This window comes from Hemitrygon akajei, chromosome 4 (assembly GCF_048418815.1).
Source record: "Hemitrygon akajei chromosome 4, sHemAka1.3, whole genome shotgun sequence".
In the NCBI taxonomy this organism is placed as follows: domain Eukaryota; kingdom Metazoa; phylum Chordata; class Chondrichthyes; order Myliobatiformes; family Dasyatidae; genus Hemitrygon; species Hemitrygon akajei.
Genome location: NC_133127.1, coordinates 82,889,735 through 84,035,035, shown reverse-complemented (window position 1 = coordinate 84,035,035; position 1,145,301 = coordinate 82,889,735). Strand labels below are relative to the sequence as shown.

The window sequence follows — 1,145,301 nt, the reverse complement described above, 5'->3', positions numbered from 1 at the left end:
CAAAGAAACTTCCTCACACATTTATTCAACTCTTGAAAAAAACTTCAGCAGTTGGATTGGTAATGTTTGGAATAAATATTGTAATCTAGGAAATATGTTCATTTTTACAGCATTAACTCTACCTACTAATGTTATTGGTAACATCATCCATTTATCAAGATCCTCTTGAATTTTTTTCAATAATGGCAAATAATTTAATTTATATAAATTCTTTATATCGTTATCGACTCTTATACCTAAATATTTTATACCATTTATCGGCCATCTAAATTGAGTTACTAATCAACATTGACTATAATCTCCTTTAGTAAGGGGTAAAATTTCACTTTTATCCCAGTTTACTTTATACCCTGATATTTTCCCATATTCTTCCAATCTAAATATCCCATACCTATCATATCACTTACAACAACTGATTTATTGTCCCTTTCAAACGCATTCTCCTGCCATCGCCCCTTAACCTTTCATACCCTGACTAATCAAGAACATATCAACCTCCACTTTAAACATATTCAATGACTTGGCCACCACAGCTGTCCGTGGCAATGAATTCCACAGATTCACTGTCCTCTGGTTAAAGAAATTCCTCCTCATCTCTGTTCTAAAGGGACGTCTGTCATACTGCATCTTCAGACCGAAATGCAAGATCGCAGAGATTCAGAAGGGCAAAACAAAACTAGGAATTTTATTAACAAAAGAGACAAAGCTAAATAGTAGAACTTACAAGGTCTTGGATAGTTCAGTTAGAACTTCACTAGGCAAGTATTAAGATGGCCAAGCAAATGAGAGACTTGCACTGCCTCTTTAAATGCATTCCACGGCATGAAACAATTTGTGCCCAGCTGATAAAACCCCAGACTAGTTACAAGCTAGTAAGTAACTTTTCTAATAAGAGACAGAAGTCCAAGGATACTTAAATGGACACCTGCAAAGTCTCGGAGAATTAATTGGAAGTAATCAAAGACAATTGCAACTGAAATGTTACCTATAAAATACCAAACAAATAACACATTAAAACCAGAAGTGCAACAAGACAGAACTTTATAATTAATAAAACGCTGAGGATACAAGAAAACAACAGCAAACTACTCAGATCCCTCAGAATACTGTACCAACGACTCGAGATGGTGACAATGTCCCTCTATTCTGAATCATCATCTGAAATGTCTACAATAAAGCTAGAGGTTCCACACAAAACAGTTAACTCTTATAACCGTACTACAGCTCAGCATTCTTCACAAGCAGACTGGATTTGCCTACCGATTATAACTATTCTCATTCCAACTGCACTTCAACATTAGACCTCTCCCCCCCCCCCCAAAGTGCAGTTTTCCACAAGCTCCAGTTTAGCCAGTCCTTGTGCTTACAAAAGAGAAAATTTGCTGAGGTTCCATTCAAGTAAGAACAGTGTTAGTGGGTGGTGTTATGATACCAGCCCCCTCCTTTGTGAGAATTGCAAGAGCCCTAGTGAAAGGGGGGTCAATGACCCGAGAGAGAGCAAGAGAGAGAGAGAGACAGGCCGAATGGACGTGCTGGATACCGCATTCCACTGGGACAAAAGCTGGCGACTGTGGCATTGTTCTCAGGAGACACCTGGGAACTGCAGACGTGCCAACTCGCAGGGACATTGTAAAGCCCTCGGGCAAAGTGGGCTGGTTGAGAGAGAGATTGCATCACCTGCAACCTGATTGACACCTGAGATCCCGTGAGGCAGTATAAAGAAGGGTCTGAAAGAGGACGACCCTCAGACGCACCAAGGAGACACCAAGAAGCACGATACCGCTTCCCGTGGGAACGGGAAGCCATTTTGAAGGAAGCCACGTGCGTTAAATTCCGAATGCGGGGTTTGTGGCTAGAACCAACGGAAGATCGCTTTTAACTAACAACGGGGAAGATCGCTCCCCTGATTCCACGGATGTTTTGGGCAAGTTTTTCCGTTTATCTCTCTCTCTCTCCAACACGTGAAACCAAAAGGGAAAAGCCTGCAGACTTCAGAGTGACTCTTTATATTTCCAATTGGACTCAGTATTATACCCTAGACAACGAAAGAGCTTATTTCTGAGTGATTATTAATGTACCTGCGTTTTAGATTGAGTATTGACGCATGTTATCTGAATGTTTGTATTAACCTTAATTTTTGTGCCCCTTTATTAATAAAACTTTTGAAAATAGTACCATTGGACTTCAACTGACATATCTATCTTTGCTGGTAAGTGAAACCAGTTACTGGTTTCATAACAAGTGGGGGCTCGTCCGGGATTTGACACCAAAAAGGGGGAGGTCAGTCAATAGGGATTGTAAGTCAAAAAAAAATAATTTGGATCTGGTACGCAGGTAGCCAGACAGAAAAACCAGCAAAGATGGACGTGTGTGAATTTATGAAAAACGCGACTGTGGCGGCGCTAGAGGTGAGCACCAAATCAGACTTGTTAAATTTGGCGAAGGGGTTAGAGGTGGAAAACGAGCAGGATCAAGCTGAGAGGCAAAGACAGCATGAAATTCGGATCAGAGAGTTAGCAGCAGCCGAGAGAGCGGCAGCGGGGAGAGAAAGAGAGAGGGAGGAGCTAAGGAGAGAGCGGTTTAATGTTAGTCGGGAGCTGAGAGTAGTACCTCCGTTCGAAGAGACGGATGTTGATAGTTATTTCTTGTTTTTTGAAACGGTGGCAGCTATGATGCCGACCCGCAGACGGGCGAGTGCGGTGGCCCCGTCCCTAGAGTCCCAAAGCTATCGCGCATGCGCGGTCACACGCAGCCTGTCCAGAAAAGCAGTGAGCAGTTTAAATCGGGCCAGCAGTAATCTGGCCAAGATGTTTTTACCGACCCTGTACCATGAGGGTTCCGAGGGTGGTAAAACAGAAAGCAGTAAAGTAAAAGGGGGTAAGGGAGAGGAAATAGCCCTGCCCTTAGTGAAGAGAAAGGTCCTAGAGGTAGGAACTAAAGTTGAGAAACGGATAAAGTTGTTAAAATGTCCAGAGTTGGACATGGTTAATCTGTCTGGTTTGGCAGAATTGTTTGAAGAAGTTCAGAGTTCTAAAGGTGTTCTCGATGGTCCCGAGAGTGAAATGAGGGCAGTCTTAGAGAGGAAGGGTATCCTTGCTGTGGAGAAGTCAGCTGAAATGGCCGAGGAGGTTGTTTCAGCTCGCAGGGTTGCGCCTTCCCCAACGGGGGGCTGCCTAGAGAGTAACTGGAAGGATCGGGGGACGTTAGAATTTGAAAAAGGTACGGGTTTTGAAAGCCTGGAAGGGGCCAATGTCCCATTTGAGTGTGTCCAAGATGGGGGTGCACGTGGTGCTGAACCTGGTAACAGAGCTCAGGGGAAGTCTGAGGTGTTTGATTCAGGGGGACGGGGCGGCCGTCTTTGTGGATCAGATAGGGTTGGTTCAGTAGGAAAAGGGTTAACCTTGGTAACCGTGGGAAGTGTGAGTTCCACGGTGTTTGTATTCAAGAGTGGGGCCAAGGTTAATGCCGAATTTAATGGGGGAATGAGGATTGTTATTGAAGGAAACGGAAAGTCTGTAGTTCCCAAGTCGAAGGAAGAAATGTTAAACCTGGCAGATCGCTCACAGAGTGAGTCGGGAAATAGCGGGGCCCCCCACTCTATTGTTACGCCAGGGTGGGGTGTGAAGAGGTTGCATTCGAAATGCTACCTGAAAGAGGAGTTGGAATTAAAAACAAATAGCCTGAAGGGTCTTGACAGTTTGGGGCATGGTGTTGAAAAAATAGCCCCGATGAACGAGGCAGGCGGGAGTTCACCACGCCAAATTACTCAAAGTCCCAACGGGGGGACTCGCCAGAAAAGAGGTGACGGTTAATGGGGATGCCATTTTTTTTAAACAGCAAAGCAGGTTTTACGGGTTGCGCCAAAGCCTGTGAATAATAAAGACAGACCTTTAGAGACCTGCCGGCGAAGTAAACCGACCGAAACGATTAGTATTCGCATAAACTTTTGTAGATGCACCTAAGCTAAGATCACACCTCCGCAGTTTTGTTGCTGAAAACAATAAATAAATAGGTGGTTATTGAATTGAAGTCTGATGTTACAAGACTTTAGTACGGTATGCAATGTTAAGATATTAACTAAAGGGACACTGTAATTGTTAACTGTTTAGATGCTGACTTGAATGTATAACTGTATTACTCTGTAGTGAAAAGAAAAGCTTCTGTATTGTGTTAGATTCAAAATTTCTGTAAGACTCTGTACCACTCTGTGTTTTTAACCGCTGGTAAAAAACCTTTAAGAGGGGAGGTGTTATGATACCAGCCCCCTCCTTTGTGAGAATTGCAAGAGCCCTAGTGAAAGGGGGGTCAATGACCCGAGAGAGAGCAAGAGAGAGAGAGAGACAGGCCGAATGGACGTGCTGGATACCGCATTCCACTGGGACAAAAGCTGGCGACTGTGGCATTGTTCTCAGGAGACACCTGGGAACTGCAGACGTGCCAACTCGCAGGGACATTGTAAAGCCCTCGGGCAAAGTGGGCTGGTTGAGAGAGAGATTGCATCACCTGCAACCTGATTGACACCTGAGATCCCGTGAGGCAGTATAAAGAAGGGTCTGAAAGAGGACGACCCTCAGACGCACCAAGGAGACACCAAGAAGCACGATACCGCTTCCCGTGGGAACGGGAAGCCATTTTGAAGGAAGCCACGTGCGTTAAATTCCGAATGCGGGGTTTGTGGCTAGAACCAACGGAAGATCGCTTTTAACTAACAGTGGGGAAGATCGCTCCCCTGATTCCACGGATGTTTTGGGCAAGTTTTTCCGTTTATCTCTCTCTCTCTCCAACACGTGAAACCAAAAGGGAAAAGCCTGCAGACTTCAGAGTGACTCTTTATATTTCCAATTGGACTCAGTATTATACCCTAGACAACGAAAGAGCTTATTTCTGAGTGATTATTAATGTACCTGCGTTTTAGATTGAGTATTGACGCATGTTATCTGAATGTTTGTATTAACCTTAATTTTTGTGCCCCTTTATTAATAAAACTTTTGAAAATAGTACCATTGGACTTCAACTGACATATCTATCTTTGCTGGTAAGTGAAACCAGTTACTGGTTTCATAACAGTGGGAATACAAGACCAGTGAGACAGTCTAAGGAAATTCAGATCTCATCAGATCCTTATTTCCCAAGATTATGATAGAGAATGCTACTCACACTGTTCTTCATCGTGAGCAGGTTCTGGCAGAGATTGTACGGACAGCTGACTCCGAAGGGGAGTAAAGATAGCAGAGACGGGAATGAAACCAGAAAAGGCCTGAAAAGATCAACAAAACGGCACCGCCTGAAAAAAATATGCTTTTTTTGTCTCCGAGCATTGGGAACATGGTAGGTATGCTCACACACTGTTAGTGCATATTCTGGAGTTATGGAATACAGCAAATATTAATTTCAATTGCAACCAGTCTTCAGATCTGGATATGGATTGTAGATTAAATTTAAAGCGCAGCTCAGAATAACGGTCTTCCTGGAGCTGTGGATTGGGGTTGATTGGAAACCAGGAAACACCCCATTGACCTGAGATGTCTGCATGAATGCAGCTCAGAGACAGCAGAGATTAACATTCACTTTGGGCGTCTGGAGTGTTGGTATGAAGATCAAAGTGTTTTAAAATTATACTGTACATAATTCAAAGAAAGCATTATGAGTACATTGTAGAAAAATTCCTACTATTACCTTTGATCTTTAGCATATAAAAATGTGATGTAATGCTGGGTCAAGGAGTCTCTCTCCAGAGTGACTCCAAATACTGTCTTAATATGTCCGAGTAAAGACTTTTATATGTGATTCTGCATTTATTTTCCAGTCCGTTCGTAGCAGTAGAACAGGCAAAATATCATAAAGTTGCAATGGAATATAAATCTGTTTTTGCTGAAGACCCAATTTGTGTCTCAAATGTGTCCAGCTATGCTTTCCCAGATATAGAACACAGAACATAGTACAGTACAGTACAGGAACAGGCCTTTCAGCCCACAAGGTTGTACCGAACTAATTAAATTAGTCCCTTCTGTCTACACAAGCCCGTATCCCTCCATTCCCTGCACATTCATGTGGCTATTCAGAATCAGAATCGGATTTATTATCACCGGCAAGCATCATGAAATGTGTTAACTTAGCAGCAATTGTTCAATGCAATACATAATATGGGGAAAAAAGTAAAAACAAACAAAAAAATAAAGCAATTACAGTGTATGTATATTGAATAGATTAAAAATTGTGCAAAAACAGAAATAATATGTATTTAAAATAATGAGGTAGTGTTCATGGATTCAATGTCCAGTTAGGAATTGGATGGCAGAGGGTAAGAAGCTGTTCCTGAATTGCTGAGTGTGTGTCTTCAGGCTTCTGTACTTCCTACCTGATGGTAACAGTGAGAAAATGGCATGCCCTGGGTGCTGGAGTTGCTTAATAATAGATGCTGGCTTTCTGAGACACTGCTCCTTGAAGATGTCCTGGGTACTTTGTAGGCTAGTACCCAAGATGGAGCCGACTAAATTTATGACCCTCTGCAGCTTCTTTCAGTCCTGTGCAGTAGCCCCCCCCCCCACCCCATTCCAGACAGTGATGCAGCCTGTCAGAATGCTCTCCACAGTACATCTATAGAAGTTTTTCAGTGGTTTTTTTTAACATACCACATCTCTTCAAACTCCTAATGAAGTATAGTCACTGTCTTGCCTCCTTTATAACTGCATTGATATGTTGGGGCCAGGGTAGATCCTGAGAGATCTTGATACTCATGAACTTGAAACTGCTCACTCACTCCACTTCTGATCCCTCTATGAGGATTGTTATGTGTTTCTTCGTCTTATGCTTCCTGAAGTCCACAATCAGCTCTTTTGTCTTACTGATGTAACCCCCTGGGTCGCCTCAGGCTCGCTCAGCTCGTTCTCGTCTAGGGGGAGCAGCCTTCGGCCCCGCCAAACTGGGTAATCAGCTGGTGTGGATGCTGTGTGATGTCCCCGCCTCGCCCAAAAACAGACAGTACACCATATGCGATTAAATGAGTACAATTTATAAAGGTTACTATAACTAAGTAATTAATAACGATACAGTATATATGAAGGAAAAACAATAAAGAAAAGGCGCCAAACTTATCAAAGTCCAAACCACTTCGTGCACAACCGTTGGAGCTCAATTACTGAAGTCTTCTGGCCACCATTCGATCCCCTCCGAACTCCTCGACTCACAGCTTAGGACCATCCGAAGTGGTCAACCAAGCACATCTAGCTTCATCTCCTCTCCTCGGAGTACCTCCTGGCCTTGGACCCCCGCTTGGGGTCCGTTCCTCGCCCAGCTTACAGCATCGCGTCCTCTCTCTCTCAACCCCTCGCGCCGATCTCCCCAAAAGCCCGCCAACAATAGCTTACAGACTCAGAAGAAAGAACAACATTAATCCCAATTGGTTTACAAAGGAATACAATTCTCGTTATCAGTAAATTTTAACCCAAACAAGCTTCCAGCACTCTCTTGCAACAAAGAAGCATTCCTGCTTTTAACAAAACAGAGAAGCCATTTTGATTACATACACAGTAACAAAGAAAAAAGAAGAAACCCCCTTTACACAAAGAAAAAAAAGAAACCCCCTTTACACTGATATTGAGTGCCAGGTTGTTGCTGTGACACCACTCCACTAGTTGGTGTATCTCACTCCTGTACATTAGGACGGATAAGTCCCCGGGGCCTGACGGAATATTCCCCAGGCTGCTCCACGAGGCAAGGGAAGAGATTGCTGAACCTCTGGCTAGGATCTTTATGTCCTCGTTGTCCACAGGAATGGTACCGGAGGATTGGAGGGAGGCGAATGTTGTCCCCTTGTTCAAAAAGGGTAGTAGGGATAGTCCAGGTAATTATAGACCAATGAGCCTTACGTCTGTGGTGGGAAAGCTGTTGGAAAAGATTCTTAGAGATAGGATCTATGGGCATTTAGAGAATCATGGTCTGATCAGGGACAGTCAGCATGGCTTTGTGAAGGGCAGATCATGCCTAACAAGCCTGATAGAGTTCTTTGAGGAGGTGACCAGGCAAATAGATGAGGGTAGTGCAGTGGATGTGATCTACATGGATTTTAGTAGGGCATTTGACAAAGTTCCACATGGTAGGCTTATTCAGAAAGTCAGAAGGCATGGGATCCAGGGAAATTTGGCCACGTGGATTCAGAATTGGCTTGCCTGCAGAAGGCAGAGGGTAGTGGTGGAGGGAGTACATTCAGATTGGAGGGTTGTGACTAGTGGTGACCCACAAGGATCTGTTCTGAGACCTCTACTTTTTGTGATTTTTATTAACGACCTGGATGTGGGGGTAAAAGGGTGGGTTGGCAAGTTGGCAGATGACACAAAGGTTGGTGGTGTTGTAGATAGTGTAGAGGATTGTCGAAGATTGCAGAGAGACATTGATAGGATGCAGAAGTGGGCTGAGAAGTGGCAGATGGAGTTCAACCCGGAGAACTGTGAAGTAAAACACTTTGGAAGGACAAACTCCAAGGCAGAGTACAAAGTAAATGGCAGGATACTTGGTAGTGTGGAGGAGCAGAGGGATCTGGGGGTATATGTCCACAGATCCCTGAAAGTTGCCTCACAGGTAGATAGGGTAGTTAAGAAAGCTTATGGGGTGTTAGCTTTCATAAGTCGAGGGATAGAGGTTAAGAGATGCGATGTAATGATGCAGCTCTATAAAACTCTAGTTAGGCCACACTTGGAGTACTGTGTCCAGTTCTGGTTGCCTCACTATAGGAAGGATGTGGAAGCATTGGAAAGGGTACAGAGGAGATTTAACAGGATGCTGCCTGGTTTAGAGAGTATGGATTATGATCAGAGATTAAGGGAGCTAGGGCTTTACTCTTTGGAGAGTAGGAGGATGAGAGGAGACATGATAGAGGTGTATAAGATATTAAGAGGAATAGACAGAGTGGACAGCCAGTGGCTCTTCCCCAGGGCACCACTGCTCAGTACAAGAGGACATGGCTTTAAGGTAAGGGGAGGGAAGTTCAAGGGGGATATTAGAGGAAGGTTATTCACTCAGAGAGTGGTTGGTGTGTGGAATGCATTGCCTGAGTCCATGGTGGAGGCAGATACACTAGTGAAGTTTAAGAGACTACTAGACAGGTATATGGAGGAATTTAAGGTGGGGGGTTATATGGGAGGCAAGGTTTGAGGGTCGGCACAACATTGTGGGCCAAAGGACCTGTAATGTTCTGTACTATTCTATGTTCTGTATGCCCTCTTGTCGCTACCTGAGATTCCACCAACAATTGTTGAATCATCAGCAGATTTATAGATGGCATTTGAGCTGTGCCTAGCCACTCAGTCATGGGTATAGAGCGAGTAGAGCAGTGGGCTAAACACACACCCTTAAGGTACGCCAGTGTTGATCGTCAGCGAGGAGAAGGTATTATCACCAATCCGCACAGATTGTGGTCTGCTGGTTACGAAGTCGAGGATCCAATTGCAGAGGGAGGCACAGAGGCCCAGGTTCTGTAACTTCTCAATCAGGATTGTGGGAATGATGGTGTTAAATGCTGAGCTATAGTCAACATATCTGACATAGGTGTTTGTATTGTCCAGGTGGTCTATGGCCATGTGATGAACCATGGATATTGTATCTGCTGTTGACGTATTATGGCGATAGGAAAATTGCAGTGGATTCAGGTTCTTGCTGAGGCAGGAGTTCAGTCTGGTTATGACCAACCTCTCCAAGCATTTCATCACTGTAGATGTGAGTGCTACTGGGCGATAGTTATTAGAGCAGCTCACATTATTTTTCTTTGGCACTGGTATAATTGTTGCCTTTTCAAAGCAAGTGGGAACTTCTGCCCGTAGCTGTGAGAGGTTGAAAATGTCCTTGAATACTCCTGCCAGTTGGTTGGCTCAAGTTTTTAGAGCCTTACCAGGTACTCCATCGGGACCTACTGCCTTGCAAGGGTTCACCCTCTTTAAAGACAGCTTAACATTGGCCTCTGAGACAAAAATCACAGGGTCACTGGGTGCAGCAGCGATCTTCACAGTTGTAAGTTACATTCTCTCTTTCAAAGCAGGCATAGCAGATGTTGAGTTCATTTGGTGGTGAAGCATCGCTGCCATTCATGCTATTGGGTTTCGCTTTGTAGGAAACCCTGCCAGAGTTGCCATACATCTGATGTCGCTTCCAACCTCATTCAAAATTGTCTCTTCGCCCTTGAAATATCCCTCTGCAAGTCATATTTAGTTTTCTGGTACAGACCTGGGTTGCCAGACTTGAATGCCACAGAAATAGCCTTCAGCAGATGACGTACCTCCTGGTTCATCCATGGCTTTTGGTTTGGGAATGTACAGTAAGTCTTTGTAGCCACACAGTCATCCACACAGGTCTTAATGAAGTCAGTAACAACTGCAGCATACTCATCTAGGTTCTAAGATGAATCCCTGAATACAGTCTAGTCCACTGATTCAAAGCAATCCTGTAGGTACTCCTGTGTTTCCTTTGTCCATACCTTCTTGGACCTCACTACTGGTGCTGCAGTCCTCAGTCTCTGCCTTTACTCAGGGGGTAGAAGTACAGCCAGGTGATCAGACTTCTAGAAGTGAGGACGTGGAATAGCACGGTAGGAATTCTGGATGGCGGTGTAACAATGGTCCAGTGTGTTGTTTCCTCTGGTATTGCAAGTGATCTGTTAATGACAATTGTTTAGTGATTTTTTTTAGACTGGCCTGGTTAAAATCTCCCTAAATGATGGTGAAGGCATTAGGGTCCATGTTGATCCCATTGTTCAGATCATCTAAAGCCTGATTGACAAGACCCTCTTAAATGCTTGTCATATTTGCCCCCACAACACTCTCCCTAGTAGGATATTTTAACCACCCTGCATTCTGCATTTAAAAACACTTGTCACACATAACTTCATTGAACTTGGCTGAACAGAGGAGCACTTTAGTAATAGACTAAGACAACTGCGCTGCTCAAAGAGAGCTGTATGAGGTCATTCTTACTCTCAGCCAATAGGCTTCATAATAAGTCAACCGATAGCTAGAAAAGTGATGAACCTGTCCTGTTAGACTGTTTGAGGTAACTTATTTTTTATTATTTTTTATTCTTTCTTGCATCTCTTCTAATATTTGTATATTTGTATATCTGTGCATTTGTAATGTTGCTGTGACACTGTAATTTCCTTTGGGATCAATAAAGTATCTATCTATGATCAGATGCACTTTCCGTAGTAAGACTGTTGATAATTAGGCTCATGCCTTTTGTGTATTTTTTCATGACCTGCTGTATGTCTTTCAGGACTTATCCTTTATGTCAGTTACGCCCTTCAGGGCTTATCCTGCTCAGTCAATAGTAGAACACCAAAGAATGCTCTTGGTTTCAGCATTTCTCTCAAGGTCCTTGTGTCCGAGTGATCTCGCTCCCTTGGTACTGTTGGCGGATGGTGCCAGAGCGAGGTGTAATCATCGCGGATTGTAGATAATTCAGGTTTTTGATGTGTTCTCATTTTGAGCTCCAGTTCTGGTTGCTCTTTTTTTGTTACTACTTTTGGACAATTTTTGAAATGAAGTGGCCTGTAGATAAAGAACACTGAGCTGAACTCAACTGAAATATGCCTTTTGATTTTGTGTTTTCTATTCCGTGTTTTGGCTTTTTGTTTGGTTTCTATTTGCATATTTTTTGCGTGTGGGGGGAAGGAGTGGTTTGATGTTCGACGTTGGTTCCATGGTTTTTCTTTGTTTCGTGGCTGTATACTACATACGTACATACTTTGATAAAAAATTTACTTTGAATCTTTGAAGTTTGTTCAACAGAGAGAAGCGTTGATTCGTCAGCTGAATGAAGACAGCAGGTGGAAATCAGGAGTTTTACTTGTCCAAATTTGACTTGATGTCTTTGTAGTATCTAGAGGACTCCTAGGGCTACCCTCCCCCCCCCCCCACCCTCGCCTGTACAGCACTGTGGTTTCACCCTGCCAGAGCAACGTGACCTACAGGGGGTTGCAATGGAAAAGTCTGACACATTAGATCTACAGCACAAGAAATAGTGCATTTTTCAATTGGAAATTTAAACAAACTTCCAATCTCAGTGTTTCAGATCCTGAGCTCTGCTTCCATTTTATCAGACCTGGGAATGCTGATAATTGTTTCGTCATTGCCACACCTTTAAAATCCTTCTACTTATTTACTGGAATCATAACCATCCACTTTCCTGCACCCTGCAGCTGCAGTAACAAACAGTGCATATCATGAGATGGATGTTAATTCACTTAAGATGACTCCAAAAATTTATTGAATTAATTACTTTGAAAACTTGTGACAAACAGTTCTTCTGGACTTCTATTTGTAAATTGTGCATGGTTGTTTAAAATCAGATGATTTAGCTTTCTTCCCACCAGCGATAAAGCATTCACATTGAGAGATACTTTTCAATATCTTTCCAGAATCTCATGAGAGAGAAAAAAATGACTTAATCTATTTATTTGTTTCAGAAATAGCATCAAGTGACATGTGGATAATATAATTAAGTAACCTCATGATGATCATGTACAATTTATTCCATTGATAATCGAGCTCAGTGCATCCAGTAATGCCTATTTATTACTCGCATTAAATTACCATGTTATATAATTTTCAGAAACTGTTTATGAAAGCAACTCACTAGAAGTTAAACTTGTGATATAATTCATCTCTGTGATTTCTGAGCCAATTGAAAATAATACCAGGACCTTAAACTAAATTTATAATGTTTATAAGTCTTGGATCTGTGTGAATATTCCAGTGTAGAGTTGAAAGTTTGTGGAGTTCGCTGAGTGGATCCAATAACTAAGAATCAATAAGTACAAGGAACCATATGATCAACTGCAATTCAATTGCAAATAAATATGCATGGTGCCATTTCTGATCAGTTAAGATACAAAAAAATCTTTATATTTTTATGAAAAAAAGTGAACAGCAGCTGTAGTTCTTCCTCTCCCGAACTATGGCAAGAGATGGAATGTCAACAAGCTGAAATGTTAACTCTGTCAACAGTGGTGCCAGGATCAAGGGGGCCACTGAACGGCAGCAGAGTTTTCTGAAAGGGGAGGGTGAATAGCCAGAGGTTTTTGCCCAGTGACATGGTTGGGAAGAGGGATGGGCCATGTAGTAAGAAACCAGAGAGCCTGACAAGAGGTGAAAATGCAGAATGTCACAGCTCGTAGTCGGAGGACTACTGGCAGTGCCACATACAAGTGAGTACAGATGTGGGAAGACGGAGCAATTAAATATGTGTCTAGAGGTATAGACTGAGATTGGTTGGCCAAATCATCAAAGCTTCAGTGGGAAAGGAGGTGCAATTTGGGAACACTGGACATAATTCCGTAAGTTTTAAGGTAGTTATGAATAAATAAAAGACTGATCTTTGGGAGAAATGCGGAACAAGAGGAGGTTAATTCCAGCAGTATTAGGTAGGAACTAAGAAATTAGATTGGAATAGGCTATTTGAGGGTAAATCCACATCTGTGAGGTGGTTCAGTCCAAAGTCTGTGGTCCGGTCCGCAGACACCGGACCCTGGGTTTTCCGGCGGTCCCTTGCTGCAGTTGGACTTAACTAGATACACCTGAGGCTCATATTGGAACTGGGAATATAAGTGGCCCTGGGATTGAGTGTGGTTGGGGGTTGTCTTGTCAAGATACTCATGGTACAGGTGGCTGGTGGAAGGCTAGAATGGACTCTTGCCATCCTTGGGGCTGTGTTGGAGAACCATGGCTTCTGGGAGCCTTGCTGGTAGTAGTTGGAGCGGTCATTGTGGTATGGATTCAGCTGTTTCCCGGGCCAGCTGGGTGTCTGTCAGCCACTCTGAGCTAGGTAGGGATCCGGTTGCTTCCGTAGCCAGCCAAGGCTGCTGGACGTAACGGCTACTCGGGGCTACCCCGATGCAGAGGTGGAACTGTCTGTTGTTCCTTGGTGTTTGTCTCTTTCTGTCCTTGCCCCCTGTGGGGTAAGTCTGGCTGTTCTGCTGTTGCCCTTTGGGGGGGATCTGTTTTGTCTTGACCTTGCCTCTGTGGGGTAAGTCAGGCTGTTCTGCTGTTGCACTGTGGGGGGAATCTGTCTTGTCTTGTCTTTGCATCTGATGGGTAGGTCAGGCTGTTCTGCTGTTACCCAATGGATGGTCCTGCCCCACCTTGGTGTGGAGTTATAGATGAGTCCTGGCTTGTTGGTGGATAAGTCCTGGATCCATGTTGATGTACAGTTCCTAGTCTGCCCCTAGCTCCAGCCCCAAGCTTGCAGCCTCCAGCCCCCAGTCCCAAGCCTTGACCCAAGACTCAAGACCCCCAGTCTCGTCACATCCTCGCCTGGGTTTGGGGGTTTGAGCCTGAGGCAAGACCCAAGTTCTGGGTCCTTGTCCAGTCTTGGGCTCGGAGTCCACCCCAGGCTCCTTGTTCCCAATCCCTAGTCCTGGTCCTGCTTCCCCTGCCTAAACTGCATCCCGTCCCGTCCTTGGGTTCCACCTCGTCCTGTTTCCGGGACTCCAGTGTCTGTGTCCTGCAGTTGGGTCCTGATTCAACACCTGACTTATGACAATCTGACGTGTGGGAGTCTTTGAAATGCCAGTTAATTAGAGTTAGCATGTACTTTGAGGACGAAAGATCAGAATGGCAAAGTTCATGAGTCTTGGACAGTTAGTGGTACTCCTAAGTTTAGTCAAAAAGAAAAAGGAAGCATGTGTAAGGGACACAGTATGTCAGGCAACATCTATGGAGAGGATTAACGTGTCAACGTTTTGGGCTGAACCACTTCATGAGGACTGAAAAGGAAGGGGAAAGAAACCAGAATAAGGGGAGGGGTAGGAATTACTAGAAGTTAGAGAAATCGATGTTCATGCCATCAGGTTGGAGGGTACCCAGATGGAATATGAGGTGTTGCTCCTCCACTGAGAGTGGCTTCATCATGGCAGTAGTAGAGGCCATGAAATAACATATTGGAATGGCAATGGGACGTGGAATTAAAATGGTTGGCCACAGGAAATCCCTGTTACGAATGGAATTGAGGTGCTCAATAAAGCAGTCACCCAGTCTATGTTGGTTCTTTTGGAGCTTGTTTTGTTTTGTGGTAAGATGAATCTCAAAGTTGTATAATGAGCACATACTTTGATAATAAATATACTTTGAATTTTGATGACTGAACCAATGTAGAGGAGGCTGCACATACATGGCCCTGACAGAGTTGCAGGTGAAGTGTTGTCTCAACTGGAATGACTGTTTGGAGTCCTGAATTGTTGTAAGGGAAGGGTTAATGGGCAAGTGTGGGCACTTGTTCTGCTTGCAGGTTAAGTGTAAGGAAGGAGTTCAGTGTAAAGGGACAAACAGTCAAGGGAATTACGGAGAGAGCAATCCCTGAACAAAGTGGAGAGTGGGATAGTGGGGAGGTAGAGATGCGTTTGGTTGTAGGATCCCATGGAAGATGGCAGAAGTTGCAGAGAATGATGTGCTGGAAGCTGAGCCTCATGGGGTGGTTCACTGATCATTAAGGAGAGATGGGATCTTTCTGAGAATATAGTGGGAAGGAAGTGAGCAATTTGCTGGGGCTGAGACAGATCTTTGTGTCCTTTTCAGCCATGGGGGTGAGGTGCCATTAGACTGGAGAATAGCCAATGCTGTTCCTTTGTTTAAGAAGGCTAACGGGAGACAAATCAGAAAATTATTAGCCAACGAGTTTTACATCAGGGGTAGGGAAATGATTGGAAAAGATTCTAAGGGGCAGGATTTGTTGACATTTGGAAAAGCATGGACATTATGGATAGTCAGCATAGCTTTCTGTAGGTGCGGTCCTACCTTCCAGATCCGATTGAGTTTTTTTGAGTAAGTGGTGAAGATGATTGATAAGAGTAGAACCATGGATGGTATCCATGTGGACTTTGGTAAAGCATTTGACAAGTTCAAAATGTCTAGTCAAGGCAATTGCCTGGAATGCACTGCTAAGGGAGGTGTTAGATAGCAAAGTTTAAGAGACATTTAGACAGACACAGGAACGGAGAGTATTATGGAGGGAGATAGACCATGTCCAAGCAGATGGTGTTAGGTTAGCTTGTCAACATAGCCGGTGCAGATTGTGGGCTGAAGGACCTGTAGTGTTTTATGTCCTTTATATTCAAGTTTACTCATTTAAGATGACATAAATATGAGCTTTATTTAGCTTTATGTCATATGTACATCAAAATATCAAAACATACCGTGATACATAGGATGCCTTGGTAGCGTAGCAATTAGCATGACTCTATTACAGCTCAGGGCGTTGGAGATTGGAGTTAATTTTTGATGCCATCAGTAAGGAGTTTATACATCCACCTTGTTAACAAATTGGATTCCTCTCACATTCCAAAGACTATCGGTTAGTAGGTTAAATGGTCATGGCAAGTTGTCCTGTGACTCGGCTAGCATTAAATAGCTGGGTTGCTGGGTGGTGCAGCTCGTTGGGCCGGATGGTCAACGGTCAACACAGTCTGAGGATGTGCTAGGGGCAGGAGCGAGTGTTACTACGCTTCCAGCACTAACACAGCATACCCACGACTTACTGACCCTCACCTGTAGTTGTTTGGAATGTGGAGTGCCTGAAATAAACACACACGGTCACGAGAAGGAAGTATAAGCTCCTTACAGATGGTATCGAACACAGGTTGCTGCCACTATAGAGCATTTTGTGAATCACAGTGCTACTCTGCTGCCCAAAATAAGGAAGAATTTCTTCTCTCAGTGAAACATGAGTGTCTGTAACTCTCTACCTCAGAGAGCTGTAGAGGCAGAGCCATTAAAATGCATTTAAGACAGAAGCAGACAGGTATTTAAGCTAAAAGAGAGTCAAGGAGCATTGGTAGAAAAGAGGAAAATGACATTAAGGCTGATGCTAGACGAGCCATGATCTTATTGATCAGTGAAATGGAGTTTGGTTGCCAACTCCTGCACCCATTTCTTTGTATTTCTCTCTTCTCAGGTGACTACATGGCCTGAGAAAGTGGTTGTTGCTGTGTCAGTGACAGTACTTAGGGAGTGTCCAGATGAATATTTGAATTGTTTAGGCAGAGAAGTGTATGGACCAAATAGTGGACACTGAGGTTAAAGGGGAAGAGTGCCCACTGGTTGGTGTGGACGTTGGGCTGAAAGACCATTTTTAGTGCAATAGGATTCCATGAAACAACATGCAATCTGATACGTTTGATATTTCCAACATTCCCTTCTATTTCAGATTTTCAGGAACAGTATAGCTTCATTTATCACAGTCCAGTACTTTTTTCTTTCTGTGTTTTCATTCATTTCTTCTTATCTCCTCTAAACATATTGCCGACAATTATTTTAGTTACCCTAGACAATGAAGATTTTGCTTCCTGAATACTTTTGGTGCATCTTGTGGATTTTGGGCTGCTGATCATGAAAACCACCTGAAATTTCCCTATAATGCACCATTTAAAAAATTGCCCATATTTGTTATTTCAATTCATAATTCAATTCAGAATAACTGATGCCAAGATTAAGGAAGGCATTTTTGTTGGTTCATAAATCAAGATGATAGGCAATTTGAAGAACTTCTAGTGGGATTGGAGAAAATCACATGGAAGGCATTCAAAGATGTTATTGAGTATTTTCTTGGCAACTACAGAGCACCAAACTCTATGCAGCTGGTTGACAACATGCTTCAAGCATGCAAAACCATGAAATACAACATGTCATGAAAGATTCATTTTCTGCATTCCAATTTAGACTTCTTCCCTGCAAATCCTGGCTGTCATTGATGAGCATGGTGAAAGGTTTCACCAGGACATTGCGGTCATGGAAAAAGGATATCAGGGCAACTGGAATCCATCAATGCTGGCTGATTATTGTTGGACACTTAAGCAAGAAGCCTCAGACACTGAGCACACATGAAAGTCATCAACAAAACATTTTTAGCTTAGTTGAACTATTGCAAAGCTTCAGCACCATTATGGAATTAAACACATTTTATTCAATAAAAGTTAATGTTTTGTTTCTCCAACTTCCTAAGTGAAACAAGTGGTCTGAAATTATATTTGTGTTCAGCTACATGTGGTCTATCATAAACAAAAAAAATTCTGAGGAAGCAAAACTTTTGAAAAAAATTGTGGTCCATTGTTATAGGAGAAGCCTATCGATATGCACAAATAAATACTTGGTTTATAGACATGCCTGCCAAAAAGCCTGAGCAATATGCATTGGAGCTTGGGTGAATACAACCCAAATTCTCTCTGGATTTGCTCCTGAGCCAATAGTTAAGAGCAATTAGGTTTATTCATCAGAACAGTTATGTTATCAGTAGTACATGCAGCAGGGGAAAGCAGTCAGCTATCAAGTATAGTCTGATAACAAGTATCAGACTGTATCAGGCCATTCATCTATATTAACTATTCTAATGCTGGGTTTGGAGGACCTACACTCGTGTTGTTTAGTGGGATCAAGGTCTCTGAATGCACCCTGGCTTAGCCAGTCACGAGCTGCCTCTTTACCATAAGGCTGATCAGAGAGGGGGTAGTGATCTTTCTTGAAGCCTTCAGTTAGCTGCACATTTTTAGCCTGAAGGAACCATATCTCAAGCATAAATTTAGTTTAAAGTAAGCTACATAATAAGTAAAACAACATGCTTCCCCCTCAGAGCCGTCAGATTAAATGCTGACCACAATGACAGTAATTTCAATCACACTGGAACGGAATGATGAGATGCTTTTTACACCTGTCTTTCTGTCTATGAAAATGATGCAAAGGAGAGACTTTCTCGCCCACAATTTGCATTTTCAAATGTGTCAGCACTTCAGATGGAACTTTCCTATTATCTTCTTTCCCAGCATTCTCCTTTTTATTTACAAGATTTTTTTTCTGACTTAAGCATTCTCATAAGTTTTATAGAGTTATAACATTTTCACATAGAAATGGTGGCCAAATCCATTTCAACAATTGGTGACCAAACTACCATAGAGCATGAATCCAGATGAAGAGTCACAACCCAAACTGTCAAATGGCCATTTTCCCTCTACGGATGTTGGAGGAGCTCAGACGACTGAGTTCCTCCAGAACAAAGGATTCCAAACTTTTTTATGCCATGGCCTAATACCATTAATTGAGGGGTCTGTGCAGCCTAGGTTTGGAATCCCTGCTCTAAAAGCGTGTTTTTGATTTCTAGTTGTTTGCTTTAATTTCCTTTTACAGTCTAAACATGTGAGTAGGTTAATTGGCTACTGTAAATTACCCCTGGAGTAGGTGAATGGTAAATTCAGCGGGGCAGTTGATAAGAGTGTGTGGAGAATACAAAGAATTAGTAGTACAGTGGGGTTGTTAAGTGGGATCAAGGTCTCTGAATGCACCCTGGCTTAGCCAGTCACGAGCTGCCTCTTTGCCATAAGGCCAGTCAGAGGGGGTAGTGATCCTTCTTGAAGCCCTCAGTTAGCTATTCACTCTCAGCCTGAAGGAATGATATCTCAAGCATACGTTGCTCTGAATTTCCAGCATCTGCAGAATCTCTTGTATTTATACACTGAATTCGTGTAGGATTAATATACATGTGTTCTTAATGGTTAGTGCAGATACAGTGGGCTGAATGGTTTGTTCCTGTGCTGAATGACAATTACTGCCTCTGCCATTGAAGCACAATTAACATTTTCTTGTGTACATTTGTCTTTTAAAATTTCTTGCTGCTTGTCCAAGGGAGCAGATAGGAAATCTGCTTCCAGGCTACAGTCTTTCTGACAGTCCATGTGAGAGCTGTCTATTGATGATACTTCTCTACATTTCATCTTATTGAACTTGGTTGTTGCTTGCCATTTTCAAAGCCTCATAATTGGCACTGGGCTCCCCACAAATAAGCAGCATATCAGGTCATGCTAAGTCAAGATGCTGTTTATTGACTATAGCTGTGCGTTTAAGGCTGAAGGATGGTTGTAGTTGGCAGCTGAATGTCCAAGGTTACACCTTGTATCGGATTGGGAGGTTGGAAGAGGGGTGGCATGGCTCCGCTGATAGAGAATGGCATTAAATCAGGAGAAAGATGTGGAATCCTTGTGGGGTGAGTTAAGAAACTGCAAGGATAAAAGGGACAGTAGCTGGGATGTGGACCGCAGATTACAACAGATAATAGAAAAGGCACGTCAAAAGGGCAACGTTATGATGTTAACACGCAGGTTGATTGGGAAAAGTAGATTGGTAATGGATCTCAAGAGAGTGAGTTTCTTGAATGCCTATGAGATGGCTTTTTAGAACAGTTTGTAATTGAGCCTACAAGGTGATCAACTATGCTGGATTGGGTGTTATGTAAATGAACCAGAGGTGATTAGGAAGCTTAAGATAGGAGACCCCTTAGGAGCCAATGATCACAATATGATTGAGTTCAACTTGAAATTTGATAGGGAGAAAGTAAAATCTGATGTAGCAGTATTTCGGTGGAGTAAGGGAAGTCACTGTGGTATGAGAGAGGAGTTGGCCAAAGTAAATTGGAAGGAGCTGCTGGCAGGGATGTCAGCTGAGCAGCAATGGCGTGCATTTCTGGGGAAAATGATGAAGGTGCAGGACATATGTATCTCAAATGTTATGACCCCAGCCCCCTCCTTTGTGAGAATCCTAGTGAAGGGGGGGTCAATGACCCAAGAGAAAAGAAAGATACGTGCGGTGTCCCTCGTTTCACGGCGAGGCAAAAGCTGGCGACTGTGGTCATTGTCTCGTGGAGACACCTTTGTGAATTGGGAACTGTACTACGTGTATACCCTCAGGGCAATGTGGGTGGAGAGACGGAGAGAGATTGCATCATCCCAACCTGACTGACATCTGAGACCCCGTGAGTTCAGATAAAAGAGGGGTTGTAAAGACGGCCCCCCAGACGCACCAGAAGACACGCTAGAAATCCTGTGACAGCGTTTAATAGCGACAGCCGGTGGGGGGGTTCGTGTGCGTCTTTTCCTTGCCTGGGATTGGCGACCTCACCACGGAAGAACGGCTTTAGCTACGGGAGAGGCCACAAGTGAGTGGCCATTCCCCAACGAGACTCCGACGGATCGAACTCATAAAGGTTGGAAAAACCCGCCGGGTAACCGTTCCATTCTATCCCTATCTCTCTCTCTCTCCAACAAAATGCACCACCGCGACATCCAAAAGACGGCAGCTGGTGGAACTGCGGTGACCGCAAGAGACTTTTAGATATACATCGGACAATATATATATTACCCCTAGACAACGATAGAGCTTATTTCTTATTGATTATTACTATACCTGCGCTTTAGATTGAGTATTGATGACGTATGTTATCTGAATGTTTGTATTAACCTTACTTTTGTGCCCCTTTATAAATAAAAATGTTTAAAAATGGTACCATCAGACTTCAGTGGACCTCTCTATCTTTGCTGGTAAGTGATCCAGTTACGGGATATGTAACAACTTGGGGCCTCGTCTCGAGATTTGATACCAAATTGGGAGGTCAGTGAATTGGGTTTGTAAGTCAAAAAATTTGGATCTGGTACGCGGGTAGCCAGACGGGAAACCAGCAAAGATGGACGTGGATGAATTTATGAAAAACCCGACTCTGGCGACTAGAGGCGGCTACAAAATTAGACTTGGTAAATCTGGCGAAGGGGTTAAGCCTCACAGAGGTGAGGTCATCAATGAAAAAGCGGGAAGTGCGAAGGGTCATAACTCAGTATTACATTGGGAAGAAGGTGTTTGCAGCTGAGGAGTTGGAAAATATCCCTGAAAAAGTACCAGCTAGTGGGATGGATCAGCTCGAGTTGGAGAAATTAAGGTTGGAACATGAATTTAAAATAAAGCAGCTGGAAGCAGCTGAGAAAGAGAAGGAACGAGCCAAGAACGAGAAGGAATGAGCCGAGAAAGAGAAGGAACGAGCCGAGAGAGAGCAGGACCGAGCTGAAAAGCAAAGAGAGTATGAGGAGAAACAGAAACAGAGGGAACATGACTTGGAGATGGAGAAGTTAAAGAAAGAGCGAAGAGATCTAGGGTTAGATCGAGAGGAGAGGTTTAATGTTAGTCGGGATTTGAGGGTAGTACCTCCATTCGAAGAGTCGGATGTTGATAGTTATTTCTTGCTTTTTGAAAAGGTGGCAGTAAATCAGAAGTGGCCCAAAGAGCAGTGGGTGGCATTGTTACAAAGTGTGTTAAAAGGGAAGGCACAACGAGCATATGCGGCATTGGCCGTTGAGGGAGGGGAAGCGGAGAATTATGCCAAAGTAAAGGAGGCCATTCTCCGGAGTTACGAGCTAGTACCTGAAGCTTATAGACAAAGGTTCAGAAATTTATGGAAAGGGTGCAATCAAACGTATACCGAGCTAGCCTATGAAAAGGGTGTGCTCTTGGACCGTTGGTGCACCGCGGAACAGGTGGATGGGGATTATGGGCGTATCAGGGAGTTATTTTTGATTGAGGAATTAAAAGGGTGTGTTCCAGAGGAGATCCGGATGTATTTCAATGAGAAGCCGAATAAGTCCATCTCAGAAATTGCTAGGTTCGCAGATGAATATGCCCTAACCCACAGGACAGTTTTCCTCGCCAAAAGGTTACCCGAGAGACCGTGCGAACGACCGAGAAAGTCCGCCGGCTGAGGCAGAGGTCCCGCCGGGAGCTAGTGGTAAGGTTGAGGGGGAAAGGCCAGGCGGCCCGAGATTTCCGGGCTTGACCTGTTTTAATTGTGGGAAGGGAGGACATATTGCCTCTAGGTGCTTTGCTCCGAGAAAGGAGCCAGAAAAAGGGAAAGCAGCAGTCCCTATTGGGTGTGTCATGGTAATCAGTAAATCGATGAGAGAGCCCCGGGTAGACAGAGTACGAGAAGGGTCAGAGACTTGGCTGTCACCCAGAACCGTGTCCATGAAGGGGGGAGACCCACCCATTCCCGTACGAATCTGGCGAGACACCGGGGCGGAGCTGTCGTTGATCCACCGTGAGATACTAGATTTCGGTCAGAGAAGGGGAATGGTCGCCATGAAGGGGATAGGTACAAGAATAGAAATGGTGCCCCTACATCAGGTAATTATGGATTGTGAGCTGGTATCTGGACCAGTTGAAATAGGGGTGCCATCAGAATTCCCGAGAACTGACGCGGACATCCTCCTCGGAAATGATTTAGCCGGGGGGCAGGTTTGGACAAGGATGACACGCCCCAAACAGCCTGTGAGGATTGCAGCCCTGCCCCTCGCATCTCCAGTCTGTACCACAGGCGCGAGCATTCGCAGCCTGTCGAGAAAGGCAGCTGAGAAAGCGAGCAGTTTAAATCTGGCCAGTATTGATTTGGCCGAGACGGTCCTACCGACCCTGTACCACGAGGGTTCTGAGGGTGGTAAACCGAAGAGTAGTAAAGTGAAAGGGGTTAAGGGAGAGGAGCTAGATCTGTCCTTAGCGAAGAGAAAGGTCCTAGAGGTAGGAAATAAAGATGAGAAACGGAAAAAACTGTTTAAAGGTCCAGAGTTGGACATGGATGATCTGTCGGGGGTGGCAGCCCTGTTTGAAGAAGTTGAGAGTTATCAAGGTGTTCCCGATAATGAGATGAAGGCAGTCCTAGATGAAAAGGATGCCATTACCTTGGAGAGGTCTGCTGGGTTGGCAGACGAGGTTGTTTCAGCCCGCGGGGTTGAGTTTACTCCGGAAGGGAGTTACCCAGAGAGGAACTGGGAGGATCAGGGGAATTTAGAATTTGAAAAGGGTACGGGTATTGAAAGCCTGGAAGAGGCAGATGTCCCGTTTGAGTGTGTCCAAGATGTGGATGCACGTGGTACTGAACCTAGTAATGGAGCTCAGAAAAAGTCTGAGGTATTTGATTCAGTTGAAAAGGAATGCAGTCCCTGTGGGTCAGATGGACTGGGTTCAGTGAAGACAGGGTTAACCCTGGCAATTGGGGGAAGGGAGGGTTCCCAGGTGTTTGTACACGAAGGGGTGGTGAACCTTAAAGTGGAACTCGACCATGGGGGGATAAACATTATTATTGAAGGGAACGGAAAGTTTGTAGTTCCCAAATCGAATGAAGAAAATTTAAAGTTTAGATTGGTGTCAGAAGAAGCAACCAGGCTACAGAAACGATGGCTTGGTAACGCGGTGCCTGCGCATCGATTACAGGTTGATTTGGAATGTAAAGGGGCACCACACGCTGTTGTTATTCAAGAGAGCACTGTGAAAAAGCCGAATTTTAAATGCGGCCTGAGGGAAAGGTTCAAACTGAAACCCATCAGCCTGCATGGTCTTGACAAAAGGGTTAGCTACCTGTGTAACATTAAAGAATTGGATGGAAATTCACACGATGATTTAAGTTTGGGACATGATGTTGAGAGAATAACCCTTATGGAACGGAAAGGCGTGAGAGTACCTCGCCAAATTACCCAGGTCCCCCACGTAGGAACTCACCGGAAAAGAGGTGACGGTTAATGGGGGCGCCATTTTTAAATAGAAAAACCGGCTGTACGGGATTTTGACAAAGCATGTGAATAACAAAGACAACCCCCTTGGAACCCTGCCTGTTGAAATCTGATGCTACCAGCCTTTAGTCAGGGACAAGATGCTACCATATTATAGGAAGTGCCACTGTAATCATTAACTGTTTAGACGCTGAAAAATGTATGACGGTACAGCTCTGTAGTTAAATGAAAAGCTTTTGTACTATGTTAGATCCTACAACCCTGTAAGACTCTGTACCACTCCGTTTTAACCGCTGGTAAAAACGTTTTTAAGAGGGGAGATGTTATGACCCCAGCCCCCTCCTTTGTGAGAATCGCAAAGCCCTAGTGAAGGGGGGGGTCAATGACCCAAGAGAAGAGAAAGATACGTGCGGTGTCCCTCGTTTCACGGCGAGGCAAAAGCTGGCGACTGTGGTCATTGTCTCGTGGAGACACCTTTGTGAATTGGGAACTGTACTACGTGTATACCCTCAGGGCAACGTGGGTGGAGAGACGGAGAGAGATTGCATCATCCCAACCTGATTGACATCTGAGACCCCGTGAGTTCAGATAAAAGAGGGGTTGTAAAGACGGCCCCCCAGACGCACCAGAAGACACGCTAGAAATCCTGTGACAGTGTTTAATAGCGACAGCCGGTCGGGGGGGTCATGTGTGTCTTTTCCTTGCCTGGGATTGGCGACCTCACCACGGAAGAACGGCTTTAGCTACGGGAGAGGCCACAAGTGAGCGGCCATTCCCCAACGAGACTCCGACATATCGAACTCATAAAGGTTGGAAAAACCCGCCGGGTAACCGTTCCATTCTATCCCTATCTCTCTCTCTCCAACAAAGTGCACCACCGTGACATCCAAAAGACGGCAGCTGGTGGAACTGCGGTGACCGCAAGAGACTTTTAGATATACATCGGACAATATATATATATTACCCCTAGACAACAATAGAGCTTATTTCTTATTGATTATTACTATACCTGTGCTTTAGATTGAGTATTGACGACGTATGTTATCTGAATGTTTGTATTAACCTTACTTTTGTGCCCCTTTATAAATAAAAAACGTTTAAAAATGGCACCATCAGACTTCAGCGGACCTCTCTATCTTTGCTGGTAAGTGATCCAGTTACGGGATACGTAACACAAAAATGAAGAAATAATCAAATGGCAAAATAGTACAACCGTGGCTGACAAGGGAAGTCAAAGCTAATGTAAAAACATAAGAGAGGGCATATAACAAAGTAAAAACTAATGGGAAGATAGAGGATTGGGAAGCTTTTAAAAACCTACAGAGAGCAACTAAAAGAATCATTAGGAGGGAAAAGATGAAATATGAAAGCAAGCTAGCAAATTATATCAAAGTGGATAGTAAAAGCTTTTTCAAGTATGTAAAACATAAAAGGCGAATGAGAGTGGATATAGCACCGCTAGAGAAAGGTGCTGGGGAAATAATACTGGGGAAATAATACTGGGGAAATAATACTGGGGAAATAATGCTGGGGAAATAATACTGGGGAAATAATACTGGGAGCCAAGGAGATGGCAGATGAACTAAGTGAGTATTTTGCAACAGTCTTCACTGTGGAAAACACTAGCAGTGTTCCAGATGCTGTAGTGTGTGAAGAAAGAGATGTGAGTGCCGTTGCTATTACAAGGGTGAAAGTGCTCAAAAAGCTGAAATACTTAAGGTTACATATGTCACCCTGACCAGATGAACTGCACCCTAGGGTTCTGAAAGAGGTAGTGGTAGAGATTATAGAGACATTAGTAATAATCTTTCAAAAATCCTTGGACTCTGGATTCGTGCCAGAGGACTGGAAAATTGCAAATGTCACTCCACTCTTTAAGAAAGAGGAAGGCGGCAGAAAGGAAATGATAGAGCAGTTAGCCCGACCTCAGCGGTTAGGAAGATGCTGGAGTCAATTATTAAGGATGAGGTGATGGAGTACTTGGTGACACAGGACAATATAAGACAAAGTCTGCATGGTTTCCTTAAGGAAAAAGCTTGCCTGACTAACCTATTGGAATTCTTTGAGGAGATTACAAGTAGGATGGATAAAGGGGATACAGTGGATGTTATATATTTGGACTTTCATAAGGCCTATGACCAGGTGCTATTCATGAGGCTGCTTACCAAGTTAAGAGCCCATGGTATTACAGCAAAGTTACTGGCATGGTTAGAACACTGGCTGATTGGTAGGAGGCAGTGAATGAGAATGAAAGGATCCTTTTCTGGTTGGCTGCCAGTGACTAGTGGTGTTCCATAGGGGTTGGTGTTGGGGCCAGTTCTTTTTATGTTGTAAATCAATGATGGAATAGATGGCTTTGTTGTCAAATTTGCAGATGATATGAAGATTGGTGGAGGGGCAGGAAGTGTTGAGGAAGCAGGTAGGCTGCAGAAGGACTTAGACAGACTAGGAGAATGGGCAAGAAAGTGGCTAATGAAATACAATGTTGGAAAAAGCATGGTCGTGCACTTTGGTAGTAGAAATTAATGTGCAGACTATTTTCTAAACTGGCAGGAAAAAGTCCAAAAATCTGAGATGCAAAGGGACTTGGAAGTCCTTGTGCAGAACACCCTGAAGGTTAAATTACAGTTAATGGTGCAATTGCAATGTTAGCCTTCATATCAAGAGGTCTTGAATACCAAAGCAGGAATGTGATTCTGGGGATTTATAAGACATTGGTGAGACCTCACCTTGAGTATTTTGAACAGTTTTGGGTCGTCATCTAAGGAAAGATGTGCTGGCATTGGACATGAATCCAGATGAAGAGTCACAACCCAAACTGCTCTCCATACAGCAGCTGTTTTGGTAGTTGACTGTCAGACATCCTGATGACATGGCCAGCCCATCTGGCTTGGGCTTTCTGTAGGAGGGTGTAGACGCTGTAGGTGCTAGCCTGCTCCAGGACCTCCGTGTCTGGGACTTTGTCCTGCCATCGTATGTGGAGAAGTCTGCAGAGGCAGCTCAGGTGGAAGTGGTTGAGCTGTTTAGCGTGTCTGCTGTAGACAGTCCAGGTCTCGTTGGCTTTGAGGAGGGTGGTGAGAACCACTGCTCGGTAGACCTTCAGCTTGGTGGTAAGGCTGAGTCCTCTCTGCTCCCATACATTCTCACGGAGTCTCCCAAAGGCGGCACTGGGTTTGGCAATTCTGTTGCTGATCTCTGCATCTATGTTCACCGCTTGTGATAGAGGACTGCCCAGATAAGTAAAGCTGTCGATTTCCAGTAACTTCTGCCCCTTTGCTGTGATGTGTGGTTCCTGGTAGGGCTTTCCGGGTGCGGGCTGGTACATAACTTCGGTCTTTTTGGTGCTGATTGTAAGTCCAAAGTTGTCACTGGCTCATGAGAAGCAGTCCATTTCTCGCTGCATCTTCTGCTCTCTGTTGGCGTTGAGGGCGCAATCATCAGCGAATAAGAGGTCTCTGACGACGGTCTCCTTTACCTTTGTAACAGCCTGTAGACACTGGAGGTTGAATAGCCCACCGCCAGTCCTGTATCTGACGTGTATACCATCCTGACAATCACAGAAGGCATCATTCAGCATAGCAGAGAAGACCATGCTAAAGAGTGTAGGGGCGAGAACGCATCCTTGCTTCACACCGTTCGTCACTGGGAAGGCTTCTCACTCGTCACCATCATGCCATCGTGGAACTGCCGAATAATCATGGTGAACCTGCTAGGGCAGCCAAACCTCCATTATCTTCCATAAGCCACCTCTGCTGACCGTATCAAATGCCTTGGTCAGATCAACGAAGGTCATAAAGAGGTCGCTGTGCTGCTCTTGACATTTTTCCTGGAGTTGGCGTGCAGCAAATATCATGTCGACAGTTCCATGCTCTGCACGGAAGCCACACTGGCTTTCTGGGAGGAGACCTTGCTCAAGATGTTAGAGAAGGCGATTAAGCAGGATGCGAGCCAAGATCTTCCCAGCTATGGATAGGAGGGAGATGCCTCGGTGATTGTCACAAGACTGGCGGTTGCCTTTCCTCTTGTAGATGTGGACTATGCTGGCATCTTTCAACTGTTGCAGCATCTTTCAACTAGAAAGATACCCTAGCAGGGATGACAGTGAAACAGCAATGGCAGGTATTTCTGGGAGTAATACAGGATCAGTTAATTCGAAAGGGAATAAAGATTCCAAGGGAAGTAAGGGGCGACCGTAGCTGACAAGGGTAGTCAAGGACAGTATAAAAATAAAAGAGAAGAAGTATAACATTAGCAAAGATGAGCAGAAAGCCTGAGGATTGGGAAACTTTTAAAGAGCAACAGAAGATAACTAAAAAGGCAATACGGGGAGAAAAGTTGAGGTACGAAAGTAAGCTAGCCAAGAATATAAAAGGGGATAGTAAAAGCTTCTTTAGGTATGTGAAGAGGAAAAAATTAGTTAAGACCAAAGTTGGGCCCTTGAAGACAGAAACGGGTGAATTTATTATGGGGAACAAGGAAATGGCAGACGAATTGAACAGGTAGTTTGGATCTGTCTTCACTAGGGAAGATACAAACTATCTCCCAGATGTAATAGTGACCGGAGGACCTAGGGTAATAGAGGAACTGAAGGAAATTCACAATAGGCTGAAAATGGTGTTGGATAGACTGATGGGACTGAAGGCTGATAAATCCCCAGGGCCTGATGGTCTGCATCCCAGGAGGTGGTTCTAGAAATCGTAGATGCATTGGTAATCATTTTTCAATGTTCTATAGATTCAGATCAGTTCCTGTGAAGTAGAGGGTAGCTAATGTTATCCCACTTTTTAAGAAAGGAGGGAGAGAGAAAACAGGGAATTATAGACCAGTTAGCCTGACATCAGTGGTGGGGAAGATGCTGGAATCAATTATAAAAGATGAAATCGCGGCACATTTGGATAGCAGTAACAGCATCGGTCCAAATCAGCATGGACTTACGAAGGGGAAATCATGCTTGGATTTTTTTGAGGATGTAACTATGAAAATGGACAAGGGAGAGCCAGTGGATGTAGTGTATCTGGACTTTCAGAAAGCCTTTGATAAAGTCACACATAGGAGATTAGTGGGTAAAATTAGAGCATATGGCTTTGGGGGTAGGGTACTGACATGGATAGAAAATTGCTTGGCAGGCAGGAAACAAAGAGTAGGTACTAACGGGTCCCTTTCAGAATGGCAGGCAGTGACTAGTGGGGTACTGCAAGGCTCAGTGCTGGGACCGCAGCTATTTATAATATACATTAATGATTTAGATGAAGGGATTAAAAGTAACATTAGCAAATTTGCAGATGCCACAAAGCTGGGTGGTAGTGTGAAATGTGAGGAGGATGTTATGAGAATGCAGGGTGACTTGGACAGGTTGGGTGAGTGGGCAGATGCATGGCAGATGCAGTTTAATGTGGATAAATGTGAGGTTATCCACTTTGGTGGCAAAAACAGAAAGGCAGATTACTATCTGAATGATGTCAAGTTAGGAAAACGGAAAGTACAACGAAATCTAGGTGTCCTTGTTCATCAGTCACTGAAAGTAAGCATGCAGGTACAGCAGGCAGTGAAGAAAGCTAATGGCATGTTGGCCTTCATAACAAGGGGAGTTGAGTATAGGAGTAAAGAGGTCCTCTTTGAGGTGCAGTTGTACAGGGCCCTGGTGAGACCACACCTGGGGTATTGTGTGCAGTTTTGGTCTCCAAATTTGAGGAAGGACATTCTTGCTATTAAGGGAGTGCAGCGTAGGTTCAGAAGGTTAATTCCCAGGATGGTGGCACTGTCATATGTTGAAAGATTGGAGTGACTGGGCTTGCATACACTGGAATTCAGAAGGATGAGAGGGGATCTGATTGAAACATTTAAGATTATTCAGGGGTTGGACACGCTAGAGGCAGGAAACATGTTCATGATGTTGGGGGAGTCCAGAACCAGAGGCCACAGTTTAAGAATAAGGGGTAGGCCATTTAAAACGGAGTTGAGGAAAAACCTTTTCACCCAGAGAGTTGTGGATCTGTGGAATGCTCTGCCTCAGAAGGCAGTGGAGGCCAATTCTCTGGATGCTTTCAAGAAAGAGTTAGATAGAGCTCTTAAAGATAGTGGAGTCAAGGGATTATGGGGAGAAGGCAGGAACGGGGTACTGATTGTGTATGATCAGCCATGATCACAGTGAATGGCAGTGCTGGCTCAAAGGGCCGAATGGCCTCCTCCTGCACCTATTGTCCATTGTGTGTTTGTGGGTCATCCTGACTGTGACTAGGCTGAGTAATAATCACCTCCCCCATCTGTATGTAACTGAGGGGGATCTCTCCCTGGGTCATAGTGCCAGGTCTGTTTTTGTGATTTTCACAATAAGAATGGTTGTCAAGTTAAATGAGCTTATTTGTCTAGCATCATGGATCAAATGCTCACCACAGTAGTAAATTATCATGCATTGCATTGTACTGCTGCCAAGAAGTTAACACATTTTATGGAATATGCCTGGTTAGATCACAGCTTGAGACCTGCATACAGTTCTGGTCACCACACCTCAGGGATAATGGCTGGCCTAATGCAGTGAAAATCAATTTCAGAATGGCAACATTCACTTAAAAAGACACGTAAAATACCACTAAAGCATACCATTATGTTTTTATAGCATTCAAGTGGAGTAAAAATTGTTAAGTTCAAATAAAATCAGCAAAAGTATCGGGAATGGCTTGGTTCTCAAAGTCCCTGGCAACTTTGAAAGGCAGAAACTGTGGAGAACGCAAAATCTTGACACAAAATACTGGAATCTCAGTATAAGTTCAGTTTTAATTACTATAAGGTCAATATGCTGTGTCAAAATTACACATTGCTTTGGCATTTAAGAGAAACATCCATGATTAGTAACTAGAGCTAGAACTCTTTAGATGCATAAAGTTATAAGATAGTTTTGTAATTGGTTACATTTGGGATTTGAAGACATTCACTGACTTTAACTACAGTTATGACTAACTTTGTTCCAATTCTTATTACATTGCATCCTGCTGTTTTGTGGTGCCATGTTGGGTTGCTTATCTTTGAATGAGACATTTACACAATTTCTTGGACCATAAATTCAAATTGATGGGGCTTGTTGAAATGTTCATTATCAGGTGCAATGAGCTGAGCTAAGCTTCAGAACGTAAGGAGGAGCATCTACAGGAAGAGCTTATGGACCACGCAGAAAAAGGGTACTTATCTCTGCCCACCAGATCCCAACATCTCTAACAATCTCTACACCAACCCATTTACCAAAGTCGTCAGTCATCCACTTTCACTTTAGCCGCCTCCACCTCCTAGTACAACATCATCTCTCATTGGCCAATGATGAGGCCTGCATGGTCATGTGGCCAGCTCTACAATACTCAGTCACATTAAGTCAACCTATTAGTTTCAGAGTAAGATCAAAATACACAAGCCGTAGAGTTATAACTCAGTAGGACCTGGGGTTTCTTTCACTAAACTCCTTCTGTCTCTACTCAAGGCACATTAGCATATATCAAAGTCTATGACCCTAAAAAACACAAGATGTCTAGCGTGTATATTTTTGTGGTACTTCAACCATATCACTTCCCTTCATATTATAATAAGTTCATTTTCAAGATCTGAAGGATGGCTAGTGATTAAGCACTCTGTTTTCCTTCATACTTGAATGCAAAATAGAGCTGTGAATTTTTAATAGGATTCTCTAATTAAAGGCCATTGTATGGCCATGACTATTCTTTCCAAAAAAACACACTCTTTCTTTCAACAATCTTTTCATTTAGTTCACTATGTTTTTGTTCTGTACTTATTAATAGTTCTACAACTCACAATGGAAAATGCTTACTTTCTTCTTCTTACTTTCTTCTTCTGGAATTACTTTGGCAGGACTTTCTTCGAAGAAAACGGTACATCACTGCTAGACTAGGTTCTCCAAGTGTCTAGCAGCAGTGCATTCCAGCTAACACTGATTGAAACTATATGGCGATTGTGAGGGTGCACCCTGAGTGGCGCTGGAGGAAGAACTTGTTCAATAAGCCTTTGAATCTTTCTGAAAATGATTCTCTAAGAGTAACATGAGTGACCAGCTAAATATTCTATCCTGCCACGCTATGCAGGACTCAATAGGTGAGGCAGGAAGTAAAAGAAATGCCCTCATGTTCATAAAGGACCCCCAGGGAATTGCCATTACCGGCACGGCCATCAGCAAGTCCGTGTCCAGAAGCAGAGAGCAGACAATGCAGAATGATGGTATGTTTATATCTAATCCTCTTTCACGCATCCTTTCTCCAACAACTTCTGATTTGCTACGCAGAGATGGTATAAGCATTCTCAGTCTCCAGTGCATGCCTGCAGTCTGTGCCTTTCTTCCTTTCAGAGAGCCACAGTCTCCCGCCTGGTCGCACCATGTTGGCTCAGTACTCAGAGGATGAGATAGAAGGCACTGTTTCACACGTGCTCCAGCTGGCAGGCACTGCAGAACATAGAAAACAACTCTGCGGTGGCATCTGCCTTGCAGCCAGGCAGGGGAAATGGGGGGAGGGTGAAAGGTGGACAGCAGTCTCACACACATTCTGCTGCACAAGAAAGGCATCAGAACTTTGACAGGACAGTCTGCAGAAGATTGATGGATATGCACAATGAAGGGCTTGGCACATTGACAGGTCTTCCAAGGGACACAGGAGAGACCAGCTCTAAAGTGAATTGCAAGCTGAAACAAAATATTGTTGGATAACTGGCCGTGGGCAATGATGGGCATTCAGTGAAAAATGTAATTATAATACGATATGAAAAATGTTAAGAGCTTAAAATGCAAATTGATTTAGAAATATTTTAAAACATGACTCTTATGCAATAGAACTAGATGTAATATGGAAACAATCTGGGTGAATCAAAATATATGACCCAATCATCCCATTCTGTTGTGAACAGGCAAGCTGACTCCATTGACTCCCCCTCAAACAACAATTCTGTAAAGGTCAATCTAGCATTTATTTTGAAAAAGGTTCATATGAACTGGCAGTATAATTTGACAAGACATCTGTTTCAAATTTCTCACCAACCCAGTAAATAAGATTTAATTTACAGACCAAGAACATAAAATTCAGCAATGATTCATTGTGAACATACATATCAATATTTACTGAATACTCAGTTTTTACTTTACCTTTCTTTTGTGGGTGCTTTGCAATAATATTGGTATATTAAATAGTGATTCCTTTTTAATTGCAAATTAATTAGTCTTTTTAATTTCAATACAATGAGCATGGCAGCAGTGCACTTAAGCATTATTAAGCTCTATTGATGGCAACAAACATCTTGAATTTAAGTTTCTTGTGAGTTTACTTTAACTTAATGACAATATAACAAGTGCAAATGTTAAAAAAATCATAGCTATGTTATGTAAAGATAAATGATGTTTCCAGAATGTGCTGCATTTAAAAAGCAAAGAGTTCAGGCGAAGTTAGTTTTTAACAAAATGAACTGTAGAAAAGTAAAATGGCAGCTAAGCGAACAGCAATTTACAATATTCTGTGGTTCAGCAGTGCTGAAATAACTAAGCAACATTTTAACCATCTCATCCATCATCCACATGCATCAACCAAAATAAATGCAGTGCCTTATTGTCCAAAGCAAAGAGCAAGGTCTTTCTCATGTAACAATTATTTTTTCCAAATGTGTGTTGTGCTTCTAAACTAACATCCTACTAGTTCTGTTCCAACATGTCGATCCATGTGCCAAGATGAGGCCACCCTCACAGTGGAGGAGCAACACCTTATATTCCACCTGTGTTTCCTCCAACCTGATGGCATGAATATTGATTTCTCCTTCCGATGAACAAATTTTCCCCTCACTCAGACATTTTTCCTCTCTCCTGCCCATTAGTTCCCCTTGGGTCCCCTCCTCCCTCCCTTTCTCCTATTGTCCTCTCTCCTTTCCTATCTGATTCTTTCTTCCCCAGCTCTTGACCCTTCCCACCCATCAGGCTTCACCCATCACCTTCCAGCTTAGCCTCCTTCCCCTCCCCCTGACCTTTTTATTCTGGCAACATCCCTCTTCCTTCTCAGTCCTGACAGAGGGTCTCGGCCCAGAACGTTGAGTGCTTGTACATTTTCCTAGATTCTGCCTGACTTGCTGAGGTCTTCCAGCATTTTGTGTGCTGCATTAAAGTTCCATCATCTGCAGACTTCCTCGTGTTTGTGACTTACGAGCTCTGTGCTGTAGCTTTGATATTGGCAATTCATCAACATTACACATTTTGAAGCTTTGTTGAAATAAATGTTAATATCTATGAGAAAAGCCTCTTCTGGAGTATTATGTAAGTCAGTACAACATATTGTTTGTGGGGCTTTTGTTCTCTGTGGATCTCTAACATTTGTGGATCCACAGCTATGGGTAAATAGCCCCACTGCCTTGTGGGCAGCCTCGGCAGAGACGAAGGCTACAGGAGTAAACCCAGACAGCAGATCCAGAGTGGAGCCCCTAAGGTGGCTGGAAGTCACTGAACATCTTTCCAGCACTTCCTGTAGCCAAGCTGGTGCCGAGCATATGGCTTTGCTTTCCTTTGGACTACACTGGGTGAGGCCGAGAGGGGGAGCTTGATGACTGGGCATCATCCCAAGATCTCCACGCCTTCCGCCCAGGCTTACATGTGTATATACAAAACTTTTTCCATTGTCCTTTGAAACAGACAGATGCCATCATCATTAGCCTTTGAATACTCAAGAAGCTCAAAATAAGTTGTATCGTTTAATTCAAGAGCTCCTCGAAAACTTTCTGTAAGCATTGTTGCAACCAGTGGGCTGTTAGTTATGTAACACAATCCTACAGAAGGAACACCTTTAGAACAAACATTTATTGTTAACAATGAATGTTATATAGCTATCATGCAGTAAAGAAGCAGGCCCTTTATCATGCTGCTCGGAGTTGTGAAAGTCAAATTTAGAATGTAAATACAGAACAGTAACAGTGAGGTAAATGGACTCCCTTACTCACGTAACTATATATAAGAATTGTAGCATTTCTAAATCATCAGAATCAGGTTTAATATCACTGGGATAGGTTGTGAAATTTGTTATCTTCGCGGCAGTTGAAAGATGTTTCTTTAGCCTAGCTGCTCAGTTATGGATCTTGACCTTATGAAGACTGATTACAACTTTCCAATAGCTCCAGCTAGCTCCTCATGGACTATGCCATGGTTAACATCGAGCCATTATTTAACAGACCTCCATGACCTCTCTCTTCTGGAAATCTTTCTCTTCACTCATCCAAATTTATAGTTGCTGCTTCTACCTCATTTCCAAGATTAAGAAATGAGACCATCTGGGTAAAAGCATTTCCTGCTCCCCTGGATTACTTTCTTCCTCAGTGAGCAACATTTCCTCTCGATGATTCAGCCTCTTCTTTATCTGCCACTATTCCAATGCCTTCCATTACTTTAATCATGTTACGACCCACTCATTATTCTCTTAATTGCTCCAAGACAGTCTGTGGACTTACCCCATCTTCCTTGAAAAGAGGTTAACACAGCCTTCATTCACCAGCCTGTTCAAAACAGCAGAACTTGATTTTATATTGAACTACTTCTTTTTGCTATACTCAGTTCCTTCAAATAATGAATGTTGCTAAAAGACTAATCTGAACTTTGATTACTTGTAGAAAACTTCTTATATCAATTCTACTCATGGCCTCCCCCACAATTCTTCCTCTTCCAGGTACTCTGCTGTCTGTATTGAGGGAGCTTCTTGTTCTTGTGCTGGAAGGTTTCATTAGCTTTGACAATAATTTCCAGTTTTTTTCTCATCTTCACATAGTATAGCTCAAATACTCTCTTCAATGACAACTCTGTTGGGCAAAAAGCCAATATCCACTATAAGGCTATAGACTCCCTTCCTATTTGCTCTTTGGGATCTATTAAGTTATCATCTTTATCTTAAAAAAGGATTGCTATTAATTGATTAAAATATATTGTGGAAATAAAGAACACTAAATTAAAAGCTTATCTGAACTTACATTTAAGTTATAATGTGGTCACACAGATATGTCAATGATAAAATGCATAAAGTCTGAAAGGCTGCATCCCTGTCTGGTATGGGGGGACTACATACTGCACAGGACTGAAAAAAGCTGTGGAAGGTTGTAAATCTAGTCACCTCCATCTTGGGTACCAGCCTACAAAGTACCCAGGACATCTTTAGGGAGCGGTGTTTCAGAAAGGCAGCGTTGATTATTGGGGTCCTCCTGCACCCAGGGCATGCCCTTTTCTAACTGTTACCATCAGGAAGGAGGTTCAGAAGCCTGAAGGCACACACTCAGTGATTCAGGAACAGCTTCTTCCCCTCTGCCACCTGATTCCTAAGTGGACATTGAAGCTTTGGACACTACCTCACTTATACAGTATTTCTGTTTTTGCACATTTTAAAAAATCTATTCAATAAACATAATTGATTTATTTGTTTATTTATTATTATGTTTTATTTCATTTATTATTATTTTTTTCTCTCTCTGCTAGATTATGTATCGCATTGAACTGCTGCCTCTAAGTTAACAAATTTCACATCACATATCGGTGATAATAAACCTGATTCTGATTCTGAAGTCGAAGATCAGATATGGTATGTGTCTAACCTTACAGCTCAGTGATGCACACAATGCTCTGGAGTTAATGTTGCGTCCAGGGGCATTGTGAGAGCTGACAACACAACACATTCCTGACTTCCATGCTGTCATGCACTCCACTCATTCCAACACTTCATGTTTTATACTTTCTTAATTTCTTAAACTTTACTTTCAGAAATACTTCTTCCAGGGTTTATCACTCAAGTATAGTCACAGTTTCAGGACAAGATTTGCCCTGATCTTTGCACCTGATTCCCATTCACTTCCATTCTGCTCTTCTCAGATTTTTCAAGGGCTTCTTAACCATATAAATGAGGACACACACACACACACACACACACACACACACACACACACACACACACACACACACACACACACACACACACACACACACACACACACATAGAAAATTACAGCACAGAAAAAGGCCTTTTGGCCCTTCTTGGCTGTGTCAAACCATTTTTATACCTAGTCCCACTGACCTGCACCTGGCCCATATCCCAACATACACCTCTCATCCATGTACCTGTCCAAGTTTTTCTTAAATGTTAAAAGTGAGCCTGCATTCACCACTTCATCTGGCAGCTCATTCCACACTCCCACCACTCTCTGTGTGAAGAAGCCCCCCCCCCCCAATGTTCACTTTAAACATTTCCCCCTTCACCCTTAACCCATGTCCTCTGGTTTTTTTCTCCCCTAGCCTCAGTGGAAAAAGCCTGCTTGCATTCACTCTATCTATACCCATCATAATTTTATACACCTCTATCAAATCTCCCCTCATGTTTCTACGTTCTAGGGAATAAAGTCTTAACCTATTCAACCTTTCTCTGTAACTCAGTTTCTCAAGTCCTGGCAACATCCTTGTAAATCTTCTCTGCACTCTTTCAACCTTATTAATATCCTTCCTGTAATTCGGTGACCTCCAAATTCGGCCTCACCAATGCCTTATACAACCTCTCCATAACATTCCAACTCTTATACTCAATACTTTGATATATAAAGGCCAATGTACCAAAAGCTCTCTTTACGACCCCATCTACCTGTGATGTCACTTTTAGGGAATTTTGTATCTGTATTCCTAGATCCCTCTGTTCTACTGCACTCCTCAGTGCCCTACCATTTACCTTGCATGTTCTACCTTGTTTTTTCCTTCCAAAGTGCAATACCTCACACTTGTCTGTATTAAACTCCATCTGCCATTTTTTAGCCCATTTTTCCAGCTGGTCCAAATCCCTGTGCAAGCTTTGAAAACCTTTCTCACTGTCTACTACACTTCCAGTCTTTGTATCATCAACAAATTTGCTGATCCAATTTACATTATCATCCAGATCATTGATATAGATGACAAATAACAATGGACCCAGCACTGATCCCTGTGGCACACCACTAGTCACAGACCTCCACTCAGAGAAGCAATCCTCCACTACCACTCTCTGACTTCTCCCATTGAGCCAATGTCTAATCCAATTTATTACCTCTCCATGTATACCGAGTGACTGAATCTTCCTAACTAACCTCCCATGCGGGACCTTGTTAAAGGCCTTACTGAAGCCCATGTAGACAACATCCACTGCCTTCCCTTCATCCACTTTCCTTGTAACCTCCTCAAAAAACTCTAATAGATTGGTTAAACATGACCTACCATGCACAAACCTGTGTTGACTCTCCCTAATAAGTTGCTGTCTATCTAAATACTTGTAGATCCTATCTCTTAGTATTCCTTCCAATAATATATTTACCTACTACAGACGTCAAACTTACTGGCCTTTAATTTCCCAGATTACTTTTAGAGCCTTTTTTTAAACTACGGATCAACATGAGCTGTCCTCCAATCCTCCGGCACCTCACCCGTGGATACCAACATTTTAAATATATCTGCCACGGCCCCTGCAATTTCAACACTAGTCTCCTTCAAGGTCTGAGGGAATACACTGTCAGGTCCTGGGGATTTATCTACTCTGATTTGCCTCAAGATAGCAAGCACCCCCTCCTCTTCAATCTGTATAGGTTCTATGACCTCACCACTTGTTTACCTTATTTCCATTGACTCCATGCCAGCTTCCTTAGTAACTACAGATGCAAATAAAAACATTTAAGATCTCCTCCATTTTTTTTGGTTCCATACATAGCCGACCACTCTGATCTTCAAGAGGACCAATTTTATCCCATACTATCCTTTTGCTCTTAATTTACCTGTATAAGCTCTTTGGATTGTCCTTCACCTTGACTGCCAAAACTACCTCATGTCTTCTTTTAGCCCTCCTGATTTCTTTCTTAATCCTTTTTTGCACTTTTTATACTCCTCAAGTACCTTATTTGCTCCCTGTTTCCTATACATGTCATACTTTTCTCTCTTCTTCTCTATCAGACTTCCAATATCCCTCGAGAAGCAAGGTTCCTTATTCTTATTCACTTTGCCTTTAATCCTGACAGGAACATACAAACTCTGCACTCTCAAAATTTCTCCTTTGAAGGCCTCCCACTTACCAACAACATCCTTGCCAGAGAACAACCCGTCCCAATCCACGCTTTTTAGATCCTTTCTCACTTCTTCAAATTTGGCTTTTTTCCAGTTTAGAACCTCAACCCGAGGACCAGATCTATCTTTATCCATGATCAAGTTGAAACTAATGTTGTTATAATCACTGGAACCAAAGTGTTCCCCTACACACACTTTCGTCACCTGTCCTAACTTGTTTCCTAATAGGAGATCTAATATTGCATCCTCTCTAGTTGGTACCTCTGTATATCGATCTCAAAAACTTTCCTGAACACATTTTACAAACTCTAACCCATCTAGACCTTTAACAGAATGGGAGTCCCAAACAATATGTGGAAAATTAAAATCCACTACTATCACAACTTTATGTTTCCTGCAGCTGTCTGCTATCTCTCTGCAGATTTGCTCCTCCAATTCTCGCTATTGGGTGGTCTATAATACAACCCCATTAATGTGGTCATACCTTTCCTGTTTCTCAGCTCCATCCATATGACCTCGGTAGACAAGCCCTCTAATCTGTCCTGCCGGAGCACTGCTGTAACATTTTCCCTGACTAGCAATGCCACCCCCCCCCCCCCCCCCACCCTTCATCCCTCTGCCTCTATCACGTCTGAAACATCAGAACCCTGGAACATTAAGCTGCCAATCCTGCCCCTTCTGTAGCCAAGTTCCACTAATGGCTACAACGTCATAATTCCACGTGTCAATCCATGCCCTCAGCTCGTCAATCTTTTCCACAATACTCCTCGCATTGAAATAGAGACACCTCAGATGATTGTTACCACCACATACAACCCTTCGATTCGATTTGTGACTTTGCATGAAACTTTTACATAATTTATTTTCACCCCCGCTCCACTATCTGCTCTGGCACTCTGGTTCCCATCCCCCTGCAAATCTATTTTAAACCCCCCCCCCCCCCATAGCACTAACAAACCTCCCTGCAAGGATATTGGTCCCCCTGTAATTCAGGTGTAATCCGTCTCTCTTGTACAGGTCCCATCTGCCCCAGAAGAGGTCCCAATGATCCTGAAATCTGAAACTCTGCCCCCTACACCAGTTCCTCAGCCACGTGTTCATCCTCCAGAGCATCCTATTCTTACCCTCACTGACACGTGGTACAGATAGAAATCCTGAGATTACCACCCTCGAGGTCCTGCTTTTTAACTTCCTACCAAACTCTCTATACTCATTCTTCAGGACCTCCTCACTCTTTCTTCCTACGTCATTGGTACCGATGTGTACCATGACATCTGGCTGATCACCCCCCCCATTTCAGAATGCTGTGCACGCGATCAGAGGCATCCCTGACCCTGGCACCTGGGAGGCAACAAACCATCTGGGAGTCTCTCTTGCGACCACAGAACCTCCTATCTGTACCTCTAACTATCAAGTCCCCTATCACTACTTCTCTCCTCTTATTAACACCTCCCTTCTGCACTGCAGAACCAGACTGAGTGCCAGAGATCCGGCTGCTGTAGTTTGTCCCAGGTAAGTCAAGCCTCCAATAGTATCCAAATCGGTATACTTGTTGTTGAGAGGAATGGCCACAGGGGAGTCCTGCTCTGCCTGCCCTTCCCCCTTTCCTCGCCAATTACCTGTGCGCTGGTCCTTTGGCATAACTGCCTCCCTGTAGCTACTATCTATAATCTCCTCATTCTCCCGAACGATCTGGAAGTCATTCAGCTCCTGCTCCAGTTCCCTAACGCGGTTTGTTAGGAGCTGCAGCTGGATGCACTTCTTGCACGTGTCGTCAGGGACACCAGAAGTCTCCCTGACTTCCCACATCATGCAAGAGGAGTATTCCAACATCCTGCCTGGCATTCTCTCTACTCTAAACAAACAAAACAAAACTTACCGGAACCTACCCTCGCCTCTGCCTGTTCACACCGAAGCCTGTTGAGCCAAAGCCGTCCCACTCTGACGATGGCCGCTGTATACGGAGGTCTTTTTTTGAGACCATTGGCACGCTACGTCACGTGCCTGTGCAGTCTTGCCTCCTTTCCCATATCTGTTAAAAAAATGGCTTCCCTCTGAGATGCCTTTACTTCTTCACTCTCTGCCTCTTGCTTCGAAACTTTGAACACACTCCAAAGTTGTTTGGTTTCCAGACAGTCGTACACTTTTCTCCTGCAGGTATTTTGCTATTTTGCTGCTGTAGAGAAACATAGAAACATAGAAAACCTACAGGACAATATAGGCCCTTCAGCCCACAAAGCTGTGCTGAACATGTCCTTACCTTAGAAATTACTTAGTGTTACCCGTAGTCCTCTATTTTTCTGAGCTCAATGTACCTAACTAGGAGTCTCTTTAAAAACCCTATTGTATCCACCTCTACCACTGTTGCTGGCAGCTCATTCCACACACCCACCACTCTCTGCATTAAAAAAACTTACCCTTGACATCTCCTCTGTACCTACTTCCAAGCACCTTAAAACTGTGCCCTCTCATGCTAGCCATTTCAGCCCTGGGAAAAAGCCTCTGACTATCCACATGATCAATGCCTCTCATCATCTTGTATACCTCCATCAGGTCACCTCTCATCCTCTGTTGCTCCAAGGAAAAAAGGCAGAGTTCACTCAATCTATCCTCATAAGGCATGCTCCCCAATCCAGGCAACATTCTTGTAAATCTCCTCTGCATCCTTTCTATGGTTTCCACCTCCTTCCTGTAGTGAGGCAACCAGAACTGAGCACAGTACTCCAAGTGGGGTCTGACAAGGATCCTATATAGCTGTAACATTACCTCTTGGCCCCTAAACTCAATTCTATGATTGATGAAGGTCAAGATGAAGGGTCTCGGCCCGAAACCTTGACAGCGCTTCTTCTTATAGATGCTGCCTGGCCTGCTGTGTTCCACCAGCATTTTGTGTGCGTTGCTTGAATTTCCAGCATCGGCAGATTTCCTCGTGTTTGCCTTTTAAATTCTGTCATTATATTTGACTGATCAAAATGAACCACCTCATACTTATCTGGGTTGAACACCACCTGCCAATTCTCAGCCCAGTTTTGCATCCTATCAATGTCCCGCTGTAACCCATCCCTCCACATCTTCATCCAGGTCATGTATAAAAATCACGAAGAGTAGGGATCCCAGAACAGATCCCTGAGGCATTCCAATGGTGACTGACCTCCATGCAGACTATGACCCATCCACAACCACTCTTTGCCTTCTGTGGGCAAGCCAGTTCTGGATCCACAAAGCAATGTCCCCTTGGATCCCATTCCTCCTTACTTTCTCAATAAGCCTTGCATGGGCTAACTTGTCAAATTCCTTGCTGAAATCCATATAAACTACATCTACAGCTCTACCTTCATCAATGAGTTTAGTCACATCCTCAAGAAATTCAATCAGTCTCGTAAGGCACGACCTGCCTTTGACAAAGCCATGCTGACTATTCCTAATCATATTATACCTCTCCTAATGTTCATAAATCCTGCCTCTCAGGATCTTCTCCATCAACTTACCAACCACTGAGGTAAGACTCACTGGTCTATAATTTCCTGGACTATCTCTACTTCCTTTCTTGAGTAAGGGAACAACATCTGAAACCCTCCAGTCCTCCAGAACCTCTCCTGTCCCAATTGATGATGCAAAGATTATCGCCAGAGGCTCAGCAATCTCCTCCTTCACCTCCCACAGTAGCCTGGGATACATCCTGTCCGGTCCCGGTGACTTACCCAACTTGAAGCTTTCCAAAAGCTCCAGCACATCCTCTTCCTTAATATCTACATCCTCAAGCTTTTCAGTCTGCTGTAAGTCATCCCTACAATCACCAAGATCCTTTTCCCATAGTGAACACTGAAGCAAAGTACTCATTAAGTACCTCTGCTGTCTCCTCCGGTTCCATACACACTTCTCACTGTCACACTTGATTGGTCCTATTCTGTCACCTCTTATCCTCTTGCTCTTCACATAATCGTAGAATGCCTTGGCGTTTTCCTTAATCTTGTCCACCAAGGACTTCTCATGGCCCCTTCTGGCTCTCCTAATTTCTTTCCTAAGCTCCTTCCTGCTAGCCTTACAATCTTCTAGATTTCTGTAATTACCTAGTTTTTTGAACCTTTCGTAAACCCTTCTTTCCTTCTTGACTAGATTTACAACAACTTTTGCACACCACAATTCCTGTACTCTACCATCCTTTCCGTCTCATTGGAATGCACCTATGTAGAACTCCATGCAAACATCCCCTGAACATTTGCCACATTTCTTCCGTATATTTCCCTGAGAACATCTGTTCCTAATTTATGCTTTCAAGTTTCTGCTTGATAGCCTCATATTTCCCCTTACTCCAATTAAACACTTCCCTAAGTTTTCTGTTCCTATCCCTCTCCAATGCTATGGTAAAGGAGATAGAATTGTGATCACATTTCTATGGATGTATGTATACCAATGCCTGTGATAGCTTTAACCAAGGACCTTAATTTTATGAGAATGCAGTGAAATGACATTTCTGAGTATATTCACTGACTATGATGCCGTTATATTCCTTCAACTTTAATGATGTACACCACAACCTGGAACACAGTAAGACATGATCTGAAGATTATAAGTGGCTGTGATAGGTGGGAAATGGAAGTGCCGCACTCATGCTTCTAGACTGTAAGTGACACAACGCATTTCCTTCACTGCAGAAACGAAAGGTTAGTCGTTGGTTTAGGGCAATTGATTACTTTATCAAGGTAGTTTGGAAATCCCTCATTCAAGGTGAAACTCTATTAATGTGTTTTGCAACAAGTCATTATGGCAAAACCAGGCTTCACTTTTACCGTAACAATGTGCATTGTTTGGGGCTTTTCAGATTCATTACTCTGCCTTCACTCGTGGTTTTAGTTCATTTCTGTGTTTCTTCAATACATTAAGTGGGAAACTTGACTTAATTCCTTTGATCGACTGAACGTTGAAAAGTTCCCTCAGTTTATTTTTTTCCAGCTGCAGCACCAACATTACAATGGCAATTATCTTATTTCTCACCACCCTCTTGTATTCTTGAAAGTTTGCATGGTTTATTGGTGATTATTTCATGCCAATCCTAATGTTACTGTCAAATAATAATTGATTAAAAACCTTCCTTTCATATTGGCAGACAGCTTTTTGCTTTCTGCAATGATGATCTGTCATCGGATTCAATAGAGATCTTTCATAAATGGACCTTTAATTGCTTTAGATCTTCTGTGTCGACTCTGCTGCATTAGTCAAGTTGATTATTTCATGGATTTTATCCTTCAGTTTGTAAAATCTATTATTCCTCTCATTGATAACCCTATATTTAGCCTTTCACATAAGGTCACCATTTTGTGTGTTTGGCTCTTTTAACAGCCCATTCTATTTTTGCATATCACTTTATTTTGCTCCAAAATGAGTCGATGGTGCTTCAGGGCCACAACCCATTTTCTTGGGCAGGTTCCGTCACTCATTATTTTCCTAAATCCATCTCATTTGTTGGGTGTTCAAAATTATGGGTAATGTTTTTTCCAAATAATGACTTGCAAATCTCTGACTAACATTAGACAAGATTTCCCACATCACAGCAGAATATTTTTTTGTTTGTTGATTTACACTGGTCTTGGTTACAACTGATAGGTCACATAATAACAGCTAAAAGGTTACCAATACAATCTCCCGATATACATACATTAAATAAATATCAAATGCTTCTGATTTAAGCTGGTGCAGTTAGCTGAAGCTGATCAATTACTTACTGGCAGCTCTCAAAACAAGGAAAACTAAATACTTTGTCATTATCTGTAAAAAATCAGCGCAAACAAGTAAGAGGCAAACGAAGGTGAGGCAGACACGAGGGTCGAGCCATGTGGGTGCAAGCAAGGTTAAGGATTGTTCGAGACGGTATCGGAGATGGAGTTGCAGTAAGCGGTGTGAAGAAAAGTTGGAGTAGAGGAGTTTTGGAGCCAGTCCACCTGAACCAAGAGGGAGATTTGATCTATTTAAGCTCCAGGCCGACTTGGAAAGGTCAAGTTGGGCCAGAACATGACGGTGGGGTTCAGGATCAGAATGCATTGATGGAAAGGGCCTGGATACTAGTGGAAAGAATGGCACAATGTCTCTGCACTTTGGGTGGTTGTTGGATTTTGTTAATTTCAATGGGTTCTTTTGGTTTTTTTGTTTTGTAACAAATCACAAGGTTCCATAACGTATATATACTTTGATAATAAATGTACTATATTAAACTTTGAAATAATATATTTACCCATCAGAACTGGGCAATTCTGACCAAACATTCCATGTTAATATTTAAACAGCACACAACCCTTCTCCTACCCTTCTCTCCTTACTCTGCCTTATTTGCCCGGATCGCCCACATTACCTCAGTCACTCCATGCGTAAGTCAGTTCCACAATTTCTCCAATTTATGAGTAAATTGGTTTCTTGAATTCTTGGTGACAGCCTTCTGTTGGTGACTTGTATTTTTGTTATATCCACAAGTTAAAATTATTTCATTATCTCAACTCCTATCAAAATCCTCTGTAATTTAGAGGATCTCAGTGAAATGGGAATAACTGTTATCTGTCTCCTTTCAGAAGTAGATCCAAATGTTTAATCTCTTCCTGACATATGTAACTTCACATTTCTCATGCCATATTTCAAAGGACAAAGCTCAAAGTAAATTTAGAATAGAAGTACATATGTGTCACAATATACAATTCTGAGATTAATTTTCTTGTGAGCATACTCAATAAATAAACGATAGAAAAATAACCATAATAGAATCAATAAAAGACCACACCCTCCCTGTTATTCAACCAGTGCACAAAAGACAACAAACTGTAAAGGTATAAAGAGAAATAAACAATAATAATAATAAATAAGCAATAAATATTGAGAGCATGAGATTAAGAGTCTTTGAAAGTGAGCCCATAGATTGTGGGATCAGTTTAGTGATGGGGCAAGTGAAGCTGAATGATGTTATCCCCACTGGTTCAAGAGCCTGATGGTTGAAGGGTAATAACTGTTCCTGAGCCTGGTGGTGTGGGTCCTGATGCTCCTGTATATTCTTTCTGATGGCAGTATTAAGAAGAGAGCATGACCTGGGTTGTGGGTGTTCCTGGTGATGGATGCTGCTTTGCTGTAACAACACTGCCTAGATGTGCTCATTGGTAGGGAGGGTTTTGCCTGTGATGGACTGGGCCATATCCACTGCTTTTTATAAGACTTTCTGTTGAAGGGCTTTGGCGTTCCCATACCAGGCTGTGATGCAGCCAGTCAATATACTCTCCACTACACATCTATAGAAGTTTGTCAAAGTTTTAGATATCATGCAGAATCTTCGCAAACTCCTACAGAAATAGAGGTGTTGCCAAGCTTTCTTTGTAATTGCCAGGCCCAGAACAGGTCCTCCAAAATGTTAGCACCAAAGAATTTAAAATTGTTGACCCTCTGCACCTCTGATTCCTTGATGAGGACTGGCTCATGGACTTCTGGTTTCCTTTAATAATCATTTCCTTGGTCTTGCTGACATTGAGTGAGAGGTTGTTGTTCTGGCACCAGTCATCCAGATTTTCAGTCTCCTTCCTCTATGCTGGTTCATCACCACCTTTGATTTTGCCCAAGATAGTGGTGTCATCAGCAACATGAATATAGCATTGGAGATGTGCTTAGCCACACATTTATAAATGTAAGGCGAGTAGAGCACACAGCCTCTTGGCACACTATGCTGATGGAGATTGTGGAGGAGGTGTTATTCCCAATCCAAACTGACTGGGGTCTGCAAGTGAGGAAATCGAGGATCCAGTTGCACAACATTGAGGCCAAGGTCTTGGAGCTTATTGATTAGCTTTGAGGGGATGATCATATTGAATACTGAGCTTTAGCTGATAAAGAGCATCCTGATGAATTTACCTTTGCAGACCAAGTGTTCCAGGGTTGAGTGAAGAGCCAATGAGATACATCTACTGTGGACCTGTTGCTCCGGTTTGCAAATTGGAGCACATCTAAATCACTTTTCAGGCAGGAGTTGATATGTTTCATCACCAGCCTTACAAAACACTTTATCATCGTGGATGTATGTAAGTGCTACTGGATGATGGTCATTGAGGCATGTTACCATGTTCTTCTCAGGCACCGATAGAAGTGAAGCCTGCTTGAAGCATGTAGATACTTCAGACTGCTGAAGTGAGAGGTTAAAGATCTCAGAGAACACTCCAGCCAGTTGATCAGCACAGATATTCAGTACTTGACCAGGTACCCTAACTGGGCTGGATGTTTTTCATGGGTTCACCCTCCCGAATGCTACTCGTGCATCAGACTCTGACACTTGCAAACTTATTTCTCACCAATGTCTCCATATCAATTTTAATACATTCTTCCTGTTATGAACCCCATAACTGGGTATCTTACCAGCAAAGATAGGAGTATCCATTGAAGTCTGATGATACTATTTTTAACAGTATTTATTAGTAAAATTACACAAAAATAATATCAATGCAAATATACAGATAATATACGTCATCAATACTAAACCTACAAGTGCGGGTATAATAATAATCAATAAGAAATAAGCTCTATCGTTGTCTAGGGGATAATGAATTGTCCGATGGAAATATAAAGTTCAGTTCAGTCCATGCAGGCTGCAGTAGTTGTTGATCACTGTGTTGCAATTGTTAGAGAGAGAGAGAGAGAGAAACAGCTATTAACTTTCCGACTTTTCTTTTACGATCTTGATCCGTCGATGCGTTACTGTTGTGGCCATTCACCTATGACCCCTCCGTCCTTTAGCTAGACCGTTCCGTGGAGGACTCATCAGCCAGGCAAGGGTGGACACACACACAAGCCCCCACCGGTCTCGTAGCATCTCTCCTGGTGCGTCTGAGGGGTTTTCCCCAGACCCTACTTTTATCCCCACTCACGGGGTCTCAGGTGTCAATCAGGTTGGGATGACGCAACACATCAACCAGCCCTCTCTGGCTGCCCCTTGAGGGGTTTCAATGAATAGAACAGTACTCAATAAACAATCCTTCTCCATGAGACAATAGCAGTAATCTCTCTCTCTTTGTCAATAGGAGACATTCCAACCTGTGGGCCTTTCTCTCTTTAATTTTTCATGAGCGTTGTCAATAACAACTGCCTTGGCTGTTATCCTGTGTCTCTCTCATCTCCCTTGATAACAGCATCGGAATAGTAGCGATTTGCGATTCTCCGGGGGGGGGGGGGGGGGCATTGGCGATTCTGTACCCTTCTGCCCATCAGAGTTGCTCATCATTCGTAACATACCCAAAATTGTTCAAAGAAGCCCAAATGTGATCCAAATAAAGATTAATACAGATTTAGTACATTGTTACTTTTCAATTCCACCCTTCCTGAACTAAACCATGTTTGTTTTTACCTGCTTATTGATTATGTCACAACTTTTAATAGTAGGTGCAGTAATACTCCAAGAAACTTCTGTTCTTCAATGCCACATGGACTTCTAGTTTGAAAATACATATATAGCCCATTTCTTCTTGTTAACAAAATGCATTGGATGAATGTTGTTGATTGGAATCGTCCGATTAAATCAGAATTATTGGTGTTCAAATTTCATTAAGTCATGGACTTTTGGAGGCACAATTCATTGTTAAAAGACGAGACTTCCTGAGTAGCAGATGGCATTGCACCTGTCACTATGCTCTGTCACAGGAACCACACATAGTCCAACACGGAGCCAGAACTTGCTGGAATTCGAAAGGATCATGCTGAGGAATTGCTGTTGAGATTCTACATCAGGTCAGACCGTCCGATTGGTTCACCTTGGTTGACTGTTGGTAATCATTCCTAAGTGTTTTAACTTACTTTAGAGGACTATTTTCTTCCATTTCTAATAATCGTCATATACTTCTGAATGTCAGGGACAGCAAAAAATGTTGAAATTTCTTCTAGTGTTGACAGAATCATGTGTGTTGTCAAAATTCTGCCCCAGCTTTGCTCTCTGTCAAAGCCTGCCAAACAGCTTCAGGGGAGAACCTGTATCTGAGACCTGGTCTTTATTTGGACATCTCTGCTTGAATTAAGACTGTTGAGGGGCAAGGAAATAGATGCAGGTGGGTGTAGTTGTGCAGGAACATTGGGCGGTGATGTTAGGCTGACAGTTAGGTTCAGAAATAGTTCTATTTAACTGCTTTGAAGTTAATTTACAAGTTACTGTACGTACTTATTCTACCAGTTTACGACTGTTGCCTTGTCATTTGTGACTTTCTTCTTAGTATTAATTATTATAAGACCATAGACATACGAGGAGAATCAGATTATTTGGCCCATCAAGTCTGCTCCACCATTCCATCTTGGCTGATTTATAATCGCCCTCAACCCCATTCTCCTGCTGTCTCCCCGCCACTTTTGACTCCCTGACTAATTAAGAACCTATCAACCACCACTTTAAATATACTCAATGACTTGGCCTCCACAGCCGTCTGTGGCAATGAATTCCACAGATTCACTATCCTCTGGCTAAAGAAAATTCCTCCTCATCTCTGTTCTAAATGGATGTCTCTATTACAGTTCTAGACTCCTCCATTATAGAAAACAACCTCTTCACATCCAATCTATCTGGGCCTTTCAATATTTGATAAATTTCAATGAGATCTTCCCTCATTCTTCTAAACTCAAGTGAGTACAGGCCCAGGATGAACAAACACTCCTCGTACATTAACACATTCATTCCCGGAATGATTCTTATGGATCTTCTCTGGACCACCTCCAAGCCAGCGCATCTTTTCTTTAATAAGGAACCCAAAACTATTCCTAATACTCCAAGAGCAGCCAGGCCAGTGCCTCAGCATTACATCCTTCCTGTTATATTCTAGCTCTCTCAAAATGAATGCTCACATTGCATTTGCCTTTCTTACCACTGACTGAACCTGCAAACTAAGGTTTAGGGAATCCTGCACAAGGAATCCCAAGTTCATTTGCACTTCTGAATTTCAGGATGTAAATTGTATACATTTCTCTTACATTAAATGTACTTATTGAAACCGATTGAGAACTTTGAACTTTCCCCCTCTGTAGAAAGTAATCTATGCCTTTACTCTTCCTTACTAAGTGCATGACCATATACGTCCCTACACTATATTCCATCTCTCACTTCTTTGTCCATTCTCCTAATCTGCCTAAGTCCTTCTGCAGAATCCCTGCTTTCTCAGCACTGTCTGTCCCTCCACCTATCATCTGTAAACTTGGCCAAAAAGCCAACAATTCCATAATCCAAATCATTGACGTATAATATGAAAAGAAGCCTTCCCTACACTGACCCTGTGGAAAACCACTAGTCACCAGCAGCCAATCAAAAAGTCTTCTTTAATTCCCACTTTTTGCCTCCTACCAGACATCCAATCTTCTACCTATGCTAGTATCTTTCCAGTAACAACATGGACTCGTGTCAAAGGCCTCCTTAAAATCCAAATAAACAACATCCACTGACTACCCTACCTGCCTTAAAGAGTTACAACATACTTGTCAGATAAGATTTTCCCTTAAGGAAACTATGCTGGCATTGGCCTATTTTCTCATGTGCCTCCAAGAACCCTGAAACCTAATCCTCAATAATGGACTCCAACAGTCAGGCTAACTGGCCTATAATTTCCTTTCTTCTGCCTCCCTCCCATCTTATAGAATGGAGTGACATTTGCAATTTTCCAGTCCTCCAGAACCATGCTAGTATCTAGTGATTCTTGAAAGATCTTTACTAATGTAGTGTTCTTGTATTTTCAGAAGGCCTTTGACAAGGTGCCACACATGAAGTTGCTTAACAAGGTATGAGCCCATGGTATTATTGGAAAGATTCTATCATGGATAAAGCAGTGGCTGATTGGCAGAAGGCAAAGTGTGGGAATAAAGGGAGACTTTTCTGGTTGGCTGCCGGTGCCTAGTGGTTTTCCACAGTGGACTGTATTGGGACTGGTTCTTTTTATGTTACATATCAGATATGGATGATGGAATTGATGGCTTTGTTGCAAAGTTTGCAGACAATATGAAAAAAGTTTGTTGGGCAGGTAGTTTTGAAGAAGTTGAGAGACTACAGAGGACTTAGACAGATTAAGAGAATGGGCAATGAAGTGGCAGATGGAATAGAGTGTTGGGAAGTGTATGGTCATGCACTTTGGCAGCAGAAATGAAAGGTAGACTATTTTCAAAATAAAGAGGAAATACACAAACTGAGGCAGAAAGAGACTTGGGAGTCCTTGTGCAGGATTCCCTAAAGGTTAATTTGCAGATTGACTCTGAGGTGAGGAAGGCAAATGTGATGTTAGTGGACTAGAATATAAAGGCAAGGATGTAATGTTGAGACTTTATAAGGCATTGGTGAGGCCTCACATGGGGTAGTTTTGGGCCTCTTAGCTTAGAAAGGATGTGCTGAAACTGGAGAGGGTTCAAAGGATCTTCAGGAAAATGATTCCAGGATTGAATGGCTTGTCATACGAAGAGTGTTTTATGGCTCTGAATCTGTATTCACTAGAAATTCAGAAGAACGAGTGGTGACCTCATTGAAACCTATCAAATTTTGAAAGGCCTTGATAGAGTGGATGTTGTGAGGATGGTGGGAGACTCCAAGACCAGAGAACACAGCCTCAGAATAGAAGGGCATCCTTTTAGAACAGAGATGATGAGGAATTTCTTTAGCCAGAAAGTGGGGAATCTGTGGAAATCTTTGCCACAGGTAGCAGTGGAGGCCAAGTCTTTAAGTAAATTTAAGGCAGAAGTTCATAGATTCTTGATTGGCCAGGGCATGAAGGGATATGGGTAGAAGGCAGGAAATTGGGGCCGAGAGGAAAATTGGATCAGCCATGATGAGATATTGGAGCAGTCTTAATGGGCCAAATGGCCTAATCCTGTTCCTATATCTTATAGTCTTATGTTCTAATGCCTCCGCAATTTCTGCAGGCACCTCTTTCAGAACCCTGTGGTGCATTCCATTTGGCCCAGGAGACTTATCCATCTTCAGACCAGTCAGCTTCTCAAACACCTTCTTCTTAGTAATGGCAACTGTACTCACTCCTGCCCCCTTATACTCTCAATGGTCCAAATAGACTAATTCTGCTCCTATATCTTATAGTCTAATTTCTGGCATACTGTTAGTGTTCTGCAGTGAACATTGCTACAAAGTACTTATTAAAATTGTTTGTCACTTCTTTATCTCCATTACTATCTCTCCAGCATCATTCCCCTTTATAGGTATTAGAAAAATGGTATATTTTTTATATAATATTGGCTAGCTTACCTTTCTATTTCATCTTTTCTCTCCTTATGGCTTTTTAGTTGGCTTCTGTTGGTTTTTAAAGTCTTCCCACTTATGTACTTTCCCACTCATTTTTGCAATATTATATGTCCACTCTTTTGCTTTTATGCTGTCTTTGACTTCCCTCCTCACCCATGGTTGCCTCATCCTCCTTTTAGAATACTTCTTCATCTTTGTGATGTACCTATCCTGTGCCTTCTGAATTGCCCTGAGAAATACTAGGCATTGCTATTCTGCCATCATCTCTGCTAATGTCCCCTTCCAATTAACATTGACCAGCTCCTCTCTCATGCCTTGGTAAATTCCTTTACTCCACGGTAATATTGATACATCTGACTGTAGCTTTTCTCTCTCAAACTATAGGGTAAATTCTATTATATTCTGATCACTGTCCCCTAAGGGTCCCTTTATCTTAAGCTCTCTAATCAAATCTGGCTCATTACACAATGCCCATTCCAGAATTGCCTTTCCGCTCATGGGCACAACTACAAGCTGCTATATAAAGCCATCTCAAGGAAATCTGCAGATGCTGAAAATTCAAGCAACACACACAAAATGCTGGTGGAACACAGCAGGCCAGGCAGCATCTGTAGGAAGAAGCACTGTTGTCGTTTCGGGCTGAGGCCCTTCGTCAGGACTAACTGAAAGAAAAGATAGTAAGAGATTTGAAAGTAGGAGGGAGAGGGGGAAATGCAAAATGATAGGAGAAGACCAGAGGGGGTGGGATGAAGCTAAGAGCTGGAAAGGTGATAGGCAAGAGGGATACAGAGCTGGAGAAGGGAAAGGATCATGGGATGGGAGGCCTAGGGAGAAATAAAGGGGGAGGGAATGCAACTTTGACTCCTGTCCACCATTGGGCTATACACATACTCAGTTTCCACACATTTATTTTCTATTATACTGTTCTCATTTTCTCCTTGATGGTCACTGTCGAACAGAATTATATTCCAACCAATTTACACTTTTATGCAATTTTTTTAATACTTGTTTCCTTTTCAGAATGTTATTCTTCAGTTTTCTAACTGATCAATTAAACTCTCTGTTGAAAATATTTGTTGATGATGTGTCATCAAAGACATATACATGAGTGTTCTGTATGAATGCAAGCTTTGTTGCAAGAGGGGCAGTGAGCAAACACATATTCCACCTCACTCTGATTTTCTGGGTAAGGAAAGTAATGTAGAGTATGCAACAGGAAATGAAATGAGTTAATAAATCAAGCCCTTATTACTAACGTCATAGCTTGTTTCCAGTGATGCTTCTGAATGTCTGGTCTCCCCACTTCTTGCCTGGCATCTCCACATCATTCCTGCTGATCTTGCGCATGAGTACTGTCAGGCAATGTTACCAAGGCCAGAAAATCACTACGAGCTGCACTTCACATCAGTGAGTTGCAGCAATCCTGTTTGTTCTGAGTTAAAATTCAAGCTGTGGAAAAGATAGGACTTTGATTTTCTGAAGCATTTTTTAGATAACATTGCATGAATTACAATCACTATTAGACTAAGTAAGAAATAATTAATTCTGGTTAGATTAAATAATATTAAGATAGATAGAGACAGCATTTGATTGGACATTGAATGATGAAAATGTAAAGAAACAGATTGAGATCAATGTAAGAGCTGGGCAGTTTTAATCTGTGTTATCAATCAAACTTTTTCCGGAGTGTGGTTTCTCAAGGAATTAATGTCTGACCTATACGTAAATAATATTGCATCTCTCTTAGTGTTTAAATGTGGTTTGACATTCATCAATCAATGCTTTCCTTTAACAAGACAGTTGGCTTTAGATGGTAAATCAATAAGTCCTTCAATTAAGTGAATGTAATCAAAATAGATAGAGCCACAAAATGATTAGCATCAGTTACTTATGTATGTAACCAAGAGTTACCTCTGAAAAATATAATCAATAACCCATTTCCTTATTATCAAATTTATCATTCTCCATTTTTCCCACTTAACACATTTGTTACCCTCAGACCTTCAGTCCAGAGGGAAGATTGACTCCACTAATCTGTTTATAAAACTGACCAATAGAAAATATGTCATGGTAATCCAGGATGCTTTTGTTATTCTGGGGAATGTTCCTGCCATGATTGTGTTTGACTTCATAGCTTAACAGAATGAGATAAAGATGTGCAAAATGTGAACTCATATCTCTGACATTAAGGACAGTGCATGCTGGTATTGCAACTGGGAGAATCTCTTCTGCTAAAATTTTCTTTTGGGTCTTTATTGGGGGTTTTGATAGTCTTGTCTCCAATCATAAAAAATTCATATTAAAACAGAAATTTAGTCTAATTGTCCTCTCCAGACAATTATAAATCATGGGATCCAGATTTCAATAACTCAATATTTGCTTACCAGCCACTGGATTAGATTAGAACATAAAAAATAGGAGCAGGAGTAGTCCAACTGGCCTGTTGAGCCTGCTCCACCATTCAATAAGGTCATGGCTGATCTGGCCATGGACTCATCTCCATCTACCTACCTTTTCCCTACAACCCTTAATTTACCTACTATGCAAAAAGCTATCCAACATTGTCTTAAATGATGTTGAGGTAGCCTCCACTACTTCACAGAATTCCACAGATTCACCACTGTTTGGGAAAAGCAGTTCCTCCTTATCTCCAGCCTAAATCTATTCCCCTGAATCTTGAGGCTATGTCCCCTAGTTCTAGTCTCACCTACCAGTGGAAACAACTTTACTGCCTCTATCTTATCTATCTCTTTCATAATTTTATATGTTTCTATAAGATCTCCTCTCCTCTCATAAGGGTTGGGAATGCAACTCTTGAAAAGTCCAAAATCTGCCATTGCTGAGCAAGACCTACATTTGGGTAGCTTGCTGGGCCATTTTAGATTCAAATCTAAGTGAAGCCTGGAGCCACAGATGGGCCAGGTGCGAAGAATGGCATTTTCTTCTTCTAAATGGTATTACAAACTAGATGGGGATTTTATAACAATAATGATAAGTATTATTAAGATTGATTGCTTTTATTTCACAGCTTATTAACTGATTTTAAACCCATATTCTCTGGTTGGCTCTGGAGCTCTGGATTATTAGTCCAGTAAATCAACAGCCAACAGCAACTATCTTCACATTTACTTCAAAGACCTTTAAGAGAATAAGGAGAGAGAAAATTAAAAAAATATATATATATAAAAAATACAGACACGAAAAGAGTGATTTTTGGGTTTAGGTCATTTACATTTAGCAAATGGCTTTGGCTACCAGCCTTCCATTCCTTGAAAATGTATTGTGGATTTAATTTTGAACAGTGCATTCCTAGAAGCTGTAAATCCCAGTCCACAAATGCTGGCATCTGTGGGATGGATGAGAATTCGAAGAAGTGAAGTTTGTTTGTAGCTTCAAAAGAAAGCATTGTCTACACTTTGTAAGTATGGAATAGACCTCTGTGTTTAGCAAATAACTATTGAGCCACATGTTGGGCCAGAAGACCTTTCCACTGAAAGCATCTCTGTATGATGCCTGCTGTACGTTGTTTTGTTGAATAAAGAAGCTGCATTGTATTTACCAGTAACTCTGTCCGGCAATTTCATTTACACAACAAGGAAGAATTTCCTTAAGTATATAAAAAGGAAGAGGAGTAAACATTGACCATTAGCAAATGAAACTGAGGCAATAGTTATGGAAAAATATAAAGTGACAGACATATTAAACAAATATTTTGTGTAACGTTCTCGCTCGGGTGTAACGAAACCCGAGTTAAACGTCGAGGTAAACCGTAGTCAATGAAAACAAGGTCGCAGTAAGATTAACCATTTACTGTTCACTCTTCACATTAACGTATGGTGAAAACTGTTGATAAAACAATACAAGATTGGTACAATATTTGTTTCCTTCTAGATAACACATTTACATCGTGAATACTTGCAAAGGTAAAACTACAATAACTACATTACATTAAAGTGCAGCATACAGTCAGAATCTACCTACTCCATTGACTGCTTTAAATACACTTCAACACAAACTATCCCGACTCTTTAACTAACGAAAACATAAACCTTATCAACCGTCGTTACTTTTAACAGAATCAGCGTTAACATTTTAATTCAACATATCGATTATCTCATGACTTACAGCGTTGCTTTCACTGTGTTTCTGGTGCGTAGAAAGAAAACTCTGCTTGCACTGAACTGGCACATGTCAGGCCCCCACCCTTGCGTTTATCCCAAACCGGTATTTTCCCACAAGACGCGGCGAAACCGGATGTGACGTCATCGCAGCCACGATATATTACAGACAAATGAATTTACTTAAACAATCCTAACTTTAACTAAAAAATGCTAACAAACGAATTACTAAGTGAAAATATTATAAACTAAATAACTGCCATAAAGGCAGCACACTCCCCGCTTGACCTTCGTAAGGTCACAATGAACATAATACAAAACTTCAGTCTCTAAATCAGTCATTAGGTAGAAGTAGAATGACTTCTGTAACTGGCCTTTGGTAAATTTTCACATCGCCTTGGTCGGTAGTTTTCAACTCGACTTTCCTGACATGTCCATCCCTACTAGGGAATGTGGCAGTGATTCTGGCCATTGGCCAGCAGTTGCGGGCGATTTGCTTGTCATTGAGCAGGACTAAATCTCCAACTTGAAGGTTCCTGCGGGGTTCTGTCCACTTTTGTCTGTGTTGCAACAAAGGTAGATATTCCTGTCTCCAACGAGACCAGAGCTGATTTGCCAGCGCCTGGACCTGTCTCCATTGCTTTGTGTACAAATCCTTATCAGAGAAGTCCTCTGGTGGAGGGGCAGCTCCTGCCTTCTGCGTAAAGAGCATTGATGGCAAGAGTATGAAGGGGGTTTTCTGGGTCAGAAGACACGGGTAGGAGTGATCGTGCATTTATAATGGCTGTGACCTCTGCCATTAGTGTGCGCGGTACCTCATGGGTCGATCGGGTGCGTTGCTGCTTCTCAGGTTTCCTTTTCAGGGTTTTTTGCAAGGACGTGAACCGCTTGACTGCCTGCTCTTTGTTGTTTGGCAAGCACTGGCGTGGTTCTCTGAAAGGTAGTGGGGCGACCCCACTATTTGCTTTGTCTCTGAAGACCTTGGTGTCCTCTGTTTTTAAAAAAATGGCGTCTTGAGCCGATGGAGCAAGTTTAATATCATGCTCCGTTTGAGCGAAGACTGACTGACCCAGCATCTCGTTAGTTACTTTGCGCTTGCTAAAGCCTTGTTGTGCTTCCTGGACACACATGGAACTTGTGCGGGGTTGAAGAATCGAATGGCGGCTACTCTCTAGCACATTGGTCTTGAGTGTGTTAACCGTCGATTTGTGTATGTTGCCGGGGCACACCTCTCCTATCACCACCCAGCCCAGATCCAGGCGTTGCGCAAAGGGGGCGTTGTGTGGTCCATTGACCTGCTGCCTAACCTTGTGCACCCGGAGCACATCTCTTCCTAATAGCAGGAGTATTTCCGCTTTTGGATCCAGTTCTGGGATGTGTTTGGCGATGTGGTGGAGATGTGGCTGGTGTAGCACTGCACTTGGCGTCGGGATCTCAGCGCGGTTATTCAAGATTTCATTGCACTCTAAGAGTGGAGGGAGACAGATGACGACATTACCCTCCAGGGACTCGATCTGGAAGCCTTCAGCCTTCCTTCCGTAAGTTTCCATGTTGCCTGAGCAAGTTCTAAGGTAGTATGGGAACTGCTCACTCTCAATGTTGAACAAGTTAAAGAACTCTGGACTGGCTAGCGAGTGATTGCTCTGATCATCCAGAATTACGTAGGCTTTGATGGCCTTGTCTTTGGCTCCCTTAGGGTACACCTTAGTGAGACAGATCTTTGAACAAGAAAGGCTTGCCTGAGCTTGACCGCAAACTTCTGTACAGCTCGAGCTGACAACAGTTGTCCTGGAGTGAGCTTCTCCCTCCCCGCCGTCCTGTTGTGGGGGTGAAGGAGCGTTGTCAGTTCGCGGTAACGGGTCGGGATGCATGGCCCCATCGTGATTAGTGCTATTACATTCCGGGCACTTCACGGCGATAGTACACTCTCTAGCAGAGTGAGAGGCTGAGGAACAGCATTTAAAACATATTCCTTTCTCCTTGAGAAGGGCCATCCTCTCTTCAAGGGGTTTTTCCCTAAACGTTCTGCATCTTTTGAGGGGGTGGGGTTTGTTATGCAATGGACAATTCTTGCTAGGGTTGTTGTTAGTTGTAAAGGCTTCAGTCTTAAGCACTGAGACTGGTTGATTAATGTTGAAATTATTCGAAGAGGGTTTATCTGACTTGGTGTAAATTGTACTGCTTCCTGGACCTATGAGGCTAGGATCATTTCGCTTCTTCGCCTCCTTGCACACAAACCTAGTGAAATACTCAAAGGGAGGAAATCGACCTCTGTGATCTTCCTTGTACTCTGAGGCAATGGACAACCACCTGTCCTGCAGCCCAAATGGAAGTTTGTCCACGATTTGTCTAATCTCAGTTGGAGTATCTAGGTATACTAGACCAGCTGAGTAGCCATCTTCTTTGGCGCCTTGAATCTCCATGAGTAAATCTCCGAGTTCTCTTAGCTTAGTGTGGTCCTTGGCTGACACCTTAGGAAAATTTCCCAAACGTTGGCATAGCACCGCTTCAATAATTTCGGGGGCCCCATAGCCCTCCTGAAGTCTCTCCCATGCTTTCTTCAATGCTAGCTCGGGTTTGTTGATGTACACTGAATGTATGCGTCTCACCTGTTCGCATGATTCTTTTCCTAGCCATTTCGCCATAAGATCCAACTCCTGGGTTGCTCTGAGCTGGACTCCGTCGATAGCGTTGGTGAATGTGGAGTGCCATGCACGGTAATTTTCAGGTTTATCGTCGAACTGGTATAGTCCTGAAGTGACGAGATCCCGTTGTGCTAAATACCGTGCTACGGGTTCGACTGCAAGTGGCATGCGGGCTGAGGAAACATGTCTGCAGGTATACGACTGAGGGCGTACATCTGTTATGGAATTTGCTGTTCTGGACTCAGTCTTTGCCTCTCTTCTCCCCAAATCTGGTAAGTTTGGTGTCGAGAAGTACTTGTCGTGAGCCCTTTCACTCTTGGGTTCGTCGTGGAGTTGCACGCGTAAATTGATTTCCTTGGATGGATGTGATGCGGTCGGACCTCTCTGAGACTCCTCGTGAAGTGGGACGTTATCAAATGAGTGTGGAGCGGAAGAACGAGTCTTCCAGTTTATTTGAGATTGGACATAGTCGCTTGTGCGTTCCAACCTGATCTTTTCTGAAGTAGATTTTCCATCAACCGGATCATGCATTTCTTCAGCATCTTCTATTAACTCTCGTTCCACCCTAGCAACTTCTGCTTCTCGTTCTAGCTTCAGCACTTCTAACTCTGCCGCTATCCTTTTTCTTTCCAACTGGTTTTTGGCTTCTCTGGCAGCCTTTGTCCTCTGGTTTTCGGCTTCTCTGGCAGCCTCTTCCTTCTGGTTTTCGGCTTCTCTGGCAGCCGCTTCCTTCTGGTTTTCGGCTTCTCTGGCAGCCGCTTCCATTTTTATTTCTACTTCTTGTTTGGCAAAGTGCGCTCTCACATTGGCGGCTTCTGCTTTAGCTCTTGCTTGGGTGGCCTTACTTGATGCCCTACTGCCCCTGTCGCTGGATGGCAATGACTTGATGCTGGACCGAGTTGTCATTGCTGCACTTGAAACACCTGATAATGCCGCTTTTTCACTGTAACGTTCTCGCTCGGGTGTAACGAAACCCGAGTTAAACATCGAGGTAAACTGTAGTCAATGAAAACAAGGTCGCAGTAAGATTAACCATTTACTGTTCACTCTTCACATTAACGTATGGTGAAAACTGTTGATAAAACAATACAAGATTGGTACAGTATTTGTTTCCTTCTAGATATCACATTTACATCGTGAATACTTGCAAAGGTAAAACTACAATAACTACATTACATTAAAGTGCAGCATACAGTCAGAATCTACCTACTCCATTGACTGCTTTAAATACACTTCAACACAAACTATCCTGACTCTTTAACTAACGAAAACATAAACCTTATCAACCGTCGTTACTTTTAACAGAATCAGCGTTAACATTTTAATTCAACATATCGATTATCTCATGACTTACAGCGTTGCTTTCACTGTGTTTCTGGTGCGTAGAAAGAAAACTCTGCTTGCACTGAACTGGCACATGTCAGGCCCCCACCCTTGCGTTTATCCCAAACTGGTATTTTCCCACAAGACGCAGTGAAAACGGATGTGACGTCCTCGCCGCGATATATTACAGACAATGAATTTTACTTAAACAATCCTAACTTTAACTAAAAAATGCTAACACACGAATTACTAAGCGAAAATATTATAAACTAAATAACTACCATAAAGGCAGCACATTTTGCATGAATCTTTACAAGTAGAATATACTATAAATATCCAAATAATAGTGTGGGAGGAATTAAATATTATCATAATCACAAGAAAATTGTTATTATAGAAACTAATGGCTATAAACTATTAAGTTCCCAGGCTCATGGCCTACACCCTAAAATCATTAGGTATATTTCAGGCAGAGGTTAATAGATTCTTGATTAGTCAGGATATGAAGGGAAACAGGAAGAAGGCAGGTGATTGGGGCTGAGAGGGAAATGGATCAGTCATGATGACATGGTGGAGCAGACTCAATGGGACAAATGGCTTAATTCTGCTCCTAGTGGCTGGAATAAATATAACCTTCCAAAAATCATTACATTCTAGAGAAATCCCAAAGGATTGGAAAACTGCTGAGGTGACATAACATTCACAAAAAAAGGAGGCAAAAGACTTAAACCTCATTTCCCTAGTATCTATTGCTATAAAAATGTTACAATCAATTACTAAGGAAGTACAGTAATAGTAACAAATTTGTAAAATCATAATCAAATGAAGTCATGAAAGGGAAATGGCATCTGACTAATTTACAAGTGATTTTTGAATAAGCTTTGATCAGAATGGATAGAGAGGAAGCTGGGAATGTATTGTATTTGGACTTCCAGGGGATGGGAACTAGAGTGATAGTGCTGAGTATGAGAGAAACAGAGGCAGTGTGTAGTGAGTCTCCTGACAACAAGAATCTGATGACAGGGCAAAATTACCTTCATGTGGATGAGTTTCAATGTAAAGGGTGGACAGAATTGAAAAGGATGAATACAGGACTGAAGGTATTATATTTGAATATGTGCAGTTTTTGGAATAAAGTAGATGAACTTGTAGCACAGTTTCAGATTGGCATTTATGATGTTGTGGGCATCACTGAATCATGGCTAAAAGAAAATTATAGCTGGTAGTTTAATGTCCAAGGATACACATTGTATCAAAAGAACAGGCAGGTAGGCAGATGGGGTGGCATTGCTTTATTGGCAAAAAATGAAATCAAACCATTAGAAAGAGGTGACATAGGGTGAGAAGATATTGAGTCATTGTGGATAGAGCTAAAGAACTGCAAGGGTAAAAAGACATTGTTAGGAGTTCTATACAGGCCACCAAATGGTAGTAAAGATGTGGTATACAAATTACAATATGAGATACCAAAAGGGCAATGTTACGATAGTCATCAGGGATTTTAATATGCAGGTAGAATGGAAAAATCAGTTTGGTGCTGGATTCCCAGGGGGAGAATTTATAGAATGCTTATTAGATGGGTTTTTTTTAGAGCAGTTCGTGGTTGAGCCCCCTAGGGATTGGCATTTCTGGATTGGGTGTTTTGCCAGAATTCATTAGAGAGCTTAAGATAAAGGAGCCCTTAGGAGTAAATGAATATAATATCATCGAATTCAGCCTTCAATTTGAGAAGGAGAAACTAAAGTCAGGTGTATCAGTATTAAAATGGATAAAGGGAATTAGAGGCATGAGAGAGGAGCTGGCCAAAATTGATTGGAAAAAAAACACTGGCAGGGATGACAGCAGAGCAGCAATGGCTGGAAATCCTGGGATCAATTTGGGAGGTGCAGGATATATATACATCCCAAAGAGGAAGAAGTATTCTAATGGTAGGATGACACAACTGTGGCTGACAAGAGAAGTTAAAGCCAACATAAAAGCCAAAGCGAGGGCATATAAGAGAGCAAAAATCAGTGGGAAGTTAGAGGAGTAGGAAACTTTTAAAAGCAATAGAAGACAACAAAACAGTCATAAGGAAGGGAATGATGGAATACAAAGATAAGCTAGCCAATAGTATTAAAGAGGATAGCAAAAGTTTCTTCAGATACATAAAGTGTAAAAGGGAGGCAAGAGTAGATAACTGACTGCTGAATATAAAATCAAGGATGTAATGTTGAGACTTTATAAAGCACTGATGAGGCCTCACTTGGAGTATTGTGAGCAATTTTGGGTCCCTTATCTCAGAATCAGAATCATATTTCATACCAGCGGCATATGCGGTGAAATTTGCTAACTTAGCAGTAGCAGTATAATGCAATATATAATAGTATGGAAAAAATAAATAAGTAAATCATTTACAGTCAGTATATATATGAATATTAAATGGTTAGATTAAAAATAGTGCAAAACAGAAATAATATAAAGAAGTAGTGAAGTAGTGTTCATCGGTTCAATGTCCATTTGGGAATCGGATGGCAGAAGGGAAGAAGCTGTTCCTGAATTGCTGAGTGGGTGACTTCAGGCTTCTGTACCTCCTTCCTGAAGGTAAGAGTGAGAAGAGGGCATGTCCTGGGTGATGGGGGTCTTTGATAATGGATGCTGCCTTTCTGAGGCATCACTCCTGAAGATGACTTAGATACTAATGAGGCTAGTACCCAAGATGGAGCTGACTGATTTTACAACTTTCTGTAGCTTCTTTTGATCCTATACAATATTCAGCATCCACCCCCCCCCCCCATATCAGACAGAGATTTAGCCTGTTAGAATGTCCTCCACGGTACATCTGTAGATGTTCTTGAGTGTTTCAGGTGACAAAGATAGAATGTGTTTACATTGGAGAGGGTTCAAATGAGGTCATGAAAACTATTCTGGGATTTAAAGGCTTGTCATATGACAAGCGTTTGATGGCTCTGGGCCGCCACACTGAAATTCAGAAGAATGAGGGGTGATCTCATTGAAACCTATGGAATGTGAAAGGCCTCGATAGAGTGGATGTGGAGAGGATGTTTCCTATGATGGGGGCATCTAAGATAGAGTATTTAGCTCAAAACAGAGGACCGTCCTTTTAGAACAGAGACGAAGAGGAATTTCTGTAGCCAGAGAGTGGTTACTGTGGACTTCATTGCCACAGGCAGCTGTGGAGGCCAGTTCTGGTCATTGGGTGTATTTAAGGTGCAGGCTGATAAGTTCTTGATTATTCAGGGTGTGATATATTATGGCGAGAAGGCAGGAAAAGGGAAATGGTTCAGCCATGATGAAATGGTGGAGCAGACTTGATGGGCTGAATGGTTTAATTCTGCTCTTCTATCTAATTTCCTTATGGTCTTAAGATGAATTATTGGGAAATGCACAGAGTTAACAGAGAGTTGTTGATTACGAGAGAGGGAAAGGGTTAGCAAATAAAATACAACATGCAAAAATGTAAAGTTGTTCATTATGGAATGAAGAGCAAAGAAAGAAAACATTATTTAGTTAGAGAAACTCTGTAAGAAATTGCAGCACAATGTGATTTTGTGCATAAAACACAGAAAGCTGTCACACAACTGCAGCAGGTAATAGAAAAGTCTAATGGAATGATGCCTCTTATTTCAAGGGGTTGAAGTACAAAAATGGTAAAGTTTTTGTGCCACTGTACAAGGCACCAGGGAGACCACATCAAGAGCACTGTAAACAGTTTTGATCCCTCTATTTAAGGAAAGATATTATTTCATTGAAGCTGGTTCACAGAAGGTTCACGACAATAATCCTGGGACACAAAAATCGTCGGCTCACTGAAGTTCAGAAAAAATTAGAGGAAATGTTTTTGAATTACAGGAATATTAGGGGGTTTTACAAGGTTTTACAAGAGGCTGTGTTCTGAACTGGAGAACACAGACTCAGAAAAAGGCGGCATCCATGAAAACTGGGATGTGAATGGTTTGTTTCTCTCTTGCACAGTTGTGAATTTAAACTCACGACCTCTGTACTCTTTGTATTGCTCTGGAGCTCTGGATTACGAATTTTGTAATTTAACCATTGCACTAGAAACAGCAATAATCTTCACAACTACTTCCAGAAGGATCTTCAAGATAATAAGGAGAGGGGAAAGAGCACTTTGGAACTGTTTGCCACAAAGTGGTATGGGGGCAGAGTCCTTAAGTCTGAGAGAGATTCCTAAAGAGCAAAGGACTCAAGGGTTATGGGAAAAGCGGGAACGTGGATATTGGGAATGACAGATCAGCCATTATTCTACTGAATAGTGAAGGGAGTTTAAGAATATGAATGGCATTCTCCTTTTCCTACGTCTATGCTCTTACAGCCTTTGACACCTCAAAATTCTGAAAGGTTCCATGTGAGATCAAGTTTTCCTTTGTTCTATCAGCTGTGTGTTATCATATTGCAAACACTCAAATTATATCCTTTAATTGCTTTGATTGATAAGGTGGACACTTGACCCTAAAATCTACCTTGTTATGACCTTGCACCTTACCTACGCTGCATTTTCTCTGTATCGATTACACTCTATTCTGCTTCTCTGATTGTTTTACCTTCTCCTGCCTCAATGAACCACATAATGATTCGTTCTGTATGAATAGCATGCAAGACACGTTTCTCATGGTATCTCGGTACATGTGATTGTAATAAACCAATTCCAGTTTGTCTTATTATATAAGAGCTGTGGTCAGCTGAGAACTATTGTATCTCTTAAAAAAAGTACAGTCTGCATCATGGATACGTTTCCTTCATTGCAGCGATGAATCATACGCACATCAGTTTGCAGTGGAACATGTGATAGCACACACTCCATTAGATTCTTGATTGGCCAGGGCATGAAGGAATACGGGAAGAAGATTGGAGCTGAGAGGGAAATGGATCAGCCATGATGAAATAGTGGTGCAGACTCGATGGGCCAAATGGCCTAATTCTGCTCCTATATCTCATATGGTTTCTCCAGAACAGCTCATGGCCATTCGCTTATTCTTATCTACTAAAGCACAAGCTGCATCTGTGATAGTGGTAGAGGATCATTTGGAAAGCATCATCTCCGTGCTCTCTTCCTGACCTTGGTAGATAGGAGGCTCATTGTTTCTATCAAGAATAACATCAAACTGGCAGACTTACAGAATCGAGACAGCAGGTGATGTGTGCTATTATTGGAAGAAGGCTCCAGAACTTGAGTGATCCTCTTTCTCTCTTTTTGATGGTGAGTGAGGGCCTGTAAGTCCTCGAGTCAGGGGACTTGGAGAAGCGACACGATGAGTGTAACATTGGAGCAGTGAACTGCTGCCCCCCCCCTACCCCCGCACTCACTGTTGCAGGAACAACTTCTCTCTCCATCACTGGAGAAAGGAAGCCTGCCTGAGATACCGAAGTGCTGGGTTATGGACTGTAGTTGTTAATGGACTCTAGATCCAGGTCCCTTTGGGGGCTTTTGCTATTGCTTGCATAGTGAGGGGAGAGGGGTGGTGCTTCTGCTGGTGCAAGTGGGGGAAGGGGGAGGTCAATGCTTCTGCTGCTGCTTGTGCGTGGGAGAGGGTGGAAGTTTCGGACTTTGATGTTGCTGTTATTCATACTTGGGAGTTTTTTTTTCCTGTTTCGTGGATGTCTGTGAAGAGTAAGAATTTCAGGTTGTATTTTGTATACATTCTCCAATATTAGGTTGAACTATTTGAACCATTAAATATGGATGCTACTTAGGGACCACTTGCAAGGGGTTCTGGATAGATTTGTCCCCCTGATAGGGGAAAGGTTGATAAGAGTGGTGGAAGGGAAAGTCAAGGAGAAGAAAGAAGCATACTTAGGTTTAGGAAGCAAACATTAAGTAGGGCTCTTGAGAAATATAAGGTAGTCAGGGAGGGACTTAAGAATGGACTTTGAGAGATAGAAAGGGACATGAGAAGGCTGTGGTGAGTAAGATTAAGGAGAACTCCAAGGTATTCTACATGTATGAGAGGAACGGAAGGAGAATAGAGTGAAGGGAGGACAACTCAGGGATAAAATGGGGAAATGTGCCTGGAGGCAGAGTAAGTAGGGGAGGTCCTTTCAAAGGCTCAAAGGTATATTTGATGTCAGAGAGATGTATACAATATACATCCTGAAATTCTTTTTCTTTCCATGAAAACATGAAAACGGAGGAGTGCCCCAAAGAATGAATGACAGTTAAATGTTAGAACCCCTAAGCCCCCTCCAGCTCCTCCCACCAAGGCATAATCAGCAGAAAAGCAACAATCCCCCCTCTCGTCATCAGCAGAAAAAGCAATGGCACCTCCCACCGTGCAGCAAAGCATTAATAAAGATACAGACCTGCAGTACCCCAAAGACTACTTGTTCACCCGGTATTCAACATACCAGAGGGAAATACCTAATAAGGGAAAAAGCAGTGTCCCCATTTCACAGTGAGAGGGGAGACATAACACACAACTTGCTGATTTACGATGTTAAAAGTCTGTTGTGTCACTTTTTCCGAGCTCTGTGACCAAAGAACTCGGGTCTCTGGTCACACAGCCTACAGCTAGCTAGTTGATTTCAATCTTCTGTGTACTCGCACGACACACCAGTTTCCTGCAGAGGCATCGACCTCGCGTCCACCTGCCTCCAGACTCATGAAATCCCAGAACCCTGAAGGCGCGCTCGTCTTCTAGGCCGTGCCCTTGGAATATCGAATAGCAGCCAGTCGTGAGGCCTTGAGAGTGGGTCCCATTCCCGCAGAGTCCTTAATGTATACTTTGCTTCAGCTGCTCAAGGAGAGGGACATTATGAATGTGAGATCATTGCAGAACAGGCTAATGTACTGGCACATGTTGAGGTCAAGAAAGAGGCACTATCAGAGATTCTGATAAGTCACCAGAGCTGGACAAGATGTACTTCAGGTAACTTTAGGAAGCAAGGAAAAGGATTGCTGGGGCATTAATATGATATTTGCATCCTCCCAATTCATAGGAGTGGTATCAGAGGATTGGAGGATGGAAGATGTTGTATGGTTCTTTAAAACAAAAGAATAATCCTGGGAATATAGACCAGTGAGTCTTATGTCAGTTGTGGACAAACTATTGGAGAGGATTGTAGGGAAAGGATATACAAGCATTTGCAGAAGCATAGTCTAAGAATACTCAATGGCTATTTGTTGAGAGAAGTTCATACTTCAGGAGCCTACTTGAGTTTTCTGAGGAAGTGACAAAACAAATTGATTAAGGTAGAGCAGTGAATGTGGTGTATATGAATTTTTTTGCTCGGGTGTTTTTGGTAGGCTCATCCAGAAGCTTGGAATTCACAGGGACTTGTCTGTGTGGATTCCCTATTAGTTTGCCCACCGAAGGTAGAGGGTGCTACTAGATGGAGAGTATTCTGCCTGGAGGACAGTGACTAGTGGTGCTTTGCAGGGATCTGATCTAGGGTCCTAGCTCTTTCTGGCTTTTATAAAAGACTTGGATGATGAAAAAGAGGGGTAGTTTGCAAATGGCACAAAGTTTGGAAGTGTTGTGGATAGTGTAAATGGTTGTCATCATTTACAATGGGATATAGACAGGATGTAGAGTTGGGTAAAGAAGTTGTAATAGACAATAGATGCAAGAATAGGCCATTTGGCCCTTCGAGCCAGCACCACCATTCACTGTAATCATGGCTGATCATCCACAATCAGTACCCCGTTCCTGCCTTCTCCCCATATCCCTTGACTCTGCAATCTTTAAGAGCTCTATCTAACTCTTTCTTGAAAGCATCCAGAGAATTAGCCTCCACTGCCTTCTGAGGCAGAGCTTTCCACAGATCCACAACTCTCTGGGTGAAAAAGTTTTCCTTAACTCCGTTCTAAATGGCCTACCCCTTATTCTTAAACTGTGGCCTCTGGTTCTGGACTCCCCCAACATCGGGAACATGTTTCCTGCCTCTAGCATGTCCAATCCCTTAATAATCTTATATGTTTCAATCAGATCCCCTCTCATCCTTCTAAATTCCAGTGTATACAAGCCCAGTCACTCCAATCTTTCAACATATGACAGTCCCGCCATCCCAGGAATTAACCTTGTGAACCTACACTGTACTCCCTCAGTAGCAAGAATATCCTTCCTCAAATTTGGAGACCAAAACTGAACACAATACTCCAGGTGTGGTTTCACCAGGGCCCTGTAAAACTGCAGAAGGACTTCTTTGCTCCTAAGCTCAACTCCCCTTGTTATGAAGGCCAACATGCCATTAGCTTTCTTCACTGCCTGCTGTACCTGCATGCTTACTTTCAGTGACTGATGAACAAGGACACCCGGATCACATTGTACTTCCCCTTTTCCTAACTTGACACCATTCAGATAGTAATCTGCCTTCCTGTTTTTGCCACCAAAGTGGATAACCTCACTTTTATCCACATTAAACTGACAGACAGACAGACAGACAGACATACTTTATTGATCCTGAGGGAAATTGGGTTTAGTTACTGTTGCACCAACCAAGGATAGTGTAGAAATATAGCAATATAAAACCATAAATAATTAAAAATTAAGTAAATTATTCCAAGTGGAAATAAGTCCAGGATCAACCTATTGGCTCAGGGTGTCTGACACTCCGAGGGAGGAGTTGTAAAGTTTGATGGCCACAGGCAGGAATGACTTCCTATGATGCTCAGTGTTGCATCTTGGTGGAATGAGTCTCTGGCTGAACGTACTCCTGTGGCTAACCAGTACATTGTGGAGTGGATGGGAGACATTGTCCAAGATGGCATGCAACTTGGACAGCATCCTCTTTTCAGACACCACCATCAGAGAGTCCAGTTCCACCCCCACAACATCACTGGCCTTACGAATGAGTGTGTTGATTCTGTTGGTGTCTGCTACCCTCAGCCTGCTGCCCTAGCACACAACAGCAAACATGACAGCACTGGCCACCACAGACTCGTAGAATATCCTCAGCATCGTCTGCATCTGCCATGCATCTGCCCACTCACCCAACCTGTCTAAGTCACCCTGCATTCTCCTCATATTTCACACTGCCACCCAGTTTTGTGTCATCTGCAAATTTGCTAATGTTACTTTTAATCCCTTCATCTAAATCATTAATGTATATTGTAAATAGTTGCAGTCCCAACACCGAGCCTTGTGGTGCCCCACTAGTCACTGCCTGCCATTCTGAAAAGGACCTGTTAATCCCTACTCTTTGTTTCCTGTCAGCCAACCAATTTTCTATCCATGTCAGTACCCTACCCCCAATACCATGTGCTCTAATTTTGCCTACTAATCTCCTATGTGGGACCTTATCAAAGGTTTTCTGAAAGTCCAGGTACACTACATCCACTGGCTCTCCCTTGTCCATTTTCATAGATACATCCTCAAAAAATTCCAGAAGATTAGTCAAGCATGATTTCCCCTTCGTAAATCCATGCTGACTCAAACCGATCCTGTTACTGCTATCCAAATGTGCCGCTATTTCATCTTTTATAATTGACTCCAGCATCTTCCCCACCACTGATGTCAGTCTAACTGGTCTATAATTCCCTGTTTTCTCTCTCCCTCCTTTCTTAAAAAGTGGGATAACATTAGCTACCGTTTAATTCTCAAGAACTGATCCTGAATCTATAGAACATTGGAAAATGATTACCAATGCATCCACAATTTCTAGAGCCACCTCCGCAAGTACCCTGGGATGCAGACCATCAGGCCCCGGGCAGGTGGAGTTCAGTCTGTAAAAATGTGAAGAGATGCACCTTGGAAGAGTGAACTTAAAGGTAAAGATGAGTACATGGTCAAAGGCAGGATTCTTAGCAGTGTGGAGGAAAAGAGGGATCTTGAGGTCCAAGTTCATAGCCCCCTCTAAAATTGCTGTGTACGTTGATAGGTGATTAAAAAGGTGAATGTGTGTTGGCAGTCATTAGTCAGGCGACTGAGTTCAAGAGCTGTGGAGTTTCTACACTATACTGTGTTCAGGTCTGGTCACCTCATTATAGGAAGGATGTGGAAGCTTTAGAAAGGGTACAGAAGAGATTTACAAGGGTGCTGCCTGGAATGGAGAACATGTCTTCTGAGGAAAGCTTGAGTGAAATAGGCCTTTTCTCTTTGGAGTTATGGAGAATGAAAAGTGATTTGATAGAGCTATATAAGATTATGAAATGTATTGATAGAGTGGACAGCCAGCATCTTTCTCCTGGGGCAGCAGTGGCTAATACCAGAGGACATCTGTTTGAAGTGAGGTAGAGGAAAGATTAGGGGAGATGTCAGAGTTAGGATTTTTTCACAGAGTGATAGGTACCTGGAATGTACTGCCAGGGGTGGTGGTAGATTCTGATACAATAGGAACACTTAAAAGACTCTTTAGATAGGTCACGGGATGTGTAGGAAGGAAGGGTTAGATTAATTGAAGAGCAGGCTTACACTGGTCAGCACAACATTGTGGGCCAAAGACCCTAAGACACACAAGCACAATTATGCTATTTAGCCTATTTACACTGCCATTTCATCACGGCTGAGTTATTATCCCTCTCTAGCCCATTTGCCTGCCTTCTCTCCGTAACCTCTGACATCCTTCCTAATCAAGAGCCTATAAGTAAATGCTTTAAGTGTGCCCAATGGCTTGATCTCCACAGCCATCTGTAGCAACGAATTCCACAGATTCACCACCCTCTGGCTAAAGACATTCTTCATCTCTGTTCTACAGGGATATCCTTCTACTCTGGTACCTTTTCGTCCGAAACTCTGACACTATGGGAAACATCTTCTCCACATCCACTTTATCAAGGCCTTTCAATATTTGATCGATTTCAATGAGACTCCCCCTCATTTTTCTAAACTCTAGACGTTAATCAAAGAGCCTGTACTGCGGTGTACTGTTCTATTCCCTACATTAAAGGATGATCTCAAGAGGGGAAGACCTCTGCAGAATCATGAGTCCTTTGTGATGCAGAAGTAGCCAACCAAAAAACTGTGACACTGGTTGCACCTTGCAGAAGTTTTCAAATGAGCACCAATTCAATGAATGGGGATGGTATGAAGGGAAGCAAGATGGATTATGGTCACTTGGAAGTTACTTTACATTAAAGGGGGTCTTCAGTTACTCTGGTGTTCAAGGAGGCTAGTCATATAGGAAAACTTGTACTCATCTTATTCAACCATATGATTAAAAGCTGTGCAGGTTTGTATAACTAAAGTAATCTAAAATGTCACTACAAACAGCAGAGAGTTTGTCACTTATTTGAGGATTGATGAAAAGAACCATTGGGAACAGAATGATTGCACTGTTCCAGGTGTCCTGACCACATCAGTTGATTCCAGCATGTGCTGAGCTAGTAAAAATACCATCGGCATTTGTCAAAGGTGAATGCAGACAATGATGCTGACTGAATGAGCACTGTTTGCCCAACAATTTCAATTCTCATTTTCCACTTTGTGACATAGAGCACCTAGTAATGGTTCATTGTTAAAACTCAAGTAGCCCTTTCAGAACCATTATGCCAAATGAGGGCTGCGAAGCTATAGTACTACAGGAAAACTGTAATTTACAGAGAATCAAAGTTTATAAAATGATACTGTTTATGGGAAAAAAAGAATACATCCAGTGTGCTGAATGTCAAATAAACGTTATTTTCTAAATAAAATTCTCAGAACACTCAAAGTTGCTCAGTCACAAAAACATTGAATTCACAATTGTGTTACAATTATGGATGCAGTTCTAAGCAATAAGCAGTAGAATAAAATCAAGAAAATTTAATAAATGTAGTTGAATACACCCTCTATCCAGTCACAATTTTGTTAATTACTAATGGGCTAAACACGGCTGTAGATTCTTCATCTGAAATAGACACGAGTGGTAACAACAGCCTCAGGAGATCAACAACTTGGAAGCATTCCTCCCACACCATTGCCTCACATCTAAATTGCATCAGATTAATGTGAGCATTGTGTTCCAGTCACTGTCACTGATGTGAGAATAAAGAACTAGCAAATGGAGCTTGAACAAAACAGGTAAATATTCTGCAGTTAGAAAAACAGATCTGGATAAAAGCGATGAGAACCAAGGTTTGCTGGTACATTGGCTGTCTTTCATAGTAAATATTATATAGAATGGTGGAACTTACTGTTACATGACTCTGGAACCACATTCACAATCACTATTAACCAAAAGAACCACATGGCAACTGAAAGCACAGTGCACCACCTCACATCCACAAGGATGTGAAATATAGAAGCATAGAAATAGCCACGGTCAGAATCAGATTTAGTACCACCAGAGTATGTCGTGAAATTTGTGTGTGTGTGTGTGTGTGTGTGTGTGTGTGTGTGTGTGTGTGTGTGTGTGTGTGTGTGTGTGTGTGTGTGTGTGTGTGTGTGTGTGTGTGTGTGTGTATATACTTATTATTGTAATTTATAGTTTTTATTTTAATGTATTGCAATGTTTTGCTGCCACAGATCAATATATCTCATGACATACGCCAGTGATATTAAACCTAATTCAGATTCTGCATTTACTCCCAGTATTGTGTACAGTTCTGGTCACCGAATTATAGGAAAGATATCAACAAAATAGAGAGAGTACAGAGAAGATTTACTAGAATGTTGCCTGGGTTTCAGCACCTAAGTTACAGGGAAAGGCTGAACAAGTTAGGTCTTTATTCTTTGGAGCGTAGAAGGTTGAGGGGGGACTTGATAGAGGTATTTAAAATAATGAGGGGGATAGATCGAGTTGACATGGATAGGCTTTTTCCATTGAGAGTAGGGGAGATTCAAACAAGAGGACATGATTTGAGAGTTATGGGGCAAAAGTTTAAGGGTAACACGAGGGGGAGTTTCTTTACTCAGAGAGTGGTAGCAGTGTGGAATGAGCTTCCAGCAGAAGTGGTAGAGGCAGGTTTGGTATTGACATTTAAAGTAAAATTGGATAGGTATATGGACAGGAAAGGAATGGAGTGTTATGGGCTGAGTGCGGGCCGGTGGGACTAGGTGAGTGTAAGCGTTGGCGTGGACTAGAAGGGCCGAGATGGCCTGTTTCTGAGCTGTAATTGTTATATGGTTATATTATGTGGCAGCAGTACATTGCAATACATAATAATAAAACCAATGAATTTCCACCAAATAAACTTACAGTGAAATTAAACCTAAACTTAGCAGGGTTATTTTCTGCATATTCTTAATTACCTGGCTTTTAGTTTGATATATGGCTTACTGTCTGAGACACAAGTCCCTTCAAATCCGGTTCTGTCCATGAGATGACAATTTGAAGGGAGGTGCTTGAGTGGGGAATTTGAAGGAATGTTTTATGTATTGGGAAAGTGAGTTGATCTTACCTGTTGCTTTAAGATTTTTGGGAAATCCAATTGCTGCATATTAAGCAGATGCTTTTCCTCCACTACTCAGCACAAAGAAGAAAAGGTGTCCCTGCCCCTTTCCAAAGAATATGTATTTGTTTATGTGCTTTCTTATTACTTTTGCTAGGCTTGATTTCACACCCACAGTGGTGGCCCATATGCTATGTCTATAAGAGTAATTGCTCAGAGAAGTCCAATTAGGTTTTAACCTGCAAGATTATAAATATTATTCTCCTGGCACATACAATCAAATTTTAATGTTCTGAATTACAGGTCATAGAATCATAGAAGTTGGCCCAACTCATCCATGCTGACTGCGTTGCCCAGAAGAACTTTGAGAGATTGAAACTGCACATTTGTGGCAGCAGTCTGGTACCATGTATACAATATGAATGAAATAGGGTCTTAATGATATTATGACCAAACAAAAACAAAGTTGAGAAAGAAAGGAAAAACAGTAATTAAACCCATTATTAAAATCATTATTTATTTGAAACACACCTAGAATGATAAATATGATATTATATACAAGTTATCATGGGCTACCATCTTACAGTAGAATCACAAACATGAGAAAATGCAAAACGTCGACTGTTTACTCTTTTCCATAGATGCTGCCTGGCCTGCTGAGTTCCTCCAGCATCTTGTGTGTGTTGCTCATAGTCTAACAGGTATCAGCAAAAATAGTGTATCTCTTAAGAAACTTCTTTTCTAGCAATTCAGCACGTCAGGCAGCATCTATGGAAAAGCAGTCAGCAATTCGGGCCAGGACCCTTCATCATCTGAGTTCCTCCAGCAGTTTGTACTCTTGATTTCCAGGATTTACATAATCTTGTGTTTATTTGTTGTGGCAATGATAATTCTTAATTATTTATTAGACAGTGATGACCCATTTCCTTCACTAAATGTGTTATAAATCTGCAAAAAAAAACGTAGTTTCAGCTGGACAGAGAATGAATCCACTGAAATAAGAATGGTGCACCAGCCTTGTAGATGAGGTGGAGAGGGATGAGTTCCAATATACCACTGGCATCAGAACAGAAATGCAGAGGTACAGGAAGGAGATCAGTCAGGAAAATCAATATCAGGGCGATATGTCTATGAAGGTTCTCAGTCATCCAGGTCATTGAATACCATTGCTTGATATTCAATATCAGGACCAAGTTCCCAGGGCCCATGATGAAATTTACTGCATATTCTATTCCCTCACTCAAAGTCCATAAGTTCAAAGTTCAAAGTACATTTATTATCAAAGTATGCATACATTATACAACCTTGAGATTCATCTCCTTACTGCAGCCACAAAACAAAAAAACCCAAAAGAACCCATTTTAAAAAGTCCATCTAATACCCAGTGCACAGAGAGAAAAAAACGTGCAAACAATAAAAGTAAGCAAATAGCATTCAGAGCTGAAGTTTTATGAAAGAGACAAAGCCCAGCATCACAGCAGCCGCAGCAGGCCACAGCCTCAGTTCAGCGCAGAACAGAGTAAATGTCATGGGATCATCGATGTGAAGCCAGTCATCACTGCAGACGCAGCAGGCCACAGCCTCAGTTCAGCGCAGAACAGAGTAAATGTCGTGGGATCATCGATGTGAAGCCAGTCGTCACTGCAGACGCAGCAGGCCACAGCCTCAGTTCAGCGCAGAACAGAGTAAATGTCGTGGGATCATCGATGTGAAGCCAGACGTCACTGCAGACGCAGCAGGCCACAGCCTCAATTCAGCGCAGAACAGAGTAAATGTCGTGGGATCATCGATGTGAAGCCAGACGTCACTGCAGACGCAGCAGGCCACAGCCTCAGTTCAGCGCAGAACAGAGTAAATGTCGTGGGATCATCGATGTGAAGCCAGACGTCACTGCAGACGCAGCAGGCCACAGCCTCAGTTCAGCACAGAACAGAGTAAATGTCGTGGGATCATTGATGTGAAGCCAGACATCACTGTAGCCGCAGCAGGCCACAGCCTCAGTTCAGCACAGAACAGAGTAAATGTCGTGGGATCATTGATGTGAAGCCAGACGTCACTGCAGACGCAGCAGGCCACAGCCTCAGTTCAGCGCAGAACAGAGTAAATGTCGTGGGATCATTGATGTGAAGCCAGACGTCACTGCAGACGCAGCAGGCCACAGCCTCAGTTCAGCTGAATGTCACTGAGTAGCAAGCAGAACAAGGCAGAACTGGCCCATCCATCATGTCCGGTCCCAACACCTTGACCTTTTTAATCTGGCCTGCCGCTTAAGTCGTCCAAACATCAGATTGTTCCTCACTCTCAGACTGCTCTGAGGCCTGGACCCCGACGCCGTGTTTCGGCCTGTACCTGACCTTTCCAATTCGGCCTGGCATTTAAATCGATCTGACAGCGGGACTTCCCTCGCTTCTGCCTCCACTTGCCTTGACCGTGCCGCGCCTCTACCTCTGCTTGCCTCCACCATGCGTCGCCTTCACCTCTGCCTCCTCCATTTTATTAATAAGGTGTTTAGTAGTTTTCTTTCCTTTGTATTTTGCTGCTGATATGCAGTCACTGGGCATCACCAGCACCATCTTAAACCAGCTAAGGTTGATATTCCATTCCTTTAAAATCCAGCAGGCAGTTGCAGCCCAATAATACCTCACATCTTACACACACACACACACACACACACACACACACACACACACACACACACACACACACACACACACACACACACACACACACACACACACACACACACACACACACACACACACACACACACACACACACACACACACACACACCCCATTCTGTTACAATATGCCAGCATTCACTTTCTCTTTGTTGAGAGGATAAGTCTGTCAGAAACTACAATGCTACTCCGTACTATGATGATGGTTGCAATATTTCAATTCTATCATTATGACTGTGTCAACAAATAGGTAAGATAGTGTGAATCATCAAAACTGGGAGTAAATGCAGAATCTGAATTAGGTTTAATATCACTGGCGTATGTCATGAAATATATTGATCTGTGGCAGCAAAACATTGCAGTACATTAAAATAAAAACTATAAATTACAATAATAAGTATATATAGATAGATTGATAAAAGAAAATGAAATTAAATAAGTAGGGCAAAACGAGAGGGTAAAATACCGAGGTAGTGTTCACGAGTTCATTGTCCGTTCAGAAATTTCACAGTAGAGGGGAAAAAGCTGTTCCTGAAACGTTAAATGTGTGTCTTTATATTGCTCTACCTCCTCCTTGATAATTGCATTGAGAGGAGGTCATTTCCTGACTGATGGGGGTCCTTTATGATGGATGTCATCTTACAATTTAAAGTATCACCTTTTGAAGGTATCTTCAGTGCTGGGGAGGTTAATGCTTATGTTGGAGATGGCTGAGTTTACAACTTGCAACAGCTTTTTCTGATCCTGTGCAGTGGTCCCTCCATACCAGCTGGTGAGGCAACCAGTCAGAATGAATCCATGGTATATTTGTAGAAACTTGCGAGTGTTTTTGGTGACATACCATTTCTCCTCAAAATCTTAATGAAATGTAGCCGCTGTTGTGCCTTCTTTGTAAGTGCATCAATATGGTGGGCACAGGAGGGAATGTCAGAGACAATGAAACTCAGGAACTAGAAACTGCTCATCCCTTCCACTTCTGATCCCTCAGTGAGGGCCATTCCTGAAATCCACAATCAACTCCTTGCTCTTACTGACTTCAAGTGGAAGATTGTTACTACGACAACACTCACCCAATTCTTTATCTTGCTCCTGTATGCCTTCTCTTCACCATCTAAAATTCTGCCAACAAGAGTTAAGTCACCAGCAAATTTATATATAGTGTTTGAGCTGTGTCTAGTGTTATATTTTGTATTCTTCTGTTTATGGCCTTTTTTTAAAACTCACACATATCTTCAGTTTTGAAGAATATGTGCTGCACTGCACTGCTTTTGGATTAAAACTTGACCGTCTTGCTGTATGTGCTGGACTGGGTATTTTACTCAACGTTCCTCTGCATTTTCTTAGTTCCAACATTTTGCTCTGCTTTAATAGATCTCGGATTTGCTTTAAAGATACCTCGTTGCCACTGTTATCTGCTGTAACTTCAAAACATTAAACTAATTCAAATGAAGACGTGGAGAGTCCAAAATGTGTGTGTAACTTTAAGCGAGGTGCATACATATTACGTGGTAGTATGATGACATATACAATTAACATATTTTTACATATAACCCATAATGAATAATTTAAATGAACAAGACTGCTTAATCAACCAATATATACACAAGATTATTCAAATGTTATTGAAACAAAAAGTACACAACACTGAGCCACACAATCATGGGGATAGAGAGAGTAGAGCATTGGGTAAAGCTAAGCATGCATCCTTGAGGTGCACCTGTGTTGAATGTCAGTGAGAGGAAATGTTAATTCCAATCCACACAGTCTCTGGTCTACTGGTGAGGAAGTCAAGGATCCAGTTGCAGAGGGATGTACAGAGTCTAAGGTTTTGGAGCTTGTTGATTAGAAATGAGGGTATAATTGGGTTGAAGACTGAGACGTAATCGACAAACAGCAGCCTGACTTAGGTGTTACTATTGTACAGGTGATCTAAGGCCAAGGGGAGAGCCAGTGAGAATGTGCCCGTTGTAGACCTATTGTGGCAATAGACAAATTGCAGTGGGTCCAAGTACTTGCTTAGGCAGGAGTTGATTCTAGCCAATGACCAACCACTCCAAGCATTTCATCACCGTAGATGTGAGTGCCATTGGGCAATAGTCATTGAGGCAGCTCACCCTGCTCTTCTTGGGCACCGGTATGATTGTCACTCTTTTGAAGTAGGTGGGAACCTCTAACTGCAGCAGTGAGAGATTGAAGATGTCCTTAAACAATCCCTTCAGTTGGTTGGCACTGGTTTTCAGATCCCTACAGATAAACCAACTTAATATTCTGCATTAAGAAAACATGGATCAATGGTCACACCACATCATCTGAAGTTAGGGAATAAACAAGTAGTCTTGTCATAGATGTTAATCTGGAAGTCTAATTAACAAGCAGTGCCCTGAAAAACAAACAAATCATGGTGGAAGTGATTAGGTAAGTGAAGAAAAAACATAGTGTACAAAGGTGTCAGTGCTAAATTCGAGAAGAACAATTCTGTCTGGTACTGACTTTGGTATATGTGTGTGAGCATCAATGTACAATTCCAGTTTACAAAAGACTAGAAAGATAATCCAAAAGCATTCTTTGAACTTTGAATAAAAAGTAAAACATCTGACAGTTTTCTGAAAGGCATGAGTATTAACAGACGATAAGCTATAAACATTTATGGACACGATAAAAAGATTAGATCTTTCACAATGCTTGGGAAATAAAAGAGAAAGAAAGTAAAAGCCCTGTCACGATCTTTGACACCTTGAACTGATATTGAATTAACAGATGCAGAAACATAAATTTCTGACATATGAATTAGTTAAATTGTTAAACTTCTCCCCGAGCTTAAAAAAAACAGCTAGTGAGTGAAGATTGAAGGAAATGGAGGAAGTGTTAGTGAGCTGAATTGTTTCAGATTCAGTACAGCCAGAAGTGCAGAAAGCTGTTATCAGGAAGGTACAGCACACTTGGTGCAAGATGTTAGATACAGCCAGAGCACAGGGAAAAGCACAGATCATATCAGACGCTGTTGGCTTGATTCAATTAAATAACTAAAACAAATTAATACAAGATGAATTTTTTAAAATGGATGTCTATATGAATTTATGAGTATGAAAGTGTCTTATATTCAGATTCAACTGCTGATTAGAAAAACTGCCCTTTATACAGATTCAACTTCAGATTACTTGGCAAGTTTGGCCCCATAGGGAGACCTTCTTATACATGAAGCCAGAATGAAGAGAACAATACAAAAGAATTTTATCAGAATCAGGTTTGTTATCACTGACACATGCTGTGAAATTCCGATTCCCATTCCTGCTCTGGATTGCGAAGTAACATCATTCAATTGTATCACAAAGGAAAAGAAGCCAGCTCTATGTTTGATGTCACAGAAAATTACAGATGTAGTTTGAGAAGTTATGAAGAGCAATGGTTTATCTCAGGTTACGTCCACACTAGACTGGATAATTTTGAAAATGCTGGTTTCGGGTAAAAATGATAGGCGTCCACACTAGGTGTTTTCAAAAATATCCCTGTCCACATTAAGATAGCTATTTCAGCGAATCTCCTCCTACTGTGCATGCGCAGGACACATCTACCAAAAAAAAGTGACATGTTTGGTGTCGAATCTCGCCGTGAAAGACTTGATTCAGTTACAGACTAGAAAAACTTAAATGATGGACAGCTGTTGGCTCTCACACAGGAGGACTTAAAACTAAACACTAACTCTAGTAAACTAGAGTTAATTAAGGTTAAAAACAAAACCTCTTTTCAAAAAAAAGCAATGGGCTTAATTCAAATGTATTTTTATTGATAATTGGATGGTTTGACAATTTAGAGTGTCACAGCATTGTTAATCTCCAAATAAAAGCAATAAAATATTACAGACATAATATAATGAACAGACTGCATTGATGATGAAGCATGAAAATGATTCTTAGACAGGGACAGAAAAGTTAAATATCACAAGTCCATAAACCTACAGGCTGGTTGAACAAAAGAGTGACAGAGTGGGTAGGGATATTCTCAGAGGAATGCAACAACCAAAGCAGACTGATAACAAATCTAACTCTGGGAGAAATCATGTTATAATTGGAAGTCATCAATGTTTTCATCAAACATAATGCCTAAAATGTATATTGGAATTAAAATCTATGAAAAGTCTTTTCTGTTGGTGACATTCAACACACCACTTGGATAATAAAAGTCCCAACGTTTACTTTTAGTTTCAGAGTTAATCAAGACATGCTTAAGCACAAGTAGACAAAACCTATCAAAGAAGAGCAGGCATAGTAGGTGATAGCCATATCTATGAAGTAAGTAGCAAAGCCCAAGACAATCATCTCAATGAGGTGCTTCTACAGGTTGAGCACCCCTTATCTAAAATGCTTTGGGCTGGAAAAGTTTTGGATTCTGGATTTTGGAATGTTTGTATCTATATAATGAGATACCTTGGAGATGAGACACAAGTCTAAACATGAAATCCATTTACATTACATCTACAGCTTATACATTTACCCTGAAAGTAATTTTGTACAATATTTTTAATAGTTATCACTAACTCAGCTGCCCAGGTGGCAGTTTGGCATTGCTATCATTTCCAACTGAATTTATATGCTACCAGTAAGCAATCTGTCTTACACCTTGTTCATCATGCATGTGTGTTAGATTTTCATCAGTGATGATCTTGGCAAACTCAATGAGTTTCTATGCTGCTTTGTGATCAGTAGATACTTCATCACCACAAATCTTTAAAAATTTAATGCAGCACCTTTTCTTAAATTTCTGCAACCAGCCTGCTGAATGTTTACAATTACCTTCAATTTTCTGTTTGTTGTGATAGATCTTTGCTTGTTTCATGATCAGCATATGTTCACTCCAACGCTGATGAATCCACTCTTTCAATACACAATTGAGATCTTTATTTTTTGCTTTATGTAGTGTTTTTCTAGTTTCATTAATTCTGTTCATTACGTATGTGAGGTCATTTCTCAGAACTGTGTGTAGTGCGCAGAGACCTAGCCCATTGCCTGGGACCCTTCCCAGAGCTTTGCGGAATTTTCCATTTCTGACATCATGTCAGCGCTCAAAAATATTTTGGATTTCATAAGTTTTTTTGGATTTTGGAATTTCAGATAAGGGATGCTGTACCTGTAGTAGAAACTGATCAATGATTCCTGGAACTTAAGTCTCTCTGTAACTTAGGTACTGAAACCCAGGTAACATCTGGAGTATAGGCTAAAACTCTGATCTCCTTATTTAAGAACAATACTTAAGTGAAGTTTAGAGAATGTTCACAAGGTTACTTCCAAGGATAAAAGGTTGTCTCAGAGTCATTGAGTGTCAAAACGGCATGAACGTTCTTCGGCCCTCTGTAGCTGTGTCAATGGTAAAGCAGCTATTTATACCAACTCTACACTAATCTTATTGTACCCTCATCAATCTTGCTCCCATCCACACAAACTCTCAAGACACCTATTAACACTTGGAGCAATTTATAGTGGCTAATTAACATAGCAACCAGTCGTCCTTCGGCATGTGCAATTCTGGGAATGAGAAGCTTATCATATGAGGAGCACTTGACGGCTCTAGGTCTCTACTCACTGGAATTCAGAAGAATGAGGGGAGATCTCAATGAATCAAATGTTGAAAGGCCTCAATGGAGTCAATGTGGAGAGGATGTTTCCTATGGCGGGGACACCGACTCAGAATAGACGGACATCTATTTAGAACAGAGATGAGGAGGAATTTCTTTAGCCAGAGCACAGTGAATCTGTTGGATTCATTTTGACAGGTGGCTGTGGAGGACAAGTCAATGGATATATTTAAGGCAGAGGTTGATAGATTTTTGGTTAGTCAGGGCATGAAGGAATATGTAGAGAAAGCAGGAGATTGGGGCTGAGAGGGAAATGGTTCAGCCATGATGAAATGGTGGAACAGACTTGATGGGCCAAATGGAATAATTCTGTTTATATATCTGAAAATAAAGAACAGAGTAATAAGAGAGATCTGTATGGTCACAGGGAGTATGTACAAACTCCACACAGACTGCACCCAAATACAGCCCTGTATCCATCTCATGAGATACAGTTGAGAAGGCTGGGCCTATATTCATCCAGAAGGCTGAAAAATGATCTTAATGATACATAATATGAGGGGTGATTGATAAGTTCGTGGCCTAAGGTAGAAGGAATCAATTTTAGAAAACCTAGCACATTTATTTTTCAACATAGTCCCCTCCTACATTTACACACTTAGTCCAGCGGTCGTGGAGCGTACGGACCTCCAGGTAGTGTCCACAGTTGGGTGATTGATAAGTTTGTGGCCTAAGGTAGAAGGAGATGAGTTATACAGCTCTCGTTACATGCACATGCAGTTCAACTCTTTGAGTGATTATGCAGAAAGTTTGAAGTTAATAACTCATCAGTTTATAATTCATCAGGGGTGATTGATAAGTTCATGGTCTAAGGTAGGAGATGAGTTATTAACTTCAAACTTTCTGCATAATCACTCAAAGAGTTGACCTGCATGTGTATGTAACGAGAGCTGTATAACTCATCTCCTTCTACCTTAGGCCATGAACTTATCAATTACCAATGCTGTGGACACTTTCTGGAGGTCCAAGATCCATATGCTCCACAACCGCTGGACTAAGTGTGTAAATGTAGGAAGGAACTATGTTGAAAAATAAATGTGCTAGATTTTCTAAAATTGACTCCTTCTACCTTAGGCCATGAACTTATCAATCACCCCTCGTAAGGTGCTGATGGAGTTGACAAAGTAGATGGTAGGATGGTGTTCCCCCTCATGCAAAACTAGAGAGCTTATTTTCAGACCTAGAGGCCTGTAATTTAAGATGGAGATGAGGAAGTCTGTAAATCCCTGGAATTCTTTATCCCAGAGATGTGTGGAAGCTGAGCTGTGGAATAAATTCACTAACTCCCACAGGCCCCAAAGACTCTGTGATTTCAGTCTCTAAGGACAATGTGAGAGCATCCTTCAGGAAGGTGAACCCATGGAGAGCATCCGACCCAGGTGGGCTACCTGACTGAGTACTAAACACCAGTGCTGATCAACTGGCTCGAATGTTCACTGATATCTTTAACCTCTCACTTCAGCAGTTTGAGATACCCACCTGCTTCAAGCAGGCTTCATTTATACTGGTGCCTAAGAAGAAAGTGGTCACCTGCCTCAATGACTATCACTGTGATGAAGTGTTTTAAGAGGCTGGTGATGAAACATATCAATACTTGCCTGAGAAATGACTTGGATCCACTCCAATTTGCCTACCTTCACAACAGGTCCACAGCTATGCCATTTCATTGGCTCCTCAGTCAACCCTGAAGCATCTGGACAACAAAGGTGCATACATCAGGATTCTCTTCATTGACAGCAGCTTGGGTTTCAATACTATTATTCCTTCAAAACTAATCAATAAGCTTCAAGAAACTGGCCTCACTACACACTTGTGCAATTGGATCCTGGATTTCTTCACTTACAGAGCTCAGTCAGTTAACATTAGCAAAAACATCTCTTCCACAATCCTCCATGCAGCAGAGGTGCAGCACAAGACTGTGTGCTTATCCCCCTACACTACTTACTTTATACTTATAACTGTGAGGCTAAGCACAGCTCCAATGTCATATTTAAGTTTGCTGATGATACCACTGTCATTGGCTGAATTAAAGGTGGTGATGAATTAACATACAAGAGGGAGAATAAAAATCTGGCTGAGTGGTGCCACAACAACCTCTCACTCAATGTTAGCAAGACCAAAGAACTGATTATTGACTTCAGGGGGAGAAAGCGGGAGGTCCATGAGCCAGTCCTTATTGGGGGATCAGAGGTGGAGAGGGTCAGCAACTTAAAAATTCCTTGGTATTATGATTTCAGAAGACCTGTCTTGGGCACAACACATAAATGCCACAATGAAGAAAGTACAGCAGCTTGTTCACTTCCATAGAGGTTTGCAAAGATTCAGCATGATGTCATAAACTTTGACAAGCTCCTAAAGCCATGTGTTGGAGTGTATGTGAACTGGTTGCATCATGGCCTGGTATGGAAACACCAATGCTCTTGAATAGAAAATCCCAGAGAAAGCAGTGGATAGTGTTCAGTCCATCACAGGTAAGGCCACTCCCACCGTTGAGCACAGCTATACGGAGTGCTGCCACAGAAAAGCATCATCCATCATCAACAAATCTCATGATCTAGGCAATACTCTCTTCTCACTGCTGCCATCAGAAAGGAGATTCAGAAGCCTAGGCCCACAACACCAAGTTTAGGACTACTGCATGCAGTTCTGGTCTCCTTACTTGAGGAAGGATATACTGACTTTGGAGACGGTGGAGAGGAGGTTCACCAGCTTGATTCTAGAGATTAGGGGTTAGACTATGAGGAGAGATTGAGTCGCCTGAGACTATACTCACTGGAATTCAGAAGAATGAAAGGAGATCTTATAGAAACAAATAAAATTATGAAAGGGATAAATAAGATAGAGGCAGGAAAGTTGTTTCCACTGGTAGGAGAAACTAGAAGTAGGGGACGTAGCCTCAAGGTTCCAGGAAGTAAATTTGGGATGGAGATGGGGAGGAACTGCTCTTCCCAAAGAGTGGTGAATCTATGGATTTCTCTGCCCACTGAAGCAGTGGAGGCTACGTCAGTAAATATAGTTAAGACAAGGTTGGATAGATTTTTGCATAGTAGGGGAATTAAGGATTATAGAGACGAGTCCATGGTCAGATCAGCCATGATCTTATTGAATGGCGGAGCAGGCTTGACAGGACAGCTGGCCTACTCCTGCTCTTATTTCTTATGTTCTTATGTTCAGGAACCGTTATTACCCCTCAACCATCAGGTTTACTTGTCTCATCACTGAACTGTTCAAACAACCTATGAACACACTTTCAAGGATTCTTCATTTCATGTTCTCGATATTTATTGTTTATTTATTATTATTATTATTATTTCTTTTGTATTTGCACAGTTTGTTCTCTTTGCACATTAGTTGTTTGTCCACCTGTTGGGTGCAGTCTTTCATTGATTCTATTGTGTTTCTTGGATTTACTGTGTATGCTCACAGGACAATGAACTCAGGGTTGTATATAGTGAAATATACTGTATGTACTTAGATAATAAATTGCCTTTGAACTTACATTTGGTGAAGTTATTGACCAATTAATTTTTAGTTATGCAAGACAGGACTAAAATTAAGCTAGAGACAAAATTTAATCAGCTGTAATCTGATTGAATGGTGGAGCAGATTCAATGGGCCTTCCAATTTAATCCTCTCCTGGCTCTTATTTTCTTCTGCTCTATCTTACTGAATATTCATATCCATGTGCAGAAGTTCAAAAGATTTGAGGTTTTGAGTAGTATAGTACAGAGTTCCTATCTTGAAAAGCCCCTAACAGGCTTTGAAAGAAGGCATGTGAGGTTGGAACTTTGTCTTCTGTTAAAGCTAGTTTAAAATGAAAAGTTTTAAAAACATTTCCAGAAGACATTCAGTGTTCTAGAAACTATTAATATGAATATAAATATTCTAAGAATAAAATAAAGTATAAAATGCTTAGAAAAATTAAAACATTAAACTTAAAGAGTTTGTAAAATTGCCTTCACTTCTTCCACCTCCACCTAATAGTGTGCAGAAAAATCAATGGGTTCTTAAATCCAACCCTTTAGATCTTGATTGTGATTCTCCAGTGTAATGCATTGAATTATGGCAATGGCTGGAATTGGCCACTAGACACCTTGGAGAGTCTTGTAGGAAAGCAATCCCAGACGCACAGCCTATTAGTAAATCTAGGACATAATTGTACTGACTACAGCCAGCACATTTGGCCCAATGTGTTGCTCTGGAACCCCAACTGTATCCAAGCTATGTCTGCACCTTCACAGCAAATGGTGAATATTCTTTCTTCCAGTCTGACCAAAGTCCTCTCTCTTATATTTTCTTTGGTATGATGACTGTATTGGTCAACCTTGAACCAGACATTACCTTTAATTCTAATTTCCTCTTTGCTCTCACTGTTTTATGGTTCACCTCTAACACACCTCTTTGTTGTTTCCTCTATGTCCATTTCAGGTGATCGGTTAAAGACCCTTACCTACTACAAATTCACTCACTTATGTAGTAGTATTAATTAATTATGGCTACTCCCTCCTGCCCCCCCCACTTGCTTCCTGTTTGCACTTCAGTCCACCCGTTCAGTTTCTCCAAATTGGATGCATCTGAACTGACAATGCCACCTTGATAATTTATGAACCTTAGTTACTTCCTTTAAATCCACCTAGAGAGTTTATTGGTGTCCATCACAATTCTTTCATTTTCTTACTCCTTCTTCCTCTTCCCATAACCAGGATAAGAGAATGAAAATAGAAACATACACCCAGTGGCCACTTTAGTAGATAGCTCCTGTACCTAATAAAGTGGCCGCTGAGTGTATGCTCATGATCTTCTGTTGTAACACATCCACTACAAGCTTCAACATGTTGTGCATTTTGAGACACTTTTCTGTGCTCCACTATTGTAATACATAGTTATTTGAGTTACTGTTGCCTTCCTGTAAGTTTTAACCAATCTGGTCATTCACCTCTGACCTCTCTCATTAACAAGGCATTTTCACTCACAGAACTACCACTCACTGGATGTTTTTGTTTACTTTTTTGCATCATTCTCTGTAAACTGTTGTGCATGAAAATCCCAGAATGTCAGCAGTCTGAGATACTTAAAACCATCCCAGCTGGCACCAAACTAGAATGGTTGGGGGTTGGGAATCAATTTGAAGAGACTAGGGGAGAGGAGGTTAGTTCACAAACAGAGAAAGCTAGTAGACAGTGTGTGAGGGAGGATAGGCAGGTGATAGAAAAGGGGGCTGCTCAGACCGAAGATGTAGGGGAGAAGGAAGTAAAAGATAATAAATTTGTTTGCACTGTTAGGGATAAACAGAGAGGAAGAGGTGGAGAGTTTCTTAAATGCATCTATTTTAATGCTAGGAGCATTGTAAGAAAGGTGGATGAGCTTAGATTGATACCTGGAAATATGATGTTATAGCTATCAGTGAAACAGAGTTGCAGGAGGGGTGTGATTGGCAACTAAATATTCCTGGATTTCATTGCTTCAGGTGTGATAGAATCAGAGGGGCAAGAGGGGGAGGTGTTGCATTGCTTGTCCGAGAAAATATTACAGCAGTGTTTTGGCAGGATAGATTAGAGGGCTCGTCTAGGGAGACTATTTGGGTAGAATTGAGGAATGGAAAGGTGTAGTAACACTTATAGGGGTGTATTATAGACCACCTAATGGGGAGTGAGAATTGGAGGAGCAAACTTGTAAGGAGATAGCAGATATTTGTAGTAAGCACAGGGTTGTGATTATGGGAGATTTTAATTTTTCACACATTGACTGGGAAGCCCATTCTGTAAAAGAGCTGGATGGTTTGGAGTTTGTAAAATGTGTGCAGGATAGTTTTTTGCAGCAATACATGGAGGTACCGACTAGAGAAGAGGCAGTGTTGGATCTCCTGTTAGGGAATGAGATAGGTCAGGTGATGGAGGTATGTGTTGGTGATCACTTCAGGTCCAGTGATCAGTGTCACAGAGGGGGACATTGGAGTGGACCCAAAAGCAAGACACAGACACTGAAGTAGCAGGAACAGGAGTAGGCATGAGAAGGAAGCAAGGAAAGTGGGGAAGAAAGGACACTGGACATGACACCGGCCCCGGATGAGACAAGGACTCCAGACCTGGGCTAGGACCTGACTAGGATAGGCAACCAGGACATGGAACTGGGAACTATGAGCCTGGGCTTGGACTCCGTGCCAGAGACTGGACAGGGACCCAGAACCTGGGTCTTGACTCGGCTCGCAGTCCAGAACCAGGCGAGGACATGACAAGGTTACGGGATGAGGACGAGAGACTCCTGGATGGGACAATGGAACCCCAGCACAGGACGAGGGAATCCCAACACCGGGCTGGGCAAGGTACTCCTGTGCTGAGCGAGGCACATGGACATGACAAGGACACAGAGCCTACAGAGAGACAGGGACATAGAACACCAAGCCGGGACCCCCCCTTGGGTACGGGATGTAGGGCCGGGACTCATTACACAGAACACCAAACACGACGAGACAGTTCCCAATGCTAGGTAGCGGCAAAATGGCCAGACCTACCTAGCAAAGGCATGGACATGGACAGACAGTTCCAAACAGCGCAAGGCTCCAGGCAGGAAGCTGAAGTGAAGGGATACAGACAGGAACAATCCAGCAGCCAGAGGCTGAATCCTGAAGCTATTTATGAGGCCAGACCAAACAGGAATCAGAAAACCTGGAATAAGGTACATGGACCGGACCATGACAATTAGTTTCAATATAATTATGGAGAAGGATAGGTCTGGACTCAGGGTTGAGATTTTTGTTTGGCGAAAGGCTAACTTTGAGGAGATGCGAAAGGATTTAGAAGGAGTGGATTGGGACAATTTGTTTTATGGGAAGGATGTAGTAGAGAAATGGAGGTCATTTAAAGGTGAAATTTTGAGGGTACAGAATCTTTATGTTCCTGTTAGGTTGAAAGCAAAGGTTAAAAGTTTGAGGGAGCCATGGTTTTCAAGGGATATTGGAAACTTGGTTCAGAAAAAGAGAGCGATCTACAATAAATATAGGCAGCATGGAGTAAGTGAGGTGCTCGAGGAATATAAAGAATGTAACAAGAATCTTAAGAAAGAAATTGGGAAAGCTAAAAGAAGATATGAGGTTGCTTTGGCAAGTAAGGTGAAAATAAATCCAAAGGGTTTCTACAGTTATATTAATAGCAAAAGGATAGTGAGGGATAAAATTGGTCCCTTAGAGAATCAGAGTGGACAGCTATGTGTGGAGCCAAAAGAGATGGGGGAGATTTTGAACAATTTCTTTTCTTCAGTATTCACTAAGAAGAAGGATATTGAATTGTGTAAGGTAAGGGAAACAAGTAGGGTAGTTATGGAAACTATGATGATTAAAGAAAAGGAAGTACTGGAGCTTTTAAAGAACTTAAAAGTGGATAAGTCTCCGGTTCCTGGCAGGATATTCCCTAGGACCTTGAGGGAAGTTAGTGTAGAAATAGCAGGGGCTCTGACAGAAATATTTTAAACGTCATTAGAAATGGGGATGGTGCCAGAGGATTGACATATTACTCATGTGGATCCATTGTTTAAAAAGGGTTCTAAGAGTAAACCTAGCAATTATCGGCCTGTAAGTTTGACGTCAGTGGTGGGTATATTAATGGAAAGTATTCTTAGAGATGGAATATATAATTATCTGGATAGACAGAATCTGATTAGGAGCAGTCAACATAGATTTGTGCGTGGAAGGTCATGTTTGACAAATCTTATTGAATTTTTTGAAGAGGTTACTAGGAAAGTTGATGAGGATAAAGCAGTGGATGTTGTCTATATGGACTTCAGTAAGGCCTTTGACAAGGTTCCACATGGAAGGTTAGTTAGGAAGGTTCAATCATTAGGTATTAATATTGAAGTAGTGAAATGGATTCAACAGTGGTTGGATGGGAGATGCCAGAGAGTAGTGGTGGATAATTGTTTGTCAGGTTGGAGGCCGGTGACTAGTGGTGTGCCTCAGGGATCTGTACTGGGTCCAATCTTGTCTGTTATATACATTAATGATCTGGATGATGGGGTGGTAAATTGAATTAGTAAGTATGCAGATGATACGAAGATATGTGGTGTTGTGGATAATGAAGTAGGTTTTCAAAACTTGCAGAGAGATTTAGGCCAGTTAGAAGAGTGGGCTGAAAGATGGCAGATGGAGTTTAATGCTGATAAGTGTGAGGTGCTACATTTTGGTAGGAATAATCCAAATAGGACATACATGGTAAATGGTAGGGTAATGAGGAATGCAGTAGAACAGAGTGATCTAGGAATAATGGTGCATAGTTCCCTGAAGGTGGAATCTCATGTGGATAGGGTGGTGAAGAAAGGTTTTGGTATGCTGGCCTTCATAAATCAGAGCATTGAGTATTAGAGATGGGATGTAATGTTAAAATTATACAAGGCATTGGTGAGGCCAAATTTGGAGTATTGTGTACAGTTCTGGTCACCAAAGTACAGGAAAGATGTCAACAAAATAGAGAAAGTACAGAGGAGATTTACTAGAATGTTACCTGGGTTTCAGCACCTAAGAGAAAGGTTGAACAAGTTAGGTCTTTATTCTTTGGTGCGTAGAAGTTTGAGGGGGGACTTGATAGAGGTATTTAAAATTATGAGGGGGATAGATAGAGTTGACGTGGATAGGCTTTTTCCATTGAGAGTAGGGGAGGTTCAAACAAGAGGACATGAGTTGAGAGCTAAGGGGCAAAAGTTTAGGGGTAACATGAGAGGGAACTTCTTTACTCAGAGAGTGGTAGCTGTGTGGAATGAGCTTCCAGTAGAAGTGGTAGAGGCAGGTTCGATTTTGTCATTAAAAAAAAAAATTGGATAGGTATATGGACAGAAAAGGAATGGAGGGTTATGGGCTGAGTGCAGGTCAGTGGGATGAGGTGACAGTAAGCGTTTGGCACGGACTAGAAGGTCCAAGATGGCCTGTTTCCATGCTGTAATTGTTATATGGTTATATAGTTATAACAATCATAGTCAAAGTCACATAGATCACATTTCATCCCCATTCAGATGTTTGACATGAACAACAACTGAACCTCTTGACCATAAGACCATAAGGTATAGGAGCAGAGTCAGGCAATTTGACCCATCGAGTCTGCTCTGCCATTTCATCATGGCTGATCTAATTTTCCTCTCAGCCCCAATCTCCTTCCCTCTTCCTGTATCTCTTCAGGCCCTGACCAATCAAGAATCTATCAAACTCTGTCTTAAATATACATAAAGATTTGGCTTCCATGACTGCCTGTGGCAAAGAATTCCACAAATTCACCGCTCTCTGGCTAAAAAAAATTTCTCCTCATTTATATTCTAAAAGAACCCCCTCTATTTTGAGGCTGTGTTCTCTGGTCTTAGACTCCACCACCATAGGAAACTTCCTCACCACATCCACTTCATCAATATCTTTCACTATTCAATAGGGTTCAATTAGGTCACAACTCATTCTTCTGAATTCTAGTGAATATAGGTCCAAAGCTATTAAATAATCTTCATATGACAAGCGATTCAATCAATTGACCATGTCTGCACACTTTTATTCATTGAGTTGCTAATTAGAATTTTGCATAAACGAGCAGGTGCACAGGTGCGATAGTGAGAGACGATATAAGATGTAAGGAGCAGACTGTTGAATCCATCTGGGTAGAGATTAGAGACTCAGGCTGTGGAGATGCTTCACTGCCCCAGGTCCTGGAAGGCTTGTGAAGGTAGAGAGAAAAATGCATGCAGCAAAATACAAGAAAATCCTGGAGGAAGTCTGCAATAGAACTGCAACTTGGGAGATTTGTTTTCCAGCAAGGTAATGACCCCAAGCATAAAGCCAAAGCTACACAAACTACAAAGAATGTCCTGGAGCAGCCAAGTCAGAGTCCAGACCTCAATCCAATTGAGAGTTTGTGGCTGGACTTGAAAAGGGCTGTTCACTCACGATCCCCATACAATCTGACAGAGCTTAAGCAGTTTTGTACAGAAGAATGGGGAAAAAATTGCAGTGTCCAGATGTGCAAAGCTGATAGAGACATGTCCACACAGACTCAAGGCTGTAATTGATGCCAAAGGTGCATCTACTAAATACTGACTTGTAGGAGGTGAATACTTATGCAATCAATTGTTTTGTGTTTTATATTTGTAATTAATTTAGATCACCTTTTAGAGGTCTATTTTCACTTTGACACGAAAGAGTCTTTTTTTGTTGATCAATGTCAAAAAGCCAAATTAAATCTACTGTGATTTGATGTTGTAAAACAATAAAACATGAAAACTTCCAAGCAGGTGACTACTTTTTATAGGCTCTGTATATGGATAGGAAATGTTGCAACTCTACAAATCTCTGGTGAGACGACACTTAGAGTATTGTGTTCAGTTCTGGTCACCTCATTATAGGAAGGATGCGGAAGCTATGGAGAGGGTGCAGAAGAGATTTACCAGGATGTTGCCTGGATTGGAAAACAAGTCTTATGAGGCAAGGTTAGCAGAGCTGGGACTTTTCTCTTTGGAGCATAGAAGGATGAGAGGGGACTTGATAGAGGTCTACAAGATTATGGGAGGCATAGATAGGGTGGATGGCCAGTACCTGTTTCCCAGGGCACAAATAGCAAACACCAGAGGGTATATGTACAAAGTTAAGGGAGGGAAGTATAGGGGAGACATCAGGGGTAAGTTTTTTACACAGAGGGTTGAGGGTGCCTGGAATGACTTGCCAGGGATGGCGGTGGAGGCTAAAACATTAGGGGTATTTAAGAGTCTCCTGGACAGGCACATGGATGAAAGAAAAATAGAGGGTTACGGGGTAATGTGGGTTTAGTACTTTTTTTTAAGGAATATATGAGTCAGCACAACATTGAGGGCTGAAGGGCCTCTACTGTGCTGTAGTATTCTAGTGCCTAGTGTCTAGAAGGGTTTAGAGGAATATGGGCCTAACATGGACACATGGGACTGGCTCAGATGAGCACCTTGGTTAGGATGGACAAATTGAGCCGAAGAGCCTGTTTCAGTGCTGTATTACTGTTTGACTCGATGACTGTATTGATTAGTTGGTAACATAAAATACCTCCATCTTGTTGACTCCATTGTGGTACTTTCTGTCTGTGATGAGTTGGCATATTGTTTTGGTGACGTGGTTGTTCAGTGTTTCTCGAAAACATGCTCATTTCTGATGGGATAACTGGTGATGTGGCATCAGAGAGAGCAATGCACTCTCACTCTTGATCCACCTCTGTTTCAATGCTCTATAATCACAGGCATTGAATTTATCAGTTACTTTAGTTCCATGTTTCTACAATTGGATCTTGTATATGGCTTGCCTGTCCCCTTCACAATACAGGTAATGACTCAGACTAATTATTGCAGTGTTGGCTTCCTTTCATTGTGCATCAGTCAGCCATTGCTTTACTTATTTTTGGTCTTGTGTAGGATGTATTTTGCTAGGTAAGTTGACCTTGTTCATTCCCTCATCTATTAGCTTGGTTGGCAATTTCATGTCAGTGTAAAGAGGTGTTATTCAAAGAAAGTTCAAGTTTTTTCTTTTAGTTCTTTCTCAGATTTGGTATCTTGATGGTCAAGTGAGATACACCCACTCCCAAAGGATAAACTCACTCTCTTCTGTTGGGAAATAATGTACTATGGTCCACTAATTACTGGAAGAAACAACCAAAATGTGCCAACACATTTTGTTTGTCTGCAGCAGGCAGACAAATAAAGGTTGAACAAGTTAGGTCTTTATTCTTTGGAGCGTAGAAGGTTGAGGGGGGACTTGAGAGAGGTACTCAAAATTATTAGGGGGATAGATAGAGTTGATGTGGATAGGCTTTTTCCATTGAGAGTAGGAGAGGTTCAAACAAGAGGACATGAGTTGAGAGTTAAGGGGCAAAAGTTTAGGGGTAACACATGGGGGAACTCCTTTACTCCGAGAGTGGTAGCTGTGTGGAACGAGCTTCAAGTAGAAGTGGTAGAAGCAGGTTCGATATTGTTATTTAAAGTAAAATTGAATAGGTATATGGACAGGAAAGGAATGGAGGGTTATGGGCTGAATGCAGGCCGGTGGGACTAGGTGAGAGTAAGCGTTCGGCACGGACTAGAAGGGCCGAGATGGCCTGTTTCCGTGCTGTTATTGTTATATGGTTATATGTGATATCATCAATTCTCTGTACAATATTTCATACCTGAAAGTAACATAAGCCATTAAAAGTTTTGATGGTACAAAGTGGCACCCTTTATCTCTCTGCATTGAATTCTCATGCTTGTGAACCCTTACTTTTCAAATCTGCTGACCTTTTGCTCTGTTTAGGATGCACTGTGTATGATTCATTCACTTGTAAACATAGTTAAGTGCACAAAATTCCCCAGTACACCCAAAGTCTGCCAGACTAAACCCCTTATGACAATAATTACTATTTTTACAGGTGACCAGTTACTGCTGAGCACCTAAAAGATTTTAAAGGCAAGGAGACAAAGTAAAGCCTGAAGACCAGAGAACACTACAGCACAGTACAGGCCCTTTCGCCCACAATATTGTACTGACCTTATAACCTACTCTAAGTGAATTCTTCCCTCCAACATAGCCCTTCATTTTTCTATCTTCCATGTGCCTATCTTAGATTTTTTTTTAATGTCCCAATTGTATCTGCCTCTACCAACAAGTGAAATAAGTGAATGTTCAATTAAATTGCAAATGTATAGCTACATATCCAGGAATTTTTGTTACAAAATTATGTTTTTTAATGAGGCCACATTTCAAGTATTGTTCGGTTTTACACTATTTAAGCAAGTTGACATAGAAATGTTGCAAAGGTTTTAGTCCTGCAATGAAGGAGTTGTCTAATGAAGAATGATTGAGCAAAATAAGTCTATTGAGAGCAAAAATGTTTTCCTGGGAGAGGGAAAATGGGGCAGTTGCCATTTAAAATTCCCATTCAATACTGAAATGACGAGACATGTCATATTGTAGAGGATCAAGATTCTTTGTATCTGATTGTCATGGATGTGAAACCATTAGGTATATTTAAGCAATATACACAAAATGCTGGAGGAACACAACAAATCCAGCAGCATTAGTGGAAAAGAACAAACAGCCGACATTTCGGCAGACTCCAGGAACCTTCTTCAGGACTGTGAAAGAAGGGGAAGATGCAGAATATAAAGGTGGGGGGAGGGGAAGGAGGCTAAAAGGATGGTGATAGGTGAAGCCAGGTGGGTGAGAAAGTGGACTATAGGAGAAAGAGAAAGAAGAGGGGACCTGGGGAAGTAATAAGCAGGTGAGAAGAAGTAAAAGGTCAGAGCAGGAATAGAAGGTGGGGCAAATTTGTTTACCTGAAGGAGAAATCGATATTTATGCCATCAGGTTGGAGTGTACCCAGATGGATATAAGGTGTTGCTCCATCACCCTGAGGGTGATCTCATCTTGGCACAAGAGGAGGCCATGGGCTGACATGTTGGAATGGGAATTAGAATCATAATTAAAATGGTTGACTACCGGGAAGCCCCACTTGTGGCAGATGGTACGGAGGTGCTCGACGAAGCAGTCCCCCAACATACGACAGCTCTCACCAATGTGGAGAAGGCCAAATCAGAAGCACCAGACACAATAGACAATCCCACTAGATTCAAAGGTGAAATGTTGCCTCACCTGGAAGGCATGTTTAGGGCCCTAAATGGAGGTGAATGTGGAGGTCTAAAGGCAGGTGTAGTACTTAGGCTGCTTTCAGGGATAAGTGTCTGGAGGAAGATTAGTAGGGAGGGATGAATGGACAAGGGAATTGTGAAGGGAGCGATCCCTGTGGGAAGTGAGGGGGGGAGTTGCAAAGAAATATTTAGCGGTAGGTTCCCTTTGGAAATGGCGGAACTTGCAGTGGATAATACGTTGAATGCAGATGCTGATGCCATGTTAGGTAAGGACAAGAGGATCTCTATCACTATTAAGATGGCAGGAGGCTGAGGTAAGTAGGCTTTTGTACTACAAGGAATCAAGGATTTAAGGGATTGGCAGTTGAAGGAAAAGATCAGGTGTGTCTTAATCTTATCAAAGGGTGGAGCAGGCTCAAGGGTCCATAATGGCTTCTCCCGCTTCTATTTCTTATTATCTTAAGATAAATTGGAGAAGGATATGGGAGTGAACCCTTAAGATAAGCCAATAGGCTTGAGGTTGTCAAAGAGAAAACAAGATGTTAGTTTGCACAAAATAGAGAATACAAATGAAAGAAAGGGAATCTACAACTATATTGGTATTGGTGCTGCTGAATTTATGGTACTGACCATTATTCTAGAAACATGAGACAGGGTGAAAGAAGTAGGAATCAAAATAAAAACTACAGAACCTAGAAATCTAAAATTAGAAAAACAAAGTTGGAAACGCTCATCAGGTTAAGCAATACTACAGAAAGAAAAACAGACTCAATATTGCAGGGTGAAGACTTCTTTTAATTAGAACTGGAAAAAGAGAGTTGCAGAGAAGTTAGCAGGAGATGAATTGGACAAACAATATCTCTGAGAGGGTGATGCCAGGGCTGGCATGATGAAAAAACTGTTAATGAAGCCATCTGGTGGATAAGTTAATGAGAATTTCTGACAAAGTTTTTCCCCTATTCCTCTTTTCACAGATGCTGTCCAACTTGGTGAGTGTTTCCAAATACTGTGTATTCTGATTAATTAGGACACATCAGGACAAGTACATTTTGGCCCAATTAAGCAGCTGCCTCAATTACCCGGAGTTTCATGGAAATAGTTCAAAAAAACAAAAACTATGTTTAACTGAGTAACAAATTATGTACTTAATTGAAATACAGAACTAGAACACTACCAATATTACTACAGTTCTATAAAACTATGTATTAGTTCTTAATAGTTATCAATGGAGTAATTCATACAGTTACTGTGTACTTTTGATTGACTGTAAATAAATAACATCAACACAGACACCTGGTGCAGATAATAGATGCCTTCATTAACTTCCTGCATAATGTCAAAAATCACTGCTTTTTAATTTGGCGTCGGCCAGCTCAAATGACTAACATAAATAGCAGCATACACATCTGGTGCTAGTGAAAAAACTGTTCCATCTAAGCATGGTGTTGATCTAACATCCACACAAGTGCTCATGACTGGCGCTAGTTAGAAATTGTTGCATCCTCTAAATCTTCATTTTCATTGTGACCTTCAAGATGATTGTCGATACTGTCAAAGTCCTTGTAGTTCCAAACTTGTTGAAGAAGCGAAATTGTTTTATTTCCACTCCCAGCCATTTCTCGCTTGAAATGCTTGAAACTGCAGGCAGCAAAACAGTTCTGAGTTGTCTTACTGCTTATTTCCCACCTACTATCAGTGACAAAAATCACTGCTTTTTGAACACAAACATAAACCAGATGCTATTTAAAAACTGTTCGCTCTAAGCATGACATAGTGTCTAACGGCCACAAAAGTACGTGTAAATGACATTAGTTAGAAAGTGTTTGGCAGCAGTCTTTTGTCCCAATTAAGCAGCATGTATGAAGGAAATCCTGGCTATTTTCTTCATTAGTTTTTGTTCTTTAAGAGTTGTCTCAAATAAGCAATTGCCCTAATTAATCAATGGCCCAATTAACCTGAATCCACTGTATGTTTGTTTTTATACAGCACTTGAGAGAATTGATACTCTTGTCAGATGACCAGTTAAATGCTTATTTTCATGATGGGTATTAACTGAAAACATTTATTCTCAGCTGGGAAATGTCAGTTCTGAGATTGTGATTAATATTAGAGATGTTCACCAAGGATGACTTTTTTAGACACAAGTAACTTAGAATTCTTCAATGTAAAATTAGGTAAGTATCTTCCCAAAAAGACAGATTATTGAGAAATAATGGGTAGATTTAATAACTTCCTTCATTGTTCTAAAGCAATCTGTTATTCGCTCAGCTTGAGCAAAGAAATTGCAATTTATCCTGCTCAGCACCCACATTCAGGCATACAATCAGAGACTTGTGAAAGTCATTCATGAACTTACACATTTTATATATATTTTCTACTGTATATCCAAAACTAGTATATCCAATACTTAAGTATGCACTGAATTTGAGCAGAGCAATGGGCGAAGCTCATAAAATTTCTGCCTTATTCTGCTGGCAACCTGGGTTCATCCACAAACTGTGAGGTCTATGGGAGCTTTCACATTCTCTCTATGACAATGTGAGCTACTCATATAATCAAAGACGTGAAGTTAGTGAGATAATTAGCCACTGTAAATTGCTCCTAGTGTGGAGTGAAATGTGGAATCTGGGGGCAGTTGTAGGGAATGAAGAGAGAATAAATTATAGGGATTAATGAGGAAATAGAATTGCTCCATCAACTGGCATAGACATAAAGGGCTGAATGGCCTTCTGTGTTATAAAACAATATGGAAGTGTACGCAATATGTTGGTAATGGTCCTATTTGAAAACACACAATTATATTTGCAAATCTTTTAATAACACAATTGTGATTTTTCAAGAGAAACTGTCATTCAAGAGACCTGGTAATAACCTTTAATAACAACACACACAAAATGCTGGAGCAGCTCAGCATCCATGGAAATGAATAAGCAGTTAATGTTTTGGGCTGAGACCCTCTTCAGGAAAGACAATCTTTCATTGTATTTATGTTTTTCCAACCGATGTAATAGAAGTACATTGCTCATGTTTTTTTGACAATAGCCCCTGATAATAACATTTGTCTGTTGTAATATAAATATGGGTGAATAGAGTCCAAAGGATGGCGATGGAAAATTAATAAGATTTGAAAGGAGTAAGAAACTGTAATTGACAAAAAGAGGGCAAGTGAATTGCAGGAATTTAATTCGGATGAGATGTGGTGAGTAGAATTAAGAAACTGTATTACAGCCTGGAGTGAATGCATCAGTAAGTGACTTAAAACAGAACAATGTATTCTATTCTAAAAGCTTCATTGCAAAACACAACATTTTAAAGGTGTTTTCAAGGCAGATATGGAATTGATGTTTATTCCGGTTGACTGACTGATGCAGTAGCTGGTATTGCTGCTGCTCAGCTCCATTGACCTGGGTACAATCCTGACCTCTAGTGCTTTTTGTGTGGTTTACACATTTTTCCTGTGACTCTTTGGGTTTGTTTGGCTGCTCCTCTCACACTCGAAAGACATGCTGGCTTGTTTGGGTAACTGAATACGGTAAATTGCCCCACAGTAAGGTGGGCAGCAGAAAGATCCCTGTGAAGTGATTGGCACATGAGAGAAAATAGGTTGTATTTAAGTAAGTGGGATAATGATATTCAGCGGATTGCTGTAAGAGCCAACACAGACTCAAAGGCCATGCATTACATCACATCACATATTTGTCTGTGTATCTGGAAAGATCACAGTTTAGGGACTAGAAGAGATCAGAAGCCAAACACACACTGGATCTGCAAACTCTCCAGCTAGTCTACACTATAGATAGCATAAGGGATACAGACAGGTTAGCTCCAGAAACTAGTAACTACAGAAATTGAAAGCAACAGGGTAACTACCTGAGTACAGTTTGGTGACAGATAATGAGCACACCAAAGCAAGGATCAGTGAAAAATGAAAATTAATGCATCCGAGAGCAGGCTGCCCTTGCGGAACTTCCAGTTTTGTTTTCAAGCAGTGATTTCAACTAAATTCTGTCTGTGAAAAAAGAACGATTGACTTGTATTTCAACAGGCGAAAGGTGTATTTCAGAAGCTGCAGAAATGTGGATAATAAGTTCATTACCTTGGAAAAAGTTAAGTTTTTAATCTGTAATGTCCTTGAATTAAATCATTGGATGAAGCTGGAAGCCACATAAAAACAGATCTACTGTATGATACGTGGGAAATGCCAAAGGACCCATTGGCTGAGCAGATGGAAAAACAGATGAGAGTATCTGTTGTAATGTGAACATTATTAAAAGTAAGGTAATACTAATTAGGAGAATGGTAATATAGCAATACTCCCACTATGGGAAGCTGTTTTTAAAGACAGGCTGGTTCTGGGGTCGGCAGGGTTTTACTTCCGGTGTGTATTGTATATAGTTTCTCTGCCATGCTGTATGAGTTAGTGAAAGCCTCTGTATGTAAATACTGGTTTTGCCATACCGGATAAAGTTGTTCCTTTGGGCATGAAGTTGTCGAGTGGTCCTTTTTCAAAGTAGAAGTTACCACATATTTTTGGCAACGAGGTGAACTGGTTTTGTGGACGTGTCGGCCCGTTTTGAACAGGACCTGCGTGGGGACAAGGAGCTTCATGTTCGGTTGGTTACGTTTGGGACCATCAGTGAATTTGTGGAGGGAAACGAGGACTGGCTGGAGTATGAGGAAAGGTTGGGACACTTTTTCTGTGCTAATGGAATTACAGAGGAGGCTGAGAAGTGCTCTATTCTCCTGAGTGTGTGTGGGGCAAAGACTTACAAGCTGATAAAGAACTTAGCCACACCACGGAAACGGGGAGAAATTCCATATGATGAACTGGTCAAGCTTGTGGGGAACCACCACAATCCAAAACCTTCTGTGATAGTCCAACAGTTTAAGTTTCACAGCCATTTCAGGAAGCCAGGTCAGCCTGTGGCCAATTTTGTGGCCGAACTTCGGCAGCGGTCAGAGCATTGTGATTTCGGAGCAGGGTTGGATGACATGCTCCGTGATAGATTGGTATGCGGCATTAATAAAGATGCTACACAACGCTGTTGACTTTCAAGAAAGCCCTAGAGATTGCCCAAGGCATGGAGATAGCTGCTAATAATGCCAAGGATATCCAGAAAGGACATGGGGCGGGGGGGGGGGGGTGGTGGTGGCAGGCAGTGGCATTGCACCAAGTCAGGAGGGAGTCTGGTAAACAGGCAAAGTGGGTGGAATGTTTTCGGTGTGGAGGGACGCACTATGCAAATGATTGCAAATTCAAAGATACTGTCTACCATGCTTGTAGCAAAAAGGGACTTTTAGTTAAAAAGTGCAGGAGCATAAGCTGGGCAGGGGAAAGCTCAACAGGCTCAGACAGCCACACACCACCTAGAAGAAGCAGACGAGGAGGCAGCGTGTGCCTACAACATGTTTGGAGTGGAAACGGATGAGGGACCACCTAAACCATATTATGCCACAGTCACTGTCAGGGGAAAGGACATTAAGTTTGAGATTGATTCAGGGGCTACTGAGTTGGTTATTAGTGAGGAGACATACAGGAGGACATGGGGGTCCAACCTACCTCCCATCAGACCGTCAAAGCTCAAACTCAGGACCTATACGGGGCACCCCATACCTCATTTAGGGATGTTATATGTGGATATTTCAGTCGGAGATCAGAAGGCTGAAGCCAGGCTGGTGATAGCTACGGGCAGTGGGCCCAGTCTGCTGGGCCGCAATCGGCTTTGCAAAATCTGGCTCAACTGGCATGAAATTAAGTATGCACACACAACGGAGGACATTCTGCAGCGGTATAGTGATGTTTTCAGGGACGAGCTGGGCACGCTGAAGGGTGTGACTGTGAAACTCCATGTTGACCCTGAAGCCAAACCACGTTTTTTTAAGCCCAGGTCGGTGCCCTATGCCAGGAAAGGCAAAGTCGAGGCGGAGCTGGAATGTTTACAGGGGCTGGGGCATCATTGAGCCCGTCCAGTTTTCAAGGTGGGTGGCCCCCATTGTTCCAGTTTTGAAGGTGGATAAAATGGTGAGGATATTTGGGGACTATAAACTTACTGTGAATCAGGACTCTAAGCTGGAGGAGTACCCATTGCCACGGGTGGATGACCTGTTTGCGACCCTGTCAAGGGGTAAGCTGTTCACAAAGCTGGACATGAGCCACGCCTACCAACAGCTGCTGCTCGACAAGGATTCAAAGGAGTATGTTACAATCAATACGCACAAGGGATTATTCAGATACAATCGCCTGGTGTTTGGAGTGGCGTCTAGCCCCGCCATTTTCCAAAGGACAATGGACTCTTTGCTGCAGGGGATTTGCTGCAGTGAATCTTGATGATATCTTGATCACAGGGGCCACGGAGGGGGAGCATTTGGCTAACAGAACAGGTGCTGAAGAGGCTCTCAGACGCAGGGCTGCGATTGAAATGCGGCAAATGTGTGTTCCTAGCTCCGAGTGTGACCTACCTGGGACACCAGATCACAGCTGAGGGGCTCTGCCCAGTGAAGGACAAAGTGAGAGCTATCAAGGAGGCACCAAGCCCCAAGAGTGTCACTGAACTCAGATCATTTTTGGACATGGTGAATTATTATGGCAAGTTTCTTCCTGACCTCTCAAAGGTTTTGGCCCCACTGTACAAGCTGCTTCACAGTGACACTAATTGGCAGTGGGATGAAGAGCAGGAGGAAGCTTTCAGGGAAGTTAAAGAACTCCTCCACTCAGCGAAGTTGCTTGTTCACTATGATCCAGACAAGGAGATCACCCTTTCATGCAACGCTTTGCCCTATGGAGTTGGGGCAGTTCTCTCACATGTAATGGAGGACCATTCAGAGAAGCCTATTGGTTTTGCTTCACGAACCCTGATGGCTGCTGAGAAGGGATATTCACAGCTAGACAGAGAAGGTCTGGCCATTGTTTTTGCGGTCAAACACTTTCATCAGTACCTCTATGGACGTGTATTCACAATTTATATGGACCATAAACCACTGATGAGCCTTTTCAGTGAGACCAGATGCATCCCACCGTTAGCCTCAGCCAGGATACAGCATTGGGCTCTCACATTGTCAGCCTACCAGCACACTATAGTGTACAGAGCAGGTGGGAATAATGCAATCGCCGATGTGCTGAGTCGACTACATTTACCTGAGACACCTGCTACTACATATGTGCCTCCAGAGACCGTGTTTTCATTGGAGAGGCTGTCCGTGACACCTGTAAATGTGACCTAGATCAAGCAGTGGACAGAGAGGGACCCAGTCCTGTCTCGAGTCATGACTTTTCTTTTACAAGGTTGGCCCAGAGTTGTGGAAGGAGAGGAACTGAGGCCTTATGCCAAATGCAAGACAGAACTGAGTCTGCACGATGGTTGCATTTCCTGGGGGGCGAGGGTCATCGTGCCTCTCCCTGGCCTTTCACAGATTGTGGACGAAATTCATGAGACTCAGGCAAGGGTGTCTCGAATGAAAAGCCTTGCAAGATCCTACATCTGGTGGCCAAGAATGGGTCAGGATCTGCAGAACAAGGTAAAATCATGCACACAATGTCAGACCAATCAGAACATGCTACCACCAGCTCCTTTGCACCCATGGGAGTGGCCAGATTACCCCTGGTCTAGGCTACATTTGGACTTTGCTGGCCCCTTTATGGGGCAGATGTTTCTTGTAATGGTGGATGCACACTCCAAATGGATAGAAGCTCACATCATGAGCAACATCATGGCCCACTCAACCATAGACAAACTCAGGCAAGTGTTTGCAGTCCATGGGTTGCCTGACACTCTGGTCACTGATAACAGCCCGACGTTCACCAGTGAGCTGTTCAGTGAGTTCATGCAGCAGAATGGCATTCATCACATTTGGATGGCCCTTTTCCACCCAGCCTCAAATGGCTTGGCTGAGCGGGCTGTTCAGACAGTGAAGGAAGGCCTGAAGCGGTTGACAGGGGACTCTCTTAGCAGCCGGCTTTCATGTTTCCTGTTTAAATACAGCCTCATGCCACAGAGTACGACTGCACACACTCTAGCAGAGATGCTGATGTGGCATAGGCCCAAGTCAAGATTCGACCCGCTGTGCCTGGACATGAAGGAAAAAAAAAGAGAGACAGGAGGAAAAACAGAAGGAGGGACATGATCAACATGTGCGAAAGAGACAGTTAAAACCAGATGACAATGCCTATGTGAGAAACTTCAGCAGTAGCAATAATCAGCAATGGCTACCTGGTGTTATTCTTAAGCAGAGTGGTCCAGTCTCCTATGTTGTTAAACTGACTGATGAGCATGTTTTCCACAGACATCAGGACCAGATGCTACTGTGTCATGATACCGGCTCAGAGGTAGACAGTTCCATGGAGTTCCAATGGTGAGACAGACTACTGTGGAAACATGTCCACCAGTGACTTTGCCAGCGAGAGAGAGAGACGCTGGCAGAGGGGTCCGAGTTCCCTGAAGAGGATGGACATTCTCACACAGAAATACAGACCCCTCTCATGTCCCCAACACCAGATCCACCTAAAATAACCTCACCAGCGGTGCCTGCTGGGTCATTGGGGGTAGTGCTCGGATTGCAGCACACTTGTAAACCTCCTGACAGACTGATTCTTTGACGGGACGGTTTCTTTTTTGTTGTTAGATTGAATGTTGAATCTGTCACGTTTTCCAGGTGTTCTGTATTGGTAAACTGTTGCTGAGACACTAGTATAAGTTTCAGGGATATGCAAGCTAATGACACCACTGTTTTTAATTTCCTAGCTATTTTACATTTGGAGAATATTGGATTTTAAAGGTGGAGAAGTGTTGTAATGTGAGCATTAATAAAAGTAAGTTAATACTAATTAGGATAATGGTAATATAGCAATACTCCCGCTATGGGAAGCTGGTTTTAAAGAGAGGCTGGTTCCGGGGTTGGCAGGGTTTTACATCCATTCTTTTTACTTCTGATGTGCATTGTATATAGTTTCTGTGCCATGTCATACGGGTCAGCGAAAGCATCTGTATGTAAATATTGGTTTTGCCGTCCCAGATAAAGTTGTTCCTTTGGGCATGAAGTTGTCAAGTGGTCCTTTTTCAAAGTAGAAGTTATCAAAGTATCCAACAACATAGTCTAGAACAGAGCAAAGTAATGCTTGAGAATGCGGATTTAAACTGGAGTCCCAACAGTTAGAAGAGGCAGCAAGGAACAAAAGCACTCAAGGAAGGTTTAAGCTGCGCTCTGAACTATCGAAAAAACTTTGAGCATAAGGCAGTTTGATAATATTATTTGTGAAGAATCTTCCACACAGAATGATGCTGCCTGATATCCAAGAATGCTAAAGGCATTATAGTTCTTGGCTAAATCACAAACAAGAAAAAAATTTGCAGATGCTGGAAATCCGAGCAACACACACAAAATGCTGGAGGAACTTAGCAGGCCAGGCAGCAACTATGGAAAAGAGTACAGTTGATGTTTCAAGCTGACCCTTCATCAGGACTGGGAAAAAAGATGAGGAGTATGTAAAGTATTGCTCCTCCAACCTGAGTTAGCCTCATCGTGACAGTAGAGGAGGCCGCCTCCAACCTGATGGCATGAACATCGATTTCTCAGACTTCTGGTAATGCCCCTCACCCCTCTCCTTCACCATGCTCCATTCTCATTTCCCTCTCACCTTATCTCCTTACCTGCCTATCACCTCCATCTGGTGCTCCTCTCTCTTTTCTTTCTTCCATGGCCTTCTGTCCTCTCCTATCAGATTCTCCCTTCTCCAGCCCCGCACATCTTTCACCAATCAACTTCCCAGCTCTTTACTTCACCCCCCCCCCCTGTTTCACCTAGTGGTTCATCCTCCCTCCCCCCCACTTTCTTACTCTGACTGCTCATTTTCTTCCAGTCCTTATGAAGGGTCTCAGCCCGAAACATCAACTGTACTCTTTTCTATAGATGTTGCCTGGCCTGCTGAGTTCCTCCAGCATTTTGTGTGTGTTATATAGTTCTTGCCTCTTAAGTTGGTGTAGGAATTAGGGAAGTTGCACTTATTGAATAGGGGAACGAGTGACTATGAAATCAGTATGATCCTGCAGGCATTTTGTGTGTGTTACACTGGATACATAAGTTAAGAGTCTGCCCATGGCCATCCATGTGGTGAGAAGCCTATTCAAAATGAAGAATAAGACTCAAAGGTACTTGTCACATATGATATGCCATTAGTGATAAATATGAACACGTTCAAACTCAGTTTGTAAAAGATGCAGGAAAAACTGAAAATAAGAATAACTTGAGGCTGAGGACAAACTAAAATAATGGGGATAGTATAGCAGAATTAAGGGCAGAAGAAAGTTCAAATCCTGAGGCCTCAGCGAGAAGTAAGTTGGCGTCAAAGGCTGATGGAACCAAGAGATAAATACTGAGCAAATGAAGCAAGTTTAAAGGGAGCATGGAACAAAACTGTCCTCATTCAGGTTATCCTTCATGTGTCAGATCAATATGCTCAGGTACTTTCAATGAAAAATACTGAAAGTCACAAAAGAAGACACAACAGTTTCATTCATATCTGGACAATGGCAAAGTAGCCCCCAGACAATCAGAATCAGGTTTATTATCACTGGCATGTGACGTGAAATTTGTTAACTGAGCAGCAGCAGTTCGATACAACACATAATCTAGCAGAGAGAGAAAAAAAATAATAAATAAAATAAAACATAATAAATAAACAAGTAAACCAATTACGTATATTGAATAGATTATTTTAAAAAGTGCAAAAACAGAAATACAGGTAGTCCCCCAGTTATGAACATCCGACTTACGGACAACTTGTACTTACGAACCGAGGAAGGAGAACACCGTCCGCCATTTTAAGTCGAATCGCGATGCCGTCCTCCATTTTACGTCGTTGGCATTGACACTGTGTTGAGTGTGTAACTTTGTATTTGGCTTAAATTTTTCTTAGCAATATTCAACCTGACCCCAACCCCCCTCCGTTCCGGTTGGCTGCTGGTGCAGTGAGATCAGCGTCGGGCTTGAGAACAGAGGTTCCCGAGTTCTATCCAGTGACAGACCACTGCCGTGCCGGATTGATGTCGAGCTCACAACTTGACCTCATTAAAAAAAAACCCTGCCAGCTCCAGTTTAAATTCCCACGCGGAATATTGTGGAGGACCAAATACCCAAACCCAGCACAGTCCCCACTTGTCCCATTTAACCTGTCTCGTATGGTGGACTTTAGGACCCGGGGAATTCAGTGTGGTGGTCCTTAGGACCCAGCAGACCTCGGGAGCCGGCGGAGCTCCGGACCCGCCACCCGTAGTGTTTCTGTTCCATTGACGGGAAGCGATCGCGATTGAAAATAAAGCGGAAGTAATGAAGAGTTTGGAAAGAGGTGAAACGCCATTTAGGTGAAAGAGGTGGAAAAGCGTTAGGCTACAGTCGGTCAATGATCGGAACAATTTTAAAGGATAAATTGAGAATTATGGAGCATGTGAAAGGCCCTGCCCTGACGAAAGCTACTATTATTACTAAACAATGCAGTGGTTTAATTATTGGAATACATATGTTTCTTAAGTGTTGTATATGCATAGAAAGGTAAAATGTATACTATATACTAAGACAAATGTTTGACTAACTGGTGCTAAATAATACTGGATGTACCTGTTCTGACTTAAGTACAAATCCAACTTAAAGACGGACTCAGGAATGGAACTCGTTCGTAACCCAGGGACTGCCTGTACTGCATTTCTTTTTTAAAAAGTGAGGTTGTGTTCAGGAATTGGATGACAGAGGGGAAAAAGCTGTTCCTGAATCACTGAGTGCATGTCTTCAGGCTTCTGTATCTCCTACCTGATGGTGATAGTGAGAAAAGTGCATGCCATGGATGCTGGAGGTCTTTAATGATGGATGCTGCCTTTCTGAGACACCACTTCCTAAAGGTGTCCTGGATATTTTGTAGGTTAGTGCCCAAGATAGAGCTGACCAGATTTACAGCCTTCTGCAGTTTCTTTTGGTCCTGTGTAGTAGCCCCTCCATACCAGACAGTGATGCAGTCTGTCAGAATGCTCGCCACGGTGCAACTAAAGAAGTTTTTGAGCGTATTTGTTGACATGCCAAATCGCTTCAAACTCCTAATAAATTATAGCCACTATCTTGCCTTCTTTACAACTACATCAATATGCTGGGACCAGGTTAGATCCTCAGAGATCTTGACACCCAGGGATTTGAAACTGCTTACTCTCTCCTCTTCTGATCCCTCTATGAAGATTGGTATGTGTTCCTTCATCTTACCCTTCCTGAAGTCCACAATCAGCTCTTTTGTCTTACTGACGTTGAGTGCCAGGTTGTTGTTGCTGCGGCACCACTCCACTAGTTGGCATATCTCACTCCTGTACGCCCTCTTTTCACCACCTGAGATTCTATTAACAATGGTTGTATCATCAGCAAATTTGTAGATGGTACTTGAGCTATGCTTAGCCACACAGTCATGTGTATATGGAAAGTAGAGCAGTGGGCTAAGCACACACCCCTGAGGTGCGCCAGTGTTGAGTGTCAGTGAAGAGGATATGCTATCACCAATCCACACAGACTGTGGTCTTCCAGTTAGGAAGTCGAGGATCCAATTACAGAGGGAGATACAGAGGCCCAGGTTCTGCAACTTCCCAATTAGGATTGTGGGAATGATGGTATTAAATGCTGAGCCATAGTCGATGAACAGCATCCTGGCATAGGCGTTTGAGTTGTCTAGGTGGTCTAAAGTCACGTGGAGAGCCACTGAGATTGCATCTGCCGTTGACCTATTGTGGCAATAAGCAAACTGCAATGGGTCCAGGTCCTTGCTGAGGCAGGAGTTCAGTCTAGTTATAACCAACCTCTCGAAGCATTTCATCACTGTCGATGTGAGTGTTACTGGGTGATAGTCGTTAAGGCAGCCCACATTATTCTTTTAAAAAAAAATTTTTTATTAATTTTAAACAAACATAAATGAAACATGAATACAGAGAGTTTGAAAGTACATAATTAATAGGTTAAGTATATATTCATATAGATGATAATCCATATATAATAACCTCCCAAACTCATAGTAATTACAAAAAAAGGGACTAAAAAAGAAGAAAAAAAATCCCCAAAAAAGAAGAAAAGGAAAAAAAAACCTAACCAACATGGGCCATTGCATTATGTCAAATATACACAGTAGCGTCAATAACTCTGCACCACCATCCAAATAATTAAGGATAATAGAAGCAGGGTTTAGGAAAAGACAGTTTAACTAATACGAAAATGTTGGATAGATGGTCTCCAAGTTTCTTCAAATTTAACTGGAGAATCAAAGACAACACTTCTAATTTTTTCTAAGCTCAAACAAGAGATAGTTTGAGTAAACCACTGAAATATAGTTGGAGGATTAATTTATTTCCAATTCAATAGGATAGATCTTCTAGCCATTAATGTAACAAATGCAATCATCCGTCGAGCTGAGGGGGATAAACAAATATTATCCACCATTGGTAAACTGAAAATTGCAGTGATAGGATGCGGTTGCAATTTGATATTCAGAATTGTTGAAATAATACCAAAAATATCTTTCCAATAATTTTGCAAACAAGGACAAGACCAAAACATGTGGCTCAATGAAGCTGCTTCAGAATGACATCTGTCACAGGTTTAACATGAGAATAAAATCGAGCAAGTTTGTCCTTGGACATGTGAGCCCTATGTACAACCTTAAATTGTATTAGGGCATGTTTAGCACAAATAGAAGAGGAATTGACTAATTGTAAAATTTTCTCCCACTGCTCAGTGGGTATAAGACAATGAAGTTCTTTTTCCCATTCCTTCTTAATTTTTTCTGATACTTCTGGCTGTATTTTCATGATCATATTATAAATGGTGGCTACTAAACGCTTCTGGCAAGGATTCAGAGCTAAAAAAAATTTCGTAAAGTCCATTGGACATAATTTCAGAAAAGACTGTAACATATTATTCAAGAAATTTCTAACTTGCAAATATCTAAAAAAATGAGTTTTAGGTAAATTATATTTATTAGATAGCTGTTCAAAGGACATAAAACTATTATCTAAAGGCTTGATCCATAAAAGAGGGTCAAATAAAAAGGTTAGATATAATAGGGCTTGATAAGATAAACTTATTCAAGCCAAAAAATTTATGAAATCGAAACCATATTCGCAATATATGTTTAACTATGGGATTAGTTACTTGTTTATTCAATTTAGATAAAGAAAAAGGAAGTGAAGATCCTAAAATTGAAAACAATGAAAAGTCTTGTACAGATTTACATTCCAAATTTACCCATTGTGGGCAAGATGCTATAATCGATTCTTGTGTCCAAAATATTAAATATCGAATATTGACTGCCCAATAGTAAAATCTCAGGTTTGGCAAAGCCAAACCACCCTCCTTCTTAGGCTTCTGTAAATATTTTTTACTTAGTCTAGGATTTTTATTCTGCCACAGATATGAAGATATTTTAGAATCAATAATATCAAAAAAAGATTTAGGAATAAAAATTGGTAGTGCTTGGAATAAATATAAAATTTTGGGTAACACTATCATCTTAATAGCATTAATTCGACCAACCAATGACAAAGATAATGGGGACCACCTGGTAACAAGTTGCTTAATTTGGTCAATTAAAGGTAAAAAATTAACTTTAAATAAATCCTTATGTTTTTTGGTAATTTTAATACCCAAATAAGTAAAATGATCTGTGACAACTTTAGATGGTAAGTGTTTATAAATTGGAACTTGCATATTTAATGGAAATAATTCACTCTTATTAAAATTCAGTTTCTAACCAGAAAAGCTACTAAACTGAGCTAGCAAGGACGAAATAGCAGGAATAGATCTCTCAGGGTCAGATATGTATAGTAACAAATCATCAGCATATAATGATAACTTATAAGTCCCTTCCCCACTCACGAATGGCGATAGCTAAAGGTTCCAAAACAATGTCAAATAGTAAAGGACTTAAAGGACAGCCTTGTCTCGTACCATGGAATAACTGAAAAAACGCAGATCTTTGATTATTGGTGAAAACCGAAGCCAAAGGTTTATAATATATTAACTTAATCCATGATATACATTTCGAACTAAAATTAAAATGCTGCAACATATTAAATAAATATGGCCATTTAACTCTATCAAATGCTTTTACAGCATCTAAAGAAATGACACATTCCGGTATTTTGGATGAAGGAGTATAAATAATATTAATCAATTTTCTGATGTTAAAAGATGAATAACGATTTTTAATAAACCCAGTCTGATCTTCAGAGATAATTTGAGGTAATAAATTTTCTAATCTAGTGGCCAAAATTTTACTAAAAATCTTAAAGTCCGTATTCAGCAAAGATATAGGCTGATAGGATGCACATTCAGTGGGGTCTTTATCTTTTTTAAGAATTAGAGAAATAGAGGCATCATAAAAAGACTGTGGCAATTTACCTACAGTTAACACATCTTTAAAAATTTTACAAAGCCAAGGAAAGAGTATAGAGGAAAAGGATTTTAAAAATTCCGCAGTATAACCATCCAGACCAGGGGCTTTACCTGAATTCATTGAAAAAATAGCCTCTTTTATTTCGGTTTCCAAAATAGGTGTGTCTAGAAGTACACTATCTTCTGTAGTTAATTTTGGGATATTCAATTTTCTTAAAAATTCATCCATTATAGAAGAATCCTCAACAAATTCTGATTGATATAAAGAATTATAAAAATCTTGTAAGGCTTTATTTATCTCTTTATGATCAATCATCAAAGCGCCATCTTGTTTACAAATCTTAGTAATTTGTCTTATAACCGAAGCAATTTTCAATTGATTAGCCAACAATTTGCCAGATTTATCTCCATGTACATAAAACTGGGTTCTAGATTTAATTAACTAATTTTTAATCGAAGAGGATAATAACAGACTATGCTCCATTTGAAGTTCAACTCTTTCTTTATAAAGTTCTTTGCTAGGGGTCACTGAATAAATCTTATCAATTGCTTTAATTTTATCAATCAATGTTAATATTTCTGAATTAGTTTGTTTCCTAACTTCAGCAGAGTATGAAATAATCTGTCCACGAATAAATGCTTTAAAAGTGTCCCATGATGTTCCACTAGAGATCTCTTCTGTAAAATTTGTTGAAAAAAACAAATCAATTTGTTGTTTAATAAAATTAAGAAAGTCTGGGTCCTGCAATAAAATAGAGTTGAGCCTCCAAGATTTAGCATTAGAAGATGAATCCATTGTCTTAATAGATAGCTTCAAAGGTGCATGATCAGAAATGGTAATAGAATCATATTTACAATCAATAACATCTGTAAGTAAATGATGATCAATAAAGAAGTAGTCAATTCTTGAATAATTATGATAAACATGGGAAAAGTATGAAAATTCCTTGTCATTGGGATGTAAAAAACACCAAATTTCGGAGATTCCAGAATCAACCATAAAAGAATTAATAAGAGAGGCTGATTTATTCGGAAGAGCTTGGGTGGGCATTATTCTTTGGCACTGGTATAATTGTTGCCTTTTTAAAGCAAGTGGGAACTTTTGCCCGTAGCAGTGAGAGGTTGAAAATGTCCATGAATACTCCTAGTTGGCTGGTACAGGTTTTCAGAGCCTTACCAGGTGCTCCACCTGGACCTTCCGCCTTGCGAGGGTTCAGTCTATTTAAAGACAGTCTAACATTGGCCTCTGAGACAGAGATCACAGGGTCATCAGGTACAGCAGGGATCTTCACAGCTGTAGTTCTCTTCTCACTTTCAAAGCAGGCATAGAAGGCGTTGAGTTCATCTGGTAGTGAAGCATCGCTGCCATTCATATTATTGGGTTTTGTTTTGTAGGAAGCAATGTCTTGCAGTCCCTGCCAGAGTTGCCGTGCATCTGATATCGCCTCCAACCTCATTCAAAATTGTCCCTTCGCCCTTGAGATAGCCCTTCGCAAATCATACCTGGTTTTCGGTACAGGCCTGGGTTGCCGGACTTGAATGCCACAGATCTAGCCTTCAGCAGACAACGTACCTCCTGGTTCACCCACAGCTTTCGGTTTGGGAATGTACAGTAAGTCTTTGTACTGTTATGATCCCAGCCTCCTCCTTCTTGAGAATCGCAAGATCGCTATTAATTCGGGTCTTGGACCCAGAAAATGAGAGAGAATCCTCAAGGTTTTGGAATGTGTCCTGGCCCCTCAGCAAGACAAAGCAACGGATTTGGCCATTGTTTCTTGGAGACACCTTTGTGGATTGCGATCCTATACTATGTGCTAGCTCTCAGGGCAACGTGGGCTGGGCTACGGGGAGAGATTGCATCATCCCAACTTGATTGACATCTGAGACCCTGTGAGTCCAGATAAAAAGAGGGGCTGTAGAGACGGCCCCTCAGACACACCAGAAGAGACGCTAGCGATCCCGTATAGTGGGAAGCCATTTGAAGGAAGCCATGTGTGTTCGGTTCCCAGGCCTGGGAGCTGGTGGCTGATACCACAGAAACGAGTTTCTGTAACAACAACGGGGAACCAACTCCCCCGACACATCGGATCGGCCTCATCAAAAGACCTGGGCAAGTTTCTCTTATCACAAATCTCTCTCTCTCCAACAAGTGAAAACCCAGTGGTCTCCAAAGGCTAAAGCCTGCATGAACTTGAGAGACTTTTATATTTCCATCAGACAATATTTTTACCCCTAGACAAAAACGATAGAGCTACTTCTTATTGATGATTATTACTATACCTGCGCTTTAGGTTGAGTATTGACGACGTATATTATCTGAATGTTTGTATTAACCTTATTTTTGTGCCCCTTTATAAATAAAAACTTGTAAAAATAGTACCATCAGACTTCAACGGACCTCTCTATCTTTGCTGGTAAGTGACCCAGTTACGGGGTTCGTAACAGAACGCACACACTCATCCACACAGGTTTTAATGAAGTCAGTAACAACTGCAGCATGCTCATCCAGATTCAAAGATGAATCCTCGAATACAGTCCAGTCCACCGATTCAAAGCAGTCTCGTAGGCGCTCCTGTGCTTCCCTTGTCCAAACCTTCTTGGTCCTCTCTACTGGTGCTGCAGTCTTCAGTCTCTGCCTATACTCAGGGAGTAGAAGTACAGCTAGGTGATCAGACTTCCCGAAGTGAATAGTAGATCATGCGCCCTCTCAGTATGCTGCAGCCTTGACACAGCAAGACAGGCTCTGGAAGAGGTAGAGGATAAGATACTGCTCCTGTCTCAAACAGGTAAAGCCTGCAATTTGGAGCAACACAGAGGGTGCTGGAGGAACCAGGAAACATCCATGGTGGGAAATGGGCAACCAACATTTTGAACTGAGACTCTTCACCTGGACCCAGACGCTGCCTGGTGCACTGAGTCACGGCCTTTGTGTTGCTTGTATCAAACACTGCTGTTAAGTTGAGAGTAAATATCATCAATAAACAATGTTCTATTTATAGCTGTTTGTCTTTCCAATCACCTGTGCTTGCAAATGCATAAAAACTCATTGGCATAAAGAGTTAGAAGGCCCCCTCAGGCTAGCGAGTCAGAGTTCTCTTCAGGCAGGAGGAACAAGTTCTGTTGATCCCCTGAGTTTCAGAATCGGTGAGACCAGAGTTCGAGGCCTAGTGTTTGGGATCTTGTCATTGCTAAGTTCAGAGTTTAAGACATAGTGTTCAGTGATTGGCGTGTCAGCCTGAGGATTGAGGCCTGAGGGTCAAATCGGGAGTCTGGAAGTCAAAGCCCATTGACCAGAGCTCAGTTTGTGAATCTCCGCAAGTCTACTGGGGAAGAGGAAGCATAATGTCTGCAAGTCCAAGTCTGCTGGAGGCTGTTCCTGGGGTTAAAGGACTGTGTAAGTGTGTGGGCAGGAGGGAGGAAAGGGACTTGATTAGCAATTGTTCTGTTGTTGCTTGCTGTGTCCTGTGCTGTTCTGCCGAGCATTCTGGGCATGCTACGTTGTGTGCTTGATCCAGATGTGTGGAGATTTTTGCAGGCTACTCCCAGGACACCTTCCACTGCGTTGTTTGTTAATGCAAATGACATATTTCATTGTGCGTTTTGATGTGCGTACATGTGACAAATAAGCTCGAATCTAGGCATAATGGTGTTCAGAACAGTGGCACTCAGGGTTATTGGAATTACTGTCACCTTGCAATAAAAGACCATGACAATTTGATCTGGATTATTCTATTTTACACTTTAGAACAATATTGAATCTGCCTCCATCAAGCAGATTCCACCCAACTTCACTCATTCTAATTACTTTAACTTCACTTTCCTAGTTAGCTATTTGGAAGAGGTGATTCCCCCCCCAAAAAATGTATAATTTGTGCAATTTCTAATTTCGTTATAGAGCATACATTGTCAGCATACATTGTTTATGGTATGTATCACATTGCTTACAAAACTTATAGTCAGTGGCTGATGCACCATCAATAACTCACGCTGAGACGTAGGAAGCGAGGTATCGGCTTTTATTGACTGGAAGAATGAACAACACTACATCCTGGGGAATGAGGCAGGGCAACAGGTCTCAGTCGCCTTTATACAGGGGTCTGTGGGAGGAGCCACAGGAGCAGTCAGCAGGGGTCTGTGGGAGGAGCCACAGGAGCAGTCCAGACAGGTATATGTAGTTCACCACAGTGGCCTCCTTATCCGGTACCTCCTGTACCTAATAATGTGGACACTGAGTGTATGTTCGTGCTCTTCTGCTGCTATTGCCCATCTGTTTCAAAGTTTAATTTAGAGATGCTCCTCTGAATACCACTGTTGTAATGCATGGTTATTTCAATTACTGTCACCTTCCTATCATCTTGAACCAGTCTGAACCCTACGCCGGGGACCTAGGTAGGTGCCGGGCCTTCATGTTACAATGCTCCCTAGTCTTTGATCTGCAGCCATGTACCTACACTTCCGATAAATCTAAGATTGCGTACATCATGGGGCTGTTACGAGGGGATGCCTTCGTTTGGGCAACCGCGATATGGGATAACTGACCAGAGGTTCATTCCTCCTACTCCTCCTTTGTCGCTGAAATGAGGAAAGCCTTCGAACAATCCATTCGTGGTAAGGACGCCACGAAACGGTTGCTTACTCTTCATCAGGCTTCGCAAAGTGTGGCCAGGTATTCCATTGAGTTCCAGACCTTAGCTGCAGACTCCGGGTGGAATGACGAGGCCCTATGGGAGGTGTTTTGATAGGGCCTCTCAGACAAGATAAAGGATGAGTTGGCCGCGAGGGACGACATAGACTGTCTGGACTCTCTGATCTTGCCAGCCATTCGATTAGATTATTGACTTCAGGAGCGTCAGAGAGAGAGAACCAGTCACCCTGCTCCTCGGGGAAGCCCACAGTCTACCTTACCAGTCTCAGCCAGCCCCCCTTCCCCAGCCGCTCCCAGTGTGGCTCCTGCTATGACCGTCCCCACCCCCCGGGGGAGGAATCGATGCAGCTGGGACAGAACCGTCTCTCCCCGGCCGAATGAATTCAGTGGAGGTGGAGAGCTGGGGAGTGCTACTATTGTGGCCAGCTAGGACATTTCCGGGATACCTGCCCTCAGCGGCCAAAAGGGGAGGGCTCACCAGTGAGAAAGGGAGCTCTGGTGAGCCAAATGATACTCCTTCAGCACCCCAGACTCGAATGCAGATCCCGGCAACCGTGAATTACCAACACCAGTCCCTGTCCCTATCCGCTTTAGTGGATTCTGGTGCTGAGGGCAATCTGCTGGACGAAGAGATAGCCACCCAGGCCGGAATACCCCGCGAGCTGCTAACCACCCCCCTGGAAGCCCAGGCCCTGGACGGAAAACTGCTGGCTCGGGTGACCCACTGTACGCCACCCCTGATCTTGATCCTATCCGGCAACCATTGGGAGGAGTCTCATTCATTCACTTCAAGCCCTGGTAGTTCTAGGGTATCCATGGCTGACCCAACACAATCCCCATATTGACTGGTCTACCGAGAGGGTAGCCGAATGGAGCCCATCTTGCCATGCCAACTGTCTGCAGTCGGTCCCATCTCCCAGAGAAGCTACCGCGTCCCTGCCTGTTTTGGAACCCCTCAACTTGACCCGCATCCCCACAGAGTACCATGACTTGGGACAGGTGTTCAGTAAACAATGGGATTGTGCTATCGACCTTCTCCCCAGGGCCCCGCTATCCACCAGTCGCCTTTTAAACCTATCCCGACCGGAGTGAGAGGCCATGGAGAAGTACATTAGCGAGTCCCTCGTGGCGGGCATTATCAGGCCTTCATCCTCCCTGGTAGGTGCTGGTTTCCTTTTTGTAGAAAAGAAGGACGGGACGCTTCGCCCTTGCATTGATACCGAGGCCTAAATAATATGACAGTTAAGAACAAGTACCCTCTACCCCTCATTAGTTCGGCATTTGAACCACTGCATGGAGCCACCATCTTCTCCAAGCTGGACCTTCGCAAGGCCTACCATTTAGTTAGGATGAGGGAGGGGGTGAATAGAAGATGGCCTTCAATACACCTCTGGGCCACTTTGAATATTTGGTTTCACCAATGCACCCGCCATTTTCCAAACCCTGATCAATGACGTACTGAGGGACTTTATCAATCAGTTCGTATTTGTTTACCTTGACAATATCCTGATATTTTCTAGCAGCCCCCAAGAATACGTACACCATGTCCATCAAGTCCTCCAGAGACTGTGGGAAAACCAGTTATTTGCAAAGGCGGAAAAATGCGAGTTCCACGTCCCTTTGGTCAGCTTCCTAGGCTATATCTTTGAAAGCGGACAGGTAAAAGCAGGCCCTGAGAATATCCGGGCAGCGGAGGAATGGCCTAGACCCATGACACGCAAACAACTTCAACGATTCCTGGGGTTTGCAAACTTCTACCGCAGATTCATTAGAGACTACAGTCAAGTGGCAGCACCCCACCCCCCCCCCCCCCCCCCCTTACCCGGCTTAGCTCGCCTACCACACCGTTTTGCTGGGACTCCGAAGCTGACTCAGCATTCACTGCCCTGAAGAGGCGTTTCACCACCACTCCCATCCTAGTCCATCCGGACCCGTCCTGTCAATTCATCGTTGAGGTGGATGCCTCTGACTCTGGGTTAGGAGCGGTCCTATCCCAACGGGCAAGTTCAGACAAAAAGCTTCACCCCCGCACCTTCTACTCTCGCCGATTGTACCCCGCTGAGCGGAATTACGACGTGGGGAATCAAGAACTGCTGGCGGTCAAACTAGCACTGGAAGAATGGAGGCACTGGTTGGAGGGGGCAGAACACCTGCTTGTCTGCGACCACCTCCCGTGGGTTCAGTACGCCCACAACTCTCTGGTGAGCTCTGCCCTTGGGAGGTCTCCGTTTGGGTGCTCCCTTGGGTACCAACCCCCGCTGTTCCTGGGGTATATTCAGACCGCCAAATGATTGAACCCCCACCAGGCCCGTTGGGCATTGCTTTTTGGGCAGATCCAAGAACGGGAAGCGGGACGCGCTATCCCGCCAGCATGACTCCAAGGATGACACTTCCAGTCCCGAGACTATCCTCCCACCAGCCTGCGTGGTGGCCACCCTCACTTGGGAGATCGAGGCTAAAGTAAAGGAAGCCCAGCGGGATGACCCCGACCCTGGCAATGTACCCGACGATCGCCTGTACGTGCCCGTCTCCGTCAGGTCTCGGGTTTTCCAATGGGGGCACACATCCCGGTTCGCCTGGCGCCCCGGGAGTGATCGGACCCTGGCTCTCCTGAGGAAGCACTTTTGGTGACCGTCCATGGAGGGGGACACCCTTTCTTGTGTCTCAGCTTGTTCCATCTGTGCCTGGGGAAAGGTCCCTCATCGACCACATGCAGGTCTACTTCGTCCTCTACCTGTCCCTGGTCACACATCGCCCTAGACTTCGTCACTGGTCTACCCTCTTCCTGCGGAAACACCACTGTCCTCACTGTGGTAGACCGATTCTCCAAGGCGGTGCACTTTGTGGCCCTCCCTAAACTCCCTTCCTCTCAAGAAACCGCAGATCTTCTCATCCACCACGTCTTCCACCTCCACGGAATCCCCGCGGACAGCATCTCCAATCGAGGTCCTCAGTTCATCTCGCAGGTGTGGAAGGCCTTCTGTCAAGCCTTAGGTGCATCAGTCAGCCTGTCATCCGGCTGCCCCCCCCCACCCCCAGACGAACGGGCAGACGGAACGGGTCAACCAAGACCTGGAGGCGACGCTACGTTGTGTAACAGCAAACAATCCTTTGACCTGGAGCGACCACCTCCTGTCGGTTGAGTACGCCCACAACTCTCTGGTGAGCTCTGCCATTAGGAGGTCTCCGTTCGAGTGCTCCCTGGGGTATCAACCCCCGCTGTTCCCCACGCAAGAAGAGGAGATTGCGATACCCTTGGTTCAGGACCATATTGATCAGTGCCTTAAGATTTGGGAGGAAACATGCACGGCACCTACTCAAATCAACAAATCAAATTAAGAAGACAGCCGACCGACACTGGACTCCGGCGCTGGAGTATCAACCTGGGAAGATGGCGTAGCTTTCCTCCAGGGACATCCCGCTCAAAAAACGAACATAGGAAACTCATCCCTTGCTTCCTGGGACAATTCAAGGTTGAAAGGGTTATCAATCCCTCAGCAGTCCGCCTAAAGCTCCCAAGGTCCATGCGCATCCACCCAACTTTTCATGTGTCTCAGTTAAAGCCAGTCTCCGTCAGCCCCTTGTGTCTCCTGGCTGAGACTCCCCCCACCTGCCCGTATCATCGACAACCATCCGGCATACACCGTCCGAAGACTACTGGATGTGCGCTGTAGGGGCAGGGGTCTCCAATACCTGGTAGACTGGGAAGGGTACGTTCCAGAAGAGCGTTCCTGGGTTCCCCGCTCCTTCATCCTAGACCCTCCCCTCATCCAGGATTTTCATCGGGACCATCCAGACAGGCCTGGAGGTTCGCTGGGAGGCTCCCGTTGAGGGAGGGGTACTGTCACAGTCCTTTCTGGCAATCGCCCACCTGGCTACTTTCCTCAGGAACTAGGCCTCAATCACCTCGTTTAATTCCAATCATTCCCAGATTCCACTAACTACAAACACCTGCTTTTCATCAGCAAATGCAGCATAAAAATCCTGTGACCATAACTAGGAGCTACCAGTTTGTTGGTCGACTTGTGTACAAGCAATCTTGTTCCATGGTTCTTAAGACAATCAGTTCTAAGTCTAGCATCGTTCCTGAATTCTCGACTAAGACCAAGACTCTGGGTAAAGACTCCCTTGGCACCAATTCCACGCTCGCTGTGACCATAACGCCTCCTGACTCGGCCTGTGTTCAGCACCCGGGTTTGTTCCACTGCCATGTCCTTGCAACACTCTCTTTATGAAGTGTGCATTTTCCAAGAAGGTCTGATAAGGAAGCATTGGTCTTTGTCAAGATATCGGAAGCAACTGCAAAACACCACTGCAACTGAAAAATTATCAACAGCATGAAAGGTGTGTCTGAAAGATGGGTCTGAAACTACTAGTCTTGTAGTGTAAGAAGTTGTACACAACTGCAGACTTTCATATTCCACTGCGTGGGACTACATGCTGAGGAACACAATGAAGTTTAACATTACTGCTGCCGAGGCTTTATGAGAAGGGGACACAGTGTCATCTTGCTACTCGACACTGAGCTGGGCCCTGTGTGAAAACCTTACAAACTAATCACCGGTGGAATGCTTCGGAATGAAAAAACAGTGATGTCATGTGTGACTCACTGGCCACTTTAATACTCCTGTGTTAATGCAAATATCAGCCAATAATATGCTAGCAACTCAATACATAAAAGCATTCAGATATGGTCAAGAGGTTCAGTTGTTGTTCAGACTAAACATCAAAATGCGAATGAAATGTGATCTAAATGTCTGACCATGGAATGATTGTTGGTGCCAAATGGGGTGGTTTGAGTATCTCAGAAACTGCTGATCCCTTGAGATTTTCACACACAATCTTATAGAGTTTGTAGAGGATGATCCCAAAAACAAACAAAAAAAAGTGAGTGGCAGTTCAGTGGATTAAAATGCTTTGTTCATGAGAGAGACTGCCCTTCTCATCATCCATAAATTTGCTGACAGAATCTCATATGGTGACGAGGGTGCACAGGAGTGAGACATACCAGATAGTTGAGTGGTGCGGCAGCAACAACCTTGCACTCAACATCAGTAAACCACAGAGTTGATTGTGGACTTCAGAAAGGGTAAGGCAATGGGAATACATACAATCACCAGTCCTCAGGGAGGGATCAGAAGTGGAGAGAGTCAGTGATTACAAGTTTCCAGGTGTTAGTATCTCTGAGGACCCAACCTGATCCCAACATATCAATGCAGCTATAAAGAAGGCACGGCAGCGGCTGGCTATATTTCATTAGAAGTTTGAGGAGATTCGGTATGTCACCAAAACACTCATGAATTTCTACAAATATACCACGGAGAGCATTCTAGCTGGGTGCCTCACTGTCTGGTAAAGGGGGAGGGGGAGGAGTGCTATGGCACAGGATCAAAATAAGCTGTACAGAGTTGTAAAATTAGTCAGCTCCATCATAGGCACTGGACATCTTCAAAGAGTGGCGCCTCAGAAAGGCGGTGGCCATTATTAAAGACCCTCATCACCCAGGACATACTCTCTTCTCACTGTTACCATCAGGTAGGAGATACAGAAGACTGAAGGCACACACTCAGCGATTCAGGAACAGCTTCTTTCCTTCTGCCATCCGATTCCTAAATGGACATTGAATCCATGAACACTACCTCACTAAATTGTATTTCCTATTTTTTGCACTACTTATTTAATAATTAAATAGAATTCTGATTCACCAAGAAGTTACACAAGATCTCAGTGCTTGTTTGAAAGATCAGCTGAAAAAGTATCCTGTCAAATAAACTTCAAAAGTATGCTCAAGTGACCATCAGGCAAGATCCACCACCTCCCTTAGATCCCAAGATACTCCCTGCAGACTATTATGACCAGTTATGAGGTTAGAAGTTCGCGATACTGGAGCAATTGAGACACAACTAGGTTCGGAATAAACTAGGAAGACATGCTTAGATTTTCATTGCCGGGGTGAATTTTCAGTGGAATAACTACACTGAGAACCGCGACTTTCACCATCATCCGGTGTCAATACAATCACTAACACGAAGAGAACACAGTGCGCTCTATCTGCGAAGAACACAGCGCTGGGCACGGTTGCCAGGGAGACAAAAATCACTTCCTGTTGTTGGAGCAACAGGAATTCAGGCACCCAGAACACTTCCGACTGCCATGGGGTTCCGGGCAGCTGCAGTTGTCGGGGGAAGGGAATTGGGGGACCGATTGAAGTTCCGGCGGCGGCAGAATGGTGAGGGCATGTGGATACGTAGCTTCTTATTACATAATAACAACAGACAAAATGCTGGTAGATGCACGGGTCTAGGCCCGAAACGTCGACAGCGCTTCTCCCTATCGATGCTGCCTGGCCTGCTGTGTTCCACCTGCATTTTGTGTGTGTTCTTATTACATGGTGTTTCTGCCTCTCCTCACGACTTTGAGCCAGTCCGGACCCACTCAGACATGGGCTCTGTAACCTGAGAGCAAACGCGTCTGACCAGATTTGATTGTTGGGCTAGGGTCCTGATCACTTGGATTGAGTTACCTTCAGAGGCACGAAAACGTGGGGGAGATTTTTAAATAGTAATCGAGTGGGACTGTGGCTAGCAGCCTAGCAGTTACTGCCTAATTTCTTACTGACCTCGAGTAGATGGTAGTGAGCCAATGAATCAGCGATATTTTTCCGAATCGGAATGCAGCTCCCATGGAGAGCAAATACCACTCGCTTTCAGCGCTCGAACTTGGCGATAAAGTAGTCTGGGAAGTAGCCGCAGTGAAGTTGTAACTCGTGTGCACTGAACATGTGTCATGTTCCTGCTGGAAAGGAATACTTAGGGTGGTGACTGGGGTGACAATCGTGCAGGTTTTTTAGCCCTGGATGGAGTTGAGCTTCTTGGGTGAGGTTGGAATTGCGTTCATCCAGACAAGGAGAGAGTATTTATGACATTAGCGTTGTGGGTGATGGAAAGGCTTTGGGGTGTCATTCATTGCAGGTGCATAGCCTTGGGCCTCTCTTGCACCCAGAATATTTATCTAAATGGTTCATGTGTATCTTGGTCAATGGCAGTTGCTGCTGGGTGTTTTTGGTGGGGCAATTGATATACAGATTGCTGTAATGAGCTCTAGGCACTCAAATTTAAGGTTAGTCTTAATAACATTGTTGATATTTTCCTCATCAAATTACCTATTGAAAACTGCCAAATTAGTGTAGGCCTGATTTTTTTTTGTTGGATAGGACATACATAGTAATTTTTCACATTGTCATTGGATGCTAATGAAATTGTATTGAACTGCAGGGCAAGATTTCAAACACACCCTTTGATCCTGTAGGAGAATTTTGTTGGGCCATTGTCTTTTGTTGTATTTAATTCTCTTAAGTGTCTCTTTTCCTATGGAATGAATCAAAAAATCTGGAGAAAAGCTTCTGTGCTGTATTAGATTGGAAGGCAGAGAGTGGCAGTAGATGGTTGCCTGACCTGTGACTTGTGTACCGATGGGTTTGGTACTAGATCTGTTGTGGTTTGTTATTTATATTAATAATTTGGTTGATAATGTGGAAAACTGGATCAGCAAACTTACCAGCTATCAAAGCTTGCAGCAGGATCTGGACCAGCTGAAAAATGACACAATGCATTTAAAGCTAACACTAAATTTAATGGTGTCGCACTTTGGGAGAACAAACGAGAGTAGGATATACACAGTGAACGGTATGGTACAGAGAAGTGCAATAGAACAGAGGGACCTGGGAATACAGATCAATAATTGCTTGAAAGTGGCATCACAGGCAGGTAGGGGCATAAAGGGAGCTTTTGGCACGTTGCCCTTTATGAATCAGAAAGTATTCAGTCCAGGAGCTTGGATATTATGTTGAAGTTGCACAAGATGCTGATGAGGTCTATTGTGTGCAGTTCTGGTAATCTGACTACAGGAAAGCTGTCAATAAGGTTGAAAGAGTCCAGGAACTATTTACAAGGACACTTCACCTGCGAGCCTTTCAGGTGAGGTGACATATCATCTGTCAGTCTGTTGGGGTCATACACTGTGTCTGATACCCCCGGTGTGGCCTCCTGTATATCAGTGGCCTCCTGTATATTTAGATTGGAAGACTGTTTCGCCGAGCACCTATGCTCCATCCACCACAAAAAGTGGGATCTCCCGGTGGCCACCCATTTTAATTCCACTTCCCAATCCCATTCTGACATGTCTATCCATGGTCTCCTCTACTCTTGCAATGCAGCTACACTTACGTTGGAGGAACAACACCTTGTATTCCATCTGATAGCATAAACATCGATCTCTCGAACTTCCAGTAATGTGGGCCCTCCTTCACCATTCCCCATCCCCTTTTCCCTCTTTCAGCTTATCTCCTTACCTGCCCATCAACTCCCTCTGGTGCTCCTCCCCGCTTTCTTTCTTCCATGGCCTTCTGTCCTCTCCTATCAGATTCCCCCTTCTCCAGCCCTGTATCTCTTTCACCAATCAACTTCCCGGCTCTGTACTTCACCCCTCCTGGTTTCACCTATCACCTTGTTTCTCCCTCCTCTTCCCCCTCAACCTTTTTCTCTCCAGTCCTGCTGAAGAGTCTCGGCCTGAAATGTTCAACTGTACTCTTTGCCATAGATGCCACTGGCCTGCTGAGTTCCTCCAGCATTTTGTGTTTGTCGCTTGGATTTCCCGCATCTGCAGATTTTCTCTTATTCACAAGGATGTTGCTGGGACTTGAGGAGCTGAGTTAGAGGAAATGATTAAATAAGTTAGGACCTTGTTCTCTGGAATGAAGGGATGATTTGATAGAGGTATATAAAATTATGAGGGTATTGAGAGGGTAAATGCAAGCAGGCTTTTTCCACTGAGATTGTGTGGGACTACAACTAGAGGTTGTGGGTTAAGGGTTAAAGGTGTGCTGTTTAAGGGGAATATTGAGGAGGAACTTCTTCAGTCAGAGGGTGGTGAGAGTGTTGACCAAGTTGCCAGCAGAAGTGGTGAATGTAGGATCAATATCAACACTGAAGAAAAGTTTGGATAGGTACATGGATGGGGGGATTTATTTATTTCATTTATATATTGAGATAAGCACAGAGTAGGCCCTTCCAGCCTCTCGAGCCATACCACCCAGCAGACCCCAATTTAACCCTAATCTAATCACGGGACAATTTACAATGACCAATTAACCCACCAACTGATACGTTTTTGGACAGTGGGAGGAAAATGGAGCACCCAGAGGAAACCTACACAGTCATGGGGAGAACTGTGGGCTCGGGGTAATGGGAATAGGCAGAATAACAGTTTGCCTTGGACTAGGTGCTTTTTCTGTGCTGTAGTGTTCTATGACCATCTCAGGATCAACCTCTTTTCATTGTAGATTGTTGCAGGGCAGTAGCCTTGTTATGTACCCTCACTGAGATCCACTCTCATTGAGGATTGGCATGTTCTTAGAGCCTGCATCTCCAATTAGTTCTATATTTGTCTATCAGCTCACGATTGTTAGCCTGGACTGACGGAGCTTGGAAAGGGTCATTTCACACTGTGTGCATTGTGTCTCCATAATTAAAAAGCACTTGCAACAGGGGGAGAGGTATTGGAGACTCCAGAAAAACCTTGAGAGTAAAAGTTTAATTCTGTGCTGGCAATAGTTACATATAAATTGTTTCCAACTCGCCTATTGCATTGGGCTCCTAGTTCATTGCTTTTATGAGATCATTAGCTGCTTTAGGATTCCAGGTCACCACATTTACAACAGGGTGGCAGGATCTAGGAATTCACAGTACCTTTAAGCCTCAGCTTATATTAGTCCAGGCTATCTAAGTCTGCTTAACAGAGCCCAAATGCAAATGAATATATCATTAGATTTGACCTCATTAATGGCTGCTTTGTTATGATTATGTCTCTCTGTGATGTCTTCTGTCCAATGGTTGCTAGCTCCTTACATTTTTTTTTAATGGGTTCTTCCTATTTCATCTATGAGTCTGTACTTAACAATCATAAGGCATTCAGATAGTAGTGGGGTTGGAGAGGTGGGGGATATTGGTTGAAAATCATAAGCAGCTATTAAGGGACCAGAATTGAAAAGAGAACAGGAAATTCCTTTTGATGAGTTTTACTCCAACCTGTAATTTTACCAAATTACAATATTTTATCAGCTGTAACTGCAGGCCTGCAAATTTGAGTTTATGTATATATAAAGCCTGATAAAGTGCCTAGTACAATATTCTCTAAGCAGCTTGCAAATTTATAGTCCCTGCATCTTGCTTGTAGATTATTTCTCTTTTTGTTTGGATTAAACAGGAGCAGTAATTGTTATCAATTGCCTTTGTAACATCAGTGTATGTGCACTCATCAACCAAGTATTGCATCAACTTAAAGATCAGTTAATTGTAATTTCCCTGTATTTTGCTAAACTACTTAATGGCAAAACCAATAATTTGCATCTATCAGATCTCTGGGTAATATTTCTACTATTTTTGTTGCTTTTAAGCATATGAACAATGAAGAAAACATCTTTTTCTTCTAAATGAATCCATTTCAGTCAATTTGACTGTTGTACATTGAGAGTTTATTATTGCACTTTGTCATGGCCAATGTTTATAGCCTGGGGGCATATTATTGCTGACACTCTCCATATAGATTTTATAATTTTCCATTATGTGAATGACATTAACTTTTAAAGTAAAATTAATCATCAGATTATTGCTTTATTAAGGGTACAGTAAGTCTGATTTGTTGATTCTAACTGTATCTCCGTTTGGTATTGGGGGGGTGCTACTGTGCACAATCAAATTAAGCTTAGTCAGCGCCATCCTGGTCATTAGCCTCCATAGTATCCAGGACATTGTCAGGAGCGATGCCACAAGATGACGGCATCCATCATTAAGAACTCCCATCACTCAGGTCATACCGTCTTCTCATCACTACCATTGGGAAGGAGGTACAGGAGCCTGAAAGCACACACTCAATGATTCAGAAACAGCTTCTTCCTCTCTGCTTTTTGAGTTCTGGATGGACATTAAACTCATGAACACTATCTCATTCCTTCTTTTATTTGTATTTTTGCACTACTTATTTAACTATTTTAAAATGCTATGTGTACTTAACTGCAGTTCATATTTTTTTGACTATTATGCATTGCATTGTAATGCTACTGCAAAGACAATGAATTTCACAACATGTGCAGGTGTAGTTAATGTGATTCTGATTCTAACAGAGCCTCTATCTCATCAGATAATGAGTTAGAACTGAATGTTCTTGAGTAGGACAGTGCAATGTCTTTTTTTTTTAAAAAGTGTTTTATTTTGTATAGCCTAAAGCGCCAAAAACTAAGAAAGTGCCGGAGAATAAGGTTATCCATCCATATAGCAGAAAGGCTGCACAGCTAGTACGGGAGTCACATAAACAAGAGAAGAAAGATAAGTATGTTATTGTACTTTTGAAAGTCTTTACATTGCTCTGATACCGTACATCAGTGTTCCCTTTCCTCATTCAACGTTTTCTCTTCTTCCTGTTTGTTCTGTGTATCGTGCTTTGTTTAATACTAGTGATTGGTCTATCAGTTTTGTCAAATAATGTTACTTCAGTTATTGAGGGAATCTTGTAGTTACATCCATTATTTGAAAGGTAAGTTCTTCGTAATCCCAATAGCTTCTGAACTGATTAGTAACAAGACAAGTAACTTGTTTGAATGAAGTCTTGATCTAATTGAACTATTTTTGTTTTTTAACATTTGACAATTGTTTCTGTTTTGTGGCAGTTGATATAGTTGGCAGCATTCTCAGTGCAGCTAGTACTGTGGATTACAGACCCTCGCTCACTCTTAGTGGTAACTGAGGAAGTGCTAAATTTTTAGATGGCTGAACCTGTGTATGTTTTAAACTAGGTGTCTGAGCGTCCAAGTGGACATAAAAGGTCAGGTCATTATTTTTGCTGTTGGTATGTACAAAATTGCTGTAACATTATCTCACAGAAAGCAAATAATCATTCATGAAAGATGGTTGGACACATTGGAGATCTGGTTAGGTATATCCAGCTTGTTCATTTATAAACATTTGGCCAGTTTAATAGACTTCATGTAATACTTCAATGTTATTTGCTAGTTAGCAACAATCAGTATTTAAATATATCTCTCAACTAGTATTTTCCATCTAGTGTTCCTGTTTGAAGTTGTTTGGTTCTATGTCACTGACTTTCCTGAATAGAATCATAGAGCTTAATGGGACAAAGCTGGCCCTTTGGTTACTGTAGTTAATTATTATTCAAAGTTCACCTCATGTAGAGGTTGTATATCAGAGCAAATGAGTAGATATCCTGGAGGAATTTTTCGCTCCCCCCTCATTTTGTTGTGGCACAGTGGTCTGTTATCTTTTAGATCTACTTAGATCAGTACCAGGCAGAATACTTATCAACTGGGACATTTTTCGGAGACCTCCTGTGTTCTTCCTTGATGTGCAAAAATCAAATGGTAGTTAGAAATTATTCAGAATAAATGAGCCTTTTCCTGTTAAAAATTCTCCAAAGTGGATAATCACAATTATGTCAAATATAATAAGAGTAAATATCTCCTTGTTATAAAAAAGGATCTAGTGCTTTCCCGGCATATATGACAAATACACTCCTCTTGACCTTGTACCTGGCTGGAATCCCGTGAAGAGTTTATTCACCTTTTTTATTATATTCAATTTTGTATTCACAAGTGAAAGGAATTCTATTACCAAGAGACCCAAGACTGCAGATTCTAGATTCTGAAGCAAAAACTGCTGCAGGAACTTAGTAGGTCAGGTTGCATCTGTGAGTGGGGGAGGGAGGAAGGAATTGTCAACATTTTGGGTTCATCCCTGGTATCAGGACTGAGACCGGAGAGGGAAGATGGGCAGATATCAGCTGTTGGCACCTTCATCCTCTCCTCTCCTCTCCCTCCCCTGACTGCATCTGACTTTGTTTCTTTGCTTCCGTCTTTCACCCCGCTAGCCCTTGTCACACTCCTCCCTCTCTCCATTACACTTGTATTTTCCCTCTCCAATCTCAGTCCCTGGTCGCTGAGTATTGACTCAAAACATTGACAGTTCCCATCCCCTCACAAACGCTGCTGGTCATGCAGACTTACTCCGGTTTATCTTTGCTGTAACCAGGTCACTGTGCCTCTCTTAGCTTTTGGTAATAGATGTTTAAAACTACTATCGTACAAACTAGATGCAGAATTAACATTTTTAGTAACCTTCAGGTTGGGCCAGCATGCATTTGTCACAGGGAAGACAGCCTCTGGCCCAACCAAACTGAGAAATCTCGTTTGTGTGGATGCTGCAAGATGTGTTGCCTGGTTACAAATCCGAACTGCAAAATATCAGGCAGTATATAATATGCAATTAAACGATTGAACTTTATAAATCTTAATCTTACTATAGGGTTAGTAAAGAAAATAAAAAGCAATGAAACAGTTTAATATGCATGTTGGAGCTCACAGATTCTTTCATTTGTTCCCCATCAACCTCCTCCGAGCGACGCTGACTGTCAGACCCTTACTCAGAATCTACTCTGTCCGCCAATCTACTAACACTCTCCATTCATGTCTTCTCTCTTCATCTCTTGCTGACAAAAGACCGCAAAATCCCTGCACCCAGACCCACAAGAAAGAACAAAATGCCTTTCATTGGATAGCTCACATTCCAAAGCCCCTGTTATCTCTAGTCATAACCCAAACATTGCTGTTACAGAGAAACCATTACATTAGCATTAAAACCTTACAGAAAAACCATTACATTAGCGGTGAAACCTTACAGCGCGTTACATTCTCCCTCCACCAAATTTAGTCATGTCCTCATGACATTTTGATAATTCGCCAACCCTTCCTGCAAAACCACAAAGCCCAATCCAGGTGCAAAAGGCAGTGAGATAGCTCCTCAAAATGGTAGAAGTCACACTTTGTTCCCATGGTGCTACGTAGTTCAGTCTATCCGGTGGTCTCCTAATTCACTGAGACCTCCGTACCCCCTCATCTACAAACCCCATTGCCAGAAAAGTTGGGATATTTTCCAAAATGCAATAAAAACAAAAATCTGTGATATGTTAATTCACATGAACCTTTATTTAACTGACAAAAGTACAAAGAAAAATTTTCAATAGTTTTACTGACCAACTTAATTGTATTTTGTAAATATATACAAATTTAGAATTTGATGGCTGCAACACACTCAACAAAAGTTGGGACAGAGTTAAAATAAGATTGAAAAGTGCACAGAATATTCAAGTAACACCGGTTTGGAAGACTCCACATTAAGCAGGCTAATTGGTAGCAGGTGAGGTATCATGACTGGGTATAAAAGTAGCGTCCATCAAAGGCTCAGTCTTTGCAAGCAAGGATGGGTCGTGGCTCACCCCTTTGTGCCAAAATTCGTGAGAGAATTGTTAGTCGTTTCAAAAGGAACATTTCCCAATGCAAGATTGCAGAGAATTTAGGTCTTTCAACATCTACAGTACATAATATTGTAAAAAGATTCAGAGAATTCAGAGACATCTCAGTGCGTAAAGGGCAAGGTCGGAAACCACTGTTGAATGCGCGTGATCTTCGAGCCCTCAGGCGGCACTGCCTAAGAAACCGTCATGCTACTGTGACAATTATAGCCACCTGGGCTCAAGAGTACTTTGGAAAACCATTGTCACTTAACATAGTCCGTCGCTGCATCCAGAAATGCAACTTGAAACTGCATTATGCAAGGAGGAAGCCATTCATCAACTCTATGCAGAAACGCCGGCGAGTTCTCTGGGCCCAAGCTCATCTCGATGGACCGAAAGACTCTGGAACCGTGTGCTGTGGTCAGATGAGTCCACATTTCAGCTAGTTTTCGGAAAAAACGGGCGTCCAGTTCTCCGTGCCAAAGATGAAAACGACCATCCTGATTGTTATCAGCTAAAGGTGCAAAAGCCAGCATCTGTGATGGTATGGGGGTGCATCAGTGCCCACGGCATGGGTGAGTTGCATGTATGTGAAGGTACCATTGACTCTGAGGTGTATATTAGGATTTTAGAGAGACATATGTTGCCATCAAGGTGACGTCTCTTCCCGGGATGTCCATGCTTATTTCAGCAGGACAATGCCAGACCACATTCTGCACGGGCTACAACAGCGTGGCTTTGTAGACACAGACTGGCCTGCTGCCAGTCCAGATCTATCTCCTATTGAAAATATATGGCGCATCATGAAGAAGAGTATCAGACAACGGAGACCACGGACTGTTGTGCAGCCGAAGTCTTAGATCAAGAAAGAATGGACAAAATTTCCAGTTGCAAATCTACTACAATTAGTACCCTCAGTTCCAAATGATTAAAAAGAGTTATTAAAAGGAAAGGTGATGTAACACAATGGTAAACATGCCTCTGTCCCAACTTTTGTTGAGTGTGTTGTAGCCATCAAATTCTAAATTTGTGTATATTTACAAAATACAATTAAGTTGGTCAGTAAAACTATTGAAAATCTTTTCTTTGTACTTTTGTCAGTTAAATAAAGGTTCACGTGAATTAACATATCACAGCTTTTTGTTTTTATTGCATTTTGGGAAATATCCCAACTTTTCTGGAAATGGGGTTTGTAACTCTTCAGGTTCTGACTCTACTGGGGATACTTCTGGTTCACCTGCGAGGCCGCTTCTGACCTATCACTTGTGCACACCAACAACTCGGACCCCTCTGTCCCGTGGCCAAGCCCCCTTCATCCCTTGCAGGGTCCCGCTGCAACCGAAGCTGTCCACAGATAGCCCCACACCCCCCCCCCCCCACTTCACCCGACTTAGTGGGAGAAGGGCCGGGAGTCTCTTACATCCAGGTCCTCATCCTCCAAATTAGTATCCCTCTCAGGGGTGGGGGCTAGTCTAACCTCTCCTGCTGTGGGCCCTGCAGTTGCCCCACATTTCTGCAGAGTCCTCTTACTAGGTGTAGACTCCCAAGTCGGGCTTTGGGTCTACCTGCACCTCTTGTCGCAGTTGTCCCAGGGGCAACAGGTGGTTCCATTTCACCCCGGAAAACTGGTAGGTTTGGCATTTGACTTTCCACCACATAGGGTTTAGCTGCCCAGTGGTCAGCCAATTTATTTTTCCCAGGTAGCCCCAAATTCTTTATGAGTACCCGGTCTCACAGCAGGAGTTGGGAGAACCTCACCTTTTGATCATACCTCCTCTTATTTCCTTGATTCTGCTTGGCAGCCACAACCCCAGCTAATTCATAAGTCCTTTTCAGCTCTCTTCTCATGTCAGACACGTACTTTAGATAAGTCTTCGGTGGCAAGTTACCCTTGTCAGTCCCAAAACAAAGGCCAATGGGCATGTTTGGCGAGTATCTGGTAGCTTCATTTTGTGTACAGTTGTAACTGTGAACCAGATGTTCAATATGTTGACTCCACCTGCTCTTCTTGCTGATCTCCAGGGTCCCGAGCATGTCTAGCAAAATCCGATTAAACCTTTCGGGCTAGGGATCACCCTGCAGTTGATAGGGCATGGTCCTCGACTTCTCAACTCCAAACATGACCGGTAACTTGTGGATGAGTCTGCTCTCAAAATCTCTTCCCTGACCACTATGTACCTGCCTGGGAAGACCATACTAAATGAAATACTTTTCCCTGACAGTATGGACAAGCCATACTGGGGCACCGATAGTAGCTGGCAGTTCCACCACCGTTATGTCAGCACTAGTCTGAACTAAAACAAGGTCTGAGCCCACCATTTTATCAAACCTTCGTGCTACCACCGCACTTTTGCCAACAGTTTTAACCGTACTCAAAAATCAACTTAACAATTCATCCGGAGTACGAATATCCACCCCAGTCAACATACACACATTAGTTACCGGTAACCCCATGAAGCACATCACCACTCCACCCCAGCAGCATCCATACTGGCACAGACTTAAACACACAACCAACTGGTTCAGTGTTCAGGGCAATCACACAGCATCCAATGGAATCAATCCAGAACGAGCCCCCAGTTGTAACCCTGTTTGGCCAGCATGCGTTTGTCAAGGGGAAGACGGCCTTTGGCCCAGCCAAACTGAGAAATCTCATTTGTGCGGATGCTGCGAGATAATGTTGCGTGGTTACAATTCTGAACTGCAAAATATCAGGCAGTACATAATATGCAATTAAATGATTGAACTTTATAAATCTTAATCTGATTATAGGGTTAGAAAAGAAAAAGAAAAAGGGCCCATTTTAATGAAACATTCTAATGTGCACGTTGGAGCTCACAGATTCAACCTATCAACCTGCTCTGAATGTCGCTGACTGTCGGACCCTTGCTCCAAGTCCACTCCATCTGCCAGTCTACCAACTCTCTCCATTGGCGTCTTCTCTCTCCATCTCTCACTGACAAAAGACCGCGAAACTCCTACTCCCAGACCCACAAGAAAGAATAACATGCCTCTCATTGGCTAGCACACATTCCAAAGCCCCCATTATCTCTAGTCATAACCCAAACGTTGCTGCTACAGAGAAACCATTACCTTAGCAGTGAAACATTACAGAGAGGCCATTACGTTAGCAGTGAAACATTATAGTGTGTTACATTAGTAAGATTGCTTAGCCACAGTAGATTAACATAAGGAAGTCTTGTTGCTTGGCATTTGTATTTGCACAGGTGAATCATGCTACAAACAGATCTCTTTTAATTTTCTCTAGGATAAAGAATGAGAAAGCTGTACGCCTCAGTGTCATTGGTAAGATATTGTTTCTGTTTGTGCTTGAAACTGGAAAAACTATTTTCCTTTCTGAACTGAAGGGCCTACAGGAAATTCAGTAGAGACTTCAGATATTCATCTGTATTAGAATTATAGAGCTATACAACACATGAAATATGCCCTTTTAGACCAGCTTGCCCATCCTAACCAAGATGTTTATCTAACCTAGCCCCTACCCTCTTGGCCTCTTGTATCCATGTACTCATCCAAATGTCTTTTAAACATTGCAATTGTATCCACCTCTACTGCTTCCTCTGAAAGATTGTTGCATATACCTGTCAAACTGTCCAGGAAAAATCATTCCTTTATTTCCTTTTAATGTTTTCCTTTCTCTCCAGTTTTAGATGCTCCTACAATGGGGAAAATACCATGACTGTATGTAGTAAGTTGACCTTTTATAAGACCATCAGATACAGGAGCAGCATTAGGCCATTTGGCCCAGCGAGTCTGTTCCTCCATTTCATCATGGCTGATCCATTTCCCTCTCTGCTCCAGTCTTCTCTCTGTATCCCTTCATGCCCTGACTTATCAAGTATCTATCAACCTCTGCCTTAAATATACCCAATGCCTTGACTTCCACAGCTACCTGTAGCAATGAATTCAACAGATTCACCCCACCCTCTGGCTTATAATTTATACTTTACAGCACCCCTCAATAGCCTATACGCCAGAGGAAATAAGTCCCAGCCTGTTGAGCTTTGCCCTCTAAGTGCATCCTCCAGTCCTAGTACATCTTCACGAATCTTTACTGCACCCGTTCCATTAATATTATTCCTCCCAATAGCTGAGTAAAAGGAACCACATGCAATACTCTGTCTGCTCTCAATAATGACTTGCACAGTTGTAGCATGATTTCTGAACTCCTTTACTGAATGCTGTGCCTGATAGTGTGCCAGTTGCCTTCACTGTCCTGTCTATAGTTTCACCACTTTCAAGGGACTGTTGCATACTCCTTCAGTCTCTCTTCTATGACACTGTCTGGGCCCCTACTATTTACCATGTAAGTCAAGCCCTGGCTTAATTGACCTAAGTGCGACACTTCACACTTGGCTGTGTTCGATTCCTTCTGCCATTCCTTGGCTCACTTCCCAGTTCATTTAGATCAGGGGTTCCCAATGTGGGGTCAATGGACCCTTTGCTTAATAACATAAAAAGGGTTGGGAAGCCTCTGATCTAGATCCTATTATAATCTTGGGTGACATTCTTGTTTGCATCACCAGTTTTGGTATCATCGTTAACTATGCCAACACCATTGCCATCCAAATCACTAATGTACATGACAAGCAGCAGTAGAACCAATACTGATCTCAGGTCAATCTGAATAACAGCCCTCCAATACCACTCTGAATCCTTCCAATAAGCCAATTTGTATACTGTTTTGTGTCCAGATGTTCTATTAATGTATTTTTCTGCATTGTCACGTCATTCAGCAACAAGACATCTCATTCTGACAGAAAACACAATCACATTGATAGGTAGACCTGTACATTTTACATTACTGAATCTGCTACTTTTGGTTAGCCTTCCCATTTTTGAAACAAAACTCATTTTTGCTTTTAAAAATACTGGAGTTAGACTGATAAACCAAGCCAGCTGCTTAAGACATCCACATTTCATAGGCATGTCTTCAAATCCTAGTTGCTAGAATCCATTTCAGCAGGTCTAGTATTGTAATGATAACAAATGTTACTCTTGCCATTGTACCTGGCAGTGCTAGGTTTCGCCTCTCTTAAAAATAGCATAGTATTCCTGCTGGTGTGATCAGAGGTGGTGGCAATGTGAATATATACTGCACTTTTTGCTGTTAACTTAGCAAATAGTTTAGTTAATTTTAAACTGAGCATAGTTTTCAAGTAACTGTATAAAAATGCGGAATGTTAATTGGTTTTAAACATTGATTTTTTTTTGTAGGTGAAAAACTGCTGTGGTTTCAAAGTCACCTTGAACCCGATAAGACTGAGTACAGTAAGCAGGAAGCCTGTGCGATTATAGAACAGTAAGAAATAATTTTTAAATACAATGAATATTTTTCTGTGTGCAGTCACAATTTGCATCTTTAATATATTTGCTAAAGTTGCACGAACATCATGTGGGTGCTTTGGTTTTTTTGTCAACAATTCATGGCAATTTTCTGAAACAAGATTTGATTATTTAAAAATGGTACCAAATTGAAGCTATGTAAATTGCTGCAATGGCATTCTGGAAGAAGTGAAACAAAAGCTTTGCCAACATTTTTTATCAGCCAGATCTTTGTGAGTTAGTGTGTCTTGCTCTGAAGAAGTTTCAAGTATGAATCTGGAAATTGTTACCATTTTTGCATTATATATTTCATTTTATATTAGTGCAGTCCAAAAAATTTAATCATTCTCATTAATGTGACAAACTGACTGGGCTTTTATAAGCATAAATGTGAAGGAGTTTGCCAACATTTTAGCACTGAAAAGTATTTTATGCTCTACAATCATCAATCCATTGTTCATTTTTCTTTGATTATTTTGGTGTGGTGAATGTTTCTTGTCCTTTTGTTGTACTGATGTTCAGATTGAGTTGTGCTGTCAAGAGCAGAAGCAGATTAGGAGAAATTCTTGCTCCATTACTTTGCGATCTCATTGTGATCTAGCTTGGTAACTTGCATTGTAACTCTTTAGTTTTGCTTACTAAATTAACTGTTGTCATGCGCTTTGCAATTTTTTTATTTCTGTTTGGGCTAAACAATTTTGTAAACCTTCCAACTTTCCAGTCTTAAATCATCATCCTCTCTACTTTCAAGGACTTTCTCTCCAAAGCCTTCTTGGACCTTCACCATTTTTGGGAACAATGTCAAATAATTCAAAATGTTCCAAAGTGAACACTATTTCAGGTGAACTTGCCAAAGTCATTTTGGTTGTGTAAGTGCATTTCCAAGACGGTAAATATGCATAAATATCTTAGAAAACTTAAGTGTGAAAATGCCCGACAGGAACCATGTTATGTATTTGTTCACAGTGTGTGGAGTTCATTGGCAAGGCTGGCTTTTGTTTTGTACATCCCTAACAAAATTTGATGATAGACCAAGTGCCCTATGTCAAGAGTCAAATGCATTGCTGTGAATAGGAAGCCACATATTGGCCAGATTAAGCAAAAATGGTATCTTTCCTTCCCTGAAGTACATTTGAAGGAATAAGTTTGTGAACCCTTTGCCATTACATGGTTTTCTGCATTAGTTACTCATAAAGTGTGGTTTGATCTTCATCTAAGTCACAATAACAGATAAACGACAATACACAAACTTTTTATGTTTATTGAACGTAATCATTCACAGTCCAGTCTTGGAAAAATATGTGAACCCTTGTATTTAATAACTGGTAGAACCTCCTTTAGCAGCAATAACCTTCACCAAACGTTTCTTGTAGCTGCTGATCAGACTTGCACAATAACGAGGAGGCATTTTAGACCATTCCTCCGCGCAAAACTGTTTTAGTTCATCATTATTTCTGGGATACCTTGCAGGAACATCCCTCTTCAGGTTATGCCATTGGTAGGTCGCATCTGGAATTTCCAGTTGGCGGATGATTTCCCTCTACACCGCTCTGACATATTGGGAAGTCATGTTCGTGGCAAGTTACAGCAGTGGTTTGCCGGGTGGGTTTTTTTAAAGAAATAACCAACTCTTCACCCAGCATGGATGGAGAGTGTGCAAGGGAGCCGGCTGGATTCGAACTCTCGCCCCTCAAGTCCAGCGCTGATGCCACTATGCCACCAGCTGGGCACAGGTTAAGCCACAGCATCTTAATTGGGTTAAGATCTGGACGCTAACTTCGCTATTCCAAAACATGTATTTTCTTCTTTTTAAACCATTCTGTTGTTGATTTACTCTTGTCTTTTGTAACATTGTCTTGCATCATTCAACTTCTATCAAGCTTCAGGTGATAGACTGCTACCCTGACATTCTCCTTGATAAAACTTTGAATTCAGTGTTCCCTAAACAATTCCAAGCTATCCAGGCCCTGAGGCAACAAAGCAGCCCCAAACCATGATGTTCCCTTCACCACGCTTCACAGTAGGGATGAGGTTTTGGTGTTGGTGTGCAGTGTCCTTTTCCCTCCAAGCAAAGTGGTATGCATTTCTGCCAGAAAGTTCAACTTTTGTCTCATCTGTCCACAGAATGTTGTGGAACATCCTGGTGTTGAGACATGCAGCAAAGATTGTTTTGTAGAGCAGTGGTTTCCTCTATGGTGTCCTTCCATGAACACCATTCCTTATCAGTGTTTTTCCTTTAGCAAGGTCTGGAGATTTCTGTAGATCTTTTGCTGTTACAATTGGGTCCTTTTTCACCTCCTCCAGCATTGCATGTTGTGCTCTTGGTGTGACCTTTGCAAGACACTGACTCCTTGGGAGAGTAGCAACAGTACTGAATTTCCTCCATTTGTAGACAATTTCTCAGACTGTAGACTGATGAATACTCAGGTCTTTAGAAATGACTTTATGGTCTTTATGCAAATCTACAGTTCTTCTAAGGTCCTCTGAAAGTTGTTTTGATCAAGGCATGGCACACGTAAACAGATCTTTCTTAAGAAAAGCAGGCTCTGTTAGTAACCTGACCCTGTGTGTGTTTTTTATATATAGGGAAGGCACGTCTACAACCCACCCCTCCAATCTCATCTCATTGATTGGAACACCTCCCTCCAAATAGCTTTTGTAGAAAGCATTACCTCAGAGTTTCACATACTTTTTTGAACCTAGACTGTGATTGTTTAACTGGTGTACTCAGTATTGACAAAAAGTAGTAGTTTGTGTGTTATTAGTATAGGCAGATTGGGTTTGGCTATTATTGTGACTTGGATAAAGATCAGCCCACATTTTATGAATAATTAATAGAGAAAACCAGGTAATTGCAAAAGGTTCACAAATTTCTTCTTGCAACTGTATATTAGTAATATCATCACCAGTAGGTTTTTTACAAAAATTTGGTACTTTTGTTTTTATTCCATATTTATTGAAATTATACTTACTGTATTTTAATTCATTTAATTTATTAAGCAACCAGATCATAATCTGATGATAACTGAGTTCAGATTGAATAGGTTTGGATCTTATTTCTTGGAATGTTGAACATTGAGGGAGATTTGATAGAGGTATACAAAATTATGTAGGATGTAGCTAGGGTAAATGCAAGCAAACATTTTCCAGTGAGGTTAGGTGGTACTACAATCAGAGGTCATGGGTTAAGTGTGAAAGATGAGAAGTTTAAGGGGAATGTGAGGGGATATTTCTTCACTTAGAGGGTCACGAGAGTGTGGAATGAGCTGCCAGCGCAAGTGGTGCATGTGAGCTAGATTTCACTGTTTAAGGGAAGTTTGGATAGGTATATGGATGATAGGGGAATGGAGGATGATGGTTCTGGTGCAGGTCTATAGGAGTAGGCAATTTAAATGGTTCAGCACAGACCAGATGGGCCCATGCTGTACTTTTCTATGACTATTACTAAGTTTCTTCTGTCAACATTAGCATTCTTTGTTGTGTAAGCCTGAAATTAGAAGCCAATTATAGATTACTCTTAACTGAGAGCATCCTAATTCCAATATATTAATTTGTTCAGCAGGAGATTTCCATTTGCTGCAGTTTATTAGTGTTAATTGGAATTGTAGAATAACTTCATTTGTTTTATGCAAAAAAAAGTTGTCTCAAGTAGAATGTCACTTGCTAAGCTCTGGAAAATGTTTCAGTTTTGTCTATTACTTTTGCAAGCTAACCTCTTTTCGATGTGATTGTTTGGAGGGCCGTCCATAGGGATTTGACCTGCCAATGGTTCCCATAGGCTCCTAGTCGAGGGCATCATGATAGATTAAATACCAGTCTTTGCTAAAAAATCTACTAGAATTAGCATTTGGCTTTTAGTGAGATGACCGGCAAGTGTTGTTCTTTCAAACCAAATTGCAAAATCCAGGTCAGTGACTTGGAATTTTTATTGTGTTTATGTACTTGAGATTCAAAGAAACCTGCATTTTCCATTCCAGGTATTTGCAAAGATTTGATACTGAGTTAGAACAAATTGAATTGGCAAATAGCATTAAAGGCAGACAAGGAAGACAGCACCAGGCTCGTGAAGCCATTCTGAAACAGACAATTGAACGTGAAAGGCTTCAGTATGAAGAAAATGGTTTAGGTAAGACTGCTTATTACCATACAATACTAAGGCCTCCCATTTTATGCTCTAACATTTTGCAATTTCGTATGTGTTGGAAGGTTCGACAGTAAATACTGTGGATCTACAATGTTTCATAATTTGGACAGACCCCAGTAATCAACTTCAGATGCACTGATATATTCTTTTTGAACTAGAGATCAAATGGTGCTCATAATTTTAATATTCATTTTTTCTCTGATGCAACAATTGTGGGAATTCAGCTTCACACATCTGTCCCCTGACCTTTATTTACCCAAATATTAATTTCCTTTTGCGTGGAGGAAGTATAATGTTAGCATTTGAGTAGTATAATACGTGGCAATCATTGGCCTACATTGACCTGAAGGTATGGAACGAAAAGTAATTACTGGAAACAATATAACTGATGGTTACTCGTGTCTTGCTTGCTGGACAGTTGCATCATCATGATAGTGTAGCGATTAATGTGACTGTTACAGCTCAGGGTGTCACAGTTTGGAGTTCACAATCCTACCGTCTTCTGTAAGGAGTCTCTGTACGTCCACCCCCATGAATCCATGGGTTTTCTCCAGATCCTCCGGTTTCCTCCCACTGTGTAAAGTCATACCGGTTAGTTAATCAGTCATTGTAAAGTGCCCTGTGATTCAAATTGGGGTGGTCAGCATTTGCTGGGTGGTGCAGCTGGAGGGGCCTGTTCTGCACTGTATTTCAAAATTAAAAAATATATATCTGCTGTGTATGCTTGGACTGTGCAATCCAAACCTATCTTGAGCACAGCTGAGCATTAATTTATATTTTGTTTTAGTTGTATAAACAGTACTATTAAAATGATGAAAAGCAGCTATGTCTATCTGAATTGTTTAAAGATTTAGATGCAAACAAAATTTCAAGGCCTCTAGGTGAGTTTGTTGCTCTTTTCAGAGACTATAATGGCTTAAGATAGTTTTTTTTGTTAAATAGGAAGCAGATTTGTATTCGGGGTAATTGATCGACACTACTAACGTATAGGACAGTTTTTTTATAAATGAATGTTTCATTTGTTAGTTTTCTTGAAATATTGTGGAGTAGAAATTAGCCTAAGCTGATTTACAGATCTGAAATGTGTACAGGGCATATAGCTTAATTTAGAAACCCAAGTCTTCATTGCAATTGTGGCTGAGTCCCATTTTAATAAGTGTTTAAATTTCCTATGTCTGTTAGACACGAGGCATCTTCCCAAATTTTAGTTGCACCAAACTGGGCTGACTGCCTCATTGACTATGAGCCTTGGGTAAGTTTTGGAAGGGAAACAGATGGAAGGCAGACTTGATTTTCTTTCAGCAGCTAAGTCTTGGGAGTGCTTCAAACCAACAAGAATCCTTGGCACTTTTAGGCTGCATATGATGATAAAATGTCCTTTTTGAATATTTTCTAAAAACATGGTAGAAGGCTATTTGGTCCATTGAGTCTTTGCTGTCTTACTAATTTTCCAAGTATCCTCTTTTCTCCACATTTCTTTTAGTTGTACCACATACACTAAACTATTTTGAATTAACAGTAACCAATAAATTACCAGCTCACATCTTGGGATATAGGAAATAAACCAGAGCATCTTGAATAAACCCAAATGGCCAGAGAGAAAACAGCTAACCTGCACACAGCACAAAAAGTCAGGTTGAGCCCAGCTCACTGGAAGTATGAGTAACAGTTCTTTCTTGTCTGTTTTTCAATTAGATCATCGGTTTTGGAAGAAGAATTTAATGCATTTAGCACTTGCTCTACTAAGCTATATCAAAATTCTAAAAAGAGTAAATAAATTGGCATTAGACCCTGTATTAATAGGTACCTGGTAACCAACACCTGCTTTGGATGAATAGCTAAAATGCCTAAATTTTACCTGATATGTTGCTGAATATATTTCATATCCTTGAAGAAAAGAAAAAAAGTAACACATGAGAACAGATGGCAGGCCATCCATCAGCAGTGTATTGGAAAGCAATGAGTAACCAAAACCTAGGAGCAAGCTTCATGAGAGTATATAATTGGCATAAAATAAAAATGTTTTGAAATGAATTTACTGAAATACAGAGAGCTGGAAAGGAGTGAATAATGGGACTTTATTCAGAGATCAATGTGGTAAATGCTATTTGAAAGTTGTATAAGTTAGTGCTGAGAGGTAGGATGATGAGGAAAACCTAAGTGGTGTTAGTGCTGGTGAGGAAGGGGTGGGGAAAAATATATAGTCTTCCCAGTCCAAACTAATATCCTTTAATTGTAGTTTTACATTTGGACATAATGGAACAAATTCCACTCTTTCCCTGTTTTCTCTTTTAAAAGAGAACAGAACTGAGTCGCTGTGGGTGGAAGTTAGAAACAGGAAGGGGTCAATAACTCTACTGGGTATTTTTTATAGACCACCCAATAGTAACAGGGACATCGAGGAGCAGATAGGGAGACTGATTCTGGAAAGGTGTAATAATGACAGGGTTGTTATGGTGGGAGATTTTAATTTTCCAAATATTGATTGGCATCTCCCTAGATCAAGGGGTTTAGATGGGGTGGAGTTTGTTAGGTACATTCAGGAAGGTTTCCTGACACAATATGTAGATAAGCCTACAAGAGGAGAGGCTGTACTTGATCTGCTTTTGGGAAATTAACCTGGTCAGGTGTCAGTCAGGTCTCTCAGTGGGAGAGCATTTTGGAGATAGTAATCATAAAGCATTGGAGAGGGATAGGATCAGACAAGTTAGGAAAGCATTTAATTTGAGTAAGGGGAAATATGAAGCTATTAGGCAGGAACTTGGAAGCATAAATTGGGAACAGATGGTCTCAGGGAAATGTACAGCAGAAATGTGACAAATATTCAGGGGATACTTGCGTGGAGCTTTGCATAGGTATGTTAATGGGGAATAGACAGGGAAAGGATGATGGGTTAGAGGAACCATGGTGTACAAAGGCAGTTGAACATCTAGTCAAGAAGGAAAGAAAAACTTACGAAAGGTTCAAAATACTAGGTAATGATAGGGATCTAGAAGATTATAAGGCTAGCAGGAAAGAGCTTAAGAATAAAATTAGGAGAGCCAGAAGGGGCCATGAGAGGGCCTTGGTGAGCAGGATTAAGGAAAACCCTAAGGCATTCTATAAGTATATGAAGAGCAAGAGGATAAGATATGAGAGAATAGGACCAATCAAGTATGACGGTGGAAAACTGTGTATGGAACTGGAGGAGATAGCAGAGCTACTTAATGAATACTTTGCTTCAGTATTCACTAGGGAAAAGAATCTTGGCGGTTGTAGGGATGAGTTGCAGTGGACTGAAAAGCTTGAGCATGTAGATATTACTCTTCATGTAGAGCTTGAAGAGGATGTGCTGGAGCTTTTGGAAAGCTTCAAGTTGGATAAGTCACCGGGACCGGACAGGATGTACCCCAGGCTACTGTGGGAGGTGAGGGAGGAGATTGCTGAGCTTCTGGCAATGATCTTTGCATCATCAATGGGGACGGGAGAGGTTCCGGAGGATTGGAGGGTTGCGGATGTTGTTCCCTTATTCAAGAAAGGGAATAGAGATAGCCCAGGAAATTATAGACCAGTGAGTCTTACTTAAGATGTTGGTAAGTTGATGGAGAAAATCCTGAGAGGCAGGATTTATGAACATTTGGAGAGGCATAATATGATTAGGAATAGTCAGCAAGGCTTTGTCAAAGGCAAGTCGTGTCTTATGAGCCTGATTGGATATTTTGAGGATGTGACGTTGAAGGTAGAGCAATAGATGTAGTATATATGGATTTTATCAAGGCATTTGATAAGGTTCCCCATGCAAGGCTTATTGAGAAAGTAAGGAGGCATGGGATCCAAGGGGACCTTGCTTTGTGGATCCAGAATTGGCTTGCCCACAGAAGGCAAAGATTGGTTGTAGACGGGTCAAATTCTGCATGAACGTTGGTGATCAGTGGTGTGCCTCAGGCATCTGTTCTGGGACCCCTTCTCTTCGTGATTTTTTATGTGACCTGGATGAGGAAGTGGAGGGTTGGGTTAGTAAATTTGCTGATGACACAAGGGTTGGGGATGTTGTGGTTAGTGTGGAGGGCTGTCAGAGGTTACAGCAGGACATTGACAGGATGCAAAACTGGGCTTAGAAGTGGCAGATGGAGTTCAACCCAGATAAGTGTGAAGTGGTTCATTTTAGTAGGTCAAATATGATGGCAGAATATAGTATTAATGGTAATATTCTCGGCAGTGTGGAGGATCAGAGGGATCTTGGAGTCCGAGTCCATAGGACACTCAAAGCTGCTGAGCAGGTTGACTCTGTGGTTAAGAAGGCATATGGTGCATTGGCCTTCGTCAACCATGGGATTGAGTTTAAGAGCTGAGAGGTAATGTTACAGTTATGTAGGACCCTGGTCAAGCCCCACTTGGAGTACTGTGCTCAGTTCTGGTCACCTCACTACAGGAAGGATGTGGAAATAATAGAAAGGGCGTGTAACCCCCTGGGTCGCCTCAGGCTCGCTCAGCTCGTTCTCACCCTCAGATACTTCCCCCAGGCTGTACCACCACTGGCTCTTGTTTGAATTCGGTACCGGCCCAATGCTGCTACACACGTCCGCACAAGCAGCTCGAAACTCTGGGTGCATCGACAATGCCTCCAAACAATGCTCACCCGCCTCCTCCAGGCAGGCCCCCAAGCGCACCAGTAGGGTATTGGTCCTCTCCAGAACCGAAACGCTGCCCGTCTCAACAGTGTCCGGACACATCAGCATTAACGATTCACGAACCTCAGACACCCCCACATTGGCCTCTAAGAACTCCATTTTCACTGACCAACAACCGTCGTCTGGATAATCACCGGCACTGGTACCCCAAATCTCCAGTGCCCTCAATGTCGTCAAGGGTAAATGCTTCCAATAACGGTTATAAAACAAACTGTACAGCAACTTAACCGGCGCCCCAGTGTCGAGGATGGCTTTAACTTGGCTTCCATCCATCCATAACGACACCTGAGTGCGTGGTCCCCCGAAGCCTTCAGGAATAGGGTCTGTTCCTTTCGGGAGTTCCTTGGTACATTGCTGGGAACGTGCTACCCCAGAGACCCCAAGCTGTTCCCCCACTGGGCCTCCTCTAAGTTTCCCGACACCTCTCGGATCAGCTGAACAACTGAGGGAGTAGCTGAGCCCCTTGACAGATCCCCCTGGCACTGCAAGCAATTTATCTGCCCCCCTAGCCAAAAGGGATACCCTAAAAACTTGCCACCAATCTCCTGCCACAGATATGGTAAGCCCCCCAGCTGCGGCATTTGACTTCCAGTCGAACCACACGCATTTGCCCACACTTTCACATAACCGACAGCTGTCACCTCGAGGTAATTGCACCCGACAGTTCTAACAATGCCACCAGCCCGCCTACTCAAACTTTCAACCAATCCCTGTTGCTTTCCCTCAGCCAAGCACTGCCACTCACACAACAACTGAGAGGTCCACTCCGCCCCTTTAGGGCTGGACATTATGCCAACAACCGGACGGAGCCTACCACTGCTGAAACATCCCAACCTGTCACTCCTCACTCTCCAAACAGTACGGATAACCCATGGTCCCACCACCATTTCGACAGCGCTAGTCTGAACTCGAACAACGACCTCCGGGCTACCAATAGCAGCCACCCCACCCAACACACATGCAGTGATAACCAGCAATCGCACACCCAGAAAGGCACACCAGCTCTTTGCCGCAGACAGAATTTAACAGAGGGCGATCACACAGCTTCCACAGAAATCAATCCGGACGAGCACCCCACGATGTAACCCCCTGGGTCGCCTCAGGCTCGCTCAGCTCGTTCTCATCTAGGGGGAGCAGCCTTCGGCCCCACCAAACTGAGTAATCAGCTGGTGTGGATGCTGTGTGATGTCCCCGCCTCGCCTAAAAACAGACAGTACACCATATGCAATTAAATGATTACAGTTTATAAAGATTACTATAGCTAAGTAATTAATAACGATACAGTATATATGAAGGAAAAACAATAAAGAAAAGGCGCCAAACTTATCAAAGTCCAAACCACTTCGTGCACAACCGTTGGAGCTCAATTACTGAAGTCTTCTGGCCACCATTCGATCCCCTCCGAACTCCTCGACTCGCAGCTCAGGACCACCCGAAGTGGTCAACCCAGCACATCTATCGTCGTCTCCTCTCCTCAGGGTACCTCCCGGCCTTGGACCCCCGCTTGGGGTCCGTTCCTCACCCAGTTTACAGCATCACGTCCTCTCTCTCTCACCCCCTCGCGCCGAACTCCCCAAAAGCCCGCCAACAATAGCTTACAGACTCAGAAGAAAGAACAACATTAATCCCAATTGGCTTACAAAGGAATACAATTCTCGTTATCAGTAAATTTTAACCCAAACAAGCTTCCAGCACTCTCTTGCAACAAAGAAGCATTCCTACTTTTAGCAAAACAAAGAAGCCATTTTGTTTACATACACAGTAACAAAGAAAAAGAAGAAACCCCCTTTACAGGTGCAGAGGAGATTTAAAAGGATGTTGCCTGGATTGGGGAACATGCCTAATGAGAATAGGTTGAGTGAACTTGGCCTTTTCTCCTTGGAGCAGTGGAGGACAAGAGGTGACCTGATAAAGGTGTACAGGATAATAAGAGGCATTGATCATGTGGATAGTCAGAGGTTTTTTTCCAGGGCTGAGATGGCTAACACAAGAGGGCACAGTTTTATGTCGCTTGGAAGAAGGTTCAGAGGAGATGTCAGGAGTAATTTTTTTACGCAGAGAGCGGTGAGTGCGTCGAATGGGCTTACGGCAACTGGTGGAAGTGGATACGTTAGGGTCTTTTAAGAGACTCTTGGATGGGTACATGGAGCTTAGAAAAACAGTGGGCTATGGGTAACCTTAGGTAATTTCTAAGTAAGTACATGTTTGGCACAGCATTGTAGGTTTTCTATGTTTCTATGTAACATCGGTATCCTGGGTGTCATGCAGTTGCAGATGGAAGAGGTGGGTTGGGTGGGTGGAAAGTTTGCGAGTAGTGTGCTCTTTCCATTGTGTCTGCTGGCATCTGAGCAATAAGAGGTAAGGGGAGAAAAGGAAAAGAATGATCACAGACTTGCTGGAAAGGATGTCTGACTGAGTTACGTTTAAAAGATTAACCTAATATGATTTAGTGACTGATAAAACAAAATAGGGTTATTTATAAAGTTGAGTAGATGTAATGTTTCATTAGATCTATCTGAATGGTTTCTGTTAATTGTATTGATTATCTACTTTCATTTTATTTTTCATTTATTTTAAACTGACAGTAGATAAAAGTAATAAATTTCATAGCCAGATATTTGGCAGCTAACTTCTAATCTAGTTATTTTTCTGTGTTAGTGAGACTGCTACTTCGGTGCTATCAGAGTAAGTGTTTGTGATAAATAGAACCGTTTTTTTTCACTTGTTAAAGGAGATCTGAAGAAAACAAAACATTTTCCTTTTAGTTCTTCATGATGAAGACTCCAGCACTGAGAGGAAATTAGTATTTGTTCTTTTTTATTCTTGTGATATTGGTATAGTTTTAAATTATTGGGAATTGTCACCGGCATTGAGGTCTGTATCAAAAAAATAAAATGCTGGAATGTATTTGGAATATAACAGTGTTCTTGTATCTGTATATGCTGAATTTTTAATGAATAGTTTTCATGCTTCAGACTTTCCATTCTGTAGCAGAATCCTGAGATACAGTAAATAGTGCCTTTAGGTATACTCATGTCCACCTGAATAAACATAAAGCATGGCTGAAAGGTTTTGGCCCAAAACGTCAACTGTTTTCTTTTCCATAGATGCTGCCTGGCCTGCTGAGTTCCTCCAGCATCTTGCGTGTGACGCTCGGATTTCCAGCATCTGCAGATTTTCTAGTGTTAATGGCTTTTATCGTTGTTTTATCACTTTCAGAAATATGGACGAGCCTTTGTCATTTAAAGCTTAAACCTGACTTTCATGGAAGAATATTAGTTTATCAGATTTCATTGTTGGGCAAGCCTCTTTTTAATTTGAATGTTTTCTGTCATTTTAGAATTCTTTTATGGCAATCACCTTTGGGGAATGCAGTTATTATCTCTACCTTGATTGTGTCATTCAGTTCCTTTTGATATGCTAATATTTGGCTGATATGTTTCTTACTGCCTGTTCATGCCTTGATGATTTGTTCTGGTTGATAATTTTCTTTTGCAAGCATTTCTTCTTCTTCAGTTCACCTTTTATTTTACCTATGGTCCCCTGTTGATCTATTGGCACTTGTATTTGCAGACCAAATATATTTTAGACTGAATTAATGAATCAGTAATGAATCTACAATCCAATACCTGACTAAATTAGAATGTTCCATTAACATTCTTCAGTGGAATGTTTGTATTAATCTTTAAGAAATAATAGCCTGGCCTTTCATTTTAGCTTCAGTTGTGCATAAGAATGATGATTTGAAAAATTCTGTAAATCATAACTTGAGGAGAAAACAATTCTGTCTTGTTTCTGTCCTGAAGTGATTATTTCTAAATATGCAAGATAAGATCAATATTTTTGTAATGGATGGGGTATTTTTGATTGAATCGATGTCTGCAATATTTTCTGACTGTCTGAAAGTTTTATTTAATTTATAATTTTCATCTCTGCAAAAAACTTAAGTCAAAGTTCTACCTGCCCCACCACCCTTGTCAGATTTATTAATGTGTGCATAATATGTTGCTGGAAGTGAAGATTTAACTTGAGGCAGAATTTAATTTCAATATAATGTATTGGCTAATAGTTCCTTAGAATATAAATTACCTTTAAATTTAAAATGATAAATATTTGACCTCCAAGCTCACCATATTTGTAATGTCTTGCGTTGCGAGTAAAAATTAAATACTTTCCTTCCAGACTGTTATAAATTTGATGTCAGGGGATCAAATTCTGCACAAAAGCATGCTTTTCTTTGTCTTGATTATCTTTCTTTTGTATTATTCTATGTAATGTTAGCATAGCTTTTACTTTAAAGGATATTGGACATAAAGAAAAATCTAGTGCAGCTGAATATGGGCCACAAAACCGCATACACATTTATAAAACGTTATTCCTCGTTGTCAATACACATCATTTATCCTGCCTTGTGTAAAGAATTAAAATGAAGTTGGCACTTCTTTGTAGTACAAAATGGTGTAGGCTTAAGAATCACTCAACAATGACTGAGCACTTGCGTCTTAGCATAATCTATTTACTTATGTTAAAAAAAATTCCACATTTTGAGTCTCAATTTATTCCATACTAAAAGCTATACAGAAGTGTACCCATTAAATATCAATATAATTGCCATTTCTGGAGAACGGCATGTACTCATACCATTTATGTGAATCACTGGAAAGGGAATTTGATGAGCAATTATCCTTTGAAATGCTGCCTGCCTAATGTTTGCAGATTCGTTTGGTAGCATTAAGGATTTCTAATTTCCTATTTTTGCTCAAATAAATAGATTGCTTGCGTTAACTGTGCTCTTTCTAAGTGTCCATCTATTAAAATGAAGTAAGCTTTTCTCCTGAATGGTAAGAGTGTAAAGGAGGAGCAATACAGGATTAGATCAAAGTAGTTTTATAACCATTGAATGGGAAACTCATTTTTTGATAATTTTGGCGTACAACATGTTGCAATGCTGATATTGTTCTGCTTTAAAAACATTTAAAATAAGAAAATTACAAAATTAGAAAAATCTACAAAATTACAGTCCCAGATTAGATAAGGGTTCCATTGTTGAGAATTATCTGTAAACCAACATTTTCATATGAGCAACTCAGTGAGGTTGATTAACGTTTATTTATTGTTTTTCCCTGTGTAAGTCGCAATGATGTAGAATCTGTCTTACGTCTAATGACTGGTTTCAATAGTCTTGGAGTATCAATAGTTGTTACATTGATTGATGAAGTGCTATATAAGAGATTTCCATGTCAGTTTCCAAAGCAAATTTCTTAAGTGGCCTCCCACTGGGAACCATCTGCTATGTTCTTAAAGACAATGTATCTGCTTGATGTGATCTCTCAAAGAAGTGATGAATTTATTAATCACTGCCAAATTTTACATTTTACTTCCAAATTCTACACTGTGGTGGTTGCATGTAAAATTGGAAGACGAGTTATATTTTTTTGAATTAACCAGTTGCTACTTCTCTAGAAGTTTATATTTCTATAGATAACTTTCTTTTCTTAAAAGTAGTTTAAAGTTGATGGGGGAATTTCCATAAGGGCTGATATCCATAAGTTAGGCCTTTCGTGACCCACGGAGTCACTGTGTAGAGAATCCTAATGTTTACAAGGTCCTAAAAATGCATTTAATTGCCTGGTCACTCAGATAATAGTATTGAAAGTTTGTTGAATCCTTTCTGCCTTGACAGGCAGTTCTTTCTCTATATTCACTGTTATTTACTTAAAACAAGTAAATCCATTAATAAGCCTCTTTTTTTGGATTCTAGAATTGGTAATTTTGAACATCTTGTTGTTTATTCTGTAAGGGTGCTTGATGCTTGAGTGCTGCCTTAATAGTTTTTTGTAGTCCAGAGTAAAGAAGCCCGTGTCTTTTGCCACTCTTGGTTTAAACGTGTTAAATGCTTGCCTTCTGTACCACAGAATGGTGGCCAAAACTGCAGAAAATATATTAAATATTGCATTTGGAATTAAAATGTAAGATTTGGCAGTGATTGATAAATTTAACATTTCTTTGAAAGAAGAGAAAATGCCTTGTAATTTTTTTTAAAATCATATACATTTGACTTACTGTGTTTGTTCATTCCACAGAAATTCCTGATATTATCAATGTAAAGCACCTAAAAGTCTTCAGGTATGTTTATACTGTATTAGAGTTTGTTTCCTCAATTTTCAACCAACAAATTTAAAAATATAATAAGCCTTGAGAATTGCCTCAGTAATTTGTAAAGTCTGACATCTGAGGGCTAGTCATGGATTAAAATATAGTGAAATGAAATTTCTTAACAATTGTTTGAAACATCTTTTAAGATTGGGTGGAATAAATAACAGAAGTAAGCCACATGGGCTTCCTGGGTTGCAGAAGTCCAACTTGAAGCAAATTCCTCTAAGTTTTAAGTTTTATCAAGATAGGACAGTTAGTTACAGATGTGCAAACTAGTTACCTAATGTATATGTTAATAACTGGATAAAGTATACATTCCATCAGTTTATGTATAGAATATGATAGACAGACAGACAGACAGACATACTTTATTGATCCCGAGGGAAATTGGGTTTTGTTACAGTCGTACCAACCAAGAATAGTTTAGAAATATAGCAATATAAAACCATAAATAATTAAATGATAATAAGTAAATTATGCCAAGTGGAAATAAGTCCAGGACCAGCCTATTGGCTCAGAGTGTCTGACACTCCGAGAGAGGAGTTGTAAAGTTTGATGGCCACAGGCAGGAATGACTTCCTGTGCCACTCAATGTTACATCTCGGTGGAATGAGTCTCTGGCTGAATGTACTCCTGTGCCTAACCAGTACATTATGGAGTGGATGGTAGACATTGTCCAAGATGGCATGCAACTTGGACAGCATCCTCTTTTCAGACACCACCGTCAAAGAGTCCAGTTCCATCCTCACAACATCACTGGCTTTATGAATGTGTTTGTTGATTCTGTTGGTGTCTGCTACCCTCAGCCTGCTGCCCCAGCACACAACAGCAAACATGATAGCACTGGCCACCACAGACTCGTAGAATATCCTCAGCATCGTCCAGCAGATGTTAAAGGACCTCAGTCTCCTCAGGAAATAGAGATAGCTCTGACCCTTCTTGTAGACAGCCTCAGTGTTCTTTGACCAGTCCAGTTTATTGTCAGTTCATATCCCCAGGTATTTGTAATCCTCCACCATGTCCACACTGACCCCTTGGATGGAAACAGGGGTCACTGGTGCCTTAGCCCTCCTCAGGTCCACCACCAGCTCCTTAGTCTTTTTCACATTAAGCTGCAGATGATTCTGTTCACACCATGTGACAAAGTTTCCCACCGTAGCCCTGTACTCAGCCTCATCTCCCTTGCTGACGCATCCAAATATGGCAAAGTCATCAGAAAACTTCTGAAGATAACAAAACTCTGTGCAGTAGTTGAAGTCCAATAGGATGAGCATAATTGGGGGCGGCACAGTAACATTCTGGTTAGCCCAATGCTTGATGGCACCAACGACCAGGATTAATTCCTGCCGTTATCTGCAAGGAGTTTGTATGTTCTCCCTGTAGTAGCCATGTAGGTTTCCTCTGGGTGCTCTGGTTTTCTCTCACAGTCCAAAGATGTGGGTAGGTTAATTGGTCATTGTAATTTGTTTCATGATTAGGCTAGGGTCAAATCAGGGATTGCTGTGTGGCACAGCTTGAAGGCCTATTCCGTAGTCTATCTCAATAAATAAATGTTTCGTTGAATATTTCCTCGAAAGAGTATGCAGTGTTATGCAATATGAAATAGAAAATGATGATTGTGAAGCAGGACTGAGAAAATGAAGTAGTGTATCAGGAATGGGAGGCTCAGCTATTTCAGGCAATGTGTTTGTATTTTTGGGGGTAATTGTTCATTTCTGGCTTGTGGACAATTGCCAGGAATGGAAACCATTCATAAGCCTGCTGTATTCTAATTCTAATTAGATTAGATGTTATAAATTTGTAATGATAAGTTTTGGAAAGAGCAGTGTGAGGATGTTTCCTGAGAACTTAATTGGATCTACCTAATTTTAAAAAATTAAATGCTTGCGTGCTTTGCACCCACTCTTTAATATTAACTTCTAGAGTATATGCTATCACACTGTAAATTACCAGTCTTCTTTCCAAGGTTGAGTAATTATTAATTTATCATTGTATGCCTGTAGCAAAGCTAAAATTCTGCTTGCATAGAACCTTCAGAATAGTATCTAAAACTTTGCACGTTATCAACCACATTCTATCTGGGCAAAAAACTGGTAGTCATATAAAGTTATATGGATTGAAGAATTTTCAAGTAGAAGACCAGGATGCTGCTAATTGAACTGTTGCATTTAGAATATTGAAGTGTACGTCTCTAGATTACTTGAGTTCTTTTTGTCCAGTGTCTCTTCTGGACCATAGTTCTTTTCCACCCATTGAAGACTCCATCAGGGCCATGCTAGAGCAAATATTTCATCCTCAAGCTGCTGGAGTGGATATTGGGTCAAGCATGTTAACTGAGTCATACTGGTAAATAATGGAAGATACTGCATAAAATCAGCTTGTATTCAGTATTTGTGTTATGTAAATTATCTTATGTAAATGATCCTGATTAATGATCTTATTTTTCCCTTTTAAGAGAATGGGATGGTAACCTAAAAATGCTCCCAAACATCAAAGTGAAGAAAGTCTCAGTGAAAGATTCGATTTCTACCCAGAAAGGAAACACAGATGAAGTAGACTTACAAAAAATACAGAATCAAGATGATGTCTCAGAACATTAAAGAATGAGAAAATGTCCTTTTAAGAAAAGGTGCCCTGCCAACTGTTGAATAATGTGATTGTCACATTCGCTGTAGATGTACACATGGTGAAAATGTTAATACCTCAGACGTCATTCTTGAGCAAGTGTACATTTCCTTAATAGTTTTAACATACCAATTTATAGGTGAAATGCTATTCCTGGAGAATAGTGAACAGGATGTGCAAGAGCTTTGAATGCCACAGTTTTTCTGTTAACCTTCTCCAATCTCTCATTAAAATATTTTGTCATGTTTTTCCTAAAATGGAATGTATTCTGAAGCAGTCAGATTAAACTTTTAAAAATTGGTGGTGAAGCTGTTCTGACTCATCGCTACCACAGCTTGCTTATTTTTTTTTGTGATTTATTGTTAGATGAGATTTTATACTTATTCCATTAACATCAGAATGGATCCTGAGATATATGTAAATTTACATTGCCTTTTTTTCCAGTTGCTATTATTGTGAAAATACCTTGTCACTCTCAGTTAGCCTGACTTCAGTGGCTGGAAAGAGTTGGGGCCCCTTATTAAGGATATGGTTTTGGGGTACTTGGAGGCACATAATAAACCAAGCCACCAGCATTCAAATATTATGGAAAAGTAGTGTGGTTCAGGTGAGGATGACCAGTCTTCCCAATTTAAAACTGTTGGCCACCTGCAAAATATCTTGCCAACATAACCCCATTATTCATTAAGCCAAAGAGTGAATATGAATGGATGGTGTTCAGAAGAGTAATGCATTAATAAAAGTAGTGGGAAGGTAGAAGATTGGCAAGCTTTTAGAAACCGATAGAAGACAACTGAAATAAACTAGGTAGTATTGAGGAAGCAGTAAGGATGTAGACAGATTTGGGAATTGGCAAATAAGTGCCAGGTGGAATATTGTGCACTTTAGCAGAAGGAATAAAGGCATGTTCTATTTTATTTTCTAAGTGGGAAGAGAATAATCAGAGGTGTCCTCATGTAGGATCTCCATACCACCGACAGTGCAGTTTGAGTCGGTGGTATGGAGGGTAAATGCAATGTAAGCATTGATTTTGAGAGGACTCTTAATACAAGAGCAAGGCTGCAATGCTGAGGCTTTATGAGGCATTGGTCAGACCACACTTGCAATATTGTGAGCAGTTTTGGGTCTTATATCTAAGAAAAGATATGCTGGTATTGGAGACCATCCAGAGGAAGTTCACAAGAGAAATCCCAGGAATGAAAGGGTTAATCTATGTGGTGTGTTTGATGGCTCTGGGTCTGTACTCGTTAGAGTTTTTGAAAAATGGTGGTGGGGGGCGCTCATTGAAACATATTGAATGTTGAAAGGCCTACATAGAGTGGATGTGGAGAGGATGTGTTCACTTAGACAGCTGTACAGGATAGTTCATTAAGGTAGATGTTGATAGGTCCTTGGTGTCAAATGTTATGGGCAAAAAGCAGGAGAATGGGGTTGAGAGGGATAATCAGCCATGATAGAATGGCAAAGGATGCTCATGGGCTGAATAGCCTAATTCTAATCCTTTGTGTTTATGGTCTCATGCATTAGCGGATTGGAGCATTTTTTCTGCACTGTCAAGTTTGAAGCATGTGCTCTGTGTCCTGTGACCAAGCTATTTTGAAGAAACGTTTGTGACTGATTCAGAATAATATATATCTGAGTAAACTGAAAATATATTTTTTGTGTATTTAAAAGAAACTAAATTGCTTCTTTAGTATGGCCTAATTCCACACTAATAATTAAGAATCCTGTAAAAGTGTGGCAACAAAAAACAAACAGCTGTTTTTCCTGAGCATTTTCTACTAAGTTACCAGAGAGGCATAATAGTGAATTTTGACTGCAAAAGGGAATGGGCATTCCCTTGTGGAAACTTGAGCAGGGCAGATTCTAGGAGCCTTGTTCATGTGAGCACTGATTAATGGCCTCTGCTAAGCATCACAGGAAACAAAATTTTCAGTGTTAATGTTTCCTAAATTTATCTCAGTGACAGAATCAAATATACTCAGCTCAAATAGATTGCTTTCACACCCTCTGAAATGCACAGACATTGTTTAATAGAGCATCTAAAATGTAATTTTTATCTGTTTTCATGGAGTGAGAGTGCATTCAGTCCATCTCATTCCATCTATTGGGGGGGGGGGGGACAACAAATTAGTCCTATTTCCTTTCAGCAGCAATGTTTTCTTTTTCATATACCTGGTTGAAATTGCTATTGAATCAATTTCTATAAACCAAATGGTAATAAATTGCTTCCTTTATAGATATTTTTAAAATGACTTAAACCTCTTGTACTCCAGATGGTGACTTCTCTGCTAATGGAAACTTGTTTACAGAATGCATATTTACGTGATCAAAACATAGTATGATTTTGATAAAGTTGTATGAAATCTCCCCTTACTTCTCTATTCAAAGGAGAACAGCATCTGCTTCTAACATTTTAGCACCAGTTTTAAAAAGTGAGTTGGGTCAATCAAGACTGGCTACAGAGATTAAGATTGTGGGAGGAGTTATTAGTGGATTTTAGTGCCTGATTTTAAAAGTTGACACAGAATGACACAAAGGTTGGTGGTGGTGTGGATGGTGTAGAGGTTTGTTTTAATTTACATTGGGACAATGATAGGATGCAGAGCTGGGTTGAGAAGTGGCAGGTGGATTTCAATCTGGAAGCCTGTGAAGTGATAAACTTTGAAAGGTCGAACTTGAAGGCAGAGTACAGGGTTAATGGTTGATTCTTGGCAGTGTGGAGGAATAGAAGGATCTTGAGGTCTGTATCCATTAGATCCCTCAAAAGTTGCTGTGCAAGTTGATAGGATGGTTAAGAAGGTTTATTTAGTGTTGGTCTTCATTTGTTGTGTGACTGAGTTCAAGAGCTGTGAGGGAATGTTAAGCTCTATAAAACATTTGTTAGTCCACTAGATATAGGAGTTCATTGAGTCTGCTCTGCCATTCCATCATGGCTTAATATTATACCTCTCAACCCCGCTCTGTCCTTAATAATCAAGAACATCAAACTCTGCTTTGAATATACCTAAATGACTGGGCCTCGACAGATGGCTGTGGCAATAAATTCCACAGATTCACCATTGCTGACTTAATCTGCAAGTTATCCTTTAGGGAATCCTGCACAAGGACTCCCAAGTTGGACTACACTTAAGAGTATTGTGTTCAGTTGTGGTTGCCTCATTATAGGAATGAATTGGAAGCTTTAGAGGTGGGTGCCTAGGAGATTTATCAGGATGCTGCCTGGATGAGAGCATGTCTTCTGAGGATAAATTAAGTGAGCTAGAGGTGTTCTCTTTTCAGAATAAAGGAGAAAGAAAGGTGATTTGTTAGAGATTTACAGGATGATAAGATTGAGTGGACAGCCAGCATTGTTCCCTCTAAGCTCTGTGGATATGTGGCTGTGCAGTAACTGAAATGTTTCCACATACACAGCCTTTGTTACTGTGCAGCTGGAATTTTCTTTTATATGTTAATATAATTTTGAAATATCCTGAAATTGTGCATTAATGAATATATTCCATAAATTTTATAAATAATAAACGTAGCACAATCATTGAAACATTTTACAGCTTCAATGTATTTATATTGTCAATGTTTCAAGTTACAAGACTTAGAATTTTTAACAACGCAGAATGGAAGTCAGTAGCTGATTGTTAATAAGCAGCCACCCCGCTCAATACTGACACTGTGTTTTTGAAACGTTTTGTCATTGTGCCTGTCAGTTATTTTGACTGCCTGACAATATTAACTTGTGCTGTGGTTTGTGTTAGTTTGATGTGAAAATTTTCATATTCTAGTATGCATATTATAAAAAAAGCAATTAACTGCCGCGCAGTTTTCGGGCCGTTTAAAAATAGTTGGCCTGCACAGCTGTATATTAAAAAAAATTAGATGGGACATTGACAGCCAGAGACTTTTGCTCAGGATGGCAATGGCTAATACAAGGAGTCATAATTTTAAAGTGACTAAAGTGTAGGGGGGATGTCAGAGGTAGGTTTTTTTTACACAGTTGTAGGTAGCTGCCAGGGGCGGTGGTAGAGGTGTTTAAGAGACTTGGATGGAAGAACAAATGAAGGACTGTGGGGGAGGGAAAGGTTAGATTGATCTTAGAGTAAGTTAATTGTTCTGCACAATATCATGGTCCAAAGGATCTGTATAGTGTACTATTCTGTGTTCCTGATACATGTGAAGCACTTCGTCTCTGGTACTATCTTAGTAAACTTTCTTAAGGTTTATTATTCTTTCTGAAGATGGTATCTGGAACTGAAAACACTAATGTTGCACTCAACTAAATAAAGGATAAATGGCAAATTAGAAATAAACACTCCTGTGAACAGCCAGGAAGTTAACACCTTCAGTAGTATTATGAAAGTTCACTGGGTTATTGATGAACTAGAGCAGTTCTGGCTGGGATTCAAAGCACCTGAGTTTAATTCCATGATGCTCCTGGAAAGGAATATTGTCACTCCAATGAAAAGTCTAATTGAAACCCTAGTCATAAATGTGCCCTACAAATTAAATCTCAATAGTTGGTGCAATGTTCATCTAACAACCAGCATCATTAAAACCAGATTCCCTGTCCAGTAAGATGCAATTTGAGATCTGTGCACAAATAGGCTTGATACAGCGTAAAAATATAATGATGTTTACTCCTTGGCTGCAAATTTTAAGGCTGTCCTGAGAATATAAAAGGCTATGCCAATGAAAATTCTTGCTTAGCATCAGCAAGCCTGATTCACATTACAGAGCAGAGTTTTAAGAAAATCTGGTGAGAGCATTTTTAACTAATAGCAAGGATGGTGTAAAATTTCAAAAAAACCTGTAGGATGAATCTACATTTCTTAAATATATACTTAAGTAAAATAATATAGAGACTGGTTAAAATTACTGGATGGTAATTATAGGAAATATTCCAAATAATCAAATTTTTATTATATTTCCCGATGATTAACAGTCCTGATGAAGGGTCTCAGCCCGAAATATCCACTGTTTATTTCCCACTGTGCATGCTACCCGACTTCCTGAAAATCCCCCCAGTATTTTGAGTGTGTGTTTCTCAAGATTTCCAGCATCTGCAAAATCTCTTGAGGCTTTGATTATTCATTGACTTGACAATTCACAGGTTTTGATTATTGACATGATCAAATTAAGTCAATGTTGACAATCTAAGGTGATACAAATAGACTCACTTGGGCTAAAATTATGTATGTTAAAATTACAATAGTAAAGTATTTCTCTTAAGCTTCCACACTTTTTATCTCATCCCATGCAAACAACTAACAAACCCTCTCTCATTGGAACACTGAAAAACAATTTTAATACATTTCCACAAAAATGAACCAATATACAGTATAGCAAATGAGTATCTTTATCCATTCTGATAGGATATACTTTAGAGTTGTATTATTTGCAATAAAATTGGTGTGAAACTGTGTCAGTGTTTTTATCCATAGCAATGGAAAGTATACAGGCTATGTGGAATTCTTATTCTGCTGAAAAACATTGCATTTTGTTTTAAATATTCAACTTTGACATTATAATTATATATTTAAAAATGCAACCCAGAAAATAAATTCTTTTTCCTTAGAGTAGTTGCTGTTTATAGTGTTACGTTCCCCAGTAACCGGGTGACTTACCAGCAAAGATAGATAGGTCCGCTGAAGCCTGGTGCTACTATTTTCAAACGTTTTTATTTATAAAGGGGCACAAACGTATGGTTAATACAAAACATTCAGATCATATACGTCGTCAAAACTCAATCTAAAACACAGGTATAGTAATAATCAATCAGAAATAAGCTCTATCGTTGTCTAGGGGTAATGTATATATTGTTCGCTGTATATCTGAAAGTCTCTTGCGGCCACTGCAGTTCCACCAGCTGTCGTCTGTTGTGTTGTTGCGTTGGTGCACTTTTGTTAGAAAGAGAGAGAGATTGAATGAAACAGTTACCCGACAGGTTTTCCAACCTGTTGGAGTTCGGTTCGTCGGAAGTCTCGTTGGGGAATGGACTCTCATCTGTGGCCTCCCCTGTAGCTGAGCCGTTCTTCCGTGGTGAGGTCGCCAATCCCAGACAAGGAAAAGACGCACACGAACCCCACCACCGGCTGTCGCTATCGAAACGCTGTTGCAGGATTTCTAGCGTGTCTTCTGGTGCGTCTGAGGCCCCGCCTCGGCAGCCCACCTTTTATCTGGACTGGCAGGGTTGTCGATGTCCATCAGGGTCGGGGGGGCGAGGCAATCTTTTCCCCCATCACCCATCTCACCTTGCCCTGAGGGTCTGCACGTAGGCCAGTTCCTTATTCCACAAAGGTGTCTCCCAAGACAATGGCTATGTCCAAGGCTTTTGTCTTGTTGAGCGACCAGCCCACATTCCAAACCGTAAGGCTCTCTCTCTCTCTCTCTCTCTCTCTCTCTCTTGCGATTCTCACAAAGGAGGGGGCTGAGGTCATAACACCTCCCCTCTTAAAAGTTTTTTACCAGCAGTTAAAAAGTTGGTACAGGATTTTTTTCTGGACTCTAACATACTACACAAGCTTTTCTCTTCACAGAGTACTACCGTTATACATTCCAGTCAGTATCTAAACAGGTAACAATTACAGTGCCCCTTTCTTTAATATCTTAACCTCACGTACCGTACTAAAGTCTGGTAGCATCAAACTTCAGCTCAATAACCACCTATTTTTATTTATTTTCTTCAGCAACACAACTAAGGAGGTGTGATCTTAGCTTAGGTGCATCTACAAAAGTTTATACAAATACTAATCGTTTTGGTCATGTTATTTCACCGGCAGGTCTCCAAAGGGGTTGTCTTTATTATGCACAGGCTTTGGGCGCAAACCTGTACAACCAGCGTCGCTGTTTAAAAATGACAACTTCTATTGACCATTGCCTCTTTCCCGGGGAGTCCCCCCTTGGGAAACTTGAGTAATTTGGCGAGGTACTCTCCCGCCTTTCCCTTCCATGAGGGTTATTCTCTTAACTCCGTGTCCCCAACCTAGTCCATCATGGGAATTTCCGCCCAATTCTTTAATGCTACACAGGTAGTTAACCCTTTTGACAAGACCATACAGGCTAATGTGTTTTAGTTCGAACCTTTTTCTCCGGCCGCATTTAAATTTCGGCTTCCTCACAGCGCTTTCTTGAATAACAATAGCGTGTGAGGCCCCTTTACATTCCAAATCAACCTGTAATCGATGCCCAGGCATCAATCTAGACTTTAACTTTTTTTCCTTCGATTTGGGAACTACAGATTTACCGTTCTCCTCCACAACAACAGTTATCTCCCCATTCGTAAACTCCACCTTAACTCTGAACACCCCCTTCAGCACAGACACCTTCTTTCCCGAACCAAGTCTATCTGATCCAAAAGGATGGCCGTCTCGTCCAGCCGAGTCAAATACCTCAGACTTTTTCTGAGCTCCGTGACTAGGTTTAGGACCACGGACCTCCCCATCTTGGACACACTCAAACGGGGCATTGGCCTCTTCCAGGCTTTCAATACCCAGTTACTCTCTGGGCAACTCACTTCCGGAGTAAACTCAACCCCGCGGGCTGAAACAACCTCATCTGCCAACCCAGCAGACTTCTTCAAGGTAATGGCATCCTTTTCATCGAGGACTGCCCTCATTTCATTATCGGGATCCCCTTTAGACTCATCCAGGTCCAACCCTGGACCTTTTAACAGCTTTATCTATTTCTCATCTTTATTTCCTACCTCTAGGACCTTTTTCTTCGCTAAAGGAGGATCTACCTTCTCTCCTTTATCCCCTTTTACGTTACTATTCCTCGTTTTACCACCCTCGAAACCCTCGTGGCACAGGGTCGGTAAAGACGTCTGGGCCAATTTTAAACTGCTCGCTTCCTCAGCTGCCGCCCTCGACAGGCTGCGAGTGTCCGCACATGCGGGATAGCTCGGGGACTCTATGGGCGGGGCCTCAACTCTCACGGGCTGGGTTTTCAGCTTCATGGCTGCTCCAATCTTCCCACCCGCTAGGTCGTTACCCAGAAGGACGTCCACGCCTTCCCCCAGCAACTCCGGCAGGACCCCCAGTTCCACTGGTCCCGACACCAACTCACAATCTAGAAGGACCCTATGCAAAGGCACTACCTCGGTCCAGTTTCCTATGCCTCTCAGGGCTACCTCACCTGTCGGAGGTCCGAATGGTAATACGTTACGGCTAATTAATGATAGCTCCGCCCCCGTGTCTCTCCAAATCCGTACGGGGATAGGTGGGTCCCCCTTCCTCACAGACACGGTTCCAGGTGACAGATAAATCTCCGACCCCTTGCGCTCTCTGCTCCCCTTGGACCCTCTTGCCGATTTCCTGATTACCACTGCACGCCCGATAGGGATCGCTGCTCTCTCTCTCTCTGGCTCCTTTCTCGGAGCAAAGCATTTAGATGCAATATGACCCACCTTCCCACAATTAAAACAGGTTAAACCAGGAAATCTCCAGGTTTCCTGCCTGCTATCCTCACTTTTTCTGCTAGCTCCCGGCGGGATCTCCGCCTCAGCCGGCGGGCTTTCTCTACCATTCCGACGGTCTCTCGGGTAACTTTTTGGCGAGGAAAACTTTGTCTTGTGGGTTAGGGCATATTCATCTGCGAACCTAGCCATTTCTGAGATGGACTGATTCGTCCTCTCATTTAAATACATTCGGATCTCTTCTGGAACACAACCTTTAAATTCCTCAATCAAAAATAACTCCCTGAGACGCCCATAATTCTCGGCCACCTTTTCCGCGGTGCACCAACGGTCCAAGAGCACACCCTTCTCATGGGCTAGCTCGGTATACGTTTGATTCCACCCTTTCCTTAAATTTCGGAACCTTTGTCTATATGCCTCAGGTACTAACTCGTAACCTTGGAGAATGGCTTCCTTTACTTGGTCATAATTCCCTTCCCCTTCTGGGGGCAACGTGGCATATGCCCGCTGTGCTTTCCCTCGTAACACACTTTGTAACAACGCCACCCACTGCTCTCCGGGCCACTTCTGATTCACTGCCACCTTTTCAAAAAGCAAGAAGTAACTATCAACATCCGTCTCCTCGAAGGGGGGGACCACCCTCAACGCCCGACTAACATCAAACCCCTCCTCTCTCTCTTGCCCTTGAGCTCTTCGCTCTTGCTTTCGCCTGTCCAGCTCCAATTCATGGCTCCTTTGTTTCTCTTTCTCTTCTGCTTCTGCTTCTAGCTGCTTTAGCTGGAGCTCATGACCCCGTTTCATCTCTAATTCCTTTAGTTTGAACACCTGCTCCCTTTCCTTTTCCTTTTCCTTTGCAGCTCGTTCCTCAGCCTTTTCCTTTGCAGCTCGTTCCTCAGCCTTTTCAGCTGCTTCTAGCTGCTTTACTTTAAGATCATGGTCCAACCTTACTTTCTCCAACTCTACCTGATCTGTCCCACTCGCTAATCTCTTTTCGGGGATATTTTCCAAATCCTCAGCTGCAAGCACCCCCTTCCCAATGTAATACTGATTTATGACCCTTCGCACTTCCTGCTTTTTCATTGATGACCTCACCTCTGCGAGGTCTAACCCCTTTGCCAGATTTACCAATTCTGATTTGGTAGCCTTGCCTAGCGCCTCTATAGTCGGGTTTCTCATAAATTCACCCACATCCATCTTTGCTGGTTTCCTGTCTGGCTACCTGCATAACCAGATTTAAGTTTGGACTTACAGCCCGATTCACTGACCCTCCACTTTGGTTTCAAATCCCGGACGAGCCCCCACTTGTTACGTTCCCCAGTAACCGGGTGACTTACCAGCAAAGATAGATGGGTCCGCTGAAGCCTGGTGCTACTATTTTCAAATGTTTTTATTTATAAAGGGGCACAAACGTATGGTTAATACAAAACATTCAGATCATATACGTCGTCACAACTCAATCTAAAGCACAGGTATAGTAATAATCAATCAGAAATAAGCTCTATCGTTGTCTAGGGGTAATGTATATATTGTTCGCTGTATATCTGAAAGTCTCTTGCGGCCACTGCAGTTCCACCAGCTGCCGTCTGTTGTGGTGTCACGTTGGTGCACTTTTGTTAGAAAGAGAGAGAGATTGAATGAAACAGTTACCCGACAGGTTTTCCAACCTGTAGGAGTTCGGTTCGTCGGAAGTCTCGTTGGGGAATGGACTCTCATCTGTGGCCTCCCCTGTAGCTGAGCCGTTCTTCCATGGTGAGGTCGCCAATCCCAGACAAGGAAAAGACGCACACGAACCCCACCACCGGCTGTCGCTATCAAAACGCTGTCGCAGGAATTCTCGTGTATCTTCTGGTGCTTCTGAGGCCCCGCCTCGGCAGCCCACCTTTTATCTGGACTGGCAGGGTTGTCGATGTCCATCAGGGTTGGGGGGGGGCGAGGCAATCTTTCCCCCATCACCCTCTCACCTTGCCCTGAGGGTCTGCACGTAGGCCAGTTCCTTATTCCACAAAGGTGTCTCCCAAGACAATGGCTACGTCCAAGGCTTTTGTCTTGTTGAGCGACCAGCCCACATTCCAAACCGTAAGGCTCTCTCTCTCTCTCTCTCTCTCTTGCGATTCTCACAAAGGAGGGGGCTGAGGTCATAACAATAGTATGGTTGCAAGACTTAACCCCTCCTGTCTCTGTTAACACTTCGCTGAAATAATCTGAATTAATTTTTAATACCCCTGTGGCTGTCCCCCATAACAATACGTACTCTTGTTTGAGTACTGTTGGGGGGGGGGGTGGAATTGACTTACCTGGAGGAAGCCTCTGGCACCGAGTCTGGCCCTGTGACTCAGAAGGGTAGGGAAAGGAAGAGGTTGGCAGCATGATAGGGGACTCTATAGTTAGTGGTCAGACAGGTAATTCTGTGGATGCAGGAAAGAAACACGAATGGTAGTTTGCCTCCCAGGTGCCAGGGTCCGGGATGTTTCTGATCGCATTCACGATATCCTGAAGTGGGAAGGTGAACAGCCAAAGGTTGTGGTACATATTGGTACCAATGACATAGATACGAAAAGGGAAGAGGTCCTGAAAACAGACTGCAGGGAGTTAGGAAAGAAGCTGAGAAGCAGGACCTCAAAGGTAGTAATCTTGGGATTACTGCCTGTGCCACGTGACAATAGTACAGGAAAAGAGTGAGGTAGAGGATAAATGCTTGGCTGAAGGATTGGAGTCGGGGGCAAGGATTCAGATTTCTGGATCATTGGGACCTCTTTTGGGGTAGGTGTGACCTTTACAAAAAGGATGGGTTGCACTTGAATCCCAGGGGGACCAATATCTTGGCAGGGAGGTTTACCAAGGCTAATGTGGAGAGTTTAAACTAGAATTGCTGGGGGGTGGGAACTGAACTGAAGAGATGGAGGAAAGGGCGGTTGGCTGACAAACGGAGAAAGCTTGTCGGCACTGTGAGAGAGGGATAGGCAGGTGATAGTGAAGGGATGTGCTTGGAATGATGGTTTGAGATGTGTCTATTTTAATGCAAGAGGCATCATGAACAAACCGTGTGGTTAAGAAGGTGTATTGGCCTTTGTCAGCCATGGGATTGAGTTAAAGAGCCGAGAGGTAATGTTACAGCTATAAAGGACCCTGGTCAGATCCCACTTGGAGTACTGTGCTCAGTTTTGGTCACCTCACTACAAGAAGTTATGTGGGAACTATAAAAAGGGCGCAGAGGAGATTTACAAGGATTTGCCTGGATTGGGGAGCATACCTTATGAGAATAGGTTGTGTGGAGTTGGGCTTTTCTTCTTGGACGACGGAGGGTGAGAGGTGATCTGATAAAGGTTTATAAGATGATGAGAGGCATTGATCATCTGGATAGTCAGAGGCTTTTTCCTAGGGCTAAAATGGCTAACACAAGAGGGCACAGTTTTAAGGTACTTGGAAGTGGATACTGAGGAGATGTCGGGGAGTGGTGAGTATGTGGAATGGGCTGCCGGCGACGGTGGTGGAGGCAGAAATGACAGGGTCTCTTAAGAGACTGCTGGATAGGTACATGGATCTTAGAAAGATTGAGGGCTATGGATAATCTGAGGTAATTTCTAAAATAAGTACAAGTTCGGCACAGCATTGTGGGCTGAAGGGCCTGTATTGCTGTATGTTTCTAATTTTCTTCTGTTCTCTTACTAATGGCTATGAACTGCCCGGTTCAAATACTGAATTGTCTATTAAACAGTGATCTCATAGATATCAGGCAGCAAAACTTTCTGAACTACATGCGTGCAAAGATATTTGCCACATCTTTACAGTCATGGTTTAAAATTTATCCTTCCCCTGACCACACATCTTATTCAGCATCAAATCCCTTTGGATACCATATAAAGCATTTTTTAATTATTCCAATCAGTTCAATTTTTGTATTGCACATCTACTAATATAGTTATCCATAAAGTGAAGCTTCATTCCGTTGAGCCCTTGCCAATTCTGGTGCAATCCAGATCTCCACTCAATCCCCCTAGTCCTGCTTTTACAAGTTTTTTTTGTCCAATGTATCTAAATTTGCCATAACATTTCTCACCTGCCTAATTTGCCATCAAGCTCATTGCTCCAAGGAGAACAACCTATCTATCTATCTATCTATCTATCTATCTATCTATCCTCGTAGCCATAATTCCTCATTACTGTAAATACACTGGTAGCTCCTTGCACCCCAAAAACTTTCAAATGATCAAACTTTTCTAGATTTTCAGTTTAACTTAGTTGTCCTTGTGCTTACTACCTCTGTTAGTGAAACTCAAAATACTGTTCAGGATTCAAAAACTATTGTCATTCTAACCGTGCATCAGCTCTGCAGGGCAGAATGAGACAGCATTTCCCAGGAGCAGTGCAATCATAACATAACAAACGCAACACTAAATAATAAACATAACAATAAATAGTAAAACACAACAGCCACATGTCAGTTAAAAAAACAAGTGATAAGTGTCCAGTGCAAGTTAAAAGTGTCCAAAGCAGAGTCGGGTAGAGCAGCTATTTAGCAGTCTGACTGCCTGTGGGAGGAAGCTGTTTAGTCGTCTTGTGGTTTTAGTTTTGATGCACCTGTAACGTTTACCTGATGGCAGAAGAACAAACAGTTCATGGAGAGGGTGTGAGGGGTCTTTAATGATGTACCGTGTCTTCTGGAGGCATTGACTCTGAAAGAGGTCTTGAACAGAAGGTAGGGAGACCCCAATAACCTTCTCTGCTCCCCTAACCACCCTCTGCAAGGCTTTTTTGTCGGCAGCACTGTAGCTGGAGTACCAGGTTGTGATGCAAAAGGTCAGCACACTCTCAACCACACCTCTGTAGAATGTAGTTCAGATGTTAGTGGGGAGTGATGCTTGTTTAAGTTTCCTCAGAAAGTGCAATCTCTGCTGCGCCCGTTTCACAATCCCAGTGGTGTTCCTGGACCAGGTGAGATTGCCCGAGATCTGCACCCCAAGGAACTTGATGTTTTCCACTCTCTCCACTGCGGAGCTGCTGATGCTGAGGGGTGTGTACTCAGGCTGAGACCGTCTGAAATCAACGATCATATCCTTGGTTTTGGTGACATTAAGCATCAAGTTGTTGTCACTGCACCAGCTCTCTAGGTGTTTGACCTCCTCCCTGTACATTGTTTCATCATTTTTCCTGATGAGCCCCACCACTGTGGTATCATCAGCAAATTTAATGATCAGGTTCCCCTTGAATCTGGCTGCACAGTCATGTGTTAGCAGTGTAAACAGCAATGGGCTGAGCACACAGCCTTGTGGGGATCCAGTGCTCAGTGTGATGGAGTCAGAGATGTTCCTGCCAACACGGACTGACTGTGGTCTCTCTGTCAAGAAATCCAGAATCCAGTGACACATGGCAGTGTTAAGGCCAAGCAGTGACAGTTTCTCCACTAGTCTCTGAGGGATGATGGTATTGAATGCTGAACTGAAATCAATGTACAGGATTCTGGCATAAGTGTCTTTGTTGTCCAAGTGAGAGAAAACTTTGTGCAGTGTGGTGGATATTGCGTCCTCCGTAGAGCGGTTTGGACGATACGCAAACTGTAGAGGATCCAGTGATGAGGGGAGGCTGGCTGTGATATGAGGCTTGACAAGCCGTTCAAAACATTTCATCACTATGGGGGTCAGGGCAATGGGACGGTAATCATTCAGACAGGCTACAACTGATTTCTTTGCTACAGGGATGATTGTGGAGGTTTTGAAGTATCTGGGGACAATGGCTTGACTAAGGGAGATGTTGTTCGCTTTGCTATATCAGAATATCACTCCATTTTCAAATATCTCTGTGTATAAACCATGAAATCTCTGCTTTTGTGGGTCTAGTACAACAAAGTGTATATATAGTCCCTTTCTAAACTTTTTGCATCATCTTCCACTTCTCCGTACTAAGTTCTGCTCGCCAAGTGCCTATTTTAGCATGTACAGTATGTACTGGAGCAGATGATTGAGGCCATCCTTATCATTTGCTACGCCCACAAATGTTGGTGTTATAAGCAAAAAAAAATTTTAAATTTACCCTCAAATCAAATACTTAAATCATCTGCTTTCACAAAAAGAAAGTGGTGCCAACAATGGCTACTGAAGAAGACCGCTAATATTGTTCAGTTGAAGAAAAATACATTTAGCAGTGTAACTTCCTGTCCCAAAACCACTTTTTCTTCAAGCTCGCACTGACTCTCCTCTGTTTGTATTAATTAGCCTTTAACAGTGTTACTTTACAACAAATCCATTTAAGTTAGCTTCTTTTAATTGACCCTCTCTGTTCCTTCATTATAAACATCAGAATCAGCTTTATTATCATGTGTTCTCCTGACTTCCCCTTCCCGAAGTCTACAATAATTTCCTTGGTCTTAATGATGTGGAGTGCAAGGTTGTTGGTGCGAATCAACTCAATCAGCCAATCTCTCACTCCTGTTTGTCTGCTCATCACCATTTGAGACTCTGCCAACCACAGTGGTGTCATTGACAAATTTATAGATGTCATTTGAGCTATGAGTATAAGAGAAATCAGAGCGGGGAGCTACGCATGAATCCTTGAAGTGTGCCTGTCAGCAAGAAGGAGATATTATTTCCAATCTCAACTGACTGCCATGTCCTGATGAGGAAGTCAGGGATCCACTTGCAGAGGTAGGTACAGAGGCCCAGACTTTGAAGTTTGTCGACTAGCACTGAGGAAACAATGGTGTTGAATGCTTAGCTGAAATCAATGAACAGCAGCCCAACGTAAGCATTGCTGTTGGATTAGTTGATAGGACTGTGATAAGCCTTTCACACGTCAATGCTGGGTGTAAATAATTAATTTATATGTTCTCAAGTATCTATTAATTTATTCTTTAATACCAGCTGTTGGTAAAATTCCGGCAACAACCAGTGTTAAACTGACTGGGACACGATTTTAAGAAATATCTTTACACACAGAATTTGATCATGTCATTTTGGCATTTTGAATCTCCTTTGATATATCCCCTGGGTTTATTTATTTCCGAGATACTATGTAGAATACGCCATTCCAGTTCTTTGAGCCACACCAACCAATTTAATCCCAGTCTAGTCATGGGACAATTTACAATGACCAATTAACTTAACTAGCCAGTATATCTTCGGACTGTGGGATGAAACTGGAGCACTGGAGAAAACCCACACGTTCACGGGGAGGATGTACAAACTCTTTACAGATAATGTCAGAAGTGAACTCTGACAGCCTGAGCTGAAATGGCATCGGGCTAACCATTACGCTACCATGACAAACCTTGGGAAGATGTGAAGGTTGGATGATTATGATAATGATACTATTCACTCCAGTGTTTCTCACAACAACCTTGGAGGTACATTGTGAACATGAGAAAAACTGCAGATGCTGGAAATCTAAAGCAACACACACAAAATGCTGGAGGAGCTCGGCAGGTCAGGCAACATCATTGGAAAAGAGAAAACAGTTGATGTTTGGGGCTGAGACTCTTCTTCTGGATGAAAAGAAAGGGGAAAACATCATAATAAAAAGGTGGGGGGAAGGGAAAGGAGGCTAGTTAGAAGGTGATAGGTGAAGCCAGGTGGGTGGGAAAGGTAAAGGACTGGAATCCGATAGGAAAGGGGAGCGAACCACAGGAGAAAGGGAAAGAGGAGGGGACCTGAGGGAAGTGAAAAGCAGGTGAGAAGAGGTTAAAGGCCAGAGTGGGGAATAGTAGAAGAGGGGAGGTGAAGGGAAAAAAAAATTACTGGAAGGTGAAATTGATGTTCATGCCATCAAGTTGGAGGCTACCTAGATGGAATATAAGGTGTTGCTCCTCCACCCCGAGGGTGGCCTCATCCTACAAGAGGAGGCCATGGACCAACATGTCAGAAAGGGAATGGGAATTAAAAAGTTTGGTCACTGGGAAGTTCCATTTTTGGCAAATGGAGCAGAAGTGCGTGGTCTAGAACCGATAACTTTTTCATAAGACCATAATATATAGGAGCAGAATTAAGCCATTTGGCCCATTGTGTCTGCTCCACCATTTTATTATGGCTGATCCAATTTTCCTCTCAGCCCCAATCTCCTGCCTTCCCCCCCACGCCCCGGATCCCTTCATGTCCCGACCAATCAAGAATCTATCAACCTCTGCCTTAAGTATACATAAAGTCTTGGTCTCCACAGCTGCCTGTGGCAAAGAATTCCACAGATTCACCACTCTCTAAAGAAATTCCTCCTCATCTCCATTCTAAAAGGATGCCTCTCTATTCTGAGGCTGAATCCTTTGGTCCTAGACTCTCCCACCATAGGAAACATCCTCTCTACATCCACACTATGAAAGCCTTTCACCATTTGATAGTTTTCAATGAGGTCATCCCTCACTCTTCTGAATTCTAGTGAATACAGGGCCAGAGCCATCAAACGCTCTTCATATGACAAGCCGTTCAATCCAGGAATCATTTTCATGAAACTCCTTTGAAGCCTCTCTATTTTCAGCACATCCTTTCTAAGACAGGGGCCCCAAACCTGCTCATGATACTCTAAGTGAGGCTTCACCAGTGCTTTATAAAGTCTCAACATTACATCCTTGCTTTTATATTCTAGTCATCTTGAAATGAATGCTAACATTGCGTTTGCCTTCCTCACCGCAAACTCAACCTGCAAATTAACCTTTAGGAAAACCTGCACAAGGATTGCCAGGTCCCTTTGCCCCTCACTTTTTTTTGTATTTTCTCTCAATTTAGAAAATAATTAGCTCTTCCATTTCTTCTACCAAAGTGCATGCCCATACATTTCTCAACACTATATTCCATCTGCCATTTGTTTGCCCATTCTCCTAATCTGTAGCCTTCTGTGGCCTTTCTAATTCCTCAAAACTACATACCCCTCCACCTGTCTTTAATTCATCTGCAAACTTTGTAACAAAGCCATCAATTCCATCATCCAAATCATTGACGTATAGTGTAAAACGAATCAGTCCCAACACAGTCCCCTGTGGAACATTAATACTCACCAGCAGCCAGCCAATAAAGATTCCCTTCATTCGCACTCTGCCTCCTGCCAATCAGCCACTGCTTTATTCATGCTAGAACATCTCCTGTAATACTATGGGTTTGTAGCTTGTTAAGCAGCCTCATGTGTGGCAGTTTGTCAAAAGCCAAGTACACATCATCAACTGATTCTCCTTTGTTATTTCTTCAAAGAATTCCAGCAGATTTGTCAGGCAAGATTTTCCCTTGAGGAAACTATGCTTACTATAGCCTATTTTATCATGTGCCTCCAAGTACCCTGAGACCTCATTCTTAATAATCGACTCCAATATCTTCCTAACCACTGAGGTCAGAAAAACTGCCCTATAGTTTCCTTTCTTCTGCTTCTCTCCCTTAGAACTATAAAACATTACAGCACAGAAACAGGCCTTTTGGCCCTTCTTGGCTGTGCCAAACCATTTAATTCAATTCTTGAAGAGTGTAGTGACATTGGTATTTTTCCAGTCTTCCAGAACCATTTCAGAACTTAGTGATTCTTGAAAGATCATTACAAATGCCTCCACCATCTCTTCAGCCACCTCTTTCAGAACTCTGACGTGTAAACCATCTGGCCCAAGTGTCTTACCTAACTTTAGACCTTTCAGTTTCACAAGAATCTTCTGTCTAGTTATGGTAACTTCAAACACTTCATGACCCCTGACACCTGGAACTTCCACCAAACTGTTAGTGCCTTCCACAGTGAAAACTGACAGAAAATACTTATTCAGTTCATCGGCTACTTTGTTGTCCCCAGTACAACCTCTCCAGTATCATTTTCTAGCGATTCAACATCCACTCTCCCCTCTCTTTTCCACTGTAAACATAACTACTTTAAATTGCATACTGCCTATTGATTTTCATCACATTCATTCTGTACTAACTAACTTAGCTTCTATTACTACTTTGCCTTACCTACTTTGACTTGAACAAATGTCACCACCTTTCCTACCACTTGCTGATTACTTAAATGTCAACGGAAATTAATGGTGTTCACTTTCAACTGCAGTATTCTCACATTTCCTCTTTGCAATCCTTATTTTCCTCTTAACCCCTCAAATATTTTTTTTATCTGGTCTCATTCTCAGTTCAACTGACCTACATCTTGCACTCTTTATTTCTTTCATTTTATGTTCGAACTCCATTTCCAACCAGGAAGACCTAGCTTTGGTTCTCCCACTTCTGAGAATGTATACAGACGTGAATTATCTCTTAAATGATTGCTCTATTGTAATTTCTCTCTTCAATTACTGATTCTAGTTATGCTGCCTGGATGCATGGATGTTTTCCCTCTTTTACTTTAGAACTTGTATCATACGAGGGGTGATTGATAAGTTTGTGGCCTAGGGTAGAAGGAGGCTATTTTAGAAAACCTAGCACATTTATTTTTCAACATAGTCCCCTCCTACATTTACACACTTAGTCCAGCGGTCGTGGAGCATATGGACCTCCAGAAAGCGTCCACAGCAGGGGTGATTGATAAGTTCGTGGCCTAAGGTAGAAGGAGATGAGTTATTAACTTCAAACTTTTTGCATCATCACTCAAACATGCATGTGCATGTAATGAGATAACTCATCTCCTTCTACATCACAAGGAGAATATACTACCTCTTACAGGTAGTGGTGGGAATTGAACCTGGGTTACCGGTACTGCAAAGCGTTGTGCTAACCACTATGCTACAGTGCCGCCCTGCCTTTATTTGAGTATTTTGAAAGATCCTTATATCACCAGTCTATAGTTCTTGAAAATCTCTGTAATTGCCTGCAGATGCACTCTTCCTTCTTTTAGTTACTATTTGCAGACCAATAGAGTGCCCTAGTAGTATTGTCATAGCCACTTTGTTTTTCAACTTGAAGCAAAATAACTTCAATTGAGATTTTTTTAAAGTGTTCCCTAGTACTTTAACTTAAAATATCTTTAAAAATATAATGCTTGAATTTTTAAGAGTTTGGAGAACGGTGTTTAAAAAGTCAGCATAATAGGATGGTGGACCAATAGCCTAAATCTTCTGCTCTATCTTATAGATAGATAGATAGATAGATAGATAGATAGATAGATAGATAGATACTTTATTCATCCCCATGGGGAAATTCAACTTTTTTTCCAATGTCCCATACACTTGTTGTAGCAAAACTAATTACATACAATACTTAACTCAGTAAAAAAATATGATATGCATCTAAATCACCGTCTCAAAAAGCATTAATAATAGCTTTTAAAAAGTTCTTAAGTCCTGGCGGTAGAATTGTAAAGCCTAATGGCATTGGGGAGTATTGACCTCTTCATCCTGTCTGAGGAGCATTGCATCGATAGTAACCTGTCACTGAAACTGCTTCTCTGTCTCTGGATGGTGCTATGTAGAGGATGTTCAGAGTTATCCATAATTGACCGTAGCCTACTCAGCGCCCTTCGCTCAGCTACCGATGTTAAACTCTCCAGTACTTTGCCCACGACAGAGCCCGCCTTCCTTACCAGCTTATTAAGACGTGAGGCGTCCCTCTTCTTAATGCTTCCTCCCCAACACGCCACCACAAAGAAGAGGGCGCTCTCCACAACTGACCTATAGAACATCTTCAGCATCTCACTACAGACATTGAATGACGCCAACCTTCTTAGGAAGTACATTCGACTCTGTGCCTTCCTGCACAAGGCATCTGTGTTGGCAGTCCAGTCAAGCTTCTCGTCTAACTGTACTCCCAGATACTTGTAGGTCTTAACCTGCTCCACACGTTCTCCATTAATGATCACTGGCTCCATATGGGGCCTAGATCTCCTAAAGTCCACCACCATCTCCTTGGTCTTGGTGATATTGAGACGCAGGTAGTTTGAGTTGCACCATATCACAAAGTCCTGTATCAGTTTCCTATACTCCTCCTCCTGTCCATTCCTGACACACCCCACTATGGCCGTGTCATCAGCGAACTTCTGCACATGGCAGGACTCTGAGTTATATTGGAAGTCTGATGTGTACAGGGTGAACAGGACCGGAGAGAGTACAGTTCCCTGCGGCGCCCCTGTGCTGCTGACCACCATGTCAGACCTACAGTCTCCCAACCGCACATACTGAGGTCTATCTGTCAAGTAGTCCACTATCCAATCCACCATGTGAGAGTCTACTCCCATCTCCGTTAGTTTGTGCCTTAAGATCTTGGGCTGGATGGTGTTAAAGGCACTAGAGAAGTCAAGGAATGTAATCCTCACAGCACAACTGACCCCCTCTACGTGAGAGAGTGATTTGTGCAGCAAATATGGCCTTACAAAGATTGTTTGACAGCTTGAACAACTGACCACAGCAGTGGAAATGAGTTTATGGCTTCTCCAATCAGGCTGGAGACGGATTTGGGATTTGTTGATGCAGGAAGACCCATCTGCAAGTGTTGAGTACTTTCAGGAAGTTAGTTTCCATACTGTTCGTCCTTGTCTTTATTTACTTTTTCTTATTAATTTGTAGGCTGTGAATTCAACTGCAGATATTGTATTGTATTGTAATTGTATTATATTGTATTCAACTGCAGAAAGAATTATGTGTATTTGAACTCCAAGGTCTTTGTTCATCCACATGCTTTATTGGATTGTGCCATTCTCAGTTTAAGTGCTCATGTAATGGCAGTTTTCTCCTCTGCACCCAATTTGCACCCAGGTTGGTTGACTTCTAAAGTTTTGTACTTTTGCTTTCTGTTTGCCAGACCCTGTTTTTCTAAGGTCTGCAGGCTGAGACAATTAATCACAAAGCATCAAATAACGCTATCTGCCCTAAGCAAAATCCCTAAGTATACTATTTCCAAGCCTTGTCAGAAATACTCAGCAGGTCAGGCTGCATCTGTGGAAAGAGAAACAGGGCTAATGTTTCTGGCTGGAGACCCTTTGTCAGAACTTCCCAAGTTGTTTTGCCCTGAAGGTTTTCAAACTGTCCCCTACGCAGTAAATATGTGTTTGTGTATCAACTTGTAGATGATACATACTTTTTGGATCTATTAATTTGTTGAAAATGTACTAGAGTAGACACATTTTTATTGAAAATGATCATGAGAAATGACTCCAAGGTTCCAGGTTTACATTTTCAAGACACTGGGTAATGAGTCATTGACTGAGTGATGTTCAGTAACCGTCACCCTCAGGCAGAAGTGAAAGGTGTGAGAATTTTTATAGCAAAAGGGTCTGGGCAATTTGATATGTGATTTCTACTGCTGGAAAAGAATATTTCTTAACAGAGAGCAAACAGCAACTGATTCACTAGGAGAGGTAACTTACTGCAAACCAACTCAGTCTTTTGTGTGTTGCCTCCCCTCAAGTCTTAAATTTTGAAAGATGAGGACATGAGAACACGGGGTCTTGATAATAATATTCCAGGGGTGGTCCTGCTCTCCTGTGCTGGTATACTTCAACCAGGAGTGTGGCAGATCCTTCATTTACTGTGCGTGCATAAGCAATGTCTGCATTATAACTTCGGTTATGGTGTAGGAACAACTCCACAGTGCTTCGAGGTCTTCATCTCAAGAGAAGCAATAAATCATACTAGGTATTTGTTCATCTTTAAGAGCCTAATTCCCTTCCAGATATTACATTAACACTAATTTTTTAGTGAAGTAAATTTATGTCCTACTTGCTTTGAAGTGATAATTATGCCACTTAATCTTTTGTATCGATAATCCCCTTGCTTCACCTTCTCTCTAAAATTCTAACATAAGCATTTCCATACTTTTTTTTCCCATTCCCTATTTATGGAAGATCAACATCTGTTTCAAATACACAAAAATCACTTCAGGATTCATCAGTGAGCCACAGTAAAATCTCCAGTCTGATAGATCTAAATTCTTCAAATGGTCTTTTCTTTTCGCAAAATCCGATTAATCATTCCTGCATTTTTGTTTGTTATTTATAGAATTCCACTGATCACTTCTTTTCTCCCTCAGCCCTCTTACTCAGATTCTAACCCTCTCGAACCCAGCCCTACCCATTGGCTGAGCACTAATAACCAGGCTGACTATCATCCCATGCTAGTAAACTTTTATCTCTGATTTAAGGTTGTGATTATGGACTAATGCAGGATTATAGTTACATTACTGCAGTAGTAAATCAAATACCAGGGCTTATGATTTTGAGACTTAGTTTCAAATAACAGTTGGGAAGTTTAAGTGGGGTTGATTAAGTGAACAAAGCTGGTTACTAAGAACGATCCAAACTAAATGGTCCACAGTGGAACTAAATCCTCTAACCAGTTTGGTCCACGTGTGGCCCCTGTATTTGGTTGGTAGTTTTCTCTGAAACTGACTGGTAAGCCACTCAATGTAAGGGACGAAAAGGGAAGAGCAAGGACAGTATTCCTTACCAGAGGTTGCAAGACAGTGAATGAACAAAAATGACAAATTATCCCTCTAAAAAATCTAGTTAAGAAGAAAACAGAAGCTTTCATAGGGCTACTGCTAGAGCTCCAGAAAATTACAAGGATGCCAGCAAGGAGCTCAAGAATGAAATTAGGAGAGCTAGAAGGGGCCATGAGAAGGCCTTGGCGAGCAGGATTAAGGAAAACCCCAAGGCACTTTACATGTATGTGAAGAGCAAGAGGATAAGAAGTGAGAGAATAGGACCAATCAGGTGTGACAATGGAAACATGTGCAAGGAAGCGGAGGAGGAAGTGGAGGTACTTTATGAATACTTTGCTTCACTATTCACCATTGAAAAGGACCTTGGCAATTGTGGGGATGACTTACATGACTTACAATTGTGGGGATGGACTGAAACACATGAATGTATAGACATTAAAAAAGAAGATGTGCTGGAGCTTTTGAAAGGTATTAAGTTAGATAGGTCGCCAGAACCAGACGAGATATACCCCAGGCTATATCTCAGATATACTGTGGAAAGCGTGGGAAGAGATTACTGAGCCTCTGGCGATGATTTTTGCATCATCAATAGGGACGGGAGAAGTATCAGAGGATTGGAAGGTTGCAAACATTGTTCCCTTGTTCAAGAAAGGGAGTAGAGATAACCCAGGAAATTTTAGACCAGTGAGTCTTACTTCAGTGGTGGGCAAGTTGTTGGATAAGATCCTGAGGGGCAGGATATGCGAGCAATTGGAGATACATAATCTGATTAGGGATAGTCAGCATGTCTTTGTTATGCCTTATGAACCTGATTGAATTCTTTGAGAATGTTACCGAACACATTGATGAAGGGAGAGCAGTGGATGTAGTGTATATGGATTTCAGTAAGGCATTTGATAAGATTCCCCATGTGAGGCTCATTCAGAAAGTAATGAGACTTGGGATCCGAGGAGACCTTGCTTTGTGGATCCAGAATTGACTTGCCCACAGAAGGCAAAGAGTGCTTGTAGATGGTTTGTATTCTGCATGGAGGACAGTGACCATTGGAGTTCTGCAGGGATCTGTTCTGGGACCGCTCCTCCTTGTGATTTTTATAAATGACCTGGATGAGGAAGTAGAATGATGGGTTAGTGAGTTTGCTAATGACACAAAGGTTGGGGGTGTTGTGGATAGTCTAGAAGGTTGTCAGAGGTTACAGCAGGACATTGATAGGATGCAGAACTGGGCTGAGAAGTGGCAGATGGAGTTCAACCCAGATAAATGTGAAGTGGTTTGTTTCAATAGGTCAAGACAGAATATAATATTAATGGTAAGACTTCTGTCAGTGTGGAGGGTCAGCGAGATCTTGGGGTCCATGTCCACAGGACACTCAAAGCTGCTGCGCAGGTTGACATTGTTGTTAAGAAAGCGTATGGTGTGTTGGCCTTCATCAACCATGGGATTGAGTTGAAGACAGCTATAAAAGAGCTTAGTTAGACCCCACGGAGTACTGTGTTCAGTTCTGGTCACGATATTATAGGAAGAATGTAGATGCTATAGAGACAGTGCAGAGGAGATTTACAAGATGTTGCCTGGATTGGAGAGCATGCCTTATGAGAGTAGGTTGAGTGAATTTGGCTTTTTCTCCATGGAGTGACAGAGGATGAGAGGTGACCTAATAGAGGTGTATAAGATGATGAGAGGCATTCATCATGTGGATAGCCAGAGGCTTTTTCCCAGAGCTGATGTGGCTAACAAGAGGGGGCATAGTTTTAAGGTGCTTGGAAGTAGGTGCAAGGGGGATGTCAGATAGTGGTGTGTAAGTGGAATGCACTGCCTGTGATGGTGGTAGAGGCAGATAAAATAGGGTCTTTTATGAGACTTTTAGAAAGGTACATGGAGTATTGAAAAACAGAGGGCTTTGCGGTAGGATAATTCTAGGCAGTTTCTAGGGTAGGTTACATGGTTGGCACGACAGTCTGGGCCAAAGGGCCTGTAATGTGCTGTTGATTTTCTATGTTTCTATGTTTCCTTTTCTGTATCTGTCACAATACTGTTCTCCTGATGTTTCAAAATCAGTTACCCTAAACATGTTTCACAGCTCTTTCTCTGAAGTTGAATATTTTGATGATATCTGTGCACAATTTGATAGGAATGCAATAATCCCACCAAGTGGACTCAAGGTCCAGATGGCAGTAACCCCTTTATTAGTTAGCCTCACCAAAGTTTGGAAGTCTGAAATTTAAACAGAAAATACTTCAAAATACTCTGCTAGTCAGGCAGCAACTTTGGAGCAAGAAAAAGAGATAAAGTTTCATGAAAATTACCTTTAAAATTTAATTAGCTAACAATTTATGCTTGGATTAATGATAAATTGATTAATTGACTGTGTTTTTAAAATTTAAAACATCAGCCAAAGAGGTTTGTACAGTACATTACCAAAGATGGTAATGGATCATCAATTATGGTGTTAAAATTATCATGGCAGCAAGCAAGGCTTTTAACTGTGTTTATTAGAGGTATTTAAAACAAACCTTGAAAGGCTCCCTAAAATGGAAAGAGCAGGCCTTTCAGTTTATGTAATATTTCTTAATATAAATCGTGTTCTTGTCATAATTTATTATCAACACTTGTTTTGGTTAAGCAAAGGTTCTACTTCACATTATTTCCAATCCAAAACAGAAGGGAAAAATGATTCAATGCTTTAAACTGTTGATATTCATTAACATAATTATATTACAGTTACTTCATACTTTAATGGTAGTGACATTCAATTTGTAAACTGTTATAGTTCACATAATTGGCAGGGAGGAGTGAAAGGAATGTGGTGAAATAGCTGGATGGAAGAGCTTTGGATCCACGAGTCTGGTTAAATCAATCATAAGAGTGTTCCATTCCAGTTATTGCTTTTCTAACTAAAGCTTATAAGTAAATATCTGATGGAGTATCTGCCAGAAAGTCTGTCAACATTGCAAGTCATTAAGGTGAAATATGGAAAAGTCAAGAGTCGCTGATTTTGCTCTTCTTAATTCTACTTTATATCCCAGCCAAAACCTCATTTTTAACGAACAAATCACTTACTTTAAGTGTCCTTCAATAGTACTTACGTTGTTTGAATAAATGTTAAAAATAACAGGTGACTGCTAGATCTTTCTCAGATGATGCATCACTCTTATGTCCAAGAATACACTTTACCAACATCAGAAATTAATACCTTTTTGACCAATATTAGTCAACAAAAGAGTGAGCAATTTCAAGTTTCTGGATGTCAATAGCTGAGGATCTAATCTGATCCAATCATATCTATGCAACTATAAAGAAGGCAAGACAGCGGCTATATTTTAGTAGGAGTTTGAGGAGATTTGGTTTGTCACCTAAAACACTTGAAAACTTCTGCAGATATATTGTGGAGAGCATTCTGACAGGCTGCATCACCGTCTGGTGGTGGGAGGGGGTCTACTGTACAGGATTGAAAGAAGTCACAGAAAGTTGTAAAATTAGTCAGCTTCATCATGGCTACGAGCCTCCATAGTATCCAAGACATCATTAAAGAATGGTGCCTCAAAAAAACAGCGTTCATTATTAAGGACTGTTTATTTCTCACTGTTACCATCAGGAAGGAGGTACAAGAAGTCTGAAGGCACACACTCAGCGATTCAGGAATAGCTTCTTCCCCTCTGCCATCCGATTTCTAAATGGACATTGAACCCACAAACACTACCTCACTTCTTTTATCATTTCTCTTTTGGTACTGCTATTTTTAATTTAACTATTTAATATACATATACCTATTGTAATTAATTTTGTTTCTATACTTATCATATATTGCATTGTACTGCTGTTGCTAAGTTAACAGAGCTCATGATATATGCCGGTGATATTAAATGATTCTGATTCGGAAGTAAATAAACAAATAAAATTAAATCCAGTATAAGTTTGTCATTCTGTTACAACTGGTTTTGTAAAAGTTCCAGTGTCGTAAATGTGCTGCAGTTCTTTGTCAAATCAAACCTGATTCTGATTCTCTTTGCATTTATTATGGTTTCCTATTTTTGTGTCGACTAAGTACATATTTTTGTTAATTTAAAGATGATCCTTTGTTTTGAATACCAAAAAAAAACAATGACTTGGAATTACTGCATCCCACAAACGCTACCTGTGGCATGCCCTGCTTCATTTCTATGACCTTCAAAAACAAATGGTACAAAGGCATAGCGTCCTCTGCAGGACATCTAGATATTTTGGAAAGAGGACAAGAGATTGTGCATCTCCTCAAACATGAGTTTCACCAAAAAAGAGTGAACTAAACAGGATACTGGATAAAGACAAGGGAAGAGAGAAAGGAAATGGAAAATAACCTGTACTTTTTAAAATGTACAACAAAAATTAAAATCACAAGGACTTATGCTTCACAGATATATTGTGGGATCCTCCTTAAATTGTAGATGTGAAAAAAAACATTTTTTGCCAGAAAGGTTTTGGAAACTATTAAGACTTGTCATGTTGCTAAAATAGCTACCTGAGATGACTTTTGTGATGAGTTGAGATGGCACTTTTCATGAAAATATAAGGACTGCATGGCATCAGAAGCAAACTTTCACAGACCTGTTCCATGTAGCTTATGGTGAAACAGCGCATCCCCGATGACAACTTTCACAGTTTAGCATTTAGCAGGGAATCTGTGCTTGCCTTTCAGTTTGTGCAGGATTAATGGAGACAGGTGTGCTAGCCTTGCCATTAGGTTTACTGACAGTTCTGGCCTTAAGCACCTAGGCAATGAAGCTGTGAAGATGAATGGTGAACAGCTTAATAGGCCAGATGATGTGGGCTTGCCTTGCAACACACACAAAATGCTGGTGGAACGCAGCAGGCCAGGCAGCATCTATAGGGAGAAGTGCTGTTGACGTTTCGGGCCGAGACCCTTCGTCAGTAACTTGAGTTACATTTACTGTAGATATTTATTGCTGTGCCATTTACCAATTGTATAGCTCACTTCCTCATTCCTTCAGTAATTGTTCAGTTGGAGTGTGATGTCTGAATTTGTGCATCCTCAAAGCATGATCGGATTTGTTGCAATCAATGATTTTCTGCCCATTTTATGGGGAAGTATTTTCCTCACATTGAGTATTTTTAAACAAATGAAATCAACAAGCAGTAGAAGTACTGAAATAAAGTGTACAGAAAGATCTTCAGAATTCAGACAAGAAAATAATTGAGCAATGGTTTATCTTTGAAGTTCAAAATATGCTATATCCAGTCAGTTAAATTGTGGAGTGTAGTATTATTAATTTTAGTATCGTAATGACTAATTTTGAATACAATTCTTAACATCGATTTCAGGGAACTGTGTACTTGCCTTCCTCGGAGCAACACTCCTCAACATTACTGTTTACTGTGAAAGTCCTACCCTGGTTTGACTTCCTAAGTACAATGTCTGGACTTCCTAAGTACAATGTCTGAATTAAACTGCATTTTCCATTCCTAGGCTCACTTACCAAGGTCCTGCCCTAATTCCTAATATGAATCTTCATTGTCTGATACTATCTATTTTAGAGTCATCTGCAAATTTACTAGCCTTAAACACAACAGATTCTGCAGATGCTGGAAATCCAGAATAACACACACAAAATATGGAACTCAGCAGGTCAGGCAGTATCAATACAGAAGAATGAAAAGACAATGTTTTGGGCTGAGACCTTTCATCAGAACCATACCTTATACATTTTCATCCAAATCATTGATATAGATGGCAAACAATGATGAGCCAGGCAGTGAGGCACACCATTAGTCACGGTTCTTTAGTCTTCAAAACAAATTCCTCCAGTCATCTTCAGTTCCCTACCATAAAGTCAGTTCTGTATCCAGTTAGTTAACTCTCCCTGGATCCCATGTGATTTAACTTTGTAACTTTGTACAACAGTCTACCATGTTATCAAAGGCCTAGCTGAATCCATAGAGACAATGTCAAACTCCCTGACTTCATCAACCTTCTTGGTTGAATCTTCAAAAAACTCAAAGCCATGCTGACTAACCCAAACCAATTCAGTCTTTCTAAGTGCTTATAAATGTTATCCCTCAGAATTCCTTCCAATAATTTACCTATCACATATTTTGATCCATCGTTATGTGAGTATTCATTGCAGTCCTTCTTAAATAAAGGCAGAACATTAGTCACCAACCCGTCTTCTGCTACCTCGCCCATCACTAACAATGGTGCATATATTTCAGCCTAGGTTCCTCAACCAAGTTCTTCTCTACCTAATCACAGTATTCTTGGATATACCTAACTTGGCCCTGGAGATTTATCAATCTTACTTCGCTCGGTACCTCATCCACTGTAATGTGGACTATCCCCATTAACTTTCTCTAGTTCTCAAATCTTCATGTTTTCCGCATGGTAAAATAAAGGAGGAATATTTTTGATGACCTTGCCCATCTCATGTAGCTCCATGCAAAGATATCCACTTTGGTCTTTAAGGGGCCTATTTTACTTCCCAGTTATTCTTTTCCCTTTAATATTCTTATGAAATCTCTATAGATTCTCTGCCAAAGTTATCTTATGGCCCCTTTTTGTCCTCCTGAATTAGTTCTTAAGTATACTTTGACATCTCCCATACTTGATCCCAGCTGTTCACACCTGGCCGATTCCTCTTTTTCCCTGACTCAATGTTTCTTGGCATTCATGGTTCCCTATTCCTGCCAGCTTTCTAACAGGAATGTACAGACTTTGAACTCTCATTATCTCACTTTTAAAAGCTTCCCTCTTGTTGGCTGTCCCTTTTGCTTGCAAATAACATACTCTAATCAACCTTTGTAAGTTACTGTCTAATACTGTCAAAATTTGCACAGACTTAATTTGTGGACCATTTCTGTCTCTTTCCAAAACCATTTAAAAACTAATAGAAGTAATGTCACTGGTCCAAAAGTGTTCCCTTACTGACACCTCAGTCATTAGTCCTGTTTTATTTCCCCTAGAGTGGGTCTCCTTTGTAGGGGCCTAAGGAAATTTTCCTGAACACACTTAACGAATTTCACCCATCTAAATTCTTAGCATGATTGAAGTCCCAGTCCATATTCAGAAATTTAAAATCATTTACTAAGACAACCCTATTATTCTTGCAAATCTCTGCAATATCCTTATATACTCTTTCCTCTAACTCCAGGGAACCTATTGTACAATTCGAACAGACTGATCCTCCCCTTTTTCTCTCAGCTGAACCCAGTTGAAGTAGAAGATGATTTGCTGCATAAACACATTCAAATGCTGCATCATTCCAATCCTGGCAGTATTGTACTAGTCAGAATAAGCTGTTGAAAGTGACATGCCTGTGTATGGGGTTGATGGTGGGTTATGAGAAACGAATACAAGAGTACATAAAGACCAGTCATATAAGAGCAGTGTTAATATTTGCAAAACTGATGGCACAATATTGGTTAAGATATTGTTTGGTGCTTATTGCTTCAAAACTCAAAATATAAATTCAAATGGGAAGACAGGATACATTGCAAAATCTATAGTTAGCAACCATTATGGTAACATGTATGATGACTCTTTTAAAAGGATGAGCTAACTATGAGAATCAGAAGGAACGCTGCCCTTTGGTTCCTGATTGTTCGATGTTACAAGTAATGCTCAGATCGTGCAGGTGGTGTCCTGGGTCCAGAGGCAGAGTGCAGGCAGAGAATGGGATACACTTTCCACTTGACCGCTCAATTTGTAAGTATGGCTGCTGCATTTGAAGTAGCAAACCTCGTTCAAAGTGGTGGCAAGCAGTTTGTTTTCTACAACGTTAATTACAGGAGGTCGATGGTGCTGGTGTGTGATGACTTGTTGCAAGCTGCTCAGTAGATCTGCTCATTATTTCTATTGTAATAGCTTTTATTATAATGCATGCCAAAGATTTTTCACTGTGCCTTACTCGGTACGTGAGACAGTAACACTGGACAACAAATGTTTTCAAAGGTGTTGCTCTTCCAGAATATTTTTGTTTATGATAAACTGCTTGAAGATGAACACAAATATAATTTCAGTCTACTTGTATCACGTGAGAATTTGCAGAAGCAAGAAATTGACTTTTATTGAATAAAATGCATTTAATTGCATAACGGTGCTGACATTTTGCAATAGTTCAACTAAGCTAAAAATGTTTTGATGATGATTTTCATTTGCACTCAGTGTCTGAGGCTTCTCGCTTAAGTGTTGAACAATAATCAGCCAGCATTGATGGATTTCAGTCGCCCTGATACTGTTTCTCCATGACCGCAACGTCCTGGTGAAATCTTTCACCATACTCATCACTGACAGTGCCAAGATCTTCAGGGAAGAAGTCTAAATGGGAATGCAGAAAATGAATCTTCAGTGACATGTTGCACATCATTGTGAAGCATGTTGTCAAGCAGCTGCACGTTGTTTGTTGCTCCGTAGTCGCCAAGAAATTTTACAGCAACATCCTTGAATGCCTCCCATGAGGACTGGAGAAAAAATGCTGAGGAGTAGATTTGAAAGGTGGAGGGAGGGGAGAGAGAAACACCAGGTGACAGGTGAAACTTGGAGGAGGAGAGATGAAGCGAAGAGCTGGGAAGTTGATTGGTGAAAGAGACAGGCCATGGAAAAGAGAAAAAGCGGGGGGAGGGAGGAGCACCAGAGGGAGGTGATGGACAGGCAAGGAGATAACACGAGAGAGGGACAGAGGGATGGGAAATGGTGAAGGAGTGTTGGGGGGGGAGTCATTACTAGAAGTTGAGAAATTAATGTTTATGCCATCAAGTTGGAGGCTAGCCAAACTAAGGTGTTGGCCTTATCATGACAGTGGAGGAGGCCGTGGATGGACATATTGCAATGGGAGTGGGAAGTGGAATTAAAATGGGTGGCCACTTGTAGATCCCACTTGTTCTGACGAACAAAGGGTAGAAGCTCAATGAAGCAGTCTCCCAATCTATGTTGGGTCGCACCGATATACAAGAGGCCACACTGGGAGCACCGAACACAGTATATGACCCCAACAGACTCACAGGTGAAGTGTCTCCTCACCTGTTATTTGGTATCCTGTATCATATTACACTACAGAAAGTCAAATTAGAAAAACTGCAAACACCCAACAAACCAGTGGCTGTGGTTTCAGGGCCATGAACTTCATTGTGACTCAATTTTTAATTTCAGCAGTATTCCATTTTTGCACAAATGCCTGACTGCGTAATCTGCCTCCAATTTATTGCTTCGACCATTTTGAACTTTGATTATGGATCAACTCCATAGATGAAGCCTTCAAGTTAATGAGCAAATAAACTTGTCCAATGGACTGGCTGTCAAGTACTATTAACTTATTAGATAAGTAAAGAGACTAATCTTAAATGAAGCCCACCGAATTTAGATCAATCTTAATGTTCTTAGCTGTCTGACTTATATTCACCAAGCCATGAACATTAAATTGCTGTGTCATTACAGTGTTACTTTTGTAATATTTATTATTCATTCTGTCAGTTAATCCAAACCACAACTAAACAATTACATGCTTATTTGGGCAAATTTTAACTCCCCTCTGTCCTGTGTAAGTGGATTATAACAGTCCAAAAATAGCATTGGGTTATTTATCATGCTGTTCAGAAAGACAGCACAATTACCACTATATTGGGTAATAGAGGTTCTGCCGTTGCAGGCTTTAGGCTACTTGTAAAATGCAGGTTCCCACTGTGCTTGCAATTTCAAGGCTGAAATGAGTGGAAGATATAGTGTCCGCTAAATGCATTTCAACATTATTTCTTATCTGTGATCTTCAAAGGCTGCGATATTCAGGAGCATAATGAAGAAATATTAGTATAAATGCTGTCTGATTTCCTCTTTGCATGTGCCACCCAGTAATTCAGTAAGTCACTTAGACATTTCGCAATAAAAAAAGGAGACCTGCGTTTCTGTAGTGCCTTTTGGTACAACAGGAACTCCCTCAGTGTCTTTATTGCCATGTATGGGTGGTAATCAATTTGATGTTGTGTGATGCAGTGTGTTAAATTGGTGCATAAAATGCTTGATAGTGTGACAAACTATGAACAAAATCAGAAGACTGGAAACACTCAGCACGTCAGGCCAAATCTGAGGGGAGGAGAAACAGAGCGAATTCTTCAAGGTCGAAGAGCCTCTGCCGGAACTGGAAAGGAGAAAAATGAAATTTGTCCTGATACAGGACTTTGACATGTAACATGAGAAATTCCTTTCCCTCCACAGATGCTGCTTGACCTGCTGAGTTACTCCAGTGCATTGTTTTATCAGGTTTCAGCATCTGTGGTCTCTTCTATAAGCTAAAAAGTTAGTAAAGCTACTGGTAGGGTGGGGGAGGAAGGTTGACCAAGAAATGGGAGAATTGGGATATCCGTGGGATCAACTATAAACAAAGTTTTCTGGTCAATGAGTGAAGGAGAGCAATTAGAGAGTGAAAATATAGACAGAAGAACATGGTTTTCCTTTGGCGATTGAAGGATTGGATCAAACGCTGGGAATAACACCCATGTTTTTTTCAATTTTGAAACAGCTCCATGGGATCTTTTACATTGACCTGAAAGAGTATATAGGGATGCTGTTTACATTTTTTCCAAAAGAGACTAACTCTAACAATGCAGCACTCACTCATTACTGCACTGGTGGTGCTTCTGTCATTCCCACTTACTGTAGATTGAGCATTTCTCCTGTCACAAGACTATAAGACATAGGAACAGAATTAGGCCATTCAACCCATTGCATCAGTTCTGCCATTCCATCATGGCTGACTTATTATCCCTCTCAACTTCATTCTCCTGCCTTCTCCCTGTAACCTTTGATGCCCTTACTAACCAAGAACCTATCAACCTTAAATATACTCAATGACTTGGCCCCCATAGGACTTTGTGTCAATAAATTCCACATATTCACAATCCTCTGATTAAATAAATTCCTCATTATCTCTTTTCTAAAGGTATGTCCTTGTATTCTCAGGTTTTGCCCTCTTGCCCTAGACTCCCCCACTATAGGGAACACCTTCTCCATATCCACTCTATTGAGGCCTTTCAGTGAAATTCTCCCGATCTTCTAAATTGCAGTGAGTACAGGCCCAGAGCCATCAAACACTCCTCACATGTTAACCCTTTCATTCTTGCGACCATCTCCCTTTTCACCTTGTGATCTCATTATATTGCCCTGTCATTTTATCTTGCTCACCTTCTACTACATCGAAAGTCCTTACTTTTGTTCTATCTTCCCATTCTCTGACCTTCACATCCTAATACCCATTCTGTGTTCAGTTTTCTGCAAGATCTTTGACTTTGTGATAATTCTTGAGCATTTCTTTGATTTTCTGTTCATATTCCATTGACTTACAATAAAGACACATTCACAAAGATTAGTTTCACTGAAAAAACAACCTGAAATTAGAATACAAGTCCTTATGATTTTCCATCTGTTCATTTTTGACTAATAATAGCAAATTACTGGCTAAGTGATGAATGAATTTGACTTCTTCACATAAAATTCTATGGTAGGAATAATAGATATTTGCCAGTTTTTTTGTCTAGTGAGAGGGAATTGATGCTGGGATTGTCACTGTAGAAGAAATTTGGCAGGGCAGATGGTAGTTTCTTGACAGGAGAACAATTGCTTGTAATGGAGTTCCTTTTTTTTACAATGTAAGGTGATATTTCCACAACATCATAATACTATCTTATGTTGCTCTCTACTGCCTTCATACTAAAGAAGCTTAATGCTCTGGGTTCCATTGTTTTAGACATGATATAGGGGGAGATATTGAAGGCAGAAGAGCAGCAATACTCCTCAGGGGAAATGCCAAGGCAGTGCTCAGGCAAGACAGGCTGGAGAACTTGTCTCATTGGTGGAGCTGAGGAATAAGAAAGCGATAATGGGATGACATTATAGAACTCCTAATAGTCAGCAGAATCAGAGGAGAGCATTGCGGAGAGATAGAAGACTGTTGCAAGAAAAATATAGCTGTGAGCGTAGATGATTTTAACTTTATTGACTGGTACTCCTACGCTGTAAAGGGACTGGATGGGATAGGGTTTGCCAAATGTATGCAGGAAAGTTTACTTAATCAATATATAGAGATTCCAATTAGAGTGAGCATGATACTGGATCTCCTATTAGGGGGAGAGACAGGGCAGGTGAAAGTGTGTGTAGGAGAACACTTTGGATCTAGTGATCACGATAATTATGTTGAAGGATGGGCCCGATCCTGGGGTTGAAACTCTAAGTTGGAGATTGGCCAATTTTGATAGCTTTAGAAAGCATCCGGCAGGTGTAGATTGAGATAAATTGTGTTTTGGCAAAGGGATGAGTTTGTATATTCCTGTTAGAATAAAAAACAAGATATGTTTATGAAACCTTGGCTTTTGAGGGGTATTGAGGCCCTTGTTATGAAGAAGAGGAGGTGCATAGCAGGTATAGGCAACGAGGAATGAATGAGACACTTCAGCACAAAAAGTGAAAGGAAAATCAGGAGGGCTAAAAGAAGACATGAGGTTACCTTGGCTGAAAAGGTGAAGAAGAATCCCAAGGGTGAATACAGATACTTTAAGAACAAAAGGACAGCAAGAGACATTGATCCTCTGGAAGGTCGGCATAGTCCTCTATGCATGAAGCCAAAGGAAATGGGGTGATCTAAAATGAATTTATTTTTCTTGGTATTTTCGGTATTTTCTTGGAAGACAGATGTAAAGTCTATAGATTTGAGGCCATGGATCATATATGGAATACAGAGGATTAAGTGCTGTCTTGAGGCAAATTAGGGTGGATAAGTCCTCAGGGCCTGACGAGGTGGGAGACCAGTGTAGAGATTGCAGGGGCCCAGGCATAGATATTTAAAATGTCCTTAAACACAGGTGAGGTTCCAGAAGTTTGAGGATAGCTAATGTTGTTCTGTTGTTCTAGAACAGCTCTAAGAATAAGCCAGGGAATTATAGTCCAGTGAGTCTGATGTCCCTAGTGGATAAATTATTAAAAGGTATTCTAAGGGATGGGATATATAGATATTTTGAAGGACAAAGCCCGATTAGGGATGGATTTGTGAGTGATAAGTCATGTCTAACTAATCTTACAGTGTTTTTCAAGAAGGTTATCACGAAGGCAGTGAATATTGTCTACATGGAGTTTCGCAAGGCTTTTGATAATGTCTGGCATGGGTGGTTGATCCAGAAGGTTGAGTCACTTGGCATTCAGGATGAAGATGTAAATTGGATTCAACATTGGCATTGTGGGAGAAGCCAGAGAGTGGTAGTAGATAATTGCTTCTCTGACTGGAGGCCTGTGCTACAAGGGTTGATGCTGGACCTGCTGTTCTTTTTGGATGATAATGCTGCAAACTGAATCAGCAAATTTGTGGATGAAACCAAGATATGGGGTGTAGTGGAATGCAAGGGAAACTATCAAAGCTTGCAGTGGGATCTGGACCAGCTGGAAAAATGGACTGAAAAATGGCAGATGGTATTTACTGCAGACAAGAATGTGGTGTTGGACTTTGGGAGGACAAACCAAGGTAGGACCTACAGAGTGAGCAGGAGGGCACTGAAGAGTGGAATAGAATAAAGGGAGCTGGGAGCAGAAATCCATGATACCTTGAAAGTGTCGTCGCAGGTAGATAGGGTCGTAAAGAGAGCTTTGCGCATATTGGCCTTCATAAATCAGACCACCGAGTACAGGAGTGGAATATTAAGTTGTAAGACGTTGGTGAGGTCTAGCTTAGAGTATTATGTCCAGTTCTGGCCACCTACCTATGGGAAAGTTATCAATAATGAAGGAGTACAGGGAAAAATTACAAGGATGCTGTTGGGACCAGAGGATCTGAGTTATAGGGAAAGGTTGAATTGGTTAAGATTTTAGAGTGTTGGAGAATGAGGGGAAATTTGTTAGAATTACACAAAATCAAGAGGGGTTTAGATGGTGTGAATGAAACCAGGCTTTTACTGCTAAGGTTGGGTGAGAACTAGAGGTCACAGGTTAAGGGTGAAAAGTGAAATATTTAATACAGACCTGCAGGGGAGCTCGTTCACTCAGAGCATGGTGCAAGTGTGGAATAAGCCACCGGTGAAAGTGGGTTCGATTGCCACAGTGAATACATGTTTCGGTAAGTGCATGGATGGGAGGGGTATGGAGGACTATGGTCCAGGTGTGGGTTGGTGGGACTGTGCAAAATGACAGTTCAGCATGGACTAGATAGGCTGAAGGACCTGTTTCTGTGCTGTAGTGCTCCATAACTCTATGACCAAGCTGTTGCTAAACGTATTAGAATAAATAAGATCAAAGTTGAACGTTGAGGCACATTAGCAGCATACCACATGCCGATTCAACATTGTGCCAGAGTGACCAATGAAATCTATTTCTTAATTAAAACTTCGGAAAAATCTGAAAAGCAAAAGAAAATGTTATCCTGTTTTAGCATTGTTATGTCAAATTTGTGCTTGTATCCCCTATCTATAATAATAGTGAAGTGTTGCAATATTTACTGTGACTCCATTAGGAGTTTCAGGAGATTTGATACAGTATGTCACCAGAGAATCTTGCACATTTCAGTAGGTGTATGATGGGGAGCCCTCTGGCTGGTTGTGTCACAGAGGCTCCGGTGCAGAAGATTGAAGAAGGCTACAGTCTGAGCCACCTCCATCATGACAGAACATACCCCCACTGGCACAGTGGATGTCTCCTAGAGTTAATACCTCAAGAAAGTGGCGTCGATCATTAATGTCCCTCAACATCAGTGACGTGCCTTCTTCTCATTTCTACCACTGGGGGGTGGTGTGGGGGGGGGGATAACGTACAGGAGCCTGAAGACCCACGCTCAGTGATTTAGAAACAGCTCCTTCCCCTCCATCATGAGAATTCTGAATGCTTCATGGACCCACGAGCACTGTCTCATTATTCCTTCTTTATTCACACTATTTATCTATATATCTATCTATCTATCTATTTTGTGTATGGCTGCCACAGAAGAACAGATTTAATTTCATACAAAATAGTGACAACAAAGCCTGATTCTGGTTATTGAATTCATGGGACATTGAAGTCCAACTGGCAGCATTAACATTAAAACATCCAGTAAAACTGGCAACGTATTTCCGACTGGAGTTAGCTCCCCAAAATGACATTTGGCTTGATTTATGCTAAAAGTGTGCACTGGGTGTCCTATTTGAAACAAATAGGCATCTATAGCACCCAAACAGCCAGTCCTATGAAATTGTATTTGGTGTACGGTGTACGGTGCAATATTAAAGTGTTATATTAATTATATACACACTTACAATAATATTCATAAATATGTAGCAGTGGGATCAGACTGTTCATCCATTTAAACTGGCTCCTCTATTCTATCAGATCCTGAATAGATTATATCTGCATAATACTTACTGTAGCTCTATATTCCCGATACACACATCCAACATATCAATGTTAATCTCTGTCTTGGATAGTTCCAGTTATGGTTACAGCCCTAAAATGATGTAGGAATCCACATTTTTATTATCTGTTGTAATAGGTTATGTCAAAATTTGAGATATTGAAGCTTAAAACATCTTCATCTTAATTTTTGTATACGCAAGCCTAGGTCATGATATCCACATTTATAAATGATCTTTTATGGAGAGCATTCCAACTGGCTGCATCACCATCTGGTATGGTGAGGGTGGGGAGAGGGGTGCTGCTGCACAGGATCGATGTAAGCTGCAGGAAGCTTACATCAGCACTAGGCTCGGTAGTATCCAGGACGTCTTCAAGGTGTAATGCCTCAAAAAGGCGCCGTCCATCACTAAGGACGCCATCACCCAGGAGTTGCGTTGCTCTCACTGCTATCATCAGGAAGGACGAACAGAAGCGTGATGCATACATTAAATATTAAATATCCTGTATTCAGGAACAGCTTCTTCCCTTCTGCCATCCAATTTCTGAATGGACATTGAACCCATGAACACTACCTCACTACTTTTTTTTATTTCTACTTTTTGCATTACTTGTTTAATTTATGTAATATATATTATATATAAATACGTATATATATTTTTACTATAATTCACAGGTTTTTTCCCTCTATTATTATGTAGTGCTTTGTACTGCTGCTGCAGTACGACTAATCTCACGACATATGCCGGTGATAATAAACCCGATTCTGAACCATTCTCAGTATCATTCTAGTAATTCAGTGCTACACTCATTCAGAGGTCAATCTACTTTCCAGAGGTGTACTCTGAACTGAATTTCAAACTCCAGATCTGGTATGATGAATGCTCTACACAACTGATGTCTAAGTTCTTCTCCTTTCTAATTCATCCCCATTGAGAATATAAATATGCTAATTTTAAAGTGACTTCATTATAAAAGTACCTACGAATATGTCACCATATACTACCCTGATAATCTTGGTCTTACTACATCTTTTGGTAAAAGAAAGTGAATGACCTGTAATTAAGTTTCTTTGCATAACTATAACTCTCTCTTTTAGAAAATTTGTGGTTGATAATGAAATCTAAACTGACTAATATTTTAAATAATTGATGGTATTGACTAAAAAGGATTCTTCTTCTAACTTTCAATCAATAATTACCACACAGGCAATTATTTTTATTTTATTTTATAAATATATTGCACAAACATTTTTAAATAATTTCATTATTTTCAATGATTTTCTGTTTTAAATATACAATTACTGCACAAAACAATCTACCCAATTTTCTAAGGAACTGGACAAAATAAAAACTACACAAAGTCAGTTCTGGTTGTGACATAGAGAAATGGGACGGACAAACTTGTTCTCAATATTAGATCGACAAGAACAAGATGAGGATTTTTGTGTCAGGAGCTAAAAAACACACTGATCAAATCCCAAAACTGGAAAAAATGTTGAAAGATCTCACAATAGTATCAGGTGTGCACCCTTTGTATATTGTTTTAAGTAATTTTAATTGTTTTATGGAGAAATGACTTACTTAACAAAATCTTCTTGTAATGCAGCTTCATCATTCTGTTGTCGAAACCCAATAACCATGGGTCTATAGCTTGGAAAGTTTCATTGGAATGAAGGACTACCGTCAGGATGCTATGCTGTAGTGTTCACAATTCACTGATGTTGGAGTTAAAAGGAAATCTCCGTTTATAATCTGGTAATCAAAAGGGTATGTATGAGCAGTGAAATCATTCAGTTCCTAGATGGGGGATGGGAGGAAAGGCATTATCAAAAATACAACTTTTTCACATTCTACATTCATCTCATATATATTGGCTAAAACCCCCAACTTCATGATAGCTGAATCATTTTAAACCATTTACAAAAATGTACTTTCTCATTTCACCTTATGGGCAAGGGAACTAATGCCTCATTGAATCACTTGCAAAAAATATAAAAATGGCCAAAAATTCTTTTGAAATAGCATTAAGCAATTCACACATCAAACTAATCAATAACACAGGCCCTAAAGAATTCCCAGTACATTTTGTGACCTGACAAGGTGGAGAAACAGTGAACACAGCTGCAGTAAGCCATTTCAGTAGATGTATCAGGGATTTATTAATTTCACCATTGTGATCAGTACTTTGTCCTCCTGGTCCTCTTGCTCCCGTTATTCTTCATCCAGCATTTCTGTCCTCCAGCTTTGCATGTTTCACTTCCTCTGATAACAACTTCCAGTGTCTGTTGATCACTAGAATTTGCAGCACATACCATACCATGACAAAGCTTTGCACCTGCTGGCTGTTTATTGCCATTTATCAACCCCCCCCCCCCCGCCACCGTCCCCCCCCCCCCGCCACCGTCCCCCCCCCCTATATTCAGACACCCGACTGCCACTTCCCGCAATAAATTTACTACTTGTGTAGCTCTCATTGTATGTACAATCTGTAGACATGGTACGGCTGCAAGTTGCTTGATGTGGAGAACATCTGGCAGCTCAGTCTCCCAGAATATGGCATTCATTGTTAGGAAATCCCTCTGATCATCCACAGCCACCTGAACGCTGTGGCAGTGGAAAGCATTCCCAAAAAGAGAAAGCTGTCAGTTACCAAGGGAATTCTTTATTACCAAATGACCGCAGACAATGGTTGCCTGTGCTTGAGGGGTACCAGCCACACTGGCAAACCCAGTGTCCAGATTTCTGTTTCTTCAATGAAATGAATGTAGGTGAAATATGATTTAAATGAGTATTGTGTATCTATAACCACTCTAATGCTGTGATGTGCAGTGTTGAGAGATGGGTTCTCTGCACTGGCCACCTACTCCCTTTCTCTCTCCTGACAGTTATACAGGTACCTGCCTCCTGCAAGTTAGATGTGACTACCTCCCTCTAGTTCCTATCTAGCACCTCCTCATTTTCCTGTATGAGCCGGAGGTCATCCAGCTGGAGCTCCAGTTCCTTAACACAGTCTCCAAGGAGCTTCAGCTCGATGCACTTCAGTCAGATGTAGTTACCAGGGAGATTGGAGGTCTCCCAGAGTCCTCACATCTCACACAAAGAACATACAAGTACCTCCACATATATTTTCAGTTATGTACTGACAGAGAGAAAAAGAAACTTACTACTTGAAACTTACTTAGAGCCTCCATCTGTGCTTGCTCAAGTCTGTTGAGCCAAAGCTGGACCACTCTAACACTGGCCCACTCCAACAATGGCCACTTTAGTAAGTTACAATGGTAAGTGCAGAATGGGCTTTTTTGTAAATAGTTGTCTTTTGGTGCATATCTGAAGTTGGCATTAATAACATAGGAAACAAAAACCCTGTGACATATCTAGAAAGACGTGATTTCACCTAGCAATACAGACCAAGCAAACTTATTAGTGGTGCACAGGTAGCTGCTTGAAAGCTCAGGTCTTTGAATTTTCTCTCTATAAAGGGTTAATGTGACTGATGAATGAAACAAGTAGCATCAAAATTAACTTTACTAAAATAAATACTTTAGCTAGTTATTTAAGTTTGACCATAAGCCTTGCTTATTCTGTATCCTCTGGGAGGTTCCATATTGTGGTATCTATTTCAGAACCGTAGGGCAATACAACTCTACCCTGTTTATCTCCCAAAGCAGCGGGAGTAATTGTTTTGTTGCAATGACCCCCTATTAATGGAGAGAACATTTCTTGGCTCTTCAATTGCTAGCACTCATAGATTATCATGGTGACACATAAGAATTATGATGATTAATATCTTGTTTCCTTTAAAATACAGAGCCACATCCATCCATCTTGCATTAAAGATGAAGCTTTTTAGTTCACCTGAGCTTCCTGTGACCTTAGTAAACCAAAAATTGTTAAATTATAGTATTCCCTAATAGAGGATTTCCTATTTCCTATTGGAGGATTTTAATTGTTTTCCTGGTTTGGACTCAGACCCCATAATCAGCACATTGTTAGACTATTACCAACATTTAATATTTGTTTGGATAAAAGTTAAAATATTGCAATGATCTAATTTTATTAATAATAATTTTAAGTTGGGTGGTTCTTAAAGGGTTCCAAGCTGACTTAAGTCATGGTGATATTGGTGTGTTAAAATGCATAAGGAATACCAGTCTTACTCTTCTTCATCAGCTCGGTAACGTATTCTGTGCAACACGTTTCATTGGAAAATTTGCTCTGTTTAGGTTAAACATATAGATGGTTAAGTCAACACTGTAACATGTTGAAAGACTGTTTCTCGAAGATTAACATTTCAAAACAGAGCCTAACAATACCAAAATGTTTTACCTTTAAAGCCATAAAGTTAAAAGTGCTTCTCCTCTACAAAACCCTAATTAGGACATTGCACATATTCTTTGAATACCACGTGTATCATGTCCAACAACAATGAACACACCACTACTTAGTTCATTTCCAAAGACTGACATGCTGGTTTTCTGTTGATCTGTACTTCCGGCAGGCTTCTGACAGGAACTGCTCATTTGTTAGTCCTGATATTTCTGAAGGGAACTGATTTCCAAAAACATGTGCAATTCTTCAAATGAACTTCAGAAACATGGATCACACCGGTGCAACCTCAGGAATACCGACCTGCACCTCTGGTGCTCTCTGTAAGGTAGTTTCTGTCTGTGACACTGGCACCGTAACGCTGTCTTTGTTGTCAGAGTTCTGACTATTTGAAGTGTTCCTGTCATCAGTCTTCTTGCCAGTGTCTGGGCAGTTCTGTACAAAGATAACCCTGTTGTATGCTTTTAATCTCCGCCAGAGCTGAAAGTAGACTTTACACTGTACATACATGAAGACAAGGCCTCCTGTAAATCCAATGGCCACAACCACCAATTTTGTCCAAAACGGCCATTCTAGAACACCTATAAAAATAAATACCATATTAATCCATTGTACATTTCTTTTCCTTGTAGAGTTATTTTAATCTACAGAAAACTCTGCTTCTAATCAATGAAGGCAAATATTTCTGAAATATAATCCCGGGGTTTTGATCTTGTTGACCACATGAGCGTCAATTACAATCTCTGCCCGAATAAAGGCCCACAAACAGCAGAGGATTGCAGCTGTTATTACTGTACGGAGTTGTGATGATCAACTACAAAAATCAAACAAAGATCTTGATGCAAAACATCTCTCAGACAGTGCTTCCAGTGATATTTGCACTGCAGAGACAATACAAGCTGCCACTCATGATACATCCACTCTCCCCTTCCCCTTTTTACCCCTTCAGCCTTTTGATACCCCTCTGACATAGTCATAGAGCATGAAACAGGATCTTTGGCCCATTTCGTCCATGCTGAGCTATTATTCTGCCTAGTAACATTGGCCTGCGACTGGACGATACCCTTACACCCCTCCCATCCATGTACTTATAAGACCGTAAGACAAAGGAGCAGAATTAAGCCATTTGGCCCATCGAGTCTGCTCTGCCCCACTCCCCAGCCTTCTCCCCATCACCTCTGATGCCATGTCCAATCAAGAACCTATCAAGCTCTGCCTTAGGTACACCCAAGTATTACTCATCCAAACTTCAGTTAAGCGTTGGCAGTGCGTTCCACTCGCTCACCAAAATCTGAGTGAGTAATATCCCCCTCGTGTACCCCTTCAATATTTAACCTTTCACACTTAACCTATTCCCTCTAGATCTATCTCACCCAATCTCTCTGGAAAAAGCCTGCTTCAACTTACCCTATCTGTACCCCTCATAATTCTGTGTAGCTCTATCATTCTCCTTTCATTCTCCTATGCTCCAGTGAATAAAATTCTAATCTACTCAACTTTTCCCTGTAACTCAGGTCCTCAAGTTCTGGCAACATCCTTGCAAACTTTCTCTGTACTCTTGCAGTCTTATCAGTATCTTTCCTGTAGGTAGGTGACCAAAACTGCACACAATACTTCAAATAGGCCTCACCCATGTCTTATACAACTTCAACATAACATCCCAATTCCTGCACTCAAAGTTGATTTACGAAAACCATTAAGTAGAGAGCTCTCTTTACAACCCGTGTTGCCACTTTCAAAGAATTACGGATGAGCCTTCTGAATGCTGGATGGAGCTAGACAGCGACTTCTTTGAGCCCATCCGCGGAAACAGCTTATTTCGACCTTTAATGTCTCTCTTTTTCATTTTCAAGGTGGATGGGGTTCTGTCAAAGACCCTGACCTAGAGCTACACACAAACTGTCATTATTTATGTCTATGGCTTCCGCTCCCAGGGGTTCACCAGCTGGCCGTTTCTCGATATCCCAAATGTGCACTCCAGAAGAGGAGTGCGCCTTCGGGGCTCCGATGCTTTGTGGCCCTGGGGATCAGCCGATTGTACGCCAGTGCCGCTAACTGAAGCGTTGCGGGAGAAAACGCAGAGAGTGGTGAGTGCGTGGAATGGGCTGCCAGCGACAGTGGTGGTGGCGGAAACGACAGGGTCTTTTAAGAGGCTCTTGGACAGGTACATGGAGCTCAGAAAAAATAGAGGGCTATGGGTAACTCTAGGTACTTTCTAAGATAAGGAAATGCTCAGCACAGCTTTGCGGGCTGAAGGGCCTGTATTGTGCTGTAGGTTTTCTATGTTTCTAACATGGAACATCAGGAAGAGCGGATCAGCTATCAGGGGCTCTGTACTGAATCGTGCTCCCTCTCTTCCTCTCGGTGGTGGGGAGATTTTGTTGCTGATGCTCGAGAGTTGGAGAACTCGAAAAAAGTGACACGGTGACACCATATATCGGTGAGTTGTTTTGTCTGTGTCTCCCCGCACTGGCCCTTTATTAGGGAGAGAGAGAAAGGGCCTGTGGCATGTCGAACTGTCTGGTGAACGATTAGTTTCTGTCGTATTGCAGATCATGGTTTTTCTTGGGGGCTTTGCTATTGTTTGCTTGGTGGTTGGAGGGTGCTGGTGCTTTCATTTTGCTGAAGTCAGTGGGGGAGGGGGAGGGTCGTTGCTTTGCTGCTGCTTGTGCGTGCGGGGGCGGAGTAGGGGTCCTTGGGGTTCTAAGGGTTTCACTGTCACTCACTCTTTGGGACACTCCTCTGTTTTCATGGATGTCTGTGAGGAACAAGAATTTCAGGTTGTATATTGTATACATTTTCTGATGTTAAATGGAACTATTGAACTATTCCCAGATCCCTCTGTTCTACTGCGCTCCACTATGCCCTACTGTGCACAGTGTAAGTTCTATCCTAGTTTGTCCTCCCAAAGTGCAACGCCTCACACTTGACTGCTTTAAATTCCATCTGCGATTATTTCTCACCTCATATTCTCAGCTGGTCCAGATACTGTTGCGAGCTTCAGTAGCCATCCTCGCTGTCCATTATACCCTGAATTATTAGTCAATAATATAAAAGATGATACCAGAATTTTTTTCCCAGATATGGAAAGAGTAAAAGAGAGGGGAAGGTGGATAATAGACCACTGCAAAATAACTTTGGAGAGGTAGCAATGGGGGACAAACAAATGTCAGATGAACTTAATCAGTATTTTCTATCAGTCTTCACTGTGGAAGACACTAGCAGTATGCCAGAAATTTGAGAGTGTCAGGGGGCAGAAGTGAGTGTAGTTACTATTACTAAGGGGAAGGTACTTGGGAAACTGAAAGGATTTAACGTAGCTAAGTCACCTGGACCAAATGGACTACATCCTAGGGTTTAGAAAAGATTGTGGAGGCATAAGTATTGATCTTTCAAGCATCACTAGAGTCTGGAATGATTCCAGAGGACTGAAAAATTGCAAATGTCTCTCTACCCTTTAAGAAGGGAGGGAGGTAAAAAATAGGAAATTGTAGGCCAGTTAGCTAGACTTCAGTGGTTGGGAAGATGTTGGTGTCTATTATTAAGAATGAGGTTTCGGAGTACGTGGAGGCACATGATAAGATAGGTCAAAGCCAGCATGGTTTCCATAAGGGGAACTCTTGCCTGACTCTTGTTGGGATTCTTTGAGGAAATACCAGGCAAGATAGATAAAGGGGATTCAGTGGACGTTGTTCACTTGGATTTTCACCATGTCTTGCCTCTTCAAATGTTCGTTAATCCTCTCCCTCAGAGTTCTTTTTCCAGTAACTTCCCCTACCACTGATGTTAGTTTCACAAGTCTAAATGTATTAATCTCTTTCTTCCTTGCTGCTTTTCATGAAAATAGGATATCCATCGGGTGTCCTTCTGTTACCTGAACTTGTTCTTGTGTCCATCAGAGATGTAAGAATCCTGGGATGAACCTTGCCTGGCCTTTGCAAACAGAACAGAATAGAACAACACAGGAACAGACCCTTCAGCCCACAATGCTGTACCAGACTAATGAAACTAGTAATTATAAACACAAGAGATGCTGCAGATGCTGGAAATCCAAAGCAACACACACGCACACATTGCTGGAGGATTTGACTAGGTCAGGCAGAATCTATGGAAGTGAATATATAGCCAATGTTTTGCCCCTGTCCAGAGGAATTGTCTCGACCTCTCCATTCATTTCCACAGATGCTGCCTGACCTGCTTAGTTCCTCCAGCCATTTTGTGTGTGTTGAAACTAGTAAATAATTGCCTTACTAAACTACTCCCATCCCTGATATATTTAGTTTACCTCCCCCCTGTTTTTTTTCTCTCTCTCTGCCCATCACTCTGCCTGTTCTCCATCTCCCTCTGGTGCTCCCCTCCCCCTTTCTTTCTCCCTAGGCCTCCTGTCCCATGATCCTTCCCCTTCTCCAGCTCTGTATTCCTTCTACCAATCATCTTTCCAGCTCTCAGCTTCACCCCACCCCCTCCGGTCTTCTCCTATCATTTCGCATTTCCCCTCCCCCTCCTACTTTCAAATCTCTTACTATCTTTCCTTTCAGTTAGTCCTGATGAAGGGTCTCGGCCTGAAACATCGACAGTGCTTCTCCTTATATATGCTGCCTGGCCTGCTGCGTTCCATCAGCATTTTGTGTGTGTTGCTTGAATTTCCAGCATCTGCAGATTTGCCTTACTAAACTAATTCCTTCTGCCTACCCAGCGTTTATTTCCTTCCATTCCCTGCACATTCATGTGCCTTGAGAAGATCCTGTTGAAAGCTTCAGTTATATTTCTTTACATTCCAGATAGTCATCACTACCTGTGTAAAATTAATGCCACACATTCATGTGGGTTGCCCCCTCTCATTTGGTCCTGGGGATACATTCGCTTTAAGCTTGTCAAGGAACTTCTCTCATTCTCAGTTATAATCGAGGATTACAACCCAAAGTACCACCTGTTTCCCCTGACAGATGCTGCCCATCCTGCATACTGTTCCCAGCATTTTCTGTTTTTGTTTCATATTTCCACCACCTGCACTTCCTTGATTTTCTCATGTTGAACAGCAGCTTACACATAATAAAAATCTTGTGTCTGTAACCGTAATCTGTGTTGATGTAAAAACAATTGGGCCATTTGTCAGCTCTCTGAAATCCTACAGAGTTACCATTAACGTAGCCTGCGGAACAATGACATTATAACCCTACATCAATTGCATCTACAGTTCAAGCTTTGCGATGCAATAATCAGGCTCTGAATCATTTTCTGGCAGCTTGCCTTGGGGAAATTCACTAATCAACTAATGCTGATAGTGATTTCTTTTGTCTCTTTCAGACAGCTGAGCGAGTTTCCAGAGTAAGAAAGCACATCGCTAAATAACTTGCTCATACCATTGTCATTACCCTGTTTGATCTCCTCTGCGGTCCGATCTATCAGAACGTACAAGGACCACACGACGCACGTGATGGCAACGATGTGGAATGTGACCGAGCAGACAATCTTCCTCCTCTCGCTTGTTGACATCTGCAGTTTTTCCCACTGGAAGAAAAACAAAAGTGAGACAGTGAGATAAATGTTTAGGAGCACCTTTACAACCACGTGATATACTGTACTTTCTTTTTAAATCATTGCTATCTTCCCTTCCAAAGAATTTGTGGTGCGCTGCTTTTTTGCTATAAACTCGACCGTCTCCATGTGCTGGAATATTATCTTTTTAAACATGACAATCTTCTGTGTTCTTCTTAGATCAAACATTTCGCTGCATTTTAACAGCTCGGTAGCTGTGTCGGTTTCGTTTTAAAAATACCTGGTCGCCAATGTTATGCTTTGCAACTTCAAAGCATTAAACTAATTCAAACAAAGACACCGGAGTCTGAAAATGCAGGTGTAACTTTTAGTTTACTCTGGGAACATCTGTGTAAAAGAGTAAACAGTTGGCGTTTTGGGCCAAGACCCTTCATCAGGACTGGGGAGATTCAAACTTCTTCACGGTAGGCAAACCTTGACGAGACTTCGTAGTAGTAATAGTGCCTTACACAAGAGAAAATCTGCAGATGTTGGAAATCCAAAGCAACACACGCAAAATGCTGTTGGAACTCAGCAGGCCAGGCAGCATCTATGGAAAAGACTGAAAAGGAAGGGTGTCGGCTCAAAACGTCAACTGTTTACTCTTTTCCATAGAATTTTCCAATTCAGTTTTATCTTTAAAGTCCAGAAATGAGTAGATATTATGAATTAGTACGTGCCTAACCCATTAATTCTGTCTAATATTTTAGCAGAAGTACTAACATCCTTTAAATGAATATTTAAGAGGCTATGTTTCAGAATGGCTGCTTTAGATTTATTAACACGATCATTGCTCATTTGTGATGATTTTCAGTGTGATGATTTCCTGTCATTTATCAGTTCTGAAAATATTTTATTCCAATTTGGTATAGTGTAGTTACTTCACCCAGTCAATCACTTGTACACCAGGCAACTACAGACTTCAGAGCAAAACTTGCAGAAAATGCACCAAAGTAAGACACATCCAAAGGGTATGTCGGGTAGACAAAAAAAAAAGATTGCACAGAGAAGAGAAAAAAGATATTAAGTCAAATTGCAGTTTTAAAAAGAGCACTAATCCACATGCTGTTAATTAAAAATCTGATAATGATGGGAACAACACAAGACTGTGTAGCCTTGAAATTTACAACGTGAAAATTAACAATAGACAAGCAATATACCAGAAGTAAAAAACACGAAATGCTGGCAGAAATGGCCCAAAACGTCATTATTACCTCCTCCCATAGATGCTGTCTGGCCTGCTGAGTTCTGCCAGCATTTCGTGTTTTTTATTTATTTCCAGCGTCTGCAGATTCACTCGTGTTGCAATATACCATAAGTGTATGGCAAATTAATTAAAATGGCTCAGTTGTTTCAGTCATTCCACAAAATGAGCCTGAGAGGCATTTCAAAGATACTGAAATGAAGCCTGCAGATATCCAACTGAGAACTCCCACTGGAGAAAAGATAATTCCTGGGGGAATAACATCTGTAACAGTAAAATACAACAACCAGCAAGATATATTGAGCTTGCATGTGGTAAAAACAGAAGGACCAGCATTATGGAGGCATGAGTGGCAGAGACAATGACAACTTCATTGGAAATCCATCCACCATTTGCATGCCACATTCCTTGTAATGTAGCTATACAAAAGTGAACTAAAAATGTACTGGATGATGCCACAACTGTCTCCATGCAAAATACCATGAACTGTTGCCCAACAGATGACAAACAGACGTTTGTGCCAACTTTGTGCCCCTTGTCGAAAAGCACATTGGACCAAGGAAGGATCATGCTGCTCGGAGGAATCGTGAAAATGATGAAAACTGTGGTCTAACTACAACAGTGTTTGTAGACAAAATAACTGAGAAAGCTTCTGGTATGTTAGTCAGAGTTACTTGTGAAAGGTGGCTTGGTTTTAAGCTGGAAGAGAGTTCAAGGACTCAGCTTTTGTGAGTATAAAGAACCAGAATCTGCTCTGTGTGCATTAAGGTTATTGCATGAACTTCAAGTGGGAGACAAAAAGCTGCTTGTAAAGGTAGATGCAAAGACCAAAGCCCAGCTGGAAGAATGAAAGGCCAGAAAGCAAGCAGAGGATTTGTCAAATGATGCTGTGGATGAGGAAACCAAGAGAGATCAGATCATATATGGGGCAACAGAAGGATTAATAAGAGAATACTCCAGTGAACTAAATGCACCTTCCCAAGATGAAGATGCACAAACTAGAAGAAAAATGAAGAAAGAAATGGAGAGAAGGAGTGTGAGAAAGAAAAAGAAAGGGATTGAAATAGATCCAGGGAGAGAAGAGAAGAAGAAGAAAGATATCCAGAGTTGTCAGAACCACTTCCTGCTTCTCAGAATCAATTCGTACAATCACCGTAGAGGAGCCCTCAGACACTGAGGTTGTTTTCAGAGCCACAGGTCTCACCTGCCAAGCAGAGTGATTTCCCCTAGGACAATACCCTAGAAGAGTAAGAAATCCTTCACCGCGATTAAATCTTCTGGCCAGAATGGGACAATTTAAAATTTGCTATGCTGTGGATTTCTGTATACAGTATAGTAGTTGTATTATACAGTATACTGCGTATAGCTGAGATGCATTTTCTACTGCGGTGGAGTTTGTAGCTAAGCAGAGAGGAAGTTGGAGAGAGGTGGAGAAATTGGAACTTGAGAGATGAGGTTGGAGCAAACAGAGTGGGGAAAAGCTGAAGTGGAGTTATTTTGGAGCCGGGAGCAAGGTTTGATCCATCTAAGTGCCATGCCGATTTGGAAAGGTCGAGTACAGGCCGGAAACAGCCCAGAGCGTAACGTTGCAGTGGGGCCTGGGTCTGAATATGAGGGTTGACCTAGTGTTTGGACAAGTTAAACACAGAGCCAGATAGACTAGAAAGGCAGGGTGTTGGGACCGGAGGCGAGTCTCTGCAACATCTTACTCTGCTCTCCTTGGCGCTGAGGCTGAGGCTGTGAGGCTGCTTTGGCTGCCCCGGGCTTTATGTCTTCAGGTTTTGCAGTGATTTGCCCCACTATATGATGAACTGAGAACGAGGCTATGGGCCGACTCCAGCTGCTCCAGGATTCGGGCCTATGGACTCCATTTGGTTTGGAATGCTGTTGCTTGCTTCTATTTGTTTGCATAATCTGTTTTTTTCTCTTGCTCTGCACATTGGGGGTTGGTCTTTTTTTAAAAAATTGGTTTATTTTGGTTTTCTTGCTTTGTGAATGCCAGACATCCCACCCTGCAAAAACTCATTTCAGGGAAGTAGAATCACCACCACCCACAACCCCATATCTCCCCCCACCCCCACCGGTCGAGCTCCAAAGATGTATGTATACAGGACATTTGATTATGAAAGAACACAACAATTTATTTGATCACATATTGAAACTATTTACACACACACACACATTATATATATATTTGTTGAGTATTTTGTTGGCAGTCTCAATGCTAATAGCTAAATGCTAATGTAAGTATCTTTTCTATTTCTTATACAAACTTTCCTTGTACTGTGATGTGGCTTGCTTGGCAGATTTGAGCATTTCGCTGTAAGTTCAACCTCATAGCAGTCTGAATTTGTTAATTTTGCAAGACATCAGATCCACAAGATTCACAATTATATTATATTATCATGGAGTCGTTTTTTTCATTCTATTACAACTGTAAGCAAGTCTACAGGGAGTTTGGCCTCATCACGTAGGACATCAATAGAGTAGCTCCTTAGCAGCTAGCCAGCTAGTTTAAATAACATTAGCTATGCTAATGAATGAATGACACCTGTTAAGCTCACCTCAACATGTCTTTTACAGTCATTTAACCCACCATTGGCAGTAGAAAAGTCATTGTTGCAAACAGTGCAGCGAGCAACACTGTCATTATTTTTGACCCCTATTAGGCAGGGGCACACTTTAGTGTAGTCTGGGGTGAAGTACATCTTATATTTTCTTTTTTTGGAACATTCTGCCTTGGCGCTGCAGGACACTAAACTGAACTGATGGACAATGAAAGACATAGAGGTCGACTGTAAAGCCCGCCCACAGAGAAAACTGATAGGTCTACTTAGCACAAATAGAGACCAATCAGGATGCTCTCTCAGTTACTCTCTCACTACGTCTGTCACTCGCTCTTTCTGTCTCACTCTGACTCTCTCTCTCTCCTTCTCGCTCACTCGGTCTAAAAAAAAACGATTTCCGGGATATTATATATAATTTGCGGGCATCAGGGAGCCACTATCAATATGTGGGAGACTCCTGGAACTTCCGGGAGAGGTGGGATGTCTGGAATGCTTATAAGCAGAGGAATCTCAGGGTTGCATCATTTATACATACTTTGATAATAAATGTACTTTGTACTTTGAACAAGCTTTGAGTTGAAAGATACAAAATGTATTTCTTTATTTACTTTCTTTCACATAAATTCTGTGAGAGAGAATTTTATTCTATATTGTGGCGACCCACTTTCTGCGCAGGCGAACCGGCTCACAAATAGCCAGCGAGCGGGAGAGAGACTTTGGTAATGCACCTCTGATGTCATTTCCGCCCGGAGAGGGCGGGCGCTAGGGATTAAATGCCAGTGCCGTGAAGTTTGAATAAACTAGTCTCGAAACGGCTTACCGACTGCATGTCGTCTCTAGCTCTGTATGTAGTACATCGCTATATTGGTGACCCCGACGGTCCAAACGGGATTTGGACCAAAGATGACCGACTCTTCATTGTTCAAGCAGTTTTGCTAAAACTGCCGACTTTCTGGACGCTGTGACCAGGCGTGTGGTTTAGCCAAGCAGAAGCCCAGTTCCAGATTCGGCAGATATCTTCTGAGTCCACGCGTTACTACCACGTGGTGAGCGCCCTTGACCAGGAGACGGCCGCCCAGGTTGTGGATTTCATACAGTCGCCCCCGGAAGAAGGCAAATATGAAGCATTCAAAGCGCTGCTCATTGGGACCTCTGGCCTCTCACGGCGTGAGCGGGGTGCCCGCCTGCTTCACCTGGATGGTTTGGGAGACAGACTGCCATCAGCATTGATGAACGAGATGCTGGCCCTGGCTGACGGACACAAGCCCTGCCTCATGTTCGAGCAAGCGTTCCTAGAGAAACTGCCCGAGGACATACATCTGCTGCTGGCCGACGCAGATTTCAGCGACCCCCGGAAGGTGGCGGCCCGGGCAGACGTGCTGTGGAAAGCCAAGAGGGAGAGCGTGGTGTCCGTCGGTCAGATTACCAGGCCATGCGCCCAACAGCAGACCAGACCAGGCCCGGCAGGGGGGCGCACACAACACAGAGGCAGGAGTGAGGAGGCCAGTGAACAGTGGTGTTTCTACCACCAGCAGTGGGGCACAAAAGCCCGCCGTTGTTGCCCGCCCTGTAAGGGCCAAGGCCAGGGCCAGCTGCTGCTAATGACTATGGAGGTTGGCCGCCAGGACAGCCTCTTGTACGTCTGGGACAAACAGTCAGGACACCGCTTCTTGGTCGACACCAGAGCAGAAATCAGCGTCTTGCCCCCGACGGGGTACGACACCCACAACAGGAAGCCAGGACCCACCCTGAGGGCCGCAAACGGCAGCACGATACGGACCGACGGCACCCACACAGTGCAGCTACAGTTCGGCGCCAGCCGGTTCACGTGGGACTTCACACTGGCCGTGGTGGCCCAACCACTCCTGGGGGAGGTCTTCTTGCGAGCTCACAGCCTGCTGGTCAACTTGCAAGGGAAAAGACTGGTACATGCCGAGACTTTCCAGACGTTCTCCCTGGGTGAATCCAAGTTGCCGGCCCCACACCTGGACTCCATCACGCTGTCGGACAACGAATTCACCAGAATCCTGGTGGACTTTCCATCGATTCTGACACTGCAGTTCACAGCAGCCATGCCCAGACACGGGGTACAGCACCACATTTCGACCCAGGGACCATCCCTCCACGCCCGCGCATGAAGGCTCCCCCTGGACAAGCTCCGCCTGGCGAAGGAGGAGTTCAAGAGGATGGAGGAATTGGGGATTGTATGGAGGTCCGACAGCCCATGAGCCTCCCCCCTGCACATGGTGCCCAAAGCAGCCGGGGGTTGGAGACCATGCGGCAACTACCGCAGACTGAATGAGTCTACCACTCCAGACCGCTGCCCCGTGCCGCACATACAGGACTTTGCAGCAAACCTGCACGGGGCAAGCATCTTTTCCAAAGTAGACCTTGTCCGGGGATACCATCAAATTCCGGTGCACCCTGAAGACATCCCCAAAACAGCACTCATCACCCCGTTCGGCCTGTTCGAGTTCCTCCGAATGCCGTTCAGCCTGAAGAATGCCGCACAGATGTTCCAGCGGCTAATGGATGCGGTGGGACGCGACCTGGACTTTGCGTCCATCTATTTGGACGACATCCTTATAGCCAGCAGTAGTTGCCAGGAGCATCTGTCCCACCTCCGCCAGCTCTACTCCCGCCTGAGTGATTTCGGCCTCACGATCAACCCAGCCAAATGCCAGTTCGGTCTCGATACCATTGACTTCCTGGGTCACAGGATTACCAAAGACAGGGCAACACCTCTGCCCGCCAAGGTAGACGCGATCCGCCACTTTGCCCGGCCCAACACGGTCAAAGGCCTACAGGAGTTCGTTGGTATGGTGAACTTCTACCACTGTTTCCTCCCCTCAGCAGCCTGTATCATGCGCCCTTTGTACACCCTGATGTCGGGTAAAGGCAAGGACATTACTTGGGACGAGGAGGCCACGACTGCTTTCGTTAAAGCCAAGGAAGCCTTGGCAGATGCCGCGATGCTGGTGCACCCCAGAACGGACGTTCCGACCGCACTCACGGTGGATGCATCCGACACAGCAGTCGGTGGGGTGCTGGAGCAGCTCATCGAGGGGAGCTGGCAACCCTTGGCGTTCTTCAGCAATCACCTACGACCACCCGAACTCAAGTACAGTGCTTTCGACCGGGAGCTATTGGCACTGTATCTGGCAATCCGGCATTTCAGGTAATTCTTAGAAGGCAGGCCGTTCACCACGTTCATGGACCAAAAACCGTTGACCTTTGCATTCACGAAGGTGTCCGATCCCCGGTCGGCTCGCCAGCAGCGACATCTGTCCTACATCTCCGAGTACACGACGGACATCCAGCATGTCTCGGGAAAGGACAACGTCGTGGCGGACGCACTCTCCAGACCAGCTGTCCAGGCCCTGTCCCTGGGTGTGGACTATGCAGCACTGGCGGAGGCGCAGCAGGCAGACGACGAGATGCCCAGCTACAGGACTGCAGTCTCGGGTTTGCAGCTGCAGGACTTTCTCGTAGTACCAGGTGAAAGGACCCTCCTGTGCGACGTGGCTACTGGCCAACCTTGCCCCATCGTCCCGGCAGCCTGGAGGCGGCGGGTTTTCGACTCCATACACGGTTTGGCGCACCCATCTATCAGGACAACCGTCCGGCTGGTCACCAGCAAGTTCGCGTGGCACGGACTTTGCAAGCTGGTCAGTGAATGGGCCAGAACGTGCGCGCAGTGCCAAACAGCCAAGGTGCAGCGGCACACTAAAGCCCCGCCGCAGCAGTTCGAACCCACCCTCCAGAGGTTCAACCATATTCATGTGGATATCGTGGGCCCCCTACCAGTGTCCCAAGGAGCGCGGTACCTCCTAACTATGGTAGACCGGTTCACGAGGTGGCCAGAGGCGGTCCTGCTCACTGACACATCTGCCGATTCCTGTGCCCGAGCACTGGTCACAACCTGGGTAGCACGTTTCGGGGTACCAGCCCACGTTACCTCCGACAGAGGCGCCCAGTTCACCTCCAGCCTGTGGTCGGCTGTGGCCAGCCTGTTGGGAACGCAGCAACACCACACTACTGCCTACCACCCACAGTCGAACGGACTAGTGGAACGCTTCCACCGTCACTTGAAGTCGGCTCTCATGGCCCGCCTGAGAGGACCTAACTGGGTGGACGAGCTTCCCTGGGTCCTGCTTGGAATTCGCACAGCGCCCAAAGAGGATCTGCACGCCTCGTCGGCCGAGTTGGTGTACAGCGCACCCCTGGCCATCCCAGGAGAGTTCATTCCAGCCCCAAGGGGGCAAGAGGAAGAACCTGCAGCAGTCCTGGACAGACTACGCGAAAGGCTCGGCAACCTGGCCCCCGTACCGACTTCACAGCACGGACGGACCCCGACCCATGCACCCAAAGACCTGCAGAACTGTAAGTTTGTGTTTGTACGAAGGGGCGGACACCGGGCACCGTTACAGCGGCCGTACAAGGGGCCGTTCAAGGTGATCAACAACAACGGGTCCACGTACGTTCTGGACATTGGGGGGAAAGAGGAGGTTTTCACGGTGGACAGACTCAAACCAGCACATGTGGACTTGGCGCAGCCGGTCGAGGTTCAGGCACCGCGGCAGACCTCCCAAACAGAGGCTGATCCAGACTGTGGACATTGGGGGGGGTGTATCACCGGTTCTGGGGAGGGGGGGTTATGTGGCGACCCACTTTCTGCGCAGGCGAACCGGCTCACAAATAACCAGCGCGCAGGGGGAGACTTTGGTAATGCACCTCTGGTGTCATTTCCGCCCGGAGAGGGCGGGCGCTAGGGATTAAATGCCAGTGCCGCAAAGTTTGAATAAACTAGTCTCGAAACGACTTACCGACTGCGTGTCGTCTCTAGCTCTGTATGTAGTACATCGCTACAGTATCTCAGTTTTTGGGTTAGTGATTTGTGAATTCTATAGGGAGAAATTTCCACGAACAGAAGTGCTGTAATGCTTGGATCACCTGTATTTTTTTTAAACAGCCCATATGTCGGTGTTGTATTAGTGTCAGTCATGATGAATTGTGGAGAAATGTATGCTTTTAGATTGTATCTTCAGGGAATTTGGTTGACAGTTTCAACACACTCCGCTGTGGAACAGTCAGACATCACAGCAAAGATAAGTGATTATCCGTCCTGCTGAGCTGAGCTGGCTCACCTCTTCCAGTTAAAGGGAGAAGAAGCAATTACACGGGAATAGTCACAAAGGAAAAAATAAAAATTAGATCAAAAATAAACAGCGGGAATAAATTATTTCCAGTTAGAGATATTTTTATTTAATCCCCATTAATCAATCTTTTAATATTAATTTATTTCTCTTGACATTAAAGGTAAAATAAAGATAGTTTTTCTGTAACCACATCTCACTAATGCTTTCTGTCTGTCTGTCGCTCTCCTTCTGTCTTCTCTCTTTGTTTATCATCACTCAGTCGATCTGTATCACGTCTGCCAAGTTTCTCACTTGCTTTGTGATTCATCCGAGGGAGACAGATGGAGACAAGGATTTGGGAGGGTAAAGTGAGAGACAAGCCAAGTGGATCTGAATGGGAGAAATTGAAAGGGTGTTGATTTTGTGGCTGCTTAATATGTCGGATCACATTTCTAAATGTCAGCCTTTGCTTTGTTCGGGGGTGCAGCTGGGGTACGGTGTGGATCACCGAGGTGAGTATTATGATGCATAGCTCTGTTGATGCTGTGGAAAATTTAAGGACCCTTGGCATTTGGGATGTGCCCTCTTCTCATTACTACCATCAGCAAGGAAATACAGGAGCCTGAAGACCCACATTTAACAGTACAGAAACAGCTTCTTCCCCTCCACTGTCAGACTTCAAACAGTCTATGAATATTACCTCATTATTCTTCTTTTGTACTACTTCATTAATTGTAGTTTATAATAATTTTATGTCTCTGCATTGTACTGCTACTGCAAAACAACAAACTTCACGCCCTATAATTCAGTGATATTAAACCCGACTCTGAACGTCAGCCTGTTTACCATGGGTTTAATCTGTCAATTTGGGTTTTAGCACAAGAAGGAGCAACTTGAAGCTCATGGCCTGCTGCAATAAAGGGTCTCCAGCTGGGTGATCCAGGCGTGAAGACAGCACAACGGGAATCTATCATAAACTTGCAGGGATCTAACACATGAAGAACTTAACAGGCTACGGTAACTTCAGGTGCTCCACTGCTACAGAAAGGTAGGGGCACTTAAGAGCTGCAAGCAAAAGAGGGACAGCAGATGAAGCCTGAAACAACAAGAGTGACAGATCTTAATTTGGTGTATTTACCAGGATTGCAGAATCAAACATTTACAACACAGATGGAAATCTTTTGACTCACCTCATCCCATACCTGTATTATTGAAGAAAAGCTAACCATCATTTCCAGCTCTTGATTTTACAGCCTTGCAGAAGCATAAGTGCTTATCATAATCTTATTAAATACTGTGATGATTCTTGCCTCCACCAGTATCCTTCTGCCTGTCATGTCAGGCAGTGGGTTCTAGGCCCCCAGCAGATCCTAGAGGGAAATACTCTTGGTTTTTCTTTAAACTTACCAATTACTTGAAGTATTTTCCTCTTGACATTAATACAGAAAATAGATGCACGAGCAGGCAAATGTCTGCTCCACTATTCTGTAAGTGTGTGCTTGATCTATTAGTTCAGCACAATCGGCCTGGAGACTAACCCAAATTCTTTGATTCTCTCAGTATTTAAAAACCTATCAAGTTCTGTCTTGAATATGTTTGGTGACTGAGCCTCGACAGCCCACTTAGAAAGACAATTCCAAGATTTTCCACCCTTTGTGTGAGGAAATTTAAGACCATGTCTGTTCTGAAGGAGTGATTGCTTAGTTTAAGACTGTCACTTCTGGTTCTAGACATCCCATCCGGGAGAATCATTAATTCTGTATCTGACCTTCAAGCTGCTAGAAAATTGGTGTGTTGCAATGAGATTACATTTCTTTCTTCTACCTCAGGAGAGCAAAGGCCAGATCTACTTTTATCTCTACTGTTATGAGAAACTCAGCACTTCAGGAATCAATCTGATGAACCTTGTTGCAATGCTCCAAACAGAAGAACATCTTTCCTCAGGAACAGTTCTCCAGATGCTGTCTTACCGTGGCCCTACGTACTTGGAGCAAAGTAACTTTACTTTTTTAATAAAGGCCAAGCATGACCTCCAGGGTAGTAATCTCGATACTGCTGCCTGCAAGGGTAAGAATAGGAAGATTTGACAGCTGAATGTGTGGCTGAGGAACTGGTGCAAGGGCGAGGTTTCAGATTTCTGAATCACTGTGATCTCTTCTGGGGAAGATATGACATGTACAAAGAGATGAGTTACACCTGAATCAGAGGGGGACTAATATCCTTGTGGCTAGGTTTTCTAGAACTGTTGGGGAGGGCTTAACCTAATTTGGCAAGAGGATGGGAACAGTTGTGATAGGGCTGAGGATGAGGTGGTTGGTATACAAGCAGAAGGGGACTGTCAGGAAGAACAGGGCAGATGATGGTGGAAAGTTCCAGTCAGTGGAATGACTTGCAGTCTATCAGGGGGACACGATCAAAAAAGGTGACAAACACAGGGCTGAGGGTGTTCTATTTGAATGCTTCCAGTATACAGAATAATGTAGATGACCGTGAAGTGCAGTTAGAGATTGACAGATATTACATTGTGGGCATCACTGATTTGTGACTGAAAGAAGGTTAAAGTTGGGAGTTTAACATCCAAGGATACACGTTATATTGAAAGAAAAGGCAGATAAACGGGGTGGAGTGGGTCTGACAGTAAAAAAATGAAATCAAATGCTTAGGAAGAGGTGACATAGGATTGGAAGATGTAGAATCCTTATGGGTAGAGTTAAGAAACTGCAAGGCTACTCCAAACAGTAGCCAGGAAGTAAATTGCAATGGGAGATAGACAAGGCATATTGAAAGGGCAATATTATGATAGACATGGGGGATTTCAATCTGCAGGCAGATTGGGAAAATATGGTTGATGCTGGATCCTGAGAAAGAAAATCTGTAGAATGCCAATGAGATGGCTTTTTAGAGCAGCTGGTGTTCAGCCCACTTGGGGATCAGCTGGATTGGGTGTTGTGTAAAGAACCAGATTTGATTAGGCGGCTTAATGTAAGGAAACTTTAGGAGGGAGTGATCATAGTATGATAGAATTCACCCTGCAGTTTGAGAGGGAGCAGCTAAAGTCAGATGTATCAGTATTACAGTGGAGTAAGGGCAGTTACAGAGGCATGAGAGAGGAGCTGGCCAAAGTTGCCCAGCAGGGATGACAGCAGAGCAGCAATGCTGGAGTTTCTAGAAGCAATTCGGAAGGGACAGGATAGAACATCCCAAAGAAGAAGAAGCATTCTAAAATCAAGATGATGCAACCGTAACAGACAAAGGAAGTCAGAGCCAACATAAAAGCAAAAGAGAGAGCATATATAATCTCAAAAATTAATGGGAAGTTAGAGGTTTTTACAAACCAACAGAAGGCAACTAAAAATATCATGAAGAAGCAAAAGATGGAAAGCAAAGTTAAGCTAGCCAATAATATTAAAGAGGATACAAAAAGCTTTTTTTCCATGATATACGAATAGTATAAGACAGGCGAGAATGGATATCGGACTGCTGGAAAATGATGATGAAGAGGTAGCAATGGCGGATAAGGAAATGGCAGATGATTAAGGTTTTGCATCAGTCTTCACTGTGGAAGGCACTAGCAGTATGCCGGAGGTTCAGAAGTATTGGGGGCAGAACTGAGTACAGTTGCTATTACTAGGGAGAAGATGCTTGGGAGTCTGAAAGGTGTGAAGATTGATAAGTCACTTGGACCAGATGGACTACACCCTAGGGTTCTGAAGTAGGTAGCTGAAGAAACTGTGAAGGCGTTAGTAATGATATTTCAAATATTAATAGATTCTCTCATGGTTCTGGAGGACTGGAAAATTGCAAATGTCACTCCAGTCTTCAAGAAGGGAGGGAGACAGAAGAACGGGAATTATAGGCCAGTTAACCTGACCTCAGTGGTAGGGAAGATGTTGGAGTTGATTGTTAAGGATGAGGTTTTGGGGTTCAAAGTCAGCATGCTTTCCTCGAGGGAAAATCTTGCTTGACATATCTGTTGGAATTATTTGAAGAAATAACAAGCAGGATAAACAAAGGAGATGTAGTGAATTTGGATTTTCAGAAGGTCTTTGACAAAGTGCCATACGTGAGGCTGCTAAACAATATAAGAGCCCACTGTATTATAGGATAGGTACTTGCATGGATAAAGCATTGGCAGCTTGGCAGGAGACAAAGGGAGGGAATAGAGGGATCCATTTCTGGTTGGTAGACGGTGACTAGTAGTGTTCAGCAATGGTCGGTATTGGGACGGCTTCTTTTTATATGTCAACAATCTGGATGATGGAATGCTTTGTGACCAAGTTTGCAGATAATATGAAGATAGGTGGAGGGGCAGGTAGTATTGAGGAAATGGGGAGTCTGCAGAAGGACTTGGGCAGACTGGGAGAATGGGCAAAGAAGTGGCTGATGGAATATAGTGTAGGGAAGTGTATGGTCATGCAGTTCGGTAGGAAGAACAAAAGTGTAGTCTATGTTCTACAAAAATACGACATGCAAAGGGAGATGGAATCCTTGCGCAGGATTTCCTAAAGATTAACTTGCAGGTTGAGTAAGGATAGCTAATGCAATGTTAACTTTCAGTTTGACAGGACTAGAATATAAGAGCAAGAAGTGATGCTGAGACTTTATAAGGTATTGGTTAGACTGTAGTTGGTGTATTGTGAGAAGATGAGGGCCTCTCTTCTAAGAAAACGTGTGCTGACATTGGAGAGGGTCCAGAGAAATTTCATGAAAATTATCCTGGGAATGAAATGGTTAATGTATGAGGAGAGTTTGATGCCTCTGGGCTCTTTACACACTGTAGTTTAGAAGAATGAGGGTGTTCTCACTAAGACCTATTGAATGCTGAAAGATCTCGATAAAATGCATGAGGAGAGGATGTTTCCTATGGTGGGGGAGTCTAAGACCAGAGGACACAGCCTCACAATAGAAGGACATCCATTTATAAAGGAGATGAGAATGAATTTCTTTAGCCAGAGGGTGGTGAATCTGTGGAACTCATTGGCACAAGCAACTGTGGAGGCAAAATTATTGGGTGTATTTAAGGCAGAGATTGATATGTTCTTGTTTAGTCAGTGTGTGAAAGGTTGCGAGAAAAGGCAGGAGGATGTGGCTGAGAAAGAAGCAGATCAGCTGTGATCAAATGGTGGAGCAGATTTGATGGACCAAATGGCTTCATCCTGCACCCATGTCTTATGGTTTCTTATTGCCCGACTCCATAATTGCTTGTTGAACCTGCACACTAACTTTCAGAGCTACATGCACAAGAAACTCGGATCTCTCTGAATACCAATACATTTCAATCTCTCAAATATTAAAAAAACCCACCTTTCTATTTTTCTACCCAATTTAACATGCCTTGTACATTTCCAGATTATCATTGACCTTCTCCATCCAGTTAGCCTATCAAATTTCTCAGAAACGTTTCACATCTTCCTCACTGCCAACAATGCCACCGAGCAAGCACTGTGCAAAGGGAAGACGGTCCACCATATACACACCCTCCACTCTTGTCATTGTTTCATTGACCTCAATTCCCTTAACCTTCCTTGCTCCCTAGTAAATAAAACACATCTATCCAAACATTCCCAATCTCTTCAAAATGTTGGAAAATTGACTACTTCACGTCCAATCACGACTTTCCTGATATGATAGCCATGGTCTGATTGGTGTTTTGTGTAATAGTAGCATGGGTTCCCATTCTTACATTCTGACCCTTGTTAAAAATGGGAAAGAATCCTGTCTGCATACTTAGCCACCAAAACAAATTGTTTTACTAAGTTTAGAATGTGTGGATATGCACTCCAGGTTTTCTCTCTCAATCTGCTCTTCGAAGTAGTCGACCTTTGGCTAAGTATTTCAACGTCAATGTAACCCTCTTCAAATAAAGTGACTCACACATTTCATTCCATTTCCCACTTCTCTGATCACTTTACAAGATCTCCCAGCCTTCCTGTAACTTACAGCTTCTTTCTTTCTCATGCTTAATCAGAGGGTCAATTGTTGCATTATCTGCAAACTTCTTGATCATTCCCTTCATACTAAAAAGTAAATCTTAAGTCACCAAGAGCCCAATTTAAGAGTAACCTTTTTGGATTAAACTGTGCACTTGTAAATACTGACTGATATTAACCTTTAAAACTACTTAAAATACTTAAAATTACTCCGATGAAGTGCTTTGAGAGGTTGATCATGGCTAGAATAAACTCCTACCTGACTACGGACCTGAACTTGCTGTAATTTGCCCGTCACCACAAAGGGTCCACAGCAAGTGTGATCATGCGATCTCACTGGCTCTCTACTTGGCTTTGGAGCAGCTGGACAACAACAATGCATAATCTCAAGCTGTTGCTGATCAATTATAGCTCAGCGTCCAATATCATCATCCTCTCAGTACTAATGTACAAACTTCAAAACCTGGAGTTCTTTATTTCCTTCTGCAACTGGGTCATTGATTTTCTCACTGGGAAACCACAGCAATATGGATTAGAATTAACATCTCCTCCTCACTGACAATCAATACAAGTGCATCTCAATGATGCATGATTATCCCACTGCTCTACTCTGTTTACATTCATGACTGTGTGGCTAGGCACAGCTGACACACCATCTATAAATCCACTGTTGTTGGCAGAATCTCAGATAGCAACAAGGTGACATACAGAAGTAAGATAGATCGGTTAATTGAGTGGTGTCGCAGTAACAACCTTATACTAAATGTCAGTAAGACCAAGGAATCAATTGTGGGCGTTAGAAAGGGGAAGTCATGAGAACACACTTCAATCCCCATTGAGTGGTCAGTGGTAGCAAGGATTAGAAGCGTCAAGTTTCTGGAGGACAATGTTGTAAAGGATCACTCCTGTTATTCCCTCTTGGTCTTAATCAGTGCACCAAGCTCGTCCATCTTATTTCTCAAGGCCCTCGTGTTTCTATTATGATCATGGGGACATATTTCCTCCTCTTAGCCTTAACCTACATTCCAGCCCTGCAGCGTTAGCATCATATCCTAAGCTCCCATGGGATCGCGGGCCACACTCTGGGCAGTAGTGCGGTTTGCATAGCTCAATCATCTGGTCTCTGGAATTCATTCAACCTTCACTCTGAACACAAGGTAGCCATCACAAATGGTCCAGGCACCCAATAATCGAGAATGGTACACAAGAAAACATAAAAATAACATAAAATAATATGAAAAATGGTAAAAACACAGGAGCTACTGCAACATGCTGTCACTAGCACATCTTGGTCCTTTGTGATATCCCGGACATGTCACTGTAAAGGAACGTTTACATTGCCCGTTCATTGAGCTCTTAGCCGTTGGGATATGACCATATTATCTGCCCCGGGAATTCTCAGCTGCCGTTTTAGTTGTCGTTTACATTCAACCTTAGGCTGACGCAAATGTAGCATGTGATAAGATAGTATTCTTTCCACCATCACTGGAATACAAACTCAATATTCCAAAGTTTTTGTGGCTGTTACTGGGGATTTTAATTAAGTTTCTCTCAAGGCAACAGTACCAACTTTTTATCAATATGCAGCTGCCCTACACAGGACAATAGAACACCGGACCTTCTGTATGCAAATGTAAAAGACACATACCGTGCCACTACCCTTCCCCCACTTGACAGATCTGATCACAACCTGGTCCTGCCTACACCCAGGTACGCACCTCTTGTCCAGCGGCAGCCAGTCTCAACAAGGATTGTAAGGAATGTTAACGAGGCACTGCGGGAATGCTTTGAGAGGACGGACTGGGATGTGTTATGTAAGCCACACAGGGAGGACATTAACACAATGATTGTATCAGATTCTGAGAGAACACCATCATACCAGCCAGGACTGTATGCTGCTTCCCCAACAAGCCCTGGATCACCAGTGACGTGAAAAGAACTTTTGAATATGAAGAAGGAAATATTCAGGTCTGGAGAAAGACAAGTACTGAGGTGAGTACAGAGTGAACTGAAGGTAAAGCTGAGGGAGTGCCAAGAATCCTACAAGAGGAAGCTGGAGTACAAGTTCCAGCAGAATAGCATAAGGGACATGTGGTCGGGCATGAAGCAGATCACTGGCTTCACGGTTAAGGAAAGGAAGATCGAGGGCTGCCCAGAGAGGGCCAAAGGATTGAACTTGTTTCTCACCAGGTTCGCAATAGGACCTCCTGCTGTCCCCTCCTCCACATGCCCAAACCACACACCCTCTCTGCCCCCAAAGCCTTCTCCATCCACCCACCCCTCCCTCACCTGGTGAGTGCTTGTGTTCCAGACCACCCAACTTTGGGGTATCCTGCCTCCATGGGGATGACCACCCTCTCCCCCTCTGACTGCAGGTCAGGGTGAGAGACAGCTGGAGAGACTACATCAAGGCAAGGCTGCTGAACCAGATGGTATCGGCCCAGGGTATTGAAGGCCTGTGTGAACCAGCTGTCTGGTATTTTGCAGTGCCTTTACAACCTGAGTCTGAGTCAGGAAAAGACACCGGTGCTGGGGAAGACTTCCTGCTTGGTTCCTGTACCCAAGAAGGTGACTCCATCTGAACTTTATGACTACAGATTGACTGGCCTCACATCTCATGTGATGAAGGTGCTGGAGAGGCTGGTCCTGACGAAACTTGTACCACAGGTGAGATCTCCATTGGACCCTCTACAGTTTCCCTACCAACCTCATCTGGGAGTGGATGATGCCATCGTCCACCTGTTGCAGAGAGCTCACTCCCACCTGGATGATGCTGGTGCCATTGTGAGAATCACACTTCTTTATTTCTCTAGTGTGTTCAGTATAATCCAGCCACTTCTTCTGAGTAAGAAGTTCCAAAGGATGGGCACAGACAAATCCACTATCTCTTTGATTACTGACTGCCTGACAGAGTTTGTTCGCCTGGACAGTTCTCTGTCTGAGATGCTGGTGAGTGACACTGGAGCCCCACGAGGGACTGTCCGTCTCTGTTTCTGTTCACACTGTACACCTCAGACTTTCAGTACAAATCTGAGTCTTGTCACTTGCAGAAGTTCTCCGACGACTCTGTGGTGGTTGGGTGTATTAAAGATGGGCAGGAGTTGGAGTACAGAGGACTGGTGGACAGGTGTATGGAGTGGTGCGGGAGGAATCACCTGCTCCCGAATGTGGCCAAAACCAGGGAGTTGGTGATTGAGTTTAGGAGGAAGAGGATTGTGATGAGCCCTGTATACATTCTGGGAGAAGAAATTGCTGTGGTGGAGGCTGTTAGCCTTGACTGAAAAACTAACACCGAAGCTATTTACAAGAAGGGGATGAGCAGACTCTATTTTCTAAAGAAGCTGAGATCCCCTTCAATGTGTGCAGCAGGATATTGTAGATCTGTTACCAGTCTGGTGTAGCGAGTGCAGTCTTCTTTGGTGGCTTTATGTTGGGGAACGGCATTGGTGCTGGTGATGCAAAAAGTCTAAATAAACTCATCAAAAAGGCTGGGTCTGTCCTTGGCTACAACCCAGACTCTTTGGAGTTAGTGGTGGAGAGGAAGTCACTAAACTAACTGTTATCCATTATGGACAATCAGGTACAACATCCTCTCCATGACCGACTGAATAAGCAGCGGAGCACCCTTTCGAACAGGTTCATTCAACTCTGCACCCACAAGGATCGCTACAGAAAATCTTTCCTATCCAATGCAATAAGCATATACAACAGTTCATCTCTGTGCGACAGGAGAACACATATCATAGTACACAAGTCTGTTTTATTATTTCATACATTATTATTGTACACTGGTACATTATTATTGTGTATATTATTATTCTGTACTTCATTATTTGTTAAGTCCGCACAATGATAAGTGTGTATTTACATGTTGCTGCTGTAATGAAATAATTTCCTACTCGTGATCAATAAAGTACTTATTATTATTATTATTATTATTATTATTATTATTATTATTATTAAATATAGCAGCTGACATGTCTAAAGATCAAAGTGTTGTTTTTGAATGTTACAACAGTGATGGAATATGCCAAGCTTGACTGAATAGATGAGACAAAAATGAAAACTATCCTGTGCTGAACAGCTGAACACATCGATACAATCATGAAGAAAGCATACTAGTGTCTGTATTTCATTATGAGTTGGAGGAGATTTGGTATGTCACGAAACACACTGGCAAATTTCTACAAATATATGGTGGAGAGCTTTTCGGCTGGTTGTGTCACAGTCTGTTATGGAGGCACAATGCATAGGACCAAAAGAGGCTGTAGAGCAGTGGTTCCCAGATGTTTTTAGGTAACCACTCCCTTGGCTCCAAGACCACATCCATAGTGTCCCTCTCAATTTCCAGCCATTACATAAAACCTTGAAGTCTGTTTCGCTGCTTTGAAAGAAGTTGGGCAACTGTATTGAAACTGCACTCCACTAAATATGACGTTGGAAAGGCAATAAAGGCCACCTTGACCTTTTACCACAGTGCAGGATTGTGTTCAGAGATTTCTTACTGCAATCAAAAGTCCTGATATGATTTTTGAACATCAGCTTCACCTCAAAGTCATTTTGTAGTGAGATGAGTTCTTCCTCCATCCTGCCTGTTAATTTCTCATTGCAAGTATTCAGGAATAGGATCCTGAAATCTCTCTGACATGCCGTTATCCAGCTCACCCAGCTGGGCACAGTGTATCTTAAGATCGTCAGCTGATATTCTTTCTTTCTCTTCTTACTCAGAGAGGGTCAGAAATTGGAAAGTGTCATGACAGCCAATGTTGAACTTAAATAGGGTTAACTTGGACTGAAATGTGGAGACAAGTGATTTGACTTTCATAAGATTCACAGTATTTCTTTACAGTTGAAGATTGACCATTAAACTTTGCGAGTAATTCTGATAACTCAGTATTGTCGTGCCTAATATTCTTGAGTTGATTACTAAATGAAGCATTCAAGTCTTCAAAGAATTTTATCAGTTTCAAAAACACAGAAAAACATTTCAGATAATTTCCTTTCGAGAGCCATCTGACTTCTGTGTACAACAGCAAGCGTTCAAACTGGTCATCATTCTCAATACAAAGGTCTGGAAATAGTTGAGAATTGAGAGCACAGTGCTTGATTTTATTTGCCACTGTGATAACAGGATTAAATGATTTGTGCAGCCGACCACTTAGATATTTTTGCGACAAGGTGTTGTCCGTGAATTACACAGTGAATAATAAATAAGTTAAGAAAGGAATAACCCCATGGTGGAGTCCTGTCATTGATGGTGCCCCATCTGTTGCACAAGCAGGAACGTTAGTGAGCAGAATGTCCTTTTCTTCGAATAAGTACTCAACAACTCAAAATACTGGCTTTCCTTTGGTATCTGTTTCTAGTCCCCTTGCAAATAACAACCCTTGAACTATAGTTGTATCTTTTATGACGCAAACATCGCAATAAACAAAAGTTCTTGGCAAAGCTGACTCATCCAACTGCAGAGCAAATTCTGTTATAAGTATGTTGCACAATGTCTTTCACATTTTCAGACATTTCATCTATTTATCTTTGACCAGTGTTGTCGCTGAGTGGAATCACTTTAATTAGTTAGTCTGGTGACTTACGGTGTGTCATCTTCTCCAATTGTCTGAGGCTTTCTAGATTTGGCAATGAGCAACGAGATATTATATGAAGCATGCAAACCATCAATGTTTTGTTGTGAGGTGCTGGCAAAGATGTTTTTAAGTGTTTACTGTTTCTGACTGTTTTCATGAAGTAACTGAAAATAAGACAAGTTCTTGTTTGCTTTACTAGACTGTATTCTCTTCAAATGTTCAAGGAGCCTGGACAGTTTCATTGCCTCATTTGAAAATGAAACTTTTTCACACAACAGACACATTGGCTGCTGTTAGTTGCTTGGTGCTGGTATAAATCCGTATTTCAGACACTCCACACTATACTGTCTACCCTTTTTCATTTGGTTTGCTTCTGTCATTTTCATTATGGATTAACAGCTGTGGTCAATTGTTTAAGTTCAACCTCAAGCACTGCGATCAATAAAGGGGAAAGTTATCATAGCTCAGGCTGACTCTCCGGCTGAAGCTACACAAAGCTGGACAGTGATATCATGGTTGGGCCATGAGCTAGAGAAATGCAGTCAAGACCATCCAGAAGGGCAGATTCTGAATCAATCCATAATTCACAGGAATCGCATCACTGAATGATTAGAGCATGGGAACCATACTACATGAAACTGCACTACAGTAGTGAACAGCAATAATGCATGGGCCGGGCCTGGAAAGAACACCGTTTCTCATGATATGCCCTGTACATGTGTCACGTTGCTTTTCAATAACTATGATGGGTTTCAAGCAAAGTCTAAGAGAATGGTGGGTTGCAAGAGATGAGGTAGTTATATGATCATTATAATCAATAATGAGGCACTGAGGACCAAATGCTTATAATAAATAATTCATTTCTTAAATGAAGCCTGTAATCCCTCAGCTGTCACCCTTGCTACTGAGCGCCCCCACTGGCCCTTTATTTTTATTGTCCCCTTAGAAACTCTCACTGCCCCTAGGTGGGGGCGGGGGTGCGATATTGCCTACCTTGGGAATCACTGGGGTGGTAGACTCAGCCAGTTCCATCACAGCACAACTCTCTCCACGACTGAGGACATCTTCTGGAGATTGTGCGTCAAGAACGAACCATCCATCGTTAAGGACCTTCACCGTCCAGGATAAGCCTTCTTTCTATTTCTATCATCAGGGAGGAAGTACAGGAGCCTGAAGACCCACACCCAAAGCTTTAGGAAAAGCTTCATCCCCTCCTCCATAATATTTCTGAATGGTCTATGAACCCAGGAACACTACCTCACTATTCCTCCTTATTTAGAATAACTTATATGGAAGTTTTATTTCTTACACTGTATTGCTGCCACAAAACGACAAATTTAATGACCTAAATTTGTCATAATGAACCTGATTATGAATCCGATTCTAAAATTTTACCATGGTTGACCTACAATTACTTGTATATTTCACCCGTTTTAAAAATTACCATGCCAACAGCTGTCTCAACCCCTGTCAGGGAGGACTGGTGAATGAAGGACGAGTAAATGAAAGTTAGTCTCTGCATTTTCCCACGGGAATCACTTTATTCAACCATTCCTTCCTGTCTGTCTCTTTTAGGGCCACTTTTCATTTTGTGTTTTTAATTGGGGACCGCCTTTGCAGTCAATAATATCCAAAGGGAAGTGTGCCAGATTAGGGGATCCCACCCTTATTCTTACAGTTAGCTGTGAGGCCTGATTATCCTTTCACTGAACATCAGTCTAACTCTGGCTCTGATTTCCTTTCAATTGGTGCTTCCGAGGCGCTTCTCAGCATCCCGATTGAGAAGCAAGGGAGCAGATGGCGGGGAACATGGAGATGGAAGGCAAGAGGGAATGGGCTACCAAAGCACATTGGGCTGTGTTGCTCATTAACAAGTGGTAGCCAGCTCCTTCCCAGCCTCTGCACCTAAGCATTGCTGTCAGGAGCCAGCTGGACGTCAGATGCCACCAGGTGCAACCTCCCCACTCTGCTACTGGACTCAGGGCAAAGCTCCGAGGTCCCAGGTGTTTCCCACATCAGACACCTCCAGGGATGGCTGCATGGTTAGCACACCACTTTACAGTACAGATAACCCTGGGTTCAATTCCCGCCGCTGCCTATAAAGAGTTTGCATGCTCTCCCCGTGACCGTGTGGGTTTCCTCTGAGTGCTCTGGTTTCCGCCCACATTCCATTTGGTAGGTTAATTGATCATTGTAAATTGTCCCGTGATTAGTTAGGATTAAATTTGGAGATTGCTGGGTAGCTGGAATGGCCTATTCTGAAAGGAATCTTAATAAATAAATAATAACCAGTCTATTTGTTGGAATAGAGTCACTGCTCTGGATTCAAAAGGTATGGTATATATAATTTTAGTTCATAATTTAAAGTAATTTCTAGCATTTTAATTTTTCTCACAGTAAATATGTAATTTTGTTTCTAATGACATGTAAATTTCTAATGATTTAGGAACAGTTTACTCATCCACAGCCACTGGCAGCTGCCACTGAAGCAGCAAACAACAGGGTCGTCAGCCCAGCTACCACGCTCCTGATTCAACTTATACCACTGCTGTTCCTGACCCCGACCTGGCTTCAGTTACACACCCAGTCTAATCATCAGACCTTGACCCCAGCCACAATTCTAGCCATTCGTAACTGTTGCTTGAACTTACCTACTAAAACACTGGAGATTGTACAATTTATGAAGTCACAAATATGCAATCCCAGGTTATAGCCGTTCGGGTTACGGAAATTCACCCTTACAAAATTCACAAATCATGACCCAAAAATTTGAGATACGGAATAAAATTCACTCCCACTGAACTTACATGAAGAACATGTAAATAAACCAATACAAAATGTCTTGTGTTTCTTGATGCAAACACAGACAACATGTTTCGCGCTATAGAAAATCGCGCTATGGATTGTTATTTAAGAATTCAAACCCTTGTTCAGTAGGGGCTACCTGTAAATAGAAATAGTGTCTCAGGTATTGCAGATGTAACTCAAATTTGTAAAGATAAATATGGTACCGAACAAAAAGAAAAACACCCATCCAAGATTCCTGACTCCAGTTCTGGTCGCTTACTTACAATTGACATTTCATAATTTGTCAGCACATCAGTTGCAATCAGTCTTATAGCACACAGGGTCATTAGAGACCAAATGAGGGGGCTCTTAAGGAACAGGCTATACTCACCTACTCAATAATGCTCAGCTGATCTTCCGCAGAGCCAGTCCACACATTGTCAGTAAGAGGATAATTAAAGATTATCAGTGCTATCACAACAGATCTGTTGTGTAATGGGCAAATAGGAAGATAGATATTTTCCTACAGGACAGGATATTCCTACAGGATAGATATTTTCCGTCCTCCAGGACAGTGGTTTATGCTGGTCCCCGGCATAGACGTGGAAGCTCGAGTGTTGGTGGTTTCCTGTGGTCACGCAGTTTGCATGCACAGTGGGGCCTGAGAAACACTCGATCTTGGATTCACTCACTAGAGAAAACTGTGTTTCTATTCTCAGAGACATTGAAAAACAGTTCAAGAGCCTCGCGACAACAGTGGGATATAACAGGGCTTGGCAGCCTGAGGCTTGGTCACTAACTGTGGATCGTTAGGGCAGCAGTGAGGCCTGCTGGACTTTGGAACCTGCAGAGCTCCACAGAGGGCAGCTTCCTGAACAGGCAAGAGGCTGAGCAATGCGAGAAATGGGATGGATCTTTCCCAGTAACCTGTTTCCTTTACAGTATCATGGGGTTAACAGCGAAAACTCCGTCGGTCGTGGTCGACCATGGGTACTGCGCCTCTGGTAGTCACTGGTCTGTTGAGCAGCGTCGACTGTGACTATTGAGGCCGAACCTGGAATGGTAGGCTCTAACACAGTTGCTGCATGTGTTGGGTGTCGTGGAATTGTCCGCTGTCCGCTGTGCTCTCCATTCCACAAACTGCTGTGGAATTTGAAGAAACCTATCCCATACCTGGAAAAAGCAGAGCGCTTCTAAGACGATGGCTTCAGGGTGAGCCTGGATATGGGATATAAATTTCCAATGGGAAATAGAAAAGGCATGTATAAAGGGCAATGTTACAACAGACACAGGGGACTTTAATATGTCAATATGCAAGAATATTGGGAAAGATAGGCTGGTGCTGGATTCTAGGAGAGGAAATTTGTAGAATGCCTATGAAATGGCTTTTTTAGAGCAGCTTGGGTTGAGCACACTATGGGAAAGGCAACTCTGGAGTGGTTGTTGTGTAATGAACTAAATTTGATGATGGAGCTTAAAGTAAAGGAACCCTTGGGAAATACTGATCATAATATGATAGAATTTATCCTGCAGTTTGAAAAATAGAAAATCTACAGCATATTACAGGCCCTTCAGCCCACAATGTTGTGCCAACCATGTAACCTACTCTAGAAGCTGCCTTACCGCATAGGCTTCTACTTTTCTAAGCTTCACATACCTATCTAAGAGTCTTTTAAAAGACCCTATTGTATCTGCCTCTACTACTTTCACTGGCAGCCATTCCACACACTCACCACTCTCTGCGTAAAAAACTTCCCCCTGACATCTCCACTGTACCTACTTCGAATCGCCTTAAAACTATGCACCCACATGTTAGCCATTCCAGCCCTGGGAAAAAGCCTCTGGCTATCCACACGATCAATGCCTCTCATCATCTCAAACATCTCTATCAGGTGTTTAAGATATATAGGACCTTAGAATTAATATTATATTCTGTCTTCAAACTTGAGCTACCAAAATGAACCACCTCATACTTATCTGGGTTGAAGTCCATCTGCCACTTCTCAGCCCAGTTCCGCATCCTATCAATGTCCCACTGTAACCTCTGACAACTCTCCACACTATCCACAACACCCCCAACTTTTGTATCATCAGCAAATTTACTAACCCACCCTTCTACTTCCTCAACCAGGTCTTTTATAAAAATCACAAAGAGGAGGGAACCCGGAGCAGATCCCTGTGGAACACCACTGGTCACCGTCCTCCACGCAGAATATGAACCATCCATCCATCGACGCATCCCAGGAATGAAGAAATATTAAAAAGGGAGGATGAAGTAATCGTGGGTGACAAGGGGATCCAAAGGCAGCCTAAAAGCAAAGGAGAGGGCATATGTTGAGGCCCTCCATTGGTCGAGGTTGACCATGGATATTGCATTCCAGCTGTCTATGTAATATGCAAACCTGGGCAGTACGATATGGAGAGCAAGCTGTTACACATGTATCAGGCTTCCCCTCTCCACGCAGCTGATAAATCCAAAGGAATGGCAGAGACCAATACAGTTTGGCACCAGCGGTGTTGCTGGAGTTGCCAGTCACCTTAGGGACTCCAGCTCCAGTTTTTCCTTGTTGGTTTACTCCCGAGGCCTTCCCCGTGAGTGGTTATAGTTGAAAGGCAGTGGAGGTTTGAGTTCAGAGATTTCCTTCTCCAAGATGAGCTGCCAATCATGAATAATGAGCCCCGTCTGCCCAAAGCAATTAATGTTTTAATGCACCAGTAACTTGCCTTTGTTCCTTCTCCTGTCAGTAGAAATAGTTCTGACAGGCTTCTTAGCTAAGCCATACATGAAGGCCAGGTGCTGGACTTGGTTGTCAGAGGCTATTTGAGACTCATGTCATTGAGAGCATTTAGTAGCTTATCCCACTACTTCACAAGGCTATGACAATCTTAAGGATCCAAGGTATATAATATTGCAAAAAATAGTGGGAAGTTAAAGAATTGGGAAGTTTTTAAGAATCCACAGAAGGCAATTAAAAACCATAAGGAAAGGGAAAAAGAACTATGAAGGTTCCCTAAAAATATCAGAGGATACCAAAAGACTTTTCAGCCATGTAAAGAGTAAAAGGCAGTCAAGACTGGATAATGGACCATTGGAAAATAACACTGGAGGGGGAGTAATGGGGGACAAAGAAATTGATAAATTATTAAGTATTTTGCATCTGTCTTCACTGTGCAGAATGCCAAAAATTCAAGAGTGTCAGCAGCTAGAAGTGAATGGAGGTGCTACTGCTAAGGAGATGGTGTTTGGGGAGATGAAAGGTCTGAAGGTAGATAAGTCACCTGGACCAGGTAGCTACACCCCAAGGTTCTGAAGAAGGTAGCTGAAGAGATCGTGGAGGGATTAGTAATAATCTTTCAAGAATCACTGTATTCTGGATGGTTTTGGAGGACTGGAAAATTGCAAATGTCACTCCACTCTTTAAAAAGGGAGGGAGGGAGGGAGGGAGGGAGAAGAAAGGTCAGTTAGCCTGACTTCAGTGGTTGGGAAGATGTTGGAATCCATTCTTATGGATGAGGTTTTGGGGTACTTGGAGGCACATCATTCTGATTCTGACTCTGATGATCAAGTAGGCCAGAAGTCAACATGGTTTCCTTAAGGGGAAATTCTGCCTGACAAATCTGTTGGAATTTCTTTAGGAAATAACAGGCAGGATAGACAAAGGACAGTCAGTGAATGTTATTTACTTGGATTTTCAGAAGACACTTATTTTGAGAGGACTAGAATATCAGAGTAATGCTGAGGTTTTTAAGGCTTGGAGTACTGTGAACAGTTTTGGGCCCCTTATCTTAGAAAAGATGTGCTGATATTGAAGATGGTCCTGAGAAAGTTCTCTAAAATTATTCTGGGAAGGGTTAACATATGATGAGCTTTTGATGGCTCTGGGTCTGTACTTGCAGGGGTTTAGAAGAATGAGAGGCGATTTTCAAATAATGAGAGGCCTAAACAGAGTGGATGTGGAGAGGATGTTTCCTATAGTGTGTGAGTCTAGGACAAGAGGGCACAGACTCAGAATAGAGGGACGTCCACTTAGAACAGAGTTGAAAAGGAATTTCTTCAGGCAGAGAGAGGGTGAATCTGTGGAATTTATTGCCACAGATGGCTAAGGAAGCCAAATCATTGAGTATATTTAAAGCAGAGGCCGATAGCTTCTTGTTTAGACTCGGTGTTAAAGCTTACAGGGAGAAGGCAGGAGAATGGGATTGAGAGGGATAATAAATCAGCCATGATGGAATGGTGGAGCAGCCTCGATAGGCTGAGTGGCCTAATTTTGTTCCTATGTCTTTTGTCTTTTGTCTGATGCCATCTAGTGGTCATACCTTTATTGCAACACAACCTTCCTTCGGTCGAAGCGAATCAAGATTTCTTGTTACTTTAGATTCAGAATCAGGCTTACTATCACTGACATCCAGTGTTTTTCATGTAATTTGTTTTGTGGCAGTGATAGAATTCAATATATTAAAATTAATCTACATTACAATAAATAATCACGTAGTACAAAAGAGAAATAGCAAGGTAGTGTTCATGAGCTCATAGACTGTTACAACTAAGTTAGGCTTCTTTTGTATTAACATATGATCAAATCGTTGGCACAATATGCATTCATGATCCCTTTTAATCATTAGGTTTTAGCAATTTGTAAATCGGAGGTGTGTGTAATGATACATTCAGCATTATTCAATCAAAACACAATTATATTAAGATGGGTTGTGATACAAATGTAACTACTGTATAAAACTCAAAGCATTTAGCACTATATCAAAGTTGGGAACATACCGTTCAGCTTGAGCCATGATTGGGATGGTTGTGGGGATGTCAAATGATAACATATAACAATTACAGCACGGAAACAGGCCATTTCGGCCCTTCTAGTCCATGCCGAACGCTTACTCTCACATGATGGCTTTATACATAGGAATGGGATTTCCACGCAGTGGGGCTTTGCTGGTATGGATATCAAGCACCCTTGTATCATTAAATCCTGCGATTTCAACTTGTTGTTAGGTTACAGAGTTAAAATGTCATACAGCATGGAGAGAGGCCCGATAGTCAGCTGAATCTATGATGACCACTAACCACTTATTTACACTAATCCAATATTAACTCCATTTCACTTTCCCCACTCTCCCCACACTACAACCTATGAACCTTCACATCTCTGGAATGTGGGAAGACACCCATGCCCTCACAGGGAGAATGCAAAACTTCCTACAGACAGCTTCCAAGCTCAGGGTTAAACCTGGATCGTTGGAGGTAGAGCTGTGAAACAGCACTTCTGATAGGCTGGTTGATAGGCATGGGACCTAGCCCACAAGGACCATTGTAGAAAAGGATACAACTCAATACCAGCTAAATTCTCCTTGTAGAAGAAGAAAGGCCAGTTGGAAGCCTGCGGGAGGAGAGACTTTTCATCCTTTTGTGTGTTCTGCAAGGGTTTGTGTTGGGACCACTTCTTTTCACATTATATGTCAATGATTTGGATGATGGAATTGATGGCTTTGTGGCCAAGTTTGCAGACGACACAAAGATTGGATGAGGGGGAGATAGTGTTGAGGCTGCAGATGGACTTGGACAGACTAGGAGAATGGGCAAAAGTAGCAGATGGATAAGTGTATGGTCATGCACTTTGGTAGAAAAACAAAGACTGTTTTCTAAACAGGCAGAAAATTTAAAAAAAATTCCAAGGTGCAAAGGGATTTGGGATCCTCATCACAAACAAGAGAAAATCTATAGATGCTGGAAATCAGAGCAACACACACAAAATGCTGGTGGAACTCAGCAGGCCAGGCAGCATCTATGGAAAAAACTTCATGCCGAAGTCCTTCAGCAGGACTGGAGAAGAAAAGCTGAGGAGTAGATTTGAAAGGTGGGGAGAGGGGAGAGAGGAACAACAGGGGATAGATCAAACTTGGAGGGGGAGGGATGAAGCAAAGTGATAGGAAGTTGATAGGTGAAAGAGTCAAAAGGCCATGGAAGAAAGAAGAAAGGAAGGGTGGGGGGTAGAAGCACCAGAGGGAGGCAATGGGCGGGCAAGGAGATAAAATAGGAGAGGGGAAAAAATAGGAAATGTTGAGGGGCGGAGGCATTACTGGAAGTTTGAGAAATTGATGTTCATGCCGTCAGGTTGCAGGCTACCCTAACAAAATATAAGGTATTGTTCCTCCAGCCTAAGTGTGGCCTAATCACGAAAGTGGAGGAGGCCATGGATTGACATATCGGAATGGGAATGCAAACTGGAATTAAAATGGGCGGGCACTGGGAGATCCCACCTGACCTGGCAGACGGATCGTTGCTGCTCAGCGAAGTGGTCTCCTGATCTATGTTGAGTCTCACCGATATACAGGAGGCTTTCACAGGTGAAGCGTCATCTCACCTGGAAGGACTGTCTGGGGCCCTGAATGGTAGCGAGGCAGGAGGTGTAGTGACAGGTGTAGCACTTGTTCTGCTTGCAAGTGCCAGGAGGGAGATCAGTGGGGAGGGACAAATGGACAAGGGAGTTGTGTGGGGAGCAATCCCTGTGAAGAACAGGAAGTGGTGGGGGGAGGAAAATATCTGGGGATTTCCCATCCACCAGCACCAGCCTCATAGTTCCCACACCCTGCACCTCCTCTTCCTACCTCCTCCCCATAATCCATAAACCCACTTGTCCAGGTAGACCAATTGTTTCAGCTTGTTCCTGACCCACTGAACTCATATTTGAATACTTCCATTCTGTTTTATCCCCCCGGTTCAGTCCCTTCCGACCTACATCCGTGACACCTTACACGCTCTCGATCTTTTCAAGGAGTTCAGGTTCCCTGACCCCCATCATCTTACTTTTACTATGGATGTCCAGTCCCTATACACCTCCAACCCCCACCAGGAAGGCCTCAAAGCTCTCCTTTTCTCTCTGGACACCAGATCCAACCAGTTCCCCTCCAGCATCTCTCTCTTCCACCTAGCGGAATATGTTCTCACTCTAAATAATTTTTCCTTTGGCTCCTCCCACTTCCTTCAACCAAAAGGGCTGGTGATGGGCACTCGCATGGGTCCCAGCTATGCCTGCCTGTTTGTCGGCTATGTGGAACAGTCTATGTTCCAAGCCTATATTGGTGACCGCCCCATACTTTTCCTACCCTACATCGATGACTGCATTGGTGCTGCTTCCTGCACCTGTGCTGAACTCACTGACTTCATCCACTTTGCCTCCAACTTCCACCCTGCCCTCAAATCCACCCGGTCCATTTCTGACACCTTCCTCCCCTTTCTCCACCTATCTCTGGAGACAGCTTATCCACTGATGTCTATTATAAACCAATGGACTCTCACAGCTACCTGGACTATACCTCATCCCATACTGTTACTTGTTAAAATGCCATCCTCTTCTCTCAATTCCTCCGTCTCTGCCACATCTGCTCTCAGGATTCATTCTAGAATGAGGGAGATGTCTTCCTTTTTCAAAGAAAGGGGCTTCCCTTCCTCCACTATCAACACTGTCCTCAACTGCATCTCTTCCATTTCACACACGTCTGCTCTTACCCCATCCTCCTGCCGCCCTACCAGGGATAGGGTTCCTCTTGCCTTCAGTTACCACCCCACCAGCCTCCACGTCCAGCACATAATTCTCCGTAACTTCCACCACCTCCAACTGGATCCCAACACCAAACACATTTTTCCCTTCCCCCCACTTACTGCTTTTCACAGGGATCACTCCGTACGCGACTCCCTTCCCACTGATCTCCCTCCTGGCACTTATCCTTGCAAGCGGAACAAGTGCTACACCTGCCCTTACACTTCCTCCCTCACCACCATTCAGGGCCCTAGACAGTCCTCTCAGGTGAGGCGACACTTCACCTGTGAGTCTGTTGGGGTCATATACTGTGTTTGGTGCTCCCAGTGAGGCCTCTTGTGTATCGGGGAGACCCGACGTAGATTGGGAGACAACTTCGCAGAGCATCTACCCACTGTCTGCCAGAAGAAGCGGATCTCCTAGTGGCCACCTATTTTAATTCCACTTCCCATACCCATTCCAATGGCCTCCTCCACTGTCGTGATAAGGCCACACTTAGGCTTATGCTGGACCTTATATTTTGTTTGGGTGGCCTTCAACCTGATTGCATGAACATTGATTTCTCAAACTTTCAGTAATGCCTCCCTGTCCCACCATATCCCCTTTTCCATCTCCTATGTTATCTCCTTGCCTGCCTATTGCCACCCTCTGGTGTTCCTCCCCTCTTTTTTTCTTTCTTCCATGGCCTTCTGTCTCTTTCACTAATCAACTTCTCAGCTCTTTGCTTCATCCCTCCTGCTCCTAGTTTCACCTAGTTTGCAAGCGTAAGTGCTACACTTGTCCCTACACCTCCTCTCTCACCACCATTCTCTCACCAAACAGTCCTTCCAGGTGAGGCAACACTTCACTTGTGAGTCTGTTGGGGTCATCTATTGCATCCGGTGCTCCTGGTGCGGCCTCCTCTACATCGGCGAGACCCGACGCAAATTGGGGGACCGCTTTGTTGAGCACCTCCGCTCCGTCCGCCACAACAGACAGGATCTCCCGGTTGTCACTCACTTCAACTCTGCTTCACATTCCCATTCAGATATGTCCATACATGGCCTCCTCTACTGCCATAATGAGGCCAAACTCAGGTTGGAGGAGCAACACCTCATATACCGTCTGGGTAGTCTCCAGCCCCTGGGTGTGAACATCGAATTCTCCAACTTCCGGTAACTCCCTCCCTCTCCTTTCCCCCATCCCACCTTCACTCTGTCTCCTCTTCTAGCTGCCTATCACCTCTCTCATGGTTCTGCCTTCTTCTACTACCCATAGTGCTTTCCCCTTACATTCCTTCTTCACCTCTCCAGCCTATCTCCTCCCTGCTTCTCCTCCCCCACCCCTTGATCTTTCTTCTGATTGGTTTTTCACCTGGCACCTTCCCTCTCCCCTGCCCCTGCCCCTGCCCCCTCCTTCTTCAGTCCTGATGAAGGGTCTCAGCCCGACCTGCTGAGTTCATCCAGCTTGTTTGTACGTGTTGATTTGACCACAGCATCTGCAGTGTACTTTGTGTTCACCTGTCACCTGGTGTTTCTCTCTCCACTCCCCCCACCTTTCAAATCTATTCCTCAGCATTTTTTCTCCAGTCCTGCCGAAGGGTTTTGGCCTGAAATGTCGACTGTGCTTTTCTTTCCCTATAGATGCTGCCTGGCCTGCTGAGCTCCTCCAGCATTTTGTGTTGTGTTGGGAGTCCTCATACTGGATTCCCTAAAGTTATCTTGCAGGTTGAGTCGGTGTTGAAGAAGACACTCATCTGGTGAGGACTAGGATATAAAAGCAGGGGCGTAATGCTGAGGCTTTATAAGGCACCGGTGAGGCCTCACGGAGTATTGTGAGCAGTTTTGGACAGTTCATCTAAGAAAGGATGTGCTGCCGTTAGAGAGAGTTTGGAGAAATCCATGAACAATACCTCATCATTACTTTTTTTGCACAATTTATTTTTGCAATTTATAGTAGTTCCTGTTCAGCTGCTGTAAAACGACAAATCTCAGGACATGTATCAGTGACATCCTCATCTTCCCTACTAAACAGTTGCAGCTCGGTATTTTGCCTCTAGATGGCAGCATCACACTGATTATCACATGCAGAGAGGCACCAAAATACTGGGCAGGACTAACTACATCGCCCAGAGCCTACAGCATCCTGCCCATGTTGCAGATGAACTCCCAAGTCTGCCACTGTTGAGTATTTACAGCATGTAATGTTCTTTTTTCAACTTTCAATTTCCAGCAAATGAATGTTTTTGCCTTCTGACAGCTGCTTAAAAATTATTAAGCACCTGTTCTTGTTGGTGGTGTGGGGGGGGGGGGGGAGTGAATAGTGCATTTTTACTTGCAGTGTACTGTTGAAAAATTTAATGATGTATCTAAGCTACTGATCTAGGAGCACCCACAGTAACAGGCCGGGGCCCTGCTTGTGGTGTGTGTGAGAGAGAAGCCTGGGACTGGAGCAACTAGCACCAGTCAGTGTGGACAGGGGCTCAGGATGACAGCTGGTGGGGGTTGAGGAAAAGGTGAGTTGAAATTGGGAGGGGTCTGGTACACCACTAGATGTGAAAGATAGTCGGGGTGGTGGACTTACTGGTGGGTGGGGAGGGGGAATGCTGGCTCAGTTTGACGAATGGATGGATAGCGGAAGGGAGATAATCGGCAAATTAGGCAGGTCAATGGCTTCAGCTGTGTCAGCTGGGCAAACGTATGAGCCAGGTTCTCGGACCTCTTTCATGATGAAGCGAGGCTGACAGAAGCAATGGAAGCTTGTTTCTGTTGAACCAACACACACACAATGCTGGAGGAACTCAGCAGGTCCGGCAGCATCTATGGAAATGAATAAACAGTCGACAGTTCAATCTGAGACCCTTGCTCAGGACTGAGAAGGAAGGGTGAAGACAGCAGAATAAAAAGCTGGGGGCAGGGGAAGGAGGCTAACTGGAAGGTGAAAGGTGAAGCCAGGTGGGTGGGTAAGGTCAAAGGCTGGAGAAGAGAGAACCTGATAGGATAGGAGAGTGGACAACAGAAGAAAGGGGAAGAGGAGGGAACCCGGGAGAAGTGATTGTTAAGTGAAAAGAGGTGACGGGTCAGAGTGGGAAAGAGAGGAAGGGGGAAGTGGGGGATTTTTTTTACTGGAAGGAGAAATTGATATTCACGCCTCTGGGTGAGTACACCATCGAAAAGTCAGAAGGCAGCAGAGATCACAGGGGGAGAGAGGGTCTCACTGAACTCCCGTCGAAGAGAAGATTTAAACTTCTTCAGAGTAGGCATCCCTCGAAGGTGCTTTCTGCTGAAGTGGCTCAGCAGCAGTGTGCGTACAAAAAAGCATCTGCGCTCCCTTCACGTGCACGCTGCACGCTACTGAAAATCAGTGCCCACCGTGGCTGAGTGCACCAGATGCAGGGAGTACCAGAAACTGCGGTTCTGTACGAACTATCTGGTTATGTCCAGGGTGTTCCATTATATGTTATTTCTGCTAGAAATTGAACTGAGTGGTATCTAACACTACAAGGTGCAATTTCTCTGTAGCCTTGTTTTCCACCTACATGGCAGCTGCTGAGCCCTCTACTGGTGACAGGCAGCAGAATAACAAAGGTTCCTCACAATATCAAAGTGGCCTGGCTCAGACTTGGAGCGTTAACGGCTGTGAGGGCTCGCTCTCTCACAGGGGTGCTGTTAGACCGAGGCTGCAGCAAACAAGCACAGCTCCCACATTGTTCTGTGATCTAGTAAGACATGTAGGACATCAGATTAAGAAAAGAAACGCAGTCAGTTGGCCATGACATTTAGGTACAATTCCACTGAGTTTTCAGTTTAGTTTCCCTGAAGAAACTAAAACCACAGAATTCCATTTAGAAGGAATCCTTCGTGAGCATCACTGATCTGGACACCCACATTGTCCCAGACACACCAGAATTTCTACAGATGTTGGAAATCTTGAGCAACACATGAAATGCTGGAGGAGCTCAGCGGATCAGGAAGCATCAATGGAGGCAAATAGACAGCTGACGATCTGGGCTGCGACTTTCCATCGGGACCCGACCCGAAATGTTGACTGTTTGTTTCCCTCCATAGATACTGCCTGACCTGCAGAGTTCCTTCAGCTCTGTGTGTGTGTTACCCATGTTGTCCTAAGAGTACTCCGTGACAAGCTCTCCCAGGTAGTGATTCAAGATCCCAAGTCAGCATCCTCAGACACACAAGACTGCAGATGCTGGAATCTGGATAAAAAATTGCTGAAGGAACTGATAGGGACGGACGGCATCTGGATGAATGGTCTTGACCCAAGACGTAACTCTTCATTTCCATCTGCAGTTGCTGACCTGCAGAGTTCTTCCTTGTTTTATGTCCCAGGTTTACATCTACCTTCAGCCAGAGCACTGCACAGTCACTAACAACCTTCAGTGCTCCACACAGGGAAATTACCCAACAATGGGGAGAAATTACTTCTTGCTATTTCATTTCTGAGCAAATATTCTGGCAGAAAGTCTATCATAACCTCAGCAGGAAAAAGGCAGAGGTCCACTTCTTCCTTGAATTCATTTGTCACTGAATTGACGAGCCAGAAAGCTTCTAATGAGACTTTTGAGTTCTTCCTCAGTATTGACTATACCTCTCATAGCTTGATTATCATTTGCAAATTTTATTTGATGTTAAATTAGCATTCATGTTTGTGGGAAATAACTGACCATCTCTTTTCAAGTTACCTAGCCTTCCTTGCAGAGAGGAAGTGGAGTGACTGGTGGATTGGAGTGAGAAAGGCAACGCAAATCTGAACGTAGGGTAGACCAAGAAGGTCACTGTGGACTTCAGGAAGGTGCAGATGAACCTTCCCCCTCTGTGAATACATGGCTTGCCATACAGAGGGTTAAGAGCACGAAGTTCCTGGGAGTTCACATCATGAATGACCTCACCTGGTCCCTTAATATCACCACCCTGAACAAGAAGGCACAGCAGTGCCTTCCCTTCCTAAGGAGATTGGGGCAAGCGAAGCTCCCACCCCACTCCCTCCCACCGCCTTAACTGCATTTTACAGGAGCACCATCGAGAGCGTCCCGACAGGCTGTATCTCCATCTGGTATGGGAGCAGATGAGTATTGGACCAGAAGTTCCTACAAAGGACTGACAGAACAGCTGAGAGGATCTTAGAAATCACTGGGGTCTCCCCACCATCCATAGGGAACATTTATCAAGAGCGTACACAGGGCCTTTAGTACTGTCAAACATTCTACCCATCCATCCAGCATCCTTTTTGACTTTCTACCATCAGGCAGGAGACTCTGATGCATAAAAACAGTCAGGATGGGAAACAGTTTCTTCCCTCAGGCCATTGGGCTTCTGAACTTCTTGCCACATCACATTCAAAGTGTCAACGGTTAATCTATTCTACGATATTTAATTTATGCACTTTACTTTGTATGTTTATGCAAAATTCATCTGTAGATTTTATCTTCAATTTCCTGAATTATTATGTCTTATGCAGTATGTGTGTTATGCGTACTACTGTGCTTTAAAACCCTGGTCTGGAGAAACATTGTCTCGTTTGACGGTATACAGGTATATAGTTAAATGACAATAAATTTGACTTGACTTGATCTATTCTCCTCTTTGCACTGCAGACAGATTATTACCCGTTCAGCCATTTGGACCTTGATTCAAGCATTACCTTGTGCATGTGTGAAAGTTTATGATTGGCTCTGGGAATTAAAGTATTCCAAGCTGCTTTCCACATTCTGCTTTTTGTGTTACCCTTTCAGGTTTTTATCAGATTAATTAAAATGACTTATTCTTTGCAAATCCATGGTGGCTTCATTAAAATGATGATAACTGCATTCAGATTCTTTTCAATCACTGCCTCTTATTAGAATCCTGCTCCTTCCATTTACATCTTTATTTGTTGATTATTCTTTCATTCCTAGGTTTAAGTCACATCTGTTTTGTATACAGGAGCAACATAAGGTTTCCTGTGATATTCTGAGACAAGTTCCGCTTCCACAGAATTCTTGTACACAAGAGTCACACGAGAGATAAGTTTTTTACTCAAGAGGCTGGTGGAGCGTGCTGTCTGGTAGAGGCAAATACATTAGAGGTTGTTAAAAGATATTTGGATAGGCACACGGATTTAAGGAAGATAGAAGGATACGGACATGGTGTCGGTAGGAGTGTTAGTGCTTTTAAAAATTTACTTTTTAGCTAGTTTGGCAAAACATTGTGGGCTGAAGGGCCTGTTCCTGTGCTATACTGTTCTATGTTCTATTGCACAATAATTAGGATCCAAAGAAGATCACATATCTGTCCAACTACTCATTAAGATAATGACTGCCCTTCTAACCCAGGCCCTAATTTGATCCTCTTCTATCCAAAAATCTAAAGATCTCTGTTTTGTAAGAACTCAGCGATCGATCCTCTTGACCCTCTTGATTAGAGGGTTCTAAAATTTCATTACCCTCTTCTATTGCTTTGCAGTTTACTGTAGAAGGCCATTCACCCCCCTGAATCTATGCTGACTCACAGAGCAATTCCAGTTGTGCATCAATATTTCATGTAATATAAGATAGAGACAGAAAATGGTGGAAATTCTCAGCTTTTCACACCACAGTGGACAGAGACAACGTATCAAGTCATCAGAATTGCCCAACATGGTGAGAATTTTCTGTTTGTATTTTAAATTTCTAGCGCTGGCAGTTTAAAGAAGAAGAAATTCTATAACCTATTCCCACAATCCCATTCCACCGACACGAGGGGTAATTTACAGTGGCTAAATAACCTACCTACCCACACATCTCTGGGATGCGGAGGGGAAACCAGAACACCTCGTGGAACCTCACGTGATCACAGTGAGAATGTGCAAACTCCACATAAACATCTCCAGAGGTCAGGGTTGAACATGGGGCAACCGAGCAGTGAGGCAGCAAGACTCTGCTGCTGACATTGAGCTATTGAGCTTCCCTAGAAAGTAGGGTGGTGAGTGAGGTGTTCCAGTTGTAATTTCCAGTCTGAAATGTTACTACGATGTTCTCATTCTCTTCTCTTCATGATGGGGTGGCGTAGTGGTTAGCACAACACTTTACAGAACAGGTGACCCGAGTTCAATACCCACGCCTGTCTGTAAGGAGTTTGTATGTTCTCCCTGTGACCTGTGTTTCCTCTGGGTGCTCCGGTTTCCTCCCACAGTCCAAAGACTTACCGGCTGGCAGGTTAATCGGGCATTGTAAATTGTCCCATCATTAGGCTGGGATTAAATTGGGGGATTGCTGGGCGGTGTGGCTTGAAGTGCAGAGGGCCTAGTAAAAAACTAAAAAGAATAAAGTAAAGATTCACTTCTGCGTCTTTTCTTTCTTAGCTTCTGAATGGTTAAGAAGGCCTGTAAATACCGTAAACTCAATCTCCTTTTATCCCTTCCTGGTAGCTTACACAGGGACAGTTAAAAGCTTGCAGATTTATAGGACCCTAAGACATAGGAGCAGAATTAGGCCATTTGGCCCATCAAGCTTGCTCTGCCATTTCATCATGACTGATCTATTTTTCCTCTCAGCCCCAATCTCCTGCCTTCTCCCCCTGTCCCTTCATGCCCTGACCAATCAAGAATCTATCAACTTCTGCCTTAAATATACATAAAGTCTAGGCCTCTGCAGCTGCCTAGATACATCCACAGATACAATACTCTCTGGCTAAAGAAATTCCTTCTCATATCTGTTCTAAAAGGATGCCCCTCTATTCTGAGGCTGTGTTCTCTGGTCTTAGACTCTGTCATCATAGGAAACATCCTCTCCACATCCACTCTATCAAATGGCCTTTCACCATTCAATAAGCTTCAATTAGGTCACCCCTCATTCTTCTGAATTCTAGTGAATACAGGCCCAGAGCCATCAAACGCTCTTCATATACTCTTCATAGTGAGAGTAAGCGTTCGGCACAGACTAGAAGGGCCGAGATGGCCTGTTTCCGTGCTGTAATTGTTATATGGTTATATGACAGGCTTCAATCCTGGAATCAATCCTGGAATCATTTTCATGAATCTCCTTTGTACCCTCTCCAACCCCAGCAAGTCCTTTCTAAGGTAAAAGCCCCAAAATTCCAAGTGAGGCCTCATCAGTGTTTTATAAAGTCTCAACATTATGTCCTTGCTTTTAAAGGTTCAAAGGTACATTTAATGTCAGAGAAATGTATACAATATACATCCTGAAATGCTTTTTCTTCGCAACCATCCACGAAAACAGTGGAATGTCCCCAAAGAATGAACAACAGTTAAATGTTAGACCCCAAAGTCCCTCCCAGCTCCCCTCTCTCCCGTGCATAACTGTTCTAGTTCTCCTGAAATGAAAACTAATTTCGCATTTTCCTTCCTCACCACAGACTCAACCTACAAATTAACCTTCAGGGCATCCTGCACAGGGACTCCCAAGTCCCTTTGTGCCTCAGAGTTTTGTACTTTCTCTCCATGTCTGCTGCTGACCTCATGCTCCGTTGTTTGCTAGTTTACAGTATTGTTTATTTGCTTATCTGGGGTGTCTGGAGTGTCCCGGGAGTGGTCTCAGCTCTGGTGAAGGGGCTTGTTGTCGTCACTTCTGGGCAGATCATTTTCCTTTGGTGCCCATTAGACACTCTGCTCTCACCTGTCACTCGACAGGTGCCAAACCCTGTACACTGCTTTGACAGGTGGGCTAAACCAAGTGGGAGTAGCCGGTGGGCCTCGTACCTCGGTGAGATAGGGACGTGCCTGTCCTAGCGTGTAATGTCAGGATGAGATCAACAATGAGACCCAATGGCCAGGAAGGTGGGTCTGCAGTGTTTCGTGTAGAACCAAAGGCACAGAAGACCTACTGCAACCATTGAAGACCTCAACTGTAATGGCTACTCGTACTACTGGACCCAAACTTCTGAGATCAAAAGAGTGGAACTGCCCCAGTGTAATGGTTCTTCCACTTTAGAAACTTCTTCATGAAAGTTTCTTTGTGCAGTTCACGTCAGTGAGGAACTGCACGGATCTACCTGTCATTGTTGGATACAATGGACAACCAATCATCATTCAGTTTTACATTGAATATGAACATTGCTGGAAAGGCCAGAGTTAATTATCCGCCCCTAACAGCCATTTGGACTGATTACACTGTTGGACAATTCTGAAGTTCAATTGAGAGTTAATTGCAGTGGTGAGTTGGGAGTGAAATATTTATGGATGAATGTGTCTTCACAATATTTTTGATGTTGCTATTACTGATGCAGCTAGTCCCCTCCTTTTTCCCTCTCCTCCTTGAACATCCTGCAAAATCCTGCAAAATTCTGTTGTCACTCCTATGCACTTTATGGTCGTATTTCAATCTCTTCTATTGTTTCTCGATCACTGAATAGTTAACATCTGAAAAGCACTGCCAGAAATTGTAGTGGAGGCAGTTTCAATTGTAGCATCAAAAAGAACCTCCAGAAGGACCATAACCTTGTCATGGTTTGGAGGCTTTCATGCCTCAATGACCCAGAGAGCTATGCTGGCTGGAGTCAGGGTCTTGTGCTTTGATTCTTGGTAGAGTTGCCCGTGCCAAACAGGTCAAAGGGTAGAGGCCAGACTAAGAGTGGTCCATTAGTCCTCCAGATGCAGGGGTCCAGCTCATGATTGGTCAAAAGATTGTTACAGAAGTAGCAAGGAAGAATCCTTCTATATTTGTGAGCGATGATATGATGGCCAAGGACAGACAGAAATGGAGGACATTCATTGCTGCTCTAAGCACCAGCGGCATAACAGGCAGTAAGTATTCACAAAGAAGCTGGATGCGCAGACCGAGGGGAATAACTTGTAAGGCATGGCTGTGGGACTAACTGCATTGCTCTTACATAGAGATGGTGTGGGCCAAAATGGCCTTATTCCGCAGAGCAATCACTCTACACTTCATACTTAGCAGTGTCAATTTCATTTGAATTGTGCTTTGTGAATTAAATACACTACTGTAATGTTCATTATTTATGTCCAAAACGATTATCCCAAAATTAGCCAGCAAAACTGTATCCAGCATAACTCCTGGCTAATTTCTTCTCAACACCAAGTACTTTCCTAATGGATAACAACAACAGAAAGTGCTGTGTACTTGCCAGTAGATTCTGAGTCAACAGAAAATGTATATTGAGAGCAACGAGTGAATAGGAGAGGAGACAAATTTTTCTTTTTAAAATCTGAGCTATTTGTTCTCACTGCACTGATCCTGAAACCTCTGATTAAGTAATTGATACACAGCTTTGCTGCCATAATATGACTCAGTGGACATGGAGGAATATATTACTACCTGAATAAATGATTGCTGAGAAATGCACCTCTTTTATCCTCGACAATTGTGTTAGACATTTGTTAATTGCAGCAATTTAGATAATTTCACATATCACTGCAGCTTTGAGAAAACTGCCAACTTTTACCCAGTTAGTAACGCACATCTAATTGAGAGAAAATCACCTATTGCAACCACAGGTTAATCTCAATCATTTGCCTACAGAGGTTCATTATTGTGATTGAATGGTAAATATTAATCTGCTATGTACATGAAGACTGTGGATTTAAGAATTCTTCGGCAAGTGTCATTAATGACTCTGCCAAATTTTCTACAATTGTTTTTAAAACTATGAACATCGCTCTTAATGTGTAAGGCCGTTGAAGTATTTTCTTTCGAATCTCATCATGGGAAGACATTCTGTACAGAATATTCAATCAATGCGACCAATTGTTGAAGATCCAACTAGATTGAGCAAATCAATGGCAATGAAAATACTATCTAGCTATTAATTAATTACTTGCAGGTTTGAGGAAACTAAGGTGAATCATTACTTTTATGTAAATTGGTATAAAATGAAAGGTAGACATTACTGATATGGTATCAAATTAATGAGCTTTTCTCAAGGAGAGCTAATCTTAACCAGCTGTGCGGCAATGCTTAACATTCAACTTATCTAAGTAAAATTATTTGTAAGATGCATTGTATAAGGATTCAAAGTCAATTTTACATTGGGTTGCCTTCATTATTTTTGAATTCTGGCTGTAATTTCAAATAAAATCATAATGTATTTCTTATTTAGAGTTATGTGACAAATCCTTCAGTCGTACAAAGAAGAAGCTGGTGAGCGATTTCTGAAGGGAGTACCTTACGCAGAGGTTTGAGTTTTGTCTCCATTATGAAATCGTATTTACAGAGTTCACAGCAGCGCGTGTCAGAGCTCTTGATCCACTGGTGCAGGCAGGCCTGGTGTACGAAACGGAGTGTCCCTGTACAGCGACAAGGTGTGATGAGTGGACTGTCATCATCTCCTTCACAGTGGCAGATCCTGAGAGAAGAGAGGTTCAGTGAAATTCAGTGATGTTGGGAAAAAAATGCTAACAGGATGAGAATGTCATGGACAGATGCTGGTCACCAAACGTAGAATTGCCTATTTCACCCACACAAATGATTTCCATTCAATATGAATATTACAGATTAATAGCATTGACTTCAGTAGTTACTTTCCACTCTAATGGACCAGGATTTGAGTCCTACCGGTACAACTTTGATTTGACTATCATTATTTACCTCAGAAAGGGATAATTCTCTGTCAAGGAAGCAAACCTTTTGGTTGGATGTGAAGTGCAGAATTAATGCAAGTGATTAATACGTGTTTTCTTCTGTGATAAAAGGCTACTGTTGGAAGCTATTGAAAATGTGGGCTCAATTGCTCCCATTTTCCATAGAAATTAGATTAGTCATCACAGTAAAGTGCTTGGGGAATAAAGTACAATCAAATGAACATTTGTAACTCTGAATGCTTGGTAAAGCATACTCATTCACAATAAAAATGGTCTAATATTAATTTGTGAGCTTAAATTGAAGTGATAAAATTCATCTTCACTATGAACGATGATTTATTGGTCAATAAAAATAAAATGGGGCAATTTTCCCTGTCAGTTTTCTGTTGGTATGGTACCTCACTGTCCCTCACTCAGAATAACAGACGGCAATTTATTCAATGCAGCAGCTGTGAGGATCAATTGCACTAAGTAAAGAGATGCTGAGGGAATCTGAAATCAGATTTCTTTTACTTGAAGCCAGTTTCATAGCAGATTTTTTTTGTCATTTGGACAGGTATATGGAGCCCAGACAAGTAGAGGGTTTGGGTAACCCTAGGTAATTTCTCAGGTAAGGGCATGTTTGGCACAGCTTTGTGGGCCGAAGGGCCTGTATTGTGCTGTAGGTTTTCTATGTTTATTTTCATGTACATTGACAAGTTTTTTTACGTGTTCTCCCACCATAAGATACAACATTCCCCCCCCCACTCCTCCAATGCACCGCAAGAAACCAATGCAATCATTGAGATAATTATTTATCTCAGTGGACGTTGCTCATCTATCTGAGATCTCTCCTCTTCAGTGATAATGGGGTGAGGTGAGCAACCTAGAAACTCGGACACTGATCCCGGACCAGCGTCTTAATATGACCAGAGATCTATTGGCTCTGAGCAATGTTCATCAAGCGTGAAATAATGCTGCTTTCGGTGTCTGATTCACCTCCCACCCAGATTAATACATCTTCAACAGAGTGTCATTCCTTTAATATTGGACTACATGTATTTAGTGTTCATGTCTCCATAATAAACTTTAAACCTCTGACCTTCTGACTCGGAAATAAATGCACTACCACTGGGCACATCACACTTGTCTTTACCCTATGCTGAGCAACTTAAGCCTCAATGAATAAGGAAGCAGCATTTTACAAAAACATACTTCACTGGGGTGAACTTCATTTCCATCCTTCCTGACATCTGCTTCCCCAACATGTCCACACTATCTACTTTAAACCCTATTCTTGTGTGTGTTTTTGTTTACTAAATGGTGTGTGATGGACAGCTAATGAAGAAGTTGGATTGTAAGGATCAACAAAACATCAATGTCACTGAAGTTGCTCTCTTATCATTGGTAGTTCCAGGGAAGGGGCCATTTTTTGCCTCTTGTATTCTTATGTCTTAATACACTGAGAGGGATAATACAAACTCGCAAAGCAATGCTGTCCTTTGATCAAATGGTGTTCTTGGTTTCATGAAAGAAGCTTATGTTAAAAGAACAGGGCAGTTATCTTCAGCCTTTAGGAAACACTCAAAAGACTGTATGACTATTACATCCATGTGGTCACTGCAATTTACAAAGTGTATTGAAGAGATTTACTGTAATATTCTAAGGATGAGTAATTTCAGCTGCAAGGTTAGACTGGAGAAGTTTGAGATTTACTTCATGAGCAAAGAAATTTGAACTAGGTAGAGCATACCCGATAATTAAATACCCCATAACACTAATCTCACCTACTGGTATGGAAACACCAATGCCCTTGAATGAAAAATCCTACAAAAAGTAGTGGATATGGTCCAGTCCATTACACATAAAGCCCTCCCAACCATTGAGCACATCTACATGAATGACTGTTGCAGGAAAGCAGCATCGATCATCAAGGGCCCCCACCACCCAGGAAATGCTCTTTACTCCCTGTTGCCATCAAGAAGAAGGTACAGGAGCCTCTGGACTCGAACCACCAGGTTCAAGAACAGTTACTACCTCTCATGATCAAACTCTTGAATAAAAGGGGATTACCGAATTCAACTTCACGGGCCTCATCATTGAAGTGTTTTCCCATCACCAACTAACTCACTTTCAAGGACTCTTCATCTCATGTGCTCAATATTTATTGCTTATTTATTTATTGTTATTGTTTCTTCTTTTGGTATTTGCACAATTGTCTTCTGCACTCTGGTTGAACCTAATTGGACACAGTCTTTCATTGCTACTGTTATGGCTATTACTCAATAGATTTGTTGAGTATGCCCAAAAGAAAATGAATCTCAGGGTAGTATATGATGATATATATGTATTTTGATAGCAAGTTTACTTTGAACTTCGCTCTGATTCCAGATTCTTCAACTCACAGATAAGGGTATGTTATAGTGGTCACCAGCTTGTACACCTCTGGGATACGGGAAGAAAGCAGTACATCCATTAGGAGAATGTGCTAACTCTACACAGACAGTACCAGAGGTCAGGAACAAACCCAAGTCAGCAGTGCTGTGCTGCTATTATGTGCAAAGGGAAGTTACTTAAAAGAAATTGTTCTAGTTTTTTCTTAATAATTCTTAATATGTTTAGAAGTGTTTCTGGATGTTTTTAATTAATTATTTTTGATGGAGATGGATAGAGAATATTTGTTAAGGGTGAATACTAGAGGTAGAAATGACATTGCAGAAGTATGAGACTTGGACAGATAGGATATGAGGAAATTTATAAGCAAAAATGGTTGGATATACCTTTAAATTTTGTAAGAGTGAGAGGAAAGGAGCAGCTTTGAGAAGGCAGTGTGAATAGCTTGAAATAGTACCTACCTCAGCAGATGGGTCAATGACTCCTGGTCACCTTTCCTTTATAAGCTTTTCAAGGAAATATATGTGTTAAAAAGCCATGTGTTGTTATTTAAATTATTCTATTTTATTTATTTAGAGATACAGCACAGTAACAGATCCTTACGGCCCAAATGGGCCCATGTCACCCAATTACACCCACGTGACCCATTAACCTACTAACCTCATGTTGAATATACTTCTGTTTTTTGTGATTACCCAACACCTGCCCCCAATTCCCACTACTATCCTGCCTATCACCCACCAGCCCCTTTGGCCCTCCAGCCCATCTAACAAAGATATGGTGCAGTATATTTCATTGAAAGTTGGCGAAGCAGCATTTGTATATAACTGTACAATCAGGTGTAATAAATGTGGAACATTGTGGATGCAAAGCTTCCCCTGTTTTCTTGATCTCTAATCATTATTAATGATATTGCAACTTGATTGACAGGATATGGAGAGAAATAAAGAAAACCAGAATATGATGATTTAAGAAACGTAACAATATTACATTTGAATAAATATATCAGAATTGTATGTTTAACTGCTCTGGGATCTCAAAATAGAGAAGAATGTGCTACATACATGGTTTCTAATCATGGTGTTCCACAATAAGCTTTTGTATGCAAAATGCAACGTTGATGGTCCCACTTTAGTTTTTGTCTACTGGCTCCTCTCTGTAGTTTGACTTACACATAAGAATTTTTGCAATAATGATTGTTACCTTACGCTTTGTTTATCAACAATTTGAATATTTCAACATACTTCAACTGGGGATCAATTAAATGAATGGATTTAATTGGGGCAGCATGGTAGTGTAGTGATTATGACAATGCTCAGCAGTACAGGTGACACAGGGTCATCTCTTGCTACTCCCTGTAAGGAGTTGTATATTCTCGCAGTGACCGTGTAGATTTCCTCTGGGTGCTCAATTCCTCCCACAGTCCAAAGAAATACCAGTTGGTAGGTGAATTGGTCATTGTAAATTGTCCTGTGATTAGGCTAGGATTAAATCAGGGGATTGCTGGCTGGCATGGCTCGAAGGGCCTGTTCTGTGCTGTATCTCAATAAATAAAATAAATGAATAACAAATAATATATGAAACTTATGAGATTTCATTTGCTTACGTGAAAATTGCTGACTTCTCAGTTAATAATAGGTTGAACAACCATGTAGTAAATACAAAGGAAACTGATTAATGTGAGGATGAATAGGCCATTTTGAGCACACTGACAACATTGAATGATAAACACTAATACTATTGCCTTTCATTAGACGTTATAGACAAACCTGCAGACTTCACCATCATCAGGCCATTCATCTGCAGTTTGAGACTGGGCAGCTCTAACTCCCCCACCGGGCTCAGAATTAACAGCTGTTCCAACCGTGCACAGAGGTAATACACTCGTGCTTTTCTCTCTGGATATTTTCATGACATATTCACCTTCAACAGTGGAGGAACTCTCAGAACCCTTTTCTATAGATATTTTGTTTTGCACACATTTACTTGAGGATTTCTTCCCATCAATGGAAGATATTGGAGATAATGAAATCCCCATTTCTTTGTTATGGAGCATCCTATCTCTTTCTCGGTAGAACATTGCATTACTCCTGTTACAAACTGGGTCAATACTTATCGCACCCCAATCCTTTTCAGAGTCCAGTGACAGCAGAGCTGCGTCGGATATCTTCTCTTGTTCTTTGTGGTCTTTGATCTTTCTCTTTCTTTTCCTGAAAGCCTTTGTCCTTTCTGAACTTCTCCTTCGGATCTGAGCCCAGTGATCTTCATCTGACGATGAATCAGAATAATTCCTGTGGAATCCATTAGCTTTTGCACAAAACAACTTGGGGTGCTTTTCCGAATGCTTGTTGTTTAGGTCCTCACATCTTTCACATAGGTTCCTTTGCTTCCTAATTCTTCGCTTTATATGTTTCCTACCAGAGTCCCTGCTGAAAATGTTGAGTGCCATGACAGGAGTTGAATATGTGTCACCATCTTCACAACGGGCAGATCTAAGCACAGCATGCAGAGACGGAAAGCGGCAAGTAGAGAATATGGAGGGAAATCATGACAGACATAGCAAAAGAAATGAAAACAAAATGAATTAGTAATTACGTAAATTATTTTCATATACCGATGAAGCAGAAAAACAAGCAAATGAAACACGATAAAGATAAGGACGTGGTTGAGACTGACACAATTCAAAACAATACGCAACCATCCACATATCTAAATGCTGCCTTGCCTCACATACCTGCAAATGTCCTGAGTAGACGGGCTGACAGATGTGCGTGACTGGCTCCAGGGAGCTGTTGCAGTTGTAGGACTACTCGCCTGCAAAAGATAAAGGTACAGTACAGTAACTGATTTCCAAGCACGTTCACTGAGTTCATTCAAAGCAGAAGTGTGGAATGTGGTCTTAATGTGGACAGGTAATCAGTCTTGAGGGAATCAGGTGTAAGGGAGACAGAAAAGGAATGTAAAAGAGGCAATGTTATAATAGTCATGGGAATTTCAATATGTCAGTTTGCTGGTAGATTTGGAAAATCAGGTGGGTACTGGATCCTAAAGAGAGGGAATCTCTAGTATGTCTATGAGACAGCTTTTTAAAGCAGCTTGTGGTTGAGCCCTGAATTGGATGTTGTGTAATGAACAAATTTAATTAGGGAGCTTTAGGTAAAGGAACACTTAGGAGGCAGTGATAATTATATGATAGAATTCACCCTATAGTTTGGGAAGGAGAAAATTAAGTCAGATGTATCAGTATTACAGTGGAGTAAAGGAAGTTGCAGAGGCATGAGAAAGGAGCTGGCCAAAGTTGATTGGAAGGGGACACTAGCAGGGATGAAAGCAGAACAGCAATAGCCGGAGTTTCTAAGGGGCAATTCAGAAAGTGCAAAATAGATACACCCCAAAGATGAAGTACTCTAAAGGGAGGATGGGGCAACTGTGGTGACAAGAGGCAGCATAAAAGCAAAAGAGAGGGCATATGATACAGCAAAGATCAGTGGGAAGTTAGAGAATTTGCATGTTTTTAAAACCTAAAGAAGGCAACTAAAAAACCATAAGGACAGAATAAAGGAAAATTGGCTAGCTAAAAATATCAAAGAGGATACTAAAAGCTTTTTCAGATGTATAAGGAGTAAAACAGAGGTGCGAGGGGATATTGGACCACAGGAAAATTACACTGGAGAGATAATAATGGGGGACAAAGAAATGGCAGATGAACTTAATAAGTATTTAATGTCAGTCTTCACTGTGGAAGACACCAGCATTATGCCAGAAATTTGAGAGTGTCGGGGGCAGAACTGAATATAGTTGCTATTAATAAGGTGAAGGTATGTGGGAAGCTGAAAGGTCTGAAGGTAGATACATTACCTGGACCAGGTGGACACCCCAGGATTCTAAAAGAGGTAGCTGAAGAGATTGTGGAGGTATTAGTAATGATCTTTCACTAGATTCTTGGTCAAATGACCAAGAATATCTAAAGTCAGCATGGTTTCCTTGGGGGTAAATCTTGCAGATGAATTTTGCTGAAATTCTTTGAGGAAATAACAAGCAGGATAGACAGAGGAGAGTCAGTGGATGTTACTTACTTGGATTTTCAGAAGACCTTTGACAAGGTGCTGCACACAAGGCTGCTTAACAAGATAAGAGTGCATGCTATTATAGGATAGATACCAGCATGGATAGAAGATAGGCTGATAGGCTGACGGGTAGGAAGCAAAGAGTAGGAAAAATGGGGGCTTTTCTGGTAGACTGAATGCTTTTTTTTCACATTATATGTTTGAGAGAGAGAGAGAGAGAGAGAGAGAGAGAGAGAGAGAGAGAGAAGAGAGAGAGAGAGAGAGAGGAGAGAGAGAGAGAGAGAGAGAGAGAGAGAGAGAGAGAGAGAGAGAGAGAGAGAGAGAGAGAGAGAGAGAGAGAGAGAGAGAGAGAGAGAGAGAGAGAGAGAGAGAGAGAGAGAGAGAGAGAGAGAGCGATATTTCGGGTTTTTGTTTTGAACAATTTTCACAGTACAGCTGAGTGGCCATGTTAATCATGATTCTCAAGGTCTCTGAATCAGGATGAAAATTAGACTAGTTGAAGTTTTCTTTCATGATTAAAATATATACCCTATGAAATTCAATTTGTATTCTAATTTTGTTCTAATTTTATTGATTTTTGTAGCTTCTTAAATTTGTTCATATTATGTTTGAATTGATATTAGATTATATTAGATAATTAAAATGTTCTAAGTATGTTCCTATCCTTTGAACAACTGAGACTATCAGATCCCTCAAGTAAATAGTTTTCAAGTTTTATCTTCCACAACCTATATCAAATTGTGTGTGAAAGGCGCTGAACATTGACTGAGTGTATACTTTACAATAATGATTGGAAAAAGTGTCTATTGTCCACAGATGCTTAGATGTCCTTCTGTCCTTCAAATATTTGTAATTCCTTCTGAAAAGCACGTTCATATTTAGGCATTTAGCTTCATATATAACTCACAAATGACATCTTAGCAAGTCATGGAAGGTCTGCTTGCAGCTTCTATTGCTTTATTGAGCTGGCCTGCAAGTCAGTGATCTGCTGAGAAGACTTGCTCACTGTGTATTGATTTATCAAGACTCCCAAGGGTAGAGAGTGAAGAATTGGAAGGCAAGAGCCTTTCATCAGTTTGCTCATAACTAGTCTGGCTTACTTATCTCTTCTGAACTTTAAATCGATGACATGAATCCTCTTTCAAGATTCAAGATTGCCTAATGTTATTTCCAGTACACAAGTGCAAGGGAGAACAAATTAATTGTTACTCCAAATCCGATGCAGCACAAAAAACACACAATAAGATAAAGCATACTATTATAAAAAACACAATATATATATAAATACATAAGGTAGTTCATATACATAGATTACAAAGCTAAATTCAATTATAGCTCCTGAATTAAAAGAATTGTATTTTTTTTCTCTACAACCTAATTTTCATTTACTCTTTGCCATTTGTGACATTGTTATAGTAAGTCTTTCATGCCTAATGATCTTTATTGTTAGCACCAGTCTTATCGTGTGTGATTAGTCACTGCACTTTTTGAGAAAATCAAATTACACTCAGGTGCTAGTAGCCCATCAGAATAATCCAGGTATTGGAAGGGACAGTATATAGAAACCACACACTTTGGAGATAAGTTTTGCTTATAAGAAAAAAACCAATATGTACAAAAGATTTACATGAGCAAGAACAATTCAAATTCAAACATTCTGTTTAGGGTCCAAACCTTAGATATCAACAAAAGCCAAATTCCTGTTTAGTTAGAATCAGTGATTTTCATTAGAATAACCTTTGTTACTCCAATTTCTCTAACTTATTAGATCTAGTGTTATTCCCTATTTAAAAGTTTACAGATTAAAACTTTCCTTTTTACTTATCTCCAGTTAGTTAGAAAACCAAATACAGTTCCTATTCTCAAGTATTATAGTTAACTTCAGTTTCAGTTCCAGGCAGTATAGCTACAAGTTTAAATTCAAATTCAAAAATTTCATATACACAGTTTAACACCTTTCACGACAATTCTTCAACATCTCAACTCTTAAAAAAAGTAAATCTCATTCAGTAACTTATCAAAGTCTTTGCAAAAATAATCAGTTCTTGCAGAAAGTCATATTCGGATTCTTTGAATGAAAATAAACTTATACGTCCAACCGTATCAAATCCACTGTGTCATTACAGATTTCATTCAGGCTCTGGTTCTTTATCTTGGGTGGCTCGCCATCTTGATTCTTGGTTCATTGGAATGAAATAGTTGATCATTCACAGAAAGTGAATATACAAACTTGTACCAAAACTTGACCAAATCCCTTGGTATGATTTTGCAGAACTAATTCCCAACTACACGGTAGGGATCTTGGACACTGGCCTCTGCCGATATTGTCTCATTATAGCTGCTGCATGACATAGCTGTAGCTTCAATAAATCTTTTATCACTGTTGTCTCTCCTACAGGGGTTTCACCTGAAGTTTTCTAGTAGGGTAAAGAATACTCACTACTAATTCCACTAAGCAGTTCATGTCTTCAGTTTCTAATCATTGCTGCATTTCTCTCCTTGTCCCTATATCCCGCCTCCCCTGCCCTCGCATAGCGTTTTTTCAAATTCTCTCTTTTTAAAATCATTTAACCCTGTTTTCATCCCTCCACAGGTGGAACTTTCTAACATTATAACTTTGGGTTTAATTAACCGGGGTTACACTACATGCTTCCTTACAGGATGAAGTGAGACTGGTCAATGCTGATAGTAGAATATTCAATTCAATTTGTAGCTTCTTGGATGATGATGATACAGTTAGCTCAGCAGACAGAAAGTCCTAGACAATGTTCAGGGAGGGGTGATATGTGGCAAGTAACAAGTACCTACACATGAAAGCTATGGAGCTACCTTTGTTGTGTGGACTGCTGAAGCTGGAGAAGACAGGTCATCTACACCTTTACCAGGGCAATTATGGATGGAAATAAATACTGATTCACCTATTAAATAATTAAAATCAGAAGTTACTTTAATCATGTTTTCATGAGTTCTGTCCCTTAATTTTGGGATTAAACACATTTATTTATATTTCAACTTCAAAGCATATGATGACATTTACAGCAGAATGGAAATCAAAAAAAAATTAAGAGTTCCCAATTCCAGCCAGACATGAAAGGGACATCCTCGATCAGCTGCTATTATGCACTTCTTTCCTCTCCAGTTTGACTGTATAAAGAGATGCTGATTTGATGCGACTTAATTCTATGTTGTTAGGATAGCTTCCACCCATTAATATGTCACATCTATTTCAGATGTAACAGGTTTTATACCTTGAATTTCACTGAAAAATATGCTTTCTTGAATAATACCTATGGCATTGAATTATATTTCATTATGAATATAATGCATACTGCCAAAGGAAACGTGTTCAATTGAAATTTCAATAGTGATTTAATATATTTCAGTGGTTTAATCAACTTAAAATGATGTGATTGTGGAATTTCAGATGCATACAGTATACTAAAAGTTACAATAGCAACCAATAATAATTCTTCTAAACCACCGTGCTCCTGAACAATACATCTCCAACAAGTAATAATGAATAAAAAAACAAAGGGCATTGTGCAGCTCCATTCCTGAAAACTTTCTCTATTGTCATCAAGTTGGAGAGCAAGAGATAGCAGCATGGTTCAATTATTCCTTTCCTGTGAACTTTACAATGATTTCAGTATGAACTCAACACAATAGGTGATATTTATTACAGCGAGGTGATTGATAAGAACATAGAATTGCACAGCCTCTTGTTGAGGTCTTGGAGAAGGTGCAGAAGAGGTTTACCAGGACGTTAAACTGTTTTTGAGGACATGTGTTATCACAAGAGGCTGAATAAGCTTCGGATATTTTCTCTGTAGTGCCTGAGGCTGAGGAGAGATCTGATAAAGGTTTACAGGATTATGAGAGGCATAGAAAGAGTGGACAAAGACTATCTATTTGTCTGGGTTGAAATGCCTAATACCAGAGGGCAGGCATTGAAGGTAAGAAAGGGTAGGTTCAAGGGGGATGTGAGGGGTAAGTTTTTTACTCAGAGAATGGTGGATGCCTGGAATGCACTGCCTGGTATGGTAGAGGTGAATACATTAGAGGCTTTTAGATAGGCACATGGATGAAAGGAAGATGAAGGACATGGTATAGATAGGAGGGATTAGTGTTCAGGTGTTTCTGATTTGTTTTTTAGCTGGTTCAGCATAGTATTGTGGGCCACAGGGCCTGTTCCTGTGCTGTACTCTTCTATGTTCTGTATTCTAGAAAGAAAAAAAGCGACCATGAAGCCAATCTAGATTAATCCCATCTTCTTGCATATGATCTGCATCCCTCTGTTTCCTGCATGTTCACATGTCTCACTGAATCCTGATTAAACACTGCTCTCTAGCTTGCTTCCATCATCTCACCTGGCAGCACATTCCAGGCAACTTCCACTTTCTGTGTAAAATACTTGCTAGGTAAATCTCCTTCAACTTCCTTTCCTGTCTTGCTTTAGGGTTATGCTGTATGGTATTTGACATTTCCATCCCGAGGAACAATAAACATCTTGCCCTAAGTATGCCTCTCATGTTGCGATAAAGAATTTGGTTCCTAGGCCCAGGGAGTCTCATGTTTGTCAAGCTCCCTTTCAAAACATAAGCAGCTGCCACTTGTAAGATTAAACAGTTGCAAGTAAACTTCCAACTAACAGTTGTTTAGATTCTGGTCATAAACGGCAGCCACTCTTCAGTTCTTAAAATGTAAATGGAAAGCAGTAATCAAGCTGAAGTTTAAAAATACATCTTTGCAAACAAGCTCTGTCTAGGTCCACAGACTTGCCAGCTAATAGCATCCTGTCTTACTGCTCAAGGTGTGCAGAAGAGGACAAAGGGTTATTTACTTTGACTTGTTTCAAACAGATAAGCTGATGAAGTTGCTTAGTTCAAAGAAGCTTGCAGGACCAGATGGATAATATCATTTAGTATATCAAATAAATGATCTATTAATAGATGTACACAGGTAAGTTATTTCTATGTACTCAGACCGAGTTAGTTTACAGCATTAATGGTGGGTAGCTAAAAGGGTATATAGAACATAGAATATAGAATAGTACAGCACATTACAGGCCCTTCGGCCCATTATATTGTGCCGACCCTCAAACCCTGCCTCCCATATAACCCCCCACCTTAAATTCCTCCATATACCTGTCTAGTAGTCTCTTAAACTTCACTAGTGTATCTGCCTCCACCACTGACTCAGGCAGTGCATTCCACGCACCAACCACTCTCTGAGTGAAAAACCTTCCTCTAATATCCCCCTTGAACTTCCCTCCCCTTACCTTAAAGCCATGTCCTCTTGTACTGAGCAGTGGTGCCCTGGGGAAGAGGCGCTGGCTGTCCACTCTGTCTATTCCTTTTAGTATCTTGTACACCTCTATCATGTCTCCTCTCATCCTCCTTCTCCCCAAAGAGTAAAGCCCTAGCTCCTTTAATCTCTGATCATAATGCATACTCTCTAAACCAGGCAGCATCCTGGTAAATCTCCTCTGTACCCTTTCCAGTGCTTCCACATCCTTCCTATAGTGAGGCAACCAGAATTGGACACAGTACTCCAAGTGTGGCCTAACCAGAGTTTTTATAGAGCTGCATCATTACATCACGTCTCTTAAACTCTATCCCTCAACTTATGAAAGCTAAACACCCCATAAGCTTTCTTAACTACCCTATCTACCTGTGAGGCAACTTTCAGGGATCTGTGGACATGTACCCCCAGATCCTCTGCTCCTCTACACTACCAAGTTCCTGCCATTTACTTTGTACTCTGCCTTGGAGTTTGTCCTTCCAAAGAAGAAAGATCTGAAGAAGTAGCTCCCATTCTCCTTAATTTTTTTTTATCCCTTCCATGACTGACAAAGTCTTTAAGGATTGGGATGAACTAGGTATTAAGTATTTTTGGGACCTGTGTTTATAGCTAAACCGGTCTACCATAGTTAGGAGGTACCTACCGCGCTCCTCGGGACACTGGTAGAGGGCCCACGATATCCACATGAATGTGGTCGAACCTCCGGCGGGTGGGTTCGAACTGCTGCGGCGGGGCTTTAGTGTGCCGCTGCACCTTGGCTGTTTGGCACTGCCGCGCACGTTCTGGCCCATTCACTGACCTGCTTGCGAAGTCCGTGCCACCCGAACTTGCTGGAGACCAGCCGCGACAGTTGTCCTGATAGATGGGTGCGCCAAACCGTGTATGGAGTCGAAAACCCGCCGCCTCCAGGCTGCCGGGACGATGGGCGAGGTTGGCCGGTAGCCCACGTCGCACAGGAGGGTCCTCTCACCTGGGCCCTACGAGAAAGTCCTGCAGCTGCAAACCCAAGACTGCGGTCCTGTAGCTGGGCATCTCGTCGTCTGCCTGCTGCGCCTCCGCCAGTGCTGCATAGTCCGCCCCCAGGGACAGGGCCTGGACAGCTGGTCTGGAGAGTGCGTCCGCCACGACGTTGTCCTTTCCCGAGACATGCTGGATGTCCGTTGCGTACTCAGAGATGTAGGACAGATGTCGCTGCTGGCGAGCCGTCCAGGATCGACCACCTTCGTGAATGCGAAGGTCAACGGTTTGTGGTCCGTGAATGTGGTGAATGGCCTGCCTTCTAAGAAGTACCTAAAATGCCGGATTGCCAGGTACAGTGCCAATAGCTCCCGGTCGAAAGCACTGTACTTGAGTTCGGGTGGTTGTAGGTGATTGCTGAAGAACGCCAAGGGTTGCCAGCGCCCCTCGATGAGCTGATCCAGCACCCCACCGACTGCTGTGTCGGATGCGTCCACTGTGAGGGCGGTCGGAACGTCCGTTCTGGGGTGCACCAGCATCGCAGCATCTGCCAAGGCTTCCTTGGCTTTAATGAAAGCGGCCGCGGCCTCCTCGTCCCAAGTAATGTCCTTGCCTTTACCCGACATCAGGGTGTACAAAGGGCGCATGATACGGGCTACTGAGGGGAGGAAACGGTGGTAGAAGTTCACCATACCAACGAACTCCTTCAGGCCTTTGACCGTGTTGGGCCGGGCAAAGTGGTGGATTGCGTCTACCTTGGCGGGCAGAGGTGTTGCCCCGTCTTTGGTAATCCTGTGGCCCAGGAAGTCAATGGTATCGAGACCGAACTGGCATTTGGCTGGGTTGATCGTGAGGCCGAAATCACTCAGGTGGGAGTAGAGCTGGCGGAGGTGGGATAGATGCTCCTGGCGACTACCGCTGGCCATAAGAATGTCATCCAAATAGATGAACGCAAAGTCCAGGTCGCATCCCACCGCATCCATTAGCCGCTGGAACATCTATGTGGCATTCTTCAGGCCAAACGGCATTCGGAGGAATCGAACAGGCCGAACGGGGTGATAAGTGCTGTTTTGGGGATGTCTTCAAGGTACACTGGGATTTGATGGTATCCCCGGACGAGGTCTACTTTGGAAAATATTGTTGCCCCGTGCAGGTTTGCTGCAAAGTCCTGTATGTGCGGCACGGGGTAGTGGTCTGGAGTTGTAACCTCGTTCAGTCTGCGGTAGTCACCGCATGGTCTCCAACCCCCAGCTGCATTGGGCACCATGTGCAGGGGGGAGGCCCATGGGCTGTCGGACCTCTGTACGATCCCCAATTCCTCCATCCTCTTGAACTCCTCCTTCGCCAGGCGGAGCTTTTCCGGGGGGAGCCTTCGTGCACGGGCGTGGTGGGGTGGTCCCTTGGTCGGGATGTGGTGCTGAACCCCGTGTCTGGGCATGGTTGCCGTGAACTGCAGTGCCAGAATTGATGGAAAGTCCACCAGGATTCTGGTGAATTCGTTCTCCGACAGTGTGATGGAGTCCTGGTGTGGGGCCAACAACTTGGCTTCACCCAGGGAGAACGTCTGGAAAGTCTCGGCATGTACCAGTCTTTTCCCTTGCAAGTCGACCAGCAGGCTGTGAGCTCGCAAGAAGACCTCCCCCAGGAGTGGTTGGGCCACCACGGCCAGTGTGAAGTCCCACGTGAACCGGCTGGCGCCGAACTGCAGCTGCACTGTGCGGGTGCCGTACCCCGTCGGGGGCAAGACGCTGATTTCTGCTCTGGTGTCGACCAAGAAGCGGTGTCCTGACTGTTTGTCCCAGATGTACAAGAGGCTGTCCTGGTGGCCAGCCGCCATAGTCATTAGCGGCAGCTGGCCCTGGCCCGGGCCCTTGCAGGGTGGGCGACAACGGCGGGCTTTTGTGCCCCACTGCTGGTGGTAGAAACACCACTGTTCACTGGCCTCCTCACTCCTGCCTCTGTGTTGTGTGCTCTCCCCTGCTGGGCCTGGTCTGGTCTGTTGTTGGGCGTGTGGCCTGGTAATCTGACCGACGGACGCTCTCCCTATTGGCTTTCCACAGCACGTCTGCCCGGGCCGCCACCTTCCGGGGGTCGCTGAAATCTGCGTCGGCCAGCAGCAGATGTATGTCCCCGGGCAGTTGCTCTAGGAATGCTTGCTCAAACATGAGGCAGGGCTTGTGTCTGTCAGCCAGGGCCAGCATCTTGTTCATCATTGCTGACGGCAGTCTGTCTCCCAAACCATCCAGGTGAAGCAGGCGGGCACCCCGCTCACGCTGTGAGAGGCCAAAGGTCCCAATGAGCAGCGCTTTGAATGCTTCATATTTGCCTTCTTCCGGGGGCGACTGTATGAAATCCGCAACCTGGGCGGCCGTCTCCTGGTCAAGGGCGCTCACCACGTAGTAGTAACGCGTGGAATGAGAAGATATCTGCCGAATCTGGAACTGGGCTTCTGCTTGGCTAAACCACACACGTGGTCGCAGCGTCCAGAAAGTCGGCAGTTCTAGCGAAACTGCGTGAACAGATGAAGAGTCAGTCATCTTTGGTCCAAATCCTGAAACTAATGTAGTGATGTGCTACACACAGCGCTGAAATAACGACACACAGTTCGTAAGTCGTTTCGAGACTAGTTTATTCAAACTTTGCGGCGCTGGCATTTAATCCCTAGCGCCTGCCCTCTCCGGGCGGAAATGACGTCAGGGGTACATTACCAAAGTCTCTCCCCCGCTCGCTGGCTATTTGTGAGCCGGTTCGCCTGCGCAGAATGTGGGTTGCCACAATATTGCCATTTAATTGCTTAATGGTGCTGATGCTTTGCAATAGTTCAACTAAGCTAAGCATGTTTTGTTGATGATTTTCATTTGTACTCAGTGTCTGAGGCTTCTCACTTAAGTGTCCAACAATAATCAGCCAGCATTGATGGATTCCAGTTGCCCTGATATCCTTTTTCCATGTCCTGGTGAAGCCTTTCACCATGCTCGTCACTGACAGCACCAAGATTTGTAGGGAAGAAGTCTAAATGTGAATGCAGAATATGAATCTTTAGTGACATATTGCACTTCATGCTTGAATTATGTTGTCAACCAGCTGCATGCGGTTTGGTGTTGTGTAGTTGCAAAGAACATTTTCAACAACTTCCTTTAATGCCTTCCATGCAATTTTCTCCAGTCTCACTAGAAATTCTTCAAATACCCTGTCACTGATGGCCTGTTTGATTTGTGGACCAACAAAAATGCCTTCCTTAATCTTGGCATCAGTTATTCTGCTGAATTCTGAATTGAAATTACAAATATAGGCAAATAAACTCTTCTTGGGCTTCAAGCCGGGTACGGATATTGATGATAACCGATGCTTCAATGACAAACTCTGTCATCTTGTTCAGGGATAATGCCTTGGTAAGTCCAGTCTAGTAGTATTTGTACCCCTGTAGTCCATCCCTCTTGATTGGTTAGTCCTCATCCAATCAGGTTTCCACTCTCCCACGTGGTGAAGGGTGAATTTTTAAGTGGTAGACAAGTACAAATCAAGTAAGGTTCTTTGTCCTAGATGGTGTTCAGTTTTTTGAGGTTTGGGCTAAACTCAACCAATGTTCAAAGTAAAATGATATTGAAAGCACATACTGTATATGTTACCATATACTACCTTGAGATTCATTTTCTTGCAGGCATTTCAAGAAAAATAAAGAAATACTATAGAGTCTACAAAAAACATACATCAGTAAATACTGAAAAATAATCAATGTGCAAATGAATTCAAACTGCAAATAAAAAAATACACTGAGAACATGAGTTGTAAAGAGTTCTTGAAAGTGAGTCTGCAGGTCATCGACTACCAGGGCAGTCAAGCAAAGTGTATTCCACCATGCTTCAGACTTAGAACATCAAAAATCTCTGGGGTATCACAAAGTGACCAATTTATCACCGGAGACCCAGCCTCTGACCTGACTTGTGCTTGCTGCCACAAAATTCTGTGGCTGGTTCAGCAGAGAATCTGGTTAATGATAATCTCCAGCACGTTGATGGTCGGGGACTTGGCCATTGTAATACTCACTAATGGCAAGGTAATGGTTACACACTCTCTTGCTGAATTTCATCATTGTCTAGAACTTTTGTGGTGTCAATCTTGTGCCCAGGATGCTAGTCATTGTTTAGGAGTGATGCCAATTCTGCTGCAAGTACAAATACAAATGGGCTTTAAAGTATCGGCATGGTGCTGAAGCACAGACTATTTTCAGATATAGACATTGTTTGCATCTTTCCATAGAAGGCAACTGGTAAGTTAGATCTGAGATTAGGGGCAAAATCTGCTGAGCAATTTTGGAACTACTGGTATCTCTATAGCTCCTGGTCACTTACACAATACGTTTGACAATTTTTCTAACAATCCTCCAACAAACTCTTGCAAGTTTCCTCACCAGGACTCCTGGCTCAACTTGGCACAAGCTGTATAGTCAAACTCTGCACTTGATCATTGGAGCAAGGTTTGTGCAATGTGCCTGCTGGTCAGCTCTGCACAGGCGAGTGTCTACATCTAGAGAGTGCCCGCAGCTCACCATTGGCATTGGGTTGGAGACCTGACACTGACTTTGGTGACAGTGCAACTACACTGCTGATTTTGGCCTGAATCCCTTCCACAACTCCAATTTTGCGTTAATACTCCAAGCCAATGTTATGAGTTAAGGTAAAAGCTCTTTAAATGCCTTTATTATTCAGCCACATGCATATTATTCACACTAGATTTATGAATCAAAACATTATGGAGCGACACAGTGTTTGAAGGAGCACATTGATGCTTCCCCAGACTCCACAGAAAGGTGAATAAACAGAGAACTTACTTTACAGAAATTAAACTTCAATAGCCCTATTAATTTTGGAAAGAGATCTCAAATGTGTGTTTGATTCCCTTATTATATATGCATGCTGCAGGATCAATACAGCATCAGCATAATTCATGGTAAAATGGACACACATTTCTTTTGTTGCTCATTTAATGGGAAATTGAAATTACTGATCTCCTAAGCTGCTGGAGGCTAAACTAGATAGCTCTGATTTTGAAAACCTATCAGATGCTTTGGTACATTTGGCAGTAATAAAATTACCTCCTGCTCTTAAAATAGCAACAGAACTGCTATTAATTTCAACATGTTAAGCGTCCAAATTCTATGTTATAATTTAACTGGGTTCTTTAGATGGAATGACTTGTAAACCTCATTTGCAGCTGTTAATTAAACCCAGTTCAGAAGTCTAGTTTTCTCCAGAGACCAGGAGGTCACTCACTGCTTTTTGTAGACATGACATGCAAACACAACTAGCTCGGCCGCTCACAGTGTTGGCAATAAAAGGACATCGATAAATATTGACGTTTACCTGAGACGTTATAACTAGCTCTTGCTGATAAAACATAGTTAACCCCGTAGGTTGTGGACATAGAGCACATATTTCCCACTGCCAACTATTGAATGATGTGAAAGATTTTCTCACTCACGCTATGTCCATAGGGACATAGAGATATACAGTCTGAAAACAGATCTTTCTGCTCAGCGGATCATGCTGACTAACAAGAACCCACTTACACATTAATCCTATTTTGTATTCTCCACACATTATCATCAACTGCCCTCAGCCTCTGTCTCTACTTTCCCTCCACACACTGATGGCATCGGTTCTTCTTTATCTGTTGCTTGTCTGTAACTGCCTACCACTTATCAGCTGCTGCCTCCCATCTCCAGACTCACCCACCCCATCCTGGCTTCAGCCGCCCGTCACCTCCCTCCTCACTGGGTTCCACCTATGACCTGCAACCACCTTCTCAGCCCGAAGCGTTAACAGTTCACAGTTCAAAGTTCAAAGTCCTCTGAGGACTGCCTCATGGACCTCTGGTCTCCCTTGCTGGAAGCCTGTATTCAGTTCCTTGGTCTTGCCAACATTGAGTGAGAGGTTGTTTCATTTCCCTCCATAGATGCTGCCTGACCTGCTGGGTTCCTCCAGCATTTTGTGTGTCTTTCTTATTGTTAACGACTCCAATTGTTCCAGCATCCACCGCCACGTCATTTTCTTGGCAAGACCTTAAGGTATCAGGTTTCCTTCAGAATTTCTTCACCTCTCTAGGACCCTCCTTAAATTTATCCCTTTGAAAACATCTGCCCTTACATCACATTGCATGGCCAAGTGCTATTTTGGCTTGGAAACACGTCTGTAAACTTGCTATGCTAAAAGTACAAAAGCTGTTGTCCTTGATAAAGGTTTCCATAAATAAGGCAGCCATAGATGCCAGACCAACAGATATATCAGCTTGAGATACAAAAGGCTGCTCACACTGTAAAATGGAACAAAAAAAAACCAAACTGCTGAAGCAGTTTAGTCAGCCAGGCAACATTTGTGCAGGCATTTTGGGTCAAGGTCAGGACTGAGAGAGGGGAGATAGCCAGTTGAAAGAGGTGAGAGGGAGGGGAGAGTCACAGGCTGGAAGGCAGTGAATGGAGGCACAAGAGGCCGCAGATGTTGAAATCTAATAAGGAAGGTGGCAAATGGAACTGGATTGGGGATGGATGATGGGCAGATGGAACTAGTTAGGGGAAAGGAAAAGAGCTGGATGGCAGTGCCTCTGGTCAGGGTGTTTTAAAGCAGCAACCACAAATTAAGGCAGAGCTGGGACGAATGTACTTCACACGGGATAGCAGATCATCGTAATTCTTGACTCAAGAGGGTTGTGGAGGCTGAGTACATTTGCAACAAGTATTCAGAAGCTTTAGCAATAAAGTGATTGAAAGGAATAGGGTTGCGATATGAAAGCTGACAAAATTAAAAGCTCAGCTATAATTGTGCATCGTGTCGAAAAGGTTCATTCCTTCTACCATTCTTTATGTGCTTCTGATTTAACATGCTTCAGTCCATTACTCTACCCACAACACCCTACCAGACAACTGGGACTTGCTTGATTTATAATTCCAGTATACTGGAGTTGTTATTTTGGGTAATTTCTAACCACCTCTACTGTGGCCCTGTCAAAGGAAATAAATCTCACAGTGGTGGTTTCAAGAGTCAATAGGCACCTTTTAATATGTATGAAAAGCCAAGTAATTGCTTCAGAGGCGTGTTCTAGACTTAATTATATTTTTTCATTTTCCAGTATGACCGGTGATATAGTTTTGTCCACATTATTGGAAAATCAAATCAATTAATAACAGAAAAATGAAGTCAACTTAGATGGATTCACAGCCCCATAAAAGTGAAATGATTCCAATCATATCGGATAAACTTTGAAGACTGCAATGAATAGAATTTTGCAGCATTTCTGCTGCAAAGCCATGCAGTTGAATTGTTGGCTGTGTTAATTATAAACCTCTCTCGCAGACAGCAGATTACTTTTGTGGCACGGAAATCAGATGGGATTTGCTTTGAAGTTTACAGCTGTTGGTGTGAATCCCTGATTTCTTCCTTGATTTTTAATCCAGTTAAGGCTGTTTCTCTGGCAGACAGAGGCGTGAGCATGCACTCCTGCACCAGGACAGCTGGGATGTATGGATTTCTCAGGAGTCTATTCTGCTAATACTCTAATACATTGTGAAGATAAGCTCAATGTTAATTTAATTGAACCAATGCCAGGATTCACCAGTAATCTGTGTGTTATTGTGGCCATTTCTCAGCTTTGTAGTCTCTGCCCAAATCAACCTTTTGTTGTACATGAGCTATAAAGTTTCCACTGGCAAGCTTGCAGTCTTACACAGGAACACAGAATTCAGAGATAAATCAGAGATCTGGTAAAAAGAGTCTAGGACTGAAGCTCGGATCTGCTGAGCCGAGAAGTGGGATGCCATTAGAATCCAGACCTCATTCAACTGACCTTCAGCGAGTCTTTAGAAATCTCTTCCTCAGATGGTGCTAGAAGCAAAGCTCTTAAATATTTTTAAAGTTGAAGTAAATAGGTTCTTGATATGAAAGGAGGTGAAAGGCTCCCATCGGTAGAAAAGAATACAGAAATGCAATTGCAGTTGATCCTGCTCAAGGGGCTTATTTCTAATTTGTATCTTTGAATATAGTCAGTGCAGGCACGTGGTTTGTTTGTATTTTTGCATTTTACTTTATCATAAAGTTTTTAAATTGATTTCTAGTACTTCAACATGTTTCAATAACAGTTATTTACTTTTAAAATGATTTAAATTAATTTAGTATTACATAATTAATAAAATAACTGTTGTAAGTGTACCTGACCAACAGAGGACTTTTGGCAGTGGTGAGACGGTCCAGGACAAGCCTCAGGATTTGCCAGCTGACACCTTGTGACTGCTAGGGACATAATTTGCCATTGAATCCAGGCAGATCAGTCCAATGGAGCTATGAAAGGTAAAGACAGCTATGGCAGTAGGGTGGGGACAGGTAGAGCATTTAGGACAGTTGTCATATGCTAATATATTAGATTAATATAGATAGGCCAGAGGATAAATTTCTGCTCCATTTGACTTTACGATGATGTTTATTTATTTACTTAGAGATACAACACGGAACAGGCCCTATTTAACACTTGCCAAATCACAGGACAATTTACAATGACAAATTAACCTATGTCTTTGGACTGTGGGAGGAAACTGGAGCACCAGGAAGAAACCCATTCAGTCATGGGATGACATGTGCTGTAGACAGTGCTGGAATTGAACTCCGTACTCTGATGCTCCAAGCTGTAATTGCCTTGCACTAACAGCTAAGTGTTCGAGATAAGCGTTTCTCAAACTGCTAAATGTTTGCAGATGAATATTTCGCTACTTCTCCAAAGCTACGGTCTGACACACAAACCGTAGGATGAACCACCGGTATGAAACGAGAAGCCAAGCAAACAGTTGTGTCAGTTTTCTATGATTTTGCAAACTAGGATGATTCATGCTATAATTCAAAGTGTCTGTTCTTTTAACTATTAAAATGTTTACGAAAATCTCTGAGTAAATTAAAAAAAATGACAAAAAGCTTGCCTAAAAATTGCTGTTGGGTGCTCCCTAATAATGAAGAATGCAATATCATCAAATTATATGATTTCAGCAAATATTGTTAAACGATGATTCCAAAATCATATTAGCATTATTTGGTACTTTAAAGATAGTTTTTTAAATGAATGCTATTCATTTCAAAAACTGCAGACAGAGTTTTGATTTATGGGGCACGATAACAACTACTGGTTTTGCAAAGGAAAGAGAAAAGCCAGAGTAGAATTCAGAAAAGAGTTGATATGAGTGCTTGCTTTGTAGCTGGAGTAAACAGAAATCCATCATTTGAGATGCTGCCGGAGAGTGGCAACTCTGCGCATATTGATACACTTACGAAGAAGGCATGCCAGTGGCTATATTCCATTTGGAGTTTGAGGAGATTTGGTTTGTCACCAAAGATTCTAGCAAATTTCTATAAATGCATGCACAATGGAGAGCATTCTAGCTGGTTGCATCACTGTCTGGTAAGGATGGGACACTGCACAGGATCGGAAAAAGCTGCAGAAAGTTGTAAATTCAGCCAGCTTCATTATGGATACTGGCCACCTCAGCATCGAAGACATCTTCACAAAATGATGCCTCAAGAAGGCAGCATACATCATTCACGAACCCCACCACCCAGGGCATGCCCCCTTTTCATTGCTACTGTCAGGGAAGCGGTACAGAAGCCTGAAGATACACAGTCAATGTTTTAGGAACAGCTTCTTCCCCTCTGGCATTAGAATTCTGAATAGTCCATGAACCAATGAACACCACTGCACTATTTTTGCTCTCTCTTTGCACTACTTATTTTATATATATATAATTGCAATTTATAGTACAGTCGGCCCTCCTTATCCTCGAGGGATTGGTTACGGAACCCCTCGCGGATACCAAAATTCGCGGATGCTCCACTCCCTTATTCAACTTGTCTCAGTGCGGTGGACATTAGGACCCGGCGGTGGAGCTCTGAATCCACAGTGTTTCTGTTCACGAAAATAATCACGATCACGATTGAAAATAAAGTGGAAATAATAAAGTGATTGGAAAGAGGTGAAACACTATCGGTCATTGGAAAAGCGTTAGGCTACGTCGGTCAACGATCGGAACAATTTTAAAGGATAATGTGAGAAAGGCCCTGCCCCGATGAAAGCTACAATTATTACTAAGCAACGCAGTGGTTTAATTATTGGGTTTTGGGGTTTTGAGGTTTTGATCCTCCATGTCAACCCGCCACGGATGGAGAGCGCACTCGAAAGCGGTCTGTCACTGGCTTGCACTCGGGAACAGTTCCCGAGCCCGGCGCTGAAGCATACGTTCTTAAGTGCTTTATATGCATAGAAAGGTAAAATATATACTATATACTAAGACAAACGTTTGACTAACTGACGCTTAATAATACCGGATGTACCTGTTCCAACTTACTTAGTAAGAGAACTTCCGAATTTTCGATCCCGATTCACGATATCCCACACACATCCTACCGTATATTTTAAATCATCTCTAGATTACTTATAATACCTAATACAATGTAAATGCTATGTAAAATAGTTGTTATACTGCATTGTTTAGGGAATAATGACAAGAAAAAGAGTCTGTACATGCTCGAACAACAAGTGCTGGAAGAGCACTTCCGGGTTTTCGTGATTCGCAGTTGGTTGAATTCGCAGATGTGGAATTTGCGGATAAGGAGGGCCGACTGTACATTTTATATTTTACACTGTACTGCTACTATAAAACAACGAATTTCATGACATATGTCAGGCCATGGTTGGCAGCTCATCTAGGAGATGGAAAACTGATTGCAAACCTCTGCTGCCTTAAAGGGGAAGGCTTTGGAGTAACTCCTGAGGAAAATTCCGGAGCTGGTGTCCCTAACGGAGTTCAACGCTGACTGGCATCTCCTGTGATGCCACCAGTGCCAATCTGTATCGACCGTTCTTTGGGATTCGTCAGCTGCGTGGAGAGGGAGAGCCTGCTGCATAGGCAACAGTTTGCTCTCCATATTGCACTGGCCCGGCTTGTGTATCATTGTCAACTGGAACGCCAAAAACCATGGTCGACCCCAACCACCAGAGGGCCATCTCCTGTCAACGATAATAACCTAATTCTGATCCTGATTTAAATCTTCATTCCTAAAATGATTTACCACTATCATTCAGTTCTGCTATTGAATTTGGGACTCGTCGTCATGAGAGATTTGTGCTTCAGGTGAACAATGAACAAAGAGTTTCTGTCTTACACAAAGGGATTTAGGCTGCCAGGCGCCTCTTGATTAATGTTTGCAACTCCTTAATCTGGTCAATTATACTCTACAAAAACTGCTAACTACATTAAATAAAGTAACTGTGAAAAATGTCTGTGATAATGAATTAGAAGAAAATTTTAAGTCACATATCAGCAGTTTAAGAGAACGATTGGGAAGGATACAGCAGATCAAATGCATCTGTGAAGCTCTTCTTGCTGTAATATTTCTTGCTATGACAATACCCTAGGGGTATTAAAACATTGAAAAATATTATGTGCTCACATCATTATAGCAGGTGAAAATGTACTTTCAATCTTGTCTCCTTTGAAGATGAGAATTACAAAATTTGATCACTATCCACAGATTATGGAACATACAAATATTACAATCAGAAGCCATTTTTAAACCCATGCTATGATAGATTTAACTGTACAGTAAGTCTAAATGAAGATAACTACTTTCTGAAAAGAGGTTTTATTACCTTTAAATAATACATGCCTTGATGGACTGTAGGTTAGGTTAATGTCACATTATTGCAGTACTACTGAATAAACCCTCCTACTGTTCCTACTATATTTCATAGAGTATGGCAGCATTCAATAAAATAAATGGAGGCCTTTGAGAAAAAACAGGAATAAGATATAACTACTGATTTTCTTTGACAGATGTGCATTGATTCAGATAAAATAGAATGCTTAAAAAGGTTATACTGTGGCTTTAAAATACTTTTCTTGAGTAAATAACAAATGTAACTTTATTTAAGAAAGGTGGGAGAGACAATGGTAAAAAAAGTTGTTCTGTTAGTGAAACATGGGTTATACAAAGATATTTGCATTTTTCTGTGGAATGTGTTCCCACAGGCAGGGGTTGTGGAGGCCAAGTCATTGGGTATATTTAAGGCAGAGGTTGATAGGTTCTTGATTAGTCAGGGCATGAAGGGATACAGGGAAAAGACTGGAGATATGTTTTGAGTGGGAAATAGATCAGTCATGATGAAATGGCAGCACAGGCTCTAGAGGCCTAATTCTGCTCCTCTATCTTATGGTCTTATGATCTACAGACTTCATGATTGAAGATAGGGCGGCTGAATACCAGGAATAATTAGAAATGATCAAAGTGCATCAATAAAGGATTTGGGACCTGAGTCATTTTTAATGATTTTTTTAAATGGAAGGAAGTCATAAATATTACAAAGTTGCCCAGAAAGTGTTCAATTAGATTCCATAAGGATTTATCAAGCAAAATTTAGACTAATAGGATTGACAAATTATTGACAGTCATTAGAAGATGCAACTTTGATCATAAATTATAAACTGTAAGAAAATAGTGAACGTTGTCCTACCAGGGCCTGAGATGAGGTCTTAATATCATCAGTTTTTTTATATTTATTCACGAGATGTAGCTTTGGTGGAAAGGTTAATATTTTTGCTTGCATACATTCATGCATAAATTTGTTGTGAGCTGGCCTCTCAGGAAGGCCCACCATCCAGGCCATGCCATCTTTTCACAGCTGGCCTTGGACAAGAGGTACAGAAACCTGAAGTCCCACACAACCAGGTTCAAGAACAGCTACCTCCCTTAAACCATTCAGCTCCTGATCCAGCTGGTATAACCTTAATGACTGGAGTTTAGCCACACCATGACCACTTTGATCACTTTGCAACTAAAATTGAGTTTGTTTTCTTTGTGCTGTAATTGCCTTCTTTCTTGAATAAAAAACTGTGCAAGAGTTATGCTTATAGTTTTCTTGTGAATGCTGCTTGTACAATACCTCACCTGTGATACTGCTGCAAGGAAGCTTTTCACAGTACCTGTGCTTACAGTACATGCACTCCTGTAAGTGACAATATATCATAACTCGGGAACGTTACTTCTGTCCTTCACTCTTTTTGATTTTTTTCATTATTTCACACTGCTTTGTAGTGCGGGATGGTGATGTAGATGTTAGCATTTCACAGTTGTAAGACTAGGGTTCAGTTCCCACTGCTGTCTGCAAAGAGTTTGTACATTCTCTCCTGTCACTGAGTGGTGTTTCCTCCAGATGCTCCGGTTTCCTCCCGCAGTCCAAAAGCATACAGGTTAGCACTAGTGAGCTGTGGACATGCTACGTTTGTGTCACAAGCTTGGCGACACTTGTGTACTGCCCAGCACAATCCACTCTGATTCGATGTAAGTGTGACAATCAAAGCTAATTTACTATAATCTAATCTTAATCCAGAAGTAACAAATCAGCTTTCTGAAATCACCATTGATACTTAGCTTCCATTCTAAGGAAACTGCGGACAAGAACAGCTGTTAAATTATAAATTCTCATTAAGTTGTAACTGTTGTAAGCTCAAACATGTAACATTTTCATCAAATCAGTTTCACATACTGTGGATTTCATATAGATGGAAATTGCATCAGAACTGGCTTCTTGATTGTCATCTCCTCTGTTGTGGCACAGTCAGAGTTACTTCACAGCAGCGAGTGCGTTAGCTGCATCCTCAATAAAAGGCCAGCTTGTTTAATGACATTTCAAAGTTCAAAATTCAAAGTAAATTTTATTGTCAAGGTACATATATATCACAATATACAACCCTGAGATTCATTTTCTTGTTGGCATATTCAATAAATCTATAACAGAATCAATGAAAGACTGCACCAACTTGGGCGTTCACCCAGTGTGCAAAAGACAACAAACTGTATAAATATGTAAGGAAAGAAATAATAATAATAAACTTCTCACTGCTATTGGCAGAAGTTCCCACCTGCTTCAAAAAGGCAACAATTATACTAGTGCCAAAGAAGAATAACGTGCGCTGCTCTAACGACTATCGCCCGGTAGCACCCAGATCGACAGTGATGAAATACTTTGAGAGGTTGGTTATGACTAGACTGAACTTCTGCCTCAGCAAAGACCTGGACCCATTGCAATTTACCTATCACCACAATAGGTCAATGGCAGACACAATCTCAATGGCTCTTCACATAGCTTTAGACCACCTAGACAACACAAACACCTACATCAGGATGTTGTTCATCAACTATAGCTCAGCGTTTAATACCATCATTACCACAATCCTGATTGAGAAGTTGCAGAACCTGGGCCTCTGTACCTCCATCTGTAATTGGATCCTCGACTTCCTAACTGGAAGACCACAGTCTGTGCGGATTGGTGATAACATATCCTCCTCGCTGACAATCAAAGCTGGTGCACCTCAGGGGTGTGTGTTTAACCTACTGCTCTACTCTCTGTATACACATGACTGTTTGGCTAAGCATAGCTCAAATACCATCTACAAATCTGCTGACGATACAACCATTGTTGGTAGAATCTCATGTGGTGACGAGAGGGCGTACAGGAGTGAGATATGCCAGCTAGTGGAGTGGTGCCACAGCAACAACCTGGCACAACGTCAGAAAAACGAAAGAGCTGATTGTGGACTTCAGGAAGGGTAAGATGAAGGAACACATACCAATCTTCATAGAGGGAGCAGAAGTGGAGAGAGTGAGCAGCTTCAAGTTCCTGGGCATCAAGATCTTTGAGGATCTAACCTGGTTCCAACATATTGATGTAGTCATAAAGAAGGCAAGACAGCAACTATATCTTATTAGGAGTTGGAAGAGATTTGGCATGTCAACAAATACACTCAAAAGTTTCTATAGTTGTATCATGGAGATCATTCTGACAGGCTGCATCACTGTCTGGTATGGAGGGGCTACTGCACAGGACTGAAATAAGTTGCAGAAGGTTGTAAATCTAGTCAGCTCCATCTTGGGCACTAGACAACAAAGTACGCAGGACATCTTTAGGGAGCAGTGTTTCAGAAAGGCATCGTCCATTATTAATGACCTCCAGCACCCAGGGCATGCCCTTTTCTCACTGTTACCATCAGGTAGGAGATACAGAAGCCTGAAGGCACACACTCAGTGATTCAGGAACAGCTTCTTACCCTCTGCCATCTGATTCCTAAATGGACTTTGAAGCTTTGGACACTACCTCACTTTTTTAATATACAGTATTTCTGTTTTTGCACATTAAAAAAAAAATCTATTCAATATACGTATTGATTTACTTGCTTATTTATTATGTTTTATTTTATTTATTTATTTCTTTTTTTCTCTCTGCTAGATTATGTATTGCATTGAATTGCTGCTGCTAAGTTAACAAATTTCATGACATGCCAGTGATAATAAACCTGATTCTGATAAATAAGAAATAACCATCAAGAACATGACAGGAAGAGTCCTTGAAAGTAAGTCCATATGTTGTGGGAACCGTTCAGTGATGGGGCAAGTGAAGTTGAGTGAAGTTATCCTCTTTGGTTCAAGAGCCTGATGGTTGAGGGATAATAACTGTGCTGAACTTGGTGGTGTGAGTACTGAAACTTCTTCCTCATTGCAGCAGTGAGAAGAGAGCATGTCCTGGGAGTTGAGCGTCCCTGGTGATGGATGCTGCTTTCCTGCAACAATGCTTCTTGTAGATGGTCTCAATGGAGGGGAGGGCTTTACCCGTGATGGACTGGGCTGTATCCACTACTTTTTGTATGAGTTTCTATTCAAGGACGTTTGTGCCTCCATACCAGGCTGTGATGCAACCTGTCAATATACTCTCCACCACACAACAATAGAAGTTTGTGAAAGTTTTAGATGTCATGCCGAATCTTCACAATTTCCTAAGGAAATAGAAGCGATGCTGTGCTTTCTGCGTAATTGTACTTACGTGCTCGGTCCAAGACAGGTCCTCCAAAGTAATAACACTGAGCAATTTAAAGTTGCTGACCCTCTCCACCTCTGATCTTTTGATGAAGACTGGCTCATGGACCTCTGGTTTCCTCTCCCTGAAGTCAATAATCAGCTCCTTTGGTCTTACTGACTTTGAGTAAGAGGTTATTTTTATGGCACCACTCAGCCAGATTTTCAATCTCCCTCTTATAAGCTGATTCGCCACCATCTTTGATTTGGCCTACAACATTTGCTCTCAGCAATTTTGAATATGAGATTACAGCTGTGCTTAACTACACAGCCATAAGTGTAAAGCAAGTAGAGCGGGGGGGGGCTAAGCAAATAGACTTGTGGTGCAGCTGTGCTGATGATGATCGTGGGGGAGATGTTGTTGCCAATCTGAACTGACTATGATCTGCAAGTGAGGAATTTGAAATTCAATTGCATAAGGATGTATTGATGCCAAGGTCTTGAAGCTTATTAATTAGTTCTGAGGGGATGATAGGATTGAATGCTGAGCTGTAGTTGATAAAGAGTATCCTGATGTCTGCATCTTTGCTGTTCCAGGATTGAGTGAAGAGCCAATGAGATGTCATCTGCTATGGATTGTTGCTTCGGTAGGCAAATTGGAGTTGATTCAAGTCACTCCTCAGGCAGGAGTTGATATCTTTCATCACCAACCTCTCAAGGTACTTCATCACCGTGGATGTAAGTGCTCCTTCATGATAGTCATCGAGGGAGGTTACTATGTCTTTCTTTGGCACTGGTAAAATTCAAGTCTGCTTGAAACAAGTGGGTACCCCAGACTGCAGAAGCTAGAGGTTAATGATCTCAGTGACACACTAGTCAGTTGATCAGCTCTGGTTTTTAGTACTTAAAGTACCCCATCTTGGCCAGATGATCCCCTTGGGTTCACCCTCTTGAAGGCTGCTTGCACATAGGCCTCAGAGACTGAAATCACAAGATCATCAAGGGCTGTGGGATTTCCAGATGGTTTCTCCATGTTTTGATGGTCAAAGTGAGCACAGAAGGCATTGAGCTCACCTGGAAGTGAAGTCTTGTCATCTATACCACTTGATATCACTTTATAAGAGGTGATATTATTCAAGCCCTGCCACAACTGTTGAGCATCCAAGTTTAGTCCAGAATTACCACTTTGCCCATGAGTTGGCTTTCTGGAGACTGTGCTTGGACCTCTTGTAACCCCTTGGTCACCAGACTTGAACGCCTCTGATCTGGCCCTCAGCAGGTCGCAGGTCTCATTGTCACTCTGGATCCCATGCATCACCATTGAAACACAAAAGATAAAGAACACAGTGATGATGATAAAAAGCTCTCAATAAATATAGAACGTAGATCAATTGTATCCAGAAAGTGGTGCTAAGCTGTATGTAAGATGACTAATTAGAAACAATCAAGTAGTGGTGGAGTTAGTGGGTGGAAATATTGATCAGCCTTTCTGCTTGGGGAAAGTCACTGTTACTGAGTCTGGTGGTCCGGGCGTAGCTGCTATGCAGCCTCCTCCCTGGTGGAAGTGGGACAAGCAGACCATGAGCAGGGTGGGTGGGATCATTTATGAAGTTACTGGCCCTTTTCTGGCATCCTTCTGTGTGTATGTCCTTGATGGTGGGTAGGCTGGTGCCCATCATGCGCTGGGTAGTTTTGACTATGTGTTGTCGAATCTTCCTGTCTGCCGCAGTGCCGTTTCCGTACCAAGCATTGACGCAGTTTGTTAGGATGCTCTCTATTGTGCATCTGTAGAATGCCGTGAGTATGGATCCGCTTCCCGTGAAAGCAGAGGAGTTGGTAAGATTTCCTGACTGTGCAGGATGTGTTCTGGGACCATAAAAGATTGTGTGTGATGTGCACTGCCAGGAAATATGCAGAGAAACATAGAAATCTGCAGCACATTACAGGCCCTTTGGTCCACAACGTTGTGTCGACTGTGTAACCTACTCTAGAAACTGACTAGAATCTCCCTACAACATAGCCCTCTATTTTTCTAAGCTCCATGTACCTATCTAAGAGTCTCTTAAAAGACTCTATTGTATCTGCCTCCACGCATCCACCACACTCTGTGTGAAAAACTTACCTCTGACATCTCCCTTGTACCTATTTCCAAGCACCTTAAAAGTATGTCCCCTCATGTTAACCATTTCAGCCCTGGGAAAGAGCCTCTGGTTAGCCATACAATCAATGCCTCTCATTGTCTTATACACCTCTGTCGGATCACCTCTCATCCTCCATCGCTCCTTGGAGAAAAGGTCAAATTCACACAACCTATTCTCATAAGGCATGTTTCCCAATCCAGGCAACATCCTTGTAAATCTCCTCTGCACTCTCTCAATAGTATCCACATCCTTCCTGTAGTGAGGTGACCAGAACTGAACACAGTACTCCAAGTGGGGTCTGACCATTTGCTCTAACATTACCTCACGGCTCTTGAACTCAATCCCACGGTTGATGAAGGCCAACACACCATATGCCTTCTTAACAACACTGTCAACCTGCACAGCAGCTTTGAGTGTCTGATGGACACGGACCCCAAGATCTTGCTGATTCTCCACACCACCAAGAGTCTTACCATATATTGTGTCTTCAAATTTGACCTATCGAAATGAACCACTTCACACTTATCTGGCTTGAGCGCCATCTGACACTTCTCAGCCCAGTTCTTCATCTTGTTGATGTTGCTGTAACCGCTGACAACCCTCCAGACTATCCACAACACCCCAGCTTCCACTGCTGCGCCATTGATGCAAAGGAGGGTGTGAGCGGTATGAGTTCCTCAGAAGTCGTTGACCATCTCCTTTGTCTTATTGACATTAAGGAAGCGGTTATTTGCTTGGCACCAGACCTCGAGCTCTTCCACCTCCTCTCTTATGCTGTCTCATCATTGTTAGAGATGAGCCTTACCACTGTCATGTCACTGGCGAACTTGATGATATAATTCCTTGGATGTGTGAGCAGAGTGTATAGCAATAGCTCAGCACAGAGCTCTGGGGGACACCTGTATTAAGGATGATGGGAAGGGAGGCGCTTCCACCCCATACCCTTTGATGCCCTGGTAATCAAGGACCGATCTAACTCTGCCTTAAATACACCCAATGACTTGACATCCACAGCTGCTCGTGGCAACAAATTCCACCAATTTACCACCCTCTGGCTAAAGTAATTTCTCTGCATCTCAGTTCTAAAAGGACTGTCTGAGGTCCGATCTTCACATGTGTCAGGGTCATGTGCATGACAGATACTATCTGTTGTGGAGTGGTTCTGCCTGTAAGCATATTGGCGAGTGTCCAATGTGGCAGAAATGGGGTTTTTGATATGTGCCACTATTAGCTGTTCAATGCACTTCATGATGATTGGCAGCAGTGCCACTGGGTGATAGTCATTTAGTTCTGAAGCTGTAGAGTTGTTTAGTACATGGATGATTGTGTCATGTAGAGACAGCGGTCTAGATGAGTGAAGTGCTAACCATGTGTATGGTCATGTCATTGAACACTCCCTGAGTACTTGACCTGGGATGATGTCCGGTCTGGCAGACATACTGGGGTTGACTCTCTGCAGAGTCCTTCTCACGTCTGCTGCTGTTATAGGCAGTGGCTGCTCACTTGGGGAAGTGGGTAGCTTTTGCATAGGTTCTGTTGCAAGCCTCGAAGTGTGCACAAAAGTTGTTTAGAGCATCAGGGAGGGAGCGATCACTGGTGCAATCGATACTGTTTTTCCTTACGTGGTCAACAGTGCTCTTGATGCCCAGCCAGATATGCTAGGGATTTCTATCAGACCAGTGTTGTTGATTTTTTGGTGCACAGCCGGCCTTTGCCCTCCCGATGCCTAAGATGAGGTTTTTCTTGTCTGCTCTGAGAGCTGTTCTGTCATCAGAAATGAAATCAGTATTCTGGGCTTTTAGTAGGGAGCGCACCCCTGCGTTCAGCCAGGGCTTCTGGTTGAGCCATGAGATGAACTTCTTGAGGCCCGAAACATCGACATTGCTTCTTCCTATAGATGCTGCCTGGCCAGCTGCGTTCCACCAGCATTTTGTGTGCATTGCTTGAATTTCCAGCATCTGCAGATTTCCTCGTGTACACCCAGATTTCACCTCCTTTGAATTTCCCCAAAAGGGAGTTTCTGTCTGTGCAGAACAGATTCGTCCCATCGAGTTGAGATGCTGAGTCGGCCACGTTGCTGTTTAGCCATGTTTCGGTGAAAAGCAGAACGCAGCAGTTTCTCATCTCTTTCTGTGCATTCCATCTCAGTCTCAGTCAGTCTATTTTAATTATCTAGCTAGTGGGCACTGGCCAGGAAAAGTGATAGTACTGCTGGGGTTAGCTCTCAGCCTTGCTAGCACCCTAGCTCTCTTGCCATGTTTCTGCTTCCTTTCACACCACCTGTGTCTGCCTCTTCCTAGGCCAGTTCCCTGTTGCTGAGTCTGGTGTCTATAGAATCCATATTCCACTGGGCGTCGCTATTAACTTTGCTGCCTCCAGATTACATGTAACTTTATCTAAGAGCTCAGTGGTGCTACAATCGCGGAGCTATGGACTACTGAAATCCCTGACTAGAAACTTAGAAAGACGATCTAAGAATTTAAAGCTAGCACCATTATTGGGAGCAGGTGTAGCCGCATGCCACCATCTTCGTGTCACATTGACTCTGACAACGAGTTGAATTATATTCCACTTAATTCACTTGTTTCATGGGTAAATTTAGGCAGGAGGAAAGGAAAGCTTGCAATACTCTCAGTTATATCAAAGAATGGGGATCCAGATGGAAATTGAACAAGTGTATTAGACCTGGGAGTTGGAAGGACTGACAGCAGAAACCAAGCAAAAGAAGTTATCTCCCCACTTAATTAATAAGGCACAGGGCTTACTTCAGTCATGTAACTAGGTTTTAAATGAAAGGGGTAATTTTCCTTCATCATTGTTGTCAGCACAAAACCTCATCTGCACATTGATGAGTTGGACCAACATTGGAAAATCGATAGGCCTTGTGAGACTGATCCCAACAGATCCTATTGCCAGGCAAGACCGCTAATGTTATCAAACATGGCTAAAAATCACTTCAGCAGTGTCTAGATACTGAAAAATATGACTTAAGATATTGACTGTTAATTATGTGATTAAGTTAATGCAAACAAACATTCACACAAAAAGAAAGCTGGGAATCCAATGGGAAATAATCTTTTCCAACTGACAATTCTGAAATGCCTTTTTTGAATATTATGATTAGAGAAGGAGAACAGATACAATAGGGCTTCAACTGTAATTAAGAGAGCTACAGTATATTATTTATGAGAAATGAAGATAGCAATATTAAACTTCTGAAAGGTCAACAGGACTTGAGTAAGACTGAAAAATAGAACCTTAATATTGCACAGTAGAATCTATATGAAGTCTGAAAGAACTGACATTTGTATCTGTGAATTAATATAAAGCTCTCAAGTTGATTCATTTGAAGGTCATAACATTGAAATGAGGTCATGCACCTGAGCCTGAACTTCAACAGTCTATCTCTAGTTCCTGTTGTGTTTTCAGCAGAGGACTGGCAGAATTCTCAGAAAAATGAGAATACTTGTAGGAAAGAAGCATTTTCAACTAACAAGCCAAACCGATATTTCAAAAGTACAACTCACTTTTATCCTAGAAATTCTTCTGCCCTGGGAAAATAATGCTAAACTATTGACATGTGGTAGGTGAACAAGTTTTATGCACAGAGCCCGATGAAGACGGAAGTTCTTCGTCACTTAATCTGCAGTGATGGGGAGAGTGGGAAGAACTCTGGTACATGTCAGATTACAGGATTCTGAGAATTCAGTCTGGAGAGAGACCCAGGAAGAGGATTCATGGAGTAGGGCAGAGGCTAGGAAATCAGGATCTCAAAGACTGGAAATGAGAGGGAAAAGTGGGTCAGAATGATCGCTACAAAAGAGAAATGGTTAGTGTTGCAGTTAAGTTGGCATAAAGTGATGAGACCAAAGGAGACCCACAACAAAATGTTATATTTGAACGTAAAGGAAGTCTATCTGCACCCATTTCAAAGTGTTATACTTCTCAGCTTCCAAAAATCCAATCCTTTTAATATCACTAATATTGACCAGACCTTATTCTACCATTCGTTCTCAAAGAAAGAGATATGCAAAGGAATTTTGTACTTTTACACTGCTGGTTGACATTGCATATGCATTTCTAGGCATCCCCATCCATTACTGCTTCTTGTGCATGGAGGCCAGAGACCAATTTTGAGAACTTTGTTGAAGATTGAGTATTTACATAATTGCATTTTGCAGAAAATTCCAATACATATTAATGTTGAACTATTTGATGGAATTTTGAGAATTTCTATTATTTTTGGATAGTATTGAATTGACACTCTGCTTGCTGATTTAAGTGGATGTTGAAATGACCACAGCATAGTCTATTAATAGCTTTTATGGTAAGAATCCATATATCTGTTGGAGGGATATTTCCATGTCAAAAAATCCAGATACAGTATATTTACATACATTACAAGAGAATTAGAATTTGAACAGTAATTCGTTTTCAGCTAAGTGCTTTGGAATATTTTCCAAGTGTGATAAAACATTTTGTGCAGTAATTTTATTTCAATCAGCCCTGGACTAATCGGGTTTACAATGAGTTTGGCACTTGGACCTGCCAACTTTAGAGACTTGCTGATTTAATTTGAAAAAGAACTGTAAAGTTGGTAGCAGACACACTACAACAGCAATTAATTTATTTTTCCTTGAGGACTGAAATTGGAGCTTTGAAAGATGATGGATGATGCATGCAAACTTTCAGAATAGTTATGGAGAGCAAAATTTAATCTAACTGCAAACAAAAGCAGGTATATCCAGTTGAACCACACATATACATTCAGTGACCACTTCATTAGGTACATCTGCACACCTGCTCATTAATGCACAGATCTAATCAGCCAGTCATGTGGCAGAAATGCCATGCATAAAAGCATACAGGCATGGTCAAAAGCTTCACTTGTTGTTCCGACCAAACATCAGTTGTGGGGAAGAAAGGTGATCTAAGTGGCTTTGTCTGGAATGATTGCTAGTGCCAGATGGGGTGGTTTGAGCATTTCAGAAATTGTTGATCTCCTGGGACTTTCAAGCAAAATAAGTTCTAGAGTTTACAGAGAATGGTGTGAAAAACCAAAAAGAACATCCAGTGAGCGGATGAAAGTACCTTGTTAATGAGAGAGGGTCGAGGAGAATAGCCAGGCTAGTTCAAGCTGATAGGAAGGCAGCAGTAACTCAAATAACTATACATTACAACAATGGTATGCAAAGAGCACCTTTGAATTCACAGCATGTCAAGCCTTGAAGTGTATGGGCTACAGCAGTACAAGACCACGAACACACACTCAGTGGCCATTTGATTAGATACAGGAGGTACCTAATAAGTGGCCATTGGGTGCACTTCAGAATGTACCTGAAGAAGATAGTGTAAACAAAAATTAAAAGGGATTACACTACTAAACCACAAGTATAAAAATCTGCTGAGTGAATTATATTCAATAACTTATTTTAGTTTGAACTTCATGTACAAAATATCACAGTAGGAATAGAAAGATCGGCCAGATGAATGAGTGGCTGAGGAGCTGGTGCAAAGAGACATTGAGCAACAGAGAGGCCAATGAGAAGTTGGAGGAAAATACTGTAGCTGCTGAGAGCAAGTTCAGTCGCTGGGACATCCAGGAGCATAGTGAAGGGAGAGGAATGAACTTTACAATTTAATCTACACGCATTTCAATGCAAGAGGTTTAACTGGCAAGATGGGTAAACTCAGAGCATGGATTGCCTCTGAAGACTGGAATATTTTTGCCATAACAGATGTATGGCTAAGATGAAGGCAAGACTAGCAGATTAATGTTCCCAGATACTGATGCTACTACAAATGTGACAGAGAAGGCCTTATTGATTTAGGAAGGGCAAAACAATTGCCCCTAGAGAGGATATTCCTGGGGGATCATCCAGTAAGGCTATGTGGGTAGAATTTAGAAACAAGAAGAGGATGGTAACTTTGATGGGATGGTATTAAAGGCCTCCCAATAATCATCGGGATTTAGAGGACCAGGTGTATTGAGAGATCGCAGATGGGTTTTAAGAATTATAAGGTAGTATTGATGGGAGATTTTAATTTCCCTTACTGGGATACACATAGGGAAGAGCTTGGATAGGTGGAGTTTGTTAAATGTGCCCAAAAAGTCTCCTTAATAAATATATAGAGGCACCAGTAGAAAGGACGCATCACTGGACTTTCTCTTAGGAAACATCAGCTGGGGAACTCTTTGGGCCTGTTGACCATAACTCTACTTGCTTTAAAATAGTATGTAGCAAGATGTTTGAAAATCATATAAATTACCAGAGAGGAGATATTGATGGCCTTGGATCTCAGTAAGGTGGATAAAACTTCAGGGCCTGACCAAATACAACCTCTGACTTTGTGGGAAGTTAGGGAAGAAATTGTGGAGGCCCTCACAGTTATAGTTGCTTCATCTTTAGCCACAGAAGACTGGAGGGTGGTTAATGTTGTACTTCTATGTAGGAAGGACAGCAAAGAACACTATAAAGCATTGAGTACAAGAGTTTCAATGTTATGCTACAGCTGCACAAGGTGTTGTTGAGGTCATATTTGGAGTATCCTGTTGAGTTTCGGTTGCCCTGATAGAGAAAAGACAACATTAAAATGGGAACATTGTAGCAAAGATCTGCTAGAACGCTACACGACATGGAGAGGTTGAGTAGGCTAGGACTTTATTGCTTGGAATGTGGAAGAGTGAAGGGTAACCTTATAAAATCACGAGGAGTGCAGAAAAGGTGAAAGTATATACTCCTTTTTTCCCCCAGAGAAGCAGAACTAAAAACTAAAGTCTAGAGGGTGCTCGTGATATAAAATGGACCTGAGGAGCAGCCTTCTCATGCAGAGAGAAGTGGGTCTGTGATATGAATTGTGTCAGAGGAAGTTCTCGAGGCAGGTACAAAAACTCCATTTAAAAGGCATTTGGTCAAGCATGTGGATAGAAGAAATTTAGAGGAATACGGATCAAACATGGGCAAATGTGACTAGCTTGGTGAGCCCCTTGGGTTGGCATGGATGAGATGGGCTGAAGGGCTGGCTTCCATGCCTTATTAATGACCCTACAGGAATCTGGTGTGGAAAACTAGGTTGGAAATGGGGTGGTATTTTACATGGGTAGACAGACTTGGTAATAAAAATAGAAAATACTGGTAGTAGTAGGTCCAATATGACCTATGGAAAGAAATTAATATAATGTTTTAGATCAGTGATTAGGGGTATGCTATTTCACAAATGATGGCAGTATATTTGAAATGATAGGGAATGGTTTCTCAGACACAAGCAGAATGGAAAAAGGGAAGCATTAGACCAAAATACAGGATAAGGACAAAACTGATCTCGGAATCACTATAGTTGAACAAATTGCAAATTGCAATGTTCATTGGTGTGTGGTTTCTGACCCTCCACCTAAGGAAAGGTGAAGGGTCCTTAACAAGGCCCTTGTAACTTTATGTCCTACTGTTGAATCTCTGTATAACCTCCTCAGATCCTGAGAAAACAACCCCATCTGAGCCAATCTTTTGTCATGGTTACCATATTCCAGTCCTGGTAACGTCTCTATATACCTGCTCTGTACCTTTTGCAGTTAATATTTGTAACACAGAAATAGAGTCCGCTGCAAAAATCAAGCACCCATTCACACCAATACCACATAAGTTACATTTAATTCTTTCCACATTCCCATTAGCACCTCCCAGATTTTACCCCTCACGTTCACACCAGGAGTAATTTACAGCACTAATTAACATACAACCTGCACCTAGTGGGTCTGACATCATCAAAAGTTTTGCTGAAATCCATGTAGACTATTTAAGTACCTGTTATCATCGAGCTTTATCTTCACTGCAAAATATTCAATAAAGCACATCGGATATGACCTACCTTTGACATATCCCTTCCCAATGTTCCTTATTAATCTGTGTTTTAATACTACCCTTTATAACTGATTCCATTATTAAATATTTATGAAGAATGGGTAATCTTCATAGAGTGGGTAACCTAATTGCTGGTGATCTGTGCAATGGAGGAACCAGATAGGCACAGGTCACTTTGGAGCTATTATTATATAATGAGACGGGTTTAATTTGTAACATTATAGTAAAGGTTCCTTTGACGATTATAATGTGATCACTGTCAAAGTCATTTTGAAATCTAAGTATAAAATAGGGGCTTACATTGAAATGAAACCAATTGTGCAAATTAGTGGAAGGAGGTGAAAATTAGAGTAAAAGACGTGATGGAAGATTAGAAATCATGAACGTTTAAAGAAACAATTGATAATCCTTGATGAAATTACACTACACTGCTTTAAGGACCGCATTTCAAAAATAGTCCAATCTGGCTAATCTGAGAAATAAAAGATTTTCAGTCTTAGTCGATGTGACCAAAAGCTTGATGATTGTGAGGATTTCAAAAATTAGCCAAGAAAGCAAGAGGTTGATTGAGGAAAAAAATAACAAATGAGAGAGGAAGAAAATAACAATAAATCTTTAAATATTGTAAGAACTTCTACAACTACCTAAAAAGAAGGCAACAGTAAAAAGGCAAAATTAAAATGAGAAATCAAAAAATACAGTCATTAAATAAATAAATGATTAAATAAGTATTTTGAACGGGTTAATGAGCTAATGAGTGATAAATGTTACATAAGGAGGGTTACCGGACAAGTTATTGGAATGGAATCTGCAAAGTCCATTGAGCCTGATGACCTACAGAGAGAATGCATTTCAGCCGATGTTCCAGACTATTTAGATTTTGAAAAGTCATCAGTCACATCAACATTATGGAAAGGGGATGGGAAAAATTGGGATTAAAAATGATGTGGCATTTCTTGGTCTTGACATTAATAGCAAGGAAAATGAAATTACCTTGAAATGGCGGGTGGGTGAAGGGGTGTGGTATTAGGCTATTTACTGAATCCAAATAATTATAAAAGGGCAATCACATTTAATAAACCAGATCTCAAGACAATGAAGACAGATCTATAGGTGCCTGAGATTGATAACCACAGTTTTGTCAAGATTATGGACAGTCTAAGTGCAAGCACTCACCTCATGGGGAGAGAATTTAAAAATCAGAGGTGCATAGAGACTTGGGAGTACTAGTGAGAGGTGAGTGTCTGGTGGGGACCAAAGATTGAGTGAGCTGCCCCAGAATGAAGATGACCAGCCCCTTCACCAGAGGCGCTCCCCCTTTGTGGACGCTCCATACACAGCAGCATACACTGGATGAATTCCTCTGTCCATAACTATTAGGAACCAGTACAGTTTTATCATACTGTAGTAGTATTATTAGTGTTCTAATTTGTTCTGTATTTCATTTAAATACATAATTTGTTACTCAGTTAAATGGTAGTTTGTCTTTTTTTTTAATACCTTTTTAACTATTTCCATGAAAATTCAGCTAATTGGGGCAGTGGCTAAATTGGGCCAAACTGTACTGGTCCCAGTGTGTCCCAATTAAGCACAATCCATTGTACTAACTACAAATGCTAGCCTAGTGTTTTAAAGAAATTTTGCAACATTTTCCTTATAAGTGCCTGGAAGTCCAGGATTTCATACAAATAAAGGGAGTTTGGATTTTTCTGAGTTCAGGGAGCTGTGGATTCAATGATTACACTTCAACATTGGCTCATCTGGATGCCAGTTTGTGGAGATTTACGCTACGTAAACTGTTCATCCCATTTAAGCTAGGTCTGACATTGCACGAGGAATTTTCCATCACAATGGAGACCAATGTGACAATGGATAAAATGTAAGGGAATGGAGCTTTTATCACAAGGTGTCCAGTGGGAGATCCCTACAGGGTAAGTGTGGAGTTGACATACAAGTCAGAGGTAGGTGTGGGTAGATCTGTACTGACTGTAAAATCCAGTCCACTTCATAAAGGAGTTCCCAATCGCTAACTCAAGATCCAGTCCATTGCACAAAGAACTGACAAAGATTTCCTTATCATCAAGTAAAGCATCTCTCTTGAAATTAAAGTATGTTCCTACCTTTGATATGTTACTTGATCGACTTGTTGAGCGTCTGGGAGACTTGTCATTCTGCAAAATGGACAAAATATAATGTGTTATGTTTAATCTTCACATCCATTCTAATTCAGATTTGTAGTAGCATAACATGGAAAATCAGTAGCATCGCAGCAATTTTCTTTATTGGTGAGAACCAATCTTCAATTATCTTGATATCCCTGAACATAAAAACTTCAGAATGTAAGAAATCTGAACAAGTGTGGGTATTTAGCCCTTTGAATTTCTTTACCATTCACTAATATCACGGCCTGTCTGAAAGCCATTTTCCCATCCAGTTCCTATTTTGCTTAATACACTGTGCATCCAAAAGCTAGTGATTTGAGTCTTGAATACAAACAATGTGATGGATATTCAACGTCATCGACAAGCTCAGCTTTCTTCTATTTTCTAAGGAAGCTAGATCCTTCAATGTGTGATGTTGGAGATCTTCTTTGCGGCTTTATGTTGGGGTGATGCACCATCATCAGTGCCGGTGATGCAAAATAAACTCATCAAAAAGGCTGGATCTTTTGGCTAAAACCTAGTTTCTTTTGGGTTGGTGGTGGAGAGGAGATCACTAAACAAGCTGATATTGACAATCTAGCACATCCTCTCCATGACCTACTGAATAAGCACCGGAGCACCCTTTAGAACAGACTCGTTCAGCTCTGCACTCACAAGGGTTGTTACAGAAAATCTTCCCTACCAAATGCCATAAACATATACAACAGTTCATCCCTGTGTAACAGGAGAATACACATCATAGTACAATGCCCTCTGTTTTATTATTTCGTACATTATTATTGCACATTGGTAAATTATTATTGTGTATATTATTGTTCTGTACTTCATTGTTAGTTACATCTGCACACTGCTAAGTGTGTTTTTAAATGTTGTTGCTATAATGAAATAATTTCCCACACAGGATCAATAAAGTACTTATTTCTATTATTATTATTATTAAATAGAGCAGCTGACACTTCTAAAGATCAAAATGTTGTTTTTGAATAAATTACAAAAGTGATGGAATTGACTGAATAGATGAAAACAGATTATGCTGCAGGTCAGGTCAGAGCCATAGGACAAAACACAGAGCTCTGTCTCAGGCTGAAGGCCCTTCATCAGAACTGGGTAGGAGACAAAAGAAGCTTAAGCTTACAGTGAGGGTTACAGCAGGGAGGGTGTCCCTGATAGTGTAAAACTTAGGTGACCATGGAGATAAGTTGTAAACAAGGTTATCTGAGTGAATTGCAAATATTCATAATCATGTAGGGCACAGAACGTTCTCGTCACTCATCCTGAATTGTTATCACTTTATATTGGTGATGTATTTCCCAATTCTGTATCATCTAGCCCCCCAAGATACCACCCTTTCAATTCCTTTTAGATAAATTCTAGTGAAATTTAAATCTCTTTTCACAGATTCCATAATTCCAGGAATCCAGCCCTACCTCCAAAGTAAAATTGTGCACAGTTTCCAAGTATAACCTTAACAGCTACACTGTTCTAACAATGCGTCATATGTTTGTGGTAAAGAACAACAATTCACTTGTAGGAATTACTTGCTCTTACAAGTAAGTACTTGTAAGATATTCTTACTTACAAGAATATCAAGCATTCCTCTATATCTTGATTACATCTTTCATCTGATGTTTAAGACAATTTCCCATTCTCAATCATATTTTACCTATCGTCTTAAGAATCCTTACTGCGGCATTAATTGGTGAAGTAAACTCTATTACAAGTTTTTTTTAAAATAACGAGTACATCATTAAGATTCCTTTTTTCATGAAGCAAACATAATAATTCTGGAGTCACAGCAAATTCATTATACATAACCTCCAGCCAAAACACTTAGCAAGTTATGCATTTGTCAGTGAGACAAATCTCTCCCTTCCAAAGTTATTAATCTTATTCAGGCGTGCATCAAATTCACTTTTGTAATGGGGGCTTGTTAATCACTTCAAATTAGCAGAATTCTCTTCTGAAACAACTCATTTATAAATATCTCAGTTAGTGGCTGCCTCATTTCAATTTGCTTCAGTTTTAAAGACCTGATGTTGCAGACCAAGTACGGAGTATATTGCAGGAGCATCTGAAAGTTTTGCATCTATCTACCACAAATCCCATCATGCCACAAGATGAATCCACTGGGCACAGGTCTGGGGAAGCGTCCTAATGGGCATAGGTCTAAAAATGTGTAAAGGAGCACCCGAGGTATGTGTCTTGTGGTATAGTGAGGACTTGGCACTGTCTTTAAACATTAATGAAAATAGCAATAATCACTGATTTAGTTCGTCCCCGGCTGTTTCCAGAAAGCTATAGCCTGAATGGTAATCTTTTCTCTTTCTCTTGGGGTTAAAGTTAGATGAAAGATGAATAGTTAATAATGGCAACTTCTCTGTGCCGTCAGTAAAATGTACTGTGGGGAAGGAGAAAAGGGAGTATATTATTGAACTTCCTACTCACAAGGATTGCTAGGATCATTAGAACAGCTGAAGCAATAAAACTATAATCCCCGGGTTATAGCTTTGCCATTTAAATAATTTATGTGAACTGCTGGCTGACTTGATAAAGCCTTCAGATTGTCAAATCCAATCTCATTCTTTGGCATTTTCATTCTTACTAATAAATTCAGTTACGGTCTTAACTGATTCTGAAATGTTTTGAAGCATGAAGTGAAGCAGTCTTCCTCAGTCTGCAGTCAGAAAAGTTAGTCACCTCAGGATACCATGCATTTGATACACATGAGCAGATAGCAACTAGAAATGTGCAGCACATGGAAGTACATGAACATTGCCTAAAACAATTCAGGGCACTGAAGGTGCATTGTATTATGCTTTGCCTAAGGAAACAGATTTGACCATTTCTTCAGGTCATGTTGAAAGAAAATATACAAGAATATATTGAAATCTAGAATAAAACAACATCTGTGTGCATTGTGTCTGTGTTGTGTCCGGTAGATAAAGCTAAAAGAAAGGCACTTACATTGCTTTAAAGGCTGTATAACTGCAAATATTATAAGCAACTTTATATTGATGTTTCTGCACAATCCTGGGCAGTTGTATAGTCTTGGCCTCATGTCACACATCTGACAATGACATGAAGGAGAAAAAATGCAGCGAAGTCCACTTTGTCCAAGCATGAGGAAGGCAGTCAGTTCGTAAATGACAAGTGGTTGCACTGGGTAAAAAATGAATGAATAGCTAAAAATCAACTGTAGTCAATGCACCTAACAGCTTAAAACTGTTTTCAAGAAGCAATACTATCCATGCCTCTCATGATTTTCCATACCTCACTCAGGACCCCTCCACTACAACACCACAGCCTTCCCCACTCTAGGGAAAGCAATTCCAACTTATGCAGTCTCTCCTCATCACTAAGACACTGGTGAATCTCCTCTGTACTCTCTGCAGAGCATCACACCTCTCCTTTACAGCAGTGACCGAAGATGCACACGACACTCCAGATGTGCCTGCACCAATACTTTGTAAAGCCATACCATAACTTAACTGCTCTATTATTCTCTGCCTGGTTTTCGGTATGTCTTCTTTGCCACCCTTTCTATCTTTGCTGGCACCTTCAGAGATCTTAAGACTTGGACACCAAGGTTCTCCTGATCCTTAATACTCTCAAGTGTTCTACCATTCACTTTGCATGTCAGACCCTGACCTGATCTCCCAAAATGCATCACTTCATGCTTAATCAAGATTAAATTCCATCTGCCATTGTTCTGTCCAATATAAGAGCTCTTCAATATCTTCCTGTAGCCTGTGACTATTTTCCCCATAAGCCACAATGCCAATAAATTCTGTGCCATTTGCAACTTACTAATTGTACTTCATACATTATCATCTAAGTTATTATCTTTTTCAACAGACACGGTTCTAGAATATGATCACATGCATATGTAACATGCTTTATATCTGTTTGTAGAGACGTGTAAGTGTATCAAAGCTTCTGAAGGCCAGTTAAAGATGACCATTAAGTGTATTTCTTACTGACAATATCCACATCCTGTGACTAAACAGAAAAACAAAGAGACTGTAAACTATTATCCACCTTCCTAAAATACACAGAAACCACACCACAGTATCTTGACGGACAGCATATTTTCATTTCAATTAAACAAAGGGATGTTTTCAATTAGTGAATGACAGAGTTTCTTCCTCCTTCTACTAACAATTCTACAGATAATTTGACTTGGACAGAAGACATCTGGTTAGGGAATTCAATATCACTGCTGATTAAACGGCTAATCAATGAAAGTTTGTGTCAGATTAATTTCATTAGAATATATTTCCCTGAGCACAATGTATAAATAAATTCAGAATGGACACCTATCTAAGCAATTTGCTGTTCTTGTTATTAATCAATGTTTGCTCCTTCTAAATGCATGTTGTCACATTTTTAATCAATTCAGCGCAATTCAAAAAGTCCAAAAGTGCGAAGGGCCCCGGTCATATTGTACTATTCCTCCCTCACCTTCACGTTGCCTTAGGACTTTGCTGTTGTTTTTCACTTGACAACTAATTTTAAAAGGGTGAACTTTATTCCAGTTTATGCCGCACCAGACTAGTACCGATAAGGTAGATCCTGATCTAGCAGATACCGCAAACTGGATTGTAGCAAATCACTGCCCTTTCAAAAACACCGCTAATTTTTATGGCTATTACACATACATTGTAAAACAGGTAGGTGATTTGTTGTTACTTTTATTATGGTTCACAAAAGGTAAGATCCACCTCAAACACTACCTCCAATGCTCGATCATGTCACAACCACAAATTCTGCGTCAAGATCTATTGTAACGTGAAGGGTTAGTTTGCTTGTCGGTTCAAAGCCGCTTCTACTGCGCCGGTCATCGATTGGCCTGTTTGAAGGATGCAGCACCTCTTTCCCATTGGTTGCATTGTGTGCCATGGCACTGGTGTCTGATTTCAGACACATCAGGGGCTTCCCTTTGATCTGAGCACGCACCTTCACACTGAGGTCACGAGTGCTGAAGAACCACTGGGAAAGTACACTGCAGATTTAGGAGGGTCCACATGCAGACTTAGCTAAGTATCTGTTTGTTGAATGTTTAGTTTTGTAGTTGGGGAGACTGAATGATGTACTTGCTGAGGTTGAAGTGTTACTGATGGTTAGTATTGTTGTTAGTTCATTTAAGTTCGAGTGGCTTAGATGTTTGGTTGAATATTTTACTGTTTGTCTGTAAATAAGTAATTAATGTGCTTATTCATAATCAGTGTCTTGTCTCACTTACTGTGGTGAACTACATATACCTGTCTGGACTGTTCCTGTGGCTCCTCCCACAGACCCCTGTATAAAGGCGACTGAGGCCTGTGCCCGGCCTCATTCTCCAGGATGTAGTGTTGTTCATTCTTCCAGTCAATAAAAGCCGATACCTCGCTTCTTACGTCTCAGAGTGAGTTATTGATAGTGCATCACTTACCAAACCTGTGAATCTGCTTCATTGTAACATCTATGCACATGTACAGGAGGGCTGCTCAACAGGTTTGACAACTGCATTTGTGACTATGCATATTCCAGCTAATTAGTGTTCCATTATGATGATATTTAACTCCCTTCTTTCCATTCCAGCCATTAAAGACTTGACCAAAAGCACAGCAATGTTTACGCTCCTTGCCTATCCTCAACCAGGAAAGAGGACTACAGTTTTGACAGATGCTGTCAAGGTGTGGTATTCAGTTAGTATTAGTTACTACTTCCAGCCACAGTTTGAACATTTTAGTTAGTGGTCCTGTTGGCCTAGCATTTTTCCTTTAAATTCTACAACAGTTCTCATTAAAGTCAGTGAACTGTTGACCTGCTTCAGTTACTCTCTCTCCACATTTGGCCCACATCTGAACATCTCAACAGATGATTAGCCTTGGATATTATGCAATAACTTGCATTTGAATACATTTCCTGTGTCTGCAACTTCATAGGCTACATGATGTGTAGATATGAACTTGGGACAGAGTCAGTGTAATGCTGTAAATAAACCCACCCAATCTGCCCTCAAAAGGTTAGTGGAGGGAAAACAGGGGAGTTCTTACCAGTGCATTTAATATTCCCAGGTGTAGCTACAGGAGAATCTATTCTTCTTCCACCATGATCCTGAGAAAATTGCATATCAAATAGCCTAGTTCTGCTCTTATTTCCTGTGGAAACTATTCCATAATAATCCCTTGTCCTCCAGTGTGACTCTTTCATTTCCCGCAAACCATTTGTCATGAGAACCTCTTCACATCTTGCCTTAATCAGTAGCATCAACACCATAGACTTCACTGCCTTTTGTCATCCATGATTTATTATTTTAACAAAGTGAACTAGCACTGACTAATATTTATGTGATTTCCCTTCAAGACAATCACCTTGTCTACTCAGCTGGCAATTCGTTTGTTGTGGGCAAGTCCAGACCATTCCCGCATGGCAAGTTAGAAACTCTTCCTTTTACTTCCTGAGCTGTGAATTAAAACTGATATTCTGCAAGTTACAAACCATGGGGAAATAACAATTATTTACAACCATGCAGCTCATTTCCATTAATATTAAATGTGCTTGAGACGTCAGTGTTTCTCATGGTATAATGACTAAAGGCCATTTCATTAGGTCAGTGTACCACTGATAGTGTGCTCCTTAAAGATAAATAATGAGGTTCTTTCACAGCCAAATAAATTTGCTGTGATTTATCGTGGAATATGGATTCACAATTGCAGATAGACTTTTGATTTTATATCACTGTAGCAGGCCAGGATTCAATCAACACAGATGCTGCTTGACTGTTTTAAGTAGTCTGTTTTTATTTCCAATATACACTTACATTGGTACAGTATCTGTGATCAACTCGTGTAGAGGCAATGATCCAGATCTCACTTTGATGATTTGTCACCTTCAGTAGTATCTTGTCCACAACCACAAGGGTCCTGTGCTGTGGGAAATAGGTGAAGTTACCCAGTGGTTCATTGAGAACCCTTCATTAGAGGTTTCAGTATGTCACCAATGATTAGTAAATTTCTATAGATATATGAAGGTGAGCATTTTGACTGATTGCATCACTGGTATGAGTAGAATCAAAAGACGCTGCATAGGGTTGTAGAAAAAAAACAGTTCTAATACGTTTTATAACTTCAAAACATTAAAATAATTCAAAGGAAGACACGGGAGTCCAGCAAAGCAGGTCTAACTTCATGCTTACTTTAAGCGAGGTGCACAGGTATCACATGGTAGCGTGATGAAGTATACAATTCATGTATTTTTACATATAGCCCGTAATGAATTATTTATACAAACATGAATACTTAATCAAACAACATATTTACAAGATTACTCAAATGTTACTAAAATATTAAATACACAACACTCCTTCCTGCTTAGCTATAAACTCCAACTCAATAGAAAATGTATCTCAACTACATTAAGAGATCAAGAACATAGTAAATTTTTAACTTGTCCCATTCAGACCTAAAGAGTTAATCACTGTAGAGGCTCTCTTATCTTTGTGAGATAACGTCTTTTCTGACAAGTGAGGTCACTCTGCTTGGCAGATGAGATATGTGTCTGTGAAAACATCAGCTCCAGGAACCTCCTCCACCAGGGTTGTAGGAGTTGACTTTGAAACTGCAGGAAGTGATTATGACAGCTCTGGACACCTTTCTTCTCCTTCCTTTTTCTTCTAGTTTGTGCATCTTCTTCTTGGGAAGGTGCATTTAGTTCACTGGAGTATTCTCTTATTAATCCTATTGCTCCCTTTATAAACTGATCTCTACATGGTTTTCTCATCCGTAAAATCCTCTGATGAATCCTCTGCTTTTGTATCTCCATTGACATCTTTCTTGTGGGCCATTCTGCGGGGCTTTGGTCTTTGCATCTACTACTGCAAGTAGCTTTTTGTCTCCCACTTGAAGTTCATGCAATAACCTTAATGCACACAGATTCTGATTCTTTATACTGACATAAGCTGAATGCTTGTAACTTTCCTGAAGCTCCCCGAACTCCCTTCCTGCTTAAAACCAACTCACATTCTGCAAGTAACTGCCTGACTAACATATCAGAAACTTTCGCTGATATGTTGCCTACAAAAATGGTTGTAGTTGGACCACTGCTTTTGTCACTTTTATGTTTCCTCTGAGCAGCATGGTCCTTCCTTGATCCAATATGCTTTCCACCCAGAGGCACAGAGGTTGATACCAGCACCTGTTTGTCCTTGGTTGGGCAACAGTTCATGGTGTTTGGCATGGAAACAGTTGTGTCAGGCCCATCAAACCTGCCCAGCCATTCAATAAGATCATGGCTGATCTGTCCATAAACTCGGCTCCATCTACCTGCCTTTTCCCCATAAACCTTAATTCCCCTACTATGTAAAAATCTATCTAACTGTATCTTAAATATATTTAGTGAAGAAGCCTCAACTGCTTCCCTGGGCAGAGAATTCCACAGATTCACCACCCTCTGGGAAAAACAGTTTCTCCTCATCTCTGTCCTAAATCTTTTCCCCTGAATCTTGAGGCAATGTCCCCTAGTTGTAGTCTCACCTAGCAATGGAAACAACTTTCCTACTTCTATCTTACCTATCCTTTTCAAAATTTTGTATCTTTCTATAAGATCTCCTCTCATTCTTCTGAATTCCAGTGAGTATAGTCCCAGGCGACTCAATCTCTTCTCATAGGTTAACCCCTTCATCCCTGGAATCAACCTGGTGAAGCTCCTCTGCACTGCCTCCAAAGCCAGTATATCCTTCCTCAAGTATGAAGACCAGAACTGCACACAGTACTCCAGGTGCGGCCCCACCTGTATAGTTGCAGCATGACCTTCCTGCTCTTGAATTCAAACCCTCTAGCAATGAAGGCCATCATTCTGTTTGCCTTCTTAATCAAGTCAATCAAGATTTGAATAGCTTAACAGAAAGCCGTTGATTAGACAATCAAGACTTGAACAGCTCAGACTCAGCAGAAAGCAGCTGATTGGGCAATCAAGGTCAGGTGACCAAGCAATTTGAAAAGGTCAAACAAATAAATAGAGGGTTACCTCAAGCAGAGCAGCCTGTGGAAAGTGAAGGAGTGGAGATTTGAGGCTTTGACTTGAGAGGCTTCAATGAGAAGAGGCTGAGGATGAGCTTCACTCCAAGTGAGGTAAGGCCGGGTAAGTTCCTTTCAAAGGAGAAAGTTTCAAAAGTTGAGGCAAGTATTGGGTAGGTCATGGCAGCTGAGATCAGCTCTGTGCTTTGTTCATCCTGCAGCATGTGGGAAATCAGGGATACTTCCAGTGTCCCTGATGACTATGTGTGCAGGAAGTGTGTCCAACTGCAGCTTCTGGCAGACCGCATTGAGTATCTGGAGCTGCGATTGGATTCATACTGGAGCATCTGCGATGCTGAGAAAGTTGTGAATAGCACGTTCAGTGAGTTGGCCACACCGCAGGTAAAGGCTACACAGGCAGAAAGGAAAGGGGTGGCCACTAGACAGTGTAGCAGTAGGCAGGTAGTGCAGGAGTCCCCTGGGGTCATCTCTCTCCTAAACAGATATACTGTTTTGGATACTGTTGAGGGAGATGTCTCATCAGGGGAAGGCAGCAGCAGCCGAGTTCATTGCACCATGGGTGGCTCTGCGGCACAGGAGGGAAGAAAAAGGAGTGGGAGAGCTATAGTGATAGGGGATTCGATTGTAAGGGGAATAGATAGGCGTTTCTGTGGCCGCAAACGAGACTCCAGGATGGTATGTTGCCTCCCTGGTGCAAGGGTCAAGGATGTCTCTGAGCAGCTGCAGGACATGCTGGAATGGGAGGGTGAACAGCCAGTGGTCGTGGTGCACATAGGTACCAACGATATAGGTAAAAAACGGGATGAGGTCCTACAAGGAGAATTTAGGGAGTTAGGGGATAAACTAAAAAGTAGGACCACAAAGGGAACAATCTCTGGATTAATACCAGTGCCACGTGCTAGTCAGAGTAGAAATAGGAGGATATTTCAGATGAATACATGGGTTGAAAAATGGTGCAAGGGGGAGGGATTCAAATTTCTGGGGCATTGGAACCAGTTCTGGGGGAGGTGGGACTGGTATAAACAGGATGGTCTGCACCTGGGCTGGACTGGAACCAATGTCCTGGGGGGAGCGTTTGCTACTGCTGTTCAGGAGGCTTTAAACTAATGTGGCAGGGGGATGGGAACAAGTGCAGAGAGACAGAGGGGTGTAAAATAAGGGTAGAAGCAAAAAGTAGTAAGGTGAAAAGTAAAAGAGGCAGGCAGACAAATCCAGGGCAAAAGGCAAAAAGAGCCACTTTTCAAAAATAATTGTATAAGGGCTAAGAGTGTTGTAAAAACAAGCCTGAAGGCTTTGTGTGTCAATACGAGGAGCATTCGTAACAAGGTGGATGAATTGAATGTGCAGATAGTTATTAATGAATATGATATAGTTGGGATCACAGAGACCTGGCTCCAGGGTGACCAAGGATGGGAGCTCAACATCCAGGGATATTCAATATTCAGGAGGGATAGACAGAAAAGAAAAGGAGGTGGGGTAGCATTGCTGGTTAGAGAGGAGATTAACGCAATAGAAAGGAAGGACATTAGCCTGGAGGATGTGGAATCGATATGGGTAGAGCTGCATAACACTAAGGGGCAGAAAACGCTGGTGGGAGTTGTGTACAGGCCACCTAACAGTAGTAGTGAGGTTGGGGATGGCATTAAACAGGAAATTAGAAATGCATGCAATAAAGGAACAGTAGTTATAATGGGTGACTTCAATCTACATATAGATTGGCTGAACCAAATTGGTAAGGGTGCTGAGGAAGAGGATTTCTTGGAATGTATGCGGGATGGTTAGTTAGCAATCTTGTCGTGCGAGGCCCCTTGGGTAAGAGTGACCATAATATGGTGGAATTCTTCATTAAGATGGAGAGTGACATAGTTAATTCAGAAACAAAGGTTCTGAACTTAAAGAAGGGTAACTTTGAAGGATGAGATGTGAATTAGCTAAGATAGGCTGGCAAATGATACTTAAAGGGTTGACGGTGGATATGCAATGGCAAGCATTTAATGATCGCATGGATGAACTACAACAATTGTTCATCCCAGTTTGGCAAAAGAATAAATCAGGGAAGGTAGTGCACCCATGGCTGACAAGGGAAATTAGGGATAGTAACAAGTCCAAAGAAGAAACATATAAATTAGCAAAAAAAAGTGGCACACCTGAGGACTGGGAGAAATTCAGAGACCAGCAGAGGAGGACAACGGGCTTAATTAGGAAAGGGAAAAAAGATTGAGAGAAAGCTGACAGGAAACATAAAAACTGACAGTAAAAGCTTTTATAGATACGTGAAAAGAAAAAGATTGGTCAAGACAAATGTAGGTCCTTTACAGTCAGAAACAGGTGAATTGATCATAGGGAACAAAGACATGGCAGACCAATTGAATAACTACTTTGGTTCTGTCTTCACTAAGGAGGACATAAATAATCTTCTGGAAATAGTAAGGGACCGAGGGTCTAGTGAGATGGAGGAACTGAGGGAAATACATGTTAGTAGGGAAATGGTGTTAGGTAAATTGAAGGGATTAAAGGCAGATAAATCCCCAGGGCCAGATGGTCTGCATCCCAGAGTGCTTAAGGAAGTAGCCCAAGAAATAGTGGATGCATTAGTGATAATTTTTCAAAACTCCTTAGATTCTGGATTAGTACCTGAGAATTGGAGGGTGGCTAATGTAGCCCCACTTTTTAAAAAAGGAGGGAGAGAGAAACTGGGGAATTATAGACCGGTTAGTCTGACATCGGTGGTGGGGAAAATGCTAGAGTCGGTTAACAAAGATGTGATAACAGCACATTTGGAAAGAGGTGAAATCATCGGACAAAGTCAGCATGGATTTGTGAAAGGAAAATCATGTCTGACGAATCTTATAGAATTTTTTGAAGATTTAACTAGTAGAGTGGATAGGGGAGAACAAGTGGATGTGGTATATTTAGATTTTCAAAAGGCTTTTGACAAGGTCCCACACAGGAGATTAGTGTGCAAACTTAAAGCACACGGTATTGGGGGTATGGTATTGATGTGGATAGAAAATTGGTTGGCAGACAGGAAGCAAAGAGTGGGAGTAAACGGGACCTTTTCAGAATGGCAGGCAGTGACTAGTGGGGTACCGCAAGGCTCAGTGCTGGGACCCCAGTTGTTTACAATATATATTAATGATTTAGACGAGGGAATTAAATGCAGCATTTCCAAGTTTGCCGATGACACGAAGCTGGGTGGCAGTGTTAGCTGTGAGGAGGATGTTAAGAGGATGCAGGGTGATTTGGATAGGTTAGGTGAGTGGGTAAATTCATGGCAGATGCAATTTAATATGGATAAATGTGAGGTTATCCACTTTGGTTGCAAGAACAGGAAAACAGATTATTATCTGAACAGTGGCCGATTAGGAAAAGGGGAGGTGCAACGAGACCTGGGTGTCATTGTACACCAGTCATTGAAGGTGGGCATGCAGGTACAGCAGGCGGTGAAAAAGGCAAATGGTATGTTGGCATTCATAGCAAAAGGATATGAGTACAGGAGCAGGGAGGTTCTACTGCAGATGTACAAGGCCTTGGTGAGACCGCACCTAGAATATTGTGTGCAGTTTTGGTACCCTAATCTGAGGAAAGACATTCTTGCCATAGAGGAAGTACAGAGAAGGTTCACCGGATTGATTCCTGGGATGGCAGGACTTTCATATGAAGAAAGACTGGATCGACTAGGCTTATACTCACTGGAATTTAGAACATTGAGGAGGGGGGATCTTATTGAAACATATAAAATTCTAAAGGGATTGGACAGGCTAGATGCAGTAAGATTGTTTCCGATGTTGGGGAAGTCCAGAATGAGGGGGTCACAGTTTAAGGATAAAGGGGAAGCCTTTTAGGACCAAGATGAGGAAAAACTTCTTCACACAGAGTGGTGAATCTGTGGAATTCTCTGCCACAGGAAACAGTTGAAGCCGGTTCATTGGCTATATTTAAGAGGAAGTTAGATATGGCCCTTGTGGCTAAAGGGATCAGGGGGTATGGAGAGAAAGCAGGTACAGGGTTCTGAGTTGGATGATCAGCCATGATCATACTGAATGGCGGTGCAGGCTCAAAGGGCCGAATGGCCTACTCCTGCACCTATTTTCTATGTTTCTATGTTAAATAATCTGTTGTACCTGCAAGCCAACATTTTGCGATTCATGCACAAGCACTCCTAAGTCCCTTTGCACAACAGCATGCTGCAATATTTCACCATTTGAATAATAATCTGCTCTTCTATTATTCCTTCCAAAGTGGATGATCTTATATTTACCAACATTGTATTCCATCTGCTAGACCTTTACCCACTACTTAACCTATCTATATCCTCTGCAGACTCTCCACATCCTTTGTACAATTTGTTTTTCCACTCAGTTTAAATTTTGCTATGCCACACTCAATCCCCTCTTCCAAATCTTCTGAATCCATGCTGTGTCTGTCTAATGGAACCAGTCCTTTCTAAATGTTTCGCTATTTCTTCCTTAATGACAGCTTCAAGCATTTTCCCAACTATAGATATTAAGCTAACTGGCCTATAGTTGCCCGTCTTTTGCCTACATCCTTTTTTAAAAAGTGGCGTCACATTTGCTGTCTTCCAGTCTGCTGGGACCTGCCCAGAGTCAAGAGAATTTTGGTAAATGATTACCAACGCATCTACTATAACCTCCGCCAATTCCCTCAACACCCTGGGATGCATCGCATCAGGACCAGGGGACTTATCTACCTTCAGGCCCTTTAGTTTGCTCCTCACTATCTCTTTAGTGACAGTGATTTTATCGAGGTCCTCACTTCCTATTTCATCCATAACATCATTTTTTGGCATATTAGATGTGTCCTCCACCATGAAGACTAACACAGAATAGTTGTTAATTTCTCAGCCATTTCCTTATCATCCAATATCAATTTCCCCTTAATCGCTTTTCATTGCATGGGATGTGGCATGCAATCGGTGGATAGATCTCAAGTTGCAGTTGCCTCAGCCAATCACATCACCACAATGCTGGGCTTTTTGTTTTTCTGACATTAAAGCTCAATGTGGCTTGTTGGTTGTTGTAGTTCACGGTTACCAATGTCATTCCCCCGGGAGTTGTTTTTTCTCCCGTATATGTTCTCCAGTATGGGTAGCTGCAGGCTTTAGTTTACCATCTTTGAAATGCTGTTCAAACTCATTTTGTGAAATGACTGAAACAGCCAAGCCAGAGTCCAATTCCATTTTAATTAATTTGCCATTCGCTTCTGATGTAAGCCATATTGATCATCTGTTGTTAGTTTTCACACTGTTAATCTCAAGGGTGCTTAATCCTGGTTCACTCTTATCAGATTTTTCATCAACGGGATGCAGATTCGTGCTCTTTCTGAAAATGCAACTTGACTTTTTCGCATTCTCTCTTCTCTGTGCAGTCCATTTATTTTTATCTGTCTGAAATGCTCTTTGTATATGTCCTGTTGAAGGGTCTGGGCCCAATACGTCAATTGTATTTTTTTCCATAGATGCTGCCTGGTCTGTTGAGTTCCTCCAGAATTTTGTTTGCATTGTTTGTATATGTCCTACTTTTTTTACATTTTCTTCAAGTTTTGCCTTTAAATCTGCATTGATCTGGTGTATGTGAGATCCTGTCACAATGGTAACACAATTTTTTCAGCCAGGCCAGTTTCAGTTTAGATTATGCAATTTTGTTCATGCTCAATTTCATTCCTGACTACAACTCAAGTGCATTTCTCTCTGCAGTTTCTGTTGAAACAGTGATTTCAACTCCTCTTTTAAATGTACATTGTGCTTTGGTTAGGAGCCAATTTTAAATGCTTTCTTGGAAGATTTCACAAACAAAACTATCTCTCAATGCATCATTAAGCCCACCACTGAGCTGACAACACTGAGAAAACCTCTTCAATTTCAGCAACTCTGAAGTGGACTCTCCTTCCTTTTGATTCCATTTATGAAACCTAAAGCATTCTGCAATCAGCAATGGCCTTGATTCTAAATGTTCCTGCATTACTTTGACAATATCAGCAAATATCATATCTGCTGATTTGGTTGGAGCAGTTAAATTTTGAAGAAAACTGTACACTTTTAAATCTAATAAAACTCAGCAAAATTGGTACTCGTTGCTCATTGGCTATTTCATTTGATTCAAAATATTGTTGAATTAGCTCAGTATACATATTCCAGTTATCTTTTACGTCATGAAACACATCAATTTCTTCAGCATAGCCACCCTTTTCTGCTCATTTGTTATTATTATTATCATCACTCAGTACTCACTCTTTATGTTCAGTTTTCTGCCTTTTCTTTGAAGCACTGGAACATGTCTTCCCTTCCAAAGAACACGTGCTGTTCTATTTTGCAGTTCCGTGTTGTGCTTTCTTTTAAATATATGAATGTCTTGCTGTGCTTGAACATGTTGGTAGCCATCTTAGCTTTGTTTTAAAAAAAAAATACCTCGCTGCCAATGTTATGTTTTATAACTGAAAAACTTTAAACTAATTCAAAGGAAGAGAAGGGAGTCTGGAAATGCGGGTCTAACTTTGTGTTTACTTTAAGCAAGGCACGCACATGTCATCTGGTAGCATGATGACAAGTGCAATTCACATATCTTTACATATAATCCATAATAAATTATTTAAATTAACAAGAATGCTTAATCAAACAATATACATACAGGATCACCACCCTCCTAACATTGGTGACAACTTCAAAAGGCAGTGCTTCAAGAAGGCAGTATCCATTATTAAGGACCCTCAGCATCCAGGACATGCCCTCTTCTCATTACTACTGTCAGGGAGGAATTACAGGAGCCTGAAGACCCACACTCAATGTTTTAGGAAGAGCTTCCTCCCCTCCAACATCAGATTTCCGAATGGTGCCTGAAACCAGGAACAGCACCTTCCATTATTGCACTATACTTTTGCACTATTTATTTATTTACTTTTTGTAACTTAAAGTATTTTTTCATGTCTGCAACTGTACTGCTGCTACAAAACAACACCTTTTATGGCTTATGTCAATGATAATAAACCTGATTCTGATTTCTTCCTGATGAGAGTGAAGCATCTCCTTTGGTGGACGAGCAGATCTCCCACACCTACACATGATCTTTGATCTCCCTGTTTATATTTGGCCAGAAAATACTTCCTCCAGGTCTGACTTGATGAAGGAATGAACATTCTTTCATGTTGTGGAAAAACATAAGCTATTATCTCAAGGACATCTTGAATCCCCTGTTTATTTCTCACATGAACATAGAGGTAAACCAGTTAGGAGCTGTTCTGACATTTAATAAGATCCTGACTGATCGGATTGTAATTTAAAATCAACATTCTTCTCTACCCCTCTAGTTTATCAAGAATTTCTCTCTCAGTATTGTAAAAAATACTCAAAGACTGTGAAGGAATCTGCAAGGTCAAAAAAAACCATCTCTGTCTTAAGTGAGTATTCCATATTTTTTAAGCAGTGATGTCTGGTTCTGTATTCTCTCTGAAAAGAAAGCATCCTCTCCACATCTGCCCACTATATCAGCATATATGAGGGAGATTGAACATCTGCCTGAGCCTAAATGTCAGCAATACCAAGGAGCTGATTATTGACTTCAGGAAAAGGAAGAGGTCCATGAGCCAGTCCTCACAGGAGGATCAGAGAAGGAGAGGGTTAGCAACTTTAAATTCCGAGGCATTATTATTTCAGAGGACCTGTCCTAGGCTCAGCACGTAAGTGCAATGATAAAGAAACCATGACAATGCCTCTACTTCATTAGGAACTTGCGCAGATTCGGCATGGCATCTAAAACCTCGACAAACTTCTGTAGATGTGTAGTGGAAAGTATATTGACTTCTGCATCACAGCCTGGTATAGAAACACCAATGTCCTTGAATAGAAAACCCTTAAAAGATTAGTCGATATGGCTCAGTCCATCATGGTAAAGTCCTCCCAAGCACTGAGCACATCTACGCAAAATAATGTTAGAGGCAAGCAGGAAAGCAAACCCCATCACACAGGACATGCTCTCTTCTCGCTTCTGCCATCAGGAAGAAGGTACAGGAGCCTCAGAAATCACGTCACCAAGTTTAGGAACAGGTTCTTGAACCAACGAGATTCAAATGAAAAAAAAGGAAAAAAATTGAAATATTCCCTCAACCAATGGACTCACTTTCAAAGACTCTTCATTTCATGTTCTCAATATTTAGGCCATAAGTCTATAAGATATAGGAGCAGAATTAGGATGTTTGGCCTATTGAGTCTGCTCCACCATTTCATCATGGCTGATATTTATTGCTTATTTATTATTATTACTACTTTTGTATTTGCACTCTCTGTTGTCTTCTGCTCTCTGGCTGAACCACCTTAGTTAGGCAGTCCTTCATTGATTCTGTTATGGTTATTATTCTATAGATTTATTGAGTATGCCCACAAGAAAAAGAATCTCAGGGTTGTATATGATGACATATATATTCTTTGATAATAAACTTACTTTGAACTTTGAACTTTCAAGACCTATCAGTTTCATACATATTTCAATCAAGTCACCTCTTAGACTTCTGAACTCCAGGGTGATTTATAGCAATCAATTAGATCAGTGTTTGGCTGAGTATAAAGCTATTATAACTTTGCATTTTCCCCATTTCAATGGGTAGGTGTTGACTTCAATGATGAGAAAAATTAGCATTGATATGAAGTGGGTTATTAACCTCTAGCCAGATATTTTAATGTTTTCCATAAAGTCAACAATACCCTTACTGTGTGTGGGTTTTTGAAGGACTTAATCCATTCTGAATCCTTGATCATGACTTGGGGACAATTTGTACTAATTTAAGTCGGGCAACCTTAATTCATCATCTTTTTATGAATGACTATCTAAATGTAAATTTAATTTGTACATTAATTTTAGAAGAACACAGAAAAATAAGTTGAGAAAACAATTGTCCACAGGTAAAATTTTCACAGTTGAAAACAAAACTATATTCAGATCTATTTTAGCAACTTTCTCAGCTTTAAAGTGCAGTTTTCCCAAGGGAGAATGAGTTACTTGGCTCATTAACAGATCTATATTTATTAACACTCACTAGCAAATAGCCTGAAGAGAAATAACTCCTTCACTCTCTGTGAAAAATATACACTTGTCTGTGATTAATAGAAATAATCTTTTACTTAACATTGTATTTTTAACAGTCCACCAGCACCAATTAGAGCCGACACTACCAGAGGCATAAGATGAGCTGCAGTTTGGACAACACAACAGCTTCTGATAAAGCCTGTCATCAGGAGTCCTGGTGAAGGGTCTTGGCCTAAACCATCGATTCTTTATTAATTTCCATTGATACTGCCAGATGTGTTGTGTTCCTAAAACATTTTATGTGCATTACACTGGATTTCCAGCACCTGCAGAAGCTCTTCTGTTTCTTATAAATCCAGTGGATTCTGGCCTTCTGGATGAAGATCCGGTTGAGAGAATTGCGAAACCTTTCTACCTTCCCTGCTCTGGCCATCACTGAATTACCGATACACCTCCTGAAAATCCCGCAGATTGAGTGTGGCCTCTGCAGTGAGAACATTACTGTCTTTTAGGGAGTGCTGAGGCAATTACACGAAACAGAGCCACAGGGCTATTAACTGCCCAGGTGAAATTTATTGTCCTCATTTTGGGGGCTGCCTGTTGTAAGCTCACCTCACAATATACAACAAAAGCAGCAAAATGCAGCAATTTTCGGCATTGTGTAAAGCATAAAGAACTGACTGAAGCAGCTAGTCCGGCACATTTCTCTTCATACATTATTGCAAAGCACAGACAGTGTGCTCATACACACCAGAACATTATCTGTCTGCTGAAGATGGCCATTTGGGCTATCATGTCTCTTTGAGGAATTCTGTAAATTGTATTTCTCTTCAAATATTTCTACTACACTTGTTAGAAAATTTCCACTGAATTTGCTTCTGCCACAGTTTCATTACTGATCATAACCTCTTCTTCAGTGTAACAAGACAGAGGTGAAGGTTATCAACTTCAGGAGAATTGCACCACTCACACCTCATGGCAGTGGAAATTGTGAGCAGCTTAAATCTCCTGGGAGTGCACATCTCACACAAGCTCTCATGGTCCCAGAACACGTCCAACACAATCGAGAAAGCTCATCAATGCCTCTACTTTCTGAGGAGGCTGAAGGGAGCTGGGCTATGTACATCACCACTCAAAACCTTCCACAGCTGTGCGGTAGCGAACATCCTAACATGCTGCATGATGGAATTGTATGGAAATAACTCTTCAGTGGACACGGATGCTTTACAATGGGTGGTCAAAACTGCCCAATGCACCACTGACACCAGCCTAACCTCCATCAAGGACATATATACAGAATGATGCCAGATAAAGACTAGCAATGTCATGAAGGATCCAGCCCACCCTCCTCATGGGCTGCTTGTTCCACTCACATCAGAGAGGAGGCAACGTAGCATCTACACCAGGACCACCAGAATCAAAAACAGTTACTTTCCCCAAGCAGTAAGGCTGATCAACATCTGTACCCACTAACTCACCACTCTACCACTACCTTATTATTTCTTGTCAGGGTCACCTTCTGTACAGACACTCCTGTACACTTTATATACTGTACATACAACCAAACTATGTAAGCTATCTTGTATATTTATATCTATTGTGTATGTTTTATTATTGTGTTCCTTAACTTAGCGTGTTTTTTACATGCTGCCATTGATCTGCAGTAACAATTATTTCATTCTCCTTTACACTTGTGTAATTGAAATAACATCAAACAATCTTGAATCTCGAATCAAAGTTGTCCATGTGGTGTCATTGACTGACACAGGAATACTGACCAGGACAAGGGGAGAACACCTCTGCAATTTTTTTTCCTAGTAAAAACAAATAGAACACACTTCAGCTTAATGCCTCATCCTGAATATAGCATTGGCAATAGTGTAATGCCACCTTGCCTTATGTGTTTAATTCAGATCAGGTAAATAATAAGGTACAAGGTCAACAGGGTAGATTGTGAGTTCAAGAGCCCAAACTATCAGAGTTGAGCTTTGTAAGTAACTGTGCACCTTTGATTTGCCAACCATCATTGTATGTTTTTAAGAGAATGCATCAGGTTATTTCAAGCAATTGAAGAGTTAATAAAAAGTGATGGGAAGATTAACAATGCGTTGGACTAAAGAAGATCCCGTGACCCTCATCAGCAAACTGCACAAGGCATTTGACTCCAACCAACAGATTCCTGCAGTTCCTTAGTTGAAGATGAAGGAGGTGAGTGAGCAGAAAGCAAGCTGGAGTTCAGTGCTCGAGGACAAGATGGGTGGGGATCTCCTTCCTCACGATTAAGGGATCCCATTTGGTATCCATTTGTTCTGCTCCATTTCAGCATAACACTGTGGTCACACCATTGATGCACAAGGATTACACAAGTGTGCTGAGAAAATTCAAGCAGTGGTGGATGCTCCAAAACCATAGGACACGTCATGGTCGAGTCCTTTTAGGATTACTACTCTAACAGGTTCCTGCCAAACTTGGATACTGTGCTCTGCCTCTTGAATTCATTATTACAAGTCATGAAGAGATGGCAATGCATAAAGCAGTGCGAGGTGGCTTTTCAAAATATAAAGGAAATGGTGACATCAGATAATGTACTCACAGATTACGGTCCATATCGTCCAGTGAAGTTTCACTGTGACACATCGTCTCATGTTATAGATGCAGTCATGTCACATGTTATGAGTGATGGAAGTGAGCAGCCCACAGCCTTTGCATCACATTCCCTTACTGCTGCAGAAAACAATTACGCACAGTTTGACAGAGAGACCTTGAGTCTGGTTTGGTGTGTAAAATCGGCACTTGTATGAGGAGAGTTAACCCTCATTACTGATCGTCAACGACTAGTATCCATTTTCAACCTACAGAAGGGTGTTCCACTAACAGCGCAGCACAAACGCAGAGGTGGGCTCTGTTTCTAGTTGGACACAATTACAGGATTGAGGTCAAGAGGACAGCTAATCATAGAAATGCTGATGGATTGTCCATTTCCCCTTGGAAATGGAAATACTTGAAAAATTCACAAAAGAAGACACTCCTCTTGATATATTCTCCCTAATGCAAATCGAAAGTCTCCTTATTATCATACAGACGATCCAATGGGAAACCAGAAAACACCCCACAATGTGTCAATCTAAAATGGCTAGAATATGCAACAAAAATTCTAGTTCCTCCATTTTTACCAATGCCGGGATGAATTTGCCCTTGACAGGGGTTGTCTTGTGCAGGGATTAAGAGTTGTTGTACCATCCAGGCTGAGAGCTAAAGTGTTGGAGCAGTTACATGCCGGTTATCTAGGCATGGTTAAAATGAAAGCATTGGCTCAAAACTTTGCCTGGTGGCCGGGGACAGATGAGGAGATCGAGCAGCATGCCGTGCACTGTTCGGGATGCCAACCTGTCCAAAAGATGCCAAAAGCAGCATGTCCCCGTCACAGGGAATGGCCCGCATTGCCCTGGCAGAGGATTCATGTGGTTTTTGCTGAACCATTCATGGGCACAAATTTCCTGTTAGTAGTCGGTGTAACTACAACGTGGCCAGAAGTGCTCTAATAGATTCCTGCATAGCCACCTACACTGTTGATGTGTTGAGGAGACTTTTCTCAAGGACTGGTGTTCAGTGACAATGGGCCACAGATTGTTGCGGAACAGTTTCAGTCATTCCTAAAAATAAGGCATATTACATCTGCACTGTACTACCCAGATGCAAGTGGCTTGACAGACAGATTTGTCCCGAGTCTAAAGAATGCACTGTGAATAATGTCAGCAGAACACACTGAATCAGAAGCTTGCCAATTTCCTTCTTGTGTATCACAACGCAGCACGCTTCTCAACCAACAACTCACCAGCTATGCTGTTCCTGCGTCATCCCTTGCATTCATGCTTAGATCTGCTCAAAGCCAGGAGTATGCAGGACAAACAGCTGAGACCAACTAAACGCTCCCCAAACAAGGAGGTTTGATGTTTCACTTCTGGACATCAGTACTGGCAAGGGACTACAGAGGTGATCAAAGTGTGCACCTTGTCAGATTAAGGACAAAAGTGGGCTGCTCTCCTGCACGTTGAACAGTAGATCAGAGCAGAGTTAGAGGAGTCCAGAACTGTCAGAACTACATCCTGCAGTCCCAGAGTCAACTCCTACAACCTTCACAGAGGAGGCCTCTGAGCCTGAGATTGTTTCACAGCACAAGTCTCACCTGCCAAGCAGAGTGACCTCCCTTGTCAGGAAAGACATTATCCCAGAAGAGTAAGACATCCTCCACAGCGATTAAATCTTTAGGCTTGAATGGTATAAATTTAAAATTTACAATGCTGTGGATGTCTATGTAGCAGATGTATTATATAGTATGTATATTGTGTTTATGAGTAGAGAATGATACATTACATATTTGAGTTGAGGTCCATTCTATATTGATCTGGAGTTTATAGGTAAGCAGGGAGGATCGTTGTGTATGCAATCTCTGAGTAATATTGTAAATACAGTATACTGTTTGATGAAGCGTTCTTTGTTTACATCATTCATTTTGGGTTATATGTGTTACGTACCCCGTAACTGGGTCACTTACTAGCAAAGATAGAGAGGTCCGTTGAAGTCTGATGGTACTAATTTTAACAGTATTTATTAGTAAAGATACACAAAAATAATATCAATGCAAACATACAGATAATATAAGTTGTCAATACTAAATCTAAAGGTGCGGGTATAATAATAATCAATAAGAAATAAGCTCTATCATTGTCTAGGGGATAATGAATTGTCCAATGGAAATGTACAGTTCACTGCAGTTCCACAAGCTGCCGTCTTTTGGTTGTCGCTGTGTTGCACTTTGTTGGAGAGAGAGAGAAATAGGAATAGAATGGGAACAGTTACCCTGCGGGTTTTCCAACCTTTATGAGTTCGATCCATCGGAGTCTCGTTGGGGATGGCCGTTTACTTATGGCCTCTCCTTTAGCTAAAGCCGTTCTTCCGTGGTAAGGCCGCCAATCCCAGGCAAGGGAAGGATGCACACGAGCCCCTCACCGGCTGTCGCTATTAAACACTGTCACAGGATTTCTAGTGTGTCTTCTGGTGCGTCTGAAGGGGCTGTTCCTCAGACCCTCTTTTATCCTGACTCACAGGGTCTCAGATGTCAATCTGGGTGGGATGATGCAATCCCTCCACCAACCCCCCCCTCCCCCGTTTCATTGCCTGGGGCGTCGATGCATCGTACAGGATGCAATACACAAGTCCGTCTCCAAGAGACAATAGCCGGCATCAATGGGTCCGCCTCTCGGAGGCCAAGGCACATTCCAACGACTTGTGGATTCAGCATGTCTTTCTCTCATTTCCTGGATCTCCTGAATAGACTCAATAGTGATCTTGCGATTCTCACAAAGGAGGGGGCTACCCCAAACCCTTCGGCCCCGCAGAGCTGTGGTACATTCATAACACCCCCTTTCTTCAAAGCATTTTCACCAGCGGTGAAAACGAAGTAGTACAGAGTCTTACAGGGTTTTAGAATCTAACACAATACAAAAGTGTTTTTTTTTACAGAGTAATACAGTTATACATTCAATTCAGTATCTAGATGGTTACCGATTACAATTGTCACTTCCTTTAATATCTTAACATCTTGTACCCCACTAAAGTCTTGTAGCATCAGACTCCAATTGAATAACCACCTATTTTTAGGTCTTATTTTTCTTTAGCCAACAAAACTAAAGAGTTGTGATCTTAGCTTACGGGTATACTACAACAGTTCATGCAAATACTAATCGTTATGTTGCTTTCAAACTCAACAGGCAGGCTTCCATGGGGATTGTCTTTTATTATTCACAGGCTTTGTCGAAATCCCTTAAAACCGGTTTCTGCTATTTAAAAATGGCGTCCCCATTGACCCTCGCCTCTTTTCCGGTTAGTTCCCATGTGGGGAGCTTGGGTATCCTGGCGAAATAGGCTGTTGCCCGCTTCTTTCATAGGAGTTATTTTATCAACACTGTGTCCCAAACTTAGACCATCTTCTGAATTTCCACCCAATTCTTTAATTTTACGCAAGTTGCTAGCTTTCTCTTCAGGACCCTTCAGGCTATTAGTTTTCAGTTCGAACTCTTTGTTCAAGCAGCATTTCAAATTCTGCCTTTTCACACCACACTCTGGAATAACAATAGCCTGGGGGGCCCCGTCATCTTCCAACTCAACCTGTGAGTGATCCGCAGGTTTTAAATTTTTTTCATTTGATTTGGGAACTACATATTTCCCGTTTTCTTCAATGATAATATTCATCTCCCCACGTTTGATCTCCGCATTAACTTTTAACACACCTTCGAGCACAAACATCTGGGAACTCTCACTTCCCACTATTACCAAGGTTAACCCTTTCTTCACTGAACCAAGTCTATCTGACCCACAAGGACTGCATTCCTTTTCAACTGAATCAAATACCTCAGACTTTTTCTGAGCTCCATTACTAGGTTCAGTACCACGTGCATCCACATCTTGGACACACTCAAATGGGACATTTGCCTGTTCCAGGCTTTCAATACCCATACCCGGTCCAAATTCTAAATTCCCCTGATTCTCCCAGCTGCTCTCTGGGCAACTCCCTTCCGGAGAAAATTCAACCCCGCAGGCTGTAACAACCTCTTCTGCCAACCCAGCAGACTTCTTCAAGGTAAGGGCATCCTTTTCATCTAGGACTGCCCTCATTGCATTATCGGGAACACCTTTAGAATTTTCAACTTCTTCAAACAGTTCTGCCAAATCAAACCAAATCATCCATGTCCAACTCTGGACCTTTTAACAGCTCTATCTGTTTCTCATCTCCATTTCGTGCCTCTATCACTTCATTCCTCGCTAAGGGCAGGTCTATCTCCTCTCCCTTACTCTCTTTCACTTTACTACCCTCTGTTTTACCACCCTCCAAACCCTCGTGGTACAGAGTCGGTAAAAACGTCTCGGCCAAATCGATACTGGCCAGATTTAAACTGCTCTCGTTCTCAGCTGCCTTTCTCAACATGCTGCGAGTAACCGCGCATGCGGGATAGATCTTGGATGCTAGGGGCGGGGCTGCAACGCTCACCGGCGGGCTCGTCAGCATCATTGCTGACCAAACCTTACCACTGGCTAAATCGTTACCCAGAAGGACGTCCGTGTCAGTTCTCGTGAATTCTGATCGCACCCCCATTTCAACTGGTCCAGAGACTAGCTCACAATTCATAATGATCTTATGCAAGGGCACCATTTCCGTCCCTTTTCCTATTCCTTTCACGGCTCCCATTCCCGTCTTGCGACCAAAATTTAGTACCTTACTGCTGATCAATGATAGTTCAGCCCCCGTGTCTCTCCAGATCCGTACTGGAACTGGGGTGTCTCCCTCCCTCACAGACACGGTTCCGTTTGACATACAAGTCTCAGACCCTTCTCGTACTCTGTCTACCCGGGGCTCTCTTGTCGATTTACTGATTACCACGGCACATCTGATAGGGACTGCTGCTTTCCGTTTTCCTGTCTCTTTCTTCGGAGCAAAGCACCTAGATGCAATATGCCCCCCCCCTTTCCACAATTAAAACAGGTTAAGCCCGGAAATCTCTGGCCGTCTTGCCTTTCCCCCTCAATCTTACCATTAGCTCCCAGCGGGACCTCTGCCTCAGCCGGTGGGCTTTCTCGATCATTCCCACAGTCTCTCTGGGAACTTTTATTCGAGGAAAACTTTGTCTTGTGGGTTAGGGCATATTCATCTGCAAACCTAGCAAATTCTGAGATGGACTTATTCAGCTTCTCATTCAAATACATCCGGATCTCCTCTGAAACACAACCTTTAAATTCCTCAATCAGAATTAACTCCCTGAGATGCCAATAATCCTCTTCCACTATCTCTGCTGTGCACCAACGGTCCAAGAGCACACCCTTCTCATAGGCAAACTCGGTATACGTCTGATTCCACCCTTTCTTTAAATTTCTGAACTTTTGTCTATACGCTTCAGGTACTAACTCATAACTCCGGAGAATGGCCGCCTTTACTTTGTCATAACTCTCCTCCTCTTCCTCCTCCATGGACAACGCCGTATATGCCCGCTGTGCCTTCCCTTTAATACACTTTGTAACAATGCCACCCACTGATCTCTGGGCCACTTCTGATTCACTGCCACCTTTTCAAAAAGCAAGAAATAACTATCAACATCCGTCTCCTCGAACGGAGGTACTAACCTCAACTCCCGACTAACATTAAACCGCTCCTCTTGGTCTGACCCCTGAACTCGTTGCTCTTGCCTTAACTTCTCCATCTCCAAGTCATGTTTCCTCTGCTTCTCTGCCTCCCTCTCCTTCTCGGCCCTTTCCTTCTATTTCTCAGCTCTTTCTTTCTCCTTCTCAGCTGCTTTCAGCTGCTTTAACTTAATTGCAAGTTCCAACCTTAACATCTCCAACTCTAACTGAGCCGTCCCACTAGCTGGTACCTTTTCAGGGATATTTTCCAATACCTCCGCTGTAAACACATTCTTCTTAATATAATACTGAGTTATTGCCCTTTGCACCTCCCGCTTTTTCATTGACAACCTCACCTCTGCGAGGTTTAACCCCTTCGCCAAATTTATCAAGTCTGATTTGGTGGCCGCCTCCAGCGCCTCCAGAGTCGGGTTTTCTATAAATTCCCCCACGTCCATCTTTGCTGGTTTCCCGTCTGGCTACCCGCGTAACCAGATCCAAGTTCGGACTTACAAGCCCAATTCACTGGCCCCCGCAATTTGGTGTCAAATCCCGGACGAGCCCCCAATTGTTACGTACCCCGTAACTGGGTCACTTACCAGCAAAGATAGAGAGGTCCGTTGAAGTCTGATGGTACTAATTTTAACAGTATTTATTAGTAAAGATACACAAAAATAATATCAATGCAAACATACAGATAATATACATTGTCAATACTAAATCTAAAGGTGCGGGTATAATAATAATCAATAAGAAATAAGCTCTATCATTGTCTAGGGGATAATGAATTGTCCAATGGAAATGTACAGTTCACTGCAGTTCCACAAGCTGCCGTCTTTTGGTTGTCGCTGTGTTGCACTTTGTTGGAGAGAGAGAGAAATAGGAATAGAATGGGAACAGTTACTCTGCGGGTTTTCCAACCTTTATGAGTTCGATCCGTCGGAGTCTCGTTGGGGGTGGCCGTTCACTTGTGGCCTCTCCTTTAGCTAAAGCCGTTCTTCCGTGGTAAGGCCGCCAATCCCAGGCAAGGGAAGGACGCACACGAGCCCCTCACCGGCTGTCGCTATTAAACACTGTCACAGGATTTCTAGTGTGTCTTCTGGTGCGTCTGAAGGGGCTGTTCCCACAGACCCTCTTTTATCCTGACTCACAGGGTCTCAGATGTCAATCTGGGTGGGATGATGCAATCCCTCCACCAACCCCCCCCCCCTCGTTTCATTGCCTGGGGCGTCGATGCATCGTACAGGATGCAATACACAAGTCCGTCTCCAAGAGACAATAGCCGGCATCAATGGGTCCGCCTCTCGGAGGCCAAGACACATTCCAACGACTTGTGGATTCTGCATGTCTTTCTCTCATTTCCTGGGTCTCCTGAATAGACTCAATAGTGATCTTGCGATTCTCACAAAGGAGGGGGCTACCCCGCACCCTTTGGCCCCTCCGATCTGTGGTACATTCATATCATATGTAAGAAGTATATAGATGGCAGAGATCATTACACCGTCATGTCATGTGAGCAACTCACTAAAAAAAAATCTAAATAGACAAGTTAACCTGGCCTCCCATGTTTTTCTTTCAATTAATTTCTGATGTTAGAAAACAAAACAGTTATTGTTTTACCTTAGTGCACTGTGGAATGACTTGAACTGTACAAACAGTACATAAGACAAGATTTTCACTGCATCTCGGTACACGTGACAGTAATAAACCTATTCCGATTTGAAGTGTTGCCAGGGATTATGTTTTCAGCAAACTGTCCTTGTTGCAAATCCCCTAGCTCTGGCTCTGATCTTAATCTTCACTAGCTTAGTTCCCCTGATCACCCATCTCACCAATCCTTTCTGACTCTCTCCAACACCAGCCCCCGCATCCAAGGCCATTGCTATTGTCGTCAAGTAGCTTTAATGGATCTGTAAAACAGTCCAAGATCCAATAAACTAATGTTGAAATGGTTGACATTAGCAAGGAAAGGGCATAAATGAATACCACTGCACTTACATCATAAACAAAACCAGGCAACTGAATAAGTTGAGAATGTATCTCTTTGATGATGCACAAGTAAGTTTGTACTTGCTAAACTTCATTTACTAATTAAATCATATGAATGATATACTCAGCCTAATGCCCTGCATACTGATTGGTGCCTATACGTGTAAATACTTCTAAATGTCATTTTGCAATACCCATTCATTACAAACCATTATCTTCTTGTACTTAATTACATCATTTTCTATAACATTCTATCTACAGTGACATGAATTTCTATATTTTGAACATCCAGAGAAATTAGTCAGAACGATCTGTACTTTGATTATAAAGCATAGTATTAAGGTACTGAGATATTGGGGTGAAGAATTTGATTAAGTAATTGACATGGCAAAGTGCCATATCATTACAACATATTGTTCTTTCAACTACAGGGAGCCATGCTAAATCTGAGCTGCCTACGACTTCATAAAATGATTGAAAGTAACCAGTTCTTCAACCACCATCCCTCCAACTCAGCCACCATACTCTGCAGGCCCTTGCCTTTAGCTGCATGCATCAGTAAGAATCCTGATATCCGCACTCATTGCTACACACACAAAATGCTGATGGAACTCAGGATATCAGGCAGCATCTATGGTGAGTGAAAAACAGACCTGCTGAAAAATCTCAGCCTGAACCATAGATTGTTTATTCCGCCCCCCTCCCCCCACCCCCGTAGATGCTGCCTGACCTGCTAATTACCTCCAGCATTTTATGTGTCACTCTGGATTTCCAGCATCTGCAGAATCTCTTGTGCTTATCCACACTTATAGGTAGTTCAGAAGTGTCCCATCTGCCTATATGTAGAAGTAAACAATGTACCTCATGTTGCCCTTGATGGAACAGGTCAGTGTAGAAGATCCAAAGTTAGTATTCCCCAACCCATCATAAAACAGGATTTCTTGGTTTATGTCTAGTATTAGAAGTGTATGTATCTGTACAGAAAGCATACAGCATTCAAATACCTCCCCACTGCTCCCTTCCCTAGCAAATCCAAACAAAAATATGGACTGTGGGAAAAAGTGAATCAGTTACCATTTTATATTTTTTTGTGATTTAGTGAATAACCACAACATGGGCTTCTTATGATGCTGCACCTTGCAAAGCACAGAAATATTAACCAGATATTGTAATGAAAAAGTAATGGCCGCCTCTACTGAGAAATAAATAATTCCTTATAAATGATACTCACCCCAGAGAGGCATTTGGCAAAGCTCTGGGGACTTGGCTGGACAAATATGCTGAGGGTTGATGAGTATCCAGTATTTGTTGCTTCTGATAGAAGACAGCATACAAAATCTTTGTACTTTTGTTTGGACATAAAATATGAACTAACCCTTTGCTTCCACAGATGCTGCCTGACCTGCTGATTTCTTCCAGCAGTTAGTTGTTTTTTTTTGCTCCAGATTCCAGCAGACTCTTTGCACCTCCATCCTGTTCTTTCTTCATCTCTGTGAGCCAGAGGGAAGTCAGTGCCAACCATGTTCTCCATTAGCTTATTGCCTCAGTGGACAGCCAATACGGTCAATGGCTAGCACTAGTACCAACTAGGGTCAATAGGGGGTGAATGGGAATTTTATATTGATATATTTAGTTGTGTCTGTTCATCAAAAAAAGGGTTTAAGTCTATTTCTTTTGCCCCACTGCTCTTTCTTTTCCTCTTCCTGCTTTTCTCCCCATGCTTCCCTCTTTCAAAAACAATGGAACTGAGCAACTTTCTTCTCTCATTCCATTCCACACAGATTATTTTCGTCAATTCAGCAGGGTTGCAGAATAGCAAAATTGGTGTCTTCCTCTTTCCTTTCCAGTCCTGATGAAGGGTCTCAGCCCAAAACGTTGACTATTTACTCATTTCCACAGATACAGCCTGACCCTCTTGAGTTCCTCCGGCATTTTGTGTGTCTTGCTTTGGATTTCCAGCATCTGCAGACTTTCTCGTGTTTATAATCTAATAACCTATTGGATTCACACAACACACGTTGTCAAAGTCATTTTGGTATTTTGAAAAGCCTCATGGTGACTGTTTTCCAATTTCACTCCCATGATATTCAAAAGGGAAGCCAATACCGGGAGCAGTAAGCTCGCATAGATATAGTAATGGCCAAGCAGCTGTAGTGTAATATTAGGCCTTGAATGAATGGGCTGCCTTAAAAGTGGTTTTAGACTGAATTGCACCATTACACAGAACAACCCAGTCAGAGAACGATATACGAAGTGGAAAGTGATTCTGAACACCTGACACCAAAATCAGAACTGAAGCTGGCCATATCTGTGGAAGCCATGTAACAAGAGGGCAAGGACTTTTGACACTGAGATGCACAGTTAATAATCCTAAATAATTCTTTACTGTAATATAAATATTCTATATGGTGCATGAATTTTAGTGAGTTGGAGTTTAAAAGAAGGAGTGAGCTTATTGCAATATGTACGATCCTAAAGAGACACCGCAGATATATTTTGAGATGTTTCTTCTAGTGGAAGAATCTTCAACACAGAACATTGTTACTGCAAAAGTAGTCCGTCATTTAAAGCTAAGATCCACAAGAATTTCTTCTCACAGAGTTTGGAATTCTCTACTCAGAGAACTATGTGGGATGGAACACAATAATATTTAAAGAGTAAGATAAATAAATTATTGAAAGATTGGGGAATTAAGACCTTTTGGGAACTGCAAAGAGGAGGGCCTGAGGTCTGGGGCAGATCAGTCATGATCCTATTGAACAGTAAGGCAGGCTATTTCCTTATGTTCTTGACACTCAGTTCTAAATCATGTTGAAGTTGATACTGTTTTTAAGGTAGAATAAATATGAAATAAACTGGACGAAAGCCACTCTTCCAGAATTACACAGAATACCAATAACGTATATCTCAAGGGGCCAATTAAACAACTAGGAGGGATGTAAGAGGGAACTACAGCACAGATCTAGTCCACAATTCTCTGCATAAACAGTTGTCGTATGAAGTCATGATGCATCCAGATTAATGACAATTCATCTTTATATCAGTAAGACCAAGAGTACACTACTGTGGGTCACCGACCTACAGAACTCGTGCATTTGGTCTACACTGGTCATCTTGAGCTCCCAGTTTCTTGTCATTTCAACTCCCCACCACAATCCCATATAAACCTGTCTGTCCTCAAACTTCTAGGCTGAGTTGAAACAGGAATTAAAACAGCATCTTATATTTCACCTGGAACGTCTACAATCCAATGGTATGAACATTGAATGTTCCAGTTTTAGGCATTCTGTGCTCCCTGTGCTCCTTTTTTTCTCTTTTTCATCCACACAGGACCTACATCCCACCCCACTTCCTTTTTCAATCAGTCCCCGCACCCTAGGCCTCCATTACTCAGATTATTTCACCCCCCCACCCCATCTTTTTTCATCTTGCTAACTACCACTCCCTTAACCTACTGGGTCTCATCCACTCTCGCACCAGGTTCCATCTATCCATCATCCCCCCCTTAACTGCTTCATCTCACCAACTTACTTATCAGATTCCAGTATTTGCAATTCTATTTATCACTTACCAATTTCTGTCGCAACCTCCTACCTTTCTTCTCCCCCAACTGGTTACATCTGCTCCCTTTTGTACTCCCTACTTAACTTTCTCGCCCTACCACCCAACAGTCACTGTCTCTGAACTCCATCCATCTCTCTCCTGCTACCTGGCTCATCTGCCCATTACCTGGATCCATCCCTTGCCTGCCTGCCACTGCCTCACTCATCCTCTCATCTCTATAGACTCACCCTTGATATAGGAGCTCAACTTGAACTGTCGACCAACTCACGGCCTCACTGATGCTGCCTGACCCCTACAGAAAGAGAAAATCTGCAGATGCTGGAAATTAAAGTAATACACACAAAATTCTGGAGGAACTCAGCAGGCCTGGCAGCATCTATGGAAAAGAGTAAACAGCTGACGTTTTGGGCTGAGACCCTTCAGCAGGACCTACAGCAGTTTGCCACTTGCTCCAGGTTCCAGTATCTGCAGTCTCTTGTGTTTCCACTAGAGGCAGCACAGAGAAGGATGGCACAATGATACAACCAGTGGGGCTGTTGCCTCACAACACAACTGAAATAGGTTCGATCCCTGATATCACAAGTGTCTGCGTGTTCTTAGGACACTCTTCTGGGAGCGTGTGGGTTTCTCTGTGAGCTCTGGTCTCCTCCCACATCCCAAAGATGTGTGGACTGACAGGTTATTTGACCGCTGTAAATTGCCCGCCGGTGTGTCAGTGAGTGGAAGTAATGAGAACATGGATTAATATGAGGTTTGAGGGACAATTTGGACTCGGTGGTCTGGGGGCCTATTTCTGTGTTACATGACTCTATGACTACAAAGTTCATCAAAGATTCCTTTGATGAAGAGGTTGACATATAAAGGGTGAACAGGCTGGGCCTGTAAGTATTGGAGTTGAATGGGAGTGAGTAACAGGGTGAATGATGACAAGATTTTTTTTTACCTTAACAGGAATCAGCAATCTCAGAAAGAGATGAAGATGAATTTCTTCTCTGAGAGAATCTTGAACCTTCGGTATTGTGTGTTTCCGAGAGCTGTGAAGGTGGCATCATTCAAAATATTCAGTGAAAGACATTTGAACTGCAAATAGGATATGGGGAGAAAGCTGGTAAATGATGTGAAGTCTAAGACTGGATCAGCTATGAACTTAAAAGCAAAGGACAGTTTCAAAGGGCAAAGTGATGTAGCCCTGCTTTAATTTCTACGGTCTTATCTGCCACTTCAGCATATTAAAAAAAAGCAACAAAATTAAATCTTCCAAAATTCATTTTATTTGAGAATAATATTCTCAAATTCTCATGAGGAAACAAGAACTACAGGACATAGGTTTAGGATGAGTGAGGACAGACTTAAAAGGAAACTGAGGGGCAACTTCTCCACAGAGAGGGTGGTCAGAATATGGAAGTGATTGAGGCAGGTACGTTAACAATATTTAAAAGGCACTCGAACAGTTATGTGAACAGGAAAGGTTTAGGGGGACTGGGCCAAATGTGGGCTAATGGGACTGTCTTAAATGGGAATGTTGGTTGGAATGGACCAGTGCGACTGAAGGTCCTGTTTCTGTGCGGTATGAATCCATTCAATTCAATGTTAAGTGTCACTTAACCATACATGAATACAGCCAATTGAGAGTGTTACTACAAGGTCAAGGTTCAAAGACATATTACCAACAGGCACACACAGTAAACACATACACAAGATTGCAATCGCATAAAAGAGTCCTCCCCCGTGAAACTGCAGCTTGATGCCCAGTCCTCACACATACAAGTCAACAAATCCGTACAGAGTATCAGTAAAATATGACGCAGAATTCCGTTTATATAGAACAGAGCCCCCGGACCACCGACATCATCTGTCAACTGGCCCCAAAGCAATCTGAAGCCCTGTCCTCACCCTGACTCCCAACTCCCACCAGGCGATACCATGGCATGGAGGCCCAGTCCTCACATATACAAGCACACACAAAAGAAAAACACAACCACACAATATATATGTATATAGTCCAGACCACTCAGTCCATCTGAAACCTTCAGTCGCCACAACTGTGCTACGCCGCCCCCGGTAGAGCATGCTGGCTCAGATGCCTCTTGCCCCAGTGGCTGAAGAGCAAGTGTCTTCGCAGCTTGAGGTGCCGAGTTCATTGAGTGAAGACAAAAATAAATCTGCAGTCGGCCACAACAGAGACTGTCTTCTGCTGAGTGAAACCATGGGAGGGCAGCGATGCTGTGCAACACCACCCCTGTTGAAGCTCCCATGGCTTCAATCCCCTCACTCCAAATAATATGGGAAGATTATGGAATAGTAGATGTTACATAATGGTTCCAGAAAAGAAGAAGAAGTAAAGAATGTGATATGAAAGTGATGGAAGCAGCACAAAAATTTCATTATTAAAGACTAATTGAATGCATAGCCAGGAAAGCACGAGTTGTTTAAGGAGATTAGAAAAGCGAACATGTGGAAGAGTTGCTAGAGTAATACTGTAATCCTCAATGGCTTTTGTTCTGCATGACTTAGAAGCTCTGAGGACAAATTCAACAAGCTGTGCGTTCACTTAGCTAACAATAAAACAAAAATTATACTTTTCCATTCAGTATCACAATTAGCAAAGCAACCGATAAACAGCCCAGCTTAGATCGATGAAGCAAGAATACAATAGCATATGCTTGCTTTGGGATTAATTAATAGCAGGTCTAAAAATCTATGTGCCTTTGATCATGTCTTCAGTAGCTGGCAAGTTCCATAGCTAACTTAGAACTCACCAAATGTGAGATCGGGGAAAGGATCACTTCATCATTAGTGGGGTAGAAGTACTAGACAATACTTATAACAGTACAGAATGAGGCTGTAATGGTCTGGATTCATCAGACCCAGAACTATTCGCCTGTCCAGGAGATGTGGCAATAAGCATACAAGCACAACAAAGTAACTTAAGTGTAGTTTATTATCATAAAATAGAAAGCCCAAATAAACCACACCAAATGCTATGCAGTAAGTCACAAAATCTCCACATAGAGTTCAGGGCTCACAATTCTTAGCCACTACCTGATTGTTGCTGTTGTCGGGGGATCGCCAAATTCTGAGTGAAACCACCCCTGTGTCCTAAGCACCAATCGCAATTTCTGGTCCTTGGTTGAAGTCCATCAAAACAATGAAAGGTACCCCAATAAATATGAATTTCACAAGCACAGGGCAATCACAGGAAAGGCAAACTTTTTTTTCTTACATTAACTCAGCCTAATATATTTCATTCAACCATACCCGTTCATTAACAAAGTGTTCCGCATACCCTCATAATTCAATTAGACATCTTAATAGTCGCTCCCCGTTATCTCATAGCACACAACATTCCTTTGGACTTACAAAAGAAAGTTAATGTCTACACACATGAACAATAAACTCAAATGCAGACACTAAGAAAGAATTCATCAACCTGGTTCTCAAAGTGACCAACAGACATTTAGTCACTAACAGACATTTTACAGTGTTTACTCTATAAAGACACTCTACAAATATTAACCACTAAAAGACATAGAGACCTCACATGCTAAGATTTCAGAAAGAGGTAAATTGTCATTTGACCTTCCAGATATTCATCCAATATTTTACAAAATTTAATATGATAGCCCTTGAACATCTGGTAGATTAAAGACACTTAGAACACTTCCTAAAACAAAAAAAAACTGTAATTTCCCTTGTGTGATTGAAACTAATATTATCACAATTTTTAAAATATGAAAAATTACAGTATACAGATCCAATGATTAACCTTAACATTCACAATAAAATGTTTGTGCTCATCTTGGAGGGTGGGAAGGGGTTAACAACATTTTGTTGACAATTCAATCTGAATGAGTAAGCTTTGCAAACACTACACTGTAATCGGGAATGCAAGAGTCGAATTGCAGTCAATTTGGCACTTGTTTCATGGAAAACAGTTCTATGATGCCAATCTCTTTAGGTTTACAACATTCCCTTGCACTTAAAGGGCCCCAATTAGCACATATCATAGAATGCACATCTTTTCCCAAAACAATAATATCATTTTCACCAATCAGGAGGTTATCAGTGGCTTGTTGGGACTCAACAGAAGTCTAATAGCCAAGAAAACACAAGACAAGCATTAAAAGAGAACAAAGCAACATTCTGACAGGAACCTTTAAAAACAAAAGTGGAGAGTTAGAGAGAAATGTTTTCATTCTCTCTTACTCAGTTTACCCTTATCCACACAGACAGGATGGGTCTGTCCTTGTATCACCACCGAGTATATATCTCCTTGTCTGTTGGCTATAATCTCACCCCCCACTGACGAGGGAGATAGGTATGCCATCCATACTTTACCCCCCTTGCAGAACTGAATTGGCTCTTTATCACCCTACCCAGTTGTGCCATCAGGAACAAAAGAATAGATTGTCCTGTTAGCAACAAAAAGGGAGTGCCTCCTTTCAAGGGGTGGTTGTTCAAATTATACAAAGCATGGGGAAGGACAGGTAATCATCCAGTTACACAAATATGCTGTTTTAATAGACCATTCATCCGTTCAATCAGACCACTGGCTTGAGGATAATAGAGGACAGGAAGCATACGCCATTAGAGACAGCCCACTCGTACCATGGAACCAAAAAAGTGCGAACCATTATCGGATTGAATTTCAAGCGGATCGCAGAAACAAGATGTTCTAATCACTGAAGGGTAAAAAAAGATTTAAAAAAACATTTTAACAGTGTCCACCCTAGTGAGAAGGTATTGAAATCACTTCTGTAAAGGAAGGGGGCTGACATAATCTATTTGCCAAATCTGCGCAGAGGCATGCCCATGGTGATTGGCAACCAAGGGTCATTTTAAAAGCTGTCATTCCTTATTATTTAAACATAGTCCACAATTCCCTACTGCTGTGTGAGCTATATCAATGGGAAGGAATCATCCCCACTGCCTAGATCACTCTACAGTACTCCATACCCCTAAATGTCTAGAGAACTCATGGGCCCCCCGAGCAATTGGCAGTAACTGTATTTAACGGCTGGGGGCTAGATGTCACCGTACCAACACAAGTGAGTTGTTAAATTTTGTCATCAGCGAACCATCTTTCAAATGTGTGTCGACATGGTAAACTCCAATGGTAACATGGGATGATCAGTTCTAAATGTTCTCTCGTAACTCCACTCCACATAAAGGACGCCCCACAATGGTGTAAGGCTGTTGGTTCCACCTGGGCACAGCCCAAGAATCGGTATAAATATGAGCTTCTTTGGTTTCATGCATACTGGCAGTGTGCACTGCTCCAAGCTCTGCATATTGGCTCGGCCCTTCAGAGATTTTCTTCTCCAGAACTTGTTGGGGGTGAGAGGGTTAAAGGCAACAGCCTTCCAGCAATGAAGTTGGTGAACCAGGGGTGCTGTTGCTGAGCAGGAGTCAAAGGGAACGCCCCACACAATGGGTGAGTCTTTGACTGGAGTAATAGCTTCAGGCGTGGGTGACATAGCTTGAGGGGACTCAACAACCGGCTCATGTATTTTATTAATCCCATCTGGTTCCTTTGATGCTTGTTCAGAAATATACCATTCCCACTTGCACACCCTACCTTATGGGTGACATTGTCAGAGAATACCCATCCCGTAATGGGAAGATCAGGATGGAGAGAGATGGGAGAATTTCCCATCGGTCTCTCTCAAAGCCCAGCAGCAGGCAACAGGTTCTTCCTCAAATGCAGGGTATCTGGTAGCAGCACTAGGAAGCTTTTGGGACCAGAAACCCAGAGGCATATTCTTTCCTCCATAATTCTGCCACAGACTCCAGAGCCACAGAATCTTGCAGCTCAGAGGGGTGGCCCTCTCGATGAGGAGACAGGAGAGGCCACAGAGTCACCTTTGCAGCCTCAAAAGCTGCTTGTTTCCTGGGGCTCCATACAAAACTAATTTTCTTTCTGGTCACAGCCTATAAGGGTCAGAAGAGCATAATCAAATGGGGTATGTGATGCCGCCAGTATCCCAAAAGGCCAACAAAGCTTTGGGCTTCTTGTTTTGTCATAGGGGGTGCTATGTCCAGGATCTTATTTCTGATCTTATCAGGACAAATTTCAAGGTATATAGCTTACACATTCTTTGATAATAAATGTGCTTTGAATTATCCTATTGCTCTTAGTCCATTGTATTCCCAGAAAATGAATAGTCATAACTGGGACCTGTACTTTATTGGGGTTAATTCCCCATCCCCTCGGTTGCATGTGATCAGTCCAAGTACTAAGGGCTTTGGAAACCTCCACTTCAGAGGATCCCCACATCAGCCACATAGTGAGCTACTTTAATGCTGTGCCACCACTCTATCAGGACTGTAGATATATCCCTTTGGAAGCTGTGTAAAGGTATACTGAAGGCTGTTCCATGTAAAAGCAAACTGATCTAATGACTGCTCAGCCATAGCGATGGAGAAGGAAGCATTAGCCAAATCAGTAACAGCATAACTGTCAGTCCCAGAAAAGAAGGCCCTCCATCAGGGTCACAATGTCTGTTACAGCTGCGGCCAGTGGAGGGGCAAGCCAACTTAAACGGTGGTAATCAATGGTCATCAGGTATCCGAACTGGCCAAACAGGGGTATTATGCGAGACGAAGATCCCTAGGTGTAAACGGGACTTGACTGCCTTGTCGATTCCGCATGCCCTCCTGGGATATAATATTACTTGGCAACTACTACTTGCGATGGCAAGAGTATAAAGAAAGTTTCCCATTTTGCCTTTCCAACCAGAATACATACCTTCCTTATACCAGAAACAAATTTGCCAAGATGTCTTGTGATAGAAGTTACCATTAATAAATCAATTCCAAAAACGTTCTTGGGTACCTAGGAGGTCCATCGCCAACAGATAGACGCATTTTTGTTCGTACAGCATCAGTAACTGACCCCCTCATATCCCTGAATACACATTTGCTCCCCTGTATATGGATCTGGATTCCCGTGTAACAAGGTTACCTCAGCCCTAGTGTCTATTGGAGCGATTCACTGCTCTTTATTACCATCAAAGGGTAATAGGTACCTACGCCCTCAGGTCTCCTTCTGGGACACTGGAAATATGAGTTGCCATAGCAACAGCGGCAGACCGGTCCTGGAGCTCCCGCCATACCCGAGGTGACAGGCTGAGTAATCTACCATCCAGATTCCAATCCATCCATATAACGGGGGAACGTCCTGCCTTTGGGGATTAAGATAACATTCCAGTGTAGGAGCCGGAAGGCAGACCGGTCCCTTTTGGACTAGGCTATCAAATGCAACCCAGCTGGGTCACAATTCTCATGGTATAGCACATAAAGAACATCATTAGGTACACCGCCATTCCAGCCCTGCCTTCAGATCAGGCCAAAAACATTTCCTTTCTAGTAAGATGTGAAGAGGAGCTCTTTGATACTGACTGCTGAGGCACAGCCGTCGGGGGCTTTGGGACATTCCTAGTTCCATGCGCCATGTGCTCAGTTTGCCCCTGCTGGGGCCAGGATTTTAAAGCAGCCCGAACCTCTACCCGTCCCTGACCCCAATCTGACCCTTCAATGGACTGCTAGTCTCTGCAACAGTCCGACCCTCAGCTTGGGCCTAACAGAGCCAGCAAGTAGCTCTCCACCGTGAAGCTGTCCCATTCCGTCAATCGAGTGCGCATACCAAGGGAAAAGGAGACAGCCTCAGGGCCACTGAAGGTATTATTATTATTATAAAGGGCAGATTGTGTTGCCACATCGCAGAGGCATGAAATAGCCCCGGGGGCGGGAGGGGAGGTGTCTAGAAATTTGGAAACACATCCCAAACTAAAGGGGTGGGGTAGCAAGCAGGAGAGCTTGTATGACCACTGCCCACAGAGAGCATTCCGCTACGTCAACCTGACCAGCCCGCAATTCAGCCAGGACCAATGCGTCCATCGTTAATGATCCTAACTGAATCAATTCAAGCATATTTAAAAGCAGTTGGAAGGCCCCTAAATACCCCAGGTGGGCGAGTCAGCTGAGCAAGGATTCCCATGGCTGCTGACAAAGCAGCCGGGCTAACACGGTGGTGGTGTAGTTACGAATAATTGTCTCAGTGGTAGTCAGGACAACTGCTGCAGCTTGATTTTGTTCATCAGCATTATGGCGTTCTGCTTTTAACTTTTACATGACAGCATCTCGATTACACTGTTATCATCCCCATCGGAATCACCATCATAACAGATATCCCTGTCTGCCACGTCAAGCTCGGAACGTTTTGTGTGTCTCGGCCCCACCCGCGAAATGCCACCTAAAATAGTGTTCTGAGCTCTCAAAGAGAGCCAACACGCACTGCAGTCACTTGTTTTCCTCAGAGAGTTGCGACACTCAACTGACACGATGCAGTCATAAAAATCCACTTTACTTCAGGCAGAGAATCCCTCTTTGAGGCAAAGGCTATATGCTTAAGGATATTGTGATACTACACACGGAAGCTTAACGTTAGACAATTCAGCAAATATCTTCTAGGGACATCTGGGAGGACCTCATTCACTCAGAACATTAGCCAGCTATCCAAAACCCTCAGAGTTATTGGCCCATTTCCACAAAGATTTCAGGGCTCATGAATCTTAGTCACCACTTGATTGTTGCTGTTGTGGAGGGATCTTCAAATTCTGCCTCACTACTGAAACCACCCCATATCTTAGGCACTGATTGCAATTTCCAGTACTTGGGTTGAAGTGGCACGGTCCGAATTAATTACTCATTTCAGTTAATTTCCTTTTCCCCATGTTCCACTGGGCTCCTTGATTAGGGCACCTGACCCTCATTCGAACGGGCAGCATAAAGACTCCGGCTTATATCTACTCACTGCTGGTTCGTCTCCTCAGCAGGGCAGCTATGCTCATTCCAAGCTGCTGAGAATGGGTCGAGTCGAGAGCCTGTCATCCGCGGTTCCTGGGTCAAGTCAATAGCCTGCCGATCGCAGTTTCTGGGTCGAGTCGAGAGCCTCATGTCCAGCTGAGTAGGTCCGGCCGTTTGCCGCTGCTCCGAGCTGGGATGCGAGTGGTCTGTCATTGTTTGTTTTAGTCGTCTTGTTTCCAGCTGAGTAGGTCCGGCTGTTTGCCGCTACTCCAATTTGGGAATTCTGTCTCTTTCGTGTCCAGCTGCGTGATTGCCAGCCGTTTGCCTCTCCATGAGCTTCTCCGCGTCAAGATGTGTATTGTCTGTTGTTTGGTTTAGTCATCTCATTTCCAGCTGAGTAGGACCGGCCGTTTGCCGCTACTCAGAGTTGGGTATTCTGTCCCTTCTGTGTTCCACTCGAATCCAAGTCAAGTTCCAGGCTCCGAGTTCCAGTTCCTGGCTCCGTGTCCAGTCAAGGCTTTGTGTCCAGGTCAAGTCCAAGTCCCGGCTCTGTGTTCAAGCAATGTCCAAATCCATCTCCGTGCCTGTGTCCTGTACTTGGGTCCGCTTCCAGTCTCCTCAGTCGCTCCGTGCACCATTAACTCCAACAAAACCAGGACAAGCACCCTAATAAGTACAAGTTTTATAAGTGGAAGGCAACCACAAGATAGACAAATTCTTTATTTAAATATTAACTCAGCACTCTTTCATTCAAACAACGAGTGCTCATTGACGCAGTATTCAGCATACCCTCACAAATCAATTAGACACTTCGATGGTTATTCCCCATGATTTAGTAGCACACAACATTCCTTTGCACTTACAAAAGAACATTAATTTCTACATACATAAACAATAAGCTAGAATACAGACACTAAGAAAGAATTCATCAACCTGGTTCTCAAAGTGACCAACAGACATTTAGTCACTCTGTACAGACATTCTGCAAACTTTACCCACTAATAGATGTACAGATCCTACCTGCTAAGAGTTCAGAATGAGTTAAAGTGTCATTTGATCATCCTATGTTTTACATTATTTAGTAGGGCACAGAGGCCATTTGTCCCATTAGGTTCATGGTAGCTCTAAAGTAAGCAATTTCATTAGGCCGATTTCTCCCCCCTTATTTCTCTGTACCCTCACAACTTATTCTCATTCATACTCTCTCTTGATTCTTCCCTCCAGTAACCTACATAAAGAAAAATTCTACAATATTCAGTTATGTCTTTGTGAGAAGGGAGGAAACTGGAAATCCAAATTGTCATGGAAAGAACACTGATAGCATCCAAGGTCAGAACTGAATGCAGGCCCTTCAAGGTATGAAACAATAACACTTATTACTGCACCACCATGCCATCCATAGGGGTATTCCAAAAACTATGAGGGTAAGCTTTGTAGTGGCAGAGTGCCAAAATACCATAAGTGTCAACACACCCATTTTGTCTCACCAAAGTAATCAATTAAAGATCTGATGTGAAACTCAGTGGTGAATCTTTAATATGATTATCCCTTTATATGTTACTTGCAAATTGATTTCAGATCTCATCTGATTTTAAAGATTAATTAAAAAGATTAATAAACAAATAATCAGCAGGAATACATATTTCTTTATAAATTTTCTAATATTTTGTGTATATATACTTTTAGTAATGGTTTTATTTAGGTCCTTAAAGGGGAATATAAAACTTTACAATTTAGACTCTAAGTTGACTATATTTATTTTTAATCAAAGTACTTCCAGACACAATCCCTCTTGTAAAAATAATTATGCAGATCTGAATATAGGGAGCCAACGTTCCAAGTACTAGAGTGAATTTTGTTCTATAGCCCACCAAACTATGATAGATCTTCATGTTCATATAGTGCCAGACCTGATACATCCAGATGTCAATCAAACCTCTGTGTCTTCCACTTCACATTGACTGATGGTGAGAACACGCTACAAGGCTAAGTGCAACACTTAAACACTCAGATGGCTCAGATATACCTCTTGAAATGTCCAAAATAGTTTCTGATCCCTCCTGGATTTGAAGAACTGGCATCAACAAAAATAACTGGCAGTCGTGCTAATAGCTGTGCAAATTACACCATCTGTCAATGCTTGAAAATAGCTTAGCTCTTCCATGAAGTTTTGCAGCCATCAGAACTTGCCGCATTGCCTGGAGTTAAAGCTGGACAACATTCTGCTGCAGTAGCAGCATACACTTTCAAATGCTTTGAGGTTGAAATTCAGCAAGGGTTCACTTTATTAGAAAAGTCACCATGGACACTCAAGCAAACCTTCAAGGTAACCATAGCTGCTCTTTACAACTAGTAACTGTACACAGAACAATGTAACACTGTACAGTACCCTTCGGCACATAATGTTGTGCTGACCTCTTAACCTACTGTAAGATCAATCTAATGTTTCCCTCCTGCTTTATCCTTGATATTTTCTTTCTTCCTGTGCCTATTCAAGAGTCTCTTAGATGTCACTATTGTGTCAGTCTCTACCACCGACCCTGGCAGTGTGTTCCACGCACCCAACACTCTCTGTGACTCCCCTTTCCTCCAATCACCTTAAAATTATACTCTCTCATATTAGCCATTTCTGTCCTGGGAAAAAAGGAGCTGGCTGTCCACTCTACCAATGCCTCTTATCATCCTATACACCTTTATCAAAGTCACCTCTCATCTTCCTTTGATCCAAGAAGAGAAGTTCTAGCTCGTTCAACCTTCCCTCATATGACATGCTCTCTAATCAAGGAAGCATCCTGGCAAATCTCCTCTGCACCCTCTCTAAAGCTTCCACATGCTTCCTATAATGAGGCAACCAGAGCAGAACACAATATACTTAAGTGTGGTCTAACTAGAATCTTATAGAGCTGCAATATTACCTTGCAGCTCTTGAAATCAATACCCTGGCTAATGAAGGGCATTACACCATACGCCCTCATAGTGACCCTATCAACTTGCATGACAACTTTGAGTGATTAACATGGACCCTAAATTCCATCTGTTCCTTCACACTACTAAGAAACTTCCATTAACCCATACTCTGCATTCAAATTTGACCTTTCAAAGTGTATCACACCACACTTTTTCGGATTGACGTCCATCGGTCATGTCTCAGCCCAGCTCCACTTGCTCATCCAAGTCATTTAGAAAAGGCACAACGAGGAAGGTTGCTAGAACATCACTTGTCACTGACCTCCAGCAGAATACATTTCTACTACCACCCGCTGCCTTCATATGGGTAAGCTCATTCAGAATCCATGCAGTCAAGTTTCCTGGATCCCAAGCCTCCTTCTTTCTAAATGAGCCTACCATGGGGAACCTTGTCCAACACCACACTAAAATACATATACAACATAAAACAGCACAACACAGGAGCAGACCCTTTGATCCAATTAAATTAGTCATCAGATGGTCAACCAAACTACTCTCTTCTGCCTTTACAATGTCCATATTCTTCCATTTCCTCACACCCATGTGCCCACTTAAAGGCCTCTCAAAAGCCCCCAATGTTTCTGCCTCTACAAGCACCCCAGGCACCCACCACTCTCTGTAAAAAATATGCCTCTCACACCTCCTTTGAATTTACCCTCTTTTACATTAAATGCAGGCCCTCGGGTATAAGACGTTTCAACCCTAGGAAAAGACAACTGTATCTACGCCTCTCATAATCTTATAAACCTCTATCAGATCTCCTCTCAGCCTCTGCTGCTCCAGAGAAAACAAGCCAGATTTGCCCAGCCTCTCATGATAGCACACGCCCTCTAAACCAGGCAGCCTCCTGGTAAACCTCTGCTCCCTCTCCAAAGCCTTCCTATAATGGGGGCGATCAGAATTTTATCCAGTACTCCAGAGGGGCCTAAATAGAGTTTTATAGAGCTGTAAATTAACTTACTGACCTTTAAATTCAATGCCTTGATTCGGAAAGGGAAGAATGCCATATGCTTTCTTAACCACCCTATCAGCTTGTGTAGCCATTTTCAGGGAGCTATGAACTTGGACCCCAAGATCCCTCTGCTCATCAACACTGTTAAGGGTCTTGCTCTTAACGGTCCACAGGTTCATTTATTATCAAAGTATACAACTCAGAAATTGTTCTTCTCCAGAGAGCCACCAAACTAAGAAAGAAAAGAATGGCAACATGATCATCAACCCCAAGTCCCCCTCCCCGCACAAAAAATGAACAAAAATGGAACAGGAGCATTGACCCCAAAATCCCCCTACCCTGCAGAAAAAAGAGAAAGATTGGGTGAACAACACAGCAAATAGAAAACTATAAGAATGAACAAAATTAATCGCCATAATCCATATCCATATCCAAAAAGCAGAAAAACTCGGGCAGAGCGCAGGCCACACAGTCTGCCTCTCCGGTAGCAGAGCGATCCCCCCAAGGAGGCTGTGGGACAGGTGGCAGAGAAGGAGTGCCAGAGGCAGGTGATGGCGTGGACACAGACACACCCTTCCCTGAGACATCAGGGAAGATCTATGATTTCAGACAATTGGTTTATTGATCATTACAAAATAAATCTATGGTGCTTCTTACTCTCTCCCCTTTTCCCACCCGTGATTTCCCTCCCTCTGCCCTCTTCCTACTCTCAGTCCACAATAGAAACCCATAGCACAATCAGCTTTATTATCACTCACACTTGTCATGAAACTTGTTCTTTTTTCTTTGCAGCAGCAGTACAGTGCAATAAATAAAATTGCTACAGTACTGTGAAAATGTCTTAGGCACCCTAGCTGTACAGTACATATGTACCTAAGATTTTTGCACAGTACTGTATCTTAAAAGTTAAGGTGTTGTGGTCACTGTTCCCTAATTGCTCACCTACTGAAAGTTTGGTCACGTGGCCAGGCTCATTACCCAATAACAGGTCCAGTACAGTCCCTCCTCTTGATGGACTATCTACATATTGATTTAAGAAACCCTCCTGGGTGCACCTAACAAATTCTGCCCTATCTTGCATGAAGAATGCTCCAGTTTACATTAGAGAATTGGAAGTTCCCCATGACAACAACCCTGTTGCTATTGCACCTTTCCTTAATCTGCCTGTATATCTGTTCCTCAATGTTCCTGTAGCTATTGGGGGTCTGTAGTTCAATCCGTCAGAGAGATTACACCCTTCTTATTTGTGAGTTCTACTCATCTAGACTCAGTAGACAAGCCCTCTATTATATACCACAACCACTACTTTATCTTCATCAAAGGAGGGAATAATTGTCACCGATTAATTTCTTGAAGTTATTGTGATTTTACCTGCATGATTTCTAAATCCACTTATAGAGAACAGAGAACATTACAGGCCCCTTGGCCCATGTTGTTCTGCTGACCTTTTACCTACTTTAAGATCGATCTAACTCTTCCCTCCAACGTGGCCCTCTATTCTTCTATCATCCATGTGGTTATCTAAGAGTCTCTTCAATGCCCCTAATGTATTTGCCTCTACTACCACCCCTGGCAGCGTATTCCTTGTACCCACCACTCATATGAGCCATTTTCACACTGGCTGTCCAATTGATCTACTGTATGCCTTGTGTCATCTTCATCACTTGCTCCAGGAAGGTTTTTATGAAGCAGGAGTGTCCAAGCAAGGAAAGGCCGGCAGTATCTTACAGGTCAGAGCCATTTTACTAATTTTGTACTTCAGAAGTGTGGAACAGGAATGCAAGGGGCTGGTTTTGCCCCATGAAGGTTTCTGGCAATTCCCATAGATTTACAAGGCATGGTACAGTCATGTAGCAGGGTAACAGACCCTCATGCCTCACCCCCATGTGTCATACCAGCCATTCACTCATGATCTATATTAATCTCAGCTTTCCCCTCACATACCAATCAATTCACCAGCAAATGCCCTCTGATCCACAACAAATCCTCATGCCAGTTGATATTGGGGTGATTGAAATTCCTTAGCATCTCTCTACATTCCTTGTGTTGTATATCTGAATCGTACAGGCAGATTTTCTCCTCTAATTCCCTCTGACTACCTACGGCCAAAAGAACACTTGCTAAAAGCCTCTTAGAACTGTCTGTGCTTTTTTAATCAATGCTCTTGACGAATCCACATCCTCTTATAGCCTAGACTTGATCGCTGGCCAGCCCCGTAATATCTTCCTTAAGTGAATACTGCCACCTCTATTTCCTGAACACCCTGTGCCAAGTGGCTAGTCTGTGGTCTTGATCTTCAAATACAATTCTTCTCAACTGGCCAACAACTATAGTGATGTACTGAAGATGACGGGGTTGTTAATATATTGTTCCCAAGGGAATTATCAAGCGCTTCCTCTGCAGCTGAAATGGGCAGCCACAGACACTGAACTGTGCAGCAAGCAACGTTGTTTCACGCCATCTGAACAAAACCAGCCATGGTTAAAACCTGTGCACTTGATAGTCCAGATCACCCGGGAATGAAGTACAGCAGCTGGAATGTGTCTTAGGAAATGTGGCTGCTACGAAGGACTGTAGGTAATACTGAAACGCAAGGCCCTAAGGTCCACCCTCCTACTATGCTCCTGACTATTGTAGAGATTCTGGATAATAAAATTTAAACCTCAGAACAAGACTGCGGTACCAGAGTGACATCAGGCACTGACATGCTTCCGAGGAATGACTCCAGAACACTGCACTCCAGTCTGAGGGCCTCACCTTCTACCACATGGACCAAACGGTGGCATCCAATAAAGGCAGAGGTGGAGGAGTTTGCTTCATGTTTAACTCATTGTGGTAAACAGACATAGCGGTTCAGCCTCATTCTCTGGTGCCGCCTGATTTATCTGCTGAGGGAGTTAGACCGTAAGACATACGAGCAGAGTTAGGCCATTCAGCTCATCGAGTCTGCTCCAACATTCCATCAGGGTGATACCGCATCACATACACCTGCCTTCTCGCCATATCTTTTGATGCACTGACCAATTAGGAAACGATCAACTTCTGCCTTAAATATATGCAAGGAGTTGGCCTCCACTGCAGTCTGTGGCAGAGAATTCCACAGATTCACTAATTTATGGCTAAAAAATTCCTCCTTTCCTCCGTTCTAAAGGGTCGCCCCTCAATTTTGAGGCTGTGCTGTCTAGTTCTGGACAGCCCCATCAGTGGAAACATTCAACATCCACTCTATCTCGTCCTATCAGTATTTGGAAGGTTTCAATGAGAACCCCACCCCCCTCACATTCTTCTAAATTCCTGTGATTACAGGCTTAAAGCTGCTAAACATTCCTCATATGTTAACCACTTCATTCCCAGAATCATCCTTGTGAACCTCCTCTGGATTCTCGCCAATGGCAACACATTCTTTCTGAGATATGAAGCCCAAAACTATCGACAATACTCGAAGTGCAGCCAAACTAGTATCTTATAAAGGCTCAGCGTTATCTCCTTGCTTTTATATTCTATTCCTCTTGAAATAAATGTCAACGTTGTATTTGCCTTCTTCCCCACAGACTCAATTTGTAAATTAACCTTCTGGGAGTCTTGCATGAGGACTCCTAAGTCCCTTTGCACCCCTGATGTTTGAACATTCTCCTCATTTAGATCAAAGTCCGTACTATTGTTTCTTTTACCAAAATGCATTATCGTACATATCCCAGAACTGTATTCTATCTGCCACTTTTTTGCCCACTCTTCCAGTTTGTATAAGTCCTGCTGCAATCACTTTGCTTCCTCAGCTCTATCTGCCCCTCAACCTATCTTCATATTACCTGCAAACTTTGCCACAACCCCATCAATTCCATTATTTAATTTTTTGACAAACAATGTGAAAAGTAGCGTTCCCAATAATGACGCCTGAGGAACATCACTAGTCACTGACAGCCAATCAGAAAAGGCCCCCTTTATACCCACTTGCGGCCTCCTGCCTGTCAGCCATTCCATTATCCATGCCAGTATCTTTCCTGTAACGCCATAGGACTTTATCTTGCTAAGCACCCTCATGTTTGGCACCTTATCAAATGCCTTCTGAAAACCCAAGTAAATGACAGCCGTGGCCTCTCCTTTGCCCACCCTGCTTGTACTTGCTCAAAGAACTCTGACAGATTTGTCAGGCAAGATTTCCCCTTACAGAAACTATGCTGACTTTGACTTATTTTATCATTAGTCTCCAGGTATCTTGAGAACTTATCCTAAATATAGACTCCAACACTTCCCCAACCACTGAGGTTAGGCTAACTGGCCTATAATTCCCTTTCTTTTGCCTTCCTCCTTTCTTAAAGAGTTCTCCACCATCACCCTGTTGCCATGCATATTCCACCAGTGGTAAGTATCAAATGGAACTGGAGCAGCTGAGCACTGTGATCAATGAGATAACATACCCCGAAAACTTCCCGATCAGCAGCTGGGACTTGAACTGAATTGAATTGACTTTATTACTTATATCCTTCACATAAATGAGGAGTAAACATCTTTATGTTATGTTTCCATCTAAATGTGCAATGTACAATTTATAGTAATTTATAATAAATAGAATATACAACAGGACAGTCAATATAACACAGAAATACAGTTGTGTCAATATGAATTAAGCAGCCTGATGGCCTGGTGGAAGAAGCTGTCCCAGAGCCTGTTGGTCCTGGCTTTTATGCTGCAGTACTGTTTCCTGGTTGGAAGCAGCTGGAAAAGTTTATGGTTGGGGTGACCCGGGTCCCCAAAGATCCTTTGGGCCCTTTTTACATACCAGACTAGCTTGAGGAAGTTTCTGACAAACCATCACCAAAATGGCACCAAGACACTTGATCACTGTTTAACCACCATTATGAATGCTTGCCATGCTATCTCATGCCCACACTTCGGCAAATCCCATCACCTGATTGAACTTCTACTTCTGGCGTACAGGCAGAGACCAGTGGTGAGGACCACGAAGATGTGGTCAAGGGTGGCAAGGAGAATCTCTGGAGGCACACACTCATTCACGCAGGTCTTGATGAAGTAGTTGATATTCATTCAGTAAATACATATATAATAGTTAAATTAAGAAACTATCAGGCAAAAAAGAAGTGATACTATCAAAAAGTGATAGTAAAAATGAATATAATTGATTAAAAGGGGATCTCCATCAGTTAGGGAAATGGGGTGAGGAAAGTTAAATGTACTTCAGTATGAATAAGTGTCAGCAAAGTCAGACTAGCATAGGACTTACATTCAATGGCCACTTTATTAGATATAGCTCCACACCTGCTCATTACTGCAAATATCTAATCAGCCAATCACTTGGGAGCAACTCAATGTGTAAAAGCATGCAGACATGGTCAAGAGGTTCAGTTGTTGTTCAGGCCAATCATCAGTATGGGGAAGAAATATGATTTTAGTGGTCTTGGCCGTGGAATGATTGTCGATGCCAGACAGAGTGGTTTGAGTATCTCAGGAACTGCTGATCACCTGGGATTTTCACGCACAGTCGATAGAGTTTACACAGAGTGGTGTGAAAATCAACAGGACATCAAATCTTGAAGTGGTTGGGCTACAGCAGCAGAAGACCACGAACATTCATTCTTTAGCCACTTTATTAGATACAGGAGGTACAGTATTTAATAAAGTGGCCTCTGAGTGTATACTTTACTTTATTGTCACCAAACAATCGATACTAGAGCGTACAATCATCACAGTGATATTTGTTTCTGAGCTTCGCGCTCCCTGAAGTACAAATCAAAATAAATATAATAAAAAATTTAAATTATAAATCATAATTAGAAAATAGAAAAGGGATAGTAAGTTAGTGCAAGTCAGGTCCGGATATTTGGAAGGTATGGCCCAGATCCGGGTCAGGATCTGTTCAGCAGTCTTATCACAGTTGGAAAGAAGCTGTTCCCAAATCTGGCCATACAAATCTTCATGCTCCTGTACCTTCTCCCAGAGGGAAGTAGGGCAAAAAGTGTGTTGGCTGGGTGGGTCTTGTCCTTGATTATCCTGGCAGCACTGCTCCGACAGCGTGTGGTGTAAAGTGAGTCCAAGGATGGAAGATTGGTTTGTGTGATGTGCTGGGCTATGTTCACGATCTTCTGCAGCTTCTGCAGCTTCTTCCGGTCTTGGACATGACAACTATGATACTATGCATCACAGGGCACTAGGAAATGTAATGGAACAGAGGGACAAATGCAGTTCATTGAAAGCAGCGTCACAGGTAGGGGGGGGGGGGTGAAAATGTTGTTTAGGACGCTAGCCTTCATCAGTCAAGTCACAGTGTAATGGATATTGACTGTTGAAGTCCAAGGGCCCTTTTACCAAGCTCAGATTTCTACACAGCAGCTGCTAGTTCTCGAGATCAAAGCATTGTTTTAGAGAAAGTTAAATTTCCAACCAATGCTTTTTGTTCAGCTTCTTATTGCAAGCAAGAGCCAGTCTTCAGTTCTTAATGTAAATTGCAAGTAAGAAACAGTCTGACGTTAAAAGGGAAGCTTTGCAAACTAACAGCACTGTCTATAGAACACAGACTAATGGCCCACTGCAAAAGGCTGATTGCTCAAGAGATGCAGTGTAAAACAATGGGGTTATGTTAATTAGCTTGTATCAAACCAGACAACACTGAGTACATTAATTAGTTCAAGGATGCTTTCAGACCAGATTGATTCTAACACTTACCACATCAAATAGGTAATCTATAAAAAATTATAAGATTTGTACACTCAAAGAGACAGCTTCACAGCATTAATTGTGAGTATATGGGAACTCTGTCCCCAGAACCTTTTGGACCATCTGTGTGAAAAATTATCTGAAAAAACATTACATGCTTCTGAAATCACCCAAGCAGCAGCAAAACAATACAAATGGAGTGTTAGGAATGGTCCAGAAAAATCATGAAAAATGACAGAAAGACGGGCTGAACTAGAATGCATTCCCCTGCCTTAGATTTCTGAAACGTCAACTTGTTCATCCGTCACTTGTTGCGTATCTTTTTAGCTTATAGGAATTGTACCTGTGTTTTGGAAGTCCTTTGTGTTTTAGAAATCATTTGTAATTTGGAAATCTTTTATAAGATAGAAAAGCTCTATGAGTTTTAAATGTGTTTTAAGAATATTATCTAAATTTAAACATATATCACTGAAAATAAATGAACTGTGTTTAAACTTATTTGTTAGCTGGTAGTATCTTCTCCTTCATGGGGGGGGGGGGGGAACCACTCAAATAGTCTATATTGGCAGCTACACTCACCATGGAGGATGAACAGGGAAGAGAATTCTTCTTTGAAGAGTAGATAGCTACAGTATAACCTCTTATTAGTGAAGGTACCCATAGCTGTCTATAACAGATCTTTGTCTGAGTTTAGAACCTGGCAGTCAGCAAAAGCAATGCCATCAGAACTGAATATATGAGTTGGGATATTATGCTGCATGTAAGTTGTGGTGAGGCAGCATTTGGAGTATTATGTATAGTTTTGGTCAGTTTATTACAGGAAAGACACTGTTAAACTGGAAAGAGTTCAGAAATTATTTACACAAATGTTGCCAGGACTAGAGGGTTTGAGTTATAGGGAAAAGTTGACCAGGCTTGTTCTTCATTCCTTTGAACATGGGAGAATGACAGGTGACCTTTTAGAAATATTTACATTTATGAATGGCATAGATAAGGTGGACAGCAACAGCTTTCTCCCTAGCTTAAGGGAGTCCAAAAGTAGTGGGCATAGATTTAGGGTATGATTTGAAAGGGACTCGAGAGGCAACTATTTCATGCAAAGGGTGGTGAGTATATGGAATGAGCTGCCAGAGCACATAGTTGAGGCAGGTACAATAGTATTATTTAAGAACCACTTGGATGGGTACATGCAGGGGCAAGGCTTAGAGGGATATGAGACAAATGTAGGAAATTGGGACTGGCAGGGTTGGCATGAACTGGTTGGGCTAAAGGTCCTGATTCATGGTGTATTGCACTCTGACTCTATGACTCTAAAAGATGTCAGCTGCAAATTCATGATTTGAGATACCTAATATTACTTTTCAATTCTTCTTAGAGATATTCCAATCTAATCTGAAACTAAGTCTCAACCCAAAAAGTCAACTATCCCTATATATTTACAAATACTGGTGATCTCCCGAATTCTGTTTGCATTTTGTATTTTTTTTTGCTGAATATTCTTGCAGCTGCAGTCCTTTGTGTCTCTAATTGAAACAAGAAACATTTTACCCAGGTTGAGCAAAAGCCTAAGTTAGATATTGGGACTTATTTCCCTCTGCATCAAATTCTAGTACTGACCAAATTCTAGAAGTTTACACCCTGATTCATAAAGTCACGGAGAGGTACGACACAGTAAAAGCTCTTTCAGCCCATGAGTCCACACCAACTATCAACCACCTATTTGATACCAATCCTACATTAATCCCATTCTTTTAAATTTCCCCCACATTTGCTCCAGCTCCCTCCAGATTCTACCATTCATCTACAGACTAGGGGCAATTTACAGACACCAAACAACCAACTGACCATTATGGTTTTGGGAGGTGGGGTTCAACTGGAGAATTTGGAGAGAAGGCTTGTGGTCCCAGGGAGAACATACGAACACCATGCACACAGCACCTGAGGCTGGGATTGAACTCAGATCTCTGGCAACAGTGAGGCTGCAGCTCTGCTAACTGTGCACCCAGTTAGAATTTTCAATTGTGCTCTATGATTCCGCTTTCTTATTTTATGTTCTGGCTCGCTTTACAGAAATAAAAAGTGCTATCAAAAGTCGGTGGGTAAACTGTCCTCGTTGGATCTTAACACCTTTCTCTGTAAGTGGATCCTGGATATTTTGACGGAAAAGCCACTGTCAGTCTGTGTTGACAGAAACATATCTAGCTCCATCAGTGCTTCCCAGGGCTGCTTGCCCAGCCTGCTGCTGCTCATGCTGCTGATGCATGACTGCCTTGCTAGATCCAGTTCAAACCGAATCGTCTAGTTCGCTGATGACACAACAGTGGTTAGCCGCATCAACGACGATGACGAGACGGCATAGAGAGAGGAGGTAGAGTGGCTGGTAGAATGGTGTGACACAACAACTTGAGCCTCAACATGGACAAGACCAAAGAGATGATTGTGGACTGTAGGAAGGTGTAGGCTGACAACTCCTCACTGCACATACACAGCTTCTCTGTAGAGAGCATTAGGAGCACCAAGTTTATGGGATTGCACATAATGGATAATCTCACCTAGTCAATCAACACCACTTCTTTGGTCAAGAAAGCACAGCAGCATCTCCACTTGATTGAGATGATTGAGGTGAGTGAGGCTTCCTCCACACCTCCCCCCTCCATCTAAACCAGTTTTGACAGGAGCACCATTGAGACTGTCCTAACCAGCGGCATTACCATCTGGTTTGGGGATCGCAAGGCATCTGACAAGTCCCTACAAAGGATTGCAAAGACTGCTGAGAGGATTACCGGGTCTCTCTTCTGCCCTTCAGTGATATTTCTCAGGAATGCTCCCTTAGCATTGTCAATGATCCCTCTCATTCATCCAACAATCTCTTCAACCCCCTACCATCAGGCAGAAGATACCATAGCATTAGGACAAGAACTGTTAGGTTGGGGAACAGCTTCTTCCCCCAGTTTGAAGACTACTGAACTCTCTGCTACCACCAAGAACTCATTATGTATGAAAGTAGTGTTAACTGATCCTTTGAAGTATAAAGATATCTCAGTTGACCATGTACAAAACTGAATGGGTGATGTGTGCTTTCTTCACATACTTTGCCGCTAATCCTTCCTGCAGTGCAGTGTTATAATGTTTACTTTTTAACTGGTATATATGTATCTTATTACTTGTTAAGTTATTTGTGGTAATATGACTTTAAGTGATATGTGTGTGAGTTATATGGACTGTGTTATGCACGTTGGTCAGGAGGAATGTTGTTTCATTTGGAGGTATACATGTGTATGGTTGAATGAAATTGAACTTGAGTTGGGGCAATCTGAGGACAGCCATATCAGACAAAGGATATCAACTACAAATGTTTGTATTCATATTTGTCAATTGCAAGAATCTTACAGAAGTCTGCATCATGCATTTTTGGAGCTGTTATGATGCATTCATGCTACCACAATCCAATAGTTTGAGACTTTATGTTTCCAGAGGCAGCTTTAAGGCCCAGAGTAGGAATCACGAAATGCTCTGTATGGAGTTGGCGGGATGCTGAATCACATGGCCACCAGCTGAGGAATTAAACAAGATACAAGACAGGAAGCTCCCTTTAGTATTTGCCAGTGAGGACATCCAGAATCATTTGCTGTGTTCTATGCCCTGCTTAACACTGCACTGCAGAAAGGATTAGCGGTAAAGAATGTGAAGAAAGCACACATCACCCATTCAGTTTTGTACATGGTCAACTGAGATATCTTTATACTTCAAAGGATCAGTTAATTATCTGAACTGTTACAAAGAACAAATGAAAAGCTGGAGTGAAAGAGTATCTCACGAGATTTATGATCTACATGCGCGGAATACTTAAATAAAAGACAAGTGCAAAAAAAATCAAGGTTTTATGGCAAATTAACCATTATACCATGAGGGCAAGACTATAAAGGGGACGGAGGCTTGTTGCAGCCCTATAAATCCCCATGTGATGGAGAGCTCTCAGTAAATGCACACCGTACACATGCACACTGACTAACACACACACACATCATTCTGCTGTCAGTGCACTGAATGTGCACATTTCAATGTCTTCCCCTGTATATTCTAATAATCGGTCCTAAAGGGTTTGGCTTTATGGTGCCTTTTCCAGTATTCCACTACATTGTGCAGTGCATCATATTCTGATTCCTGTGTAGACTTAAGTTAACTTTGTGAGTAATTAAAGATGGAATGTCCTGTTGCCTAAAAAACAGGGCGGTTCGCTCTCAGCAGGAGGGAGAAATTCACTCAGTAGGAGGGAAAGATCAAGTTGCCAGGAGTTCACATTGGACACAGTATGTATCTATAATTGTGTTTTCTGGTAGATACATTTTGTAAACATTGGCAGTTCTCTTTTTGCTATTTTCACTCATTTTTGTAAGCTTGATTTTTGATGCACTAAATAAATACACTTGCACAAAAGTGCTAAGCGACTCCAGCCATTTTTTTTACTGTGGTCAAAACCCATGTATCATAACGCCCCGGTTAGCCAACTTCTGGAACATTGCCCACTGCATCTTATAAAGCAGATGCTGGTCTTGGAACACACTTTTACTGAAGTAACACTGGGTCTACAAGTGTTAGATTGTGAGGAGAAATGACGCAATTGACAAAAACATCAAAGACAACATGAGAAGAAAACTTTGGCGAGTGGCGCAGCAGACTTGTGTCCCCATGTATTATGGTGTCATAGGCTAAAACTGTTTCACAAAGTGTGTATTTACAATCCAGAAGTAACTAACTGAAAGAGAAATGCAAGTAAGTTCAATCATCACTTTCATAAAATAAATCAGTAAATTACCCGAAGGGGAAAAAAATTGCATATCTAAGGGGAACGAGTTGCCAGATGAGACTGTTATTCCAAAAAATCAGCATAGGCTCCCTCTATCCAGTAATGCTTCAATGATTCTAGTCATGCATTTCCAGTAATATAGAAAGATAGAGCATGCTTTAAAAAAGGCTAGACCAGAGAAGCAATAGGTGCAAGCTCAATAAATAATTCAAAATCAGACATTGATAGATTTTCATTAGGCAAGGTTACTACAATATAGAGCCTAGGTAAGTGGATGAAGTTGAGGTATGAACAAATCATGATCTCATTAAATGGCAGAGCAGGCTCATCGTTGAAAAACCGACCAATGTTCTTACATTTATAGAACATAGAAAATAGCACAGTGCAGCACAGGAAGAGGCCCTTTGACCCACAATGCCTGTGCTGAAATTGATGCCTATACTCCATTGCCTATGCATGATCCACGACTCTCAAAGTCCAGCCTTACATCATGGGAGGTGGAAATGGGTAAGGCCAGCCAACAGCTGTATGGATTATGATCAGAGATTAAGGGAGCTAGGGCTTTACTCTTTGGAGAGAAGGAGGATGAGAGGAGACATGATAGAGGTGTACAAGATATTAAGAGGAACAGACAGAGTGGACAGCCAGCGTCTCTTCCCCAGGGCACCACTGTCCAGTACAAGAGGACCTGGCTTTAAGGTAAGGGGAGGCAAGTTCAAGGGGGATATTAGAGGAAGGTTATTCACTCAGAGGGTGGTTGGTGCGTGGAATGCACTGCCTGAGTCAGTGGTGGAGGCAGATACACTAGTGAAGTTTAAGAGACTACTAGACAGGTATATGGAGGAATTTAAGGTGGGGGGTTATATGGGAGGCAGGGTTTAAGGGTCAGCACAACATTGTGGGCCAAAGGGCCTGTACTGTGCTGTACTATTCTATGTTCTATGTAACAGGGTCAGGGCTCTGGTGAAATTGTACAGGCCAATATCCTGTACAGTGGATGCACTGCATTGCAGAAGCACTGATGAACTCCAACCATACCGTCAGCTTCAGAGGATGATGAAAACGGGAGGTCTTCAACAGCCTGTACTCCCAGGGAAGCTAAAGGCCCAAGTAAGTATACATTATCCATATCCATCCATTCCCAGTGTACTCATGTGTCTATCTGACATTATTTCTAACATGTTTGTTGTTTAAACATACAGTACATATGATATGATTTGAATTTTCTGTTGCTTCCAAATTTAAGCATTTGCTGAACATTTGTCTGAAAGTTTTCTGTCTCCACTGGGTCTGTTTGACAGAGAGCTGAAGCGAAGTGGTCCGCACTGACACTCTTCCACACTCAGTGCTCCATCTAACCGAAGGTTAAGCAAAGTCCAAGGAGATTTTATAAGCATATTGAAGGAAAGACAGAGTAGAGAGAGAACAGGGCCCTTGAAAGACAAAAGGGGTCATCTTTGTGTTTTACCACAAGAGCTGTTCAGGGTTCTAAATGAATATTTCTCCTCTTTTTTACTTCAGAGAAAGATATGTTGATTCAAGAAAAATAAATGGGGAGGACTTGGGGATAGTCTGCATTACAGCAGATGAGGTGCTGGGTGACTTCAAAGGATGGCTAGACAGATCACCAGGACCTGACCGGGTATATCCAAGAACACTATGGAAGACTAGAGAAGAAATTGAGGGCTGAGTGCATCATGGGAGGTGGAAATGGGTAAGGCCAGCCAACAGCTGTATGGATTATGATCAGAGATTAAGGGAGCTAGGGCTTTACTCTTTGGGGAGAAGGAGGATGAGAGGAGACATGATAGAGGTGTACAAGATATTAAGAGGAACAGACAGAGTGAAGAAATTGAGTGCATCATCGTTAGCCAAGGATGAGGTGCCAGTAGACTGCAAGGTAGCAAATTTCAATAGGTGGATCTATGAGAATCCTATTGCTACTGTTATTACTAATAATCTCAGGTCCCCCTTTTTTCATTTTCACGAGGTACTAGACAGGGATGTCCATTAAGTCCTTTATTATTTAATCTTGTACTGGAGCCTTTGGCTATAATACTCCGTGAAGCTAAAAATATTCATGGTATTTCTATAAATGGGACCACACATAAAATTTCTCTTTACACAGATGATCTTTTGGTTTATATTTTGAACTCTGAGAATCTATTCCTAATCTTTTGGAAATACTAAATGATTTTGGAAAATTTTCAGGATATAAACTTAACTTATATAAAAGTGAATTGTTTCCATTAAATGTTCCTGTTTTTATATACAACAATATTACATTTAGAATTGTTAATTCCTTTAAATATTTAGGTATTTTAATTACTAAAAAATATAAAGATCTTTATAAAGCTAATGTTGTTCCTTTAATGGACTCTATGAAACAATTATTTTCCAGATGGAACCCACTTACACTTTCTTTAATAGGTCGAATCCATGCCGTGAAAATGATGTTTTTACCTAAATTTTTATATATTTTTCAAAATATACCTATCTTCTTAACTAAAATTTTTTTTGATCAAATTGACTATTATTTCATCCTTTATTTGGAACAATAAAAGACCAAGAATTAATATGTATAATTTACAAAAACCTAAAAAAAGATGGTGGACATGCACTTCCTAACTTAAGATTGTATTGGACAATTATGTTTTTGGCTATATTGGCTTGATAAGAGCCAAAAACCAGCTTGGATTGATTTGGAATTAAAAGCTATCAAACAATTTCATTTAACCTCATTATTAGGAGCTCCATTACCTTTACAACTCTCTAAAATTCCAAAGTTAAATCTCTACCCTGTTATTAAACAGTCCTTACAGATTTGGTTTCAGTTTCATAATATTTAAAATTTTAAACAATTTAAATTGTCTAGCTCTTTATATCGAAATGTTTTATTTAAACCTTCAATAACTGATCCCATTTTTCTCTTATGGAGAAATAAGGGGATCTGTTTTTTTTGCAGATTTATTTTGTGATGGTCGATTAATGACTTTTGAAGAGTTAATTAGCAAATATTCTCTCTTTCATACACACTTTTTGCAATACCTTCAGGTTAGACATTTTTATAAAAATACTTACCTAAGTTTTCATATTTGCAATAATCTGATTTGTTGGATATTATTTTGAATATGAATCCTTTAGTAAGAGGTTCCATTGGTAGAATTTATAATTTATTTTTACTACAAAAAGATAACCTCTCACTAAAGATTAAACAAGATTGGGAGAGAGAACTTAATATGACCTTTGTTAATGAAGATTGGTTGTGAGTTCTGAAAATGGTCAATTCTTCTTCAATATGTGCCAATCACTGTTTAATTCAATTTAAAATTGTTCACCGTTATTATTTAACAAAGGAGAGACTATCCAAAATATTTCCTAATAGAGACAATTATTGCGATAGGTGTAAAACTGAAGTAGCCACATTGTCACATATATTCTGATCATGTTCTTCATTAAAATCTTTTTGGAAATCTTTATTTTCTACAATTTCTAAAGCTCTGAAAATTAATTTACAACCCAAAATATTGACTGTTCTATTTTGAATAGTTCCGCATCATATTCAGGGTATTTCATCTTCAGACCAACATGGAATTGCATTTGTTACATTGTTGGCAAGAAGGGCTATTTTACTGAAATGGAAAGATACCTCCATCCCTACATTAATTCAATGGTTTTCTCAAGTAATGTTATGTCTTAGTTTGGAAAAAATTAGAAGTATAACTTTTGATCCTGGATTCGATTTTGAGAGAAGATGGGGCTCTTGTGTCAAATATTATCATTTAATTTGAATTAATTTATATGGTTTTGTTCCAATTTTATTTTTTATATATATTTATATATATATATATATATATATATGTGTGTGTGAATTGGCGGTTGATGATTTTTCTTCTTTATATATATAGATGATGGTAAGATGTATTGCTCCAGGAGTTGATTCCTAATGGGGTTTTTTTTTCTTCTTTTTCTTTTTTCTTTTTCCTTCTCTTGTAGTTACTGGGGTTTCTTTTTTTTAGTTAGTTGGGGTTCTCTTTTTTCCTTCCTTTCTTTATAAAATAATTTTTTTTCATTATCATATATTGATAAGTTTTTTTCTTCAGCTTTAATAATTGTATATATATCAACTTGTTGAAGTCTTGTGTCATTTGATAGCTGTAGAAAATTATGTATTAATAAAAAGAGTTTAAAAATGGAAAATGAACAACACAACTGGAAAGACTGGGATCGATTATGCGTAGCTCAGTTGTGTATGGGAAATCATGTTTTATAAATTTGATTGAGTCTTTTAAAGAGGTGACTAAGAACGTTGATGAGGACAGAATGGCAGACAAGGTTCTGCATGGTAGGCTGTTCTGGAAAGTTAGATCACATGGAACCCAGAGACAGCTGGTTAATAGGATACACAATTGACTTGATGGTTGAAAGTAGAGGATGATGGTAGAAAGTTAGATTGGAAACCTGTGAATAATGATGTGCCTCTGGGGTCAGTGCTGAGTCTATTGTTGTTTGTCATTTATATCAATGTTTTCGATAAGGATGCACAAGGCATGGTTAGTAAGTTGCAGATGACACTTCATTAGGTGGTGCAGAAACTCTTCTGTTACACATAGGATGTAATCAATGTGGAATGAGCCACTAGAGGAAGTGGTTCTGGCAGGTAGAATAACAAGTTTTAAAGATGGTTGGGCAGGTACATGGATTGGAAAGGTTTTGGGGGTTTGAGGTCAATGGCTGGCAAATGGGACTAGCTTGGATAAGGCTCCTTGGTTGGCATGGATGTTGGGCTGAAGAACCTGCTTTTATGCTGTAGAACTCTATGACACTACACCTCCCTTCAAATTTAATTCCCAACCCTTGGGAGATCACATGTAAAGAGACAGTACAATGTCAATGGCAAGATGCTTAACAGTGTTGATGTACAGAGGGATCTTGGGGTCCACATCCACAGCTCCATGAAGGTGTCGCCACAGATTGATAGGGTGGTAATGAGAGCTTGCTATGCTTGCCCTTATTGGTTGAGGCACTGAGTTTGAGTCAGGAGGTTATGCTGCAGATTTATAAAACTCTGGTTAGGTCACATCTGGAGTATTGCACTCAGTTTTGGTACTCCATTATAAGAAGGATGTGGACACTTTCGAGAGGGTGCAGAGGTTTACCAGCAAGGCGGCTGGACCGGATGGAGTTTCCCCACGATTACTGAGGGCCTGTGCAACTGAACTGGGAGAACCACTACAGCGCATCTTCAACATGAGTCTAGATCAGAGAAGAGTACCCAGACAGTGGAAAACATCTTGTATTGTCCCGGTACCGAAGAAACCACAACCAAAGGAGTTGAATGACTTCAGACCTGTTGCCTTGACGTCGCACGTGATGAAGACCATGGAGCGGCTGATAATACAGAATCTGAGGCCACAAACCAGGCACGCCCGGGATCCGCTTCAGTTTGCGTATAAGGAGAAGGTGGGAGTGGAGGATGCTATCACGTATCTGCTGCACAAATCACTCTCTCACCTAGATGGGGTCAGTTGTGCTGTGAGGATTACATTCCTTGACTTCTCTAGTGCCTTTAACACCATCCAGCCCAAGATCTTAAAGCACAAACTAACGGAGATGGGAGTAGACTCTCACATGGTGGATTGGATAGTGGACTACTTGACAGATAGACCTCAGTATGTGCGGTTGGGAGACTGTAGGTCTGACACAGTGGTCAGCAGCACAGGAGCGCCACAAGAAATCGTACTCTCTCCGGTCCTGTTCACCCTGTACACATCTGACTTCCAATATAACTCGGAGTCCTGCCATGTGCAGAAGTTCGCTGATGACACGGCCATAGTGGGGTGTGTCAGGAATGGACAGGAGGAGGAGTATAGGAAACTGATACAGGACTTTGTGATATGGTGCAACTCAAACTACCTGCGTCTCAATGTCACCAAGACCAAGGAGATGGTGGTGGACTTTAGGAGATCTAGGCCTCATATGGAGCCAGTGATCATTAATGGAGAATGTGTGGAGCAGGTTAAGACCTACAAGTATCTGGGAGTACAGTTGGACGAGAAGCTAGACTGGACTGCCAACACAGATGCCTTGTGCAGGAAGGCACAGAGTCGACTGTACTTCCTTAGAAGGTTGGCGTCATTCAATGTCTGCAGTGAGATGCTGATGATGTTCTATAGGTCAGTTGTTGAGAGCGCCCTCTTCTTTGTGGTGGCGTGTTGGGGAGGAAGCATTAAGAAGAAGGACGCCTCACGTCTTAATAAGCTGATAAGGAAGGCGGGCTCTGTCGTGGGCAAAGTACTGGAGAGTTTAACATCGGTAGCTGAGCGAAGGGCGCTGAGTAGGCTACGGTCAATTATGGAAAACCCTGAACATCCTCTACATAGCACCATCCAGAGACAGAGAAGCAGTTTCAGCGACAGGTTACTGTCGATGCAATGCTCCTCAGACAGGATGAAGAGGTCAATACTCCCCAATGCCATTAGGCTTTACAATTCAACTGCCAGGACTTAAGAACTTTTTTTTAAAGCTATTATTAATGCTTTTTGAGTTAGTGATTTAGATGCATATCATATTATTACTGAGTTAAGTATTGTATGTAATGAGTTTTTGCTACAACAAGTGTATGGGACATTGGAAAAAATGTTGAATTTCCCCATGGGGATGAATAAAGTATCTATCTATCTATCTATCTATCTATCTATCTACAGGATGCCATCTGGATGAAAGGCCATGTGCTGTAAGGAAAGGCCGGACAAACTTTGGTTGTTTTCTCTAGGTAGGCAGAGGCTCATGGGAAAACTGACTGATGTTCATGAGATTATCAGAGGCATAAATAAAGTGGACAACCATTATCTTTTCGCAGGGTTGAAATGTCTAATATTAGAAGGCATGAATGTAAGGTGAGAGAGGGTTAAGTTCAAAGGAGATGTGCAAAGCAAGTGTTTTGAACAGAGAGTGGTGTGTGCCTGGAATGCATTGTTGGGATGATGTGGCATCAAATACAGTATTTAAGAAACTCTTGGATACTTAGGTACATGAAGTTGCAGAGAATGGAGGGGTATGAACATTGTGCAGGCAGAACTGATTAATTTAGTTAGGTGTTTAATTAGTTTGGCACAACATCGTGGGCTGAAGGGCCTATTCTGTTCTGATCTATATTCTACGTTCTAAGGAAATCCAGACATAAAACTTTGTCATCCGTGCACAAACAATTGTAGTTAACTTAAATTACACTTGTTATGATACCAGCCCCCTCCTTTGCGAGAATCGCAAGAGTCTTAGTGAAGGGGGGGGGGGGGGGGGATCAACGACCCGAGAGAGAGAGACGTGCTGAATACCGCGTTCCACCGGGATGCAGAATAAAGCGACCCTGACTATTGTCTCATGAAGACCACGTGTAAAGCCCTCGGGCAAAGTGGGCTGGTTGAAAGAGAGATTGTCACCTGTGATCCCATGAGGAAGTATAAAGGAGGGTCTGGGGGGGGGGGAACCCCGCCAGACGCACCAAGGAGACACGATAGCGATCCCGTCGTAGCGGGAAGCCATTTTGAAGGAGGCCACGTGCGTTAGATTCCGAATCGGGAGTCTGTGGCTGGAATCATGGACAATCGCTTTTAACTAACAACAGGAAAGCCGGCTCTCCTGATTCCACGGCTTTGCTTTGTAAGGACCTGGGCAAGTGTTCCTTTTCTCACCAATCTCTCTCTCTCTCTCCAACACGGGAAACTCAGCGGTTCCCAAAAGGCTGAAGCCTGCCGACTTTTGAATGACTGTTATATTTTTTCCAAATGGACAAGATATTATCCCCTAGACAACGATAGAGCTTATTTCTGATTGATCATTACTATACCTGCACTTTAGATTGAGTATTGACGAGTTATGGTATCTGAATGTTTGTATTAACCTTCCTTTTGTGCCCCTTTATAAATAAAAACATTTAAAAATGGTACCATCAGACTTCAGTGGACCTCTCTATCTTTGCTGGTAAGTGATCCAGTTACGGGATACGTAACACACTGCTGATGTGATGCAACCTCTGTGACTACCACAGAGGCAGGTGCATGCTGCTCAGTTTCTGCTGAGCACTAAAGTACTTTTGCCCTGTACCTTCTGCATCTGGGGCCTTGGAGAGTCCTGACAAAGGCCACACCTTCTGCATGTGTGCATTTGCACTTCCCTTTGTCATAGCTATTCGGTAGACAATCTGAAATCATTCAGTTGGATCCCACTGTGATTTAATGTAATGTCTAGGTGATGTTCAGGTCTCCTGGAGAATTTAATATGTTGTCCTGGCAACTCTCACCACAATAGCTGGTGTTTGGCTGACTGGCGCCCTGTTAAAGAGAATGCAGCTCTCAAATGATTAGTATCAAAGGACATATGACTCATTTGTACTGAGTTAGGACTGTGTGGGATGGGAAATAAGCGTTGCCTTAGCCAACAAGACCCCTTGTGTTTTTACTTCCTACACTAGGCCATCCAAAGTAATGGATCAGACAATTAATGAAAATATATTTTGTTCTGTCCTCATTCATTTCTCATTTTACAAAGAAAACAAAACCTGTATTTCACCTAATGAAGCATTTTCACAGGGAAGTAAGATAAATACAAAAATGTCAGTGGTTATGTTCTGAGGTAATGTTTGTTTTCTTTCAGAAGCACGCTGTTCTTTTCCTGAAAAGACTGAGCTCACCATAAAATGAGCTAATTGCTCATTGGGTCCAATCATGAAGGAAGGATCATGGGAGCTCAGCCAATTACCATCCCAGCAGCTGGCAACATGTTATCAGTCATGAAATGGAACAGTCATCTGTATTGTCAATGATATTCGTAAAATACTGAGGGACTGGCTATACATTCAGCAACTTAATGTTGGAACACAGTCTTAATACAGGTGTAAGGCCTTAATCCATGCTTCAGACGCTGTGCTGGATACCTAGGCTGCAGGCTGTGCTCAAAACAAAATGTCAGCTTCAAAGTATGTTCTATGTTCTAAGGAAATCCAGCAACATAACACTTTGATATCTTTGTACATACATTTGTGGTTGCCAAATTATTACGTACAACTTACGATGAGTATCTACTGAATTGGGTATTTAGTTTTCCATTTTTAAGTTGCTCAGTTGAGCAGCTAAGAACCACGCTGATTCACAGTCAGTGTTCTCCTTTCTGCTGTATGTTAGATCCTGCTCATCAGCACCGAGATGTAACTTTAACCCAGTTGTCCTCTAGTGTCTTCCTAACATGCAACCCAGCAGGAAACAAGACCAAGGACAGAGGAAGCCCATTAAAAGACAGCTCATTAATAATGATCTTTATTCCCACCTGTGGTGTTCATAGAAGCTGGAATTTTCTTTTGAGTTCCACAAGTATAGCACAAGACCACCCTGTTATATTATATAATTCTCTCCCGGATTTAAAGAGATCTTTTGGTTTTGTGCTTATGTAGACATACCCGTTATATAATAGAGACAAAAGATTCTGAAGATGCTGGAAATTCACAGCAACACCTACAAAATGCTGGAGGAACTCAGCAGGTCAGATATCATCTATGGAAGGAAATAAATAGTTGATGTTTTGGGCCAAGACCCTTCATCAGGACTGAAAGGAAGTGGGCAGAACCCAGAGGAAGAAGGCAGGGGAAGGGGAGGAGGTGATAGGTTAGATAGCATGAGGTGAAAGGTGGGTGAGTGTGGAAGGGGATGAGGTAAGAAGTTGGGAGAAGATATTTGGAAGAGATGAAGGGCTGAAGAAAAAGGAATCTAATAGGAGAGGACAGTGGACTATGGAATAAAGAGAAGAAGTGTTGGGAATCAGGTGGAGGTGATGGGTAGGTCATGAGGGTGGGGGAGGAGAAGGGGTGAGAGGGTAACCAGAATGGGAATGGAAAAAGAAAGAAGGGAGGAAGTGAAAAAGGAGAGGTGGGGGAAGTAATTACCAGAAGTTGGAGAAATCTTTGTTCAAGGTGTCAGGCTGGAGACTACCCAGATAGAATATGAGGTGATGCTTCTCCAACCTGAGTTTAGCATCTTCGTAGTTGTAGAACAGGCCATGGGAAGACATATCAGTATAAAAATAGGACATTGAATTGAATTGGGTGGCCACTGGGAAATCCTGTCTTTTGCAGTGGACAGAGCAAAGGTGTTTGTGAAAGATGAGCCTCATGGTAGGATTCCATTGAAAACCTTGGAAGCTGAGGAGGATGATCACGGGGACTTGTGGAGCGGTAGGTAAGGACAAGGGTAATGCGATCCTTGTTATAATGGTAGGAGGATAGGGTGAAGGCAGATATATGATATATTTATGCCTCTTCTGATGAACCTCCTACATAGATCAGGTTTAGTATGAAAAATATCCCATACACTTCGACTAAGGATGAGCAGCATTCTGCATGGACAGAAAGAATAATGGTCTTCACCAACTTAAAACTGGTCCATTTTGGAATTGGAGGGGTTGAGATAGAAAAGTCTAGGTCTATATGAATCTCAAGTTGAGCATAGTTCACAGCCTCACCAAATGATCTCCATTCATTAAATTAGATTTGACACGCTATTCCCAACAAATCAGGATGGCAGCCCTGTCAGCACTGGCAATAGTTGTCCCCCCAATTTATTTTCTCAGTTGAAAACATATTCAGAAATTCAAACAGCAGAAACTATAAACACTAAGATGCTATGCCAGAAGTGGGATGTACAGAGGGATGGTCTGACGGAACATGGAGTTAAATGTGTTGAAAGAATAAGTAAATTTAGGAAGGACAACAAAATTCTAGGGGCGTATAGCCCGATGGGAGTTCGGGGAGCTGGGTTAAGCACAATAGGCAGCGATTCAAACAGAGAGAGGAGAAATGGGTTAAAAATTCTATATCTGAATGCACAAAGTGTCAGAAATAAGGCGGATGAGCTTGAAGCCCAGGTGCGAATGGGTAACTATGATGTTGTTGGGATAATGGAGACATGGCTGCAGGGAGATCAGACCTGGGAAATGAATGTACAAGGGTATACGTGCTATCGTAGGGACAGAAATGTGGGGTGGCCCTGTTGGTGAGGAATGAGATTCAGTCCTTTGCAAGGGGGGACATAGGGTCAGGAGAAATAGAGTCTGTGTGGATAGAACTGAGGAACAGTAAGGGCAAAAGGACCCAAATGGGTGTTGTCTACCAAACAGTAGCATGGATATTGGGTGCAAGTTGAATAGGGAGTTAACGTTGGCATGTGGCAAAGGTAATGTCGCAGTAGTTATGGGGGATTTCAACATGCAGGTGAACTGGGAGAATCAGGTTGGTGCTGGACCACAGGATAGGGAGTTTGTAGAGTGCCTACGGGATGCATTCTTGGAACAGCTTGTACGAGAGCCGACCAGGGACAAGACTATTCTGGATTTAGTGTTATGTAATGAACAGGATTTGATAAGCGATCTCACAGTAAAGGAGCCATTAGGAGGTAGTGTTCACAATATGATAAGCTTTTATCTGCAATTTGAGAAGGATAAGGGCAGCTCGGAGGTGTCAGTGTTGCAGATGAACAGGGGAAACTATGGAGCCATGGGGGAGGAGCTGGCCAAAGTTGACTGGACGGATAGCCTAGCAGAAAAGACAGTGGAACAGCAATGGCAGGTATTCTTGGGAATAATGCAAGAATTATTGCAAAATCAGTTCATCCCCCAGAGAAGGAATGATTCAAAGGGGGGAAAGGGGCCACAGTGGTTGACAAAGGAAGTCAGAGATTGCATAGCATTAAAAAAAAGGAAATATGAAAGAGCTAAGGTGAGTGGGAGGACAGATGATTGGGAAGTTTTTAAGGAACAACAGAACTTAACTAAAAAGGCAATACGGGGAGAAAAAATGAGGTACGAACGCAAGCTAGCCAGGAATCTAAAGGAAGATAGCAAAAGCTTTTTTAGGTATGTGGAGAGAAAGAAGATAGTTAAGAACAATGTTGGGCCCTTGAAGAATGAATTGGGTGAAATTGTTATGGGAAACAGAGAAATGGCAGAAGAATTTAATGAGTACTTTAGATCTGTTTTCACTAAGGAAGACACAAGCAATCTCCCAGATGTATGGATGGGCCAAGGACATAGGGTAACAGAGGAAATGAAACAGATTAACATTCGGAAGGAAATGGTGATGAGAAGACTGATGGGACTGAAGGCTGACAAATCCCCAGGTCCAGATGGTCTGCACCCTAGGGTACTAAAGGAGGTGGCCCTGGAAATTGCGGATGCATTGGTAATCATTTTCCAATGTTCCTTAGATTCAGGATCAGTTCCTGAGGATTGGAGAATAGCTAATGTTATCCCACTTTTAAAGAAAGGAGGGAGGGAGAAAACAGAGAACTATCGACCTGTCAGCCTGACATCGGTGGTGGGAAAGATGCTAGAGTCCATTATTAAGGATGAAATAGTGGCATATCTAGATAACAGTGATAGGATTGGGCCGAGCCAGCATGGGTTTACCAAGGGTAAATCATGCTTGACTAATCTGTTGGAGTTTTTCGAGGATGCAACCAGGAAGTTAGACGGGGGAAATCCAGTGGATGTAGTGTACCTCGATTTTCAGAAGGCAGTTGATAAGGTCCCACATAGAAGATTGGTGGGTAAAATCAAAGCTCAGGGCATCGGGGGGAAGGCATTGACATGGATAGAAAACTGGTTGGCAGATAGAAAGCAAAAGGTAGCGGTGAATGGGTGTTTCTCGGAATGGCAGGTGGTGACTAGTGGGGTGCCACAGGGCTCGGTATTGGGACCACAGCTGTTTACCATTTACGTTAACGATTTGGATGAAGGCATAGAAAATAACATCAGCAAATTTGCTGATGATACTAAGCTGGGTGGCAGTGTGACATGTGATGAGGATGTTAGGAGAATTCAGGGTGACTTGGATAGGCTGGGTGAGTGGGCAGATACTTGGCAGATGGCGTTTAATGTGAATAAGTGTGAGGTTATCCACTTTGGGAGTAAGAACAGGAAGGCAGTTTATTATCTGAATGGTGTAGAGTTGGGTAAGGGAGAAATACAAAGAGATCTCGGAGTCCTTGTTCATCAGTCACTGAAGGTGAATGAGCAAGTGCAGCAGGCAGTGAAGAAGGCTAATGGAATGTTGGCCTTTATTACAAAGGGAATTGAGTACAAGAGCAAGGAAATCCTCTTGCATTTGTACAGAGCCCTGGTGAGACCACACCTGGAGTATTGTGTACAGTTTTGGTCTCCAGGGTTAAGGAAGGACATCCTGGCTGTAGAGGAAGTGCAGCGTAGATTCACGAGGTTAATTCCTGGGATGTCTGGACTGTCTTACGCAGAGAGGTTAGAAAGACTGGGCTTGTACACGCTGGAATTAAGGAGATTGAGAGGGGATCTGATTGAAACATATAAGATTATTAAGGGATTGGACAAGATAGAGGCAGGAAATATGTTCCAGATGCTGGGAGAGTCCAGTACCAGAGGGTATGGTTTGTGAATAAGGGGTAGGTCATTTAGGACAGAGTTAAGGAAAAACTTCTTCTCCCAGAGAGTTGTGGGGGTCTGGAATGCACTGCCTCGGAAGGTAGTGGAGGCCAATTCTCTGGATGCTTTCAAGAAGGAGCTAGATAGGTATCTTATGGATTGGGGAATCAAGGGATATGGGGACAAGGCAGGAACCGGGTATTGATAGGAATTGATCAGCCATGATCTCAAAATGGCGGTGCAGGCTCGAAGGGCCGAATGGTCTACTTCTGCACCTATTGTCTATTGTCTAAGTGGTATGTGACTGCAAGAGAGACAATTGAGCAGAAAGAGAAGAAAATCAAGCACATTTATCAAGTCTCACTTATTAGGGATAGGAGTCAGTTCTGGTTTAAAAGTATATACATTCATGATTGTTGGCATGAAAGTCGAAAAGTGCAGTATTGTTTGCTTAAATGGTCTTACTACACTCTGCTTGCACTGGTAATGTTTAGCAAGACAGACAACTGAACTGAAGAATTAAAATCAGGTTTAATATCACAGGCATATATCGTGGAGTTCGTTGTTTTGCAGTAGCAGTACATAATAATTAAAAAATAAATTAGAATCAGAAATATATACAGTATAAAAATTAAATAAGTAAGTTGTGCAAAAAGAGTGCAAGATGATCAGGCAGCCCACCAGTAAAATGCAAACCTAAAGAGAGAATGCTGGTCAGAATGTATTAGTGCTTATGTCCTGTTACCTTTCTCTTTGCATCTGCTAACGATAATTTTCTTTTACAGACACAAACGAGACTGCAGATGCTGGAAATCTAGCGCAATGCACACAGTGTGCTGGAGGAGCTCAGCAGATCGACATTTTGGGCCAAGACCCTTCATCAGGACTGGAAAGGAAGGGGGAAGGATAAGAAGGTGGGGGAAGGAATGGAAGCAGTACAAGGTGGCGGGTGATGGGTGAAGCCTGGAGAGGGGAGGGGGCTAGACTATGGAGCTTTTCTTTTATTTGTTAATTCTAATGAAAGGTTGATGCAAGATGATGATTCTTGCTTGACATTTACCACTACTTGCAGGTTGTGATTAATGGCTGAAGGAATGTATACTCTTTTGGCTCATTCTCTGGTCTCTCATGGAGACAAAAGAGACAGCAGATGTTGGGACCTGGAGCAAAAGAGCAGACTGATTTTTCGTGTTGTGAACGTGCAGCAGGCCTATACCCTCCCGGGTGAGGAGAGGGGTGAGACAGGAGCAGGCAAGCAATATGTGGATCCAGGTGAGGATAGTTCACTTGGTAGATGAGACATCAAGACCACAAAATATAGGAGCAGGTGTTGAGCATCCAGCCCATTGAATCTGCGTTGCTATTCAATCATGGCTGATTTTTATTTCTCAGCTCCAATCTCCCAGCTTCTCCCTGTAACATTTAACACTTTTACCAATCAAAGACCATTCAATTTCAGCTTTAAACACACCAGTGACTTGGCATCCAGTCTTTTATGGAAATGAATTCCACAGATTCACCATCCTCCTGTTGAAGAAATTCGTCCATCTCAGTTCTAAAGGGGTGTCCCTTTTTTTCTGAGGCTGGGTTCTCAACCCTAGACCCACATATCAATAGAAACATTCACTTCATGTTCACACTATCCAGACCTTTCCATATTCATTAGGTTTCAATGGTAACCCCTTTCATCCTTCTGAAATTCATTGAGTGCTGGTCAAAATCCATCTTATGCTCCTCAGATGAAAAGCCTTCCATTCCCAGGTTCATTCTTGTGAACTTCCTTTGACCTTTTCCAGGGCCAGTTCATGTTTCCTTAGATATAGACCTAAAATTGCTAACAATTAGATGGAACTAAATGAGGTAAGCAGGGCTGGAGATAGTGATAGAGGGTAGTAGGTAATTAGTAGAAACAAAAAAAATATACAGGATGTGCTAGGAAAGGAAAGTGATGAATTTAACAAGATCAGGGAGGGATGCTGGACAACTGGGAACAATTTGGAGGGGACAGGGGGCCAAGTGGTTCTCTGCCACCCCTACTGGTGTCCATCTGCTTATCACCCTGCCTCACCTGTATTTAGCTAATGCTTGCCCCTTCATCTCATCACACTGACCAGTTCTAAAAAGAGAGCAGGCCTACCTGGACTCATCTGCAGAGTGGGAATTCATGGAGTGAGTTGGGGACAGTTCCTTGTGCACTTTTGGCGCCACCTTTAAAAAGTGAGTGGTGCCTGCCGGGACTTGTCTGCAGAGCTGGAGACTGCATGAGTTAATAGTAATATATCAAGGGCCAATAAAATGAAATAAGGTTGAGGCAGAGTGGCAACTGTTGGAGTGGTCGGGCTTTGGCTCTACAAGCTTGGGTGAGAACAGGGACAGGGTAGAACTTAAGTTTGAGAGGTTAGCGGTATAACAGGTGTAGGCGGAATGGTAGTTCAGGCAGTAGAATGCTCCTACTGTGAGATGTAGGAGTTCAGGGTACATGATGGTCATCCTGATGACAAGATCTGCAAAGTTCACCAAACTTCAGCTCCTGACTGACAAAGTACTCAGGACTATCTGTACTCAGTACTATCTGGGAGGCTGACAATGTACTCAGTACTATCTGGGAGGCTGACAATGTACTCAGGACTATCTGGGAGGCTGACAATGTACTCAGGACTATCTGGGAGGCTGACAATGTACTTAGTACTATCTGGGAGGCTGACAATGTACTCAGGACTATCTGGGAGGCTGACAATGTACTCAGGACTATCTGGGAGGCTGACAATGTACTCAGGACTATCTGGGAGGCTGACAATGTACTCAGGACTATCGGGGAGGCTGAAACCCTCATAGATGAGACTTTTACTGAGGTGATCACACCCAGAGTGCAGGATTCAGAGAGTAGATGGGTGACCACCAGAAGAATAAAGGTGGTCAATGCAGGGTTTACGTGCGGCCATTTTCTTCACCAATAAATATACACCTTTGGATACTGCTGAGGGATAATCTATCAGGGTACAGCAGCAATGGGCAGGCCAGTGGCACTGTGCCTGGCTCCGAAGCTCAGCAGGGAAGAGTAAAGTCAGGCAGGGTGATAGTGATGGGAGACTCAGTAGCTAGGGGAATGGCCAGCAGATTCTGTGGCTGTGAAAGAGATGCTCGGATGGTGTGTTGCCTCTGAGGTGCTAGGATCCAGGATGTCTCAGAGGGGCTGTACAAAATTCTCAAGGGGGAGGGTGACGAGCCGGAGGTTGTGGTGCACATTGGCACCAATGACATAGGTAGAATGAGGGAAGAGGTCCTGCGCAGTGAGTATAGGGAGTTAGGGAAGAGGCTGAAGAGCAGGACCTCCAAGGTAGCAATCTTCAGATTACTGTCAGCACAACATGCTAGTCAGGGCAGGAATAGGATGATAGTACAGATGAATGAGTGGCTGAGTAAGTGGTGCAGGATCAGGGTCTCAGATCTCTGGATCTTTTCTGGGAAAGGTATGACCTGTACAAAAAAGACGGATTGAAACTGAAGAATTTCAGAGTTGTATACTTTAATAATGAAATGTACCTTGAACCTTTGACCTTTGAGATTATATCTGAACCCGAGGGGAACAATATCCTTGCAGGCAGGTTTGGTAGCGCTGTTGGGGAGGGTATAAACTAAGTCAGCAGGGGAATGAGAACTGGTGTGATAGGGCCGAGGATGGGGCAATTGGTAAGCAAGTTAATGCAGTGTGTAGTGAGACTGTGAGGAAGGATGGGCAGATGATAAGGCAAAATTGCAGTCGGTGAGATGAGTTGAAGTGTAACATGGGGACAAAATAGAAAAGGGTGATTAATACAGGACTGAAGGTTTTTATATTTGAATGCACACAGTATACAAAATAAGCTAGATAATCGGTAGTGGGGTTACAGATCGACAGGTATGACGTTGTGGGCATCACTGAGTTGTGGCTAAAAGAATTTCAAAGTTGGGAGCTTAACGTACAAGGATACATCTTCTTTCAAAAGGAGAGGCATGCAGGCAGAGAGGGTGGGGTGGCTGTTAGTAAAAATTGAAATCAAATTCTCAGAAAGTGGTGACATAATATTAGAACATGTAGAGTCCCTGTGGGCAGAGTTAAGAAACTGAAAGTCTAAAAGGACCCTATTGCGAATTATATGCAGACCACTGAAAAGTTTACAGGATCTGGGATATAAACTTAAATGGGAGATAGAAACGGCTTGGAAAAAAATAGTTACGATAGTCATGGGGAACTTTAATATGCAAGTAAAATCAAGTTGGTGCTGGATCTCAAGAGAGGCAGTTTGTAGAATGCCAATGAAATGTTTTTTAACAGCAGCTTGTGATTGAGCTCAGTAGAGTAAAAGCAATTCTTGTCTGGGTGTTATGCGATGAATCAGATTTAATTTGGGGAACTTAATGGTAAAGGAACCCTGTGGAAGCAGCGATCATACTATGATAGAATTCACCCTGCAGTTGATGAGAGAAAAGATAAAGTCAGATGTATCAGTGGAGTAAAGGGAATTACAGAGGCATGAGAATGGAGCTGGTCAGAGTTGTTTGGAAGGGGACATAAGCAGGGATGATAGCAGGACAGCAATGGCTGGAGCTTCTGGGAGCGACGTGGAAGGCACAGGATAGATACATGCCAAAGACAAAGAAGTATTCTAAAGGGAGAATGAGGCAATCATGGATGACATGGGAAGTCAAAGACAGCATAAAAGTCAAAATTAGTGGGAAGTTAGAGAATTGGGAATCTTTTTAAAACCAACAGAAAGCAACTAATAAAACATAAGGAGACATAAAAACATAACATGAAGGTAAGCTAGCCAATAATACAAAAGGGGATACCAAAAGTTCTTATACAGATATATAAAGATTACAAGAACATAAGAACATAAGAAATAGGAGCAGGAATAGGCCATCTGGCTCGTTGAGCCTGCTCCGCCATGCAATAAGATCATGGCTGATCTGGCTACGGACCTACCTGTCTTCTCCCCATAACCCTTAATCTATCCAACCTTGTTTTAAATATATTTACTGAGGTAGCCTCCACTGTTTCATTGGGTAGAGAATTCCACAGACTCATCACCGTCTGGAAAAAGCAGTTCCTCCTCATCTCTATCCTAAATCTGCTCCCTTGAAGCTTGAGTCTATTTTCCCAAATTCTAGGCTCACCTACCAGTGGAAACAACTTTCCTGCTTCTATCTTATCTATCCCTTCTATAATTTTATATGTTTCTATAAGATCTCCTCTCATTCTTCTGAATTGCAAGTGCAGTCCCATGCAACTCAATTTCTCCTTATAGTCTAACCCTCTCATCTCTGCAATCAACCCGGTGAACCTCCTCTGCACCCTCCAAAGCCAGTATATCCTTCCTCAAGTAAGGAGACCAGAACTGCATGCAGGTGCGGCCTCACCAGTACCCTGTACAATTGCAGCATAACCTCCCTGCTCTTAAATTCAATCCTTCTAGCAATGACGACCAACATTCCATTTGTCTTCTTGATCACCTGCTGCATCTGCAAACAAGCCTTTTGTGATTCATGCACAAAAGAGAGAAAGGAGTTGATATTGGCTGCTGTAAAATGATGCTGGAGATGTAGTAATGGGGGCAAAGAAATGGCAGATGAACTTAGTAAGGTCTTTGCATCAGTCTTCACTGTGGAAGACACTAGCAGTGTGCCAGACATTTGAGAGTATCAGGATGAAGAAGTGAGTGTATTACTAAGTAAAAGGTGCTTGGGAAGCTGAAAAGTCTTAAGTTTGGACCTGATGGACTGCACCCTAGAGTTCTGAGTGATTAGCTGAAGAGATTGTGGAGGTATTAGTAATGATCTTTCAAGAATAACTGGACTCTGGAATGGTCACAGAGGACTGGGAAATTGGAAATGTCAATCTACTCTTTAAGAAGGGAGGGAAGCAGATAAAAGGCAGCTATCGACCAGTTGGCCTGATTTCTATGTTTGGGAAGAAGTTAGAGTCCATTTGTAAGGATGAGGTTTGGGGTAGTTGGAAGCACATGATAAAGTGGGCTAAAGTCAGCATGGTTCAATTAAGGGAATATCTTGCCTGACAAATCTGTTGTAATTCTTTGAAGAAGTTACACGAAGGACAGACAAAGGAGAGTTTAGTGGATGTTGTTTACTTGGATTTTCAGAAGACCTTTGACAAGATGATGTCCATGAGGCTGCTTAAGAAGATAGGAGCCCATAGTATTATAGGAAAGATATCAGCGTTGATAGAAGATTGGCTGATTGGCAAGAGGCAAAGAGTTGGAATAAAAGCGGCCCATTCCAGTTGGCTGTTGGTGATTAGTGTTGTTCCGTGGAGATCAGTATTGGGACCACTTCTTTTCATGTTATACCTCAATAATTTGGATGATGGAATTGATGGCTTAATGTCCAAGTTTGCAGATGATACAGATAGGTAGAGGGGTAGGTAGAGGGGTGGGTAGTGTTGAGGAAGCAGGGAGTCTGCAGAATGATGTAGATGGATAGGGAGAATGGGCAAATAAGTAGTGGATGGAATATAGTGTATGGAAGTGTATGGTCATGCATTTTGGTAGAGAGGATAAAGTCCCAGACTGTTTACTAAATGGGAGAAAATTCAAAAATCAGAGGTGCAAAGGACCTTCGAAGCTCTTCTGCAGGATTCGCTAAAGGTTATCTTGAAGGTTCAGTTTTTTGTGCGGAAGGCAGATGCATTCAAATTGAGAGGAGTAGAATGTAAAAGGATGCTGAGTCTTTATAAGGCATTGGTCAGACAGCATGTGCAGTATCGTGAGCAGTTGCGGGCCATTTATCGAAGCAAAGTTGCGCTGGCATTTGAGAGGGTTCAGAGGATGTTCACAAGAATGATTCTTGGAATAAAATGACTAATGTATGAGGAACATTTGATGGCTTCAGGGCTGTACCTGCTGAAGTTTGGAAGAATGAGGGGCAATTTCATTGAAACCTATCAAATATTGAAAGGACTAGATAGAGTGAATATGGAGAGAATGTTTCCTGTAGTGGGTAAATCTAGGACCAGAGGACATAGCTCACGGAGTCCAAGTCTTTAGGTATATTTAATGTGAAGGCAGATAGATTCTTGGTTAGTCAGGGTGTCAGAGGTTATGGGGAGAAAGCAGGAGAATGGGGTTGAGAGGGATAAGAAATCAGCCATGACTGAATGGCAGTGCAGACCTGGTGAGCCGAAAGGCCTACTTCTGCTCATATGTCTTATAGTCTTAATTCCCCTTTACTCTCCCGGTCCTGATTGAGGGCCTTGATCTCTTTGCCTGTACAGATGATGCCTGATCTGCTGAGGTCCTCCAGCAACAGGCTATTTTGCTCTATTCACTTATTTTCATTCCCTCTCAGCCAAAAGGAAAAAACGAGCTTCATCTGAGGTAAACATACATGAAAGCGCACAGTGAAATGCACTATTTGCATTGAATCAAATCAATGACGGTGGTGCTGGGCAGCCTGCACACACTGCCACTCTTCCAGCACTCATTCCGCATGCCCACAACTAACAAATCCTAACCATATGTCTTTGGAGTATGGGAGAAAACTGAAGGACCCAGAGGAAACCCACATGGTCATGGGCAGAATATACCAACTTGTTACAGACAGAAGCTGGAATTAAATCCTGATCTTTCAGCTGGCATGCTGTAAAGCATTGCACTCACAGCCACCCTACAGAGCTATTTCCCAGTCCATAAACTTCTGGCTTTGAAGCTTAAACAGATAACACTGATTCTTGAAGCCCCTCTGCACAGAAACTCATTTTTCTTTGCTAACTGGCACTTAATTGCAGTCATTTCAATATTAAGTCACCACTTTTGAACCAGGACAGGGCTCCAATTAATCTTTGCTCAGGTGATTTGAAATTAAATACCAACACTTAACTCTGATCCTTTTGCTGTTTGAAGCAATGTTAGACGTCCCAATATCCATCTCCCCTCACCTCACCTCACCTCCACTAATCAGCTGCCAAACTGATTGTCAAACCCTTTTCACCTGTACTGGCCCTGGATTTGCTATCTTCTTGCGCATCAACAACCATGCTCCACCTCATGCCTGTCTCCTGCTTGCTTCACTGCATCAGACCAGACCAGAACTCCCACTCTCACCTGAACTCAGATAATTTTCAACGAAGCTTAAGTGGAACCCTTTCCAAAGCTGCCTGCGGATTGTGGACTGTATTACTAGCAACTCCATCCTAGTGCACACTAGGATCTCTCGGCCTTTGCCTTTATACCTTTATAGTGTTTCTGCTTTCATCTCATTAGATTGGTTTGTCTTTTCTCAATGACATTTGACTTCCTTCCACCCACTCTCAAATTCTAGTAAAAGGCAGCCAGGATCAAAAGAGAGAAAGAGATTACAAAGAAGTCTTTATTGGCAACCTGAGGTGAAGTGCTCTTGAATATCCTTCTCTGCACTGGAAGATTATCTCTGAAGAGGGCATACAATAAGTCAATGGAGGCCTGCAATTATTAATATTGATAGTGGTTCTGTATCACTGCTTCTTGGGTTCTTGACCTGTTTTCATCATACTGACACCCTTCCTCTGCTCTTATCAATAATGAGGCTCTGTTATCTGTGTATCATTCCTTTCTCATTGAAAGTAGATGGCACTTTGTGGTAGGTAATCATGATTAAAGAATGCTCTGTCTGAAGCAATGGAAGTGACTTTCAAATGTCTTTTGCAATTCCCAAAAAAGAAATATGTTCAATTTAGCCTTGCACTACATCCAAAACGTCATTTCCATAAACAGTTCCCAAGACAGACATGACAGCAATCTACCTAGTTTTGTGCTATATACTGATGAACAAGCTGTCCTGGAAAATTTCAACCAACCAACTGGACAATCTTAAGTAATTTTATCTTGGTATTTGTTTTGAATCTTGGAATGGAGGCATTGGATAAAAAGCCCATTAATACTTTTAACCAACTCTAGTTAGCAGCAAAGAAGCCATCTGCATTTCTGTGTGGACTCATCCTTGCCCTCCAACAATGTTTTTAAATTTGGCATAAGATTACAAAACCTATAAAAGCTATTTATTTACTTATTCATTCAGATAGAGCGTGGAATTATGCCTTCGAGCCATGCCGCCGAATAGTCACCAGATTTAATCCTATCCTAATAACGGGATGTTTTACAATAATCAATTAACTTACCAATCAGTATGTCTTTGGACTGAGGGAGGAAACTGGAGCACTTGTAGAAAGAACATGTACACTCATTACAAGCAGCAGTGGGAATTGAACCCGGGTCGCCTGTACTGTACCAGCCTCAGTCAAAGCTCAATTACAGATGAGGGCCGAATGTGAGATAATTACAAAACTCACTGGATGGTGTGGCTGGGCACAGCTCAAAAGCCATCTATAAATTTGCTGATGAGGAGGCACACGGGATTGTGATAGATCAGCCGGTGTCGCAGCAATATCACTACACTCAATGTCAGTAAGACCAAGGAATTGATTGTGGACTTCAGGACAGGGAAGTCGAGGGAACACACACCAGTCCTCATCAAGGGATCAGAAGTGGAAAGGGTGAGCAGTTCTAAGATTCTGGGTGTCAACCTGTCTGAGGGCCGAACATATTGATGCAATTACAAAAGAGGTATGACAGTGACTATGTTTCGGTAGGAATTTGAGGAGAATTGGTATGTCACCAAGGACACTCACAAATTTCTACGGATAAACCGTAGCGCGCATTCCAGCTGGTCACATCACTGGAGGGGCCACAGTACAGAAACAGAAAAATCTGCAGGGAGTGGTAAACTCAGGCAGATCCATCATGGACACTGGCCTCCCCAGCACTCAGGACACCTTCAAGAGGCAATACCTAAAAAAAATCATCCCATCATTAAGGACCCCCATCACACAGGGCATGTCCTCTTCTCAGTGCTGCCATCAAGGAGGTACAGGAGCCTGAAGACACACACTCAGTATCTCAGGAACAGCTTCTTCCCTTCCACTATCAGATTTCTGAATGGACAATAAACCCATGAACACCATCTCAGTATTTTCCTTTCTCTTTTTGCACTATTTATTGACTTTAAATTTAATTTTTATACAGATTTCTTACTGTAATTTATAGTTTTTACTATTATGTACTGTTACCGCAAAACAATAAACTTCACCACATATGCCAGTTATATTAAACCTGATTCTGATCCTGAAATTCAGGAACATGCTATCATGAGCCCAAGCTGAAAAGTAAACCAGTTATGCACTGCACTGAGAAGATAAGACTGACTTGATCATACGTGAGGTAATGATGCATCTCTCTAAAACTTGGAATATTGTGTTCAGTTTTGGTCATCTTATTATAGGAAGGACGTGGAGGCTTTAGAGAGGGTGCAAAGAATATTCATCAGGATGCTGCCTGGATTACAGAGCATGTCTTATGAGTAAAGGCTGAGTGAACCAAGGCTTTTCCCTTTAGGGCGGAAGAGTATGAGAGGTGACTTGATAGAGGTGTACAAGATGGTAATAAGCATAAATTGAGTGGACAGCCAAAGACATTTTCCTAGTGTAGAAATGGCTAATATGAAGGGGCATACATCATTTTAAGGAGATTGGAAGAAAGTATGGGGGAGATACTGGAGCTAAGTATTCTGCACAGAGGGTAGTGGCTACACGGAAAGCAGTTGATAGAGGAAGATAGATTAGGAATATTTAAAAGCCTCATAGAAAGGCACGCGGATGACAGGAAAGCGGAGGGCTTAATGTAGGAGGGAAGATGTAGATCTATCTTAGAGCCAGTTAAAAAGTCAGCAAAACATCATGAGCCAAACGGTCAGCACTGTGCTGTAATCTTCTGTGTTCTATGCACTGCACAAAGCAAGCCCCTTCAACCACATTAACACTAACACTTCAGCAGAAAACCTAATTCACTTCACAAATTCCTTGGGGTTAATTTCCTTTTGAATTTTCTACTTCCATTGTCAAGCCAACGTCCTCCAATGGGATGCGAAGTTTGTTTTTTGTTGATGATCAGAGGCCAAACTTCATTCAACTACTTTGCCAACTGACCTACTTCTAGGCAACAAACTTCTAAAAGATTAAAACTGAGCCCATGACTGATGGATGGTTTCAGTTGATATGTGGTTTAATGTTTGAAAATCAAGTGCTTATGCTTTCCACAACAACCCATCTGAGTAATTAGGAAATTCGGCCTGATTTTGTCATTAGAGATCTCTCATTTCCATGGCCATTTAGCAGCTCAATATTTTCCTCGCTTTGTAAAATTTTGCAACAAAATAAATGTGAATTGAAGTAGTATAATACTTAGAAAACTAAGAGTCTTTTTTGTGTTTAATATCGATCTGATGTTCCGAGGAATTGCAAAAGGCAAATCTGAACACATTCGTAAAAAATTAGCAAAAAGTCTCAATTCAATTAAATACAGTTTTAATTGTCATTCAACCATACATGAGTACTCATGAAAACAACCAAACAAGACAGTGTTACTATGGGGTCAAGGTGCTAAAACACGTTACCAACAGAACACATTCAGGGAATAAATGAAATCCAGGAGACCTTCCCCCCCACCGCCCCGCAATACCATAGTTTGATGACCAGCCCTCACACATACAAGTCAACAAACTCACATAGAGTATCAGTAAATATCCAACTTTGGGATGCAAAAAACAGATTCTTAAGTATCCCCCAGTATGATGCCATGAGAATCTGATAGAGGGAGGGACAAGGAGTCTTCACATAATGGAAGGAGTGGGCTTACTGGGTAGTTTGTTTGGGCTAACTGGAAATGCTTCTGCTCTTTCTAATCCACAAGCATTTCTGTAAGGGCATTTAACTCACAGATGCAACCTCTCATGATTCATTTCAGCTGTCAGTTTCCTTAGGTCATGGAAACCTGGCCAATTGTGATGAAAAATAAATTGAAAGCTGTTACGCCCGTGGCCCCCTCCTTTTTGAGAATGGCAGGATCGCTATTGATTCGAGTCAGGAGAGCCGGGAAATGAGAGAAAGACATGCAGAATCCACAAAGAGTTTGGAATGTGTCCTGGCCTCCGAAAGGCGGAACCATTGATAACGGCTATTGTCTCTTGGAGACGGACTTGTGTACTGAATCCTGTACGATGCATCAAAGCCCCCAGGCAATGAACCGAGGGGGGGGGGGGTTGGTGGAGGGATTGCATCATCCCACCCTGATTAACATCTGAAACCCTGTGAGTCAGGATAAAAGAGGGTCTGAGGAACAGCCCCTTCAGACGCACCAGAAGAAATGCTAGAACTCCTGTAACAGCGTAACAGCCAAAACCGGTGGAACCAGCCCACGTGCGTCCTTTTCCATTTGCCTCGGAATTGGTGGGTCTTGCCACGGAAGCACGGCTTTAGCTAACCTTGAAGGGGAGATCAGTCTCCCAACGACTCTTGAAGGATTGACATCATAAAAGGAATAGGCAAGTTAAACCTCCGTCTTTCTCTCCAACCAAAAAGGCTGTAGCCTACAGCTTGACTGAACTAAAGTGACTTTTATATTTCCATCGGACAATACACTATCCCCTAGACAATGATAGAGCTATTTCTTATTGATTATTATTAAACCCGCGCTTTTAGATTTAGTATTGACGAAGTATATTATCTGTATGTTTGCATTGATATTATTTTGTGTATTTTTATCAATAAATACTGTTAAAAATAGTACCATCAGACTTCAACGGACCTCTCTATCTTTGCTGGTAAGTGACCCAGTTACGGGGTACGTAACAAAGCATACAACCTTGTTAAAAAATTAAGCGACCTTTTACAACTTGTGGACAGATTGGTTGGTAATCATTTGCTCTTTCTCCATAAAAGACGAAGTAAGAGTGTTCATGGTGGGTGTTTTCCTGTTCGTTTAACATGCTTTGCCTTTATCAAACCCATACTTGTTGTTATTTATTAGTCAATAATTTTTCAGTTGATAACTTTGTCCTTGATTACTTTCAGAAAATTTTTCTCACCACTTTGATTATTAAGCTGACTTTGCAGGAGTCACTCAGCTTCCCCAACTGTTGAATAGAAGTGTATCAATTACAGTCCTCCATCCCTCTGATACTACTCCCACAATATTATGAATTTTTAACTCACTGCATCCTTGCCCATACATGCCTGTATTATTTTTATGATTGGAAGAATGTGAAATTTCGGTATTATTAAAATTATGTTCAAGTTGTTTAAGTGCTGAAGCATCTTTACCCTGCTTACTAGAAACATACTGAAGTTCACTGCTACCCTTTCATTGGATTAACAAAATCAGGAATCATACATTTCAGAATCACATGATTTCAGAAACTTAAACACTAAACTAAAATCAAGCATCTCCTGGTCCTTTCAGATGTCAGGAAACATAAGGCCTATTTTAATTCTTTCATTTGAAACCCTGCTTCTCCTTTACTGAGATCTATTGATAAGGATAAATGATTTCATGAAACCATAACTCAACTAATCTATGGTCTTTGCTAATTACTGCAGTAACTCAGAGGCAATTTTCCACTACAAACCATGACCTAAGCTTCTAAATACTCTTTGATAGGTGGAGAAACAACAATGTTCCTAAAGGATTTATTATAATACTAAGCTGCACTGTAAATCAAAATGACTTGTTCCAGCATCACCAAGATGGCTTCTAAGCCCTCAAATGAGTACACTCAGTCAGTTTAAAATATATCAGCTGGAGCTCAAGTGAACCGGCAGCATTTTGCTAAGCAAGCAAATACTATAATCAAAATCCTGTGAAGTAATTAACTGTATCCATTTTGCCAATTGCTGATATAGAAGAGTCTATTGGTCAAAGTAGCACCCTGCAACCCTATTTACACAAGATTATGAAGCAGTATTTTTACTGTTTTAACCGAATCAAGTTAATACAATTTTTTTAAAAGGGTAGTTCTCCCAAACTCAATACCACTAATACACATGGAGCTGGCAAACATTTGTCACAAGCAGAACCTGCTGATTTCCCATGGTTTAAAGTATAGTTACTTAATAACAGTCGCCCTGAAGGTCAAAGTGGTTCCTTAAGGGTTTTATAGCTGGGAGTGGTAATGAGGACAAGCCATTAAATGCTCTCAATGGCATGCACCTCCCATAGTCTCTGACAACTAAACCCAGCTCCTGGCCTTCAGGTGTGGCTTGACCCGGTGTAACCGCTTCTATTGACAGAAAACAGGACAAAGGTTAGTTACTGGCACCTTAAAACCAGTTTCTTTGGGCAGATGAGGCTCATTAACAGTGGTTGGCAGCTCGTCTAAGAGAAGGAAAACTCTGATCCCAAACCTCCGCTGCCTTGCAGCTGTGCCCACTGACAGGGTAGGCTTCAGGAGTAAACCTCAAGGGAAAATCTGGAGCTGGAGTCCCTAACACAGTCCGACTTTGAGTTCAATACTGACTGGCAACTCCTGCAATAATGCTGGTACCAAACTGTATTGGTCTCTGCCATTCCTTTGGGTTCATCAGATGTGTGGAGAGGGGTAGTCTGCTACATGGGCAACAGTTTGCTCTTCATATCGTACTGCCCTGGCTTATGTATCTATACAGCGAGGACGCAGCACCGACGGAGGCCTCAAAGAAGGCCAACTTGATTGACCACTTTAATAAACTTTTTAATATACATGACATTATATTGGCTGTATCCAATTAATAGATTGATGCCTGTTAACTTCATTATACAAGGAATTAGAGTTTTCAAACAGTAACCAACAGCACATTTGCGACTGGACAGAATTTTAATTTACATGAATGAAGAGATCAAAAAATAAGTCCCTGCCTTCGTGTATTTGATCCTTGTATATCTGTAAAAGTACATTTCAGATCCCCAAAATGAACGATGATGATAAATAGTATGTTTTCCACAAAGGCAGGAGATTTTACAGGAGAATTGCACAAATTTTAATGAAAATAGCCATACATAGCCTACATCAAAACACATCAGAGTATAATTTGTGCATCACATCATCTTGATGGCTGTTCCAGCTGTTCTACAGGGAAAATATTTACCTTCCATTTATTTCTGCCTCTGTAGAGATAATATCCCTTTAATGTTGTTCTTTTGATAGTACATGATAAACAGAACCTATAGAGAGCTTGACTCAACTCTTTAAGTCTGCAGTTTGTAGAATACAATTTTCCCTTTCTAGCCCTTTTGAGAGCCTTAAGATAAAAAACACAGAAGGAAAAACAAGAAGCTCTGTTACCTGCACACATATCTCCAGCCCTGCACTCCCACCTGACAGCACGTTGCTGCAATCACTTTCAGCCTTCATCCAGCCTCCACGTCTTACAGCCACATTGTTTCCTTCTGTCCCACTTTTTAGTTTAACATCCTCCTGCAGCCATAGCGTCTCCCTCACATCTGCTTTCCGGGGAAGTTAGGAGAAGAAAGGTCACTGGGAATGATGTATTGTAGTGAGGGCAGGGCATGCAAAAGAGAGGCTGGATTACCTTGGCCTGATCAGGCAGACAGCCAGCGTGCATAATTCATGACCCAGATGAAAGTCTTCTTGCCTTCCCGTATTCGAGCACCAGTCACTTGCAGCATTAAAGCAAGAAGTAAAAGACTGCTTGAGCCCACGTCCTTTTCAAAAAAAGGGGCCTACTCCAGAGAGCCTGTATTCTGTGGAGATGCAGTTAGAAAGAAGGCTGGCTTTTATAGAGAGTGTGTGAAAATAGGTTGAAATAATCCAGCAGTTTTCAATTACTTTTGTCTGGATGGCTATCTTTGAGACACAGAACTAGTGTTGCCAAATGAGCAGCAAAGTAAGAATGGAGTTATTCATTCTTGAGCTAACAAACAGAACCATTCACAAAGTTAAATTAAAAATGGACCCCCCCCAGGACCTTTATGATGATGGTTCACATTTACTATCGAGTTACAAAGAAATAGTTCAAGAATGCAATTACTTTTTCATTGTCAATGCTGCTACTGCACAGGCTGTCGTTATGCTAAGATAATTGCAAAATAATTGCTTTTAAAACCTTGAATTCCATGAAACAAAGTCACAAATCATCCAAGTGCAATAGGTGAAATTAGTTGGGATGAAGCTTTATGCTAAGGACTGGAAAAACACAGAAGGGTAATTTTTAGTTCTCCACAGTGGAAAGAAGCAAAGAGGGGAATGAGTTCAAATGCTGCAAATGAATGCCACTCTTTTCTGCCAATTTCCAGTCTTCGAGCTGCTCCTTTGACAGCTGACAAAACATCCAGTAAATCCTCCACCCGCATGGGTACCCTGAACTCAAGGCCACAGAGCCCCTAGTGGAGCCAGGTCACGCGGACTATTTATCCTGGACTGCAAGGAATGCCAAGGTGCTCAGCACAATAGCCCTATCCTGACCAATGAGCATAGATGCATAGCCTCCTCTGGGGTAGTACAGTAGCATAGCGGCTAGTGTAACACAATTTCAGAGCCAATGACCTAGGTTAAATTCTGCTGCTTGTGCATTCTCCCCATGATCCCACATTCCAAAGGTTAATGGGTTAATTGGTCACATTGGTATGCTGAGCATCCTGGGTCCAGCACGTAAGTGCAATTATGAAGAAAGCACGGCAGCGCCTCTATTTCCTTTGGAGTTTGTGTAGATTTGGCCTGACGTCTAAAACTTTGAAAAACTACTATAGATGTGTGGTGGAGAGTATATTGACTGTCTGCATCACAGCCTGGTATGGAAGCACCAATGACCCGAATGGAAAATCCTATAAAAAGTTGTGGATACTGCCCACTAGGCTCAGGGCCAGTTATTATCCCTCAACCATCAGGCTCTTGAACCAGAGGGGATAACTTCACTCAATTTCAGTTGCCCCATCATTGAAATGTTCCCACAGCCTTCAAGTACTATTGATGTCATATTCTCGATATTTATTGCTTTTTTTTTATTTGCACAGTTGTCTTTTGCACTTTGATTGAACACCCAAACTGGCATAGTCTTTTATTGATTCTATTATGATTATTATTCTATTATAAACTTATTAATATTAGGCAAGAAAATGAATCTCAAGATTATATATAATGACATATATGTAGTTTGATAATAAATTCACTTTGAACTTTGAACTGGCTGGCTCATTCCACCGGAACACCGGTTACAATGCTGTATCTGTAAACAAAATAATCTAACATCATGTCAGTGAGCCTAACTGTCACCTCGTGCTCCTGTTGTTCCTGCTGGCTAGTGTGTTCTTTCTTGTCTACTTCAGGCTCCTAACTAATGTAAGTTCCCTTCTAAATGTCAAGCATCGCAATCATGAAATTTATGACAGCGTGGAGTCCTAGAATTCCTATCCATCTATTTCAACCTGCTCAAAGCCCATCCAGGCTTAACATTCAGGCCATACAGTGCTCATTCAGTTCTTTGAATTACTTTTACCATAGAACCTTTCTGGGAGGAACATGAGCTTTGCATTCCTGAAGGTCTAGAGCAGGGGTTCCCAGCCTGGGTTCCACAGGCCCCTTGGTTAAAGGTAGAGGCCCATGACATAAATAAAATCTGGGAACCCCTGCTCCAGAGCATACCATCCGGAGTGTAAGAAATTGATTCTATCCAGAGTTTTGCTTGCTGCTTTTACAGCCTGCCATGTTTATATAAAGGTGAGATCTTCCCATGTGTCATATGTGAAAACTCCAATTTGTTTGACCTCCTGAAGTTCCAACTTACTGAACAGCAGCAGAGTTACAAAAAGAAGATTCCATAAGGAAAAGTGCTCCAGCCGTAACTTTAAGAGAAGCCCAAGACAACATTAAATCAAGGAAAAGGCTTATAATGGTGTAATCCAAAGTACTGGGTAAATTTCAGCTTTCGGTGTACGAGAATAGAAGTATTGAAAAGGAAAGTGAGTGTCAAACATGAAAGTTTGCCAGAGAGAAACACAAATTTAGACTGCTGATGATTTGATAAATATGGAACAAGGAAAAGATTAGCTATTGGTTCCCTTACAGACCACCACAGGAGAAATTATATTGAAAGTAAGGAAATGACAGTGAAATTAAACAAATATTGTGTGTCTTGCTTCACAGAAGAAGGCTGAAGAAGTGGAGGACTTCAGGTCTGGAGTTCAGCTCAGAGAAACCTACATCAGTGGAAAATCAGTATTAGCTGAAATAATGATCAGAAAGCTGATAAGTCCCCAGGAACTAGGATTTTCAAGGAGGTGACTATAGAGATAGTAAATGCACTGGTTATCAACTTTATATATTACATAGTTGTAGTTGTACTAGTGTGACCCTACACTATTGGTGGGTCCTCAGGTGGCTGGAGAGGCTGACCAAGGATCTACATATTCTGGTGGAGCGTGGGTAAGAGTAGGTCGTGGCCGTGGTTTGCGGTTGTGTCTTCGTTACTGGTTGGGTCTTTTGGTTTTTCAGTCTTCCTTTGAAGCTGTCGCTTGTTCTCTGCAGCACAATGGTACAGACCCCTCTTGTGCAGATCTCCTCCAGATGTACCTATTGAGTGCAATGACTTCCCAATTTTTAGATGTACCGTTGAAATTCTTCAGGCTGATGTTGATGCTATCTTTTAAATGTTTCCTTTGCCCACCAGGGACTTGCTGACTGACTTTCCTTCAAATGGGATTAAAGGATCTGTCTGGGCAAACATGAGTTATGGCCCACCCATCACAGTATTGACAAATACTGAAGTTACTGCGTGATGCCATGTCAGACACTGTACTCAGCAACAGCAGTTATGAACCAGAGCCCCTCACTGTTAAGCTGTATCGTTGCATTTGCCTATCTTTATTGCTGAAATCCTTCACCTCATTGGTCAAGAGCTGTCACAGGGAACCTCAATCGTGTATAGAATAGACCCCAGGCTTTTCAACTTCCACCAGATCAGGACCAAGAACAAGGTCAGCATCACCACTATCGTGGAGTTTCAGTACGCAGATGTTGCCACCATCGCAAAGCACTGTTAAGAAAAGCTTCAATGTATTCTGAATGCCTTTGCCAAGGCATAGATCCTTGTCTTGAATATATAAAAAAAACAGGTCCTATATCAGCTACTGCCCAACCAGCCATTTATCCAGCCCTCCATAAAAGGTGACGATATCACCCTTGAGAATGTAGACCACATCCCCTCCCTTGGCGGCACTCTTTCCTCAAAAGCAGACCGGTGCAGAGATCAACTTCCACCTGAGCAGTGCGAGTGCAGCCTATGCAAGATTAAGGAAATTGTCTTTGTAGACAGTGACCTACAGGTCCAAACAAAACTATAGAAAAGTCATCTTTCATACATTACTGTTTGGAGGTAAATCATTGACCATCTACCGCAGGCACTTAAAAGCCTGGAAAAATATCTCCAAAGGTCCTTATGAAAGATTTTGAGGATCAGATAGAAGGACAGACACCAGTGTATTCACTAACTGACACTACTAACATCAGCGTATTGGAGAAGGCCAACACGGACACATCTCCACCATGATTACATAGATTCATAAATGATTCCCACACTAGTAAATCTAACCTCACATCTAAGAAAGAGAGAGAAAACTGTAAGTGCAACTTCAGAAAATAAAAACCTAATTGAGCAGAGTCAACATGAATTTATGAAAGAATAATTATTTTGATAAATTTGTTGAAATGTTTGTGCTTATAATGAGCAGAATGGAGAAGGATGAACACGTTGGTCATAAGACCTGGAGCTATAGGAGCAGAAGTAGGACATTTGGCACATTGAGTCTGCTCCACCATTTCATCATGGTTGATCCATTTTCTCTCTCAGCCTCAATATCCTGCCTTCCCACCACCCCCATCTCACTTTATGTCCTGACTAATCAAGAATATATCATCCTCTGCCTTAAATATACCTAATGTCTTGGCTTCCACAGCCGCCTGTGGCAAAGAATTCCACACATTCGCCTCTCTGGCTACAGAAATTCCTCCTCATCTCCATTCTAAAAGGATGCCCTCTATTCTGAGGCTGTGTCCTCTGGTCTTAGACTCTCCCACCATAGGAAGCATCCTCTCCACATCCATCACATCCATTCTATTGAATATGATATTGCCTTTCAATGTTCAATAAGTTTCAATGAGATCCCCAATGTTGTATATTTGAACAATGATATGGAGGCACATAAGATGTCTCAAAAGTATACAATACATTAGGATTATACACTCAAGAAATGTGGTCTAAGTAACTTTGACTGTGGAATGAATGATTGTTGGTGCCAGATGGGGTGGCTTGAGTATCTCAGAAATATTTATTTCATTTTATTTAGAGTTGCAGTGCAGATACAGATATAGGCTCTTCTGGTCATTTGAGCTACACCAACAGCAACCCACCAACTTAACCCTAGCCTAATCATGGACCAACTTGCAATGACTAACTAACCTGCTAACTGGTATGTCTTTGGATATGTAAGGAACCCGGAGCACCTGGAGGAAACCCACGCATTTACAGGGAGGAAGTACAAACTCCTTACAGATGATGTCAGAATTGAACTCTGAACTCCGACACCCTGTGTTGGAATAGTGTTGGGCTAACCACCCCATAACTAAAGCACCCAACTGTAAATCTCCTGGGTCTTTCATTCACACCAGCCTCTAGAATTTACAGAGAATGGTGTGAAAAGCAAAAGAAAAAAAAAAATCCAGTGAGCGGCAGTTCTGTGGGCGAAAGTGCCTTGTTAAATAGAGAGGTCAGAGAAAATGGCCAGACTGGTTCAAGCTGACAGAAAGGTGACAGTAACTCAGATCATCACATGTTACAACAGTGATGTGCTGAAGAGCATCTCTGAATGCTCAACACATTGAACCTTAAAGTGGATGGGCTACAGCAGCGGAAGACCATAAATATATACTTTATCAGGTACAGAAGGTATTTAATGTGAGTATATATTGGTTTAAATTGACTGGTTAACAATCAGAAAACAGAGTAAGAATATACTGTATATGTTAAGGAACTTAGAGATCAGTATTATGACACCAGCTGATCAAAATCAGTATTATATTTTGAATGAGGGCACAGCATTAGCAGATAGTACAAACTTAGAAGCACTCTGGCCTAAGGAGGCGAATACGGAAGCGTTTCATTGGAATCTTGTCAGTTTAATTGAACGGACAAAGACATGGTGGATGGAAAATGATATGGAAAGATATAAAGACATTCACTTTGATAAAATGATGTAGTTTTATTTAAGTAGTGAGAGATTAAAAAGGACTTCCATTTCATTTCATTGAACACTAATCACCAAAAGTTATTATGGAGGAAACAGCAAGCAATTAACAAAACAGATAATAGATTGGTCTTTATTGCAAGGTGATTTGAGTATTTGAGTAGAGATGTTGTATTCAATTATATACAGCCCCAGTGAAATCACAGCTAGAATAATGTGTACAGGGTACAATTTCCCTATGTAAAAAAAATACAGTTGTGATGGAAGGAATATAGTGAAGGTTCATTCGGATTATTCATGGAAAGGTGGGTTTGTTGTATGAGCAGAGACTAAGCAGACTGGCCTGATGCCTTCCTGAGTTTCAAAGAATGAGAACTGGCCTCACAGGAGTTAGCAAATCTGTTACAGAATTCAGTGGGATTGATGCAGATCTCCGCACAGACAAAATAAGTGACAGATTCTGTAATTTAGCTGAACACTGGAAGAGTGAGGAGGTGATGAATCTGATCAATAAAGGTAGAGTTGTGGATGCTGTCTGCATGGAATTGGAGAAGGTCCCTCATTGGAGGCTCATTCAGAAGATTAAGACACAATGGTGAACTGGCCATTTAGATTCAGAACTGTTCGTTGAAGACTGAGATCAATGAGTCTTATTCTAGTTCTGCAGGGATCTGTACTGGGACCTCCACTGTTTGTGATAGGTAGGCCTCCATTAGTCTCGATAGACCATGGATTTGCACCTTGGAAAGTTTCCAGGGCGCAAACCTGGGCAAGGTTTTTTTTTAATGGAAGACTGGCAGCTACCCAAGCTGCAAGTTTCCCCTCTCCATGCCACCAATGTTGACCAAGGGAAGGGCATTAGGCTGTTTGTGATATATATAAGCAATCTGGGCGAAAATGTGTTGGGCGAATTAGTAAGTCTGCAGATGATATAAAGATAGTTGGTATTGTGGATAGCATATTAGACTGGTAAAGGATACAGAGGGATATGAAGCAGTTGCTGATATCTATTGAGAAATGGCAGGCAGAGGTTAATCTGGTCTATGAGAAGTGCTATACTTTGGGAGATCAAATGTTAAAAAAAAGTGCATTGCTAATGACAAAACCCTTAATAGAGTTGATGTGCAGAGGAATCCTGGGTCCAAATTCATAGCTCCCTGAAAGTGACTACATAGTTTGGTAGGATGGTAATGATTGTCTTTATTAATCGAAGAAACATGCTGAAGAATCAGGAAGTTATGTTTTATAAAGGTCTAGTTAAGCCACATCTGGAGTATTACATACAGTTCCAGTTTTTCCTTTGATGGAAGGATGTGGATGCTTTGGAGATGAGGCAGAGCGATTTACCAAGATGCTATCTGGACTAGCAGATATCTGCAATAAGGAGATATTAGACAAATGTAGGTTCTTTTCTCCAAAGTGGCAGAGGCAAAGGGGAGATTGGATATTGGTTATCAGATTTATGGAGGTTTATGAGAAGCATAAATGGAGTAGGCAGTCAGTATTTTTCCCCCAGGGTTTAAATGTCTAATACATGCATTTAAGGTGAGAGTGGGTAAGTTCAAAGGAGAAGATTAGGGCAAGGTTTTTTTGCACAGAGTGGTGGCTATCTGGAATGCATGGCCTGGGTTGTGCTGGAGGCAAATATGACAGAGGCTTTCAAGGTGGCTGTTAGATAGGCATATGAATGTCCAGGAAATTGAAGGATATGGACACACATAAGCAGAAGGGATTAGTTTAATTAAGTGCTTGATTACAGTTTAATGAGTTTGGTATAATATGGTGGGCTGAAAGGCCTGTTTTCATGCTGTACTGTTCTATGTAACTCAGTGGGGCAAGCAGCTGGTTCACAGAGACAAAACACGTCAGGTGGTGCTTTGGGTTAACATCCTGCTCCAAGATTCTGCTTGGCCCACTGATTTCTTCCAGTGTTCCGATTTTGTTATTGTCCTGGGCTGGGTTTGTAGAACCAAACCAAGAGGTTAACTACTTAGGACAGAGAAGAAATTTATTCATCCAATGAGTAACTGAAATTCTCAATCCAAGAGGGTAATCTAAGCTCAGACACTCATTATATCCAAGACAGAGGTTAGAGGGGAATGGAAGAAAACAGAGGTAAGTTAAAATCAATACATAATCTTATGGCAAAGCCTTCAGTGACCTACCTATTTCTTAGATGCTAGAGGTGTGAATGCACAATACATATTTTTAGCAACGCTGGGACCCATAAAGGGACCTCACTTTTTTTAAGTAAACAATGTTGGCTCTCTTCTAAAGAGAACCTGATGTCTTTACAGCTGGGAACCACCTACTAAAGGAAACACTTTTTGCAATTGCTTTGTATGAAACTAGGAGGCTGCTCACTTTTAAATAAATTTCTATGACCACGTTTGCTGCGTACTTAGATAAAATATCCATGGCAACGAGGGAATCTGGTGGTAATGTTTTCAGCATATGGGCATATAGTCAGTAGTAGCTTAGTAAACATATCTTTCCACATTTGCTTGAATGGTCATTTTTCACTGAAAGCACACAGTTGAAAAATTATCACAACAAGTAATTTCACTTTATTAGGTTCTAAAATCCATGGCAATATGATCAAGTATTGCTGGTGAGAGTGATAACAGGAAATTATTTCCAGATGGTGGGAAGTCGAATAAAATCTAGCAGGATGAAACTCCCCATGCAGTCTTTATTTACAATACTGCGATTTGGTTTGTGCATCTATAATGACATGCAAACCAAATCTAATTCAGTGACTGCTGGATTGTCATCAAAGTAGCTTGGTTTTATGAAATACGGAATAAGTAATGATCAAGCCATAAGCATTCATTGTTTAGTTTAAAAATAATTGCAACATGTAGAGTTACCAGCAAAAACAGCAGTTGCTGTCCATCTTGAATTGCCCTTGAGAAGGGTGTAATGAGTGCCCCGAATTCACCATTGCAGTCACTCTGGTGCTATCAGGTGGGGAGTTCTAGGATTTAGACCCAATAAGGATGAAGCTACAGATTTATATTTTCAAATTAGGATGACATGCCACTTAGAGAGGAATCTGTACGTGATGGCTATGCCCACCCACTATTGTTATCTTTTTCAAGATTCAAGGTACATTATTATCAACATATGTCTGCAGTATACAACTCTGAGATTCGTCTTCTCCAGACAGTCATGAAACAAAGAAAAACCATAGAAGCCATCCAAAGAAAAACATCAATCCCCTCCAAGCACAATAAAAAACACAAATTCCACAAAAGGCACCAAGAACGTCAACCTCCACCCCATGTGCAAGAAACAAATGGTGCAGACTACGACCAGAACATCAGCCCCCAAATGGTGCAGACTACGACCAGAACATCAGCCCCCAAATGGTGCAGACTACGACCAGAACATCAGCCCCCAAATGGTGCAGACTACGACCAGAACATCAGCCCCAAATGCCCGCCTCATGCAAAAGAACAAACAAATCGTGCAAACAGCAACATCAAACATCCCTCCTCGCGCACAACTGGCAGCAAGAACATCAAATCCCAGAGCCCCCCTCACTCAGATAACAAATCATGCAAATAGCATCAAAGACATCAAAACCCCTAGTCACAACCCACCAACCTGCACAAAATAACCCCGAACAAATCAGACAAGTGGCAACAAGAAAGAACAGGTGTAAACACAGAATATAAGCCATCCACAGTGCAAGCACAATCCTTTAGTATTGGGGGAAGAAAATATTTAGTGCAATGGATGGAGTCAGTCAAGCTGAACGTGTTGTCCTGGCTGGAGTGGAACATGAGAATTAAGAGCTGCACTCATCCAGGGAAGTCCATCATATCTTGACTGTGCACTGCAGATTATTAGAATCAGGATTATTATCACCAACTGAGATGACCTGAAATTTGTTGTTTTGCAGCAGCAGTATGGTTCAAACACATGCAGTTTCCAGAAAATGGTGAGATAGTGAGGATAGCGAGATCAGAGTGGGGTATGCTAAGACGCCAAGGATTTTCAGCATTAAAACAGAGTTATAGGTAAGTGTCTTGATAAACAATAAGGTGGATGTCCCCAGGGCCTGATGGGACATCCCCAGGTTATTGAGAAAGGGAAGCGATGAGATTGCAAGAGACACAACCAAGATCTTTGTATAAGGTTTTATTATCACTGTTTTATATGACATAAAATTTGTTTTTGCATTATCAGCTGTGAATTATAAAGACTTAAAGTTAGAAACATAGAAAACCTACAGCACAATACAGGCCATTCAGCCCACAATGCTGTGCCGAACATGTCCCTACTTTAGTAATTACCTAGGGTTATCCATAGCCCTCTATTTTTCTAAGCTCCATGCACATCCAGGAGTCTCATAAAACACCCTACCGTATCCGCCTCCATCACTGTCGCTGGCAGCCCATTCCGTGCACTCACCACTCTCTGTGTTAAAAACTTACCCCTGACATCTCATCTGTACCTTCTTCCAAGCACCTGAAAACTATGCTAGCCATTTCAGCCCTGGGAAAAAGCCTCTGACGATCCACACAATCAATGCCTCTCATCATCTTACACACCTCTATCAGGACACCTCTCATCCCCCGTCGCTCCAAGGAAAAAAGGCCGAGTTCACTCAACCTGTTCTCATAAGGCATGCTCCCCAATCCAGGCAACATTCTTCTAAATCTCCCCTGTACCCTTTTTATGGTTTCCACATCCTTCCTGTAGTGAGGTGACCAGAACTGAGCACAGTACTCCAGAGTGGGGACTGACCAGGGTCCTAAATAGCTGCAACATTACCTCTTGGCTCTTAAATTCAATCCCACGGTTGATGAAGGCCAATGCATTGTATGCCTTTTTAACCACAGAGTCAACCTGTGAAGCAGCTTTGAGTGTCCTATGGATTCGGACCACAAGATCCCTCTGATCCTCCACACTGCCAAGAGTCTTACCATTAATAATATATTCTGCCTTCATATTCTACCAAAATGAACCACCTCACATTTATCTGGGTTGAACTCCATCTGCCACTTTTCAGCCCAGTTTTGCATTCTATTGGTGTCCCACTGTAAACTCAAACAGCCCTCCACACTATCCACAACACACCCACTTTTGTGTCATCAGCATATTTACTAACCCATCCCTCCACTTCCTCACCCAGGTCATTTATATAAGCCACAAAGAGAAGGGGTCCCAGAACAGATCCCTGAGGCACTCCATTGGTCACCGACCTTCATGCAGAATATGAACTGCCTACAAGCACACTTGGCCTTCTTTTTTAAAAATTTTTTTATTGAATTTTCAAATAGGTTACAGAAAGAAAAAAAAATTATCAACCCTTCCCCCCTCCCCTTAACCCCTCCCCCCCTAACATATCCCTATAGAAAAAAAGAGAAGAAAAAAGAAAGAAAGAAAGAAAGAAAAAAGAAAGGAAGAATGCCTGGATATCGGAAGATCCCCACATGCTCCATGAAGTTCATAATAGCTTTAATATGTATATTTATTTATTTCCCCAGATAACCAATAATTTTATCTTTGGAGCACCTATATACTTAATGCTATTTTTTGTAAATAAGGGTGCCAAATTGTCAGAAATATTTCATATTTATCTCTTAAATTATAAGTAATTTTTTTCAAGCGGAATGCAGCTAAAAATTTCATTCTTCCAACGATCTATACTTAAGTATGAATCCGATTTCCAAGTAACTGCAATAGCCTTTTGTGGGCTTGGCCTTCTGTGGGCAAGCCAGTTCTGGATCAACAAAGCAATGTCCCCTTGTATCCCAAGCCTCCTTACTTTCTCAATAAGCCTTGCATAGGGTACCTTATCAAATGCCTTGCTGAAATCCATATACAATACATCTACTACTCTACCTTCATCACTATCTTTAGTCGCTTGCTCAAAAAATTCAATCAAACTTGTAAGGCATGACCTGCCTTTGACAAAGCCATGCTGACTATTCCTAATCATAATAGAAAAATAGGAAACCTACAGCACAATACAGTCCTTTCGGCCATCAAAGTTGTGTCGAACATGTCCCTACCTTAGAATTACTAGGCTTACCCATAGCCTAGTCAGCCCATTCCACACACTCACCACTCTGAGTAAAAAACCTACCCTTGACATCTCCTTTGTAACTACTCCCCACACCTTAAACCTGAGTTCTCTTGTGGCAACCATTTCAGCTCTGGGAAAAAGTCTCTGACTATCCACGCGATCAATGCCTCTCATCATCTTATACACCTGTATCAGGTCACCTCTCATCCTCCGTCACTCCAAGGAGAAAAGGCCGAGTTCACTCAAATGTTTTCATAAGGCATGCTTCCCAAATGTTCATAAATCCTGCCTCTCAGGATCTTTTCCAACAACTTACCAATCACTGAAGTAAGACTATAATTTCCTGGGCTATCTCTACTCCCTTTCTTGAATAACGGAAAAACATCCACAACCCTCCAATCCTCCAGAACCTTTCCTGTCCCCATTGATGATGCAAAGATCATCGCCAGAGGCTCAGCAATCTCTTACCTCACCTCCCACTGTAGCCTGGGGTACATCTTGTTTGGTCCCAACTTGATGCTTTCAAAAGCTCCAGCACATCCTCTTTCTTAATGTCTATATGCTCAAGCTTTTCAATCTGCTGTAAGTCATCCCTACAACCACTAAGATCCTTTTCCGTAGTGAATACTGAAGCAAAATATTCATTAAGTACCTCTACTATCTCCTCGGGTTCCATACACACTTTTCCACTGTCACACTTGATTGGTCCTATTCTTTCATGTCTTATCCTCTTGCTCTTCACATACTTGTAGAATGCCTTGGGATTTTCCTTAATCCTGTCTGCCAAGGCCTTCTCATGGCCCCTTCTGGCTCCCCTAATTTCATTCTTAAGCTCTTTCCTGCTAGCCTTATAATCTTTGAGACCTCTATCATTACCTAGTTTTTTGAACCTTTCATAAGCTTCTCTTTTTGACTAGATTTACAACAGCCTTTGTACACCATGGTTCCTGTATCCTACCCTCCTTTCCCTGTCTCATTGGAATGCAAATATCCACGGAACATTTGCCATATTTTTGCTGTACATTTCCCTGAGAACATCTGTTCGCAACTTATGCTTCCAAGTTCCTGCCTGATAGCATCATATTTCTCCTTAGTCCAATTAAATGCTTCCTTAACTTTTCTGTTCCTATCCCTCTCCAATGCTATGGTAAAGGAGATAGAACTGTGATCACTATCTCCAAAATTCTCTCCCACTGAGAGATCTGACACCTGACCAGGTTCATTTCCCATTAGCAGATCAAGTACAGCCTCTCCTCTTGTAGGTTTGTTTACATATTGTATCAAGAAACCTTCCTGAACACACCTAACCAGCTCCACCCCATCCAAACCCCTCGCTCTAGGGAGAGGCCAATCAATATTTGGGAAATTAAAATCTCCCATCATGACAACCCTGTTATTATTACACCTTTCCAGAATCTGTCTCCCTATCTGCTCCTCGATGTCCCTGTTACCATTGGGTGGTCTATATAAAACACCCAATAGAGTTATTGACCCCTTCCTATTCCTAACTTCCACCCACAGAGACTCACTAGAGAATCCCTCCATGACTTCCTCTGATCAACAGTGCCACATCCCCACCTCTTTTGCCACCCCCGCCCTCATCCCTTCTTAAGCATTTAAAGCCTGGCACTCAAAGTAGCCATTCCTGCCCCTCAGCCATCCAAGTCTCTGTAATGGTCACACCATCATTGCTCCAAGTACTGATCCACACTCTCTCATCCGCTTTGTTCATGATACTCCTTCCATTAAAATAAACACATCTCAAACCATCATTCCAAGTGCATCCCTTCACTATCATCTGCCTATCCTTCCTCTCACACTGCCTCCAAGCTTTCTGTATTTGTCAGTCAACTTCCCCCTCCTCTATCTCTTCATTTTGGTTCCAACCCCCCGCAATTCTAGTTTAAACTCTCCCCAATAACCTTCGTAAAGCTTCCTGCCAGGATATTTGTCCCCATGGGTTTTGGGGGGGGGGTAATTATTATATGGTATAAAATCAATAAATATTGCAAAAGTAAGGTATAACAAGATATTCTTCTTGGGTTCACGAGCTATTCGGAAAGCTGATGGCAGTGAAGAAGCTGTTCCTGAATTGTTGGGTGTGGGACTTTATGCTCCTGTACCTCCTCACTAATGTCAGTAATGAGGAGAGGTTGCACAAAAATAAAATTCCCTGCTGAATGTAAGAAGTAGCATATCTGTCCAGCCCACAGGACTGCTAACTGAAGAATTTATCCAGTGGTGTGACGCCACACCAGGAAATTGGTGCAGAAAGCAGCTTGGAATCCTACAATATAGTAGGGAAGGTGAGCACGGTGAGATTTCCGGCTGCTTCCTGACCTCAGCAACAACCCCCACTGCCTCACACTTTGAAATCAGAAACAGACTGCAGCAAATCACCTTCACTCAGTATTGGTTGGTACAATGATTCCTACTTCGGTATGTGCATCCACACATCACCATCATGTCAGTTGCCATTGATAGTCATTCTGGTCTTTATCTGGTAATGGTAGTCAGCCATACTCAGCCACACTCAGAGGGTAAATATTTCTTCTCCGAGGATCGTCAACTTGTGGTGGAGAGGCTTGTGAGTTCCTGAGATCCGAAGAGTGATGCCATCTGGCACTTAGCTGCTGGTTGTGTCACCCTTGTCAGTAAGGACAAGGGGGAGATTCCAGACAAGGGACCTCAATGGTAGAGCTGGAAAAAGATGATAATACATCACAGTGCCAGTGAAGACTGAAGAAGGCTGCAGCAGTGAAGGAACCCATGCCACTGGACCCCAACCCGATCTGTCAAGGATCGTGTGGCAGCTGGTCATGCAACTGCCTCCCACATTAAACAAAGTCACGCACAGGCATTGTCCATTAAGGAATTCTACCCTAACATCCCAATTATGTGGATCCCAGATTGGTATTTACCGACAACTGAGGACCCACTGATAGACAATCCCTTTTGAGAACATCATACATGACTTGAGTAACTACTAATGCGACCACTCATTTTGGCAGAATCTCAAATGGTGATGAGAAGGCATACAGGAGTGAGATAGATCAGCTGGGTGAGTGGTGTTGCAACAATAACCTTGCAATCGATGTCAGTGAGTCCAAGGAATTGATCGTTGGCTTCAAGAAGGGAAGTTGGAAGAAGACGTGCCAGTCCTCATTGAAGGGCAGTGGAAGGGTGAGGAGCCTAAAGTTCCTGGGTGTCAATATCTCAGAGGATCTACAATATAGAACATTGAACATAGAATAGTACTGCACATTACAGGCCTTTCGGCCCACAATGTTATGCCAACCCTCAAACCCTGCCTCCCATATAACCCCCCACCTTAAATTCCTCCATATACCTGTCTAGTAGTCTCTTAAACTTCACTAGTGTATCTGCCTCCACCACTGACCCAGGCAGTGCATTCCATGCACCAACCACTCTCTGAGTGAAAAACCTTCCTCTAATATCCCCATTGAACTTCCCTCTCCTTACCTTAAAGCCATATCCTCTTGTACTGAGCAGTGGTGCCCTGGGGAAGAGGTGCTGGTTGTCCACTCTATCTATTCCTCTTACTATCTTGTACACCTCAATCATGTCTCCTCTCATCCTCCTTCTCTCCAAAGAGTAAAGCCCTAGCTTGCTTAATCTCTGATCATAATCCATACTCTCTAAACCAGGCAGCATCCTGGTAAATCTCCTCTGTACCCTTTCCAATGCTTCCACATCCTTCCTATAGTGAGGCGACCAGAACTGGACACAGTACTCCAAGTGTGGCCTAACTAGAGTTTTATAGATCTGAATCATTACATCGTGTCTCTTAAACTCTATCCCTTGACTTCTGAAAGCTAACACCCCATAAGCTTTCTTTACTACCCTATCTACCTGTGAGGCAACTTTCAGGGATCTGTGGACATGTACCCCGAGATCCCTCTGTTCCTCCACACTACCAAGTATCCTGCCTTTTACTTTGTACTCTGCCTTGGAGTTTGTCCTTCCAAAGTGTACCACCTCACACTTCTTCGGGTTGAACTCCATCTGCCACTTCTCAGCTCACTTCTGCATCCTATCAATGTCTCTCTGCAATCTTCGACAATCCTCTACACTATCTACAACACCACCAACCTTTGTGTCATCTGCAAACTTGCCAACCCACCCTTCTACCCCCATATCCAGGTCGTTAATAAAAATCACGAAAAGTAGAGGTCCCAGAACAGAGCCTTATGGGACACCACTAGTCACAACCCTCCAATCCGAATGTACTCCCTCCATCACAACCCTCTGCCTTCTGCAGGCAAGCCAATTCTGAATCCACCTGGCCAAAACTTCCCTGGATCCCATGCCTTCTGACTTTCTGAATAAGCCTACCATGTGGAACCTTGTCAAATGCCTTACTAAAATCCATGTAGATCACATCTACTACACTACCCTCATCTATATGCCTGGTCACCTCCTCAAAGAACTCTACCAGGCTTGTTAGACATGATCTGCCCTTCACAAAGCCATGCTGACTGTCCCTGATCAGACCATGATTCTCTAAATGCCCATAGATCCTATCTCTAAGAGTCTTTTCCAACAGCTTTCCCACCATAGATGTAAGGCTCACTGGTCTATAATTACCCGGACTATCCCTACTACCTTTTTTGAACAAGGGGACAACATTCGCCTCCCTCCAATCCTCTGGTAACATTCCCGTGGACAACGAGGACATAAAGATCCTAGCCAGAGGCTCAGCAATCTCTTCCCTCGTCTCGTGGAGCAGCCTGGGGAATACTCCGTCAGGCCCCGGGGACTTATCCATCCTAAAGTATTTTAACAACTCCAACACCTCCTCTCCCTTAATATCAACATGCTCCAGAACATTAACCTCACTCATATTATCCTCACTGTCATCAAGTTCCCTCTCATTGGTGAATACCGAAGAGACCTCACTCACTTCCACAGCCTCCAAGCACATCTTCCTACTTTTATCTCTAATCGGTCCTACCTTCACTCCTGTCATCCTTTTGTTCTTCACATAATTGAAGAATGCCTTGGGGTTTTCCTTTACCCTACTCACCAAGACCTTCTCATACCCCCTTCTTGCTCTTCTCAGCCCTTTCTTAAGCACCTTTCTTGCTACCCTATATTCCTCAATAGACCCATCTGATCCTTATTTCCTAAACCTCATATATGCTGCCTTCTTGCACCTGACTAGATTTTTCACCTCACTTGTCACCCATGGTTCCCTCATCCTACCATTCTTTATCTTCTTCACTGGGACAAATTTATCCCTAACATCCTGCAACAGATCCTTAAACATCAACCACATGCCCATAATACATTTCCCTGCAAAAACATCATCCCAATTCACACCCACAAGTTCTAACCTTATAGCCTCATAATTTGCCCTTCCCCAATTAAAAATTTTCCTGTCCTCTCTGATTCTATCCTTTTCCATGATAATGCTAAAGACCAGGAAGCGGTGATCACTGTCCCCCAGATGCGCGCCCACTGACAGATCTGTGACCTGACCCGGTTCGTTACCTAATACTAGATCTAGTATGGCATTCCCCCTAGTCGGCTTGTCAACGTACTGTGACAGGAATCCATCCTGGACACACTTAACAAATTCTGCCCCAACTAAACCCTTGGAACTAATCAGGTGCCAATCAATATTAGGGAAGTTAAAGTCACCCATGATAACAACCCTGTTATTTTTGCACCTTCCCAAAATCTGTATCCCAATCTGCTCCTCGGTATCTCTGCTGCTACCAGGGGGCCTATAGAATACCCCCAGTAGAGTAACTGCTCCCTTCCTGCTCCTGACTTCCACCCATACTGACTCAAAAGAGGATCCTGCTACATTACACACCCTTTCTGCAGCTGTAATAGTATCCCTGAACAGTAATGCCACCCCTCCTCCCCCTTCGACCCCCTCTCTATCCCTTTTAAAGCACTGAACTCCAGGAATATTGAGAATCCATTCCTGCCCTGGTGCCAGCCAAGTCTCTGTAATGGTCACTACATCATAATTCCATGTATGTATCCAAGCTCTCAGTTCATCACCTTTGTTCCTGATGTTTCTTGCATTGAAGTACACACACTTTAGGCCCTTCTACCTTACTACCTTTACACCCTTTATTCTGCTTCTCTTTCCTCAAAGTCTCTCTATATGTTAGATCTGGCTTTACTCCATGCATTTCTTTCACTGCTCTATCACTCCAGGTCCCATCCCCCTTGCAAATTAGTTTAAACCCTCCCAAACCATGCTAGCAAACCTACCAGGAAGGATATTGCTCCCCCTCGAGTTCAGGTGCAACCTGTCCAATCTGTACAGGTCCCACCTTCCCCAGAAGAGATCCCAATGATCCAAAAATCTAAAACCCTGCCCCCTGCACCAACTCCTCAGCCACGCATTCAACTGCCATCTCCTCCAACTCTTACCATCACTCTCACGTAGCACTGGCAGCAATCCTGAGAACCCCACCCTTGAGGTTCTGTTCTTCAGCCTTCTGCCTAGTTCCCGAAACTCACACTTCAGGACCTCATCCCTCTTCCTGCCTGTGTTGTTGGGCTTGGAACACTGATGCAATCACTAAGAAGGCACACCAGTAGCTAAACTTCAATAGGAGTTTGAGATTTGATATACTATCAAAGACACTACAACAGTTCTATAGATGCATAGTGGAGAGCATTCTGATTGGTCACAACACTGACTCTTATGGAGGTTCCAATACACAAAACAAACCGTAGACTCAGCCAGCTACATCAGAGACAACCCCTTCCCCTCCCCCCAATCACTGAGGACATCTTCAATAGGCATGACTCAAAAAAGCAGCATCCATCATTAAGGACCCTCACCATTTAGGACATGCCCTCTTCTCATTGCTGCCATCAGGAAGGAGGTACAGGTGCCTGAAGAACCTGAGCCAATGTTATAGGGACAACATTATCTCCTCTGCCATCAGATTTCTGAAACGTACATGAACACCAACTCATTATTCATCTTTTGCAGCATTTTGTTTTTTTTGTAACTTAGAGCAATTTTACATAGTACGCTGAATTGCTGCTGCTAAACAACACATTTCATGACATGTGCCATGATAATAAACCTAATTCTGATTCTGAAGAAACTGCCTTCAAATTATTCCCAATGAATATATTAATATGTACAAGCAGTGATCTGTTTTGAAATCAGAGCAGCTATGTAAACAAAGACCATTCTCTAGTAGAGCAGCAGCTATGATCTAACACAATAGGAAGCCACTTGATATAAGTGCCCTGGAAACTGATGGCAGCACTCAGACATTGACTGGTTCCTCAGCAATTATATGTACAGAGATCCACTTGTTCTATATTAGGACAGAGTAAATATAACTTTACAATAGTATTCTGGCAATAGAATCTCTAATAGAGGGGTCATCCAACCGGACAAGTTACAAAAAGCATTGGAAGGATTAAATCTGTAGAATCAGAGTCCAGAAGAAGAGATACAGTATTGTATCTATCTTTCTCTCTCATAGAGGCTTACAACTACTGTAAGCCCAGCACAAATTCAATTTCTGCCTCAAGCGTTTAATGGGGAGCCAATGTAAATTGTTAAATTGGCTAGTATTGTCACATATACTGAGGTACAGTGAAAAAGTTATTCTGCATACCATTCATTCAGATCAATTCATTGCAACAGTACACTGAGGCTGTGCAAGTTAAAACAATAACAGAAATGAGAATAAAGTGTTACAGTTACAGAGCACTGACGTGCATGCAAATAATAAAGTGTAAGGTCATAATGAAATAGACGGTGAGGTTGAGAGTCCACAGTAGAGAACCGTCTATAGTCTAATAACGCCAGGACAGAAGCTGGCTTGAGTCTGGCGGTACTTCTTTCAGGCTTTTGTATCTTCTTCCCAGTGGGAAGGGGGGGAGAAGGGAAAATGTCCAGGGAAGGTGGAGGTGGGAATGAGCTTCAAACACTGCAGCACATCAGGGAGATGGAGAGTTAGCTGGATGCTTTGCCTCAGGAGGTAGGCACACCTGTTAGATTAGCTGCCTCAAATTCGGTCTGTGGTCAGGGTTAAGAGGGTGTGACTGTGCGTGAGGCGGGCAGTGGGATCCAAGCGACAGTACAGGAGGAGGCTCAGCCCTTGAGCTTGTCCAACAGGTCTGAGATTCTTGCTCCCTGTTGGGGGCTGTAGGAAGGATGAGCAACTTAATGGTGACACTGTGGTTCAGGGAGCCATTCAGGGAGGTGGGGGGAGAAGAGAAGTGTAGTGGTGCTTGGGGATAGTATAGTCAGGGGAATAGACAGAGTTCTCTGCTGCAGGGATGGAGTGTCCCAAAGGCTGTGTTGCCTACCTGGTGCCTGGGTTTGGGACATCTTATCTGACCTGCAGAGGAATTTGCATCGGGAGGGGGAAGATCCAGTTGTCATGGTCCATATGGGTACCAGTGACATAGATAGAATGAGGAAGGAGGTTCTGCTGAGGGAATTTGATCAGCTAGGGAATAAATTAAAAAAGCAGAACCAAAAAGGTGGTAATCTCTGGATTACTACCTGAGCCACGTGCAAATTGGCACAGGGTTAGGAAGATTATAGAGCTAAATGTGTGGTTCAAGGATTGGTATGGGAGAAGTGGGTTTGAATTCATGGGAAACTGGCACCAGTATTGAGGAAGGAGGGAGCTGTAGCGATGGGACGGGCTCCACCTGAACCGTGATGGGACCTGGATCCCAGTGAATCGCATAACTAGGCTTTAAATGAAATAGCAGGGGGTCGGTTCAACTGATTGGAGAAGTATGGATGAAGTAAAAGAGAAAAGTGGGGATAAAGATAAAGTAAAAGCAAAAGTTATAAAAGAGAAAAGTAAGACTTTAACTTGCATATAGATTGGGTGAATCAAGTTGGTCAAGTCAGTCTTGAGGAGGACTTCATAGAGTGCATATGTGATAGCTTTCTTGAACAGCATGTTACTGAACCTACAAGGGAACGTGCTATCTGGGATCTGGTCCTGTGCAATGAGAAAGGTAAAATTAGCAATCTTGTAGTTAGGGATCTTCTTGGAAAGAGTGATCACAATATGATTGGGTTTCTCATACAAATGGAGGGTGCAACAGTTCAATCTCAAACCAGTGTATTATGCCTAAACAAGGGAGATCACAACACAGTGAGGGAGGAGTTGGATAGGGTAGACTGGGAACACAGGCTTTATGGTGGGATGGTTGAGGAACAGTGGAAGAATTTTAAAGAGATTTTTCACAGCGCTCAACAAAATATATTCCAGTTAAAAGCAAGGACAGTAAGGGTGGGGAGAGCCAGCCTTGGATAACTAAGGAAATAAAAGAAGGCATCAGACTAAAAGCTCATGCATACAAAGTTGCCAAGAGTAGTGGGAAAGTGGAAGATTGGAAAATCTTTAAAAAGCAACAAAGAACCAATAAGCAAGCGATAAAGAAAGGGAAGATGAATCATGAAAATAAACTGGCACAAAATATAGAAATGGATAGCAAAAGTTTTTATAATTATATAAAGTGGTAAGGGTGACTAAAGTGAGTGTAGGTCCCTTGGAGGATGAGAAGAGGGAATTGATATTGGGTTCTGAGGAAATGGCCGAGGCTTTAAGTGACTATTTTGTGTCAGTTTTCATGGTGTAGGACATGTCTCATACGCCAAAGAGAGATGATATGGATACGATGGGAGATGAGGACCTCGATACAATAGCTATCACTAAAGAGGTAGTGATGACCAAAATGGTGGGTCTAAAGATAGACAAGCCCTCGGTCCTGATGGAATGTATCCCCAGGGTACTGAAAGAAATGGCAGAGGTTATAGCTGAGGCTTTGGTGATAATTTACCAGAACTCTGTGGACTCTGGGCAGGTCCTGATGGATTGGAAGAAGGCGAATGTCAGGTCACTGTTCAGAAAAGTATGTAGGCAAAAGGCAGGTAATGATAGGCCCGAAACGTCGAATGTTCTTCTTCCTATAGATGCTGCCTGGCCTGCTGCATTCCACCAGCATTTTGTATGTGTTGGTTGTAATGATAGGCCAGTTAGTTTAACATCTGTAGTTGGAGAAATGCTTGAAGCTATCAGTAAAGAAGAAAGAGCGAGGTATCTGGAAATCTGAAATAGTCAGGCAGATGCAGCATAGACTCAGCAAAGGCAGGTCCTGTTTGACCAACTTACTGGAGTTCAAGGATATAACAAGTGCAGTCGGTAGAGGGGAACAGATAGACAATATTTATTTGGATTTCTAGATGGTGTTCGATAAGGTACCACATAAAAGACTTATCCATAAGATAAGGATGCATAGAATTGGGGGTGATGTATTAGCATGGACAGAGAATTGGTTAACGAATAGAAAACAGAGAGTTGGGAGACATGGGCGTTTCTCTGGTTGGCAATCAGTGGTGAACGGCGTGCCGCAGGGGTTGGTGCTGGTCCCACAACTGTTCATGATATACATTAACAATCTGGAAGAGGGAACTGAGTGTAGTGTACAGTCATTCCTCCTTATCCGTGAGGGATTGGTTCCGGGACCCCTCGCGGATACCAAAATTCACGGATGCTCAAGTCCCTTATTCAACCTGTCTCAATGGGTTGGATCTTAGGACCCAGCAGAACCCCAGACCTTATTTAACCTGATCGAAAAGAAGTAAAATGCCATCGGTCATTGGAAAAGCATTAGGCTACATCGGTCAACGATCCGAACAATTTTAAAGGATAAAGTGAGAAAGGCCCTGCCCCAATGAAAGCTACAATTATTGCTAAGCAACGCAGTGGTTTAATTATTGGGTTTTGGGGTTTTGGTTTTTTGATCCTCCACATCAACCCAGCATGCTGGAGAGTGCACTTGGAAGTGGTCTGTCACTGGATTTTCTCTGATGCATTGATAAAAATTGTTGAAGATTAAAGGGAAGATACCAAATTTATTTGTCTTCCCTAGGAAATAGATGGACAAGGACAGGCCTAGGGTCACTCCTAGGGACTTGAAGCTCTCAACCCACTGAGGCTCAGCTTTTAAAATCCCATTCCAGTATATTGCCTATCTTGACTACACCCCTTCTCACTGTGTCACTAGAAAGAATCCCATTCCTTTCTCTCAGTTTCTCGGTCTCTGCCACATCTGTTCTCATGATGAGGCTTTCCATTCCAGGACATTCAAGAGATCCCTTCTTTTCAGAAAATGGTACTTCCCCTTCTTTGCTATCAATTCAGCCCTTACCTACATCTTCTCCATTTCAAATACATCCATCCTAACCCCATCCATCCTCCTACGTAACAGGGATAAGCTTCCCCTTGTCCTCACCGACCACCACATAAGCCTCCGTATCTGATATATCATCCTCTGTAACTTGGCGCCATTTCTAATTGATTCCCACCATCAGGCACATCTTCCCCTCTTCGCTCTGATTTCCATAGAGATTGTGCTCTCAGCAACTCCCTTGTCTGGTCAATCCTGCTCACTGATCACCCTCCATATACTTATCCCTACAGTCAGATGAAGAGTTACACCATCCCCTACACCTCCACTCAAGGCCCTAAATAGTCCTTCCAGGTGAGGCAGCACTTCACAAGTAAATCTATCTGTGTCATTTATTGCATCCAGTGCTCCCAATTTAGCCTTCTATACATCAGTGAGACCTGACACAGACTAATTGAGGACCTTCGCTGTTTTACTACAATAGCCAGAAACTCCTGGTGGCCAGCCATTTTACTATTTTAGTTCCTCTTTCCTTGGCTTTGTCCACTGCCATGAAGAAGCCAGCTGGAATTTGGAGGAGGAAAACCTCATATTCTATCAACTCTAGCAGCATTGTGAAGGGCCCCAGGCACCCCTCATAGAAACCTTTCTCCCTCCTGACATCTGGCAAAAGGTATAGAAGCATTCGGGCTCTCACGACCAGACTGTGTGACAGTTTCTTCCCCCAAGCCATCAGACTCCCTCAATTCCTGGAGTCTAGTCTGACACCAACACACACACACACACACACACACACACACACACACACACACACACACACACACACACACACACACACACACACACACACACACACACACACACACACACACACACACACACACACACACACACACACACACACACACACCTTCACTCCCTTTGCAACTTTTGCTCATTTCTTTCTCAATTCCTGTAAAAACATTGTTTACATTTACATTTAAATAATTTATTATTATATTGTAATTTGCCCTTTACTGTGCCTATTATCTTGTTTATTAATTATTGTACTGTCTTGCACTGTTTTGTGCACTTTATGTAGTCCCGTGTAGGTCTGAAGTCTAATATAGTTTTGTGTTGTTTCATGTAGTCTAGTACAGTTTAATGTCATTTCATGTAGCACCATGGTCCTGGTGGAACGTTGTTTCGTTTTTACTGTGTACTGTACCAGCAGTTATGGTTGAAATGACAATAAAAGTGACTTGACTTGACTTGACTTGGTAGTCTCCAACCTCCAACATCAATTTATCCAACCTCCAGTAACTGCCCCCTGTTCTCTTGTTTTCTCTTGTCCCTGTGGTCCTCTTACCCCTCCCCACTCTCATGTCTTGCCCATCACTTTCACCTTTCTCCCTCTATTTCTCCACATCCCTTCCTTTATCTCATGGTCTACTGTCTTTTCCTATCACATACCTTCTTCTTCAACCCTTTGCCTTCCCCACCTACAGTATCACCTTCCAGCTTTTCACATGATTCCCTTTCTCCTCACCCTCCCCTTTCACCTGGCCTCACCTATCAGCACATGCTCCTCCCCTCCCTATTCTTTTTATTTTAGCGTCTGCCCCCTTCCTTTCCAATCACGACGAAGGGTCTCAGCCCAAAACATCGACTGTTTGCGTTACTCCCAGATGCCGCCTGACTCGTTGAGTTCCTGCAACATTTTTTGTTCGCTGATCTAGATTTCCAGCATCTCCAGTCTCTCGTGTCTTGGTGTGTTGCTGCCTGGGGAGCAACAACAACCTGCTGGAAGGAAGTCAGTGTGTGTGAGGAAGAAAGTTTGTGGGAGGCAAAGCACGAGAAAGAGAAGCAAAGAGGTTTTCCACCCTACCAATTGTTTTCTCTCTTCTACTTAAATAAAGCCGGACCATCAGCCAGACAGACTCCATATCTGCTGTCTGTGCTTCACATCATAATTAACTCTCCATATTGCCCTTTTACAAGAACAAAAACATTATTCAGAAAACATCATTGTAAGAAAAAGTAATTCCATCTCTCTGAAAGGACATGAAAAATCAGCCTCTGGTTAAACGTGCTGAATGATAGTGTATAATTTCTCACAGATACTTCCTTTTAGGCTCTTAGTAACAGCTAATGTCAATGCTACTGTAATATTAATGCACGTTTACAATCCTGTCAACTCTAATGCAAGATAAATGAAGTAGATGAAGGCAAGGAGAGAATGCATTTACAAGTCACGGGCTATAATTAGATATGTATTACTAGACATCAGTTTAAGAGAGTGGGCTGATAATCAAGTATTTAGAAACCAATAAACTGTGTTGTGGTCATTTTTCTTTGGAGCAGTTGCACAAAGTTTATTGGAGTATAATTCATTCTCCATCTTAGTTTTCTTGGAGGACATGAGCATTATTTACACTGAAGTCCTCATGAAAGCATATGGAAACAAAGCAGGAGGTGTTGGAAATGAGTGTCGATGGGGAAAGAAAGCCAAGTTATTTTTTTAAGAACAGACCTTTCATAAGAGCGTTCAGAGATTCCGCATTTCTTCAATCAATTAATTTCCTTCTTTTCAATAGTTAAATGGATGTGATTTAATTACTCTCTGATAGCCATCCAATGCCTCATTTTTAATAAGAAACTACACACCTCAAATGTATTCCATTGCAATGGAAACTTTATAAACATGAACTTGATCCTACTATTGAATTTCATTGGAACTCTGCCAGTCAGTACAACTAAACAGGGCTCCTGAGCTTGGCCTCTTGGGCGTGATGTGGTACAATTATTAAAAGGAAGCTGACAGATAATGGTACTATTATTTTAACTCTGAAGACAGCATCCTTGCCTATTCAGGACACTCTTCAGACGCTTTCAGTACTGCGCTGTGACGCAGTGCCAGAGACCGGGGTTCATTACTAATCTTGTGTGCTGTCTGTGTGGTGTCTGCATATTGTCCCCCTAATGGTGTGGCTTTCCTCAGGCTGTTCTCATTTCCTCCCGTACCCCAAAGACACGCGGGCCGGTAAGCTAATTATGCAAACAATACAATTTCTGTTGAAAAGGAATTTATGTATTCATACTGTATATCGGGTTACCAAATCTTCCTTCTACAAAACTCTATGAGTGGGCAGGTGAAATTATGGAAGGAAAATACCAAATTATGGAAGGAAAATAAATTGACCTTAGTATGAAGGTGTGAAAGTACCTGGTGGCAGTTGATGCAAATGTGGGAAGAACAGACATAGAAAGAATAGAAAGAAAGAATAGGATTCACTGAGGATTGTTGTGAATGGGTGGCTGATGGTTGGTGTGCAGTCAGTGGGTTGAAGGCCCTGTTTCTCTACTACACCTCTCTGTGACTCTATGGCACTGAGATCTCCTCATCATAGTTTGTCCACCTCCTTCAGGGTACCTTGGCTTGCACAGTAAGACCACCAGCCACTGAGTAACTGTGACATTTGGATAGCAAGTGGAAAGGAGGAAGAGGGAGAGTTTTAAAATTTAATTAAAACACTATTTACTCACCACAATGCTCACTGAATAACACAGTCATTGCGTAGGCATATTGCACTGACACTGGCAACTGTAACCGGCAATGGTGATGATATTTTCTTTCCTTAACTGTGTCTGCCAACTCATAATTGAATTTTGTGCTGTGGTGCTGAGATGGAAGCTATTTTTAACCTGATACTGTGTCAAGGCTAGAAAATAGAGGGGAGACAGTCAGTATGAAGAGTGGAAGGACCTTTCCATGTATCACCTGCTATTTCTTCAATGCTGGCATTCATTTCAAGAAGACTAGAACACAAAAGCATGGAGTCAGTGCAAAGGCTCTATAAGACATTGGTCAGACTGCACTTGGAGTATTGTGAGCAGTTTTGGGCCCCTTATCTAAGAAAAGATGTGCTGGCATTGGAGAGGGACCAGGGGAGGTTCACAAGAATGATACCAAGAAGGAAAGGGTTAACATACTGTACGACCAGCGTTTGCAGGCTCTGGGTATGCACTCGCTGGATTTTAGAAGACTGGGTGGGGGGGGGGCGGTGGATCTCATTGAAACCATTCAAATATTGAAAGGCGAGATAGAGGTGAATGTTTGTACCAACTTAATGTTTGGATGATTTAGGTGCCGGGCCAGATTGATAAGCATGGGTTGTTGGGACCAAAGGCAAAGGGATGGGCTGGGTCTGCTCGCTGCTCGGCGACGTTCACTCAGCTCTGCACGGAGCTGATGCTACGGTTTGCTCCGGCTGCAGATGTGCCCGGCTTTGCGCCTGTGGTTTTGTGACAACGAACTGAGGCTCCGGCTGCAGAGGTGCTTGGCTTCGCAAATGTGGTCCTGTGACATTTGCTTGGCTGTGAGATGAACTGAGGCTCCTCCCACAGAGATTCTGGGCTTTGTGTCTTTTGTAAAACTTCAGCTCTGAATTCTATTTGCTTACTTTTATTGTTTGCACAATTTGTGTTTTTTTTTCTCTCTGTGCATTGGGTGTTTGATGGTCTTTTTTTATTAATGGGCTCTTTTGAGGTTTCTTTGTTTTGTAGCTGCCTGTAAGGAGGCAAATCTCTAGTGTGTATAATGTATACATACTTCGATTATAAATGTACATTGAATATTGAACTGTTATTCAGCTGGCACCGTGAAGCATTGCAGTAATCTCTATACTGCAGCTCTGCCCCTTTAAAAGCTGACTTTTCATCTTCATCGAGCAAGGTCAGTGAAGGAACGGGAATGCCTCCCCTGTGCCTTCTAATCCAAAGAAGCTCAGAACTGACAGTGAAACGGCATTGGATGTGAAGGCGGAAGGAGTCGGATTAAACAGTAACCGTCCACAGATTTTGCCAGACTCCTGCAGATTTCCAGTATTTTCTAATGTTATTTCAGGCTTCCTGCATCCAGAAATCTGAAACAAATAGTCTCCAATGAGATTATAAATAATTATATAGGGAACTGGCCAATGCATTCTCAGTCCTTTAAATATTCTAATACGAAGAGGCAGTGTTTTTATAGAAATCACTCAAATAGGATTCCTCGTGCCTGAAGGGGAGGAGGAGATGAAATCTCCTTTAAGTATTGAATTTTAGACTGTAGCGATTAAAATAATACAATTTTTTTTGTGCTTCACTGGGAATGTTGGGCTGTTTTTTTCTCTTTGCTTGCTTCTCTGAAAATTATGACCATTCATTCCTATTTTAAAGGTAAAACATCTCACATAATTGCCTTGTACCAGTTTGTAAGCATTTGTGCCCATAATTCATCTCAGCATTGAAGCCATTTTCCTCTCACTCACAGTGGCCTGAGATCGCTTATATCGGAGGGTGTGATTACGGCGTTGCATAGCAAGGAGCTGGGAATGTTGTGCTCATCTAGACGCCATGTTGTCACCAACTCTGCTTTCACCACTCCCTCTGACAGGGTATTCCAAGTTCTCACCATTCTCTGAGTGTAAAAGATCCTCTCTAAATCTATTACCACTCACTCTAAGTCAATATCCTCCAGTTTTATTCACCTACGTATGCTAAGGGGAAAAGGTTCATGCAGTTTTTCCTATCCATAGCCCTCATAAATTTATATCACTCAATCATGTCCTTTCTTAAGATCCCCTCTCTCTATTGCCCGTTATTCCACTGGAGTTTAGGGCAGCAGTGAAGGTCTTCCATTTCTGGTGGTGTACACGGCTTCCTTTATCATGTCAGTACTCTGTTTTCACCACTGTCAGTCATGTAAGTTCCGGGTGGAGACTCAGGAATACCGTTGCACTCAGAGGTAGAAGAATTCTTCATTCTGTTCTATAACAATTTTGTTTTACCAGTCAGGGTTGTTAGCCCTGAGCTGAACCCTTGAACCTAGAGGACTAGAAGACCACTCTTAGTCTGGCCTCTAACCTTTTGACCTGTTTGGCATGGGTGACCCTACCAAGAAAAAGCATAATGCTCTGGCTCTAGCCAATGTAGCTCTCCAGGGCATTGAGGCGTGCAAGCCTCCAAACCTCAACAAGTTTGTGGTCCTCTTGGAGGGTGAGATCCCCTGCTCCAGGGAAAACAGATCTAACATCTCCAGTCTCTTGTCACAACTAAAATGCCCCATAAGATCCTGGTGAATCTGCTCCCCACCCTCTCCATCATGACTACTTCCTTCCCAAAGTTTGGTGAGCAGAACTCAATGCAGTACTGCAGCTAAGGTTTTGACCAATGTTTTATAAAGATGGAACGTTGCATCTTTCCTCCTGTATTCAGAGCCCCAATAAATAAAGGGCAATGTCCCATCTGTCTTCTTAACCACATTATCCACCTACGCTGCCATCTTCAAGGACGTTTGGACTTGCATAACAAGATTCTTCGGTTCCTCAATGTACTCGCAAGGAGACTACCATTCACAGTGTGTCCTAGTCTCACTACTTTCAAAGTACAACAGCATCCATTAACTAGGATTACACTCCACCTTCCATTTCTCAGTCCATTTCACCAACAGCTGAAGATTACCCTCTACACTGTTAACAATTCATCCAGTCTTAGCACTGTCTGTGAACTTACTGATCTTGTCACATAAAACCACATCCAAATCATTCACAAACAAGAGTAACAGCACTGATCCTTGTTGAACAACGCTGGTCACAGGCATCCAATCATTTAAACATCCCTCTATCATCACATAGAAAATGCTGTTGAAACTCAGCGGGTCAGGTGCCTTTTATGGAGAGGAATAAAGAGTTGATGTTTCGGACATAGCCCCTGCATCTGGACTGGAATGGAAGGGGGTGGAGGCCCAAGTAAGAAGGTGAAGAGAGGGCAAGGAGGACAAGTTGGAAGGTGATAGGTAAAGCCAGGTCAGAAGGTAGGTGTGTCAGGGAGGAGAAGCTGGGGGGGGGGGGGTGATTGGAGGAAGAGGTAAAGGGCTGAATAAGGGGGAATCTGATAGGGGAGGAGAATGGGCCACAGGGGAAAGAGAAGGAGGAGGGGTACCAGGAGGAGATGATGGTCTGGTAAGAACAGGAAGTATAAGAAGGAAGCCAGAATGTGGGATGAAAGAAGAGAAAAAGTGAGAGTGGAGAAATTACCGTAGGTTTGAGAAATTGATGTTCATTCCATCAGGTTAGAGGCTACCTATACAATACATGAGGTGATGTTCCTTCAACCAGAAAGTGGCTTCTTCATGGCAGTAGCCTCATCAATGAGACCCGATGCAGATCCGGAGCCCACTTTGTTGTACACCTTCACTCTGTCCACAACAGGGAGGGTTTCCTGCCAACTATTGTAATTCCATTCCCCACTCCCAATCCGACATTGTCAGTCTATGGCCCCTCTACTGCTATAATGAGGTCCCAGGAGTCAAAGTTTCAGATGTCATGCCAAATCTATGCAAACTCCTAAGAAAGTAGAGGCTCTGCATGCTTTCTTTGTAATTGTTGGGTCCCACAGGTCTTTTGAAATAGTAACACTGAGAAATTTAAAGTTGCTGACCCTCTCCACCTCTGATCATCCAATGAGGACTTGCTCATGGTGCTCTGATTTCCTTCTCCTGAAGACAATCAGCTCCTTGGTCTTGCTGACACTGAGTATATATACTCTAATTAAATCTCCAGTAAAAAGGCCTCATAATTCCTACCAAAATATATAGCCTGCATTCATCTATATTAAAGTTCCAGTGCCAATTATGTGCCCATTCTCAAATTTTAATCATATCTTCCTGTATTTTGTCAGGGTGCTTCTTAATATTAACTACACCCTCATTGTGTTGTCTGCAAATTGTTTCTGCTTTCCAAATTCTGATTATTTAGTAAACAGTAATTACTGGTAGGCTCACCACCATTCATGTGGAAAACAGATTCACATGCTTGCCAATTTGAATAATTCTCTTTGAGCCCTATTTGTCACTTTTTGTTTTACAGCCAGCTTTGTGATACTATTTTCCTTGATCCCAATTTTGTGAGTTTTCACCATAGTTGTGAGTCTACTATGTGCCATCTCATTAGAAGACTTTTCGAAGTGTCATTAACCTAATCCACCCTTATTGTGATTTTATTTTTCAAATAAAAACTCATGTTTTTCAACGTGTTCAATTACTGGAAGAGAACTCCCTTAATTTGCTTATGCCTGATATTGCTATTATGTTTCATAGAATTGTCCTATCGCCATTTTAAGTAAAGGTATCACATTAGCTCTCTGCTAGTCCTCCGACAGCTTTTCATTCCTTAATTACATTACATAAAATAGCATTACTGCTATCTCTGCTTCACTGTTATTTAATATGTGTGGATGTCATCCATCTGGACCAGCGAGTTTACTCTCTTAAATTAGGTTAATTTACAACTTCATACCCTTTTTAATTTCTTCAGATTAAAAAAGAAAAATCTTTTTCTCATGCACATCCAAAATGCTATTTCTCCCAGTAAATTCCAAAGCAATAAAATAGTGTTTCTTCCTGTTTATTAAAGCCTGTGAGATCATGGAGGCCTTCATCACCTCATCCTGAATTTTTTTTTGATATTTCAGTCTTATTATTTTTCTATTTAATTGTAACATCAGTTTCATAATGAAGTCATTGTGGATTCCTGACAAGATGAACAAGATGAACCTCTTCTGGCATGAACAGTAATAAAAAGGTGTTGCAGTCAATGTCTTTTATTTGAAAATGAAATAATATTAAGCTGTGTTATCAAGGTAGCTATTATCCTTAGTCCTCATAATATTGCTTAATAATATTATGGAAAATAAATTCTCTCAGGGAAAATTAAGTCTCTTCAGATTGACCCAATACTATATTAAGGGACAAGATGAGAAGTTATTGCTCATGATATACAAGTTTAAGTGAGTTACCCAATGTGAGTGATTATAGAAAATGCATTTTAAAGGGCAAACAGGGCATTTCTGAATAACACACCATTGGCTGCTGTCAGAGTCCGGTGAGCTTGAGATGATGGTTAATGCAATTACTCAGTTTTGAGCAGGGTCAAATTATTTGAACCAAGCAAACAGGCTGTTTTGGGAGGGGTAAACTTGGAAATGATGTACACGTGCAGTCTGTGTATATTGTATAAAGGGTAATTAAGTAAGCAGAGAAGGATTGAAATTACCTTTCCTTTAATGAGGTTTAAGACTGAAGTTTAGGAAGAGAGATAAACAGTTCAGAAGGGAATAAAAACTTAACAATGGCAGCAATCATTGGGATCTTGAAGGATCTTAACACAGGCTGTGTCAAAACAAACGGTTAAAGGAATAACATCAAGTAGAACTAAGAGGTGAAGAGGATATGTGACAGACATTGAAGAAAACCTTAAGTTACAAGGTGTGTACCTAAAATGTCAAGGAAGAACTTTGAGCAGGGATTAGCATGAAACTACGCACTTCAGGTAAAAAGAAATTTTGCAAATCAGATTGCTTGTTAGCCTCAGCCTTCTAAGCTGATTGCAAATCTATCAATGTGCTGAAAATTGATGTTGTTTTTGAGTCTGAGGACTATTTTGAAAGAGTTACATATAATTAACTGGCTGGCAATCATTACATCGAGACTGAAATAGATTGCACTTTTGAACATCACAAGAAATAATCAAAATTAACACTGATATGCATAACATATTTTGATCCCCACTGCAACCTATCTGAAGTTTTGAAACTGAGAGTTGTTATTAATTAGGAGCAAATCAATTGCGATTGGCTTCAAATAATGAGATGCCTAAGAGGAGCTGGGAAAATAAAGATTACTGAAACCTCAAAAAAGCTGAAGTTTGTATCTTGACAATGACTTGATAAATCTCTCCAGGTCAAAGCAGCCTTTCCACCTACTGCTGATATTCAATTGCATTATCACTGCCCGGTTCCCTATTGTCGAAGTCCTAGGGGTCACCATTAATCATTTGAATTGAGCAGCAAGATGATGGGGGAGTTAAAACAAACATCCTTTCTGCATGGGTTATGAAGACTTCACAAAATTGCAATTTAAATAACTGCAAAACTAAACCACTGAAGCAGAGCAGACAAATTCAGAATTTGTCAACTTGTAATTATTGTTACCCCCATGGAATCATGTATTTCCTGCAGGTACCTCAAACTACATTAAATAAACCTCAGCCCTTCCTGTTTCCTGTAAGGACTCTATCTTATTCTATGGATTTCTCCAGTACTGTTGTGGCTGTTGTAATTATCACACCCTCCATGCCACTGCATCTGGGATGATTCTCAGTTTTTTCTAAACTGTACTTTGCTCTTCACCATCATTGACAGGACTTTCAACTTTGCCTGCTCCACTTACTACGTCCCTGCTCAAACCTCTTCTCCTCCCACCCAGAACAAGAAGAAAGTTTTCTTTCTCACTTCCAACCCACCACACTCTACTCCTGACAAACTGTAAGTTCTGCCACTTTCAGTATGATTCCATTGTCAGATTCATCTTCTCCACCCTACCACTTTTGTTCTTTCAAAGAGCCACCCCTTTCATCAGCTTGAAATGTTAGCACTTGCTCCACAGATGCTGTTTGACCTACTGAGTACTTTTAGCATACTCTCTTTGTTAATTCCAAGTTCCAGCATCTGCAGTGCTTTATGTCTCATCATTCCAGGATTTTCTTTTTTGCTCTTCCCTTATCCGCTTTAATTTATCTCGTTCAATTTAAATCTCTTCTAGATCATTTTCAATTAGATTTAATCGGCAACACCCACCACTAGTGTCATCTTATCTCTTTTGGCATCCACATTAGCATTGAAATTACTTTCTCTTCTGCAACTTAATACATGCATGATTTCTAATTTTTCCTGTCCCAGTGAGAAGTCACTGACGTGAAGCCCTAAGTCCATTTCCCTCTGCCTGGATCCGGCTGAGCAGTGTCAGCTTTTTCAAATCTCATTTCGGATTTCCACAGTTTCACTAGATAACAACACCGTAAAGCCTTTATAAAGAATGGCCTTCCATTCAAATGTAATTTGTCAGTTTGCGCTTGAGAGACTGGGTAAATGAGTGTAGTCCTTGCCATCTTCAATGCTGTGTTTAAAGGTGATCCATCAACAGCTCTTCTAGAGTAAAGGCACACTGATATCTCACTATTCTCTGAGGAGAAAGCCATGATTATTACACATTGTTGGAACTGAACGCACACTGAAAACTTATGGATGAATAATTCGTAGGAGTTCAGGTCTATAAGTACCTTTCTCTAGTGTTAAGGATATTTGATGGGCGAGTTATGACATGGATTCTCTCTTTTTGTGAGGACAGGCAATGCCAGTCTTCGATCTTCATTGGAGACAGAGGCAAGGGCTAGGGGCAGTTTCTGTGAACTTGTAAATGCCATTAGTACTTCTACTTGGAAGTAAGTTAATTTCAGAGCTACTACAAACATTGCTTTCTACTTATTTATCCTCGATCAATTCTGGGAAGTTATGGAATTGGAATGCCGTGTTTTAATATTGCGTGCTTTTGTACTCTAATCTAGAAATTTAAAATTGGTTTACTTGAGATGGTCATAGTCTGTTTAACTTCTCAGGCAACCAGAAGTTGTCTTTTTACCTCTTCCCTCCCCACGGTCCAAATTCTCAATTCTCCTTCCAGATACTTAGGCCACACTGGAGTATTGCACACAATTTTGATCGCCTCACTATAGGAAGGATGTTGAGACTTTGGAGAGGGTGCAGAAGAGGTTGACCAGATGCTGCCTGATAGAGGGCATGTGCTATCATGAGAGGCTGGGCAAACTTGAGTTATTTTCTCTGGAGCGACAGAGGCTGAGGAGAGAGTGGATAGAGGATTATACGATTATGAGAGGTATAGAAAGAGCAAACAGGGACCATCTTTTTCCCAGGGTAGAAATATCTAATACCAGAGGGCATGCAGTGAAGGTGAGAGGGGGTAAGTTCAAAGGGGATGTGAGGGATAAGTTTTGTACTCAGAGACCGACCGGTGGATGCCTGGAATGCGCTGCCTGGTATGGTGGCAGAGGCAAATACATTAAAGGCTTTTTAAGAGATGTTTAGATAGGCACATGAATATGAGAAACATGAAGGGATATGGGCTTTGTGCAGTAGGAGGGAATAGTTTTTTAAAAATTTACCTTTTACCTGGTTTGGCATAATATTGTGTGTCAAAGGGCATGTTCCTGTGCTGTATTGTTCTATGTTCTATGAAGAAGCAATTTACTTGCATTTCTTCCAATCTAGTGTATTGCTCATGCTGAAAATCTGGTATGCTCTAACATTTGGTGAAATCAGCACAAATTGGGCAATTACTTTAAAGAGGATCTGTGTTTTGTTTGTGTCAGTGGCCCTGAGCTTCTGCATGCCTGGTGCTTGAATTCACCGTCCCACTGTCACTCTGACATTCCTGTCTGTGGCTTACTGCACTGTCATAATGAAACTTAGAAACATAGAAAACCTACAGCACAATACAGGCCCTTTGATCCATAATGTTGTGCTGAACATGTCCTTACTTTAGAAATTACCTAGGGTTACCCATTGCCCTCTATTTTCCTAAGCTCCATGTACCTATCCAAGAGTCCCTTAAAAGACCCTATCGTATCCACCTTCACCACCATCGCCGGCAGCCCATTCCAGGCACTCACCATTCTCTGCATAAAAAACTTACCCCTGATTTCTCCTCTGCACCTTCTTCCAAGCAGCTTAAAATGGTGCTGTCTCATGTTAGCTATTTCAACCCTGGGAAAAAGCCTCTGACAATCCACACGATCAATGACTCTCATCATCTTATACACCTCTAACAGGTCACCTCTCATCCTCCATCTTTCCAAGGAGAAAAGGTCGAGTTCACTCAACTTATTCTCATAAGGCATGCTCCTCAATCCAGGCAACATCCTTGTAAATCTCCTTTGCACCCTTTCTATGCTTTCCACATCCTTTCTGTAGTGAGGTGACCAGAACTGAGCACAATACTCCAAGTGGGGTCTGACCAAGGACCAGGGTCCTATATAGCTGCAACATCACCTCTCCACTCCTAAACTCAATCCAACGGTTGATGAAGGTCAATGCACTGTATGCCTTCTTAACCACAGAGTCAACCTGTGCACAGAGTGTCCTATGGATTCGGACCCCAAGATCCCTTTGATCCTCAACACTGGCAAAAATCTTACCATTAATATGATATTCTGTCATCATATTTGACCTACCAAAATAACCACATCACACTTATCTGGGTTGAACTCCATCTGCCACTTCTCAGCAAAGTTTTGCATCCTATCAATGTCCCGCTGTAACATCTAACAGCTCTCCACACTATCCACAACACCCCTAACCTTTGCCTCATCAGTAAATTTACTAACCCAACCCTCCACTTCCTCATCCAGGTCATTGGTAAAAATCACAGACAGCAAGGGTCCCAAAACAGATCCCTGAGGGACACCACTGGTCACCAACCTCCATGATGAATATGACCTGTCTACAACCACTCTTTGCCTTCTGTGGGCAAGCCAGTTCTGGATCCACAAAGCAATGTCCCTTTGGATCCCATGCTTCCTCACTTTCTCAATAAGCCTTACATGGGGTACCTTATCAAATGCTTTGCTGAAATAAATATACATTACATCTACTGCTCTACCTTCATCAATATGTTTAGTCACATCGTCAAAAATCAGGCTCGTAAGGCACGACCTGCCTTTGACAAAGCTATGCTGACAATTTCTAATCATATTATGCCTCTTCAAATATTCATAAATCCTGCCTCTCAGGATCTTCTCCATCAACTCACTGATCTATACTTACTGGTCTATAATTTCCTGGGCTACCTCTACTCCCTTTCTTGAATAAGGGAACAACATCTGCAATCCTTCAATCCTCTGGAACCTCTCCCATCCCCAAGGATCATCGCCAGAGACTCAGCAATCTCCTCCCATAGTAGCCTGGAGCACATCTCATTTGGTCCCAGTGACTTATCTAGCTTGATGCTTTCCAAAAGTGACACCACATCTTCTTTCTTAATAACTATATGCTCAAGCTTTTCAGTCCACTGTAAGTCATCCTTACAATAGCCAAAATCCCTTTTCGTAGTGAATACTGAAGCAAATTATTCATTAAGTACCTCTGCTATCTCCTCCGGTTCCATGCACCCTTTTCCACTGTCACACTTGATTGGTCCTATTCTCTCACATCTTATCCTCGTGTTTTTCACATGCTTATAGAATGCCTTGGGGCTTTCCTTAATCCTGCCCCCCAAGGCCTTTTCATGGCCCCTTCTGGCTCTCCTAATTTCATTCTTAATCTCCTTCCTGCTAGTCTTATAATCATCTAGATGTCTACCATTACCTAGTTTTTTGAATCTTTCATAAACTTTGCTTTTCTTCTTGACTAGATTTACAAAAGCCTTTGTACACCACAGTTCCTGTACCCTATCATCCTTTCCCTATCATTGGAATGTACCTATGCAGAACTCCACACAAATATCCCCTGAACATTTGCCACATTTCTGCTGTACATTTCCCTTAGAACATCTGTACCCAAATTATGCTTCCAAGTTCCTGCCTGATAGCCTCATATTTCCCCTTACTCCAATTAAATGCTTTCCTAACTTGTCCGTTCCTATCTGTCTCCAATGCTATGGTAAAGGAAATAGAATTGTGATCACCATCTCCAAAATGCTCTCCCACTGAGAGGTCTGACACCTGACCAGGTTCATTTCCCAAAAGCAGATCAAGTACAGCCTCTCCTCTTGTAGGCTTGTCTACATATTGTGTCAAGAAACATTCCTGAACACACCTAACAAATTCCACCCCATCTAAACCTCTTGATCTAGGGAGATGCCAATTAATATTTGGGAAATTAGAATCTCCCACCACGGCAACCTTGTTATTATTACACCTTTCCAGAATCTGTCACCCCATCTGCTCCTTGATGTCCCTGTTACTATTGGGTGGTCTATTAAAAACACAGTAGAATTATTGACCCCTTCATATAAGCTTGAGGAGCAGAACCTCATTCTCCCTCTGGCATGCTGAAGTCTTCCATATTCAATCTCAGCTAACTCACTTTCACTGTATGTTCCAGAACAGACCAGTTCTGCCGTGGGCCATCCATCTGCAATATCGCCATTTCTACTTCTTCATTAACACAACTGGATCTGTTAGGATTCTCCATAATTCTCCATTTCACAGCTTCTATATGTTTATATTTTCTTTCTCTGAAAACTCCTTCATTAACTTGTCAACAAAATGGTGTTAGCAAGTTAGCACCATGGCAACCGTGGCCTTAGCCTTCCAGAGATATTACTTACAGTGTTCATCGCTCCCTATCCAATCTAACTAGAAAGCAGAGAATCAAAATCAGTTTTATTATCAGTTTTATATGTAGTGAAATTTATTTTCTTGTGGCAGGTTACAATTCCAAGTTAAAATAAATAGTGAATAAAAGGAATAGTGAGTTATTATTCCTGGGTTGAGATATGAAGCATTCAGAAAGCTGATGGTGGAGAGAACTAAGCTGTTCTCAAACCATTGAATGTGAGTCTTCAAGCTCCTGTACTTCCTCCCCAATGGTAGAAATCAGGAGAGGGCATGATCTGGATGTTGTGGGTCCTGAATAATGGATACCGCTTTCTTGAGGCATCACTTGATGAAGATATGCTCAATGGTGGGGAAGGTTGTACCCTAGGTGGAGCTCTCTGTGTCTACAATCCACTGCAGCCTCTTTTGATACTGTGCATTGGGAGTCTCCATTCTAGGCAGTGATACCACCAGTCAGAATGATCTCCATGGTATATTTGTAGAAATGTTATAGTTCCTTTGTAGAGTCTTGGTAGAGTTCTTAGAGGGTGGATATGCTTAGCAGGTCAGATCATGTCCATGGGAAGAGAAACAGAGATGTAGAGATATTGTTAGAACTGGTGAGTGTGGGTGAGAGGGCTGATTGTGATAGGTCAGAAGTACAAGGATAAGCTGTAAACAAGGTTTAGTCAATGAGTCCTTAGGAACAACTCTGAGCCTGTCACTTTAAATCTACATCCCACTCCTACTTGCACATATCATCCAGTGACCTCCTGTACTGTTGCCATGAAGCCTAACTCCAGCATGAGGAATAATACCTCATTTACTGTTTGATGATATTGCAGCCTTCTGGAGCTAACTTCAGGTTCTAATTTTAAGTAACTAAATTTCTGCCTGTATTAGTTGTCCATCTGTCTTATTGACTCAGCTTATTTGTTGCTTTTTACCCCCTTTCATTGCTCTGGGAGTAGAGAACATGTCCATCCTGACCTACCTTCCTGTTCTGTATTTTGCACCTCCTGCCTTCTTTTGTCTATATTTCCACTTTCTAAGTGCTCCCATTTACTCATTGACCAGATAATGTTGCTTACAGTTTATCCCCATTGTGACCCTGGTTTTACTGGAGACATCCCCCTCTTCTATCCTCCCTGGAGCTTAACAAGCTTCTTTTTGCTCCTTCCTGGTTCCATGAAGGGTCTTGTAAGCTGAGATATTGATTCTGTTTCTCTTTCCAAAGATGCACCCCGACCTGCTGAGTATTTACAGCAATATCTGGCGTGACTCCAGCTTTTGAAGTCTTTTTGATTTTCTGTCTAGTTTCAACTTAGTAATCATTATAGGCATTTCCTCATTGAGAGGAAAATCTTAATCTTATTTAATTTACTCTTTGAGATATAGAATTGTACAGCAGATCAAATCCCTTCGTCCCACTGCTTCTATGCTTATGCATACCAATCCCACTTGCTTGCATTAATACACTATCTCTCTATATCTTGCTCATTCAAGTACCTATTCAAATGCCTCTTAAATGCTTCTTGCCTCTTCCACATTCTTTGGCTGGAGAAAAAGACAGGTGTGCCAGGCTACAAAGGACTAACACAGAATCAGTCATCTTGGTAGTGCCACTTTATCTATGCTTTTATCATTCTGTGCTGGGAACTTGAAATAAAAACACGATCTGTCAGAAACACTTTATGGATCAAGTAATATCTGTGAAAGAGAAACTTAAGATTTCAGTTTTGGAAATTCTAATGAAGAGTCATGAAACTGAAACATAAGAGTCTTTCCTTTGATTTTTGTTTGGCTTTGGCCATTTGTAAATCAGAATCTGCAGCCTGAAATTATATCTGAGGCTTCAGTCACATCTTAAATTTAAGGATCTTGAAAAACTCAGTGATACCATTGAAGAGAAAATACTTTACATATCTAATACCATATTCATTCTACTCAGTCAGACTGGAATGTCTAATCAAGTGGCTGGAACCACAAACCTCGTAAAGTAAAAGAATTTTATTCTGAGACTATCTAGATTGAATACCCAAATCTAAAGTGGCCAATTGAAGGGTAATGTTGATAACAAAATACCAGGTGAGACTGCTCCAAGATATCATGACATTCATTGTCTTGTTTTTAAAAATTAACAATTTTCAAGGGTGTTGAATCTTAAGATAAACCATTATTGGTTCTTTATGGGGGAAAAAAGGAATTCAGATATCTTACCAGAGCATAATCACAACAAAACTTGCTATGGCAGATGACTTTTTCACGATGATTTGTCTTGCATTTCATACAGATACATCTTATGAAACCAGTTCATATTTATTTCCCTACATTCAGAAGTAATATTGCTTGTGATCTGTGTTCAAATTGATGTTATTCTTAGTAGCAGAAAATAATATTTCTTTTTCTTTCTTTCTTAAGCATTTTGTGGTGTGTCCATTGGTAATATTTGTTGTCCATCCTCAATTGCTCTTGTGAGGAAGAGGGTGAGCCACCTTCATCGACCACTGCAGTCCTGCTCCTGAAGGTACTCCCACACTGTTGTTGTGGAAAGACGTTCAAGATTTAGACCTGGTGGCTGTGACAGAATAGAGCTTTACAGTGGATTCTGCTGTCAATTAAGATAGTCTATTATCTACACTAGATGTCTGCGCTGATTTTGTTCATTTACAGTCAATCCAAAGAACACGGCAGCAGACACTGGATGAATTCCTCTGTCCATGACTATTAGGAACTAATACTCAGTTTTATTGTACTGTAGCAGTATTGATAGTGTTCTAATTTGTTTTGTATTTCATTTAAATACATAACTTGTTACTCAGTTAAAACAGCAGTTTGCTTTTTTATACCTTTATAACTGTTTGCATGAAACTTCAGCTAATTGGAACAGCTGTTTAATTGGTCCAAAGTGTACCGGTCTTAATGTGTCCTAATTAACCAGAGTCCACTGTACTTCAAATAGAGCTTCACTAATGTCTTGTACAACTTCAATACGACATGCCAACACCTATACTTAGTACCCTGATTTATGAAGGCCAATATGCCAAGAGCTCTCTTTATGGCCCTATCAATGTATGATGCTACTTTCAAAGATTTATGGATTCGTATTTCCAGGTCCCTTTGTTCTAACACACACCTCAGAGCCCTACCATTCACAGTGTTAAGTCCTCCTAAGTGCAATACCTTACAATTGTCAGGAGTAAATTCCACCTGCCATTTTTCAGCCCATTTTCTCAGTTGGTCAAGACTACACTGCAAGTTTTGATAGCCTTCCTTGTTGTCCACGATGCCCCCATTTTGGTGCCCCTGGCTGAGGGGTACTGAGCCAAGGTTCACAGTCTCGGGATATGAGAATGGTCTTGGCCCGAAACATCAACTGTTTATTCATTTCCATAGGTGCTGCCTGGCCTGCTGAGTTCCTCCAGCATTTTGTGTGTGTGAATTCTCTACCTCTGAAGACTGTGCAGGATGTAACAGTATATAGATAACTTAACTCAAAAATGCATTTGGAAATATGGGGAGAGATCAAGAGTATGGTCCATAGATAGATGATTAACTGTGATCATACTGAATAATGTAGCAGGCTAAAAGAGCTGAACGCCCTATTCACATTTGCTTTTTCTCATTTTTTTGCTTTTGAAGTTAGAATTACTGTTGGGGATTTTGTGTATTTTATATATAGTGAGTCTAAGTTTCCAGCAACATTAAACAAAGATATATTAATCTAATTGAGAACACAAATAAAACCCTTTTAAAACATGGTTTCCCTGTAACTGAGTAATTCCAAAACCTTTTAGCTTTTGTGTTGGTATCTTAGCTGATGTTATGTCAGCATTCACTGTCAGTAACAAGCATAGTTCCATCTAATTTTGCAAGCAACATTCGAGCCACGCAAGTGCCTGGAAATGACCATCCCCAACAAGAGAGGCTCTAATCATTGTTCCTTGACATTCAGCGACTTCACCATCACTGAGTGCCCTACTATCAACATCCTGGGGGTTATCATTGACATGAAACTGAACTGGTCTCGCCATATAAACAATGTGGCTACCAGAGCAGGTCAAAGGCTAGGAATCCTGTGGCCCGTAACTCATCTCCTGACTCCCCAAGGCATGTCCACCATCTACAAGGTTCAGATCAGGAGCGTAATGGAATACTCGCTACTCACCTGGGTGAGTGCAACTCCGTCAAGCTTGGCACCATCCAGGACAAGGCAGCCCACTTGATTGGTACCCCTTCCACAAGCATCCAATCCCTCCACCATCGACAAACAGTTGCAGCAGTGTGGACTATCTACAAGATGCACTGCAACAACACACCAAAGTTCCTAAGGCTGTCATGGTCCCATCTGACTATTCCCCATGTTGCTCCTTTCTCCTTGATTGTGCCTTAATTCCCGTCATCTGATTCCGAATTGCTGCTAGTTCAGTTAATTACAGCAACCTGGTTCCTATCAGAGACTGCAGGATAAGAACTCTGGCGTCACAGCCATGGATTGCCAGTTCATTGGTCAATTCCAGTGAGTGTTAACCTTGTTTCCTGATCCCTTAGGACTGTTAGTTCTAAGCTCCGTTCTATTCTCCAGAGATTCTATGAAAACCTTATCTTCGAGTCAAGTCTCCTCTGGTTATCTGTTCTACGTTCGCGACTGAGCTAGCATCTCTTGACCCTGTGTCCGTGCCTGTGTCCTGCATTTGGGTTTGTCCCCAGTCCCTCCCCTTCAACAAAGGCTGCACCTTCCAGATCCATGACCACTACCATCTAGAAGAACGAGAACAGCAGATAACTGGGAACACCATCACTTAGAAATCCCCTCCAAGTCACTCACCATCCTGACTTGGAAACATATCACTGTTCCTTTATTGTCACTGGGTCAAAATCATGGAATTCCCTCCCTTAACAGCACTGTGGGTGTACCTACACCTCAGGGACTGCAGCGGTTCAAGAAGCCAGCTCATCATCACTTTCTCAAGGGCAACTAGGGATGGGCAATAAATGTAGGCTTAGCTGATGACGCTCACATCCCATACATGAATAAATAAAATTAGATTCGGCTGCAAAGAATAATCCACTTCTGCACATTCCAAATTAAAATTCTTTAAATGTTTGTTGGAGAAGTTACATCAACAAAATTTGCATTTCAAAGAAGCCATGAATGCATCATCTGCATACACATTTAACCACAACAGGTATATCAAAAAAAGTTCATTTATTTGTGGCTATTATCCTTTTCTCCTCCTTCACTGAACATACCTTGAATTAGAACTGTAACAGATGCAACATTCAGATGCTTGTCTTGATAAATTTCAAAACAAAATAAGAAAAGAAACATGAAAGAAACAATCTAACTTCAAAGAGGCGACTGAAAAGAGAAAATAATTGATTTGGATTAATTTTGTTTTTAAATTGAAGTTTCATTTTTTTTTGTTTTGGAAAAAGCAGCAATGAATAAAAGCTTTGGCATTAATGTGCAGCCAGGAAGTGAATTTTTATGATCTATAATGGTTGAAGAAATTGGTAGGATTACAGGCATACCCGTTTTGGCAAGTGGTAGGGCCTCACGGATATTTTTATCTCTGTTTTCTATTCAGCACATGGACTTATTGGAAACCAGCCTTGGTAGGATTTCAGATTGAAACTACAGTGAAATCAAAATTGATATTCTGGTCATGTAAACAGTCTTGTTTCTTCCAGTTTAATAGGCACCTCTTAAAGGAAATTGTTACATATCATGTTTTTCTCATACAAAGCAGTCAGCAAAGAATTCTGTCCTTCTGTGATGTCCAGTTTCCAAACAGTGCTCTAACACTGAATCAAGTTTGGACATGTGTGGAGAAAGGTGAAGAAATTCCACTGCACGCTAACAGTGACTTCAGGGCCAAGGGCTTGGGACCAAGTGATCAGACATCACTCATAAACAATAACGAAAATGCGTTGCCTGTTGATCCTTTGATAGGCTGGATTGAGCAGACTTGTGAAGTGACCATGGAGGGGCACGGGCATCTGAACTCAGCACATCGGGGTGACTCGGTAGAAACGGTACTAGGATTAGGGGTTGGCATTACTGACAAGGATTGTGGATCAGCAACTGGCAGATGGATCAGAGACAGCATTAAACTGAGGGAGAGAGACAGTGTTGTAAACTAGTGTTTAAAATGCAAGGTCATGGTCTGGGTCTGGCAAATCAGGGCGCACCCGGGAAATAGTGTTGTGTATTTAATATTTCAATAATATTTGAGTAATCTTGTATATATATTGGTTGATTAAGCATTTTTGTTTGTTCATTTAAATAATTAATTATGGATTATTTGTAAAAATATTTTAATTGCATATATCCTCACTCTAGCAAGTGATACGTGCGTACCTTGCTTAAAGCAAATTTAAATACACCCATATTCCTGGACTCCCTTGCTTCCTATGAATTAATTTAATATTTTGAAGTTACAAAACATAACACTGCTGATGAAGTATTTTTAAAATGAACCCAAAATGGTTAATGGCCTGTTAAAGTGGAGTGAGCTATTTGAATTAAAAAAACACTGTGTGAATGGTTGAGTCCAAAAGAAACAGCCCAACATATGGAGAGACAGTCGAGCTTAAAACAAAAGCATATTCTTCAGGGGGGAAGACAAGATCCAGCTTTTTTTTTAAAAAGGCCGTAAATCGAAGAATTCAGGTTGTATAAAAAGTGAGTACCGGGTGATGATAATCATAAGTAAAAACAGAAATGTCTGACTACAGTGGAAAAATTGGCTCATGTATACTGAGCTATTAGAACAGCATTTTGAAGCAAATGGAATAGCCTATGAGAAATGAGTTCATTGGGTTTAAAAGCATACAGCTTGCTTCCAAGTTTGACTGCTCCATCCAAACCATCAGAAATGAACTTTGGTGCTATTGTAAAAGTAATGCAGGAACACTTAGAACCAAAGCCATTGTTGATCGCAGAATACTTAGGTTTCGTAAGCAGAATCAAAAGGAAGGGGAGTTCATTTCAATGTACGTGGTTGAATTGCAGTTATTGTCTGAACTTTGTCATTTTGATAATGGTCTTAATGACACAGTGAGAGATCATCTAGTTTGTGGAATCTTAACATAAAGCATTCCAGAACGGCTCCTAACTGAAGAACAGCTTACATTCACATAAGCAGTTGAAATCACTATTTTAATGGAAACTGCAGGCAAAGTTGCAAGACTTCAAATGAGTGTGAACAAAATTGCATCTTCTAAGAAGAGACCGGCCTGGCCAAACAAATTGTGTTACCATTGTGGCAGGGGCTCACATACACCAAACAAATGCTAATTTAAATGGGAAACTTACAGAAAATGCAACCAAGTAAGTCACATATAAAGGGCATGTTGGGGAGACAGAAACAAATGGACTGCACAAGGTAAAGCAAAAGATAAAAAGTCAAGCTGCCATTTCAAAAAGATCTGCACGCTGTTGATGAAAAAAAAACCTGATAATGATGACAGCGACACAGAACGGGGTAGCCTTGAGATTTACAGTGTGAGAATTAACAATAGACAAGCAATATGGCTTACACCAGAAGTGAATGACAAATGATTAAAATGGAATTGGACAGTGGTTCAGCTGTTTTAGTCATTCTACAAAACGAGCTTGAATGGCAGTTTAGCGATACTAAACTGAAGCCTGCAGATATCCAAATGAAACCCGCTGCTTTCCTTGGCTGTGTAAGTCGAGGGAATACACATTCCATTCCCACCAAACCTGTGAGATTGAGATGGCTCTTCCACCCTAAACCCTGTGTAATTTGCTACCCTGCTACAAATTCGTGCCACGAAATAACAGACAGCACACTGCATACGATTAAAGGAATTGCATTTATGAATCTTAATTAAAGTGTTAGTAAAGGAAAATGAAATCAAAAATAAGGGTCCATTATAATTAAACAGTCAAATGTGCACAAGTTGGAGCTCAAGGTTTCACCGATATTCACTGACGCTCAATCGATCTCAGCACCTGACTCCATCAAATCACAGACCCCTACCAGGTCGAATCCTACGACCAGTTCTCTCCAACATCTTCTCTCTTCATCTCCTGCCGAACGAAGACCCAAGACCAACCTTAGTGTTCCTTACAAAACCTCCCAGTTCCACCATCCTAACGCACGTTCTTCAGCATCCTTTTTCTTCAACAATAACCCAGACAGGCTGAAAGCAGAACAGACTGCCCTTACAGAACTGCTAAACAGAAATGACCTACAGCAGAGCAATAAAAATGTGAACCAAGGCGTTGCACAACTAAGCACTTACACAGGAGAAAAGGGAATTCCTGCACGAGTGACATGTGTAACAGTGAGATACAACAACCAACAAGCCACCTTGAGCCTGTACGTGGTAAGAACAGGAGGATCAGCAAAGTGGGGATATGAGTGGCTGAGACAACTACAACTTGAGTAGAGATCTATCCACCATTTGCATGCTACATGCTCTGCGATTAAACCATCTGAAAGCAAATTAAAGAAGATACCAGATGATGTCACAACTGTCTCCATGTTGAGCATCATGAGCTGTTGCTCACCAGAGGATGAACTGGCATTGATGGACAGCATATTAAATCAAGAAAGGACCATGCTGCCAAAGGAAGTGTGGAAGTGATGAAATCAGCCATCCAACTAGAACAGTTTTTGTAGACAACCTATCTGAGAAAGCTTCTGATATGCTTATCAGGAGTTATTTGCAAAATGTGGTGATGTTTTAAGTTGGAAGAGGTCAAGGAGCTTCAGGAAATTTGCAAGCATTTGGCTTTTGTGAGTATAAAGAATGAGAATCTACTGCGTGCATCAAGATTATTACATGAACATCAAGTGGGAGACAAAAACCGCTTTTAAAAGTAGATGCAAAGGCCAAGGCCCAGCTGGATGAATGGAAGGCCAGAAAGAATAGAGTCAAGGGAGATACAAAAGCAGAGGATTCGTCAAATGACGTTGTGGAATCGGAAACTAAGAGGGGAGATCAGATCAGATCATAAAGGGAGCAATAAGAAGATAATACTCCAGTGAGCTAAATGCACCTTCTAAAGATCAAGATGGACAAACTAGACAAAGAAAAGGAAAAGAAGAGATGGAGAAAAAGAATGTGAACATGAAAGAGAAAGGTGTGAAAGAGAGAAGGAATGTGAGAAAGAAAAAGAAAGGGACTGAAGTAGATCCAGAGAAAGAAAAGGAGAAGAAAGTTATCCAGAGCTGTCAGAACCACTTCCTGCAGTCTCAGAGTCAACTTTTACAACCACCATGGAGGATGCGCCACAACCTGAGACCGTTCACAGCCACATGCCTCACCAGCCAAGCCTCCCCCTTGTGAGGAAAGACATTATCCCACAAGAGTAAGAAATCTGCCACAGCAGTTACATCTTTAGACCTGAGTGGGACAATTTAAAAACTTACTATGCTGTGGATGTCTGTATATAGTAATTGTATTATATAGTATACTGTGCATATGGTTGAGATGCATTCTTTATTGAGTTGGAGTTTGTAGCTAAGCAGAGAGGAGTGTTGTGCATCTAGTATTTCAATAATATTTGAGCAATTCTGTGTATACGTAGGCTGATAAAGCAGTTTGTGTTTGTTTAAATAATTCATTACAGGTTATAATTAAAAATACATTAATTGCATATATCATCACATTACCAGGTGATAGGTGCATACCTAGCTTAAAGTAATCCATCCATATTCCCTGACACCCGTGTTTCCTTTGAATTAATGTAATGTTTTGAAATTACAAAGCATAACAAATAGAAATCAGGAAGCTAAAGGGGCGAGGAGATGTTGGTGCCATACAATTTGAGTTGTGACAAAGCATGGGACTCACTGAGACCCTGACCTAGGACCATTCCAGTTTGGCACTGCAATGTGGAGACTTCAAGGCCCTGACAGTGTCTCTTGCTGATCATTCCTGGGAAAATAGGGTTCAAATTCTTCTTGAAAGCTCAGAAAGGCACATTGCAGAGAAAGAGGTATCATTCTAGGTGCCTCAGATACAGCATTGGTTGTCAAAATATTTTGATTTGGAAAGATTGAATTTCAGTTTATTACACTGTAATAAATATCATAACACAAAGGAATTTTTGGGCACTCATGCTTGTGTTAACTTTCTGTGATCCTGGATAATGGGTGGCAAAATTAGCTTTCATTGCTCCCATTTCACATTTGCATGACAAGTGTTATACCATCATAAAATCTCTTCCTGTACCTTACATGCTGCGGACTTGAAATTTTATGACGCAATTATTTTTAAGTGAAAATAACAAAAGCCATTACATGACGGTAATTAAATGCTACAAAATCATTAGGCCCAAATCCAAAAAAAGAAAAGCATTCATCAGATGGAGTCCACAGCAAAAATGAGGTAAGTATAAAGGCAAGATGCATAACTACAGTGGCATGCAAAAGTTTGGGCACCCCTGGTCAAAATTTCTGTTACTGTGGATAATTAATTGAGTAGAAGAACTGATTTCCAAAAGTCATAAAGTTAAAGATGTATCTCACAGAACTAGAAGCCTTTTGCAAGGGAGAATGGGCAAAAGTACCCCAAACAAGAATTAAAAGACACTTAGTTGGCTACAGAAAGCGTTTACAAGCTGTGATACTTGCTAAAGGGGGTGTTACTAAGTACTGACCATGCAGGGTGCCCAAACTTTTGCTTCGGGCCCTTTACCTTTTTTGTTATTCTGAAACTGTAAAAGATGGAAATAAAAAAGTAATCTTGCTAAAAATATTAAAGAAATGTGTCATCTTTAACTTTACACCTTTTGGAAATCAGGTCATCTTTTACTTACTTAGCCATTCACAGTAACAGAAATTTTGACCAGGGGTGCCCAAACTTTTGCAAGCCATTGTATGTGGTCACTCACCCCATCTAAATCTGCCACGAGACACACAATCACTTGGGTGATGCACGCAACATCTAACACTCCTTTTCTCTGGTGATTCCAATGCTAGGTATCTAATGCTGGCTTTTTCCTTCCTCCATGCTGCAGACGCCCTGATTCTTCCCTAGATTTACCTTTTACCTGCAAAATTTAGTGATCTGAGAAACTGTGCGAATTTCCTCAGAAAAAATATTATTTGGAGATCATGCCTAAAAACACCGCCATTCATGGTACTTAAGATGAAGACAAGTAAGGGAGAAGTTATCTGACAAACCAAAAGTCAGATTCCAAGCAGCCATGGCAACTGTGTCACATGCCTCTGGTGACAGAACATGACCTATTGACAGAACATGAGAAAGTCTGCCGATGCTGGAAATAGAAGAATAAAAAGGTGGGGGAAGGGGAAGGAGGCTAGTTGGAATGTGATAGGTGAAGCCAGGTGGGTAGGAAAGGTCAAGGGCTGGAAAGTAATAGGCAGGTGAGAAGAGGTAAGAGGTCAGAGTGGTCAGAGTGGAGAACTGAGGAAGGGAGGGGGAAAGTTGTTTACCAGAAGGAGAAATCAATATTCATACCATCAGGTTAAAGGGTACTCAGATGGAATATAAAGTGTTGCTCCTCCACCCTGATGCTGGCCTTATCTTGGCATAAGAGGAGGCCATGGACTGACACGTCAAAGTGGGAATGGGAATTAAAATGTTTGGCCACCGGGAAGTCCCACTTGTGGCGGACAGAGTGGAGGGGCTCGACAAAGCAGTCTCCTAATTTACGATAGGTCTCACCAATGTAGAGGAAGCCACATCAGGAGCACCAGGCATAATGGACAACCCCAGTATATCTGCTGGTGAAGTGTATATGTCCAATTGACTCATCAGAAAATAATAATAAAAAAAACATCATTGTATACCCCATATTTCACAAGAAGGAATCTCAAGCCTACCTGTCTGAAAGCAAGGAGTATACATAAACACAAGGACAAAAGGATAGCACCATGATCACATTAATTGGAGGGGTCCCTCAAATCTGCCCTTCCACTTATATCATCATGGCTGATCAATGTCAAGCCTCAACTCTTCTCCTGCGCCCAAACCTTTAGCTCTCAATTCTCAGATCGTTCAAAAATCTATCTACTCTACTTCTTATGAATTAGCTCTAAGGTTCTTGGGGCAGAGAATTATAAAGAAACACCACACTCTGCAGGAATTTCTATATACCTCAGTTTTAAATAGCCAGTCCTTGTGTATCAATACAATAAAGTTCTAGCTTATTTATGGTGAGGAGCTTAACTGAATTTGGCAAGGGTTATTCACACCAGACAGTTTTGGGAGGGAGGTTGGAAGATAAAACTTCACAGTCCATATGTGGACTGACCAATGCCTTATAAAGCCTCAGCATCACATCCTTACTCTTATATTCTAATCCTTTAGAAATGAATGCTAACATTGCATTTGATTCCTTATCACCGGCTCAACCTGCAAGTTAACCTTGGGAATCCTGCACAAGGACTCCCAAATCCCTTTGCAATTTGATTTCTGAATTTTCTCCCTATTTAGAAAATAGTGCCGTCTGGTGGTGTAGTTGCATCCGCATTGGACTTCGAGGCAAGTGGTCTGGGTTCAAATCCGTCGGCACCTTGCATTCATTCCATTCATGCTAGGTTGAGCATTAATAGTTTAATGTTCAACCTTGCATGAATGGAATGAGTGCTAGAGCAAGTCAGCCTTGTAAAAATAAAACAGACAAGAAGTCTAAAGAAACAGCAAGGTTGCTGCCGGATGTGCCACAACAGTCAGAGAATAGTCTACCCTTTTATTCCTTCTACCAAAGTGTATGACCATTCACTTCCCTACACTATATTCCATCTGCCATTTTGTTGCCCATTCTATGGATGTCAAAGTCCTTCTATCAGCTCCCTGCTTCCTCAACGCTATTTGCCCCTCCACCTACCTTTGTATTGTCTGCAAACTTGGCCACAAATACATAAATCCAAATCAAAGTTCGAAGTTCAAAATAAATTTATTTTCAAAGTACGTATATGTCACCATATATTACCGTGAGATTAATTTTCTTGCAGGCATAATGGTAATAGAAAGAAACATAAAAGAATCAATAAAAAAATTGCACATGACAGAGATGGACAAACAACCAAAGAGCAAGAGAAAACAAACTGTGCTAATACAAAATAATAATACTAATCACAACTTATTTAATAGATATAGCCATTCCAGACACATATAACATACAGAAATCAATAAGTGAAAAATACCAGCATTAGGTAGAATTAAAAGAGGAAATTGGAGTAATGTCTACCACCGGCATTATCCCAAAGTCAATACACAATAGCATTAACCAATTAGGCCTACACAGCAATATGTAGGTAAATCTCCATAAAGCCACAATACTAAACAACACCAGAATAGTCCCAAAGTTCCTAGCAATTGAGAAATGTGTGTGCTTGGCTATGCCTGTACCTCAGGTTTTACCAGCTTGAGCTGAGAAAAAAATAAAAAGATAACAACAACAATAATAACCCATGAGGGGTATTTATTCTGTCTCCCACTAGGTGCATTCCTAGGTGGTGGATTGGGGAGAGCTCTGCAGATATACAAGATAAGTGGGAAAAAAAAACCCAGAAATAAATCTAGGCATGTCAGTACCCAGATTGGGCAGTACTATGGTCAGTGTCTGTTCTCCATCGCAGGGCAGCTGAAACCAAAATCCTGCTGTAGGCACAATAGACAACACTTTCACTTTAGAAATGGAAATGGAATAGACTGATATGACTGGTGCCTGGGGATCACCAGGGCATGTCTGGAGCTTGCATTGGGCATGACAGTAAGCGAACCACAAGTGGTACATTGCAGAGTAGGTGGGCAGGTACCGGAAAACTCGAAACACATACAGCCAAAACTTTAAGTAGTTCATCAACATCACGGGCTGCAGTTGCTGTGGGTGTTTCTCAAGGCAGCAGTCCACTTATAACTGAGACCACTCAAATAGTTAAGATATACATGAATGGTCATTAGAAGTCAACACATTCATAATGTGTGTATATTATTGAGTAATGGAACTTGAGATGGACTTGACAGCATACAGAGACAAACACCATCAGTAGTTTATAGCACAATATTCCTTCATGCAGGTAAATGCAAATGAATAGCAGATCAATGTAGAGGGATAGTAAAAAATAACTTCATCCCTGTAGACATGCTAAACCAAACAGAACCTGAAGTTGTACAACAGTTAGAAAGAAGCCAATTAAAGACCACAATAATGGTATACAAGAAAATACTGAGGATGCCACCCCCTGAAGTACTGACAAAAATAGAACTGCTTCAACAACTGCTCCATAACCTGATGATAATAACAACAACACTGATACAAAGCCTCTGCCACGGTCCCTTCTGGCAATCCCCCACCTTTGCTATTTACCTCAGGAATTGGACCTCAATCCCCTCGCTTAGTTTCCAATCATTCCCAGGTTCCACTAACTACACACACCTGCTTTCCATCAGAAAATGCAGGATAAAGACCCTGTGATCACAACAAGGAGCTGCTAGTTTGTTGGTTGACTCTGGTGTGAGGAAACTCATTTCATATTTCTTAGGACTGCCAGTTCTAAGTCTAGCATCGCTCCTGGATACCAATTCCATGCTCGCTACGTCAATAACACCTCCCGACTCTGTCTCCACACCCATGTTCTGCACTTGGGTTTGTTCACTGCCACGCTCATGTAACAGTCTCTGCAGAATGATGATAATGAAGCTGAGCTTACAAAGTTATCCTAACATTTAACATCACACTAACAGAATACATGGGCACTGACCTAACAAAAAGACCCTACATACCAAAACAAAATATATCATCAAAATTTGCAGAAGTTGTTAATACTCCTAACAATATTATATCATCACAATATTTAGGAAAACTTGAAACATTTGAAGAGCTACACACAGTAACAAACTGTGTAGTATTAAAAACAATGCAGTCTAATAGCTCCAAAATAGAGGCATTCATTAATAGAAACCCACAGTGAGTAATGAAATGAGAATACCAAAATGGCAGAAGAGATTAAGAAACAAAATTGAAACCTTAAGAGCAGAAAAAACCCACCTAATGGGGTATGAAATGGATAACTTGAGCAAGAAAGTGAAGAGAAAAGCTAAAGAAATAAAAGGTCCATAAGATATGATCAACCCAACAAAAGTATTGTAGAATTTCTTGATACACTAAAACAAAAGTTTGGTGTATACAAAGCCAGACTAAATAGATACATGAAATGTGCCAGATGAAGAAAACAATTATCAGTTCAGGAACAAAGAAAAAAGTTATACAGGACATTGAAATTAAATTTGACATACCAAAATGTCACCAACCCTAGCAAAGAGTTATCAACAAACACAGAGATAATGAACTTTTGGTCTAATATCTGGTCAAACGGGGTGACACCCAATCAACGAGCAAGTTGTTTAGGGAGGAAAAAGAGCGCACGCACACAATTGAAGGCATGTAACCTAAAGTTACAATCAATATGCTAAAAATGGTTATACAATTACCCACAACTGGAAAGGTACTGGCACTGATAATATTCATAATTATTGGTATAAAAACGTACTTGTCTTCATTTGCATATCAATACAAATCAAAAAAATTCTTAAAAATCATGAAAAGGTGTCAAAATTTTTGACAGAAGGTAAAACATATCTCTTACCTAAAGGATAAATCACAAATGACCCATCAAAATAATGCCCTATTACTTAATTACAAACTATATATAAACTTGTAAAATCATGCATGTCACAACTTATCACCACTCAAGTAGATAACCACAATATATTTGCAGCAGAGCAGAATGGATGCCGTAAGGGCATGAAAGGGTGTAAAGAACAACTGATAATAGGTTTCATAATTCTAAATCAAGCCCTGAGGAAAAGCAGAAATCTTTCACGTTGTTATATTGACTACCAAAAAGCATTTGATTCTGTCCCACACACATGGTGAATATAATCTCTCTCTCTCTCTCTCTCTCTCTCTCTCCCTCCCTCCCTCCCTCTCTCTCTCTCTCTCTCTCTCTCTCTCTCTATATATATATATATATATATAAACTACACCCAATACGTGAAATTCTGACAACTTCTGATGAATCATTAATGTAATACAATCACACTGTCTATTAACAATCAAGAATGAACAGCCACCATTATCAAAATAAACTAAGGCATTTTCCAGGGTGACTCTCTAAGTCCTCCATGCAAGTATACGCAATTTTGATAAGAAGTACTGTACACACCTCTAAATAAAAATGAAACCACAACACAAAAAAGGAAGAAAATATCATTACAGAAGAGAAAGTTAACCAATGGAAGAGCATGACCTTCCATGGAGGACATCCCCATGATGTGATCAGACTAGATGTTGACAAGGAAGCATCAATGCCTGGCTCAGAGTTGATATAGTAGAATAGTCCAAACGTTCCTAGCAATTAAGAAATGGGTGCTTGACTATGCCCGTACCTCAGGCTTTACCAGCTTGAGCTGACAAATAATAAAAATATAAAGGGTTAGTAAAGTTCTAACACCCTGGGAAAGGTTTCACTGCTAATGTAATGGCCTTTCTGTCGAAGCACTGCTAATGTAATAGTTTTTCTCTAGCAGCAGTGTTTGGGTTATGGCGAGAGATATCGGGGGGCTTTGAAATGTGGGCCATCCAGTGAAGGGAGTGTTTTCTCTTGTTGTGTGCCTGAGATTGAGGTAATCTGGGTCTCTTGTTCATTGGAAGATGGAGAGAGAAGATGCTTGGAAGGAGAGGTCGTAGACACTAGAAAGGAGTGGATTTGGAGTGGGGCCTGGAGTTGATGAAGCCCGGGGAAATCAATGGAGGACCAGCGGAAGGAAATCTGTGAGCTCCACCTTGTGCACGTTAGACTGTTTCATTAAAATGGCCCCTTTTCTTTGTTTAACTTTACTAACTCTTTAGTCAAATTAAGAATTATAATGCTAAATTGTTTAATTGCATATGGTGTACTGTCTGTTATTTTGTGGTACTGATTTGTAACAGGGAGTAGCATCCATCCAAACAGGAGGTTTTACACCTCAATCTCATATGTTTGGTGGGGCTAGGGTTTGTCTTCCCTAGACTTATGCAGCTGACAGAACCTGAGGGTTACATAAGCAATAGGTATCAAGAATACGAGTTTCAAAGTGAGTCCATTGGTTGCATAATCCGTTCAGTGTTGGGGTAGGTGAAGTTACCACTCTGCTCAGGAGCCTGATGGCTGAGGTGTAATAACTTCCTGAACCTGGTGGTGTGGAACTTCAGGCTCCAGTTGCTCCTTCCTGAAGAAAGCATGCACTGGATGTTCACGGTCCTTGATGATGGATGCTTCTTTCCTGTGACAGTGCTCCTTGTAAACATGCTCAATGGTGGGGAGGGCTTTAGCTGTGATGAAATGGGCCATATCCACTATTTTTTGTAGTTATTTTTATTCAAGTGCATTGGTGTTCCCATACCAAGCTGTGATGTATACTCTCCACCATGCGTTTATAGAAGTTTATCAGAGATTTAGATGACATGCTGAATCTGTACAAACTTCTAAGAAGGTAGAGGTGCTGTTGGACTGTCAAGCTGAACTGAGGACAGATCATCTGAAATGATAATGCTGAGGAATTTAAAGTTCCTAGATCTCGCCACCTCTGATTCCCTGATGAAAGTTGAATCATGGACCTCCAGTTTCCACTTCCTGTAGTCAATACTGTTTTTCTGACATTGTGTGAGTGGACACTTTGGTACTATTCAGGAGATCCTCAACCTCTCTCCTATATGCTGATTCATCACCACGGTTGATTCGGCCTATGACAGTGGTGTTGTCAGCAAACTTAAATATGGCATAGGATCTGTACTTACCCTCACAGCCATAAGTGTGAAGTGAGTAGATCAGGGGGCTAAGCACACAGCTTTGTAGTGTATCTGTGCTGATGGTGATTGTGGCAGAGATGTTGCCAATCCAAAATGATTGGGGTCTGCAAGTGAGGAATTTGAGTATCCAGTTGCACAAGGAGGTATTGCGGCCAAGGTCTTGAAGCTTATTGATTAGCTTTAAGAGGCTGTTACTATTGAATGCAGAGCTGCAGTCAATAAGGAGCATCCTAATGTATGCATCTTCACTGTCCATACATTCCAGAGCAGAACGGCATCTGATGTTGACCTGCTGTGACGATAGGCAATTTGGACTGGATCCAAGTCTCTCTTGACAGGAATTGATATGCTTCATCACCAACCTCCCAGCACTTCATTACTGCGGATGCAAGTGCTATTGGACGATAGTCATTGAGGCACTTTGTCATGTTTCTCTTAGGCACTAGTATAATTCAAGCCTGCTCAAAGCAGGTGGGTACCTCAAACTGCTGAAGCAAGAAGTTAAAGATATCAGGGAACATTCTATCCAGTAGAATAGCACAAGTCTTCAGTATTTGGCCAGATACCCCGACTAGGTCAGATAATTCCTGTGGGTTCGCCCTCCTGATCGATGCTTTCACACAGCCTCAGAGACTGAAATCACAGAGTCATCAGGGGCTGTGGAGGTTTGTGAAGGTGCCTCTATATTTTGACAGTCACAATGAGCATAAAAGGCATTAAGCTCATCTGGGAGTGAAACCTTGTTGTCACCTATGTTGCTTGTTTTCACTTTGTAGGAGCTGATAGCCATAGCTGTTAAGCACCCTTCAGTGATTCAGATTTGCCACTTCATATGTGAAATGGCTTTCCAGAGGTCATAGCAGGACCTCTTTATTTTACTTGGTCACCAGACCAGAACACCACTGATTTGGCCCTCAGCAGATTGCAGATCTCTTGGTTCATCCAGAGGTTCTTGTTGGGGAAATGATTTTGTGGGGACACTCTTGTCTGCAACTGTCTTCATGAAGTCCATGATAACCATGGTGTAGTTTTTCAGATCCTCTGATAAGTTCTTGAACATGGGCCAGTCTACCAACTTGAAGCAATCCAATAGTTGCTTCTCTGCCTCCTGTGGCCACCTCTTTGTTCTCCTTTTCTCTGGAGCCTTGCTCTGTAGCCTCTGCCTGTATGGAGGTATGAGGAGGACAGCCAGATGATCAGATATCCTAAAGTGCAGTCTAGGGATCGAACTGTAGGCATTCCTAAAATAGTATAATAGTGGTCAGGTGTGTTGGGACCACAGGTGCTGCAGGTGATACGTTGCTGGAGAATGGACATATAATGTGAAACAAAGCAGTCTCAAAACCTATCACTGTGGAACACCAGTAGTCACCAGCAGCCAACAAGAAAAGGTCCCCTTTATTTTCACTCTTTGCCTCCTGCCAGTTAGCTGATCTTCTGTCCATTTTGTATCATTCCTGTAATACCATGGGCTTTTAACCTGTTCAGAAGTCTCATGTGTGGCACCCTTGCAAAGGCCTTCTGAAAATCCAAGTAAGCAATGTCCACTGAGTCTCCTTTGTCTATCTTGCCTGTTATTTTATCAAAGGATTCCAAAAGATTTGTCAGGCAAGATTTCCATTTAAGGAAATAATGCCTCCAAGTATCCTGAAACCTTACCCTTAATAATTGTTTCCAACATCTTCCTGACTCTGGAGTCAGGCTAACTGGCCTATAATTTCCTATCTTTTAATCCCCTCCTTTTTTAAAGAGTGAAGTGACATTAGTGATTTTCCAGTCCTTTGGAAACATTCCAGATCCTAGTGATCATATTAATGCCTCCAGAATCTCTACAGACACTTATTTCAGAACCCTGAATTGTAATCTGGATTCTCCAGGTGACTTACCTGCCTTCAGACCTTTCAGTCTCCCAAGCACCTTCTCCTTAGTTACAGCGACTTCACTCACTTTCTCCTCAGGGTTCCTTTACCTTAAGCTCTCTAATCAAATTACATAGCACCCAATTCAGGACTGCCTTTTCCGTTGTGGGCTTAACCACAAGTTGTTCCAAAAAGCCATCTTGTAGGCATTCTTCAAATTCCTTCCCTTGGGATTCAGCGCCAACTTGAAATTCCCCGATTTAGCTGCATATTGAAATCCCCCATGATCATTGGAACATTGTCCTTTTTACATGTGTTTTCTGTTTCCTGTCGAAATCCATACCTCACATCCTGGCTACTGTTTGGACATTGTATGTAATTCCCCATCAGGGTATTTTTACCCTTGAGTTTCATAATTCTACCCACAATTTTACTTATCTTGTGATTGTGCCACTTCTTTCTAAGTACTTGTTTGAATTTTTTTTACTATAAATGAGGAACGTCACTATATCTCAGGGACGTTACCCCAGGAAGGTCATCTGCTAGTTTTATCATAAAGCTGTTCAGCCATTGACAAGCCTCAGTTAAATAAGATTCACTCTCACTGATTCACAAGTGCTAACTGTGGAGGGTTCAATCCCAGCTTCCTCTTCAGGATAATAACTTAGTGAGTCCCACAACCTCTGGGACAAAGCAACATTTCTGATTTCAAGGCTCCAGTTCAGTATTTTCCATGCAGGAAAACTGCTCACAACATTTCTTCTCTGCACAGTTTTCAGGAAGCTATTGGACTGAAGTATATTTTTATATCCAGATATATTGCTTTATAGTGAATGCAGGCTGTGCTGAGTGGAGGGGGGGGGGGGGGGCGGTGGAATACACCATCAGGCACTTCACTGCTGCAGCCCTTTGAATTACCACAGTGGTGAACTGTTAGGCTGCTTCATCCAAGTTGCTAGGAGCTGCCTGCAGCGGGCTCCCCACAGGTAATTCTATTTGGCTCCTGTTTGAAAGATCCAATTGACAAATGGTTTATATTGTCTTATGTACCAAAGTACAGTGAAAAATAGTTTTGCATGCCATCCACACAGATCATGTCATTACAACAGTGCACTGAGGTGTTACAAGGGAAAAGTAATAACAGAATGCAGATTGAAGTAGTACTGTTACAGTGGAACGGCTGAGAAGTATATGCAAGGCCACAACAAGTTAGATTGCAAAGTCTAGGGTTCATATTTTTGTATAGGAGGTCCATTCTATTGAGCCGTCTCCTTCTTGGGTATCATCCTGAAAAGTACCCAGGTCATCTTCAAGGAGCAGTGTCTCAGATAGGCAGCTTTCATTATTAAGGACCCCCAACATTCAGGACATGCCCCCTTCTCATTGTTACCATCAGGTAGGAGGTACAGAAGCCTGAAGGCACACACTCAGCAATTCAGGAACAGCTTCTTCCCCTCTGCCATCCGATTCCAAAATGGACATTGAACCCTTGGACACTACCTCACTTTTTTATTCTGTAATTTATTGATTGATTATTTTCTTCTATATTATGTATTGTATTGAACTGCTGCCACTAAGTTAACAGATTTCACAACACATGCAGGTGATAATAAACCTGAATAGTCTGACGACAGCAGGATTAATGCAATCCTTGAATCTGGTGGTACATACTTATGGGTGTTTGCATTTTCTGCCCGATGAGGTGGGGGGAGGGGTGGGGAGGAGAGAATGCTTGGAATAGGGGCTTTTATTTGGTTATGTAGGCTGCTTTAGTGAGGCAGTGCGAAGTGTGGACAGAGACCGTGGAGTGAAAGCTGTTTTTTTTTAATTAACACAAGAGGTTCTGCAGAAGCTGGAAATCCAGAGCAACACACACAATGCTGGAGAAACTCAGCAGGTCCGGCAGCATCTATGGATCAATGTTTTGGATCAAGATCCTTCATCGGGACTGGAAAGGAAGTGGTAAGAAACCAGAAGGTTTTTTGGGTGGGAGGGGGAGGGAAGGAATACAAGCTGGCAGGTGATTGGTGAAACCAGGTGAGGTGGGCTGAAGTGAGAAGCTGAGAAGTGATAGGGAGAAGAGGTAAAGGGCTGAAGAAGAAGGGATCTCACAGAACAGGACCATGGGAAAAAGAAAGAGGAGAGGTGCACCCGAAGGAGGTTATGGGCAGGTGAGGAGAAGAGAAGGGCTAAGAGGGGACCTAGAATGGTGAAATGAAAAAGAGAGAAGGGGAAGAGGAGAGTAATTACCGGAAGTTACAAAAATCGATGCTCACGCCATCATATTGGGCTTACCAGACCCAAAATGGGGTGTTGCTCCGCCAATGTGAGGGTGGCCTCATTGTGACCACTGAGGGGGCCATGGGCTAACATACCAGAATGGGAAGCAGAATTAAAATGCATGGCCACCAGGATATCCTGCCTTTTGTGGCAGATGGAGCAAAGGTGCTCGACAAAGCAGTCCCCCAATCTATGTGGGGCCTCACCAACGTACAGGAGGTCGCACCAGGAGCACCAAATACAGCAGACAACTCCAACATCCTGAATAACTGGCTGGGGCTCTGATTAATAGTGAAGGAGTAGTTGTTGGGGCATGTGTAGCACTTGTCCCACTTACAAGGATAAGTGCTAGGGGAAAGGTCAGAGTGAAGGATCGAGAGGACAAGGGAGACATTCAGAGAGAGATCCCTATGGAAAGCAGAGAGGTGGGGTGTGTGGAAATGTGCCTAGTGGTAGTATCCCATTAGAGATGGATGAAGTTACTGAGAATGATGGAGGCTCGTGAGATGATAGGTAAGGACAACGGGAATTATATCCCCATTGCAGCAGTATGCGGATAGGGTCAAGGTGGATGACTGGGAAATGGAGGAAACGCAGTTGACAGCGGCACTGATGGCAGACAGAGGATAACCCTGTTCTTTGAAGAAGGAGGACATCTCAGATGTTCTGGAATGAAGAGTCTCATCCTGAGGACAGATGCAGCAGAGTAGAACAACTGACAAGGGGGATCGTACCTTTACAAGCGACAGGGTGGGAAGAGGTATACTAAAAATATCTGTGAGAGTCCGTAGGTTTACAAAAGATACCAATAGCTAGTCCGTCTCCAAAGCTGGAGACAAGAGAGATCAAGAAAGTGGAGAGATGAATCAGAGTTGAACCAAGCAAACTTGAGGGCAGGGTGGAAGTTGGAGGCAAAGTTGAAGAAATTGACAAGGTCAGCGTGGGTGCATGAAGCAGCACCAAGCAGTCATCGACGTCCTGTGAAAAGAATTGGGGAGCACCATTGCCCGTGTGAGCTTCACCCTTCCACATAATCAATGATTCATAAACTGACAACAGTTTAATTTAGAGTTGTCAATTAGCATACCCACCAGCAGATTTGGGTTGTGAGACACCCTGAGGAAGCCTGTGCAGTTTCAGGAAGAACGAGCAAGTCACACAGACAGCACCAGAGTTGAGCTTTGAACCTGTGCCACTGGAGCCCTGACACACTCGCACTACCTGCAGCACCACTGCGCTGCCCTTCAGCCGCAGGCATTGGGCTTCTACTATGCAGATGGAACGGGGTTTAATACAATGGCAGTCAATGCAGAAATAGTTAATTTTGACATATGAACAGCAGTTTCACTTCATAATTGAAGAACCCAACATTCCACACATCATTTATGCACTGCAACTGGTATGTGAGTGTTCTATTTGTTAAGAGGAATGTAATATTTGAGAAAATAAAAGAATCAAACAAAATTTAAGAACGACAGCCTGCATCTGACAACTGAACTCACAGTGACAGAGGAAGCATCCATTTCGAGTGTGAATATGTCTGCACACATAATAGCTGAGCAGTTGGTTCAAAGGAAACCAGAAGCTTAGACACGGATATTTGCATTTACCCATGTATTCAGTTACCTACAGCTTGGATTAGAGCAGCGTAATCTTAAGTATACTGCTGTGAAACACACTGCTGATTTCCAAAAGGAGAGCTTCTAACATGATAAAAATAATTCTTCTCCAGCCCAGTGGTGTTGCTATTACTGGCAGGCACAGAATACACAAATTCTTACGAGTCACGGAAAATCAACACAACTGCTTGACTCCCTGATCTGACATGTAGCTTAACTACCTCAGACTCATTTAATTAAACATTTCTCATTCTGCATTTGTGATTCTTGGTGTGTGCCTCAACTGCTGGGAAAGCAAGACAGTTTGAGACTTATACAGTGAGGCGTGGTACTTATGCACAAATACATTCTCCTAAATTTTCCTGAAATTTAGTGGGATACATCTGTTTTCTTTTTACCTTGTATCAATTATATATAAAGAAGTGATTCAATTCAAACGGAATTCAATTATGGCAAAAAAGCCATCCATTAAAATACTTTAAAGTGTATTCACTTCTGCACCGTAGGAAATTGTGCAGAGTAATTTGTGCGCAGTACGTTCCTGCTAAACAGCAAACAAATAATGATGGTCTGTTTTAGCAGTGATAAATGAATGGTAAATATTAGTCAGAACATCAAACAGTAATTCGCCAGCTCTGTTTAAAATATTAGTATAAAATCATTTTACATCCAGCAAACAGAGCAGGAAGGACCTCCGTTTAAAGTCTTGACTGAAGGTTAATGCCACTTAAGTGCAGTGCACCCTCACTACAGCAAGTCACAGGCAGCAGAGTGACAAAACACGTCAAGCTTCTGCCCCAGAGCTCCAGTGAGGCAGTTCTCTCCAGTGCTGTCTGTGTGGAGTTTGCATGCTGCCCTTGTCACTGCCTGGGTTTCTCCTAGGTGTTTCGGTTTCCTTTGACATCCCAAAGACTTGTCCATTGGTAGGTTAATTGGTCATTATAGGTTGTCTCTACTTATTTAATGACATACAGCATGGAAGAGGCCCTCCTGGTCCTTCAAACTGTGCTACCTAGCAATCGCCCGATTTAATCCGAGCCTAATCTTGGAATAATTCACAATGATGGTGGTCATTGTAACCAGCTGGTACCTCTTTGGGCTGTGGGACGAACCGGAATACCTGGAGAAAACACACACAGTCACAGGGAGAATGTACTTAACTCCTTACAGGCAATGGCAGGAATTGAACCTGGGTCATTGGTACTGTAAAGCGTTGTGATAATGACTATGCTACCGTGGGCGGGCAGCCTCTAGTGTAGAAGTAAGTGGAAGAATTTAAGAGTGGTAGTAAGTGATATTATTGTAATACTATTTTATTTTATTCATTTTATAATTTTATTTTTGTAAATTTATAATAATAATTATTATAAGTAGTAGTAGTAGTGGAGAGTAAATGGTAGAGTATGGGAATGCGAGAATAACACAAAATGCTGGAGGAACTCAGAGGTCAGGCAGCATTGATGGAAATTAATAGTCATCTTTTCAGGCCGAGACCCTTCTTCAGGACTCACGGGAGAATAAAATACAGTGTGAAAGTAAATGAATAAATAAATGCTTGATGGTCAACACAGAGCGAATCAGAGGACCTGATTCATGTTTTATAGCTCTCTATAATAGTCTCTCTATAACAGTGCACCTAGAATCAGCCAAAAGAATCCTGTAAATTCTTCATGACAGCCCTGTATACGATGCTACATATGTCAATCATATCAAGCAAGAAAACACAAGCAGAAGGGGTTGCCAACCGCTCTAACACTTGTTGGAGTCTGCACAAGCTGTAAATCTGAAATAAAATTAGTAATCACTGATAAAGTTCAGCAGATGTGGTAGTACCAAAATGGAGATACCTTAGAGATTCACATGAGAAATTGAAAGAAAGAAGGGAAAGAGTTTGCAAAGTTGAGCAGGGTGCAAGACAGAAACTTGTATCTAGCCGACGTTTGGAACAGGATGAAGGCTGCACTTGCTCCTGGTCACTTACAACAAACAAACAAGCAGAGAAATAACAACATGCACTCGTCACTTTCAAAGGCTTCCTGTGATTCTTAACATGACAGAAATGATGGAAAGTGGAGTCCAGTACTGGATCCTTTAGCTTCCTACTAATGTGTTCTTATGTAATGTCTCCTGTATTCTTTTCCTCTTGCTGTGCACGTTGTTTAGCACTAATGTCTCTCCAATGTATTAAATCCGTTGCCACATAAACATAATAATTAGGGTCAGAAGTAAACCACCTGCACTTGCTCTACCATTCAATAAGATTATGGATAATTTAATCAGAATCACAACTTCACATTCCTACCTACCCAAATTCACCCCTTGCTTATCAAAAGTCTATCTCTGCCTTACAAAAACTCCAAAACTCTGCTTCCACTAGTCCACTACTCTTTGAGGAAGAGAGTTCCAAAGGCTCCCCACCCTCTTACAGAATATAAAACAGATCACTTAATCTCTGTAACACTCACAAAATGCTGGAGGAACTCAGCAGGCCAGGCAGCATCTATGGAAAAAAGTACAGTCAATGTTTCCAGCCGAGACCTTCAGCAAGGTTTCGGCCCGAAACGTCGACTGTACTTTTCTCCATAGAAGCTGCCTGGCCTGCTGAGTTCCTCCAGTAATTTGTGTGTGATGCTTGGATTTCCAGCATCTGCAGACTTTCTCTTGTTTGTCACCTAATCTCTGTTTTAAGTAGGTGGCCCATTAGTTTTGAACAGAGGTGGTACGTAGGTCTGGATTTTCCCATCTAGGAAACATCCTTCCTACAGGGTCAAGGTCCCTCAGGATCTTTTACGATTTTATCAAGACCGCTCTTTCTCTTCTAAACTTCAGTAGATACAAGCCCAGCTGCTCAAACCTTTCCTCAAAAGATAGGAGTCTAGCAAATCTTTTCTAAACTGCTTCCAAAACACTAACTTCCAGTGTTAAATGGAGAGTCCTACACTGTGCATATCATTGTAGAGATGCTCTCTCCAGGGCCCTCTACAACTGAAGCTTAGACTGACACCTTCACATTCAATTTTCCTCCTTGTAACCAACACCGTCCAGTTAGCTTTCTAATTACTTGCTCTACCTGCAGGCTACTCTTTGCAAATCAAGCATCTGACACCCAAATCCCTCTGCATTTCAGAATTCTGCCATCTCTCACCTGTTAAAAATATCCACTTCTGCATCTCTCTTCACAAAATGGATTTCTCCACATTATACTCCACCTGCCAGACTGTTGGCCACTCACTTACCCTACATTTCCTGTTCTCTTCACTGCTTACTTTCTTAACCAGCTTTGTGCCATCAGCAAATTGAACAGCCATACTCCCGGGGGCTTCAGTCCAGGTTATTCAGATGAATAGTGAAAACTTGAGGACCCAGCACTGAACACTGTGGCACATTACTCGTTAGGTCTTGCCAGTCAGGCAAATAATCCATTTATACCTCCTCTCCTGTTTATTGTTATCTAGCTGATCTTCTATCATGCCAAGAACTAAACTACTGGAGGAACTCAATGGATTCTGTAGCAGCTGTGGAAGCAGAGTTATAGTCGATGTTTCAGGTGAAAACCCTGCATCAGGACCAAGATTCTGGAGGGAAGATAGTCAGGGTAAAGAGGTTAGAGGGAAGAATGGAACCAGGGGAAGAACGGGGTGGTAAGCAGATTGGGCCAAGTAAATGAGGTAGAGGTTGAAGTTGGGAGACAGCTCGAGCCAGGTAACACTGGAAATGAAAAAGGAGAGGATGGAATCAGGTAGCCACAGGGCAGGATGGAGGTAGAGCCAGAGGCTGAAAGGTGACATATGGAGACACAAGAGCTGCAGATGCCAGATTCTGGGACCTGGTAAATGTGGAAGGTGGTAAGTGGAAGCAGACAGGGGAGGAGGGGTAGTGAGCAGTTGGAAGAGTGGATAAGAGACTCAGTGGGAAAAGTATCTGGGTGTTAGGCAGATGGATCCAAGCAGGGGAAGGATGGATCAGAAAGAGAAAAGAGTCAAGTGGGGGGGGGAGGTATGGATTACCTGAAAATGGAAAAATTCGATGTTCATATCATTGGGCTGTAGACTATGCAGGCATTAATACGACATGCTGTACTTCAAATATGCATTTGGCCTCACCCAGGCAGTACAGAAAGCTGAGAATGAACAGACAGGTTTGCGAATGGAAAGGAAAATTGAAATGGCATGCAACAGTTCAAAGTACATTTATTATCAAAGTAGGTATACAGTATACATCTTTGTGATTTGTCCCCTTACAGGCAGCCATAAAAGAAACAAACCCAAAAGAACCCATAAAAGGAAAGAAGACCTTCAAGATCCCAAAGGGTAGAGAGAGAAAAAACAAAGAAACGAAACAAGTAGAAGTAAGCAAATAGCATTCAGAACAAAAGTGAGTCCATAGACACGAAGCCCGGAGCAGGCCACAAGCTCAGCCTCAGTTCACCACACAGCTGAGTAAATGTCCTGAGGCAATGAGCAGAACCAGCCAGACCCTTGCCTCTTGTCCCGAAACCCTACCTTTTAAATCCATCTGGCTTAGTGTTCCTTGCACTAGGGCCTGGGCCCTGTCACATCAATATACTCTGGACCTGGACCCTGCTGTCGTATTTCAACTTTTCCAAATCGGGATGGATATTGCAGAGAAAAGGCAAGTGTTCTAGAGAATGGTTGCCTTGTCTACCCTTTGTTTTGCCAGTGTAGATACCCATCATGTCAATAAGTTAATTCTCATTTTCCACAGTAAATGTTGATGTCACTTTGACAAATGTCTTCTAGAAGTCTTTCTTTAAATAGAAGACGATGGCATGATGATTTATGTTTTCATCATATCGAGTTTGTATTGTTAAGGCATGTCAGGGAAATGGTTTGTACCCTACATTCAATTAAGTCTTCAGACAGCCTGGAATTTCTTTGCTGAGGTAAACTTCATGACAATGGTTGGAGCAGATTATGGTGAGATAGGACAGGGGAGATGGAAGAGGAATTGCTTTTTTACACTTACATATCAAAAAGCAATCTCTGTCCTAATAGATCCAGAGATAATTTGTTTAAAAGTCTGTAGGCTTCATGAACCTCTGCTAGTTAATTATTCCTGAAAGCAAATGACTAAACTCTAAGAACACTCCAGACCACTCCAAAAAATAAGAGCTAAGGGTTGTTTCAGGGTTTACTCACCTTGGCTGGTGACTGTTGCCGAAACAAAGTCCTGATGTCCTGGCCCACTCTGGGTGCCTGGGCTCATCATCATTTGGGCCCCAACAGGACAAAGATCCTCCAGGTTAAGAAGTTGTGGCTGTCCTTGGGATTCCAATCCCAATGGAAAAAAATTATGCCCTGTATCAAGCAACACACACACAAAATGCTGGTGGAACACAGCAGGCCAGGCAGCATCTATAGGAAGAAGCACTGTCGACATTTCGGGCCGAGACCCTTCGTCAGGACTAACTGAAAGAAAAGATAGTAAGAGATTTGAAAGTAGGAGGGGGAGGGAGAAATCCAAAATGACAGGAGAAGACAGGAGGGGGAGGGGTGAAGCTAAGAACTGGAAAGGTGATTGGCGAAAGTGATACAGAGCTGGACAAGGGAAAGGATCATGGGACGGGAGGTCTAGGGAGAAAGAAAGGGGAGGGGAGCACCAGAGTGAGATGGAGAACAGGCAAAGAGTGATAGGCAGAGAGAGAAGAAAAAAGGGGAGGGGGGAAAATAAATAAATCAGGGATGGGGTAAGAAGGAGAGGAGGGGCATTAACGGAAATTAGAGAAATCAATGTTCATGCCATCAGGTTGGAGGCTACCCAGACAGAACACTAGGTGTTGTTCCTCCAACCTGAGTTAAGCAGAACAAGTGCTACACCTGCCCTTACAATTCCTCCCTCACCACCATTCAGGGCCCCAGACAGTCCTTCCAGGTGAGGCGACACTTCACCTGTGAGTCGGCTGGTGTGGTATACTGCGTCCGGTGCTCCCGGTGTGGCCTTTTATATATTGGTGAAACCCGACGCAGACTGGGAGACTGTTTCGCTGAACACCTACGCTCGGTCCGCCAAAGAAAGCAGGATCTCCCAGTGGCCACACATTTTAGTTCCATGTCCCATTCCCATTCTGATATGTCTATCCATGGCCTCCTCTACTGTCAAGATGAAGCCACACTCAAGTTGGAGGAACAACACCTTATATACCTGCTGGGCAGCCTCCAACCTGATGGCATGAACATTGATTTCTCTAACTTCCGTTAATGCCCCCCTCCCCTTCTTACCCCATCCCTGATTTAGTTATTCCCCCCTCCCTTTTTATTCACTCTTTGCCTGTTCTCCATCTCCCTCTGGTGCTCCCCTCCCCCTTTCTTTCTCCCTAGGCCTCCCGTCCCATGATCCTTTCCCTTCTCCAGCTCTGTATCCCTTTTGTCAATCACCTTTCAAGCTCTTAGCTTCACCCCACCCCCTCTGGTCTTCTATCATTTCACATTTTCCCCTCCCCTCCTACTTTCAAATCTTTTACTATCTTTCCATTCAGTTAGTCCTGCTGAAGGGTCTCAGCCCAAAACGTTGACAGTGCTTCTTCCTATAGATGCTGCCTGGCCTGCTGTGTTCCACCAGCATTTTGTGTGTGTTGCTTGAATTTCCAGCATCTGCAGATTTCCTTGTGTGTACCCTGTATCAATATGTTTTGAGACAGAAAATATTCTTTTCAGATACTGCAACGCCACACTATGAGCAACTGTGCAGTTTATGTTCTGCACATGAGCTTTGAGCATTAGCCGTACCAATTTCTTCTTTCTACTTAAACATTCTTCAACACACCTTTGTAAAACTGAAGAGCACAGTCTCAGAATGTCCTTCTCAGCTGAGACAAGCGATCACTCCATTTGTTTTAGTTTCTGAGAATCCCATGGGAAAGTAAGGAAAATGAAGCCAGAGCATGATCTGTCATTAGTTGGGATGTTATGTTGAAACTGTATAAGACATTTGTAAGGTCAAATCTTGAAAGAGCGCAGAGAAAATGCAAAAATATGTCGGTGAGAACTGAGCACCTGAGTTATAGGGAAAGATTGAATAGGTTACAATGTTATTCACTTAAGCACAGAAGAATGAGAGGTGAACTTATAGGTGTACAAAATTATAAAGGGTATTGATCGGGCGAATGCTTGTACTTTTTTTCCCTCAGGTTGGGTGAGTATGGTACTGGAGATCATGGGTTTAGTGTGAAAGGTGAAATATTTAAGAGGAATCTGCGGGGAACATCTTCAGTCAGAGGGTGGTGCAAGTGTGAAAAGAACAGTGTAAGTGGTAGATATGAGTTCATTTATAATATTTAAGAGAATTATGGATAGGCAATGGATGAGAGAGGTGTGAAGGGCTATGGTCTGGGAGCAGGTAGATCGAACGAGGCAAACCTAGCTGGCATGGACTTGATGGGCCAAAGGGCCTGTTTCTGCTCTGTAGTGCTCTATGACTTACTAACTTCTTCCTGTGGCATGCACTATCCCATCACACCTCATGAAATAGGTTCCAATATGGAAACACGAAAGAATTTTTTAAAAAACGCCTTTTGCTGTCAGGCAAAATTCAAAGTAGCAAAGAACAATCACTTCAATTGTGTCAGCAAAATTAAATTTATTTCTGGATTCTCTCGACCTTTCTTCTAACTTCGTACTTTATTCAGAGGTCAAGCGCTTGCCTTTGATGACAGGTCATTGTATTGATTAGGTCATATATCAAGGCAAGTAGTTCAGTTCAAAGAGAAAAAGAGTTGCACTGTCAGAGTTGCTGTTTTTCACCTGACATATCAAACACCATTCACCCTCGCAGTCTGGCAGAAAAATACCAAAGCAAGATTTATGGAGCTGGGGTGTTTCACTGTGGTCTAGATTAACAATTAACCAGTCAGCACAAGTACTGAATCAAATATCTATTTGGTAATGTCCCTGCTGATTGTGGACCATATAGACAGGCCATTGTATTGCAGCAATGGAATAAAAAAAGAATTGCACTGGCAAAGAAAGGCTTTGTCAAAGCTATATATATATATATATATATATATATATATATATATATATATGTTGCGGTTTGTCTATTCCCATTGTCATTTCCTGTCAGCTGCCATCTCTCAGGCATAAAACCAGTGATGTCATTAAGACTAAGTGGCCAATCCTAATGAAGAGTTCTCATAGCAATAGAAATAAAACTGACTTTTCTGTTTTCCTAGAAAAGATCGATAGTGAGATATTATAAACAAACTTCAAACAACAGACATTTAAAATGTTCAAACAGGTATGAAAATGTAAATATTTATGTGTGTGAGTACCAGCCATATGTATAAGAATGACTACTGGGGCTAGGGGAGCTAAACAATATTTTACATGAGTACATAACAACATTTAATTATTTCTATATAATTATAAGCATGTGACATCCCCAGGTTCAATAAAATCTTTTAAAGGACAATTGAACAGGTACATGGATTGGATTGGCTTATAAAGTTATGGACGAAATGATGGAAAATTGGATTTGCTTGAAAAGGGCATCTTATTCAACACAGATGAGCTGGGTCAAAGGGGCCTGTTGCTGTGTGATAAAACTTTATGACTCTATGACATAATTTTAAAAAATAGACCTCATGCAAAAAGGTACAATATCTCAGGATTATTTTCACAAGGTCTGAGGACATAAAGTTGTTATCAAATCACTGATTTTTTTGCAAAATACCGTCATAGATGGAAGAGCAAGGATTAAGTCATAATGTGCATGGACAGACTGACCTGCTAAGAGACCCAACTCAGACACTGGCGCCATGATGGTAGAATCTACTTTAGTGAGGCACACTTCATAAGGAGAGGCATCTGGTAATAAGGGGGTGAAGATTATAAAGAAGTGACTAAAGCAGTTTGTCGAAGAGTGAAACCACACAGGGTTTAGATGAGCTGGCAGGAGGAAATCGTTCAGGAGAAGGCTGGCAGGGACACACAGTTAAGTATTTATTGCATTATCTGGACTGTCAAACTTGACTTGACCAGGAAGAGCCCATATCACCCAAGTCACAGAGTACTGTGAGGAATGAGGAGGTGCTCACCTTTTCTAAGGATGAACTCTGCGCTCGTGCGCCGGGCATCTTTGGTATGTTGGCACCACAGGGGCAGATGGGTCTTGGCTCAGCTCTGATAGGAGCACAGGTCACAGCCATCAAAGCTGACGACCAGTCAGGCAGCTGAAGGTCAGCTTCAAGCACGAGCTGATCAGAAAGCTGCAGGAACAAAAACATGCAGCTTTCACTGCGGCCCTGACAGGCAGAGTATGACTTTGCAGGAGCTGCTTTTTGCCCAAGGATCCAGAAGCTTTCAATCATGTCATAACACCATGGAGTCACACGGCAGAGAAACAGGCCTTTCAACTCACCACGTCCACGCTCACAGCACAGAAACAGGCTCTTTCGACAACTCAGTCCATGCTGACTATTAAGCATCCGTGCGTACTAGTCCTTTTCACTCCTCCGTAGCCTTCTGTGCCTTGGTGATTTAAGTGCTCATACAGATACTGCTTCAGTTTTATGAGAATTGCCATGTTGACCCACCCTCATAGGATGTGCGTTCCAAACTCTAACCATCATCTAGGTGAAGAACAATTTACCTTATGTTCCCACTAAACCTCTTCCACCTTGCCTTAAATCTACAGCCTCTAGAGCAGGGTTTCTCAACCGGGGCTCTGTGAGAGGTGGCTAGGGGTTCTGCAAGAGATCGCTATTAAAAAGAAACAAACATCGTTTTTTGAATTTTGCACAATGTGGGCAGCGACTGAGCAGCCCAGTTAGCAATCTTGTTTGACGTCTCTCAGCCCTGTATGACAGCGCGCAGTTGGACAATGTTTATTTGGCTGAGTCCATTCTCAGTTTTTGATGTGAGATAGGGGAGGCCGATGATAATTGGTGAGTGCTGTATTGCACGGAGGAGAGGATGATAGGCTAATGAGGAGCGTGAAGAGTGTTTTCTGGGCATTGAATGGACTCACCCCATTGGGCCGTGACACCCGCCTTTTCCTCCAGAATTACCTCCCCCAACTTCCGCTTACGTGCTGCAGACTGACTTATGGGAGCGAACAACCTCTACTGATGTAGTAGAAAATTGGAGGGAAATTTTCATTCTAAAAATACAGAGTGACGATTTTTGAAGAGGAGGTGTGAGATGGGAGGGGAGGATTCTAGTCCAAGGCCTACAGATAATTCTGATAAAGTTAATGATGAAGAATTACAATCTTATGAATCATTTCACAGCACTAGTGCAACAAAGGACACAAAACTATAAAGACTATAAAAGTTTATTTACACAACAAAGACACAGTTGTGTTATAAATACATTAAGTATTTATAAGACAGTGAATAAATTCAAATTAAAATATGGTTCCTACCGTCTATCAAACAGTCAATTCCTGTGGGTGCCCACCACACTGGGATATCCCCCACTGTACCCATTGTAACCGTGTGCCCCCTCTCCAAGGTCAACTGGGCACAAACGTATCCTCGGAAGAGGGACAGGCAGTTGGCCCTGACAGAGTCCTTTACTTTTCATTGCCTTGGCCCGTGAATGGCCGTCTTGGCCAGGCCCAAGAGCAAGCCCACCAGGAGATCTTCTGGGCAAACTGCCCCCTTCCGTACCGGGTGCCCATATGTAAGGAGCACGGGGCTGAAGGGCAACCAGAACCCAAATGGCAGCCCCTCCAGATACTCAAACGGGCAGCAACCTCTCACACTCCATATCAGCGAGGTACACTGACTCCTTCCGGACACAGAATGGACATGTGAACTGGGTGCCAGTGAACCTGCTTGAAGATCTATTGCACGGAACTGCCCTGTTCAACACCTTCCACCCCAGGTCCCCAATGTACAGGGGAAGGACCCCTGCATGAACAGATTTCCACTGGGGACCTTCTCCGCTGCCAGATGGTAAAACAGACCGCCAAGGTGAGTTTGGTCTGCAGAAGAAGGTAAGGAAGTGAAAGGCATGCAAGAGCATCATGAAAGGGTACAGTGGGGATACCAGTGAGATGGCTCATGTTTTGCAGGACACTCTCTGATGTCGTATCTCGAGGCCTGGGTCTAACAAGACCTTCCAGACCATCAGGTGGTGGTGCAGGTGGAATCTCTCCACTTTCCATGCCCACTTGATACCCACTGTGATAGGATGGAGACCAGTCCCCTCAGGGCTAGAGCACCATCTCCCACCCACGCAAGAGCACAGACTAGACCCCATACCCTCAACAGCTCTTGGTAAAGTCAGCCAGTTCCCTCAAAGCAGCATGGCAGATGCTGTCAGCTGGAAGCCCTGTGCCCTCCTGCAGGCAGTGTCACCGGCAGAGAAGAGTCGCCCATGAATGCAGCCTTGGAGGATGGTCTCTGTACAGGTATCTCTGCAGGGTCCTGAGGCGGAGAGCCGCCAGCTGGGTGCGCACACACACCAATGATTGACCGCCCTCTGCGATCGGAAGACTCGGGACCGCAGCAGGGACCCAGTGCCTCCTGTTGCCCCACAAGATGCCCCCCAGCCTCTTCTGGGTCTTGGAGACAAAAGCAGTGGGCAGGACTAAAATAATGAACTAGTACCATATCTTTACAATGAAAGCTACTTATCAATGGGTTTTACATGGACTAGTGATCCAAGTTGTGCCTTGTCTGTGGCAAATAGCTTACGAATGTAGCAAAGGCTCCAGCAAAATTGAAAAGACACAACTACATATCACAGCCATACGACAAGTAAAAGAACTGATTATTTTAAATGACTATTGGATCCAAACCATGCATATTAAAGCTTTTGAAAATAAAGACACAGTCAGTAAAAGGACTCTGGAAGCAAGTTATTTAGTAGCTTTAAGACTAGTTCATGTGAAAACGTGGACAAAGAGCTCACCAATCTCCTGCTACATACAGGAATCCACTGGTTCAGCAGAGGAAGAATTCTCAGCAGGGTGTTTGAGCTGGAAGGTGAATTGCAGGAGTACTTTTGAGAAAATAGTAAGCCAGATTTTGCTAAGTGTTTTGAAGATGAAGAATGGTTAGCCTACTTGTCAGACATTTTTCATCATATGAACCAGTTGAACAAGTCTATGCAAGGACCTGGAGAAAATATTTTGCCTTCAAGTGAAAAGATTTTTGGATTTAAAAGCAAACTGAACCTTTGGAAAAAAAAATCATGTTGCAAAAGAAAATGTTGAAAAGCTTCCACTGCTGCTTGTGCTTGAGGAAGGGTATCAGAAAGTCTAAAGACTTACTGAAAACCACCTGGAAAACTGCAGAACAAAATTGAACAGAACTTTTCCTCCCTTTCAGCACAAGTGTATGACTGGGCGAGTGACCCTTTCTCTGAATCCTCTGCTCAGTCTGAGAACTTGACTTTGAAAGAAGAGAAAGAAATTCATGAGATGCACTCTGATCATGGACTCAAGATGAGATTTACTGACCTGCCCCTGGACAAGTTCAGGATTTCTGTGAAAGAAAGGTATCCTGCCATTCATAGGAAAATAATGAACATTTTGCTGCAGTTTTCAACTGTTACATGAGTCAGTAAGCTTTTTCTTATTTAACAAGCATCAACAGCAAGGATAGAAATAGTCTCATTTCAATTGAAGGTGAAATGTGTGTGTGTGCTTATCTCAAGTTAGTCCCAGAATTGGGAAATTTATTATGTTTGCCTTATGGGTTTTTTAAATATATGAAAGAGAAAGAAAGAGTATTTTTAAGAAAGATAAGCTAAGCTTAACAATCCATTTTTTTCCAAGAAAGGTCATTCTCTGCTCAAAAGAGCATTGACAAATATTTTTGGATTATTATATCTGCATCTTACTGATCACACTAACATATCATGAGCTCTAGATATTGTAAGGGTTCCTCCAGGGTGAAAAGATTCAAAAAGCTGCACTAGATACAGATTTTTCTGGGATGGGGAAAATCTTACAGTTGTTTACTATCTATGCCTCTCTTAAGTTTGTACATCTCTGTCAGGTTCCTCTTCGGCCTTCTCTGATTTACGGATACACAGACAGGTACATTGAAAGGGAAGGTTTAGAATGGGTGTGGGCCAAGTGCAGGCAAATGGGAATAGCTCAAGTTTGCAATTGGACTGTATGCATGATTTGGGCTGAAGGGTCAGTTTCCAATTAAAAAAGAAGAAACATCATGAAAAATCACAGCTTATCATGTATCCTCTATTAACTGAGGCATTCCATTCCACATTGGTTCCACAGTTCCAATGATGATTCTGGTCTCACTCAGAATTTCTTGTCCCAACAAAGGCTCTTGGGCAATGGCTTTACTCGTGCTCTGCAGGCACCTTCTCCAGGTTGCATCATCCCAGTAGAACAGAACATCTGGAGCCTCTCCCTTCCAGGGCAAGACCTTGTGGTGGGAGTCCAGCCAGCATATTTGCTCTCTCTCTCTCTTTCAATCTTTTTATTAATATTTAGAATATTATGAATGAGATACAATTCAAATAATGGTAAGGGATTACAAATATATAGACTCCCATTATACATAAAGTATTACATAAACAATGAATAGAGCATAAGTAAGTTTCCCAAAACATAAACCGTATAGTATATATATGAACAAGGTAAGTTTAGATATTTCATAATATATAGTGTAAAAAAGAGAAAAAAAAATCTATCTAAGGAAGTTAGCTAATCTACTAATCTAGTATCAAGAAAAAGAAAAAAAAAACAAAGAAGAAAAAAAAATAAAAAAATATTTGCTCTCCCTACAACTGAAAGGTTGCAGCCACAGATGCAACACAGCAGAGGCACGATGACTTGGGGTAGTCTAGGCATGGATAAATGATAGAAGGTAGCAAATAGCTGTGGTCACAGGTTATTACTCCTATTTGGACACTGTTCCTTCTGTAGACGAAGGTAGGACCAAGGAGCAGGGACGTCACAGTACCATAGCAGTTAGCGCGATGCTATTACAGCTCGGCGCATTCTGGAGCTCAGAGTTCAATTCCAGCACTATTCTGTAAGGAGTCTGTATGTCTTCTCTATAGAATGCCTGGGTTTTCCTTGGGTGCTCCAGTTTCCCCCCTCAGTCCAAAGACATACCGAGTAGATTAATTAGTCATTGTAAATTGTCCCGTTATTAGGTTAGGGCTAATTGGGTTGTCAGTGGTTGTTGGTGTGGCATGGCTACTCCACGCTGTAATACTAAATAAACAAATGAAAGTTCCCTATGGTTGATAGGTGGAGTAAGATCTGTCAACAAACAAATGAAAGTTCCCTATGGTTGATAGGTGGAGTAAGATCTGTCAACATATTCCTTCCAGCCTCTGCTTCCCCCTCAACACCTCTCACACCCTGTGTCCCATTTCCAATTTGCAAGCCAAAGCAGCAGAAGCTCCATGTAAATATCAGTTGCAAAGACTTTCCAAGTCCTGGCATAGCATGGCAGTTCAGTAATGACTGGGAACAAACTTATCAAGTTCAAATTCACTGTCATGGGCTTTGTCATTGTCAGAGCATAAATGCCATGAAAACTGCAGCAGTGGCACAGTATGTTATAAACATGACAGGCATAAATAACGTAAACTTAAATTATATGTAACTAACATGATACAACACACGATAAATAACATCATGAGACTCATGCAAATTGAGGGAAATATAGTCTAAGGTAAAATTAGGGTTTTTTTCAAGTCAGTTCCAAAACGGATCGCAGTAGAGATGAAGTCATAGTTGAACCCTGAGATGTGGGTCTTCAGGTTCCTGCATCTTTTGCCTGATGGCAGCAATGATAGAAGGCATGGCCCATGTGATGGGGGTTCTTCATGACGGATGTTGGCTTCCTAAGGTATCTACTCTTGTAGATGTCCTTACTGGTGGAGAGAGCTGTACCCATGATGGACTGGTGAGCCCACTACTCTCTGTAGCCTCTCGCCTTCCTGTGCACTGGATTTCCCATGGTGTAGTCAGTCAGAATGCTTTCCACCGTACATCAGTAGGAGGCGGTCAGAATCTTTGATGATATGCCAAATCTCCTTACATATCTAAGAAAACAGAGACATTAGTATGCCATCTTGACGATTGCATTTACTGTATATGCTGAGCCCAGGAGAGATCATCCAAGATGTTGATGCATAGGAACTTGAAGCTGCTTACGGTGACTTCACAGTGAGCAAGTAGTTTTCAGAATGTTGAGTACCAGAGCACAACTGTTGCAAGTGTGAGTGTGTGTGGTGCACATGCAAAGCCATCATTCTTCTGAAGACCTGATGGATTTGTGGGTGCTGACCAATCCTGGGAATAATGAGACTGACTGGCACTGGTAAAACTGTCTTTAACCAGGATTAAAATTATAACACACATTTCATCGCTGGAGAAGTGCAAGAAATGTCCACACTAGTGAAAGGTGACATAAAAATCATCGTTAATGCATTTTGTTTCAGATAAAATCAATTTTCATTTACACAATAGCAAAAAAAGAACTTAGCGCATTTGAACTTTTAAGATGATATCGTCATGGGCAAAAATAATTTTAAATTGAAAATTTCCTGCCTTCTTGGTCTGAGCTTGGGGAGAAATTAAAAGCAACAGGAGGTATAGAAGTCTAGGATAATGACTTATAGATAATCAGCTAATCAGCAGAATGGTTTTAGATTATCAGTTAGCACACTCATGCATGCAAGGATAATTAGTTGTTCAGTGATCTGTATTTTATTTGACTAGCTTGCTTTGATGTTTAGAATTTACACCAACACTGCATGCTGTTTTTTTAAAAACAATATTTACAAAACTTAACACTTAATAATTGAGTTTTTGTGGATCATATCTTTTTCTCAAAGGAAAAATGGGGTATTAAGATTTTTATTGAGCTACCTGAAATAAAATTCTGCATGTGTTATGAAAGAACACAATGGAGTGCATCTTTATATGATTTTCAGGGAAGATTATTAGATATAAGTTTTTGTTTGAAAAAGTGCATGGTATAGAAATTCCACACAGGAGTGAGGTTTCTCCCTTGTCTCTCCTCATAACATGAGCAGGAAGCTAGTCAAATATAGCTGTTGCATATTTGATATTTCAGTGGTATTTGAACAGCATTGTGGAAATGTTGTTTGATTGGGCATTCTTTGTTTGTTTAAATAATCCAGTACTGGTTATATGTAATAGTACATGAAAGGTATATCATTAAGGCACCATGTCATACGTGTGCCTCACATAAAGTAAAAATGAAGTTAGATATGTATTCTGAACTCCCTTGTTTATCTTTCAAATAGTTTTGTGGTTTGGAGTTACAAAACATAACCGTGGTAATGAGTAAGTTTTAAAACAAACCCGAGACAACTATCTACCTCTTTGAGCACAGTGAGATGCCTGAGTTAAAAAAAAGTGCAAAGAGGTGTTCGAATTTTTTTAAAAAAACAGTACAGCATGTCTCTTTGGAAGTGAGAGAGAGGAGATAGTTGAGTTAAAAAAGGCAGAAAATATGTAAATTCATGGGTTCATAAACAGCGAATACAAGATAATAATAACCATAAATATTAAACAGAAACAGAAATGGCTGGCTACATTGGAAAGGTAAATGTGTTTGATTGCACAAAAAAATCTGCATTTTGTATACTGAGCAAATTGAGCAGTACTTTGAGGCAAAAGAAACAGCTAATGAGAAGCGAGTGCCAGTTTTGCTGAGTCCTATTGGTGCACAGGCATACAGTTTGCTTAGACTGCCCCACCCAAACCAGCTGAAATGGGCTTTGCTGATATCATGAAAGTAATGCAGAAACATTTAGAGCCAAGACCATTATTGACTGCACAAACGTTTCAGGTTTCATAAGCTGAATCAAAGGGAAGGAAGTCTATTCCACTGAATTGAAGAAGTTGTCTGAATGTTGTCAGTTCAGTGGTATGCTTAATGATACAATGAGAGATAGTTAAGCTTCTGGAATCTTTTAAGAAAGCATTCATAATGGCTCCTAACTGAACCACAACTTACATTTAAGAGAACAGTTGAAGTAGCTGTATCAATGGAAACATCAGAGGCACAACTGAGTTACAGATAGGAATGAAAGTGAGTGTGAACAAAATTGCAACATACAAAAGTAAACTTATCTGGCTGGTCAAAATGTGTTACTATTTTCACAGGAGCTCACATACACCAGACCAATACAGGTTTAAAGGTGAAATTTGCAGAAAATGCAACAAAGTAGGGCACATACAAACAGCATGTTGAGCAGACCAGAATAAATGGATTGCACAAGGTAGAGAAAAAGATAAAAGGTAAAGTTGCCATTTCAAATAGAGCACTAGTCTGCACGGTGTTGATGAAAAATCTAATAATGATGACAGTGACACAGGAATGGGTACTCCTGATATTTACAATGTGAAAACTAACAATAGACAAGCAATATGGCTTACACCAAAACTGAACAGCAAATTAACTAAAGTGGAACTGGACAATGGCTTAACTGTTTCAGTGATTTGACAAATGAATGGCATTTCAAAGATACTAAACTAAATCTGCAGACATCCAACTAAGAACATATATTGGAGAAAAGATAATACCTGTGGGAATGACATTCGTAACAGTGAAATGCAACAACCAACAAGCCACACTGAGCTTTCATATGGTAAAACCAGGAAGGCCTGCATTATAGGGATGCGATTGGCTGAGACAACACAATTTTATTAGAGATCCATCTACCATCTGCATGCCACATCCTCTGCAATAGAATCAATTAAAAGCAAATTAAGACAGGTACTGGATGATGCCACAGCAGTGTACAAGGATGGGATTGGAAAACTCAAACATATCAAGTGTAAAATAGTGTTAAATAAAAATGCCACACCCAAGTTTCACAAAGCCATCGAGTTCCTTATACCATCCATGATAAAATAGCCAGTGAGCTAGATCATATGGAGGTTGAAGGAATTCTTTCCAAGGTTGAGTGGAAACCATGGACAATACCAGTGGTCTCAGTTGCCAAGAAGAATGGGTCTGTCAGGATCTGTGGTGATTTTAAGGTCACCATCAACCCAGTTCTGAAAGTAGATCAATACCATCTGCCCAGAATAGAGGATACCTTTGCAAACCTTTCTGCAGGAAAACACTTCAGCAAAGTGCACTTAGCTGAAGCCCACCTACAGAAGGAGATGGAAGAAGAGTCAAAGTGCTTCTCACCATAAACGCTGACAGAAGTACATTATCGCTATAGCAGGCTTATTTTTGCAGTAGTGTCTGCACCTGCACTCTGGCAGAAGGCTATGGACCAGGTGCTGCAAGACTGTCCGGGCGCTTATTGTTAACTGGATGACATTATAGTTATCAGTGAGGATGACAACAAACATCTACAACATCTCCCGACAGTGTTAAAGAGAAGGTTCTTTAAACTAAGCATCACTTACTGTGGTCACACCATTGACACCCAAAGTTTACACAAGTGTGCTGAGAAAATTTTAGCACTGGTGATTTCCCCCAAGGCCAAAGGATGTGTCATAGTTGTGGTCCTTTTTAGGATTTGTCAATTACTATAACAGGTTCCTGCCAAATCTGGCTACTGTGCTCCATCCCTTGAACTCACTAATACATACCAGGAAGAAATGGTCATGGACAAAGCAGTGTGAGCTGGCTTTCAAAAAGGTAAAGGAAATGGTGATGTCGGACACTGTATCCACACATTGTGACCACATCATCTACTTCACATTATGATATAGGTGCAGTCATACCACACGTTATGAGTGATGCAAGTGAATCCTCATAGCCTTTGCATCATTTTCCCTTTCCATTCAGAGAAAATTTACACATAGATTGACAGATAGGCCTTGAGTTTGGTTTGGGGTGTAAAACATTTGAGCCAGCGCTTGCATATGAGAAAGTCTGTCCTCTTTATCATCACTAGTATCCATTTTCAATCCATTAACAGCAGCAGCATGAATTCAGAGATGGGCTCTGTTTCTTGTAGGACACCATTATGAGATTGAATTCAAGAGAATAACTAATCATGGAAACGCTGATGGATTGTCCCATTTACCCTTGGAAAAGGAAACACCTGAAAAATTTACAAAAGACGACACTACCTTTGATGTATTCTTCCTAATGCAAAGTGAGTCTTCCTATTATGGCAGAGATAAACCAAAGGGAAACCATAAAAGACCCAACACTATCTCAGGTCTAATTGCCAACCAAAATGGATAGAATATATAGCAGAAATTGCAGTTTCCCCATTGTCACCAGAGCCAGAATGAACTTGCCCTTGACAGGGGTTGCCTTATGCAGGGACTTATCCAAGCTGAGAGCTTGGATACTGTATATACTGTATACTGCAAATTGAGACACACTCAATATTGAGCTGGAGTTTATAGCTAAGCAGGGAGGTGTGTTGTGCATTTGATATTTCAGTGGTGTTTGAGCAGTCTTGTGGATATGTTGTTTGATTGGACAGTCTAAGTTTAAGTAATTCATTATGGGCTATATATCATAGTAGATGAATGGAATATGTCAGGGGTCGGCAACCTTTTTGCCTCAGTGGGCAGGCTCGCGTATTAATAAGTGGACAGTGGGCCAGATAAATGCCATAAAAAACTTGAAATATGGGAATTATACATTTAAATACAGCTAATTATGTATTGTCTCAAATTAATGAATAATGCATGCTAGAAAATCATTTGTGTTTAAGGTTGCCTACCCCTGGCATATGTCATCACACTAGTATGTCATATGGGCGTACCTCGTTTCAAGTAAAACCCAAGTTAGACATGCATTGCAGACTCCCTTGTTTTCCTTTTAATCAGTTCTGGCGTTGCAATACATTACAATAATGTCTAAAGATATACACGTTCTTGTGGGTTTGCCAACTTCCCTCTGTAACCATAATCTGAGCTAGCCTTGAAAGAACTGCAGGATCATAACAATAAATCCACCAATCTTTTGCTTTTGACTTGATTGGAATCACTAAAGTGTTCTTCCAGTTCCATTTTATTTATCTGGAATATAGTCTGATTGCTGTACACCTTCTTCAGAGAAACAGTTACACATGAAATGAAGTCTGAAGTCAAAGCTCTTTTGCTTGCCTTTCATCAGCTTTTCCAACACATGTTCCTTACTATTTACAATAACTTCATGACCACCCCAGTCCCACACTTCCACCATTGGCTGCACACGTTCATCATCATGGTTCATTGCTTTGTTAAGGCAATTAAGAGGTGATTATATCCCTGACTGTTTGCTTCCCTGCTGATTTAACCAATAGGTTCAACAGCAGTTACTAACAGTTTTTCAAAACACATTTTTTTTCTGGGTGGCATCTGTGAGTTAGAAATTAGCCTTTAATGCTTGGAGACTCCGGGGCAATTCTTCAGGGTGGATCAGCATGGGTTTCATTAACAGACCTCAATTAAAAACAGGAGTAACCTGTCATGATATTTTTGAACCTTGGTTTCATGCCAGATATCTTTGGTTTTATGCCAAAAATCTTCAGCATCCTTTTTACCTTTGATTTCCTGCTCCTTTAGGCTCTGGAAGTGAAAACGGGAAAGCGCTTTTTGATTTGAAAGCAAGTGAGTGTGATTAGGAAAACATTACATCTAAAGAGACTGAAAGTTCTAAATATTTTGAATGTTTCAGTAATGTGTGGACCTATAATTATTACATTCTGTAACAATTCAGAAGGACAGAAGACAATTATGCTTTGGCTTGAATTGTAAAACTTCATATTACACAGGCATTCAAGGAGTTTGTGGCATTCTATGAATAAGATGCTTGTAGAACATCCAATTTAATAAAGATATGAACTGTGAAAGTATACAGTTTTTAATTAAATAATACAAGTTTTAATAATGATGATACATAATTAAATTTACAGCAACAAAGCAGAGACGGCATTACATGAGTTTTAACCTTGCTAGGCAGGTGTCTCAGAACTGATGACTTGCTACGACTCGGGTTCTGTGTTATCTGAGGCGACAAGTGAGGCAAATCTGATTCCTATAGACTATTGGAGATGGAGCTGCAGGTGTCTTACAGAACAGGTGGTGATGTGCTCCTTGCATTACTAATTCAGGGCTTCCATGTACTCTCAATGGATGGGCAGGACACAAAGTTCTCACTACTTTCCCGAATAGTCCTCTTTCACTTTGAGGCCTGCGATTTCTAGAATCAATAGGCTTGTTATGCACTTCTCCACAAATCTTGTGGCAACATTTCTGTTCACACTGGTGGCTTTGTGCCAGGGGAATGGAGATAACATAATGGATATGCAAATCTGGGGTTTGCTAATACATTAGATCAGAACATTGTTGTACTGCCCACCAAGGTCTGCATAGGGGTGTCAAATCCACTGTGGAAAGTAAGTTCAAGCAGTAATTTCAATCAATCTCTATTAGAAATCACCATCAGTAAAGAAGGATAACAAACTCCTGGATTATCAAAAACCATACCTCGTCTTCTTCAGGAAAAGAAGTAACTAATTCTTAGCAGGTCTGGCCCAAACACATGCCCAGAACAATCAATATAGTTTACTTCTTAAAGGACCTCTGAAATGTTTTGAGGGGAATTACAGACAAAAATTAATGCTGACCCTATCAGCAATGTTAACATCCTGTGAATAAGTAAATAACTGAGAGTTCTTTTTAACTTTATTGATGTTGTGGTGTTCATTTCAGTGCTGCCATAATTTAGCTACATTAAATTATGTTCATTATTAATTAAGTTCAAAGTTTAATATTCAAATTATGAGGATAAAATAATTTCAATTATGTTCCAGAGTTCAACCATTTTCTTTAACTGTATATCAAGACTCCTGTTGTAATACCACAAAGAGGAAATTAATTTGATCTTGCAGTTAATGCTCTCAGCATCTGTAACTTCTTGATTTTAATTTATTATGGTGACTTATCCAGAGCATTTAAATAAAACTGTACCATCAAGCATCATACCCCAAAGGTATTAGCAAAAAGTGTGGATATGAATAACAAGGAGAATCTATACTAATAGAATTCATACTAAAATCAAAAGTGATATCTTAAAAAGATAAATAATATACTGCAGCAGCAGCTCGAAAAAACCAATGCCATGCTACTGGCAACCTAGCAAGGGTTGTTATCCTATACCCGATAACTGATCATTGATACTTCGATCAATCCAATAGTAATGTTCCACAAAGTCAAATAAATGGAATTGACTCTTTATTTGCAACTAGCAAAACATACAATCTCGAAATGATGAAACTTACAAAAGTAAAACTAGTGATATCATATGTAAAGCAGACTTAAGCAAAGTTAAGCATAATTAAGCATTGTTAAATGAAGTTAAACGATCAACAAAGATAAGGCACCTAGAGGTTCTCAGCTCTAAATTGCCCAGAACAAACCATGAATACATAAGCTAAACCCTTCCATTTTACAACACCACACCACCCCTACCCACATGACTAGTCACCACAATAAGCATAAAATGTGCAACACAGAATAGAATGCAGATAGGGAACAGATGCATGGCTCCTACATGTACAACACAAAGTAGTTTATTTACTGTTAACATAAAAACCATGCCCATTATCCTCAGGGCATCAGACAGACACAGAGGCTTTGCTGATATATTTTTCCAAAACTTCTCTTTATAAAATTGTTGGCTCATGCCATTATTTATGAGCATTGGGTGCTTACTGATTTTGGCTGGTAGGAAACAAAAACGATGCAAAACAATTAGATGATGCCCAGTGTCTCAAACTTAAATCAATAGATAGCTGAAATAAGAATTGATTCCCACACCACTTCAATCTCAAGCAGCCCAAAATATGTTTTATGTCAGTTCTTTAGAAAACTTTAAAAATATGCCATTAGAAGACTGAACATGAGTTTAGGAAGGGGAGACAAATCATGAGAATCAAGAGTGTGATTGAAGACAAGAGACCACAAGAAACTTTATTTATGAGCACTGGGAGACTTATGAAATGGAAAAATGTGGCAATGTTTGTGGTAGGAGCGTAAGTTGGACAAAGGCAATGGCAAACTACTTATGTAGAATTTGCCAAGAACAATCACAGTCAACGACCATGATCAGCTACATCATACGACAGAGCACATAATGATGACGATGCTGATGATGACGGTACCAATTATTCTTTTAGGCAGTTTCTTTACAAGACAGGTGACCCCAGCCATTATCAATACTCTTCAGAGATGGACGACCTAGCATCAGTGGTCAGCTTACCAGGACTTGTAATATGTACCAGCTGCTCATACGACCATCCACCACCAGCTCCCATGGGCCTGATTGAGCGGGTGAAACTGGAACTACACTTTCCGCAAGGGTGACCTGCAGTACAGAGGGGGGGAAGGAGTGTCTACACCTCCTTTGGTAGAGACGTATCTCCACCCCGCTACCTGAAGAACTGGTATACCCATGTTCATTTATTTTTACTTGTAGATACAGCACAATTTTAGGTCTTTCTGGCCTTAAGAACCAGTGCTGCCCAATTACACCCATGTGACCAATTAACTTACTAATCCATACTGCCTGAATCCACTTCTACACTAGTAATGCATTCCAGCCACCAATCACTCTCTGCGTAAAAAAAACTGGCCCTGCAAGTTGCTTTGAAATTTCTCTCCTCAAACCTTAAAAGCAAGTCCTCTTACTTTGAGGTAAAGGCAAGATGGTGGTGCATAAGGTCATAGCAGCCATTCAGGGTCCTACCAAAGGTGCAATTATTCATCCTTTACATCATTTTCATGATCACAAGACACTGATGGCTATCAAGAACATCAGGCACGGCAGGTCTACCCCACTAGTGAGTTGCTCGAGTCGAGTGGAGCTGGACTGGTCTGGACCATGTTGCTTCTGCAACTGGAAGTCATTGGGGTTGGTGGGCAAAGTGGTGTGGAGTCTAACAAATGAAGCAAGTGATTGTTTTTAAAGCTCAAGTTTGAAGTAAATTTATTATCAAAGTATATACGTGTCACCATAAACAACAATGAGATTCAATTTTTTGTGGCCATTCATAGTAAGTTCAAGAAACACAATCGAATCAACGAAAGACCTCACCCAACAGGGTGGTCAAAAACCAAAGTGCAATAAAACCCCAATAAACTGTACAAATACAGTAAGAGAGAAAGAGATAAATAATAATAAGTCAGATAAAACTTCAAAGGATTTCCTTTCATCAATGCAAACAGGATTCAGTACTCCATGCAAGTTTATGCAGTTCTGATAAGAAGTATACATCACTGAACTTAAATAGGAGCACAACCCAGAAAAATGAAGACATTACCACTGTTGAAGAAGGAAGTTAACCAATGGAAGAGCATTGCCCTCCATGGAAGGCATCCCCATGATTTGAGCAGACTAGATGTGGGCGAGGAAGCAATGAACATCGTGCTCAGATTTGGAGACCTCTCCCCAGAAACAGAAGGCAATACAGGACCAGGTGGTTAACACAAAAAATATCAGAAATACATAATACATGATCAACAAGTTTGAGATGGTAAATGTAGAAAATGCCAAGAAAAAACAGAAGTGATCCAAAACTTTACAGGATCCTGTAGCAGTTTAACACAATCTGATTACGTACACAGGTACAATCAAGTGACAAACATCTTTCATCAAAATCTTGTTTTAAAATACAAACTCATTAATGAAATCATGCCTTACTATAAACAGAAGTCTGATCCAGTTTTAGAGTCAGAAAACCATAAATTATATTATGACCGATCAGTTATTACACTTAGGACAATCCATAAAAACTGTCTGGATATAATAATACAGGATAAACAAGCAACAGCAATCTATTTAATAAATAGATTTTATAGCCATTCCAAACACACATAACTTAAAGAAATCAATAAGTGAAGAACACCAGAAATACACTGATTCAAAAGAGGAAAAGTGTAAAACTTTGGAACATAACAAGATACACATTGTCCTGATAGTAATATTTACAACTGATGTCTTCTCAAAGGCACTGCACAATAGCATTAAACAATTACACAGCAATATGTATGTAATTCCTCAGAAAGCCACAATACTAAATACCACTAGAATAGTTCCCAGCAATTGAGAAGTGCGTGGCTTGGGTATGCCTGTACCACAGGTTTTACCAGCTTAATCTGAGAAAAAAATAATTAATAGTAATAAACAAATGAGCGTGCGTGAGCTGCAAAAAAAAATTAACAAGTAATAAATAAACAATAAATATCGAGACCATGAGATGAAGAGTTCTTGAAAATGAATCCATATATTGTGGGAACAGTTCAGTGATGGGATGGAGTGAGTGAAGTTGAGTGAAGTTATCCCATCTGGTTCAGGAGCCTGATGGCTGAGAGTCATAACTGTTCCCGAATCTGATGGTGCAGGACCTGAGGCTCCTGTACCTTCTTCCCGATGGTAGCAGCAATAAGGCAGTGTGACCGAGATAGGAGGAGTCTTTGACGGTGGATGCTGCTTTCCTGCGACAGCGCTCTCTCTAGATGTGCTTTACCTATCATGGACTGTGCTGTATTCAGTACTTTTTGTAGGCTTTTCTATAGAAGGGTATTGGTGTTTCCATACCAAGCTGTGATGTAACCAGTAAATATACTCTATACCACATATCTATAGAGGTTTGTCCAAGTTTTAGATAACAGCTGAATTTTTGCAAACTTCTAAGAAAGTAGAGGCACTGCCATGCTTTGCGATCATGTAATGGTAAGACTCTGTTGGACATTGGTAATGGGGAATGCTGCAATCTTGTGCACCAGTTCATTGGTGAGACTGATGGCAGGGGAGCTGCATAGTCTCGTGGACTGGGCCTGCCTACTGCAGCCACCCAGGGAGTGAAGCTGAAGGTGTGGGAGAGAGCAGAGACTCAGCGGTCACACTGGAATCCATGCTGGCTGGGGCTGGTCACTCTTGTCACTACGGCCCTCGAGTATTCATGTGGTGGAAGACAAGCAGGACAGCTGTGTGCTGGCATTTCCCAACAACATCCAGGCACCATCAATCTAGAGTCACTAAGGCTATATTATACTTTTTGTGAATGACTGTATGTTGACTGCTATCTGCTGTAAATGCTTTAAGTCCTGTACTGTGTATGACTGTCGGTACTGTGTTTTACACCTTGGCTCAGGAGAAACCTTGTTTCATTTGACTACATTTATGGGTGTTAATGTATGCTTGAACTTGAAGATTCTGTTCATCTATCAGGGACTCTTATAAATTTAAAAGCCTCTATTAGGTCTCCCATCAGCTTCCTACTGACATGAGGCTCACTAGCCAATCATTACCTAGATTATCCCTATTTATTTTCTTTAACAACATTTGCTACTCTCCAGTCTTCCAAGGACCTAGCCTGTTGCCAGTGAGGACACAAAGAACACTGTCAAAGCCCCAGCAATCTCCTCACTTTCTTCTTTTAATATTCTAAGATATATGCCATCATGCCCTGCAAACTTATCCATGTTATTGCTTTTCAGAAGTCTCAGCACTCCATCCTGCTTAATCTCAAGATACACAGCACATTAGCATGCCCCAGTTACACTGCTTGCTGTCTGAAGTGGCATCCGCCCACTCTCCTAGGGGGAATCACCAGGAAAACAGCATGATTCAGCTTTCACATCAACAATATCATTACAGCAGTCATTCAATTGGGAGGGATTATACAAAAAGGTCAAACTAACCCCAAGTATTTGTATACATTAATTATTGTGACCTGAACATGTACATTAGATTCTGATGTCACCTAGCACATTTATTACTTCTCTATATATTTACTATATATTATTATTTTGAAGCTGTGTTCACAACCGGCAGACCTCTTGATCCTATGGCTATCGCAACTAGCCACAACAATTAAGTACAAGAAGAGATACAAACTGTTTGTCTCTGCTAATACTGAACTAAATTCTGCCCCAAAAAGGCAAATTGCACCAAACATTGTCACTGCATATGCTGTACATTGTCTTGAGTGATACTGTACATTGTTGAGTGATAACTTCACTCAACTAATTCCATAACTATGGACTCACTTTCAAAGACTATAACTCATGTCCTTGATATTTATTGCTTATTTATTTATCATTATGATTCTGTTTCATTTCTCTCCCTTCGCATTTGCACAGTTTGTTGTCTTTTGCACATTCGTAGAGAGCCTGTCTTTGTTGCGTGTGGTTTCTCATTGATTTTATTGTGTTTCTTTTTATTTACTGTGAATGCCTGGATGAAAATGAATCCCATGGTAGTATATGGTGACACATACGTACTCCGATAATAAATTTTACTTTAAACTTTGAACTTAGAACATGTCCAGAAAAGGGAAAATGCTATATGCCTTCTTGATCACTTTGGCACAAGTATATAAAATTATGACACATACACAGTGTCACTATTCCAATGGAGGAGTGCATAAAACAAGGAGGTAGAGAGTGGAAGTAGGAGGGAGGATGCTCGAGAAGAATCTGTGGAGTAAACTTTTCACACAGCTCTGGAATGAGCTACCAAATGAGGCAGTGGACACAGCAACAATAATAATATTTAAGACAGATACTTGAAGAGCAAAGCACAGAGGCACATGGAATTAATACAGACAAGTAACATTAGTATAGATAGGTGGCATCGTTGTGGCCAAAGGGCCGTTTTCTAAATTCTACAGCTCACTGACTCTACAACACCAGAAAAGGATATTGATAGACATATGGATATTTCATCCCTTTATTTGGTGATAATGCTTTATATTTGCTTGGAATCAAAAGGGAATGTGTTATTTTCATTGTCATGAAAAGTGAAATCAAGAATTCTCAGCAAATTATTTTCTGCAAGTGTTGTCACTTTGTTGTTGACTGGGCCACTATCTGTTAGTTTCTTACATCAGCACTGCAGTTGCATTAACCTAATTAGCATCTATTTAAAGACAAATCATCTGTGAAGGTCAGGAAAATCTACCTCCAGGACTATTACCCAGTGCACTTCCATCTTTACCTCAGCTCCTCTGCTGCTGAGAAATTCCCCAATGTCTTCTACCTTTGTTAGTTTTGTTGTCCTGTCATATCCCACCAAAACCTGTCCTGACTTATCCACCAAAACCTGTTTTGAATGGAAACTCATTACAAACTGTGCACTCGGGTTTATGACCACACACACACCTATTACAGCCTCCAGTCTCAGACTCCAAACATGGCAATGGCAATTTCTACCTCCCCTCAAATATTCAAACAGCTCTGCCCTGACAGATCCAACAGTTTAGCCTGTGCTTGCCCCACAAAACCTGTTTCTTATCTTGAATCTGTTTTTTCTCCTGTTATCTAGCCCCTTCCCATTCACATCCAACACACTTCTGACACTCTTCAACACCTTGGCATTTCCTGTTTCTGGGTCTCATTGTCCCTCTCTCATCATGGGTGCCCAACCCCTCTAAACTTCAATCCTATACCAGGAGGGTATAAGGGCCCTTGACTTCTTCCTTGGCCACAGGGCCAACCAGTCCCCTTCAATCACCCAGCTTCTTTTGCTTGCTGAATCTTATTCTTACAATAAACAACTTTTCCTTTAACTCCACTCATTTACTCCACATTCCAGCTGGCACCATGCCCATCTTTTATTGCTTGTTTACGTGCTAATCAGGTCTTTTGCCTCATTTCTTTTTCCATTATGGTGATGTCTGTAATGGTGCTGATTCCTACTCTTGTGCAGCATGAGGAAATTTCATGTAATTTCATGTCAATCTCCACCCCATTCTCACTTCCACATGGCTCACCTCTGACTCCATCTTTCCCTTTCATGATGTATTCTGAGAAATAGTTTAGTTACCAATATCCATTATAATCCATCTCTCTCACAGCCATCCTGACTACAGCTCCATTCTCCACCTCCTTTATATTTGCCCTGATGACATTCTTCCATGCCAGCTCACTTGATGTCCCCTTCCTCTCTAGCATGATCAACAGGTTTTCAGCTGCTTCTCTGTGATTTTTCTCACTTCTGCTCTCATTCGCTCTCCTCTAGCCATGGTAAAGATAGGGTTCCCATCATCCTCAGCTCAGCCAATGTGCTGCCCAATGTAAGTTGGAGTAATAGCCCTCATTTCCTGTCTGAGTCTGTTGCAACCCTTGTTATTGTTATCCTGCTAGGCATCCCTATGTTTTCTCCGGCCCTCCCTGTCTTTAACTTGTATTCTCACTTTTCAGTTGACATGAAGGGTTTTTGACTCCAAATATAGACTCTGCTTCTCTCACCGCTGATGCTGTCCAACCTGCTGAGTGTTTCCAGCATTCTCTCTTTTTGTTCTGGATTACAGCTACTTGAAATTTTTGACGATCTTGTCCAAATACCTTCTCTTAAATCTAACAATCTCTCCAACAAGGCCTGAGCTCTCTGCTCTGCTTTCATTTCCAGTTCTGAACATTTACATCCCCCAACTTCCATCACACCAACACTGATGCAAATATCAACTCCCTTGTCCATTTGTCCCCCCCCCCCCCCCCACCCCCATCCCTTCCCACCGATCTCCCTCCTGGCACTTATCTTTGTAAGCAGAACAAGTGCTACACCTGCCCTTACACTTCCTCCCTCACCACCATTCAGGGCCCCAGACAGTCCTTCCAGGTGAGGTGACACTTCACCTGTGAGTCGGCTGGTGTGGTATACTGCGTCCGGTGCTCCCAGTACAGCCTTTTATATATCGGTGAGACCCAACGCAGACTGGGAGACCGTTTCGCTGAACACCTACTTTCTGCCCACCAGTGAAAGCAGGATCTCCCAGTGGCCACACATTTTAATTCCACATCCCATTCCCATTTTGATATGTCTATCCATGGCCTCCTCTACTGTCAAGATGAAGCCACACTCAGGTTAGAGGAACAACACCTTATATACCAGCTGGGTAGCCTCCAACCTGATGGCATGAACATTGACTTCTCTAACTTCCGTTATTGACCCTCCTCCCCTTCTTACCCCATCCCTGATATATTTAGTTTTTTCCCCCTCCTCTTTTTTTCTCTCCATCTGCCCATCACTCTGCCAGTTCTCCTTCTCACTCTGGTGCTCCCCTCCCCCTTTCTTTCTCCCTAGGCCTCCCGTCCCATGATCCTTCCCTTTCTCCAGATCTGTATCCCTTTTGCCAATCACCTTTCCAGCTCTCAGCTTCACCCCACCCCCTCCGGTCTTCTCCTATCATTTCACATTTCCCCCTCCCCCTCTTATTTTCAAATCTCTTACTATCTTTCCTTTGAAGTTAGTCCTGACGAAGGGTCTCGGCTCGAAACGTTGACAGTGCTTCTCCCTATAGATGCTGCCTGGCCTGCTGCGTTCCACCAGTATTTTGTGTGTGTTGGTGGGATTCTATTGTTGTTTGCATTAGTTTTTTTTAGAATTGCCACTACCATGTTGGTTTTGTATATTTTGTTTTAGTTATTTTCATACTGCAAAGTAACAAGGGTGTGGTCTGAAGTTAAACTGAGATTTCAATGGCAGGAACTGTTGTTTAAAATTTATCTTGTCATTTTTATTTTGATACCCTCTTTCTGTAATAAAACATCTAAAACTGATAAAGGAATTTAAGACCCGTAAAAGTATTTGTTGTCCTGCGTGTGTATTTTCCCCCAGGCTACAAAATTAAAATATGTTTTTTTTTATATCTTTCTGCTCCTTGAAGACAGCCTGTAAGGTTGTAATGTGAAAAGGTATGATCTTAGCAAAACAAAACACTATATCCTGGAAATTCATTTGCACAGTGTTGTGTTATCAGTGTTACAATTGAAAATCAAATTCTCTGTGAGAGAAATATTTCCCTTTAGGCAAAATTAGGAAATGTTGACATGGTTATTTGGCAAAATCAGGTAATTTTATTAAAACATAAATATCTCTGAGAAGGACTGACAGGGTACACAGAGATATGATGTTTCTTAAGCTGGAGACTAATTCCAAGATAAATATCGGCCATTTGGAACTGAGGTGAGCAGAATTACTTTTCACTGATGTTTCACTTCACTAGAATTCTCTATCTCTGAGTGATTCCACATGATTAGTCAACAAATATATTCAAGGCACTGACTGAAAATCTTCAGAAAACCTAAGGATTAAGGTAATATCAGACAGAAAAGTGGAATTGAAGCAGAGGATCAGTAAATATCTTATTGAAAGAAGCAGCAGGATAAAGGGGTCACATGGTCTACTTTCAAATTTTTTTTTCATTTTACTCTCCTGGCACCACAATACTATGGAGTATTTCTTAAGAGGACAGGCTGAGCAAACAAAGGCTTTTCTCTTTGGAAAGAAGGAGAATGACAGGTGACCTGATAGAGGTGTACAAGAGATGAGACATAGAGGCAAACAAACAGCCAGAGACTTCTTCCCAAGGCAAAAACGGCTAACATGATGGGGCATAATTTTAATGTGATTAGAGGAATGTACAGGGGTGATGTCAGAGGAAGTTCTTTTTTAAACATTGAGTAGTAAATATGTGGAAGGTGTTGCCAGCGGTTAAGGAAGAGGCAAATACATTAGGGCATTTATGAGATTCTTAGACAGACACATGGATGGTATAAAAATGGAGGGCTATATTGAGGAGGAATAGATTTGATTAATCTTGGTGTAGGTTATATGGTCAGCACAACATCGTGGGCTGAAGGGCCTGTACTATGCTGTAATGTTCTATGCGCTATGAAAATATCCAGCCCATGATGATAACATCAGACCTAAGGTTCCTGTCCATCTCAAAATTGAGCTAAAGTATGCAGATGATGTTTGTGTGCACATGGGGGTTGACCTCCAAGCCATTGCTAACTTGCTCACTGAAGCATTTGGGCCTCATACTCATTTTCCGTTAGAGAAGGCTGCTGTACGGTATCACATCACCCACTGAAAATACACATGCAGGGCAAGACCCCAGATAGTATGGATTGCTTTCCATATCCCTGAAAAAATCTCTCAATGAAGGCAGATATTAGTGAGGAAATTCACCACCACTTTCAATGCACTAACAAAACCTTTGGTCAGTTGAGGAAAAGAGTATTTGAAGATCAAGACCTCAGTCCTGACACAAAACAGTGATCCTTGCCTTCCTTTTTGCTTTTGAACACGATAAGTGTTGGCCATACACTCATACTGGGCATTGATGTTATGCTCCTCAAGGTACTGGGAAGCTATCTCCCAATCAAATGGAAATTACTTAAGGTCATCTTCACTGGGGAGACCATGCTGTCTGTGCACCTGACATTAGCCTAGCAAACTGAATTCTTATTCCAAGCTCCGCTCTAGGTCCAACCACATATCCACCTCAGCTAGGAAAGCTCACAAGACTCTCCACTTCCTCAGGAGGCTGAAGAAATTTGGCATGTCCTGATCAACTCTTACCAACTGTTATCAATGCACCATAAAAAGTATCCTATCTAGATGCAGAATGGCTTGGTATAGCAATAGTTCCACTCGTCACTTCAAGGAATTAAAGAGAGTGGTAGACCCAGCTCAGCACATCATGGAAACCTCCTCCTTTCTACGGACTCTAGCTATATCTTTTGCTGCTTCAGTAAAGCAGCTAACATAATCAAAGACCCTATCCACCTTGTATGTTCTCTCTTCCCCCCTCTTCCACTGGGCAGAAGATATAAAAGATTGAACGCACATACAACAGGCTCAAGGATAGCTTCTATCCCACTCTTATAAGACTATGACATAGTTCCCTAGTACAAGATGTTGGTCTCATGACCTTACAGTTTACTTCATTATGATCTTGCACTTTTTTGTTTGCCTGCAGATGTACCTTCTTGGGACGAAGGGCCTGTAATGTGCTGTACTATTCTATGTTCTTTGTAGCTATGGAGCTTTATTCTGCATTGTCACTGTTTGACCTTGTTCTATCGTGATGCACTGTTTAATGATCTGATCAGTATGAACAATATGTAAGACAAAGCAACACACACCAAATGCTGGAGGAACTCAGTAGGCCAGACAGCATCTGTGAAAAGGTGTAAACAGTCAATGTTTCGGGCCGAGACCTTTCATCAGTCCTGAATAAGGGTCTCGGCCCGAAATGTCATCTGTTTGCTCAGACCCTGGCCTGAGGAGTTCCTCCAGCATTTTCTGTGTTGCTTTGCATCTTCAGCCTCTGCAGGTCTTCTCAAGTACGTAAGGCAAGCTTTTCAGTGTATCTCAGTCACCGTTCCCTCTAAGCTGCCTGGCTGCACGACCACGGTGTAACTGAAATGCTCCCACGCACATAGCCGTTGTCGCAGCACAGCTGGAAGCTTCTTTTACCTAATATTTTATTAAAGTACCATGCAGATTTCAGGCCATGTAGAAACTTCCTACTTGGAGCAATGCTTGGGCCATGCAGATGTAAAAAAAATTAGAGGGAACATTGATCTCAGTAGATGTGACAATAATAAAACAACATCAAAAGATGCAAGTCATTGCCAATTGGACTGTACAAAGGTACATCAGTGTGCTCAAAGCCATCTTGGAAATTTACAACAACCATGATGTCTTCTGGGAATCCCAGGCCCATGATGGAGAGCATCCTGACAGGCTGCATCACTGTCTAGTATAGGGAGGGGAGGGGAGGGGGATACTGCACAGGACTGAAAGAAACTGCAGAGGGTTGTAAATTTAGCTGGGTCCATCTTGGGTACTAGCCCACTAAGTACCCAGAACATCTTCAAGGAGCGGTGCCTCAGAAAGGTAGAGAACATTATTAAGGACCCCCATCACCCAGGGCATGCCCTTTTCTCACTGTTACCATCAGGTAGGAGGTACAGAAGCCTGAAGCTTCTGTGATTCAGTGATTCAGGAACAGCTTCTTCCCCTCTGCCATCCGATTCCTAAATGGACATTGAAGCCATGAACTCTACCTCACTTTTTAAAATATATATTATTTCTGTTTTTGCATGATTTTTAATCTATTCATGTACATACACTGTAATTGTTGTACATTTATTTATTTATTTTTCTTCTAGATTATGTATTGCTTTGAACTGCTGCTGCTAAGTTAACAAATTTCACGACACATGCTGGTGATAATAAACCTGATTCTGGTGTTGGCTCAAAGTGGAGAGAGGACATACAGCATGTTACCGAGTTCGTCCGATCCAAGCACTGAGGACAAAGAAGCCCAGTGTAAATAACAGAAGCAGAGCACTTCGTAGTCACCCACAGCCCCCATTCACCCATGCCATCGTGCCCCAGCTCTGTAGGTGTGCTTTCCACATCAGACACCAAATCTTCAAAACTGCAATGGAAACAAATCAAGGGAAGAAGAGGGAAATTTTGAAGAAAACAGAATGGAGAAGAGAGCCCAGCTATTGGGTGCAATTTCTCAGATAGGGGTGAAGCGCACTGTTCAGATAGTGAACCAAGGACTGCACTACAATGGGTGCCTGGGAATCATGTCTAGGGGATGATCAGGGACATTGACAAATGCACACGAGGGAGGCAATTGGAGTTACAGATGAAGGTCTAGGATCCATGCGAAGAGGCAGGGCCCAAGTATTGGTGGGTGAGAGGATTGGCTGAGGGTTTTGTGTCAATGAGAACTCATTGGCAGTGGCAGAGGCTGTGAGCAGGAGGAATGGCTTGAGAAAGCATTAGTCAGTAAATGAAGTTACCTTAGGTTTTACTTCAGCCAATCCCTAATGCTCAGGTAGGATCTGCCCGATGGTCAGTCTGTCTATCCCTGCATCACGTGAACATGGTTGCTCAAGAATATTCCATGGGTAATGATGTTACACTTCACAACGATGCATGCCTGGTGGAATTTCCAGATGAGCAAAATGTAATGTGGAAAGGATTAGAATTTTTTTCCTTCTAGGAAAAGGAATTTGATTTTCATATGTATATTGTTATAAAAACAGAATTTCTAGACTTCTGACATAGAAATCATAGAAAAGAAATGCCTGTGGCATTGAGGGAAGATGTGAGGGTGGATATATACCTGTTAATTCAATGGTGATTCAATATCTACTTATTGAAACCAGCGGGGTATCTGTTGCATTTCCTTTTTCCTCAGAGGTGGCGAATTCTCTCTTTCCTCAATCCATTCTTCCTGCTCTCTGGCATCAAATCATTCAGTTCCTCTTTTCCATCACCATCTTCAGCATCAGGGATGTTTCACCTCGGTGTGACACTGTGCGAACGTGCTGATTGAAGATTCTTTAAAGCACTCACTGAGCTTCATTTGATTAGGGCTTTGAGATCTCTCTGTTCTGCTTTCAATTATAACTTGTAGTGGCATGAGCTTTACTTATCTCATTGGGCCATTCCTAATGGCATCAGAATCAGGCTTAATATCACTGGCATATGGCATGAAATTTGTTATGTTGCAGCAACAGTACATTGCAATACATAATAATGTTTTTAAAATTACAATAAGAAATATATATATAAATTAAATTAAGTAGTGCAAAAAGAGAGCAAAAAGTAGTGATGTAGTGTTGGTGGGTTCATTGTCCATTCAGAAATATGATGGTGGGTGGGGGGTGGTATCAAAGCTGTTCCTGAAATGTTGAAAGATTGTCTTCAGGATGCTGTACCTCCTCCTTGATGGTAGCGATGAGGAGGGAACAAATCATGGGTGAGGGAGGTCCTTAATGATGGGTGCCGTCTTCTTGAGGCATCGCCTTTTGAAGGTGCTCTTGATGCTGGGAGGCTAGTGCCCATGATGGAGCTGGGTGAGTTTGCAACTTTCTACAGCGATCCTGTGCACTGGCCTCTCCATTGCAGACTGTGATTCAACCAGTTAGAATGCTCACCGTGGCACACCTGTGGAAATTTGTGAGAGTCTCTGGTGACGTACCAAGTCTCCTCAAACTCCTAGTGAAATATAGCCACTATCATGTCTTCTTTGCAATTGCATCAATATGTTGGGCCCAGTATAGATTTTCAGAGATGGTGATACTCAGGAGCTTGAAACTGCTCACCCTTTCCACTGCTGATCCCTCAATGAGGACTGGGGTGTGTTCCCTCGACTTCCCCTTCCTGAAGTCCTCGGTCTTACTGACATTGAGTGTAAGGTTGTTGTTGCAGCAACACCACTCAACCAGTTGACCTATCTTGCCCCAGTACTTCTCGCCACCACTTCAAATTCTGCCAATAATAGTTGTGTCATCAGCAAATTTATAGGTGGCATTTGAGCTGTGCCTGGCCACACAGTCATGGGTGTAGAGAGAATAGAGCAGTGGGCTACGCCTGCAAACTTGCGGTGTGCCAGTGTTGAATGTTAGCAAGAGGAGATGTTATTTGCACTGACTGTGGTCTCGCAGCGAGGAAGCCATGGATCCAGCTGCAGAGGGAGCTCTGGAGGCCCGGGTTTTGGAGCTTATTGATTAGAACTGAGGTTATGACTGTGTTGAACACTGAGCTGTAATCAATAAACTGTTGTACAACTATAGCGGCATAAAAACTGTAACACCTGTTTGGGTGGATTGTACAGACTGCCCAGTGAAACGTGCATCTGGATGGAACAGCACTCCATGCAGAATTAGGCAACCTGTGGTGACTCAACCTGTAGACACCAGCCTCATCAAGCATAAGGAAAGCACCTCTAGTCTGTCAGTAGCCGATGATTCTTTAGTGCCAGTCGATTCCCCCTAGTTGCTGCTGATTGCATGAAACATTAAACAAGGCTGTTTACTGTAGCAGAAGAGTGGCAGTGCTGCTGTCCAATCAGCAATGTACGTTGACTGACCCCACAATCTCGATAATCTACATGCTTCAGCCAGGCAATCGGTGCACACACACTAGTGCTGGCATCTCTAGTGTCACTCGCTATACAAATTTGCACATGCTTTGCGAACACTATGTTGGGACAATGGACAAGCTGAGGGGGCAGAGTGGTACAGCTGGTAGCCCTGCTGCCTCTCAGCTTGAGGACTGGGCTCAATACTGATTTCAGCTGTTGCCTGTTTGGAGTTTGCCTTTCCTGTGACTGCACAGGTTTCCCTTTCCCAGTCGTTCTGGTCTCCTCCCACATTCCAAAGTTCATCGGCCACTGTAAATCTCACTTCTGTAGGTGAGCGGGATAAAGTTTGGGGGCAAAGTCATTGTGGAGAGTATAAGAGAGAATAAAATGTGGATTAATGTCGGATCAGTATGAGGAGGTGGCTTTAGGACCCCGGGACTCTGAAGCATTGGATGCTGAAACGAGCCCAGGTAGTCATTCGGTTTGCCCCAGCCCATCACGCCCATATTTTCATCGCTGTCAAAAAATTGTTGTTATCATGTAACGTTGCTTGTATGTTTTTGCAAGATATGTTAGAATAAAAAAAGCAACCTTTCCATTTTTCTAAGCAGCAGGCATAAATAAGTTTTCATTCATGTAGTCTTATATGTGTTCTAATTATTGACTACTTAGGAATACAGCCTCTGAGTAATTCGTACTGAAAGAGAATGTCTTAGCACTGACAAATTTCTCAGTGTACAGAATATTTCTGATTCCTTACACTCCATAAATGCAAGATCAAACTAAAATGTTACTAATATTAGAGTTTAATGCTTGTTGCTTCAATCATTTTAAGGAAATTCAATAAGAGTATAGTCTCCACTATAAAAACTAAGTGTTTCAGAAGCTTTTGACTGAATTTTCTATTGTGTTTGATATGAATTATCTATTACATCCCATTTGGCAATTTATTCCTGCATTCTAATAAATGGCCATTGGAAATAACTTCACCCAGCTGATGTATTTCCAATTTATTTAAAGGAAATATCGCAGTGAAATACATTTGAAAATAAACACATGGTTGAACTTTTGAATTATGTTCATTTTGAAAAGAAAATTCATATAATATCTCTTCACCACTGTTCTGTCAAGTTGCATTATCACAAAATTATTATAATGAAAATGTTCTGACATCAATGCAACTAGAAAATGCAATAAAAACTGGCCTGATACACAGAAAGACACCAATTGTAAATTACTTTATGTACAGATCTCTGGATGTGATATTTCAAACTACTTCTTGACTAAAAAAATCACTATTATAATAATCACTGTAAACCAGTGAAACCCAGTGGTTTCCTTGGCTTTGTACATCTGGGGAAAACACTCTCTGGACCTGCCAAACTGGTGACACTGAGGTGGCTCTCCCACACCAAACCCTGATTTTTGTGGATGCTGTGTAATTTATATCCTGCTACGGATTAGTACCACAAAATAACAGACAGTACACTGTATACGATTGAAGGAATTATATTTATGAATCTTAACTAAAAGTATGTGACGAGCAAGAGGATAAGACATGAGAGAATAGGACCAATCAATTGTGACAGAGGAAAAGTGTGTATGGAACTGAAGGAGATAGCAGAGGTACTTAATGAGTACTTTGCTTCAGTATTCACTACGGAAAAGGATCTTGGTGATTGTAGGGATGACTTACAGTGGACTGAAAAGCTTGAGCATGTATATATTAAGGAAGAGTTTATGCTGGAGCTTTTGGAAAGCATCAAGTTGGAGAAGTCACCAGGACTGGATAAGATATACCCTAGGCTACTGTGGGAGATGAGGGAGGAGATTGCTGAGCCTCTGCCGATGATCTTTGTATCATCAATATGGGTTGGGAGAGGTTCTGGAGGATTAGAGGGTTGCAGATGTTGTTCCCTTATTCAAGAAAGGGAGTAGAGATAGTCCAGGAAATTATAGATCAGTGAGTCTTACTTCAGTGGTTGGTAACTTAATGGAGAAGATCCTGAGAGGCAGGATTTATGAACATTTGGAGAGGCATAATATGATTAGGAATAGTCAGCATGGCTTTGGGAAAGGCAGGTCGTGCCTTATGAGCCTGATTGAATTTTTTGAGGATGTGACTGAACACATTGATGAAGGCAGAGCAGTAGATGTAGTGTATACGGATTTCAGCAAGGTATTTTTGGTAAGGTACCCCATGCATGACTTATTGAGAAAGTAAGGAGGCATGGGATCTAAGGGGACATTACTTTGTGGATCCAGAACTGGCTTGCCCACGGAAGGCAAAGACTGGTTGTAGAGGGGTCATATTCTGCATGGAGGTCGGTCACCAGTGATGTGCCTCAGGGATCTGTTCTATGAGGGAGGCCCCTACTCCTCGTGATTTTTATTAATGACCTGGATGAGGAAGTGGAGGGATGGGTTAGTAAATTTGTTGATGACACAAAGGTCGGTGTGTTGTGGATAGTGTGGAGGGGTGTCAGAAGTTACAACAGGACATTGATAGGATGCAAAACTGGGCTGAGAAGTGGCAGATGAAGGTCAACCCAGACAAGGGTGAGGTGGTTCATTTTGTTAGGTCAAATATGATGGCAGAATATAGCAATAATGGTAAGACTCTTAGCAGTGTGGAGGATCAGAGGAATCTTGGGGTCCAAGTCCATTGGATACACAAAACTGCCGTGCAGGTTAACTCTGTGGTTAAGAAGGCATACGGTGCATTGGCCTCATCAATCGTGGGATTGAGTTTAGGAGCCGAGAGGTAATGTTGCAGCTATACAGGACCCTGGTCAGCCCCACTTGGAGTACTGTGCTCAGTTCTGGTCGCCTCACTACAGGAAGGATGTGGAAACCATGGAAAGGGTGCAGGGGAGATTTACAAGGATGTTACCTGGATTGGGGAGCATGCCTTATGAGAATAGGTTGAGTGAACTCGGCCTTTTCTCCTTGGAGTGACGAAGGATGAGAGGTGACCTGATCGAGGTGTATAAGATGATGAGAGACATTGATCGTGTGGATAATCAGAGGCTAACATGAGAGGGCATAGTTTTAAGATGCTTGGAAGTAGGTACAGAGGAGATGTCGGGTAAGTTTTTACACAGAGTGTGGTGAGTGCGTGGAATGGGCTGCCAGCGACAGTGGTGGAGGTGGATTCGATAGGGTCTTTTAAGACTCTCCTGGATAAGTACATGGAGCTTAGAAAATTAGAGGGCTATGGGTAACCTGAGGCAATTTCTGAGGTAAGGACATTTTTGGCACAGCTTTGTGGGCCGAAGGGCCTGTATTGTGTTGTAGGTTTCCTATGTTTCTATGTTAAAGGGTTAATAAAGAAAAAGAAAAAGAAAAGAGTCCATTTTAATTAAACAGTCAAATGTGCACAAGTTGGAGCTCATCTTGAACTTTTCTGTCACTCTTGCGCTGGGCCCTCGGTCAGTGTGATTAACACACACCACCTTCTGAATGTCACTCGCAAAGAATCTCGAACAAACAGGTCTCCCACCAGGTTGTATCTTACAACCAGTTCTCCCCAGCATCTTCTCTTTGCATGTCTTGCCAAACCAAAATAAAACCCCAAGACCAACTTTAGTATCCATCACCAAGAAAACCTCCCTGTAATTCTACCATCTTAATTGGAAGGCACACATTCCTCATCATCCCTTATCTTCAACAATAACCCAAACAGGCTGACAGCAGAACAAACTGCTCTTACAGAAATGCTAAATGAAATACATACAGTATAACAGTAAAAATATGAACCAGGGCATTACACTAGGAAAACATGGATGTTAATTAGTACATAGCAAGGTACCACACATGTCTGTGGAACAAATCTCTAGGTAATCTGTTTTACTGATTAGGTTTGCCACATATACTCCATATACATCAAGAGAGCATGAGAACTTGTTTAACACAGTCTCAGTAATACGCTCAGTGGCCACTTAATTAGATACACCTGTACACTTACTCAGTAATACAAATACCTAATCAGCCAATCATGTGGCAGCAACTCAATGCAGAAAAGCATGCAGGCATGGTCAAGAGGTTCAGATGTTGTTCTGACCAAATATCAGAATAAGGAAGAAATGTGATCTAAGTGACATTGGCTGGGGAATGATTCTTTGTACCAGATGGTGCGGCTTGAGTATCTCAGAAACTACTCCTGGGTTTTTCATACACAACAGTCTCCAGAGTTCACAGAGTATGGAGCGAGAAACAAAAAGCATCCAGTGAGTGACAGTTCTGTGGAAGAAAATGCCTTGTTAAAGAGAGAGATCAGAAGAGAATGGCCAGATTTGTTGAAGCTGACAGGAAAGCGACAGTAACTCAAATAGCCATGCATTACAACAGCGATGTGCAGAAGATCAGCTCTGACTGCACAACACATTGAACCTTGAGGTGGGTGGACTACAGCAGCAGAAAGGCAAGAACATACACCCAGTGTATTTCCATGTTTTGTGTTTATTTGAATGAAGATATGAACCTTAAATTTGATATTTTGTTCAAATGACAGACCCAACAAATTTTCATAGGAGAAAATTACCTGTTCATATCTCTGCAGTGGTACTTAAATTCATAAACATCTAACTCTTGTGGAAGAGCACTATTAAAGAGTGTATTTGATTATACTATCCACCTATACACTGAGGAACTTCTTAACCAAGTATATCTTTGTTGTCATTGATCTGCCCAGTCACTGATGTTTACTGGTATATATGGAAGCTGGAAGAACATTCCCAAACATGCTGACAGTATTAAAAATTACATCTCTAATAAATAACATGAAAGACATCAGAAAATGAAGAACTCCAAACATATGCAGCAAGACTTAGACAATATTTGGAATGGGTTAATGAGTGGAAAGTAAAATGCCACGTAATTGTCATTTCCAATATAGGACAATTGAAATCATGAAATTTGACGTTAATGAGGTAAATTTGTGCCGACAGAGCCTATCATGACCAGCCTAATGGACTCCTTTAACCAAAAACTTTAACACGTCCAGTCACATTATTACTGTGGTCAAAAGAGCTGGATGGGCTGGGTAACCTGCAGTGAGTGACAGCACGATCTCTTTTCACCATCCACCAAATGTTGAGTAGGCTAGTATATGGAAAAGTGCAACTCCAATAACACGGATGTTGCTAGGCACCACCTGGAACAATGCAAGATGGTGCAGGGTTTCATGATGATAAGATGGCTAGGTAACCAGATATGTAATACAGAGACCTGGACTAACAAATTTAGAGACCCAAGTTCAAATGGTAGATGTGAAATTTGAATTTTTAGTGAAACAATACCAACCAGTCTTAGAAATGATGACAGTGAAAAGTTATCAAATTGCCAGAGAAATCCATTTGGTTCTCTAATTCACTTCAGGGCTGGAACATGCTATCCTTACCTAGTTTTATCTGTATGTCATTCCTGACAGACCTATGTGCTTGATTCATAAATACTCTTGGAGTGCCGAGCAAGCTAATCAGTTGTATGATTATATTCAACAGAGAATGAGTGAAATTGGTCTCCTCACCTGTCTTTGACCAAGGTACCAAATTCACTCCCAGCTCTGTTGGTCTTGCAAAGTCCTCCTGACAAAATGTGTGAATGTGTGTCAAAATGGGAAGACCGGTGTCAGGCAATAGCCTGAATGATAGAAATCCAAATTTACAGACACAATTCATCCATCATAGTCCTGTCTCACCAGCCAGACAGGACAGACTAGAGGTGGGACGCAGTAGACTCTGGAGTCTTCAACATTGATTCCAGGCCCAATGAAGTGTCATAATGGCAATAAAATCTCTTCCTGGATAAGAGCTTTCCTTCGTCTCAGCTGACCAATATCTGGGAAAAAAACCCTGAGAATAAAAAAGGCACAGAATATACTCTAGTGTTTTTAAAATATACTTTAGTGTTTATTTGAAGGTCCAACATTAAGAATGGCTCAGTAGCATCATCACAGTTGTCTGGATGCTGAAAGATCAGGTCTTGTGCAGGTAGCAAATGAACCATCAGTAAGGAGAAACTTACTTTATTTTGTTCTGATGAATCTACCTGTGACAATCCCAGTATCTTTTTGGGGACTAAACCTTATCTTCACGCTAAGTGCACCTTCCAACATAATACATGACTCTACAAACACGCTAAATGGGGTAGATTCAGAATAGGTCTGGCACCTCAAAACTGAGCAACCATGAGGTAGCAGCAGAAATGTACACTATTGCAATAGTTAGCTTCATAACTTGGTTATTCCTTACTCTTCTACAACTATCAAACTAGGGGATCAAGCCTGGATCAATGAGGAATGTAGAAGGCCTCAGCAGGAGCAGGACCAGCAAATATCAGCCTAATGAACTGCAATACAGACCTAGAACTATAGAGTCATAGAACAGAGATGGAGGCACTTTGGCCCATCCAGCCCATGCTATCAAGTACCCATCTCTAGCAATCACATTTGCTATTATTTTGCTACATAATAAAATGGCATGTAACGTACAAACAGACATGAACTGCTGGAAGAACTCAGCAGGTCAGGCAGCATCTATGTAGGTAAATAAACAGTTGATGCTTTGGGCCGAGACTCTTCATCGGGACCCAAAAGCAAGAGGGCAGTAGGCAGAATAAGGAAGTGTGGGGGAGAGTGGAAGGAGTACAAGCTGGCAGGTGATAGGTGAGACTAGGTGACGGGAAGATGATGGATGTGAGTAGAGCAAACTATGGACTGACATGTCAGAATGGGAGTGGGAATGAGATGAATTCCCATTGCTATTCTGACATGCCGATTTCCCATTCCCATTCTCTCCTATTAGACTGTTTCTTCTTCAGCCCTTTACCTCTTCCATCTATCTACCTCCCCCCACTTCTCACTTCATCCCCCTCCCCCACCTTCCCCTTCCCCTGGTCTCACCTATCCACCTTATTGACTCTCTGCAGAGTGCTTCTCATGCCTGCTGCTGTTACAGATAGTAGCTGCTCACTGGGGAGTAGCTTTAATGGCTGGCATTGTGTTGCCAGCCTCAATGTGTGCATAAAAGTTGTTTAGAGTGTTGTGGGGGGGAAGGGAGGGGTTGAAACCGGTAGAGACAATGTTGTTTTTCCTTGTGTAGTCAGTAATGCCCTTGATGCCCAGCCACATATGTTGGTGATTGTTATTAGGCAGGTGTTGCTGATTTTTTTGTGCATAGGCGGTGTTTTTTCTTCTTGATGCTGAAGATGAGGTTTCTCCTGGTTTTTGTGAGAGCTGTTCTGTCTCCAGACTTCAAGGCAGCATTCCAGGCTTTTTGTAGGGAGCACTCCTCTGCATTCAGCCAGGACATTTGGTTGGGCTGTGAGATAGCTGTTCTTGAGTTACCAATGTCATCTGGACACTGACGTGGCCAAGGGCAGATAAGGCATAATTCTCAAGGTTAGTATCTTCTGTGTTTGTGGCAGCCTCCTTGAACATTTGCCAATTAGTCCATTCAAAACAGTCCCGAAGCGTTGCCTCATTAGGCCAAATGGTGATGCTCCTCTTGACTGGCTTCTCCATTTTCAGCAGTGGTCAGTATGCTGGGATTAAGATAATGGAGATGTAGCCAGAGAGGCCAAGATGAGGGTGTGGGATGGCTTTGTAAGTACTGCACCTGTATAAACTTGGTCTAGTCTGTTCTCCTAGTGGCCATGGCCATATGTTGGTGGAATTTGGGTAAAATGTCCTGCAGGTTAACATTATTGAAGTTTTCTGCAATTATGAAGAAACCATCTGTATGCTTGTTTTGTGAAGAACTGATGATACTGTGTAGCTGTTGGTGTTTGCCTCGGGTGATGTAGACAACAGTGATGTACACAACAGTAAACTCCCTGAACAGGTAATGTGGCTGGAATTTAATTGTAAGATGTTCAATTGCCCCAGAACAGAGACTGCTAACTATAGATGAGTTTGTACACCAACCTTTGTCAATGTGCACACAGATTTCACCTCTTTGAATTTCCCCGACAGGGAGTTTCTGTCTGTGCTGAACTGAGCCATCCAATAGAGTTGAAACACCAAGTCGGGCATGTAGTTGTTTAAGATATCTTGGTGAAAACCTGGATGTGGTAGTTTCTCATCTCTTTCTACGCATTCATTCTCAGTCTCAATAAGTCCATGGAGTAAGACTTTGGTCAGGAAGAGTGATGTTACGGCTGCCTGGACGGGTTAGCTCTCAGCTTAGCTAGTGCCCCAGCTCTCAGGCTGTGTTTCTGCTTCCTCTCACACCACCTACGTCTGCCACTCCCTCGGCTGAGCCACCTCGGCCAGATCGCTAACACCGTGGCTGGTGTTCGTAGATTCCCTAGTCTATTAACTCAGTTGTCAGCGGATCTAAAGTAATTTTGTCTAAGAGCTCAGTGGTGCTGCATTCATGGAGCTCTGGTTGATTGAAATCCCTGACTAGGAACTCCGAAAAGCTACCTAAGAATTTAAAACTAGTACTATTACTGGGAGCTGGAGAAGCCACTGGGTATTTGTGTGCCGTCATTTTGAGATCATCGTCATCCTGTCTATCCATAGTATGTTGACACTCATGTACTTGAACCCCTTGGTCTCCCTGTCCTACAATACTCCGATGGGGCTCACCATTTACTGTGTAGGTCCAGACCTGGTCTAGTTTATGACAAAGCAACACTTCTTACTTGTCCAAGTTCAATTCCATTAGTACGGGATTAGTATAAGATTGGTATAGACTGATGTTTAATGGTCAGCTCAGACAAGATGGGACAAAGTGTTTATTTCTGTACAGAATGAGTCCACATTTCTATAAAGACTCTAAGTGTACAAATTGAAAACTTTTTAAAACAATTATAAGCAATTTAAATAATTAAAGACTCTATGAATATAAACACTATAAATGATTTTAAGTTGACCTCAGACCTTGGCAGTCATTCCTGTCCTGTTAGATGAATGGGTTTACTATTCCTGCATCAGCTACAGTGGGAAAATTCTTCAGAATAAGTGCTCAGGGAACCTTTCAACAGTGCTTTCCATGAAGAGCTCAATGTTGGAGTACAGTCAGAGAATTGATAGCACATGGTTTGTAAAGTGGGCGGTGCAGTTGCTCAAACAGTAGCAACTCAATATGGAGCTGCTGGCATTGTCTGTCCCAGTATCAACAACAATAACATGTTCTCCTGTTAACATTTAAAGCAGGACACTAATGGAGGCAGCAAAAGTTGAAGGAATCAGCTTTTGTCACCGTCAAATACTGAAGTTTGGGTTGACTGATTCACACAGCAATGATACAGAGTCATTCTCTGTCAGTAGTCATTCGCTCCACATCAACTTGGTGCAGATAATCTCTATGGCAATCTTCCCAATTTGAATCACATTAATTTAAATGTAAGGGTCACCGTAGGGTTCTTCCAGAGAAATCAGTTTTCTGCTATTTGTTTCCCTCAAGTAATTGAGTTCAGATGCTGGCTCAGGAGTATCTTTTCTTTTAATCTGAACCTGTCAAACTACCTTAAGCGTTGGTCTTGTTGCTCCTGAAACTAATGCTGCACTGATACATCACATAGCATTGGTTTCCAATCAACTGTAACTGTCATATGTTTGGATGGGCAATATACAATCCGGCATGGTGGAGATTAGCACATCAGGCATTTTGTGGAGGAAGAAATAACGCTTTCAGCTTTATGCATACCTGGTTCTAAAGGACAAGAAGTATTTTTCTTCTTTTTTTCCTTTCCAAGCTTTTTATTAATTAAAGTATATATATATATAAGAGGAGATTATCTCATCAATAACAATTCACATAAAAGGTAAAATAAACATTTTTTCTCTTTTACAGTATTTAAAAAATACACATTATCAAGATCATACATAGTATTAATCTAATAGTATATAATAAAAAATAAGATAATCAGTTCTCCTCTTATCATTCCATGAAAAGAAAAAAGATAAAAGAAATGTTTATAATTTTTATATACATAAAAAAACCCATTAAACACAAAAAAACAAAATAAAAGAAGAAGAGAAAAAAAGGAATTGGGCAGCTCATACTGAGAGTAAAAGCAAGAAAAAAGAGAAACTTTCTGATCAAATCCAACATTTCGAGAAAGTAACTGGAAGAGCAATAAATCAAACCATAGGAAAATATTGAATAAAAGGTCGCCAGGTTTCTTCAAATTTAAAGGATCTATCAAATGTCCGACTTCTTATTTTCTCTAAACTTAGACAGGACATAATGGAGGTAAGCCAATGAATAGCAGTAGCTGGATTAGAATCCTTCCATTTAAGCAAAAGGCTCTCCTAGCCAATAAAGTTGTAAAAGCTATCATCCGTTGAGCGGGAACAGGAATATCTCCTGCTTCCGGTGGAGTGATCCCAAAAATTGCTGTAAGTAAATTCGGTTGTAGGTCCAAATTCAAGACTTTTGATGAAGTTTTAAAGACATCTTTCCAAAAATTATCTATCTTAATTCAAAACCAAAACATATGTGTTAAAGTAGCCACCTTAATATTACATCTGTTGCAAATAGGATTAATATTGGAAAAGATACTTGCTAATTTATCCTTTGACATTTGCAACAATTTTTGACATTGTATCGTAAAATTTATTTGAAAATATTATTCTGCAGGCCGCAGAGGAAGGGATGGAGCTGCTTTGATGTTCTCTGTATTGCAATATGCAAAGCCCTTTGCTCCCGGACAGTTTTATGAAATTCAAGCACACACTATAGTCACACATCATCCAAATATGATTATGGAGATTTATTCTGCACTGTTAAATGACACTACATAATAGAGAATACCATATTGCCTATGAGTCATGATGCATGTCAAAACAGTGCCTCTCTGAGGGCAATAAAGTCTGATCAATCCTAAATAATTTCTTCAGGTGGTGATAAATGGTGACATTTATGAGTGAAGAGGCATAATACTAAATCTGCAAAATCTGAGATTGATCGTGAGCAATTTGGATTGGACGTGTCAGTTACTGGAGTTGGGGTATCAACACCGAAACAGAGAAAATAAGAAACCATTTGGCCCTTAAGACCTACTTCACCATTCAACCCACTCATCCACTGCAGTACCTTCACCCCCTAATTCTTTCTGCCCTTTAGAATAGAGAAATCAATCTACCATACCCCTTTCTTAAGTATATTTAATGACATAATAGTCTTAGAGCTATACAGCATGGAAACAGGCCTTTCAACACAACCTGTCCATGAGGAACAAGTACCCTTCCAAGCTCCTCCCATGTGCCTGTGTGTAGCCCACCTCGTTTGAAACCTTTCCTAGCCAAGTACTTACCCAACTGTCTTTTAAAAGACTTGGCTTCCCTTCTTCCTATGGTAGAGGATTCTATCAGTTCCCTTCCTCCTGGGTGAAGAAATTTTACTTGTTTCCAGTTCTAAACAGTACACCATAAACCGATTCTATGCCCTCTGCTTCTGGTCTTTTCCATCAGCTGAAAAGTCCAGTCTGTCTAGTCCTGTGAAGTCCATAAGTTTCAAAGAGATTGGCCTCCTCCTCTTTCTCCCCTCTCCATTGTACAACACTACAACAAATAACTGACTGAATCTCTCCTTGTTCCTCATTCCTGCTGACCTGGAATCAATCCAGCAAACCTTTGTTGCCAACCCTCTTTGCCAAGATATCTATCCTCAAAATCACCAAACTCCAACAATGTCTTAGCAAGGACACATCCAGTTGCAGCAGGACGTCCTTGATCTTTATTCAAACTGCTCTGCAATGAGCACCTTCCCAATTAATTGCCATACGGCAACATTTGGGTTTTGGCACCTGCTGCACAAGGACACACAGTTGATCATTGTGCACCTTTGATTTTCCAAATTAATCAGAATCAGGTTTATTATCACTGACATATGTCATGAAATTTGTTATTCTGTGACAGCAGTGAAGCATAATACATAAAAACATTACTGTAATAGTCAGACAGACAGGCGGGTAGACAGACAGATTGCCAGTACCTCCAGTTGAACTCTGTCTTTTTGTGTGTTTCCCTCTAGCTGTCAGTCTGTGGTTTTGTATCGCCATGTGCTCCTGTCCCTGCTCCGGCTCTACTCCGCTCGCACCTGTGTCTCATTGTGCTCCACCTATCATCTGCCTCTCTGTTAATTTGTCAGTGTATTTCAGTCCTGTGTTTTCACCTGTGTGTTCCCAGATTGTGCCAGTGAATTTTCCTGAGTCTTTCCAGCATTTGTATCTATGCAGTCTGAATACTGACTGCCTGTTTCCCCGATTCTAGTTTTTGGATTTCTCTGGATGTTTTGATCTCTGCCTGAACTTTGTCACCGACTTTGTTTGTACCTCGGGATTTGTTACTCAATTAATATCATTGTGTGCACAGTACTGGGTCTGCGACTGGATCCCTGTTCCAGTGCCCTGACACAGATAGATAGATAGATAAATAGATAAACAGATAAACAGTTAGATAGACTGAAATAGGAATAACAAGGAATTACAGAGGCATGAGAGAGGAGCTGGACAAGTTGATTAGAAGGAGACACTAGCAGGGATGACAGCAAAGCAGCAATGGCTGGAATTTCTGGGAGGAATCTGGAAGGCACGGGATAGATATATTCCAAAGAAGAAGGAATATTCTAAAGGCAGGATGATACAACTAGTTAACTTGCAGGTTGTGTTGGAGGTGAGGGAGGTAAATGCAATGTTAGCATTCATTTCTAGAGGTCTAAAATATAAAAGCAGGGATGTGATGCTGAGGCTTTACAAGGCACTGGAGAGACCTCATCTTGAATATTGTGAACAGTTTTGGGCTCCTACCTAAGAAAAGAAGTGCTGGCATTAGAGAGGATTCAGAGGTGGTTCACAAGGATAATTCTGGGAATGAAGGGGTTATCATATGAGTAACATTTGATACCTCTGGGTCTGTACTCACTAGAATTTAGAAGGATGAGAGGGTATCTCATTGAAACCTTTCGAATGTTGAAAGGCCTAGACAGAGTCAATGTGGACAGGATGTTTCCCTTAAAACAGATGTGGAGAAATTTCTTTAGCAAGAGGGTGGTGAATTTGTTACCACAGGCAGATCTGGAGTCTAGGCCGCTGGGTGTATTTAAGGCAGAGGTTGATAGGTTTTTGATTGGACATGGCATCAAAGATTACAGGGAGAAGGCCAGGGTATGAGCCTGAGGAAGGGAAAAATGGATTAGCCATGACTGAATGGTGGAGTAGACTTGTTGGGCCTAATGGCCTAATTCTGCTCCTATGTCTTCTGGTCTTGTGGTTTTATGCTATTAGTCAACCAATTCTCAGCCCATGCCAGCATATATACCCAAATTCCAATCTGCTTTAATTTTATACATTAATGTTTTAAGTTGGGCCTGACTGAAAGTGGGTTCTGTAACGATTCGCACGACTCAGCATGTTGGACTTTGGAGCACAATTCCAGCGCAGTCTTTAAGGAGTTTGTATGTTCTTCCCGTTATCCCTGTGATCACGTGGATTTCCTCCAGGTGCTCTAGTTTCCTTCCACAATCCAACATTAATTGAGCATTGTAAATTGTCCTGTATATGGTTAGCGATGTTTCCAGTAAGATGACAGTGTCCTCAGATGCAGTTTCTTCTGCGGGGCCATCTAAAGGTGTTATTGTCTTTTTTAAAACATTTTTTATGATAGGAAGGACATTAAGATCTTAAAGTACTGTAAGTACTGCAGGTCTGTTCCATCAGTGAGTTGCTCATTGGTGGAGAAAGTAAAGGAGCTGGACTTGGTGTGGACCATAGTGCTGCCTGCGACAGTGAGGTGCCGGTGCATGAAAGAGGTGTGCACCCTAACAGCGAGTGATCGTCTTAGTCACTTTCCTTGTGATTGGAAGAGCCTATGGACATCGGTGGTGTGGAATGCTGCAAGTCCATTCATCGGTCTGTGGCTGATCGGTGGTGACGGACGGCAGAGGCATTACATGGTCTTGGTCGTAGTTTGGTCTAGGCCTCAAGCCTGCTTGCTTTCAGTCACCCGGGGGGGGGGGGGTCACTGGAGTAGACACTCCACTGGAGTGCCAGAGGCGGTGTGGTGCAGTGTCCATGCTGGAGTCCATGCTGCCCCCCACCCTCCCCCCACAGCGTTTGCTCGTCAGAAGACATGCCGTATTGTGTTTGACTTTAGACTGCTGCAATGTTCATGGACTTGGGTTCTATATTTTTTTGTCCAACTGTATTTTACTTATAGTACTGTTCATATGCTACTGTATGACAGTCAGTACTGTGTTTTGCTCCTTGGGCCCAGAGTAACAATGTTTTTTTTGGCTCTATTCATGGTATTTCATGAATGGTTGAATGACAATTAACCTTGAACTCAAACTGAAATAGTTGGTTTGCTGGGTGGCACGGCTCATTGGGACAAGAGGGCCTGTTCCGTGCTGTATCTCAGATATATATATGAAACATCTGTTGAAAGTTCAAATATAGGGCATTAGTTTGTTCCCCATATTTTATTATACTAATTAAATCCTCAAACTGCAGTAGTTTTGATTTCCCTTTCATACACAGATGTTGAATTTGTCTATTCTTATTAATACTTTACAAGTGTTCTACTATTGCAGTGTTTCGAGATAATTTCAGTATTCTCCACAGTACTTATAAAAACATTCTCCTTCTCTCTCTTTCCCTTCTTAGTAAGTCTTTTTGTTCCACCCTCTCCCCACCACCCACCACCTGCTGAATTGTAAACTTCTCCAAATTCTCAGGCCTATTTCTTATTCCAGGAATCCTCCCTGGATCTAACACTATTCCTAATTTTCTTCATAAGCCTGTTTGAGTTCTCTTTCCCCTGATTATTTTATGTCAGACATGAATGAATAATTAATATATTTATGTATATATTCTTTGAATTTATGTATACGTTGACACCACTCTCCATTTCCTGTACGTCAACCAATTCCTGATCCACCTCATTACGTTGCCCCCATCCCATTAGTTGGTTTCACACACTAATAAACATTGTCTATTCATTGTCAAAGCATTTTGTAAAGTTCCCCAATCTATCAATGCCAGTTCATTCCTCAAAATGCTATTGTTTTCTTTGTTCAGATTCAGAAACTTAGTTTCAGGTTTCATAAAACTACTGAATAATTCACCTAACTTTTAATTTTTTTGCTATGCATCAATCATGGAACTGAGTTTCAGATTACAGTACAGCACACAATTGTTACCACTCCAACATGTCAAGGCCAAAATGTTCTACTTTAGTCTCATGTGACCACAAGACCTTCTTCCACATCTTTAAAGTATCTAAATGATGCTTTGGGAAGTCTTTACAGGCAAGGTTACATATTTTTGTGGCATGTGTGGCATAAATCTAATACTGTGCATAAGCCAAGTAGCACCATCCCTACCATAAAGTACGTGGAGGTAGCATCGTGCCAAAGGGATGCTTTTCAGTAGCAGGGACTGGAGATCTGGTCAGGATTGATGGGAAGATGAATGGTGCCAACTACAGAGATCCTGGATAAAAACATGCTAGTCTCTGCCAGAAAACTTAAACTGGGGAGGAGGTTCATCTTTCAGAAAGACAATGACCCAAAGCACACTGCCAGAGCAACCATGGAGTGGCTTTAAATGTAGAAAACTGATGTTCTTGATGTTTGGCAAGAGCTCAAGATTGCTGTCCATCACTGCTCCACAACTAACCTGGCACAGCTTAAGCAATTTTGCAAGAGGAATAGGCAAATCTTATTCCATGTTGTGCAAAGCTGATGGAGTCTTACCTAAAAAATCTATTGGCTGTAATAGCTGTGAGAGATAATTCAACTAAGTACTGGGCAAAGGGGTATGAATACTTTTGAAGTGATGACATATCACTTTTTGAATTGCTAGTTTTTCATGCTTCCCCTCTACAATTTGGGCTCTACTGTGAAAAAAGGTGCATATTCTCAGTTAAATTGATCAAAGTCCCTGGTTGCAATACTCATGTGAACAAAAGGTTGGGGGCTGAGTACTTTTTTAAGGCACTGTATTTAATGAGACTGGTAACTCATGAATAGCCAATTACTTTGATCTTTTATCCTTTAAAGCATATATGTCAAACTCAAGGCCCGCAGTGGAATTATCTTTGGCCCGCGAGATAATATCTAATTACTACTAAAGCTGGCCCCAGTAATCGAAGCGCCTCTGGCGTATGATATGGCTAATGCTGAGTTTATTCAGGTACCAGGTTTTCAGGGTTTTTAGTGTTTATTCGGCAGTCTTCTTCATAAGAAACGGAATTTGTAAAGTGAAACACTTTGTAGTTATAGCAGAGACTGAGACACATGAGAGCAGGCTGAAAAAACGGAGGCAACGAAAGCTGCGTTCACACGCGTCCGACTGATCCGGCCCGCATGAAGCTGCATTTTGCTCAATCCGGCCCGTGACCTAAAATGAGTTTGACACCCCTGCTTTAAAGTCATAACAGATTTTCTCCTTATGAAATCTTTGATGCACCATCAATAACTCACTCTGAGACGTAAGAAGCGAGATATCGGCTTTTATTGACTGGAAGAATGAACAACACTACATCCTGGAGAATGAGGCCGGGCTCAGGCCTCAATCGCCTTTATACAGGGGTCTGTGGGAGGAGCCACAGGAGCAGTCAGCAGGGGTCTGTGGGAGGAGCCACAGGAGCAGTCCAGACAGGTATACGTAGTTCACCACAATCTTGAAACAAGATCTTGTTCAGGTTTAAACTCTACAGAATAGACAGTTTGATTACAGGAGGAAATGCCACTTTGCAACTATATAAAGACTCCAAACTAAAAGCAACTGAAGCACATTTAAAATTACTGAGAATCTACTGCACGGAAAAATACAAGCAGTTCAACAAATCAGGGAACTTATGCTCCACAGGTCTTGCTTCGTGCCTTATTTCATCACAGCCCTGTATCAACAAATCAAATATATGGCATGACACCCGAAATAAGATTTTTCAAAGGGGATTTGGTACAATTGTCTGGTATTCCTACAAAAGCAAAAGCCAGAGTGGACTTGCTTGTACTGCAATTATACCGCTTGTTTTACACCATCTTAATGTGACTCATATAAACTGAAATACAAAAATTATGAGCTATAGGAACAGGAAGATCTGGATAGGAAATTGGAAGTACTGATAGACAGGAATTTTCCAGAAGTTAACTCCAAGACGTATTTCAGTTTCTTTTCAAGATTTTTTATCTGAGAGTCTGTGACAAGCTGGACAAGCAAGTCTGTGGCACAAAGCTATAACTCAGTTAATAGAGACAGCTAATTACAAAACAAAGGCTATAAGACGGGGCACAGGGGAGGCTGTGATGGTCGAGTTCAGAGCAGGTCAGCTTGCTGACCTAGTTGGTAAGTAGTTCTTCACTCCCAGGATCACAAAATGTGTTGTAAAGATACAAACCTCATGTATCCAACTCTCCAGCCCTTTCTATTGATCCAAATAGATTCACATCAAGACAATACAAAAATGAAGGCCCACACTTTGCTTAAAAGTTTCTAGTGATGGAGCTGCCTCCTGATGTTAAATTGGTTTCCGCCCTTCCATCCTTTCATCTCTTTAATTTTTGGTTGTGGGCAGACATGAATTGGATTAAGTTCAGCCACTTTTGGTGATTAAAGCTCCCTCCAAACTGTTCATGTGGTTTCTGCCTCCATGATTTAGTAAGGTCTCATCAATCTTCTACACTAGATGCTGTTGTAGACTTCAAGATAACTACAACTTGTGCCCATAGCCAACATTTGACACTTTAAAACTGAATCATTTAAGAAGAACTCTCAGGGTATCTGTCTGACCATCTTTGAACGTTCAATAATCCTTAATTCCTTTCGAAGTTCATTACTCAAGCAGAGATCATGGTCTTAAAACTATTCTGGGCAGCCTTTAGTATAACTACATCAATGCCAAGCCATTCATTTATTTAATATAACAGAACATAGTACAGTACAGGCCTTTGGTCCACAATTTTGTGCTGACTCCTTAACTTAATGCAAGATCAATCTAACTCTTCCCTCAGACATCTTCCTCCAATTTCCTTTGATTCATGTTATAAAATTGAACTATCAATCCTTGATTGGTTACAAGACATTCCACATGAGTACTTATGAGATCATCCTTTCTCTTTAACTTCCTTACTTTGTCATAGTTGATAGGGTCATAAACACAAGAGATTCTGCAGAAGCACCAACAAAGGGAATGCTGGGAGGGGAGGGAAGGGGAAGAGGTGGAGGTTATGGAGGATGATCATTTGAATATGGAGGCTGATAATCTTAAGCAACACACACGCATACACATAAAATGGTGGAGGAACTCAGCAAGTCAGGCAGCATCTATGAAGTGGAACAGAGTGTTTTGGGCTGACATTGCTCATTGGGACTGAAAAGGAAGGAGGCAGAAGTCAGAATAAGAAGGTGAGGGAGCAGAAGGAGCAAAGTGATATGCGGAGGAGAAAAAGGGCTGAAGAAGAAGGAATATGATAGTAGAGTTAACAGGGTGTATATTTTATGACCTATATTTTTTCTCTCATTCTTTTCCTCTCATCCAGAGCAAGAATATGGTTACCCCTTGTCCCCATTTTCCATCCCATCAGCCTCCATATTCAACTGATCATCCTCTGCTACCTCAGCAAGAAGAGACCCCTTTCCCCCCGCCCCCCAGTGTTCTCTCTGCGGCTCTCCAGTATACTTTTCCACTCACTGATCCTTCCCCTTCTCATTGCACTTTTCCACTTAACCCAGGAAGCAGAACACCTGCTCTTTTATCCCTTCCCTTCCCACAATTCAGAGGCACGATCAGATCATCTAGATTGAACAGCAATTTTTGTGCATTGCCATTGGTGCTCACAAAGTGGTCTCTTCTATACTGCGGAAATCAAGCACAGATTAGGTGACTACTTTGCAGAACACTTCTATTCAGTTTGCAAAAGGCTCCTTACAATTCCAGTCCACTAAGACTTTAAGTCTCTTTTCCAGTCCTATCTGACCCTTCTGTCTCAAGCCTAATCAATAATCCGGTGAAACCCAAAATAAACCTGAGGAACAGCTTCATATCTTTCAACTTGGAATATTACAGGCTTTAACACTCAACAATTTCAGGCAACCAGATTTTCCAATTTGTGTCAAAATTGATCACCTCTGATGTAAGTTATTCTAGCTGTAACTGTAACTTGTTTTCTCCATGGTTCCTGCCTGATTAAGTATTTCTAAGATTTGTTTTTATTTCCGGTTTTCAAAAACTTAACTGTACATACTAGTTCTACCATTGTTATTTTCTCATTCATTTCCTTTCATTTAAACTTCTCCATGTAGATCGGCAGGGATCAACATGCATTCACCACACCCTCTCAGATAACACTAACAAAATATGGACCATCCGCATCAGTGCTTCTGATGTCTCACTTTCTCTTTATTCATTGCTGCCATACTCCATTATAGTTAACAGCAGCAGATCGGAGAACAGAAGTGACTGTTCTTTCAGCAAGTGAACATCAAAAAAGGAAAACTTCACTGGGGTTTTGGCGATTGAACAGCGGACAATCAGAGAGCAGGATTCAAGGGCATGTGCAAATTAAAATAAAGCAGGGGCAAGCAGATGGCCTTTGTTGGAGTGCCACATTATTAGAGTGGGGACTTTGAGGCTTTAGCTCTTCAAGGCTTCAGCGAGGTGAGGCTTCAGGTGAGAGAAGATGAAAAGACATAAGTAGAGTTTTTAAAATTTATTTATTGTTTCCTTCTTTATAATTGTACAGTTAGAGCAGTAGGGATGCGAGACAGTATAGTTAAAGGTTCCTCTTGTGGGATGTGGGAAGTCAGGGAGGCCTCCACTGTCCCTGACGACATCAGCTGCAATCAAGTGCAGAAGAAGTCCATGTTAACACTCCACGTTAAGGAGCTGGAGCTGGAACTGGATGAACTCCAGATCATTCAGAATGCTGAGAGGGTGATAGACAGGACATATAAAGCACAGGACACAGGAAACTGGGTGACAGTCAGGAGGGTGAAAGGAGCTAAACAGCCAGTGCAGAGTACCCCTGTGGCCACCTTCCTCAGCAACAGGTATACTTGGGGGTGAAGACCCAGCAGAGGAAAATCACAACAGTCAGGTCTCTGTTACTAAATCTGGCTCTGTGGCTCAGAAGGGAAGAGGGGAATAAGAGGCGAGCTGTGGTGATAGGAGATTCATTAGTCAAGGGAACGGAAAGGAGGTTCTGTGGATGAGAATGAGATTCCTGGATGACATGTTGCTTTCTAGGTGCCAGGGTCAGGGACATCTTGGCTCAAGTCCTCAGCATTCTTAAGTGGGAGGGTGAGCAACTGAAGGTTGTTGTCCATGCAGGCATGGATGACATAGATAGAAGGAGGGATGAGATTCTGCAAAGTGAGTTCAGGGAGTTAGGTGTTAAGTTATCGGGCAGGTCTTCCATGGCTGTGATCTTAGGAATGCTACTCATGCCATCTGCTAACGAGGCCAGAAGTAGGAAGATGATACAGTTTAACAAATGGCTAAGGAGTTGGTGTAGGAGGGAGACCTTCGGATCTGCTAACGAGGCCAGAAGTAGGAAGATGATACAGTTTAACAAATGGCTAAGGAGTTGGTGTAGGAGGGAGACCTTCGGATCTGCTAACGAGGTCAGAAGTAGGAAGATGATACAGTTTAACAAATGGCTAAGGAGTTGGTGTAGGAGGGAGACCTTCGGATCTGCTAACGAGGTCAGAAGTAGGAAGATGATACAGTTTAACAAGTGGCTAAGGAGTTGATGTAGGAGGGAGACCTTCAGATCTGCTAACAAGGTCAGAAGTAGGAAGATGATACAGTTTAACAAGTGGCTAAGGAGTTGGTGTAGGAGGGAGGCCTTCGGATTTTTTGACCATTGGGTTTTCTCCCACAGAAAGTAGGAGCTTGGTGTTGCATGGGGCATTTAAACTAAAGTTGCAAGGGGAGTGAACTAGAGTGCCAGATCAGTTAGGACAGGCTGTGGAGACAGACGTTGTTAAGATCTCAAAGTCAGGAAGCAAAAGGTTGAGCATGGTGGGACTAATGTTCTGAGTTGTGCACATTTCAATGCAAAACATATTATAGCAATGTCACAACCACGGATTTGGCAGCGCAGCAGATATGGCAATTGCGCTCATGACTATCCACGTGTCAGCTAATTATTATTTCATTGTGATGGTATTTAACTCCATTCATTCCATCGTCGTATTTGTCGAGACTTGGACACAGCAACACTTCGCTGCCAGCTTGCATTCCGCCTTGCCTGAGAAATTGGACTGTTGAGTCAACTGACTCTGTGGACCAGCGGTATTCATTTAATTCTTAGTTGTTCTTTTCAGCCGCCGTGTAGGCTTCATTTTCCATTTGAGAGTTTTAGTCAACGGCCCTGTTTGGTTCTGGCGTTTATCGTTTTCTTTTCCCTTTAATATTGTTCACATTAAAGTCTGTGAACTATCAACCTGCTTCAGCATCTCTCACTCCGCACTTGGGCCATATCAGAGCCTGGTGACTGCAAGTCTCGACTACACGAAGATAGACCCAGCAGAGAGAGAGCAGCTGACTTTGGCCATGTGATTCATTGGTCAGAGTGATTTGTCGAGGCAACAACGTTTAGTTGAAATTCTCATGTATAAAATCCTGTTTCTGTCTCCATCGTGACAGAAGGATCTTGCCAAGTAATGGACCCAGCAAAGTTTGAACAGGGGCCCTGTCACATCCATGCATTCAGCAGCACAGAAAATACAGCAGTTGTGCTCGTGAATATGTATGTGTCAGCTAATGATTACTTAATTGTGATAGTATTTAACTCCATTCATTCCGTCAAAGTATTTGTCGAGACCTGGACACAGCAACACTTCACTGCCTGCTTGCATTCTGCCTTGCCTGAGAAATTGGACTGTCCAGTCAACTGACTTTGAAGACTAGCAGTATTTGTTTTATTCTTAGCTGTTCTTTTCAGCCACAGTGTAACCTTCGTTTTCCTTTTGAGAGTTTTAGTTAACAGCCCTGCTTGGCCTAGCATTTATAGTTTTCTTTTTCCTTTAACACTGTTCATATTAAAGTCTGTGAACCTGCTTCAGTGTCTCTCACTCCGCACTTGGGCCATATCCGAACCTGGTGACAAGTAAAGGCAGATAAGCTCGGGACATGAATCAACACATGGAATTACGATATCGTAGCCATAAGTGAGACTTGGTTGCAGGAGGGACAGGACTGGCAGTTCAGTATTGCAGGTTCTGTTGTTTTCGATGTGATCAGAGCGGGAGGGATTAAAGGAGGAGGGGTGGCACTACCAGATAGGGAAATATCACAGGTAAGTGATTGTAAGTTTCCATATATTGATTGGAACTCCCATACTGTGAAAAGACTAGACGGGGTAGAGTTTGCAAATGTGCTCAGGAGACACCGCTCAGGTTTCCAGCCAGGTACAGGTATCAATTTTAACACACATTTCGATGACTAACTCTGCCATTTTCATCAGGGATGATGCTTAGGGATGTCTAGTCCAGTGGTATATATAACCCCTGCCATCCGTCCTCCTGATTTGGTTAGTCCTCATCCAATCAGGTTTCTGCTGCCCCACCTTCTTTATGATTGAATTCCAGTTCTTACTTTGAGCAAGACCTTCATCTTTGTTAAAATTCTTTTTCTCTAGTTTTATTTCAATGACTGCCTTTACAAAGCAGCCCCAAAAACCACTGGCATTGCACAGTAGTTTTGTACCATGAAAGTCAATCCTATGGCCATTGACAATGCAGTGTTCTGCTACCGCTGATTTTTCTGGGTAACCTAAATGGATACACTTTCTGTGCTCCTTGATGCAGGTTTCCACTTTGAGCCAGAGAAGAGCTTATTCGTCAAATGTGCCAGGAAGGCACAATTTCCATTTTCCATGTTCTGGGGAGATTCCTTAATCAGTACATAGAAGTCCCAGTGAGAGCGAGTGCAATACTTGCTTTCCTATTAGGGAACGAGACAGGGCAGGGGACAGGAGTTTGTGTTGGGGAACACTTCAAGGTAATTATGAAAAAGAAGTCATCTAGTCCTCAGGTTGAGATTCTAAATTGAAGAAAGGCAAATTTTGATGCTATCAGAAAGGATCTGGCAAGTGTGGATTGGGACAGGTGGTTTTCTGGCGAAGGTCTACTTGGTAAGTGGGAGGCCTCCACAAGTGAAATTTTGAGAGTACAATGCTTTTATGTGCCTACCAAAATAAAAGGCAAGGATCACAGGTTTAGGAACCTTGGTTTTCAAGAGATATTAAAGCCCTGGTTAAGGAAAAAAAGGAGCAGGTATAGGCAGGTAGATACAAATGAGGAAGTTGAGGAGTACAAGAAATGCAAGACAACCTTAAAGAAAGAAATCAGGAAGGCTAAAAGAAGGCATGAGGTTGCTCCAGCAAACAAGGTGAAGGAGAATACCAAGGTCTTCTACAGATATGTTAAGAACAAAAGAGTAAGGGACAAAATTGGTCCTCTGGAAGATCAAAATGGTAATCAATGCAAGAAGCCAAAAGAAATGGGGGAGATCTTAAATAGATCTTCGCACCTCTATTATTATAGGATGATGAGCCTGACATCAGTAGAGGGTAAGTTACTGGAAGGTATTCTAAGAGACCAAATATATGAGTATTTGGATAGACAGGGACTGACTAAGGATAGTCAAACATGACTTTATGCATTATAGGTCACATCTAACCAGTCTTTTAGAGTTTATCAAGGATGTTACCGGGAAAGTTGATGATGCAAGCCAGTGGACTTCAGCAAAGCATTTGACAAGATCCCACATGGGAAGCTGGACAAAAAGGCTCAGTCATTTGACATTCAAGATGAGGTAGTAAATTGGATCAGACAATGGCTTGGTGGGAGAAGCCAGAGAGTGGAGTAGATGATTGTCTAACTGACTGGAGGTCTGTGCATAGTGGAGTGCCACAGGGATTGGTGCTGGATCCATTGTTGTTTGTCATCTGTATCAATGATCTGGATGATAATATGGTTTACAGGATCAGCAAATTTGCGGATGACACCAAGATTGGGGTGTGGTACACAGCAAGGCACACTATCAAAGCAACCGGGGTTGGTCTTATATAGTGAGTGACAGGGCACTGAGCAGTGCAGTAGAACAAAGGGATCTGGGAATACAAGCCCATAATTCAATGAAAGTGGTATCACAGATAGATAGGGTCATAAAGAAAGCTTTTGGTATATTGGAATTCGAGGATCAAAGTATTGACTACTGGTGTTGGGATATTATGTTCAAGTTGTATAAGATGTTGTTGAGGCCTAATTTGGAGTACTGTGTGCAATTTTGGTCACCTACCTATAGAAAAGACGTAAATAAGATTGAAAGAGTACAGAGATTATTTACAAGAATGTTGCCTGGTCTAAAGGACCCGAGCTATAAGGAAAGATTGAATAGATTAGGACTGTATTCCTTAGCATGTAAAATATTGAGGGGAGATTTGATAGAGGTATACAAAATTATGAAGAGTATAGATAGGGTAAATGCAAGCAGGTTTTCCACTGGCATTGGGTGAGGTCATGGGTAAAGGTGAAAGGTGAAGTCTTTAAGAGGAACATGAGGGGAACCTTTCTCATTCAGAGGGCGGTGAGAGTGTGAAACGAGCTGTCATCACAAGTGGTGCATGTGATCTTAAATTCAACATTTAAGAGAATTTTGGATAGGTGTAAGATGGGAGGCAGATTTGAGGCCTGTGTTGCGGGAGCAGGCCAATGGGACTAGGCAGTTTAAATGGTTTGGTATGGACTGGATGGGCCAAAGAGCCTGCTGCTCTGCTGTAGTTTTCTATGACTCTATAAACACAAGAGTTTCTGCTGGAAATCTTGAGCAACACACACCAAATTATGGAGGAACTCAGCAAGCTAGGCAGTGTCTACGGACGGTCTCCACCCAAGCATCAACGTTCTCTTGTACTCCTCACCCTTCCTGCTCTCTCTAGTTTAGAATTATGCCTGTTTTCTCACTGAGTTTTAAAGAATGGTGAAGAGCCTGAAATGTTAATTCTGCTGCTTCCTCCACAGATGCTGCCATGACCTCTTGAATAGTCCTAGTTGTTTTTTGCTTTTATTTCAGTTATCCAGCATGTGTTTTTGCTTTGTTTTCCAATAATCAGGGGCCCACTTTGTAATTTCTGTGAAATGCTGTGTCTGCCTCTGGCCGGGGAACAGTACAAGTAGACAGAACAACTCAATACTGTCTACCTATGGAAACCCAAAAGCAGGTATCCACAAGTATAATTGGTGAAAATTTAAACATTACTTGACCTTACTATCCATTGGGTACACGGTGGTTAATTATAAGCAGTATGAGTTAATTTCAAATCTTACCATCACAGATTCTAATATGCAGTAAGCAAAATGAACTATCAAGTTGAACCATCCAAAATAATTAGTTTAACACTTAATCTTACCTCCATATCCTTGTTCTTCTCTTTGTTTCTGCCTGTTGAGCTCCTTCCATTACTAGAGGTTTCCCTTGCTGGGACGACTGAGATCTGCTGCAGTGGCATGTTACTGCTGAGTGATAGATACCAGGTTTGATGGATGCTTTATAACCACAGCGGAATCATCTGCATGATTGTTCTCATCTCATTTCTGTAAATAAACCAAATATAGCTGGATATAACATACTGTTCTCCACACATTGAAGGGTATACAGAGATGCCCCACAATTACTTCACTTCCAGCATTTTACACACTAGACACAATATTCAGCAAAGCTCAAATTCCCGAATTCTAACTAAATGGAGCTGAACTTGGCTCAAGTTATAAATCAACCATTCAGCCACAAAAGTCCCACAGTGCATTTTATATGCCAATTCAATTTCTATGGCTTCTACTAACTGCCATGGAAACAGAGGGAAACTAGGTCTCTCAGGCACCTATTAGAAATGCTTCCGTTAATGGAAAAAAAACCTCCTACATTCTCAGTGGTTGCTGCCGCGCTACTGATTCCCCCTGAGTTTTCCAAGTGGCTGGAGATGTAACGACACACTAACTAGGTAAATATACAGAAGGCGGAAAGGCAGAAAGACTTAATGTCCTAATTTAGAAAAATCCCGTCCTTCTGGAGAAGCACACACAGCTTGTTCACTTGTCCATGCATATAATCAGCTTTAGGTCACAGTGATCAGAATGGCCTGACTGAGCTAAGAAGTAGCACGGAATCTGTACAAAGTAAAAGGAATCAGAGATAAGCCCTTAAGTACTCATTACCTATGCAGGGCCAACTGAACAAATGTTCACTTAATAAAGATTTAAGTGGCCCTTGATTTTTTTCTGCAATGCAGTGCCAACTGATGATGGATGCCAATATTAACTTCAGACTATTGCATGAACTGCTACATAATCTTTTGCCACTTTATAACCAGCTCTTTCTCCACAGTACTGATCCTATCAGTGTTTCCAGTCCCTTGAAAGCACCCTAGTAGAGGTATCTACAACAACCTGCATTTATGTATTGCATTTAACATAGTGATCTCATTGAAGTAAACAGTAAACATTGAACCACAACCAAAGGAGTTGAATGACTTCAGACCTGTTGCCTTGACGTCGCACGTGATGAAGACCATGGAGCGGCTGATAATACAGAATCTGAGGCCACAAACCAGGCACGCCCGGGATCCGCTTCAGTTTGCGTATAAGGAGAAGGTGGGAGTGGAGGATGCTATCACGTATTTGCTGCACAAATCACTCTCTCACCTAGATGGGGTCAGTTGTGCTGTGAGGATTACATTCCTTGACTTCTCTAGTGCCTTTAACACCATCCAGCCCAAGATCTTAAAGCACAAACTAACGGAGAGGGGAGTAGACTCTCACATGGTGGATTGGATAGTGGACTACTTGACAGATAGACCTCAGTATGTGCGGTTGGGAGACTGTAGGTCTGACACAGTGGTCAGCAGCACAGGAGCGCCACAGGGAACCGTACTCTCTCCGGTCCTGTTCACCCTGTACACATCTGACTTCCAATATAACTCGGAGTCCTGCCATGTGCAGAAGTTCGCTGATGACACGGCCATAGTGGGGTGTGTCAGGAATGGACAGGAGGAGGAGTATAGGAAACTGATACAGGACTTTGTGATATGGTGCAACTCAAACTACCTGCGTCTCAATGTCACCAAGACCAAGGAGATGGTGGTGGACTTTAGGAGATCTAGGCCTCATATGGAGCCAGTGATCATTAATGGAGAATGTGTGGAGCAGGTTAAGACCTACAAGTATCTGGGAGTACAGTTGGACGAGAAGCTAGACTGGACTGCCAACACAGATGCCTTGTGCAGGAAGGCACAGAGTCGACTGTACTTCCTTAGAAGGTTGGCGTCATTCAATGTCTGCAGTGAGATGCTGAAGATGTTCTATAGGTCAGTTGTTGAGAGCGCCCTCTTCTTTGTGGTGGCGTGTTGGGGAGGAAGCATTAAGAAGAAGGACACCTCACGTCTTAATAAGCTGATAAGGAAGGCGGGCTCTGTCGTGGGCAAAGTACTGGAGAGTTTAACATCGGTAGCTGAGCGAAGGGCGCTGAGTAGGCTACGGTCAATTATGGAAAACCCTGAACATCCTCTACATAGCACCATCCAGAGACAGAGAAGCAGTTTCAGCGACAGGTTACTGTCGATGCAATGCTCCTCAGACAGGATGAAGAGGTCAATACTCCCCAATGCCATTAGGCTTTACAATTCAACTGCCAGGACTTAAGAACTTTTTTTTAAAGCTATTATTAATGCTTTTTGAGTTAGTGATTTAGATGCATATCATATTATTACTGAGTTAAGTATTGTATGTAATGAGTTTTTGCTACAACAAGTGTATGGGACATTGGAAAAAATGTTGAATTTCCCCATGGGGATGAATAAAGTATCTATCTATCTATCTATCTATCAGAATTTGAAATTGGTCAATCTGACTTTGAGATGAAAGATAATGTAGTTTTAATAACTTTAAAAGCTGCATGAAAGGAGGAAAAAGAAGTCAAATGACCTTGGGAATGGAATAAGTTTCTGGAAGATGCCAACCATGAAAATATACAAGAGGGGTGAAATGGAGGAATACAGAGCTAGAGGAGATTACCAACTCAGAGTCCGTTGAGATAATGGAGAAGCATAAAAATACAGATAAGAATTTTATACTTGACATATTGCCTTTGAGGAAGCATATCTGTAACCCTGAAGTCTTTATGAATTTATAACTTATGAATAGTAATTTGACAAAATGGAACCTGTGTGATCCCAAAGTGCTTTGCTGTTTTACTGATGTGTTTGGATGGGAAGCTTGCAAGGGTATGTGATTTATAACAGGGAGAATTTTTACATTACATGATTGAAAGCAGAGGAAAAGCAAGTTGCAGATTTTGATGGAGAAGCCTCAAAGACAAACGTGCTCATTAAAGACAAATGCGACTCATTCAACAAATGCGAGATAAAGCACAAATGCAATTAAGGGATGGGATGACATCAAAGGTATGAAGTTGACTAATTACTGGACTTTGTATAATTATAAAAAAGATTGAAGCTATTTACCAACTTAACGTATGGAGATAGACTTTCCTTGTAAATAATAAAAGAGCATAAAATTTGATCCACTCTTAATTTGTTGTAATCTGCTACTGTTTATTTAGAAGACTAGATGAATGATACATGACACTTTCCTAAGAACCAGTTTCATAGGTTCATAGAACCACAGAGTCATACAGCACCAGAACTAACCCTTTGGCCCACCACACACACTTGGCTGGCAGCTTTAAATGCCATGGGAATTCAATTACTCATCTAGGTACTCCTTAAAATGTTGAGAGTGTGTCTGCCTCCATCCCCAATGAGAGCCAGAAGTAAAGGGATAAAGAGTAAGCCTATTTGCATTTGTAAGTAAAAGGTTTAGAAGACCACAAACTAACAACAGGTAGAATGTCAGACAGCAGACAAGAGTGTATTGAAATAATCAAATCCAGAGGTACGAAAAACACAAGTAAATGGAAATGAAAATGGATGTGGACGAGGCTCTTGTCCTTAAGCGGAAGATCAATCGTCTCTTGTACGTACACACCCTCTCCAGGTTAAGAATGTCTGAATAATGGACACTCATACTTATGAACAAGTTCCCATAAATATTATTAAATTCAAATCAGAAACAGGCTTGAAATAAAACCCGCTTACATGTAACTTCCCTAGCGTAATCACACTCTGTCTCCACAGGCTCCCTCTTCTTGAGAGGCTCTTAAGAGACTTGCACTGGGAAATGATGTCAATCACATCTATAGATAATTTTGTAAAGGTACCCTAACAAGCAACTTAACATAAATTAATATGACAAGCCCATTGAAACCAGTTATTGAACATTGTACATTCTGATTCTCTACCACTGTAACTAGACAGGGGAAGACAACGTTCAGATTTTGGTCCTCAATAACAACATCCATTTCAGTACAGTGGAGGTGTAGTTGTCAAATCTAGCGACTTTGTAGTTTTTTCTGACTTGTTGCCAAAAATGGGAAATAAAAAATGAAGGGAGCCAATCAGAGAAGAATAATGGCCCACATCATCCCTGGGTTATGAAAGGGTTAGACGTCTATAAAGAATAAAACCCTTTCATAACCCAGGGATGATGTGGGCCATTATTCTTCTCTGATTGGCTCCCTTCATTTTTTGTTTCCCATTAAATAGTGACTTACCTTCAATCACTCTATCAACTGCTGGAAACTTGAAAACTAGCATTAAATTGGATTCTTTGTTCTTGTTCTTTGTATCACTAACTTCATCCTCTCAAGGTTTTGAGTTATTGTCAGTCCACATCCTTCAATAACTTTGACAGTACATTGAATTCTAATAAAATAATAAGGAAATTATTCAGTAAAATTAAATAATTCAGCAGCTCCTTTCAAGGAATAGTTCATTGCAAATATCTGTTTAAACTGGTAATTGATTATTCAACTGAGGAGGGTAATTTAATTCTTCATTAAAAAGGGGGTTTGTAAATCTGTGTGTGGTAGCACACATGATAATATTTATTGGAGGATTGTGATGCCAGGAATGTCCCAGAATTTCACAAGAAGATAATTTATTGGCTCAGAATCACACATATAAAAGTCGCAAGAGATTCTGCAGATAATGGAAATATCGAACAACATGCACAAAATGCTTAAGGAATGCAACAGGTCAGGTGGCATCTGTGGAGCAAAATAAAAAGCGAATGGTTTTTTTGGCTTTCATCTTCTGGCCTCTGCCCCCTTCCTTTCCAGTCTTCATGCACAGGCTTAGCCTGAAATGTCCACAGTTTATTTCCCTCCATAGATGCTGCCTGACCTGCTGAGTTTCTCCAGTACTTTGTGTGCGTTTCTCAATATATCTATATAAAAGTTCCTTTATAATAAAGAAAATAATTGTTCTGAGGTACCGAATACAACTCATGTCTTTGCACCGAGTTCATGCTTGGCTGCTAATTTTCAACTTGGTAAGAGGAAGTACTCCATGAAGTGTCTTGTAGCAAATAATATCCTATCCTTGTGGACCCAACAGAACAGAACTGGGAATTTCCACCCTGGTTCCTATCTTTCTTTTACTCCAACTTGTCCAAGCTTCAATGTGTTACGTGGAACCAGCAAGAATAGATGTGGAACAGAGTCAGGATATTAACGGAAAACAACAGAATTTATTAACACTCAAGCAGAAACATGGAAAATTAAACAAGTGACTAGCTTAAAACAAAGTTAACAGCGCTATGTGTCTACAGCTCCCAAACGGTTAAACTTAGAAATAATTCTTAACAGAGTCTTACTGGAGCACAGTCTCAGAATGTCAGTTCAGAAAGTTTCAAGGATTCACGGAGTAATTGATAGGGGAGACTTTTAGATTCGAAGTGTAATGAAGAGACTATCTTGAAGACGGAGATTCAAATACAGTGAAGAAGCAAGTCTCGCAGAGATACGCCAAAACAGCCACCGTCCCTTTCTGAAGGCGATTCGGCAGACACAGAGTACCTCTCGAGCACTAGACTCACAAAGTGGCCACTGTACCTTTACGGTGGAACGAGTTCACGATGCAGTCTATTTCGAAGAGTCTATCAAGAGTCCACAAAAAGTGAGAATCTCACCATGTAACTGACAGGAGAAGTCCCTTTTCCAGGACTGGTCACCACACCCCCAAGGCTTTGCAGGGGTTTACCAAAGTGGGTGCCAAAAATCCACGTTTGGATTACGAAATGTCAGTCACTTCCGAAATGCACAGCGTTATTGACTACCCACTCCCTTCTGGGTTTGATCGAAGCTTGCACTCTTCACTCTCACTAACGACTCTGCTGTCCAAACACAACAGCTCTCCACCAAAGTGTCTCTCCCAAAGTGTGTGTCTCTGGAGCAATCTCACTGCTCCTTTTATACTCTTGGGATAGGTCCTCACGTGACACTCACAGAAACAGAGTCACAGATTCCCAGTACATCACATACTGTCCCAGGAATTGAAACTGGGGTTCATAACAATTGAAAGACATATACAGGCATTAATCTACAAACGTTTGTAAAGTTCGACCTCTCTGGTGAAGTTACCATTGTAGCTGTGGCATAGTTTCTACATCATCTCTATGACTTAAGGAAGTTAAAAGGGTAAGAAGCTAGGGGAGGGAGGAAGGAAACATCTAGGTCAGAGCTTATGCCATAGATCAAAATCATTAAGCAAGGGATCCGTGGACTGCAGGTTGGGAACCCCTGCTCTAGATAAAAACCCAGCTCCAAAGAGCAACTGTTGTATCACTCCAGAACCAACCATATTATCTGAGGTAGAACACGATCCAAAATAGAAAGATGATTGACTCAAGTTAAAAAAAGAACTAATCTAAAGCAAAATAAACAGATCATTCAAATATAAAGACCTTGCTAAATTTAAAATATTATGCATATTATGCAGAAGGAATGATTAAGAACAATAACATAACAGGCAAGAGATGCTTATCTCCTCAGCACCCAAGACATAACTAGATTAACAATGCTAGCTGTTAAAAATCAATGTAATTTACATCTGGCATTGAAATTAGTTTTGGAATTGCACGGGGAGAGTGTGAGTTAGAGAGTAAAGCTTTTCGCGTCCTTTCAACGTTAAAGCTCAGGTGTCATACAGAGCACTGAGAATGAGGCTGTAAATGTTACCTGACCTGCAGAATTCCTCCAGTATTTTGTCTATGTAAATCCACCGGAACATTTTAAATATATGACATTGGTTTTAACTTACAGAAATATTAATGCTGCTTCTCACCTCTCAGGGTTCATCTGTAGGAATGTATGATACTGTCACTTTCTAAAATATATACCTCCATGCCCAATTGATTAAAGCTTCAGAAAGCATAACTAATCCAAAATCTGCTTGATGCACTAAATTGCTCTCCACACTTAAAATGAAGCTTATTATATCTAAATAGCCATGATTTTAAATTATGACAGCAGAGCACTTGGAAGCTAGTGCAGGTAATAGGCTGGGTTAGGATGAGTGAGGACCTTACGCACTGAGGGCTGCAGACATCTGTTTCCAGAGTGTGATCCTGCCCAAATTCTGTACGAGTCACTGGCTGGTTGGCAGGCAGGAGAAAATTCCAACAGCAGTAAGCCAGGGCTCAGGGACAACAAAAATAGTCTCCTGCAGAAGAACTCCAGGAGAAGATTCCCTATTGAGTGAGGAGGGGTGCTGGGGAGTTGAACAAAGTGGTACCTAGAGTAGGGTGGCCCATATTTTCACAAAGCTCCAAAGGGAGTTCCTGCTGTTCCCACTAACAAGAAATTGATGCAACACACACAAAATGCTGGAGGGACTCAGCAGGTCAGGCTGCGACTATGGAAAACAGTACAGTCGGCGTTTCAGTCTGAGACCCAACATCAGGACCAGAAGAAAAGATGAGGTCAGAGTAAGAAAGTGGAGGGAGGGGAGGAAAGGCCACAAGGTGGTAGGTGAAACAGGAGGGAAGGAGAGAGGTGAAGTAAAGAGCTGGGAAGTTGATTGGTGAAGGAGATACAGGACTGAAGAAGGGTGAATCTGAGAGGACAGAAGGCCATGGAAGAAAGAACATGTGGAGGAGCATCAGAGGGAGGTGATAGGCAGGTAAAGAGATGTTTGTCAGGGGAGAGGGGAGTGTTGGGGTGTTCAGGGAAGGTGGGGTGACAGGAAGATAGAGTCTCTGAGGACCCAAGAGTTGGTGGTGGGACATGAGAGACATGGGATTGCAGAGTGGTGGTGGGAGAAGGGGAGGCTGGAAATCGATAGTTAGTTCCTTATGGTTTCCATACTGTCTTAGCCTCCCCTATTTTTGGGCAATGCCACCTTGCCCCCTGACATGTGATTTTCTCCCATTACTTCCAGCACCTACCTGATTATTACTGAAAGAGTGACTATTACTATGACCTTGAAGTGAATTTTAGTAAGGTTACAAAACAGAGAACATTAAAGAGAGAGCAAGGAAGAGCAACAGGCAATGATAGAGATGACAGAGTTGTGGAGAACACACACACACACACACACACACACACACAAAACCAGGTTTAATTATTAAATGCCAACGAGTTTCAAACATGGAAAGACAGTATCTTCCTAAGTGTCTTTCCCACATGCTTCATGGTTAAATAGTCAGACACGATTAACTCTAGTTGCTGAATTAATTGATGAAATTAAACTGATTACTACTGTGGAATGCAAAAATGCCATGTGACCAAGGAATGCCTGAACTGTAATACATAAATCAGAAAAGGGTAGATGATAGCATGATCCAGCCTAAGAAAAATTGACAAGATGGTTGACATGCTTTTTCTGATATTGATGATTGATCTGACACTCTAGTGTCACAAGCTTGCAGAAACCTTAAAAAAAAACACTTTTTAAAATAATTCTTTCCCAAGTAACAAGACAGTACATGGTTTTCCAAGATCAATAGCTCCAGGCAGAGTGCTGACCTTTCCTACCAGATTCCTCGCACCATCCCATGACTTCCACACAATTTTAGCCTCTTTTATTCTGGCGATGTCCCCCCCCCCACCCCATTCCCAGCAGTTGACCACCTTTCTCTACACGCAATGCTTATCTGATTATCGCTGAATGCTGTGACCCGTAAAAATATCAATGCTCTGGAAACGCGCTTTATTACTGCACCATAAGATGGTTGAATATGGCACTCTGTGGACTGGAGCCTGTTAGCTAAGCAGATTGTGCAGCAAAGCTCTGGTAATTCACAGCAGCTGCACATTGCCGGTGCTTTACAGCAGTTACAAGCCAATTTAGCTGAGAGGATTGCCTCAATAATTAAGCAATCTGTTGACTATTCCTCCTTTCTGCAATGCAGCAATGTCACCTGTCAAAACGTCACTCAAATCATGTGAGGTCAGCTGGTGAGATTGAAGGATAGTATTTTGTGCCATTCATGTTGAATTGCCACTTCCAAAATGAGAATGGAATTTTGGTCATTAGGACGTCATTCAAAACAACTGCAACCTCTTATTTTTAATGCTGCATTTCCAAGTCAGTGTTACCACACAAAAACAGAAACAGCATGTGCAGGAGAGGGAAAGGACTCACCTTCCCAAACTACAATCCCAAATCAAACAAAATGTCCAGATCACTGGAGAAAAGAACCAAGAGACCTGGTACCTGCTTGGATTCGTGGTAACCTTTTGCTGCTATTCATTACTGTCTCATTTCCCAATGGGTATCAAAATAATTACAAAGGACATAGAGCAGCCTAGCACAGGAACAGGCTCACTGGACTGCAATGCTTGTGCCAACCACAATGCCAAATAAAACTAATCTCATCTGCCAGCAGATAATCCGTATCCCCCTATTACCTGTCTGTTCATGTGGCCATCTACACACCTCATAAACATCATTAAGTGGACTAATTTATAAAATGGTGCCTCCCAATGGAATTATTCATGCTTGGGGATTTTAATGGCTGTAAATCTGGCAATTCCTGCTATATACTGTACATTCGTACATGACAATCTCAGAAGTTAAGTAGGGGATTCAGAACACCAAATCCCTCCACTTGTTTTGGCAGTGAACTCTACATCAGGTTCCTCGGCACTGTGCCGGGCTATCACCTCTCATTTCATGTGCTGGATCTGCTGCACAATGTGACAGCCCAATGATTTCAAGGAATTATAAGGCTATGGACTGGAATGCCAAAGGGGAAGAAAGATTCTTTCTCTAAAATGAATCATAGATGATTTAGCTGCTGCTTGTTATTATCTTATGTTTAAAAATGCTTAACTACTCTTTTTTTTAGTTATTTGAATGCAGTCAATTTACGTTTAAGTTACTTAGAAGAAAATTATAAATTTTTCTCAGTTTTTTCATCCTGCAAACCCTGGTAACAGTCTGCATTGGCTGTCAAAGTTTTCAGGAATGTTTTGAAAGCAGGAATTTCCAGTGCACCATGGTCAACTATATTGCTGCGTTGTTGTTTTAAGCCAATGAGACCAGACCTTTGTGTTGAACCAGCTAAGTATGGACTTGTGGGTGCATTGGGCTCTACGTCTGGGTAAGAGATCTGAGTCAGCAAGAGCAAACACGAGGAAATCTGCAGATGCTGGAAATTCAAGCAACACACACAAAATGCTGGTGGAACACAGCAGGCCAGGCAGCATCTATAGGGAGAAGCACTGTCGACGTTTCGTCTCGGCCCGAAACGTCCACAGTGCTTCTCCTTATAGATGCTGCCTGGCCTGCTGTGTTCCACCACCGTTTTGTGTGTATTGTTTGGGTCAGCAAGACGTGGCTTTCTATTATTAAACTACATGATGATCAAAACAAGTGTCTTTGAATGGCAGATTGAATTAGGAATCTATCAAAGATCATTTCCACTAAACATTCAACATTGCAGTGGCATCTTCCAACATTCAGTTTCATTGACTTCACTTTGAGAAACAGGGTACAAATTGTAAATGTAGCTATAACGATTTTAGTGCAAGCAACCAAGGATGAATAGCTGTCCCTTATAACATTTGGTACTTTGTCTAGGTGATTATGATGAGGGTCTATGAAACTTTAAAAAAACTGTAGACTGAAATTTGAACTAATTCGGAAAATGATGGAAACGCTGAAATCAAGCAACATCAGGTGAAAGTTTACTTTTCAGAACTGAGAATGAGAGGATGATGGGCTTGCACTCCTCAAAATTGAAAGAACAGAATGGTGAGATGATTTCTGATGAGACTTTTAAAATATATTTTTATTGAAGGAATGACACAATACAGAATACATAATGGATATTTTCTTCCATTTTGCTTTTATATCTTACCCCTAAACAAACCTCCCCTCACCCGCCCTTCCCAAACATACTATGGCAACTAATGTATTTACAATACGACAATTCACAAATGCAAGTATGGACATTTCACAGCCATACCCCCACACTACTTCAAGACGAAGGCCCACACACATCCACAACATGTCAGATGATCTAGAATACACTCATATTACAATTCATCAACCACCCTGTGAGGTAAACCATATGCGTGTTAAAAGGGAAGCAATTTCCCAAGTACAATCAAATGCCCTCAACTAGTAGGTAATTCCTTAAGACTCCCAAATTATGACAAGAAAGGTCCCCATTTTTAATAGAACTTTTTCACAGAGCCCCTCAAAGTGAATTTAATCTTTTCTAATTTCAGAAAAAAAAAAATTACGTCCTCTAACCAAGCAGTAGCAGATGGGGGAGTGGCAGATTTCCAGACCAGCAAGATTCTCCTACGGGCCAATAGCTGTGTAAATGCAATGATATCTGACTGGCTTGCATTTAAACCCAAAACATCATCTGCCACACCAAATACAGCTAAAAGTGGGCAAGGTCTCAGTGTCACCCCAAAACCTCACTGATAATTTTAAAAACCAGTGCCCGATAGCCATCAAGCCGAGGGCAAGACCAAAATGCATGCACTAAACCAGCCGGAGAGAAGGAACACCTGTCACAGCCAGCGTCTGTCCCAAGATATATGTCAGCAAGCCTGGCTTTACTTAAATGTACCCTGTGTAAAATTTTAAATTGTATGAGCCCCAGTCTAGCACATGATGACGAGGAATGTACCGATTCAATGCTTTTGTCCAATATTCCTCAGCCAAATCCATACCAAGGTCATCCTCCCACCTAGTTTTATTTTAGATCTTGGAACTCCCAAAGACATCAGCTGAGAGTATAGAACAGAGATCAGCCCTTTATTATTAAAGCTACGAGTGAGTTTTTCCCATAACGTAGCAGGTGGTAGATCAGGAAAAGAGGGGAATTCTGATGAGACTTTAAGCAATAAATTATGAAAGAATAGTCAAAAGGCAGTGGTGAGGGTGTGGAGATGTGCTGGAAAGATACTTGCCCAGTCCACCACTGGGAACACAGTGATAAGTATTTGCCAATAGAGAACCATGTTACAAACTATTTTAATCACAGAAATATACCAAAAATGCAGATGTTAATCTTTCTTTGAGGGAATTGCTCAATATTTTTGGCAACACTTTGACATATCCAACATTGGAACAACTGATCTATGTGGTCTTCTAGAGCACTTCTTGGAAAGAAATAGCATAAGGGAAAAGCAATATAAAAATTATGTGTAAGGGAAACATTCATGGTGAGTTTGTCAGTGATGCTGTTTGCCCCATCCAATCACATGCACTTTGCATAAACCAGCTTTATTATAATCCAAAAAAAAATTTCATGCACAAATCTGAGACATTTTGAATTTATATGACTATATAAAATTCTCAAAGCAAATAATAGATTTATACATATAAATAGGCAGCACTGCAACATTACAAAAAAATGACTCTTCACTTCATGAATCATCTTCTCCTTTTTCTAATTCTGAATTTATTATAGATGTAGAATCATCTCACCTGATGCTAAACTAGTAGAGCTAATTCCATCTCTGCCAGGGGCATGAAATGGGCTTGCAGCAATACCAAATTATGACAGTCAAGATATCTGAATCAGAATCAAAATCAAAATCAGGTTTATTATCATCGGCATGTATCGTGGTATTTGTTAACTTAGCAGCAACAGTTCAATACAATACATAATATGGAAAAAAATAAGTAAATCAATTACAGTATATGTATATTGAATAGATAAAAAATCATATAAAAACAGAAATAATATACATTTAAAAAGTGAGGAAGAGTTCATGAGTTCAATGACCATTTAGAAATCGGATGGCAGAGGGGAAGAAGCTGTTCCTGAATCGCTGAGTGTGTGACTTCAGGCTTCTGTACCTCCTACCTGATGGTAACAGTGAGAAAAGGTGCTGGAGGTCCTTAATAATGGACACTGCCTTTCTGAGACACCGCTCCTTGAAGATGTCCTGGGTACTTTGTAGGCTAGTACCGAAGATGGAGCCAGCTAAATCTACGACCCTCTACAGCTTCTTTCGGTCCTGTGCAGTGGCCTCCCCCCGCACCCCCCCCCATACCAGACAGTGATGCAGCCTGTCAGAATGCTTTCCACAGTACAACTATAGAAGTTTTTGAGTGTTTTTGTTGATATACCAAATCTCTTCAAACTCCTAATGAAGTATAGTCTTTATTGCCTTCTTTATAGCTGCATCAATATATTGAGACCAGGTTAGATCCTCAGAGATCTTGACACCCAGGAACTTGAAACTGCTCACTCTCTCCACTTCTGATCCCTCTATGAGTTGTGTTCCTTCGTCTTACCCTTCCTGAAGTCCACAATCGGATCTTTCATCTTAATGATGTTGAGTAAAAGGTTGTTGCTGCAACATCACTCCACTAATCAGTATATCTCTTCTCCATCTGAGATTCTACCAACAATGGTTGTTCATCAGCAAATTTATAGATTGTATTTGAGATATGCCTAGTCACACAGTTATGGGTTTAGAGAGACTAGAGCAATGGGCTAAGCACAAACCCCTGATGTTCACTATTGTTGATTGTCAGCGAGGAGGAGATATTATCACCAATCTGCACAGATTGTGGTCTTCTGGTTAGGGTGTTGAGGATCCAATTGCAGAGGGAGGTACAGAGGCCCAGGTTCTGTAACATATCAATCAGGATTGTGGGAATGATGGTGTTAAATGCTGAGCTATAGTCGATGAACAGCATCCTGATATAGGTGTTTGTATTGTCCAGGTGGTCTAAGGCCATGTAAAGAGCCATTGAGATTGCATCTGCCATTGACCTATTGTGGCAACAGGCAAATTGCAATGGGTCCAGATCCTTGCTGAGGTAGGAGTTCAGTCTAGTCATGACCAACCTCTCGATTATGCTAACCTAATGACTATTGCTACTGAGCAATAGTCATTAGGCAGCTCACATAATTCTTCTTTGGCACTCGTATAATTGTTAGCTTTTTGAAGCAAGTGGGAACTTCCACCCATAGCATTGAGAGGTTGAAAATGTCCTTGAATACTCCTGCCAGTTGGTTGGCACAAGTTTTCAGAGCCTTACCAGGTACTCTGTCAGGGTACTCCATCTCAATATATGGCAATGGTCTTGAAAATAGGGTAAGAGGTAAGAAGTGGGGTCAAGAAAGCATTTTTACCCCCATCATGTGGTTGAAGTCTCGAACACAACTTGAGTGTTGGAGGCAGATACTGTCACTGCATTAAGAAGAAAACAGAACATTTTGTTGAACAGTACCACCACGGTACTGCCCACACTAATTAAACCAATGATTCATAATTAATCTAATCTCTCTTCCACACATATTGGCAAAACCCCTCCCATCTCTGCGTCTGCATCAACCTATCTATGAGTCTCTTAAACAATCCTATTGTGATGGTATTGGCTTTACTGTCCTGAAGTTCCAAACTCAAAATGAAAATCATAAGCCCCATCCAATATACATTAGATAGCTACAGGTACCCTCACTAAAGAGAGGTTATACTGTATGCACCTACTCTTCAAAGGCTAGATCACTTCACTGTTTATACTCTGATGCACCATCAATAACTCACGCTGAGACTTAGGAAGCAAGATATCGGCTTTTATTGACTGGAAGAATAAACAGCACTACATCCTGGGGAAAATGAGGGAGAGCAGCAGCCCACAGTCGCCTTTATACAGGGGTCTGTGGGAGGAGCCACAGGAGCAGTCAGCAGGGTCTGTGGGAGGAGCCACAGGAGCAGTCAGACAGGGGTCTGTGGGAGGAGCCACAGGAGCAGTCAGCAGGGTCTGTGGGAGGAGCCACAGGAGCAGTCAGACAGGTATATCTAGTTCACCACATACTCCACAGAGAATCTTGCTGCCAATATCCACTATTTGAGCTGTAGGTCCACGCTCCCTACCAAGAAGGAGATACTTCCACCTACCAAGTAGTTTAAATACAGTTAATTTATCTTTAGTGATACACATTTAAATTTAGGTAAAATTCTTATTACACATTTAAAACTCACAGAGGATTTCTATCTTATTATGGATTTCTGAATTAGAAAAGATGCCAAAAAACAAAGGATTTCCAAAACACAGGTACAATTCTATAAGCTAAATAGGCATACCAATGAATTACAGATGAACAAATTGTCTTTTACAGAAATCGAAGGCTATTGAAGGGATTCTAGTTCTCCCCGTCTTTCTGTCATTTTTCTCAATGTCCCATGACCATTACCAACTACCCTGACTGCTCTCTTTCATTTGTAATATAACGTCACAGTGTGTGCTACTTTTTCAGATACCTTTTCACACATATGGTCTAAAACAGTGGTTCCCAAGCATTTTTGGGTTACAGTCCTTGGCTCTGCAACCACATCCACAGCACCCCTCTCTCCCTTTTCAACCATTACATAAAAACTATAAATAATTTTGATTTATGCTGCACAGAGAAAGAAAATAAGAACTTCAAATATAAAGCAGTGACAAATACATGTAAAAATTATTCAAATTTATTTAAAGGTCCAGGTAAAATTATTTCTTCATTTAATTACAGTAGAAACAATTTTCATCAACAACTTTAGAGCATGCATTTGTAACCCAAATATTCACTACTTCATTGCTTTTTCATCTTTCAGTGAGACGGACGGGCTTGGTGCAGTGATATCAGCTTCTCAACATCAGGCTGAATGTCACCCAGAATGAGTCTCAGATCCCCATGCCGTCTGTTTCATTGCTACTGCATTGAAACTGCACTCCACTAAATACGAAGTGAAAAAGGCAATAAGGACCATCTTGATCTTTCACAGGGTGGCTTTCAGAGCTTTCTGTTTTAAATCTCAGCTTCAGCTCAGTCATTTTGTAGCGAGATCAGTTCTTCCCCCATCCTTCCAGTTCATTCCTCATTACAAGTGTCCAGGATTGGATTTATTACCCAGTCTGGAATTTGGATTGACTGAAGATCCGGAAAACTTTCTGACACGTCTTTATGCAGCTCACCCAGGTGGGCACAGTATACTGTACTTGAAGATCATCGTCTAGTATTCAGCAGGTCGGACAGCATTGATGGAAAAGAGTAAACAGTCTCGTTTTGGGCTGTGATGTCATGGCCTGAAATATTGAATGTTTACCCTTTTCCAGAGATACTGCCTGACCTGCTGAGTTCCTCCAGCATTTTGTGTGTGTTGCTTTGGATTTCCAGCATCTGAACACTTTCTCATGTCTGGTACTCTTTTTTCCTCTTCACATTCAGAGAGGCTCCGAAACTGGAAAAGGTCATGACAGCCAATGTTGTACTTAAATAGGTTTGCCTGGACAGAAACGTGGAGATGTCTGATTTGACTTTAATAAAATTCACAAAATTTCCTTGCAATTAAGACTGATTTCATTAAACTTTGCAAGTAATTCTGACAAATAAGCAATGTCAAACCTAATATTCTTGAGTTGATTATTGAATGAAACAGCTGGGCCTTCAAAGAATTTTATCACAGTTTACTTTTGAAAACCATCTGACTTCTGTGTGCAACAGAAAACATTCAAACTGTTCATCATTCTTAATACAAAACTCTCAAACTAGTCAAGAATTGAGAGCATGAGACCTGATTTTATAATGCTGTGATAACAGTATTTAATGATTTGTATAGCCGATCACTTAGCTTTTTTACAACAAGATGTTATCTGTGAATTACACAGTGAATGGTAAATATGTGAGGCACACCATTTTTTTAAGTAATAACTCCACAGTGGCATCCTGTCATTGATGGTGCCCCAGCTGTTGCACAAGCAATAACGCTGGTGAGTGGAATGTCTTTCTCTTTGAAAAATTGCTTATCAACCAGAAATATTGACTACCATTTTGTGTCTGTTTCTAGTCCCCTTGCAAATAACAACTCTTGAACTATCTTTTATGAAATGAACATAACCAAGAAGCAAAGATTCATTGCCCAGCAAAGTTGACTCATCCAAATGCAGAGAAATTCCTGTTGTCCTGGGTATATTGTGTCTTCCGCATTCTCAGACATTTTGTCCATTCATCTTTGAACAGAGCTATCATTATTGCTTTAAACATTTGGCCCGATAACTTATGCAAAACTGCACTCAGAACTTACCTTACTGATGGCAGAATCAGATCTCCAATTGAATGGGGCTTTCCAGATTGAGCAAAGAGCAACAAAATGTTATATAAAGCACACAAACCATTAGTGTTTTGTTTGAAGTGCTGGCAAACATATTTTGAAGTGTTTTCCATTTTAGAATGTTATCATGACTGAAAATAAGCCAACTTCTTGTTTGCTTTATCAGAGTGTATTCTCTTCAAATGTTTAAGGAGCCTGGATGGTTTCATTGCCTCATTTGAAAAATGTTTGAACAGACATACCGGCTGCTATTGGTTGCTCGGTGCTGGTATAAAATCCTATTTCAGATACTCCACACTCTACTGTCGGTAGGAGCCTTGTATCTATTTTCTGACTGCATTGTATTTTGTGGTGTGTCTATTATGGTAATCTGGCACATGTGTTGGACATGGTAGAAGCAAATGAGTATACTTATGTATTTATGCTTTGTCTTAATTTAGTTTAGTCTCACGGAGAGAGAGTGAGCCACATGAATGAAATTTTTTTGTTGATTGATAAGATCGCTAACTATGTGGTTAACTTTGCATATTTTGCTAATTACACTCAGTATTGCTAAACATGTCATTAGACCGCTAATCAGACCATTATACAGGTGTCCCCCCCTTTTCAAAGGTAGAGCATTCCTATGAAACCTTTCTTAAGCCGAAATGGCGTGAAGCGAAGAACCATTAATTTATATGGGAACAATTTTCATAAAAGCAAAAATCCTCTTTGTAATGCAAAAACAGGTTACTAATGTAGGCCTTTTGTAAAAGCAAAGTGGTGTAAAGCAAACATTTGTAAAGCGGGGGACACCTGTATCACTAATTTAGTTTCATCGATTTTACATTGCTACAAAATCGTTCATCTTTGCTGGATTTGTAATGGAGGACCAAACGCACCTTTCTCGATTTGGAAACTTGTTATTTGGAAGTGCATCGTACAGTGTTGATTACCCTCGCTTCGTCTCTCAGTGGTGTTGGTTTGCTTTCAAGTAACCACCATACTGTCTACACAACTTTTCCATTTGGTCTGCTTATGACCATCTATTGTTTAACTCCAACCTCAGGCATTGTGATCAATTAACGGGAAGTTATGATGTCATAATAGCTCAGGCCAAACCTGACTGCTTGTCGGTACATAAAGTGGGGCAGTGATACCCTGGTTGTGCCATGGGCTATAGAAATGAGGTCAAGACCATTTGAAAGGATAGATTCTGAAATTTACCCCATTGAATACTATCCCGTAACTCACAGGAATTGCATCACTACATGATTAGACTATGGGAATCTTACTAGCAAACAGTGTATTACAGTTGTGAATGGAAACAATGCACGATCCAGGCCCGGAAATAACACGATTTCTTCAGTCCAGGTTCCTCATGGTATGCCAAATGCAAAAGCATCGCATTGCTTTCCAACAACTATAATGCGCTTTGAGCAAAGTCTATGAGAACAGTGGGGTAGCAAGAGATGAGGTTATTATGTGATTATTGAAATCAATTATGAGCCACTGAGGAGCGAATGCTTATAATAAGCAATTCATTTCTTAAATTAAGCCTAGAATCCCTTGGCTGCCCCTCTTTCTACCAAGTGCCCCACTCACCACCCCCTTTATCTTTATCATCCCCTTGGAAGCTCCCAGCACCTGCAGAGACATGACACAGCCCACTATGAGAGCCACTGGTCTAAAAGCTTCTGGTGACAGAGGTCCCAAACATCCAAAATTAATGCTGCGAAGACTGACTCTTAGAGTACACACATCTTCCAACTATTAATAGATCAGCTACTGTATTTGTTGTGCATCTGTAGTGATAGTATTAATCTTGTCTGTGAACTTCCTTGAATTAAATAACTGAGTCAGTTTTGTCTGGTTTGATTCGGGTCTTTTAACATCACCCCACCCTCTTATACTGAATCTCTTGGGCAGTCACCCCATGCTGCTCTCTATATAGTCTACACTCTACAGACTGTGCTCTTTGTTTGCAAAGCTGTCCTTTTAACTTCAGACTGATTATTGCTTGCCATTTACATTAAGAACTGAAGACTGGCTCTAATTTACCACAAGAAGCTGAACAAAGAATATTTGTTGGAAGTTTATCTTACTTAAAAACAACTTTTTGATCTCTAGCAGTGTCATCTGCTGTCCATCACACTATGTTATCTGTCTCTACCATTACACCTGGCATTGCATTTCAGTCCTCCACCACCCTCTGTGTTAAAGCTTTGCCTCACACATCACCTTTATACTTTCCCTCTCTCACCTTAAATACATGTACCTGTAGAGCTAGACATTTCAATCCTGGGGTAAGATACAAACTTTTTCACTCGATCTATGCCTCATATAGTGTTATAAACTACTAATAAATCTCCCCTCAGCCTCTGCCACTCTAGATATAACAGTCCAGCTTGTTCAACCTCTTCTCGCAACACATGTCCTCCAAACTAGGCACCATCCTGGTAAAACCCTTTCCAAAGCCACCCCGTCCTTCCTATAATGAAGAGTCTAGAAATGAATGCAATACTCCAAATGTGGCCTAACTGGAGTTTTATAAAGTTGCAATATAATTTCTTGGCTCTTGATCTCGAAGCCTCGACTAACAAAGGCAAGTATGCCATCTTTATCACCTTATCAAGCTGTGCCATATCTACAACTGATCTACATCTTTCTCTATTCTATGGCAATCTTTTATAGAATCTACAGCACCATTGATTTTATTATTATCTGTAAACTTCCCTCCCAGCACATTTACATCCAGAGTAAGACTCACCAACCATAATGATCAAGCCGATTTTCGATCCTATCAGCCAAGTCACTATGGATCCCGTGCATCTTCTTTTTCTGGATAAGCCATTCTGTAATGATCAGTAAACTAATTGTTTGGAATCAAGTGACCTCACCTCGTGTCTCAGGGATGGGTGTATCTGCGGTCCTTCTTTGCCACATGTCCCACACCCCTCCAGTAGTGCTCCACCCTCACCATTCCCAACATCCTTTGCTCCCACCAGATTTACCACACGCCCTCTGCTCCACGTTGATAAACACAGTAGGGTGCAAAGATCTTAGGCACCCTACCTATATAAATGTGCTTAAGACTTTTGCACAGTACTGTACCTAAAGAACTCATGTTAACATTACTGTTTGTTCAATGCAGTGCAATTAAAGTGCTGTTTTATTGTTAAATATACTTAAAATATATATGGTTATAATGAAGAATAATAAGCTGAATTTTTATGATTCATACCACATTTATATTCATACTAAGAAAATAATTAGACATCTTTGAACAGTTGTCAATGTGAGACATATCAAGCTTTTAAATTTTACATTCAATTTGATTTAACATTTTCATCTATGCAACAGAGGTAGATTACATTTTCCTGGTTTATTCTGTTCTGAATTAACACAAATTTTTATTAACTCAGGAGTCCTCCAGGGTTCTGTCATCTCACCTTCTGTGCCCTTTTATTTCAATTGATGGTGCAGGTTTGAATCTCTGTAGATGTCATCTATTTCATATTTGGTTTACTCTATTACAAAGTAGCCAATGAAACTCTGAAAAGAGGAAGGGTTTATCTTGACAGCCACAAGCAGATTAGAGGCTACCAGTTAAATTTATGGTCAACTCAAGCCAACAGGTTCCTTAGATGCATGACTTATATTAGGATTGGCAGTATTAGCATTTGAGTTCACACAGTTGCGATGGATTTTAGAATCAATAAACCAGAGATTCTTGGATTATTGTGCATCAGTGATGCACAAATCCCGGAGTCAGAAGGCTGTAGACATGACGCCCAATCCAACAACCAGAGTGACTCTCAGTGCAATATTAAAGGGATGAAACATATTGAGACTTTAAAATCATTTTACTTCCTTAAGATGATGTAAAACTTTCAAACTTGAAGAACAGCAAGGCATTTGACAAGGTACCTCATGCAAGGTTTATTGAGAAAGTAAGGAGTCATGGGATCCAAGGGAACATTGCTTTGTGGATCCAGAACAGGCTTGCCCACAGAAGGAGAAGTGTGGTTGTAGATGGGTCATATTCTGCATAGAGGTTTGTCACCAGTGGTGTGCCTCAGTGATCTGTTCTGGGACGCTTACTCTTGGTGAATTTTATAAATGACTTGGATGAAGAAGTGGAGGGATGGGTTAGTAAATTTGCTGATACACAAAGGTTGGAGGTGTTGTGGATAGTGTGGAGGGCTGTCAGAGGTTGCAGTGGGACATTGATAGGATGCAAAACTGGGCTGAGAAGTGGCAGATGGAGTTCAACCCAGATAAGTGTGAGGTGGTTCATTTTGGTAGGTCAAATATGATCACAGAATATAGTATTAATGGTAAGTCTCTTGGCAGTGTGAAGGATCAGAGAGATCTTGGGGTCTGTGTCCATAGGGCACTTAAAGCTGCTGCGCAGTTTGACTCTGTGGTTAAGAAGGCATATGGTGCATTGGCCTTCATCAATCGTGGGATTGAGTTTAGGAGCCAGGAGTTAATGTTGCAGTATATAGGACCCTGGTCAGACCCCAAAATTGGAGTACTGTGCTCAGTTCTGGTCGCCTCACTATAGGAAGGATGTGGAAACCATAGAAAGGGTGCAGAGACCAAAGATGTTGCCTGGATTGGGGAGCATGCCTTATGAGAATAGGGTTAGTGAACTCGATCTTTTCTCCTTGGAGCAACAGAGGATGGGAGGTGTCCTGATAGAGGTGTATCAGATGATGAGAAGCATTGATCGTGTGGATAGTCAGAGGCTTTTTCCCCAGGGCTGAAATGGCTAGCATGAGTGAGCACAGTTTTAAGGTGCTTGGAAGTAGGTACAGAGGAGATGTCAGGGGTAAGTTTTTTATGCAGAGAGTGGTGAGTGCATGGAATGGGCTGCCGGTGACGGTAGTGGAGGGTGATTCAATAGGGTCTTTTAAGAGACTCTTGGACAGGTACACAGAGCTTGGAAAAATAGAGGGTATGGGTAACCCTAGCTAATTTCTAAGGTAAGGACATGTTCAGCAGAGCTTTATAGGCCAAAGGGTCCTGTATTGTGCTGTAGGTTTTCGATGTTTCTAAGAACAGGAAATATCCTTTCCAGTGACCTAGGTATAGTTCTTCTCTTTCCTATTGTAGAAACCTTCACAATTTTAATTCTCTAAAACATAATTATGTGAATGTAAATCACCCAAAATGGACACAGGGTCTGTTCAGTGTGATTCAATGGCACAGAGAGCAGCACATTCACCCACTGAACCAATTGAGGTCCCTTCTTTTACTCCGTTTTAAACCACTGCAACATTTATGTGTCTGGGTACATGACTGAACTTCATGGCAAAGCTTTTAATTGTACAACATTAGTCATTGCCAGAAGGTGTCTTTAAATAGCTGTGAAACTGACAGAAGTAAAGCCTCTGAGATGTATGTGTCTTAGCATATGTCGTGGCGTTTGTCAAGCATTGAAGTATTAGTGTGCAATACCAACAACGGTGCAGGAATTTGTACCAACCAAGAGAACCAAAAAGATCCCAGATGATAAAATGACATATTCAAGGTAGTTGTGCAAAATCTCAGAGTGGGGAAGATTTGTCCGGCCTGGACAGCTGGGCGGGCACCTCTCCGTCTGCCAAGCTAACAGGAATCAGCTGACAGTTATTTCCAATGCCATCACCTGCAACTTATTTAAACCCAGGTCTCCTCCACAGACCTTGATCATTCATCAAACCAGCCAGCCACAACCTGTTGCTCCTAGCTGGTGGTATTCAATATTTGTTCTCCTTTGTTTTGTGGCTCCTTATGGGTTGTCATTTTGCAGTCTATAATTACAGTTACCATTCATCACTGAATCGCTCTGCTGATCTGCTTTTGGGTCCAGCCTCCTCTACATTTTCCAACAGGGTGAATGAACCAGCAATTGACGCAGCAGATTCTGCTTGCCTAAAGGAACTCATCCATCGACATGATCGCATGATCCGCAAGCAGCAGAAACCACTAACCACCCGCTTGCCAATCTCAACCAACTCTTCTTCTCAACACAGCAACCCCTGTGCCCGTCAAACTCCTCCCTCAGAGCACCTGATTCTAGTACCTGAACACATTAATGGATCCCCAACCAGTTGCTGCAGCTTCCTGAGCCAATGCATGTTGAATGCTGAGCTCCAGCCATCTATTTTTTTTAATAGACCGAGCCAGGATTGCCTTTGTCTTCTCTCTTTCAACAGGGTGAGCTCTCACATGGGCCTCTGTTAACTGAGACAGTAAGACCTCCATATGGAACAGACATGGGGACTTCTCCATGGAGGTGGGCCATGTTTTCCACCATACAGGAAGTGGAAGGAGGGGCAACAGATCAAATACTTTGCATGTGTGAAGGCTCACGCTCGTGCTAGATTACACCATGGAATTCCATACCCGTGGGGCGAGTGCAGCTGGAATGTAGAGAGATTGCTGGCCCATTCCCATCACAACCTCTTGGAGCACTTAAAGCATGAGCTGTCTACGCAGGAGATTCCCACTGAGCACAGTTGCCACTTTGGCCTTCTGTAATGACAAGCGTCTTATGGAACAACACGAATTTCATTCCCAGGCGGCAGGACCCTCCTCCTCATTGCCTTCCTAACCCCAGCAGATAGGGAGAGCATCCTCAACGAACCAAGAGCACGAGCATCAGTAGAGAAACAGCTTGTACTCCTACAGTGGAGCAGCCAGCCCGAGCCATGAGTGACTATCTCTCTGAAACACTACAGCACAGGTTCACTCAGCCAACCCAGACCCCAGCCAGTGTAGGATTCTTCTTCATCAAAAAGAAAGATGAGGGTCTGTCCCTGAATCAACCACCATACAAGGAAGTCACCATCCTAGCTGCCAACCATGCCAAATGCTGCCAGGCAAGCCAGCAGCAGAGCCCAGCCAGACTATTGTGGCTTGGGGACCGTGTCTGACTGTCCACCCAGGATCTGCTCCTACGCACCGACTCATGCAAGCTCTCACCTCAGTTCATTGGTCCCTTCAAGATTACCCATTGTGTCAACCAGTCATTTACTGTCTCCAGCTGTCACTGTCCCCCAGGAGCACACCTACCTTCCACATGTCCTGCCTCAAGGCTGTTGTCTTTGGACCCCTCAACCCACCTGAGTCTGTACCTTTGAAACCCAGGTTGAAGGCAATCCAGTGTAAATGGCTCAAAAGTTCATGGATTCACATTGTCATGGACAGGGTGTGCAGTGCCTGCTCAAAGGAGAGGCCTTGGGTACTGTCCAGTTTCATCTTGGATCCAACCCTCATTCAGGAGTTTCAACAGACCTACCCGGATTGCCATGGGCTGTAGGAGATGGTTCCTGTAGGGCTTGCACAGGTAGGCACCTTCTAGTCTCCACCCAGCTAACAGGAATCAACTGACACTCACTTACAACTCATCACCTGCAGCTTATTTGAACCCAGCTCTCATCTACAGCAATTGTTCACTCGTGGAGCCAGCCAGCCTTAATCAGATGCTCCCAGTCACCTTGTTGTGTGTGGCATTCAGCATCTGTTCTCCCTTGTTTCATGACCCCTCACAGCTTGTTATTTTGTAGCCCGATTAAAGTTACTGTTCATCACTGAATCATCTCTGCTGCTCAGCTTTTGGGTCAAGCTTCCTCTACGCTTCCTTATCAAGATTTACTGATGCAAAAAAATACAAACACCAGCTTGTAGTTTCTGTAATAATTTACAACTAACTTGTGAAGAACGACTACAGTTTTTTCCATTGCCGCCCATATTTTCACTCATGCCAACAACCCTCCCTTGAATCTGGCATATTCCACCATATGTCACCAAGTAAATGTAATTAGTTGGAGATCTATACACAAGATCTGCAGTAAAAAACATATTTAAACCAAAATTCATGATTGGTGTTCGCAGTTATACTGTCAGCATGAAGTTTAATCTGGAAGTTACAGTTGAACAAGTCTTCATGGGCATTTCCTGATTTATTAGCCTGTAAAAGCCATCAGAATAAAGGACTAAATACTTACAGTTACTTTGGTACTGACATAGCTCTAATCTGAGGTGTGAGGTGGGATTGCATGTAGAGGGCAGGATGAGTTAAAACACGAGCACTGATAGAAAACTTCTTGGGGAACCCCATACAGTGATCACACCTGGAGAAAGTCTCTTGAGCTACCCATTTGGTCAGATATATATTTTTTAAGTCCTTATCTGAGAAATTTGTAACCTCTTCCCTTTTTGCACAATTTCTGGCTACTGATTTCCATGGAGGTGCCTGTTGGGACTGTCCAGGGTGTAGCGACTGGGATCCCATACGAGGTCAGCCAGGCTGAGGTTTATTTTGTTGAGAATTGTGCAGCACTCTTACAGGCTTTTTTGAACAATGAGCAGGTTGAACCTTCAACATTACTAAAAGCTTACTTCCTCTGTGAGTGAACCACATCAGTTGTGATTCAAAGCAATTGGATTCAGTCTTTGCCCTACTATTGACTTCATTTTGTCAAACTGAGCTACAGAAGAATGGTGCTCGAGTGGGCAAAAGGACTCAGATACTAGAGTGGTTACTTCACAGTTCCAGCAGTGCAGGCTGAACCAGAACTAGTTTTGTACGTGTGGAGTTTACATTGTGACGGTCTATCTGTTCCTTCTGGGTTCTCCCATTTCTTCCCACACCTCAAAGGTAAGCAGGTTGGTAGGCTACTAGGCCACTGTAAATTCCCTCTAGTGTGTGGGTGAGTGGTAGAACGAGGGAGGAGTAGGCGTATGGAGGATAAGTATGGACTCAGTGAGCTGAAGAACCTGGTTCAGTGCCGTGCAGCTCTATCACAAAAATCTCACACCAACAAGGTGTAAGCGACTGGCGCAACTTCTCTCTGAAATTTGCAGAATTGGTTATTGACACATGAACACGATTCTCAATTGTACAATATCCACTTTTCTGTCTTCAGTAAATATCTGGCCATTTTCACCCAGAGAGGGAGAATCTGTGAAGGATCGGTAATGAATGCACACCTCAAGAATACTGCTCAAAAGAACAGTTGACATGGAGTTTACTTTCTAAAATAGAATTGAAGGTCAAATCTCTATACATAGTAGTTCTGCAACATTTCACCTGCAATCTATGTTCTTTTTTTATTACCCAATCTTTTTTAGGGTAAACTACTGTCCAATTGAGTGCTTTGGAGTTCCAGTGTTTTTCTGTCATTCATTATTTCTCTCTCTTTCGTGGATGTCTGTGAAGAAGAAGAATTTTAGGTTGTATACTGTATACTGTCTGGGTAGTCTCCAGCCCCTTGGTATGAATATCGAATTCTCCAACTTCCAGTATTTCCCTCCCTCTCCCTTCCCCCATCCAACTTTCACTCTGCCTCCTCTTCTAGCTGTCTATCACCTCTCTCATGATTCTGCCTTCTTCTACTATCCATAGTGCTTTCCCCTTACATTCCTTCTTCACCTCTCCTGCCTATCCCCTCCCTGCTTCCCCTCCCCCACCCCTTGATCTTTCCTCTGATTGGTTTTTCATCTGGCACCTTCCACCCTCCCCCCACCTTCTTTATAGGGCCCCTGCCCCCTCCTTCTTCAGTCCTGACAAAGGTTCTCGGCCCGAAACGTTGACTGCTCATTTCAACGGATGCTGCCCGACCTGCTGAGTTCATCCAGCTTGTTTGTACGTGTTGATTTGACTACAGCATCTGCAGTGTACTTTGTGTATACTGTATAAGTTATCTGATATTAAACAGAAACATTGAACCATTGATTTACCAATTGCAACAGAATTCAGGGGAAATGATGTGAATATACATGAACTGAAAACATGATACTGGCAGAGGTGTTTTGTTTGTGGGCCTGCCTTAGGTAATCAGCCCTTGAAGTGTGCAGAGCCAGGATTAGTAGTTGGGGTCGGTGAAGTGTCATGGTCACATGAACAGCAGTTAAGGGGGCTGCGACTGGCAAGCTGAGGACCTACGATCAATGGCCAGGCTGGGTAGTGAGTGGGGTCAGTGGGGTCTTGAGATCAGCAGTGAGGATGGAGATGTGGTCAACCACCAGCCTATGATCAGCAGACAGCGTGGTGTGGTGGTGTTGGTGAGCTAGGGTCCCTGTGGGGTTCTGACATGCTGGGAGAGCTCACTTGGGCAGAGTGCCCCAGCGGCATACATTGGGACCAGGTGAACTAGTTTTGTCCCATGACCAATCTAAAGGGGCAATGCATGAGGAACAATGATATGATCTGCAGATGTACAAGGAAAATAGTTAATCTGCACTAGGAGGTCTCCAGTCGAGATTCTAGACTGACTTGATTCTACAGGGATGCACGAGCCACTGTACCGAAAAATCAGCCCCACGTGACTGAATTTCAAGGCCAGAATAGCCAGTTGCTGAAATAGAATGGGAAGGGTTTTCAACTGAACATCTGAGTTCTCAAGTCATTACACAGGTATCAGGGGAAGTATATTCAGAGTAAGAAGGAATGAGAAAACATCTACAGGATATGTTTGAATCTCTAAACCAGGGAAAATATCTCGCAATAAAGTTCACAAACACTAGCACACATTCCCCTTGCAGCAAGATGAGTTACTAGAGAGCATTTTATAGGCAACGCAGATTGTACACGTTGTTGTCTGATGACAGGAGGAGTGAATGTTTCAAGCAGGTTGCTGTGTGTCAGATGCAGCCAGACCTCTTGAAAGCAGTCGGAGGTGCCATGTGTTCTGTAATACTAATTTGTGCCCTGTAGCTGTCAGAAAAACTTTATGGAGTCAGGGTGTGAGGCACTCACCACAGGAAGCCTCGTCTCTGATCTGCTCCTGTAGTCGCAGCATGATATGTTGGCTCTTGACCTGTGGTAAACTCCCACTACTAGGCTCCTCTGGCAAGTCCCGACAGGAATGGCACATCTCCAGCATGCAGGAACTAAGATCAATGAACCAACAACTCCCGTGGCAAATAGGTGCAAACACTACACAATCAGTAGTGAACAACCCAAGTGTTATTGAAAGCATGCATTAATATGCATGCATTTGCTAAACAATATAGTCAACAAGACATGTCCTCTTATCGACAATATTGACAGGATCAGAAGGAGAACAAGTAACAAATGATTCCACAGGTATTTCAGAACTACAACATTAACATTATTTGCCAGATTGGGATTAATTTGCAATCAGAGATGTGCCTGCATTTTAAAAAACCCTGCAAAACAAAAGCAAGAGAGTTGATGCCAAAACACATGCCTGGTAAGTAAATTTTAATTATACCTAATTAAAGACTTTTTTTAGATAGATAGATAGATAGATAGATACTTTATTCATCCCCATGGGGAAATTCAACTTTTTTCCAATGTCCCATACACTTGTTGTAGCAAAACTAATTACATACAATACTTAACTCAGTAAAAAAAAATATGATATGCATCTAAATCACTATCTCAAAAAGCATTAATAATAGCTTTTTAAAAAGTTCTTAAGTCCTGGCGGTAGAATTGTAAAGCCTAATGGCATTGGGGAGTATTGACCTCTTCATCCTGTCTGAGGAGCATTGCATCGATAGTAACCTGTCGCTGAAACTGCTTCTCTGTCTCTGGATGGTGCTATGTAGAGGATGTTCAGAGTTATCCATAATTGACCGTAGCCTACTCAGCGCCCTTCGCTCAGCTACCGATGTTAAACTCTCCAGTACTTTGCCCACAACAGAGCCCGCCTTCCTTACCAGCTTATTAAGACGTGAGGCGTCCCTCTTCTTAATGCTTCCTCTTCAACACGCCACCACAAAGAAGAGGGCGCTCTCCACAACTGACCTATAGAACATCTTCAGCATCTCACTACAGACATTGAATGACGCCAACCTTCTAAGGAAGTACAGTCGACTCTGTGCCTTCCTGCACAAGGCATCTGTGTTGGCAGTCCAGTCTAGCTTTTCGTCTAACTGTACTCCCAGATACTGCCCTTTGTGCCATTGGAGATTAGAGCAGCAATAAGGGTCGTCCATCTCCATCTCTGGGAGTGTCCTCCATTTCAGGGCTTCTTTCATCATGGGCTTCCTCTGGGTTTTCACTACTGTCAGTCATGCAAGTCCCGAGTGGAGACTCAGGAACACCACTGCACTCAGATGTTGAAGGATTCTTCATTGCTATTTCCATAATAGTTTTGTTTGACCAGTCAGGAATTTTAGCCTTGAGCAGAACCCCCGAACCTGGAGGAGCAGTGGACCACTCTTTGTCTAACCTCTACCTTTTGACCTGTTTGGCATGGGTGACCCTACCAAGAGCCAATGCATAAAGCCTTAACTCCAGCCAACATAGCTCTCCAAGGTCATCGAGACAAGCAAGCCTCCAATCCCATTGACAAGGTTGTGTTCCTCTTGGAGGAATTAAAGGTTATAATTGACTTCCATTTGATGAGGTACTGTTAAATAAATATATCAATGGAAACGGAGCACTTGTGTGGTGTAAGCTTTGCTTCAGTGTCTCCTGCAATGGTGTGTGAACATTACTTTAATGATGTAAGATCCAAAAAGTAAAATTTTGAGGTGACTGATATGACAATATCCTATATCACTGAACCATCATCTCTCCTTCATGCACTTGAAGATATGATGTGATCCTCTCGAAGAGGTTTGGAAGAAATATGCAGTGGAAAGCTCCTTCACAGGATTAATCATGCAGCTTGGATGTCGTACGCATGCATCAGTAAATTCTTCAGCACAACCTTTCTCTTCCTTCATGAAACTTTGAACAGCAACATTCAAAAATAGTGGAGAAAAAGTTCAAAGTAAATTTTATTATCAAAGAACATATGTGCTAGCACATACAATCCTGAGATTCATTTTCCTGCGGGCATACTCAGCAAATCTATCGAATAGTAACTGTAACAGGATCAATGAAAGATCAACCAGAGTGCAGAAGACAACAAACTGTGCAAGTGCAAATAAATAGCAATAAATAATGAGAAAATAAGATAATAAGATAAAGAGTGTTTGAAGTGAGATCATTAGTTGTAGGAACATTTCAATCATGGGACAAGTGAGTGTAGTTATCCCCTTTAATTCAAGAGCCTGATGGCTGAGAGATAGAAAGTGTTCTTGAACCTAGTGGTGTGAATCCTGAGGCTCTAAACCTTCTACCTGATGGTGGCAGCAAGAAAAGAGCATGACCTGAGTGGTGGAGATGTCTGATGATGGTGTGATGTAGAATGTCACTGAACATCACTCCATCGCTGTCAGTGACACTGAATGTGGGATGTCACCGGAGTGTGCGTGTGTGTTTGACCTCTTTACTTATTCATTGCTGCACAGACTTGACATGAGTAGGCAGCATTGATTACTCACTCGTAATAACACTTGAGAAATGGTCGTGGATTATCTTCTTCAATCATTGCAGCCCATATGATTTAGTGATGTTAAGTAGGCATTTAGTAACGTTAATGTTAAGTAGTAATGCTAAGTAATGTTAACATTAACATCAATGTTAAAAAAAAGCACCACACAGTACAGTCCCTTCATCAATGATGTTGTGCCAACCATTTAACCTACTCCAAGATCAATCTAATTCTTCCTTCCTGTGTTGGCATCTATTTTCTTTCATCCATATGTCTAAGAGTTTCTTAAGTGTCTCTAATGTATCTGCTCCTACCACCATTGACAGCACCCACCACTCTTTGTGTAAAAAAAACCCAACTCTAATATCCCCCTATACATTCCTCCAGTCACCTTAAAATGATGTCTTCTTGTATTAGTCAATTGTGCTCTGGGGAGAAAGGTACTGGCTGTCTACTCTATCAACACCTTTAGTCATCTTGTACATCTCCATCAAGTCATTTCTTTTCCTCCTTCACTTATAAGAGAAACACAGTGGCTCACTCAACTTCTCCTCACGAGACATGCTCTCTATGCCAGGCATCATCCTTGTAGAACTCCTCTGTACCCTCTCTAATGCTTCCTATAATGAGGTGAAATGAATGAATGCAATACTCCAAGTGTAGCATCTAGCCAGAGTCATATAGAGATGCAAAATTACCTCACAGCTTTTGAACTCAATCCCATAACTAATGAAAACCAATACATCATGTGCCTTGTTAACCACCCTATAAACTTGCATGGAAAATTTGAGGGACTGTGGACATGGACACAAGATCCCTCTGTTCATCAACACTGCTAAATATCCAGCCATTATGCCTTCAAGTTTGACCTCCCAAAAGGTATTGTTTAACATTTTTCTGGATTGAACTCCATCTGCCACTTCTCAGCCCAGCTCTGCATCCTGTTGTGGTCCTGTTGTAACCTACAACCTTCTGCAGTATCTTTAAACTTACGAAGGAGTAAAATTTATTGTGCTCCAATCTTCCGATTTCACTCTTGTGGCCAATGAGGACACAAAGTCCATCACCAAAAGTACAACAATTTTGTCCTTGCTTTCCACAGTAACTCAGGATATGTCCATTCAGGCTCTGAGTACTTACCTATCCTGAATGTTTTTCAACCATTCCAGCACACCTTCTTTATGAATGTCAACATCTTCCAACACTCCGGCCTTTTCTATGCTGTTCTCATATGAACTAATGTCCCTCTCACTGGTGAATATTGCAAGAAATTACTTATTAAGGACCTTCTCTACCTCTTTGACTCCAGGCACATTTCCTCTTTTATCCCTGATTGGTCCTATCCTCTTTCTAGTCATCCTCCTGCTCTTCACATACTGTACATGTACTGCAGATAACCTTGGGATTTTCCTTAATCTTACTCACCCCTCCTCTAGTCGGTTTGTCTATATATAGGGTTCAGAATCATTCCTAGGCAGGCTTAACAAATTCTGTGTTATCCAAACCTTTTGCTCTAAGGAGGTGCCAATCAATATTAGGGAAGTCAGAGTCACCAATGGCACCAATTCTGTTATTTTAGTACCTCTCCAAAATTTGCCCCCGATCTGCTCCTCAGTGTCTCTGCTGCTATTTGATGTTTGGTGGGGAGGGGGCGGGTGTCTATAGAATACTCTCAGTAGAATGATTGCTCCCTTTCTGTTTCTGAATTCCACCCCTCTAGTATTTTGACCTTTCAATAAAGGAAAATGATTCTCTTTCCCAGGTAAAACTAAGTGTGATTTGAATAGAAATTCGCAAGTGGAAGAGGTTGTATGCCTCTGGAAATTCTGTCCTGTGGTGTAACAGTCAAGGGTTTAGGAACTGATGTAAAGAAGTCTTGGTGAGGTAGAGCAGGGAATTTTACATATGATGTACATCACACCCACAGTACATTTGTGGCAAAGGAAATGAACATTTAATCCAAACGGACCATAACCTTGTTGTGGTTTGGAGGCTTGCATGCCTGAATGACCCAGAGAACTATCTTGGCTGGAGTCAGGGCTTTATGCTTTGGCTCTTGGTACAGTCATCAATGCCAGGCAGGTCAAAGGTAGAGACCAGAATGAAATTGGCCCACCAGTCCTTCACATTCAGGCTTTCAGCTCGGGACTATCAACCCTGACTGGTAAATCAAAACTGTTATGGAAAGAGCAATGAAGAGTCCTTCTATATCTAAATGGCCAAGGACAGAGAGAAATGCAGGACCTTCATGGCTGCCCAAAACTTCAGTAGTGTAAAAAGAGAGTAAGTAAGTAAATGGGATATCAATCAAGTAGGCTGCTTTGCCTGGATAGAGGCAAATATTTGAATGTAGCTGAAACTGTGTGCAGTCCATCACAAATAACAGTATGACATGTGTCCTATAAGTCCTGGGAATTCTCTGTTGAGCCACGCACCAGAAATTATCTGGCTCCCAGTCTGTTCCTGTCACCACAGCTGCCCTCGGTAGAACCCATAACTCTCCATTCTTTCCCTGTCCATATACCTATCCAATTTTACTTTCAATGACAAAATCAAAACTGCCTCTACCACTTCTACTGGAAGCTCGTTCCACACAGCTACCACTCTCTGAGTAAAGAAGTTCCCCCTCGTGTTACCCCTAAACTTTTGCCCCTTAACTCGCAACTCATGTCCTCTTGTTTGAATCTCCCCTACTCTCAATGGAAAAAGCCTATCCACGTCAACTCTATTTATCCTCCTGATAATTTTAAATACCTCTATCAAGTCCCCTCCTCAATCTTCTATGCTCCAAAGAATAAAGACCTATCTTGTTCAACCTTTCTCTGTAACTTAGGTGCTGAAACCCAGGTAATATTCTGGTAAATCTAGTAGAAATGATTATTGTAACAAAGCACATTGCATATTTAAAACATCCATATCTTGATCACAAATGCTAAAAATACCCTTCTATGTGCAAAATTTACAATGTGTTTATGCTAGTTATGAAATAAATTCATCAATAACAAAAATGAAAATCATTGTATGTCTATAATCACCTCTAATAATAAAGCACATTAGTATACAAACTCCTGAGGTACAAGGAAAACTTATAAGAATATGTCCCATGCATGGATTATCTTGTTCCTTCCTGAGAATGTAAACTCAGTGGCAACTTTATTACTTACACCAGCTTGTTAATGTACATATCTAATCATCCAATCACGTGGCAGCAACTCAGTGCATCAAAGCATGCAGACAAGGTCAAGAGGTTCAGTTGTTGTTTAGAATAGGGAAGAAATGTGATCTAAGTGACTGACTGTGGAATAATTATTGGTGCCAGATGGGGTGGTATGAGTCTCTCCGAACTGCCGATCTCCTGAGATTTTCATGCACAACAGTCTCTAGAGTTTACAGGGAGTGGGGTGAAAAACATTAAAAAAATCCAGTGAGTGGCTGTTCTGTGGATGAAAATGTCTTGTTAATCAGAGAGGTCAGAAGAGAATGACCAGACTGGTTCAAGCTGACAGGAAGCTGACAGCAATTCAAATAACCACACTTGACAACAGCTGTGTGCAGAAGAGCATCGCTGAATGCACAACACATCAAACCATGAAGTGAATGGACACAGCAGAAAACCACAAATTACACTCAAAGGCCACTTTATTAGATACAAGAGGTTCCTAATAAAGTCACCGTATGGATGTCCAATATGCTTTTCTAAATTTTGTTCTCATCATTCTCTATATACAGGTTAGAGAAAATGAATTTTTGAAATTGATGTGTGAAATTGGCGAGGAGGTGATAAGCTGGTCAAGATATAATGTAGAGTGATATGAGCACTTGAGACAATATTTTGGTCCTGAGCTTTCTGTGAGTCTATACCTTAAATGTGCTACTACAAACCATGAGTTTCAGCAGCATTCGAGTAGAATGTGACACTCTCCTGCTGGTCATCATCATTACACTGTGCTTTCCGAATACTCTGATCCACAACCCACGCACAATCCTGCAGAAATGGAGAGAACACACTGTGATCTGGAGGACAGAGACGGGAAGGGAGCCACTATATAGGAGTGCAGTTAGTAATTTTAGTCTGCATCATCCTATCGAGGTCTTTGTCTCTGATGATTTCAGCCAAGTGCTTTCACAGAAGCTTTTTAGTTTACTTTTAAAACTGACTGTCACTAATAACCCATCCAATGCTCCACTTCTCATGGATACTGAGCAGTGGATTCTGCCAAAGCAACGGAATGCATTAGGAGAGGGTTCAATGTTGAGTTCTGTATCCATGTGGCATTACACAGATGGTGTAACAAGAAGAAGAGGATGAAGTTCCATAGGTAACCATTTCAGCTCCTAATTTTAAAGAATCAACAAAACATTGGTGACTAATGACCCTAAGAGATAAAAGAGAAAGTAACCCGTGTATTACCCATGCCTTCAGCAGACCCCTAAATCTTTTGCCACATTTATCTGTAGCTTCAGGGGAATGAAAATGGTCAGAGAGTGTTGTTGATCACTCCAGTGTCCTCTCATATTTTTATGTCCAAGGCTACATTTCACAAAGGAAGGGTTTGCTTGGTGCTTTTTTTCCTGTTAATTTCTGTTTCTTTTACATGGTCTGCTTCCTTCCCTGAATGATAAAGTAAGTCCTTCACTGGACCACTGCCATAAAATTCTACTTGAGCTATCTATTACAAACAGCTGACCAAAAACTTTCCTGCTTCCCACCGACTCCTCCTGCCCGCTGTTTCAATTTTCCATCATACATAACTTGCTATAGACTGGACTCTTGTGTTGTGCATTGAAGATCGTGTGATGTGTACATTTATTGGCCATGTTTATATATCCCCTGAATTGACCTGTGTGTTAGACTACTGCCTCACAAGTTCAATTAAAAGTCAACAACACAGAATGATATAAAAGCCAGATTTCTTCCACAAAGAATCAGATTTTGTTTTGTGACAATCTAATGATTTCATGATCACCTCACTGATTTTAACCTTTTATTCCAGTCTTTTAAAATAATTAAATAAGTGGATTAACATTTCCCAAACTCAGGTAATGGAATATAATCCCTTCTCTAGATTTGTAATTGAGGCCTCTGGATATGGATTCAGGAACTGGAAGGAAAACATTTTGGAGAAAAAAATAAATTGAAAATATAACACAGCTTCAACTAATTAAGAGCGTTTTCTTCGAAAGGCCGACTATCAACCTTAGTAATATTGCCAGCAATCAGCTCAATATATCGCCAGTTCTCCCAATTTTGCTAAGGAATTAGTTTTCATCACTCTTTTTAAAGTAATTAATATCAATTCACTGGCAATTGTCAAATATTTGTCAACAAAAAGAATTGAATATAAAATGTTTAAAGGATGCGAGGAACTGATGAAGGGTCTCACCCCGAAACGTCGACTGTACTTCTTCCTATAGATGCTACCTGGCCTGCTGCATTCCACCTGCATTTTGTGTTGAAATATCCAATGACTATCATAATATTGCCCTTTTGACACGCCTTTTCTATTTTCCATTCTATTCTGTGGTCCACATCCCAGTTACTGCTGGGAGGCTTGTATATAACTGCCATCAGGGTCTTTTTAGCCTTGAAGTTTCTTAGTTTAACCCACAAGGATTCAACATCTTCTGATCCTATGTCACACCTTTCTACTGATTAGATGACATTCTTTACCAGCAGAGCCATGCCCCCACTTTACCTATATTTCTATCCCTTCGAAACAGTGTGTAACCTTGGACATTCAGCTCCCAACTACAACCATCCTTCAGCCATGATTCAGTGATGACCACAACATCATACCTGACAATCTGTAATAATGCAACAAGATTATCCACTTATTTCTATACTCTGTGCATTGAGATAGAACCCTTTGAATACATCATTTGCTACCTTTTTTGATTCTGCATCCCTAATGCACAGATACTCACCCTGCTGGCTGCAATTTTGTCCCATCATCTGTCTGCCCTTCCTGATAGTCTGATTGCATGTCATCTTTGCTTATTCACCATCGGGCCTATCCTGAGTCCCTTCACTCCGGTTCCCACCCCCCTGCCAAAATAGTTTAAACTCTCCCCAACACCTCTAACAAACCTGCCCGCGACAGGTGTAACCTGTCACTTTTGAACAGGTCATAGCTCCCTCAGAAGAGATCCCAATGATCCAAGAGCCTGAAGCCCTGCCTCCTGCACCAGCTTCTCAGCCACGTATTAATCTGCCAAATCACCTTGTTTCTACCCTGATTGGTACATGGTACTGGCAGCAATCCAGAAATCACTACCTTGGAGGTCCTGCTTCTCAGCTTTCTACCCAGCTCTCTAAATACTCTTTTCAGGACCTCTTTGCTTTTCCTTCTGATGTCATTGGTACCAATACGTACCAAGACATCTGGCTGGTCTCCCTCCCTCTCCAAAATGCTGTGAATGTGATCCGAGACATCCCTGACCCTGGCAACTGGGAGGCAATATACCAATCGGGTCCCATTCATGTCCACAGGATCTCCTGTCTGTTCCGTGGACTATTGAGTCCCCTATCACTACCACTCCTGTCTTCTCCCTCTTTCCCTTCTGCACCATGGACCTATGCTCAGTGCCACTAACCCGGTCTTCATGGCAGTCCCCTGGGAGATCATCCCCCACAACAGTATCCAAAATGGTATGCTTATTATTGAGGGGAGTGGTCACAGGGGTGCTCTGCGCTAACTGCCTATTCACATTTCCATTTCTCCTGACAGTCACCCAGATACTCGCCTCCTGCAACTTCAGGGTGACTACTTCCCTGTAACTCTGATCGGTAATCTCCTCATTCTGCTGCACAATCCGATGGTCATCCAACTGCCACTCCAGATCCCTCACACAGTCTTCACGGAGCTGCAGCTGGATGCACTTCACTCTGATTGGTTCCCGGGAGACTCTGTATCTCCCAGGATTCCAACATCTGTCAGGAAGAAGACACAACAGCCACTTACTACACTAGGTACAGTAAGAGGTAAAAAAAGGAACCTTAACGGAAGCTTATCCAGAGCCAACACCTCTTTTGAGCCGAAACCTGCTTTGAGCCAAAGCCTGACACTGTTACTTTCACCACTGGCATACTCCCAACAATGACGGCCCGACAAAGCCTGCCCCGCTTGTCCCTTCTGTACTTTTAAACAAGCGTCGCTGACCTGCCAGAAACCTCTTTGCTATGGCCTGCATCTACTGCTGACTGGGGTGATGGAATGAGCCTGAACGCCCTTGAATCTCTCCTTTTAAACGAGCATCACCAACCTGTAAGAAACCACATCACTGTGGCCTACTCCTGCTGCTGATTAGTCTGCCATTATGACCCTTATCTACCTTTTTCCCTTTTATCAACACCCCCCTTTGCACTGTGTATTCACAGTGAGTAAGCCTGTTTGAGTGTCAAGCCTACTATATGTAGCACCTTGTGTGCTACATGAGCCACGTGCAATTTAATCTTTCCCTTGTATGTACAATGGCAAGCTTCTGACATGGAGTTAATAGGATAATTGCTAGGCTGGTGACTTAGTATTGGTTTACTCTCACTCACTTCAGCAGGCAATTTATTGTTCAGGTCAGGTTGAACTGGTTCCAGCTATCCCTGTCTGGTCCCAATCCTGAAGAGTTCTCCCTTATATCTCATCTTGTACTGTAGGGTCACAGGGTCATTTTACTTATTCCCTACTATAGTATTGATTGCATCACATTCTGGAATTGTTGGGAGATTTACGATCTGTAAGGGATGAAACATGGATTAATATTGAGCAATAGGTGGTGATTGGAGGGATTGCAGAACTCATTTGTTTTGGTTGAGAGGAAGGGAAAGGGAGTGGGTGTCATTTGGAGGACTGATCAGCTCTAAATGAACTTTACAATGAATGATAAGGTGATCTGGGTTTTCAATGTGGGAAAAGCATTGTGCATTTCTGCATCATCGTCCTAATTTCTGCTCTTGTCCAAAGAAGTGAAGCTCACTGACATTTCTGCTGTTGGTGACCAATATTTGGTAATTGGTGCTTCCTTGTAATGTGGTGCAGAATCTATACTGACACTGGCTTGGCACATATAGGAAGGTGCATCGTGAAGTTACGATCTTTTGCAAGCTAAGTGCCCTTTTTGTTTGTCATATGATTTGAGCTGTAATTTTCTGAGCACCATTGTTTGGGTTCCTCATGGTTTTTGAAAGGATATTGCTTGTTTCTAAATAATGAGCTACTAAATTCACTTGGTGTTTGTGCAGATATTGAAGGCAGATGACAGAATCAATACATATGGATCTGCAAATGATGGAATCTGGAGCAACAAACAAGATTCTGCATGGACTCAGTGGGTCAGGCTGCATCTGTAGAGGGAATTACAGAGGCATGAGAGAGAAGCTGGCCAAAGTTGATTGGAAGGAGACACTAGCAGGGATGATGGCAGAACAGTAATGGTTGGGGTTTCTGGGAGCAAGAAAGATACATCCGAAAAATAAAGAAGTATCCTAAAGGGAGGATGAATCAACTGTAGTTTACAATGGAAGTCAAAGACAGCATAAAAGCAAGACAGGGCATATAATATAGCCAAAATTAATGGGAAGTTAGAGGATTGGGGTGCCTTCAAAACCTAACAGAAGGAAACTAAATAAAACATAAAAAGAGAAACGATGAAATATGAAGGTAAGCTGGCCAATAATATTAAAGAGAATACAACAAGTTACTTCCGATATAGAATAAGAGCATAAGAAATAGGAGTAGGAGTAGGCCATTCAGCCCATCGAACCTGCCCCACCATTCAATAAGATCATGGCTGATCTGTCTGTAAACTCAGCTCCATCTGCCTGCCTTTTCTCCATAACCCGTAATTCCCCTACTATGCAAAAATCTATCCAACTGTATCTTAAATATGTTTAGTGAAGAAGCTTCAACTGCTTCCCTAGGTAGAGAATTCCACAGATTCTCCACTCTCTGGGAAAAACAGTTTCTCCTCATCTCCATCCTAAATCTTCTCCCCTGAATCTCGAGGCAACCTCCCCTAGTTCTAGTCTCACCTACCAATGGAAACAACATTCCTACTTCTATCTTATCTATCTCTTATGTTTCTATAAGACCTCCTCTCATTCTTCTGAATTCCAGAGAATATAATCCCAGGTGACTCAATCTCTCCTCATAGGTTAACCCCTTCATCTCTGGAATCAACCTGGTGAACCTCCTCTGCACTGCCTCCAAAGCCAGTATATCCTTCCTCAAATATGGAGACCAGAAGTGTACACAGTACTCCAGGTGCGGCCTCACCAGCACCCTGTATAGTTGCAGCATGATCTCCTTGCTCTTGAATTCAATCCCTCTAGCAATGAAGGCCAACATTCCGTTTGCCTTCTTAATAACCTGTTGTACCTGCATTCCAACTTTTTGCAATTCATGCACAAGCACTCTCAAGTCCCTCTGCACAACAGCATGCTACAATCTTTCACCATTTAAATAATAATCTGCTCTTCTATTATTCCTTCCAAAGTGGATGATCTCCCATTTACCTACATTGTATTCCATCTGCCAGACCTTGGTCCACTCACTTAACCTATTTTTATTCCTCTGCAGACTCTCCACAATCTCTGTACAATTTGCATTTCCACTCAGTTTAGTGTCATCAGCTAATTTTGCTACGTACACTCATTCCCTCTTCCAAATCATCAATGTAAATGGTAAACAGCTGTGGCCCAGCACCGACCCCTGTGGCACCCCACTCACCACTGACTGCCAACTGAAGAAACACCCATTTACACCAACTCTCTGCCTTCTATTGGTTAACCAATCCACTATCCATGCCAAAACACATCCTCCAACTCCATGCATCCGTATCTTATTCATAAGTCTCTTGTGTGGTACCTTATCGAATGCCTTCTGGAAATCCAAGTATACAATATCCACCTGTTCCCCTCTATCCACTGCACTCATTATGTCCTCAAAGAACTCCAGTAAGTTTGTTAAACAGGACCTGCCCTTTCTGAATCCATGCTGCATCTATCTAATGGAACCACTCCTTTCTAAATATTTTGTTATTTCTTCCTTAATGATAGCTTCAAGCATTTTCCCAACTACAGATGTTAAACTAACTGGCCTATAGTTGCCTGTCTTTTGCCTACATCCTTTTAAAAAAAGTGGCGTGACATCTGCTGTCTTCCAATCCGCTGGGACCTGCCCAGAGTCTAGAGAATTTTGGTAAATGATTACCAACGTGACTACTATAACCTCCGCCAATTCCATCAGCACCCTGGACCAGGGGACTTACCTACTTTCAGGCCCTCTAGTTTGCTCATCACTATCTCATTAGTGACAGTGATTTTATCGAGGTCCTCAACTCCCATTTCACCCATTACATCATTCTTTGGCATATTAGATATGTCCTCCACCATGAAGACCAACACAAAATAGTTGTTCAATGCCTCAGCCATTTCCTTATCACCCAATATCAATTTCCCCCTCTTGTCTTCCAAAGGACCTATCAATTTCCCCTTATCATCTTCCAAGGGACCTACATTGACTTCAGCCACCCTCTTCCACGTTATATATTTATAAAAACTTCTGCTATTTGCTTTTATATTTTGTGCTAATTTACTTCCATACTCTATCTTCTCTTTTGTTATTTCTTGTTTAGTTGTTCTTTGTTGCTTTTTAAAGTTTTCCCAATACTCCAGTCTCCCACTACTCTTTGCGACTTTGTACACATGAGCCTTTAATTTAATACTATCTTTTATTTCCTTAGTTATCCCACATTTACTGTCCTTACTTTTGACTGGAATATACTTCTGTCGAGCACTGTGAAAAATCTCTTTGAAAGTATTCCACTGTTCCTCAACTGTCCTACCAAATAGGCTGTGCTCCTAATCCACGTTAGCTAACCCCTCCCTCATCCCGTTGTAGTCTCCCTTGTTCAAGCATAGTACACTAGTTTTAGATCTAACTATTTCATCCTCCATCTGAATGCGAAATTCAATCATACTATGATCACTCTTTCCAAGAGGATCCCTGACTACAAGATCGTTAATCTTACCTGTCTCATTGCACAGGACTAGATCTAAGATAGTATTTTCACTTCTCAGTTCACTAACATGCTGCTCAAGGAAGCCATCTCGGATGCGTTCTATGAAGTCCTCCTCAAGACTTCCTTGACCAACCTGATTCACCCAACCTATCTGGAAGTTAAAATCCCCCATGACAACTGCCGTTCCGTTCTTACAATCCTCAGTTACTTCTTGGTTAATTGCCTCTGCCACTGCAATATTTTTATTAGGTGGCCTATAGACAACACCCACCAGTGATTTTTTTCCCTTTACTATTCTTAATCTCTACCCAGATTGACTCAACATTCTCCTCCATAGACCTTATATCAAACTCTCAGAATCGCCCTGATCTCATCCTTAATTAAGAGCACCATCCCACCTCCTCTGCATTCCTACCTATCTTTCCGTATTACCCGATACCCTTGGATATTTAATTCCCAGTTATCTCCACCTTGCAACTAGGTTTCTGTCATGGCCACTAAATCATCTGTTTTGGGATTGATCTGTGCCACAAGTTCACTAATCTTGTTTCTAATACTACAGGCATTTAGATAAAGTGCCATTATAAAAGAGAGATGAAAGTGTATATCAGACTGTTGGAAAGTTATACTAGAGGCGAAGAGTCAGAAAAAAGGCCTTTTGTAGTTAGCTGCTGATAACTAGTGGTGCGCCACAGGGGTCAGTGTTGGGACCACTTCTTTTAAAGCTATATGCCAATGATTGGGATGAAGCTGAGCCTACTGTGCCCAAACACCTCCCTCTGCAACTGGATCCTAGACTTCCTGACTGGGAGACCTCAGTCAGTCCGGATCAGGAGCAGCATTTCCAACACCATCACACTGAGCATGGGGACCCCCCAGGGCTGTGTGCTCAGTCCACTGCTGTTCACTCTGCTGACCCATGACTGTGCTGCAACACACAGCTCGAACCACATCATCAAGTTCGCCAATGACACGACCGTTGTGGGTCTCATCAGCAAGAATGATGAATCAGCTTACAGAGAGGAGGTGCAGCGGCTAATGGACTGGTGCAGAGCCAACAACCTGTCTCTGAATGTGAACAAAACAAAAGAGATGGTTGTTGACTTCAGGAGGGCACAGAGTGACCACTTCCCGCTGAACATCGACAGCTCCTCGGTAGAGATTGTTAAGAGCACCAAATTTCTTGGTGTTCACCTGGCGGAGAATTTCACCTGGTCCCTCAACACCAGCTCCATAGCAAAGGAAGCCCAGCAGCGTCTCTACTTTCTGTGAAGGTTGAGGAAAGTCCATCTCCCACCCCCTGTCCTCATCACATTCTACAGGGGTTGTATTGAGAGCATCCTGAGCAGCTTCATCACTGCCTGGTTCGGAAATTGCACCATCTTGGATCACAAGACCCTGCAGCAGATAGTGAGGTCAGCTGAGAAGATCATCGGGGTCTGTCTTCCCACCATTATGGACATTTACACTACACACTGCATCTGCAAAGCAAACAGCATTATGAAGGACCCCACGCACCCCTCATACAAAGACTTCTCCCTCCTGCCGTCTGCGAAAAGGCACCGAAGCATTCGGGCTCTCACGACCAGACTATGTAACAGTTTCTTCCCCCAAGCTATCAGACTCCTCAATACCCAGAGCCTGGACTGACACCCTACTGCCCTATTGTCTTGTTTATTATTTATTGCAATGCCTGCACTGTTTTGTGCACTTTATGCAGTCTGTAGTCTAGTGTAGTTTTTTACGTAGTTCAGTCTAGTTTTTATACTGTGTCATGTAACACAATGGTCCTGAAAAAACGCTGTCTCCCTGTGCTCATGAAGCACAGGGAGTATGCAGAAGGACTTAGACAGATTGGTAGAATTGGCCAAGAAGTGGCAGGTGGAATACAGAATGGGGAAGTGCATGGTCAGGAACTTTGGTAGAAGGAATAAGGGTGTGGATTATTTTCCAAATCGGGTGTGCAAAGGGACTTGGGAGTCGTCATGCAGGGTTCCCTGAAGGTTAACTTGCAGGTTGAGTCGGTGGTAAAGAAGCTAATTGCAATGTTAGCATTCATTGTGAGATGACTGGATGTCATGCTGAGGCTTTATAAGACACTGGTCAGATTGGGATATTGTGAGCCTCTTACCCATGTTGCTGACTTTGGAGAGGGTCCAGAGAGTGTTCACAAGAATGACCAGAAGGAATGAAAGTGTTTTCATCTGAGGAGTGTTTGTTCATTCTGTGCCTGTACTTGCCAGAGCTTAGAAGAATGAAAAGGGAAGCTCAATGAAACCTATTGAATATGGAAAGGCTTTGATAGAGTGGATTTGGGGAGGATGTTTCCTGCAGTGGGCAAATCTAAGAGGAGAGGGAACAGAGTGATGTCCATTTAGAACAGAGTTGAGGAGGAATTTCTTTAGTCAGAAGGTGGTGAATCTTTGGAATTCATTGCCACAGATGGTTGTGATGGCCAAGTAATTAAATATATTTAAAGTGGAGATTGATAGGTTCTTGAATATTAAGGGTGTCAATGGTTATGGCGAGAAGGCAGGAGAATGGGGTTGACAGGGATACTAAATCAGCTATGATGGAATGGCCTAATTCTGTTCTCATGTTTTATGGTTTTATGGAAAAATAACAAGGAATGTCAGAGCATCAGGCCAGCCTGGAGAACAACAGGATAAAGAAGGTTAGGAGGAATCCTACCAGGGATTGAGCTCTTAGCTTTCACAGTCTTAAACAGAGAAGGCAGAATAGAAATCATGACTGCAACTTGGGAAACTTCTGCTCAGGTGAAAGGAAGTTAACTTGTGATTGCAAACCATTGGTAGTGTGAAGCTGTGTGCTTGATAAATAATCCTTGGACTTCTTGATAGCCACATGTGTGCAGTTCAAGGTACTCTGTACCTACAGTAAGACAGCCAGAGCCAGATATTTAACTCATTCTCAGAGAGCTCAGTACAAGCAAAGTTAATATAGCTGTTATAGCAAAGTTAATATAGCAAAAAAAGAGGTGGGGGCGTGGCACTGTTGCTCAGAGATAGTATCATGGCTGCAGAAAAGGTGGACGCCATGGACGGATTGTCTCCAGAGTCTCTGTTGGTGGAAGTTAGGAACAGGAAGGGGTCAATAACTCGTCTGGGTGTTTATTACAGACCAATCAGTGATAACAGAAACATCGAGGAGCAGATAGGGAGACAGATTCTGGAAAGGTGTAATAATAATAGGGTTGTCGTGGTGGGAGATATTAATTTCCCAAATATCGACTGGCATCTCCTTAGAGCAAGGGGTTCAGAGAGCAAGGGGTTTAGATGGGGTGGAGTTTGTTAGGTGTGTTCAGGAAGGTTTCTTGACACAATATGTAGATAAGCCTACAAGAGGAGAGGCTGTACTTGATCTGGTATTGGGAAATGAACCAGTTCAGGTGTCAGATCTCTCAGTGGGAGAGCATTTTGGAGATAGTGATCACAATTCTATCTCCTTTACCATAGCATTGGAGAGGGATAGGAACAGACAAGTTAGAAAAGTGTTTAATTGGAGTAAGGGGAAATATGGGGCTATCAGGCAGGAACTTGGAAACATAAATTGTTCTCAGGGAAATGTATGGAAGAAATGTGGCAAATATTCAGGGGATATTTGTGTGGAGTTCAGCATAGGTGCATTCCAATGAGACAGGGAAAGGATGGTAGGGAACAGGAACCATGGTGTACAAAGGCTGTTGTAAATCTAGTCAAGAAGAAAAACTTACAAAAGGTTCAAAAAACTAGGTAGTGATGGAGATCTAAATTATCAGTCTAGCAGGAAGGAGCTTAAGAATGAAATTAGGAGAGCCAGAAGAGACCATGAGAAGGCCTTGGTGGGACAGGATTAAGGAAAACCACAAGGCATTCTACAAGTGCGTGAAGAGCAAGAGGATACGACATGAGAGAATAGGACCAATCAAGTGTGACAGTGGAAAAGTGTGTATGGAACCGGAGGAGATAGCAGAGGTACTTCATTATTCAAAATGGAAAAGGATCTTGGCGATTGTAGGAATGACTTACAGTGGACTGAAAAGCTTGAGCATGTAGATATTAAGAAAGAGGATGTGCTGAAGCTTTTGGAAAGCATTAAGTTGGATAAGTCATCAGGACCGGACGAGATGTACCCCAGACTAATGTGGGAGGCGAAGGAGGAGATTGCTGAGCCTCTGCCGATGATCTTTGCATCATCAGTGGAGACAGGAGAGGTTCTGGAGGATTGGAGGGTTGCAGATGTTGTTCCCTTATTCAAGAAAGGGAATAGAGATAGCCCAGGAAATTATAGACAAGTGAGTCTTACTTCAGTGGTTGGTAAGTTGGTCGAGAATTTATGAACATTTGGAGAGGGATAATATGATTAGGAATAGTCAGCATGGCTTTGTCAAAGGCAGGTTGTGCCTTATGGACCTGACTGAATTTTTTGAGGATGTGACTAAACACATTGATGAAGATAGATGTAGTGTATATGGATTTCAGCAACGCATTTGATAACGTATCCCATGCAAGGGTTATTGGGAAAGTAAGGAGGCATGGGATCCAAGGGGACATTGCTTTGTGGATCCAGAACTGGCTTGCCTACAGAAAGCAAGGAGTGGTTGTAGATGAGTCGCATTCTACATGGAGGTCAGTGACCATTTGTGTGCCTCAGGGATCTGTTCTGACATCCCGATTCTTCGTGATTTTTTTAAATGACTTGGATGAGGAAGTGGAAGGAGGGGTTAGTAAATTTGCTGATGACACAAATATTGGGGGTGCTGTGGATAGTGTGGAGGACTGTCAGACTATCAGGACATTGATAGGATGCAAAACTGGGCTGAGAAGTGGCAGATGGAGTTCAACCCAAATAACTGTGAAGTGATTTATTTTGGTAGGAGAAAATATAGTATTAATGTAAGACTCTTGGCAGTGTGGACGATCAGAGGGATCTTGGGGTCCGAGTTCATAGGACACTCAAAGCTGCTGCACAGGTTGACTCTGTGGTTAAGAAGGCATACAGTGCATTGGCCATCATCAAACGTGGGATTGAGTTTAAGAGCCGAGAGGTAATGTTGTAGCTATATAGGACTCTGCTCGGACCACACTTGGAGTACTGTGCTCAGTTCTGGTCACCTCACTACAGGAAGGATGTGGAAACCATTGAAAGGGCACAGAGGAAATTTACAAGGATGTTTCCTTGATTGGGGATCATGCCTTATGAGAATAGGTTAAGTGAACTCGGCCTTTTCTCCTTGGAGCGACAGAGGTTGAGCGGTGACCTGATAGGGGGTATAAGATGATGAGAGGCATTGATCATGTGGATAGTCAGGGCTGAAGTGGCTAGCACGAGAGGGCACAGTTTTAAGGTGCTTGGAAGTTGGTACAGAGGAGATGTCAGGGGTAAGGTTTTTACACAGAGAGTGGTGAGTGGATGGAATGGGCTGCCGGCGATGGTGGTGGAGGTGGATGTGATAGGGGTCTTTTAAGAGACTCCTGGACAGGTACATGGAGCTCAGAAAAATAGAGGGCTATGGGTAACCCTAGGTAATTTCTAAGGTAAGGAAATGTTCGGCACAGCTTTGTGGGCTGAAGGGCCTGTATTGTGCTGTAGGTTTTCCATATTTCTATGTCCATTCTGGAGAAAAAACTCACACATGACCACCCAGCTTTAAGATCAAATTTCTTTGGCAAGCCCTGGAAACATCTCAATGCAGACTAATTGAGTCCACTGATTGTAGTGAGACAGTGGCACTGGGATAATACTATTGCCTTGCAGTTCTAGTGACCTAGGTCCAATCCAAGCTTGTAATTTACATTTCTTCCCTGTGACACATTTCTTCATGTGTGCTTTGCTTTCTTCCCACGTCTTAAAGCCTTAGTGGCTGGTGTGTTCATTAGAGGAGGCCTTCTATGGTGGGGATCAGCCATGGATGTTGCATCCTAGCTGTCTACATGTTGTGCAAGCCAGAGCAGTACCATTTGGAGAGCAGGTTGTTACCCAGGCAACACGCTCCCCCTCTCCATGCAGCTGAAGATTACAAAGGAACGGCAGAGACCAATACAGTTCAGCGCCAACGGCGTCGCAGGAGTTGCCAGTCTGTGTTGAGTTCATCATAGGCCTCCCCTTAGCGACTCCAGATGCAGCTTCTTCCTTAGGATTTACTCCAAAAGCCTTTCCCGTGACTAGGTGTGGCCATAAGCCTGTGGAGGTTTTTCCCTTTCCTAGAAGAACTGCAAACCACGGCTGACAAGCCCCATCTGCCCAAAGTGACTGGTTTTAAGGTGCCAGCAACCTGCCTTTGTCCGTTCCAGTGTCTGTAGAAACGGTTCTGCCTAGCTTAATGGCTAAGCCACACGTGAAGGCCAGGAGCTGAAAGCGGTTGGCAGATGCTACTTGAGATGCACACCACTGGGAGCATTTAATAGGTAGTGGGATCATATCCCCACAACCACTCGCAGCTATAACAGCCTTAAGGAACCAAATGTTAATTAGTGAACTGGAAATTGAGGGGTGGATGGGCATAAAAGATTGAATACACTACAGAATAACCGAGGGGCTTGGGTTAATGGGATTGTTCCGAGAGCTAGCACAAGTGCCATGGGCCAAGTGGCCTCCTTTACAAACAAATATGAGTGACAAATTTCTACCGCCAGTGCACGGGCACCTGTACGAGCAAGCAGCAGTGACTGCCACCATCTGGCACCGTCAGCACAATCTATGATGTTTGAATATATCATGGGTTTAAATGTATTAAAAGTCACAAACTGTCATCAGCCACAATGTCTACATTTAATACAAGAATAATTGGATACGTGAATGAATCCACTTGGGAGAGAAGGGATGGCATTTTCAAAATGGCAATTATAAATTTAGAAGGACACTAAGGGAAGCTTAGCTCAAAGGAATTAACATTTTACACAAACAATTCTTGTTCACAGGCGAGCACACATAATCATTTGAAAATTATGTTCTCTGAACACCTTATTAGGATCAGCAGCCATTACAGAAGAACTGAAGCAAGTTGCCTTTAAAATGTTCTCCAAGGCCCTGCGATGTGTCTAGCATTAAGTGTTGTACTTTGGTATTCACTGCCCTGAGGCTGAGGTTGTAGGCGACGATTTGCTCTGCTGTGTGATGAACTGAGGCTGTAGGCCTGCTCAGGTTGCTCCAGGCTCCATGAGGATTTGCTCTGCTGTGCGATGAACTGAGGCTGTAGGCCTGCTCAGGTTGCTCCAGGCTCCATGACGATTTGCTCTGCTGTGCGATGAACTGAGGCTGTAGGCCTGCTCAGGTTGCTCCAGGCTCCATGACGATTTGCTCTGCTGTGCGATGAACCAAGGCTGTAGGTCTGCTCAGGTTGCTCCAGGCTCCATGATGATTTGCTCTGCTGTGTGATGAACTGAGGCTGTAGGCCTGCTCAAGTTGCTCCAGGCTCCATGACGATTTGCTCTGCTGTGCGATGAACTTAGGCTGTAGGCCTGCTCAGGTTGCTCCAGGCTCCATGACAATTTGCTCTGCTGTGCGATGAACTGAGGCTGTAGGCTTGCTCTGCCCTCTCTGGGCTTCGTGCCTATGAACTCACTTTCATTCTGAATGCCGTTCCTTGCAGTTATTGTTTGCACAATTTTTTTCTCTCTCTCTCTGCACATTGGGTGTTTGTTGGTCTTTTATAAAATGGGCTCTTTGGGGTTATTGTTTTACGGCTGCCTGCTAAAGAGACAAATGTCAAGGTTGTATCATGTGTGCATACACTGATAATAAATTACTTTGAACATTCTAGTGCTATCTTTAGGTCTGCCATTCACTTGTTCAACAATTCACCGTGTTCAGTTTATAAGGTTTACTTCACAATTAGATTTGTATCAAGGAAAACAAATGCAGTTGCAGACAATGAACTAAACAGCCATTGCACACCATCCTAGCCTTCAAATCCTTGCAACTGGTGTACAGTATGTATATTGAAAGAATTGTCATATTGGATATGATTAATATGTACACACTCTTAACAATTCTGCAAGCAGAAAATTTAAATTTGCAATGTACCCACTTAAGACTGAAGGCTGACCAGTGCTGGTACCAAAATCAGAACATATAGCATTTCGGTTTTAGAAGCTACACGATCCATTTTCGATTCTGCTTTTTAATATCATCATAGAGATTATTACTGGGTGAAATTGCACCAGCTGCAAAACTGGACAAGGCACTTCTGTGTGTTCATGTTATGTTAGGATGCTTAATATTCTCCCTCTGTCAGGCACAGATTAAAATGCAGCATTTAGGAGAGCTGTTTCCTCTTGTACCTGGATAAACTGAAGCAGAAAGCTCCACACGACAACTGTTAAAATCAAGCTAGTTAGTTGTGATTTGTGCATTGCTCTGTGGATATTAGCACAGCTGACTGGATAAGTTGTTCAAAACCTTTAAACATACACAGCAAAATAGAATGGGAATAACTGACAGTAATTCATTACCAGAAGCACCATCATCTTAGCTGGGCGACTAGGGCAGGATAGAAATTCATGTATGTCTCTGTCTCTTCTGAGTTGACTGCATTTTCTGTGTGGGTCAAGGTCATCTTCACTCTCACCTTCCTCGCCGCAGGATCTTTTCAATCAGCTGCAGAGGATCTCTGCAGCATTTCCCAATCTGCTGCTCACCACTCTCTTTCAGAAGGCTTGCCAAATACCAGAATTCACAAAGAAATGATGTAATGCACTTTGCTTTCTGCGATGACCAGGCTGCGTCTTGGGCATAGCATTGCTGGCTCCCCACAAGTGCAAACAATTCGGCACTCGACTCCCTGTAAGTCTTTAATAACCCAAAGGTTGTTCTGAACAGGAAAGCTACCCGATTTCTTAAAGAGCAGGTGATGTGGGGTAAGAGGAATTTCCTAAGCATGAATAGTATTTTCCTAGGGAGTTCATGCCACTCTCATCCAAAGTCCATACTACTGGACATTTAATGTCCACCCCTCTCCAGGTCCTAGGGCTTCCCTGGTTCTTCATACCAGCAGCTGAGCATGGGCATGAGGCAAGTACAGGACTGTAGTGAAATCATCACAGGTATCCTAAGAATGAGGTTCTGGGTGCCACCGATGGTCTGGGAATGCCTTGTAGTGCATACCAAGTATCTACAGAGACATTGTCCTGTGCTGCCTGGTGCAGAGCCTTGCAAATTAAAGGCAGGAGGCTGGACAAAAAAGAACAAGGATACCTTGGTCATAAGGCAAGCCTGGAGAGCAGCAGAAGCAAGAGAATCAGGAGGAAACTACTGGGGACAGTTTCTTGGCATCCACAGTCTCTCAGCTAAACAACAGAGATAGACTTTGGTTTAAAGCTGAAGGTGAATTTTCATTAAAAACACAAAAAATAAGATTCCCAAGGCAAAGCATGTGGTCCTCTCCAGACTACAGTGTAGGCCAATCATTAGGAAGGAATGCCCAGCAGCAGAGAGCTTTTTCATCTTCACTGACTATAGCAGAAGAATAAACTTCTGCTCCAGTTACTACCATGGCTTATTGTAATTTGTCAGCATTGCCTGATGAGTGCTGCTTCACTCAAAGCAATCAGACACTTTATCTGTAAAGATCTCCATCTGCCACTGTAGACAGGTGAGCTGGTCATCTGGAGATTTCTGTGCAATCATGATTCTTTTTGCAGTACCATGACTTGTCAATCCCTTTCTGTGAATGTGTTCTTTCTTTTTCCAATATTTTTATTAGTTTCTACATAGAAGAATACAGAGTACAAGGAAGTGTGTATAAAAGGTCATGAAAGATTTTTTTAAAACTGCCAATTACATTATATCTGTTCATAATCCGTTGAAAGTAATTCAGAAAAGGTCCCCACAATGCTTGAAAGTCTTGATGAGATTCCGGAATTGAACAACGAATCTTCTCTAAATCTAAACATGACATAATGTCGCATAACCATTGAGCATGAGTAGGAGGAAAAACGTCTTTACATTTAAATAAAAGCGTCCTCCTAGCTATAAGAGAGCTAAAGGCCAAAATATGTGAATCAGATGCCTTCAGCTTAATATCTTGTCCTTCAATAATACTGAATAGGGTCGTCAGAGGGTTAGGCTTAAAATTGACTTTAAAAAGTAAGGAAAAAGTTTTAAAAACTTCTTTGCAATATTTTTTAAGATTTGGACAAGTCCAAAACATATGAATTAATGAAGCTTTTCCATTATTACATCTGAAATGTGGTATTGTTGATGTTTGGCGTTTCTTACATCCTTTAGATGGGGGTACTTGTTTTCTCCCCATGTTCATTATACATACTCCAGGATTGATTATTTTTTTATTGCTAGTCAAATGATTTCATCAGTTCATTCCTGCGAATATAAAGAGACTGCTGTTTCAGATCATGCTCCTGTATTTCTATCTTTAAATCTCCCTGGTCTTGCTCAAACAAACAGAATTTGGCATTTTAATACAACTTTGTTATCTGATAAGGATTTTTAAAAATTTCTAGAGAGGCATATTATTTTGTATTTTGAAGAGAATAATAAGGAAGAGACTTCTAATCTTATTGTATGGGATACTTTCAAGGCCTATATTAGAGGACACATTACTTCTTATACTGGGAGAGTTAAGAATAAAGCTAATAATGAAAGAATTGAATTAGCCAATCAACTGAAACAATTAGATCAAAATATGCTATAGCTCCAGATCCTGTTTTATATAAAAGACATGTTGAAGTTAAAACTAAATATGATCTTCTTTTAACATATCCAATTGAAACTCAACTTCTTAAAGATAAAACTCAATTTTACATTCACAGAGATAAATCAGGCAATGTATTAGCCAACCAATTAAAAACTTCTGTAGTTAAATGACAAATTAAAGAAATCTGCAAAACTAATGGTGATGGAATAACTGATCACTCTGAAGTAAATGATACTTTTAGAATCTAAGAATCAAGAATCTAATGATATCTGTGGTATTTTAAGGAGAGTTATTACTCTCAAAATTTCACTTTATGCTGATGATATATTGCTGTTTATCTCTAATGTTGAGACCTGGTTACCTTGCGTACTTTCTTTACTCTCCTGTTTTAGCCAGTTTTCAAGATATAAATTGAACCTACATAAGAGTGAATTACGGATGTGACTAAACACGTTGATGAAGGAAGAGCAGTAGATGTAGTGTATATGGATTTCAGCAAGGCATTTGATAAGGTGCCCCATGCAAGGCTTATTGAGAAAGTAAGGAGGCATGGGATCTAAGGGAACATTGCATTGTGGATCCAGATCTGGCCTGCCCACAGAAAGCAAAGAGTGGTTGTAGACGGGTCATATTCTGCGTGGGGTTCGGTGACCAATGGTGTGTCTCAGGGATCTATCTGGGACCCCTTCTCTTCGTGATTTTTAGAAATCACCTGGATGAGGATGTGGAGGGATGAGTTAGTAAATTTGCTGATGACACAAAGGTTGGGGGTGTTGTGGATAGTGTGGAGGGCTGTCAGAGGTTATAGCAGGGCAATGATAGGATGCAAAACTTTGCTGAGAAGTGGCAGATGGAGTTCAACCCAGATAAGTGTGAGGTGGTTCATTTTGGTAGGTCAGATATGATGGCAGAATATAGTATTAACGGTAAGACTCTTGGCAGGGTGGAGGATCAGAGGGGTCTTGGGGTTCGAGTCCATAGGACACTCAAAGCTGCTGTGCAGGTTGACTCTGTGGTTAAGAAAATATACGGTGCATTGGCCTTCATCAATCGTGGGACTGAGTTTAACAACCAAGAGGTAATGTTGCAGCTGTATAGGACCCTGGTCAGATCCCACTTGGAGTACTGTGCTCAGTTCTGGTCACCTCACTGCAGGAAGGAAGTGGAAACCATAGAAAGGGTGTAGAGAAGATTTATATGGACGTTGCCTGGATTGGGGAGCATGCCTTATGAGAATAGGTTGAAGGAACATGGCCTTTTCTCCTTGAAGTGACGGAGGATGAGAGGTGACCTGTTAGACGTGTACAAGATGATGAGAGGCATTGATCATGTGGATAGTCAGAGGCTTTTTCCCAGGGCTGAAGTGGCTTGCACAAGAGGACAGAGTTTTAAGGTGCTTGGAAGTAGGTACAGAGGAGATGTCAGGGGTAAGTTTTTTACGCAGAGAGTAGTGAGTGCCTGGAATGGACTGCCGGCAGCAGTGGTGGAGGCAGAAACAATGGGGTCTTTTAAGGGACTCCTGGATAGGTACATGGAGATTAGAAAAATAGAGGGCTATGGGTAACCCTAGGTAATTTCTAAAGTAAGGACAAGTTCGGCACAACTTTGTGAGCCAAAGGGCCTGTTTTGTGCTGTTGGTTTTCTATGGTTCTATGTTTTTACTAGAACATAGGAAAAGGAGTTAAATAACACCATAATGGAACATTAATTAACTGGAACAGGCAAACTCAAGAGCACAGTTATTGAACCTGTTGTGCAGCCAGCCTGTGCAGGTGCATGGACACTCAGTAACATGGTTAGAGTAGAAATTGATGAGTCAGAGTGATCTCTTCCTAAAATGTGTTTAGAATGGAGAAGTAAACACAACTATAAGATTAAGTTTAACTTATAGTTTCCTTTACAACTTTAGTGTAAAGTACACAAGTTGTCTGCCATTAGCAGTTAAGTGTAGTTATTTGAATAGATGGTAATTTACATCTTGGTGGTATTGAACAATCATGTTGCAAAATGGTTGTTGTGAAACGTCTACTGTGGTACTGTAATGGGTAGTGCTTGTCACTCTCACTCTCAGCTTCCGCTGCTGCCTAACAGTCTAGTGCAAAGGAGAACTGAGTTAATCTCTCCCTACCAGTACAAAGTACATGTAGTGTCTCCTCACAGGTGACAGACAGAAGCTCAATGCCTCTCGGACTCAGGCTGAACTACAGAGGACGGGGAGGAGGTCTGGCCCCTGTAGACGTGGCGCACATGCTAACTGGCGTGCAGGCATGCCTTGGTGCTCATGAACCAGATCCTCAGCTATGGGTAAATAGCCCCACTGCCTTGCGGGCAGCCTCAGGAGAGACAAAGGCTACGGGAGTAAATCCAGACAGCAGATCCGAAGTGGAGCCCGAGGCAGCTAGACATAACTGAACATCCTTCCGGCAGCTCCTGCAGCCAAGCTGGTGCCAAATGTATTGCTTCATAAGCTTTCCTTTGGACTACACTGGTGAGGCTGAGAGGGGGATCTCGATGATTGGGCATCTCAGGATCTCCATACCACCCGCTCAGACTTGTGATGATGATCATCATCACCCATTGTCCTTTGAGACAGACGGATGCCAACCACCACCAGCAAATTACAGAAAGCAAGCGAGTGTATGAAAACTTTGAGTGTGATTTCTGCTGAGAAACAGAGCTAAAATTAGATTGAATGCAAATCTTGGCAATCTGTCCAGCATCAAAAAATATTACTTGGTACCTTCAAGTGAATTCACCTGAAGTCAGCACTAGGAATGAACTGATGATTGCTCTAGGCCTTGGCAAAATAACTGGGGAGTGTTCTCGATAGTGAGAAGAGGCTGAATAGTTATTGAATTTAACCATTTTCTCCTAGTGGTTGGATCTTCAGTTATTCTAGTAAACAGAGGTATAACAGGAGCTGTGGGTACTGTTGAAAGAATATCCGCTACAATGTGGGAAATAGTGAGGTAGTATACATGGGCTCCTTGCCCATTCTGAAATTTGATGGTGGAAGGGAAGAGGAGACGATGCGAGGACTGCCTCTTCAAGCACCTGCACTCTTCTGTATTTCAGAGTCTCTGACCTTTTGCATGGATCTCTCCTCCACCCTCATCACTGGTAGCTGAGCTTTGCCTCTGAGACTCTCACCCCAACCCTTCCAGCTTCACACCTCCCTCTCAAGTGATGTAAACCCAGAAGAGGTTTATCAAACATTTATCATTTATTTACAGACTGGCAATAAACTCTGGAAGGCTTTTGTGGCTAATGCCATGTCAGGTTATCAACTTGCAGTCCACTCAACACTTCAGCAGTGGTCTGTTTATTCTGGCAAGTCCCATTCATGGATGAAGCAGCATAGGAATATTCCCACTTGCAAGTGTTAGGGTTGTTGAATATCAAAAGATAATATAATTCCTCTCCACGAATGCCATGGTAGCAAAAGAGTTAGCACAGCGCTACTACAGCTTAAGGCAATGGAGTTCACAGTTCATTTCCAGCATCCTCTGTAAGCAAGTTTGTATATTCCTTCATGTGTGCTCTGGTTTCCTCCCACAGTCCAAAGGTATTAGTAGGTTAATTGCTCATTGTAAATTGTCACAGAAATGAGACTTTCCTCCATGCAGTCTGTCTAAATTTCTCACTGACTCAGTAAAGAGGTCAGTAAATTCAAAGACTCCATCCACCCAGAATGTTCTTTCTTCTCCTTTCTCAAATCAGGCAGAAAAGCCTGAAAGCACGTACCAGCAAAACTCAAAAATTCTGAGTTGAAAATAAAGTTATGTAATATCAGAATACGTATATATCACCATATACTACCTTGAGATTCCTTTTTTGCAGGCATTCACAGTAGAACAAAGAAATACAATAAAGTCAATGAAAACTACACACAAAGACTGAAAGGAATTAATGTGGAAAAGAAGACAAGCTGTGCAAATACAATAAATGAATAAATAAATACCAGGACAGAATTTGTAGAATCTTTGAAAGTGAGTCCATAGTTGTGTTCATTGTTGAGGTGAGTGAAGTTATCCAGCTGGTTCATGAGCCTATTGGCTCACCAGGCTTAGGGCCAACTTCTACCCTGCTGTTATAAGACTAGGGAAGAGTTACAGTACCTAGCATGATAGAACAGACTCCTGACCTTTTGTCTACATGCATTGCACATTCTCTGTAGCTGTTGCACTTTATTCTTCATTCTGTTATTGTTTTGCCTTGTCCACTGTGTAACAGTTTGATCTGTATGAAGATTATCCATGTACCTCAGTGTGTGACACTAATAAACCAATTCCAATCCGAGACAGAGTCTATGGCTGAGAACATCAGATTCTGGTCTTCCAGATCTTCAAAATGCAACACTGAGTTCAGAAGGCCTGTAACCCACTGCTCTGGTGGTCAGATACACTTTATATTTATACTTTAGACATACAGCAGTCAAAGGTAGTGCATCTAATGTATCCCCATTCCTTTGAATTCAGTCATTGACCTTACTGTAAACATATAATTGGTTTAAATTAATTTGCTGTAGCCCAAATGGTTTCGAAATTGTATCTTACTTTTAAAAATTATCATCCAGAGGGCTAGTTGCCCTTTGTGGTACACTCGCAAGAGGTAGAGAACTGAGGGCTTGAAGTTATTTGTAAGGAGGTGGTAAGTCAGATCAAAGTCAGCCTATGAAACTCCTCCTATCTTTTTCTATCACATTTCATATCACATCCTGACAACATGGGAATCCAGATAATGATTGTGAGTTTGATGTGGAAAACAGTTGTGCTGATTAGTGTCAAGCTGTTTTGAGTTAACCTTATTAACTTAACCTGAGTATAGATTCATGAATATCTGTTGACATTTGGCTAGAGGCTGAAATTATCCTTGCAGTTTTGGAAGATAAGTTTTGGAATGAAAATGTATCTTGACATGTCTTTAAAGGTTACTCCTCTCAGACTTCTCATCATTAATATGTATCTACTGCCAAGTACTTTGGAACTATTAATTATCAGTTTAATTATAATTATTCAGAATTAAGTCCTGTGTGTCTTACCTATAATGTTGCAGCACTCAGTACTAAAGTGCCTTTTATCTTTTTGGAGGGGATTGAAATTACCAAGATTTGAACCAGAAAAGAAATACAACAAATTATTTAATTAATGTTTTGCAGAGTGTTTTAACTAATAATGTGCACAATTTATTTGCATTCATCAAAAGTGCAACTGATTGAAATTTGCAGCAAGAGCTCAAATATATTTGTAGAGGTGAACGTGTTTTGTTGCTGTCTAGCAACTGTGGTTATTTTTGTCCATGAGAAGTCCATTGGCTGTTACAACATTAGTACAGGTACTGGTGCTTAGAAGTGGTCAAAGTGGACAAATGATAGATTTTTAGTGCTGTTCTCCATCCATAATGTATGATTTGTATACAGTTTGCTCTTGCAACATTCCTGATGCTGAGAAGGGCATGTCCATTGTTCATTCCTAGTTGCCCTGGGAAGGAGGGAATTAATCTTAACAAATAACTCTGTTTCTGATGCCCACAGTGTTGGGCAGAGACGTCCAGAGTAGTGACAAAACTCAAAAGATGGAACAGTGATACACATTCATGTCAGAACACTAAATCATTTGGAAGAAACTTGAAAGTAATGCTGTTGCAATATAGCTGTAAACCATTTCATGAGGAATTCGCGCAAGGAAATTTTCCTCAGTGATGAATTATTGATCGTTCCATCAGGGAGAATAAAAGGCACAATATCACCCCAAAAGCACAGATCTCCAGGTCCAGAATAAAATAAAAAATGATAATATTTTTAACATTTAGAGAAGGAAATATAATTTATTAATATGGCCCACTAAAATAAATGGAAATTTTGGTGCAACATGTGTACTTGCCACTAATTGCATATTGTGTTGGAGCTGTATCCGGCAGGGAGATGAGCGTGATGAGAATGGAAAGTTACTTCAGCATTCAGTGGTTAAATCACGTAGTGCTGTTGCATTTAGAATGAGCCTTGTTGGATTTCTAAAGGAAAGAGACCTGTATGGGGCCAGGTAGGAAATAATTAAACTGGATCACCGTGCTTGTGCAGGGAATAAACATCAGAGGATTCTAGCTGAACTGAATTTACTGTGTTTTATGCTTTAAATCAAAAGTACTTCCAGGTGGAATTTTCTGGTCCACACTGGGAAGTTTAATATGCTTTTAAAACCAGATAAAAGACTATTCACATTGCAAATAAACTGTGTTTACTACCAGAGAAGGTGACCATGGGATTAAATTCAAATTTAGATAGGTGGTAAACAGTTTATGGCTGACGATTTTAACCCAGGCTGTGGGTAAAAATGTTAGGGACAACGTTAGCAATAGTCTTTTGCTCCATTCCATGTTTGTATGCTATTGAACTAGTCCCTAAAAATACCTTTGTACAGCTTACCCAGTGCTTGTCATACCTGCATATGGAGCAGCAAGTCCATATAGGTTTCTGTTCACATGAAGGGGAAGCATCACACAACAAATCAGTTGAAAATGCATGATTAATGTTTAGAACACCAAATCACTGCAGATTTGGTAAATGCTCGTTATCCTGAGTGGTTTTTCAGTTTATAATCGCAGGATGTCACCGACTCGCTCCACAGATCTGTTGTCCACCTGATGCCTTCCTCAAGCTCCACAGTGGGCCGGCTGGTGGATGTCAGGCTTTTGTGTGCACAGATACACAAGGACTGAGGTTTTCCAAGTAACTCTTTGTGCTGTATGCTCTGCAAGGCCTCTGTTAGGAGGGGTCCTTGCACAAACTGATGAGAGCCCCCAGACAGAGTTCTTTCAAATATGACACCATTTCTGTCGCGGAATTCCAACAACGTCAATTTAACAAGAAGGACTACATTGCAAGTGCGCTGTAATTGCAAAACAAAGCTACACATTACAGAACAGCACTTTCTTTCACTGTGCATGAGTAGCATCAACAGAACCATATCTCAGGACATGGCTCAATGGAAAATAATGCTTAACAACATAATTAAACATTTTGACATACAGACTCTAGCTCCAGCGTTAGTTCTGCCCTCAACTTGCATTACCTGAAGACCTCTCTCCTTTCAGATGACCAGTACTCTAATCCAAACACTGCAGCAGGCAGCTTTCCAACTATTTTGATCCCAATTCCACATTCTAGAGTGAAGTTAATTATTAGCTTCATTTCCTCACCTCTCTAATATTCTTTGGACGTTACTATTCTGGTTCCTTAAGTAATGTCTTCTCTGAATCATTCTTCCACACACTATGTTACCTCTTAGACACAAGAGACTCTGCAGATGCTGCCAATCCAGAGCAACACACACAAAATTCTGGAAATGAATGAACCCAAGGAAATGAATAAACAGTAAATGTTTTGGGCTGAGACCTTTCATCAGTCCTGATGAAGGGTCTTGTCCCAAAACATAAACAGTTCATTTGTTTCCATAGATGCTGCCTGACCTGCTGAGTTCATCCAGAATTTTGTCCCTATAATCTCTTGCCTTGATGGAGCTTGAATGCCTGATATTAGACATATGAATAATTCTAGCCTGTCAAAGCCAATTGACTATAATTGGAGCCTCGGAAGTGGAAAGGACAGTGAATCTTCCGTACTTGTCCTGAGCCTTTACATTTGGATGGCAATGTTGTTAGATGTTCTTTTGCAGCCTAGGTCCATTATCTTGCGTTAAATAGAATGTAGAAGCAGCAGGATGGTGTATTAGTTCCGTTGATTTCAGTTTCATTGATTTTTAATCTGTCACTGAGTTCCGGTGGTCAATCATGAAGTGACAAGTCAGCTACAGGAACACTGAGGTGTGATCAAAATGAAGGACACCTGGGTGAGAGCTTTGCAGGGAACAAATGCAGCTAGAAACATGCAAATCAATTCATGATGAAGCTCTGTAAGTGTTGAATGTCTGGATTTAAACATTCAGTCATCATACAAATCAGTGTGTAGAGGTAGTGCTGGGCAAATAGTAGAGTGTGCATATCAAATGCTGCCAACCAGCAATTTCTCGCAGTCTTAATTTAAAAACACTTAAACAGAAAACAAAGGGAACAACTGCCATTCTGGCTAACTTTCTTGAGTTAAGTGGATAGTCCTGGTCTAGTCTCTACAGTTATAACTGTAAAATGAATTCTGGCAATCAATCAGAGTGACAGGTCTCATGAACAGCAACCTCTGACAGGTACCATGGATGTTTTTTTTTTAAATTCACGTGATGGCACGATAATTTTGTTTGTCAGGAGTGCCCAAGAGAGCACATTATTTTATCATTTGCCCTCATAGTGTTCCAACATCAAACTTGTCAAGTCATAGAACACAGAAACAGGTGCCACAGCCCTTCCAGATGCTGGAAACAGGAACAACAAACAGTCTGCTGGAAGAATCCAGCATCTGCGGGAGGAAAGTAATTGTCTGATGCACAGTTTTGACACAGAACATCAACAGTTCCTATCTTCCAAAGATGCTGCTTGACCAGCACCTGTGAGAAGAAGAGTTCTTCCAGCAGATTGCTTGGTACTTCAGCCTTCTGGGCCTGCCCTGGCCATTATGTACTGATTTATACTGCCCTTTCCCTAATATTTCATTCTCCCCACATTGCAGCCAACTTTCCCCTAGACTCTAACACTCATCTATACAGTGGAGACAACTCACAATGACTAATTTCCCACCAACCTACGTACTTTGGGATATCAGAGGAAACCCACTAATTCAGAGGAAGAACGTGTAGACTTCATACAGACACAACACCAAAAGCCAGGACTGTCCCTGGGGCACTGGAGCTTAATTACCTGTGACAATGTCCATATAAAATAAATTACTAACCCTATAATAAGGGATGAAAAATTTCTAAATACAAAAACATTAACCAAATGGAGCCAGAAGCATGAACTTCTGAAGAATAGGATGTATGACATACATGAATTGTGTAGGCAAGTTATTCATCTGCTGAGAAAATTGACAAAGCTGGTAATCTAACTTAGATAAAAGCCTCCTTAGACTGGATATGGGGAGCAGTCTTGTGGTGAGAGGGTCTAGGACCAGAGGACACAGCCTCAGAATAGAGGGACATCCATTTAAAATGGAGATGAGGAGGAATTTCTTGACACAGAGGGTGGTGAATTTGTGGAATTTGTTGCCACATGCGGCTGTGGAGGCCAAGTCATATATTTAAGGCAGAGGTTGACAGATTCTTGATGAATCAGGTTTTGAAGGGTTACAAGGAGAAAGCGGGAGATTGAGGCTGAGAGGGAAATGGATCAGTCATGATGAAATGGCAGAGAAGACTTAATGGGCCAAATGGCCTAAGTCTACTTAAGAATCTTATGGTCTTACAGTCTAAATGTTGATGGTCTAGAAAGACTGCAGGTGATAGGTGAGCTGAGGTGTGCAGGGTCTTGGGGGAGCAGCTAAGTGTACAGGTCTTTAAATTGTTATAGGCAGGTGTAGAAAATACTACAAAATGGAACATTACCTTTTATATCTGTAGATCTAATTCAAGGTGGATAAAAATTGAACCATATTGTGTTAGTTGGACCACACCTTAGATTGACAAGACTATATTTGGATTTCAAGCATTTAATGATGATAGATCTAGAATTTTAGTAACTGGCTAAAAGGTGATTCAGTTGACATTTTCAAGTTTTCTTGAGGAAGCGATAGATTTGATGGAGAGCTTATTGCTACTGATTGGAGAACCTAGATCCAGAGAGCCATAATAAATTAGAGCTATATCTTTCACCACTCTTGTAACAACAGTAATTGTGGCAACTTCAGTTAACAATCTTAAATTTGGTATTCCAAAACAAAATAGACAAAATTCTGGAGGAACTCAGCAGGTTAGGCAGCATCCATAGAAATGAACAACCGTTCAATGTTTTGGGCCAAGACCCTTCTTCTCCTTTGGGTAGGAAGAGGGAAGACACCAGGGTAAAAAGGGGGGGGGGGAGTGGAAGGAGGATGTTCGAAGGTGAAAGATGAAGCCAGGTGGGTGGGAAAGGTAGAAGGCTGGAGAGGAAGAAATCTGATAAAAGAAGAGAGTTGACTATAGGAGAAAGGGAAAGTGCAGGGTCACCAGGGGGAGCTGATAGGCAGGTAAGTAAAAGGCCAGAATGGGGAATAGAAGAGGGGAGGGGGAGGGATTTTTTTTTACCAGAAGGAGAGATTGGTATTCATGCCATCAAGTTGGAGGCTACTCAGACAAAATAAGGTGTTGCTCCTCCACCCTGAGGGTGCCCTCATCGTGGCTTTAGAGGAGGCCTTGGATTGACATAGAATGGGAATGGGACTCACAATTTAAATTTTGGGCCGCTGGGAAATTCCACTTTTGGCATGGAGCGGAGGAGCTCAACAAAGTGGTCCCCCAATTTGCGACAGGTCTCATCAATATAGAGGAGGCCACACTGGGAGCACAAGATATAATAAGATGACCCCAGGAGATCTGAGCTGAGTGAGCTTTTATTTGGGTACTTCCAGCATTTTCTGCTTTTATTTCAGATTTTGAGAAGCTGTAGTTGTTTACTTTTCTATTATTAGTTTTTTTAAATTTATTGGGATACAGCACGAAGTTGGCCCTTCTGGCCCTTTGAGCTGTGCCACCCAGCAAGCACAGATTTAACCCTAGACTAATCACGGGACAATTTACAACAACCAATTAACCTGATAATGGTACGTCTTTGGTGCATGGGAGGAACCCGGAGGACCGAGGGAGAGTGGCCTTACAGATGACATCAGAATTGAACTCCGAACTTTTATCTGAAAATTTATCTGACTTACTTTAGCTGCAGACAACAATGAGTTAATCTGAAATACGGTTCCTAAAATTTGTTTTACTTATTAGATGACTTGGTTTATTGTGATCTTGAAGAAGTGGTAAAAGTACAGATTTTCAGACCATACGTCAAAAAAGTAGTTTCATTTTGATTGATTGACAACCATCATTTGAAATGTTCAGTAATAAAAGTTCTAGAATTTTAGTGGAAAGCAAATAATATTTCAGATGCTAGGAATCTGAAATAATGACTGAAATTGCTAGAAATTCTCAGCAGATGAGATGCCACAAGAGGAGGAAAAATAAATCATATTTCAGGTTGGTGATTCGTCCAAGTAGAAAAAGTTTGAAATTAAACTTACAAAGTTGCTAACAGTTGCAGAGCATGGGGAGTGTGGAGAAAGTAAATTGCCTGTAACAGGTGGAGGTCAACAGAGACTGAGTGGGAGTGGTGCTGAATATCGTGTTCTTACCGCTGAAACCTCAGGAGAACCTAAACTTGTGATAGTGAGGATTTTGTGTGCTTGCTTGGTTCCTTAGGTTTGGCATGGTCGTGGGGGGTGGAGGGGGTAGCGGGTATAATCTCCCACTGGCTATTAAGCGCTCCCAATGGAGTGCATTTTAAATAGCCTCTGACAATCAAGTCCAGATCCTGGCCCTCACATGTAGCTTAGCTACTAAGCCCAACGGAACAGTTTCTTCAGGCAGATGGGGCCTATCAGTTGAGATTGGCAGCTCATCTCAGAGAAGGAAAACTCTGATCTCAAACTTCCACTGCCTTGTGGCCATACCCACTCATGGGGAAGGCTTTGGATGTAAAATCTGAGGAAAACTGCGGAGCACGATTCCCTAATACAGTTCTACATTGGGATTAACTGGCAACTTCTGCAACATCACTGTTGCCAAACTATATCGATCTCTGTTTTCCCCTTGGATTTATCAGCTGTGTGGAGAGGGGCAGCTTGCTCTCCATATTATACTTCCCTGGCTTGAGTATTGACTGATTATAGACAGCTGAGACACCACAACCACGGTCAACCCCGAGCAATGGAGGTCTAGCAGATGCTTGCTTAGATTTGAGGAAATGTTTACTGAAATATGATTTTTCTCTTTATGTGGATTGGATGATCATGAATTTTTAAAACTTGCTTGTAATCCACATTTCGTACTCTATTCCAAACCTTTTTTTTATACCTGATAGCATTGTTGTACTTTGGAAAGTCTGATCCAGGCAAGACTTCCACAGTAAACATAGAACATAGAACAGTACAGGCCTTTAGGCCGATAATGTTCTACTGACCTTAAATACTCTAAAATCAATCTAACCCTTCCCTCCTACATACAGTGCCTATAAGAAGAATTCATCCCCCTTGGAAGTTTTCAAGTTTTGTTGTTTTACTACATTCAATCACAGTGGATTTCTTTGACACTAACCAACAGAAAAAGACTCTTTTGAGTCAAAGTGAAAACAGATATCTACAAAGTGATGTAAATTACTTACAAATATCAAACACTAATAATTGATTGCATAAGTATTCACCCCCTTCGAGTCATTACTTAGTAGATGTACATTTGGCAGCAATTACAACCTTGAGTCTGTGTGGATAGGTCTCTATCAGCTTTGCACATCTGGACACTGCAGTTTTTCCCCTCATTTTTCTTCATGTAACTGCTCAAATTCGGTCAGATTGCATAGGGATCGGGAGTGAACAGCTCTTTTCAAATTATCCTCAAAGTCTCTATTGGATTTTGGTCTGGTCTCTGACTTGGCTACTGCAGGAGATTAACTTTATTGTTTTTAAGCCATTCCTGTGTAGCTCCGACTTAATGCTTGGGGTCATTGTCTTGCTGGAAAACAAATCTTCTCCCAATCACAGTTGTGTTGCAGATGACAACTAGTTTCCCTCCTGGATTTCCCTGTATTTTGCTGCATTCATTTTACCCTCTATCTTCCCAACCCTTCCAGGGCCTGCTGCAGTGAAACATCCCCACAGCATGATGCAGCCACCACCATGCTTCATGGTGGGGATAGTGTGTTTTTGATGATGTGTGGCATTTGGCTTATGCCAAACATAGTGTTTAGTCTGATGGCCAAAAAGCTCAACTTTGATTTCATCAGACCACAGACCTTTCTTCCAGCTGACTTCAGTCTCCCACATGCCTTCTGGCAAACTCTAGCTGAGAATTCATGCAAGTTTTATTTTCAACAGTGGCTTTCTCTTTGCCACTCTCCCATAAAGCTGCAACGGGAGAAGCACCCGGGCAACAGTTGTTGTATGCACAGTCTCTCCCATCTCAGCCACTGAAGCTAGTAACTCCTTCAGAGTTGTCATAGGTCTCTTGGTGGCCTTCCTTACTCGTCCCGTTCTTGCACAGTCACTCAGTTTTTGAGGATGGCCTGCTCTAGGCAGATTTACTGCTGTGCCATATTCTTTCCATTTCTTGATGGTTGACTTGTCTGTACTGCAAGCCATATTCAGTGACTTAGAAATTTTCTTGTATCCATCTCTTGACTTGTGCTTTTCAATAACCTTTTCACAGATTTGCTTAGAGTGTTCTTTTGTATTCATTTTTGACAGGATACTGACTCACCAGCAGTTGGACCTTCCAGATACAGGTGTATTTTTACTACAATCAATTGAAACACCTTGACTGCACATGGTGATCTCAATTTAACTAATTATGTGAGTTCTAAGACCAATTGGCTGCACCAGTGATGATTTGGTGTGTCATATTGAAGGGGGTGAATACATAGGCAACCAATTATTTTCTGTTTTATATTTGTAATTCATTTAGATCACATTATAGAGTTCTGTTTTCACTTTGATACGTAAGAATCTTTTTCTGTTGATCAGTGTCAAAAATCCAAATTAAATCCACTGTGATTCAATGTTGTGAAACAATAAAACATGAAAATTTCCAGGGGTGGGGTGGGGTGGGTGAATACTTTCTATAGGGATTGTAATCCTCTATTTTCCTATCATCCATGTGCTTATTTAAAAGTTCCTTAACTGTCCCTAATGTATCTGCCGCTAACACCACTCCTGGCAGGGAGTTCTATGCACCCACCAGCTTCCGTGTAAAATACTTAACTCTGACATTCCCCCAATCACTTTAAAATTCTGCCCCCTCATATTAACCATTAACCCTGGGGATAAAATCTCTGGCTATTCACTCTATCTATGCCTCTTACCATCTTGTACCCCTCTATCAAGTCCCCACTCATTCTCCTTTCCTCCAAAAAGAGAAGCTCTAGCTTGCTCAATACTCAGCTCACAATCTCTTATTAAGGCGATCAAATGCCTGGTAATAACATTCACAGCCATTTCCCAGTCCAGTAATTCCGTCACCACTTCCAAATATTCAATCAACTTCAAGAAACAAGACTTACACACTGGCTTTCTCTGATCATCTAAATATTCATGATGTCCAGTAATATATGACACTTGTAAATTTCCAACTGCAGATGTTTGACTAGCTGGCCTGCAATTCCCCAGCCTCCCTCTCCTGCTACTCTGATATAGCTGTGACTTGCATAATGTTCCAACTGAAAAGAACAGTTGTCAAAACAAGACGACTTTCAAAGTTGTACAGAAGCTATCTCCAATATACTTAGCTCTTTCCTTTAACCCTGGAACAGAGCAAGTGGGGGTTACTCATTCCTCAGACCTATTATCTTTTACAGTGTTTCACTGCTTGTACTAATTCTGGTGAACACAACTGATTCAATGTTTCTGTGAAATATCAACTATTTTATCTGCTCTGCACTAGCCAGTCAATATTCAACATGCATAATTTCCTGAATTCCACTACCATAATTATTTGTTTTCAAAGTGCATACATTGCTTCTAAAACAATTGTTTAAAATAAGTTCTGATTTGAATAATCTTTGCAAATATATGGAAATATTCTTTTTGTAGGTTTCAGTTTTGCAATTTGTTCTTACACTGTGTTATTTTGCTAGGACCTGTCATGGTTTTGGGTTTGATATATTTTTAATGTTGTCATCTTTCTCTTGTTTAGTCATCTGTGACTGTTTTCTAGCAAATAGAACTTCTGCCCATTGGATAAATGAGGAATAAAATGGTTTACATCATATTAGACTCTTTTATAAACATCTCTAGCTATAATTTCACCTCTGAAACTACACTCAGTGGCCAATTTATTAGTTACCTCATGTACCTAATAAACTGTCCACTGAGTACCTGCTTGTAGTCTGCTGCTGTAACCCACCCACTCAAGGTTCAACATGTTAAGTACTCAGTGATGTTCTTCTGCACACCACTGTTATTTGAGTTACTTTCATTCTTCTTGTCAGCTTGAACCAGTCTGACTATTTTCAGTCTGGCCTCTCTCATTAACAAGTTTTTTGCCCACAGAAATGCCACTCACTGGATTTTTTTTTTTGCTTTTCACACCATTCCCTGTAAACGCTAGAGATTGTTGTGTATGAAAATCCCAGGAGATATCAGTTTCTGAGATATTAAGTCCACCCCATCTGACCCCAACCATCATTCCATGGTCAAAGTCACTTAGAACAGATTTCTTCCCCATTCTGATGGGGAAGAACAACACTGAACCTCATGACCATGTCTGCATGCCTTTATGCATTAAGTTGCTGCCACATGATTGACTGATTAGATATTAGATGTATTAGATAAGACCATAAACCATAAGAACTAGGAGTAGAATTAGGCCATTTGGTCCATCAAGTCTGCTCTGCAAGTTCATCATGGCTGATCTATTTTTCCTCTCAACTCTGTTCTCCTGCCTTCTCCCTGTAACCTTTAATGCCCTGATGAATCAAGAACCTATCAACCTCTGCCTCAAATACACCCAATGACTTGGCCTCCAAAGTCACCTGTGGCACTGGATTCCACAGATTCACCACCCTCTAACTAAAAATTCCTCATCTCTGTTCCAAATGGATGTCTCTCTATTCTCAGACTGTGCCTTTTGGCCCTAAGCACTCCACTAGAGGAAAGATCCTGTCCACATCTACTCTATTGAGGCCTTTCAACAGTTGATAGGTTTCAGTGAGATCCCTCCCCCATTCAATGAAATTCCAGTGAGTACAGGCCCAGAGCCATCAAATGCTCCTCTTGCCATGACCTTTTCATTCCCAGAATCGTTCTCGTGAACCTCCTCTGTACTCTCTCCGTCAGCTTATCTTTTCATAGAAACTCAAAACTGCTCATAGTACTCCAAGTGAGTCCTCCCCAGTGCCATATTAAGCCTCAGCATTACATCTTTGCTTTTATACTCCAGTCCTCTTGAAACGAATGCTACCATTGCATTTGCCTTCCTCACCACCAACATAAACTGCAAGTTAACCTTTAGAGAATCCTGCATGAGGAATCCCTAGTCCCTTTGCATCTTGAACTTTTGAATTTTCTGCCCATTTAGAAAATGTTCTATGGTTTTGTTTCTTCTACCTAAGTGCATGACCATACCTTTCTCAACACTATATTCCACCTGTCACTTCATTGCTCATTCCTCTAATCTGTCTTAGTCCTTCTGCAGTCTCCCCGCTTCCTCAACACTACACGCCCCTTCACCAATATATATTTGTATCATCCCCAATGCCATCATTGATGTATAACGTAAATGATTGGTCTCAACACCAATCCTTGCAGAACATAACTAGTCACTGGCAGTCAACTAGAAAAAGCCCAATTTATTGCTATTCTTTGCCTCCTGCTAATCAACCAATCCTGTAATACCATGGACCCTTACCTTGTTAAACATGTTCATGTGCTGCTCCTTGTTAAAGGGCTTCCGAAAGTCCAATTCACAACATCCACTGATTCTCCTTCATCTATCCTACATGATATTTCCTCTAAGAATTCCACCAAATTTGTTTAGCAAGATTTTCTCTGAAGGAAGCCATTCTGACTTTGGCCTATTTTATCATGTGCCTACAAATATCCTGAGACCTCATCCTTCACAATCAACTCCAACATCTTCTCAACCACTGAGGTCAGGCAATGTGGCCAATAAATTCCTTTATTATGCCTCTAACCCTTCTTAAAGAGTGGTGTGACATTTTCAAATTTCCAGCTCTCCATTTCCACATGATTCTTGAAGTGAGTGACCTATATAGAACTGAAGACACACAATATATAAAATAAGGTAGATGATCTTGTAACACTGTTAGAGATTGGCAGGTATGACATGGTGGGCATTACTGAGTCATGATTGATAGAAGGTCACAGTTGCGATGAAATCAAATCCTTAGAAAGATGTGAAATGGGATTAGAAGTTGTAGAATCCTTGTAAATAGAGTTAAGAAACCGCAAGGATAAAATACACTGTTGGGAGTTATATACAGGCCTCCAAACAGTAGCCAGGATGTGGGCTACAAATTACAATGGGAGAAAGAAAATGGATATCAAAAGGGCAATGTTATGGTAGTCATGGAGGATTTCATTGTGCAGGTGGAATGGGAAAGTCAGGTTGTTGCTGGATCCCGAGAGAGAATTTGCACAATTCCCATGAAATGGCTTTTCAGAGCAGCTTGCGGTTGAGCCCACTAGGGGAAATGCTATTCTGGATTGGGTGTTGCGTAATGATCTTTGAAGACAGCTACCATCAGTCTCTACACCCTGAAAAGACTACTTAAAGTATTAGTCAGTTCCAGAAGATAAAAGAAGCATTTGAAAAGAGTTGCACACTCAAGTCATTTGCCAAGAAACCTAAATATGATCTTTATAGTGGTCTCAATGCTTCATATAACATTTCCAAAATGATAGCAAGGTCAAATATTAGTAATGCCTACTATATCAGAAGTGTTCACCACTGTTCTTTAAATGCACAGAGCTAAAATAAAAAACAGAATTTGGGATACAACTGGACAAGTCAACTGTGCGAGACAATTGCTAATGGCATACATACGGTTTATCAAAATTGGAAAAGTTTATTAAGTGATTCTCTTTTGTAAATGTTACCAACAAATATCAAACAGAGAATCAATCTACAACAAGCTCAAAATGTATATTGAGGATAAAAATATTCCAATTAGGAACACGATTTCTTGGGGAGCACCATATATGACAGATTGCCATGCTTGTTTAGTGGCATTTATGGAAAAACAAAATTCCAAGTCTGTTTGCAAACCATTGTGTAATTCATTGTCAACATCTCGCAGGCAAAAACCTCAGCCAGTGACACTTTTCAAGCATAACTCTTGTAATATCTGCTATCAACAATATTTAAGCTCCTCCATTAAACAGCAGAATATTTCACCAGTAAATGCTAAATTAACGATGAAGAGTTTTAATGCTTGCTTCTTCACACTGAAGTGCATTGGCTGTTAAAAGGCTGCTGCTTAAAAAGTTTCTTTGATCTTTTTGACACTGTGGTTGAAGTTTTGCTCAAAATTGACAAGAGCTTAGGAAACAAATTGAACTTCTACATGGAGATGTGGGATACCTAACAGATCTATATGACAAAATGAACATTCTCAATATGAAACTGCAGGGTAAGAATTTCAAAAAAAGTGCAGTGTCCACTTTTATTGGAAAGTTGCAAATACACAAGCAAGACATTGGTAGAAGAATGTTCTATCCTCCTCCCTTGTTGAAAGAGGCTTCAGTGCAAAAAACAGAAACTGTTTGGACATTGTTATGCATGGGGACTTGAGGCTTTTGCTGTCACAACTTGAACCAGATATTTCAGCTCTTGCTAAAAACCATCAAGCTCAATGACCACATTGATATCAAAGCTGCTGTACAGTGCACAGGTACTGTGTAAGGTAGGTTTAAATAAAAAATTAGAGCAGAATCATTTTTTTCATGTTAGAATTTGGTAGGCATGTCTTTACACTATGGGGGCATTGGAAAGTATATTGTGCCTAAGGGGCGTGGCAAGTATGAAGGTGCTTTGTGGGGGGGGGGGTGTATTGGCAAGTATGAAAGTGCTTTAGGGGAGCGCTAGGATAAAAAAGGTTGGGAAACACTGATGAACCAGAATCAACACCATAGATTTTAAGCTAGCTTTGTACATTGCCTATGATTTGGTATGCACAATTATTTCAAACATTTCCCAATTTGTATCAACTTCCCTAGAGTTTAGTTGATTGGTATTAAAAAAAGATTCTGGAGTTATGTGAATATAGCAGATATTAATTCAAACAGGAACCAGTCCTTATTATAAATTCAAATACGTTTAGGAAGCTTGCAGTTAGCTTCAGTTTTTGTTGTAAATTGCAAGCAGTAAACTCAAGTTAAAAGCCCAAAGACTAAGAGATATGATTTGCAAAATGGTGACCATGAGATATTTGCATATGCAAGAGCCAAACATCAAGACAATGGGGTTGTGCTAATTGGCTTGCATCAAGCCAGGCAACATGGCCTAGCTATTTGCACCATTGTGACTGAGTTCAAGCTGGCAGGCCAGATGGATGTTGTGTACCTATGATATTTGTTTCCTTAGAGACAGTCCTTGCAACATTAATTCTGGGCATCTGGGATTTCAGTTCCCAGAAGTTTTTTGGATTATTAGTATGAATTACTTTGTAACAAAGGTGTTTGAACATTCAGAAGTCTCTGTCACTGTAGATATGTAACTTTAAGGAAGCATTGTCAATCCAAAATATTGAAGGAAACAATGTCACTGTAACTATTGAAATTGAATTGTATCAGCTAGTGTTACCTTTGATCTTAAGTGTATAAAAATGTGATGTAGCTTTGGGTTCGTGAGCCTCGACCGAGAGTGCCTCCAGAATGATGCCTGCTTGTTGTGCTGAATAACAGCTTCTATATCACCAGCTTCACTGTCTCTCCCCCAGTGTCTTTGTTCACAGTTACAATATTGGTTTTCATTTCTTGTGTTGAAACTGGAGAATTAATGCTGTTCAAAGCAATTATGCCTTTCGGGTTGTGAAAAATTAATGAAGGCCCCATACAGCGTTCTGTGGTGGGATGTGAATCCTCCGGCATTAAGGTAAGTAATTAAAATGGTTCTTATATAGTTACCTAGCATTTAAAGTGGATTACCTTTGCTATTTGAAATAGTCATCTTTTGCACTTGGTCCTTTCAAGAATACTTTAAATTTAAGCATACCTAATAACACACCTCTGTTGATTTTTAAATGAAATATCTGCAACTGCAGATTAAACATCTGAAAAGCTTCATCACAGCTGAATTCAAAATATCTATGATAATAAAAGGCTTGAGTCTAAAACTGATATTTCACTGAGGGAAATAGAAGGTCCAAAGAGTTCCACAACATCTATAGGGTACATCTCAGAACCCTCATGAATACTAAAGATACATAACTTATATGTAGTATATTCATTTTGAAATTGAAAAAAACATGGAAGGTTTGGAGAGGTGCAGAAGTGATTTACCGGGATGTTGCCTGGACTGAAGCATATTAGTTATCAGGAGAAGTTGGACAAATAGTCCTCTCTAGAGCATTGGAGGCTGTAAAGCCACCTGACAGAAGTAAGTAAAATTATGAGAGGGGCAGATAGGGGAAAAAGCCAGGGTCTTTTTCCTGAGGGCAGAAGTGTCAAATACTTAAAGTCACAAGTTTAAAGTGAGGGTGGGGGAAAGTTAATGGAGATTTGTAAGGCAACTTTTTTTACTGGTAAATGCCTGGGACGTGCTGCTAAGGGAGCTGGTAAACACAAATATGATAAAAATATTCAAAAAGGCATTTAGGCAGACAGTGAACAGGCAGTGAATAGAGGGATATGGACCAAGTTAAGGCAGATGGGAATCACTTAGACTGGAATGATGATCAACAAAGACCTGATGCGGCAAAGACTTTTTCTGTTCTGATTTTTACTTTTCTATGTCCCTTGTTCTAACGTGGGCTTCACATTTGAAAGAAAATATATGTTTTTGCATATCTGAAGTTATTTAGATCATTTTTAACTTTGCTGCTAAAGTTGTTAGAAAGCCCAGTACTCTTCCTGTTTAGGTAGGTAGTGAGGAGACTTTAATTAAATAATTACAGTCTCCACTGTGTAAGCGTTCCCACAACTCTGCTGAGTAGGGAGTTGCAGCTCTTTAACCCAGAAACAAAGACATGAGGTGCATGTACGGCTTCGAGAGAAATGTGGAAAACTTTCACAAACCCATTCAGTCTGCTGAGGGCTAGATCTGTGACATTTAAGACTGGTGACCCAGGCCTACACAAGAAAACCAGGTATGATTTGCAGAGGGCTATTTCAAGGTCAAGAAACAATCTTGAGAGAGGTTGGAGGTGTCATCAGATGCACATCAACTCTGGCAAGGTTTGCAGTACATTATTTCCTACAAAGCAAAACCCAACATCACGAATGGCAGTGATGCTTCACTACCCGATGAGCTCAATGCTTTTTATGCACACTTAGAAAGGGAGAATAAAACTTCAGCTATGAAGATCCCTGCAGAATCTGGTGACCCTGTGATCTCTGTTTCTGAGGCCAATGTCAAGCTGTCTTTCATGAGGGTGGACCCTCACAAGGTGGAAGAGCCTGATGGAGTACCTGGTAAGGCTTTGAAAATCTGTGCCAACCAACTGGCGGGGGTATACAAAGATGTTTTCAATCTCTTATTACTACCATCGGAAGTTCCCACCTGCTACAAAAGGGCAACAATTATGCCAGCGCCAAAAAAAAGATGTGCGAGCTGCCTTAACGACTATCGTCCAGTAGCACTTACATCTATGTTGCTGAAATGCTTTGAGGTGTAGGTCATGGCTAGAATTGAAGAGCGTGTTTGTCTCAGGAAGGACCTGGACCCACTGTAGTTTGCCTGTCACAATAGGTCTACAGCAGATGCAATCAATCTCAATGGCTCTTGGATCATCTGGACAAAAGAAATACCCATGTCAAGATGCTGTTTATTGATTAGAGCTCAGCATTTAACATCATCATTCCTACAGTCCTGATCAAAAACCTACAGAACCTGGGCCTCTGTACCCGCCTCTGCAATTGGATCCTCAACTTACTAACCAGAAGACCACAATCTGTGCAGATTGGAAGTAACATCCCCACCCCTCTGACAGTTAACACTGGTGCACCATAGGAATGTGTGCTTAGCCCACTGTTCTGCTCCCTCTACAACCATGACCATGTGGCTAGACATAGCTCAATACCATCTATATATTTGCTGATAATACAATCATTGTTGGCAGAATCTCAGGTGGTGACGAAAGGGCTTACAGGAGCAAGATATACCAGCTAGTTGAGTGGTGAAACTTGCACTCAAAGTCAGCAAGGCCAAAGAGATGATTGTAGACTTCAGAAAGAGTAAAACAAAGGAACACAAACCAAATCTCATAGAGGGATCAGAAATGGAAAGAGTGAGCAAATTCAAGTTGCTGGGTGTCAATATCTCTGAGGACCTAACCTGGACACAGCATATCGATCCAGCTATAAAGAAAGCAAGACAGCAGCTATATTTCAGTAGGAGTTTGAGGAGATTTGGTTTGTCAACTCAAACACTCAAAAACTTCTACAAATGTGCCGTGGAGAGCATTTTGACTGGCTGTTTCAATGTCTAGTTCTGGTAGGGGAGGGGGGTGCCCTACTGCACAAGATAGAAGTTGCAGAAACTTGTAAAATTAAGTCAGTTCCATCATGGGTACTAGCCTCCATAGTATCCAAGACATCTTCAAGGAATGGTGATTTAGGAGGAGGGTGTCCTTCATTAAGGACCCCCACCACCCAGGACATGCCCCCTTCTCATTGTTACCATCAGGTAGGAGGTACAGAAGCCTGAAACCACACACTCAGCAATTCAGGAACAGCTTCTTCCCCTCTGCCATCCGATTCCTAAACAGAGATTGAACCCATGAATACTACCCCACTACTTTTTGTTTCAGTTTTTTTGCACTACTTATTTTAACTTAACTATTTAATAGGTATATATATATTCTTGTTGTAATTCAGTTTTTTTCCTCTATATTTATTTATCATGTATTTCATTGTACTGCTGTCATAAATTTAGCAAATGTTACGAGATATACCAGTGATATTAAACCTGATTCTGATTCTGATTCAGTTGCTGCTATTGTCTTTCCAGGGGGTGAAAGAAATATTATCAGTGATCTAATGCTTTCTAGGAGTGACCATCACCAATAGCCGATCTTGGTCCATCCACAGAGACGAGAAAGCTCACCAATGCTTCTACTTCTCTACTTTGTCAGGAGGTTAAAGAAATCTGTCAACGCTCCAAAGGGACAGCAGAGTTGTGTAGCAATTCTTTACAGTATGCCAGCTGTAAGATTGGGATTCAATTCTTGCCGATGTCTGTGAAAAGATAGTACATTTTCTCCATGACCACTTGGGTTTCTTCTAGGTGCTCTGGTTTCCTCCCATATTCCAAAGACCTAAAAGTGGGGTATGTAAAAGTGTGGACATGCTACGTTAATGCTGGAAGCATTGCCACACAGCACAGCACAAGACAAGTGACACATTTCACTGAATGTTTTGATGAACATTTTGCAAATACAGCCAATCTATAATTGACCCTAACCAATTTTTTCTGGTACACCACAGAAAGCATCACTGTTTGATATTATCCCACCCCACCTCCCACCACATATAGATATGTGAAAGAGTCCAGGGAATGTGGTTTGGATAACATAAAATGGGATCAGTGTATTTGAATTTCACAGCTCCCACAAAGGGATTCAAACTTGCATTTCTGGATTAATACTACAGAATTTTGTTTTATTCTAGTAATGTAATTCCTATGCTACCTTAGCTTGCAATTAAATTAGCCACTTCTGAACAAAGACTATAGGAAAACAACAGCTGATAACATAAGCACTAGTTCCTGCTAGTACAGATAGCCAGTAATTATAGTCAGCCTGATCTTCACAGACAGCCAATTCCTAGCAGCTTTAATGCAGTCAAAAGCCAATTCATTTGCAGGTTCCATCACTGATAGTCAGCCACTGGGCAAGAACTGAACATGAGGAATGATAACACTGCAAGATATCTAAAAGACAGGTGCTTAAGGGGATATACCAGGGTGATTAATTGATTTTGAGAGCAATGTAGTAAAATATTACTTGTAAAATTGGTATGGAAAGTTTTGTGCTAATTTTATTTTATTGCACTGAGGCCAAGAAGATGTTGCCTTGCTCAGCAGTAGGTGGAAGGTAAGATGAGGAGTTGTCTGCGAATAGGAACTTGAAACTGCAAGCTCCGGGATCCCTCATGATTCCAATCCTTCACTGTCCATTGTGGAGCAGATGGAGAGTGCAGTCTCCCCCCAGTGGTGAGGTTGTGCAGAACCCAGTTGAAATTGCCAACTATTTCCTGAACTCTGCAGGATTTCTTCACCAGTCCAAAGAATGAAAGCTATTTTTGAGCATCCCAAGGATTGCCCTTTGACATTCTGTATGAAGCATGCTTATCATGTGCATGCTCTTCACAAGAAGAATTGTTAGTGAATAGCTAATGTTGCCAAATGACCAATCTTTAACTTGCTGTGGTGGTTCAACATGCTTGATCCAGAATACTAGATTTCACTCCCTTTTTATTTGTTAAACATGTGGTCCACATAACATGAATGGCCATTCTCATTTCCTGAAAGAGTGCAAAAAGAGATCATAGAAGCGGATCCACACGGATACCAGATCACACACTAATCTGCCTTTGTTGCCAGTGGCTTCCTAAAGAGTTGAGAAGCAATCAGCACTTGAACAGTCACTCCCACTACAGCCACAGTTCTACTGCACAAATGCCTGCTAAAGTGATCGGGGGAGGGGGTGGGGGTGGGGGTGGTGAAGAGATAGTGGAAGGAGGCAACAAAGAGACTGGCAGAGTGATGTCCTGTGTGAATGGGCATTGAACCAGCCCAATTACCTACTATGTCTCAAAGGGTCCTGAGTCATTGGGTTGGTCAAAGTATCAGTGATCAAGGCCTGTAGTGCAGAACAATTCAAAAATATGCAGTGACGAATTCACTTTAATGTTAACTAGTGGACCAAGATGGTGCACTGTGCAAGTCATCAGTATGGACCTAATGATTGCTGTCTCCTTCCAGACCATTGTGTGATGCACTCCTAGTTCCTTTCTGAAGTATCAATGAAGACTGTAGCTCTCCGGGTTGCTTCAGCCTCCGCCATCAATGGAGGCTAAGCAACTTCTGGCATCATTAGGTGTGTGACTGATGAAGTACAAAGAAAATCCATACTAAAGAGTGCATGCAAATGCCCAGACCAAATTCACGAAGATAGCTAGTGTGACTTATTGTACAGAGAACAGCTTTTATATGTGATTTGTACTTTAAACTGTGAATGCATCCAATTTCTATGCACATGACTGCGGTCAGTCATGACTCCTTGTTGACGTGTTCATATGAGGCACCTATAAAGTGACCTGTGTTCAGCCAATGGCACATCACCACGTTGTGAGATAGGCAACTGTGGTGAGCCCAAGAGTTCTGTCTGCCGACTGACGGGAAAGAATGTGGTATAGTTAGCTGGCTTTGAAGGGTCTCAGTCATCTTGCTCATAATCAATGGCAAACTGTAATGTATCACAAATAACAAAAGCTCCAGTCTGTAAAGAGCCAGATCTAAAAAAACTCATACGAAGTTCCCTGTCTCCGACAATGATTTTTAAAACTTACTAAAATATGCACCCAGTTTATGAAATGGTTGCGTATTTGATCGTACAAATCCTAAAATTCACTAAAAATACCACCAATTTACAAAATGGTGGTTCTATTGTTTGATTTTACAAAACATTTTTATAGAAAGAGCAGTTTTACTGAAATAAAAATTAATTTGGATGAGACATTTCACATTTCCAGCTCAGAAACTAATTGAAGAACTGACTGCACTGATCTCTTTTTAACCCCAGTTCCAAGGCAGTTTAACAAATTTGATTTGAGATGAACCGCAAGCATCAGTTTTTGTGACTGAAAACATAACTATGAGATTCATGCATTAATTGCCTGGCTATTAAGGTCAAAACAAAATCATATTTGTGTAACTGCATGCAGTTCACAAAGTCAGAGCAAATAAACAAGATGTACGTGGAATGATACCAAAATGAAAGAGGCAGTGTATATATCATTGCCAAGATAAAGAGCAAAGTGAACTATTGTGACAGGCACAGTTTAAAACCCATCAAAGGGTGAAATCCTGCCAAACACAAGATATTAAAATGAGTTTCAACATGATTATATGCTGCATACCGGTTTCATTTAAATTTTAAATTAACTGCTGTTTATTACAACACTTTACAACAAATTAATTGTGCCACTGGCTGACTGCTTCTTCATTACAAACAGGAGCAGGAGCACATCAATTTTTAACTAACAGACTAGCTGTTATAAATTACATTTTAACTTGCAATAGAAAATAGAAGGAATTTAATATGAAATATTCTATCAATAAAGTGTGCACGGTGTGTGTTTTTAAAAAAATCACAGTTAATGGAAATAATGCAGTGAAATGGAAGATGCTAGCAATATGCAACGATCTTCAGAAAAGCAGTGGGGGTGAGCTAGATGTTCCCCAAGGTGGCCATTCCTGTTTGAACGTGACTGAACACAGTTAATAACCATTATTCTAGCTGGAAGTGATGACTTTCACACAGTCAATTTTCATAGACTGAGCACTGGTCAATTAGGAATTTATAATATTAAAATTCAAATACTTGCAGACTACAAATTGCTCTGCTCTTTACCCTAGCATACATCAGGACCTTTTATTGTAAGCCTCAAAGACAACTGACATTCAATGAGAAATCCTGAAATTCTTCTAAGCTGACAGGTAACATTCCTGAACTCTGTGAATGAAAATTATTAGAAGATTAATTCAGTGATCCTAGATATGAGCGTGGTTTCAACGGCTATACTTTAAGCAGAAATGATAGGATCCTATTCTGTCAGTTTGCTGCTCCAGTGCCAACACCATCATTCTTGACAGAGCTCCTCCTCTTGAGTCAGGTGGCTAAGTATCCAGCTATGGCATGCATTCACATTAGGATTGCCAACCCTCAAGGGTTCTCGTGGAGTTTCCTGAAGTTAAAAGATAATCTCCACAGCACTGCTGCAAGCAAGCCAGCAGGAAAATCACAGTGGCATTACATAATCGTGTTTTCTGCTTCCTTGAAGATCCTTGCAAATTGTTAGTATCTCTCATTCAAATGTGTTATTTCCATTAAATGTGCTTTCTACACATAAAAAAGACATCAAACAAGCTTTATTCATAAAATATTTCAAACATTTTAAAGAATAGATGAAAAAAAATGTTCAATTTGCCATCGAGATTATGCTAATATATGAGAAGGCCTATGTAATAACTAATGTGTGCCACAGCAATATCTCCCCCATGGTGGTAAGCAGCAGTTAGAGGAACAATGGAGGATTTGAAGTTCACCTTAATGATGGAGATGTTTTAAAATTTGTTTCCATATTTCCTGATAGGGAAGTATCCTGGGAGAGCCAATCCCATTATTAGAACACAGGATGAAAGATAGATGGTGGGGAGAGTGGAGCGGGTTGGTGGGGGGCAGAAATAAGGCATTGTTTGTGGATGAGGTCTCAGATATCACAGGGGAAGGAAATGGCCATTGAATTTATTTGGTTGCCTCTCAAAGTCCCCATCCTGAGAAGTGAAAACAGGTAAGGCCAGCCAACAAGACTCTGGTGGAGCTGTACAGGCCAATCCCCTGTACAGTGGTTATAAAGGATTACAAAAACATTAATGAACTCCAACTATACCATTGACTTTGGATGATGAAGATGAGAGGTCACCACTGGGAGCTAAGGGCCCAAGAGGAAGAAGAAGAAGAAGGAGGATTTCATTGGTAAGGTGGGACAGTCATCACAGAGCAGATCGAGGGACATCATGACTGTAATGAACACTGTGGGTTTGGGATCTGACATGGCAGTGCTTTTGCATGGGTTGGCCACTCACACAAATTCAGGCTTATGTGGTGCTCTCACCACATGGAAGTGCCCACAGTCACTGAACCCTGGCCCCATTGTCAGTCCTTCTTACCTGACGGATCCAACTTCCATGCTTTCCATTTGGTACCCGGTCTATTGTCATGTTTGACAGGAGCATGGGAACCACAGCAGCAAGCCAGGGACTGAGAAAGGTAGATTTCATGACCAGTTTGTCTATAAGGAAGGACAGCCAAGAGCAACATAACAAACACAATGAGAAAGACCGGTGTTTATTTTAATGCTACGAGTATCAAAGATGAGGATGATGAGATTAGATTATACTACAGAACAGCCAATAGAGGTTCCCAACCTGGGGTCCATGAGCCCCTAGCATAGTGGCATTGGTCCATGGCATGAGAAAAGGTTGGGAAGCTTTTCAATAGATGCTGAAACACTAAGGGAAAGTTGTTAATGAGAGAGGTGAGAGGAGAATGGCCAGTCTGGTCTAAGTTAACAGTAAACACGGATATCCACCCATTACAACAGTGGTGTGCAAAGGAACATTTCTGAGTGCACACCACGTCAATCATTGAAATGGATGGGCTGCAGCTGCAGAAGAGCACATCAGATTCTACTCCAGTACCTACTAAGTGGCTATAGTGTATATATATACCTAAATAGGTGAGTCAGTAAATTTGCAGATTATACAAAAGATTGGTGGTGTTGTGGATAGTGTAGAAGTCTGGTAAAAGATACAGTGCCTTATAGATGAATTGCTGATCTGGGCAGGGAAATGGTAGATGGAATTTAGTCCTGCCAAGTATGAGGTGTTGCACTTTAGGAGATCGAATGTAAGGGGAGTGTACACAATTAATGGCAGGACTGTCAAAGGCATTGACATAGAGAGAGGGATATTGGGGTCTAAGCCAATAACTCCCTGAAAGTGGCTAAACAGGTTGATGCGTGGTAAATAAGGCAAATGGCATACTTACCTTTATTAGTCGAGGTATTGAGTTCAGGAGCTACAAAGTCATGTTGCAGTTTTTTTTAAAACTCTGGTTGTTACATCTGGAGTACTTCAATTCAGATTGCCCATTATTGGGAGGAAATGGAGGTGTTAGCGAGGGTACTGAAGAGGTTTATTAAAATGCTGCTGGGATTACAGAGCACGTGATGCAAGGAGAAGTTGGATAGTTTTGGTTGGTTTCTCTGGAGTGATAGAGATTGGGGGAAGATCTGATATTAGGTTATAATATTATGAGAGCCATAGCAAGAATAGATGGCTGGCATCTTTATCCCAGGACTGATATTTTTAATACCAAAGGGCATTCATTCAAGGTGGATGAAAGGAGACATGTGGGACAATTTTTATTTTTACACAGAACTGGTGGGTGCATCACAACATCCCTCATTAAACTCTGTGTTTCAAACTAATCAAGACGTTTCTCTGTCTGACAATGAGTTGAAGCTACGTGGAGAAGGAGAAAACCAGTAGAGTTTACAGCTCCATAAATAAATAGAATGATTTCAAATTAAAGTTCTACTTCAAAACATCCACCATTCTCCTTGTACCTAAAAAGACCAAGGTAACATGTCTGAACGATTGGCATCCTGTCACACTCACCTCAATAATAAGCAAATGACTTGAGAGGCTGGTCAGGGATTACATCTGCAGCATGCTGCCACCCAAACTGGACCCGTACAATTCGCCTGCTGACACAACCCATTGACAGACGAAGCGATAGCCACTGCTCTACTCATCGTCCACACACATCTGGAGAAGAAGGATGCTTATGTGAGAATGCTGCTCTTGGGCTACAGTTCAGCATTCAACACCATAATTCCCTCCAGGCTCAACAAGAAGCTCAGAGACCTCGGCCTTCACCCTGCCTTGTGTAGCTGGATCCTGGACATCCTGTCAGGTTGCCAGCAGGTGGTAAGAATGGGCCTCCTCACCTCTGCTCCTCTGACCCTCAACACAGGTGACCCTCAAGGCTGTGTCCTTAGGCCCCTCCTTTGCTCTCTGTATACTCATCACAGTGTCACCACCCATAGCTCCAATCTGCTAAATAAATTTGCCGATGATACTACATTGATTGTCCTTATCTCAAACAATAACGAGGCAGCCTACAGAGAAGTCATCACTCTGACACAGAGATGTCAAGAAAACAACCTCTCCCTCAATGTCACAAAAACAAAGCAGCTAGTTGTGGACTATGGGAGGAATGGAGACAGGCTAACCCCTATTGACATCAATGGATCTGGGGTTGAAAGTGTGAACAGCTTTAAATTCCTCAGCATTCACATCACCGGGGATCTCACATGGTCTATACGTACCAGTTATGTGGTGAAAAAAGCACCACAGCACCTCTTTCACCTCAAACGGTTGAAGAAATTTAGTATGGGCCCCCAAATCCTAAGGACTTTCTACAGCGGAACAATTGAGAGCATCCTGACTGACTGTATCACTGCCTGGTGTGGGAACTGTACTTCTCTCAATCACAGGACTCTGCAGAGAGTGGTGCAGACAGCCCAGTGCATCTGTAGTTGTGAACTTCTCACTATTCAGGACATTTACATTGACAGGTGTGTAAAAATGGCCTGAAGGATCATTGGGGACCTGAGTCACCCCAACCACAAACTGTTTCAGCTGCTACCATCCGGGAAATGGTACCGTAGCATAAAAGCCAGGACTAACAGACTCTGGGACAGCTTCTTCCACCAGGCCATCAGACTGATTAATTCATGCTGATGCAATTGTATTTCTATGTTGTATTGACTGTCATGTTGTACATACTATTTATTATAAATTACTATAAATTGCACATTGCACATTTAGACGGAGATGTAACGTAAATTTTTACTCCTCATGTATATGAAGGACATGAGTAATAAAGTCAATTCAAATCAATAGTTATTGTAAAGCAAGGATATTTACATATACTACATATTTCTTATTTCACCAGCAAAATGCAATCAATATGGAGAATAGGAACAATGGCTACAAAGGGTACTAAGCAGGTGACTTGTCCTGACTGATTTCACAGAAGAAAACTGATAGGAAATCTGGAACAAGCAGACGCGCATTAAATGTGACCATCTAAAAGATGCAGTCATCAATTTCCTGTTCTTGTTCACCATTCTCCACTCTCACCTGCAGACATTAGTGAACTGACAAGATATCTGGATGCATATCAACCAAAACATCTTGAAAATGTTCTTTTTCACTGTATGTCAGTACATGTGACAATAGCAAACCAATATCAGTACTCTGTTCCAGGTATAAATATATTTTAGAAATATGTTTTGATAAATAAGCACTCCAGGCTGGAAGCAATTTTATTTCTAAGTAGATTGTAATAAATATTTCAAATTTCATTCTTGTTTGATATATATTTAAAAAATAATGATAATTCAGCCTCTACCTTAATTGTATGTGCATATTCTAATATTTATTTCATGCTCCACTAAATATTTAAAAAGTTAGTTCTTGATGTGTTGCTGTGAGAATCCTTCACTGCAATTGGCTGCCTGGCCTGCTTGATGGACATCAGAGATTGGATAGTAAACAATGTCAGAAAGTATCACCCTCACGGCAAGGACATCACTGGCTTTATTCAATATTGATTGTGACGGTGGTTTCCATGGTCACTGAGCCAATATAATTGGAATTCTTATTACCAGTTCTGTACATCATCCCAATTCACTCATTATTTTTGAGATCTCATCACAACCCTTGCAGAGGCAACAAATCACACAACAAGTAAGAAAACCAATTATGTTTAAAATTGTAGGCACTATTATGGCCAGCATGATTGTTGAGGGGGTTGCCCAACCAGCTCCTTCACCTGGAAATGTTATTAAGTTAGGTTCAATAAGTTCAGATTTGGATTCATTTGTTTATCACACATACAGTGAAACATTCATTGCTGTTTGCACTAACAAAAAACACAGCATAAGGATGTGCTGTGGACAGCCCACAAGTGTTGTCACACATTCCAGTGCCAACATAGTATGTCCAGAATGTTCAGCAGAACAATACAAGCAATAACAACAACAGCATCAACACAACCAAACTTAAAACAGCAGCAAAATAGGCCCCTTTCCTCCCTCCTATTCACCCACCCACACACTTACACACACACGGACAATGTTCCAACCCCAGGACCAGCCACCTGCAGTCTCCCAACCTCCAGTCCCAGGCCTGAGCTCAAAGATATCGGACTTCTGACCAAGGGTCTTCAATCATCAGGCTTTGACTTCCGGACCCACCGATCTGCGGGCTTCGACCTTTGGGCCTCGACTTCTGGACTCACAATTTCAGTATTCCCCGCAGAACATGCTGATCAAGGGCCTGAACTCCAGTCTCCAATCCCGGGACTTGCTGAGTAACATAACTTTGGGTTACATGACTTTAATGCCTTTATCTGAGAACAATTCACAAAACTTTGTGAGGAAGGTGCCGGATAAATATATTCCAATAAAGAAAAAATATGCAAATAGCAAACTAGTACAACCGTGGCTGACAAGGGAAGACAAAGCAAAACAATGTAAAAGTAAAAGACAGGGACTACAACAACAGGAAAATTAGAGGGAAGACAGAGCATTGGGAAGCTTTTAAAATCCCACAGGGAGCAACAAAAGGAATCGTTAGGAGGGAAAAGATGAAATATGAAAGCAAGCTAGCAAATAATATCAAAGTGGATAGTAAAGCTTTTTCAAGTAAGTAAAAAATAAAGAGAGGTGAGAGTGGCTATGGGATCACTAGAAAATGAGACAAGAGAAATAATAATCGGGAACAAGGAGATGGCAGATGTACTAAATGTGTATTTTGCATCAGTCTTCACTGTGGAAGACACCAGCAGTGTGTCTGATGTTGAAGGGTGTGAGGGAAGAGAAGTAAGTGCAGTTACTATTACAAGGGAGAAGGTGCTCAAAAAACTGAAAGACCTAAAGGCACACAAGTCACCCTGATCAGATGAACTGCATCCTAGGGTTCTGAAAGAGGTAGCATTAGAGATTGTGGAGGCATTAGTAATGATCTTTTGAAACTCCTTGGACTCTGGCATGGCGCCAGGGGACTGGGAAATTGCAAATGTCACTCCACTCTTTAAAAAAGGAGGAAGGCGGCAGAATGGAAATTATAGACCAGTTAGCCTGACCTCAGTGGTTGGGAAGACGTTGGTGTCAATTGTTAAGGATGAGGTGATGGAGTACTTGGTGACACAGAACAAGATAGGACAAAGTCAGCATGGTTTCCTTAAGGAAACATTTTGCCTGATGAACCTGTTGGAATTCTTTGAGAAGATTACAAGTAGGATAGATAAAGGGGATGTAGTGGGTTTTGTACATTTGGACTTTCAGAAAGTCTTTGACAAGGTGCCACACATGAGGCTGCTTACCAAGTTAAGAACCCATTGTATCACAGGAAACTTACTGACATGGTTAGAACACTGGCTAATTGGCAGGAGGCAGCGAGTTGGAGTAAAAGGATCCTAGTCTGGTTAGCTGCCACTGACTAGTGGTGTACTGCAAGGGTCGGTGTTCGGACCGTTTCTTTTTAAGCTGTATATCACTGATACAGATGATGGAATAGAAGGCTTTGTTGCCAAGTCTTCAAGTGATGTAATGATTGGTGGAGCAACAGGTAGCGTTGAGGAAACAGGTAGGCTGCAGAACGACTTAGAAAGATTAGGAGAGTGACAAATGAAATATAAAGTTGGGAAATGCATGGTCATGCACTTTGATTATAGAAATAAATATGCAGACTATTTTCTAAATGGGAAGAAAAATCTTAAAATCTGAGATGCAAAGGGTCTTGGTAGTCCTTGAGCATAACACCTTGAAGTTTAACTTACAGTTTGAGTTGGTGGTGAAGGCAAATGAAATGTTAGCATTCATTTCAAGAGGTCTAGAATACAAGAGCAGTGATGTGATGCTGAGGCTTTATAAGGCACTGGTGAGGCCTCACCTTGAGTACCGTGAACAGTTTTGGGCTTCTCATTGCAAAAAAGATGTGTTGGCATTGGAGAGGGTTCAAAGGAGGTTCACAAGGATGATTCTGGAAATGAAAGGATTATCATATGAGGAACTTTTGATAACTTTGGGTCTGTACTCGCTGGAATTTAGAAGGATGAGGGGGGATCTCATTGAAACCTTTCAAATATTGAAAGGATGTTTCCCATGGTGGGGGAGTCTAGGACAAGAGGGTGCAGCCTCAGGATAGAGGGGCGTCCATTTAAAACAGAGATGCGGAGAAATTTATTTAGCCAGAGGGAGGTGAATTTATGGAATTTATTACCACAGGCATCTGTGGAGGCCAGGTCATTGGGTGTATTTAGGCATATCTTGATAGGTTCTTGATTGGACGTGACATCAAAGGTTAGGGGAGAAAGCCGCTAGTGGGGCTGAGGAAAGGAAAGAAGGATCAGCCATGATTGAAAGGCAGAGCAGGCTCAATGGGCCAAATGGCCTAACTCTGCTCCTTTGTCTCACGGTCTAAGTTTGTAACATCGAATCCGAGTGACTTGTATTGGTAAATGGAAATAACATTGAGCAACAGAAATCTAAACAGTAGCAGTTGCTCTCTATGGATCTATTAGTGAAAGTAGAATCTGTTTTTCAAGCCACATCTGTGGAGAAGAGAAACGGAGCTAATATTTCAGATTTAGGATCTTTGATTAGATGAAGGTGCTGCCTGGCCTACTGAATGCTTCCAGAGTCTTTTTCAGATTTCCAGCATCTGTAGTTAATTTTGGAGTAACTGATTCTACCAGACTGATCTTAATAGACACAAGGACGGGCAGTTCTTCTTCCTATAAAGTTATCATCTTTAACTGGGCAAGGCTGCTACTCAATAAAAATGAATAATTAAGACTGGAAAGATATTGCATTGTTACATTAAGCAGACTGATAATGAGAAAACAAATTTTATAGTTACGGAATAAGTTATTTCACCACTTTTCAGTGCAATTTGGGAAATTGCAATCTGCACTCTGAACATTGTTGTGACTGTAGAACTGCCTGGGCTGCACCGAGCTTGCCCATTGCTCTGAATGAGGAAGAGTGACTTCCTCTCCAAAGGACATAGCAGCATGAATTTCACTTTCTAATTCATACATTAAAAAACAAACTGATGAAGATATTAGCTTTATTGCAAGGCCCGCTACTGTAGTGAAATGTCTCTCTGAAATCCATCAAGCATCATTATTTTAATATATTCTGAAAACAAACCAATTGGTAGCACTTGCAATTATGCCAATGCTATCAGTAAAATTAATCTGATCTATCCCTAATGGCAAAGCAACCAGCAACGGGATAGCTTCAGTCTGTTGTTCAACAATATGGTTAGTAACTGAGGTGGTGGGCTTGTAATGGCTTGTGCCTGTGTTCTTTGTTACCTTTGTAAAAAAAATGAATCTGGATAATGTGAGGCTCAAAGCAAAGTTGTCTTCCAAATGCACCAGCATACTCATTGATAATTCAAATTAAGATCGAGAAGATCAAGACTTGAGCTTTGAACCTTAACTTCCAAGTTGATGCACCATCAATAACTCACGCTGAGTCTTAGGAAGTGAGATATCGGCTTTTATTGACTGGAAGAATAAACAACACTACATCCTGGGGAAAATGAGGGAGAGCAGCAGCCCACAGTCGCCTTTATACAGGGGTCTGTGGGAGGAGCCACAGGAGCAGTCAGCAGGGTCTGTGGGAGGAGCCACAGGAGCAGTCAGACAAGTATATCTAGTTCACCACACAAGTAGTTTGCTTACATTTGGGATAAAGGAATGAAAATCCTAACTAATCAATAGTTTTGTTAAAAAATACAATAGGAGCTAAAATTTTAAAATTTGACAATGATCCACCTAGTCAATATCGACATCGAAAAGTTTAAATCCCAACTATAGGAGAAGCCACTGGCAACTTCAGAGAGACGTGACCAAATGATATGCAGTAGCCTAGAAGCATGTCTGAGCTTGCAGTAAACACTGTTTATTGTGCCAGGACAGAGTAAACTTTAACTAAGGAATGAATAAATTACTGCAAGCATTCTGCAAAGATCACTGTGGATCATGAGACTGAATGAGTCAGAATTTATTGAGGTATACTATATTTGGGTGATTCTTTAATTAGGCTAACTTTTCTGTCGGTTAGATTTTCAACAAAAAATATTTTTTTATAAAACAAGCACTGTAGTTTTAAAAGTTAGATAATAATAACTAAACTTTTTTCAATATGTTTCATAAATAATATTTTCTTAATTTTGAAGTGAGTTAAAAACTTGAATGTGCCAGAATTTCACTCTTTTGGGCTTGTCCCCTACCCAGACTCTGTAACTTTGTCCTCAAAATAAAATACCGTAGATGTCGGATTATAAGCCGCTACTTTTTTCCCACATTTTGAACAGCTTTGAACTCTGCGGCCTTTAATACGGTGCGGCTAATGCATTATTTTTTTCATGCCACCAAAAACATTTTGCCTCGTAACAGTAGACCAATAAAATTGATGAGTAGTTCACAGAGGTCCAATGAAATTGTACGATAAATCAAGCGCACTTTCACAATTAAATTATTGTAAATCAGTCATTTGTACTCACCCTCATCAACATGGAAAACACTCGAAGAAAAGCATTGTGCTGCCTTTATGGCAGTTATTTAGTTTATAATATTTTCGCTTAGTAATTCATTTGTTAGTTAAAGTTAGAAGTGTTTTAACTATATTTGTTTTCTGTACTACATCGCGGGATGCTATGACGTCACACCCGGTTTCGCCGCGTCTTGTGGGATACCAGTTTGCGATAAACGGGAAGGTGGGGGGGAGCACATTACGCGAGCGGCTTTGGATCTGAGCGAACGCTGCTTTTAAGCTAAAGGCGATCAATAACTTTTCCTGGTAGGCTGCAGTATATATATTTTTTACCAGTCGTTAGGAGATATTGGAATGTTGTTCAGTAAAAAAGTATACGCAACGTATATTTAAAAGTAGCCGCGTTACAGGCACGGTTCGAAAAAAAGCATTTGCAATATGTATTTGTTTATGTTACCATATGGATTTAATTAAAAGTTAAAAAATCCTCACGTGTAATATCTTTCTGTGTAAATATCTCATATTACAACGTGGGACACCTGCGGCCGAAAATCCGGTGCGGCCGAAAATCCGGTGCGGCCGAAAATCCGGTGCGGCCTGTACAAGTAAAAAATTGATTTTCTTTCTAAAATTAGAGCCAGCGGCTTTTAATCAGGTGCGCTCTGTAGTCCGGAATCTACGGTAATAAAATTTTAGTCTGCATCTTCTCACAACAAACTTTAAAACACATGCCAAATTCATGTTGGTTATTTTTTATATAATTTATACATTTTTTGTTAACAAAGAACTGCTGTACAGAACACTTCTGTCATTACCAACAGGCAGCACACTTCAGAGACCAATCAAGCTTTTCAAACAGCTGCTTTTGTGGTTGTCATGGAAATGAGAAGTGACAGGAGAGCACTTGGCTGCCTTGATAGAAGACTGACATTTTGATGTCCAGAAATGTGAGTAATTTAAAGATTTATACCTCCTGATCTGAGTGTATGTTTATTACATGTCATTACCAAACAAGTTACTATTTGAGTGTTCAACTAATAAATAAATAACTTCACTTTATTTCTGAATATTGAAATTACATTTACAAGTTAGCTATCCAGTTGAGTTAGCAAGTGAGAGACTAGGCCAAGAAAAATATTAACACGCTTAAGGAAATGTGTCTCACAAATAAACTGAGTGTACTTTAAAATGAGTTATGACAAACTTACTAAAGGGCATAGTTTTTATTCGCCAGATTGTCTTTGAAATCTCTGTCATTTAATTTTTAATTTAATTCAGTATCTTGATGGTGTGATGGTAATGTCACTTATCCGCGAAAACTCTGAAAAAAACACCTTAAAATATAAAAGTTCTCATAAAGGCTGATCAATGCCAAGATCTAATCTTCATTCCAGAGCCTAAAATAAAGGTTTAACACAAACAAACCAGAGTTCCAAGTAATTTCATTTTTCAGAATTTCAAGTAGTCAGAAGTGCCCCCGATTGAAGAATCACCCATTTATTGAGAAATTAGTGAGGTGGGTTCTAAATAGCTGAAGCAATAAGACCACAAGATATAAGAAGAGCGTAATTAGGCAACTTGGACATTTGAGTCTGCTCAGCAAATTCATAATGGCTGATCCATTTTCCCTTGTAGCCCCAATCTCCTTGCCTTCTCCTCGTATCCCTTCATGCCCTGACTAATCAAGAATCTATCAGCCTCTGCCTTAAATATACCCATTGACTTGGCTTCCACAGCCACCTGTCTAAATGAATTCCACATATTTATCACTCTCTGGCTAAAGAAATTCCTCCTCTTCTCCATTCTAAAAGGAAATCCCTCTATTCTGAGGATGTGTCATCTGGTCTTAGACACCCCAACCATAGGAAACATCCTCTCCAATAGTGTCAGGATTATTAAAAAATAAATAAATTACAATTAACAGTCACAGGAACTGTGTGTTTCACAGCATACAATGAGGAATAACAGAATATTTGAGTGCAGTTCAAGGTAGTGATGAGCTACGGTGATAACTCTTTCCTCCCCACAGCTGCTGCTCAACATGCTAGGTTCCTCATGCAGCTGATTTGTTAGTTTATATTCCAGCATTTGCAGATTATTTTGTTGATGTTATAGAGACATGTATGCTTAACCTCGTTTTAACTGTCCATCAACCACCACGTTAGGTCGTTCAATCTCACCCTACCAGACATATCCAAGATTCAAGATCGTTTAATGTCATTTCCAGTAGTACACAATAGTAAAGGAAAACTAAATAATGGTTCATCTGGATCCAGTGCAGCATAAAGGAAACACAAAAGAGAATGCAATAATAAAAAATAACCATTGGTAAATACATAAGATAGCTTACATACTGTAGTGACAGTGGGTACAGGAGTGTGGGTACATAAGGTGACCCTGACTGGAAATGATAAAGTAGTGGTGGTGGTGGATATTGAGGGGTGGGTTGGGGTGGCCAAGATGTTAATCAGCCTTACTGCTTGGGAAATGAACTGTTTCTGAATCTGGTGCCTTGCCATGGAGGCTACACTCCCTGATGGGAGTGGGGCAAACAATCCATCAGCAGGGTGTGTATTCATGATGTTATTGGTCCCTTTTCTGTGAATCGGGATGGCTGGTGCTGGTGATGCTTAGGAAGTTTTGACGATCTGTTGCAGAGCCTCCCTGCCCACTGCAGCGGTGTTGCCAAACCATACAGTGACACAGCTAGTTAGGATGCTCTCTATACATGTCTGTAGAAGGATGTGAGTGTAGGTGTGCTTAGTCCAGCTGTCATCAGCTTCTTCGGAAAGTAGAGGCATTAGTGAGCTTTCCTGATTGTTTAGGATGTGTTCTGGGACTATTTGTTCCACAACTTGTGTTGTCCAACTATTCCCCTCACTAACTTTGCTGTTTCCTAAACTAACTTGTTTCTCTCTTTTCTGGTTTTGCAGAATCTCGGACCTTACTGTTTACTCTATTCAGCTTTTCAGAATTTTTTTTTGCTTTTACTTACAGCTTGAACAACCTTTCTTCCATTCAAAATAAACAAGCTAGCAACTTGTTTGACACAAAAGATTCTGCAGGAAACAACACACACAAAATGCTGGAGAAACTCAGGCAACATCAATGGAGGGAAATGAGCAGTCACCATTCAGGCTGAGACCCTTCAGCCTGAAATGTCAACTGTTCATTTTCCTCCTCAGATACTGTCCGACCTGCTGAGTAACTTGTTTGACTTGATTTCTTGATTTCAAAAGGTTAAAAGGTAATTGCTGAACAGTGTGCTAAACTTCAAACACCGAACATATTCAGAGTGAACAACTTAATGGCTTGTTGCTGTCACGTCTCACGTCTCTCTGATTCTCATATTTGCCTTTGATAGGAGAAATAAAAGCCATTAGTTCTTCCAACCTTACTTTAAAAGTTTACTTAAGCATAGCATTTAAAATGCCACAGAAAGCAGGACAAAGTTTATGCCCATCCTTCCTGACCTATCTTGGTCTCTCTACATTTAAATGTCAGTGAGTTCCATGCTCTAAGAAAACTCACCTATCCAATTCCAACTTATTCCAATGATCACCTTGATAACTTATCTTTTTTTTCCAGAGCACTTTGGTATGGTTGTGACAGAGGACAGCTGGAATGCAGAATGGGGGAGGAATGGAAGCAGGTTTTTGATCACCAGCCATTCTTTCTCTCAAATGCAACACCAGTAGCCAGCAGCAGATATTCTGCTGTTAACTCCTGCAGCATTTACCTATCTGAAGAAACATGTAGATCAACTTTTTAAAAAGACACGCATCACTCCTACCTAAACCAGACAGTAGGCTAATTAGCTGTGTGAATCAAAGTACTCTTGTTGGGCTCCGATTTAAGATGAATAGGCAAAGGCTAACCGTTCCTCTGATTCCAGGCCTTGAAAGGCCTAACTTGCTGGGCTTAACTTCCTTCCCAAAAGGCTAATACATTATTCTAAAAAGATTTTTATGGGTCAAGCATATTTTTGTGTCCAAAACCTCTGATTTGCATCTCCTTTTGATGTGTGAAGCAGAAGATGGAGCCCAGCAACAGGAAAAGCCCAGTGGTAATGATATCACTGGCAAAAATAGATCAGAGGATTTCTGAATGGTGTGTTGTTTGTGAATAAAATCAGCATTTAGTGTTGGCATCCATGCCAGGTATCATAATACTTCCATTCACAAAGATTAGCATCAACTCACACAGCCCAATTCTGTAAAACAAAAGCAATGCAGAAAGGAGCAATGTTTTTAGATATAAACAGGGTTATGTGGACTTGTAGGGGATGCATTATTTATCACCTTACTGGGTTACGCTCATCGGATGCAGGAATCTGGAGTGTCAGGCTTCTGTCAAACAAAAATACAACATTGCCTCTACGATTGAAGGTGACAGCAATACCCACTTTGCTGACTTCTAACCATCTATCAGGGTTTTTCACAGGTCCAGCTGCATCTTGATATTCCTGTAGTTTCCTTCTGTCCTTCGGCAAACTTTGAGGTCATGAAACTGGGACCTAGAATTTCTCCTATTTAGAGCAATGTTTCTAAGGATGAATTTTTAATTGAACACCTAGCTATTATACATCATTACCTACCTCTTCAGGCTGAAGCATACCTCCGTCAGCTCCATACATCTTGATGCCAATCATCTCCAGTTGTGTCAGATATCATATAACATCTCTCTTGGAATCATTTACGCCAAACTGCACTGCACAAATACAGCGCTCAAATGCTGTGGGTGTGCCTTGCACTATCAAAGAAAACCTAATCTTATGAGGCTGCTGCCAGAGTCTGTGTCACCCATCTTTGTACCTGATTCTAAAGGAAAACTAGCCTTTAATGGATTATTTCAGTGATTGTTTCCACTCTATCTGGATGTTGATGATTTCAGGCCTCTTTAATGGGTCTTCCCAGATATGGTACAATCCAGCCCATGGACTTTCCTCTCATGGCCACAAAACCATTGATAAAAAGCAGTTGTTGTGAGGTAGGAAGCCGGCTTAAGGGGCCAAGTCCCCTTTTCCTGCTCCTAATTTGTTTCCTCATGTAACTCCACACAGCAAATGGCATTGTCAAGTTTGTGATAGGATTCCTAATAGCAAATTCCCGTACTTGTCGGCAAGAGGACCAGCAGTTGTAGTACTTTCAATCAGTTCACAAAAGGACACAATCTCCAATTGCCAGGTTGAGTGCAGATACAAGAATACAAGAACATTTTAAAAAGCTCACTGCCAACCAGGAAAGGTTGTCTACTGGTTTAGCACCCTATCTACCACCCTAAGTATTCATACAACCTACCACAAGCGCTGCATTGTATGTGATCTGAAAAATGCCATTATTCTTCTAAGCCACTCTGGCAACTCCACCTAAGCCTGCTTCCTCTGTTAAACAGGACAAATAGGGCAGGAGGCATTGCAACACCACTGACACCGCCCATTAAAGTCCAGACAATTATGATTTGTAAATACATTATCGTTCCTTCCTTGGGGCTTTATCTACGTTTTGGAATCCCTATCCAACAGCAGAATAGGAGCGTCTTCACCGAAAGAACCAGAGTTTCAAAATGACAGCTCACTCCACCTCCCTGTGATCAACTGGGCATGTCAATAAATATTAGCTTTGCCAGTGAAACCACATTCCTAAAAATTGAATAAAAATGTCAAAACTGCCCTCAAAATAACATTAGAGACTGAAATGAGCAGTGCCAGTGGCAATGCAGGCTTCTCGGTGGATTGCTTTTTGGCAAATTGTGTGAAATGGGGAGCAGGTCAGGGTACATTGAACAGTGTGCCTAGGGTCCAGGAGAAGAGTACCGACAGAAGGAACATCATTTGGGAGAAGGGCCATGGAAGGCAGCCAGGGAGCTCCCTGAAATATCAATGAATGCATGCATTTGGAGGCAAACACTAAAAGGTTGCACAGCCTGCTCCAGTGAACTGAATGTTCTTTTTATTATAGAACAGAGTTTTGATCAGTGGCCAATCTGGACACTGGAATTTTTGAGAAGGGGGATTTCACTCAGGTACACTGCCTGAATAGGTCAGGGAGCAACAGTTTGCTGCAGCGTAACAGAGCATTGACCAGAACCAATCTGGCCATCAGAAGTTTTGACAGGAGACTTCTCTCAGCCCACAGCCTGAGTAAAAAAGGGAGCAGTGGATCATTGCATGGTAACAGAGCTTTCACCAGCCATCAATCGGTGTTTGGGATTGATTAGCAAGAGCTAATGACAGGAAGGCCATTGCCGCAGTGCCCGTCATCTGAGTGGACAGTCAGAGTGGTGATCTTGAAGCTTTAGCTCTTCAAGGCTTCAACAAAGACAGACTTCAGTCAGAGAAAGCAAAAAATAAAGCTCAAGGTTAAGTTTCCTTTTTCTGTTTCTTTTCCTTATATCTGCTCAGCTAGAACAGTAGAGATGCCAGGCAGGATAGCGGAATGTGGGAAGACAGGGAGACCTCTATTGTCCCTGACAAACACTACTGTGAAAAGTACATGCAGCTGCATCTAATAACGATCCGCATTATCGAGTTGGAGCTGGAACTGGATAAACTCCAGATCATTCGGGAGGCTGAGTGGGTAATAGATAGAACGTATAGAGAGGAAGTTACACCCAAGGTGCTGGACACAGGAATCAGGAAGAGGAAAGGGTTAAGAAGACTGTGCAGAGTACCCCTGTGATGGTGCCTCTCAGTTACAGGTATATCACTTTGGATACTGCTCGGGGGGTGGGGGGGGGGGGTGTTCACCTCACAGAGGAAAGTCACAGTGGTCGGGTCTCTACCACTGAATCTGGCTCAGTGACTCAGAAGGGAAAGGGGGGAGAAAAGGCACATTGTCGTGATCAGGGATTCGTTAGTTACAGGAGCAGACACGAGGTTCTGTGGGCAAGAACAAGATTCCCGGATGGTATGTTGTCTTCCCGGTGCCAGGGCCTGGGACATCTCGGATAGAGTCCTCAGCTTTCTTAGGTGGGAGGGTGAACAGTCAGAGGTCATGGTCCATGTAGGTATCAATGACATGGGTGGGATGAGTGCAGAGTTTCTGCATCAGGAGTTCAGGAAGTTAGGTGATAAGTTAAAGGGCAGGACCTCCAGGGTTGTGATCTCAAGATCACTGCCCATGCCATGAGCAAGTGAGGCCAGAAATAGGAAGATTATACAGTTCAATAAGTGGCTAAGGAGTTGGTTTAGGAGGGAGGGCATATAAATTTTGGAACATTGGTCTCTCTTTCAGGTAAGGTGGGACTTGTATAGAAGGGACAGTTTGCACCTGAACTGGAGGGGCACTAATATCCTAGTGGGAAGGTTTGTTAATGCTGTACAATGGGGTTTAAACTGGAGTTGCAGAGGGATGGGAACCAGAGTGCCAGAGCAGTTAGTGGAGAGCTTGTGGAGGCAGATGTTGGTAAGACCTCAGATGAAGTTAGGAATCAAAAGGTTAAGCATGGTGCAACTAGTGTCCTGAACTGCAGGTATTTCAATGTAAGAAGTATCGTAGGAAACACAGAGGACAGTGCCGAAGATGAAGTAGCTGGTTCACAAACAGAGGTAATGTGTAATGAGGAGAGGCTGTTGATAGGGCAAAATTGCAGTCAGCAGGATGAGTTACAATGTAAAAGATGACAAAATTGAAAAGGGTGTATACAGGACTGAAGGTGTTATATTTGAATGTGTGCAGTAGACGGAGATAGGTAGATGAACTGGTAGCATGTGTAATACAGTAGGTATCACTGAATCATAGCTGAAAAGAGATTGTAACTGGGAGCTTAACGTCCAAGGATACACATTTATATCAAAAGGACAGGCAGGAATGCAGAAGGGTAGCCGTTGCTCTGCTGGTAAAAAATCAAATCAAATCATTAGAAAGAGGTGACAAAGGGTCAGAAAGTGTTGAATCATTGTGGATAGAGCTAAGGAACTGCAAGGGTAAAAAGACCCTGATGGGAGTTGTTTACAGACCCTTAAACAGTAGTAAGAAGGTGGTCTACAAGTTACAATGGCAGATAGAAAATGCATGCCTAAAGAGCAATGTTACTATAGTGATGGGGGGGGGGTGGATTTCAAAATGTGGGTAGATTGGGAAAATCAAGTTTGTGCTGGTTTACAAGGGGGGGGGGTTTCTAGAATGCCTATGAGATGGCTTTTTAGAGCAGCTCGTGGCTGAGCCCACTAGGGGATTAGTTGTTCTGGATTGGGTGTTGTGCAATGAACCGGAATTGATTAGGAAGCTTAAGGTAAAAGAACCCTTAGGGGAAAATGATCATAATATGATATAATTCACTCTGAAATTTGAGAAGGAGAAGCTAAAGTCAGATGAATCAGTATTACAGTGGAGTAAAGGGAATTACAGAGGCAGTATACTCACAGCATCTCTCTCTGACTCTGTCAGAAGGCCATCTATGCCACAACTCACAGGTGCATTATACAGAGCCCAAGGAACATTCTCCTGGCAAGTTGGGGAGCCTTGTATTTTTGATATATGCAGTTTCAACATTTACACCTGGAAGAGATTTTTGGCTGTGTTGGGGGGTCTCTATAGTGCTGTCATTTCTGGAGAATTTTCTAAACACATTCTATTCTATAACATATGCTTGACAACTCTTACCAAACTATCAACGTTTTAATCACTTCTCTTTTCCAGTTTCTCTTGCCTAATTCACATGGAACCACCTTTAGTACGTTGTCTGGCCTCTTAAATTTGAGGGGGGACTTGCTGAAGATACCTGGCGCTGTGGTGACTGTGACGGTCTACTCATGGTGGTTTTTGAAGAGCTGTGCAGTAATCCACTCTGACTGCAGATGTGCCTGATCCTCCAAACAGCAGTCAGTCGGAACTCTCAGTTTTATTGGGAACTGAGTGAGCTGTGCCGGGAGTGATTCAGTCCACTGGGAATGCAAATCTCACCAGAGTCAAATTCTGGACATTCACTACTGTGGATGACATGCGGGCAAATTTGATGCGTTGATGAATACCATCAGTTAATTTAGAAACACAAACAAAATCGATTTATCTTCTTCTCGAAATTTAGGCATTGCAGAATCAAATTTACAGGCTTTTATTCTGTAAATTCCCAAAGGTACCCAGTATCCATAAACTCATCATTGAAGCATCCAAGCATTGTATAGCCATTAAATCCTATCATACCATGAAGCCTGTTTGTTTGTCTGAGGCTACAATGGATAGCATTAGAATGCAAAAACTCTTACTGCCTTTGTAGAATGAGCCTTTTTCCCAGCTTTATGATCCTTTGTCTTAGATCCCCAAGCCACATCACGTCTGAAGTGGCAGAACATCCCAAACACCACTTAGAAGTGAAAGCAAAGACAACACTGAGCCAAGCAATGAGATATGAAGGCAGGTTAGTTAGAGTTGGTAGGTTTTAAGAACTGACATAGCAAGAATGGAAATGGAAGAAATTTAAGCTGGGAACCCTAGTTCTTACACCTAGATTGCTTAGAGCTCCGTGTCCTAGGTGTAAAGATTGGAGAGTGAACATGAGCTCAAAGTTAGAGAAATTCAAGAGTTATTTGTAAAGACAGTGCTGGAGGAAGCTACAGAAACTTGGAAAGGTAAAGGCATGAGAACTGAAGGATTGTTAGACGGAGGAGTCACTATCAGAGAAACAGGGTTGAAGGATTCGGAGTGGGTTAATACACTGGGCAAAATTTCAGGAAAACTCCAGTACTGAGAGTAGAAGGTGGGAAAGCAGGCAGAAGAGCAGCAGAATAATCGGGTAAGAAGCTAACAGAGATGGAGACGAGGATTTGGCAGCTAATAAGCTAGAGCAAAGACACATTTTGTTCCTGAAGGCACAGCCTTAACGGGCGCAAATCACATCTGTAAACTAAACAAGAGTATTGAGGTTACAATTAATACCGTTCAGCCTCCGAGTCACTTGAGAGGAAAGAAATGAATGAGTGAAGAAAAAATGTTACAGGGACCTATAACCACATCTGCAGTCACAGCATTTCATTTTTAAGTAATTACTTTAAAGGTTACCATTGAATCCTATACGGAAACTGTTAAACTATTAAAAGCCATGTATGGCATCGAGCAGAAGTGGAAAATGCAACAAATTCTGTTGGGGTATTGATGGTACTTGGAAGATCCCAGACACAGCTGAAGCTTCTAATCTTCACTAGTGCTTACTGTATTTTTCTGCTAAATTGATTTTCAAATGAAGCTGTGAGAAATGGAAATGGAGAGTGTCATAAAATCACTGGTTTTTTATGTCAGGATGTTCCTGTCTACTGTAGGTGTCATTCAGTGATCCTATTAAATTATAGTTTCTTTTGCTTTTCTCATTTCTGTCATTTTGAGTCAACCCGGTGATTTCCTCCCACTGATTCCTAACACCGTGTTTCTTGATGTGACAGAATCAACACTGGCAGTTTCTGTTGTTAAAATAGCCGTCTTCTTTGATGAACATATAACTGGAGACACTGTTAATAATGCTGTCACTTGAAGCTCTAAGCAACAAGGTGACTAAACGGCACAGCTCATCAACATTCTCAGTATTTACAACACAGGCCAATGTCTACAATCCACATATTCTACAGATTACCTGCCACCGAGGCATAGAACAGTACAACACAGAAATAGACCTTCAGCCCATCTAGTTCCTGCCGTACTGTTATTCTGCCTCCCAACGAACTGCATCTGGACTATAGCCCTCAAAAACCGTTCTCATTCATGTACTTATCCAAATTTCTCTTAAATGTTGAAATCAAACCTGCATCCACCACTGCTACTGGCAACTCATTGCACACTCTCATCACCTTCTCAATGAATGTTTCCTCTCTGATCCCCCTTTAAATGTTTCACCTTTTACCCTTAGCCTTTGGCCTCTGGTTTCAGTCTTGCCCAGCCTCATTGTAAAATATCTGCCTGTATTTACCCTATCTATGTCCCTCATAATTTAGTATGCGTCTATCAAATCTCCCCTCATTCTCCTACACAGCTATACAAGTAAGCAGAATTTCTATCAGTTATCACTATTTTACCAAATTAAAGGAATTCAAACAGAAAATCTGGAATGGCCATTCTCAAGGGCATTCACAAATTGCCCCTATTAACATTTTAGTCGAAGGAACTGGATTTCACAAAGTAATGTAATTGTGTCTAATGATGCAAGCAAAGAGATGAGGAGACAATAAGAGGGAACATTCAGTAATGGAAAAAGAAATGACCAAAGAATTTATGTTGCAAAGACTTGCAGCCAAGTTGCTCTCCAGCATGTTAATCTCCATTTTATGAATTCAGCAAGTCTCTTAGTGGAAAGTCAGCAGTCATCTGTTTCCAGATTGAGTTAGTGGAATCAAAACAGAAAAGGCTCGGAAAACATGTTTGTATTGTGCTCCCATTGGTTCAACGAGATCAGATTGAATGTTTTTTGTTATATTTGTTAACCTAACCAAACCTGGTTCATATAAATTGAATAGCCAAACTTGAAGGGTAAAATTGAAATGGCTGGCTCATGGATTCCAGGGAAGATGAAATCATGGTGCAATATGAAGAGGAACAATGGGACCACTGTGACTTTAATTAACTGACTTGGACTCTGGCAGCAGTAATGTTGTTCTCTTTTTAACAGGACTTTTCTTGGGTTTTAAGAAATGAGCAAGTTTTTATTTTGCTTTTTGAAAGTTTTATGGTCTGCTTGTTCGCTGTCAGCCAGTACATGCAGCTGATGGTTTTGTGTCAGAAGCTGATAATGATGGAGTCAAATGCCACTGTAGTCCTCAAACACACCTGGGTTAAGACATCAGTGTACTACTGCGGCAATGCTATACTGTCAATCATGTTGTCTCTCAAATAACAACATACTGTACTTAACATACACAAATTGTTGGAGGAACTGCCCTTTACCTCTTCCACCTGTCACTTCCCAGTTTCTGCTTCTGCTTGTTACTGTGTAAGCACGCGCAGTCGGTGTGAACGGCGTGAGAGTTAAATTGTAAAGTGAGCTTTATTGACTAGATCCCCTAAGTTGATTTGATTGAGTCTATCTTTAAAACTATTAATGTCAGAAATACTGCACAGGCCTGGCAGCAGAAGATTCCACTCTCTTGTTGATCTTGGGTAGAGAGAGTACTGGTAGCAAATCCTGTTGAATGAAGGGGTTTCCAGTGTGTACGGTCCAGTTTGCTGTCGAGTTGAACTGACCCTGTGACGAATTTGGATGTCTGATGGAGTGATGTTGTGAACTTCTTTGAAAATGGAGATTAACCGTAGTTTAGTACGTCGGTTTTCAAGTGGTTCCCATTGAAGGTTAGAGAGCACGTTGGTGACACTGGATTTCCTGCTGTAATCGTTTAGCACAAAGCAAGCAGCATGGCGTTGGATTTTTTGATGGACTTCTTATTGTTAGCTTGATGGGGATCCCATATGGCTTTGGATGGACGAGTGTCTTGTATGCCATGACCTTGACGGATTTACCACGAGTGGAGGTATCTTCACAGGATACCCAGCATTTTGTTTGCTTTGGCTGTAAGCTGATTGATGTGGCATGCCCAGTTGAGATTGTTGCTAATTTCAACACCAAGATATGGGTGGTGAATGACTGGTTCAAGGATCTTTCCTTTCACGTTATATGTCGTGTTGATTGGTTTAACTTTATGACTGACATGACTGACATTTAGATGAGTTGAAGGACATTTGCCATTGAGACTCCCATTGACGTAATGAATCAATATCGTTTTGCAGCAGCTGAGCATCTTGGTCGTTTTTTATCTCACGGTAGATTATGCAGTCATCTGTAAAGAGTCTGACCTTGGACTTGACTATATTTGGCAAGTTGTTGATGTAAATGAGAAAAAGTAAGGGTCCCAACACGGTTCCCTGGGGCACTCCGAATGTTACTGGAGGTTCAGAGGACTCTGCCCACTCGAGAAGCACATGTTGCTGTCTGTTGGTAAGGAACATGTTTAACCAATGTAGAAGGCTGTTGTTCATGCCCACCTGTTCAATCTTACGTAGCAGTCTCTGGTGGGGGACCGTGTCAGATGCCTTGCTGAAGTCGAGTATGATCAAGTCTGCTTGGCTTCTGTTGTCAAGGATCCTTGCTAAGTTGTTGATCAGCCCTGCAAGTTGTGTGTCACAGGATCTGCCCTGTCGGAATCCATGTTGGTGGTAAGTAAGAATATTGTGTCTGTCTCAATGCTCCATAATGTGATGGTGAATAATATGCTCAAGAATTTTACAAGGGATGGAAGTGAGTGGAACCGGTCTGTAACTTCCCAGATTTTTGCGCTCACCCTTCTTATAAATTGGAACGATGTTCGCTTTCAACCAATCGTCCGGTGATGTCCCACTATCAATAGACTTCTGGAATATCCTTTGCAAAACGGGAGCTAGACTAGAAGCACAACTCTTCAGAATCAGGGCTGGTATTTGATCCGGTCCTGGTGTTTGATCCGGTCCTGGTGTTTGATCCGGTCCTGGTGTTTGATCAGGTCCTGGTGCTTCCTTAGGCTGTAATTCCTCAAGAAGCTTCTTAACTCCTGTTACAGTTGGAATGAGATCTGGCAAGTCTGGGATGTTGCTGGGGTCTAAAGTGGGGAGTTCATTCACGTTTTCCCTTGTAAACAGCGCAAAACTGCTGATTAAGTGCTTGTGCTTTGTCTGCAGCAAGAGATACAACGTGGCCCCCGGTTGAGAGAGAAGAAATTCCAAAAACGTCTTGCCTTGTAGATTTAATAAAACTCCAGAAGGGTTTGGTGTTTAAGCCCTCACCTATTACCTCATTAGCATACCGATGGTGAGCTTTCCTGATGTTTCTATCAATAAGTCGGCGCGAGGATTTGAACTTTTGCCAGTCTTCACTATGACCGGATTTCCTAGCTTTATTATAGAGTATTTGTTTTCTACGTATCACACGCTGGGTGGACCGGTTTACTTATGGTAAGTTGAACCTGGAAGAGCTCACCTTAGAGGGGACATACTTATCAATTGCTGCTTGAAGGACCTCTTGGAAGTTAGGCCAAAGAATATTAATACTGACCGATGCTAGATATTCCTTAGCTAGTGACTGGATGAAATCACTAACAAGTTTTGCAATTCCACTAAAGTCTGCTTTCCTGTACAAAAATATTTTCCTTTTCGGGGGTTTCATTAATTTCACAGTAAGCTTTGCATTCACAACAACAACATCATGGTGACATGGTGATTTACAACGAAAGCTGGATTTGACACAAAACATAAGTCCAGTATGTTTCTTCCTCTAGCAGGATGTCGAACAATTTGTGTCAAATTAAAATCAGCTACAATATCAAGCATTAGTTTACCGACTGCCACTTAACTGCCCTCTTGGCGGACAACACTGCTGTCCAAATCCACACTAGGCCGATTAAAATCTCCAAGAAACCAAATAGATGCTGATTGAGGGATTTTTGAAAGAGACAAATCCAGTTCCTTTAAATAATCACATCAGGTGATGGAGGACGATAGAATGCTCCAACATACACTGATTTCAGGCCTTTAACATGAACACTAATCTATTTTATTTCTCAATTTGAATCTAGGGTATTTTCTTCAGTAACTATGTGAGTATTTTTCACTGCAATAAACACTCCACCATGGGAGCTAGATTTCCTGTCTTTCCTAAAAACCTGGAAGTAGGAGGGAAAGATTTCTCCCGAAACAATGTCGTTGAGCCATGACTCAGTACCAACTATTATGTCAGGGTTTTCATCGTCAATCAAGGCTTGAAAATTAGCTTTCTTTGATCTCAAGCTCAGACAATTCATGCTTACAATTTTTAAAGTCCTAAACTTCTGCTGGTTGCATGTCTTTGTAGATCTGAAATACTTCCCTATAGTTTTAAAGTTTGGTAAGGGATCCAATATCTGGGGGGACATTTAAGTCCAACTCTGACTCTGAGGGATCCGAAGACTGAGATGCGAGCAAATCGAATCTATTATGAGTTTCAATATTATCTATCAACTATGAAGAGAGGGGTATCAAAGTTGGCGAGACCACAGTTACAACAGGTCCAGAAGTAAGATGGATGTTCTACTAAAATCTTATAAATCTGTTCATTCATTTCAACGCATGGAAGATGAAACCAAAAATTACAAGTTTCACACTCAGTTGCTTGTTGTCCATCCTTAGCAGCTCTGTTACAAACCAAACAGGGAAAGTTTGGCTGATACTGCCCTGGATTTAAATTAATGTTATTTGCGAGAATGAGTATAAAAAGCACATATGTCTTTGGTCTAGAAGTCAGAAGCGTGATGTTCATCTTATTAATGCAATTAGCTTTGATAGTAACATGGAACAAGCTCACCCAATCCACTGGGTTGGTGATTGTAGCCAGTCGTGGTGTGGTCCAATGTTCAGCAAAATGTAAGTGTGGCACTGACAGTGACGTGTTAAAAAAACACATTAAAAACAAGTTAAAAATACAGGAGTAATCCTGCAAAATGGAGAGCCAAAACAAAACACGTCTGTTCACACCGAACACCACCCCCATGGCATTCACGTGATCTGCTCTGTATACCGGCCTTGTCGCACAGGTCCCTAGCTCTTGCCTGAATGAAGCTTCTCACTTCATCCCATCCCCCCCACCCCTCCCTCACTTACCCACCTTCACCTCACCTGGTTTCTTCATTTACCTATCGGCTTGTATTCATTCTGCTTCCCTATCCTTTCGTTCTGGCTTCTTCCCCCTTTTGTCCAGTCCTGGCGAGGAATCTCAACCTGAAACACCATTTGTTCATTCCTCTCCAGAGATGCTACCTGCCCTGCTGAGTTCCTCCAGCTTTTTCAGTCTGCTGCTCTGGATTTTCAGCATTTGCAGAAACTCTTGTGTTTAAAACAATCCCTTTTACAAAGCAATACTATCCAGGGTACTTCACAGGAACTTTAGCAATCAAAATCTGATGCTAATGTTAGAAGATGATCAAGAAGGTAGATTTTAAGAAGTATCTTACAGGAGGAAAGAGTGTAGACAGACAGTGAGGTTTTTAAGGAAATTGTTGGACTTAGGACATTGGAAGCTCAAGACGCTTCAGTCATTATTTTTAAAAAAGTGAACACAAGGCTAGATATGGAGTTCACCAGACACCTCTGCCTGTTGTAACTTACTATAAGTTAAAATACCGTAGATTGTTAAGAACTAACAAAAGGCATGGATAAGGTCCTCAACAGCAGTGGTCCCCAACCATGTGCTACCTGGGCGCGAGGAAACGATATGATTTGGTGATATGAAACGATACGAGTCAGCTGCACCTTTCCTCATTCCCTGTCATGCCCACTGTTGAATTTGAACGCACGCGAGGTCATCAGTCAGTCATTAACCTACAACTACTCGATGAGTAAAAATCAAATGTCGCTTGGGAGTTTCTTTGGAAGAGGTGGTATGGGACGTAAAAGGCCTAACGATGATGATAACGCAGAGACAGCTGGGGCCGAAACGGCAAAAAAAAAAGAAAGCTTCTTTCAACAGAAAATACGACGAGTCGTACATAAAATATGGCTTTATTACAACCGGTGACTCCCACGCTCCAAGCCCTCTGTGTGTGATACGTGGAGACAAGCTGTCTAATGAGGCAATGAAGCCCTCAAAACTGCTTCGGTACCTTGAGTCCAAGCACCCTGCACTTAAAGACAAATCCACTGAGTTTTTTGAGCAGAAAAAATGTGAGCAAGTAGGACAGAAGCAAGAGCTGAGAGCCACCACCTCCACAAATGCTGCTGCTCTGAGAGCATCGTACTTAGTGGCTAGCCGTATTGCTAAGGCTAAGGAGCCTTTCACTGTTAGTGAAGAATTGATTCTGCCTGCTGCCAAGGACATGTGCCATGAACTGTTGGGAGAAGCTGCAGCTAACAAGATGGCACAGGTTTCTCTTTCAGCTACCACAGTTTCAAGGAGAATCGATGACATAGCAGAGGACATCGAAACACAGCTACTGGAATGGTTTAATGAGTCACCATGGTATGCCATGCAGATCGACAAGTCTACCAATGTCGACAATAAGGCAATGCTGCTGGTTTATGTGCGATTTATATATTTCAAGACGACGTGCACGAGGATATGTTGTGTGCACTGCCGTTGCCAACTAACACAACTGGGGCAGAACTATTCAAGTCTTTGAATGACTACGTCAGGCAAACTGGACTGGTCATTCTGTGTTGGAATATACACAGATGGGGCTGCAGCTATAACTGGACGACTGTCTGGTTTCACTACCCGAGTCAAAGAAGTTGCTCCTGAATGCCAGCCTACACACTGTGTCATACACAGGGAAATGCTGGTTAGCCGAAAAATGTGACGTTGCTGAAGTTACCAATCACATCAAAGCAAAAGCCCTTAACTCACATCTGTTTGAGCAGCTTTGCAAGGAAATGGATGCAGAGCACAAACTGGCAGCACACTTCAGTGACGAGGAGTGGATAGCAAAACTCGCTTTATCTATGTGACATCCTCAACCTGCTCAATGAACTCAAATTGTCACTTCAGGGAAGAATGACAACTGTCTTCAAGTTGGCAGATAAAGTGTCTGCTTTCAAAGCCAAACTGGAACTGTGGGGACAGGGAGTGGACAGGGGCATATCTGACATGCTCCCAACATTAGCTGGGATTTTGGGAGAGACTGAGGCTGCACTGTCTTTCTCACAGCTGGTGCGCGATCACCTAACTTCGCTGTCGACAGAATTTAAGTGTTACTTCCCAACCGCAAATGACCCAAGACGTGCTAAGGAATGGGTCTGTGACCCATTTGTGAATGTCTCCGGTGAATCATCCACGTCAGCGCGGGAAGCAGATCAACTCCTCGAGCTTGGACGGTGGCCTGAAAAGTATGTTTGACATAACATCTCTGCCGTCATTCTGGATCAAAGTCAAGGCTGAATATCCTGAGACAGCCACGAAAGCACTGAAAACGTTGCTTCCATTTCCAACATCATATTTTTGCAAAGCGGGGTTTTCTGCAATGAATGCAATGAAAACTAAATTGGGGTTAATAATATCAGTATCTTATTTGCCAGGGAGGCGAAGTGGTGGTGGTGGTAATCCAGCATACTTCAATACCAATATCTCTTATTTCTACTTCCGCAGCAATACCCAACTCACAACTGGCACCCCTATTTCAGAATGTCCATATACTGTTCAGCAGGGGTCACCGACCTTTTTTGCACCGCAGACCGGCCGACAGGTGGGGGTGTTAATCACGACTGGAATATAGGGGATAAGTCAGCTATAGTCACTTAAAACTGGCTAATACATAGAACATAGCACAAAAAGAAACATAGCACAACTGAAAGAGAGTTAGGATTCTTCCTCATATGTTCTGTTCAATACTAACCCCTCCCCCCCCCCCCCCCCCCCCGCTCCCACCCACCCCAGTTTGGAGCCATGAATAAAAATTGTCTGCTTTGTCCTCCTTTTCTCATATGGCTATATTTTAAAATAAATCATTTGGCGTTAACGTAATTGGGGACTTCTAGAATTTATGAAAGATATGTATATAAGTACAATCTTGAGTGGCAAATTGCTGCATAGTATTTGGGTTAATGTGCATATCTATCACTTTAGCATGAATCTTTGTTGATAACAAGTACCGTATTGTTAAGGACATTGTTTTAAACCTCTACCTTAAACAACAGAATATCTAAAATGTGTGGCAGTTAAATATTCTTTACAAAATATTTCCATTATCATCAACCGCCAGTCAAACAGAATGATTCTTGACACAATACTCCCTCTACAGCTCCGATTTTCTATCTTCTTTATGCCTGTAAGCAAACAGCTTGTCGTGGGATGTATCCAATCTGCAAAAATAAAGGAGTTCACTGCTAAAGGACACATTTTCACCAGTAACTTCAAACAGCACAAGTAAAATTTTAATTCATCATTTGAGCTGGAGTAACATTAATTGGGTATCTCCTTGGTTTTGGACCATCCGCTCTTTCCCAACATTGCTTCTTTACATGCTGATAGAGAAGAGCTATTCTGGAAAAAAAGACTTCGCAAATTTGATGCATGAAAGGATTATGTATTTGAAAATCTTCACGTTTTTGAATGACTATTAAACTGATGGCAGAGCTTGCTGGCTAATATCTTGCAGCAGGTGTGGAACTAGGAACAGTCCGTTTGCTTTATAATAATCTTTCAGCTAAGCTTCTTTTCCTCTCATAATCCGCAATGGTGTGAGACTGCAATGCAGGAGGAAAGTGCCCTTCCACCATTATGCTCCAAGACATATCAATAGCAAATGTTTGCTTCTCTGTCGATGTCTGGGTGCCTCCGGGTTTAGACAGCTTCATCACTGACTGCACCTGCAGAACTGTGCTGTATGCTGCAATGTGATGTGGAACACAACGCCAGCTTGGGCACTGGAACGGCGTTGGTTGTGAAGGTCCTTCCTTCCTTTGCAGAAAGGCTGCACCGCGACCTTATGGGTAAGGTCATTTGGATTACCAACCAGCAACATAATATCCACACTCAGCCACTAAGTACGGATTTTATTTTTGAGTATTCAGTCGCCTGTGACTGCATAGCACTATGTGAAACAGCGCTTTGAAATGCAAAAATATTGCAGGGCAGAGAAAAAAACAATGCCCCCCCCCCCCCCACCCCTCATGTTCATGTTCACTGTCATTCTTCATGCTCAACACAGGACTCTTCTCACTTAATACATCTATCAGCACATTGTTTGGTCCATTGCATTCTCACCATTCTCCTGGTAAACAGACAGGGTTTCTTTTCTGGCTTAGCAGGTTTATTTGTACACTTAAGGCCTTTAAGTTTTGGATTAACCCACAAACCGAAATAATGATTTATTTACACCCTATTAAAAAAACATAATTTTGAAAATATCATCATCACCTCTTGCCTTGTCATTTCTAAAGAAAGGAGTGGCAGATCAGTCATATTTTCTCTAGAGTTATTGTTTTCCATTGTGCTTTCATCAAAATAAAATTGAATGCAACAGAATAGAATATTTTGTCTTTGTGTAAGACAAAGCCTAAGAAAGTAGAAACATATTTTAAATGCAAAGGTCTAGTTTAAAGCATTTTTTTATGCACAGAAGTGTCCAGTTAATTGGGACACATCAGGAACAGTACATTTTGGCACTATTAAGGGGCTGTCCCAATTAGCCAAATTTTCATAAAAATAGTTAAAAAGCATATAAGAAAAGACAAACTATCCTTCAACTGAGTAACAAATTATGTATTTAAATGAAATCTACTACAGTGCTATAAAACTGTGTGTTGGTTCCTAAAATTTATCGACGGAGGAATTCATCCAGTGTACTCTGCCGTGTTTTTCTTTGATTGACTGTAAATGAACAAAGTCAGTGCAGACACCTAGTGCACCTAATCAATCAATGATGTGATCCATTGCTTTCTTTGAACATGATAGTGTTGCATGTTTGCAGCCAAGGGAAACGATAAAAAAAACCTGTTTCATTGCCATTGTAGATATCATCTGCGGAAAATTTTTGAAGCAAGTTGGTGCGTTTTGTAGATTCCCACATCTCAGCACTTACAGCATCAGCACCATCTTTCTCACAGTGTGCATTGTCAATTTAACATGGTGCCAGCATTTCCACCTAGACAATCAACCATCTGTTGCTTTAAAATTTTCGTGACCAGCTTCTTAGCTAGCTCATCTGTCATGTTTCCTTTTTAACCCTGGTCCACTGACAAGCACACCTCATCCAGTTACAATGGAAAACCATTGATTGAGGGCCTCTTCAACATCTGGACCTTTACCTTTCTGTTTTGATTTTTGAGATGTTCCCCATTGTCCTAGCAAATTGCCCATTCTTCTCGCAGTTTATCTTGCTGATGTATCAAGCATGCCATTGTAGATTTCAGTACTCTATTTATCTCTGCCAGCTGATACTGAGCAGTGTTAGGTCGATGGCTTTTAATTTGGTCCAGTAGAGTAACTTTTTCAAATCTTTTAATGGCATTTTAGGAAGTGTCTGGAATTTTTTCAGGTCAAAATAAAACACTAAATTATCAAAAAATCACTGCTTTTTGATTCAGCATCCATCAGTCCAAATGGATAACGTAACACAAGCACACGCAGCTGACACTATTTAAAAACTCTAAGCACAGTGTAGTGTCTAATGGCCACAAGACATGCACGCGACTGATAGATAGATAGATAGATAGATAGATAGATAGATAGATACCTTATTCATCCCCATGGGGAAATTCAACTTTTTTCCAATGTCCCATACACTTGTTGTAGCAAAACTAATTACATACAATACTTAACTCAGTAAAAAATCTGATATGCATCTAAATCACTATCTCAAAAAGCATTAATAATAGCTTTTAAAAAGTTCTTAAGTCCTGGCGGTAGAATTGTAAAGCCTAATGGCATTGGGGAGTATTGACCTCTTCATCCTGTCTGAGGAGCATTGCATCGATAGTAACCTGTCGCTGAAACTGCTTCTCTGTCTCTGGATGGTGCTATGTAGAGGATGTTCAGAGTTTTCCATAATTGACCGTAGCCTACTCAGCGCCCTTCGCTCAGCTACCGATGTTAAACTCTCCAGTACTTTGCCCACGACAGAGCCCGCCTTCCTTACCAGCTTATTAAGACGTGAGGCGTCCCTCTTCTTAATGCTTCCTCCCCAACACGCCACCACAAAGAAGAGGGCGCTCTCCACAACTGACCTATAGAACATCTTCAGCATCTCACTACAGACATTGAATGACGCCAACCTTCTAAGGAAGTACAGTCGACTCTGTGCCTTCCTGCACAAGGCATCTGTGTTGGCAGTCCAGTCTAGCTTCTCGTCTAACTGTACTCCCAGATACTTGTAGGTCTTAACCTGCTCCACACATTCTCCATTAATGATCACTGGCTCCATATGAGGCCTAGATCTCCTAAAGTCCACCACCATCTCCTTGGTCTTGGTGATATTGAGACGCAGGTAGTTTGAGTTGCACCATATCACAAAGTCCTGTATCAGTTTCCTATACTCCTCCTCCTGTCCATTCCTGACACACCCCACTATGGCCGTGTCATCAGCGAACTTCTAGGTTCGCTAGGTACAAACTGTTTAATAAGTCTCCTGTCCCAATTGTTACGAACCCCGTAACTGGGTCACTTACCAGCAAAGATAGAGAGGTCCGTTGAAGTCTGATGATACTATTTTTAACAGTATTTATTAGTAAAAATACACAAAAATAATATCAATGCAAACATACAGATAATATACGTCGTCAATACTAAATCTAAAAGTGCGGGTATAATAATAATCAATAAGAAATAAGCTCTATCGTTGTCTAGGGGATAATGTATTGTCCGATGGAAATATAAAGTTCACTCAGTTCATGCAGGCTGCAGCCTTTGGGGACCACTGGGTTTGCAATGGTTGGAGAGAGAGAGAGATTTTGAGAAACTTGCCGGCTTTCCTTTTATGATTTCGATCCATCAGAGTCTTGTTGGTGTGGCCGTTCACTTGTGGCCTCTCCTTTAGCTAAGCCGTTCTTCCGTGGCAAGCCCGCCAATCCCAGGCAAGGGAAGGACGCACACGAGCCCCCCACTGGCTGTTGCTATTAAATGCTGTCACGGGATTTCTAGCGTTTCTCCTGGTGCGTCTAAAGGGGTTGTTCCCCAGACCCTCTTTTATCCTTACTCACAGGGTCTCAGATGTCAATCAGGTTGGGATGATGCAATCCCTCAACCAGCCCACTCTGGTCGTCCCGAGGGGCTTCAATGAATAGTACAGTATTCAATACACAATTCCGTCTCCAAGCCGTTATCAATGGTTTTGTTTCGCTGAGGCCAGGACACATTCCAAACCTTGTGGATTCTCTCTCATTTCCTGGGTCCCAGACCTGAATTAATAGCGATCTTGCGATTCTCAAAAAAGGAGGGGGCGACTTTGTACCCTTCGGCCCTTCAGAGTTGCGGCACATTCGTAACACAATTAAGTGGCCTAGTGTCACAAACAAATGAAGGAAACCGGCTATTATCTCAATCTGTTCTTGTTCTTAAAGCATTGTCCCAAATAAGTGACTGCCATGCTTAACCAATGGCCCAATTAACCAGAATCCACTGGATTCGAATTTTTCAATTTTTAAAGTGTTCATGCCTTAAATATTTAATTTTAATATTTCATTTATTCTAACCATCTGGTATGGGGGGAGGGGTGCGGTGTGCTACTTGTACAGGATCGAAGTAAGCTCCAGAGAGTTGTAAAATTAATCAGCTCCATCATGGGCACTAGCCTCCATAGTATCCAAGATATCTTCAAGGAGAGGTGCCTTAAAAACGCTGCGTTTATCATTAAGGCCCCCCCCCCCACCACCCAGGGCATGTCCTCTTCTCAATGTTACCATCAGGAAGGGGGTACAGAAGCCTGAAGGCACACACTCAGCGATTCAGGAACAACTTCTTCCCTTCTGCCATCCAATTCTTAAATGGACATTGAAGCTTTGGACACTACCTCACTTTTTTAAAATATACAGTATTTCTATTTTTATGCATTTTTAAAATTTTTTTCAATATATGTAATTGATTTACTTGTTTATTCTTGTTTTATTTTTATTTATTATTTTTTTCTCTGCTAGATTATGTATTGCATTGAACTGCTGCTGCTATGTTAACAAATTTCACGTCAGATGCCGGTGATAATAAACCTGATTCTGATTCTGACAGGGCAAACCAGAAGCCATGGTTGACAGCAGAGTTTTGTGCATTGCTAAGGGATTGGGATGCTGCCTTCAGATTGCGGCAAAGGAAGACACTGAGGTCTGCAAGAGCCATGCACTCCTGTACCATCAGGAAGGCAAGGCATGAGTATGCACAGACAATCTGATGCACCATCAATAACTCTCGGAGACTGGAAGTGAACGATAGGCTTTTATTAGCAGCAAAAAGGGAGCACAACATCTCGGAGACTGAGGGAGGAGCAGTGCCCCAATCGCCTTTGTACAGGGGTCTGTGGGAGGAGCCACAGGAGCAGTCAGCAGAGGGGCTTGTCCAGACAGGTATACATAGTTTACCACACAATCACAGGCACCTTTGTGACACCAGGGACACACAGCACATTTGGCAAGGTATACAAACAACAACCAATTACAAGTCCTCCCTGCACGTCAACGATGATAGGCTGAATGATTTCTATGCACAATTTGAACAACTGAGTGATGTGACATTGCGGAAAGCCCCCTTTCATCCTGCGGAACAGGCACCCTGTCTAGCCACAGCCAAGGTGAGGAGGACGCTAGCCAGGATAAACCCATGCAAAACTGTACAGCCAGACAGCATATCTGGTCAGACACTGAGAGACTGTGTGGCCTAGGTAACTGAGGTCTTAACGGACATCTTTAACATCTCTCTGAAACAGTCCACTATCCCTGAAGGCTTCAAGGCAGCCACCATCAATCTGGTGCCCAAGAGAGCAATGGTAACTGATAACCGCCCAGTGGCACTGATTTCAACATTCATAACGTGTTTTGAGGAGCTGGCAATGGATTGTATAAAATCTCACCTTCCAGCTACATAGGACCCTCTCCAGTTCACTTACTGCTCTAACCAGTCCACTGATGATACCATAGACTTAGTTCTCCACTCTGTCCTGTCCTGTCTAGAAAATGATGACTTGTACACCTGCATGTTTATCAACTTCAGTTCAAAGTTTAACACACTCATCCCTCAGAGGCTGGTGGATAAACTGTCCACCTTGGGACTTAACAGCCCTCTCCATAACTGGACGTTGGACTTCTTGATGAGGAGACCCCAGTCAGTCCGAGTTGTCAGCAACACCTCAAGCTCCAACACGCTGAGCACTGGGGCCCCACAGGGTTGTGAGCTCAGTTCACTGCTGTTCTTGCTCCTGGCTCATGATTGCACAGCCAGGTTCAGCTCAAACCACATCATCAAGTTCGCTGATGATACTACAGTGTTTGGCCTCATCAGCAACAATGATGAATTAGTATACAGAGAGGAGGCAGAGAAGCTTGTCAATGGTGTGAGAACAACAACCTGAGTCTCAATGGGGACAAGACAAAAGAGATGATTGAGGACATAAGGAAGGCACAAATCGACCACTCTACATTGCACATCAATGGCTCTGCCATGGAAAGAGTGAAGAGCATGAAGTTGCTTTGTGTGCAGATAACGGGCAATCTAACCTGGGCCTACAACACCTTCTCATTAGTCAAGAGGGCACAGTAGTGTCTACACTTTCTGAGGAGACTGAGGTGGACAAGGCTCCCTGCCCCCTTGCTAACAACTTTCTACAGGAGCACCATTGAGAGTGTCCTGTCTGGCTGCATCATTGTGTAGTACGGAAGCTGCGAGATATCAGAATGCAAGACCCTACAGAGGACAGTAAAAACCACCGGGAGGATCACTGGGGTCTCCCTCCCCACTATTTGTGGCATTTACTGGGAGTGTTGTAGGCAAAGGGCCCAAAGTATTTTTGAGGATCCCAAACACCCATCCCACAATCTCTTCGACCCACTACCATCAGGAAGGAGGTACAGAAGCATCAGGACTAGGACTGTCAGACTGGGTAACAGCTTCTTCCCTCAGGCTGTGAGACTAATGAATACCCTGACACCCCCGAGGTCTCGTCACCAGGACCTGGTGCTGTTTACCTGTGCTACATTTTACTACGTGCATTTTGAATTATATTTTATGGACGTATTTATTTTATAATATTTTGCTTATGTGCGGTGTGTGATGTATGTCGTGTGGGTGCACTGTGGTCCGGAGGAATGTTGTTTTATTCAGTTGTGTAACCCTCAGGTTCAGCGGTGGCGTTAATCCAGGGGAAGACAGCCCCCGGCCCAGCCAAACTTGGGAGATCTTGTTTGGGTGGATGGTGCGTGATGTGTCCCCCTGTTACAAATCAGTACCCCAAAATAACAAACAGTACATAATATGCAATTAAATGATTGAGCTTTATAATTCTTAATTTGACTATAGGGTTAGAAAAGAAAACAAAAAGAAAAAGGGCCCATTTTAATGCGCACATTGGAACTCATGTTTTCCCGTCTGTTCGTTTTCCATCAATTTACCCCGGGTGTCGTTGACTCCCGACCCCATTCCAAGTCCGCTCCGTCCTGCAGTCTACAACTTCCCCATTCTGACATCCTCTCCCTGCTGAACAGAAGACCGCGAATCCCTCACTCTCGGGCTCACAAGAAAGAAAACCACCCCCCTCATATGAAGCCGCAAATTCCAAAGCCCCAGTTACAGCAAAACCATTTAGTATAAAGTTACTACTCAAGGAGTGGCCAGAGAATAGACAAGAATGGTAAAGAAGGAAACAAACTACACAAATCAAAGAAAAAGGGCTAGAATTTAAAGACACATGAAACATACCTTTGAAAGGAACAGGGTAGGATAGTACTGGAAACTGGCAGTCAACAAGAACAAACAGAAGAAAATATTATAAGGTATTTAGATTAGATAACAACATTCATAAGGATGACAACCTGTAGTCAGTAGAAAACAATGACCTGTGTCATAGCCAGAGGACCAAATTCCACTGTTCTGAGAAACAGTCTTATTACCTTTGCAGAGTAGCAGTTGTTTGCATGTCTTGGGCCTATTACCAGAACATCTGTACCCATTGTGCTTTGTTAAAGTTGCAAACAAGTCTCATGAGTTAGATTAAATTGACAAACCTTACCCTTGTGTGTGTGTATATATATATATAGATACATACATAGAGTACTCATAACAGTACAAATAACTCAATGATGGAGCCCAGCATATGAGTGCTGAAGAGAAGGTAGTCATTGTAACGTAGCCATTTGTGTGACACTTTTACAACTCGGGGTGTTGGAGTTTGGTGTTCAATTCAAACGTCATCTGTAAGGAGTTTGTACATCCTCCCCACAAACATGTGGGTTTCTTCTGGGTGCTTCCATTTCTTCCCACAGTCCAAAGATGTACCAGTTGGTAGGCTAATTGGTCATGGAAAATTTTCCAGCTTAGGCTAGGCTTATATCGATGGGTTGCTGGGCAGCGTGGCTCGAAGGACAGGAATGGCCTATTCCACACTGTATCCCTAAATTAAAAAAACAGAAGCATTCACAGATACGTTCATCTTAGTTGATCTAATTTGGTTTCTTCCTGAGGTGTCTACCATTTGAGCAACCAGTCTTCAACAAATTCAATTCACTCCTGTTAAATTAAGGCCAAAAGCACTGGATACAACAAAGGTGTTGCAATCAATCAAAGTAATCTCCCAACTGAAATACCACAGGTCAGTGCTCCAGAAATAGCTTTATCTCTAGCCAGCTTGTGCTAATACAGATATAACAATGATATCAACCAGTTGATGTGGAAAATTGCTGAGGAATTTCCTGCTAAATAAAAAGTGAGAAAAATTAAATCCGGCTAAGTACTGCCCAATCAGTCTAATCTCAATCATCATTAATGTGATGGAAGCTATTGCCAACTGTGCAATTAACTAACACCAGTTTACCAAAATCCCACACAGAAAGGGTCAGTTTGGGTTTCACCAGGAGCACACCACTCCAGACCTCATCACAGCCCTGATCCAAAGACCAATTTGGCTGAATTTCAAAGAAGACTGGGCAATGGATTTCAGAAAATACAGCATTTGACTAGGTATGGCACAAAGTTACCTGAGTGAAGTTCAAACCAAAGGACTTTAATCTGCGCCATTATTCCTTGCTGATTGGAAGATGGTTTTCATTGTCAGAGGTCATTTACCCAAGATGGGTGGAAAAAGGCCATATGGGTGGAGCTGAGAAACAGGGTTGTATTATAGACCAGCCAATAGTCAGTGAAAATTGGAGGAGCATATCTGCAGAGAGCTAGCAGACAACTGCAGGAAACATAAAGTTGTGATAGTACGGGATTTTAATTTTCCACATATTGATTGGGACTCCCCTACTGTTAAAGGTCAAGACGGGTTAGAGTTTGTAAAATGTGTTCAGGAAAGTTTTCTAAATCAATATATAGAGGTACCAACTAGAGGATGCAATATTAGATCTCCTATTAGGAAACGAGTTAGGACAAGTGACGGAAGTGTGTGTAGGGGAACACTTTAGTTCCAGTGATCATAACGCCATTAGTTTCAACTTGGTCATGGATAAAGTTTCTTACACTTTGGTTTTTGTCCATCCTGCTGGGTAGGGTCTTTCATTAATTCTATTATATGTTGAAACTTGAAACTTAATCATGGATAAAGATAGATCTGGTCCTCGTGTTGAGGTACTAAACTGGAAAAGGGCTAAATTTGAAGAAATGAGAAAGGATTTAAAAAGCGTGGATTGGGACAGGCTGTTCTCTGACAAGGATGTGATTGGTAAGTGGAAGGCCTTCAAAGGAGAAATTTTGAGAGTGCAGAGTTTGTATGTTTCTGTCAGGATTAAAGGCAAAGTGAATAAGAATAAGGAATCTTGGTTCTCGAGGGATATTGGAAATCTGATAGAAGAGAGAAATGTATGACAGGTATAGGAAACGGAGAAAATAAGGTGGTTGAGTATAAAAAGTGCAAGAAAATACTTAAGAAAGAAATCAGGAGGGCTAAAAGCAGACGAGGTTGCTTTGGCAGTCAAGGGCAAGGATAATTCTAAGAGCTTCTACAGGTATATTAAGAGCAAGAGGGTAGTAAGGGATAAAATTGGTCCTCTCGAAGATCAGAGTGGTCGGCTATATATGGAACCAAAAGGAATGGGAGAGATATTAAATGGGTTTTTTGCATCTGTATTTACTAAGGAAACTGGTAAGGAGTCTCTGGAAATAAAGCAAACAAGTAGTGAGGCAACCTATACAGATTAAAGAGGAGGAGGTGCTTGCTGCCTGGAGGCAAATCAGAGTAGATAAATCCCCAGGACCTGACAGAGTATTCCCTCGGACCTTGAATGAGACTAGTATTGAAATTGCAGGGGCCCTGGCAGATATATTTAAAATGTCGGTATCCATGGTTGAGGTGCCGGAGGATTGGAGGATAGCTTATGTTGTTCTGTTGTTTAAAAAAGGCTCTAAAAATAATCTGGGAAATTATAGGCCAGTAAGTTTGACATCAGTACTAGGTAAATTATTGGAAGGAGTACTAAGGGATAGGATCTACAAGTATTTGGATAGACAGGGACTTATTAGGGAGAGTCAACATGGCTTTGTGCATGGTAGGTCATGTTTAACAAATCTATTAGAGTTTTTCGAGGAAGTTACCAGGAAAGTGGATGAAGGGAAGGCAGTGGATGTTGTATACATGGACTTCAGTAAGGCCTTTGACAAGGTCCCGCATGGGAGGTTAGTTAGGAAGATTCAGTCGTTAGGTATACATGGAGAGGTAGTAAATTGGATTAGACATTGGCTCAATGGGAGAAGTCAGAGAGTGGTAGTGGAGGATTGCTTTTCTGAGTGGAGGCCTGTGACTAGTGGTGTGCCACAGGGATTAGTGCCGGGTCCATTGTTATTTGTCATCTATATCAATGATCTGGATGATAATGTGGTAAATTGGATCAGCAAATTTGCTGATGATACAAAGATTGGTGGTGTAGTGGACAATGTGGAAGGTTTTCAAAGCTTGCAGAAGGATCTGGACCAGCTGGAAAAATTAGCTGACAAATGGCAGATGGAGTTTAATGTGGACAAGTGTGAGGTATTACACTTTGGAAGGACAAACCAAGGTAAAACATACAAGGTAAATGGTAGGACACTGAGGAGAGTAGTAGAACAGAGGGATCTGGGAATACAGATACATAATTCCCAAAAAGTGGCATCACAGGTGGATAGGGTCGTAAAGAGAGCTTTTGGTACATTGGCCTTTATAAATCAAAGTATTGAGTATAAGAGTTGGAATGTTATGGTAAGGTTGTATAACACATTGGTGAGACCAAATTTGGAGTATTGTGTGCAGTTTTGGTCACTTAATTACAGGAAGGATATTAATAAGGTTGAAAGAGTGCAGAGAAGGTTTACAAGGATGTTGCCAGGACTTGAGAAACTGAGTTACAGAGAAAGGTTGAATAGGCTAGGACTTTATTCCCTGGAGCATAGAAGAATGAGGGGAGACTTCATAGAGGTGTATAAAATTATGATGGGTATAGATAGAGTGAATGCAAGCAGGCTTTTTCCACTGAGGCTAGGGGAGTAAAAAAAAGAGGACATGGGTTAAGGTTGAAAAGGGAAAAGTTTAAAGGAGACATTGGGGGGGGCTTATTCACACAGAGCGTAGTGGGAGTGTGGACTGAGCTGCCAGTTGAAGTGGTGAATGCAGGCTCATTTTTAACATTTAAGAAAAACTTGGACAGGTACATGGGTGAGAGGTGTATGGAGGGGTATGGTCTAGTTGCAGGTCAATGGGACTAGGCAGAAAAATGGTTCAGCACAGCCAAGTTTCTGTGCTGTAATGTTCTATGGTTCTATCTAGGGCATCCCTGCAGGAGTTCCTCATGACAGTGTTCAGGGGGTAACCATCTTCAGTTGCTTTATCAATAACCTTCCTTTCAACATAGGGGCATACTTATAAGTTCACAATGTTTAATTCTATTTACACCTCCTCAGAAAATGAAACACTCCCTTGGCTACCAGCAGCAGGATTTCGACAACAGTTAGGCATGGGCCGTGCTCTTCTCTTGCTGCTGCCATCAGGCAGAGGGTACAAGAGCCTCAGAATACACACCACCAGGTTCAAGACCAGTTACTACCCATCAACCATCAGGCTCTTGAGCAAAAGGAGAAAACTAACTACACTCTCTTGACCATCCACTGAAATGTTCCCACAACCAATGATCTCACTTTAAGGACTCTTTATCTTGTTATTTCAAGTTTTCATTATTTATTGCTATTTATTTATATTTGCATTTGCAGAACACAATTTGTTGTCTTCTACACTCTGGTTAATCTTTCATTGATCCTGTTACAGTTACTATTCAATAGATCTGCTGAATATGTCCACAGGAAAATGAATCTCAGGATTGTATGAGGTGCCATTTACTTTAAACTTTGAACTGAGCAGTAGCATGCTTTTGCATATGCTTGGGACAGAGTTCCAAGATGTCATCAGCTCATTCACTAGAACATACAAAGATGGCACTGGTAGTATTTTTCCAGTGCCTTGAGATGTCTGCTACTGTAGTTCAGGTGTTATATGTATCCGGGATGAACTGACACTCAACACCTGCAAGACAAAGACTCCCTATCAATTGGCCACAAATATACAATCCAACTCTCTGACAACAAGGTTTCACACTGCAACCTCAAAAAATGTGGATCACCACCTCTATTTTTGGAATCACCACTTGGTTAAAGCAGTCAATGATAATATTCACCATTATTTTCAAATGTTGGCCCAGCCTTTAGTCAATTGAGGAAAAGGGAATTTGATTATTTCCATCTACAATTTTCAACAAAACTTATGGTCCATAAAGTGCTTCTGAGACCTACATTATGTACAGCAGGCACCTCACAAGATGCTTAAAGATAACACAAATGTGGTCTCCACAAAATCTTCTAAGTTTACTGGACAGATAAGCAAACAATATTGGTATCCTTTCCTCTGCCAGCATCCCGAGCAATAAGGATCTTACTACACACAGTCAGTTACATTATGTGGACCACATTATTCACATCACAGGCACAAGCTTCCTGAAACTGACGCACCATTCCAAGTTCTGTCACAGGAAGATGATTGCCAAATGAATCTCCGGGGAAAAGATTCAAGGATATGATCAGAGCCCTCTTGCTGATTCCTGGAAATCTTTGGACTCTAACTACTTAAAGTGGGGAAGTAATATTTGGGACAATATGAGGGTATATAGAGGTCATCCAATCAGAGCACACAGAAGTTCTGTGTAAGCAATGAATGGAATGCACCTATTCTCAAACTATCACCGGCCCACCTCAGTAATCACCTCCTGTGGAAGAATCTGAGGACCCCCAACATTTGCCGTATCAGTCACTTCAAAACACACCAATCCCAGAGCGGAAGGAAGTCATCCTTGAGCCCGAGAGACTGCCTAGGATGAAAAGGCAGCGGTAGTCAACTAAACAATACAGGGCCCAAACAGCAGCCTAGAGGGCACAGGGATCCACATTCTTGGATACGATGTCCAGTTCTCGTTAGTTCACAACAACAACACACTGAAGCAATGGAGGCACTATATGGATGAGTCAGAACACCTAACTCCATCATTGTACCACTTAAGAGATTTTATATCAGGGAAGGTATCACCTGAGAGATCTTAAAGAGGTGCTGAAAGTTATTGAGGTTAGGAACCTTATGATTCATCGGGCAGAGATTAGAAAACATTACACACATTCAGACAAGTGAATTGAGTACCTCCATTTCATCCATCCAAAGAGGAACTTCCCCGTGGCCAAACATTTTAATTCCAATTCCCATTTCAACATGTGCCAAGATGAGGCCACCCTCAGGGTGAAGGAATAACATCTTATATTCTGCCTGGGTAGCCCCCAACCTGATGGCATGAATATTGATTTCTCCTTCTGGTAAAAATGTTTTCCCCACCCTCACCTCTTCCTCTATTCCCACTCTGACCTTTCAGCTACATATCACTTCCCCCTGGGTGACCTCCTACTTCCCTGTCTCCTATGATCCACTCTCCTCTCCTATCAGATTCCTTCATCTCCATCACCTTACCTTGCCCACCCACCTGGCTTCACCTATCACCTACTAGTTAGCCTCTTTCCTCTCCCCCTTCCTTTGTATTCTGACATCACCCCCCCCCCCCCCAGTCCTGAAGAAGCGTCTTGGCCCGAAACATCAACTGTTTAGTCATTTTCATAGATGCTGTATGATCTGCTGAGTTCATCCTGCATTTTGTGTGTGCTGTAGTGAATGGTAATGTTAGAATTTATGCTGGCAAAGTATTTACACTGAGGTGATTTAATCCTGGAAAAATCAATGAGTGGTAGAGTGAAAGCAGAAAACACAAATAAATAAACATTGTAATTGAAGGTCAATACATTCCACCTCAGGATGGTTGATGGTTGAATTAAGACAGGCCAACTGGTTTACACTCTCAGTAATTATCTCAGTATTGTTAATGAAAATATAGATTATTGTCTTCTCTGCAGAAACATCCATAACAGGTGTCCATAATGGCCTCCATCCTCCAATTATCACAAACTTTAGCTATAGATTACCAAAATGTTACTTTCAAAAAATCTGTACTTCAAGTTCAAGTTTGTCATGCAACCAAACATAAATACCCATGATTACATCCATATGAAACAGCGTTCCTCTGGGGCTAAGGTGCAAAACACAATACCAATAATCATACACAGCACAAGGCACATGTAGCACACATTAGATAGCAAGTAAACATACAGTCACACAAAAAAAATATAGCTCTATTCCTAGAGTCACATGTCCTGAAAACTGATGTTGCATGGGTGTTATTGGCAAGAACAAGGAGTTCTCAGCAGTCTGCAACAAACGCACACACACAATCTAGCTTATCATTCCACCAAACAAACAATGGAGGGCAGCACCGGTAGGAGGGGCCAGCCACTAACTCAGCATGGACACTATGCTACATCAACTCCGGCGTCTCCTCTCCTGGACTGCTTCAACAGGCAAACCCACAGAATGAGGCCTAGTACTTGTTACAACCTAGGCCACCCAGCTCCCCTACCATCTGTCTCCCAGTAAACAAGGGAGATGGACTTGCAGCATCTTACTTTATCAGCAACCAACAGGGTCTTGCGACTGCAAGAAGAGTGGCCAAGACAATCATTTGCTGTTGGACTGCATACTGCCAAATAAAACTTATTTCCAATTATTTTCAACATCATTTAGGGTATCTTCTCAAAGGCATTGTCAAGTAACTGCAAGGGGCTTGAAACAGAAGACTTAGCTCAGGACAATGAAGAAACACTAAAGCAGATATAAAATTAACAATATTCCAAGCAATCTCTACATCATCTACAGCAATGTAATGTTATAAAACCTGAATCCGAGGGAGACTTATATCCTTGAGGGAAGGTTTGCTAGAACTGCTGGGGAGGGTTTAAACAGTGGAGTAAAGGGAATTACAGAAGCATGAGAGAGGAGCTGGCCGAAGTCGATTGGAAGGGAACACAAGCAAGGATAATGGAAGAGCAACAATGGCTGGAGTTTCTAGGAGCAACTTGGAAGGCGCAAGATAGAAAGAGGATTGGAAATCTTTTCTAAGTTGCTGAAGGCAACTAAAAAAGGCCGTAAGGAGGGAGTCGATGAAATATCAAAGAGGATACCAGAAGTTCCTTCAGATATATAAAGATTAAAAGAGAAGTGAGAATAGGTATTGGACCGCTAGAAAATGACATTGGAGAGATAGTAATGGGAGACAAGGAAATAGCGGATGAACTGAGTAAGCATATTGCATCAGCCTTCACTGTGGAAACACTATCAGCATGTCAGATGCTCGAGAGTGTCAGAGGCAGAATTGAGTGCAGTTACTATTTATAGGGAGAAGGCATTTGGGAAGCTGAAAGGTCTGAAGGTAGATAATTCACCTCAAGTTTCTGAAAGAAGTAGCTAAAGAGATTCTGGAGGCACTGGTAATGATCTATCAAGAATAACTAGATTCTGGTATGGTTCCAGAGGACTGGAAAATTACAAAAGTCAATCCACTCTTCAAGAAGGGAAACAGAAAAAGAAAGGAAATTACTGGCTAGTTAGTCTTATCTCAGTGGTTGGGAAGATGTTGGAGTTGATTGTTAAGTATGTGGTTTTAGGGCACTTGGAAGCACATGATAAAATAGGCTCAAGTCATCATGATTTCCTTAAGAGCCAATCTTGTCAGGCAAATCTTTTGGAATTCTTTGAGGTAATAACACCCAAGATAGGCAAAAGAGAATCAGTGAATACCATATACTTGGATTTTCAGAAGGTCTTTGACAATGCGGCACACACAAGGCTGCTTAGCAAGATAAGGGCCCATTGCATTACAGGAAAGATTCCAGCATGTTTAGGCATTGCCTGTATGGCAGGAGGCAAAGAGTAGGAATAAATAGAGCCTTATCTAGTTGGTTGCCAGTGACTAGCTCTGTTCCACAGGCGTTGGTATTGGGGCCACTTCCTTTTACGATGTATGTCAGAGTTTTGAATGACAGAATTTATGGCTCTGTGACCAAACTTATGGATGATGTGAAGACAGATGGAGGTGCAGGTAGTATTGAGGAAATAGGGAGTCTGCAAAAGGACAGACAGATTCTGAGAATGGGTGTGGAAGTGGCAGATGGAGTACATTGTCGGGAAGTGTACGATCATGCACATTGGTAGAAGACATAAAAGTGCAGTCTGTTTTCTAAAAGAGGAGAAAATTCAAATATCCAAGGTGCAAAGGGACCTGGGAGTTTTCATTCAGATTAACTTGCAGTTTGAGTTGGTGGCAAGGAAGGCAAATGTAATATTAGCATTCATTTCAAGAAGACTAGAACTTAAGAGCAAGGATGTAATGCTGAGGGTATATAAACATTGGTCAGACCACACTTGGAGTATTGTGAGCAGTTTTGGGCCGCTTATCTAAGAAAAAATATGCTAACATTGGAGAGGGCCCAGAGGAGCTGCACAAGAATGATTCAGGAAAAGAAAGAGTTAACCTATATGGAATGCTTGGTGGCTCTAGACCTGTAGTCACTAGAGTTTAGAAGAATGAGGGGGGATCTCTTTGAAAATTTTCAAATGTTGACAGAGCTTGATAGAGTGAATTTGGAGAGGAGGTTTCCTATGCTGGGAGAGTCTTAAGACCAGAGGACACAGCCTCAGAATATAGGGACATCCATTTAGAATGGAGATAAGAAGGAAGTTCTTTAGCCAGACGGTGGTGAACCTGTGGAATTCACTGCCGCAGCCAGCTGCGGAAGCCAGGTCATTGGGTGCAGTTGAGGCAGAGGTTTCCAGGTAGTGAAAGGTGGAGGGAAGAAAGCAGGACAATGGGGTTGAAAGGGAAATGGATCAGTGATGATCAAATGACAGAGCAGACTCAATGAGCCAAATGGCCTAATTATTCTCCTATGACTTATGGTCTTATGGTGATATAGAGCTGAGTATTGTTAATTTCAAAAAATTTCACATCAGAATGCTTTGTTGTTTGGATTTAGAGCAAGGATAACATATGAAAAGTAATTGTAGAATCTATGAAGAAGTTAGCATATACCCTTCGTAGAGATTATACTGTAAAAAGCCATAGTGAAGACTCCTCTGTTAAGTATAGTAATGATCTGAATCTGTTGAAGAATATGGAGTATAATTGAATTGCAAATATTCATTGTAGATTGATGTTGGATACATTCCAATGTGCACTATCTATTATGCCTCTTTAAAATTGAATTGCTTCATGTAATTAGATTTCCCTTTAAAACAGCAATCTTGCTTGAGTAGTTCAAAACTCCTGATGCATAAAATAGGAGTAATTTTTCTGTGGTCATCAGCCTAGCTATAAAAATAACCTCGTAAAAGAAAGAAGCTCAAACCATAGCAAATGCACTGGATCAGAAATTACACCATGCTGAAAAATGTCTCAGAAAGAGACTTTCCTTAGTGTTTGATGGGGTGCCATGCCTGCCTGGTTCCTTGGTCAATAAGGTATCATAGTTATCTCACATATGGTATGTTTTTGGCATCATATTATCTCCAAATGGGACAAGAGGACTTGGGATGGGTGCAACAACTTATACATTAGACTAATGAATAATATTCTTAGTATAGCAATTTATCCAAACACACGTTTATTTCTGATAATGTGGAAATGCAAGTTATAATTTCCAGATGGGAATCCAGCCAGTAATTTTGAGATAGGTGTGCCAATGGTTCAGCTACTGCATGAGGAACAGTACATGTTTATTAAATTTACTGTTTTGTTCTTCTGTAGCTGTAAACTGATCAATAATGAAAGTTTTCTCTCAAAGAATGTTGAAAACAAAATTGCTTTACTCCAAGTACTGAATTAATTTTTAAAGACTGCGTCCCAAATTACATATTTGAACACCTTCTCAATTACCGGCTTTTGTCGTTCTGTGTCAAATGCTGAACAAAACCACTCTAATAGTGTTCCTTGGGACAATTTACAACATAAAACATCAAACAGCCACCTCAGCTCATGATGTTATGCCAACCATTATAAGCCTATTCCATGGTTAATTTAGCCCTTCCCCCAGCAGTTCTCTTTTCTCCAGTATAAGTTCTTAGTTGGATATCTGCAGGCTTCATTTCAGTATCTTTGAAATGCTATTCAAACTTATTTTGTGGAATGACTGAAACAGCCGAACCAGTGTCTAATTCCATTTTTATTAATTTGCCGTTCACTTCCGGTGTAAGCCATTTTGCACGACTATTGATAGTTTCACATTGTAAATCCCAAGGCTACCCAATCCTGCATCATTCTCATCATTACCAGATTTTTCATTAACAACATGCAAATTAGTGCTCTTTTTGAAACTACAACTTGTTACCTTCTTCTCTTCCCCATGTAGTCCATTTATTTCTATCACCCCAACACTCTCTTTGTATGTGTCTGATTTTGTTGCATTTTCTGAAAATTTTGTCTTTAGAACTATATTGGTCTGATGTATGTGAACCCCTGCCACAATGGTAACAAGAATTGTTTGCCCAAGCAATTTTCTGTTTCGATGTTGCAATTTTGTTCATGGTCACTTTCATTGCTGACTGCAATGCAATTATGTCTGAAACCTAAGGTATCTGCAATCAACAATCATTTTGGTTCTAAGTATTCCTGTAATAGTTTCACAATATTAGCAAAGCTCATTTCAACTGGTTTGGTTGGAGCAGCTAAAATTCTAAGCAAACTGTATGCCTTTAAACCCAGGAAGCTCAGCAAAAGTGGCACTCCCTTTTCACTGGCCATCTCTTTTGCTTCAAAATACAGCTCACTTCATTCAGGATACAATATCTCCTGTGCAATTGAATGCATCTATCTTTCTGATATAGCCAGTCATTTCTGCTTTTTTTCTTATTATTAATATTATTACTATTTATAAACACATGAATTAGTCCATTTTTCATCCTTTTTAATCTCAGATGTCTCTGTCCCTTCCCAAAGAAGTGCATACTGCTCGTTTTTTTACCTCAAACATCTCACTGAGCTTTTTAAAGATCAGACATCTTGCTGTGTTTCAGCAGGTAGACAGTCAACTCAGGTTCATTTAAAAATTCCTTGGCGCCACTTTGTAAGTCGAAAGCATTAAAAACTAATGGAAAGAGAAACACGGAGCTGGGATAGCTTGTGTACATTTTTTGTTTTACATTTGGAGAGACTCATATGACATGGTGGCGTGATGATGCATGCCCTTTGTGCACTTTAACATATAAATTGTCATTAATTATTTAATCAAGCAATATATTTATAATATTTCTCAAATATAACTGAAATATTAAATATACAACACTGGGAGGCTAGCGCCCATAATGGAGCTGGCAGAGTTTAAAATTTCCGAGTGTCATTGGTGACATATCAATTCTCAGACTCCTAATGAAATATAGTTGCTGTTATGCCTTCTTTGTAACTGTTCCAATACATTGGGCCTAGGATAGATCCTCAGAGCTGTTGACACCCAGGAAATTGAAACTGCTCACTCTTTCCACTTCTGATCCCTCGATGAGGACTGGTGTGAGTTTCCTCAACTTCTCCTTTCTGAAATCAATATTCAATTCTTGCTCTTACTGATATTCAGTGCAATACTGTTGCTGTGGCACCACTCAACCAACTGATCTATCTTGCTCCTGTATGCAAAGCATCAGGACCTGACAGTATACCAGGATGGGTAACAAAAGCAGTCAACGCTCGAAGCCTTTTCCTGTAATACTCCCCAACACTTCCTCCACTACATTCCCTTTCTCGATCTCTCTGTCTCCATTTCTTGAGGCAAGCTGTCAACTCACATCTTCTAGAAACCTATCAATTTCCACATGACTATACCTCTTCTCACCCTATCGCCTATAAAAATCCTATTCCTTTTTTTTCCAGTTCCTTTCCCTCCACCAGATGAGGCTTTCTATTCAGGATATCAGAGGTGCCCTCCTTCTTCAAAGAACGGGGTTTCCCTTCCTCCACTGTTGATGCTGCCCTCATCTCCTCCATTTCCAAAATATCTGTCCTCACACCATCTTCCCACCGCATTAACAGTGTCAGAGTTCCTCTTGTTCTTACCTATCACTCCATGAGCCTCTGCATCCAACACATCATCCTCTGCAACTTCTACCATCTCCGAAGAGATCCTATCACTTAACATATCTTTACCTCTCCTCCACAACTCTCTCCGCTTTCCACAGGGATCACTCTCTCCATGATTTCCTTGTCAATTTGTCCTCGCTGCTAACCTCCCCCCGACACTCATCCCTGCAAGCGGCTTAAGTTCCACCTGGCCATTCACTTCTTCCCTCACCTCCATTCAGGTCTCCAAACAGTCCTTCCAGGTGAGGCAACACTTCACATACAAATCTGCTAGGGCCATCTATTGTGTGCGGTGCTCCCGATGAGGACTCCTCTACATTGGTGAGACCCGTCGTAAATTGGGAAGCTGCTTCATCGAGCAACTCCACTCCACCAGCCAAAAGCAGAATTTCCTGATGGCCAAACATTTTAATTCTGGTTCCCATTTCGACATGTTGCTCCATGGCCTCCCCTTGTGCCAAGAGGAGGCCACCCTCAGGGCGGAGCAACACCTTTTATTCTATTTGGGGACTGTTCTAACCTGATGGCATGAATATTGATTTCTTCTTCCAGTAGTTTTTTTTCCTCCCCCTCCCCTCTTCTTCTATTCCCCACTCCGGCCTTTAACCTCTTCTCACCTGCATATCATTTCCTTCTGGGTCCCTATTCTCTCTATCAGATTCCTCCTTCTCTAGCCCTTGAACTTTCCCACCCACCTGGCTTCACCAGCTTCCAAGTACCTTGAAACTGCCCTCTCGTGCAAGCCATTTCAGCCCTGGGAAAAAGCCTCTGACTATCCACACAATCAATGCCTCTCATCATCTTATACATCTCTATCAGGTCACCTCTCATCCTCTGTCTCTCCAAGGAGAAAAGGCCAAGTTCACTCAACCTATTCTCATAAGGCATGCTCCCCAATCCAGGCAACACCCTTGAAAATTTCCTCTGCACCCTTTCTATAGTTTCAACATCCTTCCTGGAGTGAGGTGACCAGAACTGAGCACAGTACTCCAAGTGGGGTCTGACCAGGGCCCTATATAGTTGTAACATTACCTCGCGGCTCTTGAACTCAATCCCACAGTTTACAAAGGCCAATACACCATATTGGCGCAGCAGCTTTGAGTGTCCTATGGACTTGAACCCCAAGATACCTCTGATCCTCCGCACTGCCAAGAGTCTTACTATTAATACTATATTCTGCTATATTTGACTACCAAAATGAACCACCTCACACTTACCTGGATTGAATTCCATCTGCCACTTCTCAGCCCAGTTTTGCATCCTATCAATGTCCCACTATAACCTCTGACAGCCCTCCACACTATCAACAACACCCCCAATCTTTGTGTCATCAGCAAATTTACTAACCCATCCCTCCACTTCCTCATCCAGGTCATTTATAAAAATCACAAAGAAAAGGGGTCCCAGAACAGATCCCTGAGGCACACCACTAGACACCAACCTCCATGTAGAATATGAACTTTCTACCACCACTGTTTGCCTTCTGTGGGCAAGCCAATTCTGGATCCACAAAGCAAGGTCCCCTTGGATCCCATGCCTCTTTACTTTCTCAATAAGCCTTGCATGGGATATCTAATCAAATGCCTTGCCGAAATCCATATACACTACATCTACTGCTCTACCTTCAATGTGTTTAGTCACATCCTCAAAAAATTCAATCAAACTCGTAAGGCACAACCTGCCTTGACAAAGCCATGCTGACTATTCCTAATCATATTATGCCTCTCCAATATTCTGCATGGAGGTCAGTAACCAGTGGTGTGACTTAGGGATCTGTTCTGGGACTCCTACTCTTCGAGATTTTTATTTGATGCAGTGTAGAAGAATGAGTTTAGTTTGAAATTAAGTAAGTTGTTAACAAAATAGAAGGATGTTTCCCTGTCTAAGGGCCCTAGAACCAAGCACAGTGTCTCAGGATAAGGCAAAGACCATTCTGGATTGAGATGAGGAGAATCTTTGGAATTGTCCAAAGGCAGCGCAGATTCAGTTATTGAATTCATTTAAAACTAAGACCAACAGATTTATAGATATCAACAGCATCGCGGGACATGGAGATAGTGCAGTGAAATGGCATAGACGATGAAAATCAGCCATGGTTTTGAAAGGCAGTGCAGCATGAAAAAGGAACAAAGAGCCAACTCCTTTCTCCTTTTCCTTATGTTCTATTTCTTGTCACCTTCTTTTTCCGTCTCAGTTGAACTATCTGAAGAGGATACAAGCTTTTCATCTTTCTCATCCTGCATTTCTAAAACTTTTCTGCTGCTGACTGAAACTGTGCCAACCTGGAGAACAAGCTAATCAACAGATCTCTCTGCGCAAGGGCTGTCTTGCACCTGCGAAAATGTACATACAGCTGCAAATCTGGGCATTAACTTAATCTGGCTAGCTTCAGCACAGATAAAATTGACCTGCTGTACAGGCAAACATGCTATTAATCATCTGCTCAGGATTAATGAGACATAGACTGGGATATCCTAGATACATGTCTCTGAAAAGATCAAAAGGTAAAATTGTGGGCCGTGAAGGATTTGACAGCCACTGGCAACACTAGGAGGCTGCAGATATCTGTCATTACTTGACGAGACAAGATATGCTCTTAATCGGATGTGTGGAGTAAACACTGTCTACCTGCACAATCATAATCCAGGCAATATCTTCAGTGAACAGCAGTCCTCTACAGTTGCCCTCTCTGCTATACTTCTTTCCACAGCTCTGCTTTCTACAGAAGCCCTCACTGTTGTCCAAGTCTTTCAAAAGCTGCTTTGCTGCGTGTACTCATACAGTTGTGTTTCTAAGATACTACCCAAGGCAGCTGTATGTGATTGCTGAATCCTTTAGAAGGACAGGAGAAGAATTTCATCAAAACTTTGAGCAAACAAGATACTTTAAAAGTCTCAAGAGCATGCAAGCTCATAGCTGTGGAGAGTGAGTTCTCAGCACACTACCTTCCATGAGGATCCTTCAATTCTCACTGTATTCTCTAACATTTCAGGATTAAGGGTCTTTTAGCATGAATGTTAACTCTTTCTATTCCCACAGCTGGTGCCTGACCTGCTGAACATCTCCTGCATTTTTCAGGTATTACTTCAGCTTTGTTTCCTTGATTTTTCAGTCACTGTGTTTTTCAGCCTGGCTTCTTCTGGAGCTCCTCTCTTCCAACCCTGCCCAAGAATCGCCCATGTCTGAGAAGCCCATGTACACAAAGGTCAACTGAAGTACCACGCTGCAGAGCTGGAGTGACAAAGTGGATTTGGGAGAAGGGTTCAGCTATGTTACTACTGAATGACACACGCGGTTTTAGTGGCTGCTTTTGCTATTTTCTAATGTTATTTCATTGATTGACATATGCCAATGGGCAAATAGTCTTTCCCAAGGGACCTGCATGCGCGTGACCCACGGCATTCCAATTACACTTGATGTCTGTAGGATAAACTCAGCTTCTCAATGCACTGATATTTTAAGTAGTTTTAACTACCTCATCTACATCTTCCAGGATTAGAACTCAGCCCAATATGTCTTAACACCTTCAATGAAGGTACAGGAGCTGCAAAAGTGAAAGATAAACTGCCAGAAAATGAAGTCAGTAAGTGATTGCTACAGGGAGTGTGAAATCCAAATGCCAGCAAACGTTATAATTAGGATGGGGCCAAGGTGGAAGAGTGTAGTAATTTAAATTCCTGTTCAATAAACTGGATCATTTTGTATAACTATTTCCATTGTTACTTCAGATCATTTTAAAGTACATCATTGCAATCAAAAGGTCCCTTTCTCCATAGAATGGAAATGAATGGAAAAATGGCACTGCACAAATGCAATGAAGTAAAGATGGGTTTTGAATCAATCTCAATTTACTCTAAAGGTAAATTCGAGCTGGCTCAGCTCTGTGAGACTGTGGAGAGCCCTAGGTGATGACTTAGGCTAAAGCAATCTAAAATTCATTTCCTCTTATGGCAGTAGTAATACAGTCGGGAATTATAGGACGTCATTGAAAAATGAAGCAAAATGTGATTGACAACCAATCCAGTGCTTTAAGCATTCACCCTCTGCACTGGTATGAACATGTCCATTAACAAATTCCACAGTAGAAACTAGCTGAGGTTTCTTGGACGTTGCTTCCAAAAGCTGTGAACCCTAACACAAAGGACAAGAGCAAAATAATGCATGGAAACAAAACCACTTTCCAAACCACATTTCAGCTTCTTCCAAACAAACATACAGATTAATTGTAGAAGTATGCCACTCCAACCACTGAGCCTGCCCTTGGGTGTTAACATCTCTAATAGCCCACCTTGGTCTATCCACACAGACGCTATGATTAAGCAAGCACACTGGTGTCTCTACTTCCTCAGATGACTAACAAAATTTAGCATGTCCCTGTTAGCCCTCACCTCTTGTGTAGATGCAGCATAGAAAGCATCTTATCCAGATGGATCACAGCTTGGTGTGGTAATTACTCTGCCCAGGACTGCGAGAAATTGTGGAGACTTGTGGATATAGCTCAGTCCATCCTGAAAACCAGCCTCTCCTCTGGGGACCTGTCTACACTTCCCACTCTTGTGAAAGCAGCCAAGTTAATCAGAAGTCCCTCACACCCCAGGCATTCCCTGTTCTCCCCAATTCTAGCTGGCAGAAGATACAAAACCTTGAAAGCACACACCACTGGGTTTCATGAAAGCTTCTATTCTGCTGTCATAGGACTTCTTGTACAAAAAAAAATGAACTCTTGACCTGACAGTACACCTCACCATTGCCTTTGCACGTTATAGTCTACCTGCACTGCACTTTGCTTGTACCTGTAACTGTAAGGCTATATTCTGCAGGCCATTATGGTTTTTGCTGGGTAGTACCTCGGAGATCTGGATGGATGATATGAAAACCAAAGTTTCTCACTGTATCTCAGGGCATGATCCACTACCAAACATTAAAATTATGGCTGACTAACTGTAACCCCAACTTTGCATTTCTGACTACCTGCAGTAACCTTTGACCTTCCCTCTTTTGCTTCTCAAGATCTCTAACTGCCTTTAAAAAAATCTCAGAAGTTTCTATTTCCACCGCTCTTTGAGGAAGTAAGTTTCAATGACTTTCAAATCCCACATAAAAAAAATATTTTCTTTTAAATGGGAAACTTGCTACTTTAGCACAGTGATCCCAGTTTTAGGTTCCCGCAAAGCCTCCTCAAGTCTGGTCAGGACCTTATATGTGTTAATCAAGTCCCTCTTTACTCTCAGAAATGTCTCTATGTTCTTTCATGCGTTGAGTTGCAATCCTAGAATCTTCTGCTCAGTAACACAGTGGCTAGGCCTTCAACCTGTGGATAGTAGTGTTTCAATAAGGTGAGTCATCTTCAACTTCACAGCGCACACTTGGTTACCCTGAAATATGTAATTTATAAAATTTATACTTATTAAATACTGTATATCATGTATATCTTACACCTGTGTATATGCAGGCATTGCTGCAGGGGAGTCAATGCCACAGCTCTACTTCAGCTGGTAAAATTCTATAACATTTATTAACGAGGCACCATCTTCACTTCAGTGAGGCCAAAATGGCAGCTGCTCAGGGACACGTGTGGGTCTCAATTGTTTAAATTGTAGCGTGGCAATTAGTGCAACGCTTTGCAGTACCTGTGACCCGGGTTCAATTGTTGCCACTGCCTGCAAAGAGGTTGTTTGTTCTCGCCCTGACCCCGCATGGGTTCCTCCGGGTGCTCCGGTTTCCGCCCACTGTCCAAAGATGCACCGGTTGATAGGTTAATCGGTCATTGTAAATTGTCCAATGATTTGGCTCAGATTAAATTGGGTGTTGCTGGGTGGTGTGGCTCATAGGGCTGGAAAGGGTCTATTCTGAGTTGTATCTCAATCAATCAGTACATAAATAAGTAAACAATGTGAATGTGAGAAAACTATGGAAATCAGTTCGATAAATCTCTGATTAGGACTTGTTGGTTTTGTGTCATTTTTGTGATATCTGGATGTTCTCTCCAACTTGTAATGACCAGTGTGCGCAAAAAATTTGTGCTGTGCAGTATTTTGCAGAGTGACAATAACACATGTGCGTTGAATTTTTAAGTGGAAGTACACCTGAAGCTATTCTAAGGATAATAAACTATCAAGTCCAGTTTTTATTTATTGTTTAAAAGAAATGAAATCTGTCAATAAAAACTTTGATCTCCTCTGGGTTTGACTGTTTTCATTCTTGTTCATCTGCACTCTCACAAAACATACGTAATAGGCCTGTAGTGGGTAATGCAAGATTTTTTCACATTAGGGCTTTTGCCCACTGTCCATACATTATTTGCTTGCTAAATGATGCTTTAAAAAGTCGAGTTTCCAAATATCAGTCCTCCAGCAACTTTTGCATCGTGACAATACACACAGGTGACACCAGTTTCAATATTGTATGTAAATGTTTCTCATAGCTGCATGTTCCTGACTTCATGATCTTTCAGTGTAAGAATTTCAACTGTTTCATTAAGCCATTCTGTTTTAAATGAACTAGCGGTACTTTTGCACTTCACACACTTTGCTTCTTTGGAATTTGACATAGTGAATCAATAATTTCCTCAATAAAAAGAGTATAAATCAGCCAGTTCTAAAATCTGCAGACAAATCATCACAAACTCCATGTTGTCAACACTGTCTACATCAGAAACCAGAAAAGGAAATGTGATTGTGTACGATCGCAAAATCAGTTCAGTTCAGTTTATTATCATTTAGAAACCACAAATGCAATGCAGTTAAAAAATAAGATAATGTTGTCCAGAATGATATCAAAATAGCACAGGACAAAACAAACTACACCAGAAAATCCACATAACGTTTGGTAATCCCCAAATCCAGAGTCCAGAGAGGCTGCTGCTAAATATACTTAACATACCAATGAAATAGAGGGTATGCAGTTTAAAATCCTCTGTGTGCACATCAGACCACGAGACATAAGAGCAGAATTAGGCCATTCAGCCCATCAAGTCTGCTCTGCCATTCCATCATGGCAGATCCTGATCCCACTCAACCCCGTACTCCTGCTTTCATGCCATATCCTTTGATGCCCTGACCAATCAGGAAACTATCGACTTCTTCCTTAAATATACCCATGGACTTGGCCTCCATCACAGTCTGTGCCAGAGCATTCTACAATTCTCTGGCTATAAAAATTCTTCTTTACCTCTGTTCTAAAGGGTCAGCCTTCAATTTTGAGGCTGTGCCTCTAGTTCTGAATACCCCCACTGGAGGAAGCAACCTTTGCACATCCACCCTATCTAGTCCTTTCAACATTCAGTAGGTTTCAATGAGATCCCCCCGCATTCTTCTAAATTCCAGTGAGTACAGGTCCAAAGCTGCCAAACACTCCTCACACGTTAACCCATATATGTCAAACTCAAGGCCCGTGGGCCAAATCCGGCCCGTGGTGGAATTATCTTTGGCCCACGAGATAATATCTAATTACTATTAAAGCTGGCCCCAGTAATCGAAGCGCCTATGGCGTATGATATGGCTAATGCTGAGTTTATTCAGGTACCAGGTTTTCAGGGTTTTTAGTGTCTATTCGGCAGTCTTCTTCATAAGAAACAAAATTTGTAAAGTGAAACACTTTGTAGTTATAGCAGAGACTGAAACACATGAGAGCAGGCTGAAAAAACGGAGGCAACGAAAGCTGCGTTCGCACGCGTCCGACTGATCCGGCCCGCATGAAGCTGCATTTTGCTCAATCCGGCCCGTGACCTAAAATGAGTTTGACACCCCTGCGTTAACCCCTTCATTCCTGGAATCATCCTCAACAACCTTCTCTGGACTCTGTCCAATGACAACACATCATTTCTGAGATATGGGGCCTAGAACTGTTGATGATACTCTAAGTGTAGCCTGACTCATGTCTTATAAAAGCTCAGCATTATCTCCTTGCTTTTATTTTCTATTCCCCTTGAAAATAAATGCAAACATTGCGTTTGCTTTCTTTACTACAGACTTAACCTGTAAATTAACCTTCTGAGGGTCTTACACAAGGACTCCTAAGTCCCTCTGCACCTCTGATGTTTGAACCTTCTCCCCATTTAGATAATACTCTGCACGATTGCTCCTTTTACCAAAATGCATTATCATACATTTCCCAACACTATATTCCATCTACCACCTTTTTGCCCATTCTTCCAATTTGTCAAATTGCATTGCTTCCTCAGCACTACCTACCCCTCCACCTATCCTCACGTCATCTGCAAACTTTGCCACAAAGCCATCAATTCCATTATCTAAATCACTGACAAACAATGTGAAAAGTAGTGGTCCTAATACTGATCCCTGAGGAACACTGGCAGCCAACCAGAAAAGGCCCCCTTTATTCCCACACCTTACAGGGAACATTAGTGGTGGGGTTGGGGGAAGGGATGTGGGTGGATACACAAAAATACCTGTTGCTGAAGAAATTAAACTGCATTACAATTTCAAAAAAAAAAAACAAGCTACTACTTTCATCAGCTTGTCAGTGAGAGGCTAACTTTCTGTTGTCCGGATTCTTCAGCTTTCAACAGCTCACATTCCTTTTCACATTCTGCTGCTGCGAAGCTGTTCCAGGAAGATGATTGTCCAAGGGGCACCAATTCAGAATCAGTGGCCACACACGGCCAGAGTGCCAGTCTGACCAAGCTATCAGTTTTTAAATGACCTGGGTCAAGAAGGAAAGAATTCCTCACACTTTCCATGCATGCACCACACATCTTGCACTCAACAATGCCTTCCTCTCTTGAATTTATGAATGAATACTATCAACGCTCATGAAGCTGAGTCATTGCCTTTTCCCCCCATGGCTTTCATTTGCAAGTGTCAATTCACTCACATTCTATGTGCCTTTATTATACCATCCCCTCACTGATTACTTTCATCTATCTCTCTCTCTCCCTCGCTCAAGGCTGTACATTAAATGCCATGGAGGTTAAAGATTTGCATACATCTAATATTTTTGTTGCAAGTCCACAGCAACTAGGTGAGATCAGTGAAAAAACCATTGTGACTACAGATGCAGATTGTACCCTGCATTTATTCTCAGTGAACTTAGTTACTGAAGGTGACACATAACAAGAAATGATTATAAAACTTTTTTTTCCTCCTCGATTTCTTGCAGGAATATCTTGTCACATCTTTAACATCAGGCAATGCCATCAGTTCAACTCCTGTACAGCCACTGGCTCTATCATATAATTGCAACTTTTTATAGCACTGCCAAATATGTTAATATTTGCTCTTCGCTAAAGCAAAATTAATCCTCTTTTCCAAATTCTTCCCATCATTTTATATCTTCTGCTCCTTCACATAGATATCAGTTACTCCTTGTGCAAACCATCCCATGCTCCATCAACTCTTCATGTAAAAAGAAATCAGTCCTTACTCTGGCTATCATTTTAAATTGGTTACCTCTTATCACTTGGTCCTTGACCAAAGTAAATAATCTTCTTCTCTTCACATGGATAATTTCCTTCCTTTCAACCATCTGTGGCTAGATTCTTCCATATCCACCCTTTCAAAAGTCATGCTAGCTTTATCTCCTACTCTGCATGAAACAGTCCCTATAAGTAATGATAATTACACTGGAAGATGAAGAAATCCCTTTATTGCATTTGTAGCTGCATTTTGGACCCATGTGTGAAATGTAAACTCTATAGGACATCCCAAAATTGTGAAACATGCAATGTTAGTACTGCTCTTTTTCTCTTTATTTAAGTGCAAAGTAGGTGGAATTTAATCCAACCGAACTCACCACGTCCTGAGTGAGTGAAAAGAACCAATAGTCCAGACTCCACCACACACCGCTGCCCTCTGATAGAATTATTATGCTCCAGTCTCTTAAAGGTCAGAATCAAGTTTCTTTCAAGCATAACATATTTAATAGATTTCTTTCAATTTCAGTTAATTGCAATTGTGAACATTTGTAAATACAAATTAGGAGCAGAGTAGCCCATTTTGACCCTCTAGCCGGCTCCACAATTTAACAAGATCAGGCTCAGCTCTGTATTCCTATCTTCTCTAATAACCTTTCACTCTCACACCCAATGCTTATCAAGAATTTAGGTACCACCATCTTAAGAACTTTTAAAGACTCTCTCCAACCATTGAGGAAGAAAAAGTTCCAAAGATTCACAATCCCCTAAGAGAGAGAAAAGAAAATCACCTAATCTCAGTAATAGGTAACTCCTTATTTTCTCACAGTAACTCCACTCTTAGACTCTCTCAAAAGAGATGACCTTCCTGCAATCACCCCATCAAAATGCCCTCAGAATCCTCTGCTGTTGAAAATAACCAAATCATAGAAATTTTGCACATCTCTTTCTTCCTCTTCAACCCATCATCCCCTACTGGGGCATAGGCCACAGATAGCAGCTCTCCACAATCCTCTGTCCTAGGCCAGTCTTTCAAGTAGCTTCCAAGTGTAGCCCATCTTTGAAGATCCTTCCTTTTTCCAGGGATGAGGTCTTTGGAGCTTCTGTTGGCATTTCTGTAGCCCCATCCTGAGAAAAATCCAGAGCTACAGACGGCAATACGAACTCCGTCTGCGACCCGTCTTAAACATGTTGCCCCTCGGCTTTGCAATGTACCCACATGGCCCACTCTACAAATAAGCTTTGCCTCTACTTGCAGCATGCAGCGTTGTCAGGCATACATTAAAGATTATACAGAAAGAGTCTGAATTGAATTGACTTCATTATTTACATCCTTCGTATACGTGAGAACAAAATCTTTACATTATGTCTCCAGCTAAATGTGCAAAGTGCAATTTATAGTAATTTATAATAAGTAGTATGTACAACAATATAACACAGAAATACAGTTGTGTCAGCATGAATTAATCAGTCTGATGGCCTGGTGGAAGAAGCTGTCCCGGAGCCTGTTGATCCTGGCTTTTATGCTGCGGTACCATTTCCCGGATGGTAGCAGCTGGAACAGTTTGTGGTTGGGGTGACTCGGGACCCCAATGATCCTTTGGGCCCTTTTTACACACCTGTCTCTGTAAATGTCCTGAATAGTGGGAAGATAACATCTACAGATGTGATAGACTAATCTAGCGACTAGCTTAGAGACTTCCTCCATATTCTACCTAATATTTTAACTTGACTATTAGCCTGAAAAACAGAACATCTGATTGCAGCCACCTTGTCATGTGCAAACAATATGTTGCCTTTTCTATTTTTAATAATGACGACAAATCAAAAGTGCTTCAATGGTTGTGATGCTCTTTGGGACACTGTGGAAGTAAACAGTAAAAGATGATTTAAATGATAAAAACAGAAAATGAGGGAACTAGTGAGTCATTTATCAGTCACATCACCACAACAGCTATTATGGTGCAAATTTGCAATAGAGAAAGAAATTTGATGGAATACAAACTGTACCAGTGTGGAGCACACAGCACTCCAGCTGAGCCTTCATTGAATTTCTTGTGGAGCAGCTTTCAAGTGGCCTCTCACAGATCTGTCACTTCTTAGCCCATTTTTGGATCAATATCTAAATTACCCACTCAGTGGCCACTTTATCATGTACACCTGCTCGCTAATGCAAATACCTAATCAGCCAATCATGTGGCAGAAAATTAATTCATAAAAGCATGCAGACGTGGTCAAGAGGTTCAGATGTTGCTCAGACCTAACATCAGAATGGGGAAGAAATGTGACCCAAGTGACTTTGACTGTGGAATAATGTGCCAGACAGGATGGTTTGAGTATCTCAAACTGCTGATCACCTGAGACTTCGATATACAACAAAATTTACAGAGAATGGTGCAAAACTCACAAAAAAAAATCCAGTGAGCAGCAGTTCTGTGGGCAAAACTGACTTGCTAATGAGAGAGTTCAGAGGATAATGGTCAGACTGGTTCAGGCTGACGGAAAGACCACACGGTACAACAGTGGTGTGCAGAAGAGCCTCTCTGAACACAACATCGAACCTTGAAGTGGATGGACTGACTACAGCAGTAGAAGACCACAAACATACACTCAGTGGCCACTTTATTAGCTACCTCCTGTGGCCACAGGGTGTATGTAGATTAGGGAATGAGCAAAGTCTGTGTATAGAAAACATCTAATACCAGCATTGATTCAGACCCCAAGACTTCAGCAATGACATGTTAACTGCTGACACTAAACTGGACATTCTAATGACTGGAGGAATTATTAAATTAGAGAGGCTCCCACTACCAGCCTGTGCTATCATCTTGTGTGGCCATAGCACACTGCAGTCTACTCTGAATAATAGTGCCACTTTCAAGGACAGTGCACATGGGTCCTCATAACTCAATCTATACCCTCATATACACAGCATTTGTGGAATCCTAGTTACTATGCAGTTTCCACTTCTCAATGCAAAAATCTCATCCTAGAGTGATGTTTGAATCAAATGAAAACTCCACATTTTTTTCTTTTTATACTCAATTATCCATGATAAATGGAATTGATAAGCTGAAGGTCTTTGGTGGTGATAGTAGGACTATGGAGTGTACTTCCTTGCCTGGTCCAAACAGTACCCCCCCCCCCCCAATATTACTGGTAAGTTTCATAAGAAATTGAGAGTCTTGGAAAACTGGGTTCTCTTCTCCTACCACATTTCCACCATCATTCAAATAATTGTGAAATCTAAGAAGTATTATCATCAGACCTCCAGTGTGAATCATTATACAGCAGCAGAGAAAATATGAACTATTATTAGTGGACCTCCACAAAAAATACTCAGTCATTATTTATCCAATCAGATTAAGTAGTGCTGCACAGTTTTTCAAATGGAGAGTCCAAATGGCCACCTTTTCTAAAGGCCACCGAAATTAAATATGCCTAATTTTATCCAAATAACATATTGCTATATTTACCACTGTTTTGTAGACCAAATGCAAAAAAAAATTAATGAGTTAGTTTCTGTATGGACTGTTACCATAATAATAAGCCATTAATATTTCCTTATATTAAATGCAAGAAATGGTGTTATGATTTTATGTGTTTGACAGCATAATTTGCTTGAAATAATTACTTTTCCAATTCTTTGATAGCATCCCATTTTTGAATCAAAGTGTTTGCTCTTTTTAAAATTAAAGTTTAATAATTAAAACCTGAGATCCCACCAAGTGAGAAATCAACTTGCCACTTCATTTGACTCCACCATAGAGAACACCACAGGAAACAAGTGGAAACATGGCTTGTGAGATAGTCCTCCATCACTTTTTAGGTCTACGAACTTTTGTGAACTTCAATGTTCTGTATACACAAAGTTTCAAGTTAATCATTATTGCAAAATGATATACTATATTGAAAAGTATTGTTTCAAATTACAGGATTCAATGCTACTCTCAGAAAAAAATCAGTAGCTTTTGCTTCACACAACACACACAAAATGCTGGTGGAACGCAGCAGGCCAGGCAGCATCTATAGGGAGAAGCACTGTCGACTTTATGGGTCAAGACCCTTCGTCAGGAATAACTGAAAAAAATATATTAAGAGATTTGAAAGTAGGGAGGGAGGGGGAAATCTGAAATGATAGGAGAAGACAGGAGGAGGAGGGGTGAAGCTAAGAGCCAGAAAGGTGATTGACAAAAGGGATACACAGCTGGAGAAGGGAAAGGATCATGGGATGGGAGGCCTAGGGAGAAAGGAAGAGGGAGGGGAGCACCAGAGGGAGCTGGAGAACAGGAAAGGAGTGAATGTGAGAGGGGCAAAGAGAGAAAAAAGGGGGGAATAAATAAATAAGGGATGGGGTAAGAAGGGGAGGAGTGGCATTAACGGAAGTTAGAGAAATCAATGTTCATGCCATCAGGTTGGAGGCTACACAGACGGAATATAAGGTGTTGTTCCTCCAACCTTCATCTTGACAGTAGAGGAGGCCATGGATAGACATATCAGAATGAGAATGGGACATGGAATTAAAATGTGTGGCCACTGAGAGATCCTGCTTTCTCTGGCGAACAGAGCGCAGGTGTTCAGTGAAATGGTCTCCTCGTCTGCGTCGGGTCTCACCAATATATAAAAGGCCACACCGGGAGCACCAGACGCAGTATACCACACCAGCCGACTCACAGGTGAAGTGTCGCCTTACCTGGAAGGACTGTCTGGGGCCCTGAATGGTGGTGAGGGAGGAAGTGTAAGGGCAGGTGTAGCACTTGTTCCACTTACAAGGATAAGTGCCAGGAGGGAGATCAGTGGGAAGGGATGGGGGGATGGGGGGGGGGGGAGAAACAAATGGACAAGGGAGTCTCGTAGGGAGCGATCCCTGTTGAAAGCAGAAGGGGGGGGGGGGAGGGAAAGAAGTGCTTGGTAGTGGGATCCCGTTGGAGGTGGCGGAAGTTACGGAGAATTATATGTTGGACCCAGAGGCTGGTGGGGTGGTAGGTGAGGACAAGGGGAACCCTATTCCAAGTGGGGTGGCAGTTGGATGGGATGAGGGCAGATGTGCATGAAATGGGAGAGATGCGTTTGAGAGCATAGATGATTGTAGAGGAAGGGAAGCCCCTTTCTTTAAAAAAGGAAGACATCTCCTTCATCCTGGAATGAAAAGCCTCATCCTGAGAGCAGATGCAGCGGAGACGGAGGAATTGCAAGAAGGGGATAGCATTTCTGCAAGAGACAGGGTGGGAAGAGGAATAGTCCAGGTAGCTGTGAGAGTCTGTAGGCTTATAGAAGATATCAGTAGATAGGCCGTCTCCAGAGATGGAGACAGAAAGATCAAGAAAGGGGAGGGAGGTGTCAGAAATGGACCAGGTAAATTTGAGGGCAGGGTGAAAGTTGGAGGCAAAGTTAATGAAGTTAACGAGCTCAGCATGCGTGCAGGAGGCAGCGCCAATGCAGTCATCGATGTAGTGAAGGAAAAGAGGGGGACGGATACCCGTATAGACTTGGAACATGGACTGTTCTACAAAGCCAACAAAAAGGCAGGCAACACTGGGACCCATGTGGGTGCCCATGGCTACACCTTTAGTTTGGAGGAAGTGGGAGGAGCCAAAGGAGAAATTATCGAGAGTAAGGAATAATTCCGCTAGACGGAGGACAGTGGTGTTAGAGGGGAACTGGTTTGGTCTGGAATCCAAAAAGAAGTGGAGAGCTTTGAGACCTTCCTGTTGGGGGATGGAGGTATATAGGGACTGGACGTCCACGGTGAAAATAAGGCGGTGGGGACCAGGGAAGTTAAAATCATTGAAAAAATTCAAAGCGTGAGAAGTGTCATGAACATAGGTGGGAAGAGATTGAACAAGGGGGGATCAAACAGTGTTGAGGTATGCAGAACTGAGTTCAGTGGGGCAAGAACAAGCTGAGACAATAGGTCTACCTGGACAGGCAGGTTTGTGGATCTTGGGTAGGAGATAGAAACGGGAAGTGTGGGGTGTGGGAACTATGAGGTTGGTGGCAGTGGATGGGAGATCCCCAGAGCTGATAAGGTTTGTGATGGTGTGGTAGACAATGGCTTGGTGCTCTTTAGTGGGGTCATGATCGAGGGGTAAATAAGAGGAGGTATCAGCAAGTTGTTGCTGTGCCTTGGCAAGGTAGAGGTCAGTCCACCAGCCTACAACAGCTCCCCTCTTATCAGTAGGTTTTATAGTGAGGTTGGGATTGGTGCGGAGGGAGCAGAGAGCAGAGCGTTAGGAAGGAGTGAGGTTGAAACGGTTGATGTCCCATCAGCAGTTAGCAATAAAGAGATCCAGAGCAAGCAGAAGACCAGAGTGGGGTGACCATGAAGAGGAGGAGGGTTGAAGACAGGAGAAGGGGTCATTGGTGGAGGTGGGGGTTTCTCGCAATTCCTCTGTCTCCGCCGCATCTGCTCTCAGGATGAAGCTTTTCATTCCAGGACGAAGGAGATGTCTTCCTTTTTTAAAGAAAGGGGCTTCCCTTCCTCCGCCATCAACTCTGCTCTCAAACACATCTCTCCCATTTCACACACATCTGCCCTCACCCCATCCGCTCACCACCCCACTTGGGATAGGGTTCCCCTTGTCCTCACCTACCACCCCACCAGCCTCCGGGTCCAACGTATAATTCTCTGTAACTTCCGCCACCTCCAACGGGATCCCACCACCAAGCACGTCTTTCCCTCCCCCCCTTCTGCTTTCCACAGGGATCACTCCCTATGCAACTCCCTTGTTCATTCATCCCCCGCATCCCTTCCCACCAATCTCCCTCCTGGCACTTATCCTTGTAAGCAGAACAAGTGCTACACCTGCCCTTACACTTCCTCCCTCACCACCATTCAGGGCCCCAGACTGTCCTTCCAGGTGAGGCGACACTTCACCTGTGAGTCGGCTGGTGTGGTATACTGCGTCTGGTGTTCCCGGTGTGGCCTTTTATATATTGGTGAGACCCGACGCAGAGTGGGAGACCGTTTCGCTGAACACCTACGCTCAGTCCACCAGAGAAATCAGGATCTCCCAGTGGCCACACATTTTAATTCCACGTCCCATTCTCATTCTGATATGTCTATCCATGGCCTCCTCTACTGTCAAGATGAAGCCACACTCAGGTTGGGGGAACAACACCTTATATTCCATCTGTGTAGCCTCCAACCTGATGGCATGAACATTGATTTCTCTAACTTCCGTTAATGCCCCTCCTACCCTTCTCACCCCATCCCTTATTTATTTATCCCCCCTTTTTTTTCTCTATCCCTTTTTTTCCTCTCTCTGCCTCTCTCACACAATCACTTCTTGCCTGTTCTCCATCTCCCTCTGGTGCTCCCCTCCCCCTTTCTTTCTCCCTAGGCCTCCCGTCCCATGATCCTTTCCCTTCTCCAGCTGTGTATCCCTTTAGCCAATCAACTTTCCAGCTCTTAGTTTCATCCCACCCCCACCTATTTTCAAATCTCCTACTATCTTTTCTTTCAGTTATTCCTGACGAAGGGTCTCGGCCCGAAAAATCGACAGTGCTTCTCCTTATAGATGCTGCCTGGCCTGCTGTGTACCACCAGCATTTTGTGTGTGTTGCTTGAATTTCCAGCATCTGCAGATTTCCTCGTGATAGCTTTTGCTTATCAGTTTTTCCAATAAAACCATTCTCTGAAATATTCTTAACTTCAAGATTTCAGGTCAACTTTTAATGGATTGCTAGAAATAAATATGCCAATTTTGGAAGGATGAAATCAACCACTTAAAATTTATTTTTACTCTTTTATTGGAGGCAGCAATCCATGTAATTTAATTAAATTTGTGAAACATGAATGTTAACTACTGTTAATGATTTGTCCTTATTAGATGCATAAAAATATAACAATGATCACTCAATGGATTATTGCATTATGCCCAGAAAATATTCCCACCAAAGGCATAGGTTCAAGTTACAGCAGAACTTGCTCTCAAGGGTTGAAAAACACTTCCTTCAAGGATTTGATGCTGCCAAACAAAATTATCTCTTGGACTGATTTTAATTACCAAAGAAAACCAATGAGTTTTCTTTTGCAGAGAAGTTCTTTTCCTCAAATAGACACGGGGCTTTTTAAACTCGCTTGCAGTTGCTTGGAGTAGAAATTGTGCAGATGTTGGTCAACAAGATTTTGTAATTCCGTGGAGAAGGCTTAATGGACAAGAGGCTCAGTCCCCATGCATCATTATTGTCTGACATACGGTTTAAAGGTACTAACTTATACCATTCAGCCATTTGGTGGTGTTGGCATGGAATCCAATAATCTTATTATTTCATCTGCATTAATTTATTTTTCAAATATATTTGGCCACTTCTGTAACAAAATAACCTTATCAGCTACTGCAATCTGACCTGAACAAATATTTAATATAAAATCTATTGCCTTGTACAAGTTAAACATCCCATCTATTCCAAAATTTCCATGTCTAAATAAATATGATTGTACATTCTCACTCTGGCATGTCTAGTTGTTTGTGATAAGATAATGTTTAATTTGTTACTTAACTCTCTTAAAAAAATTACAATACAATTACAATACAATTGCAATTACAAAAGTGCAGATTCAGCATTCCTTATCCGAAATGCTTGGAGCCGGGTGTGTTCTTAGGTTTTGGATTTTTTGGGATCTTGGAATATTTGCAACTATCCAATGAGATGTGTTGGGGATGGGACCATAGTATAAACACAAGACCCATTTACCTTACATATACAGTTTATGTGCAGCTGGTGTGCCGCTCACAGTGCAAACAGTGTGCAGACAGAGCACAGACTGGAGCTGGGTCCTCCACAGGCTGTTGGTGTTGAATGACCACCCCCAACCGCATCTATTACCAGATTCCAGCACTGCAACTGGCTTCATATTCACCATTTGTTTCAAACAGCCTGCTGTTCCACACAACTATGAAGGGAAGGGAGTAGTTTTATATCGTATTTTTAATAATTTTGTGCATGGAACAATTACCTTCAGTCTTCAGTTCGTCAAGGTAGATCTTTGCTTATTTCATGATCAGCATACAGTTAAGTGGCATAATGTTCACTCCAACGCTAATGAATCCATTCTTTTTTCAATGCACAAACCAAGATCTTCATCTTTCCCTTTTTGCAGTTTTTTTTCTGTTTTTCATCAGCTCCCGTTCATTATGTATGTGAGGTCACTTTTCAAAACTGTCTGTGATGCACAGAGACCTGTGTATCACCTGGGAAACTTTCCAGCGCCTTCTGGAATTTTCCAGTTGTGACATCATGTCATGCTCAAAAGAAACACTTGGATTTTAGGAGATTTTCAGAGTTTGGAATTTCAGATAAGGGGTATTCAACCTGTATTTGCTACCGTGAAGAAACTGAGCAAACAGGCTACTCTGACTTAGTTCTTTGCTATTAAAAATGGAGGAATTTCTTCCTCAGTAGCCATTATCCCTGGTGGCCAATCAAAAGAGAGTCTTCAGTATAAAATTTTCCTCCATGGGTAAATTGTTCTGACGATATCGAGTCTGTGGGGAGAATTCTGCTTGGCATGATTAGCTCTGAAACTTATTTGAAACACCTTCCAATTGCATGGCAATGCTTCATGCAGTCAACACCAATCTCCACAAACCATTCACAACTGGATTCAGCAATGTAAGTCTGCAAAGTCTAAAGATAACACTCTTGAAAGTGACCTCAGGGCAATTGTTCCACGTCAGATATGTATGTAGCACCTAAGCATTGCTTTTGTCTCTGCATCTCAGTATATTTTTTACCCGTTCTGTTCACTCTTCAAAGGTAAAAAAGATTGAATTCTGGAAGCAAAGAGACAAGCTGATCTTACTTTACAAGACCAACAATTACTTTCTTTTACTGGCTCTTTTAACACAAACAAACCTTCTACAGTGTTGTAAAACATCACAAGAACTGCACACAAGTATTATTGTTACATTATTCAGCACACACTGGCAATGAATCATGGTGTATATTTAATATTTCAGTAATATTTGAGTAGCATTGTAAAAATATTGTTTCATTAAGCATTCTTTGTTGTTTGCATAATTCGTTACATGTGGCTAAGGAACTGGTGTAGGAGGGAGGGCATTAGATTTTGGATCATCATGCTCTCTTCCAGGGAAGGTGGGACCCGTACAGAAGGTTTGCACCTGATCTGGAAGGGGACTAATATCCCAGCTGGAAGGTAGTCTATTGCTGTACGGTGGGTTACTTGAGTTGCAGGGGGATGGGAACCAGCATGCCTGAACACTTCGTGGAGAGATTGTGGAGACCTCAGACAAAGTCAGGAATCTAAAGGTTGAGCATTGCACAGCTAATATCCTGAGCTGCGTATATTTCAGTGTAAGAAATATTGTAGGAAAGGCAGATGAGCTCAGGGCATGAATCAACACATGGAATTATGATTCTGTAGCCATTAATGAGACCTGGTTGCAGGAGGGGCAGGACTGGCAGCTCAATATTCTGGGGTTCTGTTGTTTTAGTAGTGATAGAGTGGGGAGGGATGGCGTTACTAGTCAGCGAAAATGTCACGGCACAGATCAGTCAGAACAGACTGGAGAACTCGTCTAGTGAGGCGATATGGGTGGAACTGAGAAATAAGAAAGGCATTTGCATGTTAATTATATTACAGGGAACCCAACAGTCTGAGGGATTTAGAGGAACAAATTTGCAGAGAGGTTGCAGACTGTTGCAAAAAACATAAGGTTGTTATTGTAGGTGATTTTAACTTTCCCTGTATTGCCTAGGCCTCCCATACTGTAAAAAGACTGGATAGGATAGTGTTTGTCAAATGTGTTCAGGAAAATTTCCTTAATAAGTACCTAGAAGTCCCAATGAGACAGTGTGCAATACTTGACCTCCTTTTAGGGAACCAGACAGGGTAGGTGACAGAAATTTATGTAGGGGAACTCTTTGCATCTTGTGATCACAATGCCATGACTTTCAAAGTAAATTTGTAAAATGACAGGTCTGGTTCATGGGTTGAGAATCTAAATTTGAGAAAGGCTAATATTGATGTTATCAGAAAGGATCTGGCAAGTGTGGATTGGGACAGGCTGTTTTCTGGCAAAGGCATACTTGGTAAGTGGGAGGCCTTCAAAAGTGACATTTTGGGCCTGTCAGAATAAAATCAAACAGATGTAGGGAACCTTGGCTTTCAAGAGATATTGAGGACCTGGTTAAGAAAAAAATATGGTGCATAGCAGGTCTAGGCAGGTAGGAACGAATGGGCTGCTTATGGAGTATGAGAAGTGCAGGAGAAGATGAAGGAAATCGGGAGGGCTAACAAGAAGGCATGAGGTTGCCATAGCAGACAAGGTGAAGGAGAATCCTAAGGGATCTACAGATATGTTAAGAGCAAAAGGATTTCAAAGGACAAAATTGGTCCTCTGGAAGATCAGAATGGTAATCCATGTGTGGAGCCAAAAGAGATGGTGAAAGATCTTAAATAAAGTTTTTGCATCTGTATTAACAAAGGAAACTAGAGAAGTGATGCAAAGCAGCATCAATTTCATGGACCCCATACAGATTACAGAGGAGGAAGTGTTTGCTAGCTTGAGGCAAATTAGGGTGAATAAATTCCCAGGGCCTGACAAGGCATTCTCTTGGACCCTGTGGGAGGGTCAGTGCAGAAATTACCAGGGCCCTAGCAGAGATATGTAAATCATCCTTAGTGACAGGAAAGGTACCATTGGATTGGAAGATAGGCAACATGGTTCCGCTGTTCAAAAAGGCTCTTAAAAATAAATCAGCAAATTATAGGCTGGTGAGCCTGACATCAGTAGTGGGAAAGTATTTGGAAGGTATTTTGAGGGACTGGATATATACAAATATTTGGATAGACACAGACTGATTTATGATCGTCAGCATGGCTTCCGGTGTAGCAAGTCATACCTAAACAATCTTATAATGTTTCTCATGGATGTTGCCAGAAAAGTTGATGAAGGCAAGGCAGTGGATGTTGTCTACACAGACTTTAGTAAGGCATTTGACTAAGGTCCCACATGGGAGGTTGGTCAAAATGTTTCAGTTGCTCAATATTCAAGATGAGGTAGTAAATTGGATTAGACATTGGCTTTGAGGGAGAAGCCAGAGAACAGTAGTAGATGGTGGCCTCTGACTAGAAGCCTGTGATTAGTGGTGTGACGCAGGAATCAGCGCTAGGTCCGTTGTCGTTTGTCATCTACATCATCGATCTGGATGATAATGTGGTTCAACTTGTTGATGACACCAAGATTGGGGGTGCAGTGGACAGCAAAGACGGCTATCATGGCTTGCAGCAGGATCTGAACCAGAAAGATTTTGCACTTTAGTAAGACCAACCAGAATAGATCTTACACAGTGAACTAAGGAGTTTGGTAGAACAAAGTGATCTCCAAAAACAAGTCCATAGGTTGTTGAAAGTGGTGTCACAGGCAGATAGGGTCATAAAGAAAGTTTTTGGCATACTGACCTTCATAAATCAAAGTTTTGAGTACAGGAGATGGGATGTTATTTTGAAGTTGTATAAGATGTTGGTGAAGCCTGATTTGGAGTATTGTGTGCAGTTTTGGTCAGTTGCCTACAGGAAAGATGTAAATAAGGTTGAAAGAGTACAGAGAAAATTTACAAGGATGTTGTTGGATCTGGAGGACCCGAGTTATAAGGAAAGATTGAACAGGTTAGAACTTTATTCCTTGGAATGTAGAAGATTGAGAGGGGATTTGGTAGAGGTATGCAAAATTATGAAGGGTACAGATAGGGTAAATGCAATCAGGCTTTTTCACTGAGGACAGGTGAGACTACACCCAAAGGCCATGGGTTAAGGGTAAAATGTTAAAAGTTTAAGGGTAACACAAAGGGAATCTTCTTCACTCAAAGGGTCGTGAGAGTGTGGAATGAGCTGCCAGCACAAGTGGTGCATGCAAGCTCAATTTCAATGTCCAGGAGAAGTTTGGATAGGTACATGGATGATAGAGGTAAGGAGGGCTATTGTCCTGGTGCAGGTCTATCGGAGCCGATCGTTTAAATGTTTTGGCAAGGATTAGATGAGCTGAAGGCCCTGTTTCTGTGCTGGACTCCATTATGGGTTATGTGTAAAAGTACATGAATGGCATAATTCATTATGCCACCATGTCATAAGGGCACATCTCACTAAAAGTAGAAAGTACACATACGCCAATTATCCTTAGCTCCAGGCTTTTCTTTCAATGAGTTTTATGTTTTGGAGGTATGAAACATAATATTAGGGCCAACAAAACAAAGATGTAAGATTCAATGAACAAAGAAGATTTGAGGTAAGAAGGCGATCAGATATACCAAGAAAATTTTCATAGTAAAGGACACAGACAGCAGAACATTTAGGGCAGTGTGATTTAACAAACAAAAGTGTAGATACTCAGGGCACCAATAATTGGAGAAACACATAAAATACTACAAAACAAGGGGCAAACACAAGGAAATCTGCAGATGCTGAAAATTCAAGCAACACACACAAAATTCTGGTGGAACACGACAGGCCAGGCAGCATCTATAGGAAGAAGTGCAGTCGACGTTTTGGGCCGAGACCCTTCGTCAGGACTAACTGAAAAAGATAGTAAGAGATAGTAAGAAGAGATTTCTTACTATCTCTTCTCTTCTTTGACGAAGGGTCTCGGCCCAAAACGTCGACTGTACTTCTTCCTATAGATGCTGCCTGGCCTGCTACATTCCACCAGCATTTTGTGTGTGTTGACAGAACAAGGAGTACTGTGGGCCTGCAAGAAGTTGCGTGATTAACAAGGGACAAGGATATAGAGGTTTTAAAATGAACAAGAGAATTCTATTGAAAAGGAGCCAACATGAAATAGTGACTACAGGAGTTCTCGGGGAAAAGAACCTACTGCCAATTCAGAAATTGATCACTGAGCTTCATAAAGGTTGGCAGAAGAGTGGAGCCAACCCAGTAGAGCATTAAAATATTTTAATCTATGGGTAATAAACATACAGATGAGTGTGTCTGCAGCAGCTGAGCTGATGTTGGGTTGCGGATACAGTTACAAAGCTGAAGGAAGCTTGTCTTGATGTCAGAAATGCAGGAACCAAACAGTACTGTGGTTGCAAATAGTCCGGCTCATTCAAAAACAACAGCTGCTAAATGAAGTTGGTTGTTCCTCAAAAAGGACCAAAGATAACATTTCAGACTTTCTGCTTCTTAGCTGGAAGAAACTATTACTCATTCAGTTTTGTAATATCAGACAAGGAATATGACAAATCAGACACGGTGCAGGCTGAGAGAAGTGCAAACCTATTGCTGACTCTTTAGATAATGTCACTTAAATTCAGCATTCAGAAGAAGAGGCCAGAGACTCCAGGAATGACAATACAGACGCAGGAACAGAAGTTATCACAGCCAATTCTCTGGCAATGACCAGGTGGATAAAAATGGAGCTGTAGATGGGAAATTATATTCTGCTGAACGTCAGAGAATGTCAGAGAAGAATGTCAAGTTTACCAGTGTCAAAAGGCTACAGACAATTCAAGAGAATAACAAGGGACATCACAATCACATCAGATATTCTTCTATTGACAGGATAGGAATCAAACTGGGGATTGAAATGCTAAAGGCATTAAAAGAGGTACATGGATTTCGGAGGTGACAGATTTTCATAAGGTGTTAGAGATTAGCTGTTAATTTGCAAGGAAAAGGGATACTTTTTTCTGAGGTATAATAACATACAGCACTGTGCTAAAGTCTTAGGCACATACATGTTCTGTAGATAGCGTGCCTGAGTCTTGCAGAGTACTGCAATCATTTTATGTGCCTGCTCCACTGTACTGCTTCTGCAAAAAAATATCATGGCGTCTGTGAGTGATGATAAACCTGACTCTGATACGGGTCTCTATTGTGGATTGAGGCCCTGCCCTTGTGTGATTCCCCCATCCCTGCCCCCTTCCCACTCTATTGTGGACTGAGAGTGGGAAGGGGACAGAGACAGGAGAAACATGTTTGGGAAAAGGGAGAGAGCAGGAAGCACCAGAGGGACATTTTGTAATGATCAATAAACCAATTGTTTGGAACCAAATGACCTTGCCTGGTGTCTCAGGGCTGGGTATGTCTATACTGCTTCTCTGCCACCTGTCACCCCCCACACTCGGTGGCACTCCACCCTCACCATTCCCAACATCCTTTGATCCCACCAGATTTACAGACTCGCCCTCCACTCCACGCTGGCACTTCACCGTGCAAAAGTCTTAAGTACCATTATATATAGCTCCATTCACACCAAAGTGTCAGATGTGAATGACGAAGAATTAATGATATGTGCAAGTTGTCCACTTTTCTGAAATTGACTGCAGGGAAGATTCTCTGGCAGTCAAGTGAATGGACAATGAGGGACAGTAAATCCTGAAGATGGCAGTAATGCAACAGAATGGATGCCAACTGCCGTAAAAACTCAAGGACGAAGAAGAGAAGGGAAGATTCTCTAATGGTTTAAACGCTCAGGTGCACGTGAAGTTACTGTGTTCCTATTAAAATGGGGAATTTCACGAGTGCAATTTATAAGAACCTGAACTTTGCAGAATCCTGAAGTGATATTGAATGTCGAAAGTCAGTTTGCCTGTTCCATTATGCGAATGGAAAAAGAAAGTGAGGTGAGGTAGGCAAAGGGCTTTAGCTGCAGTGTACTATCACTGCAGGACTTGGATGTGCTTTGGACAAAGAAACAGGCAGAAAATTCATTATGGACATTCACAAAACACTGGAGGATCTCAGAAGGTCAGACAGCATCTATGGAAAAAAGCAGAGTTGACATTTTGGGCTAAAACCCTTCGACAGAACTGGAGAAAAAATTGTGGACACTACCCACCCAAACCGCCTTTTCCAAAAGCTCCTTTCTGACCAAAAGTTAATTTGATCAACCATTCTAGTTAGCCACCCCACCCCCTTCTCTCAATTATCTTAGACATGGCACTACAAGGTAAACACGCTAAAGAACTTCAAATAATGCTGTGCAATATAAACACATGCTGGTATTTATGTATATTCACTACCAGATGAATTCAATGCCTTCTATACCCGCTTTGAAAGAGAGAACACAACTACAGCTGTTAAGATCCCTGCTGCATCTGATCACCCTGTGATCTGTGTCTCAGAGGCCATTGTTAGGTTGTCTTTAAAGAGAGTGAACCCGCTCAAGGTGAAAGGTCCAGATGGAGTACCTGGTAAGGCTCTGAAAATCTGTGCCAACAAACTAGCAGGAGTATTCAAGGACATTTTCATCCTCTCACTGCTACAGGCGGAAGTTCCCACTTGCTTGAAAAAGGCAACAATTATACCAGTGCCCAAGAAGAATAATGTGAGTTGTGTTAATGTCTATCATCCAGTAGCACTCATATCGACAGTGATGAAATGTTTTGAGAGGTTGGTCATGACTAGACTGAACTCCTGCCTCAGCGAGGACCTGGACGCATTGCAATCATAGAGGGATCAGAAGTGGAGAGAGTGAGCAGTTTCAAGTTCCTAAGTGTCAAGATCTCTGAGGTTCTAACCTGGTCCCAACATATAGATATAGTAATAAGGGAAGCAAGACAGCAGCTATACTTCATTAGAGTTTGAAAAGATTTGGCATGTCAACAAATACACTCAAATACTTCTATAGATGTACTGTGGAGAGCATTCTGACAGGCTGCATCACTGTCTGGTATGGAGGGGGAGGGGGGGGGGGCTACTGCCCAGGATCGAAAGAAGCTGCAGAGGGTTGTAAATCTATTCAGCTCCATCTTGGGTACTAGCCTACAAAGTACCCAGGCCATCTTCAGGGAGCGGTGTCTCAGAAAGGCAGCGTCCATTATTAAGGACCTCCAGCACCCAGGGCATACCCTTTTCTCATTGTTACCATCAGGTAGGAGGTGCAGAAGCCGGAAGCCACACAGTCAGCGATTCAGGAACAGCTTCTTTCCCTCTGCCATCCGATTCCTTAATGGACATTGAACCCTTGGACACTACCTCACTTTTTATTAAATATACAGTATTTCTGATTTTTTCACATTTTTAAAATCTATTCAATAAACATATACTGTAATTGATTTTTTTTCTCTTCTATATTATGTATTGCATTGAACTGTGTAAGTTAACAAATTTCACGTCACATGCTGGTGATAATAAACCCGATTCTGATTCTACATCCATTCTTTAACAAATAACTTTATTTTTATACAATTATTTATTCTTATAATTGCTGAATTTTGTTGTAATTTTGCTGCATGCTGCTCCAACACACCACAGTCAGTGTTAATGAAAGCTAGTTGTTCTGCAAGTGAACAACTGCTGTCATAGTTTAGACCAGTGTAAGTGAAAATCTCCCTAATGGTGAATTCTGGCCGTTATTCTCTTGTTGGTGGCAACTGGCCAGGCTTCACCCTGGGAAACAAGTGCCAGTAAACATGGCAATCATGCTGAGACTTTCTTGGTGCCACAACACCTATAATCACGCATAAAATCCCTTCCCTCCACATTCATACAATTTGCATTTTCTGTTGGTGGAGTTGTCTAGACCAACCTCTAGCCATTAGTCTGAGCCTGTAAGGAGTTTGTACATTCTTAATCTCACGTGGGTTTTCTCCAGGTGCTCCAGTTTCCTTCCACAGTCCAAAGACAGTGGTTAGCAAGTTAATTGGTCATTGTCAGTTCTCCCATGATTAGGCTAGGGTTAAATTGGAGGACTGCTGGGCGGGACAGCTCGAAGGGCTAGAAGGGCTGTATGCCAAATCAATCAATAAATAAAACCAATTGGCCAATTCCTGCTAAACTGGGAAAATCCTACACCACTAAGTGGCTTTTAACCTTTAGAATTCATCTGCCACAAAGTGCTATGGATGCTGAATCATTGGGTAGATTTATTAAATAAGGTTACGAAGAAGTAGCAAATGATTTGCTGTGATTTTAATCCAATGATTTGAAGAAACGGGCGACCTGTTCCCGTTTCATATGCTTTTACATGTGACATTACTTTTACAGTTGCAGGTGATGTTTCATCCAAAAGAGGCCTATTGAGAATGTAGCACCTGGAGAGATGTGTTGAGCAATTTGATAACATGGATTCACTTCTATGATAGTAGAGTGAGTGTACGAATCTCTTGATTCCTATAACCAACAGTCAGATTTTATACATACTCAGCTTTGATAGCTTTGCTTTACTGCTCTCACGTCAATGAAAAAAAAGCCTTTGCTCTCTGACTCATTCTTAATGAATATTTTTTGAAGACTGAATGCTGGAAATACTTCAGCAAATCAGGCCACCTCCATGGAAAAAGTAGAAGTATGAACATTTCAGGTTGGACACCCTTCGTCAGAATGGCAATTCCGTCGTACGATAAGATGGACTCTAAACCTCATAATCCAACTCATTATGATCATGCACTTCATTGTCTACCCGCACTGCACTTTCCCTGTAGCTGTTGCACTTTATTCTGCATTCTGTTACTGTTCTACACTGTAGAATGATTGGATCTGTATGAATGATATGGAAGACACTGTACCTCCCTATGATAATATACCTCCTCCAATTCAAATATGAAATGAACTGCCAGATGAAGTAGTTGAAGCAGGTACACTAACAATATTTAATATACTTGGACAGGTACATGGATAGGAAAGATTGGGAAGGGTATGGGACAAATGCCGGCAAATCAGGGGAACTTGGACAGAAATTTTGGCCAACACAGATCAGTTGGGCCACAGGACCTGTTTCTGCACTGTATAATGCTATGTTTAATAATACAATTAAAAAGCCCTGCTGGGGCCACCTAAGCAGATCCCACTGTTGTCTTTATTTTAAAAAATATCCACCTGCATCAAAATATTAATATCATACCCCTGAATTTCTGCAATAATCTGAGCTCCAAACACCACTGCCCACTTCTAACTATTATCTCAGACATGGCACGTTTAGTACAAGTTGTGTTCATGACATTTCCACTGTGTTGCTGAAGATCTGGCAAGGGAGGGAACAGAGAGAATACCTGCCATTCACTTTGCTTATTCCTGTCTTCCTGTATCAACCATTTATTGAGCTACTTAGAGCTTGATGTTAATATTCCCAGGAAAGGCAGTGCAAATTGCTAACATCAAATGGTCTAAGCATTGCCCAGACATTTGCCAGTACTATTTAATATCTCAACCTTGCACTAGTGTTACTCAGTGGTGTGTCAGAAAGACCTGCTGTGATTCCAGCTGGAAAACATCAAAGCCACATGCCCACACACTTTTCCTTCAGGAGATGGACTGAAACATTTGGTGAGATGCCACCACATAACAAACCACAGCAGCTCAAAATTTCGAGCGGCAAGCGAGAGTATAGCGGTAACAAAACAAACACACTTACTTCAATCACGCTGTATTCTGTTTCTAAAACATGCGTTTAAATATCAAAATAATCACTGGCGGATTTATTGGCCTAAAAATTAATATCTGTTCAATGATACACAAAAGAAAATCAGTTCCTTCTTGAAAATAATTCAATTTTTGGCATACAGCAAAGTCACATTTCTCCAGCAATTCAGCTGAACTCTTCTCGCCTTGAAATATGCTTCTTGCCTTCTAGATTAGGTATACATAGAATGACACTGTCCACAAACGAATCAGGTCACCTCATCCTGAAATGCCTCTGATATTGTGCATTCCCAGAACAACTAAAGATGTTAATGGTGATAAATCTCTGTAACATTATTGTTTAAAATAGATGCTGCCAAACAAAGCCCCATACCAGCTTTTAACTTAATTACTGATCAGCTCTCCACCCCATGCTTGCCCATGAATCCCCCAGCTCCAAGATGACACTTCAACCCACATTGCGACCACCAATTAGCCAACACTTTACCTGACCAAGCACCAGTTAGCCAGTTTTAATTATGCACAAGTTATAAATGGATCAACTGCCCTAATTCTGTTTTTTTTTTCTATAATGCTGCACTCTACTGTTCAAAGCTGACAGAAAATCCTGGGTGTTTCTTCCAGCTGTTACACACACTCTAACCACAGGCATTCAGTTACAAACAACTTTCATATAAACACCCCAATTGTAAAGTATAAATTAGTGTAACATTTTGATATCTGCAAACTGCTCCTATATTTTGTCTGAATATATTTGTTGCTCTAATTAGAATGGAGAATCCAGATGAAATAGGAGATTAACAACTGATTTAATTCTGAAAATATAGTGGGACGTTGTACCAAAGTATGTTGGTCAATTTACCCATTCTGTTCACACAGATAGTAGAGGAGGTCGTATAAAATATAACTTCTTTCAAATTGAAATAACATTCTGGGACCCTAGAAGTAGGTAGCATCCTATAAGCAGTCAACAGTAATGCATTAATTGCATGCTTGTTCTAATAATGCAGCATAACTAGGATGTAAAAAATAAGCCTAGTACAGTGATATAGCTCTTTGTGAGCATTTATAGTGAAAAACACTTCTGACTCTTCCTCTTCCCTCCAGAAAGATTTGCAAAGTTATCCTCTATACTGGGCAAGAGAGTATTGATCTACTTTCAGTAATGGGTTGATGGTGACCTTAAAATCATCATAGATCCTGTTAGACCCTTGGCTACTAGGACCACTGGAATTTTCCATAGCCTCCAATCAACCTTGGAAAGAATTCCTTCAGCCTTCATTCCTGATTACAGCTCAAATTCATTTCTGTCAGGTGTTTCAATTGATATAGTTATAAACCCTAAAGTGTTATGGAATCAACAATGGTTTCAGTTCTAAGTGCTCCTGCATTACTTTCATGCTATCAGCAAAACTCATTTCGGCTGGTTTTGTTGGAGCAGTTAAACCTCTAATGCACTCAGGAAACCTGGCACTCACTTCTCATTGTTTATTTCATTTGCTTCAAAATACTGTTCAAGTTGCTCAGTATGCAATATCAAGTTATCTCTTGTGCAATCGAAAGAGATTTCCAATGTAGCCAGTCATTTCAGTTTTTTTTCTTTATTTGTGATTATTATCACCTAGTATTCACTGTTTATGAGCCTGTGAATTTGTCTGTATTCTGCCTTTTTTTAAAATCGAATGTCTCACTGCAATTTTTATTAAACTTGTACATATCATTGTGCATCAGCAGGTAGGTAATCATCTTGAGTGTGTTTAAGAGTCATGTTTGGTAACTCCACAATATGAAACTAATTAAAATAGAAACACTGAACCAGGAATAATAAGCCTAACACCATTTTTACTTTAAGCAAGGCACGCGCATCTGATATACTTCTACATATAACCTGTCATGAATTACTGAAATGAAGAATGCCTAATCAATTATATTTATAATGTTACTCAAATATTACTGAAATATTAAATATACAATAATGTCCTGCTCAGTTTTGTTCCATCTGTGCAGTCAAGTAGTTAAATGCAAAAGAGTCTGTTTTCAAGCAACATTTAAAGCAAAATTACAATTTTTCATATGATCATTTGCGTGCCTTATTCAGAGAATATCCACAAAAATGAACTTCGCTATGGAGACAAACAGCAGAGGAAAAACAATAGGAAAAACAATGCCTGAATGCTTCAATCAGGCATTGCGCTGCTGCTGCAAAGTTAACTAATTTCAAGACGTATGCCAGTGATATTAAACCTGATTCTGATTCAGTAAAAAAACAAGGCAACTGTGAACGGATCCCTGAATTACACTGCAGTGTTGTGTGTAGACTTAAGTTTGCTCAGTTGCTTTAGACTTTTGGTGTACACCACTCATTATAGTCGCATGTGCTGGTGAGCAGTCAAACACAAATAAAATTCTATTATAATGGGAGCCCGGTTTTAAAGTGTTGCAAACTGTAATTCAGTGTCTTTTTGAGAAATTGTGCACAGCAAGGAACTTTGATAGCAAAATAGGTTTGGAGGAAAAAAAAGATTCAGCCACATTCCTTATTTCACAAGATGACAACTGTAAGGAACCCTGCATGTGATGCCACAGTGTTGACTGTGTGAACATTTGTCATTTGAAATGATTGTGAGTAATGTCCATTGTAGCTAAATTGAAAATGCCATATCATTTCATTTCTTGAGAAGATATGCATCAAATTGACATGGTTTCATTTTATGCTGTTATGTGGATCTATGCTGAAAACATCCTAAGAGGAGTTTGTGGTGGAGAGATTAGCACTCTCCTGGAACATAAATATGCATGAACACGTTGCAGACCACCAGCCATGAAGGCACAACCTTTTCCTTGTTTCAATGAGCAAATGTAACGGCAATGCAAAACGCAGAAGACACCAACCACTGCTTGACATTTTCCATTATGGACAGTACAAATGCATAACAAGATTGCACGTTACACTGCCAGTATAATTTTAAGACCACTTATGATGCATTATAAATAATTTATATGTTCAAACAAATACAAGGAGCTTTGAGAAAAGAATAGGGTATGCTGATAAGTGCTTTGTGCTAAATGGTGTAAGCTTATCAAAGGTCAAACTGTTGGAACGGCTTCACAGAAGGAGGAATTACACAATGATACAATGATTCGGTGAAGTCAGAATGAGCTCTGATTCTATGCATAATTTTCCATAATAATCCAACACTTCAAAAATTTCATCAAGGAGTATGGATTCAGGTGTTATCAATGTCAAATATAAATCCACGACTATGCACGTTCTTATTTACATAAAATGGGAGGATTATTTCAATTTGTGATCCTTGGAATTCATGTTGGTCAATCTAGTATGCAACAGAAGGTGTGTAATGAATGTAGGATGCAGCCCCATGTGAAAACATACACACACAATTTCACACAAAATGCTGGTGGAACACAGCAGGCCAGGCAGCTTCTACCTATAGATGCTGCCTTCTCGGCCCAAAACGTCGACAGTGCTTCTACCTATAGATGCTGCCTGGCCTGCTGTGTTCCACCAGCATTTTGTGTGTGGTGTTTGAATTTCCAGCATCTGCAGATTTCCTTGTGTTTACACACAATTTCATATAGCTTTAGAAGGAAATGGGTTCCTCAAAAAAGAAAGGCATTCTGATTCTGAATATTCTTCAGGACCTAACACACTTTGGAAATATTATTTAAGAAATATCAACTGAATGGTGAAATCCAGAGACAACAAATAGAAAATGAACCCCACTGTCACTAAGAGTGGAAACGTGACAACCAGGAAGAGAAAGAAAATGCATGTTTCCAAAGTTCTCTTCCAATGTTAGCCATAGAATTTTAACTCCACTCACTCGGGTATAAATCAACCAGAAAGACTATTTAGTGGTCTGCCAGTAATTTAGTTGGGCTACCTCGGCTGATGGATAGGATGCTGTTTTAATGGCATGGAAGGCTAAAATTGAAGAAAAGATTATTTTCAGTGTTGTCAACAGATCTTGATGTCGAATTCACCACAGTGAGGGCAGATAACACGTACAGAAAATTTATAAGGATGTCGTTAAGACTTGAGAATTTGAGTTACAGGAAAAGTTGAACAAGACTTAATTTCCTGGAGAGCAGGGAAATGAGGGGAGATGTTAGAGAGGTAGACAAAGTAATGAAGTGTATAGATAGGATAAATGCATGCAGGCTTTTTCCCCCATCAGGCTGGGTGAAACTAGAACTAGAAGTCATAATTTTAGAGTGAAAGGTAAAATGTTTAAGGGGAATCTGAGGGGAAACGTTTTCACTCAGACGGTGGTAAGAGCTTGGAATGAGCTGCCAGCACGTGGCACATTTGGATAGGTACATGGATAAAAGGGAATTGGAGGAATATGGTCTGGGAAGAAGTTCCATCTACTTGGGTCAGCATGGATTTAGTGGGCTGAAGGGCCTGTTTCTGTGCAGGAGTACTCAATGACACAATTACCACTCAATTCTACTAGGAAGACCTTGCAGGTATCATCCTCCACCTATTCCACACAAGGAAGAATTCAATACCACTCACCATTCAAAGATTTAACGTCCATTTTCTAATCGAAGTACGTATACAGTATACAATCCTCAAACCCATCAGCCTGCAGGCAGCCATGAAACAAAGAAACACCATGGAACTCATTCAAAGAAAACATCAAAAACCCACCGTGTGAAAACAGAACAAATCATGCAATTGTCCTTTGATGGATTCTTTTAGTGGAGGCATTGCACAACAAGGAAGGGGAGGCATTTTCAGGATTTAGATCCTGCAGCAATGAACAACCAATATTTTCAAGTCTGAATGATGTGCAGTGTGGAAAAGAACACTCCAATTCTCATGCTTATCTACTCTACCACCCTTATATTTTTCTATGCTCTGCCATCCTTTTCTATCAGATTCCATCATCTGCAACCCTTCATTGCCCCCCCCATTACTTTCTGACCTCTGTTGCTGTATCTTCACATCCTTCCTCCATCTGCCTAACAGCCCTCCTCACCTGGATCCACCCTTGCTTCCCAGCTCTTGCTCCACTCTTCCTCTTATGCCTTTTGAGGAGCTCCATCCATTCCTTCTTTCATTCAAGAAGAAAGGTCTTGATTAAAAATGTCAACTGCCCATTTCATTCCACAGATACTGTCTGTCCCAAGGAGCTCCCTCCAGCTTTGTTGTATTGCTAGTAAAATCAGATTTTTTTCCCCCAGTGAGTAAACAAAAACTGCATGTTAAGCCCAGTGTAGTTAAAAAATGTTTGGGAGAGTTATACTCATATGCTGGAAAAAAAAAGTTTCTTGTGTAAATGAATATCCTGCTGGAAAAATCAGGAGTTAAATCCCCAGGTGCCATGAACTTTAGAACTGAACAGAACAGGACTAGATCCTAGGTAAAACATATTACATCGACAACACTTCTCCCTATAGATGCTGCCTGGCCCGCTGCGTTCCACCAGCATTTTGTGTGTGTTGCTGGAATTTCTTGGTTCTGCTTTTTAAATTTAGCTCCATCAAATATGAAATTTGCTGACCCCCCCTGCGTAAGCTGCGTAATTTAAATGATCAAAGCAGTTGAGGAATTTGTATGATTTAATCAGACGCCCCTCATATTGCAGCAGATTCACCACCTTCAGTGGTGTAACATCACTACATTACATCAGGCCTAGTGCTTTGGAATATGGAGATAATGCCCACAAGTCTACTAGGGCCGTTTCATTGCAAGATATTTAGTGGGGTCAATTTTAATGATGTTCAGGAGGTGATAATGGGTTTAGAAAGAAGGAAAATGGTATCAGATGAGCTGTATAATTGACAGCAAGTTTGCCTCATTAAAATTTACATTCAGCCTCAGGCTACATCCACACTACACCAGATAAATCCGTAACCGAAGCATTTTCTCTTCGTTTTTACCCTCCGTCCACTAAAACGGCGTTTTTGTCCCCCGAAACCGGAGCTTTTCAGAAATGCTTTCCAGGGTGTGTATTTTTGAAAATGCCACTTGGGCAGATCAGTGTGGATGGGGTAACCAGAGACATCTGAAAACACTGTCAGATGGCAGCGCGTCATTTCATTGTTTTCTTGAACGCAATCTAACAATTTCAGAACAGACGGCAACGAGACTCAAGCCAGAAGAGTTAGAAATGTACTCACCAAATACTTTGACCCATAACTTACTGAATAAATAAGTATACTGTACTCACTTTGTCCTGTTTTCTGTCCTTGCTCGTATGAAGGTGATTTACCTATTTATGCAAGTACTTCTCTGACAATAGATGTCTAACAGCCTAATGTAACATTGTATGGAAATACAAGATAACACTGATGCAGACATGTTTTATACATTCAACAAGGTGCTTTGTTAATGCAACAGAGTTAGTCAGTTTTTGAATGTTCGTTGTCAGCCGGGTCAATCTGTCCGTGAACTCCCTGTCGGTTGCCTCCATACGCTTCAGTATTTGTTTTTTTTTTACTTTTAAGTTCTCCTGCGCGAGAGCCAACAGCTGTCCGTCGTTTAAGTTTTTCTAGTCTGTAACTGGACAAACGTGCAGCAAATCTTTCACGGCGAGATTCGACACCAAACATGTCGCTTATTTTCAGTAGATGTGTCCTGCGCATGCGCAGTACGAGGAGATTTGCCGAAATCTCCATTTCAATGTGGACGGAGATATTTTTAAAAACACCTAGTGTGGACGCCTATCGTTTTTACGCGAAAACAGCGTTTTCAAAATTATCCAGTCTAGTGTGTATGTAGCCTCAATGTCAACTCTTCCACCTTCTACTTAGATATGTACAAGAAGGACTAAGCCCATGTGGCTCTAATATGACTCCTGCTCTTTCACAAGCCAGTATCACAGGAGTAATACAAAGAGGAGACTCAAGCACAAACATCTGCCAGTGGCAGTCAGAAGGGAAAATATTGTTGACTAGAGTTGGAGGGCATGTTCCACAGCTTCAGAATAGAATGATGTCCTTTTAGAACAGAGATGAAGAAGAATTACATTAGCCAGAGAGTGATAAATCTGTGAGATCCTGTGGAAGGCAAGCCATTCGTATATTTAAAGTTGTGAAGGCGTAAAAGGTTACGGGTAGAAGACAGGAAAATGGGGTTGATAAGGATAATAAATCAGCCATAATGGAGTGGTGGTACAACTTGATGTGCAGAATGGTCTAATTCTGCTCCTGGCTTGTTGTGTTATGGTCTTACAGCCAACTAAAAAGCCAAGGAATCCAAACCTGCCCATCCTTCGTCAAAAGTAAGGACAATTATGGGGCATCAAATGTAGGTACAGGGCAGTATCAGTCAGGAGCTGGAAATGACGAAGTGTGCAGAGAAACCCAGATCCTGTAATGTGCATGGTATTCTGAGAGATATGTCCTTCAGTCTCTGAAGTAATGTGGTGGGTTGCAGGTAAACTCTGGCTGCTTCACTGCTCTCACTGACAGCATTAGCTCTATTCTCCTGCCTATCAGAATCTGTGTGGAGATAAGGTTTATGTAACTGCCATGGAATGAGCAGGTATGATTTTGCACAACCCAAAATGGAGGTAATCACTTGATGGATTTGACAGTAATCACACTCTAAGCCTTGTTTCATTGAGTCAAGATAGTCAGTGCGATAGACTGCTGGAAGATTAACCATCACAGAAACTCCAAAGGAAGAAAAGCAAACATTCACATGCAGTCTGTGTTGTAGAATCTTATCACTCAGGAAAAATGGTCGGGTTGACCAACAGAAGTTGAGAAATGGAAACACAAGAGACTACAGGTATTGGAATCTGGAACAACAAACCATCTGTCGGAGGAACTCAACAAGTCTAGCCGCAGATGCCAGAAGAAAGGGGTTGTAGAAGTTGTGGTCAAAACCCTGCATCCAGTCCTGATGCAGAGTTTCAGTCCAATCATCCACAGATGCTACTCAACCCAATGAGTTCTTCTAACAGATTAGATGTTGAGACAAGTATAACATTCCCTCAGAATATTAGCCAAGAAACACTGCTGCACTCAAATTGGTATATTAGAAGGGAGCTACAGCGGATCACTCGCAATCAACACGATCAAGGCTACTCACTGCAGCTGTGCAAAAGCTTGCCTCCCATGAGTAGGCCAGATTGCAGGGTAGAGTTGATAGTCAGAGATCAAATGCCTGACTGGTTCTGTCCTGTCTTTGGGGGATGCATAAAATTAAGGAAGGAAGGAAGATCATTTTGATGCTATGATCAAGTGAGAGAATGGTATGGGGATAACTGGAGGGGGAAATAGACAAGGGTCCCATGGAATGTGCAGCCATTGCTGGCCAAAATTCAGGAACCATCTCCCCCCTACCATAGCTTCGGCTGAAGATACCAGCCCATCAAGAGGAAAAGTGAAAATCATGAGATTGGGGATAGAGACCATCAGCAGGAAAGAAGGTCACATGGGTGAAACCATTGAGGCCTGAGCCTTGTTATTCAGGGCAATTTGGTAGCAGGGGACAAGAGGGTAGAAGGGAGAAATCCCAAAGGATAAAAAAAAGTGAGCAACTGCAATAACTTACTGGGTTACCAACCCACCCTTATTTTGTCAAGGGAGAAGAGGCCTAGGCTGACTGTTCTTTGGGCAACCTTAGTCCAAATTCTCTGACAAAGGAGCACTACACAAGGATGTCATCATTCCATACAACACTGACACAGAAATCACATTAGGACGCAGGGTTGATTTATACTCGAAAGTACCAAAATGAATTCTCAGGTAGCATGGAAATGATCATTAACACAGTGCAGTTTGTAAATAAAATCCCATGCTTAAATTCCATACCATGAAAAAAAAGTTTCAAGCAGAGCCCCTAGGCCAACATTTCTGTCGCTACTTGGCGTACTGGTATACAGCAGCAAGTGTCATTTTACTAATATCCCAAAGGCATCTGGCTATGACCTGTGGCATAACAGCAGCTGTAAACAGCCCACAACAGAAAAGTACCCGTGGAAATGGGTTATAATGCTTACCGTCTCTCCTCGGAATGCACCAACTTACTTGCCTCTTACCACAAATTGGAAAGGGGCTGGGGTGCAGTTTATCTTATGCAGTTTCCTCTGAGCTTCTGGTGAAAATTGCGGCTTCTGCATTATTGCTGCAAAGTGACGGTACAACAGCACAGCAGGTAGTGCAGCTGGGCGTTCCTACGACCCAGTCTGATGCTGACTCAGGTACTGTCTGCGTGGAGTCTGCACATTTGTCCTTGACTTCACATGCTTCCTCCATTTGCTCCAGAATCCTCCCACAATGCGAACGTATGTTGAGGATTCATTTAACCGGCTCCTCTAAATTACTTGCAGTGCAGGTGGTGCATGCAAGAATCGGGGTAACATTAAAAGAGTATCTGAGAGAGAATGAGTTACAAAGTGTTGGGATAGGACTTCTAGGAGAACCTCAATGTGCTGAAGGATGTCAACAGTAATATGAAATAAGACAACAGGAGATTCTGGTCAAAATCTCAGCAGGCAGGTGTAGCATACAGAGTTTAGCTAAGTATCCAGTCTGACTTTGGGAGGGTACTCTGCTGCCTACAAGAGGTGCTGGAACCACAGAACAAAGAGGCAGAGTGAAGGAAGGCCACACGGTTTAGACCATTGCGCAGTCAACTTTACAGCCCAGTGACCAATTGCAACATAAACGTCTCACCAAGAGCTGCCTGGGAGGACAGAAGAAGAAAATGGTCTTTTTTGGGAGGTGACTAACAACTTATGAAAAGTACAATTTGATAAATTACAAAAAGCACAAATATTTTTATTTTGAGATACAGCATGACAACAGCCACATCCATCCAACAAGCCTGCACTGCCTTATGAACCACGTGAACAATTAACCTACTATCCCATACATCTTTAAATGTGAGAGGAAACCAGAGCACCCAGAGGAAACCCACATGGTCACGTGGAGAATAAAAGAAATTCCTTACAGTCAGCGGCAGGAATTGAACCTGCTAACTCTTCTGCACTACCATGCAGCTCCTCAACTACTAAGTAACTAATATTTAAGTTGTCAAATGTTTGAAATAATTGTGGGAGGGCACCAGCTGGAATCTGAAGTTAAAGAAACAGGTGCTCACATGATTAAGAATTGGAATTACAGCTCTCTGTAAAGAGCAATAAAGAACTAGGCTTCGAAGATATGCAAAAAATGTATTTAAAAAGGTCATCTGAGATGACCTCCTGCAGTGCCTGAAGAAGGTGGACTGGGGTAAGGGGCTCAGAGACCAACTCGGCAAGTCCAGACTTTTGAAGGTCCATCAGAGTATGTAATATTCAAATGCAATTAATGGGATTTGTAAGTTGTGCAAATAAACTAAGAAGGTGCGTAACTAAAAGAATTGTGAATCTCAGGAGTCAAGGAATCTTCTTGGAAACTATGTGGTGAATCATCGCATTATTTGAATGCATCACAATTGATCAAATACAGTTGTTGGGCAGAGTCATTGACTGGTGTGCTTTATTGTGTGCTCATATTTAACGACCAACACAGGGACAAGGCACTACTGGTGGATTTGATTTCCCATCTCTCCAGGAGATATCAGATATTTTCGGTGCAGAGCTGATGGCATTCCTTCTCTCCTTTCAGGATGCTTGAATGGGAATTTTCAATAGAAAATCCATTCACATCTGTCTGAAGATGGATGAGTAGAATGTAATGAAATGAACTGTAGCTCCTCAGCAAATAGGGCCAAACATTATAAATAACATCATTTTCAATTGCAATGTACAAGTTGAAAAAAAAAGCTAGACATACTTCACAGTTTGATTCATTTTTAAATAACTCTTTAAAATTTTCTTGTTCTGTTTGTTAGCAATGAAATTGGCATCAAGGAGGCCAAGATAATGGAAGTCACCACATCCTATTATATCGTCATGTTTTCCAGAGCATCATTTTGATAAACACATGTTCTTTTTCAACTGTGAATGGTGTAGTACAAATCAGTATACTTATGCTTAACATTTATAAGAGAAAATCTGCAGATGCTGGAAACCAAATTAATACACACAAAATGCCAAAGGAACTCAGCAGGCCAGGCAGCATCTATGGAAAAGAGTAAGGAGTTGACGTTTCAGGCTAAGACCCTTCATCCAGACTGTAGTTTGCCTGTGAAGAGAAAGCTGTAGACTGTAATAGTTACAGCAGGCTTGGTTAGTTGAATAAAAAAGTGGAAATTGGAATTTAATCCAAAGATGATGTAATGTATTTGGAGGAGGTGGATAAAGGAAAGTAACACAAAAAGTGTGGAAGACATTGAATGGAACAACAAGGTCCTTTGAGTTCATGTTCATAAATACTTAGAGCAGAACACCTCAGCCAGATCAGGAAAGGGGCCTGTGAGATAAGTTCAAAGTAAAATTTATTATCAGAGTACATACAAGTCACCACATATAACCCTGAGATTCTTTTTGTGTGGCCACAGTTCAAAAATCTTTAATCAGTTGAGATACAGAATTAACTAACTTTAACACAGCTTGAGAATTGAAGGCAGATCTGGTTATTACACCACAGGGAAGGTGTTAGTGCACTGGAAAGAGTGCAGAGATTTCTGGGGGTATTGCCACTTCTGAAAAAGAGTAAACTTCCTGCAGAACAGCAGGGACTGAGGGAAGTTTTGACTGAGGTGAATGGAATTCTAATGAGGAGAAATGGTTTCCCTTAGTGCGGATGTCAAAACTAATTTAGTGAGAAGATGGGAAAAGATCTATAATCTAGAGGATGGAAGGGTGGTAGAAGCAGATATCCTTATCCCATCTAAGTAGTTTATAAGTGAATGCTTGAAGAGTTAGCACTTGCAGAGCTGCAGGTCAAGTGCTAAAAGACAGGATTAGGTTGGTAGGTTCTGCTGCCATAGAAACAGCGACATGCATGATATTGTTGGGGGTCCATTTCCCGTATCAGTCAGCACAGCTACAATGTGACAAATTACATCCTTCTGGCCTATAACTTCTCTATAATTTGAATCTAAGAGTGTGGAGTATCATTTTTATTGCATTCTACAATAAGCTATGCTAATATGTAACATATTAGGTGAATAGAGAAGTAGGGGGATACAGAAATCTGTCACAACTTGACAGCCTCTACCTCGGTTGTTCTGCAGAACTAAACTTTGATGAAGCAATAACCTTTTCATCTACGTAAATCTTCGTGCACTTAATGAAAACCCTAAACTAAATGTGTGGCATTAGAACATTGTGTGAAAAGTATATCACAAAAAAACTTCCCAGAGGGTGGACATTTTAATAAGGCATTTTGAGAACATACTACAGACCTGTCATTTCTAGATTGTAATATATACTGTACAGTGAAAGAAGAATACACCCTGCGCCTGTACATTTACCAAATTACATACAAGGCTAGAAATTACCACCAGGAATAATAGAAAATGAAATTATTTGCTAGTTTGATATATTTCTATTAACAAAGATAGCACCTCTGACAATCCCCAGGCATCTCAAGGTGCTTCAAAGCCGGTCATAGCACATAGCTTCATAGCACAGTCATGTAGGAAATGCATCACCCAAATGTATGCACAAGCACCAATCAGTGGTACCGGGTTCACAAACAAACAGCTTTGATCTTTGAGCTTAATATTGTTCGAGCAACAAAAATAACTCACTTGCTCTTTACAGAAATTTTCTTTTATATCCAGCTGAGGGAATGAGCAGAACTTTATTTAACGTCTCCTCCAAGAAGTAGCACCTCTGACGATGCAGCATTCTCACCTTCTCCTGCTTGAACAGCACCTTGAACTCTGTGTTTAAGATTCTGAAGTTTGACTTCACCGTTACAATCTTTAAGCTCCTAGGCCAGGGGCTTCCAAACTTTTTTATGTCATGAACTAACACCATTAAACAAGGGGTCCACAGACCCGAGGTTGGGAACCCTTGTCCTAGGTGCTGATAAAGGTTCAGCAACAACTGAGAGAGTTACAGATGTCCTGCTGATACATTTACTGTGTAGGTACCAAGAATGTAAGAATGCAGCTTACATGGTACTGGAATGATGCACAGGATAACATAATTTGGAAATGTACATAATTCACAACTACTGACATTGAGTTGTGGTTTCACTTTGAGAGGCTGGTCTGACGTGATGACATAATTATGTAAAGGGTTTTTAGTGTGCTTTGAGTGCATTTTTTTGGTGTTCAATAAATGAGTTCCTATGGCATTTCTGAAACATAAAATACCTTTGCTGTGTTATTTGTTGGTGACACTGAAGTTCCAGGATGATTCCAGATTTCCTGATGCAGTTGCTTTGAAACTGTTGGAGGTTTGGGAGCACAATGTCATTGCTTGGTTCATACAAGCTGAGGCTCAACTTACGCTTGGAGAAATCTTCACCACAAACACCAAATATTTCTGCATTGTAGCGTCGCTTAGCAACTCCTCGGCTGCGAGAGTGGTGAGTCTACTAGAACATCCACATCAACGTGATAAATATCGATCACTGAAAACTCACCTTTTACAGAGTTTTGGACTATTGGAGTTTGAGCACCCCAAATAGTTGCTCTCCCTGCCCGGTCTCAATGATGCTAGGACTTCAGAGCTAATGGACCACATGCTGTCGCTCCTGGGAAATCACAAATCCTTGTTTTACTTTTAAAGAACTCTTCATGCAGCAAATGCCTGATCAAGTTCACATAGCCCTCGCTAATGCACCTGTGAAGGACTACAGGGAGCTTGCTAAAATGGCTGATAATCTACACTCAGCTGGGCAGTGATACATTATTACTCCTCCTTTCTCTACCTCAATAAGCCCAGTCAGCAAGGCCCTCAACATAGGGACTCCCAAGCCTGCAAAACAGATGACTCTGGGCCTGTGCTTTTACCATGCTCACTGTGGTAAGAATGCAAGGATGTATCAACCATCTTGCAGCTTTGACAGTGCCAGTGCATTGGGACATCAGAGGTCTGTGAACACTGTGGATTCCAACTACCGGGGTCATCTATTGTTCATTGCAGTCACCCTTTCAGGCCAATGCTTTTTGTGTGACATGGCTGCTCAAGTGAGTGTGCTGCCAGCATTGCCTATTGATGAGAAGGAAAAGAGCAATTAAACCTCATTGGAGGCTGCCAACAGAATCCAGACTTACGGGACACTGACCTCTGCTTCAGTGGATGACACTACATATTTGACTTTGTCCTGGCCAAAGTGGCTAGACCTCTGCCCAGTGCAGATGCCCTGTGTGCCCAAGGACTGTTGGTTGATCTTAAGAACTACCCGTATGTAAAGGGCAAGGACTTTGTGTTGTTACCCTGCTCCCCCAGTAGGTTCCCCACAACAACTCTGTCAAGCACATGCACCACATGAGTTTACTCAACTGCTGAGCGGATTTCCAGACCTCACCAAGCCCACATTTTCCACAACAGTCAGGAAACACGGGGTCCAGCATCATATTTCCACAACTGGCCCGCCAGTTCATGCCCACATGCGTAGACTGGACCCAGAAAAACTGGCAACCGTGAAGGCCGAGTTTCCCAACATGGAAAGACTTGGCATTGTATGCCAGTCAAATAGCCCGTCTTTGCCCCTCCATATGGTCCCCAAGTCTGATGGTGGGTGCCGCAGCAAGGTCCCACACATCCAAGGCCCATCAGCAGGTTTAGCCGGAAAATGCATTTTATTTCCCAAAGTCGATTTAGTTAGGGACTGCCATCAGGTGTGTGTGTGTGTGCGCTTGAAGGACATTCCCAAAACAGCTGTGATAAAACCACTTGGCCACAGAGTTTCTGTACATGCCATTTGGGCTGAAAGATGCAGCACAGACTTTCCAGACTCAGATTTTCTTTTTGTTTACCTGGATGACATATTTGTCACCAATGCATCCAAACCCGAACATGAATCCCATCTCCACATACTTTGAGTGCTTAAGCCAAAAAGGGTTGATTATTAACTCTGCTAAATGCCAGTTTGGGTGGTCAACCATCAACTTTCTTGGCCACTGTACCTCCAAAGATGATGCAAAACCCTTCCCCTCAAAAGTTTCCCAGCGTGCCACGCTACTAAAAAACTACAGGAATTGTTAGGCATGGTGAATTTCTATCACTGCTTCCTTCCACAAGCTGATGCACTTAAAGGCCATACCCCTAATCAAGTGCTTGACTGGTCAGCAGACATGATCAGGGCACTTAATGATTCCAAAAGAGCTCTTTCTAACATGACCCTGCTGGTACATCTGCTCCCCAACGCCATAGCCATTACTACTGATGCTTTTGAATATGCTGGAGATGCTGTGTACGAGCAGTTATTGAGAGGCATGTGGCCTCCCTCAGCCAGCAGCTCCGTTCTCTCAAATGGAAGTACAGCACATTTGATTGTGAGCTTCTCAGACTCTATCTGGTTGTCTGCCAATTTCTTTTTGCTTTAGCGGGCTGCCATTTCACCTGGTTCGTTGACCACAAATCCCAACAAGACAGGCAGGTAGGCAAAGGGGTTGGGATATCCATTGGTAAAAAAAAGAGCTCAAATCCCTAAAAGGAAATGACATAGGATGAAAGATCTAGAATCCTTGTGTAGGATTAAGAAACAACAAGGAAGAAAATACCCTAATGGGTGCTATATATATAGGCCTTCGAACAGTAGCCAGGATGTGGGCAGCAAATTACAATGAGAGGTAGAAAATGCATGTCAACAGAGTAACATTACAATAACCATGGGAGATTTCAATATGCAGGTAGATTGGGAAAATCAGGTTGTTGCTGGATCCCAAGAGAAGGGAATTTGTAGAATGCCTATGAGATGACTTTTTAGAGGAGCCCACCAGGGGAAAGGCAATGGTGTGTTGTGTAATGAACAAAATTTGATTACGGAGCTTAAGGTAAGAAATCCTAAGGAGACAGTGATCATAATATGATATAACTCACCCTGCAGTTTGAGAGGGAAAAGATAAAGTCAGACGTATCAGTATTACAGAGGAGTAAAGGGAATTACAGAGGCATGAGAGAGGAGCTGGACAAAGTTGATTGGAATGGGACACTAGTAATAATAACAGCAGAACAGCAACGACTGAAGTTTCTGGGGGGAATTTGGAAGGCACAGGATAGATACATCCCAAAAAAGAAATAGTATTCTAAAGGGAGAATGAGGTAACTGTCTGACATGGAAAGTCAAAGACAGCATAAACGAAAAGAGAGAACATATAGCAAAATATTAGTGGGAAGTTAGAATTTGGGAATGTAAAAGAAGATATCACAAGTTTTTTTCAGATAAAGAGTAAAAGAAAGGCAAAATTGGATAGTGGACCATTGTAAAATGAGACTGGAGAGTTAGTAAAGCGGGACAAGTAACTGGCAGATGATCTTGATAAGTATTTTGCATCAGTCTTCACTGTGGAATACACTATCAGTATACTGGAAGTTTAAGAGTGTCGGGGCAGAAGTGAGTGTAATTGTTATTACTAAGGAGAAGGTTTGTAGGAAACTGAAAGGTCTGAAAGTAGATAAGTCACCTGAACCAGAGGGATGACACCCCAAGGTTCTGGAAGAAGTAGCTTAAGATATTGTAGAGGCATTAGTAAAGATCTTTCAAGAATCACTAGATTCTGGAGGACTGGAAAATTACAAATGTCACTCCACTCTTTCAGAAGGAAGTGAGGAAGAAGAAAGGAAATTATAGGCCAGTTGGACAGAGTCCATTATTAAGGATGAGGTCTCGGGGTATTTGGAGGCACATGATAAAATAGATACATGTCAGCATGGTTTCCTCAAGGGAAATCTTGCCTGACAAACCTTTTGAAACTCATTGAGAAAATAGCACGCAGGATAGGCAAAGGATTGTCAAGTGGATGTTGTGTACTTGGATTTTCAGAAAGCCTTTGACAAAGTGCCATGCATGTGGCTGCTTAACAACATACGAGCCCATGGGATTGCAAGTAAGATACTAGTACAGATAGAGCATTGGTTGATTGGCAAGAGGCAAAGAATGGGAGTAAACAGAGCCCTTTCTGATTGGCTGCCGATGAATAGGGGTGTTCCACAGGGGTTGGTGTTGGGGACTGCTTCTTTTTACTTTATATGTCATTGATTTGGATGACTGAATGGATTGCTCTGTGGCCAGATTTGTGAACTATACAAAGATAGGTGGAGAATCAGGAAGCCCTCATAAGGACTTAGACAAATTTGGAGAAGGATCAAAGAAATGGTAGAAGGAACAAAAGTGTAAAGTATTTTCTCAAAGGGGAGAAAATTCAAACACACAGAAGCAAAGAGACTTGGGAATACTTGTGCAGTATTTCTTAAAGGTTAACTTGCAGGTCGTGTCAGAGCTAGGTAAGACAGATGAAATGTTAGCATTCATTTCAAAAGGACTAGAGTATAAGAGCACAGATTTAATGTTGAGGTTTTATAAGGCTTTGTTCAGACTGCATTTTGAGTATTATGAGCAGTTTTGGGCCCCTTATCTGAGAAAAGATGCGCTAGCATTGGAGAGAATCCAGAGGAGGCTCCTAAAGTGATTCTGGGAATGAAAAGGTTAACATGTGGGGAGCGTATGATTCCTCTTGCCCTGTACTTGCAGCAGTTTAGCTGAATGGGGGGGGAGGGGGGATTTCATTGAAACCTATTGAATAGTGAAAGACCTAGATAGAGTGGATGTGGAGAGGATGTTTCCTATAGCAGGTGAGTCCAAGACCAGAGGGCTCAGCTTAGAATAAAGGAATATCCATTTGGAATAGCAATAAGAAGGAGTGTCTTTAGCCAGAAAGTTGTGTGTCTGTAGAATTAATTGCCAAAGACAGCTGTGGAGGCAAAATCATTGAGTATATTTAAAGTGGAGTTGATAGTTTCTTAATTAGTCAGGGTATCAGAAGTTATGGGGAGAAGCCAGGAAAATGGGGTTGAGGAGGATAATAAATTAGCCATGATAGAATGGCAGAGAGACTCAATGGGCTTAATTTTGCTTCAATGTCTTATGGTGTTATAGTCTAAACAGGTTAAGATACTGTAATTGTATGTTGGTTCTGGCAAAATGCCAGTGTCAGAATATATCACACAAAGCTCGTGGATGAATTGGAATATTAAAAGATGGAAATGGGATGGAAGCAAAATGCATACACAAACTTAGTATTAGCTGCATTATAAAACACCACAGCCTTGTCCTACCAAATTTTATACCGGTGGGTATAACTGATTGTAACATGAGTGAAAAGACCAGGAAATAATAAGAACAACTACGTAACATTACAGAGGGCAAGCATCAACATAATTAACTTCAAACTGGCAAACCAAATGGAAAATTGATTGGAACATTAAACTGATGTTACAGACTGCTTTCCAGTTTTCCAATCAGTAAGATGAATTAAGTGAAACTGACTGTCGAAACCATCTATCTCAAGGAGCACTCCTTTATAGAACACAAAGTTCTGCTCCAGTAGCAGCTTTAATAAAAGCAGAACCCCGTGATCGCATTCCCGGAAAAGCAGCAATCAACTGTAATTATCCCCAGCTGTTCCCGACTGTAAATCACTCTTTCCTGAAGACACATTTATACAGATTCCGTGCCAGTAGCAAAGTTTATGCAACATCTCAGAAAGCAGCACCACTTTAAAAGGACCATGGACATAATTTTATGGATCACTGACTGGCAGCAATCCCAAAAGAGAGCAGCACGTCATGGTTTCCTGCCTGCTCGTTACGACACATTAAAATCCTAGGTGTTCAAAATTCACCACAGAATGCACTGAATTACCACTTTGTAACAACTGCCTTTTAAAATTCCCATGAGATCTGGAATTATGCAAGTACTTCAGAATGTGGAATTAACATTGGTGGCTCTGAGACCCTACTCACTCCCTCAGCATAGATTTATAGAGCACTACAGCACAGAAACAGGCCCTTCAACCCATCTAGTCCACGTCAAATTATTATTCTGCCCTGTTCCATTGATGCACACCTGGATCACAGCCCTCCATAGAGCTCCTGTCCCTGCGTTATCCAAATTTCTCTTACAATGTTGAAACTGATCCCGCATGCAACACCACAGCTGGCAGCTCATCCCACAGTCTCAGCACTCTCTGACCAAAATCCCTCCTCATGGTCCTGAAACATTTCACCCTCCACCCTTAACCCATGACCTCTAGTTCTAGTCTCACTCAGCCCGAGAAGGAAAAGCCTGCGTGCACTGGTTACAAGGATTCACCCCTTAGTAATACTGATCAGTTAGGCAGCGAGAATCTGTATTTGCTGACAAGTACCTTTATTATCACAACTAAAAAGCATTTGGATTTACACAGCCAAATACCTGTGTGCACACCTACTGTTTCCCTGACCCTCCACGAACAGGCGAAGGATAGAAAAGGCAATGTCCCAGGAAAGGAGTGTACACACTGGCCAGATGTGTCTCCACATGTCCAACTTGGGGTAATTTACTTCAGCATTCAGTGATGGTTCGTCTCTAGAGAGTTATCAGTGTATGCTCCCCCAAAATCTGGGCAGATGGGGCTCGTCAGACCTGGATGGCAGCCCGCCTAGGAGAAGGAAAACTCTGATTTTAAACCTCCTCTGCCTTGAAGTCATACTGACCCACGGGAAAGGCTTCAGGAGTAAACCCCGAGGAAGAAATCCGGAGCCGAGGTCCTGAAAGCAGTTTGATGGTGTTTATAAATTCACTCTGGCAGCCTCTGTAATGACACTGGTGCCAAGCTGTATCCACACTTGCCCTTCCCTTGGACTACATCAGTGATGTGAAGGGGGGAACCTGTTGTATGGGCAACAGCCAGTTCTTCAAATCTTCCCGCCCAGGCTTGCACCTTGGAGAGGACACCTTCCACCAGAGGCACAAACCCATGGTCCCCTGAGATCAACGGCTGCCAACTAAGCTCCCGAAATCTTCCATTTTTATTCCTCCTCTTATCAGATCAATCTGTGATGTCTCAGTTTCATAGGCTCAAGATCGTCTGACTGACCCATGTCAGTTCCGATTGGATGCAGCTCAGGGCTACAAGCAGCATTGTTTTCTAGTCTTCACCTTCAACTCGGTGCCTCAGGTGACTTCTCTGTTCTACTCAATTCTGATTGGTTAAGACCAGATAAACCTGGTCACCCAGACACTTGGCCTAATGAAACCACAGATTTCTTGATGGTTCTCTTTACCACATTATCATCCAATTCATTGACAGAGATGACCAACAACAACAGATCCTGCACCGAGTCCTGTGGCAGTCCACTAGTCCAGACCTCCCATCAGGGAGGCAAGCATCTACTACCACACTCATGCTTCTCCCGCAAAGCCAAAGTCAAATCCAATTTACTAACTCATCCTGAATGCCAGGCGACTAAACCTTCTTGACCAGCCTTTCATGTGGGATCTTGTCAAAGGACGTGCTAAAGTCCATGTAGACAACATCCATTGCCTTCCCTCCATCAACTTTCCTGGTAACTTCCTCGAAAAATTCTGCGACGTTGGTTCGACATGACCTACCACACACAATGCCATGTTGACTATCCCTAATCAGCCCATCTACCTGAAAGTAAATTAGAACTTCCAGTCAAGATGGCACCTGCATACAACACTCTTTTGGTCAACATCTTCTGGATAGATCATGTAACCATACACTTTTGCATATGTTTTCATCTTGAATGTGATTCTGGAAATGTTGGAGCCTGTGACATGCATTTGGGAGATCGTTTTGGGTGTTTCAGTGCTCTGCTCTCTCTGAGAGGATTCTGGGAGACAGAGGCAGTGCCCAGGAACATCGTGGCAAGAAGGTTGCAGGATAAGGTGCAAGCCGATGTCTGACTCCATTTCACCAAAGCTTCTATTGTTCCCCAATTAAAGCAGCGAGGGAGATTGAAACATTGAGGTGAATGCGGAGGGTGGTGTCCGTTGCCTGCCTTTTGATCGCTGGTGGGATCGCTCTGCTACTGGAGAGGGAAGACTGCGTTTCGATCGCAGGTGAGATCGCTCTGCTACTGGAGAGGGGAGACTGCAGTTTGATTGTTGGTGGGATCACCCTGCTGCTGGAGAGTGGAGACTGCAGTTTGATTGTTGGTGGGATCGCTCTGCTGTTGGAGAGCGGAGACTGCAGTTTGATTGTTGGTGGGATCGCCCTGCTGCTGGAGAGCAGAGACTGCAGTTTGATTGTTGGTGGGATCGCTCTGCTGTTGGAGAGCGGAGACTGCAGTTTGATTGTTGGTGGGATCGCTCTGCTGTTGGAGAGCGGAGACTGCAGTTTGATTGTTGGTGGGATCGCTCTGCTGTTGGAGAGCGGAGACTGCAGTTTGATTGTTGGTGGGATCGCTCTGCTGTTGGAGAGCGGAGACTGCAGTTTGATTGTTGGTGGGATCGCTCTGCTGTTGGAGAGCAGAGACTGCAGTTTGATTGTTGGTGGGATCGCTCTGCTGTTGGAGAGCGGAGACTGCAGTTTGATTGTTGGTGGGATCGCTCTGCTGTTGGAGAGCGGAGACTGCAGTTTGATTGTTGGTGGGATCGCCCTGCTGCTGGAGAGCAGAGACTGCAGTTTGATTGTTGGTGGGATCGCTCTGCTGTTGGAGAGCGGAGACTGCAGTTTGATTGTTGGTGGGATTGCTCTGCTGTTGGAGAGCAGAGACTGCAGTTTGATTGTTGGTGGGATCGCTCTGCTGTTGGAGAGCGGAGACTGCAGTTTGATTGTTGGTGGGATCGCTCTGCTGTTGGAGAGCGGAGACTGCAGTTTGATTGTTGGTGGGATCACCCTGCTGCTGGAGAGCGGAGACTGCAGTTTGATTGTTGGTGGGATCGCTCTGCTGCTGGAGAGCAGAGACTGCAGTTTGATTGTTGGTGGGATCACCCTGCTGTTGGAGAGCGGAGACTGCAGTTTGATTGTTGGTGGGATCGCTCTGCTGCCAGAATGGAGAGACGGTAGATCCTGTCGCTGTGCTTGGAGAATGCTCTCCAGGTTTTCTGTGCTTTGGATATGGACTTGGACGATAGACTTTTTATTTTTAGTTTTATAGGTTTTTTTTATATTCGGTGTTTTTAACCCAATCTTTCTAATTTTTTGTGCGGGGAGGAGAGATAAGGGGGTTAATGATTGGGCTGCCATTCTTGGTTACGTGGCTATCTGGAGAAGAAGAATTTCAAAGTTGAAAACTTTGATAATAAGCGAACCTTTTAAAAGTTTATTTCTATCCAGAGTAACATTATGAACACTTTGGACAACCGACTTTAATGCATAATTTAATCACAGGAGTAAAATGGACTTTATTTTATTGTCCTAAATGTGTCCTTTCTTGTAAAAATCATGTATAATGTATGCATTTATGTTTTCTTGTGAATGCTCCTTATAGGGTGCTATGTGCCATTGATGCCGCTGCAAGATTTTCATTACACCCGTTAATACATGTACTTGTGCATATGACAGTAAAGTCAACTTTTTTTAGAAGTTTACATGTATTATCAAAGTATGTATTGTGTATGTCACTGCTGTTGCTGAGTAACTGGAGTCGGAAAACTCACACTCACTCCTCAGTCATACTCTATTTGTGCACAAGGAGATCAGTATGGTCCTGGTCACAACACTGCTCTGAAGTCTGAACAGAGGAATGCCATACAGAATTGACCAGCACTTACGGATATTGACATTTGGTAAACTGTCCAGGGTCAAATTCCTTATTTGCAAGTCATTCACAATGCAAGGGTTAAAAGTCAGTAGAAACTACAAGTGAACAACCAATGATACTTTGAAGTTAGTCAAGTAATTGTGCCTTAGTCCATGCGCTTCCTTGAATCCTCCAGGCCCCTGCTGTGCAAAGGGAAGTTATGCTCTTCAAAGACCCATCTTGCGTGGGCTGCTTAACCCTTGCCTTGCCACATCATCATATACTACCTCAAGATTCATTTCCTAGCAGGTATTCACGATAGAACAGAGAAATACAATAGAATCAGTGAAAAACTACTCACAAACAACGACTGACAAACAATTAATGTGCACTAGAAGACGGACAGTAATTTAAAAAAATAACTTCAACTGGAGTTAAGTTTCTTCCAGTAAAATACTAGTGCCTTGACTTCCTGTGAATAAACTAATCATTGAAGTCAGTGTTCAATTAATGCAGTTGGCTATCAGACCTTGACTGACCAGATGGCAGTTCTCAAAATTATAGAGTGATACAGCCATGGAAACAGGTTTTCTGAAACACTGAGCCCACGCCAACCATAAATCACCCACAAATACTAATCTCATTTTATTATCTCCATATTGCTATTTGCCCTGCTAGATACACAAATAGCAACCTTTTTTATGCCATGGACTCCCACTGCTAACCAAGAGATCCATGGACTGCAGGTTGGGAACCCCTGCTCTAGTTTCTATGACTCACACACTACAGACTTTTGACAGTGGCTAATTAACCTTCCAGTGCACATATCTTTAGGAGATGGGAGGAAATGAAAGCACCCAGAGAAATTCCAGGCAGACACAGGGACAATGTGCAAACTCCACAAAGACATTTCCTGCAAAATGCAAGAAAGTCCAATGGACTGATATTCATGAAAGGTACGAACAAAATAAGAAATGTAATCATCGTCAAAATAGCAAATGTCATCCACTCTATGATCACTTGATTTGTATACATTATTTATGAAACTGCTGTCTTGCTAAGTCCTGTGGAGTGGCACCTTTTGAAGTGATTTATTCTGAGATTTCCATTGAATATCCTAATTACCCAACGATGGGAAAGATTGAGCAAACTTAATGCTGAATACAAGTCACAACGATGAACAATAAAACACCTCAAAAAAGGGGGCCGGGCTCCTTAAAAAAAAATCAGAGGAAAAAATATTGCAGTTACTTATTTACTGCCTGTTACACTGCTGGTGTTTAGGACAGCAAGGAAGACCCTCCACCTCTGGCAATGTTCAGGGCTGCCTTCATTGTGTCAGTCGTCTCCTCTTGGTTTTCACTACTGCCAGTCATGCAAGTCCTGGTGGAGACTCAGCAATATCATTGCACTCAGATGCAGAAGAATTCTTCATTACTGTTTCTGTAACAATTTTGTTTTACAAGTCAGGGTTGTTAGCCCTGAGCTGAACCCCCAAACCTGGAAGTCCAATAGACCTCTCTTAGTCTGTCTTTTGACCTGTTTGGCATGGGTGATCCTACCAAGAACCAAAGCATAAAGCCCTGACTCCAGCCAATGTAGCTCTCCAGGTCACAGAGGCACACAAGTCTCCAAACTACAAGTTTGTGGTCCTCTTGGAGGTTTACAGTTAAATGTGTGGAACAACTTTTGTCTATCTATATCCATGAAATAAAAATTAAACTTATTCCTGTCTCCAAAATGTGCATGCTGTCATAAAGCAAACATGATTTGGTGATGTATTTTTGTGCAGCTGGGTGGCTCCCCAAACAACTTTTGGAGTTGTCTTGCAAAGAAGATAATCTAAAATGGACAGAATCCAGATTAAACATCGAAAAGGAACAGGCAATGGGAGATGTTGGTTAAGGTGGACCCTGCCAATGACTTAAACTATGACAGACAGCAGGAAGACCCCCCATAGTTATTATGGCATCTTTGATTCCCTCGAGTATTCCCTTTCCAGACGTAATGGATGCCTGATCAAAACCTTCCATCACCCAAACTTTTGAACTTCAGCAAGAATACTGTCTGCTCGTAAGGTTGGTTGTTATCTTAAACTGGAATATGGTCTTTTTAGCACACACACAAAATGCTTGAAGAACTCAGCAGGCCAGGCAGCATCTACAGAAAAGTGTAAACATTCGACGTTCCAGCATTTTGTGTGTGTGTTGCTTGGATTTCCAGCATCTGCAGATTTTCTCATGTTTTTGGTCCTTTTAACTTGTCAGTCTGGACTGGCTGTAAGTTTGTTTTTGAATGGAGTTAGTGGGTTCATGTGAAGGAAAAAGTTACAGTAGAGGAGCTATTGAATGGATCCTTCCAATTGCCGTTGACTCACCTCTTTCCCCGAGGAGGTCATCTCAGTACTGTTCTAAATGACTTGTGCATGTCGTGTCCATCAGCTGGTTGCTGTTCTTTCCATCTAGGATCTGTACTTTCAGACATGGTGTTTCCACTGGACCGCTGCCTTCAGGTGCCCACACAACAATTTCTTTTCACCTCAAGGAATGATGGAATATCTATGTGATGGGCCTCCGCCTCCTCTTGTGGCAGCAAGATTCACATTTGTCTGAGTAAAGGAGCTTCTTTCTCGATAGAAATGTTATACTGTCAGTCACTGGGTTTAACCTCTCCCACAGGGAAAACATCACTATGTTTACAGTTGAAATCTTTCATAAAGTCAAAGAACTGCAGGACATCATCCATCAGCCCCATCAAATCAAGAAAATAGAGACCTTGTTCATGACAACATATTTTTTTTACTTGTTTCACATACATAGTAAATGTTCATTGGATGCTGAAATTTCATTCATTGCCTCTCAAATCTCTCTGTTAACTCCCATGTAATAGTCTAGCCTGACATTTGTGTGTTTAATAAATGCCTCTTCCCTCAGCCCTATCCCTTCTGCTTACATCTATATTCATTTCTGGTGCCTCATTATGTATGTTGCATGCAAAGGATGAGGGAAAGAACAGGGCACCATCACTAGGTGACCACGTCATTGCTGTTTGATATAGACAGCAATGTTACCTGGACACTACCATCAACACACCAAAAGATCCTAAAATACCCCACTCCCTCTGAACCATTCCAGTAGCAAATGATGGATATTCATGTTTAACAGAAGCTTTCAAGAGTTGCTGTCAGTTTTACAGAGAACTGACAGCAAGTGCTGACATTTTCATTATCATTACAACCAGAAATTATGGACCAAAAGATCTGCTACATTTTTCTTAATTATTTCCCTTGGGTCATAGCTTCCAAGCTGAAAATTTTAACACCTAGACAAACATTCAACATTAGAATTAACATTTATGAAATTTAATTAAACTTTTGAGTTAGCAGGAATAGAGCATGAATCAAAAAGCGAAAAAGGCCAATGAACCTTGAGCACTGTGGTAATAGTCCCTTAAGTCATTAGTCTAAAAGTGAAGAAGTTTGCAGTTCTGTTACTAAGCAACTAGTTACTGAAAGTAGTTGGGGACTTTCAAAATATAGTCAATTCTGTTCTTCGATCACTTCTGTTAGTGCAGCAGATAAGTTTAACTTCCTTTGTAACCATAATGTGTGACGCAAAACATTTAATCACCAGGTTACTCTCGTGCTGTGATTCAACACATGCTACTGTATATTCTACATGCGATGATTATGTCATTGACGTATGCCACTTATTTAATTACTTAAGAACAGAATTTGGATCAAGCATCATCAGCTGACTTTCACAGCTGGCTCACAATAAAAGGAGTATATGAAGCTGAAAGTAATGATGGTTGTGTGATTTAAAATGCCCACCCCCCACTTTCCCGGACTGGCACTTTAATGATTCCTTAAATAAGGGTAAAGTGACAAAGATTCAGATCACTTTACTTCTGCAACAAAATCTAATAGAGGCACATTATGATGGTGACCACTTTTCCATCATTATTTTACACAAGGTCAGCTATACTGAGTTCCTCTGTCTTAGAAGCTAAAAGAACAATAACTGTTTTTAAATAGTTATTCTTATTACATAAATTGTACTGTATTGGGATCAGAGAGAGTATCAGAAATACAGTATGGAAATTGATCCTTTGGCCCACCGCCCATGCCAATCATCATGAACATCTTCTACATCTTATTTTTCCTCACATTCCCATCAAATCTCCCTCGAAGATTCTACCACTCATCTAGGGACAATGCACAATGAGTAATTAACCTACCAACTAAATACATGTTTGGGATGTGGAAGGAAACCAGACCATTGAGGTATTTCTGCAGCCTGGTGGCCATGCAAAAGGATGCAATTGTGATGGAAAGAGTGTAGAGGAGATTCACCTGGATTGGAGGACTTCCTTTGTGGGAGAGTTTGCATAGGCTGTGTTTGTTTTCCTGGGCCTAAAGAATGCAGATGTCAGATACAATACAAATACATAAGAGTATAGGCATAAATAGGTTAGGCAGTCAAAATCATCTTCCTAGGGCACTGAAAACACAAGAGTACAGATTTAAGGTGAGGAGAAGGAGACTTGGGCAGGTCTTCAGATCAAGTTTTTAAGAAATTGAAACAGAATGGTTAATATCTGGAACATGCTGCCAGAGACTTTATAAAAACAATCGTGGACAAGTGTGTCCTCACCATATCATTCAGTCTTCCCCAACCAGAAGCCCTGGATGACCCAAAAGATACACAATTGACTGAGGGCCAGATCAGTGGCATTCAGATCTAGTGACCACCAAAACTACAAGAGGTCCAGTTATGACCTCTGGAAAGCCAGTTCACATGCAAAATAACAATTCTGGACCAAACTTTAATCAAAATTTTACACTCAGATGAACTCAATGCCTTTCATGTCCACTTTGACCAACAGAACATGGAGGCACCTTCACAAACTCACACAGCCTCCAACAACCCTGTGATTTCAATCTCCGAGGCTGACATGAGAGAAGGGTGAAGCTAAGAGAAAGCACCTGGCCCAGGCAGTCCACCTAGCTGAGCACTAAACACCTATGCTGATCAACTGGCTGAATGTTCACTGACATCTTCAACCTCTTGCATCAACAGTCCGAGGCACCCACCTGCTTCAAACAGATTTCAGTCATACTGGTGTGCAAGAAGAACATGGCAACCTGCCTCAATGTCTATAATCCATTAGCATATACATCCACTGTGTTGACAGGTTGGTGATGAAGCACAGCATCTCCTGCCTGAGGAGTGACTTGGATCTACTCCAGCTTTTCAACTGTCACAACAGGTCTGCAGCAGATGCCATTTCATTGGCTCTTCACTCAGCCTTGGAACATCTGGACAATGAAGATGCACACATCAGGATGCTCTTCACTGTCTACAGCTCAGTATTCATCACTTTTATCACACTGAAACTAATCAATAGGCTTCAAAGCCTTGTCCTTGATACCTCCTTGGGCAACTTGATCCTCCATTTCCTCATTTACAGGCCCTAGTCAGTTCAGATTGACAGGAATATCTCCCCCACAATCACCATCAGCACAGGTGCACCACAAGGCTGTGTGCTTTGCCCCCTGGATAACACACCTTAGACTGTGAGGCTAGGTACAGCTTTAATGCCATACCCAATGTCATTATTGCTGGTCGCATCAAAGATCTGGTTGAATGGTGCCACAACAACAGCCTCTCACTCAACGTCAGCAAAGCCAAAGAGCTAACTATTGATTACAGGAGGAGGAAATTGGAGGTCCATGAGGCAGTCCTCATGATGGGATTGGAGATAGAGAGGGGCAGAAACGTTAAATTCCTTGGCATTATCATTTCAAATGATCTGTGCTAATATCAACACATAATTGCAGAGTAGGCATTGCAGCATCTCTACTTCCTCAGAAGTTTGTGGTGATTCAGCATGACATCTAAAACTTCAACAGACTTCGAGAGGTGCAGTGTGGAGAGTACGCCAACTGGTTGCATCGTGGCCTGGTACAGAAACACCAATGCTCTTAAATTAAAAAGCCAATAAAAAGAAGTGGTTACAGCCCAGTCCATCACAGGAAAAGCCCTCTCCACCAATGAGCACATCTACAAAGAGAACTGCCACAAGAAAGCAGCAAGCAGCACCAAGGACCTCCACCATCCAGGTCATGTCCTCTTCGCACTGCTGCCATCGGGAAGGAGGTACATGATCCTTAGGTTCCACACCACCAGGTTCAGAAACACTTACTTCCCTTCAACCATCAGGCTCCTGAACAAGCATGGATAACCTCACTAACCTCAACTCGACAGATACACAACTTATCGATTCACCTACCATGACTCTGCACATTGTGTACGCAGTATAATTTACTTACTTATCTATTATTATTATTATGATTTGCTTCTTTTATATTTGCAGACTCTCTTATCTGTAACTAAGCTTCCCACCAACAGACTTGGTGGGCGTACCAGTTCAAATAACATCTTGCAACAGTAATGTATGGGGCTTACTATGTATAAATATATGGTGTAACCGGAGAGAGTGGGTCCACTTGTCGGATGGTGGCAGTACTTACGTGCCTTCCTCTGACAACCGGGTCTCAAACTCCTGCAAGAGGGTGTGCAATAAACTCTGGTAACTATAAGAAGCTAGTCTCCCGAGTTTTATTCAGATTCTACTTTAACAAGGGGAAAGAGGCTGTGTAGAAGGTGATAGGTGAAGCCAGATGGGTGGGAATGGTCAAGGGCTGGAGAAGATGGAATTTGATAGGAGAGGAGAGAAGAGCAAACCACAGGAGAAAGGGAAAGAGACCCAAAATGATGAGCAGGTGAGAGGGGTAAAATGTCAGAGTGGGGATAGAGGGAAAAGGGGAGGGAGGTATTTTTTTTTAAAACTGGCTTCACCTATCACCCTCTAGCTAGCCTCCTTCACCTCCCCCCAGCTTTTTATTCTGGCACATTATGTTTCAGTCCTGATGAAAGGTCTCGACCCAAAATGTCAACTGTTCATTCATTTCCATAGATGCTGCCTGATCTTCCGAGTTTCTCCAGCATTTTGGGTGTGTTGCTTTGGATTTCCAGAATCTACAGAATTTCTCATATCTGCTGTACATTCATTCTAAGAAGAATTATCCACAATTACTACATGTAAGTGGCATTTAGGCAGACATTTAAAGAGTCAATGGGTAAAAAGGTCAGCTTGGACAGTGGGCCAAAATGGCCATTTCTGTGCTGTACAACTCCATTACAGACACCCAGAAGCCAGGCAGTCACAGGAAGAATGTGCAAACTCTACACAAACTGCACCCGAAGACTACAACATCCATGACATTGCTGTTTACTCTTGTGAATTATCCAAGGGCACACAAGTCCTCAGCAATCCTGGCCAGTGCGAGCCAAGTTTAAGATTTCAACAATGCAAGAGATCCTGCAGATGCTGGAAATCTTTAGCATCACAGAAAACTTTGGAGAAACTCAAGTCAGGCAGTATCTATAGAGCAGAAAAAAAACAGCTAACATTTTGGGCTGAAACCCAAAACCCATTTTGGACTGGAAAGGAAGGAGGAAGAAGCTAGAGTAAGAAGGTTTGGTGGGGGGGGTAAGAAGGAGTACAAGCTGGCAGGTGATTAGTGAGACCAGTTGAAGGGGAAGGTGGGTGGATCGGCAATGAACTAAGAGCCAGTAGATGATAAATGGAAGAGATAAAAGGCTGAAGACGAAGTAAAATATGAGAGTACAAAATACCACAAATTAAAGGAAAGGAGGTGAACTAGGAGGCGTTGAAGAGTTGGAGAAGAGGAGGTACTGCAGTACTGCAGGCAGGACTGCTCCCCCAGAGCTCCAGTGACCAGTGTCCAATCCTGACCCAGTGTTTTCTGTGTGGAGTTTGCAGGTTCTCCTGTGATCAGTTGGGTTTTCCCCACAGGTGATCCAGTTTCCTCCCTCAAACTAACAACATTGGTTGATGGATTAATTAGATACAGTATGGCGATAAAAGAATCCAGGAGTTAGTAGGCATGTGAGAAACAAATGGTGTAAAGAATTAAGTGGGCAAATTGGGTTTCTTTGTGAGCCAGCATATGCACGATGGGCTGAATTACCTCCTTCCCGTTCACAGAATGGATAATAGAAACTCAAATTCTACTAAAGCACCAATTGAAGGATTTAAATTCAGTTAATTAAATAACATCTGCCATTACCAATAATACCAGCCTTAACATTAATACCAATGGATTCCAAACAGGAAGAGATCGAATGGGTAGGCAATAATTTCATTTTACTTAGAGATGCAGATGGTAATAGGCCCTGTTTCTGACCCTTCAAGCCTGCACAACCCAATTAAACCCATTTGACAAATTAACCTACTAACCTATACATAGTTGGAATGTGGAAGGAAACTGTTGTGTATTTAATATTTAAATTATGTTTGAGTAATCTTGTATATAGAATGGTTGGTTAAGCATTCCTCTTCATTTGAATAATTCATGATGGGCTATATGTATAAACACATAAATTGCATATGTCCTAATACTACCACGTGATACGTGTGTGCCTCACTAAGAAGTAAACTCAAAGTTAGATTCGAAGTTGGACTCCCGTGTCTTTCTTTGAACTAGCTTAATGTTTTGAACTCACGAAACATAACAGAAACCAGAGCATCTGGAGAAAACCCATGTGTTCACTGGGAGATCATACAAACTCCTTACAGACAGCAACAGAACTGAACCCGGGTCGCTAGTGCTATAATAGCACTATGCTAACTAAGATCACTTTAGTCATGTTAGCTTTTTGATAACCCTTCCAAAATAATCCTACCTTTGTAGCCTATCCCTATAGCTTTGCAACTTTACACCTTCTATTCCCTATTAGGAGTTATCATTCAAATCACGTTCCATTAAACGTGGAGGCAGTGCGTTCCAGAACATAATGACTTGCTGTGAGAAAACAGGAAGTGGCAATTATATTGTATGAGCAAACACACCGCTGGAACGGTCCCACAACAGAAACCTGTGCCAATTCTTCCATTTCTGCCGGATAGCAATATCCCTACGAAAAAATATCCATTGAGTATTGTGTGCAGGTGGCTTTATTGCTGAAGCTTTGGCACAGCAACTAATCACAATTTCAAAAGCTGTTGTCAAAAGCACTAACCTAGAGAGCAGTCATCCTCCATGTGGGGTAGAAAGAGGGGACAGCTCTTAAAAGTGACAGTGGACACTTTCAATGTAATTCACCTCATCTGGAATGGAGATTTAAGAGACTGGGGCAGGACTCTGTCTCTTCCCTGCAAACGAAGTAGCAGATGTAAAATACTGGGGCAAATTACAGGAACCCACCAGAACCACCACCCAGAGGAGGATGCTGGGCCTGCCACTACCAATGGAGACAGACTCAATGAGTGAGAATTCCATGGCTGGCATTAGCGGCAACTGAAGCTCAAATAATGCCAGACCATCCACTGTACCCTTCAAGTATGCCTCAACATACCACCAACATCCACTTTTCAGATAGGGGCCCATGCAGATTCTTCATGAATGTTCGTGTTCCAGTCTCATAGCAATGACATCAAAGGTGTATTAACTGCTGTTTAATGTCTGATGGTCTCCAAATGTCAGTGTGTCCTGAACACAGAAGACCATAATGGATCTTCACACGTGCATTCAAAGTACTTTGTGATCATTTTCACAAATCAGATCACACAGCTTATGAAAAACAGGAACAACTTCAATTCTAGACCCACATTACTATACTCACATCTGGTAATCTGGTCAATCTGTGCCTCTGATTAATGAATTTTCGATTTGAAACACTTTTTTAAAAAAAAACAGGAGGTATGTGCAGTAGAATCTAAAATGCTGGCATCTTCTACAGATTACTTTGGTATTAATTACACTGAAAACAAAGATCTTGCTTCATGAATACTTTTTGGGTGTATCTCAGATTTTGGGCTGCCCATCATGAAGTTTCCCTATCATACACCATTTTTTTGGAAAATGTTTTTATTTGTTATTTCAATTCATAATTCAAGTCAATTACAATGTTGCCCACAATGTAAACTGAAAAGTTTTCCATCTTGTGCAGCATGTCTGGTCATGTTTAGGCGGGGCAGATGCTGCATGGCAGGACAGGTTTTAGAAAGGCTATAAATTTCCATGAAGGATTTCAATATTTGAGACGTTATTCAATGTTTCACAGAATAACTGGTGCCAAGATTAAGGAAGGTATTTTTGTTGGTCTACAAATGAAACAGGACATCAGTGACAGGCAATTTGAAGAACTTCTAGTGGGACCAGAGAAAATCACATGGAAGGCATTGAAGAATGTTGTTGAAAATTTCCTTGGCAACCACAGAGCACCGAACTACATGCAGCTGGTTGACAACATGTTTCAAGCATACAAAACCATGAAGTGCACTAGAGATTCATGTTCTGCATTCCCAGTTAGAAATCTTCCCTGCAAACCTTGGCACTGTCAGTGATGAGCGTGGTGGAAGGTTTCACCAGGACATTGCGGTCATGAAGCAACGGTATCAGCGCAATCAGAATCCATCAATGTTGGACACTTAAGCGAGAAGCCTCAGACAATGAGTACAAATGCAATCATCAGCAAAACTTTTCTAGCGTAGTTGAACTATTGCCAAGTGTCAGCAACATTATGTAATTAAATGCATTATATTCAATAAAAGTTCATTTCCTTTTTCTTCAAATTCCTACATGATAAAAAGTCTGAAATTGTATTTGTGTTCAACTTCAAGTGATCTATCATAAACAAAAAAAATTCTGAGGAAGCAATATTTGCAATAAAAAATTGTTGCCCAGTGTTATTACTTCTACTTCCATCTAGGAGCAAAATTGTAGAATTCAACCCATTTCAAAATAATGTTTGGTTCAATTTGCTTTGCCTCAGAGTCACTCTGCTTGCATTGTCAGCTCTTCTTACCACCCATTTTGATCAGTGACTCTTTGAACTTCAGGACCTCATTTTCCAGTTCCGTTTGCACTTGGTAGAAGGGTGCACATTCCACCTCTTCAGTTCTGATATATGAACAAATTTTTTGAGCCAATCGTGTGTGAATATGACACACAGAAATTTGTATCTGATCTGCAGTTGCAAAATGCCAAGAGAAATTTGAAGGCACATCGGTTGGTTATGTTATTCAGCGTGTCAGAGATTTATAATAAATGGAGAGGCATCAACCAGGCCTGTTGCAGAAAGTGCAGCCACACCGAGGCAGTAAATATTGGCTTCCATACACACCCAGAACTACATATTAGGCTCGGAGTATATTGTGGATGATCACTGCACATCTGAGTGGAACCCTGTTTAAATGCTCTAAGTTTGCCAATGATACAACCATTGTTGGCAAAATCTCAGATGGCAACAAGATGTACAGGAGTGGGATATACCTGCTAGCTGAGTGGTGTCATAGCAACAACCTTGCGCTCAACACTAGGAAGACCAAAGAGCTGATTGTGGTCTTCAGAAAGGGTAGAATGAGAGATCACAAACCAATCCTTAGCGGGATCAGAGATGGAGAGAGTGAGCAATTTCAAATTCCTGGGTGACAATATCTCTGAGGACCTAACCTGGACACAACATATTGATGTAGCTATAAAGAAGGCAAGACTGCAGCTGTATTTCTTTAGGAAATTGAGGAGATTTGGTATGTTACCTAAACACTCAAAAAATTCCACAGATGTACCATGGAGAGCATTCTGACTGGCTGTGTCACCATCTGGAATGGGGGCGGGGAAGCTACTGAACAGGGTTGGAGTAATCTGCAGAGAGCAGTTAGTCAGCTCCATCATGGGTGCTAGCCTCCATGGTATCCAGGTCACCTTCAAGGAGCGACGCTTCAGGAAGATGGTGTCCAATATTAAGGACCCCATCACCCAGGACATGCCCTCTTCTCACTGTTACTAGCTGGAAGCAGATACAGAAGCGTGAGGGCACACAAGATTCAAGAACAGCTTCTTCCCCTCCATCATCTCATTTCTAAATGAACACTGAACCCATGAACACTACCTCACTACATTTTTAAAATTTATTTCTGATTTTTGCACTACTTATTTTAACTTAACTAGTTAATATGCATATATATAATTTCCGTAATTCAGGATTTTTTCTATATTTTTCATGTATTGCATTGTACTGCTGCCACAAAGTTAACAAATCTCACGACATATGCTGGTGATATTAAAACTGATTCTAATTCTTTACAGTTAGCATCTCTAGCTCCATTAAAATTTCAAGATGCTCTCAAGTTTTGCTTGAAAACTTTGCAGATTTAAATGGTGAGTTCAATAACTTCAGGCTGTATTTCCTCATTCCAGTTGAGCCTCCTTGAGACCCACATTCAGTTCCTTCATTTCTCCTGATATCATGGCTTTCTTTCTTGCACTATCATTCCATTTGCAATTAACATCCAGAAATTCAATTACATAACCATTTCCTTCTCAGCATTATGCAAATTTAATACAGTTTTTTTTCCCTTCTTGCAAGTGAAGCAAAGAACAATTTCTGGGTTGTTTTACTGCACTCAGAAATGCCACAGGAATGCCAATAGATTTTCCATGTCAAAAGAATAGCAATTTTTAAAAAAATCACTAGGCATGCTAGTGATTTCCACGCATTAAAGGGGAACTTGGACCATGTTATCCTGGGGTCACTCATTGCAGGGAAGCCAGGGACATCATGGTCTTATAAACATAATGCAGTGTTGGGAGGCCTGCCCACATAATACTCCAATAACCCTCTGTCCTACAAGAGCCCTTCTCCCTACAACGAAAGGACTACCACACCTCCATGCACCCACTGTCTCAAACACCTTCTGCTAGCACAAGGACAGTGTTATTCTAGGGACAAACTGCAGAGACCATCTAGTCAATGGGTTGACCCCAGATCTCACCCCAGCAAGATACTGACGTTTTTCCTACCCATCCCTCCCCCTCATCCTGTGCAACTTAGTAGCAACTTCTATTGTACCCTCCTTTGACCAAGGATCGACAATCTGAACTATTAACTTCAATTCTCTTTACACAGATACTGCTTGACCTGCTGACTGTTCCCAATAGTTTCCATTTCACAAAGATATAGAACTGAGCAAATCCTTTTACACCAGGTCTCCAGCCGAGCACAAGGTCTGATCATGTCCGATTCATTTTTCTATTAGAAGTACAACGAAGAGGGCAGGAGTGATCTCTGCATCATGACATCCAGGAATATTCAAGACTCAAGATGGTTTAAATGTTATTTCCAGTACACAAGTGTCAAGGAGAACTAAATACTTATTACTCTGGATCTGATGCAGCACAAAAAGAACCAGAATAAGATAAAGATCACAATGGACTTATAAACTTATTGTGTTTTTTATTAGCGAGCGTACACAGGATGACTGACAGTCAATAACAATGTAGAGGTGGTGGGGCAGGTATTGGTGGTAATCAGCCTTACTGCTTGGGGAAAGTAACTGAGTTGAGCCTGGTGGTCCAGGCATTAATGGAATGTAGACTTTTCTCTGATGGGATCAGGATAAACAGTCTTTGTGCAGAGTGAGCAGGATCCATCAAGATGTTACTAGCCTTTTACCAGTACCTTTCTGTATCTATGACAGTGGATAGGCTGGTGCTGGTGATGCATTGGGTAGTGTATGGCCTTCCTGTCTGCCTCAGTGCAGTTTCCGTTACATACAGTGATGCAGCATGTTAGGATGTCCTCAACTGAGCATCTGTAGAAGAATAGGAGTATTGATGTGTGTAGTCCAGTTCTCTTCAGCCTACTCAGAAAGCCGAGGCATTGGTGAGCTTTCCTGATTGTGTAGGATGTGCTCTGTGACCACAACAGGTTGTGTGAGGTGTGCTCTCCCAGGAGTTTGAAACTGCTTGCAGTTTCCACTGTACTGACACCAATATATTAAATATATTATTTATAGAGCACTTTTCATACAGATTATGTAGTTCAAAGTGCTTTACAATGGAATAAAATGCAAACATGAAAATAAAAGACAAAAAGATGCTAGTTAAAAGCAAGATTAAATACATGGGCTTGAAATTTAAAAGCGTCAACAGAGTTTGCATCCCTTATAGTTTTCGGTATTGAATTCCACAGTTTAGGGGCATAGCTCAAAAAAGCTGACCTGCCAATCATCTTCTGTGGGAGATTGTTTGAACTGGTAGCAGAGCACTGGAGAGCTCGAGCAGGATTATAAAATGAAAAGGATTCTGTGATGCACTCCAGTCCCAGACCATTGAGAGCTTTAAAAAGCAAGTAAGAGATCTTTAAAATCAATTCTAAAAGATACAGGAAGCTAATTCAGAGTGGAAATGACAGGACCAATAAGCTCCCTCATCCTGTCGTTAGTTAAGTCTAGCCGCAGTGTTCTGAATGAGTTGAAGTTCATCAACAGATTGCTTTGGAAGGTCCATAAAAATACATTACAGTAATCTAGTCTATTCAATATAAAGACATGAATTAGTTTTACAGTATCATTACATGACAGAAACTGACTACATTTGCAATATTTCTCAAATGTACAAATGCTGCTCTAGTCACTTTCTTTATGTGGGATTTTAAAAATTCAAACCTGAATCAAACATAACAGCAAGGTTTGTGACTTCTGATTTTACATGGAGAACCAAGTTCCTAAGGGTATCAAGAAGTTTCTCTCTTTTGGCTTTGGGACCAACCAAAATCATTTTAGTTTCATCTTCATTTAATTTTGGGAAATTATTGCTCATCCATTTGTTTATTGCAGCCATACCAGAAGTCAGAGAAGATAGGTTGGGGGTGTGGTGGATAGTGTGGAGGGCTGTCAGAGTTTACAATGGGACATCGATAGGATGCAAAACAGGGCTGAGAAGTGGCAGATTGGAGTTTAACACAGATAAGTGTGAGGTGGTTTATTTTGGTTGGTCAAATATGATGGCAGAATATAGTATTAATGGTAAGACTCTTGGCAGTGTGGAGGATCAGAGGGATCTTGGTGTCCGAGTCCATAGGACACTCAAAGCTGCTGAGTAGGTTGACTTTGTGGTTAAGAAGGCATACGGTGCATTGGCCTTCATCAACCATGGGATTGAGTCAAAGAGCTAAGAGGTATGTTGCAGCTATATAGGACCCTGGTCAGACCCCAATTGGAGTACTGTGCTCAGTTCTGGTCACTTCGCTACAGGAAGGATGTGAAAACTGTAGAAAGGGTGCAGAGGCGATTTACAAGGGTGTTGCCTTGACTGGAGAGCATGCCTTATGAGAATAGGTTGAGTGAACTTGGCCTTTTCTCCTTGGAGCAACAGAGGATCAGAGGTGATTTGATTGAGGTGTATAAGATGATGACAGGCATTGATCGTGTGGGTAGTCAGTGGCTTTTTCCCAGGGCTGAAATGGCAAACATGAGAGGGCACAGTTTTAAGGTGCTTGGAAATAAGTACAGAGGGGATGTCAGGGTAAGTTCCCCCCCCCACAGGGAGTGGTGAGTGCATGGAATGGGCTGCCAGCAACGGTGGTGGAGGCGGATACAATACTGTCTTTTAAGAGGCTCCTGGATAGGTACATGGAGCTTAGAAAAATAGAGGGCTATGGGTAACCCTAGGTAATTTCTAAAGTAAGTACATATTTGGCACAGCATCGTGGGCTGAAGGGCCTGTATTGTGCTGCAGGTTTTCTATGTTTCTATAGGTTGTTATCATCATCAGGCTCAACCAAAATATACAATTGTGTATCATCTGCATAACCTTGGCAATCAAGATTATGCTCTCTAATGATGCTTCCTAAGGCAAGCACGTATAAGGAGAAGAGTAGAGGACCAAGACAGTTTCCCGGAACAACACCAAAAGGTACATTGCATCTCTTGGAAAACTGGTCTCCAAGACAGTCAAAAAAATTTCTCTCTATGATATATGAGTGAAATCAATTAAAGGCACTACCAGAGAGGTTCTCAAGATTCTCTAGGATGCTGTGGCCGATTGTGTTGAGGGCAGCACTTAGATCTAGGGGAATTAGAACTGAAGACCTTGTTAGCCTCGGTACTGAGCCCAAGGTGGCTAACAATTTTGGTACATGACTTCTCTGTGTTGTGGTTTGCTCGAAGTCCTGACTGAATTGTTTTCTAGAAATGTTCTCATTCAAAAAGTTGTTGAGTTGATTGAAAATTACTTTCTCAAGAATCTTGCCCAGGAAGATGATTTGATACACGCCTGGAGTTAGCTAGATTTGGTGATTTAAGCAGGGGTTTAACAGCCACAATTTTGAAGTCATCTGCAGAAACTCCAATTTCAAAGCATGTGTTAATAATTTTGCCAGCAGATTTAAAAACACTATTAAAGAATCATTAAAAAGTTTGGTAGAAACAGGATCAAGACAGCAAGTAGATGGTTTACTCTTTGTTGCAATCTTATAGAGTTCTGAATTGGAAATTCTTGTGAATTTTGACATTGTTGCCTTTTTTTTAAAAAACGAAGTTGGCTATAGAATTATCACTACCTCTAGCTATACTCTTCCTAATGGAAGTAACGGCGTTCATGACAAATATTGTGAATTCCTCATATTTTGCGGAAGATGCTTGACTGAGGATATTGAAGGTTAGGGCAGGTTTCAACAGTCAGTTTATAATTGAGAACAATATTCTTGAATCACTGCTAACCTCTGTAATAATCTTAGAGAAGTGGGCGGTCTCTCGAGATCGCGGACAGAATTACTTTACCATGGTGACAGTTTACTCCGCGATTTCTTTTTAACCCTAAGTGGGGTCGCTGTGTTTAATATATCTGTCAAAGAATCAATCATTTCCTTTACTGAGCAGGCTGGGTCACATGGGTCAGAAAAACTAGCCAGCCCACAGAACTTAAGCTGCATTGCAGCATCAAGGAACCGGTTTTTTTTTTAAAACTGTAATTGCTTTTGTGGTCTTGCAGGAGGGCATCCAAAAGTACACAAAAATGGTCAGAGGTAGTGGTATCAGACAGAGAGACATTAATAATATTTACTCTTTTGTCATTACAATTCTAAGCGAGTGGGTGAACTCAATGACATGCCGGATATGATCTAGGCTGTTCAGTAAACTCATGAATTCAGCTGTCATACAGTTCACATTTAAGAGATTATTAATATGTAAACAGGAGTGGAGCGAGCTCTCCTGAAGTCAATAAACGTCCCCTTTATCTTGTTGCCACTGAGGAAGAGGTTATTTGCCTGGCATCAAGCCTCGAGCTCTACCATCTCCTCTCAGCAGGCCGTCTCACTGATGTCGGTGATGAGTCCCCGTCACTGTCATGTCATCAGCAAGCTTGACAAAATGATGACTCGGGTGTTTGGCCATGCAGTCATGTGTGAGCAGAGTGCACAGCGGACCGCCCTGCGGGGCACCTGTGTTGATGGATGATGGGGAGGGAGGAGTGGTGGTGCCTCCCGACTACCTGAGATCTGTTGCTTAGGAAGTCCAAGGTCCAGTTGCGCAGTGGTTTATTTAAAACGAGGAGCAGGAGTTTGCTCACCGAGGTCTGTGGGACAATCGTGCTGTATGTCAAACTGAAACCAGGAAACAGCATTCTGACATATTTAGCATTAGGATGCACTCACTTAAGCTGAATCCAAGTAGTAGCACAGAGTCTGGTCGACCACTCCAGCATCATCAAAACGTACTTTCCTCTTTGCTAATCAGCTCCCTTCACAGGGGAAGAGATGCGAACATTGAGGATAGGATTTTCCTTTTGGAGGTCCTGGAACAGAACAGACCAAGGACCTAGATTACCAGGATCAGAGGTAGATACCCATCAATGCCTGCGTCCATCCAATATAATGCCTACATTTGGGTTGCTATAGATTCTGCTGCCAGACTCCCTGTTTCAGCTGGGAATCAAGACATATTCAAACTAAACTGCCCTCTTTATTAGACCCCCTGAACCTGATCTCTGGCCTGGTACTGCCAGTGGAATACAGTGTCATCAGTAAAAATGTGGCAGTGAGCAATGAGATTTCCTCATACTTCATCAACCTCCTCCTCATTTCAAATGTCTATACTTAAATAATATCAGAGTGCTTCTGCTTACTAATCACATTTTGGCAAAGGCTGAAATATGTACTGCAAATGTATCGTATTTTGAATAGGTCATATTTGACAGGCTGTACAAAAATAAAGCAAATTCCCACAGGTTTGAAGTGAAGGTGACAAATTGGATCCAAAATTGGCTCCGTGGCAAGCAACAAAGGGTAAAGATCGACAGGAAGATTGTGTCAAGTGTGGATCCACAATGTTCAGAGCTCATTATCTTGTTTTTCACAGTACATATTAACAAGTTAGACTTACGCAAAGAAAAAAGTTATGCAAATAATACACAAAACAAAATAGCAGTGTGAATGATAGCAAAGGGGGAAGCTTTAGATAGTAGGAAGGTTTAGGTCATCTGATTTAAAATAATAAGCTATGGATTTTATTAAACATAAAGTGCCTCACTTAGGTTTATTTGTGAAACCTACATTACCATTTCAGAGGATCGATCCTGGATCCAGCACATAAACGTCATTACAAAGAAAGCACAGCGGCACCTCTGCGAAGATTCGGCATGTCATCTAAAACTTTGACAAACTTCTATCGATGTGCAGTGGAGAGTATATTGACAGGTTGCATCACGGCCTGGTATGGAAACACCAATGTTCTTGAGCAGAGAAGCCTACAAGAAGTAGTGGATGCAGCCCAATTCCTCACAGGTAAAACCCTCCCCAACAAGGAGCACGATTACATGCAGGACAGCAGCACCCATCATCAAGAACCCCACCATCCAGGCCATACTCTCTCCTCACTGCTGCCATCAGGAAATAGGTACAGGAGCCTTAAGCCCACACCACCAAGTTCAGTAACAGTTATTACCCCTCAACCATCAACCTCTTGAACTGGTGAATAACTTCACTCAATGTCAATCACCCCAAACCTGAACTATTCCCACAACCTATGGCTCACTTCCATGGAATCTTCGTCTCATGTTCTCGATAAGTATTATTTATTTATTATTATTATTGTGATTGGTTTTTTTTTGTTTCTTTGTATTTACTGTGAATGCCTGCAAGATCATTACTTGCAGGATTGTGTATGGTGGCATATCTGTACTTATATAATAAATTTACTTTGAAATTTGAATCCAGGGGAGTGAGAGGCAATGCATTTTGAGATATGGATAAAGTACAGTAAATGGTATTTGAAGATCTATAGTATATTCTGCAGAATCATACATGGAAGATGCAATTAGGCTGGGCAACACTTTTCATCTTGCATAGAACAGCCTATATATTAATAGCTTGAGTTAAAAGCATCAACTGATGTAAAACCTACTCTTCTTGCTTTCACAAAAATGCCACTTTCAAAAATGTTACAGTTTCATAATCATTAATCTGGAAATACTGCATATCTAAAAAGAATTGCTAGTTAGTCTTCCAGAATGTAATGAAAATAGCCAGATCTTGTTGCCTTCTATTTCTTCTCTCATCTAAGCTTTCTTCAACTGACATCACTTTCACAATTTGTACATAGATACTTGCATTTTAGGCATATTTAGGAAAACATCAAGAACTCCCTGCACACAATATGTCAGAGTATATTCTGCAAAGATGCGAGTTAGGAGAGAGCAATCTAAAATTTATTTATTTATTGACATACAGCACGGAACAGGCCCTTCGGCCCTTAGAGCTGTGCTACCCAGCAATTCCCCGAATTAATCGGAGCCTAATCACAGGACAATTCACAATGACCAACTGATAAGTCTTTGGACTGTGGGAGGAAACTGGAGAGTCTGAAGGAAACCCACTGTCAGGTGGAGAACGTACAAACTCCTCACAGGCAACAGCCAGGGTTCCCCACCCCAGCATGCAAATTACAGGGGGAAAAAAAAGCACAAGTAGTGCTTGTAGCACCCTGCTACAATGAAGAAAGAAGAGCAGTCAACAGTACAGAGGTGCAGGCTGGATGTGTGGGCACCTGCATGTGCAGTGGCTTTAAATTCACTTTTTCCCCCAGAACATTCTAGCACTCATAACTTAGTCACAGATAGCATTATAATCTCACTAAGCACACTTGTACAATTTCATGGTTAAATTGATGCAAGCAATGAGATATGCACAATATACAGAAAGATGTCGCAAGACAGTAGATATGCCGACTTTTAGTTATAAATGGTTCACATTGACTATTAGGGCTACACTAATGCATGAAGTACGTAGATTAATCAACTTATCTGCTCACGATAGAAACTGAAGCTATAAATAACTGATTAAAGGAGGACGTTTAGATCCAAGGGCAAGCACTGAGTTTTGGCTGAACTGAATTCCAAATTAGATCTGCATCGCAACTGATGCATGCAAGCTTACATTGCACGCATTCATACTTCGCATAATGACACAGAATCACTCCAGAGTAAGGGAATACTGAGGAGGTTGTTAATCACCAGTGGATGTGAAGGCGAGAATTCTGAAACGGTTACTGAATGGTAAAGATATTATGCTCATGTGATTAGCTATCAAATTAAATAAGACTTCTGTGTATAGAAGTTCATTTCAAAATGCTAATATTCCACAATTATAACTACAAAGTCACCATTCTTCAAATAATTGATCCCAAAAGCTGGAAATATACAGTGAGAGGGGATTTGAGTGAGGAATGGGAGTTTTTAAATTGTACATCAAATATTAAATACAAAACTATTTAATATAATTATTTATTGTACACTATTAATGGTCAACAGAGACATATATTTTCTTATGGTAGCCAATTCATGTAACTGGCCAGGGCTTCTGCTTTGAACAACTGCAGGTTTGCTAGAGCTAGTGGGAGAGCTAATTTGGCAAGTGGATGTGAACCAGGGTGATAGGACTGAGGATAGGGCAGTTGGCTTACAAGCAGAGGCAGTGTGTAGTGAGACTGTCAGGAAGGAAAGGCAAATGATAGGGCAAAATTGCAGTCAGTGGGATGAGTTGCAGTGTAAAAGTGGAAAAAAAAATCAGAAAGGGCAATGAATACAAGACTGAAGGTGTTATATCTGAATGCACGCAGTATACAGAATAAGGTAGATGATCTTGTAGCACAGTTAGAGATTGGCAGGTGTTGATGTTACTGGATTCACCAAGTCGTGGCCAAAAGAAGATTATAGTTGGGAGCTTAACATCCAAGGATACATATCATATCAAAGGGACAGGCAGGTAGGGGAAAGGGGTGGGGTGGTTCTGTTGGTGAAAAATTAAACCAAATCCTTAGAAAGAGGTGACATAGGTTTGGAAGATCTAGAATCTTTGGGAGTTAAGAAACTACAAGGGTAAAAAGATCCTGATGGGAGTTATTTACAGGCCTCCAAACAGTAGCCAGGATATGAGGTACAAATTACAAAGGGAGTTAGAAAAGGCATGTCAAAAGGGCAATGTTACGACGGTCATGGGGGATTTCAATTTGCAGGTTTATTGGGAAATCAAGTTGGTGCTGGATCCCGAGAGAGAATTTGTAGAATGCCAACAAGTTGGCTTTTTAGAGCAGCTTGTAGTTGAGCCCACCAGGGGATCGGCTGTTCTAGATTGGGTGTTGTGTCATGAACTGGATTTGTCTAGGGAGGTTAAGGTAAAGGAACACTTAAGAAGCACTGATCATAATGTGATAAAATTCACCCTGCAACTTGAGAGGGAGAAGGGAGATGTTTCTGTATTACAGTGGAGTAAAGGGAATTACAGAAGCATGAGATAGGAAATGGCCAAAGTTGTTTGCAAGGGGACACTAGCAGCAATGATTGGAGTTCCTGGGAGCAATTTGGAAGGCGTGGATTAGATACATTCAAAATCAGAATAAATATTCTAAAGACAGGATGAAGAAACTATGACTGACAAGGGACATCAAAGCCAACATAAAAGCAAAAGAGAGGACATAAAATAGAGTAAAAATTAGTGGCAAGTTAGAGGTTTAAGAAACTTTTTAAAATGAACAGAACTAAAAAAAGTCATAAGGGGGAAAAAGATGAAATATGCAGGTAAGCTAGACAATAATATCATAGGAGATATCAAACAGCTTTTCCAGATACACGAGGAATAAAAGAGAGCTGAGAGAACATACGGGATGGCTGGGAAATGATGCTGGAGTGGTAGTAATGGGGGACAAGGAAATGGCAGAGGAAGTGAATAGGTATCTTGCATAAATCTTCTGTTAAAGACACTAGAAGTATGCTGAAGGTTCAAGAGTGTCAGGAGGCTGAAGTAAGTACAGTTGCTGGTACAAGGAATGAGGTGCTTGGAAAACTGAAAGGTATGAAGGTAGATAAGTCATAGGGCTGTGAAAGACATAACTAAGGGACTGTAGGCAAGTTAACATGACCTCAGTGGTTGGGAAGGTGTTGGAGTAGATTGTTAAACATGTGTTCTTGGGGTACTTAGAGGCACATGATAAAATAGACCAAAATCATCATGGTTTCTTTAAGGGAAAGTCTTGCCTGACAAATATGTTGGAATCCTTTGAAGATATAACAAGTAGGATAAACAAAGGAGAGTTGGTGGATGCTGTGTACTTGGATTCTCAAAAGGTGCCACACATGAGGCTGTTTAACAAGTTAAGAACCCATGGTATTACAGGAAAGATTCTAGCATGGATAGAGCAGTGCCGGATTGGCAGGAGACAAAGAGTGGGAACAAATGGAGCATTTTCTGATTGTCTGGCAGTGACTAGTGGACTAGTGGTGTTCCACAGGGGTGGGTCTGTGGTGGGACTGCTACTTTTTACTTTGTATGTCAGTGATTTGGATGATGGACTTGATAGTTTTGTGGCCAAGTTTGCAGATGATACTAAGACAGGTGGAGGGGCAGGTATAGTTGAGGAAGCAAGGTATCTGCAGAAGAACTTCGACAGATTAAGAGAATGGGCAAGAAGTAGCAGATGAAATAGTGTTCGGGAAGTAGATGGTCATGCACTTTGGTAGAAAGTCTATGCTTTTATTCCACTTTCTAAATAGGGAGGAAATGAGAAAATCCAAGGTGCAAAGGGACTTGGGAGTCCACACGCAGGGTTCCCTTAGGGTAAACTTTCAGGCTGTGTCAGTGATGAGGAAGGTTAATGTAATGTTAGCACTCATTTGGAGAGGTTGAGAATAGAGAGCTAGAATGTAATGCTGAGGCTTTATAAGGTACTGGTGAGACCACGCTTGGAGTACTGTGAACAGTTTTGAGCCTCTTATTTTAGAAAGGATGTGCAAACATTGGAGTGGGTTCAGAAGAGGTTCACAAGAATGATTATGGGAATGAAAGGGTTATCAAATGAGGGCTGATTGGTGGCTCTTTGCCTGTACTCACTGGAATTTAGAAGAACGAGGGGGAAAAAAAATAAACTAAATCACATTGAAACCAATCGAGTATTAAAAGGCCTCAATAGACTTGATGTAGGAGAGTTTAAGACTAGAGGGCACAACCTCAGAATAGAGGGCTTCCATTTAAGTGTACATGTGAAGGAATTCCTTTAGCCAGAGGGTAGTGAATCTGTGGAATTCATTGCCACAAACATCCATGGAGGCCAGGTCATTGGATGCATTTAAGGCAAAGATTGACAGGCTCTTGATTAGCCAGGGCGTGAAAGTTTACAGGGAGAAGACAGGGGAATGGTGTTGAGAGCGAAATGGATCAACAATGATGAAATGGCAGAGCAGCTTCGATGGGTCAAGTGGCCTAATTCTGCTCCCTTGACATTTAGTCTTATTCCGATTTAAACTGTACCAAATATTAAAAATGTTGCTCTCCTCCCCAAAATTCCCACAATCTTATTTGCACATCACTGAATGCAAATCTATTATGAATCAAGAAGTTTGACCAAAAGAGCTGAATATAGGAACATCAGAATAAAATAAGCATGTTAAAATTCACCATATTAATCAAACTCCAACTACTAGACTCCTGAACCTGAAACCCAACACTTCCATTTGCATTGGATCCTTGACTTCCTTACCAACAGACCACAATCCATAAGGATGACCAGCAACCCCTCTGTCATGACTATTCTAAACACTGCTGCTCCACAGGGTTGCATCGTCAGCCCCGTTCTTCTTCCTATACACTCAAGACGCTGTGTCCAGACTCTGCTCTAACTCATCCAAGTTTTCCATGGAAACCACCATACCCACGCATCTACCATCACGGAAACCAGCCTCCCCCCCCCCCCCCCCCCCACGGATTCCCCCTACACTTGTCACCCTCTTGGTAACGCAGCCAGTATAATCTAAGTTTGCAACAATCCCTAATGTTCTCAATTTTACCCCTCCCAATGGGCGGAAAACACTGAAATCAGAAGGCACGTTCCACCAAGCTGAAGGACAGCTTCAACCTCACTTCTATAAAAATACTAAATTGTAAGATGGACTCTTAATCTCACAATCTATCTGACCTTACTATCTATGTGTAATGCATTTCTGCTGTACATGAACACTTTATTCTGCATTTGGTTATTGATCTATTATGTACTACCTCAATGCATTGCAGTAATGAATTAATCCGTAAGAATGGTATACAAGTTTTTCCACTCTACCTTGGCACAGGACGATTTACCAGCTACTAAGAAAAACAATTTTAAATCATAGAAACTGATTTTAAAAGACAAGAAGTCTAATTGTATTTAATTACTTCACTGCAATGCTTAGTAAATTAATGGGAATAAAAATACATTTAATGAACACCAAGAGTTTTGTCAATGTCCCAAAAGAACGAGCGTGAGCAGGAACAATTTCTGTAGTAATGCCTTCAGAATCAGAATGAAGTTTAATATCCCACCGTCATTTGTCATGAAATCTCTTAGCTTTACAGCAGCTGAACAATGAAACACATAATAGAGGAAAAATTTAGTTACATTAAGTATATACACATCAAATAGTTAAGTTAAAATAAGTAGTGCAAAAAACAGAAGTAAAAAACTAGTGAGGTAGTGTTCATAGGTTCAATGTCCATTTAGAAACAGGATGACAGAGGGAATGAAGCTGTTCCTGAATCACTGAGTGTGTGCTTTCAGTTTTCTGTGCCTCTTTTCCAATGGTAACAGTGTGAAGAGGGCATGTCTGGGTGGTAGAGATCCTTAATGATAGACACTGCCGTCCTATGGCTCTGCTCCTTGAAGATGCCTTGGATACCATGGAGGCTGGTATCCATGATCGAGCTGACCAATTTTACAAGTTATTTCAATCTTGTGCAGTGATGCAGCAATGTAATTGAGCCAGTACTCAAATAGCTCAAATGCAATCTGAAAAAGTGATTTGTGTCCTATTAGTTTAGTAAAAGTGACTGGACTTCTCCATTGGGAGGCAAATCCACCACAGTGAGAATTCTCTGACATGTGCAACAACTCAAGATTCACCCTTATTTGAATCAATGCTCACAAAATCAATCATAGATTATCTGGGTAAATTGTAATTCAGTGTCTTAAAAAGCCTGCAAAGGAAATTTCAGGCCAACTCACTCAGCCTTTCATTCACCAAGGAGCTGAGCATTGACTCTTATTTTTAAGTCTAGTTATAGAAGAGGGAATAAGAAGATGAGTATTTTAAATAAAAGCCATTCAGTACAATGAAACTCTTGGAAAAGATTTAGGAAGCCATTGTACATGAAAACAATAATCCAGGCTCTGCATGTTGCAGATGTCAAGCAGATTCCTAAACAAGTTACATCAAGTCACAGTTGTATGTCCATAATACTGCCGCTTTTCACATTAGAAGGCAGAACTGACAGCTAACTTCAGAGGTTTTAGGAATTCAGGGAAGTGACCATGGAGATATTATAGCTGAAACTTAAGCAAAATCTTAGAGAAAAGTTCATGAAGATGATCGAATGCTACATCTTAAAATGAAAATAACTCAATGCAAAGCAATTATTGATCATTCAGTTTTTAAGTTTTTGGTAGAATTATGCAATCCTTACTCAAATCTATGACTAACAAATGATAAAACAAGGTACAATTGGAATTGCTTTATTATGTTGCATGTAGTTAGATACAATGAAAAGTTTTGTAGGCCAGAAAGAATGACAATCTTCAAATCAGTGAATTCAAATGAATCAAGGACAGTGGAAGCGGTCTTTGTTCTTGCCGTGTGCTTGGGGGATGGAGGCTGCCATTTTGTGAGTTTGACATGCTGGGCTTGATTAGTGTTTTAAAGAAGACAAAGACTCTTCAGGTAATCTGCTGGACTGGAGGTCATTTCCAAATAAGGAGTTATTTGTGAGGTGTTCTTTGGTTAGCTTTGGTTCTTTGGTTATTTGTGAGGTGTTCTTTGGTTAGCAGGATTGTGAATGCCTGAGGTGATTCAAGCTCATTGCTGACTGAGAACAAAGAGCCATGAGTCAGCAACTGTCCCTTGATGGGGAGAGGACAATAGATGGATGCTAGCTTGTACCAGAGCCAATGATCAGGTGTTAAAGGCCAGACACATGACCTGTGGCTAATGACACGGGAATACGACATTTGAATTGATAAGAAATGGATATAAAAGTGGATGCTTTGTGGGTGCTGGTGGCAGTAATTTCGAAGAATAACCATCGCAGACACAAGTGAGAAGAACCCTGCGTGAAGCACGTGGAGAGTGAGTCAGGACCACGAGGAACAAGGAACGTCTGGCCAGCGTAAATTCCTCCGCCCAGTGTGGTGAACTACATATACCTGTCTGGACATGCCCCCTGCTGACTGCTCCTGTGGCTCCTCCCACAGACCCCTGTATAAAGGCGATTGAGGTCTGAGCCCAGCCTCTCAGTCTCCAGGATGTAGTATGGTGGTCAACCACTGCTTGTTCCTTCTTCCAGTCAATAAAAGCCGATATCTCGCCTTTACGTCTCAGACTGAGTTATTGATGGTGCATCACCCGGGTAATACCTTTGCTATTCTTTGACTATCCAGGAGAGTCAGGGATACTTAGCGGGTGTGCGCACAAGGTATTTAGTGTATGAATTCACGTATTTGTTAGTTTGAACAAAAAAAAGGTAATTGTCAGTAAATACAGATCTCGCTGTGCCTCACTCAGAATCGTTGGAAGAGGTAGAAGTGGTATCTCTCTCTCTCTTTTTTCCAACAGTTTATTTTGCACACTGTTCATACAGATCAGATTATTACACAGTACATTGGGGTAGAACAACAGAATGCAGAATAAAGTTTAACAGCTGCAGAGAAAGTACAGTGCAGGCAAACAACAGTGCGCAAGATCATAAGGAGGTGGATTGTGAGGTTGAGATTCCATCTTATCGTACTAAGGAGCCATTTAATAGTCTTACAACCTGATGGAAGCTGTCCTTCAGCTTAGTGCTACGTGCTTTCAGGTGTTTATGAGAGAAGTGTTGGATCCTGATGCTTTTGATCAGAGCTTCTTCAGAAGTCAAGAACCTCAAAAACTTGTTGCTTACAATCATTTAATAAGCATTACAAGATCAAAGAAGAAGCAAGGAAAGGAAGAGAGTGAGGAGCAACAGCAGAGCAAGAGACCATCCAACATGAGTGGTGTCATTTTCTTTTGATGGAGGATGTTACCATGTTTCTGTGTTATCGATTAGACTATTGCTTTTATGGACTGGACTTTCTCCGACTTGTGGTTTTTATATTCTGTCTTTTCCGCCCGTTCCTTTTCATTTTGTTGTAAGAGGGAAGGGGTTTGGGGTTTGATGTTCTTATTGCATTCTGTTAGTTATTTTGAGTGGGAGGGGGGTTTGGAGTCTAAGTTCTTGTTCCATTCTGTGCAGGGGATGGGGTTTGGGAGTTGATGATTGGGATCCCCTTTTTGTGTGAGGGAGGGTAGGTGGGTAGGTTTGATGTTTCTCTCTGAACAACTTTCAGGATGTGGAAACGATAGAAAGGGTGCAGAGGAGATTTACAATGATGTTGCCTAGATTGGGGAGTATGCCTTATGAGAATAGGTTGAGTGAACTCGGCCTATTCTCCTTGAAGCAGCAGAGGATGAGAGGTGACCTGATAGAGCTGTATAAGATGATGAGAGGCACTGATCGTGTCAGAGGCTTTTCCCCAGAGCTGAAATGGCTAACCCAAGAGGGCACAGATTTAAGGTGCTTGGAGGTAGGTACAGAGGAGATGTCAGGGGTAAGTTTTTAAACACAGAGAGTGGTGAGTGCATGGAATGGGCTGCTGGTGGTGGAGTCGGATATGATAGGATCTTTTAAAAGACTCCGGGATAGGTACATGGAGCTTAGGAAAATAGAGGGCTATGGGTAACCCCAGGTAATTTCTAAAGTAGGTACTTGTTCGGCACAACATTGTGGGCCGAGGGGCCTGTATTGTGCTGTAGGTTTTCTATGTTTCTAACATGGTCTGGTCTTCTTATATCAGATTGTTAACTCCACTGAATTTTTACAGATAACAGTTAACCATTGAGATAGCCCATATCCAAATAATGTGATACCTACAACTGCAAACACTAAAAAATACTGATCGGTAATTATATAAAAATACAAACAAGTAGAAGGAAATTAAGCTACCTGAGTCCGGCAGGGGAGAAGGAGAATTTTCATGGTGGATGGGATCTTTGAATATGTTGGCTGCTTTGCTGAGACAGCGTGGCATAGACAGAGACCAATGCAACTGAATTATTTGAGGTAGTAAAATATACCCTGAAAGGTCAAACAAAAATAATAAAAGAGGAATTATAAATTTTGATTTTCATAGAGCTTTTGAGAATGGTATTGCCTGGTAAATTCACAACTAAGATCTGAACATCTGGATTCAAGGGATCAGTAACAGAGTGGATAGGGATCAGAATGAAAAAAAAGCCATGTTTAAAAGATGGGATGCATTCAGACTCAGGAATTCAGAGAGTTCAAATACAATTTCAAAATTTGTGGACAACAACAAATTTGGCTATTTATTTACTACAAAGGGGAGCTGTAATAAAAGACAGAAAGATGTTACTAACCCTGAAGAATTTAATAAAAGATCTTAAAATAGACAGGAATAAGGTAGCACATTTAGGGATCAGATAGTTTTATCACTGTCTTACATGGCGAAATCTGTTGATTTGCAGCAGTAGTACAGTGCAAAGTCAAAATTACTATTAATTATAAAATACTGTGAATAATGCATTAAAGTAATGAGGTAGCATCCATGGATTTTTCATAGATCTAATAACAGAAGGGAAGAAGCTGTTCCTGAACCATTGAGTGTGTGTCTTCAGGCTCCTGTATCTCCTTTGTGACTGTAGTAAGAAGAGGAATGTCCTAGACAATGAGGATTTTTAATGCTGGATTCTGCTTTCCTGAGGCACTGCCCGTTGAATATGTCCTCAGTGGTGGTGAGCATTGAGCTTATGATGGAATTGGCTGAGTCCACAACCCCCTTTAGCCTCTTGTGATCCTGTGCATCGGAGCCTCCATACCAGATAGTGATGCAACCAATCAAATTTGCAAGAGGCTTTGGTGAAATACCAAATATAACCCAGTTAGCTGTACCCTACAACATCAGTCAGTGGATTATGACAGGAAGGAAGCAAGCAGTAAGTAAGGAAAGGTTTCTACATGTCCGATCCAATGTCTATAAGCACAGGCTCTCCCCAGGGCTGTGCTTTCTCACCCCTCCTGTTCTCACCTTATAAAAGGTGACTACCTCCACAGACAAGTCCACTAAAATCCTACATTTCGCAGATGTCGTTCAACTCGTTTTTAATAAGGATGTGACCTGCTATCAAATGAAGGTAAACTGTCTTGCAACATGGAATGCTCGTAACAACTTGGAGCTTAATGCTATCAAGACAGTGGAAAGGAGGTTTGACCAGCAATAACCCCCAACCTACACCCCCCCCCCCTTTGGAAATTAATGATGCAGAAAATCTAAAACAAAATCAGAAAGTGAGAGGAAAAAGTCAGCAGGTCAAGCAGCATCCATGGAAAGAAAAACAAAATATTTCAGGTTGAAGAATCTTTGTCAAGGCAAGTATTTGATCTCAAATACTAACTCTGCTTTTGTAAGAGCTACTGCAAAATTGTATAAATATACTAGTAAATTAACATGTCTGGCTGCATGCACCATACCGGCATATTATTAACAAAAGATGAAAAATATCAAGCTAGGTGATATTTAAAATGCTGATGTCATGAGGACTCTGTACAAAGTAATTCAAATGCAGAATTTAAAAAAAGTTATCAGCTGCAAATGGCTATTGCAAAGAAATCAGTTCCTGTGGTAACTCTGCACACTGGCCCATGATTAGCACAACACTTTTCGTCTTCAACTTCAAACAGGGAAGCTCTTCTGGTAATTTTAAACGATAGAAACATGGTGAAAAATGTTGTAATTTCACAATATAGTATTCTGAACAGTTGGTATGACTTCCATTTACAGGCTGTAACGGAGAATGAAATAATTTTTACTCCAGACCTGATGCAGCACAAAAAAAAAGATAAAGAGCACAATAGGAATAAAAAAATGGCAATAAATATAAATACATAAGATAGCTTATATAAGTTAATTGGATATGCATAAAGTGACTCTACATAAGTTGACTGACAGGAAATGATAAAGTAGTGATGGAGTTACTGTGTGGAGATGTTGACCAGCCTTACCCCTTAGGGAAAGTAACTGTTTTTGAGTCTGGTAGTACTGGCATTGTACTCCAATCTGCGAGATCTCATGTTCTCAATATTTATTTATTATTATTATTTCTTTTATGCTTGCACAATTGCACATGGGTTGTCTGTCTGTCCTGTTGGGTATGGTCTTGCATTGATTCTATCATGTTTCTTGGAATTACTGTGTACATCTGTAAGAAAATGAATCTCAGGGTTGTATATGGTGATGTATAGGCACTTTGACAATTTACTTTGAACTTTGAACATAGCACAGCAGTCATGTTGTTCTTATGATCAGATGCTTGCCAAACCCTGTAAAGCTTCCAAGCATTGTAGTTCCAAGCACATGCTGTCAATGTTCTATACGAGCCACTGTTTATACATTAGTCCGTGGAACCTGAAATAGTAAGCTCTTCAATTGTATAGTTGTAGTCCTACATAGATTATAGAATTGATGTTCAATGCTCCCCCTGGTGGAAAGAGGATGATACCAGGCAGAAAATAATGGTATATTGCTTCCAACCCCCTCCTTGCCCTGGTAAGCCTCTACCATTCTTACTGAAGTTTCCATACACTTATTTTACCTCATAATACCTACTGTTTCAGGCAGAACCTCCTCTATAATGCTAAAGTAGGGTGCTAAGGCACATATGGTCCTTTGACATGGTATCAATGGATGTGAACATGTGCAAGCTCTGCCCATTAATAGCAGGCACCGTATAAACTAACCAGTTATTCTCAAATAGATTGCTGCTGGCTGACTGCCCCCCCCCCCAAAAAAAGTTGAATTTGAGAGCTGTCTGGTCCTTCTCTGATCTACCCCAGAATGATTTCACTTATCTTACCATGACCCTCAAGATGCAACTCCATTCTTAAGGTTACAGCTCCATGAAGACAGTTGTTGAAATGCTTACACCACCGTCTGTAGGTTGCCAGTGATGCCTGGGCAATTTCCTTTACCCAAAAAAGGCCCAGCACTCAAAATGACTCCAGTCACAATAAAACTAACATATTCAGCATTTAAGACTCCAAGTTCCCTGTGAAATTCTGTTGAAGTGATTGATTAAGTTTTACAGTTTACAATAATAGGTTCTTTCTATAAATGCTGTTGTACTAAAACTGTGGCAGAGAACAGTGAAAGGCCATGAAGACCAAAACTTACAATATTAGGTTGCAAGTGACAAATTTGTCCATAACTGCATCCCTGCCCCACTTTCCATGAGACCACTCCACATTGCTACACATGATCATGAGGATTTGATGCAAAACATTATTATTCATTCAATAACATTTTTATTAAAACTTCTAATTTTAATCTAGTTTTATTAATTATTGATAAAGTAATTAACATTTTTAAATAATGCATGAATATGTAGCCAATTATTTCAGACCAGTCATAAGAGACAACTCAATGCATAGTATACTGCAGTGTTAAAAACTTCCACTTTAAAAGTGTCAGCTCCTGAATGTGGCCTCTGCTTTCAAAAGGGAGGAACAAACCAACCACAATACTTATCACGCAGACATATAAAGCTCAGAGAACGACCTCTAGATAGCCATATGAGTAAAATGCTCGCCGAATAGCTGAAGTCTTACAAATTTAGGCAAAGCATAACCAATTTAATACAACCCATTTCACACCTTCGGCAAGATTAAAATTAACTTCCATTCAACCAAAATTAAACTATCAGAAACAGAGCAATTGCAGAATATCTTTAATAAATCTCACAGACTCCAGGTCATTAAATACATCATTAGCTCCTTAACAAGCAGAACGATTGTAAACATACCTTGATTGGCTATTCAGTGAGACATTTAATAGCAGTATGTTCAAACACCCTCAACTCCAAAATTAGGTTATTGCACTGGATGGTGTAAATTATAACAGTGGACCCACCTTTGAGATGCTTGTTGTGAAAGTAATCATATAATCTTAAAATGAAGTTATAAATTGCATGCATCGCATTCTTAAATCCACTTCCGAAAAATTAGGTCTGTTATCAAGGCAATAATTGCGTCCAAGACACAAAGTAATTACGAACCCTCCCTACAGCCCGCAACTACACACAAACACACATCAGCAAACAGATTAATCAAAAGCAACCACTCCCTATAGAAATAGAAATCTCGGTAGAAATCGGGGTCAGATCGGTCTTCTAACCACATCTCATATGCGCCCGCGTATATTATATTTCGGGGCATGGTTTTCTGAACCGTGTCAAAAGATTATAGAAATGGAAATCTAAGTCTATTTACGCACCCATTGTAGAAATGATCTGAATCAATCATTTGGTTTCGAAGGGAAAAAACTGCAGTGTTCTGCTCCAACAAGAAAGCAAGCAATATCTTTAGCAATAAGGTCCCTAACAGCCAAAAAAAAAATCGTTTATAACTTCACGTGCGTAAAGTGTATCGAGCCTGACAAGTACTTACCCAGCACTGAAGCGCTATTGACGCATTTCGGCTTTATTACGTTCGAAAGTCTTGGCTCTCCGCATAGTTCGGATTTGCTTGAAAAATCTGCTGAGGCTCCTCAAGTAAGCTGAGCCTGAGAACTGTAAAGCGAACAGTCCAGCACACCTTCTCCACATCCTACAGTCATTTATGCTCCTGTCATATGATGTAACTGAGTGTTTTTTTCTCTCTACTATGCTCAGAGACAGGATTAATCAATGGCAGAGAAAATGATAGGCAGAAAGGAACTATGATCGTCCAGGTGAATAAAACATATCAAAGGTTTGAATTTTGATGGAAATTTCTATATTACTGGCGTTAAACTATTACACTAAAACAGAACAGAACTCAGACCATTCCAAATTATTCTGATTTTAAAGTAAATGAAGCAAATCTGGTCTGGTTGAGGGGAGGTGTAGGTGAAGAATGAAAAATTATGTGTTAATCCATGCTGTCACCATTTATCCCTAGCCTTCAGGAAAACTATATATATTGTCAATAAGCTGGTTACAATACTTGAAAATTTAAGAAGACAACGTTTGAATATTCTTGAGGGAAAGAATATGGAATCTGTGATTTGTTCAAAGCTTTTTTTTAAACAGAATAAAGTGAACATCAAGGTTTATTTCTTAAATCTTCATCAAATTATTAAATAATGCACTGTTCAGTCCAATATGATTATTTTGGTTGTGTAGTAGAGTTACCTAATTATTCCCACTATTGATATTCTATGACTGCTTTTATATTACATCTGCACACAAATCTGTATTGAAAGATATTATTAAATCTACTTCAACTGCTCTTGCATTTCAGATCACAACAAATCATTTTAGAAGATGAAGGTTCCCACATTACATTTGGTTGTTTTGACAATTACCTCTGCTTATTGGAACTCAATATCTTATATAGAGTTTTTGAAAAACTTATTGGACATTTATTCTCACTCTGCTTCTAATAAAGGTAAGAAGTCATTGTGCTTTCTAAATTTCCTTCCACATCTCAAAGTTCAAAGTTAACTGGAAATGTATTATCAAAGTACATATGTGTGACCATTTACAACCCTGGCATTCTCAGAAAATCCAAGAAACATAACAAAATCAATGAAAGGCCACACCCAATAGGATAAACAAAGAACCAATGCGTAAAAGACAACACAGTGCCAATACAAAATAATAAATAAGTAAATAAATAAATAAATAGATAAGCATAATGTCAAGAACATGAGAAGACAAGTCCTTGGAAGTGAGCCCATAGGTTGTGGGAACAGTTCAGTGATGGGGGTAAATGTAATTGAGTGAAGTTGTCCCCACTGGTTGAAGACCCTGATGGTTAAGGGGTAATAACTGTTCCCAAACCTGGTGGTGTGGGTCCTGAGGCTCTTCTACCTTCTTCCTGATGGCAGCAGCAAGAACAGAGCATGGCCTGGGTGATGGGGAGGCTGCTTTCCTGTGACACTGCTCCTCTGAATGGTGGGAGAGCTTTACACCTGTTCAAGTTGTACCATTCAGTCTTTTCCACCTCACCCCAGTCTTCGAAACTACCTTACTTCTTATTTTGTTTAATATTATCTGCCATCTCTTCCTTCTTCCTGAAACATGGCTTCCCTGGCACGGATAATACGGTTCTTGACTGCATCTCACCTATTTCCTCCAGAAGAGAGCAAGAACAGAATTTTCCTTTCCACTCCACCAGCTTCCACCTTTAACGGATCACTCTTCTGCCACCTTCATCAGAGACTTGCTCCTGTTCCCTTTCCCTTTTAGAACTACAAAGGAAGTTAACCCTTGGTGTGTCTCTGTCTCCACATAATGTGGCATTTTCTTATGCAATCGCAGGAGCTGCAACATCTTCCCTTTTCTTCCCACCGTCGAGGAGCCCAGATCACCCCTTTAGGTGAAGCAGCAGTTCAACTTTACTTTGGCAACTACTTTGTGCTGCACGTGATGCTCACTTCAGTGCTGGACAGACCAAAAGCAGATTGACTAGTTGCCATGTGAAACATGTGTGTTTGATCCATAGGGTTCAAAGTGAAGTGTTGCCTCACCTGGCAGTACTATTGTGGCCCTGAATAGAGGTGATGGAGGAGGCCCCCTTCACCTGTGAATCTGTCCTGACGAAGGGTCTCGGCCCGAAACGTCGACAGTGCTTCTCCCTATAGATACTGCCTGACCTGCTGTGCTCCACCAGCATTTTGTGTGTGTTGCTTGAATTTCCAGAATCTGCAGATTTCCTCGTGATTTCCATTGTATCCAGTGTTCCCGATGCGGCCTCCTCTACATTGGTGAGACCCGTCATAAATTGGGGGATCTCTTCATCGAGCACCTCTGCACTGTCGGCCACAAGTAAAACTTCCCTGTGGCCAAACATTTTAATTCCCATTCCCATTCCCATTCCTATCCTGACGTGTTGATCCATGGCTTCCTCTTGTGCCAAGATGACACTATCCACAGGGTGGAGGAACAACACCTTATATTCCATCTAGGTACCAGTTGGAATGAATATCAATTTCTCCTTCCAGTGATCAAAATTTCCTCCCCTCCCCCCCCCCATTCCCTACTCTGACCTTTTACTTCTTCTCAGCTGCTTATTACATCCCCTGGGTCCCCTCCACCTTCCCTTTCTCTGATTGGTTTTTCACCTGGCACCTTCCACCCTGCCCCCACCTTCTTTATGGGGCCTCTGTCCCCTCCTTCTTCATCCTGATGAAAGGTCTCAGCCCAAAATGTTCACTGCTCATTTCAACAGATGCTGCCCGACCTGCCGAGTTCATCCAGCTTTTGTACGTGTTGATTTGGCCACAGCATCTGCAGTGTACTTTGTGTTCCCTTTCTCCTATTGTCCACTATCCTCTGCTATCAGTCTTTGACCTTTCCCACCCACCTGGCTTCACCTATCACCTTCCAGCAAGTCTCTTCCCCTCCCCCCACTTTTCAGTTCAGGCATTCGCCACCTTCCCTCTCAGTCCTGAAGATGGCTCCTGGCCCGAAAAGTCGACTGTTTACCCTTTTCCATCGATGCTGCCTGACCTGTTGAGTTCCACCAGCATTTTGTGTGTGTTTAGATTTCCAGCATCCGCAGAATTTCTCATGCCGATTTACTACAGACCTTGGCTTCCAATTCTATGTCATTTCTATTCCCCATCTCACTCCCACTCTGATCTGTCTGCCTGTGGCCTCTTTTACTGCCCACTGAGGCCTAATGTAAACACAAAGCGTGTCTCATCAGGTGTCTGGGCACATTGCAGTCTTTCAGACTCAATAACAATTCCAATGACTCTGGTTACTTTCTCTGGATCCCTCCTGTCAGCTACCCATCTTAGTTCTCTTTTGTTCTCTATACAATTATTACCTGATTTGCTGAACATTTCCTACACCTCCAAAACCAGCAATTCACAAGTTTTGTATGCCTTCTTGTCTCTTTAATTATCCTTATTAATTAATCAACTAGATGGCTTCATCAACAGCTCATCACTCTATCTTTACCCTATCAGAGATATTCCCATTGTCCAATCTATCCCTTTTCTACCCTCCCTGCAATTTAAGACCAACTTCTTTTCTCTCCCGCCCTGTTTTGGTTTCTCTTTCACAGATGCTACTTAACATTCTGAATATTTTTCAGCATTTGCTGTTTTTATTTCAGATTTATTTCTGATTTTCATTAACTTGTTGACTGTTCAGGGCTGGATATGCCCGGCTGGAAGTGCGATGAGATGTCTCAAGCTTGATTTGATGCACAAAAATTGTCAGCCAATGTCAGAATGTGTACTAGGGCCTTATTAGGATATGTGGGCTGCCCCTTATCTCCCATCACTGCTTGATTGCATTTACAGAGCTGTACTCCACCATAATGAAGGTTCAGCCAGGGATGTGTATGCATTTTCATTAATGGAGACATACAGTATAACACAAGGGATCTTACTGGGCAGGTTCTTTGCTTTAATCAGGTAGGGTGGAACAATCTCACTTAGCAGAAAAGCAGTCTTTAATTGCAAGTTCTTCGAACATATCTCATCATTGCTTTCTCTGCAAAGCCGAGGAAACATCTTTTAAATCATTGAGCCTTTGTTTATTGGAACACTGAGAGGAAATTGTTGAGATGGGTCTCTACCAGGTTAAAGATTTACTGTACCATCAGTTGATAGGCCATAAACACAAGGCAGTCGAACTGCAACTGGGAAGTTGGAGGTCAGTAAGTATCAGCATGACTGACCATCGTAAGGTCCCAATGGCCTACACCTCAAATAGCCTCTGACAACCAAGACCAGCTCTTGGCCTTCATGAGTGGCTTAGTTACCAAGCCCAGAGAAACTGTTTCTACCAACAGGAGAAGGGGCAGAGGCATGTTAATTGTGCTTTAAAATCGGCCGCAGGGGGAAATATTCGGGAAAAGATGGGGGGAGGGAGGAAGGGCAGTGGGTGGCCTGACAGGCTGATTGAGCAAGGAAACTGAGGAGCATTTGCGCAACATCTTCCATGCAGCCTGGGGAACATAATTTGCACAATGGAAGGGGTTCTGCTTTTATCTCACTGGCAAGTCTCCTTCCGTGGAACAGCTGATCGAGCAGATTTTTACTCTCATGGAGCCTCAGACCTAGTCTTCCAGAACTCTGCTAATACTGAGCCAGCAGTACAGAGTGAGTAGACTACTGTTCTTCATTGGACACCCTAACACCCATTTGAGGCCAGACAGTTGTCTTTGATGTGAATCTAGAAACTATGTACATGCCGGGCTGCAGAAATGCAGCATTAGTCTATCCAGCCTCGAGCATTCCAGAGGCACTTATGAGACTGAAAGTCCTGTCCTCTTTGAGGGGGTCATGTCTTCTCCTCCAACCACGAGATGGTCTCGCCAGCGTCCCACATTGGATTTCTTGCAACTGGGACCCAGCCCATTCAGAGCAGCTGTTTGCTGGGTGCAGTTACCACAGATTTGTGCTTCACCAGCCGGGTAAGAGGCCAACTGTCCACCAGAGCAGTACCATGCCACTTTTCTAGAATTTCTAAATTTTCTGAAATGCTAGCAGATCAAAGAGATATGGATGGTGGTTAAATAGACAATTAGGGTCTTTTAAGAGACTTTTGGATAGGTACATGGAGCTTAGAAAATTAGAGGGCTATGGGTAAGCCTAGTAATTTCTAAGGTAGGTACATGTTCGGCTCAACTTTGTGGGCCGAAGGGCCTGTATTGTGCTGTCGGGTTTCTATGTTCCTATGTTTAATTCTACGCTTAGTTTCAGTTTGAGTAAATTTTGATTTTTGACTTTGTTGAAAGGTCTTATATTCATTGTCTTGATCTTAACTGAGGAATGTATATAGTCAGCGTTGAAGACATTGATTGGATTTGCCACAGGGAAAGTGGTGAAAGCATTGTGATGTACGGACATGTACATCTACAACAGAAGGTTAATTTGACACAACATGGGAAGAGATGATAAATCGTAGAGGCGCAGGTGTTAAATAATTGGCAAACACTTCATGGAAAGCAGCCATCTGTTCCTCTGACAGCTAATGAGAGGTCCACTGAAGCATCCTGATGTTCGTGCAGATCAGCAGCCTCCTTGTGCTGCAGACAGGCTTACTGTTGGTTCATTGTAGACATGGGGAGAGAAACCTGCTCCGTCACCTTTGAGGCTGTAGATGACATCAAAGCAAGAGCACATCCAGCACGAAGCATGCAAAGTACTGGAGGAACTCAGGAGGTCAGACTGCATCTGGAGAGGGGAATGAACAGTCTAAATTTCGGGTCCAGATCCTTTATCAGGACTCTCTCATATCACTTCGAAAGCTGTAAAAAAAAATCTAGGATCAGGGCTTAAGTTCTCAGCATTGTAAGTGAATCTGAAGGGAAAATACCCTGATGCAGGGTTTTGTCCTGAAACCTTGACTATTCCTTTCCTCCTGCAGATGCTACTTGATGCACTGTAGATTGTTTGTAGCCCCAAATTCCAGTGTAACCACGTAGGAATGCATTGTCTCAGCTGCAGAAGTTTACTCATGTTTGTAATAAGCAAATTTTACACAGAGAACTAAATAATCTTAGCAACCATCTCCAGTACCAGCAAAACCTGCCAGCAACATTGGCCTCTCACACTTGAAAACAGCAGAGACATTTACGCACTGTTACTATCAAAGCTGGAGCTTGCCATTACGTTCACAGTCAGAGAGTCTAGGCCCATGTTTACATCCCATAAGCAGGGTCTTCTGCAGCTTTAAGGGGAAGTTCATGGAGATGAAGCCAGCATCTTTGGACGTCCTGGGACACCAGTGTGTTTACACATCCATAGGCCTTACAGCCTTTTCCTTAGATACAGCTCATGTACTCCAAAGCCATTCTTACACCCTGAGATTCCTCCTTTAGACACTAATTTGAAGAGTGCCAAGCCCCTTCCTCTTTCCCCATAGCTAACGGAGAGCACAACTACACACTATTGGTTGCAAACTAACAAAAGAAGCCTTGCATCTCAGAAACTAGCCTTGACCTTAAATGGTCCCATGCAGTCAATGAGGTAAAGTCGGCACCCAATTAAACAAATAGCATTTATCCATTATTCCTCAACAAGGCATTCAATCTGGATGAGAACTAGCTGTGCCTTTGCATCATAACTCATCATAACAGACAAAGGATCTGTAAATGTAGCTGACTACAAAGGTTTTTAAGTGGGTAATTGATTAGCATTTGGAAAGCTGTCTAACAAAAGGAGCTGCATGCCCTCAAGCACTTGGACTTTCAGAAGATGAATTATATAATTGCCACGTGGATTGCGTCCAAACTGATTCATAAAATAGCCGTTGCACAGGAGTCCATAGAGCTTGGAGGTCACATAGACTCCAGTATTAAATTGTGCATTCTTATATTTATCAGTTGGCATAGCAGACATGTGGGTGCAGATCTTCCATACACATCCCAAAAGCAACCACCCCCTTCTCCACCCCATATCAATCTAATACCAACTGCCTGCTCTCTGGGTAATCTCCAACTGATCCAGGTAAGGCTGCAAATGGTTCACTACAGGGCTAGATCTACACTTCCGTAAAGAATGGCCCGAGTGCTTGTGGACTCTGAACTGTAACTGGGCTTTCTGCTGAAAGCTCAGCTAAATTTCAGAGCACCCAGACTGCAGTCATCTCCATCTGTATAAACATAAGAGTAACAGCATCTTGAGATTTCAAAGCATTAATTTTCTAGTCAATCAAAGCAAAGGAAGCTGTGTCAAAAGAAGCCCTGACTGACTGCCAAACTCTGAGAGAGCACAGATGCTACATAGGGTAGTAGAAGCACTAATGCAAATGTGGTTGCTGCCTACCAAATGCCAGTTATGGAGCAGTGATTTATTTTAACTGTTTTTGCTGCACTCCTCCATCTCCAGCCCTGTTGCAGCCTCTGCTTTCTCATGCAGTTTCCACTGCTGGGCTCAGTGATAATGGGCCTGCACCTAGCAGTGCCACTCGCCTTCTCTGCCATCCCGCTCATCTCAGCTCTATTCGTAGTTGTCTTTTCACACAAGCCCCACTTCCCTCTGGCCTCTCAGAGGTCTGGAAGCTCAAGAGGTCATTTTCTGCAACTCTTAAGTTGCACAAGACAAATAACATAAGCATTTGTACAGTGAAGTTGCCCAGCAAAAATGTCTTTGTTCCCTAAATAGAACTGTAAGCCATAGCCAGTCAGCAGCAAAGGTAGCAGATCAGAGGATGCTGTGCTGGATCAAACCAGGACTGTGACATGAGCCAGGATTTCCATGTCGATATGTGGATTATTCCCAAAAGAGAAGCATGAGACAAGACTGCAGTGGGAGATGCCCCCTCTTCATTCCCAATGTCTCACTTGATGTCAGATAAATACTTCAATTCAGTCAGTGAGGTCATTAGTACTTTTACATGATTTTGCATAGATTTGTGGAAGGGTGGGTCAAAGATTGCTGCGTTTTCAGTGGTGTAGAAGGTTGTTATAGGTTACAAAAGGACGTTGATGGGGTGAAGAGCTGGGCTGAGAAGCAGCAGATGATACTCAGTGTGGAATGGTGTGAAGTGATGCATTTTGGGAAGTCATATTTGAAGCAAGAGTGCAGGGTTACTGGCAGGATTCTTAGCAGTGTGAAGGAACACAGGAATCTTGAGGTCCACATCCATAGATCCCTCAGATTTGCCATGCAATTTGATAGGGTGGTTAAAAAGATGCATGGTGTGTTGGCCTATTCTAGTTGGGGGATTGAGTTCAAGAGCTGTGAGGAAATGTTACAGCTCTTTAAAACTCTGATTACTCCACACTTGGAGTCCTGCCAAAGGGTTTTGGCCTGAAATATCAACTGTACTTTTTTCCATAGATGCTACCTGGCCTGCTGAGTTCCTCCAGCATTTTGTGTGTTGCTTGGATTTCCAGCATCTACAGGTTTTCTCTTGTTTGGAATGTTGAGGTCCATTCTGGTTGCCTTATTATAGGAAGGATGTGGAAACTTTAGAGAGGGAGCAGAGGGATGCTGGCTGAAATAGAGAGCATGTCTTTTGAGGACTGGTTTAGTGAGCTAGAGTGAACGAGGATGAGACATGACTTGATAGAGGTATATAAGATGACAAGAGAAATAGATAGAGTGGATAACCAGTTCTTTTTATCCCCAGAATGGAAAGGGTTAATATGAAAGGGCTTAATTTTAATCTGATTGGAGGAATGTATAGTTGGGATGCAAGAGGTAGTTTTGTTTTACACAAAGAGTGGTGGATGTGTGGAATGTGCTGCTAGGATTGATGGTAGAAGGCAGACTGGATTGCTGAGAGCTGGCATTGACTCGATTGGCAGAATGTCCTCCTTCTGTGTCACGGACACCCATGAGCAACTATGGAACCTAATTTGAATGAGATAACCTGCAGACTGAAACTGGAGCAGTAACCTAAGAAACAAAACATCTTAGCTACAATGCTTTTTAAACCATGAAACACCATTTAATGAAGCTCTTTCCTGCCTAAGCACAAGTTCTAGTGAAGAATAAGTAAAGGTGATTCGCTTCCCAGTTTTTTAAAGGAATTATTAGTTAAAGTCTACCCCCTGCTGATTCAAAATGCAACATAAAAAGGAATTTTCTAACTGATTCCAGATGATTAAGCCAATAATTTAAACATTGCTTTGGGCTATCTATCAGTTGCTTTCACAGTTGCTGGCAAAATACATTAATATGATTAGTATAATTTTGCTCATCATAATTACTTTCTGCATGTGTCATTATTTACAATTACCTTCATTATTTTGCCTATTATTACATGCTTTGCTTATGGAATTGTATATGACTTTGTTCTGCTTAATGAATTTCTGATTTGGTGTATGCAAGTGAAAGAGTGTTTACCAGGACTGAATCAAATTAAGGACTTAAATGCTCTAAGTGTGAAGTGAAATCTCCAGCACTTTATGTGCATTCACATGTGAACATACAGTGGTATTTCACCTCCACCATGAACAAATATTTAACCAGTTTTGTAGTAATAATACTTGTCCTCAGCATTTCCTTTGGGTGCTTTGTATCAATGATCTACCAAACATCTCACTGCATCAATGACAAGAAAATGTTGCCAATATGCCTACCTTCACAAGAAACAATTGTGTGAAATAATAGGACAGCTGAATACCTGATAGATGTTGCTGATCAGTACTTCTCCTACACTACCTTGATGTTTATACAATGGTTAGTGATACACCTCTATTCTTCCTCAAATTTTTAAAATCTTTTAAGATGCTTGAGCAATTTCTGTTTCTGAAGATTTCCCTTTTTGTCTCACTGGTTACATGTCAAAGTACTCATCTATCAAGCAATACGCAAAGTCAGATTTGCCATGTACAAATTGGATACATTTCTCTTATTTGTGAATTAGCTAATGCTTGATAATTGCACTGTTTACACCTACTGTTAATTTAGAAACAGATGATCCAAGTTTCAAAAACAGTAAACTGAGACACCTAAAGGAACTAACCTGATCCCTCCTGGTTCTGATGCATGGTTACTGTAATATTTTGCAACTCCAGAAAGTAATCAAATGAAAAGCACAGGATCCTGGGATAGTGTCCACTTGGTTTCTTTAGTGAGGCACGTAAATATGGCATGGTGTCATGATGAAGTATGCCATTCAAGTACTTCTTAAATATAACCCAAAGTGAATTATGTGAACAAAGAATGCTTAATTAAACAATATATTTACAATATTACTCAAATATTAAGTACATTAGACTCCTTCCTACTTAGCTATAAATTCCAACTGTAGAGTATGCATCACAACTCAAATATCTAATGTATTTCTCTCTTATGTAATTTATTAATTTTGCAGAGTACTGTATCTGTATATAGATAGGGTGACTAAGACTTTTACAGTTCACGGTACTGTATTTGTCATTGTGGAGCAGAGAGCAAGTTTGTAAGTTTGGTGGGAACAAAAGATGTTGGGAATAGTGAGGACTGGAGTGCCACAGGAGGACTATGGGACAGATGACAGAGAAAGAGTGCCAGAGGCAGGATGGCAGTGGGTGGCATGGGGACAGGCACTCCAGGCCCTGAGACACAGGCAAAGTCATTTGATTCTGAACAATTCGTTTACTGATCATTGCAAAATGGCTCTCTGGTGCGTCCAGCTCCCTTCCCTCTCCTTTCCCCTCCCTTCCCCTCCCTTCCCCCTCCTTTCCCTCTCCCTTCCCCTTTTCCCAACCATGTTTCCCCTCTCCCTGCCCCCTTTCCAATCTCAATCCACATTAGAGACCCATATCAGAATTGGGTTTATCATCATGCACATCTGTCATGAAATTTGTTGTTTTTTTGTGGCATTTAATTACTACAGTGTTGTGCAAAAGTCTTTGGCAGCCATATGTGCCTAAGAATACTATATAATACAGCTACTATATAGACATCCCCAGCAGAGTAAATTTTAAATTGTCCCATTCAGGCCTAAAATTTATTCGATGTGGAGGATATCTTACACTTCTGGGATAATGTCTTTCTTGCAAAGGGTGGTCATTGCTTGGCAGGGGAGACTTGTGGCTGTGAAACAATCTCAGATCCTGGGTCCTCCTCCATGGTGGGTGTAGGAGTTGATCCTGGAACTGCAGGAAGTGCTTCTGACAGCCCTGGCCACCTTTCCTCTCTACCAATTGACTCTGCTCTCCTCAATTGATCGAAATATTATCTCCAGATGACATCAGACAAAATCTCCACTACGTAGAAGAGTGCTCCAGTTCTGTCCTTAATCTTTCCAAGTACACACTTTCAATTATCTCTGCAGACTCTTGCCAGGGCTGCTTAACCAGGAGTGAAAAATAGAAGATCCTTGTTTGAGGAGCCCTGAATTTAGTTTGTCCCGGCTCTTTGTCCTGCATACTCCTTCTGAGATTGGGTTTGAGGTGATCTAAAGGTACAGTGTAGCTGGTGATTTGTTGGGTGTGGAGTGCACTGCATTGCGATATGCAAGGAGGGAGTTGGCAAGGTTCTGAGTCAGTGTCAGTGTAGTGTGTTGTGCTGATATTGCCCACAGTGTGTTCCATAAACTCTGAACAAACCTTTCCAGCAGCCGTTTGTAGTTGGGTGGTAGAATGTAGGTATAATGTGTCTTATTCCATTCATTTTCAGGAACGACTGAAACTGTTCTGTAGCAAATGGTGGTCCATTATTACTGACTAAGTGTTGTGGAACACCAGTACTTGACAAGAGACTTCTCAACAGAGTGCAAGGCTGTAGTGGAGGCCATTGGGAACACTTCTGGCCATCTTGTAGCTCCATTCAGTACTACCAAGAAATTTGTGACCATGAGAGGTCTGGTAAGATCCACATGAATCCTCTGCAAGGGCAAAACAAGCCATTCTCAGAGATGGAAAGATGCTGTTCTTGGCATCTTCTAGACATGTTGACATCCCAAACAGTGCATAGCACGTTGCTTGATCTGCTGATCTATCGTAGACCTTCCGACAAAGCTTTGAACCATTGCTCTCATTTTGACCACACCTAGGTGTGCTGGTCCTCCATCATGTTAGCTCTCAGGTTGGTTGGTACTATAACTCTCAGTCCCCACATTAGGCAAGCCCCATCAAGGGCAAGCTCATCCCAGCGTTGATTAAAATGGGCTAATCGGAATTTCTGCAACACATTCCAGCCATTTTGAGTGCCCATGTAGGTAGACCTGAGACAGTGTGGCGTCTTTTCTGGTTGGATCATCTCACATAAGGTGAGGTGTCACAGACAAGCTTCACTAAACAATGTGGATCATTATGTGTGAGTACAGTTACTGATGGACAAAGTTAAATTTGCATTAGGGAGAGTACGTCAAGAAGTGAGTCCTCTTCCATAAATTTTTCAGGTATGTCTTTTTCCAAGGGTAAACAGGACAATCGATTGGCATTTCCCTGATTAGTTGTCCTCTTGAATTCAATGTTGTACTTGATTCCTCCAAGAAACAGAGCCCACCTCTGATACATGCTGTTGCTGTTAACGGAACACCCTTCTGTGGATTGAAAATGGCCACTCATGGTTGATGATCAGTAACAAAGGTAAACTTATTACTGGAAATGTTTTACAGTCCACACCAGACTCAAGGTCTCTCTGTCAATCTGTAGGTAATTTTTCTCTGCACCAATAAGGGAACATGATACAAAAGCTATGGGACGTTCACTTCCATCACTTACAGTATAACATATGACATGACTGCATGTATAACATAAGGTGAGATGTCACAGATAAGCTTCACTGGACGATGTGGATCTTGACATGTGAGGACAGTTACTGATGTCACCATTTCCTTTACCTTTTGGAAATTCAATTCACGCTGCTTTGTCCATTGCCATTTCTTCCTGATTTGTAGTCATGAGTTCAATTTGTGGAGCAGAGTAGCCAGGATTTTCAGGAACCAATATAGTAATCGACAAGTGCTAAAAAGGACCACACCGTGACATGTCATTTGGCTTTGGGGCATCCACCTCTGATTAAATTTTCTCAGCACACTTGTGTATATGTTGTGCACCAATGGTATGAACACAGTAAGTGATGTTTATTTTAAAGAATTCACACTTGTTGTATTGTGTTCTGAGCCCATAATCTTCTAATCTTTTCAACAATGTCTTGAGATTTTGGAGATGTTCCTTTTCATCCTAACAGTGATGTTATCCAGGTGACACAGAGTGACTGCGAAACAGCACCTGGTCCGTGGCTTTCTGCCAGAATACAGGTGCAGATGCTATTCTAAAAATAAGCTTATTCTAGCAATAAACCCCTTTGTGAGTTTTATGGTGGATAACACTTTGGACTCTTCTTCCATTTCCATCTGTAGGTAGGTCTCAACTAAGTCCACTTTGCTGAAATGTTTTCTTTCAGAAAGGTTTGCAAAGATATTCTTTACCCTGGGCAGAAGGTAATGATCTATTTTCAGTACTGGGTTGAGGGTGACCTTGAAATCACCACAGTTCCTAACAGACCTAACTTTCTTGGCTAATAGGACCACTGACATTGTCCATGGGCTCCACTCTACCTTGGAAAGAATTCTTTCAGCTTCTATGCGATCTAGCTCACTGGCTACTTTATCATAGATGGTATAAGGAACTGGACAGGCTTTGTAAGACCTGGTGTGGCATTTTCATTTAACACTGTTTTACTCTTGATATGTTTGAGTATTCCAATGCTATCCTTGTACACTGCTGTGGCATCATCCAGTACCTTTCTTAATTTGCTTTCAGTTGAATCCATTGTAGGGATGTGGCATGCAAATAGAGGATGGATCTCCAATCAAGTTGTAGTTTCTTAGTCAATCACATTCGCACAATGTTGGCTCTCCTGTTTTTACCACATGCAAGCCCAATGTGGCTGTTACGTTTCACTGTTACAAGTGTCATTCTCTTTTCTCCAGGATTCAGTTCAGTATTTTTGAAATGCCATTCAAACTCATTTTGTGGAATACTAAAACAGCTGAGCCGAAGTCCAATTCTATCTTAATTAATTTACTACTCACTTCTGGTGTAAGCCATATTGCTTGTCTATTGTTAGTTTTCTCATTGTAAATCCCAAGTCTACCCAGAACTGTGTCACTCCCATCATTATCAGATATTTCATCAACTGCATGCAGGTTAGTGCTCTTTCTGAAACTGTAACTTGACTTTTTATCTTTTTCTCTTCCCTGTACATTTGTCTGGCACATATGAGGCCGTGCTAAAAAGATAACACAATTTGTTCGGCCAGGCAATTTCTGTTAAAACATTGCAGTTTTATTCACACTTGCTTTTATCTCTGACTGCAACTCAATTGTGTCTCTATCTACTATTTCTATTGATACAACTCTTTCAACTGCTCTTTTAAATGTGAGGTATGTTTCAGTTAGGAGCTGTTTTTGAATACTTTCTTGTCAGATTCCACAAACTAAATGATCTCTCAGTGCATTATTAAGCCCAGCACTAAACTTACAATGCATGGACAATTTCTTCAATTCAGCCATGTATCCTTTTGATTATGTTATGAAACCTAAAACATTCTGCAATGAAGAATGGTTTCAATTCTAAATGTTCCTGTATTATGTTCATGATGTCAGCAAACCTTGTTTCAATTGGTTTGGTTGGAGCAGTCAAAACTCTAAGTTAGCTGTTTGCATTTCCACCTATTGTGCTCAGCAACACTAGCACTTGTTTCTCATTGGCTGTTTCATTCGCTTCAAAATACTGTTCAGTTTGTTCAGTACATATCATTCAGTTATCTGCTGTGCCATCAACTGTGTCTATCTTTACAACTGAGCCAGCCATTTCTACTTTTTATTTATTTGTCATATTATCACCTTGCATTGACTGTTTATGAACTTGAGACCTTAGTTCGTTTTCTGCCTTTTTAAAAAATTTGAATGGCTCTCTCTTCTTCTGAAGAAAAATGTGCTGCACTTTTTTTAAACTCAAACATTTCTCTCCCTTTCCACATGCTGCACTTCAACAAGTAGGTAGACAAGTTGGGTTCACTTTAACACTTCCTCATCGCCACTAATATATATTGTAACTTCAGAAACTAATTGATAGACAAACACAGGAGCCTGGGATAGTGTCTATTTAGTTTCTTTAGTGAGCTGCTAATATATGATGAATGCCATTCACGCACTTCTTCCATATAGCCCACGGTGAATTATGTAAACAAACAAAGAAGGCTTAATTAAACAATATATTTTAAATATGTTTACAATATTATTCAAATATTACTGAAATATTAAATACACTACTGTTTCAATTTAGATTACTCTGCAAATATATTTCTATTTTGTATTCTTTGTCATTTCATGGCATTCTATTCCCTGGAAAAAAAACAATTCATACCATGCATCACATTTTTCAGCTTATCTTTCATTTCTGAATAACTTGAATCAATGAAGAAGTCTCGCAGCCGATATCCTGCTGTATGATTTAAATTTTACACATTTGTTTTCATACTTTTGCTTAATTTGTCAGTGTGTGAATATTGATTTCCCAATAGAGTTACAGTAACAAGTCCATTATTTCAATTAAAAAACACATCCAAATTAATGTGGTGGTATAAGCTAACATAATATTAAAACAGATGAAAGATAAGTAAGGGCCTTGGCCCAAAATGTTCACTGTTTATTCTTTTCCATAGATGCTGTCTGACCTGTTGAGTTCCTCTAGCATTTAGTGTGGATTTACCGCATCTGTAGACTTCCTCATGTTTATGAGGAGTTACCAACAGCCTGGTCAAAGAGACGGGGTTTCAAAAGCATCTGAAAATAGTAACGAAAGGTGGAAATATTTAGGTAGAAAATTCGAGGTCAAGGGAGCTATGGGTAAAAAATTCAGTGATGGAGAACAAGATGAGGGAACAAAATTGACCTGATGGGCTAAGACTGTCTTGAGAGCTCCAAAACAACATCAGCTGGTACATGTGTACTTTCTTGTGGAGTAATGTGTAAGGGCATCAGCGTGTGCACAGCTAATTCTTTCTATACCCCACCCCTCCCACCCGCCCCCGTCCCGAGGTATGAGGTGCAGCCTGCATCCTATGGTCCGACAATCAATGCAGTCACCTTGGGCTCAGCATTCTAGCTTATTCTTATGCAGATCACCCATTTGGCAGCAGGAAGGCCACTCCCCCACTGCCAGCCATGCTGTTTCAAGGTTCACTTGCATGTTCATTGATGGCTCATTCAGAAACTCCTAATACAAAAAAAATCTGTATAGTTATGACACTTACATCGCACAGATAGGACACTTGAAACAAAGTGAGAACTTTAGGTCACAATTAGAGCAAAAACCTCATCTACTAGTTATATTACTTTTTATAGTGCATTAACACAAACCTTATACCTCATGTGCTGAACTGATTCTGCTACAATTTCCAATTATAATTGTTAATATTTCAAGGGCACAGAGGTTATCGCAATGCTATTAGAGCACCAGTAATCCGGATTCAATTCATATAAGGAGTTTGCACGTTCCCCCTGCGTCTGCGTAGGTTTCCTCTGGGTCCTCCATTTCCTCTCATGTCCAAATGATGTACGGGTTAATAGGTTAGTTGGTCACATGGAAGTAATTGAGCAGTGTGGGCTCATTAGGCCAGAGAGGCTTGTTACCATGCCATGTCTCAAAATGAAAATAAAATTCAGCCTACTGATTTGATGGAACAAGAGGACATGTCATTTGATGAGCAAAGCAAATAAATCCTCTTCTTTGTGTCTGGTATGCAAAGTCAACTTCAAAAAGAATTTAGTCTTTCACAACTCTATCATGTTTCATAATTCTATTATGCTTCTGTTAGGAATTCTGCTGGGTTCTGTGATTGCTTCCTGTCTTCACTTGAAAAATTTAATTATATTCTTGAAAGCAATGCTCAGAATTTAGTAATGTTAAATTTACTTACTTGCAGATCCCTATGCCAAGAATGATTAATTGGGACTCATGTTGTTTCCACAGAAGCTACATGACCGTCTGCTAATTTGCAGTGTGCCTGTCCAGTGACACATCAGATCACGGTTCACGTCGAAATTATCAAAGCTGGGAAGACTGGGTCCAAATTGCACTGTTGTTTGCAAAGGTTAACAGAACCTAAGAGAAAACCATAAGATTATTAGTAATGGAAGCAACCATCATGGTAACGCAATGGTTAGCACAAAGCTATTACAGCTCGGGGTGTTGCAGTTCAGAGTTCAATTCTGACGTCATCTGTAAGGAGTCTGTACATCTTCCCCATGGAATGCATGGACTTTTTTCCGGGACCTCCGGTTTCCTCCCGAAGTCTAGAGATATACCTGTTTGGTAGGTTAACTGGTCATTGTAAATTGTCCCATGATTAGGCTGAGGTTAAATAGTGGTTGATTGGTGGTGCGGCTCAAATGGTGGGATGGGTGTTTTCCATGCTGTGTCTCTAAATAAAAGAAAAACAGGAAATGAATTGATTGAAATTATGTAAGATCCTGAGGGTTCTTAACAGAATGGATGTGGGGAGAATAATAGAGGGAATCTAGAGTGATGTTTGAAAATAATGATTAGCCCATTTAAGACAAGTCTGCACACTTTTTTCTCAGACAGTTGTTGCCTTCGGAATGCTCTTGCTGAAAATAAAATGGAAACAGAGTCTTTGAATACCTCAAGGGGAGAAGGGAATGAATAATTGACAAGCAGGTGGCTGGGATTGGGGGTTACAGGTTACCATGGAATGTAGAACTGACATTCCAATCAGACCAGCCATGTTCTTACTAAATGGTAGAGCTGGCTTGAAGGCCCAATTGGCCTACTCCTACTTTGAATTTGTATGCTCAAATGTTCATTAATAGAAAGTAAAAAAAGAACTAAATGACTGATGGAAGAAAGAATAGAAGAAAATAGATTTTTAAAATCTATACTAAAGAATAACAGAGTAGATAGGATCATGACCCCGACAACTACTGTGAAGAAAGTCCTTGTTTGAGAGAAAAGAAGACACATCACAAGCTCTGATTTGGAGTGTTGTATTGTCAGGACAGATGCTATTGAGTTATAGAAGATGGGAGAATGGAGTAGAATCTTAATGCAATGTGAGTTAGGATTCAACATAGTCAATGCACTCTTGTTTAATTTTGTTCACTAGCCAAATCTAGAAGTATTTATAATAAAAAATAAAGGAAGAATGAGGGAGAAACTATCTGAAGTTGAGGAAAAGGTGGAAATCAACAATAAATGACATTTTCCAGACTTCAGTGAGATTAAGAAATGGCATCTATGCCATCCTCACTCTATTATAAGAAAGAAGTGCATCCAGGTGTTTGAACGACTGCCGATCAGAGATCAGGAGTGAGAGAAAGAGTGATTCACTCAGGTCAATCAACATACATTAAAAAGCATTGGGAGTTTCAGCATTTGAACAGCAGCCAATCAGAGATCGGGATTCATTAGCAAGTGCAAATTAAAGTAAGGCAGCGGCAAGTGGAATGGCCTTTGTTAGAGTGGTCATTGTTGGAGTGGACAGTCTAGAGTGGGTATTTTGAGGCTTTAGATATATGAGGCTTCAGCATAGAGAGGCTTGAATGAGAGAACGTGAAAAACTCTAGTACATTTTTGTCAGTTTATTTACTGTTCCCTTCTTTATAAAAGTTAGAGCAGTAGGGATGTCAGGTAGGGGAGTGGAATGCTCCCCTTGCAGGATCTGGGAAGGCAGGAAGATCTCCAATGTCCCTGACAACATCACCTGCAAGAAGTGCATCCAGCTGCAGCTTCTGACACACCATGTTGAGGAGATGGAGCAGGAACTGGAGGAACTCCAGATCATTCGGGAATCTGAGGGGGTGAAAGGACATATAGAGAGGTAGTTACACCCGGGGTGCTGGCACTGGAAACAGTCAGAAAGGGGAAAAGCAGTTAAACAGCTGGTGCAAGGTACCCCCGAGGCCATCCCACTGAACAACAAGTATACCACTTTCAATACCATTGGGGGCAGATGACCGAGCAGAGGAAAGTCACAGCAGTCAGGTCTCTGGCACTGAGTCTGGCTGTGTGGCTCAGAAGTGAAGCGGGGAGAAGAGGCAAACAATGGTGGAGGGGGATTCATCAGTTAGGGGAACAGAAAGGAGGTTCTGTGGACAAGAATGAGATTCCCAGATGGTATGTTGCTTCCCAGGTGCCAGGGAAATTATGAGGGATATAGATCAGGTAAATGCATGCAGGCTTTTTCCACTAAATTTGGGTGAGCTGACAAGTAGAGGACATGGATTAAAAGCGAAAGGTGAAATGCTTAAGGGACTCATGAGGGGAAACTTCTTCACTCAGAGGTTGATGAGAGTGTGGAATGAGCTGTTAGTGCAAGTGGTGGTACAATTTTGATTTCAACATTCAAGAAGATTGGATAGGTACATGGATGGTAAGGGTATGGAGGTCTATGGTCTGGTTACAGGTTGATGAGACTAGTCAGTTGAAATGATTCAGCATGGACTCGATGGGCTGAAGAGTCTGTTTCTGTGCTGCACTTTTCTATGAGTCTATGACTCTAAAAGAAAGAAGGACCACAAATCAAATAATGAGTTAGGTAAAGTTTTTGGCACATTGACCTTCAAAGGTCAATGTATTAAGTACAGGAGTTGGATGTTATGTTGAAGTTGGGATGTACAAGTTCTCAACATTAGCATTTATTTGGCAGTGAATGTGAACATTGGTTTTCCAGTCAAAGGAAGGGGGTAATGTCTGGAGTCTAGATGAGCTTCTATTTAATGACAAAGTGGAAGGTCCAAAGGCAGTGGTCCTCAGTGTGGGAGGATAGGGAAATGGATGAGTATGAGCTGGTACTATTACTCAAATGGTAATTGTTACTGTCTGAAAATCCATCTTTCTGACCCACCCGAAATGTAAACGATCACTATTATTCTGTTCATTTGCTTTGTTTTTAGGAGATTTCAAGAATGTCACATTTGAAATATAATATATTTTCTAATATACTGTCTGTCCTTCCTTCTCTCTGATCCCCATCATTAGCTCTAATCTTTACTCTGGGAGATTTCAGAATTCACCTCTCAGTGGATTTAAATTTGTCAAGTTCTTGAATTTGTTGCTTCAGCTTTGTTCAGTCCAGAACAACGGTCAGCTGCTGTGATCTCAAATCCGGTAGCAAATGGTCTATCTGAAAAAGGACATTCAACTTTGCAGAAAAGGAACAGAACGTTCAATGAGGTAGGCAAAGGCATTGAGATACATTTTAATGGATTTACTATTTGGAGCCATGGGGAAACAAACAGAAATACTAATACCCTGGAAATGGAGAAACAAATTAAAGGTGAAATCAGCAAAGTGTTGTTGGAGCTTTGCAGTCAGAACCTTTTGCAAATATGATCTTAGTGGATGGAAAACTTCAAAACTAACCAGATCAGGAAAGGTTAGCACACTTGTGTATTAATCTGAATTACAGCATTCCTGAATTATTTCTTAAGCCTACTACAAGTCATTGGACATGAGCGAACACCCTTCATTCTCTATTAGGTACTTGCTTTTACCCTCATCTGTCTAGCCAGAGTCAACACTCAGTTTAACCTTTTGGGACATTAGACTTTTCCCTCATCATTACTACACCAAATGTACTCCATCAGCTGGTGAAAATACCATTGCAATCAATTATAACCATACTTTTCCCCTCGTTGCAGGGGACAGGAAACCGGAATGACAGCGTAAGAGTGAGAGAGAATGAATCAACATCATCTTCCACATGAAACATTCTCCCACATGTTTCTGCAAAGAAGGTAGCACTGGAAATCAGTGGGACTCTCAAGTACCAAAATACTCAGTGTAATTAATCATTTGGCTCTCTGCATTATTGACTAACCTTCAGCTGCAAGTCAAACTTCTCATTGATAAGTTTTTGTATTGCCCCTGCTTTTAATTTCAAAGGTTCAAAGGTTCATTTATTATCAAAGTATACAACTCTGAAAATTTTCAATGCTCTGGGTAAACGTGAAATCAAGAAAGAAAATAAAGGCAGCGCGATCCTCAAACACACACCAAATCCCAGCTCCCTGCAAAAAAAAACAGAAAATACAGTACAGACATGTCAACCCAAATCCCTCCGCCCGCACAAAAAAACAAGCAAATTGGATCAGGCACATTAACCCCCAAATCCCTCCGCCCGCACAAAAAAAATGAACAAAATGGATCAGGCACATCAACCTCCAAATACCTCTTCCTACACAAACAAACAAAACGGTTTAGGCATGTCAACCCCTAAATCCCACTCCCCGCACAAAAAAAAGAAAAAATCAAGTGATTGAAAAAAACATAATATACAAAACTATAAGAGTGCAAAAAAAGAATCTTTAGTCCAAAATGCTGATTTAAAACAGAAAAATTTGGGGAACATTCTCTGGGCCCAGTGGCAGATCTTTCCCTCTCTCATACAGAGCAATCAAAAAGCCAGGTAGCTGGCACTTATCCCTTTGCACTTGCTTCGATGCTTCAGTCTCCCTTGTCAGTCTAAATTGGTGTATTGGAGCCAAACATCGGCTTGCGCCTGTCCTGCAGCCTGCCCACCAGAAGGTTCCTGCACACTGCCTCTATCACCCAGAATCCTCTCGGAGATCCCAGAGTGCTGAAGCACCCAAACAATCTCCAAACAGCAAAACACAGACTCCAGCAGTTCCAGAATCACATTCAAGATGAGAAACAAACATAGAAGTGAAAAACATGGTTTCGTGATCTACTAAGAAGATGTCGACTAAAGGAATAATTACGCAGGCGCCATCTTGACTGGAATCTTCAACAGGGCCTTACCCACATTCAGCATAAGTATGTCTGATTTGGCTGCCAGACCTCCTCAAAGGAGGTGAAGCCTTCTGGTTGTGCTCAATCCTAGCACATGCAGGCAGCGATTCAGCTCAGTGTTCAGTGGCTGACTTTTCACCTAGCGACTCAAACTTCACGTGTGATCAAGAACAGATGGCAGAGGCAGAGGGAGTCACGAGCAGCCAGTGCTGGCTGCAGCTGTCACTAAGCTGGGCACAGGTGCTGTACCCCAGGTGTTCAATGTGAAAGGGAACATCAATTGGTCTGACAATCCTTTGCTGTACAGTAGCAGTTCATCCTCTCTGTCAACATTAATGTTCAATGGAACTGAATTTATATGTTGCTCGATGATATCTAAGAGAGAATTAACTTCTCTGATGAAATTGCAGATGGTGTGGAGGGCAACTGTGCAAACTTGAGTTGACTGCTGTTACATAAGTTGTCAGCTCCATAAGAGGTCAAATTCAGCACTTAAGTGAGGTCTGCAAGCATTCGCCACAACTATAAAGACCCTGAGTGCCATTATGTCTGTTACATAAATCACTAAGGCTTTTTGCTACAGAATCACACCAATCCTGCACTGAAATAGAATTCTGTACTGTGTTAGCTGTGAGCAGTGGCTGGCTCGTGAATGAGCTGATGGCCATTGGGGTTATTGTCCTTCAGAAAGAGCTGACAACTCAGAGTATGCTCACCCCTCAGCCCTGGTTATATTCATTCACTGGCCCTTATGTACCTGCATCAAACAGTGCAGGAAGAATGCTTCAAGAAGCCTTACACACTTTTAAGTTGCTTCTTGTAGGTTTGTAAAAGCTCCCCAATCCTCTAACCTTCCATTATCTTTTGTCCTATTACTGTATATGCCCTCTCCTTGGCTTTCACGTTAGCTTTTACTTCTCTTGCCACCCACGGATGTGTCATCCTGTCGTTAGAACACTTCTTCTTTGGGATGTATCTATCCTGCACCTTCCGAATTGCTCTTGAAAAGTGGAGTGACGTTTGCAATTTTCTTGTTCTGCAGAACCATGCCAGAATCCATTGATTCTTGAAAGATCTTTACTAATGCTTTAACAATCTGTTCAGCTACCTCTTTCAGAGCCTTGGGCTGTAAATCGTCTGGCCCAGGTGACTTATTTACCCTCAGACCATTCAGTTTTTCAAGCATCTTTTCCCTAGTAATAGCAACTTCTGCTCCCTGACACTTTTGAACTTCTGGCATTATGCTAGTGTCTTTCATAGTAAAGTCTCATATAAGGTACTTATTCAGTTTGACTGCCATTTCCTTGTCCCCCATTACTACCTCTCCAGCATCATTTTTCCAGCAGTCCAATATCTACTCTCTCCTCTCTTTTACCCTTTATATATCAGAAAAAGATGTTTGGTATCCTCTTTGATATCATTGTCTATCTTATGTTCATACTTCATCTTTTCCCCCTTGTGGCTTTTTGAGTTGCTTCTTGTAGGTTTTTAAAAGCATCCCAATCCTCTAACTTCCCATTATTTTTCGTTCTATGACTGTATATGCCCTCTCCTTGGTTTTTACTTCTCTTGCCACCCACGGATGTGTCATCCTGTCGTTAGAGTACTTTCTCTTTGGAATGTATCTATTCTGTGCCTTCTGAATTGCTCCCAAAAAACTGCAGCCATTGCTGTTCTGCTGTCATTCCTGCTAGTACCCCCTTCCTAAAAGCTCTTGTCCTAATGCCACGATATGATGGTAGGGGGCAAAGAGATTGTTGGAAGCATGAGAGGGATCAGTGACAATGTTAATGACCCTGCGTATGCAGCGCTCCTGATAAATATCTCTAATGAGCAGAAGAGGAACCCCAATGGTCTTCTCAGCAGTCCTCGTGGTTCTTCACAGCCAGAATTAGTCAATTATGGTCAATTGCTTTGCAGTTCCTGTACCAGATGTTGATGCAGCTGGTCAGGACAATCTTGATGGTGCTCCTGCAAAAATTGGTTTAAGTGGGGGCTGCTCACTCATCTCAAGCTCAGCAGGAAGTGGGGACGCTGCTGTGCTTTCTTAACCAAAGAGGTGGTGTTGAGGGACCAGGTGAGATCATCTATTATGTGTACTGCTAGAAACTTGGTGCTTCTAACTCCCCCCATGGAGGAGCTGTTTATGTGCGGAGAGGAGTACATCATTATCATTGTTGATGAGGACAGTCACAGTTGTGTCATCAGAGAACTTGATGATTCAGGCCCTGCGTCAGCAGTACGAACATCGGCAGCTGAGCGTGCAGCCCTGCGGAGTGCTAGCCTCAGCATGATAGACTTAGAGATACTTCCATAAGACCATAAGTTATAGGAGCAGAATTAGGCCATTTGGCCCATGGAAACTGGTCCGCCTTTTCATCATGGCTGATCTAATTTTCCTCTCAGTCCCAATCTAATGACTACTCCCTGTATTCCTTCATGCCATGACCAGTCAAGAATCTATGACCCTCTTGCTTAAGTATACATAAAGACATGGTCTCCACTGCTGTTTCTGGCAAAGAATTCCACAGATCCACCACTGCCTGGTGAAAGAAATCCCTCCTCATCTCGGTACTAAAAGAATGTTCCTCTATTCTGAGGCTGTGTCCTCTGGTCTTAGACTCTCCCACCATATGAAACATCCTCTCCACATTCACTCTATCAAGACCTTTCACCATTCGACAGGTTTCAATTAGGTCACTCGTCATTATTCTGAATTCTAGTGAATACAGGCTTAGAACTATCAAAAGCTCTTCATGTGACAAGCCATTCAATCCTGGAATCACTTTCATGAGCCTCCTTTGAACCCTCTCCAGTTTCAGCACATCCTGTCTAAGACAAGGGGTCTAATACTGCTCACAATACTCCAAATGAGGCCTCACCAGTGTTTTATAAAGTCTTATTCTTACATCCTTGCTTTTATATTCCAGTCCTTTTGAAATGAATGTTAACATCGCATTTGCCTTCCTCACCACAGACTCAACCTGCAAATTAACCTTTAGAGAATCCTGCACAAGGACTCCCAAGTCCCTTTGTGCATCAGTTTTTTTGCGTTTTTTCTCCATTTAGAAAATATTCTCTACCTTTATTCCTTCTACAAAAGTGCATAATCATACACTTTCCAACACTGTATTTCATCTGCCTCTTATTTGCCCATATTCCTCATCTGACTAAGTCCTTCTGTAGCCTCTCTACTTTCTCAAAATTACCTCCCACTCTGACTATCTTCATATCATCTGCAAACTTTGCAACAAAGCCATCAATTCCATCACTGGACATTACATATATTGTCATATCATTGACATATAACGAAAAAACAATTGGTCCCAACCAAGACCCTTGTGGACACCACTGGTCATCAGCAGCCAACCAGAAAAGGTTCCAAGCACAAACAAGAGAAAATTTGAGCAACACACACAAAATGCTGGAAGAACTCAGCAGGCCAGGCAGCTTCTATGAAAAAAAGTACAGTTGACGTTTCAGGCCGAAATCCTTCGGCAGGACACCCTTCAGCCAATCTCTTCAGCCATCTCTTTCAGGAGCCTGGGGTGTAGACCATCTGGACCAGGTGACTAACCTACCTTCAGACTTTTCAGATTCCCAAGAACCTTATCTCTAGAGATGGTAACTTCACACACTTCATGATCCCTGACAACTGGAATTTTCACCATACTGCTGGTGTCTTCTATTGTGAAGACTGATGCAAAATACTTATTCAGGTCATTTTTCATTTCCATGTCCCCTAATACTACCTTTCCAGCACTGTTTTCCAGCAGTCTGATGTCCACTCTCACTTCTCTTTTATACTTTATGTATCTGAAGGAACTTTTGGTATCCTCTTTAATATTATTAGCCTGCTTACTCTAGTATTCCATTTTTACCTTCTTAATGACCTTTTTAGTTGCCTTGTCAATTTTTTCCAATCCTTTAATTTCCCACTAATTTTTGTTCTAATGAATGCCCTTTCTTTGGCTTTTATGTTGGTTTTGACCTCTTGTTATCCAGTCGTGTCAACTTTCCTTTAGAGTACTTCTTGCTCTTTGGGATGTATATATCCTCTGCCTTCCTAATTGCTGCCAGAAATTCCAGCCATTGCTGCTCTGCCATCATCCCTGCCAGTGTTCTTTTCCAATCAATTCTGTCCAACTCCTCTCTCATGCCTCTGTAATTCCCTTTATCCACTGTCATACTGATACGTCTGACTTTAGCTTCCCCTTCTCAAATTTCAGGTGAATTTGATCATATTATGAGCAAACATGAGGAAATCTGCAGATGCTGGAAATTCAAACAACAACATACACAAAATGCTGGTGGAACACAGCAGGCCAGGCAGCATCTATAGGGAGAAACGCTGTCGACGTTTCGGGCCGAGACCCTTCGTCAGGACTAACCGAAAGGAAAGATAGTAAGAGATTTGAAAGTAGTGGGGGGAGGGGGGAAATGCGAAAAGATAGGAGAAGACCGGAGGGGGTGGGATGAAGCTAAGAGCTGGAAAGGTGATTGGCGAAAGTGATACAGAGCTGGAGAAGGGAAAGGATCATGGGACGGGAGGCCTCAGGAGAAAGAAGGGGGGGGGAGCATCAGAGGGAGATGGAGAACAGGCAAACAACTAAATATGTCAGGGATGGGGTAAGAAGGGGAGGAGGGGCATTAACGGAAGTTAGAGAAGTCAATGTTCATGTCATCAGGTTGGAGGCTACCCAGCCGGTATATAAGGTGTTGTTCCTCCAACCTGAGTTTGGATTCATTTTGACAATAGAGGAGGCCATGGATAGACATATCAGAATGGGAATGGGACGTGGAATTAAAATGTGTGGCCACTGGGAGACCCTGCTTTCTCTGGTGGACCGAGCATAGGTGTTCAGCGAAATGGTCTCCCAGTCTGCGTCGGGTCTCACCAATATATAAAAGGCCACACCGGGAGCACCGGACGCAGTATACCACACCAGCCAACTCACAGGTGAAGTGTCGCCTCACCTGGAAGGACAGTCTGGGGCCCTGAATGGTGGTGAGGGAGGAAGTGCAAGGGCAGGTGTAGCACTTGTTCTGCTTACAAGGATAAGTGCCAGGAGGGAGATTGGTGGGAAGGGATGGGGGGGGCGAGTGGACAAGGGAGTCGCATAGGGAGCGATCCCTGCGAAAAGCAGAAAGGGGGGGAGGGAAAAATGTGTTTGGTAGTGGGATCCCGTTGGAGGTGGCGGAAGTTACGGAGAATTATACGTTGGACCTGGAGGCTGGTGGGGTGGTAGGTAAGGACAAGGGGAACCCTAACCCGAGTGGGGTGGCAGGTGGATGGGGTGAGGGCAGATGTGCAGGAAATGGGAGAGATGTGTTTGAGAGCAGAGTTGATGGTGGACGAAGGGAAGCCCCTTTCTTTAAAAAAGGAAGACATCTCCTTCGTCCTGGAATGAAAAGCCTCATCCTGAGAGCAGATGCGGCGGAAACGGAGGAATTGTGAGAAGGGGATAGCCTTTTTGCAAGAGACAGGGTGGGAAGAGGAATAGTCCAGATAGCTGTGAGAGTCTGTAGGCTTATAGTAGATATCAGTAGATAGGCCATTTCCAGAGATGGAGACAGAAAGATCAAGAAAGGGGAGGGAGGTGTCGGAAATGGACCAGGTAAATTTGAGGGCAGTTAATTTTTGTTGGCTTTGTGGAACAGTCCATGTTCCAAGTCTATACCGGTATCCATCCCCCTCTTTTCCTTCGCTATGTCGACGACTGCATTGGCGCTGCCTCTTGCACGCATGCTGAGCTCGTCGACTTCATTAACTTTGCCTCCAACTTTCACCCTGCCCTCAAATTTACCTGGTCCATTTCCGACACCTCCCTCCCCTTTCTTGATCTTTCTGTCTCCATCTCTGGAGACGGCCTATCTACTGATATCTACTATAAGCCTACAGACTCTCACAGCTACCTGGACTATTCCTCTTCCCACCCTGTCTCTTGCAAAAATGCTATCCCCTTCTCACAATTCCTCCGTCTCCACCGCATCTGCTCTCAGGATGAGGCTTTTTATTCCAGGACGAAGGAGATGTCTTCCTTTTTTAAACAAAGGGGCTTCCCTTTGTCCACCATCAACTCTGCTCTCAAACATATTTCTCCCATTTCCTGCACATCTGCCCTCACCCCATCCACCCACCACCCCACTCGGGATAGGGTTCCCCTTGTCCTTACCTAACACCCCACCAGCCTCCAGGTCCAACGTATAATTCTCCATAACTACCGCCACCTCCAACAGGATCCCACTACCAAACACATTTTTCCCTCCCCCCCCCCCTTCTACTTTTCGCAGGGATCGCTCCCTACGCGACTCCCTTGTCCACTCGTCCCCCCCATCCCTTCCCAGCAATCTCCCTCCTGGCCCTTATCCTTGTAAATGGAACAAGTGCTACACCTGCCCTTACACTTCCTCCCTCACCACCATTCAGGGCCCCAGACAGTCCTTCCAGGTGAGGCGACACTTCACCTGTGAGTCCGCTGGTGTGGTGTACTGCGTCCAATGCTCCTGGTATGGCCTTTTATATATTGGTGAGACCCAACGCAGACTGGGAGACCATTTCGCTGAACACCTACACTCGGTCCGCCAGAAAAAGCAGGATCTCCTAGTGGCCACACATTTTAATTCCACATCCCATTCTCATTCTGATATGTCTATCCATGGCCTCCTCTATTGTCAAAATGAATCCAAACTCAGGTTGGAGGAACAACACCTTACATACCGGCTGGGTAGCCTCTAACCTGATGGCATGAACATTGACTTCTCTTACTTCCGTTAATGCCCCTCTTCCCCTTCTTACCCCATCCCTGACATATTTAGTTGTTTGCCTGTTCTCCATCTCCCTCTGGTGCTCCCCCCCCCCTCCTTCCTTTCTCCTGAGGCCTCCCATCCCATGATCCTTTCCCTTCTCCAGCTCTGTATCACTTTCGCCAATCACCTTTCCAGCTCTTAGCTTCATCACACCCCCTCCGGTCTTCTCCTATCTTTTAGCATTTCCCCCTCCCCCCACTACTTTCAAATCTCTTACTATCTTTCCTTTCGGTTAGTCCTGACGAAGGGCCTCGGCCCGAAACGTCGACAGCGCTTCTCCCTATAGATGCTGCCTGGTCTGCTGTGTTCCACCAGCATTTTGTGTGTGTTGTTGTTCTATCATATTATGATCACTTTCCCCTGAGGGTTCTTTTATCTTAAGCTCTCTAATCAATTCCAGTTCATTGTACAACTGCCAATCCAGAACTGCTGATCTCCTGGTGGGTTCAACCATGCACTGCCCTAAAAAGCCATCTCAAAGGCATTCTAGAAATTCCCTCTCTATGTCAACACAGAATGATCATGGCCTTTCTGGCAAGAAGTCCAGGATCAGATACAGAGAGAGGTGTTGAGAACCAACGAGGACAGTGTACCCATCAGCTTCTGAGGAAAGAGCATATTAAATACTGAGATGAAGCCCATATACAGCATCCTGGCATATAAGGCACCATTTTCCAGGTGGGACAGGACAGAGTAGAATGCAAAGGCTCTGGCATCATCAGTGAACTGTTTTCAGTGATGAACAAACAGGAAAGGGTCCAATGTGGCAGAAAGATGCAATTTAATACAATCCATAGCCATCTGCTCAATGCACTCCATTATCATTGAGGTCAGTGCTACTGGATGGTAATTCTCATGGCTGGTTATTGTCGCCCTCTTGGGAAACAGGATAATGGTGGTGGCCCTGAAGCCTGAAGGGACAGTGGGGTCTTCCAGAGAGAAGCTGAAGATGTCTGTCGGAACCTCAGGTAAATGGGCTGCGCAATGCCTCAGCACCTGTCCAGCTATATCAGTTCCTGCAGCTTTATATGTGTTGATCCTCATATCTGCTGCAGCCAGACAGATTTCCTGCTCCTTGAGGACGAGGGAAAGGGACCTTTCTCACTGACACATCATTCTATACATCCAACTGATTTTCAAAGACAGCTTATCAGGAAGAGAAGTGTCATTGTCATTGACTCACAGGGTGGACTTCTGATTGCCCTGCCACATGCACCTCACATCTCTGGTGTCACAGAAGTGGTTGTATATTATCTACAAGTAATTGCATTTTGCCTTCCTGATGGTGTGGAAAAGTGCAGCTCTTGTTGACCTGAGAGGTGTCCTATTAAAAATAAGACAAGAATAAATAAGGGTTTGTTGATAATCAAACTATGGTTGCAAAGGAAACTTCAAAGAATTCAGAGGGAGAGCTTCTGTGCTTCGTTGGTGAATGCATTAAAAGTTAGAATATTGGACAGGCAATATTAGCATTAAAAGAAAAATGCAAACTTTGCAAGAAAAAGCTTTAAATCACAAAGGCACAACAGGAAAAGCAATTCATCTGTGGCTGACAAGAGGAAATAAAGGAGGCATGGAATCAAAGGAAGAAGCTTATAACATTTTCAGAAACAGCAATAGGCCTGGAAATTGGGAGTATATTAGAACTCAGAAAAGATGAACCAAGAAAGTGATTAAGAAGAGCAAAATAATGTTGGCCAGAAGAAACTATGGTATGCAATTAGTGGATTTGACAAATCAAGGACGGGGAAGCAGACAAACCAATTGTCTTTGTTTCCCCCTATTTTGTAGACTCTGAACTGATTCTTGTTCTGGAGTAATGTAATCAGAGCAACTGAATGTGGACACACAGAGTTTCAGATCTGCTAAATACGACACTTTTCTCAAATGAGTAGCTACTTATCACGTAAAATGCCAGACCTACAAAAGAAGCAATCTGCAATCTCATTAGACTATGTCTGGGTCACCTTATTTAATTGGCTTGGACCAATCAGAGTTGAAAGACACAAATACACAGGGTGGGTTGGGCAGAACCTTAAAATAATGTTGGTTGTAGCCCTAGACAAGAACCAGTAAGAAGGTGCCCCAGGTAGATCAGGTGACCTTGAGCCAATGGGATGGAGACACACCAGTTCAACTGATGAGGAACACTATAAGAGTCAGGAGCTCCAAATACACAGGAGCCATAACTCTCCAGCAACCAGAGACCAACTATTATGGATAAGGAGGACCGCACGGACACATGGTTGTCAGGACCACAAGGAACGCCTGGCCAGCATAGACTCCTATCCCGGGTAATACCTTTTCTCTACATTGACTGCTCATGGAGGGTCAGGGATCCTGGTAAGGTGCACACAGGTAGTTAGTTGGTGAATCCACGTGCGCTTTAGTTGAGACAATAGAAGTTATTTGTCAGTAAGTACAGATTCTTTGTGCCTCACTCATCTTTATTACAAGGGGTCATTCTTGTAACAGAACTGGTGTCCCTGTTGGGGTCTTGAGGAATCTTCTTGTTCAGCGGGAGTCTCAAGTCAGTCCACGTGGGTGAAGTACAGAGAGACCTGGGGCTGCGGAGTTACCCGATTACTAACCCAGGATGAAGAATTCAGGAAATTCTGCAGGTCCAAAGAACGTGGATTGATTTGATTGGAGGGGATACCTCCGGAAATACGTGTTGGGGGAGCAGCTGAAATATGAGGAGTTTGTTGGTCACCCTGGTTGGGAAGGGAAAACTGCTGGTGATGCTCTGTGGAAAATCGTCCAAGGAAACCTGACGAGCAGGAAGTTTAAATAATTACAAAAATCAGGATAAGTTGGTTGGTTAATTGAGGATTTGATAGAATTATGGCAGAATACCAAGGCAGAATGGCACAAACTAGAAACAGAAAATGAATGTCAGCATAAAGCAGAAACCGAGCGAGATAGGTTAGAAGGAGAACACAAAAGACTCCAGAAGGAGGTAGAAGCCTTTAGAGAAAGGGTTACTGATTTATGGGGTCATAGAGGGATGGACTTGATGCATATGAACCAATTTCAGTTGAAATGTGACAAATTACTTCAAGAAAAAAGTTAACAAGAGGAAGCAGCTAAAGTAGCGAAGGATGTCCTACTTATGTAGCTTAATTATGTAGCACATAATTCTCCAAAACTTCCACCATCTCCAGCTGGATCCCACCACCAAGCAGATCTTTCGCTCCACCCACACCCCACTTTTTGCTTTCCACAGGGATTGGTCCCTACATGACCCCCTTGTCCATTTATCCCTCCCCACTGATCTCCCTCTTGGCACTTACCCTTGCAAGCTGAACAAGAACTACTCTTCCTCCCTTACTACCATTCAGGGCCCAAAACAGTCCTTTCAGGTGAGGCAACACTTCATCTGTGAGTCTGTTGGGGTCATATACTGTGTCCGGTGCTCCCGGTTTAACCCCCTGTATATCGGCGAGACCCAACATAGGTTGGGAGACGGCTTCGCTGAGCACCTATGCTCCATCTGCCTGAAAAGGCAGGATCTCCTAGTGGTCACTCATTTTAATTCCACTTCCCATTTCCATTCTGATATGTCCATCCATGGCCTCCTCCACTGTCGTGATGAGGCCACACCTAGGTTGGAGGAACAACACCTTATATTCCATTTGGGCAGCCTCTAACCTGATGGCATGAACATCAATTTCTCAAACCTCCAGTAATGCAACCCCGCAACCCCCCATTTCTCTTCTCTATTTCCCATCGCTTTTTACCTCTTTCATCTTATCTCCTTGTCCACTCATCAACTCCCTCTGGTGCTCCTTCCCCCTTTTCTCTTCCATGGCCTTCTGTCCCTTTTACCAATCAACTTCCCAGCTCTTTCAACTTCCCTTCAGGTTTCACCTATCACCTTGTGTTTCTCTCTCTCTCCTTCCCCCATCTTTTAAATCTACTGCTCAGCATTTTTTCTCCAGTCCTGCCAAAGAGTCTCGGTCCAAAACATCATCTGTATTCTTTCCTAGATGTTGCCTGGTCTGCTGAGTTCCTCCAGATTTTTGCGTGTGTTGCCTGGATTTCCAGCATCTGCAGATTTTCTCTTCTTAGCGAAGGATGAAGTGGAAAGATTAAGGAAACCGCAGTGACTTAAAGACGGCTATGGATGTGATTCAGAAATCAGCACAGTAAAGAAAGATTTACACATTGCTAAGGTTTAATCCAAAGTGTTTAAAGCAGATTCAAAAGTTGCAGGATCAACTTGCTGCACAGCGAGGAATAATGCGTGCTTTTGGATCTGAAAAATGGGAGGAAGATGAATATTGGAGATATTGATTGGTATGATTTAGCAGATGAAGCTAATAGATACGGTTATGATAATTATGAAGCACCATTTCCTGAGGAACTCCCACCAACACCCTACCAACAAGAGCTGGTGCAGCTTGCCAGCCCTAGTTACTATCGGAGAGTGGGGAGCAGGGGAGGAAATCAAAATCAGAATATAACATACCCCACACCATTCAGGGTATAGCAGTCTAGAGATATTGCTAAGGATATCGAACATGTGTGCTCAGAGACGATCCTTGAGAGCGTTTCCAAGCAACAAGTCATCAGAGAGTAACACTAGATGACTGTGAGGAAAGGAAATTGATTATAATGTGCTTACGTCCAAATATACACTCAGCTTTGCCAGATATACAACAATGTGATGGGGGACTAAGTGAGGAATTAAAGACAGTAATGGGTATTAACAGAGGGGACCCGATAGAGGCGCTAAACAAATGTTCCCAGAGGAAAGGTGAGCATCGCACTGTACTTGCATCCCGTTTATGGACTGTGTTCTCAGGGATGTATGGAACAGCATTAGATTGGGCCCATTTAGGACCAGAGACCTCAAATAGATGGTTGAGGACACTGGTGTCTCACTGTACCGATGAATCTAAAAAGATATTGGAAATGTTTCATCCTTCTGAACCTACACATACTGAGGCATGGGTACGGAGGAAAGTGAATAGAGCGTGGGGAAAGGAGATACAAAAACCAACTAAACTCCCTAATGGGAAGGTGATGCTTATTAAATACGGGCAGCTGCCTGGAGAAATGAGGGTAGGGACCCACCCCGAGGGCCTCCCTGTCACACTATCAAGGGGCATGGAAGGGCAGAGGAAATGAAACAGAGAGAACTGAAGGTAGAGTAATTACATGCTATAACTGTGGTCACCAGGGGCACATTAAGGGAGAATGTCCAAACCTGAGACGAGAAAGAGCAGAGCAAAGCAGAGGGAAAGACGGAGTCCACAAAATAACACGGCGGAAACACCACCATCCAGGGAATTGTACCCTGAGCCTCAATGACGGTGTTAGGCCTCAGCAACATAAGTGTATGACACAAGGTGGGATGAAACCAGAAGACTTTCTAGTGAGTGGTAGGGTTGGAGGTCTCCCTGTTACCTTTTTATGGGTCACTAGAGGATTCCAAACCACCATCAATGCAACTAACGTAAGTAACGTAAGTTGGGAGATACAAGGCAAAATGATCCAAAGTGGATTCACAGGACATTCACAAGTGGAACTTGCGAGTGTACAATTGGAAGTAAGGACAGGAGTCATAGCATTGGAACATTCAGTAGTGTTGGTGGAATTACCCAGGGAGCAGGAACATATACTGGGGAGTGATTACGTGGCCAAAGCAGGGATTTGTTTTGACCCAGTTAATTGTATGATTTGACAGATGCCGACCGGCATGAACAACATACACCACATGCAGATCCCGGCAGGAGAACATCAGGATAGAATCCGCACAATGGGTGAAATGTGGATAAAACTGGAGGAGGTGAGCAATGATCAGAAGGTGCACCAAATCATTGCACAGAATTCAGGGGAACTTGCAAGGCACAAGCATGACTGCAGAAAGATGGCTGGCAGTGTGTGCAGACAAGGTCCAGACCCCAAACCACCGAAGCAATATGGGTTTCCCAAAAAAGCAGAGGAAGATGTCTGTATGGTAATACAGAGTTTGGTACAACAAGGGGTACTGAGGCCAGTCGCCTGCACTAACAACTCACCCATATGGCCAGTGTGGAAACCAAATGGTAATTGGAGGCTGACAATAGCCTATAGACAGCTGAATAAAGTAACTCCGTTAACAGCCCCAACTGTAGCAACTAGCCCACAGACATTGGTCAAATAGAATGAAGAGCACAACGGTTAGCAGTTTTAGACATAAATAATGGATATTGGTCTATCCCACTAAAACAAGGGTGTCAAAACAAGTTTGCATTTACCTTACGGGGATAGCATTATACATGGACTGCCCTACCACAGCAGTTCCATTGTTCCCCATCTATATTTTACCAGCACTTAAGGGAAGGGTTAAAACAGTTTTCAAAGCCTGAGTGCTTGGTAAAATGTGTAGATAATCTACTCTTGCGGGCTGAAACCAAACAGGAATATTATCAGCTATTGACAGAACTGCTGCAATTATTACTTGCATTGGGACTAAAGGTAAACCCTTAAAAAGCACAGGTGATGAAACAAGAAGTTAGTTATTTGGGAATGACCTTGACACTAGGAAAAAGGGAAATTGACAAGCAAAGAGTAGAATCGGTTAATAAACTGCCTATTCCCCGAGATCTGAAAGCGCTGCGGTCCTTTCTGGGGCTGGTAGGATACTGTAGGGATCACATTGATGGATTTTCCACTAAGGCAGCTTCCTTAATGGAGTTACTGAAAAAGATTGTGGCATAGAAATAGAAATCAGACATACGCAGACCACCATAGCTATGAAGCAGGCCATTCTCATTGGAGGTGGTTACAACTGATACCACCCTCTCTGCAGTGCTGTTACAGGAAATGCATGGGAAGTTAAGGCCAGTAGCGTATGCTTCACACATGCCCTCACCAGCAGAGCCAGGGTATACTGTACGTGAAAAACACTTGTTAGCATTTCGCCTAAATAGTGGGACTTAATCCACTTACAATACTGACAGAACACCCCCCCCCCCCACCCCTTACTGTTGGATGGAAGGGTTAAAGATGGTTCAGTAAGCTAAAACAGAATTGCTAGATGGACATTGCTGTTTATATTAGTGTAAAGCGAGTAAACACTACCTCTATATTAGCCGATAACCTGGTGTACCAAGGAAGTGAACATGAGCGTCACGTTATGATAGCAAATAATCCCAAGGGTCCATTTGTATCAAAACAGAAAGGAGGGGGTGGAAGCAGATCAGATAAAGTAATGACTGAGAACAAAGACAGAAAGGAAAAAGAAAAAACCTATTTTAAAATTTTTGTAGATGGGTCCTCAGCAGTACATGATGGTGAGAGGAGAACTGGGTGTGGCATTTATGTCACGGATGAACATGGCCGGGAAAAGTATAGTATAGCTTTAAAGCTACCCAAAACCATGAGTGCACTGGCAACAGAATTAGCAGATGTAGCATATGTGGTTAGCCACCCAGAATGTTTTCTGCCAGGGTCAGTCATACATTCTGATAATATGTATGTTTGTAATAGCCTTACAGAAACATTTGCCTCTGTGGGAAGCCAGAGGGTTTGTTTCAGCTGACGGGAAGCCCGCTCTAAATTATCTCCTGAGGAAAATAGAAAGGCTGACGAATTGGGGAAGCAAGGTGCTTTATTTGGGCAGGAATGGTAGCCACAGATTAGGGACATTGGGAGGCAGAAGGAACAACTGATCAAGGTTATGGATTTAGCAGAGGAGCAGAAGAAAGATAAAGAATTTTAAAAAATTGATAGAGGTGCAGGGTCTGAAATATACATGGAGCACAAGGGAGTGTTTATGAAAGATGGAGTTACCCTTCATGAAGGAGGAAAAAAACCAGATGATCTATTGGTACCATGATCTATGGGGACACCAGGGATGTGAAAGTACCATATGAGGACCATATAAGTACACACGTGAAATCAAGGAAGTGGGCTGGTGGCCTAAGATGAAGGATGATGTAGAGTATTATGTCAATAATTGCTTGCTTTGTGCACAATATAATTCTGACAGAAATGTAAAGAAAGGAGCCCTTCGACATACCAGACCAGTGGAAGGGCCTTGGACTAATTTGCTGATAGATTATGTTGGTCACTTACTGCCCACCTTGGAGGATACAAATGTATTCTACTAGTAACAGATACCTTTACTATGTGGTTGGAAGCTTTCACAGCTAAGCCAAACACAGCAAAGGCCACTGCAGAAGTCTTGTTGGAAAGGATATTCACTTGCTGGGGACTACCCCAGAGTATCAAATCGGGTCAAGGCACACATTTCACAGCACAGAAAATTCAAGATGTCATGGCATTTTTCGGTATCAAGCAGTGATATCATATACCCTATCGACCACAGTCCAGTGGAAATGTGGAAAGGATGAATTGAACACTAAAAAATATGATTGCAAAAATGGTGCAACAACATGGAACAACATGGTAAATAGTGATGATAATAAGGAATACAGTGGTATCTATAAACTCATGACCGGAAGAGACATCAGTGGATTAGAGGAGTTGTTAGGATCAGATTTGTCAAAACCCGAAATTGATGGGATTGCGTCAGAAAAGTGGGTACAAAAATTGTTAGAGACAGTGTAAGAGGCCGATAATGTGGCGGCATACCAAAGAGGAAAAAAGAAGAAACAGAGTGAAGCCTACTTTTCTCAAAAGTCAGTCCCATAGAATTAAGCCCAGAACAGAGAGTGATTAGAACACACCAACCCACCCCATTTTTAAATCCAAGGTTTGTAGAGCCCTGTGAAATTACAGACAAAGCAAGCCCTTCAGTGTACAATGTATGAACTTCTCCAGATAAAAGTGGATGGTATCATATTAACCAGGTAAAGCTGGTGGGGGAGAAACAGGAATGTTATCACCATCAGCACGTAACAATTGATGTGCATGATGGCCCTGATTTGGGATTCTTGAGGATGGAACCACTGTTCCAAGAAGACAAGGACAGGTCCTATCAAGGGGGTGATTTTCAGTTCCCCCATCCTGAGAACCAGGGGAGTTTTGTCAAGAAAATCAAAGGAAAGGTAAAATATGCCAGTGTTTGTCTCTCATATCCGAAATGAAATTGGGTGAGGAAAAATGGACACATTGATTTCAAAAACAATTGAGAGTCTGGAGTGGATGGCCTAGGAAAACTAGTAGAAATGATGGACTTAAAAATGATTTAAACTAAATTTAGACATAACAGTTTGAGAAAACCAATGAAATATGGTAGGAGGATTAATTTTTTTCCAATTCAACAAAATAGATCTTCTAGCCATTAATGTAAGAAATGCAATCATTCGACAAGCAGAAGAGGATAAATGGACTAAGTCCATCATTGGTAAACCAAAAATTGCAGTAATCGGATGAGGTTGTAAATCAATGTTCAATACCATGGAAATAATATCAAAAATGTCTTTCCAATATTTTTTCAAAAGCGGACAAGACCAAAACATATGAGTTAAAGACGCTATCTCAGAATGACATCTGTCACAAATAGGATTTATATAGGAATAAAAATGAGCCAATTTATCCTTGGACATATGAGCCCTATGCACAACTTTAAACTGTATTAATGGATGTTTAGCACATATAGATGATGAATTAACTAATTGAAGAATTTTATCCCAATTCTCAATAGGGATAGTAAGGTTAAGTTCTCTTTCCCAATCATTTTTAATCTTATAGAAGGGCTCTGAACGTATCTTCATAATTATATCGTAGAGTTTTGATATTAGCCCTTTCTGAGAAGGAAAATTAGAAGTGTTGTATTTGATACTTCTATTAAATTTGAAAAGATATGGAGACCATTTATTCAATATTTTCATATGATGTAATGTGACCCTGTTCCAAGCCTATTTGTTTTTCCAGTTTTGATTTTATATATGTTGAGAGGATCGGAGTTGATGACACTGATGATTTTGTATTCTTGTTAGATATTATAAACAGCCCTTTTTTTTCATTATATTTTTTCCCTTTGTTTTTTCTTTTTTTTCCCTTATTAGTTATTAGATTGTTAGATTAGTTTTTCTTGCATAATTTTTTTTTCTTTTTCTCTTTTTTGTTTTTTTTTAATATATATTATGATATACCTAGGTTTGCTTTGTTTATATGTTACTTGTATCATCCATGATTTGGGAAGACTCATTTATATTGTAACTATTGCTTATGTATTCTTTCATGTTCAGTTGAAATGTGTATGTTTGTAATCCCATTATCTATGTATCAATCTTATTATGTTGATATTATTAATAATAATAATAATAATAATAAGATTGAAAAAGAAAAAATGATTTAAACTGGAAATAACAACAGATATTACCCTTGTGCATTACAGGTTTAATTCAGCATGAAGAGAATAATGTATTTTGTTACAGTGGAATTAACCATGACTGGGGCTACAGACAGACTTGCTCCAGAGCCAGTACAGCAGACAAATATGTCAACAGTGATGTTGCTTGGAAAACACTCAGTGAACAAAATAAATCTTCTCAACGGACACAGTCGATACGGTCTAACAATGGAGAAGTGGAGGGCTCAAATTTGCATTATACTGGGGTAGATGGCTTGACATGCATGGACAAAACCCTCAGTAGTTCACAGGTACAAAGGTTCAGTTCCTATGCAATAAAATACTACAGAAGACATTGGTTAGTATCCCTGACAAGATAATCATGTCAGTCTGTAGCTCCAGTTATTGAGCAGCCTTCAGGTAATGGTGGACATGGCAAGATTACAATTCTGTGGAAGCACAATCATGTGTACATTGAGTGGGGCAGTGATCTACACAAGAGGTATATCGACTGAGGTGGTCACCCCAAATGTTTCTCGAAGGTTGCTTCTGTCATTATAAACTGCCCTCAGCGGAATGTAGAACATGGGCAGAGTAGAATGTGGAAGGCATTAAAGGACATGGAGAAGATGTTTTTGTCAGGGGTCAGGCCCTTTCCAGGTTTTCAAAACTATTAGAAAAATCACTACTCTATACCCACAGCAATGAAAACTACACCAGAGCCTAAGTGTAGTGAGGCCCAGCACAATACAAATGGGGTAGGATTAGTGTTGGAAGATATGGGGGGATTTGTCACTTCAGTAGCAGGGTACCAGCATGTGCAGGTAATCTTTAATCTAACTGAAGTAAAACGGTGCCTGAATGGTGCTCACCTACAATGAAATGATTATTTACTCATCTTCTTGGGAGACAACTAAGTAGGGGTGAGTTTAAGCCAGTCAGAAAGAGAAGGAAAGAGGACTATTGGAGTGGGAATAGGTTATGCATCAGGAGTAGTAAATGTCAACACCCTGGATGTAGCAGAATAAGAAAACCAGATGCCCTCCCTCCAACAGAAAATAAGATATATTACTGGAGAAAATGATCAAGATCAGGTGAAAACTAAGCAGGTTGGTTGAGATGCATTCCAGGTATCTCTGGATGAGGATCAATTTCTGAAGCCTCTTCAAGATACAACAAATCTGATCATTGACCACATGGACCTCATGTCTAAGGAAATGCATAAAACTGAGATCTGTGCTACATATGCTAGTTGGTTGATTACCATGATTGGCACTAATTTATTACAAATTGATGCACGTCAGGTACCAGATTGAGTAACAGATGAGCAGCTAAAAGAAGGGGTTGGAGAAAGGGTGCTACTGTGTCATATTAGAAACCTTACAATAACCAACAGAGTACTGGGTACCCGTGATGATGGTCAAGGAAGGTTTTATGTAGGCGGAGGATTCCACATTCCCTGACATGGAAATAGTTCAATCTATGTTTTGAAAAGGGTTCACAATGTTAGTAAATATCATGAGGATACATGGATAGCCTTAGGTAACCCACCAACACCTGCTATTGTTATGAATGGTACTGGAAAAGGGGTAGATTTATTAAGATGCCATCAAAGGGGAAATGACTGGTCTTGTCCCGAAGAAATGACAAAGCAGAAACTTGCAATTTGTGGTTTCAGTACTTATGAAAATTGTTCTTTGTCTAGTTTGCCTGTGAATAATCAGACTTTCTTACAATACACATTGGTGGGACAGAGATATTATATAGCAACAGGGGCCACAAGTTACACCAAGGGATAGAAATAGTGCTGTTTGGAAAGTCACGATGTCACCATAGGGAATGTGACTTTAGATCTGACCATTGGAGGATGAACTTTACCTCAGCCAGCAGGAGACACAATAATGAAGGAGAATTTTTAAATCCAGCACACTGACACAGATGAATATCTGTGGGACTATGTTGTTACTGAGTTGTCACCAATTACTCACTTGGCTGCAGACTGAGCATGTGATGTGGAGAAGGCAAGGGAGGGAATCCATCAATGGGCTAAACACACTAACGTTATTAAAACACACACTGGTAAAGCAAATGAAATATTGCATGACCTAGGCTTTTGGAGAAAGTTGTAGAATTGGTGAACAAATGTTCAAATACATCTGTGGGTAAAGATAGTATCATAAGCTGCTGTAATACGAATTTTATATACCCTGATAATTGTATTGCTCAGTGTATATCAACTGGAAAGATGGAAGGAGGAAATAATGGAAAAAGTTGAGGATAATGCTTCAGCTGCTCTGCACTGCGTGTCTGCGAGCTTCATGGTGATTTGCCCCGCTGTGTGATGAACCGAAACTGAGGCTATGGGCCTACTCCAGCTGCTCCAGACTTTGGGTCTGTAGACTCAATTTGATTCTGAATGCTTTTGCTTACTTTTGTTGTTTGATTGATTCATGTTTTTTTTCTCTCTCTCTCTGCACATTGGGTGTTGGTCTTTGATTTCAAGAGGGTTCTTTCAGGTTTCTTGCTTTGTGGCTCTGTGGAATCCCAAGGTTGTATCATTTATTCATACTTTGATAATAAACGTACTTTGAATCCTTTGAATCATATGCCATCAGTTCAACAAAGGGCCTTTTAGAGGTATTGTTAACTGTTAACTGGTTTGTTATCGACTCCATTTGAGCTAGATGCTTTCCATGGGTTCACTTTCTGGAAGACCGATTTGATGTCTAATGGGGCCTGTGGGTACTGGTACATTGGAAGCTCTTGGAACAGGTGGTGACATTCTATTTCCCTGCTGTTCAAAAAGTACATAACTTCCAATATGCTCCTTCAAAAAGTATGTGCTGTTGTCAGCAAAGCTTTGTTTTGTGGCCCACTACAGTATTTAAGCCCTGCCACACTGATAGCTACTCTGAGACTTAATTTTGGACTGGCTTTGTCTCTTGGCATGCCTGGTAGCTTTATGAAGGTTATACCTTGACTTGTTGCACTGGTCAGGGTCACCAAATTTGTACACTGCAGGTCTGGACTGCCATAGAGAGTGGATATCACAGTTCACTGGTGGTTTACGATTCTGTTCACACTTGCTAATAAAGTCTGTGATGACAGTCACATACTAATCTAGGTATAGTACTTCTTAAAGTGTATGCAAGAATCTGTCTTTAGCTACTCTTCCAATCAATATATCCCTCTTGCAGAGACTGAAAGAAGTTCCTTGGAACATCTGGTTAATGATTACCAAGATGGTTGGGGCCCATTTAGAGTTTATGGTAACCTGTTCTGCTGTCCTCGGAGTGTGCTTGTACAGAACTAGGCAGGGAGTTAAATACTTTCTCAAAAATCACCCCCGCTGGAAGCTTTCTTTAAAGTTTGAAGTTAATTTATTATCAAAGTACATATATGTCACAAGATACAGCCCTGAGATTCATTTTCTTGCTGGCATAATCAATAAATCCATACTAGAATAAATGAAAGACGGTAGCAACTTGGGTATTCAACCTGTGTACAAAAGGAAAAAAATTGCGCAAATACAAAAATACAGAAGTATTATAAATAAATAAATAAGCAACAATTATCAAGAACATGAAATCAAGAGTCCTTGAAAGTGAATCCATAGGTTGTGGGAACAGTTCAGTCATGGAGTGAGAGGAGTTATCCCATTTGTTTCAAGAGCCGGATGGTTGATGGATAATATCTGTTCCTGAACCTGGTGGTATGAGTTCTGAAGTTCATGTACCTTCTTCCTGAAGGCAGCACAGAGAAGAAATCGTGACCTGCGTGGTGGGGATCCCTGATGATGGATGCTGCTTTCTAGCAATAATGCTTCGTGTAGTGCTCAGTGGTGAGGAGGGCTCTTGAGGGTTTTTTAATGGGAAAAACTTGTGAAGAGATATTACTATGTCAAGGGCAAATAAAAGTGGATGGAGATGGATGTCTTTCTACCATGTGTGCTTCAAGTCGGAATCCAAATCAACCCATTCAGGGAATGATATAAATACAGCTCATGCACAGGAAGTGATATTCATACAAAAGGCCAGAACGCTCCCTACCTTGCAATCATGAGATGTCAACTTAACTACTGAAACTAAAGGTCAGATGATCAGTTCATTAAGCCTTTGGAAAAAGAAGGACAGTATCAGAGATTGGTCTTGAAAACCGTCTTTAACTATTCTCACTTTGAAAGTGCCGTCTTTGGTGACACACTTGCTTGTAGGAAAGTCCCATGAGCAGAGAGGTGACATGGTACTTGCACTAAATGACAATTGAGTGAGTTACCTCTGAAATGGGCTTTGCCTTGCTCAGGATGAATCCAATTTCACTCTGACCAGCAGGTCCCTCTGTGCTGCAGTCCTGACTTCTCTCCCTTGATAGCAGTCCTCTTAAGGCCATAGATTGCCACAGCTGGTGAGGGATGGTTACCGAATATGTGAACTCTCATGCTGTACTCCATTTCTGTACTCTTGATTTCCAATTGGTGATCAGAAAACCACAAGAATCTGAGGTAGTCTAGACGGTCCTCTTATACTACGAAGCTACGGAACATTTCTTTGATCACTGCGATGGACTCAGTTCAGAAATGTATGAGGACCTCAAAACAGAATGTTATTGAGATCGGAACCCTGCAAGAGCAGCTTGTTCAGTATTACACCTTTGAACTCTGCACTTGAGCCAAAGAAAATTCGTATTTGTGCAGGTTTCTGGGTGTGAGAAATACTAAAGTCTTCTGTGTTGGGATCTGATGGAGGCACTAACTCAGCATGATTGTTCCTGAAGAATCTCTCCACGAACGCTGGGTAATCTTTTATTTATTGTTTCCTTTTCAATGTGCGACTGAGGGGATATAAGTCGACTGAGGGCCTGCTCTCAGTTACTTGGTAGAAGTTGTCATAGCGAGGGGAAAGGAGGTGGAGCTATCCCATCTGTTCGACTTGTCTTTGCTAAACTCTTTGTTCATGATTCAAAGGAAGACCTCATCTTCGATGGAAGGTGCCAGCTTATAATCATCTTGCAAGTGTGAGAAGATCAGCTTGCCTAAATATGGTTGAGCAGAGGTAGGTATGTCTGTATTGTCACAGTCAATGTGAGCTGGAAGGGGCAGGCAGACCTCCACTTCTATTGGCTCCATGGGAAATCCATTGGCTCCACTTCTGGTAGATTCTGATATTCCAGAACATGTCTTTAGAATGTATGAGGAAGTAACTACATCTGTTGGATGCTCAGCTGGCTCCCTGCCGTGCTCTGCTGCGGGTGTGCTGGAACCAGTCACCCAAAGTGCTGGCCCTGAATCTACAGCTGTATCTGGGTCGAATTCTTGTGAAGCGTCAGTAGGTTCTTGGCTTTGTGTTAATCCATGTTCTGCAACATATTGTTACTGTTTCTCCATGTCTCCCTGCTACCCTCCCCAGATTCTCCACCACGATCCAAATGATTATCTTGTCCTCATTTGGACTGACTCTGCCTGAGGACTCCTCTGGCCAAATTCAGAATCTCACTCAAACTATGGTCCAAGGTGATTTATCACCACAGCCTGGTGCAGCAAGTGAGGACTGTGCTGTTGGTTCTCTGGTGGCTTCTGCTAAAACGTGAGCCACTAGTCCATGTGGTGCACCGTTCAGCTTTTTAAATGGTGAACATCCATGTGTCTCCAGGTTGGGTGACCTTGAGCACTTCTCACTTTCTACCTTAAATTAGGATTCATCTTTCTTTCGGTTTGAATCTGATGCAAGTTCAGGAGAAGGACTGGGTGTGAAGTATGAGAAGAAGCTGATTCCATTCTCTGCTGCTTTGATTTCATCCTCTGTTGAGAAACTGTATTAGAGTGCTTGCACTAATGGTCTGTTCATCAGTCACCTTCCTACACAGACGGCCACCACTGTCTAATTCAGTTGCTTCTTCATACACGTTTGCCTCTGCTAAGGCAGCCTTAGCATCATTCTCCACCGTCAGCACACTCAATGTACCTTCTACGTGAGCTTACTGTGTGTGCTTTCTCCATGTCTATATGTGTTTTCTCAACTTCACGCTCACATACTCTGCTCTCATTCTTGCCGCATTAGCTATGGCGCCAGCTCATGCTGCAGCTAGGCTAATGGTCATTTTGCTTCAGCATTGCGATCAATGTGCCACATTCCGACTCCTTAAGGGCTTGGCGATTGACATTGCTCGGGTGGGAAGCTGACATCGTAGCGTACAGCATTCAGGCGCGTGGAAGTGATGCCTTTGAAGATGAGTTATCTTCCCACTCACAGTGTGTGCACAGCGAGGGAGTTAAGCACCTCAAAAATCAACAGTAACTTGAACCAGAAGCTTTCTTCGGGGCTTTTAATGAAATAAACTTGTGAAAAGATGTCGCTGTTTCAAGGGCGAGTAAAGAGTGGATGGAGAAAGCTGTTTTTCTACTGAGTGTGCTTCAGGTCAAAATGCAAATTAATGTGTGCAGGAAATGATATAAAACACAGCTTATGAACAGGAATTGATGTTCATACAAAACAAACTGCACACAAAATTAACCATGTCTCGAGAGGGCAGAACAGTCTATTTACTATTCCAATCAATATATCATGCTAACAGAGACCAGAAGAAATTCTTTGGAACATCTGTCTCATGATTACCTAGACCCTTGGGGCTCATTTAGAGTTTGTGGTAGATTGGTATCAGTGTTTAAGCCTTTCTGAGTATTAGTAGTGTTCGCTTGCTGGGTCTCTGTTGCACCGTGTATAATAAACCCAGCTCTATAAAGATTCAGGTTCAGATTTATTTATCACATGTACATTGAAACAGACAGTGAAATGTGTCATTTGCATTAAAAGCCAACACACCCAAGGATTTGCTGTGGGCAGCCCTCAAGTACTGCCACACATTCCGGTGCCAACTTAGTGAACCCGGTATGTTCAACACCTTAACCACACAACAGATGTCAGAGAACAGAACAAGGGGGGGACGTCACGTGATCCAGCTCCCTCGTAAAAAGTAATGAAATAGGGTTTAAATGAAGAAGAATTAATAAATACCTACTAGAAACTATTTATAAGTAACTCAGGATTATTTTTGGATATGGCTCCTAAACCGAAACAGAAGAAAGCTACTACTTTGAAGACTGCGCAAGTCGGCGGGGAAGAAGGCCTAACCATATCGGCGATGCCTCGGACTCAAGTTGGATCTCCTCCCGGCGAAGTACATGGCACTTCTGATGATGCGAGACAGGAAGTTGCAGCAATGTCGGCGGTCTCTAAGAAGAAACGGCAAGAACAATGCATGCGCGAAGAAACAGGTATGCATGAACAGATATTAACAAAACTACAAATCCCAACTACGGCTGGAAGTGAATAGGAAGTGGAATCAGACTCTTTGGGAAATACAGAGGATGAAGAAGAGGAAAAGAAGAAAGAGATTAAAGGAGACATAAGAGATATCCTGATATATATGATGAATGAATTAAAAGCTATAAGAACAGATATAAGAAGGATGTAGAATACACTCGATAATGTGGTGGAAAAACAAAAGAAGATGGATAATAAAGTTAAAGAGATGGAAGTAAAAATGGAAGAAAACACTGAAAGAATAGATAAGATAGAAGACAATAATCTTGCCTGGACAATAGAAAGAAAACGGATGTTGGAAAAAATAGATGCACTTGAAAACTCTAGTAGACGAAATAATATTAAAATTGTTGGTCTTATGGAAGGTACAGAGGGAGAAAATCCAATAAAAATCTTTCAAGAATGGATTCTGAAAATTTTGGAAATGAAAGAAGGAAGCCAAGTAATTGAAATTGAAAGAGCACACAGAGCTTTAAGACCTCAACAAGATCAAAATCCAAGATCAATTTTGATAAAATGCTTAAGGTATCAAGATAAAGAAATGATCTTGAAGGCAGCTACTCAAGGTGCTAAAAAGAGAAATGGGCCATTGATAATAGAAGGGAAAAGAGTTTTTTTTTATCCAGACATAAGTTATGATCTTCTGAAGAGGCGGAAGGAATTTAATCCAGTGAAAAAATCTTTATGGGAAAAGGGCTTTAAATTTTTATTGAGCTACCCAGCAAAATTGATAATTTTCCTGGATAACGAAGAAAGAAGATCTTTCGTTGATTACCGGAAAGCGGAGAAATTTGTACAAGAATTATTTGATGTCCACGAAGAGGACTAAAGAATTATAGAAATGAAGTGGACTAATGATGAAGACTGAAATAAGGTTGGACTTGATGGACATTTATAAGGAAAACAAAAATAGTTGAGGAGTATTAATTGGGAGCAGAGACATTAATTATTTTCTTTTTTTTTCTTCATTAATATATTTTCTTTCTTTTTTTTGCGGGGGAGCTGGAGGAGCTCCTGATCGATGGCTGCAAGTTTCACGTGTACAATCATGGAGATTGCCATGACCCGTAAAATGGGGGGGGGGAGGTAATGTTGTGTTCTTTTTATTCGCAACATTAGTGGGGGGGGGGGTATTTTGTTTTTTTTTCTTATATATTAGTTACCTTTTTTCTATTTTTCTTCTTTTTTGCCTGGATAGTTGAGGAGAGACTCATAGCAACATGGAGAATTTCAGAGTTCCCAAGGTATTATGAATGATTAATTTACTTAATTTTTTAAGTTTTAATGTTAATGGACTTAATGGACCTATGAAAAGAAAAAGAGTTTTAACATATATTAAGAAAATGAAAGGAGATATAGCTTTTTTACAAGAAACACATTTACCAGAAACAGAAGATAAGAAATTAAAGAGAGATTGGGTTGGAAATGTCATTGCAGCTTCATTTAATTCAAAATCAAGAGGAGTTGCAATTTTGGTTAATAAAACTTTACCAATTAAAATACAAAATGTAGTAATTGATTCTGTGGGGAGATATGTGATTATACATTGTCAAATTTTTTCAGAATTATGGACTTTTATGAACATTTATGCACCAAATGAAAATGATGCAAAATTCATACAAGAAGTTTTTTTGAATTTGGCTGATGCACATGATAAAATATTAATAGGTGGAGATTTTAATTTTTGTTTAGATCCGGTTTTGGATAGGTCAACTAAAGTTGCTACAAAATCAAAAGTAATAAAACTAACTTTATCATTAATGAAAGATTTAAACCTGATTGATATATGGAGAAAAATTAATCCAAGAGAAAGAGATTATTCATTTTATTCAAATAGACATAAAACTTACTCAAGAATTGAATTTTTTAATTATCAAAAAATATTCAGGATAGAGTGAAAAGTGTGGAATATAAAGCAAGAATACTGTCAGGTCATTCCCCCTTGATAATGACAATGATAATGATGGATAAGGAGGAATCGATCTGTAGATGGAGATTTAATTCAATTTTATTAAAATGTCAAGATTTTTGTGATTTTATGAAAAAACAGATCCAATTTTTTTTGGATACAAAATTTACATTCAGTTGAAGATAAAATTGTATTATGGGAAGCAATGAAAGCATATTTAAGAGGTCAGATTATAAGTTATACATCTAAAATTAAGAAGGAATACATGGCAAAAATAGATCAATTGGAAAAAGATATCATAAAGTTAGAAAAAGAATCTCAAAGATATATGACAGAAGAAAAATGAAGACAACTTGTTAATAAAAAATTACAATATAATACACTCCAGACATATCGTACAGAAAAAGTAATTATGAGAACTAAACAGAAATATTATGAATTAGGTGAAAGATCACATAAGATTCTTGCTTGGCAGTTGAAAACAGAACAGGCGTCTAAAACAATAAATGCAATTAGAACAAGTGTAAATAAGGTTACTTATAAACCTTTAGAAATTAATGAAACTTTTAAAAAATTTTATACTGAACTATATAAATCAGAATCACAAAAAATAAGATTGCTGAGATAGATAAATTTTTATCACAAATAACCCTTCCAAAATTAAATTTGGAAGAACAGAAAGGATTAGATATGCCCTTTATATTAAAAGAGGTTGAAGAAGCTTTAGGATCACTTCAGAGTAATAAATCCCCAGGAGAAGATGGTTTTCCTCCTGAATTTTATAAAAAATTTAAAGATTTATTAATTCCTCTTTTTATGGAATCAATATATCAAGTGGAAAGAATGCATAAACTCCCACAATCTTTTTTAACAGCGATCATAACTGTATTGCCAAAAAAAATAGAGATCCTTTAAAACCAACATCATATAGACCTATTTCTTTGTTGAATACAGATTATAATAATAGCAAAAATTTTATCTAATAGAATATTTAAATATTTACCAAAATTAATACATATGGATCAAACAGGTTTTATTAAAAACAGACAATCAATGGATAATATAACCCGGTTACTTAGTATAATTCATTTGGCACAAAAATGAGAGGAAATGAGTGTGGCAGTTGCTTTGGATGCAGAAAAAGCATTTGATAGATTGGAATGGGATTTTTTATTTAAGGTATTGGAAAAATATGAGTTAGGAAAATCTCTTATACAATGGATTAAAACTTTAAATACTAATCCTCAAGCCAAAGTAGTTACAAATGGTCAGATTTCAACACCATTTTGCTTAACGAGGTCAACTAGACAAGGCTGCCCATTATCACCTGCTTTATTTGTATTGGCAATAGAACCATTAGCTGAATTAATTAGAACAGATTCAGACATGGGGGGGGGGGGGGCTTTAGAGTTAATCAAGAATATAAGATTAATTTATTTGCTGATGATGTTTTGATTTATTTAACAAACCCATTGCAATCTTTGCAAAGATTATCTTTTAGATTGGAAGAATATGGGAAAGTATCAGGGTATAAAGCAGGGTATAAAGTAAATTGGGATAAAAGTGAAATTTTACCCCTTACCAAAGGAAATTATAATCAATGTCAATTAGTAACTCAATTTTGATGGTCAATAAATGGGATAAAATTTTTAGGTATTAGAGTTGATAATGATGTAAAAAAATTTATATAAACAAAATTATTTGCCATTATTAAAAAAAGAGGATCTTGATAAATGGATGATGTTACCAATAATATTAATAGGTAGAGATAATGCTGTAAAAATGAATATATTTCCTAGATTGCAATATTTATTCCAAACTTTACCAATACAATTACCTCAGAAGTTTTTTCAAGAACTGAATAAATATGTAAGGAAATTTCTTTGGAAAGGAAAGATGTCAAGAATATCATTTGGAAAAATTGACGTGTAAATTTGATTTAGGAGGGTTACAACTTCCAAATTTTAAGAATTATTATAAAGCAAATCAACTTAGATTTATTGCGTCTTTTTTTGATGAAAAAAAACCGGCATGGATTAGAATAGAATTAGATAAGATAGGAGAAAACATACCAGAAGATTTTATATATAAATGGGAATCCAAATGGATACAGGAAAAAAAAGAACCTCCTATATTAAGACACTTGATTGATTTATGGAATAAGGTAAATATGGATGATGAGATAAAGAAATCTTTATTAGCAAAAAGAACTTTAATTCAAAATAGGCTTATTCCTTTCAGAATGGATAATAAACTTTTACATAATTGGTTCCAAAAGGGGATTAAATATATTGGTGATTGTTTTGAAGGAGGTATATTGATGTCGTTTGATCAATTAAAAAATATAAAATATCAAACAACACTCTTTTCTGTTATTTTCAATTAAAGGCTTATTTACGAGAAAAGCTGGGTCAAACAATGGTGATACCAAAACCTAGTGAAATAGAAATATTAATTCAAAAAGGAAAAATTTTTAAAATTACATCTTGCATGTACAATTTGATTCAAAAACAGACAATTGAATCAGGAATTCATAAATCAAGACAAAAATGGGAATCTGATTTGAATATTAAAATTGATGGAAAAAGCTGGTCAAGATTATGTTCTGATAGTATGATAAATACAATAAATGTTCGACTTAGATTAATACAATATAATTTTTTACATCAATTATATATAACACCACAGAAAATAAATAGATTAAATTTAAATATGTCTGACCAATGTTTCCGATGTAATCAAGAAATTGGTACTTTTTTACATTCTACTTGGTCTTGTTTTAAAATTCAACCATTTTGGATAAATTTAAGACTTTTATTGGAACAAATTACTGGAGTACAACTCCCACATAGTCCAATGTTATTTTTATTAGGAGATATTGAAGGGACAATACCGAAACTTAAATTGAATAAGTATCAGAAAAAATTTATAAAAATTGCATTGGCAGTAGCTAAAAAAGGTATCGCAGTTACTTGGAAATCTGATTTATATTTAACTATGGATCGTTGGAATATGAAATATATAGTTGTAGTCCACTTGAAAAAATTACATATAATCTAAGTAATGAATATGATATATTTTTGAAAATTTGGCTCCCATACTTACAAAAGATGGGATTAAGTATATAGGTCCTTTGAAGATAAAATTATAAAGTAATTGGGGAAAGTAAAAATAAATACTAAAATTATTTTGAACTCCGTGGAGCATGTGGGGATCCTCCGATATCCAGGCAATCTTTTTTCTTCTTTATTTTTTTCTTTTTTTTCTTCATTACATTTATTCTTTGTAATTTTCTAAAAATTTAATAAATAAATAAATAAATAAATAAGAGAACAGAACAAGCAGCAGCACAGTAACAAAGAACAAATCAAGACAACAAGAGCAAAACTGGCCCCTTTCCCATCCTCCCAACCACCCATTCCCTGACACACATAGACATCAGGCCTCCAGTCTCCAATCTCTGGCCAGCACTTACCATCACACCAGCATGTGATATGTGCATGCCTCGCTTAAAGTAAAGACAAAGTTAAACCTGCATTCCTGGACTCTTGTGTTTTCCTTTGAATTAGATTGGTTTTGAAGTAACTTAACGTAACATTGACGATGAGTGTGTTAAGGATCCGGCCTGAACACTGGGTCGAAGGGCCTCTGTGGATAGCTCTGGACCACGACAGCCCTTAATTTCTGCCTTCTTTCACCTGGCCATGTGGGTTTTGACCCAGCCCCTTTCCTTATTGGACTTTCACCAATTACCCACTTATCTCCTCACTAGCACCCACTTGTTTCTGTTTTCACTCATTACCCGGTCCATTTAAACCCTGCCTTGACTCACATTCTCTGCCAGTTTGTCCCAGCTCTGACCTGAGTCATTCTAGTCTGCCATTGTGACTGTTGCCAACTGATTTTGCCTGATTCTGTGTTTTTGGATTTTGCCTGTTTTGGAACCTGATTTTTGCCTGTGCGCTCTGGATCGTCTGCCCTCGCCGGACTGCCTTTCCTGGGTAAGACCTCTGCCTGCCATTCCAGATTCGTGCCTGCCTCCTGTTTTTGAAAGACTTTTGGCCTTGTGCTCCCTAACAAATCCTGGTAAAAGAGCATTCATTGGTCTGCACTTGAGTCCTATCGTAACCTGACCCAACCTGACAGATACTTTTGAGAATGAACCCGAGATGGCTGCTGACCCATTTGAATGCAGTAAATCATTTGAAATAAAATAAAATGTAGCAAGGAATGGTAAAATGTAGTAGCTTGTGCTCTTTGGAAGGTAAAACATGAATAAGTTTAAAAAATAAAGGCTGTAAACAGAAGAATTGAGTTCATAAAGAGTGAGTATGGGTTATAATAATCATTTAAAAATAATCAGAAATGGCTGGCTACATCAGAAAGATTGACAAGATTGATTACATAACAGGTAATTGGCTCATGTATACTGAGCTATTAGAACATTATTTTGAAGCAAATGAAATACCCAATGAGAAGTGGTGCTAATTTTGCTTAGTGCATTGGGTTTAAAGGCATACGGATTGCTTCAAAGTTTGACTGTTTCAGGCAAGCCATCAGAAATGAGCTTTACTACTATTGTAAAGGTACTACAGGAACCGAAGCCATTGTTGATTACAGAATGCTTTAGGTTTTGTAAAGGGAAAGGGAGTTCATTTTAGTGTACATAGCTGAATTGAAGAGTTTGAATATTGTCAGTTTGGTGATGGAATTATTGATACACTTAAGATCATTTAGTTGTGGTATCTTAAAAGGAAGCTTTCAAAAATGCTTCCTAACTGAAGCACAAATGAGTAGTTGAAATTGCTGTTTCAATGAAAACTGCAGACCGAGATGCAATTGAGCTGCAGTCAGGAATGAATGTGAAAGTGAATAAAATTGCAGTGTCTGAACACTAACTAGCCTGGCTGAACAAATGGTGTTATCATTGTAAAGGGCTCACATACACCTGACAAATGCAGATTTAATGTTGCAGGACCCTGGTCACTCCCCACTTGGAGTACCGTGCTCAATTCTGGTCGCCTCACTACAGGAAGGACGTGGAAACCATAGAAAGGGTGCAGAGGAGATTTACAAGGATGTTGCCTGGATTGGGGAGCATGCTTTATGAGAATAGGTTGAATGAACTTGGCCTTTTCTCCTTGAAGCGACGGTGGATGAGAGGTCACCTGATAGGGGTGTACAGGATAATGAGAGGCATTGATCGTGTGGATAGTCAGAGGCTTTTCCCCAAAGGCTGAAATGGTTAGCATGAGAGGGCATAGTTTTAAGGTACTTAGAAGTAGGTACAAAGGAGATGTCAGGGGTAAGTTTTTTACGCAAAGAGTGGTGAGTGCGTGGAATGGACTGCCGGTGGTGGAGGTGGAAACGATAGGGTCTTTTAAGAGACTCCTAGATGGCTACATGGAGCTTAGAAAAATAGAGGGCTATGGGTAAAGCCTAGGTAGTTCTAAGGTAGGGACATGTTCAGCACAGCTTTGTGGGCCAAAGGGCCTGTATTGCGCTATAGGTTTACTATGTTTCTAAAGGTGAAACTTGCAGAAAATGCAACGAAGTAGGACACACAAAGAGCAGACAAAAATAAATGGACTGCACAGGGAAGAGAAAAAGCTACAAGGTCAAAAAGAGTGCTAATCTGCACGTTGTTGAAAAATCCGATAATGATTTGAGTGACACAGGACTGGCCAGCCTTGAGATCTGCAGTGTGAAAATTAACACCAGGCAAGAGATATAGCATAAGCCAGCAGTGACTCTGGTAAATTAATTAAAATGGAATTGGATACTGGCTCAGCTGTTATAGTCATTCCACAAAATGGGTTTAAACAGCATTTCAAACATATCAAACCGAAGCTTGCAGATATCCAACTAAGAACTTATAATGGATACAAGATAAATCCTGTGGGAATAACATATGTAACAGTGAAATACAACAACCAACAAGTCACAATGAGCTTGTATGCATTAAAAACAGATGGACCAGCATTGTGGAGATGTAATTGACTGAGATAAATTCAGCCTGATTGGAGATCCATCCACCATTTGCATGCCACATCCCCTGCAATGTAGCTAGATGAAAGTGAATTAAGAAATATACTGGATGATGCCACAACTCTCTCCATGCTGTACACTATGGATCATTGCCCAACAGAGGGCAAACAGGCATTGGTGCCAAATTCTGTGCCTCTGGTTGGAAAGCACATTGGACCAAGGAAAGACCATGCTGCTCAGAGGACGTGTGAAAGTGATGAAAGCAGGGGTCCAACCGTTTTTGTAGGCAACATATCTAAGAAAGCTTCTGATATGTTAATCAGGCGGTTATTTGCGAAATATGGCTTGGTCTTAAACTGGGAAAGAGTTCAAGGAGCTTCAGGAAAGTTGCAAGCACTCAGCTTTTGTGAGTATAAAGAACCAGAATCTGCTCTGTGTGCATTAAGGTTATTGCATGAACTTCAAGTGGGAGACCAAAAGCTGCTTGTAAAAGTAGATGAACGGAAGGCCAAAGAGAAAGGTGTCAATGGAGGCACGAAAACAGAGGATTCATCAGATGATGCTGTGGATGAGGAAACCAAGAGGAGAGATCAGATCGCAAAGGGAGCAATTGAAGGATTAATAAGAGAATGCTCCAGTGAACTAAATGCACCTTCCCAAGATCAAGGTGGATGAATGAGAAGAAGAAAGGAGGGAAGAGATGGTGAGAAAGAATGTGAATAAGAAAGAGAAAGCCTTGAAAGAGAGAAGGAAAGTGAGAAAGAAAAAGAAAGGGATCAAAATAGATCCAGAGAGAGAAAAGGAGGAGAAAAGTATCCAGACCACTTCCTGCTTTCTCGTCGTCAACACCACAGAGAACGCCCAAAGCCTGAGACTGTTTCACAGCCACACTTCCCACTGGCCAAGTGATCTCACTTGTCAGGAAAGGTGATATCTCACAAGACACACAGCCACACTTCCCTCCGGCCAAGTGATCTCACTTGTCAGGAAAGGTGATATCTCACAAGAGTAAGAAATCCTTCAGAGCGATTAAATCTTTTGCACTGAATGGGACAATTGCCTGGGGTGTCGGTATATAGTAATTGTATTATATAGAGCACTGTGTATATGGTTGAGTTGTATTCTATTGAGTTAGTTTATAGCTAAGCAGGGAGGAGTGATGTGTATTTAATATTTCTGTATATTTGAATAATCTTGATTAAGCATTCCTGTTCATTTAAATAATTCATTACAGGTTATATGTAAAAGTATGTTAGTTGCATATGTCATCATGCTACCACGTGCGTGCCTCACTTAAAGTAAAGATGAAGTTAAATCTGAATTCACGGACTCCCATGTTTCTTTTTGATTAGGTTACTGTTTCGAAGTTACAATATTTAACAATGGCAAAAGCAAATACACTGCTTCACCACTTCATTTCTACCTTGGGCCTGATGAAGAAGATGTTACCATCATGGTTTCACTCACTGCATGCTTCTGTTCTGAACAATGCCTTTTCAATAGCTACAGTATATATCTTTCCAGATGTCACCATTGATGTTTTAAAAAGTTATCCAGATGGATTAATCTGTAATTCTGCAGGCAAAATGATTCTGCAAAATACCCTGAGATTACATTAGCATGATCCATTCTTCAATTCGTTTGCTATTAGCATCTTGAGAATGTAAGGAACTGGTCTCAGTCTGCACTACATGGCTTTTCCACCCTGCCAGTTAATGAATGCCCCTCAACACCAAAAGAACATCTTGAATCAATTCACATTGCAAATTTGAAATTTTTCATCTTAGACACTTAACTCACAGTCAAAATTTTGGAGAAGTGAATGGTGATTATGTTGCCCAGCTATATAATTTTTTGTATTGTTGCAATGTTGAGATACTTTGGGATAATATTTTAATGTGATTACAGATCTCCTCTTCACTCTCCCTACTGCTGCCTCTGCTTCCTGTCTTTCTAGCTCTCACTGGCTTCATGCTCACCCATTCCCTCGCCGCCTTGTCCTCCTTGCTCTTCTTCAACCTACTTCTCTCCCTTGCTTTTCTCCCTCATGCTGTTCTCCATTCTGCTCTCCTCTTCCTCCTGTGTCGTTTCTATCTGGTGCCTGCTCCCTCCCGCTCCTCTTTCCCTCTTGCCCGCTTTCCCTTCTACTCTACTCTCCTTCCTGCTTTCTCAGCATCCTCCTCCTTTCTACTTCACCTTCCCCTTCACTTCCCATCATCCTGCCCCTCCACGCACCCCCACCTTGTTCCTTGCTATGGGGCTGCCATTCTCTGAATTGCAATGCTTCTGCTGACATTATTGGTCTTTGTCCACACACACTAATCATGGAAATTCCGCCCATCTTAAAACCATTCAGAAGTCCTGCAAAGATAAATGTAAACTTCTTGTAATGCTACTACGATTAAGGATTTCAACAACCCCTCTTTAGGCCATTCTTCAGAATTAGATATAATTATAGCAGGGTGAGTTCCAAAATGTTCATGAGGTCACTGTTGGCAACAGGGGAAGTGAGAGTTGATTACACAGTTTAGTAGGTGGTATGTATATGTAACACTTACCCAACAGGCTGGTATACGTCTAGGGGAAAAAGAGATCCAGCCACTCACCAACCTCACCTCCCGTACACGCAGGTGCTGTGAGAATCAAGTTTATGCCGCGCGTACACACACAATATCAAACTCACACCAGATACCGTTACAGAATACACTTTAAAGAGTTTACTAAAACTAAAAGAGTACTATGCAATACAGTATATATGAAGGAAAAGAAAATAAAGTAAAAGGCGCCAACTTATCAAAATTCAGTCAGTTTAGTGCATATCGTTGGAGCTCAACCATCGAACCATTCGACTCCTTGTCGCTTGCCTCCGACCTCCACGTCCTCACACCTGGGACCACCCGGGTGGTCGACCGAGCAGTGCAGCGCACGTCCACCTTCCTCGGCGTCTCCTTCCCGCCTCCCCTGAAAAGACCGTGAAACCCCCAAGCTCCCAGCCTCAAGACAAAATAACATTCCCCATTGGTTAACAAATGAATACAATCCCCATATCAGCAAGTCCAAAGCTAAACAACTGCAAGAAAAAAACACTTATCAGACATAAAAACATTCCTACTCTAGCAAACCAAAGAAGCCATTTTGATTACATACACAGTACATTGTACATATATTCTCTGGTTCATACTTGGTACCTGCATGCTCCAATATTCTTCTACTCCATGAGCCAGGGATTTCCATGAGTCAGTAGGAGCATTATGCTTTTCTATGAAGCTTTGAGAATGTCTTTGATTCAATTTTTTTTCTGTCCACCTACTAATATCATGCCAGGACAGTGCTCAGAATACAGCATCTACTTTGAATGAATGGATGGAAATTAAAACACTTGCAGATGCTGGAAATCTGAAATAAAGAAAATGCTAGGATTACAGGTTAAGCAGCATCTATGGAGAAAAAAGAAACAGAGTTAAGACCATTAGACATAGGAGCAGAATTAGGCCATTCAGCCCATCGAGTCAGCTCTGCCATTCCATCATGGCTGATCCCGGATCCCACTCAACCCCATACACCTGCCTTCTCGCCATAACCTTTGATGTCCTGACCGATCAGAAAATGATCAACTTCTGCCTTAAATATACAAAGCAGACTTGGCCTCCACCGCAGACTGTGGCAAAGTGTTGCACAGATTCTCTACTCTCTGGCTAAAAAAATCCTCCTTACCTCTGTTCAAAAGGTTGCCCCTCAGTTTTGAGGCTGTGCCCTCTAGTTCTGGATACCCGCACAAGAGGAAACAAACCCTGCACATCCAGCCTGTCTAGTCCTTTCAACATTCGATAGGTTTTAATACGATTCCCCTGCATTCTTCTAAATTCCAGAGAGTTTGGGCCCAAAGTCGCCAAACGATCCTCATATGTTAACCCCTTCATTCCTGGAAGTATCGTTGTGACCCTCCTCTGGACTCTCTCCAAACATCTTTTCTGAGATATGGGGCCAAATCTGGTGACAATACTCCAAGTATGGCCTGACTAATGACTTGTAAAGGCTCAGCATTATATCCTTGCTTTTATATTCTATTCCACTTGAAATAAATGCCAACATTGCATTTACCTTCCTTACCACAGACTCAACGTGTACATTAACCTTCTGGAAGTCTTGCACGAGGACTCCTAAGTCCCTTTGAACCTCTGGTGTTTGAACCCTCTCCCCATTTAGATAATAGTCTGCACTATTGTTCCTTTTACAAGAATGCATTAACATACATTCCCCAACACTGTATTCCATCTGCCACTGTTTTGCTCATGCTTCCAATTTGTCTAAGTCCTGCTGCAATTGTTTCCTTAGCGCCACCTATTCCTCCACCTATTTTCATGTCATCTGCAGACTTTGCCACAAAGCCATCAATTTCATTATCCAAATGATTGACAAACAATGTGAAAAGTGGTGGTACAATACTGACCCCTGGGGAACACCACTAGTCACTGGTAGCCTATCAGAAAATGCCCCCTTTATTCCCACTCACTGCCTCCTGCCTGTGAACCACTATCCATGCCAGTATCATTCCTGTAATGCCATAGGATTTTATCTTGTTAAGCAGCCTTATGTGTGACACCTTATCAAATGCCTTCTGAAAACCCAAATAGGTGAGATCCACTGCCTCTCCTTTGCCCACCCTTGTTATTTCCTTGAAGAACTCTAACAGATTTATCAGGCAAGATTTCCTTTTACATTTCAGGTTGACAATCTTTTGTCAGAAAATTTGTTTTAATTTGCAGAGAATTTGCACCCATCCCAAACTGCTCCAGTGGCACTCCACCCTTGCCATTCCCAACATCTTTTGCTCCTGCTATATTAACAAATTCGTTGACAAATACAGTACTATGCAAAAGCCTTAGGCACTCTAGATATACATATATAGCTTAATTAGAGCTATGGATTTTGACATACCTGAAAGTCTTTTAAGAAAAGATATTTCACAGTGATATTGACTAGTTATGCTCATTATTCTGTGCTGAGAATGGAGGCAGTTAAACAAAGATCTATGCATGTACAGTATATGCTTTAATCAATAGCTTTTATCTATTTATTTCCTGCTTATTTGATGAAAGGTTCTACTAATTTTCATTATCATCTGGGTGAGGGTGTTGGCTGCAGATTTAGTGGTGCCTTCCAAAGGTAATTGGGTAATTACCTTTTGATTCTTGAAAGAGAGAAAATTGTGCTGTTGTGGGGAAGAGCAGGGGCATTAGACAACTTGATCAGTTTTTCCATTATCTCAACAAGCATGACATGTCACTTGGCCTCCTAAATTATGTGGATCAAAATGATTTTACTTGAACTAAAAATTATTGCTGTAGATACTGCACATTATAAGGACTGGAAAGGAAGGTGGAAGAAGGCAGAATAAGAAGGTGGGAGTGAGGTAAAGGAAGAAGTACAAGTCGGCAGGTGACAGATGAAGCTAGGTGAAGGGGAAGGTGGGTGGTGGAGGAGGGGGGATAAAGTGAGAATTTGGGAGGAGATACATGGAAAAGCTGAAGAAGGAATCGAAAAGGAGAAGAAAGTGGAGCATGAGGGAAAAGGAAGGAGGAGGAACACCAGGAGATGGGCAGGTGAGAAGGAGGGAAAGGGTAATTTGGGAGCCCTCTTCTTCCCTTTTCCCTTCCAGTACTGGCTTCTTCCCCTTCCTTTCCGGTCCTGAGGAAGGGTCTCACCCTGACACATTGACTATTTATTCTCACCCATAGATGCTGCCTCACCTGCTGAGCTCCTCCAGCACTTAGTGTTTGTTGCTCTGGATTTCAACCATCTGCAGAATCTCATGTGTTCATGATTTGCTGCACTTTATAAACCAGTTAACTAACCACAGCAAACAGCTTAACTGGTGAATAACCATAATACTCGACAGCTCTCCACTAAGTCTATCATATTAACTTCCATTTGATAGGCTCAGGAAGCTGGTGTGTGAAATGGAGGGGTTTTAATACCAATCTTGAAGCATAGACTGTTCTACATAGCCGACAAAAAGGCAGGCATAGTTGGGACCTATATAGGTGCCAATGGCTACACCTTTTGTTTGAAGGAGGTGGAAGGAGCCAAAGGAGAAATTATTACGAGTGAAGACCAGTTCTGCCTGAAGGAGGATTGTGGTGGTGGAGGGGAACAGGTTGGGTCTGGTATCCAGAAAGAAGCGGGGAGCTTTGAGGCCTTCCTGATGAGGGATGGAGGTTATAGGGACTGGACATCCATAGTGAAAATGAGAAAACCAGGGCCAGGGAACTCGTAGTCATGGAAAAGATCAAGGGCATGTGATGTGTCATGGATGATGGTAGGAATGGATTGAACTAGCAGGAATAAAACAATCAAGGTATGCAGATATAAATTCCGTGGGGCAAGAACAAGCAGAAACAATGGGTCAACTTGTACAGGCAAGTTTATGGATCTTGGGCAGGAGGAAGAAAAGGGAGGTGCAGGGTAAGGGAACTATGAGGTTGGTGGCAGTGGATGGGAGATCCCCAGAGTTCATAAGGTCAGTGATGGTGTGGGTGGCAATGGTCTGGGGTCCTGTTCAAGGGGCAAGTAAGAGAGATAAGTCTGAGAGTTGTTCCTGGCCTCAGCAAGATAGAGGTTAGTCCTCCAGACTACTACAGCATCCCCCTTGTCTGCGGGCGTGATGGTGAGGTTAAAATTAGAACAGAGAGAGTGGAGAACAGTGCATTCAGAAGAAGCAAGGAGTAGATAGAAACGGGAATTATGAGGTCCTGGTCTTCCATGTCCTTTTCCTTGGTAAATACATTTTACACATTTCAGACTGTTTTTGCACCTAATTCTGGAGCACAGCCATGTCATAACTCCTCGAATGGGAAGTCAGAGAGGTTGTAGAACACTCTATTGATTCCTCTCATGATATCTCTGTCAAGGTTGAATCACAACCCACTGTGTAAAATTCGGCAACACTCTGTACATGTACAGGTATGTTGAGGCTAATAAAGTTGATTCACTTCTTTATCCAACCAACGCACACAAAATGCTGGTGGAACACAGCAGGCCAGGCAGCATCTATAGGGAGAAGCACTGTCGAAGTTTCGGGCTGAGACCCCTCGTCAGGACTAACTGAAAGAAAAGACAGTAAGAGATTTGAAAGTAGGAGGGGCAGGGGGAAATGCAAAATGATAGGAGAAGACCGGAGGGGGTGGGATGAAGCTAAGAGCTGGAAAGGTAATTGGCAAAAGGGATCCAGAGCTGGAGAAGGGAAAGGATCATGGGATGGGAGGCCTAGGGAGAAAGAAAGGGGGAGGGGAGCACCAGAAGGAGATGGAGAACAAGCAGAGTGAGAGAGAGAAAAAAACAAACAACTAAATATGTCAGGGATGGGGTAAGATGGGGAAGGGGGGCATTAACAGAAGTTAGAGAAGTCAATGTTCATACCATCAGGTTGGAGGCTACCCAGCCAGTATATAAGGTGTTGTTCCTCCAACCTGAGTGTGGCTTCATCTTGACAGTAGAGGAGGCCATGGATAGACATATCAGAATGAGAATGGGACATGGAATTAAAATGTGTGGCCACTGGGAGATCCTGCTTTCTCTGGCGGACAGAGTGTAGGTGTTCAGCGAAACGGTGTCCCAGTCTGCATCGGGTCTCACCAATATATAAAAGGCCACACCGGGAGCATCGGACGCAGTACACCACACCAGCCGACTCACAGGTGAAGTGTCGCCTCACCTGGAAGGACTGTCTGGGGCCCTGAATGGTGGTGAGGGAGGAAGTGTAAGGGCAGGAGTAGCACTTGTTCTGTTTACAAGGATAAGTGCCAGGAGGGAGATCAGTGGGAAAGGATGGGGGGGATGAGTGGACAAGGGAATCGCGTAGGGAGTGATCCCTGCAGAAATGGGGGGGGAGGTAAAGACATGCTTGGTGGTGGGATCCCGTTGGAGGTGACGGAAGTTGCAGAGAATTATACGTTGGACCTGGAGGCTGGTGGGGTGGTAGGTGAGGACAAGGGGAACCTTTATAAATCAAAGATTTGAGTATAAGAGTTGGAATGTAATGGTGAGGTTGTATAAGACATTTGGAGTATTGTGTGCAGTTTTGGTCACCTAATTACAGGAAGGATATTAATAAGGTTGAAAGAGTGCAGAGAAGGTTTACAAGGATGTTGCCGGGACTTGAGAAACTGAGTTACAGAGAAAGGTTGAATAGGTTAGGACTTTATTCCCTAGAGCGTAGGAGAATGAGGGGTGATTTGATAGGGGTGTATAAAATTATGATGGGTATAGATAGAGTGAATGCAAGCAGGCTTTTTCCACTGAGGCTAGGGGAGTAAAAAAAAGAGGACCCTATCCCGAGTGGGGTGGTGGGCAGATGGGGTGAGGCCAGATGTACAGGAAATGGGAGAGATGAGTTTGAGAGCAGAGTTGATGGTGGAAGAAGGGAAGCCCCTTTGTTTAAAAAAGGAAGACATCTCCTTCGTCCTGGAATGAAAAGCCTCATCCTGAGAGCAGATGCGGTGGAGACGGAGGAATTGTGAGAAGGGGATAGCATTTTTGCGAGAGACAGGGTGGGAAGAGGAATAGTCCAGGTAGCTGTGAGAGTCTGTAGGCTTATAGTAGATATCAGTAGATAGGCCATCTCCAGAGATGGAGACAGAAAGATCAAGAAAGGGGAGGGAGGTGTCATAAATAGACCAGGTAAATTTGAGGGCAGGGTGAAAGTCTCTCTCTATGCCTCCCGTCCCATGATCCTTTCCCTTCTCCAGCTCTGTATCACTTTTGCCAATCACCTTTCCAGCTCTTAGCTTCATCCCACCCCCTCCGGTCTTCTCCTATCATTTTGGATTTCCACCTCCCCCTCCTACTTTCAAATCTCTTAGTATCTTTCCTTTCAGTTAGTCCTGACGAAAGGTCTTGGCCCGATACGTCGATAGTGCTTCTCCCTATAGATGCTGCCTGGCCTGCTGTGTTCCACCAGCATTTTGTGTGTGTTGTTTGAAATTCCAGCATCTGCAGATTTCCTTGTGTTTTCACTTCTTTATCCACTGTCTTCTGGCTTGTTTATTACATCCTGTCATTGCTGTTGGGCAGCCTGACTGTGGGGCCTTGTTTCAATTGTCTTGAGGCGATTCAAAGGAAGCATTAGCTGAGTTATAAATCTGTGGTTTGTTTATTAATAGATGCAGTGAGCATTTAAATTCAGCTGACAACCCCACTACAAAGACTGAGCTGCTTTATTCTCTTTCAATGGAATATTTTCACGCGATTGCTTTTACATTCAAAAGTGGGGCATAATGTCCAGTGATATAATTTGATGGAAAGTAGAGGACTCTTACTATCCAGGCAACTTTTACTGCTTAACCTACAACACTAAAGAACAGATCAGCAGTTCATTTGTCTCAATGCTTACTGTGCAAAATATATCTGATGCCAGCCCTACTTTCCAATGACTATGCCTGAACAACTGCTTCATTAGCTGCAAAGCAATTTCAGATACTCTGAGCGAGTGAAAGGAACTATGTGAAAAAAATCTTTCTTGTCTGTTTTCTCCTTTCCATACCTAGCTTTCTTTGCGAGAGATGCAAATATACTGGATCAGTCTGGAAATGCCTATGGGTTAGCACTCTCACTGAGAAGCCTTGACTTTCTGCTAGAATCAATCAGCACAAAAGACAGGCCCACCATGTCCCTGTTAAGTCCAATATCTGCAAGAATCCCATTTAGCACCATAATAACTGTGGTCTTCCATGCTTTGGACCTGATGATTATTTTTAGGATGATCATATCTGAATAAATAGACGTTGAATTCCAGATCGGTTCCAGCAGTCACTTCAGGTTATCCCCAGTGAATTGCATATATGCCGCAGTAAGCACACCCAAAATATGAGTGAGTACTTGCCCCTCAGTTCTGGACTCCCCTATCATTGTGAACATCTTCTCCACATCCACTCTATCTAGGCTTAGGTTTCAATGAGATCCCCCACCCCCTCCCATTCTTCTAAACTCCAGTGAGCTGAGAGCCATCAAACCCTCCTCACACATTAACCCATTTATCCTCTCCAATGCCAGCACACATTTCTTAGATATGGAGCCTGAAACAGCTCACAATGTTCTAAATCTGGTCTGAACAGTGCCTTATAAAGCCTTAGCATTGCCTTCTTGCTTTTATATTATAGTTATCTGGAAATGAATGCTAACATTGCATTTGCCTTCCTTACCACCAACTCAGCCTGCAAGTTAACACTTAGACTCCCAAGTCCCTTTGCAGCTCTGATTTCTGAATTTGCTGCCCATTTAAAAATGTCTAAATGTTTAATCCTTCTATCAGTGCATATGACCATACACTTCCCTACACTGAATTCCATCTGCCACTTCTTTGCTCATTCTCCGATATAGCCCAAGACTTTCTGCAGAATGCCTGCTTCCTCAACACCTATCATTGTGTAATCTGCAACTTGGCTACAAAGCCATCAATTCCATCATCCAGATCATTAGCATATAATGTGAAATATAGCAAACCTATACTGATCCCTGCAGAAAACCACCAATAACTGGTAGCCAGCCGGAAAAGGCCTCCTTTATTCCTGCTCTTTGCCTTCTGCCAGTCAGCCAAACGTCTGTCCATGCTAGTACTCTCCTGTAGTACCATGGCTCTTACCTTGTTTAGTAGCCTCGTATGCAGCACTTTGTTGGAAGCCTTCTGAAACCCCCGTTAACAACATCTACTGACTCTGCTTGTCCATCCAGCCTGTTATTTCCAAATCTGTCAGGCAAGATTTCCCCTTAAGGAAACCATGCTAATCCACCCATTTTCTGATATTCTATGCCTCCAGTATGTCATCCTTAATAACTGACTCTAACATCTTGCCAGCCACTGGACTCAGGCTAACTGCCTATCATTTCCTGTATTTCGCTTCCCTGACTTCTTAAAGAGCGGAGTGACACTTGCGATTTTCCAGTCCTCTGGAACCATTCCAAAATCCAGTGATTCCAGAATTCTAGAAACATAGTAATCCTACAGCACAATACAGGCCCTTCGGCCCTCAAAGCTGTGCCGAACATGCCCTTACCTTAGAAATTACCTAGGCTTACACATAACCCTCTATTTTTCTAAGCTCCACATACCTATCCAGCAGTCTCTTAAAAGACCCTATCGTATCCGCCTCCACCGCCACCACCGGCAGCCCGTTCCACACACTCACCACTCTCTGTGTTTATTTAAAAAAAACTCACCCCTGACATCCCCTCTGTACCTGCTTCCAAGCACTTTAAAACTATGCCCTCTCTTGCCAGCCATTTCAGCCCTGGGAAAAAGCCTCTGACTATCCTCATGATCAATGCCTCTCATTATCTTATACACCTCTTTCAGGACACCTCTCATCCTCCATCACTCCAAGGAGAAAAGGCCACGTTCACTCAACCAGTTCTCATTATGCATGCTCCACAATCCAGGCAGCATCCTTGTAAATCTCCTCTGTACCCTTTCTATGGTTTCCACATCCTTTCTGTAGTGAGGCGACCAGAATTGAGTACAGTACTCCAAGTTGGGTAAGACCAGGGTCTTATATAGCTGCAACATTACCTCTCAGCTCCGAAACTCAATCCCATGGTTGATGAAGGCCAATGCACAGTCCTAACTACACAGTCAACTTGCGCAGCAGCCTTGAGTGTCCTAGGGACTTGGAACCCAAGATCCCTCTGATCCTCAACACTGCCAAGAGTCCTACGTTTAATGTTATACTCCGCCATCATATTTGATCTACCAAAATGAACCATCTCACACATACCTGGGTTGAACTCCATCTGCCACTTCTCAGCCTAGTTTTGCATCCTATCAATGTCCCGCTATAACCCTCCACACTCTCCACACCCTTGTGTCATCAGCAAATTTACTAACCCATCCTTCCACTTCCTCATTCACCTCATTTATAAAAATCACAAAGAGTAGGGGTGCCAGAACAGATCCCTGAGGTACAGTACTGGTCACCGGCCTCCATGCAGAATATGACCCATTTACAACCACTCTTTGCCTTCTGTGGGCAAGCCAGATCTGGATCCACAAAGCAATGTCCCCTTGGATCCCATGCCTCCTTACTTTCTCAGTAAGCCTTGCATGGCGTACCTTGTCAAATGCCTTGCTGAAATCCATATACACTACATCTACTGCTCTACCTTCATCAATGTGTTTAGTCACATCCTCAAAAAATTCAATCAGGCTCGTAAGGCATGACCTGCCTTTGACAAAGCCATGCTGACTATTCCTAAACGTATTATCGCTCTCCAAATGTTCATAAATCCTGCCTCTCAGGATCTTCTCCATCAAGTTACCAACCACTGAAGTAAGACTCACTGGTCTACAATGTCCTAGGCTATCTCTACTCCCCTTCTTGAATAATGGAACAACATCCGCAACCCTCCAATCCTCCAGAACCTCTCCCATCCCAATTGATGATGCAAAGATCATTGCCAGAGGCTCAGCAATCTCCTCCCTCGCCTCCCACAGTAGCCTGGGGTACATATCATCTGGTCCTGGTGACTTATCCAACTTGATGCTTTCCAAAAGCTCCAGCACATCCTCTATCTTAATATCTACATGCTCAAGCTTTTCAGTCCACTGTAAGTCATTCCTACAATCGCCAAGATCCTTTCCCGTAGTGAATACTGAACGTAGTGAACGCATTCATTAAGTGCCGGATCCATACACACTTTTCCATTGTCACACTTGATTGGTCCTATTCTCTCACATCTTAACTTCTTGCTCTTCACATACTTGTAGAATGCATTGGGGTTTTCCTTAATCCTGTCCACCAAGGCCTTCTCATGGCCCCTTCTGGCTCTCCTAATTTCATTCTTAAGCTCCTTCCTGCTAGCCTTATAATCTTCCAGCTCTCTATCATTACCTAGTTTTTTGAACCTTTGATAAGCTTTTCTTTTTGACTAGATTTACAACAGCCTTTGTACACCACGGTTCCTGTACCCTACCATCCTTTCCCTGTCTCATTGGAATGTACCTACGCAGAACCCCATGCAAATATCCCCTGAACATTTGCCACATTCTTTCTGTACACTTCCCTGAGAACATCTGTTTCCAATTTATGCTCCAAGTTCCTGCCTGATAGCCTCAAATTTCCCCTTACTCCAATTAAACATTTCCCTAACTTGTCTGTTCCTATCCCTCTCCAATGCTATGGTAAAGGAGATAGAAATCTCCTTCAGAAATTCAGTGAAATCTCATACTGCAGGGTGAATTCTATCGGATTCCTTTACTTTAAGCTCACTATTTATATCTAGTTCATTATGCAACATCCAATCCAGTATCCTGGCTACTGTTTGGAGGCTTATATATAACTCTCATCAAGGTCTTTTTATCCTTGCAGTTTCCTAACTCTACACACAAGGAATTTACATCTTCTAATACTATGTCAAATCTTTCTAAGGATGTGATTTCATTTTTTATCTAGAGAGATACCCCACTGCCACTGCCTTCCTGCCTGTCCTTTCAATACAATGTGTATCCTTGGATGTTAAGCTCTGAACTATAATCTTCTTTCACGACAGTGATGCCCATAATGTCATTCTTTCTGATTTCTAACTGCGCTACAAGATCATCTACATTATTTCATATTCTGTGTGCATTAAAATGTGACACCTTCAGTCCTGTATTCATTACTCTTTCCAGCTTTGTCTCCACGTTACTGGAAGTTAATTTTTTATGCCTTTCTGAACTTTATATCTTATTCTTTATTTTGGAGACTTCAGTGACCTCTCCTGCACTCTCCTTCCCCTTTTCCAAGCTGTTGAACCCAACAGCTACTATATAGCTTAAAGCCCTATCCATAGCTGTAGTTATACAGTACAATTCTCTAGGACCCTGGTCCCAGCATGGTTCAGCTGAGACCCATTGGAACAGCTCCCTCTTTCCCCAATACTGGCACCAATAGCCCACAAATTCAAACCCACTTCTACTACACTAATCTCTGACTCACATATCTAGCTCTCTGATCTTATTAACCCTGTGCCAACTTGCACATGGCTCAGGTAACAAAACAGAGATTATTACTTCTCTGTTTCTGTGTTATACTGTGAATGATATTTTGTTATGCAGTGAGAGAGATCTGAATATTAGGGAGAATCTACAATGACTATAGGAGGCTCTGCCTCAAGAAGGCCGCATCTATCATCAATGTAGATACCTCCTTCTAGAGGCAGTATCCCAGACAGTGAACCCCACCATCCAGGTCACACCCCTTCTCATTGCAACCATCAAGCAGGAGACACAGAGACCTGAAGTACCACACTACCAGGACCAAGAACAGCTAATTTCTGACTACCATCAAGTTCTTGAACCAAACTGCACAACCCTAATCCTACCTCAGCAATGGAAAACCACAGACCACCTCTTGTACCTGTATCAGAATGTACTCGTGCATGTGACAGTAAAGTTGGCTCAACTTCACTTGACAAGCAAACCATGAGACTAGACTATTGGGAATCTCATCATCAGCTGCGGACATTGGTGTCCTGCCCAAAACATCCTTAGTGTCTGAATAGAAATTGAAATAGTTCTTGACGTTCCTGCAATGTCTTGTAGGATTTGGAAGATCATTGTAAACAAAGAATGCAAGCTCTAATTACCGAATTAGGCATCATGATTCAGGTAGTTGTTAAATAATGTCAATTGTGTGAGGTGAGAAGCAATGCTGAAAAGTAAAGCAGACTGTAACATTACTGGCCATGGCAGAGACTGCCACCTACTGCAGGAATTAAGTGACAGCGAGGGAATCAGAATGATGCTGTGTTCATCATTCTTGATAGTCTTACAAGCTAAATCAAATCATTTATGTATGTGAGCACGTATTAAATTACTAAAACCTCCAGCAGTTTATCTGTAATTCTAATTACTGGTGGAATACAAGTGTCATTGAAAGGAATAGGTTATCTGTGAAATGAATAACTTAAGGCTTTTGGTTGATTTTGCTTCGATGATGATAGGATATGGATTATTGCCTTTATAATGTGTACAATGATTTTGCTAACAAGGCAGCACTTACTTCCACTCACTCATCACTAAAGTGGGATAAAGATGACTTCCCGAACTGCTGTGCTCCCACTAGAGCTAGTGTCAGACCAGGGTGGGCTTGAAGGACTTCCTTTTGCGACCCTTACCCTTTGCATTGCTCCTCTAGTGACCTTTCCACAGATATTCACTGTGGAGGCCAAAGTTTTGAAAGTCAGTAGTAAAGGACTTGTTGGCGCGTGGCCTAGTGGGCAAGGCATCAGACTAGTAACCTGAAGGTCACTGGTTCGAGCCTCAGCTGAGGCAGCGTGTTTGTGTCCTTGAGCAAGGCACTTAACAACACATTGCTCTGCGACGTCACCGGTGCCAAGCTGCATGGGTCTTAGTGTCCTTCCCTTGGACATCATCGGTGGCGTGGAGAGGGGAAGGCCTGCAACTTGGGCAACTGCCAGTCTCCCATACAACCCTGCCCAGGCCTGCACCCTGGAAACTCCAGGAACAGATCCATGGTCTCTCGAGACCGACGGATGCCACCTAGTAAAGGACTTCCACAACCTTCAGACGCAGCTCCAACTATCCACATCCAATGCTGCTTTGTCCTTGATCAGCATGGTCAACAGTCACAATCATCCTAACCCACACATCTTTCCAAGCCGTGGCCATCATAACCTACATATTGCTGCCCAACACTCAGTTATCAAGGTCTTGAATGCAGCCAGCTTGGTCGACTTATCCTTCAGCAAAGCGGAGTAGTGGATCTATGAGCATTTTGGGCTTCATGAAGATTTTGTGGTATTTTGAGATCCCCTCAGAAAACAGAGCTTGTATGGAGACAGACATTTCCCTGTTTCTTCCAATCAGAAAGACAGACCAGAGGTTCATTTATTATCAATGCATATATCCCTATACAACTCTGAAATTTGTCTTCTCCAGATAGCCATGAAACGAAGAACATGAAAGTCATTCAAGAAGAAACATCAACATCACCACCCCCTCGTATAAAAAAGAATGTCACCCCGATCTTCAACCCCCTAATAAAACCCTCCCCCACACAAAAATGGAGCAGCAACCTCAACCCGCAAAAAACAACAACTCCGCCACACAAAAAACTAACAGAACATTAACCGACCCCCTTCCCCCCCAAAACACCCTCCCCTCACAGAAAAGGAACGGGATGAAAAGCACAGTATATAAAAGCAGTAAGTCTGAAAAAAGTCCACAGTACGTAAGTGCAACAGTCCAATCCAGAAATGCAGAATGATGATAACCATCCTATGATATCACCAACATTCATCGAAAGAGAGGGACACCACACGAGGCAGACAGGCCTGCCCACCTACCACAGTGATAGGCCACTCACAGGATCCTTCTCCAGCAGCGATCAAAAGGCAGGCAGTCAGCGTTTGCACTCCTGCTTGCCTTCTGCATTCACCTCGATGTCTTGATCTTCCTCAACGCTTTGATTGGCAATTAATGGATGCTTTAAAAAGTGAAATGGAGTCAAACTTCAGCTCGTGCCCCATCCCAAAGTTTATTCACATCAAGGCTGTCCAAATACGCACTCGCTTTCTGGAATCTTCTCAGAGACAGCAAAGCACAAGATCACTCAAATGATCTCTGAACTATAAATCGCTAGCTCTAACAGTTCCAGAAACAGATTTAAGGTGTAAAACAGGCATAAAAGCAGTAAAAAAAAAGGTATTTTTGTGAGCTATCTGGAAGATGTTGGCTAAGGGAGTAACCTGGCGCCAACATGTTCACCTTGTTCATGTAACAGTCTTTTAATGATTCATCTACATAAATACAGTGTCTATAAAAAGTATTCATCACCCTTAGAAGTTTTCATGTTTTATTGCTTTACAACGTTGAATCACAGTGGATTTAATTTGGCTTTTTCGACACTGATCAACAGAAAAAGGCTCTTTCATGTCAAAGTGAAGTCGTATCTCTACAAGTGGATCTAAATTAATTACAAATTTAAAATTGATTGCATAAGTATTCAGCCCCTTTTAATATGACACACCCAATCATCACTAGTACAGCCAATTGGTTTTAGAAGTTACATAATTAGTTAAATGGAGATCTATTTTTGGAGACCTGTGTGCAATTGATAGTAGTAAAAATACACCTGTATCTGGAAGGTCCAACTACTGGTGAGTCAGTATCTTGGCAAAAACTACATCATGAAGATAAATGAACATTCCAAACAGCTCTGCAAAAAGGTCATTGAAAAGCATAAGTCAGGAGGTGGATACAGGAGAATTTCCAAGTCACTGAATATCCCTTAAGTGACTCATCCAGAAATGGAAAGAAACCTGCCTAGAGCAGGCCGTCGGCAAAAACTGAGTGACCGTGCAAGAAGGAGACTGGTGAGGGAGGCCACCAAGAGACCTATGACAACTCTGGAGGAGGTACAAGTTTCAGTGGCTGAATTTGGTGAGATCGTGTATACAGGATTTGACCACAGCATCTGCAGTGCACTTTGTGTGTATACAAGAACTGTTGCCCAGGTGCTTCACCAGTCACAGCTTTACGGGAAAGTGACAAAGAGAAAGCCACTGTCTACCGATGGAAAAAAGCGCACATGAAATCTCGGCTAAAGTTTGCCAGAAGGTTCATGGACCATTCATAAATCTGATGAAAGGGTAGAAACTGCTCCTGAAACATTGAATGTGAGCCTTCATGCACTAAAATATCCTTAAAACATTGGCTGCGAGGCTTTAGGCTCCTGTACCTCCTCCCTGATGGTAGTAATAAGAAGAGGGGACATCTGAAATAATGAGGGTTGTTCATGATGGATTCCAACTTTTTCAGGCACTACTCTTGTAGTTATCCTTGATGCTGGGGAGGGTTGTGCCAGAGATGAAGCCAGATGAGTCTGCAGCCTCTGCGGTCTCTTGCAATCCTGTATGTTGGAGCCTCCACACCAGGCCGTCATGCAACCAGTCCGAAAGCTCTGTTAAAATTTCCTAATGAAGTAGAGCCACTAGCATGCCTTTTTCACGATTGCATCAATGTGTTGAACCCAGGATAGATCCTCTGAGATGCTGATGCCCAAGACACGAAACTGCTCACCCTTCCCACTGCTAACCCATTACTAAGGACTAGAGTGTGTTCTCCCAACTTCCTCTCCCCCTTTCTCCTCCTCATCTCCCTTCTATGTTTGCTGTGACTATACTAGGAATCAAATTTTAACCAGAGAGTCTGAAATGATAAAACATGGTGCCTATATTCAGTCTATGAAGCTACTTATGGAAGCTGCTAGCAAATGTGCAAGTATAATTAGTCAGAGTGTTCACTGAATAAAGGAAGAATGGATGGGTACCCACCAGGAAGGTGTTGCACTTCCTCTACAGTACTCAGTGGCATGGGCCAGGGTTTACCCAATGTCCATCAGGAGGAATGGCCTATTCTTTAAAGTGGCTAACCTCTGAGTGCAGAGTTAGCTTCCTGCTCAGCCCTTGCAGACTTGGCTTGGGCAGGAAGGGGGGGGGGGGTGTGGGGGGACTGCTTCTATGCATCGATCAGGAAGTGCAGGACTCTCACATCAGTAGTGAGCAAAGTTGAAATCCTTTTCTTTCTGAGAATTTCTTATCTTTGTGCATTTGACTGGAGTGCAATTTTTTTTCAGGCATTGGTTCAGAGTCTCTGTTGATTTCAATGGGTCAGGGGGAGAGGGAGAGGGAGAGGGAGAGAGAGAGAGAGAGAGAGAGAATAAGTTTTGATTTAATTAAATTTGCTTATGTCTTCTCCTAATGAGAGCAAACATTGATGATAGAATTCACTACTGCCTTCAGTGAACCAACATTTGTCAACAGAGGAAGAGAGTGACAGAAAATCATGACATCAACCATCGGATGAAATTCACGATCTACCCAGCAGCAGTGACCCTCACTTTTCTCAGACGTTGACCATTAATGCGCTGATGAGATTTCACCCAATGTTGTCGTTGCAAAATCCCCTGAATCCACTAGCAGGATAAGCAAATTAATGCCATCGTCCTTTTCCAGGCCAACATCAAATATTGAAAGGTGTAGATAGTGAACATGGAAAGGATGCTTCCTATGTTGGGGAACATATGACCAAAAGACACTGCCTCAGAATTGAAGTTTGTCCCTTTAGAACAGAGATGAAGGGGAATGTCTTTAGCCAGAGAGTGGTGAACCTGTGGAATTCATTGCCACAGACAGCTGTGGAGACCAAGTCATTGGGTATATTTACAGCAAAGGCTGATAGGTTCTTGATTAGTAAGGGAGTCAAAGGTTATGGAGAGAAGGCAGGAGAATAGGGTTGAGAGGGATAATAAATCAGTCATGATGGAATGAGGAACAATCTCAACGGACCAAATGGCCTGACTCTGCTCCTTTGACCTGTAACCTTATGATCTCATGACATCCTGACATTTGACGGTCTAAACTACAGAGTCAGCTCCATCTGGCAGATTTTGTTGTTTCCCATACCCAGTACCCGACACCCAAGATAGACATTCTAAGCTCCTTTGTGGCAAGAGATAATCATGTTTATAAGAGGAGATTCTCAAATGCTCCTTGAAGAAGTCTATCATCCCCACTAATTCATGGAAATACACCCAGCGACAGTGGTGGAGGCAGATACGATAGGGTCTTTTAAGAGACTCTTGGATAGGTACATGCTTATAAAAATAGAGGGCTATGGGTAAGCCTAGTAATTTCTAAGGTAGGGACATGTTTGGCACAGATTTGTGGGCCGAAGGGCCTGTATTGTGCTGTAGGTTTTCTATGTTTCTATGATCATTCAAGATGGAGGAACACGCGGAATCCATTGGAGGAACACAAAGTAAAATATGGAAGGAGTACATCTTCTATTAATCAATCCACCCTGTTAAGCACTTCTTTCGGTGTTCTGCCTGTGGTAAGGTCTGAGATCCCGCACTGGCCTAGCACCACAGAAGCCAAAAATTGAGTGGAGGAAAGTTTATTTCAATGCTGAGGGGTAGTCTTAGATCTTAGAAGAGGAAAAAGAGTGAGTGAGTGTGTGTGTGTGTGTGTGTGTGTGTGTGTGTGTGTGTGTGTGTGTGTGTGTGTGTGTGTGTGTGTGTGTGTGTGTGTGTGTGTGTGTGTGTGTGTGTGTGTGTGTGAAAACGAGTGTGTGTATGTGTGCATATGTGTGTTCAACTAAGTTGGCAGGCCTTTTTCTGAGTGTGGTGTATAAGGCATCTGAGTATTGCTGGTGATATAAAGTGCTATTCCATGTCGCAGACATCTCACTGTAATGTAAATAGTGAGAGTCTGGTATTTCAAAGTCTGTTACTGTGAAAAAATAGATATATCTCCTGGAAACTTGCTTCACTTTCCCCACTTTTACACCACAAGACCATAAGATATAGGAGCAGAAGTAGGCCATTTGCCATTTCTTTTCCCATTCCCCTAAACTATCGAAGGCTCTCTGCAGGCTCTGTTTTCCCAACACTACCCGCTTCTCCACCTATCTTTGTATCATCGGAAAATTTAGACACAAATCCATTCATCCCATAGTTCAAATCATTGATGTACATCATAAAAAGCAGTGGTCCCAACACTGACGTCTGTGGAACTCCACTGGTAACCGGCAGCCAGCCAAAATAGGATTCCTTTATTCCCACTCTCTGTTTTCTGCCAACCAGCCAATGCTCCACCCATGCTAGTTATTCCCCTATAATTCCATATGCTCTTATCTTGCTAAGCAGCCTCATGTGCAGTACCTTGTCAAAGGCCTTCTGAAAATCCAAGTACACCACATCTACTACATCTCCTTTGTCTACCTTGCTTGCAATTTTCTCAAAAAATTGCAGTAGTTTGTCAGGCAGGATTTTCCTTTCAGGAAACCATGCTGGCTTTGGCCTGTCTTGTCATGAGCCTCCAGGTACTCCATAACTTCATCCCTAACAATCGATTCCAACAACTTCCCAACAACTAATGTCAGGCTAACAGGTCTATAGTTTCCTTTCTGCTGCTTTGCACCCTTCTTAAATAGCGGAGTAACATTTGCAACTTTCCAGTCATCTGGTACAATGCCAGAATCCATCGATTCTTGGAAGATCATTGTTAATGCCTCCGCGATCTCTCCAGCTACTTCCTTCAGAATCCGAGGGTGCATTCCATCAGGTCCTGAAGATTTATCCAACCTCAGACCATTAAGCTTCCTGAGCACCTTCTCAGTTGTAATTTTCACTACACTTCCCTGACACTCTTGAATGTCTGGTATACTGCAGACGTCTTCCACTGTGAAGACTGATGCAAAATACACATTCAGTTCCTCTGCCATCTCTGTGTCTCTCATTACAATATCTCCAGCGTCATTTTCTATTGGTCCTATATCTACTCTCAGCTCTCTTTTACCTTTAATATACTTAAAAAAAGCTTTTAGTATCTTCTTTGATATTAATCGCCAGTTCCTTTCATAATTCTTTTCCTTCCTAATGACCTTTTCTGGCTTCTGTTCAAGGATCAAGATCAGAACGTCTTGGTTTGAAAAAACATGAGGAGTGGTATTGGAGTATTTGTTTACTTCTCACCCTTACCTCTGATTTCAATGTCAGTCCCCAGGAGAATGAACTTACAGCAGCAGTCTAACTCAGACTTCCTCTTCAGAGATCAAGTGCCCCAGCTGCTTTACTTTTATTGCTTAATTGTTAACTCATGATGTTCGATGAATGTGAATTATATTGACCTGTTAAGCCAGATATGATCTAAGATGCATTGAGGTGATCTTCTGTTTCTGAGTTTAGAGCTCCACTTTGTGAGGGAATGTTCCTTGCCAATTTTAATTAAATAATAAATTAATTTAGCGGTAGAGTCCAGAACAGGCCCTTCTGGCCCAATGAGTCACACTGCCCAGCAACTCTCCTATTTAACCCTAGCCTAATCACAGGACAACTTACAAAGGCCAATTAACCTACCAACAGGTACATCTTTGGACTGTGTGAGGAAACAGGAGCCGAAGGAAATCATGCGGTTACAGGGGAATGTACAATCACCTTGCAGATGGTGCTGGAATTTAACCCCAAACTCCAGTGCTCCAAGCTGTAACAGTGTCACGCTAACCCTTTGTAGCAGCGGCATGATAAAACTAAAATAGCTTTCTAATCACATTCTAAAACATTTCATTTTAAGGACATTAACTCTGATGATGATGATGCATCATTAGGATCAAGATTTAAATGATTGCCTTCCTGCTGTGAATCTGCCAGGCCAGACCAATGTTACTCTCAGGAAAATGACAAATATTGTTCATATGTTCTGAGAGTTCTGGTGTGGCTGCAGTGGGACCCATGAGAGACTTAAAAGCACTGTGCAACTTCCATGGCTACAATACGTGTTCAGGTCTAGAAATCCCCAACCTTCTGACTCAGCCAAGAGAACCAGCATAACAATTAGCAAACATAAACTTTACCCACTGTACTATAAATATGAAAATTGAATCACTGCTGTTACCCGGAGCGAGGAATTCTACATGTAAAGTACTAATGGTGATACGATCTTTATTCAATTTATTCAGTAATTATCACACGTACTTCATTTGAGAGTAGGCAATACATCAAAAGAACAGAACAGCAATGCAGGAGTAAATCCTGTAATTACGTTATCATTAGAAGGGCAAGAAGTCAGTAAATTATAGATATGAGAGTAGAAGAATTATTTTATGCAGATTAGTTGAAACAGTTGAATGCTTTGAGGACAAGAGTAGCAAATTTCTGAAACTGCACACTTACAGAATGACCAGTTGATTTTATTTTTTGCATTTGCAGAATTCCCTTGAGCCAAATTCCCTGGCCGACAAATTCCACGACAGCTTCAGGTATCTCCACTCTGCACAATTATCCACTCCTTCATTCACCACCCGTTCTGTCATGAGGTTTTCCCGAATACTTCTCATTGATGCTCCTCTTTCTGTAGTTAGTTATCTCATTCCTTTTCTCTGACACACTCTTCATAAATCCTTTCACCCTGTTGCTTCTCCCTAAACGCCTGAATAAATCTTCAATTATTTATCTGTCTGAATGCATACTTTGTTATCCCTCGCGATTGCTCTGCTGCTTCAGGTTAATAGTGTGGAATATTTGATTATGTTAAAATTCTACACAAATGCGCCTTGATACGGTTGCTGTAATTTGGTGGCTAAGTGCACTGTACAATGTGAACTGGAGTACAGATTTAATTTGTCCCTCTGACCTACAATAAATCAGCTGAGCTGAAGTGATGTGGTAAATAATGACTGCCAAAAAAGCAGGTTTATTCTTGTATAGTTCTGATCAAAGCTCATTAGTTTAATAACTCTTCTTTCCACTACTAGTGCCTGACCTGTTGAGTAATTCCAAAATGTTCTGTCTTATTTCAGATTTCCACAACCACAAGATTTTGGTTTGGAACTAATTGGATAGCAATAGGCAATTTATTGGATACCTCATACCAAATGAAGTGGCCACTGAGTGTCTGTACAACAGGAAGCTTCCGTCCTGGAAACTGTTGAACTGAATTGACTTTACTTATATCCTTCACATACATGAGGAGTAAAAATCTTTACGTTATGTTTCTATCTAAATGTGCAATGTGTAATTTATTGTAATTTGTAATAAATAGTATGTACAACAGGACAATCAATATAACATAGAAATACAATTGTATCAGCATGAATTAATCAGTCTGATGGCCTGGTGGAAGAAGCTGTCCCGGGGCCTATTGGTCCTCACTTTCATGCTGTGGTACCATTTCCGGATGGTAGCAGCTGGTTGGGGTGACTCAGGTCCCCAATGATCCCTTAGGCCCTTTTTATGCACCTATCACTGTCAATGTCCTGAATAGTGGGAAGTTCACATCTACAGATGCACTGGACTGTCTGCACCACTCTCTGCAGAGTCCTGTGATTGAGGGAGGTGCAGCTCCCATACCAGGTGGTGATGCATCCAGCCAGGATTCTCTCAATTATGCCCCTGTAGAAAGTTCCTGCTGGCAGCCAGACATGAGTTTATGATAGTTCACACTTGCCGACGGTTTGTGGCTCAAGCCAGATGAGCTTGTTATAGACTTTCTCTGCCTGGCACCAACCCTATAGCATGCACTTTATCTCTCTGCTACATTCTCACCGCTCGATCTGGTGGTAGATGAGCATGTAAAGTGAGCGCGTACAGAATTGGTACCAGGGTTGGCTGTCCTGGCCTCAGAGCTAAGGGATCACTATTCCCTACTGTGAGTCTTCTTTCCTCTACTACACCGTGATGCATTGGGCTAGGTTCACTACTCTCTTGTGTTCCTGGGTATTTGAAATGCAACTGGTTAGGATGCTTTCAACAGAATATCTTTAGAAGTTTGTTAGAGTGGTGAAAAAATAAACCTCTTCAGAGAGATGCTGTCTTGCCTCCCTTGTGATTGCAGCCAAGTGCTGGGCTAGCTCGGATCATCTGATATTTTAACACCCACCATTTTAAAGCTGCTGACCCTCTCCATCACCAGTTTGTTTTGTTATAATATCAAAAACTCATCTGGATGAGCCACTTAAACACTGTGGCTGTAAGAGTAGGTCAAGAGGTTGGGTATTGTGCAGCAAGATATTCATCTCCTGACAGCACAAAGACATTCCACCATTTAGAAAGCACAATTGAGGCACATCATGTAATGCTCTCGCTTAGGGAAGTACTGCTCCAACAACAGCCTGGAAGCGCAAAACTATGTGGTGCATATCAAAGCACTTCTCTGATACTCCATTTATCACCCCAAACACAGTCAATGGACATGGTGGTAGTGTGAATCTTTCATAAAAAGCATCTCAGTTACTCACTCAGGCCATTCTGGCTGCACCCCCAAACCCACAATGCCTGCCACCAGGGAGAACGAGGGAGCACTGCTGTCTGCCATACCTATCCAAGCCATACACCATCCTGACTTCATATTTCATCATTGCCAGCTCTAAGTTCTGGAATTTTCTCCCCAACAGCATTGTAGGAGGACAGACAAGAGAGGAACTACAGTGGTTCATGTCATCAGAACCTTCTCAAGGGCCACCAAAGCCAGCTGGCTTTGCTAACCACCATTACATTCTCAAAAATGAATTAAGAAAATAATATCTGTGGCATTCTTTTAATTTGAGATACCAGATAAAGTATCCCAAATGTAAAAATGCATGGCATGAAGGTTCATGAACACACAGTTCTCAGGAATTGTTATTGACTGCTAAAAGGGATGTCTGAGGTTTGATAATTAATGATGCAGTCACACTTTGTGGCACTTCTAATTTAGTCACTCATTCCTTGTCCCAGAAGGGTGGCATAGTAGTGCAGTGGTTAGCACAACGCTTTACAGTACAGGCAACCTGGGTTCAATTCCCACTGCCGCCTGTACGTTTTCCTTGCGACTGCATGGGTTTCCTCCGGGTATTCCAACCTACTGGTTGGTAGGTCATTGTAAATTGTCCTGTGATTAGGCTAGGATTAAAGGCCAGAAAGGCCTATTCTGTGCTGTATCGCAATGAAAAGAATACCTCCCCGGCACAATGTGCATGTTTTACTAGGTGCTGCTGAACAGCGCCTCATGATGCACTTGTTTTATTAAAACACTTTAGAAATACAGGTATAAAACAAACAAAAATGTTTGGAATTCTGACTAAATTATGTTATTTACTAATAAATTGAAACTATTGGATTAAATATAATATTAGGCAGAATTTATAACAAACCAGATGATTGTTGAGTGAGGGTCCTTCCTTATATCATCCTGTTTCTACTTGTAAAAGGTGAAAGAAGGATAAAAAACACTAAGATTCAATCATGCCAAAACTTAACAGACTCCTCTCTGTTAGATGCTAACATTATTACTTGAAGTGACAGCAAGTGCAACTTGGTCTGTCAGTCATTCATCTAATATTGCTCAGTCACTTCCAATTTAAAAAATATGGAGAACGATGAGTCTGGCAGACAAAATCTAAACCAATGGTAGGTGGAATTGAGAGGTATTTATGGTGTTGTATGAAATATACATCTCCACTTGTATATTGATAAATGGTTGAGAAAGAGTTCCTGAGGCTGCTTCACAAATTGTCACGTAACATGATTTAACTCAGAGCTCAAGTGCTCACAGTTACCACAGTAACCACCCAATCTTGTGCCATTTAATGCTCGTTATTTCATCTCAAGTTAAGCAAAGTTATATGGTAAGTGCTTTATGGTAAAAGAATTATTGATGGTGGATTTTAGCATCCTGTGTCTGATGGGACTAGAGCAGATAGTGTTTAACTTACTTACTGCTGCCTGGCTGATATCTTCTTGCCAGCTACTACTTTATTTCACACAGTTCCCAAGATCATCCAAACCAGCTAGTTAGCAGAGTTGGAAGTGGCTACATGCAAAGTCAGGGCTATATGACACAACTGGCGAAACAGTGCTACTTTAATCGCAGTCTTGGCCTCAATCATTCTTCAGATCCTTGTGTAATGTGTCTCTCAGTTAGACTGAAGCAGTATTTAACCGAAGAATTGTCTCATAGTGAATAAGTTCAAAGCTACTTGTCTGTTTGGATTATTGTGAGAGTTCCAGATACCAAATTGACCGTAAAACCATAAGAAATAGGAGCCATTCAGCCCATTGTATCTGCTCTGTCATTCCATCATGGATAATTTATTATTTCTCTCAACCTCATTCCCCTCCCTTCTCCCCATAGCCTTTGGTGCCCTGACTAATCAAGAAGCTATCACCCTCTGTTTTAAATAGACCCAAAGGCTTGACCGCCCACATCCTTTTTAGTGATTATCCATTTCTTGTGTTTACAATCTGCTGCTCCACTGCGAGGTCTCTTTGAGGGATGCCTACCCTGAAAAAGTTTAAATCTTTTCTTTAATGGGAGTTCAGTGAGACCCTCTCTCACTGCTCCCCTTCTGTGATCTCTGCTACCCTCTGTTTCTTTGACCATGTACCCACCCAGTCTTGCTACCACAGCCATGTATCCTTCCTGGGAAATTGTCTTCACCACCCTTTGTTCCACCTGGTTTTCTGCTCCACTTTCAGGCCTACCAGTTTAGGCCGAACAAGGATCCCAGGTACTTAGGTTCGATTGACTGCTTTCCAGTTGCTTCTCCCTCCGAATTCTACACGCCACCCTCTCCGCTCTGTGGAGATGACTGCGGGCCCTGACCCAGACTCTGCCATAGTTCTGGGCCTCTCTTTCCTCTGCCTGCCATGGACCTCTCTGACATTTCAACCTTCACTAGATCCACACCCTCAACTGCCAGTTCTTTGCCATCCAGGAAGGATTGGAAGATCGCCTGCCTCCAGACTGCAGATCCTGCCAAGTCCAACCTGGTTCTGATGGCCCTGGAGGCCTCTGAACCGGAGACACAATCATCGCCACCTCTGGTTCCAGTGAGAATAGACTGCAGCTTATGCGGCTTCGAGCTCTGGCTCTAGCCTGGACCTTGGTCGCCAGACCTTCAGACCAGGGCATTCCTTGCTACTGCTGCACCCCCAGCTTGCCTTCCCCCACCACCACTCTCCAACCACGGGACTCTCAGGCTCCACTGTCACCTCGTGTGTTCTTGGAGCCTTTGTCTTTCTCCCAGCCTGCCTTCCCTGAACACTCAGACCCTCCTCCAACTCTCCTCCTCCTCTGATCCCAGCTGTAATCCCTGCCAGTCTTCACTATTCTTTCTGACCATTTCCTCTTCCCCTCTCTAAGGTGAAATGTTCTGTCCTCAGCACTGGCCTTAACTTTGTTCCCCTTTGCCCGCACCTTATTGAGTTCCACGCCCGCCGTGACACCGAGCTCTTGTCTCATCACCTCCTTCTCCAAGCCCACTTCTTTGGCAAGAATTTCGCACATCTACCAATGACCACTTCTCCCGTCTCCAACCCTCCTCCTCTTCTCACCCCCCTCTGGTCCCCTGCCTGACCTGGATCTTTGCATCTCTAATTGCTGATGAGACCTCAGCCAGCTCAGAGCACATTGCACATCATTCAAATAAACCTGATTGAAATCCCTGACTATGATATGAAATGCATTGGGGTAGATTGTCTTTTGTTTGGTGACAGCATCATTGCTTTATCTCAAGCGCTTGATTATAGTTGGCCTCTGGTTGTTTTTAAGCCGTGGTCAGAATTATAGAGGAGAACTCTCTTGGTAGGTAGAATGGTTGGTCGGCATTTGATTGTTAGGTGTTCAAGGTCAGGTGAACTTGAGTACGATAAAACTGCCACATCGAAGCACCACTGAGAGTTTATCATGAAACACACACCTCCAACTTTTGTGTTTTCTGAATCAGCTGTTCAGTCCATTCTGCGTATGGAAAAGCCTTCAGGTCTAATTGCTGTACATGGCATAATCTAAATGAGCTAACGTCTCAGTAAAACACAGAACACAACTTCTCATTTGCCCATGATACACCAGTCTTGCTCTGAGGTCCTCAGTTTTGTTCTCCAGCGATTACACATTTGCTAACAAGATGCTGGGTAAAGAGGGTCACATTCCTCCGCATTTCATCTTGGCTTGGAGCCCATAATCCCACCCTTCCAGCCTCACTTCTGGCCATGATGATGAACCTTCATCCGCTTAAAGGTGTTGTACCTGCTCGCTTGAGAGTTAAGTCTGCCAGACGTCTTCAGAAAATTGTGAAGTCTGTAATTTATTAAGTAAAGTTAACAGCACATATGTGGCTTAAAAGACAACTACATGCTGCAGTTTGCATTGAGAGTAATTCAAAAGAGGTAAATTTGGAAGTATTGTGTATAGCCCACAAAGCGTTGCCATGGTTTATTGGCACCACCTTGCCAACCAGTAAATCAATGAAGAACCACACCCAACAGGACAGAGAAACATCCAATGTGTAAAAGACAGAAAACTGTACCAACAAAAGCAAAATAATAATAATAAATAAGTAAGCAATAAGCATCAAGAACATGAGATGGAGAGTCCTTGAAAGTAAGTCCATTGGTTGTGGGAACGGTTCAGTGATGGGCAAGTGAAGCTGAGGGAAGTTGTCCCCTCTGGTTCAAGAGCCTGATGGTTGAGGGGTAACAACTGTTCTTGAAACTGGTAGTCTGGGTGCTGCTTTCCTACAACAGTGCTCCGTGTAGATGAGCACAATGGTGCGGAGGGCTTTACCTGTAATTGTGTGAGCCATATCCATTGCTTCCTTCAAGGATTTTCCACTCAAGGACATAGGTGTTTCCACAACACACCATGATGCAACCAGTCAATATACTTTCCAACATACATCTATAGATGTTAGTCAAAGTTTTAGATGTCATGCTGAATCTTCACAAGCTTTCTTTGCAATGACATTTATCTGCTGGACTCAGGACAGGTCCTCTGAAATGTTAACACCAAAAAATTTGAAATTGTTGACCATTTCCACCTCTGATCCCCTGATGAGGACTGACTCACGGACCTCCAGTATCCTCCTCCTGAAGTCAATAATCAGCTCCTTGATCTTGTAAACATTGAATGAGAGGTTGTTTTGTGGCACCTCTCAGTCAGGTTTTCAATCTCCCTTCTATATGCTGATTCCTCACCACCTTTGATTCGACCAACAATACTAGTGTCATCAGCAAACCTAAATATTACATTGGAGCTGTGCTTGGCCTCATACACATAGGTATAAAGTGAGTAGAGCAGGGCCTAAACACACAGCCATGTGGTGCACCTGTGCTGATGGTGATTGTAGAGGAGATGTTTTTGCCAATCTGAACGGACAGGGGTCTATAAGTAACGAAATTGAGGATACAGTTGCACAAGGACTTATTCATGTTAGGTCTTGAAGTTTTGAGGGGGTAATTGTATTGAGCACCAAGCTGTAGAGCATCATGATATATGCATCAAGATCTTAAGGCACAAACTAACGGAGATGGGAGTAGACTCTCACATGGTGGATTGGATAGTGGACTACTTGACAGATAGGCCTCAGTATGTGCGGTTGGGAGACTGTAGGTCTGACACGGTGGTCAGCAGCACAGGGGCGCCGCAGGGAACCGTACTCTCTCCGGTCCTGTTCACCCTGTACACATCAGACTTCCAATATAACTCGGAGTCCTGCCATGTGCAGAAGTTCGCTGATGACACGGCCATAGTGGGGTGTGTCAGGAATGGACAGGAGGAGGAGTATAGGAAACTGATACAGGACTTTGTGATATGGTGCAACTCAAACATCCTGCGTCTCAATATCACCAAGACCAAGGAGATGGTGGTGGACTTTAGGAGATCTAGGCCTCATATGGAGCCAGTGATCATTAATGGAGAATGTGTGGAGCAGGTTAAGACCTACAAGTATCTGGGAGTACAGTTAGACGAGAAGCTAGACTGGACTGCCAACACAGATGCCTTGTGCAGGAAGGCACAGAGTCGACTGTACTTCCTAAGAAGGTTGGCGTCATTCAATGTCTGTAGTGAGATGCTGAAGATATTCTATAGGTCAGTTGTGGAGAGCGCCCTCTTCTTTGTGGTGGCGTGTTGGGGAGGAAGCATTAAGAAGAGGGACGCCTCACGTCTTAATAAGCTGGTAAGGAAGGCGGGCTCTGTCGTGGGCAAAGTACTGGAGAGTTTAACATCAGTAGCTGAGCGAAGGGCGCTGAGTAGGCTACGGTCAATTATGGATAACTCTGAACATCCTCTACATAGCACCATCCAGAGACAGAGAAGCAGTTTCAGCGACAGGTTACTATCGATGCAATGCTCCTCAGACAGGATGAAGAGGTCAATACTCCCCAATGCCATTAGGCTTTACAATTCTACCGCCAGGACTTAAGAACTTTTTTTTTAAAAGCTATTATTAATGCTTTTTGAGATAGTGATTTAGATGCATATCATATTCTTTACTGAGTTAAGTATTGTATGTAATTAGTTTTGCTACAACAAGTGTATGGGACATTGGAAAAAAAGTTGAATTTCCCCATGGGGATGAATAAAGTATCTATCTATCTATCTATCTATCTATCTATCTATCTATCTATCTATCTATCTATCTATCTATCTATCTATCTATCTTCATTATCCATATGTTCCAAGGGTTTAATAAAAAAAAATAGGCATCCGTTAGTCTTGAGAGACCATGGATTTGTGCCTTGGAAAGTCTCCAGGGTGCAGGCCTGGGCAGGGTTGTATGGGAGACTGGCAGTTGCCCATGCTGCAAGTCTCCCCTCTCCACGCCACCGATGTTGTCCAAGGGAAGGGCAAGGGCCAATACAATTTGGCACCAGTGTCATCGCAGAGCAATGTATGATAAGTGCCTTGCTCAAGGACACAACACATTGGCTTAGCTGAGGATCGAACTAGTGACCTTCAGATCAATAGACCAACATCTTAACCACTTGGCCACTTGGGTTGAATAAAGAGCCAATGAAATGGCATTTGCTGTGGACCTGTTGTTCCATTAGGTAAATTGAAATGGATCCAAGTCGCTTCTCAGGCAGGACTTGATGTGTTTCATCACCAACATCTCAAAGCACTTCATCACAATGGATGTGAGTGCTACTGGACAATAGTTATTAGGGCATTTTACCACATTCTGCTTAAGCACCAGTATAAATGAAGTTTTTCAGACTGACGAAGTGAGAGGTTAAAGATATTAGTGAACTTTCCAGTCAGTTGATTAGCACAGCTCTTTAATACTCAGCCAGGTACCCCATTTGGGCTAGATGCTTTCTGTGGGTTCACTCTCTTGAATGATGCTCCATTGTCAGCTTCAGAGACTAAAGTCACAGGGTTGTTGGGGGCTATAGGAGTTTGTGAAGGTTCCTTCCTGTTTTGACAGTCAAAGCCAGCATAGAGGGCATTGATCTCTCCTTGGAGTGAAGCCTTGTTATCATCTATGTCACTTGGTTTTACTTTGTAAAAAGTAATCACATTCAAAACCTGTCACAGCTGTCAAACATCCTTCAGTGATTCATGCTTGGTCTGGAATGCCTCCACACATGAGATAGCTTTCCAAAAATTGTACCTGGACCTCTTGTATCTTACTTAATCACTGGACCTGAATGCAACTGATCTGGCCCTCCATAGGTTGTGGATCTCATATTTCATCCAAGGCTTCTGGTTGGGGAAGACTCTGAGTGATTTTGTGGGGCTCAACCATCTACAACTCTTTTTATAAAGTTCATGACAACTGTGGTGTATTCATTCAGATTTTCTGATGGGTCCTTGAACATAACCCAGTCTACCAACTCAAAGCAATCCCATAGTTGTTCCTCTGTGTCCCATGACTACCTCTTGCTCTTTCACTTCTGACTGAATGTAGGTAGGAGAACAGCCAAGTGGTTTCCTGAAATGTGGTCTAAGGATAGAATGGTAGTTGATTAGCAGTAGTTGATTGTCTCGGGACCCCTGTTTCTGCAGGTTATATGCAATGATAGTTGGTTAGAGATTTCTTCAAACAAGCCAGATTGAAGTCCCCTACAATGACTTGAAAGGTGTCAGGGTAGGATGTTCTTTGTTTGCTGATGGCAGTATTTCATACTTCAAGTGCCTGTTTAACATCTGCCTTTGGCAGTATGTAAACTACAGTCAGGGTCACAGAGGAGAACTGTCTTGGTAAGTAGAATGTTTGTCACTTAATCGTTAGTTATTCCAGGTCAGGGGAGCAAGAGTGCAACAAGACCGCTGTGTTCGAGCACCACAAAGAGTTTATCATGAAACACAGATTCCCACCTTTTGCCTTCACTGAATCAGCAGTTTGATCCATCCTGTGTATCAAGAAACCCTCTGGTCTTACCAGTTTATCAGGCATGTTCAGAATTAGTCATATCCCCGTTAAGAATCGAATGCAGCAGTTTCTCATTTCCCTCCGATACAGTGATCTTGCCCTTAGGTCCTCAACCTTGTTTTCCAACGACTGTACATTTGCTAACAAGATACTGGGTAGAGGAAGTTTCAGTCTAGCTTGGAGTCCTCACCTCCTCCCTCTCTTACAGCCATGGTGATGTACCTTTGTCCACTTAAGGATGTTGTACCTGTATGCATCAGAGCAAAGTCTGCCGAGGCCTTCAGGAAATTGTGAAATCGCTAGTTTGTTAAGATGGTTCAACAGTACGTTACTTACTTAAAGGGAAATTATGGGCTTCAGATTGCAGTGAGGGTAGTTCAGAAGAAGTATATTTAGAAGTTTTGTAAGCTGCCTGAAACACATCACCGTGATTCACAGGTGCTATCTTGTTTACTTAAAGAGGAATAGATACATTTTTGAAATATCAGAGAATCAATGGTTATGGGATATGGAACAAAAAAAGGGTTGATCCCAGTGTGGATCAGTCATAATGATACTGAATGGTGGGGCCAGGGAGGAACCTCATGACCTGCTTCTGTATTCTTGTGTGCCTAATGTGTTTTCTAGATTGAGATCCACAGCAATGCCTAAATATTGGTTGGCCTCTCTCTGTACTGCCTTTGGCATTAGATGCTGCTTCTTGGTTAGGTTTACAAGGTATAATCACATTTGCACCAGAAACCATAAGTAACTAGATCCATGAAGGATCTCTGAAAGGTTGGAGCTGGGCTGTTTTGTGTTCCTCAACATCAGGCAGACCAAATATTGTCATCAGAACTTCACCAAATCCTCATTATTGGCTTCCCCATCAAAGTCTTCAACTGCATCCTCTATGACAGGACCTTTGTGTACAACTTTGTTTACCAGGGTGTTGGTACAAAGAACATAGAACAGTCAACACAGGAACATGTCATTCAGCCCATAATGTTGTGCTAAGCCAGCTAAAAATAAAAAAAGGGAATTTAAAAAAAAACAAAAACTAATTAATCCTACCTACATAATGTCCATATCCATCCATCTTCCTCATATTCATGTGCCAATCTAAATATCTCTCAAAAGCCTCTAATGTATTTGCCTTTACCACCATACCAGGCAGGGCATTCCAGGCATCCACCACTGTCTGAGTGAAACACTTAACCCTCACATTCCCTTTGAACCTACCCCCTCTCACCTTCAATGCACACCCTTTTGTATTAGCCACTTCTATCCTGGGAAACAGAGATTCCCCATCCACTCTACCTATGCCTCTCATAATCTTGTAAACCTCCATCAGATCTCCCCTCAGCCTCCGGTGCTCCAGCAAAGACATTGTTCAGCTTCTGATGATAGCACAAAGTTCAATTCTTACTGCTACCTGTAAGGAATTTGTGCATTATCTCTGTGATTGCATGGGTTTCCTCTGGGTGCTCTGGTTTTTTCCCACAGTCCAAAGACGTACTGGTTGGTAGGTTAATTGGTCATCACATATTGTCCTATGGTTAGGCTAGTAGGGCTGAACCAGGGAATTGCTGGGTGGCATAACTCGAAAGGCAAGAAGGGCCTATTCCATGCTGTATCTCAATCAATCAATAAATCAATAAGTAGATGCCCTCTAAGCAAGACAGCATGCTGGTAAACTTCTTCTGCACTCTCTCCAAAGCCTCAATACCCTTCCTATAGAGGGGCGACCAGAAATTACACAATACTCCAGATGTGGCCTAACTAGAGTTTAATAAAGTTGCAACATTTCTTGACTTTTGAACTCAATGCCTTGACTAATAAAAGCAAGCATTCCATAAGCCTTTATAACCACCCTATCAACATGTGTAGCCACTGTCATGGATCTATGAACTTGGAACCCAGTTTCTCTCTGGTCAGCAACACTGTTAGGGGCTTGTTGTCTCATTTCATTTGCCCTATAAAGGTGCAAAACCTCACAACCATCTAGGCTAAACTCCATTTGCCATTTCTCTGCCCATATCTGAAACTGATCTATATCACACTACATTCTTTGCCAGTCTTCTACACACTCCACAACTCCACCAATCGTAGTATCATTTGCAAACTTACTAACCCACACATCTATATTTTCATCCAGGTCATTTATATACAGCACAAGCAGCAGACGTCCCAGTGCAGATCCCTGCAGAACACCACTAATTACAGACCTGTAGCCTTGAATAAGTCCCTTCAACCACTACCCTCTGTCTTCTGTGTGCAAGTCAGTTCTGAATCAAAACAGTCAATTCACTGTGCACCCCATGCATCTTAATCTTTTGTATTAGCCTCCCATGAGGGACTTTGTCAGATGTCTTACCAAAATCCATGTAGAAACAATCCAATGTTTTATCTTCATCAATCTCTCTTATCACCTTTTCAAAAAACTCAATCAGGTTGGTAAGACATGACCTGCCCAACACAAAGCCATGCTGGTTCTTCTTAATGAGGCCATGGGTTTCCAAATGCTCACATATTCCATCCCTAAGAATTTCCTCCAGCAATTTCCCTACAACTGATGTGAGACACACCGACCTATAGTTTCCAGGATTTTCTCTTGTTCCCTTCTTTTTAAAAAGTGCAATATTAGCCACTCACCAGTCTTCCAGGACCTCGAAGGTGTCTAGAGAGGACATGAAGATACTGGTCAAGGCCCTAGCAATCTCTTCTCTTGCCTCCCTGAATAACCTGAGGTAAATCCGATCAGGCATCGAGGACTTATCTGCCTTAATACTCATTAGGAGACCCAATACTTCCCCCTCCTTGGCTTCTAAATGCCCAAACATAATTATAGACACAGCACTGATCTCCTGGTCCTGTAAGCAACACACACAAAATGCTGCAGGAACTTAGCAGGCCAGGCAGCATCAATGGGAAAGAATACAGTCAACGTTTTGGGCTGAGACCCTTCGACAGGACTGGAGAAAAAAAGATGAGCAGTAGATTTAAAAGGTGGGGGGAGGGGAGAGAGAAATACAAGGTGATAGGTGAAACCTGAAGGGGGAGGGCTGAAGTAAAGAGCTGGGAAGTTAATCGGTGAAAGAGATACAAGGCTGGAGAAGGGGGAATCTGATAGAAGAGGACAGAAAGCCATGGAAGAAAGAAAGGGGGAGGGGCACCAGAGGGAGGCAATAGGTGGGCAAGGAGATAAGGTGAGAGAGGGAAAAGCGGATGGGGAATTGTGAAGGAGAGGCGGCATTATCAGAAGTTCAAGAATCCTGGTCCTCCATGTCCTTTTCTGTAGAAACTACTGAAGTAAAATACTCATTAAGGACTTCACTCACATTCTCTCCGTCCAAGCTAATATTTCCCTCTTTATCCTTGTGGTCCATCCTCTCCCTATTTATCCTCTTGCTCTTGACCTATGTATAGAATGCCATGGGATTCACCTTAATCCCACTTACCAAGGACTTTTTATGGCCCTTTCTGGCTTTCCTAATTCCATTTGAGTTCTTTTCTGGCTTCTTTATAACCCTCGTGTGCTCTGTTTGATCCTAACTTCCGAAGCTTTACATACTTTTTCTTCTTGACTAAATTCATCACCTCTCTGGGCATTGAAGATTTTCTTATTTTTCCATCGCTGTCCATTCTTCTGACAAGTGCATACCTTTCCTGTACTCTGTGCAGTTGATCTTTAAACCCACTCTACATGTCTGACGTTGACTTGCCAATTAGCTCTCCTTAGTTCCTGCCTGATGCCCTCATAACTTGCACTATTCCAATGTAAGTCTCTCCCACAAGGACTATGCCTATCCTTATCTAAACCTATTCTGAGGAGTTGTATTCACTGTTCCCTAACCCACTAAATGTTTAGTCACCTGGTCAGGCTCATTACCCAACACCAGGTCCAGTACGACCCCTCATCTCGTTGGACCATCCACATATTGATTGAAGAAACCCTCCTCGATACACTCCATAAACTCTGTTCCATCTAAACCCCTTGCACCAAGAAAGTTCCATTTTATATCAAGGAGATTGAAATCCTCCTTTCACCTCAGCTGATACAACCCACTGGGGCCTGGTAAATCAGCACTTGCAGATCTGGCCAGTCTGAGCTGGTGAAAGGGAGAACTGGATACAGTGGTGATACATCTTCCATATCCTAGTCTAAACCTTCAGGCTCAATCTGCTGGGGCCTAACAAGCTATACTTCATTTACAAATAAACTGAGTGGAAGAGGGTGTGGGTAAGAGCAGCAGATCTTGACTAGAAGGGTGAACTGTCTGCATGAACTCAGGTGGAAGCGAGTGTGAGATGGGGTTGTAGTAAACAAGGATGTGAGCATTCCACCTCCCAATTATCTTTGATGCACTGTTTCTCTGGCAACTGTCTATCATCTCTTCATTCACCAGCCAAACGTGTCTCTGAGCACAGCCTCAGCTACTGCAGCAGTAAACGGTTCCTTGTAACCCTTTCCTGCAGGACTGAGAAAATAATGATCAAACACATTTTAAATATTTACGGTACATGATTATTAACTGTGCATTTGCTGTTATAAGAGTACATTTAAATATTTGAATGTCCTGCACATGTAGCGATGCATGTGGTAGCACGTAGGAAATAATGCATAAAGGGATTAATAGTAATACATTGCCCTTTACTGCTTGTCCATTGACACTGAGTTTGTCCTTGGAATGTCAGACTGGGTACAATCTCTCTACCTCTGTTATTTTACTTCATCAAGTCGTCTTGAGTTTTCCAGCTTGCAGAACTTTCCACCAACCATCCCCCTCTTCCACCAAGATTTATTGGCCTGCATTAATGAAATGGAGGCTTAATCCCATGTCGTAACAGCAAGCCTTCTGTCCGACACATCTCAAAGGTTCAAAGAGTTCCAGCATTGTCTGGATCCAGAGCTTATCTTCCTTACAAGAGGCTGACAAGTAAGTTGTTGGAGAGCTGAAGTAAAAACCAGGAAACGCTAGAACTGCTCAATATGTCAGGCATGTCTGTGAAGAGAAAAATCGATGAAGGATCATTGATGCAAATATTAACTGATTTACTCTGCACAATTAACCTGCTGGGTATTTCCAGCATTTTCCCCTTCAGGCAGAATGCCAGCCTCACTGATTAGTTTCTACAGGTATGGAGGATTCATTAACTTCCTTACAATTAATCTGCACTAATGGGAAAATCGATGCACCTGACATTTCCAAATTGTTACAGATGTTGCAGAAGATCATGCATGAAAATGAGCTTGTCCCAATCCACCGGGTTTTCTTTATGCATTTTTGAGTGATACCAATTTGAAGCCTTATTAATCAGGTTTCCAGTTGAAGCATGAAGTGTAGAAAATGATCCACATCCTATTACAAAGAATGGAACAGTATTAACATAAATCCATTTCAGCAAAGTAAGCTGAATTGAGTTATAGACTATACTTTGCTCACTATTTCCTTCCCAGTGTCTGGGATCTGTATATATACAGATATACAACAAATAGTGACCTTTAACCGCCTTCTCTTACCACCGCTCCTCTGCTCCATCGCCAAAAGTGGAAATTCTCGTTGGCCAAATATTTTAATTTCAATTCCACTTCCCATTCTGGCATGTTTGGTTCATGGCCTCCTCTTTTGCCAGAACGAGGCCAACCTCAGGGTGGAGGAGCAACCTCTTATATTCCATTTGGCTAATCACCAACCTGATGGCACAAATATCAATTTCTCCTTCTGGTAAAAAAAAATCCCTCCCCTCCCCTCTTCTATTCCCCACTCTGGTTCCTTACCTCTTATCACCTGCCTATCACTTCCCCCGGGTCCTGACCTCCTTCCTTTGCACTATAGTCCACTCTCCTCTCCTGTCAGATACCTTTCTCTCTAGTTCTTTATTTGTCCTACCTACCTGGCTTCACCTATCACCTTCTAGCTATTCTCCTTTTCTTCCCCTCATCTTTTTTAGTTTGGTGTCGTCCCCCTACCTATCCAGTCCTGAAAAAGGGACTCAATCTGAAACATCGACAAAGTACTATTTCCATAGATACTGCTTGACCTGGTGAGTTTCTCCAGCATTTTGTGTGTGTTGCATCTCTTAAATTTGTGTACAATGTACTAAAGCCTGCAACAGTTCAAGGTTTACTGGGGGACTTCATCTGATTTTAAAGCATTTGTTCTAATGACTTAAATGAAAAGTGAAATTTGATAGTTCCTCTATTATTGTAGAAATAAAAGTCCCTTCTTTGAATTCAATTAATCACTCATGATGAAAAAAGTAACTAATCACAGCCCCATTATTCACCTCAACTGATTTTCTTTTCAAGTACAGATACTTCTGGTTAAGAAGCAATTTAACGGATTGAGCACATTTTGTGAGTTATTGTGGAGAGATTTTATTTTCCACCTTCAGAAGTACCAACAATCAGGAGACATAAAATTAAGGTAAATGGCAAAAGTAGTTATGTGCAGAGAAAGCTTTTTACTCAGCAATTGGTTAAGGTTCAGATTTATTTCTCTGAAATGGAGGTGGAAGGTTGTTCAAATAACAGAGACTTGGCTGGCACCAGGGCAGGAATGGATTCTCAATATTCCCGGATTTCAGTGCTTTAAAAGGGATGGGGGGGGGGATAAAAGGGAGGAGGGGTGGCATTACTGGTCAGGGATATTATTACAGCTACAGAAAGGGTGGGTAATGTGGCAGAATCCTCTTTTGAGTCAGTATGGGTGGAAGTCAGGAACAGGAAGGGAGCAGTTACTCTATTGGGAGTATTCTATAGGCCCCCTGGTAGCAGCAGAGATACCGAGGAGCAGATTGGGAGGCAGATTTTGTAAAGATGCAAAAATAACAGGGTTGTTATCATGGGTGACTTTAACTTCCCTAATATAGATTTGCACCTGATTAGTTCCAATGGTTTAGACAGGGCAGAGTTTGTTAAGTGTGTCCAGGACGGATTCCTGTCACAGTATGTTGACAGGATGACTAGGGGGAATGCCATACTAGATCTAGTATTAGGTAACAAACCGGGTCAGGTCACAGATCTCTCAGTGGGTGAGCATCTGGGGGACAGTGACCACCGCTCCCTGGCCTTTAGCATTATCATGGAAAAGGATAGAATCAGAGAGGACAGGAAATTTTTTAATTGGGGAAGGACACATTATGAGGTTATAAGGCTAGAACTTGTGGGTGTGAATTGGGATGATGTGTTTGCAGGGAAATGTACTATGGACATGTGGTCAATGTTTAGGAATCTCTTGCAGGATTTTAGGGATAAATTTGTCCTGGTGAGGAAGATAAAGAATAGTAGGGTGAAGGAACCATGGGTGATAAGTGAGGTGGAGAATCTAGTCAGATGGAAGAAGGCAGTATACATGAGGTTTAGGAAGCAAGGATCAGATGTCTTTTGAGGAATATGGGGTAGCAAGAAAGGAGCTTAAGAAGGGGCTGAGGAGAGCAAGAAGGGGGCATGAGAAGGCCTTGGCGAGTAGGGTAAAGGAAAACCCCAAGGCATTCTTCAATTATGTGTAGAACAAAAGATTGACAGGAGTGAAGATAGGACCGATTAGAGATAAAGGTGGGAAGATGTGCCTGGAGGCTGTGGAAGTGAGCGAGGTCCTCAATGAATACTTCTCTTCGGTATTCACCAATGAGAGGGAACTTGATGATGGTGAGGACAATATGAGTGAGGTTGATGTTCTGGAGCATGTTGATATTAAGATAAAAGAGGTGTTGGAGTTGTTAAAATACATTAGGACGGATAAGTCCCCGGGGCCTGATGGAATATTCCCCAGGCTGCTCCATGAGATGAGGGAAAAAGTTGCTGAGCCTCTGGCTAGGAATTTTATGTCCTCGTTGCCCACGAGAATGGTACCAGAGGATTGGAGGGAGGCAAATGTTGTCCCCTTGTTCAAAAAAGGTAGTAGAGATAGTCCAGGTAATTATAGACCAATGAGCCTTACGTCTGTGGTGGGAAAGCTCTTGGAAAAGATTCTTAGAGATAGGATCTATGGGCATTTAGAGAATCATGGTCTGATCAGGAACAGTCAGCATGGCTTTGTGAAGGGCAGATTGTGTCTAACAAGCCTGATAGAGTTCTTTGAGGAGGTGACCAGGCATATAGATGAGGGTAGTGCAGTGGATGTGATCTACATGGACATTTAATGCATTTGACAAGGTACCACATGGTAGGCTTATTCAGAAAGTCAGAAGGCATGGGATCCAGGGAAGTTTGGCCAGGGGGATTCAGAATTGGCTTGCCTGCAGAAGGCAGAGGGTCGTGGTGGAGGGAGTACATTCAGATTGGAGGGTTGTGACTAGTGGTGTCCCACAAGGATCAGTTTTGGGACCTCTACTTTTCGTGATTTTTATTAACGACCTGGATGTGGGGGTAAAAGGGTGCGTTGGCAAGTTGGCAGATGACACAAAGGTTGGTGTTGTTGTAGATAGTGTAGAGGATTGTCAAAGATTGCAGAGAGACATTGGTAGGATGCAGAAGTGGGCTGAAAAGTGGCAGATGGAGTTCAACCTGGAGAAGTATGAGGTGGTACACTTTGGAAGGACAAACTCCAAGGCAGAGTACAAAGTAAATGGCAGGATACTTGGAAGTGTGGTGGAGCAGAGGGATCTGGGGGTACATGTCCACAGATCCCTGAAAGTTGCCTCACAGGTAGATAGGGTAGTTAAGAAAGCTTATGGAGTGTTAGCTTCCATAAGTCGAGGGATAGAGTTTAAGAGTCGCAGGGTAATGATGCTGCTCTATAAAACTCTGGTTAGGCCACACTTGGAGTACTGTGTCCAGTTCTGGTCGCCTCACTATAGGAAGGATGTAGCAGCATTGGAAAGGTTACGGAGGAGATTTACCAGGATGCTGCCTGGTTTAGAGAGTATGCATTATGATCAGAAATTAAGGGAGCTAGGGCTTTACTCTTTGGAGAGAAGGAGGATGAGAGGAGACATGATAGAAGTGTACAAGATATTGAGAGGAATAGATAGAGTGGACAGCCAGCGCCTCTTCCCCAGGGCACCACTGCTCAGTACAAGAGGACATGGCTTTAAGGTAAGGGGAGGGAAGTTCAAGGGGGATATTAGAGGAAAGTTTTTCACTCAGAGAGTGGTTGGTGCGTGGAATGTACTGCCTGAGTCAGTGGTGGAGGCCGATACACTAGTGAAATTTAATGGACTACTAGACAAGTATATGGAGGAATTTAAGGTGTAGGGTTATATGGGAGGCAGGGTTTAAGGGTCAGCACACCATTGTTGGCTGAATGGCCTGTACTGTGCTGTATTGTTCTATGTTCTATAACTTTCTCCTAAAATGATTAAATAGCTACTGGTAAGGCAATTCGAATACACAGGAATGTAAGACGGCGCAGAGAGTAGTGACTCAGCCCAAACATCATGGGTACATCACCCCCCACATCTGCAGAATCTACAGGAGTGGCAGCCTCAGGAAGGCAAAGTCCACTATCAAAGATCCCCACCATCCGGGCCTTAATCTGCATGGCGTAAACACAAGAGGCTCTGCAGGTGTTGGAAGTCTTGAGCAATACACAGCAAAGTGCAGGAGAAACTCAACACATCAGGCAGCATGTTATTGGCCTGTTTATTCCTCTCTCCAGATGTTGCCTGACTTGTTGAGTTCCTTTAGCACTTCGTTTTGATCTACATGGGCGATGGGCAGTAGAAGATGAATGACCACCTTCTGAGGTCCGCTGCTTTTTTGTTCAGTAACTCTTTGCATCAGCCACTTTATGGAATGATACCCAAATGGGCATCAGCTACTTGTCTAGAAATTGGGTTTTATCCATTTCTGGTGGGCTTGGGGGCAGTGATCATGCTTCTCACAAGCAAATTGCGAAATTGTCCAGAGATTGAAACAGTGTTAGGTTGGCTTATACCCTGAAAATTCACAGCCATGATTTTAAAGTAGGGGTATTTAAAATCATGGATTTACATACACAATAGGTAGTGAGAAAAGGGTCAACAATCTTTGGATGCAGAATAAAAGTGATTGGTATAAGAACCCAATAGAACATAAGGTGAAATGTATTTATATGGAGTTAGTGATTCAAGTCCAAATGTGCACAGTAAAGGATTCAATTTAATATGCAAATGAGGGCAGGAAACATATCTGAGAGGACATTATTTATTTGGAGATAGTGTGGAAAAGGCTCCACCGACCCTTCGAGCCACACCATCCAGCAACCCCTGACAATTTGAATTTAACCCCAACCTAATCACAGGACAATTTACAATGACCAATTAACCTACTAACCAGTATGCCTTTGGAATGTGGGAGGAAATCGGAGCACCCAGAGGAAACCCACATATTCCATGGGGAGAACGTACAAGCTCCTTACAGAGGACACCAGGATTGAACTTTGAACTCCAACACCCCGAGCTCTAATAGCTCCTTCCATTGTTTCCTGTCTTTTTGATGTATTGACCTGAGATCACTTCTTACCATGGCTTTGATCTTTTTAACTTCACACAGACCACCTCGGCCTGTCCTTTAGGAAAGTCAAATAATCTTCAACTCTTGGCTTCCAGCTTTGGTTACTCTACAATTACATTTCCATTTTCTTATCTTGCTTCTATTTACGATTTGCCTTTGTTTCTGGAGTGTGATTAATTCTCTTCCTACTTTTGCCATTTCCCTTTCCTGTTTTGTTTTTCCCCTTTCTTAATTCCCTTTGAGGTTCCCATTTCTAAACCATACCAGTTTAAACTCTCCATAATAACATTAACAAGTACAGCTGCTAAAATATTGATCTCATCTCTACTAAGATGTAAGCTGTCTAATTTGTATGTGTCCCAACACATACGATGCCAATATCTTGAGAAATCTAACGCCCTAATTACTGCACTATCTCTCCAGTCATATTTTCTCCTGCTCTACTCGTTTCCTTTATACTTAATGACTTCGAAGCTAAGCTCAGTTCCAAAGGCATATTTAAGTTTGCTGATGACACCACTACCATTGGTTGAATAAAAGATAGCGATGAATCGGCATATAGGAGGGAGATTGAAAATCTGACTGAATGGTGCCACAACAACAACCTCTCACTCAATGTCAGCAAGACCAAGGAGCTGGTTATTGACCACAGGAGGAGAAAACTGGAGGTTCATGAACTACTTCTCATTGGAAGATCAGAGTGGAGAGGGTCAGTAACTTTAAATTCCTTGGTGTTATCATTTCAGATGATCTGTCCTGGGTCCAGCACTTAAGTGCCACTACAAAGAAAGTACAGCAGTGCCTGTATGTTCTTAAAAGTCGCGTAGATCCAGCATGTCATCCAAAACTTTGAGATACTTCTATAGATGTGCGGTGGAGCGTATATTGACTGGTTTAAACATGGCCTGGTATGGAAATACCAATGCACTTGAATGGAAATGCCTACAAAATGTAATGGATACAGCCCTGTCCATCATGGGTAAGCCTCCCCCACCACTGAGCACATCTACATGGAGGGCTGTCTCAGGAAAGCAGTTTCCATCATCAAGGAACCCCACCATCTCGGCCATGCTCTCTTCTCATTGCTGTCATCAGGAAGAAAGTACAGGAATCTCAGGACCCACACCACCAGGTTCAGGAACAGTTAATCATCAGGCTCTTGAACCAGAGCAGACAACATCATTCAGCTTTACTAACCCCAACACTGAACTGAACATAACCAATGAACTCACTTTCAGGGACTCATCATCTCATTTTCTTGATATTTATTTATTTATTTATTTATTATTAAAACTTATTTTTTCTCAGCTCAGGCTGGTAAAACCTGAGATACGAGCATAAACAAGTATGCTTGTCAACTGCTAGGAACTTTCAGACTTTCTGAAGATTTACATAGATATTACTGGGCAGCCCTAATTGTTTAAAGCTATTGAAATGACACCAGTTGTAGATTTTACTGTCAGGACAATGTATACCTTGTTCATATTCCAAAGTCTTTCAACTTTCTCTTTTAATTCAGCATATTTCTGGTGTTTTCACTTATTGATTTCTGTAAGTTACAGGGCCTGTAAAAAGTAATCACCCCCTTGGAAGTTTTTATGTTTTATATTATTTTACAAGATTGAATCACAGTGGATTTAATTTGTTTTTTTGACACTGATCAACAGAAAAAGACTCCTTTGTGTCAAAGTGAAAACAGATCTCTACAATGTGATCTAAATTAATTACAAATATAAAACACAAAATAGTTGATTGTTTAACTATTGATCCCCTTTAATATGACACACCAAATCATCATTGGTGCAGGCAATTGGTTTTAGAAGTCACGTAATTAATTAAATGGAAATCACCTGTGTGCAACCAAGTTCTTTCAATTGATTGTAGTAAAATACACCTGTACCTGGAAGGCTCAATGGTAGTGAGTCAGTATCTTAGCAAAAGCTATACCATGAAGAAAAAAAAAACCACTCCAAATAACTCTGAAAGGTTTCTTGAAAAGCACAAGTCAGGAGATGAATACAAGAAAATTTTAAGTCACTGAATAACTCTTGGAGTACAGTTGAGTTAATCATCAAGAAATGGAAAGAATGTGACACAGCTGTAAATCTGCCTCGAGCAGGCTGTCCTCAAAAACTGAGTGACCATGCAAGAATGGGACTAGTGAGGGAGGCCACCAAGAGACCTAAGACAGCTCTGGAGGAGGTACAAGCTTCAGTGGCTGAGATGGGAGAGACTGTGCATTCAACAACTGTTGTCCAGGTGCTTCACTATTCGTAGCTTTATGGGAAAGTGGCAAAGAGAAAGCTACTGTTGGAAAAATCTCACATGAAATCTTGCATAGAGTTTACCAGAGGGCATATGGGAGACTCTGAAGTCAGCTGGAGGAAGGTTCTGTGGTTTGATGAAACCAAAATTGAGCTTCTTGGCCATTAGACTAAATGGTATGTTTGATGTAAACCAAACTCTGCACATCATCAAAGACATTCTAATCCTACCGTGAAGAATGGTGGTGGCTGCATCAGGCTGTGGGGATGCTTCGCTGCAGCAGGGTCTGGAAGGCTTGTGAAAGTAGCGGGTAAAATGAATGCAGCAAAATAGAGAGAAATCCTGAAGCCATTTGCAAGAGAACCATGACTTGGGAGAAGATTTGTTTTCTAGCAAGACAATGACCCCAATAATTGAGCCAAAGCAACACAGGAATAGTTTAAAATAACAACAAAGTTAATGTCCTGAAGTGGCCAAGTCAGAGTCTAAACCTCAATCCAATTGAGAATTTGTGGCTGGGCTTGAAAAGGGCTGTTCACTCATGATTCCTATGCAATCTGATAGAACTTGAGCAGTTTTGGTAAGAAGAAGGGGAAAAAATTGTAGTGTCTGGATTTGCAAAGCTAATAGAGACCTATCCACTCAGAGTCAAGGCTGTAATTGCTGCCAAAGGTGCATCTACTAAATACTGACTTGAAGGCATGAATACTTATGCAATCAATTATTTTGTGTATTATACTTGTAATTTATTTAGATCACTTTGTAGGGATTTGTCTTCCCTTCGACACGAACAACTCTTTCCATTGATCAGTGTCAAAAAAACCAAATTAAATCCACTGTGACTTACTGTGAAAACTTCCAAGGGGGAGGTGAATGCTTTTAATGGGCATTATATGTGTATTTGGAATGGCTATATCTATTAAATAAGTTGTTCTGCTTGTTTATCCTGTACAGTGTTATCATATCTGAACAGTTATTATGGATTGTTCTATCTGTAATAACCGGTCATTTTATAATTTGTGGTGTTCTGGCTCTAAAACTAGATCTGGCTTGTATTTATAGTGAGATGTGATTTCATTCATGAGCAGGTATTTTAAAGCAAGCTTTTCATGAATGATGTTTGCCATTTGCTTGTGCTGGTGTAAGTAATCAGATTGTGTTAAACTGCCACAGGATGTTGTCATGTGTTGGACTGTTACTGGGGTTTTTTTTGGCATTTTCTACATTTATCATCTTGAATTTGTTTGGTCTTTTATTATGTATTTTTGATATTTGTTTTGTACTAACCACCTGGTCCTGTATTGCCACAGGGAACCCTTTTTCTGGGAACAAGTCTCCAACTCTGAGCCGGGTGTTCGGTGCTTTCTTGTCGACACCTGGTCTGCTCAGATTGTGGGGATGTCTTCCATAGAGGGTCATGCTCTCCCATTGGTTAACTTTTTCTTCAACAGTGGTAATGTCTTCATTTTTCTGGGTTGTGGTCTCATTCAAGTTTGGTGGTGTATACTTATTGGAATTTCATATACTTGCATGGAGTGCTGATTCCTGTTTCCTTTGTGTATCTTTAGGAGTTTTATTTGACTGTTGTAAAGATTTTAATGTCTATTATTCCTCTTCCCCCTTCAGTTCTCGTAGTGTTGATCTCTGGATAATCTAATGTACATAATGTTTTCTGAGATTTATTATCATTATATCTCCTTTATTTGCACAGTTTGTTGTTTTTTTGCACACTGATTGTTTATCCATCTTATTGTGCACGGTCTTTAACTGATTCTATTGTGTTTCATTTTATTTACTGTGAATGCCCACAAGAAAATGAATCTCAGGGTTGTATATGGTTACATTATATATCGATAATAAATTTACTTTAAACTTTGAAGTAATGTAAGAAAGAAAAATAACTCAACATAAGCTAGATACACTAGAGACACCAACTTTTTAAACATCAAGAACAATTGATGTGCTCCTTAGCAAGGAACACTTTAATGCTGATATCAAATCAAAAGAATAGTGAGTCTATTAACCTTTATATTGTAGAAATGAAGAAACTTTGAAAACCTATTGTTATGCTGCAACTTTAGAATGTTTCTAAGAGAAGGGTAACTTTGTGAATAAATTGATGAAATTCAAATTGCACAATGAATCTGAGCTTATTTTTGAGAAATTCTCACCAATAGCAGCCTCATCCAAGACAGGAGTATTAAATACTTTTTTAAAAAAAACTTTGTCCATCCCAAATGGCCAATGAGAACACACTAATTGAATGCCCAAGTTGATGTGGTCTTTCATTGGTTCTATTAAGGTTATTACTCAGAGAGCAGATGAGAAACTTTATTGGCTCCATTATTCTTCATTCCCAGTTGTTAACCATACAGTATGTGGGATCTTCTACTACCTCATAATGTAGATCAGATGACATAAAAACAACGTCTGCATATCATACTCTACCAGAGGAAACTGAGACCATGGCAGTGGTGTCACATTGATGACAGTTTAAAGATTTTACACAAGAAGAAATGAAATCATGTGCAACTTAGTATGAGGGTGCATCCAACGGAGCAGCTGGTTGTCCAAGCAGTATAGACAAAAATGCCTTATAACACCCTTACTCCAGAGATTCCAGAAACATTGGCAAATATATTATAAAATCACCTCACATAATACTATGTGGTCTACACCAGATGAGCTGGAGTGAAAAGATGGTCAAAATCATTGCTTTGTTTAATAGAAATGGATCTTTCTGTGGAACAGTTGCAGATGTCTAAAGCGCCACTTCAAGATAAGCAACCTAAGAGAAAACTTTGGGTCCGCAGTCATGTTCAAATTTTCAATCTCCCTCACAAACTGAATGCACACGTAAAGAGATCCTCTTGTTGGTATTTGTGATGATCCAGACTACTGATAAAATCTACGTGGACAACATAGCTCCAGTGAGAGATATTCACAGTTTTGTTGAACTAAAGTCGGATTTAAACAACATGTTAGAGTTTGTCTCATCTGCAACAAATTCCATGATAACATTACTATCTCAAGTCCATAGAAAGGTCAACACCTGTTCAAGAGAAACATGTGCTTTAATAAAATCAGAAATGAGACTGTGTCTTCTGAAGATGGTGGAGAAGAAATTAAATCTGTGAGGTCAACAACAGATCACAAGAGTGACAAGACTCTGTATATCACTATCCATCATCAGGGACCCCCACCATCCAGGTCATGCTCTCTTCTAGCTGCTGCTGTCAGGAAAAAGGTACAGGAGCCTCAAGATTCACACCACCCAGTTCAGGAATGGTTATTATCACTCAGCCATCAGGCCCGTGAACCAAAGGGGATAACTTCACTCATCTTCACTTCCCCATCATTGAAATGTTCCCAGAGCCTATGGACACACTTTCAAGGACTCTTCATCTCATATTTTCATACTTACTGCTTATTTTTTTATTGTTACTATTATTATTATTTCTTCATTTTTGTATTTGCATAGTTTGTTGTCTTTTATGCACTGGTTGAATGCCCAAGTCTTTAATTGATTCTATTATAGTTGTTATTCTATTCTGGATTTATTGAGTATGCCTCCAAAAAATGAATCTCAGGGAGGTATATGGTGTCATATATGAAATTTGATAATAAATTTACTTTGAACTTTGAATTCTATAGCTTGCCTATTTGAAAAAATGTGTATATATATTGGAAAGAGTGAAACAGACTCTAATGTATTGCCATGTATGGAATACTGTATTTAACACTCTAATAGTGTTATGCTAAGCACTATACTAACCATGCCGTCCTAATTGTGCTGACAAAATCAGGCCATCCTCACATCATTAATGATCCATTTTTTTTCCAGCAAAAAGGAGCTCACATGTCTTCTGAAAGTTGAGAAGTCTAGTTGCATCTGGTGAGGCGTAGAGACAAGCAGGGGGACAAGACACTGGTGCTATAGTAACTACAGCATGTGCCATTCTCATCAGCTGTAGGGATATACAATCTGTCCAGGTATCTCTTACCTTAAAGCCGCTGGTAATTTTAGAATCTGCTTATTACAGACTGAAACGTACACTCTGGGCAGTAGCAATATTTGAAGAAGTATTGGCAAAGCTGTCAACACTGTATAGCCTTAAGTGTAATATTTTCAATCAGCTGCATGATATGATGCCAGAAACATGAACTGGTTCTGAGCTGTTAAGCCCATCACTTAGCTCGAGAGATACCAGTCGTATTAAATTCATTCATTCGATCCCAGCACTTCCTTCATGAAGCCACTGCTAATTCTACTTTACATCTTAAAATTTTAACTTCAAAACAGGTGAAGTTTTTGACCTCATTACTAACTCGGTTGGAACAGAAACAGAAAAATCCTTGAAAAACTCAGCGGGTCAGGCAAAATCTATGGAAAGTAAAACAGAGTTAACCTTTCAGGAGGATGATAACCTTGTTGATGAGATGCCATTAACCTAAAACAGTCAGTCATTCAGTCTGCTTCACTCTTTGCAGAACCATCTGGCCTGACATAATTGCATTTGCCACAATTTCTGATCTTTTTTTCAGATATTTTTTGCTTTTTAACTCTGTAGATGTTTCTCTGCTCTCTGCCAGTAATGTATGGCCTTTTCATTTTCCTTTAACCAAATTTGTTACTTCTCGTCCATGCACAAGTATGAATCTATAAATGTAGGGCAGAACGTTTCGTAGAGAGGTAGTGAGAAGTAAGAGGGAATATTGCCATCAAGATTACAATAATCGCTCAACTTTAGTTAATGATATTTCACCACAAAAAGAGGAATCCCTTTTTTATAATACTTGTATATAATCTTTTTGGTTGTATTTATCAGGGAATGATATCCTTCCACCTCTTTACATCAATGGTGCTGAACGCATCAAGTTTCAGGAGTGAATATCAATGTCCAGTCCTGGTCTAGTTGTATAGACACCATGGTTATGAAAGTGCACCAGTGCATTTAGTTCCTCTGGAGGCTAAAGAAAGTTGGTGTGATCCTGTTGACCCTTACCAATTCGTATCAATGCTCCACAGAAAGCGTAGCTTGCTGTGGCAGCTGCTTTGCTCAACACCGCATGAGGCTGCAGAGAGTTGTGGTACAGCTCAGCACAACACGGAAAGCAGCCTGCCCACTATGGGCTCTGTCTATACCTCTTACTGGCTTTCTACATCACCAATATTATCTAAAACCCCACCCACCTAGAGGCTCTGAATTCTCTCCCCTCCCAACTAGTAGAAGATACAAATGCCTGAAAGTGCCTACCACCATACTCAAGAACAGCTTCTATCCCTTTGTTATATGACTAATTAATGGCCCCTTTGTATGATGAGATGGAATCTTGACCTCACAATCTACCTCGTTCTGACCTTGCAATCTATTGTTTGCCTGCAGTGTAACTGTAATATTTTGTCTGCTGTTATTGTGTTCCCTTATTCCACCTCAGCATGCTGTTCTAATGTCGTCCTTAATTGCCATTGAGCGAAGGGTTTCATTGTTGACCCCACGATTCACCACGCCCCTGATGCCTCATTGCCATCCTGACACTGTGACCAACTCACACATCAGCTAAGATTTTTGAGATTTGGGTTGGGAAAGCAAAAACACGAAATCGATTTACTCTTGTACCGCATTTTTGTATGCTCTACGCCATGCTGTTAGACCTAGCAGCAGAGAGGTGAGCTTGTTTGGTGCTACTGGTGAGACATGGATGCCAAAATTAAAAATGTCATCCTGAAAGAAGGTCCCCATAAACATCGAGAAATGGTGGCTGTTGAGCTGGAGTGGCCTTGAAATTATATTGTGCTGCCACACTGAACACTCAAAATTCCTTTCTCGTTTATTTTGTATTACAGATCCTGCAAAGAAGTATAAGGATAATACCAGATATGTATATGAAGGTAGATGCATCAGGAAAAATGATCAGCTTGAACCTCTTTACTACCTAGAAAAGAAGCCTGAGAGATCTTCAAATGTACAGAGAGTTTTAAAGGAGTGTACAAGAGAGAGAGAATGCTTCCATTTCCTATTGCGGCTTCCAGGAGAAGTCCCATTGGATGTGGGATTATTGTTCTCCCTAGAGTTTTTACAGCATCCACAGTAATGATGTTTATTAAGACCTACAGTATAGATGTCTGAGTTGAGTTCTACTGAAATCAAAAGGTGTATATTTGATACCATAGCTTTCCACTTGGTCTGTCCTCGTCCCCAGACATGATACTACCACCACATCCCAGAGAACAATTGTTTTTAACCCAGCATGAACAAGAGACTCACCTAAAGCCATTGCCTCACAAGACTTTCTCGGCATCAGCAGCCATTTGGGGAAGTTGCAATACATAATGACACTGACCAATAGTCACAGAGTCACAGAATATGAAAACAGTGTCTACAGACCACCAGGCTCAACATCAAGTACTCTTTCACATCTTGTACTAATCCCAGGTTATTCCCCCCACTTTACCATCAACTATCCCCAGATTCTAGTGCTGATCAATACATTAGATTCATTTTATCATGGTCATTTACCATTCCATCCCACACCACTGTATGGGACAGCAGCTCTACTCTGCCTTTGCTGGCCTAAAAATGAAGGATTTGATGTAAGAAGCATTATTTCTTTTCTAAGCTTGCTTGTCTCCATCTAAACACAAAACATCACCCTGCACTCATATTCTAACACAGTAAGTTTGAGCTTCGGTAGTTAATTTTAAAGGTTTATTGACATTTTTCAAAGGGACTTCTCGTGCTCCATTCTGATTAAATTCTGAGAGGTGGCTCTCTTTTAAATGGAGCAAAATTGGCTATTGTATTACAGCAAACAAAAACAAACTCATGTATTATGTGTGGCCTGTGTAGGCGGCAGTCATATTTCTTGCTCACTTACACTAGGACTGTAGATTAGAGTTCATTGGCATGTTTCAGGAAGTTCTTTACTTCCTGCCATTTAATTTATAAAACTAAATATCTCTTTCCTCCCATTGAAAAGAAGTACACATGGAAGGAGCTTTCACTGGACTTGAAACCTTGTTTTTCCTCTCTGCACTATTCCTATTTGGCCTCATTACTGCCCTTGGAATCTACAATGAACAGCTGCAGGATGAGGCAGGTATGGTTAGCATCCTTCCTGTTTTATATCTATAGTATTTGTAGTGGTTATTGTAAGTTATAGGGTTTCAGATTACACGCTGAAATTGCTGTTCAACTTGTGTGGCAATGGTCTCTAGAGATGGTTGAGAATCACCTTTAAGCTTATGTAGCGTAACAGCATATTATTCTTAACATTTAGACTCAATATTGAAGTCTATAACCAGGTAACTTGATTTCTATCTGTATCAGTTGTCTACATGTGACATTGGATCATCTAGTCTGTTGGATCTCCCACTGCTTTTTCTGCTTCCATTTTCTCTGGCAGTGGAGGACATGACTAGCCTGACCTCCTCCTCTTCTGCATTTAAAAACTCCCACACTCTTTTTTTTTCCTCACCGTCTAACTGCTCCCATTCACTCATTGACCAGACAACCGTGTTTACAGCTTTTCTCCACGGTCACCCTGATTTTTACCCTATCAGAGGCACGTGTCCTTCCCCCATCCTCCATGTAGTTCAACAAGTTTCTTTTGTGTCCGTCTCAGTTCTGACAATATCTTTGACCTGAAACATTGCTTTGCTTTTCTGCTCGCCAAGGCAACCAGAGACACATTGAGTATTTCCAACATTTAAAAAAAACATTTAATGTGTTATTCATTGTCAAGTAGACTTTTAACATCTTTTATGAATAGGAATCTCACCACCATGCTGAAATAAGATATCAGGAGTGAAACTAATTATTATGTTGAAGTTGCTTATGCTGAACAAGTTTAGAACACAGCACACCAATTCATTTCTAGGGAAGTATTGATTTTTACTTAACAGGATAACAATTGCACCTGTGTCCAGATCAGTCGTGACAGCTTCTGTTTTGGGTTTTGCTGGGTTTTCCAAGGAATTCAAATGGATGGCCTCCATTTGAATACAAAGTCCAGAAATTGTATTGCTAACCCCAATCTTGCTGCATCAGGGATTGCAGCTAACAAATTTGGAAGAATCAGAATGACTTTTAATTATTCAGATTACATTTGAAGTTGGATGAGGAAGAGCAGTGTTTGGAGACACAAAACACTTAGACCAAACTGTCTTTTGTGATACACTTGTTTGTGCCAAAAATGAAAGTATATTTAAGGGAGCTCGCTCAAAAACTAAAATTATATGGACATGCTTTACAATTACACTACAGAAAGGACAGTGATCAGGACAAAGGAGGTTTTGTGAAGAAAAATAGTGAAAAGCTAGATATGCTGCATAATTATTTTTTTGCCGATATCTACATTTCAGGAAGCAATCAATATTCAATGTATTCTGTGGAAACATATTGAATCAGGTACATGATTCACTTCATCTCTGTTCTAGAGGGACATCCTTCTATTCTAAGGCAGTGCCCTCTGGTCTTAGATTCCCCACTATAGGAAACATCCCCTCTCTCTAGGCCTTTCAATATTCGATATGTCAACATGTTGAACATTTTCAGATGATTGGGGTACTAGTTCAGATTTATTATATGCAAATTAGGACTGTAGAAGCTGATTGAATTTTCAAGAAATGGCTAGGGGGCAGGGGAACATTTGACGTTCATGGATCAAATGCATGTTGAATACATTTATTAACCTGGTGTAAACACTGTCAGAGCAGCAGAAGTGGAGAGGAGAAATAAAAGTCAGGTACTCACTTTGGCACTGATATGACCAGTGGTGACATGCAAGGTTCTGCGTTGGGGTCGCAACTACTCATTGAATTCATAGACAACATCAATATGGTTGTATATCCAGCTTGGTAATGATAAAAGGAATACAAGAAAGTAGGGTCAATAGGAGGCCACTTGGCCCCTCAGGCATACCCTGTCGATCAATATGATCAGATTCAAGTTTATTGTCACCTGTCTGTACAAACGTAAATACAACCAAACAGAACAACATTTCTCCAGAGCATGGTGCACACAGGTATAAAAGATACATCATACACAGTACATAGAATGAAATAATACCACAGATGAGTTAACAAAATATAACTCAAAGAGCTTGTAAAGTGCAGTACAGGTAAACAGCAAACCCCTCTCTGTCCTGGTGACGAGACCTCGGGGGTGGCAGGGTATTCATTAGTCTCACAGCCTGAGGGAAGAAGCTGTTACCCAGTACAGCAGTTCTATTCGGAGATCTAGGCCCCATATGGAGCCAGTGATCATTAATGGAGAACGTGTGGAGCAGGTTAAGACCTACAAGTATCTGGGAGTACAGTTAGATGAGAAGCTTGACTGGACTACCAACACAGATGCCTTGTGCAGGAAGGCACAGAGTCGAATGTACTTCCTAAGAAGGTTGGCGTCATTCAATGTCTGTAGTGAGATGCTGAAGATGTTCTATAGGTCAGTTGTGGAGAGCGCCCTCTTCTTTGTGGTGGCGTGTTGGGGAGGAAGCATTAAGAAGAGGGACGCCTCACGTCTTAATAAGCTGGTAAGGAAGGCGGGCTCTGTCGTGGGCAAAGTACTGGAGAGTTTAACATCGGTAGCTGAGCGAAGGGCGCTGAGTAGGCTACGGTCAATTATGGATAACTCTGAACATCCTCTACATAGCACCATCCAGAGACAGAGAAGCAGTTTCAGTGACAGGTTACTATCGATGCAATGCTCCTCAGACAGGATGAAGAGGTCAATACTCCCCAATGCCATTAGGCTTTACAATTCTACCGCCAGGACTTAAGAACTTTTTAAAAGCTATTAATGCTTTTTGAGATAGTGATTTAGATGCATATCATATTTTTTTTACTGAGTTAAGTATTGTATGTAATTAGTTTTGCTACAACAAGTGTATGGGACATTGGAAAAAAAAGTTGAATTTCCCCATGGGGATGAATAAAGTATCTATCTATCTATCTATCTATCTATCTACTCCTTCCTGACTGTAGTGGGTCAAAGAGATTGTGGAATGGGTAATAGTGATCCTCAAAAATGCATCAGATCCTTCGTACCCTTTGATCCCAGTAAATGCCACAAATAGGTGGGAAGGAGATTCACCCTCCCGCCCCATTAGATCAAAATCAATCTGTCCTTCCCTTAATTCCTCTTCTGATTCTGATCTCCACGATCCTCAATCTTTCAAAGATTTGTCTCTCTCCACCTTAAATGTATTTAATAATTTGGCTCCATTATCATTGGAGGCTGTGAATTTCACAGTTTCGCCACTTTGTGAGAGAAATAATTATGACGGAGTTCAGTTTTAAATGACTGTTCCCTTTGTGTCTATGTCCCCTTGTTAAGTGGCATTATGAGAACAGTGCAGTTAGCAGTGCTAAGTTAGCAGATATTTTCTGGCACTCTGTGCTTAACTCTGCATAAGTAGCAGCAGACATTCTCTGCACACTGTATGAACATGACAGTTCTGAACTTGATGCCCACTGTACACCTGTTTCTTTGACTACCCTCTGGAGCGCAGTGTGGAAGTGCTATGTTTCAGAAACACCCTACCGCTTAAAGTAGGAATCAGCTCAATCAGCCTGCATTGGATCAGACCTGGCTTAGCTAGCTGTCAAAACTGACAAAGTTAGTGAATGTTTCTGACAGTCCAGACACCCTGACTAAAGGTAAGACTTAAAAAACTGATAAGCAAATGAAATATCTGAAGCATACAACAACGTTAAAATAAACCATTTAAAAATCTCGGGAAAAGGGCCAAAAATTCTATTACTTGCTTTAATCCCGCACAGTTGTTCCTGTCCACTCCACCCCTTCAGAGAAAGGTGGGGGGTAGGAGATAAGGAAGATGGCGGTACAGAGACCAAATTGGTTGCTCGATATAAATTTGACCTACAGTGACTGTAAAGGTTTGAACTGTGGGAATTATTTGTGAACATAGAACACAGCAACACACAGGGACAGGCACTTCAGCTATCAGCTATTCCTGCCTTTTCACGTGTCTGTCTGATTACTCTTAAAAATTGTATTGTGATCACTAATACTGAATGTGTACTATACTGTCTGACAGATGGAGACCTCAGAGACTGCAACATCTCACTGCCACTGGTGGTATAGCTGAGGTTTTTGCCAACAATTGCTCTCTGTTGCATTGGGCAACGTCAGTATCATTCAGCCAAGATCACTGAACCACGATGCAAGTGAAGGACCAGTAAACCACCTGCCTTTCAACAAACTCCAGTATCATTTAATGCACCAGAAGACTTGTATCATACATTTCCTATTCATTTGAAAACACAACTGACTCTGATGCGAATGACATTGTGTTATTGCTAACAAAATGAAAAAAACTGTGGTTATTGGAAATCTGAATTAAAAAATGGAAAATGATGGAAATACAGGGGGGATAGAAATAAAGGTGTTTCAATGATATTAATACTGTAGTTAATTTTAACAGTTACAGATTAATGGAATCATAGAGTACAGAAACAGGCCATTTGGCCTGTCAAGACTGTGCTGACTATCAAGCACCCACAAACAAAACTACACAAATCCCATTTTATTCTCTTTCTATTCCCACTAACTCCTTCCACTTACCTGTACAATATGGGCACTTTACGGTGGTTGATTAAACTACCAACCCACATGCCTTTGGGATGGGGAGAAAACCCTCACGATCACAGGAGCAATGCTCAAACTCCATGCAAGCAACACCAAAGCCTCATCTGTGGTCTGCAGAGAAAGGTGGTGGAAGCAGAGGGCTGGTCCAGTGGTGTGAGGGGGATTGGCTCTGGTTGCACTTGAAGCTGTGCAGAGTGGTTGGCGGGGTCTGGTATGGGGTCCAATGTTGGATGTGGGGGTGGAAGCTGTTAATGCTGGAAACAGTTCGTAACCTCCTGCTCCTGAAAAAAAGCTACAAAGTTCCCTCACTTGGGAATTCAGCCCTCCTTTCACCTGACATATTTTCCAAACTTAAGAAAACTTGAGTTAGAATGAAATTGATTGTTAAACTAACAAACAACCTCATTGATTAATTCACCTCATTGGCCTTGGGCACTGCTCTGCAGCTATGACAACTGGAAGTACATGGATTCCAACCATCTGAGCCACAAATCCCTGGTCACTACGTTCGAGCAACACAGTGAACACTCTGCACTAAAATGGGCTTTAACTTCTTTCAAATTCTGTTCTTGTTATTCCTTTTTTGCACTGTTTACTTATTCTTGTGACTTTTTAGCAATTTTTATGTCTGCATTGTAGTACCACTGCTAAATAACACATCCTGTTGTACAGATGATTGATAATAAACCTGATTGTGATTCTGAAATTGTGTGTAATTTGTGTTTAATTTATCCAGGATGCAAGATTATTTAATGTCATTTCCAGTACACAAGTGTAAAGGAGAACAAAATAATTTTTACTCTGGATCCGTTGCAGCTCAGGAAAAGCACAATGCGATAAAGAATACAATAATAATAAATAAACACAGTAAACATGAATACATAAGATAGCTTATGTACATAGAGTGATTATATGTCCATAAAGTGACACGAGGCACAGGAGTGTGTGTACGTGTGACTGACAGGAAATGATAAAGTAGTGGTGGATGGGGGTATGGAGGGCCGGTTAGTGGGTGGAGGTGTTGATCAGCTTTATGGCCTGTGGGTGCCTGCTGGTTACTGCTATATTTGTCTTGTGAATGCTGTATGCACCTGTGATGCTGCTGCAAATATGATTTTCATTGCACCGGTACACACATGCACTTGTGCTTATGAAAATAAACTCCACTTCGAGATTTTTAGAAGTTCAGACTCAGATGTAACCCTGTCTCAGCCAAGTGTTTTAGGAGTTAAAGCCCTCAGTCTCCCTGCTTTTTAAATGGACAGAGTTTCTGCTCTTCCTATTCCGGTCCAGCTGCAGTCACATAAAACAGTGATTGTTTGGACAAACTGCAATCTTCTGCTCCGACAACGTAATTGTGCTTTTATATTACAAATTTAATGTGCAAAATGCATCAGACATACAAAAGTGTAAGCATAAAATGTGTTTGAAAGGTAGCCACTGAACAGCTTGATTAAAACTTATTTAATGAAATAGGTTTTTGGAATGTTCATATAACAGTATACAGGTGTGGTGTGGGATGAGATAGATATTATGGTTTTTATGAAAGAAGCTGCAATCAGCAGTCATGGGGCAGACTGAAGAAGGTTTTGAGCAGCAGGACTTAAAAGGCTCCAGAGTTGGTCTGAAGTTACCATCATGTGAGCATTTTGACAAGATGGTGAGAATATTATGAAGTCAGTTTGAGCAGGGATTAGTGTTGTACTGGGATTCACAGTATTTCTCAACAGGCTGGAGGGTGAAGGTCAGCTGGGAGAATAATTAAATAAGTGAGATGGAATGATACCCAACAAAGTGCTGCTACATCGCCAAAAATCACCACTGTCATCCTCTGCCCTCTTGTGGTGAAACTCAGTAACTGTTCATCACCCATCTGCACATTTTGGAGAGAGACATTGGAGCAAATTTTAAGTATGTTTGATTGTGAAGAAAATCAGCTAGAAATGAAAAAAAAAATCGAAGTTTGTATGTGATTTTTAGCTTCTTGCATTTAAGATGTGTCAGATTTTTTCATAAACCAAATTCTGCTTTGTGCATGTTTTTAACTGTCCAAGAACTAAAAGCTCAGAACTATTTCTATCCATGATTCTCAATATAAGTAGTGTTTATCCAGCAGATTTGCTCAAAAACAAATCAGTATTTTTTTGTTCTTTTCTTTTTCCTTTTGCATACTTGAATATATAGTTTTGCTTAAACTTACAGACAGTGGTTCTGTACAAAAAAGTTAAGTATTTTGTGATAGAATCTGCTGCTTCTGCAGCCTTCAAAACTGTAACTCTCAGTAACTCCTACATTAAAACGATGAACAGAATAAAATAAACAGCATTTTAATGAAAACAATCAGCTGCCATCTTATAGAATGGCAGAGAAGGCTTGGGGAACAGAGTAACCTGATACTGCTGTTGTTCATAACTCACCTCTGAGACTGGGACTTCTGCTGGGTGCAGTTGGTTTCACATTTTGTGCTTTTTCTCTGATTTTGAGGCTATTATAAGGAGAGCTTGGACAAACTAGGGTTCTTTTCTCTGCTACAACAGAGGCTGAAGTGAAACTTGATAGAAACTTTTAAGATTCTGAGGGGCATAGACATCTGGTAACATTTTACCAGGATTGAAATGTCTGATATTTGAGGGCATGTACTATAGGTGAAAGGGAAAAGTTCAAAGGAAGCGTGCAGGTGAAATTTTCCCTGGAATCCAATGCTAGGGGTGATAGTCGGGAAAGGTAAGAGGCTCTTTGATAGGTTCATGAATGTGCAGAGATTGGAGGCATAAGGACCATGTGCAGACAGAAGGGACTAGGTTATTTTGGTACAACATGGGCCAAAGGGACTGTATCTATGCTGCGCTGTTCTGTTAACTTCATTTTTCACTATTTAGAGCTAACCTAAATGAAATGTCAACCTGTTACGTATTCAGGCAACAATAAATATATGTGAGTTAGGCAAGGGTTTTTATAACAAATAACATGTTTATTAAACACTGAAAACAAACCCCCAAAAGTAAACAAACACTAACGTAACCAGAAAACAGCTCTTAAAGCGATGCAGCTCAAACAGTTCTTAAAGTGATGTTGCAAAAACAGTTGTTTAAAGCGATATTGCCAAAAGTTCAAAATGCTCAGTCCATTTAAAAGGAGAGACTTTTTAAGATGATTTAAATTCTCTTCCACGTCGTTCTCCTTCGATCCCCGGCGTCGAACTCTTCCCACGAAGAAATTTTATGAAACATAACGGTTTAAAAGCACTGACCTTTTCTTCCACACTATTCTCAATCTCTTGCTATCCTGCAGAGATTAACACAAGAACAATCAACGAAATCCTTCCGAATGAGGATCACACAAGGTCGAACCCAATCCACCGTCGAAAATCGATTCTCCTCGATCTTTAACTTCCGAACTTTTATCTTCACTCTCCACAGTAAAGAAACTGCTGGCAATGACCTTTTAAACTTTAGGCATTAGATAAAACTTCATCTTTCAACTAAACTGCGTCATCACATTAAATCACGCAGTGGCATGAAGTCAACTTGGCAAATCCAGCCACGAACTGCCCCTCCCCACAGGGTGGGGTCCTCCTCTTATACCCTGTAAAAAAAACCTGCCACATGACCTCTACTGGCGGGAAAATGACGTCACTCCACCATCACAAGACCATTACCTCAAGTCCAGTATAACTTCAACCCCAGTCATGTGACAAGGGTACCACTGTCACATGTCACGGGTACGTAACAAACCTTAAATGTTAAAACTTTACATGGGATTTTAATTTAGAATGCTAAAATACAGAAGTCTTACAAACTTTGAAAATAACTTTTACGTTTTGTCTTGCTCTGTCAGTTGCCATTGAATCTCTTAGTTCAAACTCCTTCCTTATTTGAGTGAGTGGAAAAAAGTACACTACATTAAGATGAGAAGATCTGCATGACTATAGCCAGTGAAATAGGAGTTTCTGTCTAATTTTAAATATTGTACAATCAACTACAAGCTTAAGAAAATAATTAAAAACATAACACCATTCAGGGAATTTTACAACCAGAACTGTAGTGTTAAAAGAAATTTTAAAACCTGTACATGAGATATGAAATACATTTCTGGATTTGGCATCAGACTAATGAAATAGCCATTTGATAGCTCATTGCAATCTATGAAAGTCAATGGAAAAGATGCACAAATATAATGAAGCTTGCATGTTGATTGGCTGTTATGCTTGCTTTGAAACTGGATGCTGATTGGACAATTCCTTTCAGAAGACAACTGCATCTGCTTTTGATTGGGGCTCTGATTGGAAGGTATGAAGAAATAAATTGCAAGCAATTTTCAGGAACAAAGTGATCACAAGTACTAGTTTTGATTGCTCAGTCAGACACAGAAGGATTATTCCAACTATTCTCCTTAAATTGTCCTATATTTTAAGCATTTCTCTTTGGATGGAACTGAGAATGGTACCCAAGACAGCATAGCTGAGTGGTGGATTATTTCTTGTTCATTATTGTCCATAACAGTTATGCTGAGATAATTGATCCATGTTCATGCAATTTAGCCAGTCCACTATTTTATCAAATCCTGTTCTTCTCCCACAGTACAATGGGGTATTGATAGGATGCAGAGCTGTGCTGAGCACTGGCATATGAAGTTCAACCCGGTAAAGTGTGAAATGATTCACTATGAAAGGTCATACTTGAAGACAGCATACAGGGTTAATGCATGATTCTTAAAGCATGGAGGAATCAGAATCAGGTTTATTATCACCAGCATGTGACATGAAATTTGTTAACTTAGCAGCAGCAGTTCAATGCAATACGTAATTTCTCATAGAGAGAGAGAAAAAATAACAATAAATAAAATAAAACGTAATAATAAACAAACAAGTAAATCAATTGCATATATTGAATAGATTATTAAAAAATGTGCAAAAACAGAAATACTGTATATTTAAAAAAGTGAGGTAGTGTCCAAAGCTTCAAAGTCCATTCAGGAATCGGATGGCAGAGGGGAAGAAGCTGTTACTGAATCGCTGTGTGTGTGCCTTCAGGCTTCTGTATCTCCTTCCTGATGGTAACAGTGAGAAAAGGGCATGTCCTGGTTGCTGGAGGTCCTTAATAATGGACGCCGCCTTTCTGAGACACCGCTCCTTAAAGATGTCCTGGATACTTTGTAGGCTAGTGCCCAAGATGGAGCTGACTAGGTTTACAACCTTCTCCATACCCCTCCATACCAGACAGTGATGCAACCTACAAACTTTGTATCAGAATGCTCCCCATGGTACAACTATAGAAGATTTTGAATGTATTTGTTGACATGACAAATCTCTTCAAACTCCTAATAAAGTACAGCTGCTGTCTTGCCTTCTTTATGACTACATCAATGTGTTGGGACCAGATTAGATCCTCAGAGATCTTGACACCCAGGAACTTGATGCTGCTCACTCTCTCCACTTCTGATCCCTCTATGAGGATTGGTATGTGTTCCTTCGTCTTAACCTTCCTGACGTCCACAATCAGCTCTTTCGTCTTACTGATGTTGAGTGCCAGGTTGTTGCTGCAGCACCATTCCACTAGTTGGCATATCTCACTCCTGTACACCCTCTCGTCACCACCTGAGATTCTACCAACAATGGTCAACAAATTTGTAGATGGTATTTGAGCTATGCGTAGCCACACAGTCATGTGTATACAGAGAGTAGAGCAGTGGGCTAAGCACACAGCCCCTGAAGTGCGCCAGTGTTGATCGTCAGCGAGGAGGATATGTTATCACCAATCTGCATAGACTGTGGTCTTCCGGTTAGAAAGTCAAGGATCCAATTGCAGAGGGAGGTACAGAGACCCAGGTTCTGCAACTTCTCAATCAGGTTTGTAGGAATGATGGTATAAAATGCTGAGCTATAGTCGATGGACAGCATCCTGACATAGGTGATTGTGTTGTCTAGGGGTTCTAAAGCCATGGGAAGAGCCAAGGCGATTGTGTCTGCCGTTGACCTATTGTGGTGACAGGCAAATTGCAGTGGGTTCAGGTCCTTGCTGAGGCAGGAATTCAGTCTAGTCATAACCAACCTCTCAAAGCATTTCATCACTGTCGATATGAGTGCTACCAGGCGATAGTCGTTAAGGCAGCCCACATTGTTCTTCTTTGGCACTGGTATAATTGTTGCCTTTCTGAAGCAAGTGGGAACTTCTGCCGGTAGCAGTGATCTTGGGGTTCAAGTCCATAGATCTCTCTCAAAGTGGCACCACGCGTTGATATGTTGGGATAGAAGCTGCATGGTGTGTTGGACTTCATTAGTTGGGGGATTGAGTTCAAGAACTGCAAGGTCATGTTGCAGCTCTATAAAACTTTGCTCGGACCATACTTGGAATATTGTGTTCTGTGCTGGTTGCCTCATTAAAGGAAGGGTGTGGAATCTTTAGCGAAGGTGCAGAGGAGACTTAACAGAGTGCTGCCTGGATTGGAAAACATGCCTTATGAGGATAGGTTGAGTGAGTGAGCAAGGCTTTTCTCTTTGGAGGAGGAGGAGGAGGAGGAGGATAAGAAATAGATCACTAGAAGTGTTCAAGATGATAAGGGGTACAAATAGAGTGGACAGCCAGCACCTTTTCCCCAGGGTGTACATCACTAATCTGAGGGGGCGTAACTTGAAGTTGTTTGGAGTAAAGTATAGGGAGGATGCCAGAGGCAGGTGCATAGAACATGCTCCCAGGGGTAGTGGTAGAGGCAGATACATTCGGAACATTTAGAAGACTCTTGGATAGGTACAAGGATGGAAGAAGAATGGAGGGCTCTGTGGGAAGGAAGGGTTAGATTGATCCTAGTCAGTGAAGGGCCTGTACTGCACTATGTTGTTCTATGACCCCTGTGCTATAAGGTGCCTTATTTCACTGCAAGATGTAGGGTGATGAAGCATTGCAGGATAACGTAAGGGATAGACACTGCAGCTTTGAATTGCTACTTCCAAAGAGTCAAAAGAAAGCTACAATGAATTGTTTAGTGTAACAGCAGGTATTGTAGACTGGGGCTTGGAAATGCTGTGTGTGAGGTGTCACTGTGACAGTACAGACCCTTTAATTCAGATTCAGATTCAGTTTATTGTCATTTAGAAACCACAAATGCAATGCAGTTTAAAAAAAGAGACAACGTTCCCCCAGAATGATATCACAAAAGCATATGACAAAACAGACTACACCAGAAAATCCACGTAACATTTGGCAATCCCCAATCCAGAGTCCGGAGAGGCTGCTGCATATTAATATCGTGCTACCATCTTAGCGCATTCCCCGGAAAGGTGCTCCAAATCCACCAGACAAAAACAAGATCAAAAACTAAAGCTACAAGACCTGCACAAAACCACATAATTACAACATATAGTTACAACAGTGCAAACAATCGCATAATTGATAAAAAAAAACAGACTATGGGCACAGTAAAAAATAGTCCAAGATGTTAAAGGACTGTAAGTTCAAAAGAAATCACCAGTTTCCACAAGTCAATAGACAATAGACAATAGGTGCAGAAGTAGACCATTCGGCCCTTCAAGCCTGCACCGCCATTCTGAGATCATGGCTGATCATCTACTATCAATACTCGGTTCCTGCCTTGTCCCCATATCCCTTGATTCCCCTATCCATAAGATACCTATCTAGCTCCTTCTTGAAAGCATCCAGAGAATTGCCCTCCACTACCTTCCAAGGCAGTGCATTCCAGACCCCCACAACTCTCTGGGAGAAGAAGTTTTTCCTTAACTCTGTCCTAAATGACCTACCCCTTATTCTCAAACCATGCCCTCTGGTACTGGACTCTCCCAGTATCTGGAACATATTTCCTGCCTCTATCTTGTCCAATCCCTTAATAATCTTATATGTTGCAATCAGATCCCCTCTCAATCTCCTTAATTCCAGCGTGTACAAGCCCAGTCTCTCTAACCTCTCTGCGTAAGACAGTCCAGACATCCCAGGAATTAACCTCGTGAATCTACGCTGCACTTCCTCTATAGCCAGGATGTCCTTCCTTAACCCTGGAGACCAAAACTGCACACAATACTCCAGGTGTGGTCTCACTAGGGCCCTGTACAAATGCAAAAGAATTTCCTTGCTCTTGTACTCAATTCCCTTTGTAATAAAGGCCAACATTCCATTAGCCTTCTTCACTGCCTGCTGCACTTGCTCATTCACCTTCAGTGACTGATGAACAAGTACCCCAAGATCTCTTTGTATTTCTCCCTTACCTAACTCTATACCGTTCTGATAATAATCTGCCTTCCTGTTCTTACTCCCAAAGTGGATAACCTCACACTTATTCACATTAAACGTCATCTGCCAAGTATCTGCCCACTCACTCAGCCTATCCAAGTCACCCTGAATTCTCCTAACACCCTCATCACATGTCACACTGCCACCCAGCTTAGTATCATCAGCAAACTTGCTGATGTTATTCTCAATGCCTTCATCTAAATTGTTGACGTAAATTGTAAACAGCTGTGGTCCCAATACCGAGCCCTGTGGCACCCCACTAGTCACCACCGGCCATTCTGAGAAACACCCATTCACCGTTACCCTTTGCTTTCTATCTGCCAACCAGTTTTCTATCCATGTCAATATCTTCCCCCCAATGCCATGAGCTCTGATTTTACCCACCAATCTCCTATGTGGGACCTTATCAAATGCCTTCTGAAAATCGAGGTACACTACATCCACTGGATCTCCCTTGTCTAACTTCCTGGTTACATCCTCGAAAAACTCCAACAGATTAGTCAAGCATGATTTACCCTTGGTAAATCCATGCTGGCTTGGCCCAATCCTATCACTGCTATCTAGGTATGCCACTATTTCATCTTTAATAATGGACTCTAGCATCTTCCCCACTACTGATGTTAGGCTGACAGGGTGATAGTTCTCTGTTTTCTCCCTCCCTCCTTTCTTAAAAAGTGGGATAACATTAGCCATTCTCCAATCCTCAGGAACTGATCCTGAATCTAAGGAACATTGGAAAATGATTACCAATGCATCCGCAATTTCCAGGGCCACCTCCTTTAGTACCCTAGGGTGCAAACCATCTGGACCTGGGGATTTGTCAGCCTTCAGTCCCATCAGTCTACTCATCACCGTTTCCTTCCTAATGTCAATCTGTTTCATTTCCTCTGTTACCCTATGTCCTTGGCCCATCCATACATCTGGGAAATTGCTTGTGTCTTCCTTAGTGAAGACAGATATAAAGTACTTATTAAATTCTTCTGCCATTTCTCTGTTTCCCATAACAATTTCACCCAATTCATTCTTCAAGGGCCCAACATTGTTCTTAACTATCTTCTTTCTCTTCACATACCTAAAAAAGTTTTTGCTATCCTCCTTTATATTCCTGGCTAGCTTGCATTCGTACCTCATTTTTTCTCCCCGTATTGCCTTTTTAGTTAAGTTCTGTTGTTCCTTAAACATTTCCCAATCATCTGTCCTCCCACTCACCTTAGCTCTGTCATATTTACTTTTTTTTAATGCTATGCAATCTCTGACTTCCTTTGTCAACCACTGTGGCCCCTTTCCCCCCTTTAAATCCTTCCTTCTCCAGGGATGAACTGATTTTGCACCTTGTGCATTATTCCCAAGAATACCTGCCATTGCTGTTCCACTGTCTTTTCTGCTAGGATATCCGTCCAGTTAACTTTGGCCAGCTCCTCCCTCATGGCTCCATAGTCTCCCCTGTTCAACTGCAACACTGACACCTCTGATCTGCCCTTATCCTTCTCAAATTGCAGATAAAAACATCATATTATGGTCACTACCTCCTAATGGCTCCTTTACTTCAAGATCTCTTATCAAATCCTGTTCATTACACAAGACTAAATCCAGAATAGTCTTGTCCCTGGTCGGCTCTCGTACAAGTTGTTCCAAGAATGCATCCCGTAGGCACTCTACAAACACCCTATCCTGGGGTCCAGCACCAACCTGATTCACCCAGTTCACCTGCAGGTTGAAATCCCCCATAACTACTGCGACATTACCTTTGCCACATGCCAATGTTAACTCCCTATTCAACTTGCACCCAATATCCATGTTACTGTTTGGTGGCCTGTCGACAACACCCATTAGGGTCCTTTTGCCCTTACTGTTCCTCAATTCTATCCACACAGACTCTACTTCTCCTGATCTTATGTCCCCCCTTGCAAAGGACTGAATCTCATTCCTCACCAACAGGGCCACCCCACCCCCTCTGCCCACATTTCTGTCCCTACGATAGCACGTATACCCTTGTATATTCATTTCCCAGGTCTGATCTCCCTGCAGCCATGTCTCCATTATCCCAACAACATCATAGTTACCCATTCGCACCTGAACTTCAAGCTCATCCGCCTTATTTCTGACACTTTGTGCATTCAGATATAGAATTTTTAACCCATTTCTCCTCTTTCTGTTTAAATTGCTGCCTATTGTGCTTAACCCAGCTCCCCGAACTCCCATAGGGCTATACGCCCCTTGAATTTTGTTGTCCTTCCTAAATTTACTTATTCTTTCTGCACATTTAACTCCATGTTCCATCAGACCATCCCTCTGTACATGTGTCTTCCTTATCACTTGTTCCGCCTCACTTTTCTCTACTACACATTTAATATTCCGGAACTGTGTAGTCCCCACCTGTCCTTTATTCTTCATCTCGCTATCCTCTCTCACATTCTGGATCCCTGCCCCCTGCAAATTTAGTTTAACCCCCCCCCCCCCCCCAAGAAACACTAGCGAACTTTCCTGCAAGAATGTTAGTACCGCTCCAGTTCAGGTGTAAACCCTGGAACAAAGCCCAATTATCTAAAAACCTGAAGCCCTCCCTCCTGCACCATCCTCTCAGCCATGTATTAATCTGTATAATCTTTCTGTTCCTTGCTTCACTCGCACGTGGTGCAGGTAGCAATCCTGAGATTGTTACTCTGGAGGTCCTGTCCTTCAGCTTCGCACCTAACTCCCTGAACTCACTACACAGGACCCCCTCACTCATCCTACTCACGTTGTTGGTCCCTACATGGACCACAACATCTGGGTTCTTGCCCTCCCGCTCGAGAATAACCTGCACCCGATCTGAGATGTCCCGGACCCTAGCACCAGGGAGGCAACATACCATCCGAGACTCCCGATCTTCCCCACAAAATCTCCTATCCACCCCCGACTATAGAATCCCCTATCACTACCGCTCTCTTCTCTTCCCTCCTCCCCTTCCTAGTCGAGGGTCCAACCTCAGTGCCAGAGACAGGATCACTGCAACTTGTTCCTGGTAGGTCATCCCCACCAACAGTATCCAAAACGGTATACTTATTTTTGATGGGAACGGCCACAGGGGTGCTCTGCTCTCTCTGTCTGCTCTCCCCGCCTCTCTTGACTGTCACCCATTTGCCTACCTCCTGTCTTTTTGGTGTGAATATCTCCCGATAACTCTTATCTATCTCTGCCTCTGCCTCCCGAATGATCCGTAGTTCATCCAGCTCCTGCTCCAATTCCCTAACTCGGTCTGATAGGAGCTGCAGCTGGATGCACCTATTGCAGGTGTGGTCATCAGGGACAACTGTGTTGACCCTGACCTCCCACATACTGCATACGGAGCACACCACTGCTCTAACTGTCTCCCCCATTACTTGATCCCAGATTAGTCAGAATAAATAAGTCCCCAGGGTCCCGACAGACTCGCCAGCCCACGCCGGCGGCAGAAGGGAATACCCCCGCTATGGACTTCCAAGGCGCCGCCTGACTCAGCCTTGCAGACGCAGCACACAATGGAAGCTCCGTCGAAATCAGCCTCGCAGATGCAGCACACACCGAAAGTGACCTGAGTCCGTCGAACCTCCGAGCCGACGACCATCCCCTCCGGCACAGCTTCTCTGAGCACCATTCTCTGCCGAGCGTATTACGACGGCCCCACCAACGGCCATCGGCAACGCGACCCCGAGGACTGGGGGCCTGTTCTTCCCAGCAGAGTCCCGGACCGCACAGCAGCAGCAACGAAGAAGGTCTTCCTGGAATTTCCCGATGTTTCTCCATACTTCCACGTCCACGTCCATTTTCAATCGATTATGATTGTGCACGGCACCCCACTTCACAAATAACAGATAATCAGTTCCGGAGTGGCCGCTGCAAGCTGCGTCGTGCCGCCATTTTGGATGTATTTGTTCATCTTATTCTGGAAACATCCTTAATGTACATAATTGCTTTGTGAGTGAACTGTGAAGACAGTAAGTTTTCTCTGAAAGCTTCGAGTTTTGCCATCAGTCAAGAAAATGTGTGGTGTGTGACCTATGACATCATCAGATGCCAGGCAAATGGCTGCCATAATAATGGGAATCCCACACCAAAGTGCTCAGGCTATTCTCTGATGAATCCATGTTGGCCTGGATGTGATCATAAACATGTACTAACAAAACGCATGGAGACCACCACAGAATTATTCTTGATGCCACTTGAAATGAAAAATTTAAGACTAAAGAAACTCTTGCCATTCCAGGAAATTGTAGTGATGATTGCCTAAGCTGCATAGCCAAAAGGGCAGTTATTCAATTCTTTGGTGACACAGAGAAGACACTTATCTTTGGCCACTTCTGCTAAATCAGCTGCCCACGGTGCCTCTCTCCTGACTTTCAACAATGTTACCTTTGAAACAAAATGATAGATGGGGTTCTACACATCACCCATTAAATATGGCACCAAAAACATATTTCCACTGAACGTCTGGAGCAGAAGATCCAGAGTAGACTAACAAGTCTTTGTTTGTTGAGCTATTGTTGAGTCCCAGACCATCTGTCACTTGAGGCAGGGCTTAGACACTGTGATGGGCTACAAAGCAAAGCCAGGCCACATCACCAACAACAGTGCATCCTTTCCCAATGAACTTAACACATTCTATGCATGTTTTGAACATGCATAGAATGTCGCCACCCACTCCTACGGCCTCCAGTGCACCTGAACTCAGTCACCATTGTGGATATAAGATCAGTCTTCTGGAGAGTGAGCCTGTGGAAACCATTTAGCCCAGATGGCCTCCCTGGCCACATCCTTCAATTCTATTCAGATTGGTTTGCGGTAGTAGAGTGGTATTTGTAGACATTTTTAACCTCTTCCTGCTTCAATCTGAGATTCCCAGCCTCTTAAGAAGACCACTATCATCCCAGTACCCATGAAAGGCAAGGGAATGCGCCTTGTTTACTACTGCCCATTGGCTCTGAGATCCATCATCATGAAATGCTTCGAGAAGCTGGTCAATACAAGCATTAACTCCAGACCAAGACAACTTCAATCCACTGCAATTTGCCTACTGCAGAAATGGGTCTCTGGTGGACACCATCTCCCTGGTCCTACCTTCACCTCTGGAGCATCTGGACATTAAAGACACCTTTGCTAGGCATTTGTTTAGTGGGCTGCATCTCAATAAAGATGGGTCTGAGTACAGGAAGGAGTTAAAGAGCTTGCTAAAAAATATGGCATTACAAAAACCTTTCCCTCGATGTCAGCAAAACAAAGGAGTTAGTTATTGATTCAGGAAATGGGGGGCAGTGCACGTATTTCTGTCTACATCAACAGTACTGAGTTTGAGAGGGTTGAGAGTGTCAAGTTCCTAGAAGTGAACATCACCAATAGTCTGTCTTGGTCCAGCCATGGAGATGCCACAGCCAAGAAAACCTAGCAACACCTTTATTTCCTCAAGAGGCTAATAAAAATGGCATGTCTCTGTCAACTCTTATCGATGCAGTATAGAAAGCATCATGGCTTGGTACGGCAATTGACCACAAGAAACTGCAGAGAACTGGACACAGTTTAACAGATTACAGAAGCAAGCACTGACCCTGTCCATACTCCGTGCTGCCTCAGTAAAGCAGCCAGCATATTCATAGACCCCACCCACCCTAGAAATTCTCTCTTCTCCCTCCTCCATTGGACAAAATATACAAAAGCCTGAAAGCATGTATTACCAAGCTCAAGGACAGCTTCTACCCCACTGTTACTAGGCTATTTCATGGCTTCCTAGTACAATCAGCTAGCCTCTTCAACTTCTTCATTATGATCTTACAGCTTATTGTTTTGTCTGCACTGCACCTTCGCTGCACATTATTCTGCTGTCTGTTATTATTTTACTCTGTACTGCCTCAATGCACTGTAGAATAATTTGATCTGTATGAACAATACACACAACATCTTTTCACCCTATGGCAGTACAAGTGGCAATATTAAACCAATTCCAACTACAGTTTTTTCAAATAAACAGTGAAAAGAGACAAACCTTTATTCATAAAAGCAACTATATTGACTTTAAAAACAGGAATTCAGACAAAAACAGCAACTTAATTAATCAAATGCATAGAGTCAGAGCTTCTGAGCACAAGACATACATCTTCTCTCAGAGAATGGCTAGCCTTCTGTGTATGTCCAATGTTTCAGTTTATTACTGATTCCCGTCATCAGCAGATTTGTACACTAATGTCACACTTCTGACTGAAGTTCAGCTAAAGATGATAAAAGTAATAACGATTCAATGGATGATGTCCGATGAGAAGAGCGATGTTCCCCACTAGTAAATGTGCTTGTAGCCATAGGATGTGACAACTGTTACCGTTTCCTGTGTTGTAATGTACCTGTATTTAAAGTTAAGGCTTCACAGTCACTTGCTCCAGGAGAGGTGGGTTACAGTGATTGAGATTTTTTTTTATTTTGAAATGGTTTCTAGAATTCCCATCAAAGTTCTGAGATTCATATTCTTCATAGTCAAGTTTCTGTAACTAAGGTTACAGAATTCAAGTCATTCCAATCAAATTCGTTCTAGTAATTTTATGATGCATATTAACATAAATCATTTACATTTGCTGGTTTTCAGAGTCAAAAAATCTCCAGCTTGTTTTGGTACAATAGCAATGAACAACGTGGAGGTAATAATGTCACAACATTAAACAGAGGGTATAATTCTGCCCTTTGTTCTCTAAGATAATACGGGTCACAAGTGCCTTACATTCACTGAATAATCAAGAACTGTAATTGTTAATTTAAAAAATTGTTCAAGTACAGTTCAATCCAGGGTTTCAGGCTCAAACCAGGGGTTTAAGATCCTACTAAAAGCACCATCTCACATGGAGAAATTCAATTATCTGTTTCATCAAAGCACCATTTAGAAAACGAGTAAAACATGAGTGTGGCTCATTCATTAAATAAAGAATCACAATTAAAATGTCTTCAGCAAAACACAACTGCAGGTAACTTAAGTTACCTCAAGAATTATAAAGATAACATGAGAGTGCGAAGATCATAATGGTCAGAGGATCCATTACTTCTATTCCTAAAGGATCTACAATAAGTTTGTATGAATCTTTGAAGCTCTGGAACTAAACTGAAAAGGTGTACTGCTTCACAGAGAGCAATAGATTTGATGGAAAGACCAATGTAGTTGTGTTCAGGATGCATTTGAGAAAAAAAAAGAATGAGAAATTTAGAGGAAGTTAGGTAAAATAGATTAAAAGAAAAATGACGGAGAAGTCGGGTGAAAGTCATTCATAACAGAAAGATTAAGAACTGAGGAAGTATATGGATAGGCTTAAGAGGACAGATCAATTGGGCTGTAAGGAAAGTGACAGAGGGACAGGGTGGAAAGCCATATGCAAAGTCTATTAAAAAAGGAAACGCTTTATATTATAATATCATGATTCTTTTTGTTTTCTGTACACACTACATTAGGAGGTATACAGTTGTATAAAAATACATTTCTAATAATGTTCATGCACAGGATTGTCACTCTCTGAGTAGCTATGTCAATTAGAATGTCTGGTCAACTTCCTGCAATTTATGGATGCCCACTATTCCCCCATTTCATTATTCCTCTATCTCATTACAAGACAAAATCTCAAGTATTTACTACTAACCCAATTAAAGATATTAATGTAACAATAATCTGAAAAGCTAAGGACAAAACAAGGTAAAAAAAACTGTACAAGTAATAGGAGTCTTGCATTTTAACAATATACAGAAGTATTAAGAACTAAAAGTAAACAGAAATCATTATAGTCCCTTTAAAGGAGCACAAGGTTGCATCAGTGCTGATGATGCCAGAAGTTAAAACCATCAATTCAGTGACAAAAGGAGTGGATGCAAGCCAGCAAAATGGGACCCATTTTCTTCAAACAACAGGAACCAAAACCAATGTTTAAAATAAAATCAGAAATCTCAGTACCACACATTTGCTACTTTTCAAACATAAATAACTTGTTCAGTTCCAAAACTTGTTTGCTTAGTCCTTGCCATGTGCAGTTGCCAAACGTATCTCGGCAAGTGTTTTACAGTTTCCCCCCTCAAGTCCGAGGTAACAAAACTTGGCAGTTATTGCTTTTTTTTTGCTAGAGGTATTTATATGATGAGGAAAGGCACTGTAGGATAAGGCACTGGCTGTGACTGCCCACGGCACCGTTAGACCTCCGAGCTGTCACTGTGGCAGCTATGTCCTGTGGTTACTGTCTCATTGCTGCCAGCACGTCTCCTGTTTGAAGACTGCTTCCTACTGGCGAGAGGGTTTTTGCGCTTCAATAGCAGGAAGATGATGGTGACTATGGAGGCTAAGAGCAGCAGACCCCCAGCTCCTCCTACCACAGGAAGAATGCGGTCTTCAGGCTCCCTGTCAACAGCAAATGGACCTGGCTTCTGGTGCCGTTCATCGCTGGACAGGAAGTCTTTCTGGTTGATGATGATTTTATTGGAACGGTCCAGGGCTATGTGCTGAATGTTGGTGCCTCTGCTGTTCTCTGCCCCTATTGCCTGGGCAACATCGGGCAACTTTGGTGCCGATCGACGGCTGCGATTGGATTCCAGGCTGTTGCCGGTGATTCCTTGGGAGGACAGTGAGTGGTGCAGAAATTCCAGGCTTCTCTTCCCAATTCCTCTGTTGGAATTCTCCTTGGATCGAACGGTGTAAATAACGTGGATGTACCACTCTCGGCCTGCAGTCACCTGGCAAAGGATAAAAAGAGTGCAGCATAGTTGGATAAAACTCCTTTGTTTCTACAGTAAACTAAGTGAAGCTAAACAGATTGTAAATATTAAGAGAATATGTCATTAACTATTTGGGAAAAGGAACTGTTGAATGGGAAATGTCTGCTTTGAATCTCAACCATAGGAAAAAACTCTTTTACTGGTGGAGGGTAAAATGACAGCAGACTGATTTTTGTTTTGGCCTCTAGACAAACTGTGTGATACAGATCTATTTTATGCCATTGCTGTTAATGGAAATTATACCCCTGTCCCAAACCTAACCTGCCCTCCAAATGTTTCCACTGTAGATACCATTCATGCGTTTCATTTCCCGCAGAGAACTTTCACAATGTTTCTTCATCCCAGTTCTGGAATTGGCTAAAAAAAAATCCCAGATTTGATTCTGGTTTCATGTTCACATTCAGCAGCTTGTTAATTACCATGTACCGATATTATTTTATCAATTATGTGGCTATCTAATTTTAGCTTCAATGCAGATGCTTTCTAAACTGCTCTCTACAGAAGCTGAGGAAGTAGCGTTAATTATTGGTTGTCTCTTTCTCGTAATCACCTGGTATAAAACACCACCCTTTCTCTAATTTCAACTGCTTTCTCACAACATTATTCCTCTTTCACAAGCTTCCGAAAATCTAAAACACATCCCTTCTCTACCTTTTTTCTCCAATGTTCCTCTTTATTTTTACATCCCATGGCTTCCTCAACAATCAAGAGTTATTTTGAAAGGAGTGGTTAAATACTGTATCAAACCACTGTAAAATTCATATGTTACCAAAGGTCAAATTAATAGCCATTCCTCTCCCAGGTTCAGGTTATTTGAATGTTACAGCAGACTGCTTCACTTGGGGTGCTGACTTGAGGAGCAGGATATGACCACATCCAAACTGATAACCTTCCGTATGAATGGTCAGCCTATATTGTGCTTTCCTGGATTAGTGCTGTGACAATAAAGCCTAATTGTCTCAGATTATCAATGACACAGCCTCCAGGACAACCCTATCCAGTGGTGGAAAGACAACATGATATGCATTCAAGGTGCAGCAATTGTATTAGGGTAATTCATTACAGCAGATGGCCAGGTTAGATTCCTCAGTTATACAACACAAACGAGAAATGTTCATCATTGTGTTCTACTTGTAGAAAGATAGATTTTCATTGAAGAAAAGATCATGCAAAAGCGTTAGCAAACAGATTTTCCTCCTCGTGTTTGTAATTTTCAGCTCTATGACGGTGCCTTCTCCAGCAACAAGTGTGTGGAGACAGTCGGAGAAAATGCGCCATGACGTAGCACAGCGACTCATTACTTGCAACAAACTCCATCACTACAAAGCCACTTCCATATGAGATCCTCTCAAGGAAAGTGGATGGTGTAAAGGAGCAGGTAAGAACTTGCCCATGTCAACCATGACAGATTCCTGACAGATGGAGCCAACCAGAACAAATGAAAAGCCCATTAGGAATGGTGGTGCTAATATTGTAGAATCACTCAAAATGGCCCAATTGGTCCAAGCTGACCAAGATTTCCCAATAGAAGGTAGTGCCATCTGCCCATGTTTGGGCCATATTTCTCCAAATCTTTCCTATCCATGCACCTGACTAAGTATCTTTTAAATGTTGATAATGTATCTGCCTCAGCCACTTCGACTGACAGCTTATTTCATGTACGGACCACCTTTTGGGTGAAAAGGTTGCCTCTCAAGTTCCTATTACATCTTTCTCCTCTTACCTTATTATTTTTACTCTTTTTCCCTTAATATACTTTAAAATCTCTTCAGATCCTCTTTAATCTTCTTTGCCAAAGTTATCTCACTCCCCCCTTTTTGCCCTTCTGATTTCCTTCATGAAAATAGTCTTGCATCTTGTAAATTAGCACATGGTTAATAAGATCAGAGTTAAATGTGTGTCTCAAAGATGGCTGTGGAGAAGAGGGTTTGAATTTGTTGAATGTTGGCACCAGTACTGAGGAAAGAAGGAGCTGTTCCAATAAAATGGACTCTACCTGAACGATGCTGGGATCAGGGTCATGATGAATCGCATCACTGGGGCTGTGGATAGGACTTTAAACTAAATAGTAGGGGTGTGGGTTCAACAGCTAGGAAAAGAATAGATAATGTAAAAGGGAAGGTTACTGAGGTCTCCAGAATAAAGAATAAGACTTTGAAGCAAACTCGAAGGGCTGAATGCCCTAATTCTGCTCCTAAGTCTTATGGTCTAAAAAGTTTAAAGGGAGAATTACTTAACTTCAGGCAACATGGAGACAAAATTGAAAAGAAGAGTGGTGAAGATGTTTTATTTGCATAAGCATTATATACGAATTAAGTTATATGATCTTGTAGTGCAGTTAGAGATTAGCAGGCATGACATTGTTGGCATCACTGAGTCAGGGTTGAAAGAAAATCACAGCTGTGAGTTTATCATCCAAGGATACATATTGAATCAAAAGTGAGGTGGGATGGCTTTGTAGGCAAAAAATGAAATCAAATCCTTAGAAAGAAGGCACATAGGATCAGGAGAAGTACATTCCTTGTGGGTAGAATGAAGAAACAGAAAGACCCTGATAGGACTGACATACAGGCCTCCAAACAGAGTCCAGAGGAGGTTCATAAGAATGATCCTCGGAATGAAAGGGTTAATGTATGAGGGGCATTTGATCCTGTACTCACTGGAGTTCGGAAGAACGAGTGGGAGATCACATTGAAACCTACCAAATATTAAAAGGGTATTAGACAGCAGTGGATGAGGATGTTTCCAATAGCGGGGGAGTCCAGGGCCAGACGACCATGCCGTATCTCCAAAATGAGAAAAAAACAATGATCTTGGATGGTTAGCGAGCAGTGCACAATCTTGGACAGCCATGATAAAATTGTACACTGCCCTGTAACTGTGGACCTCTGTCTCAAAATACAAGGACATCCCTTTAGAACAAAGATAAGGGATCATTTCTTTAGCCAGAGGGTGATGAATTTGAGGAATTCCTTGCCACAGACAGCTGTGAAGTCCAAGTCATTGGGTGCATTTAAAGCAGAGGTGGATAGGTTCTCGATTAGTAAGAGTACCAAAGGTTTAATGGGAAGTCAGGAAAATCGGGATGAGAGAAAATAAATCAGCCACGATTGAAGGCAAAGCAGACTCGATAGGTTAAGTGGTCTAATTCTGCTCCTATGTCTTATATTCCTCCGGTGATTCACCAAATCCCTTAATTTTGCTCACTTACTTGGAAGAGTGCAGCCGAAGCAAGGCTGAAACCATCAGACCCTGGCTGCTTCACTAGTGGAAGTGCATCCGGTTCATCAACAGCCAGCTTGGCATCAAAGAAAACATTACTGAAAACTGGGGCTTGGGACTCAGGCTGGGCTTTATCCTGAGGGAACAAAGAATACTTCTTGTTAATATGTGACCAGGCTGTGAACAGGCAACGTGAATTATACGTGCATTCTTTTTCCTCAGCAGCTAACATACCAGAATCTTGAACCTGTACAGTAAAGATGGAGAGTCAGCCAAACACCCAAATTCATTATTTGCTGGATTGTACTTGGGGACGTACCCATCCGCACCAGTGCATAGGAAAACCTTCTCAATGTTGCAGGTGAAAGAATCTCCCAGGTTCTGTACTGGGTCCACCATAACACGGCCATAGATGATAGACCCTGAAACAAAGGGGAAAATAAAAAAAATATTAGGGCGAAAACAGAAAATCTGTAAACACTGACACAAGGAAGTCCGCTAGCTCATGGCCCAAGTACAGGGACGCAGCAATCAGGAGCTAATCACACTGCCCTGCCTCTCTGCAACTGTAATGTATTTCATCCCTAATACCAAGGCATTGGCTTCAGAAATAGATGAGGCAGAAATCACTGGCTTTTATATAGGAAATCATGAAAAAGGAATGAAAGTTGCTGATATTGTGCTGATCATCATTGCTTCAATAGCTTCTTTATAATGGGAGTCCAAAATTGTACTCTGCCCTCTAACTGTGGACCAACCGAGATCACTTTGTTCTTTTATTTTAGAGATACAGCATGGTAACAGGCACCCAAGTGACAAATTAACCTATGAAGCTGAACGAGTTTGGACTGAGTGTACAAACTTTTTACAGGCAGCAGCGGGGAATGAATCCTGGCTGCTGGCACTTCATTGTGTTTCACTACCCGCCACACTACAGCGCTGTCCAATCTGTGTAATTTTAATGTTGAAATCTCTGCTCTGAAATTTTTATTATTAGAAGGCATTTTATCCAACAGCAGGAAAAGCAGAACACAATACAGGGACTTGAGCAAAATAATGTGCAGTTTCCAGGAATCCCTTTAAAAAGCTTAATCTGATGAATATTTTACAAAGCACTGGCAATGCATGATGCTGTAATGTACAAGATATGGCACAATGTATTGATGTAGACACACAGCATTGTCTAATGCCTTCACCTACAGATAATGTTTTTGATCTCTCCTTAGCTTCACTCTTTCATGGACAACAAAAGAAAACAATAAATCAGTTGGCTGGAGGCAGATGAGACAGATTGGGCCCTAAATCAAAATTTCTGCGAGCCTTCACAAAACTGGAGGATAATATGTACAATGTAGTTAAGGAAGGAATGTCAATGTGATTGAGTGTCAGGTAAGTAAAAGAGATTTGGCATCTTCAAAACTATAACGTTCTGGGCCATTCCAGTTGGCTAAGAGAAGTAAGGGATTAAAGAGCAGAGGCTCCGATATTTACTTGTCAGCATTCTTTGGTGACATTCCAATGTTTGAAAACTCTAAACTTGTGAATTTGATCATGTTTAAAAAGGAAAGGTAACAGAGTGCATAACTACGAGTCTATCAGCCTTGCATTAGAAGTGGCCAAAATATCTGAAAAATGCTAAATGTAAAGAATAAATATTTTGAAATGCACAGATTAATCAAGGACAACCAGGATAAAGCATCGACACATCTGATTCATTGAAGAAGTAACAAGCGATACTACGGAGGGAAGCTCACTGCAGCTGTCTTACACGGATTTTTAGCAAGCTTACAAGTCCAGAAACAGCAAGGACAGTGAGAAGATTTTAGCCTCAGATGAACTGAAGTCGAGTCAAAATGTACAGATAAGCAATGTAGTGAGAGCACAGACAGAAGGGCTGAACTCACCTTGGTATTATGAAAGAGGGGAAAGCAGGGGGAGAGAGAGAGAGAGAAAGAGAATGAGAATGAATGACCCTCAAGTCTCAGGTCAGGGTATTGGGAATAGTGACTGGGAATGAAGTTGGGGTTGTTTGTTCTTGAAGATTAGGACTGTCACTGGGTTCAGAAGATTAGGATAATAGGATAGTAAAAAGGGGTGACCAGGGTTGGGATAGGCTGGAGAGTTGATGTCATGATGGGATGGAGTCATGCCTTTGGATGACTGAGCCCTGTGATATGGGGATCAATCAAGGAGGCCATCGTGAACGTTGGACTATCGTGGGATCGACGTGCAGGAGAGCACTGGGTAAATTGACTGGTACACTGTATAGCTAATTTAATGGATGTAAGGGTATTTGATTCCAGCAGGTGTTGTCTTTGGCATTAGGACATAAAGTTGGAATACGGTAATGAGTTCCTGTGGATTGCAAGCAACTGGCATATTGTATTCCTGGATGGGTGCTGAATGACTTGTGAAAAGTTTTTTTTTCCACTATGTGCCTGAATGATCTTGTACCTGGAGATAATCTCAGCAAAGAGAATTGTGATGGTCGAAAATAATAATGCATTGAAAAATGTGGCAATTAGTTTATGAACTGGCCTAAATATTTACTTATTTATTTGTTTATTTTATTTAGAGATACAGCACGGTAACAGGCCCTTCCAGCTCAACAAGCCTGCATCGTCCAGTTAATTTCAATATACCTAATTCTTTACACAATCATTTTGAAATATCTTTTACTTATGTAAATTCTTATTTTCTTTGTTATCTTCTGCTTTCTTTCAACTGTTCTGCTCTTGGACATCTAGGATTGTGTGTTAAGAGCAGTGTTTAAAGTTCTCTGGGACCTCTATGGGGTGAAAAGGAAAGATAGATTTCCCACAGTAGGGATCAATAACTGGGGAAACAGTTAAAGTAATTCGCAATAAGGATGCGAGTGAGCACAATAGTTCCCCAAGAAAGTGGTGGGTGTTTGCAGAATACTATGGGAAAGGCTGATGAGGACAACTCCTCCAATCAAGCTTTAAAAAGTACTTGAGGTTTTAAAACCTGCACGGCTCTGATCAGGATCTGGGAAGTGGGATTAAAATGGATAGTTCTTTATTAAGTGGAGAGACTCACTTGACTTTCTTGTTATACATTCTAAATTTCTGTGATTAATCATAATCATGCCTTCATTGGCAGTGCTTAATGTATATATATGCATGTACAAGCAGATATTCTGTAACTCATTCGCACTCTTACAGATACATTAGAAATACCAACAAACCTTCTGAAAATGCAACATCTGTTCCTTCTCCAAATCCCATTGAGCCATCAGATAGCCAAAGCTCTCTCTTCGACAGGAGAACCATTTGAGTATTCAGGCTAAACTCAGCAGCCACAGGATCACTCACCTTTGACAAAGAATGGAGCAAAAAAGTAAAGTCCTGTCATAGTTATATATTTTGATTACATTAGTTACCAACTACGATGAAGTATTATGGTTTACATTACGAACATTCAATCATAAAGTGTAAAGGAAGTTACAGGTGAAATCTATTAATCTTTACCATACCTGCTGGAATCGAATATCCAAATTGAATGTAATGGGTTCCTGTGGATTGCAGGTAACTGGCAGTTTGTACTCCTGTTTGGGTGCTGAACTACATGGGATAAGCTTCACAGTATATGTCCCTGAATAATCCCGGACCTGGAAGAAATCCCAACAAGCTGTGATGAATGACAATACTAATGCATCTCTGAAGTTGGCAAATGTTGTTTTGGAGTGGTCCAAGTACATAAAGTTATTTAGAATTTTAAATGATTTTTTGATGTACATTTCAATTATAAACGCTTATCATTTCTCTTCTTGTTATGGATAAGGAGATTCAATGATCTTTTTTATTATATACTATTAGATTAATTCTATGTATGATCGTGATAATGTTTACTTTTCCTTTTGTTTGAATTGTTACTGATATAGATTTCTGAGACAATTCTCCTCTTGTTTATATATATGTACTTCTTTAATTTAACTAATAAAAAGATTGATAAAGAAAGAAAGAATTTTAAATGACTTCTATGGCTCTACTTCATGTTTGTGTTTTAATATGGAAGAGGAAGAAAATACATTAGAGTCATCGAAGAAAAAAACAATCAGGTACAGAAAGGATTGCTGAACAAATTAAGCCTAGCTGTATGATCTTACTTCTCAAAACCCTTCTGTAATAGTGACTCAGCAAATACCAGCATCCAACCCACAGGATTCCCGTTCAGGGACAGGGGCAGTATCATTGCTCCTGAGGCTTTGGTAAGGAGTTTAGCACCAGTTATTCTGCACTATTCACAAGGATATTACATCAAGACTTAGTCCTTGCTAAACTTTATTATTCCGCAAACAGCAACATTGAAATAGAAGAAGAGGGTAAGGGGAGGGAAGTCGAGGTTGGAGGCTTCACAGATGGAATATAAGGTGTTGCTCCTCCACCCTGAGGGCAGCCACATTGTGGCACAAGAGGAGGACATGGACCGACATGTCGGAATGGGAATGGAAATCAGAATGTTTGACAAGCAGGAAATTTTGCATTTGGAAGTTGGAATGGAGTTGCTCAATGAAACGGTTCCCCAATTTACAATGGGTCTTACTAATGTATAGGGAGTTGCTCCCCGCACTGGGAGCACCGGACAAAATAGAAGACCCCATCAGATTTGCAGGTGAAGCGATGCCTCAACTCAAAGGACTGTTTGGAGCCCTGAATGGAGGTGAGGGAAGGGGTGAATGGGCAGGTGTAGCAGTTTGGCTGTTTGCAGGGATAAGTGCTGGGAGGGAGATTAGTGGGAAGGAAATCATGGAGGGAGCAAATCCTTCAGAAAGTGAAGAGAGGGGGGAAGTTAAAGATGTGTTTGGTGGCAGTCCCTTTGGAGATGGCGGAAGTTGCAGAGAATGATGTTTTGGATGTGCAGGTTCAATGGGTGGTAGGTAAGGACGAGAGGGACTCTATCACTGTTCAGGCGCCAGGAAGATGGGGTGAGTGTGGATGTTTGGGAAATGGAGGAGATGTGGGTACAGGCCGCATCAATGGTGGAGGACGAGAAAACCCTTTCTTTGAAAAAGAAGGACATCTTTGATGACCTAGAAAGAAAAACTGCATCCTGGGAACAGATGCAGTGGAGACAAAGGAACTGAGAAGAGGGAAAAGCATTTTTACAGGAGACAAGGCAGTAAGAGATAATCAATGGAATCGGTAGGTTAATAAGAGATGTTGGTCGACAGTTTGTCTCCAGAGATGGAAAGAGAGATCAAGGTAGGGGAAGAAGGTGTCAAAAACGGACCAAGTAAATTTAAGGGCAGGGTGGAAATGAGATGCAAAGTTGGTGAAATTAAGGAGCTTAGCATGTATGCAAGAAGTAGCACCAATACAGTCATCAATTTGGTGAAGGAAGAGTCAGGGAGCATTGCCAGGGACTGTTCTAAGTGGCCAGTGAAAAGGCAATCATAGCTGGGGCCCATGGCTAACCCTGGATCTGAAGAAAGTTGGAGGAGCCAAAGAAAAAATTGTTGAGGGTGAGGACCAGTTCTGTCAGATGGATATTGGTGGTGGTGGAGGAGAACTGGTTGGTTCTTTTATTGAAAAAGAAGCAAAGAGCTTTAGGCCTTCTTGGTTGGGGGGGGGGGGGGGGGAAGGTGTAGAAGTGTATAGGGACTGGACATCATGGTGAAAATTAAGCGGTCAGGGCCAGGGAATTGAAAGTTAGAGAGGTGATTGAGAGCATGAAAAGTGTTGTGGGCATAGGTGGGAAGGGACTGAACCAAGGGGGATAGAATGGAGTGCAGGTATGTGGACACAAGTTCAGTGAGGCAGCAGGTAGAGACAGTGAGACTAACCAGATAGTCCAGTTTGTGTATCTTGGTTTGGAGGAGAAGTAAGCAGTGCAGGGTAAGGGAACTATGAGTTTGGTGGCAGTGGGTGGGAGTTCTCCAGAGTTGAAATCATAATTCATGGTATGTCCAATCAGAAAAGTCACTGAGACAAGAAGAAGAAATAGATATTAAACAGAGAGCTAAGATGTGGGGTCTAACCGTAGCCATGATCTAGACTGAAGGGTGGGAAGACGCACAATATCCCTTGAGCAGTAAATAAAGAGGATGCAGGGATGAGCATGTAACTATGAGGACATGGGTATGTGAATTGCTAATAGATACACAGCAAGTGAGTCAGCATGTGTGAAAATTTCTCTTATTAGGTAGGGAACTTACAGAAAAGTCGGAAGTGAAACTCCACTGCTGTGTTGGCTGGTTGTAGGTTGACTCACTGCGAACAAGGCTGAGTGTGAAGGTGAGGCCGGGATGATCGGCAGACATTACCATTGATGCCAAGAAGGTACCTAGAATACAAGGCAATGCCCACAATGTTTCACCTCCAGAAGGGAACAACAGAAATATGAAACCTAGAGACAAGTGCACCTCAGGGTAAAACTTTAACAGTTATGGGAAAATTCAATCATTTGTCTTTTTTTTAAAAGATAATCAACGCACCTAACAGCACAAAGAAGATTTGTCTGCTGGCAACTACTCTGTACCTATCAAAGCAAGTCGAATGGAGGATCTGTTTCATACTTGTGTCAGTAAAGTGATTATTGTTCAGACACATATTACACTTATATATCTGTCTTCCATGAAAATCAGCATCAATAACCAATTTATTTCTGTCCATATTCAAAAAAAATTGCAGAAATTTTCCTTTATGTGACCTGACATTATTAAAGTAAGGGGGTTTTTTTTCAAAACAGTTTGGATCTCACATGGGGCATCTGTCCTTAATAGCATCTGAGTGATAAGTCACCAAAAAAATCCACAAAGTTTGCTACCTACCAGGATGAGACATGACGAACTGGCCTCTGAACCGCACCTCGGTCTTGAAATTCACCACCAGCCTCCCTTCTTCGTTAATCCTCATGCTGGTTGGATACAAGGCACCTGCATGTGTAGTCAAACATCGTATTTTATAGAAAACACACACACATTGCAGTTACAGTGATACCACATTCCATGAACGAATAAAAGCATTGGGCATAAGTTTCTAATTGAATATTTTTATATTGTTATATACCTACTCAAGATCACTTCAATCTTACTTTCTCTACTTTTCAAAGTTCTATACTCAGCATCAATGGCAGAGGAAGGGAAAACCCTTTCTTTGAAAAAGGAGGACATCTAGAAAGAAAAGCTACATCCTGGGAATCGATCTGGTGGAGATGAAGAAACTGAGAAAAGGAATAGCATTTTTACGGGAGACGGGGTGGTAAGAGATAACCATGGGACTTGGTAGGTTTATAAAAGATATCATTGGAGACTAATGATAAAATAAGTCAAAGTCAGCATGGTTTCTGTAAAGAGAAATCTTGTCTGACAAATCTGCTAGAGTTCTTCGAGGAAGTAACAAGCAGGGCGGACAAAGAAGAGGCAGTGGATGTCATTTATTTAGATTTTCAGAAGGCATTTGATAAGGTGTCACACATGACGCTGCTTACCAAGGTAAAATCCTATGGCATTACAGCATATATACTGGTATGGATAGTGGAATGGCTGACAAGCAGGAGGCAGGAGTGGGAATAAAAGTAGCCTTTTGGGTGACTATCTGGAGGCAGAGCGAAGTTAAGATGGCATTAAACAGCGACTCCTTTGCTTGCATCTTCGGAAACTGTTTCCATCTTTATTATCTTTAATTTTCCCTTTCAGGGTTCTTTTGAAGACCCTGACCTGGAGTTACACGCTGACTTCAGTTCTTTGCGGGAATGGGACCCGTTCTCGGGTTTTCAGGACTGGCCGTTGTTCGGCACGCCAAGGGTTCGGCCTGAGAGTCCGGCTTGGATTCGGAAGCCTAAGATCTCGGGGCTCTGGAGACGGGTGGATCGAGGGTCGGTGTCATGGTAGGAGACCCGTGTTTTGTCAGGGGAGTCGGTAAATCTACTGCTCTGTGCCCAAAGACCCAGGACCTTTGAAATCTTTAGGCACAGAGCTCGAAAAAAGTGACGTAATGGACTTTGAACATCATAAACCAGCGAGTTGTTTGTTATGTCTCCCTTCTCGCTGGGAATATGGAGACAACTCCTTCTCCTTTATTAGGGAGAGAGAGAATCTGTGGTGTGTCGAATGCTGGGTAAAACGCGAAGTCTTTGGGGTAACTGCAAGTCTGTGTCTTTGCTCACGCTTAGTGCTCAGTGGTGGTGTCGATGCTTTTTTTGCCAGTGGGGGGGGGGAATTGTTGCTCGCTGCCGCTTACGTGTGGGAGGGGGAGCTGGGAAGGACTTTGGGGTTCTTACGTTTAATCTATCTTTAACTCTTTGGGACACTCCTCTGTTTCCGTGGATGTTTGTGACAAAAAAGCATTTCAGGATGTATATTGTACACATTTTTCTAACAACAAAGTGGACCTTTGAACCTTTTCTGGTTGGCTGCTGGTGACTAGTGGTGTTCCTCAGGGGTCTGTATCGGGGCTGCTACTTTTCACATTGTTTGGACAATGGAATTGATGGCTTTTTGGCAAAGTTTGCAGGTGATACAAAGATAGGTGAGGGGTAGGTAGTGCTGAGGAAGCAATGCAATTGCTGCAGGATTTAGACAAATTGGAAGAATGGGCAGATGGAATACAGTGTTGGGAAATTAATGATAATGCATTTTGGTAAAAGGAACAATATTGCAGACTATTAATTAAATGAGGAGAAGGTTCAAACATCAGAAGTGCAGAGGGACTTAGGAGTCCTCGTGCAATTTACAGGTTGAGCCTGCGGTAAAGAAGGCAAATGCAATATTGGCATTTATTTTGAGGAGAATAGAATATAAAAACAAGGAGATAATTCTGAGGCTTTACAAGACACTAGTCAGGCCGCTCTTGGAGTATTGTAAACAGTTTTGGGTCCCATATCTCAGATGTGGATGTGGAAAGGATGTTTCCTCTGGTGGGGATATCAAGAACTAGAGGGCGCAAAATTGAGGGGCAGCCCTTTAGAATAGAGATAAGGAAGAATTCTTTTTAGCCAGAGAGTGGTGAATCTGTGGAACACCTTGCAGTGGATGCCAAGTCCGTGTGCATATTTAAGGTGGAAGTTGATTGTTCCCTGATTGGTCTAGGCATCAATGGATATGGCGAGAAAGCAGGAGTATGAGATTGAGTGAGATTTGGGATCAACCATGATGGAATGGCAGGGCAGACTCAATGGGCTGATTGGCCCAACTCTGCTCCAATGCCTTATGGTCTTTTGTTGGTCAACAGTTTGTCTCCAGAGATGGAGAGAAAGATCAAGATAGGGGAGAGAGGTGTCAGAAATGGACCGAGTAAATTTAAGGGCAGGGTGGAAATTAGATGCAAAGTTCATGAAATTGAGGAGCTCAGCATGGTTGTAAGTAGCACCAATGCAGTCATCAATGGAGTAGATGCTGTCTGGTTTAGAGAGCATGTGCTATCATGAGAGGCTAGATAAACTTGGTTTGTTGTCTCCAGAGTGTCAGAGGCTGAGGAGAGATCTGATAGAGGTTCATAAGATTATGAGTGGCACAGATGGAGTAAATGAGGAGTTTCCTAGGGTAGAACTATCTAATACAGAAAGGCATGCACTGAAGGTGAGAGGGGTAAGTTCAAAGGGGAGGGATAAGTTTTTCACTTCGAGAGTGGTGGATGCTGGAATATGCTGCTTGGTATGGTGGTAGAGGCATAGAGATTAGAGGTTTTTAAGAGAATTCTGGATAGGCCCATGGATGTAACAAAGATGGAGGGATATGGACATTGCGTAGGTAGGAGGGATTAGTGTTTGGGTGTTCTTAGCTGGTTTGGCAGAACATTGTGGGCTGAGGGGCTGTTCCTGTGCTGTGCAGTTCTATGTTCTAAAACATCAAGTGCTTGTACAGTAATGTCTGGAGTAGCACTACTTTGTTACAAAGATCAAGCTAGTTGTCCTGCAGCATAAGGCTGGAGGGACCATGAAAACAGATTTCACTGAATTTACACAGAAACTATAATAGGAAATAGGCTGACTCCAAAGATTCAGTCCATCATCTCACAAATCTGTGTTAAAACAAGAACTCTAGCACTTTGTGCTGGATCTCATACATCAAATCTTACAGTAAAAATTGTTTGCCCTTTAACCTGAGCTATTTTCATTTATCAACATGCACAAGAACTGATTGTTTTCTTCCTGGGGTGGGTAGAATACACATTGGGTAGTGAGATTACCACTGTATATGAAAAATGGCACTGGCCTAAAGTGCTGGCCAGTAATCAAGACAAGCTGACAAGTGTGGGCATGCTTTCACTTCTAAGAGGCACTTGATGCAGATCTATTGAGGACCTATTGAGTTGAATGAGAAGAAATATTTGAGAGAAAATGAAGCCACCTGGCAATGCTAAGCCACCCAAGAATTCAATTTTTTTTAAACAAGAAAATTTTATTGCACCCATTGAAATCTCTCCTGAAGTGTGGTGGGACTACTGTGAGGCTGATTAAAAGTTCCAGGCGAGACCTGCTGAAGTTTCTTTCTTTTAAAGTCAGGTGATATGCATTTTCTTTTTCAATATTTGGTATTACAAGTGAATGTGATCACATCCAGCTAAGAACTAGAAGGAAATGAAAGCTGGTAGTACCCTAGTAGATCCACAGGTAGCAGCCCTGGGAAGTTTGAACAGATTCTTTGACTTGACATGATGTACTTGGAACTAACCTCTCCAAACTAACTTTAATTGTCCCAAGACTGAGCATTCTAAGCATTAGACCCAGACCTCCTTTCAAAATACCTTGTAGTTCTGCTTCGGGAGGGCTGCCGATGCCATCTTTCCATAGGATGGCAGTATCATACACAAAAGTGAGCTTCAGTTCTGACTGCAGATCAAAATGTTGCCAAGTGCCAACTGCTGCAGGTGAGTGAAAGACATAAGAGACGAAAAGAGGGACACGGAGTGTGACATATGACTGGACCAGGTTCAGCACCTACAATTCAAACAAATAAAATTAGCATCCACAAGGGAAAAGAAACATTGTCATTCAGTCCATTGAAATCCCAAAAATTCCTGGAAATATTCAAACCTGTCTGTTTATAAGAGGAAGATGAAGAACAAATGCAAATTGCCCATATAGTTCCTCCACAGGGTGTTAAGTCCAAATATGTCTTAAGTTCTATCTATCAAGTTACCAGCCTACCTCCTTACAATATGAACAAAAGTGAGAAAATGGCATAAGTTAGTGTAAACCATTAAATAACACAGATCTCAAATCATGTTCTTTCTTTTAACCAAATATTAGAGTTTCATTCCACTATGCTCAAAATCCTGCTAATCAAGTCTTTGATCTGTGTGTAAATCAAAGTTTTGTTCTGGGACAAATAGAAAAGAACTTACACATTATCTTTAGTTCTCACATTTATATCAAATCATTGAAACACACAGTGAATTGTGTCAAAGGATTTTTCTGGGGGCAGCCCACAAGGGTTGCCCCTCTTATCGATGCCAACATAGCATGCCCACAACTTACTAATTTTAACTGTACATCTGTGGGATGTGGGAGGAAACCAGAGCACCTGGAAGAAATCCTTATGATTATGGGAAGAACATACAAGCTACTTACAATACAGTGGCGAAAATCAAACCTGGACTGGTGATTGCTGACACTGTAATGCGATTGTGTTAACCACCATGTTCAAGGGCATACTATCAAAATAACACTTGGCTGCAAATTTCTTTTTCATTTATTTCCCTCATTCTCTCTTATTCCTTCTCAGAGTCTGTAATGCAATCACCAAAGAAGGCAGAATGATGATATCTCCTAGCTCCCTGCTACTTATTAGACACAGAAGCTGCATAACAAGGAAGCAAAATGATAATCTCTCTCATTCTCCCATATTAAACTTTTCGCAGTATCTCCTCACAGTGAAGCAGTGGGATGTCACCATTCTCACACAAGTGCATTATTATGCCTTCAAAACTCTGAACCCATTTGCAGAACACATGAAATATGAGTCCTGAAACACAGTTAACAACAGGAAAATGTAAGGTCAGGCAAAAATAACAGTACCTATTTTAATAAGACTAACTTATTTTCCAGAGAATGATCTAACTTACCTGCCCATCAGTACCAATAGTACCTCCACAGTCGGTGAGAAGCTCAGACATGTCATAATAGCTTGTGAACACCCACAGACATGCTTCAAGATTGAGGTTACGGTAGAATCGAAGTGTACTGGCAGAACGCAGTTTTGTGCTGTACTGATATGGAGACGTTTCTCCAATCACTTCAGGGTTCTTTGTTGCATCGTTTATGAAGCCATAACGGGTTAATACTTCATGATGGTCCAAAAGGTTGGAGCATTTATGGTTACCAATTCGTGTGCCATCTGTGCTTAGGGTCAACTCAAAGTTGGACAGTGGCCTAGTTGAGATGACAGGGAGCATGCCTGTGAATTGGAAGAAGTCATTTACAATGTGGTTAAGGAGAGATAATTTCTGATGTACAGTTATCACATAATTGGCAACAACATGCATTAATAGAAAAAATATACATTTAAATATTTAGGCAAAATCCACACATGAAATAGGAACCAAACAGCTAGATATTTTGATTTGACTATAACTTCTAAAACCCTTAACCTTCATGAGTATCCAATCAACAATAATTGAAGAGTCTATATTTCAGAAGTGTCAGAATGCCATCATTTTACTTTGTAAATTCAATTTCTATGCTGGCATTTTCCATTTGGGATTAGATTCATTTTAATGGTCAGGGGAACTGCGTGTCAGTTGAGGATTGCAAAGTCTTACAGTTGGTCTTTAGTTGCTGACATGTTCCCCTTCCCCCTTTGGTGATTCAATATCTGTATATATACAGTATATATAGTATATAACACTGTCTCCTTGAGCTCCAATTCATGTAATTATCTGGCCACATTTCTCCAGAACAAACTACATTTCATAACTTCATTTGAAAATTCCATAATTAGCTGCTACATCCAACTTTGAAAAAATGGAAAGCAAACCATGTGGAAACAAAGACATTGAGGTACATCTTCACTTTGGGAACATTTGATAACATATCGTAAGTCTTACCCTACACTGCTTATGGTTTGAGAATGTTCTCGTCCTCTCAAGTTTCTATGCCACTGTCCAAAATCTCTCACTAGCCAAGGAAATATGACATTATTTTAAAACGCAATTTCATAAAAAATTATGCTACATAAAAAGTTTATCCCATAATAAAAAGCATTATACTTATTATTAATGTTCTTCCTTCCCATTCCTAAAGATACAGGAAGCCTCAATATCTAATCATTTCATTTCTGAAAATGATAACACAGTGCTCCTCAATTACTGTAATGCTGCTTTAGTCCTGCCCTTTTTCTACTGAAGGCTGCTGGAAGTACAGAAGTTTAATAACCAGGACTTCAGACAAACAGAGATGTTCAGATGCACTTACCATCCAGGTGAGGCATTGTTACTGTTAGCTTGATAAGGTTTGGCTGGTCAGGATCATCTGAGCCAGTGTAACGCAACTTTGCAGAGAACGGTTCAGCACCCACTGCTCCTGGCACACGTGGCTGGCAAAGCCCTGGAATCACATTAACCAACAGAATTGCCACGCTGCAATAACATAAACATGCAAAGAAATCCCTTCATGAATACCATCACTATGTTGAGTTTCAGTTTAAAATTTAATATATGTTGTTAGGAAACATTTTTTCTCCCTAACAGTTGCTTGATGCAATATTAGCTCCATACATATAATACGGTCTGTAAGTCAATGATACATTATTTGTCAATTTCAAAGAGGAAGGATAACATAACTTTTCTTCCCAATTTATATATTACCTGATGGAAAATAAATTGTTGCATTCTGAAATAGGCAAATTCTCTATACTCACATACTATACTATTGTCCCAGTGACTGGGACAAGGTGAAGTTACAACAATGTGTTGCTATTATTTCTGCAGGTATTCTCCTGTGGGGAATTAATAGAAAATAGTCCCTGTCACTATCAAACTACTAAAGTTCTGGGTCAACATGGTGGAGATCAAAGGCCATGGTATTTTAGATGTGCTCTTTGGGCTGCTAACTAACTTCACTACAAGCTTTGACTGTCTTTCACATTCCCTTCCAATGCATTTGGGGTAATGGGGTTGGCAGTGAGTACTCCGCCAGTAATAAGGCTCCTTCCTGCAGGCTTTCAATTACCTTCAGAGACAAGTAACAAAAAGGACTTACACTCATGTTCATGTGTTCTCAGTCGCCAAAAATACTTCACAGCCGCTTTTTGTGTGTAGTGGCTGTGGTAATGTGGCATGTACTTCTGTATAGAAAATCCCATGTGATAATCCCATGCTGATTGTGCTTAATTTTTAATTAGCTGACGGTTAGATATTGCCAAAGCCAATAAGGAAAACACACCTGGTGGAACGTGCAGATAGTGGATGAGGATAGGGTTAAATTTTGCCGCGATGCTATATCTTTACCAATTGGCTAACACTTAGACATAAAGAGTTCACATTTCTGAGTAAGGGATAGAATAAGCAGTGAATGAATACACTCAGGAAAGAGGGAGAGGAGGTAACATGTATAAACTTAGTGAAATGTTATTTTAAAAGAGGAAAACAAGAGTAAGTTGGCAAAACAATGTTGAAGCCTTGGGCACTTACCTTCTTCCCTGCTGATTGTAACGATGGGACTGAGTAGCTCCAGCCCTGCATCCCCACCAGCAGTGAATGCCCGAGCTGCACATTGCACCCTCGAGCCTGAATGGAAGTAGATGGAGTCCAAGGTAATCAGCTTGGTGCTGGTGAAGAACGTGTTTGAATCTACTTCACGCAGGGGGTTGGTGACCCCATCGACACCACTGGGGGCACCGACAAGCCAGCGGTACTGCGTCAAAGTGTCATTGATATTCTCGGCTGAACAAATTGAGCCAGTTTTATCATAGTCGGAGTATTTTGGATTGCAGGCCTGAGGATGGAAAGGAAAATTGGCACCATGATCCAATAACATCAAAAACCCTTGCACAGAGTGATGCGGAGCAGTGTCGCTACGGGGCTTTCTAGTGGCCAAATGCCAGAATGAACAATTTTGGACCGCCTATCTATTGTGCACCAAGAGAGGCAGTTGCAATAAGTCTAGGAAAAAAAATTATAAATTGATGAAATCTGACTCCTGCTAAATGTTTTGTAGCTCACAGAAAACTTATTTTTAAAAGGTAATTAATTTCAATTTGATTCATACTGGGAAAAATGGTTTAACTACATAATGCCTCATAAGCCTGATTTTATTCTCACAAATCAATGAATATGTTGTAAAAAAAAAAGATCACTCCCTACTTGTACATAGTTCTTTCCTTTTGCTTGATTTTTCTTTCCACTCTTTTCTATAAGTGTATACCTCAGATAAATACTTCGTGGAGATCTGTGATATATATGATTATATCATATATATGTACAATGTCTGAAATACATCTTACGGAAATGTTTGTTTGATGATGAACTTCAATAAAAAAAAATTAAAAAAGGTAATTAATTTATATTCTTTACAATAATAATGATTGTCTAAAAAAAATTTAAAAATGGTGAAAGAAATTGAATTGGACCAGAAACAGTAGATAGAATTGTAATGCATGATTAACCTCCATTGAGAAAGTGCCCCCCACCCCCTTCCTCCATTCCCCACTCTGACCTTCTCACCTGCCCATTACATCCCCCTGGGACCCCTCCTCCTTCCCTTTCTGCTATGGTCCACTCTCCTCTCCTATCAGATTCTTTCTTCTTCATCTCCTGGCCTTTCCCAACCAACTGGCTTCACCTATCACCTTCCAGCTGGTCTCCTTCCCCTCACCCCACCTTCCCATTCTGGCATCTTCTCCCTTCCTTCTCACTCCTGATGAAGGATGTCAGCATGAAAAGTCAACTATTTATTCATTTCCATAGATGCTGCCTGACCTGCTGAGTTTCCCCAGCACTTTGTGTGTGTTGCTTTGGATTTCCAGCATCTGCAGACTTACTTGTGTTTGTGATCAACCTGTGGCTTTTTGACCTGGTGTAACAAATGATCAATGATGGTACACACAACAAAGAAAAATAAAGCCATTATCAAACCTCAACAAAGACAACATCAACCTCTCTTTCATTACTGGTCTAACAGCGATCTCTATAATAAGGACTTCTATCCAATATTCATGGGTCAATTAAATTCTCAAACACTTACTACTTACTTCAAGCTTAATAACCACATTGCCAAGCTTTCAAACCAAGCTAACCATATGACAATGGCAAACACTTTTGCCTTTGAGAGGAAAATCCTAGAAAAGTTAGTGGATTCAGCCCAGTACATCATGGGTAAAACCCTCCCGATCACTGAGCGCATTTACATGGAATGTTGCCATAGGAAAGCAGCATCCATCATCAAAGATTCTCACCACCCAGGCCACGCTCTTTTCTCGCTGCTGCCATCAGGTAGAAGGTACAAGTGCCTCATGCTTGTTATTTATTGCTATTTATTTATATCTGCATTTGCACAGTTTGTTTACAGTTTATAGTTCCTGATGTTAACAGTTTACAGTTACTGTTCTACAGATTTGCTAAGTATACCTGCAGAAAAAGAATCTCAGGGTTGTATGTGGTGACATGTATGTACTCTGTTAATAAATTTTAAATTTTACTTTGAACTTTACCTCACACATTAAACTATCTTTTCTGATCTACATATTGCATACTCCAGGCCTAAATGTGATCCTCTGGCAGGATATACTCCGAAAGGTTGACCATCGCTTTGTCTTCACGGATGCATTTTGACCCAGGCCAGCAGGTTGTGTTTTGCACCAGATTTCAGCATCTATAATCTCTTATGTCTCTGAACATAGACCTTCAACTTTCTTCCTCCCTTCACCATGACTTAACCCTTGTGCCTTTTTTGATTTCAGATAGCCAAAAATAGCCAGGTATTGGTGGTGAAACAATAAGAAAGGCACACAAGATAATCTGGTCTTATTTTAAGCAAGACCTAGAGGTCTTGGCAGGTCTAGAGTGGTTGAGGAGGAGTTTTCCGAGTACTACAGAGGAGCACTTGAACAGGCAAAGCGACATGGAAGAAAGGCTCTAAAGATGTACAAGGCTGATGAGTCAACAATTCTACAACTGTTGTCTTAACTCAACATAGACAATGAAATACCGTTTAACCTCTACAAAGTAGTTTTCCCTCAAAGCAGTCTTCCTTCTGTACAATTTCCAACAGAAATGTTTATAAATATAAATATTATAGGTGGGGATTTTAATTGCAGTTCCAAGATGGCATCAGATGGATCAGTGTAGACAATTATAACAGTGAAGGCACAACTCTTGAGCCTGGAGTTACCAAGTGCTTATTCTCTATACTACAGGTGTGAATGTACAAGGCTTTCATCACCCAACCTCTCCTGCAGTTTAGTTCACACTGAAAATATCAGCCTATAACTTCAGGTTATAATTAAAAACAAATTGTCTTCCACTGCACCACAAGATCTGTGTCAAAGGGTTACTTTGCAGCAGTGTGGGTTTTAAACAACTCTTACTGTAACACAGATGACAGGGTAGCCTGTAGGTGGATAGGGAGCTTCTTTTGCTCTTGTGGTGTCATCATACATCAGGAGCGAGACAACCTGAGGAACAGCTGGGAAAGTGACATCAGCCACGCTGTCCATTTCTTCAATATATACAATAGCTTTGTTCATCTGAAGGAACAAAGGCAAAAACAGAAAAACAGTTACCCAGCTATAATCAAAAACAAAACTTTGAATTAAATATGCTATCAGTTTATAGATGATCAAAATTCACACAGTGGAGTTGTTTCCTTATATTTGTCATTGATTATTTTTGCAATCCATTAGAGCATTTGGTCAGACTAACAAGAACAAAAAATAATAAACACAATAAAAATAAAATGAATATTTAAATCAACAAAATAAGCAGGGGCAAGTTGTCAAATGTGATAGATCGGGTGCTGTACGCTGAAAGATCTTTCCTCTGCCAAGGTTAAGAAAAGATGCAAGTTCTGGAAGTGCCTGGATCAAGGTAGAGAATAGGAGGGCATCATGGATGAAAATTAGAAAGGAACTGGGGAAAGATTGGGATATATGTTGATGCTGTGACTGATGGCTGGGAGTAAGCACTGGATTCTCTCTTGGAAGCTGGACACTCTCAGGGGCCTGGCTCAGCCTCAGGCTGTGGGAGCAAGGGTTGGGTTTACCCTCATTGGGAATGAATGATCTGATGGGTTCACGGGTGATGAAGACTGGGCTCATGGGGGATGTAAGGGTCAATTCAATGATTAGATAAGGGTAAGGCTGAGATTAAAAACTAAGGGGCCAGTGATTTCGGAATGACAATAGCAGGGCTCACAATCAACCTACTGCAATATTTGGGCAGTGATTACAGCTAAGTGACAAAGGCTGGTGATCAAGGGAATCAAGGATTGAGTTGATAATCATGGAGGGGTGATCAATGACTGAGGTATGAAGGGTTAAGAGAGTTTTGCAATTGATGGGGTAGGTTGTGGAGACTGAAGGAGATAAGGGGTGAAATGAATGTTTAGATGACCAAGTTGTGATGATGTTATAGCCCCAGGTATCATTGTCTGTCATCTGTTCAGCAGATCCCCCTTAGGCCTCATTTGTAGCTGACCTTCTGTGTTGTGAAGGTCTGCTTTGTACATGCATCACACACAATTAAACAAGATAGCTGAGGATTCTGGGCATATTTCATCCTACTGGATGACAGTGCTCACATCCGGAAGCTTCAAAAGCACAGAGCATTTTGGTGGAAAATTTCAATCCAAGTAATACGTTTCCAAAAGTTTCTGCCAAACCTTTTACATAGGAATTCAATTGTGTAGAACACATAAGTATTGCAATGCTCATATTAATTTTATAGGTCAATATTAATTATTGATCTATGAAAGGTATTTACCTGGAAGCTTAGGACTATAAATGCATGGACAAAGTCATAGTGAACATAGGGTTAAAATGACAAGATACCAACAACAGGATGCCAACACTTTCCAACTACATTAATGTAAGAAAACATCACAAAATACTGCAGGGAGATTAATTTTGACAGAGAGATCTGTCAAAAATTATTACTTTCCTCTTTAATAACACAAATAAATCATTGCTCACGGAGTTGCCGACTGATACAGCAGAGTAGACCCACATACAGAAAGCACGGACTAAAAGTATTACCTGTATTTCTGCCACCATGTTCTCATCTGGCTTCAAGTGAACAGTAAATGTTTCTCTCATTTCCCGCTCTCCATCATAAACAACTTCTATCTGTACTACTCGTTCAGTCTCTCCTTCTTTAAACTCAAGATCTGAAATAAATACCTCAAAAAAATCAGCTCCTTCACAATGGATTGGAGATACCATCCATTCTTCTGTCTGGTATTAGTCTGCATTAATCTATGTAAATAATGCTCCTGTCAGGTCTGACTGACTCTAACCCCATTGTTCATGAATACTTTAATGCAAGGGAACATAGTTGAAATTCTTCTAACACTAATATTTTAATTTTGGCCTCACAGTCAGAGAATTCAATTGGTGTTTATAAACCTGTAACTAATCTGGAATTTTACTCAACAGGTATTAGTGATGTTTACATAAAAGCAGAATGCTGGCGCTTTTGAAATTTAATTTTTAATAATATAAATAGGTGCTACGCACTCAAATTAAGAATATTCTTTCTGGGCTGAATTGCACTATATGAGGGTTGGCAGTTCTGAAGGAAAATTTCAGTTCAGGAAGTCTATGTACACATGGATATGTGTGGAAGGCCAACAACCTTTGAGCATTTATTGAGGTACAATAATCTGTCTGTTTCACTGCTGAGTTCATCCTCAAGTCCAGTGATGGGGAAGCTTTATACACAGGAGGGTTGATGCAGGAATGTCAAACCAAATATTTGAAAGGAGTCATCGAGTCTTTACCAAAGTTAGTGCTTATTTATTGTTCAATTTTAAAAAATTATTTGTTATTGTTTAGTGTGTTTTAATTATGTATATTTTAGGAAATAATAATTTTATTATTAATAATAAATAATTAATAATAATAATTTTTATTATTTCAGTCTATTTTAATCATCCTTAAACATCCCTGACAGAGATGTAGAAAATCTGTTGAAGCCCTTTGCAATCTTTAGCTGAAATTTGGGGAAGACAGTAAGGTAAGTGCTTCTTGTTATGCCTCACTGGAAGCTTTGTGGCTTTTTGTTTGTGTTAGTATATCTGCAGGTCTTGGGGAGGTGGGATGTGGAACGGTGTGGTGCAGATGGGTTTAGATCAGCCAGCCCCTATATCAAGAAAAAGTGCAGATGAGCAAAGACATCGGGCAGCAAGTTGGAGAAGTAGGCTGGGTCCAGGGGGTGGGGAAGCAGAGATCAGATTGGGCATTTTGCAACCCATTTAAAACTGATGTGAGCAGAAATTTCTTCACACAGGAAGTAGCAAACCTGTAGAATTTGCTACCATTGAAAGCAATTGAAGCTAAATAATAAAATATACTCAAGAAGTTGTTAAGTATTGCTCTAGTGGCTAGAAGGATCAAGGGATATGGGCAGAAAGCTGGAATGGGGTACTAAATTAGACTGCTCAACCATGATTGTAGTGAATAATGAAGCAAGCTCTCAGGGCAAAATGGCCTATTATTGCTTCTATTTTCCAATATTTATCTGTTTCAAATCCAATCTAGTAAACTATTTGTGCAATGTTTAAACTTTAAATGTTACATATGGACTCTCAGTGCAGATTGCAAGGTGAGCAGGTAATTTATGTCTCTGACCTTCTGATAATGGATTGTAGTCTTCACCCGAAGTAGCTGATCCATCCTTGGTGTGAACTCGTACAATGGAAACCTTTGATGTATCACCCAGTCGCAGCACAGGGATTGTCACGATTGCCAGTTCCCCAGGCGTTTGAGGCTCTTGGATGCTGTACTTAGTTTCAGAAAACTTTATTGTTGGTTCTATTGAAAATAAAGGTGTGTATTGGTCACCAAATTTCTTTCAAAAATAGAGCTCAAATTCAATGCATCAGATACCTACTGTCTCCTTCATCCTTGATCTTGATGAGGGTTTCATTCTGTTCTCCTACTGATCCTCCAAATGGTGATTCACTTTTGGCTGTGCCTAGTACCAACCGGAACTCCTCCACCTCTTCATAGACAGCATCATCTACTAGAATTACGGTGCAGGGCTTCTCAGTCTCTCCTAGGTACCAAACATCACTACTTGAAATCCCAGGAAATAATTATGCCGTCACTTAGCAAACCACTGGTCAACATCACAGCCTTAGTATTTTCAGACATACAGGTGGGCAAGGAGTGCAGTCAGAGGACAGCAACTTAAACAGGGCAGAAAACTGAAATGAGCAATGAGTGCAATAACTAGGTCTACAAGAAGTTGAATACAAAATGCTAAAATATATTTCTGAATTGCTAATAGTGTAAGTATGAACACATTTGACAAGAATTTGAAGGAAATGAAAGAGGATGAGTTACGTGATGCCGGACAAGGGCTGCCACCAGGAATGGCCTACACCTGCTTCTAGTTCTTATATAATACAAGGCCTTGGAACCACAGTCACGTCAACTCAATTTGGCCCAATGTATTAGAAGAGCACAGCCTCAGGATAAGCTGCAGGTGACAACTGGAAACATTTTAAGTCAAATGAAATTCTCCAGCAAAGGAAAAATGCTGATAATTGGATTACAGTCGGCCCTCCTTATCCACGGGGGATTGGTTCCAAGACCCCCCACGGAAACCAAAAAACATGGATGCTCAAGTCCCTTATTTAACCTGACTCCATGTGGTGGTCTTTAGGACCCAGCGGAACCCCGGACTTTATTTAACATGTCTCAGTGCGGTGGACATTAGAACCTTGCAGTGCAGCTCTGAATCCGTGGTGTTTCTGTTCACGAAAATAATGACGATCACGATTGAAAATAAGGTGGAAGTAATAAAGCGATCCGAAAGAGGTGAAATGCCATCAGTCATTGGAAAAGCGTTCGGCTACGTCAGTCAATGATCGGAACAATTTTAATGGATAATGTGAAAGGCCCTGCCCCAATGAAAGCTACAATTATTACTAAGCAATGCAGAGGTTTAATTATTGAAATACATATGTTTCTTAAGTGTTTTATATACATAGAAAGGTAAAATATGTACTATATACTAAGAAAAACATTTGACTGACTGATGCTAAATAATATCGGATGTACCTGTTCCGACTTCAAATCCGACTTAAAGACGGACTCAGGAATAGTTGTTATACTGTATTATTTAGGGAAAAATGACAAGAAAAAATAGTCTGTACATGCTCAAACAATGAGTGCTGGAGAGAGAACTTCCGGGTTTTCCCGAAGCGTGGTTGGTTGAATCCGCGCACGCGGAATCCGCGGAAAAGGAGGGCCGACTGTACTAACATCCATGAGTCTGGCCTCTGGGGTGACATTCAATACACTACCGGCCCAAACTCATGAATTTTAGTTCATATGACATGCGCAGAGAAGGTGAACCATTTCCACATTTCTTAAAGGTAACCATCACTAGTTAGTTTCCTTCAAGCGACAACATTCACTCAGCCACCAACCCATGGTCAGAGTTTCACATCACCCCTGATTTGTGACCCAAGATCTCATTTCCTACTGAAATGCAATAACACTGAGTACAGAAAATCAATGACACCAAATCCCAGCTACCAATCCGTAGCCTCAAATGTCTTTCTGAACCCTCACCCAACACTCCTCGGGTCTCTCCTTTAGAGTCCACTCTACCAATCCATGGCTACTAATTTCTCCTACCACCTCTGCCCCATCTTTGCAATTCTAGGCCTCCTTCCACCCATTACTCATTTCCTGCTGTACGTGTATCAGTGAAACCAATGCAGTGTCAAAGGAGTCAGTTAAACCACTGAAGACTTCAGTATCAAGTGGTTGCTTACAGTTTCTTGGTGAAATCAGGGGAACTGCCTCCCCTACGTGATGTTTCAGAAATCATGGCTGCATCTTTATTTCTCAGCTGACATTGCCCTAGCACTCAATCCCTCTCATGTTCCTCTTCTGCCACCCCACCACAATGAAGGTGAACGTCATGCTGGAGTCTACCTCTGAAAGACTGATGCTGCAAACACAGGGCCTCTCCAGTAACTATCATCAGATGCACAATGTAAAGTCTGCATTGGAACACCAACTGCTAAAAGTCCAAGTAAATTTATTATCAAAGTACATATATATCACCACATACAGCTCTGAGATTCTTTTTCCTCTGGGTACACTCAGTAAATCCAAGACCATAATAGAATCAATAGAAGATTATACCCAGCGGGGCAGAAAAACAACCAACGTGCAAAGACAGCAAACAGTGCAAATACATAAGAGGACAAAAATACGGAAATAAGCAGTAAATATAGAGAATGTAAGATGAAGAGTCCTTGAAAAGTAAGTCCATAAGTTGTGGGAACAGTTCAGTGATGGAGCAAGTGAAGTTGAATGAAGTTACTCCCATTGGTTCAAGGTGTATGTTGCATGCCAAGGAATTCTCATGAACCTACTCTGTTATTGCTGATTACTTACCAGGTAGGAAAGTAACAATAGAGTCATCTGTGTTTGGCCTTTCTTCATAATCACTCATAACCTCAGCGGTTCCCTGGCGGGTGTAACAGCGCACGGTGGACTTATAACTGATGTCACCACTACGGTACACCACAGCTGTGACACGACCAGCCGTTTCGTTTTGTATATACTGAGGTTGCTTGAATTGCACCTTGGGCACTAAAAGACACAAAAAGAGAAGCAGACACTTCCTTTAAAGTGTGAAGAACTGGATTATTCAACTGAGAAAATCAGCAAGAAGACTGTCTTTTGATTCTGTGCCTCAGTACTTACAGTCAGATGTTGAATCATTAATGGTGACCAATGTCCTGCTGGGCTCACCAAGCGCAGCGTTCATTGGCATACGGAGCACCAGTTCAAAAGTTTCAGGTCCCTCGAGGACAGGTTGTCCTAAGTCATCCAAAATGGTGACACGCAACGTCTGCATTGTGACACCTGGGGCAAAGTCCAAATTTCGGCTGATTCCAACGTAATCGATTCCAGCTTGTGAAGAAAATGAAATGGATCAATTTGTTCACATGTAGTGATACACAGATGCTGTTCACGAAGCCTTATATGAGAATGGTATATGCTAAATATCACCTGGCAAAATTGGTGGCACTCAGCTCTAGACACGTTGAAGCAGCCTTTCTCAACCTTTTTTGCCCTGGAGGAACCCTTGAAATAATTTTCAGGTCTCAGTGAACCCCTGCATAAAAAGTATTATACCTACAACTCACAGTACGTTAGCGTGATCAGTAAGTTGTAGTTATAATAATCTAAAAATAATTGTCAATGCTCTTTTGAGTAAGAGAATGAATTTTTAACCAACCTTTCTTGAAAAAATAGGTAGCTAAGTTAGCTTACCTTTCCTGAAATTAAGCTTTCTTTCTCTTCTATAAATTTTAAGAACTCATAAGGCAAACATAATAAATTTCTGTTAAATAACTGGCTTAAGCCAAAATGGGACTTAATTTTTCTAAAGGTAAGCTCAGCAGATTTAATTTAAATAAAGTTTGTAAATGGATTTTAATTAAAAGCTTTACTGTGTGTTTTGAGATTCCAATAGCCATTTAAAATGATCGGCACTTTTACGTGTCTTATGGGTGTGATTTGTGGTTAAAGTGTTTTTCAATGTGGCTGGAGCCGTTGTTACATTTGTAGGTTGTTTGCCACAGACCGGGCACAATGGAACAGGGGTTAACAAAAAAACAAAAAAGAACATCTAAATAAATAACTAAATGAGAAAACTGCAAAAAATACAAACACTTCTCAACATAATTCACTCTAACCGACACAATCCATCTTTTGTAATGTTTACAACAATAGCAAAGCAGTAGGGCAGCATAACTTGTGGTGTGTAAAAATTCCTTCTTTAGAATGAAAATTTCCCTCCAATTTTCTGCTGCACTGGTAGACTGGTAGAGTTAGTTTGCTTCCATAAGTCAGTCGGCGGTGCATAAGGGGAAATTGGGAGGGATGTCACAGCCTAAGTTGGGAGAGTCTATTCAATACTCGTAAAATGGACTTCATGCTTCCTATCAGCCTACCATCCTCCCCTCTGTACAAAACAGCACTCACCAATTATCAGCCTACCGTCCTCCCCTCTATGCAATACAGTGCTCACCAATTATAAGCCTACCGTCCTTTTCTCCATGCAACTCACCAATTATCAATGGCCTCCCCTATTTCATGTCAAAAACAGAGAATAAACATGGCCTATTATGCACTGTGAGACTGGGCTGAGACACCTCAAACAAAATTGCTTACAGGGCTGCTCTGTCACCGCCCACCGATGCAAGCGCTAACAGCGGCGTCGTTCAAAGTTCAGAAAACGATGTTTATTTTTTTCAATCACGATCTTTTGTGGAACCCCTAGCGACTTCTTGCGAAACTCAGATTGAGAAACCCAGAGTTGAGGGATCAAGCCCCTCTCTGGGACTTTACTTTTCTTATGATAAACTTAAATGGTTAACACAATTGAGAAGAAGTGTGCAAGATTACGTTGAGCACAACCTTGATCCTCTTCATCTTGATTCCAAGTTCTCTAATCTGTTCTAATTCTGGCCTCTTGTACATCTTCAGTTTGCAGAGCTCCAGTATCACCTTCTGTTGCCTGGACCCTAAGTTCTGGAATTTCCTTGAACTTATTGTTGCAAATGTATTTACATCTCCAGGTTTAGACTCCCCCACAAGTAGAAGCAACAAGCCAGATCCTGCAACCCCAAATGTCCAATGACTGTCCTTAGGCATCGCCACTACAGGTGGAGGACTGATCTTGCATATCTTTCTCTCCTGGAAGTCAAGTAGTATGCCATAAAAAGGGTTCAAGTGATAAGTACAGGGTCCTGCCAAAAGTGACCTGAAAGGCTTTGAAGGAGCAAAAGCTGGTGGAAATGTTTTCTTCCTGACACTGTCAGGACTGTACTTCAGGAATTCTGTTTCTGAGGTTCACTATACTTACTTTCCAGTTTTTTTTTGGCTTGTTAATCCACACTGATAATTTTAACAATTCTCAAAGCTGTAGCCTTAGTTCTCTCAGCTCTTCTATCCATATAGATTCTTACTTTACAAGGAAAGCTTGGTATTGGTACTTCTGCCCTTTTAGAGTGCACCAACTTGCATTTATCTTAAAATATATTTCTCATATACATGAGCATTCTGCTTGTTTATTAACAACTGATTCCCCTGGTGGTTTCTAATTTTGTGTTCAATTTGCTGAATTGCTGAACACGGAAATGTAGATCCCCATTCCAGTCTTCTATTAAACCTCAGTTAGAAGCAGAGGAGAAAGCCGCTAAACATCATAGTGTATTTTGTTCTGAATAATGCATGGTTTCACTTTGGTCAAAGATGAGTATTTTGGTTGCTGATGTTTTGCATGTTGTTGGAGTAACAACAAAAAGATTACCAAGTGAGTTAAGTTTACACATCTGTGAGTGATATTCATTCCACAATTAACCTCCAATAGACAAACACGAGAAAATCTGCAGATGCTAGAAATTCAAAGCAACACACTCAAAATGCTGGAGTAACTCAGTAGGCCAGGCAGCATCATAGAAAAGAGTAAATAGTCAATGTTTCAGGCCAAAACTCTTCAACAGGACTGGAGAGGAAGGGGAGAACCAAGTCTTCTCTTTCTCTTTCCTGTTCTGATGAAGGGTCTTGGCCCAAACGTTGACTGCTTACTCTTTTCGATAGATTCTGCCTGGCCTGCCAAATTTCTCCAGCATTTTATGTGTGTTGCTTTCTTTAATTGATCTTAATGGCCTTAGGCTATGAATTGCCCCCCCACAAAAAAACTAAAAAATATATTACAAATTGTTTACAGGACAAAAAGGCTATTTGGTCCACAGGTCCTGGTCAATGTTCCTCTGCCTCTACCTATCTCTCCTATTCAGTGACCTCCATGGCAAGGAGCAAAAGTTGCTCTCAGATGAATAAAGGACCTGACTTGACATCCTTGTTAAGTCACCTGTCCAATCTTGTAAGTGAAGAATAACCTCTTGGGTGAGACAAAGCATCTGATATGAGGCTTTGGGGGAGAAACTTCCCAAATAACAAAATTCTAACATCACGTAAAAACTCAACCTGCAAGCAACATGGAACAGTCTTGCTTTGGATTTGAATATTCACGTACTTTCAGCTGATGTTGGTTCTGTTTTGCGGGAACGCACAGTAACCGTTGCAGTCTTTGATAGGTCAGTTCCTGTTCTCCAGACACGCACCTCCACATGGCCAGCACTCTCATCAACTTGGTAATCGGTGTCTCCAAAATAGAATGCAGGTTCTGTGCATAGGAAAGGAAACAGAACGAGAGGAGGTGAAAACTGATTCTGAGCATAATGTGGTTCTGAGAGCCTCACACAATAATTCATGCTACAACTGTATCTTTACTAAGCTGGAATATCGTCTTTGATCCAGCAGAAAAACCGGATAATGTTGCAAAAGGTAATAACTTAGAAGCTTTTTATCACAAAATCAAGAGGTGACAGAATAGTTAGTTAAAAGCAGAGGATCACGTTTCCCTAAGCAGTTTCCTTTTACTAACCCAACTAATGCTATAATTACCTTCATTGAACTGGGCTGCCTATCAACCTGAATATTAATATTAATAAGGGTTTTAAGTGAATTGTAACAATCTTTTTGCCCCAAAAGTAAAGAAAAGGTATTGAAGTCTCTCTTAAGTCCCCAGTCAAGTTTCTGATGAGCATGAGACAGGACAATTTCCTTGCCCAGAATGGCTTCAATATCAGTAATGAAATTGAAAATCATAACTGCAGGCTTGGCACTAGTGTTCTCTTCCAATATTTGTGTATCAGTGCACTTGTAATGCTGATTGTGACACTGTAATTTCCTTTGGGATCAATAAAGTGTCTATCTTTCTTTATCTAAAAACGGCATGGTCCTTCACCTGCACAGCAATCAGCAACTTCCGAAGTGCATCTTTTCGTAACTGCAGTATCTTTGTTAGATTCAATGGGCCGGATACTGCTGACTTTTGCTGACAGCAAATTTATTTTATGCCAGCGGTAGGCCCCAGCCTAACTGGAAATCTATATTACTTAGGAAAAATCCACTCTCGGACTTGGTACCAAATTTAGCTCACATCTGATTTCAGTGGTTTTTATAAGGAAATGTTGAGAAGATAAAGGGAAAAGTAAAAAAAAACTTGAACTTATCACTTTAAATAAATTATGTTTATATTCGTGTTTCTTAAATAAATATCTTTGAATATTGAAAATCTACTGCAAGTTTTAGAGCTGCAAGATCCATACCCCACATTTGCAATTTGTCAAAGACCATCGGAATGATTTTGGGACCAAGGCATCTGCATTGCCTTGCCCGAGAGCAATCCAGACCACACAGTGGACTGTGGGATGTGGAGTACCAGTGAAGTAGCTGAGGTAGATGCATGGAATCAAACTGAGACAAGGGTTGGACAATGGGTAGTGATTCTAGTCAAAGGATCATGGGCCAATCAACATGTAAATTAGCATGCAATTTGGTGTTAGGTATAAGTTCTTTCCCATTGCCATCAAATATGATGTATGTACTGGACATTTCCCCCACCCCCATGGGAAAAAAATGGTAATGGATCAACTATATCTACAGCCACCACAGATGGAGTTGCACCACACCAGGTTATTAAATGTTACTGATTTTCAGTCGGAAATCTGGCTGTTCTGCACTTCCAAAAGCATTCTTGAGTTAAAATTTAATGGTACCCAGGCTAATACTCACCAGTCACACATACAGTTAACCTCTTCTTCATCTACATAATCATTCAAGGTTTGAATGAAATTAAGGCCCATGGAACAATCTATGCAATTTACCAATTTGTATTCTAACTGGTCAACAACTATAGCCAATACTTGGAAAGAATTCCAGTTTGTCTTGTTTCCTTATACTTATATTTAATCTCTTACCTCTACTCGTTAGGAGAGAAAATGAGTGAATCACATAAATCACTTTCAGAATGGTTTTGCATTCGCAAGTCAAACAAGGTTTTATCTGTTCACTCTGCTCTTTGCTTTCTCTGGGTGAATAGGTCGTTGGCATAAATCATTCATAAGAAACACAATGTACATGGACCCACCCCCCGTTTGCAGGATTTATACTGTTGAAATAGTTGACTTATATTTAGCAGATAATATATCTTGAGTTGTATCCCTAAATCCTGAAAGGGGCATTAAATGGATTAATGTGTAATCCCGCAATGAAGGTGCTGTGTGTTTAATATTTCAGCAATATTGTAAATATATTGCTTGACTAAGCATTCTGTTTGTTTAATAATTCATTATGGGTGATACAGTATATAACAGTATGTGATATACGTCATCATGTCACCGCACACACCACATCATGCCTCATTTAAAGTAAAAACAAAGCTAGGATCTCTTCTCCTGGGCTCCTGTCTTGGAGCTACAATACATTACCGGAGGGAAGTACAGTCGGCCCTCCTTATCCGTGGGGGATTGGTTTCGAGACTCCCCGTGGATACCAAAACGCGGATGCACAAGTCCCTTATTTAACCTGTCTTTGTGCGGTGGTCTTTAGGACCCAGCAGAACCCTGGACTTTATTTAACATGTCTCAGTGCGGTGGACATTAGGACCCGGCAGTGAAGCTCTGAATCCGCAGTGTTTCTGTTCACGAAAATAATGACGATCACGATTGAAAGTAAGGTGGAAGTAATAAAGCGATCAGAAAGAGGTGAAATGCCATCAGTCATTGGAAAAGCGTTAGGCTACAGTCGGTCAACGATCGGAACGATTTTAATGGAGCATGTGAAAGGCCCTGTCCCGATGAAAGCTACAATTATTACTAAGCAACGCAGTGGTTTAATTATTGAAATACGTATGTTTCTGAAGTGTTTTATATGCATAGAAAGGTAAACTATGTACTATATGTTTGACTAACCGACGCTAAATAACACTGGATGTACCTGTTCCGACTTCAAATCTGACTTAAAGACGGACTCAGGAACGGAACTCATTCATAACCAGGGAATGCTTGTACTTTTAAGTCATTTCTAGATTACTTATAAAACCTAATACAATGTAAATGCTACATAAATAGTTGTTATACTGTATTGTTTAGGGAATAATGACAAGAAAAAAATAGTCTGTACATGCTCAAACAACGAGTGCTGGAGAGAGAACTTGCGTGTTTTCCTGATCCGCAGTTAGTTGAATCCGCACATGAAGAACCCGCGGATAAGGAGGGCCGACTGTACATTCTCACAACTGTGGTACAATTGATTGTCTTCATCTTTCAGTCAGTAGCTTTTACGTTCCAGTCCCATTTCAAAGGCTTGAGCACATAACCTTCACAGACACTACAGTGTAGCACTGAGAGTGTTCTGCTCAGTGTTGGAAATTATGTTTCTGGATGAAACACTAAACTAAACATACTCCAGAAGGCACTTAGACACATGAACGGGAACCGAAGAATATGGACCATCTACAGGCAGGTGAGATCAGTTTAATATATTATGGTCAGCACAGACATGAAGGGCTGAAGGACCCATTTCTGAGCTGTACCTTTTTATTTTGTCTATGTTTTCTCTGATGGATGCAAAAATTATGTGAAGAATAGCAAGGTACTCTAGTTCTCACTGGTGCTTTCAGCAATGTTTGTCCCTCAACAATCCTTAAATTATCCTGTAATTATCACATTGTTATTTTGAGCATTTTGAAAACATTCCTGCTACATAACAGTGTATTTCCATAGTATTTCATTGGCTGTAAATTAATTAGAGATACCCTGCAGATTGAAATGCACTTTATAAACTGCAAAGTAGTTGTCATTAACTTTGTTCAAGGCTGTTACCCATGGCCCATTCTTTCTTTTAATATACTACTCATAACAATTTTCTGTGATTTCATGGTGAGTCATGTTGTAAGACTTTTTCTGAGTAAACTTTCGGTGAGTTCACCCTTTGTATTGACAAAACAACTTGACTCGATGCTTAAAACCATTGTATTTCCATGTGACGATCCTTGATTCGTTCCATCCTTTTATATTTGTTTCTGTTCCAATTTCAACATTAATTATAACAGAGACAAAACTGATGAGCGTTCATTATAACATTTCAGCACATTTTCTATCCAACCTCTATATTCACCACCTCCAGTGCAATATCTACAAGATATCAAAAGCAATTCTCCCTCCAAAGAGGTGTCCTAGTATTCTCGATTTTAATCCAACACTTTGGACAACATTATTTTTTTAATCCCAACATTCTTCTTTTAGTTATTTTTATAATTTGTACTATTTTATGTCTTTGCAAAGTACTGCTGCCGGGCAAATGAACAAAGTTTAAGTCGTGTATGTTAGTGATAATAGCTCTGTTTCTGAATGACAAGGCCTTACAGAACTTGAAGCTATTTTCCAGATGTGTCCCTTTGTCTCAGTCTCTGTCCTATATCTCAAATTGAGATCAGCACACCCTCAGACCTTTCAAGTTACATACTGCAATCAACATCTTCAGTTTGTTCAGATACATACTGAAATGTCTCTCCATTCACCTGACATCTACTGAAAACGTGTATCGGTCCAGTGATGCAATGGATGGAGAGTAGCAATAATTTTGTAGGCTTTGAAAACCCCTTTCGGTATCTGATTGATTGGCTTGGATTTATTAGTGGACCTCCTGCTGTGGTGACTAAGATAGTAAGCAAATTACTCCACCCAATGCTTCAATTCATTTCGCAATTTACACCTACTGGGGTGGTTTTATTGGCTCTGCCCTCCAACACACACAGATGATAAATATGTATGGGGTTTCTTATCACTAGGTTGCATGCCTACTATAAGCTATCTTAATGGGGTTATACCCCTTTAGAATCTGGTCACATCAGCTTTAGCAGCCCACTCCAGAAGATGAATCCAAGATCATCTTTCTCAAGCCTTACCATGTAACCTCTTTCACCGACAATGTTTCTGAAAAGCAATCCTTTGCTCCAAGCAAATCCACACGTAACAGTAATATCACCAGTTCAAATCAATGTCCAGTACCATGTTGTGATGTGTAGCTTGCTTTTTTCTTTTAACAAAATACTTTTTGTCACTTTCTGTTGCTTCCTAGCAGGTTAGGCTGCAACATCAATTCTGAGCTACTGACAGCTTATAAATTCAAAGTAAATTTATTATCAAAGTACATATATGTTGCTATATACTTCGAGATTTGCTTTTCTACAGACATTTACAAGAAAAATAAAGAAATACAATAGAATTTATGAAAACTACACATAAACTAAAACACTTCAAAACTTGTACAGATGTACAGTAGAGAGCATTCTGATTGTCAGCATCACAGTCTGGGTTGGGGGGGTGGGGGCTACTACATAAGATTGAAATAAGCTGCAGAAGCTTGTAAAAATAGTCAGCTCCATCATGGGTACTAGCCTCCATAATATCCAAGACATCTTCAAGGATGGAGCCTTAGGAAGGTGACCTCCATCATTAAGAATCCCTATCCAGGATTTGCCTTCTTCACACTGTTACCATCGGGAAGGAGGTACAGAAGCCTGAAGGCACACACTCAGTGATTCAGGAACAGCTTCTACCCCTCTGACATTTTATATCTAAATGGACATTGAACCCATGAACACTACCTCACTACTTTTTTTATTTCTGTTTTTTAGCACTACTTATTTAACTTAACTATTTAATAGACATATATATACTTAATATAACTCAGCTTTTTTCTCTATATTTATCATGTATTTCTTGTACTGCTGCTGTAAAGTTAACAAATTACATGGTATATGCTGATCTTATTAAATTTGATTCTGATAAAGACTGACAAACAAGCAATGAGCAAATTAAGACAAACTGTGCAAATCAAAGATAACTTATAAAACTGCAGAAAAAAAGGTAGTAAGGAGTCATTGAAAGTGAGTCTGTAGTTTGTAAAATCAGCTCAGAGTTGTGGTGAGTGAAGTTATCTATACTAGTTCAGGAATCTGATGGTAAAAGGGTAATAACCGTTCTGACCCTGGTGTGTGGGACCCAGGACTCCTGCCTGATGGCAGTAGTGAGCATGATCTGGATGGTGGGGGTCTTTCATGATGGATTCTACTTCTTGTAGCAGCATTCTATGTCAATGTACTCAGTGGTGGGAGGGCATTGGCAGTATCCACTACTTTCTGTAGTCTTTTCCATTCCTGGGCATTGGTGTTTCCATACTGGGCTGTAATGCAACCAGTCAGGATACTCTCCACTGTGCACTGATAGAAATTGGTCAAAGTTTTTGATGACGTGCCGAATCTATACAAACTTCTAAGTTTGTTTTTGTGTCTTCCTAGTGATGGAAGATAAACATACTCCAATTTGGCCAAACCCTCTGTCCATATTCTTGACTACAAATTATCCTTTTGCCTTTAAATTTGGTACCTGACCCAGTGACTTCTTAGCAGCATTATATTTACTTGTGTCCAGGAAAAGCTAATAATTGCCATGTTACTATGAAATCCCAACAGATGGCGCTATATTGCCTCCAAATAAGGTTTACAGCTCTGCATGTCACAGAGGATATTATGATTATCCCACAAAAATACCTTTCCTATTGAAAAATAACCTTTTTTTATGGATGCAGTAAAGTCTCATCTCTCCGTCAGAGCTAATGAAGAATAAAGGCTTCCAAAATTGCCCATTAAAGCAAGCACTATTGAATGCATGCAACAGCTTCTGCTGGTCAAAAAGCTAATAAGTCTGACTGAAAACATCACCAAAGTTGTGTTAAATTATTGATGCAGACAATGAAGGGGCAAGCAATGGCAAGGTGAGTTTGGGGGATGAGCCGAGTTGATGCGTTGCAGGATCTGGGCTGAGCTGATGTGAAGAGTCTGAGAGCAGCTTTGGGCTGGGCAAAAGAACCTGGGCCCAGAGCGAGTCGCTGGGGGGGCATCATCTAGGCCCTGTGTCCTTCAAGTGCCCGGCTCCTAGTGCGAGGTATGATCCGCTGCTTAGACCATTTAAAAGCCAGCCCAGATTGGAGGCAACAGCCAATTTTGCTCACTGTCCATGATCTTCACTCCTCTCTTCAGGGTATGGAGCCTTTTGCTGTACCGCTGTTGGATCAAGTTAAACGCCGGCCCAGACAGACTGAAATGACAGGGTGTCAGGATCTGAGGCAAGAGCCGATTTTGCTCGTTCTCCATGACGGTCATCAACACGGTGCTGAGGCTACGAAGACTGCCCCAGCTGCTGTGCTCTGTGTCTACTAATATGATGAACAGATAAGCAAGACTTTGGGCCTTCTTTGGGCTTCAGATCTGAGGACTCAATTTTGGTTTGGAGCACTGTTGTTGTTCGCCTCAATTATTTCCATGATTTGAAAATATTTTTCCTTTCTCTTGCACATTGAGTGTTGGTCTTTTATTTTTTAATATTCATTCTGTCTCTTTAATTGCAGTTTGTCAGGTTTCTTGCTTTGTGGCTACCTGTGGGCAAGCAAATCTGAAGGTTGTATAATTTATCCATTCTTTGATAATAAATGAATCTTGGACCTTGCAGTTGAATCCAACAATTTAAACTAAAGAAAATCAAAATAGAGCAAAATCTAAATGTAGTTTAATCTTTAAACTAATAGACATTATGAAGCTTTTAGCTCATCAACCAAATTGAAGTTTATTAGTTTATTGAACGTAGCTTCAAAGATGCTAAATTAATAATGTATAAACCACTTGCTGAACCCAAATATTTTCAATCTGTACATCTAGTGCATATGATCTCAGTATATTAATATATCCCTCTATATAACATATGTAATATCCTCCCATGCCTCACTGGTGCATTGGGTGGCAATAGATAGATAGATAGATAGATACTTTATTCATCCCCAAGGGGAAATTCAATGTTCCTCCAGTATGATATCACATAAACACAAGACAGACCAAGACTAACTGACCAAAAAACCACATAATTATAACATACAGTTACAACAGTGCAAAGCAATACCATAATTTGATAAGAGCAGACCATGGGAATCTTTAGCTTTATTTGTCTGTTTTATGATGCAGAGTTGCTAGCTTGCCGTTCAACCCGTGGATAGACTGCAAGGAGACGGTCGAATTCAAACCCGTGACCACTCACCCCGAAGTCCAGTGCAGATGCCACTGCACCACCGGCTGGCAATATATTCTTAAACTATTAAAAACACGTAGTTGTAGCTGCTTCCAAAATCAACTGAGGTTACACATTGAGTTAGTCTTCCAGATACCCTAAGGTTCAATCCTCAATCCGTGCTGAAGTGAGTGGACTCTAGGGAATATTGCTTTAGTTGTGATTTAGTTATACTGACTGTGGAGAAGCTCTTTTAATATTTAATGTTCCTGGATGATGGCATAAGAGAGTCTTGTGATCTGTGGCAATGCTGTCACTATGGTCTTTCTTCTTCTCCTCTTTGTAGGCCACCCCTTAAGATCAAAGATGATTTGCTTCCACTCCATTTTTACAAATTCTGAGGTGGTTAATGAATCAACTTTGGGAATTACAGTCCTTCTACAGATGTGTGCAAAGTGGCTGATATCACAGGTGGGTGAGTAGTTTGTGAGGCGGTTCACTCCTGCCACCATCACGTGCTCTCAAGTTCTCAAACCCTTTCAGTATTCATGGGTCAAAGATTCATTGAAGTTGGGGGAATTTAACATTTCCAATCACCATAATTAGTAGTATAACAACTCTACCACTCAAAAGTAGGTTTTGAGAGTTAGTATTGTCACCAAAGGGAGATCAATATCACCACAAACCATTATGGGTTAACCAATCAAGAATTTTAAGATTGTGGAAAGAATTACTTCTCCTCTTTATACAGTGTATCAAACTGAAATGAACATTTGAACCAACAGTATTGTAGCCAAGACTATGTTCTACAGTTTTGTTAGATATAGTTTGGTTGCTGTGATAATAAGTCAGAACAAAATACTTTGTGTTCATTCTGACAGAAAAAGCCTCAGAAGAAGCAGTGTGATGGACAAGTATCCTTTCTTAATCCATCCCTTCTCATACTCCTCTAGTAGAGATTTACCAGAATTCAAGCTTTAAGCTCCTCATCACGAGATGAGAATGATGGCACATGCTCTCACCATGACTCAGTTGATGAAGTTTATCAAACCAAGTGATGCTCCTCTCACTTTAGGACACTGTTTGATGTTATTAAATTTACAATGGAATATTTAGGTTCAAGGTCGAATCCGGGTGCCATCCTTCAAAAATAGTTTTCATGTAAAGTGGATAGTTTACCTAGAGGTTTTGCTCATCTGCCATCACTATGGCAGAAAAATAAACCAATCCCCATAAAACAGGGTTAATGCCATTTCCACCACTCTTTCAGGTTTCCACAGCTTTCCAGAGTTATAGCAGGCATTGAACACTTCTGTTAAAACCTACACCTAGCATAATCAGTGGTCTGATACCAGAGCCACCGTCCAGTGTCGTGGATTTGATGTACTGACAGACGGGTTGGGTTGGAGATACATGCTGACAACTTGTATGTTAAAAGAACGAAAGGACTCAAGCTGTTTATTCAGCTTGAGGACAAGAGAAGCAAGCCCATGAATATAGTCAAACAAAGCATTGTTACTCTGGGGCGAAGGGACAAAGCACTGTATCAATAGTCACACACCGCACAAGGCACATATAATAATTAAGTAAACTAGTCACACAGAAAAAAATATAGCCCAAGTCCCTGAGTCCATGAATGTTGCAGCAGTCTACTCCAGTTGCAAGATAATGAAGGTTTCACAAAAGTTGACATATCCACATGACTAATTAGGTACTCCCGTTACCTTACCTGTCAACAGCTCCCCACTTATTTATTATTTACACATGAATATCCAGTACTTGGAAAATCTTCTAAAGGTTTTGATTAACAGACCTCTAATTGGTCAGGTTCATTTGATCTGTACAATCTAAATTCACTGGGTATCTTTTCAAACATTGCATACACAATAAGTATTGGTCAGCCTGTCTAAAAGAAAATCACACATAAACCACAAATTCTTTTCTGCTCTTAAGTGTAGTAATTGATTTCAAACATGATTAATGTACTCAGGCATCTGATAAGGTATTACCCTGTGAGTTAGACGGCCCGATGGGTAAGTTATTATACAGTTCACGTGCTAACCCTTATCCCTAATTAGACTTAGTAGACAAATCCCTACACCCAGCACACAATGTTTTGGCTTTAGATAAAATGTGATAGGTTTCAGCTATATTTGTAAATCTCTGAATACTTGCACATTATCTTTAAACAAGATTAAAACCTTTGGCAATTTATCCTTTTGTCAGTCAAATTAATAAACTTTAGAAAAAAATCTGCATGATGCATTCATAAAGATGCTAACAACTAAAATTTGCTCTCAGTGTTCCTTTTCCTCATCTTCATACGTACTATGAGATCTACTTGCAGAGTGCACTCAATGCAGGCAGCGACAAAATGCAACGGCCAAGTCATTGTGCTCAACTGACTGGCTGATGAAGATTGTCAACAGCCCACCTGGGTCAACGTTGTGACTAAGATCAGAGGGAAAATAACAACTGGATGACAGGATGAAGTCTACTGAAAATGGGACCAGCTTCTCCAATAGTGATGAGTGATCAGAACTACCTGTTCCAACATGATGAGAGATTGGGACCACCTGTTTTCATTGATAATGGTGCAGTGGGGACCAACTGTTCCAGTACTTCTGTGGGATCCGGGCCAGTTGTTCGAATACTAATGGACCTGATGTCCCAATGCTGATGGGCTTGGGAATACTGTTCCAATATTTATGGGAGATAAAGAACCGTTTGTTCCAATAGTAATGGGTTTTGTACCACATTTCCAATGATAATGGAAAATTAGAGCTAGCTGTTGCAACAGTGTGACAACTTCAATCATTCTGATTATGGAATTGGGGGTCATGTCAAATCAGTCCTGGATCCTTCAGGATCACAGAGGTGAGGGAGGAAGATGGATTGGTGTTAAGGCTAAGAACAAAATGGGGGGTGGTTTATGTGAAGTACAAAGGGGAAAGGATGAAGTAATATACTTAGCTGGCACAATTCCTGTTCTGACACTGCTGTGGGAAGACAATGTTGTCCCAGGAATGCTAAATGGGGACAACCAAGATCCCCTGCAGTATTCCAGTGGTTGCCCAGGAGATGACATCATTCTGTAGAGCCCAACACAGGAATTGCATTAGGGGTATACAAATCACTCATGCATGGATGGACCCATTTTCTGTCATTTACTTTATTGTCACCAAACAATCGATACTAGAGCGTACAATCATCACAGCGATATTTGATTCTGCACTTCACGCTCCCTGAAGTACAAATTGAAGTAAGTATAATAAAAATATAAATTATAAATCATAATTAGAAAATAGAAAAGGGAAAGTTAGGTAGTGCAAGTCAGGTCCAGATATTTGGAAGGTACGGCCCAGATCCGGGTCAGGATCTGTTCAGCAGTCTTATCACAGTTGGAAAGAAGCTGTTCCCAAATCTGGCCGTACAAATCTTCAAGCTCCTGAACCTTCTCCCGGAGGGAAGAGGGACAAAAAGTGTGTTGGCTGGGTGGGTCGTCTCCTTGATTATCCTGGCAGCACTGCTCCGACAGTGTGTGGTGTAAAGTGAGTCGAAGGATGGAAGATTGGTTTGTGTGATGTGCTGGGCTATGTTCACGATCTTCTGCAGCTTCTTCCGGTCTTGGACAGGACAACTTCCATACCAGGTTGTGTTCCCCCCTAGAAGAATGCTTTCTACGGTGCATCTATAAAAATTAGTGAGAGTTTTAGGGGACAGGCCAAATTTCTTCAGCTTTCTCAGGAAGTAAAGGTGCTGGTGGGCCTTCTTGGCAGTGGACTCTGTTTGGTTAGACCAAGTCAGGTCATTTGTGATATTCACCCCGAGGAACTTAAAGCTTTTGACCTGTTCCACCTGCGCACCACCGATGTAGATGGGGTTGTGTGGTCCGCTGCTCCTTCTGAAGTCAACAACCAATTCCTTCGTCTTGCTGACATTGAGGGATAGGTTATTGTCTTTGCACCATGCCACCAGGTTCTTAATTTCCTCCCTGTACTCAAACTCATCATTACCTACAATTGTGGTGTCATCAGCAAACTTATATATTGAGTTTGATGGAAACTTGGCTACACAATCATGGGTGTACAGTGAGTACAGCAGGGGACTGAGTACACAGCCTTGTGGGGCACCGGTGCTCAGAGTGATTGTACAGGTGAGCTTGTCCCCTATTTTTACAGTCTAGGTCTTGTCTGTGAGGAAGTTGAAGATCCAGCTGCAGATCTGAGTGCCAAGACCCAGGTTCCGGAGCTTAGGAATCAGTTTATTTGGAATGATGGTATTAAAGGCAGAGCTGTAGTCAATGAAAAGGAGCCTTACATATGCGTCTTTATTCTCCAGGTGTTCTAAGGAGGAATGCAGTGCCAGAGAGATGGCATCTGCCATTGAGCTGTTGCTCCGGTAGGCGAATTGCAAAGCGTCGAAGTTGACCGGTAGGTTATGGTTGATGTGTGCCATAACCAGTCACTCAAAGCACTCCATAGCAATTGATGTTAGAGCCACAGGTCGGTAGTCATTCAGGCAGCCACCTTGCTTTTCTTTGGCACCGGGATTATCGTTGCCTTCTTAAAACACGAGGGCAAGTGGTAAGTATCATGCTTCACCTGGAAAGAAATCAATTTCAGCTACATAACACTGAAAGTAACAACTTCTAGGCAATAAACTACTTAAATCTTATTTAGTATTCTTGACCTAGAAGCACAACTCTAAAGTCATTCTGTCTTAAAGACTTCAATTTCAAGTAAGTTTTCAGGAAGAGTGAAATATTTACCATAAAGTTAAGGTTACCTAAATTTTATTGAATATAAGTTAAAAAAAAAAGCTAATACTTGTAACTTGGAATTACATGATGGGAAAGGACTTTGCCAATAGTTGTGTCTTCTAAGATGATTTGTAATTTTCAAAAGATTGGATTAATGAAATTATTAAAAAGACAAGAATATTTATGTTCTGTGCTTGTTATGGGTCAATTATAGGGATTACATAGCCAAGGAGCACCTTTAACACATGAAACATCTACTATTATTGTCTCAGACAGATTTACAGTTAACAAACCCATGACATTTGAACAGATGCATTATTCTCCTAAATATTACCTTTTGCTCAACTAGTTTTTAAGAAGCAGCCAGACTCCTGTCAGTTCCTAGCAAGTTTCACAATTAATCTTTCCTGAGATATTTACTTCTGTCTCAGATGATACGTGCAGATCAATTTATTTTGCAATGTGTTCCATATCAGTGTGGTGGTTCAGTCTGAAGTCTGTGGTCCGGTCCGTGGACTCCGGACTCCGGGTTTTCCGGCGGTCCCTTGCTGCAGTTGGACTTAACTAGAAATACCTGAGGCTCATATTGGAACTGGGAAAATAACTGGCCCTGGTATTGTGTGTGGGTGAGGGGTTGTCTTGTCAAGATACTCATGGCACAGATGGGTGGTGGAAGGCTACAATGGACTCTTGCCATCCTTGGGGCTGTGTTGGAGAACCATGGCTTCTGGGAGTCTTGCTGGTATTAGTTGGAGCGGTCATTGTGGTATGGATTCAGCTGTTTCCTGGGCCAGCTGGGTGTCTGTCAGCCACTCTGAGCCAGGTAGGGATCCGGTTGCTTCTGTAGCCAGCCAAGGCTGCCGGCTGTAATGGCTACTTGGAGCTACCTCGATGCAGAAGTGGAACTGTCTGTTGTTCCTTGGTGTTTGTCTCTTCCTGTCCTTGCCCCTTTGGGGTAAGTCTGGCTGTTCTGCTGTTGCCCTGTAGGGGGATCTGTCTTGTCTTGTCTTAGCCTCTGATGGTTAGTTCAGGCTGTTCTGTTACCTGATGGATGGTCCTGCCCCACCTTGGTGTGGAGTTATAGATGAGTCCCGGCTTGTTGGAGGACAAGTCCTGGATCCATGTTGATGTACAGTTCCTAGTCTGCCCCTAGCTCCAGCTTCTGAGTTCCCCAAGCTCCAAGCCTGCAGCCTCTAGCCTCAAGTCTCAAGACCCCAAGTCCCTAGCCAAGCCTCGTCATGTTCTCACCTGGGTTTGGGGATCCGAGCCCGAGGTAAGACCCAGGTTCTGAGTCCTTGTCCAGTCTCGGGCTCAGAGTCCACCCCAGGCTCCTTCGTCCTGGTCTGGCTTCCCCTGCCTAGACTGCATCCCGTCCCATCCTTGGGTTCTACCTCGTCCTGTTTCCAGGACTCCAGTGTCTGTGTCCTGCAGTTGGGTCCTGATTCAACACCCGACTTATGACAAGCTGTAGTGGTCCTTTGGATGGAAGTGGATCAGAAGGGGCTTTGCATCCCATTATGCCACTACAGCCAGTGCAGTAATATTATCAGCTGGCACAGTCAGCTTGTGCCTCCTATTAACCATCAGTTTGGAACAGGCTTGGGCTGGGCTAAATGCTCAGGCTATTTGGCAGTTTGGGACATTGTGGAGCTAGCAGGTGCACTTCTCCCTAACTTACAGTCACACAAGATCCACCATTCTCCCCCAAAGTATTTAATATAAACTTGGTTATAAGGTGTGCACTTTTAATGCTGTCACTCTTGAGCAGAATTTGGACTGACCATTTGTACATAGAATTACCAGCATGGAAATAGAAAGTTCAGGCTTGTGACCATGTTCATGGTCCAGTCAAGCATAAATCACAAGCTGTTTACCTCTTGGCCCCTATTAACCATAACAATTTCAAATTAGGAGAGTGATTCAGATTTCATAACAATTCTGTAAAGGAAGTGAATGGATACCAGCACTGAGGAAAAACAGATAGTCTGTTTCTTTCATCTGCTTCCACAGAATAGTTGCACTGTTCCTGCTGAGCACAATCATCTTTTCTCAATTGTGGTATTTCTTTGCACTGATATGAGTAAAACAACAGACTCTTTGTACAGATGGCAATCCTGGAAAGCCCTTCATTTCCTGGTATACCAGTCATTATGTTCTTACCCTACACTTAACTGCCTCATTGGTAAGCTGTATATCATAGAAACACCCAGGGCGCTGAGTAGGCTACGGTCAATTATGGAAAACCCTGAACATCCTCTACATAGCACCATCCAGAGACAGAGAAGCAGTTTCAGCGACAGATTACTGTCGATGCAATGCTCCTCAGACAGGATGAAGAGGTCAATACTCCCCAATGCCATTAGGCTTTACAATTCAACTGCCAGGACTTAAGAACTTTTTTTAAAGCTATTATTAATGCTTTTTGAGTTAGTGATTTAGATGCATATCATATTATTACTGAGTTAAGTATTGTATGTAATGAGTTTTTGCTACAACAAGTGTATGGGACATTGGAAAAAATGTTGAATTTCCCCATGGGGATGAATAAAGTATCTATCTATCTATCTATCTATCACAGCAATGTGAACAGGAATTAGCCACAGACCATTTCAAACCTCTCATCAGTTTTTAAACTGTGATTTTAGAAGTAACAGCCTTGATCCTATTTGTTTACAGGATCCCTTTGGTTTTACTGCCTACAGATACTGTGCTTCAAAATTCTATAAGCTTAATGTTACCTGTGAATCTTGACTGCTCCTGAATCTACATTACACACTGTGTAAAAAAAAACAAATAAAACCATGTCTCTCCTTTATTCTCATTCAAACAGAGGCTACAACATATGTCTTTCCATATAACTTCATTCAAGACTTAGTACTATGCCTCTCACTAATTCTCCCTCCAATGATTAAGGAACCTTTGTCTTGCTTGGAATACTCTTTCTTGATCAGTGAGGGCATCAAAGGTTATGAGGAGAAGGTAGGGGAATGGGGTTGAGAGGGATAATAAATCAGCCATACAAGAACGACAGAGCAGACTCAATGGGCCAAGTGACCTAATCAGGTTCATATGTCTTATGGAATAGTTCACTCTTCATAGTCACAGTACTTAGGAATCATCTGAGAGTAATGATATCATAGATGTGAGGCTATGATTTACAGACAGCTGGTCAAGTTGGCATTGGTTTTAAACCCCATCTTGGCTTCACACTGTCACTAAGACAACTCTACAACTAGAACAAAGATGAACCTGACAGTTATCAAACTATTTCTCAGAAATATGATTTCTTATTTAGTCCTTCTTAAAAAAGGTGCCAATCAATTACCCAAAGCATCTCACTTCCTAGAAAGGAAACACAAAACTAATTTCATCTGAAAGCTCAGACCAACTTCAAGATCTCAGGCTCAAATATCACTTTTCATCACATTTAAAACCAAAGCCTTTATCTGCATTAAAATACCTGAAGAAGCAGATAAACTGTTAACAGCTTGCAGTTGTTAAACTGATTATCCAACTCATTCAATTCTTTTCATGTACATCAATAATCTTTTTACAGTGTCTCCTGGGGTTTGCATGGGTATGCAAACAACTTTGATTAATCAATTGCTAGCAGACTGACACATAGGAAACTGAAAGAATCTATTCAGTCCTTTCTGAGCCATCATTATTGTATGTGCACTGCCTTCAAACAAAATCCCCAGGGTTTTGTTACATTCTTACTCTAGCTCCTCTTCCATTTCTAATGTTATTTATGCTAATCTTTTGCAAACAATGAATGAAACCCCACCTCCTTTTCTCTTCCCAATGGTCAAACCTTCGGACACTGTTTTCTTACTTGAACTATACCAATTGATTTGAATATTTTGGATAAGTTGTTGATTTGAGCCAGAACTATTTCAAGGATTTACAGATAAGAACAAACTGGAATTGGTATTAAGTTTTTAAAAGTCTTAAAGGCATTGCATTTTACAATATTACTGCCTAAAATATATTAGTCCCATAATGCATACGATAAGACCCCTCAGCAGAGAAACACACTATGTAGCATTAGGACAGTAATTTTGTCATGTTTCTAGATAAACAGAGTTCACACAGGACAACACTAGTTTAAGAGAACTCCAGAGCTTTACCATACAGCTAACATACAAGACTCCAGCTTTCAAAGGTTGGTAAACTGAGGAGATTGCAGGTAGAGAGACAATGAAGGCTAGGGGCACGTGCCCAGCTGAGCTGCTGCCTCACACCTCTAGTAGAGGGCCTAGGTTCAATTCTCATGACTGGTGTTGCCCTCATGCAGTGTTCAGTCTCGCTTTCTTGTTTGGTGCAGACATCATGGGCCAAAGTGTACGTTCCTGTGCTGTACTGTTCAACATTCTATATCCACTGGCTGCTCCAGCTTCCTCCCTCAATTGGTGCCTGACATTTTGCCAACCCTGTCCCCTGCCTGCCTTTAACACTGGAAAGGTTTGAGATTCTGCAGGATCAATTTATATATTCTACATAGTTCAAAAACTAGTTTCTTTGTGCTTGCTGTTTCCATAAGGATTATTGCATCTCTCTGTAATGCAATGAAAATCTTTCCATTGTGGTGGTTCTGTATAAGGGTTCTAACTATTCTCCTATCAGAAGCAGCTTTTAAACAGAAAGTAGGTTCTCATTCATCTGTGAACAAACTGGCTTAGAATGAGGTTTATCCTACTCACCTCCTCCAAGCCCCCGCTCCTTCTCTTCCTCCTACTGCCCTTCTTTCTCCTCCTCTTCCCTCCACCATCTTTTCTTCCCCACTTTTTTTGCTCCTCTGGTTCATCCTCGTGCTGGAGTACTATTGAGTAGGGGCTTTGATCTCACAATTAATAAGTTGTTCATGCTACATCGGATATGGTGGATGATGATGAAAGTTGATACTCTGTTTGGTGAGAATGGGAGGATAGCCTGCTGATCCAAACAGCAGGATCTCATCTTGGAGGGCAAGGTAATATTGACTAAGTTCCTTCAGATACCTGCACAGAATGGAACCAACTAAACAGGAACGAGCTCTTAATCTTCCCAGATCCACCGTCTGAGGCAATAAGGCAGCTGACATCTGGTAGTTAAAGTAGCTTGCTCAAGAACAAGAGTCATACAAGGTCCTTGCAAACTTGGTATTGGCCGTAAGGAATTTCTTCAATGGTTCAGCATGACTTGAGCAATGAACCCAAGTGAATCATAAAGAAATCTGGGTTATGCAGCACAGTCCAAAAATTATGTGAATGTAGTCTAACACTACCTATTGCATGTTTCCATAAGCAGAGACTCCAGGATCTAAGGGCACAGCCTCAGAATAAGGGGACATCCCTTTATAACTAAGATGGGCAGGAACTTATTCACCCAAAGGGTGATGAATCTGTGATTTGATCCCACAAAGGACAGTAGAGATCAAGTGATTGAGTAGATTTAAAGCAGAGAGGGCTTTTAATTGACAAAAGAGTTAAGGCTTATGTGGAGGAGATTGTAGAAAGCGGTTGAATGGCACAGCAGACTCAATAAGCTGAATAGCCTAATTCTTCTCCTATATCATTTAGTTCTATGGACTTGACAGCTTTGACTTCAACAGGTAAGGTAGTCCAGGCACAGTTATGGGCTATACATCTCGCCACAAAAGGTCACCTATGCTGGTAATGGCAGCTTCTGCAAACAGGAGAGATACTGCTCCTTGGGAAGGTTGATCAGTTAGCATGGTTCCCTGTAGACTCTTTGTGGATATGGGCTCCACATGTCATTCTTTAAAATGCTTCCAACTTCAGGGTCTCTGGTCTTGCCTTCCATCCCTATGATAACTGCTCTCTAGTTCCAAAACATCCAAAGATGTTAAGGTATTTACACTCAATGGCCACTGTATCAGGCACAAGAGTGTACCACAGTGACCACAGCAGTGGAACCCAGTTCAGCTCCACAATCCTTTATCCGAAATCCTTGGGGCCAGTTGCATTTTGGAATTCAGAACTTTTCGGATTTCAGAATCCCTCCTTATTGGTTCCGGGACCCCCAGTGGATACCAAAGAACACATATGCTCAAGTCCCTTATTTAACCTGTCTCAGTGCCAGTGGACTTTAGGACCCGGCAGAGCTCCAGACCTACGCACATCCTCCTGTATACTTTAAATCATCTCTAGATTACTTATAATACCTAACACAATGTAAATGCTATGTAAATAGTTGTTATACTGTATTGTTTAGGGGATAATGACAAGAAAAATATATTTTATTTCCAACAAAAACATTCAATAAAACATAAAAATATACAGCTTCAAACGAACTGAATCAAACACATGGTAAATGACTTATTGGAATAAATGTAGAACATCACTGTCACTATAAAACTTCAGTAACTTGTCTTTCTGTTTCTTTAAATCATATACAGTGGTAGTTCCGACACCATATTCTTCAGTAAGACGCCGCACAGACACACCACTATCAAGCTTCTGCAACAACTCCATTTTCTGCGTTATTGATAATGATAGATACTTCCTTCTCTTTTTCTCATTGTTACCCATTGGGGTATCTACAGCTCTTTTTGACATTTTCACAGTGAAATTAAACACAAAGTCAACAGTGAACACAAAATATCGGTGAACAGCAAATGCACGTGTAACCAGTACGAGCGCTGAGCCACAACTGACGTCTGGCGGCCTCTGTTAGTGCTGCCACGTCACACCTTTTTGGATTTCAGAATTTCACATAAGGGATTGTGGACCTGTATAATCTTCTGCCTCTATAGCCCATCCACTTCAAAGTTCAAAATGTTGTGCATTCAGAGATGCTCTTTTGCACACACTATCGTAACGTGTGGTTATTTGAGTTATTGTCACCTTCCTGTCAGCTCGAGACAGTCTGGCCAGTCTCCTCTGACCTCTCCATTAACAAGGCACTTTCGCCCACAGAACTGCTAATCACTGGACATTTTGTTTATGTTTTTCACACCATTCTCTGTAAACTCTAGAGACTTTGTACATGAAAATCTCAAAAGATCAGCAGTGTCTGAGGCACTCACTTCACCAATCATTCCACAGGGTCACTGAGATCACATTACTTCCCCATTCTGATTTCTGGGCTGAACAATAACTGAACCTCTTGATCATGTCTGCATGCTTTTATGCATTGAGTTGCTGCCACATGATTGGTTGGTTAGATATTTGCATTAACAAATAAAGTACCTTAGTAAGTTTCTACTAAGTCCAAATGATAATTCAGCTCACTCGAAGGCTGTGTGGCCAACAGAAAAAGGTTTCAGCCTCTGGAGTCAGCCTTCTGCTTGGTGTGCAACAGAATGCAAATATTGTTTCCGTAAGTGACAGCTGTCCTTTAAACAGCATTGATGGTCACCAAGCCTCCCAATGAACTGTGGTTGTACTTAAAATGGAGCAGTTCAGAAATGCTAGGGAAGATAAAGGCATTTGGAATCTTTGGATGAGCCTGTTGCCAAAAGTGCCCAGTAAACTGCTCTGAAAAAAGCATCAATACTGGGTTTTGCTGCAGAAAGGAATCAAGTTTGACATATGGTGAATGTCCATTCATCTTCAGCTTCCTCCAGCCCCATTTACAGTGTTGATCAGTATAATTTCTTATTTTCCTTCAGCTTTGCCACCAGCAATAAAGCTTGCCATCCACCAAAAACTTCACTCACTTCCTTACACAAGATTCTTTAATTCAAAAGTACTTCCCAAAATCTCTTTGTTCACGCTTTGCATTAGCTTTTTCTAAATCCCTCTTGTGAAACTTATCAGGACTTCTCACTTTACTGAAGAGGAAAATTTCAAAGTTCAAAGTAAATGTTATTCTCAAAGTATACATGCTGTATGTCACCATATACAACCCTGAGATTCATTTGCTTGTGGGCATACTCAACAAATCTATAGAATACTCACCATAACAGAATCAATGAAAGGCCACCCAGCTAGGGCATTCACCAGAGTGCAGAAAACAACAAACTGGGCAAGTACAAAAAGAAGAAACAATGCAGTCAGTCAATATACTTCCCAGTACACATCTGCAGAATTTTGTCAAAGTTTTAGGTGCTATGCCGAATCTCCACAAATTCCTAAGGAAGTAGAGCACTGGTAGATTTATGGCATGATTACTTCTTGGGGCATTTCAGGGCTGTATCTCATGTTGAAAGCTGCAGCCAGCAAAGTTTGTTTTCTTTCCTCTTAAGTCCAGTCCAAATTGTTTGTATGTATAACAATATTTTACTGTTCATTGAAACACACACTCAGGCAGTGGAAGATCATGTAAAGTGGCTTACATTGAAGATTATCAGAAAGAACCAACTCGAACCATCCTCAGTTGCAGCTCAAGTAGATTGCCGCTTACTCTCACTGAGTTCAGAGATAATTCTCAGTTCAGAGACAGTTCTGGAGATCTATTTTTCTGGCTGTACCTGTGAAGATCCTATGTGGCTGCAATAAGAGGTACTGACAGGCTAACGTCCTCTAATGGAAGAGTAAAGCTGTCAGAAGAAACTTCAGTACAAGATAATATACTTATCAACCAGTAGATTGCACAACAAAGAGATGATCAGTTTGATATTAAACACAATGTGTTGTTCAGTAGCTTCAGAGTCTGTACTTAGAGAAAGCTCTGCTTTCTGAACTCAATTTGTAATTTGTATTATCAGCATTATTAGTATAGTGGCTGAGTGCTTACATAAAATCACTTTTTGTTAGGATAAGCACGGACTGTTCTTTACTTTCAGTTATTATGGCGAACTTCAGCTGATTGACACTTACCAACCTTTGCATTGAATGATTCTACTCTAATCGCCACTAAAATTTCTGAGTGATATTTGATCTTTCTTTACTTTTCCCTTTGTCTTTAAATGCCTCTTTTAAGCAAGGCTTCAATTACACTGTGAATAACTGGTCTTTACACGCACCAGTGGGCTTTGCCATCCCATTCCATTAATCACAGTTCAAACAACATTAATATTGATCTTTGTACATTGGGAACATAAATTTTATATAAGAGTAAAACTGACAACTGTATTTTAGCAAACAATCCATCCCTGTATGAAAATTTATATTGCATGCTGGATGCTTATAATTTAAATAAATTAGTACTATCCATTATTTCATTGGATTGCATTTCCAATAGTCAAACAAGTTAAAATGATTCTCAACAAAAGGTCTTGTAGCCGTCCCTCCTTTCACCCTTAAGCCCAAATAGGATCATCTTGGCTTAAGGAGGCACACCTGATACCTATCGGCTGGCAGGTGTATATAAGGGGCTCTGGGAGTGAGTCTGGCTGGGCTGCTGTTTGCCCTGGCTTGGAGTATCCACTGTTAATCAACTAGTTCTGTAAGTCTGTTCTTGTAGTCACCCTGGACTGAACTCCCTTCTGATCCCTTGCCTCTGTTGGGTATGCAAGCTGGACTGCTGTTGCCTGGTGGGGGACTCTGACCCTTTCCTACCCCTCTCTTCTGATGGATTGTGCCCTGTGACCTGCCCAGGCCCGTGTTCCTGCCTGGGAGGCTGGGCCTTGCCCAGAAGTTATGTGGCCTGCCTGGGGGCTATCCTCCCAGCATTCCTTGTCCCATAGACCCATCCTTTAGCCTTTGCCATGAACTCCAGGGTCCAGCTTTTGCCATGACCTATCTCTGAACCCCAGGATCACCTTTGAATGCCATGTCCCTCATGCATGCCATGGTCTCCCCATCTTGTTCTATCCTTTAGTTGTTCCTGTCCTGCCCCTAGTACTTCAGTACCTGTGTCCTGCATTTGGGTCCAGTCTCCATGTCCCCATGTGACACAATGAACTGTCAGAGGAAGTGGTTGAAGCAAATACATTAACAACATTTAATAGACACTGAGACAGGTACTTGAATAGTAAAGGGTTAGAGGGATATAGGCCAAATATGGAATAGGTTACATGGACATATTGTTGGCATAAACCAATTGGTCCAACAGCTCTGTTTCTGTGTTGTGACTCTACCTTCATAAAAGGTTCATGTAGCTCAGTTGTATGTTCAGTGTTCTTTATACCATTGCCATTTTAATTACTTTGATTTCAATAGAACACAAATTATAAGCAAGCCTACTAAGATGGAAATTACTGTTTCAGCCTTGAGGTGTGGTCCAGTCTAACTGCCCTTCTCCTTCTCTTCCTCCTGTAATCTGCTGTCCTCTCCTATCAGATTCCTTCTCCAGCCCTTGACCTTCCCCACCCACCTGGCTTCGCCCATTATGTTCCAAATAGCCCCCTTCCCCTCCCCACCACTGTTTTATTCTGGCAACTTCCATCTTCCTTCTCGGTCCTGATGAAGGGTCTTGGTCCAAAACATCGACTATCTATTCATTTCCATTGATCATGCTTGACATGCTGAGTTTCTCCAGCATTTTCTGCGTTGCTTTGGATTTGCAGCATGGGCAGACTTTCTCATGTTTGCTATTTTAAATGGATAATGTCTCCATTGTATGAATGGACAGATGAGTGACATGAGTGCATTAAACTTTCGTCTGACAATATCAATAATGCTATAGTAATGACATTCATGTTGATCACAAAGCTATTGGTTCAAGTGTTTTAGCAGTTAGTTTTACACTGGGCCCAGGAATTAAGTGCTCCACAAATGCCACAAGTTTTAAGCCAAATAAAGCAAGGCAGAAGAGAAAAGGAGAAACAAAAACACAATGTTTTTGTTGCAGTATTTCCTCTGGTCTAACTGTAACCTCTGCTGCTTTGCAAACTGCTAAGTGATTTGTTCTTAAAGGGAAAATCTGCAGTGAGCCTTTTATTTCCAACAATGGATTAAATCCCCTTTTATTCTTCCTTCCTGTTTTAAAGCAAAATTTCATGAAAGGTAGATACCTCAGTTTGAACTCAATAGCCTGACCTTCCTGCTGCTGATTGCATTTCATTAGTTTTATCGCCTTTTTTATGGAATTAGCAGCCCTTTAGACTCGCTGTTGGTGAATAACAGTTCTATACAGTCATGTGAAAGCACTGTCAAACACTGAAATTTCTGTCTCTTTGGGATTCTGTTTTAGGATTCATCTTCACTTTATTCCAACAAAATGTTTATTATTATATGACCTATTAATGATAAAATGCAGAAGGTTAATAAAAATATTGGAAAGTTATGACTTACACTTCATCCATCACTTTCCAGAAGTTTAGCTTCTCTATGCAAGCAGGGATGAATAATCCCCTTAGAAATAGAACACCTCTGCATACCATGGCAAAGACATGGCATCTTGAAGGATAAATCTACTTTAATATGTGGCTGTGATTTACAGCCTCAACAATTTGTACAACAAGCTGTCCTTTGACATCACTCATCAATTCTTGGAACAGTACAGATTGAAACTCTCTAGTCCAGCACTCTTGTGATGGGACTTGAGCCAGACAATAGAAACTGCCTCTGAACAGGAGAACTAAGTTTCTATAAATTGGAATCCCTGTAGTCTGATACTATAAAAACTGCTCCGGTAGGTTAATTGCCTATAGATTAGTATAGATTCAAGTTAATGTTGGAGCTTAGCTAGATCTGTTAACAAGATGGCACCAGTGACCAACGGTGATGTCCTGTGGACAGTTCATAAAACTACTTCTACTTTTAAATATGCTTCTGCTACTAAACTGCACATGATTGGAGCCTGTAATTTACATTTTGATGATGTGTTTTTGGGGCTGCTGAGCAATATGGCACTTTTGCTGTGTCCAGAAGAATTTGGAAAGGATGAGGGCAAGGCTGAGAATGAAGTGTGTGACTTGATGTCGGGGCACAAACCCATTATTGGGTCCATTACTTAACTTGAAATTGACGAGGACAAGAGCGGAAGGCGAGCAGGTGTTCTGCGACATTTACCTGCATTTGACTGGTCCTCCTCTCCCTCTAATTCACTGCTGCCAAAGGAAGGTGCAGGAGTCGTGGATCATGGCCAAGGTTTGACCAGTGATGTTCGTGGCTTGGACTCATTTTTAGAGGACTTTGTGGTTCATCTTATACTGTTTGTGTTTCTGCTTACCCGTATTATTACTATTTTGCTGATTTCGGTTGGGAAGCTTCAGCATGGACTGGTTTTGTGGCCTGCCGTCAACAAATGACACAGGGCTAAACTGAACTGAACATTCCTACACCGTTGTAAGGACTCTGTGGTTTGATGTTTAATATTCTGGATGTTATTCGCTCGTTTTTGACATTTGCGCAATTTTTCTTGTGTTGTGGATGTTTGAAGCTTTTTCTGAATGGGTTCCAAGGTGTTTCCTTGATTCGTGGATGCCTGCGGGAGGATAAACCTCAGTGTTGTATACTGCACACATACTTCGAGAATAAATGTGCTCTGAATCTTTGATCTTAGTTTGCACAGATCTGTGTATATAGTTATTTAGAGATACAGCATGGAACAGGGCCTTCTCACTCAATGAGCTCCAGCCCCAGCAACCCACCTATAATACTAGCCTAACCACAGGACAATTTACATTGACAAATTAATCTATTAACCGGTATATCTTTGGACTGTGGGAGGAAACTGGAGCACCTGGAGGAAGCCCATGCAGTTCACAGGGAAAACCACAGTTACAGATGGTGCAGGAATTGAACTCCAAGCTTCAGAACACCTCGAGCTGTAATAGCATTGCGCTAACCACTACCCTACCATGGCTCTCTGTACTACAGACTCAAGAGATGCTGGACCATGGGAGTTGCCAGACCATAGAACGGGAGTTTCAACCTATATTTCTAAGTGTTGGTCTTGTGCTGTGTCAACACAATGAAGGGCCAGTCACTATTAGACACACTGGCAATAACTGATTGGGCAAAACAGTGGAAATCATTTAATAAATATGATGAAGCAGAATGCACGATGAATCATGATAACTGAAGTTATCCCTTGGTAATTGATGCAGACAATAGCTGAAATGTGGGTCAGAAGTGTTCTATTTTGTATGTTAATAGAAAGCTGGGTAAACAGTGCTCCAGCACGAATGCCGCTGGTGATGTGGAAATCGTGGTTCTTTTGAACCGAGCTCAAACTGGCCACTCTGATTAGAGAGACCGCTAGGGCAGAGACAAAGGCAGTGTCCAAACAAAATTAACATCCCAAAGCACTTCTTGGGTGGGAGAGGGAGATCATTTCCAATCTAAAAACCTGGATTACCATAATCTGTAGCCCCATGACTGTTTTCTTTGTAAAGCAGAATCATCCTTTAATCTTTTACTGGGGTCACCTCTTGTGAAATTGTCTCAATTTAAGTTACTGGATGTTCTAAACATTGCACTAAGTAGTACATTTTTGTGCAAGAGTTTAAATGAGATAAAAGGATTCTAAAAAATTCACACTATGGCGAGAGAACAGGACAGGTTAGCAAAGACAACATGCCCAGATATTAGACTGTGCAGCTGCCTTCCAATCTTAGCCCCAACTAAGCATCAAACTACCAACCCCAGCCTCGACCACCACTCTTACGCCTGCACCACCAGCCCGAGAACTCTCACAAAATCGCATTTGTGATCTACCCTATCAATGTCCAATAACGCTCTACCAATTCACTGTTGCAACTGAACTTTGCTCAACTTTAACCCATCTAGTAGAAAATCTATTTGAGCATAATTGTTACTAAATGCGTCTCTTTATTGAGCAGCAATACTTGCTGTGGGTTTACACTGTGAGTATGCTACTATAGAGTGATGCCCCATGCAGCTTATGTTGATAAAAGAGTGAAATACATAACATCACTGTATCACTATACAAAGCAATTCATGAAATCTTTATGCTTTAAATTAATTGGCTCTTCTTGCAGAAAGTTAATGACATGTGATTTATGTTAACCATCATATATTTCAGGTTTAAAATGCCTAACCAGTATAAAATATTGTACATGGCAAATAAGGACATAATGCAGAAATATGTGAAATCATCCACACTGACCGACAAACCAAGAATGCAGAACATTTTTTTAAATGGCGTCAGACAGGGAAATTTTGGAGTTCACAAGGAGCTAGTATTCTTATCCACAAGTCATTGAAAGCTATTATACAGCTGCCTGCAATTAGGGGGTCAAACTTGCACTGACCTCTGTTACAAGAGGATTTGCTAACAGGAGTATGAATGATTTATTATAAACGGCCTTGGTGCACATAAGTTATTGTGCAGAATTTTGGCATTTTTTTTACCTTAAAAAGGACTGACATACCACCCTTGACATTAAATTTTAACATAGCCAAGATTAATAATCAAAACAAAAGAGTAGATTGTCTTTAGTGCCACTTGGCTTCTCTCGAATAAAATGGATTCATCATCATTATGTGCCGTATTACATGATGTAGGCGATTATGGTCTCATGACCATGCCTGCTCTTGGCAAATTTTTCTACAGAAGTGGCTTGGCATTGCCTTCTTGTGGGTAGTGTCTTTACAAGGCAGGTGACCCGATCCATCATCAATACTCGTCAGAGGTCGCATAACCAGGACTTGTGATCTGCATCAGCTGTTCATACGACCATCCACCACCTGCTCCCGTGGCTCCACATGATCCTGATTTGTGGGGGGAGGGGGGCTAAGCAGATGCTGCATCTTGCCCAAGGGTGACCTGCAGGCTAGCGGAGGGAAGGAACGCCTTACACCTCCTTTGATAGAGACGTATCTCCACCCTGCCACCCATAGAGTGGATTATGGAGGGATTAAATTTGAATCAAATCAGAAGGAGAGGTCAATGGGCTGTGTAACTCTGTACTCTCTATCCCTTTTATGTCCTGAAACTAAGTATCTGATCTGGTTCCCATCACTAAACAGATGAATTGCTTTTATAAAGTGAAGGAAGTAATGAAGCAGATACAAGTACCGCCAATTAGCTCAGAGCATCACCTCTCCTCATTAGCAAACACAACGATTACAGACTGGCTGCTGTTTTGCAATTATTATGAGATCTGCCAAATCTCTTTAGTGCAATTTAAACTAAATGATAAAGAGACCGACACACATACCGTCTGCTGTATCTGGGAGAACGATGATGCGAGTTGTGGGATACTGCTTGCCAACCTGACCACCCATCGGCATGCTGAGTGTGATGTTGAAGCTCTCCTCCTCTTCATAAAGTGAGTCGTCTATGATGACAACGCGACAGAACTTTTCTGTCTCTTCCTTGTCAAATCGAATCACACTTGTGTGATCTTCTGGCCGGCTGATAAAGTCAGAATATGACAAGATGGTACTCGGAGTAGTTCCTGTGGCGGTAGCTGGAGATAAGGCGTGCACTCATTAAACATTCTCCAGGACAAATCTGAGCCCACTTTTATACAGAAGACTTGCATTTATAATTCTTGTGTAAAGCATTTGGCTACGCTATTGTTAAGGCATATTCTAGAGTTAGGGTATGTAGCAAATATTAATTTCAGCAGCAAGCAATCTTCAGATTTTAATGTGGACTGTAGATTAAATTGAAAATGCAGCTCTGAACAATAGTCTCCGTGGGATTGATAGCAAACCAGGGAACACCCATTCACTTTATGTCTGCTTATGCATGAATCAAGAGAGACAATGTTGATTAATATTCATTTTGGGTGTCTGGAGTGTGGGTGTGAGGAAGGGTGTGTATGAAATTCCAAAGGAAGCATTGTAGATACATTGTAACTATAGAATTGTCCTGCTGTTACCTTTGATCTTTAACATATAAAAATGTCATGCCATATTGAGTCAGGCAGGCCTCTACTTTCAAGAGTGTCTCAAATATGATGCCTGTATACAGTACTCATTTTGCTAGAATAAAGGATCCTATGTCCATTAGCTTCAGAGTCTCTCACAGTTTGTCACTCACTTTGTTCACAGTTGCATATTAGTCTGAAAGAAACACAAGAATTTATGAGCTTACCTTGCTGTGTGAAGCAGATGACCATGAGTTCCTGGGTAAAATCTCCAGACCGCTTCACAGGAACAAACACTTCACCAGTATCCTCCTCAATCCTGTACTCTGACTGTGGAATGTAAACTGTTGACTCTGTTAGAAAGGTCAGTAAGAAGGCCTTTAGACAAAACTGGAGCAAGTACTTGAATACCTCGACACAGAGGCATGTTGAGACTTCACTGAACACTAGAACACTTAGATCATAGTTTTGACTCATAATGAGACTGTATCAAACATAAGATAATTAAACCATAGCAAACACTGATATACTGAACTCTGACTTGGCAAAGCAGATTCTAGCACAATACACCCTTCAAATATCTTTTTACAAACATACTGAGTAGCTACATTGGGAAAACACAAAGTTTAAAGTTCAAAAGTTTGAAATAAAATTTATTTAAAAAGTACAGTGAATTTCAGTTAATTGTGCCTACCGTTAATCGAGGCAGCCACTTATTTGAGACAACTCTTAAAGAATGAAAACTAATCGAGAAAATAGCTGGGATTTCTATCATTTATTTTGGACAATATGTCACTTAATTGGATCAGGAGATTGCTGTTGAATTGCTTGAAACTAGCATCAGTCGCCTTTAGACACTACACTGTGGTTAGAGTAAAGTTTTTGAATAACGTCAGCTGTGTCACTGCATTCAAAAAGCAGTGATTTTTGTCACTGATAGTTGGCGACGAAAAAGCAGTAAGACAATTCGGAACAGTTTCGTCCACTGTGGTTTCAATCATTCAGGACTGGAGATGCCAGAAAAGGCTGGGAATGGAAATGAAATGATTCCACTACTTCAACAAGTTAGGGACTACAAGGAAGTTGAAGGTATCGACAATCATCTTGAATGTTACAATGAAAATGAAGATTTAAATGATGCAATCATTAAAGACAGTCCATTATCTGCACTAGGTGTCTGCACAGATTTTGTTCATTTATAGTCAATCTAAAGAATATGGCAACTTACTTTGGATTAATTCTTCTAACAATAACTATTATGCATACATAGTTTTATAGTACTGGAGTAGTGTTCCTACTAGTTCTGTATTTCATTTAAATACATAATATATAATTTGTTCCTCAGTTAAACAGTGGTTTGTTTCATTTATATAACTTTTAACTATTTCTATGAAATTTCAGCTAATTGGGGCAGCTGCTTAATTGGGCCAAAATGTACTGGTCTCGATGTATCCCAATTAACTGAAATCCACTGTACATAAAGTTGCCATATACTATCATGAGATTCAGTTTGTTGCAGGCATTTGCAGGAAAACAAGTACAATAGAATTTATGAAAATCTATACATAAACATATAACGACAAACAACGAATGTGTAAAAGACAAATTGTGAAAATAAACAATAATATTGAGAACATAAGTTGTAAAGAGCCCTTGAAAGTGAGTCTGCAGATTGGAAAATCAGTTAGGAAGTGTGGTGACTGAAGTGAGTGAAGTTATCCACGCTGGTTCATGGTTGAAGTCTAATAACTGTTCCTGCCCAGGTGGTGTGGGACTTGAAGCTCCTGTCCCTCCTGTCCAATGGTAGTAGCGAGAAGAGAGCATGGCCTGGATGGTCTTTAATGATGGATGCTGCTTTCTTGTGGCAGCACTCCTTGATAATGAACTCAGTGGTGGAGAGGGCTTTGTCTATGACAGACTGGGCTATATCCTCCAATTTCTGTAGTCCTTTCCATTCATGGGCATTGATGTTTCCATACCAAGCCATGATGCATCCAGTCAGGATACTCTCCACTGGGCATCTATTGAAGTCCGTCAAATGTTTTGTTGACGTGCCAAATCTATGAAATCTCCTAAGCAAGTAGAGGTGCTGTTGTGACTTCTTTGTTACGGCACTTACGTGCTGATTCCAGGACAGAACTTCTGATATGAGAACACCAAGGAATCTAAAACTACTAATCCTCTCCACCTCCAATCCCCTGAGGACTAGCTCATGGACCCTTGGCTTCATCCTCCATCAGCTCTTTCATTTTGCTGATGTTGAGTGAGAGGTTGTTATGGCATCACTCAACCAGATTTTCAATCTCCTTGGTAAATATTGATCCGCCACCATTTTGGCCGCGGTGCTGTTAGAAAACCAGCCTCCCCACAGCGCCAGAGACACAAGTTAAATCCCAGCTTCTAATGTGAGATGTTTATATGTTCTCCTTGCATCTCTGTGAGTTTCCTTACACATCCTGAAAGGTGTGTGGGTTAACGGGTTGATTGGCCACTGATTGTCTTAAGTAGATAGGTGAGTGATAGGCTCTGGGAGGAATTGATGAGAATGTGGGGAGAATAACTGTACTTGACCAAAATACAAAAGCAGGCAAGAGGCTAGATATCTCATGGTGAGTGACTCATCTCCTAAAGCTTTTCCAGGACAAAGCAGCTACTTAAATGGTATTCCATTTCCACCCTACACCGTTATTCCTCTACCAGTTGGTATATTCTATGTATGCCATCTTCATAATGCACCGTAGTTACTTGCCTTGGTTACCTGTGAAAACCTTCCAGTTTGTAACCTTTACCTTCAGGTTGCATAAAGGTAGCAATTCCAAGGGAAAACCATGATCTCCAAGTCATGCAGCATCCTGATTTGGAATTTTATATTGCTGCTCCTTCTTTGCTACTGGGTCCAGACACTGGAATGCTTTACTCAGAGCACTGTTGGAGCTGAAAGAGTGCCTTCACCAGAATGAAGGCATTTGGTTTATGAGGGCAGCAGACCCTCACTCTTTCAAGTCGATTCTGGATTGGCTCTAAATGCTCATCTTAAACCTTCAGATTCAAATTCAGTTTATTGTCATTTAGAAACCACAAATGCAATGCAGTTAAAAAATGAGACAACATTCCTCCAGAACGATATCACAAAAGCACATGACAAAACAGACAACATCAGAAAATCCACATAACGTTTGGCAATCCCCAATCCAGAGTCCGGAGAGGCTGCTGCGTATTAATATCACGCTACTGTCTTAGTGCGTTCCCCGGAAAGGTGCTCCAATCCTACCAGACAAACAAAACCAAAAACTAAAGCTACAAGACCTGCACAAAACCACATAGTTACAACATATAGTTACAACAGTGCAAACAATAGCATAATTGATAAAAACAGACCATGGGCACAGTAAAAATAGTCCAAAGATGTTAAAAGGCTATGTTCTAAAGAAACCACTACACAGTTTCCACAAGTCCTCAGGGTCCCCGATTGACTCGTCATTCCACGTCGGTGGCAGAAGGGAATACTCCCGCTATGGACTTCCACGGTGCCGGCCGACTCAGCCTCGCAGATGCAGCACACACCGAAACCTTCTTCCATTCATTACAGATATTCCATGAACATGGTGTATACAAAGTACACTGCAGTTACTTGCTGAGGCTATTCTTAAAGCATCTGCAAACACATGACCTCTGAAGCGTCCTTAGCAATTGGTTGATTTTTCCCCCCTACTTTTTGTGGTTCTTAAGCTTCTCAGTGTTTACCTCTCTGCATATTCATCAGAATCTCTGTCCTGTGTGTTGAAGATGGTGTAATTGTTACTTGACTTCTCTACAAAATCAATACAGATCCATATTCATTGCTTGCTCGTCTTCCCATTGCTCCTCTAAAGGTTCCATCTATGGCTGGATATCAGACCTCCTTGAGAGAGAACAAGATATCTGCAAATCTATCTCTGAGTTGATATTTCAGTGCTCTGAACACTAGAAATTCACATCAGAAATATGCTTCATATTTATTGATTTATGCTTGTGTTAATGAGTACCATTCATAAATTCATCTCTATGTGGACACAACCTATGAGCTCAACAATGACTACTATTAAAATCAATGTGTTTATCCAAACCTGGCATTCTTGGGAATGTTGTGTACATACCATCTTCTGGATCGATGATCTCAACAGTAGCTGTTTCTGGGAAATCCAGTGCAGCCATGACAGGGTCGGACAGAACAATCCGGAAAGTTTCTGAGGTCTCATATTCATTATCGGCCAGTATCTTCACTTTCCAAGCAGCAGTTGATTGGCCAGGGTTGAACTGGACCTGTTTTTGCAATTTTCCTCTGAAATCTTTATCCCTTTCAGCAGTGCCATCCTTGGTGGCAATACCTGCAGGATAATGGAAACAAAAACTGACACCATCCTTGATTGTGTGGTTGAATTTTTATTGCAACTTTAGCCTTGCAGAAAATCGATGAAGTAAATGGTTACTTGAGACACTGCACTGTATTATATATTCCTAACTTCTGATCATCCGCTCTGGGGCACCCTGGGGCTGTGAAAGATGATTGAGAAATGCAAGTCCTTATTTTTTATGCCGGTGCTATGGGACTGTTGCGGCTGCGTGGGATGTCTTGGGAAGCAAGTTATGCCTATATTGTTTAGACACACTAGATTTGATTTGCATACCCTATGTTAACACAAAAGCCTGCAGTGGAATTAAAGGGGGCAGTGAACTGAGAGCAGTCTTGCTGATGGAAAAGGTGCAGTGGAAAGAACCTACAAAATATTTGAGGTTCAGTACCTTACGTACGTATTCATGGCTGTGTTAATAAATACCATCGCACACAAAATCCATTCCCAAAGGATCACTCTCAATGGGCTAAGGAGTGCTGGATTTAGGGTGTTAAATGGAATGTAAATCCGATTGGATTTATATTGGCCACAAGGTTCAATCCACAAAATTAAAGTCTCTGTGATGAAGATGAATATCATTACAATTTTTCCTAGCAGAGTTGTACCATGATATTAAGTAGAAGGTCAGCATTTTGCTTCATTGTTAGCCAAAATCATCAAAACAAAAGAACATGGTGTATTAAAACAATTCCTAGATATAAATTTCAACCCTGGTCAGAATAATTTAGGCGTCACTTCACTAAAGCTCATTTGTTTCTTTCATGATTCCACTGATCCCTATCAGGTTTGTGGTTCAGTGAAAGGCTGTTAAATAAATCAGAAGTTAAAATAATTGGTTTTTAAATTAAGCATGAACCTTACAAAAAGAAATAGGAATCTTTTTGAAAATATCTTTCCCATTATATCCAAATGTCATGCTTGTAATGAATTCAACAAAGTAGGAGACAAAATGGGACTGAGGACCTTTTACATACAATACTTTGCATTGGGTTGCATTATTAAACTATACTTTCACATATTTCTTGAGGAATAACAAAACTCTATGAGGGTTCTTTCCTGAAACACCAGTAATACTGCTCTTGGATTTTCTATTTCCTATGAGGTCACAGAAGGTGCTTACCAACAAAGGATGTTTCTCCCAAATATCCCCTTCGCTTCAATGTTACTTCCAGGAACCGTGAATCCTCATCCACAAGGTAATAGTCCCTCTCCAAGGAAATCCAAGCCCAGTTCAGACGGAATGGCTGACTCTTCAACTTGTTCCCTCCTGCAAATGAGTGAACCACAGCTCTAAATTTCCCAAGTATAAGACTCCCAGGAATTACCGTAGTAGCCATTAGGTAAGAAAGTAAGCAACAAATTAGCTTTTATTACAAACAAGAGAAAACCTGCAGATGCTCGAAATCCGAGCAACACAGACAAAATGCTGGAGGAACTCAGCAGGCCAGGCAACATCTACAGTCGATGCTTCAGGCCAAAACTCTTTATTGCAAGGATGTTACTACGCATAGTTTTGGTCCAAGTAAGACTCATAGGGATGAGAAAATTTCCCTATCATGAGAGGCCAAAGAAGTTGGAGAAAGAGGAGTGAGTTTATGGAAACATATAATATCCTTAGAAGGAATGGCAGGCTCAATGCTCAGAAACTTCGGCCAGTGGTAGTCACAAATGAGGAAACATTGTTATGGGACAGGAAACAGACATTTAAAATAAGATGAATGGAAATGTTTTTGTGCGGAGCCCAGTAAAGCTCAGAAATTCTCTACCCTGGAGGGTTGTGAGGCTATATAATATGTGAAAATTAAAAATGGAAGTAGATAAATATTTAAAATATGCAGAATTGAGAGTTATCTTGAATAGCAGGCTAGGATAAGCGGCCAAGTGTCCTACTCATAGCTCCAATTTTCTTATATTCTTAGATGGTATAGCCTATGTGTAACTCCAGGCCTGCTGCATACATTTGACTGTTAACTCACTTGGTAAACCACTCTGATATACGGTAGGTGGCTCAGCCCCACTTTCTCAAGGCCAGTTAGAGGGACAGTCCATGCTGACCTTATCTTCAATGCCCACATCACCAAAACTGAAAATCTTCTTTTCCATTGCATTCATTATTTATCTTTTAACAAACACCTAAAATCATTATCTGGCCACCATCACATTCAAAACCAACGTGAGCCTAAAAATGATTATTAGTTTTAAAATGCGTGAGAATTTTGGGACTTGGGAATTCCCTTTATTAAAGCAAATCTTTGTTAAATCTGAGAAACAAATTGAGTTGCAATTACTTTTAGGAGTGAATTGAACTAAAGTTACAAAATGAATTGACTTAATCACAGAACAAATGGATAAGATTTTATGTTATTGTTCTGTTTACCACCTAGTATTCAATGTCAGCATGCAGAGGATAATATAGTTGATGCATCAGAAACATTCATAACAGGACAGACTTCATAGGATTTAACGTATGGCATGTGTCTATTGAAAATGATGACTTTTTATGTAGTGCTTCATGTACATGAAATCAGACCAGCAGCGGAATGGGCTGTTTTTATTTCTCACACTTCAATTCCTCTCACAGGTTCCTCACGAGGTCAGGTCATTCTCAATTCTGCCCCTTGCCGCTATGGCCAGTGGGGTGAACCTCGGAGCCTTTGATGGTGAGACTGGTTCAAGCTGGCTTTTAGGAAAAGTCACATGATGTTAAGGATGTCAGGATTTAAAAGGTCTTGTTAAAGAAATATTACTTTGACTCTGCCTGATTGATGTTGATCAAAAGCATCCGAGAGAATAAAGAAAATGTGACCAAGATGATCTTTTTGTCAAGAGCAACATTTGTTTTCAAAGACAAATTCTGTCACTGGAAATTAAAATAAAGCAGCACTTGTCAGAATAGTTGCTCTCTGATATTTATTGTTCTTGATTTTGTTTTTTTCTTTTTTGATAAGTTAATGTTAATAAAAATTAAATAGAAGTAATCTCTATATGTTTGGTTATCTCTATGCACTGTCATAAGGATCGCTACAGAAAATCTTTCCTACCAAATGTAATAAGCATATACAACAGTTCATCTCTGTGCAACAGGAGAACATACATCATAGTACAAACACGAGGAAATCTGCAGATGCTGGAAATTCAAGCAACACACACAAAATGCTGGTGGAACACAGCAGGCCAGGCAGCATCTATAGGGAGAAGCACTGTCGACGTTTCAGGCCGAGTCCCTTCGTCAGGACTAACTGAAAGGAAAGATAGTAAGAGATTTGAAAGTAGTGGGGGGAGGGGGAAATGCGAAATGATATGAGAAGACCAGAGGGGGTGGGATGAAGCTAAGAGCTGGAAAGGTGATTGGCGAAAGTGATACAGAGCTGGAGAAGGGAAAGGATCATGGGATGGGAGGCCTCAGGAGAAAGAAAGGAGTGGGGAGGAGCACCAGAGGGAGATGGAGAACAGGCAAACAAACTAAATATGTCAGGGATGGGGTAAGAAGGGGAGGAGGGACATTAACGGAAGTTAGAGAAGTCAATGTTCATGCCATCAGGTTGGAGGCTACCCAGCCGGTATATAAGGTGTTGTTCCTCCAACCTGAGTTTGGATTCACTTTGACAATAGAGGAGGCCATGGATAGACATATCAGAATGGGAATGGGACGTGGAATTAAAATGTGTGACCACTGGGAGATCCTGCTTTTCCTGGCGGACCGAGCGTAGGTGTTCAGCGAAACGGTCTCCCAGTCTGCGTCGGGTCTCACCAATATATAAAAGGCCACACCGAGAGCAGCAGACGCAGTATACCACACCAGCCGACTCACAGGTGAAGTGTCGCCTCACCTGGAAGGACTGTCTGGGGCCCTGAATGGTGGTGAGGGAGGAAGTGTAAGGGCAGGTGTAGTCCCTCCTCCCCTTCTTACCCCATCCCTGACATATTTAGTTGTTTGCCTGTTCTCCATCTCCGTCTGGTGCTCCCCCCCCCCCTCCTTTCTTTCTCCCGAGGCCTCCCGTCCCATGATCCTTTCCCTTCTCCAGCTCTGTATCACTTTCGCCAATCACCTTTCCAGCTCTTTGCTTCATCCCACTCCCTCCGGTCTTCTCCCATCATTTCACATTTCCCCCTCCCCCCACTACTTTCAAATCTTTTAGTATCTTTCCTTTCAGTTAGTCCTGACGAAGGGTCTCGGCCCGAAACGTCGACAGTGCTTCTCCCTATAGATGCTGCCTGGCCTGCTGTGTTCCACCAGCATTTTGTGTGTATCATAGTACAATAGTCTCTTTCTTATTATTTCGTACATTGTTATTGCAGATTGGTAAATTATTATTGTGTATATTATTATTCTGTACTTTATTATTAGTTAAGTGTGTTTTTTAAATGTTGCTGCTATAACGAAGTAATTTCCCACTCAGGAACAATAAAGTATTTATTATTAATATAATCTCACAAGGAATGAGTTAAATAACACTTGGGTGATTCTTCAGTAAACTGGATCAGCATCCTTGTTCAATTAAACATCTTTTACCATAACCCATTTGTCTTGCCTGTATGTCATCCCTGTAGAATCTACTTCTGTCCCATGTGGCTCCCTGCTCTGACTGCAGGTTTGTCAAAAGGTCCCAGCAATCATCAGCCCAGACCCCAGAAATCCAAATACACTACATCCACAGGTTCCCCAATGCTAATTTTACTTGTTACATCCTTAGATAACGCAAGCAAATTGGTCAAATATTATTTATCCTTCATTAAATGATGTTGATTCAGCTCTTATTATTTTTAGCTTTCCTATATGACTAGCAATTTCTTCTTTGATTACTGACTCTAGCGTCTTGACAATGGTATAGCTAAAAGACCTATAGATTGCTGGTTTTTTTCCATCTTTTCCCCATCTTAAACAATGGAGCCACACTTGTTGTTTACCCTCCTGAAACTTAGTAAGCTTTGAGAAACTTTGCTCCCCTACCTCTGCATAGACTTCCTTTAAAGTGCCATCAGCCATCATTCTGTCCTATCTGTCGAAGAATCCACAGTTCCAACATAAACTTTAAGAGAATTTCAGAACCCAGAGCATTGGGAAATGCCAAACGTTCTGCCCTAACTGCCCATAACTTTCAGCAAATTTGTCAGCAAACTGAAGATTATTGCATGATGACGGAATTCCTAAACTTGCTTGACCCATTAGGAAATCCATCAGGTTCACCATAGCACAAGAACAATGAATTGCTTCATTTGAATGGAAGAGAATAGCTGTAAGGACCAGCTAAGCTCAGATACATTTTAAAAATTAATTCATTTAAATATTTATTGCTAATTAAACTACTAACTTTTTATAGTGTTTCACTCTTTTAAAAAAGTTACCAGTTCAATTGATTATTTTAGTTCTAAGATTAATCAATTTTTGCTAACCAAGGTTATTAACAACTACATAACAAAAGTAAAAATAGGATACAGACCAGTCAGAAGATGATTTATGAGAGATTGAACTATATGTATAAATATGAGAGATTGAACTATATGTATAAATATGAGAAATTGAACGTTCTTTTATTCTTATGTGACACTAACAGAATACTTCTCTCCATCCTTCCAACTTTCCCTTTAATATCTTTTACAGCTGTTCATACCAACATTACTCTGAGCAATAAATTTTTACATAGCCTGTAAACTGCGTGACACTTAAAATGTTTTTTGTACTATGCATACTATGAATATTTAAAACGAAAGCTGAAAAATCACAAGCTTGATTTTAATTATTAATTGAAGGGTATAATGAAATACAGTACAACAAAGAAAATCTCTTAAGTTTCATAAACATTTTCTCATCTGTCTTTATTACAAATCCATTTTCTAGAAACACAGTCTAGATTAATTTCACATCCAGATGAAAGATACGTCTTAACCCTCATTAGAACATCCACATGTTGAACTTCTAGACAGTTTATGAATTTGATTGAATTCATAAGACTGAATCCACATTTGCAGTCAGCACTAGAAACTTGAAATATTCCACTAAGAGTTGACATATTTTCAAATTCTTCATTTCTAAGCATGTAGTTCAACCTATCAGTGAACACCTTAATCGAACCATTCTTAACTTTCTTAGAAATGACAAATTTGAAATCGCAGCATTGCTGTGATATTTAGTGAAATTATAGTATCGCTTTCATCATAGTTCGTAATAGTGGTTGTTTTTTTTTTGTCTGGTGTACAACATTCTCTTTTCTAAATTCAAAATTGCTGCGTTTGCAATAACAGCAGCATCAAAAGCTTGCCATTCTCTTAACATCATCAGAAAATCTATTTCCCACTGATTACACACACGTTGAATGAATTGAATAATAGGTGCAGTATTGACATCACTACTACACCTATTATTCAGATGTCGGCTGGTGATGCAGTGACATCAGCGTCTGACTCCGTAACGGAGGTTCCAGGGTTCAAATCCAGTTCCTGAGTATGTTTTCCATCCGTGCTGGGTTGAGTGTTGAGCTCAAATAAAGAAAAATACTGCGAAATGTCTGTGTGAGGAGTGGCGCGTCACACAGTCTTTCGTTCCATGCCTTGTAAGGCACGAAAATGCCCAACGCCGGACTCTCAGGCCTGAGTCAATGTCATCATCATCATTGACATCAGAACTTACGGATTTTTTTTGAAAGATTACTTACTAATAAAGACAGAACATTGATTTTTTCACATTAAACAAACACAAACTACAAAGCAAAACACAAATAAATAATGTCAGGCAGTCAAAAAAACTGACTGGCACAATGGCAAAAGTCAAATGTATTGACTAGATGGCATCGGTGTCAGTGGGCTGTGGTTCATTAACCATGAGCTACCGACTTCCATTCTGTGCTTACTGTTACAAACTGTGACAGTGTTATAACTTGAAAGTTCAGTGTAGACTCTCTAAAATGTTTCAAAGTAAAGGTTGTGGTATGTTTATTATTTAGAAAATTTATGTATTATATTCATTAATTAATTGCAGGGTGCTTCACAATTATTTATGTGTGGAGTTCTTCTGGCTCAATCAGCTGTGCTGCCCAGCAATTCACCTATTTAAAGCTAGCCTAATCAAAGGACAATTTACAATGACCAATTAACCTCGTAATCAGCATGTGGGAGGAAACCGGAGCACCTGGAGGAAACGCATGCAGTTCAAGGAGAGAATGTATCAACTCCTTAGAGATGGCCCCGGAAATTGAACCCCAAACTCCGAAATGACCCAAGCTATAATAGTGTTGCACTAACTGCTATGCTACCATGGGGCCAATATATTAAAATAGCTTTATATATTACATTGACGTAGATTTCAAAATTATAATAACGTGATATAAAAGAAAATGCCAGCTGCACAGCAACAAAGGCTCCATGTGCAGGAGCTTTTCAGCTATTACACTGCCGCACACCCGTGCAGCTTAGACAGAACACTGGATCCTTCCCTTAAGTCCACCTCACTTAATTTGCGCTTTCTAGACTATCAATCTTGCTTCAATGCATTTGCAAAGATACTTGACATCGCAAAGTTAAAGAACAAATGGGTCACATGGAAAGCCAAAGATAGCCTTTGAGAGCTACATGTAAGATTAGTCTGAACAGTCAGATCAGATGAGATATCCATGAACTAATTTGTGACTAGAAACTCAAATGGGATTTTGCAGCTCTAATTAGATCCAAAACTGTGCAAGTCATCTTATCACCATCAATGTAAAGACTGAAAAATACCTTAAGTATTTTGAATGAAATAGCTGACATCTACACCAAGCTGTTAGAATAAGTGACTGACTACTGAGCAATATGTTGTGCTGGGAAATTAGTCACAGAAAATTTGGCTCCAATTACTAATTTTTCTACAAATCTATTGAGGCTATAACAACATTTTCACTGAAATTCACTCTCTTCACAGTTAACATTGAGATTTCAAACGATAGATGACTTGCAATCTATACTCACAAGAAACATGCACCCTCCCCTGAGCAAGGATAGAAAAATCTATCTTTTGGTGTTCTCTCCCATCTGCATTATAACATGTGGGGTAGAAATTAGTCCTCTGCTGTGCATCTTCAATGCACTATTTAAACATCGCATGCTGCAAGTCGGTCTCTGAAATACTGTCCCATTCACTTCAATGGAACCAAATTTCAGAAGCAAAATTCAAGACATAGATGTTACTTCCACAATAAGAATAAACTGGCGACTAGAAATTTAAATATGATTTTGCAAGTCTAGTTATAATTTATAGTTACGTAAATTAAAACTATAAATTACAATTAGTTATAATCTAGTTGTAATAGGGTCTCAGCCAAAACATCCACTGTTTATTCCTCTCTAATGATGCTGCCTGACTGCTAAGTTCCTCCAGCATTTTGTGTGTGTTGAAAAATAAATTGTCACCAACTTGTGCTGGGGGGTGCATGTCCATATCATATCTGAATCCGTCTGTAGAACCATCTACCAGGCCAGGAACATGTCAATGCAATGTCATTCTGCTAATATTCACTGTTCCATTATGTGAATAAATACTAAAGCAACACATACAAAATGCTGGAAGAACTCAGCAGGTCAAGCAGCATCTATGGAAGTGAAAGAACAGTCAACATTTCAGGCTGAAACTCTTCTTCAGGACTGAAAAGGAAGGGGGAAGACTCCGGTTTTCAGTCCTGAAGCAGGGTCAGGCCCGAAACATCAACTGATCATTTCCATGAATGCTGCTGACCCACTGAGTTCCTCTGCCATTTTGTGTGTGTGGTTCAGGATTTTCAGCATCTGCAGACTTTCCCGTCTTTATGAATAAACACCACCTTTCTCTCTCTTATACACACACATTCTCTCTCTGACTCACTCTCCAAGATTAATATCTTTGTTCCATTTACACCCAACAAATAATAGTTCTGGAAGTGTGAGTGTGTGTGATAATTGACTATTTTGTGTAATCATGGGCAGCGGAACTACAGAAACAGGGTAGTGTCATATCCAGATATGTATCATGATTAACAGACCTTAGGGCTGACTGCAACAATTCACAGCATAATGAATACAGATATGGAAATGTAAGTGGTTCCCAAACAGCAAGTGTGGATCATATTCCTCATGCAGACAATTCCTGAACAAAACACATTTGTTAGCTGTGTATAGCAAGAACTGTTCTGTACATGAGGAGGATGAACTGTGGCCAAAATAAAACATACCCCCAATTCACCTGACATCCATGACAAATTGATCCTTTTGCCTTGCTTTTGTGTGGATCCTGGTCTTTTCTAAACCCCAGACTATTCTACACAACTCAATTGAATGAATTGGGAAGTACTAGGGATAACAGACAAGACGGAAAGGGAAATTTTGAACAACGCAGGTCAGTAAAGGAAAATGTTTTAAATGTTGACTTGATTCATGCAAGACTTCCGTAGTGAATAAATAAAATAGGAAACAGGTTCAACAAATATAAATAGTTAATAACAAGAGCTGCCAAACACAGAACATTCCCAATGGCCAATCAGATCATTTTTAGAAAGTAAACCAGCATCCTTTTAAGATAGTGCTACCCAATGATTATTTAGCAACTCTCTTGAGATAAAGGAAAGTATTTTCCTCAATCGCAATAATGGATGACAGCTGCAAACTCTTACTCTTTCAAAGGATGGCGTTCTCAATTGTTTTGTTAAAACTGTGGCAATGCCTTGCTCTGTAAGGGGGGTGAGGGCTGTGGATGATTGCTACATGGGTGGCCCTTTCAAACAAAATGCATGATGGTGACCATGGCAAAGGCTTGCTGAGCACACCAAAGGAATTATACTTCCACAAAACATTTTTACACAACTTTTCATCAAATCTTTTTAAATTGTGCTGGATTTCAGTTTGTCTGGAAAGAATAGTCCCTGAATTTAAAATTGGTACACAATTTTAAGCTACCCAACAGTGTTATAAAGATATTTTCCTTTGGTAATGTAAATGTATGCACCCTCATTGACAAAAGCTAGTTTGTAATTTTGAATTGATTCTTTTCCTCTTTTTAACTTGAGTATTGTTTTCTTCAATGCGAGAGAAGTCTAAAGGCACTACATAACGATTTCTAATTTCAACACCAAACGTTACCAGTTTATAAATTAAAAGCAGAGCACAGCTTGCTTTCTGTTTGTTCTAAATGTATCCATAAATGCCCCATAATCTCAAATCAGATAGAGTTTGTCAAATGGGTTCAGGAAAGTTTCCTTAATCAACATAGAGAGGTCCCAATATAGTGAAGTGCATGCAAGGGAACACTTTGCAGCTAGTGATCATAATTCCATAAGTTCTAAGACAATCATGAAGAAGGATAGATGTAGTTCTTGGGTTGGGATGCCGAATTAGAGAAAGGCCAGTTATGATGGCAACACAAAGGATCAGGCAGGTGTGGATTAAACTGGTGGTTTTATGGCAAAGGGAAGCTCGGTAAATGGGAGGCCACCTAAAGTGAAATTTTGATTATACAGAGCTTCTCTAAGAGGTTTAGGGAACCTTGGCCTGAAGCCTTAGTTAAGAAGAAGATGGTGCATAACAAGAATAGGCAGCAAGGACAAAGGAAGTGCTTGAGGGGCATATGAAATGCTAGAAAACACTTAAGAAGGAAATCAGGAGGGCTAAAAGAGGTATAAGGTTGTTCTAGCAAACAAGCCTAAGAAGACTATCGCCTGGTAGCACTCACATTGACAGTGATGAAATGCTTTTGAGAGGTTGGTTATGACTAGACTGAACTCCTGCCTCAGCAAGGACCTGGACCCATTGCAATTTACCTATCGCCACAATAGATCAATGGCAGACGCAATCTCAATGGCTCTTCACATGGCTTTAGATCACCTAGACAACACGAACACCTACATCAGGATGCTGTTCATCGACTATAGCTCAGCATTTAATACCATCATTACCACAATCCTGATTGAGAAGTTGCAGAACCTGGGCCTCTGTACCTCCCTCTGCAATTGGATCCTTGACTTCCTAACTGGAAGACCACAGTCTGTGCAGATTGGTGATAACATATCCTCCTCGCTGACGATAAACAATAGCACATCTGAGGGGTGTGTGCTTAGCCCACTGCTCTATTCTCTGTATACACATGACTGCATGGCTAGGCATAGCTCAAATACCATCTACAAATTTGCTGACGATACAACCATTGTTGGTAGAATCTCCGGTGGTGATGAGAGGGCATACAGGAGTGAGATATGCCAGCTAGTGGAGTGGTGCCACAGCAACAACCTGGCACTCACGTCAATAAGACGAAAGAGCTGATTGTGGACTTCAGGAAGGTTAAGACGAAGGAGCACATACCAATCCTCATAGAGGGATCAGAAGTGGAGAGAGTGAGCAGCTTCATGTTCCTCAGTGTCAAAATCTCTGAGGGTCTAACCTGGTTCCAACATATCGATGTTGTTATAAAGAAGGCAAGATAGTGGCTATACTTTATTAGGAGTTTGAAGAGATTTGGCATGTCAACAACTACACTCAAAAGCTTCTATAGTTGTACCGTGGAGAGCATTCTGACAGGCTGTATCACTGTCTGGTATGGAGGGGCTACTGCACAGGACCAAAAGAAGCTGCAGAAGTCTGTAAACCTAGTCAGCATCTTGGGCACTAGCCTACATAGTATCCAGGACATCTTTAGAGAGCGGTGTCTCAGAAAGGCAGCGTCCATTATTAAGGACCTCCAGCAACCAGGACATGCCCTTTTCTCACTGTTACCATCAGGTAGGAGGTACAGAAGCCTGAAAGTACACACTCAGCGATTCAGGAACAGCTTCTTTCCCTCTGCCATCCGATTTCTAAATGGACATTGAAGCTTTAGACACTATCTCTTTTTTTTAAAAGATTTCATAATCCATTATTAAGGATGAAGTTTTGGGTTACTTGGAAACACATCATAGAGTAGTCCGAAGTCAGTATGTTTTTCTTGAGCAAGCTCTTACCTGACAAAACTTTTGGAATTCTTTGAGGAAGTAATAAGTAGGATAGATAAAGGAGAATCAGTGTAAGTTGTTTACTTCAATTTTTGGAACACTGTTGTCAAGTTGCAACATATGAGACTCCTAAACAAGATAGGAGTCTGTGGTATTACGGCAAAAGTACTAGCGTTGATACAAGACTTGCTGACTGGCAGAAGACAAAGAGTAGGAATAAAGGAGGCCTTTGTTGTTTGGCTGCTGGTGACTCATGATGTTCTGCAAGCATTTGTATTGGATTGGATCCACTAATTTTCACATTATATATTAATAATTAGAGTGATGAAATTGATAGCTTTGTAGCCACACTTGCAGATGATACAAACAAAGGTGGAGTAGCTGGTAATTCTGAGTTTGCAGAAAGACTTGGACAGGTTGGGAGAATGGGCAAAGAAGTGGCAATGAAATATGGCATATGGAAGTGTACGGTCATGCACTTTGGAGGAAGGAATTAAGGCACAGGCTAATTTCTAAACGGAAAAAAAAATCAAAAATCAGAGTTGCAAAGGAACTTGGGAGTCCCTGTGCAGGATTGCCTAAACTTATACGTTAAGTCACTGGTAAGGATGGTAAATGGAATGCTAGCATTCATTTCAAAAGGACTAGAATATAAGAGCAAGGATGTAAAGCTGAGCCTTCATAAGGTGTTGGTTAGATCACATATGGAACATTGTGAGTACTTTTGGGCCCCATATCTAAGGGCACTGGAAAGATCCAGAGGAGATTTACAAGAATGATCCTGGGAATGAAAAGGTTAATATATGAAGATCATTTGAAATCTCTGGATTTAGAAGGTCAAAGGGTATTCTGACTGAAACCTACCAGATACCAAAAGAACCGGATGGAGTGGATGTGGAGGGAATGTTTCCTCTAGTGGAGAAGTCTAGGACCAGAGGTCATAGCCTTAGAATAAAAGGATATCCCTTTAGAACAGTGATGAGGAGAAATTTCATTGGGTTTTGGATGGTAAATCTATGGATGGTAATATCTACTAGCATGGAAGCCATGTCATTGGTTATATTTAGAGCAGAGATTGATTAGTTCCTGATTAGTTAGATATTGGAAGGATGGAGGAATTACACAATTAATAAGAGTTTTCCATACTTCAGAACTTTAATGAGCAGTTTTACCTGCTGAAACTATATTGGACCATGATATTTCAGTCTTGCTGATACGATGCCAGATGGCACAGGAGTTTCCAATGATTATACAATGATTATGCAATACGGAAGATCCTTACAACAGATCAGGAATTTACTTTGAATATTTACATGAAACCAGATTAATTTTATGGACAACCAGTGACATGGAGCAATCAAATGACAATAATGCTGCTGCTTTGCATCAAACATGGGCCACCATGGACAGAAACGGGTGTTGGTTGCATCCTATTCTGCGCAAAGAAAGACAAAACACATTCCCATGTTTACCCCGTGTGAGAAAGCCCTCCCTGCCACTAGCCCTACATTTAACACTTAACATGTTTATACAAGTGTCATTGGCAAACGGTAATCCAGAAGGAGTACTAACTCTTTTAATCTATTTATATTGTTAAGGTATATGGAAACATTTTAAAAAGATCCCATCACTTTTTATAGTTCCTGAGAACAGCAGATACTAATCACCTGTCAAATAACTCTGGGTTTTTTTGGGGGGGAAACAGGATCACAGCAGAATAGATAAGAGTGTACTGATGCAAGCTAACACTTTTTGCCTATTGGTATTTATTGACATAATCAACGACTCCAAAAAGTATAACAATGAGTGAAATTACAATATATTTTAAAAACTCGTTTTCTCTAAAATTGCATTATAATTTTATCTTCAATTATATCAGAATAATATCTCTAAAATATACAAAATTTAACATAAAATTCTTAGTACAGCTGTGTAATTCTGCTTAATCTTTAACACCAACATATCACTAGGTTTTACTAAATGACTTCAAACATACCATTCTAAAAGTTAAAAACACTGGAGAAGAGCTTGGACATTGAGGCATTATGATCCTCACCTATATTCTTGGTAGGAATGGTGCCCATGTGTTGTTGGGTTTGGTACCAGGCATTTCTGCCTGAATCCTACCTCAATTAATGTTCTTTTTTTTTCCTGTGTTGCTGGCATAGAATTCCTTAACATGGGAATGAGGGAATTAACAAAAACTTCACAGTTATATTCCCTCCAGACCAACGACAAAACAGCAGAGGACTTCCACCATCTGCTTAGAAATACAAGTTAACGCTCCAGAAAACTAAATTTGGGAAGACAAACTAATGTTGCATTTTGCATAAACTCAAAGTCCCTCAGAACAAAGATATTGATGTACTTCTGTTGATCACAAACTTGTTTGTGTTAAGTAAAAAACATAGTAGCCGCTTTATACATACCAGGATCCCATAATCAATTACTAGATGGCTAAATAATCTGCTTTTCATCTTCAGGAGGGTATAAATGGGATAACAGAAAAATACTTTGCTTTTCAATGAATAGTGCCACATGAATAGCAATATTCATCCGAGATCACACTTTGTCGGAAATTTGATACCTCCAACATTGCAACACACTCTTTGTAGAGAGGACTGCCTAACTTACAGGATGAAGTCTAGAGTGGAGTGGGAACATAGGCTCACAATCTGTCAACAAGCCACCATCCCTAAAATTAACTCATTCTTGTTCATGAGTTAAAACTGCCCACGTCATCAGACATACACACTTATAGATCAGAATCATGTTTTTGTCTTCCTCTTCTGATTGCCTTCTCCAGATTCACAGGACAAGAAATTAAACTGTACTTGTATTTTAAACACTATGTAACTGAACTGCAGTACAAAATTGATCACTAAATTTGATGAACATAGTGCAAAATATGAAATTCAAACTTTCATACATTTAAGTCACCAATGTGTGGTATGTAATCCTAAGCAGCAAGCAAAAACAATCCATATTTGGTATTACTGCTGCAATACAGGAATATGAACACAGTACCAGGCTCAACTATAAAAAACGGTCTCAACTGAACTATAAAGGGCTGCATATGTGTGATTAGGGATGCTGTCCTGAGTTACCACTATAGACATAGCAATGACACAAGCCTAAAATCTTGTCTGATAGCTACATGCTCTGATAGCAATCAGTGGTGGAATCTGGAGGAGTTGATGCGAAATGGGATTAATGTCGGGTTAATGTTGTCAAGGTGGGAGATGATCAATCAAATTGAGTGGGCTGTAGGACGTGTTTCCATGCTGTATCTCCCTACGACTGAAACAGAACGTTCCAACCTACTAAGAAACCATCTGATTTTGGCCCATTCCTTCAAGTAATTGTCCCAATATTTTAGACTAATGACACCAAGTGTTGCAAAATCAACAATCCCTTTAAATACCATGTGCATATCAAAATGTGACTCTGAATGAAATTGCAGTGAATTCTCACTCTATGCCATTTTGAATATACTTCTATATGTAAGGATTTCAAGTCCAGGTGATTTCTGTCGGTCTAGGGTGGCAGTGATTCCGAACTGCTGGGTAATCAGCAGGGCTCAGTTTGTTTACTAGCCACAACTAACACAGTGAAGTAGCTGCATGAATTGTTGAAACAAGCACAATTTCTCCTGAGCAGCCAGAAGTGACTCACCCTTCCCAAGAACCTTCTTTCCTAAGTCAGAGAATTGGGTATTTCTTTCTTTTTTTTAAAATAATTTTTTTATTGCGTTTTTAAGTGATTACAGAGTAAAGTATAGAAAAAAAATGTATATAACCCTTCCCCCCTCCCCTTAACCCCTCCCCCCTAACTTCCCTATAGAAAAAAAAAGAGAAAGAAAGAAAGAAAAAAAAAGAAAGAGTGCCTGGATGTTGGAATTTCTTGACAAAGATTATCACAGGAGGGGTAGAGTTGTGCAAAGGTGAGGTTACTGGACTAGCAGCCAAAGTACAGGATGTCTGATTCAGTTACATAATTTTGAATCCCACCACAACAGTCCAGAGATTTACATAAATATGAAAATTAAATCATTGAAGAAGGTAATATCATTAAGAGTAACAATGAAAGTAGAAAATTGTCATAAAAATAACTCAGGACTGAATTAACAAAAGTCCTGCTGAAGGGTCTCGGCCCAAAACGTCGACTCTGGCTTTTTCCATAGATGCTACCTGGCCTGCTGAGTTCCTCCAGCATTTTGTGTGTGTTTCCAGGAGTGAAATGAGCTGCAGAGAGTTGTACACTTAGTCAGCTCCGTCATGGGCATTAGCCTCTGTAGTATCCAGATCATCTACAAGCAGTGATAACTTAAAAAGGCAGCATCCATCATTAAGGACTCCCATCATCCAGGATATACCTGTAGGCACTCACTCAATGATTTCAGGAACAGCTTTCTTCCCTCTGCCATCTGATTTCTGAATGGACATTGAACCCATGAACACTACCTCACTACTTTTTTAATTTTGCACTACATATATGCATATTGTAATTCGCTTTTTTCTCTATTATTGTGTATTGCATAGTACTGTTGTTGCAAAGACAACAAATTTCAAGACGTAAGCCAGTGATATTGAACTTGAATCTGATTCTGCTCATTGGTATCTATAACTAGTCAAGCCTTTGTTTGACTACCACCCTACTCGACTTAGCTAGCTGTCAGTTTTGTGTGGCAGTTCACCAGGAAATTATGTATTTAATAAGGTCTATGAGAGGGGACAGAGGAAAGGTTGTCCATTAAATTTTGGGTGCCTGACCAGCTGGCTTGCAGCTGTTGCAGGTGATGTTATGCTGAAGCTATTGCTGTGGCAATCACTATTCAACCAGCTGTCAAAGTCATTCAAAAGATCCAGTGTCTGATCAATCTCTAACAGATTTAATTTCAGTCCTTTGACTGAATACAATAGCACTTCCTTGTGGAAAGTAGTGCAAGAAATTCCTTTGAATAGCAACTGTTCCTTAAGGAAAAGTGAGCAAAGGATATAATATAGGGAAATAGTTTCTTCAAATTTCTGTTTTTATGTAAGGCTGAACAGAGAGCTGAAAAATGTTGAAATGGAAGATAAACTAAGATCAAAACAATCTCCATAAGATGTAATTCAGATTTCTATGCACTTTCAATACGTAACTATTGTTGCTATTTTGGGAAAAGAATTAAACTGACAATGTAGAAGAGGATCATAAAATATAGTCATAGAATGAAGTTCAATGTGAAAAGTATATTTTTATTCTGCTTTATTATGTAGTAGCCTCCTCTAGATGGGGTTGTATTTTGTTTCTGTTATGTTAATGAACCCTGTCATCTTTAGGAACATTTAGAAATTACATTTTTTGAGAAGTTAGAGTGGCACAGTTTGTAAAGCTTTCCAACATTTGCATCTTTCATTTCAAGGCTGACAGAAGTCAAAACAAATCACATCCTAAGTAACACGAGTGAATCTGCAGATGCTGGAAATAAATAAAAACACAAATGCTGGCAGAACTCAGCAGGCCAGATAGCATCTATGGGAGGAGGTAGTGACAACGTTTCGGGCCGAAACCCTTCATCATCATCCTCCTGATTTTGCTTAGGCATCTTGGGCCTAAGCACTATATCATGTCACTTGTCTTAATCAACTGATATTCGAACATAGGTTGTTTCTCCAGAATCTCTTCAATATTTGAGATTTCACTGGACAACACATTTTTTCAAAGGTGTTACTTCCTCAGAAGTCTTTCCTTGTTTCTGATAGACCACTTGAAGCAGAACACAAATATAATTTCAGACAACTTGAATTGCATAGGAGTCTGGAGAAACAAGAAATTAACTTTTATTGAATATAATGTTTTTAATTGCATAATGGTGCTAATGCTTCGCAATAGTTCAACTAAGTCAAAAAATGTTCTGTTGATGTTTTTCATTTGTACTCAGTGTCTGAGGCTTCTCGCTTAAGAATCCAACAATAATCAGCCAGTATTGATGGATTCCTGTTACCCTGATACTGTTTCTCCATGACCGCAAAGTCCTGGTGAAACCTCTCACCATGCTCATCACTGACAGTGCCAAGATTAACAGGGAAGAAGTCTAAATGGCAATGCAGAAAATGAATCTTCAGTGACATGTTGCACTTCATGCCTTTATATGCTTCAAGCATGTTGTAAACCCCCTGTACGTAGCTTGCTGCTCTGTAGTTGCCAGGAAAATTTTCAACAACATCCCTGAATGCCTTCCATGCAATTTACCCATAATAGAAGTTCTTCGAATTGCTTGCCATGAAGACCTGTTTGATTTGTGGACCAACAAAAATACCCTTCTTAATCTTGGCATCAGTTGCTCTGATTTGAATTATGAATTGAAATAACAAATATAGTGCATGATAGGGAAATCTTATGCTGATTTCAATGATCATCAGCCCAAAATCCATTAAGACATGCCCAAAAGTATTCAGGGAGCAAAATCCTTGCTGTCCAGTGTAATCAGTAACTTCAGGGGTGAAAAAGAGATTTTTTTTCTCTTTTAAGTACCAGTAATTTAGTTCTAATTCAATGGCAATAATATTTCAGATAGACAGCTAGTTGATAAAGAAGATCCAACATTATTAAAACATCATGATCTGCTAGTTTAAAACATATTTAATGCAATAGCTGTAGACCAAGCTACTAAATGAGTCATCAAATTTTGAAGTATGAAGGGAAACTATTTAAATGAGACACAATTTGCTTAATAATGAAAATTAAAATTCTCCAGTTTATTAAATCAAGCTTAAGGATCCATGTTGTATGAGTTCAAGCATCAGAACAGGGATAGAAACCGACAAAGCTCCAGGACGTCACTTTCATTATGGTTTAACTCAAAAATTTGCATCCTATTGGAAATTTCAAATGGCACAAGTTACAAGCTATCATTCTCCTTTACAATCCTCAGTCAAATACTGGAGTCACTGAAATGCAGATGAAAATGTATGGCTTCTCATATTGAACTGACTTCTTTCTGAACACCCACCCTCCTTTAGCCATGACAGCTGACCACTCCTCTCCCACAGCACCGCCCCTTTGTTTCCATGACTTCACATGCAAATACCAGCAGGTACGAAAGGCCCAAAACCTTGGGGAAAACCCGCTCTCCCTCCCCATCTAAACAAAATATCACTACTTCTTGGATCTTGAAGGAAGGTTGATTGTCACGATGTACGCTGGCAATGTCGAAACCCAGGTGCGGAAGAAAGACAGCTTCAGACGTAGAGACTTCTAACAGGACATTGATGGCTTAGCCAAGTGCACCGCAAGGCATAACGTTCACCAAACTAGGGCCCCACAAAGAGTGCTAATTGAGACTGCTTAAATAATAAAAGTAACACGGAATCCCCAAGCCTATCAAAATAAACTTAACAACTTTAAACAGAAACCACCAGGAGATCACGTTATAAAAGAGCATGTCACTTGAGAAGAACAAGGAAATTTAAACTTATGGCAAAATGACTGTATGACTGTGATGCACCATCAATAACTCACTCTGAGACGTAAAGGCGAGATATCGGCTTTTATTGATTGGAAGAAGGAACAAGCAGTGGTTGACCACCATACTACATCCTGGAGACAGAGAGGCCAGGCTCAGACCTCAATCGCCTTTATACAGGGGTCTGTGGGAGGAGCCACAGGAGCAGTCAGCAGGGGGGCGTGTCCAGACAGGTATATGTAGTTCACCACATTCACCCCCCCCTTTGTTTTTAAAAAAGAGTCCCCATGTGGCGAAGTTTCTTACAAGTATATTTACAGGTCAAGTCTATCAGGCGGTCGAATCTGTCGTTGCGATCTACGTAGCACCGGCTGTGATTGCACTGGTGCCGGTGGTGATGATTGCACAGATGCCGGTGGTGATTGCACAGGTGGTGGTGGTGATTGCACAGGTGCCGGTGGTGATTGCACAGGTGGTGGTGGTGATTGCACAGGTGCCGGTGGTGGTGATTGCACAGATGCCGGTGGTGGTGATTGCACAGATGCCGGTGGTGGTGATTGCACAGGTGCGGTGGTGGTGATTGCACAGGTGCCGGTGGTGATTGCACAGGTGCCGGTGGTGGTGATTGCACAGGTGCCGGTGGTGATTGCACAGGTGCCGGTGGTGGTGATTGCACAGGTGCCGGTGGTGGTGATTGCACAGGTGCCGGTGGTGGTGATTGCACCGGTGCGGTGGTGGTGATTGCACAGGTGCCGGTGGTGATTGCACAGGTGCCGGTGGTGGTGATTGCACAGGTGCCGGTGGTGATTGCACAGGTGCCGGTGGTGGTGATTGCACAGGTGCCGGTGGTGGTGACTGCACAGGTGCCGGTGGTGGTGATTGCACAGGTGCCGGTGGTGGTGATTGCACAGGTGCCGGTGGTGATGATTGCACAGGTGCCGGTGGTGGTGATTGCACAGATGCCAGTGGTGGTGATTGCACAGGTGCAGGTGGTGGTGATTGCACAGGTGCCGGTGGTGGTGATTGTACAGGTAGTGGTGATTGCACAGGTGCCGGTGGTGGTGATTGCACAGGTGCCGGTGGTGGTGATTACACAGATGCCGGTGGTGGTGATTGCACAGGTGCTGGTGGTGGTGATTGCACAGGTGCTGGTGGTGGTGATTACACAGATGCCGGTGGTGGTGATTGCACAGATGCCGGTGGTGGTGATTGCACAGGTGGTGGTGATTGCACAGGTGCCGGTGGTGATTGCACCGGACACGGAGGTTGTGCTGGTTCCGGCCTAACTGGAGGTGTCAGCCCACTAGGCATCAGTGATCCCTCACGCGTGTGCGAGGCGCCTGGTATATATGCGTACGAGACGCCCGGTATATGAGTGTCGTGAGGAGTCTGTGTAGGGCTTGGTGTGCACGGTGTCACCTCGGGTACAGGGTTCATAGTTACCGTGGAGTGTTCGGGGTAGTGGTCTGCTGCTCCTGCGGGCGCCAGGTCGCGGACAGAGACCGTGTCCTCCTGCCCATCAGGTAAGACCACGTAGGCATACTGGGTGTTCGCATGTAGAAGGTGAACCCTCTCGACCAGCGCGGAGTATTTATTACTCCTCACATGTTTCCAGAGCAGCACTGGCCCTGGGGACGTCAGCCAAACTGGTAGGGTGGTCCCAGTGACAGACTTCCTGGGAAAAGAGAATAGGCGCTCATGAGGGGTGGCATTGGTGGACGTACATAACAGGGAGCGGATAGAGTGGAGTGCCTCAGGGAGGACCTCCTGCCATCGAGAGACCGGCAACCCTTTTGACTTAAGGGCTAAAAGTGTGGCCTTCCACACTGTGGCATTCTCCCTCTCCACCTGTCCATTTCCCCGGGGATTATAACTCGTGGTCCTACTAGTAGCAATGCCCCTAGCCAGCAGGTACTGGCGCAACTCGTCACTCATAAAGGAGGACCCTCTATCACTGTGGATATAGCAGGGATATCCGAACAGAGTGAATAGCTGGCGCAGGGCTTTTATGACGGACGTGGTAGTGGTGTCGGGGCAGGGGATGGCAAAGGGGAACCGCGAGTACTCGTCGATAATATTGAGAAAATAGACATTGTGGTCAGTGGAGGGAAGGGGGCCCTTAAAGTCAACACTCAGTCGCTCAAAAGGGCGGGTGGCCTTGACAAGTTGCGCCGTTTCAGGACGGTAGAAGTGCAGTTTGCACTCAGCGCAGATTTGGCAGTCCCTGGTCATCGTCCTGATGTCCTCCAGGGAGTACGGCAGGTTCCGGGCTTTCACGAAATGGTAAAATCGGGTGACCCCCGGATGGCAAAGATGTGCATGAAGGGCGTATAGCTGGTCGAGCTGTGCGCTAGCACACGTTCCCCGGGATAGGGCATCAGGGGGCTCATTGAGTCTGCCAGGCCGGTACAGGATATCATAGTTGTAGGTGGAGAGTTCTATTCTCCACCGCAAAATTTTATCATTTTTGATTTTGCCCCGCTGTTGGTTGCTGATCATGAACGCAACCGAGCGCTGGTCGGTCAGCAAGGTGAACCTTTTGCCGGTGAGATAGTGCCTCCAGTGTCTAATAGCTTCCACTATGGCCTGGGCTTCTTTCTCCACCGCGGAGTGCCGAATTTCAGAGCCTTGAAGGGTACGAGAAAAGAATGCTACTGGCCTGCCTTCCTGATTGAGGGTAGCAGCCAGCGCGAAAACGGAGGCGTCACTCTCTACTTGGAAGGGAATGGTCTCGTCCACTGCACGCATCGTTGCTTTGGCAATGTCCCCTTTAATGCAGCTGAAGGCCGCGCAGGCCTCAGCAGAGAGGGAAAAAGTGGTAGACTTGACCAGGGGGTGGGCCTTGTCTGCGTAATGGGGGACCCATTGGGCGTAATAGGGAAAAAAAACCCAGGCACCGTCTGAGGGCTTTGAGGGTGGTGGGAAGAGGGAGTTCTAACAGGGGGCGCATACGGTCGGGATCAGGGCCAATGACCCCATTCTCCACAACATACCCAAGGATAGTGAGTCGGGTGGTTCCGAACACACACTTGTCCCTGTTATAAGTAAGGTTCAGAGCTTCGGCCACTTGGAAAAATCGTCGGAGGTTGACGTCGTGATCCGACCTGTCGCGACCACAGATGGTGATGTTATCCAGATAGGGAAATGTGGCCTTCAGTTGGTACTGGTCCACCATCCGGTTCATTTCCCTCTGGAAGACCGAGACACCATTTGTGACACCAAATGGGACGCGCAGGAAGTGATAGAGCCTGCCGCCCGCCTCGAAGGCGGTATAGGGACAGCCCTCCAGGCGGATGGGTTGCTGGTGATAAGCGGATTTCAGATCTATTGTCGAGTACACCTTGTACTGAGCTATCTGGTTGACCATATCCGCGATGCGGGGTAGGGGGTACGCGTCAAGCTGCGTGAACCTATTGATGGTTTGACTATAGTCCACGACCATCCTATTTTTCTGCCCAGTCCGAACAACAACCACCTGGGACCGCCAAGGGCTTGTGCTTGGCTCAATGATCCCCTCCCCGAGCAGCCGCTGCACCTCTGACTGAATGAAGGCCCTGTCCCCCACGCTGTACCTCCTGCTTTTAGTTGCCACAGGTTTCCTGATGTAACCAGGAAGTTAGACGGGGGAGATCCAGTGGATGTAGTGTACCTCGATTTTCAGAAGGCATTTGATAAGGTCCCACATGGAAGATTGGTGGGTAAAATCAAAGCTCAGGGCATCGGGGGGAAGGCATTGACATGGATAGAAAACTGGTTGGCAGATAGAAAGCAAAGGGTAGCGGTGAATGGGTGTTTCTCGGAATGGCAGGTGGTGACTAGTGGGGTGCCACAGGGCTCGGTATTGGGACCACAGCTGTTTACCATTTACGTTAACGATTTGGATGAAGGCATAGAAAATAACGTCAGCAAATTTGCTGATGATACTAAGCTGGGTGGCAGTGTGACATGTGATGAGGATGTTAGGAGAATTCAGGGTGACTTGAATAGGCTGGGTGAGTGGGCAGATACTTGGCAGATGGCGTTTAATGTGAATAAGTGTGAGGTTATCCACTTTGGGAGTAAGAACAGGAAGGCAGATTATTATCTGAACGGTGTAGAGTTGGGTAAGGGAGAAATACAAAGAGATCTCGGAGTCCTTGTTCATCAGTCACTGAAGGTGAATGAGCAAGTGCAGCAGGCAGTGAAGAAGGCTAATGGAATGTTGGCCTTTATTACAAAGGGAATTGAGTACAAGAGCAAGGAAATCCTCTTGCATTTGTACAGGGCCCTGGTGAGACCACACCTGGAGTATTGTGTACAGTTTTGGTCTCCAGGGTTAAGGAAGGACATCCTGGCTGTAGAGGAAGTCTGGACTGTCTTACGCAGAGAGGTTAGAGAGACTGGGCTTGTACACGCTGGAATTAAGGAGATTGAGAGGGGATCTGATTGAAACATATAAGATTATTAAGGGATTGGACAAGATAGAGGCAGGAAATATGTTTCAGATGCTGGGAGAGTCCAGTACCAGAGGGCATGGTTTGAGAATAAGGAGTAGGTCATTTAGGACAGAGTTAAGGAAAAACTTCTTCTCCCAGAGAGTTGTGGGGGTCTGGAATGCACTGCCTCGGAAGGTAGTGGAGGCCAATTCTCTGGATGCTTTCAAGAAGGAGCGAGATAGGTATCTTATGGATAGGGGAATCAAGGGATATGGGGACAAGGCAGGAACCGGGTATTGATTGTAATTGATCAGCCATGATCTCAAAATGGCGGTGCAGGCTTGAAGGGCCGAATGGTCTACTTCTGCACCTATTGTCTATTGTCTACAGTCGGGGGTCAGGTTGGCGAACAGCAGTGGGGGAGGGATCTTGAGGGTGGAGAGGCTGCAAGTGGTGTCAGTAGCGCAGCTGTCGGCATGGTGCTGGGCGGGACGTGTGGTTTGGTGTGTGTGTGTGGTCAGTAGCGGGGTATATGGCGAAGTCCCACCAAACTGAGGATTCCTGACAGTGAGTGGTGGGAGGGGCCCATCATATGCCATAGTCACACTTTCGAGATGGCTCTGGAAGTCCAGCCCCAATAGCACAGGTGCGCACAGTTGAGGCATGACCAGTAGCGCAAAGTTCCGATATTCTGTGCCCTGCACCACCAATGTCGCTACACAACCCACCCGGATGTCTGTGGAATGCAACCCAGAAGCCAAGGTGATCCTCTGACTTACTGGCCGTGTCACGAGTCCGCAGCGTTGCACTGTGTCCGGGTCAATAAAACTCTCAGTGCTGCCCATGTCAAACAGGCAGCTAGTCCTGTGCCCCTCCACCAGGATGTCCATCATTGACCTTGCAAGTTGGTGTGGGGTGGTTGGTCGAGGGTTACGGTGGCCAATGTTGAACTGCCGGCTTGGTACCTGGTTAACACCGGTGGGTCGGGGGCAGGGCATGTTGACGCCGACAAAGATGGCCGCCCACATCTGGGCATGCAAGATGGCGGCTCCCATGTCTCACACAGGTAGGGGGCGGGGCATGTTGACGCCGACAAAGATGGCCGCCCACATCCGGGCATGCAAGATGGCGGCCCCCACTTCTCACACGCAGCGCTGCTCGACCCCGCTCGTGGTTTAGACATAGACCTTGGCGAAATGGCCCTTCTTCCCGCAGCTGGAGCAGGTCGCTTCTCGGGCCGGGCAGTGTTTTCGGGGGTGCTTTTCGAGTCCGCAGAAGTAACACAGCTCGGGCTTTCGCCTGGCCACAGCCATGGTCAGGTTTGGGGAGTTCGTGGAATCATGACTGGCAGCGGCGTTGGCGAATTCGCTCGCGGGAACCGACGGCGGCGGGGTCTGAGGTGTCCACGGAACCGGCGGGGAATCGCGCTGCTGGACAGCGTCAGCATTGTGCAGAGCAGCCTCCAGCGTGTCGGCCGTCTCGATAGCCGAGCGTAAGGTAAGATCAGCATTTTCCAGCAGCCGCTGGAGCACATATACTGACCTAATACCTGTAACAAAGGCGTCTCGTACCAAGAGTTCCGCATGCTGTTCCGCCGTGAGAGTTTTGCAGTCACAAGTCCTGACGAGTGTCTGTAGGGCTCGGAGAAACTGGGCGCTCGACTCTGCAGGCTGCTGTCGGCGGGTAGCTAAGCGATGTCTTGCGTAGACAGTGTTCACCGGCCACAGGTACTGTCTTTTGAGGGCGTCCAGTGCCCCTTCGTAGGTCGGCAGGTCCCTGATAAATGAATAAACTTTTGGGGTGACCCTCGAGAGGAGAATTCTGTGCATAACAGCGGGGTCAGTTGCACGAACCTCCTCCAAGTATGAGTGGAAGCATGCAAGCCAGAGTTCAAAGGCAAGAGCTGCTTCAGGGTCTTGGGGGTCCAAATCTAATCTTTCCAGACGTAAAACGGTTTCCATGTTTTAAAACTTCCAGTCAATAAAATTGATGCACTATCAATAACTCACTCTGAGACGTAAAGGCGAGGTATCGGCTTTTATTGACTGGAAGAAGGAACAAGCAGTGGATGACCACCATACTACATCCTGGAGACAGAGAGGCTGGGCTCAGACCTCAATCGCCTTTATACAAGGGTCCGTGGGAGGAGCCACAGGAGCAGTCAGCAGGGGGCGTGTCCAGACAGGTATATGTAGTTCTCCACAGACTGGTCAGCAGCTTCTACGGGTCAACAAAATGTGCTACCATTCTACTTAAACATACGTCTTATGATCGCAAGATCCTGCTATACGTTAAGAACTCAAAGGACTGTGGGTCTACATCATCAACGAGTTGCTTGCTGGCAGAGATAATGAAGGAGCTGCACAACATTCTGCTGCCTGAGTCGATGGAGGCTCACAGTCAATTAGTGAGTAGCTGGTACAGTCACTTTTCGTATGATTGCAAGACCCTTTTGGACATTGTTAATCTGGTACTTCACAAGTTCAATTTGCTGATTTACAGGATATGAGCAGGGGCGGGTGGAGGGAGCCGAGTCAGCGAGTTCCAGACCTGAAGCCACAATGTTGCCTGTTTGCAGCCACCCAGAGTGAGGGGATGAAGTCATTGCGTTTCACTGGGACGGGTGTGGCACGAAGTCCAGAACGGAGTCGGCGCTCCCCCCACCACCCCCAGAGTTTCACTCGGCAGAAGACAAGCTCTGTTGTGGCCAAATGCAGATTGTTTTAGCAGCACTCAATGGACTCAGGCCTCGAGCTGTGAGGTTGCTTGCTTTTCAGCTGCCGAAGGTGAGAGATCTGAACCATTGTGATCTACCGGGAGCAGTGTAACACAGTTATGGTGGCTGAAGATTTAAATTGGGCTGAGGGTCTGGACTAACAGCATTATATTTGTCTGGCTGTGTTTGTATATGTGAGGGCTGGGCCTCAAAGTCACAGATTTGCCTAGTGAGCATTGAGGGCCAGTCGACAGATGATATCAGTAGGCTGGGTGGGTGGGGGGAGGTCAAAACTATATATATAGGCATATTCTGCATTGTTGTATTTTTTTCTGATATTCTATGTGGGTTTTTTGACTTGTATGCATCACGTCACAGTGTCAGTAAGGTGGAGAGCTAAACCTCAGGACTCTTATTAAACGATTGTGATCTTGTGTGTGACTGTCAGTAATGTGTATTTTCACCTTGACTCCTTAACAACTCTGTCTAATTTGGCTGTATTCATGAGTATTCGTATATGGTTAAATGACAATTAAACTTGAATTGAATTGAAATGATTAATGACTCTCGTTAAACAACAATTAACCATTTCAGGTCCCCCAGTCCTGCTGAAGGGTTTTGGCCCAAAACAATGACTAAACGCTTTTCCACAGATGCTGCCTGACCTGTGGAGTTCATCCAGCATTTTGTGTGTGTTGCTTGGATTTCCAGCATCAGCATCCTTCCTCTTGTTTGCTCCAAACACCTCAGAGCCCAACGCTCTCCGGCTCCCTGCACAGACCTGGAGCTCATTACAGATGATAGTAACACACATGGGACATTCTGAGCAGGGGCAAAGGCTCTCTTTCTTACCAGTAAGGCCTAAAACTGGCTAGTTTACTTATCAATGACTAATCACTCTTTTTTTTTTGCAGTATTCCAAAGACTACTCTGCAGCTGCACTACCAGCACATCAAAGATCAATGTAAATTTATTATCAAAGTACATATATGTCACCATATATTACCCTGAGAATCGTTTTCTTGCAGGCATTCACAGTAAATAGAGAGAAACTCAATAGAATCAATGAAGAACTGCACTCGACAGAGATGGACAAACAACCAATATAGAAAAGACAACAAACTGTGAGAATACAAAAGGCAAAAAGAAAAATGCAATCATTATTGAGAATACACATGGTAGAGTCCTTAAAAGTGAGCCCATTGGTTTTGAAATCAGTTCAGTGTTGGGGTGAGTGAAGTTGTCCCCTCTGGTTCAAGAGCCTGATGGTTGAGGAGTAGTAACTGTTCCTGAACCTGATTACGTGGGGCTTGAAGCACCTGTACCTCTCTCCTGATGGCAGCAGCGAGAGGAGAGCATGGGCCGCAGGGTTGGGGTCCTTGACCATGGGAGCTGCTTTCCTGCAACATGTAGATGTGCTCAGTGGTGGAGAGGGCTTTACCTGTGATGGAATGGGCTGTATCCACTCCTTTTTCTAGTTTTTTTCCATTCAAATGCATCTCTAGAAGTTCGTTAAAATTTTCGATGACACGCTGAATCTGCACAAACTTCCAAGCCCTCATTTAATGGCAGTTATACATTGGACCCAAGACAGATCGCCTGAAATGATAGCACTAAAGAATTTAAAGTTGCTGACTCTCCACCTCTAATCCCCTGGTGAGGATTGGGTCTTGGACCTTGGGTTTATTTCTTCTATAGTCAATAATCAGCTCTGTAGTTTTGCTGACATTGAGTGAGAGGTTGCTGATGTGGCACCATTTAACTAGATTCTCAATCTCCCTCCTAAACATCCCACACCAGTGGTGTCATCAGCAAAGTGAAATATGGAATTTGGAGCTGTGCTTAGCCTCACAGTCGTAAGTATAAAGAAAGTGAGTAGAGCAGGGGGGTAAGCACACAGCCTTGTGGTGCACCTGTGCTGATGGTGATTGTTAATCACAATCAATCTCACAGGAACTGAGCCACGAATACAAGATAAACCCCAAAACAAGAAACTAAATGCATGTTCGAAGTCCTCATCGTTCACCACAAAACTGTTGCAGAAGAATGATCCTAAATATAAATCCTCAGTATTAGGTTCCATCATGCTACTAGCATTACCTTGTCCCATCAATCCCTGTGTGTGTGCCATGCGAGGCAACAGCGCATTACAGTGGCTCCATGTGTTTGCTTGTCTTAACGTTATTTAATGTGTTTCTTTCATTTGTTTTCGTACTGGCTGCAATGCTGTGAAATAACAACAGACGTTAATCTGTTTAAGACTATTTTCACCATCTTTCTGGCTCTCGGGATACTTCATCCATCAAGCGCTGTGACTAGAGTAGTGAAGGCAATATTGTATATCTGAGGGAGCAGCTAACAGCAGCTGGGAATTGGCCTTTGTTTGCCCAGCAGAAGCTCGATATCCCGGACGAGCTGAGACAGAGATACCGAGGCTGCAGGTCGGGTAAAAACCAATGCAACAAGAGATGGAGATATAAACCTTATCTCCCATTTAGCAAATAAAATGGAGGAACTAGCAGTACTCATGTGGACACCAGGAATGCAGCATTATGCCTTTCACTGAGACATGACTACACAAGCAAATCCCGGATTCCAACACTCCTGTAAGTGGGTTTACAATGATACAAACAGACAGAGTTAATCTACAGTGTGGTAAGAGAAAAGGAGGTGGGCTTGCTGTGCTTTTGAACAACAGATGGCGTAATTCCAGTCACATTTCTGCAGTCCAGACATCGAACTGCTTGCTGTGAGTTTGTGTCCATTTTATCTACCGCCGTGGGTTCAGCCGCACCGTATTACTCTTTGGTTACATTCCACCTTCCCGACACAGTCCTGATGTTGTGTGTGATGTCTTACTCACTACCATTGCGAGACTCCAGGCTCAATGTCCCAATGTATTCATTGTAGTATCAGGAGACTTCAACCACGTTTCTCTCTCGAAAACCCTACACAACTTCAATCAGACTGTCAAGTGTCATACAAGAGAAAATAAAACTGTATCTCTTGTATGCAAATATTAAAGATACATACAGCTCCACAGCTCTCCCCACACTTGGAAGTTCAGATCACAACCTGGTTCACCTCATGCACTTGTATAAGCCCAAAGTACAGTGACAGCTAGCTACCACCATGATAGCAAAATAAATGGTCTCCAGAGGCCCATGAGGCTTTGAAGGGCTGCTTTGAGGTTTCTGACTGTAATGTGCTTTGTGAACTATATGGGGAGGACATTAATGGACTTACTGATTGTATCACTGGCTACACCAGCTTCTGTGTGGACACTGTAATACCATCAAGGACTGTCCACTGCTTCTCTAACAACAAACCAGTGATCTAAAGGCTCTTCTCAACCACAAAAAGAGAGCCTTTCGATTAGGAGATGGGTTTGAATTAAAACATGCGCAGAGGGAGCTAAAGGAGAAGATCAAGGTGGCTAAAGAGGAGTACAGGAGAGAGCTGAAGAACAAGCTTGGTCAGAGTAGCACATGGGAGGTGTGAAGAGGCATGAAGAACATTACTGGCTTCAATCAGCCCACATGTAGAGCCTCAGGGTGCAGCCGTGAATAGGCTAATGAAGTAAACAATTCTTCATTAGGTTTGACAATTGCCCTCCTGTTCACTCCCCCCTCAGCACACCAGTCTAAGTGCAGAAGCACCCAATGCTCCCTCAGCACCAACACCTCCCCTCCTCCCTCTTTCCCCTTCCAATTCAATACATGGATAAACAACACAGGCTACCACTGTCTACATTCCTTCCTTGCCCTACACCTACCATCCACACCTCCACATACCAACTGCTATCGTCCCAATCTTCACCTCCCCCAGCCCTCACCTTCCACCAACTCCCCAGTCACCTTCGCTACTGAGCAGGTGAGAAGGACTCTAGAGAAACTCAGACACGGCAGAGCATTGGGACTAATTGGTGTGAACCCCAAGGTCTTGAAGGAGTGTGTTGAGCTGTTGTTAGGAATTCTCCAGTGCATTTTCGCTCTAAGAGTCAGCCAGTCTTGAATGATTACCGTCCAATGGCCCTGATCTCAAGCATCATGAAGACCACAGGGAGGCTGGTCCTGGCTCATCTCGGACCCCTGGTCAGATCTGCTCTCAATTCCCTGCAGTTTGCCTACTAGGAGCACATTGGACTCAATGATGCTGTCATTTACCTACTGTACAGAGCCTACTCCCATTAGGCCGTTTGGCCCATTGAGTCTGCTCTGCCACTCAATCATAGCTGATCCTTTTTTTTCTCCTCCTCAACCCCATTTCCCGGCCTTTGATGCCATGTCCAATCAAAAACCTATCAATCCCTGCTTCAAATATACCCAATGACCTGGCCTCCACAACTGCACATGGCAATAAATTTGACAAATTCACCACCCTCTGGCTAAAGAAATTTCTCTGTATCTCGGTTTTGAACACCCCTCTATCCTGAGGCTATGCTCTCTTGTCCTAGATTCTCCCATCATGAGAAACATCTTTTCCACATCAACTCTGTTTAGGCCGTTCAACATTCGAAAGGTTTTAATGAGATCTGCCCCCCCTCCCAACCTTCTAACTTCCAGCAAGTATAGACCTAGAGCCATCAAATGTTTCTTGTATGATACCCCTTTCATTCCTGGAATCATCCTTGTGAACCTCCTCTGGACCCTCTCCAATGCCAGCACATCTCTTCTAAGGTGAAGAGCCCAAAACTGTACACAATACTCAAGGTGAGGCTTCACCAGTGCCTTCAGCATCACATCCTTGCTCTAGACCTCTTGAAATGAATGTTAACATTGTATTTGCCTTCCTCACCACGACTCAACCTGCAAGTTAACTTTTAGGGTGTTCTGCACAAGGACTCCCAAGTCCCTTTGCATCTCAGATTTTTTGGATTTTCTCCATGTTTGGAAAATAGTCTGCACATTTATTTCTACTACTGAAGTGCATGACCATGCATTTTCCAACATTAAGTTTCACTTACCACTTTCTTGCCCATTCTCCTAATCTCTCCAAGTCCTTCTGCATTCTACCTGTTTCATCAACACCACCTGTCCCTCCACCAATCTTTGTATCATCTGCAAACTTGGCAACAAAGCCATCTATTTCATCATCTAAATAATTTATATACATCTTAAAAAGAAGTGGTCCCAACACCTGCAGAACACCACTAGTCACTGGCAGCCAACCAGAAAAGAATCCTTTTATTCCCAATCACTGCTTTCTTCCAATCACCCAATGCTCTAACCATGTTAGTAATTTTCCTGTAATACCACGGGCTCTTAGTTTGGTAAGCAGCTTAACTAGGCTTTATAATGATTCAACCTATAGCCGGGTAAGTAATGAACCCCCTTCTGTTGGACTGTTTGTGGCAACTTATTTTTCATTCTTTGTACTTCTCTTCTCATATTTGTATTTTTGTGCACTTGTAATGCTATTGTGACATTGTAATTTCATTAGGGATCAATAAAGTATATCTATCTAATTATCAACTGAAAGTATTTTGAAATATTTCACTAGTCAGTTATGCATCTTGAAATATTGATCCTATCATGATCTATTTTAGAGAAAAAAATCCCTATGAAATCAAATGGTCTGGTTCTCTTTAGAATTGCTTCTTCAAGATTTATTCAGCAAATGACAACAAAAAAGATACAATTAAATGAAGATCCACCATGAAAATGAGAATGTAAGCAAATTTCAAAACAGTCTACACTTTGTCCTAACATACTGAAAATAAATGTGTCATACTCTTTTCTTAACTGTATCAAGGAGAAGAAACCTACAGGAATAAGTACTGCATTGTCCAGCTCTAAAAATAGAGAAATAATGTGGTGGTTTGAGGAAATGTCACAATGCCTTTCTACAACAATCTTAATAATCTTACAAAGCCGGATTGATATCTTATTTTGATGAATGAAGTGATAATCAGCAATGCTAGAGAAACTATTGCTAGTTTAATATTGCTAAAACAATTCATTCTACACAATCTTGGAAGCCTTTGTCATGGTTTGAAATCCAGTGGATCTCAGTACAATACAACACTTTCAATCTTATTTTATTGTGCACTTGCAATGGCATATAAATGCATCAACTGATATTTTCTTGATCCGGATTCAGTCATAAGTGTGTGGCATAATGGCAGATATTATATGGGATACTGTGCATGGAATGAAAATTATTCATCATCCATATCCTGGAGATTCACCAGGATACTGTCTGGGATGATTAGTTATGAGGAAAGGCAGGATGGGCTGGATTTGTTTTACTTGGAGTAGAGGAGGTTGGAGGTGGGTGCACATAGTAGGGGCATAAAAAGGTCAGATAATTAAAAAAGTTTCTTCCCATGGCAACGGTGTCTGAGACCAGAGGAACATAGATTTAAGATGAGCAGAATTTTTTCCCCTCTTGTGGCGTTGTTGCAATCAGGAACATACTGTTGGTGATGGTGGTGGAAGCAGGTGCTCTCACAACACTTAGGAAGCATTTGGAGCAAGCATTTGAACTGCCAAGGGTAGTATTCTATAGACAAAGTGGTGATAACTGGGATTACTAATTACACAGTGGCCTGAAGGGCCTGTTCTGTGTTTGTCTTTTTTTTTGGAGATTTGGGATAAATCGTCATTCCCTTTTCAGTTATATTTCTGATAGAAGTACTTTACTAATACACAGCAAATGTAGTGAAGCTTAGAAAGAGAGCTGATCATAGCAGAACAATGCAACACTTTTAACATGTGATATGATCAATTACATACAGAATACTAGAATGTAAAGCAAGACCAGTAAGATCATTGAATGGATTTCATTTAGAATACAATATAGCTTAAGTCACCAAGCCAAAAAAAAATCAGCAATGATACAGAAAAGAGAATGAAGCCTCAATAACAGGCCACACTAGAGATTAGAAGAGCTATGAGAGCTTCAAGTCTGTAACACGCTTGCTTCTGGATAACTGAGTAGTGGGTTTGAGCCCCATTTAAAGTTGAAGTTTAAAATACACCGTGACAATCGAATCAGTCCTGAAACAATGCTGCATTGTTAGAGATACCACGCTTCAGATAAAATGCTAAATTACAATACTGTCAGCCTACTTTGCTTCAGATGGAAGTTCCAAGATTCTGTGGTACCAGCTCAGAAACAAGCAAGAAAACAGCCTGTGCACATTTGTAAAGCAAGCAATTCAGACTCAATAATAAAAAAAAATGATCAGATGCTTTACCCAGGTTATTTTCTTCCTGGGCAATCCGAGATTGTGAACAACAGCAATCTATTGGGCTGCACTGCACTCCAGTATGGAGTGATCCTGTGGGCAGTACATTGGGCAGGTATTGCAGCTGTGTCACAGCTCTGCCTCAACACCAGCTGATGGTGCTCTCTGTGTGGTGTGTGTATGTTCTCACTACAGGTTTCCTCTACACGCTTTGGTTTTCTCCCACATCCCAAAGACATGTAGGTTAATTGTTCAATTGGCTCCTATAATGTACTCCTAGTGCAGGTAATTGACAGTATTGTGGGGGGAGGGGATTCCAGTAATGGATAGGTTACAGGGAATGTCAGTAGGAATGTGTTCGCTCTAAAAGCTGCAGTAGATTTGATCAGCTGAATTGCCTCCTATATCATAAGGGAATATATACAGTAACACAAAGCTAGGCAAACATTGAAACAACAGCACATTGGCTGAATCTCCCATCAAAGAGGTCAGGGTCGACCACGGATATTACGTCCTAGCTGTCTACATGATACACAAGCCAGGACAGCACAACATGACAGGAAGCTGTTACCCATGCAACAGGTTTCACCTCTCCAAGCCAACGATGAATCGAAAGGAATGGCAGAGACTGATATAGTTTGGCACCAGCGGTGATGCAGCTGCTGCCAGTCAGCGTTGAACTCCATGTAGGACTGCCACAGGGACTCCAGCTCTGGATTTTTCCTCGTGGTTTACTCCCGAAGACTGCCACATGACTGAGCACCTCAGCTGTGGGAGTCTGGGAACAGAGATTTCCTTCTCCTAGTTGAGCTGCTGACCACAGCCAATGAGCCTCAGTTGCTTTTAAAGTGAGAGTAACCCACTTGTGTCCTCTTCTCCTGTCAGTAGAAATATTTCCATGGGCCCAAAAGCCAAACCAACATGAAGGCCAGGAGATGGACTTGGTTATCAGAGGCAATTTGAGATGAACACCATTGGGAACAATTAATAGGTAGTGGGAGCTTATACCTAATACCTCCCTTGGCTATGACAAACTCCAGGACTGTTGAACAGGAACAGGAAAAATTAAGGCAAAGCTATCAACCATGTTATGGAGGAATTTTGCTGAGAAGATGAATGCATCCATTATTTACACACCAATTTACAAAAACAAAAACATAGCACAATCAAAATAATAGATCGGTCAGTGTTTATGGGCTAGATACAGTTTTACACTGATGGGCATGAAGTTATACCATGGCTGAAAAGGCATCCTGAAGAGTGTCTGGACAGAATCCAGTCTTGAATAATTGACCAGGCCATGAAATTTCATTGGACATTAGGTCCAAGGGATTGTATACTAGGAAGACATATTTCACAGCCTGAACACCAATGGCCAGGAATATTGTGTACAGTTTTGGTCCCCTAATCTGAGGAAATACATTCTTGCCATAGAGGGAGTACAGAGAAGGTTCACCAGATTGATTCCTGGGATGGCAGGACTTTCATATGAAGACAGACTGGATTGACTAGGCTTATACTCACTGGAATTTAGAAGATTGAGGGGGGATCTTATTGAAACATATGAAATTCTAAAGGGATTGGACAGGCTAGATTCAGGAAGATTGTTTCCGATGTTGGGGAAGTCCAGAACGAGGGGTCACAGTTTAAGGATAAAGGTGAAGCCTTTTAGGACCGAGATGAGGAAAAACTTCTTCACACAGAGAGTGATGAATCTGTGGAATTCTCTGCCACAGGAAACAGTTGAGGCCGGTTCATTGGCTATATTTAAGAGGAAGTTAGATATGGCCCTTGTGACTAAAGGGATCAGGGGGTATGGAGAGAAAGCAGGTACAGGGTTCTGAGTTGGATGATCAGCCATGATCATACTGAATGGCGGTGCAGGCTCGAAGGGCTGAATGGCCTACTCCTGCACCTATATTCTATGTTTCTATACAAACTGCACAGAGAATTGATCAGCCCTCAGATTATGAATTAGAGAGAACTGGGCAGAAGCCTGGCTTGATTAAAGGAAGAAGGGACAGATTGGGAGTTGGGTGGCATGGCGATCCATCAAACAGGTGCTTGTAAACACTGTGGAGAAACCATCACAAGCTAATATTGAGTGAAGTGCTGTTGGATCCAACTGTTCAATTCTTAGATTAGACTGTTTAATTGCTATTTTCTTTGCAGTTTAACAATTAATTACCTGTTTGAATTTTAAGTAGCTCTTATGTGCATATTACACTATAATATGCCTCTAATAGTTATAATGGTATAATTCTAAAAGCTTATCTTGGTACTGCATTATTTGAATAAGTGCTTTCTCATTGGTTACCCACAAATTCAAATGGTCTTTTCCTTATCTGAGGGTATACAAATAGTTGCTCCGTACTGGGCACCATCTTTGTTATTTTGTCTCTCCCTTTGCTTGATAGACCTCTATTATTGGTCATTTCAATTTTCCTTTGTTCCATCAATACTTAGTAAAATGACTGTGACTTAACAAGTTTTATGCCTCATTCCTGACTTTTGAAAAAAAAACCTTGGATTAAAACATCAGAATCAAACAAGTGACATAATTGGTAGAATTCCAAAGTTGAGCACTTGGAACAATCACAGACAGAGGAATTTTTAGCATGCAACTAAGGTGGCAAGAACTTCCTCTGTTGTGTGAGAGAAAAACTGGTCCTGGCTTTGGATATTGGATGGCAATTAGGATTGAGGATGCTGTAATGCTATTTAAAAAGAAAACAAGCCTTAAAAATATCAGTTGTAACCATTTCAGTTGCAGGACAATCTATTTCAGTCATACGAAGACCTAAATTGGTTTCACAGCAATCCATCAGTACTTAGTAAAAATACTGATTGCGATCCATTAATTCGGTTGTGGTTCAACCTAACGGTAGCAAAATGATCTATCGGTCACAGGACAACCCATTGGCTGCAATCTTATTAATATTTTGAGATTGCAGTCAATGTAGTAAAAATACATACAAATTAAAATCGAATCATTCAATGGTGAAAGTAATGACACCTACTAAGAGATTTTACCTTAAAATATCTCAGTTTGATAAAATTAATGAAAAATTCCAAACAAAATATACCAACAATGTCAAGTTTCTTAAGATCCAGAAAATGCCTGAGAGAAAGGGAAATCTTGGAATGGCTACTGATTTCAAAATAAGAACATATGGTTGATTTGATCAAATGTGCAACAGAATTAAAAGGTTAACAAGGAGAGCAAAGACTTTTACTAATTGAAAACATAAAACTCATGATAAAGTACAAAAACAGCATGAAGGAGACAGTAAAAAGCCTAAAGTGCTGACTTTCGACAAATGCATTTCCACGGGGTGTTACTGCTTTTCCCCCCGTGTCTTCAGGTTGGGAGGTGGTGATGAAAGAAATGGTTTCATGGAGTTAACCTGCTCTTCCACTAAACTACAGTAGTAAAATTCTTCAGGAATATTCTCATAATTGTTATTGAATTCTTGGATTTGTTGATTTACTACTGGAAATGTGCATGGTGCTCCTAGTGTCGTCTGACCCAGGCACTTGGGGACTGGGATAGTGTTCCCAGTAGGTTGACTCTCAAGCTCAACTCTCCAGGTGTGCAGTTTGCACATTTCTCTCTGACTGCGCAGATTTCCATCAGTTTCCTCCCATGTCCTAAAGACATGAAGGCTGGTGGGTTGGTGTTGGGATTGCTTCTTTTCACGTTATACGCCAATGATTTAGATGACAGGATTGATGTCTTTGCGGCCATTATGAAGATAGGTGGAGGGCCATGTAGCGTTGAGGAAGCAGGGAGACTGCAGAAGGACTTGGACAGATTGGGAGAATGGGCAAAGAACTGGTAGATGGAACATAGTGCAGGAAAGAGGAGGTTCATAAGATTTATTCCATAGGTGAAATGGTTAATAAATGTACCCTTTTATTAGGTATTCCAGCAATAATGATGTTGACATTATAGCTATGATCCATTATTCTCAAGGGAGACAAGTATATGATGGTCATGCCTCCCAAATACTGTCTTAAACTGGATCACTTATGTAAATATAATCAGTTTGGTTTGAGGAATCATATTGTATCTGACTCTACTCATGTCTTATGCTGTGACTTATGTTGGGATTTTTTAAAAAATCTACATTTAATGTTCATGACAAATCTATGCAATTATACTTTACATTGTCCTAAATTGGGTAAATACTCTGGAATTTTCTTTGACAATCAGAAAAATATTACAATTCAACAATGTCATTGAAAAGTGATAAAAAAAGGCCTAAGTTCATGGACCAATTTGTACTTTATGTGTGGAAATGGAGGCTACACCTCTCTTCCACGTAATTGGCTAGGTATCTTGTTATTTAAGATATGCTTTCCCTGCCATGAGATATACACACAACTTATGTTTACTTTCTGTTTCTCAAAGTAAATAATACATTTCAGAAGGAGATTTGAAATCAATTATTCCCATTTTATGGTGTGCACTGAGTATAGGAGAGATTTAAAATATTCTGCAGCTTTCGAAAGGGCAAGCTCCAAGGGTAAGCCTCGGGAAAAGTTACAACAGAAATGGTCAGCATATGTACAATGGTTCCCCAAAATCGTACGGCATTAGATCTTAGTGGTTAAGGGGAGAACACTTGCAGTTGTAAGCAAAGAGAAATGTACTTACATACCTGATGAGTGTGATGACAACTATTTTAGCTGATAAAGAAGCAGCTATAATACATCAACCTGATAGATGGAATTTCTTTGATTGGATTAATTTAAGTACCATATTATTCATACAAAAATGCATCATAATTTAAAACTTTTTACTTGTTTAAAGGTGATCACCGATAGAATAGTTCAAACTCATGTGTTCCTAATAACCTAACTGGCCATGACATAATCCTATGAATAGTTTGTAGAATATATACTTTGATATTTCATAACTTAAGTAGCTTTTTGATTATTTTATACATAACATTCATACTACAAATTTTCCCCTCTGAATTTTCAGATGCAATAATTCTAAATGTGTGACTTAGAATCGGAGGTGGGGGGTGGAATTGTTGAATCTGACTATTTAATACTTATACATTTAATTGTTATTTTCTTTGCAGTTGAACAATTAATTATCTGCTTGTATTTTAGGTAGTTCTTATATGCACATAAGTTTAATATGCCTGTAGTGGTTATATAGGTATAATTCTGGAAACTCCTCTTGGTAATGCATTATTTGAAGAAGTACTTTATCATGGCTTAATTCTTACCTACAGGTTTGAATGGACTTTTCCTTACCTACGAGTATAAAACAGCTGCTCCATGCTGGGTGCCATCACTGTTCTTTTGCCTTCTTTTGCTTTGCAGACCTCCGTCACTGTCCATTTTATCTTTTTTTGTTTCAACAATGCTTAATAAAATGATCATGAAGCAATAAGTTTTGTGCAGCTGTCCTGACTTCTAAAAGAATCTCAGATTAAAACATCAGAATCCAACAGTACTGAGATAGCTGAACTGACACACACAAATGCTGGAGGAACTCAGCAGGCCAGGCAGCATCTATGAAAAAGAGTACAGTCGATGTTTCAGGCTGAGACCCTGCATCACTACTGTAAAAAAAATGATGAGGATTCAGATTAAGAAAGTTGGGGAGGAGGAGAGGAAGATCTACAAGGTGATAGGTGAAACCGGGGGGCGGGGGCAAGGGGTAAAGTAAATAGCTGGGAAGTTGATTGGTGAAAGAGATACAGGCTGGAGAGGGGCTATCTGATAGGAGAGGATAGAAGGCCTTGGAAGAAAAGGGGGATGAGCAGCAGAGGGAGGTGAGGGGCAAGTAAGGAGATAAAGTGAGTGAGAGAAATGGAAGGACAAGGGGGCATTACCAGAAATTTGCAAAATCAATGTTCACACCATCAGGTTGGGAGCAACCCAGACAGAATACAAGGTGTTGCTCCTCCAACCTGAGTGTGGTCTCATTGCAGCAGTAGAGGAGGCCATGGATTGACATGTCGGAATGGGAATGGGAAGTAGAATTAAAATTGGTGGCCACTGGGATATCCCGGTTTTTCTGGTGGACAGAGAGTATGTGCTCTGCAAAGCAGACACCCAACCTGCATCAGATATACAGGAGGCCTCACTGGGAGCACCAGATACAGTAGATGACCCAAACAGACTCACAAGTGAAGTGTCACCTTACCTGGAAGGACTGCTTAGGACCCTAAATGGTAGTCAGAAGGAGGAGGCATAGGGGCAGGTGTGGCACTTGTTCTGCTTGGAAGGATAAATGCTAAGAGGAGATCAGTGGGGAGGGACAAATCAAAAAGGGAGTCACGGAGGGAGTGATTACTGTCAAAAGCAGAAAGTGGGGCGGGGGGGGGGGAATGTGCTTGGTGGTGGGATCCAGCTGGAGATGGTGGAGATTACAGTGAATTATGTGCTGGATGCAGAGGCTGGTGGAGTGGTAGGTGAGGACAAGAGGAACCCTATCCCTGGTGGGGTGGCAGAAGGATAGGGTGAGGGCAAACATGTGCGTAATGGAAGAGATGCAGTTGAGGGTAGCATTGATGGTGGAGGAAGGGAAGCCCTGTTCTTTGAAGGAGGATGACATCTCCTTAGTTCTGGAATGAAAATCCTCATCTTGAGCAGAGGCAGTGGAGATGGAGGTATTGAGAGAAAGGGATGGCACTTGAGGTGATGTTGAGATTGCTTTGAGAGCTTATCAAGCATAGGAATTAGGCAGAGATTTGATTGGGCAATGGAATTAGGCAGAAAGCTAAATGGATATAAATATTTTAGGATAGCTTGGTTTTAGAATTATAAACATCCAAAAATCCATTTGTTTCATTCAGATGTCTTACAAACTACAGTGACTCCATGAACCAAACATTGCCGTCATCTCTACCAGCCTGCTGGTTGGATATTCACTCTGCATTAGGAATCAACAATCCTAACTCAGGGTTCCAACCCAAAATAATTACAATTCCTTTACTTTAACAAATGCTGTTCAACCTACCAATAGTTTGCTCATTGTTTGTGAATCAACAAATCTTATCTGGAATCAGATTAAAAGGAAGCAAAATTACTCAGTATAGTTTCACAAATATGAAAACCTACGATTCCATCTGCGATCTCTACTGGTCGAAAATTTTAATGTTTTCTCTGCTGTGAAAATGAATGTTGGCCTGAAATTAAGACTTAACCAAAAATGTTCAAAGTTTCAAAATTTGTTCAGTATAATCTTGATTATTTTAAACTGATCCATTAAATGCTACTTAAGAACACACTTACAGTCTCTGCTTGTTATATTAGTTCTTTCAGTGAGATAAATGCCTCTGTCTCAGTATATTTTATGGCACCATAAAGCAGACCCTCAGGGGCATTGTCTTGTCTTGACCACACACTGACTTGTAAAATGTTTTATGAACCCTTTCATCTTTGGTGGCCTTTTGTTTTCTGATTCAGTTGATAATTACCAATTCTCAGAAGCCAAGAGCAATTTTGTTTACAATCAGCATTCTTTTTATCAGAACCAAACTCCCCTTACCACCATCCCCTGTAGACTTTCCTAAACATTTGGAAGGGATTGTTCTCTCACGCCATCCCAGGAGTCAACACGGATAATTTTCAGAGTGGAACGTTGCTCTGAATTGGTTGATCATTGTCTGCTTCGCTTACATGGCCACTTCAGATCCAGCTGTGTAAGTGCGGAACTGGAGTAACGTTTGAGCCACTTCATCAGTGAACATGTCAGGATTTCACAGATTGGACAGCTTCCCAAGCATCTCCTGTATCTAACAGAGTAGCTGCTAGTGTATGTTCATTGCCTTCTGCTGCTGTAGCACATCCACTTCGAAGTTCCGTATGTTGTGCATTCAAAGATGCTCTTCCGCACACCACTGTTGTAACGTGTTTATTTGAGTTACTGTCACCTTCCTGTCAGCTTGAACCCATCTGGCCATTCTGCTCTGACCTCCCTCATTAACAAGGCATTGTAAACACAGAACTGCCTTCCACTGGATGTTTCTTTTGTTTATCGCACAGAAAATTCTCTGTTATCGCAGGAGACCGCTGTGCAAGGAAATCCCAGGAGATCAGCAATTTCCGAGATTCTCAAACCACTCCATCTGGCACCAACAATCATAGTCACTCAGATCACATTTCTTTCCCATTCTGATGTTTGGTCTGAACAGCAACAGAATCCCCTGACTGTGTCTAAATGCTTTTATCCATTGAGTTGCTGCCACATGATTAGTTGATTAGATACTTGTAGTGATTAGATACTCAGATGTCCAGATGCATTTAATAATGACCATAGGACAACGCATCAGAATTTAGGCCACGGAGCCCATTCAGTCATGGCTGATTTATTATCCCTTTCAACCCTATTCTCTTGCCTTCTCCCCATAACCTTTGATGCCCTATCCATCTTTGCTTTAAATACACTCAATGACTTAGCCTCTTCAGACATCTGGAACAATGATTTCCACAGATTCACCACTCTGTGGCTAAAGAAATTCCTCCTCATCTCTGTTCTAAACGGACATTCCTCTATTCCGAGGCTGTGCCCTCTGGTCCTAGACTCACACAATAAAGGAAACATCCTCTCCACATACATCCTATCTCGGCATTTCAATATTCAATAATGCTCAATGAGATCCAACCTCATTCTTCCAAACTCCAGCAATTCCAGGCCCAGACTCATGAAAAGCTCCTCAGATTTTAACACTGTAACAATTCTTGTGAACCTCCTCGGGATTCTCCATAATGCAAGGACATCTTTCCTTAAATAAGAGTCCCAAAACTGCTCACAATACTCCAAGTACATTCTTCCCAATCCCTTATAAAGCCTCAGCATCACATCCTTGCTCTAACCTTCCAGTCCTCTTGAAATAAATGCTAACATTCCATTTGCCTTCCTTACCAGTGATTCAATGTACAAGTTAACCTTTAGGCAACCCTGCATAAAGATTCCCAAGTTCCTTTGCATCTGATTTTTGAATTTACTCCCTGTTTATAAAATACTTCATGCCTTATTTCCTTCAACCAAAGTGCATTATCATACATTTTCCTATAGAAACAAAGAAAACTTACAACACAAAACAGGTCCTTTGGCCCACAAAGCAGTGCTGAACATATTTTTACCTTAGAAATTATCTAGGGTTACCCATAGCCCTCTAATTTTCTAAGCTCTATGTGCCTATCCAGGAGTCTCTTAAAAGACTCTATCGTATCCGCCTCCACCACCGTTGCCAGCAGCCCATTCCATGCACTCACCACTCTCTGTGTAAAAAAACTTACCCCTGACATCTCCTCTGTACCTTCTTCCAAGCACCTTAAAACTGTGCTCTCTCGTGCTAGCTATTTCAGCCCTGGGAAAAAAAGCCTCTGATTATCCACACAATCAATGCCTCTCATCATCTTATACACTTCCATCAGGACACCTCTCATTCTCCGTCACTCAAAGGAAAAAAAAGCCAAGTTCACTTACCCTATTCTCATAAGGCATGTTCCCCAATCCAAGCAACATCCTTGTAAATCTCCTCTGTACCTTTTCTAGACACATCTCAAACCATCAGTCTCAGTGCATCCCTTCTCTATCTCCTGCCTGTCCTACCTTTTGCACTGTCTCCAAGCTTTCTGTTTGTGAGCCAACCACCTCTTCCTCCATCTCTCCAGGTTGGTTCCCACCCCCCCAGCAATTCTAGTTTAAACTCTCCCCAACAGCCTTAGCAAACCTCCCTGCCAGGAGGCTGGACCCAAGTGCAGGACACAGGCACTGAAGTACTAGGGGCAGGACAGGAATAACTAAAGGATAGAACCAGATGGGGAGACCAGGGTGTGCAAAAGAGACAGGGCATGCTAGGTAATCCTGGGGTTCAGAGAGAGTTCATGGCTAGGCAGGGTCCTAGCATCTATGGCTAGGCGGGAGAGCTCCCTGGGCGGCCACATAACTCCTGGGCAAGGCCACCTCCCAGGCAGGAACACAGAAGCCCAGGCGAGACACAGAACACCTGGGCAGGTGCAGGCACAACCCATAGAGAGCAAGGGGTAGGAAGAGGCAGAGACCTCAGGGTGGGCCACATACTCCTGGGCAGGGCCACTTCCCAGGCAGGAACACAGAGGCCCAAGCAAGACACAGGACACCTGGGCAGGTAGTGGGCACAACCCATCAGAGGTGAGGGGTAGGAAGGGGACAGAGTCCCCCTCACCAGGCAACAGCAGTCCAGCCTGCTACCCAACAGAGGCAAGGGATCAGAAGGGAACTTGGTCCAGGGTAACTCCAAGGCTGACTCACAGAACTTGAGGATGAAGCCATGGACCTTCCAAACCAGGACAACCAGAGCCAGTTGGACAAAACCCCTCAGGACATGGCACACCAACTCATACAGGACAAGGACGACGACCAGACCAGACCAGACCAGACCAGACCAGACCAGACCAGACCAGACCAGACCAGACCAGACCAGACCAGACCAGACCAGACCAGACCAGACCAGACCACCCCACCCCACTAGGCTCAGTCCCAGAATCCCTTATATCCACCTGCCAGCTGATAGGCAACAGGTGCACCTCCTTAAGCCAAGATGATCCTATTTGGCTTAAGGGTGACAGGAGGGATGGCTGCAAGACCCGGAGTCTGCGGACCGGATCAAGACCCGGAATGCGGGCTCTGGACCATGCCAATACAAGGATATTGGTCCCCCTGGGATTCAAGTGCAACCTGTCCTTTTTGTACAGCTAACACCTGCCCCAAAAGACATCCCAATGATCCAGAAATTGGAATCCCTGCCCCGTGCTCCAATCCCTTAGCCATGCATTTATCCTCCACCCTACTCTATTCCTATACTCACTGTCACGTGGCACAGGCAGTAATCCCGAGATTACTACTTTTGTAGCCCTGCTTCTCAACTTCCTAACTCCCTGTTGTCTGCTTTCAGGACCTCCTCCCTTTTCCTGCCTATGTTGTTGGTACCAATATGTACCACGACCTCTGGCTGTTCTCCTTCCCACATCAGGATATCATGGACATGATCAGAAACGTCCCGGACCCTGGCACCTGGGAGACAAACCACCATCCGTCCTTCTCTCCTGCGTCCACAGAATCGCCTGTCTGACCCTCTAATTATAGTGTCCCCTATTACTACTGCCATCCTCTTCCTTTCCTTATTCTTCTGAGCCACAGGGCCAGACTCTGTTGCTTCCCCCAGGTAGGCCGGCCCCCCCAACAGTACTCAAGCAGGAGTACTTATTGTTAAGGGGAACAGCCATAGGGGTACTCTCTAGCATCTGACTCCTGCCCTTCCCTCTCTTGACTGTTACCCACTTATCTGTATCCCCAGGCCCCGGTGTGAGAACCTGCCTATAGCTCCTATCTAACACCTCCTCACTTTCCCTCACCAGATGAAGGTCATCGAGCTGCATCTCCAGTTCCCTAACACGGTCCCTAAGGAGCTGCAGCTCGATGCACCTGGCGCAGATGTGGCAGTCCAGGAGGCTGGGAGTCTCCCGGACTTCCCACATCTGACACCGAGCACGGAACACTGGCCTCATACACATACTTCCTGTCTGTATTCTACACAGGCAACCTACCTCACCTCCACCCATTATCACCTAAGCCCTGTGGAAACAAAGCCTTCCTACTCTGTTGCCTGCTCCTTTGATGCCCACTCAATAAAGCAGTCCCCTTTTAAACTCTTCTTGCTGTTCTAACTGGCTGACGCCCACACACTTGTGCCTCGATCAAACTGCTGAAGAAATAACCTATGCTATATTCCATCTGCCACTTCTTTGCCTGTTCTCCCAGTCTGTCTAAGTTCTTCCGCAGACTCCTTTCTTCCTGAACATTACTTGCCCCTCCACCTATCTTTGTATTGTCTGCAAACTTGGCCATAAAGCCATTAACTCTGTCATCTATATCGTTACCATATAACAGAAAAAGAAGCGGTCCTAATGCCAAGCCATGCAGGACACCGTTTGTCACCTGCAGCCAATCAGAAAAGGCCCCCTTTATTCCTGCTCATTTATATAGGTGCTAGCATCTTTCCTGTAAAACTGGGGGATCTTATTTTGTTAAACAACCTTTCGTGCAGCATCTTGTCAAAGGCCTTCTGAAAATTCAAGTAAACAACATCTACTGATTTTCCTTTCTCCATCCTGCTGGTTATTTCCTCAAAGGATTCTAACAGACTTGTCAGGCAAACTTTCGCCTTAAAGAAACCATGCGGTCTTTGCCCTAACTTGTTATGTGCCTTCATGTACCCCGAAATCTCATCCTTAAGAATGGACTCCAACATCTTCCATTGTCCATCTTCCTGCCCATTGCCGAACCCATCTACGACACTTTGCAGCTCTGTATCCTCGTCACTTCAGACTTTGCCAAAGACACAGAAGGTACTGCAGATGCTGGAAACCTAGAGCAATATACACAATGTGCCAGAGGAGCTCAGCAGGTCAGGCAGCATCTATGGGTGGGAATAAACAGTTGACACTTTGAACTGAGACTCTTCATCATGACTTTGCCAAAGCTTTTTTGTTCCATCTCCAAAAAAAATTGGAAGGATTTGTTTTTCCCAGACAGTTTTATTCTCTCTTAGCAAGTGAAATGTTTGATTCCAATATGTTGTTGGATCCTAAAATAGCTTAATGATTTTTCATATTTCACAAGAATGTGGTTAACTTTAAGAACAGAGTTTCATTTTATATGTTTCCTATGAATGTTTCTACTCCAAGGTCCCAGTACTTTCTAACATTTTTTCTAATCCACAATTGCACTTGTTCTGAGCTGCCTCAGGTGAATCTTCTATACACACGTGCCTGACGGTGTCATGCTAGCATTGTGGCATTTGAAGAGTTGAAGATGAAAGAAATGATAGGGAGACCAGCATCAACTTGGTATGACCAGTTACTTATTCATCAGGAAGAGAATACGTATTTTTAAAGTCAGCCTTTTAATGTAACTATAACAATAAAGATACTCCTTTACATTTAACCCTCCTTTAATACCAATTATTCTATCCTCCTCACATACTTAATAAAAATCAGAAACCCATGGTGTAAGTATGAACTAACATACTCTATAATACTGCTCATAGTAAATCAACTGTCATTAACATTGTTGCGTCTGTCCACACTGTCCTCATTTTACATGAAAATCGTTGCATTTTATGGGAGAAACAATGTCCAGAGTGACCCTAATTTAGTCACCTCAATTGATTTAGTCATTATAAATCTGAGAATCTGATGCTATTTCATACATTACAAAATGTTCCATTTATACTACCTTATCCCCATGAACCATAGCAAAGAAATAAAATAACATTATACCATGTAGAGCTATGGTTCCAACAATGCATATCCAATGTACATACTACAAAATGCCTTAAATGTTTGGGAACTAATGCAGGGAAAGGAGGGGATAAGAGGAATTTTGAAGGCTCTTATGTCAAGGAAAAGCTTGAGGTGAACTTGCAAAACAGAGGTAGGATGTGCCACCCTGCTTATATTGACATGACTCATGTTACGTTCCTGAGGAGCTAAAACTAGTAGGCTCACCTAAAATGTCTGCAGATTGGGTCCTACATTCCACAAAGTATTCAAATGAACTATTTTAAGATTAAACTATTTTCCAGGTTCCATATAGATGGACATGAAGCTGCACCCTAATATTCAAACCCCAACCCTGCCCCACATTTTATCCCATTTCCTTGTCCTGAGCCTGCCACAGCCTGGAATCAGTGGGAATTTGAATGCCTGATAGGTACAGTGTAAAACAGCTCCACACCCCTCAAGGCCTTCTATGACAAACTGCACCAAAGTCCCTCATTATACCCACGTCCACAATTCGGAATTTGAATATGTAGGGTACCATAATTATTGTCATTACAATAGTTTAGGTATAGAAGCAAAGATATTCCATAGAAAACAGTGGCTGTTTCTTTTAGCCAATAAACCGGATAACACTTCTATATTTTGTTATTTTATCACAAGATTTAATACTGTTCTAATGAAAGGCCATTGCCCTGAAAAGTTCATTTCAAGTTTTTTCTCCACAGGTGCTGGCTGATCTGTTAAACACAGCAGCATTTACTGCTTTTATTTCACATTTCTAGTAGTTACCGCATTTTCTTTTGAGTGTTGCATTTGGTGGCTCAAAGACAATTTTAGAATAATCTTGTGGTTAGATATGGATGACTATTTGTCTTTGTTATAGATTCAGTTTATGCACAGTGACGTGAGAATACTGGTTTGTAAACAATGAATGGCCACTTCTTAACCAAACAAAAAATTCATGCTATTTTAGTGGGAGAATAATTCTCCAATATTGACTTTTCATCACTGATGGTTATGTTGTATTTTTCTGCTGTTTTATATAAATAAAATGATTTCATTTAAGATAAGAAATAATTCAAATTTAGTACTGAATAGTGATCACTCAATATCTCAATTGTTAGTACTTCAGTGCTGATTTCAAAAACATGGTCATTATTATGAAAAACTCACCAGCAAGACAGACAACAGTAACTTTGATAATAATTAGGCTTTCAGAGGTATTTAACAACACTCTTAATTTTGGGGGGATGTTGGGAAAGTAAATAGTTATTCTCTAAAACAGATGTTCAATAATAAGTGCATTTGACAAGTCTCATTTTATAATATTCATACACAGATGCAGAATGTAGAAAGCTTCATTCGCCAAATGGCCTTATCACCTTCTAGATTTTTTATGCCCTAATTTTAGAGTCTTTGAGAGAGCTCCAAATGGCTAGTGCACATTGATGATAAAAATCTCTGAGATAACTAATCTCTGAAATGATAAATTATTAGTGGGTGTATAAAACTGTGGAAAATGCTCCACTTCTCAGATTGAGCACAGCGACATGGAAGATTACAGGTTTAACTTATTTCAAATTTGTGCATTGATCTAATCGACATTTTATATTTATTCCTCAGCAGCAGGGTCACAAGCACTATAGCGTTATGACTAGATTATAAATCACTGTATCCATTATGAGAGGGGGCAAGCAGATATAAATAAAGCAGGACTGTAACCCCTTACATAAACAGCTGTGCTAATCCATTAACATGCCTGTGGAATCCTTTGTCTGTCTGGGAAGAAACTGAGTTGAGCTGCCAGCTGTTGTCTTTAATAATATATTGGTGACTGCACAAAACAGATCTGCTTCTCATACTCAGTTTCTCAGTGGTGTGAAGTCACTTGTTACCACTTCACTCTATTTACAAATATGTTGCTATCTGGTTGCCGTGCTGGTACATACTGGCTCACTAATCCACTGATGTGATATATGAGTGCTGCAAGCAGATTAAGTACTGGCTTCTTAACCTCTGACCAGAAAATTTCAATTCATGAAGCAAACCATTCAAAAAAAACTAGACACCCGTTCAGAAATTTGAAATGTATACCTATCCCTGTATGGTAGATTGTGTTCCTTGGACTAACAAGATCATTTGTTGCAGCAGTAGAAAGTTCAGAATAAAGAAAAATGTAGCAGAGAAAACTTAAAATCAAAGTAATTACTGGACATTTGGATTAGTTACAGACGATAACTGTGTCCTGGGGCCCTGATCGCAATTTGAAATACCACCTTTACTTAGAAGGGCTAAAATCAATTTTCAAGCAAAAATCTTCCTAATAGAATTATTTTTGGGTTCTGTCTGTTAAGAGCTTTGAGGTTCAAAGGTTCATTTGTTATCAAGTTATATAATTGAAATTCTTCAATTCTCCAGGTACCATGAAACCAAGAATAAAAGGAAAGGCAGCATGATCATCAAGCCCCAAATCCCTCCTCCTGCACAAAAAAAACCGCAAAATGGAACAGGTACATCGACCCCCAAATCCCTCCTCCCACAGAAAAAAACCGAGCAAAACAGATCTGGCACATCGACTCCAAAATCCCTGCTCCCGCACAAAATAAAACAAACAAAATGGATTAGGTACATCGGCTCCAAAATCCCTCCTCCCGCACAAAAAAAGATGAACAAATTGGACCAGGTACATCGGCTCCAAAATCCCTCCTCCTGCACAAAAAAACGAACAAAATGGATCAGGCACATCAACCCCAAAATCCCTTTATCTGCACAAAAAAAGTGTGGAGATGGGGCAAAAAAAAACAGAGTAGAAAAATCATAAGACTGAAAAAAAGAGTTGATAAAGAGGATTATGATAGTTCATTGACCTCAATTATCAGTAGCCACAACCAGCCAGAATTTCTTCTGTGGTGTGAATATTATAATTGCTATCCAGCACTGTGCACAATTCCCTCCACACCTCTTTCTACCCAACACTCTCAAATCGTAATTGTTTCATTGAAATGCAGTTGATATGACTGGATAATGTTTGCTGGCATATTCATTCAATTCAAATTTCGACTTAAGCAATAAGTTTCACTGGCCATATTCACTGTATTCCTTATTCTCAGGAGAGATTTATGAATTTGGATTACTAAGAACATAGTTGGTGATCTTTATTTGCAAATAACAGGTAGCAAATGATCAAATCAGGCTGCTAGAAATTCACAACTGGTCATTAGTACTGAAGAGCATTTGCTTGCAGCAGCAAATTATTCCGTCACCTTCAACATGCAGTACATAGATTGCTACTGATTCTAGGCAACCAATATTAATGAAATCAAATCAGAATAACTATAGGAAAAAGCTTCACAGAAATGCTCCGTGTTATATTCTACACAGGGAAGTTTTACTTTTTAAATCCTGTTCAGTATTTGACTTGCTTTCACCACATTTCCTTGGTGACTGCCTCATTTGTGAATTAAGCACAAGTCCCTTCCAGTTATATGACAGTTTTATGTTGCACACCCGTCATACAATTGAGCAGTTTAACAATGATGAATGCCTTGCTGTCTGAATCTTAGCTGTTTCAGTCCTGCCGAAGAGTTTCGACTGTAGTTTTTTTACATAGAGGCTGCCTGGCCTGCTGAGTTCCTCCAGCATTTTGTGCGTGTACTTCAGGCAAAGTTAGTGTTCTTTGATCACTGACCAGTTGTGTCAGAATTCAGACAGAAAATGAAGTAAAAGAAGCACTACTTAATATATTCACACACCATATAGTTATGTAATCTGTACAAATCTATTTATACCAGAGCAAAGAATGTAGGCCATGGTTAAATAATGAAATAGAAAATGGCTGATTCATCTTCAGAATTGTTCAATTTGTCACTGTTGCTTGTACTGTATTGTGATGTACTTAATCGGCAATTCCCTTTAAGAGATTCAGCAAAGTTTATGATGAAGCCAAATGCAATTTTCTGTGCTTGGATTGTGCTGAATGTCCAAAGGCTTTCTTTTTGTCATTTCATGATTCCTTATTTTCTTGGGCTGTGACAAAAGCCTGTCTATGAAAATGCCACACCATAACTTGCCTATGTCTCCATTGTTCCTTGTTTTCTCTTTTACACGTGGATGGTGAAATATGCTGCAGCAGCTTTGTGTTGACACTAAATCTCTCATGTGATAAATCTGGAAGAAGTTAACCATTTGTATCATTTAAGCTTGGTAGGAGAATTTGGGAAATGGTATCACCCTCTTGGTGATTGAATAAATGTTGCTTATGAGAGGAAATGAATGTTGGATGTCAAATTTCCAATGATGGCAGCTTGGCAGCATGTAAAATGAAGCTTTGAAAATCTTTCATTCCATTAAAAGTCTGGGATGATGTCTGTCCTTGTGATATTCTGATGCTTAAAGCAGCTTCCATCAGTCTGGTGACTGTTGCATGAAACATAACCTAAAGGGTAGGTTAGGTCCTTATAAAGGAAAGTTTGATCATTTTTCTTTACCACAAAAACTATGGAGTAATACAGCATGAAACAGGCCCTTCCGTCCAACTTGCCCATGTCAACTGCAGCATCCTCCCTGCTAGTCCAAGTTGCCTGTGTTCAGCTAATAACCCTTCACGCTCTTCCCATCCATCTTAAACGATGTCACTGTACCTGCCATTCTGCTTCCTCTGGCAGCTCAGTCCAGGTTCTCATGAAGTTACCACACGGTCTCTTTTAAATCTCTCCCCCTATCTTGCAACTCTGCTCTCTAGTTTTAGACTCCCCAAACCTTGGGGATAAGAAAATGATTGTCCACCGTAACCATACCCCTCATGATTTTATAAAGCTCTAAGAGGTCATCCCCTTTCTTATTTCTCCAAGGAATAAATAACAAACGTGGCCAACCTCTCCCTATAACCCAGGCCCTCTAGTCCTGACAGTATCCTCATATATCTCTTCTGCATCCTTCCTAGCTAAACAATGCCTTTCCTATAACAAGATGACCAAAATGGTACGCAATTCTCCAAATGTGGCATCACCATCCATATATATAGTTGGAATATAATGTCTCTCCTTCTGAACTCAGAATCCTGACTAATGAAGACCAGCATGTTAAATGACTCCTTCACCACCCTTATACTTTAATATTGAGCTGAAATGATGGAGACATCTCAATCACATGGCAAAGAGACAATGCTTCATGGAGGAACTCACTCTGGGGAGAATTTAAGAAACTCTTAAACAAATCGTATTCATTCACTTAGCTGTATTTACTCCAGTTAAGAATAGCTACATTTTATTTGTCCTCAAAGCAACTTCATCCCTACATTCTAACTACAAATCCCTTGAAAGTTTAAGAAAGCCAACAAAACTTTTCCCTTTTGGTTCGTCAGAGATTTAGTTTTATCATCTGCTGTTCTTTTCCCCCTTTGGTATTCCCATTCAGACACACTAGCCTTCACTTTCTATTGCTTTTCTAATGCATCTCAACAGCCAGCCACAACTGGAAGTCAATCAACAGTGGGACATGATTGCTTTCACCGTAATTACTTAATCCTTTGTAACTTTAGCCATTTGCAGACACAGACTGGCAGAGGCACAGCTGCTCTGCTTCTGTTAGCCTTTTCACTCCTAATTTGCTCCCTTCCTTTCCTGAAGGCACAACACATGCTGAGGTGTGGGTCCAAGGACAGCACTTACCCTCTGCTACACTGGCCAAGAGGCCAAATGTCTCAACGCTGTTGGCAAGTGTTAACAGGCTGAGTCGCCGGGGCAACCAAGCAGAGAGCTGACAGGATGCCATATGTAGTGAACACTGCGGACACCTTACTGTGAACTCTGCTGAACAGCAGCCAGAAACTGGTATTTGTAGTGGTCTGACTGGGTTTGGGATTATTATTTAATTTAATGGTAGCAGACTATACAACTCCAGTCGTGTCATTGCAATTACTGAAGGCAGCTTTTTATATTACATAAAAAAACACAAAATGCTGGCAGAACTCAGCAGGCCAGACAGCATCTATGGGAGGAGGTAGTGACGACGTTTTGGGCCGAAACCCTTCATCAGGAGTGAAGTAACATGGGATGGTCGAGGGGGTATAAGAATTGGGGAGAGGGATGAAGTAGAGAGCTGGGAAGTGATAGACTGGAGGGAAATGGGCTAGGGGGAAGGTGGAGAATTATGGGAAATAAAAGAGAAAGAAAGGTAGGGCTGGGGGGAGATTATAGTGAGGGGGGAAAAAGAGAGAGAAAGAGAACCAGACTAAAATAATAGATAGGGATGGGGTAAGGGGGGGCAGGGGTATCAACGGAGGTCAGTGAGTTGGATGTTCATGCCGGCAGGCAGGAGGCTACCTAGGCGGGAGATAAGGTATTGCTCCATTGACCTGCGTATGGCCTCATCTTGACGGTAGAGGAGGCCATGGACAGACATATCGGAGTGAGAGTGGTCTGTGGAATTGAAGTGTGTGGCCACAGGGAGATCCCACCACTGCTGGAGGACTGAGCGCTGGTGTTCGGCGAAACGGTCTCCCAATCTGCGGCGGGTCTCCCCAATGTATAAATGGCCTTATCGGGAGCACTGGATACAGTATATCACCCCAGTTGACTCGCAGGTGAAGTGGTGCCTCACCTGAAAGGACTGTCTGGGGCCTGGGATGGTGGTGAGGGAAGAAGTGTGGGGGCAGGTGTAGCACTTCTTCCATTTGCAGGGATAAGTGCCTGGAGGGAGGTCGGTGGGGAGGGATGGGGGGGATGAATGGACAAGGGAGTCGCGTAGGGAGCGATCCCTGCGGAAAGCCGAGAGTGGGGGGGAGGGGAAGATGTGGCTGGTGGTGGGATCCCGTAGGAGGTGGCGGAAGTTGCGGAGGATTATACGTTGGATCTGTAGGCTGGTAGGGTGATAGGTGAGGACTAGGAGACCGTTTCGCCGAACACCAGCGCTCGGTCCTCCAGCAGTGGTGGGATCTCCCTATGGCCACACACTTCAATTCCACAGACCACTCCCACTCCAATATGTCTATCCATGGCCTCCTCTACCATCAAGATGAGGTCACACGCAGGTCGATGGAGCAATACCTTATCTCCCGCCTAGGTAGCCTCCTACCTGCCGGCATGAACATCAACTCACAGACCTCTGTTGATACCCCTGCCCCCACCCCCTTACCCCATCCCTATCTATAATTTTAGTCTGGTTCTCTTTCTCTTTCTTGTCCCCCCTCACTATAATCTCCCCCCAGCCCTACCTTTCTTTCTCTTTTATTTCCCATAATTCTCCACCTTCCCCCTAGCCCATTTCCCTCCAGTCTATCACTTCCCAGCTCTCTACTTCATCCCTCCCCCCACTTCTTATCCCCCCTCGACCATCCCATGTTACTTCACTCCTGATGAAGGGTTTCGGCCCAAAACATCGTCACTACCTCCTCCCATAGATGCTGTCTGGCCTGCTGAGTTCTGCCAGCATTTTGTGTTTATTTATTTCCAGCATCTGCAGATTCACTCGTGTTGCCTTTTTATGTTACGTTACTGCTACATTTATAGAACAGACTCATATTCCCCAGAAGTTAGAAGAATATGAGCTCTATAGAATGTCAGCAACTGAAGAGAATTCAGAGTGTATCCTGAATTGTTTACAAACCTACCCCAGCAAGTAAATATGGCAATGTGACAATTTGAATTTTGAAGAAGACTGTTTTGGAAGCTGAGATTAGCTAATGCTGACCTACAGAGGTGTGTGGAATATTTCAAAGGTCATAATTATTAATCACCAAAGCCTCATTGCAGACATAAAGATTCCAATAATGATAAATTAAGCTTTCAGGAAAATAGAACCGAATTGTGAGAGTAGTTTCTGTCTGAATGATTCTAAGTTCAAGGAAAGTTGTGCTCGGTTACTCCACAGCAGACGGCAACTGATCCATTTTACAATGCAATCTGTCAGATGGTTAAAGAGTAGAATAAATTAGCGACAGTATTCCAACAATGTTACAGTCTTTAAAAATGCTGAAGTAGTTCTACATTCTTATAATGATTCTAGTCAGTAAGTGTCCATGAAATAAACTGGAGGGATTTCCAAAAGATTGATCTTCTGCTTGCCTGCTGTTGACCCGTCAGCAAAAGATGACAAACTGATCAATCATAGAGCATTTCTTTTTTGCTTCTAGAATCACTTTTGCCAGTAGTGAAATCCTAGCATGAAAGCTTAAATTGCATATGATTAAAATTACATTTGACTTACAAATAAGCCCTGCTTGGTTCTAAACTGAATTGTGAATCATTGAAACACTATCTTCTGCCAGCAGTCAGTAATTGATCACCCTGACTCTCACCATATCAACATCACCAGCTAATTTTCCTTCAGTGTTATCAAAACTCAATGTATCACCATTGTATAATGAACCATAATGAAACGTAATAACAGTACATAGTAAATTCCACAAAATGTTGTCAATTATGTCCAAGAAATATAATCCAGATGAAAGATGTGAAATAGAAAGTCTACCTAACAGGAACTTCCATACAAAAAAACTGGTGAAAATTAATAGGCAAGGACAAATGGTGACAGTTGCTTGCAGAAAACTATAAATTCCTTGGTGCAAAGTTTTGGGTTTAAGATTAAAGCAATAAACATCTAATTCAGAGGCAGGAGCACAACCAACAGGGCTAAACCTTGATAAGGAAAATCTCTCATTTGTAACATAATTATTAGCTTATTTCTAAAGCATGTAAATCAATTGATTGTATTTGTTATGATGGTGATGTTGGATTTGTTAACAAATGAAACAGGATCCCTTAATATTTTTTATAAGTAAAATTGGCTCTCATTTCCTTTTAAAAAAATCTTCGTTGCTTGTTCCTTGCTTCTACTCGGTGGGTTCGTTATCAGGGGAATACAGGTGGAAGTTGCTACGAGTACTAATAATGCTGAAAATCAAAAAAATGCTAAACTTGTTTTCTTGTTAGTGATTCAATCTTAAAAGAAATCTAATCATGTTGCCAAATAAAGAATGGGTTTATGGCTCAATCATACATGACGTAGGGAAGAACCGACAACTTCATAATATATCACCGTAATCTACAGAATCAGCCTGATCTGGATAACTGACTTGCTCTGAGAAGCAAGATAAAACTCGAGGGACAGGGATGACTAAAACATTCCCCGTGAGTTGGATTGAATTACATAATGGGTCCTATACCGAGAGGAATGGTACAATTAAATGTAATTGCCTTGTAAAGTCAAAGACTCATATTCATACTACATGGGAACAGGCCCTTCGGCCCAACTGACTCATGCTGATAAAGATTCCTATCTAAGCCAGTCCTATTTTCTCACATCTGACTCATATCCCTCTAATCCGTTCCTATCCATGTACCTATCCAAATACCTTTTCAATAGTGTAAATCTCCTGTCTCATACACTTTCTCTTGCAAACATAGCATATACTGACCATTTACTGACCACTCTCTGGGTTAAAAGTTGCCCCTCGGGTCCTACTAATTCTCTCCCCCTCCCCTTAAATCCATGCTCTGCGGTTCTGGATTCACTGACACTGGGAAAAGATTCTGCACATCCACCCTATCCAATCTCCTCATGATTTGATGCACCTGTATAAAATCACCTCTCATTCTGCTAGGTTCCAGTGAAATCTCAAACTGCTCCATCTTCTCCATAACTCAGTCCCTCGAGTCCCAGCAACATCCTTTTAAATCTCTTCTGCACACTTCCCAGCTTAATGAAATCCTTCCTGTTACCAAAACTGAGCACAATATTCAAAACGCAGCCAGAGCAGCATCCTGTACAACTGCAACATAACATTCTAACTTCTATACTTATTGCCCTGACTGATAAAAGGGCAGCATGCCAAAAGGCATCTTCTCCACCCTGTGAAGCCACTTTCAGGGAATCACAAATTTACTTATAGTACAACACTCCCCAGGGCCCTACATTCACTATAAAAATCCTACCTTCATCTATTTGATACTAATCATTATCAGAGCAATAACGACCAAGTTTTCAGGCAAACTAGATTAAGAGAGTGTACAAATGGGTCTTATTTAAGTTTACAGTATATGTAAGCAAGTGGAAAAAGTACACCAAGCAAGATTAGCAAACTTCAGATGTAATTAACCAGAATTTCAATGTACTCAACCATTCTTAAAGATTTTCACACCATAACAACAAGTGACAGATAACACCTGTAATAAGATTTAGCTCCATCAATTCACCAGCAGCAATGGCTGAATTAAAACTCTTGGATAATCCAGCCAGTGTATTAATCCACATAACGGGTGAAATCTTACCAGCATCTTCAATTGAGAAATAGAAGATATCACTTGTGGCATTGTCACCTTCACGTAGAACATAAGAGATCTTCATGTCATCGATGTCAGCTGTTAAAATGGAATTGGCAGGCATTGAAGTTGATGCAATATCAAGTGAATCATTGTCTTCTAAACGCACATCAAGTACGGTGAATTCTGGTTAACAGGGCCATTGGTTAATCAGGACAGCTGTTTATTTGGAACAACTCTTAAAGAACAAAAGCTAAATTGAGAAAATAGCTGGGGTTCTTTTAGGTTATTTGGGACCCCATTCCACTTAACTGGGGAAGGAGACAGTTGCTGAACAGTTTTTAACCGATGTCGTTAAACGCTATACCATGTTTAGACCAATCAGCTTTTAAATAGCGTCAGTTGTGTGTGTTTGTGTTCAAAAGTAGCCATTTTTGTCACTGATAGTTAGCAAGAAATCAGCAGGAAGACAATTCAGAACTGTTTTGCTTGCTGCTGTTTCCAGTATTCAGGCTTGGAGATGTCAGAAATGGCCAGGAGTGAAAATGAAACAATTTCACTACTTCAACAAGTTAACAATTACAAAGTACTTTAAGGTACTCACAACCATCTTGAATGCTACAATGAAAATGAAGAATTGGAGGATGTAATCACCCAAAGCATAGTATGAAGGTAGTCTTTCTCTCTGCACTGTGTGTCTGCGCTGATTTGTTCACTTACAGTCAATCACAGAACAGGGTGAATGAATTCCACCATCAATAACTGTTAGGAACCACTACACAGTTTTATAGTACAGTAGGGGTATTAATAGTGCTCTAATTCATTCTGTATTTCAGTTAAACACATAAATTGTTACACAGTTAAACAACAGTTTGTCTTTTTTTCCTTTTAACTATTTCCATGAAACTTTGGCTAATGGGGGCAGCCGCTTAATTGGGTCAAAATGTACTGGTCCCAATGTGTCCCAATTTACCAGAATCCACTGTATATGAAGTAAAGCCAAGTGAGTTAAAGTTCCAATAAAGAAGTTAGCTAGTTGATATATGCTTAAAATCAGCGCTTGAAAAAAGAGGTGCAAATTACCATTCTTTGCAGAAGTGTGGTAGATGGGAAATATTAGAAGTAACAAGTCAGAAAGTAATTGTGAAGAAATGAGCTAAATTCATGTTTTAGTTTTATGCCTGTTCATGAATTTCTAAAGACCTTCTTTCTCACAGCACCAGTTTGTATTTCTAGCATTTTCTCTTCTTACTTAAGATATGCAACGCCCATATGTTGTTTTTGTGTGCAACATCAATCCTGTCACTAAATCCTGCCAGTAGAATGATATTTTGATGCAGTAAAATATCAACTGCAATTCTACCGCAACTGATTTTTTTTTAACAGTAATGTTTTTCTAAGTAATCTTTAACAGTAAAGTGTTGGGAGATGGGGTGGGGATGCTCATAATGCTGAGCAGAGAGAAAAAGAGAAATACAAATTTAGGGAAAGAGTTCTATGTCATAAGATGGAAACATGGCCACCAATAAGCAGACATAAACTGCAGAAATTCACAAGAGAAACAGGGGATGTGAGTGAGAAGGGAGGAAAGCTGAGGCTAAAGGTGTAACAGAATTCAAAAGAGGCAAAGTAATGAAAATATTTACATGTGCTGGTGAGAATATTAAATTTAAAACAAAAATCAAAGTGGCAGAAGATCTTTTCAGTTCAAGCAACATCTGTGGAGGCAAAGGGACTGTCAACCTAATTCAAAACCTTTCATTAGGACTATGTACTGCTTGTCCTGGTGAATTTCTCCAACAAGTTGTTTTCCTCTTTTTCTGTTCCAAATTACAGCAACTGCAATCTACTTGGTGTAGTTATGAGTGATTGAGAACGAATTAGGGCCGACATAGAGAGGGATATTTGGGAGCAAGATCTGTTGCAGGAGAGGAATGAGCTGTTTCAGATAAACTCAGGGTTTTGAATGGCAATTGCAATGAGTATCGGAAGAGTCGAATCTGCATATGACAAAAACACAGATCAGAATTTCAGCAGAAGATAAACTAAAACAGATGTAAAATGTCGTTAAGTGTCATTAAGGAATTAAAAGATGTTCTTTGCAATCGATAGGTTTTGCCATCAGATGCTGAGCTCTTGACAAACTATCATGTTGAGATTGCAGTGTGGTTTAGTGATGGTTTCAATCAGGAGAAAGATAGAATTAGTGGCCTCAACCTTTCGAGGGTTTAGTTGATGGAAGAAGTGGTTTACTCTGGCTAGATAAACAGTGTAACATGCAAGGTCAGTGGATCTGTCCAATGCATAAAAATTGGTCTTTTGAGTTCATCATTATTGGACAGAACTGGAAAAGATAGGGCTTGGTGAGTTCTGACAACCAGCACACAGAACAGGAGACTTCCAAGGCCATTGATACAGCTGCTCAAGCTTCTGCCTTGCAGCTCCTGTGACTCAGGTTTAATCCTGACTTCTAGTGCTGCCGTATGCAGCTTGCACTTTTCTCCTGTGATCACAAAGGTACGCTCTACATGTTCAATCACCATCCCCATTGCAAAGATGCATGGGTCAATGTGCTAAAAGGCCCAGAAAGTGTTGGTTAATGGTGGAATCTGGAAGGAGCAGGTGGGAATGAGGGGATTTTTTTAATTAAATAGAATTAATGTAGGGCTAATATAAATGACTGCTTATGGTCAGAGCAGACTCAGTCAACAAGACAAGTAATTGATTATGGATTTTAGAAAGGAGTACCTGGAGAACACACGTGGGTCCCATTGAGGGGTCAGCCATGGAAAAGGTGAGCAACTACAAGTTGAATTTTTATCCTGAGCCCAGCACATTGATGAAGCCATCAAGAAGGCACACCAGTGGCTCTGTCTCATTAAGAGCTAGAGAAGATCGGTACGTTACCAAAGGCTCCAGCAGCTTTCTACAGATGAACAGCAGAAAACATTCTGACTGGTATGCAGCCTCCAATGCACAGGATCGAAAGAGGTTGCAGAAGTTTGTAGATGTTTCCATCACAGGCATGACCCTTCCCACCATTGAGAACATCTTCAAGAGGCAATGCCTCAAGAAGGTGGCATCTATCATTAAGGATCCTCAGCATGTGGGATATGCTCTTACCTTGTTAGCGCTAGAGCCTGAAGAAACATATTCAAACTGTTTTAGGAACAGCTTCTTCCTTCCAGCATAAAATTTCTCAATGGTCCAGGGGTTCCTTGTTGATATTTGTCATTTGTACTATTTATTTAATTGCTAATTTATAGTAAGTTGGTGTCTTGCATTGTATTGCTACTGCAAAACAACTAATTTCATGGCATATGTCTGAGTCAAATTCATATGAAATTTAATAGATTGAAGGATCCTTTGAACAAAATCCTCAAACCAGACACTGAAATACATTAGTTCGCCACAGGTGCTTCTGTCCATGGTCTGATTTGGGGTGATGGAACAGAGAGAAAGGTGGCACGTCCCCATAGACCTACTTACCTGTAGGGCAGGGGAAATCTGTGGTTTGAGTGGGAATCAATGGTCAGAACGACATTTAGTAACGGTGCCTATCTCATCACAACGGGGCCAAATATTCAAAATCTAACAGTTCACTGAGATTTTCACTATAGATAACAAAGTGATACAGAAAGTTTTATCAGACCAAGATAGCAGCTATAGATTGGATACAAGATGTGAAGAATCACAATCAAAATATTTGGAATGCTGTAGTTCTTAATTATGTCTCAGGACAAGTTCGTAATTATAATATGATAAAATAAAACTGAGGTTACTAATTATTTTTAACATGCAAAAGTCACATTACAAAACAATAATGCCAGGTGTTAAACATATTAACACCATTAAACTAAAGGAACCCTATATAGATTTTTTTCTATGGCATAATACTGTACATATTAATCATGCTTCTGTTTCTCCAAGCTTTGACTTTTGGCATGGTGACCTTAAATCATTACACGAAAAATAGCATAATTAATTAGTCAGTTTATGATCATCCATTCTTCTGGTTGCTCTCAGATGCTTATGTTAAAAAGCTCAAAGAATAACTTTCAATACAAGATCAGTAACTATCCAGCTAATTAATGCACATTGTGCATTGCAGTAATGCCTCAAAGAGTTGAATAGCTTTTTCAAATAACTTTAACTAGTACTGTCACATAGACTGTCTCTTCCAACTGCTGAATTATGCTATGATCCCATTTTCACATAATGTAACAATTAGTTCAGTTTTTCTATAAAGATTTGTCTGAAGGGTAAAGTATTATAATGAAACCACATTCTAAACTGCAAAATATCCTGAAATTAAAATAATTTTCACAATCAAATGTTGTCTTTGGGTCATTAATGCTATACACACCTTTTCAAAGCTCAAACTTTTGTACTAAATTTTTGGAACTTCTTTTAGGCACCTGGTAACTTTTGACTACACTTCACTGATCAGCACTTGTTAATTTTTGTTCAACTACTTAGAATAAACACAAGTAATGCATAAAAATCGACTGCATACATAAAAATAGTCAAATGTATACCATTGTGTCTTTTATACCACTTCAGCACAACTTCTGCTTAATTACCAGAGGAAATAGGAAGTTCAGCACCAGTCATACAAGAGGAGCAAATCACTGGGTCATGTATATGGCAGGTATGCATTTACATAAGCGATGTAAATATGTCATTGTCTGGGACAGATCCTGCTTGCTCAGGCTGCTGTCTTTTCTAAGTTTAACATATCTGAAGACATTATGAAAGATAAATCACAGATTAAGTTTTAATTTTTGTGCCACTATTTATTATCATTTGATATAGATATTAAATAAATACTGTAAAGCAATTTTTATGATAAAAATTAGGTTAAAAATTTCCCACCAACCTTGACTGAATGCAGAAATGCTGTCATTTCCCAGCTCAGCATTAATAATATAGCCATGCTCTGGACCTTCACAGATCTTGTACGTTAGGAGTTTGTGCGGACTGTCGCGGTCCTCAGCCTTCAGTACCTTGCTGGTGATCATAAATCCAAGGTGGCCAGTGTGCATTATTCGAAGTGTTGAAGCCCCTTTGTTGATTACAATTTGCGGGACACCATTGTCCACAGCTGCTATTCGGATTTTCATCATCTGAGGCTTGCGAGTTTCAAACAAGGTGTCGGGGAAGACGTAGTATTCAGGATGTGTGCCATCAGTTACTGTGAAAGAGAAACTATCTTCGTTTGTCTCTGTGCCATCATGTTTGTAGCTAATAAGATTATCATTGAGGTCCTGTTTAGTGAAGCTTGAGACTAGCTGGCTGCTGTTAAATAACAGTTGACCATGAACTGGAACCTGGGTAACAGTAAAACGCAGCAAATAGTCCGGAGTGTCACGGTCCTCCACGTTGAGTTCAAATGGAGTGATCAGCTTCATTTCCCCTTCACTCACTATCAAATCATTAACTGTGAGCATCGGTTTCTTATTGTCCACATCCATTATTGAAACTCGGAATGTACGAAAGACCGGATTGTAACCATCACTGACCTCAAACTCAAAACTGTCCATTTTCACTTCGTCGTCCGATGTATGGATGTAATAGATTTTGTTTCCTGCTAACTCGAGTTGAGTGAAAGAGGTGATTGGGAGACCAGGACTATCAGTTTTTTCTAGATGCCCACGTCTTGGGGCACGAGTGATACTAAACCTTAAATGTTCATCAGGGCTGTTAATGTCAGTGGTGCTCAGTAAGTCAGTAGTCAGTGTAACTTTTCCACCTTCCTTCAGTGTGACACCTTTGTTAATTACTTCTGGGAACACTGCATCAATGCTGCCAATGCTAATGTAAAAGTAACGGTCAATCAGTGGGTTGACGCCATCTGTTACATCAAACTTAATGAGATCACGCACACCTTCTTGGCCAGTGTGAACATACTGAATCAATCCTTTATCAACTTCATCCTGGGTAAAATTCATACCAACTGTTAGGTTCTGATCCACGCCTCCATCTCTCATCAAACGTTGCAATAAGCCTTGGCTTTGGCTGTAGCCAATTATATAAGTCAATGTTTTGTCCTCAGAATCCAGGTCTGTTGCTTTTAGGACTTTGTTGGTTATGATTTTTGTTTCACCTATTTCAACCTCCAGGCCATCATTTATAGTCATTCGTGGAGTCTCGTCATCAACAGGGATTATCATGATGGGGACTGTCTTATCTGCATGATATTTGCCGTCTGTAAGTCTGATATCAAAGCTGTCTTCTTCGGTTTCGGAATCGTCGTGTTCATAGATAACAGAAGAACCGATTGAGATGTCCTCCAGAGTGAAGTTTTTGATTGGCACAGTACCATGTGCTAACTGCTGAACAAACTGACCATGCTTTGGTGGTTTGGTGATGATAAAGTAAAGTTTGGTAGAAGGGTTATCTGCATCAGCTGCATTCAAGATTGGGGTGTCAACAACAAGACTCATCCCTTCCATCACAACAAACTCACGGACAAAAATCTCGGGCTTTTCATCATTTGTTGGAATGATGACAATTGGAAAGAACTGGAGCTGAGAGAAGTTAATGCCATCAGAGCAGTGAAAGGCAAACCTGTCCTCAACCTTTTCAATGCCCTTGTGAATACTTTGCACATAGTAGATGTGACCATCTCGAATATCTTTAATTGTGAAAGCAGTAATGGGCATGCCACTCCTTGACTTCTCAGACCCTGGTGCTGGGGAAATGTTTTCAACGTAACCCAATGTTGATTGAACAATTATGGTGCACAGGATATCATCACTGGGAGTGTCCACATCTTTAGCATTTAAATTTGCCATTGTAAGTACATTCTTTCCACCTTCCACCACTGTATATTGCTCACCAACAGTGACTTCGGGTGCCACACTGTCTACAGGTAAGATGGTAACTTGAACTCTGACGCCTTGTACTTTATTTCCACCAGCAACCCATTCATCCGACATGTCAGACACAGTCAAGTTGAAAGAATCCCGTTTCCTCTGAGTACCAATTTCACCGCTGGTATGAGCGTAGACCACAGCCCCATTGATTATGTCCTCCTGGGTAAACCTCTCCGCAGGCAACCCGTTTACTAATATCTGCCCAAGATTCGGGGGATTCTCCACAATGAATGTCAGCATTAAGTCGTCGGTATCTTCGTCAGTGCCCTGAATGACATTGGTGGTAATTTCGGCAGCCCCGTTTTCGAGGACATCGATCTGGAACCCAACTTGCCCTTCAAGAAGAGTAATAGTTGGCTTCTCGTCATCCACGGGCCGCACTGTGACTCTGACGGTCACTGGCACTTCATGTACCCCGTTGCCAACGCTGAGTTTAAAGGAGTCTGTGGTGGATTCGGCACCGCTGTGCCTGTACACAATCTGTCCGCTCCTAATATCTTCCAAGGCGAACGACTCTCCCACGGAAACGTCGACTCCCGCATACCGAAGGCGGCCGTGCTCCGGGGTCTGAGTCAGGATGAAGGTAAGCCTGTCTTCATCGGTGTCCGGGTCCCTGGCGTCCAGCTGGGCATCGGTCAATGCAAACTCCCCGCCCTCGGTGACAGTGAAGCCGGTGTTAGTGATCTGCGGGGGCTTGTTGTCCACCGGCTGCAGGAGGATGGTGAATGTGCCTGTGGCACTGTTGCCCGCTGGGTCCTGCACCGAGTAGACGAACTGCACCACCCTGGGAGTGATGCCCAGCTCCTGATCCGGGGGCCGGTACGAGACCTTGTGGTGGTTCACTTGAGCCTGGGTGAACTCGCCGACGACCTCCTCCAGGTTCTCGGTCAGCACCAGGTCCCCAGCCCTCACCGGGTGGTTCTCGTCCGTGTCGGTGGGTGGGGAGAGGACGGTGTATCTGAGGAGCCGGTCGTCCGAGTCGAGGTCGGTGTAGCGTAGGGACTTCTTGCGGAGCAGGCTGGGCTCGTACTCCCTGACCACCATCTGGAGGCTGGTGCCCGGGAAGAGCTCGGGGGGCAGATCATCCAGCGACTGCACCTTGACAATCAGTGCGTGCTCCCCGGACTGGTTGGGCGGGTCATTGTCATCCTGCACACGGAAGGTTAGGGAGTCCATCACGGTGCCGGTACTGTGTGGACCGATGTACCGGTAGTACAGCTTGCCGTCCAAGATGTCCTGCTGGGTCCACTGGGTCACCTTCTTCTCGTAAAGCTGTTGGTCATCCACGAACCGCCAGCCGTTGGTATCTTCTGGCCGGTCGGCTTGCCTCAGAAGCAGGACCCCCAGTGGGGAATAGGGAGGCTCCAGTAGGAAGCGGATGGTCGAACCCTCAGAGTCGATGTCACTGGCGCTCAGGACGAAGGGCGAGATCTGGTGCACGTGGTGCTCCAGTAGCACCAGACCGGTGTTGACGTTTAGCACCGGGGGCTGGTCGTCGGTGGGCGCGATGCTGATGGGGAAGAGGAACTCCACGCGGTGACGGCCATCGCTCATGCGGAAGATGATGTTGTCGCTGTGGGTGTCGCTGCCGTCGTGCTGGTAGACCACGAGGCCGGCGTCGAGCTCAGCCGGGGTGAACCAGGTCCGGGGCTCACCCAGCACGCTGAGCTGCCCGTGCCTGAGGCCGTGCACCACGCCGATCCGTACCCGCTGCAGGTCGTCCTCGTCGCTGATGCGCAGGTTCTGTGTGCTGGACAGCGGCCGCGACTGACCCTCGAACAGCAGCTGCCCCGTGTTCCTGGTGGCCACTGGCGCCAGCGTGTTCATGGGCTTCACCACGATCATGAAGGTGAAGGTCTCCGAGGCAGCGCCTTCCGCGTCTACTACCTGTAACTCCAGCTGGAAGATCCGCTCCGTGTCCGAGTCTGCCGTCGGCGGCTTGTAGGCGATCTTCAGCTCCCTGACGTCCCTCTGGTAGAAGGAGGTGATGGGCAGTCTCTGGTCGTCAGTGCTGATCAGATGTCCCTCCCTGGGACCGAGGGGTGAAGTGATGTTGAAAATCAGCTGGTCGGGGTCGGTCTCCAGGTCTTCAGCCGCTAACATGTCACTGGTGATGGCCGTCAACACAAACTGGTCCACCTCCATCATCATCATGGCCAGGAAACTGGGTTTCGGCGGCGTGTTCTCGGCGCCATGGCGGATCCTGACCATCATCTGGAAATACTCCCGTCTTTCCGGAGTCCCGTGGACGTCCAGCAGCTCCACGAGCATGGGGATGTAGTCCCTGTTGGGGGAGCGGGTGCTGGCCGTGTGCTGGTAGCGGACGCCCCCATTCACGAAGGCGTCGCATTCCACCATCTGCCCGCTGCCGGTGAAGTTCAACAGCCTGCCGTAACGGGGCAGCCCGGCCGTCCCCAGCAGCGCCGTGATCCGGCAGGTCGCCAAGTCGCCGTCGAAGGTAAAGCCCAGCACCTTGCTATCGATGGGGTTGCTTACGCCGTTCGGTCTCTCCACGACCAGCGGGATGTTGCGGGTGAGCACCTGCAGTTGCTGGAACACCACCTGCACCTCTATCAGGAAGGGGAGGATGATGGTCTCCGTCTGCGTGTCGTAGCGGAGCTGCAGCCTCACCTGGTCTCTGCTCGGACTTCTGGAGCCGAAGTGGGTATACTTGACATCTTCCGGCCCAAATTCGCAGGGGAATTTTTTAGGAGACAACTTGCCGGGTCTCTGAGACAAGGGGTCGTTCTCCAGCACCGTGACCAGGCACCTGTCTCCCGGACGCACTTGGATCACCAGGTCGCTGACCGGGTCGATGTGCACGGATCTGCCGAAGGGCACTCTCACCAGGTTGTTGGCGATCAGCACCGTGTCGGGGGTCGGTCCGTCGATCGGAGTGGGCTCCGCCTGTCCCTCGGCGGCCAGGGCAGCCAGGAAACACACGTAGAGAGCGCACAGCACCGGCCAGCGGCTACCCGCACCTGCTCGTGGTTCCGCGGCGCCCATAGGTTCTGACCGCAGCTGGTTACGAGTCCGGGGGAGCTGCCGCCTCTGCGCTGCCGATCCGCACGCAGCTGTTGGGAGCATCTGGAAAATAAACCGCTCCCTCTCGTAGCGCTTGCTCCAGGTAATGCAGCCAAGACCCGGAGAGACAGAGACTGACTGACTGACTGACCTGCTCCGCCCTCATGTACAGGTAGAGGAGCCGCCTCTGGACTTTACAAGTGGTTGGCTTGTCGGGGTGTCCAGATGGGAGGAGAAATGCGATCAGACCGTTCGCACCTGATGCCGCGCTGACTTGGCGCGCGTTTGATTTTCGTGTTGTTCAGTGAATTTGAAATAAGTAGTGAAAAAGTAAGCTTTCGCGCTAAACAGAGCAGCAGTGCGTCATTCTGAACTTGTATTGAGTTCCTACTTGTATTTCAACTTTACAACAGCGCATCAGCTTTCCGCCATCATCCGTGTACCGTACTTTTTTTCCTCGCTGGAAATTGTCAATTCACGGCAACTGCATCAAACAAAGTGATCTACCCTTTCCAGTTGCAAAATAGAGTAAAGCGGCTGAGCTATCTTTTTAGTCCAGAAATCGTGTGCCGATTTTTAAATTCCTATTTTGGCTGTCGGTCTTCAGTATCGGTCTTGATTCCAACAGCGCCCTTGACTGGTAATAAAAGGAATTCGCAGCCAGACAAAAATGAAGAAAATATACATTTTTAAAAATCAGATTTCAGCTTCAGTTTATTATTGGGACAGAATGCCGAAGGAATGAGACAATTGGAAAGGGGGCGGTGAATGGAAAACAGTCGGCACGATCAATGAGACAAGAAGTGGGAAGAGAAAAAGCAAATGCAGCAGCAAAATGCCAACATAATAATGGCTGATATTATATACACTTTTAAATCTTTATGTGGTGAAAGTGTCAATTCTGCACAGAAGCTGAAATAGTAGCGACATTTATGAGGTATTTAGACAGACACATGAGCAGGGATGTAGACCATATTCATGCAGATGGGATTTGTTAGACTGGGTCATGGTCAGCATAGAAATGGAGGGCCGAATGGCCTGTTCCTGTGCTGTACGGTTATAAGAGACCGTTCAGTTCTTAACTGAGATTAGAAATACAAGCATTTCCAATGGGACACATTATTTTACCTGTGCCTGGCTGATTGGTTCAAACTCAATTGATCCTTGAAGCAATCGAGAATCTGAGACTTGCTGACAGGCCCACAGATTCACCAGAACGCTGCTGAAATGCTCAGCACTCATACTGATGAGGATTCTCGTAATGGGAATTACTTACCAAAGGGGGAAATCAGCTCAGCTTATTAGATTTGGTTTAGGTTACTGTTAATTATTTCTTAATATTTTGTGTTTTCAATAAAAAAAATTAAATATTCTTTTTTAATTACTTGCTTTAATATTCTGACGGCCAGTTCAGCAAAATCAAACCCCAAGGGTGCCCCGTCCAAACAGAGGAACAACATCAGAAGATTGGTTCAAATACTGGAGAAATACTGAAGTTCTAAATGGTGCCACAATAATTAGGTAAATGAGCAATCTAAATTAGTAAACTGGTGTATTATTTTCAGATGTACCAAGGTACTGTGAAAATCTTGTCTTGCATACCATCTACATAGGTTGCACTGAGGTAGTAGAAGGTTAAACAATAACAGAGGGCAGAATAAAGTTTTAGAGTACAGGGAAAGAGCAGTACAGATAGACAGTAAGTTGCAAGGTCACCATGAGGTGAAGAGTCCATTTCATTGTACTAAGGAGCCAATCAATAGTCTAATAAAAATGGGATAGAAGCTGTCATTGAGACTGGCGGTATGTGCTTTAAGGCTTTTATATCTTCTGCCCAGTGAGAGCGGAGAGTCAAGAAGACATTCAGGTTGGGTAGGATCTTTGATTATGCTTTACCAAGGCAGCGGGAAGTGTAGGCGGAATTCCTGGTTTCTGTGATGTGCTGAGCTGTATCCACAGTTCTCTGTAGTTTCTTGCAGTTATAGGCAGAGCAGATGCCATTTCAAGCTATTATGCATCAACAAAAATTGGTGATGGTCGAAGACACCGTGCCAAATTTCTTTAGACTACTGAAGAAATAGAGGTGTTGGTGAGTTTCCTGGTCGTGGAATCAACAGGCTGGAACAGGACAGGCGATTGGCGATGTTCACTCCTAGGAACTTGAAGCACACAAGCTCAGCACCGTTGATGTAGACTCAAGCATGTGCACTGCCTCCCTTCCAGAAGTCAATAGTTAACTCTTTTGCTGATGTTGAGAGAATGGTTGTTGTCATGACACCATGTTACTAAGCTCTCTAGCTCCTTCCTGTATTCTGACTCATCATTATTTGAGATACAGCTCACTATGGTGGTATCATCTGCAAACTTGTAGAAACTTGTGCAGGGGGCTGATAGCACAAACTTGTGGATCACCAGCATTTAGAATCATTGTGGAGGTGGTATTGCTGCCTATTCTTACTGATGGTTCAGAAAGTCAAGAATCCAGTTACAGTGTGTTTTTATAAGTGCTTGTAATACATAAATTGGAAAATTGTCTTCCCTTCACCACCACAGAAATGTTGTGATTTGACTCTGAGGCCTTTAGGATGTACTCTGATTCGTATTCATATAAATACATTGTTTTTAGCATCTCATCTAAATCCACCATTTGTTAGCTTAAACCGATGCCCCCTTATTCAGCCCTGTCTGATCTTTCATATATAAGCCATGTTATTGTGATACATCTATCATATCCTCCCAGCATTTAATTTTAAAATATAAGGATTACTTGAATTTATAGCTATATAGAGAATTATTTTTTTAATGGATCAGGACCATTTGGTAAGAAACAATCAATGTGAACTGACGAGAGTTTTAATAGGCTGATTTAAAACAAACTGCTTTGCAGCTCCATGGACCTCGCCTATCTACATTGAGGGATGCAAACAAACTAACGTAGGATGGAAGTATCTAGTTCTCACTTTCACCACCATGTTTATAATTAACTTTAACCTACTAGACTTCTTTTCCTTTCCTTTGCAAAGTGCTGAATGATAGTGTTAGCACACGACTGCAGTTGATTCATTTGGCCTCTGTTTTGTTGTGTATATTCCACCATAACTGAAGTGATTACACTAATAGGATTAAAACCCACTGTTTGTGGCTCCATGATAAGCTTTAAAAATTCAAAGCAATTTACTATGAACGTCAGTGTATGGTGTTTAATAGACTTCAGTGAGCTGAAAAACTTTTGTCATTGACGAAACCCATCGATTAAATTCACAAGTAAAGCGATAGCAGATCTGTATGCATTAAGTCTATCGCTCTGAGAAGTCACAGGATTGGCTGGTGTCATTCAAATTTCAGTCAAGCTTTATATGTCAATGACTTCCTTATGAGCTAATCCCCGTAGTTCATTCATGAGGCACCATCAATGAAGCAACTGTTACTTTGCAGTTTAAGAACTGTGCTGCATTTAATTCTGAAGCATCTTGGCAGAGAAAATCCCTTTTTCCAAGATTAACAATGAATGATTTTGCTCTTTAGTAGAAGTGCTTTCTTAATACTTGCAGTGTTCCCACTTCATCTTCTGAAGGTGATCTGATACTAGTAATGATCTAGTACTTCATCTCTGCAGCTGCTATTTATGTTTTAGTGGAGACAAAGGAATTCAATCTAAATGTATGAGGAGCGTCATTAGAGTTTAATAAAGAGGAATTTTGTGCAGTGAGCACCTATGATATCCTGATACAGCTACAAAGCAGCCAATTGTCCATCCAATCAGAAACCACTGTATTGACTGCTGAAGGCTTTAAAACTTGTTTTTGCTCTGCTGTACTGTTGCAAAACAACACACTTTGCATTATTTAAGTCTGTGATAATAAATTCGATTCTTAACATAGGTGCACAGGATAGTGAATAAGTGCATCTACCTGGATGGTTTTATCTCTGTAGATAATGACAATGAGTTTGATTTCTTTACCCACTTTATTATCCCAATGGCCAAATTTCAACATTTGTGTATTCCAAAAAGGTTTAGGAGAAAATCAAATATGTGAATTTGTAAATGTTCTTCAAATAAAGCTTTTTAACAATGGTTTTGTGGATTTCTGCAGCAATTTAGTACTGAAGAATTGTACTTTATGTGGCTGAATTATTAATTGGTTTCAGGGGTGTGAGAAGAATTGCTGGCATCAGAGACTGGGAGATGGTTGTATGTGGGGTGATTAGAAGGAGGTGTACTAGGATTGAAGGCTGGCAGGTTGTTTTGGGATGAGGAATGAATCAACCATTGGTCGTCTTTAAATACCATACAACTCTGTTGGCTTTGTTTGACAGAAATGTTAACGCATTGTCTTCACATGCAATTGAGTTTGCTACAGCCTAACTCAGAGGGGAGAATAGGTAGGCAAAATTAGAAACAGGCGGCAATATGTGGGGGAAAAGTAGGTAAAATAGAATGAGATAATAGAACTCATTAGCAAGTCAACAACAAAGCCTACATCAGATCAACCATGATTTAAATGAAGGATCGAGAAGACTGGATGGCCACTGAGCCCAATTCCACTCTTGTTTTCTCATGTTCACTGTAATGAAATTGCCACAGTCTGGCACAAACAAATGGTTAGTTTGTATCTAAACTTGTGTCAAAAATATCTTCAAATATCAAATAATCAGAGTAGGAGATGCATCTGCAGGGACTGAAGAAATTTGCTTGATGTTATTTTAGGACTCAAGATTCACAGAAGAGTTCTGAATCAAATCAAGTGGTTTTATACAGTATTTCTCACTTGTATGGACCGAGTACAATACCAAAGACAAGTGCATAGTTAAGGATGTAAAACCAAGTAAGGAAGCAAGTCAACAAACCAAATCTGCAATGACTGTAACTGTAAGCAGTGAACATATTTTTGATGGATATATTTATGCGAATGAGTCATTTAGTGAAAGGATTTAATGATATCATAACAAGCTTATTCAATTTTTTTGATGTTGGAGTTAAAATAAAGGACTTAACTCAAACTTTTAAAGTATTTAAAATTTACTGAAAGCAGCTTTCATGATCACCTTAGAATATATTATTGCCACTAAGTGTTGCTACTGTTGCATTGGACACTGTTGAGGGCGAACAACGCTGGAGAGAAGCTGCAGCGAACAGGACTCCAGCACTGAGTTTGGATCTGTGGCTCAGAAGGGAAAGTGGGGGAGACAGGTGTGCTGTAGGGATAAGGGATTTATTGGTTAGGGGAAAAGGAAAGAGGTTCTGTGGATGAGAACAAGATTCACCAATGGTTCGTTGCCTCACAGATGCCAGGGTCTGTCCGGGACATCGCAGATCGAGTCCACAGCATTCTTAATTGGGAAGGTGAGCAGCCAGAGACTGTGGTCCAAATCGGAACCAATGATATGGGTAGGATAGGTGACAAGGTCCTGCAAAGTGACTTCAAGGACTTAAGTGAGAAGTTAAAGGACAGGACCTCCAGGGTTGTGATCTCAGGATTGCTACCCATGCCAAGTAATAGTGAGGCCAGAAATAGAAAGATCATAGAGTTTAACACATGGCTAAGAGGCTGGTGCAGAAAGGAGGGCTTTAGACTTTTCTATCACAGGGCACTCTTCCTTGGAAAGTGGGACCTGTACAGAAGGGACAGTTTGCACCTGAACTGGAGGGGTACTAATATCCTAGTGGGAAGGCCTGCTGGTGCTGCACGAGGATGGAGGGTGGTGGGTTTAAACTATAGTTACAGGACACTGGGACCCAGATCACCAGAACAGATAATGGAGTGTTTGTGGAGAAAGATGTTATTAAGCCTACATACAAAGTCAGAAATCAAAAGGTTGAGCATGGTGGGATTAATGTTCTGAGGAGTTTTGTAGCAAAGTGGGTGAGCTTAGGGCATGGATCAGCATGTGGAATTATGTCATTGTAGCCATTAGAGGCAGCTCAATATTCCAGGGTTCCATTGTTTTTGAATTGAGTGAGTGCGAGAGATTAACAGGGGAGAGATGGCATTACTAGTAGAGGAAAATGTCATGGCAGTGCTGAGACAAGACAGTCTGGAGAGCTCATATAGTGAGGCTTTATGGGCAGAACTGAGGAATAAGAAAGGTATGATGACATTGATGGGATTATATTATAAACTACCCAACTCTCCTCCCAATTTAGAGAAGCAGGTTTATAGAGGGTTCACAGACTGTTGCAGGAGACATAACATTGTGATAGTAGATGATCTTAACTTTCCATATATTGACTAAGACTCCCATACTGTAAAGGGATAGATGGGAAAGAGTTTGTCAAATGAGTTTGGGAAAGTTTCCTTCATCAATACACAGAAGTCCCAACAGGAGAGAGTGTGATACTAGATTTCCTATTAGGGAATGAGAAAGGGCAGGTGACAGAAATTTGTGCAGGAAAACATTTTGTAACTAGTAATCATAATACCACTAGTTTTAAGGGAAAGAAAAGGTCTAGTCCTTGGTTTAGATTCAAAATTAGAGAAAGGCCAATTTCAAAGGTTTCAGAAAGGATCTGACAAGATTGGATTAAGACAGGCTGTTTCTGGCAAAGGTGCACTTGATTAATGGGAGGCCCTCAAAAGTTAAACTTTGAGAGTACAGAGTTTTGTATGTTCCTGTCAAAGTAAAAGGCAAGGATAATAGATTTAAGGTACCTTGGTCTTTGAGGGATATTCAGGCCCTGGTTAAGAAATTGAAGGAGGTGCAAATGAGGACAAAATTGGTACCCTGGAAAATTAGATGTATGTTCAGTGTATGGTGCTGAAAGAGATGGGGGAGCTCTTAATTTTTTTTTTGTATCTGCATTTACTCAGATTAGAGAGGGAGAGACGTTTACTGTCCTGAGGCAAATTAGGGTGGATAAATCCCCAGAGCCTGACAAGATGTTCCCTTAAACCCTGTGTGTGGGGGGGGGGGGGGGAATAGTGCATAAATTGCAGGAGCCCTAGCAGAGATACATAAAACATCCTCAGCTACAGGTGAGGTACCAATGGATTAGACAATAACTAATGTTTTTCCATTGTTTAAGAAAGGCTATAAGAATAAGACAGGAAATTATAAGCCGGTGAGCCTGACATCAGTAGTGGAGAAGTTATTGGAAGGTATTCTAAAGGACCAGATATATAAGTATTTGGATAAACAGGGACTGATTAGGGATTGTTAACATGGATTTGTGCATGGTAGGTCATATCTAACCAAACTTATAATGCCTTTCGAGGAAGTTACCAGGAAAATTGATGAAGGCAAGACAGTAGATGTTGTTTACTGTTGACTTTAGCAAGTCCTTTTACAAGGTCCTCCATGGGAGATTGGTCAACAAATTTCACTTGCTTGGCATTCAAAATGAGGTAGTAAATAGGATTAGACATTGGCTTTGTGGGAGAAGCCAGAGAGTGGCAGTAGAAACTTTTCTCTCTGACTGGTGACCTGTGACTAATGGTGTGCCACAGAGATCGGTGCTGGGTTCTTTGTTGTTTGTCTTCTATATCATTGATCTGGATGATAATGTGGTTAACTGGATCAGCAAATTTGCAGATGATACCAAGACTGGGGGTGTAGTGGACAGTGAGGAGAGCTATCATGGCTTGCAGAGAGATCTGTATCAGCTGCAAAAATGGGCTGAGAAATGGTAGATGGAATTTAATGCAAGACAAGTGAGTGGTGTTGCACTTCAGTAGGACCAACCAGTGTAGGTATCACACAGTGAAAAGAGGGGCACCAAGGAGTGCTGTAAAACAAAGGGAAATGGGAATACAGGTCCATAATTCATTGAACGTGGTGTCACACGTAGACAGAGTCAGAAAGAAAGTTTTTGTCATGTTGGCCTTCAGAAACCAATTTATTGAGAACAGGAATTGGGATGTTATGTTGAAATTCTATATGAAAAGCTGAGGCCTAATTTGAAGTATTATGTGCAATTTTGGTCATTTACCTACAGGAAAGATGTAAATAAGCTTGAAAGAGTGCAGAGAAAATTTACAAGGATAATGTTCCTGCAATGAAGAAGGTGTATGGCACACTAGCCATCATAGATCAGGGAATTAAGATCAAGAGTTGGGACATCATGTAAATGCTGTACAAGACTTTGGTGAGACTACATTTGGAGTATTGTGTATAGTTCTGGTTGCCATAAGAATAACATGATTAAGCTGGAAGGGGCACAGAAAAGATTCACAAGAATGTTGTGGGACTAGAGGCTTGATTTATATGGTGAGACTGGATCGACTCGATCTGTTTTCCTTTGAGTAAAAGAGGCTGTCTAGATGTTTATAAGATAATGAGGTAGAAATTTTAGTTGGATTGTCACACTGCTTTCCCAGGGTAATGGAGTCTAAAACTCACGAGCGGTTTTAAGGTGAGAGTGGAAAGATTAAGAAGGGACCTGAGTGGTAAGTTTTTCACATGGAAGGTGGTGGGTTTATGGAACAAACTGACAGAGGAAGTGATAGAGGCAAGTACAGTTACAATGTTTAAAAGGCACTTGGGCAGGTACACAGATGGGAATGGTTTAGAAGGATTTGGGCCAATTGATCGAGTTTAGGAAGGCACCTTAGTTGGAATGGAAATTTGGGCTGAAGGTCTTAATTTCATGCTATATAACTCAATGACTCCAACAGAAATGACAATCAAGAGTAAAATTATGACACTTTTGACAATTATTTTTCCATTAACTGACAAGTGTCCCCCGTAGACTGGAAATGAGAACAGGCTTATTTACCAACAACAGATATTTCCATGGCAAAGTTAACTTCCTTTAAAAAGGGAATGCAAAAATTGAAAATGAGCCAGAAGAAGCATATACACTACATGATGGAAAGATGTAGCTGAATTCTTTTAGCTAAACTCTTGGGCTGCTTGGGCTGTTTGTGATGAGGAAATACCTTGAAGGCAAGAAGTAAGTGTGAATATGCAGAAACTGAGCTGAGCAGGAGATAGTGGAACCGAGGAGGGTTCCCTTAATGCTGGTACAGGGCCAAAGGAATCATAACAGAAAGGGTCACAGTGGTTCAGTGGAAATTAAATTCAATGTGGAAAGTGAACCGGTTGGGGCAGTAAAGGAATAATCAGAGAAAACTAGTGGTAAAGCCAAAAGTTAACTTCAACATTCTTAGAACACAGATCCGGGCCATTGAGTCCAACTCAGTATTTTTGTTCTGCATTAGCTTCGTCCTGGTCTTTTTATATTATGTTATTCTACTAAAATACCATCTATTTCATTCAAATGCAAGAACCTTTCCAAATTCCCCTTAAAAAAGTAGACTGACATTGAAGTGTAGCAGATTATTGACAAGCAATTCAGAATTCAAAGGCTTCTACTGTACATTTGTGTCAACCTGTAACCAGACCATGAAATATCTGGCAGTCTGAAATTACACTTAAAATTAAAATTAATTGTTTTTTATGTGACCATGCCCTGATATAAATTATACAATATTAGCTAATGCTTTTCTTTGGAAAGTTAGTAATATAATCAGTATTACAAGTTAGTGTTACCAAGAAGTACAAGCAGGATGCTAATTATACACCCTGCTTAAATTTCCTATCCAAAGGAAAGAAAAGAATATATATACCTGGAGTACAATGTGATTTTATTTCCTAATAGACATTTTGTGACATAGCAGGATATAAGCTTTACTTTATGAGTATATCATAAATCAATGTTAATTGATTTTACTTGATATATGTATAGCACAGTTAGAAACAAAGTAGGGTACAGATATTATTGGTCTTGGAAGCTCATCAGAGTAGAAAATGGTTTGTGATGGTTATATGATTTCATTCATAACAGTGAATGGTACACCTTCAAATTCACTAGCTTGAGCTTGGTACATCACGTTTACTGTATTTCCTGCATCTCTGCTCTCTCCCGATCCCTTTTTAGACAAAGCAAGGATGGAATTGCCCTGGTCTTCCCTTCAACCCTATGGGAAACTATATTCTGGTACAATTTTTCTGTCTTCAATGAGGTTTCACTAGCAGATACATCTTCTCTTCTCCACCCTTCATGAATACTGAGCTGCTCTTCCAGCTCCACGCATCACATTCCTTCCCATGGCACTTTCTGAAGCAAATGCAGAAGTTGCAGCATCTGCTCATTTACTCCATACCTTCCCACCATCCATGGATTCAAACAGTCCTTTCAAATGAAGCAATGATTCACATAAACTTCATCCTATCTGGTACATGGCATTCAGTGTTCACAACGTGGTCTCCTCTACACTGAGAAACTAAATGCAGAATAGATGACCACTTTTGTTCAGTCTGCAGGTACGACTCAGTTACTATCATTCTCTATTCACTCCACCCTAATCTGTCTGTGCTTCCTACACTGTGGCAACGTGGGCCAATATATCCTAATGAAACAGCATCTCATTCATCTTCTGTTTGGGCACATTGAAGCTTTCAGCAATTTTAGGTATCTTATTTTCTCAGAATTGGACAGTTATTCTGCAGATTATGACCAGAAATATTTATATAGCTTTTTTTTGCCTGATCTGCTGGGCATTTCCTGGAGCTCTGACCTACATTTCATTTTTTACATTCCTTTTGTTGCTACTTGGAATACCCTCATTAATCTTCATCAACATTTTATAATCACAACTCTACCCTAAAAGTGATGTTGCCTTCCAGAGCCACTCCACAACTTGTTTTCTCTCTTTGCCAGATCAGATGAAGGGTTCTTAACCTAAAATGATAATTCTATTTCTCTTTTTACAGATGCTTCCTCGTCTGCTGAGTATTTTAGCACATATTGATTTTTTTTATTTTAGCTTGTGCTCTAGTTTAGACCTGGTATGAAGAGGAATGAAGGAACATCACTCCAAATCAGTTTCACAAGGTCCTGCTCTAGCAGCAAAGATTTATTGGAGCTGTATCAGTTGAAATGCATTGACAATATATTCACAGAGACCAAATGTCCCAAAGATTCCTCTGCTTTTGGTCAGTAGGGTAGTAAGGATCAGATGTAGTATTTTAGACAAATAGCATGCACTTGTTCCAAGGGTAGAGTTCTCAACTATTCATCTCAAGGTTCAACGTAAATTTTATTATCGAAGTACATATATGTCCATATAAAACCCTGATATTTATCTTCTTGTGGGCACACTCAGAAAATCGATAGAATAGTAATAATAACAGGATCAATGAAAGATCAACCATTTCAGATAACTAAGTTTATTATAAGCAGTGTGGTTCCATTCACTTGTATTGTCAGTGAATTAAGATGTTGAGAATTGTACTATGTATGGGAGGTACCTAATAAAGTGGCCACTGAGTATTTGTTCATGGTCTTCTGCTGCTATAGCCCATCCGCTTTAAGGTTTGGCATGTTGTACATTCAGAGATTTAATTCATGATTATTTGAGTTATAGTTACCTTCCTGTCAGTTTGAACCAGTCTGGCCATTCTCCTCTGACCTCTCTCATTAACAAGGTGTTTTTGCCCACTGAAATGCCACTCAATGATTTTCTTTTTGTACTTTTCATACCTTTCTCTGTGAACTCTAAAGACTGTTGTGTATGTTTTTATGAATTGAGTTTTGCCACATGATCAGATATTTGCCTTAATGAGCAGGTGTACAGGTGTACCTAATATAGTGGCCACTGAGTGCAAGTTCTCCTTGGTTCCTTGCACTGTTATATCAGCTGTCAGGATATACTGGTGATATGACTGACAAATAGGAAGAACTTCTGTTTGTGTTCTTGTTTAACAGCACATGAAGCACATGAGAGAACACATTGATGGTTTGGAAAGCCTTAAACTAATTGGAGTCTGAGACCTTAATTCAGAAAGCAAACACTTGATTTTGTTTAACTCCATAGCTTAGTGTTCCACATGCCTCATGGAATACTATTGTAATGGTGATTTAAATGCACTTTTCACCATTGCAGAATTTGGGAAGAGCACAGACAAAGCTGAAATTCAACACTTAGAATTATAGAATATAGATTTGTCAACACAGAGGGAAGATGCAATTGTGACAATGCTGATTATATGGCAGTATCTGAGTCATTCTACATCCTTCAGTTTCTCTTCAATCCATCAGTTTTCAATGTGATTCCCTTTGAAAGGTTTTATTCAATTAGCCTTTAGGCGGTGGTACAATTAGTTGTGACCAGAACCCTCCCTTCATTGCTCCTTTGATTATTTTGTCAATTACTTTAATTCTGTTGTTTTGACCTTATTATTTACCGATTATTATTATATTATTGAATAAATTACATCATATATTTCAAAAAGTCAAAAGGGTATAAGCAAAAGTAGAAATACAAGTGACCCAAATGGCCCCTGTAACCACACGACTAATCTGATTTTCACTTCATTCCCAGTCCTTTTGCCTCGAGCCCTTCAATTCCATTTATCTCAGCCTTGAGTATACTTAGTGATATATAGTTTTGCAAGTTTTAAATTAATAAAAAAATGGGGCAACACCCCTGCACACCCACAAAGCAATATTGGTATCAGGTTCAGTGTGGCTATTGGCTAGTTACAGACACCGTCCCTCACTGAAGCAAACTGACTGATTCCAATAATCGATAAATCACTAAGTACCTTTTTTTGCAAGGGTTAGACAATGAGTTAGATTTTAGAGAAACAGCAGTAAGTGAGGTATGAAGTAAGAAGATTAACGAGCTTGTGTTGTGGATGAATGTGAGAACGGGTGTAAAAATAAACCCTTGTGAGTTTGAAGTCTGTTCGTGTTACATAGTAAATATGCCACGAAGGAACTAAAACTCAGTATCAGAGCTGGAGTTTATTCCCTGCTGAGCACCTCTCAAAAGTTATAACTTAAGTTCTTGGTTGCGGGAGTTTCCTTGAGATCGATACGCTGTATTGTGTGACCACAACTGAGGGATTCCCATGAAATCTGGACACAGCACTACAAATAGTACAAGGATGCTATGACCCTTTATATGTCAAAGTAAGTTTATTATCAAAGTACATGTACATATATCACCATTTACTACCTTGAGATTCATCTTCTTGCAAGCATTCAGAGGAAAACAAAGAAATACCATAGGATTTATGTAAAACTATACAATAACAAGGACTGACAAGCAATATGCAAAAGAAAGCAAATTAGTCTTATTTAACAAATGTTAATTTTTGAATATGATTGAAAACAGCAGTCAAAAAAGAAATTACATCTTGAGTATATATTACACAAGTTCCCTTTTTGAGAAAAAAAAGGAATACAAAAATTGTATTAACTTTTCTCATGTTTTAACCCAGCTAGCCCCTTAAATACTTCCGTATTTTAAGTATTGACTCTGAAAGAGTTGTTCCATTGAAGCAAGTTAAAAAGAAATATATTAAACATTTTAATTAGTGGCAACTATTTCGTAGAATCACTTTTTACCCGAGTTCATAGTTGAGCCTCGTTCCCGAGGCTTATAAAGATTCCATAGTTATTTCTGCTTCTTTCTGAACTTTAACAACATAGTTCTGTTTGAGTACTTAGTGTTGATGTTACTAAGTTTCTTAAAGGGAAGAGTTATTTAGTTTACCATTGTGAGGGAGCTGAATTAACTGGTAGAGCTCAAATGACCCATGATCAATTTTGAAGTACCCTGTGGTTAAGTGACCGCAGGCCTGTTCTCAGACCTACAGAAAGCTAATCCTACAATCTGAATTCCCGTGCTGTGAAATAAAGGCACAGCTAAAACCCAAGCGATATTCATAACAATGACAAATCAAATGATTATTTTTCTGTGAAAAAGGAGAAGATAAGGAATTAAAATAGAATTAGTTCGAGAACAGAAAGATTAAGCACCCCAATCATAATCTTATTTCTCAGGCTTCATGAAAATGAACAAACTATATTTGTCTAACATCCTACTATTCAAAGCAAACTATTAGGTTCTAAATATACCATCTACATTCACATATTTAATCCTCTCTTGTAATTGCAATCCAGCCTCTGGCTCAACTGTTTAGTCAGTACTTATTTGCCTAAGGGCAGCCTTGAGTGTCCTGCAAATTAGCAAAACATTGAAGAGTGTATTGTTTAGACTGCAGAACAAACTGATATTTAACAGTTAGTATGAAGTGTATTTTTATGGTTAACTTTTCAGAAATTTGCCATTGAAAACTTGTATTTTTTAGTAAGTCACAAAGAAGTAACACCTCATTTCATTTAATGAAACAAGAATTTTCAGTGCTTTTCTTTAGTCATAGAGAAGTACAGCTTAGAAACAGGCCTGTCAGCCCACCTAGTCCATACCAAACCATTTAAACTGTTTATTCCCATCAACCTGCACCAGAACCTGTTAATTTGCAGGACACACAAGACTGCCCTTAGGCAAATAAGTACTGACTAAACAGTTGACTAATCTATTGGAGTTTTTCGAGGATGTAACCAGGAAGTTAGACGGGGGAGATCCAGTGGATGTAGTGTACCTCGATTTTCAGAAGGCATTTGATAAGGTCCCACATAGGAGATTGGTGGGTAAAATCAGAGCTCATGGCATTGGGGGGAAGATATTGACATGGATAGAAAACTGGTTGGCAGGTAGAAAGCAAAGGGTAACAGTGAATGGGTGTTTCGCAAAATGGCAGGTGGTGACTAGTGGGGTGCCACAGGGCTCGGTATTGGGACCACAGCTGTTTACAATTTACGTCAACAATTTAGATGAAGGCATTGAGAATAACATCAGCAAGTTTGCTGATGATACTAAGCTGGGTGGCAGTGTGACATGTGATGAGGGTGTTAGGAGAATTCAGGGTGACTTGGATAGGCTGAGTGAGTGGGCAGATACTTGGCAGATGACGTTTAATGTGAATAAGTGTGAGGTTATCCACTTTGGGAGTAAGAACAGGAAGGCAGATTATTATCTGAATGGTGTAGAGTTAGGTAAGGGAGAAATACAAAGAGATCTAGGAGTCCTTGTTCATCAGTCACTGAAGGTGAATGAGCAAGTGCAGCAGGCAGTGAAGAAGGCTAATAGAATGTTGGCCTTTATTACAAACGGAATTGAGTACAAGAGCAAGGAAATCCTCTTGCATTTGTACAGGGCCCTGGTGAGACCACACCTGGAGTATTGTGTACAGTTTTGGTCTCCAGGGTTAAGGAAGGACATCCTGGCTGTAGAGGAAGTGCAGCGTAGATTCACGAGGTTAATTCCTGGGATGTCTGGACTGTCTTACGCAGAGAGGTTAGAGAGTAAGGAATTAAGGAGATTGAGAGGGGATCTGATTGAAACATATAAGATTATTAAGGGATTGGACAAGATAGAGGCAGGAAATATGTTCCAGATGCTGGGAGAGTCCAGTACCAGAGGGCATGGTTTGAGAATAAGGGGTAGGTCATTTATGACAGAGTTAAGGAAAAACTTCTTCTCCCAGAGAGTTGTGAGGGTGTGGAATGCACTGCCTCAGAAGGCAGTGGAGGCCAATTCTCTGGATGCTTTCAAGAAGGAGCTAGATAGGTATCTTATGGATAGGGGAATCAAGGGATATGGGGACAAGGCAGGAACCAGGTATTGATAGTAGATGATCAGCCATGATCTCAGAATGGCGGTGCAGGCTCAAAGGGCCGAATGGTCTACTTCTGCACCTATTGTCTATAACCATAACCCTCCAAACCCCTACCATCCAAGTTCCTATCCAACTTCTCTTAAACGTTGAAACCAAGCTCACATGCACCGCTTGTAATGGCAGCTCATTCCACACTCTCACAACCCTCTGAGTGAAAAAGTTTCCCCTCATGTTCCCCTGAAACCTCACCTTTCACTTTTAAATCATGGCCTCTGGCTGTAGTCCCACCCAACCTCAGTGGAAAAAGCCTGCTTGCATTTATCCTATCTATACCTCTCATAATTTAGTATGCCTCTATCAAATCTCCTCTCAATCTTCTACGTTCTATAGAATACAGTTCTAACCTATTCAATCTTTCCTTGTAGCTCAGGTCCTCCAGACCCGGCAACATCCTTGTAAATTTTGTCTGTACTCTTTTAACTTTGTTTACATCTTTCCTGCAGGTAGGTGACCAAATCTACACACAATACACCAAATCAGACTTCACCAGCATCTTATACAGCTTCAACATAACATCCCATCTCCAGTACTCAATACATTGATTTATGAAGTTTAATAAGTCAAAAGCTTTCTTTATGACATATCTACCTATGCCACCACTTTCAATTAATTATGGACCTGTATTCACAGATCCCTTTGTTCTACAGCATTCCACAGTGCCCTACTGTTCACTGTAAGACCTACCCTGGTTGGTCTTGCTGAAGTGCAAAACCTCATACTTAACTGCATTAAATTCCTCTGCCACTTTTCTGGTTGATGCAGGTCTCTCTGCACACCATGATAGATAGCCTTCCTCACTCTTAATGTCATCCACAAATTTGCTGACCCAGTTAATCACATTATTATCCAGATCATTGATATAGATGACAAACACCAAAAAACCCAATACTAATCCTTGTGGCAGACCACTAGTCATAGGCCTCCAGTCAGAGAGGCAACATTCCCCTACTACCACTCTCTTGCTTCTCCCACAAAGCCAATATCTAATCCAATTTACTGCCTCATCCTGAACGCCAAGAAATTGAACCTTCTTGACCAGCCTCCGATGTGGGACCTTGTCAAATACATTGCTAAATTCCATGTGGACAAAATCCACTGCCTTGCCATCATCCACTTGGCTAGTAACTTCCTCAAAAAAAACTAAGATGGATTAGATGTGACCTACCACACACAAAGCCATGCTGACTATCCTCAATCAGTCCATGTTTATCCAAATGCCTATATGTCTGGTCCCTTAGAATACCCAATAACTTTCCCACAACTGATGTCAGACTTACCAGCTTATAATTTCCTGGTTCAGGAAGAATGAGATTGGCACAGGAGAATATGATTCTGCCTCTACTGTGACGTAGCAGGACTCATCTGAGCATTATGTCCCAAGTGGCCAATAAAAGAGGATACTCATCTGCAGGAGGGGAAATTCTGATTGGTCGATTCTCATCGCGAGCATCTTCCTCCAATCATGTAATACTCCCAGCTTCCTTGTTGTGGGAGTCCCAGACTCATGAGCTTCAGGCATTTACTGACTCTGGGGCAGTGGGAACCTCATGGATATCTCCCTAGTGCAAAGATGGAGAGTTTCTGACTCAGTAATTCAGAGAGAATATCAGTGCCAGGGCTCTGGATGTTGGCCTCTGGGCAGCAGCAAGATCCACCTTTCTACAGAACCCCTCAAACTTGTGCTAGAAGGCAGCCATAGGAAACAGCTCTCCTTCTACCTGGTTGATTTGCCTGAGCTACAACTGGTTCCTAGTTTTCCCCGACTATCTCGACATATCCCGAAGATCAAAAGGTTTCTAAATGTGCTCTAAGTGTGCTGACCAGCATGCCTGTCTACTTATCTCGGTAGCTCAAGCCCCTGTCAGCATTTCATCTCCTGTGTCAACTGTTAGTGTGGACCTGTGATATTCTGACCTTCTTGAAGTCTTCAGTAAGAAGGCCATCTCTCTGCCTCCACACTAGCCGTAAGACTGCGCCATTGACCTCTTACCCAGTACTTGTCCTCTCTGGGGATGGCTTTTTGTCCCTCTCTCATCCTGAAATGGTGGCCATGGAAGAATAAATCAAGAAGACTTAGGCCTTAAGACTATCCGATCATCAACGTCACCAGCAAGGACAGGCATCTGTTTTTTGTGAATAAGAAGGATTGCGACCTCTGTCCATGCATTGATTATTGACCTCTCTGCAACATCACGGTGAAGAACCCCTACCCCTTTCCCCTCCTTGACTCTGTGTTGAACATTTCCATGGAGCAACCATATTTCCTAAGGTAGGTCTACATGATGCTTACAATCTGGTTCATATCTGAGAAGGGCAGGAGTGAAAAACAGCATTCACCCCATCCTCTGGCCATTGCTTGCCTCGTGATGCCCAGTACCCTGCTGTTTATCAACGATTTGTTCTGGGACACGTTAAATCAGTTTGTTTTTGTGTATTTGGATGAAATTCTTATCTATTCTTGCTCTTGCCAGGAACACATCCAGCACGTTTGGAGGGTCCTCAGAGGACTCCTTGAGAAGAAACTTTATGCTAAGCCAGAAATGTGAGTTCCATAAAGTGCAGACATCATTCTTGGGCTACATCCTTACCCCTTTCAGTGTGCAAATGTACCCAGGTAAAGCTCTGGCAGTCACAGAGGGGCCCAAACCATCTATGGTCAAGTGAGTACTTCATGGGGTTTGCAAACTTTTATCACTGTTTCATCAGAAACCTCAGTTCCATCACACCCCCCCCCCCCCAATAATTGTACTCACCAACTAATCCTCGGCAGGAATCCTATGTACAAGTGAAGCACACCAAGCATTCTCAGAACTAAAGCAGTGATACACCACTGGTCCAGTGCTACAACTTCCTCACCCATCCCATCCATTCATTGTTGAGGTGGATGCGTCAGATGTCAGCATTGGAGCTGGACTCTCCTGGTGCTCTTCTGTGGATAACTGGCTGCACCACTGTGCCTTTCTTTCCTGTCACTGACTTATGCTGAGTGTAACTACAATGTCAGGATTCAAGAACTTCTGGCTGTCAAGAAGGCTCTGGAAGCATGGCAACATTGGCTGGAGGGGGCACACCACTGCTTTCTGGTATGGAAAGATCACAAGGACCTTTCCTACATTCGAGATGCCAAGAGACTCAACTCCTGTCAAGCCCATTAGCTCTCTTCTTCACCCAGTTTGATTTCGCTCTCACCTCCTGTCCTGCCAGTAAGAATACCAAGGCCAATACTCTCTTGCTAGGTATAAAACTATATCTTGGAGGACAAGGCCAATCCTGAGCCCATCTTCCCTCGCTCGGGCATAGTTGCTCCTGTGATTTTGGAAAGAGGCAGACACAAGGGCTGCCGAACAGTCAGATCGAGGCCCAGGTGGGGAACTCTCCAGCTGTCTGTTTGTCTCATCCTCTGTGCACCCTAGAGTGTCATATGGGGGGCGTTGGGAACAGACCCAAATGCACTGGGAACTGGACTGGACTAGAGTTAGGCACGGGACTGGATACAGACTAGGGGCTTGGACAGGATCACAGACTTGGGCTAGGAAAGCGGGACCATGACGAGGAACTGGGAACTAGGAGCCTAGGCTTGGACTCTGAGCCAGAGAGTGGACCAGGACCCAGAACCTGGGGCTTGACTTGGGCTCGGACCCTGGAATTAGGCTCTGACATGACGAGGCTACAGGACTGGACGAGGCCAAGGTTCTTCGAGGTACTCCTGGGCAGGACGAGGTACTCCTTCTTAGAGCACAGAGCTGGGACCCTTCCTAGGACACAGGGCCGGGATGACTGCCAGGGATGACTGCCAAGGTAAATCGCTGAGGAAACTGTCAGGGATTTAATGGGGAGGGGAAGAGAACAGACCTGCCTCAGGGTAACGGCAAAGATGGCCTGGCTTACCCAACAGAGGCGAGGATGGGAAGGGACAGGTCCAATCGCAGGGTAACTGCAAGGACGGCCTGACTTTCCCAGTGGAGGCGAGGACAGGAAGGGAGCTCAATCCGGAGTGGCTCTGAGTCTTGGGGTGGCCAGCAACCTTGGCTAGCCCCGGAAACAGCTGAATCCATATCTAGCTTGGAGTGGCAGACGGCCATTCAGCTGGCCCCGGCAACAGCCGAATCCATACCACGATGACTGCTCCGACTAGAGACAACAAGGCTCCGTGAAACGGTTGTCCTCCAACCAGGCCGGGAGATCATGAATGGCTACTCTAGCCTTCCACCGGCAGATTGTTCCAAAGGGATCCTGACGAGACGAACCAGCAACCACACTCGACCCTAGGGTCACTTATATTCCCAGCCCCAAGATGAGCATCAGGTGCTTATGATTAAGCCCAACTGAAGCAAGGGACAGCCAGAAGACCTGGAGTCCAGAATAAACGGACCGGACCATGAACCAGAATGCAGACTTCACGGACTGGACCGGACCATGACACAGTACTGGAGTACTGAGGTTACTCCTCCCAACTGCTTGGACATCCAGGAATTCAACGGACTCTGGAATTTGTAAAAAGACAATTTTGGTGGCTGTCTATGTCTCAGGATGTCCACGACTGCATCCTTGTCTCTCCTACTTGTGCCTAGAGCAAGGCATCACATCAGTGCCCTGTGCGTCCGCTCTGCATGCTGCCTAGGTCCCACCTTTTGGTGGATCCTGCCCCAATAAGATGGAAGCACTACCATCAAGGTGGATGTGGACTGTTTCTCCAAGGCTAGCCACTTCATTCTTATCCCCAAACTCATGAGACCTGATGGTTCAGTATGCACTCAGCCTGCATGGCTTCCATCAGTACTTACGGTCTGATTAAGGACCAGAGTTCACATCCCATTTTTGGAAAGTTTTCTGTTCTCTTTTGGGAGCCACAGCCAGCCTATCGTCAGGTTGCTACCCCCAAGCTAACAGCCAGAATGGGAGAGTGAATCAGGAGCCTGTGCTGCCTTGTCTCTTCCAACCCTATGACCAGGAGCTCCCAACCGGCATTTGAATGCCAGATGCAATTCTAGCCAGCATTCTTCCTTAACCGAGGTTGACATAAGAGTTCCTGCTGCTGAGTAGCAGATCTAATGTTACAGGCTCATGTGGGGACATGCCTGGGCATCTCTGCTGTGTACTCAGAAGCAAAACACCCGGCAGAAAGATTGGCTCTTCCGACAGGTGAGGTCTCTCAAGCTGAGGGAAAGTCTGGCTGGTGTCGAGATCTTCCTTTGAAATTTGAGAGCCACAAGTTGGCCCCACACTATTAGGGACCAGTCATATTAGAAAAGGTTATCAACGGGTTATAGATTGTGCCTACCATCGTCAATAAGGATTCATCCAGTATTCCATGTTTCCATTATATTCCTCCATCCTTTTTCCAGTCTCCCCTCCTCCTCGCTTGGTGGACGTGCCCCTGGTCTATTCTGTATGGTGCCTCTTGGCATCTTTCTGGGTATGGGTCACGGTCCAGTATCTTGTGGAATGGGAGGGGATCAGTCCTGAGGAACACTTTGGGGTTCCGACCCATGATATCCTGGACAAGTCTCTCACAGGTTTCTGGTGTCTCAGATGCTGAGCCAAGGGAAAGGGTACCTGTCACAAGCAAGGACTCTGCACATTCCAGCCAATCTGTGATTCATTGTGGTGCTATTTAACTCTCTTCCCTTCTTTTCAGTCTTGTTGCATCTTGACCAACACTCCCTGCTTAACTTTGTCCTTGTTCTGGGAGAGAAGACGACCCTTTAGATCGATGCTGTAGATGAGTGGTATCCGTTTAGTGTTCATGGTGCCTCTGAGCCGCAGTGTTGGTGCTAGCATTCAGTCTGAGAGCTATAGTTAACGGCCCTGTTGGCCTAGCATTTATTGTTTTTCCTTTAATTCTGCACAGTTCTTATTAAAGTCAGTGAACTGTTCATTTGCTTCAGTGTCTTTCCCTCTGCACTTGAGCCATAACCATACAACTATCACAGCAATCCTCAACTTTCAGGGGTCGGTTCAAATCCACTGTTGACAAGAGTGAAACCAAGTCCAAAACAAATAATTATCAGAATTGAGTTTCCATTGTATCATTTATTTATTATTTTACATTCTTCTAATGTTATGCTCCCTAGGGTGTACAAGATATAGTTAAACAAGTAAATCCACAAAGTGAACCCCATGCTGCAAAGATCAGTATAATGACCTCAGTAACAGAAATATCAATGAAGCAATAATAATAAAATCAAATTCCCAACTTCTGTGATATCATATAAATATGCATTCTGATATATATGACCAGCTGTCCCTCCATTCAAATCATTTTTGTTTTCAGATTCCTTGCAATGCCTTGTATTAAAAATTTAATGAAAGGCATTTTGTTGTGAATGTTGGCAAATGTTCCGAACTTTCCACAGCACCCAATCACTGAGAACAGTCTCCTTTAATGAATTGATGGTTCTTAAAAGGCAAAAAAAAGTGACTATCCTAAACTTTAAAAAAGTACTTCCAAACTGAAACAAAGAAAACATTTTTTCATGTTAAACCAGGGCATGCCAAAGCAAATGTATCAAAAGAAACTTGATGCACTGTGATATCCATGCCTCGTGACCTTCAAAATTAAGTTTTTTGTAATCCTCAATAACTTTTCAATAAATCATAAGCATCCTGTGATGAAATACAATTTGCTGAAAATCAAGATGGATTTTGTTTTGTGGCTGTCTGTAGGGAGACGAGTCTCAAGGTTGTATAATGTATACATACTTTGATAATAAATGTACTTTGAACTTTTTGAAATCATAATCTAGAGCAGCAAAACACTATAGTTTGGTTGATAAGAAACAAATTTGCTGGAATGACTAAATTTGAGTGTTTAGTATTATTGTTTAGTTTGTGTAAAATTATCACATGGACTCCAACTTCAGTTCAAAGCCAAAGAGCTGTCATTGAATGAAGATTAAAAATGGGGGAAAGAATGGACATTGAAGAACATGCACTAATCATTTGTGCTTTGTATCATGACAGAGGAACTGCCAGATTACCCTTATTACCATGACTTCAGTCAGATTTGTTTTTTTATAACTGGCAGAAGTGAACAGTTGTTCATGTCCTGTTCAAGAGATAATTCAGGAAATGTGCTCCCTGCCAAATAATTACCAGGCACATAATATCTGTAGCCGAGAGCAAGCAAAAGCTGAGTATCTATGGTACACCAAACTCTCATTCCCTGAGCTGGAAGAATCCGATGTGCTTAGTAAAACCTTTCCTCCATGTTTGCAGTTAGCACAGCTCCATGATAAGATAGGACATGTCTCTGGTATCAGAGTTCCAGATTCAGTGTGCGTTTTCAGCTGGATGATATCATATGCAAAATCAGAGTAGTTTTCATCATTTTGTAGAAAGGCTGGTCACCATGAGGTAAGATTGCACAGTTTATCTCTAGAGAAAGATTTAGTAGGGATAGATAGTAAGGAAGGGAGAACTTTTTCTTTGTTTCTGTTAGTTTTGACTTTTAATTTCTCATGCAGTATGGGAGGCTCTGATGAAACCAGTTGAGGGATTTAAAAATCATCCATATATAATTTCTGAGCCCAAAGTTGGCCAGGCCCTTCCAAAATTCAGAGGTTCCATGATGGAATGAGTTCAGAAAGATTCTGTAAAGTAGATTCATGTTCACAAGCAGCAGCAAGTGTGTCACAAATTTTTTTCATATCAAAACATCTAATTCACTCATAAACTAACCAATGTACACCCATGAAGTTACCAAGTTAAACAGCTCTTTTTTAATTAAAGTATTTTCCAACATTCTAGCTAAGCTTATTCACAAATAGAGCTCTAGATGCAATTAAAGTGTTGAGCAACACACACACATGAAGCAGGAGGAACTCAGCAGGTCACACAGCATCTATGGAAATGAATAAGCAGTCAATGTTTCAGGCGAATATCCTTCTTCCTGTGAGTTCCTCCAGCATCTGCAAATATTTTTGTTATATGAAAGTGCTGATTTGTGTTGGTGAAGTTGCTTTCAATTGTATTTGAGGTACCACTTGAATTCATCTAAGGAATGCATCCAAGCAGAAATCAGATGGTGCTGGTTATTGGAAGAATTTCTGTTTGCTATTATACAAATAATTTTTAACAGACACTGACAATATGAACTGAACTGTGTAATGTAAATCGCATTTTGGTGCAATTTCTCAGCTGCACCCAAAATTGAACCTATTGCAAACTAATTTACCAAATCTCTTCATTCTCCTTGGGGAGATAAGTGTGGTGACGGTGTCTGTCACTTTGGAGTAAAACAGAGCACCTTTCAGTTAATTATATATATTTTCTTCTCAGCATTCCACTGGACTGTCTTAGTAAGGAAGTGTGTGTGAAAACAAGTTTTGCCTCTGCAATTGAATCACGGTTGTTGACTGAATAGCATTGAAGGTTTGATGGATAGTAGCACTCATTTCCCTAGATGGGTTATTTTCTGACCATCTCTATGACAGATGGTGGTTTCCAGATCTCTAACATTGTTGTTTTGAAGTGATGTTCAGCAAATCATTTCAGATTAATGTTACTGTGGGTTACCTCAATTCAGGTGAGCCATCACCTTATTATTTCACTTTTGAATAAATTTCCATGGGTCCATATGTCCCCTTTCATGCTTCAGTACATCTAAACACTTAGCTCACAGATAAATACATTTAGCATTTTAATCAAAACTTAGAACATTGCAGCTGCACTCACACACACACACGGTGAAAATTGTTTCATGATGGGAGTTCTTTTTGTTGCCAGGACCTTCCAGTATCTCACAAACAGAAATCTGCAGATGCTGAAAACCCAAAACAACACACACACACGAAATATTGGAGAAACTCAGCAGGCCAGGCAGCATCTATGGAAATGAATAAACAGTCAACATTCTGGGCTGAGATCCTTCATCAGGACTGGAAAGAAAGAGGACTTCTCCATATGCCAGTGGTTCTGATTCTATTTACCAAATGATTATACTATAATTTCACTAAGATGAATCTTCAGTGAGTGTTTCACATTTTGACATGAGCATACTTTTGAGCAGTTACATTATGCAGACAGAATATATGAAACAAGGTTCTTTGCACTATCTTACCTGAGTGGGACTGTGGATGACACCACTGGGGATTCCAAGTGGACTTCAGCAGCAAGGTGAACTGACTGATTTGGTCTTCCAAATCCATCCCTTTAATGGTCTATGTCTGGCCCTCACTTCAGCTTCATCAGCTTAATGCCAATTAATTTAATTAAATGGTTTATTTGGTAACAGGGCAAGTATTAAGTATTTGTCATAAGGGGACAGGAGGCTGGACTTAAGTACAGGACACAGGCACTGAAATACTAGGGGCAGGACAGGAACAACTAAACAATAGACAAGATGTGGTGACCATGATGTGCATGAGGGATGTGACATTCAAGGTGATTCTGGGGTTCCAGGAGAGACTTAGAGTTCAGGCAAGGCAGGATCCCAGAGTTCAGGCAAGGCAGGCTACATAACTCCTCAGCAGGACCCAGGCAGGAACACAGGGGCCTGAGCAGGTCACAGGACACCTGGGTAGGTAGCAGGGCACAACCCATCAGCAGCAAGGGATGGAAAGGGGCAGAGACCTCTGGGCAGGCCACATAACTCCTAGGCAGGGCCCAGACTTCCCAAACAGGAACACAGGGGCCTGGGCAGGTCACAGGGCACCTGGGTAAGTTGCAGGGCACAACCCATCAGCAGCAAGGGATGGAAAGGGGCAGAGTCCCCCCACCAGGCAACAGCAGTCCAGCCAGGCTTGTCCAACAGAGGCAAGGGATAGGAAGGGAACTAAGTCCAGGGTGACTGCCAGACTTACTCAAAGAACTCCAAGCCAGGGCACTCACCCCATCCCCAACTCCACTCAGTCCCAGAGCCCCCTATATACACCTTCAGCCGATGGGCATAAGGTGCACCTTCTTGAGCTGCAACAAGCCACAATGATCCACAGGTGTGACTAATTGGGCTCAAGGGCAAAAGGAGGGACGGCTACAAGACCTGGAGTCCAGAGTCTGCGGACCGGATCAAGACCCGGAATGTGGGCTACGGACCGGACCATAACAGTATTAGAACAAAAGTCCCAGTGAATTGGTTTCCTTCAGAATAATGAACTGCAAGAAAAAAATCATGAAATACCCTGACCGGATCCTGAGTCCCACTACAAGGAGCTTTTGCAAATTCTTGCAGATCAGTAAGAAAATGAAAATAATTGATGGTTAGATTAAAAGAAAGGACAGCTTGTATTTATGTCGTGGTTTTCATGACCTAAGATCATCTGGAAGCATTTTAATATACGTCACGGTTCTGTAAATATGCAACAAATTAACACATGTAGCTAATGAAAAATATATTGTCTTGAGTACCACTAAATGTGTCCTAGCTTAATTGTATGTAAAATTTCTGGAAGGTTTACCTGCTTAAAAATGTTGGGTTTGATTGAGTGTTGGTGAGATATTATAAGGCTGAACTTCTAATGGGAAAAGGAGATGTTGGAAAAGCTACCCACAAAAAAGCGAACTTCTCTGAGACTCAAAACATGAAAACAACTCTGAACAGGTATGAAATTCTAGTATTACTGATTTGAGGCTTTTCTAGTGATCGCAGAATCAGAAGCACTAAATTAGCTAGTGTTAAGTGAAACTGAAGATTAAAATAAACATGCTTTACATTCAAAGTCATAGATACCGAGTTCAAGGCACCTTTCAAACACAACTAAGGCTAATGCACTGTTGATTAAGTTCTTTATAAAGGAGGTGAAAGAATGTCTGTGTATAAAAGAAGTTGAAGACATAGATCATTGTATTCTCCATGGAATAATTCAGCCCTCGTACGGCCAGGATCAGAGACTGTCATCTCTGGAAAAGAATTGGTGAGTGTTGAGTGACTCAGTTTGCAACGTCTGTTCCACATCCTGAAGAGCTCACCCTATTACTTTAGGAACTTTAGAGAGTGACTGCAAATACACTGAAAAAATAGTTATTTTGTAGCTGGGGAAAATACACACACTGGAAATAAATAATTTTTCTGGTCTTTAATTCCTTTATCTGGGGTATTTTAAGAGACTCCTGGATGGCTACATGGAGCTTAGAAAACTAGAGGGCTATGGGTAAAGCCCAGGTAGTTCTAAAGCAGGGACACGTTCGGCACAGCTTTGTGGGCCGAAGGGCCTATATTGTGCTGTAGGTTACCTTTGTTTCTATGTTGCTATGTTTTAGATGTTTTAATGCAGAGAGAGGGGATCAAAATAAAAACAACAAAATGAATTTTGAAAAAACAGTTCCTGCTGTTACAAACAACACACACAAAATGCTGGTGGAACACAGTAGGCCAGGCAGCATCTATAGGGAGAAGCATTGTCGACGTTTCGGGCCGAGACCCTTCGTCAGGACTAACTGAAAGAAAAGATAGTGAGAGATAGTAATAAGAGATTTCTTACTATCTCTTCTCTTCTTTGACGAAGGGTCTCGGCCTGAAACGTCGACAGTGCTTCTCCCTATAGATGCTGCCTGGCCTGCTGTGTTCCACCAGCATTTTGTGTGTGTTGTTGTTTGAATTTCCATCATCTGCAGATTTCCTCCTGTTTGCTCCTGCTTTTACAATCTCAGTTGAACTTCAGACCACACCCTTGTTACGTATGCAGTATGAAAATAACTGAAACAAATTATACAAAACCAATACAAGTGGCGATTCTAAAAAAAAACAATACAAACAACATTAGAATCCCACCAACCCTGTACCTTATACACAACATCAAAAATATGAATAAATACATCTCATCTCAATTAAGAAATACACTCGCATTGGCACACACATGCTTTACTTCCAAACACAAGTGGGCTAGACCTTGAAATGAGTTCTCCTCATTCACGCTACATGACAGAGATTAACACATTCACATTACTCTGTTACATTCACATTCAGTCATGAAACAATAAAGAAATACAAAAATAAACTTACTTTCTTTTCCAATATTCTTATTAGTTTCTACATAGAAGAATACAGACTACAAGAAAGTGTATATAAAAGGTCAGAAAAGATAAAAAACACCAGTTACATTGTATTTGATCATAATAACAATCACATTACCCCGTATTCATATACGTTAATCAATAGTTATATTAAACTATACTAATTTATTACAAAAGAAAAAAAAATCTAACCCCTACCAAGACCGAAGCTGTTCATTAAGGAGAAAAGAAGGTAAATACCTTCTTATATAATAAAAATTAATAATAGCCAACACCTGACTTTAAATAACAAATTGAAAGTTTTGAAAATAATTCAGAAAATGTCCCCACGATGTTTGAAAGTCTTGACAAGATTCAGAAATTGAACAAAGAATCTTCTCTAAATCTAACTTCACGTAATCCACTGAGCATGAGTAGGAGGAAGAACATCCTTCCATTTGAACAAAAGTGTCCTCCTAGTTATAAGAGAGCTAAAGGCCAAAATACGTAAATCAGATGTCTTGTACTTAATATCGTGTCCTGCAACAATACCAGAAAGGGTGATCAGAGGGTTAGGCTTAAAATTTACTTTAAAAAGTAAGGAAAATTTTTGAAAAACTTCCTTCCAATATTTTTCAAGATTCAGGCAGGCCCAAAACATATGAATTAATGAGGCTTCTCCATTATTACATCTGTCACAGTAGGGAGATATATCTGAATAAAAACAAGAAAGCTTATCCTTAGTCTTATAAGCTCTATGTACCATCTTAAATTGTATGAGGGAATGACGAGCACATAGCGATGAAGTATTAACCAGTTTAAAACGTTTACAATATATTGCCTTGCAGTTGAATTACTAAAAAGACTAGCTTACTTGGCCGATAGCAAAATTCATACAACCACGCTATTCCAGGGCTGATGAATTTGCTTGTGAAAATCTGGAGCATCCACATATAAAACATGTCAAATTACCGATATTCTAGATTTACAAACAATTGTAAGCAAATTTGCATGGTTATTTTTCAATATTATTCACCTTCCCTCACCAAAACATGGGAAAAGCATTTGAACGTCATCCTTTCAAGAACACACCAACTCCTCATTCTACTCCACACGTGCAAAATGACATCACCGTTTTCTCTTAAAGGCACAGGCAGCTATTTCAGCATTACCAAGGTGAATACATAAGTGTACTTTAACAATAAAAAAATGATATTCAACGGTCAACTGGTTACATTTTTTATGATGCACATACACAACATAATAAAAAAGCCGAAATGGGCTAAACAGTATTGAATCTGCTCTTACTTCCTTTGCTGAATGACATAACTCCATCATGACACATATTATGTTAGCGATATGAACACACCAGGTGTGGGTGCCATCCTTTGCCTCTTAATTCACTGGGGAAAGAAGCAACTTAAAATAAGCAGCTCTGTAGCTAGAGGGATGCAATAGGAATACATTAATATTCATCCATCAAAATTACAGTCTTAGAAACATCACTTATCTATGTTCTGTATAAGACAATTAATCACAGAATCCTGTACCCAGAAGCCAGACAGAAAACAAATATTTAAGGCCCATTGCATTAGAGCAGGGGTTCCTCACCTTTTTTATGCCATTAGGCAAAGGGTTCATGGACCCCAGGTTGGGAACCCTGCATGTAACAGCCTAACCCGGCACCTTTCAAATCATTGCTGGAAACTTCAATCAGGCTTATTTGAAGAAATCTCTGCGCAATTAACATCAACATATGACCTGCAGAGCACACTCAACCACTGTTATACTACAGTTAGGAATGCCTACTGTTCCATCCCTAGACCACATTTTGGGAAATCTGATCATCTGGCTCTCCTCCTTCTACCTATACACAAGAGAGGCTAAAGTGCAAGACTCCAGATGTAAGGAAAACAAAGAGATTGTCACAAGAGGCAGAAAAGTGGCTGTGGGATAGCTTGAGTCAATGGGTTGGGTCGTGTTCATGGACTCATCGAAGGATCTGAATGAATATACCACGGTTGTGAAGGATGTTATAAAAACAGTTATACATGAGTGTGTCCCCAGAAACTCATTCAATCTCTTCTCCAACCAGAATCCCTGGATGAACCATGAGATCCACAATCTACTGAGGGCCAGATAAGTGGTGTTCAGATCTAGTAACCAGGTAAAATACAAGCGGTCCAGGTACCCCACGCGCAAAATGCCAATTCTGGACCAAACTTGAATTAATGAAGGGTGGTCAACAGCTGTTCAGGGTTTGAACACTATAACCCCCTACGAAGTGAAACCAGGTTACATACGTCGGTGACTACAAGTTTTCACTGCCGGATGAGCTCAGTACCTTTCATGCTCACTTTGATCGTCAAAACATAGAGGGACCTTCACAAACACCAACAGCAATGGATGAACCTTTGACTTCAGTCTCTGCAACCAACATCTGTCAGGAGGGTGAACTCACAGAAGGCAACTGTGCTGATTAACTGGCTGGAATGTTCACTGATATCTTTAACCTCTTGTTTTGTCAGTCTGGGGTACCCACTTGCTTTAAGCAGTCTTCAATTATACCAGAGCCTAAAAAGAAAGTGGTAACCTGCCTCAAACACTATCATCTAGTAGCATTACATCCAAGGTGATGAAGTGTTTTGACAGGTTGCTGATAAAACATATCAACTTCTGTCTGACAGGTGACTTGAATCTGCTCCAATTTGCCTACTGTCACAACAGAACAACAGCAGATGCCATTTTATTGGCTCTTCACTTAACCTCAAAACATCTGGGCAGTGAAGATACATACATCAGGATGCTCTTCATTGACTACAGCTTGGCATTCAATATTAACATCCCCTCAAAACTAAACGATAAACTCCAAGACCTAGGCCTCAGTACATCATTGTGCAATTGTATCCTCGATTTCCTCACTTGTGGACCCCAGTCAGTTCAGAATGACAACAACATCTCATCCACGATCACCATCAGCATAGATGCACCAGAAGGCTGTGCGCTTAGCCCCTGCTCCACTTGCTATATACTTATGACCATGAAGCCAAGCACAGTTCCAATGCCATATTAAAGTTTGCTGATGACACCACTGTCATTGGCTGAATCAAGGGTGGTGATGAGTTAGCATTTAGAAGAGAGATTGAAAATCTGGCTAGGTAATGCCACAACAACAACCTCTTACTTAATTTCAGCAAGAACAAGGAGCGGAATATTAACTTCAGGAGGAAGAAACTAGAGGTCCATGAGCCAGTTCTCACCAGGAGTCCGGTGGTACAGAGGGTCAGTGACATTAAATTCCTCGGTTTTATCATTTCAGGGGATCTGTCCTGGGCGAGCACATAAATGCCATTACATTGAGGGCCAGGCAGTGGCTCTACTTTCTTAGAAGTTTATGAAGATTTGGTGTGTCCTCCAAAACTGGCAGAATTCTATAGATGTGTGGCAGAGAGTGTATCAACACCTGATATGGAAGCACCAATGCCCTTGAAAGGAAAAGCCTAAAAGAAGTAATGGATACCACCCAGCTCACCATGGGTAAAGTCCTTCCCACCATTGAGCATGTCTATGTGGAGCACTGTCACAGGAAGGCAGCACCATCATCAGGGATCCCCACCATCCAGGCCATCCTCTCCTCTCACTGCTGCTATCAGGAAGAAGGTACAAGTGCATCAGGATTCACACCACCAGGTTCAGGAACAGTTATTACCCCTCAGCCATCAGGCCCTTGAACCAGAGGGGATAACTTCACTCCCCGCAACACTGAAATATTTTCACAACCTATGGACTCACTTTCAAGGATTCTTTATCTTATGTTCTCGATATCTATTTCTTATTTCTTCTTCTTCTTATTGTTGTATTTTAGTTTATCCCAGCTCAAACTGGTAAAACCTGAGGTATGGGCATGGCAAAGAACATTTATTACTCAATTGCCAAGAACGTTTGGACTATTCTAGTGGTGTTTAATGCTTTGGCTTTCTGAAGATTTGCATAAATATTGCAGTGCAGGCCTAATTGTTTAATGCTATTGTTTAGTGACTTTGGGATGATGCCAGTGGTAGATATTACGATCAGGACAATCTATACCCTGTTCATGTTCCATTGTCTTTCAATTTCCTCTTTTAATTCTGCATATTTCTGTTTTTTTCCACTTATTGATTTCTGTATGCTATCTATGTTTGGAATGGTTATGTCTATTGTTACGAAAACCCCGTAACCAGGTAACTTACCAGCAAAGATAGATGGATCAGCTGAGTCGGATGCTACTATTTTCAAACGTTTTATTCAACAAGGGCACAAACGTATGGTTAATACAAAACATTCAGATCGTCAAAACTCAATCTAAAACACCGGTGTAACCATAATCAATCAGAAATAAGCTCTACAGTTGTCTAGGGGGTAATACTGAGTCCAACGGAAGTCTAAAGAGTCACTCAGAAGTTTGCAGGCTTTTTCCTTTATAGTTTAGAAAAGATGCACACTTGCCCGTCGTCTTGGCAGAGCAAATCCTTGGAATCAGGAGAGCAGACTTCCCCGTTGTTATTTTAAAAGCAGTCTTTCGTTGGTTTTAGCCACAGATTCAAATTCGGAATCTAGCGTACGTGGCTTCCTTCAAAATGGCGTCCCGCTCCCACGGGAATCGATCTCGTGTCTCCTGGGTGTGTCTGCTGAGGTGCATCTGAGGTGCATCCCCTCAGACCCGCCTTTATACTTCTTCACGGGATCGCAGGTATCAATCAAGTTGCAGGTAATGCGATCTTTCTCTCAACCAGCCCACTTTGCCCGAGGGCTTTTCACGTGGTCTCCATGAGACAATAGTCAAAGTCACCTTTATTCTGCTTCTTGGGAGAACGTGGTCTTCCGCACGTCTCTCTCTCTTGGGTCAGCTGACCCCCCCTTAACTAGAATTCTTGCGATTTTCACAAAGGAGGGGGCCAACGGCATAACACCTCCCCCCATAATGGGTTTTTAACCAGCGGTTAAAAACAGGTTGACACCGGATTTTTTTTTTTCTCTCTCTTTTTTTTTGAATCTACATACTACACAAGCTTTTCTCTTCACAGAGTACTACTGTTATACATTCAAGTCAGTATCTAAACAGGTAACAAGTACAGTGCCCCTTTTCTTTAATACCTTACCCTACCGTGCCATACATCGTATACTTAATTCAGCACCTGGATAAACAATCCGCTAGCACATTATCACTCCCCTTTATGTGCTGGATCTTAATATCAAATTCTTGTAGCATCAGACTCCAGCTTAATAACCTTCTGTTTTTATTTTTCAAATTGTCCAAGAATACCAGCGGGTTGTGATCGGTATAGACCACTAGGGGTCTTTGCGCCGGACAAATGTACACTTCGAAATGTTGTATCGCTAACACAAGCGCTAACAATTCCTTTTCCACGGTAGAGTAATTCCTCTGGTGTCTATTGAACTTCCGAGAGAAATATGCTACCGGGTGCTCCACTCCATCCCCCGCTTGCTGCAATAGGACTGCTCCTGCCGCCTCATCGCTGGCGTCCGTGGCCAAGGAGAAGGGGGTTAACAGATCGGGCGCTTTTAACACCGGGTCATGGCACAATACGGCTTTTAACTTTTCAAAGGCATTCTGACAAGAATGACCCCACTCAAATTTTTCCTCCTTCTGCAGTAATTTTGTAAGGGGGAGCGCAATGTCCGCAAAATTTTTACAGAATTTCCGATAGTATCCCACCATGCCCAGAAACCTCCTCAGGGCCCTTTTATTGGAGGGTACCGGGACCTCGGAAATAGCCCGGACCTTCGCCTGCACAGGGGCCAACTGCCCGTCTCCCACCACATACCCCAGATAGGTGATCGTGGCATGACCAAACTCACTCTTGGCGAGGTTTACAGTAAGGTGGGCTGCCGACATTCGGGTAAACAAACTTTCTACAGCCCCCAGATGCTCCTCCCAGGTGTCATTCCAAACTACCACATCGTCAAGATAAGCCTTGGTGTGGGTTAACCCCTTTATCACAGCGTCTATCATCCGCTGAAATGTCCCTGGGGCATTTTTCATCCCAAACGGCATAACGTTGTATTCGTACAACCCAGACGGGGTGACAAAGGCTGAAATCTCTCGAGCCCTGTCCGTTAAAGGAACGCACCAGTACCCCTTTAGCAAGTCAATTTTTGTGATGTACCTTGCCTTCCCCAGTTGATCAATGCAATCATCCACCCGGGGAAGAGGGTAAGCATCGGTCTGGGTAACCGCGTTGACCTTCCGATAATCGGTACAGAATCTTATGGTCCCGTCCGGCTTTGGGACAACCACGCAAGGAGAAGCCCACGCGGAAGAGGATTCGCGGATTATCCCAGCAGCTAGCATATGTTCAATCTCCTTCTCTACCAGCTGGCTCTTTTCAGGATTCATCCGATAAGGGGCTTGTTTAATAGGTTGGGTTGAGGTAGCTATCACATCATGTTGCGTCCCATTACACCTTCGGGGAACATCTGGGCATAAGTCTGCATGCCGGTTAACGAGCTGTATTACCTGCTCCCGCTGTTCAGGCTTTAAGTGGCCAACTTTACCCGCAAGATTCGCCAATACGACAGAGTTCTCTAATCTGGTAAGGACTATACCTATCTTGTCGAACCGTTCTGGTTCCTCCTTACCATCCCCCTCTACCTCATCGGCTTTCATGGCCGCGCCAACAACCGTGGGGGTGGGTTCGTGATACCCTTTTATCATGTTCACGTGAACTAACTGGGTCGGCTTTCGTCGGTCGGGGGTTTCGATCACGTAATTCAGCGAGTCTATTTTCTTACGCACTGTATATGGTCCTTGAAACCTCGCCCCCAGGGGGTGAGTAGCTACCGGGAATAGGACCAGGACCCGGTCGCCCACGTGAAACTCTCGTTCTCTCGCTCTCTTGTTATACCACTGACCCATTTTTTCCTGAGAGGCTTTAAGGTTTTCATTTGCCAAGGCGCATACTTGACGCAGCCTTTCCCGGAATTTCAGCACATAGTCGACCACACTGACTTGGGCGGTCGGGTTAGACCATTTTTCTTTCAGTAGGGTTAGGGGTCCCCTGGGCCTGTGACCGAAAACCAGCTCGAACGGACTGAACCCCAGGGAGCACTGCACTGTATCTCGTACGGCAAATAACAAAAGGGGTAGTCTGCTCTCCTGATTCCAAGGATTTGCTCTGCCAAGACGACGGGCAAGTGTGCATCTTTTCTAAACTATAAAGGAAAAAGCCTGCAAACTTCTGAGTGACTCTTTAGACTTCCGTTGGACTCAGTATTACCCCCTAGACAACTGTAGAGTTTATTTCTGATTGATTATGGTTACACCGGTGTTTTAGATTGAGTTTTGATGATCTGAATGTTTTGTATTAACCATACGTTTGTGCCCTTGTTGAATAAAACGTTTGAAAATAGTAGCATCCGACTCAGCTGATCCATCTATCTTTGCTGGTAAGTTACCTGGTTACGGGGTTTTCGTAACAAGTGGGGGCTCGTCCGGTATAAAGTAAGTTATTTTTGCTTGTTTATCCTGTAATATTATATCTGAATGGTAATTATGGGTTGTCCTATCTGTAATAATGGATCAGTCGTAATATCATTTGTGGGAGCTTGACTCTAAAACTGGATTAGGCTTGTATTTATGGTAACGTATTGTGTCTTTTATGAGTTTGTAATTTAAAGCAAGATTTTGGTGAATGATGTTTGCCACTCGATTGTGCCTGTGTAAGTAATCAGATTGAGTTAAACTGCTACAAGTTCCATCAATGTGTTGGATTATTTCTGATTTCTCTTGCCATTTTCGGTATTTATCATCTTGAATTTGTTGGTCTCTTATTATGTATTTTTGATATTTTTATGCTAATTACCTGGTCCTGTATTGCCACAAGGAACCATCTGTTTCTGGGAAGAGGTCTGAGCCAAACATTCGATGCTTCCTTGTCGGCATCTAATCTGCTCAGATTGTGGGAGTGTCTTCCACAGAGGGCCTGGTATTCCATTGGTTAACTTTTTCTTCTGCAGTGATAATTTCTTCATTTTTTGGGGGTTGTGCTTTCATTTAAGTTTAGTGGAGTGTACTTCTTATAAGAATTGCTTATGCTCAAGTGGAGTGCCGAATATATCCTTAAAAGTTTTTCTGAATGTTGTGTAAATTTTTATGTATGTTAATCCTCTTCCATTTTCTGTCCTGTGTATTATTAAACTAAGAGCATTCAAATACACATGGTATTTACTAAAATTTGTTCTTTCAGTTCTTACCTTTCTTTGTAAATTTTCCAGATCAGTTTTAGACCAAGATATTATGCCAAAAGCATACATTACTAAGGGGAAGTGAAAGTGTTTATTGCCTTTATTATATTTTTACTATTGAGCTCTGTTTGGCAGATTTTCTCAAACCTTGAAGTAAATTCTGTTGAAAAAATTCCCTTTATTGCACTATGATCTATTTTCTTTGCCTCTTGATATCCTGGATACTCATATGTTTCATATTCATCTGTTGGTTTTATTGTATCCTGCTGCTCTGTTTTGTATTCTATTAGCTCTATTGCACCTTTCCTTATGTTTAATGTTCTGCACTTATCCAGTCCAAAGTTCATGTTTATATCTTTCAAAAATAGTTCTACTATTTGAATTAATTGCTTTAGCTTTACTGATGAAGAAGCATATAATTTCAAATCATCCATGGTATAATTGAAGGTGAGTCAAGGTATAATTCGTTTCATTGTCTCTGATTTAATACTCTATTTCCATCCAATTCAGTAAATTAGAGAGTGGGTTTAAAGATAGACAAAACCATATTGGGCTTAGAGAGTCGTCATGGAAAATGCCTCGGTTTATTTTGGTAATGGTGGTTGTTAATAGATAGAGTGATTACAGTACACCAATTCTTCATCAGATGTTGTAGGAATTTTACAGGTATTGAGTGTAGTTTACATGTATTAAGAACTTCTATTAACCATCGGTGTGGGACAGAATCAAATACTTTTTGGTAGTCAATATTACATCATGAAAGATTTAACGACAGTATTTCCACTGGGTTTGGTTTAGAATTACAGAGTCTATTATCAGTTGTTCTTTACATCCTTTCATGTCTTTTCAGCATCCTTTCTGCTCTGCTGTAAGTATATTGTGGTTATCTATCTGAGTGGTGATTAGTTGCAAGATCCACGATGTTACAATTTTATGTATAGTCTGTAAACAAGTAATAGGACAATATTTTGATGGGTCATTCATGATTTCTCCTTTAGTTAAGAGATAGGTTTTATCTTTTGCCAAAAATTCAGGCACATTTTCAGGATTTTTAAGAAAATTGTTGATATGTATTAATAGGTACAGATGAAGGCAGGTCAATTTTTTATACCAATAATTATGAATATTATCATTGCCAGTGCTTTTCTGGTTGCAGGTATTTTTGTTAACCACTTTTAGCAAATGTATTGTAACTTCAGGTGTTTGCATGAGTTCAGTTGTGTGAATGCATTCTTTTTTTCTCCCTGATCCAGCTTGTTTCATGATTGTCCTGTTTGACCAGATATTAGAGCAAAAGTTCATTATCTCCCTGTTCGTTTGGAAATTCTGCGCTGGGGTTGGTGATATTTTGGTGCATCAAATTTAGTTTCAATGTCCTATATGAACCTTTTTCATTGTACCTGAACTGATAATTTTGTTTTCTTCATCTGGCACATTATCTATTTAGTGCATATCTATTTAGTCTGCTTTTGTATGCACCAAGATTTTGTTTTAGTGTATCTATAGATTCCACAATGTTTTTGTTAGGTAGATTGCACCTTATGTGCAATTTATATTTCCTTACCTTGCCTTTTCTCTTAACTTTCTTGCTCAGGTTATCCATTTGTTCTCCATCAGGGGGGCTCTTAAGGTTTCAGTTTTGTTTCTTAATCTTTTCTGCCATTTCGCTGTTCTCATTTCATTGCACAGTCTTGGGTTTGTATTAATGAGTGCCTCAATTTTACTGCCATTACACTGCACTGCTGTTAATGCGTGCAGTATGATACTGTGTGTAGTTCTTCAAATGTTTCAAGTTTTCCTAAATATTGTGGTACTATTTATAGAGTATTGACAGCTTTTGCAAATCTTGATGGTACGTTTTGTTTTGGTATGTAGGTTCTTTTACTTGGCTCCCTGCCCATGTATTCTGTTAGTGTGATGTTAAACGCTAGGATAATTTTGTCTGTATGCTCAGCTTCATCATAAGAATTCTGCAGAGGCTCTACATCTGTGTTGTTGCTATTACCATCAGGTTGTGGAGCAGTTGCTGAAGTAATTCTATTTTCATCTTCATTATTTTCTAGTATTGTATTGTTGTGGCCTTTAGGTTGGTTTCTTTCTAGCTCTTGTGCAACTTCATGTTTTATTTGGTTTAATCTGTCTCTGGGGAATAAGTTATTTTTTACTATCACTCTACATTGATCTGCTATTTGTTGTGCATTTACTTACTGAAGGGATATTGTGCTCTAAACTGTTGATAATGTTTGTCGTTGTATGCTGTCTTTACATAAGAACATAAGAACTAGGAGCAGGAGTAGGCCATCTGGCCCATTGAACCTCCTCCGCCATTCATTAAGATCATGGCTGATCTGATCATGTACTCATCTCCATCTACCTGTCTTTTCCCCAGAACCCTTAATTCCCCTACAATGCAAGAATCTATCCAATCTTGTCTTAAGTATGTTTACTGAGGTAGCTTCCACTGCTTCATTGGGTCCTGTCAGTCTCAAGTTCTGTTACTCAATAATATACACACCTTATGAATGTACTTACTTCTAATGATCATTTTCTGTGTGTCTTTCTTCTCTTAACTACTTGTTCAATGGGAATAAAGAGGCTGTCAAACTACACACAAACCTATATCTGCAACTTGTTAAAATACTACTATTTTTATTACGTAATAAATCTACCTCTTAATTTTGGAACAACTGTCTGTGTTCATATTATCTGGCAGCTGGTGTCAAGGATTTACAGTTCTACAACATCTATTGATCAAAGCATCTTGCCCAACGGCAGAGACGATAGGATCAATACAAACTGCACCTCACTTACATTCCTGTATTTAAAGTTGCCTGGTCTGACAGCCTCTTATTGCCACTGAAAAAGCCCTGGGGCTGTTTTGAAAAATAAATCCACAGACATGCACCAGTCATAGATTTTTTAAGAGTACTTGGTGGATGTAAAATAATGGCTTCCAATGGCCCAAAAATTAAAACAAGTTGTGTCTGAGGTATGATATAGGAAAAGATTATAATTTTAAGCCAAACATAAAGATCAGATTCAAAGGCAGTAACAGTGTGACCATTAACAACAGATACCCTTGAATTGACAGTATGCAGGATCCAAGCTTTATGATTAAGCCAAAAATACAACTACACATTTTCTTTATATTGCATTCAAATACTAACACAAGCTTCAACTTTTCTGTCTTTGCAGTCATATTAAAAATGGCTGTTGACATTTTTAATTGTTGTTAATTGTAGTGTACCTGCTCATCAGTGAGACTTCAGAACCAGAGAATGATTAGTTCAAATACACCAGGACAAATCCTCTCTTAATGTTTGTCAGCTCAAGATAAAGGTTAAAATGGTAGAGTGGGAAAACAGTAAGTCCCTCGCCTCTATTAAATGACAGAGCAGAGTCTGCCAGCAAAATACAGTTAAACTTACAAACATAATTGATGAACACAAACTTCAGGAATGGGAGATACTGTAAACACAAACACAAACTTCAGGAATGGGAGATAAACACAACCACAAACAGAGCAATAGACAGATACTGAAGTTACTAGTAAGCTACAATTACTTGGTTTTAATACCTCTTCAACCTATTTACATTTTCCTTTGAGGAATGGACTGGAGTTCACTCAGTCATCTTATAACTTTACCAAAGCCATTTACTGTTAATCCTGGGTGTGGTAGCAGGTAGTTTCATTAAACTAAAACTAAGCAGATGTTGAATTTTAATTTAACTATTTGCAAAACTCCTGACTAAAACTTGCCTTTCAGCGAGGAGTATTGCTGTTAAGAGGCACCAGATGCAATGTTTGTTTTAGGATAGAAATGAACTGAGTGAAGCAGTGGTGATTTTGTTGCCCACAAAAGTCTATGCCAAAATTCATTATTCAAAAAATAGAAGAAATAGGATCATTTGTGGGAACGTCATTGTATATGTAATATGGTACAGCACAGTATCTAACTGCAAAACCTTAAAGCTTGGAAATGTTTCTTAGAACCTAGCAATTAAAATCATGACTGATACCTTTCACGCAAGATCAGATGGTAAAGAGGCATGTCGCTAGCCTAGGGGGTTAAAAGACCAACTTCACTGAATTTTACTTTGGTGCATAACTGAGATAACAACAGATTCCTTTGATGATGACTATTCTCATTCTAGAATTTTCTTTGTTCCCATAAAATCTGAGATTGCTTTAAAATGAGAAAAAAATGTATTTTCTAGGGTTGTTGTAACTGAGCACCTAAAACTGAGGTGCTGTTTGAGTATATGAGTGCAAAAAAAAGATTATCCCACTTTTAATAATAAATACATGCTTTTGAAAAGTGCAAGGATATACCATCAATTGTAATATTGCAGCTAAGTTACAAGGTGACATTCCAACCAGATATATCATTGGACCAAGTGTGTTACGTGGAAACAGTAAGTACTTGTGAAAATATCTAAACTTCTTTAAAATCCTTTAGTTTATCTGACTAAAAGTATGCCCTACTTTGATTAATATTGCTTTCTTGGAAGTTGCAATAATCCTCCAACTGGGTTCACCCAAGTTTGATTTTCACACTATGTGCATTTTCTGATCTGGGCTATGTTAACTTTTGTTTTGGACAAGATGTGATGTGACAGTAACATAAACAGCCCGTGTAAAGTCTCTTAGAACAACAAAGGATTTGTGTTGAAAGGTAATGACTATAGCTCTTTGCTTCAGCCCTGAGGTCGCTCTTTCCTTGTTATGTTCTGTTAGTTGTCAGCTACACACAGTAATGTGAAAAAGTCTTAGATACAATACATATATAAAGCTAGGGTTCCTAAGAATTTTGCACAGTACTATATTTGCCAACGTGGAGTGGTGAGCACGTTTGTAAATCTGCTGGGAGCAAAGGATACTGGGAATGGCAAGGGCAGAATGCCGTGGGACAAGTGGTAGAGAAGGAGTGCCGGGGCGGGGGGTTGGTGCGGGTGCAGACACACCCAGCTCTGAGACACCATGCGAGGTCATTTGATTCCAATTAGTTTATTGATCATCATGGAATTTCTCTCTGGAGCTTCCAGCTACCTCCCCTCTCCCTTCTCATGTTCCCAATCATGATTCTCCTCTCTCTGTCCCATTCCCAATCTCAGTTCAAAATAGAGACCCATATCAGAATTTATCATAAACTTATCATAAATATATCACCAACTTCCGTTAATGCCCCTCCTCTCCTTCTTACACCACCCCTAATATATTTAGTATTTTTCCCCCCTCCTCCCTTTTATTCTCTCTTTCTGCCCATCACCCTGCCTGTTCTCCATCTCTCTCTGGTGTTCCCCCTCCCACTTTCTTTCTCCTGAGGCCTCCCGTCCTATGATCCTTTCCTTTCTGCAGCTCTGTATCTCTTTTGCCAATCACCTTTCCAGCTCAGCTTCATCCCACCTCCTTCGGTCTTCTCCTATCATTTCGCATTTCCCCCTCCCCCCACTACTTTCAAATCTCTTAGTATCTTTCCTTTCAGTTAGTCCTGCCGAAGGGTCTCGGCCCGAAATGTCGACAGTGCTTCTCCCTATAGATGCTGCCTGGCCTGCTGTGTTCCACCAGCATTTTGTGTGTATTGCAAATCTTTATCAGTCAGACTATCCTTGCACAGTCACCACCCAGATTCCTTGAGAACCCAAGCTCCAGACCATATTCTATGTGTCTCTCTGCAGATCTATGAGCCTGCTCAGTACTGATTCCACCACTCACTGATACACCAGATCCTTGATCCACTGCATGGATTCTGCCCATCTTTGATCCTCCTCACTCATTCTGCTGATCCCAATCCCATACACCACACCAACTGTGAAAGTGTTTGCCCTGATATATACTCTCCCCAACAATATCCAAAATTCCACGCTGACCATATTCCCTCTCACCCTGTCTCTCATTCGATCCTAATCCAAAAATGCCAAAGCAACATCGAATGTGCAATTGATGTGCCTGTCTGCAGGCAGAGTACTGAAAGGTCACTGGCCCCATTGCTTCTCCCCAGCACAACCATGGCACTTTTGAATTTCTTGGCAACGTGTCAAGTTTCACTTGTTTCACAAGTTTTGTTCATTTTAGTAACACTTGGAGGGAGAAAAGAAGCGAAGATTTTGTGAACATTCAATGACCCTAATTTGGTTTTTGAAGGTTCTCTCTTAATGTTACCGCTGAAGAAGTTATTTTTCATATTTTACTTGTTTCAAATGTAAGTGTATTCATGTTCATTATTCTTCTTCTTTCAGACCCTGCAAAGAGACACAAGCGACTACAATACCAAATCCTTACCTACAGGGGCATATACCAAAGTTTCATACAGGTAACTTTAAATGTGCTGCACCTCAGACTCTGTGGTTTGCTAATGTTCAGAACCAGGTTTTCCTAGACTATGTTTCCTTATCAAATATTTTCTTATTGGTGTGTCTCCCCTTATCCCTTTTTGCTTTGCAGAGGAAATCTGAGCTAGCTGCTGTCAAGACCAAGCGAAAACTGCTGACGAGGAAAACAATCCGAGTGCATTCTTTTGTTGTTAAATTTCCCTTTCTCCTTTCAGCAGCCCTTCCAAAGATTTGGCAGAAAGCCAGGAGAGAACTTGTGGAGGATCATCTACTTAATCTCACCTAATCCTACTTGGTGCATCCAGGTGGAAATGTGGCTGCAGCTGTCTTCAGGTGATTACCGGCATGACATTTCAATGAGGGTGTAGAAAGTGAAGTAGAAGGGTTTCTTTGGTATAGTGGAAGCCATTTTGCCCAGAATTTTACATTTTGTTGATAGGTACTGGTTCCTTTAAAAAGCTGAAGCAGCTCTAGCTCTGTCCTTGCTGTAAGGTGCTGAGTAAGAGACCCAGGTGACCCAGAAGTGAAAAGAAAGATAATACATGGAGACGTGCTGTATCTGCCCAGTTCCCTTTTCATTGGCAGCTCAATGTGTTGAACAGGTATTTAAACACTTAATCCTTCATATTAGTTGCCATATGCACACCTCAAATTGCCAATTTAACTCTGCTTCATTTCAAGTCCAATTGATCATAACAGCAGGGGACACAAATTACTTCCCTTTTCAGCAGTGTTTGATGGGGGTGAAGTGAAACTACACCTCGAACAATGGTCAGAAGGTTCTGTCCCATGCAACCAAGATAATCCGTCTAAACATTCACATGTTTGTGTTCAATATCAAACTAAGGAAAATCTTCTTTAAACAGGACATAACATTTCCAGGAATCATTAAAAATAAATAATGTGATCTTTCACTCTCAATATTTTATGGATGTACAATGAGGCTGGTTATAAAAATATTGAAGAGGGTTAAGTCTTTCCCAACTTCTGTATGGTAAGTGGGACAAAGCACTATTTTGTAAGCTGTTGTTAATATTTTATCACAAAACCTGCATGGGCTCCAGTTTTGAATGGCGAGAAACTGAATTTCAAAGTACCTGTATCTAGATCCAGTTTAAAGTCCAAATTCATTCAACACCTCTCTTTGACAGAGGAAGATACAGATTTATCTCAGCACCAATGTAAGGCTTGCCTTGTCAAATATTTCACCCAGGATAGGGTGGATTATTCCAAAAGTGAGTCAAATCAAGATTCTTACCAGACACACAGACTAAAGAGGAAACAAAGATCTAAGCAACTTGCTTGTTTTGCTTGTAATTTTTTATTGTAACAAGTTATCACTGTGAGTGGTTCAGCAAAGATATTTTGAGAAATGGAAATATATTTTCAAGACTTTGCACTTTGTTATTTGGCTTACTAGACCTCAAATACTTCAATGCTGTTTGTTTTTTCTAATGTTGCTCTCTGTGGTATTCGCAAAAGAAATTAAGTAGACAACTAATTTAAAACCACAATGTTTTTAGTTACCGTAGATGTCGGATTATAAGCCGCTACTTTTTTCCCACATTTTGAACAGCTTTGAACACTGCGGCCTTTACTACGGTGTGGCTAATGCATGATTTTTTTTCATGCCGCCAAAAACATTTTGCCTCGTAACAGTAGACCAATAAAATTGATGAGTAGTTCACAGAGGTCCAATGAAATTGTACGATAAATCAAGCGCACTTTCACAATTAAATTATTGTAAATCAGTCATTTGTACTCACCCTCATCAACATGGAAAACACTCGAAGAAAAGCATTGTGCTGCCTTTATGGCAGTTATTTAGTTTATAATATTTTCGCTTAGTAATTCATTTTCTAGTTAAAGTTAGAAGTGTTTTAACTATATTTGTTTTCTGTACTACATCGCGGGATGCTATGACGTCACACCCGGTTTCGCCGCGTCTTGTGGGAAAAATACCGGTTTGCGATAAATGGGAAGGAGGGGGGGCGAGTGCATTACGCGAGCGGCATTAGATCTGAGCGAACGTTGCTTTTAAGTTAAAGGCGATCAATAACTTTTCCTGGTAGGCTGCAGTATATATATTTTTTACCAGTCGTTAGGAGATATTGGAATGTTGCTCAGTAAAAAAGTATACGCAACGTATATTTAAAAGTAGCCGCGTTACAGGCACGGTTCGAAAAAAAGCATTTGCAATATGTATTTGTTTATGTTACCATATGGATTTAATTAAAAGTTTAAAAATCCTCACGTGTAATATCTTTCTGTGTAAATATCTCATATTACAACGTGGGACACCTGCGGCCGAAAATCCGGTGCGGCCTAAAATCCGGTGCGGCTTGTACAAGTACAAAATTGATTTTCTTTCTAAAATTAGAGCCAGCGGCTTTTAATCAGGTGCGCTCTGTAGTGCGAAATCTACGGTATTTCTGATCATAAATGTCTAACCTGGCTTGCTTAGATTGGCACAGTTATGCAGTGTATTCTAAAAGCCATTAATACAGCATAATTTTATTAAGTCACACTTCTGCCCTGATGCAAATTGTCACAGGGGTGCCTATGGTGCAATCTGCTAACCTACAGTAACATTGTAATACCAAGAAACTTCCTGAACCACTACGTCTTCCTTAAACGGACTTCCATAAGATAGGTTCCTTCTTGCCATGACCTTCATCCCCTCACCAACCACCAGATCCACACCCTCCTCTCCATAGCCATCCACTGCCCCAAATCTAGACCCAATGATCTCATTCCTGAACCCTTAGGCTCAAGCCCAAACCCGAGTACTTTTTGATTCCCCCATCTCTCTACTTGACTGCTGTGACTGTGAACAAAGTTACTGGAGGGACACTGAAGCTAGTGGATATAGAAGTCTTTATTCAGCAAAACAAGCAGCTAATCGATACATTATAGGAAGATAGGGCCTGGCTGACCCAATATTACATGACAATTTCACACTCTAAAGAAAAAAGGTAACAGCAGGACAATTCTATAGCTACAACATATCTACAATGCTTCCTGTGAATTATGTATAGTTTCCAAGCACCTCCTACTTCACACCCACACTCCAGACAGCCAAAATGATTGTTAATCTGCATTGTCATGCAGACATCAAGACAGTGCATGTTTCCGAGATGGAATCAATCCCAATCTGCAGCTCCAGGGAGACTATCTTTCAGAGCTGTGTTTTAAATCCACATTCAAATCTGAGGATTAGTTGTTGTTGAAATTAATATTTGCAGTATACCCCATCTCCAGAATAAGCCCTAACATTAACATGCAACTTAATGATTGCAGAAAAACACCAGAATGGGCTTTGATCAACAAACCTTTATCAATTACAAATCAAGAAAAGACTAATGCAAAGCTACTGTAGTGTAGCAGGTTCTACATGCCCAATCTGTTCAACCTTGCCTCACAAGACAATCAAATCATTCCAATTATTATTCTTGTGTACAGTATCCACAGTACTCAAGATGAATCTCACCCTATAAAACTGAAACATAAGCTTCATACTTTAGCATTCATTTCTTCCAGCAATAAACAATAAAATTCACAAAATGCTGGTGGAACGCAACAGGCCAGGCAGCATCTATAGGAAGAAGCACTGTCGACGTTTCGGGCCGAGACCCTTCATCAGGACATTTTGTGTGTGTTGCTTGAATTTCCAGCATCTGCAGATTTCCTTGTGTTTGCAACAATAACATTCAGTTAGTATTCTAACTGCATGCAGTACTTACCCATCAGCTTTTAGCAAATCATATGATAAGCCCGCTCTAAATCATAGAGCCTGTATTTTCTCACTGTTTCAATAATATACTTAATTTTTCTGTCAAAATGGACAACCTTACATTTTCTCACGTTAAACTCCATTTGTCAGTCATCTTTCTCTTTTAAATAGAATTAAAACATAAAAGAAGTATGTTCCACCAGTACATTAAATGCCTATGTATTAATATTTCACAGTGTAATTTCTAAACTTTTCTCAGTTGTCTTTATATAACATTGAAAAGACAAATTCAGATCACAATTTCTAAAATAAGCTGTTGAATCGAAGTGGTTATGTGTTAGGTTCCAGATCCTGAAGGAAAAAATCTTGAGTAATAATCTATAAACTGAGTAGAATGAGGAAGTTATGCTGTTCAATTCTGAGTATAATTCCTTAAAAATATATTCATTGAAGGATTAAGGAATCCTTAGCAAGTAAAGCCTCAGAGTTCAGAGGCATGCATAGTTCTGAAGTTATATTGTTGGCTAACAATTCTTTAATATTTTGCATTGTACACATTAATAAAACTAAAAAGTAAATATATTTCCAAAGATTGTCACTGATAAGTGATGTCCCAAATTTGATTCCATTCTATGTGGGACATAAAGCAATCCATTGACTGTGTTTGTTTGGTGTCTATCCATTACTGTTTTAGCAATGAAATGCAATAACCCATAATCAAAAAGCAATGCAAGGAATCAGATAAAAATACACAGAGGAATCTTAAGTGTGCAGAAGTATACATCACTTACCCATTAGACAACATGGTAAGAATAGATGATACGATAACATTACTGTAACAAATCACATTACAAGTGAGATCCTGAAACTTAAGCATCGTGCTTAGTTTTGGCACTTGGGTCAAGTTGTAATGTGCAGCTGAGGGCAATTGACCTTAAGAAGATTAACAGAGATGCTTGAGAAAGAAAGGAGGGAAAATCTCACATCAGAGAATATCTACGAGGGTGAAAATGCCCTTGGGACATTGTACATTGTGTTTTTTTGATTCCCACAGTTTTGTTTCAAAAGCCAATAATATTGTGGTGGTCTCCACAAACAGCACTAGTATTTGGTTTGAGCACTAGCTGAATGTCTCACATGGTATAATAAGGCCTGAAGGAATAAATGTGTCTCCTTGGTTGTTGTTCACTTTAGTTTTCTTTCTTTTATGTATTTCTCCAGACGATACACATTTCTTTCTGTTTTAGTGATCTTTACAATTATCAACTAACTTTCTTTCTTTCCTTCTTTAGAAGACTTCCAAATTACTACTCATGAAATTCCCCATCTAGCTTATAGGGAATTGCAGCAACTAATTATTTCTCACCATTGAACACGGCAATTCATGTGTCCTTGCTCTCTGCAATCCTCACTGAACTAATGAAATGCTTACAAGTACCTCAAAGAAAAACATAGAATATAAGTGCACTGAAGAAGGCCATTTACCCTGACTGCTCTCTTTTCCCACTCCATCCATTTCACAGTCCATGCTTACTCTGAAAAACTACACCTAAATCTGTTTCGGATAATGTTGCTGCTCTTAGTGGGGGCTGATGATATTTCAATCCCCGATAAAACCCACAGAAATCCTGATGAAAAGCCAAGATATTACCAAAAGATATACCATAAAATTTGTGATTGATGCGGAAATTATCCTATTCAGTCTCTCTACACTTTTCTAAAATTGCTGCTTTTTACAGTTTTTTATGTTAAGTAATGTTCCTTACAATTTCTGTTTTTTTGTTATAGAGTATCTAACAATATCAATAAATATATAAAATTAATTGCACAAGTTTCCTTGTTTTGATTACTCTTCAATTTCCGTTTTACAAGACCAAGGTCCTTTGGATTAAAATCACTGAGTTGTGGGTATAATTGCATTATTTTCTAATGAGAAAGCATTACATTGGATTTTCCCTGTTGTTATTGGAATCAACCATTTGAATAAAGAGCCACTAGGCGATAACTCATATAGAAATATTGCTGCAAATGAACATCAGGTGTGCTTTACTCTCCTTACTGCAGTAAATGTAAGTAAAACTGAATTATGTAATACACTTGATCAAATAATGACTGCAAAGTATGCTGGAAGAATCAAGTTTAAAACCCACCTTGACCAGTGATTCATAAAAGACCACAGCATTGAAGGAGCATGAGTCCTGAAGTAGTTCCAAACTGATGGCTTTACTGTAAGAGATTATTTATTATGTTGTACAAAGACATATTCCTGGTGGTGGTAGTATATTTTCAATATCTTTTCCAAAGTACAATATAATGATACTGAATGGCCTGGATAGTCTGGATGTATGTTTCCATTAGCAGGAGAGTCTGGGATCTGATAGCATAGCCTCAAAATAAAGGGATATCCCTTTTGCTGTAAAACTTAGATGAGGAAGAATTTCTTCATCCAGAGGGTGATGAATTTATGGAATTTGTAATATTTGGATCTATTTATTTTAGAGCAATGACTCCCCTTAGCACTACTCATGGACTGATACCTTATGTGCACATTGATCTGTTGTCTGTGTCCTCTCTCTCTCTCTCTCCCTGCTATGTGATTACACCAGGTAAACCCCATCTATGTGTGCATGCTTTTATTTAAATTAATATGTCATTGTACTCATCACCAATTTGTTGTGTCTGTACAAAACTGAATGTCATCAACTGCACCAACAGTTACGGGACGACAGACTTCAGAGAGAGTGACAGTGAGAGGAACGAGTATGCAGAAGATCATCAGGATGCTAACAAAGAGACGTGTGAGTAATTACATAAAACACAGTGAAAGATGAACAACGAGCAAGGTTAAAGTAAAATAAAAGTGACGATGGCCTTAGTTGGGAAAGATGATGAATTTGACGGTGCCAATGAGGACTGGGAAACATAAATCGAGAGAGTTGAATGGTAGTGTAGCGCAAACGACGTGGATGAGGAAAAGAATGTCTCTACACTTCTTAACTTAAATGGGCGCTAAAACGTATAAGCTCTTATGCAACTTTGTAACTCCAACTTTGTAAAGCCAACAAGCAAGATGTTCAATGAAATTGTTGCAATTTTACAAAATCACTTGAGCCCTAAACTGCTGGTAATAGCTGTGAGATTTAGATTCAACAAAAGGAACCAGTCAAAGGATGAAAGCATTGCTGAATACATTGCAGGACTATAAAAACTTTCCCAATGCTGTGACTTTAGAGACGGACTTTCTGATGCATTAGGGGACAGGCTTGTATGTGCCATGCATATAATCAAAACACTCAAAAGAGGCTACTGTCAGAAAGAGACCTAACCTTAGAACAGGCCTTGACCATTGCAATATCATTAGAGTCTGCAGCAAAGGATACAGCAGAACTATAGAAAAGGTTTAGAATGTGAAATGCACAAAATGTTGAATGGTGCAAAAAGCCAAGAATGTTATTGATGTGGCAAATCCTCCCATGATGCAAATGACTGTTGGCTCAAGCTAAAGCTTGCAGGAAGTGCCACCCACAAGGCCATATAGAGAGAGTGTGCAGGTCAGACTAAAGGCACAACCAAACAGAAAAAACACACCATGAAAAGTTCCAAACACAGACTAAACAAATGCATAAACTAAATGTGAAGCAGTATCAGACAACAGGGTCTTTCAAAGATGGGCTGTCATGCATAGAACTGCATAGTATAACTGAAGCAGATCACAAAATCACATGGATCTCAATAGATGTGTCAGGTGTGCAATTGAAAATGGAATTGGATACAGGATCAGCTTTGTCTATAATTTCAGAAGCTGACTACAACAGACTGTTTCTAAGCTACCATTAGAAAAGACCTTGGAGATGCTGAAGATTTACACAGATAAAAAAGTATCCCCAAAAGGCAAACTGAAAGTGAATGTGATGTATGGAGACCGAACACAACAGTTAGAGCTTTATGTATTGAAAAGTGGAGGGCCTGAGGGCGTGAATCATTGAGAAAAATCCAACTAGACTGGCACACAATCAAAGCTCTCAATGTGACATCAACAGGCAACTGCAGCCCAAATGATAGTACTAAAAAGAGACTGTCACAGCTACTTAATGCAAATGAGGTGTTTGAGAAGGGTATTGATAAATTCAAAGGCATGAAGGCCAGAATTGAACTGGATGAAGCAGCAACACCAAGATTCCGAAAAGCGTGCCCAATGCCTTATGCACTATGTCCTATTTCTAAAGTTGATGCTGAACTTCAGAGCCTGGAGACACCCAGCATTCTCTCCAAAGTTGAGTGGAATAATTGGGCCACACCCATTGTCCCAGTGATCAAGAAAGAGAGAGCCAGAGCTGTTCGCATATGCGGGGATTTCAAAGTGAGTATCAACCCTGTGCTGCATACTGTGCAGTATCACCTGCCATGTATAGAAGATATTTCTACGTCTTTGGCAGGCAGGGAGAGGTTTTCAAAGATTGACTTATCACAAGCCTATCTGCAAATGCAGGTGAGGAGTCAAGCAGGAAGTTCCTCACAATCAACACTCATAAGGGACTGTCCAGTATAATTGCCTAGTCTTTGTCACCATAACATCTCCAGCAACTTGGCAAAGAACAATGGACCAAGTACTCTCAGGTGTGCCAGGAACATATTGTTACCTTGACGATGAAGAGAACCTCCAGAACCTTGGTAAAGTGCTTACCAGGCTGAGTGGGTATGGTCTGTGTGCAAAAAGAGAAATGCGAGTTTCTCAAGAATGAAATCTCATAATGTGGACATGTCATTGGCATGCATGGCTTACATAAGTCACAAGAGAATATTGAAGCAGTGTTACAGACACACAAACCAGTAAATGCATCATAACTCAGGTCATACTTGGACCTTATAAACTATTACCACTGCTTTCTCCCAAACATTGCTACAGTGCTGCACCCATTGAATGCACTGTTGCAGCAGGAGCAAAGTGGGAGTGGTCAGAAAAATATGAAAGAGCATTCAAGGAAAAAAAGAGACTAACTGGTCACCTATTATGACCCATCACTGCCCATCAGACTGGCGTGTGATGGGTTCCCTTATGACACTGGAGCTGTTTTGTCACAGACTATGAAAGATGGATCTAAATGCCCGATTGCATTTGCTTTATGATCACTGATGAGTGCAGAACACTACTACGCACAGATCGGCTAAAAGGCCCTTAGTCTGGTACAGGGAATAAAGAAGATCCAGCACATCCTCTGCTGACAAAAGTTTACTGTAGGGACAGACCACCAGTCCCTTCTGTCAATTTTCAATCCCAGGGAGGGAATTCCAGTGATGTTTGCTACCAGTTTCCAATGTTGGGCACTGTTCCTAGTAGCTCTTTCTAATGACATAGAGTTCAAGGGTACTAAACAACACAGCAACACTGACAGCTTGTCATGTCTTCCACTGTTGGAAACTGAAGAAGAAAAGTCTTCTTGCTGTGACCCAGCTACTGGTAACAAATTCTGAAATGCAAAGAGAAACAAGTAATGACCAAACATTGTCTAAAGTCTATGACATCACCAGGAAAGGATGGCCAGCTCACGGTAACCCTATGTTTCCGGAGTTCTCAGTGAGACGAGACCGGCTGTCTGTATGTCATAGAACACTGATGCATGATTCTCGTGTTGTGGTTCCCTCTAAAATGTGCACCGGAGTGTTAGAAAATCTTCATGATGGACACCTGGGTATAGTCAAGATGAACAGTCTCGCCCAGAGCTACGTGTGGTGACCAGGAATAGATAGACAGATTGAAGACTTGACCAAATGATGCCACAAAATTCAAAATGCACTCTTACAGCCACTGTTACATCTGTGGGACTGACCGTCTTCACCATGGCAATGAGCACATATTGACTTTGCTAGGCCATTCATAGACTCCATGTTTCTGATTGTTGTGGGTGTTCATCTGAAGTCGCCATAGGACACTCCAATGAAGTCAACCGCATCAGAAAAGACTGTATCTTCTCTGTGGACTATCTTCATCAGATATGACTTACCTGAACAAATTGTGAGTGACAACAGACCACGATACACATCAGAAGTGTTCAGACTATTCATGAAGAAAAATAAACATTAGGCATTTCAAGTCAGCTCCTCACCACCTAGCAATGAATGGGTTAGCTGAAAGGTTTTTCCAAACCTCCAAGAAGTCCATTAAAGCAAGGGAGACATTTCCATACAGCACAAAGTGGACAACTTTCTTTTTGTGTACGCAACGGGAATACACCAGTTAAAACCCATCTCTGCATGTGTGCTTTTATTTTAATTGCTATCTGGTTGTATAGACACAACAGAATTCAGTGCTTCATATGGCTGTAGAGGCCAGATCATTGGGTGTGCTTAAGGCAGAGATTGATAGGTTCTTGATTGGAAAGGAGGTTAAGGATTATGGGCAGAAGATGGGAGAGTAAGGTTGATTTAAAAAATTAGCTATGATTGAATGGTAGAGTAGACTAGATGAGCCAAATGGTCTAATTCTGCACCTATATATTATGATGTTGTGATTTATAGGTAAGTGTTGCATAAGCAGCAAAATCACAAGTAGCAAAATTGAAGTATGAACAAACATTAATCAGGGGAATAATGTATGTGGTAGTCCTCAATAATAACCAAGTATCAGTCCTGAAGAGATTCTCCTGTAACGAGTATTGGTGGTCTTCAATGGTCTTCTCCTTCCATTGATTGGAAGACAAAGTTGCTGTCAGTAATTTACAAAGTTAGTCTTGTGTGTTGATGGATGGGATAAGTGAGAAGGTGTCAATATTACGTTAAGATGTAATTATTGCAATAGAAAAGATGTATTTGCATTAATGACACATCTATTTAACAGTATCTGCAGTACTTTCCTTTGGCACTTAGATGTTGTCTATCTTAGTCTTATTAAAACAAAGGGAGTAACAAGATGATTTGACGATAAAATTGTATATGTCAGTCATAGATCAATTTTTAAATGTAGTATGTGTAGCTGTCATTCAAAATGGACGAGAAATCATGAAACAATTTTGATGAAGGATAACGCTGGTGCAGATTAGGGTAGTTTTCTTCTGGTCTGCCATTTCTATCACTCTTCAAAGACAGTAACTGAATAGGCTTCAGAGGGTGCCACAAAAAGCAATATTAAAATAAAAACAATAAAGAAGTTAATTCTTTTCCACCATTGGGGTCTCGTATTTTGCTGTTTATCTATGATCGTGTGCCTCATTCATTTATTTTGAGTAATTTTAATTAACTTTACAACCTTGCACGTCAACATAGAAACTAAATTGGAGAATATTTTGCAAAACTGCAGCTATAATCCCAACTGCATTATGATCTGGGCCAGACTGATTCACTGAGTGATATTGTTATTTAAAATGTGAAATATTAAAAAGTGCTTAATTAAATGTAATACCTCTCATAACTTCAAACCAATTATGCCCAGTTAAATACTTCTGAAGGTTTTTTTTAGGTATTTGGGTGCAATCAGCTCCACAGACAGCCAATAACACAATTCCGGGTATGTTCATGAAGTTTGATGGATATTGATCAGCTAGAATAAAAAGCAGAGCACTCCTACACTTCTTTGAATAATGTCAAATGGTCTGTCACATCCACCAGGGAGGGTGGGTAATTCCTTACTTTGTATGTCATCTGAAAGACAGTATGCCTAGATATTCAAACTTACTACTAAAAGTGGCATTAGTGTGTTGTACTCTGTCTCCAAGGTGAACTCTATTGAATGGAATGCATTTCAGAAGAGTGCAGCACGCTGATGGCATATGTTTAGCATTATCCCCCCACCAAGGATAAGTTCCTAGACAAGTACCTCCATGCAGGGTTCATTGCCTCAGTGTTGCTTTGCTGTTCAGAATAGATCATATTCTCAAATTTCTGCAATATTCCTTCTGACTCAAAAGCAAAAATGGGCCACAGCTGGCACTTGCAGTGTCAGGAGTCTGATGTGATTTTCACTGACCTGAGTTCTGATGAGCAGTGGTAGCATGCTAAGCATCATATGTAATGTACTGTGCCTATCTCTGTCAATGATCATGTTCAGTTAAGCCCATCATGGTTAATTGTAGTGAGGTTGAAGGTTGGCATAAAGAACCTGTTTGATTTCAATTCAGGCTATGGTTACAATGCAAGGTCACAACATTTCATGAAACATGCTTGCCATCTACAATAGGTGTAGACAGCAGATTTTGTGACTGTGAACAAAGTCACCAGAGAGAAACTAAAGCTAATGGATATAGAAGTACTTATTCAGCAAAACGAGCAGCAGGCATCGTACTCCAGACACTCTTGGAAGAAGAGGCCTGCCTGACAGAATATTACATAACATTTTATATGCTAAAGATCAAAGATAACAGCAGGACCATTCTATAGTCACAATGTATCTACAATACTTCCTTTGAAATACATATAATTTTCAAACACCTCCATCTTCACACCCACTCTCCAGACAGCTAAAATGATTATTCATCTCCACTAACTCTGGGCTGCATTCATGCATATACAGGCATCTGAGGTCTATTGGAGTGTTTCTTTGTTTGCAATCTCCAGGAAAGACCATTGTTCAGAGCTACATTTTTAATTCGATCTACAATCCACGTTCAGGTCTGAAGACTGGCTGCTGTTGAAATTAGTATTTGCTATATGCCATAACTCCAGAATATGCCCTAAAGGCAGATAACTGTATTTCTAATGGGCCAGGAATGTGGATAGTGTATGTTATGACACTGACTGAAAGAGTGTCTTTGAACATTGTCAATCAAGCTGATAGGATGTGGAAGAATTGACCTGGGTGAACACTTAACACATGCCTCTGGAGAATGTTAACATGGCTCCCTCTTCATTGTCCATTAAAAGGAGTTGGCCACAGTTAACCATTAAGTAATGAAATATAACCCAATGTCATAGTAATAAATATCAAGTTACCTTTCCATGAGTCAAAGCCCTCACTTGAAACAACAGAGTGAAATGAAGAAGCTGTGAACATTTGCAAACATATCATTGAGACATGGTGGATGTTCCACTGCACACTAACCTCAAACTGAGAGATGTTACCACTTCTTATTTTTCATGGTAGATATCAGAATAGATACCAGATAGCATGTGTATGGAAGGCAAGAAAAATAAACTAAAAGCATAAAACTAAAAAATATAAGTGAACTACCAGTGAAATTCTGGGATTGAAAGAGTTGTCTAGCAAGGAGGAGTGTTGTTTGAATTTCCAGATCTGCAGATTTCCTCGTGTTTGCACTTCACCTGAGAAACTGTTGGTGTTTGCCCACTGTATCCAGTGCTTCTGATGTGGTCTCCTCTTCATTGGTGAGACACAATGTAGATTGAAGGACCACTTTGTCAAGCACCTTGGCTCCATCTCAAAGAGCAGGATTTTAATTCCAATCCCCATTCCCATTCTGACATATCTGTCCATGGCCTCCTCTGCTGCCACAATGAGGTCACTCTCAGGTTGCAGGTAGCTTATGGGTAGTTTGCAACATAATGGACTGAACATTAATTTCTCAATGTTCAGTCTCAGGTGAAAAAGGCAAAGGGCTGGAGAAGAAGGAATCTGATAGGAGAGAAGAGTCGACCATGGGTGAAAGGGAAGAAGGAGGGGCATCAGGGAGAGGTAATAGGCAGGTGAGAAGAAGCGGTAAGAAGCAGAATGGGGAATTGAAGAAGAGGGAAGGGGGAAGGGAAAAATTACCAGATGTTCGAGAAATTGATATTCATGCCATCAGGTTAGAGGTTACCTAGGCTACCCAGATGAAATAAGATATGTTGCTCCTCCATCCTGAGAGTGACCTCATCATGGTAGCCAAGGAGGCCATCGACAGATATGTTGGTGCAGGAATGGGATAGGAATTCTGCTTTTTGCAGATGGGGCGGAGGTATTTGACAAAGCAGTCCCCTAATCTATGCCAGGTCTTAATAATGAAGAGGAGGCCGCTCTGAGAGCATTGTATACAGTAGACAACCCTAATAGATTAGCAGGTGAAGTGGGGCACTGAACGAAGATGAGGGAGGAGGTCAATGGGCAGATGTAGCACTTTAGCCACTTGTAGGGACATGTGCCAGGAGGGAGATCAGTTGGCAGTCGGAAAGAATGAATGGACAAGGGAATCGCGGAGGGAGTGGAGACAGTGGAGATTAGAGGGAAGGCAAAAATGTGTTCGGTGGTAGGATCCAATTGAAGATGGCGGAAACGGCAGAAAACGCAGTGTTGGTTGCATTGGCTCATGGGGTGGTAAGTAAGGACAATAGGAACTCTATTCTTGTTGAGGCAGAGGGAGGATGGGTAAGAGCAGATGTCCGGGAAATGGAAGTGCTATGGGTGAGGGCAGCATCAATGATGGAGGGAAGGAAACCCCGTTCTTTGAAAAAGGAGGTTCTCTGATGTCCTAGAAAGGAAAGTTTCATCCTGAGAACGGATGCGGCGGAGGCAGAGGAACTGAGACAGTGCGGGAAGAGGTTTAGTCAAGATATATAGGAGACTGGGCGGGAAGAGATCATTTGTCTTTACTAGTTTGCAAATACCCAGTATTCTACTTCTAAACCAAATAATAAATTATACTTTGATACCAGCGTCAATAGAATTTGGGCTAGGATTGTTTGTTATTTTTGGTTTTCCTTTATGTTCAGTATATATTGCATTTCAGTGTGTTTTTTGTGGACTTGATTTGTTTCTCCCGACAGCATTCTCAATCAACTCCATGGTCTGCAGGATGTTCAATATGGCTGAAGGGCAAAAATTTATACTAAATGGACAGAGGTTAGAATCACCTGTAATGTTCTGTAAAATATATTGCAGAAAGAAGTGGATCTTTGGCAGTTCTTAATTGGCAAATTGCCTCATAACTCAAAGCCAAGAACAAGCTGAAGAATGACACCACAGACAATGTTGACAATGAAACTAGTGTCAGAGTATTATGCAGTAATATGGTGATAGTGTTCTACCTTATATTTAAATTTTGGAAGGTTGCGAGTTTAACTTTATATTTTGTTAAATGTGGTATTTGCATGTCAGCATGGAGGTTGCAGTTTTCACTCATCTATATATTTTCATTTCCACTATTGTGATTGTGCAAAGCTGAAATTCAATTGTTGACTAAAACTCTTGTGCGTGTTTACCATTGAAAAACAAGAATAAATTTCACCAACTTCATTCCCCGACAAAATTTTTAGAGACTGATGCCTCCTCCAACTTTATTGTTGAGCGTCATGGGAAGAGATGAATGGCTAAAAAATATTCACTACTCCTTTTTAACATACAAAATCTTGCTGAAAGAACAAGAGGCAAACTGTTTTCCGTCTGCTAAACCTCTCATTAGATGAGTGTGAAAGAGATGCCGGGGGGTTGGTGGTGAGGGTGGAAGTGGGTGGACTCAGCTATCAGCTCCCATTCTTCACTTGCAGTAGAGAAATACCTTCACTTTGTTTACTGCGGCTCCCAGACCACAAATTGGCTTGGAGTAATTTGGTTTTATTTCAGCCTCAAAGCTGTCTGGCATTTGACTGGCAGCCACAGATTACCCTGAGCCCACATTATTGCATGACCAGTGAAGTAGCTGGTGGATTAAAGACTCTTCATGACACCAAAGTCCATCCCTTGTAACAACAGGAGCATTATATGAAACTTGGCAAGTTCCTTCCTCAGTGGGTAGCATTCTTCATCAGTTACAGGCAAGTAGAAAATTCCTCTCTCATCTATAAAATTATTGCAGTAGAATTTGGTTAACATTATCAAAGTGATGTCCTAATTTTAATTCACAATAAAATTATAATTTTACTCTTAATTACTACTATAAAAGTAGCAATTTCTTAGCTACTAGAAAATAGTGAGATTTGGCTGGTGAAAACTCAGGGAGCATCTTTGCTGGTTACAGAACAGCATTCAAGATTTGCACATGTGGCAAGGCCAGAGGAAAGCTTGATATTTGTAAGGTGGCAAGTGTCTAACCAGCCCCACCTAATGGCAAGATCCAGATATAACACAAAGGTATGATTCTCTGTCATGAATAAGCATCATTTCAATCTCTGTAACTAACCCCTGACCAGCTAGTTATAAGGATGCATTTCCAACAGTACATCATTTGCCTGCTTATGCCTTCTTAACTATTCCATACAATCAAGACTGATCTTTTACTTCAGTATTATCTTCCCGCATTAGCACCATATCCTTGGATTCCTTTAATGTCCAAGAATGCCTGCCTTTAAGCTATTCAGGACAGAGTGTGTTTCGCCTTCTTGGGTTCACTAACTTTGATGAAGAAATTACTTTTTATCTCTGTCCTGAACAGTTGAACTCTTGCTTTGAGGCTGTGGCTCCTAGTACCAGACAATCAGCTAGGGGAGACCTCAACTCTAAATCTATCCCATTCTACCCATAAAGAGCTGTATGTGTTTCAATGTCAATTCTCCCTCATCTGGACTCAAGAGGATTGCTGAATTGTGAACACTGAATAGACCTGCTCATTGTGAATACTGTGAAATGTCAAATAACCTATGTATCCCAAATGACCACTTTGCCTTTTCTCTCCATTATTCATTATTTAGGTTAAAATATGTAGAGTCTTGATTTTAACTATTTAGGACAGCTCAGGCTCTAAAGCAGATTGTTTTATTCTTCATAGTGGGAAGTCAAACTCAAGAGCTTTCTTTTAATTGTAATGAATAGATGGGCTCTTGACCTCACAATCTAGCTTGTTTTCATTTTGCACCTTATTGTCTACTTGCACTGCACTTTCTCTGTAGCTGTATTCTACATTTTTAAATTATTTTATTTGTCCGACCTCAATGTGGTGTGGAATGATTTGATCTGTATGAACAATATACAAGACAAGTCCTTCACTGTATCCCTGTACACGTGACAATAATAAACCAATTCGAGATTCTGGCAGAGTCAAATTACAATGGTGTCAGAACCATTGAAATACGTCTAAATGGATGCCACTTAATTCTTGTTTCTAACATAGTGGGCAGGTAGTTCAACATCTGAAGGTGAGATGTTGCCCTCCCTCTGTGAAAATATAATTCACTAGATGCAATTACTTGCTGTGCTTATAAATTGACAGCATTGGGAGGTCTGCAAAGCGTTAACCAATGCCAATGGCAGAAATTGTTGCAATTATTAGTTATTAACGTCCTTTCTCCTGTAGGGGAACATCAAAGCTCATAGATGGCTTGTGCACAGAAAAATTCAGGAAGTTACAAAGAGGAGAGCACCCGGCCTCTCCATGCTGTTGATTTACCCACCATGTATAGTTAGCTCTAATCAGATTTACCCTTTGTCCTTTCTCCTATCTGCAGAGGAACATGGAAGGTCAATGTTGGCTTGTGCTCAATGAGTTCAGGAAATTATTTCCATGCTGCCTCAAATCCTTTTCCTCTATGCAACAATGCAATCCAGTCTTGAATATGGTTATATGGTTTCAATATGGTTTCAATCTCAATATGGTTTCAATCTCAAGTACTAATTGTAAAACTTATTCTATACTCATTCAAGGGATGGGAATTATACTCAATATACCTACAAAATTAGAGAACAATTATTGCTTTACAAGAAAGAGAAAGGTTGGAAGAAGCATTCTTCTGAAAAGAATCTGAGAGCTGATGAAGTATCCTGCCCTTCCTAGGAGCCTTCACTAGGAGAGAATATGTGGAGTGAAGGAAAAACAAAAGGGGCAGAAATTTAAAAAATGTGCAGTACTTTGCACAGGATGATTTAGGATGAAAGTTGAGCACACAAATCTACACTAACTACAAGTTTAAACAATAACATTGAAATTCCAAGCATTATTGAATGCTTTTCTAATGATTACATACATGCTTGAGAAAAAACAGTGCAAATTACTCAGGTAAAACTAGATGTACTGCATTGGCTGTACACTTTAGGTTCTCTGTCAATTGAAGGATTACTCTAAAGGCTTTACTGGAAGACAAAACGTGAAAGTAAATACCAGTACCAGCTGTATACAAATCACCCCCTTCAGCCTAAGAAGTCTGATTAAATATTTGCAAGACCTGCACTTACACATGATAGATTAATTTTTCGACAAAGGCAGTTGATAACAGTCTTGGCAATGTGAAGTAAAACAGTGCATATCAGATTGCAGATTTTACTTCACAGAGGATCTCACTTTCACTGCCCTGACAATAGGTGTCAGCTGGCCACAGAGAATCACTGCTCTCTCACTTTACCTGTCAAACAATGGATAAACCTTATGCACTGCCCATCACTCAGAAAGTCCTTCAAAGTGATACACTTACTTGAAATGTAACTAACCCCAAAACAAAATCTGGGGGAAGGAAGCTGGTTCATTTCTTTAAATCTGTGGAATTCATTGCAATGAATTGCACAGATTCACCTCTTTCTAGCTTAAGAAAGTTCTCCTCAATTCTGTTCAAAATGGATGTCACTGACTTCAGAGGCTGTGCTCATTGGTTCTACACTCCCACAATATAGGAGCTATCCTCTCCACATCCACTTTATCAATATTCGATACATTTCTATGTGATTTCGTCATTCTTTTAAACTCCAGCTGGTACCATAAGACCATAAAACCGTAAAATATAGTGCCAGAATTAGGCCATTCGGCCCATTGAGAGTACTCTGCCATTTCATCATGGCTAATATTTTCCCCTCTTAACCCCATTCACCTGCCTTCTCCCCATAACCGTTCACACCATGGCTAATCAAGAATCTATCAACCTCTGTCTTAAAAGCACCCAGTGACCTGACCTCCACAGCTGCCTGTGGCAATGAAGTCCACAGATTTACCACCCTATAGCTAAAGCAATTCCTCCTCATCCCTGTTCTAAACAGATGTCCCACCAGTTTGAGGCTGTGCCCTCTGGTCCTAGACTTCCCCCACCAAAGGAAATATCCTCTTCACATCCGCTCTATCTAGGCCATTCAATATTCCATAGGTTTCAATGAGATCTGCCCCTCAATCTTCTAAATAACAGTGAGCACAGGCCCAGAGCCTTCAAACACTCCTCATATGATTAGCCTGTCATTCCTGGAATCACTCTTCTGAACCTCGTCTGAACCCTCTCCAATGTCAGCATGTCCTTTAGGGGCCCAAATGTTACTCACAATGTTGCAAGTGAGACTTCACTAGTGCTTCATAAAGCCTCAGCATTACGTCCTTGATTTTATATTCTAGTCTTTTTGAAATGAATGCTAACTTTGATTTTACCTTCCTCACCACAGACTCAACCTGCAAATTAACCTTCAGGGAATTCTGCACAAGGACTCCTTTGCACCTCAGATTTTTGAATTTTCTTCATGTTTAGAAAAGTGTCTCTGCTTTTATTCGTTCTACCAAAGTGCATGACCATACACTTCCCAACACGTATTCCATCGGCCATCTCTTTGCCTATTCTCCTAATCTGTCTAAACCCTTCTGCAGCCTCACTGCTTCCTCAACACCACCCGCTGCTCCACCTGTTTTCATTCTGTCCGCAGATTATGGCCACAAAGCCATCGATTCCTTCATTCAAATCATTGACACGTAATGTGAAATGTAGCGGTCCCAATATTGACTCCAGCAGCCAATATGAACAAGATCCCTTTATTCCCACTCTTTGCCTCCTGCCAATCAGGCAGTGCTATTATCTCCCTGTAATACCCTGAGCTCTTCTCTTTAGCAGCCTCATGTGTGGCACCTTGTCAAGAGCCTTCTGAAAATCCAAATAAAGAACATCCACTGACTCTCCTTTAACTATCCTGTTTGTTAATTCATCGAAGGATGCCAATAGATTTGTGAGGCAAGATTTCCCTTTAGAAAACTATACTGATTTTGGCCTATATTGTCATGTGTCTCCAAGTACCCCAAAACCTCATCCCTGATAAGAGACTCCACTATCTTTGCAGTGACTGAAGTCAGGCTAACTGGCCTATAATTTCCTTTCTTCTGCCTCTCTCTCTCTTCTTAAAGCGTGAAGTGACAGTTGCAATTTTCCAGTCCTCTGGAATCATACCATAATTTAGTGATTCTTGAAAGATCATTACTAATACCTCCATAATCTCTTCAGCTACCTCTTTCAGAACCCTGGGGAGTAGTGCATCTGATCCAGGTGACTTACTTACCTTCAGAGCTTTCAGCTTCACAAGCACCTTCTAAGTCACAGCAACGAATATTACTTCTGCTCCTCGACATTCTCGACCTTCCGGTATCCTACTACCGTCTTCCACAGTGAAGATTGATGCAGAATGTTTATTCAGTTCATCTGCCATATCCTTGTCTCTCATTACTATCTTTTCTGTGTCCAATATCGACTCTCCCCTCTCTTTTACTCTTCAAATATCTGAAAAATCTTTTAGTATCTTCTTTTATATTATTGGCTAGCTTACCCTCATATTCCATCTTTTCTCTTTTTATAGCTTTTTTAGTTCCTGCCTGTTGATTTTTAAGTTCCCAATCCTCTAATTTTTGCAATATTATGTGCCCTCTCTTTTGCTTTTATGCTACCTTTGACTTCCTTGTCAGCCATGGTTGCTTCATCCTCCTTTAAAAATCTTCTTCATCTTTGAGATGTATTTTTCCTGTGCCTTCCAAATTTCCCCAGATATACCAGACATTCTGTTCTAACAATCAACTTTGGCCAACTCCTCTCTCATTCCTCTGTAGTTCCCTTTACTCCTCTATAAAACTGTTATATCTGATTTTAGCTTCTCCTTCTCAAACTGCAGGGTTAATTTTATCATTTTATGATCACTACCTCTGAAGTGTTCCTTTACCTTAAGCTCCCTAATCAAATCTGGTTCATTAAAAAACACTCAATCTAGAATCGTTGTTCCCCAAGTGGGCTCAATCTCAAGCTGCTCTAAAAAGCCATCTTGTAGGCATTCTACAAATTCCCTTTCTTGGGATCCATTGCAGTCTGCTGAAAAGAGCCAGAAGCGCAGAGCTCTTTTCAAACCTCATGCTGCGTCACCAACAATCGACCTCTAATGCTGATTGAAGCCTGCCAAAAAAAAACTGAAAGCACTGACTGCAATATTAATGCCAATGACATAGATAGGATAAGGTCCTGATGACAGAATATAGGGAGTTAGGCAGGAAATTGAAAAGCAGGATCTCCAAGGTGGTAAACTCTGGTTTGTTGTTTGTTACATTACAGAGAAGATTAACGTGCTACTGCAGAAAGATAAGTTCAAGAGCTAATGATGCAGTCACAGGAAAATGTTCTCATCTGAGGTAAAATTGGCCTCCTAAGAAGGAGAAGTTTAGATATTAAGTGGGAAAATATGGAACGGCTGATTTCGTTCAGTTGGTTTAGAGATAACCATAGACTTATGCAATTCTAGGAAATCCCCAGATCTTCAACAAATGATGTCCACCACCCCTGCAAACACCGAGTCCTCAAAGTTCAATATTCAAGGTATATTTCTTGTCAGAGTCTGTATATGCTGTACCACCTGGAGATTCATCTTTGATCAGGCAGCCACCAAACAAAGAAACCAAAAAGAAGCCATAAAAAAAGATCATCAAACACCCAATGTGCAGAGAGAAAAAAAATCAGGCAAACAATAAATGCGAGCAAATAATCTTCTGAGTTGGTCCTACTTGTCCAAGTACTGTAAATAGTTAAGATTTTCTGAATGATTAAAATATTCCTGTTGATCCCTACCAATAAAAGTCAATAGAAAATTACCTATCGAACCCAAACCCTTTTGTGGAGAAAGAAACTTGTGGGATCAGTAGTTTTAATTTTCCTGAACTTGCTCTACCATCCACTGCTATTCAAGATTCTTCCTTGATGGAGAATGAGCAATACTAAATATCAGTTCAGTCAAAAACGCAACACACACAGCCCAAAGCCCGGAGGAACATAAGTTTATAACATTTGTTGAGGATCATTAGAGAGGACAAGGCATTCAGCTGTAACCCCATGCCACAATGTGAATTGTATTGTTTAAACAAATTCCTATCAATTAAAAAAGCCCTACCCTGTGCTTGTGCATGTGTGCAGTCTATACAGAAGGACTTGTCTGAAGCCACATTCATTCTTACATTATAGCTTTGCAGCATGTGACTGCACACTATCTTGCTCATCAAGATTCTTTGGGAATTATGGTTGTTCTTCCATTTTAAAGAGGTTACATAATTGTAAGTTATGTACAACTTGTCACTCTTTGCTTCCTACATATAGAAATTGATTGTCATTTATTTTTTGCTGAGGTTGCCATTAAAAATAATACCTATAATTAAATAATTAAAAACATACCTTCTCTAAAGTTGTCAACAAGACATGCTGAGCGGCATTTTTTATGATATAGGTATGGATAAGTTAGATAGCAACTTGACTATCTAACTATTTCTCACCGCCATGCGAAGACACCTACGCGCCCTGTCCCTCTCTCTGCCACCACTCCTGGCCTCGCTCTCCACTGTTTGCAATAGACCTCTCCTACACTTCATTCTCCGCTGGATTCACGCCTCCAACTACCGTTTCTTCTCCTTCCTCGCATCCAAGAAGGACCACAAGGTCACCCGCCTGCAGCCCACAACGACGACCGCCTACAGCCTACTCGGACTTCAACTTCTCAGGCCTTCGCCAGGCAAAAGACCTCTGACTCTGACCCCAACTGGAACCACGGCCTCCCGGACATGGGCACCAGCCCTTGGCGGGCCATGGACTCACTTGCTTCTGACTCAGACATCAGTTCTGGCACCCTGCAGGCCACAGGCACCGCCACTCCCAGTTCTAGATCCAGCTTGGACCGAGGTCCTGACCCTCTCCAGACCAGGACCAGTATTACTGCCGCTGGGTCCTACAGCTTGTCTTATTCCACTGCTACCCCCTATCCTCCCCACGACTCCCAACCTTCCCTCTACCCCTCATCCTCCCTACATTCCTCTGATCCCTCATCCTCCAACCCTGCTCTCCCTGAGCATCCCAAACCCCCTCTCCCTCCTGAGACTTCCCACTCTTTACCCTCCTCTGACCCCAGCCCCAACCCTTGCCGTGTTTTCACCATCCCCTCTGACCCCTTAGCAAGGGCCTCACTTTTGTCCCTGTCCATCCACACCTCAGTAAGTTCCATGCCCGCCATGATGCTGAGCTCTTCTTCCGTTGCCCATGTCTCTGAGCCTACTACTTTAACAAGGGTTCCCCTCCCCCTATTGATGACCCCTTCTCCCGTCTTCAACCCTCCTCCTGGACACGCCCGGGCCTTCTACCTGCACTTGATCTTTTCATCTCCAACTGTTGCTGAGACATCAACCGTCTCAGGTTCACCACTCCTCTCTCCTGTTCCAACCTCACTCCCTCTGAACGCTCTCTGCACTAATCCAAACCTCACCATCAAACCCGCAGACAAAGGTGGTGCTGTAGTAGTCTGGCGGATGGAACTCTACCTGACGAGGCCGAACGGCAGCTCTCTGACACCTCCTCTTACTTACCCCTGGAACAGGACCCCACCAAAAAACATTAAACCATTGTCTCCCGTACCATCACTGCCCTTATCAACTCTGGAGACCTTCCATCCTCAGCCAAAAATCTCATAATAATTCCCACACCCCGCACTGCTCGGTTTTACCTCCTCCCCAAGCCTGACTGTCCCGGTAGACCCATAGTTCCGGCCTACTCCTGCCCCACTGAACTTGTATCAGCCTACCTGGACTCCATTTTGTCACCCATATTTCAGTCCCTCCCCACCTGCATCCGGGATACATCCCATGCCCTCCACCTCTTCAATAATTTCCAGTTCCCCGGTCCCAACTGCTTCATTTTCACCATGGATGTCCAATCCTTATACACTTCCATTCCCTATCAAGAAGGCCTCAAAGCCCTCCGCTACTTTCTTGACAATAGACCTTACCAGTTCCCCAACACTCCTCCGGTTGGCGGAACTGGTACTCACACTTAATAACTTCTCTTTTGGCTCCTCCCACTTTCTTCAGACCAAGGGTGTAGCTATGGGCACTCACATGGGCCCCAGCTATACCTGCCTCTTTGCTGGTTATGTGGAACAGTCTATGCTCCAAACTTATACTGGTACTGCTCCCCAAATTTTCCCTCACTACATTAATGACTACATTGGTGCTGCTTCCTGCACCCATGCTGAGCTCGTCAATTTCATCGACTTTGCCTCTAACTTCAACCCAGACCTCAAATTCACTTGGTCCATCTCGGACATTTCTCTCCCCTTTCTCGATCTCTCGGTCTCCATCTCTGGAGGCAGCCTGTCCACTGACATCTTCTATAAACCCACTGACTCTCATAACTACCTCGGCTATACCTCTTCCCACCCTGCCACATGCAAAAAATGCTATTCCCTTTTCATAGTTCCTCCGTCTCCACCGCATCTGCTCCCAGAATGAGGCTTTCCTTTCCAGGACATCTCAAATGGCCTCTTACTTTAAGGATCGTGGTTTCCCTTCTGCCGTCATCAATGATGCCCTCACCTGCATCTCCTCCATTTACCACACTTCGGCCCTCACCCCATCCTCCCGTCACCACAACAGGGACCGAGTTCCCCTTGTCCTCACCTACCACCCCAAAAGCCTCTGGATCCAGCATATTAAACTCCGCAACTTCCGCCACCTTCAACAGGACCCCACCACTAAGCACATCTTTCCCTCTCCGCTTTCTGCAGGAATTGTTCCCTGCGACTCCAGCGTGTTGTACGTGTAACTATTTTATTGATGGCAATATATTCAATGCCTCTCCCACTTTTTATTCCTATTGACTTCAACTGAAGTATAAAATTGTCAGGATTGTGTTTAACACAGAGGTGAGCTACTAGTCATTCAACACTTTGCTTCAATGTTAAAATTCTCCACATTAGCAAATCAGAATGATCCTTTCCCGAGCATCTTCCTCTGGAGTGTCTTCCCTCCAGCTTGAGAAAGCAAGTCCAGATGCGACTTACTGCTATTCCCTGATTATCTTCTGTTTTATTTCAATCACTCTTTATGGTATCTCTTACGATGGTCATTGGCACTTCATTTAAAAAATAATGCAATTATCAAGTAAAATTGGTTGTAAGATTATGATGGCATTTTATTTATTTAAAGTGAAAAAAATGGATTGTTGCAAAAGCATGAAAAATACCTGTTTTATAATCAAAATATTTTTATACTAAGTATAGCAACCAAAAACAACAATAACACTCATTATCTGACATTTCCATTATCATTGTAAATCTGATACATCTTAATGAATATTGTATAACATAATCTAACAGTCAGTCGATTGTTTATCTAAAATACCTTATAATACCTTATTGCATATAAATGAATATAAACGCTGATTTTACGTCTTTAGGGAAAATATCATTGCAAATTTAGCTCCTTTGCTCTTCCTGTAGCTGTATAGGTTTCCTCTGGTAAGTTAACTAGCCCACTGTACATTATCTCAAGCATGTAGCTGAATGGTACGGTTTGAGGGAAGATGATGGGAATATGGGGAGAACAAAATAGGACTGGTATAAAATATGTGTATATATGGGGAAAGAAACAGAGCTAAGGTTTCAACCTAATTACTTTTTGTCAGAAATATTCTCTCTGCTTCTCTGTCCACATATACTGCCTGAGCTACTGAGTAACTCCAGTGTTTCTGTTTTTATTTCAGCATAATAGCATCTGCAGCTTTTTTTCTTGTTTTTAAAAATTGGAAATCTTTTGATTGAACTGTTTATGCAGATCACGTCTAATTGCACCCTTGGGCAAAATTTGCCAAAGGTAGTACAGGCAGTCCCCAGGTTACGTACGAGTTCCATTCCTGAGTCCCTCTTTAAGTCAGATTTAGACGTAAGTTGGAACAATTACATCCGGTATTATTTAGCGTCAGTTAGTCAAACGTTTATCTTAGTATATAGTATATATTTTACCTTTCTATGCAAATAAAACACTTAAGAAACGTATGTATTCCAATAATTAAACCACTGCGTTGCTTAGTAATAATTGTAGCTTTCATTGGGGTAGGGCCTTTCACATGCTCCTCTATTCTCACTTTATCCATTATCCTTTAAAATTGTTCCGATCATTGACCAACTGTAGCCTAACGCTTTTCTAATCACCAATGGTGTTTCACCTCTTTCCAAACGCTTTATTATTTCCACTTTATTTTCAATCGTGATTGCTTCCTGTCAATGGAACAGAAACACTGCGGGCGGCGGGTCCCGAGCTGCACCAGCTCCTGAGCTCCGCTGGGTCCAAAGGACCACTGCACTGAATTCCCAGGGTCCTAAACTCCACTGCACTGAGACAGGTTAAATGGGACAAGTGGGGGCTGTGCTAGGTTTGGGTATTTGATCCTCCACAATATTCCACGTGGGAATTTAAACTGGAGATGGCAGTGTTTTTTTTACGATGTCGAGTTGCAAGCTCGACATCAACCCGGCACGGATGGTACGAGAGTCACTGGATCGATATCAACCCGGCACGGGCGCGGTCTGTCACTGGATAGAACTCGGGAACCTCAGTTCTCCAGCCCGGCACTGATCTCACTGCGCCACCAGCCGACCAGAACGGGGGAGGCGGGGTCAAGGTAAATCTTACTAAGAAAAATTTAAGCCAAATACAAAGTTAAACACTCAACACAGTGTGAATGGCAACAATAGAGGACGGCGTTCTCCTTCCTCGGTTTGTAAGTAGGAGTTGTCCGTAAGTCGGATGTTCGTAACTCGGGGACTACCAGTATAGAAATTCAGAGGTACTTAATGATCAGTAGTAGGGTAAAGGGTGGCTGCCAAGTACGACCAACTGAACCAGACTAGGAAGATCGAGGACAATATAAATATGGCTGCTTCTAGACTTGGAACTAATTCATGGTAGCTGAGTACATGAGTAAAGAGAACACATGTGAATCCTGATGAAGGGTTTTGACCTGAAATATCAACTATTTATACATTTCCATAGATGCTGCCTGACTTGCTGAGTTCCTCCAGCATTTTGTGTGTGTTGCTGTGGATTTCCAGCATCTGTAGAACTCGTGCATGCATGTGAATCTGTGACAAGTTTAAAACAATAGCAGTGTTAGTTTGGATAAAAGTAACTCATTTCAATATTGATGAAGGGTCTTGACCCAAAACAACAACTGTTTATTTCCTCCATAGATGCTGCTTGACGTGCTGAGTTCCTTCACCATTTTGTGTGTGTTGGTAAAGATTTTTAGCATCTGAGAATGTTTTCTGTCACTAAAATACTGCTGTTATTATTGCATATTTATATTGGTGGTCAAATGCACTCATGCATAGAAAGTGGAAAATCTGCTCTTAACCAGCACCTAGGGATTTTGACAAAAAAAAGCCTCTTGAATATCTTAATTTTCTGCTACATGATGTCTTTCAACACTTTCTTTATGTTATTATTTTATCCTCTTATACCTTGAGGCAACATAATTGATTATATGTTGAATCTTCTATCATAAATGCAATACATGTCCACAGTAAAATAAAACAAGAAACCAGCAGAAGAGTCAAAGATTGATTCTTATCAGTCTCTGGAAGAGATGGCAAGAGAGGAACAAGAGCTCATCAATCTGAGTGGAAGCATCCAAGTCACTCAGTGGTGACGCAGTCCATCAGGTTAATGTCAGTGAATGAAGCATATTCAGGCTTGAAGTTCCAGTCGTCAAGGGTGTCAGTACCTTCCTGGGCAGGTGTATCTGCAAAACAACAAAAACGTTAAAACAAAGTGCATGAAGAGAAATGTCCAGCTTGTCATGGTCTTCTGTTTCTTTCACTATCAAGTTAACAAGATGAGACAGTTCTGTGACGGAGGTTGGAGGAAAGAAAAGGGTAAGTCTGTCCCTTCCAGTTTGGGCAGAAAAGAGCGGCCCCACTGCTGGACCACAGCATCCTGCTGCATCCACTCCACTTGTTTATCCCAAGTGGAATGCAAGCCGGAATATACTTTGATAATAAACTTACTTTGAACTTCGAATCGTTGACTTGCATGAGTGCAGCTCATTTCAGCTTGGTCCTTGTTCAGACTCCGCCAGAACATCTCTTGATTTGTTTGATACTTTAGACATCAAATTTTATTGCCTTAAATACTTGACAACTACACACCATATATAGAACAAGGAAGAGCACCACATAGAAACTGACACTTTAGCCTTGATGTTTATGTTGACCATGATATCTATTTAATCTAATCCCATTTCAGGATATATATTGTATACACTTCTCTGACAGTAAATTGGACCTTTAAACCTTTGATCTGGCTGCACATGATCAATATCCCTCAATTCCATGCCTGTTTACGCAACTGTCTAATTTCTCCTTAAATGTTGTTCTTGCATCTGATTACACCACTTCCCTGTCAACGTTTTCTAGCCATCTACCACTCTGTGTAAAACTCTTGCCTAGCAAACCTCCTTAAACTTCCCCCCTCTCACCTTAACTCTATGCCCTCTGGTATTTGACATTCCCACTTCAGGAAAAAGACCACGACTGTCAACCTTGTCTTTACCTCTCACAATGTTGCTTATGGCTTTCCCAGTGTCCTGAGCTTCCAGTGTTTCACAGAAAGCATCCCAGGTTTATCCAAAATCTCTTTATACCTAATTGTGTTCACTACATCTGGAATTTTGTAACTTTGCTGATGATGATGCCACTCTAAATTTGAACTTAGAACACATAGCTACCTGCAAATATGTACCTGGGCACATTGGCTTCAGAGCCAGAAAAAAAAATGAATACTAAGGAAAACTGCAGGCTATTTAGATCATATCGTGATGATCATTGGGCAAGGATTAGCGTGGACCACGATCAGATGCTCCCCCATCTGCAGACCACGATGCTCCACGATTTTGATCCATAAGGTTTTGATGTCCTAAGTCAGATTGAAAACTCTAATCTTCTGTTTCCTGACTCTTGAGATCTCCAGGTGAATCTTTGTTTTTCTTCCAACTTCTGATGTAATTTCTCATGACCTGGTCAGTCCTTAGTGCAATCCCTCTTTCCCCAACCCTTGGACTTAATATACATGCCCCTGAAGCCTCCATATCTCTCACCTCCCCTAACTCAAACACACATTATTGTGAACATAGTACGGCAGTATGGATCCCACAAAAAGTCTGTTCTTCCACAGCAAAAATAGCAATGAGAGTCGAGGCTCTTATGCTTCCTGTCAGCACTCCTCTGCCCCGTCTCTCACCAGAGTACAGCCTCTAATGCATTTCCTCACCACCTTCCCCCACCCATTCCACCATAACATGGGCTCTAATATCTTCCATCATCACCTTCTTCCTCCCCCACCATAGTACTGGCACTGAATCACTCCCTCACCACCCTTTCCCCGACTCTGACGCTTCTCTTACAGTCACCCACACCATGTAATGAGCTCTTCCGACTTGTGCGGAGAACTGGAGAGTGTTGGGCTCTGAGGTTTATTAGATCACTTGCATTGGTTAATTGTTGCTTAATGAGAGTCATTAATTGTTTACAATTCCTGTGTTTTTTTTCGCGTGACTTGTTCCTTGTAATACGGTCTCCAGGCGCTTGTGATTTAAACTTGTTAAATTTACTTTGGTAGTCTCGGGGATTCTATGTCACTTGTATAATTTAAGTGGATGCCTGATTAGCACTGTGTGGCAATTGGCCAAGTGGTTAAGGCATTGGACTAGCGATCTGAAGGTTGTGAGTTCGAGCCCCAGCCGAGGTAATGTGTTGCCTCCTTGAGCGAGGCACTTAACCACACATTGCTCCAGTCCACCTCACGATAGACTGGTGTCCTATTCGGGGGTGGGGGTTCAGGAGTCTCGTACTCTCAGTCGCTTCACTCCATAGAAACCGGCATAAATACTGGCCTGATAAGCCTATAAGGCTCGGGACAGACTTTAACTTTTTTTTAACTGATTAGCACTAATTGTGAGGTCCTAGTTTTGAAAATGTTACATCTCGGGGTGTTTTTTGAAAGGGACACCGACTTTTGGATGGAATTCTTATGAATAAACACTGGTCGCCATCTCTACATTGGAGTCTATCTTTCCTCCACACTTGGGTCCCAACATTTCCAGTGCTCATCGTGACAGAAGGGCCCCGCCAAGTAATGCACCCATTTAAGGTTGAACAGCAGCGGTTTGACATTGGTCAGCTTTAGTTGAGAATTTCATCTATTCTCAAGTCTGCGTTTCTCAAATTTAAATTTTGAGTGAGTCTATTCTACGCTCAGACCAGGGATGTGACATGCCTGAAATACCTGTGCATTGCCTCAGACAAAACAATGGAATATCTTTCAGCAAACCAAGAGACTGCAACACTATTTCACTCAGAATATGGAGATATATGCAGACTTGTAAAGAAGTCTCCAATATCATACTGTTCACAAGAGTATGCGATGCATATCTCTAAAGTACAAAACAACTACTTTTAATTGCTTTCTACATGCACCAATTGTCAGTAAATTTCAAACAAACCTTGTTACCCTGGGGCAAGTGGTGCTTCTCAGGTTTATCCAACCTCATTAGCTTTTGCACTACATATCCATAAACATGATCCCCAGTCCTGGAATCATATGTTTAGAAATTGCTCCATTGCAATCTTCTTACACATTAAACCACCACTGTGTTTGCCCAAACCTGTTTTTAAAGTTATAAAATGAATGCAAAATTTCATCTGCCTTTTTTGTAAGCAGTGCTCTTGGTTCCCTTAAGTAGCAATATGCAGTTGTTGTTTCAGTGATATTACACGAAGCTTTGTTTAAATTCCTGCAGCGTTCAACACTTGACCATAAGGGACACACACAACATAAGCAACACTCCTCCATTTGTTTTTGCCCAATTACATCTTTGGGTGAAGCAGTACTTCCAAAATATGCCCCCTGATTTAGTGAGAATGAGCAGGAAAGCCTGGTGGTAAATTGACCACAAAGGATGTATTTTATGTAGGTGGTCACACAAATGTTTGAGGCCAACCTGCAGAATGATAACAACAGCTGGGTGCAAGGAGATGTCTGTTAAAAGCAGAGAATCCGCACAGCACAGACCAGTATCACAGGAAGTATCATGACCTCAGAAGATTTGTCAAGGTGAGTCCTCAGTACTCACTATTTCATTTGATCTTCACTCTATACTTTCTCTGAATCACATACATGGTCCCTGTCTCCTTTGCATCCTCTCTGCCTCACCTTCTATCTTTTGCCCTTTCTTCCACTTTACCTCTCGATTCCTTCTCTTTTCTCATACTTTTTGGTCCCTTCCCTCTCTGCTGATCCCATTTTCTACTTTCCCTTTTCAACACTTAGGACTCTGTCCATCTCTGTCCCTTTCCCAATCCCCACTGCTCTCTCTATACCTCCCTCCCTTGTTTCACTGCTCTCCATGTGCCTTTCTCTGTCACCCCCTCTCCCTCTTTCTCTCTCTATTTCTCCCTGGCTATCCATCTAAAAGTCTCCCCTTTCTATATTGACTTCACTCTGTGGTATGTCATACTGTGCTTTATGTGCAGGACAGACACATTCAAAAAATGGCTGTAAATTTCTTAGGCAATAGGCAGGTTCCAAAGGGAACAAAACAAGACTAGTTTGAAATTGAACATAAGTCTGTCCAGAAAGCCCTGACTTTCATTTAAATTCATAAGATTCAAGGAATTATTTTAAAACAATAAATTTTTGCAATTACGTAATAACTAAAATGTTCATTGACCTGAAATGTTAATTCTGTTGTTACCTGACAAACAAGGTATTTTTCATCACTTTCTGTATCTGATTTATTCAGATTTCTACATCTTTCAAGCTGTTGTAGTTTCCAGTTGCATCTATTGAACCACTGCAGTTCTTTAACCATGGGAAAGTGGGATTCTCACTCATCTGCTTTTGAGCTTATTAAGTATTAATCATTCATTTTCAGGATAAATTCTTGGTGTTTGTAAGCAGCACAATTGGCAGTTGCTTTGTGATCCATCAGAAACTCCTGATTTTTAGTATGTGGATGAACAGATGCAATCCCATCTTTTTTGTAGGGTAGATTGAACATTTCACTTGAATGAAAAACAAAACTCTCTGTTAACTCTTAAACAAAACTGGTTTTCTTGTAGAGCCAGAGTTTTTAGACTGAAAAGCAAACCTTGGGAGGCTTTATGTAATCAACATAACTTTAAGATGTTGGCTAAGATGATTGGTGCAAATACAACTAACAGTAACAGTAACTCCCTCAACTCTCCTTAAATAATACTGTACATTGTGGAAATACGTTGATCTTAATGTTGTGCAGTTTGACTAACTGATCAATGCTCTTTAGTCTAATTTCTGGTGCTTATTCCTGTAGTGGTAGTTATTCCTATGCCACCTAGTTAGCCATTCCCACTTGGGAGCAGTTCACATACTGTACAAGCAGGGTTTTTCAATAAAGTTCAGTTGAGCATCCTGCATGGCATCCTGGTGCACTCTGCACTATCCCTCAATAACAAACACAATTCCTAACTGCAAGAGCCTTTTTAATTTATGTTGATAAAACAACGAAGCATGAAGGGAATGATTCTCAAGATATCACTAAAGTAAAGATTCAGCATGTGATCAAAGACTCTGACAGCTTCTAGAGATGTTTGTGAGCGGGTACAAGAGAGTCTCCCTTCTCTCCTCTCCCATCAGTCAGATGATACAAAAGCCTGAAAGCACCTACCACCAGGCTGAAGGACAGATTCTATGCCACTATTATCAGACTCTTGAATGGACCTCTTCTATGGTAAGATGAATTCTTGGCATTAGAATTTATCTTGTTATTATTTTGTATTTTTTTTGTTTACTTGCACTGTACTTTTCCAGTAGCTTTTACACTATATTCTGCATTATTATTCTTTTTTACCTTATTCTAGCTCAATGTACTAACTACTAATGATTTGTTCTACATGAACAAGCTTTTCACTGTACATGTGACAGTGATAAACCAAATCCAATATCCTGAAGCACTGCAGCACTGAACATAAAAATCTAAATACTGTGATGTCTTCTATTGCAAATGGTAATCAAAACCATCTGTAAAGACTTGGGCAACCCTAAAGCAGGTGTTCAATGCGGGAAGTGAATGGACCTAGCTATTAAATCTCAGAAGTTAATAGGTGCAGGGCACCTCACATTACAGGCATGTTTTTAAAAGTCAGGTCAGATGTACCTGTCTAGCTGCAGGCTTCAAGTCAACTGCCAGGGCCCATCAGAACCCCCAATTACACTCATTCAATCATTTTTGCTTTATAACTGAAAACCCCATGCTAACTTTCTAAACTACCATTCGCGTTAATGAAGCAATCAGCCTTTTCATGCCAGGTTAATTGTTAAAATAAAGTACAAAAGCAGAAACACAGATTTGTTTAAAGGTAAATGGCTGGTGCCTATGGTTAATTTACATTGCAACCCCTGGCCATAATTGGACCAAAGTTTAAATCACAAAATTAGATGAAAGAATTTCTGTTTAACCTTCCCCTCTTCCAAGATTTTCAAACACGGATATCTGTAGGTGCTTGGGCAGTTGTCTCAGAGCAGCTTCAGATTGCCACAAGTACAGACAATTCCCACAGCTCCTAATGTATAAAGGAATTATTGACCACACTTTGACAAGTGTAATAAACCACTTTAATCTAAACTTCATTAGAGGTCAGAAGCCCTGGGCAGCTGCTGTGTGCACGAACTCCGGTAATTCAAAAGAAAGGAATGGACTTATAAATTACGTCAGTTCTTTTGAGGAACTGGATTTCATGGACATGCTGTCACATCCAGAGAAATTTTAATGGTTGTCATTAGACAAGTGGTTAAGGCTTTGGGCTAGCGATCTGAAGGTCGTTAGTTTGAGCCTCAGCCAAGGCAGCGTGAGTGTCCTTGAGCAAGGCACTTAACCACACACTGCTCCTGCACGTTTGTAGCCCAGTGGCGGTGGTTGATGCAGTATGGATAAGACAAGACAACCTTTTCAGGTGCTGGCAATTCCCCCTGAATATTAATTACATGGAGGTTGCCCTACAGAATTAGGTTTGCACCAAAATTTATGTTCCATACAAGCCTCCTTCCTCCCTCTTTGGCTGCCTTCATCTAAATCAAATAAAATTATTTCACAGTTCTAACCACTAGAATAAGATTAATAGAAGGTATTCGAACACGACAAATAACTCTTAAAGTTACTTCCACCGATGCCAAATAACTTTATCTACTACAAACCTCAGAGGGGATGGAGTGGGTAAGGTGGGAGTTTGGAATACTGTTGGAGGAAAGCAGACCTGCTGTTTGAGAGTGAGGCTGTCTGTGGGAGATGAGTTGTGAGAGTCATGAGAGGGGTGGGTGGGGGATTTGTGCCTGGAAGTTGTATTCAGAATGGAGTGGAGCAAAGTGCTGATTGTAGCAGAGACATGTCTAAGTATCAAGGAAAGCGATATGGAATCTGAAATTTAAAGTTATTTTTAAAAGTTTTGGTCAGTTACTTAATTACACCATCCTGTTGTTCCAGGAGCCATGTTCAAATTAAAACTCCTAAGGAATATATTGAAAACAACGTCAGAAACAAAATATGCTGTAAATCGGCAGAGCTCCCAAAGTTATAAACTCCACAGCTGTAATAAAACCTTGTATTTCAGTGACCTTATAAGACAGGCATTCATAAGTGCATATGCCTAGAATTTAAAAAAAATCTCTCCTTAAATGTTTAAAGAGATTCAGCATGTAGTTGAAGACCCTGACTAACTTTTACAGTTGTATAGTGTACATTCTGACTGGTGTGGAAACTCCAAAACACAGGAATTCAAGAGGCTGTTGAGTGTGGTTGGCCACATCATGATTACAACTCTCTGCACCATCAAGAACATCTACAATAGGTAATGTCTCAAGTAGGTGACATCTATATTGACACCAGAATGTATGGCAACGATCTCAGACTGCCCCAGCGCATCCTTGGGCGTGTTAGTTGTTAACGTGCGTGACTCATTTTGCTGTATGCTTTGATATACATGTGATAAATAAATCTGAATCTACATCAGGAATGTGCAGAAAGGATCGGACTGTGTGGGCCCCTCTCACCACCAGCCATGTGATAAATAAATCTGAATCTACATCAGGAATGTGCAGAAAGGATCGGACTGTGTGGGCCCCTCTCACCACCAGCCATGTGATAAATAAATCTGAATCTACATCAGGAATGTGCAGAAAGGATCGGACTGTGTGGGCCCCTCTCACCACCAGCCATGTGATAAATAAATCTGAATCTACATCAGGAATGTGCAGGAAGGATCGGACTGTGTGGGCCCCTCTCACCACCAGCCATGTGAGAGCTTGGTGCTTGTTTGCCAGATCTGGCAATGAAGTATTCCACCGGGTGACTCAGACAGTTTTCTCAGCCAACCACACCACAGTATCCATAGCATCTCTGTCCCACAATTCCTGCAGGACCTTCTGTGCCGATCACTGCCTGACTCCAGATTTGATGTGGGAGCTATCTCTCTCCCACTCATTGATTTGGACTGCACTATGGATACCCGTGAAGAGATGAAGGATCCAATTTCTGAATCCTTCCACAAAAACACATTTTGGAGAGCAAATCCATTACCTACGTTGAAGGCCTTTTCCTGATCCTAGCTAACCAGATAGGTGTCCAACTCTCCATCCTGCACATAGGTGACTGTATCCCAGAACACACAAGGCTGTCAGAGATATATACAAACATTGGTTTGGATTGGGTGGATCACCTGTCTCAGAGCAGGTGTGACCCAGTTGACAATAATCTTAGACAGAATTTTGTTATCCACATTCAACAGTGAGATGGGTCTATAATTCATGATGACCTCTCTCTTCCCCTTCTGCTTGTTGATGAGGTTGATGATGCTTTCCTCGTAGAGACTGATATGCTGCCAGAAGAACAGCTCTGTACCTTTCTAGCTGGTCTGGGGCCACCCAGTCCCACAGAGCCAAGTACAACTCTACCCCTGTCGTCTTTTCCGGTAGTTTCATTCATGTCAAAGGAATGGATGGAGCCAGTCAGCATCTCTCATGTCTGTAGCTGATTTAGACTTCCCTGCTTGCTATCGCCTAACCCCTCTTCAATGGAAGACAGGAGGTTCTGGGAAGCTGTGATTTTTGTGGTCTTGCTGTCATATAGACTGGAATAGAAGGATCTACGGATCCTAAATGTGCTGTCCTCTTCTTTAAGGCTATGGATCCCAGAGCTCCTACTGTGAAACTTGTGGAGGAAGTGTAAGCATATCTCATCCTGTTCCACAAAGTGGTTTCTGGATCTAAAGATGTTCTTAGAGGATTAAGAGGCAAGGAGCCCAACTTGCAAATCATAAGATATACAAGTAGAATTGGCCGATTTAACCCATCGAGTCTGCTCCACCAATTCATCATGGCTGATCCATTTCTCTCTTAACCCCAATCTCCTGCCTTCTCCCCGTATCCCTTTATGCCCTGGCTAACAAAGAATCTATCAACCTCTGTCCTAAATATATCCAGTGACATGGCCTCTACAGCCACCTGTGTCAATGAATTTCAAAGATTTACCACTTTCTGGCTAAGGAAATTCCTCTTCATCTCTGTTCTAAATGGAATTCCTTCTATTCTGAGGCTGTGTCCTCTGGTCTCAGACTCTTTCAGCATCGGAAAGATCTTGTCCACATCTACTCTGCTGAGGCCTTTCAATATTTGATAGGTTTCAATGAGATCTCCTCTCATTCTTCTGAATTCCAGTGAGTACAGGCCCAGCACCATCAAATGCTCTTCATATGATCAGCCTTTCAATCCCAGAATCATCTCTGTGAACCTCCTTTGCACCCTCTCCCATGTCAGCCAACATTCCACTTCTAAGAGTTCCTCTCTCATATCCACCCTCCCATTGACTACAGAAGGAGAAGTTTCTGCAAGTCTGTCTGGAGATAACACAATTTTCTTTGGGCAAACACAAGTCGAAGGGTCTCGGCCCGAAACGTCGACAGTGCTTCTCCCTATAGATGCTGCCTGGCCTGCTGCTTTCCACCAGCATTTTGTATATGTTGTTACAATTTTCTTCCGCTCTGTTTAGCTTCTGAACATCTTTGAACAAGAAGAACCTATTGATATTTTCCTTGATGGGTTCCCACCAGTGAAGTAGAAAGTTAAAGAGGGGCTTCACGATCTTCAAACCTGTGTAATCCCTCTTTAGCTCCTTATGCTCTGAATTGTCAGACATAGACAATCGGAGAACGAACCATTGATATCTTAATGAGGACATTTTAATTTACAAGTGGTTGACATATTGGTTCAGGAGTTTGATAGTTGTAGGGTAATAATCATTTCTGAACCTGGTGATGTTGGACCTGAGGCTTCTGAGCCTCCTGCTTGAGCAAAGATCATGGCATAGATGGTGGAGATCTTTGAAGATGGTTGCTGCTTTCTTGTGGCAGTGTGGCATGTAAATGTGCTCGGTGGTGAGGACTTTGCCTGTGATGGAATGGGATATGCAGGTCATTGGTTCTCCTTTGTTGGTTCAATTTTTGCCACTAATGGAGTGTAATGCACATTTGTTTTGTCATCATCTGTGCAAATAACACTGGGGGGGGGGGGAGAGATTTTAGGTGACACTAAGGTGCATGCTGTTTATTCAGTTTCTTGATGGGTGGGGATTCTACCTGAAACGGTGGAATTAAAACATGCACAAAATGGGGTTTCTGCTTGTCTTGCACTGAGAAAGTCAAGGACGTCCATAGGTTTGTACGTTTGACTGATTTGCATACCCATGCCAGCTATATTAAGAATCCAAAATGAAAGATAATGTTGAAGTAAAACCATTAATTGCTACAAATGATTAGCAGGAAGGGCAGCATCTGCGAAACTGATGTTTCATGTTGAAGATCCTAGGAGCTGGTCATGTTGAATTTGTCCAGCTTCTTGTTGGGCTGTAAGCCTGCTTTTATTTGAATTGTGTAGGAGAGAATATGCTCGCTGTCCTCTGGTGATTTAAGAACACTGCCCCTTGAATCAGAGTCAGCATAACTGCCAGCATTAGAGTGGCTCACGGCTCCACTGACAACCTGCACAGCAACACTATGAGTGTCCAGATATTACAAGCAACATTTTTGCAACTACTAGTTGGTCTCCCTCCTATGCAAAAACTCACTTGATAATTGTGAAAAGCTGGAATGGCTCTGTAGTCACACACAGACACACAGATACCCACAGAGAGTGAGGAGCAGTCCAACCTTCTGCTTTCATTCATACTCTTTAACCAAGTGTTCTACCTAACGCTTGCCTTCCGAGTGAACCCCATCACAAACACTCACTCTGTCTCTGTCTTCAGCATCAAATGTGGTCCCATGAGCAACAGTGAACCAACATCACAACTATCACTTTTATTACATTTTCTGATTCCTTTTTGACTTGTTCCCTACAACTGAGCAGTGGATTTGCTATGTCTAGAACTGACCAATCTAACACACCTGTGATCAGCCTCCCTCATATACCCTCTGAACCTGAGAGCATCTAAAACCCTATTGCTTGTGTCTTATTTGCACCTTCCTGTTTGTATCTCACCCCTTGTGGCTAATGACCTCAGCTTACCTTCAGCGAAATCACCTCAGTTTTAAAATTCTCAGCCCTGTTTTACAAGCTGTCAGCTTGGTTGTCCATTGCTCTATAAATTTGTCCCTGAATCTTTCAACCCCACTTTCTAATCTAGTTCTTTGACAAATGATCGGTCATCTATGTAATTCAATTTCAAAACAATGATTGACAACACTTCTTCAAAAGAGCTTGTTGTCTTCTGAATTGCTGCTTTAAGTGTGCAGAATTAATTGGTTACTAAAACATGTCGCAAAGAAGGTAGATTTACAGGTTTTTATACATTTGAAACAGAAAGGAGAGACGAACAAAGAATACTAATTTTGGTGTCTTGCTCCCTCAAATAAATCACAAGTGCCATTATTTGTTGTACATGCCATTTGAAAAAAGCAGAAAAAAATAATGGAAATGTGATTTTCCTTTTTTCACATTTGGAAACAAATACATATTTTCTGTTATTGGAAAGCTGCTACTGAAATTGGAGAGTGGTAATCAGTGGGGAAACTTTCTCAAATATAAGTACCATACAAATTGGGATTGCTGAAGCTTGTGCCTAATTTATTTTCCTCCATGAACTTTGAAATGTATTGCTTACTTTTCATTTTGCATTGACATCTCAAATGTCATCAGTGGTTTAATGGGAACTGCCAATGTGAATTATGTGGTAAATAAAATCTCTCTTGAATAATGTACAAATAATTGTAAGTTACCTCTGAAGAAAGCAATAACCAAAGATTGATGGGTTGTTGGTTTGTCTGGGTATGCATGTAAGCACTGTCAGCCATGCAGTAAATGGACAGGCACGCTACACTTTCTCACCAGACTGATGTTGGACTACTCACATATTCAGACATTCGACACTTATTCTTGCATAAAAGGAGGCCTTTCCTGTGCTTGCTCAAGGTCGAGTTTGCCTGCTCTAATTTCAACTTTCTTCTCATTCTCTGAAAATACATTCTTTAATGTATTTTCTTTCCCATGCACTAAAAATCAGTCAAAGTACAGATAATGCAAATCTAGAGTTGAGCCCTACAGAGATGTATGCTGCCAGCTTGGGCATATAGAGGTGGACAAGGCAAATTTGTTCTGTAACACCCTTCTGGGTATGACTTCTGCAATGATGGATTGCAGCTCTATTCCAACAAAGACTCTATGAAAACTGATGGACTCTGTTAACTATTATCCTACCAGATGTCTGTGCAAAGTGTAGGAAGAGATTAGGATTTTCAGGCAGCAGCACCATATCCAATTCCAGCTTAAATAATGGAATTGGCTTGATCTTGGTCTCATGAGAATTGGGTCCTTGTGGGTTGGGCTCCAGAAAGGTTTTTCATCTTCGCCTTGTAGGAGACTTGGGTCTGCATTTGATTGCTCCCTGAAAAACTCTTAGTGGAGGCGAGACAGGAGAAGGTTTAGGTGGGGTGGGTCCTTCTGGAGAGCCTACACCTTGCTAAAATTTCCTTTTGATTTGCAGGGGCTCAGTTAGAGCAACGTAGGTCAGCACAGTGGCGCAGCAGTAATGCTACTACAGTGTCAGTGACCCAGGTTCGATTCCTGTCACTGTCCATTAGGAGTTTGTATGTTCTCCCTGTAACCATGTGGGTTTCCTCCGGGTGCTCCAGTTTCCTCCCATATTCCAAAGACGTGTGGGTTACTGGTTTAATTTGTCATCACCATCATTATCTGTCATGTCAAATGATGTGGACAATCATGGTCCATGATCATAATTATTCTTGGCAAATTTTTCACAGAAGTGGTTTGCCATTGCCTTCTTCTGGGCAATGACCCCCAGCCAATGTCAATACTCTTCAGAGATTGTCTGCCTGGCATTAGTGGTCACATAACCAGGAGTTGTGATATGCACCAGCTGCTGATATGACCATCCACCACTTTCTCTCATGTCTTCATGTGATCCTGATTCCGGGATGGGGGGCTAAGCAGGTCACCTTGCCCAAGGGTGACCTGCAGGCTACCAGAGGGAAGGAGCACCTAACACCTCCTTTGGTAGAGACGTAACTCCACTCTGCCACCCAAAATTGGTCATATGAGTTTAATTAGGCAATGTGGAATCGTTGGGCTGGAAGGGCCTGTTAACATGCCGTATCTTAAATAAATATCAATTGGAGGCAAAGTAACAGGGGGATGAGGATCAATCTATTCTCCACTGTGGAATGTCTCTCCTGGTCTGGCCACTTCCAGCAGGACATCTAGTTTTTCATTCAGGTATCTTTCCTGAGCATTCTGTGTGTGTCAATGAATTTAACTTATTCATTAGAGGTGGCTGAGTGGAGGGGCTCTATATTGCTACATGGACCTTGTGCCTTATCAATGTTACTGTAGTAAATCTGCAGACATAGCTGACTGGCAACTTCAATTATTGCTAACTGCAGATGGGGCCAACATTGTAGATTATTACTAAACAGGACTTTCTTAAAACATTGCACCCATTTAATGGCTATCTTTAGCCTATCATTGAAATATCCCTTCATTTCCTACCAGCCTGCACTTTCACACTAAAGCTGTTGTCTTAGTGTGAAATTGCAGTGTTTTAAGAAGTTCTTGTTTGGAAATAACTGTATTGTAATATTCGCAGGTACATGATGGCTTTTGCATTTACCAGCTGAGAAAATAATTTGCAATTAATACTGTTGGCATTGCTTGAAATGATAAGCTCACTAATGTCAATTTTTTGGTCATAGAGTCACAGAGTCATGGAGGAGTACAGCACAGCACAAGGCTCTTTAGACAATCTAGTCCATGCTGAAATCATTTAAACAGACCTGCACCCAGACCACAGACCCCCATATCCCTAGCATCCATGTACCTATCCAAACTTCTCTTAAATGTTGTAATCAAGCTCACTTGTGCTGGCAGCTCACTCCACACTCTCACAGCCCTCTGAGTGAAGAAGTTTCCCCTCATGTTCCTCTTAAACTTTTCACCTTTCACCCTTAAGCTTTGACAACCCAACCTCATTGGAAAAAGCCTGGTTGCACTTATGCTATCCGTACCCCTCATAATTTTGTATAGATTACAAACAACAAAGGACCCAGCACCGATCCCTATGGCGCACACGAGTTACAAGCCACCAGTCAGAGAGGCAACCTTCCACTGCCACTCTCTGGCCTCCCCCACAAAGCCATTGTCTAATCCAATTTACTATCTCATCCTGAATGCCAAGTGACTGAATCTCTTTGGCCAACCTCCCATGTGGGACCTTGTCAAATGCCTTGCTAAATTCCATGTAAGCAGCATTCGCTGCCTTGTCTTCATCCATTTTCCTGGTAAATTCTTTGAAAAACTCTTTAAGATTGGTTAGGTATGACCTACCATGCGCAAAGCCATTCTGACTATCCTTAATCAGTCAACATCAATCCAAATACTTATATATCCAGTCCCTCCAAATAACTTCCAATGACTTTCCCATAACTGATGTCTAATGTTCGCTACTGAACCAAATTATTTTTGTTAATTATTGTAGCAGCTACTCCAACAAACCAGAGCCACTGCTGGCGACCCCCATGGATTGTTATGCTTGTATGATGTGCCCTCCAATCACGCTAGCAATGATGCTCCAAAAGTCAAAGAACTGAATTCGATCCTTTATTAACAATCTTAAAGCGATGTAATTTATGAAACTAAGACTAGTGATATTAAACGTACTGAAGCAGATGAACAAATTTAAACATATGTTAAGTATAAGTAAGCAGTATGAGGTATGAAAAGGTATGATGTCCATCGGTCCCCAGCTCCAAACTTTCCAGAACAAAGCACGAGTATGTAACTTACTCCCTTCACAATTACCACACCCTCACTTACATAACTAATTACCATAATACACAAAATAAACACACAACGCAGAATATAATGCAGATAGAAACAGATGCATGGCTCCTACAGGGATGAAGATAATAAAAAACTTTAATGTCAAAGTTGCACATTTATAAACATTATCCATTTTATTCTTGGTCTGTTTAACTAAGGCTTTTTGTTCTTCTGAGAATAAATTTAAGAGTAATATGACACTCATAGCCAACACATACTCTATGCAGTTTCTTCTTCAGTCCTACAATTATTTCAATCATTTTGTTTTAAATATGGTCCTTTGACTATGACTGAGGGCTGCACTCCTTGTATAAGGTACCTGAGGTGGAGTATTTTTATTACCATTGGTTTGATATATCCTGATGATACTATAAAGAATAGAACTTGTTGGCATCAATTCACCCATTGAAAGATCATCAAAATTGATATTGTGTGGGACCATCCTTGCCTTGATACAGGAATGTAATTATTTATCCTCATGATCTGTGATCCAACTACCAGGAATGTAGCATTTGACCTCTGCTGTTGTGATATATGCAAGATACAGCAAAGTGTAACATTGCCCAAGTCAGAAAGTAATATGAGTGATCTGTCCAAATTCCACACAAGATATATAGCATATCATCAATAGGTGAGAAGGGTTAGGGTTAAAAAAACTCCTACAGGAAAATAATAAGTCCCATTGTATTTGCATACAACTCGACGAGTTTGTCATCAGTAATGCCAGTCATTAGTATGTCATTCAGTAATGATGTCAGGCTTGACCACCCGCGTCCATTGCCTTTGGGTCTGAGGAATGTTAAAACAGACAGCTGTATTCCTTCCATTTCAATAGTTTAAATTCCTGTTGGAACTTTAATTGTAAGTGATAGAGTTAATATGCAACACAATGGCTTTAAATAAAAAAAGACAAGGAAAAAATTGATAAAATGTCAGTCTTTGTTACATTACTGTGACACGCATTTTGCCCACTCAAGTCGAAGAATATATTATATATCATAGGAATCAATTTATAAAAAAACAAGGAATTTCTAATCTGTTTGTTAGTCCAATTTAGTGCTTCACTTACTTAAAATGAAAATTGACAAGCTGGATGCATGAATGCACCAGTGACATTGCATTGTGTTGATACTTGGGGATTCAGTGAAGAGAATATTATTGAATGAGACTAGATGGTTAGACTCCGTTTGGAAGTCGCAGTTGCCTAGTGGTTGTGTGGAACCTGCACTCAGTGGCCACTTTATTATGTACACCAGTATGCCTGCTCATTAGTGGAAGTATCTAATCAGCCTATCATTTGGCAGCAACTCAATGCATAATAGCATGTAGACATGGTCAAGAGATTCAATTGCTGTACAAACCAAATATCAGAATGGGGAAGAAATGTGATCTAAATGTCTTTGACCATGGAATGATAGTTGGTGCCAGACAGGGTGGTTTGATTATTTCAGAAACTGCTGATCTCCTGAGATTTCCACACAAATAGTTTCTAGAGTTTACAGCAACAGTAGTGAAAAAACAAAAAAACCTCCAGAGAGCGGCAGTTCTGTGGGTGAAAATATCTTGCTAATGAGAGAGGTCAGAAGAGAATGGCCACATTAGTTCAAGCTCACACGAAGGCCACAGTAACTTGAAGAATCGTGCAGCAGTGTGCAGAAGAACAACTCTGCATGACACATCGAACCTTGATGTGAATGGGCTACAGCAGCAGAAGACCACGAACATGCATCAGGGGCCATTTTATTTAGTACCTTATCCCGTGGCCACTGCTTGTACATACTTGCCACTTAACTGCTGATGACAACATGTTGATCCTATTGCATATGGATGTGAACCACTTAATTGTTGAAGGAATTGTGAATAACACTAAATTTTGTGCAATATTCAGGCAAATTTTTGTTCTTATGAAAGATAGACAACACTGATCGGAGACACCTTTACAGAAAGGGTAAGATGACTGATCAACAACAAAAAATAATTTTTATGTAAATTATGACCAGCCATAGAAGAATTTCTCCTTGGTGTCCATTGACCTTAGGGTTTGTTTGTCAATGCCACATTTGATTGATATCAAGGACAATCACCCTTGCATTTTTAGAATTCGGCTCTCACAATAGTTTTGAATCTCTTTGAAGTTGCTTCAAAGCTTGAAATGCAGCCTTTTAAAGTGGTAAATTTCTCAGCAATACACACAGTTTTCTTTAAGTCCTGGATGTATTAATAAAAGTTTTATAAAGCATGGGAAAATGAATCTTAAACATAAACTGTCACTACTAACTCTATAGTTTCCAGTTTGTGTACTCTGATGAATACTTATTTTAATTGATGTGGCTAAGAACAATAAAATACTTAAAATGGTCTCGACTTCTTTTATTAAGGATAATAGGAAATAGGACATAGGAACAGAATTAGTCCTTCGGCCCATCATGCCTGCATTGCTATTTGATCATGGTTGTTTTATTATCCCTGTCAATCCTATTTTCTTGCCTTCTCCCTGTAACCTTTGATGCCTTTATGAATCAAGACCCTGTCAACCTCTGATGTAAATATACTCAATGACTTGGCCTCCTCAGTTGTCTGTAGCAATAAATTCCACAGATTCACCACCTTTTGGCTAAATTGAATTTAATTAATTAATTGAATTAAATGTTGAATTTCCCCATGGGGATGAATAAAGTATCTATCTATCTATCTAAAGGAATTCCTCCTCATCTCTGTTCTGAACATACATCCTTTTATTTGGAGGCTGTGCCCTCTGTTTCTAGCTCCCTCCACTAGTAGAAACATCCTCTCAACTTCTACTCTATCTAGGCCTTTCAATATTCAATAGATTTCATTACCTGGGTGATGTGCATGGCAAGACTTCACCGGTAGCTAATGTGGTAAATAGCAGAGATGTGGAACGGTTAAAGCACAGATAGGGGCATAAAGTTACTTGAAGCATTGATCTGTATCATTACTTCAGGCTCTGCAGTGACAAATAACCTCAGACAGTCCTGACAACTCAGATTGCGTGCGGAACATGTATGATTCATGCAGACAGAGGAAGGCAGTTGTCTCTGCTGAATTCATAACAGCACTTGAGACCAATGGGGAGCTGGAGGGGATAAGTGCTATCCGCTAAACCTTGGCTTCCTCTACATGATTGATGCATTGTCTGAGAGTGAAGCACCAGCAAAGCATAAAGGATTCTACCACTCTTTGCTCAACACATGAAATGTGAATTATAGTCAATATGACTATAATATTTATTCGATTGCTGTTTCAGGATGGTTTGAGGGCCAGAGTTAAAGTCAACAAAATTAGAACACTAATATTCCAATCGTGTCTTAAATAGGAGGATGGAGTTGATTCTAAAAGCAGTCAGCTGTACACAATATGTGCTCGTTTTGAAAATGCCAGTTGACTTCAGAAAAATATCCTGAAATGTAACTTTTATTTTTTATTTTATTTCTAAAATTTCTACAGAAAAGGTTAATAAGAAAACACTCAAACATTTTAATTGTAGATGAACAGATGGACTAAAAAATTGGACAAAGAAGCCAGTGACTAGACATTTGCTGTGAGACTGTACCTGGTGCCTGAATGTCATCCGAATCTTCAGCGTGATGAAAGAGATGGAAGCACTACTCAGCTCTTGTCTGAATTTGTATAAAACCCTTCTTACACAGGTTATAATATCCACTAAGCAGAAGAAAGCTCTTTACTCAAGGGAAGTGTACCAGCTCAAGCAGAACCCAGCGTTTCCCCGAACAGACCCTAACATTATGCTTTTGTATTCTTTTAGACCACAGCAAAGTCCTATCACAGGCATGCAAGGAGCAGACAAGGGAAGTTTTTCTACTCAAGACAATTGACATTTCATAAAACCTGTCATTTACAGATGCTTTCAACCCTTCCGTACAATTTTGTCATCTCTTAATGCCGCACTGTATCAGCCTTGCAAGAGGATCCCATCATCAGTAATAACAGAGCTGGGTCTCTTGCTTTGATCTCCACTTGGCTGGCTTTTGAAAGAGTAACTTCACAAAATTCTATAAGGCAATTGTTTTCTGGAGTTCGAGCTGCCATTTGTTTGCACTTGTAAAATCAGACTGTAAGTATTAAGGCAGTGACAATTTCATTACTGAATCATGACCATCCAGTCCTATTAGGCCATTTAAAAAAAAACATTTTTTGTTCTATTATTTATATTCTTCAAAGCCCACAGAACGTCGTTGTGGTTCACCGGCACCATCTTAGTCTCTCTTGCCTTGAGCATTATGTCCTCATGCCTAACCTGACAGACTTGAAGCCTGGTCTATGCTTCACCCAACTGCTAAAATACCATCTAACAGCATCAGAGACTCATACATAAATTCTCAGCATCACATCTTACCCAATGTGAAGAATCTTTTCCATCTGATATTTCTATGCTACAGATTGCTCAACATAAGCATAACAATGAATGCCATGCCAATCCAAGTAGGGAATTTGGTTACCAAGTGCTAGTGAATAACTGGGATTGGTGACAAAATTAGGAGCACCATCCCACTAATGAATCATGCAAAATTATGACAAAATATCATCAAAAATCACATCTTACAGATAATGTGCCAGAATTCTCCATCGTAATCTCTGAGTACGTCCTGTTCTACTGGCAGGGTAGATCCACTACAGGAGGTAGCAAGAAGTGGCAAAGATGGATTCCAGCTCAAGTTATAAAGTTAGGGCCTATCATACCCTCCATTCTGCCATTGTGATTGCGACAGAAAAGGTGTTAAAGGCTGTTGAAGGGGTGACAGAAACAATACCAAGTGCCTGAGGAGACTGAGGAGTATACGGGCCTCTCCTTCACATTTTCTACCAGTCTGTTGCTACCAGTACAATCTTCTATGCGGTGTGTGCTGGGGCAATGGCATCAACACTAGTGATGCCAACAGGCTCAATGAACTGATTACAAAGGCTGGCTCTGTTACAGGAGTCAAACTGAACACACTGGAGTAGAACAAAAGACTCTGCGGAAAATCCTGGCAATTCTGGACTGTTTCTCACCCTCTGCATGCCACCTTGGCTGAACAGAGGAGCACTTTTAGTAAAAGACTGAGACAACTGCGCTGCTCCAAAGAGCGTTATATGAGGTCATTCTTACCCTCGGCCATTAGGCTCTATAATGTGTCAACCTGTAGCTGGGGAAGTGACGACCCCCCCACCACCCCTGTTAGACTGTTCAAGGTAACTTATATTTATTCTTTTTTACTTCTCTTCTAATATTTGTGTATTTGTATACCTGTGCACTTGTGATGCTACTGTAACACTGTAATTTCTTCTGCAATCAATAAGGTATCTATCGATCTATCTAAGTATAACTTGGCAACTTGCTAAAGCAACAATACAGGGCAATGTGTATGCTAAACTACAGACTGTATAATAAACAGATAGGCAGTGGTTGTGGCTGCTTCAGCCTCCTTAAGAATATTATTTTGGAAGGCACTTCGAAAGCGTAACAATAATGTCCCAAGTGGGGAAAAGAAATTTCTGCAGAAAAGGACAAATGTAAATTGTGGTTGTTTGTAAATTCCACAGTTGATTGATTCAAATTTGCATGTGGCACAATATTAGCCTAGTTTTTTTGACTGGAGCAGGAAAGTGTTCATTTAAAGAATTGGATCAGCCCATGATTGAATGGCGGAGCAGACTCAATGGGCTGAATGGCCTACTTCTGCTCCTATATCTTATGGTCTTTCTATTCCTCAATTTCTCTTCATGATTATGGAATTGATTTTAGACCGCAAAGAGTCATTGGACTTGCAAACACAACCAACTGGTCGTCTCCAAGCAAGAGACAGCTTTGACCAATTTTCAGTTTCTCATACCTGACTTCTCAATAGATGAGAAATTGCAAAGATTTTTTTCATAGCTGCAGATGCATGTCCAGTGCTGAATAGTTACACACCACCCCCAAAGTAACTCATCGATGACATTGAGAAAACACACTTGCATCTGCAGCAAGAATAATTATCTTACATAAAGGTTGAGAATTTGTGAAAGGCATTACTGGTATTAGTTTATGAGGATGACATTCAGTTGGCTTGTAAGAATAAATTAGATAGACGGTTGAAGTAAAGAGGATGAGGGGAAGAAGAAGTAAGTCAATTTTATGGGCATTCTATGAAGAATGATCGGGTTAAAAGCATTCCTTCATGTTGAATTTTCAACTGAAACATGGATTTAGCCAGACTTTGTAATGTACTCAATGTAAAAGAACAGAAACAACTTACAAGCAAAACACATTCCTGCTTTCAACCAAGAAAGCACTGACAATCTGAGTGGTAGTAATGTGTCTGTAAAAATGCTACTCCTTCCTTGTCAGAAACATCCTGAGACTAAATAAATAACACAAAGTGCAACTATTCTCGGTCCCATGGATAAATATTGCTAATATTTACTGCTTTCTAAGTTAACTTCAGATTTCCCAGTGTTTGTAGGTTTCTTTCTCTAAAATCAACCTGGTGTCACAGTGTGACTTCAGCTGCCAGTCAGTGTATGTTTATGTAGGAAAATTTCTTTACAGATTACCAATCAAATGATGCTGCTTCCAACTTCCGTCAAACTCCTGAGTAAGATAAATCCATTCTTCTGCAGTCCAAGTACACGGCTTCCAGAAGGAGCACATTATTCAACCACAAAATGGATTGCTGCTTTAAACTTGTCTATGTTATTTTACAGCTGTGTATAATTGATTACTATCAGTTTTGCATTCTTCAGGTTAAGTCATTTTACATTCTAGTCTCAGCTTATCACATAAGAACATAAGAACATAAGAGATAGGAGCAGGAGTAGGCCAATCGGCCCCTCAAGCCTGCTCCGCCATTCAACAAGATCATGGCTGATCCAATCTTAACTCTAGTTTTCACCGAATCCCACAAGGCAACTGTGCCAACCAACAGGGCACCATGCCGCCCATTTTATTTTATTATTCATCCCGCCCAAACCCATGTGATCACCCGGGGAAAAAAAACCTGGGGAAAAAATCTGGAAAATTCCTCTCCGACCCATCCAGGCTATCGAAAACTGGTCCAGGAGATCACGTGGCTGATCTAAACCTAGCCTCATGTCCACTTACCTGCTTGCTCACCGTATCCCCTAATGCCATTTTTATCCAGGAAAATGTCTATCTCCGTTTTGAATTTATTGAGTGTAGTAGCTTCCACAGCTCTCTGGGGCAGCAAATTCCACAGCCCCACTACCCTCTGAGTGAAGAAATTTCTCCACATCTCAGTCCTGGAATGGCATCCCCTTATTTTAAGATTATGCCCCCTAGTCCTAGTTTCACCCATCATTGGGAATATTCTCCCCGCATCCACCCGATCAAGCCCCTTCACAATCTTATATGTTTCAATAAGATCGCCTCTCATTCTTCGGAACTCCATGTGTGATCATAGACATATGTGCATGATCACAAATATACGTGTATTGTCACAGACATATGTGCATGATCACAGACGTGTGCATGATCACAGACATATGTGTATGATTACAGATATACATGTCTGACCACAGTATACATGTATGAGCACAGATATATGTGAATGACCATAGATATACATGTCTGAGCACAGTTAATCATGTATGACCACAGATATACATGTATGATCACAGATATACATGTATGATCACAGATATTCATGTATGATCACAGATATACATGCATGGCTGCACTAAGGTAATTAGCTTTTTATTATATCCACTGCTTATTAAAGAAAACATCAATGTGCTAGTGGAAGATAAAGCAACACCTCTTCCCAGAAATGCAGACACAAGCTGCAGGCACATAAGTAGCTGGAAGGGTAGAGGGGCATGTATCTAAGCTTGTGAGGTCACCAAATCCAGTCCAAAGGAGGTAATGAGGAAAGTCTGCTTCAGGGCCTTCAGTTATTGGAAAAGCCCAATGCTGGCAGTCAGGCTTTAATGCTGGAAGTCAGGCTTTAATGCTGGAAGTCACTGCTTTCGTAGCTAAAATTATCAGAGCCAGGCAGGTCATAAATATATATATATATATTTAAAAAAATATGCATAGTTATTTATTTATGTATTTCATCATCTACAATGCCACTGGAGGCTGAGTTTTATAATTAGTGATTAAACGCTAATGGAAACTATTTTAAGAAAAGATATATTACAAGAAATGTGGCCTCACTGCCACGAAAAGCAGGGTTAAAAAGCTTCAGCTTTGCAATGACACTGGTGTCATTTACATTCTAAATGCCACCACATGGGGAAAGTCTTGTGGCAGGGCAGCTCTGTGGCAAGGTGTTTCTTATTCACCACAGAGCACTATCCAATCCCCTTAGCTCTTCAATGTATTTTGATCAAGATCCATGTTGATAAGTAACTTTTAAATAAACTAAGATTTCCATGGAGTTTCTTCTGATTATCATTAACTTCAGGTGTACTAAATTAATGGAAAAAATGCAGGATGTTTCCAGGAGAGAATAATTATTACTGTATTACAGAGCTAGCGACAGGTAATGCTTCAAACAAAAAAGAATTACAAACAGCGCAGCAAAAATCCATCACATTCCCGCTGTGACTGGTATTTCATGATGCATACCTGGAGGCTGGTTGACTTCAGGCTCATGGTTGCCTTGTTTCCCATTAATTTCCTCTGGCACATTGAGGACAGGTGCTGAATCTTTCTTGTGGTTGGTCTTGTCTTCATTCACCTTCTCCACTTCTTTGTTGTTTTCTTTGTCTATAACAATAGGTTTGAAAAGAAACTGTGGTAAGGACCTGATGCTCTGGTTCCTGGGCTCCCTAGTCTGCTGTTTCTTGCCAAGAAAAAGGACTTGTGCAGCAGCAAAGAGCTGATTAGTCAATGTACTGAAGGAGGTGGCCCGGAAACTTGTGGGAGCTATTTACTGGTAAAAACCTTGCATCAAGCCATACCATGTGATACACTCAATTCTTCAATGAACTCTCAAACTCGTATTGCAGCACAGAACACAGGGGCAAAGTCACCTACAGACTATCAGCTCTGTGTAACAGATCAGTACCCTTACTTTGTTTTCCGAAACCTGCTTTAGCCCTCACACCTCACGTTGGCATATCACAGGGATGCTTCCATTTCTTCCCCCTTCACATTTCCATCCATCCCCAGTGTCATACATCATTATCATCTGCCTTCACATTGCTCTGTAATAAACACTCTCTCCATACATCTGTTCATCACACCATCCATTTCATCCCTAGTTTTAATTTTAGATGGCGCTTGTTGTTCGAAGGGCAAGAAATTCAACTAAAAACAATACTAGTAACACCTTTTCTGAAGAAAATTGTGATAAATTATCACCACAAACAATGAAGAAGCAAGCAGACACAAAGCTGATTTAAAGGATGGGTTGTGCGGGGGCACTGCAGAGCCGAAACGCAACGTCTTCACGAGGTGTCACAGACGGAGTGGCCATTGTTGTGACTGTTGGGGTGAATGATTAGGAGAGGAGTCGAGGTGGAAGGGTTTTGATGCCCGTCCACCTAACCCAGGTGCGAGGTTAGATCACTCCAAGCGCCGAGCCCACTTAGTGAGATTGAGAAAAGCTTTGGGCTGTGCGGCTTGGGTGTGTCACTGTGCCGGGATCTGAGTCATAGAGCGAGACACGACCCACTGCTTGGACAATTTAAACACTGTCCCAGACAGACTGGAAAGCCAAAGGGTTGGGCTGATTCCACTTGCTCTCCTGCAATGTTCATTCCTCTATGTGGTGATCAGGCAGTGAATTGATTCAGCGGCTGTTGTCCCTGCTAACATGATGAATTGGGATCGAGGCTTTGGCCTACTTCTGGCCACTCCAGGGAGCAGATCTGGTTCAGAATGCTTTTGTTGGCCTCTATTGTTTGCAGGGTGTGCGTGTGTGTTACCTCTTTCTCTGTGCAGTGTTTGTGGCTTTTCTATTTTTTAATTGGGTCATTTGGGTTTCTTGCTTTGTGGCTGTCTATAAGCAGACAAACCTCAAGGTTGTATAATTTATACATTCTTCGATAATAAATGTACTTTGAATTGAATTTGAATGTTTTTCCCTCCTTGCAGGAGGGGAGAGCAGAGAATACTAGGGAGAGGCAAAGAATCAGAGATGGTCTTCCAGCCATCTCTCAACTAACAGTTGCAATGCTGGAGATAGCTGCTGGATGCCAACAGAATTCTGCTGTATTTGATGATCATTTGGAACCCACTGACAGAATCAAACACACGGCGTACATAAATCATTCATATTTATCAGATGTCAGGAATACATACAATATAACCACATGGATACTAACTACTAACACCTTTTATGTTTTGTTAGCTTTATTTCACATCTTCAAAGTGGTCTTCAAGTCCACCACAAGGGGTTGGTCAGGAGGATGAGTCATCTCCTCTGTGGAGTCACCTATCCTGAGACAGTGTGTTCCCTGATACCCGGAATCCCTACACTGCTTCAGAAGTTCATGCTTCCGACAGACCAGTCAGGTGCTTGGTATTAGGCAAATTATCAGAGGAGCAGCTGTTGAAAACGGACTCATTTTTCCTCTGGGTCTCACTGAGAAAACAGAAAGCTTTATCTCAAGCATGAAGCACATAATATCGTAGACCTTTGTAATAACGACTTTGCCCGTGGGAGATAAAAAAGGCCACCTGCATGGATAATTAAAAGAGTTTGCATGGCTTGAGTGCCAACTTAAATAGTGTAATACCTTGAAGATGATGGCAAGAGTTATTGTGATCATATCATCTGACTTGTTCTAATGTCAGATTATGATATAATATGTAAAGTGTGTTAGCTCTGTGTGCTCTCACACACACATTCACACCTTGTTTTTACTTGCATACTTTGAGCAATGCCATTTAATTATCAGTGACGAGGATAAAAGAAGATTATTCAGGCTGGTACTTTCTGCCTGTCGTTGGATTTTGGGGGATTATCTTCTCTGGAGCTGTGGAGCTGTATGATTTACAAAGGCTGAGTTGGATTTTGCTGGTGCAGCTTCTGTGCTTGAATTGTTGTGGATGAGTACAAGATTACTGCAGATGGTACGTTGGGCCCCTCGTGAGTCCGATCAGATACGGGAAAAAAATAGAACATTTTTCACTAAAAAGCGACATCAGGATCAGAATTGGCTTTCGTATCACTGGCATTTGTCATTAAATTTATTGTTATGCAGCAATGTACAGTGAAATACATAATAATAAAAACTATGAATTACAGTAAGTGTGTGTGTATATATATGTGTGTGTGTGTGTGTGTGTATGTATATATATATTAAAAAAATAGGATCTAATGCTTTCCTGGCATCTATGATGAATAAATTCTTCTCGGGCTTCCAGCCTGGTACAGATATCGATTATATTCGACGTCTCAATGACAAACTCTGCCATCTTCATCGGGGATGATGTGCTTGGGCATGTCTAGTCCAGTGGTAGTTACACCCATGTAGTTTATGCCTCCTAACTGGTTAGTCCTCATCCAATCAGGAGGGACAGAGTACTGGGGTATAAACACCACCGGACTAGACATGCCCACACATCTGACCTGATCAAGACGGTAGTTTGTCATTGAATTGTTGGAAGCCGGAAAAGAGCTTAGAATAGTTAAGCTGATTGTTAAGATAAATAAGTAGTGCAAAAAAATCTGATGTAGTGTTCATGGGTTCAATATCCATTCAGAAACCTGATGGCAGAGGGGAAAAAACTGTTCCTGAATCACTGAGTGTGTGCTTTCAGGCTCCTGTGCCTCCTTCCTGATAGTAACAATTAGAAGAGGGCATGTCCTGGGTAATGGGGGTCCTTAATGATGGCCACCGCCTTTTTGAGGCAACGGTCCATGAAGATGTCCTGGATGCTAGTGCCCATGATGGAGCTGACTGAATTCACAACTTTATACAGCTTCTTTTGATCCTGTGCAATAGTCCCCCCATACCTGATGGTGATGCAGCCAGTTAGAATGCTCTCCACGGTACACCTGTATGGATTTTCAAGTGTCTTTGTTGACGTACCAAATCTCCCCAAACTCCCAATGAAGAGTAGGTAAAGCCTTAGCTAACTTACATGTAGGCACTAAGATAAATGATGGCAGAAGAGTAACAGTACAACAGTACAACTAAGTTGACCTTAGTGCAACAGTACAAGTTTAACAGATAACGCAAACATCGGCGTCCAGCGTATGATATTTGATTATTGGCTTTGAACAACTCGAGAAGAGAGCACCCTGTCACGTGGTGCAGGTACAAATGACTTCAGTTTTAACATAACTCCTGGCCAACCTCACTGGCATCTGCTGATACTCTAATATTGATGTCAGATTCCACTCCCATTCTGTCCTTGTTGATGAAGGGGAAGATTAATCAGAATGTTAATTGACCTGTGCAGTCCATCATGCTCCTGAGTACAGTGCTCTTTGTAATTCTTTTCAAATGGCTTCACAGTCTGCTTGCCTGATTTTGCCATGGTCCCATTCTGCTTTAATGCCAACTGTGTGTCTTTTGATACTGCGGTAAGGGTAGGCTAGCCTCCCCTGAGGTCCAGTGTTCCCTGCAGCAACACTAATCAATTCCTCCCTGTATCTTGAAGATGAAAGAGCTGGGCCTATTTTGATAACTTTCTGGGTTTCTGCTGTGACGGAATAGGGCCTAAATTGCTATTTTTCTTGTATTCTAACTTTTTATGCTTGCTTATATGTTTGTATAATCATCTGCTTGTCCGTAAAAGATCAGTGGATCGTCAATCACCTGTGGTATATCTGCTTCTGTACTTCTATAGATTCTTTGTCTATGAGCCTGAGATGTCACGGCAATAAAAATCAAGACAGTCTTTATTTTCTCAAAGGCTGTTCTTATCAGAGAAGATTCCCTTATCTGACCATCTTGAACCAGTTTTCAGTATAAAGAAAGTCCAGGAGGCGGGTTCTTTGATTGCATGAGTTAATTACAGTCAGAGATGGTAACCTGCTGCTCTGTTACTTACTCAGAATACTTCACTGTCATTTCTTTTCTATGAACATCTAATAAAATGTCTGGAACAAGATTTGCAGCTCATCTGAAGAACCTTCTGTACAAAATCGTTTCCAGATCCAGCAGCTGGGAAGTGGTGCTTGACTGCTGTCACCATTGCATGTTTCTCTGCAGTTCCTATCCTTTAAACATTTAACCACGTTTTGGTCTTGCCCTTGCTTGCAAAATTATTGGAAAGATATTTTTAGTACTATTTCAACAGTTCTGAATATCAAATTGCAACCACATCCTATTACTGCAATTTTTGGTTTACCAATGGTGGATAATAGTCATTTATCCCCCTCAGCCCGGCGGAGGATTGCATTTGTCACATTAATGGCTAGAAGATCTATCCTATTGAACTGGAAAGAAATTAATCCTCCAACTATATTTCAGTGGTTTTCTCAAACTATTTCTTGTTTGAGTTTAGAAAAAATTAGAAGTGTTGTCTTTGACCCTTCAGTTAAATTTGAAGAAACTTGGAGACCATTTATTCAACATTTTCATATGAGCTAAACTGACTTTTCCTAAACCTTACTTTCATTATCCTTAATTATTTGGATGGAGGTGTGGAGTTATTGATGCTACTGTGTATATTTGACATAATGCAATGGCCCATGTTGGTTATGGGGGGGGGGGGGGGTTCTTATATACTCAATTTTTCATAATCACTATGTTTGGGAGGTTATTATATATGGATTATCATCTATTTGTATTTATACCTTAACCTATTAATTATGTACTCTCAAGCTCTCTGTATTCATGTTTCATTTATGTTTGTGTTAAATTAATAAAAAGATTTAAAAAGAACATTTATTGTAGTCGAAGTCTGCAGCAGTTTTACTTGTCCTGCTGCACAGAGATGGACCACTAACATTGTGATGGAACTATGTATATTTAACCAGATTCTAATATCTACCAATGACCCCTCAGCCATTCAGCACATCTACAACAAATGCTGCTGTAGGAAAGCAGCATCCATCATCAGAGATCCCCACCACCCAGGCCACGTTCTCTTCTTGCTGCTGCCATCAGGTAGAAGGTACAAGAGCCTCAGGACCCACACCACCAGGTTCAAGAACACTTACTACCCCTCAACCATCAGGCTCTTGAATAAAAGGGGATAACTACACTCACTTTCCCCACTTGATTGGACAGTGGCGCGGGTACAGTAGAAGCAATCCTGTGCAGGACCGGAGCGGAGCTTGAAAAAGCAGATAGTTTTCAGCAGGAGTCTTTGCACAGTGGCACAGACTCAGTAGAAACGTTCCCACGCAGGTCCAGAGCGGATGTTGAAAAAGTAGCCAGCGTTCAGCGGGAGAGTTTGATTGGACAGTGGTGCAGGCACAGTAGCAGTGTTCCCACGCAGGTCCAGAGCGGAGCCAGTCTCCACAAAAGAGAGGTACCGTCTAGCAGACTGTGGGAGTGGTCTGAGTCAGAAAGGTAAGGCTTTGGCTCACCAGGTTTCAGCGAGAACAGGCAGAGGCGATGTAAGTAGCAAGTTTAATACTTTCTTTTCTTAGTTAGCTCTTGAAAGAATAGGGGGCATGTCAGCAGGGCCAGTGTTCTGTTCTGGGTGTCAGATGTGGAACTTCCGGGAGACTTCCAGCCTCCTCAATGGCCACATCTGTACCAAGTGCATTGAGATGCATCTCCTGAGAGACCATGTTAGGGAAAATGAGGAGGTGATAGTTATCCCAAGGCTACAGGAGACGGATAAATGGATGACTGTCAGCAGAGGAAAGGGGAAACATCAGATAGTGGAGAGCACCCCTGTGGCTATCCCTCTCAACAATAAGTACTCCATTTTGAGTGCTGTTGGGGGGGGGGGGGAAGCATCTAGCACTGTGTCTGGCCCTGTGGCTCAGAAGGATAGGGAACAGAAGAGGATGGCAGCATTAATAAGAGACTCTATAGTTAGAGAGACAGATAGGCGATTGTGTGGATGTGAGAAAGAAATGTGGACGGTAGATTGCCTCCCAGGTGCCAGGGTCCACGATGTTTCTGAATGCATCCACAATATCCTGAAAAGGGAGGGTGAGCAGCCAGAAGTCGTGGTACGTATTGGTACCAACGACATGGGTAAAACAAAGGGAGGAGGTCCTGAAAACAGAATACAGGAAGGAAGCTGAGAAGCAGGACCTCAAGGGTAGTAATCTCGGGACTGCTGCCTGTGCCATGCGACAGGAATGATAGGAATAGAGTGAGGTGGCAGGTAAATGCATGCTGAAGAATTGGAGCAGGGTACAGGGATTCAGATTTCTGGATCTCTGGGGACCAATATCCTTGAAGCCATGTTTGCTAAAGCTGTTGGATGTGGTTTAAATTAGGTGGATGGGAACCAGTATGAGAGAGCTGAAGATGAGACAGCAGGTTTACAAGTAGATTATGTAATACAAATGTAAGGAAGAATAAGCCAATGATTGGGTACAAAATGAAGACCGTGCAAAGAGTTAAATTCTACCACAGAAGCAGAATTTAAAAGGATGAAGAATACAGGATTGAAGGTGCTGTATTTAAATGCATGTAGTATTTGGAATAAGCTGGATGAAGTCCTGGTGCAATTAGAGATTGGTCGGTAAAACGTTGTAGGCATCGCTAGATCGTGGCTGAAAGAAGGTCATAGGTGGGAGCTTAATATCAGAGGATATACTTTGTATTGGAAGGACAGGCAGGAAGGTATAGGGGGTGGTGTGGCTCTGTCGATAAGAGATGGAATTACATCTTTAGAAAGAGGTGTCGAACTTTTGTGGGTGGAGTTAGGAAACAGCAAAGGTAAAAAACCATTATTGGAATCATATATAGGCCTCCAAATAGTAGCCAAGATGTGGGAGTGAGATTGCAAAGGGAGCTGGAAAGGGCATGTAATAAGGGTAACGTCACAATTGTAATGGAGGACTTCAATATGCAAGGAGATTGGGAAAATCAGGTTGGTGTTGGATCACAGGAGAGGTGTGGTGAACTACATATACCTGTCTGGACTGCTCCTGTGGCTCCTCCCACAGGCCCCTGTATAAAGGCGATTGAGGCCTGAGCCCGGCTTCATTCTCCAGGATGTAGTGTTGTTCATTCTTCCAGTCAATAAAAGCCGATATCTCGCTTCTTACGTCTCAGAGTGAGTTACTGATGGTGCATCAATAGGGAAATTGTTGAATGCCTACGAGATGGATTTTTAGAGCAGCTTGTGTTTGAGCCTACTCGCGGAAAGGTTATCTTAGATTGAGTGTTGTGTAATAATCCAGATTTTATTAGGGAGCTTAAGGTAAAGGAACCCTTGAGGCAGTGATCATAATATGACTGAATTCATACTGCATTTTGAGATGTTGAAGCATAAGTCAGATGCAGCAGTATTGCAATGGAATAAAGGGAATTGCAGAGACATGAGAGAGAAACTTGCCCAGGCAGTTTGGAGGAGGATACTGGTGGGGATGTGGCACAGCGGAGGTGGCTGAAGTTTCTGTGAATAGTTCAAAAGGTGCAGGATAGATTTGTCCCACAGAAGAAGTTGTTCCCACATGACAGGACTAGGCAACCATGGCAGACCAGGGAAGTTATGGACTGCACAAAAGCCAAGGGAAGAGCACTTAATGTAGCAAAATGAGTGCAAATTGGATGATTGGGAAGTTTTTAAAATCCAACAAAAGGCAACTAAAAAGCCATAAAAGGGGAAAAGATTAAATATGAGGGCAAACTAGCCAATAATATAAAGCAGGATACTAAAAGTTTTTCATTATATAATGAGTAAAATGGAGGTGAGAGTTGATATTGGACCACTGGGAAATGGTGCTGGTGAGGTAGTAATGGAGGACAAAGAAATGGCAGATGAACTTAATGTGTACTTTGCATCAGTCTTCACTGTGGAAGACACTAGCAGTGTGCCAGAGGTCTGTGAGTGTCAGGGAGCAGGAGTGAGTGCCACTGCTATAACAAATGAAAAAGTGACATGCAAACTGAAAGGTCTTAAGATGGATAAGTCATCTGGACCAGATGGACGACATCCCAGAGTCCTGAGAGAGGTTGCTGAGGAGATAGAAGGTGCATAGGTTATGTTCTTTCAAGAATCATTTGATTCTGGCATGGTTCCAGAGGACAGGAAGATAGCAAATGTCACTTCACTCTTTAAGAAGTGAGGAAGGCAAATGAAAGGAAATTATAGGCCAGTTAACCTAACTTCAGTGGTCAGGAAAGTGTTGGAGTCTATTATTAAGGATGAGGTTTCAGGGTACTTGGAGACTAATGATAAAATAAGTCAAAGTCAGTATGGTTTCTGTAAAGGGAAATCTTGCCTGACAAATCTGTTAAGAGTTCTTCAAGGAAGTAACAAGCAAGGTAGGCAAAGGAAAGATGGTGGATGTCATTTACTTAGATTTTCAGAAGGCATTTGATAAAATGCCACAGATGAGGTTGCTTATCAAGATACTGGCATGGATAGAGGAATGGTTGACAGGCAGGAAGCAGCAAGTGGGAATAAAGGGGGTCTTTTCTGCTTGGCTGCCAGTGACAAGTGGTGTTCCTCAGTGGTGAGTATTGGAACTGTTATTTTTCATATTGTTTGTCAATGATTTAGATAACAGAATTGATGCCCTTGTGGCAAAGTTTGTAGATGATACAAAAATAGGTGGAGGGGTAGGTAGTTCTAAGGAAGAAATGTGATTGTAGAAGGACATAGACACATTGGAAGAATGAGTAAAAAAGTGGCAGATGGAATACACTGTTGGGAAATGTACAATAATGCATTTTGGTAAAAGGGACAAAACTGCTGACTGTTATCCAAATGGGGGGGAAGGTTCCAATATCAGAGTTGCAGAGGGACTTAGGAGTCCTCGTGCAAGAATCTCAGAAGGTTAATTTACAAGTTGAGTCTGTAGTAAAGAAGGCAAATGCAAGGCTGGCACTTATTTCAAATGGAATAGAATATAAAAGCAAGGAGATAATGCCAAGCCTTTATAAGACAGCGACCACACTTAGAGCATTGTCAACAGTGTTGGGTCCCATTTTTCAGAAAGGATGTGTTCTCATTGGAGAGAGTCCAGAGAATATTAATGAGGATGATTCTGGGAATGAAGGGGTTAACATATGAGGAGCGTTTGGCAGCTTTGTGTCTGTGCTCGCTGGAATTTAGAAGAATGTAGGATGGTTCTCATTGAAACCTACCAAATGTTGAAAGGACTAGATAGGGTGGATGTGGAGAGGATGTTTCGGTGACAGGAGAATTGCATCCTGGACAACTGCGTCCCGGTTATTGGCATCCCTGGACATTCGCGTCCAGATTTTTTGTGTCCTGGACATTTGTGTCCCAATATATGTATATCTCATATTAGATTTCTGTCCCAATATGTGTATTTCATAAAAGATATAATTTTACATATTCATGTAGTTTTAAAAATCAAAAACAGTTTTATTAATTAAAAAAGGGATTGTAGATGCATTTTATTGATTAAAAATTTAATTTATAAGTCTAAACCTAAAAAGTATGCATGTTGTGGGCAATCCCTCATAAGAAGCTTAATTTGTCCTCAGGATTGTAACGTGCAATTAATGATTGAAGGTGCTTATTGATATTCTTATTTCTTGGTTGGACAATAATCCCTCTTTGGTAGTCAATTTTCTTCTTCGTGGTCATAGCTTCCTCTTTCTTCAATGCTTGAATTAATTTCCAAACAGATGTGTGTTGACAAGTAATTGAATTTTGGATAGCGTTATGCCACCCCTCTAAACTATTGTTAGATCTCGGCAAGTTGTTCATTGTTTGATCATGAACATTCCAAGATGCAATGGAAAACATTGCAGCAATCCTGTGCCCACTTCTACCTCGTGCTTGGCCAATGTATGTAACTTCAAAGTATGCGATGAATTCAGGAGGTAAGTTGTGCTCTTCAATCAGATCCAAAAAGCCTGCTACCACATCATTTACTGGAAGGAAAGCTAATGTAGAGAAACATCTAACTTTTAAATTGAATTCTTGATCTTCGTTATACCATTGTCTTAAACCGAGATCGCATATTTTCCTGAAGATGGATTTTGACAAATGGAAAATACACGAGCTTATTGTTGCATTAGGATATGTTTTTGCTCTACACTTTCTTGCTCCTAGTTCAAAAACCGTCAGCACTAATTTGGGATTAAGTTGAGGGCGAGTCTGCAACAAAAGAGTGAATAGGCAGTGATATGTTTCTTTAGTCTTATTGGGTAGAAGAGCAAAATCACAGGGAATACTGAATGTACCATCTTGGACATGGATGCAGTACAGTTGATAATAGACTTGCAGGCAAATTTTAAAAGTGCCACCTGCTGCCCAATTCTGAAATCGTGTCAAGTCATTCAAATCCTTTTCAGAAGCAAAGATGAACATTCTATCTTCATCATTTATACCAGTATCAATTGCAAGAAACCTTTGTCCAGTGGGGAGAATACAATATTCTTCTGGTATTTTGTAATTACATCTTTGGTTTGCTATAGATGGAGTATTTTGTGCTTTCTGTCCCCAACAACAAACATTTCTCCCCATTGCTGAGACAGAGGGCATTTCTGCCATTGAAAATTCATCATGTTTCGACAAAGTTGTTCCAATGCGATGTCTTGTTGGTTCTTGCGAGGATATCGCAGTTTCTTTCAACTCTAAAATCAATTCTTCTGCTCTAATTGCAGCAGCGGAAGAACCATGGTTATGCTCATTAATTTGTTTTGTTATTACATCGCTCTCGGTACGAACTCTTGCTTTGCACGATCGTACCACACATCTCCAGTAAGTTTTTGTGCCCGCAGCATTTTTCTTATGGTAGTGATAGATATAATTCTTGTCATCAAGAATTATGTTTTCATCTTTGCTTGATTTAAAGAGCTGTGACATAGCTTAGTTTCTGAAAAGAAAGTAAATTTAAAGCCAAATTGTAATAGGAAACATGTGGAGGTTTGTTTATAGGTAGCTCAGCCGCAAATGAGGCACCCCTCATTTGCCTGCAATTTCCCTTGATTAGACGGTTGCTTTTTGAGCTGAGATAAGAGGCGTTGCATATATAACACGGGGTTTGTTACCCAGTAATAGTTACATATAGTACGACGCAAATGACCAGGACGCAAAAAAAACTGGACACAAATGTCCAGGGACGCTAATGACTAGGACACAATCATCCAGGACGCAAATACCCTAGTACCGATGTTTCTTATGGTGCAGGTGTCCAGCCTCATTTGTGACCCTTTAGAACAGAAGTAAGGAGGAATTCCTTTAGCCAGCGAGTAGTGAATCTGTGGAATGCTCTGCCACAGACAGCTGTGGAGACCAAGACTGTGGGAATATTTAAAATAAAAATTGTTAGTTTCCTGATTGGTCAGGGCAACAAAGGTTATGGCGAGAAGGCAGGTGTATGGGGTTGGGATCGAGGATCAGCCATGATGGACTGGTAGAGCAGACTCGATGGGCTGAACGGCCCAATGCCACTCCAGTTGAAACATTGAGATGTTTCCCACAACCAATGATCTCACTTTAAGGACTTTTTATCTCATTATCTCATGTTCTTGTTATTTATTGCTATTTATTTATATTTCCATTTGCACAGTTCATTGACTTCTGCACTCCAGTTGACCTTTCATTGACCCTTTTATAGTCACTATTCTATTGATTTGTTGAGTATGCCCATACAAAAATGAATGTCAGGGTTGTATAGGGTAACATATATGCACTTTGATTAAAAAAAATTACTTTGAACTTCTAAAATCCTTTTGGATTCTTGCTCCAGGTTTTTCTTGTGCTGAATTTGTGTAAACAGACATGACTGGACATAAATAATTATTCCAGACAAATTTCAGTACGTTGGTGGTTTCTTTTAAATATTCTCTTTCAATGCTTCTGGAGAAGTCAGGTTGTCATCATCAGAGGATTGACCAGAAGCTATTAACATTTTGCATACTGCGGAAACTACCTGATGTGATGTCTCATACTTTGGAAATAAATCTCTGAAAAGAGACAGCGAATTACAGAGATTATACCTGCTGTTAGTTCGAAGCCTCCTGGTAGAATTGGGCAACTCAAGGGGATGTTAGCATCCTCAGCGGTTTTTTGGGAGAGATCAAAGGAATACCTCTGAAAAATAGAAACAAAAACATACAATCATACCCATGGTGTTATTGTTATCCAGTACACCACCTACCAGCATAAAACAAGGCCTCTGAAGTTTCAGAAAAGTTAGGATGTCCGAATAAATGCTCACCATTGTGGTAATGTCTAACTGGTTTTGTTTTAATAAGTACCAGAATACCCCTGTATTAAAAATGTATTTCTTACAGAGTGCTTAACCCCACCCATTATGAACTAAGCAGAATTATACCATATCCAGATATCATTCGCAGTTCAGAACTGCCTTGGAAGTTCAGGTATTTCAGATTTGTAGTTAGACAATGTGTTATCTTTAAGAATGGAGTGTTTATGTTGGTACTATGAAAATTCACTAAACTGGTGTTTAGAGAATCATGAATAATATTGCATATCCCCGTCTATCTAAACCACTGCTCTTAAAGAGCTATCCAATAATACACTTTCACAGGAAATCTGTTTTTTGAAGTATGCATCTGTCTCTCTTATAAGAGTTAATATTGCATGAGAGGTCAAACCAATTTTAAGCAATATGTTTCACAACATCTTTACGTAAGGATTTTTTTTTAACCTGACATCTCTGGTTAACAACAATTTCATCCTTGCAAACAGTTCTTACTTCTAGGAAAGTTCTTTATAATTTTGAGCAGCTCTATCAAACCTTCCCTTAATCTTCTCTGCTCCAAGGAAAACATTATTAATTTCTCTAGTTGCCCCAACCAACCTTTAAGTTTTTATTTCCCTGCACCAACTTTGTAAATCTCCTCTACATGAATTCACTACTTTTGGTGCCTTAATACTGCATATGATTTTACATTTTGCTCTCTCTCTAAGATCTTGACAGTCTTCTTAAGGTGTAATGGGGGAAAAAACTGTTAGCAGTGCTACATTTGGAATTACAGTATTCTATTACTGCTAAGAATAGTTCCCTTACATTTTATACTGTTAGCATTAACATAACCAAGCTTTCCATATGTTTTTTAAACAGCCTTCTCAAATTTCCCTATCACCATTAAAGATATGCACTTCTGGTTCTATCTTCCACCCTCTACCCTTCTGGTTTTGATACTCCTACCAAAATCAACCAATATCCGTTTCTTAAATTTCAGTTGCCATATACTTGTCACATACAGTATGATAATCTGCTTACGTTTATTGTTATTCATTCCACCATTTGCCATGATCTGTGTTTTATCTTCGCTGAAAGCCCTGATGTATACAATTCAAGAGCAGGGTATTCAACCTGGACCTCAGTGGAACAGTACCATAATCTTCGCTCCAATCAGAAAAGCATGCTTCCACCATTACTGTCCGCACGCAGTCCGTCAGAGAGTTTTTATGTATACAATGACTGGCATGTTAACCTATAAATTTACCATTATTTATAGACAGGGCTTTGTCAAACACTTTCTAAATATTCATAGCAGCATCACCAATTTGTAATACTCTCATGAATCAGCTCTTTAACTTGCTAAAGAACTCAACTCATTAGTCAAATGCAAATCCGTTGAACAAAGCCATGCTTCTAAAATCCTCTTTACCTTGTTCTCTCCTCTTTTCCCCCTTATCCATTTTAAATGAAACATGAGAAACATGGGTGGCAGTACTTAAAGGCATTGGATACTTTTAAAGTACATTCACCACTTTCTCTTTGGTGAATGTACTTAACTATATGCACTTAGCATCTCAGCCATGCCTCCAAAAAGAAATCTTTTTACTGGTTTCTGCATGGCCCCATCCCTGTATGGATTATATCCGGATTTGTTGGTGGTGACTTTTGGGAGACAATATACATATTGGTATGTTATGTGTGTGTGACAGTGTGCATATAATAAACGTCAAATTTGGCTCACGGGTTGCATTCTAATCTCAAGTACAATATCTTTCTCATGGTGTCTTTCAGATGGAGAACTAGGCTAATACTCAATTTATTTTTTCAGCCCCCAAAGGGCCAGGAGTATGAATGTTCTTCAAGGAATTCTAATCACAATCAGCCAATATGTTTAAAGAAGAATTACCCGGAAATTTTAGTGATATCAAATGGATGTATCAGAAAGACACAACAACGGGTCTAACATGTAATCTCCAGTACTATTCTCTAGGAGGAGTTTGAGAAACCAGCAGCCATGCATTACCAATACAGTTCTACAAAACCATGACTTGGATTGAAGACAGCATTTCTGAGGAGCATTGGTGTAACAGTCAGGAATGATAATACATTGAGGTGCTAGGGTGAGGATTGACATTATGGTGTGCGCACAGGAAAGGGGATCTCTCGGAAATGCAGCTCCCCATGACATAATGCCAGCTCCACGCCAACACAAGAAAATCTGCAGCTGCTGGAAATCCAGAGCAATGCATACAAAATGCTGGAGGAACTCAGCAGGCCAGGCAACATTTATGGAAAAGAGTAAACGGTCAACGTTTCAGGCCGAGATCCTTCATCAGGACTCAAAGTCGAAGACTGCTGAGTTCCTCCAGCATTTTGTGTGTGGTCCTTTGTGTCAAGTATGACTCTAGTAATCTGAGTGCTTTCCCCCAGTGTCCAAAGTCCACAGTTTTCCCAGGAAATGGCAAATCCTATCTAGATTGGTCAGCAGGTTACTGGTGGATAAATGCTTCTTGATAGAACTGTCAGTGACACTTCCATCACCTGATGATGACTGAGAGTGGACTGATTACGCAATGATTAGTCGGACTGAATTTGCTCTGCAATTTGTGAATAATCATTTCTGAACAATTTCCCACTTTGTTGGGAGTTGCTAGGCTTACTGGAATGCTTTGGATAGGGAAACAGATCTTCAGAACAATAGTGGGATGTTGTTTGGTTTCACATTCACACTGGGAATAGGTTTCATATTTTCATGCATTGAGAATGATTTGAGGATTGATGTTGTGTTGTGAGTAAGCTGGGTTTACATTGAAGAAGCCATGGAATTGGGAAATGCCCAAACTGCAGCTAACCACTGTGACCACAGTGTGTCACCTGAGAGCCGAAATGAACAAGGGGAAACACAAGCAGACATTGAACTGTTTCAAAGTTTCTCTCTTGATTTCACCAACAAGAGTAATTTTGTAAACTGTTTCCTTGGTCAACAAGTCTGATTTGCACTTTGTCTGATTTTCCCTGGCAAGTGCCCTGGACCCTGAATTCATTAAAGTGATGCTACACGGCGATGCTGTTCTGGAGAAACACACACAAGATGCTGCAGCAACTCGGCAAGTCAGGCGATATCTCTGGAGGGGAATGAACAGCTGAGTATTGCTGAGCAGGTTACTGGGGATAAGTGCCCTCTCGAGACCCTGTTCTGCATGTGGGTGACTCTGCCGCGTTTTATCATCCTGATGACAAATGCTGGATGATAATGCAGCAAGTGAACAGTTTACATCCTCTACATAGCACCATCCAGAGACAGAGAAGCAGTTTCAGCGACAGGTTACTATCGATGCAATGCTCCTCAGACAGGATGAAGAGATCAATACTCCCCAATGCCATTAGGCTTTACAATTCTACCGCCAGGACTTAAGAACTTTTTAAAAGCTATTATTAATGCTTTTTGAGATAGTGATTTAGATGCATATCATATTTTTTACTGAGTTAAGTATTGTATGTAATTAGTTTTGCTACAACAAGTGTATGGGACATTGGAAAAAAAGTTGAATTTCCCCATGGGGATGAATAAAGTATCTATCTATCTATCTATCTATCTATCTATCTCATTTCACAGCATGTCTGATGAGGCCAAAGCACAGTTTATCATGATTCATACCTCTCTATAGGTAAACCTTAAGAGCATTCGCACAATAGATTATGAAAGAGCTCAAAGGTTCACTCTTCACATTCCAGTTTAGATAATTTTGTCTTTTTAACAATACCGTGATAATCTTTGTCGGGATTTAATTGACGTGCCTTCAATGATCTATTGATCTCTGAAGCACGGGGTTCCTTTTGACCTACACCTGAGATGTCAAGAAAGGTAAGTGGCCAATTATATTCAAGTATTTTCGGAGGCCACAGAGATGGCTAGAAGATGAAATCTGCACTTTGGAAGGTATGTCTTTCTGAGGGACAGAAAAGACATTCAAATAATTCAAATACCTTTTTGTGAGGAGACCTGTTCTTTATCAAGGTGGTAGCACTGAGTAACGCAAATGCAGAAAACAGATAACTAAATGTGTGAAATTTCCATCACATCCTACACTTCTTTGAGCTACAGCTCATCATTTTGAGTCTTGAAGTTAATACACTGTAATGACAATAATAAATCTATTCTCACACCCACTGCTGAGAATGAATTAGCCACAGGATGGTTTTAATTCCCTAGTTTATGCTGATATGGTTACTCTGTCATGAGCAGAGGTATCAATGCCTGGGTGTTTGGAGTGGGGTTTTTATCGAAGCTTCCAATCTTCCCCGTTGACTTTAACTACCTTTGCTGAAAGTATAAGTGGGTGAGGAATCAATGACCTCATCTTAGCTTACTAGTAGCTAACCAGCCAACAAACATTCCCTGTAAAGACGTGGGCACGAAACAATGCACAGGAACAAGGTGTTATATATTTACCTGGTTATCCTCCCATTGTTCTCAACTGACCCAAACAAACAGCAAATGCAGTACAGTCAATATGACATGCTAACAATGGTTACAAGCATCTTACTGAACGAGGTGTTTGAACACAAAGCCAATGTTCTGGCTCGGAGGAAGCAAGCGGAGGATGGTGCTGGGGGTGGTTTCTCATGATGGACTAGAGGTGTGTCACAGGCAGGGATCTGTTTTGAGACCCTAGTTATTTATCATTTATAAAAAGGTTTTGGATGCGAATGCACAGCGTTTGATCAAAATTGGTGGATAATACAAAATTAGGAGACGTTGGTGATGGTGAAGAAGGTTATTGTAGATTACAGGGGAAATCTTGATCAGTTAAGAGAAATGGCAGATGACTTCAGTACAAGTAAGTGTGAGGTGATGCATTTTGGAAAGTCAAACTGGCGTAGTACTTATCCTAGCATTGAGAGCATGTAATGTAACAGATAGACCTGGGAGTAGGAGTACGTAGTTCATTGAAAGTGGCGTCAAAGGGTGGTAAAAAAGTATTTAGCATGCTGGTCTTCAGTCAGGACATTGAGTATTGGAGTTAAGATACCATGTTGCTGTTATACCTGTATAAGCCATCGGTTAAGACACACAGAGTACTATGTTTAGTTAACATAAACTCTCTCCACTTTAACCATAACAGAGTTGTGGTTAAAGTGGAAAGAGTTCAGAAAAGATTTACAAGGATGTTGACAATGCTAGAGGGCTTGGGTTACAGGGAGAGGAAGGCCGGGCTAGATCTTTATTGCTTGGAATGCAGGAGAATGAAGGTGACTTTATAGAAATGTTTAAAATAATGAGAGGCAGAGATTGGGTGGATGGTGAGCTTTTTCCCCATGATAGAGGAGACTAGAATTAGGAGCATAGATTTAGGTGTGGGGGAGAATGGTTGAAAAGGGGACTAAGGGGCAACATTTTCACGCCGAGGGTGTTAAGTATATGGAATGAGCTGCCAGAGGAAGCGATTGGGGCAGGTACAGGTTGTGCCCGAGAGTTTATGTTCATGTTGTATTGCTCCATGACTCTATAACACAAAAGAATTTGTAATTTAAATCGCAAATTTACTTACTCGTTTCTTTCTGTACAGAAGATAGCTCAGCAGGCAAACTAAGGTAAAAATCAGGGCGATTATCACTATTATAATTAGCATGGCATTCTCTGAAACAAAAGAAAAACAAAAATATTAATGATAAATCAGAAATAATGGACACAAAACCCGAAAGTTGAATTGATCTCAGTACAGCACAGAGGAACAATGTTAATCACAAATTTCAGAAAAAGGATGGTTGATGTGGACGTTTGGGACATTGACACAGGGGAGAGTGTGAATCAGAGACTGAATGTCACACAGATCGTTGCAGTAAGCCCCAAGAAGCTTGTTTATATGGTTAGCAGCATCAAGTACAACTCCAGTTAACAGCACAGCAAAAGGGACTGTGCTGTATTATTCTATAATCTATGTTCCTCTGCGTTAAAATGTTTCTGCCGCCTTTCTGCCCGTTCCACCAGACTGTTCAGTATCGACTGAACTCCAGAGTGCTCTTCCCATCTGCCCACTCCTCAAATATGACAGCTAAGGTGGTTAATGGACAGAGTGGCCTTTTACTTAGGGAATGATTATTATTTGATGTTATTCATACAGAGCATCAAGTAAACAGAAAGTCTTGTCTGCTAGCTAGGGCTTCATTACTCCTGACGAAGGGTCTCGGCCCGAAACGTCGACAGCGCTTCTCCCAATAGATGCTGCCTGGCCTGCTGTGTTCTACCAGCATTTTGTGTGTGTTGTTGTTTGAATTTACAGCTTCTGCAGATTTCCTCGTGTTGGCTTCATTACTTTATGAGTTATCCTCCTGATATCTTAGCAGCAGAGAGTAATAAACATATTGTGAATTCTAGTAACTTTTGAAATGATTTAAACATTTTTTAAAAATATAATTCCTCCTCAAGCAGTTCAGAATGGTTCTCTGCTTCCGACTTTGAAACGTTTCTTTTTAACCCTTCACAGAACATAGTACAGCACAGGAGCAGGACTTTTGGCCCACAGTGTTGGTGCTGAACTAAACTAAATTTCTTCTGTGTATACACAATCCATGTCCCTCCATCCCCCACATATTCATGTGACTATCTGCAGCCCTTTAATTGCCACCTTTGTATCTGCTTCCACCTCCTCCCCTGGCAGCCCATTCCAGGCACACACCGTTTTCAGTGTAAAAAAGATGTGCAGAGGCCACTGTGCAGATATCTAGTCAGCCAATCATGTGGCAGCAACTCAATGCATAAGAGCATGGTCAAGAAGTTCAATTGTTCAAACCGGACATCAGAAACGTGATCTAAATGTCTATGATTGTGGAATGGTTGTTGGTGCCAGATTGGATGGTCTGAGTACCTCAGAAATGGGTGATCTCCTGACTCTAGAGTTCACAGAGAACGATGCGAGAAACAAAAAGAAATCCAGTGAGCGACAGTTCTGTGGGTGAAAACTCCTTGTTAACGAGAGGAGAATGGCCAGACTGGTTCAAACAACACAAGTAACCACTGGTTACAACAGTGGTGTGCAGAAGAGCATCTCTGAATGCACAACACATCGAACTTTGATGTGGATGGGCTACAGCAGCAGAAGACCACAAACGTACAGAAGTGCCTCCTGGTGGGAATTTGAATATCACACTACAGGCTGGATGTTACAGGTATTTGTGGCATTCAGCCATTTAAAAAGCAAGCAGTTTGAATCTTCCGTTCAGATTCGGAGTTAGCAAAGAGGCCAACCTTGTGACTTCCCTCAGCTCCACATTGGGGAGCTGATTCTGGGATCCTGCGCCAAGGCAGACCTGGTGTCGGATCTGAAATTTAGTTTCAATAGAGTTTGCAGATTTGGAAGTGAAATGTAAGATTACTTCCTTTTCGAACAATTATTTCACCTTAGATTTATATTCATTCATTAATGCTGCCATGCCAGCCGGTGGTGCAGTGGCACCAGTACCAGACTTCAAGGCAAGTCGTCTCGAGCTCGAATCCAACTGTCCTGGGTTGGACAGCTACATGCTAAAGAAATGACAAGGTTGCCACCTAACGTGCCACAAGACGCGGAGAGGAATTGATGTTATTACGTAGTTCAGTTAATTTTAGTTTTTTTAACTTAAAAAATAACTTGTTTTAATTATTAACTTTAATTGGTATGAAATTGGAAAATTTATTTGGTATTGGTATTAAATTGGTATTTAATTGGAAAAAAAGTTTTAAAACGATGAAGCAGCTATGACAACCTTTGCAGGAGGAAGAATACCACTCACAGCTTTTCATGTAATCAAGGCCTTGACCTCGGGAGGTGAGACTTCTCACTCTCCCACTAGTGACTCTGCTCATGCCACTAGGATCTAGGCTGACTTGGAGCTGCTAGATGAGAACTCGGCATTCAGATCAGGTTCCAGATTGGAGTGGGGATGAACACTTGATAACAACTCCAGGCAATGGTGTGGGCCAACCTGTTTTAAAGGTTTCCCTTCTCTACATTTTTTACCTGACAAAAAACTCGCCTGTTTAAAACAACTTGAATAAGTCTGTGTTAAAACTGTGGAGAGTGGAATATTGTACACTTTATTTAATGCTTGATTACTACACACAGTGTAATGGACCAGGAATCTGGAAGTCCAAAGGAGGTAATTAAAGAATTTCAATTACAACTAAGGAATTTTTTTAAAAAAAAACAGCAATTGACCCAATGTAGGATCCTTACAGCTATTATTTCTTGAGGATGGGTACCATATGTTCACTTCCACTTTAGCATAACTTCATAAAATAGATCATGCACAATCTAAGGAATTCCTGAAATTATTTCTTCCTTTTTCACCCCCATTAGACCAAGAGTGCCCTCTGGTGGACGAGTGTAGGTGTTGCTGCCTGCTCTTCACAGAAGGACTTGTCTGTCTTTTGCCTAAATTTTATTCTTTTATAACGAGAATTTTCTAAAAGTCCACAAAACAAATTTACACTTGGCCTCAGAAGATTTATTTCAATGAAGTTTACAAGCAGTAAAATGGCAGGTTATGAACAACGATTCAAAGTTTCCACATGAGCAAGTATTTTCCCTGCTTGTGGTTGATTTCTCATCAGCTTAGCATCATTCCAAACAAAATTCTTCTGTTATGCTGGTGGGTGCCAGTAATACCAGCGAGAAGGAAAGATATATCGACATTGTGTGGGTGGACAACGAGCTGGTGAGAAGGACCTTCACCCTCGGCCAGAGGAGAGGAAGACTAATCTCCTGGCCCCTGTTGTTGAGGCAACATCTGTCCCTTCCTGGAGACCAGGTCCAAGTTTTAAAAGTGTTTAATTTATGCTTGTTTTTGTACTTGGTGTCCATGGCACGGACAACATCTATTGGTCTTTAGGAGGGAACTCTACTGATGGTGAAACCCCCACAAGGCAAACAGGTAGAGAGATCTAGAATTTGTACTGGCCAACAATACAAAAAACCCAGTATCATTCTGAATCTGGATGGTGGGGAACTTGTAGCTGCTAGCATTAAACTGAATCCTCTGTCTTTAACCCTCTAGATGGTTGAGTTTACAGGCATAGGAGATCCTGTCGAAGAAGCTTTGGCTGGTAAGTGCAGTACATATTGTTGTGTTTTCAGTGACTGTGCAGCAACACTAAAGGAGATTAAACATAGAAAACATACACCACAATATAGGCCCTTTGGCCCACAAAGCTGTGCCAAACATGTCCCTACCTTAGAACTATCCAGGCTTTACCCATAGCCCTCTATTTTTCTAAGCTCCATGTATCCATCCAGGAGTCTCTTAAAAGACCCTATCGCTTCCACCTCCACCGCCATCGCCGGCAGCCCATTCCACACACTCACCACTCTCTGCGTAAAAAACTTACCCCTGACATCTCCTCTGCACCTACTTCCAAGCACCTTAAAACTGTGCTCTCTCAGCTATTTCAGCCCTGGGGAAAAGCCTCTGACTATCCACACGATCAATTCCTCTCATTATCTTGTACACCTCTTTCAGGTCACCTCTCATCTTCGGTTGCTCCAAGGAGAAAAGGCTGAGTTCACTCAACCTATTCTCATAAGGCATGCTCCCCAATCCAAGCAACATCCTTGTAAATCTCCTCTGCACCCTTTCTATGGTTTCCCCATCCTTCCTATAGTGAGGCAACCAGAATTGAGCACAGTACTCCAAGTGGAGTCTGAACAGGGTCCTATATAGCTGAAACATTACCTCTTGGCTCCTAAACTCAATCCCACGATTGATGAAGGCCAAAGCACCATATGCCTTCTTAACCACAGAGTCAATCTGCATAGCAGCTTTGAGTACCCTGTGGACTCGGACCCCAAGATCCCTCTGATCCTCCACACTGCCAAGAGTCTTACCATTAATGCTATATTCTGCCATCTTATTTGACCTACCAAAATGAACTACTTCACTCTTATCTGGGTTGAACTCCATCTGTCACTTCTCAGCCCAGTTTTGCATCCTATCAATGTCCCGCTGTAACCTCTGACAGTCCTTCACACTATCCACAACATCCCCAACCTTTGTGACATCAGCATATTTACTAACCCATCCCTCCACTTCCTCATCCAGGTCCATCCCATGAAGATGGAAGTCAGGCCAAGTGAGCTGCTTAGACGTCATATTTTTCATATATTCTTATGATATAGGAGTCTACTGCCAGTTAGTACTGGGAATTTGCCACTAATCTTCCACATCACTCGTGATCCTTGTTGGTGCAGTTGTTCTTGAATGTTACTAGAGTTGTGCTCATCCAGGATAATGGGAGTTTTTTACCATGACCTTGCCCTGAGCTTTGTTAATTATGGAAAATCTTTAGGATGCTGCGAGGTGAGTCACAGAATTTCCAAGACCTTACCTGTTGATTTAGTTGCAATATTCAACATGGTTGATCCAATTGAATTTCTTGTAAATGGGCCCAACCCCATGACCCCCCCCCCAGGTTGGTGTTAATATTGAGCTAAGCTAATGAATCTCAAATATATGATATCAGGTTCTCTCTAATCAAGCAATTATGTGACACAGAAGATACTCGTCTCTCGTGAGCTCATGCCTGAGTGCTACCTACATCTTGCTGCATAATGCTGTGAGCTGCTTCAATATGTGAAGTGGGAATGGAAGGAAATTGTGCAAATGGGAAAGAATATTGTACATTCTTCAGTGACTGTCCCCTCTTCTGACCTTGCATTGAAAGCATGGTCATTGATGAAGAGGGGGAAGATGGTTGCACCTAAGATACTACCCTGGAGAACGCCAGCATCAGTGTCCTAGGGCTAGAATGATTGATCTGCTTGAAATCTGAGCTGGTGAGTCTTGTAACGGTTTATGACATTGGGTTGGGAAGCAAATGATTTTACGGACCTTCTGGTTTCCGTTTTACATCAGAGATTCATGGTATATGTGTAATATTTTTCAATGCACTCATAGGTTCTTGAATACTTTTAAACTGAAGTAGTTAGGGGAGGAGATTCCCAGTATTAACAATGGTAGCGGAGAGTCAGTTAACCATTGTGAGTAATACCATTTTGAAGGGAGGAGGATGGTGGGGGAAGAAAAGGATGATCTGAACTGGACAGCAGCATGCTTCCAAGTTCACTATGTTCGAAGAGCTGAGGGTGGAACATTCATCAAGACAGAGGGGGAGAAATGTACTGAGTAAAAGCTTGGCAGGGATATTGCAGGAGGTTAGGAATTCAGATGTGTAAGACATACTGTGAGGTACTTTTGCCAGTACTTGTGGTCTACTCTAGATAACGTGCAGAACATCCACATTTCCTTTGGAGAATGTTTTTCTCAGCTTCAGCAAGACTGTGTATCACCCACACGTGGTCAAATGTAAGTCAATGGATAACTGTTTTCACTTGCCACTGCTCATGTTTCTAGCCCCGCTGATGAATTTACATCTCCACTGTTGCTGAAATACAACATAGGCTTTACCCCATATCATCGTTGTTGCTGTTAGCAATCTGCAAAACTTTCATAATGCAACAGAATTCTGATAAGCAGCAGCCATTAAACCAGTTCCAAATGATATTCTTCCATCATAACCAGGTACTCAGTTAAAACAAGGATATTCCCTGTGAGAGGGGAAGGGAATCCTCCTGCCCACACAGGACATAGAAAAGTATAGCACAGGCCAGGCTATTCAGTCCACAATGTTGTGCCAATTTTGAAGCTAATTTGTACTAAATGGCCACCTTCTATGTATCATCCATATCTCTCTATTTTCTTCATGTTCATGTATCTGACTGAAAGCCTCTTAACTCCAGCAAGCTGCCTTGATTTCACTACTACCCCTGATAACCGACTCCAGGAACCTACCACTCTCTCTGTAAAAAAAAAGACCCTCAATCGCCTTTAAACTTTTCCCCTCTAACCTTAAAAGCATGTCTTGTAGAGTTCGACAGTTTTATCCTGTTGTAAAGAATCTGACTTTCTACCCTATGTACACATGTCATGATTTAAAACCTCTATCAGGTGTCTCTTCAGTTTCCAATATGGTAGGGAGAGCAACCCGTGTTTGTCCAAAAGTGTTCCTTATTGCTGTTATCCTCGAATCCAGGTAAACCTCTTCTGCACACTCTCAGGTCTCCACATCTCTCCTACAACAGAACAAATAGAATTGCACACAATATTCTAAATGAAGTTTTATTTTATTACAACGTGACTTCCTTACTCTTGTACTCAACACCCCTACCAATGAAGGAAGGAAAGTACGCTATCTACCTTCTTTATCCAGTTGCACAGCCACCTTCAGTGAAGTGTATATCTGGACCCTAACATCTCTCTCTGTATCTCAGGGCTGCTAAGGAGTCTACCATTAACTGCATACTTTTTCCTTTTATTTGACGTCCAAAAGTACAACACCTCACTCTTGCCCAGATAAAACCTTATCTATCCCTTCTCTGCCCATGTCTGTAACTGATCTATACCCCACTATATGCTTTGATAGTCTTTTATACTGTCCAAAACTCCACCAATCTTGGAGCATCCACAAACTTGTTAATATACCCATCTACATTTTCATCCAAATCATTGATATAGATCACAAATGATGTAGATCCCAGCACCAACCCTTGTAGGACACCACTTTTCACAGAGCTTCAAGTAAAATAATATCCTTCCAGTCTTCTATGGGCTCAAACTTGGAACTCGCCCTCAACCCCATGTATCTTTATCTTCTGAATCAATCTACCAAGAGGGATCTTACCAAATGCTTTACATCCATGTAGATAACATCCCACATGAAGCTTTATGTCCGTGAAGGTAACGTCCCTCATGAGGCTTTATGTCCATGAAGATAACGTCCCTCATGAAGCTTTATGTCCATGAAGGTAACATCCCTCATGAAGCTTTATGTCCATGAAGATAATGTCCCTCATGAAGGTTTATGTCCATGAAGATAACGTCCCTCATGAAGCTTTATGTCCGTGAAGATAGCATCCCTCATGAAGCTTCTTTGTCACTTCCTCAGAAATCTCAATGAAGTTTGTAAGGCATGAACTGCCATACTGATGTTCCTCAGCAGAGAATGCCTTTACAAATGCACGCAAACCCTATGTCTCATTATACACTCTAATAGCTTCCCTCCCATTGATATGAGGCTCAACAGGTCTTTAGAAAATGGCTGAGTTTAGGAAGAAGTTTGAAGCAGCTTTCACACCCCAAGCATGAAATGCTAAGCAGGAAAACCTCAAGAAGGAGGTTAAATAAGTACAAACGAGGACAAAAAAAGTACCTTTTAAGAAGATTTTTAAAAAAATGAAGTGCCTTGCCACTTTCTAATGAAAACATCTTTTAACTTTTTTTTCTCCTTTTTTTTAGTTTGATGTGTAAGTGGCTTTTTGTTTTACTTTTAAAAAAATTACAATGACAAGCCGTCTAGTGTGAACACGAATGCTGGATTTCCTGTTTCTGATGACTGGTTAAAACAATTAAAACCACAAGCTATTCAAGTTATTATGATTTGTTCATCTCACCTTTGTCCACTGCATGGAGGTAAATAACAACTCTACCGCTAAATTTCCAGAGTGTAGCTGTTCACAGGAGTTGATCAAAGGTTTGCATGATTGGTTTTCTCAGATTCTTGGAAAATATTACCAAAGGGAGAAAAATGGAGTTCCTATTCCCATGACAGACATTGTTAGATTCTTGATTGGTCAGGGTATGAAGGGATATGGAGAGAAGGCAGGAGACTGGGGCTGAGAGGGAAATTGGATCAGCCGTGATGGAATGGTGGACCAGGGTTGATGGGATAAATGGCCTGATTATGTTCCTATATCTTATGGTCTGTTCATGGGTAATCTTGCTGCATGCAGTTAATAAATCAGAAGAGAAAGCTTGAGAGGGGGGAAGGGGAAATGCCAGATTTTAAAAGATGCATTAATTTGAGGATCTTTTACGTCAGCAACATCACCCACCGTGAACTCAGTAAAGAGAGAATCATTCTCACGATGCTAGGAGCCACTCCCACCATCAGAGTAATGCTACCATGGGTTTCTGCTACCATCAGTCATGAATACTTCGTCCTGAGGCGTGTTAGTGAAAGTCATACGGTTGATGCCCAGAACAGCAGACCACAAGTGCTAGCAGCTGAGGATGAGATGAGCAATAAAGAGGATTTCGGGGGAAATTAATGGTCAGTGAGGAGTGAACATCGACTGCATGCAGCACAGAATCAGACAGTTTATTACATAGAGGGTTGTCATTCGACTCACTGTGTTTCAACAGACTAATAAAAAGAATTCAGAACCAGAATCAGGTTTAATATCACCAGTGTAAGTAGTTCAAAAAGAGAGCAAAAAAAAGAAAAAAAAATAGCAATGTAATATACTTGGGATCATTGTCCGTTCAGAAATTTGATGGAAGAGGGTAAGACGCTGTTCCTAAAGTGTTGAGTGTGTGTCTTCAGGCTCCTTTACCTCCCCCTTAACGGTAGCAGCAAGAAGAGGGCATGTCCTGTGTGATGGGGGTCCTTAATGATGGATGCCGCCTTTTCGAGGCACCACCTTCTGAAGTGGCCCTCGATGATGGAACTGGCAGAGTTTGCAACTTCCTGCAGCTTTTTCCAGTCTGTATGGACCCTTGATATCAGATGGTGATGGAACCAGTTAGAAAGCTCTCCACAGTATATCTCTGGAAATTTGCTAGGGTCTTCTGGTGACATACCAAATTTCCTCAAACTCCAATGAAACATAGCCGCTTTCACGCCTTCTTTGTAATTGCATTAATAAGTTGGGCCCAGGTTAGATATTTAGAGATGTTGACACCCAGGAACTTGAAACTGCTCACCCTTTCCTCTGCTGATGACTAGATGAGGACAGGTGTGTGTTCCCTCGTTTTTTCCATTCCTGAAGCTGACAAGCAGTTTCTTGATCACTCTGACATTGAGTGCAAGGCTGTTGTTGCGACACTGCTCAACCAGCTGATCTATCTAGCTCCTGAATGTCTCCATGTCACCATCTGAAATTCTGCCAACAAAAGTTGTGTCATCAGAACAATTATAGGAGGCATTTGAGCTGTGCCTAGCCACATAGTCATGGGTGTAGAGAGAGGAGTGAGGCACACCAGGGTTGATTATCAGCTAGAAGGGGATGTTATTTCCAATCTGTGGTCTCCCAATGTGGTAGACAAGTCCCCAGATGCAGAGGGAAGTACAGAAGCCCAGCTTTTGGAGCTTGTTGATTAGAAGTGAGGGTATGCAGGTCATGAACACTGAGCTGTAGACCTTTTGTGGTGATAGGCAAATTGCCGCAGGTCCAGGTTAGGCAGGAGTTGATTCTGCTCTGCCCATGACCAACCTCTCTCAACACTTCAGCATAGTAAATATGAATAAACTGGGCGATAGCTGTTGAGTTAGCTCAGGCTGTTCTTCTTGGGCACTGGAATGATCATCGCCCTTTTGAAACAAGTGAGAGATTCAAGAAGTCCTTGAACACTCCTGCCAGTTGGTTGACACAGGTTTTCAGTGCCCTGTCAGGTAAACAATTAAGGCCTGATGCATTTGAGGTTTCACCCCCTTGAAAGAAGTTCTGACATCGGCATCTGAGACAGAGATCCTGGGTCACAAGATTTTGCAGGGATTTGCACAGGTATAGCTTTATTCTTCCTTTCAAAGTGTGCGTAACAGGCGTTGAGCTCATCTGGGAGTGAAGCATCACAGACATTCATGATGTTAGGTTTCACTTTGTGAAAAGCAATGGCCGTCAAACCCTTTCAGAGCTGATAAGCATCTGCTTCCTTCTCCAACTTCAACTGAAATTGTTTTATCGCTCTTAAAATAGCCTTCCGTAGGTCATACCTGGACTTGTGGTATAGTTCTGGATTACCCATTTTGAATGCTACAGGGCTAGCCCTCAGCAGACTACAAATCTCCTGGCTCATGCATGGCTTTTTAATTGAGTATTTCCGGTATGTTCTCAAAGACACACCCCCATCCTCATAGCTCTTAATAAATTCAGTGACAACTGTAGCATATTCATTCAGATTCAAAGATGAATCTCTGAATATTTTCCAGTCCACTGACTCAAATCAGCCCCGTAAGTGCCCCTCCACCTCCCTCAACCATTCCTTCTTCACTGTTAGTTTCTGCCTGCTCACCGGGAGTGGAAGTGCAGCCAAGTGATTGGACCTTTCACAGTGTGGGCATGGGATGGCGTAGTAAGCACTCTAGATGGTGGTGTAACAGGGGTCAAGTGTGTTGTCTCCTCTGGTTCCACAGGCGATAAATTGGTGTTAGATCTTCGGAGACTTCTTCAAGCCGGCCAGGTTGAAATCTCCCTCAACAATAAGGAAGGTATCAGGGTGCATTGTTTGGTGACTGCTGAATATGGTGTTCTGCTTCTCCAGTGCCTGCTAGATATCAGCCAGGGGTGGAATGTACACTGCTACTAGGATGATGGTGGAAAACTCACCTGGCAGGTAAAATGGATGACATTTGACCGCTATATGTTCTAGGTCGGGAGAGCAGGACTGAGACAGAACTGCCATGTCTGTGGACCACGATGAGATAATCATGCAGCATACTCCATGTCCTCTACCTTTAAAAGACTCAACTCTCCTGCCTTTGCAGTGGGTGGTGAAGCCCTTGGGCAGGGGGTAAGCCACGTTTCCGTGAAGCAAAGTACACAGCAGTCCCTGATGCCCCTCTGGTACTGCAATCTTGCTCTGAGGTCTTTGCTTTTATTTTCCAGAGACTGTATGTTCTCCAACAGGAGAGTCGGGAGTCGGGGACTAAGAGCTGTATCTCAATTGTATTTACGTGTTCCGCATTTCCTTTTCCTTAAAGGGTAACCGCAGCCATAACCTGAGTCTGCAGTCTGGAATCTACTGATTTTGAGGATCAATAGATATTTTTAATGTCTGAAATGTTGTTGCCTATTGAAGTACCCATAGCTGTAACCATGGATTTCAGCTGTAATTGTCCTAACTAGGAATATTTGATGACTCCCTTCAGAGCTGCGCTCAAAGAGTCACCATTAAGCGGCGCTATCTTACGCTGTGCAGCCTAACCTCATCTTTTAAATTGAAACCTTCCAAGCTACAGCACATTAAGAATGGATGGAAGAGTAATAGGCTTCTGCCTCCTTCACCTCCACCTCCCAACCTCTTATCATTTACAATGTGTTTTTGTCCTTCCTTAACTCCTCTCTAAACCTTTTAACAGTTGTAAATTCATACCCACAAGTTACTGACCTTCCACTAAGAGATTTCCTTATGCTTTACTCTTTTCAGGCCTCCCATAATTTTAGACACTTACATTAAATCTTTTCTCAGTCCTGAATAATCCGAGGAAAAGAAATCCCAGCATTTTATCACAGCGGCACGGTAAAGTAGTGGTTAGCACAACGCACCAGTGAGGAGTTTGTACATTCTCCCTGTGATTGTGTGGGTTTCCTCTGGGTGCTCTGGTTTCCTCCCACATTCCAAAGATGTACCAGTTGGCAGGTTAATTGCTCATTGTAAATTGTCCCATGATTAGTCTAGGATTAAATCGGGAGATTCCAGAAAAGTGTGGCTCAAAGGGCTGGAAGGACCTATTCCAACTGTATCTCAATAAAATGAATAAATCGCAAGTAAAATTCTCTATTCCCAACAAAGTCAGGGCCAAACACTGGCAACTGGAGCTAGCTTTGATGGGAATCTTTGTTAGCATGGTCTAATCGGGGTGAAGGACCGTTTCAGTGCTGTGACTCTATGACTTCATGACTTTGAAAGTCCGTAAACTGTCTGGAGGGGCGGCACAGTAGTGTAGTGGTTAGCACAACACTTTAATGTACAGGTGACCCATGTTTAATTCCCACTGCTGTCTGTAGGGAGTTCGTATGTTCTCCGCATGAACGTGTACTCCGGGTGCTCCAATTACTTCCCACAGTCTGAAGGCATCCTGGTTGGTAGATGAATTAGTCATTGTAAATTGCCCTGTGATTAGGCTCAGATTTAATTGGGAGATTGCTGGGCAGCAGGGCTTGAAGGACCAGAATGGCCTATTCTGCGCTGTATCTCAGTAAATAAACTGTGTTGTCATTGTACCCTGTCTAATAAATTTTTATACAGCTCAAGAATATTCTTGCTTTTACTTTCAATATCTTAGATAATAAAGAAAATATCCCTTTTGCCAATTGAATCATTTTACTTACCCTATTGTATTATATTTAGGAATTTGTGGGCACAGGTTCCAAGGTTCTTCTATATAGCTAGATTTACCAGGATGCTACCTTGCTTTGTTTGGCTCCCCCAAATGCATTTATAGACAATAGACAGTAGGTGCAGGAGTAGGCCATTCGGCCCTTTTAGCCAGCACCACCATTCACTGTGATCATGGCTGATCATACACAATCAGTACCCCGTTCCTGCCCTCTCCCCATATCCTTGACCCCGCTATCTATAAGAGCTCTATCTAACTCTGTCTTGAATGCATCCAGAGACTTGGCCTCCACTGCCTTCTGGGGCAGAGCATTCTACATATCCACCACTCTCTGGGTGAAAAAGTTTTTCCGCATCTCTGTTCTAAATGGCCTACCCCTTATTCTTAAACTGTGGCCTCGAGTTCTGGACTCCCCCATCAGCGGGAACATGCTTCCTGCCTCCAGCGTGTCCAATCCCTTAATAATCTTATATGTTTCAATCAGATCCCCTCTCATCCTTCTAAATTCCAGTGTATGCAAGCCCAGTCGCTCCAATCTTTCAACATATGACAGTCCCGCCATCCCGGGAATTAACCTTGTGAACCTACGCTGCACTCCCTCAATAGCAAGAATGTCCTTCCTCAAATTTGGAGACCAAAACTGTACACAATACTCCAGGTGGGGTCTCACCAGGGCCAAGTACAGCTGCAGAAGGACCTCTTTACTCCTATACTCAATTCCTCTTGTTATAAAGGCCAGAATGCCATTAGCTTTCTTCACTGCCTGTTGTACCTGCATGCTTGCTTTCACTGACTGATGTACAAGAACACCTAGCATTTTCTTGCATTTCTCTAAACTGTATTCAATCAAGCACTTTTTAACCCATTAGACCACTTCATTGATATTCTCCTGTTGTGTACATCTTCCTTCCTGAGCTATGTGTTTCAGCCTGGTAGTGCAATAAACATTGCACCCAGTCCTTCTTTCACTGCTCCTTGTTCTGGTCTGTCAGGAGTCTATGCTGACGGACAGTTGTCCGGAGGGTTTCTAGAGATCATGTATATAAAAAGTGTTTCATGGGAAGTGGGAAGTCTGAGAATCATAGAGCTTCATGTCAGAATTCAGTTGCATTCGCCTGCACAATTCCTTCCTCTACCTCCTACTTTCAAGATGCATCTTTCCCTAAGTATACTTGTTCCCAATTTATGCTCCCAAATTCTTGTCTAATAGCATCATAATTCCTCATCTCCCCTGCATACCCCCCCCCCAATTAAATACAGGGAGGGAGAAACAGGTAAGTTTCCACATTGTTGAATCTAATTCTCACGAAGGACCGTACAGTGAAAGATTCTGCTTCTCTGACCTGATGACGATTCCTAAAGTTCCTGCCTTTTATATCACAAGCCAACACTCTTTCTACAGTTCTTTTCTAAACATTCCTCCTTTTGGTACAGTTTGTTTACTCTGTTTCTGTCCTTATGAACATTTAGAAATAATTTATCTAATTTAGCTATTGCGGTTGGAAGTGAAAAAAACATGATACATCTCAGTAATTTATAAGAAATGGTAAATTACATAATCACTTGTCCTTCATCACCTCAGTCATTCTGGTTGCTTTCTTCAGCTTTTACGAAACAACTGTAGAATCATTTTATACAATGTTCAGGGCTTCGACCTGAAATGTCGACTGTACTTTTTTTTAATCGATGCTGCCTGGCCTCCTGAGTTCCTCCAGCATTTTGTGTTTGTTGATACAATGTTCAAGTTTAATGTTCTATTTTGACTAAATCTTGACTGTTTAACTCATCTCATTGACTGATTAATTTTACTCATAACCATCGAGCAGAACCTTGCTTTATTGCCAAATATCAATCAGAATCCTCAGATCTCTTTTTCCACATGCTTCCTTTTGATGTAACTCGCACTTTCTGGATTCGTTAATAGGACTGACTGAGTGGAGACAAAGTCCTGTCTCACACTGAGGAGCCCCTCTATCGTACTGTCTGGAAACATATCTGTTCTAAATGTCAATTGATTCAAGACTGGTAACCATGATATAAGACTGTAAGATATAGGAGCAGGATTAGGCTATTGAGTCTATTCCACCATTTCATCATGGCTGATCCAATTTATCCTTTCATGCCCCAATCTCCTGCCTTCTCTCAGAATCCTTTCATGCCCTGACCGATCAAGAAGTTATCAACCTCTGCCCTAAAGACATGGCCTGTGGTAACAAATTCCATAGATTCACTACTCTCTGTCTATTGAAATTCTGCCTCATCTCCATTCTAAGTGGACACTCTTCTATTCTGAGGCTGTGTCCTCTAGTCTTAGACTTTCCTACCATTGGTAACATTCTATCTACACCCACTCTATTGAGGCCTTTCAACATTCAATAGGTTTCAATGAGGTCCCCCTCATTCGTCTGAATTCCATTGGCGACAGACCCAAAGCCATCAAGCGCTCCTCACCAGTGCCTTTTAAAGCTTTAGCTTTACATTCTTGCTTTTATTTTCTAATCCTCCTGAAATGAATGCTAACATTGCATTTGCCTTCCTCACTACAGACTCAACCTGCAAATCAATCTTTGGGAATCTTGCATGAGGATTCCCAAGTCCCATTTCACCTCCAATTATTATTATTGTATTTTTATTTTTCCCAGTTCAAGCTTGTAAAACCTGAGGTACAGGCATAGCTAAACACAGTCACTTGTCAAATGTTAGGAACCTTCTGACTATTCTAGTTTTGTTTAATATTGTGGCTTCCTAAAGATTTACACAGCTATTACTTTGAAGCCCTAATTGTTTAATGTTATTGTGTAGTGTCTTTGGGATGACACCAGTTGTAGATTTTACTATCAGGACTATGTATACCTTGCTCATGTTCCGTAGTCTTTCAATTTCCTCTTTTATTTCAGCATATTTCTGGTGATTTTCACTTATTGATTTCTGTAAGTTGTATGTGTTTGGAATGGCGATATCTGTTAAATAAGTTGTTCTTGTTTGCTTGTCCTGTACTATATCTGGTTGGTTATTTTGGATTGTCCTATCTGTAATAACTGATCACTCATATAATAATAATAATTATTATTATTATTATTGTTAGTTGCCTGCAACAACAGGATTGTATTCTACCACAGTCTACAATCTAATGTCTTATTGGAGATGACAGAAGGAACCTATGATAGGCTGAGTAATGAATTTTGGCTCCAGGAAGCATAGAGAATGTGAACGCTAGGGTAATCAAAGGAAGAGTCGCCTAACCAGATGTAAAGCTCTTCTGTATGGCCAGATCTGTCTAACTAAACAGATAATGAAAGGAGACAAGGAGGATCAGATGCTCAGTGACTTCATCCATTTACTCCTCATCTCCCTCAGTTATTGCCCATAATTACCATGAAACCAGTTTCCACTAACTCAGTCCTATTCTAGGCAACCAACTAAGCACCAACCCCTCTTCCTGGCTGTGTCAAAGGGATTTTGTCTAACATCGTACATCTCCCCCTTCAAACCTGCTTTCTGTAGTCCTCTCTTCAAAATACACTACCTGCGGATTTGACAACTGCAAAGCTCTATCAAACTGCCTACCATCTCTCACCTTCTATAAACTTCTAGTCATTCCAATATTCACCTACCTTAATTTGTGCTAAGTCCTGATTTCTCGTCAATGATTTTAAATGCAATGGCTTTTTTGGTTTAAATCCTCTATTCTGGAGTGTCCTCCACAAACCTCCTCCCTTCACCACCTTTCTCTGCCTCTCAAAGATACTCCTTAAAACCCACTAGTCTGGTCATATTTTGGTTCAACTATACAAGCTCCTCTTTATATGCCTTGGTATCAAATTTAGTTCTTAATGCTCTAGTGGAGAGCTTCAAGGCCAAGAAATGCCATCACGTGATCAATGTTTTTGTGTGCCATGCAACAGAATTTTACCAGAAATCCTCTCTGATTTGGCCAGTTGGCCATTTGATTACTAATTTACTTGGTTCAGCACATCAGTGTGGGCCGAAGGGCTGTTCCAGTGCTGTACTATTCTAAGTTTTATTCTTCTAAGTGAATGAGTACTTCCTGTACAGTTTCAAAATGACAGCTAAAAGATTCTAGATCCTTCATGCAAACAGTAGGTGAACGCACAAAGGTGCCCAGAGATGGCCTGTCCGTGTGGATGGTACATTCACAAAGCACAGTGGTGCATGTGAGAACAGCAAACGGTGCAGGTCACTCATCCAAATGCAGGCCTCCATAATCAATGTGAGCCTCAGAGGCTGGTGATCGTGAAACTTAACCACAATACCACAGTCAAAGAGTCCCTTTACAGAGAAAGTTAACTCCCTCCTCCCCACCGTCAGCTTCTTAGCCCTAAGAAATGCACCCTAGTGATTCCCAGTCCAATACCCATCCAGATTCCTCCAGAATGAAAGAGGTAAAAAATCTTTCTGCTCAGAAACTGTGCAATGGCTGCCTCTTTATACGTGTGCCTTGGGCCCTGTGCACAGCAGAAAATTTGCTAATGTAGCCCTGGTGGAAAATAATCTCAGCCACTGCTCATCCCCTTTAGAGATGCAGTAGAATTTCTGGACCAAGATGTTTTATTACATTAAAGCCACAATGTAAACTTTTGTTGCTGTTAATAAAGGGTTTCATCCCTTGAGCCGGAATGGATGCCAAACCCATTGGCATAGCAGGTCTTTATGGTGTCTCTTTAAAAACAAGAGTAACATCTGCCTTTCCCAGTCTCCAGGCATCTCTCCAGCTGCCAGTGCTCCCTGGAAGATTTATGTTAGTGTTTTTGTGCAGTTTCCTTCCTTATTTTTTACAAATCCTTGGATAGATTTTATCCGGCCCTTGAGGTTAATTCACCTTAAGTTTGCACAGCTGTTCAACAACTATGCTGGCCTGACTGTGAATAGTGTCATAACATATCTCTGCAACACCCACTAGTTCCTTTTCAAACTCACATAACTTACCTGTCTTCTCTTTAATTAAAAACGGCAATAAACTTATGGATCAATTTCACAGACTGCGAAACATTGGCTGTCATGCCTTCTCACAATTTTTCTTTCAATGGCTCCCTTCTAACTCATTTATCTTCTTTTTTCACTTGGAAAAATAAAACTTTATTTCTCTTGTATTATTTAATTTAGGGAGCCAGTGGCTTCAGTTGCAAAATTCTGAAACTTACTGATAGATTCATAGATCTAAATCCATCATTTTGCTCTATTAGAGTGAGTGTGGATCTAGGAACTGATTAGTGGATCCTGTTCAAGGTGACCCTATAGATTACCATGGGATTGTAGGGCAAAGATAAAGTTACTTATTTTAATTGTGGCTTTTTAAAATTATTCATCTTTTAAATTGTTTAAATAAATTACTTTTTTACATTTTTAATCATTACTATGATTTATCATTTCTAAATATGAAATAATTTAAGGCTGATAAAATTATATAAAGCTTTTACAGCTGGCAAAATCCTGCCCCAGCTATGCCTGATGTCAAAGGTTATCAAGGGCATGTTGTGGGCGGAGCCTTCTCTCTGTGCTATTAGAAGCACTGTTGCAATAGATTGAGCAACTTACTTCCTGAGTTCAGCCAACCAACATGTTTGACTTGGAAAGGGTAAATGTCACTACCTAGGAAACAGAGGTTGAGATTCAGGTTGTCTGACCAATTCAGTGTAACCTAGGCCAATATTTTTACTTTACAATTTTAATTCCTCTCTTACAAGATCTAGATTTTGATACAACCTCCATATTAATGTTGCAGCTTTGCCGTATGAGGCGACAAATACATTTTTCACCTTTATATGAGATGCTTCAAAGCTCTATTAAAGCAATGGGAATGCCTTTAAATTTGGTATCTTTCCTTCACATTGGCCCACATGGGTCCTTCAGATTTGGAGTAATTTCCATAGTTATTCTGTTTCTTCCTTTCAGGTATCCCTCAATTTGGCCATTTTGTTTGCTCTGAGTTTCTTTGTATATCAGAAATTATAAAAGAAATATATTTATACAGTCTTTGTTTTCATAAATATTTTTTATAATTCCAAAAACCAGCCAGTTATGTTGCAGAAAAAGATGTCCAACAAACAGCATTGAGTTAAATGCCAAATAATGCATTTTAGTCATGTGGTAAGTGTTATCTTAGATCTAGCAGTGATCTCCCTGTTCTTTTTCAACACGATACTATGCCATCCTATCTACTCAGACAAAAGGTTATTGGTGTAGCAGTGTGTTACACACAGCACTGCAATAACGACATGGAGTTGGTGAGCTGCAGTTACAAAAGAGGTTTATTCAAACTTCGTGGCCTCGCTTTAAAGCCTTCCTGATCCCACCCTCCCCGGGCAGGAGTACTGTCCCGATTCACCGTATTCACAGTCCCGACCCGCACGCGGGCTTTTCCCCTTGCTGGTGAAGCAGGCTTGGCGCCCTCTTTGGGACTGGCCTCAATGCCGGCGCGTGCCGCTTTGTGAGCCGGTTCGAGTGCGCTGGGAAGTGGGTCGCCACATTGGTTTAATATCTCACATGAAGATGGCACTACCAGATCGTTCAATATTGCACTATTCTACACTGAGAACGAAAACAAAGATTTAATATTCTTGGACAAATCCTGTAGGGATGACTGTAACTGCTGAGCCACAGCCACAGCATAAAGAGTGACTGAACAATGATCACTGATGCATTAAGCCTTACCTAACTCTATGTTGGTGATTTAATCATCCCTATTACTCATATTCAAACACTGGGTGTCTTTCTATTTGTTGATTCGGTTACAACCTGAGTCATAAATCAGTTTTCCATTAACGAGAAATCCCTTGCTGGCTTTCCAGCAGTGACATTACTCTCCAGCCAGTTTCTGGTAACTTGGAATTTCCAGTATTAAAGTTGATCCTTTCCCAGTCATCATCCTCATCCCACCCACAATTAAAAATAAAGTGTTTTACATTGGCATGCTATTCCTCCAGGAGTAGCTTACACTACAGTCATGTGGTTCACTTGATACCACTCTCACCTCTGGCTCAAAGCTCCGGGTCCTGCTCTAATGACCAAGCACAGAAACGTATATTCTGCACCTATTCACAACCTGACAGAAGTTTTGTCCCTTGAATAAGACGTTGCTGAGTATTTCTGGAATTTTGCATACTCTCTACCTTCTTCAGTAATCCTATGCAGTGGGTTGACAAGAAGCAGTGAGCTTTACCATGGTAGGCTGCCCAATATTTATGCATCTGCAATATCATAAAGTAGGTTATATAGTAATCGTTCAATGCCTGTGCATGGGAGCTTACTGTGCATAAAATAGCAGCTGTGTTCTCAACATTATAACGGTGACAACACTCCAAAAGCAATAAAATGGCTTGGAATGATCTGTAACAGTAAAGTGTATAACACTGAAGCAAACCCATCTTGTTTTCAGTTGCATTTATTCATTATCTCAGACTGCCTGCATTTCTGCCCTCTTTCTGTAATATCCCCCTCACCTTAACTTCAATATTGAATTTATATTTACTCGCATATTTGCTCCTGGGTCTTTTCTTTTCATATATGCATTCCATTTATTTGATTCAGTTTACCAAGCATTTGCAGCTGTGATGATTTCTAATTGCAAACTTGCCAAGCTTTCAAGTCTAACATCTTATTAATAAATTATATTCAATTCAAATCATTCCAGTAGATTTACCTTGCACTGTTTTGTGGATAATTCTGTCCATAACTTAATTGTTGCATTTTATTTCATTTGCACTGTAATTGCAAAACAATAACTAATATAGTGTAAAATAAATTTTGGAATGGGCAGAATCATAAAATGTGAATGTTGCATATTTAACATTTTGGTATTATTTAAGAAGTATTGTAAATATATTGTTTAATGAAACATCCTTTGTTTAAATACTTCATTATCGGTTTTATGTAAAAATACGTGAATGGCATACACCATTACGGCACTATGTCATATGCAGTGCCTCACTAGAGTAACACGAAGTAGACACACATCTCCCCGCACCTGTGCTTTTCTTTTGATTGGTTTCTGAAGCTACAAAATATAACAGTAGCAACATGGTAATTTTAAAACAAATCCTGATTGACAATCTACCTTCACTGCACGTTTTTCTTTGGAAAGGTGACAGAGACTTTAGAGGTTTTTTTTTAAAGTCTAGCATGTCCATCTTTAGAAGGTGCCAGAAATGGACAGTTAAAAGGAAGACAGAAAATGGATGAAATTCAATGATTCATAAACAGTGAATACCGGGTGATAATAATCATAAATTAAAAAAAAGAAGAAATGGCTGGCTACATCAGAAAGATAGATGTTTCGATTGCACTATAGATAATTAGGTGATGTATACTGAAATAATTGAACAATGTTTTGAAGCAAATGAAATAGCCAATGAAAAGCAAGTGCCAGTTTGCTGAGTGCTATAGGGGAAAAGGCTTACAGTTTGCTTAGAAGTTTAACTGATCCAACCAAACCGCCAAAATGAGCTTTGCTGATACTGTGAACATAATGAATGAACATTTTGAAACAAAGCCATTGATGATTGCAGAACGCTTTAGGTATCATAAGTGGAATCAAAAGAAAGGGGAATCCATTTTAACTTGTGAAGCTGAATTGAAGAGATTCTATGAGCATTGTCAGTTCAGTAATGGGCTTAAAGATGCACTGAGAGATCATTTAGTCTGTGGAATCTTATAAGAAAGCTTTCAAAAATGGCTCTTACCAAAGCACAATTTTCATTTAAAAGACCAGTTGAATTTGCTATATCAATGGAAACAGCAGCTGGAGACACAACTGAGTTGCATTCAGGAATTAAATTAAGCCTGAACAAAATTGTAATGTCTAAGCAGAAAGCGGCATGGCCAAACAAATTGTGTTACCATTGTGGCAGGAGCTCACGTACAGACTAATGAAAGTTCAAAGGCAAAACTTGCAGAAAATGCAACAAAGTAGGCCACATACAAAGGACATGTTTGGCAGACAAGAAAAAATGGACTGCACAGGGAAGAGAAGAAGATTAAAAATAAGTTAAGTTGTGGTTTCAAAAGAGCACTGATCTGCATGCTGTTGATGAAAAATCCGATAATAATGAGAGTGACACAGGATTCTGGTTCTTAAGATTTACAATGTGAAAACTAACAGTAGACAAGCAATATGGCTTGCACCAGATGTGAATGACAAATTAATTAAAATGGAATTGGACACTGCAGCAGCTGTTTCAGTAATTCTACAAAGTAAGTTTGAGTGCCATTTCAAAAATACTGAACTGAAACCTGCAGATACAGTATCTAACTAAGGACTTATACTGGAGAAAAGATAACTCCTGGGGAATGACATTTCTAACAGTAACAAGCCACATTGGGATTGTAAGTGGTAAAAACAGGAGGGCCAGCATTATAGGCCCATTATTGGATGAGACAACTACAACTTGATTGGAGATCCATCCACTATTTGCATGCCAAACCCTCTGCAATAGAGTCAACTGAAAGTTAACTAAGAAAGGTACTGGATGATGCCACAGCAGTGCTGAAGGATGGCACTAGAAAACTCAAACATATTCAGGATAATATCATGTTAAGCAAAAATGCCACACCCAAGTTTTACAAAGTCCGTCCGTTTCCTTATAAAGTAACCAGTCAGCTAGATCACATGGAGGTTGAAGAAATTCTTTTCAAGTCTGAATTGAGCCCATGAGCAACGCCAGTGGTCCCAATACCCAAGAAGGATGGGTCTGTCAGGATCTATGGTGATTTTAATGTCACCATCAACCCAGTACTGAGAGTAGATTAATATCATCTGCCCAGGATAAAGTATATCTTTGCAAACCTTTGTGGAGGAAAATCTTTCAGCGAAGTGGATTTAGCCGAAGCCTACCTACTGGTGGATATAGAAGAAGAGTCCAAAGTGTTTCTCACTATAAGCACCGACAAAGGGCTTTATCACTGTAATAGGGTTATTTTTGGAATAGCATCTGCACCTGCACTCTGGCAGAAAACTTTGCGCCGGGTGCTGCAAGGCTGCCCAGACTCTCAGTGTTATCGGGATATCATTATCATTATCGTTATCATGATTCAGTGAGTATGATAAGAAACATCTCGCAAATCTAAAGACAGTGTTAAAAACATCAGACGAGTATGGGCTCAGAGCATAATGTGGTTAAGTGTGAGTTCTTAAAATCAAGCATTACTTACTGTCGTCCCACCATTGAAACACAAATATTACACAAGTGTTCTGAGAAAAATTAAGCAGTGGTGGATGCCCCAGGCAGTTATTTGTAGGATTTATCAATTACTATAACAGGTTTCTGCCAAACCTGGCTACTGTGTTCCACCCTTGAATTCATTACAACAAATCGAGAAGAAATAGCAATGGACAAATCAATGTCAGGTGCCTTTCCAAAAGGCGAAAAAAGATGATAACATCAGACACTGTCCTCACACATTATAATCCATTTCACTGCCGGTGAAGCTTGCCTATGATTCCTCGACTTATTTTGTAGGTGCAGTCATGTCACATGTTATGAGTGACGCCCTTAGCCTTTGCATCATGTTCCCTTAGCACTGCAGTGAAAAATTACATATAGATTGACAGAGAGGTCTTCCGTCTGCTTTGGGGTGCAAAATGTTTCAACCAGTATTGTATGGGAGATAGTTTATCCTCAATACTGATCAGCAATCACTAGTGTCCCTTTGCAATCCACAGAAGGGTGTTCCCTAACAGCAGCAGCATATAAGAGAGATGGCCCTGCTTCTTTGAGGACAAGATTGAATTCAAGAGGTCAACTAAGCATGGAAATGCTGATGGATTATCCCATTTACCCTTGAGAAAGGAAATATCTGAAGAATCTGCAAAGGAGTGCACTCCTCTTGGTGTGTTCTCCGTAATGCATATCTAAAGTCTCCCTATTATGGCAGTGATTATCCAAAGGGAAACCAGAAAGAAATCCCACACTGTTTCAGGTCTACATGGCAATCCAAAATGTCTGGAATAAGCAGCAGAAGTTCCAGTTCCCCTGTAGTATCCAGTACCAGGATGAACTTACACTTGACAGAGGTTGCCTCCTGTGGGGACTGAGAGTTGTTGTACCATTCACCCTGAGAGATGACGTGTTGGAGCCATGGTCAAAATGAAAGCATTGGCTTGAAGCGTTGTCTGGGATAGATCAGCAGATTGAGCAGTTTCCGTGCACAGTTCAGGATGCCAACACATCCAGAAGATGCCAAAAGCAGCCCCTCTCCATCCCTGGGAATGGCCTGCATTGCTCTGGCAGAGGATTCATGTGGATTTTGCCAGACCGTTCTTGGGCACAAATTTCTTGGTAGTAGTGGATGTAACTACAAAGTGGCCAGAAGTGTTCCCAGTAGTCTCCACTACAGCCTCGTACATGGCTGATGTGTTGAGAAACCTTTTCTCAAGGACTGGTGTTCCAAAACACTTAGTCAGTGACAATGGGTCACAGTTTGTTGCAAAACAGTCTCTGTCATTCCTGAAAATGAATGGAATAAGGCATATTATGTTTACACTGAACCACCCAGCTACAAATGGCTTGGTGGAAAGGTTTGTCCAGAGTCTAAAGAACACACTGTGGGCAATGTCAGCACTGCAAACTACACTGGTATTAAATTCAAAGATTGGCAATTTCCTCCTTGCTTATCGCAATGTAGCACACTCCACAATCAGCAACACACCAGCTACGCTGATCTTATGTTATCCCTTACGCTCATGCTTAGATCTGCTCAAACCCAGTCTCAGAAGGAGGATACAAGACAAACAGCTGAGACAAATCAAGGGGTCCTCAAACAAGCAGGTTCAATGTTTCACTCCTGGATGAGCAGTCCTGGCGAGGGACTACAGAGGTGATCAAAGGTAGGTACCTGGAAAGATTAAGGACAGAAATGGACCACTCTCCTACATAGTGGAGATTGTGTCTGATGTCATCTGGAGACAACATGTCGATCAGTTGAGGACAGCCAACAACTGTAAAACAAGAAAAATGCCCAGAACTGTCAGAACCACTTCCTGTAGTCCCAGAGTCAACTCTGACAACCACCACAGTGGAGGCCCCAGAACTTGAGATTCTTACACAGCAACAAGTCTCACCTGCCAAGCGGAGTGACCTCCTTGGTCAGGAGAGACGTTATCCCAGAAGAGTAAGAAATCCTCCGCAGCAATTAAATCCTTAGGCTTGAATGGCACAATTTAAAATTTGCTACGCTGTGAATGTCTATACAATGGTTGTATCATATAGTAAAAAGACATGTTTTGATGCATTCTATATTGACCTGGACTTTATAGCTAAGCAGGGAGGAATGTTGTGTATTTACTATATCAGTAATCTTTGAGTAATATTGTAAATGTGTTGTTTGATTAAGCATTCTTTGTTGTTTACATAATTCATTATAGGTTGTATGTAAAAGTATGTAGATGGCATACATCATTATGCCACCATATCACATGTGAACGCCTCGCAAAAGTAATACATGACATGTAACAAAACTTAACAGTGATAGCCATTTTAAAAAATTTATATTCTGCTCAAACAATTTACTGTTGTCCTCATCTTGTCTGCTTTTCAAAACTGTAGAAATATTGAAGTGAATATTTCTATCTATTGATGTGAAACATGTTATTATTTTTCAGATACATAGAGGTCCCAACAGAAGTCCAGCGGGCCTCTCAGTCTTTGGCTTCTTACGCTGTTAACTGTCAACCTGAAACATTAACTCTCCTTCTCCCTCCCCAAGAACTGCCTAATGAGTCAAGCATCTCCAGTACTCCTGATTTTAATTCAGGTTTTCAACATCTGCAGATCTGTTTCTCAGTTTGTCCCTTCAGAGTCTAGTACCTTCTCATGAGCCTTCACCACCCTCTCTCAGCTGGTACTGTATCGCTTGTACCTTATTATCATCCTATTACAGTAACTTTCTTTGTTCTCTCCATTCCCCTCTTTCACTGCAACTTGAAACTTGATGGTTCTTCTAACATTTCTCAGCATGGATAAAATGGCATCAATGTTAACTGTTGCATTTAAAATCTGGCAGAACCTCCCTGATAAAGAAAGGAAACAACTTCTTCAGTGTCTTTGATTCAGGAAACTTGCTTACAGATTTATGCAACTCCAGACTTTCCAAAGCCCCAGGAGTGAAAGGCTGTCTGGGCATGATGCTCAGGCCTGAATTCCGAGACCTTTGCCAATAGGAAAGACTATCACTGCCTGAATATGTAGATGGTAAGTAATCACAGCCTACACTGTGCACCAAACACGCTGACATGAATCTGTCATGGTTGCTGAATATCAGTTACTGCTACGTACGGATTGACTGCTCTTTGGGGCACTAAGTTATCAGACGCTGCTGTCTGTATAGCGGCAAAGTGGAAAAGAGGGGTAAGAAGACAAGGAGGATACACTACCAAGATAGATATCAGCATCCTGTGATTAAGGAGAGGGTTCATGCATTAAAATAGATAAGAAGGTAATACATGCTTAAATTTATTAAGGGCTTGCAGCCACTCACTGGCAATCAGGTTATGAAAAAATACTACATGCAAGATTTTCAAACACACATCTCTGCAAGGATTTGTGCACTGAAGCAAAACCAATTACAATAACTTTTCAATGCTGTCAATGCAAATAATTCCAGGAACCTTCCACTCCATCTGGAACTGACCTGTGCCAACAAACATCAAACTTGCACCGCTTAAATGAGAGGTAGTCACTGCTGAAGCCTTTGTGTATCTTGGACTGACTGAGGACTGTGGACTGATGGACATGAATGGCAGTACACTTCTACAAATCTTACTGTAACATTTTGGTAGAAGAAGTGCTAAGCCTTAAAGAAGTCCTTTTCACTGGAGGAGATTTGCCAGAAAGATCAGTGTGTTCAACAAAGCCCTGTAGAACATGGCACCAAGTTATACTTGCAGTTAAGGTCAATGTGACCAGCAACAGAGCAGTAGGTGCAAACCTGCACTCACACATGCCGTCTAGCTCAGCCACTAATAATGCCTGCCAACCTACCTCAGAACCTAACGTGACAAAGGATGCCACAGAAATTCATGTCGTAACTTTAAATGTCACAAATGCACGTACCAACTTACCAATAATCCCGCACTCGCACACACATTTCAGAACTTGCACAGTTTGCCAATGATTCAGCATTCAGGCACTTCACTCAATTATGCTACAGCACTTACATCGACACTAATTTCTGTCTTGCAGGTTATGCTGGTGGAACGCAGCAGCCCACATCTGCCCGATTCTAATGTATTTGCAGTTTAAAATGCATAAGAGAAACCTGAGGGGCAATGTATGGTGGCAACCAATCAGCCATTATACAACAGAAACTTGGCTGAGTTTATCGGTAAGCTCAGTCCTGATCTTATTTCTATCTTACATGATTCAGATGGTTTACACGTGATCCTCTTCCCTGCCCTATCCCCTCATCATGGATATACAATTATGCTTTAATTACTTCACAAGCCAAAAATAACAATAAGCCATGGCTGATGGGACTTCACTGTTTTCTAAAGAGGAAAAGAGATCAGTTGAAAATCTTATCCACCAGTTCAAGTCCAGGCACAGCTGAAGACAGCAAAGGAACTTCTGAGTGGCGATAAGTTGTCACTCACGTTGGGGTATGGCGAAGGGTTGTTTAAAGTGTGATTGCTCAGAGGGGCATTAATGGGCTACCACCCAGGTTACTGAGAAAATATAGTCAGTCTGTACTCATGAGCACATTAATCTCCCTGGCCATCTCTTCAACTCTGTTGTAGAGGGCTTTCTGGGTTCCCAGATGAGCAGGACCTCTATTTGCATCCCTGCCTCCTTCACTGGTTATGTGTTGGCAGAACTGTAGATCCACTTCTGTGTTGCCAGCATTGTTAGCAGAAGATTTCAAACTGCACAATGACGTGATCATTGCAAGGTTAATATCAGCTGGTGCACAAGGCTCTTGAAATCCTGATGAAGGGACTCGGCCCAAAACATTGACTATTTATTCCTTTCCATAGATTCTGCCTGACCTGCTGAGTTTCTCCAGAATTTTGTGTGTATTATTTGTGAAGTTAACCATGTTTATTCCATGCAAAACCTATTATGATCAGGACAGCTCCAACACACAAATTCGCAAGAGATGCATGGTGAAAACTCTTGTGCAAGCTGCACTGGGGCTACATGGCATTGGTCTTCCACAGGGCTACTTTCATGCACTCATGTTCTAAGTCAAAAATACTTTTCACTTCACTAAAACTGTGCATGGCATTGATATCCTTTAATATCATTGTTTTTAATGGCCGCTATACTCAGATTTTTGTTTACTCAGGGGAGCTGATATGTTCATATTGGGAGTTGAACTGCCTGTAATTTTAAGAGAAGGGAAAAAGTGTTATTGAAGAAAGGTAGTTTCTGGATGAGGTTTCCAGGATATTACTCTCCTTCCAAAGAATTTACAAGTGATGTGAAACGAATGAAGAATTCAGTAATACATGTGAAGTTAAGTTAGACTTAAGTTAAACACTGGGTGCCGCGATAGCATAGCGGTCAGCGCCACTCTGTCACAGCTCGGGATGGTGGAGTTTGGAGTTGAATTCCGACATTATCTATAAGGAGTCTGTAAATCCTCCCCGTGGGTTTTCTCCGGGCTTGCCAGATTCCTGCCAGAATCCAAAGCAGTACCGGTTAGCAGTTTAATTGGTCATTGTAAGTTGTTTCGTGATCAGGCTAAGGTTGCTCGAAGGGCTAGAAAGGTTTATTGCATGCTATTTCTCTATGAATTTGTGCTCCGTCAAAGGGGCAATAAGGGAGCTGTGCCAACTGCCTGATGTGCTATCATGCAGCCAGCTGTGCCTGCGGCTTTTCCAGTGCTACTGAGCCTTGTCTGGCAGAAAAGCACTCAGTGTGTTCATTCATCAGGTTGCTGGGGAAAGTGTCCAGCTACCCACAGGGCAGCAAGGCAGCAATTTGATAAGGCCATTAATAGCACCAAAATGCAGGCAGCAATAAATTTAAAACTTCTTACCACCATCTGTGTTTAAAAACTTAACCTTGTTAGAAACATAATATGCTTTAAATAAATTGTAAACCCTCAATCTATTACCTATGACAGGACATCATTAATACTTAGAATGATGTCTGACTTCTTAAAAATCCAGATTACTAGTGATCTAATGTTGAAAATCTTTCACTTGGATACCAAATTTACTGAAACTTGGCATGACATACCTAGGAATTCTGACCTCCCAGAGTTTCTACTGAAAGTTAGTTAACCAAACAGAAGGCTTGTGAGTAAAGGACTAGCTGCATCTCATCTGGTATAGGAGCTGAGCATCGGACCCCAAGCCCCTACAAAGGACTGTGAAATGACTGAGAGGATAGAACTGAGGAACAGTAAGGGCAAAAGGACCCAAATGGATGTTGTCTACAGGCCACCAAACAGTAGCATGGATATTGGGTGCAAGTTGAATAGGGAGTTAACGTTGGCATGTGGCAAAGGTAATGTCACAGTAGTTATGGGGGATTTCAACATGCAGGTGAACTGGAAGAATCAGGTTGGTGCTGGACCACAGGATAGGGAGTTTGTAGAGTGCCTACGGGATGCATTCTTGGAACAGCTTGTACGAGAGCCGACCAGGGACAAGACTATTCAGGATTTAGTGTTATGTAATGAACAGGATTTGATAAGCAATCTCGCAGTAAAGGAGCCATTAGGAGGTAGTGATCACAATATGATAAGCTTTTATCTGCAATTTGAGAAGGATAAGGGCAGCTCGGAGGTGTCAGTGTTGCAGATGAACAGGGGAAACTATGGAGCCATGAGGGAGGAGCTGGCCAAAGTTGACTGGACGGATAGCCTAGCAGAAAAGACAGTGGAACAGCAATGGCAGGTATTCTTGGGAATAATGCACAAGGTGAAAAATCAGTTCATCCCCCAGAGAAGGAAGGATTCAAAGGGGGGAAAGGGGCCACAGTGGTTGACAAAGGAAGTCAGAGATTGCATAGCATTAAAAAAAAGGAAATATGACAGAGCTAAGGTGAGTGGGAGGACAGATGATTGGGAAGTGTTTAAGGAACAACAGAACTTAACTAAAAAGACAATACGGGGAGAAAAAATGAGGTACGAATGCAAGCTAGCCAGGAATATAAAGGAAGATAGCAAAAGCTTTTTTAGGTATGTGAAGAGAAAGAAGATAGTTAAAAACAACGTTGGGCCCTTGAAGAATGAATTGGGTGAAATTGTTATGGGAAACAGAGAAATGGCAGAAGAATTTAATGAGTACTTTAGATCTGTTTTCACTAAGGAAGACACAGGCAATCTCCCAGATGTATGGATGGGCCAAGGACATAGGGTAACAGAGGAAATGAAACAGATTGACATTCGGAAGGAAACGGTGATGAGAAGACTGATGGGACTGAAGGCTGACAAATCCCCAGGTCCAGATGGTCTGCACCCTAGGGTACTAAAGGAGGTGGCCCTGGAAATTGCAGATGCATTGGTAATCATTTTCCAATGTTCCTTAGATTCAGGATCAGTCCCTGAGTATTGGAGAATGGCTAATGTTATCCCACATTTTAAGAAAGGAGGGAGGGAGAAAACAGAGAACTATCGACCTGTCAGCCTGACATTGGTGGTGAGAAAGATGCTAGAGTCCATTATTAAGGATGAAACAGTGGCATATCTAGATAGCAGTGATAGGATTGGGCCGAGCCAGCATGGATTTACCAAGGGTAAATCATGCTTGACTAATCTGTTGGAGTTTTTCGAGGATGTAACCAGGAAGTTAGACGGGGGAGATCCAGTGGATGTAGTGTACCTCGATTTTCAGAAGGCATTTGATAAGGTCCCACATAGGAGATTGGTGGGTAAAATCAAAGCTCAGGGCATCGAGGGGAAGGCATTGACATGGATAGAAAACTTGTTGGCAGATAGAAAGCAAAGGGTAGCGGTGAATGGGTGTTTCTCGGAATGGCAGGTGGTGACTAGTGGGGTGCCACAGGGCTTGGTATTGGGACCACAGCTGTTTACCATTTACGTTAACGATTTGGATGAAGGCATAGAAAATAACGTCAGCAAATTTGCAGATGATACTAAGCTGGGTGGCAGTGTGACATGTGATGAGGATGTTAGAAGAATTCAGGGTGACTTGGATAGGCTGGGTGAGTGGGCAGATACTTGGCAGATGGTGTTTAATGTGAATAAATGTGAGGTTATCCACTTTGGGAGTAAGAACAGCAAGGCAGATTATTATCTGAACCGTGTAGAGTTGGGTAAGGGAGAAATACAAAGAGATCTCGGAGTCCTTGTTCATCAGTCACTGAAGGTGAATGAGCAAGTGCAGCAGGCAGTGAAGAAGGCTAATGGAATGTTGGCCTTTATTACAAAGGGAATTGAGTACAAGAGCAAGGAAATCCTCTTGCATTTGTACAGAGCCCTGGTGAGACCACACCTGGAGTGTGTACAGTTTTGATCTCCAGGGTTAAGGAAGGACATCCTGGCTGTAGAGGAAGTGCAGCATAGATTCACGAGGTTAATTCCTGGGATGTCTGGACTGTCTTACACAGAGAGGTTAGAGAGACTGGGCTTGTACACGCTGGAATTAAGGAGATTGAGAGGGGATCTGATTGAAACATATAAGATTATTAAGGGATTGGACAAGATAGAGGCAGGAGATATGTTCCAGATGCTGGGAGAGTCCAGTACCAGAGGGCATGGTTTGAGAATAAGGGGTAGGTCATTTAGGACAGAGTTAAGGAAAAACTTCTTCTCCCAGAGAGTTGTGGGGGTCTGGAATGCACTGCCTCGGAAGGTAGTGGAGGCCAGTTCTCTGGATGCTTTCAAGAAGGAGCTAGATAGGTATCTTATGGATAGGGGAATCAAGGGATATGGGGACAAGGCAGGAACCGGGTATTGATAGTAGATGATCAGCCATGATCTCAAAATGGCGGTGCAGGCTCGAAGGGCCAAATGGTCTACTTCTGCACCTATTGTCTATTGTCTATTATAAGGGTCTCCCTACCATCCATTGGGGACGTTTGTCAGGAGCACTGTGTATGCAGGGCCCTTAGTATTATCAAGGATCCCACCCATACATCCAGCATCCTCCTTGTCTTTCTACCATCAGGCAGGAAACCCTGTGGCATAAAAGTAAGAACAGCCAGGATGGAAAACAGTTTCTTCCTCTTTTAGGCATTGGGACTTGTGGGACTCTTGCTCTTCCTATATCAGATAAATAGGGATTCTGCAATAAGCCTTGTGTACTTCACACATGCGTGAACCTTCCTTAAATTCACCATTCAAAAGGCCTTAACATGAAAATTTTGTTTAAGATGGTTTCAGGCATGCTTTTTGGGGAATTAAGTGCAAAGAGTGGCTTATTAAGAAAACCATCTCAGGAACAGTTACATAGAAACATAGAAGACCTACAGCCACGCTCTCTTCTCAAGGCTGCCATCAGGTAGAAGGTAGAAGAGCTTCACACCATTAGGTTCAGGAACAGTTACTACCCCTCAACCACCAGGCTCTTGAACAAAAGGGGATAACTATACATACTCACTTGCCCATCCATCATTTTAACAAAGCAACACACACAAAATGCAACAAATGATCTCACTTTAAGGACTCTTTATCTTGTTATTTCATGTTCTTATTTTTATTGCTATTTATTCATATTTGCATTTGCACAATTTGTTGTCTTCTGCACCCTGGTTGATTGTTCATTGATCCTGTTCTAGTTACTATTCTATGGATTTGCTGAGTATGCCCACAGGAAAATGAATCTCAGAGCTTTTTATGGTGGCATATATGTACTCTGATAATAAAAATACTTGGAACTTTGAGATTGTGAGCTGAGTTGCAGTTAATAGATGAGGTATGGGAGAGAACTCTCTCTCTGCAGCTGGACATAGGAAGCCATAGTTCAGAAAGAAGTAAGTCATATCAAAGGCACCTGCACAGAAAATCCATTTCTGGAGCAAATTCAGAGGAAACTGTGGAAGTGGGTGGATGAAGTGAAGGCAGAATGCGAGAAATAATAGTCAAAATAGCTATGGGAGTCTGTAGGCTTGCAATGATTGTTTGTCACTAGCCAATGCCCAAGATGAAGAAGAAGAGATCGCAAAAGGGCAGAGGCAAATCAAATCGAGAGTAGGTTTGCATTCAGCAAAAATACTGGGAGTTTTGAGCTCTATATGGATGCTGGAAGCAGCACCAATACAGTCATCCACATAGCAGAAAAAAATGAGTGAGTTGACCCATATAGGGCTGTAACAAAGACTGTCCCACAGTTCCCATGTAGGTTGGGCTCAAGTAAGTGGCTACAGTTACATCTTAGCTGTGGAGAAAGTGAGTGGAACTGAAATTGCTTGGTTTGAGGATATGTTGGTGGAGGAAGTCCGGTTGGGCCTCTGTTCAATGAAATAGAAAACCTTTGGACCTTGCTAATGTGTATAGAAGCACCTTATGTCATGAAGGATGGCCTACTACTGATGATTGTCAGTAACTGCAATGATAAACGGATAGCAAGAAGATAACGATGCAACTCCAGTTTCATTTGTCTTGGAGAAAGAATCAAATACCTATAGACAAGTCAAATGATAAGTTTTTGATGACAAAACTATTGTTGGCAGAATTTCAGATAGTGATGAAGAGGTTTACAGGAGTGCGATAGATCAGCTGGTTGACTGGAGTTGCAGCAACAGTTTTGCATTCAATGTCAACAAGACCAAAGAACTGATTGTAAATTTCAGGAAGGAGATATCAAGGGAACATGCACCAGTCTTCATCAACAGAACAGCAGAAGAAAGGGTGAGCAGTTCCTGGATGTCAGCATCCCTGAAGGGCTATCCTACACCCAACATATTGATTACAAAGAAGGCACAACAGTGGCTATTCTTCATTAGGAGTTTGAGGAGAATTGGTATGTCAACAAAGACACTTGCAAATTTCTACACATGCATCATGGAGAGCATTCTCTTGGTTATATCACCATCTGGTGTGGAGCGGCCACTGCACAGGATTGGAAAAAGCTGCAGAAAGTTGTAAACTCAGCCAGGTCCATCATGGGCACTAGCCTCCAGGAAGGACACCTTCAAAAGGTGATGCCTCAAAAAGGCAACATCCTTCATTAAGAACCGCCATCACCTAGGACACATCCTCTTCTCATTGCTACCATCAGGGAGGAGGTACAAGAGCTTGAAAACGTACTCAACGAGAGAGAATAATTTATTGTTTTTATTATTATGTATTTTAATGTACTGCTCCCACAAAACAACACATTTCTCAACATATGCTAGTGATAGTAAACCTGATAACCTAATTCTGATTCTGACAATTGTGTGTGATAATTAGAAGAGCTTAATCTAAATTTGATAGTAGAAGTGCAATATTTATTGAAAGAAAAATATATGGAAGCAATTCCGTATTTTGGAAGTTACAGAAATCCGATCAATGGTGCAGGCCCCTTTTTTCCCTCAAAGTAAGTAGATTCTCAAGGTGGTAAATTTATATCTTTTCTCTTTTCTCTCATTTTTAATACTGTACATCTTATTTTAGGCAGAGGTCCAGTAGTCTGCAGTATCATCCCCTTAACAGATATAAATCCACAAACAAGTTTTATTTTCTCTGTGAGTCAGATCAGACTGTGGTTTATCTGTGGCAGATCTGTATGTCAACAGTTTGAATAAATATAGCAATGTCTGACTATGGCCATTATTTTCAGCTGGGAGTGAGCCGTGCAGGCTATCATGCTACAGTCTATGGATTGTCAAATGTGAATCACAGAGTGTACAATTACTGTAGTGTTGTAACAAGAGAACACCACCATCTTCATGACCATCATCAGTGTCAAGTAAAAATCCATAACCGAGAATAAATATGGCTACATTGCTGAGATTTATGTTTACACACAGGCATAGTTTAAATAACTCACACAACATCTGAAAAATGAGCAAGAGGCAAGAGACTAATCCAAAGGAAATGATGTAGTGTCAAAAGTATTTCATTCATTGGCAGCAGGCACAAGCTAAATCAGGTACCATCTTATTTCTTTAATAAAAATAACAGAAAAAGAACAGGACTCAGTTAGTTCCAACTCTTATAATAACCTACTAAGGATAAAAATATCAAGTGACAATATGTTGTCTCTCTGAATACCAGCTTTGCTCTAATAGTTTACAAAGCCTAGCTGATTGTAACAGCCCTTCTTTATATCTTCCTGAAGGACAGGCCTCATAGCATTGATCCTAGCTGACAGTCGTAATGTCACCCTTTCTATATTCTCTCAGTGAGCTGTCCTCAGATGACCTCATTGGCATGCAATGGGCTAAGCTTAATGGTCTTTTGATAAAAAGTTGGCGGGCTCGCACGCAGCAGCTTCTATAGGACCAACCAGAGGGGTTGTTGTTTTCTTTAAGTGCATATTTTACATTCACAAGACCCTGCTGGGCATTAAGAACTTAAAGTACTGCAGGTCTACCCCGTTAGTGAGTTGCTCGTTGGCAGAGAAACTGAAGGTGCTGGACTTGGTGCAGATTGTAACGCTGCCTGCGTTAGAAAGGCATAGGTGCACAAAGGTGGTGAGTAGTCTTATCAGCGAGTGATCGCCTTTTCGCTTTTCTTGTGATCACAAGAACCCTGTTGGCATTGTCAGTGTGGTATGCTGCCAGTCCAAATCATTGATGTGTTAGCGAATGGCAGGGAGCTGCTTGGCCTTGGTTGTCACAAGGACTGACTCAGCCTTAAACTGTGGTGTCGCCAGTTTTCAGCCAGCTAGTGGGAAGGCGTTGGTGGAGTTGGTGTGTTCCACCAGGGTGACGTGGTATGGTATATATGTTGGAGTTGCCCCCCAGTGTTGCCTCGGCAAAAGACAAGATGTATTGTGTTTGACTGCAGACTGCTGCAATGTTCATGGACTCAGGAACTTGGACTATATTTTTGTGTGTGACTCCATTTTACTGCTGTTTTATAAGTGTTATGTGTGCCTTGTACTGTGTACGACTGTTGGTGCTGTGCTGTGTACCTTGGCCCCAGAGTAATGCTGTTTCATTTGGCTGTATTCATACTTGGTTGAATGACAATTACATTTGAACTTGAAGATGAAATTAAGCCTCTACTTCTGCCTATTTCTTTTCTATTGCTTTTCCTTTTATAGACCTGGTGTTCCACTGGAAATGTTTTATTCTTCAAAACTGGAAGTAATATTTCCTGGCTTTTACCAGTTATTTTTATTTTGCCGACTCTCTGTAACAATGCATGTATCTTCTCTAGAGCTTTCTTCTGATCTCCCACTAAGGCAAATCTGCCAATGCTTTCCTTTAGTGAAGCATTAGATGTAAATCCTTTAAGCACCATAAACGAAAGCAGCAACCACAATTCTTATTGCATTTAAATCTGTAAATTGTATCATGATAATCACGTATATTTTGAAATCAGAATCTTCCTTTTTTCTTGGTGAAATTAATCATCCCACAGTACCCATGTGTTCTGAAGTTTATAATTATATCATAATCAAAGGGGTTCTGAGAGCAACTTTTGATTATAATATAATTGATTATCCTTTTTCCCCTCAAGGAGTTGTAACTCAAGGGAATTAAATATGATTATTTGAAACAGCAAAATCAGTGAGTAATGAGTGCTTTTTAGAAGTTAAAGCTACATAAGTGAATGTTTCAGCTTCAACCTCTGGTCAATACTGAACTGACTAACTGTGCAGTCTTTACGACCCAGGGCCAAGGATGGATAAACACACGAAAGGGCTGGAGGAATTCAATGGGTCAGGCAGCATCTATGAGGGAAAAGGACAGTCAGTGTTTTGGGTCAAGGTCCTTCACCTGGTTGCATGTCTGTGTGTTGCTCCAGATTCCAGCATCAGAAGTTTCTTGTGCCTTCAATGATGGGTAAAGCTAGTTTCTAGTCAACAAGATAATTTGAAGAATGAGTTAGGGGTGGGATTTTTCCAAAAGGTCAATATGCTTTCTACTCAATCTGATTTGTTAAGAATAGTTGTTGGCAAATATGGGTCCATGACTCAATAAGAATCAATGTATCAATGGGCTGTTGATTAGAATATCATGCAGAAGGATCTGGAGAGGTGGGAGGGGAGGAACCCTCACAGCATTACAGGTACATTCAAAGCAGCCAGTGTTTCTTGAGACAGAGATCTTATTGCACCTTGAAATCTATGCTCAGTATCATGTATGGCACATGCTCTTGACCTTTCTCTACAAAACACTGGATCAAGGTATCTCAAAGTTATCATGGTCTACATTTCCCTTTATCCTTTGCCACATTTAGTTCTGTGAAAGGTAACATTTTATCATCCTTTCTGATGTCAGATCACAGACTTGAATTCCAGTGCTCCTCCTAAATTTTCTCTCCCTTCACTTTCCTGTGATTTCTCTCTCGTCATGTTTCCACCATTCCATACAATCTTCCCTTTTCTGCTTCCAAAGTATCAGTCTTCAGCAGACTCCTCAGCTTCAACCCCCTACATCCTCGTCCACCTCTGTGTCCATTTCTTTGCACAGAAACCTCTGTCCGGATTGCAGACCCCTTCAGCTCACCTGGTCCTCTCCCTCCAGCCTTTTATCCTCTCTGGATCTGCTCATTGCTAATTACAGAAGTAACATTCCCAGTTAAGATGCCACTGGTGAAGCACAGCGATGACTTGCTGATAGCGAACAAAACTACTAATTATTTTATTAACCACATTTTTTTCTTGAAAATTATTACTGCAGTCAATAGCCTGCAACTTCCCTCTCAGGTTGAGCTTTTGAACCACCTGTGTAGCCTGGCATTTTTGCGGTGTAAATTGAAGTCTCTGAGGTGCAGGACTGTTGTGATATAGTGTGCATGAGCCGGATTGAGGCAGCAGGGACCAGGCCCAAGAAGGAGGTCTTTGGTGTTTGGTCTTTGCGAGTTTGGAGTTGCTTCAAAGTGACAGGTCTGAGGCAAGGCAGAGTTTAGGCAGCGGGGCCTGGTGAGGAACATCAAAGTCTGATCAATTTAAGCACTGGGCCAGATAGGAAAGGTCAGGTATGGGTTGAATCGAGGCGGTGAGGCCCAGGCCTGAGAGCATGCATGCAGCAGGGCTGTTTGCCCGGCTTAAGTGTGAGGTAAACTTGAAAAGTTTAGGCCGAGCTGGTGTTCAGCTCACTTCATGGTGAGGATTACTTCTCTCTGCCCTGAACCGAGGCTTCAAACGGGCTCGTGGATCAGCTGCAGTGATGACCAGTCCGTGGCCAGTGGACTCACTTTCGTGAACTTCAGTTCCGAGTGTTGTTTGCACAATATGTCTTCTCTCTGCACATCAGGACTTTTTTAATGGGCCCTATTGCGTTTCTTTGTTTTGTGGCTGCTTGTAAGGAGACAAATCTCAAGGTCGTATATGGTATACATACTTTGGTAATAAGTGTAATTTGAACCTTGATATTTCTATGGGCTCACTCATTTTCCTTTATTACCATTCCAAATTTTCAATCATAGAAGCCAAATGTTGACTTTGAAACACATCCTCAAACCTGCCTCTGGACATCAAGCCATTGCCTACCACCAGGTCAAAGACCTCATTCCTTCAAAATATATTCCTCCACTGCTTCCAGCCTTATAGTACCCCAACACCCCACACTATTTTTACCTCCTGCCCAAGATCCATTGGCAGGACTCACTGGGAAGACCCATTGTTTTACTTGCTTTTGCCCCTTTGAACTCATTTTCCCCACTATTCTAACAAATATATGGTAGTGTCGTGGTTGGCACAAGGCTTTACGGTTCCAGCGACCCGTGTTCAATTCCCCCCGCCGCCTGAAAGGAGTTTGATCATTTTCCCTGGGACTGCATGGGTTTTCGTCAGGTGCTCTGCTTCCCTCCCACAGTCCAAAGACATACCGCTTAGTAGGTTAATTGGTCAGTGTAAATTGCCCTGTAATTAGGCTAGGGTTAAATTGGGGGTTCCAGAGAGGCGTGGGTCAAAGGGCCAGAAGGTCCTGTTCTGAGCTGTATCTCAATAAACAGTTAGATAGATAGATAGAATGTTACCTTTGATTATCTATTCACTGATGATGCCAGACCTGCTGAGTGTTTCCAGCATTTTCTGGTTTTGTTTCATACTTCCAATATTTGCAATCATTTTGACTTTTACTGGAAATAAGAACTTGGGTATGACTCAGTGTAATTCAGCACAAAGTTCAATGAATAATGTCAACCTTCTGTTTCTTTTGGATTGATTCACAGGACCAAGTCATTTAATAAGCCATGCTTAAAATGACCTATTTAGTGAAATAATAACAGAAATGCTGAAAATATTCAGGAGGTCAGCTGGCACCTGTGGGTACCAAAAACAGTTCTATATCAATGACATATCATCCAGTTGATGACAGTCCACTGATCTCCGTTTCCCTGCTCACAGGCTCTGCCTGCCAATCTGTTATTCAATTCCAAGCATCTACACTTTCAAGAGTAAATATTTTTGCTATCTCCTTATTACCAAGAAGAATATATAGAAACTAATTTTAACTCTTATATAATGTTAAGCTTGGGCAATGCTTAAGGATACTTGAATATATTTATTCATAAAGTATGTAATTCAACAGCAGGGTAGTATGATTGCTCCCTCAACACATTCATTATTTTGGTCTAGCCTGTGGAAAAATGTATTAACGAAAACACAAATTGGTAGACATTAATCATGACTTTTCTATTTTGTTTATTTTGCCTTTAATTTTACCAGCATCTGGAACATTTCCACCATCAGAGGCAGTAGAGGGGATTGTAATTTAGTTTTGTAAAGGAAGTAAAAAATTGTAGGCTAAGATAGTGGCGGAAGATGGTTCATGCACAATTTTTCAAACACAATTAAAGATATGAGCCGTGGTATGATACACTGATGCCTCTGCTGAAACATATCATGGTCTGTGGTTACTATGAGATCACAACAGAAAGAATGCAAAGCCCAGGTTTCCAGAGAGAAGCAGAAAGGGGATGAGATCATACTGGGCAGCAGTCAGGCAACTGACTGTGAGATCAGTATTTAAGCATGTGCATATCATACTGCAGGTAGTACAGTACATTTTAATGCTGGGAGGAACTGGAGTCAATTAGAATGAGAGAGAAGTTTTTTTGCCAATCTGAATGTTATCCCACTGATGATGTGGTACTGATGAGGTACTGGATACTAAATTAAAACAAATATCAAGTAAAATATTCAAAAAGCAGCATGGTGAATTCTTTTCATTTAAGTCATTCTTCTTCTGTTTGTATTTTTGTTCAAAACTTAGCTCAATAAAATTGAGATTCTGCTTTGCTCTGTGGATTTGGTGCTTGTCCTTTTCTCTGCACTTTATATTGTTCTTCTGTGTTTTAGTCCCTAAACAATCATCAACCGACACAGAATGAGATGTGATTAGAAATCACACTGCATAATACAAATGTGTTGATATATTCATATGGTAATCTTTTCCTTGCTACTATAATGAGATATTACTGTATATACTTGATCACATTACATGAATGTGTCCAGTGAATCATGCTGTATGTTGTGTCCAATACTTTAAAACAATGAAAAACAAAATTGAGTTGGTTCCTAACATGCTAAGCAAAACTGTGCCCATTTATACCCATTCATTACATTCTGATTTCCTAAACATTATAGTACAATTGCAACTTTTAATAAAAGTTTTAGCAGGAAATTGTCATTGCACGAGTGTTGAATGAGAGAAAACAGAGCAGCATACATGTGTGTTCAGTCTCCACAGACAATACTGGTTTCCACTGTGAGCTGCTGATGAGCTGACAGAGAAACTGCCTCTGTTCAGTCATCAGAAACTTGTTTCTAAAACTATTGGACTTTAAAATCATACTGAAATGGCAAAGGTCATACTGCAAAAGAGACACATTAGCCTGTGAATTCTTTGCCAGTGACAAACAATTTTTAAAAGGTTAATTGTGGTATGCTGCTGTGCTCATTGCCACTCTAAAATGCCCTTGAACTTAGAGACTTCTGAAGACAAGTAACACATTGCCAAGATTCTGCATTCACATATGGTCCAGACCAGATTTGAATTGCATGCTTCCTTCCCTAAAAGATGTTAGTTTTTACAGTGATCCAGTTCTTCAAGGTCACTGAGGTGGATACTATCTTTTGTTTTAAACCAATTTGTTTAAAATATTTGGATGTAAATTCCCCAGTTGCCACAATGGAATTTAAGTGCATATGTTCAAGTCATTAGTATAAACCCACAGATTATTGGTCCAGTAATGAAACTATGTTAGGATACTGTATATTTTCCTAATTCAATAGTACAATATTTATATTCAGTGCCAGTTTATCACAGAAGATTTTTCTGCACTTCTATTAAATCATCAGAGCAACTGTGACATTATACACACAATAAAAAAATGCTGGAGGAACTCGGCAGGTCAGGCAGCATCTATGGAGAGGAATAAACAGTCGTCATTTCAGGCTGAGACCCTTCATCAGGTCTGGAAAAGAAGAGCTCAGAAGTCGGAATAAGAAGGTCAGGGGAGGAGAGAAAAAGGAGTGGAAGCTGGCAAGTGATGGGTGAAACCAGGTGATGGGGAAGGAGGGTGGATAGGGGAGGGGGATGAAGTAAGAATTTGGGTGGTCGTAGGTGAAAGAGGTAAAAAGGCTGAAGAAGAAGGAGTCTCATTGGAGAGGAGAATGGATCATGGAAGAATGGTTGACAGATTCTGGATTGGTCAGAGTATGAAGGGATACAGGAAGATTGCAGGAAGTTTGGTTTGAGAGATAAATCAGATCAGCCATGATGAAATGGTGGAGCAGACTCAATGGGCCAAATGGCCCAATTCTGCTCCAATATCATATGGTCTTATAGTCTAAAGTGATGGAGGAGAAGAACAAGAGTGAGGTGATGGGCAGGTGAGGGCAAGAGAAGGGTTAACCAGAATGGGGAATGGAAAAGAGAGGGGAGTGGGGAGACAAAACTGGAATTTAGAGAAATTAATATTCATGCCATCAGGTTGGAGTCTACCCAGACAGAGTATGACATGTTGCTCCTTCTACTGCCACCTGAATTTGGCCTCATCGTATCTTGCTTCCTGGTAAACAGTTACAACCCTAGAGTCATTCAGCATGCAAACAGGTTCATTGCCCCATTGAATCTGTACCAATATTTCAAACATCCATTTCCACAAGTCCTACATTTATCCCATTGCATTCTCCATAGATTCTCATCAATTTCTCCTTGATTTTAGCATGCTCCAACACACTGGTGAGATTTGTACTGTCAAATTAGCCAACCAACCTGTATGACTTTAGAATATGGGCAGAAACCAGAGTGCATGGAGAACATGAAAATTTCTCTCTAAGCCAAGATTGAATCTGAGTCACTAACTGAGTAACAGTTCTGTTAATGATACCACCACAGTGCTGCCCACACAATGATCTGAAATCAGATTGTCACCACTTAAAATAAGGTCGCATCATTCCATGGCTCTTCTCCTGCAGCCCAAGAGGTGATTGAATTGACTGACAGGGCAAAAGAAACTTGCTGCTGGATGGTCTTTTCAACAACGCACAGACAGAAGGGTTTGAATGTGATGGCAGTTACAGTATACAGTGTTTGAAGAATGTGCGAGACAGATAGTTCACTGACAGGATGTGCTTTTGATCTGAGTCATACATGAGGCAAGCTGCAGGCAGAAAGGTTGAGGTGGCCATCCAGCTTCGCCGGAAACAGTTTTGATGGTTGGTATTCAGTCTGACAGATTCCACTGAGCTAGAGTGCCAGTGTCCTCCTGAGATCCCACTGAAACACATTGGGTCTGGTTAGATTCAGCAACAGGCAGAATGTAGGCAAACCCTGTAACATTAGTCCGCAGGTTAAAGATGTACCTCCTACGTGCTCTACGATGCTGGACTTGCGTGTGCGCACTCATTTGCTTTCCTCACTGCCTGAGTCTCAAGCATCAGAAGTGGATGAGGACAACGTGACTGGAGTGGTGAGGTTTGAGCAATCAGAGGATCAGTCTAGAGGTATCTTGGCAAAGAAAAACTGGAATCTGATAGCAGGAATTAAAATTGGCTCGGGCAGAGATTTCAGCTAGAAGGCCAATTGGGGGAGAGGGAGTAGGTGGAGACTAGGATCACCTAATTGATTTGGCCATGCCAGGGATAAAAGATACTAGGAGTTACTTTAGATAAGTCCCAGTCTAATAGAACAATATTGAAGCAACACACAAAAACCTGGAATAACTCAATGGGTCTTGCAGCATCTTTGGAGTGAAAAAGATAGCCACTGTCCTGCTAAAAAGTCTCAGCCTGAAACGTTGGCGGTACTCTTTTCCATAGATGCTGCCTGGCTTGCTGAGTTCCTCCAGAATTTTGTATGTGTTGCTTGGGTTTCCAGCATCTGCAGATTTTCTCCTGTTTAGATAGTTGCTGTTATAGGTTGAGACCCTTCATCTGGAGTAAAAGGTGGGAGACAGCTAGAATAAAAAGGTGGAGGGAAGGGTGGAGCCAGGTGAAGGGGTAATGATGAGCAGATGGAGAAAGAGAGAATGGGAATAGCACCAGAAGTTGAGAGATGATCAGTGGGAGTGATAAGGGTCTGGAGATGATGGAATCCGACAGGAAATGGAATGGAATTACAGGAGGGAGGTGAGAAGGACAGAGGGGAATAGTGGGGGAGGGGAACCTGTGGGAAGAGTGTGTGGGTGATGGCAAATGGAGAGAATAGGAACATGGTGATAGAGTCAGGAGGAGAGGGAAAGGGAAAGATGATGGGGGGGAGGTTCTGCAGATACTATATTAAATCCCAGCCATCCCAAGAATGAGCAATGATGGTCACCCCTCAGAACAAGGAGGTAAAGTTTCCCCTCCAGTGCCCCAGAGGGGACTGGCATCACTTCCTTTGCATTTGGCAGAGAGGCTACTTCAGGTAACTCTGCTGAGTATTGATCATTGAGTATCCACAGCAGCTCAAAATGAGTTGGAAATGGTTATTATCAACTTTCCACAAGAAATATCCTGTTTCAGTTGTAGATCACTGAATGAATAAAGCTGTACAATCAGTTTGAGGCAAATTTGGCTGAACAGCATTCAGTCTTATCGAGCCAAAAACCAGATAGCTAACACAATTTCTCTAACATCACGACGCAAAATACCTTTCATGGACACATTTGTTATCATTTAGTTTTACTTTCCTTGTGATTCTTCACGGTACTCTGTGAGTTAGACAAGATGTTTGCTGAGAAACAGAGTGAGAATGCCTTACCAAAGGAGAAAGCTGCATTAGGAGTTTGACTGGTTGTAGTTTGCTGAGAAGTACCCACTGTGGAACTTGAGACCTCAGTAAAACTCAGTGACGTGGTAGGGGCAGCTGATGATTTCTGTGTGCCTGGTGTCTGCCTTTTCAGTACTTCCGGCTTGGTAGGTGTCATTTCATCCGTGGTGCTGAAGCTAGGGATATTATCAGAAATGCTGTGATTATCCTGATTTACACTGACATTTGAAGAGTCCATTTGAATAGTACTGACATTACTGTATGTATCGGCAGTTAGAAAACTGGAGTTGTTAGTTTGAAATGGATACTCTTCAGTAGTTGAGCTGGTATTGAATGTACCCTCAGGATTTAACAGTGAAGTAGAATTCTCTGCGCTTGCTTGATAAGTAGATGTAGTTTCATTGTCAGCCAGTGCCAAGGTACCTATAAGAAGAAGAAAAGTGATTACCGTAGTTTGACATCTGTTGAGATTATGCTTCACATTTCGAATTCAGAATGGGTTAACTTTTGACAGTGAGTTGCCTCAGTTGCTCAGTGTTTGCCTCTACCTTGGGTCAATGACAGTAAGCCTCTCACCAGTCCATACTACAAAAGCAGCTCTCTGGTAGGACCTGAATTAGGTCACAAGAACTGTGCATGCATGAGGAAGAAGGAATATTAGAATGAGCTGACGATTGTGTGATCCGTGGCAGAATACATATGTACATTGACATGGGTAAGGACTGACTCCATTGGCTTAAGGTGCTTCCTGTGGAGGAACAGAATTCACTCTCACATTTCAGAAATGAATGACTACTGCTGGGAGAAATAAACAAATTACCCTCACCATTTCTGATTCCTTTCAGTGTTGTTTTTTTTCTGAGAGTCAGTCATAAGATGGTAGACCACAGGAACAGTCTCTTTGACCCACTGAGACCAGAGCAACCATCATCCACCCATTCAAGCTCCATCAATCCCAATTTGCCTCCCCACATGCTCATCAACTCCTTCAAAGTCTACACTCACCTACACAGTAAGGACAGCTTACATTGTCCAACCAACCCACACATTTTTGGGTTGTGAGAAGAAAGCAGAGGACCCAGAGGCCACAGGGAGAGCACACAAACTTCCACAGACAACTCCCAAGGTCAGGACTAAACCCTGGTTGCTGGTGCTTAATGTTATTTTCAGGTAAATAGCTCTTCATCCAGACAGATATTTGGAGAAAAACACCGCTGAACAATTCAGCACATTTTTGCTGCTTTTAAATTTAAAAATCTCAACTACATTTTAAATTTTTCTTTGCTCATCCTCATTCCTATCACTGTAACCCAATCCAGCTCTAAAGTGCTCCAGGGTATTTGCAATCTTCTGGTTCTCAATTCTTGTGGATCCTTAACCGCTCCACAACTGATGGTTATACTGTCAGCTGCTCAGGCGTTGAACTGTGGATTTGTAGCGATGTGCTACACACAGCGCTGAAATAACGACACGCAGTCGATAAGTCGTTTCAAGACTAGTTTATTCAAACTTCGCGGTGCTGGCATTTAATCCCTAGCGCCCGCCCTCTCCGGGCGGAAATGACGTCAGAAGGGCATTACCAAAGTCTCTCCCCACGCGCTGGCTATTTGTGAGCTGGTTCGCCTGCGCGGAAAGTGGATCGCCATAGATTTCCAATTTTAACCTTTCTACCCTCACTTCCTTAAATGTACCTCTTTAACTTCCTCCAGTGGATTGTTTGTTGAACCTCTTTAACTTGTCCTTACATCTTCCATGTCTCATTGTCAATTATGTTCTAAAACATTCCTGTGAGATGCTTTGATGTTAAAGATAATACAGAATTTGTTTTATTTTATTATATGCAGTGGTCTATTCAATGTAATAGATTACCTTACCTTTTAACCGCCTTTCCTTTTACTCTCCTTCCCTCCCCTCTACTTCTGAAGGTGCCTCACCATGTTGCAATTTTGTACTCTCACCAGTCTGTCAGTATTTTGTCCATATAGCTCATATAGCACGTAATATTGAACATCATTCCAGCATTGACTAGATCCCCAGCACAGCTTGATCCTACCTTCCCCACGAGGAAGAACTGGATTGTTTGATGGACCAGTAAAATTTGCTTATTCGTTTCCCTTCTTAGAACAGAAGCACCACAATTAATTGCAGATTGTGTCTGTTTCCTCAGGCGTTCGGTCTTCAGCCTTCGTTTCTGCGATAGTTCAGTACTTTATCGCACAGTGCAGCTGCACACCGCTGAGTCCGCCATCAAAACTGATCATCGATAAAAACACATTACTTCCACTCTGCCTCATATATCAGCAATCAAACGAATGACTATAGGCCTGAACACGTGTGTGCCAGCTCTCACTGAATCTTTGTAATCAGCAGATGTAGACTGCGTATTGAAGCTGAGTTACTGCTCAACAAAGATTAAACGCAAATAGACGTTTAGTAAAGAAGTATATAGTAGGTAGCAAAAGAGAAGGCAAGAAGTGAGATATTTTTCAGCTTCACCATGTCATCAGATAGACTTTACTGTTAATGGATTATATTGAAGTGCCATTTCCGTCAAACTTTAGTGATATGCAGCATCTAATTTACAAACAATAAGCACTTAGTCTATGAAAGATTAATAATCTGTAATTGATATATTACTGTCACATGTACTGAGAAAAGCCTCTCTTTGCATGCTATCCACAGCAATCATTCCATACGTAAGTACAAGAAGGTAGTACAAAGGGAACAAAAACACAAATGAAGATTATTGTGTTACAGTTACAGAGAAAGTATAGTGCAGGCAGACAAATCAAGGGTAAGGGCCAAAGCAAGGTAGAGTGAGAAATCAAGAGTTCACCTTTATTGTACAAGCAATCCTTTCAGGAATCTTATAACAGTAGGATAGAATCTGACCTTTTACCTCTTCTCACCTGCCTATTACTTCCCCTGGGTCCCTTCCTCCTTTCCATTCTCCTCTCCCATCAGATTCCTTCTTCTTCAGCACTTTATCTCCCTCACATACCTGGCTTCACCTATCATTTCCAGATAGCCTCTTCCCCCCCCCACCACCATTTTATTCTGCTGTCTTCCCCCTTTCTTCTCAGTCCTGAAGAAGGGCTTTGGCCCAAAACATTGATTGTTTATTCATTTCCATTGATGCCGAGTACCTCCAGCATTTTGTGTATGTTGTTTAGGATCAAACCTGTCCTTGAATCTGCTGGTATATCTTTTCAACTTTTTAATGTTCTGCCTGATGGGAAGAGGAACGACTTGATTATGTGGGCTTCTTTTCCAAGGCAGCAGGAAGCATCGACTGAGTACATGGAAGGGATGTTGGTTTGCGTGAGAGGGAGTCTGTGGTATGAATGTTTAGACAGGACACTGCAACAGGCTACTTCTTTTCAGATAGTTCATGGCATCTTGCATGCCTCATTTGAAAGATATCTTACTGCTTGTTACGCAACTGGCATTTAGGGCAGCAATGAAGGTCCTCCACTTCTGGTGGCATCCATTGGTTCCGTCATCATGTCAGTAGCTTCCACTGGGTTTTCACTACTGTCAGTCATGCAAATCCCAAGTGGAGACTCGGGAAAACCATTGCACTCAGATGTAGAAGGATTCTTCCTTGCTGTTTCTGTAACAATACAGTTTTGCCAGTCAGGGTTGTTAGCCATGAGGTGAACTCCAAAACCCGGAGAGCCAGAGAACCACTCTTAGTCTATCCCCTACCTTTTGACATGGTTGACATGGGTGATCCTACTAAAAGCCAAAGCATAAAGCCTTGACTTCAGCCAACATATCTCTCCTGGCTATTGAGGCACACAAGCCTCCAAACCATGACAAGGTTGTAGTCCTCTTGGGGGATTTGAAAGACAGCACTTCTATTACAGTAGTGTATCCTTGAAACTGTAATTAAATGTTGGATTCATTTATATCCACCGATCACCCAATAGGTTTTGTGTCTAGCTTTCCAAGGGCCTATGGAAATTAATAGCAATGAGGCAGTACAGATTCACAAGCTGAGACACTTTATTATTATCAATCATCTCAATGTTATTATAGTAGAAATGTGCAAATTACACAATTAACAATGACTCAACAATCTTCTTAAGGAAACTAATTACCTTTACCCAGTCTGACCTACATGTGGCACAAAGCAATATCCTTTTTGGATTTAGTGCATGCTAGTGACTGAAATTTCCTATCAAAAGGATTCTCTCTGGATGAACAAAGAGCTAAGATGACTAGATACAGGAGAACAATTGGTAATGATAATGCAGCCACTGTAGGCCTGAACATTTGTGTCCAGGAAAACATTGAATCCAATTCAACCTTCTGCTCAGGGTTCATGTACAAGACTCTTGAGGCAAACAGTTTTTTTCTGTTAACTCTGGTCCTACTGAACTTAGTCCTTCCCAACTTAACTCCATCCTTTCTCCCCTGTTTTAGTGTCTTGCCTTTTATATCTGTGACACTTCAGACATGCTTCACCACTTCAATGGTTTCCAATTTCCTGGTTGCAGCCAATTCATCTTTAACTTGGTCATTCACTTGTTTTACCCTTTCATCTCACATCAGGAGGGTCAGAGAGCCCTCAAGTAGGAAAACAGCATCCACCATCAGAAATCCTCACCACTCTGGCCATGCTCTTTTCTCACTGCTGTCATTAAGTAGAAGGTACAAGAGCCTCAGGACTCACATCATCAGGTTCAAGAACAGTTACTACCCCACAACCATCAGGCTCTTAAACAAAAGGCATAACTATACTCACTTGCTCATCCATCTCACTTTAAAGATTCTTTATCTCATTATCTCAAGTTCTTATTATTTATTATTATTTATATATATTTGCATTTGCAGTTTGTTGTCTCTTATGCTCTAGTTGATCTTTCATTGATCCTGTTACAGCTACTATTCTATAGATTTGCTGAGTATGACCAGGGGAAAATGAATCTCAGACTTGAAATGGTGACATAAATGCACTTTGATAATAACATTTACTTTGAACTCTCTCTCTTGAACAGTGTCCTAACCATCCGAAATAAACCAAAGCATTCATTTGCTATGTTGAACTCATTCTCACATAGAACAACTTCTCCTCAATTCCACTCGCTCCTTCCAGATCAATGGTGTAGCTACAGGCAACCACTTGGGCCCGGTCTATAACCATCAAATTGTAGGATACGTGGAGCAATCTTTGTTTCAGTCCCATCCAGAACTACACTATCAATTAATATTCTGCAACATCGATGACGCCTTTATTCTGCTTCATGCACATAAAGGACTCCAAAATTACGTTACATTTGCTGCCAAATTCCACCCTGCACTTACCTCAACATAATGCATTTTCTAACTCTTCCCTTCCGTTCCTAGAGATCTCTGTTTCCATTTCAGGGAATAGGCTAACCACAAACACCTATTAGAAGCTCACAGAGACACACTGCTCTCTTGACTCTATTTCCCCCCAACCATGCCCCCTGCTAGGGCTCCATTTCATTCTCTCAGTTCACCGACCTCTGGTGCATTTGCTCTGATGTTGAGACATTTGCCTCTTAAAACATAAAAGATATACATTAAATCAATGAATTCTGCAATATGTACATATGGACCAGTCCATGCCAAATCAACACACACTGCAATGACACATTTGCCTCTGAAACGTCTTCCTTCTTATTGAGCCATTGGGTCCTTTCTACTATTGTGGATGGAGCCCTTAGCTGCATCTCATCTACTCTCCACACCTATTTTCTCACCACCTCACATTCTGGATTGAGCAAGAACAAAATTCTTTTGGTCCTCACCTCCCACCCCAAAAGCCTTCACATTCTATGCCATCCTTCCTAATTTTCACTAGCTTCAACAGGATCATCCCACCAGACATATATTCCCAACTCTTTGCAATGGTTAAATGGACTGTTCACTTTGCAATAGTCTAGTCTGCTCAATCACCTCCCCTCCTATGATAATTTCTCATGCAACCACAGAAAGTGCAGCAGCTTCTCTTTCCAACATACATGTTCCAAACAGTCTTTATAGTGTCCTGTATTCAGTGTACACAATGTGCTCTCCTCTATATTGGATGAGCCAAATGCAACTGCTCAGACTACAAGAATGAATTTGATGCTAACCATGCAATTCCCACTTTGTCTGTGGTCTGCTGCACTGTTACTATGAGACCCATTATAATTGGAGAAGAACATCTCATTATCTGTTTGGGCACATGGCAGCCCTCTAGGCTCAATACTAAATTCTCCAGCTTCATACAAAACGTTCTCTATCTGTATCAAAAAGGCCCATTTCTGCTGGGTATCATCTAACTGTGGTATCTTTCTCAGTTAATATGAGCTAGACTGCTCGGCCTATCACAAAGCTTCACATAACAAAGCATCATCACCCTCCAGCTGCTCCATTAACAGTTTTGACATGGACTCACCAAATCACAGATTTCCCTTTGTCTTATCCAGCTCTCCCACCTATTTCTATACAACTTAAAATTGCAATGTTAGTCTCTCTTTCCCAGTGCCGATGAAGGGTTTCCAACCAGAAACATTATCTTAGTTTCCTTTTCCAAAGATGCTGCTTGACCTGAACAGTTTTCCAGCATTTTCCTTTTTGGTTTTGGATATGAAAGATCTGCAAGTCAGTTTGATTCTTTACCCACTTCCTGCTGTCTTCCTGTTTTTTTAATCATATTTTCTCAGAACTCTATCTTTTTTAAATTTTTTTTGAGATATATAGTGGTTCCTTCATTGTTCTAGAACTCTACATTGTGAGATTAGTTTCATGTAAACCATACTATTTTTTCAGGGTCCATGAGTGATGTCCAATAAAGCAATGGACTATTGTCTAAATGGTGAGAAAATTCAGAAATCAGAGGTGCAAAGACTTGGGAGTCCTTGTGCAGGATTCCCTAAATGTTAACTTGAAGGTTGAGTTGGTGGTGAGGAAGGCAAATGGAATGTTTGCATCCATTTGAAGAGACGAGAATATGAAAGCAAGGACGTAATGCTGAGGCTTTAAATGGCATTGGTCAGACCACACTTGGGGTACTGTGAGCAGTTTTGAGCTCCTTATCTAAGAAAGAATGTGCTGATATTGGAGAGGCTACAGAGGACGTTCACAAGAATAATCCCAGGAATGAAAGGGTTAATGTAAGAGGAGAGTTTGATGGCTCTGGGCCTGTACTTGCTGGAGTTTCGAAGAATGAGTGGGAATCTCATTGAAACCTATTGAATATTGAAAGGCCTAGATGTCGAGAGAACGTTTCTTATAATGGGTGAGTCCAGGACCAGAGAGCACAGTCTCAGACTGGAAAGACGTCCCTTTATAACAGAGATGAGGAGGAATTTTTTTAGTCAGAGGGAGGAGATTTCTGGAATTCATGACCATACATGGCTCTGGATGCCAAGTATTCAAGTATATTTAAAGCGGAGGTTGATAGCTCCTTGCTTAGTCAGGGTGTCAAAGGTTACAAGGAGAAGGCAGGAGAGTGGGGTTGAGAGGGATGATAAATCCGCCATGGTGGAGCAGACTCGATGAGCCGATGGTCTGATTTTGCATGAAAGAAATAACCCAATAAATGATGATTTTGCAGGTGATGCTACATTCTGCGAATAGATGAAAGAAAAGAAAGATCAAAGCACACACCTTAAAGAACAAATGAAACATATTCGCTTCAGTTTAGCACATACATCCATAAGCACCCTAAAATAACAAAAGCCTTGAGCATTAATAACACTGGTTTGCACTGCCTTTCTTGTGGAGTGAATAAGGGAGCTCTTAGGGTCTTTCTAAAGTAAAGAAAAAGCATAGCAAAACTCGGTGGACCAGAGGTAGAAAGTGATCTCTCTGGAGGATGGAAAAGATCAAAGGGAGCATCAAAAACCAGGATGAGAGTCTTTAAATTGAATTGCTGGGACATGGGGAGCCAGCGTCTCTTAGAGAGACCGAGAGTGAGGAGAGTGGGTACTATGCGATTTTATAAGGAGAGATTGTACTGTAGAAGGCAGTAACTGTGTAGACAATTTGTGTAGATGGCTGATGCCCAGAAATGAATGATGAAAGGTTCATATCCATAAAGTCCTAATTTTTCTACAATGATTCTGGTGTGTTGTCTTCCTCAGTATTTGCTCATAATAATTTGCATAAAGAACTTAAAAATATCAGGACAACAGAACCACCATGTCAACTCTTCAAATCCTACAATGTTAATACTGCCCCTCATTTTCTCATTTACTTTGTTGATGAACAGAATTTTATATGATAAGTTAGTGTCTCACTTTTCCTGGTTCCATTCCTTTTTTACCTTTTGGACTTTTGACTTTAGGGATATGAACATAGAACATAGAAATCTACAGCACATTACAGGCCCTTCGGCCCACTATATTGTGCCGACCATATAACCTAATCCAGAAACTGTCTAGAATTTCCCTAATGCATAGCCCTTTCATTTTTTTAAACTCCATGCACCTATCTAAGAGTCTCTTAAAAGAGATATCCACTTCTACCAGAGTAGCTGGCAGCCCATTCCACCTACCCACCACTCTCTGTGTAAAAAACTTATCTCTGATATCCCCTTGTGCCTACTTCCAAGCACCTTAAAACGATACCCCTCATGTTAGCCATTTCAGCCCTGGGAAAAAAGCCTCTGGCTATCCACATGATCAATGCCTCTCATCATCTTATACACCTCAATCAGGCTGCCTCTCATCATCTGTTGCTCCAAGGAGAAAAGGCCGGGTTCACTCAACCTATTCTCATAAGGCATACTCTCTAATCTTTTGGAGAAGCATGCTTCCAATCTCTCCGCTCTGCTCTGAATGATTTCCATAAATCAGTCTTGTAAGTTAGATATGGATGTGATATTGATGGTACAGTATCATTAAAGACCATATGTCAATAACCTAAGCAATGCTTCCAATAGATTATCTCCAGTAGAAAAAACTCTCTCCATCCACTTTATACAGGTTTTTAAGTATTTGGAAGGTTTCAATGTTAACAAAGTTAAATCTTACTGTTGTAATGCACATTAAGGTAATGATTATTGTAAAGAATAAGTTATAAAGAAAAGGGGACGGTGCAAATCTCCTGTCTATATTGATGGTGTCAAAGTTGAGAGGATTGAAAGAGTCAAGTTTCTTGGTGTGTTTCTATTTCACCAATAGCCTGTCCTGGTCCAGCTATGTTGATGTCATACCCAAGATAGCTCAGCAATGCCTCTACTTATTCAGGAAGCTAAAGAAATTTAACATGTCCCCATAGAACTTTACAAATATTTATCAATGTACCATAGAAACTATTCTGTCTGGGTGCATAATGGCTGGTTGGTACCATAAGGCAACTACTCTGCACAAATGGCAAGAAGCTGCAGAGAGTTGTGGACACAGCTCAGCACATCACAGGAAATAGCCTCTCCTCTGTGGATTTTACCTGTACTGTACTTGCTGCCTCAGTAAAGCACCCAGCATAATCAAATAGTCCACCCATCCCAGATATCCTCTCTTCTCCCCCCTCCCATCAAAAGCACATAACCACTAGGTTCAAGGACAGCATCCAGCCCCCTGTTATCAGACTATTGAACAGACCTCTTGTATGCTTGGACCTCACAATCTACCTCACTATGATCATGCACATTATTGTTTACCTGCAATGCTTTTTTTAGGTATCTTTTCCAATTTATTCTGAATTGTTACTGTTTTATCTTATTCTGCCTTAGTGCACTTTGTAAAGATTTGATCGTATGAACAGTATGAAAGGCAATTTTCACAGTATGTTGTTACATGTGACAACAATAAACCAATATCAATACCAACACCAGTACCAAACTGGCTATCATGCCTAACACCACTTAGTAGGAGGAGGAGTGTGAAAAGATGGTGCCAGTGTTTTTTGCAAACTCAGGCAACTTCTTTAGTTTGTCCACAAAACAGCTTACTCTTCTTCTCTTATGTCTTTCCTTTCATTTCAAGGTGGTTGCTGTTCTCTCAGAGTCTGTGATCTACAGTTCAAACTGTGGTTCTTCACAAGCAGTGGGTTTTCGGACCTGCTGTGCAGCCTATGCTTTGCTATCTCCAGAAACGGCCCAGAAGACGTATGCCCTTGGGGAGCGTCCCCGTAGATGACCCAGTTCCTTGCCAATTCCACCGACTGAGGCGACGTGGGAGACTGAAACATCAATACAGCAGATGGTTTGTTTGCTAGTCGCTGGCTGCTGTCAGAAGAAGATCCATGTACTCGAGCGATCTCGCTCTCTCTCAATGGAGAGTGAGAGCCACTCAGTCCTCAACACAGGGAGCTTGGAGAAGCGACGCGGAGGATTGTAACATCGGAGCAGCAAGCTGATGGTCTTCACTCTTGACCTCTCACCCTCGCTGGAGAGGGAGATCCTCTCTGAGATACCAAAGTGCTGTGTCATCGATTGTAGTTTTGATAGACTGTGATTCAAGTTCTCTTTGGGGGCTTTTGCTGCTGCTTCAGTGGTGGGGGAGGGAGGTGCTTTTGCTGTCATGAGTTGGGGGTGATACCTCTGCGAAGAGTGGGAGGAGGCATGTTCAGGGCTATGATGCTCTGTCATTCATCCTCTGGGGTCTCTTGTTTCGTGGATGTCTGTGAAGAGCACGAATTTCAGGTTGTACACCGGATACATTCTCTGATATTAAAGGAACATAATTCTAATATTATTTGCCCACTGAAGTGATAATTTTACCTAACATAGTCAACAGCAAGTGCTGAGAATGAACTTATGTGTATCATAGACTAGCAATCTGGAGGCCAGAGCTAACAATCCAGGCTGTAGTTCAAAGCTTGCCACACATGCCATCTCATTATAAGGGGCATAGATGGGGTAAATGTCAGCAGGTTTTTTTTCCACTGACATTTGGTGAGGCTGCAACTAGAGGTCATAGGCTAACGGTGAAAGGTGAAAAGTTTAAGGGGAACATGACAGGGATGGTGAGAGTGTGGACTGAGCTGCCAGCAGAAGTGGTGGATATGGGTTCGATTTCAACATTTAAGAGAAACTGGGACAAGTAAGTGGATGGGAGGAGAATGTAGGACAAGGCAGATTAATAGTTTGGTACAGACTAGAAGAGCCAAAGGGCCTGTTTCTGTGCTGTGTGACTCTAAATAGAGGCTGAGTCCCCTTTATCTGAAATCCTTGGGGCCTGAGGTGTTTTTATAGACAATAGACAATAGGTGCAGGAGTAGGCCATTCGACCCTTTGAGCCAGCACCACCATTCAATGTGATCATGGCTGATCATCCACAATCAGTACCCCGTTCCTGCCTTCTCCCCATATCCCTTGACTCCGCTATCTTTAAGGGCTCTATCTAACTCTTTCTTGAAAGCATCCAGAGAATTGGCCTCCACTGCCTCCTGAGGCAGAACATTCCATAGATCCACCACTCTCTAGGTGAAAAAGTTTTTCCTCAACTCCATTCTAAATGGCCTACCCCTTATTCTTAAACTGTGGCCTCTGGTTCTGGACTTCCCCAACATCGGGAACATGTTTCCTGCCTCCAGCGTGTCCAATCCCTTAATAATCTTATATGTTTCAATCAGATCCCCTTTCATCCTTCTAAATTCCAGTGTATACAAGCCCAGTTGCCCCAATCTTTCAACATATGACAGTCTCGCCATCCTGGGAATTAACCTCGTGAACCTACGCTGCACTCCCTCAATAGCCAGAATGTCCTTCCTCAAATTTGGAGACCAAAACTGAACACAATACTCCAGGTGTGGTCTCGCCAGGGCCTCTTTGCTCCTATACTGAACTCCCCTTGTTATGAAGGCCAACATGCCATTAGCTTTCTTCACTGCCTGCTGTACCTGTATGCTTTCTTTCAATGACTGATGAACAAGGACATCTAGATCCCATTGTACTTCCCCTTTTCCTAACTTGACACCATTCAGATAGTAATCTGACTTCCTGTTCTTGCCACCAAAGTGGCACCTTCTAGATCCTGCACCTTCTGTATTATTACCAGAAATACCTGCCATTGTTGTTCCACAGTCATCCCTGCTAGGGTGTCCTTCCAGTCAATTTTGGCCAGTTCCTCTCTCATGGCTCCATAGTCCCCTTTGTTCAATTTGTTTTGATTCTGGATTATTTTTGGATTTTGGAATCTGCATTATGAGCTTGGGATTGCCATAGTTTCTGATTCTGAATTTACTGCTGTGCTACTGGGAAGCAGTCTTTGCATTGCACTTGTTCAACATGCATAAGTACTTCGCAGTAATAATCATTACATACTGTTCATATAATAAAATATAACGTGAACAGGGTGATAGGCGCAGCCTCGGGAGAATAGCTGAATCAGCTGTTGAACAACAAACAACAGCAGGCTTTCAGTCTCCACCTACAATGCTGTGTTTTGATTAAAAGTTCACTGTATTTATATTTTACCCTTTTTTTGAGGTTTTAGGTAAGGTATAAAAACAATCTGTATTGGAGATTTAGTCTGGCGTTAGGTTTTCATGATCAGCAGGTGCTTTGAAAACTTTATACTGTTCGTTTTCTTGAATTCTGCAACCAGACTTCTGAATATTTGCAATTACCTTCAAGTTTTAGTTCGTCATGATAGATCTTTGCTTGTTTCATGATCAGCAAAGGAGTTCACTCCTATGCAGACAATACACAATCGAAATCTTCATTTTTTCACTTTATGTAGTTTTCTTCCATGTTTATCAACGTCTGATCATTACATATGTGAGGTCACTTCTCAGAACTGTCTGTGGACACAGAGACCTGCACATCACTGGGGAACGTTCCCAGTGTCTTGTGGAATTCTCCATTTGTGATATCATGTCAGCATTCAAAAAATATTTGTACTTCGGACGTTTTTGGAATTTGAAATTTTGGATAAGAGGTACTAAACCTCTTCTTCATTGTATTCAATACATGGAATTTATAACCCATCTGGTCCATTTGCTCATAGCTGTCATCTGTGTAACCCCAAACTCACCGGTGTGATTAACTCTGATGTTGCCTAACAACTTATTCAGTTCAAGAGCAATAAAAACTTAAAGCCTGAAAAACGAATATAATATTTTCTTCTAAAAGTCTTGGTTACTTCTCCCTCCCAATGTTGTACTTCTGCAGGAAACAATTTGTTTAGACCTTCTGTGACTTCATGGAATCTACATCCAATTGTGAATGGCGTCATGAGTGAACCACTGAAATATAGAGAGGTCTTATTTATAAAGGCACAGGAAGAGTAATTGTCAGAGTTTTTATTCCCAGTGAGATGTCTGGTTACTATGGGTATAAGATTATAAGACCATAAGACATAGGAGTAGAAATAGGCCATTCAGCCCATCGAGTCTACTCCGTCATTTCATCAGGAATGATTTATTATCCCTCTCAAATCCATTCTCCTGCCTTCTCCCTGTAACATTCGATGCCCTGAATGATCAAGAGCCTATAAAACTCTGCCTTAAATATACCCAATGACTTGGCCTCAACAGCCATTAATGGCAATGAATTCCACAGATCCACCACCTTCTGGCTAAAGAAATGCCTCCTCGTTTCAGTTCTGAAGAAAGGTTCTTATATTCTGAGGCTGTGCCCTCTGAGCCTAGACCCCCCTGCTATAGGAAACATTGTCTCCACCTCCACTCCAGCTATGGCTTTCAATATTCAATAGGTTTCAATGAGATCCCTCCTCATTCTTCTAAACTCCAGTGAATAGAAGCCCTGAGCCTCGTACGTTAACCCTTTCATTTCCAGGATTAATCTCAAAATCCTCCTCTGGACCCTCTTCAATGCAAGCACATCCTTTCTTATATAAAGGACCCAAAACTGCTCACAATACTCATGTGTGGTTTGTCGAATGCCTTTTAAAACCTCACCATTACATCTTTGCTTTTATATTCTAGTCCTCTCGAAATGAATGCTAACATTGCATTTGCCTTCCTTACCACTGACTCAACCTGCAAAATAACCTTTAGGGAATCCTGCATGAGGACTCTCTTTGCACCTCTGAAATCTGAATTTGCTCCACATTTAGAAAATAGTTTATTACCTCTACTAAAGTTGATGACCATACACTTCCCTACACCGTATTCCATCTTCCACTTCTTCGTTCTTTCTCCTAATTTCCTAATTTATCCACATCCTTCTGCAGATTCTCTGCTTCCTCAACACAACCTGCCCCTCTACCTATCTTTGTATCATCCACAATCTTGCCCACAATGCCATCAATTCTATCATCCAAGGCTGGAGAAACTCAGCAGGCCAGGCAGCATCAATGGAAGTGAATTAGACGGTTGACATTTTGGGATGGGATCCTTCTTCAGGACTGAGAAGGAAGGGGAAAACTGTCTGAATAAAAAAAGTGAGGGGGGGGAAGGAGGCTAGCAGAAAGTTGATAGGTGAAGCCAGATAGGGAGGAAAGGTCAAGGACTTGAGAAGGAGGAATCTGATAGAAGAGGACAGTGGACCATGGGAGAAAGGGAAGGAGGAGGGGACCCGGGGGAAGTAATAGGCAGTATAGAAAAGGGGGCCAAATTTGTTTACTGGAAAGAGAAATCGATATTCATGCCATCAGGTTGGAGACTACCCAGATGGAATATAAGGCGTTGCTCCTCCACTCTGAGGATGGCTACATAGGAAGCCATGAACCGACATGTCAGAACGGGAATAGAAATTGGAATTTTGTTTGGCCTCTGGGAAGTCCCTCTTGTGGCAGGTGGTGTGGAGGTGCTCGATGTTGCAGTCCCACGATTTACAACGGGTCTCACCAGTGTAAAGGAGGCTGCATCGAGAGAACCAGACACACCCGAGCAGATATGCAGGTGAAGTGCTGCCTCATTTCATCAATCAGATCATCGACATATAACTTTAAAAGAAGTGGTCCCAACACCACTAGTCACAGCCAACCAAAAAGGGCCTCATTTACTCCTACTCTTTGTTTCCTGCTAATCCATCAATCTTCTACCCATGCTGGTATCTTTCCTGTAATACAATGGGCTTTTACCATGTTTAGCAGCCTCAGGTGTGGCACCTTGTCAAAAGCCAAGGAAATCCAAATAAACAACTTCCACTGATCATCCTTTGTCTATCCTTTCTGTTATTTCCTCAAGGAATTCCAACAGATTTGTCATGCAGGATTTCCCCTTAAGGAAACCATGATGACCATGTCCTATTTTATCCTTTGCCTCCAAGTACCATGAAATCACATCCTTAATAATGAACTCTTGCCAGCTTCTAAAGTTAGGCTAACCGGCCTATAATTCCTTATCTTTTGTCTCTCTCCCTTCTTAAAGGATGGAGTGACATTTGCAATTTTCCAGACCTCCAGAACCGTTCCAGAATCTAGCAATTCTTAAAAGATCATAACTAATGCCTCCACAATCTCTTCAGCTACCTCTTTCAGAACCCTGGGTGGAATTGCTTCTGGTCCAGCAAAACCCATATACTTTCAGACTTTTCAGTTATTCCCTACTAATAGCGACTATTCTCACTTCTGACCCTCGACACTCTCCAATTTCTCACAGACTGCTGGTGTGCACCAAATATTTGTAAGTGTCAAACTGCCATTCCTTTGTTCAGTGTCATTTTCCAGAGGTCCGATATCCATTCTTGCCTCTCTTTTCCTCTTTATATGTTTGCCTGATAAAACTTTTGGGTACCCTCTCTTTTATCATCGGCTAGCTTACCTTCATATCTCATCTTTTCTCTCCTTATGGCTTTTTAGATGCTATCTGTTGGTTTTTAAAGCTTTTCAATCCCCTAGCTCATGCACATACACAGTGCAAATTTCTTCACTCTCTCTGGTGCACACACACACACACACACACACACACACACACACACACACACACACACACACACACACACACACACACACACACACACACACACACACACACACACACAGAGCAAGGTGTCGTTCTGCTTTGAATTGGTGCACTTGACTGTATTCAGGAAATCATCGTTGAGTCTGGATGAGTATCCACAGTTGTTAGCAACTCCATTAAGACCTGTATGCCTATGAAAACTTACTGTACATTCCCAAACCAAAAGCCATGAATGAACCAGGAGGTTTGCAATCTGCTGAGGGCTAGATTTTAAGTCTGGCAACCCAGGTTTGTATAAGAAAACCAGGTATGACTTGTGGAGAGTTATTTCAAGAGCCAAGAAACAATTCCGAGAGAGGTTAGAGGTGTCATTGGAATCACGTCAACGTGGACAAAGCAAAACCCAACATCATGAACGGCAGCAATGCTTCACTACCAGATGAGCTCAACACTTTTCATGCTTGTTTTAAAGGGGAGAATAAAACCACAGCTACAAGGATCTCTGCAGTGTCCAATGACTCTATGAGGGTGAATTTTCGCAAGGCAGCAAGACCCAATGGAGTACTTGTAAGGATCTGTAAACCTGTGCCAACCAACTGGCGAGGGTATTCAAGGACATTTCAAATCCCTCACTGCTACAGTGGGAAGTCCCCATTAGCTTCAGAAGGGAGCAATTATACAAGTGCCCAAGAAAAGCCCATGATGGATCATGCACTTTGGTAGAAGAAATGAAAGGGTTGACTATTTTCTAAATGGAGAGAAAATATTTTTTAAAGAATGAGGCACAAGGGGACTCGGGAGCCTTTGTGCAGGATTTCCTAAAGGTTAACTTGCGAGTTAAGTCGTGGTGAGGAAGGCAAATGCAATGTTAGCATTCATTTCAGGAGGACTAGAATATAAAAGAAAGGATGTAATGTTGAGACTTCATAAAGCACTGGTGAGGCCTCACATGAAGTATTGTGAGCAGGTTTGGGCCCCCATTTTAGAAAGGATGTGCCAAAACTAGAGGGGGTTCAAAGGTGATTCCAGGATTGAATGGCTTGTCATATGAAGAGAGTTTAATGGCTCTGGGCCTGTATTCACTGGAAAACAGAATAATGAGAGTGACCTCATTGAATGGTAAAAGGCCTTGATAGAGTGGATATGGAGAGTTTGTTTCATATGATGGGGAGGTCTAAGACTACAGGGCACAGCCTCAGGATAGAGGGGCATCCTTTTAGAATTGAGATGAGGAGGAATTTCTTTAGCCAGGGAATGGTGAATCTGTGAAATTCATTGCCACAGGCAGCTGTGGAGGCCAAGTCTATATTTAAGGCAGAGGCTGATAGATACTTGATTGCATGATGGTCGGAAGGTGATGGGATACGAGGAGAAGGCAGGAGATTGGGCCTGAGAGGAAAATTGAATCAGCCATGATAAAATGGAGCAGACTCAATGGGCCAAATAGCCTAATTCTGTTCCTATATCTTATGGTCTTCAGGTCTAAGTGTAGCATGAGCTGACTCAATGACTATTGCTCAACAGCACTCACATGTACAGTGATGAAATACTTTGACAGGTTTGTCATGGCTGGCATCAACTCCTGTCTCAGGAAGGAACTGGACCCATTGATATTTGACTAATGCCACAATAGGTCTACAGCAGATGTGATCTCAATGGCTCTCTACACAGCCTTGGATCATCTGGACAACACAAGTACCTATGTCTATTGACTATAGCTCAGCACTTAACACCATCATTCCTACAGTCCTGATCGAAAAGCTAGAGTACCAAGGCCTCTGTACCTCCCTCTGCAACTGGACCCTCGACTTCCTAACCGGAAGACCACAATTTATGTAGATTTAAAATAACATCTCCACCTTGCTAACTATCAACACTGGTGCACCACAAGGATGTTTGCTCAGACCTCTACTCTACTCTCTCAACAGCCATGACTGTATGGCTAGGCATAGCTCAAATTCCATCTATAAACTTGCTGATGATACAATCCTTGTTGGTAGAATTACAGATGGTGGTGAGAATGCGTACAGGAGCAAGATGTACCACTTAGTTGAGTGGTGCCACAGCAACAACCTTGCACTCAACATTAACAAGACCAAAGAGCTGATTGTGAACTTCAGAAAGGGTAAAATGAGGGAACACAAACCAATGATCATAGAGGGGTCAGAAGTGGAGAGAGTGAGCAATGTCAAGTTCCTGGGTATCAATATCTCCAAGAACCTAACCTGTACGTAACATTTTGATGAAGCTATAAAGAAGGCAAGACAGTGGCTATATTTCCTTAGGAGTTTGAGGAAATTTGGTTTGTCAGCTAGAACACTTGAAAACATCTACAAATGTACTGCAAAGAGCATTCTGAATGGTTGCGTCACCATCTGGTATGGGAGGGGTGGGGGGACTACTGCATAAGAGTGAAGTAAGTTTGTAAAACTGATCAGCTCCATCATGGGTACTAGCCTCCACAGTATCCAAGATATCTTCAAGGAGTGATGCCTCAGGAAGGCATCATTCATCATTAAGGATCCCCAACATCCAGGACATGCCCTCTTCTCATTGTTACTTTCGGGAAGGAGGTACAGAAGCCTGAAGACACACACTCAGTGATTCAGGAACAGCTTCTTCCCCTCTGCCATCCGATTCCTAAATGGACATTGAACCCATGAACACTACCCCACTACTTTTTTTATTTCTGTTTTATTTTTGTACTACTTGTTTTAACTTAGCTATTTTATATATATATACTTATGTAACTCAGTTTTTTTTACTATATTGATTTGCCATGTATTTCATTGTACTGCTGCCGTAAAGTTAACAAATTTCATGACATATGCCAGTGACATTAAACATGATTCTGATTCTTTCTCATCCCCAACCCTGCCTCTACACATATTCTCTCTCTCTCTCTCTCTCTCTCTCACACTCACAGATACAGTAAGGGTAGCTCTCTCACACACCCCCACACACATTGCAGTTTTCTCTCTCTCTCTCTCTCTCTCCAAAACATTTACTGTTTATTCATTTCCATAGATGCTGCTGAGTTCATTTTGTGTGTGTATCACTCTCTCTCTCTCGCTCACAGATACAGTAGTGGTAGCTCTCTCACACACCCACACACATTGCAGTTCTCTCTCTCATTTACAGACTATGCAGCTCTCTCTCACGCACATTCATGCACATGCACACACACCAACACACACACACACCGACATACACACACACACACACACACACAGTGCAAGGAACTCTCTCACTCTCTCTCTCCCACACATAGACACACAGTGTAGGTGTCTCTCTCTCTCTCTCTCTCTCTCTCTCCCACACACACACACACAGTGCAAGTAACTCTCTCACTCTCTCTCTCCCACACATAGACACACAGTGTAAGTGTCTCTCTCTCTCTCTCTCTCCCCCACACACACACACACACACACAGTGCAAGTAACTCTCTCACACTCTCTCTCCCACACATAGACACACAGTGTAGGTCTCTTTCTCTCTCCCCCCACACACACAGTGCAAGTAACTCTCTCACTCTCTCTCTCCCACACATAGACACACAGTGTAAGTGTGTCTCTCTCTCTCTCTCTCTCCCACACACACACACACAGTGCAAGTAACTCTCTCACACTCTCTCTCCCACACATAGACACACAGTGTAGGTCTCTCTCTCTCTCCCCCCCACACACACAGTACAAGTAACTCTCTCACTCTCTCTCTCTCTCTCTCCCACACATAGACACACAGTGTAGGTGTCTCTCTCTCTCCCCCCCACACACACAGAACAAGTAACTCTCTCACACTCTCTCTCTCCCACACATAGACACACAGTGTAGGTGTCTCTCTCTCTCTCCCCCCCCCCCACACACACAGTGCAAGTAACTCTCTCACTCTCTCTCTCTCCCACACATAGACACACAGTGTAGGTGTCTCTCTCTCTCTCCCACACACACACACACAGTGCAAGTACCGTAGATTCCGGATTTTAAGCCGCTACTTTTTTCCCACATTTTGAACAGCTTTGAACTTTGCGGCCAATAATCCGGAGCGGCTAATGCATTTTTTTTTTCATGCCGCCTCGTAAACATTTTGCCTCGTAACAGTAGACCAATAAAATTGATGAGTAGTTCACAGAGGTCCAATGAAATTGTACGATAAATCAAGCGCACTTTCACAATTAAATTATTGTAAATCAGTCATTTGTACTCACCCTCATCAACATGGAAAACACTCGAAGCATTGTGCTACCTACCCTCTTAGTTTAAACTATATTTGTTTTCTGTACTACATCGCGGGATGCTATGACGACACACCCGGTTTCGCGGCGTCTTGTGGGAAAATGCCGTTTGCGATGAAACGGAAAGGAGGGGGTCGAGCGGCGGAGCGGCTTTGGATCTGAGCGAAATCTGCTTTTAAATGCCGTTTGCGATGAAACGGAAAGGAGGGGGGGAGCGGCTTTGGATCTGAGCGAAATCTGCTTTTAAATGCCGTTTGCGATGAAACGGAAAGGAGGGGGGGAGCGGCTTTGGATCTGAGCGAAATCTGCTTTTAAATGCCGTTTGCGATGAAACGGAAAGGAGGGGGTCGAGCGGCGGAGCGGCTTTGGATCTGAGCGAAATCTGCTTTTAAATGCCGTTTGCGATGAAACGGAAAGGAGGGGGGGAGCGGCATTACGCGAGCGGCTTTGGATCCGAGCGAACTCTGCTTTTAAGTTAAAGGTATCAATAACTTTTCCTGGTAGGCTGCAGTATATATATTTTTTACCAGTCGTTAGGAGATATTGGAATGTTGTTCAGTAAAGAAGTATACGCAACGTATATTTAAAAGTAGCCGCGTACGGGCACGGTTCGAAAAAAAGCATTTGCAATATGTATTTGTTTTTGTTACCATATGGATTTAATTAAAAGTTAAAAAAATCCTCACGTGTAATATCTTTCTGTGTAAATATCTCATATTACAACGTGGGACACCTGCGGCCGAAAATCCGGTGCGGCCTAAAATCCGGTGCGGCCTTTACATTTAAAAAAATGATTTTATTTCTAAAATTAGTGCCAGCGGCTAAAAATCAGGTGCGCTCTGTAGTCCGGAATCTACGGTAACTCTCTCACACTCTCTCTCTCCCACACATAGACACACAGTGTAGGTCTCTCTCTCTCTCCCACACACACACACACAGTGCAAGTAACTCTCTCACTCTCTCTCTCTCCCACAAATAGACACACAGTGTAGGTGTCTCTCTCTCCCCCCCACACACACAGTGCAAGTAACTCTCTCACACTCTCTCTCTCCCACACATAGACACACAGTGTAGGTGTCTCTCTCTCTCTCCCCCCACACACAGTGCAAGTAACTCTCTCACTCTCTCTCTCTCCCACACATAGACACACAATGTAGGTGTCTCTCTCTCTCCCCCCCACACACACAGTACAAGTAACTCTCTCACTCTCTCTCTCTCTCTCTCCCACACATAGACACACAATGTAGGTGTCTCTCTCTCTCTCTCCCCCACACACACACACAGTACAAGTAACTCACTCTCTCTCTCTCTCTCTCTCTCTCTCTCTCTCTCACACACACGCACACACACTGTGGTGAACTACATATACCTGTCTGGACTGCTCCTGTGGCTCCTCCCACAGACCCCTGTATAAAGGCGATTGAGGCCTGAGCCCGGCCTCATTCTCCAGGATGTAGTGTTGTTCATTCTTCCAGTCAATAAAAGCCAATACCTTGTTTCTTACGTCTCAGAGTGAGTTACTGATGGTGCATCACACACACACACACACACACACACACACACAATCACCTTTTGCTGTGGTCGGAGCGGAGGTGCTCAATGAAGCAGTTCCCCAATCTGTGTCGAGTCTCGCCGATGTAGAGGAAGTTGTATTGGGAACACTGGATACATCACATGACTCCCACAAACTCGTGGGTGTAGTGCTGCCTCACCTGGAAGGTCTGGTTTGGGGCCCTGTGGAGTGGTGAGGTGGGAGGGGTAGGGGCACATCTAGCACAGTGGGGAGAGAGGTGTGGACAACTGGGTCATGGAGAGTGCAATCCCTGCGGGAAGTGGAGAGAGGGAGGTGGGGGAAGATTATTTAATAGTGGTAGGATCCCATTTGAGATGACAGAAGTTAGAGAGAATGATGTGCTGGATGTGAAGTATCCAGAATGAAGGACATGATGTGATAGGTAAGGACAACAAGAAATCTACTCCTGTCATGACGGTTGGAGGATTAGATTCCTTCCTTTTCAGCCTTTTACCTTTCCCACTGATCATACCCCACATCATCCCTCCTCTTCCTCAAGCATGTACCTTCCCCATTACCTGGTTTCACCTGGCACCTGTGAGCTTGTGCTCCTCCCCTCCCCCACCTTCTTATTCTGACATGCCCTTCCTTTCCAGTCCTGATGAAATGTTGACTGTTTACTCCTCTCCCATGGATGCTGCCTGATTTGTTGCGTTCCTTAAGCGTTTCATGTGTGTTGTTCAAGATTTCCAGCATCGGCAGAATCGGCAGCTTCAAGTTCCGGGACATCGCATCTCTGAGGATCCATCCAGGGCCCAGCAAACGGAGGCAGTTATGAAGAAGGCACGCTAGTGGCTCCACTTGTTTGCGAATTTAAGGAGATTTGGAATGTATGAGTTTGGAGAGGTGTGTGTCAGAGAGAATTCTGACTGGTTGCTTCATCAGCTGATATGGAAGCTCCAATGGAGAGGATCACAAAGTGCTTTGTAGGTTGGAGACTCAGCCAGCCACAACCCTCCTCATCACTGAGGACATCTTCACAAGGAGGTGCACCAAGAAAGCAGTATGCATCACTGAGGACCCTCACCATTCAGTACATCCCCTCTTTTCATTGCTACCATCAGTGAGGATATGAAGTTGTGCGGGTGCTGCTTATGATATTCTGCCCTCACTGAGCAGTCAGGACACCATTCCTTACAAGAAGCTTCAGGCTAGAAGATTCCTCTCAAGTCTGAAGCTTACTTTGTGATGAAGAATTCTATGTAAAGGTATTAATGGTCAAGGCTGTTTCTGGCCAATCATAAAACATACACATTAAGTAATGTATTACCTTATAGCAATGATTACAATGCAAATTCAGTATGTACAACTCTTTGCTAGGAAAAGCTGACATTCTGATTGTTGTAATTTATCTTATCTTTCCCATCTTTTGTTGCTTTATGACACATGCCATCTGCAAGGTCTTATATCTCCATATCCTTCGCTGTTGCTGCCACCAGTATTGGGCTGTATGAGCAGGTAATACTGTACCCAGGCACAGTCCTCTGGTGATGACTATCATACCTGTTTGGATTAAAAGGCCTCTGCCTTGCACCATTGCAGATGATCTCCTTTCCTGACCATGGTACAGATCACTGAATCTATATGCCATAAGTGGGAACACATTCCATTGGGTGTCCAGTTGGGAAAGAACCTTATGCCTGTCCACTTATGACAAAGCTGCAGATCGAAAAACAAAATCAACTCCATTGACCTCTCTTATAAGACTGAAGAAATGATTTATTTGACTTTGCTTGTAGAAGTGTTCCTTAGCTTCACCCCAAAAAGACCTGCTTAATTTTAGGAACCTCATATTAAATTTCACAAGAAGTAGAAATAATGATTTCTCAATACAATGTATCTAAAGTTTGAATCAAATCACCTCTAAAATTTCTATATATTCCAGGAAATGCAGCACTTAAGTACCTAACTCCAACATAATCATCTTTTGGCCAAACACAACTAACAAAACAATACTTAAGCCTTGTTGTCTTACTACTCTCTTCATGGAAACAATGGTTACTTCATTCTCTCATTTAATACAAACTACTTAAGGCCCTATTTCAACCACTGGATACTACTAGAGAGACCCACCCATTTACGTTAGCCTCACAAAATGTTCCTTTTGCACTTCTATTACTAATATTCACTGTTTCTCTTTCCTGTCACCAACCCCACTCTTCCTACATGCTGGGTCTGAATAGGTTTTTCTTTTTAATAAAGAAAATAAACAGGATGTGTAACTCAAAAGAAACCTCAACCTCCGCACATGCCACTCTGACATGTCACAGAGGAATAATTTCTACAATAGCTTGCAGTTCTGTCTAATGATGAACTAATGTTATGATGTTGTTTGGAGCTCCTCTTAGCTCTCTTAATACAATTCTTACAAACCCTTCCTTTAAGATCAAGTAATTTCCATTTAATTACATTTCAATAACATTTTACATATATCTAAAGATAAAATATTTTCTCATATAGATGTCAATCTGATGCTGTGTAAATCTGAAAATTTTACTTGAAATATTTCAAGAGAGGTATGTTTTCAAATATCTATATTATGTTCCATTTCAACCATTTTAAATAATTAAGATTTTTACTGGAAAGTTTGCCTTATACAACATTAGTTTTGAAACTGAACTTTCTAGTTCCTAATATATATTAATCTTAATTTGAAAACAACTGAAATTAAATTGTAGATTTTGGTTACTATAATTTTAATATTATATACATGGACAAACATTATTGAGTGGTGTTAATGGTCAGTTTTTTTGTATTAATTTCAAGTTCATACCGACAAGCATTTGGGATGTTAATATAGCTAAAATGTTAAAAACATTTTCATCCAGCTTGTTATTGTAAAATTAAATATATCTTTCTGTAAAATGCGTATTTCTGCAACAAGATCAGAATGATGCTTTTTCCAGTTTTGTTTTAACCAGAGGTATTTTTGTCCATCAAAGGCCTCTCCTTACCTACTCAGAGTCTTGCCTATAAAAGATCAATTTCCATAATAGCATTGTACACATTGACCATTGAAAAACAACCAGTGATTTTCATCAAATTCTAGCTGCATCTAAGAATGAACTCCTTTCACAGCAATTAAAAAGGATGGTTAATTATTGGACTAAACATTGCTGGTCGTTTACTGAAATGGCCACAGATGTGCAGATATTATGTGCAGGTTGTTATTGAGTGGCATCAGCCACCCACCCCTCATTGACCAATGAGAATGCAATGGGTGCTGTTGATTATTCAGGAGAAAACTAATTATTATTGATTTAAATTCAGGGAGGTATAAAAATCATTGTCTGCCACTAAGTCACTCCAGCATTCTTCTGAAGATGCTCTGAACATTTCAATGCAAATTTAATTTAAGTGACACGCAGAGGTTGCCTGCAAACTGGCCAAAGTATTGGATAGAATAGCCCAGGAAAGTGTTATGATTCTTGTTTCATAGCATAATTTTCTCTGGATTTGCATGTGCTACTGAATTATATGCTTGGTCCTCATTGTCTTACATCTGGCCATTAAAGATGAACAAAATGATTGCAATCCAGCTCAATCGAGTTCTTTTAATGGGTTCGATGAGTTAACCAGGTGCATTCTTCAGGTGCCTTTTTTGCATGCTAGCTAAGAACTCATAGATGTAAGAAGCCCACGGTTGTGAATTCCATTCAGTCCCTGTATAATGCTTGATAACATCATCGGATTCTGAAAGTCATTCTCAAAGTCACTTCAGTTCTAGAGGATGGCAATCACATACGTATGGAGTCATAGAAACTTTGAAATCTAAAGTTAGTAGAGAACATGCAAATAGCAAAGTATACACATTAATACAAGTACAATATGCTTTATGGAACACTAAAGAAAAAAAGTTACATAAAATTAAATTACAAGGCAAAGTCTTAAGCTTACCAATGATGAGCAGTTTGAAAGTAACAGCCAAATATGCCATTGTTATTTTCTCCAGTAGTTTCTAACCCAAGTCATACGACAAGAACTGTGGCTTTCAAGAACACTTAAGAGTCCTCAAATAAAGTAATTTTATCCAACCCTTTATTCCGGCTGACATCACATCCTTTTTTTAAAAAATAGCCAACCAGTGCATTGAAGTAAGTTAGAGTGATGCAACAACAAAAATGATGACATTAATTTTGAGCTGTTATTGCTGAAAACCGCAACAGGATGTTAAATGGTTTGCCGACACAGGTTTTTTAACACAAAATCCTCCCAGTTAGAGAATTATTCTATACCTTAGTTTCTAAAGTATTAAGTGAACATCTTGGTCAGTGAGCAATTTTAATAATTACAGAGTTCCCAAAACATCCATTCAAGGTGTCACCCTGAGTATTATATGTTAACAGAACACCAATTTATTGCATCCTGCTTGTAACATAGATATAAATCATTCTGCCAGCCTATTCGGAAACTGTGAAGTTTCAGAATCAGACAATAAGATCATACACTTAACAACAAGAACTTCTTCCACTAAAATAGCATCCTTAAAGTAACAAAGCATACTAATATGACAACTGAAAAAGGTTGATGCCATCTTGGGAGAACTTAAGATAGAGAACCAATAAATTAGGTTGTAAAGAACCTCAAAGAGAGATAGAGAGAATGAAAGGTTTGAGATGAATACCCAGACTGAAGGCTTGCCCACCATTGTGGAGCCACTAAATTCAGAAATAATCAAGAGGGCAAAACTGGATGAGTGTAGGTATTTTAGAGAGGTGTAGAACTGGAGGATTAGAAATGAGGGGAGGGGAGAGCAGGAGAGGGGAAACCCATGGAAGTATTTATAAACAAATTGAAGCCTTTCTTAACCAATACATGTCAGCAAGTGCAGGGATACGTGAGTGGAATGGAATGGCTTTGGAACCCAGACAACAATTCTGCGAAGTCTTGGACTTATTGGAATTTGACGTGCATTTGTGTTGCACCTTGAGTAACAAAATGAGATAAAGCAGCCATTAGAGAGAGAAACATTCAGTCTTGGATACATGTCAGGTTGGCACCATGTTTACAAATAGCTTTATTTTAGAGTTAAAGGAGACTGCCAGAATTCTCCGGGGGAAAGCAATGGCTGGACAACATCTGTGGAAGAAAATGGGCAGGCAATGAATGGGTTGAGGCACTTCAACTGGACTGGAATTGGAACTGATATTGCTTTATTATTGTCATATGTACCACAATACAGTGAAAGGCTTGTTGCACACATTTCATACACATCAGATAATTACACGGCACATTGAGGTAGAACGAGGTAAAACAATAAAAATGAAGAAGAAAGTTACTTCTAGTAAACAATCAGCTACAAGATCATGCCGAGGTTTATAGTGAGGCAAAGAGATGATCAGAGGAGATATGGACAGTTTGAAGGAGAGCGAGACGAGAGGTTGGGTAATACCTGTCAGCTGGATCCTAGTGAGGAAGGGTAGACTGTCAGATGGAGTCAGGCAGAGGAGTGAAAAGTGGAGATAGTGACAGAGACTTCAAGGAGAGAGATGGAGGCAACAAAGGGCAGTGGATGATGGAATCTGATGAGAAGGGAAGGTGATGAGTGAAACTACACAAGGGGAGGACATTGGGCAGATAGTAGAAGTAGGATGAGAGGACAGAGGACCCAGCAGGTGGAGTATGTAGGTATTGATGATGAAGTTGATGGTGGAGGAGAAAGAGACTAGGTGATGGGGGCTAGGGAGGGTGTGTTTTGAAAGAAGAGAGTGTGAGAGAGGACCTGGGTACCCTGGTAGAAAATGAGGTCAGTGTGGTAATGGAATGGGGAATTAAAATGACTAGCAATTGGGAGATCTAGACAGAGAGATTGCAGGTGTCTTATGAACCAGCCACCTACCCTGCTCCTGGTCTGAACAATGTAGAGGAGGTGACATTTAGAGTACTGAATGTTGTAGGTTGGGTCAGAGGAGGTGCATGTGAATCTCTGTCTCACCTGGAAGGGCTGTTTAAGGCCCTGGTCTCTGTTCTGTCTAAGGGGAGGCAGAGGAAATGCAGAAGTCTGAGCAATTGAAATATGGATGAGGGTTCCATCAATCACAGTATGGGAAACCATGGTTTCTGAAAAAGTAGGACATCTCAGATAACCTGGAGTGGAAAGCCCCATCTCAAGAATAGATGAGGCAGAGATGACAAAAAATGAGAAAAGGAGATGCTGTCCTTATAAAAGGGTGTGAGAAGATAAGGGAGTCAGTGGTTTTGCAGTAAATGTCTCCTGATATGGAATCAGATGAATCATGAAAGGACAGAAAGGTGTCAGAAATAGTCCAAGTGAATTTGAGCGTAGGATGGAAGTTTGTAGTGTAGTTAATGAAATTGAGGAGCTCTGCGTGGGTGCAGGAAGCAGCATCAATGCAGTTGTCAATATATTGGTAGAGGTCCTGAGAGTGGTGCCAGAGTGGGTTTTGAACAAAGTCTGTTCAATGTAGCCAATGAAAAGGGAATTGTCAATGATTTGCATCAGGACTGAGAGTGGAGAGGGGAAAGAGCCAGTATAAAGGAGGGAGGGGGTGTAGTGAGACAGGAGCCAAAAGTGTTTGTTGGTCTGAGGAGGGACATCACCTATCATGGCTCCTCAGTCCAGCAACCACATTGTGGGAATGACTGCAGAAAACGAGTAAGACTTGACTGGAGAAATTTTGGTACTGTTGTTAGGGAGGCTTTAAACTAATATGGCAGGGGGATGGGAACCCACACAGAAAAGAGAGAAGTGATGCAGAGA

General features: G+C 41.7%; 4 protein-coding genes across 11 annotated transcripts; 1 reads left to right on the top strand and 3 right to left on the bottom strand.

The window, feature by feature from the left end:
* The first annotated feature begins 122,081 nt into the window (after window positions 1–122,081).
* On the top strand, window positions 122,082–153,545 carry tma16 (translation machinery associated 16 homolog). Its single transcript, XM_073042979.1, has 7 exons — window positions 122,082–122,175; window positions 127,222–127,331; window positions 133,573–133,610; window positions 135,543–135,627; window positions 139,628–139,776; window positions 150,548–150,590; window positions 153,076–153,545. Exons 1-7 carry the CDS (start codon window positions 122,173–122,175, stop codon window positions 153,218–153,220), a joined length of 573 nt encoding a protein of 190 aa, XP_072899080.1. The 5' UTR covers window positions 122,082–122,172; the 3' UTR covers window positions 153,221–153,545.
* A 40,182-nt stretch (window positions 153,546–193,727) lies between these two features.
* Window positions 193,728–704,278, bottom strand: LOC140726502 (E3 ubiquitin-protein ligase MARCHF1-like). 7 transcript variants are annotated; one of them, XM_073042973.1, is made up of 10 exons: window positions 704,110–704,278; window positions 573,879–574,028; window positions 496,876–497,026; window positions 492,620–492,803; window positions 284,130–284,180; window positions 248,544–248,623; window positions 247,579–248,301; window positions 243,021–243,201; window positions 200,999–201,146; window positions 193,728–196,216 (listed from the first exon to the last, which is right to left on the bottom strand). In XM_073042973.1, exons 4-10 carry the CDS (start codon window positions 492,716–492,718, stop codon window positions 195,909–195,911), a joined length of 1,590 nt encoding a protein of 529 aa, XP_072899074.1. In that variant the 5' UTR covers window positions 492,719–492,803; window positions 496,876–497,026; window positions 573,879–574,028; window positions 704,110–704,278; the 3' UTR covers window positions 193,728–195,908. The 7 variants fall into 7 exon arrangements, with proteins under 7 accessions (XP_072899074.1, XP_072899075.1, XP_072899073.1 ...); XM_073042974.1 differs by lacking the exon at window positions 573,879–574,028; XM_073042972.1 differs by lacking the exons at window positions 496,876–497,026; window positions 573,879–574,028.
* Window positions 704,279–829,311: 125,033 nt separating this feature from the next.
* Window positions 829,312–962,439, bottom strand: frem3 (Fras1 related extracellular matrix 3). The gene is made up of 24 exons (XM_073042970.1): window positions 957,334–962,439; window positions 952,464–952,553; window positions 896,323–896,469; window positions 894,945–895,175; window positions 891,036–891,161; window positions 890,152–890,403; window positions 862,498–862,647; window positions 859,152–859,361; window positions 858,840–859,037; window positions 856,312–856,476; window positions 856,050–856,232; window positions 854,457–854,587; window positions 852,792–852,950; window positions 849,898–850,201; window positions 848,681–848,812; window positions 847,333–847,664; window positions 846,013–846,205; window positions 842,097–842,201; window positions 841,482–841,609; window positions 838,800–838,934; window positions 838,512–838,638; window positions 835,538–835,725; window positions 835,293–835,439; window positions 829,312–832,039 (listed from the first exon to the last, which is right to left on the bottom strand). Exons 1-24 carry the CDS (start codon window positions 962,417–962,419, stop codon window positions 831,503–831,505), a joined length of 9,456 nt encoding a protein of 3,151 aa, XP_072899071.1. The 5' UTR covers window positions 962,420–962,439; the 3' UTR covers window positions 829,312–831,502.
* Window positions 962,440–1,029,121: 66,682 nt separating this feature from the next.
* LOC140726500 (uncharacterized) lies at window positions 1,029,122–1,142,586 on the bottom strand. 2 transcript variants are annotated; one of them, XM_073042968.1, is made up of 6 exons: window positions 1,142,478–1,142,586; window positions 1,116,988–1,117,419; window positions 1,073,169–1,073,257; window positions 1,067,402–1,067,495; window positions 1,055,007–1,055,147; window positions 1,029,122–1,031,744 (listed from the first exon to the last, which is right to left on the bottom strand). In XM_073042968.1, the coding sequence occupies exons 1-6, from the start codon at window positions 1,142,515–1,142,517 to the stop codon at window positions 1,031,638–1,031,640; spliced, it is 903 nt and encodes a 300-aa protein (XP_072899069.1). In that variant the 5' UTR covers window positions 1,142,518–1,142,586; the 3' UTR covers window positions 1,029,122–1,031,637. The 2 variants fall into 2 exon arrangements, with proteins under 2 accessions (XP_072899069.1, XP_072899070.1); XM_073042969.1 differs by lacking the exon at window positions 1,116,988–1,117,419 and having other exon boundaries at window positions 1,142,478–1,142,581.
* Between the last annotated feature and the right edge of the window lie 2,715 nt (window positions 1,142,587–1,145,301).

Excerpts from the sequence above, each read along its gene's own strand:
- frem3 (XM_073042970.1), bottom strand. The coding sequence starts at position 962,419 with ATGCTCCCAACAGCTGCGTGCGGATCGGCAGCGCAGAGGCGGCAGCTC. Across the intron at positions 847,665-848,680 it reads AACAATGCCTCACCTGGATG|GCATGCTCCCTGTCATCTCA; the intron begins GTAAGTGCATCT and ends TCCAATTCACAG. Across the intron at positions 838,639-838,799 it reads TGGATATTCGATTCCAGCAG|GTGAGTGATCCTGTGGCTGC; the intron begins GTATGGTAAAGA and ends TCTTTGTCAAAG.
- LOC140726502 (XM_073042973.1), bottom strand. The coding sequence starts at position 492,718 with ATGCCACTGCAGCAGATCTCAGTCGTCCCAGCAAGGGAAACCTCTAGT. Across the intron at positions 243,202-247,578 it reads GATGATGGTGAAGTCTGCAG|GATCTGCCACTGTGAAGGAG; the intron begins GTTTGTCTATAA and ends CTCTTCTCTCAG. Across the intron at positions 201,147-243,020 it reads AACTCAAACCTCTGCGTAAG|TGGGAAAAACTGCAGATGTC; the intron begins GTACTCCCTTCA and ends TTTTTCTTCCAG.
- tma16 (XM_073042979.1), top strand. Across the intron at positions 127,332-133,572 it reads AAACAAGAGAAGAAAGATAA|GATAAAGAATGAGAAAGCTG; the intron begins GTATGTTATTGT and ends AATTTTCTCTAG. Across the intron at positions 139,777-150,547 it reads GTATGAAGAAAATGGTTTAG|AAATTCCTGATATTATCAAT; the intron begins GTAAGACTGCTT and ends TTCATTCCACAG.
- LOC140726500 (XM_073042968.1), bottom strand. The coding sequence starts at position 1,142,517 with ATGGCATATTTGGCTGTTACTTTCAAACTGCTCATCATTG. Across the intron at positions 1,067,496-1,073,168 it reads TTCTGTACAGAAAGAAACGA|AGGTATTCCTTTGATCTCTC; the intron begins GTAAGTAAATTT and ends TCTATTTTTCAG. Across the intron at positions 1,055,148-1,067,401 it reads AGGCTTCGAACTAACAGCAG|ACAAAGAAAACAACAAAGAA; the intron begins GTATAATCTCTG and ends CTATTGTTATAG.